The sequence below is a fragment of the Podarcis pityusensis genome, assembly GCF_964106645.2.
Source record: "Podarcis pityusensis genome assembly, chromosome: 3".
In the NCBI taxonomy this organism is placed as follows: domain Eukaryota; kingdom Metazoa; phylum Chordata; class Lepidosauria; order Squamata; family Lacertidae; genus Podarcis; species Podarcis pityusensis.
In genome coordinates this window covers 59,542,056-60,475,256 of record NC_138026.1, presented here as the reverse complement: position 1 = coordinate 60,475,256, position 933,201 = coordinate 59,542,056, and the positions used below count along the sequence as shown (strand labels likewise).

Sequence of the window (933,201 nt, the reverse complement as noted above, 5' to 3'; positions counted from 1 at the left end):
AGGAAAAGTGAATCTGTCCATTTTGGTTTGTTTGAGTTTCTCATTTGAATCTTTAGTCTGAAGCTCAGTTCAACACAATGCAGCCCCAGGTCGTTGTTTTTAAAGCCCTCATGAAAACCCACCAGTATTTTAGTGTGCATTTCTCCTCAATATACATTTTTTGCAAAGCATTTTCTGTAATATAACACATTTTGTATGTTATTTTTCCTAATATATGCATTTTAATGCGTGCTTTTCCCCGATCCATGCATTATTTGGTCAGAGAACTGTATTGCAAAATTTGAAGAAGTGCCAACTACAAAGCATTTTACTTCACATTTTGTTTTGGAACCAAGGCAAAATAAGAAGTAGCCAGAACCCCACTCCACATATAGAACTCATCACACAGCCCCTCTCAGTTGCACAGTATATCATCATCTGAGGCAGGATATAAACAAAACATAAAAGCAGCTGTCACTCTGCATTTTTATCCTGTGGGTGAGCCCAGCTTGACAGACATAGCTGACAGGTACTTTTTAATTGACAGAGATACTGACCCCCAGTGATTTGAACGCAGTTTCCATCGTCATATTGCCTCTCCCTCGTGCTTCAGGCAGCCTGTGTGCCTTTATTATTTATTTAAGCACTTCATGTACTTTCATTCAAATAAACATTAATTGATTGCTTTGAGTTCTTGTGGTGCGTTTGGCTGCACAGGAGCTCCACAGAAGCTGCTCAAGGGTGGATACACTTATATGTAAGTATGTTTATTAAGGTAAACTGTGTCTTTGCAGAAAGCCTTCAGGGCTTTAGGTTACCCATCTCCACCTCTCATGCCTTCACAGAAGTGTTGAATATTTCCTCCTCGAAGCGCTCTTCAGGGTTGCACCCATAACATTTTGCCTCTCACACACACATTCCACATGCAGAAGCTGGAGCTTATTTCAACACTGGTGATGCAACAGAGTCCTCCACTGTGCCTGAGAGCAGAAGCCTGGCTCAGGGATTGCAGGGCAGGCCAAGGTGCAGCAACTGGTTGCTGGAAACCACAGGAGGGGAGAGTGCTCTTGTGCATGAATCCTACTTGTAGATGCCACGGGCATCTGGCTGGCCACTGTGAGAACAGGATGCTGAACTAGATGGGCTACTGGCCTGATTCACCAGGATCTTCTTATCTGGCACCTCACTCTACCTAATATGTAGTAGGTTCCAACTTGGCTCCTCAGTCTCCTAGCTTGCCCTAAATAGGGAAGCTTAGAAGGCCATGCTGTCATTGGGTCCAGGTACGTTTTCTCAGCTAACTTAGGCTACTTGTTGTTGTTTTTCTTCCCCTCCCTCATTTCTTTGTGAAGGAAGAGAGGGCTCTCCACCTGCTAGTCTCCTAAATCTCTGGTCTCAATGACTCCCCCTTCCACCTTGGGAGGTGGCCCATCTTCTGTCCCATGGCCTGACCACTTATCTGTGATAGCCCTCTCCAACTCAACATGCTGCCAACTCAAGGGTATGCAGTACCAGCACCTCTTTTCTGTTGTTAAAAAGTGTGGCACTTGCTGTAACAACTTCATGGTGAGTACTGGCACCTATTTTTTTTGGGGGGGGGGAGCTCTGCTGCTGGCCACAGCTGAGCTCCAAGGGCAATTTGTCTGCGTCTGATGCTGCAGAAGAGGTGGGCCAGCGGTGGTCCTTATCATAATCACCTTATCATTCAGTTGTAAAACTGCTGCAGGGATAGGGTTCCTAACATCAGAGCTGCCAGCCTATCAGAACTGTGCACAGACATCTTCCCCTGCATATGGAACTGATTTTTACTGAGCTTGATCCCGTGTTTCTAGAGCAGATCCATGACTCAATGAACTTGATAACACAATGAAAGCAACAGCAATAAAACATATCAATCAAATACCAATTGGTATTTGTGTGTTTTTTTCTTTTTTCTTGTTGTATCAATAAAAATCTTTAAAAAAACACACATAGCAATCATATCAACTAATATATCGTAAGATTGGCAATAAGATGTGACAAGCATTAAAAGCACAAAAACCCTAACTGCAATAAAATCAAGGAGTAGGTGTGTAGCAGATTGTTACATGCTGGGGCTACTTATGTAGCCAGACAGCTAAAATTCCCATATTTCCAAACATGATTTGAAATTTTAAGAGTCTTTATAACCCCAATGGAAAACACTCCTTTTGCGACTCCTTTGAAGAGAATTCCCAAGCCTGAGAAAGTCTTTTCCTAAACCATATGGCCACCTGGCAGGTGGGGAAATAGTGAGCAGGGCCTCCTCTGATAATCTGTGTGACAGGGGAGGCTCATATTGTAGGAGGTGCTCCTTCAGATATCCCGGACCCAACACAATTTATGGTTATAAAAGTCCGTACCATTACTTGCAATTGTGCCTGGGTACAAATTAGAAGCCAATGGAGAATATATGTAATAGAGTAATATGCTCCACATAATGGGACCCAGTTAGGATCCTCATTGCTCCCTTTTCAACAGTATACAATTGCTCCAGGTTTTGAAGGGCCCTTGAGTACACCCACCCACACTCTACTTCTGTTCTCCTGCCCATTCACTTGCCCTTTCCCCCAGTCCATACAATCGCTCAGAGGGAGAATGAAAAACAAGCAAAGGATGCTCTGCTCACCTTGGTTAGGTGTGACTAAGCAGTGGCAGTAAGGAAAGGCAGCAGGGCTATGAGGCTTCAGAGGTTGGGAGTGGGCCCTCTACCGTGGTGTGGCTTTGGCAGTTGCCCAATGATGCCTATTCTTGATGCTGGCCCTGGAAGCAATATGGTTGGACATGGTCTGTATTTAGCATATATATACAGATTTGCTCCTATAAAGCTGAAACTGCAACTAAATATATGCAGAATAGCAAAGAAGGGGAAAGATAAAATATAAAGCCAGATCCTTATTTTCAGACTCGTTATTTCTGTGAATTCGTTGGAATGTGAATCTTAGCACTTCAGAAAGCCAACACAAACCCACTCCCAATGGATTTAAAGCAGAATTTCTGCTTTCTGCATCTGCTATTATGTAAGAGCATTTTCCCGTCTCTCAACTGAATCGCTGCCCACCCTCTAATGGAGAGCCTGCCATGTAGCAGGAGGGCTATTCCCTGTGTATTTAACTATGCAGCAAGCAGGAAACAACCTAGAAGTACATGGTGATCTCATTGCAGGGTCATTTTTTCTTACAAGTCTTCTCCAGGACAAGTTGGTGTTTACAACTCAACAGCTGTCATGGGTTATTCCACACTATTACAGAGACTTATGGCACAATCCAAGGAGCTGCTGTGCCAGCACAAATACTCACAAGATTGCACTGAGAAGTTCAGTGGCAGTAAAAAGAAAAGAAAAGGCCACAATTTTCAGCCTTGCGCGGTGTGACCTGACATCAACCGGACTGCAGATGCAGTGACAGATATCAGGAGGCTACTACGCAGCTTGTGAAACACGAACACATACAAAAACTATAGTACCTGAAATAAAGACTGGTGCTGAGTAAAAAAAATATGTTGGGTGAATCAGTCCTTCTTGGGGATAACCTGCCAGAGCAAGCAACTGTGGTGAAACACACACAGAAGCCCACAACTATTCAGTGCTTTCATCATCATCATCATCATCATCATGAAAATACTGTTTTGTCCCCTCTCTGCCCCATTCTGCTCCACTGCCACCCCTTGCAGCACCAAAACTGGCACACCCATCCAGTGGCGTAGCGTGGGTTGTCAGCACCCGGGGCAAGCCAAGTAATTTGCGCCCCCTAACTGAGAGAGAGTGAATGAGCCAGGTAGGGGCAGAGAGCTGCGAGTGCGAGCGCGCCCCCCCCCCAGATGTTGCGCCCGGTGCGGCCGGCCCCCCTGCACCCCCCACACTATGCCACTGCACCCATCAGCGGTCACATGTGCGTTGGTCACACACAAGTGCGTCGGTGCCTGCAATGTGTTCTACATCAGACTGGTCTGGAGGCTGCAGCTGGCGCAGAACACTTAGGGTGAGTGGGGCTCCATACTGAACATAACACAGCAATGCTGAGGGGTCTGCACAGGCTTCCTGTTGGCTACAGAGCCAATTTTCAGGTTCTGCTACTAACATTCAAATCCCTGAATAAATCCAGACCAGGCTATTTCAAAAACTACTTTCTGCTCCATTGCCCATTAAGGTCATTACAATTGGCAATTGCAACCCAGTTAGTTTTGCCATGGCCTGATGATTATCAGCTTGTGATAACAGAGGCAGGCTTCTTCACTGGTGACACCAGTTTTGTGGAATGCCCTCCCTGCTGAAATACATGAAGCTCCAAGAGTATTGGCAGTCAACCAGCTTCTGAAGACACACCTGTTTAGACAACGATTCCCCTGAGTTTGAACTTTGAACAGTTTTAACTTCTTCTTTTTGACTGTTTAATTGTTGTGCTTTTTAACTGGCAACTATTTCCCTGAATTTGAACTTTGAACAATTTAAACTGCCCCCCCCCCGTTTTTTTTAACTGTTGTGCTTCTTAGCTGCCATGTTTTTCTGTATATTTTAATTCATGCTATTTTAAGGTTCTGTTGTCTATTTTAATTATGTACGTGTTTTTATAGCTGCAAACAGCTTAGAAGCCATTTTGGCACAGATATGTTATAAAAATTAATAATAAAATAATAAAAACAAGCTCTTCTTTTGGAAGAAGGTTAGTTTGAAGCTTGATTGCACCTTTAAATGCAGGAGAAAGCGCTTTTCAACAGTGTACTTGTACAAAAGAGGGTGCGAGAGAGAAATTGCATCTGGCCAAGTTGGTCCATGAAAGCTTATGGCACAATAGATTGATTTCTCACCTATAAGGTGTCTCAAGATTCTTAACTGCTTTTTTCTGCAAAAAAAGGGGGGGGACTTGCGTGCTCCACTGGAAAAAACAAATTTGATTCAAGCAAGCTAAACTACGCTGCATGCTGCTAACAGAAATGACTCTCTGTCAGCAGCCAGTAAAATGTAGTAGAAAGTCTCAGCAACAGCAGCAGTTTAGGAGCTGATAATTGTTTAGAAGTTGTATCATCCACTGCTTGATATCCTTCTAATTATTATTTCCCCTCAGGATTAAAGAGAAATCAATTTTAGAATGCTAAGTTCAATAAGATTAATTGGCACTTAAGTGCACTTTGGCTCTGGAATAAAAATGACTGGTCGCATCCTATGGCATGGCTAGGAAGGAGGACAATACTTCTGTACACTTCACTGCAAACCAGCCTAACGTGTCATGGTTTCATGCAAGGTTTTAATAAATTAAGACCTCTTCTTGATTTTTACTGATTTCCTCTTCCTCATGATCCAGTTCTTAGAAGTGAATCTCAGCTGGGAAACAAACATGTTTAAAAAAAACCTCCATCTGGAGAAAACAATGAAATGGGTTGTATAATTTTGCAGGGAATAGGAAGACCATTGCTCAGTGTCCTGTATAGTGAGGGGGGAGGGCACTGAGCTGCCCACACTGTCTGCATTTAGCTGCCTGATTCTACACAGTAACAATCATTAGATCTTGTAGCTCAGCTAAATCTTACACAGAACAACAAGGCACAACTCTAGCACTTTTGCTCTTTGCTTTCCCCAAGAACCATAGTCTAGAGACAGGGGTAAAAAAAAACCAAGGAGAAAAATACTGAGATAAAACATCCATTGGAAGTGAATAGTGAGGGCATCTGACTGTTATCCTATCACCCTAGGCATCCTTGAAAAGTGAGTCAGTTGCCTCTAAAAAAGTCCCACATGTCGCTTGATATGTTGTTCTTTGTGCACCTTTGAGGTCTTGTCTGTCTTTGGTTCCAGCCCAGGTGCCTTCCCTTGTTTCTTTCCAGGGCAATTGGCTAGCCACTCTGTGTGACTGAGCAGGGATTTTCTGAAGCACAGGTAGCCAATGTTGTACCTTCCAAATGTTGCTGGAATCCAACTCCCATCAGCCTCAGCCAGCGTGGCAACTAGTGGGGGATGATGGGAATTGTAATCCAATAGATTCTGGGGGGCACCATGTTGGCTACCCCCGATCTGATGGCTAAATTGACAAACATCTGCATTCAGCCTGTTGCCTAATCTGGGCATCTTTTGTTTAAAAGTTTCATTTTTTTATCAATAGCTCTGAAATTCAACTTCACTTATTAATTTAATACGTTAGGCAGAAATAAATCTAGGTGTGGGTTTACAGAAATTGTATACAATTAAAATTTGTGCCTGTAACCAATATCGTGAATAGCATAATTCAATGCCACCATGTGTACACATATGGACACATTCAGAGCAACATTTAAAATTTAACTTGATAGTGTAGGACTTCTTAAATTTTGCACTGTTGCTCTGAATGCATCTCGATATAATAACATCTGGTTACCTAATCTACATAACAGGCAATCATTTAGTGTGACAACAGGAGCAGAATGAGACAAGTGGGGAGGAGCACTGAAATAGCAATACCAGACATGGTAGAAATGATACTTTTCCCAACAATTTAGGCTCTGGAACGTCGCTTTTAGTTCTGACACTGACAATTGATAGTTTTCCACATACAGTATCTAGCCCAGTGGGACTTGGAAGGGCCCCGACCCTGGTAAGCAACTAGGAAACATCCATGCAAGCTTCTACAAGATTTTCTTAAAGCAACAGTACTCCCTCAAAAACCAATACGAGTTTTGTCATAGTGGCAAGTGATATGGTTCCAATTAGACAACAAGAATACAAACAAATGGCTCATTGCAGACATCAAATTAATCCATACTCTCTTCATATTTTAGGTCATTCTCCCACAGAGTCACACATATTTTCCCAGATATGGAAAAACTTCTGTATTCTGGGAAAGACAAAGGGTGAGTCAAAGTTGATTCCGTGGGTTTTTGTTTTTTATTGTGCTGTCTGGGAGCAATTTTGTTAAGTTCTGTCATTTTTCTGGCATAGCTTGGTTTAAGAACAGTGAGCTGTGCTGAGATGCTCTCCCTGCCTACTCACCTCAAATCACACTACTTTCTAAGTTGAAGCTCCACCAAAGAACTTGGGGTTCCTCAACAAGCCCTTTAGTCACCTTGCTAACCCATTGTAGCACAGCTGGCCAGCCCTGACTTCTGAGTCCACTTTGAAGTTAGAGTTAGCTGCTTCTATGAAAGCTCAGGAGCTTTTGAGATCTGCTTTCCAATGGAAGCAGGAAGGGGTAGAGCTGTACACTATCTGCTTTGCATGCAGAAGGTCCCAAACTGAATCTCTAGCATCTCCAGGTAGAAGATGTGTCATTAGATTTGTTTGTGGGGTTCACATCCCACCTCCATTCTTGAATGGCACCAGAGCAGCTTACAACAATACAAAAACAATGCCAGACATAGCATATTATAAGGCATTATGTGCATGTGTTTGCTGATTGGTTGCCTAGATGATGATGATGATTTGTTTAATTACACATAAACTACTTTGCCACCCATGGAGGCAAAAACAGCCAAGCAGAAAGCAAAACCAAACCAGTTTGAAACCAATATGAATTGTTTGCCAAAATAAGCACTGTATTTGGCAAAATAAAATAAAATAGTGCACTTTGAATGCCCCCATTTCAAAATAAAAAGCACACTCCACAAAAATGTGGCATGGTCCTAGGTTTAGTAATAAACTGCAGAGCGGCCGAGTCAGATAGACATATATAAAAACATGCTTTCTACTAAATCAGATTTCTTGACTATTTAAGTCCATAGTTGTTGACTCTGACTGACAGTGGCTATCCAGGGTCCCAGGCAAATGAGATGCTCAGGACTAAATTTGGAGTCCTCTGCATGTAAATCACGCACTCTACTAGAGGCCAAATAGATTGTAAGGGAAAAGACTGGCATGTCCATAGCCAATGAGTAAAATTCATAGTTGGAAAAGATTTTATACCTTATGGATGCAATCCTAATATCCCACTTTCTTGGGAGTAAGAGCCACTGAATTATTGAAGTAAGACTTAAATCTGAGTAGTTAGGATTATACTGATAATCTCCCAGTTTCAAAGCTTTTTATCACTGGAGATGTTTTGCTCCTTTCCCCTTCATTTCATATTTAGAACTATAAAGCCTCCTAACTTTTAGCCTGCCACTGGCATACGCTTGACCCCTGAGTGATATTCAGAGCATCAGCACCAGTGTAGGAGATCTGTGCAGGAGCTTCAGGGTGAAACCTGAATTGTTTGGTATACTTCAGCCAAGGTCTTTTGAACAGTATCAACAAATACTGCTTAATTCTATGTAACTCTCTTCCAGCAGAGGTCAAACAGGCCACCTCCTTGTTATGCTTCCAGTGCTTACTGAAGACTTAAAAAAATATTCCACCAGGCTTCTCAAATGAATTCTGATTTCATAGTTTTAACTCATTTTTAGTCTTATTGTACTAGGTCTCCTGTATACCTCTTAGAGAAGATAGATTAAGCAGATTAGTGCAAATTGTTGAAGTAAAATAAAATAAGCCTCAGTGAGCCACTTTAGAATCATAGAGTTGGAAGGGAGCACGAGGATCCAATCTTTTTGCCTAATGTGGGGCTCAAACCCACAACCCTGAGATAAGGAGTCTTATGCTCTACCGAGCTCTCTCTCCAGTGAGAATTTTTATTCTTGGTCTGATTCAGGACCCTTCCAGATGACCTATTAACTGAGTGCCATCTGAAACCCAAAGTTCCAAATTGCCTGGTCTTGTTGACATGCATGACAAACTCTTTTTTTTTAGGTCTGAATGTTTTCCAAAGTGCTGTGAATGCACAGTTGGCCACAGCTTTCAGTTCCATTGTTTCCTTTGGGCCTCTTCTCCCCACCCCGTCCACAAGTGCGCATGTGCAAATTGATGACAGACATAAAATAAGAAGAGAACTAACCATGGTTCCTGCCTGGCTCTGCAAAAACTATAGATGATTGTACCAGCATATCAGTCTTGTCTCTTCCAGCCTGCCTGCTTCCTCCCTTACTCCCATTGCTGACTTTTCTTTCTTTAGCTGGAAAAAGTTAACCATGAGCCCTGTGCTGAATCATAATGACACCATGCGATGATTAATAGGTGGCTGGCTCCACCCACCTGTAAAACTGGACCCTGAGTCTGATCCTGATAAAGATCTAACCTGCAAAGCCAAAAAAGTTCCCCACCCCTGCTGTACCCAGTACATAGCCAACATCATCCAACCTCCCCACAAATGAATCAGAATAATCACTCAATAAATAGCTGGTAACATCTAACCTTCCTCCGAACTTTCTCTCCCTGGTGGAGGCAACTGTGGGACCAATGTGCTTTTATTGTATAATCGCGATATATTTTTGTGAGTCGGTGGTTTATAAATGCTTTTCTAAATAATTAAAATTAAAAAGTGAAAGAGAGAGCAGAAGGAGGGGACAAGATTGGTGGCCCAAACAGAACCACTGTTCAGTCAATCTGCAAATAGAGCTACTATTGTGGATCTATGTTTTCATTACATCTGTCTTTGTCCTGATGTAACTTAGGAGATACTATTCAGGATGTAACCCATTCTTCCCGAATTCAAATTCTCTTCTCCACGTCATTTTCTTAGTGCTACATACTGTACAGAGGAGGACTCTTAATCTGTGACTACTGTCACACTGTTTAATTTAAGCATGCATTTTACACCTCATGATTTAACAATTTATGGGTTTGTTTGTTTGTTTGTTTGTTCGTTCATTCATTTGTTCGTTTCAAGGAAAGTGGAAAAGAATGAGAGGAAACCGCTTTTTCCTTTCTATTACAGTTTTAAGGGCTTTGATTCAGGTTTTGTAATCAATATGCTTTCGTTTGTTCACATCACCATGTTGGACTGCATCGCCATAGAACATACTGTACTTTCCCCAGTCTTTTAATTAAGGGAACCACATGAAAGTTTTGTGGGTAGCATGAGTAAGACTTACTAAGATTGCTTGGGCTTTGCATGGGCTAAGCCTGCAAACGCTTATAAAATGGATCTGAAACGAAAACCTAAATGGATATTTCTCATATACGGTAGGATATAAAATCCTAAATGCTACTTTGTGCAATTTTTAGTACAGGGACTTAGGTTGCCTTGTCAAAAATGCCTTGTAAACTGTCCTTTGTTATAATAAGGATAAAGTATTTGGCAGTGTGCAATATTATCCAGCCCATAAATTGTTCTAGAATTTAAGCCCGTCTAAATGACAACAACTGAAATTAATGAACGGCAATTAATGTTGACAACAAAATTTGTATCACTCACTGAGTGTACTTGAAATATATCAAGTTTAATAAATGTACATACAACATTATCAGGAAAAAATAGTATTCTGGAGTATTTCTAGGACAGGGGTCACCAACCTTTTAGGACCTTTGGGCTCATTTGGAAATTTGAGTGACTCCTGTAGGCACCTTCCCCTCTGGTTGCTTATCTCCCAGCTCCCTTGGGTCACTCTCCCAGACAGATAAACACAAACAAGGTTGGATAAAATTCTGACACAGCAGAATTAAAATTCCTCTTGAATTCACATGATGCTATATGGGTCCCCCAAAAGCTACCATCAAATAAAAGCTTACTGGGTGGGGGACACACACAATAACATGATCTATTATTTTTACCAGATCTGGTGCTTGTCAGTTCCTCAAAAACATTGATCCAAGGCATGGGTTTTCATGGTGTCCCCCTCCCCCTTTAACATAGGATGACAACAAAACCACCTACAAATCACAAAACACACATGTGGACACAGATATGGCTTATGATTTGATGGCTGTTTTGAGGGAATCCTAATAAAAAATGTTCCTCCGATGCATAGTTTTGCATCATGGCAGCAGTGAAAAGCACTGGATTTTTATGATTCAGCCAATGGAGACTAGGAATGGGGGATAAATTTGATCAAACTGCTGTGGAAACAGGAAGAACTGAATGTAAGACTGGAAAATTGAGGAAAACGAGACAAGCCAAAATTGACAGATTAGCCCATCCCTAATGCAGACAAATGTGATCTATGATTTGATGGTGGTTGAAGGGAGAGTCTGTGGAAAAAAACCCATGCAATTTCAAAAAGATCAGTTTTACTAGCTCTAGATTTGTGTGTTTACATGCATCTTCTCCCACCTTCCCTTCATAGTACTCCATTATCTTTCACTTCTGATTCCTGTAGCATCCCTACCTTCTCCTTCCTGGCTAATCATTTTTCTCCTCTCCCTGCATCCTCCTCTTAATCTCTGATCCCAGATGTCCAGATGGGCCCTGAGTTTCTCCCTTGACTCCTTAGACACATGGAAACAAAGTAGTGATTTCACTTTTTGTTACTGTGTATGTTGTTGCATGTAGCAGAAAGGATAGTCCTGTGGTCCCCAAATCCCAGCTGCCAACCGTGTACCACCAGTGGAGGCAACAAGGGAGCACAGACAGGATCCTACAGTTCCCCCTGTTTCTTTACTGTTGTTCCCTTGGAAGTTGTGTGCTTGCTCATATCAGTGAAGCACAGGTCTGTCATTCTTTGTCAAGTCCCCCCACCCCCTGCAGCAACTTTGACTTTTTCAGTACATGGGGGCAGAGAATATATGGCATCATATGGTGAATGTGAGTGCAACCCTAGTAGAGAGAAGCAAAATCTTCCCTATGAAGCGTCTGGAAAGGCCCTCAAAGTTGGCATAAGCAAAAGAGAAGCTGCCGTCTGTTTTTTTGGAATCCTGCCGAGCCTTGAATGAAATACATCTGAGAAGCCGACAAGCCTGGCCGTGGACTCTGGAGAACAAATTACTGGTGTATGAAAGATTAGAAGCACTTAATTTCCACTCCACATCCATTTAAACATGCATGATGTTGCGTTCATCAGGGAGTCACTTTGCTCACAATTGGACAGCATGCACACAATGCCTTGTTCAGACAAGAGAAAGGCGACAACAAAGTGAAGGGGGAAACAAGCAGTAAAATGTGTAGCATGAATTATACAATGGGCTAAGTGGCTCAGACTCAAACACCTGTTTTACAGCAAGCTGGGAGGGAGAGAGAGAAGCCATGAATGAATTGTTCAAATGTGTAATGGGGTTGAAACAATTTGCAGACTGAAGTTTGCAGAATGGGTATCAGGAAGATTGCAATGTCTCAGAATCATAGAGTTGGAAGGGACCATGAGGATCATCTAGTCCAACCCCCTGCAATTCAGGAATATGCGGGTGTCCCTTCCAGGGAAGAAAGAATAGCTGAAGGAGGGGTGAGGAGCAAGCACAGGGGAAAAAAGTCTTCAGAAAAGTGATTTGGCTGAACTAGGTTAGACAGTAAACCAAACAGAACTGAAGTAAGCTTTGAACATGCATATGAACCATACAAGGCCTGAGGGACAACAAAATAAGATAAACTGCTGAGGATACTCATTCAGTTTGGCTAAATTCTCTCACTGCATTCCTATGCATTCATAGAATCATAGAATCATATTCTATTCATAGAATCATAGAATCATAGATTCCACCTAAACATTAGGAAGAACTTCCTGACAGTAAGAGCTGTTCGACAGTGGAATTTGCTGCCAAGGAGTGTGGTGGAGTCTCCTTCTTTGGAGGTCTTTAAACAGAGGCTTGACAACCATATGTCAGGAGTGCTCTGATGGTGTTTCCTGCTTGGCAGGGGGTTGGACTCGATGGCCCTTGTGGTCTCTTCCAACTCTATGATTCTATGATTCTATGATTCTATGATTCTATTTACATGGATTCATGCGATAAGGCAATTCTATGGCCAGTTGCTTCCTCTCTTTGATATCTTCCTATCATCTACAAGCTGCACTCATCAATAAGGGCAAAACTTCCCTGTCATAAACACACCACTGGAAGAGAACAAGAATTAGAACACAAAGACTACCTGCCATGAGCAGGTACTGGAAAACATCACTGGCATTAGAATTTGACAAGAGCTCATGATAGAACAAGGGCTCCACTCTTCTCCGCTGGCTGGGAGACAACAGTAAATTCACTACTGTTATTACTCCATGAGGTGACTTCAGTGACACTGATCTGGAAAGGGGCTTAGAGGAAAACGGAGACTGCCTCCAGACTGTCAGTATTTTGTGAGATTCAACTGCATACCAGAGATTTGGATTTGTGCAATTAGAATGGATAAAACTGCTCTATTGCCCTAGCACAACAAATCCATTTTCCTAAGAGATATGAACATTTTTGGAGTTAGGAAAGTGTCAGAAAAATGCACTTAGAAGTGTGGGATAAACATTTGGCTAGTGGGAATTTGTATAACCACCATGCAAGCAAATCAGAATGCAATCAGGATGAATGTTCATCGTCGTATAACCTCATAGGAAACAAATCAGAGCAACTGTTTAAATAAAGACTCAACATCACCAAATCTTTGCATAAGCTTTGGGCAAGCAAATAAAGACAAATGCTCAATAGACAGGTCATGTGGAGGAACTCAGAGAAGATCCCAACAAAGGCAAAGTCAGAATGTGACTGAGATGGGCGGATATTAAGGTGCAGCAACTTCTCACAGCACAGCAGTAGCAATTTTGTCAAGAGAGTTCTTTCTTTTTGTATACCAATTTCAAAATACTGTATACAAGCAGTGCAACAAATACGAATTGTTCATTTGTGATTATTCTTGGCTCCCTTCCTCCTCAAAGTACACATGATATATATGGGTTATATCCAGTGGTGGCTTTGTGCTGGCAAGAAAGCACTTCTGCTCATGCAAGGCAAAGCACAACTTGTTTCGCCAATCACCCTTAGCTACTCCACCCTTCCAAAGTAAATCAATCCTACTCCTGAGGGTTGGGGGACCTTCCAGAACAGAATGCTGCAGAGGGTTATGCTGCAGAGAAGTTCAGTAGGTGGAGTAGACGAGGTATCATGCCTTGCATGAGCAAAAGGACTGCTTGCTGGCGCAAAAGCCACCACTGGATACAACCCTGTGCAAATTTAATCCATGAACTAAAACTCCTATCACCAATGGAAGAAGATCCACTTTTATCAGGTGCCAGCTCATGCTGCTTATGTATTTCATTCTTGGGTATTTATTCACATCCAGGGCAAAAAAATAAAAAATAAAAATTGTAAGAACCAAATTTACTGGACATGTCTCTTTGGCGATCACTCATAGCCGAGTAAGATTGTCTTCCATAAACATGGTTTTAACAATGAGTCCGTAAGTGACTGTGGAGACCAATTCTGGATCCACATATCCTTCCACAATGGGGACATTGGCGGGAGTTGATCACGGTGTGGATTTGCCAAGCGTGCCTTCCTCCTAGAATGTTTCTCCCTTACGTCCTGAGTTCGAGTGTCTTCAAAGCCCATGACACCTATGGTAAAGGCTGTTCTCCAACTAGAGCATTCGCAGGCCAGTGTTTCCCAGTTGTCAGTGTTTATACTACATTTTTTTAGATTTGCCTTGAGACAGTCTTTAAACCTCTTTTGTTGACCACCAGCATTACGCTTTCCATTTTTAAGTTTGGAATAGAGTAGTTGCTTTGGAAGACGATCATCAGGCATACGCACAACATGACCAGTCCAACAAAGTTGATGTTGAAGAATAATTGCTTTAACACTGGTGATCTTTGCTTCTTCCAGTACACTGATATTAGTTCGCCTGTCTTCCCAAGTGATGTGTAGAATTTTTCGGATACACCGTTGATGGAATCTTTCGAGGAGTTGGAAATGGCGTTTATAAGTGGTCCATGTTTCACAAGCATATAGTAAGGTTGGTAGTACAATAGCTTTGTAAACAAGCATTTTGGTTTCCCTGTGAATGTCCCGGTCCTCAAACACTCTGTGCTTCAATTGGGAGAAAGCCACACTCACAGAGCTCAGGTGATGCCGGATTTCGGAATCAATGTTGGCCCTTGTGGAAAGATAACTGCCTAGGTAGGAGAAGTGATCAACATTTTCCAACATTACACCATTGTGTTGGATTTGTGGTGCTGCAGAGGGGTTATTTTGTACTTGTTGGTGCAGCACTTTGGTGTTTTGGATGTTGAGTGTAAGCTTCTGCAAAGATATTTAGGATGGTTTGGAGGTCATCCTCTGAGCGTGCGCACACTACATTGTCATCAGCATACTAAAGCTCTATGACGGAAGTTATGGTAACCTTACTCTTTGCTTTCAGCCTGCTCAGATTGAAGAGCTTTCCATCTGTTCGATATATAATTTCTACTCCGGTGGGGAATTTCCCTTCAACAAAGTGTAGGATCATGGCAATGAAAATAATGAATAGAGTTGGGGCAATAACACAGCCCTGTTTAACACCTGTTCCTACTGTGAATGGTTCACTTTGAGAGCCATTGTTATCTGCAATTGTTGCTGTCATATTATCATGGAGGAGCTGAATGATGTTTACAAATTTATCTGGGCAGCCAATTTGCAGAAGGACAGTCCACAGGGCATTACGATTTACAGTGTCGGAAGCCTTAGTCAGGTCAATAAACGCTATATACAGGGGTTGGTTTTGCTCTCTGCATTTTTCTTGAAGCTGTTGAGTGGTGAAAATCATGTCCACTGTCCCCCTAGAGGGCCGAAAACCATTATGGGATTCAGGAAGGGTCACCTCAGATATTGTTACGAGACAGTTTGCTAAAATCCTTGCAAGAATTTTGCCGGCTGCAGCTACTAGAGAGATGCCTTCCACAATCAGTTTTGTCACCTTTTTAAAAGAGATTGATAATTTTGGCATCCCTAAAGTCTGCTGGGATTTCTTCTCTTTCCCAGATTTTTTCAAAGAGCTTGTGAAGTTGTTGTGTAAGTTTAATTCCGCCCACTTTGAAGATTTCAGCAGGTATCCCATCAGGTCCACTGACTTTGTCGTTTTTTATTTGGTTAATAGCTGTACACAACTCTCCCAGATTTGGAGATACTGCAAGCTTATCTCTAACTTGTTTTTGCAGAATTTGTGACAAGACCTCAGCAGCTACGGGAGAGTTGTGGTTAAGGAGATGTTGGTAATGTTCTTTCCAGCACAGTGCAATAGCTTCTTTATCTTTTAGAAGTGTGATACTGTCTGCTGAGCATAGGGGGCACATGCCATGAGTTATTGGCCAACAGATGGTCTTTGTGTGAGAGCCACTGTGGTGTAGTGGTTAAGAGCGGTAAACTTGTAATCTGGGGAACCGTGTTCACATCTCCGCTCCTCCACATGCAGCTGCTGGGTGACCTTGGGCTAGTCACACTTCTCTGAAGTCTCTCAGCCCCACTCACCTCACAGAGTGTTTGTTGTGGGGGAGGAAGGGAAAGGAGAATGTCAGCTGCTTTGAGACTCCTTTGGGTAGTGATAAAGCGGGATATCAAATCCAAACTCTTCTTTGTGGCTTTAAAAAAAACTGTGCATCATGAGTGTCAGCTAAGTGCTGGATCTCTTGAGCTTTTTTTATCCACCAGGTGTTTTTTAGTTCTCTGGTTCTTCTTTGAACCTCAGCATTAGCGTTGCCATAGGTTTTTTTCTTAGTGGCACAGTTTCTATCTCTTTGTCAGATCTGAAAGCCTTCCTTTTCTTGTCAATCATGCATTCAATCTCACTGTCATTCTCATCAAACCAGTCCTGGTGTTTCTTGGTTTGGTATCCAATCGTTTGTTCACAGGCTGCAATAATGGATGTTTTTAGCTTGGTCCAGTGTTCCTCGATGTTATCAGGGAATTCTGAAAGCAGATGGCCCTTAAGAGTCATTTGGAAGCAATCCTGCTTAATGGGATCTTGAAGGGCTTGAGTGTTTCATTTTGCGCCTTGGTTTCCTTCCTTGAAGCCTGCGTTGAGGTATAATCTTGATAGCCATCGTGGAGCGTATTAGTCGGTGATCTGTCCAGCAGTCGTCGGCGCTTGTCATAGCTCTGGTAAGGAGCACATCATGGCAATCTTTAGCACAGACAATAACATAGTCTAAGAGATGCCAGTGATTTGACCAAGGGTGCCTCCATGAAGTTTTAAATTTATTTTTCTGTTGAAAAAGTGTGTTGGTAATAACAAGGTTGTGAGCTGCACATATTGTCAAAAGTAAGATTCCGTTCTGGTTGCTGTTGCCAACTCCTTCTTTCCCAATAGTCCCAGGCCACAGATCGAAATCTCACCCAACTCTTGCATTAAAATCACCCAGGAGGATAATTTTATCTTCCTTAGGCATCTCTGATAGGACAGTATCCAGCTGAGAGTAAAATTTTTCTTTAATGTCTTCATCGGCATCCAGTGTTGGTGCATAAGCGCTTATAATAGTAGCCTGTTGGTTTTGGGTGAGCTTTATTCGAAGGGTTGAGAGTCACTCATTAATGCCGGTAGGGACTTCTGACAGGAGCTTCACAAGGTCGTTTTTGATAGCGAAGCCTACCCCATGTATTTGATGTTCTTGTTCAGATAAACCTTTCCAGAAGAATGTGTAGCCTCCTTTTTCTTCCTGCAGTTGTCCCTCGCCTGCTCTTCGAGTCTCTTGAAGCACTGCAATATTGATGTTAAAACGTCGCAGCTCTCTTGCAATGATGGCAGTTCTGCGTTCAGGACACTCGCTGTCTGTGTTATCTGACAAAGTCTGTATGTTCCATGTTCCAAAATTCAATTGTCTTTTACGACCACTAGGTGGTGACCCCACTGGGTGTGGTAATCCAGTCAGGGAAAAAGGGAGGCAGACTATGTTTAGGGCACCTTTTCTCACCCCTCCAGCATCCCTAACCCTAGTACAACACTAAAGGGTCTTTTCAGCTATCATCAGAAAAGGGCCTAAGAATATGTTGCTCTACTAGAAGTACTGGATTATATGGATTTCTAGCTTTTTAAGATCTCCTAGAGGAGAAAGAAGAGGGGAAATGCTTTGGGTTGAGCAACCAACATGCAAGAGAGACCTTTAACCTTGGGCAACCTGCCAAGCGCAGGATGTTCTAAGCGGGAGTAGTCATATTCAAGCACTTACGATTGCAGTGATAAAGCAGGCAGAAAAGGAGAGCAGGCTGTTCACAAGGGCACAGACAACTCACCATTTAAATTGTAGCCACTCTTTCCAACTTAGATTAGGTGTATTAATTCCATGTTTTGCTTTTAGGGACGGTAAAGGTAGCCAAGGGCCCTATTAAAACAAAGGAGACAATTGGTTTCCTTTAATAAATAAATAAAAATGCACCATTCCTTAGAAGTAGATCTACTCCTTAATATGTGCCCTGTGCAATCAGTGCATGCCTGTTGAAAAGTAAGTGGGGTTTATTCCCTAGTAAATGTGGTTAGGATTGCAGTTTTTGGGTTGTGTGTGCTAATGAAGCAGCACTGTGAATGAAAGGGTTTTTGCTTGTGCAATGGAACTTCAACTCTCTCCCCCTTATATCTGTTCTCCCAACCCCCTGAATCACATTTGGGGAGGGCACAGGGTCAGGGAAAAAGAGAAGGGAGAGAGATCCTGTTGCACTCAAGGGAATCATTGTGCTGTTGGGATGCAGTAATACTTCCAAGAGACCGCAATCTACTCCCACTGTAAAAAAACAACTGGCAGTGATCTACCCATTGGATTGACCAGAGTTGTTGAGCTTTTTTGGGGGTGGGGAGATTGGCCAGAGTGTGTGGCATTTCCCTCCCCATTCCATGTACTCGTGCCATTCCGCATTATTTCCCCACCCCTACCAATCTCTCCCATTGGCTACTGCAGACATGGCAGGGGTTTTCATCACGATGACATTATTTGAACTAGACAAAACTGAACCTGAACTTGGCCCCTAAGGGACCCAAGTGCTGAGGTTGGGCAGGCCTCTTGTGAGAGGCATGCTATGCAATTGCTGCTACAACTGAAAGGCCCCTGCTCCACGTAGGCATCTGATGAAATTCAACTGGTGGTGGCACAAAGAGCAGGGTCTTTGATCAGCTGTGGTAGGTGGAGCAGCAGTGCTCACCTGACTTGTGGTTGGTGGTAACACTGCTGCACAGCGGGAAAGAGTGGAGGAGGCTGTGAGGACAGCATGGTGACAACAAACCACCTGTGGCACCAGATTGGCTCTGTCAATGCTTGTGTAGTGCACCCAATTCACTGCCACCTGCCTCTTTCCATCCTAGTATGCAGCAACAATGCAAGTGACCAGAGGTCAGGTGAGCGCTGCAATCCCACCTCATTGACCACACTGCCACTGTGGATATTGAGCTCAGTGCATGAAAAGGGCTCCTACTGTAAGAGGTGTTCCTTTTAGGTCCTCAGATCCCAAGATGCTTTGGGTGTTAAAGGTAAAAAAAACTATTTCATTGTACACTCTCTTGTTTACTGTCAGCATAAGAATTCATTTTCTAGCATGAGCCTTGTGGAAAGAGCATACACTCATTTTATGCTACTTCTATACATTTCATTTCCAGGCAGCGTTCAACAAAATACATCAATTTGCTCAAGAAAATTAACTTCTGAGAGGAGGAGGAGAAAAAGAAAAACATACTGACATATCAAACACACTTATCAATCCGAAAATATTTGAAATGGTGGTCAATGTCAACCCCTGAGGCAAAGAAATTCTTGGCTCCTCGAATGAAAAGCATTTCAACTATTGAGCACAAGAAAACGAACATTTCAACATATGTAAGTTAGAAAAGAAACAGTGGCATTCCGACCACAGGTTCAGGTAAGGTTCTTGAAATTGCATTTGTGCCAAATGTCAGTTAGACCAGAAATGAGCCAAACAACAAGTTAATGGCCATAATAAGGATATGCAGGGGAAACTGAGAGGCACGCATTTCTGAAAGAAGTTTGGCCACAGAAGAAACAAAGAAATCTGACTTTTGGAGAAAGCATTTTTGTTGCACTCATACATAATTCAGCTGATCAGAATAAATTAGTTCTGAAACCTCAATAAATATTTGGGGAAAGCTTATTGGCAGCAAGCAAAGTTTGCTTTTAGACCAAAGGCTAACTGGAGCCTGAAGTTTCAAGGAAGCCTTGTGCCAACTCTTTTTCAAACCTGAGGCCCAGCCGTCTAGACCCCAACATCACACTGAGATAGGAGTACGGCTGAGGTTCTGTGGATTACTCTGCAACACAGTATCAGAAAAAGAAGGAATCTTTTATAAGCTATATAGATCTTGTGTATACTTGAATGTGCCCTGCTAAAATTAATGTTGGTTACCAGGATCTCTCCTGTCAGGTAGAGGGGATTCCATAGACAAGTCAGCCCACTTGGAAAGGATCAATAAAGTTATCATCTCTCAGTTCCATTGCAGCTACTACTGCTGCAAAATGGCCGATACAGCTATGTTTCTTTGCTTTCCTCAAGAATGGTTTCACTCACTTAAAAACAAAACAAAACAAAAAAATTCATTTAAAAAAGCAGATACTTTCACGGTATTTACACCTTGGAAGAGGTTGTTGAAACTGTGCATACCAAATTATATTTGAAATGTGCTGATTTGACAGCTTTGGAGAAAAACTGGTTGCTGTATTTATGACCTGCTATATAAGTATTTGCTTGCAAATTAAATTAATGTGTGGTTTAAACTCTTCCTCAGTGTAAATATGTACAGTTTTATGCTTCCTTACGTTAGACAGGGAGGTATTCCATTTGGAAGAACATTAACACTACAAACCATTTCAGCTGCCAAAGTGGTTAAGCGTTGTTACTGCACTTGCTCAGGTTATGCAGCTCTCTATGTGTGTCTGAAACCTACTACACTGTGTGCAGGCAATAAGCCCTTCTGGAACACAAATGAGTGGAGGAAATTACTCTAGCTCTAGGGGAACATCTCCCTCTGTGGCTCTGGCTGCATTTTGCCAGACAATAGGCTGCTGTCAGCCCAACAGAACTGGCCCAGAGACTAACATGTTTACCAAAATATGCAAGAGCACACAGCCTAGGGAACTTTAGTCCAGGTAGTAGAGTGCCTTCCTAACAGATCTGGGAGGGAATAAAAGGCAAAGTCAAAAAGAGGAGTTTTAGTTATAGAGTGAAATACAGTAAAAGGTAAATTACTAAAGGCATGAGTTAATAACAATCAACCTGTCCTTATTCAGATTGTTTAAACCACCATAGGGTTGCCATACATCAGGAATTTCCTGGACATAGCTGGAATACTGGAAATCTGTGTATGGCAGCTCATGTCAGAAGTCTGGATTTTGCCAATTTTCCTTAAAAACAGCTCCAAAACTTCAGAAAATTAGCTCAACAACTTTGTGTGTGGCAAACCTAGGACTCCATCCCCACTTTACTCCAACATCTGCCATTGCTTAAAGTAGCCACTTTCTTAAACTTCGCCCTCTTCCATTCCTCGGCTGCCTCATGTGGAAGACATAAAGGATGCAGCGCATACAAATATTATGTTGTGTTTTCAGACAATGAAGGTACTTTGTGCAAACCCCTGCCATTATTTTAACTCTATCTCTTCAACCCCCATGTTCCTCCTATGTCATGGCCCCTATTGTTGTGTGATGTGCCTCCATTTTTGCTCTCCTATCCTACCCTGACTTTGTACAAATCAAAGACTGTAATGAGAGACTACAAATCCTCCAGGAGCGGCTATGCTCTGACTTCATGCAAATCCAGGATTATGGAGGGGAACTACAAAATCTCCAATGGGAGCTGAGTGATGACATTCTTACATTTTTATTATATAGACATGTGTTATATAGAGGGAGGGCTGCTTAAAAAGGAAAGGAAAGCCCATTAATACACACCTAAAAGCTTAACACACAAAAGCTGCTAATAAACAAGTCTTTCACTTCAAACCAATTAATTTTCTGCCAGAGTTATTTCCCACACTTTGGACCAGCTGAATGGGGAGCATACAAGAGCTGCCTGAAAGCACTTCTCAAAAGCACTGTTCTCAAAAGCAGGCATCTACCTTCAAGTAGGTGTGCAGTAATGGGGAGGGTGGGGTAGACTTCACCACTCCCACCCACTGGCTTAAAGTTCTATTTGAAGCTGTTGTTGTTTAGTCGTTTAGTCGTGTCTGCCACCCCCTTTGTCTGTAGATGGAGAGGGTTGATATTTCAAGCAGCACTTTTGAGAAGTATTTTAGGGAGCATGGGAGTCACTTTACATTGCTTTTCAAAAGTGCTGTTTGAAGCAGCTTGTGTGCTTCTCCTGAGAGCAGGTGGCTGGATGGAGAGTGGGGGGTCTCTTCTCCCCCACTCTACCGCTGCCGCTGCCACCTACCCAAGACATGCATGTGTTGCTTCAAACAGCATTTTTGAGAAGCACTTTGATCACCAGTCACCAACTGATGAGCAGGGGTTAAAACCTTCTGTCTTGGCTTCTGCAGCCAAGGCAGGATTAAATCCTGTCCTCCCTCCAATAAACTGATTTCACCACTGGCATCAGCTGATGAATGGGTGGGTTGGGTTTGGGGAAAGCTAATTCCCTAGCCAGCTAATTTACTATTCAACTAAAAAAAATTTAGATGACTTGTTCTTTAAAGAGAGTCTACTATAGTAACAAAATGCATTCTGTTATTTCAGAGTTGCAAACGTTTTATCAGCAGAGAAAAGGAAACGGGTGCAAATACGGTAACTTCTTCCCCAAAGACAAGGAAGACAGCAACAGAGCTAGAAACAGAAAACATGGCTTAACTTCAAATCATCTTAGAAATACTTGTGATTTAGAAAAGCTGTGTGTGTTTATGTGTATACTGAGCATGGAGAGATAAGGGAGCTATATGCATGCACTAGGCCATCTGAATGGATTCCACGTACATACAAACTGCATGTACTTAGGCTCTGTCACTGCAGTTACAAGCCCTGAAAAAACAGAGTTCCTGAGTCAATACTATTTATCTACATTTCATATATGTATTGGGTCTCTTCTGATAGCCTGCCGAATACACAATAATGCAGGGTTCCTGATCACGAGCAGGCCTCTAACCATGTTTAGGTGAACACACCGAGACTCTTCCTGCGGATTTTTGTATTTGGTATGTAAAGGTTGGAAGTGGGTGAACAGGGATGTTGAGGATGAGATTGCAGGCACACCCCCTCCCCACTTTAAGCTCAAATGCATTCACCCAGACACTTGAATAGAGAGCTTCAATGTTTGGACAGAAGTAAGGAAGGGAGAAAAATATTTTGACTGGCCTCTCAGTCTCAAAATGGATCGTAAAATGCATGTTATAGGCCAAGAGGAGGTGGGGGTCTCATTGCCTTTTAAATATTCTTTCTTTAGTCAGGAATTGAATTAAATTTACAGAAACAACAATGGTTTTTTAATGGGATGAAACAAAGCTGCATATGGTTGAAGTAACCATATTTTTGTAACGCTCTGAATATTGCTTATGCTGGCTGCCCTTTTTACCATGTCACATCCCAATCCAGGAAGCACATGGAATTTCCTTTCCATCTGGCTACTGAACAGGAAACGTTAGAATCGTGAACCACATGGAAGCTTTGGTTGAAAGGCAAATGAACCCACACATTCACTGGGGTTGTCTTGATGGCTTCATCCATCATGGCTGCCCTTCCTTCCCCCACCTTTTTAAAATATAGAAATCAGTGTTGAAATCTGCTTGGAGAGAGCTTCCTCACTGTATTTCATGCTCAGCTAGTGCTCTATTTATTCCAGCATGTGTCCTATCCACCTCTGGTGACTGAGTGTTTATGAGCTTCTTCTAGGGATTGGGAAAACCATGTTTTTAACATATATTAGTATTATTTTCATTTGTTAGTTGCTTTACACAAAAAAGTCTCAAAGCGACTAACAAGATAGAATACAGATAAAACCAGATTTTTTATTTTTAACTTTATGCTGAGTCAGCTGACATTAAAAACCTCCAGGTAATCAGATGTCTCAGTAAGGGGATGTGCTACAGGTAGCAGAAATACTGAGATAATTGGAGACAGGATTCAGGCAATCACTTTTGGAAAAGAGTCATTTTAAGAACTGCACTTCAAAACCATTTCAGACTTGAGGCTATCTGTTTTTGTTTTTGGCTATTTAGTAAGTGACTGCAAAGAGGGGGAAATGTCTCCAGCTGGGCCTCAATGATGGAAAATGGACATTGTTCAAATACTTTTAAGATGAACCTCCACAGAAAGTTAGGGTGACCTTTCACAAATGTATTTTCCTGTTCCATTAGAAGATCAGACTACCTGCAGTCAAAATTAAGAACCTATTTGAGGTTATTTGAGTGAAACCACAGCTATGTAAGTAAATAAATAAAGCAACAGACTGTGTCAACCGCAGTTGCTACATTCTCTTGTGTCTTAGCTCTGCCTACTTGAAAAGGGGGCAGGGTGAAAATGTGGAACCCCCCCAACAAAAATCTTCTGCAAAAGGGGAGGTGGAGCCTTGGCAACCATCATGGGAGGTATCAGCAGTCCAGTCAAGCTACACATTTGTAAAGTGTTGCGATTATCAGCAATATCAGATGCATCAATGAACTCCTAAAAATCTTCCTTGAGGAAAAGCAGCTTCCCATAACCATTTAACTGTTCCTTTCAATGGCGCTGTGTTTGTGAGGCAGGGGGAGAAATTGCAGCTCTAGTTCAAGAAAGATTGCAAGTATCTTAACTATTTAGAAGCCTGTGATGTGGAAGAGATGGAGCAACAGTATTTGCAGGAAGAGAAGAATTCAAGTGTTTCAAACAGAGAGAGATTCTTTTCTGTGGCCGTTCTCCAACACTGCAACCCTCTCTCCAGAGATGTTCACCTGGAGCAGCAGGTTAGGCAACAGGTGAAAAGCCACTTCATCTGCCTGGAGAGTGATGTTGATTTCAGTGATGTTGTGGAATTTTTATTGTTACGTTATTTACTTTTTATGTTATGCAGATCCACCCCACTTTAAGAGCCAACATCAAATAATAATAATAATAATAATAATAATATTTTATTTATATCCTGCCCCCCCCCCCCAGCCAAAGCCGGGCTCAGAGCGGCTAACAACAGTAAAATAACGCAACATTCTAAAATCGTTTCATTATAAAATCAGTTCAAATCAAATTAATGGCAACCATTGGGCTAGAGGTCTGTGAGGATTGCCAAAGGCCTCTTAAAGAGACCTAACAAAGTTCAGAGGTGTTTGATTAAGGCAAAGTTTTTGCGCACTAGCTTTGCTCACTGCTTCTGGATGGCTTGCTAATAAAATGCCTTTAGTTCAATAAATAATAATAATGATGATAATAGATTTATCATAAACATATGTACAAATTAATACATAACCATGGAAACAATAACAGAACCAGATATGGAGAATATTCAGTAGCTTTTCTATTTTTTTCAGGATTTTCTGCTTTTGTTTTAGTTTGGGTACAAATTTCACAGCCATACATCACAATTGGACAAGAGACTGTTCTGTAGGTCATCCATTTTGTGCTCTGGGGAGAAGCATTTAAATAATACAGAAGGTTGAGAACAAACAGATTTCTGCCTATTCTGGATTCTTCCCTGCTTTTTCTTTTCCGTTCCTTTTTTTTTTTTTAACTGGAGTGGAATGCAAAACAGATAACTGGCTCAGAGCAATGAAATCCATTTTGTTAGGCCTTGTCTAAAATGCTCCACAAAACAAATAAATCAAGGACATACAGCTGTAACAAGGCTTTTTTTAAAAAGGGGAAATGCATATACAAGATGCAGTGGAAGATTTCAAAAAGACATGTGCGTGGGAATTGGGTAGATAATATTCGACAGAAAATTACTCTAGATAGCATTATTTCCAAAGAATGTGTACTTAGTTGAAATTTTCTTCTTTTCATTTTTGTCTCACCATTTTATTATTAGGCATTCTTTTTTAAAATCTAAACATCAGCCAGAAAACTTTCCAAAGTTGTGGTCAGTGTTTTGAAGAAAAGGCACAAAGGCATCTAGAGCACTAAAAGATGGGAGAGTGGAAGTGAAGAAGGATTTTTAAATGTATGGCCACTTCACTTCTACTCCTGGTCTCATCTGCGCTTTGTTTTTCAAGCAGTATCACACCACTTTGAACTGTCATGACTTTCACACAAAGAATATGGGGAACTGTTGTTTGTGAACAGACTTCTCAGGAGACCCCTATTCCCCGCACAGAGCTACAATTTTCAGCATAATTTAACAGTCAATCCCTGTTCCCAGGGAACTCTGGGAATCGTAGTTCTGTGAAGTGAATAGGGGTCTCCTAAGAACTCTCAACACCCTTAATAAACTACATCTTCCAGGATTATTTGTGGGGAGAGGGGTTATTGCTTTGTCTTTGTTTTATTATGTATTTTGTGTTCTCATTTTGTATTTTTATGTTGCGAACTGCCCTGTGATCTTCAGGCGGTATACAAATTTAATAAACAATAATGGATCTTTAAAGTGGTTTGATACTGACTGAAATGTTTTGGTCTCCTTAAAAAAAGAAAGATTGTTAGCCTGCAGACATCTGAGTCTGTACAGTGACTAGAAAATTTTACCTGTTTTATAAATAAGAAATGGTGAAGATAAATGATGCTGCAGATCTACAGCCAAAGCCCCAGCTCAATCGTTCACATTAATATGTGAAACCAATTCACTCATCTTTTTTGTATGTATCTTCTCTAACCAAGAATTCCCCATTTTCCAAAGCTCCGTGGTTGTCCAGACAACACACAGTTTAGCCCCCTATATATTTATCTAGCAGAATACCAGATAATTCTAGTACTGTATTATCTTTCTAATACCAGCTGTTCTTTCAGTGAACACCCTCACATCTCCCTTTCCTTCATCTCTGTCCCTCCACCAACCACCCTAATTGAGTCCCCAGTTTTAACCACCCTGCATGCCTCATTCCTGTGTCCTTCAAGCAGCCACCTATCTCATTCCCTTTCTTACAAATATATATTCCAGGAGTCATCAACTTGGCACCTGCAGGTGTCATGGCATCCATGAAGACCTTCACTAGTGGTATCAGGCAAGACCCCAGATTCTGAGCTTTCATGGTTTTCTTTTTTAAAAATAATAATCTAGTCCTCCTAGAAATAAAGTTATGAAGCAAAATGTGCAGGTACCCTTCTAAGCAATTTCTGTTAAATGAGTGAAGTCAGAGCTCCAATTGATAAATGAGTTGTTTTGACACCAGACAAAAGGAATCTCTGAAGTCCTGAACTGCTGCTGTTTCCCCTTCCACTTTAATGCACTTTTCCTTATTCTTATTTACTAGGCAGCAATTCAGGAGGTTAAGCCTTTTCACATATGGAAATACAATTCTGGAAAAAGCTTCACTGTGATTGTACTTTATTGTGTTTTGCGCTTGGTCGCGCTGGTTGATGATCTCCTGCGAGCTAGGGACAAAGGTGAGAGTTGTTTCCTAGTTCTGCTGGATCTCTCAGCGGCCTTTGATACAATCGACCATAACATCCTTCTGGACCGTCTAGAGGGGCTCGGAGCTGGGGGCACTGTTATACAGTGGTTTCGCTCCTTCCTCCTGGGCTGTGTTCAGAAAGTGGGGGGGGGATGAGTGTTCAGACCCCTGGGCCCTCACTTGTGGGGTGCCTCAGGGTTCCGTCCTCTCCCCCATGCTTTTTAACATCTATATGAAGCCGCTGGGAGAGATCATCAGGGGGTTTGGACTGGGTGTCCATCAATATGCAGATGATACCCAGCTCTACCTCTCTTTCAAATCAGAACCAGTGAAGGTGGTGAAGGTCCTGTGTGAGTGCCTGGAGGCGGTTGGAGGATGGATGGCGGCTAATGGATTGAAGTTGAATGCTGACGAGACAGAAGTACTGTTTTTGGGGGACAGGGGGCGGGCTGGTGTGGAGGACTCCCTGGTCCTGAATGGGGTAACTGTGCCCCTGAAGGACCAGGTGCGCAGCCTGGGAGTCATTTTGGACTCACAGCTGTCCATGGAGGTGCAGGTCAATTCTGTATCCAGGGCAGCTGTCTACCAACTCCACCTGGTACGCACCCTACCTGCCCGTGGACTGTCTCGCCAGAGTGGTGCATGCTCTAGTTATCTCCCGCTTGGACTACTGCAATGCGCTCTACGTGGGGCTACCTTTGAAGGTGACTCGGAAACTACAACTAATCCAGAATGCGGCAGCTAGACTGGTGACTGGGGGCGGCCGCCGAGACCACACAACACCGGTCTTGAAATACCTACATTGGCTTCCAGTACGTTTCCGAGCACAATTCAAAGTGCTGGTGTTGACCTTTAAAGCCCTAAACGGCCTCAGCCCAGTATACCTGAAGGAGCGTCTCCACCCCCATCGTTCTGCCCGGACACTGAGGTCCAGCGCCGAGGGCCTTCTGGCAGTTCCCTCATTGCGAGAAGCAAAGCTACAGGGAACCAGGCAGAGGGCCTTCTCGGTAGTGGCGCCCGCCCTGTGGAATGCCCTCCCATCAGATGTCAAAGCAATAAATAACTACCTGACATTCAGAAGACATCTTAAGGCAGCCCTGTTCAGGGAAGTTTTTAATCTGTGATATTTTAGTGTATTTTTGGTTTCTATGGAAGCCGCCCAGAGTGGCTGGGGAAACCCAGCCAGATGGGCAGGGTACAAATAATAAATTATTATTATTATTATTATTATTATTATTATTATTATTATTGCCATGCTGCCTGTGCAGTCATGCAAATGGAGTAAAACAGGCATGAAGTTGTGGTGGTGCAGTGATTCTTGCCATGCCTGGCTATGACCCAGCAGAACTAAGAATGATGCAAAAAATGGCCAACTGCTGTTATTATGCTAATGCTTTGGTTGGTTTAGGTCCTAGCAGCACCAAAATAAGGAGTTAGATCCAATTCTGGCTCCCAGATAAGAACATATATAAGATGTATTTGAAACAAGTATTCTTTGCACCCATGCTGTGCATTTTTGTTTGTATACAAACAAAACTCAAGAAAAGTTTATGTATGGAGTGCAGAACTGGTTAGGGCACTGAGAAAGACTGCAATAGCACAAGGCATGGTGTTATGTAAGCACCTTTTGGAATAAAATTCAGTAGGTGTTGAATGAGATGATTGTTTGCAAGAAATTGCTCTTTAATTTGCTAGTATTTTCTTTTGTAATGCCTCTTATTTACAGCATTAGCAAACACTTGCATTTCCAGGAATATTCTGTGATCTTCAATAATCCTATCCCAGGAAAGAAACAATGATGACTTCTTCCAATTGCAGTCAAAAACGTAGTGGGGGTGGAGGTGGGAATTAAAATAAATGGAAGAACTTTTAGTTTAGGATGCAAAGTTGAAACAAATTCTGGGATTATCAATTTACCATGATGTTGACACTCCAAGACCTACTTTTTCTGTCTCTAAGATGTATGAGAATACGCCAGACTAACTAACATATAAATAATTTACTGCATTTATATACCGCCTTTCTGCTAAAGCACTCAAGGAAAGTTGATTAAACTATTAATACCTAGCATAAAAGTATCTTAGCAAGGGAGTCCCTCTCATCATGCATTCCTCTGGTATCATATCATCCAGAAGCTATCGCAGGAACCTGTTGGTGTACTCTAGTCGTTCTTGTAATACCAATATAAACTGTCCTCTCGTTTGTGCAGCAAACATTGGAGTCACGCATAGACCGGCTGTGCTCTGCATCAAAATGCCACTTTTGCTTTCCCCAAGGCTATTCCAAGCACTACTCTATTTCATTTTCATTTTGTCACATTTCAACCCCACCTTTCTTCCATCACAGAAGTCAAGGTAGCACACCTGTGGTTCTCAGACAGTCTCACATCTAGATACTAACTAAACCCAGATCTGCTTTGCTTCAGTGGTTTCATACTGAGCAGGGATACTATGAAAGAGAAAAACAATGCACTTTCTAACTTTTCACAAGTCATGGCCTGAGGCAGTGACGACTAGCGCTGCATACGCATTATACCTTTAAAGCACATTTGAAACACATTTTCCCCTTCAAATAATTCTGGATACTGTAGCTAGTTAAGGGCTGCTGATAATTGTAACTCTGAGAGGAATAAACCACAGTGCCCTGAATTATTTGAGGGAAAGAATGTGCTTCAAATGCACTTTAAATGTATAGTGTGTATCATGAGCATTTATAACTGAAGGCATTGTTCTCTGTTCCACCCTGTATTTGTTACACTCAACATTGTTATCCTTCCTCTACAGTTCATCTTCTTCTTTCCCCTTTGTTTGTGAACCACCCTGAGATCTATGGATGAAGAGCAGTAAACAAACAAACAAACAAACATTCTGCCCAAGCCTGCATTATTGGTCTCACTGCCCACCACAGAAAAATAATATAACTTATGTAATTTACATAATTAATTGCATCAATTGCATTATTGCACTACTCCATCCCATTTTTGGTTTCTATGGAGAGCCAGCGTGGTGTAGTGGTTAAGAGCGGTAGTCACGTAATCTGGTGAACCGGGTTCGCGTCTCCGCTCCTCCACATGCAGCTGCTGGGTGACCTTGGGCTAGTCACACTTCTCTGAAGTCTCTCAGCCCCATTCACCTCACAGAGTGTTTGTTGTGGGGGAGGAAGGGGAAGGAGAATGTTAGCCGCTTTGAGACTCCTTAAAAGGAAGTGAAAGGCGGGATATCAAATCCAAACTCTTCTTCTTCTTCTTCTTCATTTCAGTGCAAATGTAATGTAAGGGGGGGGAGTATGTAATCAGTTATGTAACATTTGGAGACTGAAAGCAATAGCAACAGTAAATACCAATCATATTTGCTGGATTGATTCCTGTTCTTGACATGGGACAAATAAGCAAACACCAGGAATTTGTGCTTCTGTACCTGTTAGAATTTTCCAACATCCCTGGTAATGACTGGCAGGGATTGGGCAAAAGGTCTATGCCAGGGGCAGCCAATGTCCTGCCTTTCAGATGTTGTTGGACTCCAGCTCCCATCAGCCCCATCCAGCAGGGTCAATGGTCAGGGATGTTGGGCTGTAATTCAACAACATCTGGAAGGCAGGGTGTTGCCTACCTCTGGTATTTGCACTTCTGTGAACATACAAAACCAGCAATGTGGCTAGACAGCTTTTAGTGTTGCAACATCGCCTCCCTCCCCCCGCCAAATTCTCTGCTTTAAAAACTCACATTCAAAGCTGCCCCCAAGATGTGATCAGAGAAAGCTGATTAGCTGAGGCTACTCTTGGAAGCAGTGAAAATGGAATCCCAACGCAGGTTCCTCATTATCTTGCAAATCTCTTTAATCAACCTTCCTCAGAAGGTATGATACGAGGGGGACTTTCTGAAAAGATCACAGGGCATAGTGTCCTTAAAATAGGAATCCATCAGCTGCTGACCAGATTAATCAACTGGGAACTGGCCCAACACCTGCTTGGCAGTTGCAGATCTCATGGTTATATGCATGCATACATAACCCGTCCTTTCCCCCTGCTGACTTCCAAGTGATGGCATCACACAATGATTCTGGAAACTATTTTGAGCATAGAGGCTTTTAATAGGCCAGTGAAGGATTCTGTTCAGACAAGCCTGTAGGATGGCTCAGGAAATTAAGGAGATGCCCTCAATATGAGGACAGTGAAAACCTTCTCAGACCAATGTGTTTTTTTCTGCCTTCCTCTCCAAATTTTATAGCAGGCTTGCCCACTAAAATAAAGGTCAAAGGCCTATTGTTTATTCATAAACAACATCGGGTGCCCAAATGAGGTATCCTCCTGGTATTTAGGCGCAACAGGCAAAGGGACTTAGCTAAGTGGTAGGGCACAGGCTTTGTTTTCTTAAAGACCCATGTCTCTGACATCTCCTGATAAGATTGGGGGAAGACACAGCCTGAATATGAGACTGGAAGCCCTGTTGAAAGCTTCTGGGTAGGAGAGAAAAACTAATGATCTTGCTGTGTCAGCATTCTGATTGCCCGGCCAACCAGAAGACATGGACTATGTTTTCCTGGAAAGTTGAGAAAACATTCACAGAGCAGAGACATATTTAATAATGGGGCATTTCAGCTATCCTGATGTCTGCTGGAAGTCAAACTCTAAAATATAGGATGGGAAAAAGCTGACCAGCCAACAGTATGTGAGGAAAAGATTGAAGTGTCTTAGTTGATCATAAGCTGAAGACAAGCCAGCAGTGTGATGTGGCTGGTATGCAGTGTAGTATATGGCTGCACCCCATGCACTTGATATGAGAAGAGTGTTTATACTGTATGAAGATAGGCACAAACAGATGTAAAACATTATTAAGCAGAAACAGAGCTCGTAATACATTCCTTGAACACTGCACCTGATACTGGCAACTATTTTTTCATAGAATTGATGGTGGTTTGAAAGATGGATCATTGCTCATGGTGTGTTCACCCATCCCACTTTCACCTCTTTTCAAAAATATACAAAAAATACTTGCCTAAAAATGGAATGTTGCAGGGGAGGATAGATATGAGCAATGCCTCTCTCTGTCTGAAACTATTGTCTGTCTCTAGCCTGACTCTGACACTTTGTCCTTGCCTCTTGTGTTGCTGTCTCCTCCCTTAGAAAAAAGCTCACTGATATAACCTAACCTTTTAAAATTCACCTTAAGTACAATGGATAGGTTTTCCTGATGATTTTTTTGACAACTGATATATGTTGCGTGGCTGCCTGGAAGTCATTCGTTAACATTAAAATATATGCTTATCCAGTTCATTCATTCCAGGAAATCCTTCTATTCAGACACAATCTCCAGAGATGGACAAAATTGGGTGTGGGTAAGAGCTAACTGATCTCGGAAAGATTTTCTGTACTCTTCAAGTCAATGCTCACGCAACAACCATTTTTGGGCATTCTAAAAATACCATTGTATTCTGAGTATTCACTTCTGATTCACCAGCAGCATCCCTTTCTTTGTGTAGATCTCCCAAAGAGCTTATGTGAGCTTGGCATGCTCTTTGGTTGGTTTATCTTACACAAGCTCAAGGAACACAAAGCAGAGAATAAGGCAAGAGACCGAGAAAGAGCAGTGATGGGAAAAGGAATTATCTGTGGGAATGAGTGTAGGTATGTATGTGTGTCAGGGAAAGAGACCAGAGTAATAGCCTTGCAAGGTGTGAATATTTGGTTTTCTTGGAATTTGCAAAATACTCTTAGTGGATTCAAAATGAAAAAGAAGATATTCAGCAATCTTATTAGGATGCTGCCTTATGCCAGCTCAGGTTATTTGTCCTCATAGCCCCGTGTTGTCCAACTGGCGACAGCTCTGTAGGATTGGGCAAAGGAATTCCCATGATCCACTAAAGATACAAAACAGCTGATCCTAGGCCAGTGAATTTCTTCCATTGTCCTCTTCTCATCAACCTCTTCATTTGCTTTTCTGGTCACATGAGACATCAAAAACTGGGAGCCAAAATCTGGCTTCTTCACTTTAAAACTGAGGCGTGAAGGAATCTCTTGTTTTTCATGAGTGAGATCTCTGTTTGGTCCGAGTTCTACTTTCACCCAGTTTGACTTAGCATGGAAGAATATAAGCTGTGATGTGTGGGATGACTTCTAGGTATTCCAACCTGAGGATATGGGCAAGGGGCAGCAAACAGGAGTGGATTGACTAGTTAGACGCATGAGGTAGAAAATAAACGCCTCCTTGAGAGAAATGATTATCCTAACCATCTTTTGAGAAGCACTTTGCAAGCATTTTGTATATACATTTGAAAAAGAAGAAGAAACATCCTTCCTAGTTAATTGGGTCGTCCCTTAAAGAGGAGACGTATTGCGGTGAGACCTGTACAACCAACACCCTGTGTTGTGGGTGGGTACAAATGGTAAGCCACAACACCCGATTGGTAGGTCCCTCGAAGCTGGGTACAATCTGGCCAATGGGACGCCGTCCAAATGGTTCGAGGGAGCTATTTATGCCCATGCATGTGACCCAGAGCTTCCTCTTTTGGTACGTTCATTTGGAACCTCTGCCCACCTCTCCCTAACTTTAGGGCTTGTTACGCTTGACCTTGCTATGCCGTCATGTGTCGTCTGTCGTTGGGACAGGGGCACAGCAAGAATTTCCCCCACTTGGCTGATTGGCTGGTGCAATTTGGGTTTCGTCTGCCGCATAGCAAATCATCACAACTTGTAAGGTTGCTGACAGGCTCTGGTTCAGGTGATAGGGATGGGAGAATGGTCTTGCCATCCCTATGTAAAGGGTATTCTGTTAAAGGAATCCAGGGACTCGATGGTTTGGTCAACCCCTGAGAGGGGGTTGTGCCCGTGCCTGAGTCCAGGGGGACATTTGGGTGGCGGAGATAGCCTGTTCCGGGCTTTCCGCTTATCCAGGTGTTCACCCTTGGCTGACCTATGCTGGTGCCCTGGGTCAACGCTTCCTGCATGGCAGGGAGCTAGTCAAACCAGAGCCTTTGCAACCAGTCACTTTCTGCAATCAATAAAGTTGTGGCCTAAATTCTGCCAAAAACCAAACCAAAAATTTGAGTCAAGTATGAATTTATTTAGGGGGGAGGTTTCTGGGTCTGAACATGCAAATTCTGCTGGCCAATCTTGCAAGATCAGAGTTGTGCTGCATGTAACCTCTCACTCCATCCTCAGGTATAAATAGGCTTCTTCTGATAAGAGTATTGGGAGAAAGTGTTTGTTTTGAACTTTCTGCTGCTGTGCATCTAATAAGTGGTGCTTTTAGATTAAAGCAGAAACAGCCCTAAATGCTAAACAGATCTTAAAGTCCAGCAGTGGATGGTGGTGGCCTCTCCTTCCTTGGAGGTTTTTAAGCAGAGGTTGAACGACCATCTATCATGGATGCTTTAGTTGCGATTCCTACATTGCAGGGGGTTGGACTAGATGGCCCTTGAGATCCCTTCCAACTTTACAGTTCTATGAGTCTATCTATTTATGTATTTATTGTTTTTAATAAAGATAATATTATTTATTGAGAAAGATGCCTTTCTGCCCTAAGGAGGCCTCCACATGTCTGACTTAGAAAACACAGGCACACTTTATTTCAATATATGATTACAGTGGCGAGACTTTTATATGCACAAAGATGGAAAGATTCATCATTACAAACAACGGAGGAATGGTTGCTAAAATTACTGGATTTAGCTGAGGTGGCAAAGTTGACATGTTTAATAGGAGAAAAGTCATTGTCAACTTTTACTAAAGATTGGAAGCTTCTTATAGATTTCTTGCATGAAAAGAAAATGAATTCATGATACTGTATTTGTGTTTGAGGACTGAATATAGTGTTGGTTTATAGAATGCGGATTTGTTGGGTGTTACCTTGGAGTGGATGTACTGAATAATTTTTATATAATTTTCACTGGTGCTGTGCAATGCCAGGTCTATAGGCAACAAAACTGCCACCCTGCGAGATTTCTTTACCTCGCAGGGGGTCGACCTGGCTTGTGTGACGGAGACCTGGGTGCGCGAAGGGGAAACAGTTACCTTACAAGAGATGGCGCCCCCGGGTTTCTCCGTCCTCCACCAGTCGCGGACTGTGGGCCGGGGGGAGGGGTGGCATTATTAATCCGGGAAGATTGTCCTTTCAGGGCTCTACCATCGCCATCGATCCCCGGCATTGAATGTGTTGGCCTAGTGTGGGGCTCCGAGGAGAGCTTGGCTGTCTGGCTGGTGTACTGGCCACCCAGCACACCAGCAGCCACCCTGTCAGGCCTACTGGAGGTGGTGGCCGGCTGGGCCTTGGAGTTCCCTAACCTATTGGTATTGGGGGACTTCAACATCCATGCTGATGCCACTCCCTCCTCACAGGCTCTGGAACTGGTGTCTTCCATGGTGACACTAGGGCTCTCCCAGTTTGTTTCGGGCCCCACACATCAAGCAGGCCACACGCTGGATTTGATCTTTGGCGTAGGTATAGATGTGATCATGTCTCCTTCGATGAAGGTGCCATGGTCTGTTCACTATGCTCTGAAAGCCAGGATTGACTTTCCACCCCCACCCTGCTTAGGTGGCGAGCCGATTTGGGCTCGCCCGCAGAGGCTGATGGACCCTGATAGATTCCGCCAAGCCTTGCGGGACCTTGCTCCCCCTGGCGACTCATTGACTGAGCTTGTTGAGGGCTGGAATATCCAGCTCCTGGCAGCCATTGATGAGATCGCACGTAAGCGCTCTCTGCGACCCCGCAGAAACCAGGCTCCCTGGTTTACCAAGGAGCTCCGGAAAATGAAGCGGGACCTCAGACGGCTAGAGCGAGTATGGCGGGGTGCCCGTGATGGAGCCTCAAGAACATCTTATAGGGCTTTTATGAAAACCTACGAGATGGCAGTGAAGGCTGCTAAGAAGTCTTACTTCTCGGCCTCCATTGCATCCGCTAGCTCTCGCCTGGCGCAATTATTTAGTATAATTAGGTCTTTAACATCCCTTGAGGGACAGCCAAATTTAAATAACAATTTGACACACAGCTGTGAGGCATTTGCGAGCTTTTTTGCGGAGAAGGTCTTGCTGCTCCATCATGACCTCCCTGCCAATTTGGATACAATAAAGGAACTGGAGGCCCCTCGACTGTCCTCGGGTCCAGTATTGGACCACTTCGACCGGATATCCCCAGCTGATGTGGACAGACTCCTCCGAGCTCTCCTCTCGACCCGTGCCCGTCTTGGCTGATTAGAGTGTGTCCAGACGAGGTGCGGGCCCTCCTAGGGGATATCATCAATTTGTCCCTTGGCACGGGGACATTCCCAGGGGAACTGAAGGAGGCAGTGGTGCGCCCGCTCTTAAAGAAAACATCATTAGACCCCTTAGATCTAACCAATTACCGCCCGGTTTCGAATCTTCCATTCCTGGGTAAGGTGATTGAGAGAGCGGTTGCTGAACAGCTTGGTGGGTTTCTGGATGAAACATCGGCTCTGGATCCATTTCAGTCCGGCTTCCGCACTGGTCACGGGACCGAGACAACTCTGGTTGCCCTAACAGATGATCTTCATAGACAGCTGGATCGAGGCGGGTCGGGGCTGCTGACTCTTCTAGATCTGTCAGCAGCTTTCGACATGGTCGATCACAAACTTCTGGACCACCGCCTTGCCGACGTGGGGATCCAGGGCACAGCCCTTCAATGGCTGCGCTCGTTTCTCTCTGGTCGGGGACAGAGGGTGGCGCTTGGGGGGGAATTGTCATCGCGCCACTCCTTGGTGTGTGGAGTACCTCAGGGTGCGATACTCTCCCCGATGCTTTTCAACATCTTTATGCGCCCCCTCGCCCAGCTTGTTCGGAGTTTTGGGCTGGGTTGCCATCAGTATGCTGATGACACCCAACTCTATCTGTTGATGGATGGCCATCCTGACTCGGCCCCAGACACACTGACCAGATGTTTGGAAGCTGTGGCTGGATGGTTACGTGGGAGCTGGTTGAAGCTAAATCCTTCGAAGACAGAGGTCCTGTGGCTGGGACGGGACGATATGGGATTGGGGGGGGGCAACTCCCATCTCTTGCGGGGGCACAATTAGTGCCAGCACCGTCCGTTAAGAGTTTGGGTGTAATCTTCGACACCTCCCTTTCCATGGAGGCGCAGATTGCAGCTATAACAAAGGCGGCATTTTTGCATCTCCGCCAAGCTAAGCAGTTGGCTCCTTACCTCTCTCGCCCTGACCTAGCCACTGTGATCCACGCGACGGTCACCTCCAGACTGGATTATTGTAACTCGCTCTACGTTGGGCTGCCCTTGAGACTGACCCAGAAACTCCAGCGGGTGCAGAATGCTGCAGAGAGACTCCTTACGGGGTCCTCGCTGCGGGATCACATTCACCCAGTGCTATACCAGCTGCACTGGCTCCCGGTGGCGTACAGGATCAGGTTTAAGGTGCTGGTTTTAACCTTTAAAGCCCTATACGGCCTAGGACCCTCGTACCTACGGGACCGCCTCTCCTGGTATGCCCCACAGAGAAACTTATGGTCTTCAAATAAAAACATCTTGAAGGTCCCAGGCCACAGAGAGTTTAGGCTGGCCTCAACTAGAGCCAGGGCTTTTTCGGCTGTGGCTCCGATCTGGTGGAACACTCTGTCACAAGAGACTAGGGCCCTGTGGGACTTGACATCTTTCCGCAGGGCCTGCAAGACAGAGTTGTTACACCAGGCCTTTGGCCAGGGCACAGCCTGACTCCCTCCTTCAGCAATCTTCACAGAGCTCTGGCCCAATGGTTGCCATTGGTTTGATTTAAATTAATTTTATAATGAATGATTTTAGAGTGTTGTGTTGTGTTGTGTTGTACTTTTGTACTGTTTTATTGTTGTTAGCTGCCCTGAGCCTGGCTTCGGCTGGGGAGGGCGGGATATAAATAAAAGTTATTATTATTATTATTATATATAGCTAACAGATGAAGAATTGGACGTTCTCTTTTTTCTGCCCCCTCTTTCTTTTTCTTTTCCCTTTATCCTTTATACTTTTTCTATTTCTCTATATCTTTCTCTCCTTTTCAGTATTTTTATTCAGATTAGCTTTTTAGCTTTGATAAAAAGATATTTGATATTATTTTTTGTATTCCTTTCCCCAAATTTTAATAAAATCTGTAAGAAGGAAGGACGGAAGGAAGGAAAACACAGGCACAGTAAAGTTTAAAAATGCAATAAAACCAACAGTACAAAAACTAGAAGACTATCAGGATAAATGTATAAGAGGCTGGGTTGCTCCAGCAGTTGTGACTACAGTATGCATGTATGAATACTGAATGAATGAATAAGTTGTTATTTGAGCCATAGTTAATTATTTTCCCTGTGCTTAGTAGCTGCAAATTAAAGGATCAAAAAGTGATTCTTGCATTTTAGCCTAAATGGGAGGCAATGGAACAAACTGTAAGTGCTGTATGACTCACAACTGCATTTTTTTCTTTATCCAGTATGGGAAAAGCTCCTGCTACCTTTTGCATAATCTAGCTCTCCAATCTTTGCAGAGAAGCCACAGAAGAAACCTCATTTACGTACAAATTCACCACAGCAAACCACGTATGCAGCAAGGTGGAAATAACAGGTTTCTAAAATACTCATATTACATAAATAGCTGGAAAACACTACTTATAAGCAATTTAGTAAAGGTTTTGATGAAAGTCTTGGAGAATGAGATAATTATTTTCTCAAATGGCACCTGATGGAACCTCTTGTTTTCAAAATTTAAAAAGTGGCTTTGCAGCAAATGTTAAACAGGCATGGGATAGTTATGTAATTTCTAACATTGGTTTCTGTTAGTTTGCAAGAGAACATTTTAAGTTCAATGAAAGTGGCCTCTTTTATTTTATATTCAAGAGGTGCTTGATTATTTACTATTATGTTAGAAAATAGCCAAGATATTTTGGTAAGAAATTCTACAAATCAACATTTTATATGTGTATGCACACACACGCACACAGAGAGAAACACATATGGCAAGGGCCACTTTATCTTTTAATAGCAATCAAGAGATGGTGAACTGTCTTAGATAAACTGATATGAAACAAAACTGAATATATATGATGCAACATTATACAGCTTCAAGAAAAAGACTTCCTCCAGTACTGAATTTCTGGCTGATCAAAAACAGGAAATGACAGAAATCTCGTGCAGCTAAACCTCAGAAACCATTGCCAGTCTGCCCATTGCTAGCATGAATGTAACAAACACCGTAGGCTCTAGCTGTATAAATAGGGAGCATATTGTGTTATGATTACAAGAGCGGTTGCTCAGCAGGATATGACATTCCAGCACCAGTAAATTTGCCTCAGTACTTGGGGCATAATAAGTGGATGCATTTCCAGGCCCATGCTATAAATGTATTTTGCAATCACCACGAATCCTCTTTGTGGAACCGTTGGGCAGCATCCAGATTTCAGGAACATATTCTAAGGGGCTCCTTTTAAATCACACTATATGGTTAAAAGTAATGCTTACTACTTTTATTACTCAGCTTGTTGGCAAAATCAGGAATCAATAAATAACAAGGCAGCTTTTTTTCCCAGATTACCTGGATAACATGGGACTTGAAGGCCCTGTTTTGTGGTGGTTCCAATCCTTTGTTCTGTTTCAAGCAATGGCCCCAGAAGTAGGAGAGTTCAAGGCAAAATTTCTGGATCTGCAAAGGAAAGCGAGGCAGATCAAACTCAGCCTAAGCATTACAATAGCGCTGCATCTCCTTCGGGCGGGGGGGGGGGGGGCCTAGATCTGCCTTCAGTGAGAGGAGCCTCTTCCAGAGGCATAGCTTGGGCAGGGGAGGGGGTAGGGTATTGGGCATAGCTTTTTTGGGAGGGCATTCCTCACAATGCCCTGCCAGCCTGCAGGTCAGGTGAAGGGCTGTGTGAAAAGGAACACATAGGGCTTGAGAAGGACACAACAGGCATGTGCCCTGCCAGCCCAAGCAGCGCTGGGGTCGTGGGGCGCCATGAGTGCACCCTTCAAAACAGTCAGTCAACTGTGCACCCTGCCCCAGGCGTCAGCCAGAAACACTCCACCACTGACCTCTTCCATTAAAGGGGCCTGGCAACTGTTGCCTCACACAGAACAAAGGATGCCATAGCTCCAGTCAGGCTTTTGGGCTGGATCGGAAGAGGTAAAATGCGCTCCTCATGTGTGAATGCTTCCAAGATAGTAGGGATGGCTCTGCTGGCAATTCTCTCCCACTTCCTTCAAATCCATGGCTTCATCCCTCAAAGATGGGGAATCAAGACTCTGAGGTCATAACATACTTCAGATGAGGGAATGTGGTTTCAGCTTGTCTAGGATTCAGCTGTATGCCCCTTGAAGATTCCAATTTTCAGTTTGGGTATTATCACAGATGCATCCCTCAGCCCAGGTTTTGGTGGTGGCCAGGAGCATCTTTACACAGCTAAGAACAGTGCATTAACTGGGTTTGTTCTTGGAGATGTCAGGTTTGCCACTATTACTAACACACTCCTTAGTTTTGTATTGTTTGGGCTATGTAATGTTCTCTTTATGGGGCTGCCTCTGAAGCTGGTTCAGGGTGTTGCAGCCAGATTCTTGACCAGAGCCAGGTACAGCAAATATGTGATCCTATGGTTACAGCAGCTTCACTGGCTGCTAAACTGGGTCAGGGTTATTAATGCTGGTTATGACCCATCAAACCCTAAACAACTTGGGGCCATGTTACTTGAAAGATCACCCTCTCCCATGTAAGTTGACATGGTTATAAAATCTTCAAGAGAAGCTCATTTCAGCCAATAAACATACAAGACACTTTTGGCAGGGCGTAGAGAGACAGACTCTGGAGCCCTTTCTGAGGGAGGCCTGTCTAGACCCCTCTCCAATTACCTTCTGTCGGCAGATGAAAACTTCCTAATTCAGACAAAATTCATTTTTCTTTGCTGCTGTGTGCATTTCTGATCATGCCGGTTTTAACTGACTGCTATTTTTGTTATTTCATTGGCTCTGGTTTCATGGGGTGTGATATTTTATCTTGACTTGATAGTTCATAATGATTTTACTTCTGTTAGCCGCTTAGGGAAGGTTCTCAGGGAAAGATGGGGTACTAAATAAATAAATATTGAACATTCCCTACTTAGGAATATGCCAAAGCTGGATGTGTGCTATGACAGACCTCAAGTCTGCAAAAGGCAGACCTCGAGTCTGGGATCTGAAGCTAAATCTATTTATGCACAGGTACATGGTTATATACACAATCCATGATTTATGCCGAATTATCACATTATCTATCCACCTCTCTAGTTATATCACATACTATATATCTGTTTCATTAGAACTTACTTCAGAGTAGGGCCCACTGGAATACAGTGAAACTTTACAACTGAATAAACATTCATAGGACAGGCCAACACATAAAAGAAAGTACACCCACACACACAAATAAAGGCGAAATATTCTCATATATAAAATATACTGCAAACACAAATGTTGCCATGCTCCTTTGAAAACAATGAAACTGGACACGCTGAATTCCCATGCATTTTACACGGTTATGGAATATGAAATATTTGTCTTAACAAAACAAAAAGAGCAGTTCCTGAAAGTTCATTGCTGACTTTCTGGTCTCTCTCAGCTTGTTTATGTCACATGCCAATCTGCGTCATTGGGTTAGTTTTGTGGTTGTGTCTGTGGCCCACTGAACACCCTGATGCAAGAATGGAGTCACCACAATAGTTCAGCATGTTAAAATCAGCTAACATGACCTAGTGTCCCTTTTTCAAAACATGCCACATAGAAGTGCAACAAATGGCTAAATGTAAGAAACTGCTGCACAGTACAGATAGAATAATGCAGCATTGTATTATGAGTGTGACCTTTCTGATCTAAGCAAAAGAACTGTTATAGGACTGGGAAGCTTTAAGGACTCTTTGCAGGGCAGTATGTAGGGAAAAGATGGAGGCAATCCCTAGTGTGCCGCTGAAAGAGCAAGTGTGTTCATGGATATAGGTATTAAGGCCTATTGTGCAACCACAAAGGCAGCTTCAGGACTGGAATTAAGGGTCTAAGATACAACACATGACCACCAAAACTATTTAGAATATACCATGGAATAGATTCAACAACAGAAACAGGTTTGACTTGTAAGGCAGGTATGTTTAATGTGATCCTGAAGTTACTTAACTGGCTGTGATGTCTGGCTGTTATGTCTGGAAGAAGTAAAGGCTCCCAAGCACATTCTCATTCTCCCTGTGTCCTGTATCACATGTCTTAGGTTGTCAGTCTTGTTCTTATCTTTTCTAAAGGCACAGGTGCACTCTCCTGGGCCAAGTGTGTGTCTGAAGATGCAGTAAAAATTAATGCAAGATCTAAAATATACATGTCTCTTTCTGAGAGAACATCTGTAGACTCCAGGGCCGCTTCAGGGGATCTTGATGTATTTGGGTCTTCTTACACCGACACATGTATGATAATACATTCATTACTTTTTCAAATAGCTCCAGAGAAACTGCACTTGGAAGAACAAGAACACAGCCAGAGCACCAAGATTCTTGTATCTCATTGCCAGTGCTCTTAGTGGCTTCAAGAACTCTTTGCAACTGGTATGTCATGGAGGCACCAATTTGGGTTGCCATAATTAGGGTTCACATTTTAATATGCACCTAATTCATACAGCTCTTCAACCAAGTAATGTCTATGAGGATGCACGCATTAGTGAAAATTGTATCCCAAAATGCATTATATTAAAGGTACTGCTTGCAAAAAGGTGCATATTACAGGGAAATGCAGGGAAATAATGTTTATATTAGGAGTGCTGATAATTTTTCATAAGGGCTTAAAAGATATTCACAAACTGACAGTGGCATAGCGTTGGTTGCCGCTGTGCCAGGTGGGGGGCACCAGCCCAGTCCCATTACTGATGCCACCAGAGCAACCCCACCCTCATTGGAGCAAAGTGGGGCCATGCTGAGCTGCCTGCTCACCTGCGCAGGGGAAAGCTTGGCTGGCCAATGTGGCCCTTGGTGGCAGAGAGGAGCACCGGGCCATCATGGGAGTGCCGGCGTGGCAGTGCCTGGTTTGCACCCCTCAAAAACCGTGCACATGGGGCTAACAGCCCCCTGGCACCCCAAGCACTATGCCTCTGTGAACTGATGCAGAAAGTTGTTGGATGGAACTTAAGACAGGGAAATTAAGAAACTGAAAGAAACAAAAATGGGCATGTCTGTCCATCTCTAGCTATAACATATGACAAATAGAGCTCCTGTATCTTTCACTGGTTGTGCAGAACAGGAGCAAACACAATTCCCCCTGTCAATATAAGACAATCTATCTTCACTGATTCTCGCTCTACATACCTTTAGTGTGCAGCTACACGTTACCAAAAACATGGCACTGCTTCCAATTAGGGCAGCCCCACTTTTGAGTGTCACCTTTCCATAGCATCTAGTTTAATGTGCCTTGCAGCTTGCTTGCTTGCTTGCTTGCTTGCTTGCTTGCTTGCGTATGTATGTATGTATGTATGTATGTATTTTCTTGCATTTCTACCCCACCCTTTCTCCCGTCATGGAACCCCAGGTGGCATACCCATGCATAGCACTAACTAGATCCAGATCTGATTAGCGTCATTAAGGCCACTGCCTCATGTGCCTTCAGGCATAGCCTGGGTCAATGCAACAACATTACTAACCCTGGTGGCATAGGAGCCAACTCCTGGGGCCAACGTCCCTCTGCTCTCCCCCTAAAATAATTGAGGGGGCTGCCACCTCGAAGTTGATGGGACTGCCATTCAAATGGTGTGCATGTGCACATCTCATGATCAGTTATGTGGGACGGGCCTTACCTGTCCCTTCTCCCCCAATATTTTATTCAAGTTGGTACCCCAGCCTAGTGATTATGTTCTACCTTCCCTGCTGGAGGTATGATTCTGAATACCAGGGGAGAGTATGGCTGAGCCCAGATCCTAGTTTGTGGGCTTCCATAGGTGTCTTGTAATAACAAAATGGTGGACTAGGTGGGCCACTTGCCTGATGCAGCAGGCTTTTCCTATATGTTTAGGATAACAAGGTATATTTCCTTTGCCAGCCACAGCTAATAACAAAAATCAGAGAAACACTTTGTGACAATGTCAGAACCCCGGGTACACAGAACTAGATGCACAGAAGGGTAAAGAACAACTTGAGGTGAGACTTCTTGGCGTAACTGCAATGTTCTTTGGAAGATCTGCCCTTAAAGCTGGAAATATCCAGTTTTATTATTTGTCAACTGTCTCTACACAACAAATAAGGGAATACCGTTGCTTGAGGGTTGGGGTGGGAAGACAGATTGCTGTGCTGTGTTTTTGTGTTTTCTTAAACATAGGGAAAAAACCCACCCCCAAAGCCTGTCACTTAACTTTTATATAAGCAGCTGCTGATATCACTTTTATATAAGCAGCAGCTCATGTCACTTAGTGAGTACTGCTTGGCTACAGCTCATAAACATTGCAAATATTTTTAAATAGATGCAACAGAAACTAGTTTTACCCAATTGTAAAGCAGCTATCTTAAATAGCTTTCAAATGTGCAGAGAAATGTCTGTTTAAAATATGTGATATGTGATTATTTTCGAGCAAGAGACCTGTACTCCCTCACTCCCTGAAATGGATTCCTGAAAATCAATGAAGAAAAACAAACATGAAATGATAAGAGGCTTTCCTCAGAAAAGGAGTGTTTTAGTTGTTTCAAATTCTACTTAACGTCTACCTCAATGAAAATGCGAAAAGTGGAAGGGTATTCAGATTTTTTTTAAAGCATTAAAACATTAAAATCAAATGCATTTAAAAAAAATAAGATTTCAGAACTGTTGGTGCAAAAGAAAAATATAGAAAGGATTCCCGGATGCTAAAATCCAGGTTTGGGTCAAGAACTCTGGTGAGAGAACTTCAGCAGAGATTTAAAATCTCAAAATATGCAACGAAGTAAAGCACAGAAATATAGGCTGTTGGACCTTTAAAATATGCCCTTCTAAGTGGGTTGCAAAATGTCCCCTTAAAAAGCTTCTTCCTAAAGTTTCTCTCTTCTACCAGCACAGGAAGAAACCATGTTTGATAAATTAAAAATTGTTTACTTACAAACTCTTCAAAGGTCAAGTTCATGTACTTCAGAACACAGGCATTAAAACTTAACTTACCAGTAGTTACAAAGTGGTAAAAGTTCCTAAATTATTGGCATAGGAACTCAAGAGTAGCTTGTGAGAACCACGCAGCTGAGCCAGAACAACCAGCTCAAACCTCTCCCCATGTTGAGCTTCTCAGGTAGAGTGAGGAGAGAACAAAGGCTTGATTACCTAGTTCCTCTCAAGGTGAGGGGAAGTGGATTCAGCTAAGCCTGGGAGGACAGCTAACTCTATGGTATTAACCCCTTCATGCATTAATTAGACTTAAGCATGTTGGTTATCTGAGGCTGGTTATCCCACCAAAAAATGGCATAGGGGTGGAAGAGGAAGTATGGCACATCACCAGTTATGATATGGACATCGCTGGTGTGGTGTCACCCATATGCCAATGGATACCCGATATACTAATATAACAAGTATACATAGAACATTTCAAACTCTGCTATACGAGTTTATTGTTATAATTTTATTGCTAACTGCTTTGAGAATATTTCTAGAAATTTGTATAGGATTGTATTCAAGAAACTTTTGCTCAGATTAGACCTATTAGAATTATGGCCATGACTAACTTAGGTCCATAAATTTTAATGGGTCTTTTCTGAGTAAACATTAATTGAATTCAACACATAGACTCCTACAAGACAGAGAAACATTATTCCAAAGAAGGAAATATAGTGGCCGTAGTGCTAGGGAAATGTTTCTCTGTTGTTACAATTGTGCAAGATAGGTGATGATCCACTGCAACAACTATGCTCTGATGGCTTAATGAAATAATAATCCTGTATATTTCTTAATAGAAGGGTGTCCTTGCCTGACAAAACAAGACCAAGTACTGAATGCATATCACTTCCAGTGATTTTTCAGGGTTCTGAAATATGTGGGGAGCCTCTATGAGAAACCAGGTATCTCATGCTCCCTGGAGGACCATATTTGGTGAAGTCCCAGGTGCCCACTGGGCAGACCCCTTGGCAGTCATGTCCTTTGTCTGGTGGGCCTGGACTATATGTGTTTCACCTATTTGGGATTTGTTTGTTTGAACTTTTCTCAAGAATACTGAAACTTAATTTTTTTTTAAAGTTTACTTAAGGAAGCTTGAAAACCCCCAAATATTTTTCAAGCCAAGCCAAGGAGACATCACCCATCATCACTAATAAAACAGGCGACCTCACAGGAAGGCAGGAAGAGGAAACAAAGTCCACAGTGTCAGAGTTGCCAGGCTTTGTGTGATGGGATGTATTTGTGGAGGGAAAAGGATTGTAAGGAGGTTACTGATATTGAGAACAAAAGCTATGCTAACAGAACTGTACAATTTCAACAGAAGCCTTATTACAAGACAGATGGAGATATTACAACATGTCACATGAGAAGAGAACAGATTTACCTGAAGTTTGGAAATGGTTTATGATGTTTGGATAAGGCCCTTCAGTAAATACCACATTTGATGGTTTGTTATGCTTTATTCCTCCCAAAAAAATTAAAATAAGAAAAAGCAATGAAAAAGAAAAAAGTCAAAACATGGATGTATGTTTTATTGCATTCTTCCCCAGACTACTAACTCCCTTGTAACTAAAAGAGCATCTGTACAATAACAGCTGATGTATTTCCACCTATATATGTCACAACGGCAGCCACAGAATGTAAATATCATTCCAGTCTTTCCTAGTAGGCTTTGTTTTCCCCACCCACATAGCAAGGCAACACAGCCTTCAGGACTGGGTCTCAGATAATTTGTCAGCCCTTGGGGAAACAGACTGGGTGCATTATTATGGATGATAGTAAGCAGTTAAAAGAGGTATACTAAAATAACTCAGAGCAATGAAGAGTGTGCTTATATTTAGTAATTACTTTGTTATATTCACAATTATCCCACTTTTGTTTATAGATTAAGCCAATTTTAACTTTATAGCCCTGCACAATAAAAAATAAATCAACAGCTAGCTGCTCTTCTGAACTTTTATGATATCCAGAACACTAAAGAATTCATACGGGAAGGTTTTGGAGAATGGAGAGAAGAGTGAAGGACTGATATAGAAAGATAATTTGGCCATAACACTTTGTTCCTATTCAAAATTTACTGGGAGGGATAAGATTCCCCCCAATCCCAATTCCTGTAGGGGGGCAAAGCATAAAAGGCATAGACAACTTAATCAAGCAGGGCAGTGTATCAAGTAACCACACCTACCTTTCTGGATGGCAAGATCTAGAATAAATCTAGATTGAAAACAGCATGTTGAAGATGAAGGTTCTGGTGGCTGTGCGTGTGGAGCCTTTGGGTTCTGTTTACCTCCCTGCCCCTCTCTCCTGCTTTCAGTCACTTTTGATCCACCTTAAATGGTTATAGTATTGGGAGCGGGCACTGCAAAGAAGATAACATTGCCTACATGTGGCTGCTCCCAGACTCTGGAACTCCCTCCCTCAAGAAGCTAGACGGGCTTCGTGCTTGTCCTTCTGCTGGCAAGAACCTTCTTGTTCCAACAGCCTTTTGGGAATTGACTTTTTATGAAAGGGCTGGTGCCATGCTGTTTTTATTGCAATCGTTTGTATGTTTCAAACAGATTTTATATATGCTCATAGTTTTAATTCTAGCAATGTTTAAGAGGTTGTTTTTAAAAAAAATAAATAAATGATTCATGTTTTTATACATAAACTGCCTTGATTCCTGTCAGGGAAAAATGCTGTGTGTGTGTGTGTGTGTCATGTTAAAGGAAAGGCATGCATATTAACATGTCTAGGATCTGCGGATCTGCATGTATTCTGTTGATTTGCACAATTAAATCTGAGTAACTGTACTGCATAAAACCTTTGAGAGGAATTGATGATTCTCCTAATTCCTAAATCCCAAGGCCACTTTGTATTTTACCTAGCAATCATGCTTACTCAACTAAACTGAAGTTATATCAGCTGGTGCTTCCTGGAGAAAATATGTAAATTGTGAACAGCAATATACCTTCCCAAATGCAGTGGACATGTTCCAAGGGACCATGGCCAAGTAAGGATTAGCATCAGAGCTAAATCCAACCCTCTGGAACACACTACCTTATTTCCCCCTAATGCCAACAAGATGGGTATTTGGAAGAAGAAGTGGTTCCACTTTGGGGAGATGCCAGCATCCTAATCTGGGGAGTGATAATCTGAGGCTTGAACTACCCTCTACCACCCTTCTTAAAAACATGTCTCTATTACTATCTACTTCTTAATCAGAATTGTAAAGCAAAGTAGCTGACTTAGAAGCAATCTGTGGAAAATGTAAACACTGAAGAGAAAATAACCGCCCCACCCCTTTGGGAGCTTACGCTGCTCTTTTATGTTTCTCATTTCATCCCATCCACTTTCAATTAGTACTTCCTGTTTAAACAATATCAGATTTTTCCATCAGATCTGTGGTGGAAAACTCATTCATCCATTCGGCATAAGAGAGGTCAAGATCTTTATCTTTCTTTAAAGATTTGAGAAATAGAATTCCTGTCATTTGTGTGGTGGGAATAAGCAGCTGTAAGGAACAAACGAAACCATTCTAAAAACCGTGATATATGGCACAGAGCCGCCTATGTGGCTTATGCAAACAAGAAACATATTCATGGTTCTACACAGATAAGTGTAATTTTATACTTATCAGCTGGGATTCAAAGAGCCCACCTGTGAGCCAAAAGCAGTTGTGCCTTGATTCCGCCCATTACATGAATCGGTTTTCTCTTATTTATTATATTAAAATAGCTTTAGTAGAGACTACATCATGATTCAAATTTAAACCTCTCTCTTCTTGAGACTTCAAGTACTTCTTACCTTTAACTTCTTTACAAATTTGAAATTTCTATGATGTCTATAGTTTGCAAAGTCAAAGCCCTTATTTTGCAAGTTCAGCTCAACCTTCTCCAGTCTGACAAGGTAAGTAAAATGAACTTTGTACAAAGTGACACTAGACTTCTTCTTCGGCTGCAAGATGATTCTTGGAAAGTATCTTATAACAATACTGGAAACTTTCTGTCCACAGCTGTCTCTCTTCTTCTGCAATATGTTTTATCATGTCAGCACCAGAGTAGTCACACATGTGCTGTGTTATGCTCCACATGGAGGAACTGATAAACATCTGAGAGTCCTGCTATCCTAAAAGAGTTCGACGGAAGGAAAATGCCAGTTCCACAAAAAGCCGAGGGATAATTGATGGAATAATCCTAATACTGTAATGTAATCTATGAAATAGTTTTCTCATCATCTGTAAAGTTCACATACATTTGTGACTCCTTTCTCATTTGAAACACAAGAGAAAATCCACAGATCCACTATCTAGCATTATATGCTTTGATTTATATTTTCCCTTCCTTGTTCTAAAAGCTTAATACAGTTAATGTTTCCTAAAATAAAATATATTTCAGATTTATAAATGGTTGATTTTAAATGTAATAACTCAGCATTTTCAAACAAGCTTGCATGTGACCTGTGCAAATATGAAGTGACACAGCTGATGTGATAAATCTAACAGGAAGGATGGAGTCAGTTCCCAGAACCAGTGCTTCTTAATCTTGGGCAGTGTCTAATGCACCTTTCCACCTAAGGGAAGGGGTGTGGAAACAATACAATCATTTTCCTTAACGCAGAAGATTAAACAGAGCAGTGTTGAAGAGTTCATTTATCCTAGTTTCCCAAACCGAGGGGGGTGAAAACCTGATCAATAGCTCACATGTTTAATATGATCAAGAAAATGAAGTCTAATTTCCAAGCACTGATTTTTCTAAAAATACTTTAATATTCAGTTACCCTGATGCAGCTCTATAAGCAAAGAAGTTGTAGCTGCATGTGATAGCCCTGCCAGAATATCAGCAATCTGCTGTTCCATGCAAAGGAAGAAGAAAAAATGACTACATATTCTAGACATACACCTACCACCGCCCCTGACCAGCTGTTGGGTACGATGGCTGAATTTCTATCTGGGGTACACAAAACACAAGCCAAATATAGGCTGGTTAGATCTTGTGCTTGGGTCCTGTTTGCAGGTTTCCCAAAGGCAGGCCACAGGTTGGCTACTGGGAGAACAGGATGCTGGACTAGATAGGCCATTTCCTGATGCAGTAGGCTGTTCTTACCTTCTTATGAACAGTTAACATCATAGTTCAAATTCCTGGACACTGGCACAAGAACCTGCAATAAATCTAGATGCCAACTTCGCTGCCACATACACCCGGACAACATCATTATTGGCCCCAATACCATCAAACATACCATCTCAGGCCTATTTAATTGTTTATCTTCCAACGTTATATATGCTATCAAAGGCCAACAGTGCCCTTCAGCTCTCTATATTGGACAAACAGGACAAAACTTACGCCAAAGAATAAATGGACATAAATCTGACATCAGGAATCATAAAACAAACCAATAGGAGAACACTTCAGTCTCCCAGGACATTCTATACAAGAACTTAAAAGTAGCTGTCTTATTGCAAAAGAATTTTAGAAATACTCTTGAAAGAGAAGTTGCTGAATTACAACTCATTACCAAACTAAAAACGATGGAGAGACCTGGTCTGAATAGAGATATTGGATTCATGTCCCATTATACACGCTAAAGCTAATTTTGGACATCTATCCCTTTAAAAATCCCTTGCCCTTCCCTGTGGAACAAACTGCCATCATTAACAGTCATCAACAGTTACAAGGTTGTAGTGACCTCTGCTTCAGAGTATCTGAATAAGTGTGTATACACACGAAAGCTCATACCTAGAAAGCTTATACTTAGCTGGTCTTTAAGGTGCTACCGGAACATCTTTCAATATTTTTTTTAAAAATCTTTCATCATTGTTATTTATTATGACAGACCAACACGGCAACATTACCTGAATCTGTATGACCTTGGGTTAGTCTTCTCTGAACCTCTCTTACATTCAACCTTGTGATTGTAAGCTGTAAGGAAGCACAATTTTTGACGCTAAACAACCCATTCACTGAATACACATCTATTAAGGCATCAAGTTACTCAGTCCCTGGTGTAATTTTTTGTGCACTAAAAGCACAAACTTTCTTTCACAAATATATGTATATTACCTATTATGTACAAAATATCATTTTCTTTTGTAGCTTAGACCACTGTCAGTCATGTCCCACATTTATGATGTTTCTCTGCATGTGTATATTAGAGCACTAGTTTTGCAAAAATTAGCACAAACATAATGGATGAACTGACCCTAAAAATGGTAAGTAAAAATGTGCCTCCGAAATAATTTTCCAGACAGAGAGATTGGGACGCTATACATGAGTGTAACTTCATCACCACCTAGAGGACAGTGTAAGACTAAAACTAAGTTTTTACATTTACTTTCTTGCAAGTACGGTAATAGCCATAGCCTGTTACAGTAATATTATGCTTTTATAGTAATAGTCTATTATAGTATACTATTCTTTCACGTAGAAACCAGGAATCCAATTGGCTTGTGAAAACAGCATTCTTCCCTGCCAAGATCCAGGTTTGAGTTGTCTCAATGTTGTTCTCTCCACATCCATGGGAACATCTTCCATTTGTTTAGGCCCAAGTCTGTAGCAAAATAAAATAGTAACAGTCTAGACTGCTGACATTGCTCATCTGCCAGGCCAAACCTGCTTCTTTGCTTCTTATCCCTCTGCAAACAAACACATTTGCACAAAAACATACACAAACATACACACATAATGGTTCTCTCCTGGTTGCTAGGCAGTCACTGAATTATTTCTTAGAGCTTCTCTGTTGTTCTCGAAAAGTAACTAAACTTCAAGGCTGAATATCTTTTTGCCAAAGTTAAATTCCTAACTTACAAACACAACTTTGACTCATAACAAAAGAGTAGTATAACATTTGAGACGTCTGATAACATTTGACAATTTTATGTACAGGCAAATACATAAAAGCATTTGTGGTGATCACACAGGGTCCCCGGATGTTTAACGGTCTATTGATCCCTGTACCACCACTGTGCTCCCTTCCCCGTTGCCACCAACCAGTTACTCTAGGGTAAAACACTGAGTCCAGACAGTTGTTAAAAGTGAACCAAATAAACAAGTTTATTTTATAAACATTAACAAGTTTATGGTTTCTCAGATAATATTCCTGTCAGTATCTTAACTTTAGTTTCTTTCCTAGCTTATACCTTCCTAATACCTTCTGACTGATTATCTCAACTGTTTAACTCCTCTTAACAAAATCTCTCACTTTCTCACACCAGACTAGCCCAACCCAGACTTATCTTCTCTGTCTCTTCTAACTCCAGACTGTCTTCTCAACAACCCTAACTCTAACACCTCCCCTTGGGGAGGTTAGTCATTTTACACTGGTTAGTCATTTTACAATTAGTTAACCCTTTCCTTATGAACCCAGTATGATGTCACACACCTAGGAGGGAAAACGCCACAGCATTATATATGAATAAATGTCTCTAATGAACATTAATTTTCTAGGTTGCCAAATGCATAAGTTGGCTTGAGTATTTACTAGGTTTGCCTATTTATTAAAACCATGTTTCAATATACAAAGAGGCTTCTTCTTCTTTGGCAATCACTCATAGCCAAGCAAGATTGTCTTGCATAAACATGGTTTTAACAATGAGTCCGCAAGTGACTGTGGAGGCCAATTCTGGATCCACACGTCCTTCCACAGTGGGGACATTGGTTTTCGCACAGGAGTTAATCATGGTGTGGATTTGCCAAGCCAGCCTTCCTCTTAGCACGTTTCTCCCTTAGTCCTCAGTTAGCATTTTAATCCTTACATGGCAACCCTATACTGTTATGTCTCCTAGATACTGTGGACAGGAAAAGTGGGATAAATTTCCCCCCAGATTTACTTTTAAACTTTTTTATTGTGGTTTTCAAAGCGTCCCACCTTTCTGTGTTTTTTGTTTTTTTAGTAAGGGTAAGGGTACTCCCAGGCAACACGTTTGCTGTATTTTCCCCGGAAAAGGGTAAAAAAATATCCCATTTGGGGGGTGAGTATGGGCTGGCATTTTCATGCCAACAACGCCATGTGAGCAGTACCCCGATACCGAACAACCCACCAAAACAACCATATTAGCAGCAAACAGAACGAGACGCAACTTCGCACGTTTGGCTTGCCTTGCCACGTCGTTTGCGCATGCGCGCAGGCCCGTGGACGCCCTTGTTTCCTTGGCAGCCGTCAGCTTGTTTGAGGCGAAACCATTTGGGGCAAAGGGGGGTGACGGAAGAGGCGAGGAACGGAATGAAAGGGAAGGCCAATTGGCCGGCAGGGTGAAGAAGCCGTCGGCGGCATCGGACGTAGCCAGCAGAGTCGGAGGCGGCGTAGGCAGCTGCCGTTGAATACAGCGCGGAGCAATCGAGGGTTGGAAGTGAGTTTCTAACCCCCTCCCCCTTTTTACTGGGTTCCCACCAGGGCCCGCTACGTGTCTGGTTGGGAGGGGGGAGATGGCGGCGCAAAGCCACCCTCCCCCCACCCGAAAAAAAGAAACGTAGGCGGCCTCTGTGCGGGGGCTTCGTCCCTCCTGAGGGCGGCCAAAGCGCGGCCGACATTCTAAGCGGGAGGGGACTCCTGAGGGCGGTTATTTCCAATCCAGAACTGTGGCGAATAGGCGAGGGGCGGAGGGAGGCGCTTATGCCCAAGAGGCTTCACAGTCGGCGGCGCTTTGTCGGGCGCTGAGCGGGAGGCCTTCATAGCACGCAGCTTTCACGCATCATCCTCAGCCGCCAGCGGGCAACTTCCACGGAGGCCGGTTGGGCTCCCAACGGCTTTAGCGCGCTGCCTGCCGCCTCACAGCGCCAGCGGTTCCTCCCACAAAGCTACCGGCGGTCTTTGCGTTCTTTTCCGTTAGAGGAACGGCAGCCAGCGCCCAGGTTGTTCCTAACGGAGAAACCTGAGGGGGGGGGGTGAGAACAGAGTAAGCAAGGAATTCAAGAAGACTACGAGTCCCAGCAGCCCCGGCCAGCACTACATCTCCCGTGGTTCACCTATGACAGAATGAGGTCTTGTTAGGAGACGGAGCATGTACTTTGAAGAAGAGGAGGGAGGTGGGCGTGCGCGCCTCTTCCGAAAGCAGCATCGATTGGCTGAGGCGGAGTGCGAGGGCGGGACTACAGTAGCTTCGCTTTGGCACGAGAAAGAAGGGAGCTCAAAATGTGAATCAAACCCGGTGATTTCGGTTGTGGCCGTTATTAAGGGCTGCGCTCTTAAATATGGAGTGGGCTAGAGAAACTTAAGAATCGAAAAGCGACGATGCCCCATGAAGCTCCTTTTTTCTTTGGTGTTTGAATCCGTAGTGCTTCCCACTTTAGGATCACCTCTTCTCGTGGGTGGTCCCCAGGCTGCGCATATTTACTCGCAAGTACTGTAAGTCCCTTTGGGATCCAGTAGGGCTTGATCCTACGCAAGAAAGAGCTTTAACAGATGCCTAGGAATGTCAGTTCTCCTCCTTAATAGCAATCCTATGCGGAAGGATAACTTCCATCGAAGAGTGTGGGAAATAATGAGTGTCATTATCTCTCTCTCTATGGCTGTGAACTGACTTCTTCATGTCCATAGTCTACTGGCAATCCCAAACCGCACCAGTGACAATAATGATTCCACGATGTGCTATGTAGTTGACTGTTGGGGTTGGATGTAGCAAGGAAGATCAGCTTTAAATCCTTACTTAGTTCTGAAACTCATTTGATGGGGGGAGCTGTGGCCTTTGAAATTAGCCAGTTCTAATCTGCTTCATGTCTAGTTAGACTAAAGGGAATAGTGAGATAATTGAGAATAATTACAAATAAGGATACAATATATTTCAAGTATATTTAAGTATAATTACTTAAGAATCACATGAAATATGATGCTTCTCTGTGTCTTGTTAAAGATGCAAATGACAGTGCATGGAATCAGACAAGAAGAACTATAACATATTTCAATGTTATCTAGATGTCAGAAAATATATCAAAATGAAAATCTATAAAAGATGGGCATATGTGCATCCATTCCTTCTTTACTATACTGTATACATTATGTGGAATGACAAATTATTCTAAAGGCAGCTTTTCCACTATTAGGGGAAATATGTATGTCATTTTTATTTGTGTTTTTATAATACAATCTGGATTAGGCAAATTCCTGCACCGGAAACCTCACTTTCTTCTGCCTATTTGAGTTGAATGATGAAATCATTTCTATTTAGAGATGGGATTACAATTAGTGAACATCCTTATCTTATTCAGGTTGCTTAAAGGACTATATTTACACTCTTTCCCTCTCCATTGACGTTTGTCTTGTTTGTTGCTTAATCCAACTGCATTGCTAATACATATAAAGCACACTGTGTAATCCTATCCTTTATTCAGAAATAAGTCCGGTTCAGTTCAGAGGTAAGTGCAATATAGTATTCCATCCTTAATTGCTTTCGTTGACATTAATTTAAAATGTAGGGAAGAGTAATGCATACTGTAGGTAACCATATAATTGTTAAAATGCCTTAAGGCAAAAGACAACAATAACAGTCTGCACATGGTATTCAGGAAGATGATGGCTTAACGCTGCATGATATCTTTGTGATGGAAAGGACTAATTGTATTAACCATGATACCTTTTTAAGTAAAAAAAAGTCATGTGTAAATCTAAAATAAAATTTTTAACACCTAGAAGTATTTGAACAGAAATATTTAATTAGAGGAAAAATTTAAAAAGTATTCTGAATGTGGATTATATTACTGATATATTATATTATATTTATATTATATTATATTATATTGAAAAACAATCAAAACTTTATTTAGAAATTATTTTCATTGGAATACTTATTTATATTTTATACTTTTTTTACTGTTAAGACAGTATAACTGACAAGCATACATTTTCATTATATTGTTTTAATTTGAAGAACAAAGTGAAGATATTGCAAACTGTTAAGAACATGATTTTATCATGCCCAAAGATGCCTGAAAAAAAGTTAAGATCAACTTTGAAGCTAATTGAGCTTCCATTCTTTGTATACACATTCTTTATGTCACTGATTTGTTAAATAAAAAATTGTTAAATAAAAATGTTTTGTTTCAAATGGGAAATTTTCCATAACAATTTTTCCTTGCACATCATTGGTTTTGAATACAAACAATGTAGATATGCAATGTTTAGATCATTGCTTATATATTGTGTTGATCCTGATGATATATATACTAATTAGTTTTTGTTAGGAAACGTTGGCAGTTTTACATCAAGATGCAAGACATAAGTTCTAAATCTTGATATCCAAGGGCAGCTTTATATGGATTCCCCTCCTTCCTTTATGGCAGGGGGTGGAACCTTATACTGAGGGCCATATTCCTCTGAAATAATCTTTTGGATGCCTTATATTGGCAGTGGGCCAAGGCAGAGTTGGCAGTGGTTGGGCTAAAAGTCTTCTAGAAAGGCTACAGTTTCAAACCTGAAAGTTTTCTAGAATAGCTGCAATTTCCAACCTGAAGCAGCCCCAGGTAAAACATCTTGTAATAGTCCAGTGGTGAGGTTAACAGAACATAGATAACTGTGGCCAGGCCATCTCTTTCCTAGAAAGTTGGTATAGTTGGTATATCAGCCTCTTCCCATAGAAGGCTCTTTGTGCTACTAAGGCTTTCTGGCCCTTAAGAGGTCAAGGTGAATCTAGTAGCACTCCCAGAATGCACATCTAATCCTTTTAAGGAGTATACATTCCCTTTCATAGTTGCCGAACACCATCACACTTGTTAGACAAGTTTATGGACCCTGTTTTGGTCCACTGCTGTTCCCAAACACTGGTTCACACTTTTTCTGACTAGACCTGGGTGTCATCATCAGATCAATGACACCCAGCTCCATATATGCAGGTGACCTCTGAACAACTTGCCAAAGAAAAGGATCTTTGCAACTGGCTGGTTGGGTCCAGTGAGGATCCTTTGAATCTGTGGCAAGAGAACAGGATATTTCCTTACTTATTTTATTAACAAAATCCAACTTCAATTGTTTTCCTAAATCTGTTCCGCTCCCACCATTTAATATAACTTGGACCCTTTTCACCCTTAACTTGCCAATAACCTGCTAACTGTGATATAAAGCCAGACAGATATATGTACTATATTTAGGAAATATATTGTTTATTACAAGATTATGTAGCGTACAAGCTTATGTGGTTACTTTAACATAGTACTGTCTCTTTAAATTGACATACACTTTCCTTGTTAATTAACTGTAGCTTGTTATATACTCTGTTACTAAAGCAAGACAGCTTAGAGAACCTTATTAAAACTTTGCCCAATTGCCTTTGTATTTACTCCACCACAGTTAAGCCTTACCAACACTATAAGTGAGGACTTTTGCTGAAGCCTACCAGATCTCAGAGGGATGCGGGTGGCACTATGGGTTAAACCACAGAGCCTAGGACTTGCCGAGCAGAAGGTCGGTGGTTTGAATCCCCACGACAGGGTGAGCTCCCATTGCTCGGTCCCTCCTGCTGCCAACCTAGCAGTTCGAAATCACATCAAAGTGCAAGTAGATAAATAGGTACCGCTCTGGCGGGAAGCTAAACGGCTTTTCTGTGCGCTGCTCTGGTTCGTCAGAAGCAGCTTAGTCATGCTGGCCATATGACCCAGAAGCTGTACGCCGGCTCCCTCGGCCAATAAAGCAAGATGAGCGCCGTAACCCCAGAGTCGGCCATGAGTGGACCTAACGGTCAGGGGTCCCTTTACCTTTACCTTACCAGATCTCAGAGCCTGGCAGTGCAACTGCCTCTCACTACTTCTTGCTCCACGCTGTTCTCTCCTCATCTCTTATGCCTGACCCAAGTGATTCAGATACCCCAACAAGTCTTTTGGCACCAAGACACTTTGCCTTTCTTGTAGGTATTCTTTCTCAAGCCTCTTCCTCTGCTCTCTTTGGGCAGTGCACCACAAACGCCATGAACTCCTTCACTGACCAACACAGGCTGACTAGCACCCAGCCATATAAACACTTATTCTGGCCCTCCAGTCCAGCCCCAGCCAATCACATGGTCTAACGGAAAATTCTAACCCTGCAGCCACCAACCAGAACACTGCTTCTTTTGCATATTGAGAATTCTCTCTCTAACTGCTCCTGAGCTGTCAGTTGAAGACCCCCAGTGACAGTTGAACCAACTTCCACCTGACCAGACAGGACTCCCCGCATTAAACATTACAATGCACATTACCATACAAATGACAGAATCCAATCCACATTAAAACTGATTTCAAATAAGCAAGATTTCTTCACAGGGTTGAAGGAAGCATTCTTCAGGAATGATCCTAACAGCTGCTTCATTTAAGGTGGCCGAGACTACCCCTCCCTGCCAAAGAGGCGTTTAAAACTCTGGACCCAGCTTGTCGGTCCTCCCTGCTGGATTCAATGAGCCGGGAAGGGCAACGGTCAACCTTGCAAGTGGTGGGCCATTTTATTAAGCTGGGTTTTAATGAAGCCTGTGTTAGTTTGTGGCACTGCACTGGCCTGTCTCCACAGAATTAAATGCAGCTTCCATGCGGCAGGTGTAGTGTCACAGGCTGGCCTGTGCCAGTCAGCAGTCCCTCGTTAATGTTGCTAGTGCACTAGAGTCATTCTTTCACAACTTTTTACACAAAAAGCTATTCATGTAGAGTGGTTCACTGCTCTAAGGCATAGCTGTTTGAAGTGGATGAGCTCAGGAGACATCTGAGTTGGGTTTTCACACCTATGCAGACTCGCCACACCCAAATAGCACACAGAATCAATCATTTTCACTGTTGTGAAAGTAACAGCTGTAATCACATGATAGACTGCTTCACCTGAACAACCTACCACTGATAACAGCTACCATGAGGACTTGCACAAAGCAGCTTCTATGCAGTGGCTGTGACATGTATACTGACTTCAAACACTACATAGCACGTAAATGCGCAGCGAGGGTAGCCAGGAGGAGTGAGGCAAGCAGAAGTGTAAACGACTGCCCATGTGAAGCCCTTTCTGGCCAATGCATTAATCAAATTACATGATAAATTGTGCTAAGTCATAATTGTTTGGTTGCACATGCTAGGCAGGATTTTAGGAAGGGCATAGTATAGGATTACATAACAGCAAGCACTTCTGTAGAGCAAATGGTTAAGCTACAGCAAGGGAGCATTCCTGGTGGCTAAGCTACAGGTGTAGTGTTTTCTTTCTGTTGAGAGCTCTCCCACCCTACATGCGAGCATGTAGAATTTGTATGCAGGCTGGTTTTTTTGGTGCTTGAAGATCAACTGGTTATAGTGGGGTGCCATGTTCAACATTTGTCAGATGCAGTGAACTCATTTATATAAACGATAAATTATTGCACCAAATCTTCAGCAGGTGGGGCTAGAACCATTGGAAAACCAAACATGAGATTGCATGAATTCAGAGAATTCATGTCTAGCTTTCCTCTCCCTGTCTTCTTGTACTTATTATGCCAGTAAATTATTCTGAGGCAAAGTGTGCATAACCCCAGGCACAATGACCTAGAAATGTATTTGAAGCAAATAAGAATTTTGGGCAATCACCGAAGGCACTGAAACTAGCATAGGCGTTCTACCTGCCACTACAATCTTAAACATTTGCAGTAGTGAAGTTTTGTAACACTATTTATTATAAAAAAATCCTTCCAGTAGCACCTTTAAGACCAACTAAGTTAGTTCTTGGTATGAGCTTTCGTGTGCAAGCACACTTCTTCAGATACACTGAAACAGAAGTTGCCAGATCCTTCTATATAGTGAGAAAGTGGGGAGGGGTATTACTCAGAAGGGTGGTGGGAATGGGAGATTGGCCGATAGCTGAGATGAGCCTGCTGACGACTCTTAACGACTGTAATAGGTCTTACAGGAAAAGGCAAGGGGTGAGAAGGTGAGAAATGGCTTAGTCATGTATAATGGGATAAGAATCCAATGTCTTTGTTCAAACCAGGTCTCTCCATGGTTTTAAGTTTGGTAATGAGTTGCAATTCAGCAGCTTCTCTTTCCAGTCTATTTCTGAAATTCCTTTGTAGTAAAACAGCTACTTTGAGATCTTGTATAGAATGTCCTGGGAGATTGAAGTGTTCTCCTACTGGTTTCTCTGTTTTGTGATTCTTGATGTCAGATTTATGTCCATTTATTCTTTGGCGTAAGGTTTGGCCTGTTTGTCCAATATAGAGAGCTGAAGGACACTGTTGGCATTTGATGCCATACACAATGTTAGATGATGAGCAATTGAATAGTCCCGAGATGGTATGTGTGATGTTGTTGGGGCCAGTAATGGTGTTGTCCGGGTGTATGTGGCAGCAAAGTTGGCATCTGGGTTTATTGCAGGCTCTGGTGCCAGTGTCCGTGTTAAGTCTGGTTGTAGTATTATTGTGGGTTAGGAGTTGTTTAAGATTGGGTGGCTGTCTGTAGGCAATGATCCCAGATTCATATTATTCTGCACTTTAATTCAGATTTAGTGTGGTGCATTGCACTGATGTATCTGTTAGTGCATCAAAATGTTGCTGGCTGATTAGTTAAGACATTATTTTAGAAGTCATTAAGGGGACCTGGTTGATTAGGTTTAACCAGTTGCTGCTGCATTAGGTCTGATAATTTTGCTTACTGGTTTTTTCTTTTGATTTATATCTGTCTTACTGGCTTCCCTCCAGCCCTATATATTTTTTCTTGATGGTGATTTCTGTGGGACTTCTTATGGACCAATTCACAGAGAATAAACCTTAAAACACATTTTTGCTTCCATGGGTTCTGCTTTTAGATATTTAGTTTACATAGAATAAGTCTACAACTCTATACCCATTTCCTGAAAGTAAAGCACAATGAACTCTGCTTTGGACTATAGGACTGTCTTGTAAATCAAGCTTTAAACAGTGAGTTGTTTAATTAAAAGAAGAAAACTTTACACAATTTAGGATCCAGAGAGCCAACTTAGGTGAGCTAGGGCTATTGTCCATTGAGGGAGATTAGGATTTTCAACAGGATATTCCTGTCAACCCATGCTGTAATACCAAACTTCTTCTATTTGATTTATTTTTAAATTTTATATCCCACTCTTCCTCCTAATGGAGCTTTTGCAATTCTCATGTTTTAGAAGTCTTTGGCAAGCAGTATGGGGGTCTGTAGTTGAAGAAACTCATGTCCCTTTCAAACTTGAGTCTATTGAAGAATTCATTAAACAGTTCATTAAGAATTCATTAAACAGTCCTTTGGATCCTAGGCTTGCTGTTGATAAAATTAAGTACTTGCTTCATCCTTAATGTAAACTGATAAAATACAATAAAAATATTGGATGGCTGATAGTTCAAACATCATGAACAAGGGGAGATGTTCAAGTATGAGTGTCCACTGGTGGAAGAGAATTTGTTAGCTGAACCGGGAGGCAGGCAGTTTTCAGCCGTTCTCCTCTCTCCCCACCCTTCAGCACCCTGTGCTCCCCTTAAATCTCTTCCAGAAATGGCCCTTTGGAGTAGATTTAGAAGGTGTAGTAAAATGAAGTTGGGAGGGCGATTAAGTCTCCCCTTTCCCCATTAGATGATAGTCACCATTCCATATTACCCAAAGTTAATAAGCCTGCAACACCTTTTCATGTTGTGTCTGATAGTTTGTGTTAGATTGTTCACTGATGGTTGTCTTTCTCAGTGTTACTGTCCTATAACATATTCTGGTTTTCTTTGCAGAATGAAGAAAAGTGAAATGTGTTGAGTTGCCTTTGAGGGTCATGAAAATGCCAGCAGGTATGTAGTATACGTGCTATAGTATTTTTACCTTTTGCGTTGTATGAACCATTTACTGTTAAATTTTATCTGTGTAAAGAAGGGTTCTTATTACTGATTAGTATTTACAGCATTGCAGACCTGGGTCCTGTTCCAGAGATGATAACTGTACGCCCAAAGACCCTGACAGCAAATAGTAGTGCATGTTGATATGCGTTCATGTCTGCATTGTGATGCAGTAGCTAGTTCGCAAGGAAAGAATCGGCAGTATTATCACCACAGTGTCTGCTTCTTTAACTCTTAGCAGAAATGGAATTGCAGATCCACCCTGCCAATCAGCACTTAGGCTTTTTACAATGAGGTTTGGCAGAGTGGAAACAGGGTATTTGTTCTTGTTTTCTATGGCTAGCAGGAGTCATGGCCTCATATTATCTGGGATCACCAACTTTTTTGGGCCTGTTTCCAACAGGAAACAATATTGTCAGCACCGCACACAGCGACCAAGCACACACTGCAAGCTTTTCTATTGATGACGATAGAATTATTTATTTATTAATAAATAAATGGATTGTGGATTGTGATGAAACCTCTGTGGTTCTAAGAAAGCCTTTTTCAGACCTAATTTCAGCAGGGGAAGGAAGAACATCTGCAGGGACCTTGGGTTCACCTTTAGCATGAATGGAAGATGATAACTGGGCTGTGACAGCCATTTTGAGCTAATAAGCTAATGAAAGTGATGAAACTGCCGTTTGACCTTTTCAGTGGAGAGTGAAGCCAAGGCAAAAACCAAGGTTCGTTTTGAAGAAATATTCAAGAGCCATGCTGACCTAGCAGATAAAAAGAAATTGAAGAAGAAAGCATTAGGCACGCCAGAGAACATTGTGGTGAGTTGGCTACTCTATGAAACTTTGTTTGCCTGTCTTGGCAAAAAGGTTTAAAAAGAGCAAAACTTAGTGTCTCATGCTCAATTCCTTAAGAAGTATGAAGAAAAGTGGACTGTTCTTTGCAGTTAATTTCTTTCGGAAAGCAGAGATTGTTGCAGCCTTGGGGTTACAAAGACCAGCACTTCAATCTCATGATTTAGAAAAGGATGGCCTTCAGATTCATGACGGCTGTTTCTTTTACTATTACGCTGTTGGTAGTGGAAGTGGCTCACTATACTAATTTGTCCTTTTCCATACATGAAGGAGGTTCTGTGAATGTGAAAAGAAAAGCACTTTAATTATCATTTTAATATATGTTGTTTTACTGATGCTTATATTGAGGAAAAAAGGGTACTACTACTTTATGCAGGTATCTAAGTTCTGTGTGTCTCATCCACACTCTGTACATTTGGTTCAGGAAACAACAGTGAGTTACTACACATACAATTATACTAATTTAATGGCTAAATTACAATTTGGAAATATCTCTTTAAATGGTATGTTAGGCAGAATTTTTAAAAGATCTTGGTTACAATCATTTCTTACATTTTTATCATGAGGACATTTTGTTAAATATTATTTCAGTTACACTAGATCTGTACACCCTCCTCCTCTCAGTAACGTTTATTTTAACAATATATAACACCATACTAGTAGGTCAATTTTCCAAATACTCTAGAATACATTTGAGGGATTTTTTCTTAAAATAAGCTTTGAAGAATATATTAAAAGCTTGGTCAAATCTAGAATCTTTTCATGTTTCATATGAATTCCATCTGTTGGTTGCTACATAAAACAATTAAGACTCATCTAAAACTTCAGTGCATGCGATAAAACTAATAATGTACCAAAATATTAGTATTGTAATACATATGCTTATGATTATATAAGAGGTGGCTGACTTTTCAGTGTTTTTGTCTTGGTTGTAGCTTGAAACATTCAAAAATCATCTTGGCATTACCCAAGAAAGTGAAAATGATGAGGTAATTATAAATGATACTCATAACCCAGAGGAAAGAAGTCCACGGATTACAAAAAGCAAGCTCAGACACAAAGCCTCAGTTGCAGAAAAAATAAATAATAATGTTGTTAGTGGAGAGGAAAGCGTGCAAACAACGTCTAATAAGAAGAAGAAAAAGACAGTGTTACACGAACAACTTAATGAGGAAGAAAACCTACGTGAAACTAAGTTGGACAGTTTTGAAAAACAGATTCATGTTTTTTCAAAGAAAAAAACAAAAAGTGTGTTAGAGGCAGATGCATTTCATCAAAAGGGGGACGGCCACATAAAAAGTGCCTTGAATGGAATGAGAGGGAGATCTGAATTAGATGAGGAAGAGCAGCTAATTCAAGCCTATGAGCAGCAAGTGGCTGAGGAAGAAGCAAATGCAATTAAGAAGAAAATAAAAAAGAAACTTAAAGAACAGATGTCTGAATTCACCCCCAATGTTCAAAGCCAGGAAATGGCACTGAATAATGAAGTGAGCAAAAAGAAGAAAAAGAAAAAAGAAGTATCTGTTGTATCTGAAGCTCAAACAAGGTATAGTGGCGAAAAGCAAATTGGTGTGGATTTAAATCTTTAACAACTGTTTGATTTTCATTGCTGTTGTTGAAATGGAAAGAGTTGTATGGCTCTTCCCCTCTCCCCAACCTGGACATACCATTTTACAGGAGAAAATGTCATGGTGTTAACTTATCTGAAAAAGCATGTACAGTATACCAGTTCTTCTCCCTCCTCACAAAGTTACTTTCTGAGTTGCTGGGAAGCCATGAGTTGTTGCTCCTGTGGGAGGTGAAGGCGGGACTCAGGAAGGAGTGCAAGGTAGAGGAAGGTGGGCAAAATCGCATTTGGCTTCATTTCTATTTCCCAGCTCAGCTTCCAGGCACCAGACCAAACTTGGGGAGAATCTTTATTGGCTTCATTGCCTTTCTCTCTTAATGGCTTCCTCCTAGACACACACTATCTGTTTCCTATCTTTAGAGAGGAGAGAATAGAATCCTAAGAAACTGCCTTATACCAAGTCAGGCTGTTGATCCATGGATTTCAGTATTATCTCTGATGACTGGTAATGGCTCTCTTGGCTTTTTGACAAAAGTATCTCCCAACCAAACCTGGAGATGCTGGAGGCTGAACTTGGATCCTTCTGCATGCACAGAAGATGCTCTCCCTCTGAGCTAGGGCCCTCCCCTTTCCCCTTTGTGTTGCTTGGCAAAAGAAATATTATCATCTGGGTTGAGTGGGGCTGTGCCCCTGTTGTCTGTTGCCTTGGTGACTGGGTGAATGGTTCCCACCACATCATCTCTTCTCGGCTTGTTGACAGCCTCTATTCTGGAACTACTCTTTGCACGAACCCAGCTTGGTGGGAAGAGATGATTCATTTGTATCACTTTCCTTGCTCATCTCAAGATCTCACTTCAGGGGAGCAGCTAAGTCTAGGGATGGTAGCAATGCATTTGCAATACATTGACCCTGCCTTAAGTTTACATGGCCTCCTTTTCCTCCATCAAAGCCAGGGGAAGGGAACTGGATCCAGTCAGTGGGCCGTGCTACAAAGGAAAATCCAAGCTGATCCCAGCAAGTTTTAAGTTACTGCTGGTCAGCTGATGGGTCTGCTTTCTGCTGGTTGGCGGTGATGCCAGAGAGCCTGAAGTTGCTGCCCCACTCCCTTCCCCTTGAGCTCATAGGTGCGCCAACATCAAGCTGCCTTCTGCTGGAAGTATCAAATTCCCAATGGGGAAAGTGGAGCTTCAAGTCACTGTTTGAGTTCCCTGTGGCAATCACTGTGCCACAGCTAATCCCAGCAGAAAGGGATAGGTGCTGACTTTCTATGGTGTCAACTGTGCTATAGAGCTCACCATGGGGAAATCAGTAGTGCAGCCAATACCAGCTGCTTTGTTCTCACTACCAGTCATCTGATCATTGGTGAAAGCAAGCCTTCTTTGCCAATGAAAAATCAGGAGCACATTCTGCCTGCTTCACACTTGATCTGACATCTGGTGCGAGGCAGATGGCCATGACTTTGGTGAAATGGCTTTGTGGGACCCATGTCAGGCATAATTAAGGCTCATGAGCCGGTGGACCCCACCCCCCCCGGCATGGCTGACCTCAACTAACCACTTTGGCTGATGGTTGGAGTGTTCCTTACTTGCATCCCTCTGGCAGACAGCAATCATTATTTTGGCAGGTTTGGGCAGGGCTGGGTGTATGTATACATTCCCTTGTTTAACAGCGAGACTTACTTCATTGCAGTGCAATGTCCCTCTCTGAACTACAGAATGACCCAGAGGAAGAAAATACCCGCAAAAAGAGATCATTGGGAAAACCGCTCATGTCAGAATCTAAAGAGGATGATGTGCTAACAAAGGAACAGGAACTGGAGGAGGATATTGAAAAACAAAAATCTAAAGGAAAGAAACCGAAAAGAAAACCCAAAAAAGGTTTGTGTGGCTACAATTTGAACCTCCGCAAATGTGCACATGACTACAGAGCTCTTTATGTGGCTGCATTGTGTGCTGTTCTGGGACGCGGGTGGCGCTGTGGGTAAAACCTCAGCGCCTAGGGCTTGCCGATCGCATGGTCAGTGGTTCGAATCCCCGCGGCGGGGTGACCTCCCGTCGTTCGGTCCCAGCTCCTGCCCACCTAGCAGTTCGAAAGCACTCTTAAGTGCAAGTAGATAAATAGGTACCGCTTTATAGCGGGAAGGTAAACGGCGTTTCCATGTGCTGCACTGGTGCCGGCTCGCCAGAGCAGCTTTGTGACGCTGGCCACGTGACCCGGAAGTGTCTCCGGACAGCGCTGGCCCCCGGCCTCTTAAGTGAGATGGGCGCACAACCCTAGAGTCGGACGCGACTGGCCCGTACGGGCAGGGGTACCTTTACCTTTTTATTGTGTGCTGTTAGTGACCTAGACTGCACCATCCTTGTGGCAAAAAAGTTGTCTGAAGTTTGTCACATGTGACCCACTGTGATTTTGCACAAGTGAACTTTCCAAACCTAGGTTGAGTGGTAGCATGTAAAATACTAGTTTGTGCTCATGATGGCTGATTATCTGCTGACTATAAGCCTTGTGCAGTCCAATTAGAGTGAAAATTGTACTGCGAGCATAGAAGATGAATGAGTTGCCCTTACCTCACATTTCTTTCAAATAAATATTGAAATAAGGACTCATTTATTTGTTCAAGAACAGTCCTGCTATGTATGAATAACAATTTTTGGAAGTGGTCTATTCGTTTGATCACTTGGAACACGTTGGAACATGTAATTGGAAAGTTTCAGCTGCATCTGCTGTGTGTGTGTGTGTGTGTGTGTGTGTGTGTGTTAAACTGCTGTTCATGTTAATAGATCACACATAAAGAGTAATGTTGCACATACTAATAGCCAGAATTTCTATTCACCTAACCAGTTTTTGTCCAATGACACATGCCTAGATATAAGCAAACATGCTGTCGAATATACTAACTGGTTTTTCATAATGCATTGTAGAACTAGCGGGGCTTGGTAACTACAATAGGTGTTTTCAATTTAATTTTGATAATATTTAATTCTCACTTGAGACAATCTTCCTTCTGCTCCTAGTACTAGAAGAAAATACCCCGAATGCTGATGAAAATACATCACATGTGACTGATGGAAGTGTGTCACCGGAATCAAAACCTGTTTATGATGATAGCCTGGTTTTAGGGGTTTACATCCATAGAACAGATCGACTTAAAACTGATCTCATGGTATCGCATCCTATGGTTAAGGTTCATGTGATTGATCAGAAAACTGGTCTATACGCCAAGAAAGAAAATAGGTGATGTCATTCACTTTGAAAGTTTCCTTTCTCTTATCTTATCTCTCCAATTTTCCCACATCAAATGTGATTTACTGTAAAGACTTCTCAGTTGAGTATTGGTGTCCCTGGAATCTCTTTCCTGCTTAACTTGCATGTTCAGGATTTTAGTTTGTTTTCATAGATATGTGCGCTTATTCTCTTGAGTTGCAGTTGAGCCCTCTGGAAATATATGCAGTCAATTGCAGGAGAAACGAAAGACTACCCAAAAAACTGAAATTCAGTTACTTTTCAAAGTTCATCCTCAAGAGACTTTTCTGCTTATGTAATGTTGCCCATCTATAGAGGGCAGGGCAGAGTGTTCATCAGATAATGCCAGAAGGTGGACTGAATGAGAGGCCAACATGGAATAAGGGTTGCATCAAACCCCAGAGTAGCTTCTAATACATGTAAAGGCCAGAAAGATGACAGGAAAGAAAACATTACTCAACTCCGTACTCAAATAAGATTTAAAGCTGCAGTCCTATGCAGGATTTCCTTGGCAGTCCCCTTAAACTAAGTGGAACTTAACTTTCAAATAAATATGCATAGGATTAAGCTATGCCTCTCATATGCAAAATCTCTTAAGTGTCATAGGGAGCACACTCCAAGCATAGCATGTCAAGTAAACATCAGGTTTTAACCAGCAAAAAGACTGGGTTAAAATGGTTAAGCACAAAGCACAAAAAGTACGTTTTTTTGGTAAGAATATAACTTCTTCCTTAACACCACAGCTGCAGTCGATACGCCGCACAACCGAACGAAGTTCCAAGTAGCCTTATTGTACAAGGACAATCGAGTTAGGACTAATCTGAGGAGCTGAAGGACCCTTCAACGGTCCTCCTCCAGCCTCAGCAGTTTTTGTTTTTTTCTCTTTCTTTAAGTATTCGCCCAGGACGATATCTACCTCTACCTCCCCACCCCCATTTTATGTTGTTATTTCAATGTATATCATGCTATGGCCACACGGCTAATGCAATAAATCTATTATTATTATTAATATAGACATGAATTTACAACCGTTTGGAATATTTCCTTTAACTGTGCCTTTCATTAATGTTAGACTACATTTGCTTTGAGCCAAAGTTATTGAAGCTGTCCTTGCACTTCACAGGGCTGTGGATATTGTGCCTAGAATAGTCTGAGTTGGAATAAGTTTAAAGCCAGCTGACACGTGGTTGTTGAACATTTCACATACACACCCTGGTAGCATGAATGCTAGACTGTTACATTCCCCATACTTCCCTTTTAAGCAAAAGGCTAGCACAGTTAGACTGAACAGAGTTTATTGTTTTTATACAGCAGCCGATCTGTTTCATCTTTTTATGAACAAGAAAAAGTGGGACATATTCTTCCCATTATGACTCAGCCGTATGATTTTAAGCAGTTTAAGTCAACACTTCCAGAATGGGAGGAGCTAATCATTTTCAATGAACGCTTTAACTATTTCCTTCAAGATACTGAAGAAAGTCCAAGAATAATCCTGTTTTTTGAGGTACAGAATGAATTTCCATTTCATCATGTTACCTTTAATTTTGGCAAGTATCTTTTAATATTTTAATTCATAGATTATTTGAAAGGTAGGTGGCATAGGAATTATGGATTGTGCCCATTCATGTAAGGACTCCCACTCGCACAACAGAATTTATCTTTCACCATGCATCCCAAAATCTCTCTTGGGGGTTCCTCCAATACTGTAGAGCCAATTTCTGTTGTTTCGGCCAGGGAGGAGGAGTGCAGGGTCATGACTCGGTACTAGAGCATCAGCTTTGCATGCAGCAGGTCCCAATTCAATCCCTGGTGTCTCCAGATATGGTTGGGAAAGACTCCCTGCCTCCAACTCTGAAGAGCTGCTGCCAGTCAGTGTAGACAATACTGAACTGCTAAGGCAGTTTCTGTGTTCCTAAGCAGAAGTCATTGCTCCTGTAGACAAGCCAGCTGACAATAGCAGGTGCAAGGTTCTCTCAAAATTTCTTCTTAGGCCTCCTAACAGCTTTGTAGGGGATGCCTGGGAGCTGGGGAAGGAGACAAAGTATGCAACAAAGAAGCTGCCAAATGCATTATTTGAGATTTTTCATTGATCCTTAATAAATATCCTAAATCATTTTGTTTTTGTTCTTGTTTTTATTATGTATTTTGTGCTTTTTTAGCTTGTTTTTTTATGCTGTGAACTACTTTGCTATCTACAGATGAAGGGGGGTATTTAAATCTAACAAATGCAAAATAATAATAATAATAATCTTCCTGAACATGCCAGCTCTACATGTTTTCCTGCTAAGAAAACCCGTATCCACCATATTTGAGGGGTTTCTACTTGTTTATTCTAAGTGAGCTCCCACGTTTTGAGAGCTGAGATGTGCAAAATGCAGGAGAACTCTGGCATACACACACACAAAAGCAGAGCTCACTGTGTGGGGGTGGCATGGAGGTTCTTTCATAGGCCCCACTCTGTTCCTGCAAATAGCATTCAGAGCCAAAAGAAAATAACTTAGACTAAAAATATTCCTTATCATAATTGTTGATTGATTTTAACTAAATAAAACTTTTTCCCCAATTTGGTCAGATACTTGATTTTCTGAGCATGAATGATGTAAGGACCAACTTTGATGTACAAGCTAAGGAAAGTGGCTTTCGGAAAATCTCTTGGGCATTTCTAAAGGTATTTTATTTATTTTTTAAAATGGGAACTTTCCCCCTAAAGTATCTAAATAAAATCTAAGCAGAAGTGAACATAACCTTCTGTGTTCAGTGGTGAAACTATATTTCAATCTTGGTTGTGGTAATAGATGAACTGCAAGCACATTTGTCCAATAAATGTACAAAATTTAGATGAGGTACCAAAAAAAATCCCATGAAGGTGTTTTGTATGAAGGTGGAGTTTAGTGCTATTGCGTTTCATAAAGCCCCATGTTTCCCCTGTGTGTATTGTGGTATCCTTTCAGAACTGAATTTAAGAATCTCTGTGTGCATCTCTGCTGCATCTTATGGTAGAGATGGTCATAGCATAGGCTGACTGAAAACAAAGAATCCAGTTACCAAGGTTCACCAGCAAGTGCACAAAGGCCTGTACCCCTGTGCCAAAGATGAGCCCTAATTCTGTTCTGAGTGGCTTCTCAATGTCAATTCATCCATACAGATGAAGTTATAATCAGACGATCTGCTGATACCTAACTGTGTGTACTACATCCTCCCATAGGAAACCTGTGCCCACTATCTGCGGTTGCCAAACTATAATGTTGTGGTTTTAAATTGTTACATCACAAACAGGGTTTCGTCTTTCTTTATTTAAAATTTGTTTATTCTGTATTTACAGCCTGCATCATAACCAATCCCGGGGCAGTTTATATATTTACAAATAAAACAATAATGCTAATTGTTTATCGATTAAAAGAACCCACAAGAACAGATAAAATACTAAAATAAAACAATAATTGTCAAAATGCAAAGCACTTCCCTCCTTCCATATAAGGTTGGCTAGATTAATATTTCACAAAATCCCAAGTAAATAAGTTGGTGTCAACTCTGCTTCAGAGGGAAGATCATTCCATGAACAGGAATGAGAAGGCCCTTTATCATAGCATGATGTACCTCTTGCAGCAACAGAACATCAAAAATGGACTTCTCCACAGTTCTACTAGCATTTAGTTTGTAAAAACTACATCATTGTAACCCAGAACTAGTAATCACACATTTTTTCACTTCGAGAATTTTGTCTTTTCAGCTTGTGGGTGCGAATGGAGTTCTGAATGTTGGTGGAAAACTACGTCTCCAACTATATTGCCCTCCTCCAAGGTCCAGATCGCAACTAAATATTGTGGAAGTTTATGATTGGTGGGCAAAATGTCCCAGAAACCATTACCCCTCAACACTGTATGTAACTATAAAGGGCATTAAACTTCCAGAACATGTAAGTTTAAGTTGCTACCAACTAAACTTCAGCAGAGATATATCTGTGGGCGTGAATCTGAGAAAAGTTTTTTTGTTGGCTTTTTATAACAAGCTGTAGAATGGAAACAACTGGCATGTTCCCTTAAATACTTGAACATTTCACATCTGGTTGTTCCTGTCCAGTCATCGCTGGAACTTTGGCTACTTTTCTGCCAGCCAGGTGCTGGATTTTGTATTTAAAGGGAAGGGAGAGAGATCCATGAAGCATTTTCAGCCGCTTCTTTCATTCAGTCTGGTGAAAATCTGCTGAAGTGAATAGACTTGCAATAATAGAGATCTATGAAGGAACCTAAAATATATCTGTGTTACAATTATTTTATTTTTAGATGTACAATTTTTAAGATTTAAGATTTCAGAAATATTGGTCAGACTTCGTTCATTTTCATGTTAAATTATGATCCATTCTGCAGTTCTTTTGGATTGATATGTAGCATTAGTCATATTTAGAGTAGACCCACTGAAAGCAATTGACTTAAGTAACAGAAGTCCCTTTCAATGGGTCTACGTAATTGGGGTATGGCTTTTCTTGGCTATCACCCTAATAGTTTACATCTGCCAAAATAAATTTGTCCTATTACACTTTTAATCTATTTGTAGGTAGATCCTTCTTTACGGTCTATGATGGCTGTTCAGCAGGAATATCATTCTCCATCATTCTTGGACCTGCAAAGTGAAGTATCTAAAAAAGCAAATAGTTCTGGACCACATGTGAAAAAAGAAGAACTACATAAGTGGTCACGATTTCCTGGACAGGCAAGAGTTTTCATACCTTTGTACATAAAGATTGTGTTTCTAGGGTGCAATCTATAATTGTATAGCAGCACTTTCTTGTTTTCGGGTGTAAGCACAAAACAAATGGTTTAATTCCCCCGCCCTGCCCCAGTGTATGTGAAAAGTCCCAACCACTAATAATTTCCATGTCAACTGTGAAGGTTTTGCAGTGTTGCAGTAGAGGCGTGCGTTAGAATTTAGCAGTGAAGTTTAGACAGTCAAATTAAGAAAACAGCATAGTAAAAAGCATGAAAATTAGTGTGTTAACACTATTACCAGTGTTCCCCAGATTTCTTTGGACCTGTTCAGGCAGTACTTTTGTCCACAGGATTCTTCTTCTTTTAATTGTTTATTTTTAATTGATTGGGCATATATCTTTAAAAAGCAAAACAACCAAGCTAACAATTACATACCAGAATTCTACTTAGCTGGTTGAATGGGAGAAAAAGCTTGTTCCTCAAGCACATGCATTTTTTCCCCTGCTTCCCTCACTGCAGAGAGAAAGTGCTTTCAGAATTTGCCATGCTGATTGCAAGATCTATCTTACATAGTCATGGAGATCCTACATTTAAGCATAGGTTCTCTTATGGCAAAACTGTCTGTTACCTTATTTATGCTTTTAAAAGAAGCATACTTAAATTGACCCCTTTTATTTTGATGGGGCTCCTGGGGTTCTAATACAGAATGTTCTCTAAACCAGAACAGGGGTCTTGCAGCAGTTTCTCTTTGATTGCTGCTCAACTCCATCTCTATCCCACCAGGATTAAGCAAGTAACTGGCTCAGGGCCCAGATCAGCACCCCATTCTCCTATGCCAGTGAACACACATCTGCCACCGTTCCATTTTTTCTATGTTAACAGCACCGGTTTTTTTATCAAAAGTTTGCTGTAACAGTCTATCACTGATACCTTCCCGGAAATAGTTACAATTAGTTTATGATGAAAATACAACTGTGGAAATAACAGCTTGCTTTGGAAATGCAGGTTTGCCGTATACCAAATAAGCATCTGTTTTCCCTACGAGCGGGAGATATGGGATGTTTTTGTATTCGCTTTTCCGAAGACGGACGAACCTTAGCAGCAGGTTGTGCAGGAAGAGATGCTTATCCTATTATTTGTAAGTCGCAGCCTTACGGCGTGTTTCACTTTTAATACAGAGCCTCAAAATAATAAGTGTTTTTGTCTCCTAGTTTCATGTTTTTGAAAAGATTGCCCTAAGACACAAGTGTTACTTTTGCTGCATCCTCTCACAGGCAGAAGAAATTGGTTTGTGGGACAGCAGAGGGAGGCGGTTTTCAGTTTAAGACTGGCAGAGGGGGCTCTCTTGGTAATTCCACAGTCCTGGGGTAGCCTAGGAGAGGGCATTCTTTGTGACAGCCCCTAACTTATGGAATTCCTTCCCCACATTGATGTGTTTGGCACCTTCATTATGTAGCTGTGTCAGATGCTGAAGACACACCTCTTTACCCTGGCCTTTGACGCATGAGAGATATATTTTACGATCCATGCTGTTCTTGTGGCTGTAATTTATTTAAAACTGTATTTAATTTTTTTAAAAAAAATCTTTAATATTGTATTGTTTAAATGTTGTGTTTTAAAATGACTAAATAAATAAACATTTTATAAATAAATAAAAATAAATAACCTGCCCTGGACCTTATGGTGAAGGGTGGGGAAATAAATAAAATTAATGATAATGATAATAAAAAATGCAACAACAACAACAATAACAACTGATGTAACAAGCAGTTAAGTTTGAACCACTTGTCAAGCCTCCTTGGGCTCCATGATTGAAGAAATGATAGTTATGATTATATCTAGCCCATACTGCCAAAGGAGTTCTGGGCAACAAACAAAAGACAGGATATAAATATGGAAGGGGGGGGAGAGAGAGAAACATAAATATATTAGGTACTCTGAGATGGTTCCAGAAGGGTTTTGGGAAGAAGTAAGTGTTGAGGTATTTGAAGGATGAACGTGAGGGAGCACGGCTCGGAAAAAGCAGCAAACTGCTACAAGCAAAAGAAGTGACATAGAAGAAAGTTTGCAGATAAAAATATGTGTAGAAAATGAATGTGGCTTGCAGCAAATGATAGTGTAGCCAGTAATGACTTTTGCAGTATTTGTGGTTTCTCACCAACCTTCCTTATCGATGAGCAGTTACGTAGCAGGAGAAAAGGACACTGAAATAGTATTCTTCTTCTTGAATTGGAGTGCTTTATAATGCCATTTTGCAAAAACACTTTATTTAAAAGTTTACCACACATACATAATTCTCATTCAACCACTAGATGGAAATAGATACTTGCATGCTTATTTTAAATTTAGACTCTTAACATACATCTGGCAGCCACTTCTGAAAATCTGAAAATCAAATGCTGGTGGAGGCCGGATATAACTATCATGTCCAGTAGCTGCCGGTAGCTTATTCTCTCTGCATTCATTTAATTTCCTTTTAAAGCCATCTAATCTGGTGACTATTACAACATCCTAGGACAGTGTGCTTGTGTTTGTGTGAAGTACTTTTTGAAACCAAATAGTTTGTGTTTGGATGCTTCCTTGATGTTCATGATTTCTTAATTTTACCTATTCCTAACCCCTTAAAAAGCTTTTTGTGTTTTCATCAGTATATGAGATTCCTTCTGGGCAAAACCTGGTGGAATTTTATGGACACCTGAACATTGTATATGATCTTTGCTGGTCAAAAGATAACCAGCATCTCCTTACCGCATCCTCAGATGGTACGGCAAGGTTAGTATAAGTGAGTTCGTCTTATTTCAATGGTAACATAAAGTGAATTAACATATTATATGTCTGCCTCATTCCCTTCTTTTTCACAGACAGGGTGTGGGAGAATTCCGTGACAGAACCACTACAGTTCCACTGCAAAGAGAGTGGAAGTTTTTTGTTTTGTTTTTTTGCAACTGCTCCCTACCTTTAGGGCCTTAGTATGTGTAAGGGTGTTCTGGTTATTTAATAAATATCATCCTCATAGGATCACTTTTCTGCAAAGGCAATCTCTTGAGGAGAAAATAAAGCAAAACCCTCCACTCAACCATATTCTACAGACATCTTTTTGACTGTATCCTGTTCTCTTTACCCTTGCTTAATATAAATTATTACTTTTTATTGTTGCCCTTTCACTCTTGCACTAAAGAAGAGATGAGGATTTTATTTTTATTTAATGCAAACCTCCACTTACAGCAGTGACACTCTGCTAGGTTATACTGGATAAACTGGCACTTCAAAATGGCATTTGCATGGGGGGGAATATTTAAGGTGTTTAAAGTTAAAACAAAACAAACCACAAATTACTTCTTAAGATAGAGGACAGCACAAAAAGCAAATGAATGTTATTTGGATTCTTTGTAATAATTCAGTGAAGAAATTATATCCATTCTGGATATCTGGCTAGCATATGACTTGGTAATTAAATCACCTACTGCATTTTCTAAAAGGCATTAAGTTAAGAGTTTCCTAAATATTGTTTCCTTCTAGAATGTGGAAAATTGAAGCCCAGGCTACATCAGCCGTGAGAGTTTTCCCTCATCCTTCCTTTGTCTACACTGCTAAGTACCATCCAGTAGCTGAATATATCATAGTGACAGGATGTTACGACTCTGTGATTAGAGTATGGAATGCAAAAGTGAAGGACATTTATGGGCAGCTTCTACAAGAGTTTGATGGTCACAAAAGTTTTATCAATACATTGTGCTTTGATGCAGAAGGCAAGTTTTGAATCATTTCACTCTGCTAATGCTGTATGCAACAATTTAGCTCATTCATCTTTATAATAACTCTTGCCAGGTGTGGCGTGACTGTTATCATTTTGTAGATGGAGGCTGAGAGGTTGTGACAGCCTTGTTGACAATAGAACGTGGCTAAGCAGAGAGGGGAAAGGGGTGTGGCTGATCAGAAGGGCCTGTGCCACCTGCAGAATCTTCTTCCCATTCATGCCCTTTTTTTAAAAAAGACAAGGTTCCTTTAATCAAAGCACAGCATGAGAAAAGCATATTATGTCCATTGTTTGATGCAAATGGGACCCAAATGCTCATTAAATAGAAATAAATAAATAAATGATTGTGAAAATTCATGTGATTAGACAGAATGTGAGATGACTAGGATGGGAAAAAAATTGATCACATTCAGGGTTGCATATCATATGTGGCATCTGGCCAGTGATCTCCCATGTCACATGTAATTTTAAATTGGCGTGGTTTAAAATTTTGAGCTTTCATTAACATTTTAAATGCTGTATATTTATTACAGTGAGCCACTTTGAGGCCTACGTGGTGAAAAGTGGGATATCGATATTTAAATTTTTTAAAAAACGTAATTGGGCCCTAAAACCACGAGACTAGCAGTTGTTCTACACTGTCCATTGTGTGCGCCATGAAAGTTTCCCCAAACATACTGGTGTTTCCCCATGGCAAACTTGTAAACTTTGTACTTGAGTACTGCTTGCATCTCTCCCACAGCTTTTCTCACACCTATGTAAGGTGAGAAAAACTGGGTGCTAAAGACTCAGCTCTGGAGACAACTGGGGGACAGGGTGAAACAAGAGTCACAAAAGAAACAGGAAACAGGCATTTGGAGCAAAAGAAAGAGATGCAAAAGGGAAAAGAGATTTGACTAGAAAATATTTTCTGAATTGCATTATCTGAATACTGTGTGACATTAAGTAAACAAATTACTATTTTCTAGGATTTCATATGTTTTCTGGAGACAGCACAGGGCTGATCATCATCTGGAATACTTTGGTAAAAGGCAATTCTCAATCGCCAATCCAAAACTGGGGAATTGATAAGGTATATAGATATTTTAAAGTAATAAAATAACTTCTGTGCAGGTTGAGGCATTTAAGACATGTAATTTTATGGAAAGATGCTGGAAACAAGTAGGTTTGTAGCAAGTAGGTTTGAGTTTTGTTCCTGTTAGCAGTAGGTAAGTGGTACATAGACAGGATTCACCAAACCAGTCCTGCCAGTGGGATTCCCTGCCCTTGCCCCCTCCTTGAACCCCCTTGAGAAAGGGACTGAAATTTTGAAAATAAAAGTGGTGCAGTCACTTAGAATAGAGCAACTTCCCTATGAGAAAATGTTACATCATTTGGAGCCTTTTAGCTTAGAAAGGCGATTAAGGAGGAATATGATAGAGGTGTGTAAGATTATGTACGGTGCAGAGAAAGTGGATGGAGTTTTTCTCCCTCTGGTATAATTCTAGAACCCAGGGCCATCCACTGAAACTGCATTTTGAAAGATTCAGGACACACAAAAGAGCGTACTTCTCCACTCAGCACATAGTTAAACTATGGAATTTGCTGGCACAGAATGCAGTTATGGTAATCAACGTGGATGACTTTAAAGGAGAATTAGACCAATTTATGGGGGATAGGACTATTAGTGGCTACTAGTCATGTTGGCTATGTTCCACCTCCACATTCAGAGGTATGCCTCTAAACACCAGTTGCTGGGAATCAAAAGTAGGGACAGTATGTTGAGCTCAGGTACCGCTTGTGTGCTTCCTATTGTCGTCTGGTTGGGTACTTTAAGAACATAATTCTGGACTATATGAGTACTAGTCCAACAAGGCTCTTTTGTGTTGAGATTCTTCTCCATAAGAAGTAGTGTTGGCTGCCAATTTAAATGACTTTCGGGGGGGATTAAGACAAACTCATGGATGATAAGGTTGCTAGCAATGATAGCTCTGTAGTTACTATAGGAGCATAGACACTATGCCTCTGAATAGCCTTTGCTCAGAATCAACCATGGGAAATGAACTTTGCAGAGGTATCTGATCTCCACAATGGGTTGCTAGACTAGATAGGCCTTTGCTTTGATCTGGGAGGGGGCTTCTGCTTATGAGTATACTATATTGCATCCATGTTTTTACTAGCTCTGTCGGTGGTGTTTTTTGTAGGAGATAAATGATGATGATTTTAAAGGGACCGCAATCAATCATTTAGAGGTACATCCAAATGGAAGGCGTTTATTGATCCATACTAAAGACAGTACTGTGAGAATTATGGATCTCCGAATGTAAGTATCTAAAAGTGACTTACTTTGTTTTAAAGCGTTAAAATGATATTTGGGTATAATCTGTTATCTTTTCTTTCCACACACTTAAAAATAACCTAAATTGCCCTATTATTTCCAGGGATAGTAGGAGGACCTTAGACTTCCAAAAAGTTCTTCCTTCTGGGGGCCACAAAGCAGTATGAATCTAAAAGGGAGAAAGAGGCTCCTGGATTAATTCTGCATTGTTAGTGGGGTAGGTAGGGTTTTCCCTGGATCCTACTCAAATGTGGGGCCTGAGCCCAAGTATTTTTTATTTTCAATCATTAGCAGTCTTTGTGCATTTTAGTTAGTAGGTGGGAGATTGGAAGTAGGAAAGTATTACTAAAAGAAAATCCTCAGAAAATTCCCTAGAACCTTCTAAAAGTAAGATACCTTCGCTGATTCCTCAAGAAGTTCTGCATGCTTGCACAAGGCCTTATGAATGCCTTGAAAATGTTCTGTTGTACCCTCACAGATAATCCAGTACCTGAGAGTTATTGTAGATACACAGAGGGATTTGGTATTCATGTTAGAGGAAGAGAGATGCAGAATTACAACCAGCATAAGATTCCTGCCTTATCAGACATAATGCCTATCTCATTCATCATTCTGTCCCTATAGCAGTGCAAGGATTGAGAAACCCTTACCTCAAAATAAAGACCTAAACTCAGCTATGGGGGATGATGGTGGGTAGGAGTGACCCTACCAGTAGAGGTACTACTCTTGGACCTCATGGATGCACAAGAAAGCCCTTGTGCCACTTCCTTTGGAAGCGGAATTCAATTTAGGATGAAGATTCATTTCAAGATGTGGCATTTTTTTCACCTTCAGTTTTGGCTTCAAATGAGACAGTTTGAATTCTGACCTGTTGCTATTTCTACTAACCAAGAGCTATACCTTATTTCTGTTTGACTGTATATCAATTAAATTTCAAGGGATTAATTGGAATTATGATGATACTCTCAGTCTTGGTACTGAGAGCCTCCTATTCCTTTGGCTGATGCATCTAGATTGACTCTGCCTCTATCAAATGACTCTGAGGGAGGGTCATTCTGTGGTCTGAGGATGTTTGCCTACCACATCCTAGAGTGAAAACTCACAGTAAAGTGGAATTCAGCTTTTATAACATCTTTTTGAATTTTTTTCTAGTCTTGCCACAAAGAAATATATTGGTGCAACAAACTATCGAGAAAAAATCCGCAGTACTTTAACACCATGTGGAACATTCCTTTTTTCTGGAAGTGAAGATGGTATAGCCTATGTCTGGAATCCAGAAACAGGTATAGAAGTTAATTACTTTAAGCTGTTAGAAAAGAACTATATATTTTTTTCATTTACAGGTTAACATGTTTTAAATGAGGCTTTTCAAATAACTTTGGCATAGAATCAAAAATGCAGAGCTGTTTGCCTTCTATCCATTGCTTCCTGTATGCTGATTTAAGTGACTTTTTGCCCCTTTCTACTTAATTTGGAAGAGGTGTTTGTGTGTGAGAGGGAGTATCTGAGTTAGTTCACATACAAAAGGCTTTAGCAATTGCTGCTCTCTTTCCCTACCCACTGTGTGCCACAGTTTCTTCACCTACATTCTGGTTCTTGGTGATCCATAGTTTACTGCTTTGTCTGAACTGGGCAAACTGTGGTCAGCTCAAGCCATACATAGCCCTCAAATCCAAGGTTTGATTGGGTGTGAATAATCACTGTAGCTTGTATCCAACAATTCCATCTTGTTTGGGCAAGGACTTCTGTCTGTGCATGAAACTTCTCCACTCGTGTGCCCCTCAGATCTGTTTGGGAGGTGGGGGTCAGTCAACCCTCCAGATGTTCAATAGCGAATGGTCTTGGGGTAGAAATAGTGCTGATTCAGACAGACTCTAAGCCACATCTGGCACAGCATGAAGCACCTCAGAATGAGGTGTGCTATTTTCTGAAAGAATGAATTGGGTTCCCAACTGAATTTTGTAGTTGGTGTACAGTGCTAGTTTCAGGTTTTCTTATCTTTCCCACCTTTGATTATTTTTCTATCTGGCAGTTGTTTATATACTGCTGTGGGGCTTTCCTCAATACCTATACTGATATAGTTGACATGCACAGCAAGAAATAAAGTTTTTCATTAATGTAGACACAGCATAAAAAACACCATAGCAACAAAATAGAGCAGCAGATAAGTATTTTGTACCTGTACAAAAGGAAAAGAGGAGAAGCTAAACATGTTATGAACAGGATATTTGCCTATAGTTCTCAGATGGCAAGTATGAGATCATTCTTTGGTCATTGGACTCATTAAAGTCAAACTAGCTATACTAATGAAGAAATGCATGGCCATTTGAATAAAGCTCTGTCTAACTGTTTCTTTTTAATTTTAACTTTCTTTTTGTAGGTGATCAGGTAGCCATGTACTCTGATCTCTCCTTCACATCTCCAGTTCGTGATGTTGCCTTCCATCCACATGAGCATATGGTGTCATTTTGTGCCTTTGGTCAAAACCAGCCTATACTCGTGTACATTTATGATTACAAAGGTAATTTGTGTGTGACTGTATAGGTCTATCTAGCATTTCCTAATCTGCAGCGACTGTGACGGCCATTCTCCCAACTTTGAAGCCAAAGTGGTGGGCAGCTATCATTCCAGCAGCCTTGCAGGGATCTCTGCTCTCCTCCCCAGTTCCAAAGTGGGGATATTTCTTTCTGTAATATCGGGGTGTGGAGAAAGAGATTGTGATAAGGACTGCAGTGCATATGGAAATTCCCTCTTGCCAAGCTTCTTAGCTGCATGTGAGAGGGAGATTTTTCACCCAGAGAACAGCTGTGTTAGAGCTAGACGTTCTCTGCTGCACCCCTGAGTCCCCATAATCCCCATTCCTGTGCTTCTAATTAAATAAAAAACATGGGCATAGCTGCACACTACACATTTAGCATAATGTATAGCTTGGACATAGTTAAAGCCTAATATACTGGCACAAAGCTCTTGCCAAAGAAATTTACTCTTGTTGTGCTTAAATGTTATTTGCCAAGACTGTGGCTGCATCTATGCTTTTGGAGTGCATTGCCTTGCCAGTTGTTTCAGAAACAGGTTTTCAAAAATCTTGAGGATAGCCCAAATAAATTTAATGCCAGTAAAATATCAAAGCTAGCTTTTAGCGATGGTGAAAGCCAGAGAAAGGATAAAGGAGGTTATTGTTAGACCTGCCCCAGCATCCCCTAGTGGTAAAGAAAGATTATTGCAATGAAAACGCCAAAAATGTATTTTGAGGACGGGAGTTTACCAGCCCAGATTGCTAGGCAAGGGCATGTCTGCATTGCCAAGAATGCCAAGCTTCTCTATCGAAACCTGTACTACAAGATAATCTCACTCTTAGGTATATATATTACAGACATAGGCATTTCAGGGTGCCAGGATGGGGTAGCAGTCTCAGTGTCCCCTGAGCTACATCCCTGCATGAAGAGAAAAGCTTTTTCGTTTGTGTTTTTTATGCTCCTGCTACAGCTCAATTGTTTGCAGTGGAAGGGGGAGGAATTTCTGGTGTGGACATGCTCTTATGGAGCATCTTTTGCAATGCAGGAAAGAAGCCCTCTACCTCAGCTATTATATAAGACCTTTTTCACAATGATTTTCATTTTTTAAAAAGATTGTAAAGGCAGTGAACAAGAGAACAAATGGCTTTGGGCCTTTCGTTATTCAGAGATAAATGATTTTCTCTGTAGTGCTTCTAAACTCTTTACTCTTTATAGGCAAGATTTTCAGTTGTCTCCCCCTCTCAAATCACATATAGTAGAGCAAGTTTGTTTCAAGTATTTATATGCTGTCTTTCTGCTTTCAGCCTTGAGGCAGTTCAGTGAAGTCATATAAAGTATCCAGTCTATGTTGGCCTTCCCAACTTGCTGACGTCCAAGTGTTCTGGACAGAGGTGCCAAGTTGTGCCCAACATTGGGGGGGGGGGGCGTTGAGTGTGTGTGACCCCACAGCCCAGCCAGGCCAACTCAGCCTGCCATCCTCTGCCCGCCTGCCACCTTACCTTTATTTGCCGCCACTGCTGTGAGGCTGAGGTCAACTCTTTCCCCTCCATGAGGCCCACTTTGGCGTGTTTCTTTGGATTGCCAGGGTGCCTTCCCAAAAGATAAAAAGCTACTAGGGACCAGCCAGTTAGTATCCTCTCAAACCTGATAGTATCTTTCTTGATCTGTGGTATACATACTATCCAGGCATAGGGAATTAATTATGACTATAGTGGTACCTCGGGTTAAGAACTTAATTCGTTCTGGAGGTCTGTTCTTAACCTGAAACTGTTCTTAACCTGAGGTACCACTTTAGCTAATGGGGCCTTCTGCTGCCGCTGCGTGAATTCTGTTCTCATCCTGAAGCAAAGTTCTTAACCCGAGTTACTATTTCTGGGTTAGCAGAGTCTGTAACCTGAAGCATCTGTAACCCGAGGTACCACTGTACAGATTTTTAGACTAGTCAGTTTTTTGTGGCTTCTCTGATCCAATAGTATACAGTCTTTTATGAAAATATGAACTTAGTGCTGTTCCAATATTTTTCATCTGCAGTTGCCCAACAAGAAGCTGAATTAGTAAAAGATTTTAGAGGATTGAATCTATCCACATCATCTAGAGGTCCACAGATTTTTAGCAATTCTGCTGATATTTCTGGACAAAAAGACTCAATGTCTCCTGCTGACCAGTTTGCCAGTGCTGCAAGGATGTCTCTGAGGATGCAGAAAGTGAAACAAAAACTGGATTCTGTTATGGTATGGTTACATTTCTTTATTATTTCCCACTAACTGTTCATCTGTAGTGGGTAAGGTGGGAGGGGAGGGATTTAGGTTGGCTTCTTCAGTACCTCAATCTCTTTGCACCTTGGGGAGGGCTTCTCCTTGCAAGGAATCTTTCTGCTATTTGAGGATGTCCTACTTCATGTGCTCTGTTGTATTAGATCCATCAGAGCTTGAGTGTATCCGACAAAAATAATGTCTACTCTCTGTCTTCATTTTTGTTGTGCTTATCCAAAATATACATATCAGCTAGGCTCAGCTATTACTGGTCCACTAGTGCTGGTCGACTAGTTTGCATATGCCAAAGAAGCACGGCCATTCTAATGATACAGGCCCTAGCATCTTGAGTCACTGTCTTCTTATCTCTCTACAGCTACCTTTGAAAATGGAATGAGTAACCTCAGATATACCCCCAGCACCATGCTCTTCTGCTTTAATGTAACTTTTAAATGGACCGAATTAACCACTATCCAATACTGTTAGAACATTAAGTATTGGGAAATGAAGCTTAACTAAGGTTTGCTGCTTTTCATCACACCTCTCATCATACTATTTATTATTCGTTTTATCATATTTAAGATATTTATAGGCTGCCTTTCTGAGCAGAATTCTCTGCAGGCAACTTTGCCAGAAGGAACCACCGCCATATCCATAGCCTGGCCACTTGCAGCAGAAAGTAGGGGGAAGACAACGGGGCCTGATGCTGTTATATGACAGCAGTGAGATTGGTCAGGATCCAGCAAACTTTTCCCCTCCCACCCCATGAAATGCCTCATTTCATGGCTTTCTGCTGGCCCTTGCCAGCAGGGATAACACCAGTGGGCCACAGCTGACAGAAGGCCAGCTTAGCTGGGGGAGCTGAGTGGACCAGCACCTCCATTTGGTGCAAAACACTCACTTCACTGTGGAAGAGCAAATTTGGATTGTTCTACCCCACGATAGAAAATCAAAAATATAACAGCCAAAATACGCTCTCAGCACTTAATGAACGAGCAATAATAAAACACCCACCCAGTCAAAAAGAAAGACAGTTTCCCCAGATTAAAACGATTGTTGTTGTTTAAAAAAGCACAATATTTTATAATAATAAAAACAACAGCCCACAAATAGATGTATAGCATCTTGAAAGCATGTTGTTACAAGGTGCACCAGCCAGGGTTCATTAACACTATCTCTTTAGCTGTATTTCAGACAGGTTTGCAGCAATAACCTTGCTCTGTAGGGATAAGTGTGGTATTTCCTAGATAGCATGCACTTTGCTGTCTCTCAGTATTTTACCTCCAGCACTTCCTATTTCTGTCCCATTTCCAAGTGGTGGGTCACAATAGCCTTATGCATCCTAGTAGGTGCAAGAAAAGTTGCTACAAGGTGGTAAAAAAATTTACATGAAGGGATTTATCATCTGAGATCAATATAATTAAGTATGAAAAAGCTGTAAATATATTGTTATTACTTAAGGCAAAATAGGCACACACAATTGTATACTTTTATAGCTGCCAGAAGCAAATGCTTCAGAACTAAATGAAAGACCTCTCTGAATCTTGATTGAAGCGAACATAATTACAATTTTTGGCATGTCTTATAAGTGACAAATGTTTATATTGTACCTCCAAAAGTATGTATAATTATGTGTTATCTTTTGAGACTGAGAAAAGGTGTGGCTTATTCAAATGTAGATATATCCTTGTATTTATAAAATAGTCATAGTATTTTACATTTGCCTTCATTTGACATAGTTGCAGGTTTTTTTATATTCATCTCAATAAGTTTAATAAATGACCACCACTTTTGCTTTCCCTCCTCTCTTCCATTTGTACCCATTCTTTTTTGGCAATAATATATTTTACTAATTTCAATATACAAACTACCTTTTAAGAATTTCTCTCTCTTTGTCTTTCCCTTAGCAGTGAAAAAATTCAGTTTAAAAGCTTTCATTCAATTTATTTGATTCTTCTTAATATTTTCCAGGTTTTCTAGTATGGATTCCATTATTGAAATTCAAGAAAAAGCAAAGCCAGGGCTTTGATGTATAGGCTTTATGTAGTTACTCACTGACAAGGATGAGGCAAGCACTTGCACGTCAGGGAGGCTTGGAAATGTGACACACACACACACACACACTGTTCAAATACTAGCAGCCCATTTTGGATCGACCAAATACTTGCTAGTTTGATTCCCCAGCATCTCTGCTCCACTGCTACCTAGCTCACTTAATATTGCAGGCGCATGCTGGACCCCCTCAATCTTGGGGGCAACCTGGAGCTTCTGGTTGGAGGTATCAATATTTGGGGGAGGGCACGTTTTGCCAAAGTACAACACTTTCAGTGGTGGTGGGGAGCCTAAGTTCAGGCTGGGATCCAAAATCGCCGGTGAGAACTGAGCATGCTCAGTATTATTATTATTATTATTAATAATAATAATAATAATAATAATACCCTGTCCATCTGGCTGGGTTTCCCCGGCCACTCTAGGCAGGTTACAGAATATATAAAACATAATAAAGCATCAAACATTAAAAGTTTCCCGATACAGGGCTGCCTTCAGATGTCTCCTAAAAGTTGTATGGTTCTTTATTGACATCTGAACCACTACCAAGAAAGCCCTCTGCCTGACTTGGAGGAGAAGCAGAAAATGGGGGGGGGGGGTAGCAATGCAACTGAGTATCCTGGAGAGCAAGCCCAAAGAGGAATACACCACATTGCAATGCTTTGTAGCAGTGTCACTTGTGTATAGCCAGAGCAGTCCCAGTTATCTGAAGCAGTTGGGTCCTTGGATAGGCAAAACAGCACTATCCACACGCAAGAGGAAAGGTATCAGCAGACGTAAGGAAGCCTCAGCATCTCTTCAAACCAGCCCAGTAGAGACTTTGCATGCTCAGCGTCCACAGAATGCTGACCAAGTAATGGGGGTGGACAGAAAGGAAACCAGAAGGGAGAGGAAGGGAGAGGAATGGAATGAACCAGGCCCATTGCATGTCTCATTTGCGACTAGTTTTGGGTTGGATCCAGAATTCATTTAAGTGCTACTAAGTTCATGGTAGTTGAGGGACCCTTCTGAACAGCATGGGAGGTGGTGCCTACAGAGGGAAGGGGAATCAGTGAAAAGACCTTCCCCCTCGATCCAGAAGGAACATCTATGAGATCGCAGCCTCATCTATTAATGGGAGGAACCCTTCTGTTTGCTGAGGGCAAATTTGGCTCCAACTCTGATTGCACCAGTATGGTGCTGCAGTGTAGTTGATTCTTTTCTATAGCTTTTGAGAAGTTTGCTCAAAGCCAGTTGTGCAGGATGTTTCAGAGTACAAGCAACTTGCATTGTGCACAGAAGTAAGACTAGATAGGGGTATGGGAGGTGCCGTCTGCCTGAAAACTGCACAGAGAAACGAGACTCTAATTTTAGAGTCCGGTGGATATCTTCCACATGCAAGTAAATCCTCACTTGTTTTGGCAATAGCTAGACAGCAGCTTTTTCTATGATGGCTTACTTTTCTAGAAATGATGTATGATTTGCCCGTAGAACTGTAAATACTCAAAATGCGTTAGGAAAAATTCAATATAGGAAAATATATTTTCCAGTAAATTCTTTTCTAATACTAATTGGCTTTGCCTTCCTTGTCGTTATTCTGTGAGCAATAAGTGACATATAAATAGCGGCAAGTAATATATTTATATGTAGGATCAAAGTTCAGGTTTGCATAGATTATATTGCAAAACTATATTTTTTGTATTAGAGTGGTTTTGCATGTGGGGCTGCTCCAGTATTGAACAAAAGAGTGCAGTTTTTCTAATAGCTGACTATTGTCAGCTTCCTAGTCTGAGGAAATCATGATTTAAGAACTACTGTTTGTTCAAGAACAGCATGTCCCAAAGGCACAAAACTTCAAAAAGGAATCTTAAAAACAAAAAGAAAAGGCATAGTGCTGACTTTGCCAGCCTAATTTGACTTGCAAGCATATATGAAAATTTTGATTCTATTAGTTGAAAAGGTCACAGCACTGAATTATCAAAGAAATGCCAGAGAAATAGTTATTCACTTGTCCGGTCTTGAACTTGCTTCAATTCTCTTTATTTCTGTGTACAATTCACTTTTTTTACATGAAAATTAGGCCCATGGAAAATGAATATTTGCATAATTTACATAGAACGGCCATAATACAAAGAGAGAATGCAAAGCAGCTTTGTTTAAACTTGGCAGAAAGTATGTGGCCTTCTCTTTAAAAGCACACACACACAAACCCATCCCTGACATTTTTGTACTTGCAGTTTTACTCAACTCAGACTTTGTAGTAAACTGTCTGTGATAAAACTGTGGTTTATAGGTGAAGCAAGCCCCGTGCATTGTGAAAAAATGAGTTGATTGGTGTTAACTATCTTAGCCAACCTTTTCTTGTTGTTGAAAAGGTGTTTAGCAATCCCTTCCCACAGCCTACATTTCAGAAATGTGGATTGCTTCACTGTGATTGTCCCATAGATGTTTTTACATGCTGGCCGATTAAAAGGAAGGAGAGGGGGAAAGTAAAAGCCAGGCAGCATCAAGAAGCACGTGTCTACTTAACCTGTTTACCGTAAAATATACTGTAAAATATTTCCATTTTGCTCATGTGCCTCACAAACTGATAATAGCTCAGTAACAGCTCCAATAAGTGCTTGGCTCCACAGGTTGTATTGGGTAAGTGTCAGGTACTTCTGCTGCTCACTTTGGGGAGAGGGGTGTTGTGAGCAGATGTATCTCCGCCTCCTTTTTCTGCAACCTGCTTGTTCCCATAGAAAAGTAGTTTGAGTGCATTTTCAGGAGAGAAGAGCCTGAGCATTGACTCAGGAGCAGAGAGAATCAGGAACATGCATACCCCATTCATGAGAACAGAAGATTCTTCCCTTTAGGCAGTGGAATGTTTGGCTAAGTCAATGTTTAGAATTTATGTTGGGAATATGATTGGCTCTAAAGAATTCTCATGGAACTAATTCATTTCATGTGGGTGTGCACAAGGGAGCTTCCTATTTAATTTTATCTGTAGTCCTCTGTTCTTTATGGAGTCCAAATTGCACCACTGTTGTGGCATATTTTACATTACTACTGCTGCTGCTGCTGCTGCTGCTGCTACCAGATAATCATAGGCAGAGACATATAAGAGGGTAAGGAATTACTGGTATATTTGTTTCTTGTAAACATTAGTTTTCTGAATAATAATTAATCATTATTATTCATGTTAATTTATTACCTGTCCTTCACCCCAAGGTGGCTTACAGCATTAAAACACATTATTAAAAACAATGCATAACAGCTTACAACTATAAAAAATAAGGTGGGCCCTAAAAGCATAGGGGACTCGGGTGACACTGTGGGTTAAACCACAGAGCCTAGGACTTGCCAATCAGAAGGTCGGCAGTTCGAATCCCCATGACGGGGTGAGCTCCCATTGCTTGGTCCCAGCTCCTGCCAACCTAGCAGTTCGAAAGCACGCCAAAGTGCAAGTAGATAAATAGGTACCGCTCCGGCGGGAAGGTAAACGGCGTTTCCGTGCGCTGCTGTGGTTTGCCAGAAGCGGCTTAGTCATGCTGGCCACATGACCCGGAAGCTGTACACCGGCTCCCTCGGCCAATAAAGCGAGATGAGCGCCGCAACCCCAGAGTCGACCACGACTGGACCTAATGGTCAGGGGTCCCTTTACCTTTACCTTTAAAAGCATACACAGCAAGATTCAAAAGCCAAGGTAAGAACATGCATAATGAAGGTGCCAGACCCACCTCTGTGGGCAGGGAGTTCCACGGTTTAGAGGCTTCCACAGAGAATGCCCTCTCTCAGGCCGCCACCCCCTCTGAGGGCGATGGAATTATTAATAGGGCCGTATGCCAATCTCAGCACCTGAGAGGTTCTGTAGGGAAGGAGGCAGTCTTTTGGATACTTGGGACCTGAGTCATTTGGGGCTTTAAATTCTAACCTTGAATTTGGCCCAGAAACCAACTGGCAACAAGTGCAGCTTTTAAAAAACGGGTTATTTGAGATCTAAATGGAAACCCAGCCAGAATCTGGCTGCTGCATTTTGGAGCAACAAGTTTCCGAGTCGTCTTTAAGGCCAGCCACACATAGAGTGTGTTACAATAATCCAGTCTGGAAGTTATCAGAACATAGAGTACAGTGGCCAAGTCATCCCTATCCAAAATGATTTGTAGCTGGCAAACCATCTGGAACTGAAAAAAAGACTCTCCTAGCCACCGAGGCCACCTGAGCCTCCAACAACAGTGTTGAATCCAGGAGCACCTGCAAACTGTGAACTTGCTCCTTCCAGTGAGTGTTGATAGAGCCCTTTTGAAGTCATCACCATGATGACTTTCCAGAAGTATTGTTCACAGTGGTAATTTCCAACATGCACAGCCAGGATCATGGTACACCGTGCTATAGTATACCTCTGTATACTATTATGTGAAGGCATTTGGCAGCATGAACTGGCCCTAAATCTAATCTGAGCTTTGGCAGACAAAGGACTCGGTTGAACCACACCTTAGTTTTTGAAAAGATTGTTCTAATATGCATAGCTTAGAAAATCAACAAATTTCCATTGCTGCATTACATTTCTATCCCACCTTTTTTTTGCTGTGGACCCCAAGGCAATGCAATGTGTTTCACAGGTGATCAAGTCATTGACCAGAGCTAGGCCTGCTAATTTTTAGCAAGGTGTTACCTGCATATGTCTTCTGATTGACTGCAGAACCAAGTAATTAATCTAGCCACAATAAGTAAATAATCTAGTAGAGGTAAAATTATAAGACAAGGTGACTGCAGAACCTTCTCCCTTCTAGGCAAACTTTTGCTGGCCACATGCCAGTGTTGGCTGGGGCCAGAGGCAAAAAAGGGCAGAGTAATGGGTGCAAATATTAGAAGAAGAAGAGTTTGGATTTGATATCCCGCCTTTCACTCCCTTTAAGGAGTCTCAAAGCGGCTAACATTCTCCTTTCCCTTCCTCCCCCACAACAAACACTCTGTGAGGTGAGTGGGGCTGAGAGACTTCAGAGAAGTGTGACTGGCCCAAGGTCACCCAGCAGCTGCATGTGGAGGAGCGGAGACGCGAACCCAGTTACCCAGATTACGAGACTACCGCTCTTAACCACTACACCACACTGGCTCTCTCACCTTGGTACAGTTGGCTAATCATCCCTTTCTAGGCAAGAGTCATTATAAGAGTTTGTTGGTTTATTAATGATATTTTTATATTGCTTAATACGTGGCATTCTTAAGCTGTTGTCATGGAAGTTCATGGACATATCTAAACATTCAAGGAGTACGTGAAGCAAGGACAGGGATGGGATGTGACCTGGAGAGAGTCAGTTTAACCCTTGAGCCCAAGTGCCCTCAGTGTGGCACGTTCATCAACCCATAAGGACTGAGACCATGTGTATTAAATGAGAGGTTAAGCAAAGATCTCGAGAGCTTGAACAATTTTGATATCTTGAACTTTTCAGTAACCCCATATTTCAATGTCACAGGTTTTGAGTGTTTATAAAGTGAAAAGAACTAGATTAGCCGTGTTTCCTCTGAAAAAGTGGAGTGCAATTTGCTATTGGGGAAGTAAACAAATATTTAAGTTAGGTCCATTTTTTTCCTGAGTCAGTTATCCAGCCATTCAATCCCACTTGTGTGGCTTATGAATGAAAACCTAAGCCTTTACTAGAAAACTAATAACTCTGAGAGGAATGTTAACTAAACTCTTGTAGGTATATCTTAAATCAAATTGAGAATATGTCAGCAGAATTATATTACAAGCATAATATAGGACTATCGGTCCACAATAGGTGGACATATTTATTACTTTGCAGCATGGAGGCAACAGTGTTGATATAACAATTAAAACAAAACGGGGTGCCCAAAGGAAATATTGGTGTGTGTTTTCTAGAAGACAGGATGGAATCAATAATCTTTTATAATTGCATTTGCAAAAGTTTATTTTAAAATCTACTGTATCATCTTTTTGAAAAGCAAGCCATTGAAATTTTCTGTTCTTGCACTGATCTAACAATAATTTTGCTGTAAATTTTGTGTCCCAATGAGGAAATTACAACTTTCCTTTCCTTTTGTAGACCAGCTCCAGTCCGTTGCTTCCTAGTCCATCTCTCCTTTCACCACACTCCAAATTAAGTTTGGCAAGTACACTGGGCAAACCACCAATTCCTCTGTATCCTCTTCCTACTCAAAGCGGTAAAGTGATTTATTCTGTTTTTGTATCATACTCTTATTTTGGTTTCTGTGATTATATTCAATGAGCATATTCAATTCTTGCTTTTGTGTACATTTTTAACATGTTTAACATGCACACTTTGAACTAATCCCCAAGTGCTTTTAAGAATGCCACATTTTTATCTACTTTCAAAAAATGTGTATTGAACTGGTTTTATTGTTGTGGTGTTTGATTGATTGATTATACTGTATACTGCACTATATCTTTGAAGCAGTATCACACCACTTTAAACAGTCATGGCTTCCCCCAAAGAATCCTGGGAACTGAAGTTTGTTAAGGGTACTGAGGATTGCTAGGAGATCCCTACTCCCCCCACAGAGCTACAATTCTCAGACTGGTTTAATAATCGAGCCATCTTCCTGGGAATTCTGAGAGTGGTAGTTATGAGAGGAGAAAGGTCTAACAATACTCAACACGCTTAACAAACTACAATTCCAAGACAAGCTCTGGCTGTTTAAAGTGGCATGATACTGCTTTAAATATATAATGCTGCTGGAGCCTAAATAAAAAATAATATATGTTATGCAGACTCAACAGAAATGAATTGGAAGATCTGGAGTCCGTGTTTAGCAGCAATTGCTCAAAGCAGTCAGAAAAATAAAAGATAGGAAAAGCTGCTGGTTTCAAACTGCTATACAGATCATTAACATCCATATAAAGTAAATGGAGTCCCAATCCAATCACTGACAGGGAAAAAACTGTTGAAGGCTGGGAGCACTCATAATCATCACTGCCTCTGCCTGCTCTGGAATAATCTTCTTTGTCTTAGGGCGGGAAGAGAGAGGTGGATGTGGTGGCAGTTCATAGACTCAGGGCAGTAGTAGCAGGCTGCAAGCAAGTATATATTTGCCCACTGCTCCTACTCATGAACATTTGAAGAGAAATGTTTGCCTGTCCTTGAATTCCTAATTACCACTGCTTTCTGATCATTACATTTAAGTTCCCTTAAGACATGCACTTATGTCCTATAAACCTTATAGAATTGTAGTGGTGGGTGGGACACCAAGGGTCATCTAGTCCAACTCCCAGAAATTGAGGAATCACAGCTAAAGAATCCCTGACAGACGGCTATCCAACCTGTTTAAAACTCCAATGAAGCGGTCCACCTTTCAAGATATTTCATTCCACTGTTAAACAGCTCTTGCCATCAGAAAGTTATTCCTGATGTCTAATCATAGTCTCATTTATCGTTTGAATTCATTGGTTCGAGTCCTATCCTCTGGAACAGCAGAAAACAAGCTTGCTCCATCTTTCATGTGACAGCCCTTCTCCTCTTGATCTCCTCTTTACCAGGCTAAACATACCCAGCTTCCTCATAAGGCTTGGTTTCCAGACCCTTGATCATCTTCATCCTCCTCCACTGCACATGTTCCAACCTGTCCATAGACTTCTTAAACTGTGGTGCCCAGAGTGCAGTATGTTAATAATGTATTGATTGTTGTTAGCCGCCCTGAGCCCAGCTTCGGCTGGGGCGGGCGGGATATAAATAAAAAAATATTATTATTATTATTATAGCTTCCCATGCTAGGACGAGATATTGCTCTACACCCTTCAGATGCGGCCAAAGATAGCAATCTTGACAGCAGCTCAATTTCAAGCCATAACCCCTTGGCGTATCACAGCTGCTCATTCATGTGTCTATAATCCATTATTGGCAAGGCTATCTAACAGCACTTTTAAAAAGCAAAATGCATTCTTTAAGTCAGAGGAATGACACTCCAGAAATATAAACAATATCTACAATATCTCAAACTTATTTTAATGGATCTTTTCAAATACATGACCTGAAAATCAGGATTCCAGGAAAATCTACTACAGTATAAAAAATAATGCATATGTTCTTAGATTTTCCCCTGAGAAAATCTCTTCAGTTTTGGAGACATTGTAACACCAGGCTGCATTGTTATGGTCCTCATGCTATATAAGCATTGTTTTTATAGAGATGGGGTGGAGGAAATATCAATTTTTCATACCTTTCACCGTCAACTATATACTGTGAAGAAAGGAATCTGTGTTAAGCAGACTTGGCTCTGAGACTTTTTTATTATTGCCTGATTTGATTATTTCACCATAGGAATAAGCTCAGCCTCCTCCACTTCTCAAGATTGGGGGGTGGGGGAACTCAGCCCCATCCCAACAGACAGCCCTATAGAGTTGGCGCCTTTGTATCTGTGTAGTTTTATATTTTTCTCCTCCTTTCCCACTGACTGGTTTTGGAAGAGGGAGATGCAGCAGTCTGTGGCTGCAATGAAGAGCATTGCTCGGCTGCATTCATGTTTTTGTCTGCTCATTATTGTTGGATTGCTCTGTGCTTTCATCATAGCTCAAACATAAGGGAAGGGCCATAGCTCAGTGGGAGAGCATTTGGCTTTGAAGGCAAATGGGCCAAACTTCTCCAGGTTGGACTCCCGCTGCCAGTCAGTGTAGGCAGTACTGAGCTAGATGGACCAATGATCTTGCTTCAGTATAAGGCAGTTTCTGGTGGAAATGAAGCCCTGCATAAGGACTTCCGCTTCCACAGCAGGGCTTCTACCCCATATGCTGTTGCTGATGGTATGATCAGATGAGTGCAACATTGAATTCCTCACTGTGCTTCCCAATCTACCCTGGGATTGTACAAATAAGGGTGGGATAAAAGTATACTTAATCAAGCTCATCTTTTTCATAGCAGTCCCATGTTGGGTTAACATCTTCTTCAAACTATCCACTTTGATATTATGAAAAGAAGATAAGGGAAAGGAATGGAGGGATAGGAAAGATAATTCCTGAAATAAATTGCATTTAAAATACTTTGATTCTATGGCAGCATCATTGCCTACTAGGTTTGAATACAGTTAGAGAATCCCCATTTGAAGTTCTAAAACTATTTATTCTAGAATAGTGCTGTTGATCAATGGATCTGGTCTAAGAAGTACATTGAAACCTTAGCAAGTTTATTACTTTTGGACAGGTCCTATGCTATATCTGGACATGATTCAGGAGTTAACCACATGGGATCATTTCCTCAGTCAGAACAACTAACCTCTAGAAATGTTTCCTCTTTCTTAGGACTGGGGAGACTCAGTTCAGCTAAGCATAATTTAGAGCTGCCTAAAGGCAACTCAGCTAATGCCCAGGAAAACTACTGAATCTTGCTTTCCAGAAAAGAAGTGTAGCAAAAAGTGAGATCTGAACCAACCGGAAAGTTATAAAAGGGCATGTTTGTCCTTATGAAAAGATTAACAAAACTGATTGGGTTTTTAAACACAAAATTCTAAATGGGATCTTCTAATCACAAAGATGGTTTAGCATGTGCTAAAGATAATGTTTATTTAACATTATATGGCTATTTCTGTAATGACAGCAATTTGGCTATCCCCCCCCCCCCCAATTTGGTTGGTTAGTTTTTTTTTAAATATGACTTTCCAGATTCCTCTAGTTGACTGATAATTTTCTAAAAGTAATAGTGCAAATGTCAAATAACATGCCTTTTAAATTTTTGGCTTACTTAATCTGTTTACGTTGAAATCAAGACCGCACAGATTCCTCCATTATGTGTTCTTTTTTCATGTTTTTTCATGTTTTTTTCTAGGCATGTTAATTAAAATATTTAACTGGGGAAATGTAGAATACTGAGCACAATAGCTGCAAAACTTTGAAGATTCCAAAGCTTTATCAAGTGAACATAACTCATATTTATGTGAAATTGGTATATGTTAGGATAATTACTGCTGCGCCTTTGGGATAAAGGAAGTATTGTCAGCCAAATTATACAAGGGTGTGGATTAAATCAACCATTACTCTCTACTTGGCATTGATCATTGTGGGTTGCAAAATCAAGATATGACGTAGTATTGTGCAAATTACTTGCCAAAATGTGTTCCTGCCATTTCTTTAATTATATGGTAAAGTGGTTGCAGGGGGGGGGGAGGCAGCTATAAGCAAAGGATTGAGTAGAATTCAACTTAGCTTTATTATGATGAGTTACCATAAGCAAATAGAAATAAGAAAAATAGAACTACAACTGGGGTGGGTTTAAACCATGAATTAAGAAAAGGGATCTATTTTGAATTACTGATTTTAAATCACATTCTCTATTTCAAATTCCTATTAAAACTGATTGCTATATTAAAACATACAGGTTTGTAACTAACTACATACAGGCTTTGAACTTTAATTTTTTTTAGAAAGCAAATCTCTAGCCCTCTAAGGAAAATGAAGCACAATGTACAGGTACCCTCTAGGAGGCCTCATATTGCTTTGCCATGGCAATAAGCAGCATTATCACATTCTAAGGACATGCTTAGGACAGGCAAAGGCATTTGAGAAGGGTGTGGAGAGTTCTGAGGGCTGGTTATAAAGGTCTGGATTTCTCTATTTAGCTTGCTTTTATGCATTCTGTTTAGCTTGCTTTTATGCATTCATGTTAGGATTCATTCCTTGTGTTGCAGTCATGGGATTGTTTTTATCACATGATGGTGTATGTTTTCATTCCACTTTGTGGGAAGTGACGGAGACAGGATGTTTCTGTTACTGTGTTTCCGTGATGTAGGATTTTTGTCCTTTGTTCTCTCTCTTTGCTGTCTGATGCTGAAGAGGAAGGAGCTGAGTCAAGAAGCTCCGAGTGTGTATATGTAAATAAACGTAGTATAGCCAAAAGCTGTGCTACTGAGTCTGTACGCTGACTGCCTATACTCTGCCAATCCTGAAGTGTGCTGATGCCCTTTGGTATCAGTTGCTGTGATGTTCGGGCTGGAGAAAGCTTTTGAACCTCCTGGACGAACGACCAGGAGGGTGAGAACATGCCAGTCGGGCATGTGTCTCTGTCAGACCCCTACTTGTGTGTAAGACCTCCTGACACTTCATAGCTGTGCTTTTTTGTGTGTGATATTTTATTGCTTTCATTTTCTTTTCTTTTTTAATATGATTTTTATTAACAGTAAGAACAACAAACATCACAGTTCCAAAATAGGAGCTGTAAAATACCAAAAGTGGAATACCCATAGTAGTAACATACACAATAACTAATTTGGTGTTAAGCCAATATAACCTACAAAATCATTTAAAAAATCTGTCAAACTACAAATAACATATACTAAATCATTATATACATGGATTTTCTCATGTCAGAATATTTTTCTGAATATTTTATATCCATAAAATAAAATGTTGTTTGCTAAAAATATATAATTAAGTGGAATAAATTGCGGCCTAAATATTTAGGCAATCTGCAAGGCCATCTGGGTTTTCAGAATGCTTGTCTGGAAATGAATATCCTTTTCTTTCTGAAAGTGCTACATCAGGAGGGAAATGGGGTTAATATGCAAGTGTTGACTATTGTGGTCAGTGTAATTACCTCAGAAGCAAAGCTGATTTACATTTTCCAGAATGTTGCCCGAGTAGTTGCTTGGAAGTCTTTTTCTCTGAATAATGTAATATGAACACTTAGACTATTTCTCTTGGTTGCACCTGCTTTTTAGTCAACTTGCAATTTACAGATCAAAGTGAGTAATGCAGAAATGGGTAATTTTTTGCTTTCTATATTGGCTGGCCCTTGTATCTGTGTGGATAGTGTCATTAGATTGTTTCGTCACAATATTGCTCTTGATGTAGGTACTGTATATCTGGGTGGAGTCAGGAGTTTCTTATATTCATGCTTGAGAAAGAGAGAAGATATAGTTCTCATTTATCTTCCTAACGTGTGTCCTCTAAGCCTTCCATGACAGTATCTGAGAATATTTTGTACTACAAATTTTTCATGAATGGCTTTGATTTTTATCATGAAGTTCAGCCAAGGTGCCAAAATTTAGGTGTAACTTATATCCCCTTTAGTAAAATTATAGGGTGGGAAAGGAACAAAGGATAATTTAGGGTAGTTTTACTCAAATTGCAAGGAGATGAGGTATACCCTCTGGGCTGTCTACCCTGCCTCAAATTCTGTGTTGTACCTCCTAGCCCCTGTTGCCATCAGCATCCCAGCCTTATCACCTTGTTTTCAATTGATACTGAGTATGTTAATTGTCATTCCACAAAATGGGAATAGCAGCAGTAGCTAACAAGGGCAGTAGAGAAATTTGTGGAGACCAGGCGTGCCAGCTCTATAGGGCCAAAGTGTCTTCGGCCCCTTCAATATCTGTTGGCAGGGGGGCAGGCCCCCTCAATGTTGAGGGGGCCAAGGAAGCTGAGTGTGGAGCCAAGCATGGCATGGGCTCCTCTTGAGCGTGAGAGAGAAGCCGCCAGCCATTGAAACCACATTGTACTGGGCCCCATGCTTGGTCTCCTCCTGATGATGCAACGTTGTGTGTGTGTGTGTGTGATGTCACACATGTGTGCCGGGCACATGATGTCACACACACGCCACACACACCAGTGCCTCTAGTGTGGAAAAAGACTGTTTTGATAGGTGGATAAGAAAATCTTGGCTGGCCTCATGTGAGCCATAGATTGAGCAACAGAGATCAGATCCAATCACTGCCCTGAGGCAAGATCCTTCTTACAGCAGCCACCAATTTTTGCATCATATATTCATCCTTACGTCCAGATTAGTGTTGGTAAATATGGTGACTGTTAACAGCCTGAATTCCCTCCACCATTATGCGTAGTAAATTGTCTAGCTTAAATGTGAGGCTGCTAGACCCAAAATTAGAGTATTACCCTCTTTGTTGTTATTTAATAAAACATAAAATAATTGCTATGTTCCTTAGCTCAATTTCATTATCTCATATCCTTTCCTAATGCAAGGCCTGCTCTAAGAGAACATTTCATCATATGCTTCCAATAAATTTACTTGGAGATTCTTCTGTGGGAGTGCATGGAGAATTCTACTGGACTCTGTAGCAGTCCAGCTTATGGGACAGTGCGACCTGCCTGACATTGTGGGGAAAGGACTGAAAAATTATTCCCTAGTCTTCTCTACACCTACAATTCTACAGAGATCTTCATATTTGTAAGGGGAAAATACAAGGACCTTTCCATGAGATTACCAAGGAATCATTTAATGGGTGTGTCAGATGCTAAATATATTTGATTCTAATCTCTAATTAAAATGTTGGCTTTTATTGCTCTTAGATTTGATGTAACAGGTCTTTCTTCATTATAGCTGGGAGCTCTGTATTCTGTTTTTTTAAACACCTCTGAATTCAGCAACCAAAAGATCCAGCCTCTGTGATTGAAATTGTAGGTGTGTATATTTTATATTATGTGTGTGATGTTGGAAAATTGGGGTAGCTAGTGGTTTATTTGTTCCAGTATTTCTTCCAGGGGCTTCAGAACCAAGGCCAGATCTCTTATGATACTAGAGGCAAAGGGTTCTTTGGGCTAAGGAAACAGTGTGCTTCAGTTTTTCCTTGACCAGTTGCTCCTTGCATTGCAGATCAGGGTTGGCAAATCCAGTGGTGGCTGCTGGTGGTGGAAGGGGGATGCGGTAGGTGCGGTCCACCCCAGGTGTCATTCCTGATAGGGGTGACATCTCCACCCTGCCCACCTGGGACGCTTGCTGCAGGTGGCGCCCCACACTGCCTCATTTACTCTAAATAGACTAGCCTTGGAATTCTCCCCAGGCCACACACTCTCCTCAGAAAGAGGTCTGAGTGGGTTTAGAAACAAGCCTACTATACAAGGCAAAATTTGCATTCATTTCTCTATTCACTTCTGCCTCCGGCCCTGCCCACCACTGACACGTGGCCCTCAAAAGGCTGCCCAGATGGGGAGGTGGCCTTTGGGCTGAAAAAGGTTGCCCACCACAGGTGAATTTTCACAGGCTTGATTCAGAACGGTCTCAGTTAAATATCTGCTAAGCATGCTCCTGAATGCCAGGATTTCTGGCAATAGTAGCTTTCTTAAACTAAAGGTAAACGTACGCCTGCCTGTACGGGCCAGTCGTGTCCGACTCTAGCGTTGTGCGCCCATCTCACTTAAGAGGCCGGGGGCCAGCGCTGTCCGGAGACACTTCCGGGTCACGTGGCCAGCGTGACGAAGCTGCTCTGGCGAGCCGGCACCAGCGCAGCACATGGAAACGCCGTTTACCTTCCCGCTATAAAGCGGTACCTATTTATCTACTTGCACTTAAGAGTGCTTTCAAACTGCTAGGTGGGCAGGAGCTGGGACTGAACGACAGGAGCTCACCCCGCCGCGGGGATTCAAACCGCCAACCATGCGATCGGCAAGCCCTAGGCACTGAGGTTTTACCCACAGCGCCACCCGCGTCACCAGTAGCTTTCTTAGGTCCTTGCTATTTTTTCACAGGACTCTACTACACAATCTAATGGCGCCAAACTAATTATGAGTGGGTGAGTGTTCATACTCCACTCTGGGGAACTTCTGGTGCCTAAAATCTGAACTTCACTATTTTCACCTGGCCTCACCCCTGTGCAGGTATTTTAATTCAGGGGTGACACCTCCAAATCAGCAACCCCAACGCTCAAGCCAATTTTCCACCTTCTACAAGACCCCACCAAATAAACAAAACAGCAGCAAATAATTAAATAAAATAGACACAGTGCTGAGTTGTATGGAGCCCAGCAGCCTGATGGGAATGCATTTTGTCCCCTACCCCAGTCATCAAGTTAATCAATTGATGAGCAGAGATGGTGCACTAAGCCCCTTACTTAGCTGATTTGCACAGATCAACTGAGGAAGGGTAGGTACCTCTGTATATTTGAGGGTTTGGGATTTCTTTTACAACCAAGAGGTATATTACTTTTATAAAATCTGTGTGTGTGTGTGTGTGTGTGTGTGTGTGTGTGTGTGTGTATCCTATATGCCTACATTTGAAAGTGTGCATAACCCCTTGCTATAAAGATTCTGCCCTGTGCCTCCAGCTTTTATCATAGAACTTCAGTGGCAAAGTTAAGAGTCAAAGCAAGACTTTTGCAAATACACCACCTGCAGTATTTTGGAAACAGTGACTGCATAACTATTTTGTTGTCACTGTAACCATCACACTGTGCTTCCTTACACAGATGCCTCTTGCTCTGGGGGTAAGCATTATAAGCCGGGTCAGTCCGGGTGAGTCAGAAAGGTTACAGCTTTTTAGTTTAGAAAAAAGGCTAGTAAGGGGGCTTGATGGAGGCATATACGATTATGCATGGTGTGGAGAAAATGAAAAGGGGGAAGTTTTCTGTTCTCATGATAATAGGACTTGAGACCATCCAAAGCTGAATGTTGGAAGACTGAGGACAGACAAAAGGGAGCACTTCTTTGCATAATGCATAGTTAATCTAATTCATTCCCACAAGATGTAGTGATGGCCACGAGACTGGATGACTTTAAAAGAAGTTGACCATTTTTTAAAGGATGGAACAAACAGGAGGAGGTTATCAATGACTACTAGCCAAAATGGCTGTGTTCTACCCCCAGTATCAGAGCAGTATGTCTCTGGATACCAGTTCCTGGGTATCACAAAGCAGGAGAGTATTGTTGCATTGCTTGCAGGATTCCTATAGCCACTGTGAGATTAGGATGCTGGACTAAATGGGCCTCTTCTAAATAGGCCTCATAAGAAGAACAGGCCTCTTCTTATGTTCCTATATTCTTATGTAGTTTACCTCTTTGACACAAATAATACGAGTATTCAGCAGTAGTCTTTAAAATAAAATTGTGCCCTTTCTGCATCATTTATGTTTATTATTTAGGCTTATATAGGGCAAAGATGTGACAGGGGAGAAAACTGGGTAACTGGAGCACACATAAACCTGTTAAGAATGAAGGGTTTTTTTCTCTCTCTCACAGGAGAAGTGTTTGCAAGATTGTGGGCAAGCGAGCTCTTTGAGGTGGTGCCATCTAATTACATATATAAATATCTTCCAGTGTTCAAATATTTGTGAGGAAATTTATTATGAGTGTGACTAATACTACTGGCTTAAGGGCTGGCAAAGTGCAGGTGGAGGTTGTGCAAGCTTTCCCATGGATATGTGCCAGTGCACCTGAATAATTTCAACCATTAGTTGAGAATCCAGGGAACTGATGAGCAGGTATCACCCAGAGCACTTAACTGAATGGGGTGTGTGGTGTGTGTGTGTGTGTGTGTGTGTGTGTGTGTGTGTGTACAAGTTGACAGTTACTGAATTTCTGGTTATCACCATAACACACATTTGGGTGAATGAGGAGCAGCATGTCATTCTGGTGTGTGTTGCTAACAGAAGGGTTAGTTTTGGTCACCTCTTCTTGGATCCAATCTGATTTTTTTTCCTTCTGTAATGACAACTTAATGTAAGCCCTACATGTGATAACAGTTCAACCATATGCAAACTTTCCTCCTACTGAAGTTGGTAATCTTTTCTGATTAAATGACTATCATGAAAAAAGCCATAACATGATGAAAGAAGGGTATGAAGTGATAGGTGCCAACATCCTTGAGTAGTCCTTGAATAAGTTAAAGAGCAGATTTGCCTCATGTGCCAGTTTGTGGACACAGGGACAAGACTGGGGGAAATCCCTTAAATACTTTGGGCTGTAGATATCTGAAGGGCTATATACTCCCATCTCACTGCGAGTCCTGAAACACCTGTTTCTGCTTATCAGAAGACTGATGCCACTATGCTCCAAATCTCTGGATGACACTTCCCAGTGGTTTCGTATAGAATTAGTCCAAATGCTTCCCCCAAGCCATGCCCACCTTGTATCAGATGTGGGGCAGGGCTCATTGGTACCTACAAACCCTAAAGCCTTTGCCCACACAGTTTTATTTCAAACCACATGGAAAAAGGAAAGCACTTTACCTGATCTCAAATGATTGGCAGGTGGGTGCCAGGTGACTGACAGGGAAGTTGGGGACATCAGTATCCAACCCACCGGCTGGATCCCATTTCCCATCCCTGTTCTAGGCCAGCACTCTTAACTTCTTCACCAAACTGCACTAGAATTTGCAGAAGGGAGGCAGTATAGGGATTATCTTCCTTTTTAAAAAAATAAAAGTTTTTTAAAAGATGTTTCCTTCCTTAGAGCTATGCACATACCATCTACAAAAAGAAAAGAAAAAAGATGAAGCCATACATATTGAAAAGATTAGTGTGAGCTTGGTAGTCAGTCTAATAATACATGCAAAAAGACCCAAAATGACAAATAAATCCTTTTAAAAATATACTGTAGTGAGCTGGAATAAAATAAACAGCAAGATGTGTGTTGCCAGGAAGTCATATGATCAAAGAGAATACACTGAATAGCTTATATCTATTCTTTCAGATAAAATGAGTAGTTCAATGCAGAGATGTTGTGATCACTTCTGGTGGGGGGAAAACTTTGTATGCATGACTCAAAGATTCAATGGCTGGGAAAGACAGTGCTGGTTTTAAATAATAGTGTCAGTTCTGCGTGCGAGGTGGTATGTGGTCATTGCTTGCAGTATCTTTCCAAATCATTTGAATGGAAATATTGGATTAGCTAACCTTGTGTCAGGTCTGTTAGTTAGATAAACTCTCCAACTGTTCCTGACTGAAAGATGCATAGCTGGGACTGAAAGCAGCTGCTGCTTTTTTATTCAAGTTTTTGTGAACTGTCTTAGCATCATCATGTTTTTAAAAAAATATAAAATAAAATAAAATGATTTATTAGACTGAAAGGGGATAACAAGCAAAAATTTCACAGCTTTGTCTTTTCACAGGGAGCTTCATCCCAGTAGGAAACCCTTTTTGCCAAAGCCCGTCAGCTGGACTACACACGGTAAGCAGCTCAGTATTCCTTTTTCTTTTTGCATATAACATTTTTTAAAAAAACTTTTTAAAATCCTTCTTCAAAAGTTATCATTGTACAGGAGCTTTCTTATCCTTCCGTTCAGTCATAAAAGACCTGCCTTCCACAGAATCATTGTCCATGTAGGCTTTCTGGCTCCCGCAGTTGCTCTCTGAACAAAAGATCCACGATCAGCTTTGTGTACTATGCTTGTAAAACTCATTGCAATTAGGTATGCCTAGATCACAACTTTCTATCCTTAGGATGTCTTTAGATACATAGTTGTGGAGAATAAGGAAAAGTGGACACAACAGGACCTGAACTTGTATGCTAATTCTTTGTACTTTCAATTGAGACAGAGAGAGATTGACTCTAATTGAACTTTTGCTCATTGATTGTCTTATATTAAGCAGCATGGTTGCCACTTGTGTAATGTGTAGACTAAAATCTTAGTTGTACTTTGGGTTTTATTTACTTTAAAATAATAAAGAACCAGAGTTGTGAACAGGAAGGCTATTGTTAAACAAGATCACCTCATTTTAACCAATTGGTCTCCCAAAGGTTTCCCATACTTACCTCTACACACACACACACATTATCATCATTATACAAACACACACTATGACCATTTTTTTTGGTATGGGATATGAGTTAAATTGTGTTGGGTTATTAACTCCTTTGTTACCCGTATCCAAAGATCATGACTAAGATTAAGGTGCTTCCTTTCCAGCTGTGAGTCTTGCAAAATAGCCATCCTACTTTGTTCCTCACCTTCTTCTGTTCCCTCCTTCACAAAATGCAGTGGCATAAATAATGCAGCACTTAATTACAGCAATCACATAACCGGAGTGCCCTCCCCACCAATTCATTTCAGACCCAGGGAACAGCTTTGCTCATTCCCATCTTAAAGCACATATTTTCCTCTAATGTGGGCAAACATCTCACCCTGAGTGCACTAGGGACCTCTCATCATGCTCAAGAGAGGCTCTGGATTGGAGATGTTGATTTATTTATTTTTTAAGCTTTTGTTTACTGGTTTTCCAAGCTTCTTGTGCCCCTGGATAAAAGCATGATTTATATCTATAAGCTGTTTTTTCCCCTCAATTAGTGCAGAAACTAATTTTCTGGCTACATTGGCTCACAAATTCCTGAGTGAGAATTACTTTCAGATATACCAGCCCAGAATAGCTGAAACCAAAGAGGGAAAAGTAAAGATGGGAAATTCATTATGGTATTCGTTAACTTTTTTATGGTGCTGGTAGAAAACTTCTAACAGTATGTAAATTGACATCCTTTAAAGTTGAAAGTGAAGTGTTTCTGATTAAAGAGAAATGGATCAAAATAGTTTTGGAGTGTGTTTGAATAATCTTATCAGTTGAATTATGTCACCTACTTTACAATTCATCCCTTTTTTAAAATCCCTGTAGGCTTTGTCGAAGCAGCTGTGTTTGCGTTTCTTTTTTGTGTTTGTACATTGCAGGACTCAGTAAAGTGCATCCTGGCACAGCTTTTCCTCTAGGCAGATTATAGATTCCCATGCTCATTAAATACTTAAAGGACTATAATCAAATCAGGATCATAGTCTTCTGAAAACCCAGGAAAGCAACAGTAGTAGCACCAGCAGTAATTTAATGATCTATGCCGTAGAAAGACCAACACATGACAGTAGTTTAGTTACTTTTTACAGGAGTTACTTATTCTGTAAGATTTTAACACAGTTGCTTCCTTTTCTTATCAATTGTTTATAATCTGAATTTTTCTTCCCACCCTAAAACCTGACATTACATGAAAGTTCTGTCACTGTGAGCTTGGTTGCTTTAGACATCTCAGAACTCTATCTCTGTAATTTATCTGGACAATAGGAATAATACTGTTTGGTTTCACAGAGCTGTTGTGAGGGTAAATGAATAAAATATTGTAAAAAGCACTTTTTCCAGTTTGAGTATCTTAACCAGGATATTTGTTAATATTGAAAATAGGTGTCCAGTTGTGCCACAGACCTCTGCTTCCTCAAACAAGGCTTATCCTTCCTCCCCATTCCTTGCAGACCCTATGCATCCCTAATACCTTCCACTGAGAATTAGGAGACCTCCCTGGAGTGGATTGGCAGGGTGCAAGAACATAAGGGGCAAAAGTGAATTCTCATTACATATGATGACATGACACTGTATCTCACCCAATAATTGCCTCCTAAGGCTGCAGCCTTCTTTTCCTTGAAGGGCGTTTTAGGGGCCATTGGGTTTTTCAGATCTCCTTCTCAAAGCATAGACAGAGAGGTTGGCCCTTGGAGAGGGAGATCTGACCTTGTAAGCTTCCTTAGTGAGGCTGTCAAAAGGACCACAGCAGGCGTTCCTCTGATATTTCAGGGGGCTAAAGGGAGGTAGGTTGGGTTAGGCTATGGATCCAAAGCCCTCCTGTTCCCCAAAAAGCCACCAGAGCAGAGTTTGGGCTGCTATAGTTTATTTACCTACCATTGGAATCAAAGGGAGGAAAACTTTTCTGACCCCATTTTGGGAACTTTCCCCCCATGAAATGAGGGAAGAAGAAAAGCTGGAGCTTATATATTATGGTTTGTCCACTGCCTTTGGTTCTCCATCCTTCAGCCGCTTTGAATTGCTTGTGCTCCTTTTACTTACTTATCTGTTTAATAAAGTAAGGAATATTCTTTGGACTGCTTTTATAGGGCGTTGTCCTCACAAAGTGACTTGCATTAAATACAATTAAAAATTACATTTTTAAAAAATAAACAAACCTTTTAAAACCAATTCCAAGAGAGTATGAAACAATGTAAAGGAATCACTTGCAACAAATGAGTAGCTATGGCTCATTTGAAAGTCTGCACTGTAGGGGCAATATGTGATTCAGTATATTCATTCCATCCCCATCTATAAGAACCTTAATTCTTGTCTTTGATCAGTTTCTACAAGAAGCAGAGAGAACCTAAAAATTACAGCATAGTTACATTTTCACCATGCAGTTCAAGAACCCTGTGCATGTAACCAAAGGTATATCAGCTTGTCCAGTGCTATTCAGTCTTCCTCATTCAGCTTAATTTTGAGGGGAAGCTTGAAATATACAAAAGGATATGTTCACAGCCATTCCCTGCTGCTCAGGATGTATCGGAAACTTTTGCTCCACATCCAAAGGAAAGTGCTGAATTGGGATGGAGATGTAGAGTTCAGTAGTTCTCAACTTGTTCCATAGCTGGAAAACATGCCATCTGCCAGAGGCATGCCCGCTCTGAAATTTAAATCTGACCCTATCCAAATAGTTCAAAATGTCTGTGGATTCTTCTGTATATTTTGAACTAATATGGGAAACAAACAAGCCCCGCGGTAGGTAGGGATTAGAGCAGTAAAAAAAAAACTTGTATCCTTAATGAAGTTTATCTTTGAGATTTAAAGTTGCACAACATTCATAATTTGCTGTGATAATTATTTTAATATAAAGTCCTGGAAATTAAATAACCTGCTACACATTTTCAATAAAGTAAAATTCCATGTGCAGCTTCACTATCAACATGTTTGTTTGTTTGTTTGTTTGTTTGTTTGTTTGTTTGTTTGTTTACAATCTCTTACCTGCACTTCATGACCAAAAGTAATACTAAAGGGGGCTAGAACAAGCTTCAAAGCAGAGACATTATAAAAGAGTGAAATAAGTAAAATATAGCACAATAGAGAATCTCTTCAACAAAAGAATCTGGAAATATCCCAGAATAAATATATTTGTTCAATTTTTGATCTCCTCAACTGAGTCTTCCATTCTCCATCTGGAAGCTGATCTCTGTTCAGTGAAGGACCAGAGTGCCTATCTTTGCCATTAGGTATTGGCTAAAATTTAAAAAGTGGGATCAGGCCCATTTTAGTACTTTCTGCTTTCAATGAGATGTTGACGTGCATGACCTCTCTTTTGGCATTCTGAGCTCATTAGACTTTGAGATTGCATCTTGCCACATGAAATGTAAAGTATTGCACTTGGGCAAAAAAAATGAGAGGCACAAATACAAGATGGGTGACACCTGGCTTGAGAGCAGTACATGTGAAAAGGATCTAGGAGTCTTGGTTGACCACAAACTTGACATGAGCCAACAGTGTGACGCGGCAGCTAAAAAAGCCAATGCAATTCTGGGCTGCATCAATAGGAGTATAGCATCTAGATCAAGGGAAGTAATAGTGCCACTGTATTCTGCTCTGGTCAGACCTCACCTGGAGTACTGTGTCCAGTTCTGGGCACCACAGTTCAAGAAGGACACTGACAAACTGGAACGTGTCCAGAGGAGGGCAACCAAAATGCTCAAAGGCCTGGAAACGATGCCTTATGAGGAACGGCTAAGGGAGCTGGGCATGTTTAGCCTGGAGAAGAGGAGGTTAAGGGGTGATATGATAGCCATGTTCAAATATATAAAAGGATGTCACATAGAGGAGGGAGAAAGGTTGTTTTCTGCTGCTCCAGAGAAGCGGACACGGAGCAATGGATCCAAACTACAAGAAAGAAGATTCCACCTAAACATTAGGAAGAACTTCCTGACAGTAAGAGCTGGAATTTGCTGCCAAGGAGTGTGGTGGAGTCTCCTTCTTTGGAGGTCTTTAAGCAGAGGCTTGACAACCATATGTCAGGAGTGCTCTGATGGTGTTTCCTGCTTGGCAGGGGTTGGACTCGATGGCCCTTGTGGTCTCTTCCAACTCTATGATTCTATGATTCTATGAAATCTCATATTTTAAAGCATGATTTTTGTGCTAATCTCACTTCTGCCTGTCTGTCCAAATGTGCCCCTTGGTATGCCAAACTACCCATTCAGACTCCTTGTCTTCACTATGTAACCAGCATCACAAATGTCAAATGGAGCAGTTGCAGTCTATGCACTGTCATAGTCGAAGGGTGTTACCACCAGATTCCTTATGAAGAGAGAGCTTGCCCATGTGGAAGTAATGTGCCTGAAGATTTACCCCACTACTTACTGATTTGTCTAATCTACGAGGACTTAAGAGCAGCCTTGTTCAAAGATTTAAATCTCCCAGTTGAGAGATTGATTGGGTAGCTGATTAATTTTTATTAGGGAGCAAGTCCCCCTACACTTCTGTCTTGCTTTTAGAGCAACAATTTAAAGGAAAAAAGTTTGTGGGGATAAGTTAAGAGTTTGCTCCCCTAAAGAATTTATCTGACAGAATGTCTGGTTTAAATTATCATTTTAACTATGTAATCTATTCTGTTTTATGTATTTTGTTTTTTTGTAATGGCTTCAGCAACACAAATAATAGTTGTAAATGTTGCTGAACTCCAACTCACATGAGCCACAGCCAATCTGCTCAATGATCAGGGTGGATGGGAGGTGCAGTCTAGCAACATCCAGAGGGCCATCGGTTCCCAGTTCGTGGTCTACAGTGATGAAGTAGTTCTCCAGGTTTTCAGACAGCTTTTATATGACATCTGCTCAAACTTCTGTCTAAACTGCCTATGACATGGAGACATCTATATTACCTTGTAATCAGGGGTACATATGCCTATCATAATGGGTGCTGTATTGCACAATCTTGTTGCCATCTCTACATGCTGGCCTGTGTTTTATGGCATAGGAGCCAATGAAAAGGTGGTAACCCTGAATCCCTTTCTCTGTGTGGCAAACTGATGCAAGTAAACCTTCCATATGGAGACAGCAGCTATGAAGAAGGGTTTAAAATGGCCCTTTGTGCATTTGAGTATTCCTTAAGTTTGTAAGCCTTAAGTCCACAGACCTTAGGAAAGCCTGAGCTAAATTTAGTGACATGCTTACTATCCAGTCATCATTGTTCCTTATTTGCTGATTTTTCAGTTTACCAAATTGTCTCTAGATGCCTTCCATGGACAGGTTTTGTGAAATTAAGAAGTAGAAATGATACACTAATCACCGTTAAGTCCTTAAATGGAGGCTATGTATCATCCCAATTCCAACAATTGAAAAGTAAAACACTTATTTCTTTAGGTGGAAGCACTTTGTATCCACATATTAATAAAGCTTTAATACAACATCTGGAAGCATTCAAAATATCCCTGGGCATGCTGAAGTTTTTAATCTATTATTTCCTAAAGCTTACCTCAGCTCAAGGAAGTTTGATGGGGCCTTTGGAGAGCTCATAAATATCTTTTTGAAAAGAATTATAATGAGAATACTAATCATCATCATCACCATGACTCATCACTGAGTAACAAGAGCCACTCCTTCCCTTCGGGTAAAACTCACTGCCTTGACAGTGTTGCTACTCTACAAATGCTCATATCAAGGAATGAAGAGCCAAGAATAAGCTCAAACTTGCCCTTTCTGGATGGCTGCACTGAGAAATGACAATTAGGTAAATCCACTGGTTCCCTGCTATAAGAGCCAAACCAGGCCTGATTTGTGTGTTTAAACCTGGATCAGCTGCAGTTCATTAGAAAGACTGAAAGGCTTGGTTTGAACAACAAAAAGGGGTGCATGGGTGAGGAGCACAAAACTTCCTCTTCCTTGCAAGATGTAGCTTACCGTCCTTCAGCTTCTTTCAACAAGTGTTTTCCCTTCCTCCCCCCCCCCCCCAAAAGGCTCACTTTCTAGTATTAAAGCCCAGCTGAGGGTAATATGCTTTTATGGCTGCAGGGTGGCAAGACATGAAAAAGGGGAGGGTTCAGCAGCCCTCGTCTCCCTGTTCTTTTGCTGATCAAACCACCCCCACTTCATTTTCTATGGGTGTAGGTCAAAGCACACATTTGCCACCATCACATCTATTTTACCTAACTGAGATCTAGTATTCCCTAATTATAATTTTTTATTTTATTTATATCCTACCCTTCCTCCCTGAGAACCCCAGAGTGGCAAACACTAAAGCGATAACACAAAGTATTTAAAAATAAATTAATGCCCCATTTAAAACATTTAAAAATAAGGTTTTTAAAAATGTAAAACATTCACATACCCTCACAGGTAATAAATTCAAGGTTGCTGAGATCTTCCAGTCATCAAATACCTTGGAGACTCCACTATTGCCCTACCCTCTCCATGCCAGCCTGAAGCTTGCTAACTAATTCCTCCTCCCTCCATTGGAACAATCAGAGCAGGCCATAACTGTGGCTAGTCCACACCTCTCACCCTGGGCAGCAGAAGCCAGCAGGGTTTGGAAGGGGTGGACAAGCCACAACTTTACACCACTCCCCACCTGCATTAATGCAATCTATTCCTGTTAAATACAGTGATATCTCGGGTTAAGAACTTAATTCATTCTGGAGGTCCGTTCTTAATCTGAAACTGTTCTTAACCTGAGGTACCACTTTAGCTAATGGGGCCTCCCGCTGCCACCGTGCGATTTCTGTTCTCATCCTGATGCAAAGTTCTTAACCCGAGGTACTATTTCTGGGTTAGCGGACTCTGTAACCTGAATCATCTGTAACCTGAGGTACCACTGTAATTTCTTCCAGAATGCTGAGTTTCCAGCAGCACCCTATGTGAGAGGAGATACTAGTTCTGGTTCAGTCTCTGTCCAAGAAACAGTAAGTACCAGGCAACTTTTAAAATCTATTTTCTCTATTGTGTGTTGATTTTTCATTTTAGCAATTGTTACATTTTAGAAGCACTTGTTACAAGTGCTTCTAAAATGAAGTGTTCAACACTTGTTTTAGAAATACATTGCCTCTATTTAACACAAGATTACTCAGATTATCAATTGTATATAAAATGGAATTAACAAAACAGTGGTGTACACTTTTAAGTATTTCTTTAAAATCAGTTACATTGGATGGATAGGGGCCATTGTGTACAAAAGGAGAAGGCTCTACTATAACTCCCCTTCCACAAATCCCATTCTCCTGCAAATGGAACAAAATTGTTGGATGTCACCCATCGGATATAACAAATTCTTTAACACTCAGCTGTTCATCAAGTGAGAAAACAAGCAAACTTTTCTTGTCACTAAGCTTCTGGATTCTCTTCTTCAAAATAATGAACTGATGTTAGGAATTATATTCTAATAACTCCAGTGACAGAGAGAGCATGTATAACGTTCTTTATTATTATGCAGTCCATTGAGCCTTTCGTCAAATTTTTATTTTTACCTTAGGTGCCCTGTAAGGTTTTCTAGTTATTGCTGAAGATTTATTAATATTTGCAAAAGAGATTAGGTAACATCATATATTTTGCAATTATTTAATGGAATGACATCCTGCCTTTTGGAAAGATTTTTTTTTGGGGGGGGGGGAATCCCCATAAGTACTATGTCATAAATTCCATCTTCATCTTTTTTTGCTATCTAGTTTCCTCTTACAATACAGATGTTCTAAGTAGTGGCAAAGGGTTATCAGTGAGCAAAAACAATTCTGTCTTCCCACAGCCACTCATGAAGAACCATCACATGATAGCTGCTTTTCATTACACCATTGGTGAGATTGCACACTTCACCCAAAGAAGCCTGTTATTACAATGCCATCAATAAGTCACCTAAAAAATGGGTTTGCGGTGATGTCCCAACACTGGGCTTCTTTACATGGAAAAGGCATTTTTTATAAGAAGTAATGCAGTGTAAAAATATCCAACATGCCATGGCAATTCATTTGTGAACTGATCTAAATGCGAGCTTGCAGTGACATAGTCAAATTTGGGGGGGGGGGGTTCTGCTTTGAGTTGCTGCAGGTAAGTGGATTCTTAAACACACATAGTTTCCATGCATTATGATTTAAGGACGCCCACAGCACAAAGTAGCTTGTCATGTGCAGCAGCCTTTAAAAATGCAGATCAAATGGATTGCTCTGCTAAACTCATCAGAATGCACCACCATATAGGCGACTTTGCCAAAATAAGTCTTTTACCTAATTTTTGAAATTGCTTTATGTAAACATAACCATCTTTACAGCAAGATCAGTATACTGTGTAAGTAAATAATATGAAGTGTTGTACTGAGCAATATCAAACTTTTATCATTTAATTATGATTTTTTAAAAGTCATCTAAAGTGCAGTAGAAAAATCATCAATGCAGCATTTCCCAAAATGTTCTGAAAGAGTTTCCTTCTAGCAAAACTACCTCATATCTCAAATGTTCATTCCAATATGTTATTTTGTACCTCCAGGCAGATGAGTTCACAAATAAAGTGGGCTCTGAGAGTGGTATAACAATTCTGAGAAAGTAAATGTATCAAACATTATTTGCTTATAGAACCAGCAGCTGCTGTTGTTTTTTTGAAGCTAATCTTGGTGCCTTTGAATGTTCTTAACTCTTTCTTGAATCCCACAACCCCTTTATCTTCCTTCTCCTGCTGTGTTCCCACCAGCCCCAAAACCTGAGACAGCCTCAGCTCTCACCCAAGTGTAGCTTTGGTTACAGCAATTTTTCTATTAGAGGAAGTGAATGTTGGTGTTTCGTCTCTGTGGTGCATTTGTGATAAAGCTGTGGTGGTCTTATCTCTTTCGTAGGTAGTGGCTCTTTATGACTACACAGCGCATCGATCAGATGAGCTAACCATCCATTGCAGTGACATTATCCAAGTGTTATACAAAGATAATGATAACTGGTGGTTTGGCAGCCTGGCGAATGGACAGCAAGGCTATTTTCCAGCCAATTATGTGGTTGGCGAAAGTACGTATAATGCTTCTCCCTAGTATTTTTCTCCTTGTGGGGCCTTAACTGATTATCAAAGATTTGTCATTCTGTGCCGGTGTGCTGATGTATTCAGCATACATCTGATATATTAAAATAATTAAAGTAGGATTAAATGTGAAATTTGAACAAGCATGCACTAGTCTGACCAACAAACAAGAAAGTGAAGAGCTACCACACACTGAGACTACCCTAACTACCTTATATTGTTCACTCTAACCTCGTTGTAGAATGTTGTTAGAGTGAGCAAGGTTTCAAGGCAGAGAGTTGCCCTGTCTTGCTGACTGCCATCACCTTATAACGGAAGATGTTGAAGCTGCTATCTTAAATGTTTAAAGCATGCACTCTGCTGAACATTTGGTTTTGTCCAAAAATTGAGGTCAGAATATATGCCCTTTTTATTTTTTTAAAAAATCAGGGATAACAAGCACTATTTTAAAAGGCATTCCCCCCTTTATATTGTGAAGGAAGGCATGCCTTTTCACATGGGAGGAGATGTCTGATACAATGGGTGAAAGTCACCTATGGAGCCCTGTCAGTGGAAGCCTTCTGCCAGGACTTTCAAAACTAAAATCATATGATTAAGATTTTTTTTTTAATTAAGCAAATGTTCTCAAAGAAGATAACCACAAGTGCATTCACAGACTTAACAGTCTCGGCATAATCCGTACATGTCTATAAGTGTCTCTTTCCTTACAAAAGTGTCCATATTACTTATTACTGAGAACTGTACCCACTGATGTTAGAATTAGTCTCCACACCAGAGGGCACCCTATGCAAAAGTCCATCTATTAAATCCCCATTTTTAATTATTTCCAATAACTGCTATCCATATACCTCTAAATGTTTGGTATCTATATGATGAACTCATGAACGGATGGAACCGAGGCATATGGTAAACGTATAGCAGTGAGCAAAGGCAGCTGGCTATTCATTTTCTCAGTGTTTTGTAGTCTCCCTTCCAAATGTTGCAGTATTGATTATGTATAGAGATGGAGAGTACAGATGTATGGAGAGAGACAGCAGGCACTTCTTTCTGTATCATATGCAACAGCCAGGGAAGTACTATAAAAATCAATAACCTTGAGTTACTGAAATGGGTATATTGAATAATGATGGAGAAGCTGACCCCAAAATGCTATGGATCAAGTTAGATTATCTCTTTAGTGCCATGTTAGTCATAATTAATTACTTATGATTCATTTTCAGCACAATATGAAGAACAACTATCTTCAGGTTTGGCCGAAGATTCTACTCCTCTTCTTTTCAGTGAACTGGGAGAATCAGCATCGCCAGCTATGCCTGGGGTAACTGTTTGCGGGAAAGGGCATATGGCACAATTATGCAAGATGGGATTGCATTTACCATTTCTTGTGATAACAGGTTAATTGCCAAGTGCTTCCAGCATATGTTAATTTTAATGCATGGGCTTGCATGAATTCAGCATTTCTCAAAACAGTGGAAGCCTGGAGGTTTTTATGCCTACAAAATACAATCCGTACATGTTGGGAAACATTTCATTTGGCAGAAAGGGAGAGATGAAATTTAACTAAGTTAAATTGTTGCTACAAATTGTTTAGCTTGATTTAGCCGTAAACATATCCAGAAATGCTAATAAAGTGAAGATTCCAAATGGTTTGTATTCCTTTCTAATTGCAGCTTCATGATAGATGGTTGTTATGTCAATCAAGAGTATGTTACATTCGGGATCCAGAGCCCTGTGCAGTGAGTGCCTATTGCAAGGACTGTGCACCGGAATCTTTTGTGGGCATAAACATTTGCCATTGGGAAAACTGATTTAAGTTAGGCATAACTGGGACAACTTCAATAAACATCAGCTGCTCAGAAAGATGGAACAATATAATTGTGCTCATCAGTTGCTCATTCATTTACTTTATTTTAGAGTCAACACACTTAAAAGGAGTTCATATTTTTTCTAGTTAAATTTGTGTGTGCATATGCACTTAAAGATTTTGTATTAATTAGCTATCCTACATCAGCAAAAATAAGAAAAAGTGTACTCAAGAATTCACCTGGCAGGTCGTCTCAAATGTTACCCTAACCTGAATTCTGAGAGTAACTTCAATCAAATATTTAGCACTGTATTTTACAGTGATCAGGCAGAATCATTAACATGGCTAAAAATGAATATATAAGTTTGTGTGCAGCCATAACTCAAAGCCCATAGAATCCCACAGTGAGCTGCACATGCCCACAACCCCACCTCCACACCAGATGGCAACTTGGGGGTGATTTGAAACCTGGAGGAGTTTTTGAAACCTGGAGGAGTTTGTGAAGCACATGAGAAGCTGCTGATTAAAAATCACACAAATTCAAAAGTCCCATGGCCGCACCTAAAGGAGCTCTCTGGATTGTGGAGTGTTTCATAAGGGTGTTTCATAATGGCAATTTTGATACAGCATGGACAGCGGTTTTGCCGTTATTTTCTGAAATTTCCATATAAATAGATACAGATAAAGAAAAATATATATGAATTCTAATGAACGCATGAGGGGTACAATTTTGCAGTTGTACCATTTCAGAATATCCATGCCATCACATCTCATAAAATGCAAAGTAAAAGTAAAAAGTATTCACTACATACATATCCCATTAATACTTTTGTTTGAGCCTAAATCTCTTAAGTCCAGCATCAGATTCAGTGAGCCACACTTCTTCATTTTCCACTATATTTCTATGGAATGAGATAGTTAGAAACCATGCAAGTTGTCTGATTGTCATAGAGGACAAACGCTGGCTCCCTTGGTGCTGCACCCCAAAGTCACCTTTGACTGGACTTAACTGTCCAGGGGTCATTTACTTCCTTACCTATTACCATAGAGCAAAATTATCATTATCATAATAATAGCACTGTTAGCATTTCTGTTTCTAACTATTATAGACAATTTACAATCAAGACAAACAAAAATATATAAAAGGACTTAAGCTAAAGAAAGTAGCAGGATTATTTTTTTAACAGCTTAAAGGTTGCACTCTGCAAAAAAAAAAATCTCTCTGTTCTACCTATCTGAAACCAAGGTTCACTGGGGGCCAGGGCCTCCCTTGAGAGACTCACCAGATATTGGGTGCAATAGCTAGAAAGGCTTTGTCTTGCTACTGAACCACCATATTTCTGATGGTTGGGCAGGCTCAAATGGAGGATACAATCCTTTAAAAAAATCTAGTCCTAAACTAGATTCTGATGTTACTAGATCTAATTTTGGATCTAGATAATAGTGATCTGTAATTGATCTCCATCATAGCACTAAGGTAGAATATGTAGGTGCTGCGTTACATTGAACATACCCTGTTGTTGTTTTTTAAAAAAACAACAACACTGTACAGCAGTAACATTTGGAATTGGTATGTGGCACTTTGTATGCTTATTAATTTCTGGCTTTAACTACCATATCTTTAAAATATTCTGACATTGCATTTAGCTGATATTTTAAAATAATCAGTGCACACAGGTGTAATTTTGGGATTTTTACAAATCTCCCCTCAGAGTGAAAACTGATATTAATAGTCATTACATTGTCAATAACATTTAAAAACAAATGCAGTCCCCGTTGAAGACTCATTCAAGCATAGATTCATAACTTGTGTGTGAGAATGTATGTGTATGTTTTTGCTAAACACACCTGAACATTTCAAGGGGGTTTAAAAGCTGTGGAACTGTTTCCTGCTTTTTAACCACAAAGGGTGAGAATTTCATGCGTGAGGGATCTTCTTTCTGAAGCGAGGTATATTCTACCCTCATTAAGGAAGCCCGTGGGTTTTTTGTCGTACACGTGTTGACCCCGTTTTCTTCTCTCCCCCCCCTTCTCCTTTACTGATTAAAGTTTTCCTATTTTGCAGATGTCAGCATACTTCAATAAGTCAGGAGACCAAAGATTTATTTCAGAGAATGACACAGACTACCTAGCTACACAGTAAGCAACCATTTGTGGAAAGCAGCCTGCTTTGTTTGTTCCATTGCTTAGAAGTAGTAAAAAAAAAAAAAAGCAAAAAAAAGTGGTGATTTTAATGTAACTCTAGAAACTAAATGGTTCAGAGAAGTTAAAGAAAATGTAAACAGTGGTTTGTATCACAATTGACAGTCATATTCCAAATGTCCTAAGAAATTTATTGTGTCATTAATCCATGATGTTACTTTTCCTTTCTTTGGATGAATTACTCATAAAAGATTTGATCCACACATTCAACTGCTTTGTTAGATGCACTATGTAGAAACCAGAATATGGGAGGCTACTGCTGGAATCAGCGCAAGACGCATTACAACAAAAGTTCATAAGTTTAGGCTAAAAGAATACTAGGCAGAACAGAGCCAATATTCAGGTCGTAGAAGGCTGAAGAAAACTACACAGGAGGATAAGGAGATGGGAAAAGAGGAAAACTTGAGGGCAAGGACTCATTGAGCATTCAGTCACAATCCAGCATCCACTTACACTGGTAGTTTCTTTCCTGAAATACTCACTGATTTCCTGCCCTCCACATTTTCCCCTAGTCCACTGCTAGTTAGTAATGCTGGGCAAACTAAGATATGCAGATCTTTGTAGTTATACTAACAAGGTTAAATTGCACTGTCTATAACTGACTAGGCTACTATGGGGTTTTACCAATCAGAGTTGCATCTGTGAATTCTTGATCTTTTCCTCTGAAAATATGAAAATTATTCTCTTAGCATTTCCCTACCTGGATTTCTTCTGAAAGATCAATCAACAAATTGTCAAAGGGTTAGTTTAAAGTGTTCACCCACTTTCAGCATACTTGTCTTGAGGATCATGTTTCCTTTAGACACAGTTTTAGTGTGTCCCAGCACCATGAGATCAGCCTGCAGCAGCCTCAGAAGTGGAATCTAAAGGCTAATGATTGGGAAGAAGCATAGTCTAAATAGTTTTAGTCTGACAAATTTCTAACACAGTCTTTTATTCTACTTTCCCCATAGGAGTGGAAAGAGGAAGACAAAGAAGAAAGGCATACAAATGGAGCAGGCGGAAGCCACAGAATGCAAGGCTAATGCAACTGACAACTTTCCATCTAATGATGTTGAGGATGAACCTAAGAAAAGCATGGTGAAGAAGAGGAAGAAAAGAGCTGTCAAAACTGCAAGTTCAAGTGGAACTTCGAATGATGCTTTCCAGCTGGACTCTCCCAAAGCATAGTCTCTATTTTGTTTTTGGATGCTGATTTCATGGATAAAAAGTTGTATGGAAAAACATTCCACTGTTTATCGTGGAATGATATCATGTTTATCATGGTGTGGTGAGCCCAAGGAGAAGAGCATGTACTGAATGTTCCACTGAAATGCATATGAGTTCAAGCAGCAAGTATGACTTCAGTATTTCATTTTTGCGAATAGAAAACACTTTGAAATATCTCAATATTTCTCAATTGAAATATCTTCAATACTATTGAAATAATCAGTTTTTGTTGGGCCTATTCATGTCAAGATAAAGTGGTCCAAGAATAGTTTGTTTAAAATTTTAAAAAGCACTTTCATGGGTAAAGTCAAAAGAACTGTTTACTGAAGAATAGCCTTTGCAACCATCTCACATACTGATGTGCATCTGCAAATGAGAGTGAATAATCATATGAGTAAATGCCAGCTACCATCACTACGGAATGCAACAGATAGCTTTTTGTATATTGATATTTAAAATAAAAGTTTTAATGTATATTATTAATGCACATTAATGTTAATAGTATTAAAACAATGCAATAGTAATACAATAAGTTTTGCAGAATTCTGTTTTTGTTACACTCAAAGCATTGCCAAATTCGTTTTCTACTTTGTTCTGAAAACCTGTTTTGCATCAATATGTGGGTGGGATATATTTTTGTGACATATTATGTTTATGCTCAGGTGTAACTGTTTTTAAATTAAAAGGCATTAAGTTGTGAAGGAATTATTCATGATGATTTCCGGTGACTTTATTTATGGTCCTCTTGTGTATGTTGACTGCGGATGTCCAGGTTATTTATACCATGTTAGGAAATTCTGCCCCCTTCCTTTCTGAGGCAATAAATAACATAAAATTAGAAAACCCTTTTTTAGTTGTCATGGCATTTGATTCCATTAAAAAGAAAGAAGTGAGAATAACCATGTTGACCACTGATGTGTAAAATAACATCCAGATGCAAAGGATTAAATACTATATACATATAGTATCCCTGCATATGTTTAGCAGACAAAGAAACACATAAACATGTTTATCTGCAGAAAACTCAGTTTCCTCCTTCAAAAAACTCTTGTAAAAATGTAGTTTGTAAAGGAGAACATTGCAGTAACCCAGGCTGGATGTAACTAGGTCAGGGGTACCAATGTGGTGCCTTCCAGACAATATTGGAGTACAATTCCCGTCATCCTTGACAATTGGCTGTGGGAGTTTGAGTCCAGCAACATCTGGAGGGTGCCATGTTAGCTTTTCCATGTTGGTTATAAATAAGTGAGGCCAGATACAGTATACTCCCTCCAATTAGGATTTTAGTTTAGGAGTCAGCCAAAGGGTCAGAACATCTCTATCCACATCAGCAGATTCATCAGCCAACAGCATCTGCATCTTACCCAGATTACTTTTCAGTTTATTTGTCCTTATCTACACCATAAGTGCCACCAGACACTGATTCAGGGTTTCCACAGCTTCCATAGAATCAGAGTATGGAAACAAGAGCTGTGTGTGATCGGAATACCAGTGACACTTCAGCATAAACTTCTGCATGAATTCTCCCAGCTGTTTCGTTATAGGTATTGAAGTGCATGTGGGACAAGGTGAAACCCTCTGACACCCTGTAAACCAAATGCCATGGGATAGAGGACTAGTCCTCCACCTACAAGGAACAACCCTCCACCACATTGGGGAACCAATGCCACCATAAAACAATACCTCCCAGCCCCACCTTGGGAAGGTTTTGATGGTACTGAATGCTCTTTAGGGGTCCACAAGTAACAATGGGATCACACACTCCACCTGTGTATCTCCCCAGTATAGATCATCTACTAGGGTGAGCAGGAGTTTTTTTCAGTTTTAGAATCAGGTTGGAATATAGAGTGGAATGGATCTAGTTAACTGGTTCCATCCTGTTAATCTGTAGTTTAATACATGAAATTGAGATGCCACTGAATGCATATAAAATGTATTTCCTAGAATACCAGATGTTTGTAAAGGACGGGGGTGGGGGGCTATCATTTGTTCAAGTCAAGTTTAGAGGACTGAAGTCACAATAGCTTGTTCCTTTGTGATACCTAACACTTCGCATTTCAGACTCCTCTGCATGCTTAATATTCTAGCTCTCTGCTCTTTTAATATTCTAGAGCTGCTGGTGGTGATGTTCTCATTTCATTTCTTTTTTTCCTTTACACAAAATCTCTCGTCATCTTCAGGTTTTGAAAGTAAATAGTCTAGCGTGACATCATGCTATGTATCTGAGAGAGCTGAGCAGTAGCCAACATCTGGATGCTCGTTTGGAAGGCATTGTTAACTATTAATTTGACATTGTGGACACTGAAGACAGAAATAACACTTCACATAAACACCATACTGATGTGGCTGTAATCAAAGGCACAGCGCCTCCTTTCATGCTAGCAAACTGGGACTCCAATTATGTTCACTGCTCTGAAGCTGAATAGAGCTGCTTTGCCACACTTTCCAAATTGAGAGTGGAGATGCAGCAGCAGTCTCTTCTAAGGCACTGTTCCAAATAACAATTAAGGAGAGAAATCAGATAAAAGGCCCAACATGAAGATTTATGGAGCTGAAAATATTCTCTTTAAAACAGTGTTGTTGCTATTGTCATTACAAACAAAAGCATAGGTTTTATTTGCATTCACCTTCCTTTCCACACATGGGAGTTAAAGTTTTCTACTGCTTTGCATTCTTAGGTGCAGAATTAATAGCTATCCGCCGTTCTTTGTTACACAAAGTACACAGATATGTATTCAACAAAATGGTGCACAAGTGATTTTCCAACGCCTAGCATTAATATCTCGTCTCCCTTAATATGAATAAGTATCAGCACATCACAAAACTATTTCGCATCATTCTTCTCTTTGCAGAATTGTAACCAACAAACCATACAAAATTTTCTGTTACCTTTTCAGAGAGGATTTTCCCCAATAAAAATTATATGTAGTAGAGGTGTCTTTTGTTCAGGGATGCGGAGAAATGTTCATTTATGGGTTTGAAAAAGTGTTCATTGGTGGAATGGGTTTCTCAGACGATCAGTCTGTCAACAGGGAGTGTGTATGTGGTGAGGGTGGAATCAATTGAGCAGATTGATACTGGAACTAAATCTAAGAATCTCTTTGACCACAACTTTGCTTCTCCCCTCACCTGTTGAAGCTTGAAGTACAAATGCCTGTCTGAATGTGATCTTGATCTGCACCCTGTAACATGTTGTGCAACCGCACACGTACACATGTACATGCTAAATTCTTAAGAACTGGGTCATTGTATTTTCTCAAACTCGGCTTCATCTTAATAGGTACCACTTCAGTTCTGCACAACTTCTTAGCTGCCACTCAAAATCCTTCTCCCTCTACCCTTAATAGGAAGATCCACATATGTGGAAGACACATTTCTTAGCTGCCACCTCATATCCCATCTGGATCACATATAAGAAAATTGCTCTATTTATTGGAAGCTCACTTGGATACTTTTATAAAATGGTTCTGTTTAAAGAAAAATGTTGTATTCCAAAGCAAATGCCTTTGTATTGCTGTTTTAGTGCAGTTGCAAAGTTAATTGAAAAAAAATAATAATTTGGCATTGCATGATTTATTGGGCAAAACTTTCCAGGCTGGAGAGGGTTTCCTAAAAAGTCGCCATATAACTCGTTAATTACAATAATTAATTTTGAAGCGAAGAAGGCTAAGCTATATGGGCACAACACCAGGAAGTTTAAAACATGAGTTCTATTGAAACAGTGGAGCTCTGGAAGAACCTGCTACAAGCTTTTGTGCATTTAGGGGGTTTAGAGGCTGGGCATGATCTGTCGTTTTCTGTTTTCCTTTACTTTTATTAAGTTATAGCCCATCTTTTTTGGAAAATCAAAATAGCTTTTAAAGTCTGATCCTAGTTTAACATGTATAAATAGTTCAGCAAAGGCACAGTGAACAGCATACTGACAAACCATTAAAAGGAAAAGAAGAAGATGACACAAGTTGCCCTTGCCAGCTCCCACAACCATCATGTTGCATTTGGGTTTTGCCTTAAAGTCTTTTAAGAAACAGACATCACGAATCAGAGCAGTGTACTTGTAGCATCACTTAATTCAAAAGGCAAAAGGGGATCACAATCAAACAAGGGCTAATGAGAACACAGAGGAACATGACAATTGAGAGTCTCCGTTGACTAGCGAACTAAGTCTGCCGGCTGGACCCAATTGTCTACCAAAGAATTGAATGTCAGGATCATTTAGGGTTAACAATGGTCCAACACAAGAAAAAGCAGACAGCTATGAAAAATAGCCGGCATGGTAGCCATTCTGCAGAGACCAGGGATACAAACTTGATAATGAGGCAGTGCATTCACTGCATCCTTCTGCTCTAATTACTAAGGTGAATAGGAAATACTTAATTGAAGACGGGAAGAGGATAAAGAAGGGGGACAAAACACTTGTTTTGTAAACACAAATAGGAGAATATTATTTAAAGAAACCTTTTCTACTATATGTGAAATAGTAGCCACAACTCTGCAGTAACTGCAGCATACATTAGCAGGTGCCGTTTATGAAACACTTGCAGTGCAGTAAGTAACCAAATTCTTTTTGTAAAAGGGGAACTGTTCAGTAGGTGATGGTTTTTAAGTAAGCAGATATAATTCTGAAATCCTAATGTGTATTCTATGGAACTGTTTCTTTAAAAGAATAGCTTACCTCTAATAATAAATACACTTTCATCATTTAAAAAAATAAATGAAAGAATCAACATTGTACAGGCAAAAAAGTAGAATTTGTGTGTTAGAACAAAGATTGGCAAAACATGGATGGGTGCTGTGTCTTAAAGTATTTTGGTCAAAAAATATATCATTTGGTAGCTCTGAAGGGAAACAATAGCTGGTGGTTAAAAAAACTTTCATTTCTAGTTCATTATTTCATCTACAATGATTTGAAAATGATAATTATAAAAATTCCCCATCAATTCAAAGTTCCTTTGGGTTTCAGCTATTAAAGTATACATTTAGAAATGAACTATGTAACATGCAGAAAGTATGACTGAGAAACATCTATATAAGAAAGAGAGCTCACTCTGTTTTGAGGGATAAGCAGAAAAGTGACAAGAAACCAGAGCATGGTAGTTTGTGGGATAACTTTCTTTCACAAGGAAGGGAAATTTTAACCTTGTCCTCTGCTTGAGGTAACCCATTTACTTTTCAACTCTTTCCCTTATTCTGAGGTAAATATGCTGCATTTCTTAACATACATATTGTGTATCTGGGTTCTTCTTTTGACATTGTTATTACAAGGTAATGTCAGACGCTAATAGGACTGGGCAGTCCTCCTTTTGCTAAAGATTGATCAGGAATACTCAGTTTTGTGACTGCCATTCAGCTGCTACTGTTGTTATTTCAAGGACCTGCAGTTAAGTGGAGAAAACTTACTAAGAACACTTTTCCAGTGTATGAAGAAAACACACTAAGCAGGGACTTGATCAAATGGCCTACATCAAATGACACCTGAGCAAATAATGTCATCACCATTTGTTCAAATTTTTAATAACTCATTTTATTGCATTTGTGGTACATTTCACAGGTCTGATCAGAACGGAGATGGAATACAACTTTAGGACACTACACTGCCTTGAGTCCAATGGAAGAAATTTGATATATGAATAAAATAAATTAATTATCTACTAACAGCCAACATCCCTATTAACTGCTCTCTGGGGGTTGCATTTGAGGCAATACAGACCTCCATATTATTCTGAGATAACTGTCCTGTCCAAGACTACAACTCACCCTGTACTGATTGGGGCTGATGGGAGTTTGAGTCCAGCAACATTTGGAGGGACACAGCAATGTCAGATTTAGAATGGTACAGGCAGTCCCTCACCACCACCCACCCAGGGTATTAAGCTAAGGGGATGCAAAATTGAGAAGACCCATAACCTAAAAGATCCAGTGGGGTAGGGGATTTTGGCCTAACACAGGGCACCATATTACAAGAGTTTACCAAAGTTCACTCCTAACACATGTTCCCTATCCCTTTTGTAGGCCAAGGTTGTGGTTAGGAGTTAAAAGCAGAGCCATTGTGGAGGTGAAGGGAGCAATATCTGCGGCTCCAGATAGCTTTGGGAAATCTTGGTTGGATATACTGGCCTAGCTGAAAGACCAGTCAGCTTTTGGAGATTTTCAAGCTCAAACTACAAAAAAAAGAACAGATTATTTCTTAAGGTTCTTTTCTAATTTTATACCTGCTAACAACCTGTTTGTGCTATCAATGCAGGTTGCTACTTTTTATATTCTTTTTATTCTTTAAATAAAAATGCGTTGTTTTAGCATGTTGATAGTTGCTCTTTGCATAACACCGGTCAGCTGACCAGGGATATAAGGGTTAGCTGGTAACAGATGATGCAGGTGGTCTTAAAATATAAGGCGGGGGTAGAACTGCCCTCCCTAAATGACTGCTCCTGACTAAAAGGCTCCAGCCTTAGGGTAAAGGGGAATGGAGGCAAACCCATTTAGCCTAGTGCCTGAGCAGGTTTTTAGTGTTCAGAGCCAACTGGCAAGGCTCACCGTTCACTAGACCCTCCTCTAAAGCAAAATCTGGCCTGGTACTCTGGCCTATCAATGCCAACTAGTCATGAGGCTTCATCCAGGACATGGGGCAGCATGTCACTAAATAGCAATTGCTGAGAAACGAGAGCAGGAAAGGGCTATTGGCTTTGTGTCCTGCTTGTTCTGCTTTCTGGTGCGAATGTGCAAAACAAGATGCTAGTCTCAATAGGCCTTTGGTCTGACTCTCATCTTTTTACTCTCATCTTTTTATGGGCAGAGCCTTATTGCGGAGCCTCGCTGTCATTTTAACTTCCCAAATGCACCCGAAGGAACAAGAGTGTAGGGTACTGTGGGGAATTTAATGGTGGCACCCAGCCACCCAGTACTCCTCAGGGCACTACTGCTTCCCAACATGACTGCCAGGTCAGGCCACCTGGTCCCACCAACAGAGGACAGTGAGCACCAGTGCTCACTTTGCCCAGGCCTTCATTGTGATAGCCTGTGGCACTCAGTTGGTTGCAGCTTTGTACCTCAAAGGAGTCATTTTCCTTCTTCCCTAGTCTAGCTGTATTTATGTGCTGTGAATACCCCCCTTGAGTGAGGAAAGTTAAAATACCAACAACGGCAGTATATTCAACTGAAGCAGCATTTTCACTGTCATTGTCTCGGGGGCTGACCAATTCCCTTTTCATTTCCTTGATACCAATACTTTTCTTTAGCTTGCTAATGCTTCTTTTAATGGAACAATGTATCTTAACAGTGAAGAAATACATGAATGTATGAAAAAAGCAGACCAATTTTTAGTTACACTTCTATAGTTACACAGGTTGGAAGCGCAGAAAGCTAGCTGCAGCAGCTGTAAATTTTCTGAGAATTTATCTAACCACAAATACAATGAAATGGGGAAATGGGGCTATATTAAACTGTGCAAGAGAAGCTGCTGGAACTCAGCCATTTCTGCAACATCCTGTAATTAATTTATTATGACAGGTCTGGCAAACTGAAACACCCAATTCACTTGCGACAGACTTGCGACGATATAGATATTTCAAACTCTGTAATAATCACATAAAGGGCAGGTACGTCTGACCAAATGTGGCAGTCAGTGGCAAGGGCAAGACTGTAAAATTAACTAAACAAGTTGCTTCTCCAAGATGGCTGCTACCAAGACACTTTTCTGCTGCCTGAAGCAGTGCCCAAATTGTACCTGCCCCCCAACTTGGGCCAACACTTTTCCTATCCCTGCCTTCTATCCCTCCCTCACGGTGTTGCCTAAAGGAAGTCCCTTGGCCCTGCAGAATCGACAGGGCCTCCTTTGTCCTTCTGACCCTAGAAAAAAAGAAAGCCTATCTGATGAAGAGTGCATTCTTCTATCAAGGTGCATTTCAGTATGGATTGCACAATGCCCCAGTGTTTGTCACCCTCAACTTCAAGTTATGTTATTAAACCACATCATGTTATGTAAAGAAGATGAAGAGTTTCCATTATTTATCTGAACAGCCAGAAATGCAGACAAATAATATTCCTTCAGCTCAGCAGGATGAGGAAAATGAAACTGCATTTTTTTGAGGGTTTGAACACAAAACAAAAGAAGTAATTCGGCAACATCGTGAAAAACATTAAACAAAATGGCTGTGCTTATGTCACAGCTGACATAGGAAGCCTATTGTGCTCAAAATCCTCTGTCACTCAAAAATGAGCCACATGGTATATTCAGATACACATACAGAATTATTCTGCAATGTCAGCAGGGGGGTGGGTTATGTATACAATTTAAGAAATGTTTTCCCTATATTTGTTTGCAGTGTTTTGGATACGCCAATGGGAAACTAGAGCTGAAATACATCATAGCTTACCTTGTAGTTCTTCACCTCTAGAGGCAGAATATACCATTCTAAAGCCATTCCTAAAAACAGAGCAGCCCATGAAGTAGCATAGTTCAGGCTTTGATGATCAAATCTCTTTAAAATATGCCATAAATATAGAACAGGAGGAGCAAAACAAGGCATGGAGGCAGGGCGAGTAAGTTTTGTAAATGTCCAAACATTTTGTTTTGATTTCTCAATGCTCCCCATTTGTATCTATCTGCTTAGGGATTTGCAGAGGTAGCATGAGTCAGAACAAATGAAACGGTAGCAGAAAAGAAAGGTGCAATAATAATAACAATAAACACTTACTACCCATGTTTAAATATTTATCTTCATAGAGGTGGCAAGGTTCATTAGATCCCATAAGTACAAGGGCATTATATTGGTTGTCATGCATTTATTTAACTGGAAGACTTTCAGCCATTCATACAAACTGCTCTGCGTGCCGTCTAGAGAATTTTAATAGCAACAAAGAAAGAAACTTTAATTTTGTATTGGGTCTTATTGTTGTATGTGTGTAAGGAGTTACTCTAACCTGTCTTGTCACAACACACAATTGTGCCTATGATGATTGTGAATGACATCAGCCTCTAAAAATGCTTTCTATAGCTGAGTTATAGCAATGTGCATAAGCCTTTAATAGGCTTATGAAAGACGGGGAAGGGAAACAGGGGGTTAATCCTCATTATGGTTTAGTAATATGACATAATGAGAAAGTGACATTTGAAAAGTACACACAATGAAGAACAAATGGATCAAGAGTGTGCCATGGGCACTAGAAGAGTCACTCTCAATCCTCTCTCGTTAGCAAGTACATGCTGAAGGCATCCCTCGTCATCTGCAGGATTTAACTGGTGGCAGCTCAGTTTCTGGGCCAGTCTATACACAAGCTGCTGGTTCTTCTCTGTTCAGTCCCTCCTGTGCACATGGGTGCATGATGAAACCTCAGCGTGCATCAGGGTTTAGGCTCCTATGGCCCAAAGGCATACCAATCTTCACAGTGGTCTTCTGATTTCCTGCAGCTTGTACTTGTGTAGAATCTGACTCAGGGCTTATCCACACTTAACCTTTGCTCCGCTCTTTCCAGGCACGGTATGCAATTTAAAGAGCCATGTTCAAGCAGCTTTTTAATTTTTTTTTAGTTTGCTCCAGAGCTTTCCCCATGAAAACCCAGACTTTAAAGCTCAATCGGAGCACACATCAATCTGCGGACAACCTGAGTTAGTGTTTGCACCAATTTAACTTTAAAGTGTGGGTTTTCATTGGGAAATCTTGGGGCAAAAAAACACCCTCCCCCCATACTCTTGACACTGAACATAAGAGCATGGCCCTCTCCCTGCAAAAAGCAGGCTTTAAAGGTAAGTTTGGCTAGCTAAGCCCTTATTCTGAGGTTCCTCTGTGTAGTCCCAGTTGTATTACACCTGAGCTGAAATGTGAGAATTGTCTTTTTCAGTCTGTTTCAAAATTGTTGGAGGGGAGGAGGGTGGATAATATCCAGCAGACTTTCCACCCTGCTATTTCACAAAAGGGTAGATAATTTTGCGTGCACATATGGCTCCAATCCAATGTGATATTGTTGAAGAGGTCAAGGGGGTTGGCTCCTCCTCCTCCTCCTCCTCCCTCTCTTTACCCATTGCTTGTTCCATTCACCAGTATGTTCAAACAATCTAGGTCCTTTCAGCTGAGATTTTTCAGAAGGTAATTGGGGATTTTTGTTTTCATGCTTCTGCTAACTGTTTGGAAAATATTCATCAGAAACCCCCGCCCCTTCCGTTTTGACACCCACAAAAAGGATAGATCAAAAAGGCAGCAGGCAAGCCACTGTGGGCCGGGCATTCCATAAACAGGGTGCCGACACTGAAAAAGTGCTTCCTCTGGTTGCTATTTAAGCTATATTCCTTTGTAAAGTGCCGTGCTTTGATTCTACTACGTAGTACCATATAAAATCAATAAAATGATGATAAACCAAAACAGAAAACCAAAAAAAGCCCACCATGGCTATTCTGTGAAGCAATTCCTGCCATAACTGGGGAAAAACTCCTAGTTTTACAAAGATGGACAAAGCTATCTCAGTCAGAGGAAACACTGCAGATGCTGTTGAGCTAGTAGTAGCCACTGGTGGCAATGCTAGTAAATCTAGCCCTTTTTTCTCTGACACTCTCTCCAGAGCTATGGGCAGCAACATAGGTGCAGGGCTATGAATAAGAGCAGAAGAGCATTTTATAATCATGACCTTATGCTGGAAACTTTGGAGGACATGCACTTTCAGGAAAGGAAGTGCTAAAGAAACTGAGGAAGTTCACAAAAGGATGGAATCTGGTTCCTATGTGTAGAAGAGATGCTTGTTTCATCAGCAGCCTAAAATTTAAAAAATAAATAAATACTAGGAAGCATGTTCTGCAGTGCTGGACTTTATCTTCCAACATCAGGCAACCAACCTCAGCTAAGCATCAACTGCCTCTGCGCCAGCATTTCCACACTTCTTTACTTGGTCGTATGTTTTCAAAAGAACAGGCCATGAATTACTAAACTACGGTATGCTCAGATGTGGCTTGACATGGCAGGCTGGGGACCTTATCCTCAAGAGCATAAGAGGCCTGCCCACCTAGGCCAGTACTGTACACTGTTCTCACAACTAACCAGAAGTTCATGGGAAGCTCAGAAGCAGGACTTGGGCACAGCTCTCCACTTGTAATTCCCAGCAACTGCTGTTCAGATGGATCTACGCACATGTAAACATTCACAGATAACTTGTGGGAGACTCTGCCCCAGGTACCTAACTGGGCACAGTGACTCTAGTTTGAAACAGATTCCAGAAAGGGAGAGAAATGTTGCAAGTCAGGATTTTGATGGTAACATTAGGTGACCCTGGAAACACCAGCCTCTAATTACGCTCAGGTTAGCTTAAGTCAAGAAACTTTTGCCTTTTAGGGGTTTTTTGGTTTTTTTGTTTTGGATATGTTTCTCTCTCTTTCTCACGGCAACTATTGTCTTTCCCCTTAATAGCTGGGCCCTCTTTGCTCTAACGCTGAGGTGGAGCGTGGCCAGAACAGCTGAAAGCCTTGGAGTCTTTGTTCTCTTGGAAAGGGGAAAGGCTCTCTTTCCCCCTAGGCTTTATAGTACTCTTAAATGAAGATATAATTATGATCCAGAGATAAGAGGTACATGTTGGAGGTACTGGAATGAAGAAAGAAAGGCAGCCCCACCTCCGTAGTCATCACGAAATGAGAGTGTTTGTCTATGGGATGGGATGGAGTTAAGTCAGGAAAAACACTTGCCTCACAAGTTGTATAACCCACTCCCTTGCATGAATCATTAAAGCAGTAATAAACATTTCCTCGGTTTTGTTTGTTCCTCCGTCCTCCGGTTCCTCTCTAGCAAGGAACTGGGGAAGGGGTCACCAACCTTGGGGACCTGCAGGCAGTGCTTTTTTCTTCTTCTCCTAGAAAAATAGATGCTGGTACTCACCATGAATTTTTTATAGTAAGTGCAACAGTTTGTAAAAAAAGCAGACAAACTGTTGTGGACACACACACACACCACAATCTGTTTTATTGGCTATGCTTCTCTCAAACTTAATTTCAGCTGGGGAAGTGGATCCTATGGGCATCAGGGAAGGCTTTGGCTGGGCCATGTGCACCTGTGGGCACCATGATGGCAACTTAGGAAACAGAGCAAGACATGCTGGTCCAAGACCTTACCAAATGTTGCAGCTCTGCAGTGTGAGTTGGTGTCAGCAAGTTGCAGTCTTTCAGGGTATGGACAAGCACATTGAACAAATATGAGGCAGCTTCCTCAGACTGCAAACCCGTACACCAGGAGTGGGGAACCTTTGACCCTCCAGATGTTGCTGGCCCATAACTACCAGCATCCCCAGAAAGTGTAGCTGATGGCCAGGAATGCTGGGAGTTGCAAGTCAGCAAAATCTGGAGGGGCAGGGCTCCTGCTTCCTTAAGATCTGTATGGAAGAGTTCATTGCAGCAAATGTAGTTTGTCATGCTTGTCCTTCCACCCCCGGCTTTCAAAGGCACAGGAACCCTGCTCACTTTTGCACCCAACCACTCTAGTGTGTTCATATATTGCGACACCACCAATCCTTGTGACACTTCACAGAACAAAAGGTGGTCGCTGCCCTGGGAGATTACTTCTGACAGTGAGCGAGACCAATTTGCATCCTTAACATTTTTTGTTCATTTCTTAACAGTGAAAGTCATATTGAGCAAACAGGTGCTTAAGATCTAATCACAGGCAATAGTTTTGCCAATGCAGGGCAAAACAGAGCTTTCCTGTTGCACAGGTCCTTATTTGTTAACTTCCCCATATATAAAACATTGACTGAATAATGAGACGTAATGCTCAACAGCATGAGAGAACACGGGAAGGAACGAGAGTTATGTGCAGCCCCAGTTTGTCATTTGTTAGGAACTACCTATGTTGGGCTGACAGCACCTATTGTTCTGATACAATTGAAGGGTGTCCAAGTTCTTTGCATCATTAGATTATCACCATGGTGCTAAAGCTTCAGTTCCTGCACAATCTCGGAGTTTCAAGGCATCGTGAAGCTTTTATCTGTCTCTCTCATCTAATCTCTGTGAATGAAGGAGCAAAGCATTTTTTTAACCTGAATGTAAGCTTGGCCACACCTGTATATGCAAAATGACCCTGACTTATAATCACAAGAGGGAATGGCATGTTAAGTTCCTGTTTTCCTGTATAATAGTCAATGTCATGTAAGTAATGAAAACAACTTGTTCAGATAGAAAAGATACTGAGAAATTATGGTAATGTGAAATGTAAAACCAGATAGTTCAAATAAAAGGGTGCTTTGGATAGTAACAGCAAGACTGTTGTTGTTCTTTATCTGTGCAGTTGCTACTAAGATTTATACTCTGTCCTTCACATACATTATCAGGGTGAATATATTCTTTCTTGACTGTATGAGATTGACATTATTTTCTGAAATGCCTGCTCAGTTTATGGTTTCTAGAGGGAGTATTAAAAGGCTACAGATTAATTCATGTGCACTACAACTTTCATCACTCCCAGCCTCTTGTAGGCAATAGCCAAGGATGTTGCAAATTGTAGTTGGAATACGTGGAGGACTCCATGTTAGCCAACCTGGTATACTAAACATTTATAATCTGGTCCTTTCCCCCGCCCCCACATACATTTACAGGCTCCCACAAAAGGCAAAAAATATGTTAGCCTTCATATCACCACACGTCTGAGGACAGCTCCCACACAATGTATCTAATTTGGCGGTTCCACTGACCCACACCAACACCAAATGCTCCAAAAGTGACTAGTCTGTCAGATTGGGCTTTTTAAAAGGCCTTGTCATGCATGTTCTGAGACCTCTGGAGTATAACGTGACAACTCATTACATCATGGATTGCTGTGCCACTCTCAGCCATAACGTTTTCTGTACATCTGTGGTGAGATATACTGTATCCTCAAAGTATTTTAACACCTTAAAAGACCTGTGATTTCCCTAGTATATATCACAATTCTGTGATGAGTGGGACTGTTTCAGTACCAGATTACACTGCTGCAATCCTATACATACTGAGCTGGGAGACTAAGCTCCACTGAAAACAGTAAGATATACCTCTGAGTAGACATGTATAGGATTGCACTATAAATTACTTACATACTCTGTGCAGCAAAAATATCAGCATAGGTTACAGGCAAAAAAGTGTGAATCAATCCTGAACAAAACTATTTACTTGCCAATAAACCTTACTGAAATAATAGGGAAACACTGCTAACTAATTCTGTTGAGGACTCTAGTGTCAGGAATTAAAGGGATGTTTTTTAACCCCCTGCAACAGTAAACAAAACAGCCACAACAATCCTGAAGTTCATCCATAAATAAGTGGAAATTATGTATCTTTGGACTGAAGAATCTAGGAACTTCACATATGCACAGTCATAACTGGTTAACAGCAGTATGAAGTAACCAAGTAGGGTAGCTTTCTTTTAAGAGCTGCCTTTGAAGATGTCCTAAGGTCCAGTTTAAAGATGAAGACCCATAAGAAGGGAGAGCAGCAGAGGCCTTGAAGTTGCCCATGAATAGTTGGCATTTGGGCAGGAGCCTGATAGAGTCGCAGACACACAGTGACAAAATATGTATTTAGAACTACTACTGAAGTCATGGATAGCAAATGTGGTACCTTTCAGATGTTGGCCTACAACTCCCATCAGCCCCAGCCAGCATGGCCAGTGGTCAGAATTTATGAGAGTTGTAGTCTAACCATATTTGTTACCCTTACCTTAAATTGCAGAGGCCTGCCTTAAATAATCTCCCAGACACAAGCAGTGCAGCCATCTGAAAAGCAATGGCTTTTAGCAATCAGCTGTGAGTCATGGTAGACCTGTGCAGAGAGCCTGAGTGCCAGGGGAAGTCAACATACAACAGGAAGCAAGTTTGGCCTTTCAGCTCTGCACCTAGGTGCAACACATAGACCCCCTGTACACATTAAAGCTGTATGCATAGTCATCTGTACCTTAAAAATCTTGAGCATTCCAGATTCTTTGGAGGTGACTTACTATATACATTAGGAATGGGCCAGCCGGAGCGGTCAGCGGGGAGCTGCATTTGGTTCCCCATCCCAAACACACAGCTTACACAAAGACACACAGTTTCTATAGAAGACACCATTCTGTGGATGTTAAGAACATAAAAAGAACAAATGACCTATCTAGTCCAGCATCCAATTTTCACAGAGGCCAACCACACATACATAATTTTATTTGTAAGCCACCTTTCCACAGCTCAAACCATGCTCAAGGTGGCTTACTGCATGGGGAAATCATAGTCATAAACAACAGAATGTTGAAAATATGTGAACAAACTGAGCAACTGCCACACAAACTACAAGATCTAAAATAAAGATGCAGAAAACCAACAGCAACGATAGCAACCTCCCTGCCGCAACAAAAAAAACCCCTAACAACATCCCAGCCCTAGAGTCTGTTCAGCAGCCTCAGCTTTTGTAGCTGGAGTCAGTCAGGGTCCTGCCCTCCCAGGCCTGTGGAAAACTAGCAAGCACAATCCTAGCACAATAGGCTCAGAGCAGGGCTAGAAGGTGCAATAATGCCTCCACCGCCCCACCATCATACTGCTTATCTGAGGCATTAAGGCCATCAGCATAAAGCTGAATAGCAGCATAACCAGGGAGTGACTAATTGACTATTGCATATGTCCCCCACAAGTGTCCTGGAAAAACTGGGTCACCCCACTTTTCTCATCATGCTCACGCAATTTCACAGTGCAATCTTTCCTCCCCCTCTTTTCCCCTCCCTCCCCCAAAAGTACAGGTACTTTGTCCTAAATCCCTGACCTACCTAGTGTCGTCAGTATGTCAAGTCCCCAGTTGAGGATCAATCCATGTGTCCAAAGTCCAAACTGAAGGACAGTGCTGCAGAGATCCTGGAGCACCCAAGGTGAGGTCCATCAACATGGGCAGCTGAGCAGACACAGCACCTCAGCTCTGCTGCCCTTTTATAATGCGAACAATCACATGCAACACGCAGCTAATAATGTTCTAACAAAATATTTGTAACATGTATTATTTCACAATACTTAGAATTGTGAAATAATACATGTTACAAATATTTTGTTAGAACATTGTTAGCCGTGTGTTGCCTGTGATTGGTCAGAGTTGTCTGTTTTGCAACACAGCGGATTTCCTTTGTCGTAGCCCATTTATACGGTAGCATCTGGGCTTGACGAGGCTTGTGACCCTCATCTGTTCTGAGCCTACTGCAGCTGAGGAATCACACACCTCCTCCCAGAGCTAATGAGCCCCACCTAGTGAGCTGGACTGTGGGCCCTTGCCTGCCTCAGCCTCCTAGACCAGCCATCCCACTGATCCCTACATCTCAGAGCCCACCATGTTTGTGGAGATGGGCTCCTCTGGCTCTGGAGATGGGTCCTGCTGCTGTTTCCTGTGCACTGACCCTCATCCCTTGCCATCCTCCATCATCCCATGAGTACTTCCTACACCAACCTCTCCTTCCCCATCCCCAGCTTGCCCTGGTATGTCCCAGTTCTAGCTAGACCACTCACTGGGATCCTCTTCCTCCTCCCTCATGTCCAACCAATTCACAACATGCTTTTTCCAGGGCCGTGATCTTGCATGGTGCTCCAAAATGTGAGCCCGAAAAAGTGCTTTTGGGGGAGGGAAAATTGTGCCATGAAATCGTGTGAGATCACAGCATCCAAAATGGCTGCCATTCTCTCATGAGAAAAAAACAGGACAATGGCATTGTGAAAGATTGTGTCTGGATTTTGCTGTCGAGGTGTTGGAGGGTATGATATGTGACCTGGGCCCAAGTATGTGTACTACTATGACTGGCAATCATGTCACAGTTAGTCCGACACACCCTTATGTTTTAGAAACATCCCATAGTCACAATTTGATTCCACTCTTTAAGAAAAGAATTAAAATACCAATGTGTCTCAGGATAAGCAGGAAGAAAACAACATATCGGGGTGGGATGTAGAGGACTGGAGCTGGGAATGTAAGGAGCAGAGGCACCATGTGGCAGAACACAGCCCTCACCAACCTGGTGCACCATCAGCCCCAGTCATGGCACAAGTTGTAGGCCAATACATATGTGGAGTGCAACTGTTTTGGGGAAAGGATGGCACTGTACATGTCTCACTCCAACTCACAGGCAAGGAGAGTTTGTGCATCCCAGCAGGGATGTTTCCATTGCTGGCATCTACAGGGATTACCACTCAATTAATTCCTTTCAAATAATTCAGCATATAGAATATGGCTCACAGGAGGCAGATCAAGTCTTTTAAGGCTGGAGTCAGGCTCCTGCCTCCCACTGTAACAATGCTGTCCTTCCTTATTTCTGTCAAGCAGAAACACCATCAAGTTGAGCAACTGGCTTTCGGAAGAAGAAGCTGACCAGGCTGCTAAGGCTGAATTAGTGATCTTGAAAAACTAGGCCAGGCCATGAGGTAATCATTTGGCAGCAATATACTGGCATGAGCCTTTTCCTGACTGCTGACTTTTCATTTTATTGTATTAATTATCAATATATAGGAATACTCACTTGCATATTTGAAGTCAAAATTTAGTTCAAATAAAAGAGGCATTATATTTTAATAGTTTCTGCCCAACTAAGCTGGTAAATCTGATACCAATTAAGAATAATTTGAAATAGGCCAGTAGATTAACTCCAATTGTTCCTTAAAAGGCCAAGATTTGTTAATTCATTAATATAGTTTTAAGTGTTTACATCTCCAGATTTTCTCTATTCCTACTGCTCTTAAAAAGTAAAAAAAACAACCCAGAAATTAAAATGTGCTTATTTTTATTTCTAATGTATTTTAAATGGTGCAGCAGAATCTCTAATGTCTCCACATGTACTCTTATTCCAGGAATCACTAAGACTTTCAACATCTTGATGGATGTTACCAGTTTTCAAAATGTTAATGTAATAGTGGAATGGACTGCTTTGGAATACGGTGGACAATCCTTCATTTGAGGTTTTAAAACAGATGTTGGATGGCCATTTGTCAGAGCTCCTTTAGCTGTCGTTTTTGCATTGCAGGGGGTTGTACGAGGTAACCTGTTGGTTTCCTGCCAACTCTACAATTCTATGATTCCTGAAAAAATCACAGTTTGCACTTTATCCACTCCACAGCACCAACATTTGGCAGTATCTGATTGACATCTTTTGTTTAATTCTCAGTGTGTGTGCCAAACTACATCTATTAAATTGCTGACTGTCATTTTGACTGGTGTTTTATTTTTATAAAAGTGACGGGAAGACCAATAATATGGATGTGTGTGTTGTGTGCACACACAAATTTACTGCCCTTTCCTAAGCCCTGCTGGCTTGCTGAGGCCAGGGGAAGAGGTGGCTTTTCCTTACCTCCCCCTCATGCTGTCACCCCTTCCCATAATTAAATATGCCAACTCAGGGGCTGGCATAGTTGAAGCTTCTTTTGGGAGAGTGCCAGGGAATGAGAGGGTTTGAAATCCTCAGCTGCCACTGGCATACCCTCACCATTGGTGGGACACTTCCATCAGCAGGATATTTGTGCCTGTGGAGCTTTCTGTGGGCATATCCAGTAGGTGTGTCACTTCAGGAGTGCGGCTTCTTTTCCACTGCACTTATACACCACTTCCTACAAATTCAGTTGATTCAGGTTGTGAGGCTGCACCCTAGTTGATGTTAACGATGGCCATATAATGAAATGGAGCACAAATGGAATATTACTGTTTCAAATGAGTAATAGCATTTGACACATTTGATGACATGCGAGATTTCTAGGAAGATAATCACCGTCTAGAAAAGATTCCAAGGAAAGCTATGAGAAACAAATAAAAAATTTAGGAAGCCTGCCATGTGAAGGCTGGAGGGAGGAGAAGGAAAGGTTTAGAGAAAGGACAACACTCTGAAAATGTAAAGAAGAGGGAGAACAATGACGTCTGAGAATGGGGAACAAAGCAATAGATTTTTGAGAGATTGTAAAAAGAATTGCCTTGCTGGATCACTCTGAGGTCCATCCAGTTCATCAGCCTGTTTGCAGCTATGGTCAAGCCAAAGTCTCCAGAAGCTCACAAAAAGGCTATGAAGTGAAAGAACCATTGAGTTGGAGGTGAATGGTAGAAGTATGGCGTGAACAGCAACAACTAGTACTATTATACCCTCTCCTCCTCTTCCTGTTCCTCCCACCCACTTTTGGACTGTTTATAGCTTCCTCCTCCTCCTCCTCCAGTTCCTTTGTTAGTTCACTTCCCATGAGGCATCCCAAAGCAATTTACAACATAATAAAGACATGTACAATAAAATTGTTGCATATATATAAAACTATTAAAACAATTGCACATACAAATTCATTTTTTTAAAAAAACAACAACTATAGATTTGTTAAAATATCAACAACATGTAAATAACTAGGGCTTTTTTCTGGGGATATTCAAAGGTACGTTGTACTGGCACCTCCCCCCCCCCTTAAAAGTGTGGCACTTACTGAGTTAAAAAAAAAGAAGGGTGGCACTTACTGTAACAGGCAGCTTTTTTTCTTAAAAAAAAGCACTGTGTAAATAACTGACAAAAAATCCCTAAAAACCAACCAACCAACTGCCAAAGCTTTGCTTAAACAAGCAGAGGGTCTTGAAAACGAATGTTGCTTCTATTAGCTGTACTTTAGCCAAGGAAGATTGGAGCATTATGTTTATTCTTTGTGTGACTATAGAAATGAAAACACATCCTTAGCAACCTCTCTTGGATAAGGAAGGGTTAATGAGACTCAGTAAAACATTGACAACCAGGAGGGGCTCCCTCAAGTGAGATGATAAAAACAAGGCTGCACCTGGATGCCGGCAATTTGCAGACAGACACATTCTGGTCAGCCCTTTTGCTCAGCCGCTTTGTTCTGCCAGCTGCCTTGGTGCTTTGGATGCAGGTGGAAGGGTGGACTTTGCTATCTATAAAAATGTTTAATAGTGAAGACCAACTTCCGCTTCACCTCTCAAGGGATCAAGGTTAGGCGTGTGTTGCTATGCCAGACAGCACAGCAAAGCAGCACAGGGCAGGTGGGCAAGAGCCACTGTGCCTAGCTCTAAGATGGAGGCCTCTCTGTGGCAGAAAGCACACAGTGAGAATTTTGCGTCTTTGGGGGTGAAAGGCAAGGAGCGGGGAGGCAGCCAGCTTCCCTAGATGGGGCAACAGTGCACAGAGGGGCCAGGCATCCAATTCAAATAAATTAATTTCCACCCAGGAGGAGTGTGGTGCACCCGTTCTACCAGGGAGCTATTGTTTTTGCTCATGTATGCTAATATGAAGAGATGGATCACTCCACAGGACCAGGGATGCCCAACATAGTGTGGCTGGCAGAGCAGCTCTCACAAAGAACCTGAGAATTTATGCCTTGCTCTTTGCTTGTTAATGTGGAAATAAAAGGGCCCACCTGCTACTTGAAGCCATGATCACTTGCAGAGTGCAAGCGGGGGAAGGCTCTGGGTAAAGCTTTATAAAAGGGCAATAGAGCTGCAGTCAGTTTCTGTGGTCCTTGTCTTTTGAATTAGGGGAATCACACCATGTTCCGTTGTGATGGAGAAGGGCTGAGGATCAAAGAGCTGCTCTCGAATACTTTTTTTTAATAAAAAAGTACAGTATTGTATTTTAAGTACATTTGCTTTTAGTCACCTTATAAGGAATGGCATGTGGTCAGGAATACAAGCGTGAGGAAATGATCTCTCCTCCCTAGTGTGGTGTTGGAGTAAGACCTGGGACACCGCTTCAGTCACAAAGCTCACTGAGTGACCCTGGGCCAGTCATTGCCTCTCAGCCTAACCTACCTCACAAGGTTGTTATGAGGTTTAAATGAGGAGGGAGAGACCCATGCACAATACCTTGAATTCCTTGGAGAAAAAGGTGGGATTTAAATGCAATTAAGCAAGCAATAAAGGCACCCTTTTTATGAATGTATTTTAGGGTCAAACTAGGCATAGCCTTAATTGTACAGCAATTTTAAAATAGTCCTCCTTGTCCGGTAATGATTTCTTGATTTTCTATATATATTTTTCCAAAAAAATTCTGTAACCTCTCTCTGCCCCCCCCCCCCAGTAAGTATGTCATATGAGTCATTGATACTTCCCTCCTCAATTTCAAGTACACCTACTATTGTATTGCAGGGATTGTATTTTATTTCACAAGATTTATATACTTCTTGGTTGTAATAAAATATCATATCAGTTTGCAGAAACAATAAAGCAGAAAAATTATCAGTAAAAAAGAAAGTTATAAACAATAAATAATTCAAAAATAATTAAAATCAACTAAAATCAGCCAGACTGGAGATATTGCACTGCGTCTTTCAACTTGGATTTGCAGGTGTGTCCCACAAAGGCGTCACATACATTGAATAGACAGTGTATGCAGTGAATGTACAGTATGCACAAACATTGAAAACACAGCCTGGCTAAGTCCTTCCCTGCACTGCAGGGGAATTGCCATATTGAACCGGAAAAACACATTTCAAGAATCATTCCTGCTCCCTCCAAAAGCCTTTTTCAATTAGCCATACATTTTTGAATAATCAAAACAACCATTTTTTGAGCGGCTGCCAGCAGATGGCATCTCCCTGTCCATTCTCCAAAGAGAAGCAAAAACTTTTCCGTGTAGGGCAGCCAACTCAGCACTTTGCAAAAAATGACAGGAAAGACAGACTGGGTTGGAACCATCATTAGGAAGCAGGATAAACACAATGTTTCTTAAATAAATACTCTTGCATGATTTATCCACTACTGGTTGAAAACAGAATATTAAAGCACCGGGATTCCTTCTCAGGTGCCACAGAATTTTGCACGTATGCCTCGTATGAGACTTTTGCTGTTTGATCTACTATTTTGGTTTCTTTTGGTGCATGTAATGCATTTTATGATTTTCATTGCATTGTCAGATTTCATATTTGAAACTGGAAGCTGCCACTAGAGCCGTATATTTTGGCTAGTTGGTTACAGGAAAAATAAATGATGCAACTGAGGATCAATACAATTAATACAACTCCACCTGAGTATAATCTCTAGCCCTACATTAAGATAATGGAATGAAGAGTGCACACATCTGTGTTGGAGCAGGCCGGACACTGGTGGTCTTCCTCAGAGACCCTTCTCCATGTGTCCCACACAAGGTGAGATGTGTGGAGGGTGGTTGCATGAGTACAGGCCTTTTCATTGGTGGCCTCCATCTGTGGAATGCTCTTTCCGGGGAGATATGGCTAGCACTTTGTTTTCCAGTCTACGTGCTACATCATAATACTTCTATGAGTACAACTAGCGAAACTTCAAAATTACATCTGCATCTCAATGAGGCTTTAGTTTGTTGTGAGTTCATTCTTCAATAAAGTGCTACGCATGCTTTCAAAGCTGGTTTAAGAAATCAGTTGGTGTCTTAGCACTAAAGAGTAGTATATACTTTTGGCAAGAAATTGCATTCTACTGGGCAAACGTCTGTTGATGAAACGGATTGTAATATAACAGCTTGCACACACCTACATGAACAATTTTGGGTAACTTTCAAACTTGAGCATTTCAGTAACTTGAACTGGTCTAACAAAAAAATTGCTATTTTACCTGGTTGCTTACATGTATTTCTTCAAAAGAAGAAATATAATTATAGGCTGTATTTCTTTATGCAAAATAGAAGTCATATTATTTCAACAAGGAATGCAACTAAGAGTCTCTGGTGCAGAGAGCTAAGCCTTAAACACTTTCTGGGACTAAGCAAAGATCTGAAAAATATTTTAATTTTTTTTGTGTGTGTGTGTGATATATGTAAGATTGCTTCTGTCAGATTGTATTCTTTAGGGATTAGTTGGTTTCTTTCTTCATAGCCACAATGAGTCTATGTGTAAATTTTACCCCAGTTTTGATGGCTTTCCATTTTCCTATAAGTAAATATTTCTTCCTTTCAGCTGCTACCTGCCAATAACTTATAAGTTATCTCTTTCGAAGTGGAAAGAGGGGAAAGACAACTAAGATGCACATGACCTAACCTTCTCCCTTTAAGTATTTTTTTAAAGTAGCAATTATGTCAGCAGGATATGTGATGTACAGAATATTTGTTTGGAATGTTCCTCTCGATACCACTTCAGAGCCAAAAGTAAATGCACCTCAAGCAATATTAATATAGTTGATACTTAATTCATTGAAACATTTTAACAAGCAATTTTATGATTAGTGTGTGCGCTCCCACTCACGTACGCTGTAGTCTTAAAAGTGATAGATAAGAGTAATCAAAGCAGGAAATAGGTGTTCCTGGAAAGCAAAGCTCCCTTGAGCTGTCATACTTTCTCCCGCCCTCTGATTTCCACATTTGGATTCTGAATGGCTGTGAAGATGCTTGCTCTGTGACAGCACAACTCAATTTCGTGTCGGATCAGCATGGACAGCTGTGGCTTTTGACAATGGAAGCCATTGTTGGGTCCTGAAAGTTAATGTGATTATGCAAATGTTGCTCTAACTACCCGGGCTCTCTTATACTCTTCACAAATGAGCACATTGTCACATTTCATTATGTGCATCCAGTCCTGCTGGTTTGGTGGTATCATTATATCTCTCAGAAATGGACCACATCAAGACTGCTCGCTGCTGGTATTAGGCAGAGAAAACCAACTCTGACCCACAAACAAGGATTTGTGTGTGTGTTGTGGGGGGTGGGGGTTGTAGCTTGACTGAATCTCTATATTAGTTCTGACTGACTTTGGAGGGCCAAGAATAGTAGATAGAACTACAAGACAGAATCTGGTTCAGGAATAGACTTTGAACCATTTCTGGCTCCCAAGAATGTACGTATATATGTGAACAGGTTTTCCTTCATTTGCACACCTCATCATTTGTACAATTCTGTTAACAGGAGCCGGATTCCTGACTAGCTCTGATTCAACAGATTGATTGCTGATGTGCAAGTTCTGTGGTTGTCCATCTCTGACAGTTTGCTGCCATGCGTTTGCAGCCCTAGGAATCACTCCCCACAATTATACCATAAAATGTGAAACCCCGCCTTATAATGTGTTGTTTCTTTCTAAGAGCTGGACCTTCCATTAAAAACATGGATTCTAGCGGTAAAGACTTGAAAATGGTTTCACGTTGAGTTGGGGGAGAGAAGCAGGGCTTTTGTTCTAGTTCTTGTTGGTGTTGTTCCATTTGTTTATATATCAATGCACCCAGTGCTTTACAAAGTATAGGAGGGCAAGCCCCTGTCCAGAAGACCTTACGATATAAACACAATATAAACTACTTCCATGTTTCAAAAGCCAGGATAAAGACTGAGGTGCGTCTTAAGCATTCTTTGAAAGCTGTACAATGAAAGTGCCAGACACACCTCTATGGGCAGGGAGTTCTGCATTAGGGGCTGACACAGGTAATGCCCTCCTTCAGGCCAGTACCCCCTGAGCATCTGAGGGACAAGAACTACCAACAGGCACCCCCTGCTGATCTCTGCACCTGAGAGGTTCTGTAGGGAAGGAGGCAGTCCTTCAGATATTTGGGGCATGAGTCATTTAGGGCTTTAAACACCAACATCAACACCTTGAACTGGGCCTGGATGATGACAGTCATGCCAACACATACACACACAACCCCCAAAAGCACCTTCAATTATGCTAGTTGGGACTGATGTAGCTAATTTTCTCTCATTCATGAAAGTGGAAAGGAAAACATGGTTTCAAAAAAATGCAGGGTGGGGGAAAGCTACCTCACACACACTGACTTCAAAGAAGCTGGAAGCATTTTGAAAGCGGTGGTAGCTCCCCCACTATAGGATTGCTGTGCCTGCTACAACGGGACATGGAACTTCATGCGTTATGCCTAGTGATGCTCCTGGAAGTCCAATTTGGAGGGCTGAAAAGGCCAAGGTGTGTGCCAAGCTATGTTCTCTTCCTAACAAACTTAAATATTCTTGTAATTCCAATAGAAATTTATTACAGGTTAATTTGATGTTTCTGTGCATTTTGCATAACTAAGCATCAATTACTACCATCTTTGTACATGTTAAAATGTTGTAACTGGGGCTAGAAGAGAAATTTGATGGATCTTACATTCAAAGGTGAGCTTACTTACCTAATTCACTGTCCAAAACAATACATGAACAAAAACACAGCCACTGTTCAAAATTCACACTTCTCCGAATTTTGCAAGGCAGTTCTCCAGCCACCTAATGTATACAAAAAGGCATATAGTGCATATCATTGCATATATTAGTGGAAGTAACACAAACATATATTATATTAGTGGAAATGTTTCACAAAAATGTGTACATTGGAAGAAAGTCACACTAAAATGCTAGTGAGTTTTCATGAGGACATTAAAAAAAAAATTCTCAAACTGATGTGGAAATGTAGAGAATGGACCTGAAGATTGTGAAAAAATGAGAAACCGGAACTGACCGATTTGCCCATCTGTACCTGCTACTCAGGTTTGCCATTTCAGATGTGGTTCTCAAACAGAACAGGTCCCTTTCCTGGAGGAAATTGATCCCTTTCCTCTTTGTGAACTGCAAATATCTAAAGTGGCACTTTAGTAGTAAGAGTCCCAGCATACTGTTGTAAGTATGTATATATTTAAAAAGTTGAAGTGCCTGAGTCAAAAATGTAGGGCACAGGTGTTTTGGGGTCATTCATTTCTCAGCGCTGTTTATGAGAAGATCCCAGACACATTCAGAGAATGCTGTTTTGGTGCAGTGCCAGCCATCAAAAGCTGACAGGAAAAAACAGGTGTATCTGGTGATGACATGCACAGCGTACAATAAGAATCAGACTGTAGAAACATTTACATTCATTACATTTTTTTTCAAAAGGCATGATGAAGAATACATTGCAAAATTAGGCAATTTTCACAAATGGGACATTTTCAGCACCCAGCTGCAAGACAACTGGTAAGTTGAGGGAAGGCAAGAGGTCAAAAGACACTGTGGCTGTTTGTGTATGCTGAAACACCAAAACCCTGGATGACAGTGGAGCCCACAATACAAAATTGCAGCCTTGTTAATAAAAATAAAAGTCCACACAAGTTTATGGCCGGCAGCAAAGAAAAATCCTAGACTGCTGGAAGCTAGCAGAAGAGAGAAGGTGTGTGTGAGAGAGAAACCTTTGCCTTCCTTCAGCAGATTCCTGCAATTCAATGTTGGGAGAGATGCAGCACTCCACTTTTCCTCACCTAAATACTATTCCGTATTCTGTATTAGCTCATAGGCTTCAATACAGAGATAGAAGCTAGGAGAGCTGGATAAATCTTGGCTCTGTAGAGCAGGGTGAGTTGCAACAAATACATATCAAGTGTTTTTGTACCCAGAGATATCAAGAAGAGCCTGTAACTAGAAAGCAATAATAAAATAAAGGCAACATCTTTGCTCCTTGAAACTTGTAAATATTGATGTCAAATTGAACACATGCACCACAATCTAGAGTTTGATGTGTGTGTATCTAAGTGTGCACCTCTTACTGCTATATAACATCCCCGTTGGTTTGTGTCTGCTGATGTTCCTAGACTGAAATGAATGGGGACGCATGCAGAGTGGTCTCTCCAAAGAACAGCACTCTGGCTGGGGAGCTCTGTGCATGCCTCAGAGTGCTTGCCTCCCAAACAGATTGCTAATATACACACACATATATATTGCAGGCTCATTTGGGCTGTTTTTGTGAATGTCAGTTGCATGGGCACATTACTAAATAATCTGAATATGCAGCTACTTGATTTCCATGCCACATACTTGTTATGTATGTATGTATGAATGCATGCATGCATGCAATAACAGTATGTATATGGCAATTAACAAATTCTGTACATGATTGGGCTAGCATTGTAACGGCTTAATTTTGTGAGTTCTCCAGGGCAACTGAAACAATCAGGATTAAAAATTACTGATGTAATGTTGAGAGCATTGCTTCACTGGGAGCTCTGTAAAAGCATGCCTGATGAAGATTAATCACCATATGTATATATGGAAAGTAGTGACATCACACTTCGCACACACCATCATTCTCCGTAGGCACAGATCCAGAAAAGCTAACATGAAACCACCTGGGTGATTTATCATGAATTAAGACACCAAGTACCTCCTTTACTATTTATGTTAACTTAACTTTATTGCTTTGTGTAGTTTTGCGGTTGTGAATTTGACAGGAACTGTTGTACATTGGACCTGTATATGCTCTGCAGAAGTCCTGCAATGTATCCTGTACACCTATTGGGTTGCTGTTGTAGCTTAAAGTTGTCTTCAACCTTTGCAGACCCAGGACCACCTTTAACCCAAATGTGCATTTGGACACCCACTTCTCTTTTTTACCATGTCTTTAGGGCTGTTGTGACCCACCTTAGGTCATGTTGCAACTTAGTAGTGGGTCCTGGCTCATCTGTTGAAGACCATTAATCTAGTAGATTGTTGACTGCCAGGGCCACTGCTGGACCAGCCTAATCATAGAATCAGGGACATTTATACGTATTTAAAAGAGGGCACATGACTATGAAACAAATCTGCATGACAAATGCATCAGCTCTGCAAGTGTGTATGTCTGTAGATTATTTATATATATGATGGGACATGAGATATGGGGCCCAGTCCAAAAGACCAGGGGCATGGGCCCCTCTCTAACAATGCCCTTATGTAGAATTATTGTCAGAGAGAATTCGAAGGAGCAAGTGACAGAAGAGGCGGAGCAGGGGCTCGGGATGCTGTGGAGCTCTTCAACCACCCAGAGGCTCGGGAAGGGAGCTCAGACTCTGGAAGGGAGGTTGCTTTCACATCAGCACAGACAAGGAAGGAAATGAAAAGTAAGCATCAAAGATGTCTCGCGCGATTCCCATGCCTACTTTATTGGCGCAGGAATTGAAGGAAGCCACTCCCTGAATCTGACTCAGTGGGTTTGGATGCATAATTCTGAACTGTAGCTGTTTCTTGTACATATGTAATAAATACTGTAAATACCAAGCTGACTGTGCCAGAGTTACTGCGAAGGGGAGACACCACCTTTACAATTATAGAGTTGAAAAGGACCTCAACGGTCCTGAGCCCATCCCTCTCCCAATGCAGGAAGCCTATTGAAGTTTGCCCTCCAGGAGCTAAATTTTATCCAGAGTAGACTTATAAAAATTAATTGACCTAGCTTGGTCATGTTCATTAATTTCCGTGGATCTACTCTGAGTAAAACAGCTGAATGCAACCTTCCCGCCAGCCTCTGCTTCAGTGAAAAAGTGTCCATTTCCTTCTGTTCTATCAACCGATGGCTCAAACTTCATCAAGTTCTTCCTAATATTTTGTCTACATTCTTTTACTTTTATTTATGGAACTGTTTCCCTAATTATAGCTTCTCTATATTTCATATGTACAATATATTGCTTGTACTAATTAAATAATACAGGTTTGTTTCTTCAACAATTTGTTTGGCATCGAACCATATTATGACTGGAGTAATTTCTGGAATAGCTTCCTCATAGACTTGACTGGTGCTTATGTTATGAATTTTTAGGTGCCAGTGAAGGCATTTTTCACTTCCCCAAACCTTTCAACTTATGACAGGTATGCATTCTTGCTGTTCTGAAAAGACTCGCACCAAATATCTTTTCCATTTGCAAATTCTTATGATAGCTTTATATTGATTTTATGTTGCTGGCTTTGGGGTAGGTGAGATGTGTGCCGATTTGTATTGTAGATTCATTTCTCATTTAAAAGTTTACCACCCTAACAAAACAAAAACACGGTCATCTTTGAAAATGTGCAGTTCTCTGGATTTTGCAATGCAGTTCTCAAGCTGAGATGTGTAAAAAAAATGCATATTCTGAGGTAAAGTGTGCATTAAAATATATATGTTAGTGGAAGCATAATAAAAAAATGAATTGCATTGGGGAAATTGCTCTTAAAAATGTGTCTTAGGAGAAATTTGTACTCAAATGCTGATAAATTTCCATTAAGACTCCCCACCCCCCTTCTGAAAAACAACAACAATGAACTGGTGTGAAAATGTGGAAAATTTAAGATTAGAAAAATGAGAAACTTCCATCCCTACCTGCAAGTCAATCAGCGAGCGATGCCTGGCCTCCATGTTCTTTTCAAACAAAAGGTCTCCGTGAGGGCTACTTTCTCTCTTTGGGAGTTGGCAGGAGCCGCCTCAAGGCACCCTGTCAGGCCCAAAGCGTATTGGAAGACAAAAACAGCAGCCAGGACTTTTGTTAGTGGCAGCAGGCCTTCTGCTGGGGAGGGCAGAACCTGTTAGCTATGTATTTTTATTGATTTAGGAGTTTGGATTTGATATCCCACCTTTCACTCCCTTTAAGGAGTCTCAAAGCGGCTAACATTCTCCTTTCCCTTCCTCCCCCACAACAAACACTCTGTGAGGTGAGTGGGGCTGAGAGACTTCAGAGAAGTGTGACTGGCCCAAAGTCACCCAGCAGCTGCATGTGGAGGAGCGGAGACGTGAACCCAGTTCACCAGATTACGAGGGTGGGCAGCTGTGCCCATGCTTCTGTGGCATTTTGGAACAGGGACTTTTGAGAAGCTGTTAAAAGCAACCCCCCTGAACAGGGTGTTGCAGTGCCTCAAAGTGGGAAAGGTGAAGTAGCACCCCCCTGGTGTGCCCCTCAGGTCAAAGGAGGAAGTTGGGCAAAGCTGTAAGTGAGGACAGGTTGATGCTGGGTGTGAAATAGAAAAGGAAATCAACAAACTGAAATAGTGAGGAAGCATGGTAAACGACCAGTCAAGAAAATGAGGGAGACTTTGTATCTGTGACAACCCATGGCACCCCCCTCCCCATGACAGACTTACAAACAAAAAACTGACAAAACAAACAAACAAACAAACAAACCTATTTTAACATAGCTTATTTTATAACCCCGATTGCCATGTTGGGGCATGATGAGGTGATTTTGGAGGTGAGGGATGGGGAGGCACCCACGGAAGGGTTGGAAAGGTCCATTGAGGGTGAGAAAGGTCCACTTATCACCTTTAAATTGTGTCTCCCCCTCACCATTTTTGGGTGGGGGAGAGCCTTGGGGGGTTTGCTGAGCATGCCTGTCCACCTCCAGTGCCTTGCTTGTGAAATGATTTCCCTCCCAGGGTTGTTGTGAGGATACATTATATATTATTAAAGTGTTTTGTGCCATGAAAGGGCTTTTTTAAAAAAATAGTGAGGACAGCAGCAGTGTCATATGACATGTGATAACTTTCTTTCAAAGTACGGGATATATCCTTAGCTGTTCAGAAGATTATGGCATGCCAATATGCTGGTCATGAGGCACCTCAAACTTGACTTCAATTAAAAGTTGAGCCATATGAGAAAAGAAGCAATTTTGAGGTTCAAATTGCAGCTTGTATTGCCATTTGGCTTTTATTTTTTATTTTTTGTATTCTTTGGCTTGGGGCAAACAGAACCTACTCAATAGTGGGGGAGGTATACAGGCCCAACTACAAAATACGCCATGAAGTGCACTTGAGTCGATTTTTCCTTGTTACACTCTTTGTTGAGATGCTGACTGGACTTTTGTTTAAAATGTTGTGCAAAACACACACATGGGCCTTCTGCACCTGAGTGTATACTGGTATCCATTTTTGAACTAGGATAAGCACATTTCATTCAACATGCATTTTTAATTATTCAGGAAAATGAATTGCTAGCATGCAGGCAGAAGTTCCTCCCAGCAGAACCTGAAACCTGGAAAGATGCAAGGACTCAGGCACCAAGCTATATTATTTTGTTCCGCTATATGAGCCCCATCCTGTTCTACACAGATAATAATAATAATAATAATAATATCTTTATTGTCATTGCCCCCTTCGGGGACAACGAAATTACTTGACTGCTCCATAAAAACACTAATTAATCAATACAGTATAATACAGCAAGGGAGATTAGATGACTTTCAAAGTCCGGGCTTCCCATTCAGGGCCGAGATCGCTCTGGAGAAGAAGCTGTTCTTAAGACGGCTCATTCTTGTCTTCATCGTCTGAATGGGAAATACCATATATACTCGTGTATAAGCCAACATTTCCAGCATTTTTTATGCTGAAAAAGCCCCCTTGGCTTATACTTGAGTGAGGGTCGCACCCAAGCGCATTTCCAGCAGCTGAGGAGGAGGAACGAGCAGCCCGAAAGCAGCCCTTTTGGGCTGCTTGTTCTTCCTCCGCCGCTGCTGCCACCAGCCTCTGCCTCTTGGCAGCACTCTAGGTAGGCGGGGGGGGGGGGAGAGAAGCCCTCTCTGCCGTGTGCGCATGCATGCGCGTGCACACACACTCCGGCTCACTAGGTTTGTGGTGTGGTGAACCGGCTTATACTCGAGTCAGTAAGTTTTCCTAGTTTTTTTGTGGTAAAATTAGGTGCCTTGGCTTATATTAGGGTCAGCTTATACTTGAGTATATACGATAATGTTCTGAATGGTATAGAATAATTTATTTAAACAAGATCTAACTCAAATATCCATTGTAGAACTGGACTGTCCCAACTTGATGGGCAATCTGAAGCCTTGAAGTTCTGTGGGTTCCCAATGTTTTGAGTTCTGGGTAGAAGGGCACCTTGTTACTTTGCAAGACCTGCTCACACAAGACGGATGTGGCAAGATTACTTTCCCCCCACTTCTCTCCCCCAAATATACTAAAACTCAAGTGCATTTAAACAAACAGTAGGTTTTTACAAAACGGCACGCTTTATTTATCTACAAGGCAGTAAGTACAGTGTCTTATAAAAAGTTAAGTGCAGGGAAAGCTGCACCTAATTCTATTAAGGCAGCAAATTCAGAATCCATTATAAGAAAAAGAAGCAACCTTCTCTTAGCACTGGGAAAAGTTTGATATGGCAGTCCAAAAGACATACATTTTTTTTTAAAAAAAATGTTTTTGTGTATGGAATCCATGTTAGGGACTATTTAGACTACACGTGAAACAAGAGTAGAAGCAGCAAGCAAGACTAGGATCTCCCAAATAGCTGGAGTTTGCATTCTATGTTGTTGCAAACCCATGAGCACACATATAGGCACATAAAATCTCCCAAGAACAGTGTTTTAAAGTATTGCTTGCAAAAAAAAGGGAGGGCCAGGTAGGGGGTTAAAAAGCAGTAATGTTTCCAAAGTCAGAAATGCTAGTGCATAGTTCAGTTAGCTACCCCCCACCCCAGGTTTCTCTTTCGTTTATAAAGCTCTATGGCCTTGCCCATCTACATGGTGTAAATCTGCACCAGAAAAAAAATCAACCCCCCCGCAAAACAAAAACCAACCAAACCAAAAATAGAACAAAACCCATTTGACATTTACAAAATTAAATTACTGGATAAAAAATATAATTTGTTCTCATAAAACTATGTTTCATACCGTAATAATTTTTTAAAAGCAAGCTAATTAAAAAACAACAACATACACACGTAAACAGTCTACAGTTCTAATGAGTGGAACAGTTCTTCAAACAGTATAGCTGTGTGACCATTGCCAGTCTGGATTGGCCCCCAGCCTACACCTTTAGATCAGCATTTGCAGTAATGCTTTTCTTGCAGTATTTCATACCGAGACATTTGTTCAGTGACTGATGCTACTGATGGAGTGCCAGCTCTTCAAAGAGAAAAGGAAACCTCAGCAAGCATCCTCACTGGTATGGGAACTCATGTGGCAACTCCTCATTGAATTAATACTGGTCCATTTGATCTCCCAAAAAGTTTTTTTTTTTTAATATATATATAAAAAATCATTTAAAAATCACTTTTTAAAAAAGAGAGAAAGAAATCGGCATTCACATTATTAATAATTAATTGCATAAAATTCAATACCTAAGAGTTTAGGTATGCATCATCAACAAACAGAATTATTTTCTTCCTTTTCTTTTTTTAAGTTGGGTGAGATCCAACATGAACAATATATACACATATATGCTTTTGTGACTGAATGCACTTTGTGCTGCTCCCAAATGTTGTACCACAACAACAACAACAACAACAAAAAAGGTTTTTCTCCCATGTAGAGGAACGGTAAGTCCAAATCAAGTGGAAGTGTTTTGAAAAGAAAACATAATGCTTATTGGAAGACTCTTTTTCACATGACCAGAGTTCGAGTCGAGAATGCGTTCATATGCTTGCGTGCAGGATCCGAGAAGCTCAGCTGATCCTCTGTCTTCCCACAAAATGCTGAATCCCATGTGTTGCTAAAATGCTAGAAACAAAAATAAAAAGGAGAAAATTTTATAGAAGCTGTGGCACAATCCATGCCTTCCTGTAAATCTGCTCCTTCCCAGGGTTGGTGTCGCACAATTGTCCTCTGTGCTCGAGTCATCTGCAAGTGTGGCATTACAGAGGACTTAAGTCATGGGGACTGCATACACACAATACCTTTAAAGCACACTCAAAGTGCATATCCCCCCCCCCCCCCGGAAATCCAGGAACGGCAGTTTATCCCCTTACAGAGCTACAATTCTCAGGATCCTCGGGAAAGCACCATTGCCACGTTTCTTTTTTGGAGGGGTGCTTTGAAAATTTTGGTGGCTACACAGTGTTAGTCTACAAATGGGTTTGACAGACCTGCCACTGGAATATTTTGGTGGCTACACAGTGTTAGTCTACAAATGGGTTTGACAGACCTGCCACTGGAAGCAACGTCTAGGAATGTTGTGTTGAAGCCAATCCTAGTGTTTCTGAGAGTCCCTGAGATGTAAATAGGCTTAAGAAGGGAATGAAGGAATGATGCTAAAAATATTTTCAAGCAACCCGACAGCGATAGGCTTTCAGAAACATGTTAAAGGGGTTTAGCTGGCAGCAAGTACCATGTCAGGAGCAGCCCACCCCAGTGGGGCAGAGCCACAGCAATAGCCTCCTGGCAGTGGCATGGCTGCTTACCAGGAGAAGAAAAGGGCGACAGCGAGGCTGGGGCTGTTTGGGTACACTAGCAGGACTGCGGCCTCTCACCCAGTAAGCAGCATGGATATTGCTGTCAAGGGGTTGTTGCCTGGCTCTGCCCCACGAGGCAAGTTGCTCTTGCACGATGTAGAACCGGAGCCGACTTCCATTTGTTGCTTGCCTACAGCTTTCATAGCAATGCTGGCCATTGGGCTATGCTGCTTAGGGCTGGTGGGAGATGAATTCCTAGAACATCTGGAGGGCCACAAGTTCCCTAGTAGGCAGTTGCTGAACTTGTGGGCTGAAAGCACGGTGACTGTGCCCAACTTCCATAGCCTAGTCCAAAGTGAGGGTTCACACAGACAGCTCTGGACTCAAGTTAATAACTAGCTCAGTTTTTTTCAGGTAACTTCAAAAGTATGTTAGCACATAGCCGGAGGTAAATGTTCCACTGTGAAAGGTACCGGGGGTGGGGATGGGAACCAGTCTGCTGAGAGAAACAAGTTTTTTAGCCATAATTTAATATCATTTTGTTTTTGTGGTATTTACAAAGATTGGAACCCCTCCTCAGTGCTGTGCTGCCCGGAGATAAACATATCTGTAACCAGGGTGGCATCTCAGTCATTTGCTTGTTCTTGAGACATGCAAAATGTCTTGGTGCCCCAAGCCAATAGGAGGGCAAAAATTTCAGCACTTTATGGAATGTGTAAATACAGATATATTTTTCTTCTTCTCCACCTCACCCCCCCTTTATGTACTATATTCCTACCAGAACTTGCAGTTTTGATGCAGCAATGTATAAACTACCACACAACACTCAATCTCTTTCAAAATTCTAAGCACTCTTATGTCAGATCACAATTCTCAGCGTGGTAATTTACACGACAGCAGGGAGGGAACAAAGGACAAGATCTTTGTGGAAGAGGAATGGGGTGGGTGGGAAGAACTGTTCGAAATCCCTTGTCTCTTTGAAGAGCTTCTGTGAGCCTAAGAACATCATAAGATACTAGGTCATCCATTTATTAATCCACCTTTTGCATTTCCACGTGATACACACTTTGGTATTCAAGCAGCTTATAAAAGTGTGACACAGGGCACCCTGTTTATTTTGCTTTCTCTGCAACATGGGCCTCTGTCTCTTCAAACCGCAGCCAAGGGCAGGTGTGACATACTTTTCACATTACAGATATGCCACCACACTGCTGCTGTTTCCTCTGCTATGATTTCAGTGAACAATCTCCACCCCTTTGGGGAACTTGGCATGCCTTGGCTAATTTCAGTCTTTGTTGTAAGCCTAACAACTCAGATCCACTCAGGGGAGAGAGCAATCACTGCTGGAATGATGGAGGTATTTTTGTAGAACAGTACATAGGCAAATATGGATCTTACTGCTGAAGGGTGTCTAGGTTAGGCATGGGGATATCTGAATCGCTTAAGCTCTGTGGAAGGGAATGACAACATTTGCCTTACACTATGGGTTCTTTGCAACTCTTTAATTTTTCTCTTTGTTGTTTAGTCTTTCAGTCATGTTCGACTCTTCGTGACCCCATGGATCAGAGCACACCACACACTCCTGTCTTCCACTGCCTCCCGCAGTTTGGTCAAACTCATGTTAGTAGCTTCAAGAACACTGTCCAACCATCTTGTCCTCTGTTGTCCCCTTCTCCTTGTGCCCTCAATCTTTCCCAACATCAGGGTCTTTTCCAGGGAGTCTTCTCTTCTCATGAGGTGGCCAAAGTATTGGAGTCTCAGCTTCAGGATCTGTCCTTCCAGTGAGCACTCAGGGCTGATTTCCTTAAGAATGGATAGGTTTGATCTTCTTGCAGTTAATGAGTATGTTAGGAATACATTATTCTCTGGAATGTTTTGACAGTTTTATTTTGACTGCTTTTCATGTAGTGTATGTGCTCTGCAGCCTGCATTGGGTCCATTCTTCTGGTGGAAGGTGGAAATTGTTCATATAAAATAAATAAATTATATTCTGAAGTAAAACAGAAAGTGATAGGCAGATGCTCTTGTGTGGCTGCGTCTTCTTCTCATGATAAGGGACCATATGAACAGTAACTCACTTCCATTATCTTAAACATGCAGAAGTGGGTAGGGATCAGAATTCATTGACAGCATACAGTGACCTGATAGTAACCAGAGACAGTCACACCCTATGGCTTACCACAATTCTCTCTTTGTGTGTAAACAAAGGCTGGGCAGTCACCTCTGAAAATACTCTGGATGGTGCTCTCCCTTACATGGTCCCTGTGCGTAGTGGTGGAGGGAGATAATCCCTTTCCAATCTGCTTGAGAGCACCTCTCTTACTTCCAACACCCTTGGTGCATCAGCTAGTATTCGAACAGGGTTACTTGCATCAAACCCAACATGCATAGGCCCAAATGGCACCTCTAGTGCCAAAAAAGAACATTGATATGGGGGGGGGCATTGCCCAGACCTCTGGTCTGCCAGTTTTAGAAGGTGGTTTCACAGACATACACGAAAGTTTTCAGAAATGAAAAAGCTCCACTTCCATACTTGGTACATACATACAAGCACAAAACAGGCACACATTTCTGGACAGGGGTGTGTAAGGCTGGTGCGCAGCAGCAGCAGCAGCAGCAGCAGCAGCAGCAGCATCTTCCAATGCATCTCATCCCCTTGCAAGAACTTTTGTGGGATGTGAGTGTTAATAACCCAGTTGCACCTCTGCCTCCCCCTCAAGATGCTCCACTCATCAGCAATGGCCACTTCCCACATGCTGTACCTCTCACAAGCTGCCACAGGACAAATTTCTCATTACCATCCGTGAGAGAGTGCTGCACGAAACACCAATGTACAACCCAACAATGCTTGCCATGTGACTCCTGTTCCATTGGTTTTATGTATGGCTACTTTTTGCTAGCTTGTGCCAGCGGGCTCTGAGTGTATTATTAAAGGCAATTTAGCCCCAAACCAGGAAAAGATCATTAGCTGGCTACATGTTTCGGATCAGATCTCTGGATTATATGAGTACTAATCCACTGCAAATACTGCTAAAGCAATCAATTTGTTCTTTCACATCAGATTTTAAAAGTTAACAGTTTCCAAAGCTACTTCAAAAGTTAAAATTGTGGGTAAGAAAGGCAACTTCCATACAGTATGTTTATGCCACGTTGATATATAATTATCAAGCCATGGTGTATTTTCAGCTGTGTCACTCTTGGTTCATTTTGCCACATCAGTAATCCTACAAGAACATCCTTCTTCTAGCAAGGCAATTATCTCACTTATCCTGTAACCTGCCTTCTGTTGCCCCAGGGAAGAGTGAACAGTAAACAGATTGTCAAAGCTTTAACTGGGCTATCCAGTTAAAGCACTTTAAAGGAAAGTGACCCCTCTAGGGAAAAGAGAGAAACAAGGCAAAGCTGTGCCAAGGTGCTTTCCTTCAGTCACACACTGTAAAGACTGATTCACACATTATGCTTTCTTGTAAGTAGGAAGCACTCAAGGGAAGAAAAGTGGGAATAAGTAATACAGTGAACTCTCAAGTGACTGGGGCGCACGTGCTATATTCTGGGGGTCATGCCTCAAGCCAAAATCACATATAGTCAAAACATATTTGGTAGGTGGGATTGCCATTTTTATATTTTTTTTAAGGACACCTTCCCCCTTTATAATAGCAAAGTGCGTAAAGGTTTGGTTTCTGAATCCCAAAACGAATATTATACAATTTATACCAATGGTTGTGAATTCCCCATTCAAGATGGTGGTTTCCACTTGGATTGAAATTTAGGAATCACTTCTTAATTGGAGTTGGATTTTACCTCAGGCCAACATAAACATTTGGTTCACTGAAGTCTGCTGTGATTAGTGCATTGTCTTCAGCCACTCTGTACTTGAACAGATGCAAATGAGCAGAACACTGACCTGATTGTTTTACAATGAAGCACTCTTCTCAAAACAAAATGGTTGCCGACTAGGCTTCCTGAAGTCAACAGCAAGGCTACTAACAAACGTTCAGAGTTGCATTCATAGTGAGACTGATAGCTATCCTTTCTCCTCAGTAATTTTTAAGGGGCCACAGCCTGCAATCCATTTATTAACTCAGGGCTTGTTCTGCAGCAATATTTCCAAATTTTAGGTGGGAAAAAATGATCTGTAGTTTCATGGAAGCTTTACCCAGGGAAGAATCCCACCACACACCACAATATGATTACTTTGATGTCAAAATGACCCCTGCACAAAGAGCATCCTAAAGGCAACAGACACAACCGGGAACTCAAAGCTAGCAACCATTATCGTTCAGCATAGTGATGTTGCAGCAGACCACACAGTCATATGGTCAAAATACCCCCCAGTTTGTTGTTACAAGGTTAATATGAATGGGCCTACTGGAGCAAGTGGGAGGATAAACCTACAGAATGAGAATGAGAAAATGTTCTTATGCTCTTCCTCTGCTCTTGCCTCCTGAATGACAATCTCCGATTGCCTCTTTGAGTAGGAGGGAAGGTGACTTCTCCCAGTGTACACACAATCTTTTACTGAGTTTGCACATCAGAACAACTTTTGAAAAGTGACAACCCCAAGGTTCATGACTGGAACAGGGAGAAAGCTCATTCACCAGCCATTTATCAATTCTGTGGTAATAAAAGTCGAATGCAAAATTCTAGTTAAGGTAATAAGCCAATTCTACTTCATTTACTCAGAGCAAATGCTATTTGCTTAAGGAGTAATAAAAGATTTTAAATATTTTGTTGGCTCAGCTCTACAGAAGTAGATGCTCTAATGCTCTTGTCCAGAAGGGGATTATTACCATATGAGCCACTGCTGTACTATTTATCTTTGCAGCTTCACAAGACAGTGGAAAGATACCATACTGTATGTCTGCAAGTCACATATTCACTACTGTGGTGTGTTTTTTCCTGGTGTGTGGAGCTGTCCTCCATTATTTCATAGATAGTGTCGTAAACCCAACAAACTGATCTCCCTCAAGTGCACTTTTACTGGGAAACAATAGCTGGAGAGGCCTGGTGCACTTTTGCTCTCTGCCTGTGGGCTTCCCATGGGTTTTTGGTTCGCCACGACTGGGAACAGAATGCAGGCCAAGGAGAATCTTCAGCATGATCCAGCAGGGCTCTATTTAGGTTCTTACAGCTAAAAACCTTTTGCATTAGTAACTAACCTTACCTTATTCATAGCTAAACACAGGAAACAACCTTACATTGGGCCAGACCATTGAAGCTTCTAGCTGTTTTGTCTATTCTGCAATGGCTCTCCAAGGTTTCAGAGAGATGCCTTTCCCAGCCTTAGCCCACCTTTGTCATGAGAGATAAAAGGGTCTGAACTTGAGATCTTCTGCATGCAAAGCAGATAAATGTCCTACCACTGAAATCAAGGCCCTTCTCTAGGCTTGGCAACTTTTCCTTCCCGCCCTTCTGTCAAAATCTTGACTTTCCATTGAACTGCCTTGTGGAACTTTGCTGAAATTCATACTTACGACAGCCAATTAAAATGATCAGCCCAAGGAAACCAATATGTAAAAGAGCATGCTTCACTGCTACAAAAATGAAGTCTGTAATGGCAATAGGAGGGAATAACATCTGTGTCTTCCAGTCTGTTTACATTTTGACAAACCATTTTTTTCCAGGTTGCAGAAAAAAGAATGCCACCTTTGAATCAGCGTACCAAAATGTTAGGTCAGCTATTCTGCTTTCCTTACAGCTTTTTTCATTGAATTTTATAGTCAGCAAACAATACTGCATCCAATAGTAATCTAGAAATATGTACTATTATTGTGCAAGGCATCATTGTATACTGCAAATAATTTTTAAAAGCGAATTTACCTGAAGTGGGCTAACTGATGACCTATTTCTATGTAATGCAAATAATTTATCAGTATTGTCCTCTTCTTCTGATGCAGGTATCTTTAAACCAGAACTGGTAAGTAGATTCTGATGAAACAGTAAAAAAATAAAGGTAATTGAAAAGGAAGAATGAATGAATATGCTGAATACATTATTTCAATGATTTAATTTCAGTCATTTAAAACAGTAATTTGGGTACAAGATGTTGCAAGGCATTGTCACAGCCTGATCCTAGAACAATCACTTGGAAGGAAGTTCCAATGTGTGCATTTCTGAATTGGCAATTGTGGTGAGGTCATATAACCAAGTCTGATTGGTTATACCGAGTCATGACATTACATACACAACGTGAAAAAGAGACAGTTAAAAGGGAAATGTTGTTTTGGAGCAGCTGCTGAGAGAGGCAACAAGTACTGTATCAGTGAACAGGCAGAAATGATAAATAATGGCCTGGGAGTTTTCAGAGAACATCTTACCCTCCAGAAACACCAAACTACATGCCCTTGTTGAGCATTAAGCCCCTTTCAACTCAGCAGAATGTGGGAAATTGTAGTCAAATGTAACTGGCAAGCTTAAGGCTAGTTAATGCATGAAGGGATTGAGACCACAGAACTCTATTCGTAGACTCAGGTCACGCTCCCTCACCTCCAGTGAAGAAGGACGTGACCCTTCCTTTGTTTGGTCTCTTCTACCATGTGAAACTGACCAGGCAACATTGGTCCGGACTTGACCAATTCGAGCCCAGACTGTGTGCTCAGAAATATTTTTCTGTATTTTGTAACCCAATAATTTTCTACCTGTGTTCTTCTTGCTGCTGCATGGAATAACTCATGAGTCTGACCTTTGGAGTTTGTAAGTAAAGCATTTAAACTTACTACCAGTGTGGTCGGTTCATTGTGAGAGGGTTAGAGAAGGGAAGCACTGTAAGAGGACTAAGCAGGATATTGAAAGGGTCTAACAGCTTATATTCCTCACACTTCACTGAGCTGCATGATTCTGTGATTTTAAGGCTCTCTCTTGCTGGAGAGTGTGTTTAGTTCTGTGCTTTGGCTCTAGGGATCTAGCTAATTCTTTATTAACTCATCCCACAAAGGTGATTTATCTATATCTATATTCTCCACACACAGAACTTACTTAGTTCTGATTAAAGAAGCATAGGATAGGGCTGTCAGATTCTTAAAAGAGAAATCATAGTAAGGTTTATTTTCAGCAAACTACTTAAGCTAAGCTTAACGTAAACAGCTAAGCAGCACACTGCATTGAAAGGATCAGAATGACATGCATGCTAAAGTGGGAATTTCCTTGTCCTTTAGTTGACAGTATTAACATGCAGTCTGACTCACACAGCCCAGTAAAACTGAAAACACGCAAGGCTAAATCTGGTACCAGTCACTTTAAGGGAACAGTGAGAAATAAAATTTAAATAGCAGTAAATCGGCTTAAGTACAAGTATGTAGCAATTGGACTATGTTGTGTTCTAATCCCATTTATATTAAAAATGAAATTATGCCATTTACAAAGGGTGTTGGGCAAAGAAAGTAAACATTTCACTGATTCCACTGACTTCAGCAAACACTTCAGTGATCCAATTATGAGCAGAACTTTGGCTCAGCTTTTTACACAACCTAAAGTGCACTCTGTACCAGCACAGTGCTTTTATATATACAATATAAAGAAAAACTGGTGAACTTAAGGTGAAAAATGTTTTGGCACAATCCAGCCCAAATTAAGTGCATATATATAATGATTTTCAAACCAAAGTTAAGCTTTTTAGTGTCCTGTTCATTATAATGGGAATATTAAACCTGCCTTTAGTTAAAAAGAAGATTTCCACGTGCGTATTGTAGGCTGTACATTTTTTTACTATTTGAATTTCAGAAGGGGATGGGGGAAAAAGGTTTTAGCAACAAGTGGCTCTACCTAAGGCATTTTCTCTGGGGAAAGGTTTTCCAACCCTTTCCTGCAGAATTACCCATTTTGCAGACAAATCAGCCCACACAGCAGCCTGGTGACATGGTCAGAGGAAACATCTTGGTGAGACAGATGTGGCTCCTGAGCTGTATCTGCTTGTTTACCACAGCTTCCAAATATGCCATGTCACAAAAAACAAAAAACGCAAGATTCATAGCTTAATACATACCGGCACATCTTCCACAGTGGACACATGTGTGAACAGCTGTGTGTTCAGCCCTTCCCCTTCCCAATGGTTTGAGGAAAAGAAGTTTCCTGCTTTGCCTGTTGGAGACTCTACCTATAAGCAGAAAGCAGAGCAATGTTTCAAATATCAACAACTGACTTACTTTATCCCTATTTAGCAGTACCTGTAATTGTTATTTCCAGATAAAGTTGGCCTTCATCGCAATTTAGCTTTGTCAGTGTATATTAGTTCTTGAAAAGTCACTCTCTGTATAACATAACATTACATAACATTAAGTTCTGACATTCAGGATTAATTCAATTAAAGAAACAATTTAAACAATAATTTAAGCTCCTGGAAATCTAGACCGCAACTAAGTTCTTAGTGGGGCCATCAATGAAAAATTGTAGTCTTTTTACATTATGTAAAAGATTTGCAAGGCTTCACTGATTAACTTTCTTGTTCCTGAGAATTCCACTAAAGCCAGAGAGTATGAAATTTTTGAAATTAATGGTTTACAAGGCTCGACATAGTTTGTTGTATGTAAGGACCAGGATAATCTATTCTCAACATATAAAAATCAGGCACCAATTGTATACTTTTTGCCGTGGAAGCAATGGCCTTCTCTGAAAGACAGAAATGACAGGACAGTAGGCCCACAACTTATGCAGGCGTTACATTCCAGGGATCGCACCCAAAACCAAAATGGAGTATAGTCAAAACCCATTAAGTTCAATGGAGGATAGATGGCCAAAGTCGCCCCCTTTTTATTATTTGCCATGCGCATGAAGCTGAATGCGCACAAGTTAACTGCATGCAAGTGGCAGGCTTACTGTACTGTTTCTGTGACATATTATGGTTCACCTAATATGTTTGCTTACAAATATTTAAGATTGAGGAAATATTTGAACAATCTGATCCACCTCCTGATGATCTTTAAAATTAAAACATGGCAAAATTGGCTTCTTGCCAGAGTAAGTGAATCAATTTAAGACGCTTCTGGGCAATGTGAGCCCAGTTTTAAGTGGTCTTAGATAAATATTGTTTAACTTGCCTCCTGTTTGATTTTCTTCAACAAAGGGGATCCATTTTCACATATGCCAGAAGCAATGTCAGTTTCATCGGACTCTTGTTTGATAACATCTTGCAGATCGTCTACAAGGTGAGCTGGTGTCTGAGGCTAAAAACGAAAAATAAGTATGCAATGAAACAACACAAAAGTCTTCGTATCATCCTCATATAAATCCAATTTTTATCACAGTTTTCCCCCCTTCTTACCAGCATTTTCAAGGGTCCATATTTGAATTCTTGAGCTGCGAGTGCATTTTTAAATGGAGTTGGTGTTCTTGGAGAGCTCTCCAATATTGATCTTTTGATAGCTGGAGTTCTGAAGCTGAGTCCACAAAAGGGGGGTGGGGGGAAGAGAAATTAGGAAGTAGTTTGAATCTTTTTGCTGAAATCCTAGTTTAGAGTAGTATCACATTAAAAGGTTGACTTGTGTACTGCAAAGTTCTATGTTCTAAACAGCCATGCGCGCTATGGGGATAATAATGAGGGCATGTATTTCAGGGGCACTGTGGGCACTGCTGAAATAATGTCCACAAACCGCTTCAAGCACTTAGGAATAATGATGGCGGATGCAGAGTGCAATTTGGTTGGCTTTAAAAGAGGACTGGACAAATTCATGGATGATATGGCTAACAGTGGCTACAGCTGGAGGCAGAATTCTTATGAACACGTTGCTGGAAACTACAGGAGAGGTCTTCTGCTCAGGTCCCACTTGTAGGTTTCCCACTGTGGGAACAAGATACTGGGCCACTGGCCTAACCTAGCAGGATTTGCTTTTGTTCTAATTATATGTGCCCAGAAGGAGTTCCACTATAAGATGGTAGGAACAACTGACCTAGTGGCCACCATACTAGTTCAAAAGCTACCCTACACATCTGGCCTCCTCATTCATGTCAATGGAAGGAGCAGCTCCAAATGGACAATGCTGAGCTGCCCTCCACTGAAATGAATGGGATGCTTACTTACAGAGAAGCTCTGTGTGCCCAACCAAAACCCAACAAACTCTGGACCAGGGTGAAAGAAATCAAGATGCATGTTTGTAGCCTATTTTAGCTGTTATAGTAATACGGCAAAAGTGCATTTTAAAAAAAATAATAAAGCAAGAGAAATTACATATTATTCTCCTTCTGTATCTTAAATGCTTGGTCTCTGTGAAGAGGTGCTGTAACAGTGAGTTTGTGAGCACAGAGGGGAGTGGAAGTTAAAGTTGGATTGTCCAGGTCCAGGCTTTCTTGGCTTGATGAGGTGTTCAAGAACTGCAAATATTAAAAAAGAGAGGGAATCTCAGTTAACAGGAGTGCTTCTTCTACAAACTTACAGTGAAACTGTATCAACAGCAGCGTCATGTTGTGTGGCAGTGAGTATTTTGGTTGCAATACTTCCAAAGTAAAGTTTCACATTTCTAGTGTTTGGCCTACACAAATATATTCCTTTGGTTTTGTTACAATATTATTTATAGAAACAAGTATTTGTTTTACCTCACTGAGTTTATTTGTCTTTGCAAAGAATGTCTAATAATATGAAAGAACCTTGGAGCTTGGTTCATGAGAAGTACTGGGTGACGTCTACCTAGGTCATGAGCAGAGTACAGCCAATGAAATCTATGGACTTGACTTCAATTATTTCAATGGGTCCACTCCAAATAAGTAAAGATATCACTCACTGAACTTTGTAGCATGAAATATGGCAACTAGATTTTTTTAAAAAAATTAAACGTTCCTATTTTATCCATTAAAACTGATTGTTTTACTTTCACAGAACAGAAAGTAAAAGTTGCACAGAGCTTTTCAAAATTACTATTTTGATGTAAATATTTAATTTGCTGAAAAAGGGCTGCTACTGCAGAATTTAGGAAATAAACTTCATTAGCAGTAATGACTGTCATTAACTCAGCATGTTGTTGTTTCAAAATCTGTATGTTTAAGCAGAAGTCCACAAGCCACTTAAACCAATTCACATACTCTTAATCTGTTTAGCCCATTCAATGAGATGCATATACCTTAAATATATCAAGTAGTTTGTAACTCACACCTTACAGTTCAAAAATGTTTTCAAATAATCATTTATTTTAAATCACTTGTTAGTTTGCAACATAATTTGGACACCATTGTCTGTTTAGTGTAAATTTAGGGAGTCAGTGAACCCAAATGTGCAAAGTATGGGGTAAGAAAAAATGGTTACAGGAAACAGAAATGTTAAATTCTGATGGCTGAAGGAATGACAAGCAAGAGCAAAGCAAACAAACCGCTAACCCCTTGAAAACCACCAAGAATAAGACACACAGAGAAAAGCAAATTTATCAGTTAGATTGTTGGCAGTCTAAACTCCATGGTGAAGAGTAAGCTATGAGTAAATTCAAAATTGGAGAGCAATCAGTGAGTGCAACAGGAATTAGTCATTCGTTCCAATGATTAGTTCTCCTAGGTTGTTAACACCTTGCTGACTTTTGAGGATTAGTAAAATCTGTGCAGAAATCTTGCTCTACCTGCGAGGGAGAGAATGGCAGGCTTTTGCCAGGGGAGCGCTTAGGAGTTGAGCTCCTGACATCAGCAAGTATGAAGGACTTATGGCCACTGGCTAAGTGGCTGGGATGCCCTCTCTTTGTGCGCAGAAACACCAACGGAGCTGTGCCACATTTTGAGCCAGCCAAGGACTTGGGCAAGGCAAGGGAATCCTGACTCAACATGGCTTTGCTCAGGTTTGAGAGAGGGTGTCTTTCAGGCCTACATGCACTGGCCTCTGTTTGCTGAAGCTGTGGGGCTTTGGCAGAGGGAGCTTGGCTAGGCGAGGTGTCTGCTTCTTCAGAGAATTCAAAACTGCTGAGATCACCCCATGATGAAGGATCCTAAAAACAATGGGGGAAGTCACGAATCTATGAGACAGTGTATGATGCCCTCTCATTAAAAAAAAAAAAAAAAGTATAGCACTAACATAACAACTTTAGTAAAAGGGAAACAAAGTAAAGGAGCCACTGTTCCTCATTTTTAAGTCATTTTGACCCAGTTTCAGTCTTTCCCGAATGAAAACTATCCTAATGGTGGATTCCTAAAAGAAGCAACTCTCCCCCTCCCTTACCAGTCTGTTACAGTCTGTGACCCATCTGCTTTATTAAGGAGGCAGGATTCTTAAGTGAAAAGGATACAGTCGAGCAGGTGATGCTGTCATAATGAATTTGTTTTGCCAAATGTTTGGTTTCAGCCCATACTTCTTAAAGAGCCCTATGTCAGTCTTAGAATTTCTACATGAAAGACTTAGAATTTTCAAAAATGACGTGTGATTTCTTGAAGTTTTCATAGAAGAAAATTATTAATGCAATGTGTGTTTCACAAAAAAGGAGGGATCCGAGAAGGTATGGAGAGTGTACGGTCACTTGAAATGGAACTAAAAATACACGTAGAGTTGTTTTGTTTTTTTTTGTAATGTACAGTATGAATTCACTGTTAAAAGGCAGAACATATTCAGGAATAATTTTAAATATGCCAGCTCACTTAGAATAAATTTATCCTTTGTACAAGCAACCTGAAACACTAACAATAATGATTCTATACGTGCATGTTACATGCAAATGTTTACCTGTGCTTGATAAATATTGGGAACCCACAAACAACATGCTAGGGCTAAATGCTCGAATCCTACTATGTTTATTCAGAAATAAGAGCCCATCTATTTAAATGAGACTTACTTCCAAGTAAGCTTGCATAGGACTGGATTATAAGTTGTAAATGTGCAGCAAAAAACAAAACAAAAACCAACTGTACTAAAGGTGGCCATGGTGAAAGTTTACCCTGGATATCGGATTATTCAGCAACAAAGCAAACAAGACAGACAGAATGTAAGAAAACAAATTGATATAGAAACAGCATATGACTTCAGTCCTTATACCAGCCACACCTTAGAAGATGACCATTCTACTTACGGAATCTATCAGCTGAAGCGTTTCCGCAAATTCTAAGAGATTCTTAACATTATCCAGGAAGTTACTCTGGTGAACAATCATGCACCTTGCAGGGGATGCACTTTCTTCCGGCAAGCAGCCATGATCCACTGGTGGAGATGGAATACAATGATGATGCTCCCCCAAAGAGGAAATGGGCGCACTGTTACCACTAGTTCTGGTACTGTCTGCAATTGCGGTGCTGTGCCATCCTGGGTAATCTGACGTGTGGTTCTGTGTCTAAAGGAAGGGGGAAGGGGGGGCGGTAAAGAGGGTGCGAGAAAAAAGAGGCAGAAGGAACTTAGCAAAGAAATTGCACAAGGTATCGGATGGCTGTTGAAGGAAAAGATAAAAGTAGTTGCATCATCTAAGCACTTCATGCCCATGAAACAGTTGTCAAGATGTTTCCTTTCATCAGTGCAGCAAGAGCTTGTTTGAAAGGGTAATAAATTTATAGCTTTCATTTTGGCATTACCTCATCTTGTGCAACAACTCTGCATCCTGGGCCAGTATCTACAGTATAACAAGCAATACAGCTACATGCATACACTCTTCTTCCAAAGTCTGTGAGTGCACAAATCTGTTTTTCCTTCCCTGTGCAAAGTAAGGAAATTGCAAGATTTCCCTAGTGCAAAACTCGGTCTTATCTGTACTTTATGGATTTAGATTTTGAATTCCACATCAGGTTTGAAGTCACTGGCAACTTTTCCATTGGTCTTTGCGGATTTAGATTAATACCAGTTACTTATTTTTAATATACCTCCCCTCATCTTTGACCTATCTCTGACTAGCGCTACAGCTTACACCAATGCAATGAAAAGGCTGTAAAATCAACGCGGTTAGGAAAGCAGAAGAGCAAATTAACAGAAGTCTCTTTGCAGCATAACCATGCAAGAGAAGGCATTGCAAAACTTCAACTAAAAATTAGAAGTGGCCAAACTAACATTTCATGCACACAGTTGTGTCCCCCCCATTAACTAGAAAATGAATTAATTATTAATATGAATTAATTAGACGTAGATGTTTCCTGCTGGCTATCACCCAGGTTTTTGTTTTTTTCTGCGGTTCCCGTATTAATTTTATTACATATACAAATTCAGTAATAGCCAGCTCTGGGTTTCATACATGCAGTTACAGAATCTAACTTTCCTCAGAGAAACATTACCAAACATGCATAAAAAATAAAATGAAAAATGGACCTTATTTGGGCTGTGATTCCCAAACCATTTGGTCTGGAGCAATAGTCCTGTCTCCCCAACACCAATTCAAGACTATGTATTCCCAACTTGCAGGGCATGTGGCACAAGTGGCCCCGGGAGGAGGATTCTGTGGCATTCTGGAACGGAGGAGACAGGCCCAGCGGCCAGTGCAGAGAGACATACTCTGCCTGCCCCCTTCCATGCAGCTAGACTTTGCTAGCTAGAGGGGAAGCCACTCCAAGCTTTGGGGCAGGGGTGAGGTTCTGAATACATACAAGTAGCACTCTTTAGAGCAGCGGTATGTGTCGTACTCTGGACTTGACTTGTGCCACATTTGCCCAAAAGAGTGAGCAAGACCGCCTACAATGGCTTGAGGATCACAGGCCAGGAGTGCAACATATAGCTGAAGCTGAGGAATATAGCGCAGAGAGAAAGAGAAGAAAACCAAGAACCAGGCACTACATTTTCATTATGCACAGTGTTCGGAAGTTATCAGAAACAAAGATGACCCCTCAGGATAAAACCTGATGGGAACTGATTGTTGCTGTTCTTTTTTAAATAGCAGTCCATTTACACATAAAAGCAAACATGGTGGAATTAGTGCACCACTGTAATTTGGAGATGGGGGGGAGAGAAGCAAATGCTTATGGGGGGGTGGAGAGCAATGTGATGTCTCGTCCTCTTCAAATGGAAATATAGAGCCTTGATTAGTGTCAGAAGAAGAGGGGGAGGGAAAAGGGGGGAAAGAGAAGCACTGGGGTAAAGCTGCTATCCCTCCGTCCAAGCACACAGTGACATTCTTACTGGTAATGCCTGTTGCCCTTTCAGTTCATTCTCAGTCGACATTAGTAGCAACTCTAATTCCTTTATTCGTTTTTCTTTCTCAGGGTCTTCATCATTATAGTGTCTCTGCAATTAAGAGTTAAGGGAAAAGAGAAGGTAAAGGCCGGGTTGGATGCTGCAGTTTACAACGATGACGATGGCTTGCGGCCTCGCAGAATCGCAGGCAAATTAGCCTGAGAGGCTCCTCCACTGGACAAAAAACCCCGGAATCTCTGCTTAATTTTATTTTTTTTGCACAGGTATTAAAGTGCAGAACACAATACCTATTTTCTGGATGCCTCCTGCGTACCAAACTAGGGAATCTAAGAAACCATTCCAGATCACTTTCCCTGGCCACCTTTTTAAAGAAATGAGTAGACCTCCTCACCATGATACAACTTCTTTCTGCCAGTGTGCAAAGAAAAGCACTGGGTAGCTGCTAACTGTGGTAAGCAAACTGGAAGCCTTTCTCAGGACGTGTGCCCTTCCTTACTGCCTTTCCTGGAGCAATTGATACCCTCTTCTCCTAAACTGCAAGTTCACCTTCAGCAATGTTGACTCTGGTGAAAGCTAACCAGGGGTTACTCTAAAACCAGGATCTGAAATCCACGCCAATCTGTGGCCTTCAGATTTTTAGAAAGGGAAACCCATGTTTAGCCCTAAGCTGAAAACCACGATGAGAATCTGCTCAGTCACCAAGGTGGGGGAGAATTTGCTCCAGGAAGCAAAGGAGCTGTGAGGAGAGTGTGTGTCTTCTCAAGGCTGGCACCCAAACTGCTGGAAACATGGCTGCCCAGGCCCTTCTCTATCATTTACTTTGTTAAAAGAGCTGTGCCTTTGTCTGATTTTATTTTTTGGCAGGTTAAGGTATTTGCATGTAACTTGCATATGAAATGTATGGCAAATGGACCCCTGAAATGGTTTTTAAATTTATCTACCTGAATAGCTGCAGCAGCTGGCTGGGGAACATTAACAATATTTACATGAAGTGCTACTGGATATGGGATCTGAGAAGAGACCTAGACCGAAAGACAAAGAGAGCCCAAATTAATCATGCTGTTCACACACTTCTCAATAATGTGATGGGCTTAAGTAACACACACACACACACACACACACACACACACACACACACACAGTACTTCTTATGCCAATCTTTCTACCTCCTTCAAATAAAAGAGGTATCTCATTTTAAATGCAACAAGTTCAGTAATGCTTTTAGGAATTCTCAAACTATAGTGATCCATTGATCAATCAATAACACCCTCCCAACCATCTATTGCTGTTTTATTAATTACTAATTTTTAATTTGTTTTTGGTTACTGGATTATTTTGCAGGCCCGGATTGTATTGATTTTTATGGGGTTGTGAGGTTTTCTGTATTGCATTAATGAATGATTGTGTCTTTTGTACTCCTGGCTCCTCCTTGAGAAATGTGCCTAATTAATTTCATAAACAACAACAAAATGGACAGATGGCATCAAGGTCGCTTGTGTTGGGCTGAAGGCTAAGCATCTCAAAGTAAAAGGGGATAACAGGCCCACAGCATGATTTTTAATGCCCCAGAGAAGGAAAAGGAAAAGAAGCCTTGTTTATGGGCTTCCCAGGAGCATCCGAATGGCCACTGTTGAAAACAGGGCGCTGGACTAGATGGGACCTTTGGTTCAATCCAGCAGGCATCTAACAAGACATGTTTCCCCACCCTTTACAACTACTTGGTGGATTGTAATACAGACAGACCATCAGATCCATTGCATGTATGGCTCCGCATACATCTAAACATGAGGAAGAATATAGAGAAAGCAGTCTGTGTTATAACCCACCATTCAGTAACAAAGTATGACAAAAAATGGATACCAAATTATCCTACATGTGCTTCCACTTAATTAATTAATTAATTAATTATCTGCTCTTTATCTGTAGATCTCAGGGCAGTCCACAACGTAAAATTACAATATGTCTCATGAAAGAATGTCCCTGTGAGTTCCTGCTATCAAGAAAAGCTAAATACTGTAAAGCAGACACCTCAGATGCTGTGACAAATAAAAAAATTAAAAAGAAAAGGAAGACGTGTTTAAATTGCAACCAAATGGTCCAGTATTTGACATTTTGTATTTACTGGCAAAATTCTGAGTGGGTTCTCTCTGTATTATCGATTTTTGCCATATATCATATGGACTGCTATATTCTGTAATAAAATAATAACATTACAAACATAATAGAATCATAGAATTGTAGAGTTGGAAGGGATCCTGAGGGCTATCTAGTTCAAACTAGATTCATATAATCTTAGATTCATATAATCTACTTAATAATGACTATGAGTTTATGATTACTTATAACTATATAACTTATCAGCTATAACTACTTACTTCACCTGCAGCCAAATTGTAAAGGAGTGGAAGTCTAGAACAGGAGAATGCTACAGGTTTAGACCCCACAGAGGAAGTACAACTACTCAATTATTACTTTCTATTATTATTATTTCTATCAATTATTACTAATTAAGTTATTAAAAATGCTTTCACACAAAAATATGAGAACAGGCGTGTCCACCTATCTTACATATGCCTATCACTGTTGTCTGAATTCCATCCTCTTCATGGAGTGCATAGTTGTAAAATTAAAAACATTGAATGATATCTAACGTAACTATACTGAAGAGTAGAGCCATTGAAATAAATGGATTTACATTACTCAAGTCCACTGACTTCAGTGGGTTTAATTCCAAGCAGTCACACCTCATTCATTGTTTTAAAAGAGTGAGGCCAAGCAATTATAACCATGCCTACTCAGAGGCAAGTACCAATGAATTCAATGGAGCTTACCACCAGGTAAGTGGAGTTAGCACTGCAGCCATTATGCCTCTTACAGACAATTGCTAACTTGCATCCTTCCCAGCCCTAGCAGGTGGTCTGGGCACTGCTGATGCTGCAATGTGGCTAAAACTATGTACATGTGGACTTGATTAGATCTTCAGATGAGAGACCACAATGAACCTCGTAGAAAAGCAAGATATAGCAGGGTATCAATCATATTAGCCTCCCTTTCTCCATTCCTGCCATGGTCATGCATGGCAGTTACAATATCTCAATGATGGGGAGACCTAGCTGTCAACCGATTGAATTGTTTCCATCAGCTTACATTCTGTGTCTCAGAAATGTGGTAATATGAGTAGTCACTGGTGGCTGGGGTCGGGGTGGAGGTTGGCAGCTGCACAGAAGGTGGGGTGTGGGTAAAGCCCATTAAATGGTTGTTCTTTGGAAAACTTGTGGCTACTGAAGGCTGGCTGACTTTGGAAGACTCCTGAAGATAACCTTCCTGTTCAACCTTTCGCCGCATCGTAGAATTCCAGTGGTTCTTGATAGCATTATCAGTTCTGCAAAAGAACACAGGCATATAAAGAAGAAAGAATAATATGAAATCGAATGCTCAGAAATGGTTAAGGTTAACTGACAGGAGAGAGCAGTTAACATACAACATTACCATGGTCACTTAGGAATCTCCTTTGCACTTTAATAGCGCTTATATTGGAATACGTCATTCGGCTCACATGGGCTGAACTTCTGCTACAAGCTCACAACAGACAGGTTTTTACTGTTGTCAATATATGCAACTATCCACACTGCATTTCATTAGTGCCCTGCTTCTGTAACAGGCAGCAAAAATTAAATAGGTAAAGCAGTGACATAAAAAACAAACAAGTCTCCCTGAATTCCTGATTTCAGTTCTGAAGTCAACTCCTCCTGCCCCTTCTCTTACATTATGTTCCACCTGGATAAATTAATCAGTCCAGTTGCACCTCATCCTCTAACATGTGACGCAACAGGCACAACCTCCTGATTCCTTGACGCACTAAGCCCTACAAGCTTCTCAAATACAGCCATTCCAAAAGGAACTCTGTAGCATTCCACTGCTGCATGGAGGCAATGCAAAGTGGTCATCCTCCAAGCAAACATACTAGAAAATCGAAACCCGTTCTACAGTCAACGAAGCAAACATTTTTGCTCTTCTTGGGTTTGGGCTTTATTTGTGGTTACCCCAAGATGATTGGAATTCATCCAAGGGATGTTTACAAAAGTCCTTGATGCTGGGAAGTTCTGCGGGCCTAAAAAGCACGAGAGTGTAGTGTTCTCTCCTGACCTACCCTGGTGGATCTATTAAGTTTAGGGAGTGAGGGAGTATAGATCTGGGAAAGGGCAAGATGAAGCAAGAGTTAATCACTCTCTCCTAGAGCATCTTTTCCTTATCTTCAAAGGATTTCCAAGGCCTGAAGTGGGAGGTCCTGATCACAGATCTCCTGTGTCATATTTAGTTTTCACCTCAGTTAACTTCTAGTCTTGGGACACAGCTTGTTAGGGCTTATGTGACTATGGGAGATCAGCAAGTCTCACGCCCCACACAATTCATACTATGGTAGAAATGAGTCGAACACATATTTCCTTCCGTCTTTGTAACATATGAAGACGTCGTAACATTATCAGGCAAGGTCTTCTGTGTCACTGGAGATCCACACAGCCTTAAATCATCTGAGACGTTATTTCACAGAGGACCCCCAATAGCTTCCACAGACTGCCTGTTCTATTGACCAGATACAATTTAGAAAACTTCCCCTACAATTAAAGCTAAAAGTTGGTTGCTGTAGCTTTGTATCAACTTATAAAATAATGCACAACCACTTTGATCTCATCAGCTTGGCCATGCACTCACTTGCATTCATTAGGAGCAAAATTCATTAGGAGCATTGCATTTGTTCTGCTAAGACGACAAAATACAGAGTTTCATCCACTCATCTCCCATCTCCACCCCAGTCTTTCCTTTAAAGTGCTACTCTCTGTCATTACCGTCCAGGAAGCAACTTTGCGATTTCTGCCCATCTGTTTCCCAGTCTCTTGTGTGCTTGGTAAATAATTCTATCTTCTTCCTCTGTCCAGGAGGTTTTTTTAACTTCTGGATTCAAATGGTTGTGCCATCGCTCTCTGCATTGTTTCCCGATCCTTCCTTTCAAGTGCTTAGCGATGACAGACCAGCGCTTGGGACCGTATTTCTGCACCAGCTCTATCACCTTCAAACAAGCACAAAAACAGGTAAAGTGCCACCTCTAACTTTCAGGTGTTATGCTATGGGACCAAAACGCAATCATTCTCTTATGTTTCATGGACGATCAGGGCTGTGATGTGCATCAGGAATTTAGATAGGCCAGCATTATTATACAGGAAGAAAAATGGGAATAAAAACAGGTGCAAAACTTATCAGGGACTAAAGAAGGCAGCTGAGTAGGAAAAGGCGGCATCCTATTAATTGTCTTGCCATTATGGCTGCCTCATGACATTTCCAGACTATCACAAATTTTGGGTGAGATTCTTGCACAACAAATCCACTCCCCCACAAAAATCCTCCCAGACTTTTGTGATAAGGAAAGTAAAGGGGGGAAACACACTGGACACAACATACAATGTTCCCACAGATTAGAATTAGTTATCAATCAATATTCCACATAATCTAACCTCCCCACAAACTTTGTGCAAACAAAACAGGATGCCTGGAATCACCTCTTGTATAATTATTCCCAAAGTATTCCCCAAAGATGGGAGGGAGGATTTGGGCTCAAAAACATGAGGCTTGCCTAAGGCCATCTAATGAAGTAATAACTGAGACTCGAGTCAGGGACTTCCTGGTTCGCAGCTCAGTCTCTCAACCATTCTGTATTACACCACCTCTCAAGTGGACAGTTAAGCAATTATTTAAAGTGCTGCTGGAAGAAATGTTAGGGGCTGTAAAGATCAATTATTAAATAACTTAAATTACAGGTATTATTTCATCAAAGTGGATGTAGGTTGGCTGCACCCAACATTTAATGCTGATGGAACGATTAGATTAAAATAATATTGTTAACTTACTCGCTGATCTTCTTCTTTAGTCCACGGGCCCTTAATAAGTTCTGGATTTAGTACCTTCTGCCACCGATGCTGGCACTGTACATCTGTCCGATTCTAACAAGCCAAAAAACCCCCAACAAATTATTACATAATTGCTACAGCTGCGTGAAAAAATGCAACTTTGTTAACAAATGCCCCACAGATGCAATTCTGAGTCATGATATTGCAGTATTTACACTATTATTCAGCACGCATGCTGCCTCTGCAAGTAAAATCTTTACATTTTATTGCTTACATCACCATTAAAACAAGCAAGGATCAGGCCACTGATAGAGGTAAAACTGAGATGGGGATCTTCCAAAGGAAGAGTTGGACACTATGACAGCTTCAGCTACAAAAACCTTGCAGCGCCTTCTCATATTAATTTTTGATTGTAGACAGCAGACAGATACCATAGTTGCATGCTAACCTACCAGCTATTCGTTAAAAATGAATATATAATAAACTTTACCTGCTGCTTCTCAACAAGTGTGTCAGAAATTACCAGCAGAACCACACACTTAATAAGCAAGAGCAACCACGGATCAAAGCCAGTTTCTATTCTGCATTGATGCTTTTTTGTTCCATTGAGAGACGGATAGATAGATGATGTACCAACCATCTGTTTGTATATAAAATCCCCCCCAAGGCTTTTAACATTTCTCCTTCCTCCATTTCATGAGAAGTGAAAGAAAGACATTTAAATGTTGGGTATACATGGTGAAGTTCTGCAAGCCTCCCAAATTGCTATAATTGTATTAAGTCCCCATCTGTAATTATGAAACAACCTCCCCTGCTTTCACCCACTGATAAATGTGTGGTTATAAACAGAAAACGAGGCCTACTTACAGGAAGGAAATTGGCAATAACTTTCCAATCTTCTGTGCCATTCTGCTCCACAAGTTTCTTTAGCTTCTCATCCTAATACGTTTCAAGAAAAGGTGATTTAAGTTCATCTGACTTGTGTGTGTGTGTGTGCATGTGTGTGTTTTAAAAGTCAATACTATGCATTGCTGATTGTCATAATATCTGTCAACAAGGAAAAGGAAATCTCTAGTTTGGTTGTTCTAGGCATCTTGCACACTTTTTACGAGCTATTAGCAAGATTTTGCAACTTCACTGAAATAGTGTGTCATTTGCTATTTTGGAATTGTGAGCCCGCACCAGAAGACTAAAAAGCCAGTATACTGTATGGAAGAAAAGGCAAAGTTGAATTACAGCGGAACTTTGGTTCTCAAACGGCTTAGTTGATGAACAAATCAGCTCCTGAACGCCAAAAACCCAGAAGTAAGTGTTCCGGTTTACAAACGTTTTTCGGTAGCCGAATGTCCGATGCGGCTTCCGCTTGAGTGCAGGAAGCTCCTGCAGCCAATCAGAAGCTGCCCCTTGCTTTTCGAATGGTTTCAGAAGTCAAAAACCAAGATTCCACTGTAATTGATCAGCCTTCTTCAAAAGTCCCTTCCTAGTAGCTTAATAAAATGAGGCCACAATCCTACGTACATTTATTCAGCATCACAGGCTAATACAGCCAATTCCACCAGATTTTTGAATCTAATGTATGACCTACTATACTCTTCACTTAGAACTACTTAGTGCACCACCCAACCACTGACGTGCCATTAGTGGCCATGCCGTGAATGAACATAAAGCATTATCTTGGATGACATGATCGTTATATAGGAACCTTACACAACGAATAGGAAAATTCTGCACAGCAACATTCTGTTCCATCCTTCCTTCAACTAGCACATATTGATGTACATTTTGTATTCACAACAACACAGCAAACTAAGCTAGGCTGAGAACGACACATTGCAATGACACTGAAAAGAGCAGCCCTGTGTTGTGCTTGTCCTTTTCCTTGCATGTAATAAAATGTACCTCGTTTTCCGGTGTTACTATTCCCTACCCCGTATGATGGGCTAAAGGTGGCAGGGAAACACACAGTGAGATAATGCAACTTTCACTAAATGTCCTGCAAGGGGGGAATTCAATGTATGGGTGGTCTTGGCAGCAGCCCCATCATTATCGTAACATGCAGTTTCACCCACAGCGACTTGCCAAAAGCCACTCAATGAACTCCATGGCCGAAGAGGAATTCAAATGCAGCTTTCACCATTGAAGTTCAACACTCTTTGTAATTGGGCCAATGGGGTTTCCAACATTATGCCAACCAACCGCATGGAGCACTACCATGAAGGAACACTTTGCACTTGCAGTTGGGGTGTAATGTTTTAATTGACACCCACCCGCCACTGCCATTATATTCAAGTACTGGCTTAATTAATTTGTTGATTGGGCAGCAAGACAGCAATCTCCATACTATTTCTGAGTATTCTCACTGACAACAAATGCATTAATCCAGCAAAATTATTTGGGAACTGCTGTCTTGTCTCAATAACCTTTACTGAAAGTTTAGGAAGCATAACACTAGGCCCCAAAGGCTATTTAGGAGGAATGAGAGTTCTGCAACAAACAGCCTAAGCTTTTACAAAAGCATTTGGGAAATGACCTGCTAATGTTTACACAGCAACATCAGTGCATGATGTTAATCAAGCCAAAACAGCTTTATGAAAATTGAACTGCACAGAAATAATGGAAGTTTAAATAATGATTCTTGATACTGCCAAGTGATTCTTTTCCCCAGTACAGAAGCTTATGCTGAAAATAAATATATGAGTGACAGTGTGAAAAAATAACTGAGGCTTATAGCCACTTACCTGGGAGAAAGCCCACCCAGTGGGAGTTAGTTCTGAGTATTCAACTCTCGCATTTAGACTGCTATCCTGTTCACATTTACCTATTAGTAATATCTACTGAAAGTAATGAGACCAGGTTGCAGTGCGCTTGATTGCTTTCCAAAAAGGAGATAACATATTGAAAACTAGACTGGGTAGTAGATAGTCATAGTTCTTCAGTATCTTAAGAGCTGCTGTTCTAAAAATGCAGCTCGGTTGTTCAGAAACTCCAGGGGGCCCTACTGGTTTGGAGTATATTAAACAAATAGTTCTGAGGTCTTTCGTAAGGGATCAGCCTTTCAACACCATTTGCTTTTGTTTAGTAGCTCCTGACTAAATTAGTAGTTCCCAACTCTTTAACAGTCTCATTATATATTCCTTTCTCATCTAGAAAGGATCCATAGTTTCTGCTCATCTATCTGCTGTAAGGCATTGCTATCTTGGTTCCTCATGCAGCAACCATTAGAAACATGAAGCGATGACACTGATATCAACCAAAGAGAGCCAAAGGGCAACCTTAGTATGTCCACGCTTCATTACTTTATGACCTGACCTTATGAAACAGTGCAACCCACCCATGTATAAATTTATAGAGCAAATAATGTTCAGTGATGTTTTCAATGGCCCTGGATAACTTCAGCTCAGGTGCATGCCAGTTTGCAAACTTGTATGGCATAGTTGACCAGTTGGCCACATATAGGTCTTGTGCTATGGCTACAAATATGGCCTTACAACACAAAAGGAGATAGTGAGTGTGCCCCATCCCAGTACCTTCCCCTTTCCACATAAGTCAATGGAGTGATTGCTGCTCTGCTGCCTTCAATGAAGAAGGGTTGGCGGTGTGTGCAAGTGTGTGCGCGCACATTGTGCTCCCAAGTGGGAGAGAAAATACGGCTCTATTAAGGCTTTTCATACTTCCTTTCCTACTTCCATTGCTCCTGGGTGTCCCTCATCTGTTCCAATTCCGTGACATAATAGCTACATCAAAAATATCCGATGACCATGTAAGAGCAACTACTGAGTAGCAATGACTGAAGTAGACCAGAAGTGGCTTTCTCAGGAGTAGGGGTGGAGAGGCTCAGTGCTAGCTTCTCAGCAGGTACGTCACTGCTGCTTACCAGGAGGTGGAGGGACGAGGCAGCTAGTGTGGATGCTCCAGCAGGAGTGCCCAGTTGGCACCATTGGTGCACCTGCATTGCAATGAAACACCTGCCGGGAAGCTAGCATTGAGACTCCGCCCCACCAAGCAAGCTGCTTTGGAAGTAAACTAATTATACATGTCATAAGGATTTCCCTTCAAAATATGTTGTTGGTTTGTGCAAGCTTCTTTGGATATAACCCAAACAATCTTTCCACCCCTCCCCCCAAGAAGTGACCTATAAAGCCGCTCCCAAAAAAGAAATCTTCAGATGATTTAATTGGCTATTGTCCTTTGCTTTCAAATTTACTTTTTCAGAACAAAAAAACACCAAAGCTACCTTTCTAGGTACAGGCCTACTCAAGGCAGTTGATAAGGAATTTTAACAGGCCTAGGCTCACATTTCTTAAGAGGAAGCAGCTTCTATTCTTGTACTTAGGAGAAGCCAAAGCAACTGAGACTAGGAGTTTTATCCACACCTTTCATAAGAAACATAAGAGGAATCTTCCTGGATCAGACTGAAGGCCCTTCTAGTCCAGCATTCTGTTCTCAGGGGCCAACCAGATGCCCATAGGAAACCCATAAGTAGAATCTGAGCACAATGGCACTCTCCCACTCATGTTCTCCAACAACTGCTATTCAGAAGTATAGCGCCTTCTGGAGATAATATAGCCATCCCAACTAGCAGCCATTGATAACCCTATCCTCACTTAAGCTTGTTGTAATTCACCTTTTAAAGAGTCATCCAGCTTAAGTGGTCATTGCTACATCCTGAAGTACTGAATTATATCATTCTATCTATTCATTGTGTGAAAGACTACTTCTATTTGTCTGCCCTGAACTTTTCAGCTGTTTACCTCTTCCCGGGTCCACCGTGTTTTCCCTAAATGGCGTTTTCCACCCTTGGGCAGCAGACCATCATAGTCATGATCATATACCTCCAGGTCTTCATCCTCATCATCGCTGCTGTATATGCTGGAGAAACAGAGCACAAAGACAAAACAGGGTGAAATGCAAAGCTGTTTAGAATGACAGGATTTGCAAAAAACTAAAACTAAAAGGTTATGAGGGTAACTGTTTGGAAACTTGCACTGCAAGATTTTGTTCTACATTCTGTTCCTAGTATTCTGAACTGGTTATGCTGTTTTTGGTATCCACAGATACAAGCGAAAGGTTGGCAACTTTCTTATTACTGTGCATGTTTAGACCTGCTCATACTGTTAGATCAGTGGCAAATTACACACTTGGCAGCCGTTCAACCAATGATGGTTTCAAATTAAAACGCAATGTTTAGGACAATAGAGAGAACGGAGGCTGTGTCCTTTGCCCAAGTACATACTCAAAATCCTTAACTTATGCCAGATCACTTGAAGAATGCTCTATGCTTTCACACAGTTGATAAAGAAGCTTGCATATTCAACTCCCAGGTGATAAATGCTGAAGGGCTGGGTATTTTTTAAAAGGAAATACATTCAATACTATACTTTGTCAAATAATGAAAAGACTAATAGCCTGATCCTATGTACACTGATTCAGAAGCCGTGCTGAGTTCAACTTGACTGATGCCAAGGAAAGCTGCATTTCACCTGAACACTTACTTAGGTGTAAGGCTGCAACTCCAAACACCCTTACAAGGAAGTAAGTCCCAATGAATTCAGTGGCACTCGCTTCCAAATAAACATGCATAGGCTCAGGCTGCACAAATGCACAGAACAGCAACCTAATGAACATCAGAGGGCAAAGGCTTCTCAAAACAAATGAAATGTACAGACATCAAGTGATCAGGCTGTTTTGTAAATGAAAAGCAGTACCAACAAGTCCACAATTCATGGCCAACTACAACTATAACTTGAGGACAAATGCACAATCTGAAAACTTCACAGCACTGAAGTGAACAGTCACATTACTTAATTATAAATAGTTGTCTTGTTTCTAGTCCACCTGAGGTATTTTCAGCTGCTGATTGAACCCAGATCTCTCCCAAGGCAGCAGTGAGTGGAAACAATCACAAACATCCAGTTTAACCCATCGAGTTCAGTAAAGTTAAAACAAAGTGTGTTGCAACACAAATGGCCTTACTTCATTTCTATTGTGCAATATTTTATTTCTAACTTTATAACATAAACATAACTTTTGAAACCTCCGCATACTAACTGTAAATGCAGTAGAAAAGAACACATGGATGATTTATGGCTAATTATGCTGATATGTGAATGGGATAAACCTCAGATGCAGTTTAAGCATGTGTTTTGAGGGGGGGGGGGGAGAAGCTTATTAAAGCAATTCTGACAAACACCGGAACAGGAACTAATGGCTAGGAGCCTCAGCTAGTTACACAGGTGGAGAGTAAATAGGATTACTCAGAAGCAGTGCCTTGAGGGTTGCATGTTAGTAGCTGTAGTATCAAGCTTTTCTTTTCTGCTACCACAGTTTCCAAATAAAGGTGAAAGGGATTTAGATGTTCTACAGATAAAAATTGTATCATTGTTTTTATCAGTAGAACACATGGCATGTGGTGAATGCCAAAGACATTACACTACTATATGAAAAATCAGAAGTCGATTTTGAAAACTACAGATACATCTGCTTAAATTGAGACTTGCTCATGAAAACCTAAGTCACCTATTCAACTCATATCTCAGGACAGGGGTGACCAACCTTTTTGGACCAGTGAGCACATTTCAAATGTTGAGAGCATCCTGGGGATGCCTAGCACAAAATAACTGCTATGGGTATGTGTGGCACAACACAAAATTGGAGCGATGGACATCCCCAATACCCTTATGCTTAAGCAGAGGAAGTCAGCTATGTCCTGCAGGTCCTGATTGTGGAAGTCACAAATTACTGATTTTACATACAGGCAAACAAACACACACCAATGTTGTTGATGTATGTTGTTGCAGTGTTGCTGCAACAGGGAATATGACTCAGTACCAGGAAAAAGATACAAGGTGGCCACACCACACTCACTTTCATTTCACAGAAATTGCTCAGAAAGCACCTGCACATTTTGCCCCACAACTTTCATTCTAGGGCAGCCAAAGACTTTAAATAAATAAATAAATGTTCAGAGTTTGGAGCACCTTCCCAGGGGCACCATTAAAAGCATTTATGGACACCATGGTTCCCACAGGTGCTAGGCTGGTGACCCCTGTCTTAGGATCTCCCATCACTAAACTATTGCATGCCATTCATCAAGTAAGCCTTGCTAAGACTATGTTGTTTATGGAGAATTCAACTTAGGAGACCTTAAATTTGGATTCAAACTCGGGCACATTATTGGAGATAAAAAACACCATCAGCAGACTACCTGCTACCATCAATTTCAAAATGTAGGTACATCGAACATCATGTTTTCATGGGAGGGGAATCTGTGGCCCTCCAGTTGTTGTTGGATTCCAACTCCTATCAATCCCAGGAAGGATGACCATGGGTCAAGGAGGATGGGAGCTGCACTCCAGCAACATCTGGAGAGTCACAGGTTCCCCATATCTATCCCTGGTGAGTATGTTTTATTAATCACTACCATACCCTACAACAGTTGTGGGGAATCTTTGGCTCTCCAGATACTGCTGAACTACAACTCCCATCATCCCTGACCCAACGCTCCCCATGCTTACCCTAGAAGAACCTTTCACCATGGCACATTAGCTTTGTACATGCAGGGAGAAAGTTATCTGGGTGAGCCCTGGTCTCTAACCATAAATCTAAAGTGGCACATTTCTGCAACAGATACATCATGTAGGACTGCTGGTCATGCAGCTTGACCATCACTCATAGCCGTGGGTGAGATGCCCGGTTCTCAGCCTCAATTTCCCATGCATAAAAATGAAATGATGGCTAGTCACTTTACGGGGCTTTGAGAAATCTAAAAGTGCTAAGCAAGTAACTAAAAACTGAGAGTACAGTCCTACAGCTTTAAAGGTATCTCCATGCTACAAGCCCCAGCGATTGAATCACCAATTACCAGAGGCCAGAACAGTCTGTCTTCCACAACACCAACACGTCTCTACATTATGTGCCTGTTATGGGCTTAATTGTAAGCTGCCTTGGGAGGCAATCCTGGCTGAGAAGCAGAGTTCAGATGCAATAAATAAGTAATGCACAGTAGTGGGCCAGGCCATGAGGTGCAGCTGCCCTCTTGACACCAGTGAGATGGAGCTTACTTGGACAGGGTTGTGCAGGGTGACAGTGAGATTGGAGCTGTGCAGGCAAACTGGCAGGAATGCCAGATTGGTTCCACTGGTTGTGCCTGCATGGCCTTCATCTTGCTGCCACCCAGGGAAGCTGCAGAGATGTCAGGAAAGGTCCACGGCTATGCCTCACGACACAGGCTGCTACTGATAACAGATATTCTGCTGTGTTCCTTTTCTCAAAAAGTAGCTTGAGAACTCCCACCACCAGTCATATGCTATAGCCCTCCCCTGACTGTGATCAGGAAACATGCAAAGGGATGAGCATGTTCAATCCCTGCACCTTTTAGAACCCTGTTTTCTAGGGCTACAAAATACTCAAGGAACGTATCTGAAATACTCGAGGAACATGTTGCAGTCAGTCATGATTACAGGACACATAATGCAAAGCCATGGTTAATGGTAGGGCTGCCATTTCAAAGGCGGAATTGACATCCGGGGGGAATTTCCGAAAGGCAGCAGTTTGTCTTGGATCTTAGGCAAGTCAATAATAATAAAAAAACTCAACAAGATTTGTCTTAAAAAAAAAAAAAAAAAGCTGAGGTAGCTGGTAGACAGTTGTTGAAACATATACACTCTTCTGCCATTAAAGAAAACACAAGCCAGGAAGAGCAGCTCTTCACTTTAGATTTTAGGCAGTGGCAGCTCCTTAACTGTAGAGTGTACCTCGGGTTACATACGCTTCAGGTTACACACTCCGCTAACCCAGAAATAGTGCTTCAGGTTAAGAACTTTGCTTCAGGACAGGAACAGAAATCAGGCTCCGGCGGCGCGGCAGCAGCAGGAGGCCCCATTAGTTAAAGTGGTGCTTCAGGTTAAGAACAGTTTCAGGTTAAGAACGGACCTCCGGAACGAATTAAGTACTTAACCTGAGGTACCACTGTAGTTAATGTGGAGGTCTGAGCTCACACATAATGCTATGGTTAATGTTAACTACAGTTTATAAATCAGCTACAAACCTTGGTCAGCAAGCAACCTTGAATCATAGTTTAATAAACCCCAGTTAAGCAGCTGGACTGGGTTCCTACGGAATACTAAGACATGAAGCTGGAATCTTATGAACAGAGGGCATTGCTTCTGGATATGAAAACATAGGCTGGTGCTGTTTGTCCCATTGAACCCAGTACAGTTTAATTCAGCTTTGAGTATAGTTTTGCTGTTTTCAATATAACTGTCATAACTACCTTTATCTGGATCTGGGCCTTTATGATTAGGTCACTATTTGAGTGACTAATAGCCCCATCCTATGTATATTAAGTAGCAGTAACTCCCACTGCTTTCAGCTGGGAGTAAGCAATGAAACTTAATGTGCTTAATGAATAAGCGGGGGCTTATTCATGTTGTAAGCCAACTTGAGCATGGTTTTAACTATGGAAAGGCTGCATACTAATAAAATTATGTATGTTTGTATGTATGACTCATAGAACTGTAGAGCTGGAATGGACCACAAGGGTCATCTTAGTCCAACCCCCTGGAATTGCAGGATTGGTTCTCCACATGCATGCAAGTTTTTTGGTTTTTTGCAATGTTGCAATGTTGTCATTGCAAGTCTATAACCTCCATTCACCCTTTTGAAAGGGGAATCGAGTTATTCATTTATTTATGTCAAGTAATACTTGCCAGTCCCTAAAAAAATTACAAAATAAAAAAATACACTATGTGTTTACAATAAAACTCAGAAACTGCACTGTATTTCAATGCAATATTAGAAAAACCTATTGCTAATGACCCATTTGCACTATCTCAATGGCCAGTTTACTGCAGCCTCGAATTTCAAACCAACTCTGCATCCTGTTTAGCAGCATTGCAGCTCCTCTTTTACATTTCAAACAGAGTGGGTCAAGCCCCAGATCTGCCTCTCTCGTTTCCTTCCAGCGCAATAAACTGCTCAGTGTACCTTCGCTTGAGATGACGTGTCAGGCCGAAGGAACCTAAAGAGTTAAGAGCACCCCACCTGCTAAGTTTTGCTGAAAGGCTCCACGCGCGAGCGCTACCCTTTTGCCAAGGAAACCAAATTGTGCAACCAATTCAAACGAGAGGAAGGGAGGAGAGAGGGGTGGAGGGGCGGGGAGGAAGTGATTTGTTGCTGGCGCTTTACTACTACTACTACTATTACTACTATCGCTGACACTGTGATTGAAAGAAAAAGGGGGAAAAAGCGAGCACCTCGCTAGCCAACCGAAGGGCAGCCCCTGCCGTTGCTCTGACGCGTTTTTACCACGCTAAGCCCTCCGGCCAGGTGCTGCAAGGGGAAGCAAGCCCCGGGCTTTTTTTCCCTTTCTCTTTCGCCCTCCTTCGCCAACAGGGGATCCATCATCGCCTGTTCTCCCCGCCCGGAGTGCAAGAGATCGTACCTCCCCGCCTTGCAGTCCCATTCATGCTTCACACACTAATACAACTCCTTCCTGTACAGGATGTATTATTACCATCATTTTAAAAAAAATCCGGCGTTGAGTGTGGGGTTTTTTGTTTTTTTTTTTTTGTAAGGCACGGTTCGAACTCTTCCCAACCCAAAACTCTGCGCTTTGCCAAGGCAAAGCTGGGAAGAAACCCCACGAGTTCCCCCCGCCCAGCGCTGCCGCTCCGCAGGAAGGAAGCGAACTGGTTGGGCGGCGCGGCGCGCGCGACGGCGGCGGCAATGCCCGGGCTCGGCAGAAGCGGGGCACCCCGGGTGCGTCACCCAGCGCCGCCGAAGTCGCTTTTGTGACCCAGACTCGCAACTTCGGGCTGCACACAATCGCGAGCGCACGCATGCCCCGCGCCGACCCGTTTTCTCGCCGCCTGCCTTTTCTCTTTTCGTATTAGATTAGCAATAACCGAAAGAGAAAAGGGAAACTTCAGCGTGAGCCCCAGCAGCTAGGACTTTGCTTTCCGTGCCAAGGGGAAAGGAAGGGAGGAGGGGAGAGAGCGCGGGCAGAAAGGGAGGAGGGGAATAATCGCTGGCGCTACACGGCGAAAGAGAAAGGCAAGTTCTGGCTCCACGTGGAGCGACTGTCCCGAGATAATTGGAAAACAATCCTGCACTGTGTGAGCGTTTCTGCAGACCACGAGGCGCTGCTTGGCCCTTCCAGTTTGCTGCTGCACGCCACGAACAGCGGAGGGTGAAAGGAGCAGCGCCGGGTAGCCAGAGTCACCTCCACCACCCCACGGCCACAACGTTTCCCAGCACAGGACAACTGAGGCTTCCTCCATAAGACACACAGGCGACCTTGTCTTTCTTGCCATGCAAGATCAGGGTCAACATTAGCAAAACGAGTGACAGTTATTGACAAGCACCCCTAGCCCGTTCCCCCCTTACCTCCCATTGCATCCTCCTCTCCAGCCAAAGTTGTTCCACACGTTGCTGCAAAGAACGCTCAGGCTTGCGGAGAACAGCGTGTGCATTAATGAATGCCACACTGCACAGCACTGCTTTTGGGATGCATATATAGCATGTATACATACATACATACATACATACATATGCTTTTTCTAAAAGAGGGGTTATCGAGAGGAAGCTGAGTTTGGAGTCCCGAAACACCACGCCGGGCAAATTCAAAAAAAGAGAGCTGGGTCACCCTTCCACGCAGCCTGTCATCCACCTGACACAACCAGAGAATGAATGAGACGAATGGACACAGGGATCAAATACCTGCAAGCTAAGCCGCTCCGACATTTTTACACCCTTTTCGTACCTCCAGTGGGCTGCTTGCTCCGGCCCAAACGATCGCGGAACGGGGACGCCCGTCGCGATCGCCGGAGGCAGCGGGTCCCCTTGGCAAGCCAGGAACGGGCCTGAACCTTTTTATTTAATTATTTGGGCCCACGCGTGCAACGCGTAGCCTAGGAGCAATATCCTCCCGCGCACGACACACAAAACACGCCTTTCACTGCACAAACCTGCACGACTCATTGCAAATAATCGATTCTTCGTTAACTCCTAAGTTACTCGCAACCGGGAGCGGAGGGATGTGGCTTGCAAAGGGGAAAGTAAGCTGCTAAACTTTTGCTGATGCAGCCTTGCGCTTTCTTGCAAGGCACCCGTTTTAATGCACGCTCTGACAGGTGTGCAAAAGAACTGCTGCTGCTCTCGCCCTCCTGGAAGCTTAGGGAGTTTCTTTTCTTCTCTGACACTGCGAGAGTTTCCCCCTCCCCAAAAAAGCAGCCCGACAAGACAAGACGTACACACAGAAAGAGGAGACAGACAGGCAGAAATGCATTGGCGTTGCGAAGGGGTTTGCTTTTCTGCCCCTTCTTGTTCTTATTACCTGTGCCTAGGTCTCCTGGCCATCCTTGCATTAGTCACTGAGGGCAAGGCGAAAAGTAAGTGGGCGGGTGGGGGAGGAGAGGGCTTTATGCTGCTGGAAGAGGTGCTTGGCGTTTCTTGCCGCTTAAGAGGAGCTCCTCCGCCGCAAAGTTCTCAGGAGCGGGAGAGGGGAGGAGGAAACAGGTTGAGATGAAAGAGTAAACTCTGTAAACAGAGATGCCATCAAACAAAGGGCTTTTTGGACACTCCCCCTCCCGCCAAATCTGGCGCCCCTGCAGTGCGCAGGCGCTTCTCCAGCCGCTGGCCCTGGGTCTTACTGGCACGGAGGAAGTCCTTCCAGCCCATTCGGCTCTGTGTGTGGCTCGAAGCGCGCGCGGCTGAGGCGGCGCCGGCGGCAGCAGCCCGGAGCTGAACTCGAGGGGGAGAGCGGGCAGGCGCGAGAGGCGCCTTTTGCTGCACAGTCCCGCGCAGCCGAGACGTGTCCTGCTGACACACACACACAGGCACACAAACACCCCCCCCCCGCCAGACCGCCTGAGCACGGGCTTGCTCGGGGAGCCGGGGTGGCTGGGAGGCGCCATGCCAGGCTCCACGAGAGGAGCCCGCTTCGCTCTCTCCTCACCCACTTCGTGGCCTCCATAAGGAGACGGCTGGGCTCAAACTTCCTCTGGCGCTCTGCCCGTTTTGCTTGCCAAGGAGGAAGCTCTAAGCTGCAACTTATTCTCCGCCAGGTCCACCTGTCTTTTTTGCGGGGTGGAGGTGGACGGTAATGTCGCTAGTTTTTTATATTTTTTTACAGGGCTTCTATGACTTTTAACGGCAGGCAGGCAGGCGTCCAACAGGTGTAGTGCCACCTTTCTGTTGAGAAAAACGACCTGTTGAATTTTTGCCTGGTATTGGAAATGCTGCAGTTTACAAATTCTGCCGGGGGGAGGGGGAGAGGGAGAGAAGGTGGTGGCCACCCCATCTGAGGCTTACTGAGAACAGGCTTGCAAATATACTCTCCTGGGAGGAGATTGCAGCAGGCTGCGCTTTCTTTGTATTTAGAAGCTGACAGACTGCTTCCAGTGTTTTGAAATCATACCTTCCATCCGGATTGTTGCAGCCCAGGAGTTGCCTTTGCTAAAAGGCACCCGTTGCACATGTGTTAGGAGTAGCTGTGGAGTGCACAGTGGGAGACAGTTTCTGCATATATCTGTAATGCAAGAGGGGAAATGCAATGCAAGACACCAGCACATCCAAGTTTCTGCACTTTCTGCATACAAGTGGGACCTACAACAAAAGATTGCAGGGTGGAGTGTTGCTTTTTATTATTCCAGTCAGCCATACGCAGTTGGAAAGAGCATGGTGCTGATAACGTCAAGGCTGCAGGTTCGATCCCAGTATGGGGCACCTGCCTATTCCTTTATTGCAGGGAGATGGACTAGTAGATTAACCTCAGGGTCTCTTCCAACTCTACAATTCTATGATTCTTTGTCTTCTTCAAGGATATTCTATTTCATTACCAGCACTGCTCATTTTCTGTTCCCCAACATTTCCAACCATCAGCCGCCGTTTGATGGCCATTGAGAATGCTCAGTTCTGACTGGGCTGGTTTGGGGTTTTTTTGTCCCCTTAGGTTACCTCCCCCTTAAGATCTTTAATACTTCTGCAAACTCTGGGGTTTTCCCAAGCTTGCTGATACATTCCTCTTCTCTGTGGCCCTGTTTAGGCTGCAGTGTTGGCACTCATCAACTGAGTTCACGATTAGAGGGAGTGATGTGCAAAGCATGCACACCCATTATGTATCCCCATGAGACTGTCCTGGCCCACACCAATAGAACCAAGAACAGACTAGCATACTGATAAGGGGTGTGGGTGTGTGGTGTGTAATACATGGCTGCCACTTGTTTACTTCATTACCTTTACAATATTGTCTGTGCCCAGTCTCTCAGGCTATGTACACATTAGTGATGTCATTCCCCCTCACTGTTTCAAGCTGCCTTTTAACCTCCTATTCCAAGTCCTATTCCATGAAGCTATCATCTGTGCATGCAGAATGGCTGTATCAATTGTAAGTAAAGGTAAAGGGACCCCTGACCATTAGGTCCAGTCGTGACCGACTCTGGGGTTGCTGCGCTCATCTCGCTTTATTGGCCGAGGGAGCCGGCGTACAACTTCCAGGTCATGTGGCCAGCATGACTAAGACGCTTCTGGCGAATCAGAGCAGCGCACAGAAATGCCATTTACCTTCCCACCAGAGTGGTACCTATTTATCTACTTGCACTTGACGTGCTTTCGAACTGCTAGGTTGGCAGGAGCAGGGACCGAGCAACGGGAGCTCACCCCGTTGCGGGGATTCAAACCGCCAACCTTCTGATCGGCAAGTCCTAGGCTCTGTGGTTTAACCCACAGCGCCACCCGTGTCCCTTCTGTATCAATTGTACACACAGCTTAAACACAGCTCATGGAAGCTGGTTTGAAAAATGCATCAAACAGCAATATTTCTCAAGAAATTACAGGATGTATATGGATAGTGGCTGGCACCATGTGCACTCGGGTTCAAACACCAGCAGCGGGGATGCACGAGTAAGCAGGGATGTATACACAGCCTCAGATGTGTCTTCTGTTTTGCAGCCAGTGACCTGCCAAGCTGTTTTCACTTATCTATACAGGAGTTTAATGTGGATTTGAAGCTGCATGTGAAGCTGCTTGATTTTTTTGGTGTTGTCTGCGCTGCATTCTCCCCATCCAACTGGCAGCCTACAGTTTTTCATACTAAACTTGGAAAGTAAATCCAACATAAAATTACTTGTTACCTGACTGGACACACTAGAACACACTATGTGGGCAGGTTCTGGTGATGTTTCTGCAGTGTCAATAATAACCCCATACTTCCATTTTGCTTCCATCAGCTGATAGGAAAGGATTTGGGTTCCTGGTATATTTTTTAATGAAAGCTGTTCCTTTGTGCAGAAGAGATTTTGTGCAAAACAACTGTGTTAAAAATTAAAATGGAATTTCTCCCTGCAGATCAGAAGGTGGGGAAAGAAAAGAGAAGGGAAGGAAGTGGCACCCTTTCATGAGTGACTCCAAATTCTTGCCTGGCTTGAAGCAACACACATTTGTTTGTTTAACGCTGCAGTTTTCTGCAAATCTGATATATTGGGAAGCTCATCTTTCAAAAGCAATTAAAAGGTGCCTGCACACAAATATAAAAAACTTGTCCACATGCCTACAATGGACCTCTGGGTTCTGGAATTTACACTGGGTGGGGAAGTACCAACTGAGGGGAGGGGACAACACACAGTGTGAATACATCACATCAAGCACTGCCCAATAGTGTTGGTGGGAAACACCAACTTAGCTGTGACTTTAAGAGAAGTCAAAAGATCTAAAAAGCTTGGAAAAACCCCCAGAAAGATAAAAAAGCCTTGTAAGGAGTTCTTCGAAAGGTGCCATAACTTAAAAGGCCCTCCTCCTGGCTGCCATCCATTGTATCTTAGAGTGATTGGGCAGAATAAGCAGGAGGAGGAAGGTACACAGGGCTTTAAAGACGAGTACCAGCCCCTTGACTTGAGCCCAAGGGCCAGTGTACAGTGGTGCCTCGCAAGACGAAATTAATCCGTTCCGCGAGTCTCTTCGTCTTGCGGTTTTTTCGTCTTGCGAAGCACGGCTATTAGCGGCTTAGCGGCTTAGCGGCTATTAACGGCTTAGCGGCTATTAACGGCTTAGCGGCTTTAAGAAAAAGGAAACAAACTCGCAAGAACTCGCAAGACGTTTCGTCTTGCGAAGCAAGCCCATAGGGAAATTCGTCTTGTGGAACGACTCAAAAAACGGAAAACTCTTTCGTCTAGCGAGTTTTTCGTCTTGCGAGGCATTCGTCTTGCGGGGCACCACTGTAGTTGTTTTAACGTTAGAAAGATAATGATCTTGCCATCTGGACTCAATCAACGGCCTAACTGCAGTTTCTGAATGGTCTTCGAAGGCAGCCCTGCATAGTCTATGGCAGCAGTCTAGCTTCAATAAATATTACTGGAGCATGAAAGACCATGACATAATCCAGCACAGATTGCAACTGATGCGCCAGTTTACGCTGATGAAAAGCAGTGCAAACCACTACCACCACTTGGGTCTCAGTGTCAATTTAATGCTCTTTACTGCCTTTGTTGTTTACCTAGAAAATTAATTGAGGTTATCAAAAATGTCGTAACTTGATATCACCCTTATAGCATATACAGAGGTTTTGGGTTGAGGATCAGGATCAGTGTTTCTCAAATTCAGGTCCCCCAACTGAAGGACTACAATTCCCATCATTCCTGACTACTAGTCCTGCTAGCTAGGGATGATGGGAGCTGTAGTCCAACAACAGCTGGGGACCCAAGTTTGAGAAAGTTAGGGCATTGGTGGGGGCAGAGGGGAGGAAGGAAGCCAAGGAGGTTTTAATATGCCTACAGCTACTGTTTTCCTAGGTCCTAGGAAATGTTCCAGCACAGGTGATATAGCCTGTACCTGATCCCAGGTGGTATCCAGGTGGTCTGAGCTCCATGTGGGGATGGTGTGGGAAAGTCAGTGCCTCATTTAAAAAGAAAGTAAATATTATCTTTCCAGCAGTATTCCAGGCAGCCTGAGGACCATTCTCCACCTTATACTGACGGCTTGTTGAAATTAGTCTCCATGCCTTCCGGCCCACCAGCCCTACTTGGCACCAGCCTCCACCATTTACAAGCTTACAATGTAGGTGAATATTCTGTTATTTTGTCACCAGGTTGGGTCACAAGTGTTTAAAAATATAATATTTAAACGAGTTTTCAGACAAATAAAATCAAAAGAATAGAGTGGGTCCTATAATATATAAATCTCAGGTGTCAAAGGTGAGGGTAAAGATGTATATCTCCAGCATGCAACGGTAACCACATAATGAAGGTGCCAGGCTTTCTCTGTGAGGAGAAATTCCACAATTTAGGAGCTGCCACAGATCATTCCCTCTCCCAGGCCACCTCCCTCCTGAGCTTTTGAGGGTGGTGGCACTAGCAAGAGGTGCCCTGCTCCTGATCTTAACACCCATGAATATGTGCAGGGTCGGAGGCAGTCTTTCAGATATTTGAGCCCTGTGTTGTTTATGTGTCTGAGAGATGTTTATTATTAGCAGAAACTAGCTGATATTATTGTTTTTCTCCACCACATTGCCATCTGGACAAATTCAAAGTGCTGGGATTAATATTTAAAGCTATGCAGCTTGAGGCCAGATTACCTAAGGGATTGTCTCCCTTTCTGGGTGGGGCACCTCTGAAGTTGCTGGAGGGTGTTGACATAAGAAGGGGGCTTCTCAGTAGTGGCTCCCAGCTTATGAAACGTTCTCTCCGGGGAGACACACCTGGCACCATCACTATCTATTTTTAAGCATCAGGCAACAATGTTCCTATTCCACCAGGAAATTGGGCTTTATAATTATCTATGTCTTCAGTGCGTAGAATGTTAATCTTGTCTTTATAAATTTGAGTGTGTTTTTTTAGCTTTTTGCTGTTTTAGTTTTATGTCGGTTATAATATATGCACCATTTTTGGGTTCCTATTTGGGGGGAAAGGTGACCAATAATTACAATAAAGCACTTTCTTTAGTAGTATCTTGGTTGTGAAATTCCCAAAGAGTTTTATTTTTTGCAGTTTTATTTTTATTTTCATTTTGTTCTTTAAAATTCTGATTGCTTTTTAGACCCCGAGCACTAATAGTTTTATTCTCATTCTGGATGATTCAACATTGTTTTAACCAGTGTTTGGTTTTAAGTCCATTTGGTTTTTATATTTTATGGTTTAAAAAGGCTTTTGGTAAACTGCTCAGAGAACATACAGTTAATGAGTGGTATAAAATGCTGCATATAAATAAAACTAATAAAAAAGCCTAATTTCAAAAAGTGCTTGGTACGCTTTTGTATGCATTGCTGTGGACGTCTCTTCACATATGTTCACTCTAGAGTGGCTATACTCCCCTGCTTGCCAACCCGCCCCCCCACTCCCCCTTATTGGGCCAGCCCTGGTGTTGTTGACCTGTGCATCTAGTCACCCTTTTGCAACAGGAGGGTTGTCTTTTGACAGTACAATCCTATTCAGAAGTTAGCCCCATTGAGTTCAATGGGACATACTCCCAGGTAAGTACGTATAGGATTGTAGTCCAGGTCTGCAGTGTTTGAGTTGTGTTACCAGGGAGGAGCCCCATGCTAATCCACACAAATACAGCAGGCATTTGGCTTTAGTTTTTGAACAATTGTACTTTTGCATGTTCCTATTTCGTGGGTTTTTTTTTAAATAAATAAATAAATCAGAGGCTAGCAGTTTAAAAGTCCAAGTAATTAGGAATGGGTTGCTGACTTTTGCTTGACTTTGTATAATAGTCCTGCTGGATTTTTACTCTTATTTTTCTCTGCTTATGACAGAAGAGCTTCTGCTACTTCTGTCGTAGGAGGGTGTCTACTAAGCTCAAAATGGCTCAGTAAATACTTTTCTTAAATACAGAAATGACTCACATTTTGAAAGAAAATGGTGAAATATGCAAAGTTCTCAGTTTAAGCAGTATAGGTCAGAATCTTGCACCTTTTAAGTGGTTTTAGGCTCTGTTCCTAAGCATACTTATGTGAAAGTAAGTAGGTCCCCGGATTTTCTGCTTTTGCAATCTGGAGAAGCTGTGGGGCAAGCAAAGGGCGAGGAGTGATGGGTGTAGTCCCATTGTGCAAGCTAAAATCATTGCGCTGATGGGATATGTTTATTGAATACAGTGGTACCTCAGGTTACATACGCTTCAGGTTACATACGCTTCAGGTTACAGACTCCGCTAACCCAGAAAAAGAGCTTCGGGTTAAGAACTTTGCTTCAGGATGAGAACAGAAATCATGCTCCGGTGGCGCGGCAGCAGTGGGAGGCCCCATTAGCTAAAGTGGTGCTTCAGGTTAAGAACAGTTTCAGGTTAAGTACGGACCTCCGGAATGAATTAAGTACTTAACCCGAGGTACCACTGTATCGCCTGTAATATTTTGAAATTGGCTCCAAGCTTGATCTCAACAACTACTGTGTTGGCACTGATAGTAAATAAGTAGGCCATTTTGATAAGAAAAGGCCTGCCCTGATATCCTGCTGTTGAAATTTTGTAGTAGAAAGCAGTTAGAGAGCAGATGTGGATAATATAGTGCAGGGCTGAGGAATCTGTGGCCCTCCAGATGTTGGATTCCAACTCCCACCACCATGGCCAATGGTTAGGGATTATGGGAGTTGTAGTCCGAGAGCATACAGAGGGTTGTAGGTTCCCCACGCCTCCTTTCATTATGCTGTGCCACTGCCGGGAGAGAGGTATGGAAAGAGCACACAGAGCAAAGATTTTCTCCTTTTCACAGAGCACTAGAACTCACGGAAATCCTATGAAGTTGGAAGATTCGGGGCAGATAAGAAAAGGACAGTTAAATTATAGAACTCTCACCAGTGGTGGCAGTGAAGGCCACCAACTTGGATGGCTTTAAAGGACAAATTCATGGAGGAGAAGGCTATCAATGGCGACTAGCCACAATGGCTATGCTTCTTCTCTACAGTTGGAGGTGGTAATGCTTTTCAAGACCAGTTGCTGGAAACTGTAGGAGGGAAGAGTGCTCTTGTGCTAGGGTCCTGCTTTTGAGTTTCCCACAGGCACCTGGTTGGCCACTGTGAGAAGAGGATGCTGGACTAGATGGGCCTGATCCAGCAGGCTCTTCTTGTGTTCTTACTTCTGCTTTATTAGAGCAGTGCAGCTTTGCCTATAGCTAAGACTGGCGAAGGCATGGCATTCAGAAATATGAACCTATGAAGAGCTATTACAAGATACACAATTCTTCATGGAAGGCATCAGGATCATTCATATTCAAGTGATTTTTTGCCAGAGTAGATGCACTGAAATAAATGGCCTCGGCTGCTCCTAAAAGGTGTGAGCCACCTCAACATTCTCACTGGGGTATCAGGCGGCCTAGGAGTGTCTTTTTCCAGCTCCAGCTGGTTTGCCACCTATGGCCATTTTTAGATACAAATGACTTGGCCACTGTACTCCATGCTCTGGTAACTTCCACATGATTACAGCCATACCTCATGTTATGTCCGCTTCATGTTGCATTCTTTCAGATTACGTCCCACAGCGACCCAGAAGTACCGGAAAGGGTTACTTCTGGGTTTCGTCGTGCATGCGCAGAAGAGCAAAATGACGTCACGCGCATGCAGAGAAGCGGCAAATCGCAACCCGCGCGTGCACAGACGCACCGCTGCCGGTTGCGCTCTTTTCATGTCGCGAATGGGCCTCCGGAACGGATCCCGTTCGCAACCAGAGGTACCACTGTATTATAATGTGGTCTACATGGAGCTGGCCTTGAAGATGACTTGAAGACGCCAATTGGTCAAAAATGCAGCTGCCTAACTAACCAATGCAGCTGGCTGGGGTTCCACTCAGAACACATATAACCCTTGTTTTAAAACCGCTGCATTGGTTGGCAGTTTTGTTTCCAGGCCCAAATCAAAGTACTCACAATAGTGCTTGTGAATGTAAGTTTTGCAAACAGTTTTAAGCTGCATTTTAAAGTGTTGTAATCCACCCTGGGGCCTTAGGGTGAAGAGTGAGTTAATAATAATAATAATAATAATAATAATAATAATATCATCTTCAGTCCTTTAATTTCAATGGGTGTGCTTTGAGTGTTAGTTGAATACAAAGAATCTTACTGTTGATACATGAATAGATAAGTCATATTAGCTGCATCTTTCTAGCATGAGCACTGTATGCCCATGCAGCAAAACCACCACGTGTAGGATTGTCATGTTACAATGCCTTAAATCACTTACAAGCTTCATGATAAGTCCTTCGCAATGCCTAGCATGAGGAACACAAAGTGAGTGCAAGATTCAAACCTATTATTAAGCAGGGAGACATCCTGCATGCTCTACTCCTAAGTATACTAATTGGAACTAAGTTCCACTGAAAGCAGAGTGAACTATGAATATGTTTAGAGACAGTGTGCAGGAGTGTGTGCCTTCCAGGCCTTCAATTCTAGGTACAGTCACTCAAAACCCTAGCCTTGTAACCATTATAACTGTTTGTTTGCAATGCCAGATTGTAGTGCCTTATGCCCTGCTTTTTAACTAACTCTAAATACACAACTGGAAACAAGGATTGGAGGCCACAGGTTTAATCACAGAGCAGGAAATGGAGCAAGAGTGTAACTTTGCACAACTTTGGTAGCCAGTGCTGTGGTCACAGAACGATTGCGGAGGCAGTATTTCACGTGAACCTCTGATCCCATCCTCATCCCACCATTTCCCTCCCTGTGTTTTTGGGAAATTGGGAAATCTTATACCTTCTTTGGTAGGAACTGTTATTACTATTTATCAGGAGCCATTCTTACAACCTACTTGGGTATCAGGCCAGTATCTAAAACTGCTTGGGCCCTTAAGGTCAGTTTTTCTTGTCAGCTGCTTTGGAAATCTCTGCTAGAACTTCTCCAAAGAACACACGCGCTAATAGTTCTCTTCACAACATACAATTCTTCCTTTGTTTTCCTCTTCAGAAATATTTTTTTTCCAGACTCCCCCCCCCGCCCCTTTCCGCCATGCCTGCACTTTCTAAAAGAATTCATGGTCTCCATATCATGTGCATAGTGTAGAGTCAATGTGGTGCAGTAGTGGTTTGAGTGTTGGACTAGGGCCTGGGAGACCAGGGTTCAAATCCCCACAAAGCCATAAAACTCACTGGGGCAGTCACTGTCTCTCATCCTAACCGATCTCACAGGTTTGTTCTGAAGATAAATGGGGTCAGGGAGCAGCGTAGGCCACCTTGAGCTCCTTGGAAGACAGTGGGAGAGGAATAAACAAATAACATCTCTGACTCCAAAGGGGATCCTATTGCTGACAAAGAATCTCAACACTAGTTCTACATGCACGACACAGCTTTGCGTTTTTTATATTTCACTCAGCCACACATATGAGTAGTGTTCAGTCACGTGGGCTAGACACAGATCTAGACTTTCAGATACTGCAGAACACTTTCACTTAGCACTCCTGCTTTAGTAGCATGAGAAGTCATATTTGCAGCTATTTTATAAAGGCTTTGTCACTTTTGGATAGGAATGTTCAAAGGAATAAGGAATGTCCACAAGTACTAATAAAAGTGGTTGGTAGGTGTGCCTGTCTATCTCGTGTTTGTTAGTTGCCTTTCTCTTTCAATTTGCACATGGTCTTTAGGGTGCAGTGTTTCATTGATTAATATCACTTCATAAACTTTTGATCAAATAAAAGGTGTCCCAAATTGATTGGACTTTTTTTTTTTTTTTAAAATGTTAATTATTTTTAATGTAGGTACTTAAATAAAGGTATTTAAAAACTTCAGATGACAGACACCATCATTGAAGATGCCTATTCCATTTTTAACACACTGGAAGGGACCTCTTACAGATGTGCCTGCTGTGCTACACATAAAAAGAACGTGTTCGTCAAAATGATGGTTAATTGGTTAAAACTTTTATCAATTAAGTTATAACTGGGTGGCATCCTCATTGCCCATGTTTTATCATAATCTGAGTTGAAGAATGTAGTTGAGAAAAAATATTAGGAGTCACAAAATTTGGTTTAGGTCATGGGTAGGCAAACTAAGGCCCAGGGGCTGGATCCGGCCCAATTGCCTTCTAAATCCGGCCTGCGAATGATCCAGGAATCAGCGTGTTTTTACCTGAGTAGAATGTGTCATTTTATTTAAAATGCATCTCTGGTTTTTTTGTGGGGCATAGGAATTCCCCCTCCCCCCCAAAAAATATAGTCTGCCCCCCCCCCCCCCCCAGATCTGAGGGACAGTGGACCAGCCCCCTGCTGAAAAAGTTTGTTGACTCCTGGTTTAGGTCATGCATTTCCTGCAGAACCATGGAAGGAAATATATTGCAGTTGAATTCCAGATTATGTTTGTACTTGAAAGATTGTGCCTACAGGTCTGTTGCTAACAAAGCTGCAATCCTAACCACACTTAACCGGGAGTAAGTCCCATTGAATTAGATTTGTCTTACTTCTAGGATTAGAAATTAGGATTGAATTACAAGAGTTGCAGCTCTTAGATGTCTGTTCCATAACTTTGTGTATTTATTTTCTAATATGTTATTTGTACCTGGCATCAATGTTACTAGTGGTTTCTCTGCATTCAAAAATGCAAGCGCTGAAATGTAAGGCATGATTAGCGTCCTAAAAGATAATTTTATCAATGAGTCATTGGCTGTCAAAAGAGCTTGAAGAGCTTATGGTCCAACTCTGTGAACAAGGGTATGATACCTGAAACCCTTACATTCTGAAATACCTTCTTGTTATCCTACCCTTCCTCTCAAGGAACACAGGATGGTACACAACACAACACAACACAACACAGCTGTATTTTCCCAGCGTGAGAATTCCATAAATGTGGTACCACCACCTAGAAAACCCTGTTTCTCATCATCATATCCTAGGTATGTGATCACAAGTTGGGCTTCCTCGCAAGAACTTAGAACATAGGTTGGCTGGTACTGCGGGAGGTGCTCTTTCAAGTACTTGGGTCCTAAGCTTTTAGTAATATGCCTGTCTAAACTACAAACACAAACCAGTTTCACACTTATATAACTCTTTGGGCTTTTAGTTGAGAAATCCAGGAAACAATAATTTAACAAAGTGCTAAGGATTCTAATACTTTTTATCACATTTTTGTATCTAATATAATTCCCAAGGTTATGGAGTGGGGGCAGCCACAACAGTTAAACTGTCTTTCAGGTTGGTTTAAATTAGCAGTGTAGATACTCCCTAAAAGCTTTAGTTTAAATGAAAGGACTATGGCATATTTTCAATGGCAATACCCTGTGCCACAAAGAGGGGAGGTGTGCATTGCCAATACAGTGGCACCTCAGGTTAAGAACTTAATTCATTCTGGAGGTCCGTTCTTAACCTGAAACTGTTCTTAACCTCAGGTACCACTTTAGCTAATGGGGCCTCCTGCTGCTGCCGCGCTGCCGGAGCACGATTTCTATTCTCTTCCTGAAGCAAAGTTCTTAACCCGAGGTACTATTTCTGGGTTAGCGGAGTCTGTAACCTGAAGCATCTGTAACCCAAGGTACCACTGTACTGCCTAGAGAGTTAGATGTCACAATGCTACTTGCATGTTTGCACTCCATAACTGTGAAAGCATGTGATAATTTGCATGAGCGAAACAACCATCACAGAGCAATTGTCACAGCCAAACTTTTCATTACCTCAAGCACAATATTCTCTCCATGTGTACCACTGACGTGTTCAATTGTAAGCAATCGAGTGATAACTCTTCAAGTGATAACACACTGAGTGGTGTTTGTGAATTGGCTGTACACATGTGTGTGGATGAGTATAGTGTTGAGATGGCAAATGCCATCTCTGACCTATGCTTGCCCATGGTAAGATCTGAAAAGATTCCTGCACGTACATGGAATATGCACAGCTCTGTTGATGGGGCTCTTTTCAGACCTTACAGCAAATGATCATAGGCTGCAGAGAGGGCGAGCCTTAAAATCTCAGGGCTGCACTACAAGCAATCATTGTAGCAGTGAAGGAGGACTGAAATTGCCAGTGTGACAGAGCAGCTGTGCAGCAACAGCTTGAGGTTGTTGTGTTGCTCATCTTGGAACAGTGTGCAGAAGTGCCTTTATGGATTTAAAGAATACAGAGTGGGTAGGTGTAGCACACCAATAGTGAAACTAGGGGAAATACACTCAGAAGTTAATATAAAACTTGCGTGAGAATTATTTTTCTCTGAAATAAATTTGATGCTGTATTTTACAGTAAATGGACCCATATTCGCACTTTCCTTCTAGATCCTCATTGATTCTTGAATGTTCTTTTCACTCTACTAGCTGTTCATTTCTTAAAACTATGTTGCTGGCACCCTTTCTGTTTTTCTGTATTGCAGACAAATGTCACCTGCACTCCAGCTATCTGGACTGATAACGAACTTTCACTAATTGTAAGAAACATATGTCAGAAAAGATCCAAAACAACAGTGCAGAGTTGCTTTGTGCTTGTTGGTGCAGCACTTTGGTTTTTTGGATGTTGAGCGATGGGCCAAGCTTTTTGTAAGCTTCTGCAAAGATATTTAGGATAGTTTGGAGGTACACAACCCTGTTTAACACCTGATCCCACTGCGAATGGTTCACTTTGAAAGCCATTCTTATCTGCAATTGTTGCTGTCATATTATCATGGAGGAGCCGAAGGATGTTCACAAATTTATCTGGACAGCCAATTTTCAGAAGGACAGTCCACAGAGTATTACGATTTACAGTGTTGAAGGCCTTAGTCAGGTCAATAAATGCCATATACAGGGGTTGGTTTTGCTTCATTAATGGCTGTGTCAGGGGTTTCCACCCCCATCATTCTGCCCGGACACTGAAGTCCAGTGCTGAAGGCCTTCTGGCGGTTCCCTCGCTGCGAGAAGCCAAGTTACAGTGAACCAGGCAGAGGGCCTTCTCGGTAGTGGCACCCGCCCTGTGGAAAGCCCTCCCACCAGATGTCAAAGACAAAAACAACTACCAGACTTTTAGAAGACGTCTGAAGGCAGCCCTGTTTAGGGAAGCTTTTAATGTTTAACAGACTATTGTGTTTTAATATTTTGTTGGAAGCCGCCTAGAGTGACTGGGGAAACCCAGCCAGATGGGCAGGGTATAAATAATAAATTATTATTATTGTTGTTGTTGTTGTTGTTGTTACCAAAGTGCTTTTGCACTCAGCATCTCCCTGCCTCCCAAATTCCATGCCAGAGTGAGAGCCAGGTACCAAGACGATCTGCGAATGAAGCTCACTCCCCCCCCCCCGGCCCTGGGGGGAGCTTGCAAGGACAATTACCCTCAAATCATCCTTGTTTATCTTTGCTAATGGTCTCCGCTGTTGTGGGAGCGGCATATATTAAGGCAGACAGGGAGCAGCATCCATTAAGGCAATATGCTCTCTGCATTTTTCTTGAAGCTGTCGAGCAGTGAAAATCATGTCCACTGTCCCCCTACAAGGTCGAAAACCATTTGGGGATTCAGGAAAAGTAGCCTTGGATATTGTTAGGAGATGGTTTGCTAAGATCATTGCAATAATTTTGCTGGCCGCAGCTAATAAAGAGATGTCTCAATAGTTTCCTCAATCCATTCTATCACCTTTTAAAAAGAGATTGATAATTTTGCCATCCCTAAAGTCTGCTGGGATCTCCTCTCTCTCCCAGATTTTTTCGATGAGCTTGTGAAGTTATTGTGTAAGTTCAATTCCGCCCACTTTGAAGACGTCGGCAGGTATCTCACCAGGCCTGCTGGCTTTGTTGTTTTTCCTTTGGTTAATAGCTGTACACAACTCTCCCAGATTTGGAGATATTGCAAACTCATCTCTATTTTTTTGGTGGAATTTGTAAGAGGACCTCAGGGCAGCTACAGGGGAGTTGCGGTTAAGGAGATGCTGGTAATGTTCTTTCCAGCGCAGTGCAATAGCTTATTTATCTTTTAAAAGTGTGGTACCGTCTGTTGAGCGTAGGAGGCATATGCCATGATTTATTGCCCCATAGATGGTCTTTGTGGCTTTAAAGTAACCCTGTGCATCATGAGTCTCGGCTAAGTGCTGGATCTCTTGCGCTTTTTTTATCCACCAGGTGCTCTTTAGTTCTCTGGTTCTTCTTTGAACCTCAGCCTTAGCGTTGGCATAGGTTTTTGTCTTAGTGGTACAGTTTCTATTTCTTTACCAGATCTGAAAGGCCTTCCTTTTCTTGTCAATAATGCATTCAATCTCACTGTCATTCTTATCAAACCATTTCTTGGTGTTTGATATCCAACTGCTTGTTCATAGGCTGCAATCATGGATGTTTTTAGCTTGGTCCAGTGTTCCTCAATGTTGTCAGGGAACTCCAAAAGCAGATAGTCCTTAAGAGCTGTTTGGAAGCAATCCCACTTAATAAGATCTTGAAGGGCTTGAGTGTTCATTTTGTGCCTTGGTTTCCTTCCTTGAAGCCTACGTTGAGATACAATCTTGATAGCCATCGTGGAATGTATTAATCGGTGATCTGTCCAGCAGTCATCAGCACTTTTCATATGGGCCTATTATACCTGCAGGTCTCAGGGCAGTTCACAGAATAAAATCAGAATATAAAACCACAAAATACATAATCAAAATAAAAACAACAACAACCCAATAACTACCCCCAACACATTTTAAAAGGGCATAGAGTGTCAATCAAATTTTCTCTGAAAAATCTTCTGAAGATATTCCCTAGTTAGCTAACTATTTCCTTTAGGTTAAAAAAAAGAGAGGGTGGGTTGTTTATTTAATTAATGCTAAGTTTTCATATCTTATGAATTTTATGCTAACTCTCCTTATCTCTTTTTGTTACTCCTATAATGATTTTACATTCTGGGTTATGTTGGTTTCTGTATCCGTCTTACTTTAATGTTTTATGACTACTTGTTTCCCATATGATTTGGGGGAGAAATTACCTCTTTCTTTTCCTAATCATGTTTTCACTTGTTCTCGCAAATGACTGCCAGGTTTATAATGAAGGCTGTGTGTGGCTGTGTGTGCGTGCATCTGTTCCTTTTCCTCATGGCCTAGTGTTGGGTTCTCCAGGTCTTTCTTTCTATGAAAAGTGGGCCATCTACTGTTGGTTTCGAGTATGGGCTTTAAATTGGTATTGGTACGGCAAGCACAGGGAAAGAATCAGATTGTGTATACAGACACTAAACATGCAGCGTACATTATTAAAAGGAATGTGCTGAGCATATTTACTTTTTTGATATATTCCCGCCCCCCGCCCCGTATTTTGTTTTGAAGGAGAATTTAACACTTGCAAATTCAATAGACCCTATGACCTGCCTTTACTAACCTAAAAATATCCAGCTTAAAATAAAGATATTCTGGAAGGCTGTGCCCTAAATCTTCCAGAATGATGTAAAAACTCCTGTGAGAGCTGGCTTTCATTAAGCAAGATTCAGATGGGGCAAATTGGTTGTAATTAACTGTATTTTATATGTTAGTAGATATTGTATCCTATACTTACACTTGAGCACAGATCTATCTCTTATGTGCACTATGTATGTATGTATGTATGTATGTATGTATGTATCACCCTATGAACAAACTTTGAGAATGTAAGAATCGACTTCCCCATTGAAATCAATGTGGAAAGTATTCTAGTCATCTACTGGCTAGAAAAGATAGCTGGATTGGGCTATATATTTGCTTTTGCTAATTTTCTCTGTGGAAGTGGCAGGATACAAATCAATCTACCTTCATCTGTATTTTTTTTAAAAAACCTCTCATGGCATAGGGCACAAGAAGGTTTGCTTACAGCTTGATAAAGGTAGTTAATTTTCAATTTATAGCCATTTATCTAGCAGGTTCATCTGTTTCAACATGATTATCAAGTGATTGCTTTAAAAACTGCATCCTAGAATTCTGCAATTTTGACTCGTCTACATCTACTGAGTCATATCTAGACCTATCTAGTGAACTGAGAAAAACATGCCTAATAATGCCAGTGCTAACCAGCCAATGTCAATGTAGACATTCTGCCCTTTGCTCATTATTATGAATCACCTACTTCTGATTTTTGAATTATTAACTGTAAAGGTGATGCCCAGGAAGGAACAGTCCAGCTAGTTTTTCTAATTTCTGTACTAGAGTGTCATAGCTTGTCTTCCGAGTACTTGTTTTGACTTGTATTGGATGTGGTCATGATCAGTGGAAAAAATGACAGTATTCCCCCACTCCCCGCTTGAAAATAATTCAAAGCCTCAGGGGTTTTGTGTGTGCCTGCATGCGTGTCTTAAATATAAAGCAAATGCATCTGTAAGGCTACCAACAACAACAAAAAGACTTTGTTTCAAGCGGAAAATATAAAATATTGAAGTACTTTTTAAAGACATACAGCTGAAAAGTAAAAGGTAAAAAGGTAAAGGTATAGGACCCCTGGATGGTTAAGTCCAGTCAAAGGTGACTATGGGGTGCAGTGTTCATCTCGCTTCAGGCCGAGGGAGCTGGCATTTGTCCACAAACAGCTTTCCAGGTCATGTGGTCAGCATGACTAAACCACTTCTGGTGCAACGGGACACCGTGACGAGTGCCAGAGCGCATGGAAATGCCCTTTACCTTCCTGCCATAGCGATACCTATTTATCTACTTGCACTGATATGCTTTTGAACTGCTAGGTTGGCAGAAACTGGGACAGAGCAACGTGAGCTCACCCCATTGCACAGATTTGAACCGCTGACCTTCCAATCAGCCGCAAGACCAAGAGGCTCAGTGGTTTAGACCACAGCACCACCCGCGCACCATTAGCTGAACAGTAAATTTATATTCATTCATGTTTTCTCTAAGTGATTTATTGACTTCAAGATTAAATAGTATAATTATTCTGGCCTTGACTGTCATTCAAAGAAATAATTATCACCTTTTGGGCTTGTAGCCTAACTAAAACCATGATCCAAAGAAAGGAAATAGCATGGAAGAGAATGCAATTTCTAGCTGAGATACTATTTTGCCTGGGCTACTCAATAGTTCTCACTGCCAAAGAAACAGATGACTATTCTGTTTCAAAAGAAGCTAGACTTCAGTAGGAGAAACTGCTGCAGCTACAACCATATATGCAATTCCAGCTCTGTGTACTTTCATGTATATTCGTCTCTTACTTGGGTTATGGCCATTGTGCTTTGACTTTAAAAATTAATTAGTTGATTGACATTCAGGGGTGTTGCTTCCAGGTGGATAAATGCAGCTAGTTGCTTATTTTGTGCTGTAACTGTATTTTTGTATCTCTTGCTCTTATCTGTATTATGGTGGATTTTATGCTTTCAGCTGTATTTCATGACTGTTGTAAAGCTATGAGAGTAGTCATTTCACCCAAAATACAGTCTAGAAATGTAACAAACAAATAATGCCAGGACCAGGCACCCTCAATGATATGGGGCATAAAGGAGACAAACTTATTACACCCTGAAGTTAATGGAAGTACTTCACAGAAAAGTGCCTCTGGGTTGCGTATGGGAGCCATTCATGCTGTGATTCATCATGGTTGTGTCATCTTTTTTAATAATGATTTTTAAAACTGCAGTTAAAGGGAAGAGATGGTGTTTTACTCCTTGCACATAAGTGATCAGCCTAGCTGGTTGCACCTTTAAAAGTTTGCTCTCATTTTAAGAGCTCTTCCCTGTAAAAGAGAATGTGACTAGCACAGTAATCTCTTTAGATCGAGAATGAACTTTTGTAAGTGTGCCAACTTTATACAAGCAAATGTGGCAAATGAAAAATCCCCTTTAACATTGTCACATCCTGGTGGGGGCTGCCAGCTGCTTCCAAGTTCCCATGCGTCTCACTGCTGGACTATTCACACCCTTATCAATGAATCAACGTTCTGTTCATTGAGCCTAAATGAGCAGAATTATGATGTGCATATTCAGCCAAAGCACCTGACCCTTGGGTGACACGTCCATCACACACTACGTTTATTCAGGCATCTTATCTAAGAATGCAGGAGTCTCTACCATATATCAGATCAGACTATTTGTCCATTTATAGTCTAATAGTATACCCTGACTGGCAATGACACTGCAGGGTCTCCAGACAGGCTTTCTGCCTCTCTGGATACCTGATATTTTTAAACAGTGTCCTGCCACCTATCAGGGATTGAATCTGGGGCTTTTGCATGCAAAACACATGCTCTATCACTAAGTGATAGGGCCCTTGGTATGTTTCACACTCAAAAATAGTTTTGTTAAGGCACTTCCATACCTGGATGTTTATTTTGTTTTGCATAGTAAGGGGAAGTAGACCCAACAAGCTTTGGCCTACTTGCCAAGCATTGGACACCACTAGCTTGGGTGGGCTGACCCTGTTCTATGGTTTTATAATACTGAGTTGTAGGGTGCCTGCCGTCTCATGTAAGTAGGGCCATAATGATTATGCAGTGCATGTGTAAAGAGACACACACAAATCTAGAGAGCAAGAAAATGGTGATTCGGACAATTGTTTTGGATGACAGGGTGTATTTGTGGGCATTTTGTGTGGCTACTCAAATGCAGAGGACATGGTGCATACTTTAATTGTTACACATTGGTTGACATCCTCTGATAAGAATTGCCCTATTTAGATCAATATAGCTGAAGATATACTAAATTTTGGCTATTGGGAAGCAGTCACTGCAACCGATTTTATAGTGACAAGTAAAATAGAAATTATTGTAGTCAGCTTACACCAGAATAAATAATATGGAAATTTGGAAATTACTTGGAAAACCACAGATCTTTTCTCACTTTCCCTTTTTGGTACAGCCACTTGCATCTCAGAGTTGGGAGACACTTCAGGAAAGCATTCAATGCTATGCAGAGGTCCAGGTGCAGCTGTGGAGGAAAACGAGCTGAAATGAAAGTCACTCCTCCATGCACAAGCAGAAGTACTTTCACGTGTACTGCTAGAGGACCATTTGATCCAAGCAGACCTGGCCCACAGATGAGGCAAGGTGAGGTGCCCGCCTTGAGCAGTGGAAGCCCAAGAGAGGCTCCTGCCTTGCCTTCGCTCCCTGCCCCATCACCTCTGCTGGCAGCGGCAACGGTTTCCAGCAAGATCTTGCGAGGTCTTGCTGGAAGCCAATGCTGCTTCCAGCACTACACAGGCACCATCAACAACACAGGTAAGAGAGGTGTGATGGTGGCGCTGCAATGGGGGACGGGATGGGACAGGGAGGTAGCAAATTCTGCCCCTGGATCCGTACCCCAGGAAGTATAAGGCACTAGGATATTCAAACTGGCCACCAAGGCAATGGAGCCTGAGCTCTTCACTCCCTGTGCCCCAGGGACAACTTTTAGGCTGAAGCCTTAGTGGCAGTGCTACTCATATGGTGGGAAGAACCAGAACTGCATCTCTTCAGTCTAGCCATAACCATGTGCTCTGAGGGACTAACAGGGGCTGACTCCTTGCTCAGTTTGAGCAACTGTCAAACCTCCGAGGCTTCATTCCTGTTGCTGGTTATTTGGTTTTTGTCTGTTCAACCTAGAACCCAACCACTAGCACATCTTCAGAGTATGTCTCTGCCCTGGCCTTTGTCTGCCTGATCCAGTGGCTGATCTCCAGCCTGTCTATGACCACACCTCTGTCCTATTTGATTCATCCCTGTCTTGCCAAAATCAGACCCCAGCTGCAGCCTGACACAAAGGTAGGTCTCATTTGAAACAGTGGAGCATTAGCATTTAACTATGTGTACTGATTTTCAATAGAACCCATCCTAAGCTCACCTACTCTTCTCTGGGTTTCATAATTCACATGGCATCCTCAGTGAATATTGCCCTTTAGAGCATTTCATATGTGGACGAGCTCCAGTGTTAACAGAGAGCTTCACAAACTTTTGATCACCCAAGGCTGGGTTAAAGTTGGAGGCAATTGTTACTCTACACTTCCTGTGTTCCCCGGCAATCTTTTTCACCCTTGAGAATAGTGGGGGTCAGGTATAAAGTTGGAAGGTGGTGGAAAAAATTGCCACCCTCTTTGTGAATGGAAGACTATATTGGGACCTGAGGTATATAGTGGTGGATGCAAATTTAATTTTCCAAGGTACACTTCAGCCCCACTTGTGGCACATTTGTGTGCCCTGGCACAAAGCTAAGAAATTATCTGCTCAATAGTAACTACCACCTGCCTCTGGTGTTAAATCACTGAGATGGATGGTGAATAATTTGGACTCTGTAAATGTCAAGAAAACATGCACCCACAAGCTCTGAAAGGAAGGTTGGAGGAGCGTAATGCGACGCCTTCCTTCAGTTACCGCTTTCTTCTTAAATTCTCCTACACTGCTTCGTTGTTGATTTGGGATGAGTTGGTAGTCTCCTTGACCCCTCCTGCTAATTCTTTGCTTTCCTCCTCCCCACAGAGTTAAGTGACTTCTCAAATAGTCTCCCTTTTATCATGATGTTTGCAAATGCCTCATCTCCCCCTTTCACTCTCCTCCATCTGCTTAAATGTTGGTCCTTACATCAAAAGCATAATAGCTTTCACTTGTCTACCAGGCCTCTCCTATTTTGGGAGCTGATCTGGAAGTCAGATAGAACCACCAAGCAGGCACAATCTTGCTTTCAATAGCTGTCTGCTCATCTCTTTAAGCCTCTGCAGTCGCTTGAGGAAACTGAAGGCTGCTTTTCATATGTTAAGAAGAAATCATATCTTGCCATACAGTCTTTGAAATCCCAGTCTACAAAGAACTGTCCATTTTGTGCTGACATTGGCCTGGAATTCCCCTATCAAACACATGTGCTTAACTTTCTCCCTGACACACACATCTGGCAAGTGCAACCTAGAAAAGCAGGCTATTTCATTCCGAACATGGCTGTTCTCCATCTTGCTCACAGAATAACACCCTATTGAAGAAAAGAACAGAAATGGTCTTGCCCCACCCCACCCCTCACTTTTTGGCATATTAAGCTGGCAGAGCTCTTAAATTCCCAGGAGCCTTTATTCTATACCATCAGATTTTCTGTCTTCGCTGCACTTTCTAATACCCTGGGGGCCATCCTGTGTTTTATTTACAATTTCCTTTCAGTGTTTAAAGGATTATATGATCTTTTGCTAGTCTGAGACAGCAGCAGGCTGTTGAGAAGCAGTAAATGGTTTCATTTTCTTGGGAGGAACTTCATATTGGGACATGTAATATATTGGCCACTATGAAATAGGCTAGGGTGGCGCTGTGGGTAAAAGCCTCAGCGCCTAGGGCTTGCCGATCGAAAGTTCGGCGGTTCGAATCCCCGCGGCGGGGTGCGCTCCCGTTGCTCGGTCCCAGCGCCTGCCAACCTAGCAGTTCGAAATCACCCCCGGGTGCAAGTAGATAAATAGGGACCGCTTACTGGCGGGCAGGTAAACAGCTGTGTGCTGTGCTGGCTCGCCAGATGCAGCTTTGTCACGCTGGCCACGTGACCCGGAAGTGTCTCTGGACAGCGCTGGCCCCCGGCCTCTTGAGTGAGATGGGCGCACAACCCTAGAGTCTGTCAAGACTGGCCCGTACGGACAGGGGTACCTTTACCTTTTATGAAATAGGCTGTATTATATTACTACTAATTCTCAGTTGAACATTATCTCAGAAAGCAGCTCACAGCAATTAAAATGCTGCTGGAAACAGGAGAATCAAGGAAGGAGCTGGGGGGCCAGGGCTCCCCAAAGTTTCCAATGAAAGGACCAGCACCCCTAAAGTTGGTGGACATTGATTGCCATTCAAATGGTGTGTGTTTGTGCATGCTATGTCAGGTGATTATGTGGGGCAGGGCTTACCAGGGTCCCCAATATTTTATTCAAGTTGGCACCCCTTGCTAGAAGAAAGGGGTTTTCAGCTGGAGCTGAGTCCCAACATTGAGGACTGGCTTGCTGTAGCCTTCCCTTTTCCTGATGACCTCAACTGTTGTAGCTGCTGCAGGAAGGCAAACAGAGAGGGCAGAAATAGCTGACGAGACTGAAAAAGATTCACTGCCAGGATCCTATGACAATGAACACCAGCAGAAACTCCTGAAGAGGGGAAGAAAAACTCCAGGGCAGCCGCCAGGGGGGAAATGTGCCACATGATCTGTTTCAAGGAATCGATTCTCATAACACGTTTAGTTAAAAGAGCCTATGTTCCATTTGTTGACTTCTCTCAGATCAAGTTCTGAGGCCTGAGGAACTGGCTGTCCACAAAAACAGGTGCACGATCCAAATCAGGCAGGAGGTCAAGTTCCAGGGCAGCAAATGAGGTTCTCAAAGCAGCCCAAGGCAGGTGCGTGTTCAAGGTCAGGAAAAAGGGCAAGCTCCAAGGCAGCAACAGAGAGTCACTCAGGCCAGAAGCAGGTTCAAAGACAGGTAGTGGTCACCATGATCAAAAGGAGAACACAGCAGGAACTAGGCAGAGTCCCCACATTGAGTTGCTAAGGCTGAGGAACAAGACCAGACTCTTCTAGGACCTGTTGCCCCTTGAACCAGCCAACTGGAGGCTCAGGCAGGCTGGTACCGCATCCTAGATGGTATCATTCAAGCTCAGTCTACCAGGTTTGTCATAGAAACAATGCAGGTGGCATAGATGGTAGAGCACCAGTGTCTTACTGCTGTGAACACCCCCACCCCAGTACCATACACAGGAGCTACAGACTGAAAGAAATAGGTAAGCTCAGACGTTCATTTTGTATGCTTCTTCTTAATAGAGAAGACTTACTTTGAAACTTTACATTAGAGGTGGGGAACCTGTGGCCCTCCAGATGTTGTTGGATTAAAATTCCCATCATCCCGGGTCAATGGCCATGTTAGCTGGGGCTAATGGGAGATGAGGCGCAACAATATCTGGAGGGCCACAAGTCCATCACCTGTGCTTTATGCCCTAGAAATCATTCCCCATTTTTCCAACCAAGAGCATGTGTTAGGATGATAAAGGTAGCAGAATTTGGACCATGCAGAGATTCCCCCCCACCTTTGTCTCTACCAAAAAGTTCATGTAAAGTACTAAAGAACTTTTCAATCTGTATGAACATTGCTCAACACCTTTTCCCTATAACAGATGTCATGCTGGTATGTGGCTGCATAATGTTAGAGGTTCTTTTTGTTAAGTATCACACAGTCAACACACTGATTTATGTCAAGGAACATCAACAGGGGGAAGTGATACCTCGTTCTCCTCATACTGAAAAAGTGAAACCTGTAAGACAGACTTGAATCCAGGCAATCAGTGGGAGGGATTACAATTGCGGACGATATCAGTGCTTAGGAAGTCACACTTTCCCCTTCTAGTTGAATAATATATAATAAAAGCATTAAAAAAGAAGTTACAGCTGCCTACGGATTAAAGGTTTACTAAACGTCTGATAGAAGAAGGCAAGAGACAATGATAAGGATATACATTGTTCTATAATCACCACTACTTTGTGTACATTCTAAAAATTAATTAAAAATGCTTTGTTCTATTTGGAATTTATTTTAATAAACTTATCGCTTCTGCAATAGATGCCCCAGACAGATCACATCTTTTATCTTTGCGTGGTACAAGAAAGATATCTGTTTAAGGTATAAAGATGGTGGTGTCTCTGCACTGGGATTTGGAATAAAATGCTCCAAGATTTTTTTGTTTCGACAGTCAAAATACTAAGCTGGATCTTTGTTCTGCTTCCATGTGTGATTGGTTTTATATTCCTGTTTTTGTACTCTGATCTTATGGCACTTCCAGACTATTGCTCTTATTTCTCAGGTCTTAGATTACTGCCTTTTGTTCTCCATCCTACTGGATGCCCAAACTGCCCAGAATCACTAAAGGCCTAAAGTCTTTCTTTTCTGAACAAGAAGCCCCAAGCGCTTTAGCCTTGTGCTGTACAAAAGAGACTCCAACCTCTGTAATATTTTAGTAGCTCAGGTCCTTTCTGAATCTACTTTGAGCAACCTTGACCCAACCATTACTTCATAAACGAAAAAGAATGAGTTTATCAGCTTTGTGCATTCTAGCTTACTATCTGAATCGTGGCACACCAACAAGCAAGCTGAACAAAAGTGGATAGAAAGCCTGTGTCGAGAGTATAGTTTGGTGGGTGTGGTAATTGTTAAGAATATCAACAAAAATGTCACATTTGAGAGGCAGACAATAAATCACAGACTGAGGCCAGCAGAAAAGAATCGGAAAGAGGTGGAAGCAATTTTCAATGTTTGTCTAAACGCAAAACAGTCTAATCATGTTAAGACCTGAACTAGAGGGAAACTACAGTTTTGTGGTGTTAGGATTTTTTTTTAATTGTTACACAGTAACAAAAAGGAGGGCTTTTGCGGTTTTGGGGCTTTTTTTGTATTTTGTTTTTAAAAAGGAAAGTGTTCCAAAGTGTTCCAGCAAGTTTTGGTACAGGAAGCAAATTCTATGCCAAATTAGCACTAATATCTAGATTTTACAGGTGTGCTTTCTCCCTTTCCCTGCCTCTTGAGCTGGGAAATCCCCTTTATATTGTTTTTATAAAAAATAAAGTAAAATATAGTATTGTCTTTTCCCTTGCTTATTGCCCCAGAAGTGAAGATGAGTCTCCACAGAATTTAGACAATGTTAACTGGGTCGAACTAATTTGGGTTTTGCAGTCTAGCATGCTACTAGTAGAGAAACCATGTCCAAACATTCAGAGCTATCCACAAGTAGCCACAGCCCTGGCCAGCTTGAACCAAGTTGCAATGGGCATCCTTTTCACAATCATTGCCCTGCCCCCCCGTTCAAAGTGCCAATGACATACATGCTTTGTATATTGATGTTCATTAATTTCCTCTATGATCATGGAATCATGGAATTGTAGAATTGGAAGGGACCCCAAGGATCATCTAGTCCAATCCCCTGCAATGCAGCTGTCCCATATGGGGATCGAACCTGCAACCTTAGTGTTATCAGCACTACACTCTAACCAACTGAGCTATTCACGCACAGATATTTTGCTTCCACACCTGCAGTTCTTTAACAGTCATTTCTTTTGTGACCTTGATTGTTCATTTCACATGAACTTTAAATTCCTGATTCTGACATTTGAAGGCATTCTCTCTCCCTCAGTTAGAAACATTGCACAAATCCAAATGGTGCAGCTCAAACGCTGAAATCCTCTAAACGTATGCTTGTGGCTATACCCAGGAGTACTCGTACATGACTATAAAGTCCATGCCTCCATAACCTACAGTAAGAGCCATGACCATCTAAGGACAAGTCAGCAATGCTGCCCCTCTATCAACCCTTCATCCTTTGACATCTGTCTACAGATAGAGAATTTCACTGTCCATCACAAAGCTGATATCATCTGTCTTGAGGAAACACATGGTGGTTGTTTTCCTTTCAGGCAAGCTGAAGATAAGTAGCTACGATACAGAAGTTGCTACATGAAACACTGTGGCAAAACTATGTATTGATGTCTTGAAGGATCTTTTTCTTATTGGGCTTCATTGTTGTTTAGTTGTTTAGTCGTGTCCGGCTCTTCGTGACCCCATGGACCAGAGCACACCAGGCACTCCTGTCTTCCACTGCCTCCCGCAGTTTGGTCAAACTCATGCTGGTAGCTTTGAGAACACTGTCCAACCATCTCGTCCTCTGTCATCCCCTTCTCCTTATGCCCTCAATCTTTCCCAACATCAGGGTCTTTTCCAGGGAGTCTTCTCATGAGGTGACCAAAATATTGGAGCCTCAGCTTCACGATCTGTCCTTCCAGTGACCACTCAGGGCTGATTTCCTTCAGAATGGAGAGGTTTGATCTTCTTGCAGTCCATGGGACTCTCAAGAGTCTCCTCCAGCACCATAATTCAAAAGCATCAATTCTTCGGCAATCAGCCTTCTTTATGGTCCAGCTCTCACTTCCATACATCACAACTGGGAAAACCATAGCTTTAACTATACAGACCTTGGTCGGCAAGGTGATGTCTCTGCTTTTTATAAATGTTGGGTAAATTGGCTTTGCCAATGTTTTTTGCCCCTTCTAACTAGTGATTGAATTTTGAAGTAGTCCATTCCCCCCCCCCCACCTTCCCATAGATCTATGGTATGGACAACATAGATTGAGTGCCATATTTCTCCACATTTCATGGGCACAGGGTGAGGGGGACTGCTTGGTTCTCAGCAACAAATGTCCAATAACAAGTAATCTCTTTCTTATGATTTCAACTAACTTTCCTTAGTTGGAAAATATACAAATTACTTTAGGCGCACCCTAGAAACTTTAATTTCCCTTGCTATTGCATCATTAAGCTTAGCTCTTCAACAACAGATTTTTTTTTTTGCCCTCAACTGCTCAAGGGCTCCTCCAAATGACTTGTTTATTGAGCATTCATTCCATAGGAGCCAACTCCTAGGGGCGAAGGGGTCTTTGTCCCCCCCATAAAATATTTCATGGGTTGCCCCCCATTGCCATTCAAATGGTGTCCATGCACCATGTCATGTGATTGATTATGCAGGACAGGGCTTACTTGCCCCCCCCCCATATTTTATTCAAGTTGGCACCCCTGATTCATTCTGATTTGTTTTCAGGGCTGTTATAAGACAAAGAGCATTGTTTCTGATTTGCTTGCAGGGTATTAACAAATATTCCTGTTAATCATTCATTCATCCCACACTTTTCTATGCATTTCCCCATCACTTCCCAATCAACAAAAATTGCACTTTATGAGAAAATGAATTTGCTGCACTAGGGTGGCAGATCACATTAATCTCCTTTTATCACACAAACCTATTGAATCCCTCCTACAAAATACTGACAAACTGAAGGCACCCCAAATCAAAGGTAACTCTAAGAAGAAGAAGAGGAGTTTGGATTTGATATCCCGCTTTATCACTACCCTAAGGAGTCTCAAAGCGACTAACATTCTCCTTTCCCTTCCTCCTCCACAACAAACACTCTGTGAGGTGAGTGAGGCTGAGAGACTTCAGAGAAGTGTGACTGGCCCAAGGTCACCCAGCAGCTGCATGTGGAGGAGCGGGGACGCGAACCCGATTCCCCAGATTACGAGACTACCGCTCTTAACCACACCACCACACTGGCTCCCAAAGAAGGAATGTGTATCCCCCCCCCCCCCGGGAATTAAGCTCACAGAAGGTGAAGTTACAGAACCTCCAAATTATTCTTTATCTTCCCAAATTTAAAAAGCAGTTTATGAACATATTTTAAAAGCAGGATGCTACTTGTATTTGCAAATTATGATCCCAACATCTCTCTGCCTGCTTTTTATACAGTGGAAGAAAAGAGGGTGGTTGTTTATCTTCTGCTGAACATTTTAAAGTTTTAATAAATCTGATAATTCCATGCCTTCTTTTAAGCCATCCCCAATGAAATAACGTAATGTATTTCTTTAAATTGGGGTTTAATTATTATTTTTACTCATAACCATCAGGTAAACGATTAAACATGAAATGGCAAAATGAACAACTAGAACACGCCTAGGGCAACGAACAGAATTTTAACATGTTGCATTTTAATTTCCATCTGTCAGTGACTGTCAGTGATGAATGAAGCAACAGGTATAAGTATCATATTAATATTGTAATGTGATTAGTTAATGATGGCCAATTGATTCAGTGAGGATTTGCAAAGGGTGGATTCATACATACAGTCCATCAACCCATGGAACCAATATTGCTCTATGAAGTACTTCCTACCATATGTACAGGTACACTTCTGAATGGTCAGTATGTACCTTTTTTCTATAACATGCATATAGAAGCACAAAATGGGCCATGCTAGATCAGGGCCAGTCAATTACCACCCATGCTGCTACTCCACAACAACTGCCCCTTATTCTCGACATCCCCAAAGCCTTCCTGATTAGTTATCATTGATGGACTAATGCTCTGTGAATTATTCTAATCCCCTTTTAAAGCCATCTAAGCCAGCAAACATTTCCACATTTGTGGCAGCATTTTCATAAAGTAATTGTGCATTAATGTGAAGAAGTCCTATGTTTTGTCTGCCCTGACTCTCCAGCTAATAAGCTTCACTGGATGATCCAGGTTCTGGTCTTATATGAGAGGAGGAGGAAAATATGAGACATGGCAGAAAGAGAAGCAGTTTCAATTTTGAAGATGAGCCCAGATTTTTAATTAACTTTTCCTCATAGCCAGAATTCTGTGATCATTTTGTTACTGATGTAGATATAGTGGCCTGGTGACAACCCAGTGCCTAATTTAGAAAGTGACAGATGCCACGGCTTGATGCTGTCTATGCCCGGAAAGCCTTAGCACAGATCTCAGGTGTGCTCACTGTCATACCAATGAGAGAACGGTGAGCATCTGCACATGCTCAGAGGTATTTTCTACTTACTACTTCACATGCTCCATACTGCACCTTGAGAAGCTTAGCTGGCAGAGAAAGGAATCAGTCAACGTCCATAATTTTTCAGTGGCCAATTTCTTCCTTCTGTGGTTCAAACTCTATCTCTTCATCGAGCATGAAGACTGCGTGAGAGATGACCTGATTCTCTTCCTAATCAGACTATACAATGAACGCTGAATGAAAAATAATCACGTCATCTCACAGGAGCCTACTAAAATCATAGAATCGTAGAGCTGGAAGGAACCCCAAGGGTCATCTAGTCCAACCCCCTGCAATGCAGGAATCCCTGACAGATGGCTATCCAACCACTGCTTAGAAACCTCCAATGAAGGAGACTCTACCACCTTCTGAGGCAGAAATCTCTTCCCAATGCTTGGAATCTCTTTTACTGCAAATTGAATCTATTAAATAAAAACCATTTAATAGACACATACACCTGCTTCTTACTGAAACCACACTCCGAATTACTTGGTAATGTACAATCTTAGTTTATAATTTATTTCTCAATGGCAAGTTGAAAGGTCAGTCAAAGTTGATCTAGGTCACAATCTAGCCAAAGCTCAGCACTTTTATGTCCTATTGGAAATAAATTTGCTTCACTTCTGTGAAAAGCCGTAGGACTTTGAGGCTACAATTCTGTATACACTCTTACAGGGAGCAAGGCACATTGCTTTCAGTGGAGCTTACTTTAAACACATCTAAGATTCTGCTCTGAAGCACTTTGACTGGATTGTGCCCTTTGTGTTTATAGCTAGCACATTAGAGATATCTTCAGAAAAATTTACTTTCCTTTTTCCCTTTTATCTGATGAAAAATGCACTTGCTTCAGATGGAACAATGATCTTAATCTCATCACCATTCACTTCAACTCCCACATCTTTTGAAACTGTATCTCTGGAAGTTTCTTTTACAATAAATTAACTGCATTTAAACTTTCATGCTTCCTGTCCTCTAGTTTAGGCCTTAGTTATCTGAACCAACATTCTTGATTACCACACTATTATCTGAATGCTATTTTCATAGCTTGGGGGTAGATGATTTGCTCTGCATGCAGAAGGTCCCTGGCTTAGTCCTTGGAATTCCCAATTCAAGGGATTGCCAGTTGGTCACAGGCATAGGCACCAAATCCTAGGGGCCAGGTCCCTTCACTCCTCCCCCCCATAAAATATTTGAGAGAGCCAACCCCTCCCCCCAAATTGATGAGCACTGCTGCCTTCTTTCTTTGCCATGTTTGGACTTCGTTTTCCGGCAAGCCATGTAACGAACTTGTAAAAGGTTGTTGGATGAAAAGAGAGCTGGGATTGGGCAAAAACCTCCAAAAATGTTCCTTATGGGGCTTGCGATTGAAGCTAGAAGGGGTATCTGCACAGGGGGGCTGGGGAATGACCGGAGGAAATCCAGGCACCTCAGCATTCCAAACAAGAGGAGGAAACAGAGATTTGTCTTCTCTGGCTACTTCTGCAAAGTTTGTGTGTGTGTGTGTGTGTGTGGTGCACAGTCTGTCTTGATACATGTACTTCCAACAGCAAGAGACATTGTTCAGAGCTTCACTATTTAGTTTCAAGTTTATTTTCTGCTGTCCCTTCTTCCTCCCTGCCTCCCACCCATATAACCATCTTTGTCTGCCCCCCCCCCCCGATTTTCTTCAAGGCGGTGACCCTGGTCCCAGGGCTGCTGGACCAATAAGGTGACTCAGTACAAGGCAGGTTCATATGTAAAACTTAAACCAGGGGTGAGGAATCAATGCCTTTCCGATGTTGCTGGACTACAGCTTGCATAATACCTGACCATTGGCCATGCTGAGGCTGATAGGAACTGGAGTCCAACAACATCTGGAGGATCCCCATTCTTGACTTAAGCAGTTCTTCCTTTATTCCTGTCTGGAAATATATATGTGGTATTTTTGTCGTTTCTTTTAGCAAGTTGTAAAAGGAAAGAAGCATTGCTCTTCTGGTTTACATAATAGGATCTTTTTTGTTTTCTGAAAAACCCCACTCCTACTAATTAGACAGCACTTTATATGTTATTGACATTATATTCCACAGTAAATTGTACTGACATATATTTGGCCTACAGTCAGAGGATGTTATCAAACGCCCATGGAAAGAAAGATGTGCTCATTGATTTATGTTCTTTCCATCATGGCCTAAACTGTCATCTCTACAAACCTGATTTGTGTGATTTCTTTCTTTTCCTTTTCTTTTGTGAATTGTGTTATCAGTGACTGTATCAAGAGCAAAGCACGGATCAACCATCTGAAAGTTAGAGGATAGTCACCAGCATCTTTCCATTCCTGTGTGGGGAGGCCTGCACTGGACCCTCTCCACGGGGGGCAGGCTGATTGGCTTTCCTAAATATCACATGCATTCCCTGATGTTCAGCATTCACTTATACTGTTCCTGCTACCTGCCCATAGAGATGGAAACAACAGCAATGCTGCCACGGAGTCCCTGTGTGAGAGGTAAGCACTGCTTCCCACTACTGGAGGAGAAGAGTTTTAGGGCAAGACAGCCGAGGCATGACAAGGGGTGGGAGACATGGGAAACAGTCACAAGTCAGTCACACCTTGCAGTATGCCTTCCTTGTGCCCTCATTGACTTACCTGCATAGGGAGTTCTGTCCTGCCCTCTCTCCACATTTGTGGGGGTGAAATGTGGCTTATGAGCATGTGAGCGTGTCTGCCTCACCAGTGTGTGAAATTCACTTTTTCCAACTGTCCGGAGGAAGAGTATTAGAACCATAAGGTTTGGACAAGATCCAGGCCGCATTCACACCATAAAGTGCTATGATACCACTTCAAACATTCATGGCTTCCCAATCAAAATTCTGGGAGTTGTTTCCTTCCCAGAGCTACAATTTTCAAAGGTTCTTGTGGAGAGAGATTGACTGTTCTGCCCTCCTGCAGTTTCCAGCAACTGGTCTTCCGAAACATTACCGCAACCAACAGTGGATATTCTTTTGCTGTGGCCCAAAAGCTTTCTGAAACTATCTACCAGAAAAGTGCCTTCTTTTATTCCCTTGTTCAAAAAGTGTTTCACTGAGTTAGTTTTATACAGTAATGCTGACAGCGAAGATGGGATGGGGAAGAAGAGGTCAGCCAGAAGAGTTGGCTTTTCAGGTTTGCAGGTGTGGGATGACAGTGGGTGAAACCAGGAGGTAGGGGATTTGATGAACGCCCAAACTCATTCATAGCTTGGGGGTAATAAGGAGCAGAAGGGCTTGTGTCTGAATGAAAAAAACAAACCAAAGGCCTGGAGGTTTTTTTTAAAAAAACAGAAACAAAACAAAAGGATGTTTTATGTAATTGCAGGTATCATATGTTTCAATGAATTATAGCTTCATTAGGAAATCTTCCTCTTTGGTCAATAATATCTTTTGTGATGCTGCCTGACAGAGGAAAATACATGCCTCTCTGCCCAAAGGTGTTGTGTGCATAGGAGTATTAGGACGATGGAGATAGTGCCATTAACTTTGCCAAAATTAATGGAGGAGGAAGGGAACATGGCTGAAGGAAGGAGAGGGATGGTGGCTTACGGTAAAATGTTCAAACTGTCAAATTCCTCCCGAAACAAATTAGCTGATTATAATCTTGTTGACATTTGGAGACCATCCAGGATTTCTTTTATCCCCCCATAAAGAATGACTTTTTAATTGTAGGAAACACAACTTTCCTTCCTAGCATCAGTTTTATATGCCTGACCCTTCAGGGCCAGATTATTAGGTATGGGAGCCTTATGCAGAACCCCGATCTGAATCATCCTCTGCTCTCCCAGTACATGAGAAGAAGCCACATCCTTCTCTTTGCTAGCATTCACAAGCAGTTGCAGCCGCGCAAACATAATCCCACGAGTCTGTTCCTCCTGCTGGCTAGTCAGCAATTTCTCAGGTTTTTCAGTATCAGGAAGCATACCCACTACAATCTCGGAACATGTTGACTTAAAAAACCGTTTTCAAAACATTTGGTGACATACGGAAGTCCAGTTCAGGAAGCGGAATGAATACACTCTTCATACCAGGATTTCAAAAATGCTAACGTTGGCATATTTAAACTGTGTCATAAAGGGCGGAAACTAGGAGGTAATGAATGTTCATTCATGATTTATATGCCGCTTTTCCACAAAAAAAAATCATGCTCTAAGGAGCTCACTACAAAGAAACAGGTACGTATTTCAAACAAACACTGCAAATACAATCTAATAATAACATCGCAAAAATTTCATAACAGCATAGCAAAACAAAAATATAACAACATACCAAACTAACAATTCAAATACTATAAATATAGCAAGACTACTTAAACAACATGTGGGATCCAATAACAAAAATAACAAAGGAGACTCAGTTTCACCTTAGTCTTAGAAACACTCCTCCCATGATATTGATCACTTGTGTTCATACCACATATGGTCTTCTGGAAACTCAATGTGCTATAGCAGTTCTTGTTTATAAAGGGGGCCTGCCAAGCCCACAGGCTTAACCAGCCTCTAGAATTGCCAACTTTTGAATTAAAAATGCTAGTAACTGGACAGAGTCAGAGCTCAGCAGGTTCCGGAAGGGGTCAAACGTAATTTTGGGGGGCCATAGTACAAACATGTAGCATGATATTTGAGTCATGAAATCAAAGTTCCTATTATAATTCTGAAATTATAATTTCTACATTTCTGATGTTACGCCATGGCCCATACTGGGGCCTTTCTATTATATCTCAAGCCATCCTTTTGCTATTTTTTGTTTAATAATTCTAGAAGAGCCTGCTGGATCAGACCAATGGCCCATATAGTCCAGCATGCTGATCTCGTAATGGCCAAACCACAGTACGGTAATACATTTATTAGGACCAACTAAAATGCCACAAAAAGACAGGAGGGGGGAATCTTTTTTTTGGGGGGAGAGAGGGATGCTGATGCAAAAAATGCTGAAGACGCAATGCTTTATCTCGGCTTTTGACACTTGTGGTATGTGTTTTAGGATTGTAACATGACACTTGGGGTGCCTGTTTTTAGGATTGTATTTTTTATGCTTGTAAGTTATAAACTGTTTTTTAACGTTGTATTTTGATGTTGTGACTCACTCTGGGACCTTAGGGCAGAGGTCAGGCAATAAATAAATGAATAACAATAATAGCCTGGAGACTGACATGGGGATCATAACAGAAACTGCCTGGAGTGATGTAAGGAGCCTATTCCCCATCCCACCCTACCCCTGAAAAATATGAAAATCTTGGAAAATAAAATCTAAAGGTTACAATAAACCCTTATTAATTTCCAGGGCACTTCGATGAGAAATTCTATGTCACTATGGGAACTTGCTCTTGGCAAATATGGTAAAATGTTTAATTAAACTTAGCAAAGATATTTTTAGAGCAAGACCAAGACAGAGAGAGAAGGAAGAACAAGAGTGACAGAATCTTGGCAGATCAACAAAAGGAAAGAACACAAAAAGAAAAGGATTAGTGAAAATAAAGATCAAGCTAAGATCAAAAACTTTTATTGGCTAAATTCCAGAAAGCATTTCCTACATTTTATAAGCAACTCTATTCTTAACTGTTTAGAACAGAGGAACTAGTTGATCTTCACCTAAAGGAATACTGACCACCCTCTGTGTTGGTGAACAGAGGCCCTTATAGACACCAAATGAATACAGAACGTAGTACAGTTGTCAACTGACTAAAGTGTCATGTCCTGATATATTATATACTGAAGAAAAGTCTCATACAGAATGTGCTGGTCTGTTTGACTAACATGGTGGATGTCATTTATTTTGTTTGCTTTATAGCACTGGCTTTCAAGCTTTGTGCCCTCAATTAATTCTTCTTCAATTTGCCTGCTGAGGAAGACTTGTGAGTTGCAGAGAATGCTGGGGCATGCTCTACGTCACATTATCACTTTGTGCCAGCCAGTCCCATTAGACTTTGCCATTGCCTCACACAAGCTTGGTAAACCACAGAACAAACCAAACACTGCCCTACGGTAAATAATGTATAGGAAAAGCAACAGTGTTGGATGTTGATGTTCTTTGTATGTACAGGACCTTGGCATACCCTGCAAAGTATTGGAGCCTCAGTTTCAGGATCTGTCTTTCCAGTGTAGTTGAGTAATACTATGAACAGCTTAAATTTTGCAAATTTCTTCAGTGAAGCATCTCAAAAGTATGTTAAAAGTATGGTGATGGTGGAGACTCTTGAGAGTTCCATGGACTGCAAGAAGATCAAACCTATCCATTCTGAAGGAAATCAGCCCTGAGTGCTCACTGGAAGGACAGATCCTGAAGCTGAGGCTCCAATACTTTGGCCACCTCATGAGAAGAGAAGACTCCCTGGAAAAGACCCTGATGTTGGGAAAGATGGAGGGCACAAGGCAAAGGGGATGACAGAGGACGAGATGGTTGGACAGTGTTCTTGAAGCTACCAGCATGAGTTTGACCAAACTGCGGGAGGCAGTGGAAGACAGAAGTGCCTGGCGTGCTCTGGCCCATGGGGTCATGAAGAATTGGACACAACTAAACGACTAAACAACAATGAACAGCTCGGCACTCAGAATCTTCTGGTGCATTCCCAGCCCCTAACATGAGTGTTCCCCTTCACTTTACCTCCAATCAGTCTGCAACAGGAACCTTGTAGCAATAGGGTGTGTTGAATTTTTCAACTTTCAAATTCCAAAGATGAAGGGTGCTGAAAAGCTGTAACATGACTTGGGAATTCAAAAGATATTTTGCTTAAATTAATAATTTAGTTCTGCTGGTAAGTAAAATGTGTGTAAAACTATACAGAAATCATTAAAAACGATTGCCAAGTACTTGCAGTTATATTATATATGAATATAATTATTTAGTGGTAGTAGCATTTAGCGTTACCTGACATTTTCAGAAGGTAAAATTAAAATTCTTTGGTTATCCAAAAGCAGTGGTGCTTCTTCATCAAAAAAGACTTACCAAGCTAAATGTTGTTCAATAACAAAGAAATATAGCAGATTTGAATTCCTCACACCCAGAAACATACTTTTAAGATGCTTTACTGAAGAAATTTGCAAAATTTAAGTTTCATCCCAAGGACATGCCATGGTGTGGAGCTTAGATGTGTGCTATATGGTGCAAAAAGGTTCAGGCTTAGAGCTGGCTCCTAGCACCAAACCTAGCCCTTTTTTGCTTCTATAGCTGAGAGAGGATGATTTGTCTGAATAAAGGGGAAGAATAGTCCTCATTGCTCCCACCTATTCAAGTGCTTAACTTGTCTGTGGTTGGCCACATTTCACTTCCCCGGTGGTAGCAATGATGGGACTACCAAGTTCAGTATTAGAAGGAACAAGATGGGGCCTGTTAAGAATTGCAGGAAGGGAAAAACAACTGGGAAATCCATCTCTTAGCACAATGCTATCAGAAAGCTGAGCACTGGCATTAGATGAGTACCTCCCTGCGACATAGCCCTGCCTGAACTTCAATAGTATAATGGCTCTGAAGTCTGGGGCTAGATGAGAAGCTAGCTGTTTACTGAGACCTGAATCCAAGCAGCACAATGTGGCTTCTCCCACTGTGTTCAGTCGAAATACTGTTTCAAGCAGTTTCATCAGTTGCTTCTTCTAAGGCAACTAGCACTCAAGTTCCCACCCTCACTATTCCTAATTCTTTCCTTTGCAGCTACCGCAACTTTCATCATTATTCAGATGATTCTGATGTTAAGCCAAATCATCTGTAATGGGGCCAAATCATCTGCTGACTTGGGCCAAATCATTTGTTGCTACTAAAGCGGAGGACTATAGTAGTCATATTCTTGTAGCTTCTACAGTTTTGATTAGACACCTGGAAGTTATGCACCAGTAGTCTTCTGGTTATGATTGGAGTGCCTTAGGGATCTGACCCACTAGTGCAGCTGTTAGTCATTGTTTCCGTTTAGGAGGGACTATCCCTACCACCTCCAATGGCCAGACAAATGCAGTCGTGACCACCCCAGAATATACAGTAGGTCTTGGTTAGACAAGAGCTGAGCCTGGAAAATAGGCTTTCACATCTATCACCTGCATTTGTACAATAAAGGTGGCCTAGAAATGTGTTTCCATTTTTTAAAAAACAACAGACTTTTGGTTTTCAGCTGACTCATAAGAAAAGCGTTGGCAGGAATAGTGAGATGGTGCTGGGGAGTTTATGCAAAAGGCATGATAGCAATAAAAACAAAGCAAAAATGCCTTGGGCTGAGAGTCTGTTGCAGCCCTTCTTTCAGAAGATACTTTCTTCATTATCAGAAGATACTGTAGAAAACATTTTTCTTTTAATTCAAATCTTGGGTTTGCATCCTAAGACTACTGCTCAGGGGTGGGAGGAAAGTAAGTGTCTTTCAAATAGCTAACTTCTTGACCTTTTCTGTCAGGATGGGTGTTTCTGACATATTTTTAACTATGTCCAAAAGTATCTCATGCATATGTGTAGGTAGGTTTCCATAACAGCTTTCAGTAAAGTTCATTCTTAGTATTTCTAAAATTTTGAAAAGACCAATGCAGCCAGGGTGGATAAAAATCAATGATTAAAAAATATATATATCAAAGGGGGGGGGGGGAAAGGATTTGATTTAAATCGGATTTTTAAAATAAAATGCTTTTTGGGGAAAAATCTTTCTAAAGATAATTTTCTATTTAAGTTACATTATAGTCCAAAGGCTGTCCAACGAGGCCTTACAAATAGCGGGAGAGAGAAGGCAAGCAAAATGCGAGGGAGATAGTGAAAGATGCAGGAAATTGAATGCAGATTTCCAAAAAATAGCAAGGAGAGACAAGAAGGCCTTCTTAAACGAGCAATGCAAAGAAATAGAGGAAAACAATAGAATGGGAAAAACCAGAGATGTTCAAGAAAATTGGAGATATGAAAGGAACATTTCGTACAAAGATTTCCATAATAAAAGACAAAAGTGGAAAGGACCTAACAGAAGCAGAAGACATCAAGAATAGGTGGCAAGAATACACAGAGGAACTATACCAGAAAGAAATGGATGTCTCGTATACCCCAGGTAGTGTGGTTGCTGACCTTGAGCCAGACATCCTGGAGAGTGAAGTCAAATGGGCCTTAGAAAGCACTGCTAATAACAAGGCCAGTGGAAGTGATGGTATTCCAGCTGAACTATTTAAATTTTTTAAAGTTGATGCTGTTAAAGTGCTACACTCAATATGCCAGCAAATTTGGAAAACTCAGCAGTGGCCAGAGGATTGGAGAAGATCAGTCTACATCCCAATCCCCAAGAAGGGCAGTGTCAAAGAATGCTCCAACTACCGCACAATTGCACTCATTTCACACGCTAGCAAGGTTATGCTTAAAATTCTACAAGGCAGGCTTAAGCAGTATGTGGACCGAGAACTCCCAGAAGTGCAAGCTGGATTTCGAAGGGGCAGAGGAACCAGAGACCAAATTGCAAACATGCGCTGGATTATGGAGAAAGCTAGAGAGTTCCAGAAAGACATCTACTTCTGCTTCATTGACTATGCAAAAGCCTTTGACTGTGTCGACCACAGCAAACTATGGCAAGTTCTTAAAGAAATGGGAATGCCTGATCACCTCATCTGTCTCCTGAGAAATCTCTATGTGGGACAAGAAGCTACAGTTAGAACTGGATATGGAACAACTGATTGGTTCAAAATTGGGAAAGGAGTACGGCAAGGCTGTATATTGTCTCCCTGCTTATTTAACTTGTATGCAGAATTCATCATGCGAAAGGCTAGGCTGGATGAATCCCAAGCCGGAATTAAGATTGCCAGAAGAAATATCAACAACCTCAGATATGCAGATGACACAACCTTGATGGCAGAAAGTGAGGAGGAATTAAAGAACCTTTTAATGAGGGTGAAAGAGGAGAGCGCAAAATATGGTCTGAAGCTCAACATCAAAAAAATGAAGATCATGGCCACTGGGCCCATCACCTCCTGGCAAACAGAAGGGGAAGAAATGGAGGCAGTGAGAGATTTTACTTTCTTGGGCTCCATGATCACTGCAGATGGTGACAGCAGTCACGAAATTAAAAGATGCCTGCTCCTTGGGAGAAAGGCGATGGCAAACCTAGACAACATCTTAAAAAGCAGAGACATCACCTTGCCAACAAAGGTCCGTATTGTAAAAGCCATGGTTTTCCCAGTAGTGATGTATGGAAGTGAGAGCTGGACCATAAAGAAGGCTGATCACCGAAGAATTGATGCTTTTGAACTGTGGTGCTGGAGGAGACTCTTGAGAGTCCCATGGACTGCAAGAAGATCAAACGTATCCATTCTTAAGGAAATCAGCCCTGAGTGGTCACTGGAAGGACAGATCGTGAAGCTGAGGCTCCAATACTTTGGCCACCTCATGAGAAGAGAAGTTTCCCTGGAAAAGACCCTGATGTTGGGAAAGATTGAGGGCACAAGAAGAAGGGGACGACAGAGGACAAGATGGTTAGACAGCGTTCTCGAAGCTACAAACATGAGTCTGACCAAACTGCGGGAGGCAGTGGAAGACAGGAGGGCCTGGCATGTTCTGGTCCATGGGGTCACGAAGAGTCGGACACGACTAAACGACTAAACAACAACATAGTCCAAAGGCTATGCATCAGTAAATAAGGATTTGTTTTAAGTTTTTCACGTGTGCTTAAACTCAGTCTAAGTTTTTTTTAAAAAAAATTGTTTAACTACATCAGTTAACAAACATGGATACATATGCTATAATGTTATTGTTTTAGTTAAATAAATTGTTTAAATTGTTATTAAGGAAATGATTGTTTTTCTCCTTCCAATAAAGTACAGCAGAAAAGTTGTCCAAATAAAAGCAGTTAACTTATTAAACCTCACAATAATTTCATAATTATCAGTCTATGTATTTCTAATAGTATAACCAAATTGGTAATTTTTTATAGAACTGTAAAAATTACTCTGAAAATTTATTATTCCAAAAATGAAAACTTCCTCTGGTTGTAAATATTAAGATTATACCAGCAAGAATGGGTCTTTCTGTAAAAAAATGATTTCAATCAAGTCTTACTGACTAGTGATTTCAATCAAGTCTTATTGACTAGTGATTTAAATCAATTTGATTTAAATCAAACCCACCCTGAATGCAACACATGACCGTTCTTCCTGATTATTAGAAATAAGCTTTCCATTTGCCCAAATGTTTGCCTTCCATCTGCATTCAAGTGTGCAGGGGGAAAAAGCAAACATGTACTTTAATGCAGTTAGGATTATCTAAAGGCTGAATGCTCCTGGTGGTTCACCTCCCTGTCTGAAAATTGACAGGGAGAAAAGTTTAGGAATTATAGTTTTTGATATGGAGGTTTTTCTTATACATTGCTGTTGTTTTTTTAACAGGGGTTTTCAGAGTATTTAAATATACAGAATTGCAAGTCCACTGCTGCAACAGGACATCCAATTGTTTCCCACAAGAGCACCGTGGCCACTTTGGGCACTGTGATATTGTGCGATTTCACACCAAGATTTCCACATGGTGCCCCAAAACATGTGTTATTTTGGCACTGAGAAAGCATGGCCCACCAAAAGCACATCTTTTAGGCTCTGTAATATTGTGCAGGTCATATGACTCACATAGGAGCACGGATGGGAAGATATGTATCCAGGTTTTGGGACTCAACATGTTGCAGGGTATGCCAAAGTAGTCCAGTCTGGAAAGGATTCCTTTTTGTTCTTGTTTTTACAACACAAGGCAGCATACATAACAAAATAAGATGCATTAAGGTACATTAAAATGATGAGATCAAGCATAGCCGACATTTTTAAGAGATCAGCTTATAAGATAGGCCTAAAGCCTAATTCAAATATTTCCATAAAACATGTTAATTATACAAATCTTCTAAACAATTTCTAGGAAATAAGGCCTTTTGTACTTAATGGGTCTTACTTCCAAATAAACTTCCATGGAATTCGTCTGTGAAACAGCTCAGCGTTTCACTGCTGGCTCCATCATTAGAATGTGCCATAGAAAAGGCTAATTCTTAAGACTCATTTGGAAGGGATGTACTGCAGAGGCCAAACGCAGTAGAGTTCCAAAACGGTGGGGCTGACATGGAGAAGGTTCTATGTTGTATCCAACAAAGTCATTCCAAGAGCGGAACCACCTCTGCTCATTCAGTGGAACTTCTCCCTTTCTTCTCCCTCCACTCAGTGCACCTGTTTCCCCAAAATCAGAGGCTTAGGGGGAACCCCCAGAGCAGATTTGCGGGGTGCATGGGGGAGAAGAGTGTGGAAGTTACCTTGTGTGTGTGAAAGTAGTTTCAGTCACACAATGTATTCTTTGGATACATCCCTTTATCTCTTGCTCAGTCTAACCTAATCAATCTTGCAGCAGGCAAACGAGCAGGGCCTCTGAAGATCTCAGCAAATGGATAAGATAGTACGGGTGAAGGAGGTCCTTATGTTAATCTGGTCCAAAACTGCTTAGGGCTTTAAAGGTTAACACAGGCACTTTGAAATGGGCCCAGAAACAGCAACTGGTGCATGACTGTTGTTGCGTGCTCTAATCTTCTTGCCTCTGACAACAACCAAGTGCCGGTTTTGCACCAATTGAAGCTTCTGAATTGTCTTCAAAGGCAACTCCACAAGTGCAACTGTAGTAGTTAAGCCTGCATATAAGTGGTGAATGAGTAACTAAGGCTAAGGTTCAAGTGCTCTAAATATGCAATTCCTACACTACTAAAAAGACTTCTCTGGTTACCACTGTCACCTGAACCTCCACAAATAGTGACTAATCTAGAACCACAAGGCTGCAAGTTTGGCCTTTCCGTGGGGACTGCAAACCCGCCCAGTACTGGTTGTACACCTCCATCTAGACTGGCCAATTTTCCAACCCACAGGACTTCCACCATGGGTTAAGTTTCAGTTCAACCTCATCCAGCCCACCTGCAGGAATGAGTTCCAGAATCTTGAGGGTTTAATAGGCGGAAAATAGAGAGAGCTGTGTCTTGCTATATATATACACAGTATATATATTCTTTTGGCACATGGGGTTGCTGTATCTCCTACATTTTGTGTTGTAAGATAACACCTGGTGCATTTCTAAAGCCCCCCCCCCCCAAGATTCCAACCACAAAAGGCGGCTGTAGCTTTATAAAAACTGCTTCTTGTTGAGAGGTACATTCAGTGTTACCATGAAAACATCTCAGACCTTCAGGCAGCTTATATTGGTAATGGCTTTGGAGAAAGCTAATTGTTGGGCCTTTTTTTTATTAAAAAAAATCCAAAACAAAACAAGAAAGAAGAGCTGCCACATAATTTTGCAATACTGTCCCTGTAAAGGTCTATAAAATATAATTTCCAGTTCCGATGCCCTTCTTCCTTGCATTTTGAAGATACGGAAATAAAGGATAACAAAACAGGCAGGCAATTCCTCCTGATCTCTATTATTTATTATTAAGTATCATGAATTTTCATACCACTTAAGGGATCTATTTGAAATGCAAAGTATTTATAATCTTAACAGCAGAACTGTTATATAGCTTGTACTGTATCTGTTCTTCACGGCAGGAGTAAGAGGAGGAAAGCAGCAGACATTAAAAATAAATAAATGGTGCCATTAGTGTGTCAGTAATGTCATCAAAAGATGTTCCCTACCTCAAGGAGTCTACAAACAAAATTAAGGTGAGGAGGAAGAAACATATCAGAATAGAGAAGCTCATCCAATATTGGCAACAATAATTTTCTGAGCAGATCTGGCGATTTATAAGAACTCTGTTTTAAATAGGAAACCTCACGTATTATTTCCCAATATCAGAGAGCATATCAACAGAATATTGTTTTTCATTCAGATTAAGTGTGTGTTCATTCCATCCCATGATCTGGAAACAAAACCCACATTTTGCCTGCTTGGCAAAACACAAGTCCTTGGCATCTCACCTATTGATCAGATTAATTCATTCAGCAATGTACTGAAGCATGAGCTATTGACTGTTTTGCACAGTATGCTATAAAATATTTAAATCTCCTGTCATGAAAGAATCAAGGGTTTGTTGTGAAGCGAAAAACAACATAGCCAGCCCATAGCTATACCTCTTCATTCCTAGGAGGGAACAAGCTGTTGTTCCTTATTCCTCTCAGCAGGTACAACTTGCCATGTGACAATGCTTACAAACACACACTTTTCTAACCCAGGAAAACTATTTGTTCACAGAATGAAGTGTGCGAGAGGCGCATTCAGCAAGAGACTATAAATAATCACATATGCATATCCCTTGAACAGACTTTCAATTTAAGCATTCTCATCTGCAGAAAATGTGTTACTCTGAAGTAACACTTCCATCCATTCACTACCCCAGTGTAAGTTTTCTCCCAGTGCTGCTGATCTAAAGAGATCATGTGTAAATAGTTTTTACAAGTGCTTAACCTTGTCACCCTTTGTTAATCTGCTTAATACTGCATGAGCAAAAAAGTTCAAATCGGAGGAGCACAGAAGTTAACTGGCTAACAGCCCAATTCTAAAACATGCCAATGCAGAAGTAAATCCTATTGAGTTCAAGGGGAACATGCAGTTAGTATGCTTTGGGATATAAAACAGTTTTTAAAAACAGTGCACTGAGAGAAGAGACTTTGCTCTCATTAGAGGTGGCCATATTCATTGCCTCCTCTAAGAAATGTTATCAGTTTTGTTCAATATAGTTTATTGTGTACAGTAGAAGTTCACGTTATATGTGGGTTTTCCTACTGTAGTCAGGAATTCTGCAGACTTAAGAAAGTGGAATACAGTGGTACTTTGGGTTACGCTTCAGGTTACATACGATTCAGGTTACAGACTCCGCTAACCCAGAAATATTACCTCGGGTTAAGAACTTTGCTTCAGGATGAGAACAGAAATCGTGCTCCGGTGGCGCAGCAGCAGCAGGAGGCCCCATTAACTAAAGTGGTGCTTCAGGTTAAGAACAGTTTCAGGTTAAGAACGGGCCTCCAGAACGAATTAAGTACTTAACCTGAGGTAACACTGTAGATGTTACTGGGATGTTATTGAGATCCCCTATTGGAAGGGAGATTTATTTTCACATAGGGCAGCATTCAAAAAATTGTGTGCTTAGTTCTTTTACTTGAAAGGATTTGTTTAAAGGCATCCCCATCAACCATCTGGAGTGATATAGTCCCAATCTACCACTTTATTACTCAGACATGGAGTTACAATTCCCAGCACCCTTAACAAGCTACTGATCTTGCAATATATTTGGCACTTATGTAACGGAAGTAGCAGTAAAGACCAAGGAATCTGATACTAAGGTCTAGAAACATAATCAAGTCGAGAAATATAATCAAATGCATTCTTAACCTGGGAGTTAAGTTTCACTGAACTCTCTAGGACTTGTACTCAATCGTAGCTAGGCATGTATATTCAGAAGTCAATCAATCAACCAATCAATCAACCAACCGATATTTCCACTTTCCTTTTCTTTTACTCAGTAGTTTGTAGTGATTATCTCATTTTCACTTCAAAAACAGTTATAGGAGGAAAAGCCTGCCTATTTGTAGTAATGATTTTCTAACTCTGAAGAGCACTGGAGACAAGGGAAAAGTCAAAGATATATCCATTACAGTGGTTACCTCCGGTTACAGACACTTTGGATTACAGACACTTCAGGTTACAGACTCCACTAACCCGGAAGTAGTACCTAGAGTTGAGAACTTTACCTTGGGATGAGAACGGAAATCGCGCAGTGGTGGCGTGGGGGCAGCGGGAGGCCTCATTAGCTAAAGTGGTGCTTCAGGTTAAGAACAGGTTCAGGTTAAGAACAGACCTCCGGAGGTAACCAGAGGTACCACTGTAGACCACAGTGGCATTACATTGCTTTTAAACACCAGTCTCATTGATTTATTTATGTGTGTTACTTTGTTAGATCTCAGTTTAACAGCAGTTGCCAAATTAAGTAGCATTGTGCCCAGTACATGCATTCTTGGCGGAAAAAAATCACTGGAATTGCTCCCAATAGTAATTCTTATCTTATGACAATTATCTATAATTGACAACTTAATATTTCCTTATTTACATTATGGTCAAGGTGCATCAATTAAATATTTAAACAAAGGCTGTTCTATGGTCTCTTTACTTTCCAGTTGCCTGCTTAAGACATGGTGTGTTATGTGTGACTGATTAGATACAATACTTCAAACTTTGACTTGTGTAGCAAAAAGAATGAAAAGAGATTACAGATACTTAATCAAACAACTGTTATAGAATACGGGTTAATTTAATATCTGTAATATCTCCAGATTTTGCTGAAGTTAAAAAAAACTGGTTAAAAAGCATTTTCAATGCAAAATAATGCTTTAATATTATTTGGGGTGAAGCCATTTTATTTTGCAAACTCCTCAGAAAACATAATTGGAATCTTCATGGCTTTTAAATTAAAACATGTTGCTTTTGAGTGATGTGACAATTAATGTTCATTACTGTTTATCCCTGATTAGCTTTTTTAGAACATTTTAGCATGCTTTATTATCTTATTAGCAGTCTGACCCTATCCTCGGTTATAGAATGTTGAAATTGAGCTGACAGTTTAAGGCCATTCAGATTTCCAAATTTGTTTGCTTAATTATGGGGCAAACAGTGGTACATGACTGTGTAGACTGGCTCAGGAAGAGGTTTGCATAGAATCCTCTGCTAAAATGGAGGGGGTGGGACTTTTAACTCTGCCTTGCAAGGGTCTTTGAAGTCCCAACTTCAGGACTTCAAAGCACCTTCAGCCTGATGCCATTGTGATGTCAGGTGATTAACACGTGGACAAAACCACCCACGTGTCAAATTTGGCCTATGAGGCTAATTTTGATAAGGATTTGGCCCATGCAGCGGAAAAGGTTCCCCACCTCTGATGTAGGAAAAGGTTGATTTAAACCAGAATGTCCACAGGTGGGGTGGAGGCCCTCATTCATCTCTGTGAAACAGTGCAGCACCACTGAAGGAAGTGACCGGTGGCCTTATGCGTACATCAAAGTTCAACAAGCCTTTTATAACATAGTTGTGTACCCATTGAGTCAATCACCCATCTCCTACTACCCTCCTGAGAAAAACCCCACCCCACCCTCCCACTATATATAAGGGTCTGGTGACTTCTGTTTCAGTGTATCTGAAGAAGTGTGCATGCACACGAAAGCTTATACCAAGAACAAATTTAGTTGGTCTCTAAGGTGCTACTGGACAATTTTTTTTATTTTTTTGTATATTTTGATAGTTGTGTACCTGTGAGCACAATTAGATAGAATGATTAAACAGCCGTTTATTGGCCTCCTGTTGGCAATCTATTCACGTAAGTTTGCCAGACTAACTTGGACTGGTGCACCCAGAAAGCCTGCACTTGTAAGTGGTTCGAGAAATGCAGGTGGCACCGTAAAACCATGCAAGGCCTTCCACTGGCTACAAATGGGCAAGTGTGACATCTGGCATTGGAGGAATGTGGGAGTGGTTATATTCGGTGGCATCACATCCTCAGTGCGAGGACCCTTGCAAACCCATTCAAAACCACAGTTCAGAACATAGTAATGTCAATAGAGATCCCACTAGAACAAACACCACATGCAGGAGCTTGTGTATGTGGCAGGAAGCATAACATCAGACACAAAAAGACCCCCCACAAGCTTTTCCTCAAAACAAAGCCTCCTGACTTGGGACATGGTTTCCCACAAAGAATCCCAGTAACTGAAGTTTGTTATGGTTGCAGAGACTTGTAGCTCAGGGAAGAGGGTAAATTAGTATCCAGGTTTCTATCTGGGAAGCCACGTACTTTAAAAGTTTTGTGTGTATGCAGCCCAGTGGGACAGCAAGAGCCCTCATTAGAAAAGTACAGTGGGCAGATGAACAAAGAGAATATCTGTCCATCATTGCACAGGAACTGTTCACCATGTAAAGATGTGATGATGATAACTAAATAGAACTGAAGCCAAAATAGACTAGCTTGTAGGGGTGAAGTATTTATCCTCATCTCTGTAACTGTGAGAGTTATGAAGACTTCCAGAAAGGTTTACTTTACATGTGGCATTTTTCCTATATGGAAACAAGCACCATGTGACACCCACCCATTTCTCTTTTGGTCACAAACACACATACTGAAATATTTAGACATATTGTGTTTAACACTACAAGAAAATTGCCTGAAGGGTTTTTTTTTCCTCCTTAGCATGTTTTTCTTAAAAGTTGTGGGCAGTGTGTCTCATTATCAAGGCCTTGCATATTTTCAATATCCACCCAACTTTGTGGTATTACTATAATTTTTTTCAAGGGCAGAGTGACAAGCACATTGATATAAACAAAATCATTATACTGCAGGGATGATCTTTTATCAGATAGGTTTTCAAGTAGATTTATAAAATGGAGAATACATCTGTCATAGATTAGTTATTCAAAGATAGCACAGTTGTTCTAGCAATGAGTAATAGATTCTTTATGTTTAAGACTTGTGAAATTTAAACATGCTAACAAACTGATGATTTAGTTCTTTCCCGCAGGTTATCACATTCATTGAATGAAGCTGATGTTTACTGTTAAAGTTTTATGTTCCTTAGGATCTTTCTCCCTTCTCTTTGGAGATTTGTTCCAACCCCCTTCCCCCATTTGAGGTAAGGTGGGTTGCACCCATTTGGTGGATTTCCTTCCCCAGAGCTTGCATGGCACCAAAAATTTTATCCTTTCTGCACCAGATGAAAACATCCCCCCCCACGGCTTTTTGGTGGAGTAACTATGTAAAGCACTATCACGAGCATTTTACAAACAGAGAACATAAGCTAAAGCCTCGTTGCATAACATAGGTCATTTTTTTATAAAGAGATTTGAAATGAGGGCTCTGTGAGCAAAGTACTATTCTTTACCACCAGTACAACTGCCATTTATAAAACTGAAAAAATTATAGTAGCCACTTTGGACTTTGTTATTGGGAGAACCAGTGTAGCTAAAACTTAAGTGTTAAGGCTAGAATGAGGGCACTTGCTTTCAAATCTCCCTCCATGATTTGGCCATATACAGTGGTACCTCTTGTTACGTACTTAATTCGTTCTGGAGGTCCGTTCTTAACCTGAAACTATGCTTAAACTGAAACACCACTTTAGCTAATGGGGCCTCCTGCTGTCAATGCGCCACACGATTTCTGTTCTCATCCTGAAACAAGGTTCTTAACCCAAGGTACTACTTCTGGGTTAGCAGAGTCTGTAAACTGAAGTACCGCTGTATATGTCTACTCAGAAGTAAGCACCACTGAGTCCAGTAAGACTCCCAGGGAAGTGTGCTCTGCTACCTCAGGCACCAAGCTCGCTGGGTGGCCTTGAGACAGTCATCTTTTTCAGCCTAACCCACCTCATCCGGAGGGTAAACCATTTCCGTTGTCCTCAGCTGGTTAGAAGAAGGCAATGATTTTCGAAACGTCATAAACTGTAATAAAACACCTCTTATTTGGCTAGTCAAGGGCAACTTGACTGGCTCGTCTGCCACCAACGTAGCCACATATAACATGCAAAAAGAAACAAAATCAAAACCTTGCGAGGGCCACATTAACTCTGAAGGACACACGTCTGGTCGTGGGAACTCCTAATTCTTGACGTGGAGCGCAGGAATGAGCATTAGGAATTAATACTGAAGCAGGAGGTGTTTGCCCTCGTGTGATCCCGCCTAATTCAGAGGGTAGCGTCGAAAGACCACAGCTAGCAGCCCGCCACTCAACTCGCAACGCACGCGGCGCTGACGCGACTTTAAGTAGAGGGCGGGCCTGGTCATCGCGGGCCTGGCTCTTGATTGGCCGCTTGACGCTTCAGCGATCCGACAATTTAGCTGACGTAGCCCAGCTAAAGCGCGAACAAACAACAACACGCCAAGGCCGGACGGGGGCAGTACGTCACGCGCCCCTCCCACCAGCCGCTTCACTCCAGCCTTGACACACGCGTGCGCGTACCTGGTCTGGGTGAGGGGAGGAGAGAGAGAAAAAAAATATACAGCGTAGCGCATGCGCGAAAAGCTGCCTACGAGGAGGGCGGGGCAGCGGCCGCACTGGTAGGCCCAAACCAACAACATGGTGACCCGGGGGCGCTACAGACGCCTCATCTGAGGGGGTGTCAAGGGGGCCTAGCCTCTCTCAACTACCTCAGGTCGCCATCGGCGCGCTCGACATGGCCCGGCACAGGAACGTGCGTGGCTATAACTACGACGAAGGTAGAGAGCTGTTGTGTTAAGGGAGAGCTGCTCCTCCGCATCCAACTTCGCGGGAAGGCCCACCCCGCCCCTCGCACGACAGACTAGCCCGGCTCGGCATGGGGGGGGGGCGGAGGGAGGGGAGAGTCTCGGAGAGAGTGGCAGTGACGTCAATAGCACGCCCACGACCTGGCTGGCGACGGGGGGTCTCGAGCGAGGCGCTGAGGGGGTCGCGGCGGCGGAGGGAGCCGAGAGGCACGGCGGGAGGGGGGGCAAGAAAGAGAAGGCATGGCTAAGCGTGGGGAGGCCGCTTGGTGCGAGGCGGGTCGGGTTTCGTTGGAGAGGAGCTGGAGTCCTTCCCTCCTGTTTTGCCCCACGGCTCACCACACCTGCTGGCATACCTGGTGGGAGCCTGAAACCTGTGGTCCTCACCGTTGACAGAGGCGCAACCATTTTGAAAGGGACGCTGCCGCAGTGTGTGTGGTAGTGGGGATGGCTGATGAGGGTTAAAGGGGTTCAAGAACTGGCAAGAAGTAAGGACCCTTCGTGGTTCAATATGGTGGACCTCTGGAGTACTGCAAGCCAAGGATAGGGAACCTGCAGCCCCTCCAGTTGCTGCTGGGCACCAGCTCCCAGCATCCCCAGGCAGCATACGCTGTGGTAACAGATGGTAGGAGCTGCTGCCTTACAACATCTGGAAGGCGACAGGTTCCACTTCCTCTGTATAAGGAACACACATGATGCACAATCTGCCTGCTAGCAGGGGCGGTTGATTGGTCGCTGTTGGAAAATCCTGCCAGTTTCAGTGTAGAAACACATAATCACAATGTATATAAACAATCTGATTTTACGCTGCTGAAGATGCATCCATGTATTGCACTGGTCCAAGTTTAGGTTCCTCAAAAAACTTCTGTTTAAATGTTCCCCTAAAACCTTTTCATAGTGCTTAATCAATTTTATGTGATCACACAATTCATGTAGAGCTTATAAGTACTGTACTTAAAACAAATGTGAGAATATACGTATTAGTGTTAAGTACTGTAGAGCTGCACACCTATAATGAAAAAAAACCACTGTATAAAAACTGCAATAATATCAACAAGATAAAATCTGGCACATGCTATGTGCCATACATCTATGACATACTATCTTTTCATATGAGGTCAGAATAGGCATTTCAGTATATATGAATTATAAGGGATTTTATTTGTAATCTATGTATTGCAGAACATTTTGACTACTACCCTTCTTGAATAGATATGGTTAGGGTTGTGCTGTAAATGATTAAATTTTATTTAGAAATATCTATCTTTAATAATTTAAGATCAGATGGGCAAATCCAACATGATTCCTCTATAGTATAATAATATTCTATATCCTACCTGCACACTCTATTTTTAACATTACTCTGGATTAATTACTGCCCTTTTGTTGTCATATGCCTTCATGTTATGTATCTTTCACATGTTTCCTTTTCAATTATTCTAGAGAAGAATATTTTTAAAGCTTTGACTTAAAAATTTAGGAATTTGATTTCCTTGTGTTTCATCTTTGAGGCCTAAAATCATAATTTAATTACTTTATTAGGAAATAAAACCCTCCTAATCTCAAAAGTCTGACATTTCTGCACACCTCTATCATTATCACTGTTCAAGGACACATTCTAGCCAGGCAAAATTGCACAAGAAGGACACAGAGCATGGCCAATGAGGATATGGCTTCAGGAGAACATGGTCTGCAGAAAGTTCTGAGGGCCAGGTAGAATGACCTGGAAGGTGATGCACCTGAGCTATAATGTAGCTTAAAGGTAAAGGTAAAGGTACCCCTGCCTGTACGGGCCAGTCGTGTCTGACTCTAGGGTTGTGCGCCCATCTCACTTAAGAGGCCAGGGGCCAGCGCTGTCCGCAGACACTTCCGGGTCACGTGGCCAGCGTGATGAAGCTGCTCTGGCGAGCCAGCACCACACGGAAACGCCGTTTACCTTCCCGCTATAAAGCGGTACCTATTTATCTACTTGCACTTAGGGGTGCTTTCAAACTGCTAGGTGGGCAGGAGCTGGGACCGAAAGACGGGAGCTCACCCCGCCGTGGGGATTCGAACCACTGACCATGCGATCGGCAAGTCCTAGGCACTGAGGTTTTACTCACAACGCCACCCGCGTCCCATAATGTAGCTTAATGTTTGTTATAAGAATGTGTATAAGAAAACTTTTTAAATTCAGTTGTAAGGAAATTGTCTTTCTTGCTTCTTAGACTTTGAAGAAGATGATCTTTATGGACAGTCTGTAGAGGATGATTTTTGCATTTCACCTTCAACAGGTTAGTTTAATATTTGGCCATTTATCTATGGTGTGCCATCTGACCTAGAGGGAATGTACTGGCCTACATTAAAAAATGTGTATCGTTTGGCAAGGAAATGAATGAAAGAAAGGGAGAGTAGAGGCATAAGTTGCTAAAGTCACTTGTGTAAGATCATTTTTAGAGGCAAGCTTAGAATTCATCTCCAGTACAGTACAGTATTTCTACTTTTACAACACTTTGATTCCCTATGGGACAACTGCATACTCCTGCATTGCAGGAGGTTGTACTAGATGATACGGTCCCTTACAACTCTACAATTCTATGATTAACTGAACTAATTTTATATTGCTGTGGCCATATAACTATGCTAAAAACAAATTGCTGTGAAAGATGGAAGTCCTCTAAAGCCAAACTAGTTGCTCACAACTTGTGTTGATCATACTAGGAAACCGAATTGGCAAGAGTAAGATATACCATAGAAATCTGAAGCATTTACAGAAAAGCATATTATGAATCGTTAGAATAACAAATATTTGCTTTGCTGTAAATGTTAAAAAATAGCCTGATTTATTAAATAGCACAAAACGTCTTAGGATTTGGGAATTGAACAAAACTGTTGAACTCTTTGTTTATGTTATAGCTGCTCAATTCATTTACTCAAGACGCGATAATCCTACTGCATATGCCGAGACATTAGAAGAAAAATATGATTATGAAGCAGAACATAGCAATGATTGTATTCCAAGTCACCAGCTAACAGGTGCTGAAAAAGGTAATTGTAAATATATATTACATTGACTTAATAAACTGAAGTGATTGTGTTGCCACCAGAACATGTGCATGTGACAGTAATGTCATATTCTGAAGTTTGCATAATAGATTTAATGAGTGGAGGCTATTGGGTGGAAAGATGGACTGATGGAGACTTCAAATCACTCCCTTTACCTTCACTTACCCTCTCATCATCTGTTCTCCCTCCACCCGCAGTAAAGAGATGGATGTACAGAGATGGCTGTTATGAGGGCCTGAGGGCTACTGTTAGACCAGCCTCACTTGGGCTGGGAAGCATACTAGGGGATTTGGTGTTGCAAGCTCCTTCTGTAGTCATCACCATGAAAACAGTTCCTCAATTGCTCAGCTATTGACACTCAAGCTACTAATGCCTTTTTCAGAGTTTTGTTGGATAACCTTACATTTCTTTCAGTTTTTTTGGATGCTCCTCTTCACATCTGCTTACTCTTCACTGTACTTCTGTCATGTAGATTGGAGTAGGTGGACAGGCTTTTAGAAGAGTATTGAATTAAAATAAGCGATTCACAGTTCTTAGAGCTAAAGGCTTGTAATTAGCAGATTTTTATTAGCACCCCACTTCCAGCGCTTGCAGTTGTGGTTAACCATCTGCTAAATCCTGAGGCCTGAGAAGATGTGATTTACCTTAGAAGTTAATTACAGTATCTGTAAATGCTTAAAATGTACTGTTAAGTGACGTATCAAATTATGTTGAATTATTTAATGCTGAATATATGCATTTTCCCCTTGGGAGTAAATGCTGTTTGTCTTCTTGATGATACCTATGCTGATAAATATTCAGCCTGTTATAAAGTCCTAAAAGCTGACAACTTCATTATTCTGCTTAGGAAAATAGAATGTCCTATGTCAGTGTGTTGGACCTGCAAATGGGTTACAAAGCCTGTTCAAACCCAGAATAATTATAGTTGCTTGTTCTTAACAGGTATGAGAATACCTATTTCAACTTTTTGTTTTGTTGGCATGTTATAATGCTGTGTTGACACTTAAAAGGGAACACTGAAAAGGCTCAAGTCCTACATTTTAACACTTGGGTACTGCTCTCTGGAGGCTGGCAACTGATTTGGTGATAGTTTATCACAAAGTCCTTGTACAGGGAATTGTTTTGAGTGACAGCTGCAGCTTGCCTCTGATGCACAGATGCTGCCTTCAGTACCTGCTCATCAGAGATGGAGCTGCAACAGTCACTGAAGACAGCTTGTGGCGATCCATCACTAGATCTGCAACCATGGTTACCGTAGTTACGTGTTTAGGCAAGGATGATTTTAAGTTTGCTTGGTTGAAATTTTTCTGCTGAAGAAACAGAGTTTTGAGTGGGCTTGAAATCCATTTGCAGCTGATGTCACAAAACTGTGCAAAAAGAACAATTCCTTGAACTATCATTTACTAGGACCCTCAAATATAATTTTTCAGAAGTGAGGTGATCTGAATTTTTACCAAAATTACTTGGTAATCACTGAGTGTCTTGCACTTGCTGATTAAGGAATGCCTGCATCTTTGTGAGATTTTTCAGCAATGGCTACTGTAAGGATGAAATATAGTAATTATTTATCAATAATGATCTGAGGCTATGTCTGGCAACCATCAAACCCAACATTATGCTGTTTGGTAAAATGCAAACTCAGCCCTCCCATTGATACCTTCAAAAATAATGTTACTCATGATAAAGTCAATTTAAAATATTCATACTTCATTGTATCTGACACTCTGTAGCAATACTTTTTAAAAGAATTTTTTAATAACTTATTAAGAAATAGCCTACAGTCAGATGTTTGGTGTTCTTACATTCTCATAAACAAATCTGTGAATAACTTTGTAAGTACTATAAACATTTCAACAAACTCCACATAAATAGGGGCATTAAGTTACTTTTTGCTTAGATCTCTTAAATAACTGTTATAAAATAGGCAGACACAGTTTAAATTATGAAACTGACAACTGCCAAAGTCATAAGGTCCAAAATTGATGTGACAATAAATTTGGACTTGTGGGTCACCATACCAAAAAGGTTGGGGACCACTCCTCTAAAAGGGTGGAGAATGGCTATTTGTTCCTGGATAAAGATGGTTGTGATTTGGTTAAGGAAACTTAGAGAACACTGGTTCAAAATTTGGTGCAACTGTGCATATTTATTTAAAGCCATTATATGAGAGTCCCTTGTCCTTTTTTTTTTTTTTAGTTAAGCTTGATTTGTGCCTTGATCGCATGAGAGAAGTGCTTGGAAAGTCTGTGCCTGAGAAAGTGATGGTGGAAGCAGTATTGAGCAGTAAATTTGATGTACAACAAGCTTTGGATTCTGTACTTGCCCAAGACAATAAGCAAAATAAGATCAAGAACGAGGATGCCGTAATTGCAGGGAAGGCAACAAAAGGTATGTTTACGTTTAATTTTTGTGTGATTTATTATGTGGCTCTTTTGCATAAGGGGCAGCTGTATAGGAAGTTTTTTGCTTCTATTTACCATTTCTGTTTGTTAATAACTTAAATGACAAAGCTACATATACAGTGGTGCCCCGCAAGACGAATGCCTCGCAAGACGGAAAACCCGCTAGACGAAAGGGTTTTCCGTTTTGGAGGTGCTTCGCAAAACGAATTTCCTATGGGCTTGCTTTGCAAGACGAAAATGTCTTGCGAGTTCCTGCGGGGTTTTTTTCCTCCCCCCCCTTTTTTCCAAGCCACTAAGCCGCTTATCAGCTGATCCGCTAAGCCGCTTAACAGCTGATCCGCTAAGCCGCTTAACAGCTGATCCGCTAAGCCACTAAGCCGCTTATCAGCTGATCCGCTAAGTCGCTAAGCCGCTTATCAGCTGATCCGCTAAACCCGCTAAGCCGCTAATAGTGCTAATCCGCTAAACCGCTAATGGGCTTGCTTCGCAAGACGAAAAAACCGCAAGACAAAGAGACTCGCGGAACGGATTCTTTTCGTCTTGCGAGGCACCACTGTATAGAGGCATCCTGTGATGAATGCCTAAAGTACTGTTAATCTGTAGTCTTCCAAGGATCTGTAAATATCATTAGCACTATGTATATGTTGTACTAAATAATTTGAATTAAAATTATATCATGTAATGGTTAAGTTATAAATTTGATGTAGATTGTGTAATTAGAGAGATAATATTGAAAAACATGGCATATTCTAGCTTAGTAGTGCTATATTTACCGTAGTTAGTAAACTGAATTCATGAGGCTATGATTTACACATCTAATACAGTTTTGATAATGTTTGTTAATTAAATGCCTTTCTGTGTTTTTTCTATTTTGCTGTTGGCTTTCCTGCTTTGCCACAAATTGGAACTGTTTTTGCTTTGACCCTGTGTCTCTCTTGGAATTGTTGGCTCTTGTAAGGTAAGGCTTATTTTGCTCAGAAATATTTTCTAGCACTAACAACTTGGCTAACTCCATTGAAAATACTTTAGATACCACTAAGTCCTGCTGTAGTCTCAGCAACCCTGTGGTCAGTTTTGAATCTTGTAACGCTTCAGCTCCAGGTGACAAAACAGTTTTCAGACCCAAATATGTCAAAACACCTTCAGTAAAAAAGAAAAAATCCTTTTGTAACTCCTCGGGAGCTCTTCCTATACCATTCAGTGACAATGATAAGTCACTTTATAAACCACTGAACAAGCAGGTAACACTCCCACCAACTGACAGCACCAGCACAAGATGGAAATCTTGCAATGAAAGTGATGCATGCTTTAGTTCAGAGGCTGAATTGCTGAAGGAAAATTCTTCAGAAAATGTGTCTTGGAACCCATCTGAATTTAAAGGAGTTGACTTGAAGGGCCTGGTCAGGCTTAATGAAACAGGTGATTCAGCAGATGCCCAAGATAGTGCATTAATTTTTCTCCAGAAAAACTACAGTCATGATAGCAAAAGCTGTTTGGATAATCCTCCTGGTTTTATAAATGCTTTTGGAAATTTGATGCTGGACAGCAAGAGAAGTTACCAGCTCAGTAAAAAGGCTGAACTATCTGGAAATGCCCCTTCATTTTCACACAGTAAGGGCTGCTCCCAAGGGCATATCAGCACCTCTTCAGAAGCAAATAATTTAATATTTTCAGTGTCTCAAAGCCCATCACTGGCTGATCTCCTACAGGAACACCAAGGAAGTAATTCAAACAAGCCTCAGTCCTTATCTGATATTTGCAACCCATCAGCAGGTTTCACAGACTTGGAATTAGGACTTTCACCATTGTCCCAACTAGCCAACCAACCTCAGATTTCATCTGGAATGACAGATCTGTCAGGATCTTTATCTTCCTTAACATTCTCCAAGTCTTCTCCAGTAAAAGAGCTTGAGAGTTTATCACTTTCAGATTTAATTGCAAAATCAACTGCATTGGATAAGCCTCGGACAACAAGCAGCTGTTCTGAGCTTCGTATACCTAAAACAGTGCAACCTGCAGTTGTGAATTCAGATATTGATCTAAGTGTTCTTATTAGAAAATCAACATTATCTCCTCAACATGTACATGTACAGTCAGGCACTTCACTTCCAGAAAAAGACGCTTTATTTTCAAAGCAAGGACGACAAATGTTTGTAGCTAAAGGAAGGAAGAACCAAAAGAAAATGAGGTCACATATTTTGGAAGGCACTGTTCCATGGGCAAAGGCCCTCTCTGCAACACCATCAGCCTTTGCTATAACTCTGTGTCTTCATTATCCCCCAAAGAGATGTAAGCGCCAAACAGTTAATCTTCATAAGGCTTTCTTATACAGTAGGCAAATGCGAGAAGTAAAAATTAATGAAACTGGACCCTTATTAGCAATAACACCTTTTGACTTCAAATCGCCATCTCCAGATGACATTGTAAAATTAGGCCAAAAGAAAGCCTTCACTAGATAACAGCACAATGAACTAATGCAGTTTTGATTATTTTTACATTAAAAAAGATATTTTGAACAGGTTGACTTGGACGGCTAAGTGGAATGGATGTCTTAAATGCAAAGACAATTGTCAGTTAATTTTGGTTAACAAACTTTTGTAGTAAAGTTTTTGAATAGATGCACTGAATTCCAGTCCTTTTTATCCTTTTATTCTGTAATTGATAGAGGTAGATCTTAATCTTTAGCACCTCAACTTTGGAATAATGTGTTAAGGTGCTGAATCTTTTCTAAATAATTAATATTGAAAAAATATTTTTAAGAAAGAGTGTGCTAGCTCCTGCTAGAAACAACATATTAATTTATGGTTTCAGGATTACCTTTAACAAAAATTACACTGGGGACCAAATTATTAAATATTTGCTGTGAATGAATTTCCATAATGTTTTAAATCTCTAATGTGTTTAATATGGCACTGTTACTGTTTGTAGCTGCCTTGTGGCACATTAGAGCTTTGTTTGCTTTGTTTTTAATTTGTCCCTTTCTTTGAAAAATTGATTTGTCAGTGCATGTTTTTGAAATCCCCATGGCAAAAATATTTAATTTACAAATGGCTTACCATCATGTTCAAACTTGGTGAGACCAGAAGTATACATTCAAGAGCACAGCTTGTGAATTTTTTTTTAATGGGTAGTTGTCAAATGCATTTTTTTTCTTTCACACAAATTATTTGGCATTACTGTACTTTCCTGCACTCTCTGGCTTTCTTGTCCCTTCATATTAAATCAGGAGGTCATGTGTGTTAGCTGTCATATAGGTGCATAGCAGGGAACCACAGCCCAGTCTGTCTTCCTGGTTCAAACATATATTGTACAAATAAGCAGACATATGCCAGCCATGTGCTCACTTTATAAAACTTACTAAGGTACAAGCAAAATATTTTACATGTACCTGTAAAAAGTGTAATGTGTGCAGCGGTCCTTTAAAAGATTCAGGCTAAAACTTCCCAATGTTTTTAATATAGAATGATCAGGATGTTCTCTGTCCAACTGAGGAATAACTTAATTATTAACCAAAACACCTACTTCTTCAATCTTTTTAACTATATGTTGTAGAATACTATTCTTTTGAGCACCAGTATCTTAAATCTCATTCAAATGGTGATAAGATTATATTTTTGTCTATTAGCTTTCTGTTTCTGCTGCTTTCCATACTTGTCTTTATTATTATTATCTTCATCAAGGATTATAGGCATTTGTCAAGTTAAGACTTTGTATGTTTTTGATAGTATCAAGTGTTTTGAACAGAACATAATGCATTGCTGTATTTTCAGTGAGAACCCTATCTTAACTTTTGTATTTAATTTAACAGGCAGCTATTATTTAGTTCACTGGGTAAAATATATATTTCTTGGAGAGATGTTTTTACATGCTTTAAGAAACAAACAGCCATGTCAGTATGTAAAATAATTTTGATTTTTAACTTGAAAATATATTTTTATTGTAAGGTACATTCCATTGCATTTTGGTGCAATTTTATTTTTTTATTTTATTGTTGTGAGTTGACACTTATTGTCACAATTCAGCAGTCTCATTAAATATCACTATGTCCAAATGCTTACTGCATCAGATGACAAAAATAGTGTTTTTCCAGTATCTCTTGCTCAGTGGAATTCTTCCTCTGTCACTTTTGCTTAAAGTTTTCTCCTAGTCATCCCATGTACCATAATTGTATGGGATTCCATAGAAAATGAGGGGAAGAGGCTGTTGTGATGTAGGTGGACTAGTGTGGTAGATTGTGGCAGGTGTGGTTTAGGCAGCTTGACTGGAATAATTGTAGTGTAGACCATCACTCATTTGACCACAGCTTGAAGCCATGGACTACCTATTTAGACAGGTTCCGAAATGGTCATTAAGTAAATGTGTAAACACTGTATATTTAGATATAATAGTGTTATGATGCTGCAGGTTTTTTTGTAGGTGTATATAATACAATGGTTGACCAAAGATGAACGTTACCTTGTTTTGTAACTATATTTTTGCTTCCTAGATTTTTTGAAAAGATTTTTTAGCTTTGAGAATATTTCTGAATGGCACATATTCTTCAGGTAACTTAGGACATGACCCATTCTCTTTTGGATATGGTTGCACCCCTTGGAGGGGCTTGACATGGAGCTGAATAAATTTATCCTGTCCCTCCTGGCAGGCTGAAAGGCATTTGCAAACTTATTGTTGCGCTGTGTTTGTTAGATAACAGTGCAAGGCTGCTGCATGCCTCTCTCCACCTGCCCCTTTTCCCATATCTTGAATCTACAAGTTCATTTGAGTTCAGAGAGGTGGTAACTTACAAGCCCGAAGTACTGTGGAAATGAAGAACATGTGGGTTGCTATATTGGTGGTGTGCATTGACCTCCTTTTTATGATAACAGCCAGCATGCTGTACAATGTGTGCAAACCCGAGCTGGAGGTGAGGCAGCAAATTTGAATCCTGATCTCTGCAAACGTGCATCATGCCTTTACATTTGACTGATATTTTACTGCTCTGAAGCCAGCCTCTGTTTTTGCATGTGTATATATGGTACATTTTTTTATAAATAGTGTATATTTTGAAACTGTAAAAAACTATTTGGATGTGTATTTTGGACATCTAAAATGTGCTAGTCAAAATATTCAGAGCATTGTGAAAGCAGTATCTTAGGTTTTTTATGTATTCAAAATCAAATTTTAAAGTAAAATTGACCTGTAGCTTGTTTCATGAAAAATATAGATATATAAAATAAATTTAATTTGAGGATTAATAATCAGTGCACGCTGTCTTCCGTGTCTTGCTGTGAGGGTTCAAATACTTACAGTGCCTTTTTTTTCATGGCTTCTCCATTAATATTGTTTTTTTTAAAAAAAACAGAATTGTATATTTTCATTCCTAAAAACTCTAAAAATAGTTTAAATTTGCACTCACATTTTGTGGAATTAATAAATAAAAATTATTCTTTTCCTTAGTGTGCCTGAATTTAGTAATTGGAACTGAAGTGAAAATAATGGTTGCTCACTCTGTGTTTTGTTGGAAAGCTGTTTAAATATCATTGAATAGTTTGGTTACTTGTGTTTCATGGCCATTCTAAAGGCTATATAGAAACACTACAACAGTCCAAAAGTTGAAAATCTATCTTTGTCATTATTGTATTTTTTATATTTTGTTTAGAACTGCTGACTTCATTCGTCACAGCTTTCTGTCTGTAGTTCTTTGAGGTTCTGAGCTATAGGTAAAATAGGTTCTGTGGGAGCAGGAGTGAAATGGGTATTCCTGAATGAATTGTGTTGCAGTTTTGGTCTCCTGTTTCCCTGCCTACCTTTAAAAAATGTGGATAAAACCCTTGGTCCCACGACAATTAAATCTGTGGCAACATCTATTAAAGAGATTTGCCTTAAAACTTAGGAAGAGTTCCATAGTTCTTTGAATTAGTGTCTATTTCTTAAACAATTTAAGTGCATTAAAACTCAGGAATTTGCTGCTTGTCTGCTTGTCTATATCAAATGGTTCATGTGTGTATTGATTAGTTGATACAAGAAGTGTGCTTTAACTGAAGATATGCACATGGATTCAATAGCTAAAACTCAGAAAAAAGCAAAGGAGATGGGGAGGATATTCATGTGACTCAACACTTGAGTGTTTTCCTTCCTGTCTAAAGGTCATATATCTACACTAGATCCATTGTATTTTTCCACTTGGTGGCCACTTGCTTAACATTCTGTTACTGCTAAAATCTTCTTGTTGCTTATATGGGTATTGCTGACAAGTTGCAGTAGTTGAAAAAGAGCAATGAGATTTGATTTAGCCTACTTTTTGTACTGGAAAATAGTTGTCATACAGATAAGATAACATTGTTGCATGCAAGTTTAATGAAGATTCCAGGCTGATATGTGATATATGACCTCCTAAACCCAATCCATTGTGCCCCATGGCATCTACTACAGCGTCATAAAGTTTCTGTCTTGGTTTGTGTTGTTGGTGTGCCAGCTAAGAGGCATTTCATCCTAAGTACTTGTTCCATAGGCCCAAGGAAACAGTTGCATCTCGATACAGCTAATGTAGTGGACAATTGTATCTCCATGGAGAGGCGATTGTACGTCTGGGATAGCACAACAGAAAAGGCTCTGTTCAATACGGTCTTACCATATACTGTAGCTGTAGATGGAACTATGACCAGAGCCACAGATTTTATAGCATGAGTTACTCTGTAACAGGGAAAATGATATTTCAAGTACTTAGAGCCCAAAGTCAGCAACCTAAGGAGGCAGCTGGGGCTGATATTTAAGGATAGATGTCATATGATCCCGTTTCATGGCAAAATTTGATTAAAATCAGTACAGGTTTAAAAGGTTCGTTCTGCCATCTTGATTCAATGTGTTAAGAGGTATCCAAATGCAAAATCAACTTTACAAAATGTTTAGTAGCTAAGAGTGAATTCACTGGGTAAAGAATTCATGTTTGATGCAGACTACTACTAAGCGTACTTTGGACAGTGTATGCCTAATGTCAAAGTTCCTTATAATTTAAATGTAGCTATGATAAAAAAAAGCTTCAGTCATTTATTTCACATTAGTAAAATACGGGGTAGTGAATAGGACCATATCAGTCTCTTTTGGGGAACATTTTGTAACAAGAGTCACATTCTCTTTGATACAGCTGTGTGTGGGCTTTAGAAAGGAAGTGGCTTATATCAAAAGCAGTGAGAAACATTTTAAAATGTTTTTGAGCTTCACTTTGTATATACACCTACACTGGAAAAAATGACACTCCCAATATTTTTCCCCTGAGATGTTTTATCTTGCAGTCTTAAAGGTAGCATACTATATTTTGAAAGAACACCACTTTAAAAGCTAGGGCAGATTTATTTTGCATATCAACAGGAAATCAGTGGAAATGTGCTGCTATGTACGGCTGAATAATGAAATAATGTTTAGTGTTCTCTTCTGTTATTACATAGTTCTGTTTTAAACAAACCCTGTTAATATTTGAAAATCTGGGATTTGTTATGTTAAAGATAAGAGCAATTATACATATTCTACTGGAATTATTTGTTTGGATTTTTTGCCAAAGGCTTAGAGTAGGTCCCAATATTTTAGAGCCTAGAAGCAGAAGAATAATCTATATTTTATAAATAAAGGTTTGTCCTTTGGTCCTTGTAGAAAACCACTTCCTAGTTATTGTTGTCTGGCTATCATGTTTCACCATCCCAACCCCATCTCTGAAGCCACTTTTCTATTCTGCAGCCCCATTTTTACCTTCACCGCCATGCCCATGCCTTTCCTTCCTTCCTTCCTTTTGTGCAACCCTCCCCCTTGCTCACAAACAACCCCCATGGTAACCTGCATTTTCCTTCTCCCACACATTGCAACTGCTTAGCACCTTTTCCACCTTCTGCCTTCTCCTTTCCTTCAAAGCTTTTCATTCCTCTGCTCTCATCTTCACCCCTATTCCCATGCCTCCTACTCCTTCCTTTCTTTGCAAGCCCATTTGTACCACCTCTTTCCCCCCTCTCCCTCCCCAACTCTCTCTTGCATGCAGATCATCCTCATTTCCTTGCTTTGCTATTCTCCAGCTGGCGTTGATATATGCTATATCTTTAAGATGAATAGAGTCTTTCGAACAAGCTTGTCAGGTAGCTTGTTCGGTTAGAGATAGTTATGTTCAGTTGATGGTTGCTGTGCATGTATGGGTGTTTGCTTGTGAATAATAAACAACAGCAGAGTTTGACTAAAACAGGGATGGAGAAACATGGAGTGTTGGTGTTTCTTTTAACCAACCAGTTTTAACAAGGAAAAATAGCTTTCTGATGTTCCTTTCTTCTCCCTCTCATCTATGATCCCTACTCTTGTGCAACTTTTTGCTCCCCTACTCCACCCTGACCATGCACATCCAGAATTGTGATCCTGCATTACAAATCTTCCATTACATTCTTCCATTACAGGGGTACCTTGGTTTACAACCATAATCCGTTCCAGAGGTCCGGTTGTAAACCAAAACAGGTTGTAACCCAAGGCGCACTTTCGCCAATGGGGCCTCCCCCCCCCCCAAAAATGGATTGTAATCCAAAAAATAAAATAAAAAATGGGTTGTAATCCAAAAAAAATGGACACGCACTTCTGGGTTTGACATGGTTGTAATCCAAAGCAGTTGCAAACCAAGGTACCACTGTATTATTATTATTATTATTATTATTAGTAGTAGTAGTATTGTATGGCATTTTCTTTGTTGCAGTCTTGTGAGCTGTAACTTGCACCTTCTAATATCATTTGAATAAAAATCCTGAATTATCACTCTACTAATCCCATACTTTTTATATTTATGTTTACTGATATCAAGCATTTGGAAACAGAACTTGCCTGTAAAACTGTCACATGTAACAGTTTTCTCTGTAAGATTTTCAAGAATATTCAGAATAAATGTTTGACACCATCAGAACTTCAAACACTAAACCTATCTAAGAAAGTAGTCAAAATTCTTTCATTTGTCTGTAAAGAGTTTTCTAGAGATAAATGCAATACTTCATGTATTGCCAGATGTATCATTTGATTAATTTGTTTAATCTCTTAGGAGCTCTCTTACGTTTCCAGTGCATTTAGTTTTATCACTTTGCCACCATTCTAGCTGCCAAGAGCCATTGCTTTGTGTATATTCAAAATTTTAGCTTTGTGCATTTCCATTATATTCGGAAACAAATCAGAAATGATCTTACACCAGTTATCTCAACCCCTCACCCTCAATATTTTCACAACATTGGTACAGATGTACACTCTTACAGCATATCTACTATATCGCTACCCATTATTCTAGACCTCAGGTGCTTTGAATTAGACTCTTGAAAAGTCACTTAATTTCTTAAGTGCAGATTAAATTTAACATAAGTGTCAGATTTTTAAGACTGCAGCCAACCTAAGGTTGGTAGTACAGTATATCCTAATGTTTTATGACACTGTCTAAAGCTTCGCATTGTCTGCATACGCTGTTGGGAACCTCAATCTGCTGGTCTTTCTTCGTTTAGTTTTTTAAAAATTTGAGAGAAAATTGTTCTAATTATTTTAATATTGTATACAAAAATATTTCCAGGTTTGTGATTCTTCTAATACTGCACTATGATTTTAAAAAGAAGAGAGAGCTTTCAAAGTTTACCCTGACACATATTTTAATCTTTGTCGGCGGTGAATTGTAGTGTATGCAGTTTTATGTATTAGAAATTGAGTGGGTTTTTTGTTTGAAGAGCTATGGGTTCAGGTATGCCCAGCACAGCTGCAGACTGCTATAGCTCAGTGAACACAGGCTTTGCATGCAAAAGGTCCTTTTTTTTAAAGTTTCTCATTACAGGGTCATTGAAGGCAAGAAGAAATCTCTGCTGAGCCACTGGCAAGCTGGTGTCATACGAAGAGGAGTACCATTTGTCTGACTCCCTACAAAGCTTCTATACTCTGAATTTCGGGACACAGAGTTGTATCAGCTTAAAGGGTTGTCTTGAATCTGACATAGTAGGAAGGACTCTATGAAGCTGGTCAATTCTTTGTCCTTTGCTTGCTTCTCAGCCTACTTCTTTTCTTGTATCACATAGGAAATATTTTAAATTAAAATTCCTGAGAGTGGTACTGCAGCTTCTTAGCACAAGATGGTTGTTATTGCCTCTGTGTTGTATGGAGCCTCAGTTCCCAATCTTCCTAACTGAGCTGTGAACTTTATTCAGTGCCTGCAACTAGTTATCGGGATTCACCCACAAGGACATACATTTTCCTCTCTCAGCAGGTGTTAAAGCCTTATATGTGTGCGTTTAATCAGTTGTAAGTTCTATTAACTTTTGTGGGACTGGCATCCACATTAATGTGCATTAATGCGCAACCATAATTCTGTATTTCCTTAATTTAAAATCAGGTAGCTGATACCATGACCCTGTTTTTTTTTTTTTAAATAGTAACCATCTGTGCACATTTGTTAGTTTACTTTTATTTATATATAAAACAATATTTATATACTGTGTCAAAAATAGGTCAAGATTGCTTATGGAATAAAACAAAAAACCATACAATAAAAACCATTAAAAAGTTAAGAATATACTTTCAGTTGTTCAGTATACATTCATGATGCAAGGCCTAGCTCTAGTGTTCACTGTACTGAGGATACCTTTTTAATCAAGTGCTGTAATAGTTTTTTCTATATATCAGGTACAATAAGTGTCACCATACATATGATGTGTGCTAATTTTTTCATTGTTGATTGAATTGGTAACATTTGATATCATAGAAGCTATGAGGGCTGATTAGTTCAGGTGCTTAATCAGCCTACTGCATTGATACAGCTTTGTATTACCTTTTGCAAATGAGATTCAAAGCAGCTTTAGCAGTTTCACACTCTGATTTCAAATACTTCTTTCTGTCAATGTGTTACTGCTAACACGTTTAGATAGCAAAGAATGTGAAAGCATCTATTCAGTATTTTTAATATCCTTCAGCTTGGTGCTGCTGCTATTGACATTCTTGTATATAAATCTAGCCTACCAACAATATAGAATGGCAAATTGTGTTGGCTCCTTATCTAATTTTGTATAGAAAGAAAATTAATGGGTTTTTGTGGGGTTTTTTAAAAATAAATAGGAGGAGGAGTATTTATTAGATTCATCAATATATTTCAGGGCAGTTCACAAGATAAAAATACAAGATGTGTAGGGTAATAAAGGGGAGAAATTGGAAACCAAGCATGGGGGGAGTCTAGAAGAGATGAATAAGTAAGTAATTTGGATGTTAAATTATTGAAAATTGAAAATAAAATATGGAAACAGCTAAACCATTTTTAAAAAAGGAAAATAAATCACAACCCATCTTATAATCTGAAATTTAGCAGAAAAACAAAAGTGTTGGTTTGGCTATTTCTCTCTCCTGAAACTGTATCTTGGGTAGCATTCTGTATATTCCTTCATTCGCTCTCTTATCATAATTGTGCTTGTATTCTTTAAGAGTCTTATCTTTCCATGTAGTCTGGCTGCTCCATAGCACACTGATCTTCAGCGGTACCTATTTATCTACCTGCACTGGTGTGCTTTTGAACTGCTAGGATTGCAGAAGCTGGGACAGAGCAATGGGAGCTCACTCCATGACACGGATTTGAACCGCCAACCTTCCAATTGGCAAGCCCAAGAGGCTCATTGGTTTAGACCACAGTGCCTGGATGTGCAGAGTTGGCTCCGATGCTACAGTTGTAATCTCCCCAATACACAAAAAAAGATGTTGAATGGACAGGTGCATGTGTCACGTAGTTATTAGCAGACTTTCATTTATCATGCAAGTCGCTTCAAACGTAAACTAATCTGAGTATATAGGTAAGAGGTCTCAGTACTACAAAACAGTTGTGCTGCTAACATGCATATTAATGGTGAAAGGAAAAAGTGTGAACTTGTGTTTGACTTTACAGTGTATTCAGAAATCTGTTCTGGTGTGACAAAAATTACTATTGAAAAATACATGAATTAACAAATCCAATATACGTGGTTATATGTGTAAGAGACATAGAACAGGAATGGGGGCCCTTGTGAGATGTTGGATTTTAGCTTCCGTCAGCCCTCACCATTGGCCAGACTGGGGGTTGATGAGAGTTTCAGTCCAAGAACAGGTATACAGCCACAGGTTGCCCCTCCTGGTGTAAACTACATTGTAAGTGTTGCCGCTAAAAATTTCTAGGTGATACTGTCCTTGGGAACTGGTGGATTTTCACACTTAATAATAATGAGAAGAGCAGATAATAAGTAGGGAGGGGAATGCTCAATATTTAGCAAGGCAGAGATATTAGAAAGACAATATAGACTGAAATTTTCAAACTACTAGCTCATTTTTCCATTTCTAAGCCAAAGCAAGCTCACCGGATGGGGATTTATAAAATGAATTAACTTGCTGTTTTAAGTTTCAATAACTACAGGTCATCTGCCTTCTATTTTTGTGCACTTAAAAGGTATAAAATCTTTTTATGAAATCTATCTCATTTACATGTGCAAAGGAGAACAGTGTGTGTTTATTTTATTTCCTATGCTTTCCTATATCAAAGTGTGCACCGACAATGTAACAATGGAGAGGTGCATTAGAGGTTATGGGAACAGCAAACCCTGGATGACTGCTGAAGTAAGGTTACTCTTGAAAGCTCGGGATAATGCCTTTAAGGTAGGGAACACAGATACATACAGAGGGGCAAGAACAAAGCTCAGGAAACGCATTAAGGCAGCAAAACAACAATATAAGCTTAAAGTGGAGAATTGCCTAGCCGATAACAACACGAAACAAGTGTGGCAGGGACTGCAGCACCTAACCAACTACAAGGGCAATACGAGGAACACAGTTAAGGCTGATGATGTGTTAGCGGAAGAGCTGAACATCTTCGCCCGCTATGAGGTAGAAAGATCAAGTGTCACGGCTCCTGCCTGCCAGCCTATAAATTCTCAGCTACTTATTCTATATGACCATCAAGTGAAAGCTGCATTGTGGGCGGTGAATCCTAGCAAAGTGGCTGGTCCGGATGGGTGCTGGGGAAAGTGGTAAAAAACGGTGCTGATCAACTAGCAGGGGCCCTGACAAGGATTTTTAACATCTCCCTGCAGACTGCTTGTGTACCATCATGTTTGAAAGCAGCCACCATTGTCCCAGTCCCAAAGAAAACAGCAATTAACTGCCTAAATGACTACAAACCCATTGCATTAACATCTGTAGTGATGAAATGCTTTGAGAGATTGGTTCTTCAACAACTTAGGACATGTTTTCCACCGGATTTTGAAGAACACCAGTTCGGTTACAGGAGAAATAGGTCAACAGATGATGCCATAGCCACAGCTTTTCACCTTGCAGCAAGTCATCTGGAGAGACCGGGGAATTATGTCAGAATGCTGTTTATTGATTATAGCTTGGCTTTTAATACCACCCTTCCGGACATTCTTATTAAAAAGCTGGTGGACCTGGACCTTTCCCCTACCATCTGTGATTGGATTAAAGACTTTTTGAGGGATCACACACAAATAGTGAGGATTGGGCCTGTTACATCTACCTCTCTGAAGCTCAGCACTGGCACCCCACAGGGATGCGTGCTGAGTCCCTACCTGTACTCGTTGTATACATATGACTGCATTTCATCTGATCCATCCACTGCAATTATTAAGTTTGCAGATGATATCACCATAATGGGTCTAATTACAGGTGGAGATGAATCAGTATATAGGGAGGAGGTTCAAAAAGTCTGCACATAGTGCCTAGAGAACAACTTGCACCTGAATAACAGCAAGACAAAGGAGATTGTGTTGGACTTTTGGAGGAAGAGAGAGGAACTAGCCCCGTTGTATATCAGGGGTGTGTGTGTGGAGAGAGTCTCTTCCTTTAAATTCCTGGGAGTTTACGCCAGTGAAGACCTCACTTTGAAAATCAATACCACCCAGGTGGTTAGGAAGGCCCAACAGAGACTCCTTTTCCTCAGGGTCTTGCGAAAGAACAATGTCAAACAAAAATTGATGATCTCCTTCTACTGGGCCACAATAGAAAGTGTCCTTTCATACTGTACAACAGTGTGGTACACTGGTTTGACAGGAAGTCCCTACAGAGGGTGGCGAATACAGCATATGACATCATGGGCTGTCCTCGGAGTTCGCCAGATGACATCGTGGGAGACTGCTGCCTCAGGAGAGCGAGGAAAATTTTTAGGGATGACTCACACCCTGGCCAGCACTTCTTCAATCCTTTGGGCAAGAGATACAGAAGTATAGTCAGCCGCACCAACGGTGGGCTGTTGGGCTGCTGAATGGAAAAAAAATAGTGGTGTAATTGACTTCCAACAAGCACACAGAGTGTGAACAAGACTGAGTGTAGGGGGGGGGGGCTCGTTTAATTTCACTGCACACAGATGGTTTATTATTATTATTATTATTATTATTTAATTTCCAGTTAGCTTTGCATTTTTTATATAGTTTCCAATGTAATGGCATCACAGAAAGTTGTATTTGGTTTGCTGGTTAAATGTAAACTTGATGTCAGATGCACAAAAATTGAAAATCTTTTAAAGTTGCTGAATTATTCAAGTTGTCAATTCTTATTGTCCCTAGAATGGTTAACTTACTATTACAAAGTATAAAGTTATAATGGGCTGGAAAACTGCAGTTCTTTTCCATACTTAATTTGTGGATAATGTAGCAAGAATATTGGACAGTAGTGTATGAAATGTACGTTTATTAGGTGGTGGGAGGAACAGTGTCATTCCCCATAGTATTTAGGACTGGGTGCTTTGATCTCTGTCCACAGAGCTTCTTATGGGATATACTTGATGATGAATCATGCCTGAAACTATAGCTCATCTAGAAGGGCAAAGTGAAATATATTTTAATAGCACACATGCTGAGTGTATGCAGCAACATTGTGTTGGACAAGAGACTCTGTGGAAGATGCACAAGGCTTCCACCCAAAGCAGCAGCCTGGGTTGTGCACTTTTTTGGGGTAGCAGTAACATTTTGACACCCATCACTCCATGTTATTGGAGGTGGGGGATGTTAATCATAATGACATCTGGACACAGTAAGTTGGAGGTACAGATGTGAAGGCAGAGAACTCAATTGGGACTGCTGTTTTCAGTGGCAACCTTGTTTTTCATATATGTAGTTTCACCCCCAGAGTCCCAACCCTATGTGCATTTTGGGCATCTGGTTTCTGTATGAACTTTAATTTTATCATTTAACATGCTTTGGAATGAAGAAATGCTTTCCTCATAATAGAAGGGTCACACGCTGGTGTAATTTTTATTCCTGCGTAGATGAGCCTGTCTGAAGATTTGCAGACACATTTGCTTAAACTTGAGACTTCCACTCATGTGGATGCTATCATGAGTTTAAGATTTAGGATTGCCTCTGACTAAATCATATTCAGAGTGGACACAATGAAATCAGTGAACATAAGTTAGGCCTAAAGGTTTCGTTATGTTTGATTTCTAAAGCACACTGGTAACTGATCTGTTAACAGCACCATCCTCTGGTGTGGTAACGTCAGATTTGCTGCCTGATACTACTTCGTTTCTGGAAACATGACTGAATTGCAGTAAAAGTATCGACTCGTTACATGTTGTACTTTCAGTTTTACATACTCATAACGAACCAGAACCTCAACAGAAATTCTATTAATTGTGTTGAACGTTACCTTGGACTACATAAACTTTCAGTTTAGATTAACTGGTTTGTAGAGAAATGTTGGTAGGGCTATCCCCCATTTAGTGCTGACACTGCTTTTTGCATGCCTATTTATGGTCAGACAACTGCGCATAACATCACACAATGTTTTCCCTGATTGTCAATGAAACACACATTGGAGTCATTTAGTAAGATACGTTGAATAAGGAAACACCACAAACACATTTGTGGTTATAGCAGAATGTGAGAATCAGATAATCAGAGACCGCCTTTGGGAAGCATGTTTACTGCGCAAATGATTCCTGAAATATTGTTCTCACAGCTTGAAGGCAACAGTTTGCTTGAGATGGAACCGAACATATTAGACAATTTGGGCACCATGGATATCTTCATTTATATCTTATACAGCTTGGACTCTCATTTATCTTGGGCTGCTAGTCATGTTTCATTTGTTTGCTGTGCTCCCATGCATTTTCTTTTCCCTAAATCTTCTGTCAGTTTGGGCAGGTAGCTTGTTTCACTCTGCTGAACAATACTTATTTGGTGGTTCACATGTAACTAGAGCAATGCAGTTGTAAAACGAAGCAAAATCCCATGAACAAGTTTAAGCTGCGCACAGCAATATCTGATTTTGTGTGTTTTTCTTGCAATCAGAGTGACATTCTTTTCATACTGAACTCTATTGATTCTATTGTGTGGTGTAAATGCACATCATGTCTGTCAAATGTGCACTAATCAATTAAAAAACTCTGTTTTCATCTGAGCATGTAGTCAGTTTGGGTGATAACCAGTTGTGGCACCCTGCTCTCACAAGCCATTCTGCTAACGGAACCTGTTCTTAGTTTAGAGCTGAATCCAGGGCTTGTCTTGTACTTGTGAAAGTTGGTGTATAACCACTTTTATCATACTCTGAGACAGTTGCTCTTTACGCACCACTTCTTGCACAACGACGATGATTCCATACTAAACAATAGCACAGTAAGTTTGAATCTTGCTCTCTGTTTCCAGTAGGTGGTAGGCAATGTTTTATCATTAGGTGACACATTTATGGGCAAAACATTGATGGGAATTACTTCGGGATAGCCCGCTGGATTATATCAGGAAGAGGTTGCATGTTATCTAGGCACGTTTCACAGAATTGGATCTGGCTATCCTCTCTAGGTTACCTCAGGCTCTGGCTGTGAGCTTCCCATAGATAGCTGGCCACAGTAAGAGCAGAATGCTGGACTTTATGGACATTTGGCCTACTCCAGATGACTCCTATATTCTTAAGAACTCGCATGGGTGCAGGGGGAGCCATTAAGATATCTGTTTGTGGTATTTTCAAAGTCCCCCCCCCCCTAAACTCAGAGCATTTTGTGTGTCTTTGCAGGCTATATGAGGCTCTGCTCATATGACAAATGCACTGTGAGATCCAGGTGGCTCTTAGTTATTGTGGTTGCTGCAGTTATGGAAATTGCTACCAGTCTGAAAGTGTGCCTGCCTGGTTCTTTGCCACACACACCATACATGAGTGTGTCTACTTGGGGGCCCTGAACATCTTACTTGAACAAGAAATTACCGTGTGTGTACAGGCTCACAAGCTTTATAAAGAAGTCGCAGCTGAAAGCAACAGGGCTTTTACTTGGAAACCCCCTGGTGTAACTTCTATTTAGGAAATAACCTTTTTCTAAATAACTCATTCTTCTTTCTTGGGGAATTATTCAAAAACAGCTTGCAAGTTGCTGAACGTCTCGAAGTAGAGCGAGGCCATACCTAGTCACACACTTGGGTGATGACCCCAGTTCATCAGTAGGCAAGGGAATCTAGGGCAGCGTTAGACAGGCAGGATGAGAGACTTCCTCTGCTCAGTACATTCTGTTAACATGTTAAACTCACCAGTTTTGAAATGTACCATTAGTGCAGCCCACAGCTTTAACAAAGTAGAACCAAGTACAGCACACTGGAGTGTGGGTGAGAGGGAGAGATTACTGAATACTGTGAAGGGTATTTGTGCCCTGGGACAATTAAATTCTGAACCAAGGAAATCTACATTCCGTAAGTTGAATAAATTATGCAAATTAGTCAAACATAGTAAAGGTAAAGGGGCCCCTGACCATTAGGTCCAGTCATGGCCGACTCTGGGGTTGCGGTGCTCATCTTGCTTTATTGGCCAAGGGAGCCGGTGTACAGCTTCCGGGTCATGTGGCCAGCATGACTAAGCTGCTTCTAGTGAACCAGAGCAGCACACGGAAACGCCGTTTACCTTCCCGCCAGAGCGATACCTATTTATCTACTTGCACTTTGACATGCTTTCGAACTGCTAGGTTGGCAGGAGCAGGGACCGAGCAACAGGAGCTCACCCCATTGCAGGGATTCGAACCACCGACCTAAGGATCGGCAAGTCCTAGGCTCTGTGGTTTAACCCACAGCACCACCCATGTCCCTAGTCAAACATATTTTAAAAATAAATAAATAAATGTTTCAGTACTGAGGATTTGAAAGATTTTGTTTGTGCATGTGTGTATTTCTTTTAAGGACTGGATAATTGCAAAAGTTGAAATGGAATGGCATAAAAGTAGGCAATCACTTGGTTGTGGCGCCAAGCTGCGAACTGCTGTCTCACCCTATCCCTTAAGAAAATGTCATTCCCCTTCCCTGTCAATATCTGGCTTGAATTAAATTATACACCACCCTTCGTCTGAAGATTACAGGGTGGTTTACAATATAAAACCATAACATGCATATAAAACCACAAAATAACATAATAAGAAAAAGCAAGACACATTTAAAAGGCCACATCAGCCACAGTGGAATAAAAACACCTAGAATACTGCAGCAGAAACACACAGACTCAGAAGTTTGCAAAAAGAAACAAATGTCTGGAAAGATGGACCTCATTATTTGGGAACACATACAGGGAGAAAGAATTATAAGTGCATTCAGACAAATATAACTATATGTGCTTTACACACATAAAAGGAGAAATACGGGCAGTACAACTAAGTCTTTCAGAGTGGGGAAGAAAATGTTAAAAAGGATATTATCTCAAATACAGCATCAACAGAAGGTTAAAAAATGAGAACCTCTCCTATTTGAAGTTAGGGGAGTTTCAAAAACATTACATAAGAAAACTTCCATTATTAGTATGCCAAATACAATGGGCATTGGCTACAAGTTTTTGGCACACCTTTTGAGATAGAATACAGAATAAATATTTTATTTGTTAATTTTAGGTTTCCTTTTCTTCCACTTTCAAAAGCTCAGGGTGGCTAAAATTTTTAATAAGCTGCTCCGAATGTTCACATGTATAGTCTACATTTCTACAAAAGCAGCTTTTTACTTGGATACAACTATACAAATTTTTATTTTTAGCAAACCTGATTTTTAGAAAGCTAAAAGTTATCAGTTGCTAAATCTGCCAAGATAACACATTGGACTACACTGAATTTAAGCCTGTTTGCACTGCGCTTATGCTATATATGCATTATTTTCTCTCCTACTAGGAAAAGTCAGAGATTCCCAGACAAGCAGAATTGAATCTGATGTCGTGCCAAAAGTTACCAAAATGACTGTGTCTGGAAAGAGACAAACTACTGGCTTTGAAGTTCCATGGTAAGCCTTCACCCCTTGCAAGGTATACTGGCATCATCTTCCTTCACATTGGTGCACCTGTATCAAGATTTTTTGGGGTCTATTTTTACAGAAATTTAGTCAATATGTCACAAAACTGAGCAGCATGGCTTCTTGTTTGACTCATAATTACTTTCAGAAAAAGGCATCTTGCATTCGTGAGTTTTTTTGAAAAAGAATCTTTCACTCTGAGTAGCACAGAGAAAACAGCTAGCCACATAAAAATAATCTGTTTCACAGGGTGCAAAATTTTCTGGAGGTTAGTTTAAAATACAACTTTGCAAATTGAATTGTTGCAAGCTCAGTTATTTGAAGTATAATGATTGAAAGAGGGGAAAAGGAGAGGTTTTATGGTGTCCATCTGTAGACCTGTGACGGCCATTCTGACAATGGACTGGTTCACTGATAGAAGCCTCTGCTAGATTAAAGAGCCGCCTACAAGCAGATATAACTCTTCATGTATAAATAGCATGGCAGGTAATAGAATGCATGGGGCTGCTTCTGCAAATATCCAGTGGCGTTGCTGCAAACATGGAGCTCTTTACACAGGCCCTTGGAGCAGGGCCATGGTCTGTTAAGAGTAATTCTGAAATGTGTTCTTTACTCAGTTATTCTCAACCAGACATTTCAATTGACCTATGCCTGAAGGTTTGAAGAGGGGGAATTCTGAAATAAAATCAGTAAAGTGGAAGTAACAGATAGTCTGAATGCAACATACATATACCTGTATTTAGGGCAATGGATATGACCACATATTGTGATCAAACATTACGTTAAAACAAATGGAGCAACTTCAATCTTGCATGGTCAGCATCTTGCTGGAGTCTTCATAGTTTACATTCGAAATTTATAAAGCAAGTGTGTATGTTCAGCATCTCTTCATAGCTATGGCTCAAACCTGTGTTAAGTAATCCTGACTGTGTACTCTTACTTAAGAACCAAACGTAAATGACGTGCTCTTGAGCAACAGTTCAACAGGTGGTCCACCTTAAACTACTTTCACTATTATTAGTTTTCTTTATGTTCTGCTATACCTCCACATACTTGTGCATATATACCTGACACTTTTGCTGGAGATTCTCTCTGTGTGTGTATACACAGACTTACTCAGAATCACAAACATAGTTCCAAATCCCCTCTTGGTAGGCCTTCAAGCATATGTAGCAGCAATGTCTTCTTGAGAGTAATTGAGTAAAGTATGCATTTCAGAATTACTCTTGGCAGACCATGGTCCTGATCCAAAGATCTGTGTGGAGAGCTCCTTGTGTGCAGCAGGACCACCAAATTCTTGCAGAAACAGCCCCTTCACAGCAATATTGCTTAAAGGTAAAGGTAAAGGGACCCCTGACCATTAGGTCCAGTCGTGGCCGACTCTGGGGTTGCGGCGCTCATCTCGCTTTATTGGCCGAGGGAGTCGGCGTACAGCTTCCGGGTCATGTGGCCAGCATGACTAAGCCGCTTCTGGTGAACCAGAGCAGCGCACGGAAATGCCGTTTACCTTCCCACCAGAGTGGTACCTATTTATCTACTTGCACTTTGACGTACTTTCGAACTGCTAGGTTGGCAGGAGCAGGGACGGAGCAACAGGAGCTCACCCCGTTGCGGGGATTCGAACTGCCGACCTTCTGATTGGCAAGCCCTAGGCTCTGTGGTTTAATCCACAGCGCCACCCGCGTCCGCAATATTGCTTACATGGAGGTTTATGTCATGTGGTGTCTCTTTACTTATAGTTCTATTTCAGCAGAGGCTTCTATCTGTGCAGTGGAGAGGGAGATGACTTTTGCCAATTTCCCTTTTTTTCTGCACACCATCTCCCGTGTTCTTCTGAAGGGTTCCCCGCCATTCTGGAGCAGTTTTTTTTTGGGGGGGGGCGTTGCAGGCAGAGGGAGAATTGGCAAAAATTGCCCCCTTACCTGTTCTGCTAGCAGAAGTCTCAGCTGGATCAAAGAGCCTTCTGTGAGTGGAGGTACGCTACCAAACAACAGTTTATCGTTTGTAAAGCCAGCATTTCAAGCAAGCCATTCAGCAGGTAAGTGCAGATGACCATTTGCCAAGTGAGAACTTAGCACAGAGTGAGTAGGACAATTTGGCAGGCTATGGTCTGACCAAGTGGTGAAGGGCACCTTGCCACAATTTTGTGCCTACTCATAACTCCAGGGAAGAAGAGTGCTATGAGTCCCTTCTGTACTGATTCTGCTCTGCCCTGCCAACTGCTTGACATTCACACTGTAGTAAGTCACAGTTTAGTAAATGATTGTCTGTATTTACCCACTGTCTGTGGCTGTTTGGTAGCTTGCCTCTGCTCCTTTATTTTGCAGTTTATTTTGCATGTAAGAATGCATTTCATTTGTTCTGTATAGTTGTGAAATTCTTCTTCTCTTAAAGTTCATTCTTTGCTTTTTCCAGTGTGAATGCTGAAGAGAATGGGCATATGCCACAAAAGGGACTCTCAGCTGGAGATGCCAACGTGGGGGTTACTGAGATTCTACCTAAACCAGCTTTTCCACCCCAGACTGTTCAAGTATCAGAAGAACCAACCTTGACACCAACTTCAGTGAAAAAGTCCGGAAAAACAAAACAGCAAATAGATGTGAAAGCTGAGCTGGAGAAGAGACAAGGAGGAAAACATCTACTTAACCTTGTAGTAATAGGTAATATTTTTTTGGAGTGAAAATGATCTGAATACACATAAACAATTCTTCCCTCAAGTGGCTTTTAACATGTATCCATCAGAGATAATCCCACATGTATTTCCTATTCTTAGGACATGTTGATGCTGGAAAAAGTACCCTCATGGGTCATTTGCTGTATCTTCTGGGCAATGTGAACAAACGAACTATGCACAAATATGAGCAAGAATCAAAGAAAGCTGGAAAGGCATCATTTGCTTATGCATGGGTCTTGGATGAGACAGGGGAAGAGAGAGAGAGGTGAGCAATATACAATATATATATATATATATATATATATATATATATATATATATGTGTGTGTGTGTGTGTGTGTGTGTATGTATGAAGTATTATTTGTAATGCACTTTTAATAGTGCACATTGATGTTTACCATTAGCATGAATAAGATACGATTAAATTAGTGCAATAAATGCTATGCTGATAGAATTGTTCTCCCTTCTTGTGAATTGAGGAAAGAAGCCGTTGTATTCATACTTTCTGCATGAAAGGAATCTTTTCTGCAAAGACTTGCCTGTAGAGGAATCTCCTGTGACCTCACTTAGAACACTGTGTTTAGTCCTAGATGGTTCACCTGGTAAATAATATAGCGTCAGAAGAGGTTCAGAAAAAAGGCAACCGAAATGATTTAGGAATTGGAGCCACACTTCTTGAGGAAACTGTTGCAATATTTGTGGCTTTTTAGCTGAGAAAAAAAGCTGTATAAGATTATGCATGGCACGGAGAAAGCATAAATATTTTTTTCTCACTCATAATGCTAGAACTGAGGACCATCCATTGAAGCTGAATGTTGGAAGAGGGATAGGACCATTAATGGCTACTATGCATACTACCTCTGCGATTTAAGATAGTATGCCTTAGTTGTAGTTGTTGGGAACCACAAGTGGGGGAGAGTGCTGTTGCATTCAGGTCCTTCTCATCAAACCTTCAGACATAGGCTGGCCACAGTGATTACAGGATGCTGGAGTAGATGGACCTTTGGGCTGATCCAACAGGACCACTTATATGTTCTGAGCATCTGCCATGGAACCCTTGTTCACTATGCACTCCTTATATGTGTTTTTCAAGATTCTGGATCATTTTATGGAGTGAACACTTGGTTTTTTGGGCCACAGTGTTATCCCATATGAAGCAGTATAATTGAAGGAGTACTCCACATGAATGGGGAGTTCTCAAGAACATACCCCAAATTCTCCTGTGAAGGTGCATATTTGGATGTGATGTAATTGGTTGTGATGTAATAACTGCATGGGGGTGGTGGTTAGTTCACTCTCACTAAGGAACCCGTGATCAGCTTCCAGGGAACCTCAGGATGCTCCATACAGTTTGCAAATATCCTTCTCTAAGGCTATTGATACTGGGTTTTGTTTGTTGCCATTGCTTATGTAGCAGAATTAGTGCTGAATTGCATGACTAGTTTCCATGATGAAGTAGCCATGAGACTGCTCTTCTTTGGTGTGGTGACCATTCTTGGATGTGCTCTGGCATGTAAGCACATTCTCATTTCATAGCTTCCTCTGATATTGCAAGCTCATACATTGACACATTTCTCAGGATTGCTAACTGTACCAACTTGGTGATAGCTGTTTCTTGTAACCATGATTTAAAAAATTATTTTGTGGGTGCCTTTATCATAGAATGGCACTATAATCACATTAGACTCTTTTGTCCTTATCCCAAAGAAGGTGGTTTATTTTGAGCACTCATTTATTAATACAAGGTAAACTTTGGAAAGGATTGTAAGTGACACACTTAATGCCTGTGCTTTATTTTTAGGGGAGTGACAATGGATGTAGGTATGACCAAATTTGAGACAAAAACAAAAGTTATTACATTGATGGATGCTCCTGGCCATAAAGACTTCATTCCAAATATGATCACAGGAGCTGCAATGGTAAAGACTTTTTATTGGCGTCACCTGTCTATAAATAAGAAGTGATAACACATTGAATTGAGTTTTGTAACAGTTCATTCATTGGCAGTACTTAGTGGTTAAAATCTGTGCAGTTTTGAAATGTTCAGTATGCCATCTTGATTCAAAATGGCATCCAGCTGTCTTCAAACATAGACACAGACCTGCTTCTTATCTCAGGAACCATTGTGTAAAATTTTATTATATCATAAGCATTGTCCAAATGCAAAGCAAACAAACCATAGCTTTCCCAAATATATAATAGATCCATACATTTTCCACTGTTTGTGCAAGAGCATAGCGAATCTTAGCTTTGTAGTTCGTACTGTATCAATATAATGGGTGCCATTGGGGCTTTACATTTTTGGAGTGACTCAGATATGCATGCATTTTATCATAAAGGGGGGAAAGAAGCGTATTTGTGAAGAAATTACGGATGTGGTTGGGCTCGGCTGTGTATGGTTAATAAATGCCAAGAAATACTGTGTAACAATTATTCTTCCTTAGGCTGATGTGGCTATATTAGTGGTGGATGCCAGCAGAGGGGAGTTTGAAGCAGGATTTGAGACTGGTGGGCAAACACGAGAACATGGACTGTTGGTTCGATCTCTTGGAGTCACACAGCTGGCAGTTGCTGTCAATAAAATGGACCAGGTATTTTCCCTTGACTTTCTTAAAATTTATTTTCTGCAAGAAGAGAACACACAAGTTGTTACAAATGGAGCTTGGTTATTTTCCAAGGAAATTGTAATATTTTGTTGAATTCTAGATGAATGAAATTCTGTGGAAAAAATGGTACACGTACAAAGTGTTTTATTGGCTTAGCTGGCACTTAAATGAATATTTTCTTGATTCTTTCAGCACTCAGTGTTCTTTCTACTGGGTTACCTTATTATTTTATAATTATTTTTCAGTGGGGTGTCTTATTGCTAATGTTACTTCTTGGCAAGAGATAATTTTCACTTGTGTTAAGAATGGTGTTTGTACTTTATCTTTCTTTGGTGATATATTATGTGTTTATTTTAGGTCAATTGGCAACAGGAAAGATTTCAGGAGATTGTCAGTAAGCTCGGGCAGTTCCTAAAGCAAGCTGGCTTTAAGGTAAAGAAAATGATATAGAATTCAAGAGACTGATTAAAAATCTGAGTTTTCAATGACTATATCCACTGCTATGGGTACAGGGAAGGTCACAAAATGATATTGCCCCATTCTAAACGTGTGGATATGATATGTGATAGGGCTGTGACAAAATTTCTGGTGACTGGCTAATTATGACTTGAAAATTATGCTGGCATTTAGCAAAAAGGTTTTCAGCTCTTCAAAGGGCTGATACTTTAATTTGCTACCGACTGCCAAGAATTCCTTTTAATGAACTAGAATTCTAGTCCTCTGCTTTCCTTTCCTTTCCTTTCCTCCGTGGTGAGCAGAGGATGGAGAGAGAGTTTAAGCCAAGTAAAGCTTTACAGCAAGGCTTGCAAGGTGAGGGAGAGGCCCTTTGTCACTGGCGAGAAGACCAATAGATTTATTGAGCCCTGCCTTTTGTGAGGTGTGAAGGGAATTGTCATTGGTCAGTTCAAGGTGTGTGGGGATGTGTATGAGAGAGATGTTCTATACAGTGATGTCATGAAAGGATCAGATTGCTATAGGTGTTACTTTCTCCTTCAATATTCTGTGAAGTGCAGGACTCATTAATTAACTTCAGTAACTGATAAAGTAGCATTAGCTTTCTATCTTCCACAAGAAGAATCTTAGTTTGAGTTTCAAAAGCTTAGAAATACTACTGGAAAAGTTGCTTTCCAATTTCATGCTGCAAATTAAACACTTCTCTCACCCAGGAGTCGGATGTAGCTTATATACCTACAAGTGGGCTTGGTGGTGAAAATCTTGTCACAAGAAGTCAAGCAAGTGAGCTGACCAAATGGTATGAAGGAAAATGCTTGTTAGAACAAATAGGTATGTGTTTACTTCTGTAAGATTTTTAGAACAGTTTCAGTACACAGCTGGGGGAATGCAGTAGAGACAAATTAATATCGCTTGCTGTAAGAAAGTAAAGGACATAGCTATTCACAGAGCACATTGGTTTATTTACAGATTCTTTCAAGCCACCTCAGAGATCTGTGGAGAAACCATTCAGATTATGTGTATCGGATGTTTTTAAAGGTTAGTAAGTTTTCTTCCAGTATTAAAAAAAATAAAATTTCTGTCATACAATTTCCCTTCACTGGTGAACAAATTTCCTAAAAATATTTATTTAAAAAAACTAATCTAGAAATGCTACTTAGAATAGGTAATATCCTGCTTTTCATTACTGACTGAAGTACATGTACTGGTGTAGCTGGGTCATTGCATAGCTTGTTGCAGTAGTGCAATACACAGTATCCACAATTATAAATGTTTTTTCTATCACTGCAGTTCTTAAATTTGGAGAATTGGCCAGACTTTTTGTAACTTTTATTAAGTTCCTTTGTTCTTATCTGTATTTTCAGTGTACTTGTTTTTAAATTTTGTTGATTTTATCTGCATTTTTAAAATAAGTACTTTAAACTTTTAATGTAAACGGCTTAGATTTTTCTTTGCTACAGCAATCTATACATTTTGTTAAGTGAAAATAAATAAACACCTGCTGAGTTCAGCAGATGTGTCGGCACATGGGAACGTTGGCACCTATAATGGTTTTTGAATCTAGGATGCTTCTCCCACTCCCCTTCCCCGATACTTTCATCGTAGAGAGGGCAGAACAAAAGTGTCCTGAAAGAATTTCCACCCTGGTTCTCCAATAATGGTTAGGCACACATTGAATAAAGATTCTGTGTATGCAGTGGCAGCTGTTGCCCATTGGGACTGGTAGGATGGAAAGCAAAGTGGGCAGTAGTAGGAAGAGCTGGAGCCAATGGCAGGCAGAGCCAACTAATTCTAGTTTTCTCCCCACCCTCCTCCCTACTCATTCTGCAAAGGGCAAAGCTGAGGCAAAGAGGGAAGAAGCTGACAGTCAGGGCTACCATAGGAAATAAGAAGACACTGCATCCACTGTGAATCCCCGACTGAACTGAGAACTGTGCTTGCAGAAGAGTACAGTTCTTGGTGCTGGAATGGCAACCATAGTGCCAGCATAATCCCTCTGTTTTAACATCTCCAGCCAGTCACATATTTGTAGGTTTGGTGAGAAATAGTTTTAAAACCACTGAAGCACAATAGGTAGCCCAACGGAACATAAAACATTTGAGTACATTTTTCAAATAGAAAACTTACTGGTTGGATGTTTATTGTTTTCTTATTGCAATGTTTGAGATTTGTTTTACTGATAAAATAAAAGACTCGCTTTGCATTACAATGTAAAATCAATTGTGCAACTATTTTTATCTTATCAAAAATTGCATCTCTGGTGGTGCAACCTTCAAAGAAGTTGCATGATCCTTTTGCTGTCTCCAACCAACGTTTTTGTTGCAGATCAAGGATCGGGATTTTGTGTGACTGGTAAAATTGAAGCAGGATATGTTCAAGTTGGAGACCGACTGCTAGCGATGCCTCCTAATGAAACTTGCACTGTAAAAGGTATATTATACAGGCTGATGGATGATCTCACTTTGGGTTACCCTGCAGGCAGCTTTAGAATGCGTTAATCTACACTGTCCAGTGTGAAAACCTCAAAGAAAAATGGGTGATTCCTCCTTCTGAACTGTGAATGTTCCTCCTGGAGGTCCAGAGAGCAGCTGTGTCCAAGAGCACTTTTGCAGCAGCTGCAGGCATTCCTGGATAAAGCAGAAACGGTTAACTGCCGTGGTGACATCAATATTGGATTACTGCACCACTCTTACATTTATTGAAGCATATTTTCTCTGCCCGCCCCCTATCTTCACTGGCTTCCACTTTGGGGGGGGGGGGGGTTAGAGCCAAGATATTGAATGACATGCTTCTACAAAAACCTGTTCACTATTGTCATCATTTTAGAGGTATTGCCCCACATCCTGCTGCCTTCTGATTGAATGTGGCTGGTGGCAATGGAAGGCACCCAGTTGCAACACCCAGTTGTGCAATTCCCTATCTAGATATGTTTGATTCGCTTTCCCTCTATTGAATGTAAGGTGGTAATTCCCCTCCCCACCCCTTCATCAAGCTTTTCATTTGGCTGGAGTCTTTATGCTCTTCTTGGTTGTTTTATCTGACCCAGTTTTATGCTCACTCCTTGCAGCTGTTTTAATTGCTGCTATTTGATTTTATTAGTAAGATATTGTTACTGAATATTTTGTAATTTTTATTGCAGGTTCTGTGTTTATATACAAATTTTTAAAGTTTAAAATTTCCTTAGGTTGAAAGGTCGTATGGAAGTACTTAAATAATTAGCATTATTTCGGTTATTAGAATGAAACAATAATATAGCTGCTGTCATGTTACTGTTGAACTTTTCACTAATAGCTGGCATAGTAAGAATGCCATAGACAGGGAGGGAGAGAAAGTGATATAGAGATTTCTCTAAGCAGCTTTTTTCAGACTGTAATACTTCAACATTTGTGAGAAAATAATCCTAGTAGTCAGGATTCAGTTTATTTCATTTAACATTTTTTATATAGGATGGCTACTTAAAATATTCTTTACAGAAGTCACATTCCAAAGCAATATTAATTTCCATTAGAATTAGCTGAGTCAGTGTGTTTGTGTGCATAGCTGGACTGCATTCCAAGCTTATACTTTATAGGTTTTCACAACTTTCAGAATATTTTTATTGTAGATTAAACTGAACAATTATACTGTTTTAATGGACAAGGCATTATTATTAGTTTGGGTTTACTTTATGTATATCCCAAATATGAGGTGATAACTTTGTAAAATCAAGCATTAAATTAATATAACAGTACAGTGCTTTTTCTAAAAGTTTAACACTTTCAGATTAAGTACAGCATTTCCAGAACACTTTTTCCAAAATTGCCTCCTTTTTCCAGTTACGGTTTCCAGCAACCACATGAATGCTTCAAAGCTCTAGATGTTTGTGCATTTAGCCATCAGCATATAAGTGCAGGAATTCTTCAGTAATTCATACATATAATTTAGTACAGAGTTTAGTGTGCTTCATAGCACACCCATTTGTTTCACCATTACATCGAAAGCAAACAAAAACTCATTTGGTGAAAAATGAAAGCAGGTACGACCGAGATTTTTAAAAGTTTGCGGACTGGGTGCTTGTACCATAAATAATAAATTCCTTCTTAAATTCTTGTGCAGTCATACTTTCAAAATTGTGACACCTGTGCAGGCATATAGCTCAACATTGACTTGCAGAAAACTCACTCCGTAAGGCAAGGTGACTTTAGATGATGGTAGTTCCCGAGAAGAAAAGCTGTCTGAGGTTTTAGTCAACAGCTTTTACTATCACCTCATTCATACTGAAAACTGATGAGTCGTGGTTGATGCAGCAGAACTGGCAAAAACAGAGCTGTTTGTAGCAGTTAAACCAAGGTAGTTCACTGTTTAGTTCTGGTTTTACTCATTTCTAGGAATTGCCCTACATGATGAACCAGTGGATTGGGCTGCAGCGGGAGATCACGTTATTCTCACTTTGACTGGCATGGATATCATCAAAATCAAGTGAGTACAAAAAAGACTTTGCCTAAGCAACGGTTTATATTTAACATGAAGCTTTCTAACCGTTGCAGTTGATAATCAGTGGTTTACCGGTTGGGGAGGGAGGGTGTAGGAGGCTTGCTACCTGGATAGCAAGAGCACTGCAAATCACCTAGCCTGCATGCAAGTGACGCTGTGAAACTGGCAGTGGTCTTGATCACAGTCAGGCAATTGTTGGGTTAAAAAAATTAATAAGGGCCAGGCATAACGATTTGTTGGTATATTCATCTGGAGTTTTGGGAGGCAAAAGAGTGCTCAAATAGATTGCGTACAACGTTGGGTTTTTGTTTTTGTTTAAATCTTTACTGCCACTGAACAACAGTTATTTTAACAGTGCTAATACACTTGGTACTGTAAGGAAGAGAAACAGTACAATGTGACTGCTGTTTGACTGAGATAGACCAGTCAAAGGGTGACAAAAGAAGATGGGGCTCAAAAAAGAAGCAGAAAGGGGTTAAATTTGGCAGAAAGTATCAAAGAGACTATGATGACCAAGGAAGAGTTAGCTCTTGTCTTCTCCCAAATAAATATGGGGGGGGGGGGAAACAAGAGCTAAAAGTGGCACTCTACATTAAGGTACTAATCTCCATAAAAACAAGCACCATTAGAGTTTATTATGTAGAGCAGTACTGGAGTTGACATACTAAGGGAATCTTAACTGGTTAATTCAGTTTGGTGGTGCTGGGTATGTGTGAAGGAGAGAAGCAGGAGATGGGTCACTTGATTATTAACAATATTTAATAGCATGATCCTAACCATATTTGCTCAGGAGGAAACCCTTTTGATTTCAGTGGGTCTTACTCCCAGATAAATGGGGTTAGGATTGCACCCTCAGAGATTCTCTGTACTTGTTACCAATTAGTGGAATGAATGACTGAATCTATATTATTTGACTTAAAAGATGGAGATGAGAAAAGAAAGAGATTTAGTGATCTTGATATGGTGATCACTGTTCGTATTAGTCATGATGGACTAAGTAGCTAGAGAGAGGGGGAAAGAGTTAAGAAGACTGCTGCTGAAAGCTCTCAGTAAGCCATAATTCTGCCCAACTTATAATGTTGTGAACAAATAGCACCACCTTCCTCCGCACATCACTCTAAAAATTACTTGGAGAACCCATAGCAAACTGCTACTCTCTACTTTGTTTTATGTATGTGGAATTTTGTAGAGCATTTGGGACAATATGGTAGAAAGCAATGTGCTACCCAAACATACATAAAATAACCACTTCCGTACCTCCTCCTGCCTAACAGAATGCGTGTAGAAGAGCTAGCAATCCCCAAACAGTAATAAATGCATTACTTCTAGGGTACCTGTTGGTAGCACTGCTGCTGCCAATCCTATCAAGCCCAACTGAGGGCAAACCTCACCCTGGCACAGTCTGGACACACAAATAGGATTGACCACTGTGGGAAGGCATCAGCCTGGTATAGGCCAAAGGATGACAGTGGGAATTGATGCAGTCTCCATGTTAGTTTGTCATCTAAGCATGCCTCTTGGTGTTGCCACATTTAAAACCCAGATGCACTTAGCTTGATTTGTTTCTTCACATTCTCTCTTGCAGTGTTGCGTGCATATTTTGTTGCCCCAAGGAATCTATTAAAGCTTGCACACGTTTCAGAGCTCGGATCCTCATCTTCAATATTGAAGTTCCTATCACCAAAGGCTTCCCTGTAAGTGTGGCACTGTCTTTGTTTTCCGAAGACCTTATGTTCTGTGTTTTAGCATTTTATCAGTCATGCATGTGCCTGCTTTTTAATCAGATTCATTCTGTATGTACTGCACAATGATGTGTCCCTGCTTTGCTGCACACAAGTCAAATATCCATCTAGTTCAGAACTCTGGGTGGTAGCCAAAAAAGTATTTACATTAGTGCAAGGATTTCTGACTACACAACAGAACTCCCTTCCACTCACCCCATGCACCCCCTAAATGTATTCTGGGGGATCTTTCAATGCTCCGGAGTAGATTTGGGGAGGGCAGCGACCCATGGGAAGATGAGAAGAAAGGCAAGTTGTGTTTACACACGGAGATCATTTAGCAAATGGAACTGCTTTGTTTCATACTGTGCTCTGTTCTCACAGTGCAGAATCAGGTGGCCATAGGAAGCCCACATGCAGAGCCTGAACACACTCCCATACCTGTAATTCCCAGCAATATTTATTCAGAGGCATACTACCTCCATCAATGGGGGTAGAACCTAGCTGTCATAGTTAGTAGCCATTGATTGCCTTTTAAAGCCATCCAAGTTGGTGGCAATCACTATCTCTTGTGGGAGAAAATTCCATAGTTTAACTGCATGCTGTGTGACAAGGTACTTCCTTTTGTCCTGAATTGTCCAACATTCGTCTTCATTGGATAATTTGATGAGGGAGAAAAACTTTTCCCTATCCACCTTCTTTGCACCATGCATACATAGTTTTGTATGTCTCTATCCTGTCCCTCTCCTTTACTTGCCTTTTCTCTAAACTAAAAAACCTCAAATGTTGTAACCCTTCCTCTTAGAGGTCAGTTGCTCCAACCCCCTGAGTATTCTGGTTATTCTTTTCTGAACCTTTCCCAGCTATTCGTGCAAAATCTTTGATCTCGTAGCTTGCAAAATGCATTTATTGAAGCGTTTCGGTCCTGTTCACGTTCTGTCATCTGCTGAAAATAGTTTTAAGACAGTTGTCAATTAAAACAAGCTCTTGTTTCAGGTGCTTTTACATTTTCAAACTGTAAGCGAGCCTGCCACTATTAGGAGGTTATTGAGTGTGCTTCACAAGAGTACAGGTGAAGTCACAAAGAAAAAGCCTAAGTAAGTATTTTAAGAGGAAATTTTGGTGAAAAATGTGTTGCATAACAAGTCCAACTCGAATTTCTATCATGTTAAGCCTAGTGGAAATGGGAAGAGAGATAATCAGATAGGCAGATAAAATGCAAATAGTTGATCTTACATTTAGATCTCAAAGCATTCTGGAACAAACTAACAAATATGTTGCTAAGGATGTTCTGAGCATGTCATTTGGCTGCCTTTTCTTAGTTCTTGAGAAGTAGGTGCTTGAAGTACCATTCTTGGTTTTATATTCTCTCTGCTTGTATCATATTCCTGTCCAAATTGCCTTTTTTAAAATTCTGTGTATGAGATTCCATCTTGTGGAAGTGCCAACAAGAGATTTTGAGAGTACCAACACTGGAACTTTTTTAGGTTGCTTGGACTCCATGGGATTTATAATTAATTAAAAAATGATCCCTTGCAAAGGCAATGGATGCCAGCCGGCATATCTTGCTCTAGTGTAACCATGTGTCTGTACTTTAGCCTTGTGGGATTACACTTGGTTGATACAACTGAAGTGGACCTAGGAAAATTCCGTTAGCCTGAGCTTTTATTGCGTAATGATGCTATGTCCAGCCTCTCAGACATGGACTCTGGCCTTAGGTTTGGTGCACCTCAAGGTTATAGTGGAAATCCAGTTCTTTGCTCCCCCCCCAACAAGGCAGGTAAATATTAGAGTCTTAACTGTATGACTTCTTTCCAACTTCCTTATTTTTGCTGTCTCTTGGCTCTTGTGAGATCAGGAAAGCCAGTATTTTACATATGAATCTTTCTTCTTTGTTTTCCTCAGTCTCCTTCTAAGTCGGCTGGATCCTGAAGGCTTAGGTTCCTCTTACTGTGTAAATCAGCTCTTCCTCTCTTTCTCCAACATTCTCATTCCCCCTATTCCACAATAAAGTCCAGAGCATGTGGAGAAGATGGTCTGTTTAATGTGCTATTAGCCCCTTTTGTGCTTAAAATTCTGTACTTGTGCTTCAAGCCATGAAACCATTATTTTAAAAATCAAATTATTTTATGAATAAAAAACACAGCTGTGATTACAGTGTGACCACTCCTGTCTTTTTGAAGCAAGCCAATGGTTTTCATTGGTACTGCTAAATTCTCCAAAGTAAGCTCAGTAATTCTAACCAATACAATTCTAATAAAAAAAAAGAAAGAAATGTTCCCGTAGCACCTTAGAGACCAACTAAGTTTGTTCTGGGTATAAGCTTTCGTGTGCATACACACTGCTTCAGATACTACATGCATGCAAACAAAAGCTTATACCCAGAACCAACTTAGTTGGTCTCTAAGGTGCTACTGGACAATTTTTAATTTTTTTTCTTATTTATTTCGACTGTGTCAGACCCACATGGCTACCTACCTGAATCTACAATGCAATCCTGTCTGCAGTGAGCATTTGTCTCCAGTAAATATTCCAAAGTTGCTATTACTAATTCCCCAAAATGTGTGTTTTCCTTGAACACATGTGTACAGGCACAATAATAGATCCAATAACAATGTATATGAACTGTTGCTCTTTTCTCCTTACAGGTGTTTGACTAAAGGACAGAATGCTTTAGTAGAACTGCAAACACAAAGGCCTGTTGCTCTGGAACTTTATAAAGACTTCAAAGAACTTGGAAGGTTCATGTTGCGCTACAGTGGCTCCACCATAGCTGCGGGAGTTGTGACGGAGGTATAGCATGTGTTTGTATGCATGCTCTATAATGATAGATCATGAAGTGGTATATTCTTTGCATTGAGGTTCCAGCCACTTGTTTCAAAAAATCACCCACAATGAACTACAGACTACTTGAATAGCTAATCAGGCTTGGAAATGAGACTCTTTTATTAAACATTTTAAAGGAAATAAACAACAACCACTTAGAAATATTAGCACTTTTTTCGTCTCCCAAGCCAAAATCTTTGTAAACGCTTTTCTGTCCAGGTCTCAATTCTCATAGAATCATAGAATTGTAGAGTTGGAAGCGACCCCCAAAGTCATCTAGTCCAACCCCCTGCAATGCAGGAATCTCAGCTAAAGCATCCATAGCAGATGGCCATCCAACCTTTGCTTAAAGCTTCCAATGAAAGAGAGGCCACAACCTCCCTAAGGAGACTGTTCCACAATCTAACAGCTCTTTCTGACACAAAGTTGTTCCTGATAGTTAGTATGGGTCCTACCCTCCAGAGCAGTAGAAAAGAAGCTTGCTCTATCTTCCACGTGACAGCCCTTTGGGTATTTGAAGATGGCAATCATATCTTGCCTTCCTTATTTTTCCTTAGTGATTTGTACGTTTCTTATGCTATCCTTTAATTAGCTGACTGTGGGGTTTTTTCCCTTGATGGAGGTGGTTTAGCCCAGCATCGCTCCTACTTTGATTGGGGTTTGGGAATCTGTAAGAAGAGGCTTGGTCATCCCAGTCCTCAATAGGTTGGGCATCAGGCTCTCACAAGATGGTCTGTCTCGGAAAATTAGATGGTGGATCAGCTGCTTGTTGTAATGCAGAAAGTGGCAGCATTTCACTTCCCTTAATCCACAGCATGTCACTTGAGAGGTACATGTTTGAATAGCTTGATTCGGCCTTATCTGCCCATCCAAACTTCTTAGAAGGTACAATGTGAAGAAAGGCGAAGTTGTGGTTTTAGTTCAGAGGAGACTGCTATGTTAAAATGCATACTGCTTAAAAGGCATTATTTGGCTGTGGTATATGTAAGCATTTTTTATTTGTTTTTAGTATTTCAGAGATGCCAAGTAGGTCATGTGATGAATTGTCTGTGCAGTTGAGTGGCACAACTTTTCTTGAGGCAGGGTGGCATAAGAGTCATCTTCCTGAACGAAAATTGTGAAGGTTTTGCGTGTGCACTTTTTAAACCTTACAGTTGGGCAGCATTTTAGCTAACTGCAGAAATGGCTTCATGGAATGATGTGTCAGTACACTTTCAAAGAGCTGTGCTTGCAGCTCTTCACTCATTTATGTGCTTAGTAACATCCCAAGCTCAACATGGCTAGAAGAAGGTAGCCCTTGTGTGCAATACCCCATTGCTCTTACACAAGTCCCAATTAATAGAAGAGCCATGCTGGATCCGACCAATGGTCCACCCAGTCCAACATCTTGTTCCTAGGCCATAAAGGTAACACACACAAACCACCTACTATTCACTAGTGGTGCACAGACTCAGTTACTGTTCAGTGGAATACTGCCTCTGAACCCAGAGGTTTTTTTGGTCTTCGATGGCTTATATCTATTGATAAAAACCTGTTCTTCATAAATGTGTCAGATCTTAACTAAAGCCATCTGAGCCCATTACAACTTGTGACAACAGAGTCTGTAAACTATGTAATATGTGAAGAACACTTTTGTTTGTTCTGGGTCTCTCGTTTCTCCACACCATGTATAATCTCCTCAACCTCTATCATATCTCCCGCTCAGTTGCCATTCTTTTCCAAAGTTCCAAACACACCGACATTTTGTTTTGGGAACCTCGCAGTGATCTTAGGCAGAGAAGTCTTGCTGAGTTCTTTCATAAAAGGTTAAGCGCCAAACTAGATGTGATGATGGAGGATCTGCGCTTGGATCACCAAATGTCTCTTTGCTTGCTTGTTTAAAAGCAGGTTGTGAGGGCAAGAAATTTTGCATTGGAGCTGTGCTGCTAGGAGAGGGTTTTATTTTTATTTTTTTTAAAAAACACCTTTCCTCTATGCCATTTCCCCAATATAAAATTCTCCCCTCCCTCTTACTATTCTTACCACTCCCCACCCCTGCTGTTAGCTGTGAAAGGTAAAAAATAAATAAAATCTGGTCAGCTTGTGTGCTGGCCTTGCCCAGTAACATCTTCAAACCTGGTTCCAGGTCTTTGCATTTGTACACTTTGGATAAATGCCAATGTCTTCTCTGAAAATTTTGAATTCTTCTTCTTCTTTTTAGATAAAAGAATGATGACTGTGCCAGAACTTCTGCAATCCAACCAAATGAAATCATATGTCCAAATATGCTTATTTGATGAATCCAGTCATGTCAGTGGAAGGAGCAAAGGCAATTACCTTTCTAAGAGGAGGAGATGAAATACCAGGTGTTCTTCAAACATTTTGAAGCTGTCCTTGCTTCAAAATAGTATGCCAATAGGGAAATACACGTTGCACTTTCTTACTGCACAAGTTTCACTCTATTTCCCATTTAAACCATCATTGGTAACTCTAGAGGACCTTTATGAAAAGTTTATCAGAATGATGTGTTAAAGGACAATGATTCATCATGGGGGGAAAGCATGTTACTTCCAGCCTTAAACATTGTTTACAATTTATTTTTGGGTGGGGGGCACTGCTTACCTGCTGCACATTATTTCATAAATTAATTCAATTGGGCTATAGCGTTCCAAATTTTATACAAATACATTTTCAAAGAACCCTGTTTCCTTCTGTTTTAGAAACCATTATTAACCATTAATTTCTTTCTATTCCAAATTAATTTAAAACTTATTTGTGTAGCCCTAGTTAGTCCAATAATGGCTATTTTTATTTTTTAGATTGTAGAAGAATAAAGTAGCTTGGCCTGAGCATAATATTTGTTTCTGTTCATGTTGGCTTGTATAAATAAAATCTTGGCACAAGGGGTACAGTTGGTTATGAGGGGCAGTAAACAAGACCCCTTGTCAAATGATGTGAACTTGTAAAGACATAGGTGCATACCAGCAGATAACACCTAAGTCTGAAGGTGTATAAGCACTCTGCACATCTCAGAACACCCACAAAGTCTACAGCAACTCCTGGAATCTTACCTTTACATGGGCCATCTTTTAAAGACAGGTCAAGTGTATTGATTTTCTCTTCACCTATCAATTACATGGTCTAAATGAGCTACAATGCCAGTACTTCTAAAATGAAGATGATCAGTCTATCTTTTGTTGGTGTAGATAGTGGTCATCACTGTCTTTGGGGGTGGGAATTCTGCCCCTGTACTTTGCCTCATCAGATCGGCAGTGGCTCTGGAACTGATTGCACAACAGAACTTCTCCTCTCCATATCTCCCTTGTGCACACCCACATCTGCTCTGGGGGTTTGAGGGAACCGCAGAACAGATTGAGGAGCGGGGGAATGCAGCAGAATGAAAGGTGGAGAATGTTTTGTTGTGAAGCTGGAAGTCCTTGTGCAAATGGGATAACTTGGTGGGATGCAGCCCAGAGGATCACCATCACATTAGAGGAAAACTTGCAGTTTAGAGTTTTAGAGGAAAACTTGCAGTTTCCTAAAGAAGAACCTGATAGCTTATCATGCAAGTCAAGGGGGAGGGAGATGGTTTCAGGGCCACTGAAATATCGATTGTATAATTTCCATGTGTGTTCAATGCACATAATCCCTAGTCTTTCTTATTTGGAGGTCATAGCATGCTGGATTGCATTACAGTTGGTTTTTTAAGTCTATTTTGGATTCTTATTGTGCAGATAGCTTAAAATGCAATACATCTGCACAATTTTAACTGAGCAACAGCTAATATACCTGCTTCTAGAGGTAAGTAAAAAACCACTTACAGCGATCTAAATATTTTTGGAACTAGCCTTAAGCCCATGAAGATGAATTAATAAATTTAAAGGGAAAGTTGTGTGTGCTTAATATATACCCAGCCGAAGGCCTGCTACAGTAGGGTAATTTGTTACATATAATAATTATCAGCCTATACATTCCATGCCTGTTTCCTCTCGCATCAAGTAATGTTCACATTTGAAGTCTGCACTGAATCAATCATGTATTTTGTGTAGAGAGGCATTTGGATTTTTTTTCACATGTTGGCTATTTTATGCAAAGTTGTACCAATACCAGTTTCAGACACTCACCACCACATGTACATGGTAAAATCATCCTGTGTGGGCATCATAATCTAGAAAACAAACAAGTGAATTGGGCATTATCATCAGCATATGTCCATGGTATCTAGCATTGTCTGAAGAGAGATGGAAATTTCCCATTCGGAGATCCAGTTAACGAAGTTAAAGGGAGGGAGGGAGGAGCTCTGGCTTACAAGCATAAATCAATAGATGTGCACTATGAACTGAAAGCTCACTGAAAGTACTCGGATCATGCCAACGGAGTCACAATGGCCGGCTCAAAGACTCACTTGGTTTTGGAGAACTATATAGGAGGCCAATTTATTCCTTGCTCCTCATATTTAGATTCCTATGACCCGTCTACAGGAGAAGTTTATTGCAAGGTGCCAGACAGTGGCAGAGAGGAGGTGAGTTCCTGTATAGATTCAACTCCTTGTCATGATATCAGGGTAATTGCCTGGACAATTAACAAAAATGGTTTGCAGCTGATATTATTTGTTTAAGTTTTCTCCAGTATAAAACTAATAGTGAAATTGCCTTATGTTTTGTATTATGCTGCTAAATATTTGCATAGAACGTCTGTGTGGCATTGGTTAATGGCATTGGTTTGAAGCTTTAAAATCTTTGAATCAAAACTTTCCACTAGTTGAAGCCCTTGATGTTCCTACCCAAGTTTAATGTACTTTCCCTTGAAGTTTTTGAAAAGGCAATTAATTGCTTGTTACATGACTGTGTTCATGGCCTCTTACACCTAATGTATTATTCCTTAAGGCTTTGAAAAGAACTGAGTTAAATCAAAATATCTATTTGTAATGACTGAAGTTGCAAAAAAACAAACCGACATATATGTTTTTGCAGTTTCACGTCAACCTTCAGCATTGCCAGTCTATCAAATATTTGCTAAGCACTGATAAGTAATGGTTGAAGTGTAACTAGCTGGGTTTGCTAAAGTTTAAACTTGCTGCCTGAAGCTTTGTGCTTTCCTAGTTTGCTTCTGTATGTAAACAGAAGGGGTGATTTTATATTTGATCAAGTATGTTTAGAGAAGAACTTCAAGTAGCCACTTGCATTGACCTGTGATCCAGCCTTCCCCAAGGCTGTGTCCTCCATTTGTATGTGCACTTACATAGATGGAGATAGAGATGGAGTGTTTGTGTACTCCTTAGGGGGAAAAAACTTGCAGTGGGCTCCATTTTTATTTCAAGGCTTGGTAACTGCTGTGGAACACTCTCGTAATCCTTGCTGTAACATCTAAGAGCATTCCTCATGCGGATCAGGGCCCCCACTTTCTGCATTCCCTGCCAGCGACAGTCAGTGATGAGACTGGGAAAATGCACAATCTGCTGGCTTCTGTCTATGTGATGACTGGTCCTAAACCAAGGGTGGGGATCCTATGGTTCCCCAGATGATGATAGACTCCAACTCCTATGAACTGTAACCATTGGCCAGACTGGACTGAGACTTCATGGTAACTGGTGTTCAACAACATCTGGAAGATAACATTTCCTCACCCAAACATCATGATAGGGTTGGTGAGAGTTTGACAACAGCTTTTGGCAAATGTGTAAACTTGACTTTTAGATGACTGTTCAGACCGGCCTGCTGCTTTTTCAGTGCTTGTGTTCTTCTTCCACTCCACTGGGTCATCAGTGCTCCTCATATTCATTGAGGCCAGATGGGTTTCTGTTGTTCCTGGTTGCTGCTTAGCACAGGAGTTGCTAATCTTTTGGGGCCCATAAGCACATTTGCGAACTGGAGAAACAGCTACTGTAGTTTCTTGCTATTACCCTTAAAACGAAAGCTCAACAGTGCCACCTAATGTAATAAATTGGAAGATGACATACAGACGGAAGAGTATTGTTCCTAGACAGGGCTAACACATCCTTCTCCAACTTTGGGTCCCCAGTTTACAAGTCCCATCATTCCTAGCCAGCATGGCCAGTGTCTGAGGATGGTGCAAGTTATAGACCCAACAACATTTGTAGATCTAACATTGGGCAAGTCAAGCGATAGTCTTGGCAATAGCTTAACTTCTGCTTCTAAAGAAGAGGTGCCTGTCTCACAGCTGCCCAGAAGATAAGTCTAATAGTAGTAGCAGTAGTATGCTGCCCATCTGACTGGGTTGCCCCAGCCACTCTGTGTGGCTCTCATCAAACATAGAGCACAATACAGCATCACACACTAAAAGCTTCCCTCAACAGTTGTGATAACTGCTGATTCTGAACACTACTCTCATACATGGCTGGTGGCTGTGGTTGATCTAGGTAGCTAAGAAGCAATTTATATATGCTCCAGAGTAGGGGTGCAATATCTGTGGTCCTCCTGATGTTGTTGGACTCCAACTCCCATCGCCCATGGCCATTGGCCATGCTAGTTGGGACTGATAAAAATCGAAACTCAACAACATCTGAAGGGCCACTCATTCCACATCCCTGCTCTAGAGCCTATTTTTAATACTTATTAATTTCCCCCGTGTATTTCTGCTATGGTTTTCTACTTGGAATGGTGCCCTGGCTTGAAGTGAGTCATGGAAAGGGTGATACAATAAATACATCGGAAGCTGCCTTATGCAGATTCAAATTATTGATCTTCTTAGCTCAATATTGTCTATACTGACGGTCTGGGTTCCAGACTGGAGTCCATCCTAGCCCTACCTGGAGATGCCAAGGAGTGAACTTGGTGCTTTGCCACGAAGCAACGGCCTTTCCCCCCTTTTCCTCATAATTTCGGTTAACATACACTGTGCATTTTGGTTTTGCTGAACACCACCCAAACTGCATTCATTCATCTTTTTAAGGTGGAGGCGGCTGTCACTGCTGCCCAAAATGCTTTCCCAGGCTGGTCGGCCAAAAGCCCCCAGGAAAGGTCAAAAATAATGAGCAAGTTGGCAGACCTTATTGAAGAAGATCTGGAGTCATTTGCTCAAGCAGAATCAAAGGATCAAGGTAAAGACAGAAGCCTGTTTGGGCTGCGCTTCCAAGTGGTAATAGGGTGAAGGAAATGGTGTTCTCTTTGAGTTTTCACCTTCCTACTTGCTCTTCGTTTTGCATAATCAATACATAATACTTGCACGCCTCATCAAGTACAACTGCGTGCTTCCCTGCACATTTCTGTAAACTGCATGTAAGTTGTAGTGGTTGCAGTGGGGTGGGGGCACTAGCTATGAAAGCTGGGCAATTAATTCCTTGCTTAAATAACAAAAGCTCCGTGGTATTTGTCAACTGGTTCTCTGTTTCAGGGAAAACCATTACGTTTGCTAGAATGGTGGACATCCCCCGATCTGTATACAATTTCCGTTTCTTTTCGACGTCCATCCTTCACCAGACAGCAGAATGTACACAGATGGACCATGTGGGCTGTATGCATTATACTGAGAGAACACCTGTGGGAATTGGTAAGGCCTATTATGGAGTGTGCTGTTTGCACACGACCCAGCAGTGCTCAGCTGTGACCCGGACACCTTTGTTAGGATCTATTGCGGCCTGAGCCCATTCCAGAATTTACCACCTCAAAGGTTAACGAGGACAACATGAGGAAGGGCCATAGCTCAATGGTCTGAATAAAGTATTTCAGATAATTTAACAAAATAAATCACATTCCAATCTACATCAAGCCATGCCCCAGAATATGCCTACAATTTCCATCCCTTGTTTCTTTGTTTTTACAGTTTTGCACACCATAGATTTTACAACAAAACACAACATCCCATAACCTTCAATGGAGTATGAAGCTTTTGTAAATGGGAAGAGCAGATAAATTTCACATTTTAAATACAAGCTTTTAATCCCACATTCTGATAAAACGTAATGTGCTTTCTGTTTATGGAATTCCACAGATATGCCACTAGGTGTCACAATTTTACTTCAGAATTTTAAAATATTATTGCTGCCGCTGCTGCTGCTACTACTACTACTACTACTACTACTACTACTATGCCTCAACAAGGTGTTCTCAGCATTATACCTCAACATCCTGGTGCATTGGACAGCTGCTTCCTATGCAAGCCTTGTGGACTCCAGTATACTCAAAATATTAACTTTTGCTGGATCAATCTCAATTTCAAATCTAAGGAAACATTCTGTGTAATTAAGCATTTACAAGCAACAATGAAAGGTTTAGCTTTCTGTAAGGACCCAGTGATTCCCTCCAACAGTTTAGGAGGTGCCGAAGCACACAAAGCAAGTATGCCATAAATAGACACCAGCAAATGTTTCAATCGCAGCTATTGCCACTCTGCACTAGTCAGTAATTGATATTTAAGTTGTAAAACAGGAAATAACAAAGATTCTTCATCTGAGCCTCTCAGCCAGTCTAATATATACCTTATATATCCCACATTCATTCAATTCCTTCCACACAAAATGTGTGTATTAATGCTGAATTATTTTAATAATAAAAACCTTTCAAAAAAAAATTCCTTCCACACAAAAAAGTCTGCCTCTCAATCTTCAAATCTGGACTGCCCTATAAAGTTTGTTTAGTGTGAGCATATGGGTCAAATTTTAACTGGCAGCATATGCCGCCTCTCTCTTGTTGCTAAAATGGTCTGGTCTTGAAATTCATAATGCTTCTTGCTTATCTTGGATGGAGGACAGAGAGGGGTGTAGCCTACTGCACGAAGGCAAGAGTCGCACTGCTTTGCCGAGGTAGGATGGCTCAGTCAGTAGAGCATGGGACTCTTAATCTCGGGATCATGGGTTTCAGCTGCATCTTGGGCAAAATATTCCTGCATTGCAGGGGACTGGACTAGATGACTCTCGTGGTCCATTCCAGCTCTACAATTCTATGATTCTAAACACACTTTTCCCTCTGGCCCCACCCACCACAGCCATGTGTCCTCTGGATAGTTGCACAGAAGGAAATATGATCCTCTGGCTGAAAAATTTTGCCCTCGCCCTACACAGATGAATATTTCCTCTGTAGGCTAGCAGCCAGAATGAGTCCTTGAGGGTAGAGTAGAAGGAAAAACAGTTGAAGCTCATGCAGTGTTGCCATGCTGGGTATTGGGGAATCTCAACTTTTGTCAAAATGTCAAGACTCCCATTTTAAACCAATTTATTTCATTTCTCTCCTTAAAAAATGACAATAAAAATAAAGCTGGCTTAATTAGTCCTTGGAATTTGCCACTTTACTTGCTGACCTGGAAAATTGCGCCGGCTATTGCGTATGGAAACACTGTCATTGCCAAACCCAGTGAGATGACATCTGCTACTGCTTGGATGATGTGCAAGCTTCTCAATAAAGCAGGTAATTCCCCAAATGATGTATTAGTATAGGGGTGTCATATTTTCTGTAAATCAATCTGCATAGTGTCAATACAGTGGTTCCCCGGGTTACAGATGCTTCAGGTTACAGACACTTCAGGTTACAGACTCCGCTAACCCAGAAATAGTACCTCTGGTTAAGAGCTTTGCTTCAGGATGAGAACAGAAATTGTGTGGCGCCGGCGGAGCAACAGTGGGAGGCCCCATTAGCTAAAGTGGTACCTCAGGTTAAGAACTGTTTCAGGTTAAAAACGGACCTCCAGAACGAATTAAGTTCTTAACCCGAGGTACCACTGTATAGTAACAAAACAGTTGACACATTTGCATCCCAATGTGTATACCTGTATATTGCTATAGGATGCAGGGTAGTCTTTAAAGCAGCATGCTACCACGTTTACAAAGAGAAAGAGTGTTGATGTTTTCTTTATTTCTACCTGCAAGGTATTCCTCCAGGTGTGGTGAACATCATATTTGGGAGTGGTCCGAAAGCTGGAGATGCTCTAGTTTCTCATCCCAAGGTGTCATTGATTTCCTTCACGGGAAGCACTCTCACTGGCCAGCGCATCATTGAAAGGAGTGCTCCGTATTGTAAGAAGCTCTCTCTGGAGCTTGGAGGAAAAAATCCAGCTATCATCTTTGAGGATGCCAACTTAGATGAATGTGTTCCTACTTCTGTAAGATCCAGCTTTGCGAATCAGGTATGGAAAGCGGGCAACTCCCTGTCTCTTGATACTAAGTTCATTGCTTTGCTTTTGAAACTCCAAAAATGTGCATGCCCTCCCTAACAGAATTTTATCCTGAGGGGGTAATTTTGAATACGGGAACTGATTTCTACAAGGCTATCCCACAAGGGACAAACTGAGTGGATACCAAGACATAAATATCAAGTGATAGGAATGAATAAGCAAATGCTAATCCTCTTGATTTATTATTGGCTAGTGCTTTTTCAGCTTCCTCAGAGCATGTTCAGAGAAAATTTGAGTTCTGTTTGAGAATTCCCTCCTAGTCCGTAGATGTGTTGATGCAAGTGCACAGATGGTGTTTCTGACACCCCGTGAGTGTTGGTATTATCTGGTGCCATGCGTATAATTCCACTTGCACATTGGGAACTGTTGTCTAGTTGCCATACCAAGCAAATGCATCTGAGATACTTGAGAATCTGAGGAACATATTGACAACAGCAAGAAGACGCCCACACCCTGATAGTCCTGTGGCAGAAGGTCACTTGGAAAAATCCCCCTACAGTAGAAGAGTGCTTGGGTATGATAGATGGCAATGAAACATGCATTAATTGCCACCTACACCCCCCTACACCCCACCATGTGTAGTGCTGTAGTACCACTTGGAATCATATTTACATGTAAGAGAGTACTTGGTAGAATTAGCAGTGGGAGGCAATGAAAAATTCATTCAGCTACAATCAAAAGGCTTGAGATGCCTCAGTAGAGAATATATGGTCACCAAGGAAGAATTGCTTGGTTGATTTGATTATTTGATTGGGTAGTCAATTTGCTGTTGAATGGGATGCTTGGAGGAGGTGCAACGAGGGTCCCTTGGCTGCACACACAGATCTGTAGAGCCTATATGCCGTTGCAGTGCAAGTGGAACCCACACTTAAATTCCACATTTAGAAACTTGCCTAGGTAAATATTATTGCAATTGTTGCTAGAGGTTTTGATTAACTGTTTTTATGCCATAGATCTGTGCACGCGCACACACACACACATTTAAAAAGCTGGGTTGTGGAATATGATAGATAAGTGTTTTCCCCCCCTCCTCACATGCAGCACAAATTATGTGTTGATTTCACACAGCCCATCAGAGTTTTAACAAAATCTTCAATAAATGGTAAGGAATTTGCAGTGATCTCCTCACATGCACTGTTTGCTTTAGCTCCCTCGTCTGCTGAATGTTGGCTGTCCAGGTGCAGAAGCTTGTTAGTCATTAAGATCCAGAGGGATGGCATTTGTTAATTGAGCATCACAAATTGATCAGATCCGTTTTCCAAGTTGACTAATTGCAAACTTCAGTGGTGTCGCTGTTCAGTAATTATGCAGGAAGCACAGTGTGATATCAATCAGATGACAGGCTTGTGTGGGTAATTTGCTCCAAATTTCCACGCAGAAATGGTTAACACTTTTAAACATTCAGTTACTGTTTTGGAAGCTGCAGCCTTTGTCATCTCATTCGCCCCATCCAGCGCTGTGGCCATATAGGCTGCATTCCCACTGTGGAAGGACGTGTGGATCCAGAATTGTTAAGACTGTGTTCATGGAAGACTATCTTACCTGGCCACGAGTGATCACCAAAGATCTATTTGAAAAGGCTGTCCTCAGCTGATTCAAACACGAAACATCTGTTACTTGATATTCCTTCACTCAGTGGTGTCAGTCAAATGTCTGACGGCCTTTTCACACATGAGCTGGACATCACTGCTGTTGTGAACAGGCACGTGTGGTGGTGATGGGATGAATAATATTTGCAATGGGAAATAGAGAAGGTGAGGACCAGGACATCCCAGGGAGGGATTTTCCAGCAGAGAATCTGAGTGGGAGAGAGCACCTATCAATTCATCCCTGCAAATTCCTCCAAAAGATTACTGCCCCTGCCCCCAATCTGGGTCTGAAATTAGAAGTGAATTTGATTGTAGGGAAAAAAGTGTGTGTGTGTGTGTTGTGTGTGTGTGTGTAGATTGACAGGAGATAATCAGTAGCTACAAGAGGAGTTAAATATCCCTTCTCATACCTAATTATTGTCCCTGTAAGTGACCTTCCACCCTGTTATCTGGGCAAACATGGAGTTAGGAGCTCACATCTGTTAAGATAGCTAATGTCTATGTGGTACTAGGGGCAAACAATATAACCACATGCTGATATTTGCACTTGATGGAGTAATTCCAGGGCCTCAGGTAGCATGTGCTGGGGAATGGGGCAGTAAGTAACCACACCTACTTTGGTGAACAGCTAGGATCTAGAATCAATATATATTGAAAGCAGAAGACAAGTATAAATGAATCTGGATTAAGACAAATCACATTTTTCATCCCTGACCGATATTTTTTCTTCCCTCCTGCCTCTCCATCCTATTACTAGGGTGAAATATGTCTCTGCACCAGCAGAATCTTTGTTCAGAGAAACATTTACAATGAATTCTTGAGAAGGTTTGTGGAAGCTGTCAAAAAGTGGAAAGTTGGAAACCCCTCAGATCCCACAATTGACCAGGGAGCACTGATAAGTAAAGAACATTTAGCAAAGGTAAAGAAAAAGAAAAACCAAGGTTGATTATTTGTGATCAAATAAAGTGCTGTTTTTCTTTCTGGCTTGAAAATAAAGGACCTCAGGACATGAAGAGAGTGATTTTTTCTCACATCACTGTAAATTCACAGTCATTTTGGGATAGGGAACAGGGCAGAACTTTTAGCTGATTTTGAGGCCCAGTATACCTTTCAAAATTTAAGCACTGCAGTTGTTAGAATTGCATGTAAATTCACTCCAGGTGACAAGGAATTAAAAATGTTGCTTCCTCTTGCAAGCTTGTTTTCCAGATATGTTGTGTTATGTACTGAGTTGAATAGGATCCAAACTGTAGCAGTCTGATTGGTCCTAGAACAATAGGATCCAAAAGGCAGCAGTCTGATTGGTCCTAGAACAATAGGATTCAGAATGCAGCAGTCTGATTGGTCCTAGAACAATGCAGCAGTATGATTGGTTGGCAGGAACCACCCAATCCTGCTCCAGATAGAAGTGAATCCACAACCTGATTGGCTTACAGTAGAATTCCAGAATTAGCCAATCATGTGCAGCCCATTGTGTAAATAATGTATATAAAGCAGATACTGTGAGGGGACATTTATTCATTTCCTCCTCACCACTATGAGCTGAATAAAGAGCATGAAATCACTTTGCGACTCTGAGTATATTTCACTGGCGACGAGGATGGGATCCCGCTGAGCTGACTGCCACACACAGCACCGCAGCACCGCCAACTGCCGCACCGCTGCCTCGCACCGTGTATCCAGGCTTCAGCTCCGGGGCACAAGGAACTCAGAATGGCAGCCAACAGCAGCTTCTCGCCATTCAACCCAGCATCTGGAGACTGGGAAGCGTACGCCTCCCGTTTCACCTTCCTCCTAGAAGCCAAAGGGGTCACCGACGAAGAAGACGCCAAGAAGAGGGCGATATTCTTCAGCGTCTGCGGAGAGGAGACGTTTGAAATCGCCCGGGCTCTCCTTGCGCCTGAAGACGTCGCTACTGTTCCATACAAAACAATAATGGAACAGCTGAAGGGGCACTTTTCGCCGCAGCCCTCAGTGGTGGCTCGTCGAAATGCCTTCTACGCAAAGCGGCAAGCCCCTGGGGAAACCATAACTGGGTTTGTGACCTCTCTCCGCCAAGCCGCCCGGTTCTGCAACTTCTCAGAGCTGGAGAACATGCTTCGTGACCGCCTCGTCGGTGGCCTGAAGGATGAGAAGCTGCAACGACGCCTCTACGCTAAGAAGGACCTAACGTTCCAGGTCGCTCTGGAGGAGGCCCTGGCAACAGAAGCTGCCGAGAGGTCGACCCAAGAGGCACGGCCGAGCCTGCCATCCCAACCGAGGGTCCACCATGAAGACCTCACCGACGACTCAGGATCCGACAGGGAGGAGATGCACCGAGTACAGCAGCGCACTCAAGCAGCGCACAGACCACAGCTGCCTCGACGAGAAGGAGGGAACTGCGCAAGCTGCGGGGAGAGTCACGAGAGGAGGACCTGCCGTTTCCGCAACGCAGAGTGCAGGCAGTGCAGAAAATCGGGACACATCGCCCGGGTGTGTCGGGCTCGGCCCACCCGACACCAGGCATCAGATGACCAATCCAAGAGCCCCAGGTCCCGGGGCCCAACGCACCAAGGCAACTCGACGGAGCTCACGGACTTCCAGGTATACCAGTTGCCCCACCCCAACGTAGAGAAAATTTATGTAGAGGTACAGATAGAGGGGGCCCCATGCCGCATGGAGCTTGACACGGGTTCAACTCTATCCATAATCTCGGCAAGGACCTTAAGGAAACTGTGTCCCACTGGGGGTCCCAAACTCAGGCCGGCCCCATTCACCCTCCGGGACTTCCAGAAACGTAAGGTCCCCACAATGGGGGTGGGGACCTTCAGGGTGCAATACCGAGGGCGGACGCGGCAACTGGACTTGCTTGTGGTCAAGGGCCCCTACATCAGCTTACTGGGATTGGCATGGTTTGGACCACTGGGGCTAGCTGTCACCGGGGTGAACCACACTAGCTTACAAGTGGACGTGGACGCCATATGCAAGGAATTTCCAGGGGTTTTCGATGGAAAATTGGGACAGTATACGGGCCCCCCCATTGCGCTACAGCTTGACCCCGCAGTACGACCGGTCAGGCTCAAGGCCCGCCGGGTCCCGTTCGCCTTGAAACCCCGTATAGACGAGGAATTGGACCGACTCGTAGAGCAAGGAGTGCTGGAGCCGGTGCCTAATGCTCCCTGGGAAACCCCAATCGTCACACCCGTCAAGCCTAATGGTTCGGTCCGCATCTGCGCAGACTACAAATGTACCATAAACAAGGCCCTCACGGCCCACGCATACCCAGTGCCAGTGGTCAGCCATGTCCTTGCCACCCTGGCTGGGTCGAAAATTTTTGGCAAGCTGGACTTGGCCCAAGCATATCAACAGCTGCCAGTAGATGAGGCCACAGCAGAGGCACAGACGATTGTGACGCACAGAGGAGCGTTCAGGGTAAAGCGGCTGCAATTCGGTGTCAGCGTGGCACCAGGCATATTCCAGAATATAATGGACTCTCTCCTTAAAGGGATTCCTGGCGTCACCCCCTTCTTCGATGATGTGTTGATTGCCGGCCCCACACCAGAGGAGTTTGAGGACCGCCTCCGCACCGTTCTGCACCGTTTCCAGACGGCGGGTCTCAAGGTGAAGCGGGAAAAATGTCTACTAGGAGTGCCTCAGGTGGACTTTCTGGGATTTATGGTGGACGCAGAAGGGAAGCAGAGTCTGTTATGGGGAAGCAGAGTCGTTGTTCCCCAGCCCCTCTGCAAAAGGGTCCTCACAGCCCTACACGAGACACATCCAGGGGTAGTAAGAATGAAGGCCCTTGCCAGGAGTTATGTGTGGTGGCCGGGGATCGATGGAGAGATAGAGGCCTGGGTCAAACACTGCCAGGCCTGCCAAGAATCCCGCCCAGATCCCCCAAGGGCCCCAGTCCAGTCCTGGGAGTCCGCCCGAGCACCATGGTCACGCCTGCATGTGGATTTCGCTGGCCCCTTTCAGGGGAAAACATTCTTCATAGTGGTGGACTCCTACACCAAATGGCTGGAAGTCGCACTGGTACCGTCCACTTCCACGTCCGCAGCCATCCGGGTACTACGCAGGCTGTTTGCAACCCACGGGCTCCCTGACACTCTCGTCTCAGACAACGGGACTGCATTTACGTCAGGAGAATTCCAAACCTTCACAGCGCAGAACGCCATCCGCCACATCCGTTCGGCGCCGTTCCACCCTGCCACCAATGGCCAAGCAGAACGCATGGTGCGGACCACCAAGGACACCCTTCGCCGCATGACGCAAGGGGACTGGGAGTACCGCCTTGCCACATTCCTTCTAGCACAGCACAGCACCCCCAGCTCAACGACTGGCCGGAGCCCCGCTGAACTACTAGTGGGTCGGCGCCTTGCAATCAGATTGGACCGCCTTCACCCCGATAGAGCTCAGGATGAGGTAGTGGTGGGGGAAGGCAGGAACCCCCGGACCTTCGAGGCCCAGGACCCAGTGTACGCAAAGAATTTTGGGGCAGGCCCAGCATGGGTACCCGCCACAATCACCAGGGTCACTGGCCCCGTGTCGTACGAGGTGCTAACGGATGGGGGGCAATGCTGGCGCCGCCACTGCGACCAGATACGGCGACGATTCCCGGGAGGAAACCAGGAGGAGGACAGGTCAGAGGAGTCCCAAGGGAACAGCGGGGCAGTGAGGCCCATAGAGCAGGAGGGGCCAGCAGGAGAGGCAGAATCAGTAAATACAGAGAGGACCCGTGAGGCCGAAAGGACACCGGAACCAGAACCACGACTGAGCGAGCCGGTTGCACCAGACCAAACAGCCGCATCACAGCCAGCATCCTTGGAACACGAGCCAGAACCCGGAGCCCGGACCAGGGAACACCCCAGGCCACAACGCACACGTAGGCCGCCGGCATACCTTGAGGACTATGAATGCGACCTCCCGGGCAGGACTGGAACTTAGAGGGGAGGGGTGTTATGTACTGAGTTGAATAGGATCCAAACTGTAGCAGTCTGATTGGTCCTAGAACAATAGGATCCAAAAGGCAGCAGTCTGATTGGTCCTAGAACAATAGGATTCAGAATGCAGCAGTCTGATTGGTCCTAGAACAATGCAGCAGTATGATTGGTTGGCAGGAACCACCCAATCCTGCTCCAGATAGAAGTGAATCCACAACCTGATTGGCTTACAGTAGAATTCCAGAATTAGCCAATCATGTGCAGCCCATTGTGTAAATAATGTATATAAAGCAGATACTGTGAGGGGACATTTATTCATTTCCTCCTCACCACTATGAGCTGAATAAAGAGCATGAAATCACTTTGCGACTCTGAGTATATTTCATGTTGACAGCAGGATTGAAAATAATATTTCCGATTTCCAAGAGCCAATATCAACTTTTAATGCTCCAAGGGTTTCCCCACCATTGATTACTATCAACATTATTAGTTAAGTACCTGAAATCCCTAACGCTACAGCTCTCTTCAGGTGTTACCAAACAACATCCACAAACAGATGCAGTGCAAATGAGTGCACTAGCTCCATGCCCTTCTAACACATGGAAGGTGATACTCTGAAGAAGGGAGCCTTTTGTGTCTGTGGGGGCCCCTTGCATAACTGGGATTCTGAGGCAAGAGCTTCAGGTTTTGGACTATCACCTTCCACAACTTTAGTAGGTAATAGGAGGAGGTGGAGCTAGGAAGCTTCTCCCAAAGCTGTACTGCCCCCCTGCCCCATGTGCTTGCTGTTGACATTTAGCAATGCCTGTGAAGTACAAATCACTTGGAAAAAGTCCCATACAGTGGTACCTCGGGTTAATTCGTTCTGGAGGTCCGTTCTTAATCTGAAACGGTTCTTAACCTGAAGCACCACTTTAGCTAATGGGGCCTCCCGCTGCCGCCGCAAAATTTCTGTTCTCAACTTGAATCAAAGTTCTTAACCCGAGGTACTATTTCTGGGTTAGTGGAGTCTGTAACCTGAAGCATATGTAACCCGAGGTACCACTGTATTTGGATTAGACTGGATTACTGCAATGCACCCTATGTGGGGCTTCCCTTGGGCCTGGTCCAGAAGCTTTACCTAGTGCAGAACACAGTGACTAGGGTGCTGGTGGGGGCAGCTGACCAGCAGCGTGCGACACATCGGCTAAAGCACTTGCTCTGGTTTCCCATATCCTGCTGAGCCAGGTTCAAGGGCCTTGTGTTTCCCTGGACAGTCCAGGCTGTCTTAAGCACTGCTTGAGCCCTTATACCCCGGCCAATCACTGGAGTCTGGAGGTGCACTGTTAGTTGTCCCCCTGACTGGCCTCAACCAGATGTCAGGGGCATTTAGTGTCAGTGGTCCCATGCTGTGGAACCATCTTCCAGCAGAGATTTGGCAGGCATCTTCACTTTTGACTTTCAGGAGCCTCCTGAAGACCTTTTTTTTTTTTTTACACCAAAAGGCCTTCAGAGCTGTTGAAACCTTTCACAACTACTACATTATGCTTTTAAGGTTTTCTAAAAGCATTTCTTTTGTGTGCACTGCCCTGATATTTTATGCTTCAGAAATACTTTTATACCTATAAATAAATAAAATATTTCTGTAGCCAGTCTGTGGATAATTAGAAATTGCAACCCTTTCAAAAAATGATTTGTTGCTTTTGCTCCTAATAGGTAAAGAACTACATCAAAAAAGCAGAGTCTGAAGGGGGTAAAATTCTCTGTGGAGAGGGGATCGATACTTTGACTCTTCCAACAAGAAACCGGAATGGGTATTTCATGCTTCCGACAGTCATTACTGAAATTGCCGATGACTCAAGTTGCATGCAGGATGAGATCTTTGGCCCTGTAACCTGCGTCACAGTGTTTGACACGGAAGAGGAAGTGATCAGGAGAGCGAATGGGGTCAAATACGGACTGGCAGCCACTGTCTGGTCAAGGGATGTGGGGCGGGTTCATCGCGTTGCTAAGAAACTCCAGTGTGGATTGGTGTGGACCAACTGTTGGCTTATCAGGGACTTGAATTTGCCCTTTGGCGGCATGAAAGCCTCAGGAGTAGGCAGAGAAGGAGCAAAGGATTCCTATGAGTTTTTCACTGAGGTGAAAACGATTACTATAAAACACACTGAGATGCACTGATGAAAAATATTCCGCATCAGAATAAACAAACACTGTGGTTTTTTGCTGTGCCTGTCTTTGAAATAGATAATGAGACAGGTTTGCTTACAATGTGCCCTGAAAGCCATAATTTATACTGTAATTGCATTGATGGTATAAGTTCACTGGCTAGTTGTCTGCCTGCCTGCTTCCCATGGAGAAAAGCAGGGGTACAAGTTAAAAGCTTGTAGCTGGAATGTGGGCACTTTTTAGGACCGAGTGCTCATTTTGGGGTGATGGGGTCTGCAAAATACCTGTGCTTGCAGCTGCATACTCATCATACATTTAAAGCATGTTACTTCCCCCAAGAATCCTGGGAACAAAGCAACTTGTTAAGGGTGCTGCGTACAGTATTGGAGCTCTGTGAGGGGTAAACTTCAGTTAGCCGTATACCTTGTGTTAAACAATGTGCTTTAAATGTATGGTGTGGATGAAGCCAGAGTGCCTTTGTCCCAGCTTTGCAAAAGTCTCCGCTCATATTAAACCTGCCGTCACCTGGTCTGCTCCCTGAGTCATTTGGTTGGAGAATAGGAAGATCAGAAGGTTCACATGGGCAGCTGAAGGACACCTCCAGTGTGCTGTTGCTGCACCCACGGGTGCCAAGTTAGCAACTTCTAGCTTACTGAACAGGACCAAAATGACAAATTCAAATGGAAATTCGAGAAATTATAACCTTATAACCTTTTCAAATGGAAATTCCTTCTGTGAGCTTTAGGAATAGGGAAAACAATGATTGTTTCAGATATAGCTTCCATTTACATCCATATGAGGGCAGCAGAGTGTGTTGTTTGTCCCCCCCTTGTGAATTGCTTAGGTTTAATATATTTTGATGTACGTACTTCAGAAATACATTTCTTCTGTGATGCTTTTTTTTAAACCATTAATAAAATCACTCAAAATGGAACAAACCCATAAAGAAAAAAATATTCATTTTTTAAAAATGGAAAAAGGATTCAGTTGAAAGAAAACCGTCCATGTTTTTGAGCTTTGAAGGGTAGAAAACTACCATAGTTTGACTCTATTTCACTGCCCATGGTGAAATCTTAGTGTTAAATTATGGAGAGTGAAAGGAATTCATTATACTGGACCTATGAGATGCAGTCTGATAACTGTAAAGATCTTGTAGTTTTCCATTCCTGGGGCAATGGAATTTTTCAAAAACCTTCTTTGCTGCCAGCTGTCCTGTCTGGTGAAAGACATCATGTAGTCATCATGAGGATTTTGTTTAATCGTTTTTATGTAAGTCTGAAGAGTCAGCCCATCTGTTAAATCTTACAGATGGAAATCAACTCGGATCTGATTATTCCACTCCTGCTGGTTGACTTTCTCCTGCCCCCAGTCGAGACGTGTACGTCATCTTGCAATGATTTTAATTGGCTCTGGCCAGGCTGGGATGTTGCAGAATTTTCTCAGAATGATGCTAGCATTTTCTAATACCTACAAACAAGCTAAAAAATCCCCAAAACAAACAACCACTTTCTCCCTAGGACATCATCCTCATTTAAAGACTTAGATTATCAACAATTGAAGCATGCTTTTTTGGGAAGATAGAGGTGGTCATCATTATGGGTCTGTATTTGTGGCATGTTTGAGAACATTTGATTTTCCAAATTCCAGCCAATTGATGTTCAAGACTTTCAGCTAAGCTACACAGAGAACTGTGATAAATACAAAATGCTCAGCTAGTATCAGTTGTAGCAACCAGTCCTATTGCTTGTACCCCAAATATATGGTCTGAATTCATTGCATCACATGTTAGTGCAGCTGCGCTCCAGAAGTTGCGAATTCCATTTTGCATTATCTCTGACCATCGGCCATACTGACTGGAGCTCACTGGAATTGTAGTCCAAAACATTTGGAGGGTAGCAGGTAGGGGGATGCTGTATTAAAATCAACAATCCATGTGCGAATGTCCAGTGCAAAGATCGGAGATATGTTTTGTAGTGGTGTGCAACTGCAGATACTCCTCTTCACCCCTTGTGGCGATCACACAGGGCCCCCGGACATTTGACGGTCTATTGACCCTGTGCCACCACTGTAATTGCGTTCTTCGCTGCCACCAACCCGTTTCTCACGGGTACACATGGAGTCCAGTCAGCTGGTAACATTAACAAATAATCAAGTTTATTTATAGGCATGAACAAGCTTATGGTTTCAGTTAATTTTTCTTGGCAGTTTCTTAATCTTAGTTCCTTAACTGTCTTATTTGTTCCTAACAACTTCAAACTGATTATCCCAACTATCTATCTATCTATCTATCTATCTATCTATCTATCTATCTGACTCCACCTAACAATTCCTCTCACAACACAACTCGACCAACCCACAGGCTATTCCTCCCTCCTTCTTCAACCCAACTCTCAACTGACTTTCACACAACACCCCCTCTAACCCTAACTCCTCCTATCAGTTTCCACTGGCCAATCACATCACACTCATTTAAACCCTTTCCTTATGACCCACCTAGGAGGCAAACGCCACACCCCTCCCCTTGTGCTTGTTGGGGATTTCACTCAGAAGTCACTCCACCCTGCCTCTCGGAGTTTTGAGGTGAAGGCTGCCTCCTCTACATTTTTTGGGTGGTGGTGGGGGGATGCTTATCTCGGCTGCAACCAGCCTTACAGCTGACTGGATCCATATGACAAGCTCTGCCTTTCCAGCCAGGCAGACTTTCTAGAGCTCCGAATACACCAGTTGTTATTGCACAGCCTTCTGCTGAATTCACAGTTCTGTGGCTTATGCAGTGCCTTTTGTCTTTTAAAAAATGTTTAGGGGGACTCTCATTTGGACTCAAGAAAACCACCATTTTATAGTTCAAATTGGGGAAAATAAATATAGTAAATGGACAAAAGTACAAAGAACATGCATTACCTCATATTACACAGCTGACAGCTCACAGTAACTTCCACATTGGCATAAGGTTATGTACACTAACATCTTTCAGATTCCTCTGCAAAACACAACATATCCACACTCCACACTGCTTCACACATTAAACGCTCGCTTCCGTCTGAGGCTCAAGAAACACCGTGACAGGAAAAGAGGCCGCCATCAGGGGTAGCAACAGAACTGACGATTCACCATGCTAGAGAAGAATTTTGATTTTTTTAGTTTCTTCTCCCATTAGATTCACAAAATGTTTAGGGGTATGCGTACCCCTGCACCCCCCCCTGAAAAAAAGCCCTGGGTTTATGCATCCCAGCTATATGGCCCCCCCAACAGGAAGAGGCATTGCTTTCCCCCCCAAGCTGGAGCATGTTGGAGTGCAATTCCAGCACTTATCAGGTGGGCGCCATTGCGGGCCAGTGCTCTGTCCACACACTTCTTGCCTTTACATATTTCTGAGAAGCCCCAAACATTCATTTCAAGTCAAAATGGAAGTTAGCCAGCGTGTGTGAGTCTATACTTTTAAAAAAAGATTTATGACTCCGCCTAGCTCTTAGCCACTTCTAGCAGCATTTGGTCAAGCTATGGGGTGGGGCCAGTTTGTATTTCCTTTTCTTCAGTCCATCTCCTATGTAGCATTGGTTGGCTTTAAGCTTTCCAGCCCAGCCTCTACCATTACATGTGCATGCGATTGCGTGAAGGCCATTCTGAGCTCTCCTAGCCATCCTCCTGAATCAAAGAGAAAGACGGAGGCAGGAGCACATTTATTTTCCTGCACTAGAACCAGAGGCAACCCTGAAACCAGCTAGAGAGACAGTTTACTGTAGTTTTCAGCACCTCTGCAGGTGGTTAACGCGGGTGTTGTCAAAACGGCATCTGTTCAGGGCTGCCCCAAGTCTCCCAGTTGACTTACTGTAGCAACTTCATGTTGAGTTTTGCCACCTATTTTTCATGGGGGGGGGAGCACTGGGAGGAGGGAATGCAAACACAAGCTGCTGCCGAATGTGCATGCAGAGCTGCAGGCTTCTCCCCCCCCAAAATAACCTTGCACCCCTCGTTTGTGGGTTCATTTCTGCATCAAGACAAGAAGTGCTGTGCTTCAGTTTCTATCCAGGTTTCAGTGAACTCTCATTACTGAGAGTGAAGACAAAAGTCATTACCTAGTCGTAAGTTAGAAATTAATTTAGGGTGTGAATAAAACTGAAAATTGGGTGTCAATTGAAATTAAATATTATGCAACAGCGAGGATAATGTTGAATCATCTTTGGCTTAACACCAGTTTCTTAGAAGCCAAATCCTCCAGGATAACAACATTCCTGTGTCTGGCTTTCCTGCCTCCTGCTGCTATAAAATTCTTGTTCCGAATAGCTAAGTTCATTGCCTAACACTTAGTTGAAAATATGATGCACTTATTTGGCAAGCTCCCTAATGGTGATTATATTAACATAGCACGCAGCCTTTGTTTTGCTCTAATGTTTATTTTTCTCTCCCAGCCAAATTAACTGACTGCAGCTTTCATCCTGGGCTAGAGCTGTCCTGACAAAATTCCCAACCATGAGTTTGTCTGCAAAACTTTGAATTTCTGTTCTAATTCGATCCCCTGCCCATTTCATTTATTTATATTTATTAGTTGTCTCATAAAAACTCTCTAAGCAACACTCAGATGCTAAAGAACTCTATAAACAGTCAATCAGAAAAATGAAAAAGACACACACTGGGGCATCATTTCACGCACAAAGAGCAAAAACCTTTTGAACGGGGCGCGGTTCCTTCAAGATTTCTGAAAACCATCAGAAAAAGTTTGAGCTTTTCTCTCTGTCTCTCAGCACATCCAGGCTGTCACTGTCTTTGGGTGGGATTCAATCCCACAGCCGCAGATTCAGGTTACATAATTAAAGTCAAGCAAAACCAGGGTTTCTGTTGAGGCAGTTTGATCCATCTTTTAGATTTAGGGGAGCTAGTCTCAAACGTTTGTTGGGGGAGACCTAGGTTTTTTTGTGGGGGGAGTTATTTTTCCTGTCTTCGCGCTTTTTATGATGGAGGACCGCTGTAGCCACCCCCAACGACACATTCTCAAGACGGAGGGGGAGGGAACAGCTGCAGTCGCCTGCGGTTCCTGCGCAATGTTTGCCATCTTGCCAAAGGTTGCAGGCAGCTTTACCTGCAGCAATTGCATGTTGATTGCCCTCTTAAAAGACAAAGTCCAGCAACTGGAGGAACGTGTAGCTACGCTCCAAAGAATTAGAGAGCTGGAGCTCTTCTTGGAAGCAACAGAGCACACCGTCTCCACCAAGGAGGAGACAGGGGACTCCCCTGAGAAGGACGCTAGTTCACCAACACAGGAGCCAGATATATGGAGAAACGTGACTCAAAGAAGTAGGAGGCCCAGGGTTCGCTCTAATTGTTTAGAAATACACAATCGCTTTGAGGTCCTCTCCCCTAGCATGGAAGACGAAGAGCAGACTCCATTTGAGGATCTCTCCCTCATTACAGTCGATCAGGTATATGAAGACGAGCAGCAACGTCAGTCCTCAGGGAATGTGCAGGCGACCTTGGAGCGGACAGCTCACGGAAGAACCCCGACCAAACCTAAGAGGAGGCGTGTAGTGGTGATAGGGGATTCCCTACTGAGGGGAACAGAAGCAGTGATCTGTGGGCCTGACAAGATGTCTCGGGAAGTGTGCTGTCTCCCCGGGGCTAAGATCCAAGATGTAACTGAACGACTGCAAGGAATCATAAAACCCACTGACAAATACCCCTTCCTCTTGGTTCATGTGGGAACCAATGACACTGCAAGCAATAGCCTCCAGAAGATCAAAAGAGACTACGAGGCTCTGGGCAGGAAATTGAAGCAATTAAATGCACAAATTGTGATCTCATCTGTCCTCCCAGTTGAACGACGTGGCCCAGGGAGAGAGGGAAAATAGTGGAAGTGAACAGCTGGCTTCGCAAATGGTGTAAACAGGAACGGTTTGGATTCTTAGATCACGGACTGCAGTTTCTTGAAGATGGACTTCTGGCAAGTGATGGGCTGCACCTCACAACGTATGGGAGAAATGTTTTTGCCAAAAATCTCAGAAACCTCATCAGGAGGGCTTTAAACTGACTAATGTGGGGGAGGGAGACAGTGCTCCTGAAGGTAGGAGTCTATCAATTGATGAAGATGATCATCCAAATGTCATAGACCAAATGGAGCAAACAGCACACAGACCTAGTGGTGGGAGGAAAAAATCCTTAAATAAGAGTCACGGGGGAATGATTAATGGACTTCAATGTCTGTACACTAATGCGCAAAGCATGGGAAATAAACAAGATGAGCTTGAGCTCTTGGTACAGCAAACTAAATATGACATAATAGGCATCACTGAAACCTGGTGGGATAAGTCCCACGATTGGAATGTAATAATGGGGGGATACAATCTATTTCAGAGAAACAGACCAGACAAGAAAGGAGGAGGAGTGGCGTTATATGTCAGGGATGTGTATACCTGTGAAGAGATCCAAGATTTAGAACCTCAAAGCCAAAGTGAGAGCATTTGGGTCAAAATTAAGGGAGAGAAGAATAACAGTGACCTCATTGTGGGAGTTTACTATAGATCCCCAAGCCAAACAGAGGACATAGATGATGCCTTCCTGGAACAGATGGCCAAGCATGCAAAAGGAAGGGAGATAGTAGTAATGGGGGACTTCAATTACCCGGATATTTGTTGGATGTCAAACTCAGCCAAGAGCATAAGGTCAAACAGATTCCTCACTGGCCTTGCAGACAACTTCATTGTCCAGAAAGTGGGAGAAGCAACAAGAGGAACAGCCATTTTAGATCTGGTCCTAACCAATGTTGATGACCTGGTTAGTGGGGTAGAAGTGGAAGGATCATTAGGTGCGAGTGATCATGCTCTTCTGAAGTTTACTATACAGCGGAAAGGAGCAGCCAAGCATACTAGGACTCAATTTCTTGACTTTAAGAAAGCTGACTTCATAAAACTTAGGGAAGTGCTGGGTGAGATCCCATGGACAGTAATACTAAAAGGAAAGGGAGTTCATGATGGCTGGGAGTTTGTTAAGAGGGAGATAGTAAAAGCACAACGTCAGGCAATACCAATGAGACAGAAACATGGAAGGTGCCTAAAGAAGCCAGGGTGGCTATCTAAAGAACTTTTAACTGAGTTAAGATTAAAAAAGGATGTGTACAAAAAATGGAAAAGGGGGGAAACCACCAAAGAGGAATTCAAACAAATAGCCAGCACGTGTAGACACAAAGTCAGAAAAGCTAAAGCACAGAATGAACTCAGGCTTGCTAGAGAGGTTAAAAGCAACAAAAAAGGCTTTTATGGGTATGTCCGTAGCAAAAGGAAGAACAAAGAAACAGTGGGGTCACTCAGAGGAGAAGATGGTGAAATGCAAACAGGGGACACAGAAAGAGCTGAACTCCTCAATGCCTTCTTTGCCTCAGTCTCCTCCGATAAAGAAAACAATGCCCGACCTGAAGAATTTGGAGCAAATGATTCAGCAAAGGAAACACAGCCCAGAATAACTAAGGAGATAGTAGAAGAATACTTGGCTAGTTTAGATGTATTCAAGTCTCCAGGGCCAGACGAACTGCATCCAAGAGTATTAAAAGAACTGGCAGATGTGATCTCAGAATCACTGGCAGTCATCTTTGAGAATTCCTGGAGAACAGGCGAAGTCCCGGCAGACTGGAGGAGAGCAAATGTTGTCCCTATTTTCAAAAAGGGGAAAAGAGAGGACCCAAATAATTACCGCCCAGTCAGTCTGACATCAATACCAGGGAAGATTCTGGAGCAGATCATTAAGCAAACAGTCTGTGAGCACCTAGAAAGGAATGCTGTGATCACCAATAGTCAGCATGGATTTCTGAAAAATAAGTCATGTCAGACTAACCTGATCTCGTTTTTTGACAGAATTACAAGCCTGGTAGATGAAGGGAACGCAGTGGATGTAGCCTACCTTGATTTCAGCAAGGCATTTGACAAGGTGCCTCATGATATTCTTGTAAAGAAGCTGGTAAAATGTGGTCTTGACTATGCTACCACTCAGTGGATTTGTAACTGGCTGACTGACCGAACCCAAAGGGTGCTCATCAATGGTTCCTCTTCATCCTGGAGAAGAGTGACTAGTGGGGTGCCACAGGGTTCTGTCTTGGGCCCGGTCTTATTCAACATCTTTATCAACGACTTGGATGATGGACTCAAGGGCATCCTGATCAAATTTGCAGATGACACCAAATTGGGAGGGGTGGCTAACACCCCAGAGGACAGGATCACACTTCAAAACGACCTTGACAGATTAGAGAACTGGGCCAAAACAAACAAGATGAATTTTAACAGGGAGAAATGTAAAGTATTGCACTTGGGCAAAAAAAATGAGAGGCACAAATACAAGATGGGGGACACCTGGCTTGAGAGCAGTACATGTGAAAAGGATCTAGGAGTCTTGGTTGACCACAAACTTGACATGAGCCAACAGTGTGACGCGGCAGCTAAAAAAAGCCAATGCAATTCTGGGCTGCATCAATAGGAGTATAGCATCTAGATCAAGGGAAGTAATAGTGCCACTGTATTCTGCTCTGGTCAGACCTCACCTGGAGTACTGTGTCCAGTTCTGGGCACCACAGTTCAAGAAGGACATTGACAAACTGGAACGTGTCCAGAGGAGGGCAACCAAAATGGTCAAAGGCCTGGAAACGATGCCTTATGAGGAACGGCTAAGAGAGCTGGGCATGTTTAGCCTGGAGAAGAGGAGGTTAAGGGGTGATATGATAGCCATGTTCAAATATATAAAAGGATGTCACATAGAGGAGGGAGAAAGGTTGTTTTCTGCTGCTCCGGAGAAGCGGACACGGAGCAATGGATCCAAACTACAAGAAAGAAGATTCCACCTAAACATTAGGAAGAACTTCCTGACAGTAAGAGCTGTTTGACAGTGGAATTTGCTGCCAAGGAGTGTGGTGGAGTCTCCTTCTTTGGAGGTCTTTAAGCAGAGGCTTGACAACCATATGTCAGGAGTGCTCTGATGGTGTTTCCTGCTTGGCAGGGGGTTGGACTCGATGGCCCTTGTAGTCTCTTCCAACTCTATGATTCTATGATTCTATGAAAACCAGGCATTTCCCTCTGTTGTCCTCTTTTCCACACATGAAGCAGCAACCATCAGTGGCTTCAATTGCCTTGTAAAAGCGTATCTTTTTGACCAGGCTTTCCCTGACTGAAAAGAGTGGATCCTCTTATCTGTTTTTATGACGTCTTGTGTGGTTTCTATGTTGCATTTTTGCATCCTCCCCTTTAAATGTTAAGCAGTTTAGGAATGCAAATAAACAAATGCATTCTGGAGGCTCACTAATAGAGGAGGGAAAAGTGGGCTAGGGCAGCAGAGCCATTCTAATACTGCGGCTGCTTCTCATGGTTCTCACAGAGTAAAATTAGGTTGCTTCAGAAGAGAGGGAACTGTTTTGCAATCCATAGTTACTGTTCTCCGGCTAATAATTTTCGATGCTCTTTTTCTCTCCCACGAGCAGCATGGGAAGAGTCTGCCTTTCTTGGCTGAAGTGGATCCCATAAATTCTCAAGCATTATAATGATAAGTCACCACCGACCACTGGGAGACATCTTAGCTCTGCTGTTTACACTTGCACACAAAAACGTTTCAAGTTTCAGTGGGAAATTGCTGTATCATTAATGGTGAATGGCACACACAACTTTAATGATGAGGTTTCCCTGCTTTGAGCACAGAAGCAATGTCCTGATGGCCCTATTTCCGTGTGTTAATGTTGGTAACTGATGGGAACAAATCAAAACTGAATTGTTAATCAGATTTTAAACCTTAATGGGTTTGCATCACTGGAAGCAGCAAATTGTCGTGCTCATTCCAGTGATGCAGTATGTGTTTAGAAACAGGTTTTTGGAGCATAACCTGTACTGGATGTACAAATGTCTTGAAAGGTTTCTGGTGCTATTTTCATCATACTGCTAATATTCATGAAACCACATATTGTGACCTAGGCTTCTAAGGGCTTATACACTATTCCTCTTGTCCCATTGCTGCCCCCCAGAGAAAACCTACCCTTCTGCACTCAGTCGGAGCAAACAGCAATTTGGGTTTTCTCTGGATTGATGTTTGCTCCAGTTTAGCACTAAAGAATGGGGTTTCCCTGGGAAAGCAGTGGGGCTAGGGGAAAACTGCTCTGACTACTGCCTAGAAAGCACGGGTAAAGCAAACAAACAAACAAACAAACAAACAAACAAACATAAATAAATAAATAAATAAATAAATAAATAAATAAATAAATATCACTCGGACCTATGAATTCTAGGCATGGAACAAACATAAGTGTAGGCAAGCCTTAAGTCCCTTCTGGTGCAGCCAGGGCCGGATTTAGGTTTGATGAGGCCCTAAGCTACTGAAGGTAATGGGGCCCTTTATATGTCCTGCTGTCCTTTGTCAACAATAAATTGTCACTGTTTTTTGTGTTGAATATATGCTACTGTACCTAAAGCCATTTGCACATGCAGAATGTAGGCACCCTATATATATAAATGAGCAAACCAGTGATATTTTAGGGAGCAGGCTAGCAGCCGGGACCCAATACTTAAATCATAGGAACCTACACAACACAAAACACTGTTGCTGTATAAAGGTTTTATTTTATTTGTTTTTTATCTTATACAGTGGTGCCCCGCAAGACGAATGCCTCGCAAGACGAAAAACCCGCTAGACAAAAGGGTTTTCCGTTATTCGATGCGCTTCGCAGGACGAATTTCCCTATGGGCTTGCTTCGCAAGACGAAAATGTCTTGCGAGTCTTGAGATTTTTTTTCGCTCCCCCCCCCTTTTTCTAAGCCGCTAAGCCGCTAATAGCCTTTTAGCCACTAAGCCGCTAAGCCGCTAAGCCGCTAAGCCTTTAATAGCCGCTAAACCGCTAATAGCGCTAAGCCGCTAAGCCGCTAATAGGGTTGCTTCGCAAGACGAAAAAAACCGCTAGACGAAGAGACTCGCGGAACAGATTAATTTCGTCTTGCGAGGCACCACTGTATTTTGGAAATGTACATCCAGTTTTTCCCCCTTTATTTTTTTGTGGGGCCCCCAAGAGAGTGGGGCCTTAAGCTATAGCTTGTTTAGCTTAGACGTAAATCCGGCACTGAATGACTGACAGCAGCTTTGCACCATTTCCATGTCTTCTAATTTTAGGTACATATTTCTGGTGAAAAGATGTCTGTATTTTCTCTTGATAGAGCTATAACTCTGCAGTCCCACATATCCTTTGCATATCTTCAGGCCTACTATGTGAGTGCAGGATCCAGTAGTACCGCTAAATTGTCAAGCATTAACCAGTTTCCCAGCGTCGTGAAATGCTGTTAAGCACTTGCATGATGCATTCCCCCAAGCAGCCAAAGGAATTTCCCCCAGAATTATTTCAGCCACTAGGATGGTGTGATTTCTCAGCTAATGTTTCACATGTTCAGTCAGTGAAAAATGTAACAGCTTGAGAAATTGCAGATGGTGGCTTTATTGCCTGCTGGTTTGAGGAATAGGGGGAAAAATCTAGATGGATGTTTAGCGCTGAACCTGTTATTAAATGCAACACTGAGGAATTCTGCACGGTCTCTCTGCTGCCTTTTCATTCATATCTTGCTATTTTGGAATCCAGCAACCAAAGAATTTCTACTGGCAGTATATGTTCAGTTTACTACATGGGGGCAGGGAACATTTTAAACTAGAAATCATAACTTGACAAATGTCCATCCCATCTCTTTTGGCAGAAGGTCCCTGCAACATAGTTAAAGCACCTGTGGTATTCTAGATGTTTTGGACAACAACTCCCATCAGCCCTAGACAACATGGCCACGGGTCAGGAATGATGGGAGTTATAGTCCCACAACATCTGGGAGGCCACATCTGCTTGAGAGTGTTCAGTACATGGTAGCCAACAAAGTGGAGTAGATCCATTGAAATTAATGGACCTAACTTCTTCACGTTCATTAATTTCAATGGGTCTACCCTGAGTAAAACTTGGCTGAGCACCACCCATTATCTGTATCAATTGACCGTTAAAGAACGAACCATACTTTCATGTTGTTTGGGAGCAAACTCTTTGAACAGAAGCACAGGGCCTGCCACATTACATTCTGTTGACGAATTGTACTTTTGAAGGTTCTGGATGGCTACTGAAGGCAATTTTTGGTAATATTATGTAGCTTTGCTGCTTGAATTTTACTAAGCAATAACCCACCAATGAGAAACGGCATTTTGTTTATATTTTGAGATGATGCTTGTGTGGAGAAGATTAAGAGCTACCATCCAGCAAGCTGACTATTACAAGATTTGCTGAGCATATGTAAATCTGCTCAGCTCTTTGCATGAATTATTTAATTTGTCGTATTATTTATTTATGTAGTATGGCGCACACAGCCCATCTGTTTTCTCACTTTCCGGTGTTGCTTCTAAACGCCTCTAGATCTCTGCAGTGTTGTATGTTGTATTTTCTGGCGCTCAGCTTCACACACCGTTTTGAAAAGGACAAAACCTGGATCGTTGCCCCAGAGACATGGAACAGCTCTCATGTTATGAAACCATGCTTTTGAGGCACATTTCACAGGAACGCTGGCACAACAGCTAACCTGGGGCTTGTGTGAGGTGTTTTCTTTAGAATATCAAATAACAGCCATGCAGGCCTAACAGAGAGAGAGAGAATAATAATAAGAAGAAGAGTTTGGATTTGATATCCCGCTTTATCACTACCCAAAGGAGTCTCAAAGCGGCTAACATTCTCCTTTCCCTTCCTCCCCCACAACAAACACTCTGTGAGGTGAGTGAGGCTGAGAGACTTCAGAGAAGTGTGACTAGCCCAAGGTCACCCAGCAGCTGCATGTGGAGGAGCGGGAATCGAACCCGGTTCACCAGATTACGAGTCCACTGCTCTTAACCACTACACCACACTGGTAGTACACTACACCACACTGGGAGAGAGAGAGAGAGAGAGAGATGGGAAGGAGATGATACATTTTGTTCAAGAAGTGAAAATCTGCTGATACTGTCTTTCACAAGACCTTTTCTGCCTCCACCCCTAACCCCACTATACCATCAAAAATGATACATGACCAATATTCATACATCATGTCTCTCCACCATTATAACACAAGTGCTATCTAAGCATGGAAGGTACAATGCGATTTGACACTGTTGTTGAGATGTTAGAGTGTGACCTATAACTACTGTTCCCAGGTTTTTCCCTTCTACCCTACCTCCTCTTCACATAAGGAGAGGTTTGAGTTACTTTGCTACTACATACAAATATGAAGGCTTTATCAAATACTCATCTAAGATGACGAGTGGTCTTCAGACTTGTGGTATCTTTTTTTGCTAAAACCTCCAGATCTACTAGCTGAAGCCAGGTACAAAATGCATACATTTAGAATCAGAGGGTACAAAACCCAGGAATTTCTTTGCATACCAGAAGTGACTGGAGTGTAATGTCAGGAGCTTGGAATTCTTGCTGAGCTACTTCATGTCACCCAGAGGTCTGCTGTTAGATCTAAACCTATTTCCACCCACTGCTGCTCGACTGAGGTCCTCCTCCGAGGTCCTTCTGGTGGTTCCCCCCCTGCAAGAAGTGAGGTTACAGGGAACCAGGCAGAGGGCCTTCTTGGTAGTGGCACCCGCCCTGTGGAATGCCCTCCCATCAGATATCATGGAAATAAACAACTATCTGACTTTTAGAAGACATCTGAAGGCAGCCCTGTTTAGGGAAGTTTTTAATGTTTGAAGTTTTATAGTATTTTTAATATTTTGTTGGAAGCAGCCCAGAGTGGCTGGGGTATTATTATTATTATTATTATTATTATTATTATTATTATTATTCATAATCTGCTTGGTTCTCATCAATGTGCCAGAGGTCTAACACAGCAAACCTGCTTTAAGAAAAGTGAGGTAAGGAAATTGACAAGGATATGCACTGGAAAGTGTGGGATAACACTTCCTTCATTGCAATGTCATCTAACCACCACACAAACAAATTGGAATGTTTCAATAGCCAACTGTCCCAAACCCAGGAGAACAGTCACCAGTTGGTGCAGATAATACTGAGATAGATGGACTACCTTGGTATAAAGTAGCTTCCTATGCATATTTGCCTACCTCTCCATTTCCATTTCTGTGTTTGGATGATGAATATTGTTTTGCTGGTGCTCTTGTGTTTTCTATCCTTGATCATTATTCTTTTGACAATGAGGGTTCTTAACTTGCAAGATGCTTGGAATGCCTTTTGGGGGATTTGCTTACTTCTGCACATGAACTTTTATTACTCTTCCTGGATAAGCTATTTGTGTTCCCTTGTGCTTTATGATGTCAGGGCAAACAAGCTATATTGTCTTTTGCCCTCCCCTCCACCATCCCACTTTCCCAGAACTGTCCCTGGGAGGTTAATACAGTTAGTGGCTTCTGGACAGCCGTCAGATAAAGGGAACTGCACCCTTTCCTCAGGATGTATCACTCTTCCCTTGCAAAATAATAATCAGAAAGACCAGATCATGAACTCTGAGATTTTGGGCTCATGCTGGAGCATGAGAAAACCAAAGATCTCTGGTCTAACATCCTCTCATCTTCTTGTAAATCCAGTGAGTAAAATGAAATGTACTGGGAATGACAGAGTCTCCTCATGAACTCTGTCATATTATACTATAGAAATGAGACATGTGCTTTATTGTGTAAGTAAAAAAGGGGGGTCTTGACAGGTTATTGGCAGCTTTTTCTTTGTACAGTGGCTTGATGGTTCAGTGGACTGGAAATGCCAGGAAACAAGGGATCCAAAGTGTGTGGGAGTGAAAGATGGTGCAATCTAGTAGGAATGGTTAGCTCATATAGGTAGAGCTTTGGTGAGCATTTGCTGAGCATATTTCTGAGTATGGAGCATACCTCTCACGAATGTTGTTCAATAATTAGTTGTTCTTAAAAACTAGTATATACTTTTGGACAAAGTAGACGCTTCATCTGATGGAGGAGGACATGCTTTCCATGCAAAAGGATCCAGGTTCAATCTTTGACATTTTCACTTAAAATAGGAGGGTAGGTTTCTTTCTCATTTTTTAGAATCAAGCTGTGTGACACCAAAATTTGGTGCATTATGCGAGCTTCCTTCTTTTGTCCCCAGAGTATGAAGTACGTTACTCATTCACGAAATGGGGAGAGGCTTCTATTGGTCATACTAATTTTGGATGTAGCCCAATTAAATTCTACTTTTATGTGCATAAATTCTTTCCTGCGCAGAATGAGAGGTCGTTATCTTCAAACAATGGTCCGGAGCTAGTCCACTGGCTCTGTGTAATTTAAAGTTACTCATTCTTCTAATATTTTAATGGTGCACATTTTATTCCCTATAAAAGATGTGGGCATGTTGGTGAGGTCGATGAACAAGAATCAGTGCTATGAGGAACACCAGTAAGAGCTGAAGGTAGGCAGTGTTTGCTCAAGAAAATGTAGCTGTTCCCATGTGAATTTGGGAGAAAGATGCTCCTCTTCTGTTCCCACATCTCATCAATGCTTGCATAACAATCAAGGAAATTATGGGCCAGTGCTCACAGTTTCTATTGTGGCAGTTAGGAATGTTTGGTTTGCATCAGAGATGGTGGTTGGAGAGTTATGTGGATAGAATATTATGTAGTTGCTATGTTCTCCTCTGAGCCTTAGGAGCTTTCCAGAGGATGTGTTTAAAACACAACCAACGTATATTTATTGCTCATTTGCCACTGGTACCCAGATGCCCTCTATTTCTATTTCCTGACTCTCTAAAGCCATATATACTGTATTTTTTGCACCATAACACTCACTTTTTTCCTCCTAGAAAGTAAGGGGAAATGTCTGTGCATGTTATAGAGGGAATGCCTACGGGTGGCATGCCTACGGATTTTCCTCCTCTAAAAACTATGTGCGTGTTATGGTCGGGTGCGTGTTATAGAGCGAAAAATACGGTAATTGCTGAGAAAATCTTAATGCATTCCCCAGCTACCAGGGCCAATGTGATTAGGGAGTGATGTCTAGTAGAATATAGTTCTATGGGTGTCATGCACACCTATTGGAAACTGGCTATGGCAGCAGTAGGGATGAGAGACATTTCCATATCCCATACTGCAGTAGCACCAACTCTCAGTGGGTAAGGCTAGAAATACAGTCTTGTCCATTGCTAAATAGCTTCAGAAGTCCAGTGTCAATAGATATGGAATGGTTGTATTTCCCCTCTGTAGTATTTTGAAGATAAGGGTAAAAGTAAAGGGACCTCTGACTGTTAGGTCCAGTCGCGGATGACTCTGGGGTTGCGGCGCTCATCTTGCTCTATAGGCCAAGGGAGCCGATGTACAGCTTCCAGGTCATGTGGCCAGCATGACTAAGCTGCTTCTGGCAAACCAGAGCAGCACACGGAAACACCGTTTACCTTCCCGCCGGAGCAGTACCTATTTATCTACTTGCATTTTGATGTGCTTTCAAACTGCTAGGTTGGCAGGAGCTGGGACAGAGCCACGGGAGCTCACCCCGTCGCAGGGATTTGAACCGCTGACCTTCTGATCGGCAAGCCCTAGGCTCTGTGGTTTAGACCACAATGCCACCCACGTCCCATTTTGAAGATATTATCTGGTAAAATAAGCAGAGGAGCTGCCACTCTCCACAATGGTTGATGTGCATTTGATTAGGTTCCTTTCCTGAGAACTGACAGATATATACCTCAGGGCCAGTCTGCTCATGAGACTTGCTGAGGCAGTTACTTCAGGTGGCAGGCTGCGTACACATGGGAGGGGTGACAGATCTTGGCCCCCCAGGAGCACATCATTCACCGCCTCCTTTGTTTCTTGCCTGTCACTGCCTGTTCCTCCTGTCGCTGCTCCTCTCCAACCTTCTTTTTCCTTCCCCAGCACCTTCAGTGTGCCGGGGCTTCCCCAGACTGTCTCCTGTCACCTCAGGGGGTGGGGGCAGAAGACACAGTGGCATTTTCTGTTTTGCCTCAAGTGGCAAAGTGTCCTGGACCAGCCCTGATATAATCCTAATTTTAAGAGAATCAACTTTGTAATAGATATGAAAAGAACAAACTCTAGCTGTGCGTTCAGACTGCATCGCATGTGAATCCTGAAGTGAAAGTGTATGACTCATTAGAATCATGATCTTCTTTTGTATGATCCTATCATTATCTGTTGCTTCCCTTCCCCTCCCACTTTGTCCTACCTATTCTAGGAATCTTGCGAGTCATGCTGTATTTCCTGCTTGTGGTGTTTGGAGCCCTGGGTAGGGCTCCCGGACTCCCGGAAGGGTAGCTTGGCTGTGGCAGAATGGGGAGATTAATGCTTCTCTGTAAGGCCAGCTCTCAAACTATACTCGAGCAAACCCAGGTGATAAGTTCACATGATTTTAACCACCGGATGTGGAGCTTCATTGTGTGACTGTGGGAATTATTTATATCTTCCTCCAAATAGTACATTTGTTTCCCTGAAAATTGCTAGGTGTGGAATTGGCTATTTTTCAAAATCCTTTATGAGGCTCTAAATATAACAATTAGAAAGGGTGGTTCACATTGCAGTGGTGATTGATTTGGTAAGGGATGCCATAGAATTCCTTGCCTCTCCTTTACTCTAACTCTGAATGCATGCAGAATATTTTTTACCACACAAAGCACTTTTGCCACCCCTACAATAATACTGTGACCTTTTACAAATAAGGAAATGAAGCTGAAAGAGAACAAGTGGGGCCTCAACAAAATGTTGTAGTGTGGAGTTTGGGGTTCCAGCTAACCGTGCCCTCTTCCAGGATACTGCGTTCCATCCCCACTCCCCAAAATTGAGCTAGTATTCTTTGCCCATTGAGCATGTTAATTTCCCACTGGGATGTTTTTTGATAACACCCCTCCCCCATTTGTGTGTGTGCACACACATTAGGGGCTGCACACTGCTTGCTTTGCTTACCAACCCCTCTGGCTAATGCCACTTATTCCCTACCTTTAAACCTCACCAAACCTATGCCGTTTTCCTGGGTCACCGGCTCACCTGCCTCCGCCTCTGTCTTCATCTTCTGGTTCCTTTGGATTGATCTTTATTACGGCCATTGGCCCGTCACACGACAGTTTCCCATACCAACATAATGTACTTGAACCTCCAAATTTAAAACCGTCAAAACTTACAAAAAACAGACAAGAACCAAAGCAGAACAAAAACAAAAGACCAACATCATACGTTGCAATAAATTTGTAACATAACCATCACCATCTGCTCACAAATCAATAGAAGACATCAATGGTGATTCACCTAGTTACATCCTAAAACATAGATCATGGTTTAAAGGGATTTTCCGAGACTTCTGGTTCCTTCCTCTTCACCCTCCAGTGCTACTGTAGTGGCTCCACAGCTCTGAGAGCCCAGTCTGTCATCATGCTGCAGTCAGTGGCCAACAAAACTGCTACATGTCAACACACTTACATGTTTATTACATGTAAGGTGTGTGTGTCACTGGTTTGCTGTGCAAGAGAAGAGGCCCAAGGTTTTAAAAAACTGTCCCGCTGTAGTATGGCCACCTAAACCAGTGCCCTCCATATCTTTTGGGGCAAAAATTCCCATCCTTTCCAGCAAATGTGGCATTTGAATGACATGCCACAAATTATTTATCTTAGTGAACAAAACTGAGCATTGGAAGAATCACACAATTGTTGTCATGACTATATTTGCTTTCGAAGCAATCATTTATTTCTGAGCTGTGGCACTGTTTAGAAATTCCTGCTATTGTTTTTTTAAAGGTTTATAGGGCCATCAAACACACTGTGACAGATACAACCCTACTAGGAAGAGTGTGTGCCACACAGCTGACTGATGAAGCAGCTTACAGGCCCACACAGAACTTGATCATAAGTAGGAGCAGTAAAACTGCTTGCAGGAGGCTGATGCTCTTCATCGAGAAACGGAAATGGTTCCCTTGATATGCTCTTCAAATGCTGAGCACGTGCTTCCTGTGAGATATAAGTCAGTCCAAATGCTTAGATCTGCTTGTGTTGAGCAGGAATAAATCCCCATGTGAACCTCTCTAGGGCCATTAGTGTAAGGCTTCAGTGTGAATCACAAATATATATTGAGAGGGGAAAGTCACCACCAGTTTAATGAAGCCTATCCTTCTGTAACAGCGTTATGTGCTAGCAGTCCCAGTAAATCCATTGCTACACCACAAAAACTTCCATTTGATGTGGATGTGGAATAAGAAAAAACTCACATTCATGGCTGTGGATATTATGTGCTAATTACCTACCTCTGCGTAATATATTCTGCTTCTGATTACCATAAGAGAATAGGGGCAAAGAACTATGCAGAACACTCCATGACCTCTAGAGGTATTGATTCTGACCTCCGACATCTCACCATGCAGTGCCTGGATTTCACCATGCACTGCTGACATTGAGATTTTGCTGCTTTAAATTGTTTTGCTTGCTTGCTGGCTGATTGATTGATTGATGGATGGATGGATGGATGGATGGATGGATAGAATGTTATTGTACTTCACTGTGTTTTGTGAAGTATGTTTTGTGTTATGACCTTTACTCTTTTGGGATTTGCTGAGCAGAAAAGCATTGAACAAATTTGATTAAAAGCAGAGATTGGGAAAACCTGTGGCTCTCTGGGTATTGATGAACTCCAGTTCCCATTTGCTCTAGCCCAGGCATAGGCAAACTTGGCCCTCCAGATGTTTTGAGACTACAATTCCCATCATCCCTGACCACTGGTCCTGTTAGCTAGGGATGATGGTAGTTGTGGGCCCAAAACATCTGGAGGGCCGAGTTTGCCTATGCCTGCTCTAGCCAGTGTAACCTTGGGTGACTGATAGTGTGAGTCCACCTTCAATCCCCAGCAAGGAGCTGGGTATGTTTAGCCTGGAAAAGATGAGACTGAGAGGAGATATAATAGCCATATTCAAATATCTCAAGGGCTGTCACATAGAAGAAGGAGCAAGCTTGTTTTCTCCTGCTCTGGAGGGTAGGACTCAAATTAATGGCTTCAAGTTACAAGAAAGGAGATTCCCACTAAACATCAAGAAGAACTTTCTGACATTAAGAGCTGTTTGACAGTGGAATGGACTCCCTTGGAAGGTAGTGGACTCTCCTTCCTTGGAGGTTTTTAAGCAAAGGTTGTAGGGCCATCTGCTATGGATGATTTAGCTGAGATTCCTGCATTCCAGGGGGTTGGACTAGATGACCCTTGGGATCCTTCCAACTCTACAATCCTACGCTTCTATCTCCAGGCAGGCCTTGGAGAGGACCCTGCCAGAAGCCTTGGAGAGTTGCTATATCATCATCATCATCATCATCATCATCATCATCATCTTACAGTATATCACACAGAGTGCAAAGTGGCCAACGAAGCTAAAGCCACACCATTAAAACAAAATCCTAAAATACAATACCTAATGCTTAAAACAATCCGAGATATAATTATATCAATAGAGGGAAGTGTCATGTCCTCTGACCATTATCTGATCTTTTGGTGCCATCTTAGTTCTAAGAGTTATGGGCTATAAACACTATTTGGTTAAGGCTGAGCTGCAGGCCAGGTCTTTTTTAGGGGCAGCTCACAGGAACCTTATAGAGAACCCGTATGAATAATAAAGCAACAGAAGCTGGTCTGTTAGGGTGAATGGGGCACTGCCCCATTAACTTCAGTTTGCCCTTGGTCAAACCCCACCTGCCTGACTTCTTACTTGCATCTAGTCCAGAGATCTTCTTCCTTAGTCTCAGTTTTGCCCTTGTGGAGCTGAGCAGGGAGAAGGATGGGGACAAAACTGGTATGAATTAGCTCCCCCGTAATTGTATTTTGTTCCTCCTCCTGTTGGTCTCCCCGCCTTCCACCCTACCAGTCACAATGGGCATTAGGGAACACTGATGAGGACAAACTGTGAATTATTCTAAGTTTTCTTAATAATAATGTTCAACAACGGATCTGGAAAGTAGGGTTGGGTTGACATCTCAATTTCAGTTTCTCTTGGTTTCTCATTTCTCCAGTCAGGATTACTTCTGCACATTTCCACATCAGTTTGCTTCTTCTTCTCATTATTTCTTAAAGTCCCTGGGAAAATTCATCAACAGTTAAATGTGAATTTCTCCTTATTAATTTGGCATAATAAGACATGTATCTGCAAAGCAAGTTCCTCTAATTTAAAGTATTTTTGTACGTTATTTTCACCAACAGATGCATTTTTGTACCCATAACTCAGCTGGAGACCAGCATCGCAAAATTCAGAGTAGCACAAATTTCAAAAGAAGACTGTGTTTTGGTTTGTGGTTTGTTTTGGAAAGTTCACATTAGGTATACTCACATTTAAATACAACTTCATCAAATTTCTTCCCCATCCCTGTTGGGAAGTACCAAGTGCTCCTTTTTAGGAGGTTTTATTGTCCAGCTGCAGAAACGAGTCACTAGATGGCTCTACAGTATCAGAGTATGTGCTTCCTGTCCAAGCCTGCTGCAATTATGGGCTAGATTGCATGAGGGCTACTTCCCTGTAGCAATGTTTGTGCTCATCAAGATTTCATAGCTTGACTCCGGGTGAGGGCAGCAGCTGAGCCTCCTTGCTTCAGTCTGCAATGCTATTCCTTCAGCAACATTTCAAATCATCCTATGCTGGTTTAACCACAGTTCCCACTTTCTCAGAGAGGGAAAGAAAATGTGACAACCACAGGTGCTGTCACCTTTTTAAAGAAACCCTGATCATATTATTTTTTTTAAAGTATTTTAAAAAGTATTTTAAAAAGCAATTCTGAAGGTGGGGGAAGTAATACTCTGAGTAGACCTACAGTGGTACCTCAGGTTACAGACACTTCAGGTTACAGATGCTTCAGGTTACAGACTCCACTAACCCAGAATAGTACCTAGGGTTAAGAAATTTGCTTCAGGATGAGAACAGAAATCATGCTCCGGCGGCACAGCGGCAGCGGGAGGCCCCATTAGGTAAACTGGTGCTTCAGATTAAGAACAGTTTCAGGTTAAGAACGGACCTCCAGAATGAATTAAGTTCTTAACCCGAGGTACCACTGTATTGAAATAAATGGAGCTGATCAGTTAGCAATGGCTAACTTAAGTTTAAGTTTAACTTAAGTTTAAGTTTAAGGGGCGCCAAGCCTCTTGGGTGATTGGTGGCTGCGGCAAGGCCTGTTGGCGATTGGCTGTGGCTGCAGCAATTGGGCAGGTGATTGGCGGTTGTGGTGAGGCAGGCAGGCGATTGGCGGCTGCGGTAAGTGGGCGGATGGGCTGTTGGTGGCAGAAAGTGGGCAGACAACTGGTGGCTGTGGCGAGGTGTGCAATCAGCAGTGGCTGTGGCAAGCGATCGGCAGTGGTGGGCAGGCAGGTGAGCGATTGGTGGAAGTGACCTCCCCCCCCAAAAGCTAAACAACTTAATTTCTTAATTTTGGGTTAAGAAAAATAGGGGTCGTCTTATACATGGGGGTGTTTTATACATGGAAAAATACATGGAAATACTGACTAGACCAAGTGAAGGATGTTTGGCCCATCAGATATTGCTGAACTACAAGTCCCATCAGCCTGAGCAAGCTTGACCAATGGCTAGGGATTATGGTCGCTGTAGTTCAAGCAACTTCGGGAGGGCCAGACTTGACCTAGATTTGACTTGACTCTTCCTGAGTATAATTTAGTCAGATGCAACTCTCTGTTAATTTCACTCAGAAACATTCTCACTTGTTTTTTGTGGTCATTTTCTAAAAATATGTTTTATTGTGGTTGTTTTTTTAAGTGATATGCATATTGTCAGGATAATCTTCTATTTTCATTGGCCAGAAGAAACTGAGATATCCAGGGACAAAGTTTAGAGTAGAAATATAATCATGGCATCAAAGGATTGATCAGTTTTAAGTCACTTCCCCCATCCCATGCTCAGTTCTGGCTTTTTGAGTTCATTGGTCTTCCAACGCAGTTATATAGACAGTTTACTAGGTTACTTACTTTTCCTTTGAGCACTTTAATCTTACTGCCCATTAATATCTGCCATGCTCACTGGAAATCCAAAGAAGGTTGAAGGGAAAATGTACAAATTCTTTGGACGTGAAATTAATAGTGCTTATTCCTTTCAGAGATAACGCTGGTATTTAGGAAGTCCCAAGGCACATTGTGTCTTCACAGATTAAATTTCCTGTGTAAGCTCATAAACGTTATGTAACTCATTTTTTTCTTATTATCTCTTGGCAGCAGCAGGAATAGGAAATCCTAATGCCATCTCTTTTGCTATTCTGGGCATCATTTTTCCCCTCCAAAAAGAAAAAAGAAAGAAAAAAGAAAGACAGACAGACAGAAAAGCAAAAGCAAAGCAAAGCACGATGAAATGAACTGAAAAGAGCAGATCAAGATTCTATTGTCTCTAGCCTATTAGTCTTACTAGCTTCTTTTTTCTTTCTTCATGCCCTTTTAGTGCATAGCATAGCTTGAGGATGGCTGCCGGACCTTACTACCACAACCTCTCTCAGTCAACATAGCAGTTACAACTCAGTGTTTCTCACGAACACGTGTATAACTATTTTGTGTAGGCACTCTGTTGCCAGTGCACTGGTGTGGATGAGATTTTTGTCCACTGAAGAGTGCTGTATGTGTTGGCTGTGCTGGTCAATTGTTGATTGAGGGTGGGTGGAGCAGATCCCACATGCATCCAAAGGAGATGGCTGGAGCTTTTAAGTGACATCTGGGACTGAATGACAGCTGTGCAGAGAGGGCTGGCATTACACTTTCCCTTTGGTCTGAAAGTAACTGGTGGATCAATGTTGCATTGGATAGCAGCTTACTCAGATTTTTATAAACCCAAATCATAAACTGAAGAGAGAGTTAGTCATAATGCTGAAGTAAATAGGGGCAATTGGCTTCAACTAACATATACAACCCACCCATATCAATGAGACTAATCTTCTCTGGATTGGGGCCACTAAGTTTAAGGTAGGGATTCTCAAACCTTTCCCAAAGTATGCTTCATTAAAGCTTAGTGTTGCCCATTTATGCCGTAAGAAATAGTTTACTGAATTGTATGTGGATTTACAAAATCTACACCCAAATCTAAAAGTATAATGCTAGGGAAAAATTCAGAATTAAACTCTTCTCAACTGGTAAGTTAGCTAAAACTAGGCATTTGTCCAAAGAGTCTTGGACTGGTATCATTTTCACTGACTTCTTGGGATTAACAGTAAAATCTAGTTAAGTATTAATCAGAGCTGCATCTCTTGGAAAGATGGTAGCTTCTGGTCTTGTTTAGGCAGCAACTAAGATTGGCTTACCAAAACTTCTTGTCAATTCATTCTCAATAGAATATAAAAACTAGGCTCACATTGCATCCTGTGTTGCTGTAAGAACTGAAAAAAACCTTTGCTTGTTTTCTATCTTCATATTATGAATTATCAACCATTCCATAGCCAGGGCAAAATTTTGCCATGGCCACCGTTGCATGGCCAGGTTTTAGTGGAAAGATTATTTTTGTCTTGTTCAGTATAAGGATAATTGCACGTTTCTTATGAGGCAATTGCAATTAGCTTAATAGCATCTGGACCACACTTTCTTTCTTTGGTACCATTTTGAATAATAAGGAGCCAGGACACTCTGATACATATCCAAGTAATGGTTTGTAGAAAACTTCAAATGTAATTAGACAAATTCATGGAGAATAATGCTATCAATGGCTACTAGTTGTGATGACTATATTACCTCCTGTATCAAAGGAAGGATGCCTGTGAGTACCAGTCATGGAGTACATGACTGAGATACTGCTGTTGCAGCCCCATGCCTATTGTGGGCTTCCCATGGACATCTGGTTGGCCACTGTTAACTGTTGGCTGCTTGCAGTATGGTAGCGCTGCAGAGAGCTTGCTGGGGAGACCATGCATTAAAAAGGGACTCAAACATAACTTAAACAAGGTTTTAATTACAAAAACAAAAACTCCTTATACACTAAATACATCAACAAACAAACATGACCCAATCACCAACCCATCCCCCAGGATAATGGGAGAGCTAGGTGCTGCTCCTTATATACTACACCCAATTACCAACACAGCTTAATCAATACAACTCAGCAGCACCTGCTATGTTTCACAGCTGTAAAGCTGGGTCTCGTTATCTTTCTCTGGCCCTTGCTCTGGCCCCTTAAAGACATACACATCGGGTGGAACAGTGATGAACCTTTACATTTAAAGAAACCATTCAACATGGACATCTGGTTGGCCACTGTTAACAAGCTGCTGGGCAAGATGGGCCTTTGGTCTGATCCAGCAGGGTTTTCCTTATGCTCTTAAGCTGTAAACAGGCAGGAAAGGCAATCCCTTCAAGGTAAGTCAGAGGGAAGAAAGCTGTGGATGAGAAGAGAGAGGCTCCTGGTGCTTGCCACATCCTATATATTAGTAGCTAACATTCACCGAGTCCTGTTCTTTATTCAGCCAAAATTCACACATAGGAGAGAGATACAAGAAGGCTTGAAAGGATCCCAAGGTTTATAGAACTCAATTGTTTAAAGAGCTCTTCCTTCACATATGTAGGAACCCTCAGACTGGCAAATGAGAATGGAACATGTTCATTGGCCATAGGACATCAAATGTCTTTTGAGGAGAAGCAGAATGGAACAGAATGGAGTGTTTTGAGGAAAGCAGTGTGTGGCTGGACCCCAGAACAGGAGCACTCCACATTTTATTGCAAGTTTCCCTTGGTCTCCCCTAAGTTTTCCTTCGTGTTGACTTCTTTTTTTGGAGAGTTCTACAATGAATTTATTTCTGACTCTGGGATCCCTCCTTCAGAGTAATTTTGAGTCTGCTGTCGGTGGTGGTTTTCTTTTTCACAAGGCTTTCCCTCAGGTCTCCTGCTCCTGGGCTGCAGTAGAGGCCAACTTCAGTCCCCATAGCTGAGCTAGTTCTCTCCTACTGACCACTCCACCAAAACATCCCACCCCTGTTGTCTGCTTACCATACATTTATCAAGCAAAGATTCTTGTGGCTCAGGCACTCAGCACATGCATACACAGAATTGCATACATCCAAAAAAGTAAGTGAGACCCCTGCTTCATGCAACTTCCATGTTCCTAACCTCCGTGCTTCAAAACTTTCCATCTGCTTTGAATTAAACCAGAAATCCAGCATTCAAATGCTTTTGGATTTTAATGACAGAGCAGTGGTTTTAAGTGCATTGACCCGACTTACGGAACTATCATTGCTGCTGATTATCATAATGGAACCTTGGCCTGATGTCAGCTTGGTCATGGCCTTCAGTTTTACCATCTGCCCTCTGAGTCAGATTGGCTGATGCCCAGCACACCCCTTGCTACTCCCACAGATTGCATGATAAAAATGAGTTGGAAAGTGCTCAGAACAGCTCTTAGCAGCAGCCTGGCACTGGGCCTGCTTGTGTCCGTGACCATGAGAAGCTCTTTTTCATGCACCTTTTGCTACTAAGCGTGCCAAGACAGGGGCCAATAGTAAGTTAATTTGAATACATGTCAAGGGCACAGGGAAACATCTGAATATGAGCCACATGCTGACTCTGGGCCTTTTATCTCCAGTTGCATAAGAAGAGCCTGCTGGATCAGGCCATTGGTCCATTCTGATCTCACCATGGCCACCTATATGTCAGGGAGCTGATGAGGAAAACAGGTCATTTGCAGATCAGAGAAAGGCAGTGAAACACCAGCTAACTTACAGCTAATTTATTTATTAAGGAAGTAGAACAGAGAACACATGGCGACTTCCAAGTGTTGCTCCTGTCTAGATGAAGCAGTTGCCCAGACTGGCTTGTAACTCCCTCTTCATTCCCTATTCCTCGGGGTCCCTCTCTCTGTCTACGACAAGTCCCCAAGAGTCCCTCTCTGTTTCTGCCTGGCTTGGTAACATGCAATGGATGCCTTGTTCTGGGAGTATGGGGGGCTTGCAGGCTGTCAGCAGAGAATATGTCAGGGTTGAGCTGCCAAGTCTGATTCCTGCGGCACCTGCCTGTTTCCTCCCCTTCATCTTCCTTTAAGCTCCCAACCTCTGGTTGTCCCCTTGCCTGGAGTGTGGCCAGTTTCTCACCACCAGGATCCAGGACCTAAACTCTCTCCCTGTGTGCTTTCCCTGGGGGACTCTTGGTCAGGCAGCTTCCACCACTCCTCCCCATTCAGCCAGTCCCTGACACGATATGCCTGTGGGAAACCTGAAAGCGGGATTTGAGCATAAGAGCACTGTCCCCTCCTCCTGCCACTGGTATTCATAAGCATATGGCTTCTAGCTGTGGAGATGAAGCATACAGTAGGTTTCATGGCTAGTAATCACTGAGAGCCTTATCCTCCATGAATTTGTCCAATCCTCTTTTAAATTCAGTTGTAAAGGTAATTAAAGTGTGGTTTTGAATAGCTTGAGAAAAGAATTTGTCACAGGTCAATTAAACCTTTATCTGTCTGTAAGAGATTGCCCTGCCCTGGGGTAGAATGGAAAGTTCCGAGTCAAGTACAAGCAGAGAGACTAATTCAGTGTCTAACTGCAGGTAACCCCCAGAGCTGGCTGACCTTCAGCTTGCAAATGCTTTTTTCTCACTGCGTCATGCCATTGACACACAGATGAGCTTTTGCAAAGCAAACAGACCTCTTGAGAGACCAACTTTTAGTTATATTGCATCAGTTCTTTGCAAATAGTGCATTAGCAGTCATTTGTCATTAAAGACTCAAGCCGGGGTCACTTGTAGCTTTCCTTACAACCTGTCTCTTTCATCAGAAAAAATAATTATACAAGCAAATTAGTTCATTTGCTTTCCTGATGTTGTTTCCGAGCCGTGGAACACATTAGATTTGGTTAATAGTTGCTAAAGGCTGTAATAGTCAGAATAAATATTCAGGGCAAACCAAGTTATAATTCAGATCAGCCACCATTTTTGTACGCTTATCTTTGAATTTGCTCCATCGGTCCTACAAGTCTACACTAAGAGTGTCGTAAATTCTCCTGTAAGTTTAAGCAGGGTGAATCACCACAGCACATTCAAAAATTGGCTTCCAAAAATGTTGCCACCTGTCAAGCTGGAGATCATGTTTGTCCCTTTAAAACAGGGTTGGGGAACCTGTGGACCTCCATATGTTGTTGGACTCCAACTCCCATCATCCTCAGGCATAAGGCATGCTGGCTGGGGCTGATGGGAGTTGGAGTCCAAAAAACACCTATAGGGCTTTAGGTTCCCCGTTCAAAGATCTGATGCAGAGATCCTGGATACATCCACTGATACCCTTTTCCTGTTCTTTCACTGGTTCCTTCTCTCTCTCTCTCTCTCTCTCTCTCTCTCTCTCTCTCTCTCTCACACACACACACACACACACACACACACACAAACACACACACACAGAGTTTTGTCCCATAGCATGTGACCATGGAAGAAGCAGGAAGAGTCCAGTAGTTGGCAGGTGCTAGGGCTGCATCATCTAGCTAGCTTCTGAGCGTCTAAAGACTTGAAACCTGTGTGTGTAAGATTTTCAATTGAATGCATTGCATCTTTGTGATCTGGCTGAGATACAGGAACTGGATAGTTAAATCAACAAACTGTCCTCTGAGGAATGTCACAAATGTATATTTTGCCTGAAAATGTTTTACTGTGCCTCTCCCTTTTTGTTTTGTTAGTACAAGGGTTCCCAAACTGTGGTCCATGGACCACCAGTGGTCTGTGAGATTCATTCAGGTGATCTGTGGAGTGTCTGCATGAAATATTCATACTGATTTTTAATTGTATTTTTATTGCTTCTTTTATTTCTTAAGTTATTATTTATTGAATTAATATACCATCCTATACCCAGAGGTTTCAGGGAGGTTCACAGAAACAAGTTGCATTTTATTGTATTACAATTTGAATTCCGTATAACTCAGTATAAAATACAATATAAGAAATAAAAGAAGCAATAGAAAAGACAATTGAAAACCATACCAGAACTACCACAGCATATTGCAATGGCTAAAACAGGAAGAAAAATTATTATGTAAGGGTGAGGATTGCTTTGCCTTTGAGAACTCTGCTCCATTTGATAGATGCTGGGCTGTGGTGTTACTTGCTCTAGGAACGTAAGTTGTTACTTCTGTTGAGGTCATTTCCCAGGATGGTGCTGCTCAAATGCAAGATACTGTAGAAATGAACTACAGACCGCAGAGTACTAAATTCCAAGAGAAAAGTCAAACAAGTATGATTTTTTTTGTTTGTTTTTTGTTTTTATCTAGCTGGAAGCAGTACAACCTTGCATCATGCTTTCTGTGAGCTGCGGGATGTGGTGCTTTGTCTTTGTCAACAGGATTGATGCTTCTGTCATGAATCACCTGGAGAGAGGGTAATGGCTACATTTATACAAGCCACTCTTGGCCTCCATTGCTTTAAATGGAGGCATACTGGAGTGGGGTGGAATTTCATGGCCTTTACCCCTTGGGCTCATGCATTTGAATTTTTCCTGTAGTAGCAGCTAAAGGAAAATTACTTTTTGCTCGTCTGTATAGAAGTGAAGAGAGGGCTTAGTGATATGACAGTTTTCATAGGAATTATCTGCGCAGTAATATCCTGGGACCTTGTATTATGGTAAGGAATGTAGCAATATCAACTTCCTTCCACCCTGAGGTGGAGGGAACGCTTCTGTTAACAACCGGAATATTACAACATAGAAAATTAAGTCATCCTGACGGAGAGTACTATGAGAGAAAATGATACTCTGGCTTTGCTCATACTCCACAACCTCTTGGCAGCAGGAAGGAAGTAGTGCCCAAAGAGGGAGCAGAACAGGAAGTACCCACCGAAGAGGTCCCTGCTACTACCATAGCAATTTGGTGGTTTAGCCACGATTGGTTTGTGGAGGTCAGCATACGCCCTGTAAAAACTGCAAAAGCTAAGGACTGTACACAGAGAGAAACAAACTAAAGGAAAAGAAGCAAACAGTATAGAACAGGCTTCCTCATCCTCGGCCCTCCAGATGTTTTTGGCCTACAACTCCCATGATCCCTAGCTAGCAGGACCAGTGGTCAGGGATGATGGGAATTTTAGTCTCAAAACATCTGGAGGGCCGAGGCTGAGGAGGCCTGGTATAGAAGGCTGGGAATGGTGCTCACCACTGGTGGAAGAAGAGGTGAGTTGGGGGAGTGCACCGCACTAGCAGTGCGATCCCGGCGGGGTGCCATTGCAGCTGCCCCCTTGCCAGAGCTGGGCACCAGGCCCCTATGGGAGGCACGGCACGCCCCCAGGATGCTGCCAGCCCTGCCCCCACCTGCTCTCCACCCCCTGGGGCCAGAGCATGAAGCTCCACCACTGGTGCACACGTGTACAGTCTGGTTAATGTCTTTTACAGGAATGAAAAACTTGATAGAGGAAGGTGTGTTTGGCTAGCCAAGTAGGATTACATGTTTTTGCCCATGTGGCCATAAGGCAGGAGTGGCTAACTTGTGGCCTTCTAGATGTTCCTGGAATACAGAATGCTGGCTGGGGCTGATGGCAGCAGGAAGCCAGCAACATCTAGAGGGCCACACGTTCCTCATCCCTGCCATAAAGAGATTACTGCTGTTAGATTAGGTAGTTTTACAAGGTACTGTAACTTGTGGGCTTTTAAAAAAAAGAAATCCTCAAAGCTGAACACTAATAGGACCAGCATAACTACTTGTGATGTATTCTGGCACAAATCATGGGACAAGAGCCAGTGTAGAATGACTTTAGCCTGTATACCTACCATCCACCTGAGGTCTCCCAGCAAAGTGGGTTGCACTATTGTATCATTTTTCTTCTAATTATTTAATCACCATTGGATTTCCATTGCTCTCTGTTGGAAATAATGGAAGACCAGAGACTTTTAACTGAAGAAGACCAGTACTTTGAAAGACAGAATCCAATAGGTGCTATTAGAACAGCCTTTATCTGATTTATGACTCCTACTGATTGTATCACACAAACACGCTTATGTTATCGTCATCAGAGAGGAATCCTGGAATATGTTCTTGTACCATTACTGGTAGTGTTATGACACATGTTCTCCCTTGTACTAAATTAGCAAGAGAACACATTATTCTTATGCCTGTGGTTTCTTTTTTTTTAACAAAACAAATTTTATTTTATAAAAGGAAAAATCACTTCCAGTTCTTAGCTAACTATGTAAGAAAAAACAGTGTACCTCAATGGCCAAGGGTGAGAAGTAGGTTCTTCTGTTTGCAATATTAAGGGCTGTTTAATTTCATATTTGGAGCACATTCTTTTTAAACTTGAGAGCTGCCAGTTGCCCTGTCTCCAATTTTTCCATGTTCCTTGTCTTCCCTGGGACATATCCCCATGGTTCCCTGAGCTGCTGCTCTGTGCTGCCACCATAGTCAACACCAGCACAGTTGATGTTGCACCATGATTGGAGTAAAAGTGGAAAGCACATCAGTTTGCTACATTTATCTCTCACACGGCTGAAAGTTCTACAGGGCTCTTGTTACACAGTTTTGTGGACACTGACACTAGATCCATGAACTACATTTACAGCTTTCGTGGTGGGGAGGGGGGCAGCAGCAAGACAGACCTTACGGCAACAAGTTGACTTGAAAACAGATTGCTCTCCTGACAACAAAATTGCTATAAAATACAGTGCTGGAAGGAGAAAGAGCTGAGAAGGGATGTCTTTTTAATAGGGACTAAACACAGGGGAATAAACAATAAGCACAGCACACAGGCGAACCTGCAAGCAGCACTCTTTCCCTGATCCCCAAGCAAGACTAGACAATGCAACATCCTGGTCACCTTGGTGCAGTATATGATTGCTGAATGCTTTGATTTGCCCCTGAAGACTGACTACAGGCTGTGTGGGTGATTTATTTTGCCTCCAGTGGTCCTCCTCTTCAGTTCCTGCTCCCTTTCCAACACTCATCAATCCCATCCTTTAAAAGGGGGAGAGGGAGAAAGCACACCTGGCTTGTTGCTTTTTAGACATCAAGGAGAGCCGTAGCTCAATGTTAGAGCATTTGCTTCACTTGCAGAAGGTTTCACTTTCAATCCCTGGCATCTCCCGAGAGAGAGGCTTCCAGTTAGGGTGGATAATATTGAACTGGATGCACCAATAGCCTTACTTAGTATCAAGATGGAGAAAACTATGCAGTGCATAGTTAAACTATAGAACTCTCTCCCACAGCAGGCAGTGGTGGCTACCAATTTAGATGGCTTTAAAAGAGGATTAGACAAATTCATTGGTCTATCCATGATGGAAGCTATGGTCCTCCATGGACTGTAGGGGCCTCTGAGGTCAGATAGAGTATGCTTCTGAATATCAGTTGCTGGGAAATGCAGGAGGGGAGAGGGCTCTTGTGGTCAAATCCTGCTTGCAGGCTTCCCATGGGCAACTGGTTTGCCACTGAGAGAACAGGAATCAGGACTAGATGGGCCACTGGCCTGATCCAGCAGGTTGCGCTTCCAGGCCCCCAAGCCCTTCCCCTGAAAATAACTTCACACTGACACGTAATTTTAGTTTAAGTTATTGGGCAAATTTTAGACCACAACTTTATTGATTACAGCAAAGTGAGCGGTATTGGCTTAGGCATTGGCAACAGATTATAACTGACTCCTGCCTCTCTGGCTGGAAGTCTGAAAGGGTAAACACCAAACGAGGAAGCAACATTGATGCAGACCAACCGAAGCTCACCCTGGGGTTCCTGTGGTCCTGGCATGGCCCTAGCCCCTCAAGCGGACTTCACACAAGATCCAGGACCCCCAGATTCCTTTACAGTCATACCTCTTGTTATGTTCGGTTCAGGTTACGTCTTTTCAGCTTGCGTCCTGCGGCGACCCGGAAGTACTGGAAAGGGTTACTTCTGGGTTTCACTGCTCGCGTATGCGCAGACACTCAAAATGACGTCACACACATGTGCAGAAGCAGCTAATCATGACCTGCACATGTGCAGATGCGCAGATGTGCGTTGCATTCTGCTCATGTTGCAAACGGGGCTCTGGAACGGATCCTGTTCGCAACCAGAGGTACTACTGTATCCTTATTCATGGAGGGGCAGGTGATGGCCACACCTCACCTCCCACACACTTCAATAAGCCAATGCCTAACTGCCAAACCTTACAAAGCTCTTCTTATAAAGTAGTTTCTTATTACCAGAGCTCGCTTGAGCCCAGACATGGGCTGCCAGTGCTATGCTATGCTATGTCAGCATATTACATTAAACTCTTATGTCCTTGTGTTGGCCCTAGAAGAAAGCAGTTTCCCAGTGATCAGAGAGGAAATGCATAAACAGCAGCAAATCAAATATGGGTGGAAATAGCTTGATCCCATTTCATAATTGTGATATCTCTGCCCCTCTTCACTGTTCCAGTCTGTCTCTATAGCCACAGGTATAGATATAATGTTCCTGATGCATGGAGGAATAGCATTCTATTTCATAAGTACAGGACACCTGCTGCAGAATTATCTAGCAGCATTCTCAAACTGAATACCAGCCAACCGTTACTTAACATTAGGCCCATAAACAGTGCACCATATGGTGAATGTCATAGAAGCCAAGTACAGGGCATGAGCAAGAGAACATCTGGTCCCAGCTTTTTTTTTTTTTTTTAAAAAATAACACATTGCAATTACTCAGCACAACTTAAAGCAACTGTTGGTCATCACCGGCCCCTGCTATTTAACCACAGCTGAAAGAGGCAGTTAACAGCAGTTCTGTAGCACAACTAAATTCTTAAATTAATTGCATGAGGATTTTGGGATCTAGACTAATGATGCAATCCTTATCTAAGAACGCACTCTTTGGGACTTCTGAATAAGTAAGAAATCCCATAATTTCAATGATTTGACAAAATCCAAAATTTTGGTCAATTGTTAAATTACTGCAGGTCTCTCTGAATTTTGCAGCAATTGCCAACTTTTCTTCTGCATGTGGCCATTCGAAGCTTTGAAAGAAGAAAGGAAATGGAAGGTGCTGATTGGATTTACTGTTGTTTGTTACAATGGGGTTTTGTTACCTGATGGTCTGCGTTATTCACATGCAGACCATGATTATAAATCTTTGTTTTGTTTCCCATCCCAGGAAAAAAAGGTGCAGAACAGACCTTGCTAATAAAGAAGTCCCATCACTTCTGAAGTTTGCATTTGACATTCTGTCTCCATCCCCAGCCAAACAGTTATATTTTAACAAACAGTTTAATAAAATTTGTTATTATATGTATTGTTATAACAAAGCACATCCAATTCCCTGTCCCACCGCTACTGATTTCTTTGGGCGGCTGCTTCTTTCAAAAATGCATGATAATGACACATTATCATATGAATATGCAGAGAAACTAATCACAATATTGTTACCACAAGTGACCATAGCGACTTGATGGTGGGTAATCAGTAACACCAGCCATACTGTAAATAGCGAGGCCCAGTGCTTTTTTTCCCTGGGGGTAAACAGGGGTATGCATACCCTTAAACTTTTTGTGAATCTAAGTTTGGCCTCATTGAGGGGCAGTATTTCAATATGAGTAGGAAAATGAGAGTACCCCTAAACATTTTTTTATTTTTTATTTTTAAAGAAAAAAGCACTGGTGATGCCCATTCTGTAAGTGATGATCAGAAGACTGCCAGAGGATTGGAAAACAACAGTGTTGTGCTCACAAACCACCAGCCCCAGCCAGGAGCATACCAATTTAAAGAAATGCAGTAGACAGAGATTGAGTAATGGCAAAGCAATCAAAAGACAAACAGGTGCAGAAGAATGAATCCCACCCCTGCTCTGGACAGAGCTTTGCCCATGCTTATGGTTTTCTCTCTGACATCCCCCTTCGTGATACCTCTAACTACAGAGGAGACCCGATCCTTCCATTTGCGTGTTAAGGCCACAAATGAACCGCCAGAGAAAGACCTTGCTGTAAGCCTGCACCCAGACCTGTCAGCAGATTTACATAAGCTAAGCCTCTCCTACTCAGAGCAAGCAGATTTTCTGAATCAAAAGAAATGGGTCAATGGAAAAAAACATCATCCAAGACGGCGGGCGGGGGAGGTGGCAAAGCAGCTTCAGGCAAAGCACCCGTGTGTAGCTGATCCATGTGTGACAGCCTCAGAAGCAGCTGTCATTTTTGACCTGAGCTGCCAGTGCAGCAGATTTTGCAAGTTGTTCAGAGAAGAGAGGATCTGAGCTCCCCAAAAGGTGAACTGAAGGGCATATGCCTGTTGCAAGCTGCATCTTCAACACAACATGCTACTTTAAACATAACACAGCAAATTACTGGTGCCATCGGGTAACCATATACCATGTTGAGCATTGTGCTCAATATAAGGGATATTCAAAAGAGAAGGGTAATATTTATTATTTTATAGGGTTTCCGTTTTCTTTTTCGTACAAGTGTTCCATTACCTGCTGTTGTTTCATATGTAAAGATAATAATCATTGAATGGACAAAGTAATTTATGATCCACTTCAATCACTCCTCTTAACAGGCCTGAGAGGTAGGTTATTGCCTCACTCCTTGTACAGATATGGATGCTGAGAGGTTGGTAGATGCTTACCTTAAAAGACAATGTGGGCATACATGTAGATGGTATGTAACTCTTCCTGATTTACTTCCCTGCAGCTCCTTTCTCCAAACACTCCCCCACCCTCCTCGCCCAGGCAGGGTATTGGAGTCACAGCTGGAAGAAATTTGCCTAGAGACTAAAGAGGGGCTGCAGGGAGGCAGGCCACAGGTGGAGAGGAGGATTGTGTGCTCCTCAAACAGGTGTTTTTTCCTTTTAACATTGGGTTCTCACTCCCTCTCTATTGTGCTTGGGGCAGTTCTGGATTCAGTGCATACAATTGTAGCAATCATGTGGTTCTTGTAGATCCCAAACCCATCATCTATCCACTGGCAGAGAATCAAATAGAGGAAAACGGAATGGGGTATTTTTCCTTGGCAGTGACACTCCAGGTATGGAAGACCCTCTCTGAGGTGTTTTAATAGGCACCACCACTGTTACCTTTAAGGCATCAGGCAAAAATACTTTGAATTCACCCAGACATTTTAGGTAAAGTTTATCTCTGGGCTTTTAACTATGGCTGCTATCTCTGTGTTTTATGATTTTATTGGCTATGGTATCTTTTAAGTTGCATTATTGTGAATGATCTTGAAATCAATTTTTGAGGAAGGGTGGCATATAAATAGATGTGCAAAAGGAGAGAGTTAAGAGTCAATTGAGACACGCTTTAGAAAGCCTGCCCAACCTATACATCCAGACACTGTAAAGGGGTGATAAAAGTTTGTTTCACAGGCAACAATGGCTCTATCACATCGCCTTCAAGTCTCTGAAAAGCTAAAGTCTCTGTACAGCCTAAGATGCACTTGGCAACTTACATGAATGCTAGCTCTTAGAAAACTTGAAGCTTCTTTCTTTTGAACAAAGAAAGCTATATTTTATTTTCCAGCTGTACTGGTTTCTATGCTTATCAATAATGAATGAATGAAGCATTCTGCAAGGATTTCAGCTGCGAGGCTTCCTTTGAATTAGAGCTGGCTATCTACTTTGAACCCTTACCCAAAAGAAATAAGAAAATTGCCTCCTTTATATCAGCAGTGAGACAAACTGCTTTGGAATAGTCTCTGTGCTTAATCTCTCATTCTTAATGGAACGTGGAAAATAGGAAGCAGCCTCAAACTGAGTCCATTCAACCCAATAATGTCTGCACTGATGCTCTGGCAGTGGTGGTCCAGGGTTTCAGACAGGAATTTCTCCCAGTTCTACCTGGAGATGCCAGAGATTAGAACCGGGGCTTTCTGCATGCAAAGCAGATGCTCTAGCACTGAGCTACAGCCCTTCCCAAACCAAACCAAGGCAAGAAAGATGCCTTTTGTGTGTATCAAATTGTGGGCAACCATGTTGAGGAGAACCAGTGCTAGGAGATAAAAACAGATGTTCTGCTCCTCATGGAATGATGGCGTCTTGCCACCTCTGTTGTACTGTTGTCACCTGTTGCCCTTGCCATACATCCATTGGGGACTGAATGTCCACCATAGGGAGCCTTTTCTACTTCAGTAGAGCCTTAGCATGATGGAGGAGGCGGGGCCTATGGGTTCATTCCTGCTCTTCCCCTCATATGCTTCTAATCATATGGGGTTGAATGACTGAATTGGGGCTCTAATTACAAAGGGCTTGGGATATTGAATATTCAAAATGCAGATGGTCAACAATCATGAAGAAACTGTGACAATCTCATGCACTTCAGGACAGTGTCCTGAATTGTGAAATGTCCTTATTGACTCTTGACAATGACTGTTGAGTGATTGATCCTGTCTGTTTGGCTATGGTGGGAGAAGGAAGTATGGCCACATTCAGATCTAACGATAAGCTATGCTGCAGTTAGTCTCAGGTTTATGAACCTGCCCTCTATTTCATGCAAAGGGATGTAAAAATTCTGTTTGTGGTTTATAACAATCTTTTCAGTTTACCATTTAATCAAAGTCCTGCATTTTTCTGTTTCCTTCAGGCTGTGTACACATTCCCACATACTTTGCATCCATGTGCTCCCAACACTGGTTTGATAAGCAGCGTACACTGTTAGCCACAAGTCATATACATCATGTACCTATCCTGTGGTTTCTTATGAAATACTGTGTTTTGATGCATTTGATCCAAATTGAGAAAAAAAGAATAACCTAGCTGTGTTTGAAGCTGATAATGTGTACACAGGCTTAGTTAGATCCTGGTTTGATATCCAGCTAAGAAATGGTAGTTTGTGCAAACCACAGTTTCCTGTATTTGGATGAAATGTGAAACAGCAGCTTGTTTCATGAATAGAAGCTTTTCATGTTCTCTCTTCAGATGGAGGAAGCACTGTGTAGCTCAAAGCCCTAGGCTCACTTCTGCATGTTATCATAACAGAGGGACATAGGAAGCTGTCTTATATCAAGACAGACCCTTGGTCACATCGAGCTCAGTATTGTCTATACTAACTGACAGTCTCCAGAATTTCACAGTCCTATCTGGAGATGCCAGGGGGTTAAACTGGGGTCTTTGGCACGCAAAGAATGTGGTCTATGGCAAATCCATGGGTGTAGCCTGTTGCAAGGCTTGAAAGAAGAAGTTGAAGTGGCTTGATAGCAGGCCTAGAGAAGTTAGGACTAGAATGATAATAGGATTACAGAAATCTTAACTGATTCACTTGTATATGAGCAAAAATAATAGCGCTGAAGCAAAAAGCAGACTGTTTTTAGATCATGCAAGAATGTGTCATAGTACACATCATCAAAGACGAGGCAGGTCTTCCTGTTCATGGGAGAGGGGAGGAAGTCTTAGTTTCATGTGCCAATTTTTATAAGTACTTCTATTACAAACACCTTTAAAATATATTCTATGCAATACATCAGGGTATCTATTCCATCAATCAAATTTATTTTAATTATTTAAAACCTTTAGTCTCCTCCAAAAGTTATCTTAATTAATTAATCTACTGCAGTTCTACTTCGTAGAGAGGGAGAGGCCATAACCCAGGAACAGATAAAGGTAAGAGGTGCAAGCTGACAGAAAAGACAAGGAAACAGAAAGAGCTCTTGGCAAGGTGTCTTTGAATCATTGCAGGGTCAAAGGTTTTCCCTAAACTTGCCCAAGTTGCAAATACTGGGGAACAGCTTATAAGCTCAGGGCATGAAGCAATGAAACTATTGTACATCATGAATACTTGTTTGAACATTGCCCTAGAGCACAGATAATGGCAGTGATCCACACTTTTTGCTAGAAAAAAAAAATACGGGGAAGTGTTGCTCATTAATTTACCAGACTTGCTCAACCTCAAGTTCCTTGAATTTCAAATTGTAGGCATTCTCTCGGTTTCAGCTACATAAGACCAATATTCTCATTTATCTAGTGATTACCCTAAGATGCACACTTAAGTAGAGCAGGGAGAGGGAGAGGCTAGGCAGCAGTGCTGCCACAGCAAGCTTTTAGACACCTTACTGAATAAGTAGCTGAAAATAACTCAAGAATATGGCCTAAAAGGCCAGTGTCTTTTCAGATTGGCCAAAGCATCTTGTAAAACATTTGGGAACTTATTGAACTGCTCAGCTCTGTTATGATAGGACATTGTTTACTGTTCTTAGCATCATACGCCAAGAAGGATGGTGACAAATTAGGAGCAGTTCAAAGAGAAGCTCTGAGAATGGAGTATAGTGTGTGTATATTTGTAGTGTCTGTGTGTCTCTGTGTGTAGCTTTCCTACATTGTACTCTACCACTTAAAAATATGTAAGGTGTAGGGATGGAAAATAACAACAACAACAACAATTTATTTATAGCCTCCCCATCTGGCTGTGTCTCCCCAGCTACTCTGGGCAGCTCCCAACAGAATATTAAACAGAATAAAATTTCAAACATTAAAAACTTCCCTAAACAGGGCTGCCTTCAGATGTCTTCTAAAAATCCGATAGTTGTTTATTTCTTTGACATCTGATGGGAGGGCGTTCCACAGGGTGGACACCACTACAGAGAAGGCCCTCTGCCTGGTTCCCTGTAACCTCACTTCTCACAGGGAGGGAACCACCGGAAGGCCTTTGGCGCTGGACCTCAGTGTTTGGGCAGAACGATGGGGGTGGAGACGCTTCTTCAGGTATACTAGGCTGGGGCCATTTAGGGCTTTAAAGGTCAGCACCAACACTTTGAATTGTCTTCGGAAATGTACTGGGAGCCAATGAAGATCTTTCAGGACTGGTGTTATACGGTGTGGAGGTGCACAGCCTCATAATAATAATAATAATAATAATAATAATAAAGAAAATAAAGAAAACCTTTTAGAAATGAAAGGTTGACAAAATGGTAGGGGCACAGAAAAGAATCTTTCCCCTCTTTGGCCTCCCTCCCCAAAGCAACTTTTATCCAGTCTCTTGTGAATTAGGCTGCTATCCTAGCCCACTGACCTGCGTGTATGTCTCACCAATTTCAACAGGATTTACTGTTTAGTAGATATGGTTGAGATTGCTCTCTTAGGCTGCATATATACCATACAGTTAAAGCACTTCCTCCCCCAAACACTGAGAACTGTATTTTGTTAATGGTGCTGGGAACTATAATTCTGTGAGGGGTAAACTACAATTCCCAGGATTCTTCTTTTTTTTTGCAGGGTATACACAGACTCACCAGTGTGGTTCTGAGACAGTACGTAACCCTCACTGGGCATCAAAGTATGGTGGACATGCATGCAATAATGATTCAGCGGCTTCCTTTGCCTTTGCTTTGGGTCACCCCCTCCCCTCCCCCACTGCTTTATAGGAAATCAGCTATATTTGCATCCTAACAGATAGGTTGTACTGCTGCCATATCTAGTTTTCCATTAACTAATTTATGCCAGTCGATATGTCCTGAAAATCTTTTTATGGTGTGCATTCCTTCTTATTTTTTACTCCAGCTGCCCTGGAGGCAGCAAACAAATGCTAGCTGTAACAACCAAGTAGCCCAAGTTAGCTGTGGAAACCCAATGACTGCAGCCTGGGGATCCAATTCCTGGGAGAGGCAGATACATACTGTTACCTTCCCATCTTCACTGGGATGTTTTATTGAGACGCCATCTGAGTGCTATGCTCTAGCTTTCATTAACCACCCCAATTGCCCCTTTTTGCTTATAATTCCTTTGCAGTATAACTTCACTGAAGACCAGAAAGAATAAATTAACACAGTACAAACAGAATACAGAACTCTTGCAACACAGTTAAGCCTGCAGCTCTGCTAGCTTCAGCAAATTTGCTGGCTGCATAGCCAGAAATTCCTAAGCAGGAATTCATTTCTTAAAGCTGCTGCAAACCTTTGTTATAAACAAAATTACACCGCACTAAGCACAATCCAGCGCATGTTACACACCCTTCCTGAACTCAGCGGGAATTAAATACTGAAGTTGGTGCTGCTTTTACCTGTGTTTCAGCGGGGGCTGGGCATGCCTAACCTTCTATGCATTCCACCCACCTCTTACCTAGGGCTTAAGCATAATGTGTCTGAGCTCAGTACAAATTAATATTTTTCAGGCTCTGTGAAGGGTCTCCTCACGAGCAGTAAAGACTCTCCAGTTATTTCCTGCCATTTCCGGGTGTGAACTTGATTACAGTGGTACCTTGGTTTAAGAACAGCTTAGTTTACGAACAACTTGGATTAAGAACGCTGCAAACACCTACAGAAGTAGGTGTTTTGGTTTGTGAACTCTTTGGAATAAGAACATGTTTTGCTTCCTGTTGAGTGTGTTCCATTTGTAAATTGAGTCCCCCGCTGCTATGGAAAAGCACACCTTGGTTTAAGAACACTTTGGTTTAAGAATGGACTTCCGGAACGGATTAAGTTCATAAACCAAGGTACCACTGTCTTCACTTATTTCACGACACCACACGTATGCATGGTCATGTGTGCAACTCAAAGTGGGAGGGACGCATGTATTGATTGGAAATAATATAAAAGTGGAATCATGTATGACCTCTGCGATAGCATCATGAGCAGAAATAATCATGAATATGCACAAAGAAAAATATTTGTAGGGGCCCCCATAGTTGTCACCATGCCACCTAGTTTGACCTTAAAACTGTTAAGCATATTTTGCTTCCGTTTTGTCCTTCCTGTGGATCCAAGGCCTTATTTTTCATCCCATCTGACGGTTGGTACATTAATTTGTTCCTGGGGTTTTACTAGCAATTGAAGAAGAGACCCACGCAGCTGCAAAGGAAGAGGTCACCAGAAATTGCTGCTGTTGACACTTCTCCATCTGTGCTTCTAAAGAAGGTTGTTGTAAATTACCGCGAGGAGCAACTTCCAAGCAAATTCCTGCATTTGCATGAAATTGCCTATAGTTATCATTAGGCCTAACAATAGCTCCCAAAGTCGCCTGCACGTTCATTCCCCACCACTCTGCTCACTTAATATTCTAAAAATGCGAACTCCACTTTCTTGCCGACAAATGGCTTGATATCGAATTTGAAAAAGCAGGAGGAGTGGTGCCCCTGAACATATTAACTCAAATATATCTCAGAATATGATGTAATTTTATATTGAACTACTTGCATTCTTGCTCATGATTTTATTTAAGAGCAACATTAAAAACTGTGCTATTTCTTTCTCCGATCTTTGCATTGTTGGAAGTTAATCATTGGTGGCTGTTTCCCCCATCAAGCAGTCATTTATGGGCATGCACAGTAAGCAGGATATTATGTGAAACTGAACTGGAATTTAATGTGATAGCTCTTGCCTGTGAGGATGGGACAATATGTTACTTTTGCAAATAGATATTCCTAAGCACATTCTGAAAGGCACTTCAGAAAATCACTATTGAGCTAGGCTACACTGGCAAAAACCCTAGCAAATGATAGAAATGAGAGTGAGAGCTTTCACAATATTTGAGAAGCCAATTTCAAAAATTCAACTAAATATTCAACTAAATTTTACTCAGGCTAGATCTATTGAAATTAATACACATTATGAAGTCCATTCATTTCAATGGGCCTATTTTGAGTTACACTTAGTTGAATACCACCCTCCATGTGGTTCCATTTTAACACCCTCCATGTGGTTCCATTTTAATACAAGGATCATCCATGTAAACAGCCTGCTGCAGGCAAGCATGGGGATAGCCAAATGTCCTAGGTGCTCCAGACTCCATTGCAAAAGTAATTCAGCTTTGGGTGGTAACTGCTAAGATAGCCCTATCATTTTTACTGAATGGCAAAGTAGACAGGCATGTAAAATATTCATGGAGGTACTGCTGATGTATGAACTGCCAGTGCCCTCAAGCACCTGCACTTATCCAGAACAATTCATTTTGCTACCAATTCTGTACTGTTTTTATTTTTGTAAGACAGATCACACTGAGGGATACATTGATTGTAGATGTGCATGTTCTCTGTGACCAAAATACACCAGAAGATTAAAGTAGTAGTAGTAGTAGTAGTAGTAGTAGTAGTAGTTGTTAAAATTGAATGTATGTCAGCTTTGGCATCCTATCTTTCCACATCCCTGCTGCTAATTTGTCCATGCTGTTGATTGAATGGAACTGGTGCGAGAAAGGATGAAAGAGGACCATGCATTCTTAGGCTGGAATTTCTTTCAGGAGGAGTTGAGAAGGAATAATGCAACAGGAATCAATAATATTCCAGCTGAAATTTTGAAAGAGACTGAAAGAGGTATCATTTAAAGCACATATTTTACAATTAGGAATGGAATATTGAGGATATGTTAAATGCGGTCATGTACTTTTTGAAATTTTATGTATTGCTTATGATTACCTTTGTTAGGTTTGTGATTATAGAATTTGTTCATGTTTTCAGCCACCTTGAGCATGACTTGAACTATGGAAAGGCAGCATACAAATAAAACGATGTATGGTGTATGTATAATAATAATAATAATAAAGGGACACAGCAAACAAGAGTAAGCAGGCTTCAGCCCCCCCAAAAAAACATTTACTAGAGAGTAAGCCCCACAGAGCACAGTGGGACTTCTGATTGAGCTGTCAGTCTGTCCAGCATTCGGAATAATCTGTAAGTTCAGCCTTGATTTTCCATGGTTTGCCTGGAACCAATGTGGTCTTTCAGAACAGGCACAGAATTGAGAGCTAGAGCTTTGATTTAAAGAAAACCTTCTGTGTGCAAAGCAGTAGTGGCTGGTGAGCCAGTGTGGGCACCATTGCTCTCTTGGCTTCCTAACACCGCAGGATGCTGCTGCTTGCTGAGAGGGAGAGGGGCAGGGGCAAGGGGCAGAGAAATGCAGCACAGAATCCAATGCTCCTGCCATCAGGCACCGCACCATGCTCCCTGCTCCTCTTCCCTCCTCCCCTTGGTAAGCGGAAGCCAAGAGGGGGGGCCCCACCACACCTAACCAGCCACTTCTATTGTGAGTTATGTTGACCTGTCTCATCATAGTCAATGTGTGTTCCAGTCATCAACTCTTGTCACCTTTTGTATCTGCCTTCTGATGTTTTTATTTGTTTGTTCCCTGTTCACACCATAACTCTGGAGTGTTCTGGTTTTTATTTACCTTGAGTTCCTGGCATGCTGCAAAGCTAGAACACTTCCTCAAAGCCCAGCCAAATCAAACAAGAAAACAATTGTTATTTAGTTGCTGAAAAGTGTCTGTGGCTGCATGGAACTGTCATAAGATCCTACCTTTACTTCCACTTCTGGCCTTCTGGCCTGAGCTGCAACCCTAACCACCAACTAAACTCTTAGGATGCAGTTTATGCCGCTGTATAACAAAAGTCTCTTTTTCAAAACAAAGCGAAAACCATCCTCAAGTACTTTGATAACATGGACGATGAGTGGGATAATAAAAGTGATGACAGGACAGTAAATTCAGCTGCATTATTCAGTGGAAAAGAATTATTATCTCACCTAGATAAATTTTTTTATGACAGAAAGGTGAGTAACAGCTTTATTATCCATAGCTGTTGCAAGTGCAAGTTAAAGACTGCTATCAACTGCCCATAAATTGTTTTCCAGATGTACTGATCTGCACTTCTGATTACTTCTCCTGATCAGGGCCCGTACTTACTATATGCAATGGTGGTTTGTTGCTTTTGATTTCTCTGTAGTCCTCTTAGCCAGTCTCCCTTCCAATACTGGATCTCAGATGAGGTAATAATAATAATAATAATAATAATAATAATAATAATAATTTATACCCTGCCCATCTGGCTGGGTTTCCCCAGCCACTCTGGGCAGCTCCCAACTGAATATTGAAAACACAGTACTGTACAGCAATGGACCACCAGTAAGAGCTGTTAGGTTGGTTAATATCAGGGACAGGGCCTTTTGAGTCATGTCATCAGGCCTTTAGAATCTCCTCCCTATACAGTCTCACCACTGCCAATTTTGAAGAGAATTCTGGGGGCATTTCCATCCTATTTAACATTTGGTTAATGTGTTATCCTTAATTTTCTTGGCTCCTGCTGCTGCTTGAATTCATGATTGAAAAAGCAAATTGCTGTATCTCCGGGCTATGCATGTGATGTTTTTATGTGTTTTGAAACCCATTTTTATAAACTCCTTATGAGGGAAGTGTGCCCTGAAAGTCAAGTTAGGCTTTATATTTTTGCAGTCCCATTCAGTGAAGGTGACTCATAGCCATTGCTGGACCTATCTGCCGTCACATGAATGTAGAGATGTGTAATAAATGTAGGGGTTGCTCGTGCGCAAGTTGGTGCCTCTCCTGGCTAGGTTGCCTTGTTAAACCCTTTCTGTCTGGACAGCCCTGCACTTTGTGGCTGTTCAGTCACTAGCAGAATCCGTCAGTGGGCGTTTCTTAAACCTTTTCCAGCATAAAAGTTGTTTGACTCCAAGCCTCCTCCTACTCTCCCTGCGCGGAAGTCTTCTGCGCAGGGAGGGCAGCGGCGTAGCGTGGGTTATCAGCACCCGGGGCAAGGCAAGTAATTTGCGCCCCCTAACCCAGGGCAAGGCAAATAATTTGCGCCCCCTAACCCGGGGCAAGGCAAGTACAGTAATTTACTCTCCCAAGCAGCAGCAGCAGCGAGGCTTCTCTTTCCCCCGCGCTCTCCTGGAGCTGCCTCTTTTCTTTCCTTTTTTCCCTTTCTCCAAGGCTTTTCGCTTTCTCTCCTTAATTGATTCCTCCTCCACACCGCAGCGTTTCCTAGCTGCTTCCCCCCCCTTCCCCTCTCTCTCCTCCTCGCTCTGCTTGCCTTGCCCTGCACCGGCAGCAGCAGGCGCAGCCAGACCCCCGCCAGCCAGCCCGCCCGCCCGCCCACCCGGCTTCCTCTCCTTTTTTTGCCCGCGGCAGAAGGCTTCGCTCTCCCCCTTCCGCGACCTCCTCGCCAAGCCGAGCGAGCGCGGGCTCCCTAACCCGTGGATTTTAGTAGGGGCAGAGAGCTGCTAGTGCGAGCGCGCCCCCCGCCCATGTTGCGCCCGGTGCGGCCGGCCCCCCTGGCACCCCCCACGCTACGCCACTGAGGGAGGGCGTGGGTAGTGGAGGACCCGTGCTCTCCTCGCTGATCTCCGGTGAGGAGTCCTGGAGCCCCCTCACCGATTCCCCCATCTGCCCCCCTTTATCCCTGGTGTTACGCTGATTTCTTTCCCCAGCTGGTGAGCTGCCTCTCCCCCTGCTGGGCCCTTCTCCAGCATCGCTTGAGAGCCTAGCCTCCGCCTCTGGCTCCGATGTCAGTTCCCTGACAAGATGCTAAGCATCTAAACATTTGCAAAACTGAGTTCCATTAAAATTAACTGAATAATTTTGAAATATCCCAGTACAATGGCATGTGTGAATCGCCTGTCCTAGGTAAACAAGCAAGAATCATAAAACCCAGGACACTGCTCTGAAAATAAAGTGATTGTCCAGTCAAAGTTAAGCAGTCCAAAAGAGGGCTGGGGGAGAACCAAAGGCAAATGGGCCACCTTTTCCTATGTTTTGCTAGCTTCACTCCAGCAGGGCAAAAGGTAGGGGTGGTGAGAACCTTTTCTTCTTCTTTTGGTTACCTGTTCTGTTCCTTGTCCTAAAAGAACCCTGTTTCCATCCATTGGTATCAATGGAAATGAAATACACCATGGCAACTCGAAATCCATGCAGTTTGTCCCCCATTCCAAGAGCCTGTCAGGGGAACTGGAAAGTTGTCCTGAGATGTCTCTGGAATAATAATAATAATAATAATAATACTTATACTCCGCCCATCTGGCCAGGCCTCCCTGGCCACTCTGGACGGCTTCCAACAGGATATTAAAAACAAAATAAAACATCAAACGTTAAAAACTTCCCTAAACAGGGCTGCCTTCAGATGTCTTCTAAAAGTCTGGTCGTTGTTTTTCTCTTTGACATCTGGTGGGAGGGCGTTCCACAGGGTGGGTGCCACTACCGAGAAGGCCCTCTGCCTGGTTCCCTGTAACCTCACGTCTTGCAGCGAAGGAGCTGGACCTCAGTGTCTGGGCTGAACGCTAGGGGTGGAGATGCTCCTTCAGGTATACTGAGCCGAGGCCTTCAGGTATACTGGGCCAAAGACCTTTTCTTCATCATCTCTGATGTCAGTGTGTTGACACTGAAAAGAAACTGGCTGTGAACCTTTCCTCAGCTTCATGCAGAAGGCATCCAGCATCCAATCTCCCTTTCTAAGGGTAGACCTCTCTTTCCACCCTAGAAAGGAAGAGATGCTATGCCCCTAGGGTGCCCTTTAAGGAACCATATTATTGCAGCCTTAGAGAATCCCATAGATTTCAATAAAATCAAAGGTTCATTGTGGATAGCTTGGGTTGGAACATGCCCAGAGCTTCAGATTATTGCTTTGACATCTCCATGAAGCATCACCAACCCTGACAATGACAGCAAGACAACTAAACATGTATTTGTGAAAAATCCATGGACATGGTTAATGTGCAGAGTGCTAATAGTGAACCTTCTAACAGCAAGCAAGAGCTGCAGAAATAATATATCTTTAACCAAAATGTATGTCCTCCTAGCTTAGTTTTATAAAATGAGGCCAAAACCAGAGCAAAACTGGAAGTTAGGAAATGACAGAGTTAGCATATTATAGATCAGATATCCCTTAGATTGGAATGGGGGATCACAAACAAAACTAGAACACACTATCAGATTAATAGGAAACTACAGTGGAATGTCAAATATCATATGAGGTTTGGCTTGGTTAGTTCTGGTTCCTTCTAGATCACTTCTGAGCTGCAAATGATTCTTATCTCCCTTGTTTATCAAGTAAATGCCACATGAACATTTGGATCACAGCTCCAGCTTCACAGGAACACTAGGGTTGTTTTGCTTTATCAGAGGCAATTAAGTCAAGAAGCAACTGGAACTGCTAACAGATAAGGCTTCAACAGGAGAACTTATTTACATATGATCAATGCTGAGCATAAGGAACTTGTCAGGAAGACTTTTATCATCATTGGTAGGATTAGCTGAACCTGTTTATTCAAGGTAGGGGAAACATATACTAAATCTAGGAGACATAAGTAATAAACAACCAAGCGTTCATAGCTGCTCCACAGCCAAGAGTCCCATGATTTCTGAGATTCCCAGCATCCTGATAGTTGGAGAGTATAGATTCCTTATGGCTTGTTGGTTTAGAGTAATATAAGAATGCAATGAGTGTCTTTTCTGATGGGTGCATATATTAGAAGTCCTGTATAAAAAGAGAAGCCGCTGGAATCTGTAACCGTTGCTTCTCTTTTGAGCATTTCGGACAATGCTGTAGTTAAGACCATTCATGAAAAATACATAATCTATTACAGAATAAACTGAAATTGTAGCTTGATTTATTTCAGACCTTTAACCAAGCCACACATTACCCTCCCTTACATGTGTTTTTGGCACACCATATTGTTTATGCATAGTTCTGTGCTTGGGGGTAGGCCACAGTTCAGTGGCAGAGTGTAGTCTTTACATTCATAACTTTTTTTTTTTAAATGAGATTTAGTTTATAGCCTACTTTTCCTCTGTATTGTACTACTTTGGGGCTGATGGATCTGCTGATGAAACGGTTTATACATACATAATTGCTGGTATTTTTTTGTTTAAAAACACAGTTTCTATAGTGTCTGCTTTTATGCTATTTTCTTGTATTACTTTACAATTGCAATTTGTATTTTTGTATTGCTCTGTAAGCTGCCTTTTGTTAGCTTGACACATTAAACTGGCCTAGTCATGTTTTTAAGCAGGCCAAAATAAAGATCTCAAGGTGGCAGCGTTAAGTACCAGATTCAGTCTGTGGCATCTCTAGCTAAAATGGTGTCTGGTACAATGGCTGGGGAGATCCATCTTTGACCTTGGACAGAGGCTGCCAGTTTGAGAAGGCAGCGCTGGGCTAGATAGATCAGAGATCTGACTCTGCATAAGGTAGTTGCATCTGTATAACCAAAGCATGGAATGTAGTATCACACTGTCCTGAGACTATTATGTAATTCTTTCGTAACTGTGTTTACAGCAACATCGTTTCTCTTTACTCTGCCTGAGTTTCTCCTGCTGTGGCAGTCCTTGTGACTTTCTAATGATCTCGGCACAATGGGCTTTGTTGCCTTTGTTGGCTCCAGTTCACACTGACCACAGCTGGGGCTCTGTGGGACGAAATGAGCGACGATGATCTTTCCATAACATCAGCATAAATCCTTTTTTCAACAATGCCCATTCCCCCTACCTAACCTCATCATAATACTGAAACTTCATTCACTTAATCAACGAATAAATGGTCTTCCAGAAAGGGCAAGTCTCTTCATATTTTGCTGACTACCTGAATTCATGCTTGTCTCCTGGGAAGTCAAAATAATTTCATTCTCATTTAAAATTAGACTTGGTAGATATCTGCTGCAGATTCTGGATAGGCATTTAACACTTTGAAAAACTGAGTTTTGTCAAGTGGGTAATCCAATGGATTCAGGCATGCAAGTGTTGATGGAAATAAGACAGGAGTATCTTATATGCTTAGCTCTTCAATTGTGGCCACCACCAAGCCATTTAATCTCAGACTGTAGCCTTGTATATTGCATTTAAAGATGTAATTTGCGAAGTACATTCAGTTAGGCTTTGTTTTATGGCAAGTAGCAAAGTTCTGGCATGGTTCTGGACTACCTGTGCTGACGAAGACTGTCTGCTCAAAATTCAGACGCCTCAGTGATGCAAAATTTTGCTCAGTAAAGGTAAATGCTTTCTTGACTTTATCCTACATGACAACCAAACAGGCTTTGCGTTGTTATTGTTGTGCCATCAATCTGTGTGGCACTTTTTACAGAGTACAAGAGGGCAGGTCCCTGCCCCAAGCAGGGTAAACAGTGTAAAGTACAATGATTTCAGTTTTAAGATCATAAATCTGTAGAACGGACAGAATCACATTGGGATCTGTTGGTAGATATCTGGAACTGGTGCAAGGCACCTTTGGGAGGACTTTTCCACATCAGCTGATTCTTCCCTGAAAATGTTCTGTTGACCAATTTCCCCCTCTAGCCAGGTCCTGGAGGGCATAGTGGATGGGGACATTTGCAGAAGAGAATCATTAAATATGTGGAGGGACTAAGCTCCTCCTGTTTCTGTCACCAGTTCTCTCCTTCAAGTGTGCCCTATGCAGTCATGCTACCTCAAGAACATGTAGTTTTACTCTCAGACATTTAACTGTCTTAAAGTCACAGGGAAGGAGGTGAAAACCCAAAGAACTGCATTTCTTGTACATGTCTCTGTACACTGACAACATTTTTAAAAATGCATCCCTGCAAAATTTAACAGGAGCAAAATATGAACAGTGATTTACCAGGGACATGTACAGAAAATAGGGGCTGTCTTTGGTCAATTGAGGTGTTTTTCTAAAGTTTCTTTTTCCACTTCTGCAAACCTCTGCATCTCCTCTGGCTGGCTGACATCTCCCTCACATGTGTGTATGGTGTCTACACACTTGAAGAATGAGTTTGCTATTTCTGCGTATGAGATCTTCTCATTATCATCAGCACTTGATCTTATGCAACGGTACTCTGAACAGGTCATATTAATAAACGATTAGAGACATCTCTGTTAAACATCGCTCATACACGCTGTCGGTGCAGCATGAGGACACTGGGCTATGCACCATTGGTTTTATTGGAATAACCTAGTAGGCAGTAATGAAAGATCTGTATCCGGGTGTATCTTCCAGAGGCTGCATTTACCAATTTCATAATTCATATCTTGGCGTGATTTAATTTGATTTATCTGTGCAAACAAGGCTGGTGTTTGTCTGCTGCAGGCGTCTTGCATACCCTCTCTTGTTGAACATTTCCAGGCTGAAACGTGAAGTTACACTACAGTTGTTGTTTTGGATGATGCCTTTCATAGATTAAATATTGAAAAACAGCAGACAATAATGGGAGGCTTTTGAAAGTACATTTTTGGGGGCACATAAAAGTTAGATAATACTGCAGCTGTCCATCCCCCCTGCTGCTGCCCCCCAAATCAGTATAATGCTTACTTCTTGGGGCAAGGGAGTAATATGTGGGTGTTGGGGTGTTTTTTTTTACACGTGGGGTGTCACTGGATGAAAGTTGATGTGAAATGTTGTTATAGTTCCATGGTAGAGCTCATGTATTGCATGCAGGCGATCCCAAGTTGAATTCCAACCCCATCTCCAGGGTTGGAAAGGACCCTTTTGAAACTCTGGAGTTTCACTGGCAATCATTGTAGGCTGGGATAGACAATAATATGTTCTCCAGATCTTGTTAGTGTTGTACTCCTTCTCTCACTAGCCTCAGCCCATCATCAGGGAGGGTAAGACTTCTAGTCTATCATATCTGTAAGGCAGGGGTGCCCAAACTTTTTTCAAAGAGGGCCAGATTTGATGAAGTGAACATGCGTAAGGGCCGACCAGCTTTTTTTAGGATTGAAGTTGTTGAGCTTTTTTTAGGATTTAACCCCAAAGTTTCCAAAGTTTTTGAGCTTTAGGATTTTACCCCAGGATATGTACTACCACAGGGGCCAGATTAAATTGACCGGCCCCCGAAATAGACTTTGGACATGCCTGCTGTAAGGCTCCATGTTGGCTACCACTGGGGTAGACAATATTGAGCTAGTTGGATCAGTGCTCTCCCTTGACATGTATTCTTGTGTCTGTCATGAAAGCACCTAAGTAAGCTTGATGTCCCAGTGAGTGAGTGAGTGAGTGAGTCAGTCAGTCAGTCAGTCAGGCATCTTTATACATCTGATAGTCAAGCAAAAAACCCAAACAAAACCATACTGGTTTTTGTTTTATGGATTTGGGAACTAACAGCCCATCAAGTCAATAGAAGGGAAGAAACCATCAGAGAAATATTTGTATAATTTATTTCCAAGATATATTTGTCATGGTACTTTTTATGAATTGGTACTGGGCCTATTATTTCTCTAGTTCAGTGGCTTTTGTCGATATGTAAATATCCCTAACCCAGTCTGACTGGAATTGTTTGGGTAAGGAGATTGTCTGGATAGATGCACATTTGTACCAGATGCCACATTATGCTTTAAATGTTTGACATAAGTGGGTGGTGCAACAGTAGAATGTTAGGTATGTTTTCTGGCTCCGTGTCTCTGTACATTCTGTGCACTGCTTTCTGAGAACCAGGAAATACTTACAACATTATTGGAAAAGAAACATCCACCATACAGTTCCCTTACTTCCACTGTGAGTTAAGTGGTTAATAAGTTACTCATGGTCTGAAATGTTTTGAGAGACAGAGAGAGACTATGGAACATTGAAGATGTGCTTTTATGAAAGACAACAAAGAATCCTGTGGCCTTGTAAAAACCAGCACATTTATGATGGTGTGAGCTTTAACAGCAAACAGAAAGCATCTTGAACATTTTTTATCTTTTTTTCTTCTCTTTTAAAAGTATATACTGCTACTTTAGCATCATAAAATTATTTATTGCTTTTTATCATTATACTTCTTTCTATGACAAATTTTGACAGTGTGATAGAAACCGTTTAAAGAATCGCTGCAGGGTTGTTTTTTTCTGAAGGAAAGAATAAGGATGCTGTATGCTAGATTTTTGGTGTTATCAGTGAATCCCAAGGCTGCATTTGTCAGGGGAGCTGTTCATTCAAAATTCCCCGTGGACATCATTCTGGTAGGTTATCTGGGTCCTGCCTTGCCCAGGTAGCTTCTTGAAGATTGACAAGGTTTCAAAGTGACCTGGGACAAGCCAGTTCAGTTGCCTGAGGGGCAGGAGCAGAAGGAATTTAGGCTGCAATTAAAACCCCCAATCCACTGTGCTTGCATTGCATGGGCAGTAATGGGCAGGAGGTAGCTCTGGCTATCTCCACTCATGGGGTAGATAAAAATGTAGAACAGTTGTAGAACAACTTTTGGGATTGCCATTGGAGTTGAGAGCCTGCTGCTTCATGTAGCTCCTCCACCCCTTGCTGTGTTTTGCTCATTATGTGGACATCAAGGACCACAAGACTGGGAGGGTCATGGACATTGGAGACTGGATGCAAATTCTTGCTTCCCGTCCATGCTGGATATATGCAGTCTCTCCTCTTTTCTCAGCTGGCTGTCAGAGAGGAACATGTGGGTTCTGTTTGGGTAGAGGGAGACCTGTATATTCGGAGCTTGCAACAGAGGAAGTCCAAGAAGAAGGTCCAACAGTGACACCAGTAGTCACGTGGAAACTGGCTCGAAGGAGATCTCTGCCAGAGTCCATTAGCTATAGAGCAGGGGTGGGGAACCTCTCAGGTGGCTGCCATGGCCATTTTAAAAGAAAGAGGGAGGCATTCATTTTGAGTTTCGGCAGCTCTTATTCTAGAAAAATAGCGCTGGATGAAGGGTAAACAATCCCAGTTTGTATGTTTGAGCTTTGTTAGGTAACTGAAGCCCTTAATGAATTGGACCCAGTTGCAACAATCCTGGCAAAGTTAAAATTCCGTCCTGTAAATTTCAGTGCAAGATAATTAAACATCTACTTAACATTTGAAGCTGAATTAATGGAATTTAAAAGTCCTTAATTTGGCTGGATTACATGCCTTGGTTTAATTCTATTAATTCTATGCCTTGAGGCAGAGTGAGACCATAGGTTTGGGTGACAGATGCTGAGAGTAACAGCAGCTGCCTCCAGCCATTTCTCCTGACTGCCCCCCCAGCACCCCCCTCTGTGTGTGCTACAGACTGGTCATGCACCTCCTAAAATAGCCTGCTGTCCTCTGGAATGTAAGTAGGCAGCGATTTCTCTTCTGACCTGTATTCGTCACTGCTTTCATTCTGCTGCAATTTGGTTGCTGCCAAATACTGCATTGTTCATCACTCTGCTTGCTATTTAATGTAAGTTACGTAAGCTACATAACAATCTTATATAGCTTACATTCATTTCAATGTAAAGGAAACATCTAGACAAAGTTTAAAAAAAGAATTAGTTATGTATCATTTGTAGACTTAAAACAGTAACAATGATGTGAATGAATACCAATCATATTTGCTTGTCTGAGTTGCATTCCTGACTACAGGTGAACATGTCATTTGCTTCAGGCAGCAAAATGTCTTGGGCTGGTGCTGATGGCATAATTTGGAGGTAGGGAACAGGCTCTGGCTTGTGGACCAGATCCTTACCTTACCAACCCCCATGGGATAAGTTCGACAGTTAGCTGGAGTTGCCTACCTGACAATCTCCTGACATAACAATGTCAAGGAACTGTTTTTCTTTCCCCATGTGGACAAAGGCACAGCACTTTGCAGCTGCCAACAATCAGTGCCTGCAAATCCAACTCTCTATCAGCTGCATCTTCACTCGCCCCGTCATATTTGTCATTGGGCAGGTGGACCTGTGGGCTGGAGGTTCCCCAGCACTGGTATAAATTGTAATATTGGCCCCGATTTTCTCTCTTTGTTGTAGTAAGGAGGTATTTCCTAATGTTCTAATGATTCCTAGATTTGTGACAAATTTCCACAGTCATACATCTTCTAGTCCATAGAAGGCACTCTTGCTCCACTGTCTGTTACTGGGAAAAACCTATAACTCATTTGTAATTTGCCATAACAACAGTTCTAATTAAATTTCATATTTTCGCAGCACCCATGAATGCCATGACATTTTAATGGCAAGAAGCATTATCAATAGAAATTTGTGCAAAATTAAAATATTTCACTTCAGTTATTGAACAGCATTGTAAAAGCGATTTAGATTGAGAATACACAGATGCATAGGGGAATGGATATATTGAAATGGATTAAATTTAAAGGCACTTGCCTCACTTTAGCTGAGATTTGACATTCATTTTGCAGCTCATACTCTGCCAGCTTTTTAAATTTAGATTTTTATAGTTCATTATTATTTGTTGATTAAATTTTATACCACCCTATACAGTACCCATAGATCTCGGGACGGTTCACAACATAAAATTACAATATAAAAAACCCACAGAATACATAATAAAAACAAAAACAAAGACAACTCAATAATTTCACATTTCAATAATATAGCTTAAATACAGTAAAATATGATATTCTAGAAAATAAGAAAAAAGGATTACATAGCAATAAAGTATTAAATTAGTGTGAATGAATTATAACGAGCTGTTTAATCTCTTACTTTGTCATTCCAAAATTGGATGAATAAGGCCCATTTCTCAAAAAATAGAATAAAGCATGTTCATGATTGTTATATATCTCATTCCTTTTGAATGCTAATTTTGTCATCAGCATAGTTCTTAGTCTTGAGACCTTATTCAGCAGCAGCTCAGAAATGCAGTAATGTCTTAACTTCCAATGGGAAAAAACCACCATATCTATAAAATGAAAACTACAAGGACTAAACAGAATGATATGGGGTGTGCTTGTTCCTTTATATGGTTTGCTCCCAGGGCTGGCCCAAGGCGTCTGGCTGTGTGAGGAACTGTCTACTGACAAAGAAAGTAGCCTGCACAGGCAACTTGAGGAGTTGTAGCACATTTGGTATACGGCCTACAAGGTCAGGGGTGGATTTCAATTCAATCTGCATTTAAAGATGAACCTGCCTAATTCACACTGTCTGAAATAACATGTGGAATCAAAACACAGCCATCCTTAGAACATTTGTACTTCTCCAAATTTTGCAATGCAGTAGGCAAAAGCTTAACATAAAAAAAAAGTGGTCTGAAGCTTAACATCAAAAAAACGAAGATCATGGCCACTGGGCCCATCACCTCCTGGCAAATAGAAGGGGAAGAAATGGAGGCAGTGAGAGATTTTACTTTCTTGGGCTCCATGATCACTGCAGATGCTGACAGCAGCCACAAAATTAAAAGACGCCTTCACCTTGGGAGAAAGGCGATGGCAAACCTAGACAGCATCTTAAAAAGCAGAGACATCACCTTGCCAACAAAGGTCCATATAGTTAAAGCCATGGTTTTCCTGGTAGTGATGTATGGAAGTGAGAGCTGGACCGTAAAGAAGGCTGATCGCCGAAGAATTGATGCTTTTGAATTATGGTGCTGGAGGAGACTCTTGAGAGTCCCATGGACTGCAAGAAGATCAAATGCATCCATTCTTAAGGAAATCAGCCCTGAGTGCTCACTGGAAGGACAGATCGTGAAGCTGAGGCTCCAATACTTTGGCCACCTCATGAGAAGAGAAGACTCCCTGGAAAAGACCCTGATGTTGGGAAAGATGGAGGGCACAAGGAGAAGGGGGCGACAGAGGACGAGATGGTTGGACAGTGTTCTCGAAGCTACAAACATGAGTCTGACCAAACTGCGGGAGGCAGTGGAAGACAGGAGTGCCTGGCGTGCTCTGGTCCATGGGGTCACGAAGAGTCGGACACGACTAAACGACTAAACAACAAGGCAAATAATGCCTGCCAAAAATGCATATATTGTATTAGATAGAAATTACTGAAGACCCTTGTTCATGAGAAAGGGCAGTGCTGGGTAAGGGAGCTGTATCTATTCAGTGCTGTGTGGAACTTCCATTTTAGTTCCGCTTCTTACTAATTGCACAAGAGCAATGCCTCTGCTGCACTTGACGGCTCTGGAATAGAGGCAAGCCTCTCTCAGAAAGTGGAACTGGTTCCAAATCACTACCGTAATTGCAGGAATGATAGAAAACTTTGATTTTAAAGACATATGGGGGGAGAAATGCAAAACGTGTCCTCAGACAGGAGCACTTCAGCAAATTGTGTAGGTACACATTCATACTCTGACCACATTCACACCATACATTTAAAACATTGTGATGCCATTTTAAACTGTCCTGGCTTCCCCCCAAGAATCTTGGGAACTGTAGCTTGTTGCGGGTGCTGAGAAACCCCTATTCCCCTCACAGAGCTACAGTTCTCACTTGGGACTAAACATCAACCCCTCTTCAAAGGGAGCTCTGAAAACCCCAATAAATAGCACACTTATAATGTTATTCCTTGGAGATGGTATGACATCGCTTTGCTGACACAGCAACAGAATGAAAGCCTACAGGAAAAATTGCCATGAGTCCTGAATCTCTCTGTATATGGACATGTGTCAAATTAGAACTTGTCAATAAGCTGGTGGTGTTTTTTTAATAAAGCAGTGTGCAGGGTACAAGTAATGACAATTTAAGGGAATAAAAAAAGACACACCAAAATCTCTAAGTTGATTGTAAGCAGTATGACAGCTGCTGACAGAGCTGCAGCTGACAAGTGTCTGTCTGTCTGTCTGTCTGTCTGCCCATCTGGCTTTCTGTCTACCTACCTATCTACCTAATATTTTTAACTTTCTGCATGGCATTTCAATTAGCTGAGGCTATGATAATTGAATAATTTGCCTCTGTGTATGACTTTAATTTGAAATGCAGGAAGAAGCTCCTTCCCTTTTAGACATTATGTGAATGAGACCACATCTGCCTAATCTGTATGCATCCATTATAAGGTCTGAAAGAGCTGTGCCTGTAGAGAGCTCTCTCTACACCAGGAAAGGGGAAGCATCTGTGGTTCTCCAGATGTGTCCAGATTTGAACTCTTGTCAGCCCCAGCCAGCATGACTACTGAGCAGGGTTGATGGGAGTTGTGGTCTGACAACATCTGAGGGGATACAAATCCCCCAGTTCTGCTCTACACAATGAGAACCACTAGTCTTTTTCAGAGTAATTATATTTTTATGCTCCCCCAGAACCAAAATTATCTGTGTGATCCCATGGAGAGAGCCCTCCATGAGCGGTTGTATAAGTGGTGGCTCTTTCAGAACTTATAATGAACGCATGGAGGTCACAAATGCACTCTGGGTTCTCCAGAATATCTGAGCAGGGTTCTGGTGAATCTTCAGAAAGCATCAACAATGCTGGTAGCGGTGGCTTATGGATGGGACAGGGTTTCTCCTTGGAACAAAGAGCTCCTTATATGACACAAATATACTGCTTTGAATAATACTTACTGGTTGGCCACTGTGAGATTGGGATATTGAACAAGATGGGCCTTTGGCCTCCCTCACTCAGCAGAGTTCTTTTTATGCTCTTAAGTTCTCCAATTTACTGATCCCTAGCATCACGTAGTGTACCTGTCCTAATGTACGCTGTTTATTTATTTTTTAAAAATTATGTCCCATCTTCCTGCAGTTTAAGTCTAAGGCCAAAGTTACAACTCATAAAAATTACGGTATGCAGTTCAGTCAAAGTTAAGAACTTTGCAGCCTTATTGATTTATGTGGGGGAGTTAAGCTGGTACTTAAATTTCACTGATGGAAATCAATGGAACTTAAAAATACCTAACTTTGACTGAACGTGTTTGGCAACAGCATCATATATCATCATTCTGCTTTTGCAACTGCATATTTGTGTAGAAAGAGCATACAGGAGCAGAATTCCATGGTAAGTTACGCTTGCAGGTGATTCATTACCTTATCTCTACACAAGAGATTTCTATTCATATTTTTTATTGCATCCTATATCAATTCTGTCTTGTGCTCTGGAGGCTCCCACAGCACTCACACTTCAGACTCTGAAGTTCTTGTTGCATTCTTCTGTGGTGTGCGTTGTATCAATGGTTGCACAAGCAGAAAGCAGCTTACACAACAGACCCCCCCCCTCAGTACCCCCCTGTACCCCCTGAAAAGCCTTTCCAAAGGCTGGAGGATACTGAACATTGGAGGCTGTGTCCTATGGGGTTGTAATGGAAGAGGGCACTGCCACAAAGCAGGTGGGGAAACCTTCCATGACTGGAGCTCTTCTGGTGCAAAATTTCTCCACCTAATTCAAAGCTATTCTCCCCTCCCCTTGCGGGCCTCTAGCCCTCTGGAGAGGTTTTTCAGAACGTACACAGGACAGCAGTAGGAAGGAAACACCAGTAGTTTGCATTCCACGCACACAACCATTGGCTGCAACTCTATGAGAATTCATTATAGCTGACAGCACGTGAAGCCTGACTCTATGTACACTTACTTGGAAAGTCAGTCCTACTGTGCTGAGTGGGGCCTTACCAACTCTTGAGTAACTATTCAGAAGAATGCAGGCTTAACTGTTCATTTTCCCTCCTTACTCCTTCTGCGATGCTCTTATTCTTTTCAAATTGCTTTTCCTTCCTATAATATCATAAACTCTATAAACTAGGATATAATTGCCGGTAAAGAAATAAACAGACAGATCTCCATTTGTTAGATGTTTGCCTAGAAGCCTACTGGCTTCCTAAGAGGCTCGCTCTCTCCCTCTCTCTCTCTCTCCCCCTCTCTCTCACACACCAAACTGCTAAAATAACAGAGCACATATACCAGCTGTGTTTGAGATAGGAAACTGGTGCTTTAGAAGCAAGCAAACAAAGGGAATTCTAATGCTCTGTGGATCAGTATGAGGGGTGGGTGCTTGGCTCCAAAAAGACTGCTCAGGTTAATGTCATGCATCCTGGATGCTCTGGCAGGGCCAGCTTGGTCATGCTGCATCAGTGGCAATCTTCAGTGACCTATGATAAACAGGATGAGGGAACAGCAGCAGCTTGATGGAGAGACGGCCAGTGGCGCTGGCCTGGCAGGCAGACATACTTTTTAAAAAGACAAGGAGGAAGTTATGCTTACAGTTGAAAAAGAGACCTCAAACTCCAGGAAACCAATGATGAACTTTGATGGTTATAAAAAGATGCACCAGTTGATTCATTACGTACCCTGTACCCTGTACAGAATCTAAAAATGGGGCAACTGATGTATAAACTGACACTGAATTCTCTTACCCATGGCTCAATTTGTTTATGGTGACTGCACATAATTTCATGGCTAGAAATCAGTGGTTTTTATTTGTCTGCCCAAACTAGTGCACAATGAGAGAGAGAGATTATAATAATTATAAAAACAAAGGGAGAGGGAATAAGACAGCTTTGAAATATTGTATATTTTTCTTATTGTAACAAATCAACATTATTATTTTTTAAAAAAATCTCAACAACAGCAATAATAGTGTGCAGAACTGAATGTTTGCAAAGGAAATAAGATGCAAAGCACTTTCGCTGCAAGGACCTGCTGTGATGTCAGATGCAGCTTCAGGAAGCTGAGGATGCTTGAGGCTTCGATGCCCTTGCCTTACCTCTCCAAATAGCTATTGCATAATCAAGTGGACTTCCAGCTAGGATGGTGAGGCATTCCTGTGTGCTGTAATTTCCATCGTGATGGTCAGATTAATTTCTTTCGCAGCAGGCTCACTGTGATTCTGTGTACTGTGCAAGTTCCAAAGAACCGGAGCCTTTAATAAGCCTTGACAAAGAGAAAAGAATGGAACCTTTAGATACACTCACTGACTTGAAATCACTGCAGGCATTCTCAAGCAATGGGTTCTTGTTTGTTTGTTTGTTTGTTTGTTTGTTTTCCATTACAAACTCTCTGGTGATAAATAACTAACCATATTTAGGTGTCATTTCCCGCAAGGTACATTTTAGCATTTTTTGTGTGCGATAGACTTTAGATTCTTCCATGCTCAAACTTCTCAACAATCTCCTGCTTTAAATCATTGGCGGCACAATCATAAGAAAGGCCACTTGGGAAGCAAGGCCCAGAAGCAGCACACAAGGTGTGCTACTTTCTCAACAGGTGGGCTGCTTTTGCATACAGGGAGGGAGAAGGGCAAGGTGGTGGGGAAGGTGGCATAGTGGAAGTGCACAGGAAGGATCACTGGATTGGCTCTGCCAGTGTGTTTGCACCACACTAACCTCCCTGCCACCTTGCCCCTCCTGCCAGGAAGCTAGTGTAGTAGCCCTGCTTTACCTGGTGAGTTGCTTTTGGTAAGCCCTCTTGAGGTCCGTGGGGCTTCCTTCCAGGTAGGTGTGGCTAGAAGGAAACTCTAGTCTAAGGTCACAGTCCTATGCACTCTTTCCAATGAATAAGCCCTCTTGAACTCAGTGGGATTTGCTTCTGAATAGACATGTATAGGGTTAATTGCCAATCTACAATTTTTACTGTACAGAAAGCACTACAAAAGGTGATGGTATAACTAAAATTTGCTCCATGGCAGCCTTGTGTTCAGCAACTTGCCTGGTGGCTACAGGCGAGTGGGGATTCCATGCAAGTGAGTAAGCAGGCTGGTAGAATTGTACTTGAACATCAGGAGAACTCTCTGTTAGAAAGAGTGATATATCTCCATCTCCATCTCCATCTCCATCTCCATCTCCATCTCCATCTCCATCTCCATCTCCATCTCCATCTCCATCTCCATCTCCATCTCATCATCTCATCATCTCCTATGAATCAACGCCCTAAGCAGCACATTGTCTACTTAGGTTTAGCCACTTTTTTGATTAGCAGGCTCTCTGAAGAGCCCCCCCCCAATGATTTATAACTGGTCTCCATCGAGTTTTCTGAAACCTCTTTTCAAGCAACTGTGCGTAGAATATTAAATAGAGGAAGAAATTTATCTGATTTCCATTTCAATGTGACCCTACCAAATTTGTGCTTATGAAACCAATATGTGAACTGAAATGCAGCTGTTGCTTGAAATGTGGACTTCTCTGAATTTTGCAATGCTATTCTTCAACAGCAGCAGCAACAACAACAACTGCAAAGCCATGCAAAATAATATGTGTGCTAGAGAAACTGAAACTGACAAATTGATCCATTTCTACTAAGATTGCAGCCCTTTACAGCTGTGGTTGGTGTCCATTGGTGCTGGTAGGGCAAATGGCAGGGAGGTCAACAGTTGGGGCAGCCAGAGCCAATGACAGGCAGACACAACTAATTCCAGTTTTGTTCTCTTCTCTACTGAGTTCTACAAAAGGCAACACTGCGACTGAGGAGGAGGAAGTGGATGAGCCAGTGCTGCCTCCTGGACTGGTTGTAAGTCAGAAGGCAGGCAAGTGAGGGCAGACTGAGATTATTGGGTAGGTGCCCCATTCACCCTAATGGACCAACCTCCATTGCTTTATGTTGCTGATATCCTCAGTCTTTTCTGGATTCTCCAGAAGCTGATAGCGCCTCCTAGACAGGGAGGTGCAGTGTATCTTGGATTTCAAAGCATTCTCCCTTTTCCATTGGCCTACAGAAGCCTCTAATTGGCGGGGACGTAGTCACACACACCAGGTCCCCTGTGCCCTTCTTGCTTAAACTGAAAAAGTAGTTGTGTGAACTGCTCATAAATTGTCTCGAATCTTTGGATACCTTTATAACTGTGTCATAGACAGATGTTTGTAACATATGGACATGAATTCCTTCACTCCAGGGTGGTAAGTAACTTTTAACTTTCTTCTTCCCCCTCTTTTCACAGGGAAGCAGGCTTCAAAAGAACTCCACGACTGAATTTTTCAGAAGGGCAAACCAATTTGATGTCAGCTGGAATATGGATACCTGCTAATTTTAAAAATGAGTCCTACAAAAGGGAGCACTTCTTTCTGTTCCAGAAGAGAACTGCGGAGTCCCTCTTGAAAATGGTTTTCTCTGAAGAGAGGAGACATGGTTCACTCCTATTGAACCACGACTGTGGGAAAGAGACTAGAAAGTGAGGCCCAAATGGCAAGGCCATGACCTTTGGCATATTCCTGCAGAAGAAAGAAGTGCAAAGATTACTAGGGGGAAAGACTCAGCAGAAACACAAGCCATCCAATATTGTGAATAGGCAACACAAAAAATATTTTGTAGAAAAGTTCATGTCAATAATAAATTTGGAAACTTACCCATCATTTCAAAGCACTGCACAGAGGTACAATTGTTGTATATAATGACAAATTTACAGACCATATCTGCACCTTATATTTAAAGCACTATTATCCTACTTTAATAGTCATGAGTTCCTTCAAAGAATCATTGGAACTGTAGTTTGTTATGGCTGCTGAGAGTTGTCAGAAGATCCCTATTCCTCCCAGAGAGTTACAATTCCCAGAGTAGTTTAACAATCATTATCTGAATCGAGAATGTGTTGTGCTTTCATGTTTTCTTTGATCGCACAAATTGTTGGTGGAATCCTATTAGTGTTTCTTTGTTCTCCTTCAAATATGCACCGCCCCCCATATATACTATCCCGACCCCCTGTCTGTCTCACGTGGCTTCGCGTGGCATGGCAAACACTGTGTCAGTGTGACTGGATGTGAAGTAAAATGGAGCTGAGAAGGTCAAGCAAACACAGTCCCTGGATAAAAGCTAAAATAGAGGTGAGAGAGTCAAACCCTAAAATTGCAGACAAAAGAGCTTTTTAAAACTGTTAAGCAAAACGGGTTACAATTTTCTGTGTGGATAGAAGTCTGAAAACGCTGTGACCTTGACTTCCTTGCTTCTGTAGAGAATGATGGTCTCAATATGATTATGGGAGCTGAAATGCATAAAAAATGACTCCCAAGTATCTGTTGTCAGGAAGCAGATGACATGCTAAATTACTCTGCAGATTGAATGCATAATTCAGAGATTTCCTGCTATGGGATTTGCCAGTACAGCCATTTTGTCTTTTTTGGCAATTGGTTACTTTTCGACTGCTGTCTCCAGCAGTCTCCCTTTTGCTTCCTGTCATAGGAAGGCCTGTTTCCTGCAGCCAAGTCCCTGATTAATCTCTGCACTATTTTAGTCCACAAAAGGCCATGTAACAGGTTGCTTCTCTGAATCTGATATTGATTTGTGGCAGAGAGTCTCAGGCTGAGTCACCGCGATTCCACAACATATATGGGAGTTCTGATAAAAAAATCTGAAATGGACACAGATAGATCAATATGATTAGTTCTTATCTTCATGGTTTTGGAGAGACAGCCCTGACTGTGCTCTTCCCTCTTTTGAACACTGATGAGGGGTATGAGCCATAAATAGCTACAACATGTGATAGCTGCACAAAATATTCACAGAGACTTATGCTTTTTGGTAACAGGTTGTGGGACAAACAATAGGTGGTGTCCAAGAGGTGGTGTTCTTGAGAGTTGGGGGAATGACAGAATGGATTGGGTGCACAAGGGGGCTGCATAGGGGAAGAGGGAGAGGAAATTCTGTTGCATGCATGGGAGTTGTTCCACTCACACAATGACTTTGTGGTGGTTTCATACAGACATCTGACAATGAAAACAGGGATGTCAATGATAATGATGATGATGATGATGATATCCTGCCCATCTGACTGGGTTGCCCCAACCACTCTGGGTGGCTTCTAAAGTACAGTGGTACCTCAGGTTAAGTACTTAATTCGTTCCAGAGGTCCGTTCTTAACCTGAAACTGTTCTTAACCTGAAGCACCACTTTAGCTAATGGGGCCTCCTGCTGCCTCTGCGCCGCCGGAGCACGATTTCTGTTCTCATCCTGAAGCAAACTTCTTAACCCGAGGTACTATTTCTGGGTTAGCGGAGTCTGTAACCTGAAGCGTATGTAACCTGAAGTGTATGTAACCCGAGGTACCACTGTATATAAAAACATAATAAAACATCAAACATTAAAAAACTTCCCTATACAGGGCTGTCTTCAGATGTCTTCTAAAGGTTGTATAGTTATTTGACTCAGGGGTCGCATAACTCCATACCCTCCAACATTTCTCTCATGAAAATAAGGCCGTCCTAAGGAAAAGTGGAACATTCCAGGACTGAATCAGAAACTGGGACCACTTCTGTAAATCCAGGGCTGTCCCTGGAAAATAGGGACACGTGGAGGGTTTGTGGTTGGCCACTGTGAGAACAGGATGCTGGACTAGATGGGCCACTGGCCTGGTCTAGCTGGCTCATGTGATGTTCTTAAAGGAAGGAACTGGACTGGGCATGCACACCTTGAAACAGAGGACTATCTTCAGTAAAGCAGGACACACTTTACTTCTAACCTAACCTATTCCACACACTGATGTACAATGTTAAGTTAATATTTTCTTAGTATATTTGTTCCTCTTTTAGAAGGTCTGTAGATACAGATTTTGCTTTTGGTCTCTCTGCTGTCCTTTCCATGATGCAACTGGTGGAATTCTTTTTAAGATATTGTGCCATGGTACAGTAGGGCTAAAGGTAGTGCTGTCATGTGCCAATGCAAAAGAGCCAAGGGTTAATATGTAGCCCTCCCCAGTCGGTTGCTTCCAGTCTGTGCGAATTTCTCCTAGCAAGCGGCTACTGCTTAACTTGTATACCTGAAGTGGCCTGATACTCAGCCAGACCACTTGCTCACCAGGATTGTCAACTTTGACTGACATCCATTTTCAAGGGTCTCGGGGAAGACGTCTTTCCTATTTTTGCTACCTGTGATATTTTTAATTGCCTATTGTGGAGATCACATTTCTTAATTTTATTTAGACAGTTCACATACCATTTACTTTTTTGGAGGGGGGATCTCTAAGTGGTTTACAACATATCTTAAAATGTAACAAAGTTCAAATGCAAAAAACCCCCTACAACACCACAATGAGTACAGTGGTATAATAATAATAATAATAATAATAATAATAATAATAATACCGTATTTTTCGCTGTATAGGACACAGTTTTTCCCCTTCAAAAATGAAGGGGAAATGTGTGTGCGTCCTATGGAGCGAAGACGCCATAGCCCCGCGACCCTCTCCCGGCTGGAGAGGTGACGCGCGGCTATGGCAGGAGCCTCTATAGCCGCGTGTCACCTCTCCAGCCAGGAGAGCGCGCACGGGGCTAAAGCAGCCCCCCGCGACCCTCTCCCGGCTGGAGAGGTGACGCGCGGCTATGGCAGGAGCCTCCATAGCCACGCGTCACCTCTCCAGCCGGGAGAGCGCGCGCGGGGCTAAAGCAGCCCCCCACGACCCTCTCCCGGCTGGAGAGGTGATGCGCGGCTATGGCAGGAGCCTCTTTAGCCGCGCGCCACCTCTTCAGCTGGGAGAGCGTGTGCGGGGCTAAAGAAGCCATAGCCCCACGACCCTCTCCCAGCTGGAGAAGTGACGTGCGACTATGGCAGCAGCCTCTCTGCTGCGCCTTTCCGCTGCTCCCTGACCTGCTCTTTGGGGCTGGTGGTGGGCTTCCCCCCGCCAGCCCCAAAGAGCAGGTCGAAAGGAACCTGAAGCCTGGAGAGCAAGAGGGGTCGGTGTGCACCGACCCCTCTCGCTCTCCAGGCTTCCAAGGTAGCCGCCTGAACGCACCTTAAATGGCAGCTTGTTTTAGAGCGGGAAAACAAGAGGGGGAAAATTCTCCCTCTCTCTGTGCAGCGCCTCCTGCCGCTTCGCTGAAGGGGCCCTGGGCAGAGAGGGGGGGATTTTTTTTTCTTGTTCTCCCCCCTCTAAAACAAGGTGCGTCCTATTGTCCGGTGCGTCCTATGGTGCGAAAAATACGGTAATTTAATTTCCCCAGCCACTCTGGGCGGCTTCCATAGAAACCAAAAATACACTAAAATATCACAGATTAAAAACTTCCCTGAACAGGGCTGCCTTAAGATGTCTTCTGAATGTCAGGTAGTTATTTATTGTTTTGACATCTGATGGGAGGGCGTTCCACAGGGCGGGCGCCACTACCGAGAAGGCCCTCTGCCTGGTTCCCTGTAGCTTTGCTTCTCGCAATGAGGGAACCGCCAGAAGGCCCTCGGCGCTGGACCTCAGCGTCCGGGCAGAACGATGGGGGTGGAGATGCTCCTTCAGGTATACTGGGCCGAGGCCGTTTAGGGCTTTAAAGGTCAACACCAGCACTTTGAATTGTGCTCGGAAACGTACTGGGAGCCAATGTAGGTCTTTCAAGACCGGTGTTATGTGGTCTCGGCGGCCGCCCCCAGTCACCAGTCTAGCTGCCGCATTCTGGATTAGTTGTAGTTTCCGAGTCACCTTCAAAGGTAGCCCCACGTAGAGTACATCGCAGTAGTCCAAGCGGGAGATAACTAGAGCATGCACCACTCTGGCGAGACAGTCCGCGGGCAGGTAGGGTCTCAACCTGCGTACCAGGTGGAGTTGGTAGACAGCTGCCCTGGATACAGAATTGACCTGCGCCTCCATGGACAGCTGTGAGTCCAAAATGACTCCCAGGCTGCGCACCTGGTCCTTCAGGGGCACAGTTACCCCATTCAGGACCAGGGAGTCCTCCACACCAGCCCGCCCCCGTCCCCCAAAAACAGTACTTCTGTCTTGTCAGGATTCAACTTCAATCCATTAGCCGCCATCCATCCTCCAACCGCCTCCAGGCACTCACACAGGACCTTCACTGCCTTCACTGGTTCTGATTTGAAAGAGAGGTAGAGCTGGGTATCATCTGCATATTGATGGACACCCAGTCCAAACCCCCTGATGATCTCTCCCAGCGGCTTCATATAGATGTTAAAAAGCATGGGGGAGAGGACGGAACCCTGAGGCACCCCACAAGTGAGGGCCCAGGGGTCTGAACACTCATCCCCCACCACCACTTTCTGAGCACGGCCCAGGAGGAAGGAGCGAAACCACTTTATAACAGTGCCCCCAGCTCCCAACCCCTCTAGACAGTCCAGAAGGATGTTATGGTTGATTGTATCAAAGGCCGCTGAGAGATCCAGCAGAACTAGAAAACAACTCTCACCTTTGTCCCTAGCTCGCCGGACATCATCAACCAGTGCGACCAAGGCAGTTTCAGTCCCATGATGAGGCCTGAATCCCGATTGGAAGGGATCCAAATGGTCCGCATCCTCCAGGTGTGCCTGGAGTTGTTCAGCAACCACACGCTCAATCACCTTGCCCAAGAATGGAAGATTTGAGACTAGGCGATAGTTGGCCATACTGGCCGGGTCTAAAGATGGTTTTTTAAGAAGCGGTTTAATGACCACCTCTTTCAGCGGATCTGGGAATGTTCCCTCACAGAGGGAAGCATTCACCAACCTGCAGAGCCCATCGCCCAGCCCTTCTCGGTTTGCTTTTATTAGCCAGGATGGGCAAGGATCAAGGAGACAGGTGGTTGGTTTCACGCGTCCAAGCAGCCTGTCCACATCCTCGGGGGTAACGGATTGAAATTGATTCCATGCAACTTGACCAGACAGAGCTCTAGCACTCTCCCGCCCCAGCCCTGCTCCCACGGTGGTGTCTAGCTCCTTCCAAATATGAGTGATTTTATCTGCAAAAAACTTTGCAAAATCGTTGCAGATCTTGGGGTCTTTACAAGGCCCCGGTGGTAAAGGTGGTTCCGTTAAATTGCGAACCACCTGAAAGAGTCTCCTGCTACTATTTTCTGCAGATGCAATAGAGGCGGTGAAGAAAGTCTTTTTCGCTGTCGCTATCTCCACTTGGTAGGCTCGACGTTGAGCTCTAACCTGTGTCCGGTCAGATTCGGAGTGAGTTTTCTGCCACCAACGCTCTAGCCGTCTCAGCGATTGTTTCATTGCCCTCAGCTCCGAAGAAAATCACAGGGCTGTCCGGGCTTCATGCAATCGGAGAGGGCGCTTCGGAGCCAGACAGTCGATAGCCCTGGTTAACTCCGCATTCCAGCGGGCCACCAGGGAATCAGCTGAAAGGCCATCAACATGGGATAAAGCATCCCCTACCACTCTCTGGAAACCATTTGGATCCATTAAGTGGCGGGGGCGGACCATCCGAATAGGTCCCAGCTCCCTGCAGAGGGGAAGGGTCGTGGAGAAGTCCAGTTGCACCAGGAAGTACCTCTGGTTACGTACTTAATTTGTTCCGGAGGTCCGTTCTTAACCTGAAACTTTCTTAACCTGAAGCACCATTTTAGCTAATGGGGCCTCCCACTGCCACTGCAGTGTTGTACGATTTCTGTTCTCAACCTGAAGCAAAGTTCTTAACCTGAGGTACTATTTTTGGGTTAGCGGAGTCTGTAACCTGAAGCGTATGTAACCTGAAGCATATGTAACCCAAGGTACCACTGTACTTAAATTGAAAGAAAGAAAAATGTTTTAATTTTTTGTTAGTTTGACCTGGGGATTTTACAAAAGGAAGCATTTCACAATAGTCCCTTCCATTGGCTGGCCAGCATAGGACATTTCCTCTTGTTAAACAAAGACAATAATGCTCAGGATTGCTCCATTAAAGTAATATTCAGTTGAGAGCCTTTGGCCCTCCAGAGGTTGCCAAACTACAACTCCCATAATCCCTAGCAAGCATTGCTGATGGGGGTTGTAGTTCAGGAACATTTGGAGGGCCAAAGTTCCACCACAACTGACTTTGTTGGACCAAAGATAACATACCTGCACGACAACCGACCAATATGGCAACGTGAATCCTGATGGGGCTGTGGTGCAGGTGACCACACTGTTGTGCGAAGTATATTGTTGCTAAATTGGCCTGTATTCTGTTATTACTCCTTTAGAAAAGGTAGATTATTTTCATAAAAGGGTGGATGCTATGATCAGCTCTCACACATAGCTATAGATGCAGGCATAGGACAAGATCCAGCGGTAGAGTTGCATGTATGAAAACCGAGGTCTCTCATGGAAGAAGTGGCTCATGCAGAGAGATGCAGCTGTGGCAGGTGAGGTGAGGCAGCAACCAGCAGATGGCTGTTCCTGCTGAGTGGTAACTGATGCAGAGAGGAACTTTGCACCATTATCAGATGACATCTGTTGGCAACAGCTGAGACAGAGGATTTTTCCACAGAACTGTGCAGGAATGCTGTTGGTGAATGGCTTAGAAATGCCCAGCACTGGTATGAGCCAAAGATCATGAATGCTCATGTGAAGATAATGCAAATGAAAACATCATTTTTTGGGGCGGGGATGGCGGGGCAGTTGCCATAATGCAGCAAATTGTTCTCTTACATAACGAAGCTTGTTAAATGTAGCTGAAGAACAAAGAGAAATATTTATAGATAGAACAGTGAAGAGAGAGAGAGAACATTTCTCATTCATGCTTTCTGTAAACAGCAAGCTATGTTTTAATGAGAGCATATGAAAGGGTTGACTGGTGTCAGATCTGGTATCAGAAAAATCACATGAATGAACTCAAAGATCTCACCACTAAAGGTGGAATAGACAAGCCATTACATTTGGCATCCCAACATCTTAGCTCCTCCTCACCTTGCTTGTACTGTAAAGCAGGGATAATCAACATGGGGCGGCCAACTCCCATCTCCCTTGATTGTTGGCCATGCTGACTGTGGCTGATGGGAGTTGTAGTCCAAAACATCTGGAAGGCACCATGTCAGCCACCCCTGGTGCGTAGGATAGCTTATCCCACGCAAAGATGTCACTACGTTTAAAACTCTCTTGCTTCTGCTCTACATCATTGGTTTGTGATTCTGCCCCCTCCCCAGTCCTCATGAAAATTCACCAGCATTTTAGTTCTAATTGCTCATGATAATACACATTTTTGCAAAGTGGTTTTCCCTGATATACAGCATTTTTCACTAATAAATGCATTTTAAAGTACTCTATACCCTACTGGATTCAATTAGATCAATGTAATCTATAATCCTACAGAATCTTAAAAAGCAGAGATATCACCTTGCCGACAAAGGTCTGTATAGTTAAAGCTATGGTTTTTCCAGTAGTAATGTATGGAAGTGAGAGCTGGACCATAAAGAAGGCTGATCGCCGAAGAATTGATGCTTTTGAATTATGGTGCTGAAGGAGACTCTTGAGAGTCCCATGGACTGCAAGAAGAGCAAACCTATCCATTCTGAAGGAAATCAGCCCTCACTGGAAGGACAGTGAAATATACTCAGAGTCGCAAAGTGATTTCATGCTCTTTATTCAGCTCATAGTGGTGAGGAGGAATGAATGAATGTCCCCTCACAGTATCTGCTTTATATACATTATTTACACAATGGGCTGCACATGATTGGCTAATTCTGGAATTCTACTGTAAGCCAATCAGGTTGTGGATTCACTTCTATCTGGAGCAGGATTGGGTGGTTCCTGCCAACCAATCATACTGCTGCATTGTTCTAGGACCAATCAGACTGCTGCATTCTGAATCCTATTGTTCTAGGACCAATCAGACTGCTGCCTTTTGGATCCTATTGTTCTAGGACCAATCAGACTGCTACAGTTTGGATCCTATTCAACTCAGTACATAACACCCCTCCCCTCTAAGTTCCAGTCCTGCCCGGGAGGTCGCATTCATAGTCCTCAAGGTATGCCGGCGGCCTACGTGTGCGTTGTGGCCTGGGGTGTTCCCTGGTCCGGGCTCCGGGTTCTGGCTCGTGTTCCAAGGATGCTGGCTGTGATGCGGCTGTTTGGTCTGGTGCAACCGGCTCGCTCAGTCGTGGTTCTGGTTCCGGTGTCCTTTCGGCCTCACGGGTCCTCTCTGTATTTACTGATTCTGCCTCTCCTGCTGGCCCCTCCTGCTCTATGGGCCTCACTGCCCCGCTGTTCCCTTGGGACTCCTCTGACCTGTCCTCCTCCTGGTTTTCTCCCGGGAATCGTCGCCGTATCTGGTCGCAGTGGCGGCGCCAGCATTGCCCCCCATCCGTTAGCACCTCGTACGACACGGGGCCAGTGACCCTGGTGATTGTGGCGGGTACCCATGCTGGGCCTGCCCCAAAATTCTTTGCGTACACTGGGTCCTGGGCCTCGAAGGTCCGGGGGTTCCTGCCTTCCCCCACCACTACCTCATCCTGAGCTCTATCGGGGTGAAGGCGGTCCAATCTGATTGCAAGGCGCCGACCCATTAGTAGTTCAGCGGGGCTCCGGCCAGTCGTTGAGCTGGGGGTGCTGTGCTGTGCTAGAAGGAATGTGGCAAGGCGGTACTCCCAGTCCCCTTGCGTCATGCGGCGAAGGGTGTCCTTGGTGGTCCGCACCATGCGTTCTGCTTGGCCATTGGTGGCAGGGTGGAACGGCGCCGAACGGATGTGGCGGATGGCGTTCTGCGCTGTGAAGGTTTGGAATTCTCCTGACGTAAATGCAGTCCCGTTGTCTGAGACGAGAGTGTCAGGGAGCCCGTGGGTTGCAAACAGCCTGCGTAGTACCCGGATGGCTGCGGACGTGGAAGTGGACGGTACCAGTGCGACTTCCAGCCATTTGGTGTAGGAGTCCACCACTATGAAGAATGTTTTCCCCTGAAAGGGGCCAGCGAAATCCACATGCAGGCGTGACCATGGTGCTCGGGCGGACTCCCAGGACTGGACTGGGGCCCTTGGGGGATCTGGGCGGGATTCTTGGCAGGCCTGGCAGTGTTTGACCCAGGCCTCTATCTCTCCATCGATCCCCGGCCACCACACATAACTCCTGGCAAGGGCCTTCATTCTTACTACCCCTGGATGTGTCTCGTGTAGGGCTGTGAGGACCCTTTTGCAGAGGGGCTGGGGAACAACGACTCTGCTTCCCCATAACAGGCACCCCTTGTGGGCCGACAGTTCATGTTTGCGGGTTGTGTAGCCGGCGAATTCTGGCCCGGGGCTGCTGCTGGGCCATCCCCTCCACACCCAGTCCAGGACCCGGGAGATGACCCTATCTTTCTTGGAATGGTGTGCAACTTCTTGTGCCTGAATGGGGCGGTCGGGAAGCAGCTCCAGGCTCATAACCTCTTGTGCAGGTGCTGGGTCAGGGCCTGTTTCCGGTAGTGGTAGCCTGCTGAGGGCGTCCGCATGGCCCATCGCCTTCCCAGGTCGGTGAATCAGTGCATACTGGTAGCTGGCAAGGAAAATTGACCACCTGAGGACGCGAGGAGACAGCACTTGGGGGGTCTGCTTTTCGGGGGCAAACAAGCCAAGCAACGGCTTGTGGTCAGTCACCACGGTGAAGGGCCGCCCGTACAAGAAATCATGGAATTTTTTTACTCCCTTTACGATTGCCAGACCCTCCTTGTCGATTTGCGAGTAGTTCCGCTCGGTTGTGTTGAGTGTCTGGGAAAAGTACGCCACCGGTACCTCTCTTCCATCCGGGAGTTGGTGCCCCAGGACAGCTCCAATGCCATAGGGTGAGGCGTCGCATGCTAGCACCACCGGCAGCCTCTCGTCGAAGTGTGCCAAGACCGAGTTTGAGACAAGCAAGTCCTTGACTGCCTGGAATGCGGCCTCCTGGCGCTGGCCCCACACCCAAGGGGCCCGCTTGTCCAGGAGTCTGTGTAGGGGCTCCGCTACCGCCGCCTTGTGGGGAAGGAAGGAATGGTAAAAGTTCAATAGTCCCAAGAAGGCCTGAAGTTCAGTCTTGCTCTTGGGCGCTGGGGCATCACAAATGGCCCGTACCTTGTCCCCAGTCGGGTGGACCCCTTCTGCGTCCACCATAAATCCCAGAAAGTCCACCTGAGGCACTCCTAGTAGACATTTTTCCCGCTTCACCTTGAGACCCGCCGTCTGGAAACGGTGCAGAACGGTGCGGAGGCGGTCCTCAAACTCCTCTGGTGTGGGGCCGGCAATCAACACATCATCGAAGAAGGGGGTGACGCCAGGAATCCCTTTAAGGAGAGAGTCCATTATATTCTGGAATATGCCTGGTGCCACGCTGACACCGAATTGCAGCCGCTTTACCCTGAACGCTCCTCTGTGCGTCACAATCGTCTGTGCCTCTGCTGTGGCCTCATCTACTGGCAGCTGTTGATATGCTTGGGCCAAGTCCAGCTTGCCAAAAATTTTCGACCCAGCCAGGGTGGCAAGGACATGGCTGACCACTGGCACTGGGTATGCGTGGGCCGTGAGGGCCTTGTTTATGGTACATTTGTAGTCTGCGCAGATGCGGACCGAACCATTAGGCTTGACGGGTGTGACGATTGGGGTTTCCCAGGGAGCATTAGGCACCGGCTCCAGCACTCCTTGCTCTACGAGTCGGTCCAATTCCTCGTCTATACGGGGTTTCAAGGCGAACGGGACCCGGCGGGCCTTGAGCCTGACCGGTCGTACTGCGGGGTCAAGCTGTAGCGCAATGGGGGGGCCCGTATACTGTCCCAATTTCCCATCGAAAACCCCTGGAAATTCCTTGCATATGGCGTCCACGTCCACTTGTAAGCTAGTGTGGTTCACCCCGGTGACAGCTAGCCCCAGTGGTCCAAACCATGCCAATCCCAGTAAGCTAATGTAGGGGCCTTTGACCACAAGCAAGTCCAGTTGCCGCGTCCGCCCTCGGTATTGCACCCTGAAGGTCCCCACCCCCATTGTGGGGACCTTACGTTTCTGGAAGTCCCGGAGGGTGAATGGGGCCGGCCTGAGTTTGGGACCCCCAGTGGGACACAGTTTCCTTAAGGTCCTTGCCGAGATTATGGATAGAGTTGAACCCGTGTCAAGCTCCATGCGGCATGGGGCCCCCTCTATCTGTACCTCTACATAAATTTTCTCTACGTTGGGGTGGGGCAACTGGTATACCTGGAAGTCCGTGAGCTCCGTCGAGTTGCCTTGGTGCGTTGGGCCCCGGGACCTGGGGCTCTTGGATTGGTCATCTGATGCCTGGTGTCGGGTGGGCCGAGCCCGACACACCCGGGCGATGTGTCCCGATTTTCTGCACTGCCTGCACTCTGCGTTGCGGAAACGGCAGGTCCTCCTCTCGTGACTCTCCCCGCAGCTTGCGCAGTTCCCTCCTTCTCGTCGAGGCAGCTGTGGTCTGCGCGCTGCTTGAGTGCGCTGCTGTACTCGGTGCACCTCCTCCCTGTCGGATCCTGAGTCGTCGGTGAGGTCTTCATGGTGGACCCTCGGTTGGGATGGCAGGCTCGGCCGTGCCTCTTGGGTCGACCTCTCGGCAGCTTCTGTTGCCAGGGCCTCCTCCAGAGCGACCTGGAACGTTAGGTCCTTCTTAGCGTAGAGGCGCCGTTGCAGCTTCTCATCCTTCAGGCCACCGACGAGGCGGTCACGAAGCATGTTCTCCAGCTCTGAGAAGTTGCAGAACCGGGCGGCTTGGCGGAGAGAGGTCACAAACCCAGTTATGGTTTCCCCAGGGGCTTGCCGCTTTGCGTAGAAGGCATTTCGACGAGCCACCACTGAGGGCTGCGGCGAAAAGTGCCCCTTCAGCTGTTCCATTATTGTTTTGTATGGAACAGTAGCGACGTCTTCAGGCGCAAGGAGAGCCCGGGCGATTTCAAACGTCTCCTCTCCGCAGACGCTGAAGAATATCGCCCTCTTCTTGGCGTCTTCTTCGTCGGTGACCCCTTTGGCTTCTAGGAGGAAGGTGAAACGGGAGGCGTACGCTTCCCAGTCTCCAGATGCTGGGTTGAATGGCGAGAAGCTGCTGTTGGTTGCCATTCTGAGTTCCTTGTGCCCCGGAGCTGAAGCCTGGATACACGGTGCGAGGCAGCGGTGCGGCAGTTGGCGGTGCTGCGGTGCTGTGTGTGGCAGTCAGCTCAGCGGGATCCCACCTTCGTCGCCAGTGAAATATACTCAGAGTCGCAAAGTGATTTCATGCTCTTTATTCAGCTCATAGTGGTGAGGAGGAATGAATGAATGTCCCCTCACAGTATCTGCTTTATATACATTATTTACACAATGGGCTGCACATGATTGGCTAATTCTGGAATTCTACTGTAAGCCAATCAGGTTGTGGATTCACTTCTATCTGGAGCAGGATTGGGTGGTTCCTGCCAACCAATCATACTGCTGCATTGTTCTAGGACCAATCAGACTGCTGCATTCTGAATCCTATTGTTCTAGGACCAATCAGACTGCTGCCTTTTGGATCCTATTGTTCTAGGACCAATCAGACTGCTACAGTTTGGATCCTATTCAACTCAGTACATAACAGACAGATCCTGAAGCTGAGGCTCCAATACTTTGGCCACCTCATGAGAATAGAAGACCCCCTGGAAAAGACCCTGATGCTGGGAAAGATGGAGGGAACAAGGAGAAGGGGACGACAGAGGATGAGATGGTTGGACAGTGTTCTCGAAGCTACGAACATGAGTTTGACCAAACTGCGGGAGGCAGTGGAAGACAGGAGTGCCTGGCGTGCTCTGGTCCATGGGGTCACAAAGAGTTGGACACGACTAAACGACTCAACAACAACAACAACAAATCCCATTTAAAACAGAATAGTTTATTTTTAATAAACATTTTTTAGGGATGTGCTGTGCAACTTGTGCTTAATCTCTCTCTCTCTCTCTCTCTCTCTCTCTCTCTCTCTCTCACACACACACACACACACACACACACACAGTTGATATCAGTGTATCAGATGATACATGCTTTGCAAAATCATAGCCATGGTATAATGCACTGTGTTAATAATAACTATTAGTCCACTGAGTATAGAAGCAAGTCCATTCCTATTAACTCATCTGATAAAAGTTACATTCAAAATTATAGCAAACAAAGCTTTATCTATCCATTCCTGAACTGTAGGAGAGCATTTTTCTTCCATTTTGAAGCTGTAACAGCTGTTGCTGCAATCAATGAAGTTTTCACCAAGTCCCAGTGTTTAAATAGGAACACATCTTTAATATAACTGAACATCGTATCTGCAATCACCCTCAGATCATATCCTATCATCCTTTCATCTTTACAATTTCTACTCCAAATGGCTCAATCTTCAGGCGCCGGTGGAGAACAAAATGTACTTCATGCAGTGCCAACATATATCAGAATAAGGATATATTTACTTCACTTTTGTGAGTATTAAGCACTATTGCAAGACCATTTTGTAATATTTCCTTAAGACAACAGAGAATAATTTAAAATAGAAATAAAAATCCATATAAACTGGAGTGAACTGGAAAAAAATAGAGCTGGTGGTCTATTTTCTGATTTTAAATAATCTCTCAGCATATTGTCCTTCAAAACTGCATGCACACATACACTGTATAATAGACATTTGTGCTCAGTTTCTGTTTATTCTGGCTCTAGGATGCTCCTACTGCTGGTGTGGACATTGGTGTGACATTAGCCACAATCCATATTTATTCTGTAGTTTCTTGAGAAATAATGATGTTTGATGAGTTTTCCCTCCAATGAGCATCCATCTTAGAAAATGTAAGCAACATTTACTTAGCAGTCAATGTGACGAGCATACATTTAAGACAGTCATTGTGCCTGTGCAGAGGATACTTTCGTGAACAGGAGTTCAATGGGGGCATTGCAGGCAAGAGGAAACCAATCAGGTCATGCCCATTAGGTGAAGACATCCCTGAGCCCTCTTTAGTATGTACAGCAATGTGCAAATGAGACTTGAAACTCAACTCGGGCGTGTGTGTGTGTGTATGTGTGGAGAGACATGATCCAGTTGTGCCTCTAATTTGTCCATAGTCTCAGACTTACTGTAAGCAATGACTAGGATTTGTAATTTTGCTTAGTTCATACACATTTCTTAATGTGTAGGAACTGAAATGAAAGGCAGCCCCCCTTCCATTTTATGTCCCCCTCTTTCTTCCTGTGCTGTGATGTGTTTAGTAGATGCTGGGCAGTCAGAAATTCAGCAGGTGTATGGAGGTTTTCTGGGCATAGAGATGCAGTGAGACGCAAAGTTATGTTGACCGTCTGCATGCCCTGCTACTATTAAAGGACAAATCTTTTTTTACTTTTACTGGAGTTGCTTAACGCAGGTGCCTATCGGGATTAGGTTTTGAGGGCCTGATATTAAAGTTTTAATGGACGGTTGGGGTCTTCCTAGGTTCTAAATTAATATTATGGTTCTTGGTCATAAAACTGGAGCGTTAGTCCATAGCAGGGGTCAGCAACCTTTTTCAGCTGTGGGCGGGTCCACTGTCCCTCAGACCATGTGGTGGGCCAGACTATATTTTTTTGGGGGAAATGAACGAATTTTTGTGCCCCACAAATAACCCAGAGATGCATTTTAAATAAAACGACACATTCTACTCATGTAAAAACAGGCTGATTCCAGGACCATCTGCGGGCCAGATTCAGAAGGCGATTGGGCCACATCCGGCCCATGGGTCTTAGGTTGCCTACCCCTGGTCCATAGCTAGGGAAGGGCTGTAGCTTAGTGGTGTATGCATGTTTAGTATGCAAAAGTCCTCGGTTCAATTCCTGCCATCTCCAGTTGAAAAAATCAGGAAATGATGGAAAAGACCCCAGTCTGAGACGCTGGAAAGCCACTGCCAGAGTAGACAGTCGTGAGTTAGAGCGACAGTCTGGCCTAGTGTAAGACAGCTTCCTATTTTCCTAATGCCTGCCCATGAAAGGTCTCTGGTGCCTTCAGGAGGAGCAGGGAGGTGTTCAGCTAATTAGGATACTCCCATTACCGTGACAGAAGTTATATCTGGTCTGTTCTTTAAACGCTCTGATGAAACACGTTTGATGACTCCCTTAGGTAAGGCATTGCTACTGGGCTAAAGGTCTGGTTTGACAGTGTCTGGTTGTTGTGTTTAAACTCTAACTTAAATTGCCCTTCCTGCAGTGTAAACTGAATGCCATGGTTCAGTTCGCTCCTCTGCAAAGAACCATCTGTGCATCAGTAGGCATCATCCATCCATATCAAGGACAATGTGCAGTTCTCACATTAGTATTCCTTCTCAACAACTCTGGTGACAGAGGTCAATGGTGAGCTATTTCGAAGCCTGGCCAGGACCCAAGTACAATGGTGAGTGGACATCAGATACATTTTAAGCCTTGATTCAGGTAGGTAGCCGTGTTGGTCTGACACAGTCTATATATATATATATATGTGTGTGTGTGTGTGTGTGTGTGTGTGTGTCCCCAGTAGCACCTTTGGCATAGGGTTTGGCCTGTTTGTCCAATAGTCAAATGCCAGCAGTGCCATTCAGCTCTCTATATTGGACAAACAGGTCAAACCCTACACCAAAGGATAAATGGACATAAAGCTGATATCAGGAATCACAAGACAGAGAAAGCAGAAGGAGAACACTTCAGTATCCCAGGACATCCAATACAGGACCTCAAAGCAGCTGTCTTATTACAAAAGAATTTCAGAAACAGACTTGAAAGAGAAGTTGCTGAAGTACAATTTATCACTAAACTGAGAACTATAGAGAGACCTTGTCTTAATAGAGATATTGGATTCCTGTCTCATTACATATGCTAATTATCTGCATACTATCCCTTGCTTTTTCCTGTAGGACTAATTGCAGTCGTTAACAGTTTACCATACGGTTTACCATACCCACTGAGTCAATCACCCCTCTCCTACCACCCTCCAGGGTCTGGTGACTTCTGTTTCAGTGTATCTGAAGAAGTGTGCATGCACATAAAAGCTTATACCAAGAACAAACTTAGTTGGTCTCTAAGGTGCTACTGGACATTTTTAAAATATTTTAAAATATATTTTAAGCCTTGCAGTTGTTTGTCTCATTGGTAAGGCTGGACTAATTGGGAAACTTTGGGGTTCTTAGCGGGGGAAGATTTTTAGATCACAAAACATGGCAGCAGGTGATGGGGGCAATATTAAATGGTGTTCCTTGAAACTCCAGGAGCAGCCTTAGAGATAGACTTCTTGTGAAGAGAGAGGACTGGGTATTCGAGTAATAAATTGGTGATTCAAACAAAGGAAATCAGGGAATGAGTTGGAAGGACAAAGAAAAGGGCATGTGCAAATCCAAGGATTGCTGGACCATTTGGGGCATTACATATGAACAAGCCCAATTAAAGAAATGCCTAAGAAGGTCAAGGATGTTTGTATTCAAACCCAAAACTGTAATACAGCCGGTTCTATTTTTCTAGAAAAAGTGGTGCCAGAACTGACCATGAAAACCTTGTTCTCTTAGAATGGCAATGGCACCCACCTGAGAGGTGCTGGAACTCAGTTCCAGTTGGTTCCAGCTGGAAAAAAGCCCTGAAAACAGCGATGTGGAACCTGTGACCTTCCAGAAGTTTTGGACTGCAATTCCCATCATCCCTGACCATTGTCCATGATGGCTGGAGCTCATGGAGATTGTAGTCCAAACAACTGGACAACCATTGGTTCCTTCCACCTGCTCTGACAATTGCACCACATTGTTCCTTTATGTAAATTGCTTCTACTTTGTAAGAACTGCTGTGTTAGATCAAAGTTAGAGCCAGTACCTGGCCAACCAGATAGCTGACAAGAGGAGCATGATAGAGAAAGGCCCTCTTCCTTTTTGTTTGTCCCCAGCGCCCACTTTCTTTGCTTTTACCACTAATTTTGAATCACTGACAGAAAAATCAATGCTCCAAGTACTTCATTCCAAAGTGGAGCCTGGCAATCAATCTGTAATTCTGAGACGTGAAGGCAGAAGACCTGGCGGTTGTTTTGTTTATGCTCCCACTGTCCTGCTGGAGTCAATAACACTGAGCAAGTCCATAAAAGAGAAAAAGAGGAGCTGCCAAGGGATAGTTAGAATAAAGTAGTTGGAGGATCAGGTAGAAGCAATCATGAGAAGGCCAAAATTCCAGGGCTGTTTTTCCTTCTCTTACTTTGGAACAACTAAGCTGATTCAAATTAAATTTTCTTAAACATGTGCTCTGGCTCAGAATTTCAGCCCAGTGGAGGATTTTTTTTGTTTTGTTTTGTTTTTGTTCTTAATAAGAAATGGCTTGGATATAATAAAATCACTCAGTACAGGGATTCTTCTGGTGGTGTTCTAGGGAACAAATTGCCAGGAATGTCCCTTGCGTAAGGCTCATCAAAGTAAACAGCGTTTGTGCGAGAGTGTTTACCTATTCATTGCACTGAGCATTGCAATTCAGCTTTCCATAGAGTGCGCCATTGCTTAGCGGCATAGTGCAAAAGTCCCGCAATCAATCAATCAATCAATCACTGATTTCCAGCAAGGACCCCCTTTGTGTAAAACTGCCGTCCGCAAAATGCAAAAGATTGGAATGGGTGCTACCCATGTCACAAGGTAGGTATTTGATGTGTTGCTATGTAAGTAGGGCTTCAATCCTACTTACCTGGCAGTAAGCCCCACTGAACACAGTGGTACATATTTATTTATTACATTTATATCCCCCCTCTCAGGAGCTGCAGGTGGTGTACATGGTTCTCTTCCTTTTCATTTTATCCTCACAACAACCCTGCGAGGTAGGTCAGGCTGAGAGGCAGTGACTGGCCCAAGGTCACCTAGTGAGTTTCATGGCCGAGTGGGGATTTGAGCCCTGGTCTCCCAGGTTTAGACTGACACTCTAACCACAACACCACACTGGCTCTACTTCTGAATAAACATGCATAGGATTGTGTACACTTAGCAGGTATATATACAGTGGTACCTCCGGTTACAGACGCTTCAGGTTACAGACTCCGCTAACCCAGAAATAGTACCTCGGGTTAAGAACTTTGCTTCAGGATGAGGACAGAAATCGCACAGCGGCGGCATGGTGGCAGCAGGAGGCCCCAATAGTCTAAGTGGTACCTCAGGTTAAGAACGGACCTCCAGAATGAATTAAGTTCTTAACCCGAGGTACCAGTGTATGTTGTTGTTGTTTAGTCGTTTAGTCGTGTCCGACTCTTTGTGACCCCATGGACTCTTCGTGACCAGTGTATAGGGAAGGGTTTTTTAAAAAATGTTTAATGTTTTATTATGTTTTCATATATGTTGGAAACTGCCCTAAGTGGCAGGGGCAACCCAGCAAGATGTGTGGGCTAAAAATAGTAAAGTTATCATTATGGAATGGGATGCCCCTATTTTCATTGGAGAAATGTTGGAGGGTATGGAAGAGGCTGGGTGGCTCTCCTGCTTGCAAAACACAGCAGCCTGTTTAACAGTTATACAATGGAAATGTCAGAGGAAAATGCAGAAATGGACCATGACAGTTCATGGACAGCAAGGGGGATGGGGAGAGGGAGAAAGGAAAAAAACAGTAGAAGCTGGACATGACTAGAGGGCTGTGCCAAGCAAATATTAAAAGGACTAAACCTTGTCACTCAGCATTGAAATGAAATGATTACATAATTGTTTGCTCACACAAATAGTTCTCTCCCCTTTAGGCAGCCTGCCATGGTATCATATGGCCTGATTTCGGATGCCATTAAATGAACTAATTGTGGAAAAATAATGGAAAAAATGCTTCCTATTTTCCTTGGAAGCTCTTTGCTCTCTCAGCTTTGGCTGTTTGGTTATTCTTCTCAGGTGGAAAGGTAGAACAAGCAATGAGGTCCAAGTATATAAAGCAATAGCCTTAAGCTTGTCATCTACTAAATTAGAAGTAGGGCAGCTGGCACTGCTTCAAGTATCAAGCGCAGGAGCTTGAACATAGAAGCCTGGCTGTTGAATCAGGCAGCGGTGGGGAGAAGAGACCGCAAATTACTGCTTTTGGCCTCATCAAAGCAAACAAATCAGAACAACAAAATAGCTGCTCTTGTCAATAAACTCTGCTACAACAACCAAGGTGGCAAGGCAGCAGCCCTGCCAACACTCCCCTCTTTGGGCCTAGTTAGAGAACAATTTGTCCCCTGGGGAAATCCAATTAATTTCAGTCTTTGATTTGTCTGCACATTCAAATGGCAAGTCATAGGCTGAGGGGCTTTGGAAAAGATTTCTCACAATATCCTCTGGTGAGATCAAGAGCTTCTTTGCCCATTTCTCACTTAAATCATACAAACCAGGAATGAGACACTTCTCCATTCTTAACTGCTCCCAGGCCAGAATGGACGAAGCGGGGGCAGGAGGGCCAATAGGCATGAGCCTATGATTTTGAGGGGGCTTACTCCAAGTGCCTCTGGTAAAGTTGAAATGGGGCCTATTTTTATGGACACATGGCCCCAGGATATAATTTTTGTATGCATTACTTGGTTGGAGAACTGCATTGCAAAACTGAGAGTGTGATTTTCAAAGGATGGCTGTGTTTCAGTTCTTATATTGTTTTGGGAAGTGCAAATTGTGTAGATTTGCCTTTAAATGTGAATTGTATTAGATCTGTCCCCCATCCCGACCTGCAAATAACTCAAGATAGTCCTTGTTTCTGTAGACTTAGGCTTTTATTGGGTGTTCAGGTATTCAACTGCTGTGTAATTGTTGCCTCTCAAAATCAGAGATAGAATTAATGTGTGCTAGGTCTATTAAGGCTGAATTTTATACAAATAGACCCTATGTGAATGTTCCTTCCAACGTAGCCCTGTATACTGGAGAAAAGTTGCCTCTCCCCTCCCCCCCATATTTAGTTAAAAGTGCATGTCCTTTTGTTCACATAGTGGGAGATTTTAGAACGACATCATAAGCTGAATTGAGCTTGTGCGGCAACCCTTTCCCTTGTTTCTGCTACCTTGGGCAAGCAAGAAAAACACAGAGTTTATAAGTCCATCCTTGGACTGCTATGCATAGCCGGTTGGCTGCATTTTGACTTGGTAGGTCACCAAAGTGCAGACCTGAGTTACTGATGTCTCCACTGGGGCTATCATGTATTAAAAGGAGATTAAAGTTTCCTAGTATTAAGCCAGACTCCCTTTAGGCATGCAGAATAAGTCGGAAAGAACACTCCATGCTCACATGGTGGGAACGGAAATACTGTTTCTGTAAAAGTTTTACAAGTCGTACTGCAGCGACCTTGTGGTGCTTGTGCTCCTTGGCAGGTGTGAGTGACAGGTGACACAGATGCTGACAACTTGAACATTAGGCACAGTCCTGTTTTCCACTATGAAAAATAAATCAAAGTCAGTTACCTTAGAAACAATAATTTGTTTTACCCTTGGGGATAAAAAAGAGGTGAAGTGGCTGAAGAATGCGCCTTGAGAATAAGTGTAAACCTGTTAGGGCTGGAGCGTAACAAGATCTAGCCTGACACCCAGGGAAAAGTTACAGGGCTCATGTACAAGGGCTGCAGGTATTGTGTACCTGTCCTTGGTTCACTATAAGAACTGTGGAGGAATGCAAAGAAAGAAAGGGCTGGTGCAGGCACAGATGGAAAAGACATGCAAAGCACTGTACAACTTGGTACACTGCATTTAGATGCTTTGTGCAAGGCCCCGGGAATTTCGAAGGAGATGGGCTTCCCTCTCCACTGGTTTGCATTTAACACTGCACAATGCTTAGTATTGTCATAGATCTAGGGTACCAGAGTGTGTTAGTGAATGGTATATATTAATAAACAGTAGTGTTTAAATAATAAAACTAAGTGTGCAGCAAATCCTTAAGTCACAAAAGCAGAATCCTCTTAGCTGAATAAATCATGCAATTTGTATTTATACATTTATTACATTTTTATTCCATCCTTGCTTCTTCTGTCAATAGTGTACTTAGCTCCTCTGCACCCTGTTATAGGACAAGCCAGAGTGTTGGGTTGATGACTCCTTCTGCCTTTGCACAGGAAATGCCTGAAGGAACTTGGTTCTGGAGAGAATATGTCACATAGAGTGGCACATCACTCTGTTTTTCAAACTACAAACCCAAGAGTTTTCAAAACAACCATGCACACACAATATATCACGTTCTCTGTTCACAATACTGCTGCTTTTATTCTAACCCTATTTCTGCAAATCTCACAAGAAATTAGAACAGTGGTAGGCATCCTTTGGCCCTTCAGATATCAGTGGGGTCCAGTTCCCATCATTCCTGATCATTGGCCATGCTGGCTGGGGCTGATGGGAGTCCAGGATCATTTGGAGGGGCAAAGGGTCCCTACCCTTGTCTTACATGATACAGACACCCCATATATAGAGAAGGAGGATGTTTGTGCAAGCATCTTCAGTCGCAATCCAGAATTTTACTTTAATGTTTAATGGGCTTGTCCCCTTGAACTTCTGCGTAAAAAGTTCCCTTTCTTTCCTCCATACTTTGGCTCTGATCAAAGGAAATGCTGAATAAAATAGTTCATCAATCCTGGTACAAATAGTTATGTTCTCTCTCATCTAATGTGACTTAAAAACAAAACAAAAAACCTTAACTGAATGCGTGACAGAATATCCAGCCCCCGTATTCCCCTCTGCTGCATCTAAGGAGATAAGATCACGTTTTTTGCTCTTGTTTAGGTGGCACTAATCTTTAAATCTCTGTTATTCAGTAACCAAGTTTTATGTCACAGTATTTCAGTGTCTTCAAGACATTCCCAAGCAAAGAAAAAATGAACCTCATGTACTCTGAGCAGTTTTGCATCACTATGCGCGGCGGAATATTCAACTGCACAGGACAAAAGGTCAGGGCATGTAACTTTAACCCAAAAAAATTGGAAAACTACAAATGAATCCTGGAAAAAAATGTGACAAAATAATTCAATCATTACAAAGGGTGCCTGGAATGCGAGCAGGAAGGAGACAATAGAAAGGGACTGAGAGAGCATTTCATAGGCTATTATTCTGCTTCATAATCTGCTGGTAATCTGTTTTTTTATTCAGCTGAGTGGGCCAAGGACCCAGTAGCACAATGCTGTTTCTACACAGCCCTCATCCATTTCAATGGAGCTTGAAATGGATGCAAATGTTTGTGGGCACACGCACTAAACCCTGTCTGTGGTGCCTACCCTTTCCCCCAAAGAATTAGACCAGAGACCAGAGTATGGGTTCAAATTGGCCACAACTTTATTGAGCTTCAGAAGTGGGAAACTTGACACAGGCCTTGGCAGGTAACCCTCTCAGCCCATCTGGCTGAGGATATGCAGGCTGATGAGGTGCAGTGGGAAGGGGACTGTAAAGCACAAACTCCCGGGAGTTTGACCTACATGCCGCCGCTCTAGGGCTAGGGATTCCCGGTTTTGCCCTTTAACGGGCCCTGCAAGTGCTGCTGCATGGGAAGGGAGCACGAATGCATCCCCCCTGACTTGATGATAGACTAAAGGATACCTTGCCAAGGCCTAAAACCGTCAAAGTTGTGACGAAATGCTATGGGGAAGGCGAAACCTGCCAATGCAGTGAAAATTCCTTCCCAGTTCTGAATACAGCAACCATCTTACGACCGCAGCAGCGCCCGCTGACCTGGAAGGAAAAAGTAAGGAAAAGGTATCGTTAACTTGATGACCGCTGACCTAGGATGAAATTATTTGGAGGAAAGAAATTATTAATTTGAGGAAGGGTGGCTGGGTGATCCTGGATGGAAGAAAACCAAGTGAGGCTTGGTCAAAAGGGTCAGCCTCTTTTCTTTGGCCTTAGCCCCACCCTCGGCCGGCCGTCCATTATCCTTCCTGGCCGAGGGTGGGTCAAAGGCCAACCCAAGCAGGTGGGAGGCACCCGTCCAGGTGAGCCCCTGCTCGGTGCTGCAAACCCGCCCACCTGTAGGGAAGGGAGGGTGGAAATTGCAGTTCTAATGTAAAGTTAAGCTATGGGCTACAATTCCTTTGCTTTCGCTTACATATGTCCCCAAGGATACAAGTTGTTTGCAGCCTGTCAGCTTTCTGTACCAGTGAGTATGTGGCAGAGCATCTGCTCTGCATGCAGAAAGTCCCATGTTCAATTCCTGGCCTTTCCAGGTAGAGCTGGGAGAGGCACCTGCCTGAGACCCTGGAGAGCTGCTGCCAGTCCCCAGATACAGTTCCTAGGATGCCATGTGATTGTTAAAGTGGTATAACTGTGCTTTAAATGTATGGTGTATCTATGGCCTCCACCCAGAGAATGGTCAGAAGGCATATAGCCTGGTTCTACTACTAAAGCTAAGAAGGTCTTGGGTCTTTTAAGGTGCCCGGGTGAAAGATGCTCTGGAGCAAGACCAGGGTATCTGTTTAATAAATATTTGTTTGTATGTATCCTGCTATTTCCCACACTGAAGGTTGTACAGTGGTACCTCAGGTTAAGAACTTAATTCATTCTGGAGGTCCGTTCTTAACCTGAAACTGTTCTTAACCTGAAGCACCACTTTAGCTACTGGGGCCTCCTGCCGCCGCCGCGCCGCCGCCATGAGATTTCTGTTCTCATCCTGAAGCAAAGTTCTTAACCTGAGGTACTATTTCTGGGTTAGCAGAGTCTGTAACCTGAAGCGTCTGTAACCTGAAGCGTCTGTAACCTGAGGTACCACTGTATGTGACTACTGTAATACCTCTGAGTTGGTAATTCAGACACCAAAGCAGTGAAACCCCACACAGCTACTTGCTTGGTGTTGGCAAACTTTCGCTTTGTTTGTTTTGTTATTTTACTGTAAATATCGAGACCATAAAACGCTGCAGGTAAAGCAAGGAGGCTGCTTTTCTGACTTTCTGATCTACAAATGACATTACATAAGAATATAAGACATGACATAAGGCGAGGCTGCTGAATCAGGCCAGTGGCTCCTCTGGTCCAGCATCATGTTCTCACTGTGACCAACAAGATGCTATGAGACGCCTGCAAAAAGCAGGAGCTGAGCAACGCAGCACCTTCCCCTCCTGCAATTTCTAGCAACTGGTATTCAGAAGCATATGGCCTCCGATCGTAGAGGCAGAGCAAAGCCATTGTGACTGGTAGTCATTGACAGTGTGCATGCACACGAAAGCTCATACTACTACTACTACTACTACTACTACTACTACTACTAATTTATTATTTGTACCCCGCCCATCTGGCTGGGTTTCCCCAGCCACTCTGGGCGGCTTCCATAGAAACCAGAAACACTAAAATATCATACATTAAAAACTTCCCTGAACAGGGCTGCCTTAAGATGTCTTCTGAATGTCAGGTAGTTGTTTATCGTTTTGACATCTGATGGGAGGGCGTTCCACAGGGCGGGCGCCACTACCGAGAAGGCCCTCTGCCTGGTTCCCTGTAGCTTTGCTTCTCGCAATGAGGGAACCGCCAGAAGGCCCTCGGCGCTGGACCTCAGTGTCTGGGCAGAACGATGGGGGTGGAGACGCTCCTTCAGGTATACTGGGCTGAGGCCATTTAGGGCTTTAAAGGTCAACACCAGCACTTTGAATTGTGCTCAGAAACGTAGGAGCCAATGTAGGTCTTTCATGACCTTATGTGGTCTCGGCGGCCGCCCCCAGTCACCAGTCTAGCTGCCGCATTCTGGATTAGTTGTAGTTTCCGAGTCACCTTCAAAGGTAGCCCCACGTAGAGCGCATTGCAGTAGTCGAAGCGGGAGATAACTAGAGCATGCACCACTCTGGCGAGACAGTCCGCGGGCAGGTAGGGTCTCAGCCTGCGTACCAGGTGGAGTTGGTAGACAGCTGCCCTGGATACAGAATTGACCTGCGCCTCCATGGACAGCTGTGAGTCCAAAATGACTCCCAGGCTGCACACCTGGTCCTTCAGGGGCACAGTTACCCCATTCAGGACCAGGGAGTCATCCTCACCAGCCCGCCCCCTGTCCCCCAAAAAACAATACTTCTGTCTTGTCAGGATTCAACTTCAATCCATTAGCCGCCATCCATCCTCCAACTGCCTCCAGGCACTCACACAGGACCTTCACTGCCTTCACTGGTTCTGATTTGAAAGAGAGGTAGAGCTGGGTATCATCTGCATATTGATGGACACCCAGTCCAAACCCCCTGATGATCTCTCCCAGCGGCTTCATATAGATGTTAAAAAGCATGGGGGAGAGGACGGAACCCTGAGGCACCCCACAAGTGAGGGCCCAAGGGTCTGAACACTCACCCCCCCCCCACTTTCTGAACACGGCCCAGGAGGAAGGAGCGAAACCACTGTATAACAGTGCCTCCAGCTCCCAACCCCTCTAGACAGTCCAGAAGGATGTTATGGTTGATTGTATCAAAGGCCGCTGAGAGATCCAGCAGAACTAGGAAACAACTCTCACCTTTGTCCCTAGCCCGCCGGAGATCATCAACCAGTGCGACCAAGGCAGTTTCAGTCCCATGATGAGGCCTGAACCCTGATTGGAAGGGATCCAAATGGTCCGCATCCTTCAGGCGTGCCTGGAGTTGTTCAGCAACCACTCGCTCAATCACCTTGCCCAAGAATGGAAGATTTGAGACTGGGCGATAGTTGGCCATACTGGCCGGGTCTAAAGATGGATTTTTAAGAAGCGGTTTAATGACCGCCTCTTTCAGTGGATCTGGAAATGTTCCCTCACAGAGGGAAGCATTCACCACCCCCAGAGCCCATCGCCCAGCCCTTCCCGGCTTGCTTTTATTAGCCAGGATGGGCAAGGATCAAGGAGACAGGTGGTTGGTTTCACGCGTCCAAGCAGCCTGTCCACATCCTCGGCGGTAACGGATTGAAATTGATTCCATGCAACTTGACCAGACAGAGCTCTAGCACTCTCCCGCCCCAGCCCTGCTCCCACGGTGGTGTCTAGCTCCTTCCAAATGTGAGTGATTTTATCTGCAAAAAACTTTGCAAAATCGTTGCAGGAGATCTTGGGGTCTTTACAAGGCCCCGGTGGTAAAGGTGGTTCCGTTAAATTGCGTACCACCTGAATAACAAACTTAGTTGGTCTCTAAGGTGCTATCCTCTATGAATTTGTCTAATCTCTTTTGAAGTCATCTCTGCCTCCTGCAGTTCAAGTTTAGCTGTGTAAGATGTATTTGTATCTTGCTATTCTACGCAGGGGATGTGGGTGGTGCTGTGGGTTAAACCACAGAGCCTAGGACTTGCCGATCAGAAGGTCGGTGGTTCGAATCCCCGTGACGGGGTGAGCTCCCATTGCTCGGTCCCTGCTCCTGCCAACCTAGCAGTTTGAAAGCATGTCAAAGTGCAAGTAGATAAATAGGTACCGCTCCGGCGGGAAGGTAAACGGCATTTCCATGTACTGCTCTGGTTCACCAGAAGCGGCTTAGTCATGCTGGCCACATGATCCAGAAGCTGTACGCTGGCTCCCTCGGCCAATAAAGCAAGAGTCAGAAACCCCAGTGTCAGTCACGACTGGACCTAATGGTCAGGGGTCCCTTTACCTTTACCTTATTCTATGCAGGAGCTCAAGATTGCGTTTGTTTCCCTCTCCTCTTCCTTCTATATTTGCAATAGCCCTGTGAGGCAGGCCAGGTTAAGTTAATATATTTACAGAAGCAGCAGTATTTGTCAAAATACTGTGGGGCAGGGAATGCCAGGAGCCAAATCCACATACACTGTATCTAGCCCAAGAGATTATTTTAGTATCTCTCCTTTTTTGGGATACAGGTGGCAGAGCAAGAAACATTTGTATTCCTTGCTAAGACTCCACATTCTTTACACAATAAACAAATAATCTGGAATGGCCCTGAGTTATTGCTGTGTTGCAGCATAATGGAAAGTTAGTGATCAGGTACTTATCATTTTTCAGTGTGAAATGGCACATAGTGTATCACATTGAGAATAATCTGCAGTACACTGATAGTTGTAATGAATAAATAGTAAGAAATGCATTCATCCCCAAAGGGATCTATATGCAATGTTGGATTCCTTGTTGAATGAGTGCCTTTCTTTCTTTCTTTTAAGAAAAAGGTTCTCAAACTACCACACACAGGTAAGTTTCCAGTGGGTCAAAGGGATTAAGTGTGGTGATGGAATCAATTGTGTACATTGGGGGATGATGATCAAATTCCACCAATAGCATGTTAATTATTTAAAGTCTGTTAATATTTCATAATAGAGGTTCAGTTTCTCTGATCACTTTACTCTGAGGAGGAAAGATTCTCACACACCACCAAAATACCTTTCAGTAGAGCTCTAACCCAAATGTTACTGCACAAGGGCATTCAGCTTGCTTTAACAATCAGGTTGTTCTGCCATGTTTCATATGAGAATATGCTCTGCATTTGTCTGGAAATAGGTAATACTGTAAAAGCCCATTATGAAAGCTGCCGCTTCCCATTGTCACTATCTGTCAATAAGAGCAGAAAAACGCATACAAAGGCAAATATTTTGATAAATGCATGCCATGAAGTGGTTTATTTATTATGAGAATAGTCATGCTCAGAAAGCAAAAACAGTCAATTCATTATTAGAAGATGAATGCCTCACCATGAGTTGTCATGTGTTTCATTTTGGGAACGTTGCATGTTTATGAACCATTATTCAAATAGTACAGCAAGCCTGCAACTTACACACATTTAACTTGTGCTCATTCATCTTTACATATGGTGCAAAAAAATCGAAAATTTAAAAGGGGGCAGAAAGTGGGTGGGGTTCAAGGAAAAATGAACCCAGTGTGTTTTGCTGGCTTACTTTTTTGATAATGCAGGATATATCTAAAGAAACATTCACAATCCATGAACAGCAGTGTTAACCAGCTCAGTGATATCCATTTCATGGGGGGGGGGGGGACTGTATTCACATTTGTATTGAGAGTCACTCAGTCTCCAGAAGAAAAGATGCCTATAAAATGGACACAATTACATTTCAATGTTTTGTTTGGTTTTAATAAAATAACCCACCTGTAAATGCATTTTTCAATTTATTTCATTGAAAAGAAAATAGTTGTTATGATGAAGTGCTGTATCAATGGTACATTGGTACATTTAACTAGAGCTGTGCAAGGCCTCCCACTTTGCAGCCCAGTTCAGTCTTTCAGATGAACTCCCCATTTCATTCAGAACCCTTGGGGGGCTTGCTTCAAAGCTTTGCTCCTCTCATTGATGTGCATTACGAAACCAAAATGACCTTTAATCACTTTATGGTTTTAATGTTGTGCAGAACGTATAGTATTGAATTAGCTGTATTCTGCCCTGGAATGCTTTAGGCTGAAGGGTAACCTAGAAATGGGGCTGAGGGATGAATAAATGAATACGGCAGTTCCACTAGGGCTTGGTGTAATTACTCAGTGGTCTCTGTTATCATTCCATCTACTTCCAATCTTCGGGGGGAGAATGGCATTGCCACCCACCCAGAAGGGGAGGGTATCAAAAGGCATGGGGAACACCAAGGCTTGCAGATGCACAGTGAAAATGTTATGGGGGAAGCATGGTGGATGGGGCCAAAAACCCAGTGGATGGGGCCAAAAACCCAGTGCAGCAGACTGAATGTGTTCTGTGGCCCTATGATGAGAGGAGATGGAATGGGGTGGCTGAGGTCCTGAACAACAGTCCACCACACGGCAACACTGTGCTGCAGTGCATACATGTTACTTTCTAACAAAAAGACCAATGGAAGGAACTGAATCCTTTGAGCTATGGTGGCTCTAGATCTGGTTCAGAATGAGCACTGAAATGTCAATCATCATGCAAATGTTAACAGAGGAGGGTGACTTTTGATGTGCTTACAATGGGCAGGAAAGTGTCTTCATTTTTACTACTACCACTGAGAAGGACATTGGCATCCTTCAAAGAAGTATAAATGAATGAATGAATGAATGAATAAATAAATTTTAGAAAGGGAAAAACGTTATTGAAATGGGAGAACTAATGTTGGTTTTCTCTTCTTCGCTGCCCTCTCACCTGGGCTCAATAAGTGCAAGGCAGGAGTGAAAGATAATGATTTGCAAGATTGCACTGATGAGTAACACTTTCCAAAGGAAAACTGCCATCTGTCCAAAGTGTTAGGAAAGTGTCCTGGAATTGCTTCAGAGTTCAATGTGGCACTAAGAGACAGACTAAACCTCCATCGTCACGTGTAACTACTCTCTGACTTTTTCAAAGCCAAAAGCATCCTCCAACGTTGCAGCTTGAAGCAGAGGCGGGGCAGAAGCATAGCTGTCAATGTTTCCCTTTTTTAAAGGGATATTCCCTTATTCCGAATAGGATTCCTCACAAGAAAAGGGAAAATTTGACAGCTAGGGGCAGAAGGAGGAAGCTGTTTTCCCCTCCTCCCCCTCCAGTCAGGTTACCCACATCTCTTCCCTCCTGTGTGGAAAAGCAGCTGGGGTGTGTGTGTGATTCTGAGCAGAAAATGAGCTGAAGGAACTGCTTGTGGTTTAGGCAGGCAGCCCCATAAGCCATTCCACTGTTGTAGCTCCCCACATCCCCAGTAACTTTTCCTTAAACAAAACAGGATGGGAATGTGCTGTAAATGTGTGCTGTTTAACATCTAGGTTGCCCTAAAATACAATAATAATGGGAAAAAATATTTCTAAAAATTCCTAGTATCAGCTGCTACTGGTGAAAAAGAAAGAGAATGGGCATTTATTTACTTGTTTGTTTACATTAGTCACATATACCATTCCTGAGGCATAAAGGAGATGAATTAGAATGCCACCTGTCACATAATAGCAAGATTACCCGAAAGGACACATCTCTGTTCAAAAACAAGCAAGTCTTGTGGCAAACAGATTTATCCTGGCATAAATGTGCACCAGGATACAGTGGTGCCCCGCAAGACGAATGCCTCACTAGATGAAAAACTCGCTAGACGAAAGAGTTTTCCGTTTTTTGAGTCATTCCGCAAGACGAATTTCCCTATGGGCTTGCTTCGCAAGACGAAACGTCTTGCGAGTTCTTGCGAGTTTGTTTCCTTTTTCTTAAAGCCGCTAAGCCGTTAATATCCGCTAAGCCGCTAAGCCGCTAAGCCATTAATAGCCGCTAAGCCGCTAATAGCCGTGCTTCGCAAGACGAAAAAACCGCAAGACAAAGAGACTCGCGGAACGGATTAATTTCGTCTTGCGAGGCACCACTGTAAACATGTTTGCTGTTAAGGTGCCACGAGCAGTGGCGGAGCTTCATGTTTCGGCACTGGGGGGTGGAGAGCAGGTGAGGGCAGGACTGGCGTGTGTCCTGGGGGCATGGTGCGCCTCATGAGGGGGCGTGGTGCCCAGCACGGGCAGGGGGGCAGTCGTAATGGCACCCAACTGGGATCGCGCTGCCGGGGGCAGTGCGCTCCCCCAGCACTCCTCTTCCTCCGCCAGTGGCCATGAGGCTGTGTTGTTTGTGTTGTGACAAATGGAAATATCTCCCCCTCCCAGATGACAGAGCAGTTATTAAAAGCTTCAGTAACTACTTTAGTGTTTAAGCAATTGGTACGAGCAGCTCATTCTAGGGGCCTGGGCAGTGTCATGCCCTGAGCAAAGTCCAGTTGCCACTTTCATGGCAAGCAGCATGGAAGTGAATGTGAAAGCAGCCTACTGATCTTTGAAATGGGAGGTGCAAAGTCACCCTTCACATGCTAAGTAACTTGTTTTACTCTTTTCTTTCTCGTGCACCCAAAGTCCTTTGCAGAATGCCCAGGAATGGAGGAGAAATTCTATTTGGTTTGCACTTTGATGAGAAACTACCAAATTCACGTTTTTAACCAACACAAACACACACACACACACACACACACACACACACACCACCTATCCTTCTCTGAATTTTGCAATGCTGCTCTCTAACCAATGGAGATATATAGATTTGGGGCAAGTGTACATAAAAATGCATATATGGGTGAAGGTAATGTATGCAAAAATACATTAGAGAAAATCACAGAAGGCTTCTATTATTCAAAACGGCATTAAAAATGTGTTCATTTGACAGTCATGCTAAAATGCTTAACATTTTCATGAGGAATATATATATATATATATATATATATGCAAATTGCTGCAGAAATGTGGAAAGCTGAACATAAGACTGGAAACATGAAAAATGGAGAGAGACTGAATTTGAAGTATTTTTCCATCCCTAGAACTGCCTAACCCATTCACTCTGTAAAAGTTGGTTTTTACTTTCTGCACAAATGCTGTGTGTATTTGATTTTAAAATGCCTCTGGTCCACTTCCTATTCCCTATTAATATCATTTGTATGACTGCATGGAATAAGCTCAATGATACCTGCAGTGACATGTGAGAACACTCTTACATCTATGTCCACTTCCCTTATCGTGGGAGGAAATAGGTACTCAAGCCTGTTGTTCCTCATCCAATCTACCTGAAAAGCTCAGCATGTGATGAGGTTCGGGCTGGTTGTTCCAGCTCAACTTTGTGCCTCTCTATGGCCATTCCTGTGTTCCGATACCAATATTTACAAACTTTTGCCACTTTGTAACTAAGCTGCCTGTGCAGCTTTCTGAAGCACATGAACCAGACCTTTGACCTTTGAAGAGTTTGTAAGTAAACCAGTCTTTAACTTATCAGATGTGTGGTCTTTTTCCTATGTTTTGGAAAGAAACCATTTAAGGGGACATTTTAGAACTCTCTTAGGAGAGCATATTCTAAAGGCCTAACAGTCTATAATCCAATGCTTTACTTTGCTGCATATTTTGTGAGTTTAAATGCTGGAGTTCTTTTACCAAAGAGTAGTTGGCCCGAACTTGAATGTTGGCATCCAGGTATTCACATTCTCTCTCTCTCTCTCTCTCTCTCTCTCTCTCTCTCTCTCTCTCTCTCTGTGTGTGTGTACACTTACACATACACATATAGGTCAATACCAGCACCTTAAATGAATAATCAGCAAAATAACTGTGCATGCATTTTCATACTTAGTATAATGTGTTTTCAGAAACACGTCTTATTTCTGGGTAACAGAGCACAGGATTGCAGCCTTAGTCCTCACTGTGAGCAGAGCAGCAGAAAACGATGAGGCACAGTCACATGATCAGAATTGATGGCAGAATTGCTGTCCCTGAAGGAAACGGGGAAACCGCAATGGAGTGCATTGCTACTTTCTTACAGAGATGAAAATCAAAGGTGGCCATTTTTCAGAAAACTGGTTATACTCTTAACATCAGCAGGTATTAAACTGACATGCAGATGCACTTGATTCAATTCTTACTAAGCAGGCAGCCTGCTTCTGACAAGACACACCGGTATGACTATCAATCAGCAGGATTAATTTGATCTGTTGGCTGCAATCACATCAGAAGCACATTTAAATGGTGACGGAAAGATGGCAGATCATAAAAGGGAGAAAGTACAAATTGTAAAATAAATACTAAATACAGAATGGGCATATGGCCATATAGAAGGCAGGACTAGTCCAAAATAATGTTATATGGATGCCATGGGCTTTTGTGTACTGCATATGATACAGTACAGCATGAATTTTAACTCTGAATTCCTCCAGCAATTTTATTGCTTGTGATGCCGTCTATTGTATCACAGAGGTGAAGAAATGCTACCTTTAGTCTGTTGGAGAAAAATATAACGTTCAGGTCCTGTTTGCAACAGGACAGTTTTATCATTATTTTCTTTTCTTTTCTTTTTTTAAATAATATTTATTACTTTTATAGATTACAAAAAGAGAAAAAGAACAAGAAAGGAAAGAACAGGGGGGAAAAACAAAAGAAAAAAGAAAAAAGAAAAAAACAATACCATACAATATATAGACAATACAAAACACACCCTAAACTCAAAAGTAAACACATTAAACTAAACTAGCCTTAACCCTAAATGAAACAAAACAAAAACAATTTAAAAACATACATCATATCTTTTCCATACTCTATCTTTCATTCCCTTGTTTCCTCGACCTCCTCTCACCTCCCTTTTTGTATTCCACTTCTATTAATTGTTTCAGCAAATCCTTTCCATCTTTCTCCATTTTCTGTAATATTGTAAATAACGTATTTTTTAACCTTATTTTCCATTAAAACTAAAATACTTATATATGCTTAACTCCTTATAACATTTCTACTAAGCCCATAAAAAATAAAAAATACAAAAAATCATTCCACCATTTTTCTATCACTCATTAGTTTTACCATAAGTCTATATATAAACTTTAAATTTTCCAATCTTCTTCCACCATCTCCTCTCCCAGGTTTCGGATTCTGCCAGTCCTTTCCGTCAGCTCCATAAAGTCCATCAACCTGGTGATCTTATATCCGAGGCTCTTAACTCTTTTCCAATTCCCTTCTGCAGGTCTTCTTCATTTTCTTTAATGCTAAAGAGCAAATCTCGGGGAAACTCCAACCTGTCAATCCTTTTCTTCCTTCTGAACAACTCAGCTAAATTTCCATAGTTAAAGCTACAGTCCATAAAGTATTTCAGGGCATATTTCAGGATTCCTCCAAGTCCAAAGGCCCCCAAAACTTCAATCTCCTCCAGGCCCGAGTCCATGTCCCAAAAGTCAGTTAATCCCTGCATAGAGGGCTCTTTCCAACTTTCCTTCTTTAATCCAAACCGGGATCCATTCCTCAAAGTCTGACTTTTCCTAGATTCAACTTATAGTCCTCAATTTGCTTCTGTAAAGCCACAGATCTCACTTGTATTATTTTATGTTCAACAACAGCAGCATTCTCCTTCTCCTCCTTCTCCTCCACCATTTGTCCTGCCAACATGGATTCCTGTACCAAGTCCTGAATTATTTCTGTGTTGGTGTTCGCTTTTTGACTCAAATTGGTCACTTTGTTAAGATAAATTTTATAACAAAAATTGAGAAAGATGGAAAGAATTTGCTGAAATAATTACTAAACTAGAACACAAAAACGGAGGTGTGAGGAGGTCAATGAAACAAGCAAATGGAAATTATGGATATGCAATTTGGGATTTGTGTTTTTTTCCTTTTTTCTTCTTTTTTACTTTTTTTATTGCTGTATTGTCGTATTGGTTTTCATATTTTGTGCTTTTCTTTTTTTATTGTCTTCTTTTTCTTTTTTCTTTTTTTGTATTGTAGTGTTGTTTTTTATTTTTTATTTCTCTTGTAATTTTGAAATTATCAATAAATATTATTTTAAAAAAATTTGGTCACTTTCTGTTCCAAATTATCAATTTTAAAAGTCATGTCATCCATCTTCTTGTGAAGTTATCCCAGCGAACAGCTTATCTTGCATAAAACAGTCACAATGGCCTCTCCTATCAACATTTTTAAATGGTCCAAGGTCGCTCTCTGGTTCTCAGAATCCTTATCTGCAGCTGGAAATCCCCCAGTTACAGTCCTATTACAGTTTCAAAAGCTCCCTCTAGAGGGAAACAGTCTCCACTTGTATCAGTTCTTTCAGGCACAACTCAGCATTAAAGATAAATTTTCAGTTACTTTTCCTCTTTTTTAAGCGCAGAAAAGGACAATGGAAACAGTATCTTACTCTTATTTAGCTAGCTGTCAAATCCGTTCTGTCAAATGCACTCTCTCCAAACGTCATCTGGCAGCCCGTTCCCAGGTTCAGATCAGTGGTAATTTGATTTTTCACTCTCTCCTGCAGGCTCACTAGATCCAAAATTTCCCCCTCTTCTCCTGCTTCCAAGGGGGGTTTTATATTTTAAACCAGTGGAAATTTAATCCTTTGCCAAAAGCTTTCAAAGGCTTTAACTTGTAACGTCTTTGCTTCAGTCTATTTACAAAAACGGGAGGCGGACTTCCTGTTTACAACCTTCCCGTTTCAATGCCAAATTAAAGTATTTAAAAATCCAATTTTCCGTTTTACTCACGCGTAGTTGTTTAAAATCCAATTGTCCACAGGAAAAAGTCAGCACTCTCCGGCAACAGCAATGCGGCTTCACTCCGTGAAAGAAGCAGTCGATTCAAAGCACCGCGCCACTCACCCCACGTCGCTCCGGACCCCCAAAACAGGGTTTCCCCGCGAGTAGGGGAGGCGCAAAAGGTGCCAGCCGAATTCCAGGTTCACAAGCTTCTCCCGCTTGTGATTTCAATGGGTCTCCACCTTCGCCGTGGTGGTCAGACCCTGTTTTTCACAGAGCAAGTTCCTCCCAAACGGAGGAGCTCCGCCATTGCCGGAGGCGCCAACCCGGAAGTCCGAGTTTTATCATTATTTTCAACGGGTCTTGCAGTAAGGATGGGGAATCTACTGAGGTCTTGTTCCTAACCATTAAGCTGGCTTTACTGATTATTTATTTATTTTAGTGGTTTATCGAATTGCACAATGACATCGTTTCTAAGCAGTGTACAATAAGCATAAAACATTTACTAGAAAATCAGTTGAAAATAACCATAAGATCAGGAAAAAACCCTCACTTAAATTGCAATAATAATAATAATAATAATAATAATAATAATAATAATATATTCACCAGGCATCAGAAGTTTAATAAGGAGGGGCCATGTCTAATTGTAGCAGGAGAGAGTTCCACAGAACTGGGTCCAGAATACTGATGATGTGTCTCCTAGTGGATATGATAGATCTGTGCCAATGACCTGTGATTTTATGTGGTTTTTATTGTATATATTATTTTTATTGAAATTGCAGCATAGCTATAGATATGCGCGTCATTGGGGAACTACTAACAGTGGCTATCATATGATGTTTTTGAGACATTAGTTGCTGTGTGGTGTCCTCATGACTTCCTCCTACGTACAACCACACTTCAGTAGAGCACATGTGACAGAGAAAAGGCTCTGGGATACCATAAATAGTGGGGAAAGCTCTTAGGGGGCCCTGTTTACAGCATAAATGTTTTATTTTAAGTGCCTAAGGGCCATTGCAGTAAATAGGTTAACCCAAGAGTGAGTGGATTGAGCTTTGCCATCAGTTAAATGACAACAGATAGATCTATAGCTGAGAGCTGTGCTCCAGCAACATGCATTCTGGGTGGCCTAAGGGAGAGCTTTTATTCAGCTGCTAACATAAAGAGCTTATTTTCTTCTTAAGGTTTGCATTCAAGTGCATAAACTTCCACCTTCCAAGGGGCAAGAAATTTGTCCAGTGTTCCCGCTGAATAACAGAGCCATTGTTAAACACATAATGTTCAAATGCAATGGGCGCATACCTTTCGATGCGCCCGCTATCGGATGTGGAACTCTGACCTTTCAAAATATATGGAAAGTGACATATTGTAAATGACACATGCACATCAACGAGAACTAATGAAATGGAAGACTCAATGATATGAAAGGAACATCTCAGACAAAGAGTTATGCACCTTTTTGCAGAGCCCATTGCAGGGCTACGGAACACAACCTAAATATATGTGAAGAAAGAAAGTTTCTTTATAAATTATTGTACAAATAGCTTTATAGATAAGATACGACCATTTTTTTCTGGTGGAATGTTTGACTTTGTTCATAACTTATGACAATTTCCCTCAGAACTATGTGTAGTCAATGCATTTTATAAATTCTATATATGAATTTTACTTCACAACACAGTTAGGAATAAAAATCTATTATATATTTTGGAAAGCTGTTTGTTTGCTGTGTATTTGAACACCTCTTAAAATAAGGTAAGCCAATTTTGCTGAGATCAAGGAGCAGGTTTTCATCTATGTTTGGATACAATTTGATGCCATTTTGACCCAAGATAGCAGACTGGATTGTTCAAAAAGGCACTGATTTTAGCAACTGATTTAAAAACTGAAATGATTTTTAGGTTTCTTAGAATAATCAGACAATGCCAGTTAATTATAAACAACTAAATAAATCCATGCAAAAAAAGAGATGACTTACTTTGCCATGCCATATTGGCAGACCAATATGGCTACTGTTTTGGAAAGCAAGTGAAAGTAATTAATTTTGACTTTAGTGTGCTATTTTTATACGCACATGCATGCACATGGCAGACACCCACAATTTGTTCTCAGGCAGTTGAGGAAAAACTCCCTCCCCTCCTCCAGCAAATTCTACAACTAGGAAATAAGGGGAGGAATCATAGCTGTCAACCTTCCCGTTTTTTGCGGGAAACTCCCTTATTCCAGGACCATTTCCCACTGCTTCCTGCTGCTATCCTGGATTGTTAGATATCCCGTAGACTGTCCCCGGGACAGGTGAGGCTGCTGATCCCTTATTTTCGAGGCTGCTGATCCCTTATTTTCAAATCTGAAAGTTGACAGCTATGGGAGGAATCAGCTCATTCATATCAAATAAAATGCTGACCCTCCCAAGAAGGGGGAAATACTCAGCTAAATTAGAGGAGGAAGCAAACAGGAAGGAAGGAAGGAAGGAAGGAACTCTGATGGGGTGGAAGAATGGGGAGCCTCAGGAAGCACTGAGGCCACATGATCTGAAGGACTATCTCTGCTCACATCAAGGCAGCACAACCGTGACATTCCCAGAAACAGAGACGTCATTTGGGCTTCTGATTTGATTTGGGAATGCCCTGGAAATGGAGCAGGGCCCAGGCTGCCTGGGTAGAGGCAGGGTGCAGGGAAAATCCTAGAGACCTCCAGTCTCCTTCCCAAAGCCTGGCAAGGTCTGTGAGGTTGCAGTCTCAGGTGTTTTGCTAAAAAATGTGCATTTTGGGGCTTTGTGAACTCCCATGAGTCATGTGACTCACGTGGTGGGCAGGCAGTGGCGTTGCAAGGGGGGCAGGTGGCGGTGTGCCCCAGGTGCCATGTCTGGAGGGGTGACAAGAATGCACACCGTGGGGTGCTTGCCCCACCACCCCTGGGTGCAGATGTGCAAGCAGCCATCGCACTGCCACAGCCACATGTGGAGGATCCCATCACCGTCCGTATGGCGCTTGGGCGGTGCCGGCGGCAAACCGCTATGTACAACGCATGCGCTGTACGTAGCAACACCACGCATGTGCCATACGTAGCGGCGCAACGCGTGTGCAGCTGGCGGTTTGCCCCACCCTGGGTGTCGGTTAGCCTTTGTTCGCCCCTGGGAGCAGGAAGATGCACATCCTAGTTTCTGCGGTCAACATGTTTGAGGGTATGGCAGTGATGGCTACCAACTTGGATGATATTAAAAGAGGATTAGACAAATCAATGGAATCTAAGTCTATCAATGATGAAAGCTATGCTCTGCCTCCATGGACTGTGGGGCAATGCTCTGCTTCCACGGTCAGATATAGTATGCTTCTGAATACCAGTTGCTGGAAACTGCAGCAAGGGAGAGTGCTCTTGTGCTCAGGTACTGCTTGCAGGTTTCGCCTGGGCATCTGGTTGGACACTGTGAGTACTGAATGCTGGACTAGATGAGGCATGGGCCTGATCCAGGAGACTCATCTTATGTATGTATGGCAAGTTGTGTTAGGTCTGGCGTGTGTGCATGCGTGCACATACACACACACAATGGATAAGTTTTTAGGTTTCTGTTTTGTTGTTTTCTCTACTTGGTTTTAATGGCTGTATCATTTTGTAAGTCACTTTGGACAACTTTTCACGAAAAAAGTGACTACTACATGCATATATTATCGCAAATGATGTTGATGCCCTGGGGCCACGGGTTTGTACATTTATTTAAAAGATGAGAACTTAAAGTACTATAACTTGCAGAAGATTTGCTTTGTCTCAAGATTATTCCAAAAGCATCTACATAGGAAAACAAAAGCAAAAGCAAAACAAGCCTCTTGAAAAACAATGGCGATTACATCACTGTGTGGGTCAAATGGGAAATGGAAAACATGGCACTGTAATAATGTGAGTCATTCTGTTGCACTCTAACCATTCCTCAGACGCATGGGTTCACTTGCTGACATATGTTTTGTACAATTGCGCAAAGTACAATGCCGGGGGAGATGTCCTTGCTCATTTGCTCCTGCCAAGATTGACTCTTAACTGATAATTGGGTTATCCACTTTCCAGGCAAGCTCTCCCTTTTTCACGCAGTGCCCGTTCATTAATCAAAGAGACATAAACCTGTGCACACCATTTATCTAACTGATTTCCCTATTTGCCTTAACTAAATTACTCACACAGTTAGTCTCTTTTTAAAAACTGTAATCACTGGGATGAAAGATGCCAACTTTTTTCTAGGCGGTCTTTTATGCTTTTAACATCTCCACTGTAGAGACAAAATTCCTCTATCATGGCATCTCTTTGCTGAGGAAAGATTCAGCGCCTGAATTTCTGCTTCTCGTGTCATTTGTTGAAAGCACAGGAGTCATGATGGAAGAGAAAGAACGAAGACAACTCTGTATAGATCATAGAATCATAGAATCATAGAGTTGGACGAGACCACAAGGGCCATCGAGTCCAACCCCCTGCCAAGCAGGAAACACCATCAGAGCACTCCTGACATATGGTTGTCAAGCTTCTGCTTAAAGACCTCCAAAGAAGGAGACTCCACCACACTCCTTGGCAGCAAATTCCACTGTCGAACAGCTCTTACTGTCAGGAAGTTCTTCCTAATGTTTAGGTGGAATCTTCTTTCTTGTAGTTTGGATCCATTGCTCCGTGTCCGCTTCTCTGGAGCAGCAGAAAACAACCTTTCTCCCTCCTCTATGTGACATCCTTTTATATATTTGAACATGGCTATCATATCACCCCTTAACCTCCTCTTCTCCAGGCTAAACATGCCCAGCTCCCTTAGCCGTTCCTCATAAGGCATCGTTTCCAGGCCTTTGACCATTTTGGTTGCCCTCCTCTGGACACGTTCCAGTTTGTCAGTGTCCTTCTTGAACTGTGGTGCCCAGAACTGGACACAGTACTCCAGGTGAGGTCTGACCAGAGCAGAATACAGTGGCACTATTACTTCCCTTGATCTAGATGCTATACTCCTATTGATGCAGCCCAGAATTGCATTGGCTTTTTTAGCTGCCGCGTCACACTGTTGGCTCATGCACAGTTCTTATAATTCCCCATCGTGAAATTCTTAGTTTTTATCAGCAATACAAATCTTTTTGGACCTTGGTTGCCCCGTCCTTGTCTTGAAAGGTTTACAATAGGGGGGGGGACTGACTTCCTTTTTGGATCCCCCCCCGCTCGTATCCAATTCAAAAAGAAATTCTTTTTTTCCTCCTTTTAAACCCAGTTTCCAAATTACTCACGGGTTGTTGTCTAAAAGTCCGAATTTTCAATGGAAGAAGTCAGCGCTCTCCGCCGGATGGCATGCGGCTGCGCTCGGCAGGGATAGCAGAGGACTCAAAGCACCACGCTTCTCCCCGGCACCCGATCCTTAGCCTTTAAAAAGGCTCCTTCACGAGTCGGGAGGGCGCTAGCGGTGCCAGCCGAGTCTCCATGTCCACGACCCTCGTGGCCGTGGTTTTTAAGGGTCCCCGCATCGCCGGTGCGGTAGGACCCAGCCCCTGCCGAGCAGACTCCCTCCGGAGCTCGGAGGGAGTCCGCCATTCGGCGATGGCGCCAACCCGGAAGTCCTATTCTTTTCACATGTACTGCTCTCAAGCCAGGTGTCCCCCATCTTGTATTTGTGCCTCTCATTTTTTTTGCCCAAGTGCAATACTTTACATTTCTCCCTGTTAAAATTCATCTTGTTTGTTTTTGCCCAGTTCTCTAATCTGTCAAGGTCGTTTTGAAGTGTGATCCTGTCCTCTGGGGTGTTAGCCACCCCTCCCAGTTTGGTGTCATCTGCAAATTTGATCAGGATGCCCTTGAGTCCATCATCCAAGTCGTTGATAAAGATGTTGAACAAGACCGGGCCCAAGACAGAACCCTGTGGCACCCCACTAGTCTCTCTTCTCCAGGATGAAGAGGAACCATTGATGAGCACCCTTTGGGTTCGGTCAGTCAGCCAGTTACAAATCCACTGAGTGGTAGCATAGTCAAGACCACATTTTACCAGCTTCTTTACAAGAATATCATGGGGCACCTTGTCAAATGCCTTGCTGAAATCAAGGTAGGCTACATCCACTGCGTTCCCTTCATCTACCAGGCTTGTAATTCTGTCAAAAAACGAGATCAGGTTAGTCTGACATGACTTATTTTTCAGAAATCCATGCTGACTATTGGTGATCACAGCATTCCTTTCTAGGTGCTCACAGACTGTTTGCTTAATGATCTGCTCCAGAATCTTCCCTGGTATTGATGTCAGACTGACTGGGCGGTAATTATTTGGGTCCTCTCTTTTCCCCTTTTTGAAAATAGGGACAACATTTGCCCTCCTCCAGTCTGCCGGGACTTCGCCTGTTCTGCAGGAATTCTCAAAGATGACTGCCAGTGATTCTGAGATCACATCTGCCAGTTCTTTTAATACTCTTGGATGCAGTTCATCTGCCCCTGGAAACTTGAATACATCTAAACTAGCCAAGTATTCTTGTACTATCTCCTTAGTTATTCTGGGCTGTGTTTCCTCTGCTGAATCATTTGCTCCAAATTCTTCAGGTCGGGCATTGTTTTCTTTATCGGAGAAGACTGAGGCAAAGAAGGCATTGAGGAGTTCAGCCCTTTCTGTGTCCCCTGTTTGCATTTCACCATCTTCTCCTCTGAGTGACCCCACTGTTTCTTTGTTCTTCCTTTTGCTACGAACATACCCATAAAAACCTTTTTTGTTGCTTTTAACCTCTATAGCAAGCCTGAGTTCATTCTGTGCTTTAGCTTTTCTGACTTTGTGTCTACACATGCTGGCTATTTGTTTGAATTCCTCTTTGGTGGTTTCCCCCCTTTTCCATTTTTTGTACACATCCTTTTTTAATCTTAACTCAGTTAAAAGTTCTTTAGATAGCCACCCTGGCTTCTTTAGGCACCTTTCATGTTTCCGTCTCATTGGTATTGCCTGATGTTGTGCTTTTACTATCTCCCTCTTAACAAACTCCCAGCCATCATGAACTCCCTTTCCTTTTAGTATTACTGTCCATGGGATCTCACCCAGCACTTCCCTAAGTTTTATGAAGTCGGCTTTCTTAAAGTCAAGAAATTGAGTCCTAGTATGCTTGGCTGCTCCTTTCCGCTGTATAGTAAACTTCAGAAGAGCATGATCACTCGCGCCTAATGATCCTTCCACTTCTACCCCACTAACCAGGTCATCAACATTGGTTAGGACCAGATCTAAAATGGCTGTTCCTCTTGTTGCTTCTCCCACTTTCTGGACAATGAAGTTGTCTGCAAGGCCAGTGAGGAATCTGTTTGACCTTATGCTCTTGGCTGAGTTTGACATCCAACAAATATCCGGGTAATTGAAGTCCCCCATTACTACTATCTCCCTTCCTTTTGCATGCTTGGCCATCTGTTCCAGGAAGGCATCATCTATGTTCTCCGTTTGGCTTGGGGATCTATAGTAAACTCCCACAATGAGGTCACTGTTATTCTTCTCTCCCTTAATTTTGACCCAAATGCTCTCACTTTGGCTTTGAGGTTCTAAATCTTGGATCTCTTCACAGGCATACACATCCCTGACATATAACGCCACTCCTCCTCCTTTCTTGTCTGGTCTGTTTCTCTGAAATAGATTGTATCCCTCCATTATTACATTCCAATTGTGGGACTTATCCCACCAGGTTTCAGTGATGCCTATTATGTCATATTTAGTTTGCTGTACCAAGAGCTCAAGCTCATCTTGTTTATTTCCCATGCTTTGCGCATTAGTGTACAGACATTGAAGTCCATTAATCATTCCCCCGTGTCTCTTATTTAAGGATTTTTTCCTCCCACCACTAGGTCTGCGTGCTGTTTGCTCCATTTGGTCTATGACATTTGGATGATCATCTTCATCAATTGATAGACTCCTACCTTCAGGAGCACTGTCTCCCTCCCCCACATTAGTCAGTTTAAAGCCCTCCTGATGAGGTTTCTGAGATTTTTGGCAAAAACATTCCTCCCAACCGTTGTGAGGTGCAGCCCATCGCTTGCCAGAAGTCCATCTTCAAGAAACTGCAGTCCGTGATCTAAGAATCCAAACCGTTCCTGTTTACACCATTTGCGAAGCCAGCTGTTCACTTCCACTATTTTTCCCTCTCTCCCTGGGCCACGTCGTTCAACTGGGAGGACAGATGAGATGACAATTTGTGCATTTAATTGCTTCAATTTCCTGCCCAGAGCCTCGTAGTCTCTTTTGATCTTCTGGAGGCTATTGCTTGCAGCGTCATTGGTTCCCACATGAACCAAGAGGAATGGGTATTTGTCAGTGGGTTTTATGATTCCTTGCAGTCGTTCAGTTACATCTTGGATCTTAGCCAAGATAGCACTGCTTACTTTTTCTGTTAAAAATGGCGCTTGATAAACTAAAATATTCCATGCACAATTTTTCTTGACATGACGATAAGCAGTAGTAGAACAACTTCGTCTTCTTAACTTCTTCATGTTGGCTTCTGCTAAAGGCCTTAGAGCAGAGGCAATTAAAAGGATATGGCATCTCTAGAATGTTGGATTGATGGTACACTGGCACCCAGAAGTTACCCTAGTGAAATTTTTCCTGGCATGGAGACAAGAGCTGAGAAAGGAAAACACTACAGGTACCTTAATCTTGGTGTGCCAGGCAGCTGCTAAAAGTACAGGAGCATGGCTAATGGGAAAAGTGGTATCCATATAGCCATATTTCAGTCTAACCTATCTCACAGGCTACATTAAACGAGGCTAAAACCTTGTTATGTCTAACCTACCTCACATATGTTAGGTCATGAGGCTAAAACTATACCCTTGGAGCTGTTAAGAAGAAGCAGGGATGCAAATGAGAAGAAAAACAGTGGATGCATATGTACAGTAGAAGCACATTTCCCCGCTTCTCCAAAGAATCATGGGAATTGCAGTTTGCTAAGGGTACTGGAAATTATAGCATGTGGCAAACTACAAACTGTAAGATCTTGGTGGAATTACAAGTCCCATCAGCCCAAGCAAGGATGAGCAGTGGCCAGGGATGTTGGGAGTTGTAGTTCAACAATGTTTGAAGAATCAAATGTCCCCCATACCTGCCATACATAGTTGCTAGGGGAGCTGACTACAAACAAACCAGAGACTAGTTGAACAATTGCTACGGGTTCTGTAGAATTGGCTGAAATGATTTTGCCATTCTCCTCTCCCCCCCCCCCCCCAACACTTCTGATCGAGTGCAGGATACTGACAGGGCATGCATTTGTGCAAAGAACAGTAGAACTGTGGGGTCAACTTATTACAGGGTTGAACAAGTGGGTTGCCAATGTACAAAGAAGTCTTCTCAGAAATTCCCATGCTACACCTTGCCAAGTAGGTGGTTGCCTGATTTACATTTTTTTAAAAGATACGGGAGCTGACAATTACTGAAGATGATGACAACCCTAACCCTGTCAGTGAGTAACTAAAATCTTTTGTAATCTGAAGGTATAACAAAAAATATAGCTCCTTTTAATTTGCAGGTTTAATTCCTCAGCTTTCCTGAAGGTGGGAAATAAGTTCATAAATGTCACTTTCTTTGTGAAGGAGCTTACTGATATAGAACACACAATCCTGAAATGCAAGATACGTTCCCAAATTCATCTGCCACCCATGAAGGTTTATCGAGCATGATCTTCCTGAAGTACAAGTCTTAAAAGCTGCTGACTGTACATTTACCAGTATCAGTAAGAAAATAAAGATTATGCAGCAATCCTGATAAGTTCTTCTCATTTCTGATGGGCACTATCTCTCTGGCCACATATATACTGAAGAATCCAGGAAGCAGAATGGCATCACAGAGAAGAATATAGCATCTTCTTATCAGACTTGGGTCCTTGAACAAGTACCTTTAACATGTAACAAGTCATTTAAGCACACAGTTGCTCCACCTCCATGATGGTTGTCACTTTGGGTTCCATGTACCTTGTGAAGGCTTCTGACTATGTGGCTATGCTGATTTATTTATTTTATTACATATATATCTCAGCTTTCTTCCACCATGGAACTTGAGGAGGTGGCATACAAGAAAGACTTCTGCCAGGGACTGACTTAGCTTTAGCTGGGTGGTAGCTTCATGTGTCCTTAGAGGCATGCCAAGATGTCCCAGGAAGCATTGTCATGATGGTGCGCAGTTTGACAATTTCATAGGTGAACAGAATAATCTTGGTGAGCCTGTTCCCTGACCCCTCCCCCTTCCCCCCACCACAGTTTTTTTTTTTTTTTTTAAGGAATCTGCCTTGATTACTGGAGTTTGAAAAATACCACCATTTCCCAGAGGCTCTTCTGCCTCAAAATTAGTGGGTTAATGGCTGCATGAATTACGCTCCTGTCAGTATAGTAAACAGTATGCTTATTAGCAAGCATTGTGACAGCGTGGCAACACTCCATGCAGAGATTTAGCTTATAATTATGCAGTATTCGATCATGTGGCTCGTAGTGACCTAAATTCCTGTATTAAACAGCCCCATATATTACTTTAATTATGTCCATGAGACAGTTGGCTTTGCAACTCTCGGTTATAGATTTGGCCGTTTGGAATTGTGTACCATTGTAATGATGTAGTTTTAAAATACCAATATTATCTACTGCAAATCAGAGGTAACATTATTCTCAGACCAAATAAAACATTCATGAAAACCCCAGGTTGCCAGCACTACAAAATGATGCCCTTTTATTTATGAACAACACAGATACGGCTAAGTTATCTCCTAAATATTTCTGGTATTTGAATTATTGGGTTTTAAGGCTACTTCACACATGACATTTTCCCTACATGGCAATCACTTCTGCATCAGACAAACACAGGACAAAATGTGGGGATTGGGTGAAGGATGTGAAAGTTTCAGGCAAAGTATTGTTGAATATATTTTTTGGATACCATTTCCAATCAGCTTAATGGGCAGCACATAAAAAACCTTAAAAGCTAGAATTTAAATGCACACATTTTTATTGTAATAAATGGACTTGTTTCCCATATTGACTCTGCTATTCTGGGCCCAAAATCAAGCTGTCATTTGTCATCCAGCCTCTCAATAGCTTGGCATGTGCAAGTAAGCCAAAAACATTTAATGCCCTTTTGGCAATTTTGTAAGACCGAGATGGTATACAAATAAATTAACGGTATGTTCCACCTACATTCCAGCTGAGAAATCCAATAATATGACTCAAAAGCATAACTCTGAGTTCTAACAAGGAAACTGCAGTCCCTGAGATGTGACAAGAGTCTCTAGGACTCTAAAACAGAATTATAACCTTAAAGGATGCTGTTTCGGAGTGTCCATCAATCATTACAGCACAGGCTATTAGTTCTCCTTCTTCACTTTATGACTCATGTTATCTTCACCTTCTGCACTTCAAAGGAGTCTATATCCATCTCCTGTTGTTTTGCATTTTAATGCCCTCACATAATCTAATACACAGCTGTAAAAATAGCCACTGTACATAAGTAAATACATTAATCCACACATGTTTGTGGCTGGCAGACATTTTAACCTCTTTGGATTCATATTCATGGAGATTGCTTTAAAAAGGTAAAGGACCCCTGACAGTTAAGTCCAGTCGCAGATGACTCTGGGGTTTCAGAGCTCTTCTCACTTTATAGGCTGAGGGAGCCAGCGTTTGTCTGCAGACAGTTTTTCCGGGTCATGTGGCCAGCATGACTAAGCCGCTTCTGGCGCAACGGAACACCGAAACCAGAGCAGCGCACGGAAACGCCATTTACCTTCCCACCGAAGCGGTACCTATTTATCTACTTGCACTTTTTTGGAGTGCTTTCTGGCAGCTGCTAGGTTGGCAGGAGCTAGGACTGAGCAACGGGAGCCCACCCCAAAGCTTTAAAACAACACAAATAATGGCTTGGCTGGAGCAGGTACAATGCTTATCACAGAGGATGGGCACCCAAATGCAGAAATAAAAATAAGGTTTGAAGAAAAATTGACTCACCCACTGCTATGTCCATTCCACCTAGCCCAATGGCCATATACTCTCAAAGCTAATCTTGTGCATGCGGGAAGTTCCAGCTTCAGTCCCTGGCATCTCCATGCAGAGCTGCAGAAAGACCTGTCTGAAACCCAGAAAAAAGTCAAGGTATAGTTGACAACACTGTCCCAGCACTGTCCCAGTTCAGTATAAGGCAGCTTCATATACTCCTATACTCCTATTGGTTAGCTGGCTGTAATAAACACTTGACTGACCATATTCATATAAATTTACATGGCCAGGTGTGAATAATGCAGTTGGGATAGCCATAAGCAAAACAAGAGCCTCTAAAATTGTTGGGCCTTGTTTTTTTACTCCCTCAAATTGTTTCGTTGTTTCTTTGTTTAGTCGTGTCCAACTCTTCATGACCCCATGGACCAGAGCACACCAGGTACTCCTGTCTTCCACCGCCTCTCACAGTTTGGTCAAACTCATGCTGGTAGCTTCAAGAACACTGTCCAACCATCTCGTCCTCTGTCGCCCCCTTCTCCTTGTGCCCTCCATCTTTCCCAACATCAGGGTCTTTTCCAGGGAGTCTTCTCTTCTCATGAGGTGGCCAAAGCAATGGAGCCTCAGCTTCAGGATCTGTCCTTCCAGTGAGCACTCAGGGCTAACTCCCTCTAATACTGAACTCAAACGGGCCATGCCGACAATTTGGAAAGCAAAATGGTTCCACCACTAAGAAGTAAAAGGATCTGCATGTTCAGATGAACCCTGAGATGTTTAGAACCAGTTGTCATATTCTATGACTGCCAGATGGGGCAGCATTTGTGATAGCTGGTAACTCTGCTATTGTGTTGCAAGCCAAAGCTAACACACCTTTTTCATTATTATTTACCTTTATGACATAACATTTTTTTTCATAGCGTGTAAGTCTCAAGTGTTCTGTACATTCTTTGATTGCACAGCAGTAAAGTCTGATACAGGCACTTGAGGTTGCTGGCATGCCTTGACCAACATGAACGAGAGATAATAAACAAAGCCCGGTGTTCTTGTGAGATATTGTAAGGGCAAGCTGACCGCAAAGTGCATCTTTCACCTTTCCTCCAATTATTTGTTTGCCACCCTTTACAAACATGATCTTCGAAGCTCAACATGCCGTTCCTTTTTCTGGAATTCCAGAGCAGAATTCTTCACATTCTTCCTGAAATTTTAGTTAAGGCTTGCATTCCTCACTTAGCAAGGTTACATCATGTTGCCTTTTGCAGTCTGGCATTCAGTGCTGAACCCTTCCATTCTTATGGGGTAGGTTTTAAAAGCAGCACATTCATTCCAAGGAGAAAACAGTACACACACAAAATGTTTCATGTTACCTAACAGGCATTCTGAAATGAGTGGTGCCTGGAGGTAAGTCTTTAGAAATCACTGCTTAATAGTACATTAGTGGCAGATTTATACTAGTGGCAATCTACACATCATTCCACTTTATTCGTTTTTCTGTAATGCTTCCCTAATGCTACTGCATCGGTGCTGTTGCATTATAGTGCAGCCAAAGTGGGACACACACACACACACACACACACACACACACACACAGCAATCCCAGAACATTTGTGGCATGCAAAATTACAGGATTTCAGCTGGAAACCACTGGATGTGCATTAACTGGAAGTGAAGCAGCATGTCTTCTCCAAAACTTTTTCAGGCACAAGGAGTAATGAAAGTGGGATTGCCTATATGCACCTCAGTACCATCATGAGCACAAATAACCATGAATGCTCAGTAAGAAGACTGGGGCCCTTATTCACAGACAGAAGTCACCACTGGATGCTGCAGTCATGCTCAAACATGTGATATGTGAACCTGCCCTAAGATTAAGCACTCCATATATAACTGAAACCAAATGGAATATGGTAAGATGTTATAGTCTAAAGCACTGTAACCAGCAGATTTCTATACTACATGACAAACAGCTGCATTGTAGCTGTGGCTGCTAAAAACATGAATCCGTACTCTTTCTTTCTTTCTTTCTTTCTTTCTTTCTTTCTTTCTTTCTTTCTTGTAGAAATTAATGAAATGCAGAACCAATTTTCTAAGAAGTCCAGTCCATCCACCTTCTACTCCAGTACACTGTCACAGGTTTATTTCTTTTCTTGCAACCTATCTGTTGCAACCTTTTCTTGCAACCCATCTTTTCCTTTTCTTGCAACCTATCTGTGCAATCTTTATGGGAGACCATAGGTGGTATCCAGCTTAGTCATACTCAGAGTAGACCCACTAAAACCAGTGGAATCCCCACTGATTTCCCCATCTGTTTGGTCTCTACACGTCAGCAGAAGAACAGGAATTTTAGGCAATGTTTGATCTGGAAGCTCCATAAGGCAATGATCCAAACCATTTAAAGCATCTTTTTCATAACCCTGGGTTACCCAGTATCTTTTCTTTGGAAAGAAAGAAAGAAAGAAAGAAAGAAAGAAAGAAAGAAAGAAAGAAAGAAAGAAAAGGTATGTATGCTCTTAATGCGCAAGAAGTCCTAGAATCTTCATCGCAATGAATTTATTTTCCCAGGTAGTGGTGAGAAGATTTGCTAAGTCTCATGGGAATGAAATGTCCTAATGCGGCAAAGCACACAAGGAAAACACAGGAAGAAAAGAAGGGTGGTGGAGGAATATAAAGGCTCATAACTTCCTTACTTCAAAGTGTACCTTGAGGACACTGCTTTTTCCCTTTCTTAAGCAAATGAATTGGCAATGGTTATTTACATTGCCAGCAGCGCTATGCCATTCAACTCTAAACCAATTAGACTGAAACCCTGATTTTTCCTTCCATCCTCAAGCCATTGAAAATAGCTGCATAATACTAGGCAATGACTCCCAAATTTAGAAGGACGCTTAGTGCCCTAATTATTTTGCCTCGCTGTGCACCAGGAGAGAATCAGTTTGTTGGGATGGGGAGGGTGTTTTCTCATCTCACCTTGTTAAGGGGAGCTATATATAAAGTCACTTAATCTGTCACACACTGAGATAAAGCCTTGCTGGAGGAATCTTATTTTGCAAGGGGTTGCCTCCAAGCTAGCCAAGTCTCTTAAGCAGCTTGGGAAAGATGAGGTGCAGCAGCCCTGCTATGTAGGCGGTAGTTTTCCTTCCAGGACTGAGGTAATGAACATGTCAGGACATATCAGCCTTGCCCACGCAAGCCGTCTTCAGGAATCCCTCCCTCATCTTAGAAATTCACAGGCAATCCCGGACTACTGAATCAGCCCACAGACATCCTGCAAACTGCCCAACTGTCTATTTTCAACCCCCAAAGCATTTGTTTTCTTGGTGCTTAAGCACAGATATGCATGAAGTCAGCGCAGACAATGCACACACATTTCAGGGTGGAAATCCTATTCTATGTTTAGTCTGTTTAGCAAGTCCTATTGTGTGCTTACTCCATGGTAAATGTACATAGGATTGCAGTCCAAAGTGCCAAATGTTGTTGCCTGATGAACAAAGATCTGTTGAACCAAGTGGAACTTCAGAGTAAACATACCGTACATATGATTATATCCAAAGAAGTTTTAGTCAGAGTACCCTAGTGAAATTAGGCCATTAATTTTAGTAGGTCTGCTCTGAGTAAGATGACTACCACACTTAGGATTGTGTTGTATTTCTTTTAATTGGTAACTGCTGGCCAGGCAGCTATTTACCAGCTATTATGGAAAAACTGGCATAGATTTATGGCCATCTGTCATGGATGCTTTAGTTGAGATACCTGCATTGCAAGGGGTTGGACTTGGGGTACCTTCCAATTTACAATCCTATGATTCTGTTCTATGATCTGCAGACCCTCCAAGTGTCCTTATTTTCCAGGGACAGTCCTGGATTTACAGAAGCCATCCCTGTTTCTGATTTGATCCCAAAATGCCCCACTTTTCCTTAGCATGTCCCTATTTTCAATGGAGAAATGTTGGAGGGTAAGCAGCTGTCCCTTATGATACTTCCCAAGAGTGGGCAGGAAACTCACCCACTGATTCTTAACAACTCTGCATCTTAATCTCCATGCACAGGAACGGATGCTGTCTGTCGTCATTCTTTAGCATGAGGGGGCCACTATTAAGAAATCGAAACCTGTGGAGCAGTTTTTTTTAATCTTATAATGCAAGCACACTGTTAAGTGGGACTAACTTCTAGGTAGACATGTGTAGGATAGTAAATTTCCTCTGCCTTCTTATATCACGTAAGAAATAAATGATCAGAATTTTTTTGCTATTCAGAACAAATGAATTAAAATGGGAAAGTTTCTTTGAAGCAAGGGAAGGGCATCCATAGCAGTTTCCTTCTCTATCTAGGCTTGGAAAGTCCTTCAAATCCCTGATCAGTTCCTCAATATTTCCTCTGTTCGTAATGAGTTGTAGTTGCACAATTTGAACTATGATTTTAACTATTCATGCCAAGCCATCTTTCATGGATATGATTTTATTAACTATGAATCACACTGGGCAGAATCATCTGCAAACTTCTATTTAGGCACCGTGCCCTCATATGCCAGCTCTGCACAGGTTTTCATAACCCAACTGATTTATTTGAAAGATAATATACAGCTTCCTGGCAGGGCTGGTCATAGAGGCTTGCAGCAGGGTTCCTTCAAGGCGGAGAGGGATCAGAGAGTCTCAGAGTTAGGCTGCACTTAAGGAGGTAGTCCACACACAAGTTAATTCATTGTGTTTGTGTGCACCATCTAATGAAAGCTGCTCACTGCTAACAGCACACATATGTGCTTCATTTGCAATGGCAAGGGAGAGTGGAATGGAAGTTCTAGCCCAAGGGCGGCTGTAGAGAACTAGCGGGCAATGAAATCAAACTGATAGTTCATTGTGTAATTGACAGAAGCTATCTGTCAAGGAGGCAATTCTGTGTAATTGACAGGAGGAGCATTCTGACAAGGAGGCAAAGTTATTAAGCGATTATATGATTTACAGTGTTCTTATTTGAACATCAATGGCTACACATGCACACACACAGCCACATACATCATTTATCATGCTGGTGGCCACAATCACAAGCAGCAGCCTTGCACAGTGTATACACAAGGAGAAGTGTTAATCATGGTACAATCTCTTAATCTGCTTTTAAACTGGAGTGTGGAAAAACCCCAGGGACTGATTCACACATGCATACCTCTCCTTCAGTGACTGCAGCATCAAAGAGGGACTTGCAGGTGTGAAAAGGCAGCTGCGGACCATCAGACAACACAAATATGTATCACCTGAAATGCTTATGTTTGCAGAAGTGTCATGGCTTCACTTTTACTTTTCTCCAAGGCTCCATTAGTGATGTTAGACTGTAGTCATCCCAAAGTAAGATTGGGATCAGATGGGAAGAATCCTGCTCACAATCTCTTCCTGAGCTGAACTCTGATTCTAGTGTGGCTCTTCCCACATGGCTCAGCTTTTCCCATGGGGAATAATGAAAGTATTGAAGCAAACATGGTAGTTTTCATCAAGGTCTATTGGTTCACATATTCGATTGCATAGTGTCAACTACAATAAATGGCACAACCAAGTCCAGAAAATAGCACGACTGTGGTCCAATGGTCCGAGGATTGCTGTTTCAGCTCACACATCACCTGCAATGATAGCAATCTGAGAGAATGGAAGAAAGCCAACCTGAGCAGAACAGCTGCAATAAAGTCATGATCTGCTGTGCAGTGTCCCTGAATGGCAGTGATCCTGCAATGTAACCTTCTGGCCATAAGCAGCTTAGCTAGAATACTGGCACACCCTTTATTTATAGCCTGATTAGATCAGTATTCAGCCATATATGCACTCCTAATCAGGTTAGGTAGGTTATCGTCTCTGACACCAGATTATTATGTCATAAGCCTTCACATTCATTCAATGGGTGTGTTGAGAGATGTGCTATTATGTGAAAATGAATATTTGAGATACAGCCATGTGAATCATGCATCAGATGATATCTAGAAAAGAAACATTATGTGAGCTGATGCCTTTTTGAGGATGGCTCAGTTGCTAGAATAAGTTAGGGATTTGAAAGGCACTGAGTTGATGTTCGGGTGCAATTTCCAAAAGGTGACACTTTGTCCTGGACCAGCACAACTTTCAGTGTGAAACAGACACTATGTTTATATTTTTTCTAAGGAAAGGAAAGGAGGGGAAAGGTCCACTACCTGAATTACCAAGACTGAGTTTTCAGGTGATTCATTGATTGAGTTTCTCCATTTTCACTTGCCTCTCTTCATTCCACTCTTCCTTTCTGCGTGGGAAGAAATGAATGTATCTGCACTTTCACTGTCACAAGTCAAGCGCACCTGCATAATAGCAGTGTACACACATGCAAATTTAACAACCCATTAGCATCAAATGGATTAATGTAAGGAATCAAAGTCAAGGTGGCTCATTTGTTTCACATATACTGCAACTGTTAATAAATAGAGGCTCATGGTCACCTCACACATTGTGAGTTTTTTGCAAATGGATTCGAGTTTTCCTAGGTATCAGTGCTGTTGCTGTTTTTAAAAAACAAAACTTTCCCCAACCATGGATCCTCAGATACTTTTGGACTACATCCCTGAGAGTCACCTTCCCCAGACATTGCTGAACTCCAGTTCCCACCATCCCTGGTCATTGGCCATACTGACTAAGGTGAATAGAGATGTAGCTGCCTCTGTTTCTCTGAAACACTTCTTGTGTTGAAATCCATAAGGGTACCTTTGTATATAACCTAGGTTTACATCTATACTCCTGAGAAATTATTTAAAAATCTATAAAACTACCCCAAATACTTGCTGGAAATGTGAAGAACATGAAGGGAAGTTTTTATCATGCTTGGTGAACATGTAAAAAAAGTCAAAAAATATTGGATACAAATACATACACTGACACAGAGAATTTTGAAGGTTAACTTTTAATTTGAAACCAGAAATCTTCTTGCTGGGACATATGGATGTACAGTTAGAAAAGTATCATGGAGCTTTGCTTCAGTATATGATTAGGGCAGTGAGGCTTTTATATGCACAAAGATGGAAAGAATCATCATTACCAACAATTGATGAATGGTTGTTAAAATTGAAGGACTTGGCGAAATTGACATGTTTAATCAGAGAAAAGTCATTGTTAACATTTACTAAAAAAATGGAAACCTCACATGGACTTTCTGTGTGAAAAAGAAAAAGAAATAATGACATTTGGATTTGAGGAATGGGGATAATGATTTATAGAAAGTGGGTTTGTTGGGTGTTATACTGGAGTGGATGAAGTGAATAATGTTTATATATAGTGGACACACAAAGAACTGGAAGTTCTTTAACTTCTTAACTTCTCCTCCACCTCCTTCCTTTTCTCTCTCTCCTTTTCTTTCTCTCTTTCAATTCCTTTTAATTCCCTTTTCTTTATCTCTTCCTCTCTCTCTCTCTCTTCTTTTTTTCATTTCTTTTTCTTTCTCCTCTCTTTTTCTTCTTTCTTTCTTTCTGCTTCCGGATTAATGTTTTGGTTTGGACCACCCCCCAAAAAAGATATTTGACAATAATCTTTGTATCTCTCTTTATAAACTCTAATAAAAGTTATTTTAAAGAAATTCATGCCATTGCTGAGGTGTTGCTAGACTTAGGCACTTTAATAAACTGGCAACCATGGCTGGCATAAACACACCGCCTTACCTTTCCTCCCAATTAATCTTGTGTAAACCAGCGAGTTTGCTCTGTTCCCCATAGAGAAGACTGAATGTTCTTGGCACATGGGCAAGTGACTCAGGCATGATTCAGAGGTGTAGGCAAACTTGTTAAGGGCTTGTTCAGCACCTCATGTGTGGCCACTGGTCTATGAAAGCCCTCTTTCAAGCCAGATCGCACCTGGATGGCGAAGTATCTATGACTGTCCTGAAAGTGCCATCTCATAAAAGCTGTAGAAGCTGAACAGTGGAAAGCCCTGCCCTCCAATTAGCAGAAGTCTGAATTATTTTTGCTTTGCCAGGAAGCAAAGAATCTATGTTCATATTGTACTGGTGGAAATGTGGTCAGAGTGAGGGAGAGACATAATTTGTTCTCACCTCTTAACGGAGGACCTTTAAAACTCTTCACAAGTTCCTAGGCTAATGGACACTTTCTTCACATTCATATGTTTTCCTTCCCCAAATATTTAAAACACAGATTTAAAATATAATTCCTTATTTCAATATTTGACCAGTATCTAACAGGTGACATGGCGTATTTTACAATGTTTGACAACAAACATTGTGTGGCAGTTTTTGGCAGTATCTGACATCTATCTGCGAATCTTATGTAATATAATATGGCGAATATTGTTTTGACATTAATGAATGTACTGATTAATGCCAAAGTAGGCTTCTAATAAGTTTGCAAAATGCAGAAACCAGTTGCACAGACAGTAAAATATAAACATCCATAATTAAAATACACAATGAAACAATCCCATTAAAATATAGATGTTCATTAAGATAAACAATAAAACAATATATATTTTATAAATATAAAGTAGCAAACTGTATTTGATAATATTTCAAACCTGTGATGCAGCGGATATCAACATCTCAGAATATCAGGCACGCAACACACAATATTTAACAGTATTTAATGTTATGTGTTTTGAGGGTTCTTTTTGCAATATATATATATATTTGGCAGAGCATTAATATTTTGAAGTGTTACAAAAATTCACTTGCCGCCTCAGTACTACATATTTCTGGGAAGAAGATGGTGAGAGCATTTCCTTGGGTTATCAGTTTTGTTCATTTCGTTAGCTCTTGGCTCTTTAGGGCTGATGCATATGCAAAAGACAATTGAATACTGGCTGAGACTGGAGTGAGATAAGGCAGGGAAACCCTGGTGGAGTTGGACTGTCACTTTTCACAATGTGGGGCGGGTGGAGAGATTAATAGGCCTGAAACTGTTCTATTTTATCTGCTTGCTTCAAATGTTTCTCTTTTTCCTCTGCATCTCCACTGGTGACAATAAAAGAGAATGTTAAGCTATATAGTTCCAGGTGGCTTGCATAATGGGAGCGGTGGGGGGGGGGGAACCTGTCTAATGAAACTCTAGCGATTTCACTGGGGTTCTGTCCAGTTAAAATTTGGCTTGGTGTTATTGCAGAGGAAAGGAAGAAAGGATGCAGATTCGTAAAACAGGGATCTTTGCCAAGTCTACAGGCTCTTTCATCGCCAGATGGGTGGCTGAAGGAAGTATAGTGACTACATTGCTTAGGTGGGGTTGACAATTGTAACCATGGTGAAATTATATAGAAGGTAGAGTTGTGTTGACAACATTGCAATTGCCATGGATAAAAAAACATGTGAATGATATATAAGAGTTCTCTCCCCCACCTCTCTCTCTGTGGTTGCCTGTGAAATGTGCAGCTTGGTTCTCTTAGGAAGCTAGGGGATCGAACTTGCAACCTCGCCATTATCAGCACCACACTGTAACCAACTGAGCTATCCAGGCTGATACCTTAAGAATGTGAGAAGAGTCTTGCTGATTCAGTCCAATGGCCCATCTAGCACAGCATCCCATTTTCACAAGGGTCAACAAGATGCCTATGGTAAACCAGCATGCACTCAATTCTTTCCCTAAACTACACCTTGAATTATGCAGGTATCTCCAGCGAGGAGCACAATGTTTTCTATTCCTTCTGCACCTGAAACATTATAGCCTATAAAAGGCACAAGCATCTGGACACATTTTAATGTGTCAGCATGGATAAAAATGGGTTCCAATGGGTCAGGGCCCAATTTTGTTTGTATTTAATATGTTGCTTCCACAACATCTACTGCTTACCAGATGAAACACATTTCCCAGAATGCCTTTGAGGAAGTTGCTGAGGATCCTGAGAGGTTAATGCCATAGGTCTCATGCCCTGCTTGTGAGCTTCCCATAGGCATCTTGTTGACCACTGTGAAAGGGAATGCTGGGCTGGATAGGTCTATGTCTGATCCAACAGGGCTCTTCTTAAATGTCTGTGTTCAGAAAGCAATGGTGCAGAGAAAGGCATTCTGAGTGGCTACTCTCTACTCGCTCCTACTGTAGACTCTCCAAAATCAAAGCCTAAACATTTTCTAGAAGCACTGTAAAAACTACCTCTTAAGATCACCTTTGGGGCTCAGAATTAAGGCAGGAAAGCTTGGGGTGACAATCAATGTGAGTCCATCTTTATTGTGTTCTGTTAAGTTAAAAAAAAAATGGTTGCCTTACAGTTTACAGTCATACCTCAGGTTGAATGTGCTTCAGGTTGAGCGCCTTTGGGGTTCCACTCCACGGCAACCTGGAAGTAACGGAGCGTGTTACTTCCGGGTTTTGCCACTTGCACATGCGCAGACACTCAAAATGACGTCATGCGTTTTGCGGAAGCAGCAAAACGCGACCCACGCATGCGCAGACGCACCATCACATCTTACGTTCCATTCAGGATGCGAACAGGGCTCCAGAATGGATCCTGTTTGCATCCCGAGGTACCACTGTATATATATTTAGCAGAGTAAAAAAAGCTAGGGTCAGGGGCAATACCATGGGGATTCCTTCAAACTCTATGGATCCTGCCCAATGTCGTCTCCCGCCAAGGAGTGGCAAACCTGGATTTCTCAATCAAACACCAAAATGTGTTCTGTAAATTCAGGGTCTGTGGGTGTAGGAGAAGTTGATTCTTTAAATTGAAAAGAACAAAAATAGAAGAAATAAAACTACTGGTGATCACATCCGACTGTTTGTTTCCTGCCTGAAATATACTTCCCTAAGGGGCAAGCACAAAAGCCCCTTGGTGGCTGTGTAGAAAATGTACGTAATTCTGTCTTTCATTCCTAATGACATTGCCACCATTAGATTCAACCAACTCTGCTGTAATTAAAGGGTTTATTTTTTTTTACTTCCAAAAGCTCTCCCTAATTACATAGTGCTTGTAAAATACTGCTGTTTGGATGTTAGCATGCTTTTAAAAGATAAAGTAAAGTAGAGAGGAGGGTCCTCTCTAGTGGTCTGATTTTTCTTTACACCATGTAATTCCTTTCTTCCAGTGTATTCCAATGAAGCAGCATCTATATACGGCACTGAGCATTCACCTTGATTTTCTGGCAGGGTATTTATATGTCTTCCCGTTAATCATTTATTCATTCAACACTTTTCAATGCATTCAGAGCTGTAGATTTCTGGTGCTAGAGTGACAGAGTGCTTTAATCACTTTAAATGCACAAACCTAAATTTCCCAGCGTTCCCTGGGAAGAGGGATTGGTTGTTAAACTACTCTGTGAATTGTAGCTAGCTGGGAGAAATAGGCGTGTCCTAACATCCTCAGCACCCATAACAAACTGCATTTGCCAGGATTCTTTGAGAGAAGCCATGACTGTTTAAAGTGGCATGATACCGCTATAAATGTATAGTGCAGATGACAACTTATTGGAGTAGATCATGTGAAGTGTTTCATATCAGAAGCACATTTCTGGGCGGGGATATTTTACATGCACAGCTGCATAGATGTGATAAATGACGGCTTCCATGTGCAACTGCCACCATACGGAGCAAAGTACCAGGAGATCCTACCTCTTGCCCCTGACATCCTTTGCCTTAATGTTAAATGATTCAATTATTTTCTTCGGTCCTAGGTTTTGTCTTGTCAGCCTGGCGTTGCATCACATAATCTGAAAGAACAAACAGCGATCAAAACAGTTCCCCCAAAGCTTCAAACCCACTGATATTTTTTCCTGCCTCCTGCTTTCTAGTGATCCTGCCATATGCTGAAAACTTGTATGCCAATTTGAACCAGATGCTAAAAAGAAACAGGCTTCTCTCCCTCTGATTTTCAGATTCAAACGTTCCCCAGCCAGTCTGGCATGACTCATTCACACAGCAGAACCACCTTCCATGCTCTTCTGTTTATGAAAGCTGTTAACCACAGTGGGAAAGAGAGAAGTCATGAATATAATTAATGTCTTTGTATAATACCAAAATTTTAGGTTGCTCCTCTCTCCCTGCCCCCCCCCCCAGCAATAAACAGTTATGGTAGAGTAATAAGCAAGTGGTAGCCTGTGACACATACAAATCAGCCTACGCTACAACAGCTAAAGACTCTTTGTTCTCTCTGATGTCATGAGCTTGGATTCCCAGCTAGGGATTTTCTGACTAAGCCATATAAATTCACAATGTGCTTCTCTGGATTTTCTCACAGCCGTGGGTAGATGGGTGACGCAACACATTTTTCATTCTGTAGCACATTAATGGGGTGCTGCCTAGGAATGGTACAAAAAACATTACCTCAAATGACCACCTATGCTCCTACATACACAGGCGAATCTCCCTCATCTCACAGTCTCTATATCGTCTTATCAAGTGCATTATTATTATTATTATTATTATTATTATTATTATTATTATTAAATTGTCTTTTAGTTCTGAACGTGAACTCTATTTTATTTTAATTGCACTGTAGACCAAAATTGGCATCCCTATACTACTGCATCAAAATGCTATTGGGGTGAGTAAGACACTTTCCTATGCATAACCCTATTTGGTTGTTATCAGTGAAAATTATCTCACCTTTCCTATCCATGGAAGCGTCAGTAGAGAATGCATCTCCACCAAATTGGAGTCCTTGCTTCCACAGTGTGGATCTGTCACTCTTTATATTGCTCATGATTCAGTTTTTCTCATAGAGAGACCCATGTGCATTTTAAAATCTGCAACATTGTTCTAGGGGTGGGGAGGGAAAATAACCCAAATCACTAGAATGAAATCTGTATTTGAAAATTAGCAAAGCATATTTTAAAAGCTGTAGAGTACACGATCACTGCTTTCTACAGTAAATCTCTCAGATGTTCAGAGAGGCAGATGACTTGAAGGAGAACATGTAGTTATCATTTCTGCCCTGACACAATGTGGTGGTGTGCCATTTGTCTTCTCCAAGTAGCTGCATCCAACAGGTAGAGAATGAGATGAGAGCAACTTAAGATCACGAGAAGAAGAAAAGCCCTTGAATAAATCATTGCGATACTTAAATTATTCCCAACAGAGTGCCAGAAGTCTGTTCAGCCATTTTGTTTGTCCTGAGAACTAGCTCAGATCACTTTTCTAAATGATTCTACAAAATGCTTTTTAGTGATGAGTGGGTGTTAATGATTGCTGTTAATGTAGCATAGAAAGTGGAAGGGGGTTGCTTTTAACTGGAATTTACCTTTTAGTCAATGTAGTTTATTTGCAAGTGAATTTAAGGTGTGTGGGGTTTTTTTAAATCCAGTTTTATGTAACTTACAAAAATGGCCCTCAGTTACTTTGGCGGGTGTTGACCACCCACAGATACTGAAGTGATCTTTTCATTTTGTGATACATAGATAAATCATAAACGTTCTGGTCTTAGTCATGGTTTAACATGGGCAACACTGGAACAGAAAACTGGTTATTTGAATTCATCCTTAGAAGCATAGATACCTGCTGCATAATTACCTTTGTCGCTATCCTCCCCTCAGTCTCTCTGTCCTGATCCTCTGTTCAGAATCACAGCATCCCAAGACTGCTTTTTTGTGATTTGCATTTGAGTGTAATGAGTAGTTTGCTCCCCCATCAGATACAGGAAAGTACAATTATGGCAGCAGCACCATAAAATTCACATAAAATATGGGAAAACCCAATTTTCTCAGCTAACCAAAGCAACCCAATACATTGCGCTGCCTGAGATGGCCCAACAAATGGCAGCAAGAAATCAAGATGCATAATAGTACCCAGGGCTGATGTAACTGACATCAAAATCAAAGAAGCATCTTGACCTCTACCTGGCAACAAACATACAATAATAAAAATAATCATTTAACCATTTGCTGCCCTTTCATCTCTCTCTCTCTCTCTCTCTCTCTCTCTCTCTCTCTCTCTCACACACACACACACACACACAGAGAGAGAGAGAGAGAGAGAGAGAGAGAAAGAGAGAGAGAGAGAGCTGTGTGAGATGACAGCTTCACTGTCCTTAATTGTAGGATTGGCCCTGCATCTAATTATATACCCACACTCCCTAATAATTATGAGGGGATTATAGGGAATGTAACCAATGTTACTCAAAGTATGGAATGCATTATTTTTTTAACTCTGGATAAATCATATATCCTTTTATGCAGATATTCATACTTCAACAACATACATTCAATTATTTCTAAATAAGTACATTTTTTTTGTTTCAAGTTCTCCAACTCCACAAGTGCCCATTTTAAATTTGCACAAATCACACATGCAAATGATGAAAGAATGCCTTGTTTCTCCCTCGTCTGGGAGGCACCAACTCTATATAAGGAATGGGAGAAAAGCAGTCCCCGAATGACTTTCAGACCACCTTTGGTAACCACAAGAGGCAGTCAAGACTAGGGATCATCGTCCCCCTGCCTTGAGAAAACTTAGCATATATGCACATAACAAAACCATCCTTCACAAGAATTTTCCATAAGGCAGCAGGAACAATAGAAAATTAGTGACCTTGGGATGGCGCCAGGAAGCTGAACAGCTTGGCCATTGTGTGGAAACACAGCTGACTTTTGCACAGGAAACAATCATGGTTGATTAGATACTACAAACTCCTGCCTCTATTCTCCCCCCCCCCCTTTGTCTATCACCCCAACCCCTTTCTATGAAAGTGAAAGCTTTCTAACTTTGAATTTCACCTATCCGTCTGTGACACAATTAGTTCTGTCAGATGCAACCTCATTCTACGAATGGAACTATCAAATGTTTCTCTTGATGATAAACCAGGTGGTTATCAATGCAATACATCTCCCACCCTTTAGAATAGGGTTCTATTTCAGTACACCAGGCTCCCCATTGCAGAAGGTGAGCCCATAACATGTGGGGCACTACAGGAATAGAAGTAGTGTTGTTTGGAAGGAAGCAGGGATGATAGGACTGAATTCAGAGCACTTTATTTTGTCTTTCATGTTTTATGCGATCTTTCAGATGATGTAAAAGCCACTGCTTGAAACCTAGTCGAAGTTGTTCCATTTGCAGCCTTGTTAACTTGGAAAATCTTGGGAGTTTGGCACTGTAATATCACTTAACGAAATATGTGGCATCCCAGCATATCGTTCTTTCCCACCATTTAAAATTTAGCATGGCATGGCCATAGAATTGATCAAGAAAACACAGTTCCACAACGCAGCAAGCAACGCAGTGTGAAATGAATGTTAGAAGCACTAGCATGATAACCAAGGAAAATAGCACAATAAATCCAACATCTGAATGCAGCCTTAGTTCGTCCTCATTCTCCTCCTTGTGTGATGGGAATCATGGGTGAGGCTGGAAGGAGAGTAATGGAATAAGATCTATATGTGCTGTGATCAAACAAATCCAAAGTCTGGCTACAATGAGCCTTCTGTAATTACGTTTAGGAACTATATAACATATGCAGCACACTACTATTGCAAGAAAATCAATTTTTTACTTATGTTGTCAGGTCTCCAAAGAATGAAAAAAAAAGTTTCATTATTAAAAACTGAAGGTAAGCCTTAGAGAAATGAAAAGTGCAGAAAATGAAAAAAAAAATCTACCATAATTATAAAAGCTAACAAAAAACATTATTATCCAGAAAAGGAAATCAATCAAGTATAAGCTACGGAAGAAAATCCAACTCTTCATTTAAAGTAGTGTGTATTTATTAGGACTCTGCACCAGCCATAAGATTCAACTTGCATCTATAGTGATGAACCCTAGAAAAGAACCAACCCAATTTCTTTTGGACTGTTTTTGCCCATTCAATGTATTGGGCAAGGCAAATGGAAACCACCTGCATTAGTACACAGACTCCCTCCAAACACACAACCAGCTCTCCAGGTAGCCTTTCCCCTTTAATCCCTAAAGGAGAAGGACTGTGTTTACCCTTGGATGTACTTCCAGCAGATGGGCTGGAGTGGAATAGCAGTGGCTTCACCCAATGCCAAACATTCACTAACCAATAAAAGTTGTGGCCTAATTTGATCCAATAATTTCTATACTATGTTGTGTCTAGGGAATGGGTTGGTCATGGGGCCTTGGCATGCAAGGAGATTGTAAAGTTTTAGGCAAATGCACAATTTTGGGAAATCTCAAAATGGCCAACATTTGCAGGCATATTAGCTCCTCTTGTGTGGATAATGATGAATGGGTAATCCAATGCATGTGAGAGCCAGTTATTTGTGACTCACTCCTACATGGATGACGAATGCTGGAACATTTAATGCCATTTCTGTGGAACTGCAGCTCATGCACAGGACTGGGAGATCTGCTCTTGGAAAAGCAGTGTCTTCCCACACAGCTGGGGATATATCTGAAGGGTACCCTATCCAGTTGGTGCCCTTACTGTCTTTTCTCTTCTTTCTTTCTTTTCCTGTTCACCTCACTGTCAAAATTTGGACTATAAGCTCCTCGGAGCAGGGATGTTGTCTGTATGTGTGCATGCTTATTTGACACAGCGAAGTGCTGTGCAATATGGTGTGATAAATCAGAATAAAACATAATAATAAATAAAAACTGGCCATAAAGAAGCCCATGGCCCATGCACGTGCCAAGGTGCCTGTCAATTTGACAGGTCCCACTGGGTGCTAATGAGATCCTGTCATGTGCGATGACAGTTTGACTTTAAGATCCCCACACTTGATTGGCATCTGTGTGTGCGTGGGAGAGAACTGAATGCATAAAAGGTGGCAGCAGTTGCTGAGCCACGAGAACAAGGCCGTGGGTGAAAGGCTAACACTAGGATTCCTGAAATGGCAGCAGAACACGAAGCACAGGGCACTCATGTCAAAATCAGCAGCCTTATTTATTTGTATTTCCTGTCACATTTATATCTCACCTTTCCTTGCTGCCCCCATTTTCTCCTCGTATCAACCATGTGAGGAAAACTAGTCTGAGAGACTGTGACTGGCCCAAGGTCACCTAGCGAGTTTCATGGCTGAGGGGGAATATGAACCCAGATCTCCCAGGTCCTAGTAGACCCTGCTTCATCATAGAAACCTCTAAGTTTACATAACATATATACTGAGATTATCATTAAAAATCAGAAGTTAAAAATAATTTGTCCTAATTTCACCCCATCCCACCAAATATAAATAAAGCCAGCAGTTAAAAAAATATACATTACAAAATAAAATTACATATTGAAATCCATGGCAACTTTACATATCTAGGAAGTTTTGCTGAAACAAGCTTGTCTTAGCAGGCACTGAAAACATTACAGCACAGGAACCTGCATTACGTTGGTGAGCATCTGTATCTATGCCTAGTAAGTAAGCCTGGCTACATATTACACCCCTCATCATGTGCAAAAGTAGCTTGGCTCTGACTGATAAGTATTCTTCCTTTCTCTTTCCAGTTTGTTTGTCATCGTTGATGATGATGATGATATAATAAAAAATAAATATTACCCTTTTATCTCACCTTATACTTTCCTCACCCTTGCCCCACAGAAACCTTTATTCCCTTCCACTCCCTCACCCCCAGACCTCTCTGCCCCTCGACCATCTTTATCCAGCAAACCAGGAGTTGGTGGTGCCGGTATCGGTCCAACCAAAAGGCTATGACATGTCTTGGGGGCAGGCCAGGAACTGGGTATACTACAGGCGATGGCTCTCAGGGCCACCTGCAAGTGGCCCACTGCACACTGCTTGGGAATTAACACACATACCCCCCCCCCCACAAAAAACACACACATCAAGCAACAATCCACTTTGAACTGAGAAAAACAACCATTTCCTTTTAAAATAAAATATAATAAAACATCAGAACAATTTCACAGCTATGGCATATATTTCACACCACATTCCTTGGCCCTGCATTCATCCATCAGTGAGATGAATATATAATATTCTCTTAAATTTCCACTTATAACACAATGACTTAACCTGGATGTAGATTTGCTGCAGATGCACACATGTTTAGGATAAGGAGTGCAGCCTTTTGATCTTATACAGTGGTACCTCTGGTTACATACTTAATTCATTCCAGAGGTCCGTTCTTAACCTGAAACTGTTCTTAACCTGAAGCACCACTTTAGCTAATGGGGCCTCCTGCTGCTGCCGTGCCGCCAGAGCACGATTTCTGTTCTCATCCTGAAGCAAAGTTCTTAACCTGAGGTAATATTTCTGGGTTAGTGGAGTCTGTAACCTGAAGCGTATGTAACCTGAAGTGTATGTAACCCGAGGTACCACTGTAGTTCTGTGCACATTGCACACGATACCTTTCTTCATAGTGGAAGCCCCCCATAATTAAACACTATTTAATTCTGGGATGATCAGAGGTGGATTTATGTGCTTTTAAATGTTTATATTAAACCTCTACAGAGTGAAGAGATAGTATATGTATATAAAGTATGTGTTTGTATGCTTCCCCCCCTTCTGAGCTGTAAAGATATCATTATTGAGTTCATTTTCCTTCGTATGAGGAAGCACCAGAGCTATATGATGTCTGCAATATTTATTTAAATTTACAAATATAGAATCACTCCACACTTCAGGGTCCCCATTGCCAGTCAAAAGCATGTGTCATGCCCTGCCCCACTGTCTGAGAACCTACTTGTGTTTGCAGTCCTAGGCAGATGTCAAAAAGCAGGACGTCCACTGAACTCATTATGAGCCACCACTAGGGTGTTGGAGACAGGGACCCTGCTGCAGAAATAGCAATGGATCTTTGACCTCCCACAACTCCGAACCACTGCAACCCTGCTCAGCACAACTCTGTGGCAAAAATCCCCATCACATAAATATGCATTTTCTTTTCTCTTCCTTTTTATAGTATCGCACTAGAATCAAAGTAGCCCGAGCAAATAAATGTGAGCTGAACTCTGAACCCTACATTCACACTTAAAAATATGTCCCATCCCATTAATCAGCCAATGCTTTGCTTGATTAATCTGACTGAACGGATTAAAGCTTGCAGCTAGTTCGTTCGTGTGCGTGTGTGTGTGTGTGTGTGTGTGTGTGTGTGTGTAACAAATCCATTCAGCTCCACAATACAGTATAATGCTCTTCATTTGATTATATTGTGTCTGCTGTTCCCTCTGTAACAAAGAAGGGAAGTACATCAAGAAAATGTTGCTGCAGATGGAACGAGGAGTAACACCATGAGATCTTTAGATGAAAACCAGTTTCAATGTACATTGTGTTTCAAGGCCCACTTCCTCTGCTCTGTAGGTCTTGAAAAGGAACATCCCACTTGTGTCTGCCGACACAAAGGAATGTTACAGCCCACGTGATGTTATCAGTCCTTCCTGTGGTACTGCAACAGTATCCTGGTTGTTCCTTCCAGAGAATTAGTAATTGTTTTCATGGGAGGAGTGACTCCTTTGGGTGGGATCTCATGGCATCTCACTCAATGGAAGTGGGTGGTGTTTGGAGAACACCCAGGCACATGACACAGATCTCCGGCTGTAGAGAAACCAAATCCAGGAGCCTAAACTATCAAAGCCATTAGTAATCACAGTTCTTAAGGCTGATTCATGACATGAAGACTTATGTTTTAAAGCACAGTTTAACGCAAGGGGGAGAGTTATTGCACATACGAGCTTTTGGACCTGACCTAACACCGTTGGACACTGTGTTCTCCTTGTTTCCTAAGGCAGTATCAAATTCTGTCGGCTTCTGACCACATTCTTGCACCGTATCTTGAAATCTGTCCAGTTTATATTCATACTATTTGATTTAAGGCTGCATGGCTTTTCAAATATAATTATCAGCCAAGTTCAAGTTATTTCAGCTTTAGGTTTAATTCAAGGCAGTCCTGAATTGAAAATTCACATTTGCCATCTTTCCCAGTTGTTCATATTAGAACACTGTGTGATGAGAGGTGTTATTTATTTCCTCAGTCCCGGACAGAAATACTAAATAGAACATGCACTCCCAAGAAAAGTGCAAATGGAGCCCTTCTTGGAAGCTTATGATTTTACTCCATCAGCTCTGAAATTTGTATCTATGGACATACCCACCTGAACTAAAATTGTGACCCACTGTGGTTATGGGTCACCAAAGGTCACATGCTTCACATCCGATGTCCCCTGATGTTGTTGAACTCCAACTCCCATCATTCCTGACCATTGGCCAGGCTACTGATGGTGTATACACACTAAACCTTTAAAGCACATTTGAAGCCCATTATTTCCCTCAAATAATTCTGGGCGCTGTAGTTTGCCCCTCACAGAACTACAATTTCCAGCAACCCTCAGAAAGCTAGTGCCCAGAATTCTTTAAGGGAGGAAATGTGTCTTGAATGTGCTTTAAAGGTTTTGTGTGCATGCAGCCCAAGGTGTGTGGAGACCACCATGTTAGCTACATAAAAAAAGAAAAAAGCCTCAGTTCAATTCTTGGCAGAGCTGAGAAAGCCTTCTCCAACCTGGTGCCACCACTTTGACACAGACAGCATGGTTGTGCTGGCTGTGACTGATGGTAGATAGAGCCCAAAACATCTGGGGGGCACCAGTTTGGAGAAGGTTGATGCACCATTTTAGAATACATCAAGTATGTCTGAATGCTCTTCCTAAGATTTGTTATTCATACATGTTGCATGTTGCATGTCTGAATGCTCTTCCTAAGCTTCTGATATGGAGCTACACTACAGGTTAGCGGGAACTACAGGAAGACACTACAGTACAGTGGTACCTCGGGATGTGAATGGGATCCGTTCCGGAGCCCCGTTCCCATTCCGAACAGAACGCAAGACACGAAGGCGCATCTGCGCGTGTGCGGGTTGCATTTCGCTGCTTCCATGCATGCGCGTGACGTCATTTTGAGCGTCTGCGCATGCGCGAGTGGCGAAACCCGGAAGTAACGTGCTCTGTTACTTCCGGGTTGCCGCGGAGCACAACTCGAACACACTCAACCTGAAGCGCATTCAACTTGAGGTATGACTGTATATGACTGTATAGACAAATGTAGGCCTCATGGACCATTGATTTGAAGCAGTATGACTAGTGTTAATATAAATATTAATTAGGCAGGAAAGCTGACTAAACAATTTTAGGGTGTCAAGTGACTAAGCATAACTCAGTTTGGTTTTCTGCGGCTGCAGTGCTATGCACACATTTGGGAGTGAGCCCTAATAGACACAGTAGAACTTATTTCTAAATAGATATGCATAGGAGTGTATAAAACTTTATGTCATTCTAAATTAGTACTCCATACTTGAACTACTCACTGGTTTATACAATTCAAAGGCAATATGAAATCCATTAGCAAGAAATGACTTAAAATATAGATAGATGTAAATATAAATATAGATATACAGGAACACATATAGACAGATATACTTGGGGATATTAAAAATAGCATTCAGTTGGTGGGAAATAGAGGGAGAAGAGCCTACCAAAATCTGGTTTATTTTCAAGGAAACTGAAGTAGAAACACAATTTTTTGTCTGGGTTTAAATAAAGCATAGTTTTTTCTTAAATGAATCTGCTTGATCAGTTCTTGAATTTGCATCTGCACCTGCACTAAGCATTACATCTGGTTTAGAAATCATTGGCTTTCTCTAGGGAATCCTGGGAACTGTAGCTCCAAACTGAAACTAGATATGGTAAACAGATGAATCTTACCCCAATGGCCAGACTACAATCCCCATAATTCTTTGAGGGGCAAGCATGACATTTTAAAGTGGTATGAAACAAATGTAAATTGTAGTAAAGTTATACCCGTCGGCTTTGATTCCAGTTCAGGAACAAATCTGGTGAGCAGGCTTCTGCTGATTAGTTATTTTGCTATTTCATTTCCCCTTTATAAAATGGGAATTGTAGCTTGTTACTCTAAGTCCTGTGACATGGAACTAATGCAGCCAAGAGTTTGTGTAGGGCTATAAATAGACGAACAAACCATATCAGTAAGGTGTTTTGTCGTCATGCTGGTGGGCTATAGCCAATGGAATGATACTCAGAGTTGGCCCATTGAATTTAATGCACCTAAATTAGTCATGTCAATTTCAACGGATCTGCTCTGGGTATGACTAATGCTGGATCCAAGCCCATCACTCAGACTCGTTTGGAAGAGACTAGATGTTCTGTCTTTGGACAGCTTACATGAGTCTTTAGTTAGTATCTGTAGTGAGCATTAGCTGTCGTGACACAAATGTGTATTACTTCATCGAGTAAAATATGAACTTGGATGTTTCCCATCAATGGGAATAATTTAAGCTTCAGTTACTTACTCTACCGCCCACCAGAAAGAATTTTAATGACCAAATGCCTGTAATATGTGCACTAGTGACAGGAGTTATTTCTGCATAGCTCTCCAAGAACGTGTTATTTTGTTAGAACTAATAATGTCATAGCAACCTCACTGAAAATGGTAGTGGCTAAAGTGTGTTAACTGTGTTGTCCTGTCTTCTGATAACACTTGTGTTTCCGTAATAGAAAACATAGCCCAAACTAATCAGTCAGCTTGTGGAGCATTGCACTCAACCAAGTGACCCCAAAAAGGCCATGATTCTATTATTTATTTATTACAGGGTCATTTCAATGTTGCTGGACTCTAGTTCTCATTTGCCCCAACCAGCATGGACAATGCTCAGCGATAGCTGTACCCATCCAGCACCATTTTGGAGGCCCACAGCTTTCCTGATTTGTTACATTTGTAGCCCACCTTTCTCCCAAGAAGGTCAAGATTGGTTCTCCCTTTGCTTACAACCACCCTGCGAGGTACGTTAGGCTGAGAAACACAAGGTCACTTGGTGATTTTCCTGGCTGAATGCAGCAGTTCTGTGTGATTGTCTGAGGTTGGAGAATGGATGGTGGTTAATGGACTGAAGTTGAATCCCGACAATACAGAAGTATACTGTTTTGGGGGGACATGGGACGGGCAGGTGTGGGGGACTCCCTGGTCCTGAATGGGGTAACTGTGCCCCTGAAGGACCAGGTGCACAGCCTGGGAGTCATTTTGGACTCACAGCTGTCCATGGAGGCACAGGTCAATTCTGTGTTCAGGGAGGCTGTCTACCAGCTCCATCTGGTACGCAGGCTAAGACCCTACCTGCCCACAGACTGTCTCGTCAGAGTGGCAAATGCTGTGGTTATCTCCTGCTTGGACTACAGAAGTGCACTCTATGTGGGGCTACCTTTGAAGGTGACTCAGAAACTACAACTAATGCAGAATGAAGCAGCTAGACTGGTAATGGAGTGGCTGCTGGGACCATATAACACCAGTCCTAAAAGAACTTCACTGGCTCCCAGTACATTTCCGAGCACAATTCAAAGTTTTGATGCTGACCTTTAAAGCCTTAAACAGCCTTGGCCCAGTATACCTGAAGAAGTGTCTCCACCCCCATCGTTCAGCCCAGACACTGAGGTCCAGCTCTGAGGGCCTGTGAGAAGTGAGGTTACCGGGAACCAGGCAGAGAGCCTTCTCGGTAGTGGCACCTGCCCTGTGGAATGCCCTCCCATGAGATGTCAAGGAGATAAAGAACTACACAACTTTTAGAAGAAATCTGAAGGCAGCCCTGTATCAGGAAATTTTTAATGTGTGATTTTTTAATGTTTTTATATTTTGCTGGAAGCCGCCCAGGTGGGCGGGGTAATAAGAATAAGAATAAGAATAATTTTTAGGTCTCCTCAGTCCCAGTGCCCTGTTCTGACCACTATACCGCACTGCATCTCAACTGAGCATTGCAACCCATATCACAGAGTGACAAGTTCATCTGCAGATGCCAAATTTACATGGTTGCACGCTCATAAATTGCTACTGAACAGCAGCATATTATTGACCTCTGACAACACATGTTGACATGAGTTGATATAAGCCAGGTGTTGGTACAGGCTTGCACAGGTAGCTTGTCATTCATAGCCCTTTCCCCTCTCATATGTATAGAGAACAGGTTTGTGATGAAGTGGACAGAGTTTTAGACTGCAGAGACCTTGGCTCTAGCTTTAGACAGGCATAAGACATAGTTAAGACACTCTGTTTTAGACTAGCCTACCTCACCGGGTTGTGGGAAGGATAATTTATTTATTTCATAAATTTTATATACCACTTGATTGTAGAAAACTTCCAAGTGGTTTACAAAAACAATAGAACAGCAAGATTATTGGTAAAATAATCAAAACAGTTCCCAGAATTCCCTGTGAAGAGGGATTGGTTGTTAAACCATCCTGAGAATTGTGAATGTGGTCTAGGACACCTTGTTCTGCAAGCCTCTCAAAAGAGACTGTGGCTTTCTAAATGACTTCGAAACCATCCCAGATATTTTTAGACTGCTTAGAAGCTGTGGGGAAACCCCACAAACAAGCCAATGTAACTTAAATATGGGAAACTCTACTGCTTGGTTTTTATGATTATTCAATAGAATATATGGCTGTACCAGTGAAGGGCAGTGAAGCTACATGCTTCAGGATGTTGTTACAAAGCAGCATCAGGAAGATATGTACCATATCATCCCCTAATAAGGAAAGGAATCGAAAATAAAGCTGCCACACCATAATAGCCTTACACCATCTATGGCACAACCCCATTTGGAATACTATGTACTGTTCTGGATACTACACCTAAAAAAACATGTCATCAAGCAGAAAAGGGCAGCCAAAATTATCAATATATTGCACCAGCCCTGTCAGGAGAGGACGATTGCATTCATGTCCACCTTGTGGGCTTCCCATCAACATCCGTTGCCTTGACCACTGTAGGAACAGAATGTTGGACTAGATTAGCCTTTGGTCTGATACATAAGAAAGACTTTGTTGTAACAGTTCAGCCCAACACTTTCTATTCAACAGAGGCAATAACCTAACCCTAAAACTGGACACTGGACAAACACTGGTTCATCCACACTTCCGCTTTCCCTGCCAGTTTCCTCTAGGAAAACCCGCTGTTTACCCCTGAATTGGAGCAAATGTCAATCAGGTTCTCTCCGGGTTGGCACTTGCTCTGATTTAGTATTAAAGAGTGGATTTTCTGGGGGAAAGCAGTGGGGCAAAGGCAAAACTCCCTGGATCCATACCTAAAAAGCACGGGACAAGCAGAAAACAGCTTGGACCCATGCTTCTCTACCTCCCAAGTTTCTTGATCTGTCCCTCACCCCCCCCCCCACAGATCCAGTTAGCTTTTCATGGCCACTGAGCATGCTCAGTCTCCAATGGACTGGTTGTATAATTCTCTCATCCCTTAAGGATTCCCTCCCCCCCAAAACCCATACTTCTGCAGACTTTGGGGTTCCCTTAGCTTGCTTGTATCTCCTGCTTGTATGTGTGTGTGTGGGGGGGGGAGTGTGTCCTTTTGGCCCTATCAGAAAGAGAGGAGACAATAATTTGCTTTGTTTCTCTCCCCCCTCCTCCATTTCCTGCTTTATTTCCCCAGTCTTTTCTAGTGAAAGGTCATAATTCAAATAGGGAGCACACGTTCGCACACTGTGTATGAAATTATAGAGAATGATGGCATTGATGTCAATTATGCTTTCTTTTGCTCTGGGAAGTGAAGAGAGACAGACAATAGGTCTCCAGGAGCAGAAAGGACAGGCCCACTGTGTGTGGCACGTTTCCTAGAAGACAGGATGCCCTGTCAAACTCTGTGTGCAATTTCAGCTAGCGTCTGATGTCTCTTTCCATTGTATTATTGCACTGTATACAACAGAGGCTTGGCGATTATATATATATATATATATATATATATATATGGCAACCCAATGCACAGGAAAATGCTTGTGCTGTTCTGAATTCATGTACCCTCCGACATCCTGCCGATCAAAATTGTGACACTTGTTTTTTGGGCCTGAGCTCTCTCTATATTATATCCTGTATGGATGGTGAGGGTGTGGCCCCTGGTTAAAGCAGGGGTAGAGCTAGCCTGCACCCCCCTCTCCTCAGCCATCCCCACTGAACATGCCTGATCACTCTCCTCCCTTCACACATCCTTTCAATGTGCGTAGCGTTAGTTTCGCCGCAAGTACCAGTGCTGGCTTAGCACAAAACAAAAAGTCATGACACAGCACCCTCAAAATTGGTTTGCAGCATTTACTAAGAAAACATAATGAATGTTTTAATTATTAAAACGCTAGGAACAATGGACCTTGGCAGATTTTATAGGGACTTATGAACACTTAACTTTTGATAAATGGAGCTGGTGAAAGTATCAAATGAAATGGAAAGTTTGAATGAACTGGACTCCTTGGCAGGTTTTGAATAAGCACTCACAAATTTTTTATTGACAATAATCAGTCAGATAAATTAAGGATTTATACAATTATGTAACATGCAGAGAACAGCATCTGTAGAGAAACCTTAGATTGGAGCTGAGGGAAGTCAGGGGGGGAGGGGAGGGGGGTTATTTTATGGGGGGAGGGGGGAAATGGGGGGATCAAGGATGATATGTATTAAGACAATATGTTTTGTTTAAATTCTTAATAAAAATATTTTTAAAAAAAGAAAGTTTGAATGAACTGGGGGGGGGGGGGTCTTACGCATCTCTGAAGCATCAGGCAACAGTCAACTGGTTGGCAGCCAATTGCTACCAGGTTCATGACTGTAACCTAGCATAATCGTGGGGGTTATTGCTGATTATTGTTCATTTTGTGTAGTTATATGTGATGAATTGTTTTAATGTGTGTTTACGCTGCCCTACAATCAGTTAGTATGGGGCAGGTTAGAAATAGCTTATTTAATTAATTAGAAACATGCCAGGGCACTTTAGTCAATTCCGTTTTCTGGACCAGTAGAATGCTACTTACTTTGCTGCATTTATACTTTATATTGGCTCGTGGGTGAAGAACCTCTGGTGGAGGGTCTGTTGATTTTGAAGGGGCATGGGCCATGAGGCCCAGAAAGGCAAGCAGGCAAAGTAAACTAAAGTATCTTTGAGGGACGTAGTGCTAGCAAGAACAAGCTGGTGAATCCCTGGTGCTGGGGAACAATGGACGCAGAGAGCTATTGCTCTCAAATCCTGCTTGTGGGCTGGCTGTCCAGAGGCATCATTTATCTGTTTGGATTTATAGCTGAAGCTACAGTCAAATCTAGCATGAGTCTTCTGGAATCTCATGGGATGTAAGCAGTAATCTAGCAGGCAGCACTAAGGAGAGGCTTGAAATGGCCAGATCATCCTTTGCAAAAAAGTTGGGATTGGAATGTAAAAAAAGGGAAATAGCTCTTATTGGTATCTGGATGTTTACACCTATATAGTGGTACCTTGGGTTAAGAACTTATTCTGGAGGTCCGTTCTTAATCTGAAACTGTTCTTAACCTGAGGTACCACTTTAGCTAATGGGGCCTCCTGCTGCCGCCACACAATTTCTGTTCTCATCCTAAAGCAAAGTTCTTAATCCAAGGTACTATTTCTGGGTTAGTGGAGTCTGTAACCTGAAGTGTCTGTAACCTGAAGCATCTGCAACTCGAGGTACCACTGTATGTAGATAAAACCATTGTTTCACATTGATAATAAATGCTTCATAGATTCCTTAAAGGCTTGAAAATAATGTTTTACCATTCCAAGTTTATTCTAGCAGCTTACTGATATCACACCATCTGAGTGCTCAGTGTAACAGAGAAATAATCAAATGAGTCTTTGATGTACATACTTTTTGTAAAATGCAGTTATAGCTTAATTTTAAGTTTCAAAGCCGTTCTTATTCTTTCTTTCTTAAACAGTTCTTTTTCCCATGAAAAAACCAACCCAACCCATAATTTTTGGTTGGGAAGCTTTCAATTGCTCTAGTTAGAAAAGTGTGCCTTACTTCCCTCAGGGCACAAAGATTCTCTCCTAATGGGTAGACAATGAGTGCTCTGGATGAAAAACTGAGCAAAACTCAAACAAAAACCAGCTATCTTTTTCTTTAAAAAAACACTAATCTGTCTTTTAGAGGGAGCTGGCAAGGAGGGGGGAGGATACACACTTGCAAAGCTTGTTAAAAGATTTATTACTCCATGCTGGATGTCAGTCCATTTTAAGAGTGTTTATAAAATATTAATCAAAATGACAGAATTAGCGATTCAAAGAATAATTATATGAAACAGACTCCAGGATCTCCCCGCAATGTGTGACCCAATTATTTGCTGAATTTCAAGAAAGCTGTCTTCCTGAGATCTGCTGTGGCTTTCAGTGTCATTTAAGATCTTTCTCTCTCAGTGGAAATATCCAGATCTTTTTATTACCATACTTTATCTTTTCTTTTGTGATAGAAGAGCAGCTGGTGGAGGGAAGAGAATGGCAATCTGGTGCAGAAAAATTGTTGGAAGGGAAATGGGGTGCTTATGTGTCCTACTTTACAGAGGATGGTCCTCTTTTTGAAGGATTCCAGAAGGATTGCCTGATCCAAACATGAGTTAGAAAGATAAAGAACCATAAGAAGGGAGAACAGGGACCTTGAATCTGCCTGTCAGCTGCACCCCAACAGCATACTGAGGATGTACACAGGAAGAGGCGGGTTTAGGGCAGCACGGCTGGTTCTGCTGCACAGGGTGTCGAGCCTAGGGGGCACTGCGGGGTGTCGAAACGATGACGTAGTGAATTGAGCAGAACGGAAAGCGAAAGGTGGGGTGCTGGCAGCAAATTTTGGCCTCACAGCATGTCTCTGGAATTTGAAAGACCAAATATTACAGGGACAATAACACTTGCAAGATCTGGGCTTAGTTTGCAATTGTGCAACCTCATTTTTAATTTGATGTTGTGGTCCTGATGGGATCAGGCACTGACTGCTCCAGATGAAGGCTTGGCCACACTTACTTTCAAGCTCCATGTCTAAGCACTCTTCCTTTCACCCTGGAGTTTTCCCCATGAAAACCTGCTCTTTAAAGCTGAAGAGAAAAAGCAGCAATTTGAGTCTTCCCTGGATTGCTGCTTGCTCCGATTCAGCTGTAAAGAGGGGGTTTGGGAGGAAAGCTCTGGAGCAAAAAAAAGAAGTGCTCCAATACGCAGCTTGAAAGTGTGGACCGTGTCTGGAAAGCGCGGTAGATAAGTATGTGTGGTTAAGCTCTCATTCTGTGTGATATCCAGAAAAAAACAACACCTGATACAATTAAACCTACGAGGAAATAATCACACCCCAAGTGCTGGATTGTCTCCCCTGCTTCCCACATAACTGAGCATATGGAATACTTGCTCAATCATCTTTGCTTGATGAGGGCAACAGAGTGAAGTCTTTTAGGGCCTTTCTAAAACCACCCAGTGAAAAAAATTAACAACCGCCTATCACTCTGTTAGCATTTTAAGGGAAGGGGAAATTAAATATAGTAAGTTCAGCATTGCCATTTAATTCTTAGAAACATGTTGTTTAATAATATGAAAGCACATTTCGGCTTCTCTATCCGCTTTATGGTTATTCCCAGTGGCATGCTTTCTGTTCTGAATAATTCATCGTATTTTTTAGCCTGCGTCGTGCATAACCCAAAATTGCAAAACTTACCAAACTCAATTTAAAGTTTTTCACCTTAAGCCACACATTTCATAAATAATGTATTTTCTTCTAATATGCATGTTCCCATGGATTGCAAATAGCCTAGATGCCATCCCTTGATACTATTTATTTTCACATGAAAGGCAGAAAAAAAGATGAATATGTTCTTTTAGCAGCTCATAACTTTCCAAAATATATTACACCAGTATAATATCTTGCACTGACATTTTATGTTACAATTGTTGTACAGTATAACAAAAACATTGGAGAAACATGTAGTAAGCCTTCCTATTTGTGAAGCTCGTGATAAACATAATTAACTGTAACATTAGGTGCCTAATTCACCATGAGTCCTGTGTTTTAGTGCTCAAGGCTATGAGCCTGTACTGCAAAATACCGGTCCTGTAAACATCAAAGTAAATAGAAGTTTGAACTGGCTTGCTTTTTGGCCCATTATGGAGAGAGATATAAAACTTGAAATGTAAAGTGTAAACAAGACCTGTAATACTTGCTGCCATAATTTTTATAAAATGATGCAAGCAGGAGACTGGGACAAAGAAACTTCACCAAACAAGGAAGCCATGAAAGTGTTAAAATTGACATCATATCATTATTTATTGCATTTAGATTCTACCTTTCCTCGAAGGAGCTCAAGATGATGAACGTGGTTCCAGTCCTGCTCCACATTGTAACCCCCAGTGCTTTTTTTCCTGGTGGTACACATACCCCTAAACATTTTGTGAATCTAAGTTTGGCCTCATTGAGGGGCAGTATTTCAATATGAGTAGGAAAAGGAGAGTACCCCTAAACATTTTTTAAAAGAAAAAAACCACTGGTTATCCCCACATAGAGCCAGTCCACCCATAAGACTGGGTGGGGTGGCTGCCTCAGGCAGCACCCCCAAAGAAACATCACCTCTGTTCCATCACCCAGCTGGTCTCCCTGGCCTCTAGGGGCAGAGAGGAACTGGTGGCAAAGCTCTGTCGAATGCCTCCTCTCCTGCCAAGTTGACACGAGGGGAGATGCTACACCACCCAACTTTGCCGCCGACCAGGGGGGCAGATCTCCCTCCCTGCCTGGTGGTGGGACAGGGCTTTGCACTGGCTTCTCCTGAAGCTAGGAGTCAATGTGACACCTCACTGCTGGGTGGGAGCGGGAATCTGGAAAGAAACTCTTTTCCTCTCCCCTCCACCTGCCAAGCAGGGGAGACTTCTTACAGAATTTGTGCCTCCGTCACAGAGGCAGCAACGAAGTGCTTCACCTCAGCTGCCGAAACACCTCAGACCACCCCTGTCCTCCCAGGAAACCTGAGATGTTGGTTGGACTGAGAAACAGTGACTTCCCCAAGGTCACTCAGTGAGTTTCATGGCTGAGTGGGGATTCGAACCCTGATCTCCCAGTTCCTAGTCCTAGAGACTCTTCAACATTAGATCCTTAATAGCCCCCTAGAAGAAAAAAAACAAGCCAGTTGCAGCATATCAAGCCAGGCAAATTAGAAGTTGGGCAGTACACTTGCAATACTTAAAGAGCATTTTGTTCTTCTCCCTTGGTTATATTTTGCATATATTTCAAGTCATCTGAAAGCACACAGGAAGCCTCTGGAAGCTGGAACGATCATACTCTTTGTTCCGTAGACAATTCCTCCAACATATCCTTTTCAAATTATGTAAGTAGCACAAAATGTGAACCCAGGGTGTTGTATATGAGCATTGTCAAATAAGAGATTCCATCATATGTGAACAGAAGGAAATTGCATAGGCAAAGGTTCCAAGGGATAACTTTTCCTGTGCAAAGCTGAAGTGAGAGACAAAGCTTAAAACCAGCTGTGCTATGCACTTAAACAGCACAAAATATTAGAAAATGCACTAAAGTCCTTGATTTCCTGGAGAGCCACATTGAGAATGGAACGATGGGCTGAGGCAATCTCTCCACATGCCCTGTGCTGAATTTGTATAGTTAATTTTAAAATAGAAAACAGAGGATTGTGTGAACATTTTACAGATTGTTTTATACCGGTAATTTGATTTGCTGTAGCCTGGCCTGAGACCACTGGTGGCAGGCAAGATGAAAATTTCATAAGTAAATAATATCAGTAACTCTGCAATGCTCAGAATAACATCCATTCTCTGCCTTTTTAGAGCTCAAAATGTATTTTTGCACAAATTCAAAATCAAGCAAACATTTAGAATTTTTCCAATTTGTCTTTTAAAATGCTGTGCAGTGAAATAAAGTCTTGGTGATTAATTGTAAGGTCAAATTCTGTTTGCCAAATTCAATTCTTTTACATGTTGGTTTTTTGGTTGTGCTTTGCAAGCAAAACAGCATCAGTAACTGGGAATGTTAGGAAAAGAAATCAGGGTAGAAGAACAATACAAATCCTGAGACAATGAAGTGATGTGTGCTCTCCTGTCCTCCTCCGGTGTAGTCACAAGGAAGAGCTTGGAAGCTTTCACTTCCATTTTTGATGAACTGCAGCCAGCCAAACCTGACACACTGCGGTTAATAGAAACCATGAGTTGTTTGGAAGAAACCAACTGTTGTTGATGAAGATAGCATGTTTCAACAAGCCACAGTTAAAAGATTAACCACTGTTTGTTGAATTTGGATGACAGCTCAAGTTCTGATTAATTTAAATCAAAAGCAAACACTTCTGGTCTCCTTGTAACCCTAGAGTTGTATCCAGCATTAGTCAAAATAGGAATAGACCACTGAAAATAATGGGCATGACTAACTTAGCTTCATTAATTTCTACTCTGAGTAGAATTTAGTTGGCTTCAGTCCATAATTTATCATGATGTCTGAATGTAGGCATGCATTCCACAGGAGGAAGTAATTGTGCACCCACCCACCCACCCAGAAAGTTCCAGTGGCCTTACACAACTTCAGGCTTCCAGCACACAAGCTACCCATGTCCTGAGTAATAGTGGTTTATGTGTGGTGACAGTATATTTTAAAAACAGTTGGAGGGTGCTTTCAAATGTGGGGATTAATGTGTTCATTTCCCAGGTTGTAAGGCATGGACTTTGGTTCCAGTTTCTAACATTCCTCATACATTGCATTACCTTCTGCACGGAAGTGTGGGACTCGATCAATATGGCGCCATGTTGCACTAAATTTAATTCACACCAGTGACCATGGTGTGACACAACCGTGTTTCTATTCCTCCTCCATGATTTGAGAAAGGACAGTATGGCAGAATACTACCCCAAATTTCATCACTGAGTGGCAGTGGCATGATCTGTGAAAACTGTGGTAAAATTACAGTCCAAAATGTCCCTGATTTTTCAGGTAAACAGGATTGCAAATGGATTTTTTCTGGAAGCAATTAGCATGGAAATGAGCAGTAAATTTCCACTAGATTCCATTGGAACTTTAGAAGTGGTTTTTATGTCATGTAAAGGATCACATAAAGCATAAGTTAATTTCAGGAAAATGGAATAAAGTACTGTCCAAATGCAGTCAACCAGATCTAAAATGTTAACTGCGTATCAGTTGCCTGTTGTTTTGCAGCATTGAAGGATGCATTTTGAATTGGAGAATACTGTACATTTAAGAAGCAGGGAAAAGAGCTAGCAATTTTCCCAGACAGATTAGCTTCATACTTGCATTCTAATCTGTGGTACTTAATCTTAACCTTCTTTTCAAAATCTGCTTTTCTTGGAAGTCGATTAAAGAATGAATAAGGAATTGTTGTATTATAACATGTAACGCAAATGGATAGAACTCAGCCCTGGGCTGGTATCATTCCATTGAGTTCCATGTGTGCAGCTGGATTTAGCCAGCGTTTGGGACCACCAGGGAATGTGAAAGGGGTTGACAGGGGGAGGGGGGATATTATAAAATGGCACAGAGAGTACGATTGGTATATGCACTATTTTAACTGTATAATAAACAACCACCCATATAACCATATGCAAATTATGGCTTATATGGGTAAATTTCATTGTAGGTTTCTGTGGTGGCAGCTATGCTTTTATCTCTACTTATAGCTATGTGGTGAACTTTGAATTTAGTTACAGTGCTGTACTTCCTTAAATTTTGGAGATGAAAAAGAATTGTCGTAAAACCATTTGCTCCACACTTTAGATGGAAACCACCCATCTCTTTCACTGATAGATGGAACAGAAAATAACTCATTGTTCTCTGGTCCCAGATTCCTAAACATTATCTCTCCAATTCATCAAGGGAGATCCATGTGCATAGCAAATGCACTCTGTGATAGCCATCCACTGAACCTGTTGGGTGCCTCAGTTGTGGATGAAATACATGACTCTATCTGGGGCCACTCGTTGCAAATAAGAAAGTGAAACTGGATCTAGATTGGGGCCTATGAAGAAGAAGAGTTTTGGATTTGATACCCCACCTTTCACTCCAATTCAGGAGTTTCAAAGCGGCTAACATTCTCCTTTCCCTTCCTCCCCCACAACAAACACTCTGTGAAGTGAGTGGGGCTGAGAGACTTCAAAGAAGTGTGACTGACCCAAGGTCACCCAGCAGCTGCATGTGGAGGAATGGAGACGCGAACCCGGTTCCCCAGATTACGAGACTACCGCTCTTAACCACTACACCACACTGGCTCACCACACTATGCCTCTTATTCAACATGTTCTCTCAAGTCTTCTCAGTTCCACACTTTTTATGTTCTAGATCAGCAACAGGGATCCGTTGACCTTCCAAATGCTGCTGAACTTTCGTTCCCATCAACCCTGTCAAGAATGGCCAATGACCAGGAATGATGGGAGCTGTAGTTCAGCAACATTTGGAAGGTCAAAAGTTCCCCAAGCCTGTTTCAGCTCTTTGAATAGATCTTGCATTTCTGTACAGCTGGGCAGCAGGCAACCCACCTCAGATCATTCCCTTTGTTTCAAATGTTCAAGCTATTAGTACCTTTGTTTATGTGACCAAAACAGCATCACCCTCATGCAAGTGGGAAATATTAGAAGGCTTTTCAAAAGTTCAAAAATATTTACAAATCTCTTTTAGACAAGAACTCCAAAATAGCCCAATGAAGACTAAGCATTTTCAGAAGCTAAGGAATTCTGACTGCTATGGTTGGAATGGAAAACTGAGGAAGAAATAGAATTGAGTGAACTGGAAGCACTGGCCACATTTTGTTGCAGGTTCATTTGTGCTGCCTAAAAGATATTGCTTACATCAACTTGTTTTGTATTGTTGGACTTGTAATCCATTTAAGCTAATGAATGCTTTAGGTTGTCTCTGTTTAATTGAAAATTTAAGGCAATGCGAACAAATTTAGGGAAGGTGGGGCATCATGTTCCTCTCGTAATAGTGATTATTCAGCCTCAATCAATCTCTTGTTTGTACCAAATTCCTTAAAATGACCATGAGCCAGCAGTGTTTGGATGGAAATTTTTCTGTACTACAAGTTTATGCACCAAAGCATTAGGGTGTCAGCTGACGTTATTCGTTTCACTTTGATTTGACAAGCACTTCACTTCAAAGAGTTTTCCAACAGCCAATCAGTCCCATTATGTAAAATGGGATTTGGCTTACTGCTAGCTCCCCCCACCCCCGCCTGCCCTGCCAATGTTCTACTGTATTTTATAATTGAACTGCGGAAAGATTTACCAAGCAGCCATCACATGCAGAAGGCTTTACTGCTTCAACAGCTGATTCTTTTTTTCACTTCTGCTTTCATATTAACAGAGGTTGCCATACCAGCTACAAATACATGGCCTGCTGCCCAGCAATTACTAGGCAAGCTGAAAACTATTGATATTCTAAATGTCTCTGCTAGATCAGGTGGCATATTGTATGTCAGACACACACACACACACACACACACACACACACACACACACTTGTCCCAAGGGCCGTTCTCCACTCAGGCTTAATTGAAGAGTTAACATCCCAGCTGGATCAAAGGCAGCCCAACATATTGTACAGTGAGGTTTCATCACAGGACATATTTTGAATGGAAAGTGCTTATTGAGATTCAGAAAATAGAAGCATCAGCTGTTCAGCATGCTCCGTTGCCTGCTCATGGTAGCTCTTCGTGACTGAAATGATTTTTGTTTTTATTTTAGACCTGCTGTCAGTGACAAGGATGCATGTCAGTTGCCAAAAATCTCACAGTGATTCAGGCTGACAGGGCTTTTAGACTTAGAGTGATGACAGAGCAACAGCCTGGCTCCAACCGAAACAACACAAGGACTAGTCAAACATGGTGGTCCATCATCATACTCACTCTTTATTTTAATCGGCCATTTGTTGTTTCGCAAACAGTCCAGGGCAGTTGCCGCAGATAAACAAAATGGATGGCGTGAAAGAGTTGGAGGAGCACTATTGAAAGAGATAGCGTCAAGTTGCAACTCTTGAGGACTAAATCCAACCAATTCATGGATTGCTATGACTTAGTAGAATCTTTTCTTGTCTTTAGATTACTTAAATGTGAATTTTATGCCCACACCCCACATAGGTGTGGGGTGAGGAGATGGACCTAAAAGGATATTCAGCTTGAGTAAGCTGTATTGTTATATGCTGGCCAGGACTCTCTCTCTCTCTCTCCTCTGTGTATCATTCCCATCCACCCTTTCTTTCTCTCTCTCTCTCTCTCTTGTGTGATGACATCTGGCAGCCCATGTCGGCAGTGTCGATTTTGGCGATCTTCCTTACAAATAGCACCATAACTTCCTTTTTTTATCATTTTTGCCCAAAAAGCTCAACAACTTTGGGCAAAAGTAAAAAACAAAACAAAACTCAACAACTTTTGTTTCTGGACTTTGATATAGGCAACTCTATATCAGCTAAACTACTGGATGATGGGAGTTGTAGTCCCAAAGCAGCTGGAGACCCAAGTTTGGGAAATCCTGAATGAGAGGAAAGCTGAAGGCTTCTAAGTGGTAGAGCATACATAGCAGCAGCAATTCTAATAACAGGAATCTTACCTGGATAGTACAAACTATGTATAGTCCAGGGGGAGTTCTCCTGAAACATCACTCATAAAGTGGATTGTTATAATCAATAGCCTGGAAAACATTATGGGCCATAGTAATATTCTCCTAGTACAGTGATATCACACCATGTGAACACAGGGCAGAGTCAAATGAAAGAAAATATCTTTTCCTTAATTCTCTTTTAAAGGCCCTCATTGACCCCTGCTTGGGATGGCAAATTGAAAAGAAAAGCTGCCTGTACTTTCAAGCCTGAGAGATTTTCTATTAAAGCAATTTGGTTTTGTTCCCTCTTATCTTTTCCTCTGCAGCCAGTAAGTTTCTTGTGTCCTAAAATAATGCTCTGGGCCTTTTTTTCAAGAAAAAGAGAGGCACATATTTGGCAGCTGCATTGTAATGCACTTGTGATGCTCAAAATATAAATGTCTGTGCTCTGAAGAGTAGACAGGCCAGGATCCATCAGTTTGCTAATTAGGCACCTGAGAAGGGCTCGGACACATGATAGATTTCATCACCATCATATTATTATTGGTTATTGTTCAATTAATGTATAAGGAGCTTTACAGAGTACAGGTCCCTGACCCATGGTTAAAGTATAAAGCATGGGTAGGCAAGCTAAGGCCCGGGGGCCGGATCTGACCCAATTGCCTTGTAAATCCGGCCCGCGGACAGTCCGGGAATCAGCGTGTTTTTACATGAGTAGAATGTGTCCTTTTATTTAAAATGAATCTCTGGGTTATTTGTGGGGCCTGCCTGGTGTTTGTGGGGCATAGGAATTCATTCATCCCCCCCCCCAAAAAAAAATATAGTTCGGCTCCCTACAAGGTCTGAGGGACAGTGGACTGGCCCCTGCTAAAAAAGTTTGCTGACCCCTGGTATAAAGTGTGAATGGATGCATGTGCACATGTGTGTGGCCCATGTACATATGGAAACACGTTGCTATGTGTCTGAGGTTGTTTGCATGTATATTGTGCAACATAGATGGAAAGGATGGACACAGAACCATCCCTTTGTCCGGATCCTTGAACTATTTTTATTTTAAAATGTTCACATATTCTCACAATCCTAGCATTTAAAGCACCCTGACATCCCATTGGAAAGAACCAAATAAAGCAGAAATTATCATCATTATGTAAATGTAATTTTGTGCAAGTTGTTAATAAAAAATGTTGCTCTAGTTTATAAGTACCTCTTCTAGACTAACGCTATTTCTTTCTTTTTAATTCAGGACAAAATGTACCACATTCACCTGAAGGATTCTAGCTGTGCTTTTTACCCAGTGGATTAAGTGCTGCTTCATTGCCTCTAATGCACATTTGTTCATTTTACCCCATGGTCTGACTAAGATAAATACAAAGGTAAGCCATAAATTCCAGTTACATAATTTCAGGATAATGATTTTTTAATCACTGTGGAATGTGATTCATTTGAGGAACTTGTACAGATCTTCAGGTCTGGCAAGAAGTTACATTAATTTTAACATATTCATTTATAAAGCATTATTTATTGCACTTGAGAGGGCTTTGGAGACTATAAAAATAAAATAACTTGAGCAAAGGAAAATGCAAGGTCCATTTCAACAAAAAGTCCTTCTCAAGTCATTGATGTCTCTTAATTCCTTGGGATGTCCCCCCCCCCCCCCCAGATTCCAACTGGTGATTTTGTATGTAGTTGCAAACCTGTATTAATATAAAATAGATACAATTTGGGTCTCTTTATTTGTGGTTATTCTTATGGCAAAAGAGGCATTTTTATAACTAAGACATCACAAGTTAGTTAAAGACGTCAGAACAGCATGAAACATTTGGAAAGGAGGTAGCTTTCCATCACTTTGGGACTATGTCACTGGGAATGTGACCTAGTCATCAAAAATCATAATTACAATATGTGACGCTTGCCTTCATTGCGAATTTTTCCGATATATTTTGGAAGAGAAGGAGAGCTTCAGTACCGCAATGGTTTTGTTTTTGGCTTTTTAAGACACGGGCTGCTGTCCAAACTTGCACAGTCAACAAAGCTTGGAAAGGGATTATGAGAATTAATCTCTTCGTACAAATTTGGTTCTGCCATTTAACTTTTCGGAATTTGAAACACAGTGCAAAATAAGATGCGGCTTCACATGAGGCCTCAATACTTCCTTTGCTACATAGTTGTATTGAATTCGGTTGTGTTTTGTCTTAAGTCATTTGTAGTGTTGGGAGGGAGAAGAAACAGTAAGCAGTGGAAACTTGGCAACGCTTCTTACTGATATCAGTTCCTTTCCGAGACTTTCTGTTCTTACTTCCCTTGCAGGTGGCATTCCTAATTGGAGCTAGTGACTCTTAGCTGTGCTGTTTTAAAGATGAAGTAGCAGAAACACCTCAGGCAGAGCACAGGCAGAACAAGGCGAATGTTAGATTGAAAAAGTTCACTTCCAGGAGACGAAGGATCCTCCTCCACGTGAAAAAGGTCTCAAAATGTTTTCCCTTAATGTGCTGCTGTTGGCAAGCACCTTGTTCATAAGGTTGATTGTCTTTCAGCCTTCTGCCCTATTCTGCATTTTGGCAAGTCTCAACCAGAATGTAGGGCAAGATGAGGCTCAGGCTAGGCTCTGGAAGACACAGAGCTATGAAGTTGCTTCCACAAGGGGAGGTAAGAAGCTGAAACTGAGCTCTTATATAGCAGCAGGTGCAGCCTAATTGTTTGCACCACCTGTGCTGCAACATGATTATTAGAATAAAGGGACTCAGCCTCCCTCAGTAGTTTCCTACTGTGATGGAGAAGGGGAGGCTCAGGAAGTTAATAGGCAGCCATTGAAGTTCTTTTAGGCCTGGCAAGATATGACCTGAATGAACAGTGCTATCGGAACTCTGCCCACTGTATTTTGCACTAACTGAAGTTTCCGGAATGCACTACATATTGCACCAATCCAGATGAGAAGTCACCAGAGCATGGATAACTGTGGGTGCTACTGCAGCAATGTTCAGGCCATTAGAAACCATGGGAGATGTGCTTCCTGTGGTCCATGACACCTGGATGTTACCATCTAGGGTCTAATGGAAGCCCTGCTACAATCCTTCCTCCATCGCTGCTACCACCAGGTATGTTTTGGTACACCCTCTGATAACTGGAAGCACAGTGGAGTCTGAATTTTGGAATGGGCTTGGGTTGAATGAAACCAAATCATTTTTGTCTGAGCACATTTTGAAAAAGGCAAAGGAAACACGTTCCTTGTGAGATCAGAACAAGGGAAAGTATAAACACATCTAGAATGAGCTTGATTGCAGATGTTTGCCAGAAAGCATGAGCCATAGCAGCAAAAACTTTCAAGTAGCACTGTATCACCTAGGGAAGGAAAACCATTTGCATACATGTACGGACTCTTCCTGCCTTCCCTGGCTCTTCTCTAGTTTAACCAGGCTGCTCTTTGGCAAAGAGCCACTCTCCCTTTCTCTCCATCAGTGACAGACAGACGGTACTGCTGGGGTCATTGTGGTTGGTAGCCAGATCCAGAACTGGGTTGGGGTTTCCATCCAAGCGACCTATCTGTTGCTGGAATTGGGAATCTGAGCTGGAATCATGTAGGAAGAAGAATCTGCCCTGTTGAGCATGCAAGGGCTAGATTCTTGGTGCTTATCCAGAGGTTTCATTCTGTTTCACAGGGAAAAACAGAATGCCAGCCAATCACGCTCCTGTCCATGCCTCAAGAGGGCTCTGAGGCATCACAACCCAACGTGCTCTTTAGGCTTCAGTCCATGAGGTTTTATTTCAAGCCCAAAGTCCCTGAGAGTAGGAGAGGAGCCCATGGGAGGTGGAATTTAACATTTTCACAGTCCCAAGCCCTTTTCTACCTTCTGCTAGATTTTTATTCTTCAGTGTGAGATTTTCAAATGTTTTTCACATAACCTGAGCTTTCCCAAAGGCCTTTCAAGGAATTCTGAATTAGGAGGTTAGCAATGGCGGGCATCAAATGAATCCTTACTGATCCCACCCAAAACAAACCCAGTGGTTGGGGTGGTGGTAGTGAGGATGCCCCATGGCACGCTCTTTGGTCATGCAGAATGACCTAAGAGGCCTGGCTAGTGCCCTGCATTCACTCTAGAATATGACCCCCAAATCCTCTCATGTGAAGACTCCATGGCAGACCAGTCGATGGGGCTCCTTCAAGGCTGGAAGTCTGAAGAACAGACAGAAAGAGATCTAAAAAGCAAATCATTTGGGAAGGTAGGTTGTTATGGAAATTCTGTTGCCTGGTGGGGTGAGTGGTAGAGGGGCTTAGTTAATTAGTTTTCTTTTTCTTGTCAGCGTGTGACCTTTATAGGAAAACCAGCTGATTGTGAAAAAGTGCCTGTCATTATGAATATCTCTCTTTTGTAATTTTTCCTTTTCTTTCTCTGTGCAAGGGTTATTTATCACTTTTGCCTCCAGAGTTGTGGGCTGCCAATATTTTTTAATATTATATTATTGTAGTTGCTTAAATCACTCCCTTCCTGCAAGGAGCTCAGGATTATTTAGCTATACATGGGCCTCCCCTCCCAATTTTACCCTCACAACAACCCTGCGAGCAAGATAGGTTCAGCTAAGAGAAAGTGACGGGCCAAGGTCACCCAGTGAGCTTCATGGCTGAAGTCTGAACTTTGGCCTTTGAAGTCATAGTCCAACACTCTATAACCATTATGCAAAGTTCTTCTCATTCCTCCTATTGCCCTCACTGGAGCCCAAAAGGACCCAGAGTGCTTCATGGCTGAGTGAGAGATCTGAAGCATTCTCAGTCCAAATCTGACAACAGACCACACTGGCTCTCTGTGCAGGAGTTTAATATCTCCGGTTTCAACCATGCAAATAATAAAGCCCTCTCTCTAATTCCCCCCCCCCCCCCGCATGATCTCTGTCCTGCCAATCTAATATAAAGCCTGGAATGGATTAGCTAGTAATTACATTCAGGTCATCCTGGAACATTTGTGTAGATCAAGGAATGGATCTGTCACAAATGTTAAACATAAAACAGCTACTGCAAAACAGTATTGGAAATATATGTCGCTGATATTGATATTAATGGCTTGTTAGAGCCACAGCACTTCCATGTTTCTTTTAAAAAAGTGATTGTGCCAATGTGCCCTATGGAGCCCAATGTCAGTTGAAGCTGCTCAGTTCTTGTCAATTGTATCTCTTTGGCTATGTCCTCTTCCTCACATGTTTCTGACTATATACCACCAAGTGATGAATGCAGACATCCTGAGGTGGAACCAGAACCATCATGTGCACAGCCTCTTGAGACTACCAGTTAGATACATTTCCCCAATAGTACGTAGGTTATAAGCTTATCACCTTCAACCCTCACCTCAACTCCATCCCAAGAAGCATTCTTCAAAGAATAAAGATTTTTCTAAACCTAACTCAGTCTAAATTTGGGACAAAGAACTACTAATACTTGTTATATCCCAAAAAATACTTTCATGCTGTTTGTCTGTCTATCTACCTACCTAGATCTTTAGCTGAAAAGGCTCCATGTAATGATCTTCCCTGCCACTCAGCTTACAATTTAAAAGACATACAAGAAAATAGGAATGGAGAGGAAGGAAAAAGAAAGCTCAGATACTAGATCTTAAAGCCACAGCTCTTGTAACCATCAGCTGGGTTGGAAATAGTACAGGGAGTATGATAGAGTGCTTACTGCTAGGTGACAGCTGAGAGAGGCAGCTTTGGCAATATAATAGCCCTGCTTCTCTGGTCTGCAACCTGATGGAATGGCTGCTGCCAGATGCCATCTGAAGGAAGGCCAAAGGCCAAAGGCCTGTCAGCAGAGGTAACAGAATAGCCCTAGTTCTCTTCTCTCTCACTCTCTCTCTCCCTCTCCCTCTTTCTCTCTTTGCTCTGCAGCCTGATACATGTCCATTGCTTAGATTACATGCAGCACAATTCTAGGCACCTTTACGGAAAGTCCCAGTGTGCCAAGTACGCAAGTATAGAAATGTTGCCTACATTTGAATTTACAACAAAAGATGTGCAACCGGTCTTTGAATGGGATTCCCTGATAAGCTTTATCCAGTCCCTGGCTCCATCACAAGGCATTGGCTACTCCACGCCACCATCAGTGGGAATCAGCTTAATTTGGGCTGCATTGTGCCCCATCTTTGTGTGCACATGCACACATTACACACACACACCAATTACTTCCTGATGGATCTGTCTCTGGGTAAAAAAAACCCAGTATGATATTTTGATCACCAAATTCCCACTTCCTCTCCAAACCAATTAAGTTATAGATTGCCAAATGAGTCGCATTGCAAAAGTACACAAGCGCAGAAAACGTTGCTTTAATTTTATTTCCCCTATGCCTTCCGTGCATATCTTACCTAATGTTTTGTATTATGGTTATAATGATTACAATGCGAATGGAGGGTTGCATTGATTCTCTGATTTCATGTTCTCCCCCCGCTGCTCCTTTCATAATAGCCTGTACAATGCTGAACGATAATGTCTGATGCTATCATCTGACCCCTGCTTTGTTGACAGCACAGTGGAATCCTGCTGACTTCAGTTGAAGCTATTAAACCACACAATGGGCAGAACACAGTGCAGAGCAACATATCCAGCAAGAGCCATACATCCTTTGTGACAAGTGTAAACACGGTGCCTCTGTGCTTTTCAGCCTGTTAGCTACATTCTAATTGTGGAGACTTTGAACAGTGGGCTTTCCTCCATTGCTTGCCCTTCCTTTTCATGTTCTTCCTGCTGCCCTGTTTTGAATGATATTTTTGGTGCTGCTGTGCTGAAATTTTTCATAGGGTCTGTATTTTCACATGAAACTTGCTATTCCAGAGAGCAGGGGATGATTGGCAAGTCACCACCCTTTTCCTCTCTTTTTTTAATCACATGTGGTTCCTCTCCCTTCTCTCCACAAGGCATTTTGCTAAGGGATGGGCAATATTCAGACTGTGCACTGTGCTACAGATTGCCTCATTGGAAAGTGAGGCAAAAATTTTCACCCCTGTTTAGACATGGCATAAAAAGTTGTGGTGATACTGGGGGGGGGGGGGAACTATTTGTGGAGGTTTGATGAAACAGGCTACCCTCCTGCTTTGCCTCAGCACTAATTTTTGTTGCCTTCTCTTCCTGTGCATAACTTAGCATTGAAACTCCTACTCTCCCCTTCCTTTCTTTCCTGTGTTGCGCTTTTATTTTCCCCTCATGTGCCATGCCAATAAAAGTCTATGAATAGGAATGTGAAGCATTTTAAAGGAAGAGGCGTCAATAGCCCATTTCTCTATGCGGCTCCCCCTGCAAGCAATCCTACACAATTCATTTTCAGCTAAGCTTAATGCACATGCAAGCTTTACTTTGAAATACTTGGTTGAAGAACCAATGGAACAAATGTTTCCTTCATAAAACACCCTGGGGCTCCCCCCCCCAGTCCATTCGCATCATTCTGTATTTGCAAACAAATCATAATCGGTAGAGTTGGCCCACTATTGTTCTCTGCCAGTTACTAGCAAGACGGCATTAACAAAAAATAATTCTAAGCATCTGGGTGACGTAATGCTGTCATGAAAGTCGAGCAGCACTAAACCAGTCACAAAGGAAGCAATCAACAACCCACTTACTCCAAAGTAATTGAGTCGTGGGCCACAGCTCTGCAGTTGTATTCCTTCCATTAAATTTAGACTAATTCCGTTTTCTGTGGCACAATTTATTCAAAAGGAAAATCCTCTTAGGCATCATATATGACAAACCAAGGGAAAGAGTGGTGGAAGAACATGCTGGTTTGGAATTGAACTTGCTCACATCTATTTCTCACATGCATAGAAGGGCTGGCAGCACCACCTGGCATCCTTGGTTGAGTCTACCTTGGATTCTCCTTAATCTGTGTTCAGAGTTGGCACTCCAAAGCATCTTCAGGCAGATAGATTTAGCCACCCACAAAACCCATGGCCTAGTATTTCTGCAGGGCATTGTGGGAAACTGGAAAAACCACTAGGCCATGGCTCTCAGTGCTGCTTGAAGTGCTGCCACTGCAGCAAAGTAAGCCCAGCAGGGACTGTGCAAGAAGGGGCCCACCACATAGTCAAAAACACCCTTATGTCAGTTGCAGTCCACCATTTTACTGCAGCAATGCCAGGGAGGCTTATTCAACACCCCAAGCTTTATTTTTAGAAGTCATGGCCATTATGTACTTAAGAAAGGGCACCCATGGACCTGCAGCTCTCTCCAGAAAGCTTGTTTTAGCCTCTCTACTGCCAGTTAAGCCACATGGTCCAGCATCTCCCATAGGCTGTGCTTTATAATTACATGCACTTCTGCATTGAACTGGGACCATGGGTTGAGAAAGAGGAAGAATGAAATAAACTACTGCACTGCATGCTATCACTGCTGCGAGTCCTGGAAGACATGCTCCCTGCCTTGCTGACCTTTTTCCACTTGGCTTCATAGGATGGGGCCCTGACTGACTCCAGGTACAAAAGCCAAGGCTGCTGAACAGACTCTTGGGCTAGGGTGTTCTTTAGGAGTTTTTTCTGGAGTTGGGTTGTTGCTGTTATTTATTTTATTTATTGTATTTTTATTTTTAGATCTTATTATGATTTATATGGAAATAGTTTGTTTTGATTATGTACTTTCTGGTGTTTTATTTATTGTTTGACTACTTTGGTAGGGTAGCCATATTTCAAAAAGTAAAAACCAGGACACCCCGAAAGCCATAAAACTGTGATCTTTCAATTGACTTGTCAAAGTGCCACCTTTTGGAAATCCCCACTGCCACCCCGGACATCAATTCCATCTTTGAAATCTAGATGTATGACAACCCTAACTTTGGTTATGTTTGTAATTACTGTATGTATTTTTTTCATGTTGTAAGTTGCCTTGAGCATGGTTTGATCTATGGAAAGATGACATACAAATAAAATGATGATGATCAGGGTGTCAGAGTGGTCAAAATGGTCAAGAAAACCACTAAGGAAACTACTTCTGTGAATCTTCCCGACTTGCTTTTTAAAGGATACAATTTTAATGTACAAGCTCTCTCTCTCTCACTCAACATGATAGAGCGTTGTTAATTTGCAGAAGCTGTTAAGCCCATGTAATACAAAATAATAATAACAACTCCAGTTACATGGAAATGATCTGTGTCATCTTTTGCTCCCTTTTGGGGCATGTGATGCATTTCCTCTTATTGGTGTTGTGTAAGTGGCACCAGAATTTTGGGGGGAGGGGGCACAGGAAGGTCAACTTATATTTCTAGGTGGGCAAGTTGTGTCCCCCGTGTCAAGATATCTGAAAGAAAAATAACAGTATTTGTAAATGACAGAAATCCAGAAAATGGGTGTAGGGGGCAAGTGGAATGAACTCCTTGTTGGGGGAGGCACTCCCCCCCCCCGGAGTGGCCTATAGTAAGTGACCGCCCAATGCTAAAGAAGGAAAACTAAACAGACTTGCCAGCTGTAGGAGGAGGTGTAGGAAGGTAACGAAAAAGATAAGGAAATCATTTGAGTCGGCCATGCGGAAGGGAGGAGGTGTTTACAGAGATAAAATTGATGACTGAGAAATCTGAAGGCTTGTTTGCTTCTCTTAAATGAAAAAACCTTGGCCATCATCTACACTATTTCCCTGTATGCAAAGGACCCAACGTAAGCATACCTCTGGGTTATTAATAAAACCTTGTTGTCGCATTGGTTCACACGTGTCATTGCTGTTGATATTTTCAGCCGGGGCCGTGTGCTGGCTGTAGAGCTGTTTTGGTTGCCTGCTGCCCTGTGTAAGCTCTCTTCTAAATCCGAGAGCAAAAGCACAGTAGAGCCCTCTTGATCCTCTGCCCCTGTTAGAGGACACTGCATGAATCCATCCCACTCTCTGCTTTCCTCTGTAGTAGGATGCAGAGTATGTTTCCTGAGGTGTTTCTTTTGTGAGGGTTTACTCCAGTCAGATCTCATAAATCAGATTCTGCCATTAAAACAAAAACAGAACAACCATTGATGGTCCAGCCTGCGGCTCAGTTTGTTCTTCCATTTATAATTACTGAAAGCTTTAGTTGGGCACATTAACCAACCCAAATGATAAAAATTTCACTCTCCCTCCTTCTTGCCCTTTTTGTAGGTTATGTTTTGCCCCCTACGGAAGAATGAGAAATGACTATTAAGAACGCCACTTATTCCCCTCAAAGACAGAAGTAGCGTATGGTAAAGAAGAAGGGGGGGGGGAACAACACTGCCACGCTCGTAACATTTTATGGTATTTTTAGAGTGCAAACCTCTCTAAAGTCTTCATCTCATTTACCCTCCCGATGCCTCTGGAGAGGCAAAGAATTAATGTTCTCATTTTAATTCTGGGGAATACAGGCTGACAGATTGGGACTTGCTCGAGGCCCAAGAATGATGCCATGACTGAGATTATTTTTAAAGCCAATTCTCCTAGGTCAATGCTCTTCCTGCTGAGTCACAATCAGGCTCGCACAGCCTGTCACTAAACAAGCCAAAGACAGCAGCTAGCCATGCAGTGTGTGTCCTGTCAGGCTGCTCAAAGCAGTCAGAAAAACACCCAGGAAGTTGACTGAGCCCATGGCTGGTTGCTCTTGACTAGTCCCAAGCTACATCACTGGGAAGGAAATCACAATTGTAGGGTGTTTTTCCCCATTGGAGAGGATGTTTAAAAAAACAACCAAGGTGTTATTGATTTATATTTGATTTTAATTATTGCGTTCATATCCCACCTTTTTCTTCAAAGGACTCAAGGAAGATAGCACACATGGTGTCTGCATCTTCGTTTAATTCCCACAACAACCCTTTGAGATAGGTCAGGCTGAGAGGCAGTGATTGGTCCAAGGTCAACCACTGAGTGAGGATTTGCACCCTGGTTTTCCACTCCAGCACTCTAACCCCCACACCGCACTGAGATGCCCACAGACATGCCCCCTCTTATTCTTCAGAGGTCTCTCATCCTCCTTGCCACAGTTGCTGCCACTGTTGCTTCTGATTACTTGCTGGAAGGAGAGAGAGTGTGCAGCAGAGAGAGATGCTGAGTAGGCAAAGGGACAGTAGCTCTTTCCCCCACCCCAATCTCTGCTGCCGCTGCTTAGGAGACCTCCTGCTTTGGGTAAATGGGTGGCAGCAGAAACAGGGAGCAGCAGCAGAGCCAGGAGGTTCTCAGCTATGAGCCCTTTGATTACTTGAGTTTGGGTAAATGCCTAGCCATGCCAACCCCTGGTAGTGGACCTGAACTCTGGAACCATCAAGTAATTAAGGCCTAGCAGTTGTGTAAATTGTTAATAGTACTGGCAAGTGGTACCCGCTGCAGCAAAATGTTGCTATGCCTTCTTTCTGGATAGCCCGTTTCACCCCAACAGCAATCTGTGCCGGGGAGCATACTTAGATCTCATTGAGCTAGGTTGAGGTTTCTTCCCCCTGCAACCCCGTCCCCCAAACAAATGTGCTTCCCTATTTCTGCACTCTTTAGGAGTTCTCTTCTTGTTTATCATGCTTGGCCATCATAACACATCATTTGAGTTCACTACTCAGGTACATCCTTACCATCTAATCTGTGTATCGTCGCTAAGTGATACATCACAACAATTATCCCTATCCTTAACAAGCTAGGCTGAAATTAATATAAACCAGGCCCACTCAGAATTATTGGTGCAAAAGCACCTTGCAAATCCCTCTGTGCCTGACACAGCCCACCAGCCAGGTACAGCATCCCACCAAGGATCTATAAATCTCAATTTTTGCTACCAGTCAGTGGCTGCAAAAATACAGGAGGCACTTGGCATGAGAGCATCCATGGCATTCATCTTGGCAGATCGCTGTTTGGGCAGCCCTGGTGTAAACACTCCTGGGCTGTTATCCGAAACACATTTAGTGACTTGCAAGCCAGCCCTGTTAAAACAAATGCCAAGTGAATGTGCTAGGAATTGAAGTGGCAAATTAATGTGGTGCACGAATGGGGATGCAAGAGATGGATACCTGGAAGTGGAATCCAGGGATCCTATACTGGAGCTTGTGAGGTAGCTTGCCAGTGCTTGAGAACTTCACACTGCATTCTTGCAATCGCATGGATTTCTACACCAGGACTGAACTATTAGTTCTCGTCCAAAGTTATATAAAGGGAAATCATGTGACAGTTTGAATTACATTTGTAAATATAAATAGGAAGGGATTGGGTTGCGCCTAGGCTGGAGATACAGGAGTGCTGATTTGCTTCCCTACATGTCAACTGCAAATTCATAAACACTGGATGGAGACCAATGATCTTTTCCCAGCGACCTTTCCAGTTCAATCCGGTTTTGTTGTGCTGGCTTGAAGGAGCATGGGTGCTTCCTGATTGGTTGCTTTTTCTGGAAGCATCAGCACAGAGCATAGTTAAGAGACATAAGCAGAGATGACACCTTCTCACAGCTGTGTCTGAGGGTTGTAGTGCTGATCGTGTTAAATTGTCCTCTGGGCAAATCTGCACTTGCGCATGAAGGTGTGTGCATTTTGCTAGAAAGATCATGCAAATATATTTTAAATTTTAGCTTCCACTTCCAGATACCCATCTCTTGCATGGTCATTCCCATAGTACAAAGTGCACTCACCTTTGTACAGAAGCGTTGAGCTGTGCGTTTAAGTTTATTTTTATTATTACATTTCTATCCTGCCATTCCTCCAAGGAGCTCAAGGTGGCATGCATTTTTCTACCCTCTTTATTCTACCCTCACAACAAATCTGCAAGGTAGGTTAGGCTGAGAGATGGTAGTAGGACCGGACTAAGATCACCCAATGAGTTCATGGCTGAGTGGAGATTTGAAGTTGGGTCTCCAAAGTCCTAGTCCAGCACTCTAATCTCTTCTCACACATGTTAGGAATGGTTCGTAAAGGTCTCTGGAAGGCACAGGTGAAAACAAGTGTAGCTTGATGCTGTCCATTTCAAAGCCAAGTAGAAATGCAAGAAGTGGATTGATTGCTGCCAGAGCACAATAGCACATTGCTCATTGTAGAGAATGTTTATTGATATGTGCATGGAAACAGTAAAATTGGACCAGGAATCCAGAACTGTTAGGATGCTGAACCCACAGGGGATGCCAGCTTGCTCTGAGAGGAACCAACTTTCACCTGACTTCGGATGCATTGCAGTGCGTTACAGAAGTACTTTGCAGTTTGTTACAGAAGTACTTTGCAGTTGTGATACGGCCTGTTATTTTGTCAACAAACTACAGCTAGATATTTCAAGGCCACAAATGCATTCAACAAAACATGAATGGTTGTGTCTTCTTAGAATTTCTCTAAAAGTAAAAAAGGCTTCAACTTTTTTTTTAAAAAAAGAGATCTCCCAGCACTGATTTCTTTAAAAAAGATGATGATGAACAACTGTCAGACACACAGTAGGCAGCTTCCCTGCTGAGGATGGCATGGGGTATTCAGGAAATGCAGGCACTGAAAAGAGCTGGGGAGTGCAGACCATCTGAGATAATGATTCGGAGAATGACATAAAGGACACTCACAAACATCCCGTGGCTTTGAAAGTAAGGAATGCAAAACAAATAGCTCAGTAGTACAGCATCTACCTGGGTTCAACCCCCAGCATCTACAAGTAGGGCTGAGGAGATCCCTGTCTGACACCCTGGAGCAGGCACTCCCAAACTCAACCCTCCAGCTGTTTTGGAGTCCCATCATCCCTAGCTAACAGGACCAGTGGTCAGGGATGATGGGAGTTGTAGTCCCAAAACAGCTGGAAGGCTGAATTTGGGGGTGCCAGTCCTGGAGAATCACTGCCAGTCAGTGTAGACAACAGAAAGCTAGATGGACCAATGATCTGACTCAGTGTAAAGACACTTCTTGTGTTCCCAAGAGCAATGTCCTCCACCCATAAGAATTTCACTGAAGGTTTTTCTTGCTTTCAAGTGCAATTTCCTTTCTCATAAATTTCTACTGATGGGGAAAGTGTGGGAGAAATTGTCGGTACAGCACTAGAAAAAAAGCCACCTAGCCTGAAAGTAGAACCCTCCACCCAAGAACTTTCTTCTCCTTGGCCATCCTACATAATCTTACCATGAGGGAGAATAACTGGTGAAGTAAACCTCCCTTCCCAGCCGCCTCCACCAATTATATCCACCCAACTGCAGAAGTAGTCTATTTTCATCCCTGGCCCTCCTTCTGCCCCTACTAGGTGGCAGAATGCTGATGCTCAGAGCTATAATCACCAGCAGATGAGAGACATTTTGGCCAGCTTTCAGTGGCCTAGACCTCTTCTTACTATAAATTTTGGTCTCCCATATAGTGCCAGGAGCTATTTTGATAGGATTCTGGCTGGAAGACAAGCAGACATTTCATCTGAGGTAAACTATTTATTGTGCCTCCTTTCAATCATTTTCTTGTGTTTATTTTTGACCCTAAGGGTCAAGAGAGGAAAAAACAAACTATATACATGTGCTAGTGAAGAGGCATTTAAAAAACATAAGTATTTGTGGAGAAAGATGCTCCTGAGACTCATGTTAATCCTTTCTTACGTTTCGGGCACCTGGTTGTGTATAAGGCACATATCCATAAACTTCCCAGGAGTAGAAAATTAAGCTCCCCCCCCCCCAACTCGGCCTGTAGAAGCAAACCACTTAACTGCTGTTACAAGCTGGGTAGTAATAAGCTATCTTTCAAAAACCCCATAGAGTACTTACTTTTCATTACTGGTGTAGATCCCTGAGTACCTTTTTATATTACTCTTCAGCCAGAAAGGAAATATACTTTGATTTCAAAGATCTATGACCATCCTCTTAATGAGCACAGTTAAGCCAACAGGATCCCAGCATATTAAAGGCCTGTAGTTTACATCTTTCCCTTTTTAATGGCTGGCTGGTTCAATTTTATTTTGCTTTTTATTTTTTTTAAAAAACCATTTAGAACATGGCTCCAACATGTCAAACATGAGGAAACAAGAAGACCCTTTCGTTTTCCAGTCCTTAATTCCAACTTCCTTGACACAATAACTCATGAGGTGATTTTTTTTACTTCATATACACAACTATTATGTTCATTGTACATGAACAAACACTATAGTAGTTGTCAGAAGCCATCCCTGTGTGGAAACCCAGGACTGCAGCAGTTGCTGGCAGGAGACACCTGCAACTAGCCTTAGGGCATATTTAAAATGCAGCGAGGTCATTTCCACCACCTGCTGCGTTTCAAGGAGTATTTGCATGGAGTTGTTCACATCAGAGAGGGAGTAGGGACGTCTTCACCTGATGAGCATGGCCTCTTTTGTTTCCCTGCCCCTGCAACCCTCAGAGCTCCCATCCATGGAGTTGTCTCAGAGGGTTGCTTAACCACTTATTCCACATCCAGTTTTCTAGTCGGATCGAAGCTGGTTTGTGGGGCGAAATGTGGCAAAGACTGGCGTTTGTCAAGAAACTACAGGATCAGTATGGAATGTGGCTAATGTCATGGGAATTCACCAGCAGTGGGGGCCCACTGGAGGCAGAGTAAGTGGTAATACCCTTAGTGCCTCTCCCAGTAATGGATTATTTGGCACCTGTTCTTCCTTCTTCCTGTCTAATAGATGGTTCAATTAAATGATTCAGCTGTATTTTGCATATTTAGGTCAGGGAGCTCTAGGAACAGAAATCAGGTTTCTAAGGCCGGATCCAGAGGGTGGCAGGACTGGCCATTTGCAAGAGTTCCGAGACCAGCAAAGGCCACCAGAGGCAGACTTTGGTAATACAGTCATACCCTGGATCCAGAACGCCTTGCAACTCAAATGTTTTGGCTCCCAAATGCCACAAACCTGGAAGTGAGTGTTCCGGTTTGTGAACGTTCTTTGGAACCCGAACGTCCGACGCGGCTGATGCGGCTTCCGATTGAGTGTAGGAAGCTCCTGCAGCCAATTGGAAGCCATGCCTTGGTTGCTGAACGTTTTCAGAAGTCGGATGGACTTCCGGAACAGATTCCGTTCGACAACCAAAGTACAACTGTATGGTGCCCTGAACGAGAACAAAAATTGGCACCCCCTAAATATAATAAATATGTATTATTATGTATTAGTATTAGTATTATTTGTCACCCTCTCAACACAGCACTCTAAATCCGGAACTGACGACAGCCCAGCAGCAGCACTGCCATTTTCACTCTGCACAGAGCACCTAAGAATATCTGTTGCACCGCAAAAGAGTTCTCTGTTTATATGCCTTTGAGGGTGCCTGCCCCAATAGTCTCCAGAATCCTGAAATGCTACTGAAGGCATCACTTGGTAGAGGAGAGTATTTATAACAACTGTGGCACTTAGGAAAGTGTTATGCTACCAGCAATCAGTTAATGGTACCATATTCACAGCCCAATACCATTGGTGTTATATTGATGCAGCACATTTTTATCACATCTCTTTATATGCTCAAATAACAAAATAAAAAATGGTGTCAGAGTTTTTTAAAACAGCAATTTAAAACTAAACAAAACAATTAAAATGATCCGCAACATCCCACATATAAATTCAGTCCACATAGAGTGAACTGGCCATGACTCCTGGCCCAGTTTCAGTGTGGTGCTCTGTTTTGATGTCTACACATTTGAGCATGGATGTCTGCAAAGGGATGCCTATGTATGAGCAACTGCTCACACCTAAGTGTTCTACATTATCAGGATTCTTTAATGCCCTTTTTGAAAGGCTAGATGACTTCAAATGCTGTGTTACTAGCAGAAATCAGCAGATGCAGTGATGTGGAAAGTTGGCTATCTAAATTCTTCTAAGTTGCTTCTAAATTCTCTGGAATTATATCCTTTGCTTACTCGCTTTTTTCAGACAACTTTGATGACGTTGTTGACAAATGGCTGCATTCTATTGTTTTCTTGTGTTGACCTCCCATGTTTTTCCAGTCTTGATTTGTATTGATTTTCAAATTGGGCTTGAACTTGCACCATTCCTGACATTTGGCCATGCTGACTGAGACTGATAGGAACAGAGGTTGAATGTCTGAAGAGCCAAATGTGGGAAGCTTTTATTTCTCTTCAATATAGCTATTAATGAATGGATAGCAATGTTCTGCTTTGCAAATGTGCCTCACATACTCTGTTCTTTACCTCATCACAAGCATTTGTTACTGTATGTACCCACATGTTTGCCAACGGTTGTCTACGCAAAACCATAACTCCTGTTCTTGCTTTGTCACAACATTGTAATTTATGTTTCCCATCATCTAGCTATGCTAAAAAGAGCACCACACATGAAACTATTACAAAACCGTTCCTTGGTTTCTTATGCAAAACATGCCCTATCAAACTGGGGTCATAGCCTGAAACTAGTTCAAGCCTTGAAACATATTATTATTATTATTATTATTATTATTATTATTATTCACTCAGAGCCCTAAAAGCTGCTGCATGATTCCTGTAACAACATGCACACACATACACAGACAACTTTGTCTGACTGGGCTTCTGTGTCTTTCATAAGTGCAGGCATTCAGAAGTTGAAATATATATAGGAAAAGTATATGAAAAGCTTTGACTGCAGATGTTCTCCTTGTCCCTGAGTAGTTAAATGGTCAAGTGCCTTGCCAGGAAAAGTTGGCAATGTTACTAAGCTGCCAGCACCGTTTAAAGCTTGAACAAATGTATGCACAAGAACAACTTTTTGTAAGTGATATCTCTGACATCACTTTTAACATCCCTATTAGCAAAATACAAAGCTTTTAGTTTCAGTTAGCAAATGATACATGCATCTAACAATGTTTCATTTGATAACTTTCCTGTTCTACAAGATTTTCTTTTTCACGTGTGTGTGTGTGTGTGTGTGTGTGTGTGTGTGTGTACACCCTGACAGATTTCTTTTTGGGAAGGGTGGCAACCCTTTTCAGGGTAAGTAGATGCCTTGACACCAGATGTTCTTCATAGTTAGTTCTGTTTTACATTGAATAAACAATGGAAACCTATTCTTCAGCATTTACATTGTAAACATCCTTGCCTGACAAGAACTCACATGCTGCACGTCTGCATTTATTTAGATGAGCCTGAGAGGAAGAATAGGAAGGACCAGCCTACTGAGGCAGCCTACTCTCTGGTCTTTTCTAACCAATCAATGAACACTGGGTGCGTCTGCCGTGTAAATCAATATAAGATAAGTCAGTAACATTAATGATCCTTGGAATAAGAAACAGAATTTAGGGGGTAATGTTGTGACTGTGGCTGTCTCAGTTAGCAGAAGCAGGCCTATCACTCTGGTTGTGCCTAGTAAACCTAATTTACAGAAATATAACAGGAGGGATTTAATGGTCCTTAATGTCCCAGAATCGCTCTCCAGACTTGGCCAATGTCACATCCAGGAGAACCTGAAGCAGGACAAAGAGACAGGATTAGTAAATGAGGCAGGATTGGTAGTTGTGATTCCTGGTATAGATGTCATTTGCTTACAATAGCCACTGATTATATGTTTGTATATGAAACAGATATTGCAAAAGCACCAGCCCTATTATCCAAAACACACAACTGCCATTGAATAAGGCAGGAGATAGGGGCTGTGTGAACTAGCCTCCACTTGCCCTATTGTTCCATGATATCTGTAGTAGGGCAGCCGGCCAGATGCACAGAAGCTGTCCACATGAGCTGTAACTCAGGGTTCCAGTTCACAGGAACAGCTCATGCACATTTCTTTGTTGAAATCTTTATAGTTTAGAATATGCACTTTAATAAAGTATATCGAAGCAATATACAGCATACAATATATCATAAAACCAGTAGATTATCTGTAAAACCATAACTAAAAACACCAGTGAAACATCAGTAAATACTGGTTGTTTAAAGGGAGAAAATCATGTTGCTAATGATCTCTACATAACAGATTTCAGAAGACGTCTAAAAGAAGATGGGGATGGTTCCTGCTGAGCCTCTACTGGTAGGGTGTTCCACAGGGCAGTGCCTGCCATACTAAAGGCTCAGTCCCTAGTTAAGTGTGACTCAGTGTGGCGAAGAATGGTTTTTTTAGGGCACAGTTCTAGTCCTGAGAATAAGCCCCATGGAGGCCCCAATGGGACTTACTTCTGAGTAAGCCTGCTTGGGGCTTCACTGCTAATTGCTTCACAAACTGTTCTGCCAATCCACCCAACTGCTGAAACTGCTTTCCTTGCAGAAATAATGTGCCGGCATAACAACTCAAAATGAATGTATGATTCTCACAAGGGAGAATTTCTCCCCAGATAACTGTCTCAATTTTTTAAGCATTGCCAAATATAGGTCATGCTAATGAAGAAGTCGGTGAGGTTGCTATGGAAACCCAAATTGAATTCGTCTATTGAATTGTGATTTTAAAATGTTGAAATTAGAGTTGTAATTATTAATTTTGTAACCATTGTCTATGGAATGAGTTTCCAAATCCCCCCAAAAGGTCTGGGGAAATGTGAAATACAAGACCATAGAATGATGTTGGACAGCCTCTGGCGAGTGTTGTGGGGTACCTCATGTGGTTTGTGTTCTTGGACTATGTTAGCCCCAGCCAGCATGGCCAAAGGCCAGGGATGATGGGAGTTGTAGCCTAGTAATGACTAGAGGGCACCAGATTGGCTACCTCTGGCCTAAAGTGCTGTGTTTAGATGTAGGAAATCCTGTTCTAATCCCTCCTCAGTTATGAAGTGCACTGGAGTGGATGGTCTTGGGCTGTTTCAAATTCATGCACTTGTTATTGATACTCAGAGTGGGGTGGATGAGATACTATCCTTCATTTCAGGCCAAGTCTGGCCCACCTAATAATTCAACTTCCATTCTCTATCTCACTTCAGCCACTGGTTGTTTTGAAGCTAATATCTCAGCTCTGAGCTCCATCGGAGGACAAGGATACTGTACAAAAATATAACCACTAATGATAAATGAGCCTGTCTCATGAATGTTGCAAATACATCCAACTTAATTACCAAGATCTTCAATGTTTATACTCTTTTAATCACAAATGCTGTAAGAATTACGCGCACAGAGGGCCCAATTATGAATTCAAAGTAGCAATTGCTATGCCCCTCATTGGGAGGACAACTTGGTAAACAGTCCAACAAAAATAGTGAAAACTGGCCCTGAACTGCAAAATGGCCAAATCTTGAAATGGTAGATTTTGGTCCCCGAGAGAGCAGGGCCAATGGGAGTGGAGGAGTTCAGCAGTTTTTGATGGCTCTGCTGGAAGAGTCCAGAACGAAAACCTGTTTACTTAGGAGAGCTTGTAAAGAAAAAAATGGTTGGGCAACTGGCCCCTAAAGGAAACTATTAACAACAACAACAACAACAACAACAACAACAACAACAACAACAGGCAAGTTGGTTAGCACTCTTTCTGCATAAGAACTTCCAGAGTGAGAGAGACTAGAGTCCTAATAGGCTAGAGTAGATTCGATACAAAGCAACCTCAAGGCATAGAGGTGGATGGAGAATGGTTTCACATTGCTCTCATATGAGCTTACCCATCTACAGTGGTACCTCGCAAGACGAATGCCTCGCAAGACGAAAAACGCGCAAGACGAAAGAGTTTTCCGTTTTTTGAGTCGTTCCGCAAGACGAATTTCCCTATGGGCTTGCTTCGCAAGGTGAAACGTCTTGCGAGTTCTTGCGAGTTTGTTTCCTTTTTCTTAAAGCCGCTAAGCCGTTAATAGCCGCTAAGCAGCTAAGCCGCTAATAGCCGTGCTTCGCAAGACGAGAAAACCGCAAGACGAAGAGACTCGCGGAACGGATTAATTTTGTCTTGCGAGGCACCACTGTATTAAGATCCTCACCAGAGACCCTGTTTTGGGGTGTCCAAGCCAAGGAATGTGATGCAATTTTGGTTGTTGTGCCACCAAAATGTGGAACATTCTCTCCGGGAAAACGTGTCTGACATTCTGTCAAAAACCATATTTGTTTCTTCCTCTAATAGGACCCCCGTGAAATCAGCAACCACATCTTAAAAAGCCTGATAATTCTTGGTAAACTCTTTTGTTTAGCCAGACACCCTTTATTCTTAATCCCACAGTTTTCGAGAAAAGGAATCAACCCTCCACCCTGTAAATGGCCTGTCAAATTATACCCTTTTTTAGCTTAATGAAGGGTGAGATTAAGTATGCTTGAGGCAATCCACCACTGGAGTCTGATAACATGCCTGGCAAAACAGTGGTGTTTACCAAGAGCTCATGGGTTCATTAAGATTACTATGTGGTGGAAGATTTTATGGAAGTCCTATTATGAGATCTTTTGACAGACAAACAGTAGAATGAAACAGTGTTCCGCATAAGCAGAAAGCCAGCCACTTTTATGCAGATACAGCTAAAACGCCACTGTATATATGTCAGTATCTTCATCTCACAGGCAGAGGTACCTGGCCTCCCCCGAGGCAATTGAGTGAGATACTCTGTGTTTACCGTCCGTCTGCGACCCCGGCAGGCTAGGTAAACAAACCCGGCGATCCTCCTCAAACGTGAGAAGAACACACCCTCCTCCTTCCTCCCTCCCTGCATTTCCTTCCCAGGGAGGGGAAGAAGAGACAGACAGGAGTCCTTTCTACATGTTTTATTCCTGTCACTCAACAGTACATAGAAATGTGACTGCACCCTTCAGTCTCCATCAGAAGAGTCACAACTCCTCCCCTGTACTTCCAGCACAGGTCATATGACACACTGAGCTAACATCCGGTGCTCAGTACAGAGAATAGGCTCCACCTTTTCTCCAACAGTACATCTGCACTGTTTTGCATTCCAGCCATCTGGAGCTGGCTTTTGCCTTGGTGCTTTTTCCTGACATCCTCCCCCAAAAGCATCAATTGGCAAAACATGATCCAGAGAAGAGAACAAACAGTTGTTATACATATAACAGTCCCCTGTTGTTTCAGTTCCACCCTTGGAACTCCCCACTACTGGTTTCACCAGTGTACCTCTCTGGTTGTCTGGCTTCCAAGGAATGAGTGCTTCTGCATTACCTTGGCTAGCTACTCTCTGTTGTGTCTTTGTCTCTGACTTAGACACTGCTTTAACCTGCTTTGAGTTGTTAACAATAGCAACACACGCAACAGCTAAGTTAGCAAACTCTTTTGAGTACCTCTTTGGTGGTACACCCTTTGTAACTCTCTCAGACCTGCGTTTGAGGTTCTGATCCTCTGTGCTCACTGGTTCAACCTCTGGACTTTGTTGAGAACCAGTAGCAATCAGTGGTTCTTCCTTCACCTGTGAAGGTCTATCCATTGTGTGAGATTTCCTCTCAATGACTGTTACAATTGAACTCTTTGAGCTATCACTGTCATCATCATCAGTACCACTGTAGTCTGTGACATCAGAAAAATCACCATCATCTGAATCGTTTCCTGTGGGAAATGTTTGTACTACAACCCGCTCTTGCTCTGGAGCACTCTCTAGAAACTTTGTGAGAATCACCTGACCAGATTCAGACAAAATTACTCTGTAGAGACCCTTTTCATAACCCACAAAAATGCCTCTGGCATTCTTTACTCCACCTGGAGCTTCTGTTCTCACATGAGACCCGAAAACCTTAAAGTAGGCAACAGAAGGTTTTCTATTGAACAGCTTCTCAAAAGGAGAACATCCCAACTCTGTTGAGACCTTTCTCAGCCACACATGAAGACAGGACGCTAGCGATTCGGCCCAATATTCATGTGGCAAATGTGAACTCAGCAATTGCGCATTCATCCCCTTTTGCAATTCTTTGTTCACTCTAACACAGACCCCCCTGTTCCACGCTTCTTGCGAAACTGCAACTTTGTGGTCTATCCCTTTTCCATCCAGGAACTTCTGAAACTTCTGTAACAGAAAAATTTGCTTCTCATCTGTGAAAAGACAATCAATGTTAGCATCATGCATACTTTTAACCTTGTCACAAAACTCCTGAAACTTTTCTAAAGTTTCTTGCGGTTTCTCCATCACATAAACCCAAGAATAATTAGTGAAACAATCCACACACAAAAGGTAATATTTTGCACTGCCCCTAGATGGTTCTAGAGGACCAATCACATCAGCATACACCCGCTGAAATGCTCTGTCGACCTTCTTGGTCTTGGTCACCTTCCTGGTGCTCACACTGGTCACACCTGCAAGAGAGATTTCGTTAGAAACAGAAGAATTACATTTCATGTAATCACTTTGATCAAAAGTCAACAAATACAGTCCATCTTTCTCTTTGGCAGTAAGAAACAGTTCTCCATCTTTGTAGATCTTGCAGCTTTTAGCATCATAGGACAGTTTCAGTCCTTTCTTTGCAATCTGCGACACGCTCAGCAGATTAAATCTCAGTTCTGGAACCAGGTAAACATCACTTATAGTCAAGTTCAGACTCTCAAGATACACAGTCCCAATTCCAGTCGCTTCCAACTCCTGACCGTTGGGCTGTTTCACAGTGAAGCTTTGCTTCCTCAACGTCGAAAATAGTCCTCTGTGCGGGCACATATGAACCGTGGCGCCCGTGTCAATTATGAACGAGTTCCCAACATCTGGCGTGGTTCCTTTCGCCATCATAGCCTTTGCAGGTTTCACCTGGCACTTGGTACGGCTTTTGCCTGACGCCTCAGGCTTCGTAGAGCTGCTCTTTGCTCCTCTTGACTGGCGCGGCTTCTTACAGTTTCGCTGTAGATGCCCAGTCTGTCCACAATTGTTGCATCGGACAGCACTCAATGCTACTCCATGCTTCCCAGTAGCATCATTAGTGGGGAGATTAGAACTCTGTTCTTCCCTCCCCCTGTCTTTTTCTTCCAGTGCAGCAAGTCTGTCGTGTTCATTCAGGACCACAGCACAAACTCTCTCCGCGGTCAGCTGCGCGGCCGGTAGGGAACCAAGCTGACTGGCAACAACCGTGTAGGTGCGGCTAAGGCTGTTTATCATCATGAAGCAAAACACTTCCTCCTGAAGACGGAAATTGCGTTCCACCATCTGTTGACGCAGAAACTTCATTTCTGTCAGGTGCGCTTGAACATCTCCATCAGGCGCAAGTCTCAGATTGGTCAATTTCTCAAAATACAGCAACGCTGAAGAACCAGCATCTCTCTGATGCGTTGTACGCAGCGTGTCCCAAACCTCTTTCGCATTTTCTAAATGCTGAATATGCACAAGCTGCTGATCTGAGACACACAGAATTATAGCAGTCCTGGCCCTCACATTCCGTGACTCCCAACCTCTGGTTGGTGCTGCAGGGATGGGGTTTTCAATTACATCAAAAAGCCTCTGATTCTGCAGCAGGGCCTTCATCTTTACAGACCAAGATGAATAATTGTCATTGGTTAAGGGAGGTGGGTAAGGCAAACCTCCCCCTTTCTTGGCATCCATCTTGAAGCCAAGCCTCCAGCTCACACTGCCAAACAAACTGTAAAATCCAACAGTTGTTTTTTCCTTTTCTCACGCAGCAAACTGCAAGTTGTTTACGGTCTTTTGCACCTGGCAGCTAAACTCAGGCTGTTATTGAAAAGTCCCTTCCAAGGGCACGTGAACTTGTAGCCAAAACACTCTCTGGTTTTGTTTCGCTTTTCTCAAGCTTCATAATCACAGTCCAGCCCCTTTGCCAGTAACTTTCCAACTTTCCGTTACTTAGCAACAATGCATTTCAATAGGACATCTTATCTTAACCACAAGAATTTGTGGAATGCAGGCCTCTTCTCCCGGAGCTTTTGTTTTTCCAAAACGCAGCTCCGTCAATCAGTGAATTAATCCAACAGCGTTCACACTTTTAGCCCGAAATGCAGCATACCTTGAACTTTGTTGCTCTGGAAAACACCTCTTCTTTCCAACAGCTGTCTGTTGAGCCTCTGGCTTTTCTCAGACGCTTGCCTTCTCCCTTGGAGCAGAGGAGGACAATCCACCAGCCTCTCATGCAGATGTCCGATGAATCGCAACCATCCTCTGCTACCACATGTCAGTATCTTCATCTCACAGGCAGAGGTACCTGGCCTCCCCCGAGGCAATTGAGTGAGATACTCTGTGTTTACCGTCCGTCTGCGACCCCGGCAGGCTAGGTAAACAAACCCGGCGATCCTCCTCAAACGTGAGAAGAACACACCCTCCTCCTCCCTCCCTCCCTGCATTTCCTTCCCAGGGAGGGGAAGAAGAGACAGACAGGAGTCCTTTCTACATGTTTTATTCCTGTCACTCAACAGTACATAGAAATGTGACTGCACCCTTCAGTCTCCATCAGAAGAGTCACAACTCCTCCCCTGTACTTCCAGCACAGGTCATATGACACACTGAGCTAACATCCGGTGCTCAGTACAGAGAATAGGCTCCACCTTTTCTCCAACAGTACATCTGCACTGTTTTGCATTCCAGCCATCTGGAGCTGGCTTTTGCCTTGGTGCTTTTTCCTGACAATATATGCTAGGGTATGTGGTTGCTTTGAGGATTTTAATATTTCCACTCATGTGATCCTGCAGAAATCCTTTAGATAAGCTGAGAGCATAGCAGTTGTTACTTAGGGGTATTGCTCAGCTGAACAGAATTATGCTGTGTTTTGAAAAAGGCCATGGCATTGCGCAAAATGATAGAAAACTATGTTAAGTGGAGCAGTGCATCAATAAAGGCCATAATGATCAGCTTAGATGCTACTGCAGAATTGTGGGGAACACTGAAGTGATAGACTAAACCAATAACTTATTTTATTGATTAGACTTCATACTGCCCTTCATTGTAAGATCTCAGGGCAGAGAAGAAACCAAGTGAATAGGGCTTTTATTAAGTGCAGACAAGGCTCAGAAATAACTTTTTACTGTGATTGTGTGAGGGAACATGAAGATAGAGGAGACCTGCCTGGGAGAATGAACTACCTTTCATGGGCAAAGCAGCTTCTGAAGTTGCACATCATGAAGTTTGCTGGACAGGCACCATTGCTTTCTCAGTCTTGCCCTTGCAAAATGTCTTTCTCCTATTTTCTCTCTACTGTGAATATATTTCCTGTGAATAGATTTCTTTTAATGAACAGTTGCTCAAAGCCCCTCCACAAGATGCTCCCAAAGGATGCATTATGAATTATTATGTACCGCTTTGTCAACCTTGACCGCTGATGTCTGAATCATTATGTCTGCATCATCATCACATTTCCCCCTCATGCTAAGACGTGTGGATGACTGAATAGGAACCTCAGAAAATGCAGGCAATATATCTGCTGTGGGTTAGTAAGGAGCTACTGCTACAAATGACTGGGTTTTCATCAAGATGTTTGCTCAGTGCCACTTTGTTTCACATACAAAACAACGGAAGTCAAGCGTAGCCTATGTGGCATCCTCCAGATGTTGGATGGCCCATCAGTCCCAGCAGAACTGCAGACTTGGATACGGCCCTTAGCAAGTCAAGCTACAGCAAGGGGTCAGAAGGAGGAGGAATAACCCTGTGACAGCACCCCAGCCACCCTTGTGCTACTTGGGGAGCAGAATTGATACGAATCGTAGTCCAAAACTCTTGGAAACACCAGTTTGGTAGGCTACCCCAGAGGCCTTCTCAACTGTGAAACCCGTAAACAACATAATGGAATATGTATGTGAATAAGCTTGTTTACCTTTAATTCTTTTATCAGTAGCAGGCTTAGCATGTTTAGCAAAGGTTTCAATTGCCAGCTTTAGACTGAAATGGCCTCCTATGGCTTTTATTCCAAAAACTCAAAACCTGCTCGAAATTTCTTCCATTAACTGACTTCCATTCTATGGTTTTCCAGCCATGTCCTCTCCTGAACAGTCTGTGTGTCCTTCTGTTGCTCCTGGCTTCGAGTCATTTGTTGCACTGTTAAAAAGCCCTCATGAGTTAAACATTTGGCACAAGTACCAACCCCTTAAGAGCTGAGCAAATATTTCTTTTTGTGTATGTGTGTGAGAGCAAATGCCCATTCCCTTCATAGATATTTCAGTGTTAATAGAGAGAGGGTGCATTTTGACAGTCAGATAAAGACCAGATGCTTTAATGTCAGTTGCTCTGTGAAAAAAACCTGCCAAAGAGAGGAAGAAAAAGGAAGGAATTTTTGTCCATAAGCTCACACAACTTAAGGCTTCTCTCACAGGGAAACCATGCCTCTTTGCAATCAAGCTATTCCCTTGGAATCTGGATATTTTGAACCACGATTCCTTGTACATATGAACAAGGAATCATGGTTTAAAATATAGTTCCTTGAACAAGCCCGCTTCATAATCCATGGTTTGAAGCTGACTTGCTTTGTAATTAACTGGAGTTTATTTTAAACCATGATTTTTCACATAACACTTAACAGCAAGCCAGAAATCGACAAGGGTGAAATTTAATCCTGATTTTTTCCCCCTCTTCCTGGCCACAGGGGAGCAGTGAGCCTGCAACTTTGCTTGGGCTTGCAGATTCTCATGCACGTAACACTAAACCATGGTTTAGCATTACATGCAAAGCCTCCCAAAGGGAATTTGGAAATCCCAGCTCCTCTCCTCAAGAAAAAGAAACAAATATTAGTCATAAGGTACACAATATTAGCTGCATCCACAAACAATCAAAGGGCAAGTTTTCAAAGCTGAGTTGGAAATCCTAGATGAGTGGATCTTGTCATTTGGCCACAACTTCTAAGCTGCCAGAAGGATTAAAACTAGTAAATTGTGTCACAGTTGTGCAAATACCGTCAACTCCTTGACAGTCAATGACTCAAAAATGGTTTCAACTCAAAATACAACTTAGGACATAGTGTTCTACCACTCAGGCTTCCACTTCACAATTTGATTGTAAATATCTTGCATAATAAAACATAGTATCTTTTATTATGTAAAAGGTATATTTCTGTCAACAACATAAGGAAATTGGGGTGTATACATATGATGCTTCCTGACACAAAGCATTAATCCTCTGCTGAAACCTGTCCTCCAGTTTCCTGAAACTTCCTCCCCCCCACAAGAGACTTCTGTTCTTCTGCCTCATTTACAGAACATTTTAGAATTTCTTTAGAATTTTGATGGGTGCAGAGTTGAGCTTGTGGGAAGGTGGCTGAAGATGTTGTATGTTTTTGTCTTCCCACTAAACATTTCTCCAGTGCTCCGTGGCTGTCTAGACTTCTTGATCTGAAAAAGCCTCGAGAGGGGAGTTACCTCATGACATTTTCCCCCTAACCTTTAATTGACAAGTGGGAAGCTGGGGAGACTGGCTGCCGAGTACAGTGGTACCTCAGGTTAAGTACTTAATTCGTTTCGGAGGTCCATTCTTAACCTGAAACTGCTCTTAACCTGAAGCACCACTTTAGCTAATGGGGCCTCCCGCTGCTGCCGCGCCGTCGGAGCACGATTTCTGTTCTCATCCTGAAGCAAAGTTCTTAACCTGAGGTAATATTTCTGGATTAGCGGAGTCTGTAACCTGAAGCGTATGTAACCCGAGGTACCACTGTACCTGTGTTCAGTGCACTCACTGATTTTAGCTTCCTTTTTCCTTAAAAAAAATCCACACAGATTTCTTTAAAAGTAAAAATATTTCATGTTAAAGAAAGATGAACAGTTGTCAGAAGCATAGTAGCTATCCCATCCACCCCGCTTCCTGATCTTACAGGAACTGAGGATGTCATGGTGCTTTGGGGGGGGGGGCAACCACCTGAAGACTAAACCCCCAAACCACCTTGCTTCTTCAGGATGAGAAGTAAGAGAAGCAGGAGCAGACCTGCCCTTGGATGTTCCATTCAATCCTTCTCCTCGAAGTTTGGGGTTGTAGTTGCCTTTCCTGAAATTAGGGGGGAAATGGCTTCCATGGACTTAGAATATGGATGACGCTCTTGATTTCTTCAGGCTATGTCTTCATCCGGTTGTTTGGGTGAGGCTGATGTCTCACTCACACACATGACATCCATGTTGAGTCTCTGCAATACAAACTACCAAACCATAGGATCAGAACAGCTGGCGTAATCCCCAAGGGAACACGGGGCTTCTGATACTGCTTCCTGCAAGTCTCATTTGTAGAGAAGAAAGTACTGAGGCAGACCTCAGTAAGTGTTAGTGGCTAGAATCTTTTGGAAAATACAACCACGTGATATCAGAGCAGAAGTTCTGACATGGAGCTATTGGAACGTCCACAAATTGACTTGTTTTCACCACATGCTATTAGAGTCTAATTCCTTTGTTTTTGCTTTGCTGTCTCAGTAGAAAGATACTGGCATTCCAATGACAATGTTGTCGTCTGTGTCCTAAACCACAAGTCAATTGTACAAAAGAAAAGGTGACCCAATGCCTGCTCCATTGTTATCTATAGTCACGTTCCAGACTCTCAAGTGTGAATTTCACATGTGTTGAAATACCTGAAGGTGGATTGTCATTGTTCGTGGAAAGAATTCTAATTGATTGGCTTAATTGATTCCACGAATCTATTTGACTGCCAGATTTCCTCACAGGGTTTTCACCGTCTCTAAGAGGGAAGTAGCAGTCACACAATCAAAACAGCCTCGCTGAACCTCTGCGACATAAACAGCTATTACAGGATTGTGACATTCCATGCAACGTTGCAAAATTTAAGAGCTGGCAGAGTGCGGAAAATGTTCAGGCTGCCAATGCATATTTAATATGCATTTGTGCATTTTTACTGCTGCCAATGAGGGCAACTGTTCTTGTGCTTTGAGGATTTAAAAGCGTTTGAAGAGTCACCTTTCCCTCTTACTAGCAAACAAAGCAAATGTAATACAGGAAAGCAATGATCAGATCACAAAATTGCTTTACTGCAAACCAGCCCCCAGGGGCTCCTGCTTAGAACAAAGCAGTGACACTGGGGGGCCCATCTGCAGTATACATTTAAAGCAGTACCATACAACTTTAAACAGCCATGAGGTCCCTGGGAAGAGAAATTGATTGTCAAACCACTCCTATGGCTCTGTGAGGGGTTTACGGTGCTCCTAATGACTATTGGCACTACAGTTTCCAAAATTCTTTGGCTCTTTGAAGAGGTATGACAGATGTACAGTGCAGATGGGGCTAGGTTAGCCTGGATCAAGTTTACTCAATTTATGTATTGTTTCCCACTGGGAAAAACTTTTTGAAGTGATTTTCAACCAAGGAAAAAGAAACAGAATTATAAAATCACATAAACCTATTAAAAATAGATTTAACAGTACAGTCATATCAGTAGTGGTTCCCACATGCCTGCAAACACAAAAACTTATTTGTGTGACACATGGAAATGTTGGCACTAGGTGGGCCTCTCTGGAGAGTCTTCTACACCTTAAGAGAAAGCCCAGTACACCCACTTGAAAAGAATGAACCACAAAGCAGCCTTAGGAGAAGTTCCCATGACAGGAAGATGTGACACGCAGCTTGACAACAGTCTCCTCTATATTCCCCCCCCCCCTTAAGATTAGTGTGCTGCCCTGCTTTGCAGACTGAGTGCTGATTTTAGAGCCAAAACATGGGGGCTGAAAGTTGCATCAATTTCCCCCTGTGATGTCACGGGTGCTGTGCTATAGTGACTGTACAGTGATGGTCACTCACAGAATCACATGCTCACTCAGAAGGGCCCTCAGTGTAAATTTCCAGGGGGAAGTGAAAGATCTTCCCACACTTTGGTTCCTTGAGATGAAGAGTGTTTGAAGAAGTGACCCATAAGAGCCCTAGGTTTAAAGGGATATAAGGGTGTGGGGCAGGACGCACCAGAATCCCAGTGCCTGGCACCCTGCAGGCCCACGTTGCATTTTTGGGCAGCACGGAGCCTGCAGGCACCCGAGCCACCGCGTCACTCCCAGGAGAGACACATGGCTCGTCCCCTGCTGTGTGGCACCCAGTGCCCCCCCAGCCCTCCTAGCTACACCTCTGGGCTGGACATACTATAAGGCAGGATGAGGTGCTCCACCAAAGGTGAAAGATTTGAGGGTACCATTAAAGAGGTCAAACTGGGGCTTACTGTATTTATTTAGTAGCAACAGCAACTGTATTTGCCATTATTACAATGGAGGGTTGTATTGGGTTGCCTCTAGTGGCATTCATATTAAAAGAGGATCCCCCCCCCCCAGGCTTCGCATCTATCCCAAGGGCTTTGCATGTAACACTGCCCCCATTCTGTATGCCAAAACCAGAATGAGGTGTTAAATATTGCTCAATTGCCTTTTCCCACTCTTAATAGCAGCATTTTTTAATGCCGGAGTTATGCTGATGGCCACTTATCCAAGAGCATTTACTCTCTGTGAATTTACTATTTAACGAATGATTGATTGTTCTTCTAAGCTCTAAAACGGATACACACTGTTCAGGTTCAGTTGCAATCAGTGGATTCTTCTGGCCCAGTGCCTGCTGGAACAGTATTGATTGGATGGGAAGATCCAAAACAAAAACAATCCTTCCCTACCATTACAATGTGATGGTATTAATACAGAGTGGGTAACTCAGCTTCCTGTGTGTCCTACAGCAGACAGGCATGCTTCCAATTCATTCAGAGTATATCTTGAGAACAGAATTCTGAAATAAAACCCTACTGGCCATTTCCTTTTAATTTAAACAGGTCCAAATATTGACTGTGACTGGATCTATTATTTGTGATGAATAGAATTGTAGGCTAACAGGTTTCAAACCCTTGTACAGCTGCCATGCATACGGTGGGAGGGCTGGTCCATTAGGGCACATGGGGCACTACCCCACCAAACTTGGTCTGCCACCACCTGCTTACCTCCTTACTTACAACCAATCTAGGGCATGGTACTGGCTGCCCATTTCCTCCTCTTCCTTAATCTCAGAGTGCTATCTTTGTAAAGCTCAGCTGGTAAGAGGATGGTGATAAACCCAGAATTGGTTGGCTCTACAACTGGCTCTGGTTCCATCTACTTCCTTTCTCCCAGTCTCGATGGACACCAGGCTCCACAGATGCTGGGTCTATCTTGGAGAAACTATCATCACCAAGGTTCAGTTAAACAGGGTCTGTGTACATACTCCTGTTCACTCTACATCCAGTGTGCTCCTCCTACCACTGCTTTGGGAACTGATGTACACACAGTGCTACCCACCATCCATTTCTGTCCTGTTGCTTATGCAATTCTGTGCTTTGATGCATTTCCTCACAAAGCAACTTTGATCTGAATTGAGAAAGGGAATGCCATAGCTGCTTTTGAAGCCAGTAATGCGTACAGAGCTTTAAGCTCTTCTCTAGCTCAGATAACGATCCAAGCCGGAGAAGAACTTGGCAGGGAGAAGGATGGGACTTAGTTTTGAATATAACATTGCAAAAAGCAGTGTCGTGTTAGGGGATGGAGCATCAGCAATTCTTTCCTGGTGATGGTGTGGCATTAACTGGAATAGGGCAGGGCAGGGCTGGGGTGAGGTCAGGAGAGCTCTGAGTTGGTGGCAGAAGCAACTCACAAGGGTGCACAAACTTGCAGGACACTAACACAGGCTCAGCACTCCCATGACCTGGCTGCTGTATCACTTCACCCCACCCCAGCAAAGGGCTTGCTACTGATTCCAGGAGGACACCAGTTGTGCTCTGCCTGCCCACACAGGGCTGCTTCTTTTAAGTGGTCCACATCCTGATCTGCCCTCCTCCTGAAATTTGATAGCTTCTCTAGCCACAGTAGTTGGTGGGTGCATTTGGCCTGTAAATGTGCCTTACTTAGAGATTTGAAATGTTACAGAGGTAACAAAATAAGGAAGTGGTGCCAGTCGTGGAGATTACAAAGGAGGTCACAGAGAATGAAGACATGGTCGTCAGTTCCTTATATTGCTTCCTGGATTAGCTCATCTGTTCCTTGGCATCATGTATAAGAGTGAATCACAGATCTCTCTTTTTATTTTCCATTTATACATTAAGCAGATTTAAGTCTCCGGCACCTACTCCAAAATCTATTCTTCATGCTCTACCATCATTTCAAATAATATTTTGAGGATACATTGCATCACCCCTCTTTCTTTCCTGCTACAAGCTAACCATTGTTTAGGCCGTTACACCTGATGTTGATCTTTAAGCCCTGTGTTCCTCTGTACCACCATTGCTAACACTTTCCCCTTCCTTAGGCCCCAAATCTAAAATATGTTATCCTCTCTGCTGGGGACAGAGGTGGGAACTCAGCAATAGAGTGATGTGACATCAACGTCCCTCCCTTTTAATTCTGCTTCCTCTGTTTTCTCCATTTTATTTCTATTTTTTGCTTTCAGGAGCATTTGAATTGTGGAACTGAAATAAACTCAGAGTCCTGTAGTGATTTCACGCTCTTTATTGCAGCTTGTAAAACAATGATTGAATTGCCCCCCCAAACCTCAGGCTTTTATATACATTATTTACACAATGAGTCCCGTCTGATTGGCCAATTCTGCTCCCCGCCTGGAGCCTGATTGGTCTTTTCCTGCAGGCCAATCAGTTGTTGCATTCTACAATCCTACCAGCCTAATAGGCTGATTAACTTCTTCCTGGAGCCTGATTGGTCTTCTCCTGCAAGCCAATCAGTTGTTGCATTCTAGGATCCTGCTTGCCTATTGTTCTAGGATCCAAGGTTAGTACATAAGAGGAACCATGACAAGTACAGCTTCCATGCCTTTTAAAAGGAAGTGATTAGCTATTTGTACATGTATATTTCACCCTGAATTTATTACTCTTAAAAAAAATACTTTCCTGACACTTAAATGATCACAAGTTCTCCCCCTCAAAGCTCAACAACTTTTGTGTCTGGATTTTGAAATATGGCAACCCTAATTTAAAGTACGTTTCTCTCTGCCCTAAGAATCCTGGAAACTGTAGTTTTAACTGAGAATTTTAGCTCTGTGAAGGCTAAACTACAGTTCTTGGGATTCTTTGGGTGGGTGTGCTTTAAATATATGGTGTGTAAGCAGCCAAATAATATTAACAACATCAATAATAACAGCAACAATCTCTTATAATGAAATGTTTCTAGAATGTTGCACTATTTTATTGTTGTTAGCCGCCCTGAGCCCAGCTTCGGCTGGGGAGGGCGGGATATAAATAAAATTTATTATTATTATTATTATTATTATTCTGATTCTTACTATTTTCTGCTATTTTTCCAGCTTTCATTTTTTGTAAAGAGCCATGCACATAAATGTATTGTAATGGTTGCTTTTGTTGTTAATAGCCATTATCAATCCTTCAAACCATCAAGAAATAAGGGAGATATTAATGCAGTTCTCTTCTTACATATGAGTTCCATCTGCACTTTTAGCAGAACAGAAGCATCGTGAAGCTGGTAAAATCATTAGATCACTCTGCTCATGGACAAACTGGGGAGTTACACCCACTCTCCTTTTGCCTTTTGCCTACTTTGATGCAAATCAAGCTCTCATCCACACCATACATATAAAGGACATGACTTTCTCTGGAGAATCCTGAGAACTGTAGCTCATCCCTCACAAAGCTACAGTTCCCAGCACCCTTAACAAACTGCCATTCCCAGGGTTCTCTGGAAGAAGCCATGCGCTTCAGATGTGTGTTAAACATGCTTTAAGTGTGAGGTGCGGATGTGACCTCTTCCCCATGGTTGCTTTCTGTTTCTTCAAAGGTGACTGGGGCTCCACCTGTTGTTCTTGTAAACATTCCTTGGTTTATGAGAGAAGAAAGAGAACCCTTTGTTCTCTTTCACAGGTATTTGATGTAGGGAGACCAAAGGCACAAAAACAATCAGGTGCCCTATTACCACCACAAAACTTTCAGATTGGCCTGACATTTACGATACCATAATGGCAGCGGGGGGGGGGGGGGACAACAACCCTGCACTTGCACACGCATTGTGAAGGGTTGCACTTTTATTAAAAAGTGTGTATCTGCGGCGGGGGGGGGGAAGATGTTTAAAAATAAAAAATTGCTTCATGTTTCCCACTTTGCTGAGCACTGAGAAATTTCTGGGGCAGGCTTGGCTTCCTTTGGATGAGAGAGAGCTCTGGAGACATGGCATCGTTATAATATGAACTTTATTTACAAATCTGCATCCTGGACAACACAAATGTAGGTCACGTGGCACTTCTGTAAAGCAAGAAGTCCCCAGAAATCTACTTGGGCAGCCTTTGCAGGTCTGAATTCAGCAAGAAGATGTGGTATCTATAGATCTATATAGGTATCACTCGCTCACTCTCTTACACACACACACACACAAACACACACACACACACTTGACAAGAGGGATGTCACCTTGTCCAAGCTATGAAACGTATATAATCCCAACACATTTTTTCCACTTCCATACATATTAGGAAACCATCTCCGAATAATTCAGTCCCATGAAAGAACCATCAACCAAACTTCCAGAATTCCTAACAATCTTATTTATTTTTAATGTTTATTATTTATTACATTTATATCCCACCTTTCTGCCAAGGAGCTGAAGGTGGCATGCATAGTTCTGCTCCTCCCCCTTTATCTTCACAACCCCCCTGTGATGTAGGTTAGGCTGAGGGTGAGTGACTGGCTCAAGGTCACCCTGTGAGCTGCATGGCTGAGTGGGGATTCAAACTGTGGTCTCCCAGATCCTACTCTGACACTCTGACCACTATACAACACCAATCTGCCAACAAAGCTGTAACAATATATTCTAGCCAATGTAGAATTTAGCTAAAATTAAGCGGAGGGAAAAAAGCAAAAGCCTGTTTCAAGAATGACTTTTGCAAATAGCCTAACATTTGTTCTACATACTGTTTCTGACTGTGGTTGGTTGCCATTGCTTCAGAGGAAATGAGTGCACAGGGCAGCAATCAGTTTCCTGTCATTCATGTCTAGCTTTTTGCAATCTAAAGTTATTAGGAAAGCATTTAGATGGATGTCCTGATCTCTGTAGCAAACAGGTGTTTATAGTCTTGCCTTTGTCTAATGCTTTCCATGTCCATCACCACAATAGTCTCCATGGTCCAGAACGCTGTTCTACAGTGCATTTTAGCATTGGGTAAGTCTGCCCTCTAAACTGAGCTTGGTCAGTCAGAATGTGATATCCGAAAAACAGTTTGGGCATCTTCCATACTGGGAATGTGAACTTCTGGACCTCCAGATGTTGTCTATTGGCCATGCTGACTGGGACTGATGGAAGTGGTAGTCCTGCAACATCTGGAGTGCTATTTCTTCGACAGTGAAAAAAGTGACTCTTTCCTCATCCTAAGGAGTTTAAGAATGGTCTTGCACAGAGGTGACCTTGATACTGGTGTTCAAGGAGCAATGTGCTCGTTTTATTTCTTGTAACACTCGTTAACCTGCCTTCTACCTATTTTGCACTGGTAAAATAATATCACAAGGTTCTGCTGCTCCTTTTTCCCCACATGGCAACAGGAGCATGCAACCTTTATTAGGAGTGACTAAAAATCAAGTAACTGCGCTAGCTGTCCTGGCCCCTGCCCCAAACACACAAATCAGGGGCTTTACTTGTATGTAAGAAACTTATTCAAACAAGTAATGGTACAGATTCAGCAGCAGATGCTCTGAAGTTCAGAACTGGATGGAGGTAACAATGATGTTCCAGCAAGCTTCCCGTCCTCTCCTGTCTAGATTTTTAAAGAAAATGCATTGCATGCTCCCTTTCTTGCCTTGCAGTAATATCAGAATTGCAGGGGTCCACTCCACTGGGGTGTGTAGGTCTGCTCCTGCCTGTGAAGGCAGTGCCTAGTTCTAGACAACAAGGCTTCACCTTCTTCTTGAGGCTTCTGCTCAGTTTCTGCCACCTCCTGTTCAGTCTCTCCCCTGCGCTGGCCAAAGCCCTCCTCAGCCTCCAATGAGGCTCTTCACTACACACCAAGGTTGTGGAAAAGGGAGATTTCCCTCCTTGAAACCAAAGTTGCCACAGTTCAGCCCCCCGCCCCTGTTTCTTCCTCCTCCTGTGTCAGAGCCTGTGACAGCACTGCAGGGCTCTTGACACTAGCGTTCAGGTTTCAAAGAACTCTTCCTCATGCTAGATGGGAGGGAGAGAAGAGAAAAATATTCTGCTGGCAAAGGGCCTTATATGACAAGGTGGTGATTCACCTGTAATACGTGACAGTCTTACGACGTTGATTCAGGAAGCTCTTTGCAAACAAAGACTGAAACCCTTACAAGCAAATGGATGATTCTCATTGAGCACAATGGGACTTACTTCTAGTAAATACATACAGAATTGTGCTGAGAGTTAGAGTGTGCAAAAGATTCCAGGCTGTACCACAGCTTACTGTAATAAAGAACCAATTCAATGGCCACTCTTATTTTTAAAATATAAAAGCTTGCAGTTACCTAAATCTATCTCAGTCCCTTAGAAACCAGATCCTTTGTAAGGAGGTTTCCCATAAAGCTTTCAAAATGGTACAGAATATTATTGCATGGAGTTTCCTAGCAGGAATAAAGATCTGACTCTACATAGCTTCAATGTGTGGTGTAGTGGTTAAGAGTGGTAGTCTCGTAATCTGGGGAACCAGGTTCGCGTCTCTGCTCCTCCACATGCAGCTGCTGGGTGACCTTGGGCCACTCACACTTCTCTGAAGTCTCTCAGCCCCACTCACCTCACAGGGTGTTTGTTGTGGGGGAGGAAGGGAAAGGAGAATGTTAGCCACTTTGAGACTCCTTCGGTTAGTGATAAGGCGGGATATCAAATCCAAACTCTTCTTCTTCTTCAATAGCTATGTTCTGCTCCTGCTGTTGGAAGCAGTGTGCCCCTGAATGCCAATCACAAGTGGGGAGGCTGTTGTTGTGCTCAGGCGCTGCTTGCAGGTTTCCTATAGGAGTTTGCTTGGCCAACAGGATTCTGAACTAGATGGCCCCCTGGCATGATCCAATAGGACTCTTATGTTCTTAATAAAACAGAATTGTTGGACATATCACTGCTAAAAATCTAAATGGATGTCCTTCTTGAGTAATACATGAAAGCAGCTTAGTAAAGCACTGATATTTTCCTTGTCAGTGCCAATAAGTCTTGGGGGGTGAAAAGAACATTGCTGCATTCAGATTAGAGCAGGGAGGCTGGGTTGGATTGTGTGTGTGAATGCCCAGAACAGGGAGAATGACACCTGTAGGTCATCCCTGGACCCTAGCTATTTTAACATCTGGAAACTAGAAGGGGAGGTGAGCAGTCAGGCACCAATTACACATCTGATTCAGCTGAACCCATGACACGATTTCCTAGCTTCTCTGATGCCCTCAATCAGATGAGGGTACCTATCTGGAATCCCAGGCTAGAAAACAACTTTCTGACTGCGCTCTCAGGCTTCTAGTCCCTCCCTTTTGGCTCATTTCCCCCATAGTGATCTGGGGATTTTCCATTTGTTTATGAAATCTGGGTCATGACATAATTCCTTTCAGTGTGATTTGTTTATGTATCTCATTTGCTTTCATTACATCCTTGCTGTGTGCTTCTTTTGAGTTTCACCTTCTGTAACCCCAATTAGAACTGGAAATAAAGTTCAACAATTCATGGAGAAAGACACAGCGTACAGGGTTTGGGGGGAATCCAGGACAGGGAAATCTTACTGCCATGATCCCAGGCAACAGCCCAACTATTTTCAGCTCAGCAACAGAAAAAAATCAACTTGTTGGTTCATACAAGCTTTTTAACCGAGCAAATGAACCAAGTTGCTGCATATTTTTCTTTTGACACATCTCAACAAAAGTCTGATAAAATGGGATAATAAAGTTATTTTATTGGGAAATGGCAAACTCATTTTTCTCATTTCCCCCTCCAAATTCTCCAGCTCTTCTCTCCTTGACACAGTATGGATTAAAAAACAGTCTTGCCACAAAAGTGGCCACAATTTGACCGGTCCTGAAAAAATATGGGGGGGGGGTATTTTTATCCCAGAATCCTTACCCCACAGAGGCCCCAACAGCAGTTGAACTAGCCTGAGTCATACTGCCAACTGAATACAACTTGAATCTTTCAGAATACCAAGTGATTATTTGAAATCCACCATCAACGTCAATGGGAAACAAAATATCACGCCAATTGCACCTTCTAGCCAAGAGATCTGGAATAGAGAGTCTATCTACCAGTCCATTCATGGCCACTCATCATTGTTGAGCAACTGCCCATGGATGTTTGATGAGCCTGCTTAACTGAGCCATGGACTGATTATAACAATTAACCTATGCTCATTTATGCTTTTCCTAATTCCTTTCCACTGTAGTTGAATGTAACCCCAGTAGCTGAATGTAGTGATCTGGAATGAAAAAATAAAAAGACCTTTGTAGCCTCCACTCTAGATTCCAGCCTCATAGTGATGCTGACATAACCAGCTCCCATGTGCATTCAACTTTAGGAGCACTGTTATGAGTATAACATGGTAACAGGTACATTATTATTAGTAGTATTAGTATTACAGTATAAAAAAAAAACAAAAATGCATGACATAATAGCAAATGAAAACATACCCACCCAGTTTAAAAGCCATATATTGTTTAATTAGCGAAAGATATGTAATGAAGGTGCCAGGCGTGCCGCCCTGGGGAGAGCATACCGCAAGCAGGGAGCCACCACAGAAGAGGCCCGTTCTCATGTTGCTGCCCTCTAGAGGGTAGGCCCTGAACCAATGGCTTCAAATTACAAGAAAGGAGATTCTGACTACACACGAGGAGCAACTTTCTGATAGTAAGAGTTGTTCAAAAGTGGAACGGATTCCCTCGGGAGGCTGTGGATTCTCCTTCATTGTAAGTTTTTAAGCAGAGGTTGGATGGCCATCTGTCATGTCAGCTGAAATTCCTGCATTGCAGAGGTTGAACTAAATGACCCTTGGGGTCCCTTCCAACTCTACAGTTCTATGATATCAATGGTGTCAACAGTAGAAGCTGAAATCTTGTTCCCATTGATGCTTCTTCCCCGCCTTCTGTACGCTCTTTGTTGACACTATTGATATCTGATGAGAGATGAAGGTTTCTGCTAACTTTCATCAGCTTTTTACAAGCTTGAGTTCTATTTCAAATAACCAAAAGACAACCACCCTAGCAACATGGAGTACAAATAGTCACAACATTCCTGTCCAAAAATCATTGTTGATTTTACGTAAATGATAGTTTGCTATAAATAATGTATTTGAATGTTCAGAGTGTGTTTGTTTTTACAAAGGGCTTAATTGGATGGGGTTTTTTTTGTAATAAGTAAAGCATGATAGTCCATCTGCTCCTGATGTATAATATGCTGAGATGTTCGTTGTTGATAACTGCTATTATATACACAATGAACTTTCTGGATATGTATTGTGATCACACTGGATGACGTACTTGGGTTACAATGGAACAAGTATGGCATGATGGTCCAGTGAGGTTCAAGTTGCACAGTCAACAGATTTGAGCATAATGAACTCAGGACCAGGTTACCCGAAATACTGCCTGCCCCTGTATTAACTTATAAGGTCACTTATTATCTGTGGAAATTCTACTCATGGCACCACACCCAACAGAATATCTCTATCTATCATCTATCTATCTATCTATCTATCTATCTATCTATCTATCTATCATCTATCATCTATCATCTATCATCTATCATCTATCATCTATCATCTATCATCTATCATCTATCTAATATTCCATGGATTATCAATGCTTTTAAACTAAACTAACTAACTAACTAACTAACTAACTAACTAACTAACTAATTCTCAACCAAACTATCCTGGAGTATTATCCTTTCCAACAATTCTAATCCCTAACGACAAGGCAGGTCCTACTATTAGGCAGTGGGGCAGCTGCCTCAGACAGCATATCATGGGGAGCGGGGAGTGGCAGGAAGTTTTTGAAGGACAGAGCTGTGACCTAGGCAACATCCTCCTCTAAGCTCGTCTCCTATCCTCCTTGGGTGCAAGTGAGTGTGCTGTCTTATCACCAGTGTTGAAGTCAAATTCAGGTTAGATTCTATATGTGTAATGATGGGGGGAGGCTGCTGTCTTGGCCTCAAGCAGCACAGTGTCTTGGACTGGCCCTGTCTAATGAGTCTGCTGTTACTCTGTTTGCCCCAGAGGATACCCAGCCAGCTGCAGCACCATCTCTGTCTCTGAAAGCTTCAGCATGAACAGCTGCTAGCTATGTGGGTTTCAGGTGAAGCTAGATCCAGGCACGAGAGAGGCTTGCCTATTTCTATTACAACCTCTTCTGCCTCTTCTGCCTCTGATGGCCTCATTGATAAAAATTGTTAGCTGGGTCCTATATTTTGTCATATTTTTAAGCTACTGCAAGATGAGTTAAAAGTTACCCACTTTTCTTTTATATCTGCACAATGTTCTTAGAGATGGATGCTTGAAGCCAATCACCACATCTTATCATGCTAGTATGGCTCAACAGGAATAGCAGAAGCTAAATAAATTGTGGATTAAGTGCTTACTCCCTGGCTTCTACCCACACCTCTAAGCTTCAGTACTTAGGGAATGTGTCTCCAGTGATGGATGGATGACTTTGTAGTTAGGTAGAGTGCAAGGACCAGATACTTTGACTATGAATAACAAGTTGACAGAGAAAACAGAGACCTATCTCATTGTTTTTTGTATGCTGCATCACCTAGGAGGCACTTTCTGTGGTGACATCGGCTCAGAACTGGCACTGAAATCACCATCCTAAGGACTCCATTTTGGGTTTATAAAAAAACATTTTCTTAAGGTTAATGGGCAGATTAAGCTGTCATATACTGAATCGTACCACTGTTCTGCCTAGCCCAGTATTGTCTATTTTGGCCATCGGTTTTCTTTCCTAGCTCTATAAGCGAGGTCTTTCCCATCAACAGATCCCTGATCCATTTGGCCAGAAATGCCAGGGATATAGGAGACCACAATGCATGTGTTTTCCCTCTTAGCTATGCCCTTTTTCCATAGATACACTGAAAATACCAAGATTTCCAGTTATGAGAAGAAACTACAGTACTCAGCATATCTAGCAAAAACAGAATAAATCTTGCACGCATGCATACACACACCTACCTTGTGCAATATATACACAGCACTTATATTGCTCTTTGTCCTTGTATCATTGTTAAACTATGAACTATGAAATTCCTGGGCTAACAATTTTGGTGGACCTACCAATTGTTCACCTTTCACCTATATAGGCACTCACCTTTACCTTATCAGGATAGATTCTATCAAGCTGCCAATTTCTTAGTGCTGCTCATTACTGCTTTGGGCTTAATAAGAAACTGCAGGGAACTAAGTACAGCTTTAACAATCCTCTCTCTCTCTCTCTCTCTCTCCCCCCCCCCCGCCCCCAGTGTCTTAGTTATGGAGGAATCCCACAAGTATTTCAGAAGGATAAAGCTTTCTAGCAGCCACTAGAACTCCCCATCCTTATATGATTGCTATTTTATAGATATGGGAAATGAGTCTCAGACACTCATTTACAATTATTTCCTGACATGACTTCCTCTGCTAGGAGCTGGGACATCAAACTTGGAAGGCCTATTACAAATCCTATGTTTTGTGTTTTCATTGCTGTAAACTGCTTTAAATCATTAATATGTCCTAGATGTGTTTGGTTTCTCACTGGTGAAGAAGAAGCATATTGTGTAGGTTTCAGGGCACCAACCCAAGCAGCTCTAGACATTTGCAGCCATCTCCATTTGAATCAAAAGGTGTATCCAGCCAAAAGATGCAACTGGATAAGCATTACAATGCAGGCAAAAATGAGCATCTAAATCAGAATCTACATCAGCATTCAGTACATAAATCTCTCTTGCTGAATGGATTGAGGTGGCTCTTTTCCCTGCTTCTTCCAGAATTGACATAGAACATAAATTTCTGGATCTGAGTCCATAGTAAATTCTACAGCTATCGTCTTCACATGCTCTCTTTGATACAGAACTGGAAGAGGGTGGTGCAGGGAAATTATCACCGCTCTGATAACTATTAGGTTCAGGGCCAGCTCAGTTGTTAGGTAGGATGAGGCAATCTCAGATGCTGGAGGGAAGCAGACACAGACCCTTCACCTCTGCTGGAGTACAGAGCTGGGTATCCCACATGGCCTATGCTGGGCCCCTAAACTAGTCTGAGTCCTTGGGAAACAGTGGAAGTCACTGTCTTCTCTCCAGAATTGAAATAAGATTCAGCTGCCCAATCTAGCTGATTGGGGCACAATTTTGACACACTTAGCATAATGTCTTGGCCTGTTCCTGATGGGGTCCTTTGTTGTATCACTTGAGAGCATCTCTGTGTGAAAATGGTTCTTTGATCTGCATCTCTCTGCAGAGATCCTTCAATATTCCTTACAGCCCAAATGGTAATGCACAGATCATGTCTGTTATGTCATTGGGTACTCCCAGACACAGAGTGAGCATTTGGCTTTTTGGTTGACTTCTAGGCAGCTGATTACTTCTTTGGCGTCTTAGTTGCAATGGAAAGTAAGGTGTTCAGCCTGAAAGGGCCTCTGTTGCTGCCTGTTGTTGTTGTTGTTGTTGTTGTTGTTGTTCAGATTTCCCAGTTGTTGCAACCCATTCACTCTTCCCTGTGTGCTTTTGCATTATTTTGTAAACATGCTGGAGTTTACCTTAAATAATAGCTAGCCTGATTTCCTGGAAAGAAGGAGAAGGAAGAAATTAAAAGGATTAAATGAGGGAAAGATCTTAATCATAATCTAGTAGCAAGTTGAGGATTGGCTGACATTCAGGAGTTTTCTGGTGTCCCTCGAGTGGTGTGGTGCAGTGACTTAAATCATCTTGTGCTGCTTCATTATCCAGAGCGCAGGGACTGCTGCTGCCTAACTTCATAGTGGTGTTCTGAGGATCAATGTGAAGGTTATAAATCACTTGGGTATGGTGGTGATAAGGGCAATTTAATCAGTTAAGGAATGACTTCCTCAATACTGGCACAACCTTTGCAAGCAAAGGCATGCTGCTGTCATGTCCTGAAGAACTGAGACATGCTTCAGGTGGAAAGGACTTCAGTCCTCAAGGATGTTGATTTGGCACCTTTGATTAGTGCTAAGTTCACTCAACTTCCAACTGGCTGATAGGAAACCAGAAATCAATTCTGCTTAGGTAGGCATGTGTACAGTTAAGTGATGAGTCTGCATCTTTGGAGTGAAGGGCAGGGGTCAGTGCTGGTTACTAGCTGTTTCTGCAAGACGTTCTATCAGCAATACAATATTGCTTTTAAAAGATTATTCTTTTCCCCCCCGCCCTTGCCATTTGGTGTCTATGCCAGTATTTACCCAGCTAAGCAAGGTGTGGGCTATAAATATACTTTGCTTATGTACCGGAATGAAGTTCTTACCTGGAGTTTTCATGAGGACACAGTGCATGAGGTAAGCTGCCTTTGACCTTGGCTTTTGTATCCCTGTTGAGATGAGCATGCTGGCTGGGCAAACTGCCTCTGCATGCATTCCCAAGAGACTTGGTGCCATCTCAAAGAAATGGCACTTGTTGCTAAAGAATAAAGTGTTATCACTGTGCTTAATGACATTTCATTTCTCAGCTGACTTCCAGCCTGAGAATGGAGCAAGGGCAAGTGGGAATAAAGGGGTACACCACCAGGGCTGGCCTGTCCACTGCTGGCCATGCACCAGGCAGCTAGCTGCATGTCACATTTATTCTATTCTGTGCTACACCTTGGCTAAGATTACTCAGGGCTGCAAGAGTTTGTTGCCTGTTGCTGTTGTGGTCCTTGCCAACAGCAAAGAGATGGATGGCTGCCCCAGAGAAACAAGTGTGCCTTGTCTCACTGGTTGCAGAAGCCAGCGGGGTGGGGGGGGGGTGACATGCTCATGTATTATTTTATAAGGGCATCAGTTTGGAAAGGTAATATGAATGTGAGGGTTGAGGAGGAAGTAATTGCAGATCAAGATTTCCAGGAGGTTATGCTTTCTCCTTCAAATATACCCCAAGCTATATTCCCTCCAGCTGAGTTTGTCTCTGTTTTAGAACTCAGGTGGAGATATTAAAAGCTGCTGGATAGAAAGCTTTTGTGGGGAAGAATCAACAGAAGTGGAAAAGGTTAGGTACCTCCTCCCACTAGCTGCCTTTCTCTGCAAGTGTCGCAAGCCTTAATGTTACAAGAGAAGCACAAGTTAAAGACTCATCTTCTCCTTATGCTGTGTACATCTTTCCTAACAGGGCAAAGCAACCTCTTTCTGGTTACACCAAGGCAGAAATTCCAGTGCAATAGGTGCTACACCTCCAAGAATGGCTTTGCTACAGCAGTCTCTGAAGCCTGTGTTTTGCTCAGGATGCAAGCAAGTCTGCAAAATAGATGGGCACTGTCCATTTCTATGCAAGAGGACTCTGTTGCAATTACTACAATGCACTTTCTCCCCCTCTGATCAAAAGGCAGCCTTGGAAGACATTGCATTGGCTCTACTCCATTAATCATTTAACATCACAGGTTGATCTCTGTCCTGATCAGAACCTCCCGGGACATAGTGAAGATAATGTCAGTTGACGTGGCCTGCTTTTGCATTTTGCTCATTTCATGTACAGTATCTCCACTTCCCATACATAGCTGTCAAGTGTCCCTTATTTGAAGGGACAGTCCCTTATTCCAGAGCCATGTCCCGCTGCTGTCCCTTATTGATGGATGTCCCTTAAATGTCCCTTAAATGATGTGCCTCAAATTTCAAAGGAAGCAGCTCCTCTCCCTCCCTCCCTGCCAGCCAGGGAGGAGGGAGGCTTCAACTGTGTTGCTTGGCTGTGTTGCTCACCCAATAAGAAGTCTAAGAACGACTGGGGGGTGGAGCTTGCATGCCTTGTGTGTGGCTAGTTAATGCAAGCTGAGGGGTTTTTTGAATGCTGGACACCATTTTGTTGCACGTGCTGCTACAAACTTTGCAGTGCAAAGCCAGGCCAGGGAGCCATCTTAAGTTGAGGCTGAATAGGCCTTGTGGTGCATGTGATTCAGATTCTATTCAGTTGAACCTCTGGTTACAAAGTTGGTTGGACAGTGTTCTCGAAGCTACCAGCATGAGTTTGACCAGACTGCAGGAGGACAGGAAGACTGGAGTGCCTGGAACAGGTGAGGCTGCAGGTCCCTTATTTTGGCTGCTGGTCCCTTATTTTCAAGGCTGCTGGTCCCTTATTTTCAAATCTGTAAGTTGACAGCTATGATCCCATATAAGGAGGTCAAGAAAGTGCGGAATAACGTGAAGGACAGAATTCTGTGTGCATGCAAGACATTTCCAAGAAGCACTGGAGCAGAGCTGGCTGAAGAAAAGAGCTGTGCTTTTAGCAGAGCTTTTTGCTTTAGCCAAGCAAAGCAAACTGCAAACTGAAACAAAACAGAAATAAATATTATCCCTATATTTGCACTTAGATTTGCCCCCTTCCCTATCTATTTACCTATACAGTGTTACATACGCTTCAGGTTACATATGCTTCAGGTTACAGACCCCGCTAACCTAGAAATAGTACCTCGGGTTAAGAACTTTGCTTCAGGATGAGAACAGAAATCGTGCTCCGGCAGCACGGCAGCAGCAGGACGCCCCATTAGCTAAAGTGGTGCTTCAGGTTAAGAACAGTTTCAGGTTAAGAACGGACCTCTGGAACGTATTAAGTACTTAACCTGAGGTACCACTGTACAACATGTTTGAAGCAGATCTCATTATTTAAGACAATCCCTTGACATCTTAGGCCAAACTAGACACTACCTATGCTGGCTGAGACTGATGGGAATTGGAGCCCAACAACATCCTGTCAGCATTCTGCATGCTCTGACATTGGTGTAGTTTATTATGTTAGTAAATTGGCGCTAAAGATTGTCAGCTGTCTCAAGCTTCTGTCTATCTGAAAGCTCAACTCCCCCACTGAAATCAACAGGAGTTAACTGTGTTCATATTTGGAAGGATTGTAATCATTGTTTAAGGAATGTACACACCTTCCCTTGAGACCTGAAACTTTGAAATCAGGTGAGCAATTAATTTTGCCTAACTTCCTTGTCTTTATGTAACACACTGTTCTGAAATTTGATACGTTATTGGCAGAAATGTGACACAGGGTTAGGGAGAGGACATTTGACTGTATTCTAAGTGCCTTCCCCTCAGCAGCACAGTTGAAAACAAAATTACATAATATATATTTGGATTTGTCAGTCATGCACTCAGCTACTGTGAGCCTATTCGGAGTCATGCTGTCTTCTTTGCTTCTTGTTCCCTGAGAGGGCAATAAACACAGTCGCGATGTACAGTCTGAATCACAAGGTTATTTGCATGGCATAAATAACTATGTCAAGGCCATTCTCTCCACAGCCTATCAGGTGTTTTGAAGATACAGAGAATCAAAGTCCCCCCCCCCCCGCCCCCTGCAACCTTTGAAGGCTTCAAGGCCTGTGGGGGTTAGGCTTTGTCCTACAAAATCCTTATTAATTCCTTGGTTGTGCCTGAGAATGTGGGATAATTTATGTGCTCGTTTATGAAAAGGCAAGAAATATGAGTTATCTTTTTGCTGCTAGTATCCCCAGCAAATCACATCACCTTTAAAACTGGAGGCAGCAGGGGCTAAAATGAGGACATTCTGTACACAATGCGTATGGCATGGTTTCCCAAACTTGGATCTCTAGCTGTTTTTGGACTATAACTCCCATCATCCCTAGCTTGCAGGACCAGTGGTCAGGGATGATGGGAACTGTAGTCCAAAAACAGCTGAAGTCCCAAGTTTGGGAAATGCTGACATATGGCATATTTTGGGGCGATGGTCCATTTCCAGGGTCACCTACTTTCAACTTAACTCTCTGTCCCCAGTATCACATTGAACTAACCCAGTTAACAGAAAGTGGTCGTTTTGTTAGTGCTTATGCTAGGTAATCTACTGGTATGCTGGATTCCCCTACATCAGAGTTCACCAACCCATTTCACTTTTGATAATGGGAAGGCGCCCAGTGCAGAGCATGGGAATTTTAAAGAAGTCCAGCACAGAGTGTTGCTCACACCAGTTTGGTTGGCATCCTGTTCCACTGCATCTTTAGTACAATGTTTATCTAACTTGAACTACAACATCTTTTTTATGTTTGATCTGGCAACCTGCATGGAACAGTTTTGTTTATGATCATTCTTTAAAAGGTGTTGATTTGGCTATAAGGGGCAACTTCCTGGATGATCACTGATGGTTACATAAGTCCTGGGTACACTGCCCTCAGCTAAGCTACTGTTCTGTTCTCTCTTCTGTTTGCCCTGCGCTCATTAATTTTTCTATACAAGACCCAAGGTTATGCTCGGATCTATAATGTTTGCTATGTAAAGCTTACACATAGAACAAACCAAGGTGAAATGGAAAAGTCTGTTCCTTGCCGACTCTATAGGATGCAATAACCTCACCATTGTTTGCTTCTGGAATTGGCTGTCATGTTATTGAAATGTAGATTGGCTGTAATGGTTATTAGAGGAAAGTGTGTATTTCCACTATACTAGTAACTGACTATTTTTTATTTTTTCAAACTACTGAGGAAAAAACTGTTTTTAAGCTATGCTGGATCAAGACAGTCCATTTTTTGGAGAATAAATTCCACAATTTTTCACTAAAGTGGGATTCTAGTGCATAATCTGAAGCATATTTGCTTGGGAATCAATTCAGTGGGCTTACTGCCAAGTTGTACAGGATTGAACCCACAACTTAGCTACTATAGCATGAAACTACAATTGTCTTGTGTAGGCTAGGGCTGCAGGATAGCTCAGTTTAATACAGTAAGGGATAATGCTTAACATTCACTTGACAGATATTGCCCTTGAACAAGGTCATCATACATCTGAATTATGTCATAAGTATAAAAATTAGATACTCCAGCTAGATCAGTGGTCTGGACCTTGAGAAACCCAGATAACAGCCTTTCTACTTGCATAGTGTGATGTGTCAAGCTTGGCCTCTTTGCGACTGAGAGCAAACGTCATCTGTGATCAGCAAGGACCAGTCTTCTAGCTGCTTGTTTCAGAAAACAATCCTGACCCATAGATATATCCCAAAGGGTATCTCCTGACTTGCTCTGTTGTGGTGTTGGATGGAAATTTCTTTATCTGGTGTGCTGGGTCACTCCATAACTAGATGGTGGCATAATGGCTGAAACCTTGCTTGACTAGTGATGTTGCTGAAATTCGTAAACAACGGGCTCAGAACTAGACTATGTATCTCAAAGTAAGCTCGATTGCCATGGAATTCTTCAGCTTTTTGGAATTAGGCATTCAAATGTAATATTCACCATGCAATGAAAGCACTATGATACCCCTTTGAACAGTCACGGCTTCCCCCAAAGAATTATGGGAGCTGTAGTTTTGTGGTTAGGAGGCCCCTGTTTCCCTCACAGAACTACAATTCCCAGAGTTCCCTGTGAAGAGGAATTGATTGTTAAACCACACAGAGAACTGTAGCTCTGTGAGGGGAATAGGGGCCTCCTAAACACTCTCAGCTCTTAGAATTCTTTGGGGGAATAAGCAATGACTGCTTAAAGTGGTATTACAGTGCTTTAAATGTATGGTATGAATGTGGCCAAAGCCAATAGGTGCCAAAATTGATTTCACCAGCTTGCTGTTTAAAGTCCCCGGCTCTCCTTTCTTATGGGCTTTTATTTTTAAACTAGATTTGGACCAGAAAGTCCTTCTAACAAGCAACTCCAAATTGTAGGCCATCATAATCAGCCTTTGATCACTGGACTCTTCTCTGTAATGACCAGCAGCGCTGTGGGTTAAACCACAGAGTCTAGGACTTGCTGATCAGAAGGTCGGTGGTTCGAATCCCCGTGACGGGGTGAGCTCCCATTGCTCGGTCCCTGCTCCTGCCAACCTAGCAGTTTGAAAGCATGTCAAAGTGCAAGTAGATAAATAGGTACCGCTCCAGTGGGAAGGTAAACGGCGTTTCCGTGCGCTGCTGTGGTTCGCCAGAAGCGGCTTAGTCATGCTGACCACATGACCCAGAAGGTGTACACCGGCTCCCTCGGCCAATAAAGCGAGATGAGCGCCGCAACCCCAGAGTCGGTCACAACTGGACCTAATGGTCAGGGGTCCCTTTACCTTTACCTATACATATGTGAGAATCAGCCCTTAACTCATTTTAGATGAAACAAAAAAATTCCTTCCAGTAGCACCTTAAAGACCAACTAAGTTAGTTCTTGGTATGAGCTTTCGTGTGCAAGCACACTTCTTCAGATACCGAAGTGTGCTTGCACACGAAAGCTCATACCAAGAACTAACTTAGTTGGTCTTTAAGGTGCTACTGGAAGGAATTTTTTTGTTTTGACTATGGCAGACCAACACGGCTACCTATCTGTAACTGAATCATTTTAGATGCTGTGACAAGATTATCTCTAAAGGCATGTTTTTGATGGCATTTTAGCACCATCTATAACCAAAATAAGCAGAGGTAGATAGAGCAGCCTTAGTCTTGGATTTGTATAGAATTTGTTAACATTAAGCTCTGCAGGACAGAACTGGGCAGGGAAATGAAAACAAAACATTTTGAAATGTATGTTATGTACTGGAACCTCAATTTCCTTGTATTACATGCAGTTATGTTACCAATCTTCTTGGTATTCAGAACCTAATATCTCCATTTCCTGACCATCATAGCAGCAATACTCTCTGCAATTGAAGACATTCAAGTCAGGTAATATGAGTTTTGGCCTTGCTATTTGTAATAAAAATTCATCTCAGGTTCTGAAACACATTGAACTGCTAAAATCAACAGAATGCTGACAGAGAATGTACTCCGAGGTTATTTTTAGATGGAATCAGCTTGGACATTTGACACCTTTTCAGCTATGTGCCTAAGCATGCAACAAACAATATTATCCCCAAAGCTAAAAGCATTGTGGCAGGTACCGGCTCATTCTCAAGGGGATGGGGGTGGGGGAGTAAATGCATTTTCTTCCCAAACTATATCTGCCTTTTATTAGTAGCTTTTAAAAGACATCACTGCTGAGCCATGGTCATAGGCGGGAAGCAATGGCCTTGGAAGAGAAAAGCAAACTTGGGATCTAGGAATATGTCAATCTGTCAGTGGCAGTTTGCAAAGTGGCATGTAGATAAAGCAGTATCCACGGTGATTTGTTTTTCTTTTAATAAGCAGAAATAATTAGTATATATTTGGACCTTGATTACAGCAGCTGCCTTTGGGTTTACCCAGACTTCCTTTTGTCCCATGTATCCCAGCACTTTCCCTGGGAAAACTCATGTGTTACTGCTGAATTGGAGCAAACAGTAATTGAGTTTTCCATGGAAGTCTAGAAGGGCCCTTTGTTGCAACTCTGGGTGGAATCCAGTGCTGCCCTCACTTCCACTTTCGCATCTGAAATTTCCACTATTTCCTCCCCCTGTGCGGCCTAAATCTCTTCCGGGGATTCTTCCAACCTCCCCAGAGCAGATTTGGGAAGAGTGCAGAGTATATAAGAGAGGAGGACAGAGGATGGGAAAGTTCCATTATGCAAGTGGAAATCCTTGCTCTGATGGAAGCAGGGATATGGATAACACTTCTGTCCCTGTCCCCAGGTATAAGCTGAAGGCACATGAGGCCAGCATCTTGTTGAAGCTCAACAAGCCTGGGTGTGGTCAGTGTCTGGACATATGCTGCCTTGGAATATAAATGAAAGAGGGGAAAAAACCAGTTCTCCTGCCTTGTTCAAAAACTTCCTTCAGTTTAATAAATGTGCTTCTGATCTTTAATGCTCTTAAATTCCTGCGTTGTTCAACTTGCAGTGCTGCTCTTTCCATACTTTTGAGTCCATGGTAACAATGTTTTATGTTAAGAGATGTGTGGTGTGGCAATGATGGATGCTGAACTCAGACTGAAAAGCTGCAGGTGTGATTGGGTACCACTATGTTGGGAGCAAATTTGACACGTACTGCCAGTTTTCCTAAGTATGGAGTAAACCTCATTGGAAATGGTTGTAGAATATTTTTGTGGCCAGCATTATATGGAGCTTGTTGTACCTGCTTTAGGCAGAATCATGCAGTCTGAAAGCTCCTGTCAGGTATGCTCCATCAAGCAGCTGTCTGGTAATTTGGCCTGCTCTCACCTCAAGCCTCTGTTATGACACAATCATGTCATTTCAGAGCACCTGTATGGGTGCCATGCCATGAGTCATGCAGTGAGAAAGAGACAAAATGGCAGAGCATATGCTTTGCATGCAAAAGGTCCCAGGTTCAATCCCTGACACCTCCAAGGAGGGCTGGGAAAAACTCCTGTCTGAAATCCTGGAGAACCAATGTAGATCAGAGATGAGGATTTCTGTTGCACTCCAGATGTTGCTGGAGTCAACTTCCGTCATCCTCAACCATGATCCATGCTGGCGGGGACTGATGGGACTACAGGGATTACATCTGGTAGACTATAGGTTCCCAATGCTCGGTGGAAAGAATGCTAAACTAAATGGACCAATGGTCTGACTCTGTATAGGGCAGTTCCCTATGTTCCTGTGCATTGGGTCAGCTGGATGTTGCATGTGAAAGGAAACTCGGCATGATGGAAGTATTAGTGTTCTTGCCATCCAACAGAGCAGTCACCAAAAGTCTTTCTCTCACATCAGCTATCTTGTGAGAGCAAGCAGAATGTGCCAGATACAATCGATAGGGGGAAGCCAATCCCACTGTGTTGGTGAATTTCCTGACTGTTCAGGCCCCAATCTTAATGGTTATTCAATAAACACTTTTACTGGTTAGAGTTGTTAGACTCAGTGTAAAGCATAGGGTCTGGAGAGACCCAGTTCATAAAGGAAATAATGAGCTAGGTGGACCGATGGCCTGGTTCAAAATAATACAACTCCCTGTGTTCCTTTGGCAAGTGAAGTATTGTCTGCTTGGCTATCTTAATGCAAATAAGAGAGAGAACTTTGTCCATAATTAGTTAGGCCTATATATTTGAGATAACTTTTCCTGTTTCCACAGTAACACATTAATCTAAAGAAACATGTTTTCACCTCTGCTGTGTTAAGTACTTTAATAAATGTGGGGGTTAAATTCCAGCATTTCTGAATAATACCAACTTATTCTTATACAGCCTGGTGTTTCCTTTCTCCTTTCAGAGAAAGGCTAAAAGGCTTTTCAATTATTCTGCACTCGTGTGAGATATCATTCCAAAGTCCATGGCATGCATACAGTTTGGTACTGTCTGAGTTAGCCAAATTTGCCCATAAACCTCAGAATTATTACTTATCAATTATATTTATGCCTCACATGTGCTTAAGGCAAAGGTTCTGCCTCCCCCTATATTATTCTCACAACAATCTTTGAGGAAGGTTACATGGAGAGAAAGCAATTAGCTCAAGATCCCCAGTGAGCTTCTAGCTGAGGAGAGAACTGAATGTGAGTCTACCTAGTTCTTGTCCAAATACTCTAAACTCTGGCTTATTAGTTTTCCCTTTCCCTGAATACTAATATTAATGTTTTTGATAACTAAAAATTTAACATGAGAATGTGGCACCTCAGTCTCTGGGCACAAATGTGGCCCTCCAGCCCCCTCTCTCTGGCCCTTGGAAAACTCTCTTAGGCTACCTGCCCTCTCCCCAGATCCCCCTTCTCACTAGTTCACCTCAAACCTGAAGTGTTCTTGCTTGATTTCAGTGTGTGCTAAAATTCTTGTTTGGATGGAAAGGGATGTGACAGTGTGTATAAGCCTACTATACAAAGGTAAAAATTACAGTCATTGTGCTGTCTACTTTTGCCTCCGATCCTACGCCACACTGGTGTGTGGCCCCTGGAAAGTTGTCCAGAAGCAGTCCTTGGCCAGAAAAAGGTTCCCCACCCCAGATTTATAAGGTAGGCTTTGCATTTACTTCATACTTCCATTACCCATAAGAACAAGCCCATTGATGGGGCAAGTGAGACATTTGCCCAGAGTAATAGGCTACATAAAATGCTAAGGAGCACTTATTCATATAAAATCATTGCATTGCAAATACCACCTAGTGACCTACTCCAATCTCCAGCCAATACTGGGATTCAACTACTACAGGACCTTTGATTGGTGGCCATCCTGTCTCTGTTTTAAAATTTCTAATGAAAGAAATTCCATGTTTTCCATCATTCCTGGGTTTCACTGTCCCTGACTCTATCTAGAAGTGCCCAGGTGCTTCCCCATCTGCTGATACTATGCTTTTTGGTGTGATTATACATCAGCTATGTCTGGTTGTTGACCAGCTGATTCAAAGGTGATTGGACATCATGCCTACTAGCAACCAACACTCACTTTCCCACCTTCTCCTTCATTCATTGTGACAAGGCACTGTTACCGTTGGAAGAGAAAAGGGCAATGCTTTGGATGATTGTAAGAGCTGAACTGGCCTTGCTCTCTTCAGGGCAGGCTACCCTAGTCCAAAGGTGAGCTTTCACCTTAGTAGGCCAGACTTTTCACTTCTAAACTCCTTCTAGCTCTGGAACAAGAAAGCAGTCAGCACAGCCAAAGGCTGTAATCCTGAAGCCTTCCATTCATTCTGGAAAATCAGATAGTTCTGAAAATGAAAAGATGAAAATGCCTGGAAAGGTGCATAACTTTAGCATGCCATGTTTTTCATTTCCTGGACATGTGCCACCTTAAATTATCTCATCTATTCCAGCTGAGGCTCCTTGACACTAAAGTCCACTGTATTAACAAGACTGTTCCCTGCCTAGCCTGGTTTGATTGACAGAGGCCTCAGTAGCCAAGTCCAGTTTGTCATTCAACCAAAGAGGCAGGCAGTAATCAGCTCTTTTGCAGAGCTGCAGAATGCGACATCTCATTCTACAAATAAAATTGTATTTTGTCTTAAATAATCTTATGTTGCAAATTTAGCAAACTACGGCCAAGTTAGCAGAAAGCAGCCCTCCAGGCATTATTCTTGTTTAAATCCCTTTGCAGTCTCAGCATATGCATACTAGTTGGTCTCTCGCATTCACTTCAATGATCCAAGGAGGGGGGTGAATGGGGCAATGCCCACAGAATATGTACACTCGAGGAACAAATAGCTGGCTGAACTGAAACCGGAAGGCTGAGTAGCAATGATGACAGCAGCGGAGCTTCAAGCCGGTCATGGTCCAAGCACAGAAAAAGGTTGGTCTGGGACTGGGGATGGAGAGAAGTGAAGTTAATGAGACAAGGTGTGGATCAGACAGTGAGGAGAAGATAAAACCCTGTACACTACTGCATAGTATAGGGCAGCGGTTCTCAATCTGTGGGTCCCCAGATGTTGCTGGACTACAACTCGCATCATCCTTGATCTCTGGCCTTGCTAGCTAGGGGTGATGGGAGTTGTAGTTCAGCAACATCTGGGGACCCATAGGTTGAGAAAGGCTGGTATAGGGACTGTTTGGTGGATGCAGGTGGTGCTGTGGTCTAAACCACTGAGCCTCTTGGGCTTGCCGATTGGAAGGTCAGCAGTTCGAATCCCTGTGATGGGATGAGCTCCCATTGCTCTGTCCCGGCTCCTGCCAACCTAGCAGTTTGAAAGCATGCCAGTGCAAGTAGATAAATAGGTACCACTGTGGTGGGAAGGTAAACGATGTTTCCATGCGCTATGGTTTCCGCCACGGTGTTCCATTGCACCAGAAGCGGTTTAGTCATGCTGGCCACGTGACCCAGAAACCTGTCTTTGGACAAACACCAGCTCCCTCGGCCTGAAAGCGAGATGAGTGCCACAACCCCATAGTCACCTTTGACTGGACTTAACTGTCCAGGGGTCCTTTACCTTTACCTTGGTGGTAACAGGGAGGTTGAGTAATAGGGGAAGCCATATGATCCAAGTGTCTTCTGCAATAAGAAGGGTTTAAGGATTCTGGGGGAGAAATAAAATGTAGTACCAAAAAAATGAGCTGGAGGAGAAAATATGTCGATGTCTGATAGGAAGCAGTCAGACTTACATTATCATTAATATTGGATTGTTTTCTTTTTTGAGAATTCTGGAAAGCATATTGTATGGCACGTTTGGACAGATGTGTCTGCTGGCCAAAGAGAGGAGAATAGATCTGGTTGAGTGGCAGTGGAGTTTCCTGGTACATATGGACAACAGCGGGATGGGGTGGACATTAAATAAGACTTTCAGAGTAGAGTGCAGGGTTCATGTGTTAATATGCTAATATTTATGTTATGTGCTAATATTAATCATTAGGTAAAAACTCAATTATATCATCAGAAAACAAACTCTGCCAACTTTCTGTGGATTGTAGCTATATCTAAATGTTCTGAGATTTTAGAGCTTTTAGATATAGCCACAACTCACAGAAAGTTGCCTATGCTGAAGTCCTAATGAACAGGATGTTAGTTGCAACTAGCACGTCCCATTGATTGCCATGGGGCATATGCACAATTATATTTCTCAGGACTGAACACTTCACCTTTATATGTGTATTAAATGCATTTTTCAGGAAAAATAATAAAATTTGTGCTGGACCCCCCTTTTTTTATTTAAACCAAAGCAATTATCCACATCCTCCGTCATTAAGGAATTCTTTCGATCTGCCTATTTAGACAATTCAAAGGCAAAGTTACTGCTTAAAATGTGTTATTGCCATGGCTTTATCATCAGTGCTTACCAAGTAGGCTGAGTCCCTTTCTCTTTCCATGGCTATCAGTCTTCCTCTGTTCTTCTGAGAACAAGCTACTGAAATATGTTCTACAAGGCAGTACACCCTTGAACTATGTACAAACCACAGTTTTAGCAAACTAGACTCAGCAAACTGTGATTTGTGCCAAGAATGAATTGCACCTGCTATGCTTTATGATCTAAGCTGACCTCCAGTTTAGCTCTGAATGATGACCAGGAAACATTGTGTACATGACCTTGAGAACCCTAAATAAAAATGACACATCTTGACTTAAATACTCGTGAAACTTTCTTTTTCTCTCTTCTAATCTAATTGTGTACTGAGCAAATTAAGAACTGTCCCCGCACAAAACTAATTTGATACTTTAAGAAGTATCTATGTGTATGAATGCTGCTCAGTAGAATTAGCCTAAATTTCCACTCTGAAACAATGTGTGTTGCTACTCTATCAATGGTTGAGGACAGGTCAAAATCAAAGCATTTAAAACGTGTTAAAAAAACAGGGTAAAAACGTAGCAAGTATTAACATCCTGCTCATTGGCAACTACTGTCAAAGTATTATCACCAAAAGAACATTATGGTCCTATAGATGTCTACTCAGAAGTAAGTCCCATTGAGTTGAACAGGACTTAGGCCAGTTGGTATGGGGTTATAGCCTAGAAATCCTATAAAAATCATTCATATTCCATTGTAATTCTAATTCATATTATAATTACTACTTATAATACCATCAGCAGAAAATACAGGGACTAAAGAAAAGCTAGTGTAATGACATTCTTATGTTATTCCTCCACCACCCCAGAGTACAAGCTCATTTCACCAGTGCCTTCTGATGGAGGAAATCCTTCCCATACTTCATTTGGGCTTCTCAAAGCTATTTCACTAGAAAGCCTTTATGACTTTAGCAGTTGATTGCTTTGACCCTGAAGTCCTTTTCTGCAGGGTTGCTGAGTTGCTGGAGAGCAGGGGTGCATTCACTACCTTATATACTGAGTTATATATTATATACTGAGTGCCACACTTGCAAGATCAGCAATATGTAGGGAATAAATAAAATAAAGATATATATTACCTGCCATGCTCAAGTAAATATGAGCAGCTGTATAGTGCAAAACCAGAGCCCTGAGCAGGCAAACTAATAAGTTTGACTGAAGTCTCCCACACACACAACCTGTGGGGTGTGAAGCAGGATAGCAGTGGCGTCTACACATAGCCTTCAGAAATAGATTGTGTTTATTTGAGGCACTTAAATCTTGCCTTTATAAAGCTCATGAGGGCTAACAAGAATATGGTGTGTGTGTGTGTGTGTGTGTGTGTGTGTGTGTGTGTGTTACAAACCTTGAAATCCCTTGTGCAGTGAAGCTTTGTGTGTACAAGCTGTATGTGTGTAGGTTCTGTACATTTAACCCCAAACCTGCATCCAGTACAGAGCCTATACATGTACAACTTGTGTACATGGGGGTCTTCTGCACAAGACATAATTCACCTATAGAGATCAAAGCTTGCAATCCCCCTTCTCTCCTCCTACTCCAACTTCCACATTACAAGTAATCTGAACAGAGCTCCTGAATCTTGTTCCTAAGTACATGCAGTGACACATTTAACTCCCTATTTGATCCATGTTAGGAAAATAAATCATTTTGGACCCGGCCCACAGTCAGTATTTTGTCTTTGAGTGTCACAGGAGATGCTATGTAAGGACAGGAAGGAAGACTGAATCAGCTAAGCTCTCCACTAAAAAGTCTAAAAGATAGATTTGCCATCTCCTTATAATGAGAGATGGATGAGTTGGGACATTATTACAGTAACAGCGAAAGAAAGAAAGAAAGAAAGAAAGAAAGAAAGAAAGAAAGAAAGAAAGAGGAGGCTGCAAACCTAACCAAAAGTAAGTCACTAAATTCAATGGGGCTATGTCTTTGATATGTGGAATTGCAGCCTTAGTTGTTTTAATATGGTGCCCTCCAGATGCTGTTCAACTCCCATCAGCCCCAGCCAGTGTGGCCAACAATCAAAGATGGTGGGAGTTGGAGTCCAACAAGATCTGAAAGGTTACTTTGACTGATAATAGAGGCCAGGTTATCTCTGTCCAGGTGGGATCACAGCCAGCATAACAGCCTAAACATATGCATTTGTACTGAAGGTGCACAAACTAGAGCAGGGGTAGGCAACCTAAGGCCTGGGGGCCGGATGCGGCCCAATCGCCTTCTCAGTCCGGCCTGCGGACGGTCTGGGAATCACATGAGTAGAATGTGTGCTTTTATTTAAAATGCATCTCTGGTTTATTTGTGGGGCATAGGAATTCATTAATTCCCCCCCCCCAAAAAAAATATATATAGTCCGGCCCACCACATGGTCTGAGGGACAGTGGATTGGCCCATGGCTGGAAAAGGTTGCTGACCCCGGAACTAGAGGGAAAGAGAGGGGATTTTCCTTCTTTGACAGCTGCACCGTTCTGGCCTTCTCCCAGTAAGTACAACACGAGTGAGCTAATTTTGCATTGGTTTCCAGCCCTTTGCATGCGCCGAGCCAAAAACAAGCTTTTGACAGCTGCCTTGCATAAAACCAATGCCTGGTTTTGATGGCTCATCCTCCCCAGTTTCTCCTCCTCCTCCCCAGCTTCTCTCAGGTATTTAGCTGCTTGCTACTGGCAACGGTCCCCAGTGTGAAGTAATGGCCTCCCCTTCTCCCCACTCCCCCTGGCACGCCGCCAGCCAGCTCAGAGTGCTGCTGCAGCACAGCAGGCAAGCCAGCTGCGAGGAATCTGCTGACACAGATCACTTCAGAGGGAGGGTGTGCTGTGCAGTGCTGCGCTTGGCTCTGGGTAGCAAAAGGCAGGAGCAAGCCATAGCAGGTTCTTCAGGCAAGACACCACCCTCCAGCAAGTTGCTTTGCATTCTAATGAGCAAACCAATTAAGGAGTCCTTGTCGATTCTCAGGGGGAACAGAGTAAGAAACTTATCAGGCAGGACCTCAGTTTCCCCTCATGTTCACAAGCTGCTCTTTCCCTCCTCATAACTTATTTACCGTGATTTGGAAAGCCGGATGAAAAAGAAATGCAAAATCACAAGGGGCCTTTGCTATTCTGGTGCACACCTGAAGCAGCAAATTGAGAGAGGCGTACTGCATGCCCCCTCACAAATGAGAGCACTAATGGAGTGTCACAGTTCAGCACAATTATCCAACTGCCGTACCGGTGTGCAGCCTCTGCTCAAGCCGCACTAATTTATAAATAGCATTATGAAATCTTTGCACAGCCTTGAGCGTGGAGCCCAAACCTGGGACTGAAATACTGTGGGGCTGTCTCACTTGCCAATCAGAATTGCTTGGGTAGCAGCAGCAGCAGCAGCAGCAGCAGCAAATGTTTTGTTTTGGCCTAAGCTGTGTGATGGAGGAGACTTGCTCATCCAAATGCTTACATTTTCAAGAGTGCATTGAATCATGGAATTGTAGAGTTGGGAGGGACCCCAAGGATCATCCAGTCCAAGCCTCTGCAATGCAGGAACATGCAGCTGTCCGATACGGGGATCAAACCTGCAACCTTGGCATTATCAGCATCATGCTCTAACCAACTGAGCTATCCAGGCAATCCTTGCTATCAGAATTAATGTTGTAATGTTAAAATGTGATATAAATTTGGTGTAAGTCAGTGATTTGTCATGGGGGGGGGGGGATGTGAGAAGAGAATGCCCAAATATTTCTATCTCCATTTTGCTCTGTTTTTAATTTTACAGGGTGTGCTGCTGTTGGAGAGATACAGTATGTGACAGTTCAAGGACACACTGCTGCCAGGCAAACACATCCAAGGAGTGTATGAAGTGAGGTCAGCAAGGGGTGTGGCTTGGGGAGATGGTGTGGTCTGTTGAGAGAGGGTGTGGCTAGGAAGGGTGTGTGGCCTGGGGAGAGTAATGAAGGCCAAACATAGATACCTGGGGGTGGGGCTGAGGTTCCCAACCCCTGCTTTAGAATGCAATCTTTGTTTCTGGTGATGCAGTGTAATACAACATGACTGCTTTGTATTTCATGTCATAGTACTAGTGCATTATTATTTATTTTATTTACTTCATTTACAAATTGCTTCCCATGAGGCATCCCAAAGATATTTACAATATAACAATGTATATAAAACAGTTACATGTATAAAAACAGTTACATGTATAAAAACAGTTAAAGCAATTACATCTATGGAAACATTTTTAAAAAACCAATGGGAAATTAAAAACAAAAATAAAACTGCAGCATCAATTCAACATCAATTCAAATCCAAGACATATACCAACTGAGGTAAAAAATTTAGAAGGCTTCCTGAAAGAGGAATGTTTTTAGTAGGCACAGAAAAGACAACAGGGAATGGTGTTAAGAGAAATGATTGCAATGTCCTCTCATTTTTTATTTTATTTTTTGCAGTGAAACACAAAAGGAGTTTGGAAGATTAGCTAATCTTTTCTCCAGAAATAAGAGTTGAAGATCCTATCATCCTCTTTACACATACAGGCAAACAATATCCCTAAACTGGAATGGAATGGAAACCACAGAGAGATGTTCCAGAGCTATGAACTGGTACAAATGACTCACTAATCCATTACTGCTTCCGTTCATAATGAGTCTCGCATCTAACGGGCAGTGACATGATCCTTTTCAATCCCAGGGAAGCTGCCTGAATCATTTGCTCTGTTTTTCCTTCTGTTGCTTGTGTGTGTGTGAATGTTGAAAAAAAGAGTGTGTTGTTTGTTGCTGTGCACGCATCACCATTTTCTCCAACTCATTCCCACTGTTGGAGTTTGATGCCAAGTACACATGAGATTAGCCACAATCCATAGGTATCCTGTAGCTTCTTGAGAAATACTTGTGTTTGATGTGCATTCCCTCAAATCAGTTTCCATCCAATTTGAAAACGGTAACCACAATTAAGCTGAAGTGTGTGCATTTCAGACAACCCTTGCATATACACAAATGGCAACACATGGAGATGACAGCTTCGGTGAACTTGAGTTTGGCACAGGGAAACAAATCAGGGAACTTGCATTGGGCAAAGACATCCCTGCCCCTCCTCTGATCTGTACAGTAACATAAGAATGCAGCTTGAAATGAACTGCAGGGAAATGACCTTGCTACGTTTCAAGCTGCTAATATGTACATAGCCTGTGCTTTAAAAAAAGAAACATAACCCTTTGGAGAAGCAGTGAAGCGAGCGCTCAGTTTAGCCTGCCCTGCTTAGCAGGACACCAGCGCAGAATAAGGGAAGCTGATTAAAAATATACTTTGGGCACCATGACTCAACACAACTAATCAAAGGACTGTTATTGATCAGGTGGAAAAGACATAAGTGGCCTTCAAGCTCCTGGCGGTAATTAAGGGAAATCCTGCATCTAATTTTACACACCAAATGAGCAAACGTTAAAGATGTATGCTAGAGCACGGGGAGCGCTGCACAGAACTGACATATGTTTCCTTAGTCTAGCTGCCAATATCAGTAATCAGGACTGAAGGCAAAGGGTGCCAGCATGCCTAGGACTCGGGGTCAAATTGTTATACCTAATGCCAGAGGTGGCTGGTGCCCTTTGAGATGGGTAAGGCAGCAGGCGGGAAGCCAAAAGTGAAGGTGGCACCAGAGCCAAAAAGAAGCAGAGCCAACTCATTCAAGTTTTGCCCCCATCCTTCTTCCTGCTGAGTAACACAAGAGCAACACTGAGACTAAGGAGGAGGAAGCTGACAGCCAGTACCACCACCTGGGATGGTTGTAAGAAGGCAGGCAGGGGAGGAAGACAGACTGATGCTGGTAGGGCAGTTCCCCATTCACCCTAATGAACCAACCTCCACTGCCTAGTGTATAATGGGCATGGGGGATATCTATTGTTTTTATTTAACTGGTTATGGTTGTGGGGTGTATATACAGGGAGGTGAGGTTTATCTCCAGCCATGACACACACACACACAACGCTCAAATGTTCCCCACCTGGTACAGCTCCGAAGTTTAGGAGAAAAGCCCCCATTGAAACCAAGACAAAACTGATCATGTACTTTGTCACAAACTTTCCAGAGCATGTTCAACATGTTCAACTATTTCTCTATTATTTATTTCTCTTTCTCTCCATGCTGTATTTGTTCTAGTCCACCATCATGCAGCCACCACTGGATTTGTAGTGCTCCTGCGCCACAGCCATTCCTGTTGTGCAACCTGCTTTTGCTCCCTGACTTCATACAAATCTCAGATTGTGATGAGGCACTACAACTCCTCCATTGGGGGATGCACCCTGACTTCATGTAAATGAAGCACTTTCAATTGGGACTGGAAACAGGCTGGAAGCCAATCTAGATGGCAAAGCCCTGGCATAAGGAGAGGATCATATTGGCTTGTTCCAGTTAACAGTATTGCTGTCCTAAAGACCAGCTGCCCTGTTTTAAGTGTCCTGTTTTGGAGTATGAATTGCTGAAAACTGTCTCCTGGTCTGGAGAATTGTCTGAATGGTATACAAAATAAATATCATGTGGGGTAGTGGACAGTGTTAAATGTACTTCCTTAAATCCTTGATTCAAACCTTTGCTTAGCCATGAAGCTCAATAGGTAAGTGGCCTCGAGAAAGTCACTATTTCAAATCCCAACCTACCTCAACAGATTTGTTGTAAAGGCAAATATAACCCCATGGATGGCCTCAGAGCTGACGTAATGTCTTAGAAGCCAATCACAGTACCTTATCAATAGATAATTTTTCATGTTGCCTCCCACATTTAATCAACAAATCCTATCTCCAGAGTACTGCACCCCTTTGCACTAGTAATTTCAGCATAGGTTCAGTGTCCTGAATTCAGCTCTAAGCTGAAATGCCAACTTAAATTATAGCAGAGGATCCTATCATTATTTTCTTTCAGAAGTAGGGGGGAAATGTTTCCTAATATTCACTCAGTCTGACAGGAATGTATATTGGTAAAGGCATTTGGGAGTATCAAATAAAATTTCATCCCATACTGAAAAAAATCCAAAACAGCTACCAGGATATGCTCTATTAGAGTAATTTCTCTGCCAGTGATAGGCAGGCACCTCTGAGATGGAAAGTTACAGGCCTTTAATAACATAGAATAATATTTTGCTGCCCTTTGGCCAAATGATCTACTGAGTTCAGGATGCTTTTGCAGTTCTCTTTCAGGTTTTTTTAAATTAAAAAATCCAGGCAAAGCTTGTTACCTTTGATAGATCTTTCAAGGCTCTGAATTTGCAACTGCAGTTTGTCCAAGGAGAATTGCCTACAATATGATTGCAGTTTGCATGGGCATCTACATGTATGTATGTACATTCATGCATGCATGTGATTCCTCTAGGACACTGATGTCCCATCATAGGCTTCAGAAAAGTGTGGGGGGGGGGAGAGATAAAAGCCACTAAGAAACCCCTGAGAATTGTGTGAGGAGCAACGGAGCACATCTCATCAGTGGACAACTACTGGGGAAATAACACTTCATCATAGTCCAGCATTACATCTGAAGAATGCCTAAGCCATAATGAAGGAGTAGATAAAAGATAAAACCATGATTTGAAATGAGTTTGTAGTCCATAGTTTGTGTTTCTTAGAAGGACGCAAAGTTTTAAGCCAATCTATATCAAAGAAACCACAGCTAAAGCAGTTTCCTCACATCTCAAATGCAAGACAATAAGCTGATATCTTCCTTCACAAGCTCTGAAGGAGGAGAAGGCTCAGTTCATCAAGGTACGCTACAGTTTCAGCCTACACACTGGAGAGCTTAATCAGAGTTAAGGCAGCAAACCTCTGAAAGTGGAAACCATAGTTAAGCATTAAGTCTACACTATCCCAAAACTATTGCAAGAACCTTCAAAGCCCTTTCCAGAGGCTTGATGCGGCTCCCAGAGGGGCAAAATAAGTAAAACCAAGACCTTATTGTTGAAATTGCCTAACAAGCATGAAGAACAATGGCACAGGGCTGAAATATTACTTTGAGTTGACATCCACATTTGTGTATATTTGGAGATCATCTTCCACTCTTTGCAATCTTGCAGTAGCCCTGCAAAAGCCTTTCCACATGGCTATTTTTGTATGCTTCGGTGAACCAAACACAGTGCAGCCAGCTCTGCTTAATTGAGTCCACAGAAAGGTTTAAAATAGCCATCTAGTAATACGATATCTCAGGGTCCGCACTTGAATCAATACATCGATCCAATTCATTTGTTCTGCCCGCCAGGTCACTGAACTGCAGTGCCTTGGGACTGGCTCTTGGCTTGATTAATTGCACCGGCGTCCCGTTTCACATGTTTTCATCTGAAAAGTAAATGGGAAATGTATTAATGGCTTGAGCTATATAATGCTGTTGTACTTAGCTAGTTGGGACCTTTTACAAAGCACGGCTATCACCGCAAATAACCCTTCCCAAGCTTGCTGCAGATAAGACCTTGGGAGGGCGGAGGCTAAAGCAAGAAAGTGGAGTACCATCTTATTTATGCAACTGTTTCCTTGCCGTAATTAGCTGTGTGACCTAAGCTTGGATGTTTTATTCTTGTTCTCCAGGGTGACACAGACACAGCAGTTCCATCTTTAGCTGGAGAAGATTTACAGGTCTTCTCTTTGGAAGGAAACAAAGCTGCAAAGCTCCTTGCTTAGTAGCCCAGTTAGATTACTGCCAAAGGAACTGCTAATCTGTTCTTATTGGTGTCCAGAAATAACTTAGATCTGATGTCACCCAGTGCTTAAAAATAAAAGGCCTTTATCTTTTGACCAAAGGCGAAACTGAAGTTTCCCCCATGAGAGGCCAGGGAATACCTTCTGACGTATCTTGTTTTCTCTCTAAATAGTGCAGTAAGGAGATCCCTTCGGCTGTACCTAGAAAAGTATACATCATGGCTGATCTGCCAGCACCACCGAGACAGAGGCTTGCTGCTCTTGGAATCCAGATCTCAGTAAGCACCAGAGAATCCCAGGCATCACATTTAACAAAACACAGATGAACGTGGGCGTTTAAAGCAAATAGAGAACACAATAAGAATCAGATTGCCATCAATTAACTAAGAATAACTGAACTAATCAGTTCTTCAGACCCAGCTCCTGAGAACAATTAATGATTGCACACCTTGCATTGGGATAAAGCAATTTTCGCACATAAAACCATAGATTGCAATAGACAAGTCACAACTTTGGTGATCGAGAAACTCCAAAGGAACTGCTGTAAAGGTTGTGGCAATGACATTTATACATGGTATTGGAGGATGGGGCTGAGAATAAAACCTAAGCAATATACAGCTAATTATTTGAAATAAGGCATGGATGGATGCTTAGGATAATTCAAACAGTATTCCTCATAATATGAGCTACAGGAGTTGTTTAAACACAACAAAGACAAACAAACAACCCAATACCCCTTGACACCAAACTTGGAATGCATATTAATTACAATGGGGGGGGGGGGAGCTGTCATTCTCTAGACTGTATAACCAGGACATTCTTCAACAATGATTAACACTCCTCACAGAAAGATTACTGGAGTAAGCTGTTAGAACCACCAAACAAAAGAATAACAATAAGGAATAACTGAGGGCAGATGCACACCATACATTTAAAGCACATTCAATGCACACTTAAATCACATGGCTTCCCCCAAAGGTTCCTGGGAACTACTTTGCTAAGGGTACTGGGAATTGTAGCTCTGTGAGAATGAAACTACAGTTCCCAGGATTCTTTGTGGGAAGTCAAGTACCTTCCATGTCTGTTGCACGTGCTTTAAAAGTATGACACAGATTTGCCCCAATTTTAATATTGTGTTTTTATATGCTGAACCTGTCCTGGGACCTTATGCTGAAGGGCAGGTAAGAAATCCAGTTAACAACAACAACAACAACAACAACAACAACAACAACAGCCTGTCAGCAAGAAGGAAGTAGGAGTGAGCACCACTTACTCACATACAGTGCTACCTGATTACAAAGAAGAAAACTACATATTTTTATATTCTTTGTGGCCTTGTGTTACTTTTTGATGTTGTCTCATGCTTTTCTGAACATACTTCCCCCCCTGAACATACTTTTTGTGGAAGAAGATTATTGTGTCTTCATTCTGTAATTATTCTCCAATGCCACGTAAGAGATGGGAAGGCAGAACTTTGCCTGCAAATTTCCTCTCCTGTAAGCTCCTCTCCTACTTCTCTCTATGACTTTCTTCTTGTGGAGCACACAGCAGTGGGAAATAAAACTGCTCGTTCAGATGTTGGCATCAGCTGTGGGTGCAACATAATTATGCCTTCTTTGATCCTAAAATAGCAGGGCAACTCCAACACGAGGAGTCTGCAGAGGGCCAAGGCCAACTTTTAGAGTTCCTCTTGTGCCAATACTGCATGTACCAGACAGAGGCTCAGAGCGTCTGCCCTTTCAAAGCATGCAAAGTTGTCTACAGTCATGATTCTGTTCATCAATACAGAAACAATGTTTTCTGGACTATCTCAATACTATCTGAAATCTGGGATTCCAGAGAAAACATAACCATAGGTGCTGTGAATGGTGGGGTGGGGTGGGGTGGGGGTGGGGGGAATCAGAGAAGGACCCTGAGTTTGAGCTCTGAGGGACTTCTGGTGGTTCCCTCACTGTGAGATGTGAAGCTACAAGGCATTAGGCAGAGGGCCTTCTCAGTAGTGGCACCTGCCCTGTGGAATGCCCTCCCCTTAGATGTCAAGGAGATAAACAACTACATGACTTTCCAAAGACATCTGTATCAGGAAGTTTTTAATATCTGATGTTTCATTGTACTTTTATATTCTGTTGGAAGCCACCTGAAGTGGCTGGGGCAACCCAGTCAGATGGGTGGGGTACAAATAATAAATGATTATTATTATTAGAAACAGTTGCTGCTAAGTTTCAGCTGAGAGGGAGGAGAGCCCTGGGTATGTTGAATGCAGACATAGTGCAGTGCCAGGCAGGCTACATGCAGCCTCTGGTGGGTTTGGGCTGAGGACATCACTGGTTTGTACCTATGCTGTTGGCCATTTATTAGCAGTGCCTGGTGAATCAGCAAGGCGCATGCATGGTGCTGCATGATCTATTTCCCACATCCTTATAATAACCTTGAGAAGCGGGGTTCTGGCTGTGGCTCTTTTACTTGTTATTGGTATTCCCATTTTACAAAATGGAGAGCAACAGAAGGCAAGGGAACAATGGCTTGTCTAAAATCACCTGGTCGTGACCAGCAACTACCCCACAATAACTTCAAAGGAGATGGGAGGTTCCAAAAAGATGGTGGCTTTAGGCTCTCTAGACCAGCAGGTGGCTTTTATAGTTCTGCATAAATAGGAAAGCTATTTAGTTCGTCCTCTACATAATTCATAGATTCTACATTTTTTCATTTCGGTTAAAAAGATGACTTTGTTTCCATTGCTTGTCTATGTGGTATAGCAAATAAATATTCATTCCCTTCTCCAGACCAGGACACCTGTACAAACATTGCTATCTGTCTCCAGATAAGAAATAGAAGTCCATGGTTGTTAGGAACATGCTAGGTAGTGCCAGCTCAGAGAGAATTAAAGGAGAAAGACGGCCAAGAAAATGAGTCCATGTGGAGAAAGAGCAGGTTTGATCTTTGCTATTGACATGGTGCTTCAGGATCAAAGTGGTGCTAGCGGCCACACACACAGCCGAAGACATTGGTGAAATGGCTGAGGAGAGCCCTTGAGTTGCAGAGGAAGATCTGCCACAGAATTAGAATTCTTGACCATATGAGACAAGGAAAAATTTAACTTGTTTGTAACCCTAATGGTAGCAAATGGGAGATTTGACAGCAGATGCCTTATATTAAATCCATTTATATACACTCCTGATCTACGTCTTTATTCTTGACAGCACTGTCGCCAGCGCTGTGACCTATTCACGTTTCACAGAAGGGGAACTGAGGCTGAGGGACAGTGACTCACCCTTATCCTCATGGATAAGGCTGTCAATGGCTACTAGCCAGCTGTGTTCTCTGTTCACTATGTGAACAGTTGCTGGGACTTGAAAGTGAGGAAATCACTCTTGCCATGGGAGGCTGCTTGTGGGCTTCCCATGTGAGAACAGAGCTCTGGACTAGATGAACCCCTGGCCTGATCCAGCAGCTCTCTTATTATGCCCTAGGCAACCAAGGGATAGGATGACTGAAGTGGGATTTTGAAGGTTCCTGAAGCCAGGCCAAGTGTCTGCCCCTTTGCTGAGGAAGCTGAAGAAGAGCTTGCGTCTGGGATGGTCATTTGTGAATTGTCAAAAAAGACAGCACGTGCACCATTAAAAGGGGACACAGATTTGGGAGAGGGGGAAAGGAATTGCGTATGCTCGTTTTTATGTGCAGATGCAAATTAAGAAAGAATTACTATAATTTTAATATAAATATAATACATAGGGACAAGGATGAGAGCAGGGGAGCTGTGTGACTTCTCAGCATACACTTCAGCAGCTGCCATTGGTGGCTTCCTTCTTATGGGTCTTTCTTTTGAAATTGGGCATGGACTCTTCAAATGGAGAACTATCCTCTGTCACCTCTTCAAAGACAGGAGTGTCCCATTCTCTGGAAAACAGGACACATGGTCATTCTATGACCATCACAGCTTTCTTAAACCATGATTCAAACTATGATTGCAAGAAGGCATGCTTCTAATATGAAATTGGAGATGGGAACATCCAAATGCAGTAAACCTAAGCAGCACATAATGGAGGACATAAAGATTGTTTGTAAGGCCAGCTGCACAGCTCCTTAATTCAGGTGGGAAAGAAAGCAAATGTTTACTTAATGTTCATATGGCGTGGGAGTTAAAAATAGCATTAAAGAGCTAGCATTGCTCTTTAACCCAGCTCCAAAGTCCCTGAGAGCGCTTTTAAAAATAAGCAATTTAAATAATGATTTACAGTTGCTATCATCTCAGGATGCCCTCTTCCTTATATTAGTCAAAGTGCAACATTCTATGGGAGCTTTAGAAAGGCATCTTGCCTTCTATAACTTTGGCCACAACAGTAAAGAGAAATATTGAGAAATAACAAAATAACAAAATCTCCTTGAAGAGCCAATAAAGGACAATGTATTCCAGGATCTGAAAAAGAAATAAAAGAGGGTAGTAGGCACTTGATTTAGTTCTTCCCTTCTGATCTCTAGAAACAGTCAGTAGTTTGTACATGGATATATTTATATTATCTCTAGCAGGATTTCTAGAAGATGTCATAGGACTCCCAACACATACCAGTGTCATAATATATCATCGCAAAGCCTCAAGCCAACTTAACCTCATATCAACTTGAGGTTATCATAGTTTAACAGACATTCTTACACAACTGCCAACAGCTGAGTGGGACGGATTCAGTACAAAAAAGGAAAGAGAAACAACTTTGGACCAGCTGCTGTAAACACATAAAGCAGGACCAGCTTGTCTGAAGTACAGCATTAAAAGCATATCAGTGAACTATGGACATATTACAACAGCAAAATATTATGGGTGCATTTAGATATGGGGAGTATTAGTTTTCCTGGTTATAATGCTAGTGTTTCTGTCCCAGAATCTAATATTCCTTTAACACCATATCTCCTGCTGCATTGTGAACTGTGGCTTTTTGATAAATATACCACCATGCTGTGCAAAATTTCATTCACGTCACAAAACCTTGGCCATATTGCCACCCTTTATGTGAATGCATGCTTCTGTTCTGTCATGATTCGCCCATAAAAACAGAAGAAAAGAACTGGTTACCACTCCAAATTTGTGATCCATGAAAATAATGGAGAAATTGCAGTACAAAACTCCAATGGTTTTCTGGGTTGCAAATCAGTATTTTTCTGTACGCAATGAACAGAAATGAGCACTACTGTATAAGATCTGCCAGTGCGTTTCCTCAGTCAATTGCTAGTTCCCATATCCCCATCCATGTTTTGCAGCCAGCATTTCTCCACTATCACATTTCTTTTGTGCTGTGTACAGACATATTTAATTCACAAATTATTTCCCAACAAAATGGAGCTTTCCCCCCCAGCAAATGTGAATCTCAGTACATTAGCTTCACTTGAGGCCAAACTAGATGCGATGTTTAATAGGCGACTGGAGGTTGCATTTGTAGCATTGATAGGGGGAAATTTCAGTTGGAACCCTGGCAAGTGGGGAAGGGGGTTAACCCCTTCCTCCCCTGCTGTAGTCTCAAAGGAAATGATCCCCAAAACTTTGAGCCCTAGGTCCACTGGAGGGACCTAGCAGGAAGCTTTAGCACAGCCTTAGTTTTCTGAAGAAAAATACTTCTAAGCATGTTCCTCCATGCCTCTTTATCCCAGCTATTCTCTGGTGCGGTCTTTTAAACCATCATGGAAGATGCTAGCACCAGAAAGAAATACAGGTGAGGGTTAGTAGCTGCCTCATCATCCCACTGCAACAGGAAATACAAGGTACAGCATAGATCACTGGGTAAGCTGGCAGCTCCATAAATCCAGGAAGGTTTTCCCACCACAGCTTCCCTGCTTTGCTATGTGGGCACAGAATGAAACTGATCGCAGCCATCGCTGTTTTACTGCAAATGGAAAATCTGCTTTTTTGGGTGGTCTGAAGGCCCAAGTTCTAACACATCCTTCATAGCTTCCCCCCGTGACATTTCCAAGAAGTCAAGGCAGAGAAAGGTGATCTTATGAAGAGCACAGATGACTGAATCTTCATGAAAAGCCTTTTGCAGAGTCTGGCAAGAGCTTTACATAAGAAGCTTCGCCACACGCTTTTAGCAGAGATTGGGAACTTCTATGTAGGGCAAGGGAATGAATATTTGCAAATGACGTTTCCTCCTCCCAGTCATAACTTAGCCAGACAAGTCAGTGGAGCACTGGCAAGCAGAAGCTGGAATGGCAGGAACTGAAAGCTATAAGGAAGAACCCCTTGAAGGGGATAGAAGAGGGACTGCACAGAGCTGATTTCACAAATCTTAGCCCTGGAAAGATGCTTCAAGTACAGGCAGAGCTGCACTAAAAGACAGGAGGCATCTAACCTGTGGCATATGCAACACTCTCTCCTCCACCTGCGCTCCCGTAGACAGAAATAGAAGGAAGTTGTAGTGAATGGTCATGGCTGTAGGGAAGGGTTGTGGCTCAGTGGTGGAGCACCTGCTTTGCATCCAGAAGGTCGCAGGTTCAATTCCTGGCATCTCTAGGTAGGGCTTGGTAAATCCTAGAGTACCACCACCAGTCAATGTAGACAGTGCTGAGATAATTGGGATGCTGGGCAGTTTTGTTAGAAGGCAACTCCCTGTGCTTTCATATAATAATAATAATTTATTATTTATCCCCCACCGATCAGGCTGGGTTTCCCCAGCCACTCTGGGCTGCTCCAAACAGAATATTAAAAACACAATAAAACATCAAACATTAAAAACTTCCCTAAACAGGGCTGCCTTCAGATGTCTTCTAAAAGTCAGATAGCTGTTTATTTCCTTGACATCTTATGGGAGGGCATTCCACAGGGTAGGTGCCACAACTGAGAAGGCCCTCTGCCTGGTTCCTTGTAACCTCACTTCTCACAGTGAAGGAACCACCAGAAGGCCCTCGGTGCTGGATCTCAGTGTCTGGGCTGAATGATGGAGGTGGAGATGCTCCTTCAGGTCGAGATGCTGGGCCGAGGCCAGCAGTCATGCATCCATTATAGCTTCCAGTCCCAAATTAAATGATTTTGTTCATTAATATATTTTTATGCTACCCTTCAATAAAACATCCAGGACAGCTTACAACATGCTTTTAAAACAAAACAAAAAATAAGAATAATAAATAAGAAAAGCTAAGACATATCATCAGCAATGACAAAAACAGTATTTGTTCACTAAATTAATAGAGCAAATGATCCTGCAAGATAGTAGCTAATATATATCCCTCTCTATAGAGAAGTGAAATTGTTTTGACCACTGGTGCACTTTACTCTGAAATCCAAGCACATGTTCATTGTTTATCTGGGAAGAGTTCTGACATTGCTTTGAGCACAGCTTATTAACCACCTTAATGCATTCATTAAAATCAGGGTGATTATCATACTGCTTAATAACATGAACTGTGATAACATTCCCAACAATCTCCCTGTGGAAGAGGAGAAATTATCTGCTTCTGTATGAGTGACCCTTTGCTACAGTTCCTCCCTTGGTTTTTGATGCATCCAAAACTCCCATTATCGCTGACCATTGCCCATGCTAGCTGCAGCTGAAGGGAGTTGCAATCCAAAGTGTCTGGAGGGTGACAGGTTAGCAAAGGCCGACAAGAGGCATGCTTGCATGGCTCATAAGGACAGCAAAAGTCCTGGGTTCCCTTGAGCAGAGTTATTTTTATTTATTTATTTATTGAATTTATATACCACCCTATGCACAGAGGTCTCAGGGCAGTTCACCTGCTTCTCCAGCTGACAAAAGGAGGGAAAGGACCACAGTTTTCACTGATTTCCCCTGTGCACCCTGAAAAGCTGCTCTGGAACATTGGGGAACCTTCTGGAATAGTGTGGGAGACGAAAGGGGCCATGGGCATAACCGGGGGGGGGGCGTGAAGGGGGACAGCTGCCTCCCTAAATCAAGTAAATAAATAATACTTTACTAACTGAACAATTGTGTCCCAGATAACTTGGTTCTGCCCCCCCCCCCAATAAATCCTGGCTAAGCCAATGGAAAGGGCTGCAGAAAGATCAAAGAATAAGTCAAAACCACCTCTTAACTTTCCTCCTGTGAGTCCCCGCCCCCGCTGGAGCTCAGTCTCTCTTCTTTGAGTACAGAAAGAGCCCTTCCATGCATTGAAGGAGCACTCTGAAACCAACCCACAGGTATATGAGAAACTAGCCAAGAAAAATATGTGTTGCCTCCCCCCCAAAAAAAAGGTATTCTAGCAGCTCCACCCCATGTATATTTTATAGGAGCTTCAATAAAAAAAATTACAGAAACATATTCAGTTCCCAGCGGACTTCCCCTCATCTACTTTCTAAAAATGATTACATAATGATAATCACTTCTGTTGAAGGTTTGTACCAGCCTGAGTGTCACTGCTGATGAGCATAAGCCGCTGTCCATGTCAGCTCAGCAGCGTGAGACGCCATTATTCAGTTAGGCCAGATGATGAAACCATTTCGCGATGGCTCAGTCGGGCTCGCCAATTTGCATGCAGTGAGGTAACACATTCAAATCACTGCCTCACATGTAGAAATTCCTCCAAGCTGGAAGGGAGATTGCAATGGATCTCTTCTGCCTGGGAAAGCATAGAATTCTAAGAGATGCTGGCCCTTTTGGGGGGATTACATGTTGGGAATGGGTCATGTGAGAGGAAGGGCAGTGTTGATGCATACACTAGCTCCGCCCCCTGGTTCCATCCTCTTCCAAACTCATGGAAGGTGACTGTGTGAAACAGGGGGAGTTTTGTATCTGTGGAGGTCCCCTGCAAACCAGAGGTCCAAAATGCATGTGGAGCTTTCATCAGATTGCATACAAAGTCTGCACACACCCCAAACCTAGGTGACACAAGTTGACCACTCAGATAGCAGCAGATGATGGAGCACCTGGGAGACCATGGACAAGCTAAGACTCACTGGGCCTAATGCTGGTCATTGTGGCATCCCTTCTTTCTTCTTCTTATTAAAAATGTTGCACAGTCAAGGGATGGCAGACCAGCCTTCCCCAACCTTGCACCCTCCAGATTCTTCAGACTACAAATCCCATAATCTCCAACCACCATGGCCAGCTTCACGCTTTCCTTCGCTCCCTCCTTCAGGGCCTCCAGAAGCATCATCTCCTTTCTCTGTATAGTACCATAACAAAAACAGCAACAGCATCAGGAACCCACATTTCTAGCCATACACTTATAGCAATCATTTATTGGGTCTCATTACCATAGCAACTGATCGTAGCATCTCTGATAGTGATGTTGCTTGAGGGTAATTATCTGAGAGAGGAGTTAGAGTTGGATGCAGAAAAATAATGGATGGATGGTCGCCATGTGGTAGGAAATCAGCTGATACTGAGAGACACTCCTTACAATTGAAAGACTCATACTTCTGCTGCTTCTCTCTCTCTCTGATTTCTGGAACATCTTGTGAGGTTTTTTCTTAGCCTAACCACACCTAAGAGCTGCATACTTTTCACACCTTAACACATGCAGGTCTAAGATTGCCAATCAGCCAGATGAAACATAATTGTACGTCTATCCAACATGTTCCACTTTCACTCAGATTAATCTGAATCAAACAAAGATTAACTCAGTTACGTATCACACTATTCCTGAAAGTTGCTCACACTCTGCCTTTTTAGCTAGTGTGGAAGAGAGTTTCATTTTACAGTTTGTTGTCAGTGACTGCTCCCCTCTTAGGTGGAAAGTGGATCACATATTTTATAAATTAATGTTAAAGGTTAGTCAAGCACCAAGGATGCCTTTCTTTGTGCACACATCAAATTCTTAGTAGGAATTTAAAAGTAATTTAAAAGCCATAAATACAGGTTGAAATTGTGTACCTTCTTTGTTGTTGTTTAGTCGTGTCCATGACCCCATGGACCAGAGCACGCCAGGCCCTCCTGTCTTCCACTGCCTCCCGCAGTTTGGTCAAACTCATGTTTGTAGCTTCGAGGACACTGTCCAACCATCTCGTCCTCTGTCGTCTCCTTCTCCTTGTGCCCTCCATCTTTCCCAACATCAGGGTCTTTTCCAGGGAGTCTTTTCTTCTCATGAGGTGGCCAAAGTATTGGAGCCTCAGTTTCACGACCTGTCCTTCCAGTGAGCACTCAGGGCTGATTTCCTTAAGAATGGATACGTTTGATCTTCTTGCAGTCCATGGGACTCTCAAGAGTCTCCTCCAGCACCATAATTAAAAAGCATCAATTCTTCCGCGATCAGCCTTTTTTATGGTCCAGCTCTCACTTCCATACATCACTACTGGGAAAACCATGGCTTTAACTATACGGACCTTTGTTGGCAAGGTGATGTCTCTGCTTTTTAAGATGCTGTCTAGGTTTGTCATCGCCCTTCTTCCAAGAAGCAGGCGTCTTTTACCTAGGGCTAAGCCTCACTGAACACAAAAGGACATACTTCTAAGTAGATAAGTACAGGGTTACGATGTTCAGTAAAAAGAGTAAGATATGTTTCATACAAAGGTGCTGTGAGAAGAAACTGAGTGAAAGGCAAAAAAGTAGATTAGAATGGCATATACTGTACAGTTGAAAGACACAACTGGATGGCTTAAGAGAGCCTGCCAGTTTTGATTATAAGCAAATACCAACATTATAAATAACATTATAAAAAATCACGGACGTTTTGCCTTGGAAAATGCGTTTGTGGCCTAAAAGTTGCTGCTGTCGATTGGCCATCTTATATATTGAAAAGAAGCTTTGAAAACTGCACAATATCTAATTTCATTTGTATTATTGACCTGTGTTCCAAAATCTCATTACATTACAAAATTGAAAAAAAGCTGTGTACAAGTTTTAACAGAGACTTGTTTGCTTTTAAGGATTATTTATAACCGAATAATTAAGAAATGCATTGATTTGAAAAATAGGCATGATCCTCTTCATAAATCTGATACAAGAATAGAATGTCCATGAAGAATATTTCATACATAATCACCAAAGAGCAGTTATTTAAAACTGACAGGGAATTTGGGGAAGGAAACACTCTGGCATAGCCTACACCCCAGCTGCCAAGTTAGGAATGCCCTGCTATTAATTTGGGACCTGGCATTTACAAAATAACTTTATAGTTCTTGCTTTGTAATATTGGCATGACAAATAATTGCTGCATATGTCTGCACAGTTCCTTTTCCAACTGTGTGACAGGAAAGCAGTCTTGACGTTGTTAATTAAGGGATCCTTGTTATAAAACAGTGTGCATTACAAATAACAATAAAGACGCATCTTCCACACATGAAAAAGTTTCTTATGTCATAAGTGTCATAAAGAATCATGAATAGAATTTTGCACTCTCAGATTCTCACCTGCTCTTATTTTTTAAAGTTTCTAGCCCTTATGCCCACAGAAAAAGCTTTTAAAATATGTGGGTCATCTGCCTGTCCACGTAACCTCTGTACATGGGATGAGGGGCGAGTGCCATCTTGTTCTTTGCCTCAGGTAGCAAAACAGTTGGAAATAAGGAGGGGAGGCACTCCCTGAAGGCCAAGTCACTCATTTCTGATGCAAGAGATGCAGCACATTTACACACAGTATATGCCAGGCATAGGCAAACTCCAGCCCTCCAGATGTTTGGGACTACAATTCCCATCATCACTGACCACTGGTCCTGTTAGCTAGGGATGATGGGAATTGTAGTCCCAAACATCTGGAGGGCCAGAGTTTGCCTATGCCTGGTATATGCCATAATGTGTGATGCAAAACTGCACATTTTAACCACACATTTGTAGCTGTAGGTGTTTGCATATGGCCTTATCCCCTTCTTTTCTACCTCCTCTTAAGCAACAGTGAGCCCACCCACTGGGAAAGTAGTGCAGTAGCTCCAGCCCACCTAGCAAGCCACTTCTGGGTCAGGCACTTCATGAACACAAGAGGAATACATGGCATGCCCACCCAACTAATATACACGGTGTATATTAGTCCACCTAATATACACAGTAGCTTTAAAATGTATGGAGTGCTATGGGCACCATGTAGAGACGGGGGGAGGTGGGAAGGTTGAGAAAAGGAATGGAGGAATTTGTGTAAAGTTCAACAGGCCTCAGGGACAAAAAGATCAAGTGAGGAGGCGCTTAGGAAGGCCTTGAGGAGCATCACTTCAACATTGCTCCTGGAGGTAGACTTGAATTACTAAGAGGCCATGGTAGCAGGGAAAATACCTTTCATGTGGCATCCGACAAACAGTATCCTTGAATGCACCATACGAAATGCACAGATGCTGCTCATCAAGTATTGAAAGCAAAACGGTCCTATAGATGCTGTTGCCAGAGGCAGTGTGTGTGTGTGTGTGTGTATGTGATGGCTACCCTGCTGAGTCAGTATAGGAAAAGAGTGAGACCCCAATTCTAGTTAATGGTCTGTGTCTCTCATTTCATTTCAAAGTAATGAGAACTCTGCGAGCTGGACAGCTCTCCCCTAATGTGCTGTTGGAAGGACTTTGCTGAAGCGCTGCTAGCCATTTCAGATCACTGATGCATCACTTGTGGTATGTAGTTAGAAGAAGCAGAAAAAGTGAAAGACATTCTGTGATAGGTTTTATAGGTATGGCTGTTACAAGTGTGTACCTGGACATATAAGGTGACACAGTAGATACTATAATAAGAGGCACTCTTCCAGTTGGTCAAAATACAAATGCTGTTACTTGCTTAAGTTTACTTACTACAATGGCTGTCAATAACAGACACGCTACCTGCTTAATCTATGGATTTTGCAGAGCCTTCCTATACCTCAATTATGCAGGGGGCAGGCAGATAAACCACCACAATATTGGTGCATAATCCAGTATATCCTTTAACAGGGGTCGGGAACTTTAAGCTCAGGGCCTGAAAATAGTTCTCCATGCATGCCTCTTTATTTCATCCTTGGTTCAATGTTATTTACTTTATTTAGGATGTTTGATTAACAGCATAAAATTATTCGCATTTCAAGTAGTGGACATGAAACTATCCACAAAAAAGGGGACAATGAAACCATCCAATTTTTCTCCATAGATGTGGAAGAACTTTTTTCTAACAAGTGAGCATTGACACTGACCCTTTAATACTGAAAACATGGGGAACTCCATCAAGGAGCCAATCAAGGGGGCTTGATCTCACCACTCATCAGCTGCTGATGAGCATGGCTTGTGAGTAATGATCATGTGGGTGAAACTGCAAGCCCTGCTGGGCCAAATCAAGCCTCTGAGCCAGAGGTTCCCAGTCCTTGCGCTACACAAACTTCAGATATAAAGCCTTCTGAGTAGCAGAAGCTTAATGGTCTCGCGTTGGATCTCGTGGTTGAAACAACTAATTAAATTTATCAGTTGTGGCAAAATAAGAGCTAACATCTTCAGCACTTAGCAAGACTAATTTTAATCAGAGAGCCTTTATGTAACTGGCTCTTAGGTATTTACCATGGGAGTCGCAGGGGAAGAGTCTAAAGGTGATAATTGAAAGGGATTCTGTGGAAAGATATTACATTATTCCCCAGCGTTTGAGATCTGTTAGACAAACTGTCTCTTTTGAACTGCCATGGAAGTGGAGATTTGGCAATATGTCTTGATTAATACATGCAAGGTTTTGTTTTTTTGTCAATATAGATATTTCTGTTTTCTAAACATTTTTAATCAAAATACTATTGTTAATTTTTTTTTCATAGATTTAAAGTAATAAATCAAAATAAATATTTGGAGCAAGTGAATACAGTACGAGGTGTCGTTTCATCATGCATATAATGTAGAAGGTTTCTGGGTAAATTTTAGAGGCCAGAAAAAGAAAATTAGTCTTGCAAACATAAGGGGCGGAATTCAGCTAATGAGTCCTGTTAGCAGAAGCCTTCTGCAATGGGGCTTTTCCTTCCCTCCTCCCCCTTTATACCCCCTCCCCAAATTGCCTCCAGTATGAGTTAACAGAACTCCCGGAACAGAGAGCGGGATCCTTCTGTCTGGCAAGCCCAAATGCTTGCTGTGACAGAACAAAAGCCTTAGTGCAACATTGAATTCCTCTGAAAGAGCTTAGCTTTCTTTCACAATTTAGATAATTTTTGGCTCCACCAGTGGTAATTCTGAAGCTACTGGTGGTAACCTTTGCATATACTGTAGCTCTTAGCAAAATAAATAGGTAAAAATCCAACTCCTAAATCCTTTTACATAGAAATAAACATAATGTTTTCAGGATCATGGTATACAGTGCTCTGTAAGAATCTGTGGATCAGCTGGCTGTTGACTGCCTGGTGGTGATCAGCCAATCTGTGCAATCTGCACCAGATTATGGATCAATTGGGTATCCATCTACACCAGTGCAATAACTAGGGCATTCAAATTCCAGTGTAAGGTTGTTGTGTCACTGTATTCTGCACAAGCTCTTGAACAATGCCAGCATAGGTTCTACCCACCCACATCTCACTTCCTGCAGTACACACACCAAGCTCTCTTCCTGCTTCCTGCTATGTGCCATAGCAGTAACAATAACTACTAGTTATTGTTGATATGAATCAATGTCACAGAGTAACTGTGTTTGGCTTTCTCCCTGTCTAGTACTTGTGATCATGTACAATGCAAGCATCATCTTGTAGCAGTTCAAGAGTTGTTATTCATCCCAAACCATTCTGATAGTCAAGGCTATAGCCAATAGTTATGCTATTACGCTTTCATGCTGTTTTGCTAAAGTTTTATGCTGATTCTGTGTGCCTTTATGCTGTAGGTACAGACAGTGCTGGGTACTGTAATTATAATTGTAGTGTATTTGTTTATTTCATTGATTTTTGTAGAAATGATGCAAAGAAATAGAATAAAGAGCACACTACAAAGTTGCACTGTCAAACTCAAGGGGACTTACTTCTGGCTACACATGCACAGGGTTGGACTATAATTTGCAGTAGTGACTTTTTCATTGGTGTTGTTTACTGCCCCACAGTAGTTACAACTATAGGTTGGGGAAACTAGTTTTGATCAGCAGTCACAATTGAGCACTAGCCACTTTAGATTATATAGTTGAACGTGAATTTTTTGTTCTTATAGCTGAACTATTTTGATTTGGCTAGAATCCCTAAGTCCAGAGGCAAGGATAAGCTAGCAGGAGCAATTCAAGATGAGATTACAGATGCTTCCAAAGGAGCTTTGTAGCAATTGTGTATTATCTCGTTCTAATGTACAAATTCTAAAAATTCTATTTCTGTTATTGTCTCTGGATTTGGGAGCATTACTGCTTGCTGAGGTCTCCAGGGAAGAACAGGCGATAAACTTCAAGAATTAAAAAGAAAGAAGCCCAGCTTTTGTCCTCACCAACTTTGGCGAGGAAAGTAGAATAAACGGAAGAGTGAATTTGGCTGCATTTGCACAGCATACCAAGCCAAGCTATGGTTTAGTATGAATGCGCAAATGTGCTGACTTTCAAGGAGGAGATTGGAGCCATTTTGCTCCTCCATGGGTTTTTTAAGACAACATAGCATAGCAGCTAAACCAAGGTTTACCTTAATGTCTCATCCACCCATACATTGTTTGTGAACCGTTCCACTGCCTTTTACATGCACACACAATCTAGACTGCCTGAGCAGGGAGGAAGGCAGTAGCCAAAAAGGTGAGCTCAGGGCAGAAGAGGCAGCCAAAAGAGTAGGGTAAAAGAGGAGATGCAGTTCAATAGCACGTGCTTTGCATGCAAAAGATGGAAGGTTCAATTCTTGGTAACTACAGATAAGGCTGGGAAAGACTGTTAAGTATAATTGTTTAATTGGCACTGAAATGGAGAGTGCCTGTATATATTGCTGAAAAGGCTTAACAGGGAAATTCCACTGGAGTATACTTAGAACTCTCTGAGCTCCTTGATGGGTTGATAATAAACTGTTGTTCTCTAGTAGCTAACAAGTGAGTGATTAACCTTGCATCATATGAGAGCTGTTAAATTGCAAATTTGCCATCTTGGAAAGGTGGTGGCCGAGTCTTTTGTTCTCAGGCTCTGTGGGAGTAAAGATGTGCTCCAGGCAAAATGGAGGCTGTAAGATGAGAAACCTTTACTTGCAGGTCTGTTTGGAATAACCTTTTATTTCTAAGAAGGTGAACCTGTGCTGGACTTGTACACAGTATTGTATGGAACTATTTGGATGTATCTTTGATGTTTTTGTTCCATTTTGAAGAAAGTTCCGCAAGTAAAGTTTTCAACAATCTAATGGGTCTGGACAGTGTTTCATTCCAAAAGGAGTCAGTTTTAATGCATCCGGTTGCTTCAAGCTGCACAATATGAATATCTGCAATAAGGACTGGTGCTTGAAACACTGAAATTCTGCTGCTCCTCAGCATCAATGGTAGTAATATAGATGAACTAATGGTTTGACAGGCTGTGTGGGTTACTGATTATGTGTATGCACTTTCAGTTTTATGCCTCCAAACCCTATTTCATTGTTTCCCATCCGCAGTAGTGGATGGTGCTGGCTGGGATGTATTTGTGCCATGTGTTGTCCCTACCCCTCAGCTGGACATCCCAGTCCACCATAAATTCTGGAAACCTGAGGTCTGCTGTGAGCGTACATGTATTTTTCCAGAAGTGTAGGTGCACAGTGAACCACCAAGACCTGCCAGTTTCTGTTTATTGCCAGTTTTATGAGAGAGCAAAAGGACGGGGGATGTTGAAGTTAATGGCAGTGGGGCAAATAATGCAGAAAAGCAATGTTACGTGCTACTGACCCAACCAGGCAGTACAGTTGCACCAGTCAGTTCACACTGTAAAGGGCTGCAATGCAACTGTAGTAAATGTTTTCAGCATTTTTGGAGAAGGAGAGGAGGATGGCAGAAACACAGCAATTAAACTGTTCAGAAGGAACATAATGGGGAAACAAGAGCTAGAGTGGAGGTCATCTGTTAAAACTGCTCTGGCTAAACCATCAGAAAATAAAAGAAGGAACTTATTTTTATCATGCAGCACATTGCCTCTATAATCCCCACAATGTGTTCTCTAAATAGAACACGTTTCAAGAAAGAAAGAAAAACCCATCTGGTTAATATGCTTGTCCAATATTCTACAGACATTGAATATATAAAGCTGGGCGGTCTGGTGAGCCAGTGTCTGAATATGTCATTAGTGCAAACTTGCTTTAAGTGCTTGGGGGTGCTTAGCTCAAATGTCTATATGCAATCCCATTCTTATGTAATGCATAGACGTTCTGCTGACATATGATACCACTTTACCCAAGCTCACCCTCCCCTGCCTGTCTCTGTGCTGATCAAATGATTCTCACAGTCTCAACACTTCTGTTCATGTGTTCCAAGCCATCTTCCATGGGAACAACAGCTTTTTACAGTAAGCCCCGAGTATATGTGTTAATAATCAGGCTGGCTGCATCCATCTGGACATGCTGTAAGTCACAGCTGGCAAAGCAAAATTCACAGCGTGCGTGCTCCATCTTGCTTTTGCATTGACGTGTCCCAACATCTACGGTGTTTTTCATAAGCAGTTCACTGCTTCCTGCTGGAATAGTCATGAATCCATTATTGGAGCTACTGCAGGAGTGGGAACATGAAATGGAACGCATTTACATTCTGTTCTTATAACGTACAGGAACTAAATATAGAACAATTTATTGATTATTCTTTCTTCTGCCACAACTTGTACAGCGGTGAGTGTCGATTGTCTGACTGTCTGTCCATCAACCATCCCCTCTTGAACTGCTTTGCAGAGATATATATGGGGGATGGAAAGCATGGAGAGAGGTGAAAACAATAGGATGCATTTGGCAAACCTGCAGCCTGCCATGTGAGAGAGATACAGCCATCTCAAAACCAACTTTTCCTAGGAATTTAATAGAAAATAGCAAAGTTTTTCCTTTCCTTATGGAGCCAGCTAGGAATACCTTGGTAGCATCAGTAGCTTTTATGCTAAGGCTGTGTGCATACCATAGATTTAAAGCAGATTATTTCCCCTCAAGAATCCTGGGAATTGTAGTTTGATAAGCATGCTGGAAATTTCACTTCTCTGAGGGGTAAACTATAGCCCCAGGATTTTGCAGGGGAAGTAATGTGCTTAAAATGTGTTTTAAATTTACATTGTGTGCACAGACTAACACCCACACTCATCTCATAGTGAGGCTGCAATCCTAAACACATAGGTCTACACAATAAGTAAAGCTGCAGTCCTAACTCCATCTAACTAGGAGTAAGCCCCACTGAATTCAGTAGGACTTACTTCTGAGTAGACATGGCTAGGACTGCGCTGTAAATGTCATTGAGCACAGTGAGAAAACATGCATAAGATTGGACTGCCAGTTGAAGCAGGAGAGCACACATTGTTCAAAGAACTAAAAACTCAGAAAAAAGCAGAAGTGTGTGAGACACCAGGTATTGTAGTAAGGGAAGGGATAGTCTCACATGGGCTCTCCATGGTCTTTTAAAAAGTGTGTCACATAAGTACACCTGTGTGGTACTAGAGAGAATGATTTTTTATTTTTTATGTCTATATAACACTTTCCAAAATGGTAAAGGCAAGTGTGGTGTTTGATTTATTATGGGTTTTTTAAAAAATAAAATATTTTCATCATGCAGGGTGGCCTACAATAACTTTAAAAGAGATGACAAAACCTGTCCAAAATTTAGTGATTATTATAGAACTTTACAGTGGTACCTCTGGTTACGAACGCTTCAGGTTACGAGCTCCGCTAACCTGGAAGTAGCTGCTCCTGATCGCGAACTTTGCCCCAGGATGTGAACGGAAATCGCACTCCAGAGGTCCCATTAGTGAAAGCGCACCTCAGGATAAGAATGGTTTCAGCTTAAGAACGGACCTCCAGAACGAATTAAGTTCATAACCAGAGGTACCACTCTACTATGCTTTAGGATTGGGTGACAATCTTGTATTTTACTTTTCGGTGCACCTGTTGAAAAATTAGGAGATCCAGGTAAGGTCAGGGAACTCCTCTTTCATATTTCTCTATTTCTCAACACATTTGCTTATTTTCTTTGGTGCAGCCTCTAGACTTTCATGTGACAAATGGCTTGCCAGGGGAGAAGGCATGTCATTCCAGCTTCAGAGAACATACCGTATGCATATCTCAGCAGGCTAACTCCAGTTTGGCACAACCACCCTCCTTTTTCTGATGACTGTAGGGATTCCTCATGCAGGTGTTGGTAGCTGGGTCCTAAGGAGGTCATTTCCCCCATCATGCTGTGCTAGTCTCACTTGGCTTGCAGCTATGTCAGGTATTCCAGATATCTGCTTGTCTTTGGCGCTGAAAGAAATGTGAGACAACAAGGGTACATGTAATTCTGCCCTCTCATTTTCTTGGTAGACGTGACATTTTCTTGGTAAATCACAGAAAATGCCGAGAATATTCCAAAGATTGAGACTGTTTTTAGACTAAGCAAAACACAGCTGATGTTTTGTTTTTGAAAAAAAGAAAAATGTAAATTTTGATGAATGGTTTTGATAGCCAAATTTAAAACTTGAATAGCATATATATATATATATATATATATATATATATATCAAGAGTCAGATGGTATAAATCATCCAGCTGTTGATTGACATCAAAAGCTTTTGAGGACAAGAAATAATTTGTTGGTTCTATGTTCATAAAATTAAGGTTCCATTAGGTCTCTCAAGTATCCAGACTACCACATTAGGGGACTACTGTTAGATTGAAATAAAGAATTTGTCTCCAATTATTGCTTCCAGCTATGTAGCAGTTGTGTCCCCCATTGTCATAAGAAGTCTTTACTTAATATAGTTCAGTGATTATCCAACATAAAAGGAGTGTTACACAGTACTCCTCTTTAGAACTTACATCTGTATGGTATTAATAAACAAACTGATCAGTCTGTGAGACTGCACCATTATAAGCAGATCCTTTTTAAGCCTTGGAGATTAAAAAATATATTAGAAACAAATGAACAAAAAAAGAACAGTGCTACATGATTGCATTTATCTTATATTATTTATGCATCATGCCACTCAAACTGAACTAATGCTGAAACAAAATAAAGAAAACACTTCTAAGATTACACTAATTTTATGCATGAAATTGTCAGATGTCAACGAAGGCATTAGCAAACTTTCCACGTGCATGTCAAATCAAGCTGGACAAAATGTGAACTAGAGGACTGTGAAATGCCTTCTTATGAAACTCACATCTTTGAAATTCAAAAACTGCAAAACTCAAAATGTGTTTCTTTTCGGCAGGGAACATTATGGTTGCGGGAGTTAAAGAGACTGAATAAACCAAGGGCACCAAGACCATATAGTAAGGTGATGTGTAACTGGAGGTAAGCAGGAAGGAATGAGCTGCAGGCTGCCTGCCTCAAGCTATGAAACCTTTGATGGGCTTCCCCCCCTCAATTCAGAGCTTTTGTGAAAATGTGTTTCTCTTTTTAAAAATAAAATTAAATGGCAGCACTTGCAATGAGTTGGTTGTAGAAGCTCTTGTGAATGGACTTTTCCTTGGTACACCCTGAAACTCTTAAGCTGTGTACACACACCGTACACACACACCCATCAAAGAATCCTGGGAACTATAGTTTACCCCTCACAGAGCTACAATTCCTGGTGACCTTAACTATAGCTCCTATGATTCTTAGGGAGGAAAAGAAATGTGCTTTAGATGTATGGTGTGAACACAGCCTTACTTGGATACAGCAATGACACCACCACAATCACGAGGGGTAGAAATATTTTAATGCACAAAGATTCATACCAGAGTTTTCCCCAGTACCATATCTGCATTCATGGATTCTCAGATGACAAATTGCCTGTTCACAATGCCCTTCTTGTTTTCCATGGATTTTGAACTCCACCCACCCAGGATAATGACTGTGCTATTGTTTACACTGACACGATAAAAACCAGAGAGGAGTAAAGTCCCGAATAGTTCTTGAGTTCCTTTTCCTTGCTTTCAGCTTACTTCTGCATCATGTAAGCACAGCAGAAAGAAAATCCAGGGATGAGGTGATCTTGGAATAAAGGCCAGTGTTACCCCAAATGTTTTCCAAAGAGTCAAAGCCACTTATAGAGAAGTAATCATAACTGGAAAAACAATATTGGAATGCTAAACCCTACTTCCTTTTCACTGATTCCCATTCCAAATTGTACCCCTATTCCCGAATGGCTTTTCTGCCCACAATAATCAAATGCATGCTTCCCTTGTACAGTGGTATCTCGGGTTACAAACACCTCAGGTTACAAACACTTCAGGTTACAGACTCCGCTGACCCGGAAGTAGTACCTCGGGTTAAGAACTTTACCTCAGGATGAGAACAGTAATTGCGCAGCGGCGGCGCAGCAGTGGGAGGCCCCATTAGCTAAAGTGGTACCTCAGGTTAAGAAAGGTTTCAACTTAAGAACGGACTTCTGGAACAAATTAAGTTCGTAACCAGAGGTACTACTGTAGTTTCTTCTCCTGTCCTCCTACTCTTCCCTGGCAACAGAGCAATGTTGTAACTGTCCTTCAGGAAAGTCTACTTTGTAAGCCAGCCAGTTGTGAAAATCGAGAAGGGCATGGCTTCAGTTAAGCAGAGGCTAGGCTGTGGGTGCTGTTTATTGAGCGTTCATTCTGATTTGTTTGTGGCAGAGGGTGGTGAGTAGATGACCTTGCATCAAACCCAAGTATTACCCCACACTTTCCATTCTCCCATCACTTTCTGTATCACAAAATGTCTGATATTTTGGGGAAGTGGGGTTTGTGGTGCAAGAGCTCCCGATCAATTATAATTTCACCACCTGAATATGCTGACTGAATCTCACCTGAAGATAGGGACAGTCTGGAAATCCCCTTTCTGTGCAGAGTTCTACCAGTCAAATTCTCTTACCCTGCCTAAAGGCCTCTGCAGTGGCTGGAGTTTGTTTTCCATACGATGTGGTTCAATTCCTCCTGAGCCTGCTGTCAGTTTTCATATAGCACAATGGCAGTGAATCATCTGCAGTATGTTTGAAATGCAAATTCTAACCTGGCTTTGCTGTGACTTGCTCAGTGAATCACCCTGTCTTATAATTACCCAATGCAAATTTGAATGCAGGGCAATGAGTTCTTCTCTTAGGACCAAGGCAGCAGTTCAATCAGGGATGCACAGATGTAAATGAGGTCTAAATTTAGTTAAAGGTCCCAGGGGTAGCCCTTGTGCTGCTTCCGCTGGTTTTATACCCTGCATCATTCCACTTCTTTGTGTTTAATTATATACATATAAGCACATACACACATACACATTCTGCCTTTTGGAAGCCAATTTGCCTTTTAAAAAAATGACATGTAAAAATGACAATAATTTCAAAGCAACCATTATTTTTAAAAGAGGATTGGCCCGGCCCGCCTACTTCTGCTTCCAGCTCCACCCACCACTGGCATGTGGTCCTCAAAAGATGGCACAGAACATAGGTGGCCCTTGAGATGACAAGGGGTCCCCACGCCTGACATGGCAGGTTATCTTCCAATACATGAGTAAAGTTAACCCGCAAAAGAAATCCATAGAAAAAAAGACCAAATGAAAACATACCCACTGGGTGAAAACCAACAAAATACAATACTCTATGAACTTAAGTGTCCCTTTGACACCTAAATCATGGGCTGTGGTCACATAAAAATTCTCTTGACATTTTCATGAGCGGTGATCTGTTTTCTCTTGAATTTCAGGAAATGTTTATCCTTGCATTTCAGAGAGAGAAAAACAAGGTTCCTGTTCACTTGGACTTCACATTAAACTTAGTGCTTTCTCTCATGATCCCAAAGAACCTCAGAGGTGTTCTGGATGCCTTGTGCAAAGTAATAATCAATGCACTTCACACGCCTCTCTAATCAGAATGAAGGAATCATCCTCTTGAAAGGTTCCCCCAGGGTACTTGTATGATGAAGACATGTCTGCATGCACACACATATCCATACCCCTGCTTTATTTTTAGATTGTGTTTATAGTGGAAGGTTCAAAAACCTAGAGGCTGAAGGCTTGAAAAAAGCACTGTATGTCCAAGCTATCATGTGCAAGGTCCACAGAGGTTGAAAAATGAGCATCAGGATCAATCAAATGCACACAGGTGAACTAGATAGCAATAGGGAATGATCGCAGTATGATAATGCATCCTGTTGTAATAGATGCTTTACTTTCTGCTGTTAGCAAAACGCAAAACATATTTAGGCTGGAGAATTACCAGTCTGCTTTGCTACTTCATTTCTTCCAATTGGGCAGTTTCAAATACTTTCGTAACGTTCAATGCTTGTCAGATGGAAATGTGGCAAGGCTTGTTTTCTATTATGTGAAAGAGCATCTTCATAATGGACCACAGAAGAAGCACTAGTCATGTTCATAAATCAAACCTAGTCATGTTCGTAGGGGTCCTGGAGCTCTGCATTTGAAATGTACGGGACAGAGGACTGAGAGTTTACTACTCATAAATCGTAGAGCAGCAGATGGCATAGCTGTGGGCTAGAGATGTTAATTCAGAAGCAGGGATTTTAACTGTTCCACATTCATTTTATTCATTGTGGCTCACCATGCCTGGATTAATACCAGAGCCATAAAGAATTGTAGGATTGCAAAGGTATAGAGTTCAGCTATGCCTCAGATGGCCAAAGTTTGCATTCTGAGGAATTGCTCCATTTCCAAAGTGGTGGTCCGAAGAGTAGAAGTCAATTTTCCCCTTTAAGGTTTGGCTTAGTCTACACTATAGTTGCACTAAAAGGTAAAGGTAAAGGACCCCTGACAGTTAAGTCCGGTCACAAACGACTCGGGTTGCAGCACACATCTTGCTTTACAGGCCGAGGGAGCTGACATTTGTCCGCAGACAGTTTTTCTGGGTCATGTGGCCAGCATGACTAAGCGACTTCTGGCTAAACCAGAGCAGTGCACGGAATCGCCATTTACCTTCCCGCCGGAACGGTACCTATTTATCTACTTGCACTTTGACGTGTTTTCGAACTGCTAGGTTGGCAGGAGCAGGGACCGAGCAATGGGAGCTTACCCCGTTGTGGGGATTCGAACCGCCGACCTTCCTATCGGCAAGCCCAAGGCTCAGTGGTTTACACCACAATGCTGCAATAAAGGCTTACTGGATAAGAGACCTGCGAATTTGAGCAATGTGAGCTCATCTTCCAAGAGAGTCAGAAGAACAAATGCACTCCCCCCAAAATCCTCTCAAGAGGCAGGTTGGTAATGTGCTTACCAGTGTGAGCACAAGGTAACAATTTAACATGAAATGTTCATGCTGACTGTGTCTCATTGCTGAGGCATTCTTATAGACCAGTTGACCATCCATATAATTGCTAGAGAACAATTCCTTTGAGATGAGCACCTTTACTAAAACACCCCTAATGGAGTAATCAATATAAACCATGGAGGAATCAGTGGACTGGAAAAAATCATTGTATTCTCCCCGGTGCCCTAAGGCACGACTCTCCAAATGCAGAGGTAGTAATCTCTGAATGCCAGATGGTGAGAAGAAGAATGGACTATTGCTTTCATGTGGTGCTGATTTGCTTCCAAGAGGCAACTGGTTGGCTACTATTTGATACAGAATGTTGGTTCAGGGGTGGCCATGCTGTTCACCAGATGTTGTTGGACACCAGCTACCATCAGCACCAGCCAATATGGCAAATGGTCAGGGAAAATGGGAGTTGTAGGCCAGCAACATGTGGAAATGCTTGATTTTGTTTGTTTGTAGCGGTGCATTTATTAGTTGCAAAATGCTGGAAGAATTCTAAAGATCTATCAAAAAGAAGCATGGTGTAAGGAAGTATGAAAATTGACGGTATTGGCAGCAATAATTACCTAATAAGTATAAAAAGTGATGGTCTTTATGCCTTGATTATTTCAACTTGCATTATACATTCTCCCCTTACAGTTCCATATCTTAAATATGATCCTGCAATTGGCTCAATGAGGAAGCTCAGTCAAGCCTTGGAGACTAATGGAGCAGAAATGCCTTAAGCAACAGACAACCTATCGATTCCCTCATGCATCTTTATAATGATTGTCTGTCATAAGTTATCAATATAATGAGCCCCTAAATGCCTTTCCTTTGACTTTACTGTCACAGGTCACCAAGAGTTACAGATGACCTTTCACAAAGGAGATGTCACGAAAGATTGGTAAATTGCTGCATGCAAGGCTTCTGGTTTCCCCTAAAAGGATTTAGATTTGTCACTATTCCAGTCTGAATATGCAGGTCGGGAAAATGAGCTATCCCCTTTTAGGGAAATATAAAGACACAACTTCAATTTACACTGTACCCCTGGATTCTGTTCAGTGTCAGATCCTAGTCGAAAGGACGCTCCTGAACCTTTGGAAGCAGAATGGCAGGAAGAGCTGTCTGACCCCAGGTCTGCAATGAAGTAAAAATCCATGCCTATACATGACATTTCCCTTCCTGTTCTATTAAGTTAGCTCACTAATTAAAATATGGTACCTTCCTTTTCAGCATGTGTAAGTCAATTCCCAAACATCACTTAAAATATAGCAACAATCAAAATCTACTTGGAGAGCAGCAGATCAGAAGAATAATAGCAGCAGCAACAGTCAGCACAATTGAAACCCAGTTGAGACAATAAAACTGTGCCGGAGTTTTCTCAGAAGAGAAAGGAATTCTTCACTTAAAATAAAAAGACTTCAGAGGCCCTAAAAGCACAAGCACACAACTGTGCTGTTCATAATTTCCACCTACCAGACACACCACTATATTTGAAAGGGAAGGCATTATTACAGCTATTATAGATCTCGTTTTGTATAACCTGAGAGGTGAATAAATTGCACAACCCTGGAAGCCTTTTCTATAAATGACAACAGCATGTGGCAGTGCCCCTTTTCAGCCCAGTTCTGCCAGCTGCATCATGCACGTGCTATAATCCATTTTGTATACTAACTCTGCCTATTTCTACTGGAAACAGGGAATGAATGTGTCTGAAGACATCCGGAGTGTCTTTTACAGCCATATAGCCATAGATATCGCTTTATTGCTCAATGAATATTTATCAATATTGCAGTTAGTTATATCCCACTTTGGAGGATACAAATCCTTCCACGGCAGCTTAAAAGTAACATTAAAATACTCGTTGATGCTACTGCTGTTGTTTGTTTTTTAAAAACCCACAATAAATATCAACATATAAAAAGACTTGATGGTGGGTAGAGTGGCCATGTGACCTACTTAACAGAGGATAGTCCTCTGTTCCATGGGCTATCTGGTCCAAAGAGAAAGAATCATAAGAAAGGTGAGCAGTGGTCTTGAAGTTGCCCATCAGCAGTTAATTCCTAGGCAGCAGACTGAGAAGGCACACAGGCTACCGAGCTAGAGTCTTCCCCACAATGGTGAGATGTATTTCTACATTTTGATGCCAATCTATGTCCTCTTTTTTGGTGGTGCCACAGAACATTGGTGGCATAAGAGCTTGCTGTGGGTGAAGGGCAGGTAGAGAGAGCAGATAGTCCAGCTAGTACAGTGACTGAAATAATAATAATAATAATAATAATAATAATAATATCCCACCCATCTGGCTGGGCAGAGGAACCAGAGACCAAATTGCAAACATGCGCTGGATTATGGAGAAGGCTAGAGAGTTCCAGAAAGACATCTACTTCTGCTTCATTGACTATGCAAAAGCCTTTGACTGTGTCAACCACAGCAAACTATGGCAAGTTCTTAAAGAAATGGGAGTGCCTGATCACCTCATCTGTCTCCTGAGAAATCTCTATGTGGGACAAGAAGCTACAGTTAGAACTGGATATGGAACAACTGATTGGTTCAAAATTGGGAAAGGAGTACGGCAAGGCTGTATATTGTCTCCCTGCTTATTTAACTTATATGCAGAATTCATCATGCGAAAGGCTGGGCTGGATGAATCCCAAGCCAGAATTAAGATTGCCGGAAGAAATATCAACAACCTCAGATATGAAGATGACACAACCTTGATGGCAGAAAGTGAGGAGGAATTAAAGAACCTTTTAATGAGGGTGAAAGAGGAGAGCACAAAATATGGTCTGAAGCTCAACATCAAAAAAAGAAGCTCATGGCCACTGGGCCCATCACCTCCTGGCAAATAGAAGGGGAAGAAATGGAGGCAGTGAGAGATTTTACTTTCTTGGGCTCCATGATCACTGCAGATGGTGACAGCAGTCACGAAATTAAAAGACGCCTGCTCCTTGGGAGAAAGGCGATGCCAAATGAAATATACTCAGAGTCGCAAAGTGATTTCATGCTCTTTATTCAGCTCATAGTGGTGAGGAGGAATGAATGAATAATTGTCCCCTCACAGTATCTGCTTTATATACATTATTTACACAATGGGCTGCACATGATTGGCTAATTCTGGAATTCTACTGTAAGCCAATCAGGTTGTGGATTCACTTCTATCTGGAGCAGGATTGGGTGGTTCCTGCCAACCAATCATACTGCTGCATTGTTCTAGGACCAATCAGACTGCTGCATTCTGAATCCTATTGTTCTAGGACCAATCAGACTGCTGCCTTTTGGATCCTATTGTTCTAGGACCAATCAGACTGCTACAGTTTGGATCCTATTCAACTCAGTACATAACACCCCTCCCCTCTAAGTTCCAGTCCTGCCCGGGAGGTCGCATTCATAGTCCTCAAGGTATGCCGGCGGCCTACGTGTGCGTTGTGGCCTGGGGTGTTCCCTGGTCCGGGCTCCGGGTTCTGGCTCGTGTTCCAAGGATGCTGGCTGTGATGCGGCTGTTTGGTCTGGTGCAACCGGCTCGCTCAGTCGTGGTTCTGGTTCCGGTGTCCTTTCGGCCTCACGGGTCCTCTCTGTATTTACTGATTCTGCCTCTCCTGCTGGCCCCTCCTGCTCTATGGGCCTCACTGCCCCGCTGTTCCCTTGGGACTCCTCTGACCTGTCCTCCTCCTGGTTTTCTCCCGGGAATCGTCGCCGTATCTGGTCGCAGTGGCGGCGCCAGCATTGCCCCCCATCCGTTAGCACCTCGTACGACACGGGGCCAGTGACCCTGGTGATTGTGGCGGGTACCCATGCTGGGCCTGCCCCAAAATTCTTTGCGTACACTGGGTCCTGGGCCTCGAAGGTCCGGGGGTTCCTGCCTTCCCCCACCACTACCTCATCCTGAGCTCTATCGGGGTGAAGGCGGTCCAATCTGATTGCAAGGCGCCGACCCATTAGTAGTTCAGCGGGGCTCCGGCCGGTCGTTGAGCTGGGGGTGCTGTGCTGTGCTAGAAGGAATGTGGCAAGGCGGTACTCCCAGTCCCCTTGCGTCATGCGGCGAAGGGTGTCCTTGGTGGTCCGCACCATGCGTTCTGCTTGGCCATTGGTGGCAGGGTGGAACGGCGCCGAACGGATGTGGCGGATGGCGTTCTGCGCTGTGAAGGTTTGGAATTCTCCTGACGTAAATGCAGTCCCGTTGTCTGAGACGAGAGTGTCAGGGAGCCCGTGGGTTGCAAACAGCCTGCGTAGTACCCGGATGGCTGCGGACGTGGAAGTGGACGGTACCAGTGCGACTTCCAGCCATTTGGTGTAGGAGTCCACCACTATGAAGAATGTTTTCCCCTGAAAGGGGCCAGCGAAATCCACATGCAGGCGTGACCATGGTGCTCGGGCGGACTCCCAGGACTGGACTGGGGCCCTTGGGGGATCTGGGCGGGATTCTTGGCAGGCCTGGCAGTGTTTGACCCAGGCCTCTATCTCTCCATCGATCCCCGGCCACCACACATAACTCCTGGCAAGGGCCTTCATTCTTACTACCCCTGGATGTGTCTCGTGTAGGGCTGTGAGGACCCTTTTGCAGAGGGGCTGGGGAACAACGACTCTGCTTCCCCATAACAGGCACCCCTTGTGGGCCGACAGTTCATGTTTGCGGGTTGTGTAGCCGGCGAATTCTGGCCCGGGGCTGCTGCTGGGCCATCCCCTCCACACCCAGTCCAGGACCCGGGAGATGACCCTATCTTTCTTGGAATGGTGTGCAACTTCTTGTGCCTGAATGGGGCGGTCGGGAAGCAGCTCCAGGCTCATAACCTCTTGTGCAGGTGCTGGGTCAGGGCCTGTTTCCGGTAGTGGTAGCCTGCTGAGGGCGTCCGCATGGCCCATCGCCTTCCCAGGTCGGTGAATCAGTGCATACTGGTAGCTGGCAAGGAAAATTGACCACCTGAGGACGCGAGGAGACAGCACTTGGGGGGTCTGCTTTTCGGGGGCAAACAAGCCAAGCAACGGCTTGTGGTCAGTCACCACGGTGAAGGGCCGCCCGTACAAGAAATCATGGAATTTTTTTACTCCCTTTACGATTGCCAGACCCTCCTTGTCGATTTGCGAGTAGTTCCGCTCGGTTGTGTTGAGTGTCTGGGAAAAGTACGCCACCGGTACCTCTCTTCCATCCGGGAGTTGGTGCCCCAGGACAGCTCCAATGCCATAGGGTGAGGCGTCGCATGCTAGCACCACCGGCAGCCTCTCGTCGAAGTGTGCCAAGACCGAGTTTGAGACAAGCAAGTCCTTGACTGCCTGGAATGCGGCCTCCTGGCGCTGGCCCCACACCCAAGGGGCCCGCTTGTCCAGGAGTCTGTGTAGGGGCTCCGCTACCGCCGCCTTGTGGGGAAGGAAGGAATGGTAAAAGTTCAATAGTCCCAAGAAGGCCTGAAGTTCCGTCTTGCTCTTGGGCGCTGGGGCATCACAAATGGCCCGTACCTTGTCCCCAGTCGGGTGGACCCCTTCTGCGTCCACCATAAATCCCAGAAAGTCCACCTGAGGCACTCCTAGTAGACATTTTTCCCGCTTCACCTTGAGACCCGCCGTCTGGAAACGGTGCAGAACGGTGCGGAGGCGGTCCTCAAACTCCTCTGGTGTGGGGCCGGCAATCAACACATCATCGAAGAAGGGGGTGACGCCAGGAATCCCTTTAAGGAGAGAGTCCATTATATTCTGGAATATGCCTGGTGCCACGCTGACACCGAATTGCAGCCGCTTTACCCTGAACGCTCCTCTGTGCGTCACAATCGTCTGTGCCTCTGCTGTGGCCTCATCTACTGGCAGCTGTTGATATGCTTGGGCCAAGTCCAGCTTGCCAAAAATTTTCGACCCAGCCAGGGTGGCAAGGACATGGCTGACCACTGGCACTGGGTATGCGTGGGCCGTGAGGGCCTTGTTTATGGTACATTTGTAGTCTGCGCAGATGCGGACCGAACCATTAGGCTTGACGGGTGTGACGATTGGGGTTTCCCAGGGAGCATTAGGCACCGGCTCCAGCACTCCTTGCTCTACGAGTCGGTCCAATTCCTCGTCTATACGGGGTTTCAAGGCGAACGGGACCCGGCGGGCCTTGAGCCTGACCGGTCGTACTGCGGGGTCAAGCTGTAGCGCAATGGGGGGGCCCGTATACTGTCCCAATTTCCCATCGAAAACCCCTGGAAATTCCTTGCATATGGCGTCCACGTCCACTTGTAAGCTAGTGTGGTTCACCCCGGTGACAGCTAGCCCCAGTGGTCCAAACCATGCCAATCCCAGTAAGCTAATGTAGGGGCCCTTGACCACAAGCAAGTCCAGTTGCCGCGTCCGCCCTCGGTATTGCACCCTGAAGGTCCCCACCCCCATTGTGGGGACCTTACGTTTCTGGAAGTCCCGGAGGGTGAATGGGGCCGGCCTGAGTTTGGGACCCCCAGTGGGACACAGTTTCCTTAAGGTCCTTGCCGAGATTATGGATAGAGTTGAACCCGTGTCAAGCTCCATGCGGCATGGGGCCCCCTCTATCTGTACCTCTACATAAATTTTCTCTACGTTGGGGTGGGGCAACTGGCATACCTGGAAGTCCGTGAGCTCCGTCGAGTTGCCTTGGTGCGTTGGGCCCCGGGACCTGGGGCTCTTGGATTGGTCATCTGATGCCTGGTGTCGGGTGGGCCGAGCCCGACACACCCGGGCGATGTGTCCCGATTTTCTGCACTGCCTGCACTCTGCGTTGCGGAAACGGCAGGTCCTCCTCTCGTGACTCTCCCCGCAGCTTGCGCAGCTCCCTCCTTCTCGTCGAGGCAGCTGTGGTCTGTGCGCTGCTTGAGTGCGCTGCTGTACTCGGTGCACCTCCTCCCTGTCGGATCCTGAGTCGTCGGTGAGGTCTTCATGGTGGACCCTCGGTTGGGATGGCAGGCTCGGCCGTGCCTCTTGGGTCGACCTCTCGGCAGCTTCTGTTGCCAGGGCCTCCTCCAGAGCGACCTGGAACGTTAGGTCCTTCTTAGCGTAGAGGCGCCGTTGCAGCTTCTCATCCTTCAGGCCACCGACGAGGCGGTCACGAAGCATGTTCTCCAGCTCTGAGAAGTTGCAGAACCGGGCGGCTTGGCGGAGAGAGGTCACAAACCCAGCTATGGTTTCCCCAGGGGCTTGCCGCTTTGCGTAGAAGGCATTTCGACGAGCCACCACTGAGGGCTGCGGCGAAAAGTGCCCCTTCAGCTGTTCCATTATTGTTTTGTATGGAACAGTAGCGACGTCTTCAGGCGCAAGGAGAGCCCGGGCGATTTCAAACGTCTCCTCTCCGCAGACGCTGAAGAATATCGCCCTCTTCTTGGCGTCTTCTTCGTCGGTGACCCCTTTGGCTTCTAGGAGGAAGGTGAAACGGGAGGCGTACGCTTCCCAGTCTCCAGATGCTGGGTTGAATGGCGAGAAGCTGCTGTTGGCTGCCATTCTGAGTTCCTTGTGCCCCGGAGCTGAAGCCTGGATACACGGTGCGAGGCAGCGGTGCGGCAGTTGGCGGTGCTGCGGTGCTGTGTGTGGCAGTCAGCTCAGCGGGATCCCATCCTCGTCGCCAGTGAAATATACTCAGAGTCGCAAAGTGATTTCATGCTCTTTATTCAGCTCATAGTGGTGAGGAGGAATGAATGAATAATTGTCCCCTCACAGTATCTGCTTTATATACATTATTTACACAATGGGCTGCACATGATTGGCTAATTCTGGAATTCTACTGTAAGCCAATCAGGTTGTGGATTCACTTCTATCTGGAGCAGGATTGGGTGGTTCCTGCCAACCAATCATACTGCTGCATTGTTCTAGGACCAATCAGACTGCTGCATTCTGAATCCTATTGTTCTAGGACCAATCAGACTGCTGCCTTTTGGATCCTATTGTTCTAGGACCAATCAGACTGCTACAGTTTGGATCCTATTCAACTCAGTACATAACACCAAACCTAGACAGCGTCTTAAAAAGCAGAGACATCACCTTGCCAACAAAGGTCCGTATAGTTAAAGCCATGGTTTTCCCAGTAGTGATTTATGGAAGTGAGAGCTGGACCATAAAGAAGGCTGATCACCAAAGAATTGATGCTTTTGAATTATGGTGCTGGAGGAGACTCTTGAGAGTCCCATGGACTGCAAGAAGATCAAACGCATCCATTCTTAAGGAAATCAGCCCTGAGTGGTCACTGGAAGGACAGATTGTGAAGCTGAGGCTCCAATACTTTGGCCACCTCATGAGAAGAGAAGACTCCCTGGAAAAGACCCTGATGTTGGGAAAGATTGAGGGCACAAGGAGAAGGGGACGACAGAGGACGAGATGGTTGGACAGTGTTCTCGAAGCCACAAACATGAGTCTGACCAAACTGCGGGAGGCAGTGGAAGACAGGAGTGCCTGGCGTGCTCTGGTCCATGGGGTCACAAAGAGTCGGACACGACTAAACGACTAAACAACAACAAACAACGTGTGAGAGGGAGCAGGCGCTAAGGTGTTCTGTCACTAGGATCCTTCCTGTTATTGGAACAAAATGGCTATCTACCTAGTAGAGAGCTTTGCACTAATGAGAGCTATCTATGAATAAGCGCAGGTGGAAATATTGTAGGAAGAAGGTTATCGCCATGGTAACTACTTAAAACTACTTGAAATGCCCATGCATTATTTCATGCATGAAAGTGAGTTATCTGGGGGCACAGCAAATGACATTTTAATAAGCACCAGTATAAGTGCGTCCACTGAGTATAATACGGTTTTCAGATATGGCTTGTATTGCATTGCAATACAGGATGTACTAACAGATCAAACAGGATTTCCCAACTGTAACTTCTAGTTGGCCAGATTTGAAACTTCAAGATCAGCAACCTATTCCTACTTTTACACTAATACTCTGCAGATGTAGTGGACCATCAACTCATTATCTGTGACCCAGATGTTAAAAATAAAAATAAAGAGCAACATTACTTTTGTGGAAACCAACTGATATTTTTCCAAGAGACAATCATACAATTTTTTAAAGGCCCACAAACCTTGCAGTAAAAGATTTGGATAGCCTAAGGTATTTTCTCTCTTATTTATGATATATATTCGTCTCCCAAATCAACTCCTTTCAACTTTCACCAGACAACACCTCAAGTTGTTGTCCGGTGAAATGTCAACAGTTCATACTATTGCCAAATTAGAGGTCTTATAGCATTATCATTACAATCAAACAGTGTATAAATGTTGCGAAATGAATGAACGAATGAATGAATGTTTTCTTGCAAACAGGGAATGCATGCAAGGAACATTTCGCGTCTGAGATATTATGATAGTTGTATTTTCAGAAGAGGGAAGAAAACAACAAGAAAATTATGTTTATTCTGTGCTCTAATGTTCCATATTCTGGTGATTGGCTACCTGAAGAAAGTGCTATGTAGGCAAGATTGATGGCAGACAAATCAATGATGTCCCTGCGTGGTTCCCTGTGATTTTCTTCTGATTCTCCTGCATCCTATATCTCTCTTCATTTCCCCAGTTTTGCTCCCCGTGCGGAACCTGTCCAACTTTTGCTGACATCAATACCTTAGGCCTCACTTTCCTTGTCCTGCTTCCAGTCTATCCAAACTTGGAGTGGCTTTTGCACACTCAGACATACATTATTACACCCCTAGCTCCAGTCTGCCCATTTGAGGAAGCCCTGTGTTTATCTGATCTCATTCCAAAAATGCTGCACTGGGAGAAAGCAATCTTAGACCTCTTTTTTCAACTCAGATCTCATACTCTAAAGCCTTAAATTATATTCCTTGCCATTGTGGGGACCATCCCATTTCACAGAAGCTGCTTTCACCTTGCTTAACTCTGCCAGGAAAGGTAGCATTTTAAAATGACTCACTGTGACTAAAGACAAACAATAATTTGAAAGAAAGATGAAAGTAGTTTGAGTGAGACATTTCTCCCCCCTCTCAAATTCCTTTTGTCCCACAACCTGTTTGCCAGAGGTGAAACTGTGCACAGCACCAACAGTGAGTCTCTTTTAACTTTTCAGTTTTTTGAAAAGCTATTGTCATTCTCCAGACTTACACATTTCAAGATTCAGAACCAGTCCACACGGACTCATTTCTGTGAAAGTGAAAGACATCCAATGGTGGTAGAGAGACTTCAATAAAAGAACACTGGCTTGAAAGGGAAAACAATGGAAAAGTGCATGGCCCAGAAATGCAAATTTTAAAACTATCGAAATTTGATGTATCCCATGGCATTTCACAAGGATTTGGCAAATGTGGAGAAAGCATTTAAAACATCAAATGTCTATTTATCTTTTGCTCTTCTGCCTTCATCTGTTGTACATGAGAGCATTTCCACTCTCCGTTTTTATACTGTGGGAGTCACACAGTACAAACACCAGTTCTGCAAAGGTTTGCAAAGGCTCTGTGGGGAAACATTTGGTAATTAAAATGGAAAGATATACAGCACCAAAGATGTGCACAGTATGAATACACAGCAGAAGCCTCTGATAGGAAAGTCATTTTTTTTCTGCTGGAACAATTATGCCACAATCAAAGCTTTGCTAAAATGAAACTGCAATTCCCTAATTGCAAATCTGAAACAATTAGTGACTTTCACTTTACTGCAGGAAAAATGGACTTTAGCATAAACGCTAAGGCAGGAAAACGGAGCAGCTCATTGAGAACGGAATAACATTGCCAAGTCTCACATAGCCATTTCACACACACACACCCCCCCCCCCCAAGAAATGTGACCTGAGCCATTCAGATTAGAGAAGCTGGTTGTCGGCCAGGAATATAGCTCAGTTCTTATAGGTGAGCATCTTCCATTGTTGTGTATAGCGGGGGTGTGGGGGTGGGAAGACTCTGGACTGTTTCTTCCTTAGCCCATAATGGGAACCTCACATGTACAAAGCGCTTGGGAAGACAATCTATTAAACATAGTCCATTTCTCCTTTTGGAACTCAACAATTTATGCTTGCCAAGCCAAATTTTCACCAAAGGATGCCCAGGGTTTGCACATAAGCCATCACCAATGAATGAAGCATTGCCAGCATCATCTCATCTCACCTTGTCTTTCAAAGCAGGCGCTACAGGCATTTGTTCTCTTCAACAGACTCTTCAAGTGCTATTGCCCGATAGGAGGGAAGTTTGCATGGTCTCCCACCCCAGGTCATCCTTCGCATGTGAGTGAAACATCTTTATGCTGGAATTTGAGAGGACCCCTCAGTAAAGCAAAGGCAACAATGTTGTTTTCCAGCCCTTCATATCACAGATAGTTCCTAAGAGTTGTGTGGTCGGTGATAATAAAGGGTCAAATGGTTTCCTCTGGGCAGGCCAATCCTCTCAATATAAAAGATACTTTATGATGAGCATACAGTATTCCCATAAACTATGTGATCTAGCCATATTTTACTGCGCCTGTGCATCGTGGGTGGGAAACATTGCGTGTGAATAAATCTGGGATTTATTCAATGCATTTGCCTCCATCTGGAATCACTATTTCATTTGTATTATGTTCCAGAAGATGCCAGCTAGCTGATCACCATCACTTACTCAATTGTATTCACACCTCTTCAATTGTGAATCTTTGTTACCAGTCTGTGTTATTCTTGCAATTTTGCTTCTCTTCCTCTGAGACAAATGTTTCTTAAAGCATTTTTGCCCGTTTTGGAATAATTTATGAGTAGTTTCCTTCCCCCCCAAAAAATTCCCTGCATGTTCTTATTTAAATGATAATTGGAGAATGCTTGCAATGTTGATGACACTGAAAAACATTTTTTTTAAAAAACCAATAAATTTTTAATCTGTGCAAGTATGCCTCTAATTTGGAGAAAACCCAAACTATCTCCCACATGGATATTTACTGAAGTTCCAGTTACTGATGTGAAATTTTTGTGAAAATTCATTTATGAGTGTCTAGGTTCCCATAGATAAAGTCTCACCACTGGGTTTACAAACCCAGAACTAATTTATTATTCTTTCATCTCTCTCTTGCCCTCCTCATAGACTGTCCCCTTTCCGTCTTCACTGCCTCCCATTCCTCAGTCTGTAAGCCTTTTCTGGTGTGTATTATTTTCTCTATTCATATTTGTTCCCACTCCTCTAGCAGTGCCCTGGGACATTTCTCCAATGCTCTTTTGCCCCGGCTTTTATGCAAAGTTATAGGTATAGAAATACTGACACCATACTTAAATCAAATTGTTCCTAATATATTTTGAATCGTTGTTCATTTGTTGTTCAGTTGACAAGTTCTGAGTCACTTTGGACACAATTTTGTGGGGAAATGGCATAGAAGTTAACACATGATGAAGAAGATGTCCAAAGGAGGGCATCAACCAAGATGATGAAAATAATGGAAACCAAGTCTCATAAAAGGATTGGCTGAAAGAGCTAAGTATGTTTACCCTGGAGAAGGGAAGATTAAGGAGAGGCATGATAGTAGTCTTCAAATACCTGAATGGCTGTAATGTAGATGATGGAATTGTTCTCTGTTGCTCCAGATAGCCGGCTTAGACCCAATGGGTGGCAATGGCAGGAAAGCAAATTTTAGCTAAACATGAGAAACTTCCTAACAGTGGGGCCTTTTTGACAGTGGAGCAGAATGCATTGGAAAGTGGTAGGTTCTCCTCTCTTGGATGTGTTTCAGCAAAGGGTAGACATGCATCTGTTGGAGATGCTCTAGCTGAATCTTGCACTGTAGACCCAGTATTCAGCAAGGGCTTAGGTACATTCAAAGCACATTCTTTCTCTCAAAGAATTATGGGCACGGTAGTTCAGCCCCCACAGGGTTATGGTTCCCACCAACCCTTAACAAATGGGGGAAATGTGCTTCAAATGTCCTTTAAGGGAACAGCGTATACCCTCACAACTCCATAATTCTATAGAGATACTGTCATCTGTTCTTCATCTATTTGAGGGTTAAGCTCCGGCTCTGAAAACAGATGCTGAGGTTAAGCCCTGGAGAGCAGAGCCATAAATTAAACCTGGAGATATATTTGTCCCTCTCAGCATGAGATGTTCAACAATGTTAGTTCACCCCCCCCACAGCATCCCTGACCCCGCTACCTGTAGCCAAACTATAAATGGATTTGGTTTGATTTCCTAGCTCTCATGCGGAAGACGATTAGCATCTAGATCAGTAACTATTATCTTGCCATAACAATAAAATGCTGCCTTATAATGCCTTGCTTCCTATCTCCTCAGTTACAGCCACCTGTTCTTTGGGGGGTTTTTATACCCACCTGTGATTTGTTATCCACAATGAAAATCTCATTGATGCTCAACTGCGCAACACAGACTGATGGTGTACTCAGAGTAGTAAACAAATGCAGTTGAACTGTGGAAGGCTGAACTGAGAGAGAACTCATTTAACATCAGAATTGATAGCCTACAGCACCAGAGTCATGGAAGGAAGCTTACATCACACTTATACCGAAAACAGAGATTGAAAAGACACAGCTCAAGAACTACCGCCCCATATCATTGCTTAATGTGGATTATAAAATTTTTGCAGATATTTTGGCTAAAAGATTAAAAAAGGTGTTAGCAGAAGGAATCCATAAAGACCAAGTGGGCTTTCTCCCGGGCAGACATTTGTCTGACAATACGAGGAATATAATTAATATTTTAGAAAAACTACAAGTGAAGATTAATACTAAAGCAGTTTTTATATTTATGGATGCAGAGAAAGCCTTTGACAATATTTCCTGGAGTTTTATGAAGAAGAATCTACAGGGGATGGGGGTAGGCCAAAGTTTTGAAAACGGTATAGGTGCAATTTACTCAGAACAAAAGGCAAAATTAATTGTGAACAACGTAGTGACAGAAGAGTTTAAGATTGAGAAAGGGACACGACAAGGTTGCCCAATCTCTCCATTGCTTTTTATATCGGTCCTGGAGGTTTTGCTAAATATGATTAGAAGGGACCAATGGGTAAAAGGCATACAAGTGGGAGCCATACAGTACAAATTGAAAGCATTTGCTGATGATTTGGTATTAACTTTACAGGAGCCAGAATCTAGCACCAAAAGAGTATTAGAATTGAGCCAAGAATTTGGTCAGGTAGCAGGCTTTAAGTTGAATAAGATGAAAACTAAGGTTTTAGAGAAAAATTTAACTGCGATTGGGAGAGATAAGTTTCAGAAGGAGACAGGATTGACACTGGTTAAGAAAGTGAAATATTTAGGGGTTAACATGACTGCTAAGAATGTGAATTTATTTAAGGATAATTATGAAAAATGTTGGATGGAAGTGAAAAAGGATCTAGAAATATGGTCAAATTTGAAGTTATCGTTGTTAGGCCGAATTGCTGTGATAAAAATGAATGTATTGCCAAGAATGCTGTTTTTGTTTCAAACATTGCAAATTTGAATAAAATAAACTGTTTCAAGAAGTGGCAGAGAGATATCTCTAGATTTGTCTGGCAGGGCAAGAAACCTCGAATAAAATTTAAGATATTAACAGATGTTAAAGAAAGAGGTGGATTTGCCCTGCCAGACCTTAAACTTTATTATGAATCAGCCGCATTTTGTTGGCTGAGAGAATGGATGCTTCTTGAAAACACGGATGTGTTGGATTTGGAAGGTTTCAACAACGTATTTGGTTGGCATCCATACCTGTGGTATGATAAGGTTAAAGCACACAAAGCGTTTAAAAACCATATTGTCAGAAAAGCACTGTATAATGTTTGGATAAGATATAAGGACTTGTTAGAAAATAAAACCCCAAGATGGTTGTCACCAATGGAAGCAAAGGCTCAGAAAAAACTCAATATGGAGGCCAAATGGCCGAAGTATTGGGAAATCTTGGAACAAGAGGGAGACAGATTAAAATTGCAGAGCTTTGAAAAATTAAAAAACAGAGTACGAGATTGGCTCCATTACTATCAAATAATGGAGGCATATAATTTGGATAAAAAATTAGGCTTCCAGGTGGAAAAATCAAAATTGGAAACAGAATTGTTAGACCCTAAAGTTAAGAATTTGTCAATAATGTATAACTTGCTGCTGAAATGGAATACTCAAGATGAAATGGTGAAATCTGCTATGATTAAATGGGCACAAGATGTTGGACATAGTATTATGATGGCTGACTGGGAGCAGTTATGGACCACTGGTATGAAGTTTACGGCATGTAACGCCTTAAAAGAGAATTTAATGAAAATGATTTACAGGTGGTACATAACACCAGTCAAGCTTGCAAAAATCTATCATTTGCCCGATAATAAATGTTGGAAATGTAATGAAATTGAAGGTACATTCTTTCACCTTTGGTGGACATGCCCAAAGATTAAGGCATTCTGGGAGATGATCTATAATGAAATGAAAAAGGTATTCAAATATACCTTTGTAAAGAAACCAGAGGCCTTTCTCCTGGGCATGGTAGGCCAATTGGTGCCAAAGAAGGATAGAATTTTTTTCATGTATGCCACAACAGCAGCAAGAATACTTATTGCAAAGCACTGGAAGACACAAGATTTACCCACCAGGGAAGAATGGCAGATGAAGCTGATGGACTACATGGAACTGACGGAAATGACTGGCAGAATCCGAGACCAGGGAGAAGAGTCGGTGGAAGAAGATTGGAAAAAATTTAAAGTATATTTACAGAAATATTGCAAAATTAATGAATGTTAGAAGGATGCTGGAACGAAGCTATATGGCTTTAGCAGAAATGTTATAAAGAATTAAGTAAAAATAGATTGTTAATGGACCAATGTGGAAAATTTAAGGTTAGAGTGTCTTAAGTTAAATTTTAGAACGAAAATTGAGAAAGATGGAAAGGACTTGCTGAAATAGCTAATTGAACTAGAATACAAAAAAGGGAGGTGTGAGGAGGTCGATGAAACAAGTATATGAAAGGTAAAGATATGGAAAGGTTGGATGTGTTTTTAAATGTTTTTGTTCTGTTTTTTTGTTGTTTTATTGTATTGTTTTTTATGTATTGTAAGGTATTGTTTTGTTTTGTTTAATTCTTTATTGTTCTCTTGCTTTTTCTGTAACTTGTAAACTCTTAATAAATATCTTTAAAAAAAAAAAAGAATTGATAGCCTACAACCTGTATAAGGTAGGATCTAGTAATCTAATAGAACTGCTGTTGAATGAAGTTCCTTGTGTAAATGGATCTCAGAAACAAAAAGAAAAAGACTTCAGGAGAGTGGGAGGGTGGGTGGGGGAGATTAATAAAGTTTCTGAATAAATATCCGCTCCTGCTTTTACGTTTATCCCCGGCTGATCAGTCTAGATAGAGTAAAGAAATGTAATTAGCAGCCTGAGATAATAATGACCTTTCATTACCTTGCCTCTCTAAGCAAGGCCATAGAGGATGTATTCAGACATAATTAGAACAGCACAACCCCCTGAGTTCCAGAGAAGCTTAATCTAGTCTTCTTCCCAGGATGCACTTGGCATTCTGTACTTCAACATAAAATCCACATTTGGTGCCCATATAGAAGCCAAACTCATGCAATTGGTACAGCAGCTACAGATCGTGGGGGCGGCTCGATTCAAATCATTTATCCCAAGGGCAGCGTTTGAGCAGATGGTAAGAAATAGTGTGGTAACCAGAATGGTGGCAACCTCCACTGTCAGAGCCAAATTGCTGGGGATGTCATGCAGGGAGAGCGTTGTTGCTCTCTGAATCTGCTTGGGGGCTTCCTGTAGGTGGCTGACTAGCTGGCTACTGTGAGAACAGGATGCTCGACTACATGGGACTTTGGACTGAACATGCAGGACTTTTCTTATGTTTTTCATTGATATAATACAAACTAAAATAAAGGGGGCAATAGGTTCAAAGGGTGCAAAAAGGATAGGCACACAGGAGCTGGACTTAGTGCTGGTTCCAGGCTTGGAGGAAACTTTAGGCAATATGGCCTCTGGGCCACTCCTCCTCCTTGCTGATGTCACCTCTGCCCCTTTACTTGTCCTCTCCCTTTGTACTTTATCCACACAGCCAGGAGAAGGCAAGCAGAGGTTATTCCTCCTCCTTCTTGCTCCTCTCACTGTTCACTTGCTTAGAGGAGTTGCACAGTGACAGCAATGAGGAGGAACTGTGAGGCTGAAGAGCACCAGCAGTTGACAGCAGGCCTCCTGCTGGGGTGAGAGCAAAGGAAGCTGCCAGAGATGCCAGCCTCTGTTGCTAGCCATGGCCAGACTTCCTAGCTCCTTGCAGTCCCCCTGTAGCTTCTGGGAATCCAACAAGTTGCTTACAGCATGAAAGTCTCTTCTCCCACGTATTGCATGATGCAGACCTGATTTCTACTAAAACTGGGACAGTTGAAGAATCGGACGTCTTCAGGTGTGGAGAGATAGGATCAATGGCAATCCTCACAGCTCCCTACATCATCTTGCCATGTTGTGCAAGGGCTTTGTCCTTTCCCCCTTTCGTAAGTAAGGAACAAAGCTCTGCTGAAGCTCTTGCACAACATGGCAAGGTGATCTCTGACCCCACTTCACATGACAAGAAGGCTGCAGTCAAAGCAGGCCAATGGTGCTTCCGTTTGCTGCCCCCCCCCCTTCAGACATAAAGAAGCAGATGCTAGCAATCACAGTGAGGTGACTCTTGGCATTCATTGGCATCTTCCTGAGTTTGAGGGTGGAGAGCATGCACAAACATTATCTGAGATTGTTGGCCTATCTGTATAAATGGCAACATGCAGCAAGTCTCAACATTTACTGCAATGTACACATCAGCTCAATGTTCGGCGTGGGTGAATGAGTGGGTGCATCAATGCAGATCGCTACATTGCACACACGCTGCACAATTTTAGATCAAGATGAAGCTCTGGAGAGAAGCCCTAGATCCCCTCTGGGCAAAGTTTATGTTTCATCATCACTACAGAAACAGGAAAAACCAGAGTCCTGAGGCTGCTCCACAACAACCCAGATTTTGCACATGGCAGCCCTTTCCTCTGCTAACCCCTCCAAACACAAAGTGGCTTCCAAGCCTTACAACTCTGGAAATTCCCTCCTGTTCCCCTTCCTCTTTGCTGAGAGTGCTGGAGGAGTTGTCATTTCAAAATGGCACCACGCCTCTGTTTACTTCTGCCTGCCAACTTGATATGTTAAGTGACGCTTTCCAGAAATTTGTCAACATTGAAAGGGATGGGTGTTAAGAAGACATGCTTGCAAAATCACAGGAATGGCAGGGAACACCAGCAGGGAATGGCACGGTTTAATGGTCATGCTTCTAAGCTCTTTCATGCAAGCACACACACACACACACACACACACTGCAATGGAGACCCAAAAACAATATTATGGGAATAGGGCTGTTTTATAAGGAAATCACAAAAGGGGGTATGTGCAAGCATGGGGACTGGCTTGCCAACGCCAGTCCTGACACAGTGCCATCCAAGTATCTATCATAGCTATCCAGCCATAAAGGCCAGCTGAGGGTAATGAGTTTTCAGCCTCCATTGACTCTAGCTGCTGTTCAATAAAGTCTTCCCCATCCCACAACCTCTTGAGCTGGCTGGCAAAAAAAGAGGTTGGGGGGTGAGCATGCCTTCACCCTGCAGGTGACTTGAGGTGCTCACCAAACTTAGCCAGTGGAGGCTGGTCCACCAGGGTGAATGCCACCCGCTCCTGCTTACTTTTTTATTTACAAGCAGCCCAAGTGATGGCACCACCCATCAACTTCCTCCTTGCTAGTGTCAGTATTGCTCTCATAGAACTTAGTAGGCAGGAGGATTGGGATGAAACTTTTGTCTGTCATTGGCTCTGGCTCCAGATGCACTTGCTGTCGGTCTCTCGGCCTTCTGCCCTGCAAGACCCAATGGGCACCAGGCACCACCGGTGATGTCCTTTGCCAAGAACGCTCAGGTGCTGTTGTAAGAATATTCTTACTGCTCCTCCATTGTAGAATTTCCAGGTGGGCAGAATGAGAGAGTGAATGGGGGAGGCTTTGGTGGAGACTTATGGACATTTTCTGATGATCTGCTTAGATATGTACAGGTTGAGCAGGTATGAGGAAAGCACATGTGTCAGCAGTGCTCGTTCCAATGCAGCATCAGCAATCCTGGAAACCCAAACCAGCTTGCCAGCTAAACTGCATCTCTAAATTCTTCTGCTTTTAACTTCTTTGCATACATCACCATCAAAAATGGCTCCCATGCCTTTTTCTAACCTGCCACATACTACAGAATGTGAAAAAACTGTGTTTCCCCACAATTTCTCAACTCTTTAATATTTAGGAGTCCTAACGATTGACCGTTCACAGTCATTACAATTTTCCCTTTTGTACTTGTTTTGTTTTTTCTTTTGAAAATCGGGTTCCCCCGCCTGCACAGGTTGGAAGCACTTTCTGCTAAGCCAGTACTGGATACAATTTCTATATTTATTATATTCAAAAATAGGCCCAGCAGGATATAAATTGCGCCCCCTATACACATTGCAACAAAAACTTCCCTATAGTGTGCAAACTATACTGGGAGGGAGGAGAGCTTATTTTCAGATATTTATATATAAATTATTACCCTCTCTATATATGTGCATTTGTATCCTACGTTTCTTCCAAGGAGATCAAGTTGACTTAGTTTCTCCTCCTGCTGCCAGTTTTATCCTCATAACAATCCTGTGAGGTAGGTTGGACTGAGAAATGGTGACCATGATGTCTGCTTGGCAGACGCCCTATTCAAGCATTTCCGTACATGTAATGCTCTCTCCCCCCCCCCCATGTAGTTCCAATTTCATGAAGGGAAAAGAGAGGAGTTAGCCCCACCCCTCTGTGGTGTCACCATCAAGGGCTTTATTCCTCTCTACGTTGGGGACTGAACTTCTCCAATGAAACACAAGAGTTTATAAAATTGTCTTATGCCAAGTCAGAAAGTGGCTTTCCAAGATTTCAGGCAGGAGACATTCCTCAACTACCTGGAGATGTTGGAGATTGAACCATGGACCTTCTGAGCACAAAGTGAGTGCTTTGCCACTGAGCTACAGCCTTTCCTCACTGAACTATGGTCTTCCTTGCTTGAGTCTGTCTCAGCTCCCCACATGATTTAGAACTCTGAAGCATTAGGAGGAACATCTGAATAGGACAATTGGGTGATTTCACATGTATCTCTTGTTTGTTTTTTAAACAAAATTTAGTGAAGCTTCTGTTGATGAAGTGATAAAACCAGGTTTGGTTGGGTTTCAGAAATGGGGGGGGGGGAGGAGAAAAGACTGTGGTATCAAAGCAAGAGGAAGCAGGGCAACAGCCATGGTGAGAGGCATGAACAAGGGGCATGATCAATAGGGTGTTAAATGAGGTATTAATTTTCTCAGGAACAGAGTGTGAAGTGAAAATTTATACTCCAGGCATGGGTCAATAGCAATTTGTCTAGTCAACTGTCAAAAGCAACAATTGCCTGCAGAAGACCAAACAAGGAAGATTGTGCAAAGAGGAAGAGAACTGGGTTTTTCTTCATTTCCAAATAGTTCATGTCCGACATATAATTGACCTGTGTGTTCAGACAAGCTGCCAAAAATTATTTGTGGACTTTGGTGGACTTATTTGCAAGGTCAACATTAGGACAGGTCATGCAACAAAGAACAAAGCTACACTTACCATTCACTTTATTTCAATGCGAAAATCACTTGGATCACTGTGCTGGTCTGGATATACCCTATTCAATGTGATGTGTGGAATTTTCCTAACCTTTCTGGTGATGCTTTCCCTCCAAGTCACTTCAGAATAGGTGTCTTCCAGTGGTGACATAGCTGGCCTGGCTGGCTAATAAAGTGTGGGTAGTGTGTAGCAAAATATAGGGAAGAAATAAAAAGTAAGAATAAGTTTAACAGGTTTTTCTTGAAGAGGGATTGTTGTGGCATGTAGAGCAGATACTCATAAAATAGTAAGAAATGATACCACCACATCCATGAAGTATCACTAAAGATATGTGGTATACAATTGATATGCTAATAGGAGCAGTGAATCTGTTCAGGAAACAAGCAGAAGGAGTAAAGAAATTCTTCTAGACAGGTACAGACTTATGTTAAGCTACAGGGGGAAATAACTGCAAGTGGCAGATCAAAGCTTTGTCTGACTCAGAACACATTAGAGATCTCAAAAATAACTGAAATTTAATTTTTTTATAAAAAAAAACCCTTAAATTTTATGGGGGCAAGGGAGTAGTTAATTGTGCAATTTGGTCATAAGCACATATACTCAGAAATACATCCCACTGGCTTCAAACCGATGTGCTAGTAAGTGTGCATGTTATTGCAGATTTGAGATAGGAGATATAAGCTGTGTGCACACCAAACCTTTAAAGCACATTTATCGAACACACACACACGAAATAATTATGGGAATTGTAGTTTACCCATCACACACCTACAGTTCCTAGAACTGTTAACCACAGTTCCCAAAATTCTTTGCGAAAGGGGAGAAAAAGTGCTTTAAATGTGCTAAAGGTTTGGTGTGCACCTGCATCGCTGCGCGTGTTGACTGGGGCTGATGGGAATGGTTGTCCAAAACATCTGGAGGGCACCAGTTCTATAATAGGCTTTATTCAAAAGGATGCCCATGAATCACATTCTTCAAGTAGGGAAAATGTAACACCCTCAGAACAGAAGCATCTTATCTTGCACGATAAATATGCATTCACGATTAAAAAATGGACTATCCAAAAAGGTGCTGTGTGAGGGTACAGTCTGTTACTCAGTGAGGAGAGGAAAACCTTCTGCACATGCTTAGAGAGTCTTAATTTCTTTGTGATCATTTCGTATATACTCTGCTTTGAGGTAGGGGTGGGTGGATGTTTACAATCAAGCGGTATATGTATTTTTCTGAAATATATAACACATTCCAGGACTACCTTAATGTTGAAAAGGAACTTGGGGGCTTGTGAGAAATTAAGCCCAGCAGAAACACATCAGATACATTAAGCATGTCTCTCCTCGTTCCTATCCCTGCAGAAAATGTGGAGGGGGGTGTATGATCATATTTTTCTTAGAGCATCCTATGTGTACCCCTGGTAGTTTGCTCCCCTGCATTTTATCTTGCCACCACAAATCAAGCAAGCAAGAGCAAAACACCACCACTCTACCATCCTTTGAAAATTTAGATACGGTTTTGTTGTTGTTTCAAATTAATGTCTTCTATTGTGCTTACAAGGCTGGCATCTTCTCGTCGAAGATAGTCTCCTTCGCCTGTCTGTATTGAGACGGCTCTGTTGTAATGCGAGAGCTGCCAGTATCATTTTCCCCTGGGGGAAACAGATTGCCTTGTGCTCCTTCTGTGCCCTGAGCTCTCCCCCCCCCCGCTTCCATCCTTTGCACTTGTTTCTGCTCCGCTGCCGCTTCCTGTGCATCTCTCTCTCCCCCCACTCCACCCCGCTGCTGCTGTTGAACTGCATCTCCCTCTGGAACTTGCACAAACCATCTCTCTCCTCCCAAACAGCAGTGAATCACACCATCACCTGAAGAAGAGCAATCGCCTGCCTGTCTGCTTTTGCTTAGGAGGCTTTCAGGAACCGACACCGCGTAAAGCGAAGCCAGGTCCTCCCCCCCTCCCCTGCATCTCATCCCCAGCTGATTGGCTAACTGTCTCTGGATTCTATAGCGGCTCCTTTGATGTGCATGTATATGGAACGTTCTTTTTAGGCACAACTGGGGAGGGGGGAGAGCCAGTCAGCAACAGCTGCTGCCGAGGCTGCAGTAGCCAGTGCAGCAGAATGAATGTGTGAGAGGGGATAAGCCGCCTGAGCCCAGCCTGTGCTTCTCCTGCCCTGCTCTGTCTTCATTCACCGGCTGCAGGAGGGACGCTGAGCGAAACAGATGCGCTGCTAGCGAAAGGGAGTCCTGCCCTGGATCTATCGCTGTGTGTCCGCCTCCCTCGAGGAAAATGGTCAACAAAGACATGAATGGATTCCCAGTCAAGAAGTGTTCCGCTTTTCAGTTCTTTAAAAAGAGGGTAAGGATGCTCTCTGAGCACATGCTGGGTTTTTGTTTTTTAAAAATTGATGTGATCATTTACTGTGATGCCAAAAGAGAGGGAGACGCGGGAGCATTAGGAGCGTGTTTGTGTGTGTTTAAGAGAGAACCGCCAGTATGGATAGCATGCAAAACTATGGTCATTTTTTTAACAGTGGCGTAATTGTACCAATTTCAAACAGAAAGTGCATTTTGGGCGATGATTGTGGCATTACGTAAATGCTGTTTGGTGAGGAATGTGTTGCTACTACTCACAGACCTCTGTCTAGCACCCAGAACAAGGCACTATCTGGAGGACGATACCTAAAGAAAGAGGTGTGTGCATTAGCAGAGAAGGACCAGAGGTATAGTGAGAGAGAGAGCGCGCGCCAAGGGGTTTTGATTCTTGTTTCAAAGGTTATTGGCCACAATAGCTAAAAGGAACTTCCATGTACAGGAGCAGTATATCTGTGAATACCAAATGCTGGGGACTAACAACAGGAGAGAACTGTTGTGCTTTTCCCAGGGGTATCTAGCTGTCCACTGATGGAAACAAAGCACTAGGCTAGATAAACCATTGAGCTAACCTAGAGGGACTTTTCTGATATTCTGAAGTTGTCTAATTAACTATTAACTCTCTTTGGCAAATCTGTTTGTTTTTTTTCTCCTCCCTCTCAATGTCCCATCTTGGGGTGGGGTGGGGTGGGTGGAAATGCTCTGTGACCTACTTTAATTCCTCTTTCTGTAAAATGGGGGCATATGCCCTGAAATGTAGAATTATAAAGATCTGACAGGTGAAAATATAGGAAAGCATTATACACATTAATACAATACAATAATATGTGGATATAACGATGAGAACTGAGTGCCAGTAGGATCCCAGTTCTCCAGTTCTCCCACTCTGTGTCTCCCTCTCTCTTGTCCACTTCACCTGCTGGCTCCAGCCCATTCATTCACACCTAGCAAAGTGCTGCATTATATCACCTCCATTCATTGCTTTGTGCTAAGATGTTTGCAGGTTCAGCAAAACTATGGCACTGCCTATAATCTACCCAGTAACCTACAGCCGACCGAATAGCAATAAGAGCAGAGGCAGAGAAGAAGCATCAGGCAGGCACTTGCTGTGTAAGACAATGACAGCATCCCTAGCGCCACTAAAATACTTGGGTTCTTCATAGCCTGCTTGCTTGATTCAGTGTGTCCGAATAATTGCAATTAGTGTTTCATGAGATGAAAGGCTGCATATTGCAATGCTTGCGGAAACCTCTGTGTGTATACATGCAGTTATGTTCCCATATAGTTCCTTAGTAGAACGTTAACAGCACCCACCATCATTCAGGGATCCGATATTTCACTGAATTTTGCTAATACAGCAGGAACATTTCCCCCGTATGGTGGCAACACAGGAATTCTGAACAAACAAGACAAAAGCAAGACTGGTGGTGTTTTTCAAGCCAACACAGGTGGATAAGCTTCTACCTAGTTCCTTCTTGTAAGGATTTCTTTTGTTTTTCTGAATGATTAGGGCTGGGGATTCTCTTTAATGAGGCGGAGTAGTAAAACAAGGCAGACAGTTCCGTTCATTCATTCACCCATTCCCATTCACCTCCCGCCTGCCTTATATGGAGGAAGCTGTCACTTCATTTAGCCCACCAGTCAAACTCGGAGAACCTCTGCTCAGACACCCGTGCCCAGCTCCTCTTCATTTCCGTGGCATAAATTAGGACCTCTGAATGATAAGTCAAGAGCAACAGCCTCCATGCATCAGATAGAAAACTGGAGACATCTCCCCAGCAAGGAACGACCATAACTCAATGCTAGAGCATCTGCATGCAGAAGGTCCCAGGTTTAGTTTCCAGCATATCCATGTAGGGCTGAAACAAACCCCTGCCTGAATCTCAAAGAGTCACTGCTAATGAGTTCGATGGACCAAAGGTCCAACATAGAAGACAGCTTCTTATAAAGCTGGTATGGCAGTACTTGTCCTCACCTGCTCAGGTGTTCATAATATGGCTTAACACACAAGGAGGGGAGAGCATCCATGAGCATGCCAGCTCTGCCCCATCTGCATTGCTCCCTGCACATTCAAGGATGGCTGTCTGCATTGGGGAAGCCTCCTGAACTCAAGGAGGCTTCTGCACGTTTTGTAATCTGGGTTTTCCAAGGTTCTTAAATTCATGGTAACCTTCTGCAGACTTGAAGTGGTGGAGGGCGATGTGCATGGGGGTGGAGCTAATGCACTTGCAGGTGCTCTGAGCTCCTCACATGTTCATTTAAGCCACATTATGAACATATGACTAGGTCTGCAATCTGTCCCTAAGGATGCAATCTTAAATTCACTTACTTCTGGATTCATATACAGGATGGTGTTCTCCAAATAGAATTTAACCATCACCAAGGAATTCTTCTAGCTTCAGCCTCTGCCAAAAATCAGACAGGAAAAACACATGATTATTTGCCTGCTGTGCTTTCCCTATGTTGAACTCATTTATGTGTGTTCTACTTAAAAGTGTGTGTGAATTGGTAACCACAGGTAAGACGCACCAACAGACTCATGAAATCCAGAGCCCCTTTTGGATGCCCAGATTTCAAGGATCCGCTGAAAAAGACTTTACCCTACCCTTGATTATAGCATCTCAGGGGTTGGGGGTGATTTTTATTGGAATCATAGAATCATAGAATCATAGAGTTGGAAGAGACCACAAGGGCCATCGAGTCCAACCCCCTGCCAAGCAGGAAACACCATCAGAGCACTCCTGACATATGGTTGTCAAGCCTCTGCTTAAAGACCTCCAAAGAAGGAGACTCCACCACACTCCTTGGCAGCAAATTCCACTGTCAAACAGCTCTTACTGTCAGGAAGTTCTTCCTAATGTTTAGGTGGAATCTTCTTTCTTGTAGTTTGGATCCATTGCTCCATGTCCGCTTCTCTGGAGCAGCAGAAAACAACCTTTCTCCCTCCTCTATATGACATCCTTTTATATATTTGAACATGGCTATCATATCACCCCTTAACCTCCGCTTCTCCAGGCTAAACATGCCCAGCTCCCTTAGCCGTTCCTCATAAGGCATCGTTTCCAGGCCTTTGAGCATTTTGGTTGCCCTCCTCTGGACACGTTCCAGTTTGTCAGTGTCCTTCTTGAACTGTGGTGCCCAGAACTGGACACAGTACTCCAGGTGAGGTCTGACCAGAGCAGAATACAGTGGCACTATTACTTCCCTTGATCTAGATGCTATACTCCTATTGATGCAGCCCAGAATTGCATTGGCTTTTTTAGCTGCCGCGTCACACTGTTGGCTCATGTCAAGTTTGTGGTCAACCAAGACTCCTAGATCCTTTTCACATGTACTGCTCTCAAGCCAGGTGTCACCCATCTTGTATTTGTGCCTCTCATTTTTTTTGCCCAAGTGCAATACTTTACATTTCTCCCTGTTAAAATTCATCTTGTTTGTTTTGGCCCAGTTCTCTAATCTGGTCATTTTGGTCATTTTGAAGTGTGATCCTGTCCTCTGGGGTGTTAGCCACCCCTTCCAGTTTGGTGTCATCTGCAAATTTGATCAGGATGCCCTTGAGTCCATCATCCAAGTCGTTGATACAGATGTTGAATAAGACCGGGCCCAAGACAGAACCCTGTGGCACCCCACTAGTCACTCTTCTCCAGGATGAAGAGGAACCATTGATGAGCACCCTTTGGGTTCGGTCAGTCAGCCAGTTACAAATCCACTGAGTGGTAGCATAGTCAAGACCGCATTTTACCAGCTTCTTTACAAGAATATCATGGGGCACCTTGTCAAATGCCTTGCTGAAATCAAGGTAGGCTACATTCACTATGTTCCCTTCATCTACCAGACTTGTAATTCTGTCAAAAAATGAGATCAGGTTAGTCTGACATGACTTATTTTTCAGAAATCTATGCTGACTATTGGTGATCACAGCATTCCTTTCTAGGTGGAAACATGGCAGTGAGCAAAAGGGCCAAGTCCCACAGCTCACCCACCAAAATCTCAGTACTGGTCAGGAGGATGTTGTAGCTATTTACATTTTTTAAAAAGTAAGAAAAAATGGGCATGTTTAGTCTGGCCCTTAGCCATTGGCATAATACATAAGCCAACATATTTGGGAAATATGGAAAGAAATTTGATCTTTAAAGTTGCTGGAGATTTGGGTATCATGCTGAATAAACTTGTATGAATTAAGCAGGTTGGATGGCCATCTGCTATGGATGCTTTAATTGAGATTCCTGCATTGCAGGGGGTTGGACTAGATGACCCTTGGGGTCCCTTCCAACTCTACAATTCTGTGATTCCAGGCAACATGAGAACCTTTCTAAATTTTGTTGCCTGCTTCCTTGGTGATCTGACCCCCACAACAATACTCTGTAGAAGTGCCTGCGAATGAGCTTATAACCAGTGTTTTTTTTTCTTTAAAAATGTTTTGGAGTACTCTCATTTTCCTACTCATATTGAAATACTGCCCCTCAATGAGGCCAAACTTAGATTCACAAAATGTTTAGGAGTATGCGTACCCCTGCGGCCCCCCCAGAAAAAAAGTACTGGCTCTAAGTAAGAAAATGTTATTTTGATGAACTGGATCCTGAAACCAAAAAATGTTATTTTCAGCCACAAAATCCCAAACTGAGAGTACTTTGCTTATGACGTGAGGTTCTTCTGATGTTACACGCACTGCTGCCGTAGCCCACCAGTGTAGTCATTCTAACGCTGCACATATAGGAGGCAGTAACCTGATTTAAATGTTATAGCGATTGTATGAAACTTCACACTCTTAAGGATTATATCCAGTGCTAGCCCTACTCAGAATTAACCCATTGAAATCAATGGTCATGATTTAACACCATTAATTCCCAGTGGGTCTGCTTAAAGTAGGACCTGGTTGGCTACAGTCTAATGTTTATTACCAATACTCTGCATTCATTTAAATCAGGGGTGTGGGGTCTGTGGCTCTTCAGATGTTGGACTGCTTCTCCCCTGGTTCCTCACCACTGAACATGCTGGCTGAAGCTGACAGGACTTGGCACCTCACAACTCCTGAGGGAACACAGCCTGCCAATTCCTGACCGAAATCAAGCATTTAATTTTTCAGTCATAGAAGAAACGGAATAAGACAGTAAAAGTGTCTTCAGTAAGCAGACCGGAATTCTTGTTTCTTAAGGAGACAAACGTGTGCTTGTTCTTGTCTCTTGAAACCGTATTCATAAGAGAACAAAAGCAATAATACACAATTCATAATTTATATGCACCCTGAAGCAATAACCTGGAATGCATTCCATATCTTTCCAGCATTGTGGGGTTGCCCTCTCTTTCAAGTGTGTGTCTTAAAACATGGTGCAAACAGAGGCATGGGGGGGTGTTTCCTACAGGAGTTACCTGTTTCAGCATGCAAATGGCCCCCCTTCTGAAGGTCTGGACAATTATGCAATGCCAGGAAGTGGGTGTTTTAGACAAGCTATTTTTGTTTCTATTTTATTATAGTAAGGTAGGGATTTTCCTATAATTTCTTGCAGATATAATTTCTTAAGTTTTTGAGAAAAATCACACATGCGTTCATAGCTTAAGCTGATAGTGTGTGTATTCCTTCATTACCTTGCTGTTTTCAGTAGAGGAGAAAATAATTATTATTTGATACAGAGTGGCATCATTCTGGTGCATCAGTAGCCTAATCTACAAAGACCAAGGAAATAACTTCTTAAACTGCTCCAGGCTGTGTGTGTTTCTCCTTGCTGAGGTATAATTCCCCCTTGGTTGGCTTCACGCTGTCACACGCTGTCTCTTGACATTTCCGAACATTTTGGGGTCATCAGAATAGAAATATTTGAGTTTGCTAGATGGAGGTCAGAGGCACGATGATTCATGCTTAGAAACTTTTAAGTGATAGTTATTAGAAACATTGGTCCTGCTCAATGAGAAATCAGATGTCATCCCCATTTAAATCAACATGCCTTCTTTGGCATTACCACAGCAATTGTGCCTGGGAGGAAAGCTTGATCTTACATTGCACGCCACCCCAATCACCAAGCAGGGATAGATTTCAGGGGTTCCAGTCACTTACCTAGAGATCTGTGGTGTCTTTATGATGTATGGTTTATTTACATATACCGTATATACCACCTGAGCCTATGATGGAGGGGTTCATAACATTAACACCCAAGAGAGTCTTGCTTCTCCCATAGCCCAGCCTTGGGTTTCAGCAGACATCAGGCATGGTTCTGTTTCCCAGATGTCCAGCTTGCCAACTTCTAGCTCACACACACAACTCCCAGTTCTGGCCTTTGTCTTTCTAATTACAGTGGTATCTCCGGTTAAGAACTTAATTTGTTCTGGAGGTCTGTTCTTAACCTGAAACTGTTCTTAACCTGAGGTACTACTTTAGCTAATGGGGCCTCCCGCTGCCACCATGGCGCAATTTCTGTTCTCATCCTGAAGCAAAGTTCTTAACCTGAGGTACTATTTCTGGGTTAGCGGAGTCTGTAACCTGAAGCGTCTGTAACCTGAGGTACCACTGTACCAGTAAGCTGAGGAGGGGAGTGCCCTTCTTCTTCTTCTTCTTCTTCTTCTTCTTCTTCTTCTTCTTCTTTGATTACTCAAAGCCAAGTAAGATTGCCTTCCATGAACATGGTCTTAACAGTGAGTCCGTAAGTGACTGTGGAGGCCAATTCTGGATCCACACATCCTTCCACAGTGGGGACATAGGTTTCCAGGCAGGAGTTGATCACGGTGAGGTTTTGCCAAAGGTGCCTTCCTCTTAGCACATGTTTCCGTTTCATCCTGAGTTCAATTGTCTTCAAAGTCTATGACACATTTGGTAAAGACTGTTCACCAATTGGAGCGCTCGCCAGCCAGTGTTTCCCAATTGTCTTATACAACATTTTTTTAGATTTGCCTTGAGAGAGTCTTTAAACCTCTTTTGTTGATCACCAGCATTAAGCTTTCCATTTTTAAGTTTGGAATAGAGTAGTTGCATCCAAACAACATGACCGCACACAGCCAGTTCTTTTGTTACCTTAATGGCCCATACTTAGAGAAACTTGTGTGGCTATTTCATCAATTTGAATCTTTGCTTAGATTTTAGCACTTGCTGGATCCCAGAATTAGAAGGGGGCCCAGGCATACTGCCTACCCTGGAAAAAACCCACCCTCATAACACCACCGAAGGACAAGATTGTAAGTCCAGATACTGTTCCAAGGGCCGCCCTAATGTGGACATCCATGCTTGCTCCACCCTCCTGCCCTCTGCACATTCAGTAGAAGGTCTGAAGGGGCAGGCAATGCACATTCCATTTTTCTTTGTATTAGTAATATAATTTTCAAAAACAAAACAAAACATAGTACTTTGTAGACTGGACTGGCAATTTGGGCTGCCATATTTTTAAAGTTTTGCCCAAAGTTGAGCTTTTGGGGCAAAATCACAAAAAGAAATGCCGTTTTCGAGCTATTTTTATGGAAAAACAGCCCAAACGGCACTGTTGATGTGGGCTGCCATGCGTCCAGATTTTCCTGGACATTTTCCCGATTTCCACCTTGACACTGCTGCCGACAGCAGTATTCTGTATATGTCTGGGACAATCCAGACGTATGGCAACCCTGCTGGCGATATCCTGAGAGGATCTGATCAGTAAACCATAGGGCGGGGAATATTGAAATGCATTTTCTATGTCTCCTGGGATGTAGAGGTTACGCGTCTTCCTATGCCTGCATATTTATATATGCCAAAATTGCTGCCAGATGGCTTTAATAAGAGCTGTTTCAAAGTGCACCGTTTTATTCTCCCCACTCTGTCTTTGATGCTCATTCCCTTTTTTTAAAAAAAAAGTTTATTGCTCAGCTTCTTAAGAGAGATCATCTTCAGCTTTCATGAAATAACATGGTGTGACATCTGATCAAATGGGATGAAGGAAAGAGAGCAGGGAGAAAGAAACCTTTTGCAAGCACCAAAATGTCCGTCTTACTAAGTACAGTGGCAGATAAAGCAGTAACCTAGGCTTTCCCCAGTTTTATTAAGGGGAAGCTATTTGTCCATTGAGAAAGGCTAAAAAGATAAATAAATGATGAATGGGAACAAGAATGTAACACTCTCCAAAAGGCAGCGAGAGAATCCAAAGAACGACTCTTCTTTGTTTATTTATACTCGGGTGGATTTAGCGCTCATTAATCAAAAGCCTGAGAAAAAGATTAAAGTCTTGTCAACTGGCTTATCCTAGAAAATGTTCAGTAATTAGCAACTTGGGCCAAGCTATGAAGACAAGTCAGCCCAAGACAAGATGGCGCCTGTCGCCTGCTCACTCCATGTTCAGAAGCTGATTGGACTGGCAACTGAATCAATGCTGGCAACAGGGCAGCCGCTTCCATCACACTGGAGAAAAACAGGATTAGTTTAGGAGGCACAGAGAGGCTATGTGGCACACACAGCTCTATGTACAAACAGAGGAGGATGGCTAGTAAGCTCAGGAAAAATGGCTGCCCCCCCCCCATCTTTGGGAAGGGCTGTAGCTCCACAGAAGAGCATCTATCTTGCATGTAAGGTAAAGGTAAAGGGACCCCTGACCATTAGGTCCAGTCGTGACCAACTCTGGGGTTGCAGCGCTCATCTCGCTTTATTGGCCGAGGGAGCCGGCGTACAGCTTCCGGGTCATGTGGCCAGCATGACTAAGCTGCTTCTGGCGAACCAGAGCAGCACATGGAAATGCCGTTTACCTTCCCGCCAGAGCGGTACCTATTTATCTACTTGCACTGGCGTGCTTTCAAACTGCTAGGTGGGCAGGAGCAGGGACCGAGCAACGGAAGCTCACCCCGTTGTGGGGATTTGAACCACCGACCTTCTGATTGGCAAGTCCTAGGCTCTGTGGTTTAACCCACAGCGCCACCCGCGTCCCATACATCTTGCATGTAGATGGTCCCTAATTCAATGCCCAGCATCTCTGGGAAGGGCTGGGTGGAGGAATTGTCCTTAATCTGTGGGGAGCTGCTGCCAGTCAATGCAGACATTACTGAGCCAGATGGAACAATGGTTTGTCTTGCTTTAAGGCACCTTCCTATGTTCCTAACTGCTTACTGAGGCTGCCACCTCACTCACTCTGGCTAATGGTAGGGCTGGACTTGTAAGGACAAAAGAGACATTTCCTGCTTCATGCTTTCATCCATTTCCCAAAACATGTAAAAAGTGATATTCTGTGTTTTGGCAAATGTACTCACATCAGAATCAAGAGTGACCAGTTTCTAAACTGAATATGTCCTGGGCTTCAAGCCTACTTGGGCCATGCACTCCTATATATGTTCTTTGTCCTAATTCAACACAGGTAAGGTTCGTTGTGGTGAAGTGGTAGACTCTGCACATGCTCAAAGGCACTTTCTTATTACAATTGCATCATCATAAAATACAAATGCACTGACTAGCTGGATCACACCTAGCCTGGCAGGGGCCAGCCAGATTGGACTGCCAAGGGCTGAGAAGCAGGACATGCAGGTGATGGCCATTCTCTCTCATTGGCTCCAGCATCTGGAATTCAGAGGTCTACTGCTACATGGAGGATCTGTTTAGCTTTCCTGGCTACTATTTGCTGATAGACACATCCGTCATTTGTCTAACCCATGGTTGGCTAACTTCTGGCCCACTCGATGTTGTCAAGTGCCAGCTCCCATTAACCTTGGCCAGCATGGCCAATGGTCAGGGACAATGGGGAAGGGGAGAGGGCAGCAATATCTATTAGGGTACTGATTGGCACATTTTAGGTCTGATCTCCTGCACTGAAAACAATTTATGTAATTAGCATGCAAGTGAGAGGGGGTAAAATGCTTTGCTTGCTCAAGGGGGGTAAGCTGCTGAGGAGGAGAGTGCATAATTATTTGCCTGTTTTCTAATTGCATATTAAGAGCCCTATAACAGTATTTAAGTCCCTTAAAAAGAAACATTTAGAGCTGACTGTATGTGGTTAAGTAGCATTTGTGGTATAATTCATGGGAAATATGCTTTATGCTCTGCTTCTTGCAACATTACTTTTGCAGAGCCAGGAATAGATCCAAGAAACCACTGCAAACTAGACTCTTTAGGATGATAATGGCTTTTCCCTCGGGAGACGGAAGGGGAAATCTTGAAAATGCCAGCTAGATCTGGGACAGTTGCCTATTTTTTAAAACTGTCTAATGCTTTAAAAAAAAAAGGTGGAGGCATTCTTTTTTTCCCCTTTCCTCAACTGTTAGTAAGTAGCATTTAAAACAGATTTCAGCAAAATAAGACTCTGGTGGGCTGCAACCCAAATAAGAAGCAAATGTCTTTCCCATCATACTTTTCTTCCCATGATACTGGGCAACTGAATCACTGAAGTTTAATTGCGTCTAGTAAAAGAAATACAGGTGCTCAGCTTCTCTTCAGAACGGACTTAGAATGTTTTTATCTCGTGCCTTCAGCAGAGCAGACCCCCTCTGAGCATCCCATGTGCTAAGCAGATGGGGAAAAGGACAAGGTGAAATGAGAGAAATACTTCTGAGAAGATGACAATGCACAATATTGGACATTTTCATGAAATTTTATTATTATTATTATTATTATTATTATTATTATTATTATTATTATAAAAAAGGCTGCTCCTAAGGCCATGCAATGGTTTGCTTGAGCAAAACATAATCAAAAGAAGGAAAGAGAATGTCCAGTGCTTTTCAGACTCTCAAGTGAAAGCTCAGTTTGGTAGGGACTAAGTAGGGTATATGGGCACGGGTGGCGCTGTGGGTTAAACCACAGAGCCTAGGACTTGCTGATCAGAAGGTCGGCTGTTCGAATCCCCGTGATGGGGTGACCGAGCAACGTTCAGACCAAGCAGTTCAAAAGCACATCAAAGTGCAAGTAGATAAATAGGAACCGCTCTGGCGGGAAGGTAAACAGCGTTTCCGTGTGCTGCTCTGGTTTGCCAGAAGCGGCTTAGTCATGCTGGCCACATGACCCGGAAGCTGTACGCCGGCTTCCTCGGCCAGTAAAGCGAGATGAGCGCCACAACCCCAGAGTCGGTCACGATGGAGCTAATGGTCAGGGGTCCCTTTACCTTTTAAGTAGGGTATATACAAGTTTATGAACTCTCATAATACATGTGTAAATTTGAGAAGGATGAGCAAGCCCAACCAGCACCATTTTTAAAATTGCTACTGCAACAGCAATCCAAGAAAACATCCTTGATCACGAAGTACATAAATTATTTGTGGCCACAAAGATATCTCTTGGTGCTCTCACAAACTAAAACCATGAGGGAGATGGTCTTGAAACATTTGTGAGGTAGCAATATAAGCATGAAAAGGACAAAGGCAATCAGGCAAAGGAAAAAGGGAAATTGTGAGGATGAAGAGATCTCCATATCTCCTCCATATCACTTCTCTGACTAAACATCAGGATGAACTTTCTGACAGTAAGAGCTGTTTGACAGTGGAACAGACTCCCACGAGAGGTGGTGGGCTCTCCTTCCTTGGAGGTTTTTAAGCAGATGTTGGATAGCCGTCTGTCATGAATGCTTTAGTTAAGATTCTTCCATTTCAGCAGGTTAGACTAGATGACCCTTGGTCCCTTCCAGCTCTACAATTCTATAATTCTGTTATTCAACCCTTTGCCTCTGCTGGATTTCTTCTACGGTGTGGTACCTCTGTATCCATATGTATCCGTGTGTAGTAGATGTGGTGCAGTACTGAGAGGAGAAAGGCAGAGAATAAAATCTATGGGATCTCCTTTCTAACATCATACATAGAGGAGACTTGAAGTGTCGGACATGCCAACTCTCCACATTTTTCAGTCCCTCTTCTGTAATGTCTATGACAGATCTGTTGCTTGATCCAGACCAGAATTCCAAAGTGCTCTGAGCTAAGGATAAATTAGACCACTTCAGGACTCACAGAAAATTCTGGAAGGGAAAGCACGAGTCTGCATGGTAAATGTGAGCAAGGAAAGTAAATAAACCACTTCATCTAATAAGTATAGCCTTATTGCTGTCTCTGGCCTCGAAGCACAACATCTGTAGATGCCTCTCACTCTGTTTTTGGAACATACAGCAAAAGTGTGAAAGGAGGCTTCATCCAGAAAAGAAGATCTGATTGGGTTTAGATACCTTTGGACATTTTAACATTACCTTGCTCTTCATTACCATTCATACCATTTGAATGACTGCAGACAAGAGGAATGATATGATATTCCCATCCCTCTCTTGTGCGTGTTGGATGTGCCTCTCTGAACATGTCTATATCTGTGCTCAGGGAAGGACAGGGAATTTGGAATGCAGTTCTTGGAAGCTGCTCATCTGCTGAGTATGATGACAGTTCTGCTATCATAACTCATCTCAACAGCCGTAACATCACTTACTGTAGGCTGCCCTCCTTAGACGATCCCAGCTGGCGCTAGACCAGTGCAAAGTCAGAAACTATGAGCACGTCTGGCGAGAAGAGAACAATACAGAAGTCTTGATCTCCTCGGTAGCTGATGCAGGATGTTGCCAAATAGGCCATTGCATTGCTTTGGCAGACAAACAAGCTGCATAAGAGCTCCTGGGAAAATGAAATGAATGTCATAGTTTTGTCACACTGTGAAATCGATGAATGTCATCTGCAGGGAGTGAGTGTCAGTGCCTATTAAAACCATGATACTGAAACTGCACAGTTTCCTCAGGGGCTTAGAGAGAGCCCTTCTGGATCAGACCAAAGGCCCATCTAGTCCAGCATTCTGTTCTCACAGTAACTACCGGTAACTAGATTCATGTGCAAGCTGCACATGAGCGCATAGCTGTCTCCCATTCATGATCCCCAGCTACCGGTATCTAGAGGCATATTGCCTCTGAGATTGGAGGTGGTGCACAGCCATCATGATGAGTAGCCATTGATAGCCTTTCACTTCTTCAAAGACACTGGCTTTCGCATTCTGCAGTGTACCACTTTCCCCTCCCACTGATATACCTTTCCCCTATCAGACTGGGAGATTAGACATTTGCCTTCCCCTTGTGGAATGCAGAATGACCAACATTTCCAAAGCTCTATCCACAGGGCAGCTCACATATCCCCTCCATCTGGCAATTCTGCCCAAAGGAAGACATTCAAGAATTTGAATTGTCCTCACTCCCAGATGCAATTAAGCCCTAAGTACGTGACTGAAACACTATATATCCCTCCCCTACCAACTGAAGGTAACCTTCATGCATTTGATGAACAAGGATACTCCAGCATAATGCATTATTGCTTGTTTTTAAAGTGCCCTAAAACTTTAAACTTATTGTTCCTCCTGCAAGAGACCAGCAGAACTACCCTCGGGCTTGATGGTCTTCCCGTTAACCTTGCTTCACCCTTCAGTCAGCAAACAGGTTGAAAGGGGAATGGGATGCTATATTTAGTTTCTCCTGTCCTCCCCTTGGTTGGTTCTGTTTGCACCACCTTACCAGGGCAACACATATGTAGCCATGGCTGTTGCATAAGCATCTATTTGGATTAGGAGTGCAGCATTCTTCCCTCTCTTCATAGCTAATTCATCAGCTCAGACACCTTCTGACTGACATGAAGCATGTCTAAGGTCCATTGATTTCAACAGGAGAGACTGAAGGCCGTGCTTAACACTGCCATTGAAATCTGCCAGACCTCAAAGTGCTTTGACTTGGGCCGGATCGGTTTGTTGGTGTTAGGACAGAGTTTCAGAGTGAGACAGATCGCATTTACTTCTACTGGAGACATTCATGAATAAATACTCAGAGATATCGGCTCGCCTTTGATGATGCCTCAGATCAAAGGGAATCCATAAAGAGCATCTCATGAATGCCAACGAGTATCTGGAGGGTGAGTGTGTTGGAGAGAAGTAGGAGCCAGACGAGCTCCGAGGCAAGGATTCCCTAATGAATCTTTTCAGGAAGTTATGAGCATCTTTGAGTCTGAATGCAGAAATATCTGATTGCTGCTCCTCCACCTTGCTGTAAATGTGCAAATAAACATGAGATCCCACAAGGAGTCTCTCTTCCCTCCCTTTCCTTCCTCCATCTCTGGCAGTGACACTGTTTCTAAAGCTATCAATATGTTTGAAAGTCTCGCTATTTCTTCCTATAAACATAGACCTCCCTAATGACACTTGCCGGAATAAATTGGCTCACGTGCCTGCTTTCATCTGGATCAAGTCATTTTCAATCGCACCCAAGCCCAATTCAAAGGGAAATGGAAAGCAGCTTATGTAACTACCGCCCCCTCCCCGTCTTTCCCTGGCTGGGAAGCCTACTAAATATGTATAGCATTGGATTTCACTTTTAGGACTACTCCATGTTCACTTTCTTTGGTGTCAAGCATCTCTCCAGGTGTGTTTTTCTAAAGATTTATTCTTTAAGCAGAGATGGCCACTAATCAGTAGGTTCGCGTGTTTGTTCAGCAATCTTGTCCCCACAGGAATGTGAAGCGAATGCATAGTTCTCCCTCAGGGCCGGTGCAAGGATAACATCGTTCCCTTTGGTGCTCATCCCCAGGCAAGAGCTCAGATTTATTGCTACAAGGATATTTAGTTTCATGGTAATTTTAAAGAAACTTGGGATCCTGATGTTTACATTCTTTCCCTCAACGTAAGGGGTTCAGTCTGTCCGCTGTTTATATACTTCCCCAGTCTGCACTCTAGTCTGGTTTATTATTCCGACTTTTTCTCAGCAAAACCTTACTCCACTTCCCTTATTGCTGTATTTACACAGCGGTGCAGTATTTGCTATGGCAATGCTCCTGTTTGTACACATACGAAGTTGCCTGGCACAGAGCCATGCCTCTGGCCAGCAGGGGCTTTCCAAGGACTCAGGCAGAGGGCCTTCGGATTGAAAATGCCAAAAAAAGAGAGGCCCAAAAGAGGAGGACACAGATTTGCATAAAGTTGGCATATGGCATTCAAAGGAGCCAACTCCTAGGGGCTGAGGTCCCTTTGGGCTCCCCAATAAAATATTTGAGGGGGCTGGGCCCCCCAAAAGTGGATGGACATTGCTATTCAAATAGTGTGCATGCACTGTGTCATGTGATCAACTATGCAGGGTGGGGCTTACACCCCCCCCACACACAATATTTTATTCAAGTTGGCACCCCTGTGCCCATTCATTTGTATAGATGCACATTGGAAAGAATTGCTGTAATTCTAATAGAAATACACACCATAGAGGAGTGGCTTCTCCAGTCCAGAATGAAGCCCCGACTCAATACGAACCATATCAGATAGCAGAGAAGCACAAGATGGGGAGATTCCCCCGAGCGGATCCCCTATAGTCCTCTTGCAAAACACTGAGAGCTATTAGAAGTGACTGAAATCCAACAGGAGCTTTCCTCTACACCTCTACAAATCTGATTCAGTGCTGCAATAATCCCTATGCACTCTTCCTTGAAATGGGCCTCATATAAATTGTCCATTAAGGCATACATAGTCAGACCCTCCAAGTGTCCCTATTTCCCCGGGACGTCCCAGATTTACAGAAGCCATCCCAGTTTCTGATTAGATCCCAGAATGTCCCACTTTTCCTTAGGACATCCCTATGGAGAAATGTTGGAGGGTATGGAGTTTTCCAACCCCTGTGCCATCTGAGCAGGCCTGTATAGGGAAGGGTTTTTTTATGTTTAATGTTTTATTATGTTTTTATATGTATTAGAAGCCACCCAGAGTGGCAACCCTGTCAGATGGGTGGGGTATAAATAGTAAAATTATTATTATTATTATGTGATAGGGCATCCCTATTTTCATCAGAGAAAAGTTGGAGGGTATGAATAGGATGGAGCTGAGTGGCTGCAAACAGAGTAAGGTGATTAAATGAGCCCTTTGACATTGTTGGGATTTAAGTAGCCTACCTGTGTGCAGGATTGCACTCTAGATCATGCATCTTCTATAATTTCAGTTTCCACTCTTCCAAGCTTTAGAATCCAGTGTAGGAAGTGGAGCTGTAAGCGTGCATGAAAAGTCTCCCCCCAGCCACTGGAGTGTTTGAAGTGCAATATTCTGTCACCCTAAATGCATCCCTCAAGAGTAGGGGCACTATAATTTAGACAGTGCCTGTCTAAAACCTTGCAGAAAAGAAGCGGCAGAGTCCTCAGGAGAAACATAGGTATCTCAGCTCATTATTATTATTTTGAACCTGCTGTTTATCTCATAGTTTGTACGTTTTGTCTTGACAGTGGCTCATCTGTGAGTAATGTCACTGGTTATGTTCCCCCCGGGGTCCAAGCTGGATGGCTGCACTTTTAATAACTAGGTTTGCAGCTTTGATTTATTGTGTTGTTGAATAATTCCTTTAATGCTTTTAGTGCTGGTTCCTCCTTGAGTCTCTAGTTTATACACTCCATCCTTCCTCTAATCCTCTCAGGGGAGAAATATTTCTCTATTTTGGCTTTCTCTCTGGCAGGTGGATTTGCTCATCTTGTCCACCTTTTACTTTGGCTTGCAACCAGATTACTGAAGCAGCAAAAATGGCCTCAAGGATACCATTTATTGAAATTAACTTCTGAGCTGCCTGTGGATTATTGGCTGCTATCATCTCTCGGCCTGCCTTCCCCTTTTGGACTGCCTGCCTGAGGTGGTCAGAGGCAATGGTCTGTGGTGATTTAACAATGTTAAATGACAGCCATTTGGGAAGTTTAAGTTAATTTGCAATGTTCGAGGAAACAAAGTAACACCATTCTAACTGTGTTTTTGGTTGGGAGACAGCTGTCCCTGCAGATGTTGTTGGATTACAACACTCATCATACATGTAAACTGTCCATGCTGGCTCAGGCTGATGGGAGTGGGAGTCCAACAAGATCTGGAGGGTGATATATTCCCCATCCCTACGGCAAGTCATTAGCAGCGCAATCCTACTCATGTCTACTAAGAAGGAAGTCCCATTGAGTTCAATAGGGTTTACTATGAGGTACAGGGGTACATGGTCACAGCCTTCATTTGTATATTTCACTGCCACTACCAAAGTGACTGACAGAGTGGTTGGCCAAGTTGATTGAGAGGATATTGGCAAGCCAGCTGCAATCAACCCTGACAGACCCTCCAAGTCTCCCTATTTTCCAGGGACGTCCCAGATTTACAGAAGCCATCCCAGTTTCTGGTTTGATCCAAGAATGTCCTGCTTTTCCTTAGCATGTCCCTATGGAGAAATGTTGGAGGGTATGGAGTTTTCCGACCCCTGTGCCATCTGAGCAGCCCTGTATAGGGAAGGGTTTTTTAAAAATGTTTAATGTTTTCTTATGTTTTTTATATATGTTAGAAGCCACCCAGAATGGCAACCCATTCAGATGGGTGGGGTATAAATAGTAAAATTATTATTATTATTATTATTATTATTATTATTATTATTAATTAGATATCTCTATTTTCATCAGAGGAATATTGGAGGGTATACCCTGAAGGAAACAGGCTTTCTTGACTGATTTCAGTCTGGCTTCAGATCTCTTTACAGGACTTAAACAAACTTGGTCACCCTGTTTGATGATCGTCTTTCAAAGAATGACAGAGATAGTGCTACCCTCCAGTGTCCTCCTGGCGGGACTCTAGCATCCTGTTCTAGTTGGGCCTTTGGTCTGATCCAGAAGGGCTCTCTTTATGTTTTCTAAGCCCCTGTTATGCAATTCTGCAGAGAGTCTTAGCACCGCTGTTCACTGTTATTTTATATTATTACTTGGTTTCAGAAATTGTTTTATGATGATCATGGCATTTTGTTATCATCATTGTTTGTGAACCACCCTGTGCTCCATAGTAGAGGAAGACCAGGCTATAAATCCATCAGATAAATAAGTAACTAAACAACAGCAGCAATGCAGATTGTTTACAAATCCCTGGTTGCGCTTTGTACGATTGCCACAGGTAAAAAATGTACTTCTAAGGGGAAGTGCACTCTCATCAGGATGAGCAATCGTAACAGGAAAAACAGACCTCAGACAGGGCTTGATGGTGTGTTGATAAAGACAAGTCCATCCTGGTATGTGTGTTTTTCATGTACCCACTTGCAAAATTATATGTTATCTAGCATCTGTTATTAGCCTTTATGCATTGCCTGCCTTCTTGTCTCTCTCCTGTCTGTGAATCACTTAGTTTTTAAGGAAATCTGAGCCACTTCTGTTCAGTCTGGGTCACATTGACCCAAACTCTGATGCTTTCAAATGAAGCTGTATGGACGCCAAAATGAAATCCCAGATGCTCTCCTACCTGGAGGGCTTTTCGCTTTAGATGATAACCCTCCCTTATGTAATGCATATTTTTAGTCTTATTAAAGCTGTACCCTGTCTGCATGCCAGGGGAAGTTGTTTACCAGGAAAGGTCTTTGGAATCCTCTCACATATATTCATATACAAACAACTAGGCATGTGGAATAAGGAAATGAAAGCAAGCCATCTCAGACATAGATTTCCTAGTGCTCAAGCAGCTATGAGGAAGCCTCCAGCCCTGAGACTCCAACGGGTGAATCACTGTTGCTGGCTTCTCTTCATCATCTGTTTCCAAAACAAGGATTTGTGTTGCAGTGGTCCTAGCAAAGGATTTTTGCAAATTTATTAGAATTATTTATTTTTTTTAAAAAAAACCTAAGGCAGGCAATATGTTTCTTGCAGTTTGTAACCATGTGCTTGGAAGAATAGCAGGCTGAGAAAAGATACAATGCAGTATAAATGTCTGAAATATTTTTGTTGTTGTCACTGCCTGTTTGATGTTTATGGATGATGACATGATACTCTTGTCCATTATGCTACTGTGGAATCATGTGCTCTTGTGCTAGCAAAGGATGGAGAGCTTGTGTAGAATTAAGCCTTGCCCAGTCAAGCCTTGTTGTCTCCATCTGTCTCTCTCTGACCCTGGGGAGCAGAAGAACCTTTCTTAGACTGAGCCAGACCATTGGTCCATCTAGATTAGTATTCTCTACACTGACTAGCAACAGTTCTCCACGGTGTCAGTTTTCCCAGCTCTGCCTGCAGAAGCCAGGGAACAAACCTTGGAATGCAAAGCATGTGCTCTACAGCATAGCAATTCAGACCTGGACTTGCATTGTCTTGTTCAGTGCTGGATCGACTATAGTCTAAAAGGTAAAGAGACCCCTGACCATTAGGCCCAGTCACGACCAACTCTGGGGTTGCAGTGCTCATCTCGCTTTATTGGCCAAGGGAGAACAGCCGGTGTACAGCTCATGTGGCCAGCATGACTAAGCCGCTTCTGACGAACCAGAGCAGCACACGGAAATGTCGTTTACCTTCCCGGTGGAGCGGTACCTATTTATCTACTTGCACTTTGACGTGCTTTCGAACTGCTAGGTTGGCAGAAGCAGGGACCGAGCAACGGGAGCTCACCCCGTTGCAGGGATTCGAACCGCCAACCTTCTGATCGGCAAGTCCTAGGCTCTGTGGTTTAACCAACAGCGCCACCCGCGTCCCTTCTCCGACTATAGTCTACTAGTGAGCAATTGGATGGATTTCAGTCTGCCACTGAACATGCATTGATTTTTGCAGAGAATGTTGAGCTAGGTTTCAATCTGAGTTTGCCATGTTCTTATGACCTTTAGCCAGAGGTTTTCAACCTTTTTGAGTCCACGGCTCCACCAGCTACATTCTTTCTGTGACACCCCTGTGGAGCTCAGGAGCCCAGTTACATCACCCCTTGCCTGCAGAGCTGGCAGCCTCTCACCCTTTTTCGAATACCCTCTCCTGTGGAGTGTCCCTCAACCTCCTCTCCCCTCCCCCCTCCTTGGGAGTCCTCCAGGCAGCCTCTTCCGCTGGTCTCTGAGCTGCCTCCCTGCCCCAAAGAGAAGTGCCTCCTCACAATGCCCCACAAGGGCCTGGGAAGGGAATGCCCCCAGTCTATGTGGCCCAATGGAGACTGGCCAAAGGTAAATGTGAGGCCAGCTTCGGAGGCAGCTGTGGCAGCAGTGGGTGCTGTCAGGCCTGCATGGTGGAAAGGCTTCCCTTCAGCACTGGGCATTCAGCTCCCAGACAGGCTTTGCATACAGCAAGCACAAGAAAGGCCACCACAGTGCCTGCCTGCTCACCTGCCTGACCTCCCACTTGTCTGTCCATTCCCAACAGCAAGGGCTGGTGGACTAGCTGGCTGGGCTCCCTTGCCTGCTTGCATGCTTACTCTAGCAACCAGCACCCTTGGCCAGCCTCAAAGGGACCAGGAGCTTGTAGCCAGGGCTGCTGCAACAAACAGCTGCACAAGCCTTTGGGAGGCAGAGACATGAGAGAGCATCAGAAGAGGGAGGGAAGGAAAGAGGGAGAGAGGCCAGTGTTGCTTGCGGTACCCCTGACCATCATTCAAGGCCACGGCACACTGGTTGACAACCACTGCCTTAAGCAATTGTGCATGCTTAGGATCTGTTTTGATTAGTAATCCCTTTACTGTTAAGGGATCCCAAGCCTGTGTTCTTGAGCTGTCAATGTGAAACACAGTGATGGACCGTGGTGATTATTTTGGTAATAAAAAAATTTTAAAAATAGACTTGCAGCACAATCCCATACATTTCTTCTCTAACCCCCTGCATTGGAACTTACTCCAAGGTAGGATTACAGTCTGAAAGACCCCTGAGCCAAGCTCATGCCAGGCCTGCACAATTTCTCATCCTCCAAGTTGAAGTCAGTCCTGCACTGTGGCCTCCCAAACAGTCTCAGTGCTTTGTTGGTCCCTTGCAGGCTGCAAAAACAGGTGGTTTCTTGAGCCCTTTGTGAGTCCTACATGGTTGCATTTGGCTTGGTGGGCCATGAGTTGTGCAAGTCTGGCTTCTGGCCTGTCTGTACTGCCATTCTATGAAATAAGCTATAATCAGAATGATTTGGGTGACACAGGATCCATTCATTGTGCCTGCATTGTGTCTAGCACAAAAGCATTAAAAAAAAGAAAAAAGCTTCTATCAGGAAGATATTTTGCTTGTGTCATGTACAATACAGTGTTTGGCATCCGATACCCGTAATGCACACTGAGAGCATGTGCAGCGCATCAAAACAGACAGTGATTCTATTGAAAAGCAAGCATTCTGTTGCCTAAGATTCAGTCAACAACCCCACCACAACCACCACTTGTGCTTGATTTCTTAGTTTATTTATTCATTTGTTTAGACAAGAACCATTTGGGGAACAATGTGAAGGCACTTGTGGCAAATAAGCAAATCAGTAGGGAGCTTTATAATCCCCCTGGTACTTAAAGGATGCAGCTCTATATGCTCTACAGTGATATACATGATTCTTCCCTCCTCAACCTTATCTTCACAACAACCCTGTAAGGTGGATTAGGCTGGAAGAGAATTACTGACCCGAGGTCATCAGCTGCGCTTCCTGGCAGAGTGGGGACCAGAATCCAAGCTTCCCCAAGGCCACTGAAACACTATGCAACTCTTTCTTTTACTGAAGAGGGACTTCCCAGCACAACAAAACACATGAGTGTACCCCAAATGCACTTCAGCCTAGAAACTTCCCTCTTTAAAGTAACTAAGTATAATACAGTGGACGCTCGGGTTGCGAACGTGATCCATGAGGGAGGCACGTTCGCAACCGGCAGTGCTGCGTGTGCGCACGCGCAGGTCACGATTCAGCACTTCTACGCATGTGCAAAGCGCAATTTAGTGCTTCTGCGCATGCACGAGTGCCGAAACCCGGAAGTAACCTGTTCCAGTACTTCTGGGTTCGGAGCAGTGCGCAACCTGAAAACAGGCAACCTGAAGGGTCTGTAACCTGAGGTATGACTATATGCTTAATCTCCTCCATATGCTTAGAGGTGCATGATACCTTGGATATAATTCTGACACTCCATTCCCCTCCCCCTACTGTTTTCATGCATATGGTGTTTCTGGCATTATGCTGGTTGTATAAGCCTATGGCCCCAATGTGCATGAGTGCAGTGGCTTTAAAAATAGTGTGGACATGGCACAGGAAGAACAGTCTGTATTTTAGAGGGAGGTGGGAACCCTGTAGCTGTGGAGTCTTACACCTCCCACCAGCCAAGGGTGGATAAATATCCTTTGGCAGAAGACCAGTGTTCTTCAACACTGGGTTGGTGGAAGTGGCTGCTTTCCCTCTGATCTAGCAGGGCATCCTATCTTGATTTAAGAAGTGATCACTGCTGCTGCTTTGTCCCTTTGGCATTCTCCTGGGTGTAGCTTTAGGAAAGGTTCAGACACGTACTTCTTACATTTATATCTCACCTTTCTCCAGTGTGCTCATGGCAGCACACATGGTTCTTCCCTGTCCTTTCCCTTTTATCAGAAGAATCCTGTGAAGTAGATTGGGCTGAGAGAGAGAGAGAGACAGTGGCTCAAGGTCACCCAATGTGTTTTGGGGATGTGAAGCTGAGTCTCCCCACTTCTAGCCTGACAGCCTAACCAAGAGGCAGCAAATGTGGTACCCATTGCAGTACCTCCATATGTTGTTGAGCTACAGCTCCAATCATCCCTAGTCATCGCAGTCAAGGATGATGGATGTTGCAGTCCAACAGCATCTGGAGGGTACCACTTTGGCTGTCCCTGACTTAACCATTACACCACACTTTCCTTTCCTCTGCTAAAACCAGTGTTGGATTACTGGCCCTGTACACTGAACCTCCCATTCAGCAGAAGCTGTCAGCACTTTCACCAGTGAAAGAAATAGGCTGTGCTGGACTGTGGAACCGGAAAGGGGGTCAAAATAGTTTTGAGAAATGTTGAAATAATTCTGTCTCAAGACCAAAACTGCCACAGTGACCTCTGTCATTTAGTTTCATGCCATTTGCACACTCCTAGATCCAAGAGTGAACAAAATATTTAAGTGACTCATTTCCCAGCTGAAATAATAGGTGCATTAAGCAAAATGACACACTGCGCAGTTTGGAATGAAACAGTAGCTGGTTGTTATCTGGCAAACTTGTTTTCTCACCGTATTACTTTTCCAGTGAGGCAAAACAGAACTAAATACCGAAGTCAAACCAGGGAGCAGCAATATAAACTGCCATTCTGGCATTAATCAGCCTGCTTAATTAACCAACTGTACACAGCTCGGACAATGTATCTTTCATGCGGACAATCTGTTCCAGGGCCATATAAAGTGGATTTCCTGAAGGTTGCCCCTAAGGTTCCTGGGAGATTATTTCCATGGGCTCTGCATACAATGTGCACCTTACATTTGCAAAAGTGGTCCGAGGTGCAATGAGATAATGCTGCAGGAAGGAGAGAGCAGATCAGATGGACTGCAGCTAGACTAGGAGGGGACGAGGAAACATTTGATATTGCTGAGACACAGAATACATGCAAACACATCAGCAGGCCTAGATCTCAAACACAGTATAAGTTACTGTCTGGAGGGGGAAATGAATATTCATTCAGGGAACAGTGGCTGCAGAGTAAGAAGTGGATGATTGAGAGCTTCGGGAAAACAAATGGGTTGAGACAAAGAAAGATGAATCAGTGGTGAGACTTTGTCAGCCTGCAATTCAATTTGACACTAGCATTCCGGGGACATCAAGAAAGCAGGATCTCCATCCTTGATTGGCCAAGAAAACAAATTGTTAAGTGGCTATGAACTGGGTGTCAAAGCATCCAGCAGGATTTGCATGTCTGGGAATGTGCCAAGATTTGCCCTAATCTGACTTTCTAAAGTGAAAGCTGAGCTTTCGCTTTCATTTCAAAAATAATCTGTTTTGAGAGTCAAGGCCGGCCAAAGTACATTTTGTTTCACTGGTGCAAAAAGAGCACAAATATCTGAGCTGGAGGGAGTTCTTCTGCGGTCAAGGGATGGGACTTTGGAATCTTTCTCAGCCCAGGCACCAAGGCTCTGTGCCCTGGAAGAGAAAAGCTCTGATCCTCAAAGTCCCAGCCGCCTGCTGGATCCCTGACATAACATTCAGGCTTTGTTGCACATTTTATGACTAGGATCTCGTCCACACTTCCACTTATGCCATGCCTAGAAAGCTTGGATCCAAGTGGTTTATCCCTTGCACCGCTTCTTTCCGAGCTAAAACTTGTTATTTAGTGATAGATCAGAACAAGTGACAATTTGGGGGGGAAGCTTGAGTTGCCGTTTTCTCCAGGGAGGAGGCAGCGGGACAAGAGAAAGTGTGGATAAACCCTAAGCCTGGAGTCAAGACATCTTTAACTGGAGGCAACCATAGAAGAGAGAGAGAGAAAGATGTGAGCATGCCATGGGAAAATTTTGCTTTCTTCAAAGCCCTGTCCAGATGTTCTCAGGATGCCTTGTAGAAAGGGGGGGGGGGACCAGGCCATGCCTGCTCATGATTATTAGCCCAGGCCTTACCCCAGAAGTAGCCAAAAAGCTGAGCTCCAGCTGTCCTTGTATTATACTCCTAACACTCCTCACCATTAGCCATGCTGGCTGGGGCTGATGTCCCAATCTGGAGGGTCCTACATTAGCTACCCCTCCCCTACCTCATAGGCAAGAACTTTCCAAACTTCTCATGTTGGTGACACACTTTTTAGACAGGCATCATTTCATGACACAGTAATTTAATTTTCCTAGCAAACCAGAGATTGAACTTATCCCTTTCCAGCCCTGGAGGAGTGCAGGGAACATTCGCGCTACACATGCAGCCGACATACTAGTGTCTCAACACACAGCTTGGAAAGCTCTGGCCTACAGTTTGTGAGCATGTGCAGTCTGCAAGGTCTTAGGCTCTTTAAATTTTATTGAGGCGCTTCCTCTGAACATATGTATCCCACTTCCGAGTACACACATGTTCAGAGAAATGTCTGAACAGTGCTGTTGACTGCCCCGGCCCTCAAATACAATCATATGCTCCTTTCTCCAAGATGTGTTGTGTGCAACATTATTTTTTATACCTTTACATAGCACTCAGTAGTTGTATATGAGGATTCCTCAAGTGCTTTGAGAGGGGAAAACTGTGTTGATCGACCTTTGGAACTCACTGCCACCCATAATAGGATTGCCCAGTACAGTGGTACCTCATGTTACATACACTTCAGGTTACATACGCTTCAGGTTACAGACTCCGCTAACCCAGAAATAGTGCTTCAGGTTAAGAACTTTGCTTCAGAATGAGAACAGAAATCGTGCTCCGGCGGTGTGGCGGCAGCAGGAGGCCCCATTAGCTAAGGTGGTACTTCAGGTTAAGAACAGTTTCAGGTTAAGTACAAACCTCCGGAACAAATTAAGTACTTAACCTGAAGTACCACTGTAGTGTAAGTGAGTTTCAGAAAGGATGAGACAGACTCCTGGAAAGTCAGAATACCATTAAAAATATCTCAGGGACTCCATCATAATGCTTAAGCCTTCGGATACTGCTAACAAATATATAGAATCCAGAAGTCCAGTTACTCTTCTGAAAGGGACTTGCTTAGCAATCCTATGCATGTTTGCTTGGAAATAAATCCTACAGAGTCCAGTAGAGTTTACTCTAAAGTAAGCATGCATAAATGCAAAGTCAGTGTGCAGCCTACAGAATATACGCATAGCAATCGCTTTGACTGGCTGATCAATTGTTTTCACTGACAGCAGTTGAAACATTGCAGTATTGTTCTTTCATGGGAAACATTGCTTGTGGTTACTATGAATGAGGTGGATTTATGAATTAAGGCTGACTGAGTTCCCAAGTGTGCTGAACTGACAGATGCCACTGCAAATGCCTGAAAAGCTATATCTGTATACTGTTATATAACAGGAAAAGCTGTGAACGGTGGAAAATAATAATCCTGTAATGACTCACCAAATCTTGCCCAATTGCACATTTGGCAATTTTCTAAGGAATTAACGGGATGGATATCATGTTTTCAAAAAGTTTTTGTTTAGTAAAAAGCTCCAAGAAGCCTGAGAAAATAGCCCAACATTCTACAAATACATTAATACCTTTTAGCAAAATGAAAGGCCTGTTTACAAAAGGTGTCAATGGAACAGCTGCCTTGGGGGCAAATGAGTGTCTGCGCTTGTCACAATTCCAATGTGGATTAGGATTAATAACCGGCTTTTCTCCAACCCAGCCAGGTTGCAGATCAGATATTTACCTTATAAGCACTCCTCACCTGAACCATATCTGAACTATCTGTACTTGGATCACTTGGCATAGTTCTGGCCTTGCTCTTTTAAAGAAATATATATGTTGTTTCTGGATCTCTGCCCAAACAGTAATGCTTCAAAAACAAATTTTGGCATGGCAGGATGGCATTTCCATCAAACACAAGAAGTACAAAGTAATTCCAGGGATAGTTTTTCAGCTTGGCAAACTGGGGCTGCAGCTTCCTGAAAGAAAACCCAGAACCAGAGTCCACTCTGTCTCCACTCCCAACACCCATATATAGTCATCAATCAATTAGAGGTGCATGTTGTCTCCTCTGTCTAAAAAGAGAGATGGAAGCAGTTCCTTCCAGACTCATTAAAAATGGGAAGACAGGGAAGGAGGGAGAAGGAAAGAGAAAACTCTTCCAAATGGATTAAGAATGGCAAACCAAGTGAGGATGGTTACACCAAGTATGGGGAACTTTCTTGTCCCTAGTCATTGGTTGTGCTTGCTGATGGGAGTTGTAGTTCAGCAACATCTGACGGGCCAAAGGTTCCCTACACCTGAAAGAAGGTGAGAGACCTTTCTGTTGTATGTATTGACCGGATGCAAAAGAGGACAGGACTCCTACATAGTTGTGTAGAGGAGGGAATTTTCAACCCTACTGCTAAAGGTACAGGAGCTCTGGTCTTTAAAAAGAATCTGGCCACCCTGAATACAAACTGCAAAGGAGGAGGATGGGAAGGAAACCAGAAGTAGTTGGCTCTGTCTATTGCTACCTCTGGTTCCACCTACAATTAGCTGTCCTGCTCCCCACTCCACGAGCTCCAACTAGCACCAGTCACTATTGGCTGAACTTTTCACAGATCCACTCAACTTACATTTTCAATATGGCGTACTGGTTCTACGTCAATGAAATCAGACGTTGCTAGGACTTCCTTAGAGGGAAATGGGTAGCTTATTGCCACCACCGTTATGACCCTCATGAGAACCAACCCATTGTTTTCCAGTTGCCATATGTCCTCTTTTTCCAGGACATGTCCTCTTTTTCATGGGTAGAGCGATCCATAATTGAAAGTAGAAGTCGGCAAATGTGCCCTCTTTTTTGCTTTTCAAAACATGGCAACCCTACATCAGAGGACTTCCAGTTGCTGTTTCAGGAGTAAAGTAACAGTATTCTCCCATGTGACCCACAAGCGAAATCAGCTCTTGGCATTGATGCAACAGAGTAAAAAGCCAGTCAGTTCTTTGTCTTTTGAGCTTTTTTCTTCTTCTTCAACATTTGAAATGCTTTGGGACTAATCTCAATATTAAATTATCCACTTTTTCCACTGTGTGTTCCAGTAATAATAGGTGCTTATTTTGCTGAATTGTTTAAAATAACTATAGCACAAGGTAGGGTTCATTTCTAAAAGCTGACGGGGCTGCTAACAAGCATACCAAGCGCTCATTATCTCTGCTGTCCAAAATGCAAGAGCTTTAAAAGCCTGCTCAGCTTCCAGGAACTTTCTGCCAAATCCAGCCTTCAGTTAATTGACCTCAGGAACTTTTTTTCAATGGGTTATGGGGTTCATTTGGAGCAGCACACAGGACTGAAACCTAAACTGCTTCTATTAAGCTAACAAACCACATCGGGCTTGGCTGGACACATGTGAACCTGAACCTTGCCTAACCAAACATGATCAAATGGGGTTTAGCTGGTTCCAGCAGTAGAGTAGATGAATTAACATGGGCTGGATGTGATGGACATTTCTGCAGAGTCTTAAGAGCAACAGTCAGTGTTTGTGCTTATTTTCTAAAGTCCCCAAGCTTTCCATTCATCCTGGCCTCCTTTAATCTGCCCAGCTGCAATAAAGATGTTCTTGGTCATTTTATTAGGAACACAGGAAGTTGTCTTACAGTGAGTCAGGCCAATGGTCCATCCAGCTCAGTATTGTTTACACTCATAGAATCATAGAGTTGGAAGACACCACAAGGGCCATCGAGTCCAACCCCCTGCCAAGCAGGAAACACCATCAGAGCACTCCTGACATATGGTTGTCAAGCCTCTGCTTAAAGACCTCCAAAGAAGGAGACTCCACCACACTCCTTGGCAGCAAATTCCACTGTCGAACAGCTCTTACTGTCAGGAAGTTCTTCCTAATGTTTAGGTGGAATCTTCTTTCTTGTAGTTTGGATCCATTGCTCCGTGTCCACTTCTCTGGAGCAGCAGGAAACAACCTTTCTCCCTCCTCTATGTGACATCCTTTTATATATTTGAACATGGCTATCATATCACCCCTTAACCTCCTCTTCTCCAGGCTAAACATGCCCAGCTCCCTTAGCCGTTCCTCATAAGGCATCATTTCCAGGCCTTTGACCATTTTGGTTGCCCTCCTCTGGACACGTTCCAGTTTGTCAGTGTCCTTCTTGAACTGTGGTGCCCAGAACTGGACACAGTACTCCAGGTGAGGTCTGACCAGAGCAGAATACAGTGGCACTGACAGTGGGATTCTCAGTTTTCAAACAAGGTGACATTCTCAGACCTACCGGGAGATGCAGGGGATCAAACCTAGAACCTTCTGCATGGAAAGCAGATGCCCTACCACTGAGCTATGGCCCTTTGTTGCTTCAAGGACTCAACACACCTGCTAAAACTAGTTAACCATTTTTAAACTCAGAAGAGTGTTTACAGCCCATCTTTCAACATGCCTGCCCATCTTTCAACATTTTCATCTTATGGGCTGTGGCCCTGAATGCAGGAGGCTGTAAGTTCAGCTGCTGGCGTCTTCAGTTAGGGCTAGAAAACGCTCGCATCAGAAACCCTAGAAAGCTCCAGCCAGTCAGTGTAGACAATACTGAGCTAAATGGACCAATAGTATCACCTGGTATAAGGCAAGTCATTTCTGCCCCTAAGTTTGGCTGTAAAACTATAGGGGAGTCAGTTGGGCACAGGAAATATTTGCAGGGGGTACTTGTCAGGTGTGGAAAGGCTTAAGCCTCCTCCATGGCAGATGTCTCTGTCCACATCTTGTCAGAAGTACAGCTGGGTCCATTATTTTCACTCTGCTCCCCTGCAGTACTTAAATCTTCTCCAGCTTTTGGTATCAGATCTGCACTTTAAAAATAAAATAAAATTCAGCAGCAGCACTCAGCAGGAAGCGTTGTGGCTGCAAGGCAGCAGACAGCACCTCTTGTAAGTTGCTAAGCTATTGCTTGGGAGACCAGGTGGTTGAAATCTCTCTTGGATCCAGTGGCTCAATTGTAACAGTAAACAGAGAGACGCAACTCCAAGCTGGTCCCTAGAGATTGCAATAATGCTTCCACACACATACTAGTTAAACACTAAACCTCAGCCATTGACATTGAATCTGCCACTTTCCACAGCCATTTGACATCCTAGTGGTGCTACAACCACAACTCACTCTCCTGGATATGCCTACCTGGATGTGGTAGACTCCCCCCACCCTGTTGGAGTCAGAGAGGTGCCATCTTATATTTCCAAAAAATACAATTCCGGGTGTCAGTTAGAGGTCAGTGACTGGCTGCTGCACTGCTGGAATGGAGGAACTGAATCAACTGGTGGCAGTGAGGGCCACTAGTGAGGCAAGGGGAAGCAGGTGGCAGGATCCACAGGGGCAGCAGATCTGACCTCCAAGGAATGTATCCCTCACTGTAGCATTCTCTTTGGAGGCCAATCTGCCTCCTCCCCCATTCCACTTCTACAGTGTCTTCTTGATGAATAGAAGGCACTGTGAATCTCTCCCTCTCCTGCTCCTGATGTAGATCTTTATTGCCCCCTTGTTCCTGATGTTCACTCACCCCTTCGTCTCTGGCTGGGGGTGGCACCATTTTGTGGTTCACCTCAGGTCCCAAGAAGTCTTTGCCTAGCCCTGGTGGCCCTACAGTAAATGCCTGTTCTGGTGGCCCTTGCCTGAACACATGTGCCCTGTATGCTGTCCAAGGATGCTGGGCCTGACAAAAGCACTGTATTTATTTATAAGAGTTATTCATAGCCCTCTTTTCAGCTCTCTGAAGGGCCTCCATGACTGCTTCCATTGCCCACTGGATCACTCATCGCATCCCAGCTTATCCCACTTAGCTAAGGAAGCCAGGAGTTATTCTCTGACTCATCTCATCATAGTTTCCTCATGGTTTTGTAGTAAGCCAGGAACAAAGGGTGTATAGCTGCTGGGCTTAGGGAAGCAGTTATACTGAAGTGAGGAGCTCAAATGTACATTGTCCTGACTTGGCTTAACTTCTGATGGTCAAATTTGAGACGCTCTAATTCTAAATAATTCACATACTTTTTCTTGACTTGGCTCGACTTCTGATGGTCAAATTTGAGAAGTTCTCATTCTAAATAATTCACATCTTTCTACCGATGCCAAAATCCATAGTGAAAACATATTAAGAGTATGGCTAGTAAATGTTTCCAGGAGAAAGTTTCCATCGGCTTTTGATGCAGATGTAATAAAGTTTAGATCCACTCCATCCATGCAAAACCAAATAAACGTAGATACACCTAATGCAGTGCCTTTGATAGCATGACTGAGCTGAAAAAGAAACTGTCTGTTTGTCCAAGAAAATATAATATTTCTTGTCACGATACCAAGCCCTGGTAAATAGGTCAAAACACACACTGATGATTTCACATCTATGATGTGCTAAACAATCTCAGGCTATATGATCTTTGGCAAAATGAATGCCATGAAGACCTGCCAAACTAAAATAAGTGAATTAAATTTTAAAATCTTGAAACAAAAAGCTTTATTATTATATATATATATATATATATATTAAAAAACAGTCTGGCAAAAAACCAAGACTAAAAAGAACAGACCATGTACCCTATTAAGGAATGTGGGAATTATAAAAACAGAAGAAGACAGATCAAAAACACATTTGGTTTTTGCATCATGGAAAAATGATTTCACTCGGCATTTTGCCCTGTGTGTGAGTGTGTGTGCTTTAAATCTTGTGCTTTGTTGGAAAAGCACAGACATTGTATGAATCATGGACCCATCTGCAGGAGTTCTGGACTATTGAAGGACACAAAAGGATGGAGACCTCAAAGAAACATCAAAGGAGTTACAATTTAAACTAATCAACAGTAACTAGTAGTCCGGGTGAGGGTGAAAGACACAGGCAGAGGAAACATAGGAAAATGACAGGCATATTCCCCCTTCCCCAGAAGATGAGTCTATTTATTTGTTTTTGTGTCCATAGAGAGGTATGTTTGTGTGATTTCCCCACAAACCAACACAACAGCGCAAAATTCAGACTTAGCAACTCATCAGAGTCATTGTGTTTGTTTACCTGTGTCCTTGGTTACCAGATGCCAGGCTGTACTCTCACTGCTATGGCAGGAATGATGATTCATGAAACGGTTAATTTCCCCATTCAGAGCACGAGCCTGGATCTAATACAGAACATGCAAACAAATCACCCCAAATTCTATGCTGGGTTACACCACACACAACACAGGAAGCAGCGACAGATCTTTGAGCCATCCTGTGTTACTGTAACTGTAATCATTCAGTGCATTTCTCATTCATCAGCCGAGCAACCCTGTCAGAGAAGGTAAAGTTACTCCCACTTGACAGATACAGTCGACTGTGCAGTATGTTCTGTTTTGTTTTCAGTTCAGCGGCTTTTTAAATAGTTGAATGGAGAGGGTCTTCTGAATCAGAAAGATAACAGAAACCTGACTGTTGCTATTTTGGAAGCAGGTTCAGTCACATATGGGCAAATTCAGCTTGCATAGATATAGATCTTGCACAACAAACCCACTTCCCCAAAAGACCCACAGTTGTTCTGTGAGAAACAAAGTGTTTCTCTTATTGCATTAATATCCCACCTTTTCCTCCAAGGATATAATGGACTGACTGGGTGCACAGGAATGGTGGGAGGCACCATCCAGGGAACCCCCAAGGGAATCGCCAGGGGAAGAAGGCACAGAGCCAGGAGATTGGTGGTGGGACAGCAATGAGTGGACAGAGGGAAAAGACTGGGAGGAGGAGGTGTTGGAAGCTGAAGAGGTAACAGGGTTTAGTGAGCAGGAAGAGTCTGTGGCAGGGAGCAGTCCAAAATCAGAGGCAGAAGCAAAGGCTGGACAGGAGTGTGGCCAAGAGGCAAACTGCTGAAGAAGCCAGGGAGTCTCTCCCTCCTGCTGTGACCAGCTCGCCTCCCCCCTGGTCTCCCAGAACACAAAGATTAGTGAAGAGGGCAGAGCAAAGAAATACAAGATGGAGTTAATAGTAGTAGTAGTAGTAGTAGTAGTAGTAATGTTTATACCCCGCCCATCTGGCTGGGTTTCCCCAGCCACTCTGGGCAGCTCCCAACAGAATAATAAAAACACAATAAAACATCAAACATTAAAAACTTCCCTAAACAGGGCTGCCTTCTAAAAGTCAGGAAGTTTTTTATTTCCTTGACATCTGATGGGAGGGAGTTCCACAGGGCAGGTGCCACTACCGAGAAGGCCCTCTGTCTGGTTCCCTGGTTCCTGCTTGGGAAGGATCTGGAGAGGGAAAGACTTAGGGAACTGTGGGAAGGTGGGAACCTTCAGTCTTCTCAGCTGCCTCATTGGGGCAAGGTCTACTGAGAAGAGTTGCTGTGCTCATTCAGCCTAAACTTCCCTTGTAAGTTTGTGACTGCCATTTGCTCCTCTGGGGAAAATGAAGCACTGCAACTTTTGATTCATTTGGTAGGGATAAAGCAGATTTGGAGTGAAGGTAACATTGGTTCAAGGGCCTGCAGGTTGCAAAATTAGAATGTGAATGAGATGAGATGTCTTGAAAATGCAATATAGTTTTTAAACTGGAACACCCTATGCGTGGGATCTCAGAACAAAAAGCTACAGCAAAAAGGCAGAGAGGAGACCAAGGATGAGGACAGGCACTTCCTAATCTGACCATCACTGCTGCCAGGGTTGCGCTATCAACAGAATGGGAAGTAATGAGACCATTTAAGATAGCAGTTGAACATAAAAGTTGTTACTCTGTGAGCAGAGTGAGACTAAAATGTGCTGAACTCGTTTAACACTTGCAGTATGTCTATTCTTAATGCATGAAGTTTCTGTAGTGTTCTGGGTAGGGTGGATTTGTGCATTCTCCCTCAAACAGACTTTCAGACTGTTTTTTTAATATATATATTTTCTTCTGAGCCCAGTCCAAATGTTAGTCATCGCCATCTGATTATCCACATGTGCTTTGCATTAAATAGCCTGTGTCAGAAAATCCGCAGGGCAGATGTTAAACGGAGGATTTGTTTTATGTTTACAGGTACGAAGATGGATTAAGAGCCCTATGGTGAGCATGGAAAAACATCAGGCCAGCAGCCTCAAATACCCGGGGTCCACTGTGATGCATATACCTCAAGGGGAGCCTGACATTGAGGCTCCGTTATGTCAGATGTGCTTCAGTGATCACACTTTTTCAAGAGGGGTTGTCCCACAGGACACAGAATCTTGTTCCTGGGAAGACCACAGAAGCTGCAAAGTAAGCAAGATTCTTCCTCGCTTCTCACGCCACGTGCAGTTCTCCGCTGTGATAAGAACATATTACACCTAGCTTTCTATGGGGTGAAATGGGGTTCCCTCTAAAGTGGTATAAGCTAGAGGAGATGTGAGCTAAAAGCCCCATCTAGCTTGCTTTTGTGCATGTGTTGACTTTGCACAGAGGCAGGGGGCTGTATCCAATGATTAGATGAGTGAAAAACAGCTAGTGCAACCCATCTTGCCCTTCCCTCCTCCCTCCTTTGTATCACCCCTGATTTGATTCAAGGGGGTTGGAAGCCCACCTGAACAGTGGAGGCTGTGCCCTGTGGAGCTGCAGTGACAAGGAGGAAATCACTTGGAATCAGGCCAAGGGATCTTGCTCCAGTAGCAGCTCCACTTGTGCAAGATCCCTCCGCTCAACGTTTGACAGTTCCCTCTTTTCACTGAAAACCCATGTGACAGAGCCCTCACTCTGGCTTCCTCTGGTCCTCTGGGGAGGGATTTTTGGGGGGAGGCTTGGATCTTCAGGAGAATGAGGAACAGGAAGATTGGTTGAGCAAGTTGCCTTCCATCTGCACAATGTAAGAACCTAAGGGCCCTACTGAGTCAGGTCAACTGGAAGTCCACAAGCAGGACCTGAGTGGTCCAGAGCTCTCCTCACTTATGACTTTCAGCAACTAGTTTATTTATTTATTTATTTATTTATTTATTTATTTACGGCTATTAGCCCATAAAGTATGTACAAACATAAAAGCACAGAGGCATAAAGACCGATATATTCGGCACCAGAAGGTGAACACCATGATGCAGGGGTGGGTCATTGAGCAGAGCCAGATAACAGCTTGGGGCCCGGAGAGCTCCAAGGGACGGATCCCAGAAAAAGGAAAACTGAAGACGAGAACCGACATGCACTCTCTTCAAAACTGTCTGATTAGTTTTTGATGTTGTTGTTTTTGGTGGTTTTTGTGTGTGAGATAACCGCATTCAGGAATCTCGCCACCTGCAGAGTTACAGAAGGATCTGTATCCTGCAAAAGTAGTGCGGCATGTGACTCAGCAGGCCTGCCAACCAAGCGCAGTAAAGCAGGACCCAGAAATTTAGTCCTGGCTATGCTATGTAGGGGACAGTTGAACATTATATGTGGGAGAGAATCAACAGTTTTCCCGTCACACACGCATAGCGGAGACACCAAACCCTTGGAAAATCTGTGGCTCAGCAGGTTCGATGGAAGGACATTGAACCTTGCACGAATAAATGCAAGTCGGTGTGGTACAGATGAAAGAGATGACATGTATGATGGAAGGCCAAGTGGTGGGGTTATTCCGTGATACCTGGGGGAGCAGACACCCCCACCCCCGGCGAGGTTGTGTTGATTTTCAATGTCTGCTAATCTTTGCTCAATAAGTCTTTTGGCTGAGCGTAAGTTCATCTTTAAGGAGTCCGCTGGGGAAATTCCGATGCTCAGAAGTTTGGCATGGATTTTTCCTACCCACGGATTGACAAAGTCGTCCCGCCAGAGGCACTGAAAAAGGTAATGGTCGGGAAGCCTATGCCAGCTGGACAGCCAATAACCAAAGACTCGCTTCCAGATGACAGTCTCCAATGATGCAATCCTTAACTCCAGGCGTATGGCTGCGTTGCTCACACATTCAGCAACTAGTATACAGAGGCATACGACTTGAGAGTGGAGGGAGAACACCATGACTAGTAGCTATTGATATCTGTATCTCTTCCATGGATTTGTCTAATAAGAACATTGGCTATACAACCCATGCTGCCGAGCTCCTTGCAATGCCCCCTGTATCACCATCCATTATCAAAATAGTAAGTGTAGAACACTCTCCATTTGTTGGATTAGTTTGGAAGGGATCATACTTCAGTGGTAGAGTACTTACCTGTCATAGAGAAGACCTTGTGTTCAATCCCTAGCATCAGTAGCAGCCAGTGCAGTGGAGCCGAGCCCTCTTGAAGCCAACGTCCATACTGGACTGGGCAGGGCAGTGGTAAGGTCAGGGCTCCTCTGACACAGCAGTGGCATTGTCCTTGGCTGATGTGAATGGTGTCTGAGGTCCAGGAGAGCTGCTGCCAGGCAGAGTAGACAATACTGATCTGGATCGACAAATATTAGGACCTGGTTTAAGGCAGCTTCCAAGGTTTCTAATGGATAGAACTGAAGACGCCCATCACCCACTCTTATTTTGTTGCTTCCATGGGGTCATTTTCCTGGCAATTTTGTAGTATGTTGTGGGGCCTTGTGGCAATCCTCCATCATAGACAGTTGTGCCCCCTGTGTTTGGCAGAGCCAGCCAAATGGTTTCCATCATAAAACTGGTCTAAATATTCAGAAAAAGCATATGGCAGCCCTCACAGCACCATTAATTGTTAACACTGACGGTGAACTGACTGGGAGTGCTTGATTGATAGTAAAGACCTGCTGGAGGCCATTAGAAGACCCACTTTCCCATGTGCTTATTTATTATATTTATATATTGCCTTTCCTCCAAGGAGCAAAAGGCAATGCATGTATGACACACATACCCCATTTATCCTCACAACCACCCAGGAAGAAAGGAAGGAAGGACGGTTAGGATGAGAGAGAGTGGACTGGCCCAACTTTGCCCAGTCAGTTTCATAGCTGAGTGGGAATTTGAACCTGGCTCTCAGCAGTCTTTGTCCAACATTCTAACCACAACACCACATAAACGGCTCTGAGGTGTGTTTTTTTAAAGGAAATGTAGCATTCAGTATAATAACCTTAACAAATCCCTGTTTAATAAGAAGCTAGCAGGCAATATGCTGCAGCAGAAGCAGCCCCAGCAAAAAGAGGATTCCAATATAGCAAACCTAGCCAGATTATTAAAATTGCATCTCCTTCTGCATTGTGGATTTTGGCAGCCAAACAAATCCAGGTTTCTCAGAAAGCAAAATTCACATTGCGGACCATTCAAGCCACGGAAGGGTTACAAATCTCCTGGTTTTGTTATGATAGGAGTTTTTAAAAAGGTACTTGAAAACATTAATAGCTCCACATTAAAAAAGAAACAGCAATAGGTGAATAAAAATGTTGGCCATAATAATAATAATAAAAGTCTAATTATTCTTCAGAAGCTGAGTTCCAGTGATGACTTTCCCCTAAAATATGAAGTTTGGACCAAATAATTAAAGAAATAAAAGACATTTGTGTAAATTATTATGCTAGCTCTAAGACTCAGGCCTGTCGGAGCCTGCCGCACAAAAAAGGCCTCAATAGCTGATTTCCATTACATTTGCACATTCATATGGAAAAGATTTAGCTGAATGAAGATTTTCTTCACCCCCTTTCCTTTTGCTAAAGGCAGCGTAGAGATGTAGAGATGTTTCCTCAGCAGGAAAAAAGCACAAAGAGGAGATGCCATTCCACAATCTTGACACAGTTTGAAAAGGTCACTTAAAAGCGCACCATGCGCACATAGCACGATATGCACATAGGACAACCCAGAGGATTTACTCATGAAAGATTAGCAGGCAGGGAGCCTTTGACATCCAAGGACTAGTATTTCGACGTTAAGGATTTGCACACTCATCCAGAGGCATGTCAGCTGCTGCCATCGAAGCACAATCCTGCGCCAAAGCGGCAAGTGCAGACTCAAGAAAAGCAAGCGTGTCGGTGCAACTAATATTGTGGCGCTTCTGCACCAAATGGGCACCTTTCAGGGCGGGAGGGAGGGATGGCACTGATCACCAAAACCACAGTGTGTGAAGGGGCAAGGGAAAGGCACAACTGGATGGGAAAGTTAAACAATCAGCCTTGCCCATATGTTTGGAAATTCACAGACACTACCCAGTGGTGTAGGATTGCATCATGGGGAAAGTGGCTCCCATACTTCTGGGTGCGTTTGTGAGGAGGGCCTCCCTGAGATCTGCTGTGCTGGCAAATCCATTCTTGAGAAGTGGGGGACATGAAGGATGGCCGAATGAGATCATAACAGAGCATTCAGTCAGGGCCCTGTAGGATTGGTCCTCTGTAGTTTTCATCACTTACTCTGAATATTGGCATACATTAGTGTCCATGTAAGTGTACACTAAGTGCATGTTAAATTGTCCTGAGGTTCCTGGTTGTCTTGTAAGTAGGTTTGCCATGTGTCCTCTTTTTCCAGGACACACCCTCTTTTTCAGGGGTAAAATTTGAGACAAATTGAGTTTATTTGCTATGAATGGCTGTCATAGCGTCCTCTTTTTTGCTTTTCAAAATATGGCAACCTTACTTGTAAGACAGAGTATAAATTCGAAATAAATGCAAGTGTTGGGGCTGTGTTTGAATAGGCAGCATTGCAAGGATCAAACTTGCAGCTTCAATGACTCTGATCTCTGCCATCGGCTACAGAACAATTGTGTTTCAAGTCCAGCCCATCTGGAGTGCATTGTTGGATAGGAAGGGTCACAAGACCAGGATTTCTGGCACAGATAATTCACCTCCCTGAATTAAAACCGTTTTGCCTTCTCTGATACATCATCCTTGCTTTTGCTCTCATGTGCAGTTTTTAACCCTCAAGCGCTGAACTGGGTATGTGGGAGGTGCTCAAACAGACACACCTCTGACTAGGTTAAAAGGATTGTGATTTTTTTCTATTTTATTCCATGTGAACATTGCCAATTAAAGCATGTGCTGCCTCACTCGACGCTTGTAACCTTAACTTTCAAAACAAAGCCAAGCACACATTACATAACAAGGGCAACTGAAAATAACCTAGCTTTAAAAGAGCTGGCGCAACAAGTTTGAATACCAGTTTTGCTTTTAGATGAATATTCCCTCCCTCTCTCTCTCTCTCAAAACTGGCTGTACAACTCTTGGATTAACATGGAAAACACATAAGCCCTTCAATAAGATTTTCTCTGGCATAGTTGTGCTGTATTGATTTATTGATTTGCTTTGTCGCCCACCACAGAAATATTAGTGAAAGCAGAGCAGTTTTAAATGATGTTGGCAGGAGAAAAAAGAAAATCAAGTGTGTTGTGTTTTAGTTCTGTTTTTAGATTAATTGACCTAAAGACTTCAAAAATAATGAATTCCAAATATTTTTCTGATACATCAAACATTTCTCTTACCCAATAAACAAGATAAATCTGTTATCGTCTGTCAAAAAGACTCTAATAGTACAACCCTGTTCATGTTTGCTAGAAAGTAAGTCCTGCTATGTTCATTTGTTCCCTGGTAAGGATGATTAGGATTGCAACTTTAATTGGTGCAACATATTAACACCTGTAAGGTGCAGCAGCAGCAGCAGGTGAGGAGTCAGTGCAGCAGCAGCGCCCTCTCAGTGGCAGTGCTGCCAATATTGGGACAGAGATGTGGGGGGGTAAGGCCAAAAATGCCATGTTGGGTGATCTTGCTAATGCCCTCACCCCTTCCCTGCCCCAGTGACTGTAGCATGACTGCTGTGGAAAGGGTATCACTGCTGCTCCAACCCTCTACTCATGTGCCACTGTTTGGTAAGGTGTCGTTTAAAAGCAGCATTCGTAAGTACCCAATCATATTTTTGGACTTAGCCCAAAGTTGCCTATAGATGAATGTTGGACCAAATGCTTCCTTGTTGCCCCAGATCTGTCCGCTATGTGGTCCAAAGCTATCTGTGGTGTCTCAGGCTGGGGCTTCCGAAAAGTTGAGCCTATGTCTGTTGGGCAACTCAGTCACTTTCAAGAGAAACAAAGGTCTGCTGTGATATCACGGGGCCTCTTGTGGGTCCAATGGAGATTGACATAGCTGATAACCTTACATACAAACAACACTTCTCACCTGGCCTTCATTTGGCTGCATAACTGGTGCCAACCCAGAGGCAGAGGGGAAGGGGGGAGGCAGTAGTGCAGGTGGTGTGGTGCTAATGCAGGGGTCAGCAACCTTTTTCAGCTGTGGGCCGGTCCACTGTCCCTCAGACCATGTGGGGGGCTGGACTATATTTTTTGGGGGGGAATGAACTAATTCCTACGCCCCACAAATAACCCAGAGATGCATTTCAGGATTATATTTTTTGGGGGGGAATGAACTAATTCCTACGCCCCACAAATAACCCAGAGATGCATTTTAATTAAAAACACACATTCTACTCATGTAAAAACATGCTGATTCCCGGACCGTCCATAGGTTGGATTGAGAAGGTGATTGGGCCGGATCAGGCCCACGGGCCTTAGGTTGCCTACCCCTGTGCTAATGCATTGGCAGACCAGAGCAGCACATCCCTTTTTGCTGCCTGAGGTGACATGAGGCACCATCCCCACTACTGCTATTCCACCATAGCCTTGCTTACTGGGGTCGAGCAGCAGTGGCGGCTTCAAGTGAGACCTCATAATAGTTCTGATAGATCTAGCCAGAAGCTGCCACTTTTCCTCACTTTTCCAGCAGTGGCAGGGGCGGGTGGGGCACCTGTGGGGACACTTCCCCATGCCTGAGGTGGCTGCCTCACTCCACCTCATGGGTAGGCCCGAGGCAATACTGGATTGGCTCTGCTGGTGTGCATTTGCAGCATGCCAGCCTCACCTCTCTCCCTCCGAGCAGAGGCCAGGTGAGCAGGCAGCAGTGCCCCACACCAGTATCTGCTGCTGTACAGGAGCAGTGAATGATACTGGCCCTTCCACCAGCACTGAAGTAAGCTCCAAGTGCCCATCTGATCAGCTTCTGTATCAGGAATGGAGGAGATGGCATCTTGCCCTTTGCTTCAGGCACCAACAGATCTTGAACTGGCCCTGCATACAAATGCCTGTATCTGTGGCCCGATTGCCCTTTTGTGAGGTTGAAAAGCTGCTTCAGGCAGAGGCCACTGAGAGCGAGGGAGGAGTCCTGAGGCCATCCACTGTTTTTCCTGCTCTCGGTTGTCCCCTCTCAAAGTGGCTCTAAGAAAGGTTAATGGGGGGGGGGGGACTGCATTATGTACGCATTCGCATGAAATCTCATAGTGGATGGACAAATGTAGCTCAGAAGCATGAAAGCAGCAGCTTCTGAAGCCATCTTCTGATCTTTGTCCACTTTATCTTCATACGGTTGGCATGACGAGTGACCTGGTAGAGCATATGGAGGCTAATAAAATTTTTGACTATTTATACACATGTCATCCAGTCTTAAAACCCAAAAGCAGATTTTAAAAATAACTAAATCTGCATTTGAGAGCAATTAGAGCATGGGTATTTCAGCATCCCTCATTTTAAAATCCAACAGCAGCTGGTTTGCAAAGTGTTTGGTTTATATGGGTTAGCGAAAACCAAAATCATCCCTTAAATTGTGAGCCAAAATTCTGAAATGGAAGCCATAGCTTTGGCCCATTTCCTAAACAGTCACTTCTCAATGACTAGGTTGACTGGCAATATAAATTTTGTATTACAGTGGTACCTTGGGTTAAGAACTTAATTCGTTCCGGAGGTCTGTTCTTAACCTGAAACTGTTCTTAACCTGAGGTACCACTTTAGCTAATGGGGCCTCCTGCTGCTGCCACGCCACCGCCACGTGATTTCTGTTCTCATCCTGAAGCAAAGTTCTTAACCCGAGGTACTATTTCTGGGTTAGCGGAGTCTGTAACCTGAAGCGTCTGTAACCCGAGGTACCACTGTACTGTGATTTCAGTGGAATCTACTGATACGGACTGCAATCTAATATCACTACTCTGTAGTAGCTTGTTGGATTTGAGTGACTCTTCCAGAATAAGAGCCTGTTTACAAAAATAAAGAAATGTCCTGGCACATTATTTGATTTGATCAAATACGGATCAAATATTCATACCTTTCAAGCAGTGATTCAGAGGCTGAAATGGAAAGAGGCATTCTCTGATATCTTAGTCCTGGCCCATGAGGTTCTGAAAAACTAAGAACCAGCATTTTAAATTTAACCCAGAGGCCCAATGCCCAGCTGGCACAAGAACAGCTGAATATGCTCTTGGCTGCTAATGTGGCAACCTGCGTTAGTTGCAACATGTGATTCATCTTCAAGGGCCGCCCCATGCAGAATGCATGACAGTAGTCAGTCCTTGGTGTAACAAAGCGCACAGATAACTGTTGAGAGGTCTTGGCTATCCAGAAAGTGACATATCTGAGATATCAGATATAATTGATTTTTAAAACGAGTTTTTGGCCATTGCTTCTCCAAAAGCATCAGTGGATCCATTAGGCTGCCCAAGCTAAGTATCTACTTGGACAGAGCAGCAAATACAGTACAGAGATAGCAGGTATATTACTATGCCCAGTCTTTCTGCCATTCTAGTGCCTTATCATTCTTAAGAAGAAGATAAGGAGTTTTTATTGCAAAATCTGAGCAGTTTGGAGAGAGGATCTTCTGTGAGAGCAGGATGTTTGTTCTGATTATTAAATTGAAATACCATATCTGCTTCCATGGTTTCGTAATGGTTTGATATAGGGTTATTACGGAAGTTATTTAGATGCGTCAGAAGAACTGAACACAAAGAGTTTTAAAATGAGGCATGGGGAAGGAGAGCCAGCAAATGGGCAGGCTAAAATTATATGTAATTCCAATGAACACCATCAAACTGTATGGCACGCAGCTGGTGCTCCTCCTCTTTCCCCCTCTCCTCCCCTTCCCCAATTCTTGATGACAGAACAAATGTCATTCCAAGGAAAGCTGGCAAATCTTTAGTATGACTCAGATCTGAGACATGATAGGTCAGGCGCCTGCTATGCAAATCAGCAGTGACTGCACTCAAGCATTATTAAATCCCACTTGAATCTGTTCAAGGGTTCTGAGGCATCATAGACACAAGCAAATACCATTGGTATGGGTTGGATTGCTGCCTCTTCCCAAGTGGAAAAGTAAAGAGGGCAGCACTAATCTGGAGAGGCAAATTTAAGCATGTGGGAATTAAGGGAAGTCCATTCTTAAACCCTGAATCTGAATTTGTATGGGGCCCTCAATGAGTGATTGTTTAATATCCCAGGGTGGTACACAGCGTTAGTCATAGTAAAAGCAGAGCCATTGAAATCAATGGAGTTGGGCAAGGGCATTAATATCAGTAGGTCTTCTCTGTGTGAAGCTTAGCTGGGCATCACCCATGCCTTTTATTGTGGGTTAATCACATCAGAACAACACACACACACACACACACACACACACACACACACAGTGTTTGAAACTAATGAAGGAGAAAGCTTCTAATTAAAGTAACAAGGGACCTTTGCTGATTTGGATTTACATCTAGCTAAATATTATAATGAAAGTTGTTGGCCATCAGGACAGGAACTAAGAGATAGTACAGTGGTACTTCAGGTTAAGTACTTAATTCGTTCTGGAGGTCTGTTCTTAACCTGAAACTGTTCTTAACCTGAAGCACCACTTTAGCTAATGGGGCCTCCTGCTGCCGCCGCACCACCAGAGCACGGTTTCAGTTCTCATCCTGAAGCAAAGTTCTTAACCCAAGGTACTATTTCTGGGTTAGCAGAGTCTGTAACCTGAAGTGTATGTAACCTGAAGCGTATGTAACTTGAGGTACCACTGTATAGCACTATTGTTTCTATTGCCTATGTTTGACTCAAACGTCAATTCCTGACCAGGGTCTCAGGAGAAGGGGGCTGGCATTCTTCAGCTGCTGCTTTTCTTCCAGCAGCAACAGATCTATCCAAGAAACCCAGTGTTTGTGACACACGGGGGCATAGGAAAGCGGGCGGTGGGGGCAGACCCACCCCGGGTGCCCTCACTGAGGGGGCGTGACATTCAGTGTGCCGCCCACCCATGACTCCCAAGCCTACCCCAAGCCGTCGGGGTAAGGAGGGAGCTGCGCCGCTTTGCCGGCGGCATTCCCCCCTTCCCCCTTAGTTTTGACAGCTTGGGGGAGGCTTGGGAGTCGCAAGCAGGTGGCGCGCCAAATGTCTGCCGTGGGTGGCTCGCAGTGTCCCCAGCTGCAGGACCCACACGCTGCTCCGGGCACCTGAGCGGCTATCCTGTGCCTGGCAGGGCACCCTCCGTGCCACGCCCCCCTCGGGAGCATGCCCGCCCTGGGCAGCGCAGGCATATGCTCCACTGATGGTGACACATTCATGATTTGAAAAGCGAGGTCTATGTTATGCTCAACACACAGCAATTTAAATGACCATTCTCTGTTCACAAAATTGTGCCCTTGGCCAGGTTCTTAATAATTTAATTATTAAGCATGAACAAAAGAAACATGTTAGGAAGCATTAGTTTGAAGGAGGGAGTGCTTTTCGTGTGCCTCTTATTGTATCAGAAATGTGTTTCTGAGTTGCACAAGGCAATTCTTTTTGACATTTAATGTCAAAATGTCAACATGCCAAAGTTACATGAGATTGTGATCTGTTTTCTGTCGAGAGGTTTTCAGAAATGAAGAGTCACTGGTATGGCATTCTAGTTAAGTTGTGCAAGGACTGGAAGGGTGCAACACTGAATTCCACTCCATGACATTTCACATGGTGGTGAGGATCAATTTGAGCTGATCAGCATATTATAGGACCAGTCATTGCAGAGTAAATAAATACAGAATGCAGACAAGAACTTTCGGTAGTGTGCAACAAAGTGCCAGGGCCCTCAGGCAATGATTCTTGGACCTTGGTGTAAGAATAAGCATCCTAGAAGTGTCCCTGCATTCATCTGTGGAATTCTGGAGGCTGTAAGGAGTTATACCCATACTAGTACTATTACAGATTTGGGATACTAGAGTTTGGGGGTACAAAAGCGCCCATAATTCTAAAAAGTTTGTGAATGTTAGAAATTACTGAATGCTACAAATTACTAAATGCTTGGGGTCTGGGGGGGGGGGGGGAGAGAGAGACAGCTTAGCAGTGTAAAACTGCAGGCTAAGCTTGTTTTTCAGGTTATAGCCTGGGTTGTCATTAAGCATGACCAAAGGTGTTGATAGCCATCAAATGAAGAAGCTTGGGTCTATGGTAATGTGAAGGTGATGTCACACATAAAAAATGCGGTCCTTCTAAAAAAGAAAGAGAGGTCTGGAGTAGGGGGGCAAGCAGAAGGGGGGGGTGTTGCATTTTGGCAAGGTGTTCTGGGAGGAAGGAGGGGAACAAAAGAGAGAACTCTATGCAGTGCTGACTGGAGGATACTGCAAAGAGAGACCAGGGACCACGACTGGCTGCTTCTTTGGACCTAAGCTTGCTGAAGCTATGAAAGGAGTAATGAGGGATACTCTTGGGGTGTAATGTTCTGCACCCCCTCCATTAAAGGTTTTAGGTGTAGATATGTGTAAAATAAACCATATTTCTTAAAGACACTACTTTCCACTGTGCCTCGATTTTCCCAGCAGAAACACAACCCTGGATGAGCACCTGGATCCCCTGGAATCTTGCTACCACTTCACAGATATTGGGGTGGTCTGCAACAATACAGAGCATCATTTACAGAAGCCAAATATCCTAAGCCCAACAGAAAAAATGTTGAAAAGCTTTTACTGGTTACTGCATGCTTACATCTCATTAGCCAGAGAAATGCTGAACGATGCCACTCTGCAAATATATGGCTAGAAGAAGGGTCCACATGAGATGTGGACCCTTATTCTAGCCATATATTTGCAGACTCATGAGATGTAGATTCTCTTAACTCTATTCAAACTTTTTCACACTCCTGGATTTTTCAAAGAGTAAAGTGTTACATTTTGGGAAGGCAACTGACAATGGAGTACTTGTATGTAATATGGTGCCGATCATTAAGTACTTCTGTCACTCGTCAAGCACTATGCAAATTGTGGAGCGATGCTAAAGCTAGCCCAAGGCCATCAGAGAGCCTGCTGGAAACAAGGTGTGCGCTACTCAACTGGCAGAGAGGGAGGCTTACCAGCACAGCAGCACTTTCATTGCTAGACACCACCCCCGTACACCTGCAGAACGTTCTGCAGCAGAATGCTCTCTGGTGGGGTTCCAAAATGGGGTACGTTGGGGCAGCCAAGGCTTTGCAGGATCCAAAGTCCCCTTATTTCTTCGACTCCTGTCCAAAGTAGGTCCTGAATTATGCCAGCCCTGGAGTGGTGCAGTCAGCACACAGCTTCGTCTGTATGGGCTTAATTGGACTTAGCGAGACCTGTAGCTCAGAATGAACTTTGAATGTGACCTTAACTTTTTCAGCCCTAGCAAGTAACTTTTAGAAACTTTTCCACAGGTTTGATTAGCACATGCAACAACTGTGCAAAAGCTCCTGTGCTGTTTTATCTGTACACCTGCCTGAGGCCAGCTGCCTATACACTTGCATGGACATTGTCCTTTTCAAATGGAAGTCACTTAACTCAAGGAAGTTATCTCAGTGGAAAATCCCAGTGCATGTGAACTCGCTAAGGAGACTCCCACTTTGCAATAGTCTCATCTTTGCCAGGATTTTTGAAAAGATAACATAGTTTACCCATCAGTGATTGCCCCACTGTACTCAAAATGAAATGTCTGGGCAAATAAAAACATCTTAACGTGTTGCCAAAAAGAGTCCCGTGTCAGCACCAGTCTTTTACCTTTGGTCATTCCAAAACTGGGCAACAATCACTGCAAACGCCCTCAGTGAATCCATAAAACATATTTTCTACAGACGGAACTCAGAGAATGGCTCATCGGATGACCTTAATGCAAACATTATGTACAAACAATCTGAACAGTTAGCTTTATGATAGTACTCAGGGAATGATTAAAGACTTATCTATACAAGAACTAGCGCTGACTCAATATGATAGGTCATTTCAACTCATTCAGAGACTCTGTAACCAGTATTACATTGTCACTAAGAACATCAAGAGAGCCCTGCTGCACCAGGCCAAACACCCATCTAGACCAGCATCCTGTGCTGACAGTAGCCAACCAGATGTAGCTCAGTTGGTTACAGCTTGGTGCTGATAATGCTAAGTTTTGCAGGTTCAATCCCCATATGGGACAGCTGTATATTCCTACACTGCAAGGGGTTGACTTAGATCAGAGCTTTCAAAATCCTCAGGGTCCAGTCCAACTCTATAATTCTATGATTCTGGCCTATGGGAAGGCTGCAGGCAGGATCTGAATACAATAGCATTTTCCCCACCTATGATTCCCAGCGACTGACATTCAGAAGCATGCTACTTAACCAAGCAGAAATCCCTTCAAAAACATTTCCCCCTCCAGTCAGGGCCCAGGGCTTGTATCTACATGGTTGACCAAAAATTGTCCTTCAGATGTTTATTCCTCAGTCTGTAGTGTAGGGGTGGGGAACCTATGGCCTTCCCGTTGTTGCTAGACTCCCAATTTTCATCAGTCCCAGCCGGCATGGGAGCTGGAGCCCAACAACATCCAAAGAGCCACAGGATCCCCATTTCACAACAACAACCTCTTCCATCTATTAAGGATGCATATTTGGAAGCAGGACTGAAAATGTTCCTGGCAGCATCTGATGCTGATAGCTAAACATGTTGACATCCCTCAATAGGCTGCAGCCATGTAGAAATGTGGTGCTGGCTTCTAATAATATCAGGGTGGGTTTTTTTCCCCCTGAGAAAGTACCACTATGGTCACACACAATGCAGGTAGAGTAAAATCAGGTTTTGGTAGACATGCTGTGGAAGAGATTTCAGACACTGGGTGGTGTTGTGGCACGCATTCTCACATACCCATGTCCCTCACTCCCTTGGTCAGTGTTCAGCCATTACATGGTTGCCACTGACCTCCTGGTTAAGTATGTGGGTTGAAGCATGAGAGGAAGTGATGGTGCATAATTTCCAAGTCTTCTTCAAAGAGTGGTTCTTTGAGGCCCAGAGAACTGAGAATGCCTCTGCTTTTCTACCCAGGAGATGTGGAAACTTGTGTGAGATAGGAGAAACAGGAAGTGTGAGACAGCTGCACTTCCTGTTATCTCTGCAGCAACATCATCCATGAAGCCGCTCTCAGCTGCCGCTGTCTGAAAGAGGCTGAATATGTTAAGGTTTTCTACTGGCTTTTCATTATCTGTCAAAGATTTATTATTATGTCAGCAGCTGTGGTATTCATTTGTTTGTTTATTTAGAAGATTTATATTCTGCCTTTCAAATTATTATCAAGATGATTTACAAGCAACAGATAATAGTACCATTATCCCAAAATCCAGAAATATATACGCACAGAGACACAGAAACTCAGCAGCCCTTGGTCTTCCAGTCAGGGATTACCCAATTCCTTTTTTTTTTTTAACCTGAGGCAAATGACAGGGCAGTACTCACCATTCTACGTACAGAAACCAACCAAACTGGCAACTGAATCTTACTTCAGATTCAGTGGGGGTTAGAATTCAATGGTGTGCTATTACAAATGTTCTATCAGAACAAATATTGCAGAACTATTTCCCCCACATGCTCTTCTGAGGGGTTCATGAACCAATTAGGGGAACATGGGGTGGGGGAAAGGGGGGAGCCCATTGCACTAGTGGAAGTCCTTATGTAAGCAGGAGCAGTTAGTTCAATCCGGCCCTAAGGATGGGACATCTGAAGGCAGCAGGCTAACTTTGATGCCACAGAGCAGCGCTGTCCTCCAGCACCTCACAACTGCTCCCTATCCCTCAGCATCTGTTGCCCGAGGGGCCCTGTTCACACTGCCTAAAGGTAGGGCCAGTCCTGCTTCCAGTTGATGGGTTGGGCCAGAGCACATTTTCCTTTTGTTCTTAAAGTCAGCCTGACAAAGACCAACATCCTGGGTCACGACACTGCCAGCACCCCACACATCTGCATTGATGACCACATGCTTGAGATGTACATGATTTTGTCTCCCTGAGCTCCACCATAACTCATAACCTCTCCATCGATGTTAAGTTGTACAATAGTATTGGCAAGGCAGCTACGGCAATGGCTCGCCTCTCTGAAAGGCTATGGGAGAATGTGATGCTAATGACCAATACCAAGATGAAGGTCTACCAGGCTGGTGTGTTGAGCATGCTGCTTTATGGAAGTGTGATGTGGGCAACTGACAACCGCCAGGAGCAAAGCCTCGATGCCTTCCACATGCCCTGTGTCAGAAAGGTTTAGGGCATCGCATGGCAGGACAGAGTCACACTCCTGTCTCAAAGACACTGGTTGTAAGCTTCTTTGGGGAAGCTTCTGGCAGCAAAATGCCCTATAATTTTAAATCCAATATAAAATATAAGTACTGGTATGGAACTGGTAAGAATTTTCCATGAGTCACTGTATTCTGCCAAACATTTCTTATTCCTTAGGTAAGAATCATTAAGGCCGATCAAGTGAGTGCTTAAGCTCCTGTGCTCTATTTTTGTGGGTCAAAGTGCAACATACCTGGGAAACTGGAGACTCCGAGTTCAGTGTGTAATGATACGATAGACTGCACAGGGCTTTTGTCTCCTGATCGCCCATTGTCTTAACTGGTGTTTTAAAATATTTGACTACTTTCAGTAGTTATCTGCCAAAGCTTAAGTGTGCCAGCAATCAAAGACACGAAAAGACCCAGCCATTCCTATTAAGCAATTTGTCTGATTGTCCAAATTGACTTAGTCTAAGCAATATCAAGAGAAATCTAAGCAGGTACATTGGGAAATGCCATTTGAGTGCATGAAGAAGGCATGCAGAAAGCTCATGTTTTCTGGAGCAAAACTTTTCAAGGAACAAAAATCGAAAGAGCAATAAATGCAACAAATGGGCAAGTTCAAGAGGACAAGACTTCCAGCCAGTTCATATGGTCTTCAGTTATTGGGATGGAAGAAAAGCATTCCCTGGTCATTTTCTTGTTTGGGGGCAGAATGTGGTGGGGGAAGAGTTAGCATTCGTGAATCAATGCCTTTTTTCAACCTAGTCATAAGTAGACCACTGGACAAAATATTTCCTCACTATTTATGAAATTCATGTACTGTCCACAGAAAGAGTGGTGATGCGGAGAGTGTTTGGTTTCATGTCTTGAAAGCACATAAATATGCTTCCCATCTGGAGGTTGATTGATATATATTGATATCAATATATATTGATATATCAATAAATATTGACATAAACAATATTTATGTCCAATTTTACACCATTGTAATTTAACAGTACTTTTCATCCATGTGCTTTGCTAGCTTTAGTATTTAGAAGATGCCAGTATATCTAGATCTATCTCCCACAAATTTGCATATAATCTGACACAGGGAATTTCCAGATGCAGGTAAATAGGTTTAGGTCCCCCCCAAAAAAACTCTTAAGTTTTGTGTGTGTATACACTTGTCTCTGGGAACCAGACTACACTGTCCCAACTCTTCAGAGCAGAGTGCAGGTACACCTTCTGAGGGTGTCGGATAAACTCTACTACTTCACCACCACACAGCAGCAATACTCGTGGGAAAGAAGGGGCTTCTCTGCCCTCAGTCATCACTGTGGTGGGGTGGGGGATGTGACCTACTTTATAGTCCTCTATTTGAAGACCACCCAAAGCTAGTCCTTTTGTTTGAATAGTTGTTTGGTCCAAGTCTGACTTAATGATAAGGAGCCACAAGAAGTGAGAGCAGAGGCCTTGAGGTTGCCCATCAGTTGTTAGCACCTTGGTTGCAGATTAAGCAGGCACACATTTTCCTAGCCTTCCCTGCTATGGCAAGATTTACCAGATTGCTATTTAAATTGTATAAATCATTTCTACATTTGCATCTATACATAGAAGTAGCATATGCACACTTACTGCAAATCTGTGTCCCTGTTATGATCCTATTTTTGGTGATGTGTATAATGACCACAACTAAGTCTTTCATTTATACTTTTCCTCCATGAACAACTAATGGGAATTTTCCTTTGCCAGAAGGAGACCAGCTGGGTATGGGCAGGCAGTCTGACTGACAGGGCTGAGATAAGATTCTCCCTCAACACTGTGTAAAGCAATCTCATAAACTTTACATAGAAACTATATCACAAAATACAAAGTCCACATTTCAATGCACAGCTGTATACAATACACCTGTATACAATACACCTATAAACAATATACCTGTATACAATACACCTGTATACAATACACCTGTGTATTTAAAAGGTTTCTTTGGAGTAGAAAAAGTTTTAGATGTTTCAAGATACATTTTGTTCCTTCTGCTTTATAGGTGAAAGAACTTTACGGTAAAGAAGATCTGTTGGCTCAACCTGATCAGAGAACTTTCTGGACTAATGATGACTCAGGTAAGAATTTAGCAAGTAAAGGAATATCCTTCAGGATGCTGCAGTCAGTATTATGTTTGGATTTTAAAAACAAACAAACACCTGTGCAGTAATATGCATACACTGCATCCCAAACTAACATATTTTCTTCTTCTTTTTAAGTGTGGTGGAAGGTTTGAGCCTGCCAAAGAGGGTTTGCATTGAGGGTTACACTACTTCAGAATAAGGATGGAAGAAAATCCCTACTGGATCAGACAAAGGGTGTCTCTAGTGCAGGATCCAGTTCCCCACAGTGGCCAACCAAATGCCTACGGCAAACTCTGCCAATCTGAGGCCTCTTTCCACGGGCTCCCCAGTAATTGATATTCAGAGGCAGACTGCTTTAATATTGGAAGCAGTGCCCAGCCACCATGACTATGAGCCATTGATAGCTTTATTCTCTGTAAATTTGTCTAGCCTCCTTTTAAGTTGGTGGCCATGCATTTTGTGGAAGAAAATTCCATACCTTAGCATGCACTATGACCATTTGTATCACCTATATTCTGTCCAGCCCCATGAACCCATTAGGTTTTGGGCCCAGGATCTGGGTAAGGCAGCCCGCTTAGATATTTAGCAGAACAGTTGGCTGGATGAATGGTCTGGTGGTTATGCAACCAATGGCAGGGTGCTCAACCCAAGCCAATAATATTTAAGGAAATCTGAAACTGAAATCTGCATAGGAGAGTGACTGGGAACACTGCTTAAAGGGAATCTCTCGGACTGATAAGGCACAATAAGGCTACTGCTAACTTAAGCAATCCGAGAAGAGTTGCTGTTTAATTGCCCATTTAGTTTATCATGTTCTAACCCTATTATGGCATTTTTACAAAAGTGCAGTAATCGACTTGAGGGCTCCAGCATTTGTTACTGTTCAGCTGATAGGCGCCAAAGTGGGTCAGTTCTAATGAACTGTATCTAATTGAAATGGTCAAGTTCACTTTAAGTCCTTAAGGCTTTGTTCATATGAGATAACTTCAGTCCTTTTTCTCCCTCTTTAGTCTGTCCCCCAGGTAGATTGCTTTACATAGGGCACCTGATTGGTGGTGGTGGTGGAGTAATTCCTAGGGGGGGGGGGAATGGATTGGATCACAGCAGAGCAATATATTCATGTGAAAAAGGGTTGAAGCTAGTCTTCTTCCCTAGCTGTATGATGACTTTCCCCTAGATCAGGGGAGGGGATTTTTTTTTTCCAACTCGAGGACTACATTTCTTTCTGTGCAAACTTCTGGGGCCACATGCCAGTGGTGGTTGGCAAGGCCAGAAAAAAGTCAGTGAAGCAACTAATGTTCATTTTAATTGGTACAATACGCATGTTTCTACATACAGTGGTACCTCTGGTTGCGAATGGGATCCATTCTGGAGGCCCGTTCGCAACTTGAAAAGAGAGCAACCTGAAGTGCCGTATCTGCGCAGGTGCGTGGCATGATTTGGTGCTTGTGCACATGCGCGAAGCGCAATAGGCGAAACCTGGAAGTAACCCTTTCCGGTACTTCTGGGTCGCCGCAGGACATAACCTGAAAGAACGTAACACGAAGCAAACGTAACATGAGGTATGACTGTACTTTCACACACCCTTCTCTAACCTATATCCAGGCAATGGCATGTTCCATCCAGGAAAAAATGCTCAAGGAGGGTGCATGGCAGGACCAGAGAGGCGCTGTGAAGAGAGGAGGTGTGAGGCCTGGTCCTGAGGACCAGACAAAGAGGCCTGGGCAAAAGGCCCGGGCAATCACCTAGAGCAGGCATCCCCAAACTCTGCCCTCCTGCTGTTTAGGAACTACAATTCCCATCATCCCTGACCACTGGTCCTGTTAGCTAGGGATAATGGGAGTTGTGGTCCCAAAACATCTGGAGGGCCGAGTTTGGGTATGCCTGACCTAGAGGGATTACCGGCATCTTCATTGCACCATGTGTATGACGTAACAAAATATGCACAGATTTGGATATATGTGTCTTCACCTTTACTCCTGGGATGCAGCTGTTTGACTAAGGTCAAACACCAGGATGGTCCCGTGTGTGTGTGTGTGTGTGTGTGTGTGTTTAATATCCTATTCAACCTCAGTAAGTCAGGTCATACTGCATCTGTGATTGTACAGGTTGCCAGATAGCCTTGGATTATCAGCTTCAGCTTCTGTTTTTTCTGGCTGCGCCATGGCTCCAGTTGAGTGTTTGCTCCCTTAGGCTCCTTGATAATGTTTCCATTTTAGTGCTTCCAGCTTGACTTTGAAGTTAACCTGTCTGCTGAATCATCCAGGGGACAGGCTTGTCCCTGAACCGTTGGCAGACAGTTTCACTCCTCAGGGTGTCTTTTCCACTGGAATGGCTGGAATGCCACTTTCAGGTGGAGAGTGTTTGGATTTCTGTGTAAAGCAGCAAATAGCTGGAGAATGGTCCTGGGAGGATTTGCTGTCAGTCTAGTACTTGTAATTTTCCACAGGCATGTTCTGTATTCTGCATGCATCTGTCACATGAACTGGCAGAGTCCCTGACATTGTCTGCAAGTTCCCCGTGACTGACTGCTGTTGAAAGTTTTTATTTTATAGCATTGGTGCATTCCCCACCACATCTGAAAAGTTGCACCAGAAACGGCCATGGTTTGGTGGTAGGTCATATACTTGGAATGCAGATGATCCCAGATTCAATCCCTTGTGTCTCCAGTTAGGACTGGGGAAGTTGCTGCCAGGCAGTGTAGACAAGATGACACTACACTAGATAGGCCAGTGATCCGGCTTACTGCAAGGCAATTTCCTCTGTTCCTACGTGATGGTCAGAATTGTCTTTGGCAATCCTAATATCCAGCCCCACCCCCAGACAATATCTAAACTCCAGAGCTATTTTCACTGAAGGCTTGTCCTGCTGCCTCTGCAGGACTCTGCATTTTAGTTGGCAAATCAACTGGAAAGATGCTTCATAGGCAGGATTATTTCCAGTACATAAAACTCTTGGCTTCATTGAGAGCCATTATATTTTTAGGCGGAGACAAATGATTATAGATGCATAGAATAATATAACCACAAGGCTCAAAGGAACTCCTTTGAATAGGAACTTGTCCAAAGCTCGGGGAGGAACAAGCTAAAAATATAGTTGTGCCATGCGAGAGATAGTTTCCTTGACATCTGGTGGATTTAACAACCACCATTACTGATTGAAGGCCAAACTAGGCATGACATTAATAGTGCAAATGCAAAAATGTGTGAATGCCATTAATGGCCAGGAATCAGGATTTTTGTTGTTGTTATGTAAAGAGTAGCAGAGAGGAAACTTAAGCAGCCTCAGGTCCATAGAAAGTGCAGAGGAGAAGTTCAACTCTTTATCTTTCTTTCACAATCTTGTCAATATTGCTTCTCCAAAGCTGCTTTTTGCATTTTAAGGGAATCCTCCAATGGTGCCTCTTTTTTTTCTTTCTTCTGCCTTCAGTTTGTGCCATGCAGTGTAATCTTGATGACATTAGGTTATCCATCTGGGTGGGTGTGGGTGTGGGTGTGTTGGGTTACTCTTCCACCTTACAATCCTGAGATTCTAAATATCACTCAGCAGTAAATGTTTGTTTTTGCGCCAGGTTGCAGGACGATCAGTGTAGTACTGAGGCAAATGAAAATCAAACGGCACGGTAATAATGAGATCCTCAAATAGTGGAAATCAATTTAGCTAACTGATAGTGGAAATCAATTTGCCATCCTTTTCATTTTGACTATCGCATCCTGAGAAATATGATTGCAGGGAGATAATTGCCGTAGGAAGCCAGGCCCTTATGTGCATAGAACATAGGAGCATGTAATTACTTGCTGAGAATTAAATAGCAGCGTGAATGATGCAGTGAATAGTAATCTAAGACTTAACAACAGCATACCAAAAGCATGGCTACTAGGCTATAATGGTAATGACAAATACAGGATGTTTTTCTGGCATACATCTCTTTGTCCAAAAAGACAAGATTTGTGTTGCCTTGTTTAAAATGGCAATGTCACTGGGAATTTCCCCTCCTTCTCTTTCTCTCTGTCTTTTAACTCTGCCCCTTCACTGTGTCAGCTGTATAATCAGGGTTGGGACCATGGCACATGTGGAGGAGGTGCTGATGCCCAACAAAGGGCAGACCCTGCCCCAAAGCTGCTTTCTGTTGGAGAGTAAAGACTCCATATGTGGTGGTGAGGATTCTCCTATACAGTTGGACAAATGATTTTTGTTGGGACTGTGGCATAGGAGGAAAGCTTTTCCTCCTGCCTTATCACTTATCATGGTCCCTGTGTGAGTTAAAGAAAGAGATAAGCAACTTCTACTGACGCATTTAGCATCTCATGCAGTTTGGCCCTGTGTTGATTAACGAGGTGTTGTGTACTCAAGTAACCATTAAATATAATTAAACATGCAGATTTCCAAATGTGGGACCTTTTGAGATAAAGAAGGAAAGGGCAGGAAGGAAAGGAAACTTTACAATTTAATGAGCAAAAGCTCATCAGCATTGCTTAAAGCAAAATGGCTAACTAGTAGACTTCCAGATGTTGCTGGATTTCAGTTATCACCATCCCTGTCCATTGACTAAGCCAGGCATCCCCAGACTTGGACCTCCAGATGTTTTGGGACTACAACTCCCATCATCCCTGACCACTGGTCCTGTGAGCTAGGGATGATGGGAGTTGTAGTCACAAAACATCTGGAGGTCAAGTTTGGGGGTGCCTGGACTAAGCCAAGCTGGAATCCAACAACATCTGGAGAGTCACAGAAAAGACACTCCTGTTTGAAACCAGATGTCCATCTTTAACAAATTCTTCATTCCACCAAAACACAGTAAACACTCTTAGCAGAAATATGTTTGGCCTAGAGCACCACAGCTTGATCACAGACACTCCAGTAATGTCCGATTCCAGCTGCTCTCAGCACCTTCCAGCATGGCCAGTGGTCAGGAATTATAGTAGTTGTGATCCAGCAACATTTGCAGGGTCACAGGTTCCCCACTTGGCTACTGATGGAACATTTGAGACTTTCCTTAATTTGGTTCTCTCTATTTTCAGTGTCGGACGCGGGTGGCGCTGTGGGTAAAACCTCAGTGCCTAGGACTTGCCGATCGTATGGTCGGCGGTTCGAATCCCCGCGGCGGGGTGAGCTCCCATCTTTCGGTCCCAGCTCCTGCCCACTTAGCAGTTCGAAAGCACGTCAAAGTGCAAGTAGATAAATAGGGACTGCTTTATAGCGGGAAGGTAAACAGCGTTTCTGTGGGCTGCGCTGGTGCTGGCTCGCCAGAGCAGCTTCGTCATGCTGGCCACATGACCCGGAAGTGTCTCCGGACAGTGCTGGCCCCCGGCCTCTTAAGTGAGATGGGCGCACAACCCTAGAGTCAGACACGACTGGCCCATACGGGCAGGGGTACCTTTACCTTTACCTATTTTCAGTGGAGCTTCTTTCAGTGCAGGCTACACTGTTGCAGCAGCATGTGGAATATGCATTGCCTACTTCAGTTACAAGAATTAAAGATGTGAGGTGATAACATTGCCAGTGATTTAATAACGGCACTTATCCTACCCTTGTCCTATGGCTGTAGTACTGCTGCGGTTACATTTTTCCACCAACCAGCTTGTCTTCAACGGATATGTGCTAATTGATGTGTGCACAGCTATTATGCGTGTGTGTTGATCCTTCTTAATAAACACTGACTAAGGTATGAATGGAAGCAATTGATGGGGGGGGGGAATTGCTCCAGGTGCAGCCAAGGTAATTGGCCCAGAGAACTGTGACCATGTGGTTGCAACATCCAAAGGCAAACATTCCTCAAATAACTGGGTCAACACTTCAGGCATTGCCTGACTGCAAAGCTTTCGTCAGGATGACCTCAGACCGGCTGAAGCACAGTGGGCCTACGCATACTTTTCAAGTGGTAGCATGGTTTGACATACACATACATAATAAGCGTTTGTTAACAACAAAGTGGGGATCACCACAGTAGTTACAAAGGCTTATGTGAATGCTTATGGGGGTAATTTCAGATGAGATCTGAGTGCTTTAGAAAGGGACTTAAGCAATCTCGCTTTCAGATAAGGCTCAACACGTTTTTCTGTGTTTGCTTTACAACCCTCTTGCAAGCAGCAGAAGCATGGCTTCAAGTCTGGCTACATAAACAAATTAACTCCTTTGAAGCTATGACGTATTTCTTGCATTTTAAACCTGGGGCCCCATCTCAGAAACAGCTATCCACTTTTCACAGATACTTACACCAGTAATAACAACTTTCAGGATGAATTCAGCGATGAATTTAGAGATAGGCTACAACCATCTTTAAACACACACACAGACTGCTAAACTGTTGCTAAACTACATGTCCTATCTACCCTGAGCATTGACCACAGCCTTCTCGATAGTGGCGCCCGCCCTGTGGAACGCCCTCCCATCAAATGTCAAAGAGAAGAAAAACTACCAGACTTTTAGAAGACATCTGAAGGCAGCCCTCTTTAGGGAAGCTTTTAATCTTTAACAGACTACTGTATTTTAATACTTCGTTGGAAGCTACTCAGAGTGGCTGGGGAGGCCCAGCCAGATGGGCGGGGTATAAATAATAAATAATTAGCTACCAGCATGAGTTTGACCAAACTGCGGGAGGCAGTGGAAGACAGGAGTGCCTGGCGTGCTCTGGTCCATGGGGTCACGAAGAGTCAGACACAACTAAATGAATAAACAACAACATTATTGTTGTTGTTGTTGTTGTTGTTGAGGCTGATGAAGTTCTCCACCTCTGGCTGAAAGGGTCCTACTATAGGTTGTGCATTCGCTCAGGGGACATGTACCTAAGGGCACATGTCTTCTGTCATCTAATCTGTTTTTCCATTTGGGTTCCCACAGATTCCCTTGGCTCCTAATGCTCAGCAGACTCATGAGGGTCTGTGTGTCTGCACAGCTCCCAGGCCTTTGTTTTGGCTGGGCTTTTGGTCCCACTTAAAAGGCTCTGAGACAGAGGTGGTAATGGAACAACTCTCTGTCAAGTAGACGGATAGATGAGATTAGCTTCCAGTTGCACATCATTAGAGCATCCTGCTTGAGTAATGGAATAGGTTGAATGTTCTAGCGTATGTCATTATGAGTATTGTATTTATGTCATTTATTAAACGTTCATATCCTACCTTTTGAGCCATAGATCCACAAAAATCAGGAAACGAATAGAGAGATTAAAAAACTAGAATTCAGAAAGTATTAAAACTGCAATACAGCACAGCACAAAATGCCACAGTACACCCGGTATGTTGCACCAGGTATGACATAAGGGCTACTTCGGTGTTTGAATGTGGAGTTTCCTATACAACGTAAATTAAGGTGGGGCAATATTCCTTCTCCATGCTACTCCAATGAAGCCTAGCAATGGGGACTCCCTGTCTTGATCTAATCAACTACAAGGCAGACAGTTCCTATCTCTAGCCTTTATTTTCTGGGGGAGGGGAGGAACAGGCCCATATACCTAGCCTTCCATTATGCTCTGTTCTCAATTACAAGCACCATACATTTCAGAGTCTATAGACACTTCTTATATATCGTTCATGAGACTGTTCACAATACCCTGATTGGCAATCACTAATGAATCAGAAATGAATCAGAAAGTCCATTGTAACACAGAGAAAACCTCTTTGCTAGAGCCAATTGCAAACCACATGGGCATTCCAGACCATTGTTTCCTCATGTCCATTAATAACTTTTGACAGGGAGAGAAGCCTGCAAGTGTGGGTTTTCAAATGCAGGTCCAGTTGAGACTGGCACTGATCCCCATTTCCCTTCTGAGTCTTCCATTGTTCGGCAAAAGATTCCTGCATTGCAGGGGGGTTGGGCTAGATGATCCCTTATGGTCCCTTCCAACTCTACAATCCTATGATTTACAAAATTCTCCACTTGGAAGCCCCCTAAGGGCTGGGTCATGCAGGCAGCAAACAGACCATCACCTCTGGGAGTGCACCAGGTCACCACCAGGTCACAATTCTCTGATAACTGCAGCTAGTTTAACAACCAACAATAAGGGAATATTGGAGCAATACTGAAAGTATCAGATACTTTTTAACTACAGGTCACGCCAGCTAAGAGATGCTGTAATTTTCCGTGTTCGGGAATTACTTTCTCCTAGTTCAGGGCTCATCACTTTATGATCCTGCACTTCCAATCCCCTGGCATTAAAGCTTCTTATTGACAGTGCCATAAACCCACGATATGGCCAGCAGCAAACTGAAATACTGTAAAATAGGTAGCAAATTTATCTCTGGCAAAATATGGCACTCAAATCAGATCCATAGAAGCTTTCCCAGCCAATATCAATCTCCTTGCTGGAGAAGTGTCCAGCAGTCTTTCGGCAGCCTCCTGCTATTGCAATAATTAAATTGATTATTATTAAATCTATTAAATGTGTCCTATTTATTGTCAACAGCTTACATGTACACTGCCAGATCCATTCTGCAGCTTAGGAAAAGCAGTGAAAACGAGGCCAACAGTCTCAGTATGCTAAACAGGACTAGGAACCACAAATCACCCAGACTGAGTTAGTTGAGATTAATTCTTCCCATTGAAATCAATGGAACTTCACTTAGCTGTGTGACTGATTTGTCACATTTATTTCAATGGGACCAAAGCACAGCTAAATTATTCTGCATCCAAGTCTTGTTAGTTTGAGGCCATTACTTGCAAGTAGGCCCACTGATTCGGGGGGGGGTATTTACACACACACACTTGTTGTCGTTTAGTCGTGTCCGACTCTTCGTGACCCCATGGACCAGAGCACGCCAGGCACTCCTGTCTTCGACTGCCTCCTGCAGTTTGGTCAGACACACACACACACACACACACACACACACACACACAAACATAGCCTAAGCCAAAGGGCACTTAACGTGGAAACAAATTGCTTTCTGATCAGTGGGACTTGTTTACATGTAACGGGGTTTGATCCAACAGAAACAAGAACAAAATCATAACTAAGATCTCTTGAGAGCAAATGTTTGGGACATTAGTCATGACTCTCTTTAAGTTGCTGGTTTGGACCGCTGGTGTCCAGGCATACTTATCTGGAAGCAATACATTCTTCTGGAATTAATGGGTCTTACTTCTATGTAAACATTTTCAGATTGGGGATCTACTGGTGTAAACTCAGTGCTTTGGCTTAAATGGATATTTGGCTTGCAGGAGCATCAGTCCTCAGGCCTTTGAAAAGAGCTGTTGCATATGAAGCCAGATTTGTGACATGACACAGACAGACCAGTTGGATGAAGCTATGTGTAGATACATCTATTCTAGGTGCTTTGTAACAACAAAAACCACCACCACCACCACAGACACACCTCAGAGTGATTTGCTGGGGCTAGCAAGAGCTTGCACCTCTGCCAGTGGTACATTTAGGTACCTGTCTTGCATCTACTTGGGGGGTTAAATGAGTCTAACCACAATATTGGCAAATCACCATTACCAGTTAAGACGTCCTTGATTACTACATTGTCTCCTATAAGCACCTGTCATTGTTACCACCCATCGATCTATGCAATCCTAAGCATATTTTACTGAGAAGTAAATCTTGCTGTGTTTTACAGAGCTTATCCCCCAATAAGTGTGGTTAGAATTGGAACATTACAGAAAATCAAGCCATAAAAAATAACCTGGAAATGTGGTCTTGAATGCAAAAGCTGTTAGTCTAATCCTTCTATGGTAACCATGAACCTTGCAGAGGGGGCTACTTCTACTATCACTGTACAGCACTGATCCTGCTGGCCTATTTGGTCAGCACAGAGGTTCAATGCAACACGGTGTTAGGTAGGCACCACTGGTTTCAACCCCAGACATTTCTACGAAATAATAGTGGGGCTGGGAGAAACATTAGCGAGCCACTGCTGGTCCGTGATGGGCCAGTGGTAAAACTCAGCATGACTTGGATTCATGCGGTTACCCCGAGGAAGGCACGCAGCTAATGCAAACTATCGCTACGCTGATCCACGCGCCGTATTGCAAGGCCAGTGAGGATGCTGAAGTCTCGGGAATAAGTTGCTGTGCGCCTCCTTCCTTTGTAGCTTTATTTGGGGACGGAGGGAGGAGCACTTCCTGTGCTTCTGGGTCAGTTAGTCCCAGCAGCAGCCTGGGAAGCTTCCGGACGCAGACATGCCCTAACTGTGCTGCAGGCCGTCGTGCAAAACGAGGACCTGAACCACCCCTCATCTCAGGGACACAGCCTGCCAACTGCAGGTGCCAAGAGTTTCAAAGTGCCTTTGATCTGCCGGCCGTAGCCCTCGTTCAGATAACAGCAGGGCTTTCGCGTTCTCGAATCGTAAGGGGGCAGGGGCTTTAAAACGAGGGGCGCATCCGTCCCTTCCAGATGGGGACACGGGATGGTTTCCTCGCTGCAGGGAGTCCACGGTGGGAGCTCATTAAAGCGCCCTTCCCCCTCCTCCACAACGAGAAAGGGAAGTGAGCTCGAGCGCCCCCTAGTCGCCGATTCCACACTTAAACTACAGGAGCTTAGGGACGACCGCCCCGTCGGAGCTTAGGGACCGACCCTTTGCGCTCGCTCTCTCTCGCACTCTCTCCTGCGATTCAGTTACAGATAGGTAGCCGTGTTGGTCTGCCATAGTCAAAATAAAGTGTGCTTGCACACGAAAGCTCATACCAAGAACTAACTTAGTTGGTCTTAAAGGTGCTACTGGAAGGATTTTTTTTATCTCTCCTGCGAGTTTGTGGAGCAGAGACGTCAGAGGGATGCAGGCGAGGCGCAGGCGGCGGGGAAAGCCCTCCCTGCAATAGCTGTCGCTTTCCTTTTCGGAAGCGCTTAGGTGCCAGGATCTGCGGGCGGGGGATGGGGCGCCGGCTCCAACCTCCACACGCCCCTTCGTTGGCCGGGCTGGGAGGAAAAGGTTGCCAGTCTCCGCGCAGCTTGCCTCCTTTCCTGCGCAAGCGACATGTGTGCAGCAGGAGCCCGGCTGTCTCCCGCCGCTGCTATATAGAGGAAAAGGGGGGAAGTGGAGCGGACGGCTGGGCGGGCGGGAAGGGAAGCGGAGAGGAACTCGGCCGGACGCCGCCTGATGCTGCTGTCGCCGTCCAGCGCAAATCTGACGCGGGGACGAAGCAGAAGAGGCAGGCGGGCAGGAGGGCGATGTCTCCCCGCATTGCCTTTGGCCTGCCCCCTCCTTAAGCCTTCAAGCTTCCAGTAAGACGATACCCATCCCCCACCTACCCAACTCCTCAACCCATTTCAGCTCAAGTGGCCCGTGCATCTGGGGGGTCGCCTGCCTGATTCTTTCTACAATGATCCACGACGGTTAAAAAAGCAAAACAAAACACCAGATTGCCTCCACATCCCCCATCCTTGAACCCTTAGCCAGCGTTCCCAGACCACATCAGAGGTGGGGAACACAAGAAAGCCAGCGTGGGGAAGTGGTTCGAGTGTCGGGCTATGAAATTGGGAGACCAGGGTTCAAATCCCCACTGGGTCTTGGAGGTCACTGAGTGACTGCCTCTCAGCCTAACCTGCCTCGCAGGGGTGTTGTAGAGCAGGCCAGGACAGAACCATGTACCACCTTTGGAGCAGAGGCGGGGTATATAAATGCGATTAAACAAGCAAGCAAGAAAATGGGCAATGGCCCATCTAGTCCAGTGTTTCTGTCCTCCCAGTGGCCAACCAGATACCAGTGGGAAACCCTGCAAACTGGGATGTTGCTGGGCTGCAGATCTGTCTTGATGGTTTTTAACATCGCATGTAAATAGTTTGCTGTGAAGGGCTGGCAAAACATCTTAATGATAACAAGAATGGCAAATGCTCAGGAGCCCGGCTGCCTCTCCTCCTCCTCGTATTCTTCTTCTTTCTTCTTCCCATAATCTTATGGCCACTGGCTAGGGCTGGAGAGAACTGATGTCCAACCATACCTGGAGGGCACAGACAGGAACATTAAAGAAGTCACGCGGGCATTTCGGGATCGCAGACGCAAGCTCCTCCTCCCTATGTTTTCTTCCCTCCTTCCTTCCCAAATTGTGTTTTGATTCAAGTCTCCTGCTGCATCAATTAAAAGAGACCGGCATTTCTAGTTGCCGTGCTGGGTGTGTGTTTGTGTGTGGGCATGTTTCTGTGTGTGTGTGTGTACACATACAGTATATATATAATAAGCAAGTGTTGACTTCAGTCAATCTCAGGGTTTATGTTGCAACAACGTGGCTCTTGTTGAACTTTAGTTCTCTGGTATGTAAATCACCTTTAATACGAGGTTCATAAACTGGGCAGCCAGATCAGCTCGTTTCCTTTATTTCATCGCCCGCCTCCCTGCAAGCTGACGGAGAGCCGGACGGCCCAAAGAAGGAGACGCTTTTTGGTTGGGAATTACAATACAACAAAGCCCGAGGATTTAGAACAGGGTTGCCGAAACGGCGGCTCCTGGCACTTGTGGTGGGATCTTGAGGAGCAGGCAGAGAGGAAGAGACAAACACCATGAGAGGGAAAGAAGAAAAGTCTTCGCTGAAAGGTTGGTCGAATTAACATTATATATATATTTTTCCGCGGTGGGAAACTTTCACAACAACTTCTGACCTAGGGAAGGAAGAGAGCGCTTGAATCTCGAGTTGAGATGGGCACTCTTAGAGTGTCCCTCTCTTTAAAATAGTCCTATCAGATGCGGCTGGAGATAAGGGCTGGAGGCTCAATTGTTTTCTGGGTGCACTGATAAGATTAGCTCCGAGGCAATCTCCTCTGAAAGAGCAGGAGGAGGGGGAGTGGATGGACAGAGCTGTGTAAAAACCATGGTTTTGTATGCTAGAGGCTTAAGTCTTACGGGAAAACTGCCTGTAGGTCATTCCTTGGCAAATCCATAGGAATGTTGCCTTGAACTCGCTTTGCTTATGCGGGCTTCCCTGAAAGGGGGCTTGTCAAAGAGGACGAAGGAGTGGAACAATGGCTTGGATGTCTCAGTGCAACTTAAATGTTTGAGGGAGGTGGTTTTTGCGGAGTGGGGGCAGGTATTACAGCAGTTCTTCTTTCCAAGTGCATCCTTCCAAGGATGTAGTGAATACCATAGGATGTGTTCTCCCAAGGCCATTCGTGCATCAAAGCTCGGTATTGGCTGGCAGACCGCAGAAGCTCTCCAGGGATTCTGACAATTCCTCCCCCAAACCCAACCCTACCTAGAGATGCTGCGGGGACTGAATCTGGGACCTTCTGAATGCAAATCTTGCGCTCTTGGTAGAGAAGGCTCACCAGGGCAGCTGGCTTGCTTCACCCAGCCACCTGCCACAGGACTAATGTTCTGGGAGCACAAATGATGCTGAAGAAGGCGAAGTGGTGCTATGAGGATGAGAACGACCTTGGCTGGCTCAGTGACATTAGATGAGAAGCATCGTGGTTCATGCTGGGAATGCAGAATCTGGCTCCGGGTTCGATTCCCGGCATTTCCTGAGAATGTAAGAAGCGCCCTTCCACGTCCGGCCACTGGCCTAGATCTAGCCCGCCATCCTGTTCCCAGACTGGGGGAGCAGACACCTATGCAAAGCCCCCGGGGGGCAAGCAGAGCTTGAGGAGGACGACAGCGATTCCCAGCAACTGGTATCCGGAGGCGAGCTGCCTCCAACAGGGGAGGCAGAAGAGCTCAGCCACCGTGGCTAACAACCGCTAGTGAACTGGCTAAAACACCATCCCAATTGGCAGGCATTTCCGGTTAAGCGGATCACATAGGCAGATTGACTGGGGGTCCCAAGCGGAGACCATGAGTCTGACCCTATATATGTGTGTATATATATACGCACTATAGCAGCTTCCTGTGTGGTCAAGCAGGCGAAAAGTGGCCAAGGCGGGGGGGGGGGCAGACAGAGGAGACTCTTCGGCATTTTGTACCACCTGATCGCTAGAGCAGCATAAGTGAATGAAGCCGCGAATGAATGGGGCTCCAAGGCTGAGTCTTGCAGCGGCTGCGGAGGAGCAGTTTCGCCGGGTTCAGGCGAGGAGGAGCCAAAGCGGGGACTTGAACGCATGCGCGTTGCGGGAAGTCCCGAGGCGCCGCCGGCCCTTCGAGCTGCTGGCGATGCGAGGCTTGTAAAGTTTGTGAGAGAGGCTATGTGTGTCGCCGGGGGCTCCCGGGAGCTGCCCTGCCGCTGCTGGCGGAGGAAAAGGCCGCGGGGATATATGTGTAATGGAAAGGAGCGGAGGAAGCTGTAGATCAGGGTTGAGTTCCCCGGAGGAATCTCGTTATTGTTGTTATTATTATTGTTAATAATCAAAGCTGCGGTGTTATAAAGGAGGAATAAAGCAGGACTGGTCCCCGGCTTTTTCCTACAGCCCGAATTCTTGAAGGATTCGAGTCGAAAGGTTTTGTATGTGTGGTTTTTTTAAAAAATAAAATAAAAATCAACGGATTAGCCAAAATGCAACTTTTGCAATCTTGCGTCAGCAAAGTCAACTGGCAGCCCGTGGGAGTCGCACAGGCCCGAGGCGCTTCCGCCCAGCCCTTTTGTTGGGGTGTTAATTCTAGATCCGGCGTGGAAGAGCCCTACCCGCCTACCCCGCTTCCAACTCGTGCTTTCTGCTTAGGATTTTTGGGTTCTGCAAACCATCCGCCCCAGCTTTGAAAGAGGACAGTCGGGGAAAACCATGTCGTGGGCGCGCAGAGGCGCGCGCAGGAAAGCGTGCGCGAGCCGGAGGAGCTAGGAAGGACGGAGGCGGGGCTTACGCAGAAAGCCCAATAAAAATCAAAACCGCTGAAAACTGAGCAACGTTCAGGGACCAAGAAATAGTGGATTCCAGGGATCCAGTTGGTATCAATCAATTTTGTATGTTCGACCCCCGAGAGTAATCTAGTCCAACCCCCTGCAGTGCAGCAATCTCAACACGTGGTTCCTCATCCAGTTTGAAGCAATATCGAACCCTGCTTAGCTTTAGCAAATGTGTTTGCAGTTTTATTGCTGCACCAAAGCCCCCTTGGACTGATGGGTGGGCGGGTGCGGGCTTCCTCCCGAGTCATCCTGCCTGGATTGCACTTGCAAGCCTGTCCGTTCGCTGAGGCTCTTGCATCGCAGATACTACATTTAAGTGATAGGAAAAGAGAAAGGAGAAGGTGGTGACTTTTTAATATATTGCAGGGGAACGATGGGAAGGCTACTACTTAAAAAATAATAATGAGCTAAATAAGCAGGCGAGCTCTTGATAAGAAGCTTGCCTCTCTCCCAGTGCCCAAAGGTGAATTATTATTATTATTATTATTATTATTATTATTATTATTATTATTTTGCGGGGAGGGGGTCCTGAATTGATTCGTGTTGCATTTTATCAGTGGGGTGGAATGTAACAACAATCGGGTCGGAAGGCGGTGCCCCCACCCTCTCGCTGCGTCGTGGGAGGTGGTCTCAGCCCCAAGCTCTCCGCTCGCTCTCCGCGCCCCGTTCCACTCCCCGCAATATGTTATGACTGCCGTCCGTTGCGTGCCACCGCCGGTGCTTCAGGTCACCGGTGGGCGGCGTCCCGGCCAACTCCATTCATAAACACGCCTCACGTGTTCAGCAGCGCTGCTGCGGAGACGGGCATAAATAAATAAACGGGCCATCCGGGCACAGAGTGTTCTCAAACAATTGTGCAAATGGAGAAAAAGAAAAAGAAATCGTTGCAGTCTGAGTCAGCTCCCCCCCCCCCGGCCACCTTCCTCTTTCTCTCCCCGTTGTTTTTGCAAATGTGTAGATTTCCATCATCTCATTCCATGAGATGGCATTTCTCTTTAGTTTTTAAACATTATTATTACGCATGCACACGCGCCCAATATTTTTAAGGCGCTTTCAGCAATATCCCGGCCAATCGGTTTCTGGGGTCTCTCCGGTTGCCTGGAAGGGGCGCTTGTTTGTGGGATTGAGGAAGCAGCGGCAGGAAACAAGAGTCCCCCCCCCCGAAGTCACTCCCTGCGGAAAGGCCATTGCTTATCGGCCTTCACCCCAGACGTCAGAGGTTCTCCTTTAGATCCTCTCTGGGGGGCTCTCCCCGGTTCCCTTTGCTTCACATACTTGGAGCTGGGGGTGGGGAGGCTGCCATAAACTTAACATCTGCAGATGTGAGACGGAGAAGGAACCGCCGGTGTTGCAGGGAACGGAAAAGACCGGGGCTTCTGGCCGGGATCTGGGTAAGAAAGTCCTGCGCAGCGCCGGGGACCTTTACAGCTCTGCTTGCGTCTCTCTCCCTTCCTTGTGTTCGGGCTGCTTGCAGGGTGAAGGGAGAGAGACTCTCTCTCCTCCCTGCTATGAGGCTCCGATGAGCTCCTGCTTGACTGGCAGCCGCCCCCGGACGCCTCCCTTCGGCCCAGGATTCCTTTGGAGCCGCGTGGTTGGAGCCTCCCGGCGCTTGCCAGCCAAGGCAGCCCCTGGACAGCCCCGTCCCGCCGCTCTCTGGCGATTAATAAATACCATCTGGTAAAAGCAGGAACCGTGTGACTCCAGCGGTTTCTGTTTCGCAGTCTGAACGACAGTGGAGTTGCTTTGAGGTGGTTTTATAAAGAAAAGGGCAAGGGAGGGAAGGGAGGGTGGAAACAGACAGAAGAAGTTCAGAGACTCCTCAAAAGCAGCCCTGTCTGCTCTCTGAGGCTCAGATCCCCAAGGCGTATTTTCTCAAGAGTAGGAAAAGTTTCTGCCTGCCTTGATGGAGGAATCCAGAGGCACAGGACCTTCCGACCCAATGGGATTCCTGCTTTGCTCTCATTGCCTTAGATTAAGGAGATTTCTTCCTGTGTAGGTGTGCCATAAATAGCTAATGTTGGAGGGAATGCCGCCGGATTAATGCTAAGGAGGAGGGCAGGGCTGAACGTCTAAGGATGCCCCGGCCTGCCTGGGAGTCACAGCTCTCGGGAAACCCCGATGTTTAATTCTCTGTGTGTGTGTTTGTGTGTGTGGATTAGCTGTGGTTGTCCACTGATTCACAGAACATCTAAATATGTTCAAGGACACCCTTGGTTACTGCTTTATATAATAACTGTACGGCTACTTTTTATATAAAAATGTAAATTTCTGGGGGCTAAGTAAGGTCGCGAAGGACATCGCTCTCGGTGTGGATTTAACCATAATAGATTAAAAATGGAAATTCCACGTCCAGGGGCTGTACCTTCCGATTATCAGGTTGGGAGGGGGGAACGACCTGGAGATGGCTCTCCCAATCCCCCCCCCCCCCGCCCTCGGCGCCTCTTGCGGGAGACAGGGCTGAGTGTCGCAACGGAAATGCCTTTGTTCTTATCTCTGGAACAAATCGATCCTTGGATGAGGTCCATCTCGGACCTGGGGGTGTCTGAAAAACCAAGGCTATCCTATCCCGCGGCGGGTCTCTCTGTGGAAGTGTAAAGAGTGGCAAAAATGGGACTTCCTTTGCGCGTTATGGTGGCCTTGAGGGACAAGGCAGGTACATTTAAAGGACAAAAAAAAAGAAAAAAAAAAAGAAAAGGCTGCTGGCCAAGGCTAATTTAGCACCTTTGAGGGGCAGCGACCTCCTGGGCACATCTCTTTAACTCACACGGGTGGACGAGTGCGGGGAGGAGACCCCACAAGGCCTGAGCACCTTGGCAAGGCAAAGAGCGGAGTTCTAATTCTGCCGTGCAATAAATCAGTACATAAAAATAAGGCTGGCATCTCTCTCCAAGGCTTGTTTGCAACCCCAGAACTTTGTTGCATTGTCTTTCCTCCGCTAGAACTGCTGCCAATTAATCCCACTGCAATTTGCTGAGGGTGAAAAAGGATAAAAAGGGGGGGCTGGTGCGTGGCAGCTGGCGGGCTTCTTCCTCTCCACCCGGCTTGCGAGACTCCTTTCTAACGTCAAGGGAGGGGAACATGTCATGGGGAAGGGAAGGGCCGGGCGCCAAGCCTGCATGTCTCCCGGCAGCTCCGGGCGCCTGGGGCGGGGGGAGAGCGAGACTCTTCCTCATTGTTCCCCTCTGGCTCCGCCCCTTCTTCCTCTCCGCCTGGGCTGTCGCCGCGGCCGCGCCTATATAAAGCCCCGGGGCGAGCGGCGGAGCGGCAGACGCGAGCTGACTCAACAGGGTGAACGATCTTGACACTGCGCGCTTTACCCCCGCTGCTAATTCCCTAACTCGGAAGCAGAGCGAGCAAGCAGCTAGCTGCCTGGAAGGGCGCTCGCGCATCCACTCTTACCCCTCGCACATCTGCTTGGATTATTATTCCTCCTAACACTGAGAAACCTAGAAAGTACGCGATGACGGTCAAAGCCGAAGCTTCGGGATCCACGCTAACTTATTCCAAGATGAGAGGGATGGTGGCAATACTGATCGGTGAGTGGGAACGACGTGGAGGAGATAGCAATAGAGAAAAAGAGCATAAAACAGCGTGCGCCCTCCTGATTGTAACCGGGTTGTAGAAGTGAGGCTCTCTTGTTGCATTCAAGGGATGGAGAGGGCTTGTGTGTGTGTGTGTGTGTGTGTGTGTGTGCATTAATTAAATAAAGGAAAGGAAAGGAAAGAAGATGGGGAATTAATCTGTAACAACCCCCTTCTCTCTTGTGATTGTTTGCAGCTTTCATGAAACAGAGACGAATGGGGCTGAATGACTTCATTCAGAAGATAGCCACCAACTCCTACGCATGCAAACAGTAAGTATTTTTTGTGGGTTGTGTTTTTTCTTACTCCCTTCTGCAGAAATTGCCTGGGAAATGCATGGAACTTCGTTCTAAAATTTAACAGAGAATGAGAAATTATATAACTCCTTTCAGCGAGAGATAGTTGAAATAATTTTTTTTGTTAAATTAAAAAATGTTTACAGTATCATGCATGCCTACTCAGATGTAAATTTCAGAAATTTCAGTGGGACTTACACTCCTAAGTATACTTACTAGAAAGTAACTTTAGTGACACCTGTGTGGTAGAAGCGGGTGTCATTAAAGCTGCAACCCTATATGCACTTGGGAATAAATCTTATTGGACTCACTTTTGAGTAGATACACCTTATGCCAAAAAAAGAAAAAAAGACCAGCAGTAGAGTAGATGCTGTAAAAAAATAGTAGGAAACAGAATATAATTTTCTAGATTTAAAAATATCACAAGTTCTGAATTAATTGCATTCAGCTAAGTTTTTACTGTTTGGCTGAAGAATAGAAAACTGAGAAAGGCACCTAGTTTAGATTTCCTGATCCCTCATTCCCTCCTCTGACCTTTAATTACAGAGGAAACTTAAGTCTCTTTGCTCAGAATGGTTTGTTCCTGTCTCCGGTTTCATCTTAGCCCTGAAACCTAGTAAGCCAGTTGTTTTTAGCAGCCTGCCAACCTGAAACTTTCCAGCTAGAATGTTACAATGCCCCCTGGTGGTGAAATGTTTTTAATGTTCTGTACCTTGTTCAGCTGCACTAATTATCCTGGCTTTAATCTCTTGCAGCCCTGAAGTTCAATCTATTTTGAAGATCTCCCAGCCTCAAGAGCCTGAACTTATGAATGCCAATCCTTCTCCTCCAGTAAGTAGCTTCTATAATGCACAGCCTATCTTGAGAAGACTTTAATGTGACAGTAATAGCAACAGGTTTTAAAGATAGATGTTCTGTCCGTTGGTAATCTGGCATGGGTTTTTCCATTCAGGACACATTGTAGTGATGCAACTTGGAAAGAAGTGTTTTGCAATAAAGATTTAGCATTTCCCTCTAGAGCAGATAAAACTTATTTTTAAATTGACATAATCTTTCAAGCATATTATTTCCCCCATAGAAGAATGCAATGCAATTTACTGTGTTTTAAAAAAGTAATAATCTGCACCCAAGTATTTCAGTACAAATGTTTGATTTTTTTTTTTTTGTTCACTGCAGCCCAGTCCATCCCAGCAGATCAACCTTGGCCCTTCTTCTAACCCACATGCTAAACCATCAGATTTCCATTTCCTGAAGGTCATTGGAAAAGGCAGCTTTGGGAAGGTAAGCATACATATTCATTTGGTCAATGGGCCTGTAATATTAAGGGTATCAAAATACTTGGGAGTGCCAGGGGGATTTAATAAGAAGCGAACTGGTGACTATGAAGGGGTGTGAGGTGGAGTATTCTTGAAAAGCAAGGTTCCATTAAAATTTATGTAAGAAAATTTGCTATATGGATCATACGGCACAAAGGGGAAATGAAGGCTATATTGTCCCATTCCCTGCCTTAAGGTAGTGGCACCCACCCATTATGTGGCATTTTACTGCCAGTCCATTGAGTTGTGCAGGGTTGCTCTATAGCTGTGCCTCATGATAGCAGAAAGGACATAGCTGAGTTGTGACTTGATCGTTCCCTTGCATCATGATCACACCTAAACAAAGGGGGTGTCTTGCTTTGTTTCAGGTTCTTCTTGCAAGGCACAAGGCAGAAGAGCACTTCTATGCAGTAAAAGTCCTCCAGAAGAAAGCAATCCTGAAAAAGAAAGAGGTACGTAACTGAATTATACCCATTTCACGAGAAATGCCAATCGGCAAACTAATTATAATAGTCCTACTGTTCTGCTGCTCAGTCAATGAATGATTTCCTACTTCCCTTCCTCTTAGGAGAAACACATAATGTCAGAACGCAACGTCCTACTGAAGAACGTGAAGCACCCTTTCCTGGTGGGACTCCACTTCTCCTTCCAGACTGCAGACAAGCTGTATTTTGTCCTAGACTACATCAATGGTGGAGAGGTAAGCAAAGAGAGTGCACAGAACCATAAGGGGTGTGTGTCCAAAGATACACAGGGCTTGATCCAAAGATCATTGAAACTCCTTGCTGAAAACAAAGCCAGCCCTGCCATGTGTACAAATAAGGCAGTGCTTTCTTCCTATTAAGTATGAAGAGGAGTCTTGGGGAGGAGTTACTAGATTCAGGGTCTCCTGCTTACCAGCCTCTCACAGCAGGAAGCAGCCAGCAGATTACTAGGCCATTTCCTACCATTGTTCTCTCTAGCTATATATATATATATAGAAAGAGAGAGAGATTAATTAAATGCATTGTTTTTAATGGTTTTGGGATCGCTAACAGATTTCTCCCCCTCCTTCCTTGTCTCCTGCAGTTGTTCTACCATCTCCAGAGGGAACGTTGCTTCCTGGAGCCAAGAGCTCGTTTTTATGCTGCTGAAATCGCCAGTGCACTGGGTTACCTGCATTCACTGAATATTGTTTACCGGTAAGCAGGGCAGATGGTTTGCACACATGCATGGTTTATGTGAAAACTGTGGGAAGTAGGCTGTAATATGTAATAAGGGGAGGTCAGGAACCTTGTGGAACCAAGACACTGACCCGGGATACTGGGATCAGTGCATCACAAATTTTTTAGATTCGCTTCCAGGTTATGGGTTAGAACCAGTAAATAGATGCTGCTCATGCACACAGACTAAATCCTGTTGGTAAACGACCTTTAGAAAGTGCTTGGGGGCTACCCAACAAACCCATTTGTTTTCAAAGGGACAACCCCCCACCTTAAAAAAAAAATAAACCTGATAAAATCCCATCGCTTATAATAAACATAAGAGTTGAGAGCCATTGGCTCACCTGTGTATTTTCCTTCCTTTGCCCTAGGGACTTGAAGCCAGAGAACATTTTGCTGGATTCTCAAGGCCACATTGTCTTGACTGACTTTGGACTCTGCAAAGAGAACATAGAACACAATGGCACAACTTCCACATTTTGTGGCACTCCTGAGGTAGGTCTGGGTTCTGCTTTCTTTATCCACATGGCAGTGATGTATGTGCCCAAAGTGTGCAGAGGAAAGAGGAATTTCCCAGATGGGGCAAAAGGACATGTTGTGTTGTTTAGGTGAAGCAGTCAGACAGGCTTTGATTGATGAACCCTGCTGACAAAGCTGCAGCGGGTGGGGGAGGGAGAGAAAGGTCAGAGGTTACAAATGCAAGGCTTTAAGGGCAAAAATAAAGTTACCTAGGGACTCCTGCAGAACAAAGTTCTACAGATGCAAAGATTGGTGTGGTCATCTATCCACAAGTGCAGCCCCCACTCAATCAGGTCACTAAGGTTATTTTTAAGTGGAGCATTTAAAAGAATGCAGGCTGGCTACTTTATTCTAATGTTTCCTATCTTTTTCTTTTCAATAGTACCTTGCCCCCGAAGTCCTTCACAAACAACCCTATGACCGGACTGTTGACTGGTGGTGCCTTGGGGCTGTTTTGTACGAGATGCTTTATGGACTGGTAAGCAAAAATAGTGAGCAACTGGCTAATTGCAAACACATACCAGTCATATTTCCATTTGTAGTAGTTACCAGCATAAGAAAGAGCTGAATCTTGGTCCCACTGAATTTATAAATGCTGCGAACTTCAGTTGGAGCCGATATTTTGCATGTGGATCTCTTACATGATGCACATATATGTGGCCATAGCTCAGTGATGGATCATCTGCTTTGCATGCCGAAGGTCTTGGGGTCAGTCCCTGGCTGGGAATTATTCCCTACTTGAGAAACCCCGGAGAGCCATGTAGCCAATACTGACTTAGATGGACCATTGGTCTGACCCGATATAAGCAGTTGCCTTATGCTCCTTGGGTGGGTGGGACATGAGAAGGGGAAAGATGTAGTTACAGGTGTCATAGCCATTCCAGTGCCTCAAAATGGGTATCAAAGTAAGTGTATTGTGATACAGGTAGTACAGTAAGTTAGACTCTTGGGACTAAAAATCTGTTTCCCCTTCTCTCTCTCCAGCCCCCTTTCTATAGCAGAAACACAGCAGAAATGTATGACAACATCTTGAACAAACCTCTGCAGCTGAAGCCAAATATTACCAACTCTGCAAGACACCTTTTGGAAGGTCTTCTGCAAAAGGACAGGACCAAGAGGCTGGGTGCAAAGGAGGACTTTGTAAGTATAATCCTGCGAGTTGTGAGGGGTGGGTGGGTGAGTTTCGGAAGTTGGCTAGACGATAACAGTCTTTTCCAATTACTCTTGCCTGAACTGATTTGATTTCCATTTCCTCAACAGATGGAGATTAAGAACCACATCTTCTTCTCCCTAATTAACTGGGATGATCTCATTAATAAGAAGATTACACCCCCTTTCAACCCAAATGTGGTAAGTGTTGTCTTCTAATTATGGGAGAGACTTTTCTATTTATACTGGGGTACCCAGGGGTTGAAGATAAAAATAATGACAGGCTAGGTTTGAGCAGGTTCTAGTGTGTTCTCAATGTGAAGCAATCGGGCAGGTGTCTTAATTTTTAAATGCCGCCTTGAGTTTATACATAAGTGGACGGAATTGCCTCATGCAGTTTAGGTATGAGGTGAGGCAATCAGGTCAGGTGAACTCTATGAGCTTGGAGGTGCATGTTGACCTGTGAGACTGCTGCAGCCATTTCAGATCAGTCTCCAGTCCAACACACACACACACACCCCATTAGATTTCTAGTTTTTGTTTGAAACGAGTTCAGGGGGTTGATTCAGTTTTGTTTTTTGTAATTGCCTTCCCATGAAGTGCCTAGATTGGTTTTACTTTAAAAAAACACACACACACACACACACACACACACACACACACACGAAAACACGTAGTCCCCACTCCCAGTTAAGGAAAGATTTGAACATTTCTTCCCAGTCCGACATTAACAACAGAACCTTCTTTGTTTTCTCAGAGTGGCCCCAATGACCTGCGGCACTTTGACCCTGAGTTTACAGATGAGCCTGTCCCGAACTCCATTGGCCAGTCTTCAGACAGCATCCTCATCACTGCCAGCGTCAAGGAAGCTGCTGAAGCATTTCTGGGCTTCTCCTATGCCCCTCCCATGGATTCTTTCTTGTGAATTTCTATTATAGTGATCTGTTTGTACTTTTTTTTTTTTTTTTTTTCATTTAATAATGACCCTTCTGTTGGCCTTCTGTGTGAGCTGCCAGTTTGTCCGGTCACCTTCAAAAAGGAGAGGGAATTTTTTTTTTGCACATCTTCTCACTGTGTGGCAGCTTTGCAGCCTTAATTTCAACTGCATTTTTATTTTATTTTTCTGGAAGCTTTTGTTGTCGTCGTTCCTGCCGTTCATTTGGAAGAGCACATTCTAACTACTTTTAAATGAACTTACAAAACATTTCAACTTCCAGTTCTTCCTACCCACCAAAGTGGTGCTATCGCCTTTAGAAGGAAAGAAGGAAGAAGCTACTGCTGCCATAGACTGCCATAGATTGTAAGCTTAAGAACAACATCCTGTGTGCATCCCCCCTTTCCCCCCCTTTTTTGAGAGAGAGTTTGTTCTGAAAAGCCTAGCTTGAAGATCTTTCTGGATACGATGGGGATGATTTTACGAAAACGTGCCTTTTTTCCCCTGAGATCTTGTGAGCTCCAAAGCTTTTCCTGTCACAAGAGTGTTTCCTGATTCACACGTGTGTTTCTTTTGTGTGTATGTGTGAGTTTGCTATGAGGACAATGGTGTCAGTGTGGTATGCACATTTTTCAGATGGACTTTGTTCAGAAGCATCAGTGCGACACTTGCAGGACTCTACAATGGGGGGCATTGCTTGTTCCTTCCATATTTGGAAGACAATAAATTAATATGTGTAGATAGATGATTTTTTTAAAGAAAAAAAATGTAAAAATTAATGATGATGGGCTTCAATGACTTAGTACCCATAATGCTTGAAGAAAGCATTGCTGCTATGGAAAAATATATATAAATATAAATATATATATATATAAATATTTCTATTTTTAGAATGGGTTTCTAGGGACCAAAATGCCCCAGCTGCAGTCTATCAAAGCTGTTGGTTTATTTCATTATCATTTTTTTGTTCATCTGTAAAACTGGGCATTATTTATGGTTTGTATTTTTTTTCATTCCTGGTTGTATGTATTTGTAAAAAGACTTGTACAGTTGGTTGCAATAGTAGATGTATATTTAAAAAGGAAAAAAAACCTTTAAAGGCTTATAATGTTATACCACTATTATAATGTACTTTACATGGTTATTATACAATATGTATAATTTTTGTGACCAAACCCATTGGTTTGCAGTAAAATCTTGGACAATATTTCTATAAATGCTGTCAGTTCTTCCTTTTATAAGATCATGACATCATTTCTTCTGAACCACCTTTTCATTAGCATTTTCCTTCACAAGACATGAAATGCGTATGTTTTTAAACATCCAAGGGTCAAAAACTATTCTAGAAAGAGTAATCTTTTCAGTATTGTACAGTCAGGCTATTTGATAAAATGCTTGCCAGTGAGAAAATCAATGACATAAGAAAAGTCCTGCTGGATCAGGCCAAAGGCTCATGTGGTTCAGTATCCTGTTCTCACAGTGGCCAACCAGAGGCTGGTGAGAAACCCCTCAAGCAGTCCAGCATGTCCACCAACCCAGCTAAGCCTTGGTAATAGTCTAGTGAAAACTCCTATCACAGAAACGGCTTTGCGCAGAATTTGTTGATGCTATCACAGCCATCCGACCTCCTTTGGCCTGGCACTTTTTCTGATTGCCAGCTGTCAAATCAACTTGGTGGGTAGGCATTCTCAGGCTGCCAGTAGCACATGCATGCTGGGGACAGCAGACTAAAGGAGTGATTTTCCAGAGAAGTATCTAGAAACTTGTGTAGATGCTGTGCAAAATCAAAACCCCACTAGTGTGTTCCCTGGTGGTTGAACCCACTTGTTCATGTTACTGCAGTAATAGCATTCTTACTATGAGTGTGAATCTGGAAGTTGGAGCTGAAATCATGAACCACAAGGTTGCCTGGGTCTAAAGCAGTTTGCTCTTCACCTGTCACTACACATAGTGCTAAACATGCCTGTTGCATCATGTATTTAGATTAGCAAAAGGACCTGGTGATTCGAACAAGTGAATCATCTCACATCTCTGCTAGAGGGGATGGTGTGCATAACTCCCTGCTCACCTTCCACCCACTGTTAGCCAACCTAATCTGAGAGAAAATGCACACCCTATAGCAAGGAACCTTGCTTTGAACGTGTGCCTGTGCTGCTGCAAAGGGTGGTACCCAACTCCAAATAGACCCCCTGAAATTCATGGATGTGACTAAGCTCGGCCTATTAATTTCAATGTGCCTACTAAGTTTGACTCATAGCTGAGCACCACCTAATATTTAAGGGCAAGCTCTACTTTCAAAAAAAACTGTCTAAAGAGGCCGGGGGCTGGGATGATTTGCAGAGCAGATGTGGAAAATGCCAAATCTTTCATTCCTTTTTCTTTGCTCTTTCACAAAAGGCATATTTCACCCCATTGCAGAGTGGTTGATCAGATGTGCATCCTCTGTTATCTGGGCATGAAATGACCAGCAGATGTGCAGAATATTCAATCCCCACTCCTGGTTCTTGGGAGGCCCCAAAGTATCACCACATACGACATGGGAGATGGGAGCAAGCCAAGTCCCCACTCCCCTTTGCAGTGGCGTAGCGTGGGGGGTGCCAGGGGTGCCGGCCGCACCGGGCGCAACATCTGGGGGGGCGCGAGTCCAGAGGGAAGGGACAAGTTCCTTCCTCCGCTGGGCTCCCCGCCGCCACCGCCAGCCTTGCGCCCTAGCGCGCGCGCCCCCCGCCACCGCTGCGGCTGCGCTCCACTCACTGCTCGCAGGAGGAGCAGCCGCTGCAGCAGCGCCGACGCCGCCACCGACGCCTGGCCGGGCACGGGCAGCCTCCGCACCCCGGCGCCGACGCCATCCCCTCGGCCCAGCCACAGGCGGCGGCTGCTTCTGCCGACTGGGAGGGAGGAGAGCTCCCTCTCGCGCCCTGTGCTCCCCAAAACCCTCCGAGAGGAAGCCGGCGGGCGGGCGAGGGTCTCCCGGCAGAAGGGGGCGCCGCTGGCTCCGGCTCTCAGCGCAAGTCTCAGCGGGGGGGGGGGGCGAGGACGGAGCACGGCTGGAAGCCCCTGGACCCGGCCGGGAGGAGGAGAGGCGCTCGCCAAGCCCGGATCTGGAGCTCCACCTACAGCCCAAGGAGAGGAGGGGGCGGGGAGGCGCCCGAGGGGAGGGGGCTTCGGCTGCCTCGGCCCCGCGGGGGCTCCGCAAATAATAAATTTAATAAATTCCTGCTGAGCCTTTGGGGGGGGGGTCCTTGGCTCCTTCGCTCGCCCCCAGCCCCAGTGGCGTAGCGTGGGGGGGTGCAGGGGGGCCGGGCGCAACATCTGGGGGGCGCGCGCTCGCACTCGAGTGCTAAAATCCACGGGTTAGGGGGCGCAAATTACTTGCCTTGCCCCGGGTGCTGACAACCCACGCTACGCCACTGCCCCTTTGGGAAGGGATCATAGCTCAGTGGCAGAGCGTGTGCTTTGCGCAAGTTCCCAAATTCAGTTCCCAGCATCCTCAGTTAAAAAGATAGAGCAGGGCTGGGGAAGAACAACACCTGGAATCCAGAAAAGATGCTACCGCTCTCTGAAAGCAAGCCTGAGCTATGGGGTTAGTAAAGAGCAACTGCCTCCTGTGTCCTTATAGGAAGGCAGCTTCTATTTTCTCTCACACCACCAACCCCCTCATCCTGTGAGCATCTCACTGAGCATCTTTTCAACCTTATTTTTCAGCCAGAAGATCTAGAAACTTGCCCCCCTCCCCCCCGTTTGTTTGTTTTCCCCCCAAACTGAAACCACACCAGATTCCTCACCTGGCACCAAATATGTGGTATATGATGTTGTGACTTCAGGAATTCAGAATACACACAGCTCTGCTTCTCTTGTATATATTCATGACTTGCAAATGCTTATATGAAATGAAATTAATTTGCCATAGAGGGAAGAGCTAATGTGGCCATCAGCCATGTCTCGCAGCCGAGTTCAGTCGGCTCAGCTGTGAGAGGTGGCTGATAGCCAATTTAAGGTCTTGCTTTGAAGCCAAATTATTTCCATAGCAGCAAATGGCCTTGTTTTGCACCTGCATGCCTGATGTAAGAGGAATGTAGTGGACTTGTTATATGCAATGATTCTGTTGACCATATCGGCAATAAAAGCCTTGTTTTATCACTACAGTATAGGTGCAATACAGTTTTACACTAGGGTGAAAAGTACATGCACAAAGCAGCATGGATAAACAAACCATCCCGGCTCTGTCTCATTTACAGGAAGAGGGCTTGTCTGTGCTTGCCGAAAACATAGTTCCCCAATCCCCCTGGGTTGGCCTTCCAAGGGGAATTGATAAAGCAGAATTTCAGAGCCTGGAAAAGCACACAGAGCTGAAAGAGGAAGTGGGAAAAAGTGTGACTCTTCCAGTTTCCTCCCTCAGCTCTATTTACTTTTAAAGGGAGAAAAAGGTAATTGCCCTCCCCACTTCATGACCAAGGAGACTTAGAGGCTTCATGGGCATCAGAGGAAGTCTTGAGAGTGTCATGGTGCCCACAGTGCCACATTGGCAGCCCCTGCATTCACCAAGTAGGAATCACAAACTGCATTCCATAGCTTTTATGGTCTGAAGATTGCAGTGCACATATATTTATTACTCTGCTTCTTTTGCGTACATTCAAGCTCCAGTTAAATGATCACAGATTGTACTTTTTGCATCCCATTGCCATTTAACTCCCCACACCCTTACACCCATGTGTATATATGCCTGCCAACTGCAGCTTACACTTCATGCATTTGATGAAGCGGGTCTTAATTCACTAAAGTTTATCCCACATTAAATTTGTCAGCCTTTAAGTTGTCACAAGGCTCCTTGTTTTTGCTGCAAGAGAACTAGCACAGTTATCTTTCTGGATTTTTTCCATCAGTACATTGACTATACTTTGGGCCTCTACAGCAAACAGTAGCAAGTGACAGGACAACGTTACCTGTTAGCATAAGTGCCAAGAGACCAAAGAAGGCTCAGAACACCCAGTTAACACTTGCCAGAGTTTTATTAGAGAGCCAGTGTGGTGTAGTGGTTAAGAGCGGTAGTCTCGTAATCTGGGGAACCGGGTTTGAGTCTCCGCTCCTCCATATGCAGCTGCTGGGTGACCTTGGGCCAGTCACATTTCTTTGAAGTCTCTCAGCCCCACTCACCTCACAGAGTGTTTGTTGTGGGGGAGGAAGGGAAAGGAGAATGTTAGCCACTTTGAGACTCCTTAAAGGGAGTGAAAGGCGGGATATCAAATCCAAACTCTTCTTCTCTTCTTCTTCTTCTATTAGAGTCATGCTCTCTATAGAAACCTTTGGACTACTAGCAGAATGTTCTACTGAACTATTTTGTTTTTAGAGTGAAATTTAGATGAACGATGCCACCATGTGGGCTGGAAAAGACATGCGGTCCAGGTTCTTGCTCAGTAAGAATAAATCAGTTTGCATATTTTAATTACAGCAATAATTCAAATAGTTATTATTAATAATACTTACTTACTTACTTACTTACTTACTTACTTACTTACTTACTTGATTTGTATACCGGCCTTCACCCAAAAATCCCAGGGTGGTTCACAACAGAAAAATATAAAATGAGAACACAAAATACATAATAAAGCATAAACAAATCAATAACCCCCCTCCTACAAACACATTTAAAAAGCCATAGAATGTTAATCGGCTGAATGCCTGATTGAAGAGAAACATTTTCACTAGGCGCCTAAAGATATGTAATGAAGGTGCCAGGCAAACCTCCTTGGGAAGAGCATCCCACACATAGGGAGCCACCACAGAAAAAGCCCTGTTCTTGTGTTGACACACAACAAAGGGCTTCAGACAATGATTGCAGGGTCTGGGTCAGTCCATCTGGCTAAATATTGTGAAAGCTAAACTAATAATACAAAGCTTTGAAATAAGTCCATAAAGGTACAAAATCTATGCAGATACAGAAAGTGAGATGTTGTTCATTTCTAAGAAAGCAAAAGGCTGTGAGATGATCTCAGAATACTCATGTGATGGCTTATTTGGCTATTAGAAAAACTGACATTGACAGCAATTTCTTCTACCGAATTCAAAATCTTAAAAACCTGGTGAAGAAGGAAATTGCTTAATCACAATTAATGTGTGTCCAGATAATTCCTATATACCCAGAAACCTCATTGTGTTAAATGGAACTTACTTCCACATAGGTCTACTGCCCTAGACATTCCACTGGAAGGTGAGAGTAAAATGCAACCTTTGCGTCTATTGGCACAGCCTCCTATAGAAGGAGAATGCCTGACATTAACCGGTGCCTGTTATGCCCTCTTGGTACAATGCTTTCAGCTATTCTTCCTAAATACAGCCTGCATTGCAGGTTTAACTGCTCTGCTTATCTTCTCAGGACATCTAGTCACTTTTTCAATGGCATGAGACCATTTGTGAGGTGCTTTATAGCAGAAAAGATGACAGTTCTGGTATCCAAAAGAGTATTCATCACCTTCTGGATGCCAGTCAATGCACAATCTCCAGATAACTTCATGCTCTCTGAAAGGTCTGTTTCAATGTCAAAGCCTCTTATGTTTAGCAATCATTAACAGATGTCACTGAGCAATGTAGATACCTGCCTGCCTTCTCCTCTGCAGATTATACCCTGTGTCTGATGAATGCAATGAACGGGAGAGAGATTGAACCCAACAGAACCCTCCCCGCACTCAAAGAAGCTCAAAGAGCCCTTTGTCAGTCGGGATGTAAGGAGCCTGAGGCCAAAGTATTTGAAGCAAGGCGGTTAGTAGACCTGATCTTTATTGAAGTACTGTTGCAACAGCGTTTCCCCTCCCCTTCCACGTCTGTGAGAGGCAGGTGAGAGAACCCAGAAAAAAAATAGGCCCTGCTTTTATATCCTTCGGTGGTGATCTTACATTTCCCATGTCCTCCATGTTTGTGCCAGGCCTACATCATGTACATGTAAGAAAGTATGGCATGGGTTACCTGGGGCTTTGCGGATGGGTGGTGGGGTTAGGTGGAGTGTGGGGAGATTGTTCCCTCTGGGCACGTCAAAAGGTAAGTATAGTTTAGGTGACTGAGTGAACACACCGACCCTTTCTTTTCCCAAGTGCACAGAAGAAAGGATGACTGGTGGCTGATATTTAATCTTAGATTTTCAAGATTTCACAGTTGCAGCAGATAGTCCATGGATGATTGGATACAGAGTAGGCCTTCATCCTCCCAAGAAACATAGTTTACATTAGGAAGTGACAATTACAGAGAAAGGTTGCAATTTCCATTTAGATATTCATTGAACACAAAGTAACAAGCATAAAGTAACACATACAATTTGAAACCTCCCGAGACCTTCAGAAAATGTTTCATAATTACATACAATGTTTTGACACCCGGAATAAAGTTTTCATTTGTTACATAGCACATGCAGTTGCTTCTTTCTTTATCGGATGAGGCACTACGGTTATTTGGGATTTTCTGCCGTCTTGCAGGATAGACCTTGTTACATAGTTCTTATGGTTGCAAACTCGCTTGGAGGGAGAAGCAGGGTTCCAGTCCAGGAACCTCAGGTGGCAAATTCCTATATCATGCCTAAAGGACTCTAAAATCAGAAACACGGAGACAGAGGAAAAATCCTCTGTTGGAAGGAGGGTCTCAGATTCCTGACCCAAAAGTCTATTGAATGTCAGATCAGGACCTAGGAAAGAGCTAGTCCTGGCTTGTTGTTGTTGTTGTTGTTGTTGTTGTTGTTGTTGTTGTTGTTGTTATTATTATTACTGCTGCATACATACCATACTGTACATTTAAAGGATCCTGGGAACTGCGCTGTGTAATGGGGTAAACTACAGTTCCTGGTCTTCTTTGAGGGAAGTGGTGTGCTTTTAATGTCTTCTTCTTCTTTGGCGATCACTTGTAGCCAAGTAAGATTGTCTTCCATAAACATGGTTTTAGCAATGTAAAACAAGTAAGTGACTGTGGAGGCCAATTCTGGATCCACATGTCCTTCCACAGTGGGGACATTGGTTCCCGGGTGGGAGTTGATCACGGTGCCTTCCTCTTGGCACGTTTCTCCCTTGACACAAGCTTGTGCTTGTCGTATTTGCAAATTGCATTTTTGGCACATTCTAATGGAGGCCAAACACCCCAGCCATTCCCTTATATCACATTTCTCCTGCAGGCCTCGTTTTAACTTGGGAGAGAGTCCCGCAGTTTCCCCTCCTGTCAGCAGGGGCCACTCTAGCAGCTGAAAAGAGGCAGCCGTAGAAAGGTCGGCTGGCGTCTCCCTGCTTCTCCGCCTTCCTCCCGTCTCACAGCCTCAGGTCAGGGAGAGAAAGGAAACCCTGCAGAAGAGATTGCAGCCCTGCTGCCTGGCAACAGCAGGTAAGCTCATACACCTGGGCGAGCAAAGGGCAGGGGGAAAGGGAAGGCTGGGCTGGAGGGTAACTCTCGGACAACTGAGAGGACAGATTGTCATTCAGTGTTGGCTTCCCAAAACCCCTGTGGTTGGCATTCTTTTTAAAAAGAAACAATGATTATGTAGAGCCCAAATATGAGAAAGCATCTTTCACCAGGGCTTTATCAGAAGTGGGGCCACTTCAACTCTGAGCTTGTTTTTAATGCCACAGCTCAGTCCTGCCAGAAAATTTAAAGGCAGCTGTAAAAGCATATGCAGTGGTATCTTTTGTTAAAAAGAAAGGGGAAAGGATGTTTTCCAGTTTCCAGGTCGTATTGTACCACTAAGAAGGCGGTAAAACTCAATGGCTAAGACCAGAGTGTGAGTGAGGAAGCTCCTGCTTCAGGGCAGCACTTAGCTGTGGCCACATCCTTGGACCACTCTTCATAGAACTGTAGAGTTGGAGGGGACCCTGATTATCTAGTCCAACCCCCTGCAATGCAGCTGTCCCATACATGGATTGAACCTGCAACCTTGGCATTATCAGCACCACACTCTAACCGAATGAGCTATTTTTCCTCCCGCCCCAGGCTCCTCCACGATGGCTGTGTTTTCCCTCCACTGTCGGAGGCCGTATGCTTCTGAACACCAGTTGCTGTGAATCACAAGTGTGGAGAGCACTGCTCCCTCAGTTTCTGCTTTTGGACTTCTCACAGGCATCTGGTTGGCAACTTTGAGAAAAGGATCCTTGACTAGATGGATCTTTGGCAGACCAAAGCTGTGCTTTCCTTTATGTTCCTGTGTTAGCACCCCCTGTCAACATTGACAACTCATCACAAGACCAAACTAGGGCTGTGTACACATCACTGGCTTAAAACTCAATGATGTTGTTTTTCTCAGCTTGGGCTGAAGCTGGGTTTTTTTGGGGGGAGGGGGACAGCATTTCATTTTTAAAAATGACACAATACCTATGAACTGTGGTGAACTTTGTGTGTATGCTGTTTCCCAAACAAGCAGTGGGAGTGCACCGGATGCAGAGCAAATGGGAGTATGTTTGCAGCCTAGATATGACACCAGAAAACCTTTGACTGGTTGCCCTACTTGTTTTTTTGTAATCTCAGTAGCCATTGCATGGGCCACTGAATGTGATCAGGACTGCAATGCTGAGATAAGGGGGAGGGCTAACCCTTTTCCTCCATGCTGTTTGCCAGTGATAACCACCTGTCTACTGAAGCTGATGCTTGTATTTGCCCCATATGGGAAGACTAAGGGAATGGAACAAATAATGTTATGTACGCAAAGTCCTCTGGACACCTGACATGTGATAGGGTTGCTGAGCCTGTGTCCCTCAAGAGGATGTTTGGGTTGGAGTGTTGGAACTCTCATCCAGCAACCTCTTGAGGGCCACGGGTCCCCTGGCCCTGCTATATGATGTTATTTTTGTGGGGATCTACAACTGGGAATGACCACATCTTTTAAACATAGCATAAGCCTTAGATAGACTAGGTGCTGAGGTAGTCACTTTTACAACCACCACCACCCTGAGATAGATAGATGATAAATAGATGATAGATAGATAGATAGATAGATAGATAGATAGATAGATAGATAGATGATAGATAGATGATAGATAGATGATAGATAGATGATAGATAGATAGATAGATAGATAGATAGATAGATAGATGATGATAGATAGATAGATAGATAGATAGATAGATAGATAGATAGATGATAGATAGCTCCCTAATTTCAGGTAGGAAATTTGTTTTAGAAGTCATTGTCAGGACCAGAAATGGTACTGAGGGTATTTTATCAGGCTGAGTGGAATTGAGCACCCAGCATGCATGCACACAGTAATTCACTTTGTAACCACAAAAGCCAATCTTCACATGTCTGGCATTGAAATACAGGACTACTAGGTCAATTTGTATTTCAGAGTTCTGCCAAATATATTTATATTTATTTATGGAAAGCATATTTATCCCACTCTTCAGCTGACAAAAGGCTCACAGAGCACCTCACAAAGCATCTTAAGGGCTGTCACATGGAAGAGGGAACAAGCTTGTTTTCTCCTGCTCTGGAGGGTAGGACTCGAACCAATGGCTTCAAGTTACAAGAAAGGAGATTCTGACTAAACATCAGGAAGACCTTTCTAACAGTAAGAGCAGTTCAACAGCGGAACGGACTCCCTTGGAAGGTGGTGGACTCTCCTGCATGGGAGGTTTTTAAGCAGAGGTTGGATGGCCATCTGTCATGGATGCTCTAGTTGAAATTTCTGCATTGCAGGGAGTTGAACTAGATGACCCTTGGGGTCCTTTCAACTCTATGATTATATATCACTGGGACAGTCCCTGCCTTAGTCTTACAAGGCATGGCACAAAAGGAAAAGAAATTGGGAGGGAGGGAAAGAAAACAAACCTAGATGCTGCAGGTGTCCAGCTTAGCCAGTCCTTCAGCACTTGGCATCTGTTACAATCCTGTTGGAGTGCAGAGCCATGCAGCCTATGGCATAATTTGCATGGCTGATTAGCATGAGGTGATAAATAAGTTGCTGTTTTGTTTATTTTTACACTTCAATTTCAGGCGGAAGCTGTAACCGTGCGGCTCTTGAAGTACCCATGAAGGGGTTGTGCTGGTGGCCAATGGCAGGATAACTGCAGGGCCCTGCCTCCTCCTTGAAGGTGCTTGCAGGAGCCAGTTGGTGCTGTTCTGCTGCTTGTCAATTCGGTACCATATATAGTTATGAAGAAGGGGAGAGATTTGCATTGCAAAGCCTGTTTTATTGCTGTAACAACCTCAGGTTTTATGAGACATATTCACAAGTGCCTTAAGCAGGCATATGTGAAATAGCAAATAGCCCAGTGGCATTTTGAAGACCAATAAATACATTGTTGTGTGAGCTATCATGGGCAAGAGAGTCCTTCATCTGTGGACAGAGAACGTGTTAGATGTTTATGAACACAGATTTGAGGAAGCAGAGAGCCCACCGCTACACAAGAAGTGAAAAAGGAAATATCCCCAAAGCTTGGGTACCTTACATTAATTATCTAACTCAATCACTAGGCGTCAATAAAAATTGTCTCAGGCATGCATCTTCTTTGAAGGCTGGTGCTGATAGGTTTAACCTATTTGAATGGTCTGCATCTTTGCTGTTTTCACTGCACAGCTACCCTTCTGGACTGTTAAATTCAAAGGTCAAAGGTGTACACTTAATTTACTAAAGTCAACTCCACACCTTATGATTGTAGAGACACTAATGTTGTGCACCAGCAGTTTCTTCAGCAAAACGTGAAGTGCGGCTAATGCATGCTTGCACTTCTTTGAACTTCCTAATTGGGTTCAGGCTTCTAGACATATTTATGTCAGTGTTTAAAGAGACAGGTTTCCTCTCAAAATACCAGAATAAAAGCAGTGGGTTTTCTGCAGTAACTGTAACTTGTAGAGATGATGTACATAGCCTGCTGCTTTATAGACGTCAGTTCTGGGATATTGGACGGTACTAATGTTTGTTAACAAGACATTTTGCCCTGTGGGGAGTGCATTGCTCATAAGGTCATATGTCTGTTGAATTCTGAACATAGCTAATTGTACTTACGATTCCCTCCCACAGAGAAAAAATCTGAAGCGATGTGACCTGCCTTTTGTTGACTGAATGCACGTACAGTGTGCATTCTGGGTTTATGATACATTCTCTCCAAAGGATTTTCTTTACTGAACAGTGTGGACTTGCCTGTGCTTCCTCTCTTTGTTTGTATGCATTCAGTGCAGCCAGAGCCCTTTCCAGTTCCTTCCTACAGTAGATCGACAACTGCACATGAATAATATTGATGTCTCAGCTTTTCACCCAACATGGCATGAATGGCTTCCCTCTGAGTTACAGATTATCTGCTGTTGTGTGCAATACTAGTAATAAGGTCATAAACACAATTCTTTTCTTTTGGTGAGCATGAATTCATCAATTTTAAGACAAATGAGCAGTTCCAGTTGCAGCATAGTAGATAGAAATCCATTCAATGTGACTTGTCCCCAATTTATACAAAGAACACATCCTAATAGCTGTGAAAATTCATTTGAGTCAGACTTTGAGAAGCCATAAAAAACAACGAGACCAGAAAGAAGCAGAATTAAGTTCTTCTTCAACAGCTGCTCCTGATTTATTTTGGGGCCTGTTGACTTGACTGGTAATTCCATCACTCTCCTCATCCACTGCTTAACTTTACCAGAAGAGTGCTGCTGTCAACTCCCACATTCACTTCAGCAGCTGATGCTGGATAGCTGCTGGAACCAGAATCTACTGTGTTTAAGTGCAACTTTGGGAAAATCCTAACCCTTGATGATTCCCAGCTGCTTCGACCTGTCCCTAGCTAGCATTGTGTGCATGCAGCCCCACATTCTGAACTTGGTCGTTATTAACTCAGATTGAAGTTAGCGGTAATAGCATACCATAATCAATATTCAGCAGATGACAGGCATGCACAGGACCTGCTCAACTTTCCTCACAAGTAAAATTTTCTTGAATGGTTGTGAGAATAGACCTCTAGTACCCCATTACTGTTGTTTGATGTGAGTGTGGCTTCATGCTTTTTGTTGTATTTGCAATCGGGCTGGTAGAAAAGCATATCCCCATTTCTTTCAATGCAAATGAGATGGTGCTATTTTATACTGGATAGCAGAATTCTCATCATTATGACTGGCAGATGAGTGTGGAGAGAGGACCTGTATAATACAGCACCCCCGGTATAGGAGGGGTAGGAAATGAATTTCTGTGTGTGGTGTTATGCATAATGTTTTGCATAAAGCCCAACCTCAAGGAAATAGGGAGACACTTTGGGGGGACACACATAAAATGCCACATTCTATTTCAGCAAACTAAGGAAGAGGAAGGAGCAGAGCAGTTGCATCAGATACTTTGGGATGTTCCAAGTGGGTGCAGAGTTCATGCCCATCTTGCGAAAATGTGCCATCTTCGGTCCAGACTCTTAGATCTTCATTGCTTCACTATCCGGGGGTTAGTTGCTCAAGCCTCCTTCTTTCACACTCTGTCAGTCAACACATGGTCAGAGAGACTTTAGTCCTGCAATACTGGTGATCAGATATGGGCTGATCTTGAGTTGTTCTTTGGCGGCGGCAGGGAGCGTGGGCTGGCTGCATGTTATTCCTTTTAGTTCCAAGGAAATGAAGCACCTCGATTTTTGATGTGTGTCTTTGTCCAGTTTTGTTTTGAAGTGCTGAAATACCAAGCGTCTTGGATAAGTTTAATATCTTATTGCTGTTTCCCCGGTAGCAGTGTTCTTTCTTCAAAGCCAAACATTTGTTTCTCACTCACACCGTTTACAATGGATTCTTACTGCACAGAGGTCATTAAAGACTAATATACTTAGAGGACACAATATTGTAGAAATGATGTAAAAAGGCTGTTTTTAAAGTAAGTACTTACATGGAGTACATTACATTACCTGACATTACTGTGAGCTGCCCCAAGACTTCTGGGTATAGGGTGGTATATAAATTCAATAAATAAATTGACACATGCATCATGTGAACATACCTAAGATCCCTGTCAATAAGGTCTGGGGCATTGGCATTCAGTGTAAGGGACACTGAGCATGTTCTGTGTTCCCATGTTTCTGTAACTGTAAGTGAAAGGCATCAGTCACAACTGTGGAGGAGTGATGGAAATTTGAACCTGGATGTGTGTGTGTGTGTGTGTGTGTGTGTGTACACATACTAGGGGCTGTGCTATTGGTCACCCCAACACCCCCTACCACCCCCTGTTAACTCCCTAGAGCTTCCCCATCCCACCCCATGCAACTATTAAGCTTGCTTTTTACCTTCCCAGCCCCTTTTCTGGGAGCCACGTCTGGTCTTCTCTTCTGCAGCCCTCTTTGCACCCGTCTGCACCTTCATGCCTAGCTCCCCACCTCCTTGCCCTCCTTCCATGCAACCCTCCTCACACACAAACCACCCACATGATAACCTCCAGCAGCTGCCTTCTCCTACACACTGCAGCTACCAAGTACCCTTTTCACCTTCTGCCCAATTATGAAGCCACCATCCCCGGCTTTCGGGGTCAACCCCATTCCCACACCTCCCCTTCTTGCTCCCATGCCGTGGCCACTGCTGTTGTGAGGTGAGGAGCAGCCACACTAGGGCTCTCCACACATGGATCTCCTTCCACAGAAAGGCTTGCCTGGCTATGACTTGGCCATCTTTTTGCAGCAGGCACAGAACTTTATTTTTTGAAGCTTTTGAGCTTCTCCAGTCTATAAGTATACCTATTTTCCTCTCTCAGGTGGCGGTTCTGTTTTCTCTTTATTGTGGCACAGATGATGATTATTGTTATTGTTATTGTTGTTATTAAAACCTAATTCGTATGCTGAAAGTGATCATTTTTCTTACTTTATTTCTTAATTGCTCATAATGGCACAGTAATGAATACCATCTGTTCTGTGCTTGCTCAGTGCACCACTTCTTGCTGACACAGCAGCCTCTTTTAACTCTTTCTTCTTCTTTTTCACAGATTAAAAAAAAAGGAGAAGGGGGAATATGCAGCTTGGAGGAGCGGGAAGCTGTAAGCCAAACCTCTGAAACTCCTGTTGAGCTCTCTGCGCAACCCTCTAAGGTCTCCAGCTATTTGTTCAAAGGCAAAAACAATACCTCTGAGCAAAAGCCCTCCCACTTGCTCATGATAGGCTTACCCAAAATAGCAACAGCCTGTGTCACCAAAAAGGGCAAAACCTGCTGGAAGAGAAAGAAAAAGTTGCTCCCGGATCCCTCAGTAACTTCCAGATTTCACTTTGCTCCTGTCCCACGCTGCCATGGACAGAAGAGCCAGAGGCACCAGATTTGACAGCAAGGGTGAAACGCTCTCACTGTAGAGCCTCTCGTCATCGCTGAGAAGTAACCAAGTTGGCGAGCTGTTTTTCTACAGCCATGGTACCTGCGCAGGACACAGAGGACCTCAGCCAGCAATGTCAGAATATAGGAGAGGAATGCAGCAAATGCAGCCTGCACAAGCTTCCTGCTCAAACAGGTACAGCCACATAGTCTGAGTGACAATTGTGCCTGCAGGGCAATAGATGGTGATAGAATGTGACTAAGTCCCAGCAACAATATATACAAGAGCCAAAGGGACGATCTTTTCTTTCTTTCTTTCTTTCTTTCTTTCTTTCTTTCTTTCTTTCTTTCTTTCTTTCTTTCTTTCTAAAATAATCCTTTAGTCTTTAGGCTTTCTAATTACAGTGGTACCTCGGGTTAAGAACTTAATTCGTTCTGCAGGTCCGTTCTGAACCTGAAACTGTTCTTAACCTGAGGTACCACTTTAGCTAATGGGGCCTCCCGCTACCCCCATGCCGCCGCTGCGCAATTTCCGTTCTCATCCTGAGGTAAAGTTCTCAACCAGAGGTACTTCTTCTGGGTTAGCGGAGTCTGTAACCTGAAGTGTCTAACCCAAGGTGTCTGTAACCTGAAGTACCACTATATTGATGTACAAGGAAGAGCTATTTTTGAACTAACAGTTTTATAATATGTTAGGTATTCATCACATTTATATCTCTGCTTTCAGGGAACTAGGGGAAGTAAACACACAGGACCCCAGTGATCTCATTTATTTTCTCAGCATCACTGAGGTGTACTTAAGAGATGGTGGCTAGTTGGGACTTTGAAAAGCCTTTTGGCTTCTGGCTTTTCCTATGGGGCTTGCAATTTTTATTTGTTTATTTATAAATTTCTATACCCTTATTTTGCAGCTCCATCGCATTGGAGCACCACTGTTGCCTGTGATGGCTGCTGGCTGGTTGTGTTGTGTTGTGAAAACAAGTTGATAGACCAATGTTTCCCAAACTTAGGTCTCCAGCTGTTTTTGGACTACAGCTCCCATCATCCCTAGCTAGCATGACCAGTGGTCAGGGATGATGGGAACTGTAGTCCAACAGCTACAGACCCAAGTTTGGGAAACCCTGCTCTAGACTTTATAGAATATGCTTCTCTTCCATGTTTCACCAGTGATTTTGGCTTTGGTTTCTAAGCACACCAAGAGCAGTGTAGCTATTTCTAGATTTTTAATTTTTTTTAAATTTTTTTAAAAGAACCTCAGCGTCAGTGTTGCTTCAGTTTGTTTATCCCACATGTTGTTCATTCTTGGTCTTTCACTGACTTCCAAGCTGTCGAATTCCAAAAGTAACACAAAACAGCTACATGGGGTAAATACATTCACACAGAATGTACTGGTGCTGAATAAGGAAAAGATTATACTTTAATCCACTGATCTTGGGGCCTTTTCATTGGACAACTGAAAGTGAATTTTAAGCGCTAAACTTTTTCAGTGCCTGCTCACACTTTTGTGTGTTTCTTATACATACAGAAAGTAGTTTTAAAACAAAATTAGCCGTGGATTTATAAAGTGCACTCTCTTAAAGGACATTTTACAATGCACACAATTGCTAATAGGAACATGGCTGAATGGCAGTCAACCTGTAAAATACTTTATGCAGTAAGAACACTGGGTGCTGCCTTTCACCAAGTCAGACAATTGGTACATCAAGTTAAGTACTGTCTATGTTGACTGGTAGTGACACCAGGATTTCAGACATGGGTCTTTTCCTGTTTCCGACCTGGAAATGCAAGGTATCTGTTCTGGGATCTACTGCATGAAATCATGTGTTCTCTGGCTGAGCTACAGCCCTTTACCTGAAGGAGACCTATGTTACTTTGAACAAATCCATTGTGGGTGGAATAGAGTAGAGCAAAAACACGGCTCGCTGACTAACTTGAACACGGAACAGCAACACTCCCAGCCTGTTGCGGCTCCTATTTGTCAGTTATAATTCTTGTAGGGGCTTATGCATCAAGATGCATTTTAATTATAACATTGTGGTTTTGTAAGGAGAAATCTTGAGAGTTTTAATGGTCCATGGAAAAGCTCAGGTGTGATGTTTTGTATGATGGTTAGCAGAGGTTTAGGTTTGTTGCATTAAGGTAAGTCCTTTACTTGTTTTTAAAAATGGGTTGTTTCGTTATAATTAGTGATTATGTGTATATTATCAGAATAAGTTCTTTGCTGTTTTGTTTTGCTTTTTAGTTTCAGTTATTTACTTAGTTTTATCCTGCATTTTATTTGTGAACTGCCCTGAGCTCTTATAATGAAGGGTGGTCTATAAATCTAATAAACAAAAAGGTTCCTTTTAAATTGCTTTCTCTTCCCTTCTCCTTTTCACTACCACTTTGAGGCTTTGCCTCTTTCTTTTACCTTTTCTGCTTTCTTGTGCTTGGTGCTGCCCCCGCTTTCCCTTTCACAACTTCTGAACCACCGATCCAAATGCAGCCCACCTGCCATGAGAAACAGCCCACCAGATATTCGGCAAATCTCTTCTTGTTGCCTGTCTGAGATTGCCAAAACAAGGAGTGTAAGGAGGTTGTCAGGCCACAATGCACTGTTGTACACCTGACACCTGATAGGCCACAATGTGTCCGCAGGGTGGTCCCACTTTGTGAGGTTGGGATCCGGGCAGGGTGACATGAGAAGGATGCAACAACCATGTGCCCTTTGGTCCAAGCCCCTTGGGGAGGCTGTGATCAACGGGTGCACGGCGTCCTTCTCATGCCACCCTCCTCAAGCCACTTTGTGAGGCTAGGATTTGATCAGATCCCAACCTCGCAAAGTGGTGCAGGGCTGGCTCAGAGAGGGGGATATGAGCATCTCTCCCCAGAAAATGCGCCTGAGGCAATTGCCCCAGCATCTCCACCCCCATCCCACCCCCGTTATCCTATCTAGTAGTCAGCCTACATTCCATGACCAGAGCATGCTCAGTTCTCACAGCAACATCCCCCCCTTCCCCAGAGGATTTTTCCTGAAGCTTTATATATAAAGTTATACACTTCTGCAAACCTTGGGTCCCCCCCCCAAGTCTGTCAGTAGTCTTCTTATTGTATGCGTCTGGTGCCCTTTTGGCTGCGTTAGTTATGGCACTCACAGCCTAAATGTTGCAAACAGAGGGAGTGCTGTTTAATTAACCTGTGGAATTATGCAGCCCAAGACACGACCATGGCAACCGACAGGATTTAGGCACGTGATTCAGAACTATTAATCATGATAACTGAACTAAGCCTGGCTTTTAGGAAGAAACAACATGAGATCCATGATTTTTCAGAGCCACCTGACTGGAAACTGAATGTAGATCTAAATGGGCCATGCTATGGCCCACAATGCAATTTTAATTTTATTTATTTATTATTTAAGCATTTATATCTTGCCTTCTTCAGTTTGGCCTCAAGCCTGGCTTACAATAAAAATTAAAACACATGTCTGCAAAGTACAAAAACAAAACCATAAAAGCAGTAATTAAAAAACCATTGAGAAAACGAGCTGGCTGAGCTGATCTTAAAATTACACTATGAGTGCAAATTTAAATAAATCAAGGATTACATGATCAGTTGGGCTCAGAACATGGGGAATAACTACAAAAGCAAGCATGCGAGTATTTAGGGACACTCAGACGTATACCCTCTTTTTAAAATATGAAGCTTAAGTAGTTATTATTAGTAAACGAACTATACAATTCTAATAACTGGAAGTATCAGAAACAAAGATCTGGGTTGTTGTTTTTTAATCATCTTAGATGGAAATTTCATCTCTGTTGGCTTAAGAATCTTGGGCAAAGATATACTTTCTGAAAATACTAAACTAAAACTGAATATTTCTATAAACTTTATTTCCAGGATTCGGAATGCTCACTCTCCTATCATCTGGCATTGCTGCTATCAGTGGCCTTCTGATGGGTTATGAATTTGGAGTTATCTCTGGAGCTCTTCTTCAGTTAACTAGCATCCTAGTCCTTTCATGCCGGCAACAGGAGATAGTTGTAAGTGCTCTTCTCATTGGTGCCTTTCTTGCTTCGTTGACTGGTGGGATCCTGATCGACAAATATGGGAGGCGAGTTGCCATTATGCTGTCATCTGGGTTACTTGTACTGGGAAGTCTAGTGCTGATACTCTTCGCCTCATACGGACTCCTCATAATAGGGCGGATTGTGATAGGGGTTTCCATTTCACTCTCCTCAACCGCAACTTGTGTGTATATCGCAGAGATTGCCCCGCAGCACAGAAGAGGCTTGCTTGTGTCTTTGAATGAACTCATGATTGTAGTGGGCATACTTTTTGCCTATGTTTCAAATTATGCCTTTGCCAGTGTTTCCCATGGCTGGAAGTACATGTTTGGCCTGGTCATTCCATTGGGGATTCTACAAGCCATTGCTTTGTATTTCCTTCTGCCAAGTCCTCGTTTTCTCGTTATGAAAGGCTTTGACGAAGCTGCCAGCCAAGTGCTTGGAAAACTCAGGACAACCACAGACATCACCAAAGAACTTGCTATGATCAAATCTTCCTTGAAAGATGAGCACCAGTACCGTTTTTGGGATCTGTTCCATTCAAAAGACAATATGAGGACTCGGATGCTGATAGGAATCACTCTAGTGTTTTTTGTACAAACAACAGGACAGCCTAACATCTTGTTTTATGCCTCCACTGTTCTGAAAGCAGTTGGGTTTCAGAGCAATCAGGCAGCTAGTTTGGCCTCTACTGGTGTTGGAGTGGTCAAAGTGGTCAGTACAATCCCAGCCACCCTTTTCGTCGACCAAATAGGAAGCAAGACGTTTCTTATCATTGGCTCATCCCTCATGTCTGTGTCATTGTTCACCATGGGATTGATCACGCTTAATATACATGTGAATGCCACTGCTGTCTGTAGAAACCAGTCCTGGGAAGATGCCACATTCCACGGAGTGGGACAATTGACCTCCACAAATGAAACTCTTGAGGAGCAATTTGCTAGCCTGGCTTCGTCCAGCACAGTTTCACAATGGAAGGCTGACATTTCTAATACGGAAAGGTGGAACAAGACCATGTCAGTGGGAGGCAGAGCCCCCGACACAAGCCACACAGATTCTCAGGTAGCAACAGAAGCAATGGAAGTTCGATCAGCTCTGAAATGGCTTTCTCTGGCCTGCTTGCTAGTTTACATTGCTGCTTTCTCCATAGGACTTGGACCAAGTAAGTGTTTTTCAATTTATTTATTGCAAGTTGTTTTGACTGATAAGTAAGAAGAGACCTCAGTGTCTATGAGCAGGAGTGGCTTGCTGGGTGGGATATGGGCTCTGTTAGACAGGCTCATCCACATGTCTTCTTGCCATACCACATTCCCCTGGGAAAACCCACTCTTTACTGCTGAATTGGAGCAAATGTCAATTGGGTTTACAGCAGATTGAGGTTTGCTCCAATTCAGTGGTAGAGAGCAGGTTTTTCTGGGGGGAAAGGGCAGGGCAAACGGGATGGAACAAGCAGAAAACCTCTCAGACCAAGGTTTCCTAGGCACAGGGCAAGTGGAAGTGTGGGCGGGCCCAATCTGCTAGCTTCCTGGCAGGTGAGTTGCTCTTGCTTACTGGGAGGGAGAGGGGAAAGGGCCAGCAGGGTACAAGCACAGCAGAAGAGCAAATCAGTCAAGCCCCTTCTGCGTATAGGATTTTCGTCTCAAGCATCTGTGTGATGCTTGAAGTTTAAGAAATAAAGATGCCTATTCTGAGCTTTACTTTTCAGTGCCTTGTAGGCACAAGCTGGGTTTGCTTGGACAATCCTTGATTGATTGATTGATTGATTGATTGATTGATTGCTTCAGGTGAGAAGGCAGAGAAAATATGTCCCTGTGAGTATCAGCTCTCCCAAGGATCAGATTCCTCTCAGGGCTTGTATCTCTGTTGAGAAAACTCATCAAATCATTTAGACAGCCCAATCATATGCATGTATAAATAGAAGTTCCACAGGACTGTGCATAAGCCACACTGGGCTTCTTCCTAACATCATCTAAATCATCAGTTGTACCTTCTGAGTCCCTTCTTCACAGAGAAGGGTTTTTTGCATTCATTAGTCCATCTGTTGCTTTTGCCTTTGGAGGAGTGCTGTATGTATTCGGCCAGGCATAGGCAAACTCGGCCCTCCAGATGTTTGGATTTGATATCCCGCTTTATCACTACCCGAAGGAGTCTCCAAGCAACTAACATTCTCCTTTCCCTTCCTCCCCCACAACAAACACTCTGTGAGGTGAGTGGGGCTGAGAGACTTCAAGAAGTGTGACTGGCCCAAGGTCACCCAGCAGCTGCATGTGGAGGAGCGGGGACGCGAACCCGGTTCCCCAGATTATGAGACTACCACTCTTAACCACTACACCACACTGGCTTTGGGACTACAACTCCCATCCTCCCTGACCACCTGTTAGCTAGGGATGATGGGAGTTGTAGTCTCAAAACATCTGGAGGGCCGAGTTTGCCTATGCCTGTGTTTGGTTCTCTTTTCTCCACCCCTATTGCTTGGGGAATAATCCCTTTTACTTAGCATTCCTCAACTTGCACCACTTCTTAATCATGCATTTCTTTCAGAGGCTTTCATATCCCATGCCTCATTCATTTCTAAGCTGTAAATCTGTCTGATCTCCACCCCCCCAATGCGTACCTTTGTAACCCAATAAACCATTTCAAGTACTTTGAACTCTACTTTTTAAAGAAACACACACACACACACACTTTCCTTTAATAGTCTTTAAGCTACTAGACAGAGAAGAAGAAAAGTCAGAAAACCAAGTTAATTCTTTGCTATATTGTTTAGATTACAGCCACATAGCTGTACCTGTTACAGTGGCAAGGGTTAAGGTCAAAAAGGAAAGTTCTTAAATGAATTTCTCAGGTATATGTGCTTAGGAGAAAACAGTATGTATTGTCCCTTATCTGCAAACATGCATAACTCAGTGAAGTTAATGGAGCTGGGAAGTCTGGAATCTTTAGCTCTGGCTCAGTGCCTGTTTCAGAGGTAGTCCTCTCCTCCAAGGTCAGAAGCACACTCTGCATAGGCCTGTTGGGAATATAGCTTGGATGCCCACAATAAGAAGCCAGAGGGTTTCACATAAGAGCTGAAACAGAGCAAGTTTTGTTCATCAGACCAAAGACTCTAAGCTACTTTATTTTCATATCATCAGCCACAACGAAAGCCTTCCATAACTCGCCTCCCAAAGAGGTTATTTCCTGCATTCCATCCACATTTAATCTGCCAGAGTACTATTATGACAACTGTACAGTTTAACCCTTAAACCCAAACTTATCAATCATTATCAGCGAGGAACTTCAACAAAATATTGGAATGTTGTCCGTAAAAGGCAGTGGGTGCATCAGTCTAATCCTATTCTGAAATGTAGCTTCTTCAATGAATGGGCATGGGAAGCCAAGCACTGTGCCAGATAGAGTGCTTCAGATTCTTCAGTTGAGAAAAGATAGATGGAGATTTTGAGATTTTCAGCTGCCAATTTAAAAAGCTGCCATCTCGGTACTGGTATTGCCCAAGTGGAAATATCCCTTTGGGTTCTTGCTGCTTCCTGGCAAAAGGAAAATAGTTTTATAACAATGCAAGGAGATGCTGAAACAGAAGAACTGAAACTTTGGGATTACGGTATGTTATCTGAAAGACTGCTGCCTCCCTTACAAACCTGGCTGTCATTTATAGATCAGCTTCAGGGGCCCTGTACACAGGTCCACCATTGGTTCATCTGATGTGTTGTTCTAGGAAGCAGGCCTGGTCAGTGGCAGCCCCATATCTTTGGAATGGTCTCCCAGAGAAGTGGGGAGGTGGTGGATAGCTCAGTTGGTAGAGCATGAGACTCAATCTCAGGGTTGTGGGTTTGAGCCCCATGTGGGGCAAATGATTTTGGTGTTGCAGGACTAGATGACCCTATGAGTCCCTTCCAACTCTACAGTTCTACAATGCTAAGTACATATCCCCACTTTGGCCAGACATATGAAACATTTGTATTTCAAACCGCATTTTCACAAAACAGTTATGTTGGGCTTTTAAATTGATGCTGTTTTTCCGTTGTGAAGTTGGATTGCGGTAGATTAATAAAAAAATAAAAAATGTTTTCATTCTGCTTTGCTGCTTCCTTGGGAGGGCTTTGCCATCAAAGACAGCATACACATGTCTTAAGTATATTTCCCAGCTACCTGAAGCCTTTTAATTAGAGACATTAGAAATGGAAGCTGTGGTTGCTTTCCGATTTGTTTATTGAGCATCTCTCCTATTTGCATGAAATCTGCATGGAGATTATACTTCTCTGGCTGTTTATTGAGCAGTGATTTGTGATGAGGTTATACAACAGCAGGTAAAATGACTGTTCTCCCACTCTTCCCAGTACATTTTGCCATCACTTTCCTTACCGCAAAAAGTCCAGTTTGGAAGAGCACCAAATCTGCCATAATTGTGCAACTATAGTTTGCCACTTGTATCCCACCCAGAACATATTGACAGTCTGGAAGCACCTGTGACCCTCGGAATGTAAATAATGTGTTCTTCCCATGACTTAGAATCACAGAATTGTAGAGTTGGAAGGGACTCTGAGGATAATCTAGTCCAAACCTTTGCAGTGCAGGAATACGCAGCTGTCCCATACGGGGATCAAACCTGCAGCCTTGACGTTATCAGCACCATGCTCTAACCAACTGAGCTATCCAGGCTTTCCCATCCATGGTCACATGCAACCCCCTGCCCCAATACCTTTGAGGTGGTTTTGCTTTAGTTTGCTGAACTAGGTGCAGCAAGAAGCTCAGTACAGTACTGGGGAGAGACAAGCAGGATTGTAGGCCTGATTCTGTATTGTGTGCCCTACAGCTTATATCAAGGAATACCCAAAACTCCCACTGGCTTTGCTGCTTCTGGCACCTGTGCCCCCCCCCCCCCCGTTGCCCAATTTAGTGGAATGAGGGAGCATAGGATCAGGACAGGGGTTTGCGAAGGTAGGCTAGATGAGCCTTACATAACACCGCATACTGTTACGTTTGTATTTTTAATTTCAGTGTCCTGGCTGGTACTGAGTGAAATATTTCCTGGAGGGATCAGAGGAAGAGCGATGGCTTTAACCTCCAGCATGAACTGGGGTGTTAATCTTCTAATCTCCTCAACCTTTTTGACTACAACAGGTAAGGCTGGTATGGGTAAGGGTGAGCGTAATGGGTCACAACAACTTAAAATGCAGCATTAAGAAGAGTGTAAAATCACAAGAATAAGGTTGGCTTCAAATTTCGCATGTGTGTAAGACCAGGGGTTGTGCAAGTTTGCCCAATATACATGCAAAGTATATTTCCCCTAATATAATGTGTTTTTATATCTTATTTTCACACATATGCATTTAAAGGAACATTTAATGCATACATTACTTGGCTGGGGAACTGCACTGCAACATTTAGAAAGCGCAAATTTTGTAGAATGGCTGTTTCTCCTGGTTCGCTTATTATTTCAGAAAGCATGAATTAGGTAGATTCACCTTCGATACAAACTGAATCTAGTTTCTCCCCCATGCCTAGTTAGGCTTTAGCTGACTATACTTACATAAATAATAATAATAATAATAATAATAATAATAATAATAATATTTATACCCCACACATCTGGCTGGGTTTCCCCAGCCACTTTGGGCGGCTCCCAACAGAATATTAAAAACACAATTAAACATCAAACATTAAAAGCTGTCCTAAACAGGGTTGCCTTCAGATGTCTTCTAAAAGTCATATCTGAAATGCTCTTTTAAAATCTCCTCACAAACCATTGATAAATATTCAACTCTCCCCTGAAGACTACTTTACAAAATAGCACCCCATTTTCACCGTTCGGGTGCAACTGTGAACCTAGTTCTCTTAATGTTGAAGGAAGCAATAGGTTTGGCTCCTTCCTGACCTCTAAGCCCTGGCCACCACTATAACATTGCTGCTTCTGCACTCAGTGAACCAACATTTCTTAGCTGACAATTTTTCTGAGGAAAAACTGTTGGGAGAATTTCAAAATCCCACCCTTTGGCCCCTTTCTCTAAGGTTGTTGTGACTCAACCCTTGCATGAGAGACAATGTGGTCATGCACACGGCATGCCTGCGAAACGAAACTCATTTAATGAATTTATTTCTGCACCTTTATTTAAATAGCAACCTATGTAATACAGGGGGTAAGCAGAAGCACCAACTTGCACCAATGACTGAGAGGCCGGTCGCGTGTGTGACGTCACATGTGTGACATGCAATGTCATGTGACATTTTGGGAGGAGGCAGGGGACTGAGCAGTGGCCGATGGCCCCTGTCCTTTCTGGCCATTGCCCATGCTTGCTGGAGCTGATGTTCAGCAACATCTGGAAAGCCACAGATCACACACACACACCCGCTCTGCTGACCTGGACTGAGAACAAGGTTCCTAAAATAACTAATTATTTATTTTTTTAAAAAATTCTTAGATCTCATTGGTTTACCGTGGGTCTATTTTGTTTATGCCATGATGAGCCTGGCAGCGTTGGCGTTTGTCGTCTTCTTCATCCCCGAGACAAAAGGATGTTCCCTAGAGCAGATATCTATGAAACTGGCAAAACAGTAAGTATGGAAGTTATGGTGTTTTTAACAGCATTCTAGTAAATGGCAGTGTGAAAAACGGCACATCCTTCCTCATGAGGTTACAAATGCTCTTGGAAGTAAAAGCTGCCATCTAGTGGGCTTGTATTGTGTCACACTTGGCAGCAGCTGAAGGGAACTGAGAGCTCACTGACTCTATTCCTGGTGGTTTGTTTTTTTCATGGGCTCAGAACCTATATGCAAGCTTTCCATAGAGCAGGACAGTCTATACTGTGGTTTCATTATTAATAAATCCTGCATGAAGAGGCCACACTGAGCCCAATTCTGTGAGCTTTAACAAAGCCAGGTAAGATATTGTTACATAGCCAAGGGGGGGGGGCAGCTGCCCCCCTCATCAATAAAAATAAGTAAAAATGCATAGCAAACTGAGGTTCTGCCCCTCCTGACAAAAATCCTGGCTACGTCCATGGCCTTTGAGGATCTTTGTGAATCAGTGTGTTGTTTTAATAGCAGAATTCACACCTCAGCTGATGCTGATATATAGTATTTTTTATTCCTAACTCACTTGTAAGGTCAGCCAGGTAATATATCCATAGTAATTTTATAGCTGGGGTGGGAAGTTAGCATTGAAAAACACTCTTGCAGCCTTGTTTCTTTTACATTTTTTTTACATAAAAAATACTATTATTTGTCTAAATTCCCTGTTCAGAATACAGTGGTACCTCTGGTTACAGATGCTTCAGGTTACAGACTCCGCTAACCCAGAAATTACCCGGGTTAAGAACTTTGCTTCAGGATGAGAACAGAAATCGCACAGCGGTGGCACGGCAGCAGCAGCAGGAGGCCCCATTAGCTAAAGTGGTACCTCAGGTTAAGAACAGTTTCGGGTTAAGAACGGACCTCCGGAACAAATTAAGTTCTTAACTCGAGGTACCACTGTAGGAGTTTGAGAAATTGCCTTTAAAAATATTTTCACCTGCTCTTTGTAAATGGTATCTGTCTCTTCATCAGTGTGTTCTTTGCAAAAACTAGGAGAAATCCAAATTCTGTAAAATTTGGAACAATGCATATAAATTGATGTTATGTATGCAAAGAAAATGCGGATTTGTACTATTTGCATGATTTATACACTTCAAAACAAGCTTCGCGTTTCATCTTTTAACAAGCAGTTGTCTGTCACATGATGGTTGTCAGACTATATCTGATGACAAGTGTGAAGTTGACTAAATTCCATTTAATGTTAAAACTTTTTAAAAAATAAAAAATAAAAATCTAAACCACACCGGTCTAAGGTGGCAAAGACCCATGCCAACCACAACTCAATTAGCTCCAAAAGCACAACTGCCAGTGTTGCCTGTAAGGGATAGAAATTCCTATAGTAAAAATATATTGCCTTGATCCTGCCTCCCTTTTCTTCCAGAAAGTATGCAACAAGTACTCAATGCTGGAGGGGCCGACGCCAGGATCAACTGATGCCTATAGAACTTCCCAGCAAAGAGACCCATGAACAATTCTACTAAGGCAGGATGGTGCACAAAACCCACATCAATATATTTTTTAAAGGTTGACAAAATGGTAGAATACTCAAAAATGCTGGCAGTACTTCCATATGCATATTCTTCTACTACAAATAAGCTTTTCTGTATTTTTTGGTTCAATGGACTCTGTAAAAGGTTTTTCACGATGTAACACACAAATCTCTCAAATATCACATTATGCTAAGTGAACGGGATATACCAGAGAGAATCTTCCACCAGTGGTTTAGAGCTTGTGAATCTGACCAAAATGTGGATATTTGTTGTTATTATTATGGGATGGGTTGTTTTTATTGTTTTTTTATGCTACAACTCACCCAGGAACCTTATGATGAAGGATAGGCAAGAATAGTAATGATCATGATAGTAATATACCAGGCATGGGCAAACTCAGCCCTCCAGATGTTTTGAGACTACAATTCCCATCATCCCTGACCACTGGTCCTGCTAGCTAGGGATCATGGGAGTTGTAGGCCAAAAACATCAGGAGGGCCGAGGCCGAGGAAGCCTGGTTTAGCATAATGACCAAACTAAAGCACAGCAGCCAAACCATGGTTGAGTGTTAAATGAATGAGCCTGCTCGACCACTTCTCTCTCCTCCAGCACATCAGTGAAGCAGGAAGCATCTGCTTTCTAGTTTGAACGCACCACAAACTAACCAGTGTGGCCCTGTTAGGTTGCAACAGGAAACTCTGATTAGTTTAAAAGAGAAAGCAGAAGTTTCCATAGCGCAGGAGGGGAGGAAATGCATAAGCACTAAAGTAGGAGGTCCTCAACAGGCCTTTCTGCTGTTTCTTGAAAGACTATGCACACTTGAATTTTAGCAAATCTCAGGCATAGGGGGTTACAGCAGGAATGGCTAGCCTGTGGCCTTGCAGCTCCCACCATCCCTGACCATTGGGCAATTCTGCCTGGGGCTTATGGAAGTGATGAATCCAAAATGATCTGGAAGGTCACAGATTACTTACCCCTGGGCTACAACTTCTCTAGCAAATATCAAGAATGATAAAGTATACTTCTATGATGGCATAGGCAGATCACTCTTAATTATTTCTGATTACTCATAAAAGCATTATAGTTTAACAACTACTGTTGTGTTCAATGACTGCTGCGTCAACCATTAGGCTGTATTTTCAAACTATTTTAAAAACTTCAGTAGGGAAGCAACATCTATGGCCTAGCAGCCTTGAAAGACCTGATCCCCTTCTATCTTAAGTAGGAAGTAGCCAAAACAGATAGAAGTGCAGTATTGTAGAGTGCAGGAATATTTTGTCCGTGACCCTGAGATTAAGAGTCTCATGCTTTACTGACTGAGCTATCACAGCTGTTCAAATGTACTTGAAACACTACATGTTTAGCAGATATACAACATGACTCGGTAAAATGTATGAATCAGCCTGTAATTGATTGCTGTCGCTCACCATCCTTGTGCCTCCACCAATCTGCTAGTCCATGAAAGTTAATACTGTAAGCATAATTTGATTCAGAAGCATCTTCACCTGCCACATGTATGTGGGTTCTTTGAAACAAGAATGCTTTTTTAAAAAACGCATGAAAGACCCTCTATTTTCATTGACAAGTTTGGTTTCCCAGTGTTTTGTTTTCTTAACCGTTGTGTGCAGAAAAGGGTGACAGGAACTAATGTGGTTGGCTTGTAATGCCTTGGTTATTCAGTTGTTTTGAAAACGCAGTGACAGAATACCTCCAGCCTTCCTCCTAAAGTTGGAGCAGATGAGAGGGTGGCAACCACTCTATTCTACAGCTCCTCAACTCACCTCGCAAGCAGGCTGCTCACAGGCAGAAACTTTCTTTTTATAAATTTTGGTACTTTTATTTAAGTCTGATTAGCATAACACATACCGTAAGGCTGCAAGTTGCACTCGCTTTGCTTATGAGATCGCAACTTTACATGGGGGTGGGGGGAATAAATAAATGGAAAGCCTGGAAAACCCACCATTCTCTGCTCTCCATTTATCTGGGCTTTCCTTGCTTAAGGGAGGGAGCAAGAGGGCTCTGGGGCAGTATGGTGGCAGCTTCCTTACCAGCCTCTAGGAAGGAGGTGTGAGGGCTCTCATGGTCCCCCTGCAACCTTCCCAGACCCTGGTAAGTGGCCCTCTGCTTCTTGGGTGGGAGGAGTTTCTGGGATTCCTGACTTTGTGTGATTTGGCCTTTGTGCCACTTATCAAACTCTTACATAAGTGGTTGGCCCACTGTCATGAAAGTCAACACATATCAAGTAAGTAATTAAGCTATCTCCCCTTATCAGGCTTGCCAAATTGTCTCCCCTCCTATTTCACACACTTTTAAAAATGCAAATGCTCCCAAAGGTTCTCAGGCATGCACTTATGGTGTGTAACGTTCTATGTAAAACCGGCAGCCAAAGATAAAGGAATTCAACGCTACAGCAAAACAAATGTTGCATCAGCACAAGATTTTTTTGCACAATGAAACCACCTTCCCTTGCATACTGTTCTGGACATAGCAAAAACAGACAGACCTCAGCATAACACTCAAATCGGAAGCGTGGCACTCAAATTGGAAGCATAACACTCAAAACAGGGCACATTCGGCTTCCGAAAAAGTTCGCAAACCAGAACACTTACTTCTGGGTTTGCAGTGTTTGGGTTCCAAGGCGTTTGAGTACCAAGGCATTTGAGAACCAAGGTACCACTGTACTTTGTTGAATCCAGTCCATAGTGGCAGTTTCTGATTGTGGCAGCCCTTTCTCACCGTCCATTAGAATTATGGCTATATTTCTCCTGATCACCTGGTTCATGTGTCACTATTTACATTTGAGTGCATGGCACTTGCTTGGAGAATACATTTTTAGAGAACTTTTAAGGGTTGGTTGGCATTGTCCTCCCCGCCCCCCGCCGTTCATGAACAAGTTGATTCTTCTGTATCCATTTCCCCCTCAAAGATTCTCATTATATTTCGCAGTATTTTGCAAAAATAAAAAAGGGCAGGCTTTCAAAAGGATTTTATTTACAGTACTCCACTGAGTCCAGTACAAATCTGGACCATGAATGCTTAGCACCTGCAGCAGTCATGCCCACATTCTGTTCACCTCGAGACTTAGATACGGGAAAGAGACATAGATGCATTTTGACATATTTATTGTAGTTGGCAAGGGTACCATTTTCATTTGCCTTATGATTTACCACTCATCTGTTCCATATGCAGTTTCAATATTGGCTTTTCAAGTCCAAGATTACATGCCAAAGCCAAGCTTTCTTGTTTTGTTAGCATTTTTTAAAAAATAATTCTAACAGTACTATAGCAACATTTGGCAAATATGTGCAGAGTTCTTTAGAAGTAGCATAGAACTGCATCCATGAAAAAATACACTTTTCCCTGAAAATTAAAATCAGTCACTAGCAGTAGTTCAAGGCAGGTTTCCTTTTAAAAACAACCCTGCATCTGGAAATAGGATAGCTGATTTGACTAACGCCAAATACTTCAGAACAGAAGCTTCTCTCATCACTCAAGCCTATTATGCTTAACCCTTGCTTAGACTGGCTGGAAAGAGATCCCCTAAATTCTGCATTTAGTTACAAATATATTACAATAAAACCAAATTCTGTCCTTAGAACACATACATATCTCTCATTCATGTCAACCTAGTCTGCTACAGTTCACTTTACAGGCGCACAAAAATTGGAATAAAATCAGAGCAGAAGATCACACTAACATTGCTCTAGTTACTTTGCCAATATACAATTGTTAATAGAAAAAGGAGAAGGGACGTAACCGAACAGGTATAAAGAAAAGTTTTGCAGACTTTTATTTGTGCACGTTTTATCAGGTGAAAAAGGGTAACGTCTACAGCTTCTTTGGTGCCCAACAGTCAGCGTACAAAAATGTAAAGAATATTCACAAATAAAAACACAAGCTCAACCTATAGAAGTGTTTTCAAATTTAGTGCATATCATGACAAATCTGCTTATGAACACACAGAAATTACTGCAGAAATAAATAGAATGTCTTGTAAAAAGCAGCAATTTCGTATCTTGTAAACGTTTGTTTTTACAATACAGCACTGTTCCAAATAAAATCCAAAAGGGACTGGAGTTTATCACCGCGGCCAAGAGTTTGCACCTCCTCAGCTGTGTTGGTCCAGTTGTCCTTTTCTTCCCCACCTTCTTTTTTTTTTGCTATTAGTCCAATGCGCAGCAGTCTTATAAAAGGTGCTTGGTTAGCTCGCCTAACCGTGAAGTGGCAACTTATAAAATTTCTTTCCTGCTTTCAAACACAAATGGATAAATTTGTTCCACTGCAGTGGCAACAGCCTTTACGTTTGGCCCTGAGGGTAGGACAAGATAAAACATTAGAATAAGGATACACACAAAAGCTAACCCTATAGCTTCAGTTCCTTGATCGTGAATATATTTTGAACTAAACTCTAACAAACCTGAATCGACCAACAGTCTCAATATATATCAACATTGCTAACATTACTTAAAACTGCTACATGGCAAAGTAGGAAGTAAATTCAGACTAACCTGAAAATGCTTGTTCAGCACATGCCACACCTCACCCATGTGCACACATCCCACATCACATCTGTGTACATTCTGGTCTGATCTCCATTGTCTCACACTGACAACCAGGAAACAAAGAGGCCAGAAATCCACACAGGAAGTGGAAGCACAAAACCCAGCAGTGATGCTTTCATTTTTCAAAGAATGCTTCCTGCACTTAGTATTCTAAATTGTCTGGGACACTACCATCGGCAAGTCCAGCAGTCCAACACATAACCCAGTTGTTATACTTTAGATTTAAGTTTTGAGCGCCCTGTTGGCTTTGAGATGAGACAACTTAAATCAAAGTATCTCTTCTTAAATATGCAGCAATCCTATTTGCTAATGAGTTAGCTCAAACAACCACCGAAATCTCCAAAACAAATCATAATCCAACTCTCGTTTTAATCTACAACAGGCACGTCCAACTCCCAAGAGAGTGCACTCTACTCACAGTAGAAAGAGACCAGCTGTGATCTACCCACTGTCATTGCCAGGAGTTGTTGAGCTTTTTGCGGGGGAGGGTTGGCCAAAGTTGTTGAGCTTTCTTTGGGGGAGGGGGTCCTAAAAGGAACACTAACACTAAGGAGATCACTGAACTGTATACTGCAATTGACCTGGGACACACCCACGACTGACCTGTTGGACATGCCTGATCTACAACAATAGTTATCAGATGGCACAGGTACACAGAAATTAGTGGGAAGTCATATACACATGCTGACCTTATCAAACACTTAATTACCTGAGCTACAACACGGAGAAAGTTACTTATTCACAAAAAGGTGAATACCTGTAACTGTGATACTTCCTGTTGAAAAAATCTGTAAAGTAGCTCTGAGAGATTTTATTCTGTAGCACACTGCAGGATGAAGCTCCGGTTCATAACTAAGGAGAAATGCAAAGCTCGCTTTAAAAAATGAAAATGCAAAATAAAAAGAGAGAGAGAAAATAGATATAAAATCTACTATACCTGGCATGGGGTCTGTTGCTTTTTGTGAATTCCGGCAATCTGATTTCAAAGGGCATATTGCATACTGCTAAAACATTGACAACTTTAAAATCTGTAAAAATCACCTTTTAGAAAGAAAAAGACCACAAATGAAAATATTAGGAACTAATCTGAAAGCCAAGGACTTATACACATTTTGGCTTCATTTTAACTAAAAGGCCAACAGTAGTTTAATACAACTTCGAACAAAAATACAACATAAAGGGCAATTAAAACTCTATAATGGTTAGAAATTTTTGACAGTTCTAGGGCAAGGTAAGTTTCTTTTCAGGTCTCATCACACCTAATTAAGTTAGTGTAATTTATACTGGAATTCTTTTGCTTACTAACAATGTACTAATATGGCTTTCAATTACCTGAAGGAGATCACAGACAACTATGAAAGGCTACATTTAGGCACAATAATTCCAAACCTAAAGATAATAAGTCCTATTGATTTCAATGGGAGAGAATTAAGCACATTAAACCTAAAAGTGCTCAATTGTTGCTAGGGTGTGCCATTTACACCTTTTCAGAAAGGATGTCAACTTCCAGTTAACTGAAGTGCATTGACATCAGTTCAGTTAGCTTTGCATAGTTTATACTAGTTGCTACAAAGGCTGTCAACAACCACAAATTCTGCTGAGTATTGGGAAATACAATCATTGTAACTATAATCATTCTTGTAATCATGTTCCTGCTTCATTTCAAACAAACCCTTTTATAGAAAATGTTGATGGGCTCTAACTTTTAAAAGCAACAGTTCAGTTCTTCTTTTGCTCTTAGTGGCAGCAAGTGATCTCCCTTGACTTGGCAAAGGTTTGTGCCTGCCAGAGCAAATGAGAAACCGATGTCTTAAGATGTTTTTAGTGTTTTATACTTGTTTGCCCTGGGCTCCTCTGAGAAGAAGGACAGGATATAAATTGAATAAATACAAATAAAAAGGCCTGCTTTCTCCTTTCCCTTCCCCTTTTTATAAGGCAGCACCAGCAGCGAAAACTTTTGCAGAAAAAGAACAGAGCGTCACCCCTTGTTTCCTTCCCACAAGTAGAAAGGTATGGTTTATCTCCTATGTGTGTGGTTTTTTATATAAGCACAAAACCCAGGGACTTGCAATGCAAAGGAAGAGCACTCATGATTGCCAAGCAAATTTCTGGAAATCTGCTCAGTAGTAAGCCTAATCACCTGGTTTTCTAGAAACAGATCTCTTTAAACAGCAATTCTCTGAATTAAAAACATTTTAAAAGGCCACAATTCATCAGTGATTGAAAGAATTACCTGAAAACCTAGTTTCTGCAGACTACGAGCTAATCGTCTGGCACCAAATTTAGCTTCTTCTTCACTAGATAGGAAAAAAACCACACAAGCGATTGGTTAAGAAGTTAAGGGAGCAAGGGTTAAAATACAGCAACACAGAAGTGATTTTATGGATGATAAAAAACACAAACAATATATACCTTGTAGCTCCTGTGCAAATTACTTTTCCTGAGGACCAAATTGTTGCTGTAATCCTTGGTTTCCGAAGTTTCATTAATACTTTCTGAAATCAGTCAGGAAAAAATATACTTTAAACAAAGAAACTTCCTGATGTAGCAAAAGAGAACAATGAATTACAGGTTCAAATGCTGCCATTTTTGCTAAAGCTCATACACTTTTATTGTTATGTTCATGTTACTATTCCCATTATTTGTTAATTTCATCGTGGCTTCCTTCTGGATAACTTTAACCTTAACCAAAGGGTAAAGCTTTTAGACATTAATTTATTCTATTTAATTAACACACTATACAGTATTTCTTGCAACTATCTTTTGCTATCTTTGCTTCTAACATGTAGACAGGCAGTTGTAACAGGACAAGAATTTTTTTTATTGTTTTTCATGTATGCACTCCTGTTTTTTAAAGGCATTAATGAACCCCAAAGTTTTTTTTTTTAAAAAACACTATTTCAGCCCTTGAACTTCCCCAATAGTCATTATTTTAATGAAAGGGGCGTAAACTCATTTATTTCTTGCATTTATATTCCACATTTCCTCCAAGGTGGTGTAAATAGTACTCCTCATTTCATCCTCGCAACAGCCCTGTGAGGTAGATTAGGCTGAGAGTCAGGCAACTGGTCCAGGGTCATCCATCACCCAGTGAGCTTCATGGCTGAGTGGGTACTTGAACCCTGGTCTGCCAGGTACTAATCTGATGCTCTAACAACTACACCAAGCCAGCTCCTAATGGCACACATGGTAGTCACACTACCAAAAATAACATTCTCTTGCATGTTTGGTCACTGAAATATCTACTGCTTATTACTGGTTATAGTACAGTGGTACCTCCGGTTATATAATAATTGTGAATTATTAATTAATCCGTTCTGGAGGTCCGTTCATAACCGGAAACCGCTAATAACATGCGCTTTCCCTAATGGTGCCTGCCGCACCACTGGAGCGCGATCTCCGCTCACATCCCAGGGCAAAGTTCGTAACAAGGGGCATCTACTTCCGGGTTAGCGGAGTGCGTAACCTGAAGCATTCGTAAGGGGGACGGTTCGCAACACAAGGTACCGCTGTAATGTACATTTTGCTTTGCTACAGGTTTTAATAATCGAATTTCAAGCTAATAAAAAGAAAGCACACTGTCAAGAACTTCACATACATAGGCTACAATCTGACACTTAGCAAGTTTAAGTCTTTTTAAAAAAATGTTTTCAAACACCACACACACCTCTGATCAAACAAATATGCTGTATATGTCAACACATGTTTCCTCAAAGCTGCTGTATCTGCAATATTGAGATGACCTTCACACAAATGACACAATACTTATTAAAAAAGGTGGGGTTAACGAAAATTCAGAATGTGTTGAATCATGTACTGCTCAATAAACAGCTGCATTTTGTCACTTTTAAATATATATATATATAAAAATGACAAAACACAGAAATGAAACTTATCAGATCACCCGACTTCAGAAGTCTTCAACGGCAGTATTTTGAAATTGGGTATGATGGTGTTAAATTCTGCAATTTCATATTAAAAGAAAAATGCCCCTGAAACACTAACAAAACTGCTGCATAGAGAATGAAAATCAACACATTGGTGTATATGTGTTGAATATGCCTTATTAGAAGAAGTCAACGAGTGAACTAAAACTGAGAAGTAACTTACCCCAACATCACGCTTGTATATTACATTTGCTCCCTCTAACGCAATCTTTCGCAAGTTTAAATGACATCTTGTTCGGAAGACACAGACTACATTTGTGATTAAAATGTCCAAGGCAACATCACTCTCCGCATCCATTGGGGTGACTCAGATTAAAACCTCAAGATTCCAACACGACACCATGAAGATCACATCCTTGATTGTGGTGAAGGAGAGAAGGTATACAGGTCAGTTATCTAGAAAAAAAGTCTTAATGCCTCAATATCCTACAAGTCCTGCTTTGAAAAGCATGACAAGTCTTTGCAAAACAACTAGGGATGAATTCAGGACAGCACCAAGGAGATAATTCTATAATTTTTTCTATGGATAGTGTCACAAAGACGTGTCACTTTAAAAATAATATTATTTATTATTACTACTAGTATTGGGTGATATCCAAGTAAGTCATACTCAGAGGTGACCCACTGAAATCAACAGCCTTTCTAACTTAAGTCCATTGATTTCAATGGGTATAACAATGGATACCACTCAGTTTTGATTTTTTTTTTTTTAAAAAAAAAGCCTGCCAGCATCCTCAGGCTGTAACAACTGATGTTTATCTCACAAATTTTGACCAGACAGTGCTCTAAAAGCCTCCACAGACAGCAGCAACTGCCATGTCAAGTTACGAATGGATGCAACTGACTTTGCTCTCAGTGTTTTGCTACTGAGTGGTTAGCAGTTTCTACTCCCAAATTGGACTTGACCAGCCTGCTCACCATGTGAGAAAGCTCTGCTGGGTGGTTCACTGATGGCACTGGTGTCACTGTGGCCATCTACCAGCCTGCTTCATTGCTTTCCAGGTCCTCGGAAAAACAAGGAACCTTCTGGGCTCCTCATGACTTTCTGGAATGATTGTGTTGATAGCCCTGATCATCCTGGTGTTCCACAGTGAGACTGGAGCACCAGCAGTGCTGCCTGGAAAATCCCTTGGAGCAAGGGCTGAAAAATCCAGTGTGCTCAGGAATCCCTTAGGTACCATAAATCTTTGGAAAAGGGCCATCTTCCCTTCCCTTCCCTTCAGGGGAAGTCAGCTACAATCACACCAAATATCACCAGGGAGTAGTCTGTCTATGACAATAGGGCAACATACACACGCCCCTTCCACTGGCTCACTCCTAATGTATACCCTGTAGTGAAAGCCAAAGATCATTTTCTGTCTCTCCAGCCAAACATCAGGTAGAAAGCCTCACAATCCAGCTCCCAAACAAGTTTTCGAGTAAGACAGATTGAAACTCTATGGATGAGCATACACATATTTGTTGGTACTGCACAGAGTACCTGGGCTGGTAAAGCTGAGTCATAGCCAATCCACCCAGGTCTTTGTAGTACATACAAAGATATTACACTTTCTAGCTATTCAAGAGGCATTAATTCATTTCCCAAGCCTTGATACTTGTATACATACAAGTTTCTAGCCTTTAACCTTAACAATTGACTCTGCAGGGCAACTGAACCACAGCAGTCTTATGTGATACCTCATAATAAAGGTATATATATTCCTAGAGGGATGCTTCTTTAGTAAGGCATTCCATATGAAGGCTCTACAGTCAAGACAACCTTCTCTCTGGTCATCAGTTGCCTAAACTCAGATGGTGGTGGCACTCAGAAAAAAGCCTCTGGTACGCACTGTAGTGTTTGGGCAGGTGGGCAGGCTTGAAGTCATTTAGGACATTATAGAAAACCAGGACTCAGAACTGTGCCCAGAAACAGCAGAAAACAAGTATAGCTGTTTAAGAACTGGCAAAATGATATGGTCTCTCTATAACCAACCCAAGTTAGTAACCTTGTAGCTGTGGTTTGTACTAACTCAAATTTTTGAGAATCTTCAAAGGCAGTCCTATATATATACAAGTGATTACAGTAATCCAGACTAGAAATTACCAAGGCGATGAACAACTCTGGCCAAGCTTTATCCAGAAGGGGTTGCATTAACCCTAACTTGCGATGGGTGCTGCATGCCCCTTCCAGTGACAATCCTGGCTCTGTCGGCCACGCCAGAGTGCAAGTCCGGTCCTTTACATGAGCCGCAATCCCATCGAGAACTGAAACCTCTTTCTTGTCTGCACATAGGCTAATTTCACTGCAATACCGATATGGCACGGGAGTTCAGCGTTTGCCATTAGGAGAGATGGAGGTGGTGGGTAGGTGGTGGGGGGAAGAGAACTCGTTTTTTTTAAAAAAAAGACAATTCTCTCCTAAACCCTGTTGGCAGTGATCAGAGCAGGTCCCTATTCCTAAAGGCTCCTGGCTAATCTGAGTCACCCAGGGTTGCCAGGAGACAAACCAGAGTCTGCGGACGGGGGTGGGGGAGGGATGCTGGGTTACCTGCTCTCCTGCCTCCTCCTGCGCTCCTTCCCTTCCTACGGAGAAGGAGGGGGCTGCGTTTCACATGCAGCGGTATGCGCGGGGAAGAAGGAAGACGGGAGAAGCGGGGCGGGCGGAGGAGGGAGGGAGATTCCCCCGCCCCGGGTAGAAAAGCTGCCCAATTTTGCTTAGTTTTAGGACACACGAATCCCGCCTTCTTTTCGGTGCTCGGTTCCTTCCCAGGTGCAAGAAGGGGCGGCGGGAGCAGGGAAGCCCCCCCGGATCTTCCCCTCCCCCTCTCCCCCCCCGGCCCGGCGGAGGACGCCTTAGCGACGCGAGGACCGTTACTGCCGCGCAACGGCCGCGCTCGCCGCTGATCCCTCTCCCCTTCTCTTCCTCACCGAAATCCTATAGGCTCCCGCGCAGCCCAGTCGCTGCGCGACCCGTCGCCGCCGCCGTTCCAACACGACGCCGCCGCCTCTTTCTCTAGCTGTTCCGGGTCTCGAGGCCACCGAATCCCCGCGACACAATAAAACATCACAAAGCGCGCGAACACCATAGACAGAGCCCGCATCCCCGCCGCCTAGAGCGGCAGCCGGATGTTCTCCCTGGGAGGTGTACTTCCGGATAACGGCCGCCGGGGCGAGGAGGGGGCGGGGCGAAAGGCAAGGCTGTGGGATTTCTTCGGCGGAAGGAGGGCGTGGCTAGCCCGGAGGCGCGGAATCTGTCTTCCGGCGGGAGTTCAAGGCGGGGGGGGGAGGGTGTGTGGAGGCGGCTGGTGCTGGTTCTGCTCCTCCTCCTCCCCACGCGCTGCACGTCTTAAATCGCGAGCCTTAAAATAGCGAGGGGTTTGCACGGCATGGAGAAACTGCAGCGGTTGGTTGTTTAGCTTGCCATTCGCACTGGCGCTGTTTGATTGGCTGTGGAGCTGGAGTGAGCGTTGTCCGCCCGCCCTGCTCCAGGGATAAAAGGAGGGAAGGCAGAGCGCGCCAGCAGGTGAGGCTCCACGAGGTGCTTCTTGGTAGGTGTGCGAGCCACCCTGGTGCCTTCTTGCTGCCTGTCTGAGGCTGGCGCAGGGCTTTATGCTGCGGTGGAGTCCCTCCCAGTAATAAGACTATTGTGATGTTTTATTTAAATTTAAAATTTTAATTAAAAAAATATTAAATGATGCTTTTGCTTGCTTGCCCTCCCATTCTTTGATGGGTCCTTTGGGGCAGGGCCCTTCTCTGTCGCAGCAGGGGGAAATGAAGGCAGGGGAGATTTAACAGTGGTAGCCTGATGCTGAAATGGGAGATTGGGTAGTTGTGAGGTGAGACGGGGTGGGTTGGGTTGATGCTTCGTGCTTGTTGGTAAGCGGTGCAAGCAACTTCATGTCTACTCACAAGTAAGCCCTACTGAATGCAATTAAAATTATTCTTATTTAATGTTTGATATTTTATTAGGTTTTTTATATATGCTCTAAGCTGCCCAGAGTGGCTGGGGAAACCCAGCCAGATGGGTGGGGTATAAATAATAGTTATTACTACTAAAGTGGCTTACTCATAGGAAAGTAGTTAGTTAGTCCAGCCTTCCTCATGTATAGAATTGTAGCTGGCCCTCTCAGTGACGAAGCAAATGCAATTTGACACTAGTAAATTACTTTAATTACTCTTAAATTAGTTGCAAATAGATTAAATTGTTAATCATATACAAGTTTAATTAATATTTTTACTAAATCTACCACTTACTTAAATTTTGAATGTGCCCCCAAAACTCCATAGAACATTAATAAATTCTCCAGGAATATTAATGGTTTCATTGAAGCATATTATCAATGAGTTAAATTTCATATAACTATATGCATCAAATTTAGATTGTTGTTCATTTTGGCTATTGGCATCACTGCACAGTCTGCTTGTTCAGATGCATGTGTTCTGTTCTACTTTGCATGTATAGGAGCATCTGTCTCATGTACTGGGACTCTCCACAGTACACACTTACTTGGGAGCCAGGCTTAAACATTTCTTTTGTCAAGTGTGTGAGAAGAACATTGTGGTGGCTTGGCAATAACCAAGCATTTGTTCAAGCTAGGTTGACTTTTATTGTTGTACCTGGCAGGATCACAGCAGGGCACAGGATGCAGAACTAGATGGATTCCCCACCCCCATCCGATCCAGCAGGGCTCTTCTTGTTCTGTTAAATCTCCCAAATGCAGAAGGAAGGGCCATATAGCTCAGATACAGAACACCTTCCTTGCATGCAAATGGTCCTAGGTCCAGTCCTTGGCATCTCGGGCTGGGAGAGACCTTGGACAGCTGCTGCCAGTCAGTGTAGGCAGTACTGAGCTAGGTGAGCCAGTGGTGTGACTTGGTATAAGGTAGCTTTTGCAGAAACTCCTCTACTGTAAAACAGAGGTAAGAACTTTTATTCCCCAGTGGTTCCTGGAGAGCATTCCTGGAATGGAGTGACGACTCCTCTCTCAGCTGACTTCCCTATCTCTTTGTTGTTTAGAGTGATACACCTTGGATTGCACCAGTTTAGACTGAAACACCCTGTTTTACATCATCATCCTCCTCATACTTCTTTCTCATGGATTTCAGTAAATAAGTCACCTTCAAAATATCCTCTTGAGAGAACAAAGGAGCAGCAGCAGGCCAGCCAGAGCTCAGCTGGCAAGGAGTTGCCTACTAGAAAAATTAACCAATAAAGTGAAACTGACACGGGGACAAACAGAAGAAGACGCCTTTATCACATACACAGCCCAACAAGACAATGACAATAATCCACCAACAGCATACAAATCAATATGGCTAACCTGATCCAAAACACCCACCTACCCCACTCACACGAAAACAAAGATCACCACAGCCAATCACAAACAAACAACCACACCCTAGGCCAACCCCAACCTCTCTCACCACCAAAGGAACACAAGTGAACAGCACAAGTAATGCTGACACCAATAATAGCATAATAGAAACATCGCCACCCGACCCCACCCCCACCCATCTTCCCTCCCTCCACCCCTTTTTTTCCCTCTCCCCCTAATGTCTCAACAAATGAAATGGATTTGTAAAAATGTTACATGGAAAAAATACGAGAGACATTACACTTACTTCTGTAAAACAAGAAAATCTTTAATAAAAAAGAAAAAGCTGGCAAGGAGCTGGAGGGCAGCACAGCACAGGTGGGCATGAGAGGCAGGCAGGCTGTGGCCTGTGGGGTAGGACCCAGGGTAGGAGAGGAGGGGGCATTGTTACTGTTGTGATTCTTTGAATAAGAGAAACATAACAAGTATTTCCATTGTTTTCTCCATAGAGGATCCTTTGCCGTTCGTAAGTGTAGTCAGGATGTCTGCAGAACCCCAGAAGCAGAGGAGGCTGTCAGTGTATGGGGCAGAGTGTATCCAAGCTAATAAACAGCAAAATACACAGGTTTCCATTGCTACTTTTCTCATTCCTCAGACCTCCCTTGAAGCAGACCTGGTATATGGTTCAATTATTTGTGTTGCCAATGTAACATTGGCTATATTATAGCTTAATGTTGACCATATTATACAGTCAGCAAGGATCTAGACAGTTATCTGCAAATTGATCCTGCTTATTTGAGGCACTTTATTTGATGTTATTACAGTCTTCACCTATACTAATTTTATAATTAAATAATATACATCTAACTATGTCAACGTAGAATACAGTGCGGCTAAATACGTAACTACCAGATTTTGCAATCCAAAAGCTTGCTGCATATTTCAAAATTGCTTTTATTTCCTAAGAATTAAAGCAACCAATCTTTTTCTATTTAATAGCTGAGTTCATATTTTGTGTACTACTAGGACTCCTTTTATGCAGGTTACAGCTGCGGAGTTGGTGCACACGTATCACACTGTTAAACACAACTTCAACTATAACAGTGCTAATTGTGCATACGAACTGAACCAGAAGATACTGCAGGACCGAGCTATAGGAGAAGAAAATATGAGACCTTAATAAGGGATGTTCTTGAGCCAAAAGTTGTTGAAGATATGGTGAAAAAGTTGAAATCTGAAAGTCCCCTCTTTTTCTCCATTCAGACAGATGCCTCCAACAAGGAAAACAGAAAAACATTCCCTCGTGCAGTGCAGTTCTTCACTCCTGAAAGTGGAGTCATGAACAATAAGATTGAGTTCATCGAGAATCCCAAGGGATTGTGGATTGCAAACTGCACACTTTAAGAAAACTGGGATTGCTGAATGGAAACTTTAGTATTCACAATTTGGTCTACACAGTGTTGAAGAAGAAAAAACAGAAGAAGAAACAACCCTTTGTTGGTACTGCAAGGCCCATATTGTGCATAACATGGCTTTCAGTGGAACCATGTCTCTGCTCCTGCTTCATTAGGCTTGTTGTGGATTTTCCCAGACTACTCCTCACTAGCTGAAGCTAGGCATAAATGCAGGAGTGCAGGATGAGGAAGACAGTTATGTTGTGGAGGTTTATCTCCTTTTTTGCAATCACATATTGTCCCTCTTTGTAGATACTGTTATGAAGCTTGAAGCCAATAACACCACCTGCGTAGAGCTGTATGCCATTATGTATTCCTTTAGACCCAAACTGGCACAGAGACATGATGACCAGTTCTTTGGAGACCTGACCAAAGTGAAGCTGCAGCGCCTTTCTCCAGTTGATGCAAACAGGGCAATGGGAGAATTCATTTTATTCATTGAGACTGCCATTTCATTGAGAAATGGTTTGCTTTTTCAAATTGCAACTGGCTTTTCTACCTCCAGCCCCTCTCCCTCCAGGATAGCAAGTTTATCTAGAGACGTTGAAAAGGTCTATGAAAATCTCAGCTTCACTACCAGAGTGGACATGGATAAGCTGTATGATGAAAGCGTAACAGGCAACTGCATTCTGGAGCAGCTTTTAAAGGATGCTCAGTGAAAGAACAAAGATGTGGCTGCAAAGTGGATGGCTATATTTACAGCATGTGATCTACCCAGTTTGCCCTGTGGAGTGGATTTCCTCCATAATGTTGAACAAATGGAGTAATGTTCAGAACTGGTGCTCTGTGGAACTGATAAAAAGTGAGGTCCTGATTTCTCTGAACTTTGAGCTGCCATGTGCCGAATTCCACTCTTATTTTGAAGGACAAAGCACTGCTTAATGCAGCAAGGAGTGGCAGAAAGTGGTCATGGAAGGCGAAGTGGAGAGAGACAGACAGAGACTATTGTCTCAAAACAGAGGGACTTCTGGGGCCCTTTCCACAGAAACAGAGATATTAAACACCATGTTAAGTTGCTTCATGTTGGTTTGTGCCAAACCAATTACAAATCATAATGCTTTTGTTTTTCTCCATTGAATAAAGCACTGTAAACCATGTGTACCATTGTAATGACCTTGAAGTCATTTCTGCACCGTGTATGGCAATTTTTAGTGCCCCAGTTCCCCTGCCCCATCCCTTATTTTGCCTGACCGAAGGTGGCAACCCCAGCATTAGTCCAAGATGCTCTGGTTCCATTAATTTTATGAAAGCTACATTTCTGCCTGTTTCCTCAAACTGGGGAAGCCGGAATCCTGTAGGCACTGATGACCTAGAACACTACAGACAATCCTAAAACCCTCTTTTGCGGGGAGGGGGGCAGAGACTTCCATTAGCAGTTTGATTCTGTAGGTAGCCCAAGATATTCTGGCAGAGGGAACTGCTGAAAAGTGAGCCAGGTCAACTGCAGGGCAGGCGCACACGGGAGGCATGGAATGCAATTAGCTTTTTATTAACAGAAAACAGCACAGCAGAGTTCTCTGGTTTGCCTTAATCTGGTTGAGACATTGCTGAAACTGACCGCTAGCTCCACCCTTATCCTCCCCAGCCTTTCACTCTGGATCCCTCCCATGCAAATGGAGGCTGCATTGAGTGGGGTGAGCTCCTCTGTGCCTGTCTGGCCTGTACAGGACTCTCTTCGATTGGGGGGGGGGGGAGTAGAGCCAGTAGGACTGTGGCTGTCCTGCTGCTGTGTAGCAGGGCCAACCTCTGACTCCTCTCTGAATCTGCACTCACACCATGACTGTCAGCCTCTAACCCTGTCCTGGAAGGCCCTCTTCCTGTCCTCCCCCATCACTCAGACACTGCTTCTGGCACCTCCTAGCTGGTCCATTCTGCAGACTGCTGTTTAGTGTACCACCACCAGGATGTGGGATCTGAGTCTTTTGTGTCCTCCCTGGGGGGCTCTTGGGCAGGCGGCTCCTACCACTCTTCCTAATCCAGGCAGCCCTTGACAACTGGGCAGACCATCCTTCTGATCGCAGCACGGAGCTGCCGGTCGGACTGCTCTGACTCTTGTGCCACCTGGCCAAAGGAGCAACTTGTGCAGAGTTTATTTCTGCTTTGTTGTGGAATGTACATATAGCTATAAATAGTGAGGCCAGTTCAGTCTGTTGAGGCTGGGAGGAGGACTTCCCTGCCTCAGGGCCCTGTTTCGGCCAATCTCCACCTGGCCCAGGCCGGCTATAAGAACTGCGGCTGTGGCTGCTAACCAGCAAGGATGAGGGTATTTTGAGGGAAGTTTTGTTGGGAGTTTTTGCTCTTGTTACTGATATTAACTGAGATTACTGATACTAACTTTTTGTATCTTTATTTTTATGTGGAAATTGTTCAGTTTGGTTATGTAGTTTTTAATATGCTTTATTTTTATGACTACTTTGTTATGTTTAGAATTATGAAAATCTTTTCATCTTGTAAGCCGCTTTGAGCATTGTTTTAACTGGAAAGGCAGCATACAAATAAAAAGTGGTGGTGGTGGTGGTAATTGCCAGTTTGGGCATGTGAGTTTTTGCTTTGGCAGCTACAAAATGAGAGAAGGGTTGAGGAAGGAAGGATGAGGAACTTGCAGGCCCCAAACAAAGATTTGGGGGCTGGCAGAGAATTATCATGATGTGGGCTTAGCAGAAGTAAGGCTGAAGGGCTTAACAAGAAGGTGTGCAAGGGCAGAAGAGAGCTATAGCTCTTGAATACAGTTTTTAGAGTTCCTTTCTGCCAAGGATAAGCGCAAGCCAAGGTCTGTGCCAAGGTCTTCTTTTTGTAAACAATGGAGGGCTTACAATTAACTTTCCTCCACTCTTTTCACACGTGGTCCGCACATTAAAGCTCTGCGTCTGAACACTCTTATTTTTGTTTGCCTCAAAGCTTTCCCTGTGAAAACCCACCCTTTATCAATCTGCAAAAATCCCAAGTTGAGGTTTGCTCTGATTCCGCTTGAAAGAGTGCGATTTTGCAGGGAAAGCTGGGAGGGATTAAAGCTCAGACCTCTACCTGCAAAAAGCGGGGCAAAAGTTAAGTTGAAAAGTCCAGAGTCTATTTTATACTATCTGTTTATTTTTGTATGTAGCTTGACTGCCACCCTGTGGCATCTGAAAGTAGAATATTAAGTTACATGGAAGTGAAGTTGCTGACCCATGAATAAAAAAAAATGATGGAAATAATTTCCAGAAAGGTTGCTGTGTTCCCGTCTTTTTCAGCAAAAGTAACAAAGAATCTTGTGGCACCTTATAGGCTAATATATTTATTACGGCATGAACTTTCCTGGGTTAGAGTCCAGTTCCTCAAATATATGAAGTGTAATCCTCAGTTGGCAGTATGCATACACATGGTTATAAGGAAGGAAATGTAGAGGTCTGAGTTAAATGGCAACAAAATGTAGAAAGCGCAGTCTGTGCCAATTCAGTTAGAGCTTAAATGTAGGAAAAACAAGCACAGTGATCCTTCAGAATGGTAGTTGTTGGTAATCACTTTAGCATTGCTAACAGTTGAGGAAATAGTTGTCTGTTTTAAAGTAGTTATGAAGGCATGTTGAGCTACACAACCCACAACTTGGTGCAAAGTTTTTTTAAAAAAAATATTTTTCCTTTGAGCATTTCCTCAAATTAACCTTTTAAAAGCCCCAAGTTGGCTGTTAATATATTCTGATTAGTTCCACTTCAATAAGCACCCAGTTGTAACCTGAAATTATAGCTTTTTATAAGAAGTTGTTTGGATTGTTCAATCATGCTTCTTCATAGTAGATTGTGTCTCCTGCATGCAGACCTACATTTGTGGATTCAGAGTTCATTTGTTTATTAAAAGCATTTTTATTCTGCTTATCAGCCAAGAAGTGGCTCCTTACAAATGTGAATGATAAAATAGTCTCTGCTCTCAGGTGGGGACTGCAGCCCAAAGCGCCTTTGCACAAAGCTTGGGAGTGGTGTTGGTTTGGATGAAGATGTCTGCTGGCACACAGGTCTCCATTTCACACACCAAACGGGCAGGAGGGAGGAAGTGCCACTGGCGGGATCTCTGCCAGCTGCAGCATGGAGAAGGACCTGAATCGGGGAACTCCAGTGGTGGGGAAGAGTAGAGCTAGTCTGGGATCTGCTGGCCTTCCTGCAAAATATGGATCTAATTAGCAACCCCACCCCACTTTCTGGCCAGTGTGAGCAGCAGGGCTGTGGATATGGCAGTGCCCCCCACTGCTTTGTTAAGCCTTGCTGCTGCCAAAGCCAGGGCACTGGTTGCAGCCTTACAGTCTAAAACACATGACACATAAGAAAAAAGGCTCTGGAGGGAGGAGGGTGGAAAAGGGAGAAAGTAGAAGAAGCATAATAATCCACAATACGTTTACAGTGGTACCTCGGGTTAAGAACTTAATTCGTTCCGGAGGTCCATTCTTAACCTGAAACTGTTCTTAACCTGAAGCACCACTTTAGCTAATGGGGCCTCCCACTGCCGCCATGCGATTTCTGTTCTCATCCTGAGCCGCCACCACGTGATTTCTGTTCTCATCCTGAAGCAAAGTTCTTAACCTGAGGTACTATTTTTGGGTTAGCAGAGTCTGTAACCTGAAGCAGTAACCCGAGGTACCACTGTATATCAGAAAGGAACGCTGTGATGCAAACTCAGCTGATGTTCAACAAACAATTCCCAGGAAAGATTATAGAATCCAGAAGAAAGACTGGTTAACCTGCTTGAGCTGTCCCAGTTTATGTGATTTCCAGGAGATACGTCAAATAACCAGAGGGGGTTCTGGCATTCTTCATTTACAACTTTTGTGTTTCCCATCACCATTGATCTAGTGCACTGTTTACACTGAGGCTGTGGGTTATGACCGTAACTACAGCTAAAGTGTGGGCACCACAGAAAGCGGGAGTTATCTCCTCCTCTCTTCCCCATTTATGAAACGAATGGCATGCATCAGCTGTCAGGGTGGCCATGTGTCCTCTTACAGGGGACAGTTCTCTGCTTGACAGGTTATCAGAGGACAGCCCTCTCTTTGAAGGATGCAATATACTCAGAGTCTAGAGTGGATTTCATGCTCTTTATTCAGTTCATAGTGGTGAGGAGGAATGAAAGTTTCCCCAAAGTATCTGCTTTATACTCATTATTTACACAATGGGCTGCACGTGATTGGCTGATTCCGGAATTCTCCTGTAGGCCAATCAGGTTGTGGATTCACTTCCATCTGGAGCTGGATTGGGTGGCTCCTGCAGACCAATCATACTGCTGCATTGTTCTAGGACCAATCAGACTGCTGCATTCTGAATCCTGTTGTTCTAGGACCAATCAGACTGCTGCATTTTGGATCCTATTCAACTCAGTACATAACAAAGGAGTTCTCTGTTTGAAGGGGTTTCCAGTCCACATCTGGTTTAAAGGTAAAGAACTCCAAGAAGGGAGCATGTGCAGGTGGGTGGGTCTTAGCAATGCCCAGAAACAGCACCTGGAGATGAATTTCTGTTTCAATAATTGTCATTATAAAATTGCATCTATGCATACAATTTAGCATATTAAACTTATATGTATGCTCTTTCGTGTTGAGGCATTTCCTTTTTTCTTTGGCAATGCATAAGTGGCTACCCTGGGGTGGAAGGATCAGTCAATTTTGCTTCTCTCAGTTTCTCCTTTTTTTCCAATGTAAAGGTCAGGTCTCCAAAACCAGAATACTGTTTCTGGCAAACCCGAGATCGCTAGATGGAAGAATGTTTTCTAACTGTGACTGCTTTTAGAATGTTTTTAGAACTGTAATTGTCTTAGGAATGCTGTTGCTTTGCTTCTCTTTTTAAAATTGCGGATCTGTTTGAAACCCTGGGCTCCTTTGGGAGAAAAGGCAGGATGTAAATTCAATAAATGCAAATAATCCCAATGCCAACATTTGACCAGTCATCATCACCCACAAGTATCACCATCTAAAGTTGGGGTAGGCCATTCGGTACTTTCCTGATGTCATTGGACCCCAGCACATGTGGTCAAGGGAAGAGAAGCATTGTCGTCCAGCAACATGCGCAGGGCAGCACATTGACTACTCCAGATCTAAAGTAGTATAGGGTAAGAATTTGAGTTTCAAGTCATATGCAAGGGCTGCAAGCAGTTAGGTATTTCATCACACCTATCAGTGAAATGTGTTATTCATACTTCTGCTATTGGGGGCTGGCTTCATTCACAATGTCAACTATTTCTACCTTATATATTGTCAGTGTGCCTTCTGCATGTCCAGGTTAATTAATTAAGGCTGCAAGCTTCTACTCCACTGTAAATATTACTTGTTTCCAGTTAATTCTAACCACTACAATCCTAGCCTTTTAGCCGATTTTTCTCCAGTAAAAAGAAATTGGAGTAAAAATACAATACTTGCTGAATTTTGGGGTTTTCTGCCTCAAGCACCAAAATACCTTGACTTCTAGTACAGTGCGCCTTGACTTAGATGGTGGGTTTTTGGTTCTTTCCTGTATTTATATCAGACCTTTCTCTCCAAGGAACTCAGGTGGCATGCAGGGTTCTGTCTCACCTTATTTAATCCCAGCAACATCCCTATGGGGTGGGTTAGGCACAGAGGCAGTGCCCGGCCTAAGGTCACCCACTGAACTTCATGGCCAAGGTGGGAATTTGAACCCTGCTCTCCCACATCCTAATCAGAGACTCTGATCTCCCCACTGGGGGACACTGTTGCTACTCTGCCTCAGACAGCAAAATGCCTTGGGCAGGCCCTGTACCTTGTTCCCTCAAATGTCAGCATTCTTAACATTCCATCACTTTTTATTGAAATACAACATTTAAACAGCCATTGCCATGGGGTTAGTTTTTTTTTAAGTCTTCTATGTGTAATCAACCCACTTATGAGATCATTTCATGCACTTGAAAAATGGGTTCTGGTTCACAAAATCTTCTGCCACAGGCAAAGTCTTTGGACCCATGTAATTGCACACTCCTCTTGATTGGTTGGCACAAAGTTTGTGCGGATGTTGTACACTGCCATTGTTTGCTAAGCTTTCATTCTCATTTGTGCTGAGATGATGTGGACAGAGCCACTCTCCTCACAGCGACACTGCTTGCCTGGATGGATAACGGCAAGGTGTGGGGGGGGGGGGATGATGGGACAGCGGATTGGCCGATGGTGGTCCTTTCAGTGCAGCCGCTCAGCCCCAACCTTACCTGCTCCAGCCCCATTCAGGTAAGCAGCAGTGAAGGTGGTGTTGGCAGGGCAGCTCCACGATTCTGCTCCACTACATACATTGCTGCTAAATAATAATAATAATAATAATAATAATAATAATAATAATAATTTATTTATACCCTGCCCATCTGGCTGAGTTTCCCCAGCCACTCTGGGTGGCTTCCAATCAAGTGTTAAAAACAATACAGCATCAAATATTAAAAAGTTCCCTGAACATGGCTGCCTTCAGATGTCTTTTAAAGAGAAGATAGCTGCTTATTTCCTTCACATCTGAAGGGAGGGCGTTCCACAGGGTGGGCGCCACTACTGAGAAGGCCCTCTGTCTGGTTCCCTGTAACCTCACTTCTCTCAATGAGGGAACCACCAGAAGGCCCTTGGTGCTGGATCTCAGTGTCCAGGCTGAACGATGGGGGTGGAGACGCTCCTTCAGGTATACAGGACCAAGGCCGTTTAGGGCTTTAAAGGTCAGCACTGACAGCATCATTACACGTCACTTTCCAGTGCATTTTCTTGCACTTTTCTTATCACATTTTTTAAAAGTGTGTTTGTTGCTTGGGAGCACCAAATCCCCTTCAACTGTGCAACCTCAGTTTGCTTGTGTATGAACATATCTCTCATGGATCTAGATATGGATCACATCTAGAAAACAGTGTCAGTTGGGAAGCAACTACTGCATGACTGTTATTTTGACCTATGTCCACTGGTTGGAGCTGATGGCAGCTGTAGTCAAAAGCAGCCAGTGGGCAACAGCTCTTAATGACATCTCTCCATGCTACCAAATCTCCTTTTGTTTACTTGCATACTTTCTACTGGGCGTTTGTACATTTCCAAATCATGCTTTTCCCCTGTGATAATGTTATGACGTATTTCCCTTTCTTCCCGAAAGGAGAAGGGCAATAAAATCTCTAGGCTATTGAATTGAACAGAACAGAAATATATAGAAAAATATATATATTGAAAGAGCAAGTGAAGCGGAAATTTAAAGCCCCTCTGCTGGGAAAAACAGTATAAATAACCGAAGACATCTTGTAAACAGTGCGGTCATAACCTTGAAACATTAAACAGCTCTCTGGGATCTGGCGCATCAGCTGCCTCTGGACTGAGCTTGTTCAGGGGAAAGAGACCAGCACTTTCTGTTTATCTCTCAGCTTAATCTCCCACCGAGTAACAAATCAATTCAATTCAATAGAAAGAAAGTTGTTTAAGTTAAGAAGCCAGAAGGCACCATACAGCTGGGCTAAGCAGAGGTATACCCCTCCCCCAAATGCAAATCACTCTACTTCATCGGTATTCCTAAATTCTCCTTAGGTGCAGCCCCTGGCTCCACCACCTCCTAATGTGATCATGTCTGTATCTTTGAATCAGGCTTTTACCACTCATGGGCAATGTTTCCTTCAAGCTGCATCGCAAAGGGATTAGCACCAAACCTGTTTAGATAGTCAAGGCTCATATGAAGTAAAATAAAGATGAGAATTCATTTGAGAATATACCACAGCAGGGGAACTGTGGTTTGTGCATTTCCAGCAGTCCATGAGCAAGATTAATATGGTCCATGGAGTGTTTGTATTAAATATTTCATATTGGTTTTTAATCGTATTTTTACTGCGTCTTTTCTTCTGTTTTATTTTAATGTATTACAATTTGAATTCTATAGAATTCGGGTTGTAATACAATGAAATGAAATATAAAAAATGAAAGTAAAACTATAATTGAAAAGCATACGGCAACCAGCACCACTCATTGCAATTGCTAAAACGAACAGAAGAAAAAGCATTAAGGAAAAGCATTAGGACCCCAGCAATTTCCAAGTGGCTCAGTGGCAAAGGATTTTGGGAACCACTGTACTACAGAATGCTATGTGTTCACTTGAGAGCAATTACATTTTTTCTTCAATGGATTAGGAATGGAGGATGTCAAGTTACACGAAGTTGAAAGAGATCCGAGCCAGCAAACCTCTTAAGAAATTAAGCATCGCTAATATTTTATACTGAGATTATCACTGAATCATCAGTGTATGTCTGTGCATATAACAAGGCTTCAGTGATTCAATCATCATGCACTGAACAACATTGTTTAAGTACCTCCTGCGATGCATAGAAGGCACAGATTTGGTATGTGTATTTGGGGGACAGCCTGATTTTAGAAAATTCTGACAATACCTTTGCCACAAAACTGTGATGCAATGTCTGTTAGTTAATTCTGGTCATTTGTCTGGCAGACAACAAAATGAGACACACCTCTGATAGAAAGCAAGCATATGGGACGCTCTGTACCAACTTCAGTGAGCCTAGGATTGGAATAAGGAGGATGAAGAGTGGCAGCCAGCCAGGACTGTGTTAGTGCTTGCCAGGAAATATAAGTGTTCATGTAGATGCACGACCCATTCAACTCGATCCACATCAGGTGGATAACAGAGAAAGCAAACATGCATCCCAGCAAGTTTTCATCAGATTTATTAAAATTCCATTTCTTTCCTGAGCTTTAAAGAACATCTCACCCAGGTTGGTCCTACAACACTTCCTCAAGGTGCTGAAGCTTGAACTTGGGGGAATCAAGGTTTGGGAGTGGGAAGATTAAGGGTTTTGGGGGGGGGGTTTGCATTTTTATTCTACCTTTTTCTCTTGAGTTGGAGTACATGGTTCTCCCTCATTTAGTCCTCACAACAACCTTGTGAAGTAAGTTAGGCTGAGAAGCAGAAACTGGCTCTATTGACTGCATCCCCTGGAGTCTCACTGCCCCCCATTGTTTCTGGATGGTTGGAGGATCCTTCATAGAATATTTAGTGATAAAGGTAAAGGTAAAGGGCCCCCTGACCATTAGGTCCAGTTGTGACTGACTCTGGGGTTGGGCACTCATCTCGCTTTATTGGCCAAAGGAGCCAGTGTACAGCTTCTGGGTCATGTGGCCAGCATGACTAAGCCGCTTCTGGCGAACCAGAGCAGCACACGGAAACGCTGTTTACCTTCCCGCTGGAGCAGTACCTATTTATCTACTTGCACTTTGACGTGCTTTCAAACTGCTAGGTGGGCAGGAGCAGGGACTGAACAACGGGAGCTCACCCCGTCGCGGGGATAAGAACTGCCGACCTTCTGATCGGCAAGTCCTAGGCTCTGTGGTTTAACCCACAGCGCCACCCGCGTCAGCTTAATTTGATACCCTCTATAATTTGGTTTTCCAAAAAGTAACCTATTCTACATAAAGGAAGGTCCACACCTGACCGAGGATGTTAAAATGTAAACTCATAACTTTTCTCCACGTTGCACCCAGATCCTAAACACATTATGTGTATGTGTCATTGAATGTGGAGCACATTTTCAAACAAAATGGCTTAAGAGCAATCCCACTGAAAGCAAACAAAGCCAGCAACCTAATTCTAGACACACATTGGGCATCAAATTCCTTTAAAACCATAGAACATATTTCCCAATAGGAAACAACTTTTTTAATCCTGCAAGCACCTTCCTTACAGACAACTCCATTGAAATAAATGGTGCCTACTTCCAAGCAGTTCTCTTCCACTTTCAATCTTTGCATTGGCAACATTCAAAAGGGACACACTCTATACTAAAAGACATAGTTTGCATCTTCAGTAAGAAGTGCTCCCTATAGTGTCTTCAGTACACGGGCAATTTAAAACTGTGTTTCCCACATCCATTGCCATATTAACCATGTTTGCAAATGATAAATCCTAGTCTTAGGCTATAATCTTATATATATTTACCCATTGAAGTTACTTACTTATGCACAGGAGTCTGTTAAAGTTGTTAATAGTGAAAATGTTTCAGAATCTAGTTCCTCCACCTCGATCAGTTTCTGGATTGAGCTAACATCACAAAACATCTGATTCCACAACTAATGTCACAATGCATCCACTTCCCAATCAAAACTCTCATTACACTTTGGAGGGGTGTGGGGGTGTGTGTGTGTGTGTGTGTGCTTTCTACAAGTTTGGCAGCCCCTGTGCTCTGTTTTTCTAGCCCTCCAAACCACCCACACCGCAAGGACACAGTCTAGCTCTTCTTAATTATAAAAATAAACATTTTGCAATCTAGGGTCAAACAATTTTGCTTTGTGATGCATCACGCCATTTAAAGGTTTGCGGATGAACTGATAATATGGTCCTGTTCAGCAATTTCTTTTTTTTAAATACTGTATCTTTTAAAAGAAACGCAAGCCCCTATATGTGCTATTTTCCTTTCCTGCTAAGGACCAGTGGTTTTCCCCCCTTTTTTAATTGAAACAAAATATAGCAAAGCCTGTTTGAAGAAAATATATCCATAGAATATCTTTAATGTGAATTCTTTGAGAGAGATGTGACTATCGAAATAATTGATTCTAGGAATCGCAGTCTTTCACAAGAAAGGGGGGGAGCACACAAAAACAGACAGTGGCAAAGTCTAGGAGGAGGAATCCAGAAAACAGCCCTTGAACCAGCAAGGCGTTGTTGCAGGATAGTCAAATATATACAAGTTAATAAAGTTAAATACGTGCACTGTGGGTTTTCCCCCCTTCTTCCTTTGGCATGGTGCATTTGGTCTCCACTTCAGATTTAGTGTGTGTTTTTATTCCTCACGGGGAAGCGATCTGGTCGGCTCCTTCCTTTCTCACTACCGCCAGTCCTGCACACGAGTAAGCCCACATACTAGCATGCACAGGCAGAACCTCCTGCATGCAAACAAGGTTGCTGTTCCCAGGCTTGGACATCTTGGGTCAGGATGCTGTAGGGCCACACAACCGAGTGGTGCTCCCTGTTTCTTTCAGCTCGTTCTCCGGTTTGCCAGCAACCATAAAGGGCCAAGTCTGGAGCCATAAAGGGGGGGGGGGGGGGAGAGAAACAGAAAAACCAGAATAAGAGGGAAAGGAGAGATGAGAGAGAGCGAGAGAGCGAGAGAGAGAGAGAGAGAGAGAGAGATCAGTGTGCTTTAAATGGTGTAGCACTTGGACGGCGATAAAGCAAAGCCAACTGTCAGAATTTCATAGACTACCCAGGTGTTCTTTCTAAACAATGAGAAGAAGTGGTTAGACTAGACAGTTTCAGCTACTGAGCGTAACCAGGTCTTTAAGATGGCTCCGCCGTATTGTCTGGAATCACAGCGCAAACACAAAACACTTGGTCCATAAAACCATCTCTCTCTCTCTTTGCGCGCGCGGGTGCGCCCTCTCCCCCTCTCCCCATAGCTCTCTGTAATCCTCTGGGTGACGGGTCACGCTTTAGTTATCCTCGATAGCAAAATGTGCCACGTTCGATTAGAAATGATAATGTTTCCCTAAAGCATATTAATTGACACGGCTCACACAGGCAGATTGTGGTAGACAGATTAAAAACCTGTCCATTCTCTACTGGGTAACGTCAAGGCACGGCTGCTGCTTTGTTTTGAAAATGATAACAGCGCTATCTGGTTCTAAAAGCGTTTCAGAATTGGCCATTTCGTTTCTCTTCCACGATATACTTGGCTTTTGGTTTCCAAAAAGTTCCTTTGAGGTGAAAAGCCCTTCAGTTGAACGCAGTGGGTGTGTAAATTTTAAAACTGCGAAAGCCCATTATATCCGCTGCATTTCTTTCCAAACATAAAGCGTTACAATTACTTGAGGTTGTTTTTTTATTTTTTAAAAAATGTCAAATACTTATAATTTTACAATCTGCCCAGCTTTTTATGCTTGTTACAGCAATCGCTGCACTACCATCTTATGGTTTAGAATAAAATTAAACAATAATACAATAACAATGACCAAATTAACATAGTCCGGACATATTATATAACAAAAATCTTATCTTCAATCCGAACATATTTTGGAAACATTTTTTGTGCTTCGTTGCTTACTGATTAATGGGGCATCTTTTTGCTAAAATAATTATACTCATATAAGTATGGACACCAATATTATGTTAATTTTTGTCAATAACGAATACATTTTAATTCAAAAAGATTCTGTTAATATTAACATATTTAATTGCTGTTGCTGTTTTTGTAATCGTTTTTGATTATATAAAAAATGACTCCTTTTTTAATTTTCCAGAACGACAATTTTTCTGGAAAACAGAGAAAGGAATGCGATTTTTTCCATGGCACTCATTCATTTAATATAAAAAGTCTTGGACGTTTAAAACCTGGGGGATGGAGTTTGTTCCACTGAGCTGTAAGGATTTGCTTTTGTGTTTTAAAAATATAAACCATTTTAGTCGCTGCAGCAAACTATTAAGTTTGCTGCCCTGTCCCTCCCTACCTGGGACTAAGCCCCATGGAACTAAATGGGATTTACATTTGAGTAACCACTAGACAGGTATTGGATTGCGCTGTAAGAGATGCTAAATATTTCAATTCCTGGGGACATAACTGGTTGCCCACCCACCCGTGGAACGGGGTTTTAAATATATTTTTATGCCTTATGGTTGCCCCATTTAGAACTCCCCCTGTCCTCTTAGTTATCTGGAGGTGGGATGCAGACGGTTCCCAAACATTCAAAGCCGCCCTATTCCTACTCCCCCTCCCCTTACTGGACCCAGTGGTCAGAAATGTGAAGGTGTGTCATAGCCCGCGACCCCCGGACAACTGGAACTGACAGAGACTCCTGACGACAGAACATGAAAATAATGGAGCAGCTGCACGCTGACCTTTAAAATTCGTTTGTTGTTGTTTCATCTTGAACTTCCAATAATAAAAGTTACGACGTAGGGTTGGAAATAGACACGGGAGGTCGCGCATTCCGACGTTCGACACCCTTCAGTGAATTAATCGGGCGTCTCTCGCAGTTCAGTTAGTGTCCTCGGCGAGAGAAGCGCATCTCGCCGTTTGAATAAAACGAAGCGGGTGGCCCAAGTGCCTAACCTAATTCTGTGGCACCCACCCAAGCCCCCAACTTCAATCCTGAACGAGAGGGAGGTGAGAAAGGACTGGCTCTGAAAGAGCCTCGCTGTGTCTGAAGCAGGCTGCCACCCGGGGTCTAGTCGCCAAAGGCGACTGGAGAGGACTTAATGCGAAGTAGCATCCCTCTCCCCTCCCTGCACTTACCCCGGGGTGATCCAGCTCGGCTGGAATGACGAGGAAGGGAGGAAATTCCCAGCCCAACCGTTCCAGGCCGTATTCGACGAATTTTTTAAGCAGCAACACCAAGGGTGGTTGGGGTTCCTTGGTTTTTTAGTTATGTATTTTGTGTTCTCTTTTTGTATTTTTCCTGTTGTGAACAGGAAATTCTGGGATTTTCAGATGAAGGGCGGTATACAAATTTAATAAATGACAACAGCAACAAAAACTTAGGTACAGAGAACTGAGCTCAGGGAATGACAGCTCCTCCGAATAAATAAAGCAGCAGAGCAGCCAAGCGAGGTCTGCTAGGCGGGGTGTTACTCTCAGAACCCCTCGAGAGCAAGCGCGTCGAGGGATCTTTGGGGCGCCCCACAGCTCCTGCCCGGTTTGTGCCAAGTGGGGCGGGGGCTGCTCTCCCGTTTCCTCCCACGGAATCGGGGTCGCCTTTAGGTCAAACACGTCCGTGGTGGTGTGTGCTTTGAAAAAAGAGGCTTTCGTGCCGTCGGGGCAACACTTGGGGCGGGGGGCAGAAGACCAGAGCTTCCACTCAGCGGAATGACCGGGGCTGATGGACCACGTTTCCAAGCAAGGATGATAACGTACCGTTGTTGCTTAAAAAGCGACAGACGGGGAGGGCCGGGGATGGTAAAGTTTCTGCGTCTAGAAAGAAACCTCAGCTACCCCGAGCTGCCTGTAAGCCTGCAGCAACCGACGTGACCCCCCTCCCTCCCTCCCTCCCAAGCGGAGGTGGTGGGAAAGGGGAGGAGGGCAGAGCTGGAGGTATGGGCTGCTTTGCACGAAGGGGCCTGTCAGGACTCGGAGCTGGTCTCGGGCGCTGCCTCCCTGCCCGCCTGCCTCCCTTCCAGTCCGCTTACCAGGTTGACGGGGTGGATGTAGCCGTTCTCGTACTTGTCGCTGGCCAGGATCTGCCGGAGGTGCGCGATGTAGCTGGAGGCCAGGCGCAGCGTGTCCAGCTTGGAGAGCTTGGTGTCGGGCGGCACCCAGGGCAAGGTGGTCTTGAGGCGGGAGAAGGCTTTGCTCAGCACCCGCATGCGGGCGCGCTCGCGGGCGTTGGCCGCGTTCCGCTGGACCTGCTTGCCCTCGGGGCCCAGCACGCCCACGCCGCCCAGCGGGCTCTTCTTGCCCGGCGCCTTCTTCCGCTTGCCCGACGAGGGGGCGCCGCCTCGGCCCTTGGCAGGGGAGACCCGATCGCCGCCGCCTCCCCCGGAGCCCTCGTCGTTGCTCTCGTGGCAGCGGTGGGGAGCCGGAGGCGCCGGCAGCGGCCGCGGCGTCGGGGAGCAGCTGCCCATCTTCAGGCTGCCGTCGCATTCCAGCATCTCCCCCTCGGGAAGGTCTTCTGCATCGCTCAGGGAGCCCGTGGACATGGTGGGGGCCGGCAGATGCCACCTGGGGGGAGCGGGCAGTCGCAGGCGGGTGAGCCCGCCGCGCCTCGGATCCCCTCCTGGACCTCCCTCCCTCGCCCGCCTTCGGACGGTGAGAGGGAAGGCTGCGAGGAGTTCGACGAGGCGGACACCGGAGTCATTTATCCTGGGGGGATGGATGGGGAGCCGGCCGGCCCAGGGGAGGGGCTTCCCCGGGGCTGGCCACGGCCCCTGCCTGCTCGCGCCAGTCTCTCCCCACCCTCGTTCCTGGGTGAAGCAAGAGGGACTCCCGAAGTAGATCAGGGACAGGAGAACTTCTTGGCAGGGCTGCCACCTTCTTCACTTCCCTTGGATTTTGTCTCTCTCTCCTTTGTCACCCAGTCTAGCTCCTTGGATGCCTCCCTAGAGGTGAGCCTTTCTAAGAACAGGCCTTGTTGCTTTCAGAACTGAATGGAGGTCTCCTATTTCAAATATCATGACTCTCTCTTTTTTTGCCAAATGGATTCAATGCCAAGCTTTCTCTCTACCAGCACACGGAGAGAAACTGTAATATTTTGCTCTTGAGCATTCAAGCAGTTTTCTGTCATTACAGCGACCCATGGACCCGTGGAGCAAAAAGGCTTGTGAGGGAAGCAGAGAGAGGAACTTGTCTCAGTGGAGCTGAAATTGATGATGTGGACCTTGCACATCATTTGCCCTGCTGATTATACCAGCTTCTTTTTCTTCCAGGCCAAAGATAGGCACAGCATCACAACGCATTAAAGCACCAGCTGTTTGTCCTAAAGATGGTGTAGACTTAAATTCACGTCTGCCCTTGTTTCTGTTGGGCTACAACCTGTATTGGGTTGCCATAACAACAACAACAACAACAACAACAACAACAACAACAACAACAACATACTCAGAAGTGCAGGGGTAGCTAACTTGGTGTCCTCCAGAGGTTGGTGAACTACAGTCCCCATCAGCTCCAGCCAGCATGGCCAAGGATAGAGAATGATAGAAGTTGTAGTCCCCGCAATAGCGAATGATGCTGAAATGTTACACTGGTATTCTAGCGTTTTCAGGGTTTATTGTTATTTTTCAACTGACCCTGCCTACTCTCACCTCTGTCCGTGAAGTCAGTTCTAAAGTTAGTACGCCCTAGAAAAGGGTGCAACTCATTTACTTTGGAATAGTTCCATCATGGGAACCATTTCCATGTGTTGGAAATCATGGCTATTGTCTGAAGGAAAATTGCGGCTTCAGTCTGAGACTCCATGCCTGGGATTTTGGGTCAACACGCAGAGGGTCAGTCTTGTGTGTCTGATTCTTGGAGGGTGCCACTTTTTTTTGTTCACAAGTAAATTTGCAGGGAAGAGGCGTTTGAAACCCAGAAGCTGGCTTGAGTTGTGATTAAGACCTACAGTTTGGAGCCAAGGGATCTGGATATTGTTCAGCTCTGCTATGGACTTCCTGCACGACCTTTGGCAAGTCAGTTTAACCTCTCAGGGTTTGAGTTTCTCCATCTGTGAAATGGGAATGATAGATACTAGAGTTTCACTTATTCACAGCTGTGGTGTGAGATGTAATTCATCAATGTTTTGCTGGAAATCTAGAGCTCTTCCCCTGTGTACTGCTGACGTAAATGTAGAATGAAGTATTTTAAAAATATTTTCTTTGATGCTACATTTTTTAAACACACAAAGAAACCTTCCCTCTCCTATCCTAAAATAAAAAGTAAAATAAAAGCCTAAACAGATGATTACCTACTGTACATTTAAAAGATTGCATAACGAGTTGCCTTTAAACCAAAATGTCATGTCAAGTAACGACTTCCTTCTTCCAATATCTATATACTGGATTTATGGTTATATTTATCTGGCTCTTTTATATGCCTGGAAAAGATGTGTATAAGATCCACTTCCTGGGGGATGGCATTTGAATAAACAAATAGGGCTCAATCCAGTTCACTGTGAGTGCAGCATGCACTCCCACACAAAGGGATCTCCACAGGACAGGAATGTAGAATCTGTGGCCTTGCAGATGTTGCTGGATTACAGCTCCCATCATTCCTGACCACTGTCCATACTGTCTGGGGCTGATGGGACAGAAGTATAGTGTCCTGATCAAGGGAGGTAATAGTTCCACTCTATTCTGCCTTGGTCAGACCACACTTGGAGTCCTGTGTTCAATTCTGGGCAACACAATTTAAGAAGGATGTTGACAAGCTGAAATGTGTGCAGAGAAGATGATCAAGGGTCTGGAAACCAAGCTTGATGAGGAATGGTTAAGGGGGTTTGGTATGTCTAATCTGATAAAGAGGAGACTGAGAGGAGATATGAGAGACATCATCAAATGTGGTGGTAACAGAAGATGGAACAAGCTTGTTTTCTCCTGCTCCAGAGGTTAGGAACTGAACCAATGGAATCAAGTTACAAAGGGAGATTCCGGCTTAACATCAGGAAGAACTTTCTGATTGTCAGAACTGTTTGACAGTGGATCAGACTCTCTTGGGAGGCTGTGAACTCTCCTTCACTGGAAGTTTTTAAGCTGAGGTTGGTTAGCCATCTGTCATGTATGATCTAGTTGAGGACGCTGGATCTGCTGCCCCTGTGCATTCTGCTGCCTGAGGCAGCCACCTCACCCTGCCACCCCTACCTGAGCACATCATCTCAGTCCTGTCTATTCCCTTCTCATGGAACCAGTGATAAAAGGCCATTGTGCAGAACAGGAGGCCACATTTTTAGGTTTATTTTGGCAGGGTACACCTAAAAGAATCTGCTGTACCAGCCACATCCCCCTTTCTATTTTGGCCTGCATCTGTGTCCTGTATCTGCAGATGCTGATCCTGTATTCTTGGATGTTATTTGGCCCTCAGCTTACGCTTTTCTGGTCACAAGACTGGATCCAGGGACTGAACCTTATCACATGCTGTATTTGAATCTTGCCAACTGTAAGATGTGGAACTGGATTCAGAGAATTAATCCCCCCCCCTCAAGAAAGATATGATAATGATTAAGTGATAATAGAGAGTGCCCAAAGAACTCCCAAGAGGTGATGGTCTTTATCACACTTCATATAAACTAGATCCACATTCAGCCAGTGTTGTTTCTGAGGTTTGGTGAGCATACCAACAGAGGAGCCAGCAATACTTTGGCTGCTTCAGGAGACCCAGTTCCATGGAGATCTCAGCATTTAAAAGTGTGCTAAAGGTTGTTGCGTGATATTGATCCTCCTCCTTAATAATGAGCAACAAAACTATCTTACCTCTTTATCTGCATGTGCTTCATTCAGCCATGGAAAACACCAAAGAGCAAAGAGTGAAACCCCTTGCCATTTCACTGCAAGCTAACACGCTCCATGCACTGGCTAACACCCTCCACGCTCCTCTTAGGCTCCAACCCTAGGCAGGCTTACCTGAGAGTAAGTCCCATTAAACTTAATGAGTCTTTCTTCTGAGTCAACACATCTACAAGTGTTAGCTTCATGTGATGCAGTCTGTTTGTGTTTTCACTGTACTTTTAACTAAACAGACTGTCAGCATTTCGGGCTTAATTAATTATTAGGAATTGTCACTTTAGACCATCCCTTCTTCCAGCCGCCCCCCCTTTAAATTACTAATCATCAGGTCTGAGATTTATGGTCTTTCTTATTTTACGTGCCTGATTGTTGTTTGTGCAGGTGGACCTCTAAATGGCCGTTTTCCTCAGCCAAGATTTATGATCCAAGTGATTGATACCAGAAACTTGTACGAGGAGCCTCCCTCAGTTTGAGGATGACCAAAATATCAGGTAGACAGTCGCTCATGTCATTGAACATGAGCAGACTGAAGTGATGACACACAAAATGAAAGTTTCTTACCCAGAACTCTAGTGGACAGTGCAGGGTTAAGAGACAATGGAGTTCCTGGATACTTTCATGCATGGTTGTTTAAGCTGAGATAAAGGCTTGCAAGAGTATTGATTTGACGTAAAAGTTAACAACAGAGGTTTCTATCACTGGGGCCCATGCCCTAAATCCTTTTAAGTACCAGTAGCATGTAATGGAGGAGGATGTAGCATTGAAAGTTCAAGAGCAGGAAATATGGAATGTCTTGAGCTGTATCAAAACATACAGTGTTTTTTAACTCTATGATTGTTAGGGGGGTGTGTGTGTGGTTAAAAAAGGTACACATGCACATAGGCTTTAAAATGTCCAGTTCAATGTGCACATGACTTGAATCCAAATGTGGTAGAAGTGCCACTGACATAAGCTAATGTTTTAAAATTGCCGTGAGAATGCCAGCATTTTGCCAGCACTAGAATACAGTCCATTGCGGCATGCTTGCAGGCAGCCATGGGTTCAGTGAGTTGGCAGGTCCAGTTCACAACTGCATTTATTAGTGATTCCATAGCCTGACCTTTGCACACTACTGCAATCTTGCTAATGTCACATCTGAAATTGATTACAATATTACAAACCTTATAATATAATACATCTGGTTTTACAGTTGGGCCACAACTAGGTTTCTCCACAACAAAGAATATGGCCTTATATCATCATCATCATATTATTATTATTAATAATAATAATTTATTATTTATATCCCGCCCATCTGGCTGGGTTTCCCCAGCCACTCTGGGCGGCTTCCAATAAAAAACTAAAATACAATAACCTATTAAACATTAAAAGCTTCCCTAAACAGGGCTGCCTTCAGATGTCTTCTAAAAGTTTGGTAGTTATTTTTCTCTTTGACATCTGGTGGGAGGGCATTCCACAGGGCGGGTGCCACTACCGAGAAGGCCCTCTGCCTGGTTTTCTGTAACTTGGCTTCTTGCAGCGAAGGAACCGCCAGAAGGCCCTCAGCGCTGGACTTCAGTGTCTGGGCAGAATGATGGAGGTGGAGACGCACCTTCAGGTATACTGGACTGAGGCCGTTTAGGGCTTTAAATGTCAGCACCAACACTTTGAATTGTGCTCGGAAATGTACTGTGAAAGAATCATGTGAAAGAATAGCCACACTGAGCTGTAGGCAATCTTAAAAATGCTTGGTACAGATAAAAGGTTTGACATGCTTTCCACACAGAGTCACAGTGATGTAATCAGAGCACAGCAGAGGCTGGAAGTTTCTTAAGTGTAATGCTGAATCTGGCCTTAGTGATGAGAAATGCATCAGTATAGCTTTGTCGGTAGAGCATGAGACTCTTAATCTCAGGGTCGTGGGTTTGAACCCCATGTTGGGCAAAAGATGCCTGCATTGCAGGGGGTTAAGTGGCCCTTGTGGTCCCTTCCAACTCCACAATTCTATGCAATATTTATAAAATGTTTTACCACACTAAGTGTTGCAATTCCTTCTTCGAAATATTCAGAAAAGCCTTAGAGTGTGTTTGGGGCAGGGGGGCGACTCCAGTGTTTCACAACAACTTATAACCCAAAGATTAAAAGTGTTTTGATTTCAAATCTCTCTTTACATGCTGTTTCTACGTTGGCTAATCCTTTACATTTTTGTGGTTTACGAGCATGATGAAACCTGTTGATAAGAAATCATTTGTTGGGTTTCCTTCCCAGCAATTAGACTTGGATATAGTTCTGAAAGATGATTCCAGCTTCTTAGAGACATAGAACTACAAATTTCAAACCCGGGTTCTCTCATCAGCTAAGGCAGAATGCCTCCCCTTAAATCAGTTGAGGACTACTACTTGGGGCCTGGCCGGATTGCTACCAAGTACATTCGCAGGAGGCGCATAAGAACACAAGAGACCTGCTGGTTCAGCGCAAAGGCCTAAAGTCTAGCATCCTGTTTCCCACACTGACCAGACAGATGCTTCTGGAAACTCACAAGCAGGGTCTGAAGACAATAGCTCTTCCCAGCTGTTGCTCCCCAGTAACTGCTGTTCACACATGAAGCAGCCACCTTGCTGAAGCTAAGCAGAACTGGGCCTGGTCAGTATCCAGATGGGAGATTGCCTGGGAACCCTATGGATGCTGCCTTGAATCCCAAGATAGGGAAAAATGCAAGAGACAGAAATGTACAAAATGAACACATAACATGGCGGCTCCTTCCCTGTAAGTATCCTTATCAGCCATTGATGATACACCTAGCCTCCATGAATACGTTAATCCCCTTTTAAAACTATCTAAACTAGTAGCCATCAACACATCTTGTAGCTAGGAATCCCAGACATTAAGTATGTGTGTTGTGGGAAGAAATGCTGCATTTGGTCCATTCTGAATCTACTCCCAAACAATTTACTGGGTGAACCTGCTACATTCTAGTATTAAGTAGAGGCAAGAGGATTTTACTTGTTCCATTATTTTTCAGTAGATCCACTTGGTCTTGTCTTCTGCTGCTTATGTATGAACTCGCTACGACCTGAGTTAATGAGAAATTAAATTTTATTCTTGATGAGGCTTGGGGGCCAGCACAGAATAGTAACTAACTCTTCCAGCCACGCCACACCTCTGAGTCAGCTCTCTGGGAGCTGGCCTCCTGGGTCATAACTCTTCCTCATAAAGAGGCCACAAGCCAGGTATTTAGCTGATAATGCATACATTGCAGACACTGCTTCAAGTCTCACTCATCATGAATTCTTGCTAGGCAAATCCGGTCTGGAATTAGAACACATGCAGTTTCTTGCAGGATTCATTTTCTTTGGCATATTTGCACACACACTGCCCTCAAACGTTACCAATGTTCATGTGTGCATTGATAAAACACAGCAACCTTTCCCCACCCCCCATATCAATGTGATTGTGTGAAGAACTTTCTGACAGTAAGAGCTGTTTGACAATGGAACGGACTCCCTCAGAAGTCATTGGAGGCTTTTAAGGAGGCATAGCCACCTGACATGGAGGCTTTAGTTGAGATTCCTGCATTGCAAAGGGGTTGGACTCAGTGACCCTGAGGGTCCTGTCCAACTGCCCTTCCAACTCTACAATTCTATGCTCCTAATATATATTTTTTGCACACTGTTTTTACTGGAATCTAGTAAAATAAGAACACAAGTGCAGTCTACCTAGTGCAGTGTTAGGATTTCACAATGGCCTACATCACAAGATGCCCCTTGGTCTCCCATCAGCAGGATATGTGTTCAGTTGCCTTCTCCTGCTCACGATCTCCAGTGACCGGTATTCAGAGGCATACTGGAGACAATATAGCTATCATAACTAGTAGCTATTTATAGCCTTTTTTTGTAGGATTCACACAACTATACATCAGCAAAGCACTGCACGCAAAGAAGCTGGAGGCAGCGGTATGTGTGATCACATGATATTGTGTATGTGGTGGTTTTTATATTTGGAATATTTAGCAATATATACATGTACAATGTTTATGAGATGGGTATGCAAATAGAAATGAGCTAAAGGAAATGGTAGCAAGCTGTGTGCACAGAGATTTCTGCACACTATTCAGATTCATAATTCAGGTGATGGATTCTTAATGGATTGGGATTATGTTGGAAACAAGACAGAAGACCCTTCTGATATGCAGATGAAAACAAGTGAGTCAGGGTACATCCCTCTACCTAATTATTGCCTAGGTAAATTTGGAGGTCCAAAAACTGGGCAAACTACTGGATCAGGAGATTTTCAGAAGCATCCCTATGTGGATTTCCATAAGCTATCTAAACTTGCAAAAGTACTTCATTCTATGCCTGAATCATAAGCCAGCATCATTCTGGCAACTTTCAAAATGCCAAAGCAATATAAATACCCTCAGGACGAAAAAAAACCATTGTTAGTTAGAACCAGGTTAGTTAGAATACTAAGGAAGATTTAAGCTAAAAAGGCTTTAACTGAGGCAATGCAAAAAGAAAAGAAAAAAGCCAGGGCTGGTAACATTATAGCAGAAAATAGCAAATGACCTTAGTAAAGTACTCAGAAGTCCCTTGGCTCCCCAGGAAGGAAAATAAAGCACCATTTAAAAGTTTCCTGTAATCCTTCCGCTTGTGGATGACACTGGAGTCTCAAAGGAGATCTGTCATAGGTTAGACTAACCGTTAGAGTGTTTTCTTACACCTTGGTTATAGCTGGACCTCCCCTACAAAATGACTAATTCTGGTACTTTCTCCTGCATTTTAACAACTAATGCAATTCTACAGTGCAATTCAGAGTTTGTGTACATGTTTCATTTTTAGTGGTAACTTATATGCTTATGTTTAAGTCTCCTCTATGCAATGGCTGTTCAACATGCTTTTTTAAAGTGAAGGTAAAGGAGAGTCAGTCAGTCTCCAGCATAGTGAGTTGGTAAAAACTGCAAGCTAAGATTAATTTAAACCTTGAGAGAGTGATACTGAGATTGGTGATGGTACCTTGAGAGGTGGCTGAACCTTTGCCAGAAAGATGGGCAAAGTCATGCCAAAGTAATCTTTCAGTCCACCAATTTTATTCAAAAAAATTATTTAAAATGGTGGCTGGCATCCAAATGTTGACAAAAACTGCTTCCCCTCTCATGCTGAGTTTTGCAACAATATCTCGAGAGGTGTCTGAATTCACAGAGAATAGATGGGCAGACAGATCTACAAACCACTCTCCAAAATACATTGTTGTGAGTTTGCGAGGAGGCAGGCTGTATACCTGAATCCCTTCTAATTCCTGGATCCAACAAGTGCTGGGATAACCAGACAAGTTTCTTGGTAATGGCCCCCAAACTATGGGTGGTTAAGGGAACAAAGAAAGTGGCTTTGTGCCAGAAGAAAAATGAGTGCCCCGTCTTCCCTCAACTGTCTGTTAGTTAGAAAGACAAAGATCAGAGCTGAGCTAGAAGCAGGAGTCTGCAGGCTGGGCAGCAAGGAAACAGAGCCAGGCGTGATCTCTCGTGAAATCCCAGTCTGTGGCCTTGAGAGAAGCAATACCCTCTTGGGCTGTTAATGCTGTAAACCTCGCCATCGTAGGCTCAGGTTGTATATATGGGTAAATAAACCACATCTCATAAAAAAACCCACAATCTCTGCTGTCCCTCATCCTGAGGAAACCAAACCCTGGATAAGTAATTGAAACCCCTGGAATATCACATCACTTGAAGACTGGGGTGGTGTGCAACACTTTATTCATCATAATTTGCTTGTGCAAAATTTATGTGGAAGTTATGTGATGTCCAATTTTTGTTGAGCATTAGTTCTAATTTCTTTTGCGAGGAGATTTCATTCGGAGTGATAAACATTTATCCCGATTAGCTTGCATGGTAGCCATGGGCATAACCACGATTTTTGTTGGGGGGGGGGATTGACTTTGTTAGAGGGGGAGGACTTTTGTTGGGGGGGAATAACCGACATGATTAGTCAGTTAGTCAAGTATTTCTATTGTTTTAGTTGATCTAGCTGCTCCCCTGCCCCCGGCTCCCCTTGGCTATGCCCATGATGGTGGTTATATGTCTTCCTGTTCATCAGTCATTTATTCCACATCTTTCAGTGCATTTCCCTGATCACTTTACTAGCTGCAAATAGTCATTTACCATTACCCCCCCCACAAAGCTTTACTCCACTGTGCAAACCTAAATTTCCTGGATGTGATTGTACCCTCCCACAAAATAGTGACAGTCTGGAGGTGATTCTGTTACATGGAGTTTTGAAGGGGGTTTCTTCTGTTTCCTAACTTCCCAGAAACTTTACTCCCTTCATTCGAGAAATCAGAAAAAGTCACAAGAAAAGAAAAGAAAAGAAAAAAGAAAAGAAAAGACGATTCTCCTGAGAAGGAAGTAAAAGTTTGAACCTGGTGACTGTCTGGTTCTTTCAGTGGCACAGACAGAGGTTCCAACAGTTTGGATCTGATTAGAGCCTTTATAACGTTAGCTTTTGCTGTAAATTCTCTGCAAGTAAACATTTCAGAAAGGGAGTGTATTGGAACTTGTGGCAAGAAGTTTTTATTTCATGACCTGGGAATTCTTAGTTCATTGTGCTTAAAGGAAACAATTCAAAAGTCCATCGGGGAATTTTTTTAATATTTTATAACTGTGGCATTCCCCACCCACATTTTACAACAGTAAGCATTCTTTAAAAAGAGGTTTTATCCAGAAGCTGAAACTTTCTAAGCTGTCCTCCTGGTGTTCTTGCGGAACCAGCTATTGATAGAATGCTGTAGATATTATTTTCTGAGTAAACTTGATGGAGGTAAGTAGGATGGCACACCACGCCTGCCCAGTGCTCCCCCCCAGGGGGTACTCAAGAGTACGTAGTACTGGCGCCTCTTTTTTGTTGTTAAAAAGTGTGGCACTTAGTGTAAGAACTTCATGGTGAGTACCAACACCTATTTTTCTGGGGGGGGGGGAGCACTGCGTCTGTTTACTATGCACCTTTTGTAAACTTTTGAAAGAGCCTCTGTTATCATACATGGGGGTATCAATGGGTACAATCCCACTCTCTCTACTAACAGATATTCAGGCTGCTCCAACGTCACGTCTGCATGCATTCTTAAGGAATGCAATTTTTAAAATCTGCAGCATTCACATGTCCTGTTACAATACTCAGTTTCTGTCATTGTTAAACGTGTTTTTACTCTGTGGTATCTACAAGTTTGCTCGCTGATTAATATAGTTTTAGTTCCATTTTACACGCGCTTAATGCTGGTTTCATATTTGTTGTTGACTCTTCATTGCTGAGCATGTTTTAATGGATCTCTCCCCGCCCCCATGTCTTGGTAGGATGTCCAGAGAGCAGTTGCTACCAAGCATCTAGTAAATAAAGGCAACAAATAGATAAATGCTTGCTTTGCATGCCGTGCCTCTTCCATGTTAAAAAATCTACTGAGGATGCCCTGACCAAGGGTCACCACCAAATCATGGATTTGGCTGTTATGGCCACCAGCTATTGATAGACCTGTCCTCTATGAACCAAGCAGCTTTTAAGCAGAGGCTGGATGGACACCTGGAACAGATGTTCTCACAGTAGATTTCATGCATTGGCAGAAGGCTAGACTAGATGATCCTTGAAGTGCCTTTCAAGTCTTTGATCTTAACTGCTTGCCTAGGGTGCTAGATTTCTGCATGTGTCATGTTTACAACAGGGTAGGCAGTGACTGGATGCAGGATCCTGCTTACTTACATGAATAAATATCCCCACTGCTAGATCCAAGCAGATTAATTTTATTCCCGCCTTAAATCTACTTCTGCTGACTGTTCATTTATGACGTTTGTTAAAAAGCCCAGTTTACCGAAACAAACAGAACAACCTTGAAAACTTGAACATAATACAGTGGTACCTCGGGTTACATATGCTTCAGGTTACAGACTCCGCTAACCCAGTGCTTCAGGTTAAGAACTTTGCTTCAGGATACGAACAGAAATCGTGCTCTGGCAGCACAGCAGCAGCAGGAGGCCCCATTAGCTAAAGTGGTCTTCAGGTTAAGAACAGTTTCAGGTTAAGAACGGACCTCCGGAACGAATTAAGTACTTAACCCGAGGAACCACTGTAGCTGGAAGGAAATATAGTGCATGCAACATTCTATGATTTGGCACCTCGGTGTTTCACAGAGAAATAAAAGCCTCTAGAAGTTAACTATTGAGAAGAGCAGTTCCAAGGCCAAATTTGTACACAACATCAAAGGAGAATCACTCATTACAAACAATTGAACAACTGATGCACAGGGCCTCTGCGTGCAAGAAAATGATCAAAGTGTTACTCTACAAATGATGATTTAAGACTGATGTCCATCAGCACGTTTGACGATGCACTCTAGCCTTCTCACTTGTCTCAGGTTCTACACATCTAATTTCAAAACAATCTCACAACCACTGCTCACGTCCCTAAACCCTCAGCATGAAACTCCCCCCCCCCGCCTATAAAGAAGCAAAACAGGTATTTCGATGGTGCCAAACTTAATGTAATGGTTTTGAACCTGGTTCAGCAATGTCTGGGAATCAATTACATGGACATGCTTACTTTGGCTGTGCTGATTTAATGAAAGTTTCTGAGCTGATACAATGGAGCAGATAGGCTCTTAGCTAGATATAAGCAAGAGTGAAATTGATATAAGCAACGTTGACTTTACAAGGGAAGAAATAACTTCAGCTATTTGAAGACATGCCCATTTGGTTTCCTAAATTGGTTGCTTGCTTTATTGATTCATCAGGATTTTTAATCTGTCCCATCACCAAAGACTCAGTATAATTGTTTTTCTTAAATGTGGATGTAATGCAATTTTAATATTTAAAGCACTGTGTGCATTGGTGGTGGTGTATAAGAAGCAGTACGACTTATAGCAGCAGCAAATAATAATAATAATGATCATTTATCTAAAACATTTCTATACTTCAATTCAAAGTTTCCAGGGTAGTTTACAATCATTAATAAAAGGCAGTGCTAAAAGCAGTCACAGCAGGAACAAAAAACATATAAAGAGGTTAAAAGCCTTGGAGAATTTAAAGTCTCCTGGCTGACTAAAATTCATCATCATAATTATCATCATCATCATCTCAGCAATTTCTTTTACATGCTCCAGGATTTCAGACAGCTGACATTCATAGGATTACTGTTTCGAAGGTGGTCTTCCTAAAAAAAAAGCTCAACAACTTTCAGGGAGTTCTGGCAACCCTATGGGGCCAGAATGGTAGAGTTGGAAGGGACCCGAGGATCATCTAATTGAACCCCCTGTAATGCAGGAATCTCAACTAAATCATCCATGTCAGATGGCCATCCAACCTTGGTTGATAAACCTCCAAGGAAAGAGAGTCCACCACCTCCTGAGGGAGACCATTCCACTGTTGAACAGCTTTTACTGTCAGAAAGTTCTGCATGGTGTTTAGTCAGAATCTCCTTTCTTGTAACTTGAATCCATTGGTTTGGGTCCTAACCTACAGAGCAGGAGAAAACAAGTTTGCTCCACCTTCCACGTTACCAGCTCTTTAGATAACTGAAGATGTCTCTTGTATCTTCTCTTAGTCTCCTCTTTATCAGGCTCAACCATTCCTCATTAGGCTTGGCTTTCAGACCCTTAATCATCTTGGTTGCCCTCCTCTGCAGACGTTCCAGCTTGTTAATAGCCTTCTTAAATTGTGGTGCCCAGAACTGGAGACAGTATTCCAGGTGGGATTGAACCTGGGATCTTCTGCATGAAAAGCAAATGCTCTACTCTTCCCCATATGATTCCCCTTTGTAAGGGGCAGAATTTTACAAGTGAAACAAGCTTGGGAACTCGTGTCAGCTTTTCTTGTTCTAAATTTTCAGTTGTGTGATTGTGTGTGATTGTCCTGCACTAGCTTTATTCTAATTATTCTCCCTTTCCCACTTGTTTTTAAGGTAGAGCTTAACAGTTCCCAATCCTATTACATCTGCTTAAAAGTATGTCCCATTGCATTAAATGAGACTTATTCCCAGGTAAACGAGATAAGGATTACAGCCTAAATTGTTAAATTACTTATTTCAAGTCTGCATTATTAAGGAAGATATGTTTAAAAATCTGTGTACCTTAATTTCTTTTTGAAAAAACCACACACCCATTTAACCAATACAATTTAAGGTCAATCTGTGTGCAATTCTCTCAATAAATTCATTGCCAGTTTGAGTTCATCATGATCAGATTTTCAAAGAGGCCATTAATCAGAAATAGTTAGCTGCATCCAGCCATACGTATTTATTTGCACAAGAGTTTCCAGGCAAAGTATATGCAAACTCTATTTTGGTTAGATTTAAATATAGCTTTTACTTCCAGAGGTCCATTACTTTTGTTTTTAGAAAATCCCAAATGTTTTACAAAGCAGTGCAGTCCACATTACCTTTCAAGAAGAGCACAGTTCTCCACCACTGAAAAAGAAATGGTAAAAAATTACTTTGCTTGAGGGGGGGGGGAGGGAATACCTCCATTGTTTTTTCCTCTAGAATAAACACAATGTTTAAAAAGAAGCAGCAAAATGGCTCTGGGATGCATTATAGAAGTGTCAGGGGGTGGGAGAGAAGTGCAATGATGGATGAGCCATCATTTGAGTGTTTTCTTTCTTTTCCTAAATCAGTTACAGGGTACAGTTCAGTTTCCCCTTGATTTTAGGAACAGAGATAAGTTAGGAAGTTTCCCAAAGCAAAATGTTTAAAGATATCTAGTTGGTATAATAAAATGCTCACTGTGGAAACCACCCATTATAACTTTCACAGAAACGAGTTCCATTCATTGACTCTGAAGCAACTGCTTATTCATTTGGAAAGGCACTGCATTAATTAAAAGCCTCCAGAGGATATTTATGGACAGTTTTCTGCCCTTTGCTCATTTTGAACAAGGCATGTGGAACACCCTTCAGACGTTGTTGGACTCCAACTTCCATTAGCCCCAGTCAGCATGGCCAACAGGGAGGGATGATGGGCAGAGACTGATATGAAAGAGACAGGTTTTATTGCAGCTGGGGCAGATGAAGGTGTCCAATTTTGTTGCTACAGAAACACCATGGCATTTCTTCTTTCATTGCTTCTCCTAGTGATCAGTCCTCCTCTGGTCACTGCTGTGGATACATGATCTGACTGGGTGTCAAAGCACTGTGGTAATCTGCAAGGGATTCCCACACGGTGGGGCTAATGTCGCCAGCCTTCATGTTATGCATGCAGACATCTTTGTAATGCAGAACTGGTCTGCCAATGGGCCTGGTGCCTGAAGCCAGCTCCCCATACAGCACATCCTCGGGGATCCTGCCATCTTCCATTCTGTGGACATGACCAAGCCAGTGTAGACATTGCTGAGACAAGAATGTGAACATGGTGGGAATGTGGGCTTGGGAGAATGCATCTTTCTTTGACACTCTGTCCTGCCACGTGATACCCAAAATCTTCCTGATGCAGCACATGTGGGAGGCATTGAGGTGTCGCTCCTGACAGTTGTAATGGGCCTAGCTGTCAACTTTTCCCTTTTCTTGTGAGGAATTCTATTCGGAATAGGGGAATTTCCCTTTTAAAAAGGGAAACGTTGACAGCTATGGTAATGGGGATGAACGTAGAATGTGCTGAAATCCTAATAATTCATTCTCATCTTGAGAAATGGAAATCAAATGAGTTTGATTATAGAGTTTGGGCTCTATATGGCCATTGCAAACTAAGAGTGCTTCCATGCTAGAGTTTTTTTTTATTGGTGCTGAAGCATTACTGTTGAAGGATGAGGTGGAAGGAGAACCATTGCTGTGGTTCTACACTACACTTTATATGGTGATTTAACCTCATTGCTGGTTCCCATGATTATGATTATGATTATGATTATCATTATTAATTGACTTTATATACCGCCCTATACCCTGAGGTCTCAGGGCAGTTCACAGAAAACATCACAACATATATAATCAGAATAAAAACAACAACCCACTAACATGCCCCCCCCAAAAAGAGCCACATTTTAAAAGGGTACAGGATGTCAAACAGATCAACCAAAGGCCTGGTTAAAAAGTAACGTTTTTACCTAGCGTCTAAAGGTGTATAATGAAGGCACCAAGCAAACTTCCCTGGGGAGAGCATTCCACAGATGAGGAGCCACTGCAGAGAAGGCCCATTTATGTTGCCACCCTCTGGACCTCTCGAGCAGGAGGCACACGAAGGAGGGCCTCAGAAGATGATTTCAGAGTCCGGGTGGGTTCATATGGAAAGAGGCGGTTCTTGAGGTATTGTGGTCCTGAGCCATTGCTCTGTCCCCACTGCATAGACAAACGTGGGTGAGCATTACTTAGTTGGCCTAGAGTGAGATAGTACGTATGTTTATTCTGGAACAATTTCCATTCTGTTCAATGAGGGCTATGCCCTAGAAAGCGTACACAGTTGATGCATTTTAACGTGGCTTCTGCTTCTCCTGCCATTGTTGACATGCACTCTTCAATTAATAATTTCCTGAAGTGGTTTCCTCTCACCTGCCCTTAACCTCACCATTTCCTTTAAACACAAACACAATCTGCATCCATAAACTTTAATAAAGCAGATTGATGATGACTTAAGTGCAGTTGTGTGAATTTTTAAGTTTTTAAAAAATGTAGCGATTGACTCTTTTGTGATAAACTAGAGAACCCAGTTACAATATTAAGCTCCTGTATGGAATCCACCATAGATAGATACCATGTAAAAAGCGGGTGACCAAAGAGCAGAAGGTCTACCACTGAGCTATGGCATTTCCCATAGTGGAAGGTAGAGGGCCCAGTTCAGATGAGGGGGGATCCTCCCAGTCTTTGCTATTTGCTTGTGGCAATGAGCACACCCACACCAGTTATTTGCACGAGGGGGAAAGATTCCATTGGTAACTATGGAACCGCAGCAAGGGCCACAGGGTTAAATTTCCCCTAACTGTAGCCCAATCTGGATCTTGCCACCTGCCATCTACACAAACACACACACACACACGTCACACAATTGCTAAAACTTGGCTCTAAGTGCTAGCTTACTGGAACCTATCTTTTAAAAAATAGTTGAAAGTGGCGGGGGGGGGGGGAGCCAGCTACCGGTAAGTGAAATAGGGGCTTTGCACATGGTGGTAACTAATTTCTAGGAAGGGCTTTTTTCAGCTAGAACTCACCCAGACTCAATTCCGGCACCTCTCAGGTGGGCTCCATTGCTATTATAAGAGAACAAGAGAGGTGAGTTTTTCTAGAAAAATAGCACTGAGTGGAGGCTTTATGGATGAGTTTTATTCTTTTCCTTTTGCTCTTGAGCAGGTAGAGAATACGTTTTTACCTGTTTATTATTTATTTATTTCGTAAAATTTATGGACCCGCTTGATTGTTAAAAATTCCTCAAAGTGGTTTTCTTCTCAAGTTGTACTATGTGGGATAACCCTTCCTGGGTTCTGTCCAGATCCTCAGGACCAATTAGTCAAGTATCCTATCAGATAAATAACTGTCTCCCAAGACCTTTATAGTGGCAAACCCAAATAAATCTGAGACACACTTTCGCTAAGCGCATCAGCAGACAGCTGCCTAATGAATTGGCCTTCAGACCTCCAATGAAGTTATATCACATCAACTCTACAGAGATGAAAGGCTGGCTAAAAAACCTACACATTTTATAGCGAAACCAATTTGATACCACCTGTTTACTGCTTGATAATGAAACGTGTACTATATTAAGTAATATATTCCAGTACTACTGCCTACATCCAAATAGTATGTTTCAGTAGAATGGGAATGAATTTGCTCTCCAAACTTGTCCTCTGTAAATAAATGTTGATGAAGGATATTCAATTATTCTTGACATTTTCCCAATATTCAGTGAATTTTTGCTATTGGTATTTGACATCGAATTATATTATATATATTTTATCTCAGTATTTAATATTTGATATGATATTTGTCAACTGACATTCAAGGGCATTTGGTATTTGACTGCACTGGGTTGCTGGGTTCCAATTTTATTGCCTACACAATTTCCTATTTGACAGTGTCAAAATAAAAAACAACTCAGATGGCTAACTTTGCGGTAACATTTCCAATTCAAAATTAAGATTTCATATTGAATTTCCGTTTTGGGTCAGAGCAGCCCTAACCTCCAGCTGCCATGGCTCTGCAAAGCCGCACAGCCACTGTTTCATCCACAGTCTGGCCCCTCATGTCACCAGAAGGCAGATGTGGGGTCAGTCTTTGAGCCAGCTCTAAGCTGGTGCCAATTGAGAAAGCCTTACCCTCTGAACTCCCCATTTCAGTGCTTTCCACTGGGCTCCACCGGTGGGGATACAGCTGGTGGCTCCCCTGCTTGCCTGTTTTGTGGGCAGGAGGAGATGTGGACTGACAGAGTGCCACTTGCATAGGTAGCTCAGCTGAGCTGGCAGAAGTGACCCTAGGGATGCCTCTGTTCAATTCAAACCCCCACAACCTGGCAGAACTGGGGTTGGAATGCAGCCTAAATTTGCCAGAAAAATCTAAATTCTGTAACACCTTAAATTTGTGCAAGGCTGAAAAAATTAATTAAGGTTTTCTTATAGCTCAGAATATTTATGTCACTGACCAATATATGGGCCCTTCAGTATTTTATTTGCATGAAGGGGAAAGCTTCCAAAACTGCAAAACCGGACACCTTCATCTTCTCCAGCTGCAACAAAACTTGTCTCCCTCATATCAGTCTCTGTCCTTCATCCCTCCCTATTGACCATGCTGACTGGAGCTAATGGAAGTTGGAGTCCAACAATGTCTGAAGGGTGTTCCACATGCCTTGCTCAAAACGAGCAAAGGGCAGAAAACTGTCCGTAAATACCTTTCGGAGGCTTTTAATTAATGCAGTGCCTTTCCAAATGAATAAGCAGTTGCTTCAGAGTCAATGAATTGAACTCGTTTTTGCGCAAGCTATAATCTGTTTTAGAATGACATTTTAACAAAAAAGCTTTGGCTGTGGTGGGTTAGGGAAGCACTTTACACTGGTGTATTTGTGGCTTTAATGTCCTGATCCCCACAGCCCCAAAATCCCATCCTAGTTTTACCCCCACTGGGATCCATCCAGATGCCTACTCAAATACCTGATGGCGCCAGAGGAAATTCTCTTGTAACAGATACCCTACAGTGTAAAACCAATATTTTGTTTCCAAGGTTATCTCCCTGTTTGCCCTGCCTCACCAACCTACTCCTTTGCCAAGCCAAAACATTCCCAGTTATTATCAATCCTAATAGGGGGAGGTTTCGAAGAGCCGAGTTCAGTGAGTGCTATAACTCACATATTTCTCCAATTGTAATCCCTTTCCCCAATATCCTATGTTCTAAACATAAATCAGAAAGGAAAATTGTGGTGAGACTTATATTGATATGTTATTTAAGGCTGAATTGAGACTGGACGCCTGTTCTCATTCGTTTCACAGAATGTAAGGAAGAAAATTCCCATGGAAGCTACTGCAAGCGTTCTCCATTTTATTTAGTCGTCATCAGGTAGTTGTGAGAACTTTCCATCAGTGTTATATACATCTGTCTTCTGAGGGGAGCAAGTCATTCAGAAGGTGAAATGGCTTTAGCTGAGACATCTAAAAACAATGAGGTGAGTATGTGGGTGTGGTGACTGGGGGTGTGTGGGTGGGGAGGACAAGCATGATTACCAGTAACTGATCCCAGAGAGGTGCAGTGAGTCAAGTATTGGTGGGGAAAAGTAAAGAAATGGGCAAAGGCAGCAAAAATAAATGGTTATCACCCCTCTCTAGACATAAACCTGACAGATGCCAAGCCAGTCCTCACTTTTTCACATCATTAGCCAGTCTGCTTACAAGGCTCAGTGCTTAGAGTATATCACACAATGGGGCCAAGGAGCTCAAAAAATTGTGCTTTGTTTTTTGTCATCTAACATCACCTGCCCTATGAGAGGGAATCTCAGAAGGCAGCTTCTGCTCCAGTGGAGCTGATGATTTTATTTCAAGTGTATGATTCTTGGTGTATCTGTTGTAATTTAGAAATGTTGTAAGCCACTTTGAGGGGACTAGTTGAAAACTGGGATATACTTACAGTATATAATCCTAACTGGGTCTACTCAGAAGTGAATCCTATTAAATTCAGTGGCACTTACTCCCAGCTAAGGGAGGTTAAGACTGCAGCCTTACTTACAAGATGGGCAGAGATATTGTCCCTTGGAGAAAACTGCAAGTAAATTAAAGGTCTTTGATTTAAGGTGCTTTGGGCTGAGGGCAAATATCCAGAGTGCCTGTCACTCATTCGGCAATCAATTATATGTCTCTCATTCCACTAAATATACTTGTCAGCAGTGCTAAAAAAATGTTTAAGGGTACTCTCATTTTCCTAATATTGAAATACTGCCCCCTCAGCGAGGCCAAACTTAGATTCACAAAATGTTTAGGGTTATGCGTCCCCCAGGAAAAAAAGCACTGCTTGTCGGGCAGACACTCAAGTAGCAAGAGGCAAATTGGTCAGTTTGTGTTTCTTATTTTTTCCAATGTTAAGTTCAGTTATCCACATTTCCATACAAGCAGGATTAAAAAAAATAAATCCTCAGCATTATAGTGTGAATTTCTCCTAATACCGTATTGGCCCGAATATAAGTTGCACCCGAATATAAGCAGAACCTGTAAAACTGGAGGAGAAAAAAGAAAGAAAAAGAAAAAATACTCAAATAGAAACCACTCCAATCCTCGCTGCTCCTGCTCCATCCCTCTCCAGCCTTGGGGGAGAGGATGGGGCTACACATGGGGCAGGCACCGCTTTGCTGCACTCCTGGCACTGTTTGCCCCATGTTCCTGGCTGCATACCGTAAGGTCGCGAATATAAGCCTCACTTTAACTTTTCATGGTCGGAATTTGGGAAAAAAGTGAGGCTTACTGTATATTCAGGCCAATACGGTATACATATTTTTGTATGCAATTGCCCTGAATATACTCAAGTTCTCAAAGCATTTTTGCCTAGTATAATGCATTTGTATTTGTTTTTCTTACTAATAACTGCATTTTTATGAAATCCTGGCCCTAAAATATGCATTTTTGTATAAGTTACTTGGCTGGAGAGCAGCACTGTAAAAATTGGAGAAGGGTAAATCAGGTCAGTTCACCTTTAAATGTGAACCAAACTGATCCCCCTCTAGACTCCCATGATGTGGGAAGGTATACTTTATTTCAAAGAGCTCCTCAAGAGGTACAGTTACATATACAAAGCAAAAATGAAAAAGCCTCACTGCTCTTAACAGAAAGCTAACAATTAAACACCTTATCTCTCCAGCCAGAGGATATTAAAAGTTTCCCTTAATTGCTTTAGCAACATAAAACATTATTCTCTCTCTGTAAGGACAAGACACACAGAGAGAGAACAGGCTTGAAATTAAGCTTGGGCAATAATTAGCTCAGGAAATAAGAGCTGGGCATTGAGGTTGCAATTGTTCTATCATAGTCTTATTTTTTTGAAAGTGTAAGGGAGTTGTTTATAATAACCAGCTTAGATTTCCAAACTGGTGGTTTAGCCATTCATCAGAGGTTCACGTGAAAAGGGGAAGGGTAGGGTGATTCTCTATGATCCTCCCCCCACCCTGTCTGTGGACCGTTCTGGAGGGTGACAGAGCATAGCCGTGTGTTGGGTTTGACATTATTAGGTTATCCTGGGAATAAATCACTCTGGAGAGCCTTAAAGGGTAAATAATTGAACACAGATTAACGCTGACAAGTGAGAAGGAGGTATATTGTGACTGTAGCCCAGAGGCCACCAACATATAAAAGAGGCAAAAATCTTCTCTCAACTTGTTCTCTGGCCAGTTAGCATCACAAGTGGATTTATATTTGTTGTTCTTAAACCTTAATTCGACCCAGAAAAGGACTCGGTTTATACTAATAAGCTACTCTTGTAATTGTAAACTCCACCAAAAAGGAGATATGGCTTCCTAAGGAAATTACTAAACAGTCAGTTTAGAATGGGTAGAAGCAACTCATCAATCCCATTCTCTCTCCTCAAGCATTTGGATAATTTGTTGAGCTCATTGTCACAGATAACCACTTTTTTTTAAAAAAAAGTGTTGCCTTAATTTGTGACTATTAGCAATGTATGCCACTGAGCAAATATAGATATTAGGGTAAAATTAACCCACCCCAATCAGATCTGTGAGATTGTACAGGGATAGTTTAGCTTCCCCCCAATCCTTCACACAACGTCTTTCTAAATTTCACAGTTTTGCTCTGGAATGATCCATCCACAATAGCTGTCAAACTTCTATTAGTATATGAGAGCTAAACTACAAACACATTTAAAAAATTGTGGTTCTTTTGATCTTTGGTTTTCGATTTATTTTGCATGTCCCACTTTGAGAGGATCCCCCTCCCCTTCATTTAATGGTATAGAGAAGATGATTTTTTAATAAATATATAAATAAATAAATAAATAAATAAATAGAAATGTTCATTGAATTCCATTGGCTTTGCTCCTAACATAGGGTGATTTGTACAACAACCAAATGCAACACCTAAACAGGGATCCAGGCCTGATTTCCCCATGGGTGGTTTCATGGAAGTAATTTTGATGGCTTCATTTTTTAGGTTAAAAAATAACACCATTGCTCTTGACATTTTAAAGACAAATTGTTTCCAGAGAATGCACAAAAAGGATGGATGGTGTCCAGCACTAGTCAGATTGAAATTAATGGACTTAAATGATTCCATTGCTTTTAATAGGTCTACTCTTAGTTGGATAGCACCCAAAGCACTTAATGGAAACCCAAACCTCATAGACCTCAATCTTATCAGCATTTTACAATGGGCATTTAGCCTTCCATTGGATGGCTAACCTTAGCCTAACCTTAACATTAGATAATGGAAACTGAAAAAAGAAAATTTTGATCCATGTATAAATGAAAACTATAAATTTATATCCGCGTAAGATCATCTTAAAGCTGGCCTTCTGATAGTAAGAATGCATTTGCATTTATTCATTAAACAAGACCTCTGTAGTTATCAGGATTGCTAGCTGTTTGTTTTCTTTTGCTGCTGCCAAGTAGGTTCCGTTAAGACAAAACAGATCATTACCCACTGTGGTCACTGACAAGGTACAACGCAAAGAAGATGCCATGCCAGAGATGTACAAATGTTCCTTGAGAATCTTCACTCTATGTTTTACTTAGTTAAATGAGGCCATCTTGGTCTTCATTCTCAATATTTCAAGTAAACCAAAGAGGGAGAAGATACTTGTTGTGTGCCCCAAACTAATGGGTTTAAGGTGTTGTCATAAAACAAAAAATCAGTCAAAACTTTAACCGCATACAAGTAACACAAGTATCATGAAGTATGCTTTCTGTTCCAAAACTTGCAGTAATAATAATAATAATAATAATAATAATAATAATATATTATTTATACCCTGCCTGGGCAGTTTTCAACAAAGCGTTAAAAATACATTAAAACATCAGTCATTAAAAGCTTCCCTAAACAGGGCTGCCTTCAGATGTCTTCTAAACATCAGATAGTTGTTTATTTTCTTGACATCTGATGGGAGGGCGTTACACAGGGTGGGTGCCACTACCGAGAAGGCCCTCTGCCTGGTTCCCTGTAACTTTGCTTCTCGCAATGAGGGAACCGCCAGAAAGCCCTCAGAGCTGGACCTCAGGTTCCGGGTTGAACGATGGGGGTGGAGACGCTCCTTCAGGTATACTAGGCCGAGGCCGTTTAGTTTTGCAAACCACAGAACCTAAAGAGATAACCAAACTACTCTAGAACAACTTTTGCTATCCTAGGATAGGTTGGTGATCTGCATAATCCCACCAAAGAATAAGGGAGATTTTATTACAATCAGGTGCAAATGTGTGGGAGACTGTGACAGAATAATAACCTGTATGAGCTTTCCCAAGCAAGAGAATTAGATATGCCTCAGCCCCACTGAAATAAATGCTTCATGTGAATTGACCTATTAGGAAATTGACCAACACCTTAATCCCATTACTTGGTTTCAACTGGGCATAAACACAACTAGATTTCAGAGTGACTGTATTCCCTTGCTGGTCTAGTCCCTCTTACTTGTCTGTTGAATGTGTTGCTCAAAGGCTTGCTTGCAGAGGACTAGTTGCCAACATCTGACCATTAATGATATTGGCAGCAACATCCCTATGTATTATTTATTTATACTACAAAATTAAATGTAATTGGATGGCTCCTGCATTGCTATATTTGTGATTTCATTTCTAATTCTGCTGTGATTCGAAAGAAAGGTGCTAAGTAGCTTTTTGGCTTAGGAAAATACATATGAGCTTCTACTCCTGGATTTCTGTCAACAGCTATATTGCCATTTGCACACTGGTTGAGGGATGCTCTCTTCGAAAACTAATGCTCAGCACTGCATTTCCTTCTTATCCTCAGGGTTCATATAAAAACCTACCTCATAGTTTAATTTAAAGCAGAGCAATGCACTATCACTCAAATGTTAAACTAGTTAAATGGACATTGTTTTATCTCTTTAGGACTCTCCCGCCACCCTACAAACTTATGTCTGCTCTTTGAACTTTTGAAACGCGGCAGCAACCTGGGTCAAGTTGACTGGGTCAGTCTCGCTTTCCAACAGAGTAAACACCGGAGGAACATAAAAAAAAAAGAACATTGAATTGTTATTCTCAATGGGCCAACTTATAGACTCAACCAGCTCAAGATATACTATGTGTGATGGAGGAGTACGCACGTGAACCCTTCCCACTGTGTGCAAGAGGTAATGTATGATATGAGTCAGACTTCCTCAGCCTTGGCCCTCCAGATGTTTTGAGACTACAATTCCCAGCATCCCTGATCACTGGTCCTGCTAGCTAGGGATCATGGGAGTTGTAGGCCAAAAACATCTGGAGGGCTGAGGTTGAGGAAGCCTGATATGAGTGCTACATTCACGGACCCAATTTGTTCAAAGCTCCTTTGCAAAAAAAGAGAATTCCTTTGGGAATTATAGGGACAGAACTACCTAAACTGTATAGAAACTTATTCATACAGCGGCAAGAATGTTATTTGCCCCCAAATGCAAAGGAGCAGAAGTCCTAGCAAAGGAAGGATGGATACAAAAACTTATGGAATGTGAGGAAATGGCAAAACTTACCGGAAGAATAAGAAATCAAGATAGCAAACTTTTTATAAAAGAATGGAAATGGTTTATTGAATATGTACAGATAAATTGTAAACAGATAAAAACATTGGCAGGATTCTTGTAATAACCTGCAGTTTCATAAGCGTATGTAATTAAAGAGGATTAATAAATGAGCAAATTAGGTTAATTTAGATATGCAGAAGATATTAAAAATAAATTTAAGGAACTGCAGAAAGAGGGGGGAAGGAAGTCAAGTTTTGAAATGTCAGAATGATGGTAAAATTAGTGAAATGTATAAAATCAGTGAAATGTATAAACTTGAAAAGTACAAACTTGCAAAATTTGTGTGTACTATTGTGACATATGACCGCTGCTTGATCACTCCACTAGCGCATACACATTCTTTATTGCAGCCCAAAGACTCACAAAAACAATTTTGAAAGCAAAATACAGCAGAGATACAGGAAAATAGTACATATCCTGAAAGTCTGACTAGCTTAGGATCAGAAGCAATCCAAACCCAAGATCTACCAGGATCGGGAAAGTTTCAAATAGTTTTTTCTCTGGTTGAGCCTGAGCTCAGTCAGGGCTTTGCAGGCTGAAGTCCCTCCTGGTTTAGCCAGAGATACACCGCTGTCATATGTACAATGTGGCTGCCTATTTATTGTATGATATAGCAAGAGTAGATCATATCACCCCATCCTCTGGGCACCAGCTACCTGTGAGAACAAGTCAAGGTCTTAATACTAGTGTACAAAGCCCTAAAGGATTTAAGTGACTTAGGACCCATGTACTAGAAAGATCACATTCTGCAGTACAAGCCACCCTCAAATCTGCAATCTGAGGGAGAGGCTTCTCATGGTTTCCCCAGCAGGAATAATACAAAGACATGGTATTCTCAGTGGTGGCATCTCAGTTATGGTACTCGATCCCAAGGGGAATCAAACAGTCCCCCTCTTTCCCTGCATTCAGAAAACATGTGAATACTTAAAAAAATATATATCCAGGCTTTTGCCCGATACTGTAGTTTTATGCAGCTTTTATACTGCTGATTTTAACTGTGGCCTGTAATAGATTGTAGCAGTGATTTGAATGGTTTTATGTGCTTGGTAAGCCTCCTTGAGCTCCCCTTGGTGAGGAAGGGTAGGCTATCGATCTGAAATAATAAATAAGTAATATTGCCACTGAGCCCATTTCACAGAAGGCAATTCCATGCAACTTCTTTGAAGTCCATAAGTTGATATAAACACACAGGTAAATGTTTTTCAAGAGTCTCTCGGGAGGTGGGAATAACCGTGCGGCTCTGCAGAGCCCTGCCATTTTGCAATAATAGGATAGTTTTGATTAAGATGAAGCCAAGGCGCAGGTCACAGCAAGGGAACACTGGCCTTTGGCAGAAGGGAGTTGACAAGTGATGAAGTCAGGAATGTGCTGATGTCCTTGAGCTGAAGCGAGGGGGCAAAGTGTGGGAAGCTGCAGAGCATCAAGATGAAATCTCTGTTGGGTTAATTAATTAGGGTGGGATGCCTGCACATTAAGAGGAGGAAAGGGGCTTGGATTGCCCTGAATCTAAATCTTGAGGAACAGCTACAAAGGATTCTGGAGTGGCAGGAAGCATGGAAGTGTTGGGCACTGCTTAAACTGGCTGCGATCCAAAGGAGCAATGTCAAATATTAGTGAAAACAGGCTCCAGCTGCTCCCTTTTGAGCCTGCATTTTCCATTCTAATACTTCCTAGGTGAAATTTCACATATGTACAAATTACATCATGGGATAACCACTGGTGGGCACCAAGGGGATGTATTTGAGCCAGGCAAGTGGGACTTCTTGGCTGGTTGAGGGAAGGACCGTAGCTCAGTGGTAGATACTTGGCTTTGTATGCAGGAGGTGTCTGATTCAATCCCTGGCACCTGCAGGTAGGGCTAGAAATGCCTCCAAATGGAAGCCCTGGGGAACTACTGTCAGAAGACAATACTGAGCTAGAATATGCTCAGTATTGAGTGCAAAGTCTGATGCACAATTGTGCCACCAGGACAGAACATTGGGGCAGAAGAGAAGCCCTACAGCAGCAGAAAAAGTAGGCTTCCCAAATGCAGTGTTGACTTTGAAGTCAGTGGATTAATACACGTCACCATCTAAATAGGGCCTGTCCATGCAGGACCATTTAGTCCAGAGTCTGAAATTTCTTCAGTGCACAACTGCTGATGCAAGCAAGCAATCTGCACTGTGGCAAATTGGTAAAGCCCAGCTGCACCTTGGCTACACACCAACCAAGCCAGAAGATCCTCAGCTGCTGTGTCCCACAGAATGAGTGAAATTCAGTACACACGCTACCACCCTGCTGCCCCGGGTTCAAATTCCAAACGTTTGGGAAATGGGGGAAAATTATTCTCTTGAAATATTTTAAGGGAGTTGTACAAGCAGCACACTCAGGATGTACTTACTCATTAAAATCTTGCACTATTTCCTGTAACTTCCTGCCTTTTCTTCCTGGAAGGTTATATAGGGTGAAAGGAGAAGAAAGCCAGGAATGACCCAAGGGGTGATAATTACAGCCATCATATCAGAAGAAAGCTCAGAGAAGTTCTGGTCTTCCTTGGATTTCCTAGGAATTTTATATTATTTGTCAAAAATATCTCTGTAACTCTCGTTCTTTTAAAGGGCTTTCATCCTCCTAATTCTGCTGACTGTAGTGCTCCATCCTTTACAATTGATACTTGGCTGCTTTGTTATGAAGCAGCAATTCTAGTAAGATTTAGGGTATTTAGGTCCTTAGTAAGACTTAGGACCTGTTTATTAAACATTTGTTCAGATTTGGTATGCAGGGAGATTAGGCAACATTGGCTTCCTAATAAGCATTTATTCTGATTTATTTGTGGGGAGGTTAGAGGATGTTGTGTCAAATATCTCACACTTTCCAGTGTATTTTCTGGTCACTTTTCTTATTGCAAAAAGTCTGCTCTTTTGAGGAGGTGGCTTTGTTGCACAAGATCTCCCAATCAACTCTATTTGTGCAACCTGAATTGACTAGTATGAGATTAAATCCCACAAATTGTGACAGTCTGGAAGTGCCCAATAATATGCTGATTGCAGCAGTGTAGTGGCAAATTCAGAGTGCAGCCTCTCCATGCCCTCTCACAGTCACTGTCCCTTCTAAGATATAATACTGATAATAGATGCATTGTAATGATCAATGCTGATCTTCATGTGTTGCCTTACAGCTAGATCTACTACTTTCTGTACACATACATGGGCAAATGATTCAGGGTGTATGTGTATCCAATATCTTCTTTCAGAGTGACTTCAGTTGTGTTTTTCTTGAAGTTCCATTATATGCAGCAGAACTTGCACACTATTCTCTTGAAACGGAAGCACCTTGTGTTTTCATTGTTTCAAAATACTTACACTGGAGCATACAGAACCACAATTTCTCAGAGTTTTGTTCTGTACACCTTCTCCAGAGTGACCCTAGCAGCCAATCCTCAGTGGCTGACCCGCCTTCTTTCACTCTGATTGGCTCCAATCATCACAAAGAGTGAGAAGATGCCTTACTAGTGGCTAAAAAGTTCCCCTTCCATGCTGATTGGATAGCTCTAAGACACTGGAGACAGGGTCCCTGCTAGGACACTGCTGCAGAAATAGTAATGCTTATTCAAGCTCCTGCAACCCTCTGGTTGACTGACTGTGCTATCCCAATTCATTACTGCAAAACTGGGGAAAGGGGATTGATTACATACCCATAATAGCTTGAAACAGTTATGTCAGGGTTTTAAGAACATAAAAAGAGCTCTGCGGGGGGCCAAAGACGTATCTCATTCCCACAGTGACCAACCAGATGCCTATGGGCAGCCCAGAAGCAGGACCCAACTGCAACTCTCCCCACTTGTACTCCCTGGCAAGTAGGATTCAGTATCATATACTGCTTGTAATGCTGGACATACTATATAGCCATCACAAACTAGTAGCCATTGACAGCCTTCTTTTATTTTGACAACGTTTTGTTCAAATGGAACCATTTGTGTAAATTTATTTTTAGCTCTGGAATAGCACATTACTGATACTGTATTTTATTTTCAGGGTTTTGAACTAGAGAAAGGCCATTCCCTGTCCTGCTTTTCAGGGTATGTGACCTATTCTTGAGCCAGACTTGCTTACTGAAAGAAAGATAACAGACTTGATGAAGTTCAGAAATACAAATGTGGCCAACAGCATAAACAAGTTTATCATGTTTTCTGAGGAGGAGCAGAGAGAGTCTGTAAACAACTGCCATTCATATTTATTTGTCATTCCTTCCCATAAAATGTTAAGACGCAAAAATAGTTTTAAAAGATTCAACATCTTCTTTTGCTAGCTTGACTTCCACCCACCCCACCCCATTTACAACCATTTTTAATGCTTTCTAATCAGGAGCTGTCTGTCTGCTTATTAACAAATATGGCACGATTCATCAAGGTTTGCTGGTTTATTTCAGAACTGCCAAAACTATGCGAGTATAACAAGCCTCAATTGCATGCAACTTCCTACATTTAATTCATCTTTTTAATGAAGATTTAGGACAATGTTTTTACATGTCCTTTGGGAGGTGAAGTTTACGCATGCAAAACCAATGCAAATTCAGTGCACTTTTTATATCTTTCTGGGGAAGTCATCAAAGTTTTACCATATATTGTGAGATTTGAGATATTTTCCTGTCTTTCTTTCTTTCTTTCTTTCTTTCTTTCTTTCTTTCTTTCTAAAACTCTCTTTTGTGTCAAACAAACACAACAACTGTTTGCTCTGACATGGTTAAAACTTAAAAATGTCTCCCTTTTCATTTCTATATGGCTTTAGCAATCTTCATATGTCCACACAAATACTGCAAGAGAGGACTAACAGTCACTTCCAAGGCTTTAATGCAGTATGGCTTCCTCCAAAGAATTCTGGGAACTGTGGTTTGTTAATGGTGTGAGAGTTGTTGCGAGACCTCTGCTCCCCTCACAGTGTTCAGAGTGGCTTAACAGCCGGTCCCTCTTCCCAGAGAACTCTATATTCTTAGGGAAGTACATTTTGACACTACAGCATACCGTCCAACATTTTTTCCACTGAAACCAGGACACTCCATTTTTGTTCCTGTGCTTTCACACATGTGCAAGAGCACGAGACCAAAAGACGCTTGTGCATATCAGCTCCCATGACAACATGGATAGAGGTGTGTGTAGGTTTAGAAAGTAGCGTACAATAAAAGACAAAATTTACATTGCTATTTCTGGCCTCACCCACCAGTGGCGCAAGGTTGTCTAAAAGTGAATGCAGCCTTTTGACTGGAAAAGGTTCCTCCCCTCTACATTAGGGTTTTTTTTCATGCGGCTGCAGTGTGATGTCTACTGTTCACCAGTACAACAGAGCTGGGCTTTGGTAACTCCTACCGTGTTCAGTGGGGGTATATTCCTAGGTACACATGCAATGGATCACAGTTGTAGCCACTATATGGCATCATATTTAAGGTACTACTCCCTTCCCCTCGATTACATCCGTTTGTCTGGCTTACGAAAACTGTACTATTTATTTGAAATCAGCTCCTGCCCCCTCTTTAAGCCCTTGAAGCTTCCAGCTTATGAAGACAATTTTATTTCCATTTCCAGAAGTTACTGACCTGCAAAGGCAGCTAGAGGTCTCACTAGAACAAACCGAAGAGCAAACTGCTCTCGCTGTTTAAAAGCAGCCAGCAAGGATCCTGCCAAAACTGCAGTCGCAGCCTTCCTGTGCTTCAGTTCCTTGGACTTTAGAAAGCTGCTCTCGGTTGAGCTCCAAGAAAAACATCGCAGAGATAACACCGGCTGTAATGTTCAACATGCTGAAAGTTAAGTAATGCTCTCCCACTTACGTGTCTGATTTGCCCTGTCAAAAAGATCTGATTTGAACGTGACCCAGTATTATGCATAAAACACACTGAAGTTGTGTCTGTTTGCACGTGACTGAGCCAGGCCACAGCACTACAATGGACAAGAGACAACCTAGCAGTGTTTCTCAAACTTTGGTTCCCCAGCTGTTGTTGGACTATAACTCCCATCATCCCTAGCTAGCTGAACCAATGGTCAGGGACGATGGGAGCTGTAGTCCAACAACAGCTGGGGAACCAAAGTTTGAGAAACACTTCTCAGAAGTGTGCTCTGAGACCATGCCAGAGGTCACCAGCCTTTTTGATCCAGAGAGCCAGAAAACTGTCATGGGCATCACACACACAGCAACCTATTCTATTGGCTACAGCACAATGCTTCTTCACACCTAATTTCAGCAGGGAGGCTGAAGTACCCTCTTGGAGCAGGCCAAAGGGCCGTCTAGTCCAGCATTTTGTTCTCACAGTGGTTCACATGATTCCCCTAGGAAGCCTGCAAGCAAAATCTGCATGCAGTAGCACTCTTCCCAACTCGTATTCAGAAGTAAACTGTCTCCAGTATTGGAGGTAGAATAAATAAATCCTTATGTTCTACTTTTGTATTTGTATTTCTCAGAATCACCACACTGATATTCTCTTGGGGAAACAAAGAAACTCAGCCCCCTTCTACATTAGTCATGTTTTCTCTGAAATTCACATCATTATAAAAATCCAGAAGATATGACTGAGGCACCATTGCGGCCCAGTATTTTCCCTGCTGAGCTCCTCAACTTGGCTTTTGGCAATTTTTCAGACTTCCAATGCAACCATAGTGGACCAGCCAGGTGCTATTGATTCACCTAGCAAGAACTTGGTATTGGTGTTCTATTACAGCATTGCCATGATGGGTGTTGGAGATGCAATTTATTTGTTTTTTTTTTATATATAGATTTTTATTGGTTTTACAACATTTTTTAAACAATACAAACAAATAAAAAGACAACCAAACATGTATAATTTCATAACCTTTTTTCCATATCCTTCGTTTCTCGGACTCCCCCATACCTCCCCTTTCTGCATCCCTGTTTGCAAAATTATTTCAGCAGCTTCTGAGCAATTTTATCAAATATATGTCCTCTTAGTCCTTTCTCTAACTTAATCTTATGTCACTGTTTCCCTTTTTCTCTCAGCACCTCGGCATTTTAACATTCATCAATTTTATAATAGCTCTTAAGATAAATTTTAAATTTCTTCCAGTCCTCTTCCGCCGTCTCTTTCCTCTGATCACGGATTCTGCCAGTCATCTCAGCCAGTGTCATATAGTCCATCACTTTCATCTGCCATTCTTCCACGGTGGGTAGGTCTTGTGTCTTCCAATACTTTGCGATGAGTATTCTTGCTGCTGTCGTAGCATACATAAAGAAAATTCTATCTCTCTTTGACACCAATTGGCCGACAATGCCCAAGAGAAAGGCTTCTGGTTTCTTAGGGAAAGTACATTTAAGTACCTTTTTCATTTCATTATATATCATTTCCCAGAAAGCCTTAATCTTCGGGCACGTCCACCAAAGGTGATAGAAAGTACCTTCAGTTTCTTTACACTTCCAACACTTATTATCAGGCAAATGATAAATTTTTGCTAGCTTGACTGGGGTCATGTACCACCTGTAGATCATTTTCATAACATTTTCCTTTAAGGCATTACATGCCGTAAATTTTATACCGGTGTTCCACAACCATTCCCAGTCAGCAAACATAATATTGTGACCAATGTCCTGTGCCCACTTAATCATAGCCGATTTAACTGTTTCATCTTGTGTATTCCATTTCAGCAGCAAGTTATACATTCTTGACAAATTCTTGGTATTGGGTTCTAACAATTCAGTTTCTAATTTTGATTTCTCCACCTGGAAGCCAATTTTCCTATCTTGTTTGTAGACCTCCATTATTTGATAATAATGGAGCCAATCTCTTACTTTAGGTTTCAATTTCTCATGACTCTGCAATTTCAATTTATCTCCATCTTGTTCCAAGATTTCCCAATACTTTGGCCATTCGGCCTCCATATTGAGTTTCTTCAATGCCTTAGCCTCCAAGGGTGACAACCATCTAGGGGTTTTATTTTCCAACAAGTCTTTATATCTTATCCAAACATTAAATAACGCTTTTCTGACAATGTGATTTTTAAAGGCCCTATGCACTTTGATTTTATCATACCATAGATATGCATGCCAACCAAATGTATTATTGAAACCTTCTAAGTCCAAGATATCTGTGTTCTCGAGGAGCATCCACTCTTTCAGCCAGCAAAACGCTGCTGCTTCATAGTACAATTTTAAGTCCGGCAGGGCAAATCCCCCTCTTTCTTTTGCATCTGTAAGTACTTTGAATTTTATTCTGGGCTTTTTGCCCTGCCAGACAAATTTCGAAATATCTTTCTGCCACCTCTTGAAACAGTCCATCTTGTCAAGAATCTGCAAAGTTTGAAACAAAAATAACATTCTAGGCAGTACGTTCATCTTGATAACTGCAATTCGGCCTAACATTGACAATTTCAAATTTGACCATATTTCTAGATCTTTTTTAATTTCTGACCAACATTTTTCATAGTTGTCTTTATACAAGTTCAAATTTTTTGATGTCAAGTGAACCCCTAGGTATTTCACCTTCTTAACCACTGTCAAACCTGTCTCTTCTTGAAATTTCTCCTTCTCCATAGCTGTTAAGTTTTTTTCTAAGACTTTAGTCTTTTGTTTGTTCAGTTTAAATCCGGCTACCTGGCCGAATTGTTGAATTATCTCCAACACCCTTTTTGTACTAGTGTCTGGCTCTTGTAAAGTTAGTACTAAGTCATCTGCGAAGGCCCTTAACTTGTAATGTTTAGCTCCGACCTGTACACCTTTAACCTGCTGGTCATCTCTAATCATATTTAGCAACACCTCCAGAACAGAAATAAAAAGCAATGGGGAAATTGGGCAATCCAGAGAAGGAAGTCCACATGTGGAGTCAAGTTTCTTGCTCAAGCAGCAGATGCAATGCACAGAGGTGTGCGATTGCATCATGATGCTGAATTGGCTATTGTGTCAATGCATCTTTAAGTGAGGGTGTCTATTCTTATCTGGCTTGCTAGTTATTTCACACAAAAAGTTGCACCCCCTTAGAGTTGGATCAAGAGTACTGAGATGCTCTGTTTGGGGAAAGGAGTGGAGAAGGTCTTTGCACAGGAGCTCAGACTCTACCTCAGAATCCTTTGTTTTCTTCTAAAGTATTGATGTCCGAGGAATTACTGGAACGCCAAATGTGTGATGTTTCAGGCTCAAATGAACCCATGAGTCTAGCCAATTTAGCCTGCATAGGTTCAACCTGGCAAGCCTCATCTCTAAATACTCTTCTGTTCTTGCACTTTGGAACACAACTGGAACACACAGTCCTAAATTTATTTACTCCAAAGGAAGTGCCATTCATCTCAATGGAGCTTCCATGTCTGGATGCTTAGGGTTGCCCCCTAAGTCTTTCCCATGGCTTCTGTCTGGGTAGTAATATATTCCTAAAGCAAAATGTATAGAACACTCACATAATCTTTTCAGATCCCAAAGTAAATGTTTTCACATAGCTGTGGATTGAATCCAAGCCAATGTCTATAAGATGACATTTCTGGAAGCATTTGCATCTTTACATTATATTTAGTTTACACAATATGCTACACAACTGGAGGAAACAGCCCTGCAAGCCAGCCCAGCATTTGACCTCTTACAGAGCTGCCTTTGAGAAACAGCTATTCCATTCACCTCCCCCTGCACTAGCACCTTTTACATCAGACAATTTCAAAAACTGGGAACGACTTTGAAGTCTGTGGCCGTTCTTATATAGTTTACTTAAAAACATCACAACGCAAGTGAAACACTTTATTCATGCACTGCTTCACCCCATCCCCTCCCTCCTCTCCAGTTTTCAGCACTTGAGCACAGGCTCGGATGACTTGCGTTGCTATATATCCCCCCCCCCCATTACCTTTATCAGAAACAAGACTGATTTATGGTACAGTTTGCTTGGGGATCTAAGTGTCAGTTCAGCACATCAGAGTTCTGAAAATGTCTGAATCAGGTTTCTTAGCTTCATTGGGTCGAGAACTGAGGCATATGTTGTGTCCTGCCCACCACTTTCCTTGGCAAGCATCCGGCTGTTGATTCAAGAATTTACCATGTCTCATTCAAGAATTTACCATGTACGGTGGACATGCCCAGTGATTGAGGGCTTTTGGAAGAAGGCTTTTCATGAGCTCCAACTGATTACATGGCAGCTGGTGACCCCAGATCCATTTATGCACTATTGTCTAGTTTTGATGACAGAGGCAAAAAAATAATTTATAAACTTATTGGTTTCCTTTTTTGTTGTGGTGGTAGCCTCAACTAGAAATTAGTAGCAACCAATCTGATGGAGGAGTGGCATTCTCAGATTTGGTTGGTGGCCCTTATGTAAAACCTTACTTGCCAGTTGTGGGAAAGGAACACCACAAAGAGAAATGTATGTTTTATTTGAAATTGTTTTGTTTTATTAAGTATTTTTTGGTCAAAGAACATGACTGGTTTCTTACATCGGCTCATGGGGTGATATTACAGGCTAAGTGTGTTAATTTCTTCTTCTCTTTATGCTTGGCTAGTTGATTACTTTCATGAGGCTTGTCTGATTGTTTCATTTAAGTGTTTGTTTGTTTGTGTGTTATGGATTGTATATTTGTGGGAGATTTTTTGTTGTCTGCTTGTTTTGCTCTTGTGTTTGCTGTAACCAAAAGGTGTATGTGCTCCAAGTTTTTATTGCTTCTTTGCTTCTTTTTCTCTGACATGGAAAGACTTAATAAACTGAAGAGGCAGCAGAAGAAGATCCAGCCAACGTTCTGTACATTGTTGAGCTTCACTGGTTTCTAGAAGAGACCATAGCCATTTTCAGATACTTGTTCCCTGCAGTACATTGCCTATGTTGAAATGCATCTCTACATTTTCATTTGAGTTCCATCTTGCACATTTAACGAAGCTCAAATTTGATGTAGATGCAGCAGCACATCCCAGTTGTGCACAGAAAGGACTGTATCTCAGTGGAAGGACACATGCATGGGGAAAATTCCAGGTTTAATCCCTTCTAAATCCAATTAAACCAACAAAAAAGGATTAGGCAGAAGGAAATGTGAAAGACCGATTCCTAAAGACCTTGGAGAGATGCTGCAGGATAAGATGCCCACAGAATAAGTTCGCTTCCTCCATCCTATGTTATATCCTTTGCTAATATTTCTCTCTGTGTGGTGCTTAACCTTCTCCCTGACTTTTCAGAAGCTAAACTAACGGTAAAGCTAGCAGGCCATACAAGTTTATGCACCGTTTATTGAGCCTTGAGCAAAGTTGGAAATGAAAAGCTTCCCATCACAAAATGCTTCAGTGCAAGGAAATGGTTAACCAGAAGATAAAATAACTGACCTGTATGAAACGAAAACAAATAAAAAGCCAGTTTGTCAAATAACAGCATTTTAAATGCACACACGCACAAAACACCAAGTCTTGGGACTTGTATGGGAAACTAAAAATACAAAGCAGTTTGGATCAGCGTCAAAAAGATTCCAGGCAATACTCTCAAGGAATGACACATTTCAAGAGAATTTGTAACCAGAAGAAGACTGTGGTAAATTGTAATCACAGCAGGATCCAGCTTTGTGGGAGGTGCCCAATACACAGACATCATTTATAGGTTCCCAGTATGACCTACGTCTAAAAGACATTTTAATGATAACAAGGGAAAGTAGATGGATTGTCTGTGCAGAGTGTTGAAGGCCCTGCTTGTTGTCATCCTCAGCTCCTATAAAGACCAGAGATTTTCAGAGGTATTCATCCGTCTCACTATCAGCCCACAATACCAAAAGGACGGAACTATCTCAGATAAAACATGCCAGAGAGAGACATTCACGCCTCAGCATTTCCTGTGGGAGTCTGACCCAAATAAAGCCATATTAATAAATATAAATTCTGGACCAGATTTATCGCCTCCAGAAATGACTGTGCAAGGAAGTTTTAGCCTTCGGTTCATATAACCTCCAGAGGTTTTCTTCGGGAGTTCAAACATTCTTCACGGCAACTGGTCAGAGTGTCAGGCCTTCCCACGGGGACAATTGTGTTTAAATTACATTAAAGACTCAAAGGCTCAGATAGATATCTAAAGCAAGGAGTATAATTTGTTAAATATTTTAACTAATATGCAATCTGGGAGACCCATGTACACAGAGACTTTGAAAATGCCTGACAAATAGAGGCAAGTAGGGAGTATTTGCTGTTGTGTCCCCATTGTCTTATTTGGTTTTGAAGTACTAAAGAATATGAGTAAAAAAATAACATAGCCTGATCAAAACATTTTTGGAGTAGAGGGTGCAATGGCTTTGGAATGGGATGTGCAGAACAAAACAGAGTTCTTCTTCTTCTTCTTCTTCTTCTTCTTCTTCTTCTTCTTCTTCTTCATTCAGGCCTTTTGAATACATAAAGTTGTACTTTCTGATTTTAAGAATGCACTAGGCAAGGTCTATTCACAAGAGAAGAAGACATGGACTAAGACAGCTGTGTGCATGTTCTAATGAAAATATACTCTGATTTCTCTATTCTTGTGATCTGTGATAATCAAAAAGAGATGTGTCCCTTTCCTTAGGAAAAAAGAGCAAACATACATGAACTTGAGCAAGAATATTTTCCATTAGCATGATTCCCATTGAAGGGAATGACCTTGATCCAAAGTTCAGAAAGTATACTACAGTACACACAAGCAGCTACTGGGATTTGTTCCTCCTTTAAGGTCGGCCTGGGTGGTTGTTTCTTACAACCACACTCCTATCGCAATGTTTTTAATGCCAAGTGTATGTGCAGAATTGCAAGGAAAATGTACCAGAGATGAACCTCTGAGTTACCTTCTCAGCTTCTTGTGAAAAACTTGAAGATTCCTGTTCTTGCTCTTCTTTTATTAAAAAAATAACTTTGGCATTACTATAACCTTATTCAGGTCACATTAGCCATTTCCCTTGGGGGCACCATCTAATTGCTTCTCAACTGACCCTCCACCTTGTCCCAACAACTTTGCCCCAGAGGTCACTTTGCTAATCCATTATTTTTGTAGTAGAAAAAAAGTGCTTCCTAAGAGTAAGCTTCTGTTCCAATTGGTGCTCAAGTGAGAGTTGATTAAAGGGGAAGGATTCATAGACAACATACTCCAGTCTTACTTAAGGAAACCCAACTTTTATAATATGTACAGATAGGATTTAGATATTGAAAAATAAATATAAAATAAAACGTGCATATGTCTTCATTGTCTTCTTTTGAAGAATACAACCAGTTGGAGAATCCAGGCCTATGTACCATCAGGCATCCATGGCCCTCCTGCCCGCCCCACCCGCCGCATCTCCAGATCCCTACCAAGTAAGCATGGGCTGGAGAGTGTTCAAACCCAGTAGGACTAGCAGAAGGAAAGAGCAGAACACTTTCTCTGCTGGTGCATCCACCCACTGACACTGCTTTCTAAAGCCATTTGTCTCCTGAGAGTGCTCTGACTCAGTAGAATCCTCGCTGAGAAAGAAACTGCAGGGCTTCATTTCGGCATCACACAAGTTGAAGAAGTGTGGAATTTGAAGGACAGCTGCATTTCAACTTGTGCAATGAAAATTGTTATGTACTGAGTTGAATAGGATTCAGAATGCAGCAGTCTGATTGGTCCTAGAACAATAGGATTCAGAATGCAGCAGTCTGATTGGTCCTAGAACAATAGGATCCAGAATGCAGCAGTCTGATTGGTCCGCAGGAGCCACCCAATCCAACTCCGGGTGGAAGTGAATCCGCAACCTGATTGGCCTACAGGAGAATCCCAGAATTAGCCAATCACGTGCAGCCCATTGTGTAAATAATGAGTATAAAGCAGATACTTTGGGGAAACTTTCATTCCTCCTCACCACTATGAGCTGAATAAAGAGCATGAAATCCACACTCGACTCCGAGTATATTTCAAAAATGCAAACCTTGCTGAATTACGGTACTTCCCCCTCGCAATCTGCAATTTATCCAAAGAAGCGTTCCGTCATTTCCTAATTTGTGTCCTAGCAATGTCAGGGTGTGGGTTTTTTGAGGGGGGCGTGGTTTGCAGGGGAGTTTTCCCTTCCATTTTTCTCAGTCATTCCTATTCCTTCTATGAATGCCTTGTACACAACGCATCTTCAGGGAAATGTTCGCAGCCTGACGTTCAGAATCATAGCAGGAAGCAAAAGAAGTAACATTAAGAAAGGAAAAAGGAAAAAGCAGAACCATAGCTCCCCTGGGAAGTGTGTCCTCATAGCACCAAGTACATCACAGAGTGATCACAATGTGAAAGGGCACTTCCATTTTGGTTGCACTGTAAAAAGAGGTGTGCCCCCCACATCTGAGAGCTGAGAGACTAAAAGAAACCATAAGTGGGTATGATCAAGCCTATATAAAGGTAAGGTAAAAGACTCCTGGACAGTTAAGTCCAGTCAAAGGTGACTATGGGGTTGTGGTGTTCATCTTGCTTTCAGGCCAAGGGAGCTGGCGTTTGTCCACAGACAGCTTGCTGGGTCATGTGGCCAGCATGACTAAACCGCTTCTGGTGCAACAGGACACTGTGACAGAAGCCAGAGTGCATGGAAACCCCATTTACCTTCCCACAACAGTGGTACCTATTTATTTACTTGCACTGGTATGCTTTGGAACTGCTAGGTTGGCAGAAGCTGGGACAGAGCTCACCCTGTCGTGTGGATTCGAACTGCTGACCTTCTGATCAGCAAGCCCAAGAGGCTCAGTGGTTTAGACCACAGTGCTACCTGTGTCCCTCAAGCCTATGTATGTTTTCAAACCTATGTGTAGCCCTTCTGGCCATGCTTCCCATTCAGGTGCTAAACACTTTCCTTCATCCTGTGCACAAACCCTGCTTCAGCATCATTCTGCCCCATTCATGCAATGGAAGCGGGTATAGTCTTGCTCCAGGGGAATAGCTCTGCTTCTGCTGGTTGCTTTCTTGTCTACTCTTTCTTTTAATGAAGAATATATGTATTTGAGTTGCAAAGGGAAAGTGCATGGCTTTCACAAACGAGTTTCACATGTTTAGCCTTTGTAGAGGGCAAAGGGGGAGGCTTTACTTACTAAGTTAATTACATATTGATTTTCTCACTGCTACACAAATGCAACCAGGGATGCGGGTGGCGCTGTGGGTTAAACTACAGGTCGGCAGTTCGAATCCCTGTGACGGGGTGAGCTCCTGTTGCTCGGTCCCTGCTCCTGCCAACCTAGCAGTTCAAAAGCACATCAAAGTGCAAGTAGATAAATAGGTACCACTCCGGCGGGAAGGTAAACGGCGTTTCCGTGTGCTGCTCTGGTTCGCCAGAAGCGGCTTAGTCATGCTGGCCACATGACCCGGAAGCTGTACGCCGGCTCCCTTGGCCAATAAAGCGAGATGAGCGCCGCAACCCCAGAGTCCTAATGGTCAGGGGTCCCTTTACCTTTTTACACAAATGCAACAGTCAAGGGGCATTTATCACTAATGTCACATAGGAAGCAATAAAATGGATGGGATTCTTAAACAGGAAACATTTAATTAAATGCACAGGGCCCCCTCAAAATCACAATAGTGCTTTGCCTGTCCCAGGTAACTGCAATTATATTTCATTGCAATTTCTAAAAATAAAATAAAAATTCACCACAAGATGGTAACAAAGAAAGTAGTGGTCTGCAATGATATGACAAGCACCTTACCTGAATTCTCCAGGAAATTCTCCATGGAAAAAGGGCTTTGCCTTTGGAGGTGAAGTCAAACTGTTGGAAGGTTACAGCGCCTGCCGTGGCTGTATAGACTGATATGGGAGAGATATGTTCTGTTGCAGCTGGGGCAGATGAAGGCGTCCGGTTGTGCTGCTGCAGATGCACCATGGCATTTTGTCTCCCTGTGCTTCTGCCAGTGGTCATTCCTCCTCTGTTCACTGCTATGGATACACAACCTGACTGTCTCCAGATCTCCATTGCTTCTTGAATGGATGTACACACTGTCTTCAGCAGAAGGCCTAAGAAAGCCACAGGGTGAAGAATATGCTAAAGAAAATTGAGGCAAGAATACAGCCCTGTTTCACACTGCTCTTTATAGGGAAGGCATCTGAGGATGAGCCGCCCTATTGGACGGTGCCACGCATGTTCTTGTGGAAGGACACAATAATCTTGTGAAGCTTGTTGAGCAGTGAGAAGAGTCCTTTTCGGCCAATGAGGTCAAAGGTATTTGTCAGGTCTATGAGTGCAATGGGGAAATTAGGCAAGTACTTAATTCATCAACGGCATTTCAAAGTGCTTAATTTTATCTGGACTGGTCCTATTTAAAAAAATGGAGTGGCACTGTTGTTGGAGGAAAGTTGTTTTGTTTTGTTTGTTTGCAGGAAGTTGTATTGCTCATTGTCAAGTGATCGCAGAGCACTTACTGATGAGACAGGGGTGACATTTGCAAAACCACAATAGACAGGCTAGTTGGGGATGGTAAAATAACATTTTTTCTATTTTTTTTAGATTTAAATTTCCCCAGTAGCAGCACGTTGTGCTTTGAATTCCAGGAAAATACAATGTTCTCATAATGGAAATGCAACCTGGAGGAAAGATACCTGAATTCTTCTATGGATATAACAAATAAGCAACTATTGAGCATTTATTGTGCTAAAATGATGGTGTGGAAAAGTGCTGAGATGGTAGAGGAAACGAGGGAGAGGCTCCAATTTCTTTGAGGGAGGAAGTCCCCACCCGCCTTCTTGTGAACAAGCAAAGAGGCAGGAGAATGCAGCTAAAGCAAACAACTAAACAGGGTCCTATGTTGTACATGCTGACAAGAGGCTAGGCACTGGGATGAAAATGTTTCATCCCAAGTATCCAATATCTGTCCCAATGGACATCTAGTAGGAGGAAGGAGGAAGCATGGGGTTAAGAATTCAGAAAGATTGGACAGAGAGTCAAAGAGCCCAGCTAGATTAGATAGGCTGCAATTCGTTTACCAAGAGCAAGTCCCTGGGGAGTTTCACAATCACAAACATCCTACAAGCATTAGAGAGTTTCAACCATTTAGAAGCCAGTGATAATTGGTAGAACCATGTGTTATTTTATACGCATTTATATTGATAGCAAACCAACCATTAGAATGCCTGTGTTTGGGCAAGACTTTGGTTCCTAGACTTTTGTACAGTACCTATAGCCTTTTAGACTTTGGTACCACGTTGCTGCTGCTGCTTCATCATTAACGTCAGTATTCAGATCCTTCCTGGATATTAAAACTGTCCTCAAAAATGAACAATCTGAAACAGAGGTGAAGATAGGAGGCAATGAATATAAATACTATATTTTTCTCTCTATAAGACTCACTGTTTCCCTCCTAAAAAGTAAGGGGAAATGTGTGTGCGTCTTATGGAGAGAATGCAGGCTGTGCTTTCACTGCGCAGCGATCCTTCTTGCTGTTCTGGCTTCTGAGATTCAGAATATTTTTTTTCTTGTTTTCCTCCTCCAAAAACTAGGTGCGTCTTGTGGTCTGGTGCGTCTTATAGAGCGCATTTCCCCCCAATTCATTATGGATCATCTCCCAATACTCTTTCACTCTTTCAAGTCCACCACATATAAAATGTTCCCAAGTTCTGACTCTGTCTCCTCTAGTCTCTCAGCCATGCACCTTCTGACCAGTCAAGTTTCTTAAAAAGTCAGGTCTTTTGTCCTCATCTGCAATCACCATCTGGATAAAGCTACCAATGTCTGCAATTGCGCATGCTTACAATTTGCATTGTGGGGTGAGGGAGGGATTCCTTTGCAACAAAATGGCATTGACCATACTTTCCTGCCCTGAGCACCATGGCCCTGCAGCTGGTTTTTGTTTTATTTTTTTAAAGAAAACACCCAGAAATTTTAGCACAGATCTTCTGAGTGTTGTCTCCTTCAGCCCAACTGCACCTGGCTGCTTTCCTGCAGAGGAATTTAAACCCGCTTCAGAGCACAGACATGACCAGGATTCAACACAACTGTTCAACATATAGAGTTATGTGCAATTAGACAAAAGAACTGCACACTTGAAGGCATGTTCAAAGATCTGTGAGATTATAATCTTGGACATGTCTTCTTTAAGTAAATTGAAAAGCCCCTTTAAACCTTGTGTCCTTAATTTTTCTTCTTCTTCCTGCATCAGCTTTGTTCATAGAACCATGTCTGTTCAAGTTCTTCATGTAAAAAATACAAGATGTGAAACCTAGCACAAATATATACATGTAAAAGGCACATTAAGTAATCAGTGAAAAATGCAACTCTGCCCATGTATTCTTTCAAAAGAGATATAAATATTTACAAATGACAGAGTTAAATCCAACTTGTGGAAATGACATGTACGCAAGAACTGGAAGAGGAATTGCTGAATTCCAGACAGCATGAGAATGACATATCAGATTTTTTTCTGATGGAATACTTACACAGTTTTAAAACTGTAGGGCAGGGGCAGCAGAAGACAGATGAAATCTGGTTGATTGTAGACTAGCAAGAAGTTCTTGCTCTTAATGGCTTAACAACAATGACCAAAAGCCCTCCTTTTCTTTACAGATTAAGACACTGATATCAAGGATGCTTGAAAAAGCAAGAGTAGATTTTCCTTTTAAAGGAGTTTTGTGGGAAGTCCAGTTCTGGTACTGAAAACAAATTCCTAGGCTCAACATATGCTCAAACCACCTCCTTCTATGGGCTTCAGCTCAGGGGGCAGAACATCGGCCTTGCATGCAGCATGTCCCAGGTTCAATCCCTGCCTTCTCCAGGTAAGGCTAGGATAGACCCATGCTTGAAACCCTGGAGAGTCACTGCCAGTCAGTGTAGACAATACTGAACTAGATAGGCCAGTTCAGTACAAGGCAGCTTCCTTTCTTCTATGTCTGCTTTCCCAAGACCCTATTTTGTACCTGGCTCCGGTGGGTGGACCTCTGGGTCCTAGTGGAAAACAAAGTAGAACCTGCAGCTCAAAAGACTGCAAGTGCCTGCAGTAGGAAGCCTAAATTATAATTTGCACAGTGGTTTTATATTAATGCTTTACGTGCAGGAGAAATTCTTCCTGGAAGTATAACGGTACTGCCTTTAAGGGCCCATCTGCAGCACGGGCAATAAAACTCAGCTATTAATTAATTATTAAGAGCTCAGGCAACCCAAAATTTTGGCTCTATTGTTAGTGCATGATTCACAGTTCATGATCCTTCGTTTCTACGTTCCAAAGAACTCAGTTGCTGCTCCTCCTTTCCAGCTTCTCTTCTTCCTGCACTCACATACTCCTGCGCCAAGAATAAAAAAAGGTCATTCTTCACTTAAGGGTGGAACACGGCCAGTCCATAGTCAGCAGCACTGAGCAACCGCCAAGCCATTCTCTCTCTCTGCTGTTTTCAATGGACCTGCGATGAGGCCGGACTAGTGTAGCTGGGCCAGGATTGGAGTTATATGCTCAAACCATCTTGCCCCGGTGAGCAACCCGGCCACTGAATTCTGTACCAGCTGAAGTTTCTGAACTGTCTTCAGAGGTAGCCGCTTGTATATGCAGCAATCTAACCTAGAGGTTACCAGAGCATAGACAACAGGAATTAGGTTATCCCTGTTCATATAGGGGTGCAGCTGGGCCACCACCAAGACTGGTGGAAGGGACTCTGTGCCACTGAGGCCACCTCAGTCTCATGTGACAGCAATGGGTCCAGAAGTACCCCCAAGCTACGTACCTGCTTCTTCAGAGGGAGTTTAACCCCATCAAGAGTAGGCTACCACCCACCCATCTGTTCTCATTCTAATCTGGATTGAGCTGCAGTTGAGCTTCAGTTTGATGACTCTCTTAATAGAAAGTTAACAGCAGGAAGCTATGGGACTAACTGGACATTAAGCAGGATGAGCTCTCCAAAACTTCTGCAGGCACAGTGATGAAAACAGGATGCTTCCAGTGCCATCATGAGCACAATACCATCATGCTCCAATACCACCATGAACACAAATCAGAATGAATATGCAATAAAAAGGCTATCTGGAGGCAGCCCTCAAAATCAGCTGGTTAAGGCAACCGCTTCACTCTGCCAATGGTAGGCCAAGCCTGGAATCTGAAAATGTTCTTCTTAATCATCCCTATTACTGTACTCTTAGTGTTCAAGAAACTGTTCAGAATAACATAGGCAAATATGTCTTTGCCCTATTAAACTTACAGTCTGTTTCAACAGTGCAGAGACAGAAGCAAGAGTCCAGGGGAGATGAGATGGAAGAGAAGGACAACTTTCAGAGATTAGACACACTGAAAGTTGTTGAGCTTTTTAAAGAAAATGACCAGAAGTTGTTGAGCGATTTTTCGATTGACTTGCCTAAGATCCAGAACAAAGCACCATCTTTTGTAAATTCCCCCCAGATGTCAATTCCGCCTTTGAAATCCCGGCAATGTCCAGGAAAATCTGGATGTATGGCAGCCCTAGATTAAACATCTGGTTCTCAGAAGTGGTTCTTTTTTCAACTGTGGGAGGTTTGCTGGACAGTTAGGAAACTTCACATTATAGGTTTCACAAAAAATTCTTCATTTAAAATAAAAACAAACCGATTAAAAGGCAAATACAAAACAAAGGCACAATAATCTAAGCAGGCCCATATCATACTTGAACGACACATCTTCCTTAACACACATGCACAACTATGTTTATGGTAGAACACACAAGAAGGTCTATCTGAAATTTAAAAAAATACCTGACTGCTCCAAGATTACTGACCAAAAGAAAAATGTTGTGGTTGGGCGGGTTGCACCTCTAACCTCCAACCCTTCAACAACAAATGGCCAACTTCTAAGTTAGAGCTTTGACACATTCCCCTTATGCATCTTTCCTAAAGATTTATTTCCTCTGAGGGACTTCATAAAAGACAAAATATTTCTCCTTTCTTTTTGTTTAGTGTTGTTTTATCAAATTTCCTGGCATTTCCTAGATATAATGGAAACCTCCTCCTAGGCTTGCAGTTGCTTTCTTCTCTTGTAGCCTCTTCCTGCAAAACATTCCTTTACCCCATGGGATGGTCAGATACATGAACTCAGAGTCTGCATTTTGCTTTGCAGGTTCCCACATGAGCTTTTCGATACAACAAGGATGCATAGAGGGCACTTCTGGCTGACTAGTTTTCTGAGCATCCATCTTGATTTGTTTACAGGTTAGACTAGGGCTGTGTCTACATTGCCAGCTTAAAATCCAGCTAAGTCATTATTTTTCTCAACTTGGATCGAAGTGGCTTTGGGCAAAAACATAGCAAGATGTTATATTTCATCTGAAATAACAGGATAGATATACATGGTAGATATAGATTGTGGTTAACATCATGTGTACACCACTTCCCAAACCAGTGGTGGGAGTTGAAAATAGTAAGTCTGGAAGTGCCCTGACAGTTATATTTTGTATTCATTTTTTAAAAAGAAATCGCCTGTCTCAATTGTATTTTACAAATCCCCCTAAGGCAAACGGGGTAATCTTTGGTCAGTGACTTTCTCTACCTAATCTACCACACAGCGTTGTTGTGGCAATAAAATGGAGAAAAGGAGAGCTACATACTCCACCTTGACCTTCTTGGAGGAAAGGTGATATATAAAGTGTAGCAAGGCTGCAATCCTATAGACATTTACCTGGAAGGAAGTTCCATTGGAATCAAGCCAAGCCTTATGAGGAACGATTGAAGGCGCTAGGTATGTTTAGCCTGGAAAAGAGGAGACTGAGAGGAGATAAGATAGCCACCTTCAAATATATAAAGGTCTGTCACATGGAAGATGCAGCAAGCTTGTTTTCTTCTGTTCTGGAAGGTAGGACTCAAACCAATGGCTTCAAGTTACAAGAAAGGAGATTCCAACTAAACATAATGAAAAAACTTTCTGGCAGTAAGAGCTGTTTGACAGTGGAACAGTCTCCCTTGAGAGGTTGTGGACTCTCCTTCCTTGGAGGTTTTTAAGCAGAGGTTGGATGGTAATCTGTCTTGGATGCTCTAGTTTAGATTCCTGCATTGTAGAGGGCTGGAGTAGTTGACCCTTGAGGTCCCTTCCAACTCTAAGAGTCTGTGATTCTATGAGCTAAATAAAGCATTCAGGTTTTCTTACTATTTAGAATCTTACCATTCTGTTGTTAAATCAAGATGACTTCTATCAATCAGCAAAGTACTGCTGCACAATAAACCCCTTCATTAAAAATATGACGTAGCAAACAAAAAACCCCGCAAAGAAATATAACCTTCAATCACTGCAACAACAGTGATGTCAAATAATTTGGTGCAATTGGGAGATTGTTCTCAGTGGCCCTGAATCAGTGCTCCCCACCAACAGCTCCCCCCTCCCTGAGATGAAAGAGCATGTCACCAATTATATGATATACAGTGATATCCATGGCTGATGGATAAGGTTGGGAAATGGAAGCCTAATTCAGCACACATATCGTCCCAAGCTGGATCAAGACAAAAGAAGCATCATTAGCTGTGGTGTTGACACACTGATTGCTTCTGCCCCATTGTCTCTGGCCAAACATATTGGTTTAAGGAACGCCAACTGAAAAAATTGCAATATATATTTGTCCAAGAGTAATGGGGGAACTGTGGGTGTATGTACCTTCAACTCTATGGATTTTTGTTTTTTTAAAAAAATGAGTCTGTGCCATTACTTCCATGCTGCTCAAATATTGTTTATGAATGCCAAGGCAATACTTTACAGGAGGAACATAGTACAGCTTGCTTAGCACTACATAGTGCAAGATGAAAAGAAAAAGATTGTTTTTCGGGAGTTTCATTTCTCAATTGCCAGTTGCTAATTCTTGAAGTTCCTTGCTGCTCTGAATGGATTTCAAAACAAATCAACAGACACATGAGAGACCCGGATTATTTTTGGCTAGTGTTGAATAAATGAATAGCCCCAAATGTTTCTGACATTGTGCCAAGTATCTATGTGCATGGAGCTTAAGAGCAGCGTTTTTCAAGAAACCTTGAAGTCTGGCTGAGATTTATGGTTCTGATACTGTCATCCATTACTGTATTCAAAGGAGCTGCCTGCATAAAGGTTGGTAGAGGGCAGTCAAACCCTTTGCACCGCTCAAAATTATATCATTAGGTGTCTGCCTATGGGCTGACTTGTTCTCAAGCCCTTAAAGCTAAACACAGCTGAGATCTAAATCCCATGACAAATGAAGGAAATGTGCAAGGATCATGAATAACACATGGCAAATGGAATTTCTAAACATCACTCTGCCATGCAGTGCAGTGCACCTGATAAATGACTGTCTCTGTAATAATGCTGTTGAAAAAACACTGGAGGCAGGGCTCATGTACGACAGGAAAACCCTTAACATAAAAGTGTAATATGCATTTTAAAGCTGGCAATGATGTTCCACTGCCCTACTTCCCTCAGTCATGTAAGGATGGCATTCTTAAATATGTACGTTCTCATAAGGCTGGGAAAGTTTTGGGGAAAGTATACATAATACTAATAATAAAAAGGTCACCCAAATCAAATGCTGCATCAAAGGCAATCAAATTTTCTAGCTGAAAAAACTGCAAAATATGAGTTTATTTTGCACAGTTTAATTTGTTGTACTACCCACAGAATTTTGTAAGGCCCTCTCCTGGATCCCTGGTTTACTTGATGTCTTCTCAGAGGTTCAGAGACATCCAATAATAATAAAATGATGAGCCAAGAAAGCAAAATAAGGCACTCCAAAAACTACTACCGGTGCCACGTAATACACATTCCACATTTCTCCCTAGTTGCAAAGGGCGGTTTGCCAAGCTCTTCGCATTGTGAGGTGATGCCAGCTACAAAATTGCCTGGATTTGCTAGACTCTTGCATGGAAGTTTGAACTCAGGAGCCCAGTGGACATACTTTAAGAGGTTGCACACTTGTCTATATGTTTTATTTTTGGCTGGTTTCTGGTTTTGTCCACTCACCACAGCTCCTTAACAGGAAGTACCTATGTTAAACACATCTCTGTCGATTCCAAGATGAAAGAAACATTCAAGCATTACAAGAAAGCTCCTCTCCCTCTCCCCCTCTCTTCTTTTGCCATGGGTTTCTTGCTGAGGGTCCACTCTCTTTGTTCGTTTTGTCTTCCAGTGTGTAATTGCTATCAGGAAGATAAGGTCTTGGAAGCAGAATATTCCCAGCTGTTGCGACTGGGCCTTATTGAAGAGCAGCAGCAGCAGCAGGCTCCTGTCCGTAGACAGCGGAACGATCCAGAGCACCCGCAGGCATGGCAGGGTCAGGAGAGAGCATATGTTCTCTGTACACAGTAGCAGGAGTCCAATAGACAGCAATTAGCACCAGCCGAATGAAGATGAACAGTCATATACGTAACCTTCATAAAAATGTCACGGAAAGGGGAAAATCCTACACCATATGAATCCAAGTGATGTGTCCTCCTTGGTAGAAAGGAAAAGGCTGTGGCGTGCCTTCTCCCTTGCTCGTTCTTGCTACCAGGAATGTCAAAGCAGTCTTTTTATTACAAAGCCCTTTCTTTCCCTAAGGATTTATAGTCATACACAGGTTGCAGCTCAAGTCATATGTAATGTCTGGGCAGCTTACAGAGTGAGTTTGGCTCAACTTTTTTTTTTTAAAAAAAGCATTTTCATCCTGCCCTCACCCAAATTGGGTCTCAGAGCAGGAACAGATCAATAAAAACTAAGACCTTCCCCGCCCCTAGGATTACAATAAAAAAGACATGAGGATGAGAGGGAGGAGGAAAAGAACAAACTTGGCATTTTTGGTTTTGGTTTTAGTATGCCAATCAGTGGGATTGGTATCAGTCCTTGTTTCATTATTAAATTATGTCTAGGAAAACCATTTTCCAAAATTTATGGAAAGATTATCGCCAGGTAGCTCCAGAATTACGACAAGCGCTATGTTGACCGTGGTAGCATGATCCTGCATACCTAGTACTATGACAGAGAAAATAAAACCATCTCTGTCCCCTTTCTTCTCACTGCAATCCTCAATTGTGTCCCACCACCACAACCACTTCCCTTTTTTCTAAACAAAAAAGCCTTTAATAGATAGGCACACCAAGTAAAAATAAATAAAAACTAGGAACTTTCTATTTGTAGCAATTAGGTTTGTAGTAAAGTATTTGTAACAGCTATATTTTTTGAGAGCTTCTGATAAGGCAGGAGTGTCATACGCTTGGCAGCTTTTGGGGAGATGGTGTTCCTAGACATAATTTAATAACGAAACAAGGACTGATACCAATCCCTTCGTTAGGATTACTTAGGATATGAGCTGGGCCAAATGGAGGCTGTTTGAGTAAAGAATTTACTTTATATTTTTTGTTAGATGCCAGGATGGTTGTTGTAAGAAAATTGAACTTTCCTGAGAAGTTAAATAAGTTTTTGTGGTATTGTTAAACTAGAGGACAAATATAACAAGATACATTTTTAAAAAAAAACACAATCCATTTATTGATTTGATTTATTATATTTCTATGCTGCTTTTCATTCACGTGAATTGCAAAGCGGCTTGCAAACAATAAATAGCAATAATGAAATGGAATGTCACGAGTACAATACAAATCATAGGGAATATTTTTTAAAAGAAACTATTTTTTATTAAAGATTTCTTGGTTTACAAAAGTATGTGCAATGTCTCTTTTTCAAGTTACATTTTCTACAGATCAGTTTCATTTGTTGAGACAGTGTTACATTAGGAAGAAAAGGGGGAAAGAGGTGGAGGGGGGCATGGTGGAGTCGGGTGGCAATGTTTCTGTTTTACTTAATGTATGTGTGGGGTTTTGTGTCGGCGTTGCTTGTGTTCCTTTGGTGGTGGGAGAGGTTGGGTTGGCCTAGGGTGTGGTTGTTTGTGATTGGCTGTGCTGAACTTTGTTTTCATGTGTGAGTGGAGTGTGTGTGTGTGTTTGAATCAGGTTAGCCATATTGATTCGTATGCTGTTGGTGGATTCTTGCCGTTGTCTTGTTGGGCTGTGTATGTGATAAAGGGGAGCCATACCAGGGTGAAGACGTCTTCTTCCATTTGTCCCCATGTCAGTTTCAGTTTGTTGGTTAGTTTTTCTAATAAGGCTGTTTCCCGTACTATTTGATACCATTGGTCCATGCTTACTCCTGACAGGTCTTACAAGATACATTTTCAATTATGCGGCAAAAAGTATTTTATATATAAATGTTGAGAACCATGTTCAAATGCCTCCTGTGAAATATGCTACTATTTGGAATTATTAGAAACTTTTCAGTTTCAAGTGAAAATGTCATAAGGATCTTAGGGACAACTTGATATTTATCAACATAGTAATATCAATAATAATAGTTTTTCCTAGGGTTTGTGAATGCAACAACCAAAATTTGTTTTAGTGTGCATGTTTAATTTCAATTTTCATCCAATGGTATTGATTCCTGTTCATTTATTTTTTTGCATGCTATTGAACTTTACATTAGTGATTAAATAAATAAAAAGATTTATAAATGAGCAGTGAGGAATAAACATAGGAGCCCATAATATCCTCAGGCTAACAAAGCAAAAATTCAACTTTGTTGGGGGGAGGGGAGAGGAAACCCTCTCCTTAAGAAATTAAAACACTATTATCTTTTCAAACACAGCTTATAGCTGCACAGACATATGCCTTGCAATGCCATCCTATCTTCCTGCTAACTTGCTAGGGTGCTGACAGCGTTCTGCCTGCAGAATGCATTTAACCCTGAAGGCCCTCTTAAAGGGGCATGGCGTATTTCGTCACAAAACTTCATGCTGCTAGAAAGCGAAGAGAAATATGTGACTGCAAAAATAGCATTTGAACGTGTTACCTTTGCAGAGCAATGAATCGCGTTTGGACAGAGGGAAACTGACCCCCTCCTTCTCTCTTATCCATCTCCTCACCCCTACCTCCAAGTACATCTGGTTTTGAAATATTAACTCATAAGGACTATTGACTTAAGATGATTAAATGAGGCAACTGTTTTCCATCAATAGTCCTAAAATCCTTTTTATTATCTTCCCCATGTCAGACTTTGATAAGGAGCAAGAAAGATGAAGCTATTTATATTGCGGACGACTGCTACCAAAAGTATTTAAAACCAGCTACGCAGCTAAGTCAAGAGTGTGCGTCTAAATCAGCCAAAATGAAAGACTCCGCTTTCAAAGAAGTTATTAAAACTGACAAAACCAGTTTTGACCTTACAGTCTTTTCGGCGTCAAAATCATTCTTCCTTTTATTATAAGGAGACACTTGAACCATTCTCTGTAAAGGTTGGTTGGAAATTTGCTTCAAAGCAAACGTGCATTCTTTTGTCTTCACTTTGGACGAATGTAGGCAATTATTTAAGAGTAGCAGTTTAGCATGGAGTGAATAGAACCAACTTCTTGAACTGGTCAGCTGCCTGAGCAACTATCCCTCTAAGGCAATAAAGAGTGTTGCTTCTGCTGCAATGGATTAACATGGGCACCTTTCTGAATATCCTACCAAGAGCCTTTCTACCACCTCCTTGCTTCCCCAGCTTTCTAACTGAGCACAAGGACAGCGTAAGATTATTTTTGGCACTTTTCTAGAAAAGCAGCTGATCCAATGGGAAAATAGTACCTGATCTGCTTTCTTTAAAATCAGTTTTTATTAAAGATTTTCTTTTGTTACAAAACAAACAAATAAACTAGGAGATGTACATATAGCACCCCTACTTTCAAGCCAGTCTTTTGAGTTACTGGTGGAGCATTGCAGGACTGAACGTCCCTTAGGAGCAACATTAGGAGGCAGAATCGCAGCAAGGGTCCTACTTACTGGGAGGGAAAATAGCCTCTTCGATTGCAGGGAGCCAGGGGTGCCAACTTGAATAAAATATAGGGGGTGGGGGTGGCAGGTAAGCCCCGTCCCACATAATAAATCACAAGACATAGCGCACAAATGCCATTTGAATGGCAATTTGAATGGCCCACAAATATTTTATTGGGGGGTGCAGCAGCGTAGCTAGCCGCTCGGGTGCTTGGTATGGGGGCGTGTCCTGCAGCTGGGGGCCGGGCGATCAGCCCATCGGGGCCAGACGATCCTCTCTGCCGCTTGGAACCCCTCCGCCACTTCCCCCTCAGCTGTAGGGCAGCTGTGGGAGAGGCAGTAGGCAGACACAAGTCCCACGCTGCCGTTTCAGGCAGCACAGAACCTGCAGGTGCCTAAGCCACCACATCACTCCTAAAAAGTTTCGTCAGCCTATTTTTTAAAAAAACTCATTTTTTCACCCCCTCTCAGTGATGACACCTGGGGTGGGCTACACCCCCTGCACCCCCTTCCTCTGCCACTGGGGTGGGGTGGGCGAAGGCCCCTTGGCTCCTAGGAGTTGGCTCCTTTGCTGGGAGGAGAGAGGTTGAGCAGAGCCAGGCAGGAACTCCTGCTAGTGCACCTGCACAGCCTCAGGGCTGATGTATGGTACACCCCCTAGGGATGAATGTCAATTTCAGTTCTCCACGTTTCTACAAAAAAATAGTATTTCTTTTTTAAAAAAAATCTTCATGAGAATTCACCAGCATTTTACTGCACATTTCTCCAAGTAAACACATTTTTGTATGCATTTGGTATGATCCATCAGAGCTGTTCCTTATGTTATTATCCAAGCACAATGTTAATAACAGTGGGGATCGCAAGTGAAATGCTGACCTCATTGGAGAGAGGAAAGAAGCAGGGAAATAGCCAGAAAGATGCAAAGCAGCACTTGGTCCCATCTAGCCCTAGACACTTGCTGCCCACTTCTATATGGAGCAGACGACACTCCAACATTTAGTTTAGCAAACCGAGTTCTATAAGTAAAAACCAACCGTAATACTAGAAATGGTGTTTATTTTATAGCCTAGAAACTGCATCTTAAATGTTAGTGCAGGTTTATATGACAGTTCTATTTAATATAAAATAGACCTATTACAGAGAAAACCCTTTTTGCCTGTTTTTATCTGTGTTTAAATGGCACAGCCAGCCCTGCAACTCTTCAAATAAGACATTTTAAAAACCTTATTTATATTACAGCCATAACAAACTCGCAACTAGAAAATTATAATGGGCACAAACAGCTAATAAAAATGAGATTGTTGAGAAATACTTCTTAATAGCGGCTTACGAGGGATCCTGATAAAGCAGAGCCGAGCTCTCTCTGCTTGGAAAAGGGCCACTGCTTCTAAGCAGAGCCATTTGGCAGAAGGCACTGCTCTCTACCTTTCCAATCCCTGCATCACCAACTTTCTCCAGGGCTGCTGAAGAACAGGTTTTGGGGGAAGTGTCTTCCCCGCTGTTCTTGAAAGTGCCTTGCTGCCTCCAAGTCATTGCTGGGTTGGCGGACGTTTTCTTTTCCTAATATCAACAGGAACAACTTCAAAATGAAACCATGTGGGAAACCATGAACCAATTGACCATGGGACATGGGTGGATGGGATAAAGGAGCTAGAAAATCTCAGGCAGCTGCAGGGATATAAGAAGCAGACAGGTACCTCTGTGGGACTGCTGGTCCATGCAATGCTCTTTCTGACAGGCTATGGCACTGCATTACAGTGGTACCTTGGGTTACAAACACTTCGGGTTGCAGACTTTGCTAACCCAGAAATAGTACCTCCGGTTAAGAACTTTACCTCAGGATGAGAACAGAAATCGCATGGTGGCGGCGTGGCGGGCCCCATTAGCTAAAGTGGTGCCTCAGGTTAAGAACTGTTTCAGGTTAAGAACAGACCTCTGGAATGAATTAAGTTCATAACCAGGGATACCACTGTATTGTGGGTTTGCCTGCGTAGCTCCTTCCAGCATTTTCTGTCAGGAGGTTGTATCTAGGGTTTGAACCTGGGACCTTATGTGTTCTAGAACTGTGCTGTCCCAGTTCTCCCTAAGTCCTGTCTGGGTCCCAATGGCATTACAAGCATCCAGTTACATCTCTTTCTTAGAGACATGAAGGCCCTGAAAAACAAAGAGAAAAGTTTGGAGGACGTGATTAGTTTTCTTGATATTTTTTTAAAAAGTAACTGAAGAAAAGAGAACTGGGAGGGTCAGGCCTCATATCTCCAGACTTTCTTCTTGCTGTGGTTTGTGGTTAGTGAGTTGTGCTGCAGAATGGGTGTTACGGAGTCTGGCCTTTTATCTTCCACCCTCTTTGCACTCTTTGTCATAAACGTTGCTCACCAAACTATGAATAGAACTTGAAACCCCCTTTGCGGTTCCTCATCTGAGTGCTCTTTCTTGTGGAGATAACCAGAGGGGTGCTGGCCTTTCTCGGCTTCCTGTCGTGGGTCTCACTATTTCTTGTGCACTTGGCCCACACCCTTATCGAAAATGATGTTTGTATACATGCTATAAGGCAGGGTCGGCAAGGCTTACCAGGCATGGGTCAGATCACTCCCACGGAGATCCTCCGTGGGCCAGACCGGCACAGCGCGATGCCAGAAATCGCTTCTGCACATGCCCAGACACCGAAAATCATGCCTGCACAGAAGTGATTTTCGGCATCTGGGCATGTGCAGAAGCGATTTCTGGCACGGCGGACATGCATAGATGTGATTTCTGGAGCCACAGAAGAGTTCTTGTGCCACACTGTGCTGGTTTAGCACAGCGCGTGGGGACTCGTCGAGCAAGCGGCTCGGTTTGGTTCGGGGGCGGCTCATGGGCCGGTTAAGCGACCCTCATGGGCTGCTTCCTGCCCATGGGCCTTAGGTTGCCAACCTCTGCTGTAAGGTGATTTGAGCTGCATCTGCAGAGAGCTGTGGAATATGACAACTGCTGGGTTCACACTGGCTGTGTCCCAGTTGTGCATGCGGTTAAGGATGCTTGGGTGCCTGTGTAATGTGTAGGTTGGCAACATGGGGTCATTTTGCCATTGTCATGCATGGCTTGGTTCTGAGTGGCTAATGAGGGGAAATCACCTGTGCACAATGGCACGACTGGTGATCATGGCAGCGTTGCTATGGATGCTGTGAAACTGCTGTGTTGCATATGGACTTGCAGCTAACTGAGCTCCATTCTAATCTGCTTCTTTTGCCTGACCCTTCTTGACTCCCATGTCTGGCCTAGTAATATTGTAGAAGCAGTGCAGGACAACTTCGAGGGACGAATGGAGTGTGGATGCTCCAATCTAAATCAATCACCAATGAATTATTATTGTGCCAATGACATTGCAGAATACATCAGCAAAGAAACCACCACCCTGAAGGGGTCTTTCCTTTATTTTATCTACCCTACCCCAAAAATAAGATGTATATAACTGGAACAGAAATCTGTTATGCTTCCAAATTTCCCCCACAAATTTTGGTGTGTGCATGTGTGAGTGCAAGCATTGTTTTATAAAATTGTTTTATGTAAAGTGCTATTGTTAGTATAGTAAGCACTAAATAACTTTGAGCCAGACATGAGGGTTGCCTTTCTCCATACATTTGTCCCTACCCATTGAGTGTGGCTGGAGTGGTGCTTTTCACTGTGCCTCATGCAATTCATCTGGCAGCTTCTATGAAAGGAGCATTTTTTGTGTGATTGCACCAGTTCTGTAGAATGCTTTGCCAGTGCATTCTGCCTCTGGGTTGGTATTCATAAAAATTTACTTTGCAACATTTACTTTCTATATGTGGGGTGGTGGGATAAGACAGGCGATTTATTGTCTGCACAAGGAATCATATGTGCATTATCATCCACTGCCCCCCCTTTTTTTCTTTTTAGCATCTGGCAAACTGAGAAAGAGAGCTCTTAAAAGGATATGCTGAACAATCCTATGTATGTCAACTCAGAGGAAAGTTCTGCTGAGTTAATTGGGACTTTCTCCTGTGTAATTATGCATAGAATTTTAGCCTGCACTCAGTTTCATAGGCAAGTTGTTTACCTCTGTGCACCACCACTTTCTTTTCTGTGAAATGGGTTGTGGAAACTGATTTGTTACACTAGCAAACCCCATGGCTCTGTTTTACAGTGATCTGCTGCACGTTCCACTTCAACAGGCCAAATGGGCACCATACGCCATTGACGGTTGCTACATTCTTTCTTTATGGAACTAATAATCATAGCATTGCAGAGTTGGAAGGGACCATGAGGATCATCTAGTCCAACCCCTCAATCTCTTGCTCAACCTGGGACTTGAACCCACAATCCTCACGCTGAGTCTCACGCTGTGAATATGCTGCATGGTATAGTTTGTTGCTGAGGATGCATAGGATCTCAACTACTTTACCCAAACCCATTTTAGTGGCTGCTGCTGGACCCCAGAGGACTGCCCTGTTAAGGGGGTTAGGTTTGCCCCAGCTGACAGTGAATCTGACCATTTCACATAAGCTGGAAATAGATTGGAGCCATTAACATGTTTTTTAAGCTATGCTAATGAGATTTGCCTTTACTTGCATAGTTGCCCTTCTTAACATGAGTGCCTTAATAGAGTAAAATGTTTATCCTGGTAAGACATCAAAGGCAGTGATTTTAGAAATTGGATTTTATATAACGCAGGACCCCCTGAACTTTCTCCGAAGGTTCACTGCATCAGTTATCACTAATCATCTGCGAGTCTGGTGTTCTACCAACGAAAACATAACATGATGAATAATGGAATCCTCCACATTTGAAGTAAAATATGGATTAAAAGTCTGAAAGAAAAGTAAGGTAATGTGTTACAGGGGGCTAGCGTCTGAAATAGCAACAGTGTGTGTTAACCATGTTCGAACTTTAACTTTTTAAAAAAATAATAAAGGGAACAGTACTTAAACTACAGTAAGATCTGCAGATTCAGAAACACATTTAGCTGCAATCCACACAGGAGTTTGCGATGCTTAATTAATTCCATTCAGAGCTCAGATGGGGAAACACAAGAGTTAAAATGTCACTCCTTTTGAGTTTGCTACAGATCTTGTATTTGCTGACACAAATTAAGAGGTAAGTGGATCACAAGGAAACATTTTCTTCTCTTTGAAGTAAGGTAGAAGCAGGAAGAGGGTCAAGCTAGATTTCCCAGGAGGAAAATTAAGGTCCCCTCCCTGGCTCGTGAAGCCTATATACACCCACACATTCACTGAGCAGAGGTTTTAAAAAGTAAGAGGAAGAAGGTTTTGGAGAAAGAGTATGGGAATGGCCAGGCATACTAGGGGATGTGCACAGGGTAGTGGTGGAATAGATGTTGTGCAGGCAACCCGTCTAAATATATTAATTCAAATGTGAGCTATAATATGCATTGCAAAAGTAGACTCCTCGCCTAGGAATCCTTCAAGGTTGCACCAACAGGTTAAGTAAGTGGCATGATGAGAATAACTGTGCAGGATTGTTTGGTCCAAGTTTTATTCAAAAGTTGTAGTATCTAAACAAATACCTCTATAGGTGCAGCCGACATGTGCCCTCCGAGTACTTACAGCTGATTTGTAGAGTCTTTCAAGGCACAAGGCCCATATCACACATTACTTTATGAGTATAGCATGTGGGTTCTACGTACTCCTACTGTTCCAGAACATCTTCTGCTGTGTGTAAAAGCCAGCAATGATTTGCGGGGTAAATTCTTGATTTGCTTGCTTTCTCCAGTTGTGGATACAGTGATTTACTTACATGGCTCCCCTCCCCTCACTGGCAAAGGAGCATAGCTCAGTGGAAGAGAGCATGCTTGGCATGCAGAAGATCCCAGATTTAATCTCAGGCACTTTGACTTTTAAAAAAGAATAGTAGCAGGTGATGAGCATCACCTCCCAACCTGAGAGTTTGAGATCTGCTGCTGCTCCTCAGAGAGGACAATGCAAGGAAAACAAGACAAGTATGATGGTTCAGGTCAATGACATATCCAGTCCAGCATCCTTTTTTCACAGTGGCCAACTAGACCCACAAACATGATTCAAGCATAAGAGCACTCTCCCCTCCTGTGCCTTCCAGCAACTGGTATTTGGAAGCATTTTGACTTCCAGCTGTGAAGGCAGAGCATAGCCACCATGGCTAATAGCCACGATAGTCCTCTCCAGCACTGTGCCCTTCCTTTCAAGGTTAACTTTGGAAAATATGAAAAAGGGCTTTCTGGAAGTGTAGCCTGGCTTAGCCCAGCTTGTAATGGCTTAGCATCAGGCTAAGCCATTGCAAAGCAGGCCTGAATTTTGAGAGGGATCATAATGACTTGTTACTTCTTAAACTGGGGGAGCTAGTTTCTTCTCCCCAACCCTTATTTCAGTGCCATTACTGCTGGTGACATCTTAAAAACGACAACAACACCAGGAGATATTTAATATTTAGGACAGAACAATTTCAATTCAGGGGGCTGCACATTAAGCCTACAAAAGATGCGAGAATCCAAAGAGAATCTCTGCTGCAAATTCTATTTTCTACTATTCTGAGTTCAACCTCTACTGACCAAAAAGACTTTCTATGAAAATCTACATGCCATTATCTTTCATTATCTGGCCAAGTTTTCCCTGGTGCCGAAACACCTCTTCCTGAATATTAGAACTGGGGGCATTTTCACTTTCCAGACCATTGTGAACTAGAAAGGGGAATAATGACCATGGGGATGGGGAACTACAGCTCCCATCATCCCTGACCATTGGTCATGCTTGCTAAGACTGATGGGAGATGGAGTCCAACAGGTCAGCAGAGAAAACCTACATTCATTTCATCACATCCCGATGAACAAGAAAGAAAACATGCTCCTAATTTCAATAGAAAAACAAAAGCAAAGACAAATTTCTTCCATCTTCCTCTAGACATCCTGCCCCCCACCAACTGCAGTCCTTTAAAAATAACCACCAGCCCTGACGGTCATTTAATAATTGTGAATGAACTATAGCTTTATTGCAGAGGGCTCACCTAGTGATGAATTTCTTTTTACCCCACGGACTGAGTACAAAGTAGGGAAATTATCGCAGCGATACTTTTAATAACTTCCTGTGGGAATGCAAATGCCATTCGGAGCTGTCTCTGCCAAAGAGTTAAATCATGTAATTTCACAGATTAGACAACATAGGGTTACTAATGAGAAACTGTGTTTCAGTGATAAACTTTTTTTCCCCCTTCAAGAATATTTTGAGAGGCCTGTAACCTTTGGCTGACACCCAAGGAGGCTATTAGTTTAAGCATGGGATGCACCAGTAAATGTTCAACAGTCAGCAGAACCCCTCTCCTTTTCAGAGAGTGGCTTGTAACCTTCTCCGCAAAGGCTTTGAAAACCCAGGAGGAGTCGATAGGAGGGAGAAAAGGCACAGAAAATAGGGGTCGGCATTATCAGCTTCCGATAGCTACGTCGCTTCGGCTTCCAATTTCTTTTCAACAACATTGGTTCACCATAGCAGCTCCAGATCCCATTTAAAATGTCATGCTGCCCTCTGTTCTATAAACATGTATCATCCATCACTAAATATTTAGATCTGAATTGTTGGAGCTGAGTTCTGTGCCAGGGGTAGGGGGATTAATTCTTTTCAAGGTCCTCACATGATGGATTTCTTGCTGAAGTAAACATCCGAGAAAGAGCATAGACCGTGGCCATAAAACACAGAAATGCAGTTGAAAGTTTAATGAAGACAACACTATTTAAAGCATTTTGTCATACTTTACAGCATACTTTTCATTTGTTAATTTGCATGACTAGTCATAAATAGGTTCCTCCCCCGTTAGACGAAAGTTGCTGTTGGGTTAAAGGCTTCAGGCTTGCTACAGGAAGGCATATGCCCCCCCCCCCAAACACACACACACCAGGCTTTGGGGGTTCCCAAACACAATGCATCATGGCCCTTTTGCTATCTCACATCTGCCTAATGAACTGAGATGTTTTACAGACACAGGAAAACCATGTCAGCGTTTACAGAAGAGGTGACACTGGGAAGTTCTTTGAGTGAGTTGCTGGGTTCTCCAGTTAGACCTTTCGAATTAAAAGTGCCTATTTGGAGCGCATGAGTTCCTCCAAAGAATTCTGAGAACAGTAGATGATCTCTCGCTGAACTACAGTTCCCAGCACCCATAACAAACTACAGTTCTCATGATTCTTTGAAGAAAGCCATGCGCTTTAATGTATGGCATAATCTCACGACCCCCTTTTCCTAATGCTTCTGGAGTGAGGAGGTAGGGGTGGGGGAGATACATATTAGTCAGAGGGTATTTAATTTGGAAGTAACTTTAGATAACACAGTGCAAAGAAATCCAAGACACAGGAAAATACAGATTTATCCATCTAGGGTATGCTTGAGTAGTCAGAGTCTGAAATGTGTGTAAATCACCAAACAATTCTTGTAAGCTATGTCAGAAAGAATTAGTGTGTAAAAGGGTTCTTCCACATTCATTATGTAACATAATGCTGATAAAGACTCTCCAAAATCTTTAACATTAGATAACAAGTTTTGCCTCTAGGTAGTTTTGAAATTTAATGAGACCTTAATCATCATGACAGCCTAAAAGCTAAGGGAGTCTCTAAGGTTACATGTTATTTCAAACATAATGCAATCAAATATTTTTGATAAGATACAAGGAGGCCCACCTAGGAGGAATGTTCTACCATTCCGACTCAAGGTGAAAGTGAAACTAACATTGAACCTTTTTCACATGAGCTTCCACCACACAGTAGAGAAGTCAGTGGAAAGGATGGTGTGCAATGGCTCTAAGTTGTACAGGCATAATTTAAATTCCAGCACATATGTTTCCAAATATTGGAAGAATGGTACTTGTGGGGGCGAAGCAAAAGTTGAGTCTTCACAGTGATGGACAAATCTATTAAATCTGGTTTCTCGGTTTCTCATTTCCCCCCAGTATTAAGGTCAGCTCCCTGCATAAGTTTCTGATTTTTTTTTTTTAAGTTGTCATGAAAATTAATCAGTGAATTTCTTCTAATAGACAGATGTTTCTTTGCAATTTTGCCTAATATGAACAGTTTTGCAAAGGAGTTTTGTCTAACACAATGCATTTTTTTGTTGCTGGCAAGGTAAAAAATAAGTATAAAAGGAGAATTTTCTGGATGGCAAGATCCAGGTTTGGGGCAAGTATGCTTTGGTAAAGGAACCCCAGCAGAGATTTAAAATCGCAAAATATGCAGCAAAATAAAGCATGAAAATAGACTGTGAAGCCTTTAAAATAAGCCCTAAGTTGCTTCCAAGGTTCCCTTCTTCCCCTTGCTAGAAAAAGGCCACACATTTTTTCAAGTTAAAAATGGTTTACAACTCTCCAAAGGTCAGATTAATGTGCTTTTCCATACAGCAGTCAGAAAACACACAGTAAAACTTGGCTTAGTTCCTAAATTATTGGTATAATTTAGGTTCAGACCTCTTTACACACTGAGCTTCTTGGGTAGACTGAGGTGAGCAAAAGGTTTGGCTTGATTACCTTCCTTCCAAAGTGAAGCAGAGTGACCTAGCTAAGCCTGGAAGGACAGTTTATTCTGTAGCATTAACCCCTTCATGCATTTATGAGACTTGAGAATGTTAGTTATATGAGGCTGGTTATCCCACATTTTAAATGTTAACAATTTTTAACTTGAAACATGCCCAGTCGCTGCCTGGCTTGACAGTTAAATTGATGTGCTGTCTTTCAGCACCACAAACTGAGGATATGGGTGGCCTTACCTGTGACTAGGGACTCAGCTACACAGATGCAAATAAAACATTGTAAATGTGTTGTAAAGTGCAATATACAAATATGACACTAGATGGCAAAAGTGAACTATGCAAAATTCAATCTATTTTTCAAACCAATTTTTTTTAAAAGCATTTTCACAGCATTTATTATATGTGTGTAGATTCCACCTAGATTAGACATTAGAGTTTTATGCTAAAGTTGTGGTCAGGAACATAGAAGGTATTTTCTGTTGGCCAGGTGTCAGGAGCTGGCAAGGCTAGAACCAGTAACCTTCCATTCTGCATGCTGCTGCCCCATGTGGCGAGCTATCAGAATTGCAGTTTGGAACATCTTGCCAGCGAAGCATGTTGCATCCACATAATACACTCAAAGCCATTTTCAACCACTTGAATAGCCATGCCTCCCCCTGTAAAGAATCCTGGGAACTCTAATTTCTTAAGGGTGCTGAGACACCCCTCACAGAGAACAACTCATAATGAACTACAGTTCCCAGGATTCTTGCGGAGGAGGGACACCATGGCTGTTAAAGTGGTATAATAGAGCTTTAAATGTATGGTGTAGATGTGGCCATACTCTCTGGTTACAGTGATTACATCTCTCCAAGCTTCCTATTGGTCTTGTGCTAAAACGTTTCCTGTTTGTGGGACTGGTATCTTAATTGAACAAGATCTTTCTGGCTGTGGCTCCCTGGCTCATCTCTGACAGCTGCCACTGTGCGCGGGCAGGTGAACAGCATCAAGACGTGGTAACTTCTAATCCTGATAGGATTTACAACACAGCCCTGTATGTTCCTAAGAAATAATTTGTGCTGTGTTCAGTGGAGCTTACTCCCATGTAAGTGTGCCTAGGATTGCAGACTGGAGCATTGTAAAAGCTGGGAGCTTGTTCCACACTCATAAGCAACAAATGTGCTAAGGGTGTGTGATCAGGATCCTAAATCATACAGAACAAGCTGCTCTCTTCAGACCTTCACTGCAAACACAGAAAGTGCAGTGGGGCCAGTCAACTGGGATGTGATGGAGGGTAGGACCAATGAACACTTTCCTACTCTCCCCTTTACACAAGGGATTGTATACCTCTGAACAGGGCTTTGAACATTTACCATTCTGGCTATGAATGGAAGGTATTGGCTGAGATGATGCAAACGACAACTGTATCTAAAATGCCTGGGTAGCTCAGCTGGTTAGAGCGTAGTGCTGATAATGCCAAGGTTGCAAGTTTGATCCCCCTGTAGGACAGCTGCATATTTACCTGCTTTGCAGGGGGTTGGACTAGATGATCCTTAAGATCCCGTCCAACTCTACAGTTCTATGATTCCTATGATTTCCCAGTGCCTCTTGGCTCAGAGTCATAGAAATTGCCCTAGGCTGAATGTGTACGCTGCCGATTCTAGTCCATTGGTTTTGTATGCAGCAGTATCTTATGCATGTGGATTTCAGAGCCAATTTTTTGCCCTAATAGTATTACATGAGGAGGCAAGCCATTATTTTCCCTGTGTGAACAGCCCTAAGGACTTTAGATTATTTAGGTTTAGATAATGAGGGGCCTGCTTTTTATCTTCCTTTCTTTCCAAATATGATAAACAGCGACAGAAAGAGAGAGGGAGAGAGACCGTAACATTTTTAAAAGGATCTTTGATTCTGATTAAGAGTCATAACCATAAACAAAACTTGATAAGTGTTTTACCTAGTAATGGTTGGCTGTGGTACCACTGGCATACCTGTCAATTTTTGAAAGCTTAAAAGATGAAGGCTTAGCCCCCAGCCTCAACTTTTCAGTCCCCCTCCCCACTCCTCTAGCCTGACCCATCCTGAATTAAAACTAGTAAAACCTAGGTGAGGTGTTTTAACAGTTGCATCGCATCAGATCATATTCCTGTTCCAGCGTTCCATATATCTGGGGTGCCTCGTATAAAAATGTTGAAGATGACTGTAAGAGTTTTACAAGACATTGCTGCTCATATTCCACAGTGACCAATAAATCCTCAAGGAGATCTTTAATATAAACATTAATAGTTTCCCACATCTTTGTTTAGAGAACAGGCCAAGGATTTCTAAACTTGAAGATCTAACTCTTTCCAGAGAAATGGTTCCACTTATAAGCACCTAATTCTTGACTTTCCTAAAATCTGGCATTAGAAAGCTCATCAGGAATTTGCAGGTTATTGCGTTTCACTGTCTGGAATTTCTGATTCTCATATACGCCCCATTAACTAATCCCAATTGAATCAATCTAGGTAGAAAGTGCAGTTTTCTTTTTCTATGATGTAGGATCTGAATGCCTTGCAATGTCAAAATATTCACTTGCCCTGCTGTGGGTGTCCTTAACATGGACTAAAGAAACTCAAGAGAGATTATTTATTTTATTTTATTAATTACATTTCTATCCCATCATTCCTCCTAAAGGAGTCCAAAATAGAAAACAACAAAAGCTATGTTTACAGTCAAATATCCTCTCAATCATTAATTCCTCCTCAGTTACTAAAATGTGCAGAATCAATAACTTCATGCTGAACTGGCAGGTTATCAGTTCTTAATCATTTATTGGATGGGGATGATATTTGAAGAAGTATGAAGCAAATACATATTTATTTTGCTCTGGGATCAGGTGCTTTAAAAAAAGTCTAGTCAAAATAGGGATGAGAGTGTGGTCATGCCACAATATCCAGCAATAACAGCAAAGGGCCATAAATGTAACTTTCTTTAGCGGGCAGCTAATCAAACACCAACCAAACTAAGAATAGAGAGGATAACTTCTGTAGATCTCTGAGGGTGCAGGGGCAAAAAGCAAGTGAGCGGGGGGGCGGGGGAGAGGATGAAAGAAAGGAGTTATGGATCCCCTCTCATCTACATTTGAGGGGGGGGGGGAATGACAGTTAGCATATAAATGAGCCCAAACCATAAGCAGGAGTCAACTAACAAATCCCATCAGTTTAAGTTCTGAGCAAGATCTTCCACTTGCACATTGGGGCTTTTAACCCCTCTCTTCCCTCTGCACCACCCCAAAATTTGCCCTGGGGGTGTTAGGAGAACTTCTAGAACAGCACACAGGGAGAGCAGATGGGATTATTCCATTTGGCAAGCCATAGATATTTGCCCTGATGGAACAACTGCCATAGTGTGATGTTTAATTCCTGCCTATCAGTTTCTTTATCCTGATGTTGTACTGTCATTGTCCAGCTTTTGCTTTTACAGTGGTACCTCAGGTTACATATGCTTCAGGTTACATATGCTTCAGGCTACAAACTCTGCTAACCAGAAATAGTACCTCGGGTTAAGAACTTTGCTTCAGGATGAGAACAGAAATCGTGCTCCGGTGGTGCGGTGGCAGCAGGAGGCCCCATTAGCTAAAGTGGTGCTTCAGGTTAAGAACAGTTTCAGGTTAAGAATGGACCTCCGGAACGAATTAAGTACTTAACCCGAGGTACCACTGTATTTTGATTGCAGCTATTCCTTATTGGTGCTTGGATTTGTTTGTTTGAACCATTAAAAGTTGAATTATGTGGATCATCATCTGTCCCCCATTGCCTTTGTGTGGCTGAGTGGCAGTCTATAAATGTAGGTAGAATAAGTAACTTGGAATCAGGTTACTTAAGAGAACATAATTTCCTATATAGCCTTACCTGTTCACTCAGATCATTAGAAGGGTGGTACATAAATAAACACAATATACTTGAATACCAAGTGTATATAGACTTGAATGCCAAGGTGCAAAGCCATTCAACTAGCTGTGTGACCTTGGGCAAGTGCTAATCTCTCTTCTTAACTTACTTCATGGTTGTCATGGTGGATAACATAAAATGGAATAAGCACCCACCCCACACATTCTCTTAAGATTTCCCAATGCTATAATCCTATACACTCTTTCTTCTGAGTAGACTCATGTAGAAATCTTACTATATGCTGTTTGAAATGGCAGCATACAAATGTATACTTTTATTTTAGCCCACACATAGACGAATAAGAGCATTCATCCAATGAAAAGGGAAATATGAGCCCACCTGCACATGAATTACTACATGGTCATTAGAGTTGCAAAATCACTTCCATGCTCTCACCTTGGACCAGAACAGCTAGGACAGCAGTTGCCAACTTCAGAAGACATGAAGGTACTTGCTACCTTCAGTGGAGATGACATTAGAGAAAGGGAATTGCAGCCTAGAGATGAAAAGCTGGGAGGAAGGAGTAGGAAGTACTCAAGCCATGTTTCCGGCCTTTGTAACTTATCCCAACAATATCAATATAAGCTTCAATAAACAAGAGGGGGAAGATTTGAGAACAACAGAAGCAGACTTCAGAACACTCCAAGCAGCCTTTGGAAGGCACACCCCACAGAATGGGTCCTGCTACTCCCCAGAGGAGGAGGAGACAAGTGGTGGTGATAGGTGACGCTCTACTGAGGGGAACAGAGGCAGTTGTGTGTGGAGGAAACAGGATGTCATGGGAGGGTGTCTTCTGGGTGCAAAGATTCTTGATGTGATGGAGAAGTTGCCAAGTCTTATAAAGCTCACTGACCACTACCCCTTTTTTCTGATTCACATGGGTACAAATAATACTGCCACACATTGCCTGTAACACATAGCAAGGGACCATGAGACACTGGGCAAGGAGCTGAAGAGGATTGGGGCACAGGTAGTCTTTTCACCACTCCTTCCTGTTAAAAGTCGTGGCCCAAGAAGAGAGGAAAATATTTGAGGTAAACCACTGGCTGTGCAGGTGGGGTTGTCCGGAAGGATTTGGCTTCTTTGAAGATGGCCTTCACTTCCTTGAGGTAGGACTTCTGGCAAGAGATGGGCTGCACCTCACAGCAGTTGGCAAGAATGTGTTTGCCAAGAGTCTTGAGAATCTGTTCAGGAGAACTTTAACCTGGATCTTGAGGGGGGGGGGGGAGAAAACAATACGAACGACAAAAGAGCACCTGGCACTGATGCTCAGGAAACCGAGGTGGTGCTCCAGAAACCTGCTAAAGGGCAAGAAACTACTGGAACGTGTGCAGAGGAAGGCAACCAAGATGATCAAAGGTCTGGAAACTAAGTCTTATGAGGAGTGCTTGAAGGAACTGGGTATGTTTAGCCTGGAAAAGAGGAGTCTGAGAGGAGATATGAGAGACATCTTCAAATATCTTAAGGGCTGCCACATGGAGGAGAGAGCATGCTTGTTTTCTCCTGCTCTGGAGGATAGGATTTGAACCAATGGTTTCAAGATGCAAAAAAGGAGATTCCAAATAAACATTCAGAAAAACTTTCTGGCAGTAAGAGCTGTTCAGCAGTGGAAGAGTCTCCCTTGGGAGGTGGTGGACTCTCCTTCCTTGGAGGTTCTGAACCAGAGGTTGGATGTCCACCTGTCATGGATGCTTTAGTTGAGATTCCTGCATTGCAGGGGGTTGGACTAGATGACCCTTGGGGTCCCTTCCAGCTCTAAGATTCTATGATACTAACAATCCCAATGACTGAAACACAGAAGGTGACTGAAGGGTGTGTGTGTGTGGCAATTATCAAGCTATCAGCAATGAGAATTAAGAAAAGTTATTCCTTGTAAACTAAATTTTGGTAGGTATTATTGGCTCCTCAATTTTTAATTACAGTTATTTTATCTACTTTAAAAAGCCCTCCATTTATATTTATGGTTTGCCTCTAAAATAACATACATTTTAAAGGAGTACAGGATTTTTTTAGGGCCTGGAAACAAAAATTGAAATGAAAGACTAAAGAGCCTTTATCAGAGGTAAACTGGCAATCTCTAATGGGACATTTATAATTTAATTGTGTCATGGAGCAACTATAAATTTCTTCCAGAGCTCATATCCATGTTGTTTTTATAATGAAGATAAAGTAGCACACATACCAACAATCACTTGAAATATGTAGGCTGCAGCTTCTTCCAAAAAGATAGCAAGGACCTATGTCCTGTTTATGGCATTTTCATTTTATTGCACAACAATGTTTGCAGCAGAATTGTGTGATGTGCTTAACAGCTCATTCTGTAGGCATCCAATAATTCAACATTTACTTATTTGTTTTTTGTAATCGGGGTCTAATCTTTTGGAACCAGATCAATAAAAATAAGGAGGGGGAAGAAACTCTACCAAGCTACACATGGATGCCTTATAGAAACTTTATGAGGAGCCTGTGCAATGTTTGATGTTTTCCCCGGAGAAGGAAATGTTCTAACCTCCTGCAACAAAGCCACATGTGGGTGGAATTCGCAAAGCCTCTCAATGAATATGGATAATTAAAAACCTGATTCAACACAAAAACCTGATTAAAAACCTGATTCAACACAAAAACAAAGAAGGCAACATCTTCCTGACTTTCTTATAGCTGCTAAGATTGGGCATTGATTCTGTGGAATGTCTGCCTGCTTGACCCTGATTCAGCAGAGCTAGGACTTAATAGATCTTTCACTTTAATGTCTAATACCAGGTGTGGAAAACATTAAGCTACAATGATTAAGTAAAGTCTTGCCTTTCCAACTCTAGCAAATGTTTTCATGAAAATGTTAGACTATTTTTAGAATGTAATGAAGCAAGAAGGGACATAGTTCAATGTTAAAGCACATGCACAGCCCCAGATTCAACCTGTGGCTACTTGTGCTAGGATTGGGAAAGAAAGCCCAGAGAGCCACTAACAGCCGATGTGGAGCAGGGATAAGGATGGCTAGTGTTGGATTCCATCAGTCTCAGTCTTTGGAGGGCCACAGACTTTCCAGCCTTGGTGAAAACAATCCTGAACTACATGGACTGTGCTCCTTAAAAAGAAGATAGATGTGATATACTTGGACATTCAGAAAGCTATTTGTGAAGAACCTCACTGTAGGTTTCTGCATAAATGTATCAGGTCACAGGAAAGAGGGTCTTGGGTAGGATTCATAAATGGTTAAAGAACAGGAGGAAGGAGCTAGGAAGAAATGAGCAAGAGGCAGAAAGTTTAGCAATGGGCTTCCTCGATCTGTACTGGGAGGACTGATGCTATTTAACATTTATAAATGATCCGGAGTCAAGGGTGAACAGTGAAGCAGCCAAATTCATAGATGACACCAAGTTACTGAGGATGGTAAACATACAAGCAGACTGGGAAGAGCTCCAAAGGGGCCTCTCCAAAAAGGATGAATAGAATGGGAAACAAAATGTAAATGTGGTCCAGTGCAAGCAATTCTAAAGGGATGCTCTTTGGAGGTTCCTTTCCACAACACATATATGCAATTGTAGGGCCTGAAAGGGGAGAGATGGACCAGGAAGGAGATCTTGGCATTGTGGAAGAGAGATCAAATTATACCATCTAGTCAGTGTGTGAAGGGGATGGAAAAGTCGAATTCAGAGATATTGATTATTGGGAAAGGTATGTAAAATAACATGGCCAGTGTCATAATGCTTTGATATCTCGGTATCAAAAAGGGATATCATACCTTGGAGATGCCTTTTTCCAGCTTCAGCTGGATCACCAATCACAACCCTTCCATACAAGATTGACTTTGACCCTAGTGGCCATTTACAGATTGGACTACTGTCATATACCATATCTGGACCTGTCCTTGAAAAGTGCCCAGAAACAGCAAGTAGTACAAAAAGATGCTGCCAATTTATTGATGGATGACTGGTGCTTTTACTTCGCTGAACTCATTCTGCATGTCCTGTACTGTCACTTTTGTTTCCAGGCTCAATTCAAAGTGCTGGCGTTAACCTTTGAAGCCCAGGGCTTGGGTACTTTGAGGATTCTTCCATATGCTGCTCTCTGTATGGTCTGATCATCATCTGAAGCCCAGTTCAAAGGCACTGCTGATGGCAACTGTGAGTAGGACATTCTCTGTGGTGGGATGGCTTGCCAAGGGAGATGCATCAGGCTTCATCACAAATGGCATGGGCCACTAAGTTTTATGACGTGGTGGCACATTTGCAAGCCTGAGATAATGTTGTGGGCTCCACACCACCGTACAACCAGGCACACATGCAACCTAGTCTGTTGACAACACTAAAAATGCTTGATTCAAAATATCAAGAAGAGTCCCACCCCTCTCTTCTTCCTGTGAAATAAAAATGTTCTCCCATGACTATAAGAAGGCAAGTAGGCTAAAAATTGCATTTACAGCTCCACTTGGATGGAAATGTTTATACTTTGTTTCTGAAAATATACTGAGCACTTCAATAGTGTAGCACAAAGTTCAGACTCTTCAATGTGAAGAGGGTTGTGTGGGATGGAGGGAGACCCTGGGGTTAGCTCAGAGTGTCCTCCCTGGGAATGCTTGCTAAAATATTTGCTACAATTGGGTGCATCTCAAGGGAAATAAATGGTATTTATTATGAACTCCAGGTCCCCTCAGATAAAGAATGATCTAGCAGAGATGTGATAACATAGAGAGGGCAAACTGCATCAATATGTTCTACAAGAAACAGACTATCCTATAGAACAACCAGTTCATAAATCTATGGAGCATTGAAAAACCAAGATTAACAATAGCTTCAAACGGTATACCAACTGTGGAGGGAGAAAATGGTTTTCATGTAATTTGATGTCTTTGGTACCCAAGAAGACAGGTATGCATTTCTGGAGCTCAAGGAAGAAAACCCAAGGACTAGTTAATGCATGGATAAATTAAACACTTGTTAGGTCTGGAGGCACATGAAACCACCACCACTTTGCTGAAGCTAAGTGCACCTGGGCCTGGTCCATGCCTGGATGGGTGGCTGCTTAGGAACCAAACGTGTACTGCCTTGAAAATATAATACATAAAAAAATGAAAGTGATGACTTGCATTCATGAATGAAGCACCAGAGACGAAATTTTCACATTAACCACTGTATGCATATTGACATTTCTTTCTCCCTTTCCACTGGGAACCAGTTAAGACATTTGGTTGAGAGTCATCAGGCACTGAGTCATCAAGTGCTACGTGATCAAGTGATGATACGTGTTTGCCATCCCCAGCTCTAGTTGGGAATGAGATAATGTAATTGGCATAGATTTCTCAGCCAATCTGTTGATTGGAGGTCTAAGAACCCCACTCCTTTTTGCATAGTGTACATTTCTTCTGAATATACTTCATCTCAATTGCAATGTGGATTTATCAGAAGCATAAAGTCATTTTCAGTGACTAGAAAGTGTATACAAAAGTTATCCCCACCCAAAACTATTTTCATCTGGCTTGCTAATCACTGGTAAGTCTAGTTTATATTCTCTTCAGTGATGACACACATACTGGATTAAAATTGGGCATTTTCTTTTAAACTTCCTTATTACTGGAATTTAAAATATATATACTTTACGACAGAAAATACTTCAGAATAACCTAATCAAGAGCATCAAAATAATACAAAATGACTCTATCATCTATCTTTAAATGAAAATATCTTTTAAAAAAGACCTCAAACCAATGTCATTTTTAGTGCTGTATCTGTACCGATTGATATGTGCATGGCAGAGAAGAGCAGGGAATTGCCCAGGCGAGGGCTTCACAGGGCCGACCCAATACATTTTGGCACCTGAAGCAAACTATAAAACGGTATTCCCCCACCAGGGAACAAGGAGGGAGTGAAGATCTACATTGGGAACAAGAGAAGGAATCCAAATAAACATTTGAAGTGGGAGTAACAGGCTGTGGTGGGTGGGGTTGGAGAGGTCTTATCTGAATCATACTGGGTGGTTGCATAGCCCAGGAGACCCCCCCCTTTTTATTGAATTTACATACTGCCCTATACCTGGGGGTCTCAGGGTGGTTCACGGAATAAAATCAAGATATAAAACCACAAAATACATAATAAAAACAACCCAGTAGCCCCGCCCCACAAAAAAGTACATTTTAAAAGGGCATAGGATGTAAATTGGATCAACCAAGGGCCTGGTTAAAAAGGAACGTTTTTGCCTGGTGCCTAAAGGTGTATAATGAAGGCGCCAGGCAAACTTCCCTGGGGAGAGCATTTCACAGACAGGGAGCAACTGCAGAGAAGGCTCGTTTTCGTGTTGCCACCCTCCAGACCTCTCAAGGAGGCACACAAAGGAGGGCCTCAGAAGATGATCTCTGGGTCCGGGGAGGTTCATATGGAAAGAGGCAGTCTTGAGGTATTGTGGACAGCCCTCGCTATTTCCTTCCTAGTGGTGGGAGACCAGCAGCACCTTGTATTCGCTGAGAAGCTGTTGTAGAGGCAGCATGAAGGGACTGCCAAGAAATGGACTGCACCCCTTGCTGCCACCATGGCAGTAGCAAGCGATGGATTTCTTGGAGGCCAGATCTGCTGCCTCTGTGGGTCCTGCTGCCTGAGGTGCTCGTCTCACCTTGCCTCATGGGTCAGCCAGCACTGGAGCTTCATCTGTGGCAACTTCTAAACTGTGACAGTCCCTCTCCACAGAGCTGCACCTAGCATCGTTGTATAGCTTCGACTCTAGCCTAAAGGTGCACCTCTTTCCCCTGGCCTTTGACCCTGACATTGTCCTGTTGACTGAGAGCATTCCTTGCTGTGGAAGTGGCTGGGGCAGCCCATGCAGTCATTCAGAGCTGTTCATGTAGACTTGAACAACTGCATAGAAGCTCCAACCTTACGCTACTTCAATAAACATCCTTCCGAAGGGCCCGTGGGCCCCAACACTGCCTTCAAATGTTACAGAGCCACCAGGAGCTGCTGCGAAGGTTAACAATGAAGAGCTCGGCAGCTGCAAACTGTCGTATAACATCTCACTTGAAATGTCCTGCACGCTACTTGGTTGAAACTGTCACCCCTCCAGCAACCACAAACAATGCAAAGAAAGCAGATGTGTTTTCTATTTGGAATTAAACAGTTTATCTCAACCACTGTCATTGTTGCCGAGGGGAAATAAATAAATAGCCATGGTAATGTAAACTGCAATAGGTATGTCCTTGCCAAAATGGTGATTTTTAAGTCCAGAGTCCACTGAGAAACTACGTTTTGGCCACAAAGGTTTTTCTCCCCCCTCACTGCAAAAAAGGGGGGTGCTGGCAGCTCATCCTGTAGCAGAGTGGTCAGAAAGAATTTTTGGCTACTCTTGGTGTCCCATAACTCATGTCATTTGCACGTAATGGTCCAGAAAATTTAAGTAAACATCATAAATGTCTTTTGTTATTAAACTTTCCATTCAAGCATTTCGTTGAACTCTTAATGGATAGTAAAGAAGACAAAATGATACATGTGCTCATTTGCCTACATGTGTATGTGAGTCACCAGCCTTGAAATGGAAGGTTGAACCAAAACCTCACCCCAAGTCCTGTGCTGCAAAACTAAAACCAGTATCCAGTGTTAGCTGCTTGTGCGCTCTGTGTAGACCAAGGCTCTTCCAAGCTGAGGTTGGTGTAGGTGGTCCACAAGCTGGATTTTGCTCTTGTGAACTAGGAAATTTTAATTCTCGGTTGTTATTGTGAACTACTTTGAGCTCAACACTGTTGGAAAAGCAGCGTCCAAGTATACTAGCAGCCTCAGGAATTCTAAGAACCTCCCCCCCCCCAATCAATGCGGCTTTGAAATTGGTGGTAAAAATCTGTTCAATTTTGAAAGGTTCAGCCCACCACCTTGATTCAAAATGACATCCAATTGTATCCAAACATACATGGGAACCTGCTCCTTGATCTCAGGAACCACCATGCAAATTTGGGTTAAGTATCATACGGGATGTCCAAATGTTTAGCAAACAGACAAAAAAACTTTCCACAATATGTGGTTGATACAAAGTTCCATGCTCTAGCAATGCAGCTATTTTCGAGGTAGCTTTAGTGATATAGATGCAAACACTGAAGCCAGTTTTCCAAGTAGTTTCCTTTGATCAGAAAGCTGCTATATTCTTATTTGCCAATCACCCTAAACTTTCAGTAATGCATCCTTTTCTGACAGCCGTAAGTACTAATATGCATCACAACCTTCGCAAATCTGCAATGAACCTATGATGAATACATTAAAGAAATATATTGCTTCTAGATTAGAATGATACAGTGAAGGACTATAGTTCCAAAGATGGGAACCCATAGCAGTGATGGTGGTATAGAAATCATATAGGTTTGCTGTGTGGATATAAGTAGTTCACCTTTAAGGGAGTACCACTGTCATTTGCCACAGCTACAGCCTATTATAAACTTCACTGTCCTTTTCATTCACATCAGCGTAACCTCTCCCCTGCTTCAGCCATGCATCAATGCTAACCAAGTCAAGAATTTCAGAGTCTCCGTCATTTAGGAATCTCTTTTAGACACAACAACCAGATATCTACTGACATTCAGCTTCCATCTTGCCCTGGACTTGGAAGGCAGGCAATTTTTCAAAAGTATACTAAGTACTAACTAAGTCTGTTATTGTTTTAAAAGGAAAGCAAAAAATTATGCAGATGGTCAGTCCTGGAAGGCCAGGTGGACTGCATCTGGCAGTGTTTATCAGTTTTAATATTTTGAAACCAGATGTTGGTGCAAAGAATGGCTGTTGGTTGCAGCCATAGGAAGCATTGTTGTAGAAAGTGACTTGCTAACCTTTGGTACGAAACTACACTGTTTTGATCCAGTTAAGATCAGCTATTAATATACAACTGGCTAACCACTGCTGCAAAATGTTTAAAAAATCAGAAACAGATGCTTGATAGTTTTTCTTCTATCAGCCAAAGCATTCCTGATCTTTACATAAAAATGTAAACTTCAAATATTTTATTTGTCTTGTAATGAACTGCTATGGAACAGCTTTAGTAGTCAAAACATTTCACAAGATTATGCACATGCAATTTGTCATCGGTTAATATAGTCCATCTTCCAACCATTCCTCTGGGAAAATGGGCACCGAGGTTCCCATATGGAAGGATGACAAATGCAAGACCCCAGGATGTACTGAAGAGGCTGGCATGAATCCTCTGTGTTGTACCATCATCTGGGGGGTGAGGGTGGCATTCTGCCATTGATCAGAGCACATGCTCTAGAGGTAGGGAACAGACTATTGGTGGAACATGCAGCTACTCTTGTCCACCTAAACATCAAGAAGAGAAGTGAGGGTTGTGAGAACACTCTGAGGTAAACAAAGAGCCAACTGTTTCATTATTCCACAGATGGTGGAATATTGTCTTGACTCTGTGTGGTCTCTCTTGCTTCCTCTGATTACCCAAACCTCTGTATATCTGCAAAACTCAGTGAATCACTAGTAAACTGCGCATGAAATCATATCGCAAAGATGCTCCATGATACCAGTTCAGCATCAGGATGTCCTTAGTTGATTTTGGTGATGGGAGAGAAGCCAAGGAGACATCAAAGTCCTTATCCACGCCTGAGAAAATCCTGGATCACTTGAGTTGCTCCAACAGAAGCTCTTTTGCTGACATCTCAAAAGAAACATTCACAGACAAGATGGCTACTTTGCAAGTCTACCCTTCAAACACAAATTTGGAAGCACTTAAGTTTTGTGCAACAACCTTAATTAGAACCCGACCATCGTAGCAGTCCATAACACCTCCAAGAAGGCAGTTTCTCTTCACAAGTGAATTGTTTAATCTTTTGCTCAAGAACATTCCCCCCTCCTGGCACTGGACAACATATAATCTCTTCTGCTCATGTTCCAGTACATCTGGCATTGTCTCTGCTATTCATCTGGCAGCTGGAGCAAATTAGATTACATTAGTTCCCTTGATGCCGTTGCCCCACTTCTAGAGTACCCCCCCAAATGCGCTTGTTCTGTACCCTTCTGTCTTCTGCCATTTGCCAATAGTTTATTCACTTTTCCATTAAGCAACCTATGTTTTTATAGGCAGGGCTAAAGAAAATAGATGAAATGACATCTCCATCAAAAGATGACAGATCGCTGCAATGTTATTGGTTTATATAGTACACTCACTTGCTACTAATTCAGTTACAAGTACTAGGAAGGACTTAATCGTCAGACTCTTTCTCTGTGTCCAAAAGTGCAACATCCAAAGTTATTCATTCATTCATTCATTCATTCAGCTAGCACAGGGTATATTTCAGAATTGATCATTGTATTTCCAAATATCCATACCCTGTACTGGATCTGGTTCAGGAAAAGTCATGATTCCCCGCAGAAAAACTTCCATGTATATAGAAAACTAGCACATGATAAAAAGTTCCAGCCTGACCTTCTGCTTGATCTGCTGGTTTGCTATATGCAAGGTGTTTTTACATTGTAATAAAAAAATTAACAAGTTTTTCAACTGGAGTCAAAAACAGTTATAATCCAAGGAGGATTATGTCAAATGATTTTTCTAAATGTTTGCTCTCCATGCTCAGAGAACAGCTGATGCAGTGCACCCAGAAGTGGAATGCATGCAGCGTCAAGGCAAACCTCACCCAGTTCTTGTTCTACAGATAAGAAAGGAAAAAACAACTCAGGTGGTGAAAAGAAGGCCATTTCCCTTTATCATGTCCCACACAGGAAGCAAAAATCACCACCCTCCTGCCCAATAATTTGTTATCGAAGTTAATTCATCTAGATTCTAGACAGAATCTCAGAATGAAACTGAAACCCATCAACTTCACCTTCACAAGACAAAGCCAGCTTCAACTTCTTAGTGCAAAGATTTGAAGCAATAGTTATTTATTCAGATTTCCTACCTTCGCCATAAAGTTCCAGGATAGATTACAGCAACAAAAACAGTACAATCAAAAACAAAATGAGACCAACCATACACAACACTCATCCTAATTACTTAAGTAGGTCATGAAAAATACTTCTCAGCTGTCAAATGCCAGGGTAAAGAGGTCCGCCTTTGGCCTATGATGAGAGCTGAATAATGATGGCAGTAAGTGCACACCTGTAGGGGGGCAATTCCATAATTTGGGGGACACCACAGAGAATACCCTGTCCTGGGTCATCACTCCTCCAAAGTCTGAGAGTAGTGGAACCACCAACAGGGCTTCCTCTGCCAATCTTAATACCCAGTAAGGACTTGAGGGAAAGAGGCTGTCAGATACTTGGGACCCAAGCCATGTCAGGTATTAAACACCATGAAATCATTAACCCTCTCTATTCCACCAGGGCCAGACTAAACATGGCATTGTTCACACAATTCATGCCAGTGGGAACTTTAATTTGGTTTGGGGGTTTTTTAAAGCACATGTGGAAGGCCCGAACCAGGTCAGGGCCACCACAGCAGGTCTGAAGGGTTGAGCCCCTCCCTCTCCCACCAGGGTCCTTTCTGAATCAGTAATTTTCACATTACATTTTTCATTTTAAAAAACATTCACAGTTTCTAGTTGCATAAATCATGTCACGTTTAGTTTGACTCTCACAGAAAGTGGCGATGGGGTTGAGGGAAACCCAATTTACACAGGGGGAGGTACACAGGGCTAACTCTCATGACATACCTTGTTGCCCATTGTAATCAGCTGTTTTGTGGGCTAGGGAAGAACAAATTACATTGGGGGAAGGCTGTGTGATCTTTCTCCCGATCATAATTGCAAAATTTGATGTTGAGTGGGCAACAAATATGACTTAACCATGGGCCATGCGTTGTTCATGCATGACTAAATACTAGGAAATTTCCAGTTAAAAAAACTACCAGTTTGGAGAGGTGTTGTTGTTGTTGTTTAGTCGTTTAGTCGTGTCCGACTCTTCGTGACCCCATGGACCAGAGCACGCCAGGCACTTCTGTCTTCCACTGCCTCCCGCAGTTTAGTCAAACTCATGCTGGTAGCTTCGAGAACACTGTCCAACCATCTCGTCCTCTGAGGTGTCACAGGTAGGCAAATAGCTCATAGTACTGATCCCTGATCCTTTTATTTCACCAAAGTGCTGTTGAAAATCTGGACTGGATTGGCTTGCAATTATGTACGCACCACCCCCATCCCCCAAAAGAAGCAATAAGCACAGACAAGGTCACTAATGAACAGGGATGTATGAGAAATTTGGTTCATTTGGCATCAAAAGGCATTCAAATATGCACTTTCTGAAATACTATGAGAACCAAAACACAACCATTCTTCAAAATTCACATGTATCCAATTTTGTGATGCAGTTCTCTAACCAATGGGGGGAAAATGCATATATAAAAAGGAAAAGAGTGCATAAAAACCTGTATCTACATCTTTCTAAATAAACAAAAATAACATTCTATCTATCTATCTATCTATCTATCTATCTATCTATCTATCTATGGAAATTGTTGGCCAAAATGTGTATGGTAGTCAAAACTATAAGGTGTTTTGAAGAAAAATTTGCATAAATATGCTGATGAATTGTCATGAGGATTTTTGAAATTACTATTGCAGATGGCTGCAGAAATATGGAGAACTGATTTAAGAACCAAAATTGACAGATCTCTGCACCCCTACTCAGAAACATGACAGATATCTCCAAACACCTCCACTCTAAGCAAGCTGCCTGTGACATAAAGCAACATAATTTGTAGCACTTTCACTAACTTTACACATTGCAAAACAACCAGCTGTTCTGGGCTAGATTGACTTCATTGTCTTAGCTGACGAATAACACAACTGAAAACGTTGTGCGAAGATGGTTTTTTAATGGCATCATTTAGTACCCCACATTCATTCACAATTCACTCTCCTAGAAATAAAAAAAAAGGTCTTATTATTTGCCATATACACTTTGAAGTGTTGGCACAGTAGAAAGTGAAAATTGGTGGTGGTGGTGAATTCATTCCTTTAGTACACCAGAAAACGCAGTTCCAAGATTACAATGCCCTCTTGTGTTAGACATAGGGCACTTGACAATTAACTTTTTTAAAAAAGTAAAGTTGCCACATTTATATGGGACTATAAAACAAGCAAACAAAAAAGAGTAAAGGAAGCTATCCATTATAAGCAAAACAAGCCTCAAAAGATTTAAGACCTGGTCCCCTAGTCCCCAATATATAGTACCCTAGGGTAGCTTAATATCCAAAATATAGTATCCGTTTGCTCTTTGTGGTTTCTTTCGTTGAATTTTAGTTATTGAAACATTAATATTTGCTCATTTAATATAGGCTCATTTCACGGGTTTTTGTTTACTTACTAGTTAAAATATATCCACCCTCCCTTTTAATACATGTTCTCAGTGTAGTTTACAGACAGCACCTCAAAATGCTAACAAAATTGCAACAGAGGTACATTTTAAGAATTGCCACCAGCTTCTGAGCAGGAAACAACAAGCACACCAGCGGCTATAATTTCACATGAGGAATATGCTAAAGGCGCTGCCTGTACTTTGTGCACCAGTTGTCCCGGGCGAATGGTGTTTTAGGGCATGGATGGGGAATGCTAGATGCAGCCCTCCAAGTTTCTCTCTCAGGCCCACAGGACTCTGACCTCACCACACCCCCTCTCCAGCAACACCCCTTCTCCCTAGGCCAGGCCCCTTAGCATTCCTTGAATTGCACCCTCAAGCAGTTGCACGTGGCTGGAATGTGCCCTAGAACTCGGATGACGCCTCTTGCTTGCCTGCATGGAGGATCGAGAGGCATATAGAAACCAGCCTACTGTACAACGTTTACATCTCCATTTGTTGCTCTGCCCATTTTTGCCTCTGGCCCAACCCAACCCTGGGATGTGACCCCTGGAAGGTTACCCAGAAGGGGATGTGGCCCTTGGGCTGCAAAGAGTCCCCCACGTCTTGTGTGCTTTATTCCAGGAAGTGGCACCAAGCCCCTGGCCTCCCAGCAGCAGAGTCACTGCCGCTTCCCTGCAGGGAGAGGGTGAAGAGAGCGGCAGCAGGGAAGTTGGTGCTGTGTGGCTGCCTTGGCAGAGGACTGGACTGATGCACCTGCACAGCATCGTTCTCCCCATTGCTTCGCCCCCCCCCCCAGTAAGCACCAATTCTGCTGCTGGGAGGCCAGGTGTGTTAGAGCCATCCTCACCGACTGCTTCTGTTTTAGTCTACAGTACATACATAAATTAGGGACGTGGGTGGCGCTGTGGGTTAAACCACAGAGCCTAGGACTGGCCGATCAGAAGGTCGGTGGTTCGAATCCCTGCAACAGGGTGAGCTCCCGTTGCTCGGTCCCTGCTCCTGCCAACCTAGAAGTTCAAAAGCACGTCAAAGTGCAAGTAGATAAATAGCTACCGCTCCGGCGGGAAGGTAAACGGCATTTCCGTGTGCTGCTCTGGTTCACCAGAAGCGGCTTAGTCATGCTGACCATGACCCAGAAGCTGTATGCTGGCTCCCTCAGCCAGTAAAGCGAGATAAGCGCCGCAACCCCAGAGTCGGTCATGACTGGACCTAATGGTCAGGGGTCCCTTTACCTTTACCTTTACATACATAAATTGGTTTAGCAGTGATTTACCCCTCTTTGGTGAATGCATTTCACCATATCATTTGGGGTGGAGTTCTTTAACAGAGCTTCTTGCCAAACTACAGTGTGGTTTAGTGGTTAAGAGCGGTAGTCTTGTAATCTGGTGAACTGGGTTCACGTCTCCGCTCCTCCACATGCAGCTGCTGGGTGACCTTGGGCCAGTCACACTTCTCTGAAGTCTCTCAGCCCCACTCACCTCACAGAGTGTTTGTTGTGGGGGAGGAAGGGAAAGGAGAATGTTAGCCGCTTTGAGACTCCCTAGGGTAGTGATAAAGTGGGATAGCAAATCCAAACTACTCCTCCTTCTCCTCCTCTTCTTCTTCTTCTTCTACAGTTTCAAGGATTCCTTGGGGCAAGCCATATCAGTTAAACTGCTATTGTTTTAGTTATTATTTGCTTATTTTTGATCCCCCCCCCCCCCGTAACTTGACAACATAGCTCAAAGGATCTCCAGAAAGGTTTACAGCATATTTTCCTTTTTCTTCTTTTTTTGAAAGAGCAGTGAACAGAAGGCACAGATATTACCAGAAGAGGGCAGCATGTCCCTACACAGATCGTTTCTTGCTAGGAAGGTTTTCAGATATTGGTAGCACAAACAAACAAACAAACAAACAAACAAACAAACAAACAAACACCCTCTCTGTACAGAAAGATTTAGAGCAGTCATTTTGCTTTCAAGAAATCTGACCCCACAATTGCAGCCAACTTTATATTAAGCTATACAAGCAAATATGTCAAATAGTGGCACACTCTTTTCAGCACCAGCTAAAACCATTTTTGTTTAGGCAAGCTTCTCTGAACAAGTAAAAGCTGTTATGCGTTATCTGGTTTTAGCTTATTGTTGGTTTTAATTATTATTAATTTTTGAATTTTGAAAATCCTGATCCTATTTTATTGCTTTTATTTGTTTTGTAAACCACTTTGAGGTTTTATCACAATCCATCAGTATATCAATGTTGTGAAATAAATGACTAAAACAAATTTAGCAAATAGTGGTGATAAGTCAGAAACAAAGTTTTATTTTTTAGTGTTTACAAGTACCAAAACATCCTCTTTGTGGATGGTTGACCTATGGCCTCAGGCTCAGGCTAGATAAATCACCGGAGGTCTTATTTTGCCATGCAGAAAATTGAGATTGCTCTTCAACCCCCTTCCTTGTGGAGAGATTCTTTTTAGATCTGGACCTTAATCATCAGGCCACTGGCTAGGGAACCTTTAAAAGAGGGACATTCAAGAATGGAACACAATGAAATGATGGAGAAAGTTTGGAACACCAAATGGGAATGAAATCAAGGCATCCTCCGTTTGCTGTATTGACCACCTTTTATCAGAGAGATGTTCAATCACTCAGTGGCAGACTTGGGGCTCTCAAATTTCAGTGGCAGCCTGTGCAATGCTAAAACTCAACACCCCCTCCACCTCTCTCACTCCATTCTACAACATTGTTATGATGTCTCCGGCAGCGCTGTGCCCACTGCAGCCGTACTGGTCGTGCTACCATAAAACCGCCTCTACAATCACTGCACCTTTAATGGTTACAGAACAGGCAGAATTCAATATATATATACTATATAGTATATACAGTGGTACCTCGGGTTAAGTACTTAATTCGTTCCAGAGGTCCGTTCTTAACCTGAAACTGTTCTTAACCTGAGGTACCACTTTAGCTAATGGGGATTCCCACTACTGCTGCGCCGCCGGGCACGATTCTCATCCTGAAGCAAAGTTCTTAACCCGAGGTACTATTTCTGGGTTAACGGAGTCTGTAACCTGAAACGTATGTAACCTGAAGCATATGTAACCCGAGGTATCACTGTGTGTATATATATATATATATATATATATATATATATATCCATCCAACATTTTTATATGCAAAGCATGTGCCCTTCACTTACGCCACAGCCCTTTCCCACGTTACCCCAGACAATAAGCACACATAGAGTGGAAGTACCCCTGGTGTTGCTGTAGCATCACGTATAGGGATTGAGACTGATTTGCCATCAAAATAATGTGACATTTGAAAGTCGTCCAAGCAAGTGCAAGTTTGGCTCAAGAGAGCTGCTGATAAGTCTTCTTGTCTATGGGTGGCTTATATCCAGAGGCCTGTGATCACAATTGGCCTACAGAGTATGGTTCTCATTGCCCCACATCAAAAATGACATGGTTTAGAGCTGGAAAAGGTTTAGAAAAGGGCAAGTGAAAATGATCAAGGGGCTGGAGTGGAGGAATTCCACTATGAGGAAAGGAACGATGTTGAGGACTTTGGGGGGTGGGGGGAGGTAAGGGAGGGATACAATAGAGTATAAAAAGTATGTGAAGTGTGGAAGAAGTGGATAGGGTAAGTATTTCTTTTTCTCATAATGGGATCATCCAGTGTAGGTGAATGTTGGAATGACTTTAAAGGAGGATTAGAAAAACTCACAGATGTCTACTGGTCATGGTGTTCGCACAGCCTCTGAACCCTGGTTTCTGGCTATCACAAGCTCATAGAGTGCTATTGCACTTGAGTGCTGCTTGTGGACTTCCCAGAGGTTGGCCACTGTGAGAACAGGATGCTGCTGGACTCTATCCTTCCAACAGGGCTGCTCTTATTTTATGCCTTAATTTATATATTTATTTGGAGTCAGAGGAGTTTCTCTGACTACTATCTTCACAGAATACAAACATTTATTCGCTGAAATGTGGTAAGATTGCCACAATCTTGCTTGAGAATGTTTTCCTCCTCCTTTATAAAGGAAGCATTATGTCCGGTCCAATTCGTGGATGAATCATGGCTCCTGGCAAATGTGTTGGGCTGGCTGAGACATTCTGAAACACTTCAAATTACTCCATGTTGCTGATCATTACCAGAGCCAATGTCTCCTTGCCAAAGTTTAGCACATTTGTTGTACAAATTTCCCCATGTTTTCTCAGCCGATTGCAAGACCACATACACTGTGCTGAGCTTCAACTTAAGTCACCTCAGATATTCTGGTCTGTAGCCAACAAACCTCTACTCGGGGAAGACCCATTTAAATCGATAGGCCAAGTTAGTCAATGGGCTTACTCTGAGTAGGATTAACATTGGCCATGATCCGTGCATTAGGCTCTGAGGCAGTCCATGAGAAGACTCCAGGCTCAGCTTTATCAAATAAAAGCAGTTCCTTTAAACTATGTTTTGGTAATATGATTCATCTGTCTCATCTCCTCCACAATAGAGGTTATCACTCCTTATCATTGCTCAAATGAAAACACACCTTCACATCTCTTCCTCATTTCAACCCCTTAGCAGCAATAGGATGACTGAAACTTTGGGTGAATTCATTACATCCTAACTTTTTATATTTTCTTTTGTTTTGACTGTGTGGCCTATGGCCTGGTCAAACATAATAATAACAATTGTAATAGTAATAGTACTGCTTTTTTGGTAAAATGTTAAACTAAAAAATGATAGGAAGATTAAAAATATGCTTCATATCCCTGCTTCAGAAATGAACTCAAATCTCTTCTCAGCCATACATGGAAATGTGTGCCTGACTGAAACCTGACAGACCAGAAAATACTGAAGTATTCTGAGCTTGGGGTAGAGGAAGAGACACAAACCATTACCTGCTTTAGCTGTTGCTCCTACAAATCACACACCACTCATAGAACCACAGAATTGGAAGGGAACCCGATGGTCATCTAGTCTTACCCCCTGCAATGCAAAAATCTCAACAAAATCCATTGCAGATGGCTAGGCAGTGTATCTCTTCTTAAAAAACCTCCGGTGAAGGAGAATCCACTACCTTCTGAAGGAGTCTGTTCCACTGTTTAACTGCTCCATCAGAAAGTTCATCCTGCTGTTTATAGTCAGAATCTCCATTTTTGTAATTTGAAGCCATTGGTTCGGGTCCTATCCTCCAGAGCAAGAGAAAACAAGCTTCCTCCATCTTCCATGGGACAGCCCTTAAGATATTTGAAGATGGCTCTGTCTCCTCTTTTCCAGGCTCAATGAGAAGCTTGCTGCTGGAGGGGGTGCCCCTCCCCTAGGCAGTGTCCTGTTATCAACCCTCCCCAAAATAACGTTCAGACCAATAAAAGTGATATGCATCCACGTAATTTTATTTATTTATATTCCGCCCTATACCCGCAGGTCTCGGGGCAGCATGGCCCTGAAAGAAGGTATTTGGAGTTCTTTGAATGGTCAAACTGTGCTATATAAATCATTAGGATCGTTTTTACCATCCCACCTGCATAGCTTCCCTTTTCCTTGTGACACCAGTTATCAACAGTGATGTGGCTTCTGGAGATTTCTGCCAGATTCTCCCCTTCATGACCTGCCACCCAACCAGTTTGTGAGGGAGCAGGGTGGATCCATCACGCTTTCTCTGGGCAAACTAGGTTTGTCCCTTTCGCAGACTCTCCACAGCAGACTCCCCAAAGGTGAAGTGTTTCTCAGCACAGAAATGTGATGGGAAAAGCTGCACCTCTCCTCTTCCTGCCTGTTCTGCAGCTGTCAAGGCCACGGGAGCTTAGCTGTAAAAAAAGGTGGCAGCTGTTTTTTTCTTGTTTGCTGGAACTGAATTGATTTGGATCAGAGGCAGAGCAGCAAAACTGAACACTCCCAACTAATTCCAGTTTAGGCCAAGTCCTTGGCTTTCCTTGTGTCTCTTTGCCCTTCCTGGCTTATAAAAACAGCCCAGCCTCTCTCTACATGAAAACCTGAGTTAGGTTATGCGTGAGTTACCTCATGATGTAGAACAGGCATGTCCAACTTGAAGTTGACTGTGATCATGATCCAATGATCATGATCCAATGCAGTGATCTACCACCCAGGGATGGGTGCAGGGTGGGCGGGCGCTGGCTGCTTCCCCCAAGGGGGCAGGGATGGGTGCAGGGTGGATGGGCACATGCCAATAGGGCAGGGGTGGGCGCATGTGCAACGTCAAAACAGTCCCTCCCAATGCCTCCAGCGGAGGGTGGGTGGTGATCAACCAGAATTCATCGCATGATCTACTCGTCGATTGCGGTGGACGCATTGAACATGTCTGATGTAGAAGATTAATTTTTACAATAGCAATTCAAAACCTGAATGTCTCCTTTGAGTGCATTTCTCTTTAAGGTGCATTTTAGCCTATTAGCGGGCTGATTTTATTTGGATGTTTCTTTGAATGCATGCAACTATGATTAGCATTGTCTTCGTTTTTAGTGCTGCTCTTCACTATATGATTTTTCAATGAGTTTTCATTTGTAGTTTGATGCATGCTATTTTTTCAGCCTTTGGTAATATTCCTCTGGAAAGCTGAGGGATAAATACTATTACAGTGGAACCTCGACTTATGTACGGCTCTACTTATGTATGATTCCAGTTACGACCTTCAATAGGTGCTTCGGCTTATGAACTTTCCTCTAGATACGAACAGAGGCCTTGCCAGCAGCCTGGAGCTCGCCCGGCTGGCTGCAGGGCAACGTTGGGGCCTCCGCCACCAGGGAGAGGTCTCCGGTTTGCCGGAGCTCACCCCGCTGGCTGTGGAGCACTTGTTTTTGTGACTGTGTGGCACCCAGTTCAGCTACTGGTTGATTGTGTGACTGCATAAATGGAAACCCCCCCCCCCCATCCAAACAATGACTACTGTAGCAGCGCACGTAACATTAACATTTTTTCCATCTACAATACTGTCTTATTTATTTTACAGTACAGTACATTGATTATTGCCTTCATTTTATGGATCTATGGTCTCGTTAGACAGTAAAATCTGTGTTAAATTGCTGTTTTAGGGGGTGTTTTTCATAGTCTAGAACAGATCAATTCACTTTTCCATTACTTTCTATGGAAAAGTGTGCCTCTACTTATGTACGTTTCTAGTTATGACTGGACATCCGAAATGGATTATGGTTGTAAGCAGAGGTTCCACTGTACTGACAAATTAATAAAAACAGAAAGTAGTAGTAGTAGTAGTAGTAATAATAATAATAATAATAATAATAATTTATTATTTATACCCCGCCCATCTGGCTGGGCCTCCCCAGCCACTCTGGGCGGCTTCCATAGAAACCAAAAATACAGTAAAATATCACACGTTAAAAACTTCCCTGAACAGGGTTGCCTTAAGATGTCTTCTGAATGTCAGGTAGTTGTTTATCGCTTTGACATCTGCTGGAAGGGCGTTCCACAGGGTGGGCGCCACTACCGAGAAGGCCCTCTGCCTGGTTCCCTGTAGCTTTGCTTCTCGCAATGAGGGAACCGCCAGAAGGCGCTCGGCTCTGGACCTCAGCGTCTGGGCAGAACAATGGGGGTGGAGACGCTTCTTCAGGTATACTGGACCGAGGCCGTTTGGGGCTTTAAAGGTCAGCACCAACACTTTGAATTGTGCTCGGAAACATACTGGGAGCCAATGTAGGTCTTTCAAGACCGGTGTTATGTGGTCTCGGCGGCCGCTCCCAGTCACCAGTCTAGCTGCCGCGTTCTGGATTAGTTGTAGTTTCCGAGTCACCTTCAAAGGTAGCCCCACGTAGAGTGCATTGCATTAGTCCAAGCGGGAGATAACCAGAGCATGCACCACTCTGGCGAGGCAGTCCGCAGGCAGGTAGGGTCTCAGCCTACGTACCAGATGGAGCTGGTAAACAGCTGCCCTGGACACAGATTTGACCTGTGCCTCCATGGACAGCTGTGAGTCCAAAATGACTCCCAGGCTGCGCACCTGGTCCTTCAGGGGCACAGTTACCCCATTCAGGACCAGGGAATCCTCCACACCTGCCCGCCTCCTGTCCCCCAAAAACAGTACTTCTGTCTTGTCAGGATTCAACCTCAATCTGTTAGCCGCCATCCATCCTCCAACCGCCTCCAGACACTCACACAGGACCTTTACCGCCTTCACTGGTTCTGATTTAAAAGAGAGGTAGAGCTGGGTATCATCCGCATACTGATGAACACCCAGCCCAAACCTCCTGATGATCTCTCCCAGCGGCTGCATGTAAATGTTGAAAAGCATGAGGGAGAGGACAGAACCCTGAGGCACCCCACAAGTGAGAGCCCAGGGGTCTGAACACTCATCCCCCACCACCACTTTCTGAACATGGCCCAGGAGGAAGGAGCGGAACCACTGTATGACAGTGCCCCCAGCTCCCAGCCCCTCAAAACGGTTCAGAAGGATGTTATGGTCGATTGTATCAAAGGCCGCTGAGAGATCCAGCAGAACTAGGAAACAGCTCTCACCTTTGTCCCTAGCCTACCAGAGATCATCAACCAGTGTGACCAAGGCAGTTTCAGTCCCATGATGAGGCCTGAATCCCGACTGGAAGGGATCCAAAGTAGTATCATAGTGGTGGCTTGTGTTCCCTCAGGTCACACCGTGCAGTCTGTCAACAGGCCCAAACCAGTCCTAGGTAAACTTCCACTTTTTCAATTATTGCTTAAATAAAAGCTCGCTTCCACACATGGAAGTAGCGGGGGGGGGGGGGAGACACAGAGAGGGGAAGCTGCCCCCCCCCCGCAAATCTATGGAAATAAATAAAAATACATAGTAAACTGAGGTTCCCTCCCCCAACAAAAGGCCTGCCACCCCAACAAAAATCCTGGTTTATGGCCATGCTTCCACACCTTATTTTTCTAATCCACGAGTCTGTGTTATTTGAAACCAACAACTTTTTACTCAAACTAAGCTGTTTTCCAAATGTTGAAAAAGACTGAAAATTTTCAGCACAGGCAATTTAGATTGCAAAGTAGCAAAGGATAAAGCCAGCCTGCCAGCCCTGGATTCCAGAGATGGCATATTCTGCCACTAAGTCAGTTGGCTTTTACTGACAGGGCAAATGTCAACACATCCATTTTGTTTCTGACACTCAGTTCTGAGCATTCCCAGTGGGTGAGGAAACAACCCTTTGTTTTATTTATAATATCAGCCTGAGTGTCATGATGCGAGCTAACCTCCTGGGTTAAAAATAAAAAAAGCAATACTTGGAAAATAAACAACTAGAATGTCATGATAGCTAAGCAGAGTGATTGGGAAATATTTACTATGCCTGCCTTTAAGAATAGTCCTGGTTCAGGAACATTCTGTTAGGCCATAGAGCTGAAGGGGTGCTTATAGAACATCTACGTATTTCAACTCCCTGCTCATTGGTGCAATTGCCAAACTGCTCTTATCATCAAGATTTTTCTCCAAACAGTTCAACTGAAATCCACTCTCCTGTAATGTAAGCCCATTAGATCTAGCCTCGGGTGGATTCAGGGCTGTGGGAGTGGTACACACGCAATGGGTGCTGAGCCATCTCAAAGCCCAGGTAAGCAAGGGTTTGGGGAAGCAGGCCTGAGACTCTGACAAGGTCCTAAAGTCCTCCTTCCTAAAGCCTAGTTAACACTTTCCCAGCTTGAGGAAGATTGGAGGGCTCTAGGACCCTGCCAGAGTCTATTGCCTCCTTCCCAAAGCCCTGCTTCCCTTACCTGACTTTGGGGAGGCACTGCGAGGACAGCAGTATTGCTTTTTTTGTATGTACCAGTGTTGGTTAGATGCCCATGGTGCACACTGCCAAACATTTACCATACACTGACGTATGCTGTGTGTGAGCATACCATTATGATGCTCAAGAGCACCCAGCATTCATTTGGTGGGTGCCTTGACTGAGACATGACCGTCTGCCACTGCTGGTGTATTCAGTGGGGCCTCCAGTTGTAAGTAGCTGCTGCCGAGGAAGCAGCAAGCAGGTGAAAAATTCCCCCTCCCCAGTGAGCACCGCTTGGTGGCAGCAGAGGTAAAATAGAGCAGTAAACAGGGCACATAGCTCTTGAATTGTGGCCCACACCCATGCTGGGTGCTGTTATTTTTTTCAGTAACAGTGTACCTGCACAAGGCTGCTTTAACTGATCCTGACTCACTGCTGCTTGCTAATAAAGCATTCTGTCTGCCCAGGCCTTGAGTTCCAGATAGCTGTCAATAAAAGCAGCAGAGTTGTGAATTGCAATCTGCTATGAATTGCTAGCTCGTGTGTGTACAAGCAAGGCTGTTTTTCTTTTCTTTTTTGGAGGGGGTGGCTTTCTGCACTGTGGGTTAAACCACAGAGCCTAGGACTTGCTGATCAGGTCAGCAGTTCAAATCCCTGCGACAGGGTGAGCTCCTGTTGCTCAGTCCCTGCTCCTGCCCACCTAGCAGTTCGAAAGCACATCAAAGTGCAAGTAGATAAATAGGTACCGCTCCAGCGGGAAGGCAAACGGCATTTCCGTGCACTGCTCTGGTTTGCCAGAAGTGGCTTAGTCGCAACCTCAGAGTCGGCCACGACTGGACCTAATGGTCAGGGGTCCCTTTACCTTTACGGCACTGCCTGCTTACCACCAGTGCTTTAACTTCCTGAAATTAGTACCATCTGAACATGCCTTGAGAGGAAATACTGTGTGATGTTCTTACCCCATCTTAGTAAGCTTTCTGGTGGGCACATCTTTAGCTCAGCCTAGTCAGTCCACTCATCACATCTACTCCCCACTCTTCTTAGAATCAACACTGCTGGAGCACACAGGTAGGCGATGTTAGCCGCAAGTATTTGGGTGGCAAGTTCAGTGATGTGAGAGTAGAAGCATGGTATTGTTGGCTCAGGTTAAAGGTCAATCTAGTGCAGCAGTCTTGCTTTCAGCAGCCATCAGGAAGACACATTTGGGGATATCACAAACAGAACGGGAGTGGTAGTAGCCCTAACCTGTTGCTTGCTTTCAGCATCCGGAACTCAGAATACTGCCTATGAACACAGAAGGGGTTTATTTGACCATTATGGTCAACAGTCATTGATGGACCTATCCTGGGGGGAAGAGACCCCACAGGGGGTTTTCTTTCTAGATTTGTGATTAGCCTTTCCAGCTGGGATCCCAAGCTGGATCTCTTAGAACCACACAAAACCTCAGAGGAAGCTGTAACCATCAGGAATGGCTTTTCCCCCAAGTCATGGTCCAGGGGTAGAATTGCTCATCTCAATTCTCCTATTTAGCAGGTATGAGGTTAGAACTTTTCCAAGCAAGTAGTTGCGCTCTAGGGAGCAGGAATCCCCTTTGTCCTTCGATCCTGCTAAGTGTCCTACTGTGAGGAAGCCCCTCTCATATAAGCCTGCTGGGCTTATAGCCACTGAACGCAGGACAGTGCCTCTCTGTGACTTTATACCTAAAATTAGATTTAAGCCAGTGTTCTGTTGTTAGAGCAACAAAAATAGACCAACTCTTTCAAATACATTCACTCCTTCTACTATGTAAGAAAGGACACAGAGGCAGGAAACTAGGGGCTTTCCCACATAATCATGGAAGTTATGACACAAGTTATGCATTTTCAACAACAACAGTGTGCAATTCTGTCTTCAAGTAACATTTGAATGAATATGCTATTTGGGGAAAGCATTGCATTTTGAGTTGTGGAGTTCACTTGTAAAATTATCTCCCTCAAAAGGGTCATCTGGCATCTATGCTTATATAAAAGGCTTATAATCTCTGGTGTTATTTCTCTCCTGCTATTATTTTTTAGCACTACCTTCCATTGCTTATGTGCATGTGCTCTTATTAGTTACTGTAAAGCATTCTGCACAGTTTAAATTGGAGGGCAGTTAGTGGTTATGCAGAGCAGGGCTTTCTTGGTGGTGGCACATCAGCTGTGAAATTATTTGCCAAAATTCTTTTAAAAAATAACAATACATTTTTATTGAATTTCTTTGTCTCAACAAGTTGTAATTGCATATATGCAAAATTTTGCATTTTACAATGCCCACCCTCCCCTCATCTTCCCTTTCTGGTTTATTCAGTACATGTTGTCTTCTGCATGTTAAACAAATATGTATATTATTTGCCAAAATTCTTGATTGTCCGCCTCATTGCTGAAGTTCAAATGGCAACCAATGTAATTTCTGGAGACGTGTTTAATAAGGCATTGCGCTTAACCATTCTTTTCTTTTTATTGCTACTCCTGTTGTGATCAGTAATGACCTAAAATATGAAATGCCCTCTCCACTAGGAACTTATGCAGGTTTGGGGGGGGGGGGAGGGTGTTGGATGTGGATATGGGTATATTGCATGGTGCCCTGTGGAACTTGCATGATGTACAGCCCCTCCCCACAAATACCTTAAAATTGAAAATAATCTGGTTATGCACTCTTATCCAGCTAACGCGAGATTTGGGCTCAAGAGGATTTGTGTAAATTTCACTGTAAAACAAGTAACACAGTGCAAGTATAGCTTTCTCACATTTTTATTTTTCAGTAGCGGCACCTCTCATGCAAATTCTCTCTCAGGAAAATGGTTAAAAAAATGTTTGTGTCTACTTAAGACTCAAAAATATGGACATACCAAGAACCTGCCTCAGGGTGAGACTCTCATAGAAATTACTGTGGTGTTACTGTTTTAATAATAAAAGCATTGTGAAGAAGCACTTGGTTGACTGAAACGGATAGAAAAGAAGCAGGGCTGAACCAACAAACCTTTATTAATATTAGACCATGCGCCCCTCTTTCTATATCTGCCAACACCCAAGGGTCAATTGGGCTGCCTTATTTATGGGTTATTCTGAATTATTGCTCAGCATTCCAGTGCTTAGTTTTGAAAAGCATATTGTGAAGAGGTATTGCAAATGATGAATAGACTGCAAGAAGCCAAGTAAACAGTATTATTGTAACACTACATAAATATGGTCCCTCCCCCAAATTAAACATTAAAATGCCTGATTTCCTTTAACATTGTTAAACATGCAACTTTATTAGGTACTACCAATATGATGAATTTAAACTCATTTTGGGGAAATAAATGGTACACCCATCACACTTTATTTTAAAATGGAAAAGGGGGGGGGGGAGGGGAAACAACCCAGAAAGCAAAGCAAAGAAGAATGAAGAGGTGAAAAGGGGGACTAAAAGAGTGAGGTGTCCTTATCCTTAAGTTTGAATAGAATGTGACAGGACAAGAGCCACCCAAGAGTTTTCATTTTGTCTTGTTGGAATCTAGTGTAATACAGATGGCAACACAGGATGCAATCTCCCAGAGATGTATTTGGCAAAGTCTCAGTATTTTGAAGCTAATAAATCCAGCTTTCAAGAGGAAATTCTAATAAGTTACATTTACCAGCTTTTGGGGGGTGGGTGGGAATACTCAATACGTTAATTATGTACACTTTTACCATCTGCTAAAACGAGGTATTTTCTGGTCATGCCATGGCAATTTATCTGTGCACCAAAAGTTTTTAAACAAGCAATTTCACCCATAAAATAGCTGTTCTACTTAAGAAGATATAGCTATCTAAGCAAACGGTTTATTAATGTCAAGCTAATGATTTGTTGGTTCATTATTGGATCAAACGTAACATTAAAAGTTGAAAGGTCAGTCTTTTCACAGGTATACAACTGCTTGGCTCAGGATTGTACCCGATGACCACAAAACCACAGTGAGTCAGGCAGTTTGCAGACGAGTGTAACTGAGGGCAGGGAGATGAGTTTGAATGTTTGCAAAAACCAATTTTAAATATAAAAGGCTAAAGGCCTCGTTGCAAAACTGCATGCGTTACATTATAGCCCAAGGGGTCATTTTCAAAAAATACACACAATTACCAAAGCTGATGATTAGTGGACGTAAGCAAATGCTTAAAGCAGCACTGATATAGCGAAAAGCTTTGTGTGTGGGTTCTTCCTAATTACTTAGGCTCAAACTACACACAATGCTTAGCTGCATTATTTCAGGTTTAGTTTTTTGAAAACTGCAAGAAAATATATTTGAAGTCAGTATATGAGCATTCTACTACTGATCCCCAAAGCTTTTCAACTTTTGTGAGCATTTCAAACAAACAGCCACATGGCTTGGAGGCACTTCAAAAAGCACCTACCTCCACCACACCTCCCTTCTCCAAAGCCCAGAAACTGGTATTTGGGCAAGGAAAGGGGAAAGCAGGTGATCAAGGTCTCAGTTGGCACATTTTTTCCTGCTGAGGACTAAGATTAAAAGTGCCTGCACCCCCAGGACAGAGGTAGCAATGGTACCACTCTCAGGTGGTACCATGCTCAAAAAGCAAGCACTCCTTTCTACCTCAGCATGGTACAGTGGAAGAAGTATTGGACTAAGTCTGGGGAGACCCAGGTTCAAATTTTCACTCAGCCATGAAGTTCACTGGGTGACCAGTCACTCTTCAGTTGTGAGGATAAAATGGTGATGGTAGAGGAGGCTATATATGTGCTACCATGAACACCTTGGAGGAAAAGCAGGATATAAAATTTAATGATCCCACACCTGAGACTAGCCATGAATGCAAGCCTTTCCAAAAAGATTAAAGTTCCTGCAACCAGTTATTTGGGAGTGTGAGCAGGAGCTGGATTCAGTACTCCTGATTTCACCTTTCTGGGATTTTAATCTTTAACCCCCCCCCCCAAAATAAAAATCTGTTCTCCTGTGGATCTGGGCAAATAACAATTGTAGGAAAAGCACAATTTCGATCAGAAAATGAAAGATAGTGTAGCATGGGGATGGTGCAGAAAATGACAACATTTCCACATGTATTTATTGAGAAATAGTAAAGATATACACATTTTTTACAAGCTTTCAATATTAATTTACATTTTCTTAAATAATGTTATCCCCAAATAAATCACAACTTACATTACATAGACCCTTGGCTTCAACAGTTCCACAAGGCTGCAATTGCTGGGAGTTCAAATGCAATATTGGCTCATGTCAGTTAAGTTCCCTTCTAAAGACACTAAATATCACATTTATTCAAGCATCTAGACATGGCTCCAAAACACCCCACCCTACCCCAATAAATCTGAAATGAAAATCACATCTAAAACTGCAGTGGGCATAGCTTATAGGCCCTCAACATGTGGAAAGATTTAGATTAAGTTCTGATCTATTATTTCAGGAGCATTTAGTTCAAAGTTTGGAGTTTAAACACACAGACATACTGCAGACATACTGCTTACTTCTTTACAGCATGCTCAAGTTGTTGCTCCAACTTGAGATTTAAAGAAACCCAATTAAATCCAGCAGTACAGTAAAAACAATTCTTCCAACACAACAGCAGAGCATGGGTAGCTTGTGTGTGTGGTTCTTATCAGTTATGGGCTACATATGGGCCTCCCAAAACAGGTAATGACTGATATACTACACTATGTGTATTTTTTAGCCAAGGGCCTGTGGGAGGGAGGGAGGCTCTATTGAGCACTGTGGGGATAAATTGTGCTCTATATTTTTGTGCACAATCTGCATATATTGCTTTTTTTTAACTTTTCAGTTTAGTGGTTTACTGAATTGAGTCCACCTTTCCCTTATTTCTTTGTATTTACATGCATTCAAATTGTGCTCTATTTCTGTATCTTAAGCACAATATTCAAAGTGCTTAATATTTATGTGCTGTTTCCATTTATATTGGTACAGCAACTGCAAAGGCACACTGTTCACTATTTTAATTGCACAACCTTTTAAAACATGGGATATTTGTGTTCTCTGTGGTAGGGTAAGAGTTAAGAGGACAAGTTTTTTGATTGCATATATATAATGATATAAAATACAACTCACGATCCAAATGACCAAATTTCAATTTGCACAAAACCATGCTTTGGTTGGAATATTCTGGCATGCCTTAAATTCTAGCTTCCCTAGAGATGTGTGAAGCTCCCTCCATTCTCCTCTGAGAAAGTTCACTGATCTTACTGCAGTTCCTTCCTCTTTTATCGAAATTCCTACAGATGTTTTACCTAAATGAGGACATTCAAAATTGCTTCAAATTTCGTCTAAGGCAAAATTCAGTGGCAACATTCCATTTTTTTCATGCAGAGTTTTATCACACAGCAGCTCAGTATTTGACACAGTTTGTTTCTGTATCCAGAATTTTGGCAATTTTGATTCCTTGGTATTCTGCCAGGGCTGAGGAAGAGTCAGTGCTGAAGCCCTCTGCTTTCTCCCCCTTTTGCATTTTGAAGAGTGTTTGTTTGTTCTTTCTCTCTTTTAAAATACTTGCTATTAAGATTTTCTCCTGTTGACTACTGCCAGCTAGGTCAGAGAATAGGAAGAGGGTGTTTTTCACCAGTTTTTATTGTGACAGTTTCAAGGCTGGTATAACTTAGGATCAGACCCCTCAGGGAATCTGAAGAACTTTGAATTTCTGTGTGCCCCACCACAAAATGACCATTTTGGGACAACACTGGAGGCCGGTTACCCAAAACTTGGGCTGCCACTGCAGTGGAGTCCTACAGACATCACTTCTCTCCAGACACAGAGGCTGGTGTAGAAGGGCCTGCAATTGCAAACCTAGCCCCCTCTCCCTCCAGTATCAACATCATTTATATGAGTTTTTGTGAATCTGAATATTAATGGAAATGGGGGGGGGGGGGGCTGGCTCAATGAATACAGACCACATCAGAACTGTGTATCTGTTGTGACCGCATCATACTATCAACTACACACTATTTCTGAATGAATAAAATATGCATTAATGGTATTCTATAGTTTTGTCAACGTAAGCTGGTTTTCATTCTCTGTCTGTCATTGGAATATATCTCTTTAAAAAATGGCTGAAGAAAAAAACTCTGCAAGAAATCTACATTTATAACATGAGTCTAGCTTGATGACAAGTTCGGGGGAACTCAAAATTCTCCTGTTTAGTGACATTTTGGTTGGTCCTAAAAAAACACATTCAAACTGCAGATTTTGGAGTTTTCCCTTATGGACCAACACGGCTGCCTTTTTAAAAAAGGATATATGCCAACAAACAAACAAGGCATAACAAAAAACAAAAAACCTGTAAGCTAGTAATAGCCTGTAAGTAGTTGCACCAAAGAGATATCTCACTCAGATTTATGCATCGGAATGCATCAATGCAGAGCAAGGAACTTCATTATCTGACATGATGATGTAAGTATTCCTTTTTGGTATGTCCACAGGGGCAAAATCCAGCACAGATTAGGGCAGGGTCAGCCCATATGGAGCCCTCCAGATATTTTTGACTATATATCCCCTCCTTCCTGGCTATTTTGCATCAGTGAAAAACACTTTTACACGTTAGCCTATGAAGTCGCAACACTGACCCTCTCTCCGGCTGGTTACGAATATTGTTAATGCAGGACACAGCATAGCAGAGAATCTGAATCTGAAATTCTGTGCACACTTTCCTGGAAATAAGCCACACTCAACACAGTTGGATGTACTCCTGCATAACCATGCGTGGGATTGTGCTGCATATGTCAATTGCAGCTAGTATAGGTTTTACATTCACATTATAATCTGATTCACTTAACTTAAGGCCTGTTCCTCTGCCCTCTTTTTCTGTGCCCTAGGGAGCTAAAATACTGATTTCTGTGCACATCAGTTATTGTAAAGGTTGTGCATTTACTAAAGAACCTTACAAATGGGAAAACAGGAATGGGTTACATTTCACACGATGATCTGAATTGATTATTTTTATGACAAAACTGCATATGTGCCTTTTTAGCTCTGAAGCTACAAAACTTGAAGTTTTTTCATCCTCCCAAATAACAGTATATATGTACCCACTGCATAGTGGGATGGCATATGGCTCATCATACACTATTTTAAGGATCTTTTGCACCAAAAGTTGATACCGGAGAACTTGTTGTTATTTGAGATTAATTAAAACACTGGGACCGCAAAGTAGAGAACAAGAGTGTAAGGACAAGTATATATAATTCTCTTTCCTGGAACATTACTAGAAAGAAAACCAGAAACCGAATTATCACATTGAATTATTCTACACCAGTGCTGTTGTCAGAAATAAAATGACATAAATTTACTCCAATAATTAGAATTTCAATATAAAAAACAGAAAATTAAGTACATAATTCACCCTACACAAATGCAGTTGTGTCTGTAGGAGGGCATCTGAAAACAGTTCCATGGAGCACTGTCTGTATCCAGCTGGCCCTTTGCCATGCATGCATACAATAGTGCAGCAGGCATTAATAAGGGGCTGATCTATAGCTGCCCCAGTATTACCTCTCTCCTTCCCAAGCATCCATTCCACAAGCTACATGTCAACAAAAGGTGTAACTGGTAGGCAGAGAGCTAGAAAGCAGAGCATATAATGGCTGGATAGGTATATGGAAAGCACATCCTGTCCTGCCATTGTGAGCAACGGCATGCACACACACACAGTGGCTACACATGCACAGAGTAACTTGCAAGCTGGAGCCATGGAGATGGTAAGAATATAGGACACACACACTGGTCTACTGTTGAAAGTAATTGCTAGCATGCGTGATATGTGTGGTAAAGGGCTGACCACAGAGGGGAGAAAGGAAAGAGTTCCATTGAGTGCTATGCTGATCTTTTTCTCCAAGCTTAAAATTAGTTAGAAAATGTTTTAATAAACAACATGCTGATGGAAATTCCTGGACTGTTGGCTACAACATTCTGTGAACAACCTACAGCTGGACTAGTGAACATAGTGTCCCGTCCCCCCAATGTTGCTGCACTATAAGTCTTATTAGCCTCAGCCAGCATGGCCAGTGAGAAGGCAATTTGAATTGTACTCCAACAAATGGTGGCTACCAAGGGCCAGATAACTGATCCCACTACCAGAAGCCCACACAAGGATTTCCACTTGCTCAAAGAGAGTTCCTCACTCTTCTTCCCCTGTACACACTTCCCAAATTGGCTTGGGTGGGTTGGGAGAATCCCCCAGAACAGCACACAAGGAAGGAGAGGGCACATTGTATATTTTTTGAAGGAATCAACCATATTTTCATGTAACCTATTGGCTAACAATTTGAGACTTAGTAAATGGGAAATAATTTGCTGCTCCTTATATGTACTTTATCAAATCAAGCTCCTTGCAGTGCAAGTACTTGTTTTTTTCCTTTAAAGATGAAAATGGAGAAATGGTTCTCAAGTAATCAGCCATTTTAATTTTTAATTATTAATCCCACAGTGCCCAATATCACTTCAGCCTCTTGACATTCTCTTAAGTTACTTGCCTCCTGCAATCTGTGGAATTATTAAGAAACTAAATAAAAGCACCAGCTGTCAGTTATTATACTTCCCTCACCCCTTACTGCAACAAACTTTTAAGTGCTTTCAATACACACCCTTGTCTTTTGATTATTTGAATTTGAAATTTGGTCATGTCAAAAATTATCACAAAGGTTTATTTCTTTTATCTACATTATTTTAAACCAATGTTACATTGTAACACACAAACAAGATCTTGTCTTTTAAGGCACAACACATCATTATGCACATTCTGTTTGCCAAACTTATAAAAGAGACAATAATAATTATTATTATATACCCCCATCCCACACACCTCCAAAACAAAAGAAATTGCATCCATTTCCAAAGTCAGCTGCTAATAAAAGTCACAGTAAATTATTTTCATCAATAATTTACACATATTACAGATCTAGACAGGATTGTCAATGCACAGTTTGAGTACATTCCAATTCAGATTTTTTGGGTTAGGTAGACTAAAGTTTGATTCAAACCTCAGTGCTGAGAATATATCCCATAGTGAGGAATGTTGTTGAATACCACCCTTGTCGATCAGAAAACGCGTGTCATTGCTTTCCCAGTCCGAGTCCATTGCAAAAGCTGTTCACTCTGGCTAGGGCTCATTGGTGTGTACCAGCAACCTTCTTTTATAGTTCTTTAATCATCAAAAATGTTGTGTGTATAAGACCATGTAGAACATCCTTGTGTAGAATTAAAACTTGTAACTCCACCAATCAGTGATCTCAATTCTTCACAATGGAATTTTCATTCCAAATATTGCTTTTCCTTCTTAAGACCATACATAAAAAATATCAGTGTACTTTGAAATATAAAAAGTATTTGTCAACTATGTGACAGCAGTTACAAATACTCTAATTCCAGCGCTTGGTGTAGAGCCAGGAGGTCCGAGTGACTAGATATTCTCCAGAAAGGCATGTTGTGCTGTGTTAGTTAAGAGGGGGAAAGGTGAGGAGAAATGAACAATATATTTGACAAATCACCTCCCAAAACCACCATTATTTATATTTGCTTTCATAGAGTTTAAATGAACACCAGAGAATTATCCTGATTTTTCTTAGTAAGACAGCGAAGAAAAAGTCAGACCCAAATAGATATGAACTTACAGTAAGGACCATAGGTAAACTCAATTTTCTTTCTATTGAGAGTGAAAGAGAAATAACGCTTATCAATTATGAATAGTTAACAGGTGATAATTTCCAATGGAAAATTATGTATTTCTCCCCTGCAAGGAGATGCACAAAGTTTATGTACAACTGGAAGCTGTACTTTCCATATGTAAAGCTTATGCGCTTGCTATTATGTATGCGAGCACACCTTCAGAAGCTACCTGTGGAAAAGCTAGTGATCCAGCTTTTCAGCTGTGGACATTACATGGGAGATGTGTTTTGCCCCACAAGTGAATGATTTAGTTTTACATTATCATTGCGGACCTACTCGCAGTGACCCCTGTCCAGGGAGCAAGGCCTAGTAGCTCAAGAAGGTGAACAAACTGGGCAAGACAATGTTCTGGGATTTGAAATTGGCCACAACTTTATTGATTCCATATGCAGGTAGGATTTGGCTTAGGCATTGGTTGGATATCCTTCTCAGCCTCCTGCTGGAGGGCTGAGGCATGACAGGGTCGGTCCTAGGATTAATGGGTCCAGTGCAAGAGTTGTGAAATCAAATCTCAGTAAATAAAATATTGCAAAAATATTGTGGATACATAATTTGGACTTTAAGGACCTTACTTTCATTATGTTCAGATCTATTTGTGAAGAATTTGCATTCATTTATTCTTCCACAACTGTTCATGCAAGCGATGGGTACAGTTAGAGGAAAGCATGCCAACCATAAAGTAAAGCAACCAATCACCTGATTTTCTGGAAAAAAAACTACAAGACAATCCCAGCACCTGTACTGCATCTATATAAAGCAACCATTTGGAACCAGCATGTAAAAGTTAATAAAACCACTATAGCTAAAGAGCAAAACCCACAGATGCTATCTGATATCAGAATGATATGTCTCCTTAGATTCCCCAAGTCTAGGATAGCGTGGGGTATTTCTGGTTAGAGCCCAAAATGTATTTAATAAAGTTTATGCCTTATCTACATTGCTGTCAATTATTCTGAAATGTGACGAATATTGAAACCTCCAGCTAGGTTTTTTGGTTTTTTTAAGTGCACTTATTACTGAGTTGTCGTATGTTCATATTGCAATTACTCCGCATATAGCAGAGTAAGTTCTTGGTGGCGCTTTTGTCTTCTATAGAAACTTCTATGGGTGAAGCTGCCCCTCTATGGAAGGAAGCTGCTTACCTTTTATTCATGCTTTTCATGTACTTTTTACTTTGCGACAGCTGAATTTGGCATTCCTTCTATTGGTTTTCCACATTTGCCAGATAACCTTTTGCATGCCTTCATCAAATTTCAAAAGCACCCATTTTATTATATATTACGTGTATCTTATGTAGGCTTATTATATCTGAAGCCACTTAGTTCTTTTAAGATCTATGATCAATATCCATTTTGATTTATCTCCAAATCATGCAAGTCATCATAAAGAATATGCTCGAATCCAAATGGTTTAATTTGTAGGTCTTATGTTTCGGGCTTTTGGCATCTAACAATTTCAATTACTTGCCAATGTGCCACACTAACAGAAATGCAAACAGAGAAGCTTGCATCAATATCTACGTATCACACCGACATTTCATGAGACAGGTTACCTTTTTTGCTGCCTGTTCTTCTTCTACACCATCCCCAATTACAACATATACTACTTTTCTGCCAAACCTTTGCATTATTCGTTCAAAGCAACTTTCTTTTCCTGGAAGATAAATGAGATACAGTTGAGAGATATTACCTGGTTAGCTGCATGCTCCTCATCTCGGCCATCTCCAATCACAACATAAGTTATGTTAGTGCCAAACCTGGACACTATACGCTCAAAACAGCTTTCTTTTCCTGAAAAACAATGCACTACTTATTTGAGCTATCAAAAACAGGCATTGCAAAGATCTACAAAAGATAGGAGAGTCCTGTAAAAAGGCTAGGAGTGTCTAAAACCCACATTTTCACACCAATTTGGGCTTGTGGCTGTTTCTCAGATAAAGCTAAAGATGTGTGTGGGGGGGGGAATTACTTTGCTTTATCTAATGATAAAGTTTGGTACTGCAAGACACATTACAGATGAAGGTCACTTTCCTATGGAAAGAACACCATGACTTTGGTTGGAGTGCTGTGGATGGTAGAAGGAGATGTTGATTGTGTGAGGCTATGGTGTTCAGTACAGTGCTGGGGAAGCACCTGTACAGAATCCATCTTTCTTTTACTAAGCCAGTTGGAGCAATACTCAAGTGGTCCTCAACTGCGGGGCTTTTCTCAGTCTTTGTTTCATAGTAGCTTTCACTTTATTTGTTTATTTATATCTACCTGCTGCTACCATTTGATATGGGACTCCCAAGAAATCTGATATGGCTTTCAAGCATGGACTCTGCTGGAGCCTGACTACCCACACAAATGCAAGTAATTGTCTGGGGACTGAAGATCAAAGCCCTTCCATCTCCAGACACAAAAATGAAGATTGCCTACCCATCCCAAGACGATGGGGATCTCCCAAAATTTAGCTGTCCTCCTCCTGTCAAGGAGCTTTAAACTTCAAAGCTCACAACTCCAATGTTTTCAAGCATAAGTGGATCATTTTCACAATGTTCATGAAACTGATATGCAATTCTGTGCATTACCTTAACCAAGTATGCCAACTAATGTTGGTGCTCATCAGAACTGAACAAATTGCTTAGTTCAACCAAAAGTGACAAAGTAATGGCAGTAGTAGGGGAAAATTGAGACCCATCCACAAAACAAGTAAAGACTGGGAAGACTAATTTTCTTACCTATTTTAGTTGCACTGTAAATATTTTCAATAGGAAATGCACCTCCTAAACTATACAGCAGGACTTTTGCAAGGGCTGGTATAAGTTGAGTTGTTGTTACCAGAACATTTACACAGTTACTCCTATGAGAAAAGACACAGTATAAATCCATATAATGATAAAAAGTTTCTCTAAAACAAGTTGGTTACATGCTTTATTACTGCAAAACTGTTTCTTTCCGTTATCAGCAAAAGCCTTGCAACCAAAGCTTATTTAGATATTGAAACAACTCTGATAATACAGTGGTGCCTCGCAAGACAAAATTAATCCGTTCCGCGAGTCTCTTCGTCTTGCGGTTTTTTTGTCTTGCGAAGCACGGCTATTAGCGGCTTAGCGGCTATTAACGGCTTAGCAGCTTTAAGAAAAAGGAAACAAACTCGCAAGACGTTTCGTCTTGCAAAGCAAGCCCATAGGGAAATTCGTCTTGCGGAACGACTCAAAAAACGGAAAACTCTTTCGTCTCGCGCGTTTTTCGTCTTGCGAGGTACCACTGTACTATGATGAGAAATTAGAAGTCCCTTTGTCCTATATCTTCACTATCACTTAATTCCCTTCTGTAGAATAGTTTGCAGATCAGCAGAGGGGTGGGGGAATTAGCATATGCTGATGTCATTTTTGTGGCTCATTTGTAAAACTACTGCAATCTTTTGATGGGCCCAGCATAGCATATTGGCATCTGTAGGAGTTTTCTCTGCTAAGTCTAACTTCATGTTGATATTTTCATTGAGAATGAAGTGGGGAGGGATAAGGTTAAATCTCTGCACTCCACATGCAGCAGTGTCAATAAAAATAACCCTGTCACAGTAATTAATGTAACTGCAAGTGATACAATTAGTGTCGCATATAGTTAGACCTTCAGTGGGAGAACATATGTGCTGCACAGAAAAGGACTAAGGGTTAATCCTCGGCATCTTCGGATACGGATGGGGGAGAAGTCTTGTATAAAAATCTGGAGCAACCCAATGTAGACAATTTTTAAGTGAGATGGCTGCCTTCCTAACAGTTCTACTAAAATATCAGTTTGCCTAAAAAATTACTTTTGCCTTGCTTCAGAAAGCTATTTTGCAACTGGCATTTAAAATTAAACACATACTCACCTTGTGCTAATAATTGATAGTGATTTAAGTGCATTTGTTAGCCAGGAGTCAGTGAGAGCTTCAATCTCTGCTCTTAACTGCAGCCATGCATCTCTTTTTGCAGGGCCAAGAAGTCCTGATATACAAAAGAAAATGTGCACATTTTAAAAATGTTATTTTATTTTACTCTGGAATGGACCTACCTCCATATAACTATAACTGATACAGGATGGTCTATAACTGTACAATCATAATAAATAAATTAATTAAATTAAATATCCCACCTATGCCATATCTTTCTCTGACTGTGGTCACTGGTATCAGGGCTTTTCTATGGACTTCTCTACTACCAAACCAGACAAAAATCACCACGTAAAGTTCTACTCCACCCTCACAACATCAAAGCTCAACATCCATTTAAAAACACACAAAATCACTCTACTAACTTAAGACCACTCAATCCCACACACCTTTCCACCACTACCAACTCTTAACTATTCCAAGTAGATCTATACAATCTGAAACCCACCAGTTTCACCTGGTAACCATACCTTGAACCTCTTCACAGAGAACTCCTCAGTTTTTCTAACAACCATGTATACCCTGAGGCACTCATCATATATACAATAAAGAACAGATAGCTACCGACTCCAGCTAGCCCCTCAACCCAGCTGAAGGTCCCCACTATCTGGCATTCACCTGAGCACAGGTGCAGTTCCCTGCTATTATCCAGGAGTGAGGCTACATAGGGCTGCATAGTAGAGCCTCAGGTGGTGTATACCACTTTAGACAGCAGGTGTGAAATAAAGGGCTGTAGCTCAGTGGTAGAGTATCTCCCTCACATACAAAAGGTCCCAAATTCAATCCCCAGAATCTCCAGATAGGGCTGAGAGAGACTCTTGCCTGAAATACTGGAGAGCCGCTGCCCGTCTGTGTAGGCAATGCTAAGCTAGGTGGACCAACAGTCTGACTTAGTACAAGGCAGCTTCCTATGTTCCTAACAGATGTGGATGTTCCCCCAACAAACATCCCATGTAAATAGCTCACTCCCTGTACAAATAAGATAAAAAAGCACATTAGAAAAAGGCTAAGACAGAAAGCAGGGGGAAAGCAATGTATGGTGCAGGAAACGCTACAGGAGTTGATAGTTCAGAATGTGTAGTTCAGTTCCAAACTGCAGTAATAAATGCCTTAATGATATACAGAATTACAGAGTTGGAGGGGGAGCCTTGTAAGTCATCTCAGTGCAACTGCCTTCTCAGTAAAGGAAAACCAGGACTGGAGCTGGCTGTCCAGTCTCTGCTTGGAGACTTCCAGTGAAGTTGGACCAACTTCCTTCTCTTTCCTTATTTGTCCAATTTTCTTGTATAAATACAAACCAGCAGATAGCTCAGATTTTTTTCCTAACCCCCCCCCCCAAACAGTAAGATGAATGGGAGATTATAATTCTCTTTCACAAGAATTTTATAGATGTGACGGATATTTCTAAATAATTAAACTCTTACCTCCTACATTATTCTTGTAAGTATTATATAATTCTTTTACTCTTCTGTAACGGAATGCCAGCTTCCTCATCCAGTCAACTCCTCCTCTTACACCTGTTGGCAGACAAAGGTTTGCACTACTTGCAGCTGCATGGAAGCCATCAGTTGCAAAACTGTAGGTACTGCAAACACCCAAAATATGCAAAAGTGAATACTTTTTACTTCCTATAAAAATGTGCTTATGTAATTCTTTTTTTAAAAAAAGGCATTGCTTACCTTAGGTCTTGTCCATTGTCATCTGACGAAACATCATCTATATGTACTTGATCACATTCCTGTTGAAAAAGTATTTCTTTAAAAATAACATTTGATACCTTGTTTGTAATATTTAAATAATGTGGCAGAGTTCTAAGACATTAAAAGATCTTAATACTGAGTAGTACTTGTACTGCCAGAAGATGGCAGAATATGCACATTTAAGGTCTCACAAGCAAGGCTACTATTCTTTTCACAGAATCTGCCCCAACAATTCCTTCCAAAGTGGGGTGTTTCTGAATTAATTGCTGTACTTGGAATTCTAGGCTGCTCTGGTAGCCAACAGCACTTTCAACCCTTCTATATCGTGAAAAGGCTACAACCTTTCTCACTACATCAAGATTTAATGTTCTTTCAGCAATTGCTTCAAAACATGCTTACTGTAATGATAGCTGAAAAAAACTTGTTTTTTTTTAAAAAAGGCTGGTGAGGCTACCAGGTTTATTGCACCAGAGACTTTTGGGGGGGGGGGGTAAGAAGCGGCTGGTGATACATTTTCAGGGTTTTTTCTCATTTTTCATTTTTAAATGTTCCATAGGTTTATTAATTCTGAAGGTCACTTATATTAACCCGTTGAGAGAAATAGCCAGGTTTCCCATAAATAAAATTCCACAATCTCAAAAGTAGACCAGTTCAGAACAGATTAGGCCTAGTTATACTCAACTGTGTCTGAAATTCTTGTTTATATATTTTTCAAGCAAATGTTAAAATTTGAATTAAAATGTGTGTTTTGCAGGGGAGAGGGCAGTGAAAATGCTTTGAATCTGCAAAGAGGGAAATTTATGGGGAAGATCGGTAGTACAGAGTTATGGCAGATTTTGTAGAGTTTAGCAATAAAGGTCTCATATTTATGGGTTATATTAAAAATTAACACTTCCTATCAGGAGGGCTGGTGTTCCCAAGATGCTCTTTTTCTTCCTACTACAGATTCAGCTCTTCTGGAACTTAAAACAATATGCCCACCAAATGCAGGTATAGGCATGGGAACATCACCATGAAGATGGGTTCTAACTAAGTGAGGGGAAAAGGATCAGCCCCAGCTTGCTTTGCCACTCTTTGGCACCAACTTTATCTGTTTAGTTTGCTGCTGCTAGATTACTGATGGGGCCAGCATGTAAAAGTGCTTAAAAGTTTCTACTGGCTGCCCATTTGATCCCAAGACAGATGTCTGAAATGCCAGTGATTAAGTGGTTTAAAGGTAAAGGTAAAGGGACCCCTGACCATTAAGTCCAGTCGTGGCCGACTCTGGGGTTGCGGCGCTCATCTTGCTTTATTGGCCGAGGGAGCCGGTGTACAGCTTCCGGGTCATGTGGCCAGCATGACTAAGCCGCTTCTGGCGAACCAGAGCAGCGCACGGAAACGCCGTTTACCTTCCCGCTGGAGCAGTACCTATTTATCTACTTGCATTTTGACATGCTTTCAAACTGCTAGGTTGGCAGGAGCTGGGACCGAGCAACGGGAGCTCACTCCGTCGCGGGGATTCGAACCACCAACCTTCTGATCGGCAAGTCCTAGGCTCTGTGGTTTAACCCACAGCACCACCCGTGTCCCAGCACCACCTGTGTCCCATTAAGTGGTATATAAATGCCTTAATTAATGTCCTTTTTCCATTGTGGGAATGTTTGTTTCATGGATAGGGTCTCTCTGAGAACTGCATAACTGACTTTCTCTTATATTGAATCCTGTAGATTGCTATTTAAAGTTTTGATTTGGCAAAATGGTCCAGCACCCTCTTGGAAGTTTTTGTGAAACACAAAAAGGGAATGTATCAATGAAGGCCTCTAACAACATAGAAGGCATTTACCACTGGTTTGGCCTACTGCTCTTCCCAGGGTTAGGGCGCTCTTTAGAAGGCTCTCTCCTCAGCTGAATAGACTGGCTGTTATGTATTGGTGTAAAGTGTTGAAATGGCTATTAAGATTCACCACAACTGAATGGGAATACAAGTCCCAGATCCAACTATCATCAGATTTTTCTTCTTCCATCCAAGTCCCTGTTTCCTACCAAACTAGTCCTGCCCTGTTTCTCTTCCCTTAGCATCTGCTTCCTCTATCACCTTTCCTATGTCATCTTTCTCCTTTTCTCTTTCCCTTGGCCCTCTTGCCTTTCGCTGTCTAGTTCCATCTCACCCTTCTTTCTCTCTCCATGGACATGGCCCATTACACTAGAAGCTGTACGGAAACCTGTCCTAAGAACAGGTGAATCCTTGTGCAATAAGCATTTTTATGGGTTTCCCGACCCTTCATCTGGCAAAACCCCCACTTTCTCACATCCTTCACTACCATTCAGTTGTGTGTATATACCCACAGTCAGACCTTGGTTTTTGAACAGCCTAGTTCTCAAACATTTTGGCTCCCGAATGCCACAAACCTGGAAGTAACTGTTCCGGTTTGCAAACTATTTTTGGAAGCTGAACTTCTGATGGGGCTTCCACTTGGCTGCAGAAGCTTCCTGCCAGAAGCTGCATTTTGGTTTCCAAATGTTTTGGAAGTCGGACCAACTTCCGGAACGGATTCATTTCGACTTCCAAGGTACGGCTGTAGTTATATAAGGTTTTGTTCATATTTAAGTGCTCATCTTTTTATCTCATTTGCTTCCTGACCTTGTATTTTCTTTTAGTTGCATGGCTTCCCCAAGCACTGCAAAAAAGGCATAATTTGGGTAGGTGAGTGATCTGCCAATGGTAAACTCACAGGAAAGTTAGCACAATAGTCTTGATGTTTCCCCCACAAGGATCTTGCACCTCACAATCCTCAAATACCTCTTCCCATTAGCATGTGTACACAGGCTCTGCTGGTTGCTGGTGGTTCCTGCTCCTTCCTCTGCAGTCACTCACTCCCATACTCCCATACAATCTGCAGCATCCTTTATCATTTGCAGGGCTAGGGAACTCCAGTGAGGTAGTCAAGATTACAGCATCCACAATTCCTCCTTCTCTTAGTTCTAGGAAGGAAGCTAACCTCTGCCTTATCCCTTAACTTACTATCTTTTCTCCAAACCTACACCAGCTGGTTAGGACCGTTTCTGTTGTGGAATCACATAGTTCTTCCACGTTGGTAGCTCCTGCAATATCCCACCCTGGCTTAATGACAAGCAGTCATGAGAAGAGTGGTGGAAATGGCTTTTTGGCTAGTAATGTCACAAAGGCACTGAAAGTTTTTAGTGCTTCCCCCTATCTGGTTCTTTGGGATAAAGGCTTTAGAGCAGCTCTGTCCCATACAAAAGGTTGCAGGGTGGTATTCAATGCTAGTCCTCATCAGAGGATACCTACTGGAAATTAAAAGACATAAATAACTTAGGTTCATTAATTTAAATGGGTCTATTCTGAGTATGACTGAGCTGAATACAATCCACTGATTCTCTGGACATGGCCTATTATCATTCTATACCTCTTAGTTTTTCCGGGGTACCTCTCTCACCAACACCAGTGATGACAGGAGGACAGACTTGCAGGCATATGGAACATCAGTATGAAAAACTATTATGTAAGATAACAGTTGTATAATATATAGTCTTGCTGCTAAAGAGTACAGTAGTGGAATATTCACTGTTAAAATCCCAGTGATAAATGTGTGATAATTTAATTTTAAAAATAGCAATGAAGGAGTTATTTCTCTGCTCATATGCTTCTTTTTTTCTTGTGTTCTGAAAACCGCTATCTTGAATATATGATGTGGATCAAAAGTACCAGGGAAATTATTTTCTCTTTTGCCTTGTTTTTTGTTTGTTTGTTCGTTTCTGAAGGAATGCTCTATACCATAGGAGCCAACTCCTAGGGGCTGCGGAGGATTTGGCCCCCACAACAAAATATTTGAGGGGGCTGGGCCCCCACAAAGTTTATGTGCATTCTCATTAAAATGGTGCATGTGCACTGCATCATGTGATCGATTATGTGGGCCAGGGGCTGGGCTTACCTGCGCCCCCACAATATTTTATTCAAGTTGGCACCCCTGCTCTATAGGATTATCACAGGATGAAAAAAGTGGGTTGCCTATTTTTTCACCTTCTGTGGTGCTGCGGCTCAACCTTTTAATACATTACTTTGTTACCTACTTCCTGTTATGCATGGCTGAACATTAACAGGAATGTGTTAGATAATAGTTCTTGTGCTCCATGCACATGCTTCCCCCAGACTTATTCTCAACTCAATTATTACCATTTTTGCAAGGTAACAAGAGAAAAATCTGCAAAATAAATAAATAAATGCAGTAATTTGCATCAAGTCCCAGATGAGCCGTCTAGAATTTAGGCTAAATTCCTAAATGTACTTGGACCTGCAGAATTCTACTGAAGTTAGCACTGTACATAGTTCATTCAGTATGTAATCCAAGTCCTTTTAGGACATCAGCCTAAATTAATTCCCTCCCATTCCCAGTGGAAATGAACAGGCTGCTAGCATAACATCAGGGTATTGTTGTTTGATTGTAAGAGAGATGGGATAAAAATGGTAAAAAAGCTCTCTGTTAATTTTAATTTTAAGGTAAAATACCTTTCAAAACAGCTACAGAACTGGCTATACTCAAGTCACAGTGGACCACTGGCTGTGCAAGTTCAAAACTAAGAAAGATAAAATATATTTTCCATTACTGTGTGTTTACAAATTCATGTACAATAACTGATTTTGACTGCAGTAACATTAACTTAATTCATGTCTCAGTGCAACAAGTTCCTTGCAGGAATGTTCAGAACTTGACATTTTTACTAAGGAGTGCAAAACCTACGGATGACCCACAAAAATGATCCTTTTGGAATTGTCAGTAATTTCATTATCCAATAAAAACAATGACTCACTGCAGTAAAAACAAAAATCCTATTATGTAGCAGATCTGAGAAGTTACAGTCTTGAGGGTGAACAACAACTCCCATTCACCATTATCTGCTGGAATCAAGAGTAAAATTGGTATGGATTATCTTCCAAGCATACGAGAAATGTCTTCCCTGATAGTAAAAAATGCAGTGTAGGTTGACTATTTTCATGATTTACAATGAGACATATATGAAACTTACTTGCACTTATCAGTACAACTTCTAAATATAACCTAAGCAAGCAATTACTTTAAAATATTTTCATATAGCTCATCATAAAACTGCCATAAGCAACAGAATCTTTTAACACTAAAGAAAAGATTATTTTATTTTGCCTAAAAGGGATTCATATTCTGTAATGTAATCTCTTTGAATAGGTCACTTCTGGCTTTTTCCAAGTACTGCATCAACTACATCTTCAAATTATCTTACTAGCAAAGTAACATTTAATGAAATGACAAGAATTAAAAAAGGGGGCTAACATGGAGTAGGACTTTCATTAATCAGGAGTGACCATTTACATCTCTGAAGAGTCACTCACTATGGGAGGACCCATGTGTTGATAGGTGTCATAAGAATATTCATTCAAAACACAGGTAACTAAAATCATAGTGATACTAATTTATTTTAAAAAATGTCTTCAGTGTGTCACATGACAAGTATCTTCCCCTTTTATTTTCAGAGCTTGCCACCTCCTGTTCAGGAAGAATACTGAATGGACTGGTTCACACAACACATTAAACCATACTTTAGTGAGATGTGTGAGCAAGAAGGAGCCGGTTGTGCCCTTGGACTCACTTGCTCACCCCTTGCCTTCCTGTATGCATGGGAGAAATCCAAGCAGCTTTTTCCAGTTTGCCTGAATATCAGCTTGTCCTGCCACCCAGACCAAGGACTGTGGTATAAAACAAACTCTGATCAGTTCCAAAACAAACCAACACAGAAATTCTGTTTAGCTGAACAAGCCAAGTGAAGGTACAAACTGCCAGAGTTCTTATCCTGGCCATATGGGAGGAAGGGAACATGCAATCCAGAGATTAGCTGCAGCTCCTTCCTGCTCATGCGCATCTCACTAAACCATGGCTTAGTCTGAGATGGAAATTTAGCTATCATACTGCTGTAGAAGACAATTATACTGAAATGTAAGAAACCTGTCCCTGAAACAAGAGATCCATAATAAAGTATAACATTGTCACTTAAAAACTGTAAATTCTTGCTAAATCCAGAAGCCACAGCACTGAATAATTGAGAAAGGTATTTCCCTTGAAAAAGTAGTTTGGTAGAAGTTTTCAGAAGAGATAGGGAAGAGAAAAAACAACCACCAAGGATTTAAACACAAACTAAATACTAAGAGGTCCCCTTCACCTTTTTTTTTCTCTTTTTAAAAAGCAGGGTTATTTTTAAATTCACTTAGATAAGCATATTTGGGCCAGTGGAATAATCCAGTTTTTAACTGAGATCTTGAGATACTTAAACCCTCCATTATAGATTGTAAACCTGAAAGTTGCGGTTTTAATTTCTGTATACAGTAGTACCTAATTGTAGTAGGTACTTGGCAATTAATAAATATCACTGTCAGCTATCATTCTCTATCAAACACTTCTGCCAGGCTAACAACAGAAGAAACCCCTGACAAGGGGATATACGCTACAAACCTACTTCTGTAGGATTTGATTTCTAGCTACTGATAACTTGCAGTAAACAAGGGGTTAGATGCTAGGATACAGGTAGGCTAATATACATTCTTTAGATACATACCTCTAAGTCATTGAAAAATAAATGTGTATCTGCAAGATTAAAAATCATTTCTTCCATTCGAAGTCCAAGAGTCACTGCCACAGGTGGATCCTTGGGGAGGAAAATAGAAAGAATATGGATTTCCTTAACATGTTATGAGTAGATTAAACTGAACTCTTAAAAGTGGTAATTCTGTGCATTATGTATGTACAAGCCCTGTAGACTGAAATAGATTTATTTGCATGTAATTATGGCCAGAAATGGTATAATTTACTTTTAGATGCAAATATAAATAGATATCTACAAAACAGAAAAAGTCTGCTGTTAATGTATGTTAAGCACCTCGGAAGCTAATGTCACATGAATGAGACATGAATTATAAATGCAAACAATCTAGTTAATTAAAATACAATAATTGTATTATAACTATAAATCTTTTATTTTATGTGAAAATGCTGCAAAGAAAAGAAATTAAAGAACCATTAATTTGAGATCTCAATGTTGAAGTAGTGACAGCACTGTCTGGTTTGAAAACATATCTAATTTCTTTTGTAAGACTAAAAACAATTATCAAACAAATTAAATTACTAACAGAGTGTTCCTATCTAGGGGAAGGATGGGGTTGCTTCCAACCTCCCTTGCAGTATTGAAGCACACCACAACTGGAAAAATGCATTAGCATAGTAACAGCTTTGCACTGTTGAGAGCCCACTGCTAGTATAAGGCTGGGGGAGAGGAGCTAGGGGCATGGAGGGGGCATGGTAGAATCCTACTCTCACTCAGAGGTCAGGACCCCTATGATGACATGTTATATGCGCAAAAGAGGAGTCAATACAAAGTCACATGTTCTGTTTCAACAAATGGCAACCCAGCACTGCAGGGGTTCTGACCCAAGGTAAGAGTTCAGGTTTTGAGGTTTGCCACTGTGAAAGTAAGGGTTAATCATTCCCTCTCCAGCTGCTAGGGTAGAGATGATGCCTCACAAATAGGATTCTTGTCTACAATTCCAAGAAAAGGGATGAGTATATGCAGATAACTCAATCACTTATGATCCTGAAGAGTATCTCAAACTCCCTACTATTTGAGGATTTACTGGCCTCTTACCACATGGGAGTTAGCAGGTCCAGTATTTTCCTCTCACATGTGGGAAAACAGCTGGCAGAGGAAATGAAATTTTATTAAAGATGGAGAAGAAATGAGTTCTAAACACTGATTTTGAGATGTTCCTGATGACTCAAATTTTGCCTGTATTGGAACTCCTGTTACAGCAAGTGCCTGCTTATGTCCAAACCACTTGTGCATTGATGGATTGGTTCTTTTTTTTAAAAAAGTCCAAATTATACACACAAAATGTATAAGTATGGTGCATATGAAAGTCCCATGCTTTACTATATTTCTGCATCACACACACACACCTCTAAATATTTTTGTGAAATTATATGCATTGTTTTATGCATCTGTATATAACGGTTATTTATTTTATTAATTCATTACATTAGTATCCCAACTTTCCTCCACGGAGCACAAGGTGGTAACAATAGGCAACAACGTGCTGAGGGGCAGTGGCTGGCCCAAGGTCATCCAGTGAACTTCATGATCTGCATACAATAACATTTATAATAACTGCTATAATAATGCCTATATATACAAAACAATGTATTGCTTGTATATTTAGTGGGATTGGGGATGGAGAAACGTGGTTATTGTTGATGTCAAAGAGTAAGGTAGGAATGGGGGGGGGGGAATCCTAAGAATAACAGTCAATGCTTTATTTTGGGGATCAGATAGAATTTTTCTTGTGGTCATTTAAACATTTATTAAATCAGTTTATTTTGTGCTGAATAATACACGGGGCTGATGTAGGAGCAGATCACTTCAGTGGAAAACTGCAGAAGCTTTTATTTCAAGGTGAGTGCCAATCACACATGAAGCAAATTTCACATGGTTGCAGCTATATGATAAATATGGTGCATGAAATGACCCTCAGTTTAAAATAAAGTATGAAAGCAAGTTAGGAAGAAGCCGAGAAACAAGTGTTTTAATTATATTCAGTAGTGAAATTACTGCACGAGAGGTTGATGCTGCAATTCTGAATGTACTTAGTAAGGAATTGAGCTCAGGGGGACTTCTGAGAAAATATGGTTAGAATTGCACTGGAAATCCGAAGCATGGTTCTGCATTATTACCCTCCCCATCCCTGTAAGCCGTTTAACCGCCCCCCCTGATGTATTGTTGATTAAAAAAACCAAACAAAACACTTCTTAGTTCATTGGTTCTTGAGAACATGGCACTTAGCCAGAGATTGCCAGCATTGCAAGAGAAGCTAGATCAACTATAACACTTCCCTATATCAAAATACAAATGCCTTCGGTTATGTTAGCAGTGGGCATAAATTGGAGCCAGACAGTCTGTCTGTGGGCTTCTGTGCTAGATTGGGCCATCTACTAGTGAATGCCTCTTAGGAGACAAAGTAAAAATATCTCAGGAGAACCAACACTTATAGTTTTGAGGAGCCAGGCTGAGGAAAGGAGCCTGAATCCTTTCAAAAGACTGCCCCTCTCTTAATGCCAAAATTAAGTGGTTTAATATTATGTAGTGGCATCAGGAGAAAAGCTTTAAATATTCCCCCGCAATACAACTAAATAAGGACATGTACTAATAAAGCTCCTTTATATGGTACCCTTTTTTCAAATTACACTGGGGCACAATTTGAAAAGTAATAAAATTAATAAAATTGTCTTCCCTAAAATCTCTGCATTAGGCTTAAGAGAATATTTCTTTACACTGATGCTATGCAGACTCTCTCTAACTAGTAGAAATTAATTTTAAGAGATAGGTGGACTGCAGAGTGTTTCCTCCAGACACAACCCATCTGCAGAATACTTAGAATATGTATTTTATCCCTATGCTGAAACTGTCCTCAAACATTTAATAATATTGAAAGAATTTATCCCAGGCCAATGAGCCACAAAAAACCCAGGTAGCCTTGGCAATAATGGACTCTTGAGTTTCTGGATGCACAGGTCTGGGGGTGGGGTGGGGAGCGGAAGCAAAATGGAGCTGCCGGAAGTCACAGACAGGAGAAATGCCCTATGAAGATACAAGGAGCACCAATACAAGAATATGAAAATGCCACCAAATTCTGTGAGGTTGTTGCAAGGTTCAAAAATCATGATTCACAAGTGGATTAACAGTTGCAATACACAAAAATTGTATCACAACAAAAGCAGTTTGTAGGATTAGTGTTTTGAATTTGAATTTAAGAGTCACATACCTTTCCATATTTTTGTGCATAAGATCCTGTAAGAAGTGAATGGAAGACAATGATAGTTTCATCCAAATCCCAAACAAATACGCGCTGAAACAGAGGCATTGACAAACATCAGTGGACATAAAACAGTAGGAAAACCAAAGACAAGTTATAATCCCCCAGCAGACAGCACGGAACAGAAATAATTGTAAGAAACCACCAATATACAGTGGTACCTCGGGTTACATACGCTTCAGGTTACAGACTCCACTAACCCAGAAATATTACCTCGGGTTAAGAACACTGCTTCAGGATGAGAACAGAAATCGTGCCCTGGCGGCGTGGCGGCAGCAGGAGGCCCATTAGCTAAAGTGGTGCTTCAGGTTAAGAACAGTTTCAGGTTAAGAACGGACCTCCGGAATGAATTAAGTACTTAACCCGAGGTACCACTGTATACTGGTTGGAACAAAGAATGGGAAGTCTAGACTTTGCTGAACTGATCTGTCTGGTTGTAGCGATGGGACAAACAGCACCTTCTTAACAGTAAAAAGGAAGTCCTAGAAGATACAGGCTGAAATGTAACTATTTTATTTTGAAATAAAATAAACACAAGTAAAATAAATATTCTAATTAGATAACTCAATAGGGGATCAGGAAATTTTCTGATGCATCTAGGTAGAGCAGGAAAGTGTAGTGCAGCCAGTACAGAGAATGCAGAGCTACATTTAATACAACCATGTCTTAATGTAGTTGTTGTTGCTGTTCCTGCATTTCTCAAGCATATACCTCCAAGTCACTGTCAGGAGGGGGTGATGGGTTATTTTTCCGCCCTCTGCCCCTTGATTTTGACCCAGAACTCCTACACGTCCTTTCATCCAGATCTTTGATTGGTGTTGAAGGGCTCTGTACAGTGTCAAACTCTCCTGCAAACAAAACAATTAATGAAAAGGCAATGTTATTTTTAACGTAATATAAAAGACTCCTATATGCTTTTTATATTTACCACTGCTCCCCTCCCCAAATTTTTAAAGTGCCCCCAAAGTTCTGAAAATGGGAATTTTGTTTTACCTGTAAATTACTTGTTCTTCCTAGTGAAGACAGGCCCTTCTCAGTGGTAGCTCCTAACTTATGGAACTCCTCCCTAGGGACATGTGATTGGCACCAATGAGTACCAGTCTTAAAAAAAAAAAGCCTTTAAATCCCACTTCTTCCAATTGGATTTTAGTTATGTTATTTTGGTAGTTGCTGTTTTAAGATTAGTTCTAATCCACTAAAATTCTTTGATTATTTTATGTTAGGGGGTAGGGTGATGACTGCCTTATTTTCACTAGAAAGAACAGTAAAGGTATAAACAAGTTAAAAATGAGTCTACTAATGGTGGTAGGGCAGTATATTCATTTAGAGGTACAAGAATAGTTCCATTCTATGGTGGTACACATTCTTTATATGATCTTCAAAAAACACTCTCATAGAACATTTTGCGCTACCTGCCTTCTGAAGTTGGCCTCTGTAGAAGGCCAAGTACCTTGTAGAACAAGCCCAAATAACCATTCAAAAAGAGAATTCTCTCTTCTGAGACTTTATGAATAGATGTCAAGGTGAGTTTCTTTAAAGGCATGTGTGGAAGAGGTTCAAGGCAAGCTGCTATGAACACAGACAAGGCTCAAAATGGAAATCTGTACTGTCAGTGGCGGAGCTTCATGCTCCGGCACGGGGGGGGGGGGCGCAGAGAGCAGGAGGGGGCAGGGCTGGTGCGTGTCCTGGGTGTGTGGTGCGCCACCCGCAGGGGCGTGATGTGTGTTCTGGGGGCGTGGCGTGGCGCCCAGTGCAGGTGGGGGGCAGCCGTGATGGCACCCAACCGGGATCGCGCTGCTGGGGGCAGTGCACTCCCCCCTACTCCTCTTCCTCCGCCAGTGTGTACTGTACAGCTGATGAAGTTCCCAGAACCCTATCCTTTTGTGGGTGACCTGAAATTATCATTTTTTAGCTTATAAATCTGAAACAACAGCAAGCTATTAATGAAAGGCCTTTCTGAATCCCAGATTGCATAAATAATAATCCTTCCATGGTAGAAACTGTAGAGGAAACTCTTCCATATTACTAGCACTAGGAAATAAAGATTCAACAGGGTTTATTAACTGTTTATTGAAATTACTGTATCGTTTCTTTCTGTGTCCAAAATAGGACAACCACCCCTTTATATCAGTTATAAAATCTGAAAGTTCTCCTGGAAGCCAACAGACACAACAGTGTTGGAATATCAGAACAACTATCTGCGAGTAGTTAAATAGAACATTTCTGGGTGCAGAAATGTCCCAGTTGCGCACAGTGACATAGTAAACATAGCAAAGGGTAGAAAGAAAGAAAACTGAAGATGTTGGCTTTGATTGCTTTTTTCCCTCCAGTGGCAGAAACAACTAACAGGAATGGACAGGATTTAATCAACATATTTCAAAGGATGGGGCAGATTAAACAACTTTAGGGTTCATGCTGGTTCTTGGTGCTGCAACTCACAAGCTTAACATACTGAGTAATGTGTAGTGCAACAATGCATGCATGTTTCTGAAAGCCTAGGGTTAGTTTACTTGATAAAAGAGTTCATTATCAGAGCAGAGTGTGGAAACAAACTTGCACACATTCCTCTTATCCTGAGGCCTGAAAACGTGGGATAGACACTTGAAATTGGAGAATGGAAACCTGTGCTGATGACAAGTGATGCCATATCCAAATCCTGCAGAGATGTTTTACAGATGCATGAAAGGATGTGCAACACTTCAGCGCAAGTGTAAAGACAGCAAAAGTAAATTGTACATACGATAGATATATTTTTGGGCTGAATGTCAGCTTCACAGCTCAATAGTTTACTGATCTAGGGCTGTATTTAATGTTGCAGCTCCACTGGAACAAGGAACTTCCACGTGAACATCAGAACTTACTCTTCTGTCCCTTCCAGGCTGCACCCTGAATGCACCCTCAAAACCAGTTCAAGAGGATTTGGGGGACTATCCAGAGCAGATTGGTGGAGCATCCAGGGGGGCGGGGAGAAGTGGAAACAGAAGTCCCATTATGTTTTTAAAATTCTGACAAAATTGTAAACTGCCATCATTTTTGTCTAAGTTTTAGAGGAAACATGGGGGGGGGGACACACAAGATGGCTTTTTGGTCACAGAAGGTGCTAGGGATCTAATTACAGAAAGACAATTTCTTTCTCATTCCAGGACTATATAAAAATGATCAAAACTGTCTTTGTGAATATCACTTTAAAAATAATTTTTAAAATGCCAACTTGGATCCAAAGTAAGCTGCAGTGCAATCCTAACCATATATACAGGGACTTATGCAACAGAATGTATCTTTTTATAGTCAGCAGCACACACATTGTGCCTTTCAACACAATCAGTCAGTTCTGATGATCAGCTAACATAAGAACATTAGAACTAGGAAAGGAGCAGATGGGGTGAGGGGAGATGTAGTAATTGAGTGGTGCTTTTGCACCAGAAGGGTGGGGTATAAAAAATGAGACTTTACAGTGCTGCAGCATATAAGCTACACTGCACCATACACTAAACCAGGGATCGGCAAGGCTTATCGGGCATGGGCCAGATCACTCCTGCGGAGATCCTCCGTGGGCTGTACTGGCTCAGTGTGATGCCGGAAATAGCGTCTGCGCATGTCTGTGGTGCCAGAAATCGTTTCTGCGCATGCCCAGATGCCGAAAAGTGCGCCTGCACAGAAGTGATTACCAGCGCTGTGGACATGCGCAGACACGATTTCCAGAGCCGCGTAAGTGAGTCCCTGCGCTGCACTGATTTAACACAGCATGCAGGGACTCACCAAGCGGGTGGCTCGGTTCGGGGGCGGCTCATGGGCCGGTTAAGCGACCCTCATGGGCCGCTTCTGGCCCATGGGCCTTAGGTTGCCGACCTTTGCACTAAACAGTTCAAGAACCTGCCTCTAAATGGTGAGGAAGGGGCAGAGTGAGACCCTGAGGCTCAGTTTCATTGGGCAACTAAAGTTTTGGTTGTTACACATGAACTGCATGATTGTGTGACTTGCTCTTTCTTTGCATATATATACAATTCTAATATACATAAGTAGTCAATCAATAAGATAACTGTTAAAACAATCAAAGTTGTACTTTTCAGTCTTTGCTAAAACATCACACTAGTTGATATGCAAGGAGCAACTTGGTTAAACATGAGTTTGGCGGACATTTCTGATGACTAGACAGCAGTAACTTATATTTATAGCTACAAAACCTATGATGTCTGCAGTAGCTTTCTATAATTGGTAAACTTTATGGAAAAGCAGTCAGCCATGGCATAAATATTATCAATATGTTATTTAAAGTACTGAAAGGATGGAACTTTCCACATAAGAAAAAAGCTATGGACAGAACAAATACCACAGTCCCAGCTTGTCTACAGAGCAATCACAACTTCTTGCACTATACTATTTAACTAGGCACTATGTCAAACTTCCCCAGGTCGAAACAGCAATAATAATACACACTTGACTTTCCAAATGAAACAAAGCATACCAGAAGGAGGTTATGAGGTAGTCTGTGAACTTTTTCAATGACCCAGAGATACAGTTTTGTGGTTAAAGGCATAATATAAGGCTCTGAAAATCTGTGTGGCTACGATTATGTGGCAGAATCATGAGAAACTCAGCTTTCTTGTTTAGCTCATGCAACTGTGGATGAAAAAACTTCGAAACGAGATGGCAGCTTTTGCTAAACAGAAAACAGATATGTATATGGATTCCGTGGACCAAAAGTAGGATTTGATTGTACAGTACCTCTTTATAGGGCTCAGTTCCTATCTTTCTCCACATACTTTCTATTTTCCCCCTAGCCTAACACCTTCTCCAAAGTTTCAAATTCTGCAAAAAACAAACGTCTAATGCAAACAAATGCGCAACTATACAATTTCAACGCACAAATCAAAGTGAGCATGAAATATGTCCAAAAGGAATAATTATCCAATGCAGAATTTAGATTTTCTGAATGCAGAATTGCAGATTATACTGCTCCATAAATAGGGCAATGACTGCAATAATAATAATAATAAATCATTTCCAAAAAGAAATAATAATTTAAGCCACTTGAATAGTATGTAGGGATATAACTTATACAACTTTTCAACTGCTGTCACCATTATAAAGGTTTTAAGAAGTAAACATAAACATTTCTAAATAAGATTGCAGCCCACTAATGGAAATTTTAATTAATTAACCATATGAATTTTAGTCAATTTGTAGATTCATCTATAAATTAAATTTGCAAATTGGTAAAATCAATATTTATTGAGCATGAAACATGTTTTCTCCGTTTTTAGATGACGCATATATGCTGTAACTTAGAAAAGGTGTTCTTCCTGTGTGTGAGAAACAGGAAAATGCCTCTTTTAAGATGGTACTTCCTAGACATAGTTTTTATAATAACAATTAGTTTGACATCTTTAAAAAAACAAATCTGCTTTCTGATTATCAGTTGCAATAGTATGTTGATTAAAGGTTTTTAATTAATCTGACTGATTTAGTAACCAGGACTGTAAAATGCATCTAGCTTCTTTTGACTAGTAAATATGTACAAGTAGCATTATCCACCTTGTATGTAGTCAGACTGCCCCAGGGAACGAAATACTTCCATGCATGAATTCAGCATTATATGTAGTTCTCTGGTTGCTTCATTTATCAGCCCAAACCTATTTAAAGATGTAGTTTGTTTAGATATAAATCTCCTTTATTTACTTATCTATTTATTTATTTAGACACTTTCATGCCACTCTTCAGTTAAAAAAAAAATCAGAGCAGATGGAATCCAAAGGACCCCAAGGGTCCTCTGCAACAAAAAACCAGGGAGAAATGTAAGCATGGCAGAGTACAGAGTTGAACCTGAGTCTGTGTGGTCTACCATATTGACATATGCGAGTTTATCTATTCATCTATTTGTACAATAACTTACATTTGCCATGATAACATAATAATAAGGCAGAAGTATATATATTCTATGCTTTTCAAAACAGGGGCTTCTCAAATAGCACTTGCACCTGAAATATAAGCTTGCCCACTCACTTCCTATTCTCTGTAGTGTTGAAGTGATCATGCAACACTTGCCACACTGTCACACCCACTCTGAAAATACACCACATGCCTCTATCCTTCTGTACCACTTTAAAAATACACTCATCTAAATGGAATGCAATGTTTTGAATGTGCAAACCATGAATCTTTAGTACAGTTCTCTATCATGCAATGCAGAACATGTGAAAACTTTCACACCAGCTTGTTCATTCTTAGTTTCAAAGAATCTGATATAAGAATACAAGTTTTGTCATTAAAATATGTGCTAGAATGTATTTTGTTACAATTAATTCTATCACATACACAGTTCCTTCTTCTAATATGTCCACTATGGAGAGTTTCTATATGTAAGACATGAAATAAAATAGAATGGTAATCATTAGTAGCCAAAATCGCAGCTGCTGTGTGTAGTGTTTGTTTATTTCACCTATAAAGAACTATTATGCTCAGAAGAGTGTGTACTATATTATATTTGTGTGCACATGCATGGTCAGTAATTCAAACACTATCACTATATGCTCATGTAGAAAAAAAAGACCATTGGTACTTACAATGAATGGGATTTCTTAGGCCTATTGAAGCTGATGTCAAGGATGGGTCTGTGTTTGTTTCTCAGTTTTTCAAACAAGACTGAGCAAAGCAAGAACGAGGACACAGAGAGTCACAGACTGACTCCTTTTTGGTGCAGGCAAAATAGAAAAATAGACACAAACCCATCCTTTAACATCAGCTACAACAGGCCTAAGAGAATACCGTATTTCAAGGTGTATTTCAAACAATGAACCTGATGTCTGCTAAATGCTCAGAAAGAAGACCTTCTTGGATGCAGGGAAATAAGAGAGGTTCTGGTAGAAAAGTCAAGTCTCTAGACAGGACAAAATGTTGTGCCAGTTAATTCATACTTTATGTACCCTCCACAACTCCACATTTCTATGTTACCTCTCATTTTATCTTCTCTAGTCTATAAACTGTCCTGCCATTTCTCTCATTCTACCTCTGTTCTTGCCTGGTCTCCACTGACAATTTGCATTCTACTCTCTGAAATAGCCTCTTGGTTTGTCTCAATTGCTTTTTCACCTTCTTGCCGTCTCTTCTTCTTCCTTTGCATCATCTGATCTAGCTTCGTTTATCTTGTGTCTCTTTGTTCACATCTTCCCCCAACCTCCACTGGTTCCTCATCCAACTTCCTTCTGCCATTATACTTAGCCTGGAGTTTGTGAAATGGCTTTAAGAAGCTTGACACCAACTTTATTATGGCAAAAAAAATGCAGAGGCAATCATCCATGTACAGTTGTGTTTTAGTCTTTGCGCGGGGTTTTCCTCCCTCAGGCTCCTTTTCACCAGATTTTTTTTGTACTGCTGCAAAACTCAGGACTTTGTCAAGCCTGCTGGTATCTCCCTCTTGTGCCTGGCTGGTGCTAATTTTGCTACATAAGCACTTATGCCTGAACATCCCAGGACATCCTATTCCATATGGAAGCCCCATAAGGAAGGCAGCGCTGAGGAATCTCCATGCATAAATAAGATTGCAGTGTTGGAACAAAGCATTTCCTTTTCTTAGGCACTGGAGAACATTTTCAAACAAGCAGAACTTGTACGAAAGAGACTGATTCTATTGAATCTGCAACCAAAACTGGAAGCAGAGTATTGTCATTGAACTTCAAGAAATTTGTGAAGAGTTTTTAAATGATTTCTGAGTCAAAGCTGATAGGAGCTGGGGAATATCTGATTTGGGGTGGTTACTGCCTTAGGGAAGATAGTGTAAATGTTTCAGATCACTGAAAAAGAGATCAGTCATAACTTAGCAATGAGCCTATAGAAAAAAGGACAGACATTTAAAGAAAACAGTTTCTTATGAGAAATTGCACATGAAATGGTTGCTATATATAGGCTTTACATGGCAATACAGAAGTTTCCAAACTAAGGCAGAGTGCTGTTCAAAGGCAATGCTGAAAAAGTGGGCATGTCAGTCCAAGGATATAAAATCTACAGAAAGAAGTAGGAAAGGTGTATTGAGTATGTGTTGTTCTATACATAAAGGACCAACATACTAGGAAAGTTCCAAGGGATGTACTTATTTACAGAAACAATGTGGGTTGAAATGCCAAACCAAAATGCAATTTAGTACTGGGAACATATCATCATCTTTCACCAAAACTCTGAGGGTGATTTTGAGATGAAGAAAGATATCAAGGAGGTAGCCAAGCGAGAAAATGTTGAAATAATGAGCAACTGGAAATATAACAGGAATGGAATGTATCAGGAAAGACACAAATCCAAGGAGCAAGCATATTTTACAAAAGCCTACAAAAGGCAAGAAGCATTTTAAAACTGAAAGTGTTGTCTAAATCAGGAGAACTAAACTCTAGCAAAAAAACAAAAAAAACCCCAATAATTGATTTTAAGTCTACTTGGGAGCTTTCGGTGAAAGGTTATGTATGCTTATTTAAGAAAAAGTTCCACTGCATTTAGTGGGTCTTAGTGACAGTATGCATGGAATTGCAGCCTAAGTATATACATGCTGCTGGATCATCCCCAATCTATATACCATATTTGTTGACATCCTCAAAGAAAAGAGAAGGCTTTCCAGTTCAGAAGCCATGGTGATTCTTCATCATCAATGCTTGTTATTCTATATATTTTACAAGTGAAACATTAAATTCTAATATTAAAAGTGCTTTCAACTAATTTAGAGATTATGGGTTAATTCACAGCTTTCTAGACTTTTCATGTTGGTGACACACTTTTTCGACATGTATCATTTCGTGACACAGTAATTCAGTTTTATTAGCAAACCGGAGGTTAAACTAACCCCTTTCCAGCCCCAGGAGGAGTGTGAGGAGCATTTGCGCAACACACCTATATACTGCGACACACAGTTTGGAAAGCTCTGGGTTAATGGTTCTTTGATTTCCTTTCCGGATCCATTATGAAAAACTGGGGTAACACTGACATCTTCTACTGCTTCAGTGAGGCAACTAGACAGGACTAAAATGTTATGTAATCCAAAACCTGACACTTTATAGCTTTATACTGATAACAATAAAATTGATCAGCTTTAAGATTAAGAAGTCTGTTTCCCCACTGTAATGTTGCTGTCTTTCTTAGCTAGCATGGGAACAATGAGGGTGATTTTTAAAGAAAACATTAAAAATATAGGGCTGGATCTAACTAAGCAGTTCTGCTAGCACCAAGACTTCCATCTGCACAATGGAGCTTCCCCTTCCTCACTTTGCATGTCCACCTCACATTTCTGGTTATTCCTTCCCTTGCTGGGGAGGATGAGAAGATTAGCAGCTAGCCTCTGTGTGACCTACTCTGGAAGCTCAGTGCTGAAATTACTGTCTACCTAGGTGGGGCATGTTTTAGTAAGGAAAATGTTTTCTTTTATAACTGTCCTAATGACCCAGTTCCTCTGAACCCCAATAAAGCTACCCTTAAGGCACAGTTTTTGTATATGTTTTTCTATAACTTTTTACCCCACATGTTTTTAGACTGTTATCCAGTTTAAGGTTTCAGGGAATTAACTGCTGGTGGGAAACAGCACAAAGAACCCACAGCTAGTATCATGTAACATAGTGCTAGTTAAGCCCAATACCAAAATATCAAGTCCCACTCCCCGCCACCTTTCTGAGATTATAAATAAATAAATGAAGGGAGATGGTGACAGTCCTTTAAAATAATTTTCATGTAGGTTGGAAGTGACTACTGGGGAAAAGTCTAAGGACCTTTCTTAGACTACTTCCTGAATCATCACCATTTTCCCACTAAAGAGGATATTGCAGCTGTTCATACACTGCAGCAACTGTAACAATGCAATCAGTTTCTACAAGTGTGAGGACTCAAGGTTCAAGAGACAATCTGTTTGTGAGGTTAGTCACACATTTGTAAAGTATTCTTAACTTGGCCACTTTTATTTTGGAGAAATAGCAACCATGGAGCCCCGATCTAGAACATTTGGTTCTCTACTGTTTTCCTCTCTTCTGGGTACCTTTTGACTCTGAAAGTGCTCTTTCCTGAAGTCAGCAACTTCAGGACAAACAGCAGTCAGGTGAAGATTATTTTCAGCCAAAAAAATGGCTTCAATGAAGACCAGGAACACATTCTGGATTAGACTCCCATTGCTAGTCTCCAGAATAAATGCTGCATAGTTACATCACGTGTAATTTGGCTCTCAAATGCTATTTCTCTAAGATCTTGTGATTATTTCCTTTTCTTTCCATTAAGGATTTTTATATCATTACTTTCAAATTTCTATACTTACTTTTCTAAACTCTTAATGGCTTACTACTAACGGATTCTAAGTAAAATTTATTTGAAATTCTGAACAACACTGGATGAAACAAAAAAACATTCACCTGGATGAAGATCTGTACCTGGTTGACTAGTGAGCCCAGGGAGAGATTCCTGGAGCTGGTACGTTGATGATGAAGAAGAGGTACCATCTGTGGTGTTGTTTGAGGTCATATATGTTCCATATGTTGATGCTGAATAATACTGTGGATATTGGTTTTGGCCAAAAGCTGTATATGATGGATAATCCTAGAATGATAGAAACAATGTTTTAAATTCTAGCAAGACTTCTAAGCATTCCCATCTAAAATACAGCAATGTGAAATAAATTCTTGTCCAGTCCATTCAAAATACTTAAAATTGCTAAGTCAAACAAAATATTGTTTGACGTTTATAGAAATAATAATAATCATACCTGTTGTGAACTACTGAAGTTTGTAGAATTTGAGACTGAATTGTTTGCATAAATAGTGGAGGATGGTGTAAAACTAGAACCTAGAGTTAAAAGAATAATTCTGTATAAGAGATAAGTAATACATTATGCACAATGCAGACAAATCAAAAGTAAAAAATCTGAAGGTTTCATATATAAATGTAAAGAATATGTAAGTGAAATATGCAAATATTAGCTATTCTGATATTTCATTGAAGAGATCATTATTTATAACTATATACCATAAACAATGCCATTTTCTGCTTTAAAAATCTAGTTGCCAAAGCTTTAATTCTATGCTATGATTTCTATATAGAACAATCCAGCTTCACAGAAGCACTAATGAAGAAATCTATGCACTCAAATTTCACTCTGTAGATCGGTGAGTCCTTGTTCTCTTTCAACAGCTTCTTTTCTTCTTTTTCCTGCCATTTTCCCTCCTGGAATCCAGTTCCAATGACACACTAATGAAATATGGTGGATGGCTTGGAAAAGAAGGTTGGGGGGGGGAGCAGGGATAAGGACACTAATCTTGAATATAGAATTTGATTCAGACTTGTTCTTACTTAGACAGCAACGGAACTTGAGCTAGTTATCACTGAAGTCAGGGTGATGTCAGTGGATCCACTCCAAGCATAATTAAGAATGGATCAAACTTATAGTTCATAGGACTAAAAGGTCTATGATGTGATAAAAATCTAAGAAAACATACCATTAATACACACTTACCCAATAACTGTCAACTTTGGCTGCAGCAGGTTCCCGGTCCCCTTACTTGATTTTTATTTTTATTGCAATTGTAAGAGGCTGCAGCTGGCAACCCATGCACTTTACTAATGTGCTAAAACAGAAGAGAGGGTACAGAAAGTCCTTCTGTATCCCTTCATTTTGTAAGGTATTTTAGGGGCAGAACAGATTTTTTAGAATTCCTGCACCCTAGATATCACCGTTTTCCTTTATCAACATAACTAGGAAAAAACAAGATGGGAAGAAGGGCCACAAGATTGTTCCAAATGTAGAATCCAACACAATCTAAATGCTTAGAACATGTATATGCTCAATGATTTAATGTCCTCTCAGAGATCTCCCAATTTCAGAACTGAATGCCAAATACAATAGACAACAGGATATGCTGGCATGCAGAGATATGCCCAAAGGATCATTTCACATGCGGCTGGCTTAGTTAGGATTGTTGTCTATATCATTCTCAAGAAGGTATTTTCAGTTTTAAAGTAACCCACCAGTGTATTAAATGTTGTCATCAGATAATTTACGAGTAACTTTGTTAACATGGTACATGAGGCTGTTATTCACAAATATTAAAAGTGAGCTATGATTAAGAATTAGAAAACAATCAACAAAATTATCTTGGCAGAATTTCAGATTATCATTCATTTAAACAACAGACAGCTATCGTAACTGTAATGAAAGAGTTTATCAGGTGACATGAAGTTTCACTCAAGATACTTATCACATAAATAAGAAACACATAGATTCTGAATTGGTTCAAAGGTAACACTAAAGAGCAAGGAAGGACAATAGGTGACTGACCTGGCATTTGGTATGAATATGGTGTCTGGCCTGGCTGTGGTGTGGAGAACCCTGGGCTGTAACTAAGGCACCCGGACTGCAAGGGTGATTGCGTTTGTGAAAGTCCACTTTCTGTCTTGATGCCTGGCAACATTACACCCAAATCTGCATAAGAAATTAATTTTCATCTGATTCTTATAGATGGGGGGAAAGCACAGCAGTTCCATGATGTCAAAAATACTTGGAATAAGAATAAAGTACAAGTTGAGGTCAAATACCGTAAGTGGGTAAACTGTAAGGTTGCCCAGTCTGTGAATAGGCTGTATACACTGCTGGCTGCTGCATTCCTGAATACTGGGTCTGACTGGCATAGGCAGACATTGTCTGTGCTGCTGGAGTAGAAAGAATATGTGGATAGGGCCTAGAGAACAGGAGGGGAAATATCATCACAAGTGACAATATATACATATCAAGTTTATTCAAACAAATAGACAATCCCACATATTCTCATTCCTCCTCCTCACAATTATTCATGAAGGCAAACTGAAAGAAAGTCAGAACCAGCAGAATCAATATGAACCTTGAAAAGCACACAGAGCTGAGAGAGAAAGTAGGAAAGACTGCCATTCTTTAAACTTTCGTCTTCAAGTCTATGTACATTTCAGGGAAGCCCAAGCCATGAATAAAAGTGAAAATCTGAACCATGTAATTCTATGTCTATTAGAGTGTGGGATTTGTATTTGACCATGAATATTGAATTTCCTTTTTTCTTAAAAGTCTCTTTTTAAAAAACACACCACTGGATCTAGTCTGAGCTTTATTTTATGCACAGTGAACGAGGGGACAGAGAAGATAGCAGAAATGATGCTCATAAACCCAAAGTCCACTCCCAATCTCAACATATATCTAGATAAGAGGTACAGTATAAGCAATAGCTGAACAACCATTCAGTGGCAGCAAGATCAGTAAACTGCTATACTTATCAGTCTACCACATATGAGCATGTAATAAAAGATTGCCCTCAAGTTCAAGTCATCACAGAGTGGGACTATACAAAGCATCACTGAAAATATTTGAAGCATTTAACTAATAATGCACATTACACAAAACCACCCACATTTTAATTTCTTAAAAGGAATTACAAACATATTTCAAAATGCATACTTTACACTGAATGGTTAATAATTAAAATGAAATTTAATTAACATGAATACACAGAAAAGCTGATTTAAATGAAACATACCCTTTAAAATCCATGGCTAAATATGTTATTAATTTCATTTATTTTTCATTTCAGCTTTCTTTTTTAAACTACTTTCACATTGTTGGCATACGTTTTTCCTACATAAAATGCAACATATTACACTTTAAGTAATAGATTATTAAAATAAAGCTAAACTGCAATGACTTTATATGTAATGACTACCATATCATAGTTAAATTGTTCTTTTCCACACTAAGGCCAACACTGCAAATAAAAAATTAACTATCATTATTAATTTAAGCTACTATGGGTTGCACACGATAGTGTCCTTCACACAGACACAACTTTTTGATCCAGCAGAGGCTTCTGCCAGTGGAACAGAGAGGAAGGCAATTTTCACCAATTCTCCTCCTTAAGTTCCTGGTCTACTCCAATGATTCTGCTAACCTTCTCAAGTAGATTTTACAGAGAGCTGCAGGAAGGAGGGGAAATCAGAGAAAATTGCCCACCTATTCTATTAATAGAAGCCTCTGCCATATCAAAAAGTCTTCTGTCAGAGCAAGGGATACTACTGATACAGCCTTATAAAGCCACATTGACTGTTACAAAATTATTCTGGGCTAAAATAATTGTGGCTTATAGGTTGAAACCTACTTTACAGTTATACACTATGAGGCAAGCAATAGTTATTCATTGCAGAGATACATTGAAAATATGTTTAAAGCAGGCATGTCCAAAGTCCATTTCGGGGGCTTAATCAAGCCCGCCGGTCAGCTTAATCCGGCCCCTGTGGCAGTTTATTTCCTGGGGTAAAATCCTAAAAAAAGCTCAACATCTTCAATCTTCAAAAAAGGTTAACAGCCTCACAGCCCTTCACTTCATCAAATCTGGCCCTCTTTGAAAAAAGTTTGGACACCACTGGTTTAGAGGAATCTTATATCTTGATTCCCGTTGCTAAACAACTAAACAACAAAGAAGTTACAAACAAGTAAATTCCTTCAGTATCCATTGAACTGAATGACCACTCAGATTACATAAAATGCATTTTATATAAAACAAAACAGTTACTTTTAATACTCTTTAAATAAATGATCTAAAATAAATGATATGCAGTAATATGTAAGAAGGTACATGCTCACTAACTTGGAAGAATATAGCTGAGGCGAATACTGATGTGATGATCTTGGACTGTAGCCACTACTTGTTATTACTGCAAAAAACCAAGAGTACAAAATGTTCAATGTATGTGAATATTTGGAGCCAACCAAGTACCATATTTTTCTGCCCACGCCAGAACCCAAATCCAAGCCACCCATGGCAGAGGCTGAGCCCAAACCCATGAATAAGAGAACCCCCAAATTTTGGCCAATTTTTTATAGCAAAAAACCATTGTCTTATACACAGAAAAATACGGTATTTTAGAAACAATATAAAAACTGTTGAATCAAAGCATGGCTGCTCTGATCAAAGTTGCTATGAACCAGACAACATTTAAACAGCTATGTTCTATATTTTTAGCTAGAAACCTAACACGAATAAAAGCCACTGAGTATGATGTCCAATATTCTGTTCCATCACTCCTGCATGTGACCCACAAATGCAGCCCACCAGCCTCCCAAGGTGGCCTAACAAGGGTATGGTATACTTGTTATGTTTACTGATGGGGACTTCAAAACACAATGTGTTTGTTTCAGATGCAACAAAGTTTCTCAAGTAATACAAGTTTTAAAGTAACATATTACAGTATTCAAAACACAAGTGAGACTTAAAAATAACCACTTGCCTAGTCAATTGTGGTGAGTAGAATTAAGAGGTAACTACATACAGACATTTTTAAAAAGCTGGCTTTTTCCTCTTGTAGGCAACAAATGAATAACTGTGACAGTTGTCAAATGGTGGCACACAGCAATTGCGTTCAACACAGCTGTGGACCAGCCTGGATCCCTCCTTCCTGCTTGTGCGACTATTAGAGGATGTCACCCTTCTTCCCAGTCACACAGGCTGTTGGGTGCCTCCCTGTTTGAATGAACCAACCATGGCCTGTGCAGTGTACAATACAAGCCTCTGGACTTCAGTCAGGTCCGTTTGCTGGGTATTTTAATCAAGCTGCATCTCTTCCAGCCAGCTCAGTTGGAGCTGGATTCCCCACACTCACACCCTATGCAACAGACTTTGGTGCTGCCCGAAGGTGAGCATGCAGGCCAGGCATGACACTTAGCTATGGAAATACTCCCTCACTGTATTCATAGGATGACCCTTAACCTAGGGTCGACACAGCCAATAATCGACCTGCAGTTGGTTGCTTGATTCAGGATACATACCCATTGTCTGCACTAAAGCCTACTTACACCTGTAAACAATAAAGTTGTGGCCTATTTGAACCCAATACTTCGTCCTGTCTCTCTATTCATCTTCCTATTCTGAGCCCCAACCAGCCACAAGCTCCCTGTGCCTAGGCACACAATTTGCAATATTGGCAAATACTTCATGAAACTAGCATTTTCTAATAAAAATATAAATCCTTATACAAAACTGTAGGAACGATAGAAGTCTATTGTCCATGCTATTGTGACAAACTCTGGAGATGTCTGGGGTTAGGTTTGGCTTCATGCCTTACTACATTACCATGTGAACTTAAACCATACCACACCTACACATAAATCATGGTTTTGTACACTTGGCACAGCAGAACCAGTGGCATTAATTTATTTCCCTCCATGGACTGAGTTGCAATTGTTTACCATACTGGGCCAGTCATTCTAGTGTAGAGACTCCATGCCCATAGTAGATTCTGTGCTTCCAAGGGATTCAATAAGGAGAGGATGGGAAGCCATGTTATGCATGCAATGCTAAATGATGAATGGAACTGCCATCTCCACCACAATGAATGAGGAAACTTGCTTACATGGGAAGGAAGTCTGTGTGAACAGGGATGCCAGCACAGTTCTAGATGCATAGCAATAACTTTGGGGCAACTGTTCATGTGAAAGAAGTTTTGATTTGATTAAAAAAAATGGGGGGGGGAGAAGGCTAGATAAATAGGGTCATAATACAAAGCTCGCACAAGAGATTTTTATTAATGCAGCGGAATTTCTTAATAGCTGAGCCTCAGGCCATATATCACGATCTACTTCTCAAACTTAGCTGATTTTCAAAAGCTATGCAGGACAAAGCAGAGGACTGTAGTCCAAAGTAAAGTCAGTTTAGAACAAACAAACAAACAAAACCCCATTAGGTTCAACTGATTTCACATTTCTTTGGAACCTGGGCTTATGCTGATATTATTGCACGATGAATACATCTGATTATCTCCATTTATAAAAGTGTAATGTTACAAACATAGGAGGGCTGCCACCAGGACTTGCTTTATTTCCACACACTCCATAGATGTGGCACATCTATTTAATTTTACACAGAAACAATCAAGTGGTCTAGTACAGTAGCCATCAACTAACTACGTGCCTATACAAAGCGCAGCTGTATATTTCTAGGCAAGTTTAAATTATGACAATCATATCCTATTAAAAATCTTTCAAGAGTACTGCCCAGCCTGGACTGAATCCAAACATTTTGAAGTTTCTTTCCTCTAACCATCTGTCTTGACTAAGACAGATGTGTTCCAAATATATGTATTCTAAAATTTTGAACCAATGCCTTCACAGCAAATCCATACTAGGCAAATATACAGAGTGTCTTTATTAGGCCATCTGCTGTTCATTCACTTTTGAAAAAGATTAAAGCAGTACGTGAAGTAGCTCTGGAATTTCTTTCGTCTAATCGATCATAATTGTACTTCAAAGTTTACCCTTCTTCAATATGTCATAATGGTTCTAGCAAACAGCCTTCAGAATTGCACAAACATGGAATAGTTCCTCACTATTTTGTGAAATAGACTATGGGCAGGATCCAAAGAACTGGACAACTATTTCTAGGTGCCTAAGGGAGCTTTGGGCTTGAGATTCTTGAAGAGCATGGACCCACTATTTCACATGACAGCATGGGACCCTGTTGATCAAAGCAAAAATAAATAAATAAAATAAAATCCCAATAGCACATGAAGGGCTCTGAGTTCCCTAATGCAATTCTTTGGAAACCTGGCTACATCAACAAGCTCATTAGCTGAATTTAAAACTTCCATCTCAATATAATAGAAACTGGAAATTGGTCCTTACCATGAATTTCTGTTTGAAGAAAGGTCTGGAGGACATTTCACAAATAGAATGACTCCTCCCACTGGACCAGATAGGCAGGACCTTTCAAGTCTTTTGCTTCCTCTTCCAGGGGGAGGATCCATTCCACCCTCAAGATCTAACTGGCAGATCTAATAATGGATCCTCTACCTCACAATGTAAGCATAGCCATAGTGAGCATGCCCAGTACAAATAACAACAACAACAACAACAACAACAACAACATACACAACAGACACAGACAGCATTTGAAAATTATGTAATACCACACTTACACCCCTATTCAAGCTAGGACAACAAAAACGTATGAATCTATACTCCGTAAGACTAAGAGAATGTAGAAGGAAAAAACTATGTGTTTACTGAATGTGATGAGGAATTGGTATGGAAACAGTGCTCACTGTAGAGGCCTGGTCTGGAACCTAACCCATGGTGTTACTTGGATGGTAGATACCATCACCTGCAATATCTTGGCTAGGCCATCAGGCCTTCTGAGGAATTTGTTAGTAGATGAACCTCTGATTTTGACAGTTCTCTTTTGAGACAGGGAGAGTGTTTCATTTTTTTGGTGTCCATTTTTGAGCTGAGAAGTTGCTGTGAGAGCTGCAGCTAACTCACTGTTTTATTTACTAGAAAACTGAGTGAAAGGAGCTCTTTCTTGATGCTGTTGTACTACATTTTGCCAGAGATGGCAACAACAGAGACTGATGAGTTATGGACCATTAGTGGCATTTGCTGGGCCTCATGCAGTGCAGCTATTTAGACAGAAGGGAAAGCAGAGGAAGGCAAAGTCAGTGGAGAACTTATCGCCTTAGTCTGTCTTGAGAGCCAGAAGGGGCAGCAGGCCTATTTGAAACCACATTATTTGCAGCGGGTGGGGGCTCTTGGAACCTCAGGAATTCTCTCTCCCACAGAAGCAGAATTAAAAATGGTCTTTGGTTTTGAGGCTGGCCTGGATCCCTCCACCTCTCCAGATAGCTCCTTGTCTTGTCCGACATTCTGATGTCTCAGTTGCTCTCTGTTGTCATGGGCATGTTGCTGCTGCTGCAAACGGTCTCCCCTCTTTGCTCACTAGGGTACATAAGGGATCCTCAAGGAGTCATTGCCCTCCTGCTACCAACACAGGGCCATTCAATATTAGCCCTCTGAACTCTACCTAAGTTTTAACCAAAGATTGGTTATTCCACTAACCATGACTTTTAACTACTTTATCAGGATAGTAAAAAGATAACTTAATTGTTATTAAGAAATTTTGATTATGCATCCTTATTTTGATAAGAGTAACTGACAAAAACTGACTTTACAATACAATGAGTGTATTATGCCTTTACCTGACCCAGTAAACGTGTCAAGAGATCCATCTCCACTTGTTGTTGCTGTTGATTCACTACTGTTCATAGGTTCTGTTTTGACTGCAAGAAGAGACACTACATAGAAAAATAAGCAAACATGAGATTTTACTTCAAAAATTTACACACAAGTTACCATGCAAACTATAGCAAAAATCTGCATGAGTGGATCAAAAAATATATACAAATGTGGAAACTGTTTAATATGATTCTGAGAATAATATACTACAACACAACTGTAACTTTAAAAAACCATGCACTTGCTCTCTTTTTCAAAAAGAAAAAGAAGGAAAAGCCAATATTTATCCATATATGCTTTAATATAAATCCAGTCTAGATTCCACCCATGAAGGACCATGGATAAAAAGGAAACACAAATATTTTGGGCAAGTAAAACAATATTATTGCATTCTTATTAAATTTTTTGTATTATTTATTGAATTTATATTCCATCCCATACCCGCAGGTCCCAGCTCTTTATTTAGTGTCTTTTCAAATTTCTCTGAATAAATACATTGGCACATCAGCAGATCTATTCTTACCAAGAGGAGAAAGTAGGCCCTCAGGAACCATGGTTTTTCTAAACATATCTTCCAAAGATTATTCTAACTAATATAATGAGATAGGATCTTTTCAAACTATCCTTTGTGCAGTAAATACATGATCATTATCCATTTGTTGTGCAAGATCCAAATGCTTTCTCTCAACATGCATATTTCTGTGGGAGGCAAATCAATTTTTCAACTGAAATATTTTGCCACTGAAAAAATGGACTTCTTTCTACTAGTTGCTCTTGTCAACTGTGATTGCTGCTTGCCTATCAAATCATCATGGAAACCTACTGGATGATGCCTGTGACATTTTGATGTAGTTTAACAATGTGTTTCCAGCTGTATTGCTTTATATTACTTATAGTTTTATGGTATGTTTTATTATCTCTCTGTACAGCAGTTTTGATCTTTTAAGAGTATATATTTAATTTTTAAAAATATGCTTTCTAAAGCAAACAAATGATCTGCTTTATTTTTAACTATTCAGGCTGCAATCCTATATGCTGTTACTTGGGAGTAAGTCAATAGGCTTACTTATTATCAGACATGTGTAAGATTGTGCTGTTATTAAGACTCAGAGGATGACATCCAGTGTTGTGTGAAAATATTTCTGCTTGAGTGATGGGACTTCTTTCCCTGTTCCTTACTGCATCCAACCTCACCCCACCCCACAATCTGCTGTGAAAGGTCTCTCAACCTTCCAGAACAGATTTTGGGCAGCATGGCAGGCAGCAGTAGGAAATCTATTCTGCCAACAGAGTCGTCCCACTAGTGGACAGACACCATTGAATTAAACCCAATTGACTGATTTTATGGTGAGAGCCGCCCAAATGCAGAATGAGGCAAAGTGTAAATGTATGACATCAATCTCTGTGCCTTTGGTATGTGGTGGCCTTCTACACTGCCGTGACATTTTGAAACATTTTAGTTTTTTAAAGTATTTTCTTTAGAGGTTAAGTGAGTTTTACACTAGCATGAGAGCACATACACCTATAAAAAAGACCCACAGGGCTATCCCCAACTCCCTGCCAAATGCAACACTTATTTGTGGACCTTCTCTTATTTAGTTATTTGAGCACTTTGCATTCTTCCTCTCCAGATCATGGGAACCTATTGCTCTGATATATATATTTAAAGCAATAGGAATAAATTGTTATTTCTCCATATCCCGTGTAAGACTTATCCCACCCCCCAGCCCATTTCTATTATATAGGAACATGCAGTTGCAATACTGTTGCTGGATTTATGTTAGCACAAGTGAAGTGAACTAAGAAAAACATATCGTTTTTGAAAACTCTCAAAAGGCCCGTGGTTGGTTTATATCTTTCAGTTTTTATTGCAGGCTGTGAAACAGAGGAAAAGTAATACTATGATTGAAGTTAGTGTATTTATAAAAAAATAAGCAACGGAGACCATTAGAAAGATAGAACATTAGTTACAAGGCTCTGTCTCACAGCCAGCAGGCAGCCATGAAAGGAGAATAAATTGCTTCCTACAATTGCCAGACTCTTCACACTGTGAAGTGTCAAGTTTCCTTCCTATAAAAAGGGGATTGGGAAGATAAATCCAGGTATTATGTTTTGCAACTCAAAGATCAGGGTACGGATTCAACAAAACAAGCATGCCATGCATAGATAAACAGGCTATTGCAGTGGTTGGGGTTGGAGATGGAAGGCTAGGCTCAAATCTATGCTCAACCAATGAAGATCAGAGGATGAAATAGGGCAAGTTGCTGTCTCTCAGGGCTATTAAATCCAGACAATCACATCTGGATACTTTTTCGTCTATTCTTTACCACAGGGTTGTTAGTCAAATCTACTTCAAAATAGCAGCATGTGAGATAAGGGTACATTAGTTATCCAACTCACATGGGTAAGGCTGGAAATAAATCTATTAATTCACAATATATGAACTTTACCTTTTGAACAGGATTGGTCCTCACATGATCTGTGTATTTTATAAACCTTATGCAAGTATACATTATTTAAATAAGTTTACAATGGTCAGCTAGTACTTCTTCCAATCTTCAATTCCATTTACCTGATTTCTGTATGTGTTTGGGGTTTAATTTTTTTAAAGTCTGCATGTTTTAAAAGTCATGCATATTTATCCTAAGCATGCATGTTTGTATGTATTTTTAAATCTAAACTACTCATTTCATTACATCAAACAATTGCAATTGACTCCCTCTTATGCAATGTGCAGATTTGGGTACACATTTTTGGTGAAAGATTGCATCACAAAGTCATGAGATTTTTGAAGGCTAGCTATGTTTCAGTTTGTACATTAGTTGCAAAAGTGTGAATTACATAGGTTTGCACTGAAATGCTAACCAAACTGTTTTTTCCTATTCTTAAAGTTTGCTTCTGAGAATTCACTTTCTTCACATCTACAACAAAAACATTCATCAGTAAAATTTGTTTGAACTTAAGCATGAGAAGTTAAGCATGAGAAGTAACAAAAAGGGAATGCTGTGGATATAGTGTACAGTGGTACCTAGTCTTAAGAACAGTCCAGCTTAAGAACGATTTGGTTTACAAACACCACAAAACCAGAAATAGTGTCTTGGTTTGAGAACTTTACCTCAGTCTAAAAACGGAATCCGAACGGTGGAAGGGCACTGGTGGCGGGAGGCCTCATTAGGGAAAGCGCACCTCGGTTTAAGAATGGTTTTGGTTTAAGAATGGACTTCCGGAATGGTTTAAGTTCATAAACCGAGGTACCACTGTATCTTGATTTCAGTAAGGCTTTTGACCAAGTTCCGTGATATTCTGGCAGAGAAGTTGGTAAAAATGTGGGCTGGACATGGTAACTATTAGGTGGATTTGTAGCTAGTTGGCTGACCAAACCTAAAGAATGCTCATGGCTCCTTGTCATCCTGGGGGAAAAGTGACAAGTGGGGTGTTGCAGGAGTCTGTCTTGGGCCTGGTGTTGTTCGACATCTTTATAAAAGACTTGGCTGAAGGTATTGAGGGGATGCTTATCCAATTTGCAGATTACACCAAACTGGGAGGGGTAGCCAATGCCACTGAAGACAGAATCAGGATTCAAGATGATCTTAACAGATTGGAGAATTTAGCCAAAACTAACAAAATGAATTTCAATAGGGATAAATGTAAGAGTCTATACTTAGGCAGGAAGAACCAGCTGCACAAATATAAGATGGGGTACACCTACCTTGCCAGTAGTATATGGAAAAGGGATCTAGGGGTCTTAGTAGAACACAAGATTAACATGAGACAACTGTGTGATGCAACAGCAAAAAAAAAGCTAATGCTATTTTAGGCTGCATCAACAGAAGTATAGTGTCCAGATCAAAGGAAGTAATATTGCTCTATTCTGCCTTGGTCAGACCACACCTAGAGTACAGTGTCCATTTCTGGGCACCACTATTTAAGAAGGCTATTGACAAGCTGGAACATGTGAAGAGGAGGGCAACTAATGGTTGAGGGAGTCGGATAAGTTAGCCTGGAAAAGAGGAGAGTGAGAGGAGATATGAGAGACATCTTCAAATATCTAAAGAGTTGTCACATGTAAGATACAGCAAGCTTGTTTTCTCCTGCTCTGGAGGCTAGGACTCAAACCAATGGATTCAAGTTACATGAAAGGAGATTCAGACTAAACATCAGGGTGAACTTTCTGACACGAAGAGCTGTTCCACAGTGAAACACTCCTTCCTTGGATGTTTTAAACATATTTTGGAGGGACATCTGTTGTGGATGCTTTAATTGAGATGCCTGCATCTCAGGGGGTTGGACTAGATGACCCTCAGAGTCCCTTCCAACTCTACAATTCTATGATTCTAGGAAAGCTATACATGGACGCATTCCAATGCAGTGCCTAAACCATGTTTTAGTGTTACATGCATGAACCCTGGTTTCATCAGCTTCTCCCTCCCTCCATCACAGCCAAGAGGAAGAGATTGTAAGCTTCTGCTTCTATTTTTAACTAATAGCAACATATTTTTATATTCTAACCTGGACGAATTGTTACTCTTAACTATGGTTTAGGGAAACAATCCAATTCCAATTGCGGTTTATAATCTTGGTCGGTTTCCCTATACCATAGTTAAGATTAACTACAGGTTCAGGTTCAGACATAACAATAAATTCCAATTATTTGAAAACAGAAACAATCTCCTCCTCACAGTCATACCAAGAGAAAGAGAAAAGCAGGGAGAACACATGAACTCAAAACTTGTGCAAGCTGCACTAAATCATAGTCTGTTTCAGATATGAGTAGGCTGCCAATTCTACTTCTCTGTCTACAAAATTTATGTTACACATTTTGACAGCTGAACATTAGTTAAAATTAGAATCTTAATGAAATACATCAGAAAAAGGGAAGGAAGAGAAAAGGAGGAAGAGCCTAAATACTTTAATTACATCTTGGTTTATCCACCCTAAAAATTCCTGAAACACTTAAAATACTTGTAATTTGGAATACATTTTGTGCAGATTAAACAACAAAAACAAGGGGAACAACTTCTCCTATATTGCTACAATGGCAGTATTTTGAAAACTGCATCAATAGTTTGAGAAACTGCACAGAAACCTGTGAGGTGTTGTAATAATCTTGCTGTCAAGGGAAATCCTGTTTGCTTTTTAAAAAGAAACATGAGATGCTCACTACAAATTTGAAAGCGGGGAGTATATACAACAAAAACGATTACCCAACTCTATCCTGCTGAAAGGCAGAATAAGCCAACCCACCAGTCACCAAAGTTCAACCTATCACAGTGCGCCACTACAGATTGCAAAACAATGAGGTTCAGAAGATGCAGAAACCGATTCATTGCTACAAGAGAAAGTCAGTGTATGTAGGGATCCCTTGTGGTGGGAAAGGAGAGATGCAACCAGAAGAGAATAGAAGGGGTAAGCAAGGAATGTTGGGAATGTTATGTGAATTCCGCAGAAGAATATAATTTTCCCTCAACATAGCTGGTCAGAGGATGCTGGGAGATTATAACATGTTGGAACACAGCTCTTTGTATGGCAGTGGAAAATTAGCAATATAACTAGGCACTACAAGCAATCTATTCCCCTTGCTGCCAGAGAAATATCTGCTGCAGGATTTCTCCCTCTGCTGGAGAAATATTTGAACTTTGCTACAAATATAAATTTGAATAAGCCAGAAAACAGTTTATAGATTTTCTAAGAATACATGGAACATTCACAATGATTTAGTAAATATCAATGTTTATAAGAAACCAAGTGATCTGATATTTCTATGGGCACACTGACTTGATTTTTCTATGGGCACATAGATAGACAGACAGACAGATAGATATAGAATACATTAGAAATACTTTGTTATTGTAAAACATTACAATTTCTGTGTTTCTCTCAATATTTAAAGGGTTCTGATGAGAAAGCAGTGCAATGTCAAATCAAAAAGAATAAAGCAAAATATCATAGATTCAACACAGCAATCAAGAAGCCAGTCACACACATGCAATATACCAGGATTACTCATACTTGTTGCAGAAGAGGGAGTGCTGCAACTCAGTAACCAGTCTGCAGTGTTTAAAACAGTCATGTTGTCTCCTGAGAATTGGAATGGTATATAGTGGTTCATTTTCTGAATATCTGCTTAACATACAGCAACAATTTTCAAAATAAGAAAAAAATAGGAAAGAAAATTCTCTAGACCATTTTTAAGGAGGACTACTGGGGTGAATTATCACATATAGTACTTGTTTGTGTGGTGCTTCTGTCACAAAGACACATAGAATAAATATCCCTGTTTTCAGTAACATGTCTCTGGATACCAAATCAGTAAAAGCCTCACACACACATCAGATTTCATTATAATACTATCAGGACACAGCACCCCAGGTGTAAATGTATTATCCCATTTGGACACACATTTGTATGATAGGGAGCATTATAGATATAAAAATGTACTGACTGAATCCAGATTTTGTCATGCTTGAAGTGGTCTATTAACTAAGTGCCATTTATTTTAGTTGGCCAACTAAGCATGACAAAGTCTGCATCCAAACAAACTCATGTGAATACTCACCCTTAGTCCACTTGATATCGAATCATAGAATCTTCAAAAAATCCATCTCTATTTCTCTCTCACTCATACACATGCACAAGCAAACCACTAGCTCTTTCAATTTTAGTGCCTCTTGATAATGGCTCGTGCCATACACTCACAAATGGTGTTTTTTCCCTTAAGCTATACAACCTGACAAAGGCATGAAATTCACTGTTGTATAAGGCAAATATAGTATTACATCATTTACAACTAATTTTGTTTTTAAATTCCAAAACCAAGCAGGTCTGACCAGTTAAAAAAATGTTCTGATCAAGTCCTGTATGCCCTGGTTCTTTTACTCATTGATATACGTCCAACAAGGGAGAGCCCAAACCTCAGTAGTACTTCACATGCTTTGCCTGCAGAAAGTCTGAGAAAGACCTCCACTGTGGAGGAACCTGGAGCATCATTGTGTTACTGTCGAACACTGGGCTAGAAAAATCTAAAGCATGAGTTAGTAAAAAAGCAACTTGGTTTATTTAAAATGCACCCAGGAGCACTGATACAACAGGTGACTCGCTTGTGTCAAATAGGATGAAGTGAACGCTAAGCTCAGTACTTTATATATTTTCTCCTTGGGTTTAATTTTCCTTTTAATAAAGGTAAATGGAAACGAATGCACAAAATGTAAAGGTATCGCTCAGATATCTGGCTAAGCTGTGCTTTGATAATCTGTGAGTTAAAATACTGTAGCAAATATGTGGACTTGCAGGCTAGCACAAATATTTTATGAGCCAACTAAAATTAAACAGATTAAAGAACATTTTTGTTAAGCAAAACACACAACACACACACACGCTGAAAAAAGCCTCTGCCTTACTCTTACCCTTCCTGTAATGTGTGATGCCTTTGCTTATATGCGTCTTCTGCTTGCCATGCAGAATTTATGCCATTGTGAACCACTGCCAAGTTACTGAACAAACTACAACAGCATAAAAATCCCCATGGCAGTTAGAAGTATCATAAGGAAACTAGCAAGATATGTTACAACTACTAAGTGGATAAGACACCACACTGAGGCTGCTGCAACAAGCAGCAGTATAACATGTGGGTCAGGCTATAGTCTGTCAATGAGACCACAAAAAGTGCTGTGACACCTTAGAAACTCACTAGTTGACTTTGGCATACAACATAAAATCCTTAAAAGCAAAATAAACTTTGATTAAACATATTGATGTTGGGTTTAATCCAGAATTAGTCATGCTGCTTTTGACCCATCACTGATTTCAATTGGTCTACGCTAAACATGATTAAGTCTGGTTTCAACCTTCTGTACACATCTTTTTTCTGAAAGGTAATTTACTTTTAGAAATATGAAAATGATCCAAAGTTGCTCTTTCCACGCCCTAGAAGTATAATGAACTTTTAAAATTTACTCAAATGCTGCAGACTCTCACTAAAATTGTCTTATGAATGTCAGCACCTGATCGAAAGGATCACTCACGTCTTGTTTGGATGAACAGAATAGGCTCAGCAATTTTTAAATAAGAAGATTAAAAGCAAACACCAGGCTGGGTGTTTTGATAATGAGATGCAGGAAGATGCTGGTACAAATAGCCTCAGCAAGCTTAAAGTGCAGGCCAAATTGCAATGCAAGAAAAATAGTTGGAAGGTGGAAGGATGACTAACATTAAGACAGGTAGAGATTAATGGAGATATACTGGAGACAGAAGAGACATGGCTGGTAGGAAACAACACAAGAATGGGAAAGAATAGGGCATTAATTATAAAATTTTATATAGAGGACTGTACCTAATACACAACTGATTACCTTACGCTATCATCCATGGTATATATTTTTCTTTCAACTTCTTCATTAATGTGATGTATTGCCACCATAAACCAGTTTGTCTCTAAAGATGTCAGAGCACTTTTTGTTTTTAAACTGAAAGAGGTAGGTGTTCACTCACCGCCTGTTCCATTTGTTGTAACAGATGTGCTGCTAAGATTAGATTTGTCCAGTTTAGAACTACCAGGTGTTTCACTGCTTCCCACAAGATTATGAGGGCTTGCTAGATCCTGCATTTCCATAGATCTATTAGAGAGAGAAAAGTAATACTATTACTATACTATTTACATAATGGAAGTGTGCAGAGAGGCCCTTTTGAGGCCATAGTAACTACATACACACTGAAAATAAACACTTTCCCTGATAATTAAATGCTGGAAAAACAGCAAGCAGTATCTTAAAATCAGCCTCATACCCAACACTGTTTTGGAGAGAAATCAGTGGAGAACTGGTAGGGCCAAGGAGCAAGGAGGAGGAAAACAGGAGCACTCAACCCAAATCATGCTCTCCTGTTGGCAATGGCCACTGTGGGCAATTCAAAACATATTACCCAGCATCCCCTGAAACTCCACAAGGCCTGCTGAGTCATATTCTGTAACTAATAACGCATGCAAGCTAAAGGTGGAACCCTATGATCCACTGAGTGCTGAGGTGCACTTGTTGATACCCTGTTTAAAGAAAAGTACATTCACTGGATATGGATGTGCCTTGGCATAAAGTATCTAAAATTAGTACTAAAGTGTGTAAATTAACAGTAAGGTGCATATTCAGGATTCATATATATGGTTTTTTAATGGCCCGGCTGCTGGTGTTTTGCACTGAAGCAGACAACTTTTCCTAGCTGCCTCAGTTATCATGGCTGCAACCTTTTCTCTCTGAGATCAATCTGGTCCCTGTCACCTATGCACTAGTACTCCAATGTGCCCTATGTAGATAACCCAAAGACTGCAGCTAGTGCAGTTCTCTACAGCTTAGGAGAGGATATAGGGGTCATATTACAGCTATTTTTGGTCAACTGTACTGGCTGCCAATGCATTTCTCAGCCCAAATTAAAGTGTTTAAAGTCCTAAATATACTGTGTCTGGTGTACTGAAGGAGCAACTTCTCTAATATAGAACTCCATCATTTACCTACATGAAAATTGATAGAGGTGGACCTTTTCTGCTTTGTCACCCACACTATGGAAATCACCGAAAGGTAACACTTGCTTGGCAACCCTCCTGATCAATTTGCACAGGCAATTAAACTTTTCATAAGAAGGCTGGAATGATCCCCCCTGAACTGTTCCTTCATTTGAGAGCAGGGTGTTTTGGGGGGCTCTAAGTAATTTGGATTATTTCTGGAGTGGGGGAAGGAGACACTTAAGATGGCTCTTGTGGCAGTGACAGCAAGCAAACATTTGGAAACTTGTTTGCCAAGATAGGTTCAATTTGGCTCCAATTCCAATTGCAGGCCTTTTTGGAGCAGAGGAACACTAAATGAAAAATACTTCTGTTTCCTACCTGCCCAATACTTATGCCAACTCTTCTGTCTATTGATCCAAAGATTCTATAAGTATTGTATTATTTTCTACTTTTTCCAGAGGTATACAATACATTGTTTCACAGTCCCCAAATAGAAGCTACTGGAAGTTCTAGGAGTAGCTATCACAGGGTCAGTTTTGTTGTGAGGAGATACTACTGCAGATTTATGTTTTCATAATAGATTATGTTTATAAATGTAGCTGAGTGAAGCAGGCACACTCACAGGAAGTACTAATTCTTAAAACTGCTTCAGTCCCAAAAAGGGTTTTCATTGCTAGATAGCTCCAAAAAAATCAAACTTACTTTGCTTCCTCTTGTCAAAACCAGAACTGCCTCTTTTTTTGCCTGGCTGCCCTCCCCAGCAAGAACTTGTATTTCTACCTGTCTTTCTTTTAAGTGATGATTAATCAGCATTCATGATTAAGTGGACAAGTGTAAACTAAGAAGACTAATATAGCTCCTAAATATGTGAAATACATGGTATAAAACTTTGGCAAACGTCAGCTGGGAAGCCAGGTGTGCACTGCCAATCCTCACTGCCAGCTGCTCCTGGATTTGAGAAATTATAAGGCAGCTTACTAAAGAAACAGAGGATAGCAGATAATTGGGGTACAGGTTATATAAATACAAGCACATCACTCAACTTCCCTACAATTAGACATCAAGGTATAAGCACACAAGGCAACAAACTAATGTATGTGTAACTGAGAAACAAAATTTATAAACATGACCATATGCAACACGAAAGCTCATAGAAGCAACCACAATTTTTGGATTTGTAATCAATATTATTTTAATGAAACACATTCCTCTGCATCAAAGAGAGAATCTTTCAATCCTTCATCAGAGAGGATTCTCCATTCTCTGAATCTCTCTCCCCCAAAAGATTTTTTCCTTACACTACTAGCACAAGACCAACTATATCAACAGAAGAACTATATCAACTGTATCTGAAGAAGTGTGCATGAACACGAAAGCTCATACCAATAACAAACTTAGTTGGTCTCTAAGGTGCTACTTGAAGGAATTTTTTTATATTAACAGCCTATTTCTAGTCATCCTGAATAATGCAACTAAGGTGTATTATGTGTAGCCCAATGCAGTGTTTTTCTGGCTTTCTACAATATGTGGTAAGAGCATGAATGGAACATACCACACAAAAGCCCACACACAACCACCTCTCAAATTTCTTTTCATTCCGCCCTCCTGCTGCTGCACCCTGTGCCACATCTCATTCCATTGCAGTGGGCAGCTGAGGATGCCCCTTATAGGATGGATTGGTCAAAGTGAGTTCCACACTTTCTGGAGCCAAGCCATTTTTGCCCATTACATACATGTACACTCATATCATTATTTTGTTCACATTCATGAAGGCTTTAGTCATACGTCTAAAACTTGCAAAGCCTATTTGACCAGAGATGACAATGAGGCAAAAACAAAAACAAAAAAAGTATAGTGTGTGTACTCTGAATAATGGTGAGTTTATTATACCATCCTTTTAAACTCCTTAAAACTATTTGTTGCGAGACTAGCGTGGAAGGTAGCAGACGTTCAAATGAGTCCCTTTTAGCTACTATGCAGGTACTTTTCAGCTCTGTATTCTTGTTTTCTACCTATCATCTGTGTGTTTCATCTAAGGAGTGAGAAAGAATTGAGCTGTGTTCCCAGAGATGGGGACTATGCCGTTATGCATTTCTCCTTCCCTGTGAGAGCAGCTGGTGAGAGGTGATGTCACACACATGGCCTCCCAGCAGTGAAGTTGTTTTCACTTACCAAGAGAAGGAGCAAGGGGCAAGGCAGCAGGGAGGTCAGTGCTGTGTGGGCACATCAACAGAGCTAGTCTGGTGCTTCTGCCAACTAGTCCACACAGCACCTCTCTGCTCCTGCCCAGCTTGGCAAGTGGCAGCAGGCCAGGTGCACCAAGCTCCCCTCCTCATTAACCACTCCTACTTCCCAGGATGCCAAAGTGCCAATGGTCAGATAGAATGGGAATTGTAGTCCAACAACACCTGGTGGCCCAGAGGTTCTCTAAAGGTAAAAGTAAAGGACCCCTGACAGTTAGGTCCAGTCGCAGACAACTCTGGGGTTGCAGCACTCATCTCGCTTTACAGGCTGAGGGAGCTGGCATTTGTCCGCAGACAGTTTTTCCGGGTCATGTAGCCAGCATGACTAAGCCGCTTCTGGCGCAACAGAACACCGAAACCAAAGCAGCGCACGGAAAAGCCTTTTACCTTCCTGCCGGAGCAGTACCTATTTATCTACTTGCTTTTTTGGCGTGCTTTCGAACTGCTAGGTTGGCAGGAGCTGGGACCGAGCAACGGGAGCTCCCCCCATCGCGGGGATTTGAACCACCGACTTTCTGATTGGCAAGCCCAAGAGGCTCAGTGGTTTAGACCACAGCGCCACCCACATCCCTAGAGGTTCCCTACCCTTATTTAAAAGAATTTTAGGCAGGCCTTCACTAAAACTATGAGGATAATGCAGTAGAAGATAGTAGCACAATATAAAATCACAATAAAATTAATATTGCTGTTTATTCAATGTTATGTTTCAAAAAAGTGCAATATACCTTTTAGGAAAAGAAAGATTTTTCAAGTACTTAATCATCTTAAAGAATTTAATATGTATATTCAGAACTTAAAATATTATTCACAATCTGCCTCAAATAATTAATAAAGGGATAAAAAGGGCTAGATTTGAAATCCCAGGAATGTGTTAAACAGGATAATTTGTTTTTCTTATCAACTTGTCTTAAGAGTTAAATCTACAACTGTATGGGCAAACAAACCCAACAATGAACTGCAAAGCATACAGGCAAAAGAATAAGTGGCTCCAACATTTAATTGTCAGTAAAAATAAAACTCAGAATTCATACTTTTGGCTCACTGCCTTTTTCAGTGTTCTGAACGTGAAAGCATTCAGCTGAAAAACATGTCTACAGAGATTCCTAAACTGCTGTGCACACTTTTCTAACATAACTCTACAATATACCTTAAATCATGACCTGCAACAACCTTGCAATTCCAGTTCTGGGCCTCTTCTGAACAGGAGACAAGAAACCCCTAAGGACTAGGCTGAGACCACCATACTCATTTTCACTTATAACCAAATCCAGATTTGAACTTTGAAAGCCTAAGGTGGAGAACTGATTGCGGAAAGGCAAATCCATTTTACGCTTAAAAGAGTAGGTAAACTTACCCTACTTTGGGAATTAACCTTATATTTGGTCACTTTCAAAGAAACAATACAGACACAAACATACTGAAAATCAACAGTTAGATTGTTAAATGTAATTCACAACAGCAATACGAATTCCGGGTGCACGAGTGGATATATGGGAGCCTTCTGGATAGCTTATATGTAGTGTCATAATACAGAGAACTTATGAGACTCATAAAGAATCTTATCTTTTGGAGAAAGAATGTGTGAGTCAAAGAATCAGTGAAGATTTTCTTTCCCAGTGAAGACTTTTTTATTGGGGGGTGGGGAGGAGAGAAAGGGAAACTTGCGGGATAACCAGGTTGTATAAACAGCCCATCTGCAATGCAACCACATAAAAGGCCCATGGGCAAATCCAAACGCATTAGGAGAAGTGCTTGAGGAATCTGCCAAGAAACCAGATGCTCATGATTGCAGAATTACTTCTATAGCTGTCATCTGTATCCTCCAACTGCTGTTCAAAATGTGGACAATGAAAACGGTGACCTAATAATATACTGAGTACTACTTATACTGTAATCTGAATTATCTGTATATGTTAAATTATATGAAGATTTAATAAACTGGTAAAGTGAAAAAAGTAAAATCTGTTCCAGTTAGTATTATCTTAAATCACTTTCTTTAGATTGAAATGACTATAATTAAAGGGTTCCCCCCCTCCTGTTACATGTTCTATTTACATGTGCAAGCCCCTATTACTTTCTTGCCTCCTTTCTTTGGCTTTCAGCTCCAGCAACTGCCTTCCCTTGTTCCTTATCACAGATCCCTATTTCCATCCTTTCTTCAGTCCTACTCATATATTTTTATTTTAACAAATATAAGCAGATTCTACTGGTTCCTTGTTACCTTTCTGTGATTCCCCAAATGTAATCCATTTCAATCACAGCTACTCGTTGTTATCTTATAAGGATACAGTGGTACCTCTGGTTACGTACTTAATTCGTTCCAGAGGTCCGTTCTTAACCTGAAACTGTTCTTAACCTGAAGCACCACTTTAGCTAATGGGGCCTCCTGCTGCTGCCGCCGCGCCGCCAGAGCACAATTTCTGTTCTCATCCTGAAGCAAAGTTCTTAACCCGAGGTATTATTTCTGTGACATGCTTACATAGGGTCACTGACAAGTGCAAACCAACCCTGGCTAATTTGTAACCCCGTGGTTTTCTATAGATCTGAGGACAATGAAACAATCGCTGAGACGGCTAGAGCGCCAGTGGCGGAGAACTCATTTTGAATCTGACCGGACACAGGTTAGAGCTCAATGTTGAGCCCACCAAGTTGTGACAGTGACGGTGAAGAAGACCTTCTTCACTGCCTCTGTTGCATCTGCAGAAAATAGCAGTAGGAGACTCTTTCAGGTGGTGCACAATTTAGTAAGTCCAATGCAGCAAAGCTAAGCAGAATCTTCTTCCCTGTGGCTTCTATGTATAAATGGTTCCTGTTGCAGCTGGTGTATTACAGATGATTTGTCTTTTCGTTAGCTACTAGTTTCCTCCCAATTGGTGATATCCAACTAAGTCATACTGACAGCAGACCCACAGAAATCCATGGGCTTATGTTACTTCATGTCCATTGATTTTAATGTGTTTACTCCAAGTAAATCATTCTTTATTTTTTATATATATTTTTAATGGCAAAGCAGCACTATTTCTCCATTAAAAAAAAAAAATTAAACAGATGACCCTCAGGGTTCCTTTCAACTTTACAATTCTTTTCTATGAATTCTACACTAACAGGCTGATTCACTAACAAGCTAGTCTATCTTAATGTGCATTTCCTACCTATAACTTCCCAAAGGGCATACATTGATTTTACAGAATGACAACCTTGTGCTCAAATTATCAAACTTGTTTAAAATTATTACTTCTGTGGTAAATTTCCACCTTGAAGTTAAAGTGCTATAGAAACAAAATAAAATGCATAACTGTTTTACAGTAAGAGCCTAACACCAGAAATTATTATTGCATGTTCTTTCTTTACTTCTCTTCCCTTCATTCCATTTTCATTCTAGGTACACCTAGAATCATTCTTTTCGCCAATATATTTTCCTGCATTAGTGAATTCTCTTTACATAACGGAGACACAAATATAACTTGAAAGTTTCTTTCTAGAAAAGAAAAGCCAAGTAAGACAAAGAATTTGCTGATACACACATGCCACTCCAAGAATTCTCCTGACGAAGTTCCCACACCCAACTTAATTACTTCCCTACTATAAAAACATATTCCATCTGCATTTATTCTAATACTTCCAAGTCCAAAACCAACACACAATAAAGCTAGCCAAATAAATGAAAGACTTTAGCCCCAAGTAACAGGCCAGGAGCTATTCTGCAAGTGAAAGCACCTCCAGCACCCATTTTTGTGCTGACATTTCACTTTACACACAATGTTTTCACAAGACTTGTTTTAAGAAGAATGTTCATCATGCCCAATGCCTGTATGCTATGCTATAACCGTGCTCTCTAGTGCCACTAAGGCTAAAAGTTCACAGATTATTCTAAATAGTGTACATTGCATTTCTAACTTTTCTGTTTGGTCAACGGTTTTGATAAGTTCAATCTTATGCATAAAAATACTAAAAAAAAAAAAAAATCAAGCAATCTCTGATTTTTAAAAAAATATATACACTGAAAAACCATTCCCCAAATGGCCTAAATATTCAGTATTGCAAGCTCACTGTTTATTCTATGAGGAAATGTGCATTATGATGGAAAGGCTCCAGGTAACTTGTGTACTTGTTCTGGTCAACCCATAGACTTATAAGTATACATAACTGCGCCAAATGAAAATTTGGCCCCTGTGTGGATGTAATGCTTTGGTTAGCCTCAGATTCACATGCTCCTTTGTGCCTTCTCTTCTTCCTCCATTCAGTATGAATAAACAGCAGTTTCCTGCTTGCTTCCTGCACACAGAGTTGTAGCTCATGATAAACTGTGGTCAGAATAATAGCGAGGAGACCATTAATTGTAATTTAATCGTACCAATTTTATCAATTAATGTAAAATGTAAACATTCATTCATTATTCATTCAGATACACCAGTCAGAGAGCTAGGATCTGCTATAGTACCCTGTTGTTTTTGTCATTACAGTGGTACCTCGGGTTAAGTACTTAATTCGTTACGGAGGTCCGTTCTTAACCTGAAACTGTTCTTAACCTGAAGCACCACTTTAGCTAATGAGGCCTCCTGCTGCTGCTGTGCCGCCGGAGCACAATTTCTGTTCTCATCCTGAAGCAAAGTTCTTAACCCGAGGTACTATTTCTGGGTTAGCGGAGTCTGTAACCTGAAGCGTATGTAACCCGAGGTACCACTGTATTATATTGAAGCTTTTCAAACTAAAAGTTCCCCCAAACAGATTCAGAAAAAAGGCAAAGAAAACACCTAATTGACAGTATAAAAATTCTATACTAAAGTCACATATAAATTAGAGATTTTAAAAATCTAAAAACAACAGAGTAACATTAAAATTAGAGCAGCATTTTAAAACAAACATAAAAACTTTAATAGCCTGCCTAACATCATAAATTTCCAAGAGTTTGCCCATTTCCCACTGCCTCCCAGTTGCATATACATATGGTGGTTAACTTGGATTTGCCTCAATGTCAGGGGCGGGGAATCGAGGGTTCACAGGTGTAATTAGGCACTGTTTATCAATTTGGCCTATGAGGCCATTTTAGCCATTCCACATATGCCTACTTGCTCAAGTGCGGAGTAAGTAAAGATATGCCTGAGCCAAAGGTGGTTTGCAGCTGACTGCTATGGACTGCAAAGTGCCATTTGTGGAGCTATGCAAACCCCAATGATCAGTTGATTGTTAGGGCTTGCCTAGCTCTATGTACGTCACCTTGCAACCCTCAATAATCAGTTGATCATCCACGAGGGAAAAATAGGTAACCTAATGTCACTGTGAAATCAGATGATCTACAAGTGGCTTTCTCCATGTACCTGTCCAGCTTGTCTTGCGGGGTGGGGCAAGATAAGGATTTGACCCACTAGATGGGATATAATTCCCCATCCCTGATACATACTATAAGTGAAACGGCCCTAAGAATGGGTGAAGTTATACAGTATAATCCTATATACTTCTTCTCAAAGTACATTCTATTGAGATCAATGGGCCTAACTCCCAGATAAATGTGTTTAGGACTGCAGCCTTAGAATGCTTTCAACACTCTGGTGTAAGAGGATAGATTTGAGCTAGGGAGAGACCCTGATTCAAACCACCACTCAGTCATGAAGTTCTCAAACCAATCACTATAATTTAGGCTAACATACCAAACAGGATTGTTGTGAGGGGTTGCAGCAATCGTATATCCTTACCTTGAGTGCTTCAGATGAAAAGCTACATAAAAATCTAACAAACAGTAATACCCAAAATGATAAAAAAAATGTACTGTATGGATTTTATATTCTGATTAAACTTGACTTTATCTCAAATAGTAATAAACATAGCTGGCACTACAATGCCGTAAGACTAGCCCCTTCTCTTGAAAAGCAATTGAACTCATATTTTAGAATGGCTAAAAACTATACACTCACTTAACTGGGTTTCTTAATTCAGTTGAAAATATCTGTATGCAGCAGTTACAGATATTTAAAAACTCTAGCATTTAATGAGAACAGGAAGGAAAGATGGAATCTCATAAAACAGCATGGAAAAGGAACATTGTTACCATTGATCTTAATAGCAAAATTCTCATTGATCTTGATAGGAGAAGGACCACACTTCAAACTACACTTAGTTACATTTGGACAATAGTCATCCTAGAAAATGTATTATCCACTGCAATAAAGAAACAGAATGAAAAATTCTAAGGATTTTTCAGTCATCCAGTAGATCTTTTAGGAAGCTTTTAAGAGGTGTTCGGTTCTCAATTTAAAAGACACAACATGGTGGCTTAAAAGGTTATTTTCAGGATGTGTCTTGAAACTCATTCTTAATAGAAAATATTTTGTGTTTTGTGTTTCTGTTAGCTGCTAGTGATAGTCCAATTTTTATCAAGATACTGTGGAGATTGTTTAAAAACTTGTAATATTTAGACCTATTTGAAAACAGAAGCAATGGATGAAACAACTCAGAAAAGGCCTAAATTGCTTCATATTACAAATTTTATACAAAACAGATGTAACAGAACATAAATACTGGATGGCATGTTTACAGTCATTCTTACTTACTTTATTGTCCAAAATAGAGACAAAAGTGTCATAAAAGTAATATATGTAAAGCAAATAGTAAAACATGTTGAACAATGTACTGTTTTCCAAACAGTAGCATTTTTACTCTACATAAAAAAACTAGAAACATTAAAACTGAAAATAAGTAACAATACATAGACAACAATAAAACAGAAACCAGACTTTTTTATACAGTAATGTCAAAATTACTTGGTCATACATATGATTCTGCATGCCAGCATTTAGCTCTTAATCCAGCCAAAATAAAACCTCTAAAGTGAAATATATTCAGAAGACTACAATAGGAGCTATTTTCAGTCTATGAAAGCAAATGATCTTCCATGATATTTTCATTTATCTTTACCTTTCATGATTATTCTTATAAATAGCATCACTGCTTTAAAGCACTTGGATTTATCAAAGCACTGTTTAGTTGCTTTACCTGGAATTCTGAGGTTCTGAAACATCTGAATCTGTGCACGCTTTCTTCACCTGCAACAGAGTATGATTGCCAGTTACTTTCCCATGAAAAAACGAAACAGAAAAGTTTCCTCACCTACAGTTCATGCACTTACATCACACAAAATGGACAGAGCCCTGCTCACCATGGTCTCTATAAAATACTTCTCACATTTTACAGTGCGGATATGCAATACTAAACAGTGTGCTTCATTATTATCCCACGAACAGCTGCCAACTTAACTTCCCCTGACTCCGCTAGTATGTAAAACGTTCAGCTAAAATAGTTTGGGAGTAGTCTGACTTGGAACAAAGAAACCAAAGAACCAGGTTCCCTGCTTAGAAACGAGAAAGCCAAACTGTTCTCAATTTTGTAAAGAAATGTTTTCCCAACTGATATGGCTTCTGTTTCCTGCTAAAGCTCACAATAATAAACACCAGATTCTGTGGCAAAAGTGCAGTGTTAGATAAATAATTCATACATTAATTTTCATCTTCTAAATCCGGTATACTTAATGTGTGTTGCTCCAGTTCAAATATTTTGCAAGTATTATCCATATGTATCTATAATCTAGTATGTACTTTGTCTTTTCAATCTGTGCAATAACTCAACGTTTATCATGGAATGAGCAAACATAAAATATTTATTAAATTTGGTTTTCCACATTTTGCATAGCATTTGTGTCTTCTGAATCTCATATACAGTAAGACCTCCTATTAGATGCTTACAGCATTTTAATTGAAACTGGATCAATTGTTATCAGTATGTCCTTTAAACTCCTAAATAAATTATAGCTGTGTTTTATACAGCACATTTGGTATAAAATACTTTATAATCTTAATTACTTAAAATTAAAAAACCCCAACACAATTCCTTCATTTTTGCAATATGTGGCAATGTTACAGGAGGAATAACAGAGGACGAGGCATAGTGATCTGCCAAGAGTGGTCCAGTACAAAAACTGGAACTTCACCTAGTTCCAGGCTCATATCCAATATCTATTGGCTGGGTTCCACTTAACAAGAAACCATAGGTTCCTACTATTAGAATGTGTGGTAAGCCTTGGGCTTCAATCTCCCTGTTCCGTCTTCTCCTCTTTCACATCCACATGGAGGAGACTGAATGTTCGAGTTTTTAAACGTGCTACCATCTATTATGACCAAACTCACTGTACATGATGAAATCATTGAACCTTTCCAGCCAGTCTGCTGTTCATAGTCTTTTTCCAGCAGATCATAGCTCTCCTCCCACTCCAGCCAGCTCTGAGTGCGAGGTGGTGGTTCCGTCAGAGTGCGTTGAGGCAGCAGTTTTTGAAGGCTTCCCTTACCTTTGACTTTCCAAGGGGAAAATGAATGCAGAACTAGTGGGAAGGATGTCAGGGTCCCAGACCTTCCAGAATAAGACTCTTAGCAATTCCTGGCTGGAAAGGTCCAAGGAGTTCATCAAGTAGATCACTTGATCAAGGACTGGAAGGGTGAGAGACAAGGGAAGCCAATTCCATATGTCTGTGTATGAGATGTAGTGAGTGTATGCCTGCCCCTTCTGCAGTATCTTCTTTCCTACTGCTCACTTGTTTCTAAGTCATCTGAGCAACAGCAGAGGGAGGCTGTATAAGTGCCTGTGTGTGAATCTGTTACAGGGAGTGGGAGAGCAAGAGCACTTTGTCGGCTCAGGCCCCATCCACTTTGGTTTGGGGCTCACCTACTGCTGGCATGTGGCTCCCAGAAAGTTAGCACAGGGGAATATAGCCCTCCTCTGTGACCCCATCACATGGGAAGTATCTTCCATTTCTTCCTCTACAGATTGATCTGACTTGCAGAGCTTCCATTCAAAGGTGATTTTTTTAAAGCACAAATTTAACCCTTCATAAGCTGCAGTAGCATAGGCTCTGGTGCCTTTAGCAAAGGCTTTCTCCTCTTGTACGTCCTGGCAACAAAGGGTAGTGCGTATTTGCACCAGACTATTTTACTCTCCTTTACTATGACAAACTGAAGCCTCTGCAAAACATGGCTTCCCTTTAATATCCCCCTAAATCTTTCTATTTACAGCAGTATAAGTGGACATCAATACGTATGTTTAGAAATAGTTATTCTAGGATACACACAAGTTAGGAACCCTCTACTATTTAAAAGAGTTGAAACTGGTATTTTATACATTCTGTTGATTAAAAAGACAATTTAGTTTACCAGATCTGTAAACAGAAGCCACTGAAGAGTCAGGTTTCCCCATCCTACTCCCTTCATTTGCATATGCAAGAAAATCAGCAGCTTTTGCTTCTGCTTTTAAACCAGAAGTGAAGAATGTCTAGCCCAAGGCCCCACTTTGATCCATCAGGCCATTCTTGGAAAACCACACCCACCTGCCCCATACCTAATGTCATATGTGATGTTGGGGTAGAGTGAATATCATCATGGCCTTAAAGGAACAATTAGGAGCTTAAAATAAGCTCCAAATTATTGCTGAATAAAGGTACACTCCCCGCTCCAAAAGTTGATAGGTGGCTGGAACACACCTTGCTCCAAAATCATGGTTTGCATTGAAATGACTGCTAAAATGGAGCGAAAATCCTGTTTTAACAGGGGTTTTAATGCAAACCCCTTTGTGAACCTGGAGCAAGCTTTTTTTGAAGGGACACTAGGAGTGACCCCCTCAAAGAGCCTTGTCACTTGATACCATTGTGATGTCAGGTGATTGACAAGTGAGTGGCCTCACTCACCTGTCAAATGTAGCTTGTAAAGGATAGAGCAGGTATAGATCTGGCATGCTGGGAGAAAGGCCCTCTACAACTGTTTTAAACAAACCACAGTTCCCCCATATCTGAACTGAAGGATTTGAGGCTTGTTTAAACTATGGCTTAAGACCAAGCCAGGATTTGAAAACACTCATTTGATTCTGCATTTTTCTCATTCATCATAGTTTGAACAAATGACAGTTAACTGGCTTTCGTGATTACCAGGAACTGTGGTGTATTTAAAAGGAGATGTGTCCAATCTCCATCTGCTAGTAGACATGGAACAGGAAACCACTGTTATGTCTGAACTGGGCCTAAATCTTAAACCTATGGGCAAAGACACTGAACTAAAGGAGCTAGGAAGATAAAGGATACGTTATCTGAACTTCTTATTACCAGATCTGCATATTTACTGAAAGTGCTAATTTGGGGAACTGACAATACTACTTGGGAGTTGCAATGGTCATATGCACCTTGCCAAACAGAGCAATTTAGCAGTGATCAATGAAAACCATTATTACTGTGCTTGGTCCTGTGAACTAGCAATAACTGCATCAGGGTTGCCATTCTACTATTTTATTTGTAAAACAATAAAATAATCATATCAACTAAATATCATGCCAAAGAGCAAAATCTTATTAAGAATGATCTTGCTATTCTTGAAAATGGGCAAGCTTGGATTTCTTCAGGAAACGCAAAAAGAGCACTTGATTTAATAAGGGTATAGGATGTGTTTGCCAGCGGGCATTCATAGGATCAGGGCTAGCATGAACTTTAGGGGCTTTCCCTATCTAGCACAATGACAACACTCATTGCTCAGAGTAAAGCCAATTCATACACATAGTTCTGGGACATGTATGAGGTTTCAGCTGAACTGAGCTACTCAATAACAATATTTTACTCTGCTCACAAGTCAGACACCTTTCGAATAGTATTGGTACACTACACTGATTCTCAGAATTGTGTTCAAGGTCCAATGGTGAGAACAGATGGCAACATGCAGAAATTTGTGTGCATTCTCAGGTGCATTATGTGAACTTGGCACAAGATGCAATGATGGAACAGCTGGCAACATGCATTATGACAGGTGTACAGACAGCTTGAGAGGATGCCACATAATGCCACCTTCCTGTCATAAGATCAGGTAAACACTGGCTCATGGAAGTAGAGGGATTGTCTTACCAAACACACCTAAGGTGATCCATACAAATTTTCAGCCTGTTTCCTATTGTAGGATTACGGCTAGAACACTAGACCAAGAGGTTAAGAGAAACAGCCTGCCATCACGTTCTGCTGCCGCAACAGAGGCTGCAAGAGAAGGGGTGGTCTAGAATCTCGAATCATGCTTTATTTAACAGTCTGCTTCCAGTAGCATTTTGTGGGCTCAGACAATCTGGAGAAATGCAGCCTGCAACATAAATGTTTTTTAGCATTTGGAAGTGGCTCAGTAAGAAGCACAATGAGTTTATAAGCTAATCTGTAACTCATATTCCTTTTTCAATTCATAAGTAATGGAAACTGTTGTGAACATTCAGAATATGGCCTACTGATCAAATACTCCAACTTGAATCCCACATTTGGCAGAGGAGGAGAATATGAAGGATGCAACACACAACAGAAAGGACAAAATATAATAACAAAAGTTTATTCCCCCCCTTACTCTTTCAAGTTCAACACAGCTTATATAAATTCTCTACTGACAACCACTACCTATATCCCACTTTATTCTCATAACACTTATGAGACACGTTAGGCTGACAGATAGTTCATTCACAGTTCTGCTTTTCCCATGCACCAATTCAGAGGTAAACAGCGGGTTTTCCTGGAAGAAAGCGGTAGGACAAGTGGAAGTGTACTTGAACCCAGAGGGTGACCTCTCTACTCCTTCATTGCCTCATCTGGTCCTCCATTTCCACCCAGCATTCTGGTACCAAAATCATTTACGTATCTTGTAACTCTGATCATATGAAACCCTTTCTTAAATCCCTTCACCGGCTTTCTATCTACTTCCACATTCAGCATAAGATCCTTGTCCTTACCTTTACAGGCTTCTATGGTCATACCCTGCTCTAACATCTCTCTAGGTCAGTGGTTCCCAATTAGGGGTCCATGGCCCCATCCCCTGCCTTCCCTCTCCAACTATTTTTTTCTGGTCATATTTGCATGGTAATGTGTCAAATTTTATGGTCTATTTTAGCACTGTGTGATTCTTCTATATACAGTGGTACCTTGGGTTAAGTACTTAATTCGTTCTGGAGGTCCGTTCTTAACCTGAAACTGTACTTAACCTGAGGTACCACTTTAGCTAATGGGGCCTCCCACCACTGCCGCACTGCCGCCGCGCGATTTCTGTCCTCATCCTGAAGCAAAGTTTTTAACCCGAGGTACTATTTCTCGGTTAGCGGAGTCTGTAACTTGAAGCGTCTGTAACCTAAAGTGTCTATAACCAGAGGTACCACTGTATTGGCCAAAATTGGTTTTGAAATCACACTGCGATAACAATTTTGACCCGGTAATACGCAGTAATATAACACTCCACACGCAAGGGAGAACAGGGTAACCGACTTCAAGGTACCGCCAATATCGCATGATCTCAGCCGATCATGCTAGTGATGTGAGTTGCCTGCCCCTCACGCTGGCAGAGAACAGGGCAGCTGATCACTTTCAGTTTAAGGCACTATGGCACTACCTTCCCCTGGCACTGAGAAAGAGCAGCTTTTCTCAGTCAACAGGAAAGCAGCAGCAGCCACAGCGGATGTGTATCTTCTCTGGCTGCCACCACTGGCTGTGGCTTGATGCAACCCCCCATCTTCATCTCCTCTACCATGCGGCAGAGGGGTCTCTGCTTCCTCTCCTCCCCCCATTCAATCTCTGCAGCTGCTCCTACCCTCATCCCACCTGATCTGCACACAACCTACCCGCCTGACCTCCATTACTACAACTCCTTCAATCCCTACATCTGCATGCATCCCACCCACCCAGTCTCTGTGACTGCCCCTTTCCTCATCCCCACACCTGATGTCCAGTTTCAAACACTGTGATATATCAGAATATCCTGATGTTTAGGCTGCTGATATATCACGATGCTGAAAACCAGGCATCGCTCAACCCTAGTCTGTTTTTTTAGCATGCCTAAAATTCTTTGCTTATTTGGGGCTACCCAAATTTTATTCAAAAAATTGCTTTGTAGAGGTAATTAGAGTAATCAAAATTTTCAAAAGTAGGGGGGGTGTGGCTTGGCTTTTGAAAAATAGGGGATCCTCAGTAATGACCTAATAGTGAACCACTGTTCTAGGCAGTTGTGCCAAAATTTCATAGAAAATGTGGGTTTTGTTTAGGTATTTGAATGAAGTAACAGATGTCACCACACTGATGATGCTCTGGAAGGTAGTTCTGGAAGAAGGGGGAGACCTTCAGACAGTGGATGAACTGAAATGTCACCGATTATAAATGTGTATCAAATATATAACAATCCTTTTTAATTATATTTTAGTTTTTTATTTCTGTTGTTGCTTATCTGAAAAGGGTACTCAACTAATAGCACAATCCTAGCCATGTTTCTAAAGTAAGTCCAGTTGAGTTCAATTAAACTTACTTTCAGTAGTTATGTATAGGACTGTAGCTATAGGCTGCAATCTTATACACCTATACCTTGAAGTAAGTTCCACTTTACTCAGTGGAACTTACATCTGAGTAGGCATTCCTAGAATTTCACTGTTAATGTATAAACTGTCTGGAGCATACAAAATGCTACATGTCACACTTCTGCACAAGTTGTTATTGTTTAAGGCTTCTTTATTTGTTACAATTAATGTTTTCTGCTTCTCTTTGTATTAGTTGTCTGTGTAAAAATCCACACATATTGTCTTTTTTCCTCCTTTAATATTTACTGCCAGGCATATGGGGGGGGGGGAATCCCTAGTCACACCTATCTTCAATATAAACAAAATCCTTCCAGTAGCACCTTTAAGACCAACTAAGTTAGTTCTTGGTATGAGCTTTCGTGTGCAAGCACACTTCTTCAGATACGAAGAAGTGTGGTATCTGATACGAAGAAGTGTGGTATCTGAAGAAGTGTGCTTGCACACGAAAGCTCATACCAAGAACTAACTTAGTTGGTCTTAAAGGTGCTACTGGAAGGATTTTTTTTATTTTGACTATGGCAGACCAACACGGCTACCTATCTGTAACTATCTTCAATAGTTAGGGGCTCTCTTAATAGATACCAATTTCTAAAATTACAATTTTGATCAGTTATAAATAGGTTTACAAGATTTAGATCTGAGTATTTATTAAACTAATAACTATGTTCTAACCCATCCAAGCCCATCCAAGCAAGGATGTCAATTTCACTGTTGTGTTCTAACTATTAGTGCCTTACAACTAATATTAATGTAGTCCCTTTTTGTTTAACAAGTATCTTTTCACTACTGAGTACTTTTATAAATAAGCATATAGGATCTATTTTTCTTTTGTTTTAAATCATATCATTGCTGGCCCAGAGTTATAAGATGAAATGTAAATATGTCTACATTTACATAAATAAATTTATTTATATCTTCATATTAATGAAATACCAGGATTTATTTTTTAAAAAAACCTGACAGTATTGCTTTACTAAAAATTATATGCATGTCTACTCAGAAGTAAATCCCACTTAGTTCAACTATATTGTACTTTAAGACTGAAATCCTGTAACACACATGTACTTGACAGTTACTCCCATTGATATCAGTGGCACTTCTGAGTGGACATACATAGGATTGTCTTGTGAATCTTTAAAAGTCAATTACATAGAGAAAAACTTAGAACCTTTCTAAAGTATATGCAGTTTGTACTGATTTTTGTTCTATTTGCTTATAATCAATGTTTTTATTTACTTCATTGGGCTTATATACAGGGCAAATTTCTTTTATATAAAAATTTTTGTTTGTCGCTGATATTGTAAAAACTAAAAACTATATACACACACACACACACACGGCAAATTTCTTGTTGGTTTCCCATAACCGAGCATTTCACAAATAGAAGTACTAATGCACATTTAAATCACAGGAAAATATTTTTAGATATCTCTGTCAGACTGCTCCAAATGTTAAAAACAGGTTTTTAACCGATGTTATTTAATTCTAACCTAGATATAATGCACATTATATTTGTTCATCATCTCACAGTACACACTGGTAAGAAAATAATACCCGTTATCATTCAACATACATTTAATAAGTTGTTTGACATTTGTCTTTCTTTAACAGCTGTCTTGCGTTTTCTAAACATACACTCATCATTTTTACAACATTACATTTGAGAGGACTTTTATGTTTCAATTTTTGAAATTCATTAAACTATTTTATAAAACCACAGTGTAATTATAAATAAAGCCTAACAAAAATATTTTTGAAAAGGGGGTTGTTTAATCTAAACATTTTAAAATGTACTAGTAGGAGTTGTTCATAGGTAAAATTTTAGTGTTCTATAAGCTGTTAGTTTAGAAGCCAAACCCTGTCTGATTTAAAAAAAATGGTTCAGCTGAACTGAAATATGAAAATACTAAGCAATCTAAGAAAAGAAACATGTAATTGGATACTGCTGCTTGCTGTTCACTAGACCTTACGAACCAAGTTGAGGAGCATATTGGCTGTAATAATTTATCATACTTTTCTGCAAAACAGTGTCCCTTAACAATACAACTCCCTGCAGCTCTAAATCTATTTTCACAAGTGGACAGTTCAAGCATTTTATTTTTCTCTCCAAAACTTTACTTCCTTTTCTAAGGTAATAAAATACTCCTGAAGCAAAAGACTCCCCCAAGTTCTCTTGAATGAAAGAGACATTTAAGAAGCAGTAGTTGTTAACGCCAATTCACATTACGAATCCTGAAGTGCAATATAGCACGTAACTCTATGGTCTGTTGTTCTCCTTACAAGGTAGAAAAAACATTTATGTATACATAGCTATAGCATTGCTTAACTACTATTGTTTTACAGCCAAATGCATTACTTGTATCACTATAAACTATATCAAAATGTTATGAATGATTTTTAAACCCAGATCAACTGCTACAAAAAGCAAGTTCAACATTTTAGCTCTGGCATGTCAGATTAAAATATCTAACAACGAAAGAAATATCTAACAATGAAAGAAATACTATAAATGATGTGTTGCTTTCTATTCCAAACAACCATTAGTCTATGAAACACTGCAAAACAAGTATGTAAAAGGTATTCCGTGAAACACACAGAGGCTAAAATTCAAAACACACTTATCCTGGAGTAAGCCCCACAGAACACAGTAGGGGTAACTTCTGAGTAAAAATATACAGTATAGTGCTATTATTTTTTTGAACGAAAACGTATTTCTGCCAAATGTCTGATGATCTTATGTCTCTCCCGAAACATAATTAAATATTTCACATATTAGTAAAAAAGCAGGATGCTTACTGTGAAATGTATAAATATCATGAACGCATATTTAAATAACTATCATTTATGAATGATGGTTGAAGTTAGAGCAGTTAATAACTTCCACACATATGAGATGTGATCAATTAAAAAAAACCCTATAAAAATATGCAAAGTAAACTAAGGAATATTATCCCTAAATAGGAAAAAAATCTCATTAATGATTTGATTAAATAAACAGACACTATTTCGTCTCAATTGCTTTCTGAACATGCTAATCATTGTCACATATGGAAATAAATTACAGGCTTACCTCATTTCCCTCTCAAGATATTTAAAAGAATTCCCCAGACACTTTGACTCAAATTTGGGAGGGGGGGGAAGCATATATTAAGTTCTGCACCAACAAAATTCCTCTACCCAACACTGGAAATGTGTAGCCAGTTACAGGTTCAGATAATTCTGTAGACAGCACGATTGTCTCAAATTCAGGTAGAACGAAAGACACTTTGTTCTTCCTTAAGCAGTCACCGCAGGCTCAGTGGGCTTACTTAAGTTAACTAAAGTGAGATCTGGATAGTAAACAAGCTTGGCTCAGACCAATGGCTTTCCACACCTTTCTGTTTATAGTAAGATGACTTGCATTCAGAGGTCACCCTCATCAACAGCTTCTGTCTTTCAGTGGGTATCTTATGTGGTGCATTTATCCCAAGGCTCTTTTAATGAACCCAGCTCCCCAGCCCCTACTTGCCTGCTGTCACTGTGACACATCTGCTTCTTATTGTATCAAATCCCTTTAAAATTTAAATGCACAGAGCTATGTCTATATATACACATACACTATATCAATGATTCATTCTAGATGAATTTTAAACATACTAACACTAAAGCGTTTTTATTTTATTTTTAAAAAATGTGTTTTCTAAATGAAGCAGCAGCAGTAGTGGTAAGAATAAATATCATATCTGTCCCAGGACTAGCATGTAAGAATTCAGTAGATGTTTTTGGTAACATACCAGAAAAAGAGAACTGCCAAATAAAAGTGGACACTACTTTAATATCCACAGAAAATCTGTTCTCTCTCCTCCACAGGCAGAATCAACTCAACAAAAAACAAACAATTCTGATAAGACTTTTTTATTCATCCATGTTACCACCATTTTTACCATAGTATATTTTTGTTGCAGTAGTACAAATATGTGCTTTCAATAGTACTTTGCATGCAGGAAATAAATATTCTGAGTATTGTCTAATGTTATTGTTATTACTATTGCAACTATTATTATACTAGCTGCCTTTAGCATATTTTAAGGAATATGTTGCAACAGTTGTGTAAAACAATATTTAATAGTTTTAAAAATAACAATTCAGTTTATTGATGGTCACGTATCGTATTGAGAATCCTGCTTCCCACCCTTTCCTTTAGAAGAGGAAGTATAATTTTACACTCTACAAAGATGCAAAATTCAGAAGCTCAGTGGATAGTTAAAACTGAAGATGGCACTCTCTCCCAACATGAGCACAATCTAGCTTGCTGTGCAGACTTAGCATTTGAGTGAAAGTTACACCTGCAGAACATTGTCGGCACATTGTCCTAGTGCAACATTTAAATGACAGCAGCTTGACTCTGTTAAAGCTAATAAAACATGATTGATGACTCGGATTAAAAAGCTATCTAAGTAGATTAGGATATTTGTGCCATCACTTGACAGCTCCAACACTTTATTATTAGAAAGGATTGCCAGGACCATGAGGGTCATTAATAATGCTTACATTTAGGACCATCTTCCACATTACTTTTTAAAAGACACATGAGTATGCTCTACCCCATGTCCTCAGTGTATTAAAGGAGAGGTAAAGTATATATAATGAAGTACAAGCTGTATTTGTGAAAGGAGAAAAAAAAAATCCTTACCATACAAATAGCCCTTTATAGACATTATCTCAGCAACTCTGGCAACAACCCTGTAAGGCAGGCTGATACTATGATTCTAATATTACAGAGAACAGAGGTGAAAACAGTAATAGCTTGCCTAAGATCACTAGAGAGTTAATTGTTGGGATGCTGTTTAACTGAGGACTTCCCATTCACAGTCTATTCTGCACTAGAAATATATATAGCACATTCTAGATTTTGAATTTGATGGACATTCTCATGTATCTAAGATCTGGTTGTAACTCAGAAATGCATAACTTTTATTTTAAAAAGTTACATAACAAATGTGTTACACACACAATTTTTAAAAATCTGCTCCCAAGCTCTCATAGTTATTCTTGGGAATATTATTTACAACTGCCTCTCTCCCACCCCCAAATAATGCAGAGCATTTGCACTTCCTTAAACAGGTGCCTCTCAGCTGTAATTATCCGAAGCATTAACATCTCAAGTAATACTCACTTTGTTGCATTAACCAGCATAAACCAGGCCAGACTCTGACAATAAAAGCCCACTGTGATGGGACGATGAGCTGCTTGTGTGTAAAATCCAAGTCCCTCAGAGTTTGGTCAAGTTTGCAAACCTCTGTCTGTAACGGAGCCCCTTAAACATGGCTCCGTCAGTCGCTGGCAGATTCCGACAGTGGTTGCTTTCGGAATCGCTTCCAACATAAAAGCTCCTTAACGGAAACACGTCTTCTGGACTCTCTGCGTGACAGTTTCCGGCGAGGAGTGGGTGTCCCTACAGGAGGTCCTGAAACCTCCCCACTGTTTTCGCTGGAAGTGTCTCTGAGCCATCCCTCCAGCTCCCTTTCCCTCAGCTCAGCTCCTCTCCCCCTACTGGTTCCCTCTTCAGCTGCTGAGTCTCTCCCAACCTGTGTGAGCCCTTTCACTTCCCTTCCTTCCGATGGCAGTTCCCTGACATCCACCTCCCCTCCAGGGCCCCCTTCATCCCCTCTCGCCCCCTCCTCTACGGGCGGTGAGGAGGCAAAACCCCGGAATGAACTTCCTTCATCTTCCGATGTCCCGAACACTTCTCTCCACCTGTTGCGGTTCCTGGTCTCGAAGTACTCCTCCTCCTCAGAGTCCATCTCCCCTTCCCCTTCCGATTCCGAGAATCCTTCCAACTCCTCCTCCTCATCGGTGGTCCCAAAGTATTCCCTCCGGAACCTCTCCACAGGCTGAGGTTTCCTTGGGAACCTTTGATGGAACTTTTCTATCAATACCTCGTCATTGATATCTTCTGCCATTACCCAAGTGTTTTCTGACTCCGGTTCTCCTTCCCACGCTACCAAATACTCCACCTGATCCCCCTTCCACCTGGCATCGAGGATTTCTGCCACATGGCTGCTGCATTCCCTTTCTTCTATGACCGGTCCCCGAGTGGCCATCCCTTCTCGTCCCCCCTCATACGGTGACAGTAACGACCTGTGAAATACTGGGTGCAGTTTCATGTGGTTGGGTAACCGGAGCCTGAAAGCCACTGGGTTGACCTGTTGAATGACCTCAAAGGGACCCAATCTCCTGGGTCTTAATTTCTTACAACCTCCTTTGAACGGCAACCCTTGGGTTGACAGCCACACCCTATCTCCCACCCTTATGGTTTCACCTTCCCTTCGGTTCTTGTCTGCCTGCCTCTTGTATTCTTCCTTCGCCCTTTCTAAGTTGAGTTGGAGCTGACGATGGATTGCTTCCATTTCTTCTACAAAATGCTCGGCTGCCGGGACGCCCCATCTCTCCCCTTCTCCCCCTGGGAAAGCCCTGGGATGACACCCATAATTAGCCAAGAAGGGGCTCATCCCTGTGGACACATTCTCGGCATTGTTGTAGGCAAATTCCGCCAGCGCCAACTTTTCTACCCAGTCATTCTCTCTGTCATTGACATAACACCTCAGGTATTGCTGGAGGACACCGTTTGCTCTTTCCGCCTGCCCGTTGGTTTCAGGGTGCCGGGCAGTCGAAAAGTTGACCTCCACCTGCAGTAAGCTCATGAGCTTCCTCCAGAACCTGGAAGTAAATTGTTTTCCTCGGTCTGAGACCACCCTCAATGGCACCCCGTGCAACCTAAAAATGTGTTCTACAAATAACTTCGCTGTCTCTTCCGCCGTGACTGCATGCGAGCAGGCTACAAAGTGGCACATCTTTGTTAGTAGGTCTACCACCACCATGATGGCTGTTTTCCCCTTGGACTTCGGCAGATCAGTCATAAAATCTATCGACACTGCCTCCCAAGGTCGTTCTGGGGTTGGTAAGGGTTCTAATAGCCCCGCCGGTGCCCGCCTCTCCCCTTTGGCTCGCTGGCATTGCTCACACCCTCTTACATACTCCCATACATCTTCCCTCACCTTAGGCCACCAAAATTCCCTGGTGACCAACCACATGGTTTTGTGTTGTCCAAAATGCCCCGCCGTGGGGCTGTCGTGCAACTGCTTGAGTACCCTCCCCCTTAAGTCTCCTTCAGGGATATACAGTGCCCCTTTGTAATACAAAGCTCCATTTCTTTCCTCGAAACCCCCTGGTTCCTCTCCCTCACCCCTAAGACCTCTGAGCTTATTCTGGGCGTATTCATCATTCTCTGTTTCCTCTACCAGTTCTCTTTGTCCCACCAATGCGGCCCCACACACCCAGCGGTCCTCTGGGATGACATGTCTCTCTTCGGGTGCTCCCTCCCAAATATTCAGGTTTGCGTGAGAGAGCGTCCGCCCTAATGTTCTCTGGGCCTGGCACGTAACAAATCTCAAAGTTAAATTTGGAGAACTCCTGGGCCCATCTCACTTGCCGTTGGTTGAGCACTCGTGCCGTCCTCCAATACTCTAGGTTCTTGTGGTCAGTGCACACTTGCACCTTATGTTGTGCGCCAATTAGCAGGTGCCTCCATCTCCGGAACGCCTCATGAATGGCTAGTAGTTCTCGGTCATACACCGTGTAGTTCCTCTCGGATTTGTTCAGCTTTCGCGAAAAAAAGGCACACGGTCTCCACTCTGACTCCTCCTTCCCTGGCTGCAGAAGCACCGCCCCAATCGCTCTGTCTGATGCGTCAGTTTCCACTCTCATCGGTTTTTGTAAATCCACATGCAGGAGTTGTTGTTCCGAGGCGAAGGCCCTTTTTAGTTCCTCAAATGCTCGCTCCGCCTCCTCAGTCCAAACGAACTTCTTCTTACTGCTGAGACAGTCCGTAATGGGCGCCGTCAGGTGGGCAAAGTTTCGGATGAACTTACGATAGAAGTTCCCAAATCCTAGGAACCTCTGCACATCCTTCCTTGTTTTGGGTGTTTTCCATTCCAGCACCGCCTGGACCTTGCCGGGATCCATGGCCAATCCCTTGTCTGACAGGCGATACCCCAGGAATTCCACCTCCTTGGTATGAAACTGACACTTCTCCAGTTTCACCCACAGCTGGTTGGCTTGCAGCCTGCTCAACACTTCTCTGACGTCTCTCACATGCTGCTCCTCATTCTCAGAATACACCAACACGTCGTCTAAGAAGGCCACACAATTCTTGTAAAGCAAAGGCCCCAGGACGTGGTTCATAAACGATTGAAAGCATGCGGAGCCTGCTTGTAGGCCGAAGGGCATAACTAAATATTCAAATGCCCCTAAAGGGGTGAACATGGTGGTTTTCCATTCATCCCCCTTCCTTATTCGTATCAGGTTGTACGCCCCCCTTAGGTCCAGCTTTGTGAAAATCTTTCCCTTCCGCACCCTTGTCAAAATGTCGTCAATCCTGGGCATAGGGAAAGCCACTGGTTCTGACACTGCATTTAAGGCCCTGAAGTCACACACCAGCCTCGGCTTGTTCGTGTTTTTTTTATCCACAAAAAACACTGGGCTGCCCCCCACCGCCCTGGACTCTCTGATGAACCCTCTCTTCAGGTTCTTGTCAATGAACTCTCTTAGCTCCTGCATCTCTCTGTCTGACATGGCGTACAGCTTGCCTACAGGGAGCTGTGCCCCAGGGAGTAAATTGATTTGACAGTCAAAGGGTCTATGCGGAGGTAGTTGGTCAGCTTCCCTTTCGCTGAAGACGTCGCGGAGATCTGCGTATTGTCGTGGTACCTTCACGTTCTCCGTTACTTCAGTCCCTGCTAGGGTGGCTTGGGCCCCTGCCAAACCCTTTCCCTCTTTGCAGTGTTCTAAGCAATGTGCTGAACCAAAAGAAACCACTCTCTGATGCCAGCCCACCAGCGGATCATGTAACGCTAGCCAGCTCATCCCCAATATAATGGGAGCTCCTCCCAAGGTGGCCACATTAAACGCTATCAGTTCGGTGTGCCTTGCCACCTTCATTATCATTGGGACGGTCTGCAAGCTGACTTCTCCTCCCAACAGCTCCCTGCCATCGATCGTGGTCACCTGCAGGGGGTTGCTTAAAGGGATCGTCTGTATCTGGTGTTCAGCTGCAAACTCTTTGCTCATGAAATTGCAGGAGCTGCCTGAGTCCAACAGCGCCTTTATCTTTAGAGGGTGTCCGTTTGGCAGCTCTAGCGCCACTTCTATCACTAGGGCGGGTTTAGGAGGTTCTGGCGTGGGCACTTTCACTGCTCTTTGGCCTGGCTGCTGTGCCCCGACGGTGGCAGCCAGGCGTTGGCTTTTACTTGCTCCGGTATTTCTTCCTCTCTTCCCTCCACAGCTCCTACCATCCCTTGCCATTCCTTCCTCTGGGGGCAGACTCTGGCAAAGTGACCTGGCTGTTGGCAGAGATAGCATTTCCGGGCGCCTTTTCCCTCCTTCTTTCCCCCCTCACTGGGCTTTGAAACTGCGCGCGCGCTGTTCCGATTTCCATCGGCTCTGCCGGTGGGAAAGTTGGCTCTGGAATGTCTGGAATGCGGAACGCCTTCCAACGTTCCCCCTTCCCTTCCCGCCTCTCCAATGCTCTCGCCTCCTGGCGCGCTCCTATGGTCAGCGCTGATTTGGTCAGCTGGTCCATAGACTCCGCCCTGGGCGCCCGGGAAAGTTCGTCTTTCACAGCCGAAGAAAGCCCTTCTTCAAAGAGCATTTGAATGGGTTCCGCCGATAGATCCCACCCCAATTTATGGATCAACATGGTGAACTCAGTCCAGTACTCACGGACAGATCGGCTCCCCTGTTTGCAAGCCATTAACTGTCTGCGCACCACTCCCTGTTCAATATCGCTGGAAAACATCAGATCCATGGCGCGAAAGAACTTCATCGTGTCCTTTAGGACGTCACTATTCGCTGCCATCAGGGGTCTAACCCAGTCTCTCGCCCCCTTTTCAAGATGCCCAATCACGAAAGCCACTCGTGATTCCTCGTCAGGGAATTCATCAAACTGCAGATTGAGGGCATATTGCATCTCTGTCCGAAAGCCATGATAGTCTTTGGGCTCCCCCCCAAACTTCTGCACCAATCCTGGTACCTTTCTGGCGAGCTGGGTGTCTTTCCCCTTTTTGTCTGCATCCTGAGCCCTCCTCTCCTCAAGCCTCGCCGTCTGCAGCGCTAGCTGGACCTCCAACACCCGGTACCTTTCTTCCAGGCTTGGACCCGCTCCAGCTCCTGCTTCTCCGGTTCCGGCTGGGTTGCTCATGATGCCTTCTCCTGCACAAGCTGCTCACGGAGACTGTCGGAATGCTGTGATGGGACGATGAGCTGCTTGTGTGTAAAATCCAAGTCCCTCAGAGTTTGGTCAAGTTTGCAAACCTCTGTCTGTAACGGAGCCCCTTAAACATGGCTCCGTCAGTCGCTGGCAGATTCCGACAGTGGTTGCTTTCGGAATCGCTTCCAACATAAAAGCTCCTTAACGGAAACACGTCTTCTGGACTCTCTGCGTGACAGTTTCCGGCGAGGAGTGGGTGTCCCTACAGGAGGTCCTGAAACCTCCCCACTGTTTTCGCTGGAAGTGTCTCTGAGCCATCCCTCCAGCTCCCTTTCCCTCAGCTCAGCTCCTCTCCCCCTACTGGTTCCCTCTTCAGCTGCTGAGTCTCTCCCAACCTGTGTGAGCCCTTTCACTTCCCTTCCTTCCGATGGCAGTTCCCTGACACCCACTGAAGCATGTTTAAATTCTGAAGGAAGCATATTGTTATAGCCTTGTTTTTTACTGCTACAACAGTCAAAGGGAAACAGAGTAAAAGGTGCAATGCAGTAACAGCAACTAAATCTGTATAAAATAAAACTATGCAAACAACATGTTTGTTCACATGGTTCTGCAATGCTTTTCTTTTATAAATTTAACGTAGTTTATAATCTGAACATTTATGAAAAATAAAAATACAAAAAATTAACACCAAAAAGCTCAATGTACCCAATGCATATAAAACAAAAATAAAATATTAGTTTACAGATGGAGATTAAATGTCTTTCAAAATAAAAATGCCCTTGCTCATCTTCTGATGGTATCTCCATGCCAATAAACTGATTTTGCTGGTGAGTCCTCTTTTCAGAGAATCCTCGGAACAGAAATTCTGCAATGCAGAACTCAAGATTACTAGCAAAGAATACTCTTATCATTGAAACTAGTTTCTAAGACTCTGTATGGGAAAACAAAGATAACTGAAGTGGTTTAAAACTACTGTTGAGGTTAAAAAAAATAACCAACAGACCTTGGCTTCAAATTTGCTATCTACAACTATGGCAGAGAATGGGAGGCATTTTCGTTCAACCCTGAGGAGAGAAAGCTAATGGTGATATTCAACAGAGTCATACTCAGAGTAGGCCCACTGAAATCAATAAACAAGGGGCCTACTCTGAAGCTTAGTGAAATCAACGAGGCTACTCTATGACTTAGTTTGATGCAACCCAGTGTAGATAAGGTCCAAAGCTCATGTATGTACAACGGGGGTCATCAATATTTTTTGGACTTGTGGGCACATTTTGAATTTTGAGTGGCTGCACACAAGCAGGACCTGAGTGTGACAACATTCTCCCCTTCTGTGGTTACCAGCAAATTGGTATTTAGAAGCAAACTGCCTCTGAAAGTGGAAGTAGAACATAGCCATCAGGGTTAGTTGTCAAACTGCCTATTATGGGAACAAATTTAACTATGTGCTGTATGAAGAAGTACTTTATTTTGTATGTCCTGAATCTTCCAACATTTAGCTTCATTAGTTGTCCACAAGTTCTAGTATTATGAGAAAACAGTAATTATTTTTCTCTGCCCAGTTCCTTTACACCATGCATCATTTTATACATTTCTACCATGTTGCCTTCTACAAGCCTATTCTCTGAACTACAAAAACAGAAATATTGTAACCTGATCTATTGCTTTGATAATTTTGGTTACTCTTTCCTGAAACTTTTCCAACTCTACAATATCATTTTTGAGGACGATGACCAGAACTGTACACATTATTCAAAATGTGGTTGCACCATATATTTATATAGCAGCGTTATAATACCAGAGTTTGCCATGATATCCAAAACAATCTATTTACAAATGAATGTTGATCTGTAACAGTATACTAATTTTTACTACTTCAAATGTCAAATTCATATTTTATAGCACCTTCAGATCTGAATGTTCAAATAATTCACAGCTTATTTTAGTAATTGAAGCACAGGATATATGGAAGAAGCTAGGTTTCAGGGGGAAAGTTTGTGGCTCTGAAGGTGATTTTTAAAGTCACAGTATTCTATAAGAGTTCCTGTTCAGCAAAACAGAAAATAGAGAGATACAAGGTGGGGGTGGGGGATGAGGAGTGGTTTATCAGCTCACAGCTAAAAATTACTAGTGAAGTGGCCACATTTCCTCATACACAGTAAGCCACGATTTATGGCATACCATGATGTGTGAATGATGCCACTGAGAGAAAAAGAAGGGTTACAGATCAACTTCTGAGAAAATATCGCAGGCAAGTGATATAAGACAAAGATTAAGTAATCTGTGTGGAAGAATGAAAAACATTACATAAAAAGAGACAAAGAAAGAGCAAAATTATAAGATAAAACATTGGCTAAGATTCAATGGCACTTCCACTCATGCAAGGGGAAGGGTTTCAGATTCCAAATTCCCCCACAACTGTAGACCCTATTCCACTTGCTTTGGAGGGAACATGGAGTTACAGACAGAAAGGAGGAGGCAGAAAGTACAGTTCACTAAATGGAACTCCACACTCAGCTCTTTGGATCCAAGCCACTGTACATCAAAGAAAAGAGGGAAGAAAATAAAGCACTAGAAATTAGATAACTGCAGAGATGTCCACATTTCAAAAGGAATAACTAAATAAAATTAGCAAAGAAATGGTAGGAACTTGTGTAGTGTTCTCTTATGCCAGCCTTTTTTAATTGCCTTTAAAATGAGATCCTTTGTCATAACTATCTGAAATGTGCTAAATTTCCTAACGTCAAGATTACTAGGAAGCCTACAAATTTCATACCACTAGATAGGAAACGATACTATGCTACAAGTAGCAGAAAATTGGCTGAGTTTCCCCTTAATGAAAAACAAAAAGGGGATGAGTTTGAAAAATCAAAAAATGAAAACTAAATGAATGCAATTTGAATGGCTGGAGGAATGAAACTACTTTTTGTTTGCATACCCTAAAACATAAAGCTATGTGAATGTGCAAGGAGGATAGAAATGTAAGGAATAGGACTCACAAATATTTCAAAAATAGAGGTATATTTGAAAGTACACTTTCAAAGAAAGTAAATAGAAATACTAATATAATATATATTATCCTTTTAAAAGAAAAAAATAGCAAAGGAAGTGATAAAATAAAATATTAAAGTCTGCTTCAAGTTAAGATTCAGGTACAGTGGTACCTCAGGATGCAAACGGGATCCGTTCCGAAGCCCCGTTCGCATCCTGAACAGAATGTAAGACGTGACAGCGCGTCTGCGCAGGTCGCATTCCGCTGCTTCCACGCATGCCGTCATTTTGACTGTCTGCGCATGCGCAAGCAACGAAACCTGGAAGTAACACACTCCGTTACTTCTGGGTCGCCGCAGAGCGCAACCCGAAAGCGTTCAACCTGAAGCATATTTATCCTGAGGTATGACTGTACTTGTAGATGCCCAAGATGGGAAACAAAAATAGGGAGAGAACAATCCCTGTGTGCATGTGTGCACATAAAGTTTCTTAAACAAGCTTAAAGGGGGGGGGGAGAAAATGGATTAACTGCACTTAGTTCCCACTGAAATCAACCAAACTTTAGTCATGACTTACCTGTTCCATTTATTTCAATGGGTTCTAAGCAAGCCCAGATAATTATGAAAAGTATTTTTGCAATTGTACAAGATATTGAAGGTAAATAAGAGTGCTAGAGCAGCTTATAGCCTAAAAGCAGAACTTATTTATTTAAAGTATTTATAAGCTCTCCTCTCAAGGCAGCTTCTAATTCACAATAAATATTCTTTCATCAATTTAAAACTATAAAACTCTGTAACAACAGAGTTGATAGAGAACAAGAACTTGCAACATTTATCACAAACTGTATTCAGTCCAGTAAGAACAGGAAAAAGCAGGAACACGCCAAAAGTAATTAACAGAAGATGCCCAAAGCATATGTGTAAACAAAGAACGGGAGAAGCACTGCAGCCTGAATACAATATGTCCTTATATGTCTGAAATATACTCAGAGTCGCAAAGTGATTTCATGCTCTTTATTCAGCTCATAGTGGTGAGGAGGAATGAATGAATGTCCCCTCACAGTATCTGCTTTATATACATTATTTACACAATGGGCTGCACATGATTGGCTAATTCTGGAATTCTACTGTAAGCCAATCAGGTTGTGGATTCACTTCTATCTGGAGCAGGATTGGGTGGTTCCTGCCAACCAATCATACTGCTGCATTCTGAATCCTATTGTTCTAGGACCAATCAGACTGCTGCCTTTTGGATCCTATTGTTCTAGGACCAATCAGACTGCTACAGTTTGGATCCTATTCAACTCAGTACATAACACCCCTCCCCTCTAAGTTCCAGTCCTGCCCGGGAGGTCGCATTCATAGTCCTCAAGGTATGCCGGCGGCCTACGTGTGCGTTGTGGCCTGGGGTGTTCCCTGGTCCGGGCTCCGGGTTCTGGCTCGTGTTCCAAGGATGCTGGCTGTGATGCGGCTGTTTGGTCTGGTGCAACCGGCTCGCTCAGTCGTGGTTCTGGTTCCGGTGTCCTTTCGGCCTCACGGGTCCTCTCTGTATTTACTGATTCTGCCTCTCCTGCTGGCCCCTCCTGCTCTATGGGCCTCACTGCCCCGCTGTTCCCTTGGGACTCCTCTGACCTGTCCTCCTCCTGGTTTTCTCCCGGGAATCGTCGCCGTATCTGGTCGCAGTGGCGGCGCCAGCATTGCCCCCCATCCGTTAGCACCTCGTACGACACGGGGCCAGTGACCCTGGTGATTGTGGCGGGTACCCATGCTGGGCCTGCCCCAAAATTCTTTGCGTACACTGGGTCCTGGGCCTCGAAGGTCCGGGGGTCCCTGCCTTCCCCCACCACTACCTCATCCTGAGCTCTATCGGGGTGAAGGCGGTCCAATCTGATTGCAAGGCGCCGACCCATTAGTAGTTCAGCGGGGCTCCGGCCAGTCGTTGAGCTGGGGGTGCTGTGCTGTGCTAGAAGGAATGTGGCAAGGCGGTACTCCCAGTCCCCTTGCGTCATGCGGCGAAGGGTGTCCTTGGTGGTCCGCACCATGCGTTCTGCTTGGCCATTGGTGGCAGGGTGGAACGGCGCCGAACGGATGTGGCGGATGGCGTTCTGCGCTGTGAAGGTTTGGAATTCTCCTGACGTAAATGCAGTCCCGTTGTCTGAGACGAGAGTGTCAGGGAGCCCGTGGGTTGCAAACAGCCTGCGTAGTACCCGGATGGCTGCGGACGTGGAAGTGGACGGTACCAGTGCGACTTCCAGCCATTTGGTGTAGGAGTCCACCACTATGAAGAATGTTTTCCCCTGAAAGGGGCCAGCGAAATCCACATGCAGGCGTGACCATGGTGCTCGGGCGGACTCCCAGGACTGGACTGGGGCCCTTGGGGGATCTGGGCGGGATTCTTGGCAGGCCTGGCAGTGTTTGACCCAGGCCTCTATCTCTCCATCGATCCCCGGCCACCACACATAACTCCTGGCAAGGGCCTTCATTCTTACTACCCCTGGATGTGTCTCGTGTAGGGCTGTGAGGACCCTTTTGCAGAGGGGCTGGGGAACAACGACTCTGCTTCCCCATAACAGGCACCCCTTGTGGGCCGACAGTTCATGTTTGCGGGTTGTGTAGCCGGCGAATTCTGGCCCGGGGCTGCTGCTGGGCCATCCCCTCCACACCCAGTCCAGGACCCGGGAGATGACCCTATCTTTCTTGGAATGGTGTGCAACTTCTTGTGCCTGAATGGGGCGGTCGGGAAGCAGCTCCAGGCTCATAACCTCTTGTGCAGGTGCTGGGTCAGGGCCTGTTTCCGGTAGTGGTAGCCTGCTGAGGGCGTCCGCATGGCCCATCGCCTTCCCAGGTCGGTGAATCAGTGCATACTGGTAGCTGGCAAGGAAAATTGACCACCTGAGGACGCGAGGAGACAGCACTTGGGGGGTCTGCTTTTCGGGGGCAAACAAGCCAAGCAACGGCTTGTGGTCAGTCACCACGGTGAAGGGCCGCCCGTACAAGAAATCATGGAATTTTTTTACTCCCTTTACGATTGCCAGACCCTCCTTGTCGATTTGCGAGTAGTTCCGCTCGGTTGTGTTGAGTGTCTGGGAAAAGTACGCCACCGGTACCTCTCTTCCATCCGGGAGTTGGTGCCCCAGGACAGCTCCAATGCCATAGGGTGAGGCGTCGCATGCTAGCACCACCGGCAGCCTCTCGTCGAAGTGTGCCAAGACCGAGTTTGAGACAAGCAAGTCCTTGACTGCCTGGAATGCGGCCTCCTGGCGCTGGCCCCACACCCAAGGGGCCCGCTTGTCCAGGAGTCTGTGTAGGGGCTCCGCTACCGCCGCCTTGTGGGGAAGGAAGGAATGGTAAAAGTTCAATAGTCCCAAGAAGGCCTGAAGTTCAGTCTTGCTCTTGGGCGCTGGGGCATCACAAATGGCCCGTACCTTGTCCCCAGTCGGGTGGACCCCTTCTGCGTCCACCATAAATCCCAGAAAGTCCACCTGAGGCACTCCTAGTAGACATTTTTCCCGCTTCACCTTGAGACCCGCCGTCTGGAAACGGTGCAGAACGGTGCGGAGGCGGTCCTCAAACTCCTCTGGTGTGGGGCCGGCAATCAACACATCATCGAAGAAGGGGGTGACGCCAGGAATCCCTTTAAGGAGAGAGTCCATTATATTCTGGAATATGCCTGGTGCCACGCTGACACCGAATTGCAGCCGCTTTACCCTGAACGCTCCTCTGTGCGTCACAATCGTCTGTGCCTCTGCTGTGGCCTCATCTACTGGCAGCTGTTGATATGCTTGGGCCAAGTCCAGCTTGCCAAAAATTTTCGACCCAGCCAGGGTGGCAAGGACATGGCTGACCACTGGCACTGGGTATGCGTGGGCCGTGAGGGCCTTGTTTATGGTACATTTGTAGTCTGCGCAGATGCGGACCGAACCATTAGGCTTGACGGGTGTGACGATTGGGGTTTCCCAGGGAGCATTAGGCACCGGCTCCAGCACTCCTTGCTCTACGAGTCGGTCCAATTCCTCGTCTATACGGGGTTTCAAGGCGAACGGGACCCGGCGGGCCTTGAGCCTGACCGGTCGTACTGCGGGGTCAAGCTGTAGCGCAATGGGGGGGCCCGTATACTGTCCCAATTTCCCATCGAAAACCCCTGGAAATTCCTTGCATATGGCGTCCACGTCCACTTGTAAGCTAGTGTGGTTCACCCCGGTGACAGCTAGCCCCAGTGGTCCAAACCATGCCAATCCCAGTAAGCTAATGTAGGGGCCCTTGACCACAAGCAAGTCCAGTTGCCGCGTCCGCCCTCGGTATTGCACCCTGAAGGTCCCCACCCCCATTGTGGGGACCTTACGTTTCTGGAAGTCCCGGAGGGTGAATGGGGCCGGCCTGAGTTTGGGACCCCCAGTGGGACACAGTTTCCTTAAGGTCCTTGCCGAGATTATGGATAGAGTTGAACCCGTGTCAAGCTCCATGCGGCATGGGGCCCCCTCTATCTGTACCTCTACATAAATTTTCTCTACGTTGGGGTGGGGCAACTGGTATACCTGGAAGTCCGTGAGCTCCGTCGAGTTGCCTTGGTGCGTTGGGCCCCGGGACCTGGGGCTCTTGGATTGGTCATCTGATGCCTGGTGTCGGGTGGGCCGAGCCCGACACACCCGGGCGATGTGTCCCGATTTTCTGCACTGCCTGCACTCTGCGTTGCGGAAACGGCAGGTCCTCCTCTCGTGACTCTCCCCGCAGCTTGCGCAGTTCCCTCCTTCTCGTCGAGGCAGCTGTGGTCTGTGCGCTGCTTGAGTGCGCTGCTGTACTCGGTGCACCTCCTCCCTGTCGGATCCTGAGTCGTCGGTGAGGTCTTCATGGTGGACCCTCGGTTGGGATGGCAGGCTCGGCCGTGCCTCTTGGGTCGACCTCTCGGCAGCTTCTGTTGCCAGGGCCTCCTCCAGAGCGACCTGGAACGTTAGGTCCTTCTTAGCGTAGAGGCGCCGTTGCAGCTTCTCATCCTTCAGGCCACCGACGAGGCGGTCACGAAGCATGTTCTCCAGCTCTGAGAAGTTGCAGAACCGGGCGGCTTGGCGGAGAGAGGTCACAAACCCAGTTATGGTTTCCCCAGGGGCTTGCCGCTTTGCGTAGAAGGCATTTCGACGAGCCACCACTGAGGGCTGTGGCGAAAAGTGCCCCTTCAGCTGTTCCATTATTGTTTGTATGGAACAGTAGCGACGTCTTCAGGCGCAAGGAGAGCCCGGGCGATTTCAAACGTCTCCTCTCCGCAGACGCTGAAGAATATCGCCCTCTTCTTGGCGTCTTCTTCGTCGGTGACCCCTTTGGCTTCTAGGAGGAAGGTGAAACGGGAGGCGTACGCTTCCCAGTCTCCAGATGCTGGGTTGAATGGCGAGAAGCTGCTGTTGGCTGCCATTCTGAGTTCCTTGTGCCCCGGAGCTGAAGCCTGGATACACGGTGCGAGGCAGCGGTGCGGCAGTTGGCGGTGCTGCGGTGCTGTGTGTGGCAGTCAGCTCAGCGGGATCCCATCCTCGTCGCCAGTGAAATATACTCAGAGTCGCAAAGTGATTTCATGCTCTTTATTCAGCTCATAGTGGTGAGGAGGAATGAATGAATGTCCCCTCACAGTATCTGCTTTATATACATTATTTACACAATGGGCTGCACATGATTGGCTAATTCTGGAATTCTACTGTAAGCCAATCAGGTTGTGGATTCACTTCTATCTGGAGCAGGATTGGGTGGTTCCTGCCAACCAATCATACTGCTGCATTCTGAATCCTATTGTTCTAGGACCAATCAGACTGCTGCCTTTTGGATCCTATTGTTCTAGGACCAATCAGACTGCTACAGTTTGGATCCTATTCAACTCAGTACATAACAATGTCAAAAACAACAAGAGACCTTCAGAATGAAATTTTGATACTGGCAATTTGAGGTAGGGCCGTGTGTGAATACTATATTTGAGGTGGAATTGATATCATCAGTACATGACATGCTATCACAATGGAAAAGTCACTGTTCTCTTAATAGGGAGTGCCTACAGCTGATATCTAACATAAGTCAGGCTCCCTGAAATCAATGGATGCAAGTGCAATCCTGTCAATGATTTGACTTTAAATATGGCAAATGTTGGATATGAAATGTTGTTTTTACTGGTGAGCATTCTTTCCCAACATTTCCTGGAGAACATGCACCAGTGTGATAGTTTGCGTATCTGTGGGAGTTAGTTTAAAAAGTTCCACCTTGACATGGAGTAAAATGAGGATTTTGCCAGTTTAAATGCTTTAAAATATTATGTTTAAATGTATCATTTCAAATAAAGGAATTATACAAACATGCATCCCTCAAAGAATGGGGGAAAACTAACAAGCAGGTTTTTATTGCACATCCCTAGTTATATGTTCAGAACATTGAGAATTTGCACTGAGAACAGAGTTCATACCCTGGCAATAGGAAAACATGATGGTTGGAGCAAAAGCTCCTTCCATTTTTGCAATGGAACCTTTGGATCCAACCCATTTCTTCTAACATTATCCATTTACAGACATTTCCAGCTTTCCTATACTCCAAGGGGAGGCAGAGGTATGTCAAATCTTATTACCTTAAGAGCATGGGAAAGTTGGAAGTGCCTGAAAACATCTTAAGTTTAGAAAACAGTTCAATATGGAGAATTTAAAAACTGGATCCATTAAGGGATAGGGCCTTTCTACTCTGAAGATTTATTCTCAGAAAATGAGTTCCTTCCATTCGTGAAACCAAACTTTTAGATCCTGAAGCTTTAACATTATTTTATACATATCTGAAGGAGTATTAAAAATTACCGGTACATTTCTAAAAATATGAGTTTCACTAAAATTTATTTCCAATTTCTGCTTCAAATGTACACATACAATGCATATCTTTACCACAAAGAGAAAATATTATCATTTATATTCCCATCACAAATAGGATCTGTGAGCAAGGCATATCTTATGATGGGCCCACAATCCACTGGACTCTGGATTTTGTCACAATGCAGTTAAAGTCAGAAAAAACACTTCAGCATATCCTTAACAGTAGCAGGACTCAGTCAGGCATGAAACAGGCAACCTGCCCAGGCTGGGGGGGGGGGGGGGCACACTAAATTCCTGTCAAGTTTATTCACCCAGCTCCTAAATATATAGCATCAGAAAAAAATATAAAACTCTAAAGCTATACAAAATAGTATGCTTATGTCTTCAATCTTTTGGGCATCCTAGTTTATTATAGTTTAGGCCCTATTTAGACATCTCTGCAAATGGGCAATTCATTTATTAAAAATAATAAATGGAGGAAATCAGTGTTCTGGAGTAATAAACCTCTTGTAAAGACACAAACCATCTTATTACTTCAAAGTCCTAGTAATAAAAACCAGGCTGGACTTTTGAACTTGGGAGAATTTTTTTTGCAAAAGGGCGATTCCAAAGCATGGTGTAAAAACAGTGGAGTTCATATCCGCCTACAAATGATGGGAAATGTGGTCTTTCTAGAAGTTCAACAGCAGTTAGGCTAATGGTCTGGGAATTGTCTTGACTTCATGCCAGTACAATTAAGGATCCACACAAAGTTAGAGCCTGTCAGTATAAAGTGAACATGTTTTCAGAAGTGTGTTTGCATAGCTAGATTTGCTCAAGCGACCTATATTTAATTTGGCACAATACTAAAGATTTGGGACCGAACTATTATATATTTGTAGAAAGAATGGGAGAGTCTATTGAATTGTAGACTAACTGCTGGAACTCCTGTATCTGTCATTTAAAGAGCCAAATGTAAAACCTTTAAAAACAATTCATCTTTCTTTACACCGTTCCAAAAGAGAAACGGAAATCAACCAAATCAATTACCTTCCTTTTTAAAAGAAAATTCCTTTTATCTCTCAGGTAAATACATCATGCCAAAAAAAAATTCTTGAGTTTGAGTCATAAGGAGAAGCGTATTTTTTTGCTTGCTTTACTGTTAGGGGAAAATATTTTGTACAGCCTCCAGCTAAGCAAATGCTTTAAACATACCACAGTAAATTAAATTAATATTCTTTAAAACATTTTCAGCCTAAATTCAAACACAATGGGTGAAATCCCATGCTGCTGTTCTGCTTGTAGAACAATTTTTGATACAGTGAAAGCATCTGCTTATGTAAAAGAGAGTAAGTAATTTTCTCAAATGGCTTGTTCATCCTGAAGCCTCCTGTGCCAGGTTCCAGTCGTGCTCCCCAACCTGTGAGTTGTGAAAACTGTGCAGATGGATCACAAGCTTTAGAAGTAAAGCCAAAAGACTTATAGCTCTTAATTCTCAACCTCTTCCAACTTTTAGTTTTGTTGGCATATTGTAATGCTGTGTTGACACTTGTAACTGAAAGCTGGAACAATACCAGTCTTACATTTTAACCATTCAAAACCACTAGTTGGCGGCTGGTCCAGTGATGGTCCACCACATGGTACTCATAGAAGGAATTGTTTTGACTGTTACAGCATGCCTGATATGCAGGTGCTTAAGGCAGCCCCTGGACACCATTAGTAAGCTGTAACAGCCACTCAAAACAACTCCCCATGCAAGCACTATGTGGTAAATCATCACAAGACCTGCTAACTAACAGGGTTAGTTAATGGTTGTCAAGGGTGATTTGAAGTTTGTTTGGTCAAAATTTGTCCAATACTTCTCTGCTGAAGAAACAGAGAGGTTTGCGTGGTGTCATTCTGATGTCACAAAGTTGAGTGGTGTCACTCTAATGTCACAAAGTTGGGGCACAGGAAACTGCAGCAGCAAAGGAGAATCTGATTAAATTGCCTTCCCATCTCTTACATTGCTTTTTTGCCAAGTAAAAAGTTAGGTAAAGACTATTTTGGGTACTACTAGATTAAAGAAATAATCCTTAGAGGAAAAGGGCTTCAGCCTGCAGTTACAGAGCACTTATTTACTATGTTAATTACTTCAAGTGATCTTTTCAATGTGCATTGTTAACAGTACTATAATTTCTGAACTAAGAGGCACAGTCAACTATGTGTAGTAAGTGGAATAAGTATGAAATGTTTGGACAAAACCCCTTAAATTCTACTAAACACACACAAAATAAAACAACTTCTGAACACAAGAACAGAACAGAGGTAAATACAACTGAAAAGTGTAATGCAACCAAACACTTGAAAGAATGAGCCATGGTATTAGTGTAACACATAAAAGGTTATTGCAACATGCCATGCAGGGGCACAGAGAGAGGCAAGATATGAAAAAAGTGAATTTGGAAAATTCTAACTTTAATATGGAGTGACTAAGATTACTAAATCCCTAGATTTGCCTATAAGTGGAAATATTCCACTGGTCACATAACACGTTCTTCTTTCACCTTCAGTGTATATACACAGACTGAAAGTAAGTTTTGGCAAAATGTAACAGAAAAAAAACCTTTATAAAAGGATTTTAAAGCAAAGAGCGTTTGGAAGATGGTTAATTGACTCCTCTTACTGGCTGTATTCACATGTTACAATAAGTGAGAGTTGACTTACTTCTTGTGGTTTATTGTGAATAAGTGGCCTGCTCAAGCACACTGGCCAACCTTTCCACAGTCACAGACAGAAACAAAATCAGAAGACTGCAATTAAGCTTGGTTTTTTGTGACATTTGAACCCAGGATCTTGGTTTGTTGCTCCCTAACAAGCCAGGATTGCTAGTCATAGTTTATTGTTGGTTTATGAATCTTGCTTGTTAGAGACCAGCAAACCAGGATTATGAACTCAGAGGTCACAGGAAGCCAAACTTAATTGAGGCTTTCTGATTTTCTTCTCCTACTTGTGCCAGGGGAGAAGTGAGGAAGAAGTGATTGGGCACTATGAACCAGAATAATACTCATTCCCATTAACCACAGTGAGTCAGCAATTCTGGATTATTGTGATTCAAATACAGCCATTGGCTCTTGCTGATTAGTCTAGCAATACTCACTCCTGCTTACTTTTAGGATTTGGGATAGGCGTAGAATGCAATAGGAAAACAGTTCTCTAGCATCCTAATGTCTAAGGCAAAGTACCAAAAGGATAAGAAGCATTTAACTGGTGATCCACCAGAAAGCCATTTCATCACAGACAACTAGAAAAACTTGCAGCAAGAAAGAAGGCCTACTCTAAATTTAATCTGCAAAATTAGAAATCTTTCCTTTGCGTAATTCATGAAATGGCTATTTAAACTATTTACAGAAAAGATTTGGTAATTCTCAAGCAACAAATCAGAGTTTTATTTGACAACTTTTAATTATTACCACTAGGCAACTACTGAATATTTATAATCTACAGATAATATAGACTATTCACCACAGACCTTATCTCTGAATTGCTCAACCTAACTGGGTTTTAGATTAAAACCTCTTCAACCACACTCTTTCCGCTAAATACCTTTGGTCTGACAGATACCCAAGAACCCACCATATCCTCCATTTGCCATTTTCAACTCAAGGGTATTTTCACATGTAAGGTTTAAAATAAGGGGTGACTGTAAAGAACTTTATTAGTGTCCCTAGGCAGGAGCCTTACAGTCTGAGCTTTCTTTCTTTTCTTTTTTTAAAAAAGTAAGTCTCTGGCCCTCCTAGAATCATAGAATTGTAGAGTTGGAAGGGACCCAAAGGGCCATCTAGTCCAGCCCACTGCAATGAAATAAAATTATTAAACAAAGTGTGTGGGTATCCTTCTAAGAGATTCTAGGACAGAGCTTTCCAAACTTTTCATGTTCGTGGCACACTTTTTAGACATGTCTTGTTTCACAACTTAGTAATTCAGTTTTACTAGCAAATGGGACATTAAACTAAGCCCTTTCCAGCCCCGGGAAGAGCTCAGGGAGCGTTCGCGCAATACACCTACACACTGCAGCCGACACACTAATATGTCACAAAACTGTTTGGAAAGCTCTGTTCTAGGAAATGAGCCCATTCAGCTGGCCCTGCCCGTGAATGTTATTAGCCAATTAGTGGAATTGTGATTGATAAGTGAGATGTTTGGACACCAGGTAAATGAAATCACAGGGGTCCTAAGGACCTTCTGTTTCCCCGCTTTAGTGCACTTTTCCTGCTTCTGTCTTGTTTTTTTAATAGCCCTGGGAATCTCCATAGTTCTCCCTTCCTTTTTTCCTAACAAGCAGGACACATCTTTCTTGTGGTGGGTTCATCTGAGATAAAGGACTCCCTAGAGAGGAAGTCCTTTTGTGGGTAGAGGTTAAAGAAATACCTCCCAAAATGACAAATGTGAAAAATTTGCAAAGAGGCTCAGGTATGGCTCCTGCTGTGGTAAATGGTATTGTAAATTTGCAGTGATGTACACAAGCCTAGATTTGTCCATCTGTCCCTCCCCTTGATCCTCTTAAATGTCCTCATAAACGGCTTTGGAAACAATTCTGTACATAGTTAAGCAGTTTAAAGTGTCATTGTGGGCAAGACATAACTATTTTATTTTACAACATAAACCCAAATATTTAGTTCTCCAGTAAATTTACACCATTCTTTCAAACTTGCTATAAACACTAACTAGTATACTACACCAACAGTGACAGTGAAATTTATTAACAAATAATTGAGTATAGGATCATAGTCTAAATAAGATATATTATGGCACTGCAGAAAGGCCAATAACGCTTCATAAAAAGTATTACTGCAGTGAAGTAGGTCCTCAATTAGAAACAGCAGACACAGCCTTCATTTATTATTTATGTTGCTTTGTGCCTATGTCAGCTCCTGATTAATAATTAATTTTAATCTCATTATGGCAGATTTTATTACAGGCTAATTTAATTAAATGGTGAATTGGCTCCCAGATGTCACCATTTGTGCAATCTTTTAAATAAAGCTGACGATGACACAGATTTCGGGGGGGTGGGGGGTGTCCCAAATTTTAAAAATGCAGAACTCAACCAATTCCAACATTTTACCAGTGGGAAATGTAATGGAACCTCCCACATATCCAAATAAAGATACAGACACAAATGTTCAAGTGTCACATTTTTAATTCACACGGTCAGTAATACATGATATAGGACTAACCTATGCTCACAATGCTGCGTTGCACACTCAATTAGTTAGCAGTTTGCCATTTATTAAGATCTGGCATAAAGAAGCGATGGAAGGGAGTCCCTTTTAAGTTAAAATATCAATAGTTGCTTGTCTCCAGCACTGATTAAAACACACATATCTACAGTGATACCTCTGGTTACGAACTTAATTCGTTCTGGAGGTCCATTCTTAAGCTGAAACTGTTCTTAACCTGAGATACCACTTTAGCTAATGGGGCCTCCCGCTGCCGCCGTGCAATTTCTGTTCTCATCCTGAGGTTAAGTTCTTAACCTGAGGTACTACTTCCGGGTTAGTGGAGTCTGTAACCCAAAGTGTTTGTAACCCGAGGTACCACTGTATTTCTAGGCAAAACAGAATGCAATGTGTTTTAATATTAATTTAAGCTTCACTAACACTAAACTCAAATATTTTATATGCTGTAGACATAATACAGAAAACTAAGCGAATTTTACTTTTCTGAATCACTAATATCTCAGGTGACTGAACACTTACTTGTTATGTATTAAAATGCTTAAACAATCAGACACATATTTTTTTAAGAAGTCCAGAAATAATGCATATTAAGAATTATAGAAGTAAGCAGAGTATCATACTGAAGAAGAGGCAAATGTCTCACCTACAAAATCCACCTTGCTTCGAAGCACTGCATTATTATCCACACCACTATGTAAGCACAGCACTTAGGGTATAAGTGCAGAATTCACATAATTTAAAAAAAGAGTGCCACATCTTTTGGGTTCCTCTATACCATGTTTCACAAATCCACCAACTATTTTTGCAATCCTGAACTAGGATTGTAAAATAAAGATAGGGAGCTCTAAATTCACAGTAGGATTCAGATATCTCGAAAAACTATTCAAGCTTTTCTGTATGACTGCTGTCAACACAAGCCATCGATGGAGCTGTAACCTTAGAATCCACCATTGTTGCTCTCCCTTGTAGACGGCAAACATTGTTACAGGCTGAGTAGCAATCACTTACTGGTGATACAATTGGTTGTCAATTCAAGCTGTAGGTAACTTTATAGGATAATTACTAGTCTTACCCAAGTTGCTACCCGCTAGAAAGTTACCAGGAAACCTGTGAAGTTTGACTTGTTAGCCATCAACATAATGGTTATGCACTAGTTACAAAACCAAATTAATTCGGTTATACAGAGGCAACCACTAATGTAATCATCTTTCTTTAAACAAAAATTACAAGTCTTTGTATTGCTTCTCTCTTCCACAGATAGGGGGGACTATGAGCTTAAGAGGAAACTACACCATTAGGTTTAGCAGTTATTCAACCATTCATTATGTGTTTTGCGCACTTTTTCCATCATGACAATAAACTTCATATTTAAAAATTAAAACACATTGTGATCCTCAGAGGCAAAGAGAAACTGTTCAAAAGCTGTTCATATTAGGCAGGATTGAATCTAAAGGTGTGTTCTTAAATACTACATCATGTTGAGCAATTAACTGCTCCAAATCTCGCACATATTAACTTGAGAAGTGCCAGCATACACAATGAATCTCTTGCATCCTCCCAAAACCTTTAATATTGAAATGAAAAGGGGGAAATCTAATGACAACTACTGTCAAATATTTTGAAAGCATGCTTATTACAGATGATGAGAGCCTTTATATCATGGGGAACCTGTGGACCTCCAGATGTTGTTGGATTCTGGCTTCCATCAGCCCGAGCCATCTAGGCATATTTAGTCAATGGGGATAGGAAACTGCCAAATCTAAAGGAAAAGGTCCAGACGAGACTTATTTTTCTGTACAGGTAGAAGGGGCCCTATTCTCTTACCCAGATGCTTAGAAAGTTGAGGTAATTTTCATCCAATTTATTGATTCCTTTATTTAGTAAGAATAAAACCATGAAGTAAATAATAAAAACAAGAATGAAATATACCAATGCCCCCCCCAAAAAAAACACATTTAAAAGGATTTGGCATAATCATCTGAGGCTTTTATCCAAGTGGCCCTGTGTAATTAGATACAGCAGGTAAAACAAGATAAAGGGCCTTTTTAGTTGTGGTTCCCCAGTTATAGAGTCTTGTATTTCATGTTGTGTTCACTGTGGTGTTTAACCTAATTAATGGGGATAAGGCAATCAACGACTATAAGCCATAATGACTAAATGGCACCTATAGGATCAGAGGTGGTAGGACTCACAACACCAGTTGCTGGGAGACAACAGCGGACAAGATCTATTGTTTGTATTCTGCTTGTGGGCTTCCCATAAGCATCTGCTTTGCCTGTGGGAAACAGGATGCTAGAATTTTCAAAACAATGTGATGAAAAATATTGTATTTTTACTAATAACTTGGAGTTATTAAAAGAATCGACATTTCTGTTGATAGCAGTTATAACCCGAGGTACTACTGCTGATCCACCTTAGTTTGTTTTCATCATCACTATTGCTTCTTGCATCTTCACAATGTACATTACTCTCCCCAACTGTATTCCCATCCCATTTCAAATACAGTATTATATAAATTCAGTATAAAACAAAACAAGATAAAAACCAACAGGCATAACCAAACAAAATGCAGTGCAGTTTAAAACAGCAGCAAAATACAGAATTAAATCAAGATTTCAGATGATGGTGGGACCTGAAACAGAGCCCGTAAAGTTAAATGTAGGCTCCAGGCAGGCTCATGGAGGGTGGACAGGGGATATGGTTCCCAAGTTATTGTGGCTGCTGCTTTTTGAGAGGAGCAGGAGAAACGTAGTGGGGCACTCAGCAGGCATGCGCACAGTGGATGTCAATCCAACCCTCCTGCCATCACACCCACAACTGGGAAGCTCCCTGTTGCTTTTAACTTTCCCTCCCAAAAAATGACAGCAACACAAGGTGATGGGAAGCCAGGAGAGCAATGCAGCCCCACCAGTGCTATCCACTCTTGCTTTCATAAGGTAAAGGTAAAAAAGGTAAAGGACTCCTGGACGGTTAAGTCCAGTCAAAGGCGACTATGGGGTTGCGATGCTCATCTCACTTTCAGGCCAAGGGAGCCAGCATTTGTCCACAGACAGCTTTTGGGGTCAAGTGGCCAGCATGACTGCTTCTGGCGCAACGGAACACTGTGACGGAAACCAGAGCGCACGGAAACGCTGTTTACCTTCCCGCCGCAGCGGTACCTATTTATCTACTTGCACTGGCATGCTTTTGAACTGCTAGGTTGGCAGGAGCTGGGACAGAGCAACAGGAGTTCTTTCATAACACAGCAAGCACCTGTATTATTCTTATTCTTAAGGATTTCTAATGTCAGCTCCTGGGGGGGAGGTTAATGCATGGCTTACCCCATCCTTAGTCTCATAAAAGGATTATACATGGCAGCACTAAAAAAAAAAAACACCTCTAGAACTAACACAATTCTATATGGATCCCCAGCCTGCTAAAATTAATGCACAGCTGATTTAAGCATCTTTGAATGATTCTGAGAATAGACCTTTGGTGGTCTAAGAAAGAAAAGGAAACCTTAAGGTTACACTGCAGTCTGTGTTTCTCTGTCTCTCTCAGACCCACAGTGCCAACTACAGAGCAATAGGTATGGCATAGGGAGTTTTCATAATTTAATCCAAGATGTGTTAATTTAACAGCTCACCACATTCATGCTAGACACAAATAAGAGTAATAATCCAATCCTATGTTCAAATCTATAACTATTTTGGAAGCCCCTGACACAAATATCCAGATTCAAATAAAGGCAGATTTTAATATAACCTCTCTCTCTTTCTCAGTCTCATGCCCACCCACTCCTCCTTTCTCTCATACATTGTATGTACTTATTTAGCAATTTTATAAGTTACAATCTTTTCCCATAAACCATGAACAATAAAATGTTACATTAAAAATATTAAAACATTCAAGGATTAAAATTTGTCAACAAACAGATAACTAGTAATACAAAGGTGGCCACAACTGAGAGAAAGCTTGGTTAAGCAGGAACTTACAAGCCCCCTGCCACCAGTCAATACCATCCAAATGTTATATCCAGCAAAGGAAGAAACGTATGTGCACTGCAGATAAGTAAAAAAGATAGTCAAGCGACACATGATGTGCTTTTTATTATTAAGGAACGAAGCATGAAAAATACATTCCAGAAAACACCCGCCCATTAGAGATGGGAACATAAAACTTAAACTGGAGAGATGAACAATATCAGAAAGGGTTTCTTTAAACATGATATATGACAAATTTTAAAACTTGATATATTATGAAAAATCCTTCTCTTTTTCTGAATGTGAGATAGTGGTGACATATAACAGGGGACTACTACTGTCCTTATGTTCTTCTGCACTTGTCAACTTCCTGAATATATTTTATTTATTACATTTCAGAACAGGGCTCCCAGTTTTCCCGGTTTGTCCTTCTCACAACAACCCCATGCAAAGGACTGACTGGCTCATGGTTACCCTCAGTAAGCTTTCAGTATACCCAGTTGCTCTATGAGCAAAGTAAAAAGAAAAAAGGGGGGTTTTCATACATTTTAAAATTTGATTCAGTCCGTATCTTACCTAATTCACACTTTTCAAAACAATATGCAAATTGAAACACAGCCATTTCATAAAATTTACATTTCCCCAAATTTTGCAATGCAGTTTTCCAACTACGCAATGTGCACAAAAAGGCCTACACTATGGTATGCATAAACTGCATGTATTAGTGAAAATGACACAAATGCATTATTTTAAGGGAAACTGCTTTGCAAAAATTTGGCAAAATTCCATAGAAGAACGTGTATCTTGTGAGAAATTCAAACTAAAATGCTGATGAATTTTCATGAGAGCTTTTAAAAAAGAAAATTGATGTGGAAATGTGGAGAACTGAGGATGGAAAAAATATTTAAAAACTGAGCAAATCCAAAACTGACAGATTTGTGCATCCCACTGGAAACTGACAATGAGGACAGTTACAAATTGTAGCCTATATCACAACTAACTGCTGCCACATCAGTTGCTGATGCACCAGAGATTGGGAATGTAAGGTCAGAGCAGTCCACAGGTTGTCCTTTCCTCCTCTTGTCTGAACTGAAGATGCAACATGATCTACCATTCTAATTAGAAAACTGGCCAGCAGCACAAACTAGCAACCGTTAAGTCCAGGGGTGGCCAACTTGGTGCCCTTTAGATGCCGTGTGGCTACAACTCCCATCAGGTTGATGGGAACTGCAGTCCAAGAACATTTGAAGGGGACCACATTGGCCATCCCAGCCTTAGAGACAACGCAAGAGCTCACGCTTGCCAACACCATTTTTACTACCATAAGAGAAACTCCATTAAAGAAATATGAACACAGTCATCTCTCCTTTTAACAGAGTGTGAACATCTAACTTTAACAGTTTGCAGCAAGACACACTTTTCATTCAGTAATATGCTAGAATCAATAATTAACTTTTAAAAAGGAAGGAAGGGAACCAACTACATCCACAGCACTGAGATCTCCCTTTATTACACATGGTTTCATCCTAAAGCTTCCCTTGCACTGGACTACAGATCTAGTCATCTGTTTCTGTAAATTAAGCCAAGAAAGAGTATTCTCTATAAGATGTAAGTATATGTATAAATTTCTGTAGTAAATTTGATTTTATGTACAGTGGTACCTCGGGATGTGAACAGGATCTGTTCTGGAGCCCCGTTCGCATCCTGAATGGAACGTAAGACGCGACAGCATTTCTGCGCAGGTCGCGTTTTGCCACTTCTGCGCATGACGTCATTTTGAGTGTCTGCGCATGCGCGAGCGGCGAAACTCGGAAGTAACGCACTCCGTTACTTCCGGGTTGCCATGGAGCGCAACCCGAAAGCGTTCAACCTGAAGCACATTCAACCTGAGTATGTATTTTTGATTTAATCGATCATTTAGAAGTGCATTAAGCTATTTCTAATAAGATTTGGTTTGAATTATTATTAGGGATTATCAATATATGTATCAAGACCTTGAGATTAGACCACTGAAGAAGCCCAGAAACCTATCTTGGGAGTGTGCTACCTGCAAGCCCCAGTAAAAGGGCCCCATCGGGGGCGAACAGCGGCCTCTTGATTACTTGGACTACCAGGGCGAAACAAGTGCAAAACGCCAGCACCCTGTCATCTACAACCTCATTAACATCTATCTACAACTTCACTAGCATCTCTCGGCATTGTGAATAACACCAAACTTACCTTTTGTTGGTATCTTCATGAACTTATCTAAAAGACTGAGTTAAGCATTTGAAAAATCTACTGAAACCAGACATTATAAGTTCATCTTAGGTTGGGTAGTTCGCAAGTCTCTGTGGCTTTGTTTAATGTTTTGTATTTTTCTCAGAAGGTTGATAAAGAATGTTTAATTTATTATTCTGTGTATATTAATCGCCAACGTGTTGCATGAGTCACACTACTTCTATCAGCAGCACAGGTTGCATTTTTCTAGTAAATTTAATTATAGCTTTTGTGTGGAACCAGCGATAGCCAATGAGGTGCCCTTCAGATGAATAAAACTCATCCTTGACCACTGGCCATACTGGCTGGGCTAATGGTAGTTGGGTCAAACAATAGTTGGCTACTTGTTATTAAACAATTGTCTTGGTTTTATTTCAGAACTTCATTTATTTATTTTAAATATTTCTTATCCACACTTCATTGCAATGTAATTCCAGAGAAGGTTACATTTAAAATACTAGCCCATATACATACTACAACCACTAACACCATAAAAGCAGGAAAATCACAATGAGAAAAACTGTAAAATGGCATCAGTCAAGGCACAAATATCCAGCAAAGGCTTGAGTGAATAGATAGGTTTTTATCTAGTGAAGGAAACAAAGAGGATGTCACCACCAACAAAGTGCTCATAGTATCTCTGAGGGGAGGAAGTTCCAAAGGTGGGGGGATACCATCCCAATAAAACTTTGTGACAATGCAAATTTGTTCACAGTCACATGACATTTTATTTAAAAACATTTCTAAACTTACTCTAGAGTTTTACTAATATTACTCAAATCTAGAGTAAACTGCACATAAAGTTTACTCTTCCATATTTCTCTTCACCTTGAAATATGGACAACATGTGTTCATTATCAGGGACTGGCCTGAAGTTACTTTAATTCTTAATGTCTTAATCACTCACACTTATTAAATTATTTAAAGGAGTTTGAACAGAGATTAGATGGTTCCCTGTAGCCAATGACATTAAAAATTCTGTGTTCCCAGAAGCCTGAAAAAGGGGCAGCAGAAAAAGTGCCTGTGAGAGAGCATTCTTTCACGTGCTTTGCCTAGTTTCTCAGCATTCTAAAAGTAGGGAATTGGAAGACATGCTACAAGGAGTGACTTTGCATTTTGTTTTCAGAAATATTACACTGGGGAAAGCTTTGCAGTTCCTGGTTCTATTCATTAGTCTGCTTCTTGGTAATCTTTAGCCAGCTATTCTACCATTTCAGGCTGAACACATGTGTTACAAAGAGGTATACATCTAAAACTTGAATGCAAGCCAGTTTTGGGATGTGTACATACTTCCTTTCCCAAAGAGGTAATTCTGCCATTACAAGATGGAACAGTATATAAACCACAGACCTCTAGGTCTTGCATTGTGGCTTCTATTATAAGAGCTTATGGGAATCTGGAAATAGAACCTTTTTTCATGATGGCCTAGGGCAAGGGTAGCCAACATGGTGCCCTCTAGATGTTTTTAGAGTCCAGCTCCTGTCAGCCCCAGCCCGCCGTCAATGGTCAGAGATTATGAACGTAGGATTTCATCAATATCTGGAGGCCACCATATTGGCTCCCCCTTCTCTAGGGTAATATTTGTTGAAGTGAACTAGATATAAAGAAGGCATGCGAAGACTAGGACCCAACATGTGAGAAGAATTTTAGTAAAACTTTAAAAAATATGGCCATACTGGCATGGGCCAACAAAGGAAGAACTTCGTTAGTTACATAGTAGTATCAAAGTTCACTGCAAATATGACTATAGCTGGATAATTAACTCGCCCAAGCCCACACACTATCATCCTCTCTCCTGATTGGCAAAAGGAGCTTTTTAGAAGTAAAGGTTTTCAAGAATTCAGAAGTGATATCTGTTACATATATCATCCAGAGTCAATCTGACTGTCCAGCAACTGACTGCTATATGCATTACATTCTCAAGAAGAAATGTCTACTTGCACTTACAGGCTGAGTTTAAAGACATCTGTAAGGGTGAAATACACATTACACATGATATATGCGGCACCATATTTCATTGCTTCCTCAATCTTCCTTGCTCATCAACACTTCACCTGCCTGCTTCAAACGTTCTGGGCCATGCTCCTTTTGTGGTCATACAAGTTCCATGGGGTTTAACAGAATTTAACTACCAACTTCTGTTTCCATTCTGCTCCCTTGACTTCAGCACGGTGGCTCATTCAAAGCTAGCTCTTTCAACCAGGCATTTCACTACCCTCCAATATGGCTGAAATATTGCCCAAGGAAACACTAATGGTATTATAAAAATATATAAGAACACCCTGGGAAAAAATGGCGAAAGAAAGAAAGCAAATCAGCAATGTTATCCTATTTATATTTGAAGTAGAAGTTGGTTTTTTGCAAGTTTCAATTTTTGTGTCAAGAAGTGAGAACTTTTCATCTAAAAGGCCTGTCAAGTTATGTGAAAATCAAAACTGTTTTCCTGCCTTGGATACATTGCTCACAGGGAACTGTGCAGAAATTCCCAACTGAGCATTTATTTTTATTTTTCAAGGCTCCAGAAAATGGTGTTAGGTCATAAGGTGAGACCTGTTATCATGGGGACTACATAATCTCTAAGAGTTTTTTTTAATACAATAACCCTTCCCCCCCCCCCGAAACTTGGCTTAAAGGGTTTCCATAAATGTTCTGCAAGTTATGTTGTGTTTGTTATGTTTGTTTGTTATGTTAAAGGAACAGTTCCAAAGTAAATTTGTGTACTGGGTCAGCTATAAGGGGCTGGAACCCAAATCCTTGAAGAAGTCAGACAGTAAAAAAAAACCCCATTTAGTTCTTGAGCACCTAAAATGTCAAGGTACCAGTTAAAATGAGTGAGCTGTTGCCATGTTAGAATTTCGTTTTTTCCAGATGTAGACAAGTGGCAAATATATATTAGATGTAGTGTGGTAATAACAAGTTCTCAGAATTCTGTCTTTATTATTTGCTAAGCAATCACAGTCACAGCATGTCAATGAAACATTAGTCAAGCAATCTAAAGGCAAAACAGCATGTCAAACTTTGGGAGTACTGGATGGATGGACAAATTGTGTGATTACATGCTCAAAGCAAACATAGAACTTAAAAAAATTAGATTCATGAAATGTCATGAATCTTTTGCTAATAGCACTTTCAAACACATTTTCTTTACCCGTCCCAACCCCCAAAGTCTTACTCCACAAACTGCCCAAATTCAGTTTCCTTGAAATGCTCTGAGACCAATAGATTATGAGCTCACCCAGAAAGAGGCGATTCCTATCCAGCAATTGCCAATCCATTTCCAGACTGAATTGTAATCTTGGCTGCAAATGTGTAATCTTGGCTGCAAGGCAAGCAGTTACTATGGTTCTGCAGGGTTGGTTTGCAGAAAGTAGTGGCAAGGCCAGTATGGCAAAATATTGAACCAATCTGATACCACTTTTGTCTTTTCCAGGAGCAATACAGTCCCAAACAGAGATGGATATCTTCTAACATTTAACGAGTAGTGCTTTAATATCAAAGGAAATTGTATTGTTGGGAAAGGAGGATAAGGATTATAGCAGCAAGGCCAAGAAAAGCAAGACATGGGCTATATGCCCTTTCACCTACTGCTATGGAAGTAAAGCAAATTTGCATGCATCGTTTTAATGTCCTGTTCTTAACATGTCACCAAATTAAACCAAGCTTAACTACATATAACTGTGAACTTCTCATTTTACAGTAGTTGAATCTATTGTTTAAGTTAAAAATCAACTAACCCAAATATGCAACCTTATATGAAAGCTTCAGGATGAAATTACATGAGTTTCTAATAAAGCCTCTTTTGAAATAATATACTAGGAAGTTAGCCACTAGATTATTTTTCTTTTTAAAAAGTTGACTGAATGGTAAACAACATTTTAGAAGTAAAACAAAATACAGAGTTAACATCTCTATCACAGGCATATGGTTTGCTTACTACAGTCATACCTTGGGTTGAAGTAGCTTCGGGATAAGTATTTTCGGGTGGCATGCTGGAGCAACCCAGAAGTAACGGAGCACGTTACTTCCGGGTTTCACCGCTTGCACATGCGCAGACGGTCAAAATGTTGTCACACACATGCACGGAAGCGGCGAATTGCGACCCGTGCAGATGCGTGAACACAGGTTGCGTTCACTTCTGGATGCGAACGGTGCCGGAACGGATCCTATTTGCATCCAGAGGTACCACTGTATTCCAAAATGTGAAGTGCTACAAAGGTTATGTGTTCATGCCATTAAGTGTCTTGTAGGGAAATGCAACATAATATAATCTTTTTAAGTAACTAAACATATGAAGAAGATCCTTAGATCCTTTAAGTTTTCAAAAAAGCGTAATTGATTTAAGGGCAAGAGAGCAAAGTTAAGCATTAGTGGACATCATGGCAGGCTTTCACCTATTCAAGAGTCAGACTGGAGAGCAGCCATACAAAAATAATGCAGTCGTACCTTGGTTCTCAAACGTAATCCATTCCGGAAGTCCGTTCGACTTCTGAAAAACGTTCAAAAACCAGGACGCAGCTTAAGATTGGCTGCAGGAGCTTCCTGAACTGAAGCGGAAGCCGCGTCGGACATTCAGCTTCCGGAAAACATTTGAAAACCGTAACACTTACTTCTGGGTGTTCGGGAGCCAAAACGTATGAGTACCAAGGTGTTCGAGAACCAAGGTACAACTGTAATTATGAATGAATCCTGTTCCTTTTATGGTACCAGAGCAATTTACTTCAGAATAAAAATGTTTCATACTTCCAGTTAAGACAAGAACCCAGTTCATATAAAGTATAAGTACAGTGGACGCTCGGGTTGCGAACGTGATCCGTGCGAGATGCACGTTCGCAACCCACAGCGGCGCACCTGCACACGTTGCAATTCAGCGCTTCTGCGCATGTGCAACCCCCAAAACCTGGAAGTAACCCGTTCCGGTACTTCCGGGTTTCGGCGGATCCATAACCAAAAAAAACACAACCTGAAGCATCTGTAACCCGAGGTATGACTGTACAAGATATTTCACTATTCACATTAGATCACCTCTAAAGATATAGGGCCAGATTCAACAAATCCTGTGTAGTAGTGGAAGCCAGCCACTCCTGGTCACTACCCAGACACCAATTTATCTAGGCACAAACGGCACAGTTCCCAAGGTTGAAAAAAAAAGGAAGGCTTGTCTTTTCAATGTTGGCAGGTTCCATGTCATTTAGAAACAGGAAATCATTTCAGAGGCCACTATATCAACCAACATCACCCACACCCACACTTTGGGGGAAATGTCCCATTTCCTAAGGGGACGTACATCAGGTTGCTGAGTGTGATGCAATGTGCTTCCCTCTGTTTTTGGACCAGACAGCTCTTTTCCCTACCCCATAAGATATGCACTGCCTGCACAACTAGCATAGTATGCATTGTTTCTCATTGGCTCAAGGAAGCCCCTCCCACTGTGAAATGGGGGTGACTCCAGGCAACTTTTCAATAGTATCTGAACAGTAACCCAAGCCAAACATTAGAGCTTTCTACACATATATCAGTGTTTCTTACACACTGAACTTCAAGTTCTACCCTACTTTATAACAAGCAGCTACATACCAATTCTAACAACATACTGCAAAATGAAAAAATTTTTTGAACACAGCACATAGGAAAAATTAATGAGTTTATTTAAACAATTTTTTACTTACTGACTGTTCATTTAAATCCTGAGTGTCTTCCATGGAGGTAACTCAGTTTTCTTTTCCTCCAAAGAGAAGTAACTTCCCTTTTAATTGTAACTGGATGTCCTAAAAAAAAGAGTAAGCAAAGTGTTATTTTGGTTTTACATTCACAAACAAAACACTTCATTATAACATGCACAACTTGTTAGAAACCAGCTCCTTTGGGAAGTCACTGATATGCACACATAGCAATTCTTTCACATCAACAATAAGTATCATTTTAAATACAGCAGCTAAAAAGATTTGAAAATGTCTAAGGGCAGAATTAGATGTTAAGCTGAATACTGGACCGTCACTGATAACAAGTCCCGCATTTTACTCCCCCTCCCTTCCCAGGCTGAAATACGTATATGGAAGTAAGTCCTATTGAACTTTGTTTCTGAGTTGCACTGCTGAACTGGATATTCTGGGTAATATCTAACTAAGTGAAACTCAGCACACACCCCAAACTGAGGTTACATTTATTTCAATGGGTCTACTCAAGAGTACGACCAACATTAGACATAATCCAATCTACTCATACTGTAACACGATAATGCTGTACAGCTCCTGGTTCTACATCTAAATTATTGTTTATTGCTTGTGGGAAAATGTAGGTAAGTGACACAGTTGTCTAAATGTCATGGGGAGGGGGAGGAATTGAGACTGGCCTGCCAGCCATTCTCAGTGGTAAGCCCATGGCAAGTGTAAAATAGAGTTCCACCTTAAATGCAATTTTTTTTAAAATGTAAATGCTAGCCCTTAGCAGGAACCTTTTGCAGATACCATTCTGGAATGAACCAGCAAAAATATGAGGCAGACATCAAAACTACAAGGATAGTCAGCTTTATTACACTCCCCTGCCAAGAAATATAATCTAGGATTTTGTGCTAACTCGCTGACTTTTTAAAGGGATCACATTAACACATATAGAAAATATTGTGTGGGTACTGTAATATTTTTCAGATGGATTCATGAAGAGGATTCTAGATTCCTGCATTCATTTGTTCACTTCCTAAAAAAGATGTTATACAGTTTCCTATTTTCCAAATGTTAATAGTCAACAAATCACTTTAAAAAGCCAACCTGTGAAAGCAGAGGGGGAAGATATATGCACTGCTGCAATTTTAATAAGTCTAATTTCACACTTCTTTTTAAATGATAGAATCTCTCTTTTGTATTCACAGTTTGCCCCAAATGGTAACTGTTAATTTTTCACAATGGCAACACTTTTAGACAAATAACAATTCTTTATGTGAAAGGAAGTTGCTATGTCCCCACTTGAGAATTTTACTCTTTCGGAGTTTAACATATGACTCATAGTGTAACAAGTGAAATGGAGAGATAATAAGTACTATTGGTTACTGTATTGTGATGTCTGCTGCTTACATGAAAGTGAAAGATGCTTATTTATATATATATTTTTTTAAAAACAACACCTAGATACCTCCTTCTTGCAAAATGTCAGGCGGTGTACATCAATGTAACAACCTTTAAAAGCAATACAGAATAAGCATAAAAATGACTGGCAACTCAAGATAAAAAAATATGCCACTCCATAGGTCTGTCAGCATAAAAAGTCTCCCAGAAATGTCTGAAAGTCAAAAGCAAGGATGCCTGCTGAACAACTGCTGGAAGAGTGTTCCACAGCATGGGACTGGCGACACTAAATGCCTGACTGAAGACTTGCATATCCATTACATAACCTGAATACATTTCTTCCCTTCTTCCGTCTCAACTATTCTACAGGAAAAAGTGGGCAAAGCATGTAAATTGTGGAAAACTGGAAATAATACTTATTAAACCTACCTGCTCTGTAACTCAGAAATTATATGCTGGGAGTTGGTCATGTCTATTTTACAAAACCACACACGTTCTGAACAGCAAGCCAAGCATTGTACATGGAAGTGTTTAACTGTGAATGCTGCAATGGGTAATGAGACTTGGTATTTGATTAGTAAAGCAAGGTAACCAATAAAATGTCAGCACACCCTACTTTGCCCATTGGCATTGCCTATCAACTTCCCTTACCGTTGCATATTTGCCTCTAACCCACAGACTGACTCACTTCATACAGAATTGCAAACCATGGCATATAAGTACTTCCTATTTCCTCCTCCCCTTGTGAAAACCAAGGTTCCCAATTCTGGTTTGCAGTCATTTGTGCAAACCTTTTGTTGTTGTTGTTGTTCAGCTCGATCAGAGAAAAATTATTTTTGTAAACAACAAAGTGAAGAAAATTGCTGGAGAGTACAGAGGAAGGAGGGGAAAATGTGTGAGCCTTCAGCTCAGGCCCCAATGGTCAGCCAAGCTGTAAGCTAGCAATTATATCAGGTCACAGAGAAGCAAAAGGTAGAAACTGATGTCATCTGCAGCCTCCACATTTCTATAAAACTTTTACAAAAGAGAAAGCAGTGCCCTCTGCCTTTCAATTTTCTAATTGCTCTACTGTTTGTCTCCTACTAAGTTCTGCCTCGCCGATTCAAAAGCATAGCTTATTTCCATTGTCAATGTTCATGTTGCTTCAAACTTTAAAGTTACCAGTAATCAAAATTATAAATGTTTAAAATATTTCTCTATAATACTGATATCATGCAGAACCCAAGTGTGCAGCACTTTTATGGCCTCAGGGAAGGAGTTGGTTAATAAATAAATATTTATTTTTTTTACAAATCAGAATAAAACTAATTATTGAATGCTATTACAAATGCAGAATTAAATAACAGCACTCATGCAGATTGCCTTCTTTTTTTTTTAGCATAGTTTCTCTAATTTGTAAAATATTACAGAACTCAATTAATCTAATAAGGGTAGAATTCTCCCTTTACATAATATATAAAATTAAGGGATAATAGTAAGCTCATTGAGTTTATGAGGCCATAACCTAGTTGCCAAATCAACCTTCATTCTTTACTCCATTGATAGAATCAGATTAAAAACAGAGGGCGGGAACTGCTGTATCCCGATTATGCAGTGAGTGTTTTTAACTACTTTTAAAATGATTGTAAAACATTTTAAACTTGCAGACAAGTTAGTGTGAAGAGAGGCATCTGTTTCTGCAGATGTGGATTTAAGGTTGATGAAGTGTTTTATGTCCCAAGATTTTCTTTTTTAAACACTTGATGAAGAGGGCTTCTAACTTCCTGATCAACAAATGCATTTAATAATATTTTCCTTAAACCTTGCTGTGGAACATATTTCATCCATTTGAATACCAGCTATCAACATATCAAACTATACAGTCCAATTTAAAAGCTAAGAAAGTAAAAATAATAGAGAAAGGCAATGATCATCTTCATTTTTCCCAGCTCTCACATTTCAGGAAAGACCAGTTCCTGCCTGTGCTAGGACCAGGACAAAAGGGACCATCCAACAGGCCAACAGAGAGTGGCGCTCACCCTAGATTCATGCATTCATGAATCCAGCACAAGCTTAATCATTCAGTTTAGGCATAAAGGCCCCACCACTCCAGTCAGGAGCAGGATGGTGGAGGTGGAGGACAGACTACAGTGGAAACTTTTTCACCCTAGTGTGCTGCTCTTCATTCACCAACAGTGCAATAAAGCTGGTAGTCCTTTATATTCCCACAAGATTCAGTATGCCACCATAGCCACTACCATGAGCTTTTGTGTATTCCTCTTTTGAGAAATGTAGAAGGGGAAAATAGGACCAAAACTGACAAATCATCAACAATATGGAAAATGGAAATGGTCCAACTGAGAAGTACAGCAGCACAAGCTGGGAACACAGCACTCTGAGGCAGAAGCCAGAAGGAGATATGTATGGACACATCAAATGTTATTCAGAAAGAGCTCCAAGATAAGGGATGACTGAACTATGCTATAATTTCTTGAGCAGATTATTGAAAAGTTGTGACCAATTTGTGCACAAAAAACCCAGCATAAATTGCCAAGAAGTCTATCAAGACATTGAATATTACCAGACTGCGCCCGCAGAAGGAATTTACTATGGGTATCCCAATTCCCCACGGAGAGCATTGACACTAATATCAACAGTTGAAAATTAGCAGCAGGGATTCAAACCTGAAAACACAAAAACATGGTTCTGCCTCTTTCCATCTTTCCCTACCTGTGAATTTCCTAAGATGGAACCATACCCAAAGAGATTAGAATGATTCACCATCTCTCCAACCCAATAGGTCCTCCATCAAAAAACCTACCCACAAATCAACTGCCTTCAAGGACTTCATCCAGTACCTGTCCTCTTAGAGAACATAGAGCAGCTGGCTCATACTAGCTGAGCACATCATGACATACAGGATGGTATTCAACGAACACGTATTATGAATACAAGGATTTCCACTAGTGCAACTGGACTTTCCACTGTCTCCTCCCACTACAAGCACCCAGCACTCTCTCCAAATCTGCTCCTGGGTATTGGGGAAACCTCTAGAACACTTACATTGTGCACTGGGGGAGAAAATGGGGAGGGTGATCTGTTATGTAAGCAGAAATCCTTGTGCTGATTTCCACTTAGTGCTACACTGGATCCCATCCTCAAGGTTTCCCTGAAGGTAAAAAGTCCAACAAACAAAGCAAAAAAACTTCTTAGCCACTATTTAACACTTTTTGTCGCTTCTCAGACCTGCACACTTGCAGAAGGGAAAGGTTTGGGGAAGGGTCCCCCATCATCACCACCCCACACTCCAGGCACTCCATTTCCCATGAGATCACTGAAGACACTCTGGAGATGTTACCAGAACAGGGGTGGACAACATCTGGTTTTCAACATTGTGATATACCACCAGCTAAACATTCACAATATATCAATATTTCAAGGTGTCTGAATAAGGATGGAGCTATGTAGAGGCACTGGCTGGCTTCAGAGTTTTTCCTGTATCAGATTTTTGCATAGCGCATACACACACACACACACACACACACAGACACACAATCATGATTTGCAACATTTTGCCAGGTCAAAAATTATGAAACCAGTATCACAATATAAACTTCAAACCAGTTTTGGACAATATAATTGATATATCGCCCAGCCCTATGCCAGAGGTTTGCTTTTTTTCATTTAAGGCTCTTTCAGGCAGTATCCCTAAGTGTGTTTTGGAGACCCTATGAAAGTGAAAAAAATCCATATAGTAGTGTATGGAACCTCAGTCAAGCAAACCACTATAAGTGACTTTAATGGGGCAAAGCATTGGGTTAAAGACTGGGAAGTCTGAGATGGGGCACCCCTTTCTAATACAATAATCTGACAATTCAGACATTTTTTTACCATACAGATCGTTGCATATTCTATGGGTTAGTAAGTAAGGTAAGGACTCCTGACCATTAGATCCAGTCGTGACCGACTCTGGGGTTGCGGTGCTCATCTCGCTTTATTGGCCAAGGGAGCCAATACAGCTTCCGGGTCATGTGGCCAGCATGACTAAGCCGCTTCTGGCGAACCAGAGCAGCACATGGAAACGCTGTTTACCTTCCCGCCGGAGCGGTACCTATTTATCTACTTGCACTTTGACGTGCTTTCGAACTGCTAGGTGGGCAAGAGCTGGGACCGAGCAATGGGAGCTCACCCCATCGCTGGGATTTAAACCGCCGACCTTCTGATCGGCAAGTCCTAGGCTCTGTGATTTAACCCACAGCGCCACCCGCGTCCCTATTCTATGGGTTAGCATTTATTATTATCTATTAAGTCACTTTTTTAAAAGAAAGAAAGAATTCAAAGCAACTTACTAACTTAAAAAACAAGAATAAAGCAACTTAATACATCAATAATACAGATAAAAGAGCAGATCCAACTGAACCCCATCCACTAAAAATAAGCAAGATCATTAATTAAGTAATTAAGATTAAAGATTTAAGTTTAAATGATCTCAAAGTCATGCCCTATTTTTTTCTGTTATCCAAAGTTTTGTAGCCTTCCTTATGGCAATCCACTAATCGATCTGCAATACTCCAGATTCAAGTAAAACATTGTGAAAATTCTGGGGATTAGTCTGTTTGTTAATGTGGGTGCGACATTTTCATTTCTGATAAAGAATCTGAAAACACTAAGGAAATGACTATCCATTCCACAGTATTTTAAAGAGATATTATGTACAATAACAATAACCATAAAAACAAATGGAAATTAAACAAATATGTGGGAAGCCCCCAAGCACTGATAAGAATAAAGATTGTAGACCCCACTTAGGTATAGTATGTTAAGTTTACAATCCCTTTACACTCCAATCCCTTCCAAATCAACTAAACACAGGGTATTCTGGTCAGAAAAGCAGCTAACAAGGACACATGCCAGATTCCTTCCAAACAATTGTCATTTTGAAAACATGTTTCATTATCTCCCAGTTACAAAATACTGTACAAGCCAATTTGCAAATTGCAAAATGCAACATTACTTTTCAATCTAGCTGTACACACCAAAATGATTCACTTCATCCGAACAACAAATCATGAAGAAACGTAGACATGCACACACTAAACAGTATGAATTTTGTTTTAGAAGTTCATTTGTTGTTAATTAGTAAAATAACAATTGTTTAAAACAGTTAAGCTAAACAAACAAACAAAAACAGTTTGACCATTCAAGTAAAAATACTACAAAATAAATATCCACAAATAAGTAGTTGTTATTCCTTATACAGTGTCTGTATCGCTAACAGTATGCTGCTGTATTTGCCTGCCAAATAGGCAGAAATTTGTGGAAGCAAACAGTGTATATTCCATCCAAACTAACTTTATGCCATTTTCTAGGGATGTTAATTGTGGGGAAGGGGGGTTACACTCCCACAAGTGGAAGTCCTTGTGAAGTGCTTTTGCTGACAGACTCATTAGGTGAATTGTGGCCCCCTTCCCTGAAAAAAACAGCAATGAGCTTTCAATATCATTCACAAAATGAAGAGCGTTCTGCTTCAATATTATCACTGAATAATATGCCCAGCAAAACAAAACATAACTTGGTGCCTCACTGTGTTCTTCTTTCATCCTGGTCTGTATGCAGAACTCCTGTCCACAGTACCTCTTCTACATCAGCCCCCCTCATTATTCTCATATTAGCATTGTGTTCATAAATTGCTACAATAGAGCATAAAATCTATTATGTGTTTTGCAACCAATGCCTACGCAACCACTCACAATTTTGTATTTTAATAAAGTTGTGGCCAAAATTATGCCAAAAATCTTAAACAAAAACTTCTGTGTGATGTGTGAGTTATTGGGGTGGACCTGGGGACCTCGACACACAATAGAGCATAAAATCTATTATGTGTTTTGTTTACATTTAACAACACGCAAATCTGCATACCTTATATTCCTTCTACATCTAAACATAGTTGTGTAACTAACAATAGGCAGGTATACTACTGGGAAGATTTTACAACCAGATTTAGAGTATTTCAGCTAATTTATTCCTTTTCTGTCTTTCAACTTGTATTTGCAATTGTAGAACGATGTAGAAAGCTGTGCTACAAGTTGCCATTCCTAAAAAAAATGACTTAGAAATACCTATGGACAGTATTGTTTAATCACTACTGCCACTTCTACATATCACACTCACATTCTTGTTTTTTATTCATCTATATTCAATTATCACCTGGGATGTGGCCATGAAATGTCAGTTACAAAAATTAAATATTTATATATTTAGTCTTTGAATATCATGACAAATCTGCAATTAATCTAATGCACAACTACTGATCTCCCCAACGGAGCCATGCCGGAAACAAAGGGAGGAGCAAGCATGCCTGATAGCTGACACTAAGACATTATTTTGCATCATGTCCAAATGCAAAGACTATTTTGCCTCTAAACTACCGAACCAATACAGTCTATCCCGCAGACCATCGTAGAACAAATACTTCTAATAAAAAAACCTTAACAATAAAGAAGACAACCATCAAAGATATATACCAAGCTTATTTGAAGATTATTTGTAAACTTTCCAACTCACAATATGTATTTCTGCACTGGGTGTTAGTACCATAAAGGATGCGAGTGGCACTGTGGTCTAAACCACTGACCATAAAAGTTATTTTACATGTTTTGGATTTGTAATTTTGGAGATAAACATGTAAACTTGTATTCATAATAAATACAAATAACCTGCTTTTTGTGTTTCCCTTTTTATTTTTCAATAACAAAGCACAAGACTATTATCATCATTTCTTTGTACAAACATAAAACATGATAAGACTGGAACAAAATAGCTCACTGGGGGGTAAATACAAAACATTATTTTACAGTACATAAAAATGAGGTGATTACAATAAACCAGTTCAATGGATTCTTCAATAACCTGCTGTTCTAATATCCGCCATTCTAATAACTGGATATTTTACAGTCATTCCATTTGGAGAATTAGTATTTTGCCGTATGAAACTAGGAAACAGTATGCAGACACCACTCGCAGCAATTTTAAATTGAATTTTGTTCTAAGCCCCAGCCCAATTTTACCTGTAAAACGGAAGTGCAGCCTTGGAAAAAAAAGTAAAACAAGATGAGTAAGACTGTTTCTCAGTCTTGCATCTGAGTACATTTAGCATACAGCCACTGCTTCAACCTGACTTGGCAGGTAGCCTACTAGAATTTTAGGCGGTAGTCAGTCAGAGGCTATGTATAGACAATAGCTTTTCAGACTTAAAGATTGTAGGAGAAATATTTTTCTTGTACTTCAAGGACATATTTTAGCTATTAAACCAGGCATTACAGGGGGCAGCTATTTTACAAAGCAGCAAACCCAAATTTGCCTCCAAATGTATCCTTGACAATAAATTGCATAACACCTAATCCCAGCTCTCTGTCAAGTCTTCTTCGATGGTAAGAATATCCTGACATATTTGCATGCTACATTTTAAGGTGTGCACTTCAATTATTTTGAGTGTCCACCAGAAGGTACTGAGTTGTAACTAATGGAGGATGAGCACAAAGTCATTTGTGTAAAGGGAATTCTCTGCCCCCTCCTCATTGCGGCACCCAGAGCTTCCAAGAAAAGGCCCTTGTGACATGCTAAAGGTAAAGGGACCCCTGACCATTAGATCCAAACACAGATGACTCTGGGGCTGCGGCGCTCATCTCGCTTTACTGGCTGAGGGAGCCGGCATACAGCTTCCGGGTCATGTGGCTAGCATGACTAAGCCGCTTCTGGCGAACCAGAGCAGCGCACGGAAACGCCGTTTACCTTCCTGCCAGGACGTGCTTTTGAACTGCTAGGTTGGCAGGAGCAGGGACCGAGCAACGGGAGCTCACCCCATTGCGGGGATTCGAACCGCCGACCTACTGATCAGCAGGCCCTAGGCTCTGTGGTTTAGACCACAGCACCACCCGCGTCCCCGTGACATGCTAGAGACCCTTTAACAGAGCTGCATAGGACACTGAAAGTGAAACGGAAATTTGGTTAGAGGTAGTTTATATGGCCCATAATACGTACAATGATCCTCACTGTGTGTACCTGTGGGCAAAAATAGTTTAAGTTGCTGAAAAATAGAGTCTGTAGACTCATCATAACCTACAAAGCTGGTTTGTAAAATAATTTATCACATTCCTGAGCACCTATAGCATTATTCTTTAAAAAACAAACAAACAACAGTTTATCATAAATCTTCAAAGAAATATGGTGCTGGGCAATGATGTTCAATATAAACATTATTCTTTACATACAACTAAATCCAATGGCATAATCCAACACAGAGAGTGGTTTCCACTTGTGCAACAGGACTTGACTTTCCTTTCTCCCAACACCCCAGAGTAGATTTTAAGGGTACACCTAGGACTGCAGGAAGGGGAGGAAAGTGAAGTCTCATTGTGTGAGAAGAAGTCACATAGATAGCATTGGCTAGAACCCCAAGAGTTTAAAACTTCATAGAGGGTCAGCAGAAAGGAACCAAAACCAAATTAAGACCTCATATTTTAACTAGAACGACTTTTTGAGGTCCATACTGTACTATCACAGCCTTGTATAGCTATAGACAATTGTGCCCCACAATTCAGGAACCCCATGAAGCTTCCCTGTATTCATTAAGATGCTATGCATGCCAACATCATTATTAGAGAAGATGTGTATGTACAGTCACTCACTATTCACATACAGAGTTTCCTCTCCTATTGTTTTGAGTACAGAATGCTTTAAAGGCAGAGGAACTCTGGTGCACACAGAGCCAATTCACCCACCGCAGATGGCTGGTGTGGAAAAGTAGTTTTCTGGTGCCGTGGCAGTTTTATATGCTAAGTATACTTTATACTAAGTGACATATACAAATACTATATTTAAAAGAAGTATGCCCATTTACTATTTTTCCAAATTACACCCTAATTAACCAATCCAGGTTATATCCAGTTGGCTGCCTACACCAATATCAACGCTTCTGCCTTCCTTCACTAGGACCTGGATTAACAATGTCATTACTTATTGAGGTAGGTGTTTCTGGATTTAATAATGGCAAAGATTCGAAGAACTACTTTATAGAAACATTCAAAGATTCAGGGACATGCAATGGGATTTTTTTACTTCACTACACCTTCATCAGAAACTACTTTTGAAAGTCTCCTTAATTTTAAAATGTAGTGTGCATGAGGAACGCTCCCACGGGTGAGTAGAACTTTGTGTGCTGTGCTTTGTAACATAACCTATAGATTTATTAATATATTTGCTCTTTTTTTTATTTTCACTTAAACATTAAGGGCATAACACTTTACACTACTGGGAACATAAATTTAAACGTAACAATATAGGTTCCAACTGATGCAACACATTATTCAAGTTAATTATGAACAACTATAGGTATCAAAAAGTCTAGTCCACTATTCTAAACTTGACTAAAAATATGAAATATAGATCTTTCATTGTAATGAAACGTCCTATTATAGCTTCATATGGAGTTAATGTAATATGCTAGTTACTATCCACTAAAAAAAAGAGAAAGAAAGATACAGGGCAGAAACATCTTTAGTATACGTGCAGCAATTCAGAGATTGTTACCTAGTAGGAAAACCAAATCAATTTTCCTACTTTTTCTGATGAGTTGTAATACAGTAAGAAAAAAAATATATCAGTCACAACTAACTTAGCAGAGCACTCACAAAGCAACTGGATGAGTTTCCAAAAATACCCAACCCTGCTGTAATTATGTTGTCAGATTATGCAAAAAACATTTATATACAAAGAACACCAATCTAACAACCTGCATTAAAAGTGAGAAAAAAATCAAATAGTACTTAGACAAAACATGCATAATTTGCACAGTAAGAGGTCTAAACTTTTAAAGCAACAAATGAAAATAACCTTCAATACTTTATATTACAGCCCTATATAGAAAGTGTTGCAAATGTATTTTTATAAACATATTTACTTATATAAGGCTATAAATCAAAGTAACTGGCTGAATTTGGAGATCACAATGGACCATGGTTTATTGTGACAAGGTGTGGCCCCACTCTTCTCCTCCTCTGGCATGGTCATGAGACATTCAGATGTTTTCACTTCCATTTCATTAACTGCAGTTTAGCATTATGACTAAACCCAACGTGTGGCTAATCTTAACTATGGTTTGTTTGAAACAAGCCAATTTAAAACCATTGGCAATGAAGCTTGCTTGGTTCAACAAACCGTAATTAAGATTAATCACACTTTAGGATTTGGACATAAAGCTAATCTGTGGTTAATCTAAAATGGAAGCAGACACATTGTTTTCTTCACGTGGTTGCAGCAAAGGAAAAGAAAGCAGGGCACAAGAATAAGACTCACTTTTGGTCATTCCTGTCATGATAAATATGGCCTATTCTTCTTTCATGACAGATAAAACCATCAATGGAATGATGGCTGTATTTCTTAAACGGCAAAGTAGTTAGTATGTAAAGCACTTCAAACTGTCTTCAGAACAGATTTGGACACAAATGGTTTGCCAAAACACAGTCTCTGCTAAACAAGGCTTGTATCCAACTAGCTCATTCTTAGTCGATTTTAGTGAGTCTACCCCAGTTATGATTGAAAATGAATCCTAAGCATGCCTACTAAGAAATGTCCTCCTGAACTCAATAGGGTTTACTCCTAAGCAAGTGACGATAGGATTGGGATACAATTCCCAAATTTTAACTTGAACACTTTCTATTGGATTGTGTTCATACACTGTAATCTTTACTCACTACAAAATATTAATACCTTTTTGATCTCTTAAAAAATTAATTTGTTAAAATATAAAGTTCATCTTTAATAACAATGTTTATTTTATAAGACATTAACAACACAATTCTCTACTCAGAAATAAGTCCCCTTGATTTAAATGAGGATCTCAGGCATAGAATTGTATACAACTGGTATAGAATTGCAGCCTTATAGTTCCATTCAGAATACTGGTATGAAATCTGAAGAACAATTAAAAAGGACAGAAAGGCTGAAAGTTTCAAGCATCAATCTAAACTATTATGTCAAAACTTGCATATTCAATTAGCACTTTTCATTGACAGGGAAAGGTTAGAGTTGAGCTATCATTTATACAATACTCTTTTTTAAAAAGACAAAAATGATGTGTTCTTAGTAAAACTGCTTTGTTTACATTCAAATCACTGATTGAACTGTAAAATAGTCACAAAGTATCAATGTATTTGTGCTATAAATTTTTAACAAAGCACTATTAACAATTTGCTTTCCAATTGTAACTAACATTTATTTTTTATTTTTAAATACTTACCGTATTTTTCCATCTATAAGATGCCCCCCATGTATAAGACGCCCCCTATTTTTGGAGACTCAGATTTAAGAAAATGGGGGAAATGGCCCAAAGTATAAGACACCCTCTAATTTTTGACATTATTTTTAAGGGGAAAAATCTAGTCTTATACACGGGAAATTGCATATTTCTATTAATTACACACACAGTATATTGCATCTTTCTATTAATTATGTCCAAGACAGCAATGAGAGCAGGGCTGAAGCTACAAAGCACATTGAAGCCTGTGGCATTGGTGTAAGACACTACACTGGGCTTGATGTTGTTATCAAATCCGATGTATCGAGGATTTATATATTTTTAAAATGCTTGAAACTACATTGTGTTTTAACATAGAGTATTACTCACAACATTATTTATCTTTAGTTCATTTCTATTAACTGAAGGTTAAATAATTAAACAAAATCAGTATCTAGCTATCTGAAGCTATTTTGTAAAATTCCAAGTTCATCACTAGTTTGAAATGTGAGAAAAGTTAATACTTTGGGGAAACATGTTAAACTTTGATCACACAAAGCAGATAAATGTGCAATCTTCTGTTCTACAACAAGGTTTTAGGGAAAAAGAAGTAGGGGTGCAATTGGTGCTCGCTGTTGCAACTGAATGAAGTGTCAATATCCCATGTTTTCAACAACCACAGAGAAATCATTCTAAGATTTCTCAATAGTGAGTCACTTACAAAGGAGCACTAAAAACATATTATATGGAAGTAAATTGTCCCAGTTATTTATAATAATAATATTGTTATTTTTAATATTAAAATCCTACTTGCTTTTTGTTCAGCAATGGATTTTAGAGAACCACTTCTCCATTTATTTCTTCAAGCAACGATTTGAAATATTTACTACCAGACAGTACCTAATTTTAGGTTTTAAGTGCTTTAACAGCTCTATGAAATATGATCAGCAGCTGCTATATAAAACTATGCCAAATAAACTCACCATATAAAAAAGAAAACCTGCTTTTTAAGAAAGGGTTCATAAGTCTTCATTTTCAAAAGTTAAAATAAAAACCTTTACAAAAAATAATACTCAGATATAAGTGATTGAGCAATCAACCCAACCCCCAAACCAACTTTCCTTTTCAGGAGGCAAAAATCATTACCTGAATATAAGAAGCCCTACAGAAGTCGATATAAGATACATCACTAACATATTACATATTCTGTTGTCCTCTTTCAAGAATATGATAATATTTGAGGACATGACAAATGATAATTTACAGGGTAACATGGTATCAACCCATCAGAAGCAACAAGATGGCGCATTTGATATGTGACCATTTAACTGCAACTACAACAAAATACTGTAGTTATGCATGTTTGCATCTCAAATTTGCATCAATGGCCTAAAAAGATGTTGTGATCCCCAATCCTAAAAAACGTTTATTTAAAAGTAAGTTTCACAGATATCAGGAGAACTACCAAGAGTATGTGCTTAGGAATGCAGATTTAAATATGCATCTCTAATGAATTTATGTAATAAATCATTGTGAGCTATACTACTGAGAAACTCAAGAATAGTATGGCAGCATGACCTAGAATTCTGTCCATGAGCTCTCTGTCAATTACTGTCAAAACAGGTTTCTATTGCACAGGAACAAAGGGTTCAAAAACATTGTGCCAGATGAAATAAGCATACACTGAATATATGCTAGTATACTTCAAAGCAATAGGGAAAAAGTATTACATTACTAATTGCACCCATAACACATCTGTAAATATGTGGCTTTTATTTTGTGGCAAGGCTTAAAGTTCCATTGCAATATAAACAGAATAGAAGTGCTAGAGATTATTTTATATATGAGCTTGTTCTTTCAAAGATAGATAATAAAGCACTGAATAAAATTATGTCAAAATAAGTGAGAAAGTTTTTATTCTCGGTGTAATGCAGCGAGAATGAAGTATGGCACTGATATACAAAACCTATGTGCCTTTACTACAGCTTTATTGAGGGAAAGTAAAGCAGTGCTCGTAAACCAAAGAAAAGTTGGCTTAGAACTCCACAATTTCTTTCTTTAAAAATCTGATCAGAAAGAAGGGAGTATATAGGACACATCAAATTTGAATCAACTTATGATGTACTTTCTTACTCTAATTAACCATATTAACAAGTAAATGTATCAAAAATGTATTTTGATCAAAACACTATCTTTCAAAGTAAATTTAATTCCATATTAAAGATATGTGAACTACTAATGGTAATGGGATATTCTCTGCAAACTTCTATTCATGGCGATTGTGGAATAAAAGCAACATACATTTTGTTTTAAAAACTTTGACCCCAGGGTAAACTATCAAACAAATGACAATTATGTAAGATTTCAATACCAGTAATTTTCTCACAGGTAGACAAAACCCCATTGCCAATCCCTGAATCTTCACTGGAAAAGCAGCACTTCATATGCCAATGGTTTTTCAATGCATGACAATGAAATTGATGCAAAGGTAAGGCGATCATCAGATTAAAAAAAGCAGACAATGGAAGTTTGCATGTAGACATATTTTACCAATTCACATTTCCCCACCAATGATTCAACGGCCTCAAGGTAAGAGAAAAAGAACATTAAAACAACATACCATGCAACCATAAAGCAAAAAGCTATCCTTCAGGTCTTTTATAGCAGATTTTGGGAGTGTCTAATGACAGGCAGAAAGTCAAACTAATGGCCAAAAGCCCACTGGGACGAACACTGAGAATTCTATTACTTCAAGTATGTACATACACACCAGACCTCTCCACGTGGAAGTGGTTTCAGAGCAAAACATAAGCCCCGTTATAGTGATTATTACACCTAAGTGAAGATCACGATACTCCCTGAGATCAGGAAAGTTCCTTCGCCCCCACCCACCCCCCACCAGCACCACATAAACAAAGCAGTAGCTGCTTTGTGTACTTTTAAGCCTACATGCACACTCGGTTTTTCTGAAAGAGAGAGAAACAAACAAACAAAAAGCCGCTTGAGCTCAGTACCTTTCTACTAGCCTAGAAATCTATCTGTATTTTACGTTTGCGCCAGCCTGTACAGCAACTATATCCTTTAAAAAAACAACCCAAATGCGATGTTGCTTTAAAAAAAAAGAACCTAAGACAGAGGCTGGGAAGTCCCAGGCTCTTCAACGGAGCAGAGTAATATATATTCCAGATCCAAGCTCTACAATCCAAGTCCAGGGGAAAGAAAAACAGTTTACGGTCGTTCCCAAAAAGTTGGCATCAATTCCAACCGTTCGCAGAGCGACTTTCTTAATTCTACGACCTCCATGCGTGCAATTTCCATTTGCTGGCAAGTTGCACAACACCAGCCCTCGCATCGAAACTTTCAAGACACTTTTTTGCGGTCAAGAAAGGGAAGGGGGGGAGAACCCTACCCTACCCCGCACCCAGACCGTGCCCCTCTCTCTCTCCCCGGAGCTGAAACACCACACCGCCCTGGCTCGGGTCGAGCAGCTCGCCCAGGGGGGACCCGGAGCGAAGGCGAGCCTTTGAAACAGAAACCCGGAAAGCAACGGCGACGAGCAGCGCAGCGAGATCAAAAGCGACCGCCTGATTTCTCTTACCGGTATGTCACGTTTGTTATAATGGCATAAGAAGCCGAGGAAGGAAACCCGAGACAGAATCGCCCCGGCGAAGTGGGGATTCAGGAGAGAGAACGAGGCGAAAAGTTTTGCGGTTGTTTTTCCCTGGACGCCCCTCGATTTCCTCTCGCCCCCCGTTAAGGGGCAAATAACGAGGCGAGGTCACCTGGAGGGAGGCAAGAGATTTGAGGCGGGGGGCACCAAGTCCCGGCCGAGTCCAACCACCCTCGCCCTCGTCCCCCTCTCGGCAAAATGTCGCGTGTTTCTGCCGTGCACACAAACACACGCCCGCCCGCCCTCTCTGCGCCTGGACCTCGTCCCGTGACGCGAAGGGCAAAATGGGTTTCGGTAGCTCCGCGGACGCGGAACGGACCTCGCCCCCCCCCCCGCGCGCGCGCCAGACAAGGCGCCGTCGGGCCTCCTCGTCAGCAGCTGAGCCGGGGGCTCCTGGGCATGTTTGCCTCCGGAGGAGGAGGAGGAGGAGCAGGAGACTCGCTTGTGGGGGCTGTTTTAAAGGAAAGCGGCGTTAGACAAGGGGCGGTGATGTTTAGGGGGGGGAGAGGGATGTCCCCCACATACACCAGGGAAGACCCCCTCTAGGGAAGCAAATGGTAGAAACTGAGGAAGGAGGGGGAGGGAAAGAATAGAGGCGCACTCACCTTCTCCTGCCACCACTTTTATTCCCGCGGTCGCCGCTCCGCCTTTATTGATTGATTCTCTTCCCTGTTCCAAATCGAGGCAAAAAAAATAAAAAAGGAGGTGGGGGGGCACCCCTTCCAAAGTTGTGCTTCCTCCCACCACCAACCACCACTGTCTTTCTTCAAGTAGTTAAGGAAGGAAGAAAAAAAAAGTACAACTGTGAGGAAAACAAAAGAGAGCAGCTTTCCGTGAGGAGAATTGGAAAAACTAAAACACGCACCCAGGCGCGCACGTGAGGGGAGTTGGGAGGGGGGGGAGGAAGCGCGCCACGTTGCCCAACTTTCCGGATGCTTTCTTGTTTTTGCCCTTGTGGAGGGAGCCGTGGCAAGTTTTGTGGTGGCGCGCTCGGCCACGGGATAACGTCGGCGCGTGCGTTTATTTATATATGCATGTGCGTGTGTGAAGGAGGAAAGGGAGAAACATGTTTACAGCAGCGGCTGCTCCCTCTCGCTATTGGTTGTTTTCTCGCGCGGGCATTGGCTGGCGGCGCTACGTTGGCGGGAAGAGGCACGTGCACTTCGGGCCGTTGGCCTAGCCCCTCCCACGCCGCCGACCCTGCTGCGCGCGCAAGTTTCCTGCTGCCCCGCCCCTTCTTCAGTTTCCCGCTGGTTCCGAGAAGAAGGGAAGGTGCGCTCAGCCTCCCTTGGGGATAGAGCCATTTTGCCCGAGAGGAAGGTGGTCGCCCAGTAATGGGGAGAAGCTTTCCTAGCCTCCGCTTGCAGTGATTTGAAAGCAAACAAACATGGCCTTCGCATTCTGCTTTGGATCCCTCCCAGCCCACCCACCTCAACTTTAGACTGGGCAGCCCACAGCCCTGAATCCCTGAAGCTGGGGTTAAAATAGATGGTGCATTGAGTGATGGTGAGGGACACTGGCGAATTTCTGTCAGGCAACAAAACGGGAGTGGGCAGACTTCAGGCTTGTGGGATCTACTCTAGATTTTTTTTTACTAAAGCTCCAGTATTTGCCAACTAGAGCCTTGCGCAAAAGGCATACATATAGAATTGAATAATTGTTTCCAGTAGCACCAGATGGGTTTTACAGCCCTTCCACACACAGCAATCTGCGCTTCCCTTCCCCAAAGCTTTCTTCATTTCAGTAGTATTATTTAGGGCAGCAAGGGGTTCATTTTGTTGATGCTATTGTTAAACAACTAGGAGTCAGAAATCTACTTGCCCGTCTAATGCGTGATGCCCAGTAGATCCAGAGCTACCTTCCGCTCACGCTTGCCATACAGAGCTTGCTGGATGTTTGGATTATGGCAAAGCATAGTGTAGGCAGCTTACTTCGCTACATTCCGCAGTGGATGTCTCGGTCTTCTCTCATGCACTGCTTTTGCATTGCTTCAGCTGGAGATCAGGAGGCAGGACAACACTGGGGGCGTGTGGTTTCTGCCCCACTGCCATTTTAGAATTATCAGTCATAGGAGTTGAATGGGGAAAGTGTGCTTGGATCCTAAGATGGCTAGACTATGATCTATTTATCTATTCTTCAACTTGGGGTGCCATAACTCCCATCATTTCCAGCCAGCTTATCCAGTGATCAGGGATGATGGGAGTTGTAGTTGAACAACAACTGAGGACCCAGTGTTCAAAGAAACAGATGTAATTTGATGAAGGCAGGTTTAAAAGTGCAACAGATAAATAATACAGACAAATCCAATGAGGAAAAATATAGCAAGGACTATTAGCTATAATAGCTGCAAATGAAACCTCCATGTTGATTACAAACTGGGGACAAATGACAGGAATGGCTATCATCATATCTTGCATATCAGTCTCACAGAGGGAACTAATTAACCTGTGAGGGAAACCACAAAAGTCTGAAAGTTTCCCCTCCCTTGTTATAACCTTAGGCATCTGGTTTTGTGTGGGATTCTACTTGTACAGGTGCACTTCTGTACCAGGGTTCACACTACCAAGATAAGGCAGCTCACCTCAGTTGGTGGATTTTAGGGTACTATTGAATACTTTCAAATTATTATTTACCATGTATGTTTAATCATAAACTCAACCTCTTCAGTGGTGCTTAATCCCAGATAAGTATATATAGCATTGCAGCCGAAATTTCCTATTACAGTTTTGCAACTTGGGAGAATGCAGGAACTATTTGAATTTTCTGCCTTAGGAACCAATATATCTTGGACTTCAAACTTTGTCTTTGCTTTACACAACTATTTACAAAGGAAAAAGTTAATGGATGGTTGTTTCTCTGTTGGGTTGTTGTTGTTGTTTTGTTGTTATTTTTTGTGTGTGTAGTATTACTTTGAAGAGATGTTGGTTTTAAGTGTGTTACCAGAATATGCGCATCATGCTTATTTTTCTGTGCTTGGTGTGAAACACCACTCATTCCCAAGACTATAAACTTTGGTCTGTTGTAACTTTCCTTGCCTTACACATACAACCAAATACCACCTGTATCACTGATCTGACTGTTTGCTCACACATCAATCACAGTTAATACTACACTATTAAACCCATCACTGGTGTGCCCAAGGCCAGCATGACTCCCCTGGCAATCAAAGTTGTTACTTCTTTGCCCAGTAATATTTTTAGAGTGCCAGTGAAGCAGAATGTGATCACAGTTGTGCAAACAAAATTCCTTATACCGTTGCAAGAAGATGCTGCAGAACAACGCTTGGCTCACTCTATTTTTCATTATTTGTGTCCCAGGACCCTCTGAGTCTGTGACTGTGATTATAAAATGTAGCCATTTCTAATGGCTCTAAGTATACTAGCCTTTTTGTTAATAGAACAGTTTTAGCTTAGTGTCATCTAACTGCTTATTCATATTAGTTCTAATGAAGAACCAAAAACACAAAAGGTAATATATTGATCCAAATGGGAAACAGAGGATAAGTGGTGGTGGTTCTTGTTGTTTCTCCTTTTCTTTTTGTTGCCTTTCAGGTCAGGCTTTTCAGAGTTTTATAGTGCTACAAACCTCCAATGCCTGTTTAATCAGAGATAATAACAGACCCAAAATGTGGCTGCTAAGGTTTTGGCAAGGCCAGGAAAGTAAGGTGTTCCATTTATTTTGATCCTTCACTAACTTCCCTGGTCTTCACTAACATCCCTGGTTGCCAATTAGTTTCTGGGCTCAGTTCAAGGTGCTGGTTTTGACTTTCAGAGCCCTAAGCAGCCTGGGACTAGGATATAGCCTTTTCCTCTACAAACCTGACATTTCATCCCAAAGACCCTCCTCCATGTTCGCTTGCCAGCAAGTTGGCATGGGGAGGTGTGCTTTCTCAGTTATGGCTGAGATTTGGAACACCAACTCCAGAGAGGTACACCTGGCCTTCATCACTGCCTGCCTTTTTGTGGACAGTGAATACCAAATTATTCCAGCATGGTTCTAATGTGAGGTCAATTTAATAGACGAATGGAGAAAAAGCGGGTGGAGAAAGCAAAAGAACCACCAAATTCAGAGCCCTGCCAGTCTTGCATGAGTCAGAGCAGCTGGACAGAAAACAAGTATGCCAGTTTCAGTGTTGGTCAGCAAACCCAAAGCTAGCAGCAGAGGAGCGACAACGATGGAGGATCCTGGGGCTGAAAATAGTGGCCTCTGCAAGGTTGACTACCAATGTAGAATAAATTATAGTACCCTATGATCATGGGATTGCACCCTAAATATTGCTATTTAAATTATTCAGTGTTTGTTTTATTAGTAGCTATGTTTATATTAAAATTGTGAGCTGACTTGCATATAGGTTCTATAGAAAATCAGAATGGGGAGGGGTTGTAATAAAATATATAAATAATAAAATGAGTATAGGCAATGTTAGGTGCTTCATAACACCTTCAACTCACTCCTTAAAAAAATTGTCTGTCTCCAGCTTCAGCAAACTTTTAGAAGCCTTACAGGAAAAGGGCCTCAGATGATATAACACTAGCAAAAAGGACAATTTGCACAGACGCTATACAAAATTGATATGCACACACATATTGCAAGGAGACTGTGTGTGTCCAAGTGTCCCATATGGACAGAGAAACCACATGGTGGGACCATTTACATATCCTGCCGCCGCCTGAGTATTTATGCCTGTGTGATTCTTGCATGGAAGTGTTACTGGAGCCAGAGGATAGCTGCTATCATGCTGTTGTGGTAATGTATGAATTAGCTCCAAGTCTGCTTCTCAGTTGAATCAAAGGATAGAATGGCAACATGCCTGACCCCATTCCATCCAGATACAAGAAGCTTTGTACTTCCCACCTACCCACCTTGCATTATTTACCTAAGAACTTGAAATCCATTGTGAAAGCATTTCTTTTTGACACAAAGTTTTTGCTTCCCTTGGGTTCCTGTCTCCATGATCCTAAATACACTGTGTGGCCCAGGGCAATACCAATCCATTCCTTTTCTTTTGACAAGATTCTTTGTAGGTCAAGAACAAGAGCATCTGCTGCGAGGCACACAATTACTTTATTTTGCCTTATTTTATACTTTAGCAGGCTTTCTTTCGTCTGAAAGCAAGTTCATCAACCTGTAGTAGACGATATACAGGGGATCTTGCCAGTGCTTCAGAGCCTCAGATTCTTACAAAGTAAAAATGAATGGGGTTATTTTTACCATGGTTCTCAGATTTCAAGTTTTAAAAAGAGAGAGAGAAAGATATCTACCCTCTTCAATAACTCAACATGTATAAGAGTTCAGCTGTGGATTCAGTGATAAGTTACCACAGACAAACGATTGTAAACTTGAAGTTCCAACTATGCCTGCAGATTTATTAAATAACACATATTATATTTTTTGATTAGAAGTTATTTAATTCACAGTTAAATATATCTTTAAATTTTAATGCCTAAGCAAGGATGAAAAATATGATATTCTTAATCATGAATCTTCACAATTTTAAATATTTACATAAATAGCAAGCTTTTTCCGAAGCAATGTAAGTTTTTGAAGAAATTGTTTAATTTAAGCAGGGTTTTGTGTGTGTGTTAGATTTACTGTAATACCAATTTCCATAGCTAGCTAATATCCCAATGTCGTCCCCAAATTCCACTCTCCTCTGGCTTCTGGCACCTAAGGAAATAGGCTGGGGATGAAGCAAATGGAAAGTGCCACAAGTTCAAGGTTTGAAACACTATAGTGCCGTTTAAAGAGGAAGAGCCAAATGTCAGTGGTAGAGCACCTGTTTTGCATGCAGAAAATCCCAGGTTCAATGTTTGGCATCACCCAGTGGGGCTGGAAAAGACTTGTCTGAAGAGAACCACTGCCAATCAGTGCAAACCATACCGGGCTAGATAGACCAGTGGTAACAAACAGCCCTCCTGTGTTGCAAGATGAAGCCAGCCACTTAGGACAACAGAATTTAAGGGATACATGAAGGATGAAATAGATATCTGAATGTTGCAGCGGTATTTTTTTTGTAAATGGTGGCCCTAGTATAATAGTTCAAGGTGCAAATGCATGCCAAATTGCATTGTAATTGTTTCTTATGGATAGAAACATTTATTGATACTGTTAATCAATCCGTACTTCTGATTTTACTGTTACCACAAATGTCATTTGTGGCATTTTGCCAAAAGCAATCAGCACCTTAATCCCGGTTATAAAGAGTTGATTTTTATCAGGAAAGTAGTCAGATATGTTCCCTGTGAAATGGTATTCACCGCTAATTATGTTTTGTAAACAATATGTTTAGCTTCTAGCTCGGGGATTGACCTTAATCCTATTGCTAAATCTATACACTGCATACACAGGTCTCATTAAAATAGATGAATTTAATGTGTACATAATTGCATATTTGTCAATTTCGTTTATTTTCAAACAGTTCAGTCTGCTGCTTCCTTCCACATGAGAAATCTGATGTGAATCTACAGCTCCCACATATACAATCATTTTTCCATGAGCTTCAATGTTAGTACTGCAACAAAAAAATGAGGGAAGTGCCCCCATTTTTTTAGTGCCTTCTAAAGATTTGCTTATTCTGAATGAGTACATGAGATGCAGGCATAATATTCTTTTCCCAAGATGTTCAGGGCTCTCCATCACTCTTCCCGCTTTCTTGGCATCCCTGCCTCCTCAGCTCCTCTGCTTCACAAGCTACCTGTTACCAGTGGCGTAGCGTGGGTTGTCAGAACCCGGGGCAAGGCAAGTAATTTGAGCCCCCTAACCCGTGGATTTGCGCCCCCTAACCCGTGGATTTGCGCCCCCTAACCCTAACTCCCAGATGTTGCGCCCGGTGCGGCCGGCCCCCCCTGCACCCCCCACGCTACGCCACTGCCTGTTACCCTGGCAGCATTTCAGAGCCCTATTACCTCCTATGTCTAGGTCCCTGTGAAGGAAACTACTGTTTTGTATTACCTAGAAATAAAAATGTGCATATAGATTCATTTGGGTACTTAGGGGTTAACTTATTAAGCCTGACCTTCTCCAAAAATCAAATTGGTAGGTGGGGAAATCATTGAAGATGTGCAGGTTGAAGGGTCACAGGTGGCCTGTGTGGAGTTGGGAATTGGGCAATCAGGTACCCAGATGCTATATTTGGGAGTATCTGCCTTTGAGAGTTTAGATAATGATGGATCTCTGCATGATAAGGAGGAAAAGTAAGATGTCCTAAGAAGAAAAAGGGAAGAGCTGCAACTCGTAACTTGAGGTTTTGTAACTGGTAACTCTTTTTTTATATAGAAAGAATGTTACTGTGAGGGACCATTTAGTTTTCAGGGAAAGTGGATGGTCTTTTAGCCCTGCATTTACAGGGGAGAATACATTTTCCACATTCTCATTTGAACACTCTGAATACTTGTTTATATTTATCATTATCACCCCCCAAAATCAAGCTTTTAAAAACAATGTTATATCTAGCTCTTCCAAAAGAAATACATTGGAGGGATTAATGTATATGAGTGTGCGCGTGTGCATCTGTGCTAAATTTAACTTGCAAGAGGATTTGTGATTTTCCAAGAAGGGTATAACTATTTGGTGGCAATCAAGTGCATGATGGCATTCTTCCTCTTGATCCAATACAGGAAAGCACTTAAGTACTTCCTCAAATCCAGGAGACTACGTTAGTACCGTGATTCCTACTGCTAGGCCCCATTTTACATTCCCCAGTAATCAGGACTCGGAAACAGTGGAAGGATATGGGAATACGGCACCTCATGTCATTCAGCAATTCGTCTGGATGACTAAAACCCTCTGGATAACTAAAAGCTCCCAAAGGCCTGCTTCCAAGCCAGTATTTATCAATTGGGAAGATGGTTTCAGTAATATAACTGCTAACAATCGGATCTGAAACAGCAGGGAGAAAAATGAGGTAGCTCTTTAGAGACCCCATTTGAGACACGGAGGATCCTCTTGAGAGAAGTAAGTGAATGTTAAATGTGGCGCAGCTGCTGACTTAACTTTCAGAGCGAACAGCGTGCCCTGGGGATTTTCTCATAAATATCAAATGATGCAGGACAACCCAGCAATGAATGAAGGACATAAATTGTTATTGGAAAATGTATATGAAAATGTATACCTATTTTATTTTCATTATTTATTTGCAGCACATTATTGCCCAGCTGAAATGGTGGTTGGCGCAAATAACAACTCAATGAGTAACAACAACCTTTTCGTGAAAGATTTTTCAATATATTAATATAAACAATGTGAAGGATGCACACCAGTTAAATTTATTGAAAGGAGTTCATTTGAAAATTCTTGGTATACAATATACCAAGGCAACACACAACCGTACATATTCTTTTCACTTACATAATTAGTATATGACATGGCTGATAAGATTGCTTCCCCCCTCCCCGATTATTACTAGAATTACTTTCACTTTCTGCTCGAGATGATGTTTAAAGTTTCAGTCCTAGCTACATGGGAGTAAGCCTGATTGAATTCAGCTGGACTTGTTCCTGAATAGATATTGTTAGATTTGTCCTGTCAGTTACTTAGGGTGCTTTTGATGTAGTTCCTTCTGTTGCATTTTAATTTCCATGTTGTTTGTATTTTCAGTTATTTATTTTATTCTGTTTGTATACTGCCCACCTAACTTAGTTCTCTAGATACTCTACAGAAACATTAAAAATGAACAAATGCAGTTCAGACTTTTACAAAGTAAAAACACTGGCTGATATTTGGTTAAGCTTCTTAGCACTGTGGCACTAGCTGAGAAATATGCTCACGGAAGAGGAGGGAAGGCGGTTTTTGGTAATTCCCTCTCTCCTCAGCAGCCTCCCAGCAAACCCAGGAAATCTGTCTTGGAGGATTGCGGGTCCTTCTAGATTAGAAGAGGTTTTCAGGGGGCCTATCTGCCACCCAAGATGTGCTTGTTCTGAACGAATACATGAGATGCAGGCATCATCTGTGGATGCACACACAGCTTCTCTTTTTCCAAGATGTCTAGGGTTCTCCATCAGACTCTCCATCTTCTTGGTTTCCCTGCCTCCTCAGCTCCTCTGCTTCACAAGCTACCTGTTGTCCTGGAAGCATTTCAGAGCACCACCACCTCCTATGCCTAGATCCTTGTGAAGGAAAATACTGCTTTGCATTACAAGAAATATAAATCTGGTGCGTGTAAATTCATTTGCGTACTTTGGAGAAGGTCAGGCTTAATAAGTTAACCCTTAAGATCAAACTGGTAGGTGGGGAAAATATTGAAGATGTGAGACTCGAGGGACAATCAAAATAATGCATATTCAAGGTAATAATTAAACCATAAATTTAATTTCCCATCCTTTAATGGCACCCAAAATTTGTAGGTGACTAGCTCACTTCCCTTAGTGCCATCCATATATGTAATCAGTCTAAGAAATAATGATCAACTCTCCAAGATTATGTAACCTCTCAAAAACTGGTATTAACACAAAAGTGAACATCAGCATAGCTATTTCCTTCCCTTCTTTCAATTATATCCAAGCTATTCTGTGCAGTTATATTCTGTTTACAAGGGTTATTTCTTTCCTTTCTCAAAGCACAACTTTGATCCATCTCATTGGACCTTGTTTTCCCAAGAAGTGAGATCTTTTAAAAAGTACTATTGGATTGTATTAGAAGTCCTTGAAAGTATACAGTGGTTAGAGTCATCTAATTTTTGATGATAACCAGTCTCATGATACTTCCCAGCCTCAATGAATGCATTTACTTTTCTCTGAGAAGGATAGCAGAGATGGCTGTAAACCAAAAACTCAAGAGGTGAAACTACAACTAAAGCTATTCAACCTATCGTTTCCTTTCAGAGAGATCATTTCCTCTTGGCAACAAGCTCTTTGCTTTTGTCGTTCAACAAAAATGTTGTTTAACCACTGTGCACAGACTCAAACATAATGGATTATGGATTTTATGAAGCTTTCTGCCTCTGCTAAAAAGGTTTCCTTCTTTTATACATGAAGTATTTAAACATTCATAGATTTGCCACACAGAGACAGATGCACACAAAATGGTAAAGTCAAAATGAATTGTTAGAACCATGCAAGTGATGTGCATCTGGCTTTTGGGTGGGGGGAGGGGGAACCAAACCATCTCTTGTGCATTCACCTGACCTACCAACTTCAGTTTATCCATCAAATACTATGCCCTAACTTAGCTGAAGGGTATATGCATGTGGAAGCAAGCTTCTTTACATATGCTCCAAATGGATGGAGAACTTCATGCACAAATGAAAGCTGCACAGACAATTCCTTCCTTGCTCAACTGAGACATTATTCTAATCATATGAGGAAAGTTTGTCCATCTGACATTTCATGTGACTGGCATCCCACTGAAAAACTGCTCTGTATGCAGCATGAGCTTACCAGATGGGCAGGGTATAAATAAGTTGTTGTTGTTGTTATTATTATTATTATTATTATTATTATTATTATTATTATTATTCCCAGATAAGTTAATGATCCATCTCATGTTAATTCTGCACATGTAGCACTCATCCAAATCAGCACTTCTGCCAATCATCCTTACTCGCACCCAAAGGCACTAGAATGGCAATTTCTCCCCACAAAACAGCTGATGTGTTTTGCCCCCACTGTTCAGAAAGTACTGTGGTGTTCACCCACAGCTGGATTGGGGCCAGACAGTATTGTGACAACAACTTTACTAATTCATGTCACAACGTTTCATCATTCTTCTGTAAACTGTGGCAAAGCTTATCTACCGTGATATGCAGACGTAATGCAAGTGTATAGCATTTTGTACAAATATATCAACTAATTATGCAACTGAATAATGAAATATGAGTACAGTTTCTCATTTGTATGCAAACTATTTTTCCCATTAGATTTCTGCACCCATGCCTTTTCTATCTAACGTTCCTGATCCTAGCTACATTTACTTGGGGGAAGAGGAGCTAATTTAAAAGCCAACAGGGCTTAATTCCAAGAAAATGTTTTAATTCTGAACCTTTAGTCTGTGCGTGTCATCTGAGAAGCAAGTTTCACCGAGTTAAATGGGGCTTATGCCCAGATAAGTATGTGTGAGACCACAACCGTAGTATTAAAGGGTGTGTGCAGGAATACAGAGGAGAGATTACCATAAAATTCTATAGTCTTCCATATGAGAACCTGTGTGACATAGAGGCCAGATGCTGGACTTGAACTGGTGAGGCACATTCAATTCCACAATGAGCCACAAAGCTGAAATTGGCCCAGTCGCTGTCTCTCACCCTAACCTACCTCACAGGGGGGTTGTGCGCATGAAATGGATTGGTGGGTGAGGGGACCATGTGTACTACCCTGAGGTACTTGGAGGAAGGGTGGGATGAAAATAGAATACATTAAAAAAATTATAAATCCACTATGTCAGAAATAATGAAAGGGCCATACCAGTACAGTACTGCTGATCCTGTAATTGTCCAATGGGAAAATATACAGTGTAACCTTGGTTCTCAGACTTACCGTAATCTGTTCCAGAAGTCCATTTGATTCCTGAAACCATTTGAAAACCAAGACATGGTTTCCGATTGGCTACAGGAGCTTCCTGCACTCAAGCGGAAGCCGCGTTGGATGTTCAGCTTCCGAAAAATGTTCAAAAACCGGAACACTTAATTCTGGGTTTTCAGTGTTCAGAAGCCAATTTGTTTGTCAACTAAGCCATTCGAGAACCAAGGTACCACTGTATATATACCAGTTTAGAATAATTTTGTTGAGTGAAACAAGTCATTTGAGGTTCTGCTGAAATATAAATATCCAGATGGATAATTTTTGTTTTGTTTTTAAAAGTATGTGAACAGAAATCGCTCGCTGAAGGCTCTATTGTAGTTTCAACACTAGCATTATATATCGAGAACAGTCTGTCTAATAGGAAAACCTGTTAAAATATTTTCCCACCACACGACTCTCCAGCCAGGAACAATTTTGAACAATGGCTTCACTTTTTTAGTAATGACACTCTGAGCAGCTCCATTGTTCAAAACTTGTCCCACAGATATCTAATTTTTAGTAGGATCAAACGTGCCATTAGCCCATATTAAGGTTTTTATCCAGAAAATTTCTCTCGTACTTTACAGACTTAAGGAAACTATGTCACCATATGTGGAGCCTGATGACACTTTCTAACTCCTGTATTATGGAAATGTATAAATGTTGTCACAGCAGCCTGATCCGTGACAGATTTGAACTGCCGCAGGGTGTTTATGGAGCATGAAGTTAAGGAGTCTGTTTTAACTCATCAGAAAGTGAGCTTAATGAATAGGCTTAAAGCCTCATCTCTTTGCTGCTGTTTTATTGTTTGTTAAATTGACTGAACTCATTCACGGTACTCAGCATAACATTGCTATTCTCACATCTACACTAGTAGCGAAAATTGTGGAAACCTTTAGGAAAAGTTGTATTTCTAAGGTTTGATGGCTCATAACATCCGTCTTTTTAAGAAGAATGGCATAAAATGATACCTTGAAACTATATATCATTAGAAAGATACTTTAATGCAGAATATAATGCAGCCAACTGTTTTGAATTATCTTTATTCTACCAAAAGTTATAGCCAAATAACCAGAAAAAGAAAGCACACCTACTTTTGTAACAAGAAGTGGATTTCCTTAAGTCCAAACTGAACAAGGACAAACAGTGAAAAGAGGTGACTGGTCACCTAGAAAGTGATGTAATAGACCTGACCTGGATTCAATTGAAAAGTTATGAAATAAGCTTTATCGTGGTTTTCTGTGCACTTGTGTTATGGATTTGTTTGGGTCTTTTGCCTTATTTATATGCTAATGTGTTTTTGATATACCCAGAATAGAAATATCATATCAAATCAAACCAGGACACTTTCAGTGTCACTACCTTCCAGTGGCAGTGCTAAAACAAAACATTTAGGAGGCACAGGAAAGACAAAGGGAATTTCAGGAGGAAGGTTTTTCCACGTTAGAGTTCTGAAAGTAAAAGTATATTTCACTGTAATGCTCCCATCTTAAAACATATTTTCTCTGAAGCTAATGCTAATTATTTTGATGGAGTTACCCTTCAAGTACACATACATGGGACTGTGGCCTTATTTTAACTTAGTTTATAATTTCTATAATTTGTGAAGTATCCTTTCTGTAGATAATAACCACAGGGGTTGGGCAATTGGCAAACTTCTTGAGGAAGATTAGGGCCAAATTAGCCTCCGTTCTATCACCTCCATCCCACCAAAATATGAAACATTCATTCTATTATTTGATAAAGCAAAAAACATTTCCCTCTGGAGACTTCTGAGTTTACTAAGTGAAGCCAGGCATTGCAGACAAAGCAGCATCGTTTAGCTGTCTGGAAGCAGGGGAAGCAACCTATATGTACTGCAGGAGTCAGATGCACAGAAGAAGTACATCCATTACCATAAGTGCTGGTGCAGACATAATGCTGGCTCCCTGCAAACTGTGGTTTGCAAATCAGGATCCAGTCTCAGGAACAGATGCTCCTTGTCATATATGTTCCTCCCTCCCTCTGTTTGTTTCCACAGTTTAGCACAGCCTCTGTAGCAACACTAAACAGGTTCCCTCTTAACCAAGGTTTGCAAGTCTACTGCAAAATCTGGCTTTAAATCCTGGCTGAGACAGGAATCAAGTTCATAGTCATAATGTGTTGATAAAACTGAAGTGTGGTTAAAGCTGACGGAGAATCAAATGAGAATTTGCAGCGACTGGGAGGGGACAGGAAAAGGGGGAAGGGAGCATGCTTTCACATGACTTGGTTCCAGTTTGCAAGCCACCACTTTCACAGAACCATTGCCCTATCTCCAGGGAACTTTGTGCTGCTGTTTGCACAACTTTAGGCACTAGTCCTAAGAGAGAACCACATGGATATGCCCAGAGATAAGGATGCTTTTCACTCTAACCCTTTGATCCGAAGACTCGTTGCAGAGTTGTATTCTGGAAGTGAAAATCCAAGGTAGGATCTTCTTCAAGGGAAATATTCTTAAGGCAGCCCTATCAGAAACAAGTGCAACTGTAATTATGATTGTCAGGACCATTGCAATTAATTACATCTGCAAGGAGTGACAGAGCCCAAAATAGCCCAAGCTGCTGGTGACCCAAAAAACTGCTCACAGCATGTCCAAGCGAGTATTTGGCAGGGAGCGCCTGCAGCTTAAAAAAAGAACCTAACCCTTTAGGCCCATGCAAGCCATTAAACATTTTGTGGAAATGTCAGGCCAGAAGTAGGAAAAGACCTTTCAATTGTTTACAGAGTGTTTTCCTCCAATTAGGGAGAAGAGATTTTAATGTTTACCTGCTTCCTCCCCCCTCCCCTCAGAAAAGAGACAGATAGGCTTAAGATTTAAAAGGCAGCTGTTCAATTAAAAAATAACAATAATTCTTGCCAAGGCAGACCCCATGATTCTTATAGGGTGGGGTGAGCAAATGCCAATCAGCTTAGCAGTATTTAAAGATACGTAAGGAACTTAGCCTGGGAGCTCTGCTGACGACGTAAAACTAGGAGACATTTCCAGAAGTGTCTGTCAAACAAAGTATAAAAATAATCAGAGGTTGGTGACTGAGACTTTTGCTAGTGGGCAGGACAGCACAACTGGACAGGGCTGTACTAGACTTCTCACAGCGTTGTTGCTGTTTTGCCGGTGTGTAAACTAAAAACGAGGAATGGATCTATCAGAAATGTGCATTGCAAGTTTACACAATTGATTCAGAGAGAGAATAATTTTGAAAGACTTAAATCACCCAAACTGAAGGAAGGCAACACAAGACTTTTCTCATAGAGCAACTTTTTGAGTATGTCCATTCTACCATAGAATTAATGGTGTAAAGGTTATTTTTAAAAGTAACTTATTTATGTAAAGTGTTTGCATACCACCCTTCATGAAAATACGTTCCAGGGCATTTAAGAGTAGGAAATTGCTATATAAAATACAATTGTGTAGTTATCATGCTCTAAAAATACACACATGTGCAGAGTTAAAACAAAGGTGATTTCCACATTCATCACACCTTCAAAACCTATTCGGACAACAAAATGGGTGGCACAGTTGCAGGGTTTGCAAAACAGCCTCTTTTTCCATTGGATCTTACAAATATTTTCCTTTAAATGCCCAAGAAAATAAAAATGCCTTAACTTGGTGTCTAAAAGTCAACAAGACAGGTGCCAGGCAAGCTTCCCTGGTGAGAGAATTCTATAACCAGGGATGCCACCGATGAAAAAGCCCTCTCTGTTGTTGCCACCTGCTTAGTTTCTCTCATCACACAGTGGCAGCCAGTGGCTATGTAGGAGAGGAGAAAGTGTGGCAGTCAGAGACCTTTAGTTGGCTGACACTTGCTCAAACAATTTGCCTTTAATACAGAGTCAATCCACGCAGGTGCCATTAAATCAGCTAAGATTACATAATTCGCCATAAGAATTAAAATTGTTATCTAGAAAGTTGGTTTTGTGTTCCTTTGACATAAGATGTTGATTAGAAAGACATGACATTCATAAACATCACTAATAGTGCATGTTGTCTCAAAAGTTGTCATCCCCTTTGGTGTAAAACTACCTTCAGCCAGGGCAGTTTCCCCCCTCAGTCCATCAACTGAACTAAAATTTCCGTTAACCAGAGAATGGGAGGAGAAGGATGTCTCATGACTCCATCACACATTTAAAGGAGGATGAGATTCCTGTATCACCTTCACCTTAAAAAAAGGACTAGTAATCAGTCTACCAGCTTCCCCAACCTGGTGCCCTCCAGATGATTTTGACTAAAATTCTCATTGTTCCTGACCATTTGCCATGTTGGCTGAGGATCATGGGAGCTGTAGTCCATAACATGGACCATAACATCTGGCGGGCAACAATTTGGGGTCAGCTGATCTACACTGTGGGATGCCCTGCAAATTAGAACATTCTGGGGCCTTGCGGATATTCAGTTAATGTTTTATATTCGACATCAATGTTTGCCACCCTCAGTTTTTTCCCCCAGTTGCAGTCAACATTTGACAGCATCTGACAGGTGGCATTCGACAGCAGTCGAAATTTAACTGTATCTGACATGTAGCAGTCAGTATTTGACAGGACTTGGCAGGTGACACGCAGTAGCAGTCAACACAAGACAATATTAGGGATGGCACTGAATTTTAGAATGGGCAGTTCAGAAAGAGAAGACATAGTTTGTAAAATGCATGCCAAATATGAGACAAACCAACCCTGCTCTTGAAGTTTAGCTCAGCTCATAATTACATCACCTTAGAGCCAACCATCCCATGACTTCCTGGCTTCCTCATCTCCTTTTCCAAACATATATCATGAGAGGGAAAGGCAGGAAATGAGTGGACACTCCTTCTGTAAATTTTCAGTGTGCTCAGTGAGATAAGGGGGGCATCCAAGCCATTGGGCTTGGGGACACCTAAGATCTGTACTTCCAGTCTACTTATCCCAGAGGAATCACACTGCTCTTAGCAGTGATTGACATCCTTAAGGATGACTAGAAGTAGTGGGATTGACACTACCTGCTTCAGAACAGGAACTGCCAATGCTCAACAGTTATGATCTAAATGTCATTTCCCGGAGGAGTTCTCTCATATAGCTCAGAATGTAAAACAAGATCTGTTCATGTGTAGAATGTGCTTTTAGTCTCTTTCTCTTTGGTCCAAGTTCTGCATACTAACCAGAGGCAGGATAATCGGAAAGGCAATATGGAAAGCTGCAGCAAACATTACTTACCCGTCAGCTCCTGCCAACCTAGCGGTTGGAAAGCATATCAGCATGAGTAGATAAATAGGTACCACTGGGGCAGGAAAGTGAACGGCATTTCCATGTGCTCTGGCACTCATCAAGGTGTTCTGTTGCCCCAGAAGCTTTTTAGTCCTGCTGGCCACATGACCAGGAAAGCTGTCTGCAGACAAACACCGGCTCGCTCAGCCTGAAAGCAGAGATGAGCACCGCAGCCCATAGTCAAATATGACTGGACTTAATCGCCCAGGGTCCTTTACTTTTTTATTTCTTTTTTTTATACCTTTTACCAATTTATAAATCTACATAAAGGATATAGAGAGATATGTGTGTGCATTAAATATATATATTTAAATACTGACCCAATTTCAAATTGAGCTGAGAGGAGTCCTTTGACGTTTCTACCATGTCATGGGGAATAGTGATACCTTGAGCATCAGTTCCCCATCATTCCCATCCATTAGGTAGGAGAAGAGACACCCTGTGGAAGCAAGTCTACCTACAATCTTCCACTGCACTCTGAGAGTTGCCTGGACTGGGTCCTTAGTCAAGAGGTAAATAGAGATGAGAATTGGAATATAATTATCCTCCACATTTTGCCCTTCTCTGAATCTTGCTAGAAATGTAAGCCCACAACTGACATAGGGGTTACATTCTGGGAATCACACCTAAAGCCAAAACCAAAATTATGTATAGTCAACACACATTGGGTTCAATGGTGGATGGGATTGCCAAAGTCCTTTTCCTGGAACCCCCCTTTCCAATTTTTTTTTATTTTTTTTTTTTGCCACGTACATAAAGCTGAATGCCCACAAGTTAAATGTGTATAAGTTGTGGGCTAACTACAGTTATTGGCTCAAAAAAAAAAAAAAATGTACCCAAATGTATTATAATAAGATGCTTACTTTAGGACAAAAGGTGTTTACAAATGTGTACGCTGAAATAAAATATGTATCAAAATAGTATTTTGTGATAAAGTATGCATTTATCAACACATTCTTAAATACAATCTTTTGTACAGTGGTTTTTTTAAAAGAATCCACAGATTCACATGGAAATGGAGCAGGATGGACTTATTAATATACAATGGTACCTCGGGTTACAGACGCTTCAGGTTACAGACTCCGCTAACCCAGAAATAGTACCTCGGGTTAAGAACATTGCTTCAGGATGAGAACAGAAATCACGCGGTGGCGGTGCGGCAGCAGCGGAAGGCCCCATTAGCTAAAGTGGTACCTCAGGTTAAGAACAGTTTCTGGTTAAGAACGGACCTCCGGAACGAATTAAGTTCTTAACCCGAGGTACCACTGTACGCATGTAAATTGGCATGGACCAGAAGTATAGATGTCTGTCAATTCCTAGTTCCTGTATCCTTTGCTTATCATTCCATCCTGATGTCTGGCTTGCTCTTTGCTCCTGCCTCCTGCCTTATCTTTTTTGGCCTCACTTGCTCTTCCATCCTATCTCCTGGCTGCTCCTAGGGCTCCTTGGTTTTCAGGCTCCAGGCTCATCTCTGAATACTACCCAACCCTAGCACCCATAGGTGGGAGTAATGTTAGTGCAGTTAGATTTTACTCTTACCATACATAATCTAGAAAACAATCTTTTCAGATTTAAGAATGAAAATGTGCCTCCAATTCTTCCTTTTTTAAAAAAAATTGTGCTAGCTGCCAGAAGTCTGCAAAGGCTGAAACAGGGGTTGCGCCCCCTCCAGTACCCTGTTTGCTAGCTTCCGGAAACTTCTGGCTTGCTCCGCCGATCAGAAGGTCAGCAGTTTGAATCCACATGACGGGGTGAGCTCCCATCGCTCTGTCCCAGCTCCTGCCAACCTAGCAATTTGAAAGCACGCCAGTGCAAGTAGATAAATAGGTACCACTGCAGTGGGAACGTAAACAGCGTTTCCGTGTGCTCTGGTTTCCGTCACAGTGTCCCATTGCGCCAGAAGCGGTTTAGTCATGCTGGCCACATGACCGGGAAAGCTGTCTGTGGACAAACGCCGGCTCCTTCTGCCTGAAAGCGAGATGACCACCGCAACCCCATAGTCACCTTTGACTGGACTTAACCGTCTAGAGGTCCTTTACCTTTACATACCCTGGTTCCAGTGCACTCCCACCACTGATTTTTGAAGCCCTGTGCGAATCATGTTATAGCCACAATCCATATCTATCCTGTAGTTTTTGGAGAAATATTCCTGTTCGGTGCCCTCCCTCAAGGGATTTGAAAATGTAAGCCACATTCACGTTGTAGATAAGCTGAGGTGTGCACATTTAGACAGCCATTGTGCATGTGCAGAGACAATGCATACACAGTGGATCGTTTCCTGGGTAGGCATTTGAGGGGTTTCAGTTGTGGGGAAACCTAACAGGTAATGCGCCCTTGGATGAAGACACCCCCTCCACACACACATATTCTGATGGGTGCAGCAATGTGCAAATATGACTTAAAATGCAGCGTGTGTGTGTGTGTGTGTGTGTGTGTGTGGAATCACCGCACTGCATTTCAAGCTGCTACTGGGTACATGGCCTTAGAAAGCTGGACTAGATGGAGCCAGATTGGTCCGCCCCAGCAAACCAGTTCTTATCTTTCATTTCAAGGCTAGCCAATCAGCCGTGATGGGCCACTGCTACTGCTACAGCTGTAGGTTACAAAGGCCAAGGAGAAAATGAAGCGGGGCATAATGAAGAGTTAATTTTTTAAAAAATAAAATAAAATGCTGCAATATTAAAATCCCAAGTTATTCTTGCTGAGGCTTTCAACAGTAATCACCAGGGCTGTAGAAAACAGCTACAGTTTACATGTGCAGCCAGTTGCTTTTCTAATTGCTACAGCAGGCTACCACTGGGAAGAACAAAGGAAATATTTAGCACATCGTAAATTCTTCTGCAGCCCTGCCAAGTGGCTGGAGTTCAGATTACAAGTTTATAACCAACATTTGAGAGCAATTTTGACTGCACTTTGAGAAAGTAGGTGGGGAAGCTGCTCCTCGTTGTTTCTTCTAATGCTGCAGTAAATGTCTGTGTGAATAAGCTTGGGTTCAAAATGCCACACTCGGCTTGCCTTTAGACTTTAAAACAAGGGAGATGCTACAGGAAGACAAATCTGGGAAGCATTTTTTTAAAAATAACATCAGTTTCATTTATGCAATAAGTTGGTTTAAACTGTTTTTAATGTTTTCTTTGAATTTTGTAACCTGCCCTGACTAGGGCTTGCCGATCGGAAGGTCGGTGGTTCTAATCCCCACGACGGAGTGAGCTCCCATAGTTCGGTCTCAGCTCCTGCCCACCTAGCAGTTCGAAAGGACGTCAAAGTGCAAGTAGATAAATAGGTACTGCTCCAGCAGGAAGGTAAACGGCGTTTCCATGCGCTCCTCCGGTTCGCCAGAAGTGGCTTAGTCATGCTGGCCACATGACCCGGAAGCTGTCTGCAGACAAATGCCGGCTCCCTCCTCCTATAGAGTGAGATGAACGCCGCAACCCCAGAGTCATCCGCGACTGGACCTAAGGGTACCTTTACCTTTAACCTGCCCTGCAACCTTAGGGTAAATAATGATGATGATGCAAAGATCTCTCCTCCATTGAAATCAAACATAGGGACTTTCCAAAGACCTTAACTTGGGCTGGACTGGGTAGTTCTGTGCCCTTGAGCTTTCTCTTCTGCACTGCAAAGACAGACACAACAAATACTTTGAAGATGACAAAAGTTATGTTTTTTGGCAAGTAGGTAGGGCTACTTCCTCCTCCTACATAGTTCTCTCTCCAAGAAACCTGGTAATTTTCAGGCTAGGAAAACAATATTTTTGCTCATCTAAATGGCTGTTCTATATTCTGTTTGGTGCTGTAATGTTGTTTTCAAGGTTACAAATCTTTCAGTATTCCTCTTCTAATAACTGATTATTTTTCTTAGACTTGAAGATAATCTTTCTGCTCAGCAGTAACAACTAGGAGTGTGCACCGACTCTGTGTGTACCCCGATATAGGACAAAGTGAGGTGATTCAGGAAGGTTCCCAGTTGGATTGAACTTTTAGCAAGGGATCTAGAGTCAGATCAAGGCATGTCTGAGTGGCTCAGTGCAATAAATGCATGAGTGACATGACAGTTCCCCCCTCCCAAAATGAAACCAAGCTGATTTGGGAATGCCCAGAACTTGAGATGAGAGGTGGAAGAACTCTCAATTTGATGGATAGGTCTAGCTTTTAATTACAGTGTATTATTTCTCCAGGGCTGGTCCATGGGGTCACGAAGAGTTGGACACGACTAAACGACTAAACAACAAAACAACAACACAACAACAACAACAACAACAACAACAACAACAACATTTCTCCAGGGCACTCCAACCACAATGATTTGGAGAAGGGAATAAAAACTATGCTTATATTTCAGGGGGATCTATGCCTTCCCTTATGCAAGTTGATGGAGATCTTTCTCTTTCCCAAGGAGAAGATGCTATATCCTTAAAAGTCCATTGTGGGACAGCAGCCCAGCTCCCCACCAATTTGCTTGCAAATTTCACCAACTTTTGCAAAAAGGAAAAAAAAATGGTATATGTGTTTGAATTATCCATTATAGTGAAGGGGGAACGAGAGCTCCTCTTTTTAACAGATCTGTTCAGTCCAATTGGAAAGACCAATAGTAACTCCAAAACAGGTCAGACTGTTTCCCAAACCTACAGTTGAAAGGCAAATATTGTGGCCAGTACATACCTAGTAACTCCTGTAATTCATACAAGGTTGCAATCTTATGTACACTCTGCATGCCAGCGGGACTTATTTTCAAATAAACAGGTGGGGTTGAACCACATGCTGGATCTTATTTTATTATTCCATACCTATCTACCATATGCCTGCTCACATCTATAGAAACACAGAAGGAAGCCTGTATAATAAAGTAAAAACAAATATGCAAGGCCAAACACATTATCAACGCCACTTTTAGTTTGGCTCTTTAAATGAACCTATTTCTGCTGAAATGAACACAGGCGAATCATTATTTGAACGTCTCAGATATTCCCTTAATGACACTAAGAGGAGATTCTAAATAGAAAATGACTGGGAACTTTGCTTTAAAACATATGTAAGGAGGGATGGAGCAGACCCTCATTTATTATAGTGCTAAACAAGACAGATTCTGTTCTCAGTTCCAGCTCAAGAGAATAAGTCCTGATTTTGACTAATGTGAACAATGAGTTTAAACCAAATGTGGATAAACGATAAATCAAGGGAAGCTTTATAGTGTCAGGATTAATATCGGAGATGAGATTCCTGACTCTTATTCCAGCCGCTTTAATATTTGTAAAAGATCCCCAACTACAATGAAGAACTCCTCAAGTCTTAAATAAACAGTGATGGTTTTCATAGTACGAACAAGTACTTGTTTAGTGCAAATGTAAGCCTTGCATATGAAGGAGCCTCATGCTATGTCAGACCATTGGTACCATCTCTTATACAGAGATATTTGCCAGCTGATCTGATATACAGGAAATAGCTGTGGGGTTCTCTATGATTTTTTTTAAAGACAGTAACATAAATGGGAGAAAAAGAGGGTATGATGTAAAAGTTTTGACTATTTAACATTGGAAATAGCTTTTACATCTTTTCTGCAACTGATATATACTGTACTATAAAACACATTCTTAAAAAAGAAAAAAGAAAATTTCACCCATGAATAATGCTTAACATTCTTCTCTGCAGAATTCATTCACACCTAGTCTATTCAAAAACATCCAGTCTCCTGCTCATTAAAGGAACTTAATAAACACATTTCACAGGTGATCTAGCCCTAAATTAGGTGCAATGATTTCTGCTAATATTTGATGGTTTTTTTCCTTAAAAAACACACACACAAAAAACCCGATCTGTATCATTTTTACTTCACTTGTATGCTGCTACATCTTCTGCCATGGTACAAATATTTTTACAGCCTTAAAGTAATCTAAAAGCCACATTGCAAAAATGTCTACATTTGCTAGTATGATGCAACACCAGCCTGTCTGTGCCTTAAGATCTCCTGGTGAGACCCTGTTCATTCCAGGTTACTTTTTTTACCATCTTCATCTATGCTCAGGCGCCAGGGGAAAACCTTTACTTTTTACCTGGGTGTTTTGCCCTTAATTTGACAGGTGGCATTGTGGCCTTTTTTTAGTGGGGTTTGAACTGCAACTCCTGTCTATTATCGGTATACAGTGGTACCTCAGGTTAAGTACATAATTCGTTCCGGAGGTCCGTTCTTAACCTGAAACTGTTCTTAACCTGAAGCACCACTTTAGCGAATGGGGCCTGCTGCTGCTGCTGCTGCGCCGCCGGAGCCCGATTTCTGTTCTCATCCTGAAGCAAAGTTCTTAACCTGAAGCACTATTTCTGGGTTAGCACAGTGTGTAACCTGAAGTGTATGTAAGCCGAAGCGTATGTAACCCGAGGTACCACTGTAGCTGTGTTTTTATATTTTTATTGGATGTTAATTAGTTTTAATATAAGTCGCTTTGGGTAATTGTGAGAAAAGGAACTAAAAAGCATAATATAGCAGTAAAGGTCTTCTCTGTGGTGGTATCCTGATTAGGGAAGGCCATCCACCAAATACATTTAGCTGGTGCCTAGATTGAAATATATTCAGCAAAAACATTTATTGGGCAGAGTAGGGCTCTCTTTGTGGGAGAGACAGAGATTCAGGGAGTGGGCATCCAGAAGTGAAAAAATGGGATGGGAACTGTTGCTAAGACCATTGATTGGTTAATCTGTTTGAATGGGTTGCAGGTGTGTATTGTACATTGGGTAGTATAAAAATGCCATAAATAAATAATAATACAGTGGTACCTCAGGTTAAGAACTTAATTCATTCTGGAGGTCCGTTCTTAACCTGAAACTGTTCTTAACCTGAAGCACCACTTTAGCTAATGGGGCCTCCCACTGCTGCCGTGCCACTGCTGTGTGATTTCTGTTCTCATCCTGAAGCAAAGTTCTTAACCCAAGGTAATATTTCTGGGTTAGTGGAGTCTATAACCTGAAGCGTATGTAACCTGAAGCATATGTAACCTGAGGTACCACTGTAAATAATAAACATTACATCTCTCCCCACACCCTCTAGAGCAGCGGTTCTCAACCTGTGGGACCCGAGATGTTGTTGGACTACAACTCCCATCATCCCTAGCTAGCAAGGCCAGAGCTCAGGGATGATGGGAGTTGTAGTCCAACAACATCTGGGGACCCCACAGGTTGAGAACTGCTGCTCTAGAGAAATGTGGTTGTCATGTTTTCAGATTTAATATGTTAAAGTTTTGTATGCACTTCCTTTGGATGGATATGTTTTTGAATATTTGTTATTTGTCTCTGGGCTTCCATAATAATTTGAAAACTGATTAAAATAAATTAAAAAAACAAATAAACAACTAGTTCATCCCTCTTGACTTATGTGTCCTTGGCTAGGAGTGTTCTCTCTTCACTGGCAGAGTCGTAGGGCACTTCCAAATGTACTGTTTGTTGAGCATTCATCCTGATTTGTTTGCAGGGAGATTAGATGACATTGGCTATTTAGTGAGCATCCACTCTGATTTGTTGGCAGGGAGGTTAGATGGCATTGCATAAAACAAGCATTATACCACACTTTCCATTGCATTTTCCCATCGAGTTCCTTATCACAAGAAGACTGTTTTTTGGGGGGGGGTGGGTTTGTTGTGCAAGACCTCTCAACCCACTATAACTGTGCAACTTGAGTTTGCCAGTATGTAACTGAATCCCACCCAAACATAGTGACGATTTGGAAGTGCCTGTATTTCCACTGTTTCCTACAGCCACTCAGCCTGCTTTAAGTTAGGGGCAATATTTCTCCATCTGTCACCTTTAAGTCTGTCTAGCCATCTATGGTGTGTACTTTCAAACTTAAAAAATCAAGATTAATCACACACACACACATATATATCTCCCAGACCCCTCGTCATAGATCACTCACACTGTGGTAAGAATTCACACAAATCAGAGATATTACTAAATTCTCCCTTCATCTTCATCATTATCCACCCTCAAACACACTGTAGTAATCTGATGACTATGGGGTTAAATTTAGAACCTCATGACTTCCGGGTCAGCGCCATCGGTGAATGGCGGAGTTCCTCCGACCGGAGGAACGGGCTCCGTGGAAATTGGGTCTTCCCACCGCGGTGAAGGTGGGGACCCACTAGAAATCCCAGGCGGAGGAAGCCTGGGAACGTGGGGTTCGGCAGGGCACCAGGAGCGCTCCCCCTACTCACCGGGAACCCCATTTTGGGGCGCCGGAGCGAAGTGGAGTGAGTGGCGCGGTGCTGCGAACTGATTGCTATTTTCACGGAGTGAAGCCGCACAGCCATTGCCGGACAGCGCTGACCTTTTCCTGTGGACAATTGGATTTAAAACAAGTACCCGTGAGTAGAAACGGAAAATTGGATTAAGAAATATCTCAATTTGGCATCGAAGTGGGAAGGTTCAAAACAGGAAGTCCGCCTTCCGCTTTTTGTATATAGACTAAAGCAAAAACTTTGTAAGCTAAAGCCTGGAAAGCTGTTAAAAAAGTCTAAATTTCCTTCATTCAGAACTACTGAACCCCCCTTGGAAGCAGGAGAAAAGGGGGGGGGGACTTTGTTCAACCTTAGCAGGAGAGGGAATGTAGAAGGATAAGTTTCCACTGTCTCTAACCTGGGAACGGGGTGTCAGAGACAGAAATTGTTGGAGAGGTTCATTGACTGTGAATGGAATATTTTGACAGATAGCTAAAGAAGAGAAACAAACTGATTTAAATGTTGCCTTTTGCATTCTAAAGAAACAAAATATCTGGAAAATATCTGAAAAATGAAAGTAATTTTCCTTTGTTGGACTTGCCTTAAAAAAAATATGGATACAAATAGAAATTGTCTCCTCTAGAAGGAGCTTGTTAAATTGTTGCTGCAGTATACTTGAGGACTCAACAGCTGTGAGATTAAGATCGTGGGACCAGTCTCTTCTGACCTTAACTAAAGATGAGCTGGGAGGAAGATTGGGTGCTTGCTCTATGCAAGACAAGTGCCTTGCTGGAACAGATGCACGAGAAGATGGATTTGATGAATGAGAAAATGGATTTGAAGACTGTTGTGGTTATAACTGTGGACAAACAGGGAACTTTGATACAGAAATCATTCAGGGACCAACTCATGAACCTGTACTGACTGGGCAAGTGCAGAAGATAATGGAGGAGGATGCGGTTGCACCTCAAATAATACAAATGGAGAGACCCGAGGCCCTACAGGAGCATAAGCCGCTGTCATTGAAGATTGAAGTTGGAGTGGGCCAGGGGGAGTTTGGAGCTGAGGAGGTTCCTAACTTTGGAGAGACCTGGAAATATGCTTTTAAATGCTTTTTGGATTATATTGATGACTGTGGGGAGTGGGACTGTGGGGAATGGGCGGGTTTGATGAAGAGAGATGGAGACAATTTTGGGTTGGAATTCCCCAGAGACCTACTCCTCAATGAGAAAGGAAAGAAATCAAGAAAAGACAAGGAAAAGGGCAAGCATAAACAAGAAGAAGAAGAACTGCAGAAGGGACATGGAAGAGACTTAAGGGCCTCGGACATAAGGCTTCCAGGTTGATGGACTAGATGGAATAGACAGTAAGGACTGACACGATCCGAGACCAGGAAGAAGAGACGTTGGATGAAGATTGGAAAAAATTTATAAATAAAAACTTTCTATTTAGGGAATTAGCTTAAAATTAATGAATATTAGGGAAAATGTTGGAATGAAACTATATGACTCTAGCAGAAATGATATCAGGAGTTATGTATATTTGAAAACTAAGATTTAAGCTTTAAGGTATTTTAGGGTAAGATAAGGTTAAATAAACTAAGGTAATTTGAATAACAGAATATGGGGAAAGATGGAAAGGATTTGTTGAGCTAATTATTAGGTTAAATTGTTAAGATAAATTTTGTAACAAAAATTGAGAAAGATGGAAAGAATTTGCAGAAATAACTACTTGAACTAGAATGCAAGAAGGGAGGTGTGAGGAGGTCAAGGAAACAAGCAAATGGAAGTTATAGATATGTAATTTGGGATTTGTGTTTTTCTTCTTTTTTTTCTTCCTTTTTTCTTTTTATCTTTTTGCTGTACTGTTGTATTGGTTTCTGCGTTTTTTTATGTATTATTGTGTTGTTTTTTATTTTTTTCTTTATCTTCTATAATTCTGAAACTACTAATAAATATTATTTTTTAAAAAAATAAATAAATTTAGAACCTCATGATCATGAGGTGCAGCAGAGTTCCAGCCTTAATCTTTCTCTTCCAGTTTCTGTTTCTGCCCAGTGTATCCCAGCAATAAAGAATTTTTCTTATAGTGTGAGCATATATGGGTCTACCCAGAAATAAGTCCCAGTTGAGTTCAGTGGGGCTTACTCTCAGGTAAATATGTGCATCAGTCTGCATGAGTTATATGAAAAGCTGCACCTATTGAACCAAAGCCAAACTCAGGTTAATATTTGAACAATCTGCAAGTAACTAAATATTTCAAAGTCTGAAAACCATAGAGTAAAAGAATGAATGGAAACCTGTTCCTTAAAAGACCACTCTAGCCACGAGACTCTATAGTTCTAGGGAATATCTTTTCTATGTGATGCCAGGTGCCATAGATTACTAATACTCAGAGCAACCCTAAATGAGGCTGGAGAGGAGCAGAATGGTGGGTCCACCACCACATCTGAAGCCCTGCTGGCTCATACCAGCCTAGGCAAAAAGGGTCCGTGTCCCAGTTTTCAATCTGGTGTAAAAGAGGGCACCATCTGGGCCCCTGAGGGGATCAGCAAGACTTTTGGATCCCATGGATCGAAAGCTACCAATGCCCCAGCCTCACAGTGCCCTGTTTCAGGGCTTTTCATTGGCTACCCACCTTGTCACCCACCTGGCTAGGGCACGGACTTCCACTCCGCCTAGTCTTCTCCCACTGATGGCCATCCACCTGTCTGGGCTTCACAGGGGCTGGGTCTCCATTGTTGCAGGTCTCTACCTGCACCTGTATCCAGCAGTGGGAGCTGGCAAAGGACCCCTAATATACTATCCTAACCCTGCCCAGCCATTGACATTGGTGTGTGTGTCTGTTAGGATGGAGCTTACGGATGACTAACTCACCAAATGGTTAATGGGAGGAAGCCTTGATAAGGCCCCTAGCCTTCAACACACACCAGAATGTGCGGCGGGGAGGGGAAAATCACACTACACCAAACCAAGTATATAAATCTGTGATGGAAAACATTTCCCCATGGTAAGTCAGTCGTCGGGTTTGAGCCTTAATTGAATTGAAATGTGCTTGTTTTAGGAAAGCACATTCCGAATCAAGAAATGGAAATCTTGCCCATCACTGCTGATAAAGCTTTATATTCCACTACCAACCGCTTGTTAAGAAAAGAAAAACATACATCTTTCAAATAGCTGTTCTCATACTCATGACTACTACCATAGCTCAATAATGTTCTCACAGCAGCTCTGCACTTCAATGTTTCTAACAGTTGATTGATTGTCCCAACATTCCTACATAGTTTTAATTGATTAACCACATATATTTTTGCCAATGAGTCTGGCTACCTTCTTAGAGTTAGTGCATTTCTGGCTGAATTACAAAAACAGATTTCCCCCCTTTTAAATGATTGGAATCAGATTTGACAGTAAAGGGTTCAGTTCTAAATTAATAGGTGTCCTTAAATTTTCATTTGACATAAAAGAAAACTTCTTGCTGGAAAATGCATGTCTGCATTCTATTTAAAGTGACATTCTTACCAGCAAATATCCACCCCCCCCCAAAAAAACCCCTCTTCTGAGGACAAAGCCCATTTTAAATGAGTTATCTGATATATTCCTTGTTCAGCTGAGATTTATCTTTTTTAAAAAATCAAAATGATGTATTTTCAAAACTCATTTGCTTTGTACATTGAACAGTGGCTTTTTCATTCATTATCTTATTTTAGTATCTTGGGACTTTTGAAGATACAGAAATAGTTTACATCAACTTTCACCAACTTGGTGCCCGCCAGATGTTTTGGACTACTATTCCCATTGGCTGCAGCCAGCATGGCCACAGCTGTGGATGATGGGAATTGTAGTCCAAATTTCCTGGAGGGGCCCAGGTTGACAAAGGTTGGCTTATGCAGTTCACTAAGAAGGTGGTTCTGCACATATTCCCATGCATGCTTATTAAAGGTAAGTGCCACTGTTACTCAGGATTGTGGCCTGACTTAACGCAATACAGTTTGCTTTAGAGTAGACACCCTAAGGATTGCACGATATGTTCTGCTGACGGCAATGGGAATTAAGCCATCTCACTGTGCCCAAGATCACAGGCTAACAGAGCAACCCTTAGAAGGGGAAGCCTCCACAAACTACACCTTTTTCCAAACTCCCTTCAGGAAGTCGACTACTGCTAGCTTGCCTAAGCCTGGCAGAGGGGAAACAAGGCTTTAAAACAGAGTTTGATGTACACCACTTTTTTAACTGGCCTAAGTTCTTCTGAATTGCTAGGTCAGGTGTCTGAGCTGAACAATGTTAAAATCCAGCATAAGTCCTCCCTGCTTGCCCCACCACTTCAGAACATTCATTTTTCAGGGTTTATGCTGGCATAAGACCTGCCAGTCTAGGCCCAGCTGGCTGAGCCCAGCAGAGTCAAGGTGAAGGACTTATGTCAGCATATGACTGGCTTAACTGGGATGTGGGGCCAGTGGCGGAACTTCAAGCTCCGGTGGAGGGGGGGGAGAGCAGGCGGGGGCATGGCTGGCGTGCATCCTGGAGGCATGATTCATGTCCCGGGGGCGTGGCACACATTCCAGGGGGCGTGGTGAGCCACCTGCGGGGGTGTGACGCCCAGCGCGGGAGGGGGCAGCCCCGATGGCACCCCACTGGGAACATGCTGCCGGGGGCGGTGCGCTATCCCCGCACCCCTGTTCCTCTGCCAGTGTGTGGGGCTTATGTTGGTGCAGCCCAGCTGGACCAGGAGCCAGTTGGCTGATCTGGAGATCTGCTGGATCCTAGCTCACACATCCTGGCAGATCTTGGATTTGGATTGTCCCCTAAGGCTACAATTCTATTCACACTCACTTTGCACTAAGTTCTGTTAATCTTGGTAGGCCTTAGTTCCAGGTGAACATCTTACTGCATGCAAGCTTTGCCCTATTTGTATTATAAATTACTTTTCTATATTTTATGAGGCAGTTATGTTTAATGGGAAACATAGGAACAGTTATTTATTGGTTACTATGAACCTCCAGATAATTTGGACATAAATTGCAGTGGGTAATAAAAACTCAATTCATAAGTAAACCACAATTTGTTTTTCTAAAATGAAAATGGCAGCTGTAACTATAATGTATTTGATGTGCAGTGTAAAAAAAAAAAAATCCTATATGCAACTTGCATTTGAGTAACAAATAATTAATAGCCCCCTGCTAACCCCTGGCACACAGCAAACTAAAAACAACAACATTAAGAGTTGAAGGCATCCGTCTCTTTCCAGATACCAGGAGAAAATACTTTTCGCAAGCAAAATGTTTTCAGAACCTCTGACTTAAGGTTGTAAACTATATACTACAAACGTACAAGACACAATGAAGGAAAGAAACACCAAAGACCTGAAACGTATAATTGGACAACAATAGCTTAAATCCATATATCAGATTGCATCTCAAAGATAAGGCTTGTTCACTGGAGCACAAACTCCAGCAAATGCATTTTTAGTTTTTAATCTCTCTAAACCTTTCTTCATTTCACAACCCACATAGTTGTAACCTCTTATGGGTGTGGGTTGAGTAGAAGTGCCAGCGTGATAAAAGAAAAAAACCAACAAAAGGGAAAGAATGCTGAAGTTTGTGTGCACATACATCTTTCCAACAGATTTTTAAAAAATGAATTATTCCAAGTTCATCCTCTCTTTGATATCCCATTTTTACTGTGAAAGTTGCCATTTCAGGAAATGCAGTTTTTTGCCCCTCCAACCCCTCACCCTTCCCCTCTTTTGCACATCTTTTGCTTCCCCTCTTTTGCACATTTTTTCATTGCTGTTTACAGTGCCCGTTCCCTCAGATGACCACTATATTGGGCAGGGTTGGAAGCATCTCCCTGTTGCCCAGGGTGGGGAACCTGTGGCCCTCCAAATATTGCATCTCTACAACTCTAATCATCCCTGACAGAGGCCGATGTGAGATGGAGCCCCGCAACATCTAGAGGGTCCAGATCTCCCATCCCTGAATTCACCCAACACTCATTTGCACTGGATCTGCACCCAAATCCATATGCCACTGAAACTAATGCAGCACAGAAAAATGATGTGCACATCAGAACATACGCATGAGCACAGGACTGATTCACACAAGGCATGCTAGGAAGTGAATTGAAGCAATCTGCTATTTTTCCATGATGCGGTGGTTGCCTGAAGTGTCTCCTTGCACTAATGTAAAAGCATCGTCAAATGAAAAGTCACTCGTGCATCAACTTCAGCATTAGAGAAATATGACAACCCACCTTCAGACATAGCAAAAGGGTTATGATGAGTTGCCTTTTACTTACTTGGAACATGGAATGAATGGTAAAATGCTGGTATGTCAGTCCATGTCAGATTCAAAGTGAAATATATATCATAGCATACAGAGTTGTGAAAGGTGCCTAAATACATAACAAGTAATATTTCTGCATGCTTCACAGAACTTGTGTATTCTATACTTGGTTATGCAAACAAAGAAACAAGAATAAGTGAGCACTAGCATTTTCAAGCAAGTGTGCTTAGGAATGAAGCCTACCTTAAATGTAATATTTAAGGTACGGAGCTGCTCTATCTAGTCTTTAAAGTGCTTTATAGTGAAGTCTTTTGAAATAAATGTTGACTATTATATTCTACCAGACTGTGATGCTCTAAAATAAAAATATTTCCAATAACAGGCCTATAATTCAGAGGCAAACCCAACTTAAACAATACTGACTAAAGAAATGCTGACATATGATGTGTGCCTGCTTATAAGTATTTTAAATACCAAACTGCAATACAAAAAGGAAAAGATATATAAGAAATATTTTTGTTAGACAGCTATTGTTACTGTGTGTGTCCCTAAGAAGCAAATAAAACGAAGAGAATTCATTTTTCAAATGCTTTGCCATCCATTACAAAGTTGTTGGTGAAAAGGCCATGAAAGAAATTTTGATACAGTGAGACGAATTCCAATATCACTGCCACACTGTAAAACCATCCAATAAAAAGGTAACATGTTACATAGTCGACCTCTTTGGCTTTTAGCCTCTTGTTTTTGATTGGTTTACTATAAAGCATGCAATATTAAATACCTTGTCCACTTGCGTAGTTTAACTTTGCTGAAATATGCTAAACAAATTAGTCCAAGTCCCTATCCAACCAAGAGCCTACTATTTTCACACTTGCTTAAATTCAGTAACTAAACAGGCTTAGGATGAGGTGCATGTCCTATAGAAACCAACAGCAGGTTGAAGCTAACTTTTTGCTTAAGAGCCCAGTGCTGGTGCCAGGCTATTTTGCACCCTAGACAAGGCTAACTACTTGCCCCCTGCCCCCCCCCCATTCCTAAATCTCTGAAAAGTTTCAATTTCTGGCATATGAAAATTTCGCTTTGCATGCTTTCTCCTTTGCAAATTTTGTAACCAATTCCTTCAGGCCAAGTGCTGATGCTTGGGCATATTCAAATGATACAATTGCCAAGCCATCTAGTCTCTTTTGCAACGTTGTTGAGCATATGTAAGCTTTTATAAGTCTGAGCTTTGAGAAACCGTGTTCACCCCTTGCCACTGACAGTGGAAGTATGAGGAGGATTCTTTGAGCAACCATTATCCAGGAGTTTGTTTGTTTTTTGTAGTATGAGGAGAAGGAGGGGACACGGGTGGCGCTGTGGGTTAAGCCACTGTGCCGCTTGGGCTTGCCAGTCAGAAGGTCAGTGGTTTGAATCCCCGTGATGGGGTGAGCTCCCATTGCTTGGTCTCTGCTCCTACCAACCTAGCAGTTTGAAAGCACGCAGTGCAAGTAGATAAATAGGTACCGCTCCAGTGGGAAGGTAAACAGCGTTTCCGTGCTCTGCTCTGGCTTCGCCAGAAGCGGCTTAGTCATGCTGGCCACATGACCCAGAAAAACTGCCTGTGGAAGTGGACAAACGCCGGCTCCCTTGGCCTGTAAAGCGAAATGAGCACCACAACCCCAGAGTTGTCCACAACTGGACCTAATGGTCAGGGGTACCTTTACCTTTACCTTTTATGAGGAGAAGGACTCCTTGCGGCAGCATAGATATTCAGCATCAATATATTTGTTTCCATTGTGCATCAATTGTTTTTCCAAATTCTTGCAAGCCGTAAGTATATTGTCAGCAGATTTTTTGTTGTTGTTCATACTGCATATGTCATACGGGAAGCCAAACAGGGAATCATATTGTTGTAGCTGTTGGAATCTCTCTCCAGAAGATTGTATGGTTATGTCTGAGACAGCATAGTAGAAACCTTTGAATTTCTACTTTGGATTTTGCAATGCCTCTTCTTGGGCCTCATACTCAAACTGCCATTTCTTTCTCCTTTTTTAACTTCTGCCTCAAATAATTCTAAAGTAGGAATTACTCCAAAAAATGATAAAATTCTTCAAAAGCAAAACATTACCAGAATTTTTTTAAGATATAACAAAAACTAATCTGTATAAAGATGTGCCCACAATTAATAATAGTTAATAATAATAATAATGTTATTATCTATACCCCACCAATCTGGCTGAGTTTTTCCAGCCACTCTGGGTGGCTTACAGCATATATCAAAACATCAAACATTAAAAACTTCCTGATACAGAGCTGCCTTCAGATGTCTTCTAAAAGTTATGTATTTCTTTATCTCCTTGACATCTGAAGGGAGAGTGTTCCACAGGAAGGGCGCCACTACCAAGAAGGCCCTCTACCTGGTTTCTTGTAACTTCACTTCTCACAGTTAGGGAACCAGCAGTAGACCCTTGGAGGAGGACCTGAGCAATGGGGGTGGAGACGCTCCTTCAGGTATACTGGGCCAAGGCCATATCAGGCTTTAAAGGTAAGCACCAACACTTTGATTTGTGCTCAAAGGTCAGTACTGTGCTCCTCTGAGGTCTGTGCCCTAGGCAGTTGCCTAGTTGGCCTAATAATAGCACTGGCCCTGTAAGAGCCACAATATATGATATGCTTATAAGAGAAAATGCTAAAATAAATTATCGTCCCAGACTTCAACCTTTGTGCTTCAGTACTATAAACACAGAATAATCTAGCTATTTTGTGACATTCTGTTGATGAAGCTCTTTGCATCCCCCATCCAAGTAGAACAGGTTTGAGGCTGCAATCCGGCATTCTAGTGATGAAGAATTTGGAAAGGAATTGTGTTGATTCTTTGCCAAATGCAATACATTTTAGATATTAAGGACTTGAAAGCTGGATAGATATTACAGTATTGTGGCTTTATAAGGATAGATAAATTCTGGACAGCTGCCTCTTAACATGTAGTAATAACTCAGGATATATACGTCTCTTTGTGTATAGTTATATGCGTGGCTGGTCATGTCAGATGTACAGAACCTCAACTTGTTAGTGGTAGGATATCTGACTCCAAAGTAGGCAGAAGCTTAAAAAACAAAAGAAGAAGCACACAATAACCTACCTCCAAATGAGATTTTGGCACAGACATATTTTATATATAAGATTCATCCAATTAGAATCACAGGGTGGTTCATAATATAATTATTAAACAACAACAAATATTATCCTTAAAACCATTAACCACCAAAAGTGGGCCCCAAAAAGTCATGCGTGTCAGAAAATTTTGACAAAAGTCAGAATCCTTTGACTATTGCGTGATTGGCATATAGCCTGCTGTACAAAGAAGAAGAAGAAGAGTTTGGATTTGACATCCCATGGGAAGATGTGTGCCTGTTGCTCTCCCTACTTTTTTATTTGGTCCTATCCACCTCTGGTATGCAACCCTCATAAGGCTGCCCAGGAAGAAATGTGATGGTGCTTCGTACCAACAAGTAACAAAAAGCAGGGGGGAAAGGGGAGTTTGTAAAAAAAATAAATTAATATAAAGCACCTGGCGCAATCAACGTTCTATGTACATGATTACATCTCAGATAAATGCATCTCAATTACAGTGGTACCTTGGGTTAGAAACACTTTGGGTTACAAACGCTTCAGGTTACAGACTCCGCTAACTCGGAAGTAGTACCTCGGGTTAAGAACTTTACTTCAGGATGAGAGCAGAAATCATGTGGTGGTGGCGTGGCGGCAGCGGGAGGCCCCATTAGCTAAAGTGGTGCTTCAGGTTAAGAACAGTTTCAGGTTAAGAACGGACCTCTGGAACGAATTAAGTTCTTAACCAGAGGTACCACTGTATATTATATTATATTATATTATATTATATTATATTATATTATATTATATTATATTATACTATATTATATTATATTATATTGTAGTTTGTTTTTTCTTGTACTTGTATAGCTATTTGGAATTTTTATATGTACTGTCTTGGAATCCATGTTTAAATGAAGGTGGAGTTTGGGTGGAAAAATACACAAAGAAAGAAATGATTAATCGCAGCAGAAACATCCAGCAATACGTATGGCTGCATATGCACCATACATGTAGAGCACCCTCTGCTTAGAATCCTGGGAACTGTAGTTTTTTAAAGGTGCTGGAAACTGTAGCCCCATGAAACTGCAGCCCTGAGTGAACTATGATTTTCAGGATTCTTTGAGGAGGAGGTGCTTTCAATAAATGGCGTGTCCGCAGCCACAGGGGTACATTTTGTGTAGCCTTCCTGCAATGAGAATATTTTGTTTCAAAATAGTAGAAAGTGTCCTGTAACCTCAAGTCCGTCAGCGCTGTATTTCACGATTGATGGGCGGCATTACTCTCCGCGTAAAGGCTGCAGTCACTGCAGTGTATATACACAGACCTGCGGTGCTTTTTGGAAATGCCACTTTTTGTTTACACCTCATTGAGTGTTAGGGAGGGAAGGAATTGAGGGGAGTGGAAGGGCAGTGAACCTCTTCCTCAGAGGACCTCGCCATACCTAGTGCCTGCTTTAAGCTGGCGTTCATATAAACAGACAGAAGCTTTCCTCACACATCAGGTCAACTTCCAGAAACACCTTCCAAAGAGAGTGCTTATAAAATGCAAGGCATTCCTTTTGGGAGAGGGAGGGGAAAGTGAATTCAGTTCCTTTGTTAAACATTTTAGGAGCCGGAGAGGGAATTCCCTGCACCAACACCACCCCCCAATCTTAACATGGCAAGTGTGATTTGGAGACAAAATGGATGCAATGCTTATAAAAGTGACAGCCACAAAAGCCACATTGTGGGCATTTCCCTCACTGCTCCTTAGAGCATTGACTGCTTGCATTCAACTAATAGCTCGGAAAGGTGTTCTGCGGAGTGATGTGAGCTGAAACTGGGAGGGGTTCTGATCTCCCCATATGCCAGATGGTAGGAAGTGTATGAGTGGTCTGATCTGTAAAAAGAAAAGAAAAGAAAAGAAAAGAAAAGAAAAGAAAAGAAAAGAAAAGAAAAGAGAAAGATTATTAAGTGGGGTGCTTTTTCAAGGCCTTTGCACTGCTTTTTGTGCGCTGGATGGCTTGGCATAGGGGAAATCTGATGCCCTTATTGAGCAGAATAAAGAGAATTGTGATTGATCTGATTGTACAGTGTACATTTTTCAAGATCGCTACCTGCTCTACAGGTAAGCAGAAGCTGCAAATGGAAAATTCCCCCACCGAAAATACACAAAAGTTCTTTCAGGTCCCATTTGAAGCACTTAGAGCTGCCACCCCATTTCACTTAGAGCAGAACTCAAAGCCAAATAAAAAGGTGGTGGAGGGGACGCTTCAGGTGAGAACTCAGTTAGCAGAGCCTGTATGTAGTGTGGGAACATGGATTGTACCCCATCTGGCTACCCTTGTTCTAGCAGGATTTGCTAGGGACCTACTCGTAATTCCAATGAGAACACAGATTAAAAAACCCAGCACTGGAAATGTGAGCGCACAGTAAACAGGAATGTGCATATTATTTATTTATTTATTTATTTATTTCGCCCATGATTTCCCCCCTCCATACAGAATTACAACATCCTTTAATCACCAAGCACCAATTTGTGACTGTTTTAAGCCTACACAGTTGCCTTGGGGGAACTGATCTTGTGAAGGCTTCAGCACATTATGAAGTTACAACTCACTGGATCCACACTCAGCCTAGCTTCCAGACATTTTCCAGGATCTCATGACTTGTGATCACACCGTATATTATGGTGCTCCCAAGACCCCATCACCACATCAAAATGGCAGGGAGATTCAATTAAGTTGTGATGGGTTCAAACAGTCATGTGAATTTACCCTATTTTTTATCGCCTTTCTTGCCATGCAGTTGAGATCTGCAGTACTCAGATTTATGGCTCTTAGTTGTGTTACTTTGTTGACAGTGCAATTAATATGTAAGTATATATTAATAGTTTATGATGGCACCGACAAAGGTGTGCGATTTATGTAGTAATTTCTAACTCATTCACTTGTCACATCTAATTTCCCCGGTGAAGAGATAGATCAGGGATATAGGAAAAAGTAGGCCTGTCTAAACTGTTTTTGGGAAATAGATGACGTGATTTAAAGAAGCGAATTTTAAGTGTGACTATTTAATGTATCTATGGAACCTTGATATGTTTGTCCATACTGTATTATACACATGTATACACATTGTCCATATTATGATGTCTTACCCAGCCTTCACCATAAGGTGTTATTTTTTAACAATTAAAAAAATATTTTTTAAAAAAACATTAAACAAATTACAGTCACAATAATAGAATTGGTCCATATGTGTGTGTGTGTGTGTGTGTGTGTGTGTGTCTGCCTGTGTGTGTCTGTATGGTCAAAGGCCAGGGTAAAGAGATGCATCTTCAGCATACGACAGAAACTGTGTGATGAAAGTGCACCACAACTTAGAGCCTGCTACAGAGAATGCCTTCTTCTGGACCATTTCCTGAAACTTCTGAGGAAAGTGGAATGACCAAGAAGATCCCCTCTGCTGATCATAACACCCAAGGGTGTCTGAAGAAAAGGATACAATCTTTGGAAGATGGAAGGAAAGACCCACTTCTAAAGTTAGAAGGGTATTGCTTTGCTTTTGGCCTCAAAACTTAGGAGCTGGTCCTCCTTCTTAGTCCAGCCCAACTCCATTGCTAAATGCCCAGACTTGCCAGATTCTAACCAAGTCCTCTATCAGCATGTTCCCATCAGGTGTGAGATAAACAAGGATTGATGGGAACTTCAGAAACCTCAAGAAGTCCTTGTCTAAAGGTATCAATCCAGGTACAGTAAGGGGCTTGTAGCATGAACCGCCCTGAGATCTGTGGATGAAGAGAGGCATACAAATGTAATAAATAATAATAATTATATGTGACTGCATGAGTCATGCAGATAGCAGGGAAAACAGACCTCGAACCTTATAATATTATTTTATTAGATGTTTTGTAATAATAATAATAATAATAATAATAATAATAATATGGCAAAAACAATTAATGTCATAGCACATAGCACATCTGGCTCTCTCCTCAGTTAAACTTGGGCAACTGGCCAGGGAGAGTGGGCAGGTTCTTTTATGTGATGGTGCTTGAGACATTGATGCCCATCCTTCCTTATAAGAAAGACTTTCTGTTGAATAGACTGCCCTTCTGTCAACTTAGAAAGTAACTTTCAGGACATTTTTCTGCTATGAAAACATACATGCCATTCAAACTTTCAGAGTGGATTTTTGAGGTAAGCAATTTCAAGTTAGTATTGTTAGAGAGGATTATGCTGTGGATTTCTGGGTTATCTTTTCATCTCTGCATTTAGTGTAGAGTTGTGGTTTGCATCAAGAACAAAAAGTCATCCCGTGAAGCTTGTTTAGTTTGGATTTCTGTGCAACTCTGTAATTTTCATGTCCTCTGCTCAAAATATTGACATAATTTTGGATGTGAATATGCAGTTGTACACATTGTTTACATAGGATGAGCTAAAAAGCCGAGTCAGAACTGGAACTATGAAGAGAGCTGAACATCAACTGACTTAATGTGGATTTCAGGTTTGATGAAATACACCCAGAAGCATCCTTTTGAAATGCAGTGATGTACACCTTTGCATGTGCCAACTTTTTCAGGAGCTATGCTGCCTCTAGGTTTAAGAAGCCCCTCAGTACTGCCATTTAACTTTCTCATAATGATCCATGTGACATAACATTGGGAGTATTGTAAGAAATTAAAATGGCAGCTCCCAGCTCTGCAGTGGAGACTACCATTTAAATTTTCCTGCATTGATGGGGAGCAGGGCTGTGTTGGGAGCACTGTGGAAAAATAAAATGGCAGCCCTCAGCTTCAACTGCATGGTGCTTATAGGAATGCTTGGGCATTAAAAATAGTAATAATAGGGGGAACTGGTGGGCTTGCAAAGTTGTGGTATGCCCAAGGCTACCAGCTCAGGAACAAGCTCATGGACAAAGGAAGTGCTCAGATCTTCCAAATATAAATGGAATAAAGGAACATGTTGCGTTGTGGAATTGCTCTCTGAAATATACTCAGAGTCGCAAAGTGATTTCATGCTCTTTATTCAGCTCATAGTGGTGAGGAGGAATGAATGAAAGTCCCCTCAAAGTATCTGTTTTATATACATTATTTACACAATGGGCTGCACATGATTGGCTAATTCCGGAATTCTACTGTAAGCCAATCAGGTTGTGGATTCACTTCTATCTGGAGCATGATTGGGTGGTTCCTGCCAACCAATCATACTGCTGCATTGTTCTAGGACCAATCAGACTGCTGCATTTTGGATCCTATTGTTCTAGGACCAATCAGACTGCTGCAGTTTGGATCCTATTTAACTCAGTACATAACACCCCTCCCCTCTAAGTTCCAGTCCTGCCCTGGAGGTCGCATTCATAGCCCTCAAGGTACGCCGGCGGCCTACGTGTGCGTTGCGGCCTGGGGTGTTCCCTGGTCCGGGGTT

At 42.3% G+C, this 933,201-nt stretch overlaps 9 protein-coding genes and 9 long non-coding RNA genes across 56 annotated transcripts; 9 read left to right on the top strand and 9 right to left on the bottom strand.

The window, feature by feature from the left end:
* Nucleotides 1–53,257: 53,257 nt before the first annotated feature.
* On the top strand, nucleotides 53,258–118,457 carry AHI1 (Abelson helper integration site 1). Of its 7 annotated transcripts, none has more exons than XR_013984343.1 (25): nucleotides 53,258–53,487; nucleotides 61,768–61,824; nucleotides 62,566–62,687; nucleotides 63,656–64,266; nucleotides 65,977–66,164; nucleotides 67,302–67,521; nucleotides 68,842–69,034; nucleotides 70,103–70,198; nucleotides 71,261–71,446; nucleotides 72,085–72,240; nucleotides 73,242–73,374; nucleotides 74,885–75,008; nucleotides 75,756–75,985; nucleotides 76,962–77,065; nucleotides 78,177–78,295; nucleotides 79,463–79,593; nucleotides 80,691–80,831; nucleotides 82,858–83,057; nucleotides 91,154–91,271; nucleotides 102,890–102,948; nucleotides 110,380–110,451; nucleotides 112,365–112,527; nucleotides 113,758–113,931; nucleotides 116,407–116,480; nucleotides 117,497–117,629. XR_013984343.1 is itself a non-coding variant. In XM_080999513.1 (25 exons), exons 2-25 carry the CDS (start codon nucleotides 61,809–61,811, stop codon nucleotides 117,711–117,713), a joined length of 3,768 nt encoding a protein of 1,255 aa, XP_080855639.1. In that variant the 5' UTR covers nucleotides 53,262–53,487; nucleotides 61,768–61,808; the 3' UTR covers nucleotides 117,714–118,457. The 7 variants fall into 7 exon arrangements, 6 of the variants coding, with proteins under 6 accessions (XP_080855639.1, XP_080855634.1, XP_080855636.1 ...); XM_080999513.1 differs by having other exon boundaries at nucleotides 53,262–53,487; nucleotides 68,845–69,034; nucleotides 113,758–113,855; nucleotides 117,497–118,457; XM_080999508.1 differs by having other exon boundaries at nucleotides 53,264–53,487; nucleotides 113,758–113,855; nucleotides 117,497–118,457.
* LOC308473895 lies at nucleotides 72,262–148,674 on the bottom strand. Of its 2 annotated transcripts, XR_013984369.1 has the most exons (4): nucleotides 148,618–148,674; nucleotides 146,670–148,412; nucleotides 142,729–142,822; nucleotides 140,238–141,094 (listed from the first exon to the last, which is right to left on the bottom strand). It is a non-coding gene; the product is annotated as an uncharacterized lncRNA (long non-coding RNA). The 2 variants fall into 2 exon arrangements; XR_013984370.1 differs by lacking the exons at nucleotides 140,238–141,094; nucleotides 148,618–148,674 and adding an exon at nucleotides 72,262–72,749 and having other exon boundaries at nucleotides 146,670–148,358.
* On the top strand, nucleotides 133,879–135,807 carry LOC308473003. 2 transcript variants are annotated; one of them, XR_013983862.1, is made up of 3 exons: nucleotides 133,879–134,289; nucleotides 135,013–135,110; nucleotides 135,534–135,807. It is a non-coding gene; the product is annotated as an uncharacterized lncRNA (long non-coding RNA). The 2 variants fall into 2 exon arrangements; XR_013983863.1 differs by lacking the exon at nucleotides 133,879–134,289 and adding an exon at nucleotides 134,396–134,447.
* Nucleotides 148,675–149,275: 601 nt separating the features above from the next.
* On the bottom strand, nucleotides 149,276–185,051 carry MYB (MYB proto-oncogene, transcription factor). Of its 2 annotated transcripts, XM_080999600.1 has the most exons (17): nucleotides 185,009–185,051; nucleotides 184,693–184,843; nucleotides 177,110–177,227; nucleotides 173,226–173,297; nucleotides 172,359–172,451; nucleotides 171,303–171,523; nucleotides 169,603–169,837; nucleotides 167,397–167,477; nucleotides 166,441–166,545; nucleotides 164,420–164,677; nucleotides 162,989–163,348; nucleotides 161,617–161,759; nucleotides 160,714–160,828; nucleotides 160,486–160,615; nucleotides 159,439–159,545; nucleotides 157,278–157,385; nucleotides 149,276–150,786 (listed from the first exon to the last, which is right to left on the bottom strand). In XM_080999600.1, exons 1-17 carry the CDS (start codon nucleotides 185,034–185,036, stop codon nucleotides 150,670–150,672), a joined length of 2,442 nt encoding a protein of 813 aa, XP_080855726.1. In that variant the 5' UTR covers nucleotides 185,037–185,051; the 3' UTR covers nucleotides 149,276–150,669. The 2 variants fall into 2 exon arrangements, with proteins under 2 accessions (XP_080855726.1, XP_080855727.1); XM_080999601.1 differs by lacking the exon at nucleotides 162,989–163,348.
* An 11,661-nt stretch (nucleotides 185,052–196,712) lies between these two features.
* LOC308473926 lies at nucleotides 196,713–233,021 on the bottom strand. 2 transcript variants are annotated; one of them, XR_013984409.1, is made up of 3 exons: nucleotides 232,933–233,021; nucleotides 203,952–204,064; nucleotides 196,713–199,780 (listed from the first exon to the last, which is right to left on the bottom strand). It is a non-coding gene; the product is annotated as an uncharacterized lncRNA (long non-coding RNA). The 2 variants fall into 2 exon arrangements; XR_013984410.1 differs by having other exon boundaries at nucleotides 203,978–204,064.
* Nucleotides 233,022–233,262: 241 nt separating this feature from the next.
* On the top strand, nucleotides 233,263–275,880 carry HBS1L (HBS1 like translational GTPase). Of its 2 annotated transcripts, XM_080999655.1 has the most exons (18): nucleotides 233,335–233,602; nucleotides 235,834–235,899; nucleotides 236,522–236,653; nucleotides 238,868–239,059; nucleotides 258,176–258,284; nucleotides 260,709–260,953; nucleotides 261,067–261,232; nucleotides 262,769–262,886; nucleotides 263,412–263,558; nucleotides 263,931–264,005; nucleotides 264,740–264,857; nucleotides 264,996–265,064; nucleotides 266,352–266,456; nucleotides 268,394–268,484; nucleotides 270,085–270,193; nucleotides 271,217–271,317; nucleotides 272,869–273,013; nucleotides 275,247–275,880. In XM_080999655.1, exons 1-18 carry the CDS (start codon nucleotides 233,560–233,562, stop codon nucleotides 275,256–275,258), a joined length of 2,043 nt encoding a protein of 680 aa, XP_080855781.1. In that variant the 5' UTR covers nucleotides 233,335–233,559; the 3' UTR covers nucleotides 275,259–275,880. The 2 variants fall into 2 exon arrangements, with proteins under 2 accessions (XP_080855782.1, XP_080855781.1); XM_080999656.1 differs by lacking the exons at nucleotides 258,176–258,284; nucleotides 260,709–260,953; nucleotides 261,067–261,232; ... (9 more) ...; nucleotides 272,869–273,013; nucleotides 275,247–275,880 and adding an exon at nucleotides 240,037–243,485 and having other exon boundaries at nucleotides 233,263–233,602.
* A 1,430-nt stretch (nucleotides 275,881–277,310) lies between these two features.
* On the top strand, nucleotides 277,311–292,747 carry ALDH8A1 (aldehyde dehydrogenase 8 family member A1). Its single transcript, XM_080999697.1, has 7 exons — nucleotides 277,311–277,547; nucleotides 279,938–280,085; nucleotides 280,379–280,534; nucleotides 282,238–282,387; nucleotides 282,846–283,102; nucleotides 285,497–285,658; nucleotides 291,357–292,747. The coding sequence occupies exons 1-7, from the start codon at nucleotides 277,410–277,412 to the stop codon at nucleotides 291,819–291,821; spliced, it is 1,476 nt and encodes a 491-aa protein (XP_080855823.1). The 5' UTR covers nucleotides 277,311–277,409; the 3' UTR covers nucleotides 291,822–292,747.
* An 83,813-nt stretch (nucleotides 292,748–376,560) lies between these two features.
* Nucleotides 376,561–768,489, bottom strand: LOC308473934. Its single transcript, XR_013984420.1, has 2 exons — nucleotides 768,438–768,489; nucleotides 376,561–376,975 (listed from the first exon to the last, which is right to left on the bottom strand). It is a non-coding gene; the product is annotated as an uncharacterized lncRNA (long non-coding RNA).
* LOC308472747 lies at nucleotides 412,043–416,951 on the top strand. 2 transcript variants are annotated; one of them, XR_013983700.1, is made up of 4 exons: nucleotides 412,043–412,105; nucleotides 413,453–413,497; nucleotides 416,450–416,494; nucleotides 416,582–416,951. It is a non-coding gene; the product is annotated as an uncharacterized lncRNA (long non-coding RNA). The 2 variants fall into 2 exon arrangements; XR_013983701.1 differs by having other exon boundaries at nucleotides 416,450–416,951.
* Nucleotides 518,587–523,882, bottom strand: LOC308472983. Its single transcript, XR_013983847.1, has 3 exons — nucleotides 523,751–523,882; nucleotides 520,990–521,178; nucleotides 518,587–519,457 (listed from the first exon to the last, which is right to left on the bottom strand). It is a non-coding gene; the product is annotated as an uncharacterized lncRNA (long non-coding RNA).
* SGK1 (serum/glucocorticoid regulated kinase 1) lies at nucleotides 548,742–624,345 on the top strand. Of its 4 annotated transcripts, XM_080999686.1 has the most exons (14): nucleotides 548,742–548,977; nucleotides 582,163–582,378; nucleotides 599,350–599,425; nucleotides 617,909–617,984; nucleotides 618,764–618,839; nucleotides 619,185–619,289; nucleotides 619,693–619,776; nucleotides 619,893–620,024; nucleotides 620,393–620,505; nucleotides 620,898–621,021; nucleotides 621,428–621,523; nucleotides 622,030–622,185; nucleotides 622,306–622,395; nucleotides 622,952–624,345. In XM_080999686.1, exons 1-14 carry the CDS (start codon nucleotides 548,909–548,911, stop codon nucleotides 623,117–623,119), a joined length of 1,581 nt encoding a protein of 526 aa, XP_080855812.1. In that variant the 5' UTR covers nucleotides 548,742–548,908; the 3' UTR covers nucleotides 623,120–624,345. The 4 variants fall into 4 exon arrangements, with proteins under 4 accessions (XP_080855812.1, XP_080855814.1, XP_080855815.1 ...); XM_080999688.1 differs by lacking the exons at nucleotides 548,742–548,977; nucleotides 582,163–582,378; nucleotides 599,350–599,425 and adding an exon at nucleotides 611,694–611,895; XM_080999689.1 differs by lacking the exons at nucleotides 548,742–548,977; nucleotides 582,163–582,378; nucleotides 599,350–599,425 and adding an exon at nucleotides 615,368–615,522.
* On the bottom strand, nucleotides 623,551–627,262 carry LOC308473920. Its single transcript, XR_013984402.1, has 2 exons — nucleotides 626,540–627,262; nucleotides 623,551–625,693 (listed from the first exon to the last, which is right to left on the bottom strand). It is a non-coding gene; the product is annotated as an uncharacterized lncRNA (long non-coding RNA).
* Nucleotides 631,418–652,397, top strand: SLC2A12 (solute carrier family 2 member 12). 5 transcript variants are annotated; one of them, XM_080999669.1, is made up of 6 exons: nucleotides 631,418–631,480; nucleotides 638,016–638,528; nucleotides 642,212–643,540; nucleotides 647,377–647,499; nucleotides 648,798–648,930; nucleotides 650,330–652,397. In XM_080999669.1, the coding sequence occupies exons 2-6, from the start codon at nucleotides 638,429–638,431 to the stop codon at nucleotides 650,427–650,429; spliced, it is 1,785 nt and encodes a 594-aa protein (XP_080855795.1). In that variant the 5' UTR covers nucleotides 631,418–631,480; nucleotides 638,016–638,428; the 3' UTR covers nucleotides 650,430–652,397. The 5 variants fall into 5 exon arrangements, with proteins under 5 accessions (XP_080855795.1, XP_080855797.1, XP_080855796.1 ...); XM_080999671.1 differs by having other exon boundaries at nucleotides 631,431–631,480; nucleotides 638,029–638,528; XM_080999670.1 differs by lacking the exon at nucleotides 631,418–631,480 and adding an exon at nucleotides 634,091–634,222.
* On the bottom strand, nucleotides 653,544–661,996 carry TBPL1 (TATA-box binding protein like 1). Of its 3 annotated transcripts, none has more exons than XM_080999787.1 (7): nucleotides 661,855–661,996; nucleotides 659,111–659,302; nucleotides 657,413–657,495; nucleotides 657,234–657,297; nucleotides 655,938–656,041; nucleotides 655,710–655,852; nucleotides 653,544–654,747 (listed from the first exon to the last, which is right to left on the bottom strand). In XM_080999787.1, the coding sequence occupies exons 2-6, from the start codon at nucleotides 659,243–659,245 to the stop codon at nucleotides 655,732–655,734; spliced, it is 507 nt and encodes a 168-aa protein (XP_080855913.1). In that variant the 5' UTR covers nucleotides 659,246–659,302; nucleotides 661,855–661,996; the 3' UTR covers nucleotides 653,544–654,747; nucleotides 655,710–655,731. The 3 variants fall into 3 exon arrangements, with proteins under 3 accessions (XP_080855913.1, XP_080855911.1, XP_080855912.1); XM_080999785.1 differs by having other exon boundaries at nucleotides 655,758–655,852; nucleotides 661,855–661,994; XM_080999786.1 differs by lacking the exon at nucleotides 661,855–661,996 and adding an exon at nucleotides 661,475–661,738 and having other exon boundaries at nucleotides 655,758–655,852.
* Nucleotides 662,131–664,282, top strand: LOC308473910. Its single transcript, XR_013984392.1, has 2 exons — nucleotides 662,131–662,572; nucleotides 664,033–664,282. It is a non-coding gene; the product is annotated as an uncharacterized lncRNA (long non-coding RNA).
* LOC308473919 lies at nucleotides 664,626–666,792 on the top strand. Of its 2 annotated transcripts, none has more exons than XR_013984400.1 (2): nucleotides 664,626–664,866; nucleotides 665,509–666,792. It is a non-coding gene; the product is annotated as an uncharacterized lncRNA (long non-coding RNA). The 2 variants fall into 2 exon arrangements; XR_013984401.1 differs by having other exon boundaries at nucleotides 664,626–664,917.
* Nucleotides 677,150–681,798, bottom strand: TCF21 (transcription factor 21). The gene is made up of 2 exons (XM_080999812.1): nucleotides 680,791–681,798; nucleotides 677,150–677,690 (listed from the first exon to the last, which is right to left on the bottom strand). Exons 1-2 carry the CDS (start codon nucleotides 681,298–681,300, stop codon nucleotides 677,601–677,603), a joined length of 600 nt encoding a protein of 199 aa, XP_080855938.1. The 5' UTR covers nucleotides 681,301–681,798; the 3' UTR covers nucleotides 677,150–677,600.
* An 11,475-nt stretch (nucleotides 768,490–779,964) lies between the features above and the next one.
* EYA4 (EYA transcriptional coactivator and phosphatase 4) lies at nucleotides 779,965–894,545 on the bottom strand. Of its 17 annotated transcripts, none has more exons than XM_080999639.1 (20): nucleotides 893,402–893,814; nucleotides 877,140–877,238; nucleotides 833,599–833,648; nucleotides 823,363–823,487; nucleotides 820,885–820,953; nucleotides 814,839–814,934; nucleotides 810,461–810,527; nucleotides 808,392–808,534; nucleotides 808,135–808,278; nucleotides 806,566–806,645; nucleotides 806,234–806,399; nucleotides 796,557–796,693; nucleotides 795,795–795,878; nucleotides 792,542–792,631; nucleotides 785,939–785,997; nucleotides 785,684–785,844; nucleotides 784,200–784,314; nucleotides 783,064–783,185; nucleotides 782,034–782,134; nucleotides 779,965–780,107 (listed from the first exon to the last, which is right to left on the bottom strand). In XM_080999639.1, exons 2-20 carry the CDS (start codon nucleotides 877,170–877,172, stop codon nucleotides 780,027–780,029), a joined length of 1,923 nt encoding a protein of 640 aa, XP_080855765.1. In that variant the 5' UTR covers nucleotides 877,173–877,238; nucleotides 893,402–893,814; the 3' UTR covers nucleotides 779,965–780,026. The 17 variants fall into 17 exon arrangements, with proteins under 17 accessions (XP_080855765.1, XP_080855764.1, XP_080855779.1 ...); XM_080999638.1 differs by lacking the exon at nucleotides 782,034–782,134 and adding an exon at nucleotides 781,897–781,997; XM_080999653.1 differs by having other exon boundaries at nucleotides 806,216–806,399; nucleotides 893,402–893,812.
* Between the last annotated feature and the right edge of the window lie 38,656 nt (nucleotides 894,546–933,201).

What these genes read in the sequence shown, in the direction of transcription:
- TCF21 (XM_080999812.1), bottom strand. Translation starts at nt 681,300, where the DNA reads ATGTCCACGGGCTCCCTGAGCGATGCAGAAGACCTTCCCGAGGGGGAG. An exon ending in ACATCCACCCCGTCAACCTG is followed by an intron (nt 677,691 to 680,790) that starts GTAAGCGGACTG and finishes TTATGGCTCCAG; the next exon opens with ACTTGGCCCTTTATGGTTGC.
- ALDH8A1 (XM_080999697.1), top strand. Translation starts at nt 277,410, where the DNA reads ATGGCCGGCTCAAAGACTCACTTGGTTTTGGAGAACTATATAGGAGGC. An exon ending in GAGAACACCTGTGGGAATTG is followed by an intron (nt 280,535 to 282,237) that starts GTAAGGCCTATT and finishes ATAAAAATAAAG; the next exon opens with CTGGCTTAATTAGTCCTTGG. An exon ending in CAAGCTTCTCAATAAAGCAG is followed by an intron (nt 282,388 to 282,845) that starts GTAATTCCCCAA and finishes TCTACCTGCAAG; the next exon opens with GTATTCCTCCAGGTGTGGTG.
- TBPL1 (XM_080999785.1), bottom strand. Translation starts at nt 659,245, where the DNA reads ATGGATGCGGAGAGTGATGTTGCCTTGGACATTTTAATCACAAATGTA. An exon ending in ATTTGCACAGGAGCTACAAG is followed by an intron (nt 657,298 to 657,412) that starts GTATATATTGTT and finishes TTTCCTATCTAG; the next exon opens with TGAAGAAGAAGCTAAATTTG. An exon ending in AGCAACAGACCCCATGCCAG is followed by an intron (nt 655,853 to 655,937) that starts GTATAGTAGATT and finishes ATTTCTCCTTAG; the next exon opens with TTATGAACCGGAGCTTCATC.
- MYB (XM_080999600.1), bottom strand. Translation starts at nt 185,036, where the DNA reads ATGGGCTGGAAGGACTTCCTCCGTGCCA. An exon ending in GCAAAGTTGCTTCCTGGACG is followed by an intron (nt 169,838 to 171,302) that starts GTAATGACAGAG and finishes GTTCTTTTGCAG; the next exon opens with AACTGATAATGCTATCAAGA. An exon ending in GAAAATCAAACAGGAGGCAA is followed by an intron (nt 159,546 to 160,485) that starts GTTAAACAATAT and finishes GCTTATAGGTAG; the next exon opens with AGTCTCCAACAGGCAAAGCA.
- SGK1 (XM_080999686.1), top strand. Translation starts at nt 548,909, where the DNA reads ATGGTCAACAAAGACATGAATGGATTCCCAGTCAAGAAGTGTTCCGCT. An exon ending in CTGGACTAATGATGACTCAG is followed by an intron (nt 599,426 to 617,908) that starts GTAAGAATTTAG and finishes GATTGTTTGCAG; the next exon opens with CTTTCATGAAACAGAGACGA. An exon ending in AACTCCTACGCATGCAAACA is followed by an intron (nt 617,985 to 618,763) that starts GTAAGTATTTTT and finishes AATCTCTTGCAG; the next exon opens with CCCTGAAGTTCAATCTATTT.
- HBS1L (XM_080999655.1), top strand. Translation starts at nt 233,560, where the DNA reads ATGGCCCGGCACAGGAACGTGCGTGGCTATAACTACGACGAAG. An exon ending in ACTTAACCTTGTAGTAATAG is followed by an intron (nt 260,954 to 261,066) that starts GTAATATTTTTT and finishes TCCTATTCTTAG; the next exon opens with GACATGTTGATGCTGGAAAA. An exon ending in TAAAGCAAGCTGGCTTTAAG is followed by an intron (nt 264,006 to 264,739) that starts GTAAAGAAAATG and finishes TCTCTCACCCAG; the next exon opens with GAGTCGGATGTAGCTTATAT.
- SLC2A12 (XM_080999669.1), top strand. Translation starts at nt 638,429, where the DNA reads ATGGTACCTGCGCAGGACACAGAGGACCTCAGCCAGCAATGTCAGAAT. An exon ending in AACCTTTTTGACTACAACAG is followed by an intron (nt 647,500 to 648,797) that starts GTAAGGCTGGTA and finishes AAAAATTCTTAG; the next exon opens with ATCTCATTGGTTTACCGTGG. An exon ending in TCTATGAAACTGGCAAAACA is followed by an intron (nt 648,931 to 650,329) that starts GTAAGTATGGAA and finishes CTTTTCTTCCAG; the next exon opens with AAAGTATGCAACAAGTACTC.
- EYA4 (XM_080999646.1), bottom strand. Translation starts at nt 877,172, where the DNA reads ATGGAAGACACTCAGGATTTAAATGAACAGTCA. An exon ending in AGGATTTAAATGAACAGTCA is followed by an intron (nt 833,649 to 877,139) that starts GTAAGTAAAAAA and finishes ACTCTGTTGCAG; the next exon opens with GTGAAGAAAGCGTGCACAGA. An exon ending in AGGAGCATGCAGCTAACCAG is followed by an intron (nt 781,092 to 782,033) that starts GTAATATCTCTC and finishes TGCTTTATATAG; the next exon opens with ATGCAGTACAGGTGCTGGGA.
- AHI1 (XM_080999508.1), top strand. An exon ending in TACGCCAAGAAAGAAAATAG is followed by an intron (nt 67,522 to 68,841) that starts GTGATGTCATTC and finishes GTTTTTATACAG; the next exon opens with CAGCCGATCTGTTTCATCTT. An exon ending in GAATAATCCTGTTTTTTGAG is followed by an intron (nt 69,035 to 70,102) that starts GTACAGAATGAA and finishes CAATTTGGTCAG; the next exon opens with ATACTTGATTTTCTGAGCAT.